At 31.8% G+C, this 1,146,839-nt stretch overlaps 14 protein-coding genes, 3 long non-coding RNA genes, 1 other non-coding gene and 1 pseudogene across 59 annotated transcripts; 9 read left to right on the plus strand and 10 right to left on the minus strand.

Moving 5' to 3' along the window:
* Positions 1–79,966: 79,966 nt before the first annotated feature.
* On the minus strand, positions 79,967–132,610 carry LOC143191583 (dynamin). 5 transcript variants are annotated; one of them, XR_013004555.1, is made up of 16 exons: positions 132,199–132,610; positions 107,384–107,457; positions 107,178–107,327; positions 104,459–104,662; positions 102,359–102,551; positions 102,086–102,295; positions 99,406–99,613; positions 95,188–95,325; positions 92,687–92,844; positions 90,651–90,757; positions 90,412–90,596; positions 87,678–87,791; positions 87,420–87,620; positions 85,401–85,572; positions 81,050–83,182; positions 79,967–80,726 (listed from the first exon to the last, which is right to left on the minus strand). XR_013004555.1 is itself a non-coding variant. In XM_076396793.1 (16 exons), the coding sequence occupies exons 1-16, from the start codon at positions 132,342–132,344 to the stop codon at positions 80,420–80,422; spliced, it is 2,385 nt and encodes a 794-aa protein (XP_076252908.1). In that variant the 5' UTR covers positions 132,345–132,603; the 3' UTR covers positions 80,271–80,419. The 5 variants fall into 5 exon arrangements, 1 of the variants encoding a protein (XP_076252908.1); XR_013004553.1 differs by having other exon boundaries at positions 79,967–80,570; positions 80,896–83,182; XR_013004554.1 differs by having other exon boundaries at positions 79,967–81,052; positions 81,401–83,182; positions 132,199–132,603.
* On the minus strand, positions 98,784–98,886 carry LOC143192101 (U6 spliceosomal RNA). Its single transcript, XR_013004724.1, has one exon. It is a non-coding gene; the product is annotated as a U6 spliceosomal RNA (small nuclear RNA).
* A 3,429-nt stretch (positions 132,611–136,039) lies between the features above and the next one.
* On the minus strand, positions 136,040–189,009 carry Agpat2 (1-Acylglycerol-3-phosphate O-acyltransferase 2). Of its 7 annotated transcripts, none has more exons than XM_076396796.1 (6): positions 188,976–189,009; positions 143,774–143,951; positions 141,844–141,977; positions 138,952–139,133; positions 138,662–138,824; positions 136,040–136,452 (listed from the first exon to the last, which is right to left on the minus strand). In XM_076396796.1, the coding sequence occupies exons 1-6, from the start codon at positions 188,992–188,994 to the stop codon at positions 136,283–136,285; spliced, it is 846 nt and encodes a 281-aa protein (XP_076252911.1). In that variant the 5' UTR covers positions 188,995–189,009; the 3' UTR covers positions 136,040–136,282. The 7 variants fall into 7 exon arrangements, with proteins under 7 accessions (XP_076252911.1, XP_076252914.1, XP_076252912.1 ...); XM_076396799.1 differs by lacking the exon at positions 188,976–189,009 and adding an exon at positions 183,835–184,000; XM_076396797.1 differs by lacking the exon at positions 188,976–189,009 and adding an exon at positions 179,961–180,069.
* On the plus strand, positions 186,843–188,414 carry LOC143191585 (uncharacterized). Of its 3 annotated transcripts, none has more exons than XR_013004557.1 (4): positions 186,843–187,526; positions 187,590–187,739; positions 187,789–187,866; positions 187,945–188,414. It is a non-coding gene; the product is annotated as an uncharacterized LOC143191585 (long non-coding RNA). The 3 variants fall into 3 exon arrangements; XR_013004558.1 differs by having other exon boundaries at positions 187,803–187,866; XR_013004559.1 differs by having other exon boundaries at positions 187,639–187,739.
* Positions 189,010–190,582: 1,573 nt separating the features above from the next.
* On the minus strand, positions 190,583–197,976 carry LOC143191587 (uncharacterized). Its single transcript, XM_076396804.1, has 9 exons — positions 197,646–197,976; positions 196,701–196,916; positions 196,510–196,647; positions 196,242–196,449; positions 195,852–196,035; positions 194,095–194,305; positions 193,821–193,955; positions 193,584–193,764; positions 190,583–191,175 (listed from the first exon to the last, which is right to left on the minus strand). Exons 1-9 carry the CDS (start codon positions 197,811–197,813, stop codon positions 190,919–190,921), a joined length of 1,698 nt encoding a protein of 565 aa, XP_076252919.1. The 5' UTR covers positions 197,814–197,976; the 3' UTR covers positions 190,583–190,918.
* A 2,268-nt stretch (positions 197,977–200,244) lies between these two features.
* On the minus strand, positions 200,245–206,768 carry SMC3 (Structural maintenance of chromosomes 3). The gene is made up of 17 exons (XM_076396803.1): positions 206,623–206,768; positions 206,446–206,560; positions 206,183–206,322; positions 205,971–206,129; positions 205,616–205,909; positions 205,336–205,564; positions 205,059–205,284; positions 204,774–205,004; positions 204,198–204,349; positions 203,892–204,145; positions 203,689–203,839; positions 203,392–203,634; positions 202,869–203,338; positions 202,598–202,813; positions 202,406–202,542; positions 202,137–202,345; positions 200,245–200,811 (listed from the first exon to the last, which is right to left on the minus strand). Exons 1-17 carry the CDS (start codon positions 206,635–206,637, stop codon positions 200,441–200,443), a joined length of 3,612 nt encoding a protein of 1,203 aa, XP_076252918.1. The 5' UTR covers positions 206,638–206,768; the 3' UTR covers positions 200,245–200,440.
* Positions 206,769–206,941: 173 nt separating this feature from the next.
* On the plus strand, positions 206,942–207,671 carry ND-MLRQ (NADH dehydrogenase (ubiquinone) MLRQ subunit). The gene is made up of 3 exons (XM_076396805.1): positions 206,942–207,104; positions 207,256–207,399; positions 207,522–207,671. The coding sequence occupies exons 1-3, from the start codon at positions 207,063–207,065 to the stop codon at positions 207,570–207,572; spliced, it is 237 nt and encodes a 78-aa protein (XP_076252920.1). The 5' UTR covers positions 206,942–207,062; the 3' UTR covers positions 207,573–207,671.
* Positions 207,672–207,996: 325 nt separating this feature from the next.
* On the plus strand, positions 207,997–211,225 carry Ppcs (Phosphopantothenoylcysteine synthetase). Its single transcript, XM_076395380.1, has 6 exons — positions 207,997–208,199; positions 208,395–208,623; positions 208,677–208,891; positions 208,945–209,130; positions 209,345–209,557; positions 209,687–211,225. Exons 1-5 carry the CDS (start codon positions 208,071–208,073, stop codon positions 209,522–209,524), a joined length of 939 nt encoding a protein of 312 aa, XP_076251495.1. The 5' UTR covers positions 207,997–208,070; the 3' UTR covers positions 209,525–209,557; positions 209,687–211,225.
* Positions 211,226–211,801: 576 nt separating this feature from the next.
* On the minus strand, positions 211,802–214,836 carry LOC143190812 (uncharacterized). The gene is made up of 6 exons (XM_076395379.1): positions 213,788–214,836; positions 213,034–213,128; positions 212,782–212,977; positions 212,435–212,575; positions 212,083–212,255; positions 211,802–212,031 (listed from the first exon to the last, which is right to left on the minus strand). Exons 1-6 carry the CDS (start codon positions 214,793–214,795, stop codon positions 211,884–211,886), a joined length of 1,761 nt encoding a protein of 586 aa, XP_076251494.1. The 5' UTR covers positions 214,796–214,836; the 3' UTR covers positions 211,802–211,883.
* A 2,769-nt stretch (positions 214,837–217,605) lies between these two features.
* On the plus strand, positions 217,606–334,980 carry FER (tyrosine-protein kinase Fer). Of its 2 annotated transcripts, XM_076396806.1 has the most exons (15): positions 217,606–218,121; positions 232,878–233,068; positions 309,358–309,454; positions 319,448–319,643; positions 319,701–319,838; positions 322,645–322,881; positions 322,939–323,128; positions 326,036–326,221; positions 327,945–328,142; positions 328,201–328,377; positions 329,885–330,098; positions 332,636–332,788; positions 332,846–332,968; positions 333,027–333,149; positions 334,465–334,980. In XM_076396806.1, the coding sequence occupies exons 1-15, from the start codon at positions 217,926–217,928 to the stop codon at positions 334,617–334,619; spliced, it is 2,574 nt and encodes an 857-aa protein (XP_076252921.1). In that variant the 5' UTR covers positions 217,606–217,925; the 3' UTR covers positions 334,620–334,980. The 2 variants fall into 2 exon arrangements, with proteins under 2 accessions (XP_076252921.1, XP_076252922.1); XM_076396807.1 differs by lacking the exon at positions 326,036–326,221.
* Positions 334,981–337,431: 2,451 nt separating this feature from the next.
* eIF2Balpha (eukaryotic translation initiation factor 2B subunit alpha) lies at positions 337,432–338,889 on the minus strand. The gene is made up of 8 exons (XM_076396816.1): positions 338,747–338,889; positions 338,593–338,694; positions 338,396–338,538; positions 338,227–338,343; positions 338,056–338,168; positions 337,858–338,002; positions 337,672–337,797; positions 337,432–337,623 (listed from the first exon to the last, which is right to left on the minus strand). Exons 1-8 carry the CDS (start codon positions 338,757–338,759, stop codon positions 337,471–337,473), a joined length of 912 nt encoding a protein of 303 aa, XP_076252931.1. The 5' UTR covers positions 338,760–338,889; the 3' UTR covers positions 337,432–337,470.
* A 261-nt stretch (positions 338,890–339,150) lies between these two features.
* Elp4 (Elongator complex protein 4) lies at positions 339,151–342,751 on the plus strand. 3 transcript variants are annotated; one of them, XM_076396813.1, is made up of 8 exons: positions 339,152–339,396; positions 339,473–339,508; positions 339,568–339,683; positions 339,976–340,210; positions 340,341–340,475; positions 341,076–341,227; positions 341,290–341,518; positions 341,590–342,751. In XM_076396813.1, exons 1-8 carry the CDS (start codon positions 339,282–339,284, stop codon positions 341,673–341,675), a joined length of 1,104 nt encoding a protein of 367 aa, XP_076252928.1. In that variant the 5' UTR covers positions 339,152–339,281; the 3' UTR covers positions 341,676–342,751. The 3 variants fall into 3 exon arrangements, with proteins under 3 accessions (XP_076252930.1, XP_076252928.1, XP_076252929.1); XM_076396814.1 differs by having other exon boundaries at positions 339,152–339,384; XM_076396815.1 differs by lacking the exon at positions 339,473–339,508 and having other exon boundaries at positions 339,151–339,396; positions 339,544–339,683.
* A 588-nt stretch (positions 342,752–343,339) lies between these two features.
* On the minus strand, positions 343,340–902,425 carry Fas1 (fasciclin 1 Fas1 domain-containing). Of its 4 annotated transcripts, XM_076396808.1 has the most exons (14): positions 902,182–902,425; positions 490,068–490,212; positions 456,244–456,431; positions 451,153–451,286; positions 441,675–441,771; positions 439,715–439,892; positions 427,454–427,614; positions 411,706–411,825; positions 395,819–396,076; positions 365,931–366,151; positions 351,940–352,102; positions 351,588–351,786; positions 349,822–349,851; positions 343,340–346,026 (listed from the first exon to the last, which is right to left on the minus strand). In XM_076396808.1, exons 1-14 carry the CDS (start codon positions 902,305–902,307, stop codon positions 345,827–345,829), a joined length of 2,220 nt encoding a protein of 739 aa, XP_076252923.1. In that variant the 5' UTR covers positions 902,308–902,425; the 3' UTR covers positions 343,340–345,826. The 4 variants fall into 4 exon arrangements, with proteins under 4 accessions (XP_076252923.1, XP_076252925.1, XP_076252926.1 ...); XM_076396810.1 differs by lacking the exon at positions 349,822–349,851; XM_076396811.1 differs by lacking the exon at positions 411,706–411,825 and having other exon boundaries at positions 902,182–902,424.
* On the plus strand, positions 578,344–584,115 carry LOC143191947 (uncharacterized). Its single transcript, XR_013004679.1, has 4 exons — positions 578,344–578,417; positions 583,516–583,621; positions 583,733–583,827; positions 583,887–584,115. It is a non-coding gene; the product is annotated as an uncharacterized LOC143191947 (long non-coding RNA).
* Positions 902,426–930,757: 28,332 nt separating the features above from the next.
* tmod (tropomodulin) lies at positions 930,758–1,133,556 on the minus strand. Of its 23 annotated transcripts, none has more exons than XR_013004563.1 (11): positions 1,133,173–1,133,556; positions 1,014,869–1,015,021; positions 1,014,550–1,014,717; positions 1,014,370–1,014,493; positions 1,010,746–1,010,966; positions 1,007,421–1,007,672; positions 1,007,206–1,007,353; positions 1,004,854–1,004,976; positions 989,495–989,568; positions 942,753–942,813; positions 930,758–931,752 (listed from the first exon to the last, which is right to left on the minus strand). XR_013004563.1 is itself a non-coding variant. In XM_076396839.1 (9 exons), the coding sequence occupies exons 1-8, from the start codon at positions 1,133,272–1,133,274 to the stop codon at positions 942,776–942,778; spliced, it is 1,206 nt and encodes a 401-aa protein (XP_076252954.1). In that variant the 5' UTR covers positions 1,133,275–1,133,556; the 3' UTR covers positions 930,758–931,752; positions 942,753–942,775. The 23 variants fall into 23 exon arrangements, 13 of the variants coding, with proteins under 13 accessions (XP_076252954.1, XP_076252949.1, XP_076252958.1 ...); XR_013004560.1 differs by lacking the exon at positions 1,133,173–1,133,556 and adding an exon at positions 1,123,214–1,123,441; XR_013004565.1 differs by lacking the exon at positions 1,133,173–1,133,556 and adding an exon at positions 1,058,978–1,059,354.
* Positions 1,104,017–1,104,454, plus strand: LOC143190878 (uncharacterized). Its single transcript, XR_013004341.1, has 2 exons — positions 1,104,017–1,104,192; positions 1,104,271–1,104,454. It is a non-coding gene; the product is annotated as an uncharacterized LOC143190878 (long non-coding RNA).
* Positions 1,118,928–1,118,991, plus strand: LOC143192132 (uncharacterized; annotated as a pseudogene).
* emei (transmembrane protein 161-like emei) lies at positions 1,132,537–1,144,304 on the plus strand. Of its 2 annotated transcripts, none has more exons than XM_076396829.1 (10): positions 1,132,537–1,132,669; positions 1,142,082–1,142,194; positions 1,142,256–1,142,627; positions 1,142,680–1,142,759; positions 1,142,835–1,143,050; positions 1,143,110–1,143,226; positions 1,143,280–1,143,420; positions 1,143,478–1,143,652; positions 1,143,707–1,143,949; positions 1,144,022–1,144,304. In XM_076396829.1, the coding sequence occupies exons 2-10, from the start codon at positions 1,142,192–1,142,194 to the stop codon at positions 1,144,139–1,144,141; spliced, it is 1,467 nt and encodes a 488-aa protein (XP_076252944.1). In that variant the 5' UTR covers positions 1,132,537–1,132,669; positions 1,142,082–1,142,191; the 3' UTR covers positions 1,144,142–1,144,304. The 2 variants fall into 2 exon arrangements, with proteins under 2 accessions (XP_076252944.1, XP_076252942.1); XM_076396827.1 differs by lacking the exon at positions 1,132,537–1,132,669 and adding an exon at positions 1,141,608–1,141,728.
* Positions 1,139,272–1,141,522, minus strand: LOC143191603 (methylthioribose-1-phosphate isomerase). Its single transcript, XM_076396851.1, has 6 exons — positions 1,141,229–1,141,522; positions 1,140,935–1,141,170; positions 1,140,595–1,140,803; positions 1,140,328–1,140,491; positions 1,140,064–1,140,265; positions 1,139,272–1,139,705 (listed from the first exon to the last, which is right to left on the minus strand). Exons 1-6 carry the CDS (start codon positions 1,141,364–1,141,366, stop codon positions 1,139,578–1,139,580), a joined length of 1,077 nt encoding a protein of 358 aa, XP_076252966.1. The 5' UTR covers positions 1,141,367–1,141,522; the 3' UTR covers positions 1,139,272–1,139,577.
* Positions 1,144,305–1,146,839: the final 2,535 nt, after the last annotated feature.

The raw sequence follows: 1,146,839 nt of genomic DNA on the forward strand, positions 1-1,146,839 counted from the left end.
TGTATAAATTTATTGCTGAGCTAATATGACGGATACATCGGAAGTAAACATTTGGTGGTAGTTAACACCATATTGTCAATAGATAAATATGTTTAAGTAGCTGTTTAGCTAAATGATGTGTAAATAGTAGAATATAAAATACATGTAGTAGGTAGGTTAAATAAGGTTTATGCTTAGTTATTACAATAATTATGTTCATATTTTATTTTAAAATGTTTTTTTTTGTAAAATATATATTCCTTATTTATTTTTTGACATCAGTTCAATTTTTTTGTTAAAAATATTTTATTTGTCATGTGTTTAATGAATTTCCGCGGTACATTTTTTTTAAATCAAACAATGAATAGATCTGGAACCACATAAATTCCATCTATATATATTAAATAACTCAATAATACTAATTTGGAAACTGTTGTTTTATGTAAAGAAATGTGTAAACAATTAGGTTGTTTTGTTTAACATTTGTTTGCTCTGATACATTAGCGCTAATATATATGGCTGATCAAAATATATGCAAGTAAGTTTCAGTTAGACATTTCAATAATTATTTCAACTGGACGGGTTTTATATGTATACCTAATGTTTTAATATGCATAATCCAATTATAAAGCGATTTTCTTGTACACAGCATATAAATAAAACTTCAGACATTTTACGGTCATTATGTCGATGATGATTTTATCTCCCATCGTAAATTTTTGTCTGGAGGAGAGACGACGTCGAGACATGAAATTTTAATTGAAAGCCATCACGGCGCGACCATTTCCCAGTTTATAATGCATACATCAACGGCATCTGCATAGAAACGGTTGAATTTATGCAAAGCAGGGCTTAGAGCTATCTGTCGGATTGATAATTACAATTTTCCAAATGGAGAAATACTATTTTGGTCCGGTGGCCGTAAGAATAAAACGAACATAAAATGTCCGTACGTTTTAGTATCAAGACGGAAAATAATTAATTTACCCCCGCGAATAATTCGGTTATTATGTGGGGAATTTGCGCGAGGGGCCTTCCGCTCAAATTCTGCACAATATTAAGTTAACTGTTTCAATTAGACCGAATAGAAAGTTTCCTTTTGGCCTTGGAAAATTTACTGCCGCTAATTGTTAGCTTGTTTTGGTGAAATACGGTACATTAAAGTTCAAATAAATATGATTATTTAAGTAAGGATTAATGCTACTACGGTGTCTTTGCTTCAACATTGTTTTAACAATTACTAATAGCCCAGTGGCAGATATTCGACTGGTATTCATTAAAACCGTCCGACCACTGGTCAAACTTTCACTATTCGTTCAATTACCTACAGCGTGGCAGATGTGCAAGTCATTAGTGTACTGAATTAAAAAAAATTATGTGTAAACTGGCAATGTGGCATATGAAATAGCTATAAGGACACAGAATATAGAATTATGCAAATACCCGAGCTCAGTGCTTAGAGAATGATAAATCTGCTCCAATACAAGTCAATTTGGACAATGTTGAATAGTAATTTAGCAAAACATTATAAGCCAATAGAATACCTAACAATTGACGAGCAACTTTATTCATAACGAGGTCGAACTAGATTCACCCAGTATATTCCGTCAAGCCAGCTAAATATGGAATCAAAGTATGGTGAATATGTGATGCTGAAAATTCGTATCCACTTACTGGACAGCTTTACACTGGAAAATCGAAAGATGGTCGTGAGAAAATAAAAACAAGGTAGTAATTATGTTATCACCAATGCATCGTGAAGCTAAAATTAGTGATAGTGCAAAGAAAAAACCCGAAATTATTGAGTTTTATAACTGGTCTAAAGCTGGAGTAGACACGATGGATAAAATGTTTGGTAGATATACTACAAAAAGATCAACTCAAAGGTGGCCTCTAGCATTTTTTTACAATATTCTCGATATTGCCTGCCTTGCATCATATATTCTGTATTATGAGAATAATAAAATGATTGTTAAAATATCGTATGAACGACGATTATTTTATCGGCAATTGGGCAGAGAGCTATGTACTCCATTCGTTGAAAGTCGTTCGAATAATGCTCAAATTATGAGGCATTTCTCAACGAAAGTGGCGATTGAATCTCTTCTTGGTTGAGCTATCAATCCGATTGCACATCAGTGATCATCATATTGACACCTCAGACGCAGCTCGATTGAACTGGGAGGAAAAAAATTGCTGGTGTATGCTATGAATGTCTCCAAAGCGAATTTAAAAAACTGTCGCAAAACTAGAAAAATATTTTCGGTATATGAGAACCTTATTTGTGACGAACACAATTTTACAACAACGACATGTGAAGAATGTACGAAATAATTTAGTGTACTTCAATTTTTATATGGCACTGTATCATAATAAATAAAATAATATAAATAAAAGAACTCCTTTTAATGCCAGCTTACTTGGCGCAGTGCTCGAGGCGACAAGACGCTCCTCCTACTGTTGTGACAGTCGCAGATTAGAATCCTTATAGCATGGATTTAATTTATGTTTGTGATTTTAATTGGAAATGTATTTATAGCCAAGAGAGGAAAATTCGACATGGGATAACCATACCAGTCACGCCACCAACCGGGCTGTGTGAGACCGGATGTCTTCTGAAATGGTCTTTAAGTTGGCCACTCGCCAGTAGACTTAATGCCGAGGACCGTGGTTCGGATCCCACATTAAACTGTAGGTCCAGTCCAGATAAACACTCGTTGGTAAAAGGAGACTTTAAAACTTTGGCGGCTTCCCCTTGACCCTAAAATGTCTTTATATAGATAAATATTGATACTATTGCAGCTACATATTATTGAATTGTTAGTATGTGACTAGAATCTCAAAAAGTTTTTTCTATATTGTGTTCCCGATATAACCACAATTTGACACAATTATTTCCCTGGAAAGAATTCTCAGAAATCCTCTCAGAATAAATTACCCTCACTCAAAGAGGCCTAAAAAAAGATACTCTAGTTATGTAGTTGGCTAGTGTATACATTAGTAAAGTCAAATAACATAGACATTGCAACATGCTGATACAATACCAAACAAGCGCTGCACTGCAGCTCACATGCACAAACTATCAGAGTATGAAATCGCGAGCTAATGGATGTCACTATCTTTGCTAGTGCTTCAATCTTAGTCCGTAGAATGAGTACTCATAAATCTTAAAAACTGTAGCTTCCTTTCGAGAAATAAATAAGTTTCTTTCCTTCCGTTTTTTTATTGTATTCAGTCAACGGCTAACATAATTCTTTATAGAACAGATTGCATAAAAACATGGGCACAGAGCCTTCCACACGCCTTCCCCTTGATTCCATATTTAATCTAATTGAACTCCGTCAGACTCACAGAAGAAGGAATTGACATATGGTAGAAATGTAAACAAGTGTTCTAAGGATTGTAAATTAACAATTTAGTAATTAGAAGTACCTCTGGGCTTTATTCTGATCTGGACCTATGCATACCAACATAATGGCTGCTTTTAATGTAAGTTTTTTCAATAAGCCAGGTGAAAAATAATCAATTTCAGGGGCCTTTTTAGGATTAAGTATGTTGTCAATTGTGACGGCAACTTATCCTTAAAGAATCTTTTTTTTTCATAATATAAGACCATGAAATTTCCTCGGCGAAAATTCTGTCTAAATAAAATAACTTTTTATTTGCATTTTAACTGCGAAAACAGAAACAACTAAAAAACTACCCAGCAAAGTCAAACAAAATTAAATATCTTAGATTTTTAACATAAAAAAACGTTTTAAAATAAAATATGTAAATAATAATCGTTGTAATAACTAAATAAAAATAAACAAAACACTTAATTCATCACACAAAACTATATTATTATTTTTGTATCATTTAGGCTTTGTGCGATACGAATAATAAATAGGTAAATAGATGTAACATAAATCAATTAAGACTTGTATAGTTTATGATTCATCCCAACATGCGATTAATTTAACGCCATTTCTTATAGGACGTAAAACTTTCCCAAAAATAAATATATACATGTACAATATTACAAAACTGATCAAATATGAACCTTTTAGTTAGTCGCTGTACAACAAGAGCAGAGAACTTAATTCTCACCCGAATAACATGGAAAGTCAATTCGAATAGGTCGGTTAAATATTATCTCATGTAGTACATGACAGATTAAATTATGTTCGTGTTAAACTATGGCGTTACAGTGAGTTAATTGAAAATTGTTTTAAATATTAGCGTACTTTAGAACTGTTTATTAAAAGTCTATCACATGAATGTCTGTCACATGTCTGTCACATGAATTCTATTTTAATTTTAATTAACGGTTATCATTGAATATACCAAATCTTGTGTATTTTTAGTTATCACGAACCATATAAAATATCAGATTTATATCACCTATAATTCTCTCACAATATATTTACAAGAATAAGGAAAATGTAATATACAAAATTAAAACAAATATTTCTCAAACTTCCTTTATTTTCTATGTCGGATTTTACACTCTTGCCTAGAACATTCACAAATTTTAAACAAACACAACATAAATTTACGACCATGCCCCAATATGATTCGAGCCCGCGGCTATCGCAACAGTAGGAGGACTGTCCCATCGCCTTTACCACTGCGCCATCAAGCCGGCTATTTAACTTTTGTATTAACAAACAAAACAATTTTTTTTATTGTGCTACAATGTTTGCTCATAATAACCTTTATTAGTTAAAGGTGAACATTTGGTGGTTATTTGTTGGTATTCGTCTTCCCTTTTCTCTATAAAATGTCTTATATAGTTTTTTCGCTGAAAGTTGTCCTCTGTAGTAAGTGTCCAAGAGAAACTACCCATTATGTTAATGTTCTACCAATCCTGGTTTCTTAATCTGCTTAATATCTTTATAAAATCGTTCACCTTGCTCTTCTGTCACAACTTCCAAATTTTTCGGAAAGCAGTCACTATGAGAATGAAGAAAATGTAATTTTAAACTAATTAATCAAAGTAAAGCCCGAAATACTTTTAGCTATTTTTTGACGATTTGTATATACAATCGTCATGATTGCTTAAAAATGTCCTTATGGTCCCCTTAAATGCAAAACAGTCTTCTTTTTTAACTGATTTCAAAAACAGAGGAGGTCTATATTCGGCTGTATTTTTATTTCGAAAAATCGAGGGAAAAACTCAAATTTCAAAGGCACGAACAATGTCTCCACAAATTTTTATCTAAAATAATCAGATATTGGTATATAATATTATTGCTAAACTGATGTGACGAAAAATCGGAAGTAGTTCAGTATAAAAGTCGGTCAGTTTATTTTTTAAGCACTAACTATATCATATGAGACGTCGTCAAAACATTGTACGCAACCGTTTCTATGGTGTAATGGTTAGAATGTTGAACACACACGCTGAGGTCGCGCATTCGATTCCCAACAGGGCAGCAGCTGCTCTCGTTCTAGTTAGATTAGAACATTTGTCAAATAACATAAACTAGGTAGCGGACCTCAAGACTTGTAACCAACATTGTAACACTTAATAAAATAATTGCGTAATTTATTGAATAAATTTCTAACACTAAAAAGGTAAAAATAAAATATTTTTAACAAACAAAAATGAACCGACTTCAAAAAATAAATAAGGAACTCACTAAAAAGTAAAAAAGAAACTTAGAATTTTAACAAAAATAAACTTTTTAAAATAAAATGCGTACATAATAAACTGATAAGGATTATTAATTTTCACAAATTGCTTCATCAATACCAACTATTTGACAATTGCTCGGTCTCTACTATACCATAGACAGATTCTTTTAGGTTACTATGAGGTGTACTGAATGACCTGCAGGAATGGAAGCAAGCAAAATATACCGTTCAAGGCTTCTTTTTGAAGAATTTATGAAAAGACGTCCTAGAATTTTTTCCACACCATTTTCGTTTTCAGCATAACATTATGTATTTTGTTGAATCAGTTGGAAATGCTGAAACAGCTTCTTTATTCTAGACCTGTCTAATAAAAATAGTAAAAATAATATATTAATAAAATATATAACCTTAATCTATGATTTAATGTTAGAGTTAAGGGACATCGAACTCAACTTACGCGTAACCTATACTATATTGGAACCTAAAGCTTATGGAATATTACGAAGCCGCTCCAATGAAATGCATAAAACTATAAATTCATGATGTAACGTTCGAAGGTGGAAACGTTTCACAGCAATTTAATATAACTAAGCAGTCTCGACAAGAATAGACCACTTGTAGAGCTAATAATTTTAATTCTAGGTATTGTAACTATTGTCCTATTTTAAGATCTAGTTAAAGAGGAATCTTAACGAGCGTTTCTGATAAGATCTCGATTTGTTACACTAAATCTTCATGTAGACTTCCATCAAAACAATAACTAAAATTCAACATTATAGATGTTTTATGAAATTAATAGATCTTAATAAATGTTATTTAATGCGCATGTCTCGAATGGTCGGAAATGTGGAAATAGCTCTTAAAATGAACCGTTCTCACACAGCACTGAATCTTCACAAATTGTTCAACAAACAATCTACTCGTATTATCATCCTATTTGACTGATTTAACTGCATTAGACTTCCGACTATTCCCTACACTCAAATTACCATTCCGAGCACACTATTAATGAACAAAAGCCGTTGGCTGGGTTAAAATACTGCAAATAATTCTTCAAAATCGTCATTGAGTGATAAGATATAACTTCTTTTTCCAATATTTCAGGCAATTTACGGATTCCATGCCGAAAGAACGATCTAGGTTTTGACGCAATCGACAAATCAATTTTTTGATATCTTGGATGCAAGAAACCTTTCCGAATGTGCCGTTGAAACAGCATTTCATACATGAGTTTTAATATCCCTTGACTTCCACAAAATATCCAAGCTTTTTGATCATTCCCATATTGCTGAAGCGATTGAAACTGATTCCTTGTATTCCTCCCAAGGATTCAGCATATTCCTCTTGAATTTTAGAGGGATCATCATCGAGTAATGCCTTCAAATCCTCGTCTTCAATTACTTTTAGCTGTTAGGAATGCCCTTTGTCTTCAAAACTAATATTCATATGTTAAAATTAATAGAATATGGTCGCCATAAACTTTACATAGCGTTCGATGACCTTCACTCGTCTTTTTCTTCACATAAAAAGTAAAACTTCCCGCAAATTCAATTTGCTCACTGCACTGAAAAAATGTTTTCTTCACATTCGAACAAAATGAAGCGAAGTTATTTTACAATAAAATTGGTTACAAAACTATCCGGTGTAATTTAATACACAGAAACACCATCTGCTGTAAATCCTTTAAATTTAATTTATCGACGTGATATTACCAATACCAATATAATATTTATAATAAAATATCTAGATTTTTCTATGCACTGTAATATTATACTTCAACAATTGTTTACTTAATGGTAAATAAAAATAAAATCCATATACACCGAGAGCTAGTTGCAACGCCAATGGCTTGCTGGAAACGGGGGGAACACTCCACAGGAAGAGCATGATGAATTGTCAAGGTGAACTGCAAATTTAGACCACACCTATTAATCATGCCCGCCAAGAATCCTAAGCCTTTAGCTAGACTGCTTTCATCGCAAATGTTTCCACAAGAGCTTTTTTATTAATGTATTTTTTTTAATATTTGCCACTTCTAATCCATTGTCATATATATATAATGGGTTGAGGGAAAAATGATTAGGGTTTTTAATGTTTTTTTTCAGTGCATATAGCCGTCAATTTAAAATTTCTGAGATTTTTGATTTAAAATCAACTTTCCGCTGTTAAAGTAGTTTTGCAAAAGGTGGAATAAGTGATAATCGGGCAGGAAAAAATCCAGGTTATACGGGATCTTCTTCAAAACTCTGGAACAATTTTTTTACTATGTTTTCTGAGTTGTTAAAGATATGCCTTGGAAAGTTTGCAAAAGAGAACCTCTTTTGGTTGTATTACATTTTAACATTTGGTTTGAACAATTTACTTATTTTTCCCTACTAACTAACCATCTTGTAAATTAAAATATTAGAATCATACCAAGAAGTACGCCTTTCTCTTAGCCACGCTTTATGTAAAAATTTTTTTACATAAATATCATTCCACTAATTCCGTATTCCAATTTTTTTTCATAGAATTGCAAAGTATCTACATTGTGTTTTAAATTGTATTGTTCATTTTTTGGATATTCTTAGCTATTTTTCTGATTTTTTAAAAAATACTTTAAATTCTCCTTTTACCAACGAAGGTTTATCTGAACTGGACCTGCAGTTCAATGTGGACGACGAACCACAGTCCTCGGCATTAAGCTTACCGACGCGAATGACCAACTTAGAAGACAATCATCCCAGAAGACATCCGGTCTTACCCAGCCTGGTTACTGGCGTGACTGGGATTATTTTCTTTGTCGGATTTTGCACTCCGGTCTAAGGGCAATCACGAATCTCAAACAATCATAAACAAAAATTTACGACCATGCCCCAGCAGGATTCGAACCAAGCCGGCTTTTTCTTCGCCGATGACTTCAAACATCCTTCACCTTGTCTCTCCACAGTTAGTATTTGTTAGCAACCGTTCTGGCCTGGGAGAGTACTAGTTTCCTATTTCTGAGATGGCTTTCTTAGATCTTGAAATCCAAGTCGATTTCGTATCAAAACACTGTGAGTAGATAGCTAATATCTGAGATGTTGGTTCTCTAGAGCCTGTAAAAAATTAGGTGTAAATCCAGTGTTACTTGAGACGAGACAGGACACCCGAAATAAGCAGAAAACCGGCGCTAAGAGCAAAACAGAACGAATTAACATTTCAACCTCTTCAAATATCTCTGATGGTGGAAATAAGCAGATAAATAATGAGAAATGTGTTTACTTTATACATCTGTGAAAGGTGAATAGCGGCAAGCAACAGCTTTTAAGTTTTTCTCTTTACATTCGGGAGAAAAAGGTGGAATAACATATTGTAAATAGCGTTTATGGATTTATTCTTCAACTCTGTGTGATTGTCACATTTTAATAGAATTACCTCATTTCCAATACAAGCTCGATAAGATATATTAAACATATTAAACAACCTATTTAAATGACCTCAAGCTTACAGACGGCAGACTAAAATAATCTCCATTTTACTATGACTTATCTTGACTAATCGCAACAACAATTTGATTATAAACTTTTAATTAAATAGCACCCATAATAAATATTATCATTAATAAGTTTGATGAATCTTAGATAATATCAAGTATGGAAAGCATAAACCGTTATGTGACATCGCTCTTATTCTAAAGCGTTCCTTTGTTTTGCGCCGGGCAATTACCTAGGTTTTTTCGGCGTTTCTGCGGTTGCTTTTTGCAACGAAACTCATTACACCGTCCATTCCGGGGTTTTTGACTTAAATTCTTGCGATATTTAACCCGCTATTTTTTATACGGCATGATTAAATAGCATAAAGAATGGGTCCCAATGTAAGACGGTACCTTTTTCAGGTTAGCATGGCACAATCGACATAAATACCCCCCATTTTTGTTTGTGGATACCCTTTTCAAAATCCCCGCAGATATTTTATTTGACTGTTCTTGAGCCGAATAAATTGTTATTATCTTGTTTCTTTTTATTGTGGGACTACAAACGGTCCTTAATATTAAGTGCATTGTGTGTGTGTATTAGGTAGCGTAGTAATTGTTATAAAAAATCTTACAAAATAACAACAAAATCAGAAGACAATATTAACAAATATGCGAGTGGCGGCTTGGTTGGCGCAGTGGTAAGTGCGACAGGACGGTTCACCTTCTGTTGCGATAGTCACGGGTTCAAATCCTGCTGAGGCATGGTCATAAATTTATGTTTGTGATTGTTTAATATTTGTGATCGTCCTAGGCAAGAGCGCAAAATACGACAAAGAAAATGATCCCAGTCACGCCAGTGACCAGGCTGGATAAGACCGGATATCTTGTGGGTTGATTTTTAAGTTGGTCACTCGCCAGTCGGTAGGCTTAACGCCGAGGACCGTGGTTCGGAGCCCACGTTAAAACGTAGGTCCACTCCAGATAAACCATCGTTGGTAAAAATGAGACTTTGGAATATAAAAAAAATATACGAGAGTTTTGGTTGAGCACTGGCTATATAGGAAGTAGCTAACATACTTCCTCATAAGTGTTGGTGAGTGAAGCTGTGAAGACGCAGTTAGCATCTAATTACTTATACCGTAAATAATTTGCCTTAATGTTAACTACTTCTTGTGGGTTTTAAAATACTTCTTGTAGGTTGCAGGTTGTAATATCTCATGGGCTTTTTATAATATTTATTATTAGCTAGTAACTTTTATAATCTATTTAACATTTTTAAAATACAAACTTGACATATTTTGATCTGTTTCTAAAGTCAGTTCAAATGGACCTATTTCAAAACAGTAGTAATATGATACTCATAGAACACTACGTGTTAGATTTTGATATTTCTGTGGTATGGATGGAACTTAAAATGTATTTCGATGATTGCTAATTTATAACGTTGACCGATCAATAAAAGTAATCAGATAATATCCAGATGATTGTAGCAACAATATGTCCTGTCTTGTACACTGAAGGTCTTCTTCAACCTGTGTTTTTTTAAAAGCAGTTATTATAGCTTCAAAGATAACGGAATGGAAGATATGAAGCTTCAACATCTGCATCACCCTTGTTTGCACAAAACTAGCTCATAAATATTAGATTTTAGATTTTTTTTTGGAAAACAATATTCAAAGTAGATTATAAATATTAAAATATTCAATACACTATGCAAATAGGCAATGACAAGGGGCACAATTGATTGATCCGCGGTGGTTTAGATATGATAAACTAATTACTCAAAATCAACACCAAAGTGGATCCACAATATCAACTTATTTAATTTATTTATGGGAAAATACAGCGAAGCCAGCTAATAATTGGTAAAAACAATTTCATTAATAAGCCGCTGTTGAGTAGAGAAAGTCCAAACCGTTCGTGAAAACGTTTATTAAGGAAGGAGAATGTATTAAATAAGATTATGCGAATGAAAAAGTTAAGAGCTGAAATATTTGATGAACCTAATATTCTGGTACTGATGAAAAAACTTAAACTTCATAAAACGTATAACTGATACGGAAAGTGAAGCATGGAGAGATATTGTACTACGGCTAAAAAACTGCTGTTTTGGTCACAATGAAGTACCAAATTTCAATTGTGCAAATTTCAAGAGAGTTCGAGTTTGTGAAACAATATGAAAATTACGCTTTCCCTACAACCACCTGCATACATATGCTCAGAATCCAGGAAAATACATTGAGAAACATAGTGTGAACAAGTGGAAGAAGGATCTCGATTGTTGCTTTTAATATACTTTTAAAGAAGTTATTATTAAAATGTGAAAAACAGTCTCCTAACTATTGGGTACTGCTAACAAGTCTGACACAATCATCATATAACGGTTCCAAACCAAAGTTATTAAAACTGACATTAACCCCAGGAAATCACCAGGCTATGGTTTAATAACAGGAGAATTACTGCAAAAACTACCAAGAAATTATAATGATCCCAAAACCTGGGAAGTCACCAAACGAAATAAAAGCCTATAGACCTATATCACTGCTGTCAGTAATATCTAAGGTTTTTGAAAGACTCCTGTTGAAAAGAATAAAACCGATCATAGAAAGAAAAAACATAATACCAACATACCAATTTGGGTATATTAACAAGCACTCAACAATTGACCAGGTCCACAGAATAACAGATGTTATTGAAAAAGCCTACGAAAGTAAAAAAGTATGCTCAGCTATATTTTTAGATGTAGCACAAGCCTTCGATAAGATTTAGCATGAAGGCCTTGTTCATAAACTACAGAAAATGCTACCAAAACAACTCACCGAACTATTAAAATCATACATTACAACCAGAATATTTAGAGTCAAACAAGAAGAAGCTTACCTCTACAATAATAGAAGCTAAAGCAGATGTACCATAAAGAAGTGTACTGGAACTAATGCTTTATCTACTCTACACTTTTGATATACCACAAATTAAAAATATTACGATGACTACATTTGCTGATGATACTGCGATTATAGCTGTCGGAGACAATAGTGAAGAAGCCTCAAGAAAATTCAACAGGCAAGTGACAATTTAAATAATTGGACACAAGCTTGGAAAATAAGAATTAATGAACGGAAATCTGTACATGTGCAGTTCGCCTATAAACAGACCGTACAAGCACAAATAACATTAAATAACACTATAATTCCATATAGCAACAAAGCTTAATATCTTGGATTGACTCAATGCAAAACTTCGCTGGAAGGAACATATAAAGAAGAAAAGAAAATAACTGGAGTTGATTATATAGGAAAATGTACTGGCTAATTGGAAAAAAATCACAATTAACAGTACATAATAGATTGCTATTATATAAGCCAATACTAAAACCTATATGGACATACGGAGTTCAATTATGGGGATGTTCTGCAAAGAGTAACATAAATCAAATACAAATTTTTCAGAACAAAGTCATGAGAGGTATTGTGAGTGCACCCAAATACTATCGCACTGATTTCCTACATCGAGACCTTCAGATACCCACATTCAGTCAAGAAATCAAGAGAATTGCAAGGGGGCATGTGGAAAGACTCCATTCTCATACGAATGTTGAAATATTACAACTTTTGGATACCACCAGAGCAGGAGGCAGACTCAAAAGCATCAAACCATTTGATCTTGTGTATTGTTGTGTAGTGAGGTGCATATATTAAAAAATTCCGCAGTGACATGTATAAACATTATTTCACCAGAGGCTGAGATAGGGCCGATGGGTCCTCCTAGTTATATACCTAGATTTATGTTATCATAAAGGTAAATTGTAGGTTAGACGGAAACGACTAGTAACAATATATTAATTAAATAATAAAAAAATATAACGGCTCCAAAACTAAGTGTTGTGTACCATTGTCGATGCTCCATACTATATCTTCAATGAGGTGATATCCTTTAAAGGAATGTTAGTGCACTTCAGTGTGCTCGTTAATCAGTTAAATATGCGACGCGATAATGAAGTACGTATTTAGGATAAGATAAGTCTAATCAATTAAGGTAATATTTTGCAGAGATCACCAATGACATGATTTTCTATGATGATAGGGTTCAAAATAAATTTTATTATTAAAAATATATTTAAGTAAGTTCATTTTTAATAACAATTCTCAAAGGAAATGAAAATTGAAATTTTAAAGAACCAGAGTATAGATACAAAACAATATACAGTTTTGGGGATTGTTGTCATAAAGGTATCCAAAAGCATTGTTGTCCAGTGTAAAGGATCTCCCTATATACCTTCAAGCACAACTTTAAAACTATTTGGGTGCTTTTTTATTATCTGTGTTTCCCAGAGATATTTCCATTAGGTTACCCACTTTTGTACAGAATTCTTAAGATAATAAAACAAATTATTTCTTAAACAAAATAATGGATTATTATTTAATTATAGAGATACTGTTAATCGTCGTCATATCAAAATCGTCTTCGTTTGAATACTTTATTTCTGGAGGGTTAAAAGCGGCACAATAATATGCGAATAAATTTCCGAAAGGGTAACGCACGTACCCGTTACCATTAAATAAAATAATTTATCTTGCTGCACGAGAAATATTACGATGCAACACTAAAATGAATTACGTCAAGCACAAATGTATTCTGCAACTGCTCGTATATCTCGGGAGTCACGCGACCGGCAAATTTAGTTAAAATACGTAGAAAAATCACGATTAGCAGCAGGACTGAAATCATAACTTTGAACCAATTTAGATAAAAGGCGTATTTTTATGACGCCGCCGTAGTTTTGGGCGAAACTGTGTCAAAAACATCCTGCTAAGAAGGTATTACATTATTCAAATATAGTCGCTTTTATCGCGCTAAAATAAATAGTAAATGTAAAATATCTAAATGTAAATTTTTTTAATTAATTATTATTACATTAGATGTACTTAGTACAATCTTAATGTACAAATTAATGTATAACTACTGTTATATTGATGGTACATGACTCAACAAATATCTCTGGATTTGGCATTTGCGCTTAGTGGGCTCCATATATTTCTAAATCGTTTAGATCAAGTCCAGCCAATATAGTAAAACCCAAACGAAAAAGCCACCACTATATATGAAAGCAGTGAAATTCTCCTAAATATCTCCAAATATGATCAATTACTGTAATTTTAGCTACCATTCTTGATCCACAAGCCTCATTAATGAATTAACTACCTCCAGCTTTCAATTAACATATTGTACATATACTAGCCAAAAACAAATGGATGATCATACTTTTAAGCTGACAAAATACATTAGAGCATTAGGGTGTCGTTGATAGTTTTATATTTTGTTAGCAAATTTAATTGTTTCATAATATCACTGGACACTGTTCTTACATCTTCGCAAAATTCTGTCTAATTTCTTGTCTGATACATCTCATCTATAAAACAAAATTTAAATCATTACTAAAATATATTATGATTAAAATAAATGTCTATTTATTACCAGTTACTACAATTTTTGCTACTAATGACTTGGCCACTTCCAACACAACAAGAATCATTTTCTTCTCTGTTCTTGTTATCATTAATTTTTGGCATTGTTGATACCCATTCGATGCGATAAAAAATATGTTGATGATAAAATTGATGCTGTCAGGATTTTATAACTTTTAAAAATGTAACCCTACATTCTGCATATACCCCTGTTCTTCCATATATTAAAATCAAGGTATGTTAAACCACCAAGAATAACATCATTTAATTATTTTTACTATAGAGTTACTAATGTGACACATTTTTGTTGTTTTGACTTGATCGACTCTACCGATCGACTCGGAAAGAATGTACAGCCATTGTGGAAAAGGAAGGCGATCTAGTTTATTCTTTTCTACGCTGCAGATCGGACAAGATAATTGAAGAGAATTACGCTTTTAACTCAGTTGATGTAGCGTAGTATAAGTGTAAAATAATTGTGCTAGTATACACGTTAATACTAGCGTAAAAAGTAGGTGATTGAGAAATGATTTTAATGTAAATATCATCAGATTTTTTAATAGTTTAGGACTACATATTCACTGAACATTGGACAAGAATTGGTTAGATTGTAATGTTTATCATTGTCACTAAGAAATTATGTAACAGTAAATAAATAAACATATAAATATTTTTTACAATTTTCTTGTGGAAGGGATAATTTCGACTCTAGCAATATTATTACTGAAACTAAAAAATATCCTGACCGCCTTCTTGTATTTTCGGGCGGCTTCAAGGACAGCAACTACGTGGGGTCAGTATTTACATCGGTGATATGGGAAGGACAATTCAAACGCCTCATTTCATCGAGCGTATTGACGACTGAAATGTTTGCCATGTATAAAGCCCTGATCTCGGCACAAAATGAGCAAGACAAACGATTAGTTATCGTCTCCTATTCAATGAGCTCCTAGCATAAGCTATAGCACTATAACATAGGATAAGCACTCCTAGCAATATCCGCTAGAAGTGCTTATCTGTGAACAAAGTTCTAGCTTGGAAAGAAGCGGCAAAACCAACACTTTTATGTGACTCCTTTCTCACTTTGGGATCATTAAAAATGAAAGATTGGATTGCTTGGCCAAGACAGGGAAGGATCACCTACGGAGAACTTCTTCTGGAGTAGAGATATGAAGCACTACTCTACTAGAATCTTTAGACATGTAGACTAACTCAGATGGGATCTAGTAGAGAACAACTACCTTTTGGAGGTGAAAAAGGAGTAATATCTAAGGCCTTAACACCACAAATGCACCAGCAAATGCAACTTGAGTTTCTCATTAAGGGAAGAAACTGACCACTGTACGTCGAATATGGTTCCTCACTGTCTATCAAATACATACTAACTGAATGCTGAAGATACAACACTTAGAGACGGTAATACTGGGACGACGTAACAGGACTACTACTAGAAATTCGTTCATTTATATTTTTTGTATCTTGTATCCTTATCACTGTCAGGGGTAGTACTACCATTGTACTGTAGCATTCATATATTCATGTACGTCTACCCTTTCACATATTTTACCTGTTATCTTGCAATATGTACTCTTTACCTTACACATCTAATTCTAGTTTTATACATTATATACGACCATGTATTTATATTGTTCTTTGCATTATATACTTAGAACATTGTGTACTTTAACTGATGTAAATACGTTGTATATTGTATTTGGTATCAGTAAACAGACCCTAAATAGTCCAGGAGGCTGATGGGTATATAATCACTACATAGTATAAAACAAAGTCGCCTTTTCTGTCCCTATATCCCTATGTGCGCTTAAATCTTTAAAACTACGCAACGGATTTTGATGCGGTTTTTTTCAATAGATAGAGTGATTCAAGAGGAAGGTTTATATGTATAATACATGCATAGTATACTAAGGCAACATTGCTAATTTTAGAGGTTTCTAACGTGATGTCGTAAATTAACCTATTTTTTAGGCTTATTTAGCAATTAGCAAAAACGCTGCCTAACCCTACGAGTTAGATCAAATTAATGTACTACAGTATTGTACACCATAAAAAGGTCTACAAAAAAGTCCGCGATGGTATATGTTTATCTTTTAGGGATAACCCACATTAACCATTTTTATTGTTTACTTTTTACGTGAGAAAATGGCTTATTTACGAAGCTATTTTAAGCAATACGGCATTAATCCTTATCGAATTAAGTACCTTAAATACAGTGTGCAATTAATATAGATCAATATGGTTCCTTACAGCATGTAAATTAAACAAATATTTTCGGAGATATTACAAATTTAAAATTTGCGTTTAAAAATGTGTAATGTAATAAAAATTGTATGAATTTAGATATTCCAAAGATAGCAGGAAATCTTCATAGTAAGTATAGGGGAAGAGGAATTGTTTTACTCCAAATTTAATGCGTGCAGGCCAAGGGCAGTAATGAATGAACCAAAAATACTGGATCGATTTTAATCATGTTTTCAGTGAGTGACATAGGCTTATATATTTTATGCCCGTGCAAAGTCGGAGCGGGCCGCTATGTTTTTATATACAACGTTCATATTTTTTCTGCAGTGTATTTAATTTAGTATCAGCATTGCACCCGTGCGAAGCCGGGGCGGTTCGCTAGTATACTAATAAATAAAAAAATTGATTTGTTGTTATTTCATGATTTTCAAATTCCAACTAAACATACTGTAAATATTTCGATGAATTGCAATGTATACACTTATATTCTTATTGAAATAAGCCAAACAACAAAGCAAAAAAGCGAACTCATGTAAACTTCACTAAAATACATTCAAACGTCATAAAATCGCCTTAACAATAACATTGAAAGTTCGCCACGACTTACGGCAATGAAATCAAATAGCCATCGATTATTTTCATCTGGCACAGGAACAAGGAAAGCAATTATCCAATTTGATGGCTGAATCCGCGACGAGACACGAACGATTTCAATGGAAACTTCCACTGCAATCAGCTACTCCTATTTCAAAACATATTCGCTTAATGAAATTCGTGGTAAACTGTTCACTTTCTGGCATGTCATGGCTCGTGTTATGCGACACGATTGCCACCCGTAAGTTTTCAGTTTGCCGCGTTAAATACGAAACGGTTGCATTGTTGTTAGTACGGCTTGACGTAGTTAAAGTGGATTTAATGCTGTCTGCTTATATTTAAATTCCCTTAAACGCACTATAGTTACAGTTTATGTAGATATCTCTTGTATAGTATATCCAAAGAAGTTTTGGACATTCTTCAACAAGATGCTTAATGTATTGCCTTCAGTAATTTGTAAATTCCTATTAGAATCACACAATATTTCCCTTCTCATTTTATTCTAATTTAAAAAAAGATACAATGCTGTCCACTAATTTCTAAAGTGTAATCGAACTAGCCTACAAACCGATTACCAAACGTATGCAAAATTCTTCAACACACATCGTAAAACGTTAGAAAGCCACAAACATTATTTTAATGCTTTGCTTGTTTCAATAAATTTAATTTTTGCTCTTTTTGAAAATTTATTTAGCGCATAGCAACTGCACTGAATATTTCCATATTGAACGGTCACTGAAATATCTCAAAAAATTAAAAATATGATCTTGAATTCACCAAAAAAAAACCGACCTCATACAAAGCGGCCGACGAATCAAGATCAGCTTGCTGTTAGCTCTATCAAAAATTAAATATGTTAAATCTATAAAAGCAGTGAGTAGTTTTTTAATACAAACATAATTTAATACAATTATTTCAAAGGAAATCTTAACTCTGAAAATTATCGAAGAGGTCTAGTAAAAATTTCGGGTATTGCTTTCAAAAGAATATATTTTTTAAAGGCAAATAATTAAATGAAGTAAATCTTCTTATATCAATTTATATATTTAGATGAGACCAATATATCTAATGGTACACTCACAAGATGCTGATAAAAATAGTGTTATGACGACAAAAGTTGATGAAATAAGGTAAAGTTGGAATAACAACTGTTTAGGTTTTATTAGTCATAATATTTATCAATAATTCATTGCAGATATATCAGTGTTCGAGCTGAATACAGGATTGTTTAATAACACCTTCAATGTGGATGAACTTCATCAGACACATCAAAGAAGAAATTGACAAATGATGGAATTGTAAACAAATGTTAGATAGATTGGAAATTAACTGCTTAGTTATTCACTTCAATGAAACTTTCTGAATGTGATATAATTAACTGCTGTCAATTTCTAAGACAGAGTTATGAGAGTAGAAATCAGTAATGGTGAGTATATAACAGGAAATGTTATTGTATAGCGTAATAGATTTATGTGCACGGATATCATGAGCATTTGCTTAAAACGTGTCGGAAGAGAAAGTATAGTAACTCTTTTGCATATATGGCAAATGCATTATAGAGAAGGCAGTGATGAAATCTAGTTGTATCAAGAAAGATGTATATAGGTAATAACAGAACAAACTAGGGAGTAATGCAGTGATATCAAATTGTCTTTATAAGGAAACACTCCATCAAATGACACAAGAACTCAACATAAAAGGTAAATATGCTCTATGATAAAAGTAAAATACATTACTTGGATATAGAATTGTTAATTAGGTCCAACAATTAGGTTGTTAATAAAACTCCAACTCATGGGTGGTACGGAAAGGAGTTTAATGTAAATATAATCCAAACACAATCCTATCCTCCTAACCATTATAACTGTATACTTAATTATAGTTTTAACTCCTTTGTTAATATATGCATTAGATTTGCTATAATTTTAAAATAAATTATATTTTATAAAATTATTTTTGTTATATTAGGATTTTGTTGAATATCAAAGTCAAAGTGAACTAAAAGTCAGAGCTGATACGGCAACACTGCGATGTTTGAACATCTAATTTTTGTTGATTTTTTAAATGTTTTCGTTGGTAACAACCTCTTTGGGGCGTCCACTCTGTTCACTGTCTTCGGTGCTCATTTCATTATGTCTCTTAACATACCAATCCTTGAATGTTGATATTCCTGGGGCAGTGTCCGGAAACTCGGCATCAAGCCAAGTTTATGTTTCAACTGTATTTTTTCCCTTCAAAAAGCAATGCTTTATCAACATGCGAAATTCCTTTCTATCCATTTTTGGCACAATAACAAAAGTTCATTCACTCAAAATGCTATAATTAACAAATTAATGATTTGACAGCTGTCAAATTTATACACGCATCTTTTGAAAGTTAGGGCTAACTAAAAAAAATATGTATTTAATTCTAGTAGCACCATAAATGTGTCAAACCGGGGACTTTTCAATTGACCTGTTATAGCATATATAAAAAAATTTAAATTATATATGAAAATGAAATTTAAAATTATTTTTAGCATCATAGAAACACACAAAAGAATAAGTAGATGGTGGAAATATATACCCCGCTTAATTAACAGGCGTAATTCGATAATCCCTTTCCCATTTCCCCCGAAACCTGTATCAGCACGTATTCATCAATTAATTGACATTAAAGAATTTTCTACCAGTTTAAACTGTAAGCTCTCTGTAAAGAAATGATGCTGTAACCCTCATTTGTATTATATCCAAATGGCTATAGCTTTAATTTGTGTATATACATAAATATACTAAACGGTTTGATCATGATATTAATTCAATATGCGTTATTTAAAACAAAAATTTATATATTCCATGTTATTTCATGCCGCTACTATTGCACTACTGATAATGAAGTATGAGTTAACTATTAATAATAATAACTCCTACAAGAAGGTTTAGTTTCTTTAAATATTATCTGATTGTCCACTGAGATACTGAGTCAATGATACATCCACCCTTGACTTCCCTGCATGTATACAAGTTTGTCAATTTAACCTTTCTTGCTTCACTATTGCTAAATTTCAGGTAATACCACGTTAAGATTCTTATCTTTATATTAATAGGTATTAACAGTTCAATTGAAAAGTCCCCGGCCTGACGCACAGATGGTGCTATTAGAATTAATTTCATATGTTTCTTAGTTAGCTCTAACCCTCAAAAGATGCTTGTATAAATTTGATAGCTGTCGGATTATTAGTTTGTGAATTAGAGCATTTTAAGTGAAGCAACTTTGGTTCTTGTGAAAAAATTAATAAAAAGGAATTTCGCGTGTTGGTAAAATATTGCTTTTTGAACAAAAAAAAATACAGTTGAGCAAAACCTTGGCTTGATGCCAAGTTTCCTACTACTATCCCAGGACAATCAACCATCAAGGATTGGTATGGTAAGTTTAATGAGCACCGAAGACGGTGAACACAGTGGGTGCCCAAAAGAGAACATAAACGAAAACATTAAACAAATCCACAAAATGATTTTGAATGACCGTAAATTGAAATTGAACGAAATGGCAGACACTCTAAAAAAATCAACTGAACGTGTACATCATATCATTCACGAATAATTGGGTATGAGAAAGCTCTATACAAAGTGGGTGCAAAAACAACGACGAGTTGGTGATTCCGAGAAGCGTTTGAAGATGATCAAGCGTAATAAACCCGAGTTTTTGCGTCGATATTTGACAATGGATGAAACATGCTTCCATCATTTCACTCCGAAGCGTCTATATTTTGGGATGCGCATGGAATAATTTTCATTAACTACCTTGAAAAAGGAAGGACCACCAACAGCGACTATTAGATTGGACCGTTTGAAGGACGAAATCGCTGAAAAACGTCCGCATTTGAAGAAAAAGTAAGTGCTGCTTCATCAAGACAATGCATCGTGTCACAAGTCAGTGAAAACGATGGCAAAAATCCATGAATTGGGCTTCGAATTGCTTCCTCATCCACCGTATTCTCCAGATCTGGCCACCAACGACTATTTCTTGTTCTCGAATCTCAAAAGAATGCTCGCTGTGAAAAAATGTTCGTCGAATGAATAGATGATCGCCGAAACTGAGGCCTATTTTGACGCAAAGGGCCAATGGCACCACACAAATGGCATCAAAAGTTGGAGGATCGCTATAATCAGTATATCACACTTGAAGGAAATTATGTTGAATTAAAAAAATAATTTTGCCAAAAAAATGTGTCTTACTATGGTATTGAAAAAAAAAGAATAAATTGAAAAAAGTATTTCAATTCCTCTCATACTATTTTGACATTACAGTACAATATTTGTACAAGTTAAACAATAATTGACAGCTGACAGATGATAGGAACTATTCTGTTTCCATAATTATATTCATCAAATTCTGACAAATTATCGTGGAAAAATGTTGAACTCATAACTGTTACTTCCAATATTCACATTAGTAGATATTCGTGATGAACCAGAGAGAAATTGTAGACAGGGGAATAAATTTGGTTATTATCACTTTCAAGTCAGCGCCGATGAGGAGAAATAGGAATAGAGAAACAATGATTTAAAATAAGGAACGTTTCAAGCCCAGGGTCCGCCACCTAGTCTAGGTCATCTGACAAATGCCCCTATCAATCTAGAACAAAAAAGTTGCTACCTTGTTTGTAATCGAAAACGCGACATCCGCTTGTGAGCTTAACGTTCTAACAATTACACCATAGAAACCTACAATATTTGTACGATATGTCATATTATATGGTTAGTACCTAAAAAGCAAACTGACTGAGTTGAACACTGAACTACTTCCTTTTTTGATCAAAGCAGTTCAGTAATATTATTATCTATTATCATTATCATTATACACCAATATCTGATTATTTTAGATAAAAATATGTGTAAACATTGTACGTGCCTTGAAAATTATGTAAAATTTGAGGCTTTCCCTAGATCCCCAATAAGACCTTGGTTCCTTGGTTCCTTGGAAGCGTATTCTTTCAAATAAAAATAGAATGTTGAAAATCGGTCCATAATTGACAGAGAAATCGACGAACATACATTTAAATATATATGTATATATATATATATATATATATATATATATATATATATATATACATATATGGAAAAAGTGAGTACAAAGCTGCAATATGTTGAAACATTCCAACAAAACGCAGTTTATTTCCGTTAAAATAAATATTTCGCGAAAATTAACAGTTTTTCTTCAATCCCTCTCATCTCATAAGTACACACATCTGATTTTTTCTGATGACGTATAAACCGGAAATAAACTCACCATTTTATTCATAAACATAGAAGTAGGGTCGATAAAGGAAATAAAATAAAAACGGCCAGAATTTAACTGTCTCCTGAAATAGACAAAATCCAACACGACGCATAAATCTAAATAACGTCCCATATAGAGAAAACGACTAAAACCGCTATCTGAAGCTATTTGCTTGAGAATAAAACGATCTGCCTTTTCTACGAAACTGATTAATGTTTTTGTTTCTATTGCTCCGGATTGCAGCGGATTGCGCTTGTTGCTTTTTTCGGTGGTTCACTCCGGACATCCATTCCGAATTGCAAATGAGTTCGATATCAATTGTGCTTTAATTTACTTTTTGTTTGATACAGATTCGGTACGATCCGCTATTGATTAAAACGAAACAAAACTTTACGATGTAGCATGTAAACTAATTAATAGATGACGTTTTAAGAGAAAAGAGTTTAGTGTAACTATTATTAAAAATGTAAACAAGTGACCCCAAGAAATATTTGCAAAAATATGTTAAACCTAATTACCTAATTCTTAAGAATTTTTTGTTTGCTCAAACCATATTTGATCAGTTTAGCTTCTGATAGCAGAAGAAATTTTCTTCACAAATATAGGAAACCATCGATATTTTTAATGAAAAGTTTTGGAATTTAAGCTCAACTTTTTGTAACTTTTAATTTATATTTGATTAAAAAGGCAAACAGAAACATCTTTGGGATCTATCGTAGTAGAAACTATATTTAATATAAATATTGATAATATTTTACGTATTTTTGCTAAAAATAGTGGTATATAAAATAAAGGTATATAAAGTAAATAAAAATAATCTTCTAATTTTACTGAAGAATAAATTAAAATAAATTTTTAATTTATTTATAACATTGTTACTAGTCATTACCGACTAACCTGCAATATGTCTTTTCGTCAGGATCGCATGCTTCACGCGCGTTCTACGACCATGAGTAAACGTCAAGTGCCCACCGCCGTAGCGCAACGTATTGTCATTCATTTTTTAGTGTGGGAAGGCGTTAAAAAGACGGAAATTTTCCAGCGTTTGCGAAATCAGTTCAGTAGTGAGTGCCTGAGTAGGGCTGCCGTATCGGAATGGGCCAAAGCATTCGAGGACGGCCACGAAACCGTCGAGAATGAGCCGCACGATCGTCGACCGCGAACCAACATCACACCAGACAACATAACGCCGCGTAAAACAACCAATTTTGGAGGACCATAGGATGAATTTTCGAGACATTTCGGCTGTACTCGGCATCAGTATTAGTAGTGTAGAGTTTATCATCCACGAACACCTTCAATATCGCAAAATAACGCGCGGGCGTGTTTTTAACACGAATCTTCACTATAGACGAATTATGGGTTCACTATTAGACTTCCGAAAGCAATATGTCTAAAGAGTAGAGGAAGAAGGAGGAAGGAGCGCCAGTTAAAGTGAAGACAACCAGGTCCACGGGTAAGATTCTGTGTACGGTATTCTGCGACCGGCGATGTGTGCTGTACGTCGATTTCCTACGCACCCAACTTACCATTAATGCTGCATACTACTCTAACCTTCTGAAAACATACGTGAAATCCGTTTATCGCTCGATACGGAGGAGCAATCTAGCACGATAGAGCGATTCTTCTCCAGGATAAGGCGCGCCCTCATATCGCGCGTCTTACGGTCGATAAAATATAGGAATTAAGGCGGGAGGTACTGGAACACATCCCTACAGTCCAAATTTTGTCACGCTCCCACTACCACATGTTTAGACCACTGAAAGAATCCCTCGAAAGTCAAAGATTCAACACCGACGAAGTAGAGGAGTTCGTGCGCAGATGGCTGTCCGAGTTGCCCGAGGAATTCTTCGATACCGGCATCAAAAAACTTCTGGAAAGATGGACAAAATGCGTAACTAGTAAGGGGAAATACCTAGAAAATCTGTAAATTTTGTCTAGTTTCGTCTTTATTTACTAGATTTCTTGTTGCTCTTAAATAATAATTTCATTCTAAACGATTTTCATTAGTTTTTCATTAAGTAGAGAATTATTTGAAGGAAATGAATTTAAATTATATAATAAATGTATCGCGGTAAAGGAAAATTATATTAAAACTAAACTTATCTTTATAACCATAAATCGACTTAACCACTGTACTTTCTTATATATTCCATATTCAAACTTATATATTTGACCAATTTAATAAAGAACATATTATAATACAATAGCTCCACGTAATTGTTTTAATAGAAATTATAGCGGTAATTTTGATTGACGCAAATATTTAAGGACAAAATTCATGGCGAGGCCTATGCTAACACCGAAAATGGCAACAACTGTTAGTGATGTGGAACTAAACACTAGACTCAAGGAGGTAGCTGACCGAGATTAATGGGAGTCTATATTTGCGGTTTAGTGGTTGGCAATAAAAGTCACAAGATGTAAACTAGGTATAATATATGAATATGTGTAAAATGCTAAATTACGTTAATCCTAAATTTTCACTGATATAAACATAAAAGCTATTAAGACAGTAAAATTATGTATATATGAACTTACTAATATTACTAGTCGGTTTGCAACCCCATAAGTACTGGAAATATCTTACCGACTAAAAATACAGTTATTTATTTCAGTTTGATGTGCTTAGCTTCTTACCTAACATGATGTTTTTTTCATGATGACTTAAACTTGCATGCAGCTTTGAGGGATGTAGAACATCGCTACAAACACTATTAGGTAATATAGGATTTAAGTGGTGTAAAGAATAGTTTCATAGTTTAATGGAACTTCCAGACATTGCAAGAATGCAATTTTTGAATACATATAACACAATCCAGAAAGAATTACTATATCAATTTGTATATTTGGAGGAGACATGGATATTTCAGAATGGTACATTGGGTCACTCATGGCAAGATGATAATAAATATAGTGTAAAGACAACAAAAGTTGATCAATAGAGGTAAACTTTAGAATAACTGTTGATTAGGTATTCTTCATGCTGGAAACAGGAATGGTTTTATTCCTGGTGCAGAATTAATGTGTTCCTCTAAATCCAAGGGTTAAAGTACATAAAATAAGTCTTGAAGAAACCATGAATGAACTATTTGAAATTATTAATTGGTGAATATTAATGAAATATTTAATTGCATTTTATGTTATCATTTACTTTTTAGCAATAAGCCTGAAAAAATATACATGGTAGATCAGATTGCTGAACGTTATGGTCACAGAGTATTACGTCTTCCTCCATATCACTGCATATTTAATTTAATTGAGTTGATATGGGGCATTGCAAAGATTTATTACAATACACGCTCAAGTCGAGAAGGGTATTCAAACCAAAACTGTCTGGAGTTGGAGAGAAGCATTGTCGACAATAACACCTTCGTGTTGGATGAGCTCGACAAGACACATTGAGAAAGAAATTGAGAAATGGTGTAATTGTGAGCAAGTTTTTGATAGATTGGAAATTTACAGCTTAGTTATTCACTTGAGTAGTGATTCTGAAAGTGACAGTGAATTAATAAAACTTTATGAATGTTAATTTATGATTCAATGATGACAATTACCAAGACAGGATGATGAAAGAGAATACAACTATAGGTCATCATATAATTAATATACTTTAACTGTAGGAAATTGTACTATAAGTTTAAAGTCTCGTTTTACCAACTATGGGTTTATCTGGACTGGACCTAAAGTTTAACGTGGCCTCCGAACCACGGTCCTCAGCATTAAGACTACCGACTGGCGAGTGATCAACTTTAGAAATCATCCCAGAAGACATCCGGTCTTACCCAGCCTGGTTACTGGCGTAACTGGGATCATTTTCCTTGGCAAATTTTACACTATTGTCTAGAACAATCACAAACATAAATTTACGACCATATCCCAACAAGATTCGAACTCGCGCCTATCGCAACAGTAGGAGGACCGTCCTATCGCCTTTACCACTGCGCCACCAAGCCGGTTCCTATATTTTATTGGTCAGAATATAAATAACCGTTTGGTTAAAAAGTTTGGGGGATACCACTACATAAAAGAAGCGCCTATAACTCCATATATACTAGTGTGGAAAAAAATTCAATGTAAATATAATAAAACAACTCTAACCTAAAAATTATTGTGGGTGTATAATAGATTATAGTTTTAAGTACTTCGATAATATATGCACTAGGTGTACTACAATGTTAAAATATATTATATTAGATAACATTTTTGTTTATTTTATAACATTATTTTACTGAGATTAGAATTTTGTTATATGTCACAATCTCTAAAACTCATAGTTGATGCGACAACTTTGCTACATAAATTCAGATGACGTCGGTTCACTGCTGTATTGAATAGACTATATGTGTATTATTTTTGTAATGATTAGTTATTTCCAAGATGTTTTTTTTGTAAATCCTTTGTTTCGATTCATTCTACAACTATGATTTAAAATGCTGTAGTATATAAGATTATGACGACCTAAAAAATGAAAATATCGCGAATTAACCACGTAATTTGTTGGCCAACTTGCTTCAACTTAAACGAACTCGATTACAAGCGGCTCTACTAACACCATCTGAGAATCCCCCTTAAATCCGGCGAGATTTTGTTCCAATTTAATTACTTGCGGCTTCGTCGTCGTAATTTAAATAGTTTTCAGTCGGGGCTTGCGGTTTACTGCAATGGTGATGACTGATGGTCAGCCCGGTTTATACAGATTATACGCCTGTTCATATTTTTTTCCCAACAACACGAGGTTTCCTATTTATATTTTCAGTTTAATAATAAAAATACAGAATTTTATTAACAGAAATGGCTTTTTCGTTTCTCGAGGCCTAAAAGATATTATTGATGCTTGTTATACTAATGCCCAAGGATGACTCAGTCTCCTTATTTCGTTCAGTGCGTCAATGGTTTCCAGCACAACATCTGATTTCGGACGACCTTTACAACTCTCGTGCCTGAGTGAACTATGACCACGATTAAACTCGTTATACTAACGCTTCACAGTAGCCAAGAAAGTGGTTCCATCGCCAATAGCAAAAATAAGTTGTTCGACGTACTCCTGTCTTGATAATCTATATCAAAAGGTGTAAAAAATCATAGCAATAAAATGTTTACGAGTTAACTACATGTTTTCACTGAGATAAAAATTCACTGTACACGAGTTATGCTCAAACAAGAAACGTTTTGAATAAGGTTATGGTTAAAAAGGTCAAACTTCCAATTGGAAGCACCAGATGGAGCCTAATAAGTTGTAGTATTACTAATGCTCCTAATATATAGAGAGCAATACTCATGCTACTACTATAATTTTCTACAGATAATTTATTAATAACACACAACAACATTGAACACAACGTAACTTTTACAATAATTTTAATCTCTTTATTTAAAAATGTTTTGATTCCGAAAATAATAATACATTAGTCTTATTATATATATTTGAAATACATAACTTATTCCACCTTGCTCATTCATACCATATGAAAGCAATTTATAATTCTATGTTGTGTGATATTCTAAAATTGTCTCCATGCCTCTTGGTTAACAAATTTATAACATTGTCTATTTTCCTACCTGAGTGAGAAAACAAAGCAAGAAATCGCCATTGAATATTTTATATAATTTAGTAGACTCTCTATATGTAGACTATATTCATTAAAAGGATTCTTGTGTCACCACTCCACATAAAGCTAGACTTAATGGAGCAATTTGTAAAAGTTTTACCAAAAGATGGTGATTATTTATGTAGAAAATATTTATCTAAAAAAAATCCTTATTAAAACATTGGTTCGTTGAACCAAATTGCCTAACATTTTCGAGCAATGTTAAATCCCTTGACTATAAACTTATGGTAGCTAATATGACCAGTTAAATTGCCTGATGAGCCTTAAAAACACTTCTAAAATAAAAAAGCAAAGGCAACGTTTTCAGAAGGATATAAAAATGATGGAAAATCGGAGCATCGGAGGAAAATCCATGCAAGTAAGATTTCAAAGAAAAGATTGTGACTCCATGTGCTCTTTCACTGATTTAATGTTGAGGTATTTTCTGATTTTCTGCTTCTGGTCCACTCCATCTTTATTACACCCCTCTCTGGTATTTCTGCTGCTGGTACTTTTTATCTATCTTTAACAACACTCACATCTTGCAACCGAATGTCAGGATTGGTGTGTAAATTGCTTTGTTCACTTCCATGTTTTATTAATCAATTTACTATTAATACTAAAGTACAAATTGATCGTTTCCATCATTCATTTCCTTCTTCTGGCAAAACAATTCTTATTCGAATTTTACATTCTCAATTTGGATACTCATTACTTCTAGCACTCTTTATAACATTTACTCTATAAAATTCCTTTTCCAAGTCAGTGAAAGTTAGGTATGTCTATTTTTGCGTTGAACTTCTTCCGCTATTTACCTTATACTAAATAGTCTTCTTTACTTCTGCTTTATCGGAATCCGCTCTATAATTACATTAGCAACTTATCTACCACTCGTTTTAGATGATTTTCTATAATTTTTTGTTTCTATTTTTTGTAATAAATAGATTCACTAAATGCTATTTGCCAATCTTTGGTAACTATATTAATATCAAAACTATTAATATCAGATTCACATTAAGCGTTTTCGAGTAATTTTGCATTCTTAAGATGGTAGTTTCCACATTGTTAACAAAAGAGCTCAATATTCTATGGAAATAGCTGAATGGAGCTTTCATCAAAATTATAAGTAATAGTTTTTAGTTACAGTTAATATGATAACACGTCAGCTTGACACATAAATGGCGCTACTAAAATTAAATCCATGTTTTTTTGGTTACCACTAAACCTCAAAAGATGCGTGTATAAATTTGACAGCTATCGGATCATTAGTTTGTGAATTATAGCATTTTGAGTGAAGCAAATTTAATTATTGTGAAAAAATGGATAAAAATTAATTTCGCATGTTGATAAAATATTGCTTCTTGAAGAGAAAAAACAGTTGAAGCAAAAACCTGGTTTGATTCCGAGTTTCTGGACACTGCCCCACGAAAATCAACCATCTAGGATTGGTATGCGAAGTTTAGACATGGTGAAATGAGCACTGAAGGCGGTGAACGCAGTGGACGCCCAAAAGAGGTTGTTACCGACGAAAGCATTAACGAAATTGACGAATTTATTGACGAAATCCACAAAATGGTTTTGAATGACCGTAGGTTCAAATTGAATGAAATGGCAGACACTAAAGATATCAACTGAACGCGTACATCATATTATTCACGAATATTAGGGTATGTCAAAGCTCTCTACAAAGTGGGGGCCGCACGAACTCACTTTTGACCAAAAAGAACGACGATTTGATGATTCGGAGCAGTGTTTGAATATGATTAAGCATAACAAACTGAGTTTTTGCGTCGATATGGGGCAATGGATGAAACATGGCTCCATCATTTCACTCTGAAGTCCAATGGACAGTCATCCGAATGGACTGCACACGATGAACCCGCTCAAAAGCGTGGGAAAACGCAACAGTCGACTGGCAAGGTTATGGCGCCTGTATTTTGGGATGCACATGGAATAATTTTCATTGACTACCTTAAAAAGGAAGAACAATCAACAGCGACTATTACATTTTTATTGGACTGTTTGAAAGAAAAAGAAAGTGCTGCTTCACAAAGACAATGCAACGTGTTACAAGTCAGTGAAAACGATGGCAAAAATCCATGAATTGGGCTTCGAATTGCTTCCGCATCCACCGTATTCTCCAGATCTGACCCCCAGCGACTATTTCCTGTTCTCAGATCTCAAAAGAATGCTCGCTGGGAAGAAATTTGCGACGAATGAATAGGTGATCGCTGATACTGAGGCTTATTTTGAAGCAAAGGGCAAATCGTGATACAAAAATGGTATCGAAACGTTGGAGGGTCGCTATAATCAGTGTATCACCCTTGAAGGAAATTATGTTGCATAAAAAAAACTAATTTTGCGAAAAAAATGTGTTTTACTATGGTAGTCCGGGGACCTTTAAATTGACCTATTATAGAATATAAAAAAAATAAATGGAAAGTTATAAAATATTAAACACTTTTTAACGAATCTATTAAATATATAAAATATATTTATAGCTATAAATCCATTTTTTCTTTACCTAATGATATCTGTTAGTTAAACACCCAACTTTAAAATTTGTCAATTGGACAAAATGTCTTCTAAACCTGACTGTCTCTATATCCCGATCTTTCTCGAAACAAAAGTCGTTTTACAACCATTTTATGAAGTCCTGGCTCTTATAAAACATTCCCGAAGGTAATTTAGAATTCATCCGCAGCCCGACTAGTTTTGAGGAATTAAGTCATAAGAGAATAATGAGGCTTTTGTTCTCATTCAATTATTCGTAGTTTGTCGGTTCAATTTTAAAATGTCCCGACTTTTCCGGGACCTGAACCGGTTTTATGATGAGTGAGGAGCCGGTATAGCGGTTGAGAGATCAATTTATATGGAAAAGATGCTTACTTTAATTTTAATTTTAGATTGTGATGCTTTTAAATGAATTTATAAAGCATAATTATTATTAGTTATTAGTTGTATAAAATAATGTATATCTTTTTATATATACATACTGATGAACATATTGAACTTAATCAAAAATTAAATAATCAAATTGAACTTAAATATCATACTACTAATGTGTCTATGATAGAATATTATATAGAGGTTTAACTTAAATAGGTGAAACCTAGGAAATGTTTTGCGTGGTCCCACCAATGCAAGCATGCCCTACAAAAGCGCTTGATTGGCTCATTTCTACAACGCGATTATTTGTTTCTATGGTTTGTATCAGTTTGTTTATGACGCCATTTTTCATACTTCTGACATAGAGTACGTTTAACGTTTTTCTGACTTAATTTTAATTACCATTATTTCAATTTGATTATAATGTACCTTCAGTACCAAAGGTCATGCGTATTCAGTGTATACGCGCACATAAAAGGAGACATCGTTTTCCTTCAGAGAAACAGCCCAAATTAGCCAGATTAAGGATGTGTTTGTGCGATGTTAAGTTTATTGACATTGAAGTTTGTTTACATTGAAGTTTATCGTGATTATACTATGTGAAAAGTTTTGGTGCAAAATCATTTAAAATATATAGAGCCTAATTTTGTTGTTCCTTAATAAAGTGTTTGTAAAACGTAACTTCATTACTTTGAAGGTGTTCATTTACTTAAACATCTATATATTAAGGATACTAAAACGGTATAGTTGAGACTCTTTTTGGGTCTATGCATAATGCCAGTAATAATAGTCCTTCAACAAGTATGCTAAAAAATACATTAATGCAAAATAAAATACAATTCGTAACCCAACAAGTTAAGACTGACTCTACAGACAAGACAATATCTCATGGCTGTCTTAATAACTTGTTAATAGATCCTTAAGCTGTCTATTTAATTCCTTGATTTTACCATAGTAAGAACACAGCAGTAATTTTGATAAATATTATACATTTCAATTTTTTTGTTCTTTAAAGTATTACTTTTTGGTATGTTTTCTCCTTTCTGACCTACCTAATATACCATTTTAATTAAAAAATAATTACAACTTGCCTCAATATATTTTTCTGTTGAACAAGTTAATAAAATATTAACAGACACAGACTGCGTTCAGTATGAAAGAATAAACTATTCCTGTTCAGCGACTATTTCCTGTTCTCAGATCTCAAAAGAATGCTCGCTGGGAAGAAATTTTTGTCGAATGAAGAGGTGATCGCCGAAACTGAGGCCTATTTTGGAGCAAAGGACAAATCGTACTACAAAAATCGTATCGAAAAGTTGGAGGGTCGCTATAATCAGTGTATCACCCTTGAAGGGAATTATGTTGAATAAAAAAAACTAATTTTGCCAAAAAATGTGTTTTACTATAGTAGGCCGGGTACTTTTCAATTGACCTGTTAGGTTGCATATTAGTCTGATAGTATTATAATAATCTACTCGTAACGTATATTTTGTATACTCTACAATTTATTTTAAATTATATTATTTCGAGAAGCCTGTACGAATACATGGTAAACTTGTTTCCTACTGAACACACTGTAAACCAATTACAAACTAACATTTTAATTCCAAATTCTGTCAAAGATGTGTTTAACATCGACGAGAAAGCCAAACCTATTTGTGCCTATATTCATTAAAATAACACTATTTACTACACGCCAAACACTTTTTAATATTTGCGCTTACATAAAATTTATTTTTCCTTTACCAAAGGCTGTGCAATATAATTTTAAAGCAGTTTCAAAGGGAGGCTTTGAAATAGCTTTGTTTTTGTAGTTTTCAGCCCTTCCACGGGCTCGTTAGTCTCGTTTCACCTTTGTGCTGATTTGATTCCCGTTTTCGATATAAAAAACAGGCGTTTAATAGACGAGTATTGTTCGATGGCTGGACGTTCACTATAACTAATTATTTACTATTGTTCAATAAAGTATTATGCAATTTTAGAAAGACTGAAAATTGTCTCTATTACTTATCAATTTGTTTCTTTTTTTGGGGGTCATTTGGAGGTCAAAGAAATAGAAAATTTTGAAAAATGTAAAAGCGTCTAAAACGAAGAGCTCCCCTTATAAAAGGTATTCAAAAAAATTTTATATATGTTCTAAACTCTCCTTTTACCAACTATAGGTTTATCTGGACTGGGCCTAAAGTTTAACATGGGCTCCGAACCACGGTCCTCAGTCAGCATTAAGCCTAACGACGGGCGGGTAACCAACTTTTGAAATCATCCCAGAATACATCCGGTCTTACCCAGCCTGGTTGCAGGCGTTACTGGGATCATTTTCCTTGTGATATTTTACACTCTTACCTAGAACATTCATAAATTTAACAGTCACAAACATACATTTACGACCATGCCCCAACAGGATTCGAACCCGCGGCTATCGCAACAGTAGGAGGACCGTCCCATCGCCTTTACCGCTGCGCCACCAAGCCAGCTATTAAAAAAATAGCAAATCCAAACAAATAGTTGATATATAGTCTATTCAAAGTTGTTTTTAGTAATGCGTCATGGATATTTGTGACGTGGAAACATTGCAATGTTGCCGCATCAACTCTGAGTTTTAGTTCGGTTTGGATTTGACCTACAAAAACTTCTAATCTAAACAAAATAATCGAACAAAAATGTTATTATATAATTTATTTTAACATTATAGTACATCTAATACACATATTATCGAAGGACTTTTAACACAGGTATAACAGTTTATTGGTTGGATTTGTCTTGTTTACAATTAACTCTTTTCCACACCACCGATGAGGCAGAAGTTTTAAGCGCGTTCTTTTAGGTTATGGTATACCCCTGGACGCCCAATCCATCTATTTAACAATTGTCTATCTGAGAAACGTATTTTACTTTCACTCGAAAGCATATTTACTTTTCTACGTTTAGTTCTTGTTTCCTTCGAAGATGTTTTTACTTGTCAAGTCATCTTGATATCGCCGTATATTTTATTTCTTCTGCTAATATCTGTGTACACAATTCTTCATAAAATTAATCACTGACTTCTGGCTAATGCATTTACCATATCTACAAAACAGTCAGTATTCATACTCTCCTTATACGTTCTAACCTAATGTTCATGTTTAATTTAATTTAATTACATGTTTAATTTAATTACAATCATATCTGTCCACACAAATATTTCACGTCCTACAATATAATTTTCTACCATATATATTCAATTAATTATGTGCATACCTTTAGTTGTTTCCATTCTCATCACTCTATCTCAAGAATTTCCAGCATTGCACAGTATTATCACAAATCCTGAAACTTTCCTTCAGTCAGTTTCACTTTCCGACTTACTGTCCAATTCAATCACTAAACTAAAGTGATTCCACCATTTATCAATTACTTCCTCTGTATGTCTTATCGAGTTCATTCAAGCCGAAGGTGTTATGGTTGACAATGCTTCCTTCCATATATCCAACCCATTTTTGATGGAATATCATCCTCAATCAGCAATATATCTGCAATTAGTTATTAATAAATATAATGACCAACACCACTTTTTTATTACCTTTTATTTTATTTTATTCTTGCCAAGTGTGAAGCCAATGAACCATTTTGAAATATTCAAGTTTCATCTAGATACACAATTCCAAATAGTTTATCTCCCTCAGACTTATTTTATGTTTTTAGAAATTAAATTATTTTTAAGGTAATATCTGGAAGTTCCATTAAACCTCTCCGAGGGTTATCTTTACACTATTTAAACCCTATGCCCTGTAAGAGTGTATGAAAGGATGTCTTACATCCCTCAAAAAACTGCATGTCCCTAATTCTTTTAGGTGTACTTTCCAGACAGTCAATTTTCTCTAAAATAATTGTATTAAATTATGTTATCGATAAAATTGTTTGTATACTTACTGTTCTTATACATTTCGTATATTCGGCCTTGAATACAGCCGATATCAAGATGGTCAAGATTCGTCACCCACTTTGTATGTAGACGGGTTTTCTTGGGTGAATATAAAGTATTATTCTTCATTTTGTAAGCGATGTTATTCACAGTACTCATACTAATACATAGCGCGGCAGCGACCCGCTAAAAATATGTTCAATAAAATTGTAGGTACTTATATTATTTAAGATCATCAATAATTACGTCTATAATGAAATTTACCGGCAAAACGGAGGCCCCCATTATCTCGTTCCTTTTGAAAATCACTATTAAAGCCGAAATCAATTTCTGACTCTGAATATATATTATTTTCGGCAATTTCAAACGGATTTATATGATATATTACCCAGCGATTTAAAATTTATTAAATTAATCAAAGGGCAAAAATGTTTGCCGGTTTATAACCTGTAGTAATTATAACTAATATTTCGAATAATTTAGCGTACATCTGACAACCGGACGGCGACCAGTTGTCAGATGTATGTAAAATTCTTGAAAGCAATAGTGATAAGAGGCTTTAACTCTTACCTATAAACTATTGTGGTTGTATAATTAACTACAGTTTTTATATATACTATAATGTGAAAATAAATTATATTTGATAACATTTTTGTTCAATTTTTTTATTTAGATTAGAACTTTTTTTTGCGTCAAAGCCGAACAACAATATTAGTTCAATATTCATAGTGGGTGCAGCAACATTGCAATATTTCGACGTCACAAATACCCGTGACGCTTTACTAAAACAACTTTGAATAGACTATACTGACTGACTCACAAGCTGTAAAACTAATTTTTAAATTAGACTAAGGGAAAAGAAGCGTTATATCAGAGATATCTTAGTTCTTCGTAAATTACACGAACTGAACTGAACTGAATGCTAATTATGGCAGACTGAAAATCCTTCCATACCTATTGCATATTCAGTGATTTTGAAAGAAACGCATGAAATAATGAAACTAATTTTAGACTTATTCAGATACAAAGAATATAACTGGAAAGTTTGCGCTGATTTAAGTGTTCTTGTTATATTGCTTGGACTACGGGGGGGTTTCATGAAATATTATTGTTTTCTGTATTTATCGTACAGTAGAAATCCCAAAAACCACTATGAATTTAAAGATTGGCTAAAAGAAGTTACTTTGTTTGAGGAAAATCTAACATTAAATATAAACATTTTATTCCACAAGGAAAAGTGTTTCTTCTACCCTTATATATATATATATATATATATATATATATATATATATATATATACTTTATAACATCTTCATTAGATACGCTTAGTACAATCTTAATTATTATTATTACAATTAATTTATTACTACTTTTCCTATGTGCTTGGATTAATTAACAAGCAAGACGAGTACGAGAAAATACATCAGTATGTATTCCTCTATTATAAAATTATAATTATTTATTAATTATTAACTTATAGCTATAGTTTACACTAATAATACACACTAAATGTTCACACAAGTTCGTATGGTTTTGTTCGTTTCAATCTCCTGACATCCTGTGCGCTGTCCAGCAGTTGTATTGCTTCCACGTTAGATTGATTTAGTAATCTTCTTTCGTGTTTCAAGGCGAAATCCTGCACAACTTCGCAAATCCATTTGATTTCCAGGTCATTGTGCAGTTCTTCATTGGTTACATAGCGATAGCCATTGGTAATCAATCGAAGAATCTTGTTTTGACAGCGCTGTATGATTAACTGATTTGAATATTTAGTGCAACCCCATATTTGCACCCCATAGGTCCAAATTGGCTTTATAATTGTATTATAGATCAACCTCTTTGATACTCCCAACCCTCAAGTTGGGAGTATCTTCCGACTAACCAGTATAGTTGTTTTATTTTGGTTCTAATGTGTTTTGCTTTTTGTCTAACGTGATGCTTCCAATTTAATCTACCGTCAAGATGGATTCCAAGGTATTTTGCTGATTCTGCTTGAGGAATCGGGCATCCATTGAGTGATATAATCAAGTTTTTATTATTTCGCCTTAATGCAAAATTAACGTGGACAGATTTGGAGCTATTAAGTTGAATTTTCCAATCTTTTGTCCATTTGTAGATTTTGTTGACTGCCACTTGCACTTTTTCTATTGCCCTAGGCAGAGATATATCTTTTGCCATAATAACTGTGTCGTCAGCAAAGGTTCCAAGAAGTGTTTCTTTTGTTGTTGGAATGTCAACAGTGTAGGTCAACAAAAAAGAAAACAATGAATTCGATGAGAATCGGTTTCACCTAAATATAAAACAGATAAAAGGGCGTTATCGATGTTAGCATATTATTGCTAGTTTATATTGAACAATGATGCTAATGTTCACAAGAAAAAATTATTATTTCGACAAATTCTTTCAGAATATATGGCTCAGTTTTTCCATTAACCACTTAAACTTCAACCGTTTTGTTTCATTGTCTATTACTAAACATGTATAGTTCTATTTTTTTATAAAATGAATAATGAAAATAAATAAATATGATTTAATTTTGTTTATTTATAGTACCTTAATTTATCATAACTTTAAAATGGTACGTGTTACAAAAAATCCGTTTAAGATTTCGTGTTCAGCAGTTACAATTTCACAAAAAAACCATTATAGAGCAATAAAAAATGTGTCACAGTGTAACTATCGTTGCTAAAATTATGTATATGTTTAACATGTGTTACTCAAATAACATAAATCACGTTCGTTAATGTAAAAATACTGAATAACGTACACTACGCTTGGTTTGAATTTGTTCACACTCACGAAATACTGCTGTGTTACATCGGATCTCTAAAATAACTTTTAGCCCTACGAGTACAGAATTACAAATAGTTCTTATAACACAGCCAATATGTCGACAGACGCAATTGATGTTCTTAAAAGTTTCACTTCTTACTTCTGGGAATAAACTGATTGACCTGAAATCTACAGCCATTTCAACTTTTGACAAAGATATTACGACTCCCCCGATAGACGTACTCGATTGAAGTAATATAAACTGATCCCCGAAAAAGCACAAACCTCAGAACGATGTATCGTAAAAATTTGTCATCGTGTCAAGGACTCAAAGGAGAACGTTACGCAATTGATCGAATACAAGACTTATTTCTTTCGGATAATCAAAAAAATACCATCCATATATTAAATAATAAGCAAAATTTGTCTCCAAAAGTTACTAAGTTAGACCGGCGTATTTCGGATTATTTTTATCATTTTCTTTTAGCCAACTGGGAATAAGTTTATTTGATTTATATTTTGAGAACATATTGTACCTGTATTTAAGAGTTTATAAACACAATTTCAAAAGTTTTTTTAAATCGCATAATGTAGACTGCCGTGCATTGTGACTGTTCATCCAGGTAGGTGACTTATGTACATTCTGGAGGTTATAATGTTGATCTGAAACAAATTTTTAAATAAAAGTTTTTCCACATGAACTAATCACCACATAGTATAAAACAAAGTCGCCTTTTCTGTCCCTATATCCCTATGTGCGCTTAAATCTTTAAAACTACGCAACGGATTTTGATGCGGTTTTTTTCAATAGATAGAGTGATTCAAGAGGAAGGTTTATGTGTATAATACATGCATAATATACTAAGGCAACATTGCTAATTTTAGAGGTTTCCAACGTGATGTCGTAAATTAACCTATTTTTTTAGGCTTATTTAGCAATTAGCAAAAACGCTGCCTAACCCTACGAGTTAGATCAAATTAATGTACTACAGTATTGTACACCATAAAAAGGTCTACAAAAAAGTCCGCGATGGTATATGTTTATCTTTTAGGGATAATCCACATTAACCATTTTTATTGTTTACTTTTTACGTGAGAAAATGGCTTATTTACGAAGCTATTTTAACCAATACGGCATTAATCCTTATCGAATTAAGTACCTTAAATACAGTGTGCAATTAATATAGATCAATATGGTTCCTTACAGCATGTAAATTAAACAAATATTTTCGGAGATATTACAAATTTAAAATTTGCGTTTAAAAATGTGTAATGTAATAAAAATTGTATGAATTTAGATATTCCAAAGATAGCAGGAAATCTTCATAGTAAGTATAGGGGAAGAGGAATTGTTTTACTCCAAATTTAATGCGTGCAGGCCAAGGGCAGTAATGAATGAACCAAAAATATTGGATCGATTTTAATCATGTTTTCATTGAGTGACATAGGCATATATATTTTATGCCCGTGCAAAGTCGGAGCGGGCCGCTATGTTTTTATATACAACGTTCATATCTTTTCTGTAGTGTATTTAATTTAGTATCAGCATTGCACCCGTGCGAAGCCGGGGAGGGTCGCTAGTATTAAATAAAAGTATGATTGTTTACCTATTTTGCATTTACATGCAATAAAAAATAGTAAAAATATTTTTGTTAGTTTCTATTTCACAGAAAAATTTAATAAACTTTTCATAACGATTTGTTAAAAATACTAAAAGCTAGAATGTACACAAATTCGACAAAGATATTTTCCAGAAAAACGTTAGATTAGGAAATATTAGTAGAGGTGGAAAAAGTATCAGTAGAGGTGTCTTTACGGCAGTAATTAATTAATTTAAATAACTTATTGTAGCGACCGCTACAACCTTTTTGGCCACCACTATTACATCTACATTACGTTCAAAGGTGGGCAACGCTGATGGATTGATAGCATGCGGTTCCCGGCTATAAAAAACCACCACGACGACGTCTCCCTCTCTTCTTCTCTAACCCTTGTAACAGTACCACTTCCATAGCACTTCCGAACGTTCCTTTACCTAACCTATTATCCTGTCCATTTTTATTCAGCCGCTATTTTTTATTCCCGTGCGAATTCCTTCACAAAAATATTAGTGACTGTTCGGACAATCACATCGACAGCCACACATTCCAACCGACCCACAAAATATTGAGAATTTATCGGATAAGTTTTTAAGGGTATGCAAAACAGTGTCCTAGTTTGTTCATTTGCGGCTAGGTGGCTCAAGATACTTTGTTGCTTGATACTTTCTGCTCTCCGAAGGCTATTCTAGAAAATAAGAAGGCGTAGAGTACGTGTGTTTATATTTGGTGGAAATAATCAAAAAGTTACTGGATATTTTAAACTTTTTTGGTAATTATATACTTCCTATAGAAACAATTTGACAAAGTTTTTGTTGAAAGCGTCTCTTTCGAATTTGATCATTTTTAACATAGCTGATAAAGCAACCTTAAAAAACTCATAAACTTACGTGTAAAATATTCTTATTTTGTTAACTGTATTTTTATGATCCTTTTTTACTTAAAATGATTTGTCTAAATCTTAAGACATCCCAAGTGTTGCATTTCAGGGTGTAGTACCGTTTCAAATAGAATGCACAGACTTCCTAGGATCCTCCTCTATGTCAGAAATGGATTTTAGCACTAAATAATTAAAAACTGATGAGAATTTCTCGTCAGGTCAGGTCTTAAATAAGAGCAAAAGAGTTTGTAATGTATATTTTACACAGTCTCACTACAAACCGAAATGTAGAACAGTATTGCTTAACAGGGATCGGTTTCCAGTTGTTATTTAAATTATGTCTTTTATAGTGTTAATTATATGTAAGTGATTTGTAAAATATATCAAGCCTCTATTTTAGCTGTGGCACAGAAGAAGGAAAACATCCAAACTATTTTAAAACTCTTTAAAAGTTTATTTATAACCGTCTAAATATATATCGAGTAAATCATCTATAGATACATCTTTATTTTCACTTTCTTCTTTTTTCTTTTCATTCTCTTCTTATTATATTTCTTCACTTTTTCTTCTTCTTCTTCTTTAATAGACAAGACATTTTTAATATTTTAGTTACTAAAATAAGCATGGAAAAGAGGCGGATTACTACTTCAACAGTAGATGCCACTTTCTTCTCATTTATAACTGATCCTAAAAACTTAACAGGAATTCAAGTATATGGGATCAGGCCGAGCACAAAATTATATTTGTTTTGTTCGTAATTTAATTTTGTGTATACGTCACAAATTTATATTATTATTTTTGCATTGTTTGAGCTCAGCACCTAGTTCAAAGTGATTAGTTGGTAGTAGTTAAAATAATATTGTACATAGATAAATAGATTTTGGGTAGGTATTAAGCTAAATTGTGTGTATATAGTAGAATATAAAATACGTGTACTATGTTTCATTATGTAAATTTTTTTGGACGTTTTTCATATTTCAAAAATCTAAGTTTGATTATTTTTACTCTTTAGTGAGTTCCTTATTTATTATTTTGAAGTCAGTTCAATCTTTTTGTTAAAAATATTTGACTTTGCTCTTTATAGTGTCAGATATATTTCCAATAAATTGCAGAGTCATTTTATTAAGTATTACGATGGGTAGGCCAACTAAAGGCGCAGCCCGTATGAGGAAAAATAGGAATAAATAAACAGTGATTGAAAAATAAGGAACACTTCATACCCCGGTGTCCGCTACCTAGTCTAAGTGCTTTGACAAATGTTCTAATAAAACTAGAACAAAAAGTTGTTGCCCCCATCGTGAATCGAACGCAGTGTGAACTGAACCCTCTATCCATTTCACCATAGAAGCAGTTTTCTGCGGTATTTCTACATATTTTCATATCATATGAAGGTGCTTAAAAAGTGAATTTTTTACTGGTTTTTACTGGTTTTTATACTGAATTACTTCTGATTTTCCGTCACATCAGTTCAGAAATAACAATATACCCAAATAACTGATTATTTTGGAAAACAATTATGGGAATATTCCACGAAAACTAATACAAATACAAGTTTTCCAGAACTGAGAAGTCTTGAGAAGTATTGTAGGTATTGTAGGTATTGATTACTTACATCGCGATCTTCAGATACCGACTGTCACCTAGTAAATTAAAAAAATGCAAAGAGGCATGAGATCAAATTTCATTCCCATGTCAATAAAGAAGTAATACAACTCTTGGATAACACCAAAACAGGACACAGACTCAAAATAAACAAAACGTTTGATCTTGCGTAGTGTAGTGTAGTAAGTTATATTTAAAAAAAAAGCAGAAAAACAAAACACCATCTGTTAACACATAAATATTATTACACCAGAGACTAGAATAGGGTCGATGGAACCCCCTAGATATATATAAATTAATGTAAAGACAAATTGCGAACAGGGCTAGTAGCGATGTAATAAGTAAATTTAAAAAACATATTAATTTTGTTTTAATACATCCCCAACTATTGAGCTTCTTTGGACATCCATACTTACCTCAGAGCCCAACATTTATTTTTCCAGAATCCTATATTAATGACAAATATTTGCTAAATGGATATAATCGTTCAACCAACTACCCAACAATGAAAAACGTACATTAAACTCGCGACAGCATCAGCTATTCCTATATGGGAAAACTCCCTTTTGACTTTCATTTATTTAAAGTAGCAACGGGAGTCGGGAGACCGGATATATCATCGAGATATTTTGTCGCTTTGGTTTCTTTTGGGCCGCACGAGATATTACCTTTCTTAAACCATGACGAATGGCTGACATAAATCATAACAAAATTTCGCTGTCTGTGCGATTTCCGATTTTTAGAGCTCCGAGATATATTAAACGGTCTGCCCGTTTAATAACTTGATATATTGGCCGAAATAATTTACATTATCCGGCTGCTCGAATTGTCGATGCAGATATTCTCGTTTGGATTGGAAAAATTGTAAAATTAGTGGCTGTTTTTATTACCATTCTCTTAGTTACTTTGCGCTATATCGATTCAAAGGTATTTTAGCCCTAAGATAAATTGAAATAACCTCTATTTTATTCAATGTACATTATATAAACTTATTTTAGTGGAAACATTTTAACCAGTAAAATAAAATTAACATTTAATAAAATATTTTTAACAAAAAACTGAACCGACTTCAAAAAATAAATAAGGAACTCAATAAAAATTAAGAAATAATCAAACTTAAATTCTTAATACAAAAAAAAACATAAATATGTAGTAATATTCGTTGACTCTGAAGTCGGTGCCGAACCCAAACAGTTATATTAATTTAGATTTGTTCTGTTGGTAATTTAGTTTTTTGTACATGCCCGAAATATTTATTTTTTTTTTGTATTCTTTAGGCTCGGCACGAGGTTTACGATTTTACAAGGTCTTATATGCTACAGTTAATGCTTAAAAAGCAAACTGAATGGCTTTCGCACTGAACCACTACCGATTTTCCGCCGCATCAGCTCGGCGATAACATTAGACACAAATATCTTATTATTTTAGATAAAATACATGCGAAAATTTTGTACGTGCCTTTGAAATTTCAGCATTTCACAAGATTTTCCCCCCTTCCCCCCAACAGATACTGATTTGGTTACAATGGGACCACCTCGGAAGGGCACTCTTTCGAATAGAAAAAGAATTTTGAAAATCGGCCTACAATTGACGGAGAAATCGACGAACATACTTTAAAAAAATATATACAGCCGAACATAAAACCTCCTCCTTTTTCGAAATCGGTTAATTAAATAATATAAAAAGATTAACTTTATTAGTTTTAATATATAAACGAATGACATCTGAAACAAATCAAAACAGAGATCGAAATGAATGATATAGAACTAATTACACAGTAAATGGCAACATAAATAAAGCAAACTCTAAACGTGCGAGATCTTGATGTCGAGGTGGTAGTGCAACACTGAAAACATAATGAAAATGTAACTGAACAACCACATTTCAATGACAAGGGTGAAATAGAAACATACATGAAACATACCAAGGATCGGTGATTATAACGAGAGATACTTCTAATGTCAGATAATATTAAAATATAACGGTACTGCCAGTTAATGAACTAGTAACCTAGGAAAGAAAACGCGCGATATCCTGCCACTAAGGTCAGTAGGCCTCGCTAGGATTGGGCTAAAATCTCAAGTAAATAAACAAACAATACTCTTGATATTGTACACTCACTTATCTAACTCCATCTATGATGAACGTACAGGGAAAACCAAAAGGCTACATGCTAGATATGTTACACTGCCATCAAGAGCCAACAGGAGCCATTAGGCGACATTTATTTATACTTCAAATTTTCCATAGATTATAACAATACATCAGTAACTTTGGCCACTTTGGCAGTTGCAACCATAAAATTATTAACTTCAATTTATCGTAATTTAAGAACTATGAGAAATATGAGGAAGATGAAGATAAAATAGATGACGGTGATGGATAAATAACTAAATTTCAAATAGTATATAATAAATAGAAAATAACAAATTGAGAATACCAAATAAAGAATAATAAATAGAAAATAATAAATGGAGATTTAAGGAATACTAAATGGCAATTAAAAAGAGAAAACTGAAGTACTCTGTGAAGAAACTCAACATTTGTTGAAACTCAGGTTGTGCGCAGCAAAACACAGTAAAGTAAACTTTACTAACTTAACGTAACTTTAAACAGTAAAAAACTAAAAAATAAGAAACAGATAGTGGCTCTGAGCGTTGCGTCTTCAGAAATGATCTCTTATGAAGAACATCCACAAATATAACAAAAACACCTTGAGCCTACTTCACAATGTGGTCTCTGCATTTTCACACGCTCTGGAGCATAATCAGATCACAAAATCATGTTCCAGATGATGTCTAACGCAATATTGTTGTAAGAGCCCAGTTTGCTCACTCGAAAACTCGAACCAATCTTGAGACACGCATTAAAGATACGAGTTTAAGGCATCAAATAGCAGTAAGAATCAGTCTCATCTGCTAGGGAGCAAATAATTGCCCGAATTTGCAAACTTGTGTAATTATAATAATTTAAACCAATATCTTTAACGCATAAACAATAGCTCATAATCCATTCAAACTCTTTATCGCTGCAATCAATGTAGCTTTCCAGCAACAAAAATAAAACTTTATTGTAAACCAGCTCTCAAATCCTCGAATCCACAAATATTTTCTCATTGCGCCAGTAACTTTCACAATAATTAAAAGTTTCCGCGATTTTAAATACCCAATAAGTCGATTAAAACTCCTTTTCGCACAAGTCGAAAAAGTAAATTCGAAATTTCCACGTCTCGATTTTTTCCCCTGGCCCGGGCCCCGGGTCCTTTTTTTATCGCATCGACGAATTTTATTCATGAGTTGCCGCAACGGTTTCCTTAGAAATAGAAAAAAGATTAATGATTAAACGGTTTAAGCCATCCACTGACTAGCAGTAAATAAGTTCTTTGTTTTCAACAGCCAAAGCGTCAAACGAACGTCCTGAATTCGTTAAAGGGCCACTTTTTGCGGCCCTCTGGAATATTATGAATGATCTTGCCTAACCACTCGTGAAATATGTAATGATTGTTTCCGTTTTTTAGACTCGTTATTTTAGTCTCTATATAAATGGTCTTTGTTGGTGCGTATGAATATGTAACATATATATTAATTATGCGAGGCCGTGTTAATGTATTTACGCACATTCTGTATAAAGTGTAGTGAATTTTCATATAAACGTATTTAAATTATAATGGATTGATGTAAGGTATTTTTACGGTTCATATTTCATATCAGGACCTTCATATAATTAACTACACAAAACTTGTCGTTTTCGTATGACGAATTTTATAACCTTTGCTTCGCTTGAAAAAAATAATTCTCCTATTCAACATTTAAATATTAAAAATTACCAATTTTTCAATTTCAGTAAGGAACCCACTAAAAATTAAAAAACAATCAAACTTAGATTTTTAACACAAAAAAACATTTCAAAATAACATATGTACATAATAATCGTTGTAATAACTAAATAAAAATAAAAATAAATTGAATATATCTACCACACTTATATTATATTCTAATATATACACACAGTTTAGCTTAATACCTGCCTAAACCTATTTATCTATTTATAATATAACTAGCGACCCGCCCCGGCTTCGCACGGGTGCAATGCTGATACTAAATTAAATACACTACAGAAAAAATATGAACGTTGTATATAAAAACATAGCGGCCCGCTCCGACTTTGCACGGGCATAAAATATATATGCCTATGTCACTCAATGAAAACATGATTAAAATCGATCCAGTATTTTTGGTTCATTCATTACTGCCCTTGGCCTGCACGCATTAAATTTGGCGTAAAACAATTCCTCTTCCCCTATACTTACTATGAAGATTTCCTGCTATCATTGGAATATCTAAATTCATACAATTTTTATTACATTACACATTTTTAAACGCAAATTTTAAATTTATAATATCTCCGAAAATATTTGTTTAATTTACATGCTGTAAGGAACCATATTGATCTATATTAATTGCACACTGTATTTAAGGTACTTAATTCGATAAGGATTAATGCCGTATTGCTTAAAATAGCTTCGTAAATAAGCCATTTTCTCACGTAAAAAGTAAACAATAAAAATGGTTAATGTGGGTTATCCCTAAAAGATAAACATATACCATCGCGGACTTTTTTGTAGACCTTTTTATGGTGTACAATACTGTAGTACATTAATTTGATCTAACTCGTAGGGTTAGGCAGCGTTTTTGCTAATTGCTAAATAAGCCTAAAAAAATAGGTTAATTTACGACATCACGTTAGAAACCACTAAAATTAGCAATGTTGCGTTAGTATATTATGCATGTATTATACATATAAACCTTCCTCTTGAATCACTCTATCTATTGAAAAAAACCGCATCAAAATCCGTTGCGTAGTTTTAAAGATTTAAGCGCACATAGGGATATAGGGACAGAAAAGGCGACTTTGTTTTATACTATGTAGTGATTTGAGCTACTACCATCTGATCAGTTTTAAGTCTGTGCCAAACCCACACAGTTAGATTAGATTCTACAGGCCATAATTTATCATAAGAGCACCACTTTTTAATTATTAGAAACTGGAACATGACTATTCAAGTGTGTTTTATCGGCTTTAGAAGCAGATTTTTTCAAATAAAAGGACATAAATAGTGTTAGAAATGCAATTTCAAAGTAAATGATAAGTTCCTGTCCATTAAAAAATTTGTTGAAATTGTTCATTATTTAGTTGTATGAAGGTTTCTTAAATACTTTGTAAATAACAAAATACCAAATATCAATCCCCCAATCTAAAAAACTACAGGCAGTTTGTATATGCCAAAAGAATGATATGAAGCATACGCTATACCTGATGGACAAACGTCATTAATGAAGTGACTCTGCTTCTTGTTATCGTTTTAAAATCTGCAGCTATTTCGGGGTGAAATTTGGACATATCTAGTTTCCTATTCGATACCGCTCAAAATGATTTAATATTTTCAATGTCTTTTTATGCAATATTATGCGCAGACCCCAAATCCAAAATAATATGCTAAATAATGTATGCTGGCTGAAAGCGCCACTCATGAAAGATTATCTTGATGAATAAAATTGAATTTAAAATTATTTATTCATTTAATTAAGAAAGAGAAATTATTTAACAATCTATTAAAAACACGAGAGAAAATATGGGGTTTGAACTTCGAAATTCCTTCATTAACACAAAACATATGGTCTGTTCAAAACAATACCTCACTTTTTTGGAGGGTTACGCCTTATATAATCATAATCCAAATAAAAAGGAAGATCTTTAAACCCGTTAAAGACAACGAACTAATTATTGCACAAAAGAATCCCATTAATTTGGATATAAAAACATGTTAAATAATCGACAATTGATCAAATAGCCTTCCATAGTAAAACGCATTTTTGGCAAAATTATTTTTTATTTAACATAATTCCTTTCAAAGGTGATACACTGATTATAGCGATCATCCAACTTTTCGATACCATTTTTGTAGTACGATTTGTCCCTTCATTCGACGAAAATGTCTCCCCAGCGAGCATTCTTTTGAGATAAGAGAACAGGAAATACGAGTAGTCGCTTGGGCCCAGATCTGGAGAATACGGTGGATGAGGAAGCAATTCGAAGCCCAGTTCATGGATTTTTGCCATCGTTTTCACTGACTTGTGACACGGTACACTGTCTTGGTGAAGCAGCACTTTAGTTTTCTTCAAATGAGCCGCTTTTCGGCGATTTCGTCCCTGTCGAAAGTCGCTGTTGATGGTCATTTCTATTCAAGGTAGCCAATGAAAATTATTCCATGCGCATCCCAAATTATAGACACCTTAACCTTGCCAGCCGACTGTTGCGTTTTCCCACGCTTTAGAGCGGGTTCGTCCGTTCTGATGCCTGTCGATTTGGACTTCGGAGTGAAATGATGGAACCTTGTTTCATCCGTTGTCACATATCGACGCAAAACTCGGGTTTATTATGCTTGATAATCTTCAAACACTGCTCCGAATAATCAACTTGTCGTTCTTTTTGGTCAAAAGTGAGCTCGCGCGGCACCCACTTTGCATAGAGTTTTCTCTACCCAAATATTCGTCAATGATATGATGTACACGTTCAGTCGATACCTTTAAAGTGTGTGCTATTTCAAGATCCTCAAGATCTAATCCGTTCACATGTTCGAACGTACCAGACAGCATCGTATCTCTTTTTAACAAGAACAAAATGAGAAGGAAAATATTGTCCGATTCTTAAATATCTTGATGACGTGAGTTCACTATTATTTTCAGTCGAGTCTAGGTAATTCATTTGGTATAGTCGATATAAAAAAACCAAATTATTGACAATATCAAAGCTCCATCTCCATTGTTTCCGGTTCAAACCGTAACGACGTTTTTTCCCGCCCCAATTAATTACTTTTTTAACCTTTGATAGAAACCTTTTTGTCCGTCTAATCTAAACGCGGCTTTTCATGCTTAATATTTACTCGCAACGAATATTTCGAACGTTTCACGAGACCGTCGAATTTATTCAAGAAGGCCATGCTGCTTCCTTTTTAAAATAATATTCTAAGGATTTAAATGAATTACTTCGGGTGCTATAAAACGATGTTTTCGGTTATTTTGGCGTGTATTTATAAAAGGGGACGAAATTTCTGGAAAGCCGCAAAAGATAAAGCGGCGTTGTGTTTCTTTTTGTTGGCGCGTTTTTTCTTCTCGTGTTTATGTAGCCTTCTTTAGTCGCGTATATGAGATTTCATCATCTGATATTAATAACTGAAAATAGACCGTGTTCTGTTGCAGTGAATATAAAGTTTCTTTTATAAATTAAGACTTTTTGGTATATTTATATTCTTTCCAAGTTCCTTTCATTGCATTTATATTTCGACTTCTTCAAGGTAATGCCTCTTGTCATACAGATAGTTGGCCCAGCCCATGAAGTTAGTTTAAAATTACAGATGAAGGCAGGGGCATAGGTGAGTTTTAAACTATTTCTAATACACCAGAACCGATGATATAATCCTCTAGGTTTATCAACTGAGTATTTATAAGTCTTAGGGGAAAATGCCTTTTGATTTGGTGGGTTTTGCTTAAACCAAAGTGAGTTAGCGTATCTTACAAGGAGTAATTTCCTTCTGTTTTCCAAAGGAGATACTTCTTTGTGGGAATCAGCAGATCTTCTGATAGTGCGCATTATACATTCAGCACTGAATTATATGGACATTGGAGTTCTCTACAGTTGAATTTCATAGCTCAACACTGATTTCAATATCTGCTGATATAAAAGAAGCTTGTTGTAGGTTGGTAGTTGGGAGTTTCGGCCAAGCATCCAATACATTTTCTTTTGTTTAGTACACGGGCTGCTTTTTTCATGTTCTATTCATTTAAACCTAGCTTCCCATTTAAACCTTCCTTCCATATATTTGTCTACCTACACTACTTTATTTTTTAACTTTTAAACCTCTTTACAGTACATCAAAGTTAAACTAATATGGCGCTCTTTAGATAATTTTCATCAAAGGCAGCGTCCTTCGATTGTATAAAGTTATCCCAAAGGATTCAAATAATACCTTAAATATTACATCGGAATTAATATGATAACTTATAAACAAAATCTATACAAGAAAACAACTTCTGCGTCATAACCCTGATCTTGTTTGCTGTTTTTCAAGTAACTTCGAAAATTAATAAGTCTTTTTTTATTTTTACTATAGAGTTCATACTTGCACGAGAAAATATAAGCAACGCCTTAACAAAAGGAAAAGGGCAAAAATGTTTCATAGCGTAAATTTATTATACATAATTGTGCAATTGTGCTATATGTTATATATATATATATATATATATATATATATATATATACCGTCCCATCGCCTTTACCACTGCGCTACCAAGCCGGTTTGTTTATTTTTATTTACACCGTTATTTGTAAGATATATTTTGTATACTATAAAGATCTAGTCTATATAATTATTGAAATGAATAATTTTTTTAAAAATTAAAAATTATCTGACCCTAAAAGGTCCAAAAGGCTGTTGGGTCATTAACAAATAATAAATAAAAAATAACCATTCATATGGGTGTTTAACCATCTTTTTTGCTTTCATCTATATTTTTTCATGTCAATAACATCACAGTACTATTAACATATACCTTAAACCTTTCCATAAACTTATGGGAAATTATTTAGATAATATTTCTCAAGGACAGCGTTCTTCGATTTTATAACATTATTATGGATGGGTCAAATTACCTTAAACACCTTAAATATTGCATCAGAAATAATTCTATAAGTGAAAACAAAAGTAGTACAAGAAGAAAAGAAAAACAAACGACGAACATCTTCTGCGTCATAACCCCGATGTTGTTTGCTGTTTTTCAAGTAAATTTAAAAACTAATAAATCTTTCTTTATTTTACTATCGGGTTCATCCTTGCACAAGAAAAAATAAACGGACGCCCTAACAAAAGAAAAGGGGCAAAAACGTTTCATAGCTTCCGGACTAATTAATTTTCTTTAAAATTTCATTAAAAACAACACGACGTAAATAAAAATTAATTTTGCTGTTTTTCTTTTGATTATCCGATACACAAACGGTCCGGCTTACATTTATAATTACGCGTTGAACATGTATAGGATGATTAATATTAATTTGTCGTGAAGTATTGAGTTGTTATGAAAAATTATATAAGGAGGGTGAATTTATTTTGACGGATATAAGGTAAATTCGATACGTTAGTGTAAGAAATTATATACATTATCATTATTTTGTCAATTTTGCGGCGAAATAACTAAAACCTAATTATATATCTTGACGGATGCTGATTCCTCAAGCAGAATCAGCTAAGAACTTCGGCATACATCTCAATGGTAGGTTAAATTTTGAAAAATCATATTGAGAAGTAGAGCAGATTAGACTCAAAGTCAACTAACTCTATTGGTTAGTTGGAAGATAGTATCAACTTAATTTAAGATCAAGAACCTGTCTTTTTAGATATTGTAGGTTTAGATTAGTTCTTGAAGATTAGAAGTATAGATCGCAGATCATCAGTATTGCAACCAAAATTATTTTATAATAAAGTCTTTTATGTTTATTTTAAATTAAATGTAGCTTTTAAATTACTTTTAATCCTAATATAATATATATTAACAAATACAATAGTAACTTACTTAACTCCTTACATCTTCATTAATTACTGTAAAATTAACAATTACATAACATCAATCAATTCAACAAAACCAAGTGCATTTCTTATAATGGCTTGAATAATCTAATTAATTAAAATGATTTCTATTTTTCTAACTTATTTATGTTTATTTCCTAGATATATTTTTTTCTATATCAACTTATTTCTATACCTGTTCACTGGATATTCATTCAAAACTTCTGAAAAGTAATTATATTTTATATTGTATATAATTATGACATTCTACAAGTTTACGAATTACTATAAAATATTCGCACATATTAAATAATACTCAGAAATCATTACATAGTATAAAACAAAGTCGCCTTTTCTGTCCCTATATCCCTATTTGCGCTTAAATCTTTAAAATTACGCAACGGATTTTGATGCGGTTTTTTTCAATAGATAGAGTGATTCAAGAGGAAGGTTTATATGTATAATACATACATAACATACTAAGGCAACATTGCTAATTTTAGAGGTTTCTAACCTGATGTCGTAAATTAACCTATTTTTTTAGGCTTATTTAGCAATTAGCAAAAACGCTGCCTAACCCTACGAGTTAGATCAAATTAATGTACTACAGTATTGTACACCATAAAAAGGTCTACAAAAAAGTCCGTGATGGTATATGTTTATCTTTTAGGGATAACCCACATTAACCATTTTTATTGTTTACTTTTTACGTGAGAAAATGGCTTATTTACGAAGCTATTTTAAGCAATACGGCATTAATCCTTATCGAATTAAGTACCTTAAATACAGTGTGCAATTAATATAGATCAATATGGTTCCTTACAGCATGTAAATTAAACATATATTTTCGGAGATATTACAAATTTAAAATTTGCGTTTAAAAATGTGTAATGTAATAAAAATTGTATGAATTTAGATATTCCAAAGATAGCAGGAAATCTTCATAGTAAGTATAGGGGAAGAGGAATTGTTTTACTCCAAATTTAATGCGTGCAGGCCAAGGGCAGTAATGAATGAACCAAAAATACTGGATCGATTTTAATCATGTTTTCATTGAGTGACATAGGCATATATATTTTATGCCCGTGCAAAGTCGGAGCGGGCCGCTATGTTTTTATATACAACGTTCATATTTTTTCTGTAGTGTATTTAATTTAGTATCAGCATTGCACCCGTGCGAAGCCGGGGCGGGTCGCTAGTAAATTAATAATACACAAAGATGTAAAAGTAGCGAAAAGTACTATTAAATATAATTAAACAATAATAGAGGGTGATAGTTTGTTTTTTATGCTTATTGAAAGAAAAATCTGTAAAACCCAGGTATAAAAATTTTCATTTATTATCTTATTTATTTTTTTATTTAGTAGCAATATAGTTAATTTTAATAGAGTTTAGTTTATTACAATAGATTTAAATAATGCGGAAAATGAACGGTGAGAATAAGTCCTAAATATTAGCTATCCATCAAGTTAAGATATTTGTAATGAAGTCTAGTAACTTGTTTAATTAAGTACAATATCATTAATTACTGTTAAATTAACAATTAACCAATTCAACATAACCAAATGCATTTTTTATAATGTCTTAAGTAATCTAATAAATTAAGGTAACCTAATTAAACACCAATTTTCTAACTTATTTATGTTTATATGCAAGATACGTTTTTTTTTCCATATCAAGTTATCTCTATACCTGTTCATTGGATATTCGTTCAAGACTTATGAGAAGTAATTATGTCTTTGTCGTGACATCTTTGGATCTAGCCTTCAATCAAGATCAAAAAGGTTTAAAGTAAATGAAAGACTGTCGAAATGGGCGTAAAGTTTACAAACTACAATAAAACATCTGAAAATATTAAATAATACCATTAAATAAATTAATAATACACAAACACTAACATGTATAGTAGCAATACATATAATTACATATAATTAAATAATAATAGAATAATAATAGAAGGTGATTGTTTGTTTTTTATAGTTATTGAAAGGTGCAGTTGTAAAACCCAGGTAAAAAATCCTTTCATTTATTATTTTATTTATTTTTCCATTTAGTAATAATATAGTTAGTTTTTCCGTAATAAAAGATATCATAAACTAATCAATTGAGGATATATAGAGAAGTCCGGGGAGCAGAGACTTCATTCTTAAACGTGTCATTGGCATAAACTGTTAGTTCCCGTGTTTAGTGTTCGATACCCACTCAATTCACTATATAAAAATGGATTTCTGCAACAATGTAGAAAAAAGTTATTTTAGTGATACATTTAAAATACTTAAAAAATTCGCGCCATATAAGTGTACTGCCGTAAAGGAAGGAAGAATCCCAAGTACTGCCGAAGGAAGCGACGCTGTTCTCTCTCACCACGAGAACATAATCCTGCCGAAATGCCAGCGTGTTACAGAAGAAAATATCGATAAAGCTTCGTTAGAAAAAAATTTAGTGAAAATTAGACATTCTATCAATCACTGTGGCCAGCATGTTAGACATTTTATTGGTACTTCCCTTCACTTGGAATTTGAGAGACTGCGTGTTTTTACGGAACAATTGATATCATCGAAACAGTCACGGATCACTGGACAGAATGGTAGAAGCTCCTTAGAAAAGGCCGACATTTCCTTCGATAACATAAGGTTTTACGTTAAAATAGTCGAACATCCTGAAATAGTACCGCCATATTCGACCTATTATTTGCTGCTGTTGAAAAATGGAAGTACTGTATTGGCCTCAAATATTGCCCATATGAACATAGCGTTATTCGTCGAGTTCTTCGGCCCGTATGTATTTAAGGACCTTCCGGCTAGCTTTTTAATAAAAGCGGAATTGTACTCCGTGCGGTTTTTGTTGTCATCGAAATTAGGCGGAAGATTTGCCTCGTCCCATTACCGGTCTCCTCCGGAATTAAAACTAATAGGGGAGTCTATAATTGATTTGAATAATGCGAAAGACGGCAAATTTACTTTCAGTGAAGGCGGCAATAATAATAAGGATATTGGAGTAATGATCTCAACGGTGAAAATAAGTCCTAAATATTAGCTCTTAATCAAGTGAGGATATTTATAATGAAGTCTAATGGTAACTTCTATCACCAATACAATAACGCAGAGGTAATCAGAATTGACGTAAATATTTTTGTTGTTGTCACTCATGATTGGGTCTGATTCTACCTCTTACTTTAACTTTTACCTGTAATGTGATATAAAATTTACAATAAAATTATTAACTAATATAACATGTTGTTGTATTAACATTTGTTAACACAAAAATTTATAAAAAGTAAATTAAGTCATTCATATTATGCTGTATATGTTATTTCCTATATCCGTAATTTTAAGCTTAACGAAATCTCAGTCAATACATCATTATTTTTCGAAAACAATAATTTATTTACTTATTCATTTATATAATAATGCATTCCTTGTTTGCCATTAGGTCATTAAGCTGTCGTTGATAATTTTATATTTTATTTATTTGATACAGGTCTACTTTTGTTAGCATATTTAATTATTTCATAATATCACTTCCCACTTATTCAGTTTCTTGTATCACAGTTCTTATATCCTGGCAAACTCCTGTCTAATTTCTTCTTCTCTGATTCTCTGACTTTCACATTCGTCGACACAAACAAATTCTAGCTACATCTCACCTCTAAAATAAAAATTAAATAATTACTAAAATATATCATATTTAAATATCTCCAGATTTATATAATAATCACTACATAGTATAAAACAAAGTCGCCTTTTCTGTCCCTATATCCCTATGTGCCCTTAAATCTTTAAAACTACGCAACGGATTTTGATGCGGTTTTTTTTCAATAGATAGAGTGATTCAAGAGGAAGGTTTATATGTATAATACATGCATAATATACCAAAGCAACATTGCTAATTTTAGAGGTTTCTAACACGATGTCGTAAATTAACCTATTTTTTTAGGCTTATTTAGCAATTAGCAAAAACGCTGCCTAACCCTACGAGTTAGATCAAATTAATGTACTACAGTATTGTACACCATAAAAAGGTCTACAAAAAAGTCCGTGATGGTATATGTTTCTCTTTTAGGGATAATGTGGGTTAACCATTTTTATTGTTTACTTTTTACGTGATAAAATGGCTTATTTACGAAGCTATTTTAAGCAATACGGCATTAATCCTTATCGAATTAAGTACCTTAAATACAGTGTGCAATTAATATAGATCAATATGGTTCCTTACAGCATGTAAATTAAACAAATATTTTCGGAGATATTACAAATTTAAAATTTGCGTTTAAAAATGTGTAATGTAATAAAAATTGCATGAATTTAGATATTCCAATGATAGCAGGAAATCTTCATAGTAAGTATAGGGGAAGAGGAATTGTTTTACTCCAAATTTAATGCGTGCAGGCCAAGGGCAGTAATGAATGAACCAAAAATACTGGATCGATTTTAATCATGTTTTCATTGAGTGACATAGGCATATATATTTTATGCCCGTGCAAAGTCGGAAGGGGCGCTATGTTTTTATATACAACGTTCATATTTTTTCTGTAGTGTATTTAATTTAGTATCAGCATTGCACCCGTGCGAAGCCGGGGCGGGTCGCTAGTAAATTAATAATACACAAACATGTAAAAGTAGCGAAAAGTAATATTAAATATAATTAAACAATAATAGATGGTGATAGTTTGTTTTTTATGCTTATTGAAAAAAACATCTGTAAAACCCAGGTATAAAAAATTTTCATTTATTATCTTATTTATTTTTTTATTTAGTAGCAATATAGTTAATTTTAATAGAGTTTAGTTTATTACAATAGATTTAAATAATGCGGAAAATGAACGGTGAGAATAAGTCCTAAATATTAGCTATCCATCAAGTTAAGATATTTGTAATGAAGTCTAGTAACTTGTTTAATTCAGTACAATATCATTAATTACTGTTAAATTAACAATTAACCAATTCAACATAACCAAATGCATTTTTTATAATGTCTTAAGTAATCTAATAAATTAAGGTAATCTAATTAAACACCAATTTTCTAACTTATTTATGTTTATATGCAAGATACGTTTTTTTTTCCAAATCAAGTTATCTCTATACCTGTTCATTGGATATTAATTCAAGACTTATGAGAAGTAATTATGTCTTTGTCGTGACATCTTTGGATCTAGCCTTCAATCAAGATCAAAAAGGTTTAAAGTAAATGAAAGACTGTCGAAATGGGCGGAAAGTTTACAAATTACAATAAAACATCTGAAAATATTAAATAATACCATTAAATAAATTAATAATACACAAACACTAACATGTATAGTAGCAATACATATAATTACACATAATTAAATAATAATAGAATAATAATAGAAGGTGATTGTTTGTTTTTTATAGTTATTGAAAGGTGCAGTTGTAAAACCCAGGTAAAAAATCCTTTCATTTATTATTTTATTTATTTTTCCATTTAGTAGTAATATAGTTAGTTTTTCCGTAATAAAAGATATCATAAACTAATCAATTGAGGATATATAGAGAAGTCCGGGGAGAAGAGACTTCATTCTTAAACGTGTCATTGGAATAAACTGTTAGTTCCCGTGTTTAGTGTTCGATACCCACTCAATTCACTATATAAAAATGGATTTCTGCAACAATGTAGAAAAAAGTTATTTTAGTGATACATTTAAAATACTTAAAAAATTCGCGCCATATAAGTGTACTGCCGTAAAGGAAGGAAGAATCCCAAGTACTGCCGAAGGAAGCGACGCTGTTCTCTCTCACCACGAGAACATAATCCTGCCGAAATGCCAACGTGTTACAGAAGAAAATATCGATAAAGCTTCGTTAGAAAAAAATTTAGTGAAAATTAGACATTCTATCAATCACTGTGGCCAGCACGTTAGACATTTTATTGGTACTTCCCTTCACTTGGAATTTGAAAGACTGCGTGTTTTTACGGAACAATTGATATCATCGAAAGAGTCACGGATCACCGGACAGAATGGTAGAAGCTCCTTAAACGCCGACATTTCCTTCGATAACATAAGGTTTTACGTTAAAATAGTCGAACATCCTGAAATAGTACCGCCATATTCGACCTATTATTTGCTGCTGTTGAAAAATAGAAGTACTGTATTGGCCTCAAATATTGCCCATATGAACATAGCGTTATTCGTTGAGTTCTTCGGCCCGTATGTATTTAAGGACCTTCCGGCTAGCTTTTTAATAAAAGCGGAATTGTACTCCGTGCGGTTTTTGTTGTCATCGAAATTAGGCGGAAGATTTGCCTCGTCCCATTACCGGTCTCCTCCGGAATTTAAACTAATAGGGGAGTCTATAATTGATTTGAATAATGCGAAAGACGGCAAATTTACTTTCAGTGAAGGCGGCAATAATAATAAGGATATTGGCGTAATGATCTCAACAGTGAAAATAAGTCCTAAATATTAGCTCTTAATCAAGTGAGGATATTTGTAATGAAGTCTAATGGTAACTTCTATCACCAATACAATAACGCAGAGGTAATCAGAATTGATGTAAATATTTTTGTTGTTGTCACTCATGGGTCTGATTCTATCTCTGACTTTAACTTTTACCTGTAATGTGATATAAAATATACAATTAAATTATTAACTAATATAACATGTTGTTTTATTAGCATTTGTTAACACAAAAATTTATAAAAAATAAATTAAGTCGTTCATATTATGCTGTATATGTTATTTCCTATATCCCCTGTAATCCTTTATTTCCTATAATGTCTCGCAGCTTGAATTCACAAATATCTCCGGATTTGACTCATGCTCATTTTGAGCTCCATTTTCAGAGAGTAATTCAGGTTTGGTTCATGCGTATATACAGCTTCATTTACTTACTCCTTTTTTACAAATAAATAAGTATACACATATTTGATAAAGATTTAAATTAATATTAAAATTATTTATAACGAGGGAATTAAACATAGCAAAATTATATAACCATATTTCAATTAATTTACATATTTGAACAATTAAGATGAACTTCAAGAACCCTATACCTAAACAGTACCATAAATAAGACCAAAATCGTTTAAATCAAATCCAGCCAAAATAGTTAAAACTAAACGAAAAAGCCACCACAATATATGAAAGCAGTGATATTCTCCGAATATGATCAACTATGATCCTTACTGCAATTTTTGCTACTATTCTTGTTCCACAAACAACCATTAAAGAATTGACTATCGGAAGATCCAGATCTTCCGATTAACATATTGTACATTTACTGGTGTAAAAGAATTAATGATTAATGATTTTATATTTTGTTTATTTGATACAGGTCTACTTTTGTTTGCAAATTTAATTATTTCATAATATCACTTCCCACTTATTCAGTTTCTTATATCACAGTTCTTATATCCTGGCAAACTCCTGTCTAATTTCTTCTTCTCTGATTCTTTGACTTTCACATTCATCGACACAAACAAATTCTAGCTACATCTCACCTCTAAAATAAAAATTAAATAATTACTAAAATATATCATATTTAAATATCTCCAGATTTATATAATAATCACTACATAGTATAAAACAAAGTCGCCTTTTCTGTCCCTATATCCCTATGTGCGCTTAAATCTTTAAAACTACGCAACGGATTTTGATGCGGTTTTTTTCAATAGATAGAGTGATTCAAGAGGAAGGTTTATATGTATAATACATGCATAATATACTAAGGCAACATTGCTAATTTTAGAGGTTTCTAACGTGATGTCGTAAATTAACCTATTTTTTTAGGCTTATTTAGCAATTAGCAAAAACGCTGCCTAACCCTACTAGTTAGATCAAATTAATGTACTACAGTATTGTACACCATAAAGAGGTCTACAAATAAGTCCGGGATGGTATATGTTTATCTTTTAGGGATAACCCACATTAACCATTTTTATTGTTTACTTTTTACGTGAGAAAATGGCTTATTTACGAAGCTATTTTAACCAATACGGCATTAATCCTTATCGAATTAAGTACCTTAAATACAGTGTGCAATTAATATAGATCAATATGGTTCCTTACAGCATGTAAATTAAACAAATATTTTCGGAGATATTACAAATTTAAAATTTGCGTTTAAAAATGTGTAATGTAATAAAAATTGTATGAGTTTAGATATTCCAAAGATAGCAGGAAATATTCATAGTAAGTATAGGGCAAGAGGAATTGTTTTACTACAAATTTAATGCGTGCAGGCCAAGGGCAGTAATGAATGAACCAAAAATACTGGATCGATTTTAATCATGTTTTCATTGAGTGACATAGGCATATATATTTTATGCCCGTGCAAAGTCGGAGCGGGCCGCTATGTTTTTATATACAACGTTCATATTTTTTCTGTAGTGTATTTAATTTAGTATCAGCATTGCACCCGTGCGAAGCCGGGGCGGGTCGCTAGTTAATTTTATATAATAAAAAATTTATATATTTAAATTAAATGTCTAATATTGTTAAATATTAAAATGTCTTCGATAACAACCCTGTAATTGTAAACCATACCTTTTATCTGTTATAGTGAGGTGACAGTGGACTAAAAAACCTCTACACTATATATTTTCCAGACACAACTTCTCATTTATGATCAAAACAGTTATAATGCACATTCAAATTATGTACTAGTTATGTTTAGTTCATTTATAATATTACGCGCGTCACTTCAGACACCTTGAAAGTGTTTTTTAAATGTCTGTCGACGATAGTCACTTGTTTTTACCGCATTTAATTTCTACACGTCCCACGCTTATTTATTTAGACAGGTTTTATTATGAAATAACGACTTTAATCGCTCACCCAAGTACTCTATTTTATCCTATTCTGGCTGTTTTAATAGAAGCACCATTCATAGACCCGAATAGAAAAACGTACGTTTAATAGCATTACCAAATATGTTATAATTAAATCGGTTTGCGGGCGAAAATCGTCAGCACAAAATTGTAAAAGCCATAAAGCGCACGGATGTTTTTGTGGGCGGAAAAAAAAGGTACCGACAAAAAACTACTGTGAAAAAAAGCTCTGGCCTGCGGACATTTCGAATTCCCCTCTGAATCTGTTTACTTGGACGACATGCTTTGATTTTTTTCCCATTTTCTAAATACTGATAAAGCGGCGGTTCGATACGTAATCGATTGTATACGATAATTAGACGACCCGCTGAAACAGGTTTTATTGTTTCTGTCGGGGGCTGCCTTTTATATTTCGATATTCGGCAGATCAAAGTGGCTTGTCTGTGCTCTTATATCCGACCGGTCAAAGACCGGGCACCCGGGTAACCATTTCAAATCCGCAGGTAAAATATATTAACTTCTCCATAAAATTTTTTATGGCCGTCTGGATCCCCAAAATTGATGTAATTTGACACCCATTTTTCGTCAAATTTTTTAACAATCAATTAAGTAATAAAAGTTATTAACTATCAAACTTGATACCCCGCCCGTTCAATATCCAGGTACCCGGGTACCCACTAAGATTAATGTATATGAAAGACTGGTTTATACACACTCCAGAGACTGCTTATTAAAGTATTTAGTTAATTTGACTCTTAAATTGATAATAAACAATATAGTTTGTAACTTTTTTTATTTAAACAATAATTCTTATTATAAACAATAACAAAAATAGTAAGTAAGAAATATATAACTCCGTTTCATTTTATTTTATTAATATCGTTTTCCATTCTTTTAGTATTTATTAACACTGACTTGTGACATGGTGCAATGTCTTGGTGAAGCAGCACTTTCTTTTTCTTCAAATGCGGCCGTTTTTCGGCGATTTTGTCCTTCAAATGGTACAATAAATCTATGTAATAGTCGTTGTTGATGGATCTTCTTTTCTCAAGGTAGTCAATGAAAATTATTCCATGTGCATCCCATGCAAAATACAGACGCTATAACCTTGCCAGCGAACTGTTGCGTTTTCCCACGCTTTGGAGCGGGTTTTTCGCTCATCGGACTTCGGAGTGAAATGATGGAGCCATGTTTCATCCACTGTCACATATCGACGCAAAAACTCGGGTTTATTACGCATTGATCATCTTCAAATACTGCTCCGAATCACCAACTCATCATTATTTTTGGTCAAAAGTGAGCTCGCGCTGCACCCACTATGCACAGAGCTTTCTCATACCCAAATATTCGTGAATGATATGATGTACACGTTCAGTTGATATATTTGGAGTGTTTGCTATTTCATTCGATTTCAATTTACGGTCATTCAAAATCATTTTGTGGATTTTTTAAATGTTTTCGTGGGTAACAACCTCTTTTGGGCGTACACTGCGTTCACCTTCTTCGGTGCTCATTTCAGCACGTCTAAACTTAGCATACCAATCCTTGACGGTTCAGGAGCAGTGTCCGGAAACTCGGCATCAAGTCAAGTTTTTGCTTCAATTTTTATCAACGCGCGAAATTTCTTATTATCCATTTTTTCACATTAACAAAAGTTGCTTCACTCAAAATGCTATAATTCACAAACTAATTATCCGACAACCGTCAAATTTATACACGCATCTTTTGAGGGTTAGGGCTAACTGAAAAATATATGGGCGGGGATTTTTCAATTGACCTGTTATATTTTAACATTTAGAAAAGGTATTGTACACAGGGGATCACTATCACTGAAATGATATTCTACTTATTGTGTAAATAATACTTATCATAAGAAAAAAATATTACTCACCGGACAGATCGTTGAACTACTAAGAGTAATACAAAATGACATCGAAAAATTTATCAAATATTTATTGAATAACTTAGTACTTCCAAAATATATGTTATATTTCATAAGACTAAATTATAAACCCCTCTAAACCAAATAATCTGATATTATTTAAATCATTTGATATATTGGACGGCGCCGAAAAAGATTTCGCTCTCTATAAACTTTAAACTATTAGTTATTCCGACATTAAATGGTTATTACCCATATCTGCGATCAGATAAATCTCCCAAACTATTACGGAAGATAATTCGTTGAACGAACCTTTAGAAAACTTTGAAACTGTGACGTCAGTTCGAGCGAGCAAGGGAAACTTACGTCGCAATTCTCGTGAAACACGCTCACGAAAATCTCTAAAACCTGTAAGGAACTTCTTTCTTCGTGCTTACGATGGAAGATGAAACTTATATTTTATATCCTCTTTTTCCAACTTTCCGATATTGCTTGTTTTCAAATATTTTCCCATTGGCGGCCGCGTTAGACGAACAATAGCGGGGAAATCCGCTTCAAACAACAATATCTATGTGGAATATTGACACCTTTAAGTACAGACGCTCTAATATTTCAATTTACAACAAGTTTTTTTAATAAAATCAGTATAGTTTCTATTATTCTTGAATGAGTTTCTATTTTTTTAAACTACTTTTGGACAATTCTAAGTATTTACTTCAGCCGGAATAAAAGCAACTTCTACAAAAAATAATGGAAAAATCCAAGCAGGTTATGTATTTTCTCTTAATGTTTGTGTTTTTAGTCTTCCAAAATGCGAACCAGCCAGTGATATTTATTACCTTGAGTACCTTTAAATATGTCTAAATGGTAATATTGATGCAATTAACATGTATGACGAGTTGTACAAGAGTCCATGAAGTTTATATGTAGTTAAATAAGAATCAAATGTCCAATAGGCAAAAGAAAATTGGCTTCTAACTATACTCACTGAATATTCACTACTGTCTATTATTTAACGACTTTATATTCTCAATACACATTCTCAAACAAAAAAATTAATAAAATTCAAGCCACAGCGAAGGCAAGTATCAATCAAATCTCATTACACTAACCTCCAAACTGGAAAGGAGCGTCAAAACTATCACCTTAATGTGGCTCTCTTCTCACTCTGGGATCATAAAAAATGAAACAGCGTATTACTTAGCCAAAAAAAGGGAGGGATCACTTAGTGAAAATTTCCTCTTCTGGGGTAGAGATATGAAGCACCACTCTATTAAAATCTTTAGGTATCTAGACCAAGATAGATGGGATCTAACAGAAAACAAAAGAGTATTATCAGGGACTTAACACCACCAACATCAGCAGACGCAACTTAAGCTTATTCTCGCATCTCAGAATGGGTCACTACAAACTGATCCATGAGTATCTCATTAAGGCAGAAAGTCCACCACTGTGCTTCGAATATGGTTCCTCACTGTCTACCAAACACATACTAATCGGATGCCGAAGATATAACTCGCAAAGACGGTTGGTCAACCTGGAAGAGACGATGGACCAGCGTCTTAGACTGGAGAACCTGCATAAGCTGATTAATTGTCTAACCGTAACAGGACTACTAGTGGAAGTATAATAATGTGCATCTATGTAATATCATACATGGTCGTTTTTTTGAATCTTGTAACCTTATCGCTGTCATAGGTTGTGCAACCATTATACTGTAGGGTTCATATATTCATGCATCTGTTTGCTTTTACCTATTTTACTTATCATCTTGCAATATACTTGTAATAAAGTATCAAGTATCTCATTTATCTCTCTCTAAACAAATAATTCGATGAAATACACTTCACTAAGTTAAATTTTTACCGGCTGGTATGTATGCGTTATGACAAGCAGAAATTTCAAACATTTCGAACAGTACTTATATATAGACAATGCATGTACCCAAGTGTTATCACTGAAGTCAAGTAAAGTGAAAAAAACTAAGGAATTCAAAATTTAAGAATTCATAGGAACTTAATATGTTAAAGTATGCCTAAATAAGTTTTTAACACTATTATTGAAATAATCTTCAACATGTTTGCATTTCATTTTCGCAAATATTACAAAGTAATCTGATATAATGCCGGGTATACATTTTCATTCCACAGAGCTGCTTAAACTTTTAGCATCCATAGAAAATTATACATCCATCATCAAATATTATTTAAACACCACCTTTTGTGTGGATTTGCCAAGTGGTAAGTTTCGAAAAAAAATAAAATCAAATTTAACAATTCCAGAATTTATGCAAAATATTCAATATAATATATACACAAAAACTGAAGATTATAATCTATAACATTTAGTTTGTTTAATATCTAGATCTAAAGTTCCCTGCTTCCAAAAAGGAAAATTCGTCCATAAACAAGCGGACTGTTATAAATAAAATATTATTTTCCATTATTATAATCTTTGTTGACACATGTATGTTTGGTAAAAAATATATTTTTGAGCTAGAAACATTTTCTGGACTGATTAATGAACGATACTAGTAATACTGATAGAACCGGCTCTGTTGTCGCAGTGGTAAAGGCGACAAGACGGTCTACCTACCGTTATAGTCACGGGTTGGAACCCTGCTGGGGCATGCTCATAAATGTTTGTTTGTCATTGTTTAAATTTGTGATTATCCTAGGCAGGGGTATAAAATCCGACAAGGAAAATGATCCCAGTCACGCTAGTAACCAGGCTGGGTAAGACCGGATGTTCTGGGATAATTTCTAAGTTGGTCATTCGCCAGTCGGTAGATTTAAAGCCGAGGACCGTGGTTCGGAACCCACGTTAAACAGTAGGTCCAGTCCAGATATACTCTTGTTGGTATATAATGAAGGAGACTTTAAAATATATAATAAAAACTGACAGAGTAACCTAGAACCGCAATATTAAAGCCACCTCTAACGCAGGGTGAAAACTGCCTACTATCCTTCGAACTCCAAAAGCTTTAGAGGAGAAGTACAAGTAAAAGTGACATAGGATAAACAAATAAAAGAAAAAGATATATTAAAATATTATCGAGCAAAAAAATCCCACTATTTTCTTATCATAGCAGTACATCTATCTACATACGTAGATATATTATGATTTTTAAAGTATTAGATGTACAAGTCGTTTTCAAATACGTTTCTTGAACTTCAACAAAAAAGGCTGCACCATCTAAGTCATCGCAAGACAGAAAATGGGTCATTAAGCTGCGAAAACCTCTCCAAAGAAAAGTCCAACAATGTGCAACTAATTCATCTAAATGAATTTATAAAACCTATTTACAGACTATTATATATTTTATATATAATATGTAATTTATTCCGCGATATCTACTGACGAATTTGGGGAGTGTTCATGTAAACAGCTGCTAAAAAACTTTACTGGTTCAAACTTAACTGTTAGTACTTAACTTTCTTCAGCAAATGCCTTTTTAGAGTAAAAAAATTATCACTACACGCAAGCATATAATATATACGTAAAGGGAGTATTTATTTCAAATAATATATTAAAATAATATGAAAACTTTTGAAACGACTGAAATTCAATGCAATCATTTCGCAAAACTCGTTAGTACAATATCATAATATTTGTGGAAAAAGTACTTCATGGAGTAATTAAAAAAACGCCAGCAATTTAAAGGCTGCAATTCTCGGAATTTATGAGGTTGCGCGCATAAATATGATTCTTGTTCAGTATTTTAGTTGTAGATCGTTAAATTTTAATAGTAAATAAATAATGTAGGCGAAAAATAACTGTGTAGGAACTTCAAATTAACGGATTGCTTCTTACAATGAATCTAATGTGTCGTTAAAGAGCTAACTAAAATATGAGTATGTCACTAATTTAAAATATCGTCCTTGTTTAATGAAAATATTTCTAAAATAAAATATTTTAAACAAATTTAAGGAACTTCACAAAATCCAACTGACCAGTTTGATGTCGGTATGAGCAACAAATTAGATTTGTTTTGTTCATAATTTAATTTTTGTATATGACACAAAATTATATTATTATTTTTATATTGGTTAGGCTCGGCGCCAACTTCAAAGTGTTCAGTTGGTAGCAGTTAAATTAATATTGTAAATAAATAAATAGGTTTAGGTAGGTAATAACCCAAATTGTGTATATATAGTAGAATGTAAAATAGGTGTAATAGATAAGTTAAATAAGTTTTTGGTTATTTTTATTAAGTTATTACAACGATTACTATGTACATATTTTATTTTAAAACGCTTTTTTTGTGTTAAAAATCCAAGTTTGATTATCTTTTACTTTTTAGTAGTGTTGGAAACTATCGACTGAAATTAACTATCGACTAATTGACTACTTTTTACTATTGACTGTTTCAGTCGCTATTTTTGGTTCGACTGATTTTTCTACTTTTTACCAGTGACTGTATCAGTCGCTATTTTCGGTCCGACTGATTTTGTTACTATTTACTATCGACTGTTTCAGTCGTGTACTTTTAGTTACTATTTTTGGTTCTACTAGTTTCACTCAACTGATTTTTAACGCTCTGGCTCTGTCGTCCTAGCCGGGACCTTGACAAAAATGTACCCAATTTATTCTTAAATAGATTTATATGTGTATAATATGCGTAGTTTTATGATTTTTTTATGTCTAAAAGTAGTAATTTCTATTTTCAGTCGCTAGTTTTTCACTATCGACTGTTTCGACTGTCTTCAGTCTACAGTTCCCAACGCTATTTTTTAGTGAGTTCCTAACTTATTTTTTGAAGTCGGTTCGTTGGATTCTTTTTTAATATTCTATTTCCCTATTTTAAGTGTTATGTCTTTAGTCAATAAATTTTATAGTGACTTTATTAAGTATTATAATGGGTAAGTCGAGTAAAGGTGCAGCCCATATGAGGAAAAATAGGAATAAAGAAACAGTGATTGAAAATAAAGAACTATTACAGGTGATTTGACAGATATTCTAACCAGATTAAAACATCAACAAAAAGTCGTTGCCCTCGCCGGGAATCGAACCTGCCACCACCACATGTGAGCTCAACGTTCTAACGACTTAACTCTACGGCTTCCCTTACTAATAAAATAAACCCTAACTAAAAATTCCTCAAAAACCAATGAAGGTTATAGCAGTCCGGTCCCTGCTTTCATCGTCAGCTTACCTAAATAACTTCAATATATATAATGAGTTGTCTGTACGTTCCCATAAAATTTAAAGAAATATACTCTCACTCCTAACCGTAGTGGAGTTGTGTCCTCCATCATATCAGCTCAGCAATAGCATTATACACAAATATCTGATTGTTTTATATAAAAAATATGTACGCCCCTTTAAAATTTGAGGGTTTCCCTCGATTTCCCCGGATTCCGCCATCAGATCCCGACTTGGCTCCAATGGAACCATTTCGGTGTGTTCTTTCAAATAAAAAAATTTTTGAATATCGGTCCACAATTGACCTAGAACTCGATAAACATGCATTAAAAAATATGTACAGCCGAACATACATAAACCTCCTCCTTTTTTTAAGTCGGTTAATGAGTTCAAATGTATGCAAATATATATTGATTATTCATGAGTAGTATTTTAAAGCTATAAATTAAAGATTAAATAGAACAAAAAAGAAGAACAAAATCCTGAAATTTAAAAGGCAACACTTACTTATTTTTTACTAAATATCTGGATTATCAAGGAAATGGAAAAGTGAAATAACTAATTCAGTCAATATAACCGATGTAATATTATTGTTTAAAGTTTCTTTTTTTCTTCATAAAATTAACTACCCTAAACTAGAATAGTCTTCTTCAGAACCCTACGAATAATATTAGAGGATTTCCAGCGATAAACGTTGATCTTTTTTGATAAGTCCCAGTCTGTGTTTGAAAGGGAAATTTTACGAAGAACCTTTCCATATGTTTACTAAATGCTCAGACATTTTTTCAACCGTGGAACATCTTTAGTTTGCCGCTCCAGTAAACAGATTCAGATGATATGCTCGCTTTCATATGCCGAACTACTGGCCCTATCGTTTTTTTTTTCATTTATTTTTCTCAATGCTAAGTTTTATAACAAGTAGTAGTAGTATATTCATTGTTATATATAGTCTGCTTAAAAAAACATGGAACTCACATCATCTAAATTAATGACTTCAAAACGTCATAATATTGCTGCATAAACTTTGGAAATCTCAACCTCTCTCTATAAACTCTTGGTTTTAATTCATTTTGGGTTTAACATACAACTAAATTCTATTCTAAATAAAATAAATAAATAAAAATACTGATATCAAATATAATATTTATTAACATTTTAGTACATCTAATGCATACGTTATAGAACTACAATTAATTATACAGTTATTGTAGATTAGGGTTGTGTTTTAATATATCACATTACATTGAACTATTTTCTACACTACCTATAAGGTAAGGGTCTAGGCGCCTTTTTGTGTAAGTTTAGTTCTTGTTTCCCTATCAAGTCATTTTCATATCATTGTATTTCTCCTTAGTCTGTCCTGTTTATATATGTACAAATCTTTCTTGATAAAACTAGATTTAATCACTGCACCCCCCCCCCCTAATGCGTTTTCGATATCTACCTATTTAAAATATTGTAAATTTCAGCACTTTAAAATAGTTCACATTTTGGCATGGTTTCTTCTAAACTTAAATTATACATTGCAAGTCATTCTAACAACTTTTAAAACTGCACCACTTGTTGGAGTCTTTTTCACCAGTTATATTATGGTGCATTGTCCATAGCAAGAATTGATGGTTCCAGCAAGTCCTTTAAAAGTTGATTTTCGAACCACGGCAAAAACATGTTATGGTTCATTCGTCCACGGTAGTCACCATTGAACTTAGAGGAAAACTCCGCGCCAAGAACAAAATTATTCCTGTTTCCATCATGAAGAACAATATATCTGCAATGAATTATTAATAAATGTTATGACTAACAAAACCTAAGCAATTGGCATTTCAATGTCTATATTTTGCCATCAACTTGTTCTCTTGACATTATCTTACCATGAGTGACCCATTCTGAAATATCCATGTCTTATTTAAATACACAAATTGATATAAGTGTTCTTTACTTTCATTGTACGCTCTTGAACATTGTACTCTGTTAAAACGAACACCTAAAAATTATATTACCTTTCTTCATGGGTTATCTTTACACAATTTAAATTCTATATCACCCAACAGTGTATGAAGGAATGTACTATAACCCTTAAAGAGCTGCATATATCTAAGTTTTCTATGGATACTTCCCGGACTAACAGTTCTCTATGAAACAATTGTACTAAATTATGTTTATATAAAAAAACCTACTCATACATTTTATATATTTGATCTCTGATAGAGCTAATATCAAGGTGATCTTGATTCGTCATCCGCCTAGAATGAAGAGTATTTCTTTTCTAAAAATCCAAAATTATATTGTTTTTCAGTTTTAAAATATTTTCATGACTGTGTCTATATTATACACGATATATGCTTAGTATCTAACAGTGTCAATGCTTACCTCTCAAACGCATTTTATTGGGAAGGCGCCTCTATGTTCTCTCTCTATGATCTCGACAATATACGATATACGTCGACGACGATATACGTACTCAGAACATTTTGTCGCAAGGATGCTCTTTGTTTGTTTTATATTTAGTTGAAAGTTTCGTCTCGGCCAAAAATAGAACTGAATCGTGAACATTTTGGTGCGATGATTTTTTACGATTTTCGACGTGGATTATCACACCAGTGCATCAATCAACTTAATTTGACTTTTGGCGATGAAGCTCCATCAAAAACTACCGTGTATCGCTGGTTTAGGGAATTCAATCGTAGTCATAGTTCGCTGTTCGACGAGTTTCCTGAAGGTCGTCCAAAATCAGCTGTTGTGCCAGGAACCATAGATGCTGCGTGCGAAATGATTAAGCAAGATCGTCATGTCACCTATTGTGAGATTGAGGCATCCCTAAGCATTAGTTCTACTAGCATATATGCGATTTTACATGAACACTTAGTTGTGCGAAAGTTGTCTTCGCGTTGGATCGCAAACAATTTGACAATCGCTCAAAAAAAGGCCCGTATCATTTGGTGCAAAGAAATGTTTAACAAATTCAATCACGGTGCTTCGAAAGACGTTTTTAAAATCGTGACAGGTGGACAATCGTGACAATCATGGATATATTCGTATGAGCCCGGAACTAAGCAGCAGTCGACTGTATAGGTGTTTCAAGATGAACCAAATCCAACAAACGTGGTTCGCAAACGAAGCACTTCAAAGAAAATGGTGGCCTGTTTCTTCGGGAAAACTAATCATATTGCAACAATACCTCCACAGGATCGTAGAACAGTAAATTCTGATTGGTACACACCCATTTATTTGCCAGATGTCTTCGGTGAAATAAAGAAAACAAACAAGAGACACCAGATTGTTCTTCATCATGATAATTCGAGCTCTCAGACAAGAAACTATTTGAGTACTCAAAACATTGAATTGATGGGTCATCTGCCTTACAGCTCTGATTTAGCACCCAATGACTTCTTTTTGTTCCCATCCGTGAAAAATAAACTGCGCTGTTAACGATTTTCATCATCCGAAGGAACTATTGAAGCGTTCAAAAATCAAGTTTGGAAGATACCCCATTTGGAATGGAATAAATGCTTTGAAGATTGGTTTAAGCGTATGCAAAAGTGTATCGATCATCGTGGCGAGTAATTTGAAAACCAATAAATATATATTCGCACCTTAACTATTTGTTATTTTCCTATTCCCGAAATAAAAATAGTGACCCTTGTATAACTAATTTTTTGAAGAATTTTGCGGACGATTCACAACGGAACAACTTTTATCTAGATTATAATGAGAAGGAAAATATTGTCTGATGACGTGAGTTCACTTTTATTTTGAAGAATATGTGGCATTCCTTATTAATATAATGATATGAGGCAATACTATTTTAAAACAACCTCAATACAACAAAATTCCTTATAACATTATTCATGATCAGCCACTAAAACTTAATAAAGCTCCTAGTCAGACAACTCCGTTATAATATAATGATGCTATTTTATTTAGAGAAAATTTACGGCGCGGTTAGTTATTCGCGGAATGGAGGTATAACAAGTTTGTTGGAGTAACAACTTCATAGAAGTTCGGTTGCGATTTTAAAGATTTCCTTTGAAACGTATTTCAGACGGGCTTGTTGGGGATTAGGGCTAAGCTTTCTCAGATGCACTGAAAGTGACGTTATAATTTTGAAAAGTTTTCGGAATATCGGTTCCGGCTTTTGATGCATTCAGAGTTTTCGACGTTGATCTAACGAGAATATATATTTTTTTAAAAGAAAAGCCGATCTTTAACGAGGATATAATTGGTTATGTCCTGATATCGACGGAGTCCTGAGACTCTGACGGAGGTCCAGTCGGCATTCGGTAAACTTCAACGGTTTCCACCTCATATTGCTATGTTGTCATTTAGTCTACAAACTGATATCTCTAGTATTACTATATTGTTTATATAGTCAATTCAAAACAGCAGTGACACGTGTGTCAATATGTGTCTGTCTAAAGCTGTATATTCAATTTACAGTCAGATATAAATCGGCAAAACGTATTAACGCTTTGTTTTAATAAATTGCGATTCTCCGGCGGTTTTATTGAAAATATTTTTACGCGTTGAAGCTGCACTGAATATTACTACGGACACGGTCACTAAAATATCAAAAAATATTAAACAATATAACCTTAAATTCACCAAAAAGAAACTGTGTTTATGCGAAACAGGTGACGAATCAAAATCAGCTTGTTGTTAGCTGTATCAGAGAGCAAACATACGAAATCTAAAAAACAGAAAGTAGTTTTTTCAATCGAAACATAATTTAATACAATTATTTCAACGAAAATTGTTAGTCTGGAAAGTATCCATAAAAAGCCAAAACATTTACAGCTTTTTGAGCGATGAAGAACATCCCTTCATACACTGTTATAATATAGGATTAAGTGGTGTAAAGACAACCCACGAAGCGGTTTAATGGAACCTCCAGAGATCGCTTTTAAAAGAAAACCATTTTTAAAAACATATAACAAAATCAATGAAGAATTATTATATTAATTTATATATTTAAATGAAACATAAATATTTCAGAATGGTACATTGGGTCGCTCATAGCAAGATGATGATAAATATAGTGTAAAGACGACAAAAGTTGATGGAAAAAGGTAAACGTTGGAATAACCATCGATTAGGTTTTATTAGTCATAACATCACTACATAGTATAAAACAAAGTCGCCTTTTCTGTCCCTATATCCCTATGTGCGCTTAAATCTTTAAAACTACGCAACGGATTTTGATGCGGTTTTTTTCAATAGATAGAGTGATTCAAGAGGAAGGTTTATATGTATAATACATGCATAATATACTAAGGCAACATTGCTAATTTTAGAGGTTTCTAACGTGATGTCGTAAATTAACCTATTATTTTAGGCTTATTTAGCAATTAGCAAAAACGCTGCCTAACTCTACGAGTTAGATCAAATTAATGTACTACAGTATTGTACACCATAAAAAGGTCTACAAAAAAGTCCGCGATGGTATATGTTTATCTTTTAGGGATAACCCACATTAACCATTTTTATTGTTTACTTTTTACGTGAGAAAATGGCTTATTTACGAAGCTATTTTAAGCAATACGGCATTAATCCTTATCGAATTAAGTACCTTAAATACAGTGTGCAATTAATATAGATCAATATGGTTCCTTACAGCATGTAAATTAAACAAATATTTTCGGAGATATTACAAATTTAAAATTTGCGTTTAAAAATGTGTAATGTAATAAAAATTGTATGAATTTAGATATTCCAAAGATAGCAGGAAATCTTCATAGTAAGTATAGGGGAAGAGGAATTGTTTTACTCCAAATTTAATGCGTGCAGGCCAAGGGCAGTAATGAATGAACCAAAAATACTGGATCGATTTTAATCATGTTTTCATTGAGTGACATAGGCATATATATTTTATGCCCGTGCAAAGTCGGAGCGGGCCGCTATGTTTTTATATACAACGTTCATATTTTTTCTGTAGTGTATTTAATTTAGTATCAGCATTGCACCCGTGCGAAGCCGGGGCGGGTCGCTAGTTTATTAATAATTCATAGCAGACATATAGTTCTTCATGCTGGAAACAGGAATGTTTTTTTTTTCCTGGTGCACAATTAGTATTTTCCTCTAAGTCCAAGGGTGACTTCCATGGAGAAATGAGCCATAACTTTTTTTTGCAGTAGTTTGAAAATCAGCCTTTAAAGAACTTGGAGGAATCATCAGTTATTGTTATCTACAATAACCAACACACAATCGGCCATATATCTGATTATCTTTGGTATATACCCAAATATCTGATTATTTTTGGTAAAAAAATATGTGGAAACTTTGTACGTGTCTTTGAAATTTGAGAGTTTCCCACGATTTTCCCCCTTTTCCCCAACAGATCCTGACTTGGTTCCAATGGGACCAACTCGGAAGTGCACTCTTTAATGCGCTCAAAAATAATTTAGAAAATCGGCCTATAATTGACGGAAATCAGCGAACATATATTAATAAATATATACAGCCGAACATAGAACCTCCTCCTTTTTTTGAAGTCGGTTAAAAAAATATAATGTTATACTTATTATGCTATTATAATGGCAAAACATATTAAATAGCCTTGTGAATAATAGTAATTTGAAGGTAGTATAATTGAAAGTCAATGTATACTAAGGCCGTTATTGATGTATCGCAGAAATAAATTTATACAACAACCTGTCTAAACCAACATTTTTATTGCACTGGAATAATACTATCCTGGCAGGTCACTCTGTCAAATTTGAGAGGTGGCTATTGTTTCGAAAATAATTTAAAACCGCTTCGTGATCATAAAAACACTGTACCCGGTTTATTCATTTTTGATAGGCGATATTTATGGTTAGTTGTTAGGACAGCAGTTTTTTTAAACCTGGATTTATATGGAATCTATGTTTCATTCCGATTTATTAATTATAATAACGTATAGCCCAACATAGTATTAACCATAGAGTTTTTATAAATTCTAATGGTTTAATTATATTAATGATAATTATTAGATATAACTTAAGTACATTCATGTTTCAAAATGGTTATAAGTTGGATCGTACAACATCAAATATGTTTATTAAAATGACCAACAAGAATACACGAGGAGTTTTTAGAATGTCTAGATAGTATCTATAAATTTTCGCCTACATTAGCTGACTATTTTTGTGGAAACTGTTTGAGGATTAATATCTGTTCTGATATTGTCGGTGAATGAATGCTCCTTTCTTATACTTTCAATACATTTACGGTTAATCCACAATGAGTAAAATCAGAGTTTATGAGTGTAGCGTGCAAAAACACTGCGCATCCTAGCACATCAGGAACCGATAAAAATCGTGAAGAAGATACAACAATTGATCATCAATGATTATCGAAACATAGTTGATTTAAAGTTTGAGAAACAAATCATGGCTTTTGCCTCACAGTAATGTAATGCAGCAGTGAACCCACGTCATCTAAATTGATGACGACAAACAGTGGCAATGTTGTCGCATTAACTGCGAGCTCTAGTTCATTTTGGCTTTGACATAACAGGTAAATTGACAAGTCCCCAGCCTACCATAGTAAAACACATTTTTGGCAAAATTCGTTTTTTTATTCAACATAATTCCCTTTAAGTCTGATATACTAATTATAGCGACCCTCCAACTTCTCGATACTTTTTTTGTAGTATGATTTGCCTTTTGCTTCAAAATTGGCTTCAGTTTCGGCGATCACCTCTTCATTCAACCAAAATTTCTTCCCAGCGAGCATTCTTTTGAGATCTGAGAACAAGAAATAGTCGCTAGGTATCAGATATGGAGAAGAGTGTGGATGAGGAAGCAATTCGAAACCCAATTCATGGATTTTTGCCATCGTTTTCACTGACTTGCAACACGGTGCACTATCTTGGTGAAGCAGCACTTTCTTTTTCTTCAAATGCGGCCGTTCTTCGGCGATTTCGTCCTTGAACAGGTCCAATAACGCTATATAATAGTCGCTGTCGATGGTCCTTCCTTTTTCAAAGTAGTTTCAATGAAAATTAATCCATGCGCATCCCAAAATACAGACGCCATAACGTTGCCAGCCGACTGTTGCTTTTTTCCACGCTTTGGAGCAACTTCGTCATGTGCAGTTCACTCGGATGATTATCATTTGAACTTCGGACTGAAACGATGGAGCCATGTTTCATCCATTGCCACATGTAGATGCAAAAACTCGGGTTTATTACTTGATCATCTTCAAACACTGCTCCGAATCATCAACTCTTCGTTGTTTTAGGTCAAAAGTACGCTCGCACGGCACCTACTTTGCACAGAGCTTTTTCATACCCAAATATTCGTAAATGATATGATATACACATTCAGTTGATATCGTTAGAGTTTTATTTCATTTTATTCATTTAATTTCAATTTACGGCCATTCAAAATCATTTTGTGGATTTTTAAAATGTTTTCGTGGGTAACAACCTCTTATGGGCATCCACTGCGTTCACCGTCTTCAATGCTCATTTCACCACGTCTAAACTTAGCATACCAATACTTCACGTTTGATTTTCCTAACTTACAAACTATTTTAACTGTATACATAATTGTAGTTTAAAGTCCTTTGATAAAATATGGATTAAATTTAATTAAAGTTAAAGATTAAATTTAAATTATTATGTTTAGATTAGAATTTTGTTGTATGCCAAAGGCAAAACCAAAGCCTAAACGAAAACTCAGAGTCGACACAGCAACATTGCTACGTTTCGACTTCACAAATTTAGATGACGTATATACAAAATAAATTTTGATGAAAAATACTTCTTGTTCTTGAAATAAAATGTCTTAAGAAAAACAATTATGTTTTGGGAGTGTGCTCAAAACATCTATAGGCCAATTAGGAGACTTATTGAGAAATAAATACATAATTAACTTAATAAAGCTCTAAGTAATTGATGTAAAACAAATATTTTCGTAATTTTCATAACCATTTTTAAACTGATATACGAATTCCCCCATTACTTAATAAGATACCTGGTAAATTTTCTAATAAGGCAATCCACATCGCTTGCAGTTTGCTCGGTCTGCTCTCCGGCATAACGAACTCGTCGAGGAGAACTTTAGTAGCAATTTTAAAGGTTTTTCTTTGAAATTCATTTTACCTTAAACGGGTTTTATGTGGATTACCGGTTGAGCTTCTTCGTCGTGCTGTATCGTAAGTGACTTTATAACTTGAAACTTCCCAAGTATTAGTAGGAGCTTCTAAACTTTTTCTAATCGCTCTAATACGAACGAAATTGTTTTGCTACTTATTGCGTTCCGTATATCAGATAATATATTAATTTATTATTAGAAAATTGGCTTTAAAATTGAGTTTTTTTGGGTGTGAACCAATACCATGCCATAAAGAGGTGTTTTCTTTTTTACTACTCTTAGTTGTTCCTCAAGCTGCCCAGAGGGCAGTAAGTACTTGTTATGTTTATATTATATACTAGCGACCCGCCCCGGCTTCGCACGGGTGCAATGCTGATACTAAATTAAATACACTACAGAAAAAATATGAACGTTGTATATAAAAACATAGCGGCCCGTTCCGACTTTGCACGGGCATAAAATATATATGCCTATGTCACTCAATGAAAACATGATTAAAATCGATCCAGTATTTTTGGTTCATTCATTACTGCCCTTGGCCTGCACGCATTAAATTTGGAGTAAAACAATTCCTCTTCCCCTATACTTACTATGAAGATTTCCTGCTATCTTTGGAATATCTAAATTCATACAATTTTTATTACATTACACATTTTTAAACGCAAATTTTAAATTTGTAATATCTCCGAAAATATTTGTTTAATTTACATGCTGTAAGGAACCATATTGATCTATATTGGTTGCACACTGTATTTAAGGTACTTAATTCGATAAGGATTAATGCCGTATTTCTTAAAATAGATTCGTAAATAAGCCATTTTCTCACGTAAAAAGTAAACAATAAAAATGGTTAATGTGGGTTATCCCTAAAAGATAAACATATACCATCGCGGACTTTTTTGTAGACCTTTTTATAATGTACAATACTGTAGTACATTAATTTGATCTAACTCGTAGGGTTAGGCAGCGTTTTTGCTAATTGCTAAATAAGCCTAAAAAAATAGGTTAATTTACGACATCAAGTTAGAAACCTCTAAAATTAGCAATGTTGTCTTAGTATATTATGCATGTATTATACATATAAACCTTCCTCTTGATTCACTCTATCTATTGAAAAAAACCGCATCAGAATCCGTTGCGTAGTTTTAAAGATTTAAGCGCACATAGGGATATAGGGACAGAAAAGGCGACTTTGTTTTATACTATGTAGTGATACCATCGCGGACTTTTTTGTAGACCTTTTTATGGTGTACAATACTGTAGTACATTAATTTGATCTAACTCGTAGGGTTAGGCAGCGTTTTTGCTAATTGCTAAATAAGCCTAAAAAAATAGGTTAATTTACGACATCAAGTTAGAAACCTCTAAAATTAGCAATGTTGTCTTAGTATATTATGCATGTATTATACATATAAACCTTCCTCTTGAATCACTCTATCTATTGAAAAAAACTGCATCAAAATCCCTTGTGTAGTTTTAAAGATTTAAACGCACATAAGGATACAGGGACAGAAAAGGCGACTTTGTTTTATACTATTATATATACATAGAATGTAAAAATCACTTCATTAAGTAATCTCCTGTATAAAATACTATTTTAATTAATTAGTCCTATTCTTAAACTTATTCTAATTTTCGTGTATGTCCAATAATCACATGGGATGTTGTTAGATGTTTTAGTTACTGCACTTCACTTTATCGTAAAAGATATATGACTGGATTTTGTTTCTTTGTTTTTATACGCCATCTTTTCAGTTTTTCAGCCTCGTTTGTATTTGATTTAGGTGTGTTTGTAGGTTAATTGATGCTAGGCTGCAGGTGTTTTCTAAATAATAAAAATTTTAGTTAAATAAAACTATCCTGTAATATATTTATTCAAATTAATCTCATTACATTACCTATCATTTTTTTTGCTGTTTTTAAGGATATATATGTTTTTTGAAAACCTGAATGGTGTGTGTCGTTATGTATCGCCGTTCAACCGATCGCCTCTTCTTTCCGATAAATAAAATAATATTTTGACGTAAATAAAAGCTCACTTTCTTAGCCGTAGAATATTGGGATCTGTTATTATCAAATAGTGCCTAATCTTGAGCTTGTTCAAACAGAATACTTGCTTATTCTTGGCCAGGTCGATCATTGATCAAAACAATTAGTTGGGAAAAGGAATATACATGAATACAGCTGGTTTTCATCTAAGATATAGATTTGACATAGAAGATATGATCTAGCATTCTAATGTTTTAATTTTCATGAATTTCCATGAAAGTTTCAGCAGTGATTCACAAATCGAAACATCCCTTAATGTGTATCCTTTCTTCTATTAAAAGGTATTTCTTTTGATATCCAATATTATGTAAATGGTTAAACTAGTATTACAAGAGTGTGACCTTAAAATTGTTTATATTAGACTGGGGAAAAGTTGAACCTATAAAACTATGATATAAGCCTGAACTTAATGATTACTGGTTATTAACAAAGAGTACTGTTGAGATACCTTGATAACATTTAGATCTTTTCTTGGATATATCAGGTGACTCTTATCAGGGCTAAGCCAATTTCCGATAACTATTGCATTGTTTCCTATAAATGGGTCAGAAAGAAGTAATTGCAGTAATAGAAGTAAGTAATCTTAATCATTATAAAACTAGTCAGTGATATATGTGACCTTTTGGCGATGATCTTTTGTCACTTTTCTGGTAAAACTATAACTATAACTTAATAAACTATTGCTAAACGCTCTATAGTATGGTTTCAACCTTATATTTTAATATAAATGAAAATCTTGCTTAAATTTTACATGGAAAATCCCACGAATTCGTTATAATAAGATGAGGCAATGCCTGGTGAATATAATACGCCGGATTTTGGGTTTTTGTTTGTGAACGTTGAGCTTTTAATGCTTCATATACAAAATTTCTTGACTGACTAAAATTATCAATGATATCTAAACTAATAGTATTTTTTTATAATGTAATATATTCAGCCAGTCCTGTAGAAATGGACAAAACTTTTTCAAACTTTATTGCATAAAATATACATAAAACCAAAGATTATTTATCAATACCAGTGGTGATACTTTATTGTCTGTGACCTACCAGTAATCACAGGCCAGACCAGTGTTAAAATTGTTACTATTCTTAATATTAATACCACAAAATATTAATGCCAATTTCCCTACTAAAGTAAAGTTCAGCCAATTGAAAACCCAATTCAAATTTAAAGTGTTGGTCTCTTTGCTTTGCACATTATTATTTCATCTGTTTTTGGAAGATATCCTCTCATTCTGATGAGATTAAACTTTTGTGGAATATTGAGAGTATCGGCAAGTATTGTAATCAAGACCAATTTAATTTTTGTAGAAAACTTAATAAAGTTTTAACCAATAAATAGAAACGATAAAGATATAGACGGAGAACTTTTACGAATTAAAATTTCTGTTAAATTGCGATAGGAAGGGCTCACAAGGACACGAAGTTATGGACGTCTAAAATTACTAAATGCGCTTGTCAATATTTCGCATGTTCAGCACAAAAAATATCAGTGCTTAAGTCTCATGAGAACTTAAGAACCATAAAAAATAAAAGGGGAACTAAAACAAAAATAAAAATCGTTAAAAATATATTACTTATAAGAAACTTACAGCGTATGATACAAATAGTTTTAAATATACTGATCAGTCTACTTTAGTGCTCTTACAAGGTATCTTCGGCTACGAATGCCGCTTAGCTGAAAGGAAACAATGGAACAATATTGCTAATTATGTATGCGTAATAAAACTAATCAAAATTATAATGAGTCGATATACAATAACAAAATGTACTTGAACAAGGACATACATAAAACTATATTTTATAATACAAAATCAGTTTAAAGATAACATGATTGTTACGTGACAAGAACACAGAAACAAACCAATAACAAGTCCTCTAACATACTAAAATTAAACTAATCCTAACCTACGATGTTAAGTCAACCGAAATCACAAATATACCCTCATATTTTAATGACGAGGCACGCATGCGAATTTTACTCACACTTTGAATTTCTTCGGACAAACTAAGGTATGGACAAAATATAGATATCAGGTATTAAATGTTTCATATCGTTAAATTTTTTTAATCCTAAAATAAAACAGAAAAATGAGTATAATGTAGTCTTATCTTTCCGGAGGGATTGCCAAAATACAGATAACCAACCATGTATATCACTATATATACAATGAATACAAACAAGACATGCATCTACCAAAATTTCATTTGATTTGTAAAATTTTATCAAAATATGTGTAATTTAATAAAACAGTGTCATTGTTATAGTCCGGTCAAAGTAGGCATTGTAATGGAATTACTGTAACCGTTACAGTCTGAAATATAGAAGATTGAAGTCTTTCAAATATGATAGTTAATAACAATTAACGCTTAGTGGTCTAATCAGCTCAACATAGTCCAGTGCCAAAACAGCAACGAAATTTGATGAAGACTGTTTGGAAGGATTGTCTCACCAAAATGTAGAAAACGAACCAAGTATATCACTATATATCCACAATGAATACAAACAAGACATGCAGCTACCAAAATTTCGTATGATTTGTAAAATTTTATCAAAATACGTGTAACTTAATAAAACAGTGTCATTATTATAGTCCGGTCAAAGAAGGCATTGTAATGGAATTACTGTGACTGTTACAGTCTGAAATATAGAAGATTGAAGTCTTTCAAATATGATAGTTAATAACAATTAATGCTTGGTGGTCTAATCAGCTCAATATAGTCCAGTGCCAGAACAGCAACGAAATTTGATGAAGACTGTTTGGAAGGATTGTCTAACCAAAATATAGAAAACGAACCAAGTATATCACCATATATCCACAATGAATACAAACAAGACATGCAGCTACCAAAATTTCGTATGATTTGTAAAATTTTATTAAAATACGTGTAACTTAATAAAACAGTGTCATTGTTATAGTCCGGTGAAAGTAGGCATTGTAATGGAATTACTGTGACTGTTACCGTCTGAAATATAGAAGATAGAAGCCTTCCAAAAATGATAGTTAAGATAAATTCTACGTGTATTTCTCTGAGATAGTCTTTGAATGACAATCAATACATGGTAGTCTAATCAGACCAAAATAGTCCAATGCCAGAACAGCAACGAGATTTGATGACTGTTCGAAGTCTTAAGGCACCAACAGAATCATGTTAGTTAAGAAGTAGATACTCTGCCTGGGCACCGAATACGAATTGATGGTTGATGGACGATGCTTATATAACAGTTATATAACAGCATTCTTACAAACCAGATTTGGTATTGTGTGGCTTCGGCCATTCTGTTTCAATTTAACCAAACATTGGAATATTTGAAACATTTAGATTATATTATTGATAAGAGAGTAACAACAGTGTCTTTAATGTTGTGTCGTTAATAATATAAAAACGCAACGATCATTGAAAGAATACTAAATTATCTAGACCTTTAACAAATCCTTTTATCAACCAATTTTCTCTAGAGAAATTAACTCTATTTTAATCTTTAGTTTTTAATTATCAGCATGATGCTGTTATTGGGCGAATTATTACATGCTTCACAAAACCAAAATTTAATTAATTTAATGTGTTATATTATACTTTTTTGTATATAATATTATGCTTTTGTAGAATGTAGACGTGTGAATGTGAGCCAAATCCTCAAGGCACATTTACTTTTGTCGTTTCTTAGGAAAATAAACTTTTCAACAATGCTGTAATTAACAATTTTGTACTGTATTTTCAAATTTTCATAGAAATAATTATTGCCATAAAAATATATACAATTGAAGAAACACGAAACATTGTTAAATTTGGTTATGACTCATTTATTTTAAGACTCTAAGAAGTACCATTTACTTCCGTTCTGTATTTTATTGGTATGATTTGATACTCTCTGTCGTATTCTCATATTTCACTTTCCTTCCATGTTTCTGAAGCCTTGCATATTAATAAATATAATTTTCAAATAACAGCATTAAATATCATGTTTTACGAAACACGAAAATTTATTACCAGTGGATAATATAGATATTACAGTCAATCAAAATAAGGACTAATAATCTCCAAAGTTATATAATACCAAGCAGACAATTAAAAAAGACGAGACAGATCAAAATATAAATGACATATTCTTGTATGGCAAAAATTAAAGAAAACCGTTTTTTTTTTAAATATACTGGAAGAAGAACAAATAACCGAAAATTACCAATCACTCCAAAAAATAATAAAAAATTAATAAGTACACTTTTATTTTTTTAAATAATTGTTCATCTTGTCTTCTCCATCATCTTCGAATATGTTTATATGGAATGGAATATTAAACCTAGATTAGGATATAGAAGGTACTTTGAAAATCCTCTTACACACATACAAATCCAAGAGGAATACAATAAAACTAAGATACTTTTTAGTTCTCTCTAGAGACACTTGTAGAAATAAAACTATTGACATAATTTTACAAAGCATTAACATCACTCTGACTTCATGTGCAAAAATTCAACCACATGAACAAACATCCTTAACCTAAACTGATAGATACTCCCATAGAATTAATACTATATTCATAAATTAAAACCATATCTTGTTTAAGTATACAAATAATTAGTTTATGCTGTACATACAATATCATAGCATACATTGTATCAATATTTGTTCACAAAACGCCAACATATACCCGCAATGATCATAGCGTTACACAAACACCCGAGTTCAATAAACGTCTAAAATGTACCTGGTGGTGGTGGGGGTGCCGGTCTAGAAACTGGCGGAGGCGCCATTGAAATTCTATAACCTAAAATATAAAAAAAAATATTTGTTTATAAAAAAAATAGCTATAAATATGTATTTATGTGCATAGCAATGAATGACAATTATAGATTTAATGAAATGTAAGAATTACTTTGACTTTTGTTCAACTTTTACATATTAATTCGGATTTACGGGGGTTTCATGATAATTAGAACATTTTACAATAATATTGTTCGGATGAAACGTCAAGTTTCACTTTTATAAAACATGAGCAAATGAGAGACAAATAAATAGTTTCTGTTGAAGAGAATTCAGATAATCTCAGTAATATAACCCTTGTTAACTGTTAATACAAGTTCAACAATAAGAGAGTGGCTGTACATCAATTTTAAAAGTCCCGCCACCATTTTTATTGCGCGCCATCTTGATTATGTGACCTTTAGCTCAGTTTCTTTAACCATTGTGTTGTGTAGACGTACAAATTTTATTATGGATAAATATACGCGACAAGAACGAGCAGAAATAGTGGCAATATTAATTGAAAATAATCGTTCCATTATTGCCACTCAGCGGAAATTACGTCAAAAATATCCTAATCGTTCAATCCCTCACAGACCCACAATTTATCGTTTACATGCAAATTTTCGACAGTACGGTATGACAGCAGAGAGGAAGACAACGGACGTCTAGTAACCCTGAAAATGTGGCTTTGGTGCGCGATAGTGTTGCAGAGTCTCCATAAATATCAAGTCGGAGAAGTGGTTCCCAGTTACACATTTCTGCACGTAGTTGAAGGCGAATTTTGAAAACCGATTTGAAAACGTTCCCGTACAAAATTCATTTAGTGCAAAAATTTTACTACCGAGATTAAAGATTATTATTAAGATTAAAATTATCTACCGAGAGATCCTGATCAACGAGTTGAGTACATTAATGCAATCCTAAAGCTGTTTGGTGAAATTGAAGATGCTTCGTCTAAATTAACAAGGAGCGATGAAGCTCATTTTCTTTTCAGTGGCCACGTCAACACACAGAAAAGTCGGTTTTGGAGAACACAGAATTCTCAATTAATTCATGAAACATCATTGCATTTACTAAAAACAACTGTATGGTGTGGCATTCATGCTGTAAACCTCATAGGTCCCCATTTTTTTTAAATAATCAAGGTGTTGCTGTTACTGTTACTGCTGAACGGTTCCAAGACATGACTCGAAATTTTCTTGTGCCTGAAATGGAAGAGCAAGGACTAGAGGACATGTGGTTTCAGCAATATAGGACCCCAGCACACAGAGCTAGTTCAACAATTCAATTATTGAATGACGTTTTTCACGAAGACTTATTTCGCGAAGTGATGATTTAGCATGGCCAGTCAGATCTCCGGATTTAACAGTACCAGACTTTAACTTATGAGGACTTTACCATTTAAAAGATATAATTTTTCAATCATAACGAAAAAAATTGTAAAGACCAGATAAACGTTTTATGAAAACCAAACTTACTAATCTTTTCTTTGATCAAAGTTATAGGCAATAAAAATGGTAGCAAGATTTTGCCGCATGTTGTACTCAATTTACACACTTATAGTATAAAAACTGTTTATAATTATTAACTTAAAATGCATTAATGATGACGCAGACCAGAAATCAAAAAGAACAAACCAAACTACTGATCTTCCTAGATAAAACTGCATCGAAAAAAGATAATATTGACAATTTTCACGAGCAAAGTGATCTATAACATCAAGTTTTTTGGTATAATTTACGTTGATTACTGACGTAGTTGGAAAACAAAAGGTACCCAAGGATATCCCATCAAGGTAATGCTTGTATATATGCACATCATCGCATACATATAACTTCACAAAAAGGAACTGAGTTCAATGATCAGAATCGGGCCTTAAAACCAGATACTGATTTTCCTACTAATATACTTCTGTTTATCATGGAAAAAACAAGAAATATCGTACACAATAATATAATAGCGTAAAGTGATCTGACGCAAATATAGTGTGATATCAACCAAGTATTTATAATTTGACACAAAAATGTTGAGGATCGAGTTGTTCCTATCGAATCAAATATAATAAAATGTCAATGATGAAAAGGGAATTGTTGAAACCATGAGATATTTGGGGAAAATAAATAAAAACGATGCCTGAAGAATAATATGTTGATGGTATAAAAATTGTTCTTCTCATTTAGCCTAGAGTCTTAATGAGCAATATGTTTTAATTAAAAAAATGAGAATTTATTATCACTGACCTCTTTTCGTCTCTTTTGACACAACAGGTGCACTATCGATGCTTTGATACTTCGTATTAACATTCACAGAACACTCAGATATTATGTTCAGAGCTTCTCTGCAAGCCGAGTACATCTTCATCTTTTCTTCACGTTTCTGTCTCTCCTCCGCCGATTCTTCCATTAAATTATCCTACATGAAAATCACATCAATTTACAACGGAAAATTAAATTAATGTTTTTCTAATAAATAGTAAATGTTATCTGGCACTACAAATCGTATAAGTTTATACTAGATGGCTTTAGAAAGAAGACATTTTTCCCATTAATGAAGTTACTTGGTTGTTTTATGAATGATAGACACAGTTTTATTTGAAATCACATCAAGGATAGAAAAAACAAAGCGAAAACACACCGTATTTTGCAGTTTTTCTTCGATAAAGGGTTGACAATAGGGTAGACTCAACCTGAATTCATTGTTATATTAAATGATCATCAATACTGCGCTAGACAATATTAACAAAAGAACAAATAGTCTTAACGGAATTACAGTAAATAGCATATGAATTGAGTGAAAAAACTGTGGTTGCAAAATATAGTTTAAAAAGAAAAAAAGAGGACCCTTCACTGAGAAATTACTTTTCTTAGAAATCTAAAGCTGAATGAATCAAATAAGACCAAAATGGCTGAACAGATAAAACCAATTAATTTTGCAGTATAATAATTCAAAATCTCAGTCTTCTCATATATTTAATTATACTTAAAACGGTATTGCAGCTTCAGATTATAATTTATTCCCTTAACACTGTCAGCTACATTCAGAGACTAGTTGACTTGTTTTAAAAATATCGATATTTAGGTGAATAATTGGATCCCATCACAAGATACAAGGTTCAAAAAACCCGGGATACGCACTATCCGGCATAGAATAAACCATAGAAAAGGATTACCCTCCTTCTCTACTAGGGGTATATTCTTTTAGAATCGATCCACACAATCTTGATCAAGTGAAAACAGCAAAAAGAATATTTAGATTTTATGTTACATCAATGAATTATAATTAAATTGTTATGTTATTCTTGGTGGTTAACATACATTAGTTTTAAAATATGGTAGAACAAGGGTAAGTGCCAAATGTAAGGTTAAATTTTTAAAAGTTATAAAATCCAAACAGCATCAATTTTTCTTATAGTGGGAATGTTAGCTGCCAAATTTATAACATATAATTTTCAACGACACACAAAATTTAATAATAACAAGAACAGAGAAGAAAATTATTCTCGTTGTGTTGAAAGTAGACAATTCATTAATGAGGTTTGTCCATTAAGAATAGTAGAAAAATTGTAGTAACTGGTAATAATTAGACATTTACTTTAAACATAATATATTTTAGCAATGATTTAATTTATATTTAATAGGTGAGATGTAGCTAGAATTTGTTGAGACATCGAAGAATGTGAAATTCAGTGAACTAGGATTCAAGAACTGTGATACAAGAAACTCAACAAGTGGGGGATTGATACTATGAACTAATTAAATTTTCTAACAAAAGTCAATCAAATAAACAAAATATAAAATTATCAACGACACCCTAATGACGTAATGACAAACAAGGGAAACACAAGACTCTTTTATATAAGAGCATAGGTAAATAAATTATTGTTTTGTAAAAATAATGATGCATTGACTAGAGATTTCTTGGGGTGGATCAAGACTAGTTGCAGAAATTACAATAGGGAACATGATTGATCATATTTGGAGCTTTTGGGACAATTTCACTGCTTTCATATAGGGTGGTGGCTTTTTCGTTTGCTTTTAACTCTATTGGCTGGATTTGATCTAAGCGATTTTGCTCTTATTGGAATGTTATAAATAGAGCTCAATATGCACATGTGCCAAATCCAGAGATATTTGTAAGATAAGCAAGATTGTTGCTTCAAATGGATAATGCTTTGAATAAATTAATTTTTTATTAACACATCAAGCGAAGGTTATTTGCTTACAGAAAAAAAGATGGAATCATAATTGTACGTAACATACCTGGTTCTGTTGAGTATATATATGGTGTAATAATTCTACGCCAATGAATTTCTTGATAGCATTCAGCAGCATATGAGTAATTATCTTAGGTACTAAATCTTTGGTGGATTTGTTCACGATTGTTGTATAACTGTCGACTAGATTCCTGATTATCTCCACTTGACGTTTCAGCTGTGGATCCTGTTCTTCTACGATCTCCGACTGAACCAGCAATATTCGTTAGATTAATTGTGAAAACTGGGCGGAAAAAGCACTTACTCCGTTTTCGTCGTGAGAATCCTTGTCCGGGTAAATACCGGCCCGCAGGAACGAGGCTTTCCACGAGTCCTCTTCTTCCAAGGAGGCACAACTGAGTTCAAGTATTTTGTGATCCTATAAAAGTAATAAGAAAAAGAAATTTGAAAATTCGGATTTCCAAATTACCTATTAATGATGTACATCGTGGATCAACAGTCCCGCTACCATTGACGCAATTTCCGCTGAGTGCCGAACTATTTCTACTCCTTCTTATGGCATATATTTATCCAAAATAAAATTTGAACGTGTAGACAACACAATGGTTATAGCGAAAATAAGCTAAGCATCACATAACCAGGATGGCGCGTAATCAAAATAGTAGCGGGACTTTTGCCTTATATATGCACTGTAGAACTTGAAAGTTGATAAAGATGAAAAAAGGACCAAAGTGGCTTTCTAAAGACTTCTTTGAGATCAGTTTTACAGTTTTTGAGATTTCTTGTATCAATAAAGTTGATATATTTAAGTTTTAACATTTAACAAAATATCATGTAGATAAATATTAGTTTTGGAAACTATCGACTGAAATTGACTATTGACTGTTTAGTAACTGACTACTTTTCACTACCGACTGTTTCAGTCGTACTTTTAGTTACTATTTTTGGTTCTACTAGTTTCATTCGACTGATTTTAACGTTCTGGCTCGGTCGTCCTAGCCATGACCTTGACAAAAATGTACCCAATTTATGCTTACATAGATGTATATGTAATATATATAGTTTTATGGTTTTTTTTTGGTAGTTTGCTTGTAAATAACAATATATTGTATATTAACATTATAGCATTTTGGTACGATATTTTTCAAGATTGTTAGTGTAATAGGGTAAACATTAAAATTGGGAATAATAAATAGTAAAATATTTTGACTGTTTTTATGGCAATAGTAGGTAATATTTCCATTACTCTCGATTTTTGTTAAAAAATATTTCCGTTCAATAATAAATAAAGCATTCATATCACTTCTTCTGGTTATCACATAGATAACAAGATACATTATTTATCAATTGATAATTTATATAGTAATTTATTTCAAATTTGTGGGAACAAGAGTTCTTAATTAATAACCAAACTGATCACAAAAATTTCCATATTAGTATTAATATTTTGTAAATTATTTGATTTAGTCACAACTTCACAGAGTATGCCCTTACGAGAATATACACTGAAACAATAGCAAAAGAAAAACAAACCCAGGACAATTAAGATAGTGATATAAATATTCGTAAAACTAAAAGTGTATTCCAAATGATATCACTGAATACGAAATAACATTTTAAAAAAATGAGAAGGACGCACAATTTGGAAAATTGTTTATAATGATCTGTTATCACTCAACACTAATCAAGAGAAAGTATTAAAGAAGATTTGAACAATTAAAAAATCAATTCAGTTGAGAAAATTACCATACATTCACGATATATTACCATTGCTATTTTCACCCGTTTATTTATAAATATGCTCGAATGTTAAAATGTCAAATTATAAGGGCTGATCACTTTTCCTTCAAAAAGCTTTATTTTCCATCTTTCCAGCGACATGGGCCTTATCCAAAGATCCAGGTTGTAACCATTTAATTACTAGCCAGGCCGTGGTTCACAATATTAACAAGTAGAATAATCAGGAAATGCTAAGCCTGGCCAGAGCGCCGGGTACACCACAAATTCAAAAATACGTCATTCAATTAGTGTTGCTAGAATATTATGCGACAAAAACATTTTTATTTCGTTTCAACAACTGGAACAGCCTGGAACTTGTTGATCCGGTCTGTCTTGAATGTCGATGTGGATTACCCTTCAGAACGAAAACGAGTTTTAGCGCTTGGTTCCGTTTCGTCCTTCTCTACTGCTTAACTTTTACCTGGCAGGCATTGAAATAAGAGATATTGGAACAGCTCGGAATGGTATTTCCATCCAATTCGTGAGGTAGCCCTTTTCCTTCCTTTTGGATCTTGCCCATCTCATGTAAATGTCGTTTGAGCTGAGTTTTCATCCAACAAGTATTGTTATTCCTTGTATTCGAACCATTTTGTTCCTTCAGGAAATTATTTCTCATTGGCATCATAATCAACACTTTTAAATAGTTGAAAGCAAACAAAATGGAAACAAAGACAAAAATTGGACAAAGAGATATAGTGGCATCATGATAAATTTGCAAAGGTATTTAAAAGGCTTGAAACCAAATAGAAAAAGTAATTAATGTCTAAAATGCAATATAGGGAGCTGTCGAAACCATCGGATTTAATAATTAGTCTACAACCTAACCTAGCTTAGTAGTCGCTCACGTTGATACTTCGCCTTTTACTAATAGATACAGCTGATCAAAATATCCGCAATCGCCTAATAATTGAATTGTATGTGTTTCTCGCAGTAAATATGCGTTCGTTAGAATATTTTTATTTACTGTTTTAAAACTGCATATTCAGGTTTAGCTAATTTTAAATAAAAATATTACTTTTATATACCACTTTCTTTTTGGTGAAATAACTCCAAAAAACTGCATATTCAGGTTTAGCTAATTTTAAATAAAAATATTACTTTTATATACCACTTTCTTTTTGGTGAAATAACTCCAAAGAACTGCATATTCAGGTTTAGCTAATTTTAAATAAAAATATTACTTTTATATACCACTTTCTTTTTGGTGAAATAACTCCAAAGAACTACCTACTAAATAAACTTAATTATTCAGTATTTACCTTATACACGTTCTTTCCCCTCAGGTTAAACAGAGCAAAGGTGTGCCTTCTGGACATAAATTTCGATTCCAGATCCCTGAGTTTCAGACCGTTCGTGGGTAAAATGTATTGGATTTCTTTCATCGTATTATCCTTGAACCAGGAGAGATTGTCAGATGTTAGCACGAACCAAAATTCGCGCGAACCTTCAAAAGTACTTTTGTTATAAAATTATTGAAATTTATTGATTGATTGAATACCTTTTATAAAACTAGTATTGTGTATAGTCATGTATCCCATCCGGATCACTTGATCCCCTGGCAGGTTTCTGGCCCGATTCGTTGAACCATCTGCTTGATTTTCAGCACTAAAACGATAACGTAATAATTATTAAATTACTATTTATGAATCGAAAAATTATTAGGCCTATGAATTAGTTTTAATGGATTTCTTAAGTTGAAAACCTTATTGTGAAAAATCACTACAACTATGTTTTCCATCCATAGCCGTTACTGTTTCCCATCTTTTAAGCAATTTACGGTTTGGCATTCTTCTTTAGAGACTATCCACGAATTGATCTAATTTTTGATATTTTCATCCAATTTCAAGTGAAGCGATACTCAGACAGATCACGACTCATATGTCGGAACAACTAGTAATCTGAAGGAGCAAGGTCTAGAGGATACGGATGATGGGGTGGCACTTTTACCACCCATTTTAATGTTTCCAAATATTTTTTCTCCACTCTTGCAATATGTGGTCGAGAGTTGTCCTGCTGAAGAATAACATAAAGAGCGAAGGTAATTTTAACATCAGCGAAAACGAAGAAATAATAAAACAAAATGTACCACAGCAAAAAAAAATTAATATGCAGTCCTATATGATCTTCGATAATTACAAGACCATATATTGCATATGGTACTTCACGTCTAAACATATATTTGAAAATCAATAGATAGCTGGACAAAGAATATTTTGAAACCCAAAAGGTATCAAGGACCATTGTAAACTAATGTATATGTCAAATGTATAACAGTTCAATTGAAAAGTCGCGGGCCTTACACATAGATAGCGCTACTAGAAGATGTTTTTTAGTTAGCCCTAACCCTCAAAAGATGCGTGTATAAATTTGACAGCTGTCGGATCATTAGTTTGTGAATTATAGCATTTTGAGTGAAGCAACTTTTGTTATTGTGAAAAAAAGGATAAAAACTGTATTGATTTGTCCTTGGAGTCGATCGAACCCCGTCACTGTTCATCACCCGTCACTGTTCGATGCCGAAATTACTTCCGATCATATGTTCGAAGCAGCATTTTACAGACGATTTTCGATTTTCCATTTACCCGTCATTCAACTAATGTGGTACTCATGTTCCCATCTTATCGGTCACTAATCATTACTTGGGTCATATTTAAAACGTCTGCCAATTATTTTTGAGTTTTGGTTTGGTCTTCATCCAATAACTTAACTAGTATTTAAGATTAAAGCATGATAACCCTAAGTTTCTACTAGAAAACGATGACTTTCAACGGCTTTTTCATTTTGAATAAATAAGAAAAGTAAATGCGTGCCGCAAACTCACTTTTTCAGGCACGATACTCGATATTTCTAATGAGGTATAATTTTATGGGTGTTGTTCCTTTTATTTTATGGTGTTCCTTTCGCAAATAAAATATCCATAGCTTTGAAGGTTGATGTCAATAGAATATAAAGACATATGAGTCAAATCATAATATTGCATATATAGCGACCGTTGTGACCCTTTAGACCACTATATAAGCATCTACATTACCAAGCGGTTCCCGGCTATAAAAGACCACCACGACTTCTCTTCCTCTTTTCCCTACCCCTTGTAACAGTACCACTTCCATAGCGCTTCTGTACTTCCTTAACCTATAATAATATCCTGTACATTCTCCCGTCGACCACATGTATCATTCATTATCTAAATAAACAAGTTTTTATTCAACCAATGTTTTCAGTTCCCGTGCGAATTCCTTCCACAAAATAGTAGTGACTGTTGGGACAAACAATCGCATAGACAGCCACATATTCCAACCGACCAGACGAACATTCCTACACTAGAATAAGGATACATATACAACCAACAAAATGTTATACTTTTATTTAAAAATATACTTTAATCTATCGCAGATACTTAACGCACAACCCCCATAAATTAAGAGTTATAAATTAACCGTGTTAGCAATCAAGTTCGATCTGGGATATGTAAATAAATCATTAGGTAATTCCTGACGGATAAATATCGCGGTAAATCGCTAGAACGATACTTACTTGCTGAACCCGATGAAGTCGTCGTGATTAGTGTTCATATAGCTCAGTTGGAAATCGATGTATAATAAAATTTGCTCCTTGCATTTCCGCTCCCCGATCCGGATCTGTTCCGATATTATCCTCTCGACGGTCTCTCTAAGGCAGGGATAACGGGACATCTGATTAAAGTCAAATTTACTATTCCATTACGAATTCCGGTACGAAATCACAAAAGATCAGATAACAGACATACGAATGTGAGTAAACCTATCGGATAATGAAATATAAAAGTCTGAGAGGGACCAGTCCGCTTCCTTTAGAGGTAGGAGATAATTTCGAACGTGTTCGCCCCGAAATCGGGTAGTCGTCGCTCCAGATTCCCATTCGTTATCCTTTTGTTTACCAAAAAGCTCCACGTTAACGTGTTCGAAATATATCATTTTAATTTCGCATACGTCAAGGCATTTTCTAGGAAAGTTAAGCTAACATTACTAATAAAAAACTTAAAACAAAATAAAGATATTTAACCATCGGAAAAAACAGACAATATTGAAGCAATAAATTTAACTATTGGTTTACAAGGTTTGCCGGTATAAAAATTTTAATTATTAACTTTAATGTTTTGAAGAATTTTGTAGATAACACACTTTACTAGTGCTAACACAAATCTAATTTTATCCACTGATCACATCACATAATATTCTGTCTCTTTTAAACTATAGGACATTGAATTTTAACCGACTTTCAAAAAGGAGGAGGTTACATGTTCGATTGTATATTTTTTATTATGTATGTTCGCCGATTTCTCCGTCAGTTATGGTATGATTTTCAAAACTCTTTTTTTCTTCGAAAGAATGCACTTCCGAGATGGGCCCATTGGAATTAAGTCAAGATCTGATGGTGGAATCCGGCGAAATCGAGGGCAAATCTTTCTAAGCACGAGCCTTATCATATGGGAAGCCCTAAAATTTTGCAGGCAACTGCTTCTACTGTGTAGTGGTTAGAGCATTCAGCTCAGTTCAGGTCACAGGTTCGATTCCCGAAGGGGGCAAATACTTTTTGTTATTGTTCTAGTGTAGTTAGAACATTTCTCAAATCACATAGATTAGGCAGCGGACCCCGGAACATGAAGTGTTCCTTATTTTTAATCATTGTTTATTCCTATTTTTTGCCAATACAGACTCTACCTATAGTAGGCCTACCCATTAGAGTACTTAATAAAAGAACTGTGTACTTTATTGAGTAAATATCTAAGACTGAAAACAGAAATATAAAATATTTTAACAAAAAAACTTAACCGAATTCAAAAAATAAATAAAAAACTAAATTTTTAAACCCTATTTAACCTATCTACTACACGTATTTTATATTCTACTGTATAGACATAATTTAGCTTAATACCTACCTAAACATATTTATCTATTTACAATATTATTTTAACTACTACCAACTGATCGGTTAAAAGTGGCTGTTGAGCCCACACAAAACAAAAATAATAATATAATTTTGTGATATATACATAAAATTATTACTTAACACTTGTACTGATCAAAGTTTCAATTGTCAAAACAGAGTGATGAGAGTGCAAAAAGCTAAAAGTGAGCACATCATTAATGTAAGATAATTGTAGTAAGAAAACAGACATACAGTGATATCAAAATTAGTTTACAATGAAACACAGCACCGAAGAAAACAAGAAATTAACGTAAATTTTAAATATGCTCTCTAATGAAAATAAAATTAAATTAAATTAAAACAAATGTATCACTTCCCTAACAAAGTTATAGCCTGGTGCTTATTAGTTTAATTTAATTTAATTTCTTCCGACACTTTCTTAGGAATTGCTGTAGCAATCCTCCCAGAACAATTATTAGGATCAAGGCGTTTTCTCCTTGGTTTGGAGCGAACCCTTCCTCCAAAGGTTCTGCAAATATATTTACTCTTTTCAGGATTGTTTCTGAGCTACTTCCTATCGTTTTTTCTAATAGAAGGCACTAATAGAACTCGTTACACACACATGCACACGATATATATATATATATATATATATATATATATACCTACAGTTTGATGTGGGTTCCGAACCACGGTCCTCGACATTGAGCCTACCGATTGGTGAGTGACCAACTTAGAAATCAACCCAGAAGACATCCGGTCTCACCCAGCCTGGTTACTGACGTGACTGGGTTAATTTTCCTTACCGGATATTGCACTCTTACTTAGGACAATCATAGATACTAAACAATCACAAACATAACTTTACGACCATGCACCAGCAGGATAGGAACTCACGATTATCGCAACAGTAGGTGGACTCTCCTGTCGCCCTTACCACTGCGCCAACCAAGCCGACTAAACACTGTTTTATTGACTTTATTGAAAAAAACGCTTTTAAATATACCTGTAAACTTTTATAGTAAATGTATCATCACAGGTAGCATAAAAAGTATCTATAAATTAATGAGAACTATGTGTTCTTTTATCTGATCTTTTGTGAATTTCGGAAAGAGCTTGTAACTCACCCTTTGAGTACAGGTGTTGATTATCTTAAACAATTCGGTTACCACTAAATCGACGCAGTTCATACATGGATCCTTCAGTCGTGTTATTTGCGTTTTAACGATCGCATCGAAGGCCAGACTTGGCGTAAACAATCCAATCTAGAAAAATTAAAAGATCAAATTTAATGTTAATAATAGCTGCAATACGGTTTTATAAGAACCATATGAGTTATAATGAAGTTCCCTATAGAAATCTTCTTAACTAAAAATGTATCTATCAAATTCATATCAATTACAAAATTAATTGTTATAATAAGTGGTTGAGTTGTATCTTTAGTGTAGAACTTCTCCTTGGAAGCAGCACATATCATATATCATAATCAAACTAATATTTGTAGCTTATAAACTGAATATATGATATACGTCTGCTAAAGATATTTGATTAGAACCTCTGAGTTGTGTATTAGGACGAAGGAATAATTTATATGAAAATACCAGGAAGATCTTCTGCCCCATCGATAAAAGCTAATGAAATAACACTTTTGTTACAACTTACTACTATTGTGAACGTAATTTTGATCAGCGTTATCTTGTTATAAGAGTGTGGGATGACGATAAATCATAACTTGTACTTAAGCTAATAATTTATCTAGATTCTCTATAAAATGATTGATTTTAATAGAAAAATGATTTTATATCAAAATAGGAAAAACCAGTACTGAAACTAGTGTTAAAATGAGAAATATAACTGTAATATTTTCTTGTTTCCCAAAGTTCACATCTGCATTGAATGAGGCTATATCTGGAATAGTTTATATGATAGAAGAATTGTATTGAGAAGTATATTTCAATATAATTGGTTCAGTTGAAATTGAGATATCATATCAACTCGAAAAAAAATAGTTCCAATAAAAGACAATATTAAAAATGAATCGAATTTTTCAAATGTTTAAACTATACTAAATTTTTTTTCGATCTAACTACAAAATACACCAAATTTAAAGGAAAACTCTTTCTACACTGGTACAGAATCTCTCTGGAAATACGGAAACAATGTTTTACTAATATTCTTTGTCATAGCGACGCCTTTATTAAACATGAACTTTTTGGTTATTTTTGTTACAGAACATTACAAGGATTCGGAACATATCGAACCTAAACTTTGATTTTTTGGTGATTTTTTATATCCTTGAAACTTCTATGAATTCTAAATAAAACTTAAACCTTCAAATCGGGGACCTTCTTAACAATCTTTGTGTGATAAATAATTATACACAAATAATATCTTATCCAATTCATTATTCAGCCATATCAATAACCTTGAAAGTAAACAATACGGTATATTAAATTTAATTATTTAAGCCAATGAAAATCTATAAATAATACAAAATTTGCATAATTCAAATAAAATGTCGTTATATCAACAGAATCCATCTAATTGGTGTATCCCAAACGAAGAAAAAAGAGCTTATTTCTCCTATGATCATCGCTAGATAGAGAACACGGCTATATAATTGTATGTCTCTGAAAATGTAAAGTCTCGTGCCTGAAAACGTCCATTTACGGGACGCATTATTTTTCTTATTTAAGCATGCTTTAACCTGAAAAACATGTGACATGTAGTTTCGAAAAATTCCAAAGTTTGAAGATGCGTAAGTACAAGAGTTATTGGACGAAGACCCAAACGGAACTCAAAAACAATTGGCAGAAGCGTCAAATAGAGCCCAAGAAATGATTAGCGATGGATTACGAGCAATAGGAAGGGTTCAAAACATAGGAAGATCGGTGCCCCATTAATTAAATGACAGACCTATGGAAAATCGAAAAATCGTCTATGGTGAAACAATTAATAGTGATCACTACTGGCAAAAATGGTTAATTTAAACCATGACACGGTAAAGTCATTTTACATCACGATAACGCGCCGTCTACGACGAAGTTCTACGACTAAACTTTGCTTTAGGTACTACTGGTTTGATGTCTTAGTGCAACCACATATTTGCACCCCAAGGTCAAAGTTGGCTTTATGATTAACTGATAAACTAATCCCTTTCATTTTAGGTCAAGTTGAGAGTATTTTCCGTCTAACCACTGCAGTTGCTACATGATGTTTCCTATTTAACCTACCATAGAGTTATATTCCGAGGTATTTGGCTGATTCTGCATAAGGAATCGGGCATCTGTCGAGTAATATAATTAGGTTTTGTCCTTTAGCCGCAACGCAGAATTAACATGGACAGATTTGGAGCTATTAAGTTATATTTTTCAATCTCTGGTTCATTTGTAGATCCTATTAATCGCTACTTGTACTTACTCTACAACCTTAGACAGAGATGCATCTTTTGCCATGACAACTGTGTTGTCGCAAAATGTTCCTAGTGCTGTTCCTGTTGTTGGGATATCAACAGTATAAAGCAGATATAGGGGTGGTCCCAAGACACTACCCTATGGAACTCCAGCCGAAATAGGTTTAAGTGTTGAGAATGTTTGAATGAGCAGTGCTTCCGCGGTAGCAATTTTCTCTTTCTATATATTAATCCCAAATGCCATACCCGGTCAAACGATTGTGACACGTCCAGAAATATTGCAGGCCAGTATTTCCTATCTTCGATAACGTTTTCAACAACCGCTCTTTGCAGTTGATCGAATGTCGAATGGCTATTTCGAATCCAAACTGGGAATCTGATATTTGTATAAACAGTTTAATGCGTTTTAACAGCATTTTCTCAAATAATTTTGATATCGCAGGTAGCAACGAAAGAGGCCTCTAAGATCCAACTTGTTCTGCCGGTTTGTCAGGTTTTTTTAAGCGTAATTATTCGAGAAACCTTAAGACATTCCGGAGCCTGATTCAGTCTCAAACAGGCTTTGAATATATATGTCAACATGACTATTGCTTTTCGTGGCACTTCTTTTAGTAACCTAGGTGAAATATGATTAGTTCCAAGAGCCTTTTTAAGATTGAGGTTGTTGTCAATTTCTGTGGCAACTTCTATTGAAGAAGTCAGATTTACAGTTACATCGTGCTGATTGTAGATTCTATATCATGCAGTCCTACGATTAATTACCAATGCTTATCGCAACGTAACCAAACAAGAGCTGCTCGATGACCTTGAAATCAAATTAATACACGAAGTTATCCAAGATTTCGCCTTAAAACATGAAATAAGATCGCTAAATCACAGCAATACACCTGTTGGATATCACGCAAGAAATCAGAAGATTGAAGCGAACCGAACCACACGAACTTGTTTAGTGTATAAGTCTATAAGCGTATAAGTTTAGTTAATTTGGGAAATACATACTAATGTATTAATCCCCTACTCCTCTTGCTTGTGTATTAATGCAAGTACAACAGAACAGTAATATAAATTAAATTGTAAATTAAGATTGTACTATGCATATCTAATGTAAGATATAAATATATTTGTGGTTATTGCACAGTTTCTCAGATATGGGAAAGTGTAGAAATTAAATGGCAGTACCTTTTCCTACAAAAGTGAGGACAGGTGGATTTGCGCGGAGAGAAAGTTCAACCATTCTCACTGACCCAAATCAGTAGCATGTTTATGCAGCGTTGTAGTATGGACCTGTTAATCTTATGGTACCTGTCTATAAAAAATGTGGACCGCTTCACGGTTTTGCGTGGCGTCCTTGTGCAGGAACCATACTAATCTTCTCTGTATTGTTCCAATTTTAATATATGTAATTTAAAATATCTTAGTTGTAGTTATTTTTTTGTATATTTTAAAGTCTCATTTTACCAACGAAGGTTTATCTGGAATAGACCTACAGTTTAACGTGGGCTCCGAACCACGGTCCTCGGTATTAAGACTGGCGATGGACCAATTTAGAAATCATCCCAGAAGACATACGGTCTTACCCAGCCTGGTTATCGGATTTTACACTCTTGCCTAAGAACAACCACAAATGTTAAACAATTACAAGCAAAAATATACGACCATGCTCCAGCAGGATTTGAAACCGAGACTACCAAACAGTTGGCGGACCGTTATGTCGCCTTTACCACTGCGCCAACCAAGTAGGCTCATACTTATTTGTTACTATGTTCAGACAGAGAAAATTCATGTGTTAGTGTTACACTAGCTTTAATAAATAAATTAAATCTCAATAAAATAATTTAATTAAATCCGAACCAACAAGTGAGTCTCCCTTAAACGCATTCACATTTCCTTAAAATCAAATAATCACAATAAACACACGGGCACGTTCACTTACCCTAATGCCATGAATATTACATATCGCTATCGCTATCTCCCTCCTCAGCTCGTCCTCGTCGAATTCCTGCTTCACGATCTCAAAGGGGAACCTCTCGTGGAAGAGGGAGTTTATTTTTGCGCCTCCGCATAGCTCGCTGGTGTCCACGTCGCTCGATCTGGAGCCCTCCAGAGCCTTTTCGAATTCCAGCGTGAAGTTCTGAATCATCCTGAAACGAGATTATCGTGCCCGGGTCTAGATCAAACGGACTGACGCCGCGCCAAAAAAAACGGGTGCTTACCGAACCACAGTTTTAACATCTTCGGTATTTCCCGTCATAATTTATTATTTAAAAATAAAAAATTTTATCTAAAATGACTTAACACTAACAGGCAAGGCGACAAATTTACTTAAATGTCATGTATTTGACATTTTGACAACTTTGACTTTTATGACATTATTTTTATTAATTTTATTTAACAAGGTATAGAGCACAAAACACAAATATAGAATGGGAACTTAAAAGGACACACCATAGTGTATTATATAGAGGTTTAACTCAAATAGGCGAAACTGAGGGAATATTTTATGTGGTTGCAAAGGCATTGGATTGGCTAATTTCCCTAACCGGCTTGTTTGTTTCTATGGTTGGTTTGTGACGCCATTTATGTGTGTCTGACATTGAATACCACCAGTATTTTTGTGCCTTAATTATAATCACTATTATTTGATTATAATGTATCTTCATCCTCAAAAGTGTTGAGTATCCAGTGGAACGTGCGGAAATAAAAAAAACCAGACGTCTTTTCCTTAGAAGAAACAGCCCAAGTTCTATTTTCTATTCAATTATACTAGTAATATAACAAATTAGAAGATTACATTCAAAGATCTTAGATCACTCTTAACAATGGACAAGAAACGAGATGCATCAATTAAGAAACTTTAAATGACTAGCGATAAATGAATACATTTTATCTAGCAATGAAAAATATAACTTAACGGTGTGAGGTCGCTCGGTTCTCAATAAGTTCGCAAAAAAAAACTTAAAATGAGTCATTAGTTGGGAAATATCATTTTCTATACTATACAAATTAACAGTGCGAAATGTCGAGGAATTAAACTAATGGCCCTAATAAACATATTAAGAGCAATAAATACTAGTAAAACAAAAAAAGCAATAACAAATATATTCTCCGATTTCAGAAATTCTATGGTTGAAGTACTAAAATCAATATAGTTTTATAATATATTACGCAACACTAACAAATATTCATATACTATAGTGAGTAGGTACTAGTATTAATATTGTTAGAAGCAACTTAATAATATAGGTGTAATATGAGAATTTCAAAAAAAAATTAAATAGTATCAAAGATCATTAACATTTTTAACATGAACATTTACTCAACAGAATCAAGAAATAATAAAAGAAGTTAAATTGCATTACCAAGATGAAGTAGACCAAAAATGTTAAAAATAAACGAGCAGAACTTCTGGAGTTTAAGGCTTAAGAAATATGTTAGGTACTTGGACAATAATGCTAATACCTCTACGCAACAAATTTTAGAACCATCTTAAATCTACTATGAGCAGCTGTAGATATGCACAAAGAAATTCTATATTGAAATAATAGAAAAATAACAACAAAATCCCTAGAAGTATTATCTACAAACAATGAAAGAACATCAACAGAAATTGCTTGAAGTATACTTAAGAGAAAACTCTTCTAACCAGGTGTAATATTGAATTAAATTGTGTGAAAATAAATTGAATTTAAACATCATCATCAAACACACTTCAAGTTTAGGTTTCTGAAAATCATTATACGGCAAAATTATCAAATAGTGATATTAATATTAATATGAACACTAAAAATAAAATATCTACATACCTTGATGTTCTATTCAAGGTTTATGAAATTTACGAAATATATAAAAACGGTGAGAAGTTTATTTTAATATAAACATAATTTAATACAATTACTTCAGAGGAAACTGTTCTAAAAGTATCCATAGATAACTTAGACTTATCCAGCTTTCTGAAGGATGTAGAAGATTGCTCCAAACACTGTTGGGTAATATAGTATTTAAATAGGGTAAAGATAACCCACTAAGAAATCTAATGGAACTTTCAGACACTACTTTTAAAAGAATATAATTTTTAAAATCATATAAAATTAAGGAAGACTTCTGGAAACAGGAATGAAATTGACATGAGGTTTGGTAAAAAACAATTACAATAGTGAAAAAGGATATACAAGCAAGAACGTTCTGGATATGTAGAAAGAATCATTATCTACAACAACACCTTCTGTTTGGATGAATTCGATCAGATATATTGAAGAAAAAATGGTGATGAAATCGTGAACAAGTGTTAGACAGATTGAGAATTAGTTATTCACTTGAATAGCTATTCTGAATATAATATTATGATTCCATCCATGATGTCCATCAAGACAGAGTGATGAGAGTGGAAACAACTAAATGTGAGTATATAATTAATATAGCATGTATAAAAAAATCGAATTCAAACATCATCACCTGTCCATCATCAAAGACCCTTTAGTTTAAGTTTTGGACATTATTATACGGAAAAATTGTAATATATTTGAAACTAATCATAATATACGTATCATCAAGTATTCTTAATAGAATATATAGACAGTGTTCTTGTTAAATAAAACGAAAAAATATTTACTCACTGAAGCAGTGCTTTGCTTTTAAAAGTCGGATCATCATGCGAAAAATTCTTCAAGTCTCCTAATTCGCTATCCAACTTTAACATTTGTTTTTGTAGATTGTCTCTCAATCTCGGAAGTGTATTTCGAATATGGTTTATAAGTTGCGAATTCAAGACCTTTTGGAGATAAACCGTACCAAGTCTGTCGGCCATATGACGATAGGTCTCGTTCCTAAAATAAATCGCAAAACGTTTGTAGTTTTAGAAGATTGTAATTTTAACTTACTATATATACCTCGTGAAAAATTTTCTTTCGGCCTCAATTTGGACTTTGATATCTTTGTTGCCCTCTAGGTCTCTTTGAGATCTATTTATAACACCCACGTAGCCTCGTCTCAGTGGAAACAATCTGTTTTCTAGGATGTCTAAGGCATCTGTACCTTGATCCATTAAATCAATTTTCGTCAATACACCTATTGTTCGAAAACCTTTAAGAGAATAAAAACGGATTATATGTTATATGGTCTTATTTAATAAAGTGTCTTTAAGATTTCAACATTTTAACAACAATATAATTTGTTGTAATCAGTTTTATAATATTGAAAAAAATATTTCAAGAATTATATGCTTTCTCGCATTTTTGGTTAGCCAATTAGTATTAGCTATCTGCTAGTTAAGTTTTTGGTATATAAACAGATAAACTATAATTAAACAAATTCGATCTGCTGCAAAAGAAGCTAGAATATGAGGTATACCACCCCCTTGAAATTGGGGAACTGATAAATGAAAGAGTTGCTGTTGATAAATGAAAGCCAGGAAGCAAACAAATATTACTCGCTATGTAAAGCAACTCGGAGATGTAAAAGACCAGTTATCAAAGTACCGCATGTTAAAAAGGATGAACAGGAATATTTCCTAGACAGTGTGGATTAATTAGTGTAATCTTCAGTGAATAAATCTATTTTAATTTCAAAAATGTACGGATATTGGCCGTACCTAACCGAAAACTCTAATAATCAATCCAATTACGTAACTTTTTAATACACTAACTTAGCTTTTTCAATAAGTATATATTAACTAAGAACTTCAATTATGGACATATTTATGTAAAAAATATAAATTAGAACTTTCTTAACGGACAGAATCTACTAGAGCTATGATTCTCTTTTGAGAAAATTAACAAAGCATATCAGCCCCATACAAAAGAGCAGTGTAGAGCAATGTTAAGAGCAAATAAGGATAGTATTTTAAGGAAAATTTATCAGTGTACAAAAATAAACAAAAAGGTTTTGCAGCATGAATTGTTAATTCAAAAAATTTGGGAAATAGTTCATATAATAAGTTAAATATCATCTACTAACCCCTTACTACTTGAGAGATTTCTATCCTATAATCTACTAAACATTTCTCTATAATATCGGATATATATATATATATATATATATATATATATATATATATATATAAATATACATATATATATATATATATATATATATATATATATATATATATTCCGTTCAAATTAGCAGTGAACTCAAGTCATCAAGATGTTTAACGTAAATTCAGATTTAATAAATATTAAATAAATTAATTAATTTAATAAAATTCTTCAAAACATTAGTGATAGTAAAAGATGATATAAGAGCTATCGTTGTTTTGGCAAATAGTTCCTTAATATTTGTTATTACCCTGTTTGTCAATCAATAACTTCGAACAGGGACGAGGTAATGGGAGCCCGTTCTTACCACTAAATTACCTTGATGTTCTTTTTAATGTTTATGAAATTTATGAAATGTATAAAACAGTGAGTAGTTTTTTAATATATACATAACTTAATACAATTACTTCAGAGGAAACTGTTCTGAAAGTATCCATAGATAACTTAGAGATATGCAGCTATGCTCTTTGAGGGTTGTAGAACATCTGAGTTTATCAACGAAAAACCACGAAGGAGTCTACTGAAACTTCCAAACAATCGATTTTTGAAAAAGATACATTTTCAAAAGCATATATAATTAAGGTGATTATAACTAAAGGTGATTATATTTAATTAATATATGGTAAATTCAGATTATCTTATTGCAGAGTGTGAAAGATTTATATGCATAGGTATGTTATGTACGTAATTGTTCAGGATATTCGTGAGCACTTGTTTAAATTATATGAGTAGAGGGAGAAATTTTGATTTTAACATCTAGCTTTTGTCTAGTGATGGTTGGCAACTCTTTTAGAGAAGATGGTAAGATGATAAATATCCAAACACTAACCATTGTGCAATTTATTACTAATCTATCTATTTAGAAATAATTATGATATTTACTAAATGTTGCTAAGTTAATTAATCAAATTTAATTCAAATACGACATCAAAATAAAAGAAAAATAAAAAATACCTTGCGGATCCACTTCTCTCGCTATTTGTAGTGCATCGGAGTTGGCTAAGTCGGCATTAGCAGGTATCACAGCCAATATCAAACAGGACTCTTTACAAATATACTCCATTATCATGCTCCTAATTTGTATCTCTATATCCGGTGGTTGATCACCAATCGGTATTTTGGTCATACCTGGTAGGTCCACGAGAGTCAGATTCAACACTGGAATTTAAAAATGATAAATTCATAGATTGACATAAACAAATTTAATATTGATATTAGATTTCCCGCTAGCGCTATCTATTGGCATGAGACAATCACAATTATTAGTATTTTATTTATTGTATATACGCGCTAAAATTTTATTTTACTGATTCATTTGAAGAAGTTTGCTACACAGGTCAATTGAAAAGTCAACGGCCTGACACATCGATGGCGCTAGAAGAATTAAATCCATATGTTTTAGCCTTAACACTCAAAGGATCATTAGTTTGTGAATTATAGCATTTTGAGTGAAGCAACTTTTCTAAATGTGAAAAAAATTTATAAAAAGGAATTTCGCGTGTTGATAAAATATTGCTATTTGAAGGGAAAAATACAGTTGAAGCAAAAACTTGGCTTAATGCCGAGTTTCCGAACACTGCCCCAGAAAAATCAATTATCAAGGATTGGTATGCTAAGTTTAGACATGGTGAAATAACCACCGAAGACGGTGAACGCAGTGGACGCCCAAAAGAGGTTGTTACCGACGAAAACATTCATCCGAGTGGACTGTACAGGATGAACCCGCTCCAAAGCATGCGAAAACGCAACAGTCAGCTGGCAAGGTTATTGACTACCTTGAAATAGTAAGAACCATCAACAGAGCGACTACTACATTGCGTTATTCGACCGTTCGAAGGACGAAATGGCCGAAAAATGGGCTCATTTGAAGAAAAAAGTGCTGTTTCACCAAGACAATGCACCGTGACAAAAATGCATGAATTGGTCTTCGAATTGCTTTCTTATCCACCATATTCTCCAGATTTAGCCCCCAGCGACTATTTCTTGTTCTCAGATCTCAAAAAAAATGCTGGCTGGGCAGACATTTTCGTCGAATGAAGAGGTGATCGCCGAAGCTGCAAAAGCAAAGGACATATGGTACTACAAAAATGGTATCGAAAAGTTGGAGGGTCGCTATAATCGGTATATTACCGTTGAAGGGTATTATGTTGAATGAAAAAACTAATTTTGCCAAAAAAAAAATGTTTTACTAGGGTAGGCCGGGGACTTTTCAACTGACCCGTTGTGATGATGCTGCTCCATCACAGTCAACAACTCCGTCGATCGTTAATTCCACAACCATGTCCAAATAATATAACCTGCATTTCAGGATTTTCTCTGGTTGACTCGCTGAAGTCTCTTTCTGAGCCTATATGAACTAAGCTAACTCTTAAATCAAATTCACCGAATATGAAGATCTTGTTGGTGACTTTATTCTTATGCATCTTTCATTTTCTATTTCTAATTAAAAAATTTAGTGTAAAATAGGAAGTGGTTAAATGGTTCGAATCGAATAGCACGAAATATTCCTATAACGAACTATTTTCCCTTTTCAATACTAAGGCGTCATCTATGGACAAAATTAAATAGCAATAGCATATATCTATGTGTATTGTATGTTACTGTCATATCGTAGATACATTAAAAGCAATTTTTGTCTCGTTATTGGCATTTTTTTTAAATTAGTTTACTAAAACACCTAGACAGATAACAGGTTCCAAATTGATTGATGTTTCAAACAAAGATTTTATTCAAGAAAAATGCTACCCCTTCCAAAAGAAAATTAATACATATAAATTGTTAATTTGTAAAGAATAGCAAAGAGTTGAAAACAATTTCGTTTTGTGATCATGTTTGGTTTCCTATCACAACTAGAAAACTATATTTATCCCAAGAAAACCCCCTATTTTATATAGTCTTTTGTATCTTTTATCAATGAATAACATTTGAGTCACATTTGTCTGTCTGAATATCCTTTTTAATGTGTTTTCAGATTATATTAAATGATAACCAAAACGAAATATACATATGTAACATATAGTTAAAGTAGGTTAAAGTACCATTTAAGTATTAATAAAATTCCTACAAATATTACATAGTTTAACAATGTCAGATAACGTATATATTTGAGGACCTCAGGTAAATATATATTAACATAACCGATTCTCTTATACATAGTGATTCTGAAAATTAAAAAAAGATTAATCTTTCAATTACTTACAAATTATTATATTTAGTATCGACCCCGGTAATGTTTAGTACCATGTACCACCTTGTATGTAACCTGTGAAGGAAGTGACATCTGGTATTTTTAACGAAAATAATTTGTCACCAAGTACCAGTGATTTGTGATGTATATTTAGGAGAATGTTTAAATAACGTTTTTTTGAGTGAGAAAAAAATATTAATGAAGTTAGTAAATACATAAAATATTTTCTCTATAAAATTTGATATATTCCTACAGCCTGGTATCTTTTTTTTCATATCACTGTAATCTGAATAACTTCATTATTAATACAACTGTTACAACTGTAGAAACAGTGAGCCAATGCGATAATATTGTGTTATTTACACTTAAAATCTTTATCTGTATCACTCGATATAATTATTGAGATTAAATAATAATCTAATTTTTATCGCGGTAAAAAATTATATCGCAACATTTCTAGTAAATTGAATGAACTTAATTACTTACCATTTGGTGAATAAACTCGTAATATAATGGGGATATTCGATATTCCCTTTTTGCCCTTTGTAACCCTATCTGTTTCGTCTTCAATTTCTTTCCTAACTTTATAAAAATCCACATATTTTTCACCCTTGTTATGTGCAAACTCGGCATATTCTGAAAAAAACATTTTTTGCAAATAAAAAAGAAAATTATAAAGTTATAGTAATTACCATATTTAGATTGAACTAGCTGTAGAATCAGTGGTCTCCTAGTGACAATTCCTTTTCCCCTGGGTAAGAAGTCTCTGAAAATAAAAAAAATGCTTTTAAAACTGAAAAATAGAATTTATTTAAAATTGTATAACATAATATGTATGTGTAACATTCGCAAATCAATTATTTATTGTCAAAATTGTCTCTCTTTCATTATAGTTTATTTTATAATCATTAGTAAATCTTAATAAATTTAGTATTTGTTGAATATTATTACAACCTCATAGATGTCAGTTATAAAATGGAAAAGGGTTTTAACCACAAAAACTGTTTTATTTTCCAGAAAGAAGAGGTTTAACGGCGATGCAAAGATGTTAAAGAAACGACCACAGGGATATTTTATCTGGACAACTCATATGTGTTATAAAAATAGTTTTTAACGATCGATTATAACTTCGTCTACCATTTTGCTTTTGAAGATCTTCGATATGGCACTGTTTCTATCCAAATCTCCATGATACTACGGAATGAATTTCCAAATTTCGGTTACTCCATATTCCATTAATCTACGGCTAAGCAACTGAGAAAAGCTAAGAAAATTACACTATCTTAATTCACAGCAACTTCAGTCCACCTTTATTGGACTTAAACCTTGAACTATGATGCATATGACATAGTTTACAGACTGGAGATATTTTTCAAAGCTTGGGTGTCTCTTACTTGGAACAGCTTATGGCTGGGGGTGATTAAACACCTTCAATCCACCTCTTGTGGCTTTACAGGTTCGGCTGCGATACTTTTGCCCAAATTCTACTTAACAATACCAAGAAACGCCTCAAGTAACTGCGGAACTATTACCGAACCAACCGATGATTGTTGTAAATTTCGTTAATTGACTGAACTCAAAAGAAAACAGCAGTAAGATCACCCAGAGTCCTACCCACTGCGAAAGTTATACCCACTATGTTACCCACTAAGTACCCACTAAGTTAAGTTAGTCAGTGTGTAGTAATGCTAACCATGGAATTCTCGAAGTTACATTTTCAATATTCTTGTTAAAATTGCATAAATCCTCTGAATCCTATTAAAAGCATTCAAATCCTTATGGTGATGCTCTGCTATCATATCCCAATTTTCTATTATAGTTTCAAGGATTTAAAAATCGGTGATATTGTTGTTAATGACAAATAACAGCCGGAAGAACGAAACGAAAAGAAAAAAAAGTCTGAAGACAGTGAAATGCTAACTTAATGAAAAAAGAAACTCAAACTATCAAAAAACTTTCAAAACAACTTTTCAATAGCGGTTTTCAGATATTTACAACTGATAGGAAAAATCAAAAAGGAAGAAAAATGGCTACCACATGAATATATGAAAAAAGCGTTCGAAATTTCGAACTCTTTCAACAGCATAGTTTTATCGCTTGCCAGTCGAAAAAAGAAGGATTTTCTGGGGCGTATTTTATTTTATATTGCAGAACAAATTTTATTTTGTTCTAGTGACTTTTCTATGACATTGGTGATTCTGCGAACATTGTTTCAGACCAATCATGGAATATTGTTTCCGAACATCAAATTGATGATCCAGAATAAGATGATTTTCCCTAATGATTGGTTTCATCCATTTCAATAAAAGTTTCTGAAATTTGTGCCTTATCTACAATAATTATATTAATAGTTTTACTATATAATAATACCTGGTGATCTTAACGATATTAAAATGTTGTCACCTTAAAAACAGAACAGGAAAAAATATATCTACCATATTAAAAAAAAAACATTATCAATAAATACACGTTGATACAATAAATATTTGTGGTTACAGCATAGAGTAACCCGTGAAATACAGCGTGTTCCGAATAACGCCCGTCCATGAATTACGATTAAAATGACAATATGATAGTTTTATACCAATTCTCCGATGGCCCCTTTGTATATTCAAGATTACGTTTTTGAATAATAGTTCCCTCCGGAATTCCTATCGATAAATAACCGTCCATAAAAAAAACTGGCAATAAAAGCGACCGAAACCACCAACAATATTTGTAGGACCCGGATCCTCTTCGGTCTCGATTGTTTGGACGTTCGGAAAAAATGTCTGCTTTCAAAGAGCGACTCGAGTGAAATAAAACGACCTAGAGAATCGGAATATAAAGCGGTCGGACGAGGTTCGAAACAGTGTTTCTCCGTTTAGTTTTGAAGAAAAAAAGTTTCCCTTATTTTACCATGTTCGATTATTTATTATCTGAAAAAGATTAAATACACAGTATTTAAAATACTACGAGGGTCACTATTTATGTTTCGGGAATTGGCAACGCTGTTGTCATGTGAGTCCATCTGATGGTTTCATCGTAAATTTTGACATTTTTGACGATATATGTGCTCAGAACATTTTGTCGCACGGACGCTATTTATTTATTTTATATTTAATTGAAAGTTTCGTCTCGGCAAAAAATGGAACGGAACCGCGAACATTTTCGTGCGATGATTTACGATATTCGATGTGCATTATCACAACAAGAGTGCAGCAACTTAATTTGACTTTTGGCGATGAAGCTCTACCAAAAACCGCCGTGTATCGCTGGTTTAGTGAATTTAATCGTGGTCGTAGTTCGCTGTCCGACGAGTTTCGTGAAGATCGTCCAAAATCGGCTGTTGTGCCAGAAAACATCGATGCTGTGTACGAAATGATTAAGCAAAATCGTCATGTCACCTATTATGAGATTGAGGCATCCCTCCATTAGTTCCACCAGCATATATGCGATTTTACATCAAGACTTAGCTGTGCGAAAGTTATGTTTGCGTTGGATCCCACACATTGATTGGTGCAAAGAAATGTTTATGAAATTCAATCGCGGTGCTTCGAAAGACATTTGTAAAATCGTAACAGGTGACGAATCATGGATATGTTCGTAAGTAAGCAGCGGTCGATTGTATGGGTGTTCCAAAATGAACCAAATCCAACAGAGCTGGTTCGCGCACGAAACACTTCAAAGAAAATGGTGGCCTGTTTCTTCGGGAAAACTGGTCAAATTACAACTGCGCCTCTAGAGGATCATAGGACAGTAAATTCTGATTGGTTTCTGCTCACAAACAAGAGACTATTAGAGCACTCAAAATATCGAATTGATGGGTCATCCGCCGTACAGCCCTGATTTGACACCCAATGACTTCTTTTTGTTCCCATCCGTGAAAAATAAACTGCGTGGTCAACGATTTTCATCGCCCGAAAGAATTATTGAAGCGTTCAAAAATCATGTTTTGAAGATACCTCATTCGGAATGGAATAAATGCTTTGAAAATTAGTTTAAGCGTATGCAGAAGTGTATCGATCATCGTGGCGAGTATTTTGAAAAACAATAAAAACATATTAGCAGCTTAACTATTTGTTTTTTTCCTATTCCCGAAATATAAATAGTAACCCTTGTAATAATTTCATTTTTGATCCATTTCAGAGATTTTTTGTATTAATTACATCTTACATTAGATATACTTAGAACAATTTTAATTTAAAAACTAATTTACTACTACGGTTTGTACTACTGTCTATTAATACACAAGCAAGGCGAGTACGGGATTAATACATCAGTATGTATTCCCAAATTAAAATAATACTAGTCTATTTACACTAAAGTTAAGAATATACTAAACAAGTTCGTATGGTTTCATTCGCTTCAATCTTCTGATTTCCTGTGTGTTGTCCAGTTTCTGTATTGTTTTCTGTTGTGATTTAGCAACCTTATTTCATGTTTTAAGACCAAATCTTGTATCACTTTGTGTATCAATTTAATTTCGAGGTCGATAAGCATTGATAATTAATCGTAGAACGTTGTTTTGGGTATGTTAGATTACCAGTTGGTTTGATGAATTAGTTCAACCTCATATTTGCACCCTATAGGTCCAAATTGGTTTCATCATTGACTGATGAAGAAATACTTTTAATTTTATGTCAAGTTGAGAGTATTTTCCAACTAACCAATACAGTTGCTTGACTTTGAGATTAATATACATTGCTTTTTGTTTAACATGATGTTTTCAGTTTACCCTACCATCGAGATATATACCGCAGTATTTGGCTGATTCTGCTTGAGGAATCGAGCATCCGTCAATTGATATAATTAGATTTTTGTCATTTCTGCGCAACGCAAAATTAACATGTGCAGATTTGGAAATACTAAGCTGTATTTTCCCGTCTTTAATCCATTTGTAGATCTTGTTGACTGTTACTTATACTTTTTCTACAGCCTTAAACAGAGATATATCTTTTGCCATGATAACTGTGTCGTCGGTAAAAGTTCCAAGTACTGTTTTTTTCTTGTTGTTGGGATATCAGCAGTAAAGAGCAGATATAGGACTGGCCCCAAGGCACTACCTTGTGGAACTCCAGCCGAAGTAGGTTCAGAACCCTTAATAACGTCATCTAGAAAACTTGGTAACTAATCACAATAGTACCACACTTCATATTGCCAGTGGGACAATTCAGATTTCAAAGTTTCAAATTATCTTAAGTTTATGTGAAAAATATATTTGTAAGTAATAAATATAAACCAAAAATAATTAGAGAAAAGTAAAGCGGATCTTTTACTGTAACAATATTCGATTAGGTGCAACTTAACTTGGCATTTTTACTTGTTAGAAGCTTGAGCACTAACTTATTTGGCCTACCTTACTTAGGAAAAACTTCCGATACTTGTTTCGGTATAAACATAAGGCAGTCATAAGGTATAATAATAATTCTCCCTTAGAGCCTACGATAAGTGAATTTTGTAAAGATTGGATCAAAAGGAAATGAAGTAAAAATTATTTAAATGTTTACGTGAGTTACCCTGTACATTCACAATCAACTCAAACCTATACAATCATAATTTTATAAGGAACAGTCCTCGTATAATTCGTTAAATTAACTACATTGTTCAGTGGGCCGTACATACATACAACAGATTGTTAAGCCAATAACTATTATCAGGAATAGCGGGTCTTATGTCTCGAATAAAATTCCCCTTATCAGACAAATTGTTTCAATTCTCATTGCGCTACAATGGCAAAAATTGGTCAAACAGTTCCGTTTTTAACAAATCCGGTAGTATTGTTCGTAAAATATTCGCAAGTCGATAATAGTTAATGCCTGCTGGGAAAAATAGACAAATAAAAATAGTTTCTAAAATAAAAAAGTAATTTTAATGATTGTGAAACTGTGGGGTGTGATATAGTATGCGAACAATTTTAAAAACTAAATGTGTCTAGGTATTGTTCTATCATATAAAGGTAACGAACCTAAAAACGATCTTTTTATAATATCCTAAAATCATTAAACGTGAATAAATATCAACATTCGTCTCAATTACATTACGTCATCCAACTGAAGTCGATAGATATCTGCAGTAATATTTAGTTCGGTTTTATCAATTTGTAATACCCTATACTATTTTGCAACGCAATATGCACAGCAAGACTTAAAATTCCGCTCCCGCGAAGATGTAGATGGCTCTCTTAGACTGACCCATGACTTGGAATTATCGTAGTAGACCCATTTTTCATCGACTGTCACAGATCGCCTAAAAAGCTCTTCTTTTTTGGTCTGGTAATCAACGAAACCGCTCTATCGAAATATCCTGAAAAATTATTTCCAATCAATTCATGTGGTAAGAGTCTAAGAGTGTAGAAAAAGTACAAGTAAAGGTCAACAATATCTACAAATGGACTGAGACTGGAAAGTACCTCTTAATAGTTCTAACAGGTCAATTGAAAAGTCATGAATCATGAATTGGGCTTCGAATTGCTTCGCTAGGAAGAAATTTTCGTCGAATGAAGAGGTGATCGCCGAAACTGAGGCCTATTTTGAAGCAAAGGACAAATCATACTACAAAAATGGTATCGAAAAGTTGGAGGGTCGCTATAATCAGTGTATCACCCTTCAAGGGAATTATGTTGAATAAAAAAAACCAATTTCGCCAAAAAAATGTGTTTTACTACGGTACGCCGGGGACTTTTCAATTGATGTTACCGATCATGATCATGTGTTTGTATTGGATTCCCCCTCGTATAGTCATTTCCATCTACTAACTTTTCTTTTAATTAATGAACCACAAAAAAAATGCAATTAAAATAAAAAGTATATATATGATTCATGATACAGAAAACATTAATTTTACCTTAAAATTATATTATTTCAACGAAAGGAAATGGCGACTTATTGAACCGATGACCCAAATACCACTACCAGTTGAATCATAGCCCTTAGTGTAAACGAGTCCTTTATAATTTTAACTAGTGTTGGGAACAATCGACTGAAATCGACTATCGATTATTCAGTAATTGACTACTTTTAACTATCGACTATTTCAGTCGCCATTTTTGGTTCGACTGTTTTTACTAGTAACTGTTTTCAGTCGACTGTTTTCAGTCGCTATTCTCGGCCCTACTGATTTTATTACTATTTTCTATCGACTGTTTCAGTTGTTTACTTTTTGTTACTATTTTCGGTTCTACTAGTTCATTCGACTGATTTTTAACATTCTGGTCTTCCGTCCTAGCCGCGACCTTGAAAGTAATGCGCCAAATTTATGCTTATATCGATTTATATGTAATATATGTGGTTTTATGTTTTTTTTTGTAGTTGGCTTGTGAATAACTATATATTGTAAATTAATATAGCAGCATTTTGGAATGCTAGTTTTCGAGGGTAAAAAAATTAAATTGTAAATGATAAATAGTAAGATACTTTTGACTGGCATAATAGGTAATACTTTGGACTGTTATAATGGGTAATACTTTTTTGATAAACTTTCACGATTTTTGTTCAAGCCTCCTGTTTGTCGAAACTTTTTTCCTAAAATCTTGAAAATTAAAATTAGGTTCCAAAGGTATCAGAAATTGCGTAGATCCAATAGATTTGAAGAATTTTTTACAGTAGCAGTTGTTAAATTTCTTTTAAAAATATTAACCGTAAAGAGGTGAATAAAATATATTAAATATTTGTAATAAATATATTTTCTGATAGGAAAACTCTACTTTAATATTCAACAATTTATTTTATTGGCTATTGAGAATAGCACCACAGTTTTTATTTGTTAACGAATGGACTATCTTAACAGAATGTGTTCAACTTTTAAAGCCCATTGGAATAATGACCACCGAGTTATCTGGTGAAAGATATCCCAACGATGTCTTTAATTATACGGTTAATAAGAGGACTGGAATATTCCATCAAATCGAAGATTTTAACAAGTGAATGGGGAAAAAATATAAAAATTGTCAAAAATATTAGATTCCATCAATAAAAGACTAGCAATTTTAGAAATAAATACGATATGCGGGAAATCCACATTTTTAGATCCTAGATATAAAAAAGCAGGATTTGGTATTACAAATCATGCTGAGGCGATACAAAAAGTTATCACAAAATTAGGTATCTTCTATTCTAACTTCAAAAAATACAAATATAGTTCTACAACTCGAAATTCAAAACAAAACTACTGACCAAGAATGTATTGACATCTGGAGATATTTTATATATATTAAAAAATGGCTAGAATGAAAGAAGACATTACTCCAAGTACTGCAGCAACTTTACAGATTTAGCAGCATTTGGAAATTCCATTTATTGGGCGTTAGAGAAAACCCATTGGATTTTGGCAAATCCATAAAATGAAACTACCTGAATTATATCAGTTACACGTAAAATATGCTTCTATACCCGCAATATCTATCCCCTGGGATCGAGTTTTTTCAAAATCTGGGCAAATAATTAACGATCGAAGAAATAGCCTCACGGGAGAAAAGTTGAACATGATAATATACCTGAACAGTAATTTAAAAATATTTCCGTTCAAAAATAAATAAAACTTTTATTTAAAAAGGGTCTGGTAGGTCTGGTGTACTATTTATATTTATTATGCTATGTTATTTAAAAATAGCAATTAATACATTAAAACACGGTAAAACATTTGTGGTGTTATTATTATATTCCTTTCTACACATCCACAGAACATTCAGTATAAAAGTAATCCTACTTCCTTTAAAATCGTATTATTTATTACATGACAATAGAATTTTTTTTTCCTTTCCTTTTTTAAAGTTAGCGCGCGAATGAATATACATCTCTTTCTCGCTTATACTACTATTAGAGAATATAAAGAGATTTAAAATTAACTGCTGCATTTATCTCCGTCATTTCCTATCTCACATTTTATACAGACAATTCGTACATCTTCGTCTGACATCACGAATGGAAAAAAACAGTCGAACCGTGCATTTGGCTGAAAATAGTAATTACTATTTTCAGTCGCTATTTTTTTGACTATCGACTGTTTCGACTGTTTTGCGACTATCGACTGTTTTCAGTCGATAGTTCCCATCACTAATTTAACCATATCATTATCAGCAAACCTTTGAAAATATCTCGCACTGAATTCGCCGGTTCTGTTAATTCACATAAGCGCTTAATATATTCATTGAGGAAATAAATATCTACAATTTACAACAACAAGTAGTCTTTCAAATGATCCAAATCTATGTATGTACCTAAAGCACACTGTACAATACAATAAAGCAATGATATCTTTTAATTTGTTATCATATTTTATACAGTATATCCACCAATATATAAATATTTATTAAGTAATTTTAACGTATAACCAAATATTTAACTAATTAAAAACTCATGGTTTTATAAATAACATTTATCTCAGAAATACTGTGTAAAGTTGAAAACTGTATTTACCTACGATCTATAGATCAACAAGGCTTCGAGATTATTACAATGTTAGAATAAAAAACTTTTACAACAAACTTTTTATAACAAAATTGCCATTCGAAACTATTCGAAAGCTGATATAACTAATATAGTTCAAAATTAGAAAGTAAAAAATCAGAAACTGAACACAAACATATTTCTGTTTATGTATTATTTTATACGAAAAGTATTTTGTTAAGTTATTAAAGACTCTTAACTTCAGTATTCTAATAATTTTTTGCTAGATATTTCATAATTTTTATATAAGCTCCTGTAAATTCTTTCTTGTTTTATAATATATTTATTATTTTTATTTTATGTCGTGTATTAAAAATATTTTTATCGTTTTCTTTCAAGAGGATTTATACACTTTTAATAATAGTATATTTTTTTACAAAAAACTGTATATTTGCAAACATAGTTAGAACTTAATGCATTTAAATAATTATCACTAAAAGGTTTGTTATAAATACTACAGAAAAACGTTGCGATGGTGATAATGATGGCCCTAGAGTTAAAAAATACAAACCAGACTATTAAAAATGACGCGGCAGTTAATAGTTTAAATATTCACATTTTTCAAGTGGGCCCAAGAAAACGATGTTAAACTATATAATGCTGCAATTGTTAAATTAAGTACCTGAACAAATAAAACTAACTGTTTTGTTTAATTTTGAGATACAGTGTATCGAGTAGGAACAGTATCATTTTTTAAAACAAAGATATTTTCTAAAAATCTAAAATAGGGTTTACATTAAAAACCAATAAAGCCACTCCTACTGAGAACAGGAACATTGATACGAATTTTAAAATTTAAACGTGTTCAAAATAATTGCCTTAACCAATATTTTTTTTGTATATATTTTAAAGTCCCCTTTTACCAACTATGGGCTTATCTGGACTGAACCTACAGTTTAACGTGGGCTCCGAACCACGGTCCTCAGCATACCGACTGGCGAGTGACCAACTTTAGAAATCATCCCAAAGGACATCCGGCCTTACCCAGCCTGGTTACTGGCGTGACTAATCAGAAATTTTAAACAATCACAAACATAAATTTACGACCATGCCCCAGCAAGATTCGAACCCGCGGCTATCGCAACAGTAGGAGGACCGTCCTATCGCCTTTACCACTGCGCCACCAAGCCGGCTTATTAACATCCTCTTTTAACAAGAATCTTCTCCTACAAAATGGTATTAAATGGCCATGAATTCAAAAACCCCAAAAATCACATTGATAAATCTGTAGAATAAGAAAAGAGTATTCTGTAAGTGTAGATAATTTTTGTTGTACACTTTTATCATCTTCACTCCATTTCCGGTGTTATTAAAGATTAAAAAATTAAGATTAAATAATTATATTATTTAGATTAAATATTTGCAATTGCTTGCTTTGACAATATACTCGACGCTTATATTTACTGTTATAATTTGAAGAAACTTGCAGATTTATTTCCTATTACAACTAAACAAGCAGCATAAGTGTCAGTAAACTATAGACAGAACTTTGAACAAAGTATAGCGTACCAATTTCGCCTATTTACGATTAAAACTACAAAAAAATCACCAAAATATATATGTAGAATTACGGCGAGATCCTCAAGTACCGATTTCAAAGTATTCTTAGATTAATACGTGCTTATAAATCACAAGGCAAAGCTATTTGTCAAACACTATTAACCCAAAGTGTATAGATCAAATCAAGGTCAGCAGAAAAAATTCTACACTACTTATTAAACAACCATTTGTTTCGCATGGCTAATGCGAGTTTTAACGTGTTATATACTCCACTACGCAATATAATTCTTTGCGAAATAATGATGTTATGATTCATAAATTCCGAGTTTTTACTAGATAAGAAATAAAAGGAAGAACATTTTCCTAATTGTGTTAACAATGACGATTCAACTATAACAAAAGATAACCCCATGTATAGTATGTAACCTATCAGTTGTACATCAGTAGAAATGTTTTTAACTCAAAAATATAAGTATGTATAGAAAATGTAATAAAATGTAATCATTTTCTAACGTTTGTATATAAAACATTGATGATGTTTCACAATGTACATTCACAATTAGCAACAAACATACACAAACCCAACAAACGTTCTCAAATAGCAATATTATTACCTATCATAAAGGTTACATGGGTTTCAAAAATATAAGAAATCAATTTTTATTTAAAATAGAATCAACTGGAGGCAAGACCAAAGTTTTATACATATAACTCTGAAATTTATAATTGAAATATTAATTTTCTTTTTTCAAAACACAACAAAGTTAAAAAAAAAGACTTTTATTTAATTTCTAACTAATAACTTGACTCATAACACTTTGTTGAACTTTCTTTGTAATTTTAATAATTATAATTAATAATTATTCTATACATATATATATATATATATATATATATATATATATATATATATATATATATATATACTAGCGACCCGCCCCGGCTTCGCACAGGTGCAATGCTGATACTAAATTAAATACACTACAGAAAAAATATGAACGTTGTATATAAAAACATAGCGGCCCGCTCCGACTTTGCACGGGCATAATATATATATGCCTATGAAATGCCTGAATGAAAACATGATTAAAATCGATCCAGTATTTTTGGTTCATTCATTACTGCCCTTGGCCTGCACGCATTAAATTTGGAGTAAAACAATTCCTCTTCCCCTATACTTACTATGAAGATTTCCTGCTATCTTTGGAATATCTAAATTCATACAATTTTTATTACATTACACATTTTTAAACGCAAATTTTAAATTTGTAATATCTCCGAAAATATTTGTTTAATTTACATGTTGTAAGGAACCATATTGATCTGTATTAATTGCACACTGTATTTAAGGTACTTAATTCGATAAGGATTAATGCCGTATTGCTTAAAATAGCTTCGTAAATAAGCCATTTTCTCACGTAAAAAGTAAACAATAAAAATGGTTAATGTGGGTTATCCCTAAAAGATAAACATATACCATCGCGGACTTTTTTGTAAACCTTTTTATGGTGTACAATACTGTAGTACATTAATTTGATCTAACTCGTAGGGTTAGGCAGCGTTTTTGCTAATTGCTAAATAAGCCTAAAAAAATAGGTTAATTTACGACATCACGTTAGAAACCTCTAAAATTAGCAATGTTGCCTTAGTATATTATGCATGTATTGCAATCACAAAAACACCTTTATGAACATGCCGCAGCAGGATTCGAACACGCGACTATCGCAACAGCAGGTGGCCCGTCCTGTTGCCTTTACCACTACGCCAACCAAACCGATTATGATAACATTGGTATATTAATAATATTGCTTTGACAGAATATCAAAGAAAATTACTCTATATGTGAGGGAATGATTTACTTCTTATATTTCAAACACTCTTTGCAAGCAACTATGTTTTATCTGAACTTAAAATCACAGTTTTTGCCATTAAGTTAACTGGTAAGTGACCAAATGAAGCAATAAAATCCCTTATGTATACAGAAAAATCTTGAATTACCTCCACACCTGTAAAAGTATAAATTCGAATTATCGTTGTTACCTCTTAGGAAAATTAGATTCGAACATTCGTGAAGGAAAAAACAGGACATAAAAAACCATAAATCTGTTTTTTTTTTCGGAAAAATTACATTTCGAGCATAAGTATTATAATTAAGGGATTATACTTAGTACCGCCCCTTAATATATGTAGCTAAATACAAATATTTCTTTGTTTTTGTACTGTAAAATATATCCCCCAACAGAAAGGTATTTTCTAGTGTTAGGAACTATCAACTGTTTAGTTATTAACTACTTTTTACTATCAACTGTTTCAGTCGCTATATTTGGTTCGACTGATTTTACTACTTTTTACCAGCGACTGTTTCATTCGTTATTTTGGGTCCGACGGCTGTTTCAGCCGTCTACCTTTAGTTACTATTTTTGGTTCTACTAGTTTCATTCTACTGATTTTTAACGTTCTGGCTCGGTTGTCCTAGCCGCGACCTTAACAAAAATGTACCCAATTTATGCTTACATAAATTTATACGTAATATATATAGTTTTATGATTTTTTGGTAGTTTGCTTAAATAGTAGTAATAAAAGTAATGGTAGTTTTTGTAAATAACAATATATTGTATATTAATATAGCAGCAATTTGGAACGATATTTTTCAAGATTGTTAATGTAATAGGATAAAAAGAATAAAATTGTGAATGATAAATAGTAAAATAATTTTAACTTTTTTTTTTGGCAATAATAGGTAATATTTCGATTACTCTCGCGATTTTTGTTAAAAAATATTTCCGATCAATAACAAATAAAACATTTACTGTATTTAAAAAAGCTCTAGTAGTTATTGTGCGATCATTTTTAATTATGTCATGAATTTGTTTTTCTCTGATTAGTTATATGTTTAAATTTTTTTAGTATTTATGGTTATTATACCTTGTATATATTTATTCTAGTATATTATTTGAAAATAGCAATTAACATATTAAAATACGATAAAACATTTGTGGGGTATTATTCTATTCCATACGAAAATTCTATTCCTTTTTACAGATCCACAGAACACTCAAATATAAAAATAATTCTACTTCGTTTGAAATGAAATTATTAATTTCATGTTATTAGTATTCAGTAATTACCTTTTTCCTTTTCTTTTTTAAAGTTAGTACGTGAAGGAATATATATATATATATATATATATATATATATATATATATATATATATATATATATCCGTCTCGCTTATTCTACCGTTGGAAAATATAAGCTCATATAAAATGAACTGCTCCAAGCAATTATCTCCGTCCTTTCCTATCTCGCAATTTATACAGGAAAGGGTTCGTACATGTTCGTCTGACATCAGGAATTGCACAAAACAGTCGAACCGTGCAACGCTAGTTTTTTAACAATCGACTGTTTCAACTGTTTTGTGACTATCGACTGTTTCGGCTGTTTTCAGTCGATAGTTCCCAACGCTAGTATTTTCCAACTGAAACTCCAAATAGTGGTAATGCCGTTACGAAAATTTTGAAAAAATAAATTAATATTATGTAATACGTAAAAAATATAACCTCGCAAAATAAAAAACCATACTCGCTAACTTTGTCGTCATAATAATAACAATCGACAAAATTAAAAGGAAATATCAAGTAAATAAAACCCAACAACTCTAGGGAATAGAAATTTAGTGGCCTATTTAATATAACAGCTGAGAGATAACAAATTTATAATAATAGTTCTGATAAGATTGCTATTATCTCTATCAGCTTCCTCGAAGGATGACCATTAATCAACAAAAAATGTTTTAAGAGCGACTCTGTCTACTAATAAACACTTTGTTTAGAAATGGTCACATTATTAGGAAAATTAACAACTTATTCTATGTAATTATTTACAAACATAAACGTTAGTTTACGAATTTAATAAACAGTGACATAATAACAGACATTGCATCATTATAAATAGACGTATGAATTTGAAATACCTGTTTTACTTGCGGAGGCTAATATTTTTAAAATGTCTTGAAGACATTATTACTGAACATTACAAGTACTTATAATGTTCATTTATATTATGATGCTTAAATATAAGGCAATCTGTAGCATTCGAAATCAGATTAAGGGATGTTGAATGTGTGTTAAGTTCTTTTTCTCCCACTCTGTCTTCTTCCAACTTATAAATTTCGAGTTAAGTTTAGTAGATTTGTTTTACACGTTAAAACAAAACACCTTATTAGCCGGCTTGATTGGCGCAGTGCTAAAGGCGACAAGATGGTCCACCTATTGTTGCGATAGTCGCGGGTTCGAATCCTGATGTGGCAAGGTCGTAAATGTATGTTTGTGATTGTTTAATATGTGTCACTGTCCTTGGCAAGAGTACAAAATCCGACAAGGAAAATACCAAGTACGACCAGATGTCTTCTGGAATTATTTCTAAATTGGTCACTCGCGATTCGGTAGGCTTAATGCCGAGGACCGTGGTTCGGAGCTGACGTTAAACTGTTGCTCCAATCCAGATAAACACATAGTTGATAAAAGGAGACTTTAAAATATATTTAAAAAAAAGCACTTTATTAAAATATAATAACACAGGGGCTGCTCCTGTGCCAAGCACCGCTAAGAATTATCAACACGTTTTTGTTTTTGATCAACAGTGAGCAAACGCGGCACCCACTTTGAACAGAGCTTTCTCATAGTAAAATTGATGCAATATAAAACCAACACGTCCATTTGATATCTTTACGATGTTAGCTAACTCACGCAACTTCACTTGTCGATCATTCAAAAGCAGTGTAAAATTAAAACTCGAAATTGTTTTTGATCCATTGTTTTGAAACAATGAAAAACTTACAATCTTATGAGTAGAATTTCATGAAATTTTAACAGATTTCTTTTGAAGGTTAGTACTAATTGAAAAAGCGATGAATGCAATAAAACTAGCGGCATCTATGTGTTACGCCCGAAACTTTTCAGTACATGTGTTATATGCAAGTTATGTTTGTTCGATATGTTTTATTGGGTGGTGACAGAATACCACAAATATTATACTTTGAAATTATAATGTGTATAAAAAATCAATACATAATATATAAAAATAATTTTTATTATCTGTAACCTAGATATCGCTATGATGTACTAAATAATTAATATCAATCAATATTATAAGACAAGATAACGTTAGATGAGTTGCGATAATAAATATATAGTTAACTGTATAGCATACTTATTATATAAAAATATTAAATATAATATGTATGCATTGGTATTCACTTGATCGCATAAGTTTCAATTGTGCAAATATAGTTTCTAAAGCTCATCAATACTAACATGCCAAGTACTAAAATTCCCTATCAAGACAAAACCTAATATAGGTTAGTATAGACGAAGTAATTGAATATATTCTTTCTTTGAGACATTGAGGAGATCAGATAAACCAGAAAGTGCTTAAAGCTGACCATTTAAGTTGCCACCAAGTATAACAGGTCAATTGAAAAATCCCCGGTCTGACACATAGATGGCGCTCCTAGAATTAAATCCATATGTTTTTTAGTTAGCCCTAACCCTCATTAGATGATTAGTTTGCGAATTATTATACATTGATTGAATTGATATAACAAATGGATAAAAAGGAATTTCGCGTGTTAATAAAATATTGATTCCCAAAAAATACAATTGAAGCAAAAACTTGGCTTGATGCCGAATATCAGGACATTGCTCCAGGAAAATCAAACATCAAGAATTGGTATGGTAAGATTAGATCTGGTAAAATGAGCACCGAAGACGGTAAATGCAGTGGAGGCCCAAAAGGAGTTGTTACCGACGGAAACCATTAAAAAATCTACAAAATGATTTTGAATGACCGTAAAAAAGTGAGAAAGACCATCAATAGCGAATATTACAAAGCATTATTGGACCATTTAATGGATGAAATCGCCGAAAACGGCCGCATTTGAAGAAAAAAAAAGTGCTGCTTCACCAAGACAATACACCGTGTCACAAGTCAGTGAAAACGATGCCAAAAATCCATGAATTGGGCTTCGAATTACTTCCTCATCCACCGTATTCTCCAGATCTGACCCCCAGCGACTATTTCCTGTTCTCAGATCTCAAAAGAATGCTCGCTGGGAAGAAATGTTCGTCGGATGAAGAGGTGATCGCCGAAATGGAGGCCTATTTTGAAGTAAAGGACAGATCGTACTACAAAAATGGTATCGAACAGTTGGAGGGTCGCTATAACCAGTGTATTACCCTTAAAGGGAATTATGTTGAATAAAAAAAACTAATTTTGCCAAAAAAACATGTTTCAATATGGTAGGCCGGGGACTTTTTAATTGACCTGTTAAAATGACAACAGCAATAAAACAACAACTATAAATATAACATATAAGGTTAAAGAAGAAGGATTTTTATTTTTTCGTACTCAAGTGCTTTAAAGTCACATATCTCTAACAAAGCTAACGTTAGTTCGTTTCTTTCAGATTTCTAACAAAGTTTCTTCCCATCACTGTAAAGCAGTAAAGAAAGAAGATATTCTTGAAGAACAACATTACGTTAAATCATATTTATATATCATATCAGATAATACAATATTATTATATATTATATTATAATATTATTATATTATGTACCGCATTTTAAAAAAGAAGTGATACAGCTTGACACCGTTTTGTTTTAAATGGCTTTATTAGCTTGAATTACCAACACACTTTATTTCTTTTAATCAATTAAAAAAACCAATTCTCCTTCATTTAACCTCATTAAAAGCAAAAAATATGTTAAATGAATCAGATATATTATCTTTTTTATCTTTTATAAGAACAAATATATTTCTCAAATATGTTATAGAGCCAAATTTAAATAACGCTACTTACATATTGTTTAATTAACGATAAAAATATGACAATATGTTTATCAACTATAAATAAATATACTTCTATTGATATTTTAATTAAGAAAAGTAAAATGAATAAGATTTCCAAGAATTACTCACATTGCTTCTCATATGATACGGTTAGTGCTTAAAAAGCAAACTGAACGGCTTTTGCACTGAACGACTTCCGGTCTTCCGTTACATCAGATCTACAATACATTTCACAAATGATAATAAAAGCCTAGAAAATGGACTATGCGTTAGGCCAATAACAAAACAACCAAATAAAACAACATTGTCTTGATTGTCCTCGTCCATTATTTTCAGTAACTGAAATGAAATGAATCGAAACTGTGATGCATTTGTAATGATAACGATATAGATTAGTGTTGGAAACTATCGACTGTTTAGTAATTGACTACTTTTTACTATCGACAGTTTCAGTCGCCATTTTTGGTTCGACTGTTCTTATTACTTTTTACTAGTGACTGTTTTAGTCGACTGTTTGCAGTCGCTATTTTCGGTCCGACTTAATTATTAGTGTAATAGGGTGAAGAGATTAAAATTGTGAATAATAAATACTAAAATACTTTTGATTGTTTTTATGGCAATAATAGGTAATATTTCGATTACTCGCTCGATTTTTGTTAAAAAAAATCCGTTCAAAAATAAATAAAGCATTTACTTTAATTAATAAAGCTCTAGTAGTTATTGTGTGATCATTTGTGGTTATTGTACATCTTTACTTTTTAGGTTTTATTTATGTTCTATTGTATTGTCTATTTTTACTATAGTATTTTTTTTAATAGCAATTAATATATTAAAATAGGATAAAACATTTGTAGGGTATTATTCCAATCCATAGAAAAATTCTATTCCTTTTTACACATCCAAAGAACACCCAAAATTTAAAAGTACTTCGTTTAAAATTATTAATTACATGTTAATACTATTCAGTTATTATTTTTCCCTTTTCTTCTTTAAAGTTAGTAAATGAATATGTACATCTCCGTCTCTCTCATCTCCGAAAATATAACCACATATAAAACTATCTCCGTCCTTTCCTCTCTCGCAAATTATACAGGAAAGGGTTCGTACATTGTTGTCTAACATCACGAATTGAATGAAACAGTCGAACCCTGCATTTGAAAATATTAATTACTATTTTCAGTCACTAGTTTTGACTATTGACTGTTTCGACTGTGACAATAAAGCATAGGTAACAATAATGTATCCATATAGATATGTCGAATTGTGTATTGAATAAGTTATCATTTTTACAGGATAATACTGAAAAATAATTGGAAACTAACTAAGAATCGACAGCAGGGCAATACATAAAGTCTTTGAAAATCATAAACAAGTAAATATAATTAGTTCATTTACTGCATTGAACTGCAGTAATACTGAGAAATATTTTTTTTAATTCTAACTTATTTTAGAAACAAAATATGCAATCATTATAAAAATCCCACACATAGAAAATCATTGGTTAAACTCATCCAACCGTTAACATCATTTGTAAACCGTAAAAAATGTTGTATTTTGTAGATTGGAAGCAAATATAAATTATTAGAAATTGAGGACTCGATCTCAATTATTTTTGCTAAGGTCAGGATTTCAGAATTGTTAACAGATAATCCTAGAATTCTTGGATAGATCCTGGTTTATGGACAGGTCAATGAGAGTTAAAGCATTATACAAAAATCAAATTTTGATTAACAGTTTATAAAAACAATAACTCAAAAATATTTCAACCAAACGTATAAATATCAAATTTTTAAAATAAACAAACATATCAATACAATATACCAGTTCAAACTTCTAAAATAACTTTCAAAGATCAACATTCAAAGATAACATTCTGAATCGAAAGGAAATCCAACACCGCAAGGTAATTTCTTCAGATGTCAAAACCCAACCAAAAATATCTGTAAATGATGAAAGTTCTAAGGTATCTCTCCGGATTCTTGATCCTATTCTACACGTATCGCGCTCAAGTTCACTGCTCATTAACATTGTAACAAATTAGTAGAAAGAAACTAGCGACTCACAACATAAGCTCTATCAACTCATTCCAATAGCTAGTACACGAAAACCTTAAAATTTTATGAATTTTATTTTTAAAAAGTTAATAATAATACCACAACCGCATTTGGTATCGCAACAGTAAATCGAAGGAAATAAAATAGTGCGTCCTACAATTGTAAGTTATTTAATTTCAGTACATATTAAACTGACTTATTCATTGATTTCATTGATACATGTCATGAAAATGTATTGGATATGACGACTCTAGAAGGAAAGCCAGCCGGAACAATAGCTAAAAGGAGACAACAAGCGGAAAATAATTTTAATACAATTTTGATATTGTCAGAGGTTGTACACACCACTTGATAAAAGTAAAAAATACATGTACTGATGATTATACAATACGTATCAAACATGATAATATAGCATCCATATATTGCAGGAGTACACAAAGTTATTTTTAAATCGTTCGAATCTTGCTGGGGCATGGTCGTAAATTTATGTTTGTGATTGTTTAATATTTGTGATTGTCGTTAGGCAAGAATTAGACCGGATATCTACTGGGATGGTTTCTAAATTGGTCATTCGCCAGTTGGTAGGCTTTATACCGAGGACCGTGGTTCGGAGCCCACGTCAAAGTGTAGGTCCAATACGGATAAATCTTCATTAGTAAAAAGGAGACTTTTAAATATAAAAAAATTATATTCCTAGTATAAGGAATTTATTCATTCATGTCATACGTATTACAACTAGCCATACAATTACTCCTACCTACTAATTATTCATTTCAATTGTTCTTAAAATCCGAAAATATACATGTTTAATTTCGTAATAAATTGTCGTAACTTCATATCCGGAATTATTTAAAATATTGCAGTATGTCTATGGCAAATCGACATGATCAAAATATATGCATATGAGTGGTAGCGTTTTAAAATCAGTTTAGATGAGGTGGACGATTTACATCGCTCTGAACAGCCATCAACGTCTTCAGCTGAAGTTAACATAATAGGCTAGATGACTGTAATAAATAATCACAAAAATATTGATTTATAATAATATTATACTATTGTGAGATTATTAAAAATGCATTTATTTTAAATTTAAAAGTGGGATTACTTATAAAAACACAAAACCCAAAAACATCTATTAGAAACGCTAAGAAACATTGACGTCACTTAGTTAAAAAATTGTTTTGTGCAACCAACGGAAAGAAAAGATGAATGAAAAAAATAAACTGGTATTAACGAAGGTAAATAACCTAAATTTGTCCACAGGCGATTCGTCCATAATGACTGCACTCAGTGACCGTAACTAAAATAATAATTTTAAAAAGAGTACTAGCTTTTATAGGATCAAAGTGAATGAATATACTACACATACTAATCATGGAATGTGATAGAATGTTGAAGAACATTAAGTAAAAATACTATCAATATAACAAAAAAAGGCAAAAAATTTAGTAAATGCAGGTACTACAATCGCCAGTTGTAGAACTGTAAAAACAGTGTTATTGAAATCAAGTGATCTACATTTGTTAAGACAACCCAAAGTTATTTCGATGGCAAACCTACCGAAAGATTGATTGTAGTTGAACAAAATTATTGGGAATTTATATACACAATAATCAAAACAAATGATTCCCTTCTCAAATGCTATCAACAGTGTTATTTATTTATACAACTAGCCATACAATTACTACTATCTACTAATTATTCATTTCAATTGTTCTTAAAATCCGAAAATATACATGTCTAATTTCGAAATAAATTGTCGTAACTTCATATACGGAATTATTTAAAATATTGCAGTATGTCTATGACAAATAGACATGATCAAAATATATGCATATGAGTGGTAGCGTTTTAAAATCAGTTTAGATGAGGTGGACGATTTACATCGCTATGGACAGCCATCAACGTCTTCAGCTGAAGTTAACATAATAGGCTAGATGACTGTAATAAATAATCACAAAAATATTGATTTATAATAATATTATACTATTGTGAGATTATTAAAAATGCATTTATTTTAAATTTAAAAGTGGGATTACTTATAAAAACACAAAACCCAAAAACATCTATTAGAAACGCTAAGAAACATTGACGTCACTTAGTTAAAAAATTGTTTTGTGCAACCAACGGAAAGAAAAGATGAATGAAAAAAATAAACTGGTATTAACGAAGGTAAATAACCTAAATTTGTCCACAGGCGATTCGTCCATAATGACTGCACTCAGTGACCGTAACTAAAATAATAATTTTAAAAAGAGTACTAGTTTTTACAGGATTAAAGTGAATGAATGTACTAGACATACTAATCATGGAATGTGATAGAATATTGAAGAACATTAAGTAAAAATACTATCAATATAACACTTGGCAAAAAAATTAGTAAATGCAGGTACTACAATCGCCACTGGTACAACTGTAAAAACAGTATTATTGAAATCAAGTGATCTACATTTGCTAATACAAACCAAAGTTATTTCGATGGCAAACCTACTGAAAGATTGATTGTAGTTGAACAAAATTATTGGGAATTTATATACACAATAATCAAAACAAATGATTCCCTTCTCAAATGTTATCAACAGTGTTATTTATTTATACAACTAGCCATACAATTACTACTATCTACTAATTATTCATTTAAATTGTTTTTAAGATCCAGATCTAAGATTTCGGAACCAAACTTAATTAGCGTTTAATGGGTATACATCAACTGGTGCACTTTTTACTGTATTTCTTCAAAGGGGTTTTGTCTCTTCGACCTTCGGGTATGTCCACTGTGGTCGAGCAATTGTGGTTATCAATATCAATATCAATAAATATATTAATATCAATTATATTTCTTATGTTCGCACAATCACATACTCACTGGCCACTTCAATTAAATTCACTCTTCGCTAATCTTTGACACCCTTAAATCCTTGTGGATATCCTCATTTCTAATATATTATGAGGCATCACCAAGTCTGCGAATAATTTCTGTTATGGTAGGTTTAGATCATGTTCATTTGGTATTGGATTTTTTTGCAACCACAGTGTTGCGACGCAATTTTAATTGTTTATATTTAAGGCAGTCGTGTAATTTTAAGTTTACGTGAAGTGTAATACTTTTCTGTTGTAGTCTAGAGGTCTAACACATTAGACATTTAACTGATTTTGTAATATTTATGACATGGGAAAAGGACTATGACTTGAGATAAATTATAACATCACACATGGTCCACCACTACCAAGAATCTGATGGACCTGAACCTGAACCTGGTGTATCGCCAACGAGAAGCAGCATTGTTAAAAGTATTGTTAGAAGATTGAAATAAGTATTCTTAGAAGAATTGAAGAAAGCATCGAAAATAAATATTGAATAAAAGAAGTATCAATAGTCAAACCCAGCAGAATTCGGGTCAATATTAGCCAGACCAACGTACTGATTAATTATATTTAAATGAATATATATATATATATATATATATATATATATATATATATATATTCATTTAAATATAATTATATATATATATATATATATATATACATATATATATATATATATATATATATATATATATATATATATATATATTTCTTTATTAACTTAAATAAAACAACTTGTCTTTGGTTATGAATTTACTCAAGGAAGAGAGAAAATAAGTTTAAGTCTCATAAAAAGTTCTGCTCGTTTCATTTTAACATACTCTTTCCTCTTCATCAGTATTGTGCACAAGTACTGTATTACTTTATCAAAGACTTGGGCAACACATAGAAATATAGCTGGGCTTATTGAACGGAAATATTTTTGCCAAGGCCACGGCTAGGACGACAGCCAGAATGTTAAAAATCGGTCGAATGAAAGTAGTAGAACCGAAAGCAGTAACTAAAAGTACACTACTGAAACAGTCGACTGAAAACAGTTACTAGTAAAAACAGTCGAACCAAAAATAGCGACTGACACAGTCGATAGTAAAAAGTAGTGAACTACTAAACTAAAAACTAAAAGTTGTGAAAAATTTCAGTCAGAAGTTCCCAACGCTATCTTAAACTATCTAACAGGTCAATTGAAAAGTCCCCGTCCTACCATAGTAAAATACATTTTATTGGCAAAATTAGATTTTTTATTAAACATAATTCACTTCAAGGGTGATACACTGATTATAGCGACGATACTTCTCGATACCACAATATACCAAAATACCCAAATATTTTGCATTACGATTTATCCTTTACCTAAAAATAGGTCTCAGTTTCAGCAAACACCTCTTTATTTAACAAAAATTCGTTCCTTCTTCCCAGCGAACATTTTTTGAGATCCGAGAACAGGAAATAGTCGCTGGGAGCCAGATCTGAAGAATACGGTGGATGAGGAAGCAATTCGAAGCCCAATTCATTATTCATTTTTCTTCAATTGCGACCGTTTTTGGCGATTTTGTCCTTCAAATGGCCCAATAACGCTATGTAATAGATGCTTTTGATGCTGTTGATGGTTCTTTCTTTTCAAGGTAGACAATGAGAATTATTCCATGCGCATCCCAAAATACATAGGCCATAAACTTGCCAGCCGACTATTGCGTTTTCCCACGCTTTGGAATGTGTTCGTCGTGTGCAATCCACTCGCATGACTGTCGATTAGAGTTCGAAGTGAAATGGAGCCGAATTTCATCCATCGTTACATATCGACGCAAAAACTCGGGTTTATTAAGCTTGATCATCTTCAAACACTGCTCCCAATGATCAACTCGTCGTTTATTTTGGTCAAAACTGAGCTCGCGTGGCACCAACTTTGCACAGAACTTTCTTATTCCCAAATATTTGTGAATGATAAGATATACACGTTCAGTTGATATCTTTAGAAATGTCTGCTATTTCATTCAATTTCAATTTACGGTCATTCAAAATCATGTTGTGGATTTTTTAAATGTTTTTACCATCTTAGGTGCTCATTTCACCACTTCTAAACTTAGCATACCAATCCTTTATGGTTGATTCCCCTGGGGCAGTGTTCGGAAACTCGGCATCAAGTCAAGTTATTGCTTCAACTCTATTTTTTCCCTTCAAAAAGAAATATTTTATCAACACGCGAAATTCCTTTTTATCAGTTTTTTTTCACAATAACAATAGTTGCTTCACTCAAGATGCTATAATTCACAAACTAATGATCCGACAGCTGTCAAATTTATGCACGCATCTTTTGACGGTTATGGATTTATTTCTAGTAGCGCCATCTATGTGTCAGGCCGGTGACATTTCAATTGACTTCTTAATATTATAATTTATATTATAGTCATAAGCAACTGATTCAAGAATTATTTTAAAAAACTGACCATTCTGGACTTTGACCAGACTTTTCCATCAACAGGTGCGTATTTGGTAAAAAAACCAAACAATTTAATTACCAAACAGTTCATGATTCAATAGGGTTTCTAACTAAAACCGAAATTAGTCATATCGAGACCGATGCACTGTATAAATCGCGTTAGTCACACCCGGCACTTTCTATAATTTAGGAAATAGTATGCAATTTGGCAATAAAAACAATAGCTTCTGCGATTGGGGACGCGATCATCTCACCTTGATCCGGTAGATGATTAATTAATGTGAAAAAGTGGGCATGCGAGACAAGGCGAGAGAGCGAAAACCAACTAACGCGACGTCGTGACATCATCGCCGCAGTACCGCTGATTAACTCACCTCCCAACGAAATTCTCTAGTACCGAACTTTTTCCTGCACTTTGTCCTCCCACCACCGCAATTTGAGGCAGATCCAATGTTAATTGCACGCCTAGTCCGGTGAACGCGTCCTGCAATCGATTGACCACGGGTATCAACTGTTCCATCTCAATAACAGTACTACCGACGAATGCCACACAATCAATACACCAAATAAACAGTTGAACGGTCTCTCTCGAACGAACTGTGTCACTTATTAAACGCGTCTACGCGACCAGAACTCGACTAAATTTTATGACTGATTCACGTCAGTCCTTTTAATTGTTTATAACCAAACTGAACCGTGCTGGATCCAAAACGAATTGCACATCGAGAGGCGGCCGAAGATAACGATAGCGTTATCAGCTTAACTAGGGAAATTGTACTACTATTTACCAGGGTACCGGGTCGTTCGCTTTTTATTTACCAACGGAATTAAATATTTCTCGGTTGGGTTCACGTCGGTATGTTCGGTTGTCTAACCTCGGTCGCTATTGTTAAAACTAACACGACGTATATACTAATAGTACAGGAGCTAGCAAAAATTGAACCGACTTATAAATAAGAAACTCACTTTTACTAAACTTTTTAATGTTAGATATCTACTGAATCAATTACGCAATTATTTTATTAGTATAAGTATTACAATGGACAGCCCAAGTAATACAGGCTGTACATATGAGGAAAAATAGGAATAAAGAAACAGGTCACATAGTCTAGGTGATTTGACAAATGTTCCAACCAAACTAGGAAAAAGAAAGTTGCTGCATTGTTGGGAATCGAACCCGCGACCTCCGCGTGTGAACTCAACATTCTAACTATTACACCGTTGAAACACTTGTCTACAATGGTTCTACGACTTCTGATGTGGTATGTTTACTGCTTAAAGAGCAAACGGAATAACTTTTATACTGAACTACTTCCGATTTTTCGTCAATTCGGCAATAATATTATACACAAATATCTGATTATTTTAGATAACAAATATGTAAAACATTGTACGTGCCTTTGAAATTTGAAGTTTTCCCTCGATTTCCCCCCCTTCCCCCATCTGATCTTAACTTGGTTCCAGTGGGACCACCTCGGAAGACACTCTTTCGAATAAAAAAAATAATTTTGAAAATCGGTCCATAATTGATGGAGAAATCGGCGAACATACATTAAAATAATATATACAGCAGAACATACAACCTCCTCCTTTTTTTTTAAGTCGGTTAATTAATATAATAAATAAGTTATGACACCAATCAGAGAGAACTACGCTACTTCTAACTAAACAAATGGCAATGAATGATACAAATGACATTTTATCTTGTGTAAAATTCAACAATCCTATATTTCTAAAAAGTATTACTTGCATTTAGAGAATTATTACTGAATATAAGTCATAATATATGAAAGTGTATTATACAAAAAAAAAAACGATTATTTTACAGAAAGAAGAGACGACTTGTGCGGCGATACAAAGCAACACTGAGTGTTCTTATCTATTATAAAACATACCAACCTGGTCCACATGTTCACCATGCAGGTGGTTTTAAAACTAAGCCGGGTAGTCAGGGCTATATTAAAAATTCTCAGACTCAGTCATTTTGTAGATACTCTTCTATATTACCATGGCATGAAGCTTTACCGGAGATTAGCTGGTTCATAGATATTCATACTTATTAAATATCTACTACTCAAGTGAGCAAAGTCAGTAGGTCTATTGGAGATAAACCCTAGTTGGTATAAAGGAGACTTTCAAGTATGACAAAAAAAATTAATTGATAAATGTTTGGTAAAATATGTTAATGTCCTACTACCAGTTGCATTAACAAAAATAATATTCAACCAGTAATTATTGAGCACGAAAATAGACGATACTAATACTGAAATCTTGCTTGATGTATTATATAAAGGCAAGTTAAAATATTATTCATTTAAGAATCTTAAACATTACGTCTCGCTTTTTTATCCAATACCGAGAAATAATTTCTGTCCATTAGCGCTACTTTTTGTCGTTTAACCCTCCACCTGGACAACCCCCGGTCGGGAGAACAAAAAAAAATATGAACTGAATTATACTTTTGTCATAGCTCGAAGTTCAAAGTTAATTTTACACAAAGGGCTATTCGAGCAGCCTCTCGGCTTCAGTTTCGTTCCGATTATACAGCTAAATTCATTAATTAGACACGACATCTCGTACTAATGATGGTAAAAATGATTTTCGACCGTTAAAGAGGTAAAAAAGCGTTTAATTGGCGTTTTTTAGATCGAACTGGCGGAAAGAATAGCTGTATCGATGAAAAGTGGTCAGTTTTTATTTCAAACAACCCAACCAAACCAAAAAAGAGCAAATTATTATCAGCGTCATCTATTGGTTGTAGTTCTGTTTATCAGGAAAAATATTCCCTCACTATTAGACACTTATGTTTTGTTTAAATATTAACTTTAATTTTATACAAAGATTTTGTAATATAAGGTGGAGCAAAAGTCCCGCTACCATTTTGACTGCGCCCCATCTTGGTTGGTTATTTTAACCATTGTGTCGTGTAGACGTCCAAATTTTATTATGGATAAATACACGCCACAAGAATGAGCAAAAATAGTGACAATATTTATTGAAAATAATCGTTCCATTATTTCCACTCAGCGGAAATTGCGTCAATGGTACCGGGACTTTTGCCCAACGTTGTATATTTATGCATTATTATAAAAAAATATGCTACCACATACTCATAGAAGATATAACGATACTACTAATTTAGTAACATTTTATTATCCGCCTATAATTACAAGTACATTTGTAACCAACTTCATGTGGAAGCCCCATCGACAGGTTTCACATTTCAGTATCAATGTTACTTCATCAAAGCGTGAACTTAAAATATCTCAATTTGTAATGACTAAATCGCATTTGTGGAATTTGTTTTACTTCAGTTTGAAGAGAGACGCTGCTGAAGGTCATAGAATGCTGTGTGAAGCTTGTGGCAACCATGCTCCACCAATTTCAACACGTGAGTACTAGTTTCAAGGTTTTAAAAGTGGTGATTTTGACACTGAGGTTAAAGAGTATTCTGGAAAATTAAAAATAATGCTATCCCTCCATATTCTCGAGATCTTACTCCTTCTGATTACTACTTCTTCCAGCATATGAATCGTGACCTCTCTGACTAGTAAAGACATAGCTAACTTCCTTCTAAAATTTCAATTCGCAAGATGCAAGGAAACACATTCATCATAACATAGTGTGTACTATATTGTTAATATGTGATATACATGAGTACCAAGAGCCGCTAACATGAATTCAATAGTTATCATAAAACAACGTGTCAACAAAACGTTATAATATCTTTAAGATATCTCTTCGATCATGGGAACCAATTTGCTGCAAGATTCCATCACTTCGCAGAGGTGATGAATTCAGAATTCTCTTAACTCGCCATATACAGTTTCTTATCAAAATATCCTCTTCATATTAAGATAATTGACTTACAAATCTATAAAACTGTATACACTGAAGAAATTTTCGTGAAAGTGGCAAGAACAAATGTACATCTAAAATATATACGTTATTACACCTTAATGGTGTTATAACGAAGTATATATGCAACCTCATATGTATGTCCTCTGTCCATGTGTGTTACATTGGTTGCCCATAAATTCTATTGTATCACGCTTCTCCATGTGTTAAGGGGACTTTTCAATTGACCTGTTACCATGTTGAAAATCAATGGAGAGTCGGCTACACCATTCCAATAAGCTTCCATTTCTAACTTTAGTTTTAATATAAAACGTAGTTTTAGGAAAAATTAAATATATCTTGAATGAAAACCTCTCAAAATAGTAACCACTTTATTTATCAACGTCAACTTATTATATAAACTATTTCATTCAGAAGTGATCAACGTGCCTTCTTCGACACAAGAAATATCGTACAAAATATTACATATTGTATTTCATACAACCGACAACAATTATCAAAAATAGGTCTATAATTAAACTAAATAAATCAGTCTAAACCTTATTGACTAAACAACGTAAAGTATCACCGGCTCTGCGTGGCAACCTCGAAAACGAAATCTCAGTCCGCTTTCTTTCCATTACTGAGACCATTAGCGCGGTTGTTCTCGGCCGATACAGAGTCCACTCCCTCCGACATCACTTTGTAACTTTCGTCTATCAATTCCTGCATGTTATCCTTGCCGTAACGCTCGGTGGAGATCTGAGGCAGAATTTTTATCACCACATTTCCTGAAACAAGAATCGAAAATCAGTTATGATAAAAAAATATTAGTAGAAATATTGGTACTAATTTTAAAATTATGTAAATTATATAGCTTGACAGTATATACCATTATTAGCTATAACCTTAGAATTTTGTTTAACGTCGTTTGTCGGTTAACCTCTAATTATAATCACCAATGTTTTCAAGAATTTTGCAGACATATGACAACATTGATTCGGCTACATGTTCTGTATCTTTAAACTAAGATAAAATGAGAAAGAAGGATTAGCTCCGAGTTTAAAACTAATTTTATATTTTTACAAACTGCAATTGGCACAATATTCCATATCATTTATGACATGCATTGACTGCTTTATTGAAGTGAATATAGCTAAATAACACTGTCAAGCTATATAATTTTACCAATATATAAGTATGCCACCAGAGGCGCTGCTATAATGAAAAAAATTAGATGAATCCTTAGAATGATAGCTTTGGCAACCTTGCAATTTCAATTATTAAATTGTTTATTAATTAAGAATATTCTTTTGAACTAAGATAAAGCGAGAAGGAAAAATCCACTCCGATTTCGAATTCGTTTTAATTTTAAATTTTCACAAAATATATAGGGCAATACATTCGACGGCATCTATAACATGCATTGACTGTTTTATTAGACTAAGTATAGCTCATAGAGTATAATATATAGAGGTTCTCCTAAATCGGCGAAACCGACGAAATGTTTTGCGTCGTCTAACCATTGCTGGCTCTGAGACTACTTTTTAATTGTTTCATTTGAATTGGCCTACAAAGGCTTTTGATTGTTTATTTGTTTGTTGTTTGTTTCAGTTTGTTTTTTGTGTGTCTGACATAAAATACAATCAGTATTTTTGTGTCTTAATTTGTGTTCATATATAGTATTACTTGCAGGAATACAACAGAAGAAATCATGAAAATATTACACATAGTTTAAACACAAAATGTATCCAAATGGGGCGATGGCAAAATGACATTGAAGGTAAATGTACTATACTACATGAAAAGATATTGTTATCCTTTAAAAAATTGTTTGTAAAGTGCCATCAATTAAAATCCTAATTATTTTGAAGGGGTTCATTTACTTGACACAAATATATATTTTGGCTTAGGGGTTCTAATCGATATAACCTTTTCAATAAGGATGTTAATAAAATACATTAATGCAAAATAATGTAATACAATTTCTAGACCAACAATATGAGCTTGATTTTATATACAAGAGATTATCATGCCTGTTCTATTTTATTGTGAGTAATAGATGGTTAAGCTGTCTTTTTAATTCCTCGATTTTAACATAATAAGAGCACAGCAATAATTTTATACATTTTAATTTTTGGTTGCTAACTATTGCTGTTTGATATGTTTTCTCCATTCTGACGTATATTCATTGAACTGTTTTAATTATCCACTCCATAATTTTCACAATAACATTGTAGTAATAATTATATATTGTATCAGTACATTTTTGTGTTGAACAAGTAAGTAAAATATTAACAGACACAGACTTTCAGCTGTGCTTCTCTGATTTCAGTATGAGGGAAAAAAAAGATAAAAACTTTAATCTTATTTGAATTGATAACACTAAAGAAACATGATATAAGGCAAAAAAGCTATAGAAAATTTTGATTATATTTGCCACGAGATATGTTATATTTTCAATTAGATTGCTGCCATTTTTATATCCACATTTATTTATTTATATATTTATATTTCATTCTTTTTTATTCATATATATTCATATATTCATATACATTATATATATTCATTACATACTTATATTTTTGCTTTTTTATGTTGTATAAATTCGCTTTTCGATATAAAAAACAATAAACTATAAACTCATGTTGTTATTGTAGCCTTTTAAAAATGAATCTTTACGTTTTCAAATCTGGTTTACGGAAAACACTTAAACTCGTCAAACATCATCAAATTCGACAAATTTGAGTTATTTTGACTTTGGTCTATTCTTGCATCTCAAAAAATCCATACATAGAAAAGGATTTCAGTATCCAGTAAAAGATATAAATCATAAATTAGATATCTTTAACATTAAAACAAATGCATTAAAGTTCTTATTACCAAAGAACATATATTTCAAGAATAATTGCAAAACTTTGGCAATACAGGACCCGATATTACTTCCAAGACAACATAAAATAAGATATGGTCTGTTAGACTGAAAATTGACAAACTTACCGCCTTCAAAGGAGTAACCCTTTAAAAACTTATATCTAGATACTGCGACAGGTTGTAATGGGACTTTCGAAGCTAGAGCCAAATGGAATCCGCCTTTTTTGAAAGGTAACAAAGTGGGTTTTCCCAAATTTCGCGTTCCTTCAGGAAATATAAGTACTCTTGCCTGAAAAATGTTAAAATGCTACTCAAAATTTATCTTTAACAACATAATTATTTATATGAGTTTTGTTATTAATATTTTAGGATATTTAATTGAGAAAATATTATGAAAGCCGAAACATTGTTCTTACCTTTCGTTGTCTGATTATTTCTCCGGTTTGGTTAACGGTGTCTTGAGCATCCTTCGATTTCACTCGGTTAATAAATATAGTACCCCATAACCACGATGCCAAGCCGAACGGTTGTAAATAAAAGACCTCTTTCTTGGCGATAACTGTACAGTTATCCATTATAGGCCATAAGTGTGCTAATACTATAAACAAAGGTGTAAAATATATTTTAAATATTGGTTGTCAGAAATTACATTATAAAATAATAAGTATTGCAAAGTAGAAACTTTATTTAAAATATTTTCTTCTCTGATAAATTTGAATTATGAAATATACTAGTCCAAAATAATAAGAAATTTTAATCAACAGGATAGTTTTCATTAATATTTTTGTCGGGTCTGGTTCTTTTCGTTAAAGCCTTACACTAAAACAGTTACCTTTAATTAGAAGATATCTTAATAATTTATAAGAAAAATTCTCTTCTCAACCTTCATTTTTTTAAATGTTTTTCTTTTAAGAGCGCTGCACTAAAGTATAATAGTCCAAAAGTCTAAATAGTAGTATCAATACGAGTAACCCAATAGGGACCAAATGTGACCTTCAGGAAATCATTTATAAATCAGTTCATGATGCTGTCTCATTGTCTCAACAGTCCTAGATCAGGAATAATATCGCTAAATTTCGCTTGAATCATTGTGGTTCCCAATATTTTGCCCCAAAATCCACAACTTGGAACATTTCATATACTTCATAATATTCGATAGAAAAAAAAACATATTTTAACATGGAATAGCCCTTATTGGCGACTGAATATTCTGGTATAACAAGTCAATTGAAAAGTCAGTGAAAGTGAAAGGTTTATTACGCTTGATCATCTTTAAACACTGCTCCGAATCATCAAATAGTCGTTGTTTTTGATCGAAAGTGAGCTCGCGCGGCACCCAGCACAGTGCTTTCTCATACCCAAATATTCGTAAATGATATGATGTACACGTTCATTTGATATCTTTAGAGTGTCTGCTATTTCATTCAATTTCAATTTACGGTTATTCAAAACCATTTTGAGGATTTTTTAAATGTTTTCGTCGGTAACAACCTCTTTTGGGCGCCCACTGCGTTCACCGTCTTCAGTGCTCATTTCACCACGTCTAAACTTAGCATACCAATACTTGATGGTTGACTTTCCAGTTTTTGCTTCAACAGTATTTTTTCCTTTCAAAACGCAATATTTTATCAACACGCGAATTTCCTTTTTATCAATTTTTTTAACAATAACAAAAGTTGCTTCACTCAAAATGTTATAATTGACAAACTAATGATCCGACAGTTGTCAAATTTATACGCGCATCTTTTGTAAAACATATGGCTTTAATTCTAGTAGCGCCATCTATGTGTCAGGCCGGGGACTTTTCAATTAGCCAGTTATTTTCTCTTTTGTTCATTAGCATGCCGACAATACACAGTACGACTCACAATATTACTATTCAAGTTTTTCAACCTATCTGCACAACCCATGAGAAAACAATTTATCTATTAGATTGTATATTTTCAATACTCACAAAATTCTATAATAATAGCTGTAACAAATACAATATAATACATAGTTACAAATAGGGAATATTTGTTTATGATCAATAAATATGAGAACTGAGTTATATTTGATGTGTTATCATCTATAACTAGCTGTTATTTTTCCTTCTATCAGCATTTAAATTTGACATCGAGAAATAACAAATATATTAAAAATACTCTGTAGAAAATTCTCATTTTCAAATATATGCATAATAGTGCTTAACAAAAGTGCTACGGTTCTGCAAAACATTGGTGATCATTGGATAGAGCATTATGTAGTGAATACAACCGATTCAAATTTTTCAAAGAAATTCGAATAATTCAAATTTACAAGGTTTTATCAGTATTTGCAGGCCGGAAGAACTTTTCTTCAATTTAAACAGAATCAATTAAAATATTCGGAATTTAAAGACTAAAAACTGAAGTTTTAAATATGTTTCGTGTATTTGTGGTTTTCTCTTTTTTCTCGGTTATCCTTGATCCTGGAACAACTGTACCTGAACCTAATATGTACTAGGTGGTGGTCAAATCTACAATACACTTCTCTCCTTGATTTAACATCCGATATGGTACTTGCTGCTCTCTTATCTATAACGACGTGATCTATTTGGTTATTAGTACTTCCATCTGGATATATCCACGTGAGTTTATGAATATTCCGATAGAAAAAGCATTTAAAACTTATTACCGTATTTCTATAAGTGATGAAATTAAATATGAATTCTCCATATGCTTTAGATCTAGCTATTCCTTTGTTTCTTCCTCCTGTTCCCCTATGGGACAGTGTACATTTATTAGTGTTATGGAAAAGAAGCGTATTTTACACATTCTTTCATTGATTACTTGGATGTCCATCACATCATACAAAAATCCAAATATTGTAGATACTTATAGATAGTAATTGAAGATACGTAGTATTACACGATAATACGTACGATAGAAGAATTTGTAGAGATATTATATCGGCCGTTTTCATAAAAGTGGTTTTGAAGAAAACATGTTTAAAGTTTAGTTTTTAGATGACACGTCACTAACTAACAGTTATATCCCCAAATATAATTTAAATGTGAAAAATTCTCTTAAGGCCATATTCTTAAACGGTTAAAGAGGGAAAAATAAAAATTTACTATATGAAATTAAAGTAAAAATTCTTCGTTTTTACAGACTACATCTTTAGAACGAGAACACCGATACTATTGGAGATATACATTGAAAAGTACAGACTTTTTTTGATATTACCTTACGTACTTTTATTATACCTTTACGTAGTAGCTTCTTCTTCTCATTATTTAGCCGCTGTTGGTATAAAATACTGTTATGTATTAAAATTAATTAAATTACCTAATAAGTCCAACTGACTCTGGTGATTAATTAAAACGACTGATCCAGTGCCCCTTACGATATTCTCGATGCCCTCGACTCGAACTTTTATTCCGATTAAGTCGCAGAATATCCTCAGACCAGCCGCTGGAAGCCTGAAACAAAAAGCACGATTTAAAGTAACGAACTCGCGCGGAATTACGATTATTACATGAACTTGAGCACGTCGGGATCTCGCGGCATCAAACTGGATCCTGCATTTACTTAAAGAACATTGTTATGGCCGATGTTCGTCTAAAAATGGCGATTAGATGGAGCTAGTAACGATCTAGTCCCATGGATGGCGCTACCAGTCGTAATAACTTACTCCCGGGATCCCGATGTGCTCGAAGTTCTCATAAAGTGACTTAAGTTGGATGTTTCTTGAGAGAACATCCAGCGTTTATACACGGAGGAAATTTAATCGTTTAAACAACGGATAAAATGGGTTGTTTCAAAATAAATCGTGTCAATTACTGTAATTTTTAGTTAAGAACAAATAAGAACTGGTTTAAATCAGATTAAGAGCGGATATAGGTGTAGAAGCTTCAAAAATTCAATGTTTTTTGCTTCATAAGCTTTCATTTTCACAACTATTCAAGAATACACTCTGAAAATGCAAAGCAAAATTCCAAACCATATAATAGTTATAATCGTTATAATCGTCGTTGTGATCGTCCTTCTTTCCGCGTGATGTAATACGGGACAATATTGCAGGGCATCTTTGTTTCTTTTAACAATAGAGATTCTAGATATAAATGTATAGAAGTATTAGTGACCCAGCAAGGACATTTACATTTTAAAATGAATTCTAACTTAAGTTTCATAGAGTGCATTTCATTGATACAAATACCTTTAGTGAAAATGAAGAAAAACAAGAAAATGCAAAAAAAGAAGAAGACAAGAAAGAAGAAGAAGACGAAGATTTAACGAGAGATGTTTAGAAGGTCATACTCAAAATATATTTGTGAAAAATGATTATGGAAATTTTAAATAAAAAAAAATACGTGTGTGTCTGGAAAGCCATGACAGCTATTTAAACGTATTCTATAAAGGCTCCAAATCGTATTTTACACATTCTATATGATGATTTAAAAATCGTTGAAAAAACCAAACCATAGCCATTATTGATTAAAACTTTGTTATGTTTACTCTAATTTTTGACACATTAAAAAATATACAATCCAACAGGAAAATAAGAATCAGATCAAGATATGACCAGAATATAAGTATCAGAAATGTGGAAAAAAAGGTCAGAAAGCTACTGAATTATACTAATACCAATACTAATACCAATAAATCCACAACTACCTTTGTATTGAAGAACGATATTCAACTACATTTATGAGAAATGATTATGGAAATTTTGAATAAAAATGTATGTGTGTGCCTGGAAAGCCATGGTAGGTATTCAAACGTATTCTATAAAAGCTCCAAATCGTATTTTATGCATTGAATATGATTCAATAAATCTTAAAATGTATTCACTATTACTCTTATCTTTATCTTTACTATTAGTAACTTTTCAAATTCTTGAGATCATAGGCTATTTTCATAACAATTTTGATTTTGTTGCTGTATATAAGATCACGTAAAGCTCTTTTATTGGCACTATTAATATATAAAAAAAACAATAATTAACTAACGTCTTGGGTTGAGATTAAATTATCCAGGTTAGTTTCAAGACGTCGTCAGTACATCACTTTTAACATCTACAAAGCAGGATATAATTGTTATAATAAATGTTGTACCCAATTTTCATTCGATTCAAAAATCATACCAGAAAGAAAGAAAGATTGATTTCAAACAATAAATTAATCAAAGTAAATGATCAAAGCATAAAAACAATAAGTAAAGTCAAGTTTTATTTAATAGTATTAGTTTTTTCTTAAGAAATATTAGTAATACTTACAAAGCATTTCTTGGATCCTTAGGTTTCAGTAACATGATCGGTATTGGTAGGCAAGCACTAAACAGACAAACTATAATGAAGAGTGTCCATTTAATGAACCATTTAGCTACTGTACTAACTGTCCATAATATAGCTAAGAGTGCTACGATTGCCAGCGTCCATACGACAAACCCCATATCTGAAACAAAACAGAAAATCTACTGTAAATATAATACTATTAATAACTAAAAAAGCTCATTAAATACATACACTTTATCAGTAGCAGTACTCAACTAATAGTAAATAACCATTATTAATAAATATTTACAGCCACTAGATAAAGAATATATGTACTAAATTAATATGTCTTATTAGTTATGGAACAGAATTTCAAGGAATATAACTAGATGTATAACTAGATAACATTAGTATGAGTAATGCCTTGACAAATAAAGTTGATATCATGTTGAAATATTTTATAAATTATTACATTATAACAAGTTGGTTATTATGAAAAAATGATCTAATACATTCCAATAAACATTAATTTATAGGAAAGGTTATTTTCATCATTTAATCAAAAGGAAGGTGTGCCTAAAAATAATTGATTACTTATTAAAACTGACGAACAACAAACATTTTTATTTAATAACAACAAATTTATTAAATTCCACAATAATTCAAATCACATTCCTCAAATTCATTTTAAAAAATGAAATGTCTCAACCACTCTATTTGAAAAACTTATCCACCGTATTCTCCAGATCTGAACCACAGCGACTATTTCCAGTTCTCAGATCTCAAAAAATGTTCGCTGGGAAGACATTTTCGTCGAATGAAGAGGTGGGTGCTATGGGAGGGTTGCTATAATCAGTGTATCACCCTTGAAGGGATTTATGTTGAATAAAAAAAAATTGCCAAAAAAATGTGTTTTACTCTGGTAGACCGAGGACTTTTCAATTGACCTGTTAACCAGAGGCTCCATCAGCATATCAATGTTGAAGTTCTTCAGCTCCTAGATAACGATGGCTTAGTCAGAAGATTAAAGACAGTAAAACTATTTGATCTAATTTAGCGAAGTTATAAATAAAACTCAGTGTACATTAGCAAATAAGTATAAAAACAAATAGCTTATTAATCTTAATTTACTAGGTTTATTTTGAACAGCTTAAAACCCTTCTTTTTTTGTCGTTGAAATCGCCACTTGTTTCCGTAAAATTAACTAACCTTGAAAGGAAATTAAATTTATAAGTTACTAACATACGATCTGATAAATCTAGTGATAGTAATAATCATTCAAAATGCTTATTACCTACTGGGCATACTTTTCAACCATTAAGGGAAATAATAAAAAAATATGTTTAAACTATAAATACCTCAATCTCATAAAAGTCTTCTTTAGTACTTTATTATTAGTTTACCATTTACGGAACCTGTATTCCCTATGCAGTCGTATTCGTCTTATCTTTGATTTTATTAGCAGTAGGTTTTATTACGTTCGAGCTTTATTGTTTATTGTGGGGTTGGTAAAATCGAAACTCCTTTAAATTCAACCTTTAGAGGGCCCTTAAAGCATTTTATATCTTGTTCCTTTTCAGGTCTTAGAAGGAAATAATGATGACATTGGTCAGATATATTTCTTATTTTATAGTAATAAGAACGGAGTTTTATGATAATAAATGGATTTCATTTTAAAGCTCTCAATATATATATATATATATATATATATATATATATATATATATATATATATATATATATATACTATCAATTTTAATGTCCCCGGCCTGGCACATCGATCGCGCTACTAGAATTATGTTTCCATATGTTTTTTAGTTAGCCCCAACCCTTAAAAGATGCCTGTATAAATTTGACAGTTATTTGATAATTACTCTGTGAATTATAGAAATTTGATTGAAGAAATAAAAAAAACAATTTTGCCAAAAAAATATGTTTAACTATGGTAGGCCGGTAACTTTTCAATTAACCTATTGTGAAGGCAAACTCACTAAAATGTCTCTGAAAAAATCTTCAAAACCTCGTGCTTATTTATACACCCGATACAATATCTATAGCATAGAAAATATCCCTCAAAATTAATTCATAACCTCTACAAGTATATATCTAGCAACTATCTATCAAATAAAATTTTAACCTAATTTTAATTTTAATTATAAATATTAATTTATTACAGGAAATGTATTTTTAAATATTATAATTATATTATTATATTATATTATTATATTATTATATTATCATAACTATATTACATATTATATTATTTAAAAAAATTAGCCTATATTTTCATTTAAACATATAATATTTTCTATAATACGGAATAAAATTGCTTAAAAATATTTCTATATAACTATTTGAAACCGTGTGTTAATTGTACAGATATATATGTGGGAAATAGTTATTTACAATTATTAATATTACCTTAACTCGGTTACACGTATAGCAACGAACACTGCCAAAATACTATTGCAACGTTATCGCCAACTTCCCATACCGTAATACTCGAACTTTTGTCCCATTCACATATTGATAATTATTTCCACGTATGTAACAATCTTAAAATCAATTTAAAATAGCCACAACGTCACTAGAAACAATACATATCTCTACGTCAAACTAGCTAACAACTTATTTGCGCTTGATCACTAAAGTGATTTTATGTGATAAAAATTATTAAACATATACATTATTCAATATAAATTGAAACAACTGTCGTTAGATTTTGGGACAAAATTGTGCCTCTAGCTCTCAATAAAAAAGAGTTATTGTATTATATATGATGCTTAATTTTAAGGGGTCATTATTAAAAAGAACTATTATATATTAAACCAAAGTTATTCAATTATAGTATTGACCATTATTCTGCATAATATTTTAATTTATTATTATTTAATGTTTTATATAATTTAATAATTTAATATTAATATTTAATGAATCTTCGATTAATTTCTCGCCTCTTCCAAGATTAAAAGTAATATGTAAACAATGATATGTATTTGTTTCCTCCCATTCAGAAAACATCCTCCCATTCAAATGAAAATAGTGTTATTTCACTAAAACATTGATTGCCACCCAACATATCAACCAAATCTAGCTCGCAGTGACTACTGATAATAATGTATAATACTATATAAAAAAGATTCGTTATGTAATTAATATCGATTTTATAAAAAATTAAGGTACAGAAAAAATATTTTAACTTTATAGCTTATACATACCATTGGAGGAAATAACTTTTTGCCTCTACGAAAACATCTGACGTATATTTCCCTTAATCATCATACTATAAAAATATCTGATCAGTCGTTTTGTCATATTGGACCAAAACAATCTTATTACACGAAAAAAACCAAACACAACACATTTGTATTTCTAAAAAGTATTAAAGTACAATTGATAAACGATATCATCTTGACCTTTCCTTTCAAACAATTCAAACAAATACACGTTTTAAAACAATGAATGATTCCAATAAACATTACAGTTTTTACACATTTTTATGGCAATTTTTTTTTATTCAACATAATTCCCTTCAAGAGTGATACACTAATTATAGCGACTCTCCAACTTTTCCATACTTTTAGAAACGACGAAAACGAAAACTGAATCTCTTCTGAGATGATTTCTAAGTTGATCACTCGAAAGTCGCTAGGCTTAATGCCGAGGACTGTGATGGACACTGTGATGGACACATTGACTGTGTTTCAGAACCCACGTTAAACGTGGTTTACCACAGTTTTAACAGTTTAACGTGGGCTCCGAACTATGGTCCTCAGCCTGCTTGTATAAATTTGACAACTGGTTACTCATTTCATTTTCCTTGTCGGATTTTACACTCTTGTCTAGGACAATCACAAATTTTGAACAATCACAAACATAAATTTACGACGAAGGAGGACCGTCCTACAGCTGTCACCACTGCGCCACTAAGCCGGCTTATATTATTATTTGAACCTCGCGTACATAGAATAAATGTGTTAAGCTTAGCACAAAAACAAATTCGTATTAAAAATACCTAAATATTTTATATATCGTAACATCACGCTATTGTTCTATATTATTCGTATTTGTTATATGAATGCACGATATTCTATAAATCTCTTTATAGATTTTAAAATCGTATTTGATTTATTAATATATTTAATGTTATTGCATCCAGTAAAGGCATGAATATTAAAAATCGATCACACAAAGGAAAATAAAAAATCAATCAAAATGTTTAAATAATCCTAAGCGAAAACTTAATAATTAAAAAAAAATAAAAAATTCTATTCAATCTGAACATATCGAAATGGGATGACGGTCGAGGCATATTGTCTCACCGACACGCGGAAGGTATAAAAGGTCAGAAACCGGACACAAATCCTAAGTGAAAATACCAAACTGAGAAATTATGGTTTAAGGAAACCAAAAGATCCGAAAACCTTTACCCCTTCGCCATATTGCGGACAGGAATTTTAGGGATAGGCGAAAATGAGAGAGGGTTCCGGGCAATCGCCAGGAAATGTCTTTAATCATCCCCAGAGTTCTAAGAACTAATTGCTTTCGCTAAATCTGATTTTATTATGATCAGAATATATATATATATATATATATATATATATATATATATATATATATATATATATATATATATATATATATATATATTTATATATATATCCAACATTTTATGAATTACATTTCTCTAGTTATAAATATAAAAAGTATACCTTGAAATGTATTATCTATTTATTCTTTTTCTATCTTTTTCTCATTTCAAAGTGTTTCTTAGGTAGATGCATTGATGTCTGTGATCATAATAAGTCGTAATTCCGAGGGAAAATGTTTGTTAAATATAGAAATATGATAAGAATTAACACTTTTCCGAAAAAGAAAAGTACGTCATTACTTGTACAATGATCATTTTCTTACAAAACTCAACTCAAAAACGTTAGATTGAATTGATAGCAATCTCCATTTTTCAAAAAGTAATCACAACGCAGAAGCTGATGTTGAAGCTTCTGAAATCTTGCCGGGGCAAGAAAGGTTAAAATAATTTTAAAATTGATATTTGACTTTAGCCTGTATATTGAAATAATAACGAACCCAATTAGGTAATTTATTTATTACAATTTAGAAGCTATAAAATATTAAAGGAATTTATTTGCAATCATTAAATGAACTATTGACTTTTCAATACATATGGTAGGTCTAAAAAGCAAATAATGAAAATAATTTATACAAGGTTCAACGAATAATAGTTCAAATAAATGTTATATAGTTACATATCTTATTGTATTAATTGTTAAATACATTAATATTTATCAATTTATTAAATATGTATAAAAATACTGTTAATAATTCATAATGTCTTCTATTTATCCTATGTGTTCCATCTGTTGTATGCAAATTACGTAGTTCATTTATGTATTCATGTAATCTTTATATCTTATCCATATTTCTCACCCAAAATATATATTAAAAATTAATAAATATAACAGGCCCGTTAAAATAATACTTTCTTTACCCAAAAGTTGCAAATAGAATTGCAACATTCTTTGCTTATTTAGACCATTCTCCAATTATTAAAATAGTAGCCATATGTTTTTTCTGTAGTAGATTTAATCATCTTATACATTTTATATAAATCTAGAATATCGAACTTGCAGGTAGCTACATCATCACTGTATTGAAATCTACTTATTTGTAGCGCATGTTACACAAAAATTTTAGTGCGTGTAATTTTCTCCAAGTGCTTCAATTTTTTTTCAAAAACGGAGGCAAAATTTTCGCAAAGCCCATTAATATATAGATAATAAAATATTACATATAGTCTATTCAAAGCTTTTTGTGCATACGTCATAAAGTTGTTTAATGTAATGCCTACCGCAATTTGTAAATTCGTTTTAGAATCAGACAATATTTTCCTTCTGATTTTAATTCAATTAAAAAGAGACACAATGCAAAATTCTTGAAAGCAATAGTGATAAGAGGAAATGAAATCCAAGAGAGATAACTCTAACCTATAAACTATTGTGTCTGTATGATTTTGTTGTATGTTAAAGCCAAACTGAACTAAAACTCAGAGTTGATGCGGCAACATTGCGACGTTTTGATGCCATAATTTTAAATAACGTATGTACAAAATAACTTTGAAGTATATCTAGTAAAGTATTGGAAATGTTCTTTCAAATAAATCCATAAATAATTTCATAAGATTCGAGGAAAATTGGAGTAGCTAAAAAGGGCATGTAGAATGGATGTTGCAATAATTCGCACGTATCCTTATTTTATGATTGTTCTGACATTGTGAGGATGTTAATAAACATATTTTTCATCAATAAAGTAAGGTTTCACTTCAGCCAAAGTATTTCTCATACTGTTTAATTGGAATCTTACGGCTTCTACATTCTCGAAAACAAGGTGTAATGTTTTAATTAACTTTCTACGTTCTACATTCTTCAATTCTACAAATTAATGTCTTGTTGTTATATTGTACTGGCATCACACATAGCAAGACAACTGCTTGATACATCAGCATGTTTTTCACAAACAAAAAATCCAGAAAGTTAAATCAATTAACCTACAAACACACCTAAATCAAATACAAATGTTGCTGAAAAGATGACATATAAAAGCCAATGAAACAAAATCCAGTTATAACTTTTACGCTGCGTAGAAGAACATGTCCACTAGTCTTTATCAATAATTGTCAACATCCGCACGCAAAGGATGCTAAATATCTTGCTAGGCATCTAGATCGACGCCTAACCTGGAAGAAGCACATACTCGCCAAAAAAACGGAAACAATTTGGACTTAAACTCTACCAAATGTATTTGGCTTATCGGGGGCAAATCCAACTTATCATTAGATAACAACATATTATTGTATAAATATATACTCAAGCCTATTTGGTCATATGGAATCCAACTACAGGAAACCGCTGACAAGTCTGATATCTCTATCATACAACGATTCCAAAATAAAGGGTTGCGTGCCCTTGTCGATGCTCCGTACAATGTTTCAAATGAAGTGATACAACGCGATATTCTTCTAGAACCTATAACGAGTGCAAATCAACGTGTTTGTACGAAGTACTTCGAAAGAATGTCAGTGCATCCCAATGTACTCCCTAATCAGCTAAATATATGAAGTGACGCTGAAGTGTGTAAACTAAAATGTCAAACACCATCCGATCTGATTATTGGACATACATAGACATTAGAATAGGCTTTGAAATAAGACTAATTACATAATTAAAATAGTATTGTTACAGGAGATTACTTAATGAAGTGATTTTTCTTCATGCGGTGTATATATAATATAAACATAAAAGAGTAATAAAAAACCTTTAGATATCTAGTTTTTTTATTCAAAATATTAAGTAATCAAACCTTTTTTCCAGAAGCATTATGTTAATGCCTGAAAACAGCCAATAGTCACTGGGGGTCAGATCTGGACTAAACAATGACTGCTTCAGTTTTATTGTTGTTTTTCTTGTCCATTATAACATTTAAATCAAGAGATAGATTGTCATGACATTTCCAAAATTGCTAATATATTTGACTTTCAAGTTTAGTATTATTCCTCAGACAATCGTAAAGAACCATTTGCTTTATTAACTAGATATTTCTATTCTAGATGTTGTTAGTTAATTCTGGTAATAATTGTATGGAATTTAAATTGAATTCAATACATAACAAAGAACAAATTGAAATATGTTTCAAAATAATAAAATGTCGGTGATTCTAGCGTTATTTCACATACTAATTCTAACAAAACTGTTTCATAATTGCTTATATCACTTCATGACTCATCAAACATGAATGAGCGAGCACGAATTGTCCATATTTAAACGTAAAAGAATGAAAAATGATGTGTTGCGTCGGTCGTGATGCGGGTTGTTATTTGGACAGCGTGTTCTGGTCGGGTGAAGCGCTTTTGTGGACTTATCTTAGCCCCGGACCACTGTCGCGATAGTTCGTCTGGCCGAAACAGTGCATGTCGTATATTCGACTTCGTAATTAGGCTTCCATTAACATCGACCTCGGAACAAATTGTCCATAAAATAGCCTAAATAGGTCGGTATTTGAAGAGATTGATATAATGGGCGCCGGCAATTTCGAGCGGTAATTCCATAAATAAGGAAATAATTTACTATAAAACAAAAATAATTGCAGTAATGATTTATGTTCTATTATAAAATGGTAAAGACATATCGAGTTTTCAAATATAATTTCACCTTTTTCTGATAATTCTAAACGGTCAATGTAATCATTGAAACCACACTCGGCTCTTCCTGTAACTTCTCCTTTGTCGCCCCAATCATCTCGATATTTCCGCGAAGTCATAACGGGAAAAAGTGACACGGCGTCACGTCGGGTAAATATGAGGTTTCTAAAATGGTAACAGTGTTATTTTGGGTCAAATAGTCGCGAACAAGGTGCATAAGTTAAGTCGCACTAAATAAACTACTGGTTGTTTCTCCATAACTCAGGCTCGCCATATATTAATCATTCTCTAAGTTCGCCGGCTTGATAGGCGCAGTAATCAAGGTAACATGTTGATCTTCCTATTGTAATAGTCACGGATTCGAATCCTATGATCACAACTTAGGCAAGAGTGTAGAATCCTGCAAGGATTCTGATTCTCCTATTATTTATAAATTGCTATATTCGCCAGTTGGTAGGTTTAATGCCAAGGACCGTGGTTCGGAGCCTATGTTGAACAGTATATATCAGGTCCAGATAAATCTTGGCTAGAGTGTAGTAAAAACGAGTCTATAAAACATAACAAACAATTCTCCTAGTTTAACCATGTAACTGTATACTAGCAATTATATCAATTTACAGAAAACCATTGGAAATATCTGCGAAACTTATAAACATATAAACCTCACTTAGTATTAAATAGTTATATAAAATATGTTATAAACCGCCAGATATCTGTTTCAAAAAGAATTAGCGGTTAAAATAATAATTGGTATGATAACAGCCACTATCACATTTTTTATTATGTATCCAATATAATCGGATTAATAGAATTATAAAAATGCATTAATTGTCATACTTGGCCCGATATTAATAATTTATTTCATAACGTGTAACCAAGCATATCCACATATACTTATTTAAAAATATATTATAAATTTTAACATAGAAAAAGCAGTGTTTAACCATTATTTCCTGTATAAGTAATATATTTTTAAAAAATAATAAATACATTAGAATATATAATGGTTTTTATAAATTGTACTCGATAAAGATCAGCCAATGCCATACAAATAAGTACAACTTTTCAATCTTCTCTGAATACTAATTTATATGGTCTACCGAAGTTCTTTTTACAGCGGACTCGCATTTTACAAAAGCAGAGCACTTAAAAATATAATTAAAAAACTATGCAGATATCAACACAATCTATGACTCAGATCAGTCACTAACGCACCAATAGAATTAATTAATTAATCACAGATTTAAACATTAGATGAACCTCCCTCCTTGAGAACTATTTTTAAAATTAACAACTAAAATATATCGATTTTGTAATTTTTTTAAATATTTCGACTCTGATAAAGGCACTGACGAAGATCCGGAAAACCGCATAAAAGAATTTTTAATATAAAACTGGAATTGCGTAACTCAAGCTTCCTAATCAAGGTGGTAATTAGACCGGTCGAAATTTAATTAGCCTGTGAGCAGCATCAATTGGGAATCTGTTAAACATTATTCTCACGGTGGTTGATCATCGTTCCAAATAAAGGACCGTAAAGTTGATTGGCCGTTGGTTGATTGACCGTTGGCCAAAATACGATTACATGTTACGATTTTAAACTATTGAAACCATCTAGATAACTCGATATTGTTATATATATATATATATATATATATATATATATATATATATATATATATATATAATTAAGACAACATTACATTATTACGCTTGATCATTTTCAAACACTGCTCCGAATCATCAAATCCTCATTGTCTTTGGTCAAAAATGAGCTTGCGCGGCACCCACTTTGCACAGAGCTTTCTCATACCCAAATATTCGTGAATGATATGATGTACACGTTCAGTTGATATCTTTAGAGTGTCTGCTATTTCATTCAATTACAATTTACGATCATTCAAAATCATATTGTGGATTTTTTTAATGTCTTCGTCGGTAACAAACTGTTTTTTGGCGTCCGCTGCGTTCACCGTCTTCGTTCGTCTAAAGTTAGCATATCAATCCTTGATGGTTGGTTTTCCTGGAGCAGTGTCCGGAAACTCAACATCAAGCCAAATTGTTGCCTCAGCTGTATTTTTTCCTTTCAAAAAGCAATATTTTATCAACACGCGAAATTCCTTTTTATCCATTTTCTTTCACAATAACAAAAATTGCTTCACTCAAACGCTATAATTCACAAACTAATGATCCGACAGCTGTCAAATTTATACACGCATCTTTTGAGGATTAGAGCTAACTAAGAACATATGGATTTAATTCTAGTAGTGCCATCTATGTTTCAGGCCTTCAATTAACCTGTAATATGAATAATGCCATTAAACGTATGAACCGGAAAAATCCTTCTGCTCTTGCAAATATTTAAACAAAAAATAGAAAATATATTAGTTGTAGTAGTTTGTAAATTTCTCATTTTCTTAAATTATTTTGGTAACACCCAAACACTGATCTTTTTTTTTAATTAAATTTAATTTTTAATAAAATTTTTCCAACTTAACAATCGAAAATCCGTTTTTATATTTATCAAATAATTGAAAAAAAAAGACATCAAATATCCATACGCAACAATGTGATTAAATTAACGTTTCAATGAATCTATTATATTGTTTTTTTTATTGGAACGAATAAAAGAAATGTATCGATAGTCGAACCATGAAGGTTTGTTGCACACCAGATATTCATTGTTTGCGTAATTCGTATCATTTTCCATTGATTAATTTGAATTTCGAAAATCAATTTACTTTCTGATTCTCGCTTTTTTTGTTTATCCGCTCTTACTACAGCTCGATTAGATGAAGCCAATATACATGTTGGTTATATCCCTATCTTTATGGGTTAAGGTAAACATCCGAAATTAAATAACAAAAATTCCACGATATTAAAACTTGCTGTTTACGAATTGGTTTTATCTTTTCTTATGAGAGGTATGATAACACGCCCAAATACTGAACCAATGTGGTTATTGTGCTATGATTCGTATCACTAAGCTCAATAAACACAACTGACATAAATTTATTTCACACAAATGAAAGTTAGTGAAACGATGACATAATTTTCAACGATAAATAATAAACTATGTAAAAAATATTATGAAAAGAGAGTAGACATGTGGTACAGTCGATATTGTACAACTCTTAAACTAATTACTAGACTATATGATGTCAAAAACTAATATCCTAAAGGGTGTTTAAGTGTCTGAGAAGGTACTTTTTTATTAATTACACTTACATTCGGGTATGCTTAGTACAATCTTAATTAACAAATTAATGTATTACTACTGTTCTGTTGTACATGCATTGGCACACAAGCAAGGCGTGTACGGGATTACTCAAATTAAAATAAAACTCAACTACTTAAGCTAAAGTTACGAATACACTTATGCACTAAATAAATTCCCATGGTTTGATTCGCTTTAATCTTCTGATTTCCTGCGTGTTGTCCAGTAGCTGTAATGCTTCTACGTTGCTATGGTTTAGCAAACTTATTTCATGTTTTAAAACGAAATCTTGAATCATTTCATATATCCATTTGGTTTCGAGGTAATCGTGCAGCTCCTCGTCGGATACGTAGCGACAAACATTGGTAATTAATCGTGAAACATTGCTTTGGCAACATTGGTTGGTTCGATGTTTTAGCGCAACCCCATATTTGTACCCCATTTTTAACTCATAGCTCCAAATTCGCTTTATGATTGACTGATAAACCAATCTCTTTGATTTTAGGTTAAGTTGAGAGTATCTTCCAACTAACCAGTACAGTTGATTGACTTTGAAACTAATCTACTCCGCTCTTTGGTCTTACATAGTCTATCTTACGTATCTAGCTGATTCTACTTGAGGGAAATATTATGTAACGAATATCTAGATTGGCGCCCTGGACTTCTAAGACGTTGTCCTGTTTTGAATAAAAGACAAAAAAACATTCAAACGATGAAATTATAAGTATCAGAAAACCATTGCCCAGATTTTGGTGTCGTATTCCGAAAAGAAAGATATATCTCTAAGTGGAGCAGTGTTGATTTAGGTCCGCTTCTTACTATTAAGCCATATTCCAAACCTTTAAATAATCTCCTTCGAACTATTCTTAAACAAAATAAATTTTTAAACAACGGAACTTTTTGAAGCAAAAAAACCTATTTTTAAAAACTTGACTTAAATTCTATATAAAACTAAAACTAGTGATGATGCAATTTTATCGCGTTTAATCGACTCAAAACTGCCTATGTCGGGCAATTAATTACTTAATTATATGTAATCAGGTTAACAACTATTTGTAATTATAGTTTTATCTCGCTTTATGATCAATTATTTACGAGAGTTAAATATAATCAGTATTTAATATATTCCTCAGCAATTGTTCCATGTCAAATATTAGTTCGTCTCCCTCGTGTCCTTCTGGGTTCTATATTGAAAATTGTTGGAACTTTCAGTCTTTGTCACCCTGTCTTATATAACAATTTATTAAAAGTTATTTACTACAATAACTTATAATGTTATATTAATATTTTGTACAAATATCAATACAGTTTTGTCTTTTACTTCCCGCTAGTGTGATATTTTTTAAAAACAATTTGTATCAGTTAACTAAACTAGAAGCCCTGAGAAGCTTCACAAATGGCATCAAAGCCCATATTAACATCAAGGAATGTGATGATATAAATATTTTATTGTATTGTGATTGAAGGAATCGTCCATCAGCTTTTGTGATACTTTAGAGTCTCCTTTTTATCATCTAGAGTTTGTCAATACTGGAAACTATTAACGTAGTTTCCAAACGGCAGACTGAGATCAGTTTCTTTATCAGATTTTACACTCTCGCTTTAGATAGAATCACAATTATCAACAATCACAAACATAAATTTACCTATAAGATCGTCGTGTCGTCTTGACCACTCCGCCAACCAAGCCAGAAATTATTCTCAAACTACTGTCCCAATAATCTTGTAAAGTTGGCTCCAAAAGATGCTTGTGAAAATCTTTTTTTTTCCCAAAAATATCAAAAGTTCCACAATAACAAGATTATGATTTTACCGGAAAAGTGTCAGAAAGTAATCGATGGAAACAACGCATATTGATTAGTATTTGGAAGTTATATGAATACATTCGACTTGAAAAACATTAAAGAAAAAACATTTACTTTTCCTCAAACCCATTATCTAACATTAAATGTTTTAATATAACATATGTTTTAATAGTTGAATTATATTTAACAATATTTAACCAGACACTGAATATTCTATGATATATAAACCACATAAATTAATTCCACATAAATGCACAGGATATTTCTCCATAATCTTAATATCATGCTCGATGTGAACTTTACAATAAGAACAATGGTGTTAATTTCGACGTTTTTCTGAAAATGATGAATAATATGTAATTGTTCAAATGTTCGAATTCAGCTTATTGGACAAATATTTAAATATAGACATGACGTTTCAAAGTTCAACAATTACAAGCGGTCACAAAGAAACTTTTAAAAAATAGGTTGTAAAAACATTATGAACTAATTATGATATACGTTCACATTGACAATATCCATGATGCTTTCTATGTATAAAACCTATCTTTAAAATAGAATGTTTAAAGATACAATGGTTCTTAATTCCACTGTATATTATCAAGAGCGAATATGCCCAAAACAGGCGAATTATTATTATTTTTTCAATTTTGAAAAATTCCTTTTTATTCCTTATATAAAATAATAAATATATTTTCTGAGCTTCTTTCTAATGGACCATATATAGCAGATATGATAATGAATTGCTTAATTATGTTTAATTAACAACAATTGATAATTATATTTTTATCTCACTTCACGGTCAGAATTATTTACAACCGTTAAACAAAATTAGCGAAATTCCTACGCTATTACTAACTAATTTACATTAAATATCCGTCGTCTCTTTACATACGAGAAAAAAGTACTACGCTTGGATACTGTATTAAAAATTCTTCAGATATTCGGCGTTTACTTCTTGACGTGGTTTATCAACGATTTTGGCTACTATAAATTTCAGCATGCAAGCGACAACTTCCAGAGATAATTTTCTTTGTATGTAAAGCATAAAAGTCAAGATTATTATTAATAATGCTTTTTAATTTGAACTATAATTAGAATTTTTTAGCTACTACTATGAAAATTTTGTTTCATTCTTCTTAATAACGCTAATCACGATTCTAACATGCAAAATATCATTATTTCATTTATGGACATAAAAACAGTTTAGTGATTATTCTTTTTTATTGTCTTATTAAATACCTCATAATTAAATAAAGTCTCATTGTGAGACTGATTAAAAAAAAGAAAATGTAACTTAACATCGTCATAGCTGTAATTAACAAAACTGATAATAAATCAACAAAAATTAAGTTCATTAATCAATAATTTCATAATTAAATAAATATGTTAATGTTACTGCATTTCAACCATTTGGTTGTGAAATTTGAGTTTTCATGATGACAAATAGATCACTTAAAAACGGATGATTTGGGAATGGATGACCCTTGGGCATCAGTGAGACACATACAACAGGTCAATTGAAAAGTCTACTATAGTAAAACACATTTTTTTGGTAATATTAATTCTTTTTATTCAACATAATTCACTGACTATAGCGACCCTCCAACTTCTCGATTCCATTTTTGTGGTACGATTTGTCCTTTGCTTCAAAATAGGCCCCAGTTTTGGCGATCACCTCTTCATTCGACGAAAATTGCTTCCCAGCGAGCATTCTCTCGCGATATGAGAACAGAAAATAGTCGCTGGTGGCCAGATATAGAAAATACGGTGGATGAGGAAGCAAATCGAAGCCCAGTTCATGCATATTTGCCATCGTTTTCACTAACTTGTGACAAGGTGCATTGTCTTGGTAAAGCAGCACTTTCTTTTTCTTCTAATGCAGCCTTTTTTGGCTATTTCGTCCTTCAAACGGTGCAATAACGCTATGTTGATGATCCTTCCTTGTTCAAGGTAGTCAATGACAATTTTTCCACGCGCATCCCAAAATACAGACACCATAACGTTACCAGTTGAGTGTTGCATTTTTCTACGCTTTGGAGAGGGTTCATCATGTGCAGTCCATTCGGATGACTGTCGATTGGATTTCGGAGTGAAATGATGGAGCCATGTTTCATCCATTGTCACATATCGACGTAAAAACTCGGGTTTATTACGCTTGATCATCTTCAAACACCGTTCCGAATCATCAACTCATCGTTGCCTTTGGTCAAAAGTGAGCTCACGCCGCACCTTTTTGCATAGAGCTTTCTCATACCCAAATATTGGTAAATGGTATGATGTACACGTTCAGTTGATATCTTTAGAGTGTCTGCTATTTCATTCAATTTCAATTTACGGTATTTCAAAATCATGTTGTTGATTTTTTTAATGTTTCATCGGTAACAACCTCTTTTGGGCGTCCACCACTGTGTTTACCATCTTCGGTGCTCATTTCACCACGTCTAAGCTTAGCATACCAATCCTTGATGGTTGATTTTTCTGGGGCAGTGTCCGGAAACTCGGCATCAAGCCAAGTTTTTGCTTCAACTGTATTTCTTCCCTTCAAAAATCAATATTTATCAACACGCGAAATTCCTTTATATCCATTTCAATAACAAAAGTTGCTTCACACCAAATGCTTTAATTCACAAACTAACGATCCGGCAGCTGTCAAATTTATACACGCACCTTTTGAGGGTTAGGGCTAACTAAAAAACAATTGGATTTAATTTTAGTAGCGCCATTTATGTATAATGCCGGGGACTTTTCAATTGATCTGTTATTGAATTAAAGATTGGAATGTGAAGAGCAAGCTTAGTCGAATGAATAACAATTGAATTTTTCAAAGAATATGTCGAGAAACAACTTTAGTAAACAATTGTTTCGATCTCAAATGACGAAATATAAAAGGCAACCTTGGTCTCTACCTATATCCTGGACTGTCAACACAACGTGGAAAATATAATATTTTAACCGAATATTTTTCGACGAGTAATATAAATATTTGACTTTTTTTGATGGATTTGAACATGTGCCAATGTATTTAAAACATTTATTCCGTGTTATTGTACTGTGTCATTGACTTGAACCAGTAACAAATGAATATGTTAAAATAATAAAAAAATACAAAGGCTCTAGTTTAAAAATATTCTTTTAACAAAAAAAATACTCCCTTTTGATAGCATAGTATTTTTTTGTGAAAAAATGTTTTGATATAAAACACAAAAAGTTTATTTAGATTTCCAAATTGATTGTAACCCCAAGTCAATATCTGAAAGGCAGTTTAAAAAAATTTTCATTTGCTTTCAACGAAAAAAATCCAAAACTTCCAAAAATCCATATGTTTTTTAGTTAGCCCTAACCCCCAAAAGATGCATGTATAAATTGGACAGCTGTCGGATCATTAGTTTGTGAATTTCGAGTGAAGCAACTTTTGTAATTGTGAAAAAAAAATGGATCAAAAGGAATTTCGCATGTAGATAAAATATTGCTTTTTGAAGGGAAAAAATATAGTTGAAGTAAAAACTTGGCTTGATGCCGAGTTTCTGGACACTGCCCCAGAAAAATCAACCATCAAGGACTGGTATGCTAAGCTTAGACGTGGTGAAGTGATCACCGAAGACGGTGAACGCAACGGACGCCCAAAAGAGGTTGTTACCGAGGAAAACATTAAATAAATCCACAAAATGATTTTGAATGATCGTAAATTAAAATTTAATGAAATAGCACACACTCCAAAGATATCAACTGAACGTGTACATCATATCATTCACGAATATTTGGGTATGAGAAAGCTCTGTGCAAAGTGGGTGCCGCGCGAGCTCACTTTTGACCAAAAACAACGACGAGTTGATGATTCGGAACAGTGTTTGAAGATGATCAAGCATAATAAACCCATTTTTTTTGCGTCGATATGTAACAATGAATGAAACATGGCTCCATCATTTCACTCCAAAGTATAATCGACAGTCATCCGAGTGGACTGCACACGAAGAATCCGCTCCAAAGCGTAGAAAAACGGAACAGTCGGCTGGCAAGGTTATGGCGTCTGTATTTTGAGATGCGCATATCATAATTTTCATTGACTACCTTGAAAAAGGAAGGACCATCAACAGTGACTATTACATAGCGTTATTGGACCGTTTGAAGGACCAAAAACGGCGGCATTTGAAGAAAAAGAAAGTGCTGCTTCACCTAGACAATACACCGTGTCACAAGTCAGTGAGAACGATGGCAAAAATCAATGAATTGGGCTTCGAATTGCTTCCTCATTCACCGTATTCTCCAGATCTGGCCCCCAGCGACTATTTCCTGTTCTCAGATCTCAAAAAAATGCTCGCTGAGAAGAAATTTTTGTATTTGGCGAAGAAAAAAGTGTTCATCAAAACAATGAAAATATGTATACTTGTGTAGTAACCATTACAGAATCCATAAATTGGGCTGCGAAGACTCCAGAAACTAATTCCTGTTTTCAAACCTGAATAAATGTCAGTGTGATAAGAGATTTTGGTGGAATAAAGACGTCATTATTGAAATAAAAATAAGAAGGTATAAAAAACTTGAAAATAAGACTAGGCCAAATATATTGAATTAAAAAAGAGGTTATGTTGAGGTATACAACTCTTTTTTGCCGAAAAAATATTCCATTCAAAGAATTACTGACTTATCAAACTGCCCTTGTACCTACATAATTTTCTTCATTGTTCACTATTTCCTCAAGATAGTATCGTGGGACCACTCCTATATCTGCTCTATACTGCTGATTGCCCAACAACAAAAGAAACAGTACTTAGCAAGTAACAGTAAGTAGCAAAATCTACAAATGGACTAAAGACTGGAAAATACAGCTTAAAATGTTAGCTCCAAATCTGTCGATGTTTAATTTGAGTAAATGGCGAAATCACAAAAACCTAATTATATCACTTGACGGGTGCCCGATTCCTCAAGCAGAATCGGCTAAATACAACACGCAGAAAACCACAGAAGATTGAAGCGAACCAAATCACACGAACTTGTTAAGTGCGTAAGTGTATTCTTAACTTTAGATTAAACAGTTTGGTTTTATTTTAATATGGGAAATACATACTGATAAAATACATTAATCCCGTTCGGTACAGCAGAACACTAATAATAAATTAATTTGTAAATTAAGATTGTACTAAGCATACTTAATGTAAGATGAAATGAAATGACGATTAATGAAAAAAATTGTACGCTGTGTCTTCCACATCTTAATGTGTAATATCAACGACAATTTTACTAATAATTTAATATTCTACAACACTCGGTATATCTAAAATTGATTGACAAACTCCAACACGTTCTGGTTCTTAAGCAGGTAAGTCCACCTTACAGGAAAAACATTAACAAAAACCTTTTATATGCTTTTTGATGGAATATACAGGAATACAGAAACTTGACGGACGAATCCTTTCATTTAGTCGTCTTAACTTATTAATCCTATCCCATTTTTAACATAAAACCGTCCACCTCTCCTTTGAACCTTGACTTCCGGATTTGGGGCATTCAAAAGAGAGGGGGAATAAGCGTCCCGCAGGAACTTAAATTTATTTAGCTCTCGGCCGTTCCAGACGCTGATTAAATAAAGACACGCGACACAATAGGCGCCTCTTTATAAAATCCTAATGAAGTTTTTTAATTATCAGTTTTGAGTGTTAAACGGGTGGGTCATGATTACTATAGAACGATATTTAAATTTACGGATTGATTAACGGTTGTTATTACAGAAGAACAGTTCACTACAATTCCAATTATCTTTAGATTTGATCTTAATATCCCCAGTATGGTCAAAAACAATGTTCTCCAAAGGATTTTTAAGATTTATAAATAGAATTTATAGAATAAATAGAATAAAAAGAAATCCAACGCAATTAAATCTAGCGAATGGCTACAACCTGCCCATTGTCATAGTCATGTCATAGTCAATAATTCCAGTCCTATCAAGACTCGACAATTGATGAAACTTTAGATAGAAAATTACTTTGTTATAGTTTCATGATAAGTAGTCCTTTTTATTTAGATCTTGCTAAAAAATTAGCATCCATTTGCAGTCTTCGCTATATATACTTATAAAGCTTCAATTCTTATGCAATTTGAGTTTATAAATATTAAGACATATGTTATATACGTTAACAGTTAAATAAACACTGGGTATTGGGCCTTCTATCATCTTCAATTCGAGTGAGTAATCGATCTGATCGTACTAAAATAGCCCTTATAATAACGTATTTTTGAAATTAATTATATTTAAATAGTGTCACTTTGAAAACCAATAAAAACTGCATTCAAGGACTATTTTGTAAAGATCAATGTAAAATTCTAGCGTGTAGCAGAATTTTTAGCGTTGGGAACTATCGACTGAAAACTACTATCTACTGTTTAGTAACTGACTACTTTTTACTATCGACTGTTTCAATCGCTATTTTTGGTTCGACTGAGTTTACTACTTTTTACCAGTGACTGTTTCAGTTGACTGTTTTCAGTCGTGTACTTTTAATTACTATTTTTGGTTCCACTAGTTTAATTCAACTAATTTTTGACATTATGGCTTTGTGGTCCTAGTCGTGGCTTGACAAAAATGTACCCAATTTATGCTTACATAGATTTATATGTAATATATATAGTTTCATAATTTTTTGGGTAGTTTTCTTGTAAATAACAATATATTGTATATTAGTATAGCAGCATTTTGGAACGATATTTTTTAAGACTGTTAATGTAATAAGGTAAAAAAGATTAAAATTGTAACTAATAGTAAAATACTTTTGACTGTTTTATGGCAATAATAGATAACTCTCTGGATTTTTGTTAAAACATATTTCAGTTAAATAATAAATAAAGTATTTACTTTATCTAAAATAGCTGTACTAGTTATTGTGCGATGATTTCTAATTATGTCATGGACTAGTTTTTTATTCTATGATTAGGTATATGTTTAATTTTTATTTAGTATTTATGGTTATTGTACATCTTTAGTTTGTAGGTTTTGGTTAAGTTCTATTATATTGTCTATTTTTATTATAGTATATTATTTAAAAATAACAATTACAACATATTAAAATACGATAAAACATTTTTGCGGTATTATTCCATTCCTTTTTACAAATTCACAGAACATTCAAAAATAAAATAATTCTACTTCGTTTAAAATAAAATTATTAGTTGCACTTTAATAGTATTCAGTAATTATTTGTTTCCCTTTCTTTTTTTAAAGTTAGTGAAGGAATATGTACTTCTCCGTCTCGCTTGTACTACCATTGGTAAATGTAAGCACATATAAAATTAACTGCCCCAAGCAATTATCTCTATCCTTTCCTTTCTCACAATTGATACAGGAAAGGTTTCGTACATCTTCCTCTGACATCACCTAATTTTTTCACTATCGATTGTTTAAATTGTTTTCAGTCGATAGTTCCCAACCCTAAATTGTATTGATATTTTAATTATATCTTCTACATTAATCTAATTAACCGTTAATTAAAAGAAATTAGTTAATAAAGAACAATACTAATACATAACATAAAAACATATTTAAAAATAACACCTAAATTTTCTAGAAATCCTAACTATTATTCAGGAAACTGGTTTTTAATATATAAATTACGCATACAGGAATTCTAGTAATTTAGTAACGTTTTAATGAAAATAGCTTTAATATAGCAATAATTTTAAATTGATAAAGTATTATTTGAGCAAATAATTATTTTTTAGCTTAAATTGAATGTGCTGCTATAAATAATCGCAAGCTGGATGAGACCTTAGTAAAGAAGTCTTAGAAGATTTAAAAATTGTAACTATAATCTGGAAATCAAATATGAGAATATGTTTGAGAAATGACTCCCTGGAAGACTAAGCGACAGTCGGTAACCTCTACGAACAAATACAGCAAAGTCCTTATCAACAAAGTCTCAAGCAGCAGTCAAACCTTCTTAAATGAATTAAATTTGAAATAGTTTGTATTATCTGTGTTGATATAATCCAGTCATCGTGAAAACAACAATGGCCAACTATAACTGCTTCATCACAAAAAAAAACAGAATGATAAGAAGCCAACAATAACCTACATAATACCAATTGGCTAAATTTAACAGGAAGGCAACACAAAGTGAACTACGCAAAATGTAAACAATGGTTAAAAGAAAATAAAAACAAATAATAGCCGATGAGAAAATATATAAATAAATACACGAACAGAAATATTTGAGCAACGAATCATTAGTAAAATAAAACACGTTCAACTATGTTAAATTATTCTATCAACATGACATTTGTGACGAGATCAGATAATCTAGATGATTCTAGTGCTATTTGGAGCACACTTAATGAAAAACACTAAACCGATAACACTTTCATTAATAACCAATAAAGCTAAATGATCTATATATAATGAGCTAACTGATAAATAGTTAAATATAGTGTTAAAAGCTTCATAGAGATACAAATATTCCTTTTTATAGAGCTGTTAATAAGATTTACCTGCAAAAAAACGTGTTAATAAATAAAAGGTTTAGCCCAGAGAAAGATGAAATTACTTGAAGAACTAAAAGTAAATAACAGGTCAACTGAAAAGTCACCAGCCTACCATAGTGAAACACATTTTTTGGCAAAATTAGTTTTATTTATTCAACATAATTCCCTTCAAAGTTATTATATACTGATTATAGCGACCTTCCAATATTTCGATACCATTTTTGTAGTACGTTGCTGAAGCGGCACTTTCTTTTTCATTAAATGCGGCCGATTTTCGGCTATTTTGTCCTTCCAATGGTCCAATAACGTTATTTAATAGTCGCTGTTGATGGTCCTTCCCTTTTCAAGGTAGTTAATGAAAATTATTCCATGCGCATCCCAAAATACAGACGTCATAATCTTGCCAGCCGACTGTCCCACGCTTTTGAGAGGGTTCATCCTGTGCAGTCCACTCGGATGACTGTCGATTGGACTTCGGAGTGAAATGATGGAGCCATGTTTCATCCATTATCTCATATCGACGCAAAAACTCGGGTTTATTACGCTTGATCATCTTCAAACTCTGCTCCGAATCGTCAACTCGTCGTTGTTTTTGGTTAAAAATGAACTCGCGCGGCATCCACTTTGCACAGAGCTCTCTCATACCCAAATATTCGTGAGTGATATGATGTAGACGTTCAATTGATATTTTTAGAGTGTCTGCAATTTCATCCAACTTCAATTTACGGTCATTCAAAATCATTTTGTGGATTTATTTTCGTCGGTAACAACCTCTTTTGGGCGTCCACTGCGTGCACCGTCTTCGGTGCTCATTTTACCACATCTAAACTTAGCATGCCAATCCTTGATGGTTGATTTTCCTGTATTTTGCAACTGTAGTTTTTTCCATAACAAAACAATATTTTATCAACACGAAACTCATTTTTGATTCTTTTTTGACAATAAAAAAAGTTGCTTCACTCAAAATGTTATAATTCACGAACTAATGATCCGACAGCGGTCAAATTTATACACGCATCTTTTGAGGGTTAGGGCTAACTAAAAAACAAATGGATTTAATTCTAGTAGCACCATCTATGTGCCAGGCCGACGACTTTTCAATTGACCTATTGCGGTCTTTATTGACATCAAATATAAGTATAGAAGTATGAAGGAACTTAATAATTGGTTTAAATATTGTTAATATACTGAAATAGTTAATAGAAACAAATAACTAACAATCAAAATTACTTGGTTATTTATTATTCAAAGTTCGTTCTTAGCAAAAATATTAATAAAGCTGTATGCTTTAACATTCGTTATAAATAAACCATTTTTACTATAAATCTATAGTGTTTGACTTGCCAATAAGCACAATAATAATAATGCGTTGAAGTAATTAACGTTGAGCGAGATCAACGACGTTTGTTTTTATTTTTTGGAACATTTAACAAAAACAATATATCTGTTTACCAACCACCAAAATAAACACGATTTAAATAATTCTATGTTTACTCATATTTTGATTATATAGGGGATATAAAAGTATATAATAGTCACATTAATTTGCAAATAATTATATGGATATAGTCAGTGACATCTAATGGTTATAATTTTAAAGCTATTAGTCTCAACAATGGTCTTCATCGCTTCATTCGAGAGTTCTAACATTTATTTGCTACAACCAACATTTATCCTTCATAATTATCTTAGTGTTAACGTACACTATACTTATATTTCAAATTGTAATAAACCTTAATTCATTTTCCTGATTGGTTACTTCAATAGTGAAGCTTATTTCAATATATCAGGTTTTATCTCAATGATTTAAATATCATGTTAAAGAGATACGTACAAAACTTTATGTCATTGTTGAGTTCTGCGCAGACTAAGCTCACTTAATATAGTTATTGTGGAAGTGCATCCATCAAATGTTAATTCTGTTTAGGTCTGAAATTTTAGATCACCAGACCAAAAATTAAAACAATAAAATAAAAACAACTACTATAATACAAATAAAATAACAACAAATAAAAATTAAAACAACAAAAATTAAATTAAACAAACTGAATCAACATTGCTCTACGAAGGGTCACAAATAGTGAGAAGAAATCAGGGTTATTTGTTGGATATGAAGTCTCGAATCTACATATGAATAAATATATATAAATATTACACCTGTTTCAAATATAGTTATTGATATGACCGATCTTGTATCACAATCAGCATTTTATAAGGAACTACAAAAGTACTTCCTGTTCCTGTTATTTCATCAGTAGTTATATATATCTACTTTTATTCTGAATTAAAAATATTCAGTATATTTTGTGAAAACTAGAAATATTATTAATTAAACAAAAAAAAGATTTATCCAACTTAAAAAAACTTTCGTAGAGGAATATTAAATTTCAAAGTTTCAAGGGCTTTTCTCCATAAATGCGATAGATGGTTTTAAAATTGGATATCTACAGCAATATTTATTTATTGAAACCATAATATAGTATCTTTGAAAGGCCATTTTAATTTCAACTATAATTTATAAAATTAATTTTCGATAGTCGCGGGTTCGAATCCTGCTGGGGCATGGTCGTAAATTTATGTTAGTGATTATTTAATATTTGTGATTGTCCTAAGCAAGAGTGTAAAATCAGACAAGGAATATGATTCCAGTCACGCCAGTAACCAGGCTGGGTAAGCCCGGATGTCTCGTTAATAAAACGATACTTTAAAATATAAAAAAAAACACTTATACATTATACAAATTCTTGTATTTTATCTATTGTTACTACATTACTGTGATTCGGTAAGCTTAATTCAAAGTTAGGGCAAAATCTTGGATAACTTCTTAAATCCATTTGATTTCGAAATAATCCTGTAGTTTTGCACTGGTTAGGTAGTAAAATAACTGCTAATTAATCAAAGGACTTTGTTTTACCAACATTGAATTACCGCGTCATCCTTGATATATATTATCAGCATCATTCTTTGATCTGGACTGTGATCTGCACTGCTTATTGTCTAATGTAATGTTTCTAATTTAATCTAACATCAAAATAGATGTCAATTGCTTGAGTGAGCTTGTTTGCTTGTTCGGAAATTTTTGTTCAGTTTGTTAATTCCGGAAATTTCGATGTTAAAGAAGAACTTAGCCCTAGTCAATAAGGTAAATAACAATAAGGCAGTTTTGAATCAATTACAAAAGACTAAATACTAAAAGAAGCTCGATAGTTTAGTTCCATATGAAGTAACGGTGAATAAATCAATGAGGCAGTACATATGAAAATAATTCACAAAATAGATAGTGGTAAAAGCCTCAGTTTAACAGTAAAAACTCAGTTTTGACGGTTGCAAAATCAACATTGATTCCAAGGAAGGTGATGTTACGGATTAGATGGAATTGAAATCAAATTGGTCATCATGAATTACGGACTCCTGGCCAAATCATTCATTCTTACTTATAAATGTGGCAAACCAAAAGTATGACAATAACACTCAAATGCTGATAATAAACGCGACGTACGTGTATAAACTATTTAATTACCATATTTTTAAATCATTTTAAAAGTTTAAATAAACCTAACATTAAACTGACTGGAGCAAATAACAAAAATTGTAGAATATTAAACAAAATAAACACGGTTGATACTAAAGTGTTTATTATTCTTTTTTACGGATTTACTGAAATAAACATAGTTCTAATTCGTATCTCTAAATATATATTTAAAACTTGTTCACGCAAAAAATAATAATTTTTGGTTACGAACGATACAGAATCCTTAATAAGGACGGGGTAATGGCCAAGTAGGCTTCGTAAGGATGAATTAAATCATTTCTGAAACGACTTAATAACGCTATAAAATCACTGAACCTCCTACCTCGGTCCTCGCCGTAAGTAACTCGCCTACTGACTGGGAATCAAACAAGTTTTTGTCGCACACACTCGGTTCGCACATCTATGATGTAATGAACAACGGAACGGCTTAAAATCGCGATTCCGACCGCTCGTCTATCTCTCACTGACAATACCAAATGGTTGTCGACTGATTTTAACGAATCGGAACAAATCATACCATGTCATGTTCGAGTTCGTAGATACATTTTTCTACGCGTATATCACACGTTCCGTTCGTGGACTTTCAACGTACGATATGGATATAAACGCTCGGCTAGATTGGCGGCACTATTTTTACCGTGCCGAAGAAGTGATTAATAACTCTATCAATTTATAAACGAATCTAGTTGTTTTCGTGATATATTAGTGTCTAAAAACGAAACTAACATCTTGGAATTGATCATAGTTCAACGTTATTCAATGACTCTCCCATAAATAAAATATTTGTAACAAAAAAATTGAACCGACTTTTTTGTAGCCTATAATCACCTAGTTAAGATTCAAAATTTAATTTAATATAGTCGGGAAACTAATTTTTTTAAATATATTTTAAAGTCTTCTTTTACCAACTACGGGTTTATCTGGACTGGACCTACAGTTTAACGTGGGCTCCGAACTACCGACTGGCGAGTGACCAACTTTAGAAATCATCTCAGAAGACATCCAGTCTTACCCAGCCTGGTTACTGGCGTTACTGGGGTCATTTTCTTGTCGGATCTTACACTCTTGTCTAGGACAATCACAAATATTAAACAATCACAAACATAAATTTACGACCATGCCTCAGCAGGATTCGAACCCGCTGCTATCGCAACAGTAGGAAGACCGTCAGTTGATACTAGTTAAAATAATATTGTAAATAGATAAATAGGTTTAGGTCGGTATTAAACTAAATTGTATGTATGTAGTAAAATATAAAATGTAGTGTAGTAGATACGTTAAATAAGTTTCTTTATTTTTATTTAGTTATTACAACGATTATTATGTACGTATTTTATTTTAAAATGTTTTTTTTGTGTAAAACATCTAAGCTTGATAATTTTTTAACTTTTAGTGAGTTCCTTATTCACTTTTTCGATTCCCCTCTCCCCTTCCCCTAATCAGATTGGGATCTGGTTCCAACGGAACTACCTTTGCATTTTTTGCATTTTTTCGAATAAAAAAGAATTTTAAAAATTCGTCAACATAGAGCCTCCTTATTTTTTGAAGTCGGTTAAAAAAAGCCATAAAATAACTATATTTATTAGTAAAAGAATGCAGAAACAACGCGTTTCACAATTTTATACAATTATAGATTTTTAAATGTACCTACTGGGGGAATGAATAAAACTTGTTAAAGAAATAATCTTTCTACAAGTCCTGATAAGCTCAAACTTGTATTAACACATTTGTTATTTTCACATATTTTGATAGCTTTCAAGGCTAGTAAGCTGGATGGATGACTGAATATTTTATTTCTGTTGTTTTCCATTGTCTATTTACATTAAAATCCTGTTATTCCCAGACATTATTTCATGTCTTTTGTCATTTGCCTCCAAGGCATGAATTGCAAGATTTTGAATTCTTTTCTTTTCATGTATTTATGTTGAAATATATTTAAATCATAAGTATTTGAAATACTAACTACAAAATGCCTCAGCGTTTGGTATTTTTATTACCACTTATTAATTACATTTTTAGGAAGTATTTGTATTAGAAATACCAAATACTGTATTAATTTGTATTTTAATTACAAATAACTGACACTGGATATAATTAAGTGTCTCATTATGATGGTCTTATATAAAGTCGACAAAAGTCAATATAAAAAAAAATATAAAATTATTATAATAGTTATCCATTAATATATTACATGTATCAACAATATTAAAGTTATTTCTTTATTCATAAACTACCCCATCAGAAAATTACTATTATAAAAGTTAAACAAATAAATATTATAAAGAAGCTCTGAAATGTGACTAGTAAATTCATATTAACATTCATATTAAAAGTAATATTACTAATTAATTATTTTCCTAGCATTTGGAAAGTACCTAAAATAAATATGATTCTCAAACCAAGGAAAGCGCCAGAAGATGTCACGCGAACTATAAGTTCATTACCGATAATGTGTACAATTTCCGAAAAATTATATAAAAGAATATGCAAAAATTTTATTTATTTAAAGTATTGGCAATTTAATTCTATACATCTTGCCCATCTTTTAGGAATTTTGTGGATGCCGTCCCAAAAAACTGTTAGTCCTTTGAGGAAAACCATTCATGTAGCCATTTTCTAACTTGTTCAAAATTGGCGAAGTTCTGCTCTACAAGCGCCTATCCCATTGATGCCAAAAGTTGATAGTCGGCCGGGGTAAGGTCTAGAAAATACAGCGGGTATGTAAAAATATCAATCCAAAATATCAATTTGGATTTGACGGTAAATAAAATTAATTTAGAGTTAGTTTCCAAAATATATTGTTCTTCTGTATTTATAGACATATATCAGGTATTTGATAAAGTGTGGAATACAAGATTACAAATTGCATTATATTCAATATATTCAGAAATTCCACGAGGCAATGTACTGGGTTCTATATACAGATTATCTACTGGCAAAAGTATTACTGTGGCTACAACAGCATCAAAGAACTTCCATCGTAAGAAATACTTATTGCCCACTGGGTAGATACTTCGACCACAAAGGTTAATTTTTATAATCATAAGCAATTATTTCCTAAAGATTCTTTGGAATATATATAACAAACTAGCGACCCGCCCCGGCTTCGCACGGGTGCAATGCTGATACTAAATTAAATACACTACAGAAAAAATATGAACGTTGTATATAAAAACATAGCGGCCCGCTCCGACTTTGCACGGGCATAAAATATATATGCCTATGTCACTCAATGAAAACATGATTAAAATTGATCCAGTATTTTTGGTTCATTCATTACTGCCCTTGGCCTGCACGTATTAAATTTGGAGTAAAACAATTCCTCTTCCCCTATACTTACTATGAAGATTTCCTGCTATCTTTGGAATATCTAAATTCATACAATTTTTATTACATTACACATTTTTAAACGCAAATTTTAAATTTGTAATATGTCCGAAAATATTTGTTTAATTTACATGCTGTAAGGAACCATATTGATCTATATTAATTGCACACTGTATTTAAGGTACTTAATTCGATAAGGATTAATGCCGTATTGCTTAAAATAGCTTCGTAAATAAGCCATTTTCTCACGTAAAAAGTAAACAATAAAAATGGTTAATGTGGGTTATCCCTAAAAGATAAACATATACCATCGCGGACTTTTTTGTAGACCTTTTTATGGTGTACAATACTGTAGTACATTAATTTGATCTAACTCGTAGGGTTAGGCAGCGTTTTTGCTAATTGCTAAATAAGCCTAAAAAAATAGGTTAATTTACGACATCACGTTAGAAACCTCTAAAATTAGCAATATTGCCTTAGTATATTATGCATGTATTATACATATAAACCTTCCTCTTGAATCACTCTATCTATTGAAAAAAACCGCATCAAAATCCGTTGCGTAGTTTTAAAGATTTAAGCGCACATAGGGGATATAGGGACAGAAAAGGCGACTTTGTTTTATACTATGTAGTGATATAAATTCGTTTTCTTTAATATTCCGAAATCCAACTTATTGAAGACCCAGTACCTATATAAGGCATATTTACGTCCCACTTAATATCATCCAATATGCAAGGAGAAAAATCGATTAATACCCATTAATATTGAATTAAAAAAAATGAATTTAAATAATTTGCAAGCAATTTAAATTTTTAATGCAGACCAATGAATTAATCATATAAATGTAAAGCAATACGAAATTATTTTCAAACCAAATTAATTACTCGATTTTCTGTTTCAGTTAGTCAACACGTTGTTCGTATTTAATCGATATTAAAGCAGAATATTTAATTATTACAAAAATACGTCACGCATTATTGCTAGTGAAAAATTAATTTTACGATTAAAAAATGATTTTTTTTATCCTCCTAGCGTTCGGCAATCTGCTCAATGGGCAATAATTATCCTATGTGATATACATTATATATTTTTTTATTAATTACATCTTGTATTAGATATGCTTAGTACAATCTTAATTTATAAATTAATATATTGCTACTATTCTGTTGTACTTGCATTAATAGACAAGTAATCAGTATGTATATACCACATTAAAATAAAACTAAACTACTTACGTTAAGTGAAAGTTAAGAATATACCTATACATTATACAAATTCGTGTGGTTTGGTCCACTTCAATCTTCTGATTTCCTGCGTGTTGTCCAGTAGCAGTATTGCTTCCGCGCTTCTATGATTTAACAACTATATTTCATGTTTTAAGGCAAAATCTCGGATTACTTCGTATATCCATTTGATTTCATGGTCATGGTGCAGCTCTTTGTTGGTACTTAGCGATACGCATTGGTAATTAATCGTAGAACTTTGATTTGGATGCGTTGGATTACCAATTGGTTTGATGTTTTAGTGCAATCCCATAGGTCTAAATTGGCTTTATGATTGACTGAGCACCAATCTCGTTGATTTTAGATCAAGTTGAAACTTAACGATTAACTAGTACAGTTGCTTGACTTTGAGTCTAATCTTCTCTGCTTTTGACATGATGTTTCCAATTTAACCCAACCATCGAGATGGATGACCAGATATTTAGCTGATTGTGGATGAGGAATCGGTCAAGTGATATAATTCGATTTTTGTCATTTCGCCGCAACAAAAAATTAACATGAACAGATTTGGTTCTATAAAGCTGTATTTTCCAGTCTTTAGTCCATTTGTAGATTTTGCTGGCTACTACTTGTACTTTTTCTACAGCATTAGGCAGAAAAATATCTTTTTCCATGACGATTGTGTACATATGTAATATAATGACACATAGAACATCATTCCAGTAAGTTATCTCCTGTACAAACATGTTGAAGAGAACTTAATTTAATTGCTATTTTATGTCATTCTAAAAACAATTCTATATGTCTATTAACCAGGTCGGTCATCTGCTAATCATACAAGATCAAGGTATTCCATCAAGAACTTTCTGAAATATATATAGTTAAAAATCCGCCGGTTAACGAAGGAGATATGAAGTAGTGGGACTAGGCAACATTATAGATGTTCGCATCAACGGACTACAAAGAATGATATGAGAGGGCAACTAATAGAATTTACCAAGAACTAAGCCGGAACTACGTCAATCAAAGAAAACTTTATAATGAAAATTCAAATGCCATATATTGGGAAATACTCATAGACCAATAGGCTTAACCAGAACAGACCAGACATGATACAAAAAGAAAAATGTGTAACTCTATATGATGTTCCTAGTCAAAAACAACAACCTACTGAAAAAAAAACATAGTAAAATATATCAAAACATCGTGCTCTACCATCTTATCAACAACAAGATTAATTCATAAGAAATAACTGATCAATATATGTTACAGGAAGTATAAAAACTGTAAAATATGCCTTATGAAAATGTAAAAAATGATTTCTAAACCTAAATCACTCGAATATGTCAATATCAGTTCCAATACGCAAACAGAAACTATGTATATGTCACATTCCAATGTCCGATACAAAGTTGAACTATATTTTTTATCTAGTTGCCACATTTTTAAGATATCAATGTAATATTTCACTATATATAGTAAATTCCTTCTCTTTACTTTATCTAATCTCTTTCTTTTATGGTTGTTCATCAAAAGTCAGCACTTGTTGCCTTCACCACTTCTTCAGAAACTACAGCATCTTTTTGCTAAATCATTTAATCAGTCTTATATCATAAGTAGTATTTCATGTACCAATACCGTTGTATTTAGTAATTGTTTTGATGACGATGAAGCCACCAAATGAACGTTTTATCAATTCAAAAGTAAAACATATTATTATAGGAATTCAGAAAAAGGAAGCTTAGAGATGATGGTCGAGCAAGTTTCAAAAACAAACGTCAACAAAACTGGAAAATGGAAAATATTTTAGAAAATAACGGAAAACTCTTCGATTAAAACTGAATCCTGATACATAACAGCCTCAATTGTTTTTCAGAATTATATCTTCCTTACTGCATTACAAATTTACATGCAACTAATACAATGCACATACAATAGATTTACTTTTACTTATTACGAAACCATTTTTCTATTAAACAAACTTTTTTCGTTCAATTATAGCTGTTCGAAAATTTCCGAAGTTTTTAAAAATAGAAAATTCTAAGTTTTGCTATATGTATTGAGAAAATTCACACCATATTTCAAGTACATCGGTTCAGTAGAACTTGATATAACATGTGAGAATTGTCTCAAAAAGAGTAGTTTCGAGAAAACTGCATTTAAAGTTTCGTTCTTTTGTGAGTATCTCCAAATTTCTGGACTACACTACCCCCTCAAGTGCCGGCTTGGTTGAAGAAGGGATAAGGGCGACAGGACTATTGCGATAGTCGCGGGTTCGAATCCTGTTGGGACACAGTCGTAAAATTATGTTTGTTATTGTTTAATATTTGTGATTGTCCTTAGGCAAGAGTACAAAATCCGGCAAGGAAAATGATCTCAGTTACGTCAGTAACCAGACTGGATATCTTCTGAGATGATTTCTAAATTCGTCGGTAGGTTTAATGCCGACGGCGTCGAGTCCAGTCCAGAAAAACTCTCGTTGGTAAAAGACTTTAGACTTTGAAATATTGAAAAAATAATATAATATTGATAATGATGATCACCAAAACCCCAGTAAAACTAAGCAAGCATCCAAAAATATATGAGACTTGACTAGCCTCAATAAATAAATAAAACAATAAGCTAAAGTGTCTAATTTTTTTTATATAATAGTGGGTGCATCTAGTGTCATTTGTATACTCTTTTTTTTCTCAAGGTCTCACGTTTTCACGGTTCAAAGTCTACTCGCACAAACATATGAGCCCACCTATAAAAATATAACATTCATTCATAGATACTACGTAATAATTCTTGGCTCTTGGTGACTTACTTTAATTTATAAATTAATTAATATATATGGCATATACTGTATGTATCGAGACGAATCGGAATTTGTAAACGATTACAAGCAATGGGAAAGATCCAAAACATGGGAAAATGGGTGGTACACGAATTGAATGACCAGGCAATTAAAAAATCGAAAATCGTCAATGAATTGCTGATTCAAATGTATGAAAGGGACGCATTTCTGAATCTAATAGTTACTTCGAATATGCCAAAAGAAGGAAGGTTAAAGGAAGGCCTAATCGCGTTTGTTAGAAGACCATACTATTTATCTGGTAAACCTATCTTAATGTCATATATTATGAACTATAGAAACCAACAAATAATCAATTTAGACATCCAACTTTGAATAAATAAATTTTCACTATTTATAAGTAATGCGTTGGTAAAAAATGAAAAGAAATTACCAACACATCTGATATATGGTAAGTTGGCAAAAACCAACAAGAACTTATCAGTAATTATTAAAAAACTAAATATCTGGATATTTTATAGAAAATAAACGGCCATTTAAGTAGTTTATTAAAAATGTGTAATGAAGTGAAAGTAAAACAAGAATTTCTCCAATTATTTTTTGCTTTTTCTACTAATTGCCTATTATTCTCTGGAGTTAATTACATTTTTCCTAATAATAGCTGTTATAAACTATTTAATTACAGCAAAGTAATAAATAATCAATAATTGTTTAATAAATCAGCATTTTATTATTTAAAACAAAAATAATTATATAAAACCGATCTAATTGTAACACATTTTGTGTTATAATATTTTGCAAAAATAACACATTTAACCGACAATCTTTTTTGGACCATCTTTTATTTACCAACGGATCACTTGGATGGAGAAAAATGATTCCATTTTTGGTTACTCTAAATTTAATACGAGGGTGATTCGATAAATGTTCCTTTTCATGAGATATTGACCCAAATTCTCAAACTCATTACAATGGAGATTAGTTGTTCGAATCTTCGAAGTATCTACATCAATCTTGCAAGTGTTCTCCGACAATAACAATAGCCAGTCGTCAATTATCGGTGAATTAAACCTCCTCAGGTGCTCACCAATAGGGTTTCACCAATATTTATTTTTATTTAATTAATACAAGGATTATTATATACATGTTTTATTTTAAAACGTTTTTTTTTTGTTAAAAATTAAAAGCTTAATTCTTTTTTAATTTTAAATGAGTTTCTTATTTATTTTTTGAAGTGGGTTGAATTTTTTTCTTAATAATATTTTATGTATTTATCAAAACAAATTTGTTCGCATAAATTTCAAACAATTATAATCGATAATCATGGATGTTTTACGGAAATAGATTATAGCCGGACAGGATTAAGTCCGGTCTATACTGTGGGTGTATCAAAACTTCCCAGCCAATATGTCTCAATTTTCCCAACTCACTAAAGCTCTGTGACGATAGAAGACAGATCTTTTCTCATTTACTAATTTCGGTAGTTTTTTTAATTATAGTTAATATAATAGTAAAGAGAAAGAAGATAATTTTTTAGCTACATTCGAACGACTCATGATGAAACATTCCTCTCCAATATCACCAAACACTTAACGCCATCTTTCTTAGCGTCACCGTAGACGTTACAAACGCTTATGGAGCTTCTCTGGGTTTCACACACTACCCTTTTTAAACATTATTTTCGTAACTTTTGCCCAATAAAATGAATGATGCTATATTTACATTTAAAATATTATATTAGCTGTTATTTGTGTACAAATGCACTACTGTATGGCTTCATTGAATAAGTAACAATAGAGAGTGTTGTAAACCTGGTTCTTCGGTTGAAAACCTAGCTGGCGTCAGTTATTTCTGACGAAAAAATAATTTTGCAAGACCGGATTTACAGATTAAAACATTATTTTCTATTAACATAACAACAACCTACTCACACAGCTCAAAGAAACATCGCTAAGGTTACTTAATTAAAGAACAAACTGTTGCAGTATCCGTATGTAGGCAAGTCCGTATTTTCATTTCCTTTTCCACATTTCATGGTTACAATGTCGCAAACTTATTGAACAGAACTGTTCTATACTGTATGATGCAGAAACGTCCAATATACTGATGCATAATATTGGATAAATTTAATAAAATCCAGCAGTATTTTTATACACAGTCAGTTTACATTATATTTATAAGAACCATTAAAAATGCATACCCAGGGAACACGATTCTATATCCATTCAACTCGAAATAACAATCTGTTTACGATGTGTTATATAATGTTTATGAGGAAAAAGTTTAACCGCTACAATGTACCATTAAAAGCCGATCAATCAGAACTATACTGAATATTGAAAAGTTAATAGAGAATTTTATGTACTGGTTGTATTTAGCAAATAAAAAACTGTTTTAATAATCGTAAAATTTACAAAAAAAAATTAGGTTCTGTATTTCGTTCACCTTATCCTGATTTGTACTATAGAAAATATGAATATGCATATATATATATATATATATATATTTGATATAAAATTGATATATATAAAAATTGATAAAAATCAAGAAAAATTAGAATTAGAATATATATTAATATAACAGTTTCTACAACTCTTTTCTCGTCTGTTTGGAAATTTTTGACATCGATCCAATCATCTATCAATGTTCACACTTCTTCAGCAATTCGAAACCGTTCGTCGTCAAGCAGTGTTGTAAGTGGTAATAAGAGGGCGCTAGGCGCTATGACTAGAGAGTATGCTGGAAACTTCCTGTTAGAACTGCAGCATATCATTCCAAACTCCAACAACGTGGGGCCAAGCGTTTTCATGCAATAAGGAGACTTTTCGCCTGTTACTCGCTTTTGTTGATGTGTTTGTTGTACCAATACATCGTTCAAATTCTTCAATTAGTGTCGGCAGACCTCTGCAGAAACAGTTTTATTTGGTCTTAGCAGCTCGTAATTCATAGACTAACCTAGCCTTTTTGTAATAAAGATTGTCGCCACTTTTTACCACCAGTCGGAATACGCCACAAAAAAACGTTCCTCTTTTGCCTGTCAGGCAAGGAATCCACAATGTTGAAACGCTTGGAAATGGCACAATCAGTCAAGTCCTGTGGTACCCTTTCCTTTTTTCTTTTGATTGAGTATTGTTTCATTTAGTTTCACTTAATATAAAACACAGATAACTTACACGATGCAATATGTAACTACTTTAGTTGGTTTATTTCCTAGACTACTTTAAATATAGTCTATTCAAAGTTTTCTTGTACATACGTCATCAAGATGTTAATATATTGCCTGTCGCAATTCGTAAATTAATTTCGGAATCAAACAATATTTTGCTTCTCATTTTATTCTAGTTAAAACGAGACACAATACTGTCTGATACTATCGAACTTGTAACCGAACAAATTAGGAATATGATTTAAAAATCAGTTAGAATAATAAATATTCCATAAAAACACTGTATTTATTATGTTATTATAAATTACTTCAATTAACCAGATCAATTATCTCGAATCCCACAATTTAACAACCAAATTTCAAATATATAAAAAAACACTTTAAGAAATATTAATAAACCAAATATAACTACTTAACAAGTAAAAATACTTACACCACATTTAGTAGACTGAGTGTTATTCATTTAATTATAATAACTAACATACAATGCCTTCTAATCTGATAAACACAGGGAGAATAAAACATGCACTTACAACCGGGCGCAACTACGTTCAACGAGAAAATAGTTAAACCAATCAGAATACGGATTAGATTTAAGGAACACATAGCTAGACAGAATAAAATAGATTGGATCGCATCTGTTGCTAGTTATCAATGAAACAGGGCTGAATATTAAAGTCGTACTTTACATATGGATGGAGAAAAATGATTCCATTTTTGGCTACTCTAAATGTAATACGAGGGTGATTCGATAAATGTTTCTTTTCACGAGAGGTTGACCCAAATTCTCAATCTCCTTGCAATGGAGATTATTCGAATCTTCGAATCACCTACATCAGCTACAAATGTTCTCCGACAATAACAATAGCCACTCGTCGATTATCAGTGAATTAAACCTCCTCAAGTGCTCACCAATAGGGGGTTTGTCAGGTCTGATAACTATATTACGGCTGTGATCAAAAATTATCTTGACCATTTTGACTAAATTGTTGTTCTTATGAAGAAAAACTGGTAATTTTTGCTCCTTCCACATATCAAATTCCGCATACGCATTGCCCATAAAACAAATTTGTAAGAATTAATAATTTCTATCTGGTAGTGATAACAACGCTCCCAATTTTTTTAAATTTATTTATTATATATACATTTTTTTATACATTTTAAATTCCCTTTTACCAACGAGATTTTATCTGGACTGGGCCTAATGTTTAACGTGGACGAACCACGGTCCTCGACATTAAGCCTACCGACTTGCGAATGACCGACTTAGAAATCATTTCGAAAAACATCCGGTTTTACCCAGCGTGATTACTGGCGTGACTGGGGCCATTTTCCTTGTCGGATTTTACACTCTTGCCTAGGATAATCACAAATATTAAACAATCACAAACATAAATTTACGACCATGCCCCAGCAGGATTCGTACCCGCGTCTATCACAACATTAGATGGACTTCGTTATTATCGCCGACAGCAAGAATCGCAGAAGAGTAAATAATTGGTCTCAGTACACTTCCTTGTGGTACTTGCTGCAGCTTCTTTTATTATAAAGTAAGCTTCATATGAACAAGGCCGTCATGCCATACCTTATCGATGGCTGTACTACATCTAAGAATATAGCTGAACATACCTTTTTACCTTTATATGCAACACTCCCAGTATCTGATGAATTAGCCAGAAGTTAGAAGTAACAACTAGCTGAAAAAACTAACGTTGGGAACTATCGACTGAAAACAGTCGAAACAGTCGATAGTCGCAAAACAATTGAAACAGTCGATAATCAAAAAACTAGCGAACTAAGAAACTTTAAAAAAGAAAATATCTATTAACATGCAATAAATAATTTCATTTTAAACGAAGTAGAATTACTTTTATATTTGGATGTTCTGTGGATCCGTAAAAGGGAATGGAATAATAACCCCACAAATGTTTTATCGTATTTTAATATGTTAATTGCTATTTTTAAATAACATACTATAATAAATATCGATAGTATAATAGAACTTAACAAAACCTAAAAACTAAAGATGTACAATAACAATAAATAGTTCAGCTTTTCTCCCCGGAATGAGATTTCTTCGGTTGATAATAATTTGTATTAATAATGCCTCAGTATTATTTGTAATACCGAATACTGATTCTTTAAATCGAGGATTGCAGATAACAGAAGTTGAGGATTATCTTTCAAAATATTTTCAAACCATGAAGGCTGAATGCATCATTCTACTGAAAAGTTATGAAATAATAAAAATAGATTGTAAAAAAGATTTCTCAGCCTTACTTGCTGATAAAATATATCTTAACTAAAAGGTGCCGCGACCATCATTATTTTCTAGCACTGTTTTCTTGTAAATTGGTGAATATTAAAGAGTTTTCATATCAGAAAATTGCCACAAAACTGGATACATTTCGCGCGTTGATAAAATATTGCTTTTTGAAGCAAAAAAATACAGTTGAAGCAAAAACTTAGAGTTGATGCCGAGTTTCCAGACACAGGCCCTGGAAAATCAACCATCAAGTATTGGTAGGCTAAGTTTAGACGTGGTGAAATGAGCACCGAAGACGTTGTTACCGACGAAAACATTTAAAAAATCTACAGAATGATTTTGAATGATCATAAATTGAAATTGAATGAAATAGCAGACACTCTAAAGATATCGACTGAACGTGTACATCATATCATTCACGAATATTTGTGTATGAGAAAGCTCTGTGCAAAATGGGTGCCGCGCGAACTCAGTTTTGACCAAAAACAACGACGAGTTGATGATTCGGAGCAGTGTTTGAAGATCAAGCGTAATAAACCCGAGTTTTTGCGTCGATATCTAACAATGGATGAAACATGGCTCCATCACTTCACTCCGAAGTTCAATCGACAGTCATCCGGGTGGACTGCACACGATGAACCCGCTCCAAAGCGTGGGAAAACGCAACAGTCGGCTGACAAGGTTATGACGTCTGTATTTTGAGATGCGCATGGAATAATAATAATAATTTAATGATTAATAATTTTCATTGACTACCTTGAAAGAGAAAGGACCATCAACAGCGACTATTACATAGCGTTATTGGACCGTTTGAAGGACAAAATCGCCGAAAAACGGCCGCATTTGAAGAAAAAGAAAGTGCTGCTTCATCAAAACAATGCACCGTGTCACAAGTCAATAAAAACGATGACAAAAATCTATTCATCCACCATATTCTCCAGATATGTCCCCCAACGACTATCTCTGGCTCTCAGGTCTCAAAAGAATGCTCGCTGGGTCGAAATTTTCGTCGAATTAAGAGGTGATCGCCGAAACTGAGGCCTTTTTTGAAGCAAAGTACAAATCGTACTACAAAAATGGTATAAAAAAGTTGCAGGGTCGCTATAATCAGTGTTTCACCCTTGAAGGGAATTTTGTATAAAAAAAAACTAGTTTTGCCAAAAAAAAATGTTTTACTAGGGTAGGCCGAGGACTTTTCAATTCACCTGTTATATTTGGTGGTTAGGAAATGATAAGTGATGTCAATATTTCGTAACACTACTGCTTGATCTTTAAGTTGTCGTGACGAATTTTGAAATGTTTGGTGTTTTTATTTCTGGTAAAATCTTAGTAATATCACATTGAATTTAATAATCTCTCTATAGTGTATTTTTGTGACTATTACAGTTATTTAGCGGATTCCCGATATTATTTAGCTCTCACGCGTCCTCTAGCACTATTCTTTGCCTTACACTTATTTTAATACTTAAAGACCGATTATTTATACACACACCCTATTCCTACTGAAAACTTCTTACAGATAACTATTTTTATTTACAAATAACTAATTGATCTCAATTACACTTACTGCTCTTGTAAAAGTTAAGATTTTTGTTTAAAATACTTGAAATTATCTGTAACGCGATAACGTTTATTCGAAAAAAAAATCGCGCAAACAAACTATTCCATACATTCATCAAAATATCACTCTGATGAACATGTCATTACATAATTTATTAACAAAGAAATGTGTGTAATCACAATTCATAAAAACACCACGTTCTTCATCCAGATTTTTATTTATTCTTATCATTTAACTGACCATAATAACCTTCAAGATGTTATTACGATTATTCCGTCCACTGGGACTAATTACTACGCAAAATTTAATTAATAATAACACTAATCATAATAAATAATAACAAAAGTTTTGTTTTTGTCGTTAATAGCAATCAACTAAAAAGAAATCATCCTATTAGCACGTTAAAAATCAATTTAAAAACCTGACACAATACAGAGATCAGATACCTTTGATCACAAAATGAAATATCTAAACATCTACCTTCGATTATTCCTGTCACTGGGATACACTCCGGAAATACAGCGGCGATAATTCACGATTGCGCATATATCTATTGAGCAACGGACAATTGAAACACTGGTAACTCTCCGAAGCAGACACAAACGATTGTATTGTACTGACAATACTCCGAATCGCCACTTGGTGATAACGTTACGAAAGATTATTTGCTGATTGGGTCATACGGACACACTGCTCGTTACGTGGTTTACGATTTATGTTACGGTTCTAATAAGTATTAAGATGTTGTAGTACGAGGGAGGTTGTATTATTTGAACGACATTTCCACTCATACACCTTCTCCGTTAAGTCAAAAAAAACTCAGTTTAAAAAGGTCTAAAATTGACATATAAAAGTAAGGTTATATCTATCAGGCGCTTACATCATAGAGAAATAGAGATTTAACTTTACAGGAAATTTTGGGGAAATATTTCCCGACGTCCAACATGTAGATGTCGCTACCGTTAACATATTACTTGTTTTATTCGTTACGCTAAGAGCCGCGACGGGATCTGATTGGTTCACTTCGTTACATTGTGAATATTTTCTGTGTTACATTAACTATTTTAGAGTAATAATATAAAAATTGACGACAATGCATCCATGTAACAAAAGATGTAGTGTACCTGGGCGAAAATCTGCTACCGAAATTAGACATCGTTTCCCAAAGAATGATCTCGCTCTTTTCCAAAAAAAGGTTGAAGAAGTAAATAGTAGTTACCTGGATCAACCATAATGCAAATATATCAACGTCATCGTATCTGTCACGGACATTCTAGTGAAGAATTTTGAATTTAGAAAATCAAAACCTACTTATGAAGTATGTAGTATGTTCGAGAAATCTTTAAAAGGCCTCATCATCACTTCAATTTTTTCACATTTCACAGCAAATTGTGAAGAAGATGAAAATGTTAGATATCATATATAATTTTTTTTAACGAGAGGTCTAGTACCACTAGAGGTTGTTAAATCACCAGTTGAGTCTATATTTTCAGTTCCAGAGAACTTTGCTCCGAGGAAAACAAGAGTCTAATATTGTTTGTTAGTCTTATTTCAGGCTATTTAACAAAACTTCTGAAAAAAGAGACAGCATGCAATATTTATCTACATTCTATATTAAGTAGTTCCACAGATCAAATACTCTAAAATCTAAATATCTTTGAAAAAACACATACATTTTTAGTGTTGAAACTGTCCAATCTATAATGATTTTCAAGGCCAATTTATTATGAGGTGATTGTATTTTTGGTTTAATGAAGTTAATGCAATATTAACAGTGAGGAATTTAAAATTGACCAATTATTATTTACATTTATTTATATTTGAATAGGGTTTTATTTTAATAAATTAATTTTAAAAATTAAATTTGATTTTCATTTAAATACTATTGGCCAATAAATGTGAGGTCATAAAGTAATCAGGCGAAATGGCAGACCAATCAAAGCAAAGGACTTTCCTTACAAGTTTGTACATAACTATTTCAAACTAACCAATCAAATTCACGTTATCAGCGCCACCAATGATTGAACTAAGCGAAACATTTCCCCACTACTTACCATTGGAGTTACACCCCCCTGATGGTTTGTTTATTTATCTTGTACGCTATTTTCAATCTGCTTTATATAGAGAACAGTGTCGTCAGCTTTTTATAACGTTTATAGATTAAATTATTATTTTATCTAATTAGTACATACAAATCGGTAGTTGAAAAGCATTCTCGTTCTGGGAAGTGTTGTGTGGTCAAACACAGGTAGTTAAAAATGCATCGTCGGTTAAGAAGTCTCTTCTTAGAATTCTTTAAGAAATGAGTAGAAAACATAAAATCCTAAACTGGTTGGGTTAAACATGAAACAGATTTATGATCGTTACCGTGTGTGTCAGACATTTATATGATACATTTAAAATTTCCTTTATTTCCTTATTTTAATTACTTACGAACAATTTAGTGATGGTGAAAATACTACCACGAACCCAGATATGTACAAATGGAAGTAGATCACAATCAAAATAATATAGAAGGTAAATTGAGGAAGAGTTATATTCTTAATTGTTACCATTAATTTCTAAACTGCCTTAATATATTTGTAGTACCTATTTCCATCGTTCCCGGCCCACAACCGAAGCAAGTGTCATCAACATTTGAACAAACTCCAGAAGGAAATGGTAAAGTATGTATTAATTCAGCCAGTATCCTCTTTTCTGTTCATTCTTACTGTTAATTAGTTGACTCTATAACTTCAGTCCATATGTTACAATGTTTTAAGTTGTACCGTAGTGTATATCTCTGGTTATTTAGTAAAACTTTTGAAAAAAGAAATTAAGTGTGATTCTTGTTTACATACAATAATGAATAAATCAGTATACCCAAAAATTGAAACTGATTCTATAGAGGAAAAACAGCCCCAGACTCCAACAAAATTGTTTTATTATACTGTCAATAGGTCTCTGAGCTATGTCCTTTATTTTATTCAGCAATTTTGCCACGTCGCTAATATAACAAAATGTTTGTCAAATGTTTAAAAAAAAGTAAATTTAAAACCCTTCAATTGTACATTCAATAATGATCTTTCGGATAAAATATTACAAGTACTAACAAGGTGTGCTATATACTTTTGTGAGAAAACAGGTAAACAGGATATTCTGAGGGAAAGACTCAAAGTTTGCTTTCTGTATAAGAAAACAAAAAGACAGAACTCTGATAGATCCTATTAAATTGATGGCACTAAACAAATATGAAAAAGGAAAAAGAAGATATAATTTTGATTTGCAATGCACCAAAGTTTTTTGACTATGGATTTATATTTATGTATATAATATTTATATTTTATACATATATTTATATCTATATTATATTTATATTTTATAGATAAATTTACATTATATATTTATATTTATTGTTATAGATTTTATTTATATTTCATTAAATTTTATTTAATAAATTTATTTCAGAAAAAAAATGTTTTTTATTTAAATTGCATTGGTCAATTAAACATGACGTCAAGACTGTCACGTGCCAAACATTACTAATGAGCCAATCAAATGTATTCACAGTAAAATATTTTTCTTATAGGTTCCTATAATGGACATCTAAATTGACCAATCAAATTATTTGAATGGCCTATTATGGCGCCATCTGGATGTTGGGCAAAGCACACTCCAAGTCCCCTATTGAGTTGTATCTCTATTACTCTATGATTATAGTTCGTTGGTTAATACCTCTCGATTGCTTGTAAATGGCAACAACGCAATATCAGGCGGAAACTATCGAAGTTTGCCGAATACTAATTTTTTAATTTAGTTTTATCGTACGACGTTTTCATTGTTTACAGGTTGATTTCTCATTAATCAGCTTGAAATAACATACAATTTGAAAGCGTACAATCCAAATAGTAATTTAGGCAATACTGCATGGTCTACTATTACATATTCCTCTAAAATCAATGCAAAGATCATGGAATAAAGAAATTGAGAATTGAAAGTTATATGGCAAAATCGGATCCCACGTTTAAGCTTTTCGGAATCCCCGTTACACGGCCAAATGTAAATGAAAAATGCAACAGCTGTATGTGTGTTTCTCTCTCGTTCGGTCTCGGTATTAATAATTCTAACCTAAGCAGTTAACGGCCATTTTTAGGTGATATAATTTGTAGTGTTTATTTACGTCAAGTTTTTCGGTATGTGTTTTTATATATATTTGACAATTACTTTAGATTATTCTGTGTATTTTAATTTACTAGTGTAATAAAAATAAAACCTTAAGGGAATTTCTTATGATCTCCTATGTAGATCCAGAAAAGTTTGTAATCATTTTAAAGACGAAGACTCTAGACCAAAATGTGGAAAACCGTGGCTGAAACAAGATGTAATTCCTACTAGTAATTTAAATAGTAAGTATTTTGTTAAATAATATTGATTTATTGCATTAAAATAATTAAGAAATATTTATTAAGACAAGGAACATATGCCCTCAATAAATCACATACGTTTTTTGAGGCTGATAGATATATAGGAGAAGTAAGTATATAATAAGAAACTTATGTTTGTTATTAGAGAATGGAGGTTCTAACTTGAAATGTATATGTTCATTTACAGAAAACTCAGCCTGTCCCATCAATTTCTTTTCAGGTTGGATAAAAAACTAATGGCTTTATCCTTATTGAAATGCAGTGGCACAGGATAAACTGTTATCGAAGATATTCTGCTTGCCTTCTAGAAAAACATTAATGCAGATACTGAATAAGGTTCCTTTTTGCTATTGAAGTAGCTATTTCGGTCGTTTGTTCAGAAACTTAACCTTATAGATCGAACTGCAGTTGTCATATTTGATAAAATGTACCTCAATTTAGGTAGATTGTTAATTTAATTGATTCTAAAAAATAATACAACACAACCATTAATAGTTATATTATCTTATTTTAATGTTTGTTTTAAATATTAGAGAAGATAATATCAGTGGATTACGTGTTTTGGGTAGTATAGTATCTCTGTGATTATAACAATGTCTTTATGGTCAGGGAAAATTAATGTAATTATAATATATCAATAAAATATATTTAAATATATTTATATTTTTATTTTTCTAGTTACTCTACATTATTCTTTTTTACTCTACATTTTTAAATTTCCAGCTGAAATTTTTAAAATTCCCACTAAACATTTTTAAATTTCCCGCCGTAACTAACTGTCATTCGGCGCATGCGTAAGCGCCCTGACACCGGGATTCCGAGCGTAACTTAGAACCAATTTTAACATAGAAGATGCGCTTCTAAGTTTCTTTATTGTATGTATATACCAAATTGCATTAAAATGTCATTAATTTGACATCCCCTCTCACCTACCTTTTACTTCAATGTCTCTCTCGGTTGCCGAATTACAATATTAACAAATCTTAATATAATAAAACTGTAAAACAACGGATTAACAAAAATTGAAGTGAATGACTTTCATTGTTTATCCTTACTAATCTGTTGTCCATCGTAGTTTCGAGGATATTAATAAAATCTATAACGCAATAGATGCGATTGTATACAAAACCACCAATAATAAGAAATATTTGCGGCTTACCAAGAAATTCTATTCTGGAAGTTTTGTAAATAACAATATTAATAATAGAAATTACTTACAATTGGTAATTACCTGCATATTGTCAATTATATGTCAGTTATATTTTAATTTAACGGCAATTTATCAAGAAAATTATATATAACCGACCATAACCAAACGTTTCAAATTATAATGCAATAAATATATTAGCGAACTAACATGCAGTTTACGTTAACTATTTATTTAAATGGTCATAACTTGATTGATAACCGATTATTTAATATAAAGGTCATTAACAAGGTCATCATAGTGGTTAGGCTTTCCGTCGTATTCCTAGAATGTTGACGGAATATTTAATTGGATGTCAGACACCATTTAGAGATAGTTGATAGTGTATACGGGAGTAGATTAATAAAATTGTTAGTGTATGAATAAAAATGCAGTAATAGATTATAACACAAAAACTTAACTATTAATTATGAAAAGATAAAACATGACTATCTATAATATAATTTTATTTTGACATCAGATTTCCATTTCTGACAAAGTACTGTTATAAATAATAACATAATTAGTTGTCTGGATCTGAAATGAATTAAAAAGAAAGCAAAATGTGGATACTAAATGATTGAGTACTAAATAATAACTTAAGGTGTAAATATATGATGAAATATAGGATATTTTACAACAGATTTTAAAAAAATATAAAATATTGACATAACTAACCCTCACCTAAACCCAAAAATGAAAACGATTTTTATTTGACGGTTAAATGTTATTTATTGACATTGACATATTGACAGTCATATGTTATTGTTTGACAGTTATTCTTTAGATAATAATTTTGGATAAAATAATTGTTTTCTAAAATAGAAAAATTATGAACGTGTGTTTTCATAATATACTAACGATTTAAATTTGATAAAGTAAACAGCATGTAGTGTACATAATGTAATTATGTTATGTATATTATTTTATCGGTAGCCTACCTATAATATTATTCTAACCACGAAAAAGAGTAAAAGACATGACTACTGAAAAATAACAGTAAACTGTATTTGTTTTTCTTGCTAATGCCCCTAATGTAACAATAGAGACTAAAATAATATTAATTTTTACTATTATTGGGTACAATTATATGATGTAATTAGACTATATAATATAAAGCTATATATTTTATTATTTATATAAACAATTTTTTTATAAAAGATTTCATTTTTTATTGTATAGAATTTGAAACGGATGACACATTTATACGTTTAAATTTTACGTTTATTATAGCTAGGCAACTAAACATACAGCCTGGTGTATGTTATGTAATAGAAGAAATACATTTTAAGTTTTATAGAATCCTTTAATTTATGGATTATAAAATTTAATTATTTAAATTACAGAACAGTCAAACATCTTTACCCAGTAATACAAGAATATGATGATAACATCGTATGATTTTATATTTGATTTAGAACAATATAGAAAATATAAAAAAAACAATGTTTAATTAGATATTGGACAACCGAATATACATTGGTAGGCAATTATTTCAGTTGTTCGCAACCCACGTTGAACAGTAGGTCCAGTCCGGATAAACCCTCGTTGGTAAAAGAAGACTTTAAAATATACAAAAAAAAACATAGTCAACCAAATATACGATATTTTTATAACTACTCTTAAATAAAAAACAATGTACAAAAAATCAAATATTTTATTGTCAAACATGAGAAAAAAGCCATGTCCCAAAAATATATATATTTAAAGTATCTATATAACATTACAAAATAAATCTTAACACGCATATATAACAAAAATATATATTTTATAGATGTAAATAGGTAGTATCTCAAATAACAATTGAAAGCATCTTCGGTTCGTAGATCGGAACACTAGATTCCTATCACCGCTGAACCAAAGGCAGAGCAGAGACAATATAATCTATACCAGATAGAAGGAAATATATATTTTTGAGACATTGTCAAATAATGATAGAACAATCTTGGTACAAGAGAAAAAGATAAATTACGGCTCAATCCGTTTTCTGGTTCTGAAGGAAGATTGGTTTCCTGAATTTGTCTTGACTACCGATCACCTTCTTCATGGGGAAGTTCTCTCTGCGGTCGTGAATCCGCATGTGCCTGACTAGTTTATCCTTTCGGCCGAAACTCTTCAGGCACTTCGGACATTTGAACGGTTTAACGCCGGTGTGGGTGACCACGTGTCTATCCAACTCTCGTTTCCTGATGAAAGATTTGTTACAAACGTGACATCCAAAAGGTCGTATTCCTGTGAAAATGAAGAGTTTAATTTAATAAATTGGGTTAACGAGAATGTAGTGATTTATGGTTTGAAAAAGTATTCTACGTTTTTCAATTTACATTTTTTCGAAGTATTTATCTAGGATTGGCTGATAAGCCTGATTAAAAAAAATGTAAAACATTTTCTAATTATATCTATTTATATGGTCGTGGTCGAGCGCTTGAAGTGGTCAGACTTGTCGAGAGTTCCCAACAAAGTGTCGGTACCCCAATACACCCATGAATGATTATTCAATAAAGGCCCAAACAAGTCACCCAAGTCACCAAGATGAAAAGTTCTTTAAAGAGCTTTTGAAAGAAACTACAATCCAACATAAAAATCATAAGCAAAACAGAAGATACCCCAATGGCACAATCAACTCCAAATATCACCTTAATACGGGAACAATTATTAAAATCACAGATCACCCTCTTCAAACGAACACAATTCAACGACCAGAACAATCAGTGAAGCACTACAACACCAAATCAAACAACTCAATGATGATGTTATACGGAATGACCGGAGGATAAAGGCCCTCCAAGACATGAACAAGGATGTTCCGGAACTACGCGACTGATACATCAAATACAGGCCCGCAACGATGAGCTCACGCGATAAAACGAATTATGAAAAGACCAAATCAAGAAAGTTGAAAAGGAAAAACAAACACAACAAAATTAAACAAGAAACAAAACTTCCTATGGGCACCATAGAAGAGGAAAAGGCAGGTAAACTCTACTGTTTCACAAACTGTCGAAACAACAAACAAGCCAACCCAAAACCACAAAAGAAGTAAGGAAGAATCCTGCCGATAGTACTCCGAGACAAAACCAAATATATGGAACTCGTCGGTACATTTTAAAAACAGTACAATCGAGGGCATTACCCGAGGTATCGGTATTCTACCCCAAAATCGCTGACGACCACAAATTGACAACCAAGCTCCTAGAGGAGAGGAAGTATCCTTTCCATTCCTCATTCTTACAAGAGAGACAACTCAAGGGTGTCATCAGAGGACTACTATAACAGACGACCAAGTTAGAGAAACACTCTAAGAAAAGGCATTCCATCCATCGTTCGAGAAAAGCCCCATGCCACACTCAGGTCATGGTGCCTAGAAAGGAGCACCAGATATTCAAAATTGAATATCTGCTAGACCAAAAAGTAACAGTTGAATCCCAACGAGACACCGAACAGCCGGCACAATGTTTCAACTGCCGAATCCCACCAAAGTGCATGAACTGCGTCCAGAGAAGGTCGGATCAATTTATATGGTCACCTTCCGGTTCGATGTAACAGGTCAATTGAAAAGTCCACGGTCTGACACATAGATGGCGCTACTAGAATTAAATCCATATGTTTTTTAGTTAGCCCTGACCCTCAAAAGATGCGTGTATTAATTTGACAGCTGTCGGATCATTAGTTTCTGGCTCGATACCGAGTTTCCGGACACTATCCCAGGAAAATCAACCATCAAGGATTGGTATGCTAAGCTTAGACGTGGTGAAATGAGCACCGAAGACAGTGAACGCAATAGAGGTTACCCAAAAGAGATTGTTACCGACGAAAGCATTTAAAAAATCCCCAAATGATTTTGAATGACCGTAAATTGAAATTGAATGAAATATCAGACAGTTTAAAGATATCAACTGAAGATGTACATCAAATCATTCACTAATATTTGGGTGTGAGAAAGCTCCAAAGCGTGGGAAAACGCAACAGTCCGCTGGCAAGGTTATAGCATCTGTATTTTCGGATGCGCATGGAATAATTTTCATTGACTACCTTGAAAAAGGAAGGACCATCAACATCGACTATTACATAGCTTTATTGGACCGTTTGAGGGACGAAATCGCCGAAACGGTCGCATTTGAAGAAAAAAAAGTGCTGCTTCACCAAGACAATGCACCGTGTCACAAGTCAGTGAAGACGATGGCAACAATCTATGAATTGGGCTTCGAATTGCTCCCTTATCCACCGTATTCTCCAGATCTGGCCCCCATCGACTATTTCCTGTTCTCAGATCTCAAAAAAATGCTCGCTGGAAAAAAATGTTAGGCCTATTTTGAAGCAAAGGACAAATCGTACTACAAAAATGGTATCGAAAAGTTGGAGGGTCGCTATAATCAGTGTATCACCCTTGAAGGGAATTATGTTGAATAAAAAATAATAATTTTGGCAAACATTTTTTTTCGGTCTTCGATTGTACTAAGCATATCTAATGTAAGATGCAATTAATTAATAAAAAATATTTATATACAAGAAAATTGTTTAATTTTAAGTTTACGAAAGTTATAATATTTTTTTTTAGGTAGTTTGATCCCACATGAGGATTTGATTAAATATTAAGAAACATAGAATTTTTCAGATAGGAAATAAAAACGAAGTACTACCTGTATGTCTCGCCATGTGGTCCTTTAAATTATCAGGTGTAAAAAATCTCTTGGTACAATGAGTACATTTGAAAGGTCTGCCAGGACTCTCTGCGCTCGATTTGTCGTGGTCAGCCTCACTGGAAAAGCTCTCCCCTGTAACATGATCTCTGCTGGTATCAAAAACCATGGAATCCTCCTCCTACAATAAAAATAAATAAATAGAAGAAATATATATGACCACACCAATTATATTACCTTAAACTCATCTTTTATATGGTCGGGGATACCAGGAAGATCGTTTTCTTTCGGCTCGCTCTCGGAAGCGTTACCCCTTTGCAAACTGGTTTCACTTCCAAACTCGTTGTGATTAAAGGGATCCAAATTTATGACCTACACAATCGGTGATATTTAAGATAAGTTCAGAAACGGAAGCGAGGAAATACGGAAAGCATCTACGGTCAGTGCCGAAAATATCGCTTTTGTATACCGCCTTTTCAAAAATTAATAGATAGACATATTTTTTCTTTACCATATTTTCTTCCTGTTTATCATTTTCCGCTTCATTCCTTTCGAACGTGTCGTTATTCAAATTTCCGTAATTATATTCCCCTAGGTCCAAATTCTCCCTCATCATTTGCAATTCCCGAGATTTATCTTCGGTATTTTGTTGAGGCCAGTGTCGTTTTTCGTGCCGATGCAGTTTATCTTTTCGACCGAACGTGAGATGACAGTAATTGCATCTAAAAACGCAAACTTTTTAATAAATAAAGGAGCTCTATCCATTTCTTTTTAAATAAAATCATTTCATCAATAACGTGATTTATTTCACATTAAAAAAAAAGAAAAGAAGGAATGTAATCTTGGAAATATCGACCATTTTCCACTGTCAAATCTAAGCATTGAATTTAAATCTAAATAAAACGTCAAATGTTAAGATAACAAAAAACAATACAGCTTTTCAAACCAATTGCGAAAATTAAAAATGCTTTGTTGACATCCCGAAATATTGGCATTTAAAAATATTAATAGAATAAAAGCTGTCAAAATAACAAAACAAGTTTTCCGAGATGATTTTTTCATGCTAATCAAAAATCAAGCTAAATATGATTGGCGTCAATTTTCAAAATATAATAAACAAGGGTTTTTAAGGACACCTATAGTTTTGACCGTGTATACACTGAAAATACGTTTTTAACCACCTATATTTACATTTTTTAATATAAAATCGAATATAAAACTAAATATGACTGGCAGCAAATCTCAAAATACCAAAAAATTTTGATTTGTATTCGACTTACAAAAACATCGACAAAAAAAACAAGAGTTTTATAATTTACAAATGTATCAAAAAAAAGCAACCAAAAATAATTCTTTAGAAACAATTACAGTTTTGTCTATGTAAACATTACAGGGAAAATATTTTGTCACCCCAATATATTGAAATTTTTTGAAAATAATAATTATTTATTGACTAAAGAGTGCTATATGAACTGGAACAAGTGGCAGTAGTAAAAAATACATTTTTCATCGCAAATTCTTTTTATATCGTAGAGTAATCAATGAAAGGAACATTCATACGTTGACCTAGGTCATGCCCAGTCAACTCACGAAGAACCCACCTTCCAATCTTTTGGATTTTTCCTATTTGGTATAAACGTTTCGAAATAGCTGTTTGGGTGACACCTAGCTGAGTTGCAAGCTCTTGTTGCGTTATGGTCGAATCTGCGTCCAGCAGAGCTTGTAATTCAGTATCTTTAAATTTTCGGGGCTGTCCAACGCGCGGATGGTCACTGAGACCGAACTCGCCACTTCTAAATCGTCTGTACCAATAATTACACGTTTCATAAGATACAGCATCGGTACCAAGAATACCGCAAATTGATTTCCGTGCTTTAGAAGCATTTTTTCCTTGTTTGAATTCGTTTAAGATACATTGCCGAATGTGTTGTTTATCAACTGACATTGTAAACCTTATTATTCTGAGGTTATGTAATTTACCTAGACTTGTCATTCGGTGACCTTGAGTCTCATATTTTAAAACCGCAAAGGCCGGCGAATATATCCCTATTTGAAAAATAGTTTAAGATCAAAGGAAAAATCTTTAAAAACCAAGTCATAGGCCAAATATTTTTTAGGAATAAGTTGGAAGGGATAACTGTCGTGAGGTCACTACAATTTTAAAAAGTTATTGTTAAGATTACTTACCACTATTTACTTAGGTATTAATAAAAATAAGCAATAAATGAGTTAAACTGTTATGATTACACTTAAAAATACTGGCAATACCTGAAAGGTTTTTGTCCTGTGTGGATCATAGCATGTCTGTTTAGATCTCCCCGTGATGTAAAGGTCCTGGGGCACTTTTGACAAACAAACGGCTTTGTTCCAGAGTGAATCCTCATGTGCTTGGAGAGATTCGTATTCCTGGAGAATGATTTGAAGCACACAGTACAAGTATAAGGTTTGACACCTGAAAATAGATATATTCTTTTTTTGGGCCTTTATGCTTTATTTTAGCCTAAATATGTTTAACATCTAATATCAAAAGTTATAAACAAATGAGATTTTCTAAATAATCTAAAAAACAACTACAGTTCTGTGATCTGAGTGTTATTAGACCAAAGTATTGACTTCTTCTGACTACTAATAGAACATAAATCACTTTGCATTTCTCACCTGTATGGACTATAGTATGTTTTCTAAGATCTGATCTTCTAGCAAAAGTTCTATCACATTGTGGGCAATTATAAGGCTTATCGTTTTTATGAACACTTTTCATATGAGCTGAATACAGTAATCGGTCAGCAAAATCCATGCTGCAACTCGCACATTTGTATGGTTGATCTGAATTATGTGCGGTGGCTTCATGTTCCATACATTCTGCCTGAAATGGGAAAACCTATTAGTATTTAGCTTCAACAGGTGTGTACACAGATAAACTCACCTTATCAGTAAAAGCATGATCGCAAAATTTACACATTGAAACATTTTTGCCGTCGAGCTCATTAGTTTCCGCTTCACTATTTCGATCATTCTCTGAGTCGTAGTCAGATTCATAATCTAATGTGTTGGGATCTACAACCTGAAATATGTTGCGTTAGTAACAGGTCAAATACTAGCAAGAATTGTACAAACCATCACAACATTTTCATCACTTCCATTTGCGAGTTGTTCATAAAGCGGCAAATGGGATTGCGAATTTGAATTATCGCCATTCTCTTTGGATATGCCGCTTAACTGACGCAAAGTCGCATCGGATATAAAACATAGTTGTCGAAATTCCAAACAGAATTCGATTTTAAAAAGGCATCTGTGACATATTACGTTTGGTAAGCCATCTCCTTGATGAACCTAAATTGCAAAAAAATGTTAACATATAGTATGCACCCCATTATATTAAAATGGACAGTCAGTTACATGTAAATCGTAGAGTAAATTTCTGTATGATGTAAATCTTCTAGCTTCAAAAACAATGTGCCTTAAATAATGACTTTAATCATACCTTTTTAGTTGAGAATGTGATTTATGCTCAATTAAAGTTACACTTATTAATTTGAATATATTCAGGGATTATTAAAAATTCAATACGGTAATAAAAACATTATGTGATATTTCACAATATTAAATTGATATTTTAAATAAACCGCCGTTTACCATGTCCATGTCCAAACCGACAAATTAAACGTCATGGCGACGATGCCAGACCAGTCAGTTAATTTAAACTAAAAACAGAACTAATAATTTAATATATAAATTAACGGTACGTAATAATTCAGGGTATATCTATGGATTATTAGTTATAATTTTAAAAATTTAATTATCATATACTTTAACGTCAAGTTAAAAGAAAGAAATACGGAAAATGTGAAACATGAAACAACTGGCAACGCTGAGCTTTCTGTTTCCTGAAATCCAAAATGGATGTGCATTCTCAGATAAGAAAACAAAGAAATCTGAGGAAATACATGCTTTTACCAAAAACGAAATAATAAAACTATAATCCCTACCGGTTATTCCAGTGAGTACACGTTTTATATACGAGAGAGGCGGTAGTAAATTTTTAAGCAATCATTTACTTACGGATAGTGCTGTACAATCGACAATTTTCTTCGATATGCTTTTTTCTTTTCCTTGAATATTGTTAAAAATCCCGAGCATAAAGCCATCCTTCTGCAGACAAAGTCTACATATCGTTGCGTAACTTCTCCAAGCTTCGTTTATCACTTGCAAAGGCTCCGTGGTCTCCATTTTACATAGAAATACCCGGTTTCGGTTTGATAAAGCCGTTAGCCGATGTCAGAAAAACGTCTTTTCGTTCCGCGTTTACAAAACCCTGGTAACGGCACTGAAAAATAACTAGTGTGGGGCGCCGCCTCAGCGATGGAAATGGGACTGAGGACGGTTTCAGGGTGGGTGTCTTGACCTGCGCGTGGCCCCCTCATTCGAAGCCTCCGAGACAGAACGTACAGCTGCTTTTTGGCGCGTATTTCAAATTTCTACCTGGGGCCATGCCGCCTTCAAAAGGGGATCTGTTTTACAATGGCTTCTCAAATATACATGTTTATCTAAGTTTCTTTTTTTAAGATACGGTTATTCGAAAATGTACACGTAGTATTTGCATTTATTATTTCACTTTTATGGCCTACCATTTATCGGTATCTTTCTCAGTATTAATTAGATAAAATGTTAAAGGAAATTAATATAATAATTTAGTCTCGTAAAGTTACTTAAATATTTAATAATCCATTATTTAAAAACCCAATAATAATTTCATTTCAGTTAAAGGTAAACCTAGATAAATATTCTGTTTTAAAAATGTGAGAAGGCCTGGAGAATATTGAACTTTGTTTTTTACAGGCATAAAATAAATGAAGGATTCAAGAGGTATGTGGCTAAACTTGTTTATGTTTATATTAACTTTTATCCGAAACTATCTTAAATTGGGACCAACATTGATTAATAAAAACTTTGATTTATACCCCAATTCCATAAACAAAATGAGATTTATTTAAAATATGATGAACAAATAAAAAGTGATATATAATCAGGGTAGTTCCTTAATATAAATTAGTTTAACTCCTATTTCAATAACTTCAGGTTTTATTACTAATTGTTATATGGGATACGATATGTATTGTACATTTTTCGTATTTTAAAAAACAATTATATAACAAAATTTATTTGAGTTTGCAATACGTAATGATTAAATATTCACTAACTTTACGCCAGGTATACTTAAAATTCTTGTCACTCGCTGAACGAACTCCATACAGTTTTAATATTTTATTCACCTTTCTTCTTAAATTATCGCGAGAATGTTGGGATTACATCATGCCCTTAAAAGGAAACCCATCAGCAAGTGGCTCCAATCAACTTAAGAGCTGAATGGCATTTTCTTTTTGACACTATTAATAACAGGTTTTTACTTTTATTTTTCGCTATTTTATAAAAATGTTACCGTTACGTGTTACAAAACTAAAAACCTTCGATAATATATTAATTACTGTTATTTAATGCATAATGCGTTAAATTTTCTTTACTTTTTACGCCTACATGCCATTTCTAACAAACAAATGAAGTATTGATTATTCTCGATTTTATTTGTTCTTTGCATATGCTAAGTTATATTTGACATTTAAAACGCCATTTGACTTTTAACATTAATGAACTCCGTTTACCTGTGCGTTAATTCGTTATCATTTTATTAGGGCCATAAATCTAGATTGTACTTGCAATCAATTTCATTATATAATAAATATGCATTAGCTGTATTGAGCGTAGAACTATAGTATCTTGGCTGAGAACAAATTATATTAAATAATGAATTCCTAGAACCATATTGATTTAAAAAAATGAAATCTAAAAATAAAAATTGAAATTTGAAATCTTTTTACTTTTTATTGGCTTGAATTTTATATAATTTTGGCATTATTTTATGCGTAATTTTTTAAAGAAAAGTGTAAATAAGTTTCTCTGTAGCAGTTTATGCTAAATATAAAAAAAACCTTTATTAATCTTAGCCTATTTCAGGGAAAACCTAGTATAAAAAGTTTTGATGAAAGTCTACAGAAATAGATACTTTGCCTCTACTATCTGTATTCAAATTAAAATTATTGAATAAAAAGGTATCGTGTTATCTATTTTAATAATTTATTCATAAATCAATTTAAGTGCACCTCACTGAATATTGAAGTAGGATCTGCAAACAATAAATTGTGGTAAAACCAGAGAAATAATAGAGCATATATATATCATAGCCTACTAGAACTGAAAATGGTATGGAAAACTGGTTGAAACATTTTACAACAAATAATTAATAAAATTTTATAGTAAAAATCCAGTTACTTTATTTGAATTAAAAGAATATTTATAAAATTAATTTACAATCCGATTTACTTATTGTGCTTCACAAACATTGAGTACATCGCTAACTTAATACTAAAAAAATTGTAGTAATTGCCAAACATTAGTTCTATCATAGTTTACTATAACAAAATATGACGTATAGAGAACAACAGTTTAAAAAAATACCCATCAAAGCCTACTACAATAACAAACGATGAAATATTTGTAGTGGTATCTTGAATCAAATCAAAATTAAATAAAACTAGGATTCTAAATAAGGATTATTATAATTGTGAAATAGAACTATGAGAGGGGTAGTAAATAAAACAGTAAGTTTTTAAATACATTTTTAATGTTGTCAAAACATTTGTTTTTAAAACTATTTCTTGTTATAAACAATAAAAATTAGACACTATTTATAAAAACGGATTTCTTCCTATACCAATTACAAAAACCTAAAAACTGGAATAAAATTTCCATTTTTAAAAAACAATAACATTCGGTATGTAATTTTCTTCGTTTCCCTTGACCTATCCGTGGGTGGTGTCGTCTTCAACGAAATCTCTGGCTATGTCCCTGGTGACGCACTCCACGTGGCTGACTTTGTTCCGGAACTTCACGCCGTAGAACTTGTGCGCGTGCTCGAGCAACTCCGGCCTGAAGGTGGTGGTGATGAACTGGGCGTCTTTGGAGAGCTCGTGGATCATGTTAGCGACGGCTTTACGATGCTGGGCGTCCAGGGCCTGGTCGATCTCGTCGAACAGGTAGAAGGGGGCCGGGTCGCATTTTTGGATGGCGAAGATGAGCGCCAAGGCGACCAGGGACTTTTGCCCGCCCGATAGTTGGTTCATTTCTTTCATTTCCACGTCGGCATCCGTGAAAGATATTCTCACACCGATACCTAATCGGACAAAAGAAAATCAAAACCCTACTTTTAATAAACTGTTTTTATTGTATTATGTGTGTTGCATTTAATTGTTTTTGTAATATTCGTGACATGAGAAAAGAATTATGACTTGAGACAACATTATGACGAGAGCAAACAGAAAACAAGTGGCTAGCATATAGGGTATCGGGCTAGACGAAGCACGTAAGAAGTTAGACCTGGTAGAGGACCCCTTATGGTGACTATAACCATAATCTTTAAGACCTCCGGAGATCGAGCATTTATTAGAGTCCGTAACGCACGAGTTCTATTCACGTGAGAAGTTCCTAACTGAAAGTCTTTCCCCCTGAAATTCTGAACTAATCTGGATGCCGAAAAGGGTTTCTTGAACCAGACTTGTCAGTCACCATCAGCGTTAAAACTGGATGCATCGAGAATGAGAATCAAAATTAGATTTAAAGAACTAAGAACAGAATAAAAATTAGCAAAAGAACAGTCAAATAATTACAAAATAAGTTAGACCATTGAAGTGTCGAGAGTAAGAATAGAGACATCAAATTAAGAAGAGAGAAAAAGAGAACAATAATCGAGGTACAAAAACAGAAGAACAGTAGAATTCTTATATGTCGTATCAGTTGGGTCCGATGACGGAGTCAGTATCCTAAACCAGGCATACGATTTAGTAAGTCAATTCAAATCAATTCAAAATTCTTTTCAGCTTTATGTATCGATTTTACAACTTTTATTTTATATAGTATTGGTTTAGGTAAATAAACTCGTCTTTGTGCATTAATTTACACAAAAAAATATAAAATAAATTGTATTTCATTTGCAACATTGCATTCTTTCCTCAACAACTCAACAATATGGATGTAAATGAAGAGCATGGCACGGAATCAGAAAAGCTGTAAACAAAACAATATTTAATAAAATTAGTAATCAGAAAAATACAAAGATTAAAAAATATAAACAGAGTTGCTTCAAACAATATGTAAGTGCAGCACACTGGGTATACTAAAGGTATTAACCATCTTTTTTCAGACACAACAAAAAAACACTAAAACATGACTCTTTTTTTAACTGAAAATTTTTCTAGTTAGAGGGAAAAAATTATTCTGGAAACTTTTGAAACGGACCCGATATATTAACTCTGCAAATACACTGTATGGGAGATCCTACTACTAACACCATATAAATCAGACGTTTCTCCATGCGATAATTATTATTCTTTTGATTTATTGCTATTTTTGAATGATATTTTGTTGAAAAGAAGTTATTTCAGATCTTTTTAGCATAAAAAACGCGGATTACTCATTCACACGGCAAATATAAGATTTTACCTTGAAATATATCCGAATTGGTATCATCCGGAGTGATGTCTCGACCTTCATCGCTGTCCGCGGTCCGTAGAACTAACTTGGCTTTTCCCGCGGGAACCAACTTCTTGAAGACCTCCGCGAAATACTTGGAGACCTGCTTGAACGTGAACTGAATCGCCTCCACTTTCCGTGTCTCCAAAACCTCGATGAGCTCCTGAATCCTCTTACCCCTGCAGACCACATCGATTTGATTAATTCACTTCGCGTCCTGTGGCGGAAACACAACTTACCCCCTTTCCAACTCCTCCATTCTCTTTTGAAGTTTTTCCTTCTGGTCCGAAAAGCTCATGAACTGGTCCAAGGCCTTTTTGTTGACGTGACTGAACTTCTTCAGCTGGTTATTGGTCTTCTCTAATTCTTTGAATAACTAAGAAATCTCTTTAATTAAAACTGTACGCGATTGACATGTGCGTGTAACTCACCGATCTTGATGACATTTTAACATATTGGCCGTAAAGATCCTGAGCTGGTAAAGCCCCCAACTGATTAATCTTCTCTATGCTGTCCTGAATTTTCGCTTCCAGCAAGTTCTGTTTCGAGGCAAATTTTTCCAGATGCTTCGCATCCTCATCGATTTTGTCCTGTGCTTCCTTCTCCTTCACCTTCCAGGTTTCAAAATCGCCTTGCTCACGTTTCAACTATGTTAACCATTAAACTTCATAACAACATGTGAAAGAGATATATAAAGCTTACCTTTTTAGTCATGTCCTTTATTTTGGTATCCATTGAAGTTATTTCTTTGTTCACTTTTTCTATCTTTCGATCGATTTCCTCCAACTCCGACTTACAATTGGTTAGTTGTCTTTTACGATCCTCCAACGAGATCTCCTGCAATGCGTGTAGAACCTCATCCCTCCGCCTGATTAAGTTATTCGTCAACAAATTCTCGAGTTTATTCTTTTCCGCTTCCAGTTTCATTCTCGTACTGAAAGCCTCCTTGTTCTCTTTTTGAAGCCTCTGGATATCATCGTTCAGGGAATCGACTTGTTGCTGATCAGCCACAGATAAGGATGAAAGTAGTTCCTGGTGTAGCTCCGACTCCAATCCCTCTTTGGTTGCCTGCATGGCCTCCAAACTGGATTTACACTGAGCTAGAGAACGTTCCTTCGGACCACGGAATTTTTCTATATTGGACAGTTCCTCCTTCATCAACCGCAGCTCACCTATAATCATTCTCGTCGGCTCTAGAAATATCAACGAATAGCTCGATTATTACCTTTCACTTTATCATAGATGCCCTTGGCTTTGCTGTTCTTGGTTTCAATCTTCTGCATGTCCGATACAATAGTGTTGATGGATGATTCGGCTTTGTCCAGCTCGCTTTTCAGGTTCTTCAAGTCCTGCTCGCACTGCTGGATCTGATGTATCGTTTCGCCTCGATTTTTCTGCATCTCCAAGCGTGATCGGGATGTATTGAAGTAACCACCTGTTAGAGATCCTTTTGATGATACCTGATCGCCTAAAACAAAATTAACGCGTTTTTTTGGTTTTTAATATATCGCAGCAAACTAACCATCCAAGGTAACACAATCCAGTCCAGTGCTCCGGGCTAATTTAGTTGCGGCATCCAAATGTCGACAAATCAACGTTTTTCCGAACAAATATCGCATCGCCTTATCATATTTTGGATCGTAATCTAGTTTTGAGACCATAGCTATCGCGTCCTAAGATATTTCAATGATGTTTTGAATTCAAAAATTTAGGACGAATATTTACCGAGTCGTTGGGATAATCCATTTCTCGAACATTCAATCTATTCAGTGGCATGAAAGTGACCTCTCCTGGCAGTTTTTGTCTGTTCATTTCTTTTAGGATCATCGTACCCACTTTATCATTATCGATAACATGATGGAACAATCTGTTACCAGCTGTTACTTCTACAGCGATATATATACTTTTTTCACATTCAAAATTCTCTATTACTGGACCATAATAACATTTTGCAATGTCTGCCTCTCGACCACCTCTCGCTATATATCGTAATGTGAATAAGACAAATTTTCATTAAGGCCAAAAACTTACCAATAAATGTATCTAAAACTTTTCTCACACTATCTCTACCGTTTAAAATCGGTTTACCAACCATAGATCTTAGTTGCTGGTCAGCTTTGGCTAGATCCTCTTTCAATGAGGACAAATTAGTTTGGACATTATTTTCCTTTCGCCACAAATCTCTGAAATTACACAAATAGGAACAACAATTTAAAATACACAATATTCTTTCTCAAAGGGGCGAACAGAACAAAAATTGCTTTTTCATCCATAAACAATTACATTATAATTATTCTCGATATAAGGAATAATGGCAAGTCAGTTTATTATAGTTCATAGCTCATAAATCATAAGTTATGAAAACAATATTTTTGCATTGAATAGTTTCTTTTTTGTTCATTCCCAGCCAATAGATAGGAACAGCAAAACTTATTGCTGGTTTTAACCTCTTTGGTCACTCTCATAACATCACTCATCACTCATCACTACCTTCCAATTCTGGAACCTACACACACAAACATAACTTAACCTATACGCTTATATTTATTGTAAAATAACACTGAATGAATACAGCAAATTTCTAGTAATAGAAAAAATTATACATACTTTCTAGTAGTCTGGAATTGGTCTTTGTTTTTCTTCAACTCATAACACTGTTTGTTATAATCATCAATGTAATTCTTTTGTCTTTCAAGCTCCTGAGATTGTTCCTCAATTTTTTTTTGCAGCTCAATAGTTTTCTGAGCATCTCTTTTTAAATCCGCTTCCAGTTTATCTCTATGATCTTTTTTATCCTTAAGTTGCTTATTCAAGGATTTTAATTCATTCTGTATCCATCTTTAATAAATTGTTTGAGTCATTGTGGCTGTGGAACATGTTATATTTCATTACCTGTCTCTGTCTTCTTTGGACGTAAACTGACTTCCTCTGCCTTGCTTTGCATACAGTTCCTTCCTTTTCTGTTCCTTCAATGTGAGTTCTCTAGTACACTCTTCCTCTCTAGCTTTTTTCTCTTCATATAATGGTTTAATTTTCTCCAGTTCAGCTTCCTTTTCTTTGATTGTTTGGGTGAGACGTGCCAGTTCATTCTCAGCTCTTTCCTTTGATTTATTATCACCTAATGGTAAAAATATTAAAATACATACTCATCAATAAATATTACTCCTACCTTGTACTTCTTCAGACAAATCTTTTATCATCAAATCCAACTTAGCCCTCTCTTTAATTAAGTGTTGATGATCATTACTGAGAATCTTTTTCTCATCTTTTATTGTGGTGAGTTCTTTGTTCATTTCTTTACTTTTTTTAGCTAATGATTTAATGTTATCTTGGGCCTTTTTCAAGTCCTGTGCAAGTAACTTTTGCTCTGATCCTGACTCATCTCTCTGCTTCTCTAACTACAAATACCTTAATGTTTTTCAAGAATTATTAAATAAAAAAAAACATACTTCAGCTAATTTTTTCTTATTTTCATTTAACTCCACTTCATGAATGATGTATTCAAGAGCCCTCCTAATTTTATCATAATGTTGATATTGTTTTAATTCCTCCTTTTCTTCTTCAAGAGTAGACAATCTTTCTTCAATTGTAGTCAAGAATTCATGTATTTTTTCAATTTTGCCTTCTGTTTCCTTTAAAATTCCCACAGATTCAGCTTTACGTTCATCATAAACTCTTGTGCCAGCTACTTCTCTCAATAATTTTAAACGATGTGTATCTGGTGCTGTTGCCATTTGCAAAATCTATAGTTTATTAATAAATTATATATTTGGATTATCAAAAACAATTAATGATAATTTATACCTTTCCTTGTTTTACAATATAATATGGATTGGAGCTTGAAAACCCTGCTGATTCTAAAAGATTCATGACTTCACTTCTTGGTACCACTTTTTTATTGAGAAAATATTGATCTTTTTTAGCTCCAATCACACGTCTTAAATATATCTCTTCATGTTCAATCTAAAATTAATAATATTAACATTGTATGTCAGTATGACTACAAAAATACTGACTGGAACTCGAGCATCTGAATTATCAAATATAATTTCCACATAAGCTGTAACAATTCTAGGACCTGTCCCTTCATGAAGCAAGGACTGCCTTTGTTCTGGTTTTAAATGAGAATATTCATCACTAAGGACAAACTGAATTGCTAAAAAATCAAAAAATACTTATGATTAAAGATTATTAGTGATTCAACAGGTAAACATATAGAAATAACCTGGGGATAAATAATTACTTTTTTTATATAAATCATTAATAAACATAAACATACCATAAAAGAAGTTACTTTTACCAGAACCATTGCGACCTACGACCACATTATGCCTTTTATCAAAAGGTTCTACAACAGTTTGATCTCTGTAGCTTTTAAAGCCTTGTATAATTACCTAGTAAAACAAACATAAATAACAGTTTTCTTATTTTTAATAAAACTTCACTATTTACTAACTTGTTTTATATACATTTTCCTAAATTAAACTATTTTTCTACGAATAGCATTTCGAGGTTCATTTGAAAAGGAAAATTGTTAAGAAAAACTTAAATAAAAACTTTCCGCCATTTACGTTTACAAGCCAAATTACTTCTTCTTTTAGTTATTTGGAGACTTTTCTACTGATATTGACCACAGATTTATTCAAATCAGCATATTCAGTTTTTAATATCATTTAATTAATTAATTTGATTTAAAATATTTCATGTGCACCTTTAATGATTTCTAATATAATGTATGTAATGAATCCGTTCACTTTAATAAATTGTTATGTAACATGTCAGTTGTAACTTGTCATCATAAAAAAATTTGTCATATTTAATTGTCAAAGAGTCTGAGCAATTTCAGTCTTATTTTATTAGATTTTGGAAGGAATATTTTTTGCAAGAACATTCATCATGCAGGGAATGTCTTTTCAGTCTCTTAAAAAGCACAAGGCTGTAAGTATCAGATGATTTTTAATGCATTAAAACTCATACACAAGATTCTACAAGGTGACATTTGTGTTATATCATATATTGCGTATAATAGTATTCTCAGCCCCATAGTGAAATAAATCGGAAGTTTATAATGCGTCTTTTCTTAACGTAGTTGATTCCTCTTTATGTCTGCGTTGGTGCTGGATGTCTTGGAGCTGCCTTCTATTCTGCTAGATTGGCCACTCGCAATCCCGATGTTCAATGGAATAGAACTGGGGTAGTTTCCAATGAAGAATACAGAACCAAACAATATAAGGTAACTTACGCCTACCAATCGTTTTGCTACTCATATTTACTTCTTTCACAGTTATACCTTATTTTACATCATGTTAACTCTTGACCAATTAAACAGTATTAATGAATTTTTCTAATTTACAGTTTTACATACCAAGTGGCACCCCACAGGAGTCACAAGCCCCTAAATATTAATGTGCCAATGTGATTTAAATTAATTTGCTTAGTAATATACTATAGACCCTTATTAATAAAGACATAAAAAAATGGTTTGGTTTTATTTATCCCTAATACAATTCTATCATCAATTAGTTACCTTAGTATTATAACAATTATAATAAATTATGTATTAGTTAAAGTATTTCAATTTAAATATAGATTTAGTTATTATATTAGTATCTATATTAGTAATATATTATTCAGCTATAACTTTTTTAAAAATTACCAGAGCAATTATATTCTCAAAGGTCAATATTTCTAAAAAATATTGAAGGTATCAATTTAAAGAATTAATGAGAAATACGGCAATAGTTTGTGGATTGATTTATTGACGCTATCTAACCTCAATTTCCACATTATCATAGACGCTGTTGTCACATTGTCTCCTAATTTAATAAATTGATTTCCGAAGGCAAAAGTCCAGGGATTAAAGACCAAATTATATTTTATTTGAAAAATAAACTCTAATGCAAAATGGCTTCGCATTGGGAAGAGTTCTACGCTACACATTTACCTCCAATTGATTTTGAGGACAATAGGAAATTACTGCAAGAATTTTGCGAGAGACATAACCGAAATAATGAAAGAATAGTCTTAATAACAGTGAGTATAATAGGTTATGTTTGTTTATAATTATTATCAATATTATTTATTTATTTATATGTAGCGCTGGTATCTGCTAATTCAAATTCAATTGGCTACAATTACTTTAGTAGTTTAATTAATGTTTTTACTATTACATGAATATTAATTATATGTAGGCAGTTTCAAAATTATTCTATTTCAAATTCTTTCTAGTCTGGAGGCACAACAGTACCACTGGAACATAACACTGTAAGATTTGTAGACAATTTTAGTGCAGGAACAAGAGGAGCAGCTAGTGCTGAGTATTTCCTAGATCATGGATATGTTGTTATTTTCATGCACCGCCTTAAAAGTCTTGAACCATTTACCAGGCATTTTAATGGACAGAAATTTATGGATATGTTGGAACTACATGAAAGAGGACCTAACACAACAATCACTGGTAATAGTTTCTAATTTGTTCACTTTCTTAATACAATATTATCTTTGTTTTAGTTAAACCAGACAGTGTAGATGTTTTAGCACCTATTTTAGCTAGTTATAAATCAGCACAAGAAAATGGTAGGATTCTATATATAAGCTTTACAACTGTTTCTGATTATTTTTGGCTACTCAGAGCTGTCTCAGAAAGTTTAGCACAATTTGGATCAAAAGCATTACTTTTTTTGGTAGCTGCAGTGTCAGATTTTTATGTCCCTGCTAACCAGATGGTATTGGTATATACATTCAAGTTCATCTGATTCTACATTAAATTTTGTTGTAGCCTACCCATAAAATCCAGTCAGGTGGAACTGCACCAAATATTCAATTACAACTAGTGCCAAAATTACTAGCTCCTTTAGTAAATTTATGGGTGCCACATGCATTTGTTGTTTCTTTTAAACTGGAAACTGATGAAAATATTTTAATCACAAAGTGTAGAGAGGCATTAAACAAATATAAACACAAGGTAAGCATTTTATATTATTATAAACTGTGAAAAGTGTGAAAAAACAAGTACTGATTGAAGAAGGCTCTGACATTTTATTGACATTATTTCATCTATTGTTTATTTGATTTAGATCTGACAGTTAATGTTTTAGTGTAAAGATTTGTGTTATTCAATATAGAATAAATAATAAAAATAAGGGATATTTATCAGATTTTTTATTATTTGGTTTCAGTTAGTAATTGGAAATATGCTACAGACTAGAAGAACTAGAGTTGTTTTTGTCACTCCTGAAAATAACTATGAATTGGTATTGTCACAGCAACAAGTGCACAATGGGATAGAAATAGAAGAAACTATTGTATCTAATGTTGTGGGGCAACATAATAACTATATAAAAATGCAAAAATATTAATGGACTCTCCAAATTTAGATGATAAATGTTTAGGTAAACACTTCTATCAGGGTAATCTTTAAATTATAGTTAAATCAGTAAGTAAACAAGCTGTTACTTGTGTTATATGTTAATTGGTGGAGGTGATTTCCAAAGTAGCTTGGATTGTAATTAATCTTATAGGTATGGTATAGCAAGAATTATTGTCTAGAAATGTAATGGCATACATATCTAAAGTGGGAACATATGCTGTACCTAAGACTGCAAAATTAAACAAAGAATGTAGGATGTTTTGAGAGGTGCCAAATTTACATACAATTGACACTCCTGCCCTTTTAGATAGAAACAAATTTTAGCAAAGCCATCTTAAACATAACATTTTATAGAACTATTCTAGTCATTTGTTTTGGAACAAAATTTTAGTTTTAAATTTAAAAGGGAATATTGATGATTTTTTTTGGAAGTTTGTCAAACAACAAATGAGATCAAAAGTGAATGAATGAAACTGTTAAATATATATAAAAAAAACAATCCTGTTAGGGTTAATAATATAATATCTCTTGACAATAAGGTTATATAACACTTGCTTTGAAATAGATGTTTTTATTAATGTTTGACTGAATTTTCATTGGTTTGACTACATTCATCACACTATCCAATCAGGTTGGTTCAATTTTCCAGGCCTAACTATAACTTTATACAAAATTAAATATTTTATTCTCATTGGTAGTTTAGTGAGATGAATGCTAAGAATGTAAGTAAAGTATCTTTAAATATCTGTTAAGATGGTGAAGGTTAATTGAAGCATTACTACATAGAAATGTTCATCACAGTTATATTTTAGATGTAAATGTTTTTTATACTATCTTTGTTGTTTAAATTATTCTATGATGTTGTTTATTTATCAGTTTCTTGTATTTGATATGATTTATTTCTCTTGTTTAAATTGTATTCCGGTTATAAATTTTTATTTTAAATGTTTTCTATTCATATTTATATGTTTGTTTATTGTTATTTGTTGAAGTATTTAATTATTTTTATATTTATATAGGATGATGTTGATATCTGAATATTTATGATTCCATATTGTAAAATTAACTTGTAAATGTACAGTTACTTTTTATGCATTTATGATTATCCTATTGAAATAAGAATAATTGATTTTTGCATTCTACATCAAGAAACATAGAATAATCTGAACAGTTGTAAATTTCATATCATATCAATGTATTTGGTTTCTCAAGATATAAATATATGTTAGATGTTTTATTGTTATATATGTTATACAATATCAATGTTACACATTTCAGAGGTGTTAAATGTAATTATCAACAATAATTTATTTTGACCCTTATTGCTATTTAGACCAGTGTTACTTTTCACTTTAGTTACGTGTAATGTTAAGTAGTTCCGTACAGACGCATTTTATATTAGTAGTGTATTGTAGTAGCAGAGTGTTGTCTTTAAAAGACATCTTTGGTGACCTTTTATATACGGCATTTTAAGATATTTATATAGATTTCCTAAAGAAGTTGATGTTTATATCTTACATACTTTTAATATATTTATACATGTTTATTTTTGTACAGTTTTCTGTGTGCTTTTCTGTTTGATCTTGTAAATGGGCAACTGTTGTATTGCACACAACACACTTTATGTCCAGCATATCGATGTGCTATATATAGATTTTGAAAATATAGTATAACATATTTTCAACAATAACCGTTATTGTTATTCCCTCATTAACAGTCATTTTTGGATCGGTAAGAAAATATTTTTGGTGAACTGTTTATATAAACGACTTTATTTAGAATAGGGAGTCGTTATATTATTGGTATAATGGGTTGCCTAAACCGAATTAAAGTTTAGAAACAATTCACTTATTTTTCAATATATTGTTAACAGCAGTAGTATAAAGAAATTTTCGACAATCATTATTACTTCATTATCAATAACAGAGTTACTGTTTTAAAGAATATATGTTTAAGCTTATATCAAAGACATGGGAACCCTTATATTATTTGTATAATGGGTTGCCTGATTTAAGGATTATAAACAATATTTTTTGACACTGTTGACAGCTGTAGTATGGAAGTATGGTGAATAATAAATTGAATTACTGTTTTTTCTTTCACTCCCAATCGCATTTACAAGAACGTATTTTCGGCGTTTAATTTGTTTACCTTTTATTTAAAGTATTATTATGGTGATTAAAATATTCCCTAGCGACAATATAATTGTCACCATACGGAAGTAAAGTATTTCTATATGGTGGTTTGAAAATTAGGGAATTGAGCATTTAGTTTGGTGCAAATTTTATTATATTCACAAATTATCTTCCTGATTTTACTTACTTAAATAATATATACTAATTACAATCCTATTTTTCTACGGTGCCGTTTTTCGAGTAATGTTTCTTGAAGGCAATTCTTAGCCTTTGCACCGTTTCTTTCTCGAGATATCGCCTCAGGTACATGTCAAACATCCTGTCACTGCAAAGTAACTTATAAAGGCGCTCACCGTATTTCCTAAAATGATAGCAAATCAAGAGACATACGGAGAAAATCACGAGTCACTACCTCGTTTCCATAGATTTGTCGTTTAAAAAGCGAACCATGTTCAAAATAACTCTTCTTCTGGTGTAGTCGCTGCTGTTTGGGTTTAGTATATTGCTTGGACCGGCTATTACGACAGCGCATATAACTAATCTGGCAGACGCAGCTCTGACCAATGCGTTTTTGTGGTCTGGACCCTAGAATATAACGATATGAGAAACAATTGAAAGGTGTAGTAGAACAAAAGTGCGTAAAAAAGTAATCCACGTATTCAAATTTTATTTCATCAAGTCAATCTGCTTCTGACAATCAACATATTTGTTAACACAACATGTGGATTACTTTTTCATTCACTACATAATTTTATCACCTATACCTTTATGCAGATTGCTCGTACAGAGTGTAGAATTGGAATATGAGTAACCATGCAATCTAACGCCAAATTTGCGTCATGTCTAATAAATTTGTTTGAATCGGCGGTACGACATAAAAGACTGTCAACTATTTCATCAAATTCCTAATAGAAAATAATAAAAAGCAGTTAGAAATTGATAAGAGAGCCTCACTGGTTCTGAACTGATTTAAAAAATAACTTTTTCACCACCAATCTGTCTTGGTCGTTTATTTCTCACATATATGAAATATTATTTAGATAACTCATTATACCTTCTGTATAATGGGTTGCCCACATCCTAAACATATATTGTATTTGAAAATACTTACAGGCCGTCTTGTATCTTTCACATATTCAAATAAATGCCCCACCGCTTGACAGGTTGTCCTGCAAACATGAGATCGAGGACTTTTTAACAATTCGATGATTCTTTGATTTATTGTGGTCATGTGAGGATACGTAAATTCAGTGTCGGAGGTCCTGCAGATCTCTACGATTTCCGCCAAACCTCTCAGAGCGGTATTCCTGAAATAACCTTTTTCATTTGTATATTATCGGTTCATGTAAAGGTTTTTAATTACCAGTCGGTATTTTTTAGTTTTATTATGGCTTGGACTAGATCGTGTTCAGTGCCGGTACCACTACCGCTTTCGATGATTGTCGTGGAAGATGTTGCCTACAATAATTTTTAAAGCAATTACAGATAAATGAGGGTATATCACTCTTTGTATTGTTCAATTTAACACGTCTTATATTATTTGTATTATATAATGTGTTGTTAAATAATTGAAGTTATTTTTACGTCAACTTCAAATTGAATGTCACTGTCATCTGTCAAACTAATTTTTACGTTATAACTAATCATTCGAAATTAGTTGAAGACAAATGCGACTTATTAAGATTATATTCTCGATGATCCCTATTCTGCGTTATCAAGACAATTGAATTGTAATAAATTCGATGAACTATAAAGAACGCTATAGTCTTTATTAAAATATTGGATAAAGAGATGATAAATCAATAAAAAAGACCTTAGAAGAAAGAGAACTAATGCGTTATGTTTATGTTTGGGGAAAAAGTAATTTCTGTTTCATTTTTGTGCTTTTTGAAGCGAATTTATGCACAACCACGGCAAACTATGATTCTGGGATTCCCGTTTAATAACTTATCTATTAAAGGAATGTCATATGCGATGATCTATTATCTAAGAATGTCAATATCTATTTTCCAACTTTGATTATTTTGTTCAAAATGTATTTTGGGGAACTGATGATGGTTTAAGAGTTGATAGCAAGGCAGATGATTTTTTTCCTATATTTTATAAATTGTACTTACCGCTTTTGGTGATTTTAAATTCAAATTCAGCGCAAAAGGATCTTCGTGTGGACACTGGAATATTGACGAGGAACTTTTATCTATATACGGAACCTTCTTAATGACAGAGGGCGCCCTTTCAACGTTCGCTTTCGGACTAGCGCTCCTGCCCCTTCTAGTGGGCGATATCAATTTAGTCACTGTTTTTATCTCCCTCATCTTATTCTTCTGCTCGCTGCTGAAGGTCGGTGACATGAAGGTCTTGTTGCTTTTCGGCGATGCTTTAACCGCATTCAAGTTGAGGTTCAAATCGGCTTCGACGAAATACTTCACGGGTTTCACCGGATTGGTACCTGGTGGTTTACTTTTGATCGATCTCACTTTAAACCTTGGGTTAATAGTTGGATGGGGCACATGAGAGTTTTCAACGAAAGACTGGCTTTTCATTTGATTATTTCTACATGATTCCGATGCTAAGTTACGTAGCGGTGAGGTTTGCTGTAAGAATTTTGATCGGGTACAATTTAACGTGTTGGAATTGGTGTCGGCTTTCCTGCTATAGGTCTTCTCCAAGAACGTTTTGGTTAAAGAATCACCGGAAAGGGTAATGTCACCGAAATTATTCTCGCTTAAGTCGGTCCTATGTAGGTACCTCAATATACAGCTCCTCCTTCTATAATTCAGGTCTTCGCCTCTATCAAAACCGACCGATTCGTTGGTTCTACATCGAGGCGAATTATGGTACTCGGTTTTTGGGCTTAAACTATCCGGAGACATCCTGGGAGACTCGTTTACCGGTAACGTTATGACGGTCTTGCTCGTCTGGGTACTGCTGTTCCGCAAACTATCCGAATTCGAGCGGTACGTGTAGGTTTTGTTCCTGTTCGAGGGCCCGACGAAGGAAGCGGATTCGAACAGAGTTCTTCGGTCATCGTGGTCCGTTCTAAACACTTGTTTCACGTACGGTACTCCAGTGGTTCTGCTCAGGTTCGATTTACTTCGTTGCATAATCTTCAGCGCGAGATTCATTGGTCATATCTGATTATCAGGAATGGTTTGGCTCGATTTGTATAAATTGTGTATACGATTTCTGTCACGGTGACAATGATGCAGTCTGAACATGTAAATATTTATACCATAGAGTATATGTAGAGGTTTTACTTAAATAGGCGAAATCGAGGAAATGATTTGCGTGGTCCGACCAATGCTGGCTCTGAGACCATTTGGTTAATTGGTCCATTTGAATTTCCTTACGAAAGCATTTGATTGGCCAATTTCTATAACCCGATTGTTTGTTTCTATGGTTTGTTCAGGACGCCATTTTCGTGTGTCTGACATTGAGTACGATCAGAATTTTTAATTATAATCACTATTATTTGATTATAATATATCTTCGTTCTCAAAAGTGTTATGTATCCAGTATATGTGCGGAAATAAAAAAACCGGCGTCGTTTTTCTAGGAAGAAACAACCCAAGTTAGCTATAGTGAGGATGTGTGTGTGACTCAGCATTGCTTTTACCTGGTACGTGTACTTATTATTTATATAGAGCATTTGTATTTATATATATTGTTATTCATAGGAATACAACGGAAGAAATCATGAAAACATTATCTACCCTTTAAAACCAAAATGTGGCCAGTTCGCCGTAACGCAACATTAACATAGGCAAATTTGGAGCTATTTGGAGCTATAAAGCTGTATTTTCCAGTCTTTAGTCCTGCTAGGACTGCTACTTGTACTTTTTCTACAGGTTTAGGTTTTGCCACGATAACTGTATCGTCAGCAAATGTTCCAAGTACTGTTTATATCGTTGTTGGGATATCAGCAGTATAGAGTAGATACAGGAGTGGTCCCAAGATACTACCCTGTGGAACACCAGCCGAAATAGGATTAAGTGATGAGAATGTCCCTTCATGCGAGCTTCTTTTGCAGCAGACTTAATTTATTTAAATATGTTTCGGGTTTGCTGCTCAAGCTCGTCTACACTTTTGAGTATTACGTGTAAATCGATTTTTTTCTGCATTATAGGTCTAAATGTGTCCCAGTTAGTAAATTTGTTAGTAAGATTATACTTATTTGCTTTTTTTTCATTGTGGCACTTAGTGTTAAAAATTCTGGATTGTAAACAGATTGACGAGATGCCTTTCGAAATGTAAAAATCCAGTAGGTCTGCACTTTATACCTGTCGGTGGGCCTTTAACTGGGTTAGCGCCCTGAGTGATTGTTACAATTTGTAATGTTAATTGCCCCCCAATAATAAACCTTGGGCCTAATTTTAAAAATAATTCTCTGTATTGTTGTTGTGTAATTTGGTATTTTGTTTAGCAGTATATTGCTCATATATTTGCTCAATACAAACTCTTATATCTTGTATTTCTTCTTTTTTAATCTCGTCTAGTTGGAAATGCTGTCCAGTATGCATCATAACCCCGTATTTGTAATTTTTTTAGAAAAATGAGTCTCCGGTATGAGAGCTAACAGGTCAATTGAAAATCCCCGTCCTGACACATAGATGGCGCTACTATAATTAAATCCATATGTTTTTAGTTAGTCCTAACCCTCAAAAAATACGTGTATAAATTTGACAACTTTCGGATCATTAGTTTGTGAATTATAGCATTTTTAGTGAAGCAACTTTTGTTATTGTGAAAAAAATTTATAATAAGGAATTTCCCGTGATATTACTTTTTGAAGGGAAAAAATACAGTCAAAGCAAAAACTTGGCTTGATTCCAAGTTTCCGGACGCTGCGCCAGGAAAATCAACAAATAAGGATTGGTATGCTAAGTTTAGAGGTGGTGAAATGAGCACCGAAGATGGTGAACGCAGTGGACGCCCAAAAGAGGTTGTGACCACAAAATGATTTTGAATGACCGTAAATTGAAATTGGATGAAATAGCAGATATTCTAAAGATATCAACTGAACGTGTACATCATATCATTCACGAATATTTGGGTATGAGAAAGCTCTGGGGGGTGCCTCGCGAGCTCACTTTTCACCAAAAACAACGACGAGTTGATGATTCGGAGCAGTGTTTAAAGATGATCAAGCGTAATAAACCCAAGTTTTTACGTCGATATGTGACAAGGAATGAAACATGGTTCCATCATTTCACTCCGAAGTCCAATCGACAGTCATCCGAGTGGACTGCACACTATGAATTCGCTCCAAAGTGTGGGAAAACCAAACAGTCGACTGGCAAGTCGTTATGGCGTCTGCATTTTGGTATGCGCATGGAATAATTTTCATTGACTGCCTTGAAAAAGGAAGGACTATCAACAGCAACTATTACATAGCGTTAATGGACCGTTTGAAGGACGAAATCGCCGAAAAACGGCCGCATTTGAAGAAAAAGAAAGTGCTGCTTCACCAAGACAATATACCGTGTCACAAGTCAGTGCAAAATTCCGTGATTTGGCCTCCGAATTACTTCCTCATCCACCTTATTCTTCAGATCTGGCCCCTAGCGATGCTGGGAAGAAATTTTCGTCGTATGGAAAGGTGATCGCCGAAACTGAGGCTTATTTTGAAGCAAAGGACAAATCGTACTACCAAAATGGCATCGAAAAGTTAGAGAGTCCCTATTATAGATATCGCCATTGAAGGGAATTATGTTGAATAAAAAAAGCTAATTTTGGCAAAAAATGTGTTTTACCATGGTAGGCCGGGGACTTTTCAATTGACCTGTTATTTATGTTCGCGGCCGACATCCGTAGAAGCCGTGTCGTACAGTTTTGTTACGTACCAGTAGTGGTTCTCGATAATACGGTAACACAAAATCCCCCACCTACCTAGGATACCTGTAGAGAGTTACCTGCGCGACGAAAAGATGCCGCCAGAGTCCGTTTTTCAGGTCTCGCGAGCACATTAAAATTAGAAAGATACGTCCAACAAGTGCCGGCCACCACCAGCGTAGTGTTTTGTCTAGTTTCGGGCTGGCAGTTCGAGTTTCACGTCCGAGGGACACACCATCGTCGCGCGTATATCAACAAACTCTTGATCGGTTCGTTTTACTTTGTTTCAATAATTTTCCATTAAAAATTCGAGCCGTATCTTCACGAGAATGCACGGAATTCACGCGGTCGGCGCCCGCTATGTGATCGGTGTTTAGTGTTCCGGGTTTGTTTGTTCCTAGTGTCACGAGAAAAATAGAAACAATGGGCTTTTCCACGAACCTACAGGGTAAAGTCGCTCACGAAGCGTTGCTGTCGCGACAGGAGGCCGAGCTCAGACTTTTAGATGCGATGAAGAGGTGCATTAATGTTAAGGTTAAGTGCGACAAGGATTACGCCACCGCTCTGAGTGCTGTCGCCTCGCAAGGGTTGAAGATCGACCGAGGGGATGACCTGGCCGGTCAGTATATTTTGTATTTATCACTTAAAACACGATAGTATTCCAAAATAACATGATTTTTGATTGGGGACAGGAGTTTGTTCACGTTGTTATAAAAATAATTTGTTGTTCATAGTGAAAGTATCTCCTAACTCCATATATCATTGATAAATTAACGGTTCTTCTTAGTTAAAATTTCAGCTTCTATTATAATTATCAGTATTTTTTTGTGATAATTAATATAAAGTTATATAATAAATAATTTGTCGTATCTTCACATATGATTTCGTATTGTTACTACTTTGGCAAGAACGTAATATGTGTAGTTCATTCAATAAAAACGATAATGATTGAGAACTGAATTTTGGTATATAATAATATAATTTTTTTTTAATATCTTAATATATTTTATTAAATTAGATATTTGCAAGTATTCTGATCACTCTTTCATTTTAATACAATATAAGTTACAATAAATATTAAAAAATTCTTCTAAAACACTGTTTTTAAAATATATTTTTCCAGTTTCCAAACATTATTTATGATAATTTTTTGTGATAATGAATATAACGTTACATAATAAACAATTTATCGTATCTTCATTTATTATTTTGTATTGTTATTATATTGGCAAGGACGTAATATGTGTTGTTCATTCAATAAAAAAGGTAAGGGTTGCGAACTGAATTTTGGGGTAAATAATTGAATATTATTTATTTTAATATCTTAGTATATTTTATTAAATTAGATATTTGCAAGTATTCTGATCACTCTTTCATTTTAATACAATATAAGTTACAATAAATATAAAAAAATTCTTCTAAAACACTGTTTTTAAAATATATTTTTCCAGTTTCTAAACATTATTTATGATAATTTTCTGTGATAATGAATATAACGTTACATAATAAACAATTTATCGTATCTTCATTTATTATTTTGTATTGTTATTATATTGGCAAGAACGTAATATGTGTAGTTCATTCAATAAAAAAGGTAAGGTTTGCGAACTGAATTTTGGGGTAAATAATTGAATATTATTTATTTTAATATCTTAGTATATTTTATTAAATTAGATATTTGCAAGTATTCTGATCACTCTTTCATTTTAATACAATATAAGTTACAATAAATATTAAAAAATTCTTCTAAAACACTGTTTTTAAAATATATTTTTCCAGTTTCCAAACATTATTTATGATAATTTTTTGTGATAATGAATATAACGTTACATAATAAACAATTTATCGTATCTTCATTTATTATTTTGTATTGTTATTATATTGGCAAGGACGTAATATGTGTTGTTCATTCAATAAAAAAGGTAAGGGTTGCGAACTGAATTTTGGGGTAAATAATTGAATATTATTTATTTTAATATCTTAGTATATTTTATTAAATTAGATATTTGCAAGTATTCTGATCACTCTTTCATTTTAATACAATATAAGTTACAATAAATATAAAAAAATTCTTCTAAAACACTGTTTTTAAAATATATTTTTCCAGTTTCTAAACATTATTTATGATAATTTTCTGTGATAATGAATATAACGTTACATAATAAACAATTTATCGTATCTTCATTTATTATTTTGTATTGTTATTATATTGGCAAGAACGTAATATGTGTAGTTCATTCAATAAAAAAGGTAAGGTTTGCGAACTGAATTTTGGGGTAAATAATTGAATATTATTTATTTTAATATCTTAGTATATTTTATTAAATTAGATATTTGCAAGTATTCTGATCACTCTTTCATTTTAATACAATATAAGTTACAATAAATATAAAAAAATTCTTCTAAAACACTGTTTTTAAAATATATTTTTCCAGTTTCTAAACATTATTTATGATAATTTTCTGTGATAATGAATATAACGTTACATAATAAACAATTTATCGTATCTTCATTTATTATTTTGTATTGTTATTATATTGGCAAGAACGTAATATGTGTAGTTCATTCAATAAAAAAGGTAAGGTTTGCGAACTGAATTTTGGGGTAAATAATTGAATATTATTTATTTTAATATCTTAGTATATTTTATTAAATTAGATGTTTGCAAGTATTCTGATCACTCTTTCATTTTAATACAATATAAGTTACAATAAATATAAAAAAATTCTTCTAAAACACTGTTTTTAAAATATATTTTTCCAGTTTCTAAACATTATTTATGATAATTTTCTGTGATAATGAATATAACGTTACATAATAAACAATTTATCGTATCTTCATTTATTATTTTGTATTGTTATTATATTGGCAAGAACGTAATATGTGTAGTTCATTCAATAAAAAAGGTAAGGTTTGCGAACTGAATTTTGGGGTAAATAATTGAATATTATTTATTTTAATATCTTAGTATATTTTATTAAATTAGATATTTGCAAGTATTCTGATCACTCTTTCATTTTAATACAATATAAGTTACAATAAATATAAAAAAATTCTTCTAAAACACTGTTTTTAAAATATATTTTTCCAGTTTCCAAACATTATTTATGATAATTTTTTGTGATAATGAATATAACGTTACATAATAAACAATTTATCGTATCTTCACATATGATTTCGTATTGTTATTACTTTGGCAAGAACGTAATATGTGTAGTTCATTCAATAAAAACGATAAGGATTGAGAACTGAATTTTGATATATAATAATATAATTTTTTTTAATATCTTAATATATTTTATTAAATTAGATATTTGCAAGTATTCTGATCACTCTTTCATTTTAATACAATATAAGTTACAATAAATATTAAAAAATTCTTCTAAAACACTGTTTTTAAAATATATTTTTCCAGTTTCCAAACATTATTTATGATAATTTTTTGTGATAATGAATATAACGTTACATAATAAACAATTTATCGTATCTTCACATATGATTTCGTATTGTTATTACTTTGGCAAGAACGTAATATGTGTAGTTCATTCAATAAAAACGATAAGGATTGAGAACTGAATTTTGATATATAATAATATAATTTTTTTTAATATCTTAATATATTTTATTAAATTAGATATTTGCAAGTATTCTGATCACTCTTTCATTTTAATACAATATAAGTTACAATAAATATAAAAAAATTCTTCTAAAACACTGTTTTTAAAATATATTTTTCCAGTTTCCAAACATTATTTATGATAATTTTTTGTGATAATGAATATAACGTTACATAATAAACAATTTATCGTATCTTCACATATGATTTCGTATTGTTATTACTTTGGCAAGAACGTAATATGTGTAGTTCATTCAATAAAAACGATAAGGATTGAGAACTGAATTTTGATATATAATAATATAATTTTTTTTAATATCTTAATATATTTTATTAAATTAGATATTTGCAAGTATTCTGATCACTCTTTCATTTTAATACAATATAAGTTACAATAAATATTAAAAAATTCTTCTAAAACACTGTTTTTAAAATATATTTTTCCAGTTTCCAAACATTATTTATGATAATTTTTTGTGATAATGAATATAACGTTACATAATAAATAATTTATCGTATCTTCACATATGATTTCGTATTGTTATTACTTTGGCAAGAACGTAATATGTGTAGTTCACTCTATAAAAACGATAAGGATTGAGAACTGAATTTTGATATATAATAATATAATTTTTTTTAATATCTTAATATATTTTATTAAATTAGATATTTGCAAGTATTCTGATCACTCTTTCATTTTAATACAATATAAGTTACAATAAATATAAAAAATATTATATAAGATAATTTTTTGTGATAATGAATATAACGTTACATAATAAACAATTTATCGTATCTTCATTTATTATTTTGTATTGTTATTATATTGGCAAGAACGTAATATGTGTTGTTCATTCAATAAAAAAGGTAAGGTTTGCGAACTGAATTTTGGGGTAAATAATTGAATATTATTTATTTTAATATCTTAATATATTTTACTAAATTAGATATTTGCAAGTATTCTGATCACTCTTTCATTTTAATACAATATAAGTTACAATAAATATAAAAAAATTCTTCTAAAACACTGTTTTTAAAATATATTTTTCCAGTTTCCAAACATTATTTATGATAATTTTTTGTGATAATGAATATAACGTTACATAATAAACAATTTATCGTATCTTCACCTATGATTTCGTATTGTTATTACTTTGGCAAGAACGTAATATGTGTAGTTCATTCAATAAAAACGATAAGGATTGAGAACTGAATTTTGATATATAATAATATAATTTTTTTTAATATCTTAATATATTTTATTAAATTAGATATTTGCAAGTATTCTGATCACTCTTTCATTTTAATACAATATAAGTTACAATAAATATAAAAAAATTCTTCTAAAACACTGTTTTTAAAATATATTTTTCCAGTTTCCAAACATTATTTATGATAATTTTTTGTGATAATGAATATAACGTTACATAATAAACAATTTATCGTATCTTCACATATGATTTCGTATTGTTATTACTTTGGCAAGAACGTAATATGTGTAGTTCATTCAATAAAAACGATAAGGATTGAGAACTGAATTTTGATATATAATAATATAATTTTTTTTAATATCTTAATATATTTTATTAAATTAGATATTTGCAAGTATTCTGATCACTCTTTCATTTTAATACAATATAAGTTACAATAAATATAAAAAAATTCTTCTAAAACACTGTTTTTAAAATATATTTTTCCAGTTTCCAAACATTATTTATGATAATTTTTTGTGATAATGAATATAACGTTACATAATAAACAATTTATCGTATCTTCACATATGATTTCGTATTGTTATTACTTTGGCAAGAACGTAATATGTGTAGTTCACTCTATAAAAACGATAAGGATTGAGAACTGAATTTTGATATATAATAATATAATTTTTTTTAATATCTTAATATATTTTATTAAATTAGATATTTGCAAGTATTCTGATCACTCTTTCATTTTAATACAATATAAGTTACAATAAATATAAAAAAATTCTTCTAAAACACTGTTTTTAAAATATATTTTTCCAGTTTCCAAGCATTATTTATGATAATTTTTTGTGATAATGAATATAACGTTACATAATAAACAATTTATCGTATCTTCACATATGATTTCGTATTGTTATTACTTTGGCAAGAACGTAATATGTGTAGTTCATTCAATAAAAACGATAAGGATTGAGAACTGAATTTTGATATATAATAATATAATTTTTTTTAATATCTTAATATATTTTATTAAATTAGATATTTGCAAGTATTCTGATCACTCTTTCATTTTAATACAATATAAGTTACAATAAATATTAAAAAATTCTTCTAAAACACTGTTTTTAAAATATATTTTTCCAGTTTCCAAACATTATTTATGATAATTTTTTGTGATAATGAATATAACGTTACATAATAAATAATTTATCGTATCTTCACATATGATTTCGTATTGTTATTACTTTGGCAAGAACGTAATATGTGTAGTTCACTCTATAAAAACGATAAGGATTGAGAACTGAATTTTGATATATAATAATATAATTTTTTTTAATATCTTAATATATTTTATTAAATTAGATATTTGCAAGTATTCTGATCACTCTTTCATTTTAATACAATATAAGTTACAATAAATATAAAAAATATTATATAAGATAATTTTTTGTGATAATGAATATAACGTTACATAATAAACAATTTATCGTATCTTCATTTATTATTTTGTATTGTTATTATATTGGCAAGAACGTAATATGTGTTGTTCATTCAATAAAAAAGGTAAGGTTTGCGAACTGAATTTTGGGGTAAATAATTGAATATTATTTATTTTAATATCTTAATATATTTTATTAAATTAGATATTTGCAAGTATTCTGATCACTCTTTCATTTTAATACAATATAAGTTACAATAAATATAAAAAAATTCTTCTAAAACACTGTTTTTAAAATATATTTTTCCAGTTTCCAAACATTATTTATGATAATTTTTTGTGATAATGAATATAACGTTACATAATAAACAATTTATCGTATCTTCACCTATGATTTCGTATTGTTATTACTTTGGCAAGAACGTAATATGTGTAGTTCATTCAATAAAAACGATAAGGATTGAGAACTGAATTTTGATATATAATAATATAATTTTTTTTAATATCTTAATATATTTTATTAAATTAGATATTTGCAAGTATTCTGATCACTCTTTCATTTTAATACAATATAAGTTACAATAAATATAAAAAAATTCTTCTAAAACACTGTTTTTAAAATATATTTTTCCAGTTTCCAAACATTATTTATGATAATTTTTTGTGATAATGAATATAACGTTACATAATAAACAATTTATCGTATCTTCACATATGATTTCGTATTGTTATTACTTTGGCAAGAACGTAATATGTGTAGTTCATTCAATAAAAACGATAAGGATTGAGAACTGAATTTTGATATATAATAATATAATTTTTTTTAATATCTTAATATATTTTATTAAATTAGATATTTGCAAGTATTCTGATCACTCTTTCATTTTAATACAATATAAGTTACAATAAATATAAAAAAATTCTTCTAAAACACTGTTTTTAAAATATATTTTTCCAGTTTCCAAACATTATTTATGATAATTTTTTGTGATAATGAATATAACGTTACATAATAAACAATTTATCGTATCTTCACATATGATTTCGTATTGTTATTACTTTGGCAAGAACGTAATATGTGTAGTTCACTCTATAAAAACGATAAGGATTGAGAACTGAATTTTGATATATAATAATATAATTTTTTTTAATATCTTAATATATTTTATTAAATTAGATATTTGCAAGTATTCTGATCACTCTTTCATTTTAATACAATATAAGTTATAATAAATATTAAAAAATTCTTCTAAAACACTGTTTTTAAAATATATTTTTCCAGTTTCCAAACATTATTTATGATAATTTTTTGTGATAATGAATATAACGTTACATAATAAACAATTTATCGTATCTTCACATATGATTTCGTATTGTTATTACTTTGGCAAGAACGTAATATGTGTAGTTCATTCAATAAAAACGATAAGGATTGAGAACTGAATTTTGATATATAATAATATAATTTTTTTTAATATCTTAATATATTTTATTAAATTAGATATTTGCAAGTATTCTGATCACTCTTTCATTTTAATACAATATAAGTTACAATAAATATAAAAGAATTCTTCTAAAACACTGTTTTTAAAATATATTTTTCCAGTTTCCAAACATTATTTATGATAATTTTTTGTGATAATGAATATAACGTTACATAATAAACAATTTATCGTATCTTCACATATGATTTCGTATTGTTATTACTTTGGCAAGAACGTAATATGTGTAGTTCACTCTATAAAAACGATAAGGATTGAGAACTGAATTTTGATATATAATAATATAATTTTTTTTAATATCTTAATATATTTTATTAAATTAGATATTTGCAAGTATTCTGATCACTCTTTCATTTTAATACAATATAAGTTACAATAAATATAAAAAAATTCTTCTAAAACACTGTTTTTAAAATGTATTTTTCCAGTTTCTAAACATTATTTATGATAATTTTTTGTGATAATGAATATAACGTTACATAATAAACAATTTATCGTATCTTCATTTATTATTTTGTATTATTATTATATTGGCAAGGACGTAATATGTGTAGTTCATTCAATAAAAAAGGTAAGGGTTGCGAACTGAATTTTGGGGTAAATAATTGAATATTATTTATTTTAATATCTTAGTATATTTTATTAAATTAGATAGAAAAGATTAGAAAACTTGTTACAATAAATATTAATCAAAATTTTTCCATTATTTCCTAAAATGTTTCCCTATCTTCCCGGTCATTGATAAATTAACGGTTATTTTTAGTCCGAATTTTATATAACCTGAAATACTGTTTTTCAAATGTATTTTTCCAGTTTCTAATATTATTTTCCCAATTTCTGTTTTGATGATTAATATAAAGTTACATAATAAACAATTTATCGTATCTTCATTTATGATTTTGTATTATTATTATATAGTCAAGAGGGTAATGTATGTAATTCATTCAATAAAAGGGTTGCGAATTGAATTTTTGTATAAATAATTGAATAATATTTATTTTAATGTGTTAATAGATCTTATTAAATTAGGTAGTTGCATGTATTCTGATCATTCCTTTGATATAAAAACGCATTCATTGAGGAAACTTGTTACAATATATATTAATCAAAATAATTTCCGTCATTTCCTACAACGTTATTCTATCTCTCTGACAATAATGCCATAGTGTATCTGAAGAAGTGGTTAGGCAACAAAATGCGTTATATCCAGTAAGTAAGCTTAAGGTGAACAGAACCAGACAGAACTTTTAATTGATGTCATTGGATTATGGTGAAGAATTTACAGCTTTTGTATAGTTCTCCTTGACTAATCCATGATTTTTGCACTTGGGACTAACGTACTGGATCCACTTTTAAATGTCAACCACAATACGCCAGAAACACCCTTCTTTTTGCTCTGCAAGCAACGAAACGGCCACGTCGAAAGGTTGGAAATGACATTTTTAGTCATCTCATTTACTAGCATGTAAATAATTGGAAACAGTTGATTCATTTCAACTAACTGCTAAGCTATTTCAAAGCTTTGAGAGTTTGAAATAGGTTTTCGTGTAATAAGTTTTGCACAATTCATTGTTCCAATTCCTCAAGACTGTTCCTTGTTTCTTTATTTACCATACAAAATTGTTAATAAAATAAAACATAATAAAACTAAAAGGAAACTGTTAGTTTATGCAAGAAAGTATCGTACCATCAAATTGTACAGTTAAGTTAGGTTGTTTAACAATTGTTTACATTAATACTTTATATTTTGTTAAATAGATATCATTCATCAAAGTACTGAATGAGATCTAAGCATTTGTTTGATATAATTTATATTTTATATTATTTATTCTTCAACTATTTAATATTTTGTTTCAAACAACATTCAGTTTTGTTATTTTCACTTGTTTAAAATTTTATTCATCAAGGAAAAAACTCTTTCAACACGTACATACCCTTTAGTTATATGGAAATTGATAGCAATGACATCTTGAACATTCTATATAATAATTTCTTCATTTTTCGTGATATAGTTTGGGCTTTTGTCCCACGTAGATATTTCAAAATAATGGCGAACACATATTCCATTGTCGTGAATATTTTAAATTTTAACCACTATTAGAATTTCGGTTAGCAAAATACAGACATTTTGATTGTTGTTTGAAAGCGTCTAAAAACATACATCGAGAGAAACGAACATTTGATGAATGTGAATGATGAATTAATTTTGAAATTTAAAGTTGTGGAAACAGAATCACGTTTACAAATATATATTTAAAATTAATTAATACTTATTAATTTTACAACGGTAATAGTTGTACAATACTATTAAATACCGATAAATATTTATTTCCTGGGAAGGTTTTGTAGAAATAAATATAGATAATTAATATATTAAACATATAACCTTGGCTTAATTTACTATTTATAAATATTCTTTTTATTTAACAATATATTTACATTTCATAGGTATTTTATTTACATATTATTTCACACATATTGAACAGTTAGTTAGTCAACAATTATCAGATAAATCTATAATTTGATAAATTTCTGGCTTTTTGATACGGTCTGACGTAGTTTTTATCGATTTTAATAAATATCGCCTTTTAAGTACTGTTATATTTTCAGATTAATTGAGGCGTTAATTATGTTTATGTTTTGTAAGTTTAGGTTACCTTCTATTGTCGTTTCTTATCTCTATGTTTTTGATTATTGATAAAATACTTAAGAGCTATGCTAGTAGTGATGATTTAGAATCAAATATTTTATAGAATAATCACAATGACTGCTGTATGATTTTAAACTGCTCTAGCGAATCGAAAATATAATAAAATAACTCTTACACAAATCTAAAATAGATTAAAAAGTGTGTTTTCATTCAGTGAACACCCCAGGTTAGTGTCTTGGGTCCACTCCTGTATCTACCCTATACTGTTGATATCCCAACAACAAAACAAACAGTATTCGGAACATTTACTGACGACACAGTTATCATGGCAAAACAGATGTCTGTCTAAGGCTGTAGAAAAAGTAAAAGTAGGAGTCAACGAAGTCTACAAATGGACAAGAGACTGGAAAATACAGCTAAACGTCGGTCCACGTCAATTTTGCGTTACGGCGAAATGGCAAAAAATTAATTGCTTCACTTGATGGATGCCCGATTCTTTAAGTAGAATCAGTTAAATACCTCGGTATACATCTCGATGGTAGGTAAATAGGAAACATCATGTTAGACAAAAGGCAAAACAGATTAGTCAAGCAACCAGTAAGTCGGGAGGTACTCTCAACTTTTTTTTAATTAATCTCCTAGAACGTCAACAATCTGCCCGTGGGCATTAAGTATTATTATATCAGTTCAGTTATATAATATGACTATCCTGACTTGTAGAAGATCATTTCCGTAATCCAAATCTTATTCTAGATACTGGTCTAACTTATTTTAAAGTCTATTCTAACTTATTCTAAAAACTATTCTAGGTTATTCTACAGATTATTAAATTTCACTCCATGTGTCTATTAATCAGTTCGTTTGGTAGTTTGCGTTTGAGCCCTTTCAGAGTACTTCGCATTAACATTCCGAATCACATTCGTTATGGGTTCTATGGGGATATCGCGCTGAATGAGTTCGTTGGACACCTAATATGGGGCATCGACGATGACTCGCAACATTTTATTCTGGAACCTCTGGTAGATATCTATGTTGGATTTGCTATTAGTACCCCACAATTCAATACCATAGGTCCTAATGGGCCTAAGTATTGACTTATACAGCAAAGCCTTGGTGTCTCATGATAATTTATATTTATACCCTATCAGCCGGTAAATTTGGTTTAGTTTAACCACAAGCTGTTTGCGTTTTGTCACTATATGTTTTTTCCATGTTAACCGTCGATCGAACTGCATTTAGATAGATAGATATTTAGAGATTTTAGATATATATTTATTTATAGACTTTTTAATATTTAGATATTTAACGTTGTCTGCTTGTGGAAGTTCATGGTTATACAATTTTGCTGAGGGACATGTTCTTCTACAAAGGGCGAATGTCACATGGTAGATTTTGTCTCATTTGCTTTGATACGCCACGTTTTCTAACACAATTCGACTTTGTTATGATGAAGTTTTTTGTGGCTAATATTGGATCCTCGTGTGATGATAAAACCACTGTATCGTCAGCACTCTCAGGTTGATCTAAAATCAAAGAGATTGGTTTATCAGTCAATCATAAATCTAATTAGGGCCTATGAGGTTACATTAAAACATCAAACCAACTAGTAATCCAACGTAGCCGAAACAAACCTCTATGTTGACCTCTATGTTGAATATTCTGGACAACACGCAGGAAATCAAAAGAAATGAAGCGAACTAAAACACATGAACTTTTATAGTGTACTAGCGACCCGCCCCGGCTTCGCACGGGTGCAATGCTGATACTAAATTAAATACACTACATAAAAAATATCAACGTTGTATATAAAAACATAGCGGCCCGCTCCGACTTTGTACGGGCATAAAATATATATGCCTATGTCACTCAATGAAAACATGATTAAAATCGATCCAGTATTTTTGGTTCATTCATTACTGCCCTTGGCCTGCACGCATTAAATTTGGAGTAAAACAATTCCTCTTCCCCTATACTTACTATGAAGATTTCCTGCTATCTTTGGAATATCTAAATTCATACAATTTTTATTACATTACACATTTTTAAACGCAAATTTTAAATTTGTAATATCTCCGAAAATATTTGTTTAATTTACATGCTGTAAGGAACCATATTGATCTATATTAATTGCACACTGTATTTAAGGTACTTAATTCGATAAGGATTAATGCCGTATTGCTTAAAATAGCTTCGTAAATAAGCCATTTTCTCACGTAAAAAGTAAACAATAAAAATGGTTAATGTGGGTTATCCCTAAAAGATAAACATATACCATCGCGGACTTTTTTGTAGACCTTTTTATGGTGTACAATACTGTAGTACATTAATTTGATCTAACTCGTAGGGTTAGGCAGCGTTTTTGCTAATTGCTAAATAAGCCTAAAAAAAAAGGTTAATTTACGACATCACGTTAGAAACCTCTAAAATTAGCAATGTTGCCTTAGTATATTATGCATGTATTATACATATAAACCTTTCTCTTGAATCACTCTATCTATTGAAAAAAACCGCATCAAAATCCGTTGCGTAGTTTTAAAGATTTAAGCGCACATAGGGATATAGGGACAGAAAAGGCGACTTTGTTTTACACTATGTAGTGATAAACGTATTCTTAACTTTAGCTTAAGTAATTTAGTACGTGATTCTGAACCAAGATTAAAACTAATTAATCATCAGGTATTCGCATTGGTAAAGTGCCAGTTTTGGGAACAATTTCCGCAGGAATATTTATTTCTCTTTTAAAAAGTGGGACGGCATTAACTTTGCATAATTAACTATTTTCTCTGATGCATGCAAATGTATTCCGATCAGGCCTTCAGCTGAAGAAAGTTGGTACTATAAATAAGTGCGAGGTGCGTCTGAAACCTAAAACATACTCATCCGTTTTACACTTTAAGCTTATTTAAAATAGCGACGATATTCCATTAAATGTTTTATTAATTGGGTAAAAAAACTACAAAGGGGTTAGATGAATTTTCAATCATATTTTTAATTGAATGATTTTTACTACAAGAACAGTCTACATTCAAACAATATGAAATTCTGGGTTCCGTCTTTATTTTTATTGATGTAATGCGGCTCAAGATTTCTCGATGTTTCTTCTGGTTATATCAATGTCGTGGTTACCTGAGAGCGATAAAGAGTGAGAGAGAGAATCACCTGAGAGTCACGTCATTGATGGCTTCTGATCGACGTCATCGCTTAGTCATCCCGGTACTGGATATATATTTCAGTGATGTAACCGAACAATATTGTACCGTTTCTTACCTTATTACAGTCTACATATTTATTACTCATTTTTAAATAACTTGTTTTGTAAATGAATTACTAGCAGAAAGAAGATTTTTTGGTTAACTCATGGTGATTGTGAGGTCAAATTCAAAGGAGGCTCAGGATTAGCTTTTAGAATTCCGTGATTTAATTGAGTATTCTAGTGTCAGCAAAATTTTGAGAATCTCTACACAATTTGAGAATATCTGCACATTATTATGAAGGAGAAAATAATATTGTATACCGTCAAACATTGTGAAATTAAATATACAGGGTGTCCAAAAATTATTCGATTTTATTTAAACGTGTTAATTAACTAAATTCATTCAATCATTCAAATTACCATGTGATTCTAATTATAGAAGAAAAAATACATTCAAAAATAAAAGTTAACGCTTCTGTTAACAAACACAAGTCAATTATTACTAATTTTACCTTAAGAAAAATGAATATTACAAAGGTAATTTTCATTAACTCTAAATTTTGTTGTTTACAACAGATAATAGTTTTTCGTTTTAAAAGGAGTGTGCGATTTCCATTTTTAATAATTTTTACAATTTAAATTAATAAAGAAAACATATATCAGGTTGTCGCAAATACAAGGAATCATTTGGTGCGTCATGATATCGCTGTTCTTTGGCTATTCTCTTGTAAGAGACTTTGACACCATTCTGCAGAATATTTTATTCATTGTTACTATTTCTATTTTAATGATTAACATGCTTACAACTATATAAAATTGAATTCAAAATTCTTAATTGAATTGTGATTACGAGAGTATCATAATGATGAATTGAAAATTGTATACGAGAGTTGCTGTTTATATTATGAGCGTTGCTAATACTAATTGTTGGGGGTCATCCTTCATACAGCACTGATTTAGCACCAAATGACTTGTTTTGTATCTCAAAGTGGTAAAAGTGTTAAGAAGATTGGTTCAAGTGCATGTAAACGCTTATTGACCTTTATAGATCAATAAATAGAGATGAAAATGTCAAGTTTTGTGTATGTAAACGTGCATTTGTGCCATACGAGCATGCTTTAATCTTAAAAATATGTAAGGCGTGATTTTGAAAATGAGAAAGTGGTGATTTCGATGTGCAAGCATTAAATGTGCCCCAAAAACAATTAGCAACCGATTACGTGGGGAGGATCCAAAAAATGGGAAGATGAGCGTCGCATTAATTGAATGACAGACAAACAGACAATGTCTGTGAAATGCTACTTCAGAGGTTTGATCGGAAGTTATTTCTGCATCGAATAGCGACGGGTAATGAAAAGTGACAAAGCCGGCTGATCGACTCCAAGGCCAAATAACAAGATAAAACCTAGTGAGACTGTTAATAGTGATCGCTACCGATCATAAATGATCAATTTAAATCTTGGATGAGATATATTATCATACACGCCGTAGTCTCCAGACCTTGCCCCGTTCTATCAACTTTTCTCACCAATGGGATACGCGTTCGCAGAGCAACACACATTTTTTTTTGGGATGTTATCCGTTAAATTATCTGAAAGATGGGTAGGATGCACAGAATCAAATGTCTAATATATTAATTTTTCCATTTTTTCAAACATTATGTAGTTTTTTTTCGTTTTTTTTTCATCGTATTTTCATAGTTAATCAATTTAGATTGTTGTATAGCATATAACTAATAAATATTTACAATACTTGTGTTATATGTTTACAGGAAGCGTCATATGTGCCACGTGGAAATCAATGATGGAAGAAATGGACAACACAGCAAAGTTAATAAGACAAAACGCGGACAATGTTGAAAACAAAGTGTTGGATGCTTTGAACACACTCTACGCGGAGAAGCGGAAAGTGAGGAAGGCTTATCAAGAGGAACACACGCGAATCTCACAACAGTTCACCCAGGTAACGATTGTCGCTTTATTTCATTAGTACCGGTACCGTTAGCGTTACGATGCGGACATAACTGATGATGTGAGTCAGAGTTACGGGATGAATATCTAAAAACAATATGTTATGCAAGGATATCGCTCGGAACTAGGTTAAACAGTGGTTAAATGTTATTGGTAATTGCCTAACGAATATAAAGAATCGTAAAAATAGGCTTTTTCGTAATATCGACCTTAAGCTTATGAAAAGAAATGACTAAGAACTGGCGGACAATAACTCTGGGTAGAGTCCAAATTATTACAACAACTAACAATGCTTTTATCGCAAGACATAACACATCTTTAGATCAGCTGGTATAAATAGGTTCATATTTATAGTAGCATGGTATATTTTTTATTTTTATCTTAATATTTTTCATCTATTTTGGATTGATGGAACGTTCAATTAAAATAGGACTAATATAAATTGAGTTCAAGCCAATTAACTTCTATTATATATTATATTCTTGCATGTATTTTTATTAGAAGTATTTATTGGTGAAAACCTGCTAAAATCGATGGTATTGACATTTCTCTAAACAAAATAACGAACTGTTATAATATTTTGAACAAAACTTGATATATTCGAAGCTAATTTAATATTTAATAGGAAGTCAACTAATTGCACGTATAGAAATAAATATACAAAACAACACAAATTAGACATTTTCCTATCAACTACCTGGAGACTGTTGCATAATTATCATAGTTTACAGCATTTTGAAGATTCAAAGACAAGCTTGGTTCAATAATTCAATTCAAAACCTTAGTTTAGTTTATTTGTTGGAGAAAATCTAAAATAATAATAATAAGAAGAAAATATAGAGTGATAAGGGATAAAACCAAATTGAAAGCGTAAAAATAGAACAAGTAAATGCATTTAATTATCTGAGTATAGAAATCAAATCAAAAAGGAAGCCAGGAGATGTATAAATAATAAATAATATCTATAATTCTAATATCGTCCCAAATAGAAATTGTTTAAGAAAGAAACTTTTTTTAATTAATTACATTTTACATTAGATATCCTTAGTACAATCTTAATTTACAAATTAATTTATTATTGTGCTGCTGTACTTGCATTAATACACAAGCAAGGCGTTCGTGTGGTTTGGTTCGCTTCAATCTTCTGATTTCCTGCGTGTGGCACAGAAGCTGTATCGCTTCCACGTTGCTGTAATTTAGCAACCATATTTCATATTTTAAGGCAAAATTTTAGATCACTTCGTATATCCATTTGATTTCGAGGTCATCTTCGTATTGGTAATTAATTCCAGAACCTTATCTTGGCTGCGTTGGATTACTAGTTGGATTGATGTTTTAGTACAACCCTATTGGGGTGTAAAACCCCATAGGTCCAAATTTGCTGTATGGTTGACGGATAATTCAATCTTTGATTTTAAGTCAAATTTAGAGTATATTCCTACTAATCACTAAACTTGCTTGACTTTGACGGTGTTCTGCTTTTGTTACCTAACATTGAGATGAATGCCACGATCGAAGAAAGAAAGAAACTAACAGTTATGACAGAATGAAAGAGCAAATTAAACATTTTCTTGATGGTTTTTGTTATGACTAGATATACACGTATGTTTGCTAAAGAAATATCTTCTTGAGATAGAAGCATTTTTGTTATGGTACCGTATAACAAGTCAATTGAAAAGTCCCCGGCCTATCATAGTAAATCTCATTTTTGGGCGAAATTAGTTTTTTTATTCAACATAATTTCCTTCGAGGGTGATATACTGATTATAGCGACCCTCCAACTTTTCGATACCATTTTTGTGGTACGATTTGTCTTTTTTTGAAAATTTCTTCCAAGCGAGCATTCTTTTGAGATCTGAGAACAGGAAATAGTCGCTAGTGGCCTGATCTGGAGAATACGGTGCATGAGGAAGCAACTCGAAGCCCAATTTATGGATTTTGGCCATAATTTTCACTGATTTGTGACACGGTGCATTCGGCGATTTCGTTCTGTCCTGTTCGGCTGTTGATGGTCTTTCCTTTTTCAAGGTAGTTAATGAAAATTATTCCATGCGCATTCCAAAATACAGATTCCATAACCTTGCCAGCCGACTGTTGCGTTTTCCAATGCCTTGGGACAGGTTCTTAGTGTGCAGTCCACTCGGATGACTGTCAATTAGACTTCGGAGCAAAATGATGGAGCCGGATGGATGGAGGACATATCGACGCAAAGACTCGGGTTTATTACGCTTGATCATCTTCAAACACTGCTCCGAATCATCAACTCGTCGTTGTTTTTGGTCAAAAATAAGTTGGCGCGGCACTCACTTTGCACAGAACTTTCTAATGCCCAAATATTCGTGAGTGATATGATGTACACGTTCAGTTGATATCTTTAGAGGGTCTGCTATTTCATTCAATTTCAATTTAGGGTCATTCAAAATCATTTTGTCGATTTTTTTAATGTTTTCGTCGGCGAACAACCTCTTTTGGGCGTCCACTGCATTCGCCGTCTTAGGTGCTCATTTCACCACGTCTAAACTTAGCATACCAATCCTTGATGGTTGATTTTCCTGGGGCAGTGTCCGGAAACTCCGCATGAAGGCAAGTTTTTGCTTCAACTGTTTTTCTTCCCTTCAAAAAGCAATATTTTATCAACACGCGAAATTCCTTTTTATCCATTTTTTCACAATAACATAAGTTGCTTCACTCAAAATGCGATAATTCACAAAGTAATGATCCGACAGCTATCAAATTTATACACCCTTCTTTTGAGGGTTAGGGCTAACTAGAAAAACTTATGGATAGTAGCGCCATCTATGTGTCAGGCCGGGGACTTTTCAATTAACCTGTTATCTTGTCGATTTAGAATCGAATATTTTCTATTAGATTCGTTACTTTGAAAGACAAATAATATAGTGTTTTTCAAAGATTCTATATGCTTGTTTTTTGCCAACATGTGTTTTTATTGTATATATAATTAAAAGTTTGTTAGGAATAAAAATGTTAATAAATGTGATAATAAGTCAATATCCGTCTATTTTATGAATCTTATTTACTTTTTATATCGTATCTCCTATAAAAAAATAAGTTTTATATCATGCTATTAATATATCGTACAGACCCGTGACGTTTTCTGGAATTGCGATATTATTAGACTCACGAACACGAAAAACATTTTTGTTGAGGTCTATAGGCAATCGATGGCCTGAACCATTGAGAAATTCGAATGTTTACCAGCGGATATAACCAATTTCGACCACCATGTTTCGCAAGTACTATTTACACTAATACACGCGTTGATTAATTAAAATTTCCCATCGATTAAATTGTTGAATTTTTTTCCAATTCTGTTTTACGATCGAAATGTTTGAAAGCATTTAGCGATTATAAGTTTTCTGAAAATGATTGAATGCGCTGGTTATTAATCTTTGACTGATTGAATATGTATTATACCTTATATTGTTTGTTTCAAATATTCTCAGTGTTGTTTGTTTGTGCAACTGGTAATTGCTTCAGATTACTACAACTTGGGAGAAAACTGAAATTTTTTTAAAACTGGAGTTTTCTCCCAAATTGTAGTAATCTGAAATTTTAAAAAGCACTTCTACTCCGTGGATTCTTGGAATTTGGAGACTTTGAAATTGTAGTTTACTGAAATTTGAACAGAAGCTCGGAATTCAGGATATACGGCCACCAAAAAATCACTGAAGTTGCTGACAGTGTCCCTAGTCCTGAACTATTGAATTTTGAAGTCGGGAATTCTTGAGTTGTGGTAACATTTCTTATCCTTGTCGACTGGGAGTTTATTTTATGGCTACCAAAGCTTGAATACCATGCCAATTTCGATAGAAAGTCGTAGTTTAGAAGCCCATCGAAGGTGAACTGAGTGATGAAGGTACCATCAATACTCCTAAAGAATTTTTTACAGTTATAAGTTGTCCAGTGACAGTTACGATTACAAGAAACCATTTGGTCGTCTTTTTTAGGAGATTATATCTTGCTACTGGTACACAAATCAAAACATATACTCGGCTGTTCATTCAACAAGAAATACACGATTTTATGATATGAATTACATACATTTACATTGTTGTTACTGGTTATACTTTCATTGAAAATCATTTTCCAAATAAGAATGTGAAATGGTAAAACAGTTGGAAGCCAAAGAGAGCTAAATCTGGCGTATATGGTTATTTTATTTGCAATAATTTATTTTTTAATTCATTAACAAGTAAAAATGGTCATATTTGTGTCCTTTATACTTATCATTTTCTGATTTTGATGATCCAAAGGTTGACAAAAACTAGATTTTAAATGAAATATCATGTGTTTTTAGGGTAGTGTAAATATCAGTAGTTAATACAAAAATATGAAATAAATTGATAAAATAAGATTTGAAGTTTTGTTATTTATTGTTTCTTTCTTTTTATATAACTCTCATGAAGATAAATAGTGCAGAAATTTTAACATATAACAACAAACAATAAAGTAATCTACGTAATATACACACACTAACAAAATAAATAAAATATTTATATCGACATAGTATACTTTAACACAGTGTTTATCGTTGTATACTGATATTTTACTTGCTGTAAAATTGCTGTGATATTTTGTAGGTTGGTTATTATCTTATGGGCTCCGATAATTATCCTATTTTGATAGTTATTAGCATATTAGGTCCTTCAATATCCAAAATCTTTTTCCATGCTTTCAAATCAATCATATCATCCAATGAATGTAGTCGTTTATCAACTGTTACATGTTCACAGAGATTATTCAAGGACTCTATTGCCATGTTTGTGTTGATTCCAGCGTGTTTTCGGAAGCAATGAGCCCACATTTTTATTCGGTCCTAATCTTACTTATAGTAATACCTACAAAAATAATATAACCATCAAGTAATTGTTAAAGCACATACTCGTACGAGTAATTTAAAAATTCAACTTCGCCAACTCTTGTAACTTTGTAATGTACGCTTATGTTACATCAGCTGCATTTATTTGGCCTCGTCTGTTTCATTTCTTCTTTCATTTGCACTCTAAGTTCCAGATTCTTTATTTTGCTTTTGCCTTGAAAGTTATTTATAGTATGCCATGGATATAAGAGCCTTTGAGGCTTGGTTCTCATAACTTTTATTTAGCTTAGACTACAATTTAGTTGAAGCATAACATTTTACTAATTTTTCGCATTGCTTGATGTTAATTTTACCTTATAATACTTTTGTAACAATAAAATTAACCTAAAAATTACTTCCTATCCATATCTCAAGTAAAAAACCACGCGTGTAGAATAAATGCGCATGAGCAGTTCTGGCCAATCAACAAGCACGCTGGGATCCTTTTACAGTCGTCTAAACTTTCTACCGTTGCTTGCTAGAAAGACGGGAGAATATACATAGATTAAAAAACAGAAAGTTCGTTCTTTTTTGCTCAATTTTTGTAAAAAATATGACGGAAATGTACTTGTGCTCTCCACGGTTAGTCTTAAATTTTCAGGAACATGCTGATTCAATCGTAGTTGATTTCGTAGGTGACCGCATTTTCGGGAAAATAATTTTGTGGTTCGAATTTCGTCAAAAAAGGATTTACATAAATTAAGTACCAATAAAAAGCCAAGTTAATGACTTTTTGGAAACGTATCGTTCTCCGCTGCTCTATATAACGAGCGCATAAACAATCTCGTTGTACAGTCATTCATATCTTTGTTAATTACCAATTGTTAATTCCTAAAAATAGCTGTCGTTCATTTAAAGTTCCCGAGATCAATATAAGACATGAGCGGTGTTTTATATTGGATTGGATGTTTTAAATAACTCTAAAGGGACAATGATGTACGATGAAGTGCTATTTCGTTGTGTAATGAAATTAAGTGACATAAATAGTGCTATATAGGTCGTAAATTAAACCTTAACACGGGCTAATAATATAATATTTCACAGATTTTATATTTCACATGTCTCGCAAAATATATAAGCTCAATAGAATCTTTTTAGGCGCATTTCCGGCTATTTAAAATAAATTAAATAATACTAATTACACATATTGAGAAATTATTTAGGAAAAATTATGTAAGTTAATTTCAATAATACCTAATAATATGATATTTTACAGAATTTGTCTCACAAAATATATAAGCCCAATAAAGTCTTTTTGGACGCATACCGCTGTCAAAACGTATTAAGTACAGGCACCTGTAATGAGAATCTTTTATTAAGAGAACATTTCATTGGTCGATCATTTCATTTGTTGTGTTGTGGTTGCATTTCAAATGCATCACGTGACTACCTTCTGGCGTCACATTCTACTGACCAATTAAATTTCAAATAAAACGGAAATGTAATTTTTCAAAATCACTTATCAAAAAGCTAAAAAATATGTGTATAATGAATATATATATAATGTATATAAATAAAAAATAATCAAATGTGGATATTAAAATGGTTGCAATTTAACTGAAAACATAACATATCTTGTGACAAATATAATCAAAATTGTCTATAGTTGTTTTTCCTTTTTTCATATTTCTTTAGTGTTATCAATTCAAATAAGATGTATTAAAGTTTCTATCTCTATGTTATTACGGATAATTAAAATACTTAAATCATATGATATACGTCAGAATGGAGAAAGCATACCAAAAAGTAATAGTTTAAATTCTTATGGTAAAATCGAGGAATTAAAAAGACATCTTATGTATCTATTAACAATATAATAAAACAAGCATGATAATCCCTTGTCTATAAACCAATATACATTTGTTTCAAGTAAACAACTTTTTAAAGGGTAACAAAAATTTTTCATCTAATGTAATCGGCTATTGAAAAAGCGTTTGAGGAAAACAAATACTGCCCTCCAATATTCCCGGATGTCTCACAAGCTTTTGATCGGGTTTGGCAATTGAGATTAATCTGTAAGATGAGCAAATTGTAATCGGGTAACTATTTTCAATTGCTGGAGCCATATCTTTTCGGAAGAAAATTTAGAGTATCGCACGAAATGGCGTTCTCGACATTTAAAACTATTTCGGCTGGAGTTCTACAAGGTAGCGTCTTAGGACCTCCCCAATATCTACTCTACACTTCTGACATTCCAACAACAAAAGAAACATTACTTGGAACCTTTGCTGACGACACAATTATTATGGCAAACGACATATCTCTGCCTAGGGCAATAGAAAAAGTACAAGTGGCAGTCAACAAAATCTATAAATGGACGAAAGATCGGAAAATGCAACTTAATAGTTCCAAATCTGTCCACGTTAATTTTGCATTGCGGCCAAATAATAAAAACTTAATTATATCACTCAATGGATGCCCGATTACTCAAGCAGAATCAGCTAAATATCTTGGAATTCATCTTGACGGTAAATTAAATTGGAAACATCACGTTAGACAAAATGCAAAACACATTAGAACCAAAATAAAATAACTGTACTGGTTAGTCGGAAGATACTTTCAACTTGATTTAAAATCAAAAAGGTTGATCTATAAGACAATTATAAATCCAACTTGGACCTATGGGGTGCAACTAGTCATACAACGCTGTCAAAACAAGGTTCTTCGATTGATTACCAATGCCTATCGCTACGTAACCAACGAAGAACTGGACGATGACCTGCAAATCAGGAGATTGAAGCGAACAAAACCATACGAACTTATATAAAGTGTATACCTTTAGTGTAAAGTATAGATAGAAGTTATTATATTTTAATAATTGAGGAATACATATTGATGTATTTTCTCGCACTCTTCTTGCTTGTTAATTAATCCAACTACATAGGAAAAGTAGAGTTAAGATTGTACTAAGCGTATCTAATAAAGGTGTTATAAAATATGTTGTATGTATATTGTAATATATGATATAATATATATAATAAATATGTAAATAGTGTTATATATATATATATATATATATATATATATACTGTATATTATGGATCCAAGAAGGAGGTTTGTTTTAGATTAAATAATGATTAATAATAGGTAATATTAGATTAAAATGACTTCTATTACTCATTAAATATGATTGTTATGAGTGAATCACATACGAAATTAACAACTATTATAAACAAAAATTACATAGCCTCTGTTTACACAAATTCGACTTGGAAAAATAAAACGTAAATATTAATTTTCGCTAAACGCATTATTTAATCATCAATCTCCAGTAAACCAAAACACCGGAAATGAAGCAACGTGAATTTTTATTAAACTCCAAACGATATACGATAAAAATAGATAATTGTAGATATGTATTTTCGGGATAAATAAAAGTTCGTAATGTCGTTATCCGCGAATCTTGTGTTCTATAATTATATCTGATTAAAAATACGATGGATGATCTCACTGCCTGTGTGTAGGTTTCTCGAGATTCCATGCATCTTCTTTCTTTTAAATATGTTAGCTTTTGTCAATTAAATATAATGAGGTGGTATTTAATTATATAAGTACAGTCTATCCAAAGTTTTTTGTACATAACAGGTTAATTGAAAAGTCCCCGGCCTGACACATAGATGGCGCTACTAGAATTAAATCCATACGTTTTTCAGTTAGCCCTAACCCTCAAAAGATGCGTGTATAAATTTGTCAATACAGCTGTCACATTATTAGTTTGTGAATTATAGCATTTTGAGTGAAGCAACTTTTGTTATTGTGAAAAAAATGGATAGAAAGGAATTTAGCGTGTTGATAAAATATTGCTTTTTGAAGGGAAAAAATACAGTTGAAGTAAAAACTTGGCTTGATTTTGAGTTTCTGGACACTGCCCCAGGACAATCAACCATCAAGGATTGGTATGCTAAGTTTAAACGTGGTGAAATGAGCACTTTTGACTAAAAACAACGACAAGTTGATGATTCGGAGCGGTGTCTGAAGATGATCAAGCGTAATAAACCTGAGTTGTTGCATCGATATGTGACAATGGATGAAGCATGGCTCTATCATTTTACTCCGAAGTCCAATCGACAGTTATCCGATTGGACTGCACACTATGAACCCGCTCCAAAGCGTGTGAAAACGCAACAGTTGGCTGGCAAGTTTATGGCGTCTATATTTTGGGATACGCATAGAATAAATTTCCTTGACTACCTTGAACAAGCATCACATACATCAGCAAAAACCATCAGCTGCGACTATTATATAGCGTTATTGGACCGTTTGATGGACGAAATAGCCGAAATGACCGCATTTTAAGAAAGAGATAGTTCTGCTCAAGTCTCATCCACCGTATTCTTCAGATCTGGCCTCAAGCGACTATTTTCTGTTCTGAGATCTCAAAAGAATGCTCGCTCGGAAGAAATTTTCGTCGAATGAAGAGGTGATTGCCGAAACTGAGGCCTATTTTGAAACAAAGGAAAAATCAAAGGACAGAGTTGGAGGGTCGCCATAATCAGTGTATCACACTTTAAGGGAATTATGTTGAATAAAAAAACCTAATTTTGCCAAAAAATGTGTTTTACTATTGTAGGTCGGGGAATTTTCAATTGACCTGTTAATGACCGAAGTAGACGACAATTTTTTTTACAAAACTTGGCACAATAACTTGCCCTCCCAAACGTTCTAAACAGGAAACAAAATAGGAATAATTTTTACAAAACTGTAAAAACTGAAATAGAGTTATTTCTTGCGAGCAGTAATGTCACGATTCAAGAAAATCCTGCTAGAAATATTCAACATTTTACAAATCGAAGATGCAGCTTTTGCGCGAGATCTTGGGATAGAAAGACTAAAATATCGTGCAGTACATGTAAAAAACCCATTTGCAATCCACCGAGACGAAACTAAAATATTTTTATGTTGTGAGTTTTGTGTAATAATTTAGTGTTAAAATGATAATATTGTTCTTAACGATAAACCAACTGTTCAAATTATTATAGTTTTTTAAACATTTTAAAGTCTCTTTTTTATCAGCGAGGCTGGGCTTACAGTTTAACGTGGGCTTCGAACGACGGTCCTCAGCCTACCGACTGGCGAGTCCCAGATCCCAGAAGACATTAGGTCTTACCCAGCCTGATTACTGGCGTGACTGGGATCATTTTTTTTGTCGGATTTTGCACTCTTACTTAGGGCAATAAAAATCTCACACAATTGCAAATATAAATTAACGACCATGCAGGATTCGAACTCGCAACTATCACAACAGTAGATGGACCGTTCTGTCGCCTTTACAACTGCGCGAATCAGGCCGGCTGTTGGAGTTTTATTTTATGACTTTGCAAAAAATTATCCACAATTTACATAAGTTATTGAAATATTTCAGTGGGGTATCATAGTTACCCCACATTCTCTGAAACGTAATTTTGATATATAGAAAAATATCCTCAGTAAAAATAATACTAGTTAGAAATAACAAATAATACTTCGAAATATATCATCACTACATAGTATAAAACAAAGTCGCCTTTTCTGTCCCTATATCCCTATGTGCGCTTAAATCTTTAAAACTACGCAACGGATTTTGATGCGGTTTTTTTCAATAGATAGAGTGATTCAAGAGGAAGGTTTATATGTATAATACATGCATAATATACTAAGGCAACATTGCTAATTTTAAAGGTTTCTAACGTGATGTCGTAAATTAACCTTTTTTTTAGGCTTATTCAGCAATTAGCAAAAACGCTGCCTAACCCTACGAGTTAGATCAAATTAATGTACTACAATATTGTACACCATAAAAAGGTCTACAAAAAAGTCCCCGATGGTATATGTTTATCTTTTAGGGATAACCCACATTAACCATTTTTATTGTTTACTTTTTACGTGAGAAAATGGCTTATTTACGAAGCTATTTTAAGCAATACGGCATTAATCCTTACCGAATTAAGTACCTTAAATAATGTGCAATTAATATAGATCAATATGGTTCCTTATAGCATGTAAATTAAACAAATATTTTCGGAGATATTACAAATTTAAAATTTGCGTTTAAAAATGTGTAATGTAATAAAAATTGTCTGAATTTAGATATTCCAAAGATAGCAGGAAATCTTCATAGTAAGTATAGGGGAAGAGGAATTGTTTTACTCCAAATTTAATGCGTGCAGGCCAAGGGCAGTAATGAATGAACCAAAAATACTGGATCGATTTTAATCATGTTTTCATTGAGTGACATAGGCATATATATTTTATGCCCGTGTAAAGTTGGAGCGGGCCGCTATGTTTTTATATACAACGTTCATATTTTTTCTGTAGTTTATTTAATTTAGTATCAGCATTGCACCCGAAGCCGGGGCGGGTCGCTAGTTTTACATTTAGGTTTTGTAAATATTTTTTTTTCTAAAAAATATATATTAAGTAACATAAAATCAAAATGCTGATATTTCTTTCTATGTACTTCAATTTCTTTTGTATGTCCCAAGAGGAAAAATAACGCTTTTCAATGAATCTGTACACGTACACTTTGTCAAATAATACAAAAAATAACGTAAAATAGTGCAAAAACGGGACTTTTTAAGTGACATGCCTTCTTACACTCGGGATGAATATAGGTTAGTTGTGGTCTGAAACTATCCAGCCTGCAGTGCGACGAGTGGCGGTGTCGAAATAAGCTTGAAATACATTCTAAAAATAATTAAACATAAACGTGTCCCCTGATTGCTTAATTTGCATTGTTAAAATAATGCATATTAGACGAAATATAATAATTTCTGAGTACAGTACAATGTTAAAAACTGCTGTTGACTGCAGTTTTATCACATAAATCAACAGATTCAAACAAAAATATAGAACTTTTTTTGTATCTTATAGTTTATTATTTTTCGAAATTTTTAGTGATTATTTTTGAAATGATTATTTTAAAAAATTATTCAAAGGAATGCATATCAGAATTTTGAATTATTTGACGACAATGTACCAAATTATTTGATGTGCTATTCTGTATTTCATTGGGCGGTACTTTGCCAAATCATTAATTATCTGAATGAAATTGAATTTAATACAATTTTCAACTGTAATTTTCAAAATGTAGTTTATTTTTCGCATTCTTGTCAGAAATATGGACATTTTGGGAACTTATTCTTAGAAATGTTTAAATTTAAAACTGTTGAGTGACTTTTATGTTTCAATGGAATGCCTTTAAAATATTTTCCGTTCATTCGTCCATCCATCCATTCTTCTACAGATAACCTCTCGAATTTTAACAAAAATGAAACAAAAAACTGCTTTTTGTTTGCTGGTTAAGAATTATTTATTACACAAAATAAGGAAAAGCACCTATTTGGAGGCTTTTGAGAAAATCAATTTTTTAGAAGGAATTTAAAAAATTTTTAAAAGGAGACTATGTTGAAAAATTTTAAAAAATTCTAGTCGTTGCCAGCTAAATAATTTCTTTTTACAATAAATTAAATCTAGTAATATATCTAGGAGGATCCCTCGGTCCTATCTTAGTCTATGGTGGAATAATGTTTATATATTAACATTGCTGGTTTTTTTTATTAAATGCACCTCACTACCCTACATTACGCAAGATCAAATGGTTTGATTCTTTTGAGTGTCCTGTTCTAGTGTTATTCAAGAGTTGTAATACTTTGATATTGACATGATAATGGAGGTCTCCTTGCAATTATCTTGATTTCCTGAGTAACAGACGGTACCTGAAGGTCTCGGTGTAAGTAATCAGTCCTGTAGTATTTGGGCTACCTACTTGTCAGGATTTTCTTCCGGAAAACATGTGTTTTTTGTGTTTGTTTGCTTGTATAACAGCAATGTATTTTGTACCGATAATGATAATTGTGATTTTCTTCCAATTTACCTGTATATTTTCCTATATTTTTACTCTCTCTCTCTCTTACGTTCTTTCCCTTTCTTTTTTACATGTTCCTTCCAGTTACGTTTTGCATTAAGATTTATTCCGAGATACTTAGCTACTATATACTTAGTTGCTATATGGAATGATAATATTACTTATTGTTATTGTTTTAATTTAAGCTTAATATAGTTTAATTAAAAGTTATCGGTTTAATTGTACGTGAACTGCACATGTACATATTTACTATCGTTAATTTTTATTTTTCAGGCTTGGGTCCAATTATTTATATGTCACTTGCCTGTTGTAATTTTCGTGTGGTTTCTTCGTTATGGTCTCTGACAGTAAGAACTGCAGTATCAGCAGCAAATGTAGCTATCGTATATACTTCCTGACTTACTGATTCTTGTACTGTACAACTTCTTTTGCTCAGAGTAAAACTAGAGGCTTCGTCTTGTTTGGATAAACATTCTTACGTGAGATTTTAAATAATATATCGTTAAGTAACATTTTTATTGCTTATGAACAATGTCGTTATACCATACCTTATCGAAGATTTGCGCTACATCATTCTTAATATAGCTGAATATAATTTTTTATCTTCATAGGCTTTTTCCTGTGTTATTCTATGCGCCAGGTCAATTGCTGTATGTTTGTTAACAAATCCAAACTGGTGTGTTGTATTAGATTTTTTTTTCTCTCTCTATAATAGGTTAAGATATATAACGCCAAAAAATATATTTCATTTAAAGAGTCACTGTCTTATCGAACTGTCCTAATATATTTTTTTCGTCCAAGAATCCAGAGTTGGTTCATTGAGTAAAAAATCTCTTTCACTCAACTTCTTTGTCTACTTTTTAACGATTAAACACTGGATTAATTTTGTGTCTGTCAATATTACTCAATGAACATCCTGTAAATATTCGTTTCTTCAAATTGATTAATATTGATTAAATAGGACGACTTTTTTTCTCATTTTACTAACTAGGCGTTTATCTATTATTGGTATAGTTCTATTGAGGTTAAACTGAGGTTGAAATTAGTTGTCGGAACTACAAACCCTAAATAAATAAACACATTTAGGTAATTTAAACTTATTTGTATTAATAAGAATCTGTTTTGAAACGCACTAAGTGCACATTAGAACTTAATAAATGCAAACATAACCGAAATTGAAATTTTCTTCGCAACGAACGCACATGAATTATTTGAACTTCTGCCAAAAAGAATGAGATAATATCTTTATTAACTTTCCTGTGTCGTTTCATAAAAAAAAATAAAAACACGAGAGATCAACATTTTTTATGGGCGTTTCGTTGTTATTTATACAAATTCATAATATTATATGCGTGCATAATAATTTGGGCTATGGAAATAAAATGGGACAGAATTGAAATGTAACTTTCTATGTGGGTGTAGTTATCGATAACCGTGCTAACATAAAAGAAAGGGACTTTCTAATTGCTGTTATAACTATTATTGTATAATCTCACGATGAACAATCTTAGAAGAACCGCATCATCATTTAATATGACCGTAAAAGTTTATTTAATGAAATACAAGGTAATTTTAATCAATCCCATTATTTATAGTATTGACAATAATAGTAAATATTTCAAATTAATTATATAAGTTTGCAAAATTGGGTTAACTTTTGGATCCGGGTAGATAAGAATCATTTGTAACGTTGATTGATACCCTGAACTCAGATCTTTAATCCTTGTAACAGGTCAATTGAAAAGTCCCCGGCCTACCATAGTAAAACACATTTTTTGGCGAAATTAATTTTTTTATTTTAACATAATTCCCTTCAAGGGTGATACAGTGATTATAGCGACCCTCTAACTTTTCGATACCATTTTTGTAGTACGATTTGTCCCTTGCTTCAAAATAGGCTTCAGTTTCGGCGATCATCTCTTAATTTGACGAAAAGTTCTTCCCAGCGAGCATTCTTTTGAGATCTGAGAAAAGGAAATAATCGTTGGGGGCCAGATCTGGAGAATATGGTGAATGAATGGATTTTTGTCATCGTTTTCACTGACTTGTTACACGGTACATTGTCTTGGTGAAGCAGCACAAATGTGGCCGTTTTTCAGCGATTTCGTCCTTCAAACGGTCCAACAACGCTACGAATGGTCAGTGCACCCTTGACAACTTACAACACGCTGTATATATTGTTTTTAATATATATTCGTCGACTTTTTTCTTTTTTTATTCGAAAGAGTGCACTTCCGAGGTGGTCCCATTGGAACCAAATCAGGATCTGTTGGGGGCAAGGGTAGGAAATCGAGGAAAACGTTCAAATTTCAAAGGCACTTTCAATGTTTTCACTTAATTTTTTATCTAAAATAATCAGATATTTGTGTATAATGTTATTACTGAGCTGATATGACAGAAAATCTTTCATAGATAAATAGATTTAGGTAGGTATTAAGCTAAATTGTGTGTATGTAGTAGAATATAAAATACGTGTAGTAGATAGGTTAAATGAGGTTTTGTTTATTTTTATTTAGTTGTTACAAGTTATTCTAAGATAACGAATATATTTTATATAAGATAATTTTTCATTTTTAGTGAGTTCCTTATTTATTGTTTGAAGCCGGTTCAATTTTTTTGTTAAAAATATTTTATTAACGGTGAGTTTTGCAGTTAAGTCAGGAATAATCTCTAGATGAAACAATTCTTATTAATTTAACCAATTGACTTTTGCCTTTTCATGGCGTCTCGTTGACTCCGTTTTAACCTCGCGACCGTTCGCTTGTTTTTCACATCATAAAATGGCCGTTTTGTGATTTCCGCCGCGTGACTATGAAATTCTATTGGGATTTGGTTGGGACCGAACCGATAAAACGGACGATTTCGAATTTGCGCTCGTAAAATTAACGAACAGTAACTTGTAGACACCATCAGGTTGTGTCCCAGTTAAATGTTACACATTATCCTTGCCTTATTTTACATGTTCTATATTTAAATATGACAGAATTGGGTGTCTTAAACTACAGTCCATAACACTAGTTACGATTATTAACGTGATAAAAGCGTTTGTGATTTGTTGCAGTTTGTTTTCTAGTGTTATTAGTTTAGGAAAAAGTATTACTGAGTTTTAAATATTGATAATGTTATATATTTTTGATAGCATTTAATTCCCTTCCAATTTTAATTGCGTACTCCATCCAAAAGGTGGATTCATAGAATAATAAAGTGTTGCAACATCCAATATCTAGATGCTATTGTGTACGCCATTCGAGTAATATGTTTAGTTAGATGAAATTTCCATTATTAACACCATATGAAATAAAATCACTAAGTAAATTTAATTTCTAAAACAATTTTATTGAATAAAATTCACTAAAACCAAATGTATATAACAGGTCAATCATAGTAAATCACATTTTTTGAAATAGTCGCTGGGTGCTAGATCTGGAGATTACGGTGGATGAGGAAGCAATTTGAAGCCCAATTCATGGATTTTTGCCAACGTTTTTACTGACTTATGACGCGGTACATTGTCTTGGTGAAGCAGCACTTTCTTTTTATTCAAATGCGGCCGTTTTTCGGAGATTTCGTCATTCAAACGGTCTAATAACGCTATGTAATAGTCGCTGTTGATGGTCCTTTTTCAAGGTAGTCAATGAAAATTATTCCATGTGCATCCCAATATACAGACGCTATAACGCCACGCTTTGGAGTAGATTCATCGTGTGCAGTCCATTCGGATGACTGTCGATTAAACTTCGGAGTGAAATGATGCTATGAGCTGAGTTTGAGCCATGTTTCATCCATTGTCACATATCGACGCAAAAACTCGGGTTTATTACTCTTGATCACCTTCAAACACTGCCCCGAATCATCAACTCGTCGTTGTTTTTAGTCGAAAGTGAGCCACCCACTATGCACAGAGCTTTCTCATATCCAAGTATTCGTGAATGAGATGATGTACACGTTCAGTTGATATCTTTAGAGTGTCTGCTATTTCATTCACTTTCAGTTTACGGTAATTCAAAATCATTTTGTGGATTTGTTTAATGATTTTGTTGGTAACAACCTCATTTGGGCGTCCACTGCCTTCACCGTCTTCGGTGCTCATTTCACCACGTCTAAACTTAGCTTTCCAATCCTTGATGGTTGATTTACCTGTGACAGTGTCCGGAAGCTCGGTATCAAGCCAAGTTTTTGCTTCAACTGTGTTTTTCCCTTCAAAAATCGATATTTTATCAACACGCGAAATTCCTTTTTATCGATTTTTTTCACAATAACAAAAGTTGCTCCACTAAAAATGCTATAATTCAAAAACTAATAATCAACAGCTGTCACGCATACATGCACCTTTTGAGGGTTAGGACTAATTAAAAAACATATGGATTTAATTCTAGTAGCGCCATCTTATGTCAAGTCAGGTGTGTTAGGGGACTTTTCAATTGACCTGTTAAGTTACAGAATGTGAAAGGGTTTAGAAAACAAAAACTATTAATTTACTTTAAAAACTGTTTTATTTTACTGGAAGAAAAGGCGACTTGAAAAGCTACACAAAGCGACCCTGAGGGTTCTTATCTATTAGAAAACAGACCAACTCTTCTCACTTGTTCACCATTCAGGTAGTTTTAAGCCAGATGGCCGTATAGTCAGGGCCGTATTTCTTAACACCTGCCTCCTCAAGAAACGGCCACAGGGATGTATTTGACACTGTTTCTACACCCAAATTTCCATGTTATCCCTCTGTGGAATGGTTTTGGTGGCTCCATATTCCAATAATTTACGGCTAAGAATACTGTTATATAACTGTATATAACAATAAAAAAACTTTACATAATTTCACATTTTTTTAGTAACTTCAATTTAATGAGATCTATTAAAGATCTCTTTTATTTTATTATATTGGAAACAATATATTCGTAATCTTTTCCTGTGATAATTCAATTAACAGCATTGATCTACATATATAACATAAATTTCGTCATGTTATTTTATTTTGAAAGTCTTTGTACTATATATATACAACGAAAGGGTTTAAAATTAAATTTTTAAGTTACTGATGTCTTTTAAAAAGTAAGACTTGGGGCTGGCACCATGATTTTGAATCCAGTAGTCTGGCTATGGAATGAGTAAGAATTCAAAAGCGCTCAAGAAGAGTGGAATGGAATTTTGTCGATGGATGAGAAATCAATGAGAAAATCATTCATAGACCAAGACACATACAACAATTATTTAACCATCATGAAATTTAATGAATTCTATTTGAATTCATTATATTATTGTAAATAATTAGAGTATTGTTACAATATTCGCCAGATTTAACACCTTTTGACTGTTGGGGGTAATCTGAGTCGATTTTTAACAAATAAAAAACTAAAAGCAGTATTCTGGATCCTCGTTTGGTCCTTCTCGAGATTCAAGGATATTATATTGATTAATACTACATTGTTACCCAATGCAAAATTTTATTTAAAAAAGTTGGTAAAACCACATAAGTCTTAATGTTTGTGGTGTTAACTGTGGATAATATGTATCAAATAATAATGAAATTATTTATTGTTTATTAAAATTATTGTCAAAAATTTATCATATTTTCTAGACTAATCTATAATACCTTAATTTTTGTCTACGATAATATGATATACATATTCATTGATATTAAATACGTGTTAATATTATGTATATTAATATTAGAAAGTCAACAAATGTCACTAGCTGCCTATGAGATATAACAATATCTTCAATTTAACAATGTGTTCAATTTCTAGATATGTATGATAAATGATATTAAAACCAGTTATAGTATTACATAACCTGAGAAACTATAGATATTGACCTAAAATCACCTATTTAGTAACAATTGTGTAATTTTTATTCCGGATATAGCTATTATTCATGCATTTTTGTTGAAAGCATTGAGTCGAGTTAGAATTTATCCCATCTCTGTGGCTATAAGAGGGGTTGGAAATTGATATTGGGGCTAGATGGTTAGGAATTTTCTTACCTCCTATATAAGCACTATAGTATATTGTTACATAAAGAAATTAACTGAACCAAATGATTTATATCGAATAAGAATTAAATTTTATAATTTGATGCTGTAGTGCACTTGAAACCTGAGAGAAAATAATTTAGGGATATTATACCAAACTCTCTTGAAGCTGTTATCTTTTTCCGTGAGATATACTTACAATCTGCTGTTAATTTAGTATGTTTCATTTTATATTTAACATCTTACCTTTCATAATAATATTTTGGAATAATACTTTTGTCAAACATACAATCCTTATCAAATTTATACTAATTTTAAGTTCTTACTTTACCACAAACTTATTAAATTGATTTTATTACATGTTAATATCTACTTTTATGTTTAACGTTACTTTCTATTCATTGACTTTAAATTAAAATATCAATGTTATTTCGAAGTTTTCGTGGATTTCTAGACATTTAGTAGATTGTGTTATTGTTAACTTTACGCATGATGAAACCACAATGGATATTTTCAGTTTGGATATGCTGTATTACTATAATGTTTCAATAATTTTTAGTTTAGATTCATCTGATGATTTAGATATATTGAGGAATTCGATGCAATATGATGAATTTAATCTCTTCTTTATCCCATTTATTATTAATAGCTGCCTGAGTAAATATTATATAAATTAGCTTCATTCTGAGATACTTATCGTTCTCGATATATGGAATGATGGTATTATTTATTGTTATTGGTATCTGTGCAGCCTGATTATACGTAAACTGTATCTAGTCCAGTTATTTTTATTGTCACTTGCCTGTCACTTTCATGTGGCTTTTCTGCTATTGTTTCCGACATAAAGAATCGCGGTATCATCAGCAAATGTGGCCACCGTGATATTTTCCATTTGTGGTATGTCACATATGTATAGTAATTAAAGAATTTGCCCTAATACAATTCCTTATGGTACACCTGCTTCAGATTATTTTATTAAGCGAGTTCGAAAAAAGAGGAGGTTCTATGTTCGGCTGTACACTTTTTTTTTAATGTATGTTCTCCGATTTTTCTTCAATTGCGGGTCGATTTTCAAAATTCTTTTTTTATTCGAAAGAGTGTACTTCCGAGGTGGTCTCATTGGAACCAAATCTGATCTGTCAGGAATTTTAAAGTCACGTACACAGCATATTTTCACATATTTTTTATTTAAAACAATCAGATATTTGTGTACAATGTTATTGCTGAGTTGATGTGACGGAAAATCGGAAGTTGTTCAGTGCCAAAGCCATTAATTTGCTTTTTAAGTACTAACTATAGCATATAAGACCTCATAGAAATAAGGTAGATAACTGCTTCTATGGTGTAATGGTTAAAGCGTTTAGTTCCCAAATGGAGGTCGCGGGTTCGATTCCCGGTTCGGTAAGTTTAGGTAAGTATTAAGCTAAATTGTGTGTATATAATATATAGAATATAAAATACGTGTAGCAAATAGGTTAAATAAGGTTATTTTGGTGAATTTTATTTAGTTATTACAACGATTATTATGTACATATTTTATTTTAAAATGCTTTTTCTTGTTCCTTTTGGTTATAGGATTTTTAAAAAAATTTATTGTAGTGTAGGCTTCCTCTTATCGAACGCTTGGGCTACATCTTAAGAAAACAGCTACATCTAATAGTGTTATAACCATTTCTAAAAATACTTAACCTTTTCCTGCTTCTCGTTTTCATTCTCCTTCGTTCGTTTTTATTTCACCCTCCTTTCTTTCTACTATCAACAATTCAAATGAATCTTTAATGTAGCTTTATTTTAAAGGAAAAGAAAAAGTATGTATAATTTTTTTAAAAGTTTTTAATAGGATATTTTTGTACAACTGAGTTTTAATTTAATATTAATTTATTTACATTTATATCCCACACAATATCTGTTCTAGCAATTATATCACAACAGAAAACGGTATTACCTTAAGAATGCGTACATTCTTCTACTAACTTTTTGCTTAATAACATTTGTGGCATTTGGAATGGCTGGCTGTTGCAGTAAATATAAGAAGGAAAGGCTCTGACATTTCGCTCGTTTAATATTGATATTGAATGATAAAGCGATTTATTATTATTTTCGATTGTACTTAATCGTTCTCAATCGATTTCTGAATGGATCCAGTTCATTTTATCGTATTAAATAACATTGTTAAGGTATTTATGTTTAATGTTATTGTCTTTTATTTGTAGAATTGCATTAAGAGATCATTGGTTAAGTTTAGTTTAATTAGCTTGATTGAGTGATTGATACAATTTTTTTATATTATTTAATTATTACATTGTTATTAGTCGTTTCTGTCCAACCTACAATTTGTCTTTATGGTAACATAAATCTAGGTATTTAACTAGGAGGATAACAATATATTCAATTATACATATTCACATATTATTAACGCATTTCTTTAGCATTTGTGTTTCATTGTAGTTATTTTTTTCACATATTTATAGTCAGTCACCAGTCTATAGAAATAATTGTCAACTCACGCAAGCAGAGAATGCTAAATATCTTGGTATGAACCTAGATCGACACCTAACTTGGAAGAAACACATACTCGGCAAACGGAAACAACTTGGACTTAAACTCTACCAAATGTATTGGCTATTAATTCGATAACAAGATATTATTCTATAAATCTATATTCAAGCCTATATGGTCATCCATCATACAAAGGTTCCAAAATAAAGCGTTGCGTGCCATTGTTGATGCTCCGTACTATGTTTCAAATGAAGTGCGAAGTACTTCGAAAATGCCAGTGCACCCCATGTGTGTATGTATTCACTAATCAGCTAAATATATGAAGTGACAGTGAAGTGCGTAGTGTGAAACGTCTAACACTGTCCAATCTGATTAATGAACATATATATACTTTAGAATAAGCTTTAGAATAGTATATAGTATTTTATTCAGGAGATAACTTAATTAATAAGTAATTCTCTTCATGCCATGTATATCTAATATGAACATAACAAATACTTATTGCCCTCTGGGCAGATTGTGTAACTATTAAGAGTAATAAAAAAAGTGCTCTAAATGTACTTTATGGATTCTCTGAATTCTCCTTTCCGGTTCATTTATTATTTTCATCTAGTAGCATACTCCAATTCCCTGTAGTTTCTATAACTTGGCGGAGTTAAAACGCCCTTATTGCTTTGTGAGATATATATATATATATATATATATATATATATATATATAATATATAAATTAGAGCTTAAGAAACTGATTCTTTTTCTCTAACCAACTTCGGAGTCAAAGTAAAAAAAAACGATGTTCAAATTCTCTTTGGCTCTCCTATAACGTCTTTTCAACATTTATCCAATATTTCTATAGATTTTTAATGAGTGATAAGATTGAAGACTACAAAATTTCCATCAAAATATTTTTTAACATCACCAAAATGGTATCATGTCACTCTATTAGTTTAGTATTTAACCTTTACTAAAGCTTAACAATAATTTTATTTTATAATGTTATCATAATATAGAAAAAAACTACTAAGTAAAGTTCAATTTTGTTATGTCATAGTTTGTTATGATATTTTCACTATGGCTCTGAGATATATGGAAAAAATAATGATTTTTGTTGGACAACTTTACAGTTATTTTCTATTAAATATAATCATACAAAAAGAATAAATAAACGTGGGTGAACTCCATCATACCCAATTAAAAATGCTCCTAACGTTTTACTACACACACAAATCAGAATATATTTGAATTATTTTAAGTATTTTTCACAACATCAATAAAATAACACACACACCAGATAAAAATAAACCTCTTACGTCACCGTGGCAACTCATTAAAAGAAAAGTCGCTTCGGAACGGTGACTTTTCGGTTAATTGGTGTATTTGTTCCAGAGGTGGGAACTTCAAAAGCTGTCGAATACTACTTACCTTTTTTTCGCGATAAAAAGATAATTAATTGGTCTAAGTCTCTGAAAAGGAAACGGGCAATTAACATTAATATTGTTGGAGTAATTAAATATCGTGCTGCTGTAAAAGGACTGAAAGTTGTTACAATTTTCTGCAAACCGTGCACAATTAACGTTTAAGCAATCTCCATCAGCAAACTGGCCTTCAAAGTAATTTTGTCTTTCCCATGCATTTTTGCCGATTTAGCAGTGAGAACTGCATGGTTGGTACTTAAGTTGCAACTGACTACAAACTGTATGTTTAATGTAATGTTATCACAGACATTAATTGCCTGCTTCCCATGTGTCGCGACTTAAATTAGCTTATTTCTTAAGGGGTTATACCAATTTATTTTGAAGAACCTTTTCTCTCGAAAATTACTCAATGGATTTAAACATATTTGTAAGCATATATTTATAATCCCTCCAGTAAAACAGCCAATACCCATCGATAGCTGACCACGACTATATTTCCAATTTCAGTTTGTAAAATTGTAAAATTCGTTTTAAATTTGTAGTGTATTTTTCCTTCTCATTTTATTCTGGTTCAGAAGAGATAGAATTTCTGGTCTGGTCTGGTGTATAAAATTAGATTTTGTTGGTATAGGTGGGCCATGTTGCCAAATGTCCGCGAAATTCTTCAAAACATTAGGGAAAATAATTAGAGATTATAAATCAATAAACATTGTAAACCAAAAGTGATAGTTGATGAGGCAACATTGTGACGGGATGACGTAATCCATTTTGGTGACGTGAATAGGCTGTTTTTGGGGGGAGCTGCATGTACATTTTAGGTAAAAAGTAATTACTTTTTTGATGAAATTAACTAGGATTTTATTGCAAACTAAAAGTTTTGCTTATTTTTTCCAATTATTTATTTCCACTTAGCAGATCTATTTTTCATCGTCAGTAACAATACGGTAGAGAAAACTGTTTTTCTGTCTGAACTTTCTTGTCTGAAAAAGCAATAAATATATTAGTGCTTACCTGTAAAAAGGTAGTTTATAAGAAGAATTGAAAATATAGGTTTGAGAATTTTCATTCTGAAATCTAATGATATTGGAATAATTAACTCTTTCCAGTACTTTTTTTTTTCTTTTCCGAACTCCATTTCACGACAATCTGAACAGCAGGACTTATTTTTCAATCAAAACTCGCCATAGTTCATGATCCAACCATTCTGGTCTCAGACCAACATTCTACTATGTCCACATAGTTGTCCAAGTTCTTGATTCGTGTTTCTTTTGAAGCTTCTCGCTGATTCTTCGATCAAAAATGTTGGTTTTGCCACAGACATCTAGGAAGAAATCGTTTCACTGAATTCACTCGACAGACATATCCAAACCAGTCAATCTGTGTCTCTGGATTTGTTCTTCAACTCTATAGTGACTGTTTTTTTGATTAAGGAAATGACATTAAAATCGAATCTATGTATATATTATTTTGGCCACTTTACACTCTGCATTATTTTCCTTTCCTTTCCACATATAAGGACCAAAAGAGAGATGGGTACAGTAAGTTAAACATAATTTATTGGAAACAGAAAATAATAAAACATCATTATAGAAATTAAGCTTATTTTAATTTTCAACCTAATATATAATTCTGGTTTTGTATAATCATAATACATATCTAGACTGGTTAAAAAATGATTGAAAATAAATCTAATATTTAGAGAAATACTAAATATTGAACAGTATTTTTGAAATTCGATCGTGTTTATCCCAGATGATGTAAACTTATCATAAAATTTAATCTCACATCATTAAGTACAATTAGATTTTAATTAGATTAATTATTTATCATGTATTTTTTTTATGTTATTTTTTTTTAATGTTAGTTAGGGTTTTATTTATTTGCATCCGTCAGCAAATTGCAGTCCTTAGAGTTTTAGTAGGGATTTTCGGTTAGTTAAATATAAATCTATGTAAGCATAAATTGGGTACATTTTTGTCAAGGTCTCGGTTAGGACGACAGAGCCAGAACGTTAAAAATCAGTCCAATCTAACTAGCAGAACCAAAAATAGTAACTAAAAGTACACGACTGAAAAAGTCGATAGTAAATAGTAACAAAATCAGTCGGACCGAAAATAGCGACTGAAACAGTCACTGGTAAAAAGTAGTAAAATCAATCGAACCAAAAATAGCGAATGAAACAGTCGATAGTGAAAAGTAGTCAATTACTAAGCAGTCGGTAGTCGATTTCAGTCGATAGTTCCCAACACTAGTTTGGATATTCCTCCTCAAGACCATCGAATTTTTAGCTGTTTAAAATTAGTTCTAGAGCGGAAAAAGGTCGATAAGAAAATCCAGCGATTTTGAAGGAGAGTAACGAACTTTTGTGTTGACATTTCTTTCCCGATAATCAAAATATTCTTGCTTGAACAATTATGGCTGGAGTGAAGAAATATCCATATTCTTAAAAGGATATATCGATATTTATTGTGCTCCGATATTTTTCCCCGCAGTCGACATCGCTAGTGCCATGCCATCGCCAGGACAAACGTGTCGTAAAAATAACTTTCAAATAATAACAAAACGACCCGCTGGCTGGTGAGATATGGCAAGCGCCTTATAATCCCACAACAAGAAAGATCAACTCTTTCGCCAAATATTTGAACGAGAAAAATACGACCAAGGTCAAATATTTCGTTACCAGTTGGCGGGTAGAATGAGACGCCAGAACAAATGGAAAAATGTTTTGGGGACTCGCACAGTAACTTCTGAATGAATCTGTCCGATGCAGATCCAAACTGTATTGTTTAAATTATAAAAACTGAATTGATATTATGGTAGTTGGTGTATTAATGTAAAAACGGATAATAATTGTTAGTTCAAGAGGATCTTCTTGCTAACAATCACTTAGCGCTGTTCTCTCTAAGATGCCACGTTGCGTCAGTTCCTGTAAATTATATGTATATTTTAAGAATATAATATTTATAGAAAATTGTTTCTTGAATTCAAACATTAAACTAAATTATATGAAAAATATTTAATTTTAAAATAATTTTTATAATATAAAAAAACAAATCTTAATTTATTTATCGATTTTTAGATTTACTCAATAAATGGCAAAATAAATAAAGGAAATAAGCGTGCGAGATCTTGATGTCGAGTTGGTCGGGTCATAGTTTAGAAAATATAATGAAAATGTACCTGAGGAACCGATTTTTTATGACAAGGGTGCTGATAACTGATAGCAATTATAAACTGTGCTGGGATGAAGTATGACATGTGCACACTGTACGAAGGGAAAGCAACGTATGATGTACCAGTTTATACCCTAGCACTAATACTAATCCTTCACGATATCCTGGCCCTAGGATTAGTAGTACTCGTCAGAATGAAGCTAAATTCTCAAATAATAAATAAATAAATAGTACTGTTGCTTTTGTGCACTCGCTTCTTTAGTCCCAGTTATGATGAATATGCAATGGGTATAGGAGAAAAAGTCAAAAGCCACACGCTAGATACGCTGCCACCAATAGTCAGCAGAAACCACTTTCAGTGGTGTTTATGTGTGTGTGTCTTCAAGTTATCCACAAATCATAACTACACATCAATAACTCTCTCCACTTTGGCGTTAGTTTCTGTTTTATAAAAAAGTTATAATATATATTTACCGTTACGGTTGCATAAAACTATTATTTTTGATTTACCATAATTTAAGAATTATGGTGAATATATGACGATTCGAAGAAATAATGAAACAAAGTAGAATAAAATATATAACTATAAATTGATAAATAAATAAATAAATAAGTAGAGGTCTCATGTCACAATGTTCGTTCCTCCGAAACGGTTTGACCGAATGTTATAACATTTTTATGCATATTCAGTAGGTCTGAGAATCGGCTACTATCTATTTTTTAAACTCTTAAGTTATAAGGGGTGTCCACCCCAATTTTTTTTTATTTTTTGGATACGCTTTAAAAAAAATTGTAACATTAAAAAATACATAGAACCCCAAATTTCCACTTTTCTATCACCAATCCCTGCTTTTTAATAGCCATTTTAATAATTTTATCATTTTTTTATCCCGCTCGATAACATCAATTATTATCACTAGGTAATTTATCCCCTCCATGTGTCTACCGGTGTCACCTTTCACCTAGTAAACAGCACGGAGTAGAGATGACAACGGAGATGGTCTCTTACTTCTCTCAAACAATAAGCCTTCTCTCACTCCCTCTACAGTTTTCGGCTATTATTAGTGTTTATGCGTCAAGCGTAGTAGTTAAAAGTTTTTGCTATCTCAGTGCAACTCTCATATCAAATATATTCTCAAGTAACTTTATTATTTATCTATTAATAACTAATAAAATTATTAATTTTGAGTCTAATTCAGATCAGTGATGCCAACAAAACGCAAAGGGGCCAATTTGAGCAGTGATACAAATAAATCTAGAAGCGTTCGAAATAGAAGAACTCAAAGAACCGAAGACCCAGTTCAGAAAGAAAATACTGGAGCGCGTGTGAGAATGGCGCAATTGCGTCAAGAATAAAACAAAGACGGGCTAACAAAAATATTATTCACTCTGTAGCATTAAGAGATTAGTATTATGTAATGAATTAATGACATAAATAATTATTACTTAAAATAAATTATAATAAATTAAAAACATTAATGTTTGGTGTTTTGTTATTTTTATATTCCCTCATCGTTCACGGCGCTCCATGCCTTTTTCACTCATATACCACATCCTTATACACTTCCAATGAGTTTTTTTTTCTACACTAGAAATTCTCTAAAAATTATTTATATGGCAAAACAACGTTTGTCGGGTCAGCTAGTAGAATATAATAAATGAATATACAATTTCAACCATTTTTTCGGATATATCCGACATGAGTTGTCAACGATCTTAAAATCACATTAAAAATGTTTTACCTTGACTTTTGAGTTGCGTCTATACGAATCCGCTTACGAGATGTTCTACCACGTCGAATAACAGGTAGATTTCTATTTATAGCATGTCAGCGATATAACACGGCACCATTTGAAAAGATATTCATAAAACCACAATGAAAAGGACTTAGTTAACGTCGGTTTTGTCTCCGCGTACCCAAAACTGCCTTCCGAGCCGTTTCCGATCTCACACCTTCGAGTTTTGCTTTTTTTTTACCTCATTTACCTCTAATCGACATGCTATAATATCCTGATCTGGTCGGTTTATTATTTTATATTAGAATATTTCGCTGTGGTTAAAGTAGTGCGATGCCATTAAACTGAAGTTGGTGTATTTTGCGAATTATTATCATAAAAAAATAATCAATAAGTTCCCAATGCGTGGAATTACTTGCGTTACTGTTTACAGGACAAGTTCTGTCTTTTTTTTGTAAAAATAGGTTTTTACGAGTTAATAAGATATTGATAATTACAAAATGTAGTTAGCCATGGAAAACAGATGATAATTTATTAAATAGTGCAGGCTTTTATCACTCAATATCAGTTTAGTGTGGAATACCATCAGTTAGCTTCTCTGTTATCTAAAAAATAGAATTGCAACAAGACAAATTTGTGATAGATATAAATTCAGTGTACATATATGTGTGTCTAGAAAGCTCCAAAGCAGTTAATTAAATAACTCGACATTTTTACATAGCATTTGTATAGTTAATTCAAAGTTTTTTTGAACATACGTCATCAAGATGTTCAATGCAGTTGCCTGTCGCAATTTGTAAATTCGTTTTAGTATCAGGCAATTTTTTCCTTCTCATTTTGTTCTAGTTAAAAAGAGACAGAATGCTGTCTGATTAGTTCGAACACGTAAACGAATGAGCCTGTCAAAGTCGTCCGGTTGTCAGACGTATGTAAAATTCCTAGAAGTAACAGTGATAAGAGGTTATAACCGTAACCTATAAACTATTGCGGCTATATAGTTAACTGTAGCTTTAGATGTAATAAATTATAGTTGATAACATTTTTGTTCAACTATTTTATTTAGATTAGAATTTCGTTGTATGTTAAAGCCAAACTGCCGAAAGCTCAGAGTTGATGCGGCAAAATTGCGACGTTTTAACGTCACAAAGTTAGATGACGTATGTACAAAATAACTTTGAATAGACTATATGTACTTTTTGCCTAGGTGATCTAGCGAAAATGGTTCTAATTTGACCTATGATTTGTCTCAGGTGTTAACAGTCGTTAAGGAAGGAATTAAAATTATGATTTCAATAAGTTTTCAGTTCTTTAACAAATTAAAAAAGTAATTGGTCAGCTCGACAACCACTTAAATATACGTCTCTAGAGGATTTGAAATGTTGAAAAAATTCAGACCCAGATGTTTATTCAGATGTATGTATTTTTTCTCTTTCTATTATCGCTAGTATTATGTTCAGAATGCTACGTGATTTTTTTGTACGAAAGAAAATGACTTATCGGTTTCTTTAGTATCCGTTCTATAATACTAGCTCTATTCGTTACTTGTTTGGTGTATGTTGATCGATTATATTCAAGAAATGATGTTATGTTCTTACATGTGTTGTTACGCTTGAAACTAAGTGGTATTTGTTGTATGATGGCGACACTGTCAGAGCTTGATATTGGTTACGAAAAACTTAAGCACATTGCTTTTTTCACTTATTTGATTTAATATGTGTAAATGAGCTATAATGTCATATTATCTGTTTTAAAAAATTCATTTAATTTCTTATATAATGCAAACAATCCAGTTATTTGTTGTATTTTGGAAATAGTTTAATTCCAAGTATTTTCTCGGATTAACTTAGATATGTTAAGCTGATTTATTTTGAAAAATAATTTGATCTAGGAACTTGGGTATCATATTCAGTTATATTATGAGAATGGTTATTTTGGCTTTGTTATATAGTTTAGTCTAAGTAATCAAACTAAACCTAGGAAGGAGCTTTCTGTAAATAATAGAGAGCGATAATTGTAAGAAGTAGAAAGTGAAAACAACCACAAGCTTTCCCACAATACTGTTTTAATTTTAAAGGCAATCTAATAAATCAATTTCAAAGATAGCACATATTGAGTTAATCAAAACTGAGTGGCCTCATTCTAGCAATAATGCGAATTGATGCCTGAGCCTTGTACAATAAAAAGGCCGAAAATTACAACAATTCATCAACTAAACAAAGAAAAATTGCAATTAAAGTGTCGTTAGTATATGTAATTAGACAAAAACTTCCATTTGTTATATACTTCAAAAACTAGATCTAATAAATTTTAGAATAACTGCTTTTCTCAGGGTGTCATAATCGGTTTTCTTACTTTATGATAATAATTTTGAAACATCTATCTATCTAACTTCATCATATAACTTGTATCTATATAGTGTTTCAGTCATACATAATTAAACATTTTTAATGTAAATTGAAACATTACTCATCAGCTGTAAGCCAGTATCATATCGATTAATCCATTTGTATCTGTTTTAAAATGTTCATATAATGTGAAGCAACCCTTTTTCCAATAAAACTAATTTCTTAGAATGTTCGTTTTGTAGTAAATTATCGTTTAAAGTATGTCTCGGCGAATGTCTGCCAGCAATTTCCGCAATATATATAGTTGATTTTTCTCGTTTTGGATCAGCGTTGCGTTCGTTTCTTTAGATTGAAACAATAGAGCCGTATAAAGCGCTGGCAGTCACTCGATCAATTATTTTCATTCGATATAACGGTTGTAAGAGCTCAACCTTGGCTGTTAATAGTTTCCGCTCTTTACTATCTAAAATAACTAATCCGTATAAATATGAATAGCGTACCCAGAAGGTATGCAGCAGTTTGTTTCGCAGGGGTATATGTAGTTAGAACATTGTAGTGAAAATCTCATTTTGAAAAATATTTGTATTTGGTTGTATCTATTGATACTGTATATTTAGCTAGAAGAAAATTATACCAGTTTGTATATGATGAAGGTCTATACATTAATTTTAAAGGATTTACAACTCATGATGTAATTAAGTGATGTTGATAATGTATTGATGGTTTCACTTTTCAATACGTGCTATTTCGTCGGAGTGTGGACAATTTTTTTCACATTTGTAGGATGTTTTACTTTTCTACTTATTTTTTTTAAATTAATTACATCTTACATTATACATGTTTAGTATCTTATCAATCTTAATTTACAATTAATTTATTACTGCTGTTCTATTGTACTTGTATTAATATACTAGCAAGACGAGTACGGGATTAATACATTAGAATCAAAATACAGTTATACACTAAACAAGTTCGTGTGGTTTGATTTGCTTCCATCTTCTGATTTCTTGCGTGTTGTCAATCTGTATTGCTTCCACGTTGCTGTTATTTACCAACCTTATTTCATGTCTTAAGGCGAAATCTTGGATCACTTCGTGTATCTATTTGATTTCGTGCGGCTCTTTGTTGGTTACGTACGGATAATCATTGGTAATGAACCTCTAGAACTTTGTTTTGGATACGTTGAATTACTAGCTGGTTTGATGTTTTAGTACAACCTCATATTTGCACTCCCTAGGTCCAAATTGGCTTTTTGATTGACTGATAAATTAATCTCTTTAATTTTTGGTCAAGTTGAGATCTTCTGACTAACCAATACAGTTGTTTGACTTTGAGTCTAATCTGCTCTACTTTTTGTTTAACATGATGTTTCAGTTCAATCTACCATCGAGATATATTCCGAGGTATTTGGCGTATTCTGCTTGAGGAATCGCGCAAGTGATATAATTTGCTTTTGTTATTTCGCCGCAATGCAAAATTAACAAGGATAGATTTGGAGCTATTAAGCTATATTTTCCAGTCTTTATTTCATTTGTAGATTTTGTTAACCTCTACTTGTACTGTTTCTACATACTTAGACAGATATATATATATATATATATATATATATATATCAGCAGTATAGGGCAGATATTGGGGTGGTCCCAAGACGTTACACGTACTTAGTGTTGATAGTTCCCCTTCATGCGAAACCCTAAATATTTTTTCGAAAAGATATTCCAGCAGTCGATAGTAATTCCGCGGTAGCAACTTGCACTTTTTGTACACAAAAGCTTGTGAGACGTCCAGGAATATTGCAGGGCAGTATTTGTTTTCTTCGAATGCCTGTTCAACAACTGCTGTTACTTTGTGGACTTGGTCGATTGTCGAGTGATGATTTCAAAATCCAAACTAGAAATCTGATATTTCTATAAATAGTTTAATACGTTTTAAAGTGAAGTAGGCCTGTAAGATCCAACTTGTACTGCCGTTGTGTCAGGTTATTTCAACTTGAAGTTGTTGCGTCAATTTCAATATGGGAACCCTGGTTTAGAGATTTTAAAAGTGATGATTTTGGAAACGAGGACAAAGAGCTTCCTCGACAGTCGAAAAAATGTTGAAAACTAGGATTTGAAGGCATCACTTGATTAAACCATCAATGGGGATCGTTATCGACTACTATTGATGCCTTTGGAGACCGTCACTTGGTCAATACCGTACTTGGATACGTTAAAATAGGAATCTCCATTTGATTACTACTTGCTTCGATATATGAGTCAATAATAAAATATTAAGTGCTGATAAAATTATTGTTCATTAATATAAATACATTCTGAACTGTTTACTTAATGTTTTATGATAAATAATAGTGTTTCTACAAAAAATAATTAATTTTAAATACTCAACATCTCTACAATATTGGTTAAAACAATTAGTCATAAAATACGATAAAATTTGGAATTTTTGGAAAATATCTCGCTGTTATAAGACGTTAAATGAATTAGTAACGTCTGCAGCGTTACGTTTCGAGACAAAATTCCGTGAATTTCAGTTACAGTTTTTTGCTGTAAATTGGTTTAAAAAGCAGGATATCGTTTTTGAAATGTTAGTATAGTTGTCAAAAGTAATCGTAGTTCATAGAATATATTTTTAATTTACGCTGTTTGAGGTTTAATTCCTGAAATAATTTTAAATATTGAAGAAGCCTACAAAAATCTACAAGTTGGCAGTTATTGTTAAAGAATATAAATAAAACGTTACGCAAAAAGTAATTCAGGTTTATCATATAATATAGTAATAACCTCTAGTAATAGTCATTCAAGTCATACTATAGCGCGTTTGAACAACAACAGTTTGTAGAACATTTTAGGTGTAGAGTTAGGTCATTCCTTTGTCTTAGTCTTAGATATGAAGGTTTCAGAAGGTCTTATTCTGATTTTCTATTTCTTGAGAGAGAAGAATATGTTCACTGAAGACTGCGTGGTGGTTACTGCAATGTGTTTTCAAGTGAACACTACTACCGGAGATGCTTTTCTTGTTTTCATTATGGAAATTAAGAGGCTAAGGATGAATCGAATGAAAAATCGACGAAACTCTTAAATATGAAAACTGACAACAACACTATGGAACCTAACCTCGACCAAAAAATAGTTTTAAACCATTTATACAAAACTGGATACCAAAAGAATGAATAGTGAAAAACGTAGCGTAACTGAATTCAAAATTATTTTATCTGCACTATATGGCAGCTTGAATAATTTTTGTTATTTGATAAGAACACTTTAAACCATAAAATTGTGTGTATCTAGTTTTATGGTTTCTAGTTTTATGGTCTATTAGAGAACATCCGGTTTTACCGGAACTAGGCAACATTCATCAGTCCAATCGTTTATACGCATCACCAAGGCAACTACTGCAACATTTGTTATATCATGTAAACTCAACAATGACAAGCGCAATATTAATACTTATCTTTATTTGTTCAAAGCATGTAAACTGTAAACTTGTAGTAATCATCAGTTTACGTTAAAATAGAAGTATTATTTGATCAAACATGTATTCAGATTATTATTAAATTATTATTGTGATAAAAAAAGTATTTTCATTATTAATTCCTTCCACTGGACCAAAGCAGAAGGAATATTGTTTGTTTATTATGGAGTCGAAAATATAAACAGGAAATATATTTTTTGTGGATACTGTGACATTTCAGTAAACGACATATTTTAGTATATGTCGTTTGAAAGGCAGAACCTTTTAGCCTCTGGAGGAACTACAACGTCATCTATATGTCAGCTCTGGGATATGTTGAGTGATGTATTAGATTGGACTTTTCTCGAAAACTAACTTACTATATCTCATGGTAAACTGTTTTAGTTTTAACGATATAGTATAGTATTTAAAACAATTTGAATGCCTACAATTACATATTAAGCATCTCCTGCTCTCAGAATTTCAATCATTGACTCAACAAAGCAAATAGACTGTAAGTAGATTTTGATTCCTAATTTTGAGTTTCAGTTAGATATTACAGAAGTTGACCAGCTGTAAATAAAGTTTAGGGTATATGTGGCTCGGTGAATGGAGGTAAAATGAAACAGTGGTGTTTACATTTTGTGACCGTTATTTATTAGCTATATAAAAATGTGAATAATACAAATGATAAAACGGATGGCAGCGGAGTTACCTGGTGACGAGGCTTGGGCAGTCGATGGTGGAACGTCTAAAGCAAACGGGGATTGAGCACTGAATGACCGAATAACCCTTCAATAACATCCCAGATAAACGTCTCGGGGTTGCCGCCAGCTATTCGTTGTCGGGTTCTAGTTGGCGCTGCTGGCACCCCGCCCGTGTTCAACATCTGGGATTATATTTCTGGGTATTTTGTAGACCGTTATTCCACGATGTAAAATTCGACATGCCTCAAGGTTGCTACAAAAGGATATTTTTCAGCTATAGAATTCATTTTTATATAGTTTTTAATTAATTACATCTTACATTACATATGCTTAGTACAATCTTAATTAAAAATTAATTCAACACTACTATTCTGTTGTACTTGTACTAATACACAAGCAAATTAAAATAAAACTATACTTTTTAAGCTAAAGTTAAGAATAATCTTATATACTAAACAAGTTCATGTGGTTTGGTTCGGTTCAATCTTCTAGTTTCCTGCGTGTTGTCTAGTAGCTATATTGCTTCCACGTTGCAGTGATTTAGTAACCTTGTTTAACCCGATATCTTAGATAAATCTGGGATTGATATCGAAGTTATCGTGCGGCTCTCCGTTGATTACGTAGCGACAAGCATTGGTAATTAATCGTAAAACTTTGTTTTGGCCGCGTTGGATCTATATTTGACCCCATAGATCCAAATTGACTTTATGATTGACTGATCAATCTCTTTGATTTTAGGTCATGTTGAGAGTACATCCCAACTATTACATCTCAGTTCAATACTAGTACGATATGGATAATTTCGCTATGGGGTCCCTGTAAACACAGTAATATACAGTATAATTAACAAAAATCCGAAAACGTTTGTAAATTTTCTCGTACTGTTAACTGATTATGTTAAAATATTGCATAGTTGAAACTGAATTTTAAAAAGTAACAATATATAAATTAGTAAATAAATAAATGCATGTAACGTAAAATACGTTAAAATGTATTTTTATTTACGTTTAAGGTCATAGAATATATAAAGTACTGTAGTCGAATTTTGTTTACAGTTCTACGCTCGGACGTTTTACTTCAGATATATAATGATGTGAACTTAAACATTATAGGATGCTCTCGACAGATTAGAACTAAACTAGGGCTTGCTATACATTTCGGTTGTTGTGATAGGTCGGTAAAATATAATTATTGAATACTTTTGAGCTGTAATTTCTGGTAAAACAAATATGAACAACTAGCAATAATATAATTCACTCTAAAACAAAAGTAAAATATCTATATTTCATTAATATATTATAACACTAACTAAATATTGTAAAAGAAATACCTTGACATATTTGGGTTAAATTATTTTAATCAGTTAAATAGTTAAGACTGAATAAATTCTTAATATTAATTAACAATATAAATAGCAGTTTTATATAAGTTAATCAAAAAGTTTATCTGAATCTGAAGAAACAATTTGTTTTCGTTTGTAGACAAATATAGTTCCTGAATTAAGTAAAGTGAAAAAACCATTATTGTTTAATATAACTTCGAAAACAATGGTATCAATCACAGTTAATAACATCATACAAAATCAAATTTCAGTTACACGAAAATGCATATAATTAGATGCCGATTAATAATTCCATTTAACAGTCGAGCGCAAATCGATTTCGCCGGCTGTTCCTGCGAATTGCTGCCGATCGATTTTCAGTTTTCAGTGGTGTCACGAGCTAAATATAAGTCAGCAATTTATTAGTTCAATATGTTGTTTGTAGATAGCGTTCGCGCCAAATTTCCTGCAGGCTATTGGCTCGTTATTTTCCTGCGATACTATGACTTACCGCTTGTCTCAATTAGTTCCAGAAGGCAGATTTCTGGCGCGTCTTCATAAATTATTTAGAACTTATATTATTCGAGTGCTTATTTCTTTATTTAATTATAAATTATCTTAGTTTGGAGTATAGAAACAGAACCCTTGATGTAACAATAGTTTCACGAACTTATGAGCAATATTGGGATGTTGGATGTATACTAAAAGAAAGAAGTACGTATAAGACATAAATTACAAGTGTACTCTTAAGTATAACATTTTTATTGAAAAATATAACAGGTCAATTGAAATGTCCCCAGTCTACCATAGTAAAACACATTTTTTTGGCAAAATTAGTTTTTTTTATTCAACATAGTTCCCTTCAATGATGATAGACTGATTATAGCGACCCTCCAACTTTTCGATGCCATTTTATTTAGTACTATTTATTCTTTGTTTCAAAATAGGCCTCAGTTTCGTCGATCATCTCTTCATTCGACGAAAATTTCTCGCTGGGGGCCAGATCTGGAGAATACGGTGGATGAGGAAGCAATTCGAAGCCCAATTCATTCTTCTGCTGCCGTTTTCGACGATTTTGTCCTTCAAAGGGTCCAATAACGCTGTGTAATAGTTGCTGTTGATGGTCCTTCCTTTTTCAAGGTAGTCAATAAAAATTATTCCATGCGCATTCCAAGGTACAGACACCATAACTTTACCCGCCGACTGTTGCGTTTTCCCACGCTTTGGAGCGGGTTTATCGTGTACAGTCCACTCGGATAACTGTCGATTGGACTTCGGAGTGAAATGATGGATCCCCCTTTTATCCATTATCATATATCGATGCAAAAACTTGGGTTTATTACGCTTGATCATTTTCAAACACTGCTCCGAATCATCAACTCGTCGTTGTGTTTGGTGAGTGAGTGAGCTCGCGCGTAACCCACTTTGCACAGAGCTTTCTTGTACCCAAATATTTGTGAATCATATGATGTACACGTTCAGTGGATATATTTAGAGTGTCTGCTGTTTCATTTAATTTAAATTTACGGTCATTCAAAATCATGTTGTGGATTTTCTAAATGTTTTCATCGGTAACAACCTCTTTTGGGCGTCCACTGCGTTCACCGTCCTCGGTGCTCATTTCACCACGTCTTAAACTTAGCATACCAATCCTTGATGGTTGATTTTCGTGGGCTGTATCCGGAAACTCGGCATTAAACCAAGTTTTTGCTTCGAATTAATTTTTTCCTTCAAAAAGCAATATTTTATCAATACGCTAAATTCCTTGTTAACCATTTTTGCCACAATAACAAAAATTGCTTCACTCAAAATGCTATAATTCACAAACTAGTGATCCGACAGCTGTTAAATTTCTACACGCATCTTTTGAGGGTTAGGGCTAACTAAAAACATGTGGATTTAATTTTAGCTGATATATTTTAGTGTAATATACTATATAGAAAATTAGAAACATTTGTAGAGCTTATGTTATACTTCAGAAAACATCTTTTATAGGTTTTGTCATTATGTGGCGTTCCCATCTACCCAAATATATTTCTTCCGTCACTTTTTAATCCAGATGGAAAAGCATCGTCAATATAATTTCCCAGAATATTTTATATTAATATTTACTTCTAAGGCTTTGAAGCTTGCCAAAATTTTTTGCACATTTTTTATAACTTGCAGTTTAGTTATATCCATCATCACAAGACCTCTCCAAGCTTTAATTTTGGAATCCTTCAGCCTTAAAAGTTTATATCTTTCACTAATATCCGAATGTGGGGATCATCTAATATTCCATACTCTAAAAGTGTTTTATAAATGCATGTAAATCATTTTCCTTCCTTGTCCAATGTTTTGGGGAACAGTTGCATCATAACTAAATTGATATGTGGTGGTGTAAGTAGGATTTAATAATAATTAGTAGTAATTCATCTTCTAGATATTCGAAAAAAACTTGAATTATTTTAAACATAAAATATGCATTTTATTAAAATCAATAAAATAACATTTTAAAACCAGAACTAATATGTGGACTTCACACATCAAAAAGGACTTCAAAGTTATAATAAATGTGCAATTAAGACAAGAACTATATTATTTTTCAGCAAATTTGTCTTTGGATTTGTTCTTTTGTTGGTCTCTTTTGAAACATAATCGAAGATTATTTACATATAACCTTATATTATCATATTGATCTGAAAATTTACTTCTGGGGATTTTTTTTCATGTATTGTTACATATATAGAATAATGTTAGTGATACTAGATCACTAGAATTGGTATATACTATAGTAAACTCTGTAGGTCATCAGTAATATATTTTCTTGCCTCTCCTATGTTATTTTTTATAATAACCTGGATAATAAATTTTATCAATCTTATATCAATGCTTACATACCGCTGGTAACTTATTTAAGCTGCAATTAAAGTTTTAATCCAAACCAAAACAAAAATCCTATATTGAATCGAATTTTAAAAAAGTGTTATATGAAAAATTCAAAGTATATACTATGCATTTTCAGTATTGTATAACTTCTCTTTCAAGTACATATGGTCCCCTTCTGTTCCTTTTCTGATCAGAACAAAAGTTCTTTCAAAATAGAGTGAGGGTTTCAGACAACCCTTGGAACCAATCAATCGAAAAAGTTTCTCTCATGTGTCGATAATACCTAGATTTTTTTCTAATTATACACATTTTCGCTTATTTAAATTCACAAAAAAACTACTAGAAAAGCACTAAATTAAAACAAATGAGCATGTAATCTGGTGAAGCATATATAATAGCACGGTTTGCTGTGTGTTTGCCATTGGTTTAACGGGTTTTGTATCGTCCTAAGGTTAATTTCTGTTTATTTTATTCTCTTGTGTTTATTTATGTTATCTATACACATTTTGAAAAGGTTTAACATATTTATATCGACGAAATTTAAAAATAAAAGTATAAGGCTCAAGGATATCTCGGAAATGAAGCTGTAAAAGCTGTTTATCGTTTTTAAAGTAGTTTTTGAGTATCACTTTTGGTACAGATACTCATTTTAGTTTACATAAAAATTTATATATTTTCTATTTATAATACAAAATATAAACAAAATGCTTCGTATGTGGCACATGTGTCTCCATTGGATACTCCGGAATTAAATAAGGTGATAAATATTCTGAATCAAAGAAAAAACAGTATGAATGCCTCAAGATAGTTCTAAAACTGGTGTTTTATCTACAAAATTCTAGTGATTTATCTAAATTGGAAGGAATTAGAACAGTTACATGGCAGATAGAACAGTGTCTGCAACCAAAAACACTGTTCGAGTATTTTCAATAGATTTCTATGTATTTTTTGGTATGCTAAAATGTTTTTTTATTAATGTCTTAGATGTTCAACAATCTGTCCGTGGGCAATAAGTATTATAATATGATTTCCGTTATACAATATAACTCTACTGACATGTAGAATATCGCTTCAGTAAATGATCTGTTGTACAAGCTTATAATCTATTATAATTTTATTCTGGAACTTATTATAAATGTTATTCTAACTTATTCTAGAGATTATTATATCTCACTCTATGTGTTAGTTAATCAGCTCGTATGGTAGTTTACGTTTGAGTCTACGCACTTCACTGCCATCGCACACATTTAACTGTTTGGCGAGTGCATTGGGATTCTTTCAGAGTACTTTGCACTAACACTCTTCATGGGTTCTATGGGGATATCACGCTGAATTAGTTTGTTTCGAGACGTAATATGCATTGGCGATGAATCAAAACACTTTAGTCTGGAACCTCTGCAGGATATCTTTGTTAGATTTGCTAGTACTACCCCATAGTTTAATACCATAGGTCCAAATGGGCCTAAGTATTGACTCATACAACAAAACCTTGTTATCTAAGAATAATTTAGATTTACGTCCTTCAGCCAATACATTTGATTTAGTTTAAGCCCAAGCTGTGTGCGTTTTGTCATTATATGTTTTTCCATGTTATACCTCGATCAAAATGTATGCTAAAAATGAAAATAATATGGAAATTATTCCAATGCTTTTTTCCAGAATTTAGGAGATCTTTAAAATATGAAGACAATGGTTGGCAGGTCAAGTAATTTGTAAAATTATTCTCCAAAGGTGGAGGTTGCTTCAAATACATAGTTTCAAAGTCTCCAGGCCTTTCAGAAGCAAATGTGAAGCAGGATGTTTTCATCGAATTAGACATTATATGGCTTATAACTGATTCACATTTTATGTGATGAAGTGCTTTTAACAAGATCATGAAAATATGTTTTTTTCAATCATAAACACCCTGAGTATAAACAAATCATCAAAGGAATATTAAAAGTATTTCAAGCTTTAAGTTGCATAATGAGCCTAAAACTACATTTTCTTCATTTCTTCCTGGACTACTTTGCACAACATTTGAGAGATATGAGCGAAGAGATAGATGAACGATTTAACCAGGACAGACAAAATAGAGAAAATATAGAGATAGAGAGGATAGGGAAAATATAAAATCGAAAATAGAGCATTTCAATAATATCAGAGTACTGTTGCTTGCTTCACTGGATTCATTCAAGAAAATGTTTTCAATATATTCTCCATCAATATATTCTTAACATTTATGAGTTCTCATACATATTTATGAGTTTATGGAATGGGCTGACTTATATATGAAGGAGCATGTATAGAGTTAGAGCATCAGCAGACTTTTTAACAGATATTCCCAAGTGGGAATAAATCCATGCTGAAGATACTTTATGCTTAATGGAGAGAGAGAATGACGATGACATTTCAAGATGGTTCCAGATTGGGAGGCAAAGGGATCAGATTATTTAAATTTGAGGAAATACTATATTGCCTTGAATGAGTCCAAAATAAGTGAACCATTTATTCAAAATATATTGAGTGTTATATATTGAACGTGTTATTATTATCTATTGATATAAATTGACCGATATAACATAATCGAAGGATAATTTCTCCACATCACCTGATACTATCGCATACGATTTGTTAATGTTAATTTGGGTTGGATATCGTTCGTGTTAATCTAAAACTGTATAACGGCAAGGCCGCTGAATTTCAACTGTTTTGGTGCGTTCTTCCGTAACTGATATTAATCGTTTGTTGTTGGTATATACGGCTCGTGGCCTTGATTTTTTCGCTCTTAAAATTCCTCCATATATTAAAAAAAATATTTTTTTAATTCTTCACGCTATTAATATCATTTAAATATTACGAATAGGAATTCATTTGAGTCAGTGCTGTCTGTTGGTCATTATTTGAGTGATATGAGGTTTAATGATGCTTTGCAGTATCATATTTTTATCAAAACAAATCGATATATACTGAATTTGCAATATAATATCATCAGGAAAATAGTCGGACTATTTGATTTTGTAGTGCAATGAAGTACTTTTAAGAGAAAAATCAGCAAGATTAATTAATAAATGAACATTATTACTAAAGATACTAAGTAAGATCCAATGGCTTGTCCTAATATATACCTTTTATAGTCTTTACGTTATGGTAAAAACAAATTGCAGGATTAGTTTGTTTAGTTTGTATACATTTTCAAGTTTATATGTTCAGCCGCATAAATTGAGCCAATTATAATCATAAATGAGCTCATTTGAGATCATATTTGTTACTCTGAACTCAAAATTAGTAAGGATTAACTTATGAACTAAAGGATTTTTTTTGCTTTATAATATCGTTTAATAAAATAGATATCTACGGGCGGGTAAAGTTAGTTTGGATATATTTTTATTTTATTGTGTACGTACAAACAGACGATTTTTGTTTGTTCAGTAAAAAGTACAGAGCCATGTTAATATATCTAATATTTGCCAAGCAGCTTTAACGTAGTACCATTACTATTATTTGTTTAAATTTTACTGAATCTAGACTTTGGATTCTTCAAAAAAAAATAGCGGGATGATAGATAAAGCCATCATGAGCATCAGTGATGAAATGTTATAACATAAATCTGTAGATTTAAAGATGATTTCTTGTTTTTTCTTATGACGATACTGCCTTCATACAACATTGGTTCTACGTTATTTTTTGAAAAGTAATTCAACCAAAATTATTTCGTAATTATCGTATATCACAGATTTAGTTACTTTACGTTGTTCACATAAATGCGTTGTATTTTATTTAGACTCATTAGGCAACCTAAAGCTTGAAATGTTTTAAGATTACTTAAAATTGTCTCTATGACCTAATTCAAAGAAATCCATCATTCACCTTTGCTTCTGAGAAGCCTAGAAATTTTGAATCTATGTATTTGTAAAGAATTTCCATCTTTGTTTTTTAGAAAACGATATTACAGCTTGCTTCGTTAGTCCCAACTTTATATGCAACGGTGATAAAACAACTTTATATGGAGGTACTAAGGTTTCTTGGAGGATATTCCTTTCACCAATTTTAAGCTCCCTTGGCGTCCAACTCTTTTTGGTCCAGTTTCATTTGCTTCGTCTCCGCTGAGCCATAAAAAGCAAAATAATTTTATGCCAACAAATTAAATATCATATTTTAATTTGCGAGGAACCGTTTTTTTGGGGTGTACGGAATGACCTTTAGAAATGGAAATAAGAATAAATATGAATATAAGAAAATAATCATGGCGAAAAAAAATTCCTAAATCCTGACGTTCTATTATGTTCTATTTCCATATTATTTTCGTTTACGATATACCAAAATACAGTTTTTTAGTTGCAGACCCCTGTAATTAACCTATTTTTAAGTTGTGTTTTAAAAGTTTGTCCACAATTTTGTTACAATAATAGAATCTTCCATTCATCAGGGTTTTGACAAAATAGAAATGTTAAACAAAGTAGACTGCTGGCTATTCAAAACTTGATTGTTGAACAATCAATATTGCTATGTTTTAAGAGCTAAAATATTAAACAAAATACTAGTCATCGTGTAATAGTTGTGTCTTCGGTTTATTGCTTCGATAACTCTACGTCCAGCAGAAGAACTGCTTGTTTTTGTCTTTATTGCTTATTGTTTCGTGACAGTTGTCGGCATCAACACATCGTAAATATTTCCTTGTCGTTCATATTTAAGAAATGCTGTTAATTATGTTACAGTCTTCCAATCTCTAATTAAATTTTACCAAAATGTTATTGACGAAAAATTCTGTTGTTACTTAAGCTGTGACATATTTTAAAGTCTTTAAAATTGATGATGTAATTGTGCTAGAGTGAAATATTTGAAATGTATATGTTAAATATTAACGAGAGTTTGAATTGATTTTAAGTATTTAACAGGTCAATTGAAAAGTCCCCGGCCTACCATAGTAAAACAAAATTTTTTGGTAAAATTAGTTTTTTTATTTAACATAATTTCCTTCAAGGGTGATTTTCCTGCGGCAGTATCCGGAAACTCAGCATCAAGCCAAGCTTTTTCTTCAACTGTACTTTTTCCCTTCAAATAGCAATATTTCATCAACACGTGAAATTAATTTTTATCAATTTTTTTCACAACAACAAAAGTTGTTTTACTCAAAATGTTATAATTCACGAACTAATGATCCGACAGCTGTCAAATTTATACACGCATCTTTTGAGAGTTGGGTAAATTGCCTAGTACCTATACCTCCGAATTCACCACATCTTGGTCTCCTACAAGCAGCAAAATATTCAAAATTAAATAGCATACTTGATAACGGTAGGAATGTTGTGTTTACGTTCAAAGTTAAAACTGTCAGGTGTTATTGCTACGTAATGGCGGGTATTGTATCAGCTCGCGCATTTTCTTTATCTTCAATGTCACGTAATTATGTTTACCTATATCATATTTAAATAAAATGTTACGCGTATAAATATTTAACTAGAGTTTTGGGGGTTAATGTAACTTTATCTGAACGTCATTTGTTTCAAATCATATACTCGTCTTATTTTGATGAAATTACATCAATAAATATTTTAAAACTATTAATTTTTTAACTGAACTGTTGAGTATACAAATTCAGTCGTTCTTTTAACTCAAATTCGCAGCAAATTATTGGTTGTATAGGGTGGTGTAAAAGTCTCGCTACCATTGTCAAAATTTCCGCTGAATGGCAATAATGGAACGATTATTTTCAATGAATATTGTCACTATTTCTGCTTGTTCTTGTAGCGTATATTTATCCATAATAAAATTTGGATGTCTAACACAATGGTTAAAGCGAAGCTGAGCTAGACGTCAAAATGGTAGCGAGACTTTTGCCCCAGCTTATATATGCTTTATTTTGTGAGTCTCCCGATATTTTTCTTAAGTACATCAATTGTTTGTGTATCTTTAATTTAATATTGAACTTTAATTCATTCCCATAAAAAAAATGGGTCAAATATGACCCATAATGGTCTCTATGAGAAAGGTTTACTATTTTTTTACGACTTGACACTAAAAATATAATGTGGCATCTAACTGGAAAATCATGTTGATGATCATCTTAGATTTCGATACCTTGGTTTATTTTAAGTAAAGCATATGTAAAAGCCTCAAAAAAATAAAAAAATTGTAAAAAAATACAATAACTTATAATAATTTATTATGGGTGGACGTACATGTGATAAGAATATCCCTTAAAATTAATTCATATAGGTAATTTACGATTTTATTTTAACAAACAATCCAAATACTATTTAAGGATATCAATCCTCAAACGGTGCTTCAAAATTTAAAAGTAATTGTTGTTACGAGGCTTCAAAAGAACTTTTGTTCTCTACCTAAGAATTGGAAAGATATGAGGACACTTCTATTGATCAGTGATTTTAAAATTTAAGATATTTTTCAGTAAAAAGCGTTTTATTTTCTCAACATAATCTCTTTTTAATTCAATATATTTAGTACAGCGTTTCTCCATTTTTTTTACATTCTTTCCAAGTAGTAGGTTTTCTCAAGATCTTTCTTCGCGCAAGATATGAGTTTGTTTCAGTGTCATCACTTCATTCTTCATCTTTTCATTCTGCCCAAGTCTCTGATCCAGCCAATCTGAATAATATGCCGGATGGGGCTGTACTTTGTACATATAAAAAACATAGAGTAGGAATACAAGGGGTGTTAAGTTTGGCATAGAGATAACTCGTACTTTATTTTATTGAATTTAGTAATTTTTTTTATTTCATGAGCAGGTACATTATTTTGATCAAATTTTTTCTGTAAATTGAGTCTTTTGCCAGAAATATTTGCAGTTAATTGTTCACACCGGGGATTTTTCATCCGAGATTTCGAAAAATTACAAATGAAAGATTGTAACAAATACCAATGCTTATCCGTGTTCATATACGTTTCGCCATAAATCCGTAATCTCATTAAACTCTTCGATTCATTCATTCTTATTTTAGCGCAGAAGAAAAACGTTAACTACCGCCTTTAAGTGAAGATTTAAGAGCACCAATATTTCTCAGACTGGATAATTATACGGGCACCGAAAGAGGTCCGACCCGATCGCCCATCTTTTCTCGGAAACGCCGCTGCGCCAACGAAGACCCAATCCTTGATATATATAATATATACGGTACCACCGAGGACTGTGTGAATCCGTCTACAGCGTGCCAAATCGACGAACATATATGTACCACGCGTTTTTATTATTTCACGACATAATGGGTTGAAAAAAGTTTTTCAAATCGAATTTATTTATATAAGTTACAAAAAATTTTAAAAACAGTGTTTATGCAACAGGTGTGTCAATAATTACTTTCTAGTTATTGAAACAGATTTTCACTAGTTATATGTATACAACGTTATGATTAGATACCTATAGTCTATTCAAGTTTTTTTAGTAATGCGTAATGCTTTATGATAACTTAAATTTAAGTATATAACTAGGAGGACCCATCGGCCCTATCTCAGTCTCTGGTGAAATAATGTTTATACATGTCACTGCTGAATTTTTTATTATATACACCTCACTATACAACACTAGACAAGATCAGATGGTTTGACTCTTTTGAGTCCGTGCCCTGTTCTGGTGGTATCCAATAGTTGCAATATTTCAATATTCTCATGAGAATGGAGTCTTTCCTCATGCCCCCTTGAAATTCTCCAGATCTTGACTGACTGTGGGTATTTGAAGGTCTCAATATAGGTAATCAGTCCTGTAGTATTTGGGTGCATCCACAATACCTCTCAGGACTTTGTTCTGAAAAATTTGTATTTTATTTATGTTACTCCTTGTAGAACATCCCCATAATTAAACTTCGTATGTCAATATAGGTTTCAGTATTTGCTTATATAATAGCAATTTATTATGTACTGATAATTGTGATTTTCTTCCAATTAGCCAGTACATTTTCCTATATATCAATTCCAGTTCTCTTCTTTTCTTCTTTATGTGTTCTTCCAGCGAAGTTTTGCATCGAGATTCATTCCGAGATATTTAGTGTTGTTGCTATATGGAATGATGGTATCATTTAATGTCAATGGTGCTTGTACGGTCTGTTTATAGGTGAACTGCACATGTACAGATTTACTTTCATTAATTCCTATTTTCCAAGCTTGTGTCCAATTATTTATATTGTCACCTGTTGTAATTTTCGTGAGGCTTCTTCACTATTGTCTCCGGTAGCTATAATCGTAGTATCATCAGCAAATGAAGCCATCGTAATATTTTCCATTTGTGGTATATCACAAGTGTAGAGTAGATAAAGAATTGGTCCCGGTTGGTTCCTTGTGGTACACCTGCTTTAGCTTCTTTTATTGTAGAGTAAGCTTCTTCTTGTTTGACTCTAAAGATTCTGGTTGTAATGTATGATTTTAATAGTAGATTTTATAGTGTAGTTTATGAACAAGACCTTCATGCCAAACCTTATCGAAGGCTTGTACTACATCTAAGAATATAGCTGAGCATATCTTTTTACTTTCGTAGGCTTTTTCAGTAAGATCTGTTATTCTGTGGACTGGTCAATTGTTGACTGCTTGTTAATAAACCCAAACTGGTGTGTTGGTATTAGGTTTTTTCTCTCTATGATCGGTTTTATTCTTTTCAACAAGAGTTTTTCAAAACCTTAGATATTACTAGCATATAGGTCTATAGGATTTTATTTCGTTTACTGACTTCCCAGGTTTTGGGATCATTATAATTTCCGCCATCTTCCTTGATCAAGTTGGTGACTTTTATAATTCCCTTTCTTGGTAGTTTTTACAGTAATTCTCCTGTTATTAAATCGTAGCCTGGTTATTTCCTTGGGTTAATGTCAGTTTTAATAACTTAGGTTAACTCTTTCGGCGTGACTAATTCAATTCATATATTCATATAAATAATTTATTCAACTAATTTAATCGAATTTTCAGCTTCTATGTCTGACAAATTATGTTCAATATTAGTTTCGTTTGGTTTGAAAGTTTTTTCAAGGTATTCAGCAAATGCTTCTGCTTTTTGGTGATTGTCACGTGCCCAATTCCCACATAGGATTATAGTACATCTAATACATATATTATGGAAGGAATTAAAACTACAGTTAAAAACACAGGCATAATAGTTTGTAGGTTTTGTAGATTTGTTTTGTTTACAGTGAACTCTTTTCCACACCACGAACTAGAGTTTCTAGGCGCGTTTTTTTGATGTAGTGGTATCCCCCAGTAGTAGTAAGCCACCTAATTAACAATTGTGTATCTGAGACATATATTTTACTTTCATTCGAGGGCATATTTTTTTTTTACGTTTAGTTCTTGTTTCTATTCTGGTTTCTATTGATCGGTACCGACAGAAAATGATCAATTTGAACTGTGCATTGATTGAAAAACATTCATAATACGGTCAAAGATGCGCGGTCTCATACTGCAAAATCAGTTCTTTATCACACCGGCCGTACTGTCCAGACCTGTCCACATCCGCCAGACCGTCTTTTAGTTGAAAATTGGCTAGACGATACAGTTTAGCTCAAAAGAGAAACTGTTCTTTAGGAATGGCATTCATAAATTGCCTGAAAGATGGGCAAGGTGTATAGTATATTCATTTTCTTGAAAATTATATAGTATTTTCCGAAAAAACTGGTAATGACTTTCCGAAACACCGGTTACTTACTGTGGCGTGTTTTTTGATGCACTCCAGATAATTTGAATGATGAGGGCACGTGTGAAATATGAGATTTAGGCTTTAGAAACAATTTGAAGGAAAAATTACTAATAGTTGTAGTTAATTAATCCAAGTTTATGAGATAAATACATTATTTTAGTGATGGTTGATAAAATCATTATTACGTTCAAGATAGGGATAACGCAACAGCAGTCGAATCAATTGTTTTAATCTTAAATGCAACAATTTTATTACTCATAGAATAACAAGTTTTATATAATTTAATTCATTTTAACGGCATGTTTAACCTATGCACGTAGAACTGTTACAATTACAGCTTTTTATTCATTGTACTCGGCATGATTGCGATCCCAGACGACAGTTATATTGATGACGATCTACAGTTACGATATCGCCAAATATAAAAAGTTATATGTAGTCCGTTCAATAAAACAGTGAACACACATCATCTGAATTCATGACGTCAAAATATCGCAATGTTGCCGAATCAACTCTGACTTTTAGTTCATTTTGGCTTTGGCATACAACAATATTCTAATCTAAATAATGTTATGAAATATAATTTATTTTAACATTGTAGTAGATCCAATCTATATAACAGGTCAATTGAAAAGTCCCCGGCCTATCATAGTAAAACACATTTTTTGGCAAAATTAGTTTTTTTATTCCACATAATTCCCTTCAAGGGTGATAAACTGATTATAGCGACCCTTCAACTTTTTGATACCATTTTTCTAGTACGATTTGTCCTTTGCTTCAAAATAGGCTTCAGTTTCGGCGATCACCTCTTCATTTGACGAAAATTTCTTCCCAGCGAGCATTCTTTTGAGATCTGAGCAATAGTCGCTGATGGGCAGATCTGGAGAACACGGTGAATGAGGAAGCAGTTCGAAGCCTAATTCATGGATTTTTACCATCGTTTTCATTGAATTGTGACACGGTGCATTGTATTGGTGAAGCAGCACTTTTTCTTGAAATGCGGCCGTTTTTCAGCGATTTCGTCCTTCAAACGGTCCAATAACTCTATGTAATAGTCATCGTTGATGGTCCTTCCTTTTTCAACGTAGTCAATGAAAATTATTTCATGCGTATCCCAAAATACAGATGCAGTAACCTTGCCAGCCGACTGATGCCTTTTTCCTGGCTTTGGAGCGGGTTCATCATGTTCAGTCCAATTGGATGATTATCCATTGGACATATATTGTCACATATTGATGCAAAAACTCGATTTTATTACGCTTGATCATTTTCAAACGCTGCTCCGAATCATCAACTCGTCGTTTTTGGTCAAAAGTGAGCTCGCGCGGCACCCACTTTGCACAAAGCTTTCTCATACACAAATATTCGTGAATGATATGATGTATACGTTCAGTTGATATCTTTAGAGTGTCTGCTATTTCACTTAGTTTCAATTTACGGTAATTCAAAATCATTTTGTGGATTTTCTAAATGTTTTCGTCAGTAACAACTTATTTTGGTCGTCCAATGCGTTCACCATCTTCGGTGGTTTATTTTCCTGGGGCAGATACCGGAAACTCGACATTAAGCCAAGTTTTTGCTTCAACTGTATTTTTTTGCTTCAAAAAGCAATATTTTATCAACACGCGAAATTCCTTTTTATCCATTTTTTTCACAATAATAACAAGAGTTGCTTCAATCCAAATACTATAATTCACAAACTAATGATCCGACATCCGTCAAATTTATACACGCATCCTTTAAGGGTCAGGGATAACTAAAAACGTATGGATTTAATTCTAGTATCGCCATCTATGTGTCAGGCTGGGAACTTTTTATTTCATCTGTTATTATCGAAGGACTTAAAATTACATTTAACTATACAGTTATAATACTTTGTAGGTTAGGGCTGTGTTTTATTATATTTACATTGAACTCTTTTCCATACCAAATACGAGTTAGAGTTCCAGGCGCGTTTTTTATAGTGTTATCTCGGAATCTGTTCTGTCTGGCTTCGGTATTTTCAGTCAGAATAATAATAAGCAGCGATGTAAATTTATTAAAACAAGCAAAAGACTTAAAACAACGTTTGCTGGTTTATAATCTGTAGTTATTGTAATTAGTATTTTGATGAAATTTTTCAGACGTTTGACAACGGACGACTTTTGTGGGCTGATTTGGTTGGATGCTTGAACGTATCAGACAGCGTTGTGTCTCTTTTTAATTGAAATAAGATGAGAAGGAAAATATTTTCCGATTGTAAAACGAATTTACAAATTGCAGCAAGCAATATATTAAACATATTGATGACGTTGGTTCACTGTTATTTTGAATATACTATATAGGTAATCTGTAATCGGAGAGAAGGCGACATGACTCTTCAAAAATGAATGACGGAGCCGACTCTCCACACCGATTTCCATAACAATGGCCGACGCCTTGTGTCGGTCTCGACCAGATTCACTTCTGACACACGCCCGAATGAAATATAAAGGCGGTACCGGTGCGAGAATCGAACTCTTCAGACCTTCGACGCTCGACTGTTGGTCAATGACGGATCTTGATTGTATTAACATTTAAACGTCTCGATGTTGTTTTTTTCTCTTTTTGGGTTCGGGTCTGTAGTGTGTAAATATTTTTTCAAATCAGCGATATATATATATATATATATATATATATATATATATATATATATATATCATTACATAGTATAAAACAAAGTCGCCTTTTCTGTCCCTATATCCCTATGTGCGCTTAAATCTTTAAAACTACGCAACGGATTTTGATGCGGTTTTTTTCAATAGATAGAGTGATTCAAGGAAGGTTTATATGTATAATACATGCATAATATACTAAGGCAACATTGCTAATTTTAGAGGTTTCTAACGTGATGTCGTAAATTAACCTATTTTTTTAGGCTTATTTAGCAATTAGCAAAAACGCTGCCTAACCCTACGAGTTAGATCAAATTAATGTACTACAGTATTGTACACCATAAAAAGGTCTACAAAAAAGTCCGCGATGGTATATGTTTATCTTTTAGGGATAACCCACATTAACCATTTTTATTGTTTACTTTTTACGTGAGCAAATGGCTTATTTACGAAGCTATTTTAAGCAATACGGCATTAATCCTTATCGAATTAAGTACCTTAAATACAGTGTGCAATTAATATAGATCATTATGGTTCCTTACAGCATGTAAATTAAACAAATATTTTCGGAGATATTACAAATTTAAAATTTGCGTTTAAAAATGTGTAATGTAATAAAAATTGTATGAATTTAGATATTCCAAAGATAGCAGGAAATCTTCATAGTAAGTATAGGGGAAGAGGAATTGTTTTACTCCAAATTTAATGCGTGCAGGCCAAGGGCAGTAATGAATGAACCAAAAATACTGGATCGATTTTAATCATGTTTTCATTGAGTGACATAGGCATATATATTTTATGCCCGTGCAAAGTCGGAGCGGACCGCTATGTTTTTATATACAACGTTCATATTTTTTCTGTAGTGTATTTAATTTAGTATCAGCATTGCACCCGTGCGAAGCCGGGGCGGGTCGCTAGTGTATATATATATATATATTAGAGTGTAGTACTTAATTATAAATTATTTCGTTATACTTAGTATGCAGTTGTCATTATTACAATGTAAAGACATGGCATTTGGGACTGGCATACAAAATGAGCAAATTCCTACTGTAGAATTACTGTAGGCTGCTGGATTCATATCTTTTCATCAAGGGGCACACTTAAACCTATTTCGGCTGGAGTTACACAGGGTAGTGCCTTAGAGCCACTCTTTTATCTACTCTATACTGCAGATATTTCAACAACAAAAAAAAACAGTACTCGGAATATTTCCTGACGACACAGATATCATGGCAGATCTGCAAATGGACTCGACTGGAAAAAACAGTTTAATAGGTCCAAATCTGTGCTTGTTAATTTTGCGCTGCGGCGAAATGACAAAAACCCAATTATATCACTTGACGGATGGCCTAGGTTCTTGATAAACGATCATAAACACCAAGTACATCCACATTCTACCAAGATTTGAGCCTGCGATAATCGTAGCCGCATGCTTGCAATCCCGAACCGAATGCAATGAATGCAATAAGCAATTCGCACAGATTCGAATTTTCCTGTACTGCAAAAATAGCTGAAAACAAGTGTAAACAAATTGAAATCCAGACAGAAACTAAACCTTGTTGAGAAATTTTGAAGTAGTAACAACATTTATGAAATGTTATGGAATATTTACCTTAAAACTTAACTTAATACATTAATATACCCATAGCTTTTAAAATATCGTGGTTTTTGTAGGAATGTTCGTCGGGTCGGTCGGTCGGTCGAAATGTGTGGCTGCCGCTGCGATCATTTATCAGAACACTCACTACTATCTTTGGAAGGAATTTGCACGGAAACTAAAAACACTGATTGAATCAAAGTTGTTTATTCTAATTTACGATTGATACATGTGGTCGATGGGAGAATGGACAGGATATTAGGTTAAGGTGAAGGAAGTACGGTAGCGCTGTGGAAGTGGTACTGTTACAGGGGGACGGTGATAAGAAAAGAGAGCGAGACGTCGTCGTGATGGCCTTTTATACTCCAGAACTGCATGGTACCAATCCACCGGCGTTGCCAACCTTTGTAGTTGTTGATGGTGAATTGGTGGTGGCCTAAAGGGTCGTGGCGGTCGCCACATTTTCTTTGTTAGAGGTGCCATCTGTAGGTTACTAGGAGAACCCATCATAATAGATCTGGAAAGTCTGCCATATACTGTACAGAATATTTGTAATATATTAGAAATAACATTAATTTGTGTCGGTTTTATTTACATTTAACATAATGCCATTGGTACGTACACTCTCTATGGAATTTCAGTGTCATCAAGGCAGAATTGTTGGCATTTAAAGGTTATGAGAAAACACAAAAATTAAAGACCTGTTACGCAGAAATAGTACGTTTTGGCGTCTATGACACCACGTGTGGGTTGTTAGCTTTTTCAGTCGCAAGGCTATGTGTCTGTTTTGATTTTCGTAGGCTCCAATATAAATTGTTTCGTATTAAAAAAATGCGTTTTATCCGGACAAACAACAGCTCTCCTAAAGGTTTCGTGTAAATTTCGAGGCTTACTTTTTCGTTTACCTAAACAATTTTGGTTAATTAAAAATAATTTTTCAATTTTTTTCAATACTTAGTAATTTAATTGCATAATTAAATTGCATACAGTGTTACTACCAAACTGGTAAACTTGTTGATATTTCATAATTGATATTCAGTGATCTTTACGTTAAGTATTTGATTTTTTTTCAAAAAGATTTATTTTCAAGGCTTATTCGCATGTTAAATATTTTTGAATATATTAAATATAACTTTGGGAGTGCAAATAAGCAAAATCAAAGAACCTGAGAGGCTAGTCCAAAGATACTACCAACTTAATAAAATATGAAAGAGATTTGTGTTTCAGTCAATTATGAAGCCTGTGTGGACTTATGAGGTTGCACATGAAACCAATTAGTAATCCAACGAACCTAAAGCAAAGTTCTACGATTAATTACTAATGCTTCTCTCTACGTAAGTAACGAAGATCTGCACGATGACCTCGAAATCAAAGGGATATACCAAGTGACCGAAGATTTCGTTTTAAGACACGAAATAAGGTTGCTAAATCACCGCAACATGGAAGCAATACAGCTACTGGACAACTCGTGAGGAACCAGAAGATTAAAGCGAATCTAACCACACGAATTTGTATAGTGCATAAACTAATGGGAAATGCATACTGATGTATTAATCCCGTACTCGCCTTACTTGTGTGTTAACACAAGTACAGGAGAACAAATTAAAATTGTTATAATCATATTTAATATAAAAGTGTTAAAAAAGCAACATTTGGTATATACCAGGGAGCTATAGATCCATTTCATGTATTTTTAAGTAATTTTTCGGATATTTTGCAAAATAGAACCGAACATTATCAGATATCTAGATTATTTGTTAGTATTCATATTGTAATGACCAGTTTTAGGTTTAATTCCCCATAATTTGTTCTAAATAATAAGAGTAAGTCATTCTATTTTCTGCATCTTCGTACTCATTGTTCACGTGCTATCCTCTTTTTCTATGAATTAGAATTATTTTCTATAACTTATATCATTATCATCATCACGCTATCACTAAAGATCACTCATGGCGTTGAAACGATTTCTTGTAGTTAATCTGTAGTACAACGATAAGCAAACAATTTATAAATTAAAATTAAATATGTCTGTTAAAAATGATTTATTTTTAAGACAGCTTCAGCAGCATCTCTTGAAGAATACAACAAGCATTCAGAAAAATATAGATGTTTCAATAATACCATCAAAATAAAACCTGTTCTGATTATAAACTGTAGACAGGCATTTTTATTCACCAAAACGCTTGTTTTTACATCTACATTGCGTGTATTTACTCGATTTGTTCGCTTGTAAGTGGGTTTTCTTGTAATTTGATGTCACCGAGGTCATTGTGAAGCAACACGTGTTATGGACAAGACTTCTTCCCGTTACATTCTCAGCCAGACAGTGTCATACAAGTTTGCCTTTGATAAGCTACCGTAATAGCAGAAATTTAATTGCTCTTAGTACTCTTTTTTTAAGCGGTTCTAAAAACATTCTTGATTTATTATTAATTAAGTTTGAATGGTCTTAAGACATATTTGATGATTTTTAAGAACTCCTGCCATATAGTACTGTTGTGGAATTATAAAATGTTATTATATGAATTAATGTTATTTAACCATTAAACTTCTATGTTAGCTATGATTACATAAAAATGAAACTTTTTTTTTATTGATTGAAAATTAATATTCTAATTCAATTGGTTTAATCATATTTATCAATTCCTCGCAGATGATCCATCAGCATTATTTTATCAGCACTATAAATTAATTTTAAAGTATTAAATAACATCGGGTGCGTTTGGAACCAACTTCATGCTGAAACCTCACTGATAACTAACGGCTTCACTTTTCAGTATTTGCCACTCCGTGGAAATGTGATCAAAAATGATTTTCAGTGCGTTAACAATGTCTGAATTTGTACCGAGTGAATCGTATTTGCGGGAAGTTGAACTTTTTACTTGAATGAATGAATTTGAATGAATTGAAGCTTTGAATGCTGTGTGAAGGTTATAGCAATCATGATCCATTGATTTCAACATGTGAATACTGGTTATTTTGCCACAAAAGACAAAAACTTGTGGAGAGCCAAGAAAAATTAAAGGCGAGGATTTGAAGACATTACTCTATAATCATCCATGTAAAACGCAAGAAGAGCATGCAGAATTGATGGTAGTAATACAAGAAACTATTTACAGTCGTTTGAAGAACATGGGAATGATGCAACAACTTGCATATTTTGTGCCATATGATTTGAAGCCAAGATACATTCAAAGGCTTTGGTCATGTATGAAATGCTGCTTCAACAGCAAAATCTGAAAGGTTGTTTGCATCGCGTTGTTTCTGATGATGAAAAGTGGATCTATTACGATAATCCAAACCAAAATAAATCTTGTAACTTGTAATTTTCTGTGTTTGGTGGCATCATCTTGTTGTGGTATACTATAAGATGCTAAAACCTAATAAAATCATATCTGGGGCTGACTGTTGACTAGAATTTGAAAACCCGGTTAAAACATACTTGGAAATAGTTCATTCCCATTCGCCGTAATCCTCAGACCTTGTTTGTTCTGATTACTACTTGTTCTTATATATGAGTCGTGATATGTCTGAGTACCGAATTGTACCGAATTTTTACAATAACGCTTCAAATAATCTTGATTTGTAAGCCTGATGGATATAAAAAGTAAACTGTAAACGTAATAAAGAATAAAATACAACAAACAGTTCCAAAGTTCCCTGTGTTGTCGTCTCAAGATTATCCGAATAATCCCGTATTTTCATGGCATAATACTTCGTATTATGCGTATATTGTTCATAATTAGATATTATTAAGCTCTCAATAAATAATGATTATGTAATTCCAACAGAAAAAAACTCATTCTGCACGAAGAAGTCAGCCTTGATGCCAAGAATGTACACATCAGAATCTCGATTTCGTTATATAGACGTGACGTGTCGATAATTTCGAACGCAGTATTGGCGAAATTCGATTATTTTCGCACTAATTCCTCAACGAAAATATTTTAAGGTTAGGTTATCTGAAACTCCTCTAGATAGTGGCTTGGGGTTTTCGTTTCGACAACGTCACTGATCAGAGACAATATAACGTCGCATATCGTGACGTAGAATTTCTACTGATGATAAGATAAGACGCAGGATTTCTAGATGTGGGTTAGCCATTAAGGAGAAATAATTTTCAAGGTTTCGAAAAAGGTGTTGTATGACGTGTTGACTGAATTTATTTTTATTTAATCTTATATGAGGTTATATATAGCGCTCGAATTAATTTAGTTGAAATTACGTTAGATGGAGTATAATAAACAAAAAAAACACTAGCCACTTGATCAAGATTTTGTTCGAATTAGCGTAGGGTCGATTTAAAGAAAACCATAGAAATCAGTTGTTTGTTTATTTTACCGCATATTAGGATGAAAAAACTTTGGAAAATCCGTTTTTTACTATACTAAATTTACTTCGTAAAGAAAATAGGCACTAGGCTCATTGGGACCATTTGAGCGAATGGGTTATACAAACTGTTATACATTAAAATATACGGAATATGGCAACAACATAACAATATTTGTAGGACTTATATAAATAAAAACAAAACGTAAACTGTCGGTTTCGTTTGCGTAGTGGTTAAGGCCACAGAACGGTCCTCCTACTGTGATAGTCTCGGGATCGAATCCTGCGGGAGCTTTATGTTTGCGATTGTAATTGTAAATGTCTTTATAAGAAACAGTGGAAAATCCGACATGAAATAACCATCCCAGTCACGCCAATAGCCATGCTGGGTACGACGGGATGTCTTCTGGGATGGTCTCTCAATTGGTCCGCTGGCCGGTATAACTTAATTAATTTAGTCACTCGCAAAGTTCATGCAAACATCAACACCATTCACATCATAAGTGCATTTAATGTGAGTTCATTCTGTGCTACCAGCGCTTTGTACCCAGTATTTTCTTAGGGAACTGTCTCAATAGAACTAGGCGCACACGAGACAAAGATAATAATCCCCTTCGGTGTCTGAAGGAAGTTGAGTTTTCTTTACATTCTTCTTGTTGATATTTTTATTTATTCTCTTAAGAGAGTTATTCTCTTCACCAGACTCTGAGGAATATTTAAAAATTCCGTTTTCTGATTTTTTCTTCAACTTTTCAATCCTCCTGTTGGTTTTTTTTTGTTCTAAAATAAGGGCATCATTCTCGGAGAATATTTTACATTAAAATCATATAAGATAAAAAAAAAACAGTGCAACCAAACACCTTAATAAAAATTAGGAGTCACTTGAACATGGCTCGTTCAACTCCTTACTCCAATTACGTTTAACATGTTTAAATAACTGAGTATTAAATGGAAATAGCTTGTTTTGAAGCTTAAACCATTAATAGTAATCATGTTGAAATCATATACATTTAATCGATGGATATATGATATTATTCCTAATTTTTCAACTAAAATTCATTGTCGTCGATAACTATGTTAAAGCAAAACAAAAGGTGGTTCCCATGGTTGATTGGTGCATATTTTCTCTACAAGCTGACATTTTCCATGTTGGCTTATTATCTTTTTCTTTATATCTCTCAACACAGGAAACGTTTTGTCTCCTTTAATATTGATTGAACAACTAAATATTTAATTATATTTATCACACTATATACACGAAATTCTTTATACTTGTAGAAACACTATTTCACTATTACTATATCGTACATTTTAAATTGAGATATTGATATTTATAATAAATTGATATGTTGATGTTTATAATTGTATTGTAATTATGTAAATACTATTTGATAATTTATTGCCGAGTAATAACATTAGTATATAATGCTAATCTGTTTTAATTTGTTTCAGGTAAACTATTTTTAAACCGTTTGTTTGATGCCATTGTTAGGTAAGTGGAAATCGTAATAGACATATATAGTAATGTTGATCTAATAAAAAATGTTAGCACATACTGTGTTAAAAAGGGGAAACGGAATTTATAATCTAAAAGGCTTATCGTGGTAATTTTTTATTATTTTTTATGGTGTGGAATCTACTAATATTGGATCAAATAGTTGTTTTTCTTTAGTGTGTTTCTTTCATTTGTTCTTCTCAACAGAGAGACTATTAAGGAATTCTGCAGAAAAACATTGTTAATATCGTAAAATAGTATTCAAGCAATTAAATAATTTTTCTTTTCTTCGACTTAATTGATATATGATGCCAACTATCTATCTTGTTAAGCATAACCTTCTATATAAATGCTGATCATTCATTTATATTGTGTTATTTGAGAATTTTAGGAAAATATAAAAGAAAGATTTAGTCAAAACTATTTATTGATGAACTAATATGTTCGTTACTGTTTTCTAGGACTGTAAAATTTACAAAAATAAGTATAGAACCTTATCAAACAGCTGGTTTTGCTTGCCTACTTCCATTTTCTTTGACATATCTTTGTTCAATATTGACTGAGCCCGATATAATATTTTTTTTAGGAAAAAAATGATAAAAAAAATTAAGCCTTCAAATGGGCTAAAACATTCATATCTGGTAAATATGATGGCGGAAAAACATAAAAACCCTTATTTTTGGTGTATATGAAATATTTTTTGAAATGCCAGTCAAATGTTAAAATATTTTCATCAACAATTTTTAAGTTTTGAGTTATTCAACCATATATCCTTCTTTAAACTGGAGTATATGGAAAATTGCCAAAAAATGGCTTCTTCATTAAGTGAAACTTAATCCTATGAATATTGTGATGAGAAAAATGAAAATAATTTTATTTTTTATGTAAAGTAATTCGTTTATTTGTAAAAGATACAACCAAAATTGTGTTTAATAAATAACTAGTGGAAAGATATTTCACCTGTAATTTTTTAAAATTATCAAACATGCAGCACTAGTAATTATACCATCTGATTAAGCATTAACTTTTAAATGCGTACAGGTAATTTTAGAGACTTATCATCTTTAGTTCAATAATTATATGAAAAAAAAATCAAAATTAATTACCACAAACATATTTAAATATGTGCAGATATTTTTGTTGTTATTTTTTTGAGATATACATATAATATAACGATATTACCTTGTTGAACTTTAATTTTTACATAAATAAAGGTATTTTCATTAATATACCGTAGATTTTTTCAAAGTTATGATAAACAAAATAGAAAAGAAATTAAAATTAGCCAACATATAGCTGAACAGATATTCTGATCATTATTTTTAAAGCTCCTAGATATTCATAGAATATAATTACATCATTTTTTGGGCATTAAATTTGACATAAATGTTTATATTTTTGTTAACACATCTTAAACTTTTAGGGAGTTATCAAAAATAGTAAAAGAAAAATTAGCCAAGACTATTTATAACTGAACAAATATTTTTATAATAATTTCTTAAATTAATCAAACTTTTAGATATTTACGGGACATAATTACATAATCTTATAGAGTATTAAATTTTACATCTATATTTTTATTAATATCGTGTAGGTTTTTCTAGAGTTTTGAAAAGTAATCGAAGAAATATTTGTTAAAATTAATTATAACTGAATAGATATTTTTATTGTTATCTGCTAGAACTTTTTAATAAGCACATAGTATAATTACTGTGTTGTTGATGAAATATTCATCGATCAATTTATGTTGTTTTAAGCTTTTCGAAAAAGATTTTGAAAGAAATTAAAGACACATTACTAAAACGTTAAAATAACGAACGAGTTTCTTTGAGAAAATAATGAAGAATTATTAAGTTAATATAACAAATTAGATGTTATATTATTTATAGTCACTTAATATATATCGTTCACTTCATGATATTATATATTTTAGCAATAAAAATATAATAGAAATAAAAACCCGACCAGAGAAATCAACGTGACTCTTATTCGATCAGTATCACTTCTCCTTCAACCGACAACACATTTGTTTAATCTTAATTTCTAAACCTGAAATGCTCCGATGTCTATTGGAACATAGCCGACAATGCTAAATTACGATTTCATCTTGTAATATTACACTTAATTGAATAGTAATTTCGAACTGGACCACTTTCATACGAGGACCATCCCATCTCTATGTAACCTAGATTTTTTTTTATCAATAAACCGTCGTTTTAAGAAGAGATTGGCCGAGAATAGTTGGTTTTTGATAATATCACTAGCGTTATAATTCTTTAAAAAAAAAATGTGGAGCGATAGGTATCAGTCAAAATATTTCCATCATTTTCCATAACTGTTTCCTATCTTTCTGGAATCATGTCGAAATAACGATGTTGGTTTGGCTGTGTGGGAAGATGCATGGATCTGAATAAATAATAATCAGAAGCCTGGTAAGCAACACTTTATGGTTAAGAATATTCCACGGTGTTAATATGGATGAATGACTTTTTGCGAATGACATGATTGTATTTGGTACATTTTCATCGCTAGTCACAATATGCTGCAGGGAATTCTTCTTTTTTAACACTCCATGCAATGAAATCGCGCTGTTGAAGCTGTTCAAAATGTCATTTTCAGTCAATGCAATGTCCTGATTATTTTCTTTCTTTTTGGATCTTTTCCCATCACGTATAAATGCCAATAAACTGTCGATTCATCAACTACCAAGCTGCCTAAAAGTTCTTTGAAGACTTGAGTTGGGTTTTCGCCCGATAAGATTAGCAGTTTGTTCTCTTCGAACTTCTTCTTGGTTCTCCAAACCTTTCCCTGTTATTAACATCAAGATCACTAGCGTTAGCGTCTGCGTATACTGAATAACTCAATAATACTAACGGAAAATGTGTATTTTTATGTAGAGATATGTCAAAACCATCGAATATAACCAATAGATATTGCTATGCGCAGGTTGACTTGTTATATAAAAAAATTGAAAATTAGACGTAAATTTGCTGTGAATTTTAAACCATTAGATATTTGGAGTGACTGATATTATTTGGTCGCATCTTTTAACTGTATATTAATCCACAGATTCACTATAAATACCTGTATATTAAAACCGAACATTTCAAACGTCACTTGGAATTTATATGTGCCTATGGAGAGGATGTTGCGAAGGCCACAGCTAAAATTAGCTTTTTAATTTCTGTCGGATGATTCCCCGATTTATCTACAAAACGCTGCAGTTAGATGTTTTACAAAATCGATTTGTTGAAAATTTTTTATTGATTTTGTTATTGTTATTATATGTAATTTAAAATTTAATTTCTATATTAGTAGTGGTATGATCAAAAATCCTTCACAGATGACCTTCTTACTACTTTGTAAGTAGTAACTAACCAACAGGTATTGCTAGTAAATAACGGGGTTGATGTCAGCTTAAAGTATCCATTACAATATTTAATTACCGATTACACATTTGTGAAGAATAGTTATAACAGGTGGGGCAATGGTGGTCCCACTGCCATTTTGATTGCGCGCCATCTTGGTTATGTGACGTTTAGCTCAGTTTGGCTTTAACCATCGTGTTCAATATTTATTGAACATAATCGTAGTATTATTGCCACCCAGCGAAAATTGCGTCAAAAATATCCTAATCGTCCAGTGCCTCACAAAACCACAATTTATCGTTTACATGCAAATTTTCGATAGTACGGTACGACAGCAGACAGGCCTCGTTTTAGAAAACAACGGACATCTCGTAACGCTGAAAATGTGGCTCTGGTGACCGATTTTGTTGCAGAGTCTCAAGAAACAGCAATTCGGAGACGTGGTTTCCAGTAACATATTTCTGCACGCAGTTTAAGGGGAATTTTGGAAACTGATTTGAAAATGTTCCCGTAAAAAATTCAATAAGCTCAAAAATTGCTACCGAGAGGTCCTGATCAACGAGTTGAGAACAGTAATGCAATGCTAAGGCGGTCTAAGGTGAAATTGAAGATATTTTGTCTAAATTGATAATGAGCGATGAAGCCCTTTTTCTTCTCAGTGACCACGTCAATAAACAGAACTGTCGGTTTTGGGGAACACAGAATCCTCAATTAATTCATGAAACATCATTGCATCCACTAAAAACATGTATAATGTGGTATTCATGCTGGAAACATCATTGGTCCCTATTTTTTTTTTAATGACCAAAGTGTTGCTGTTAGTGTTTCTGCCAAATAGTACCAAGATATGATTCGAACTTTTCTTGGGTCTGAAATGGAAGAGCAAGATTAAAGGATATGTGGTTTCAGCAAAATGAGGCTACAGCGCACACAGCTCGTTCAACGATTCAATTATTGGCCAGCCAGATCTCCAGATTTAACAGCACCAGACCTTTTCTTACGAGATTTTTTAAAATCAAAATATGTGAAGTGAAATTGAAGAATTTCAGCCTCAGATGTTGTAGGATGCCACGAAAAATAGCTTAAAAAGAGCTGAAAATTGCATAGCGAATCACGGTCACCATTTAGCCGATATAATTTTTCAGTCATAACGAATGAAAATGTAAAGACCAAGAAAACTTTTTATGAAAACCAAATTTACTTATCGTCTCTTTGGGCAAAGTTATACGCAATCAAAATGGTAGCAGGACTTTTGCCCACGTTGTACAACTTAAAGGATTACATATTTTCTTAACATTTTAAGCATTATAAGCATTATAATTTTTAACAGTTTAAGCATTATAAAAAAGTTACATAAAATAGAGCATTATAAAATAATACTTTTTAAACATTTCAGGCGAAAAGTTCACAGTAATGTAAAGGTCCATGAATAAAGTAACCTAGAGGTTGTTAGGATAATATATGATAATTAGATGTATCCAATATTAGACTTTATACTGATTGTTGAGTTATTAAGGAGAGAAAACCATTTTGTAAATAAAATACAATTAATTTTATCGCTAAAACTGCTCCCTCGGGATCTTGGTGGAGGTGAAGAAGGTGGGTTCAAGAAACCCTTTCCCACCCCAGGAAAGACTTTTCGAGCTGGAACTGCTCATGCCGATAGAACACGTGCAAGGGGTCCTCTACCAGGTCTAACTTTTGATAGGCTTCGTCTAGCCTCGGTACATGAAGCCCCTTTATCTGGAATACTCGTTTACTAGCCTAACACTTAACTTGGGTGCGTTGGATTACTAGTTGGTTGGATGTTATAGTACAACCTCATATTTGCACCCTATAGGTCCGAGTTGGCTTTATATTTGTCTGATAAACCAATCTCTTTGATTTTAGGTCAAGTTGAGAGTATCTTCCGACTAACCAGTACAGTTGCTTCACTTTCAGCTTAATATGCTCTATATTTTGTCTAACTTGATGTTTCCAATTTAACCTACCATCGAGATATATTCCCAGGTATCTGGCTGATTCTGCTAGATGAATTGGGCATCTGTCAAGTGATATAATTAGATTTTTGTTATTTGTAGATCTTGTTGATCGTTACTTGTACTGTCTCTATAGTCTTACATCACAGACAGACATACATCTTTTGGAAATGGTAACTGTGTCTCCGGCAAATGCTCCAAGTACTATTCCTTTTGTTGTTGGGATATCAGCATCATAGGGCAGATACAGGAATGGTCCCAACACACTACCTTGCGGAACTCCAGGCGAAATAGGTTGACGTATTGAGAATTCAACTTCATGCGTGACTATAAGTTTTTAATAATTTAATGCATGATCTAACAATATACTAAAAGATATTTGGGTTTTTTTACTTAATATACAGGGTGTCTGGGTAATGATATAAAGCGGCTATATCTCAAGGAATATATTAGTTCTAAATTATCCAGGAGAAGGAAAGTAACACATCTAAATCGGCTAGAAGAAAAACCTGGAAATGATTTGCAGATTGTCTAATGTTCGCATGTGTGCAGCAGCCAGAGAGCCGCGACCTTTCACAAAATATTTTCTTGGTGTTTTGTTTTTTAAAGAAGTTCAAGAATATCTTTATTTATAAAGAGTTTGCAAGAAAAAAATACATATTTTTCCAATTACATGTATAAAAATTGTCTAGGGTTAGGCAGCGTATTTGCTAATTGCTAAATAAGCCTAAAAAAATAGGTTAATTTACGACATCACGTTAGAAACCTCTAAAATTAGCAATGTTGCCTTAGTATATTATGCATGTATTATACATATAAACATTCCTCTTGAATCACTCTATCTATTGAAAAAAACCGCATCAAAATCCGTTGCGTAGTTTTAAAGATTTAAGTTCAAGAATATCTGTATTTATAAAGAGTTTGCAAGAAAAAAATACATATTTTTCCAATTACATGTATAAAAATTGTCTAGAGTGTGTAATAAGTAAGGTTAGATCGGATGTTCTAAGTACTGTTTTTGTTGTTGTTGGGATATCAGCACTATAGAGCAGATATAGGATGTTCCCAAGACACTTCCGTGGGGAACTACAGCCCAAATAGGTTTATTAGGTTTACAGCAGTCGACAGTAATTGCGCGGTAGCAATTTGCTCATTTTTTAGATTAATCCCAAATTCCATACCTGGTCTGAGACGCCCAGGAATATTGCAGGGCAATATGGCCAGGATATTGTCAGGTTTTTTAAGCGTAGTTATTTGATATTAACAATTGAGAATTATCTAAGGAGCATTAGTTTTTGGTCTACGGTGTGTTGCGGATTGTGTCCAGTTTTGTTATAAACTAGCGACCCGCCCCGGCTTCGCACGGGTGCAATGCTGATACTAAATTAAATACACTACAGAAAAAATATGAACGTTGTATATAAAAACATAGCGGCCCGCTCCGACTTTGCACGGGCATAAAATATATATGCCTATGTCACTCAATGAAAACATGATTAAAATCGATCCAGTATTTTTGGTTCATTCATTACTGCCCTTGGCCAGCACGCATTAAATTTGGAGTAAAACAATTCATCTTCCCCTATACTTACTATGAAGATTTCCTGCTATCTTTGGAATATCTAAATTCATACAATTTTTATTACATTACACATTTTTAAACGCAAATTTTAAATTTGTAATATCTCCGAAAATATTTGTTTAATTTACATGCTGTAAGGAACCATATTGATCTATATTAATTGCACACTGTATTTAAGGTACTTAATTCGATAAGGATTAATGCCGTATTGCTTAAAGTAGCTTCGTAAATAAGCCATTTTCTCACGTAAAAAGTAAACAATAAAAATGGTTAATGTGGGTTATCCCTAAAAGATAAACATATACCATCGCGGACTTTTTTGTAGACCTTTTTATGGTGTACAATAATGTAGTACATTAATTTGATCTAACTCGTAGGGTTAGGCAGCGTATTTGCTAATTGCTAAATAAGCCTAAAAAAATAGGTTAATTTACAACATCACGTTAGAAACCTCTAAAATTAGCAATGTTGCCTTAATATATTATGCATGTATTATACATATAAACCTTCCTCTTGAATCACTCTATCTATTGAAAAAAACCGCATGAAAATCCGTTGCGTAGTTTTAAAGATTTAAGCGCACATAGGGATATAGGGACAGAAAAGGCGACTTTGTTTTATACTATGTAGTGATGGTAACGATTTTCGCAGTACCATGCGTGATTAAATTGTCACCGCGAGTGCGAGACGTCGCTCAATGCTACACCTAATAAATTATGCGCGGTGCCCGATATATACTCGTTTGCAATGTAAATCCAGTACCTGCAATTGCGCTCAATTACCGTGCTCTGTGTGTCGCAATTTCCCGACCGCATCAGAACCAAACCAACACAAAAATAAATAAAAAACATTTTCTAATTTCCATAAACCGAGTCGCACCGGACCACCGCGCCCGGTGGTGGTACCGCCAGCAACCGCCGCGCTCGCGGTCTAGTATTGGTTCATTGACACAAGATGTCGCCGTTTGAATGAAGGTGATTGTCCGTCCTCCTTTGGCCGCCGGTCAGCTGTACCGGCGGTACTAGCCGGGACCACGAGCGTCCACGTTCCGTCGCCTGTAAATACGAAAGTTTACGTATGTGTACAAACAGATACATGAGCCCGACCGGCATTGTTCGCATGCTAATTTTTTTTATTGGTTTAAGGTGTGGGTTGTATTTGGTTCTCGCGAAAATCTACCGCGCCATCTCGCGTCCAATCATCGACCTCCTCGTATCGTCGCTTCATATATTTATTCAGATCATTCATTATCGCTTCTGTCAAAGTATGAGAATGAGGAATAAGTTATTTTGGTTATTTGTAATATTATAATGTTACTAACGACCCGCCCCGGCTTCGCACGGGTGCAATGCTGATACTAAATTAAATACACTACAGAAAAAATATGAACGTTGTATATAAAAACGTAGCGGCCCGCTCCGACTTTGCACGGGCATAAAATATATATGCCTATGTCACTCAATGAAAACATGATTAAAATCGATCCAGTATTTTTGGTTCATTCATTACTGCCCTTGGCCTGCACGCATTAAATTTGGAGTAAAACAATTCCTCTTCCCCTATACTTACTATGAAGATTTCCTGCTATCTTTGGAATATCTAAATTCATACAATTTTTATTACATTACACATTTTTAAACGCAAATTTTAAATTTGTAATATCTCCGAAAATATTTGTTTAATTTACATGCTGTAAGGAACCATATTGATCTATATTAATTGCACACTGTATTTAAGGTACTTAATTCGATAAGGATTAATGCCGTATTGCTTAAAATAGCTTCGTAAATAGCAATGTTGCCTTAGTATGTTATGCATGTATTATACATATAAACCTTCCTCTTGAATCACTCTATCTATTGAAAAAAACCGCATCAAAATCCGTTGCGTAGTTTTAAAGATTTAAGCGCACATAGGGATATAGGGACAGAAAAGGCGACTTTGTTTTATACTATGTAGTGATATATATATATATATATATATATATATATATATATATATATATATTTATACATTATAGACCCATCAGTCCTCTGGGCTATTTAGGGTCTGTTTAAAGATATACAATATAACAGGTCAATTGAAAAGTTTCGGGCCTACCATAGTAAAACATACTTTTTTTGCCAAAATTACAGAATTCCCTCACAATTTGTCACTATTCAAGTGTTTATTGACTCTGCGATAAAAATCTTGGTAAATAAAATCTGGTGGTGTACTTCTTGTACATATATCTTCATAATTTTGACATTTTTCCATTTGAAGACATTTTGATTTTCTGTATTTGATCTGTATATCCGGTGACATAACAGTTATTGCACCGAATTTTACAATTTTGTCACAAAAACGTAGATAAATTCTAAATGTAATCTTTTAGATGTTATGCACGCACACAGAAAATGGCACCCAAGTCGAATAAACACACTGTATAAAAGAAATTAAGCAATCAAATAACTTCTCGGGTCTTAGTATAACGATTCAAACAAATCAATAGAAATAAACAAAAATGCGATTGTAGTGTCATCTGGATATTGGACGTCCCGAAACATTCCTGCAAAATTTCCTATAAAGTTCATTCATTTAAATAAAATTATTTAAACTGTGATTGTAGATAGACCGGCAATTTCATTAGTACAGATAACAAGGCTATATTTATACTCAGTACCGATCAAAATCAGTGATTGAGAACTCTTTCTTTAGATTACTATATTTCTTCTTCAGTATTAATATATTCGAAAATCCAATGAATGTTTATGTGTGTACACACGTGTTCGTTTTAAAGATGCGCACATATTTAATTTGGGAACTGTTAAGTGCCGTCGAGCCCACCAAGAACAGTTACAATGTCATAAAAGAATTATTATCTTTCCCAGGATGTTGCGGACGAAAGTTTTAATTAAAGGGCTTGTTAGTTTTACTGTCGCCAAATTATTTATCATAAAATCGTCTTCCTTGGGAAATCATTTATCTGATAATAACTCTTAATTATAACTTTATTAATTTAATAAAGTTGCTAATGATTTTTTGAGTTAATTTTTCTTATATTTCCATCCCACTGTTATACACAATAAATGCAACTAAGCTTTTTTTCTTAATTACATCTTTTTAGGATTGAGATAAAATACAATTAAGTGATTAGAATGGACTTATATATAAATATTCTTCAAACGTAACACTTTCTGAGAAAGTAGAAGAAAAATTTGATCATTTTGTCGTTAAAAGTTGGCCAATTTTTCTGCCCGATCAATAGATCAACAGGAGATATTTTGAATCAGCAGATGGACTTTGAATCCGTTTTATCTCAGATCTCCAAACAAATGTCAGTTCAATATTATCCTTAACTATCGATACTTTTTGAAAAAAAAATATCCGCGAAAAATATCGATATATCGTCATTTTTTCGACATCCTTAACGGAATAACATCTATTCCTGGGTGAGATATTTTTAGAGCATATTTCATCGACAAAAAGTTCACTTGTTACGAAGAAACCATAAACTGTATCAATCCTTGAATGGTCTGATAAACCCATATTTATACTGTAGCGACCTTGAGGCATGTCGAATTTTACATCGTGGAATAACTGTCTACAAAATACCCAGAAATATAATCCCAGATGTTGAACACGGGCGGGGTGCTAGCAGCGCCAACTACGAAACGATAGCGATTATCTGGCAACCCCGAGACGTTTATCTGGGATGTTATTGAAGAGTATTTCGATCATTCAGTATCTGACCAGCGTTGGGTTCAAACGCACCATCATCCACTGCCCAAGCCTCGTCAACAGGTAAACCCAGCGCCGATCCTTTTTATCACATACCCTAAAATACTGAACTACACAACTGAATATTAACTGAATTCTTTACTAAATAAATATGAAAATATAAAAATAGATTATGTTAAATACCATATAACAACCTTCACCTTTACGTGTAATTAGTAAACAACAATTAGCGGCTTTTCAGTTAGCTTTCAAGCGAATTTACCTATTTAGAAAACTTGTTCACTCAATAAGTGTGAATTCTCTGTAAACAACATTCCGCTATTATGTTAACTGTTGTTTTTATGTGGCATTAATAGTGCATTAAATATTACCGTGCAAGCTATATAAAAAATAAAACCGTCTAAAGCGGAAATTAATTGGAATACGTGGATTTTATTAGTTTTTCGCTGAATCGTAGCAATCTGTTCATCGACAACGACGTGCTAAGCAACCCGAGTGATTTCTGACAATTGTGTGTCGAGTGAATAACAATTGCACCAGCGGTTAACGTAACCAGGGATTCACAACATATATATTTGGGAATTTGTATTCATTATAAATTTAATATTATAATATTTTTATCAATTAAAAGTAAGCCAATAAAATGAAACCTTTTAACTGCGTATCAAAACACTATAAATAACACAGTAAAAATATCTAACGAGGATTTAAATTTAATTCCCCAAAATGGAAAATAATACGGTCTTGTCATTCGGTTTTTCTGGCAACGCTTGCTTCGATTTAATCAATTGTTGTAATTGTAAAATGTCCTACGATTTTAGTTGATATGTCATACAATTTTATTTATTATTGAATTGTTTTAATGGCTCTAAAACATGTGCACGTAGCGCCCCATATTCTTCATATTCACGATCTTATAGTTAGTCGGAACGTTCTCTATCTTACATTGATCGATCATCATTAGATATCAGTTTTTGTAGCAGATTTTTTTATTACACGATAATGAAGCAAAATTCCCCCTAAATACGCTTTTAAGACTAAATCGTTGTGTTTCTAATCAATCAAATAAATAAAAAAGCAGATGATTTGGCACATACATATTATATATATATATATATATATATATATATATATATATATATATATATATATATATATATATGTATATATATATATATAACAAAAAAAATCAACATAAATTGTGGTCCATCAGAAAACAACATTGATAAAACAACAGAAAAAAAGTCCCGGGTCTAACAGATAGATGGCGTTAGATTTATTGGATTCACCGATTTTTCAGTTAGTATTAACCTTTAAAAGAAAGCTGTTAACATTTCACAATATTCTACTCACAACTTTGTGAATTATTGTGCTAAGAGTGACAGTATTTTTGCTATTTTCTCAAAACAATAGATTAAAAACAATTTCATGTTTTAATTTTAAACTGCATCTTGATGGGAAAATACCGTTCAAGCAAAGTAATGGCTTGAAAAGTGTTATACAACAACAAAACTTTAGTTTGCTGACTTCAAACGTGGTCATAGAGACACCGATGATGTAAAACGCAATGGATGGGACGTCCAAATGAGATGGTAACACTAGAAATCATCAAAGAAATCCACAAAATCGTTTTGAATGATCGAAAAGTGAAGTTGCGTTGGTTAGATAACATCGTAAATATATCAAAAGAACGTATTAGTTTTATATTACATGATAATTTGGCTATAAGAAGCCTCTATTCAAAGTGACTGCTGCGTTTGCTCACTGTTGACTAGAAACAAAAACGTGTTGATGATTTCGAGCAGTGTTTGGCGATGTTTAAACATAACAAGCCTGAATTTTTGCGTGTGCCAGATACCGTACGTGCCTCCCAGAGACTACTGGCTGTTCGCAGGCCTTAAAAAAATGCTCAGCGTTAAGATATTTGGCTCAAATGAACTGCTGAAACTGAGACCTATTTTTAAGAAAAAAATAAATCGTGTGTAATTCATTCAAAACAAAAATCATTTATATTGTCAACCTAACAGTATTCAAATATTTTCATGACAAATGAATAAAACAATGTAGCAAGAACAACGTTGGACATCCTTAAAAAATAATGAAAAAATATTGATTTTAATGTGCTTCATTGATCAAGAGAATATATTTTTAGAGATAATTTAAAATACAATACGCAAAGGTACCTTGGTGGCGCAGTGGTTAAGGCGAAAGGACGGTCCTCCCACCGTTGCGTTAGTGGCGGGTTCGAATCCTGCTGGGACATGCATGTACTTTCTGTTTGTGATTGTAATTGTAAATGTCTTTATAGGCAACAGTGGAAAATCCGAATAACCATCCCAGTAATGTTAGAAACCAGGATGGGTAAGGCCAGTTGTCTTCGGGAATGGTCACTAGCCAGTCATTAGGCTTAATGGCGAGGACCGTGGTTCGAAGCCCACGTTAAACAGTAGATCCAGTCCAGAAACGAAGGTTTATCGTTTGTAATAAAAAATATATAAAATACATCCAAAAATGACACATCACAACTAAAAATTTGGTATAATATAATTAACATTGATATAATTGAATATTGATATAATCATTGTAACATGAAAAATCATTCTAAAAAGCCTCATTAATTTCTATAATCATATTCACTATCAAAACGAATATCTCAAGTGTCATATTACGAATAAAAACTTTGATTTATTTTAGTTTTGAAATCAATTGGTTTAAAAACAAAAATATATAAATTGTGAACCATATTTAACATCAGATCAATTAAATATTGAGGGTTTTTCCTTGTTAGTTTCTATAATAGTTCTCTACACGTTGTATGGTTAGTACTAAGTAAACAATGTTGAGATTGTCACAATAGGTAAACATTTTTATGTATACAATATATTTCTATTTTAAAGTTAACTATATTGGAAATCGTTGCTTTTGATGGGTCACAATTTATGTTGATTTGTTTCATTATATATAGGTACCCAATCATCTGCTTTACTACCAGTTGACTTATAGCCCTTTTAAAAGTCAGTGACCCCATTACTAAGGGTCAATCCACGTTGTAAAGTCGATATAACTTATGTATTTTATTTTTTAGTGTACCGAGAAAGAATAATCAACTGCTTTTGGTGAAAATTTTATTTTGTCATAAACCGGCCGTAAAAATACTCTTACTCTTGTCACGCGATGAGAATTCTCATTTATATCTTTCTATTGACCAAAAATATCTTGGAAGTGGTAATATGAGTTTTAGAAATAACAAAAGTCGCTTGGTCGCACAATATTAGGTAAATATGGTAGTTTTTGGATCATGTTTGTTGATTTTGATTAACGTACAGTACAGTAAAGTAAAAAAATAATCATACTACACATATCTATACATCATATAACACTTTTAATTAACAAAATAAGTGTTAATGTCAATACTTCCATATAATAATCGCTACACAAGTACCATTAAAACGAAAGTGCCCCCGTTATCTCAAGAAATTTATCGATCAGGTTAAAACTGTCGTACTCCCAAGAACTACATCAAGATACACAGAGTGTTTAATCGAATACGCACGTATTGTTTTGTCTTGGAAGCAAGAAATATTCCTCTGGCTGTACCCGAAGACATGTCATGTTAATAGAAAGTATATAAATCGTTAAGAGAAATTGAATTTTCTCGAAAGACCGGTGATATGTCGATGGATATAGAGAAATCTTGCGTAATTGTTACTGAGCGTGTTTGTTTTATGGCTATTTTCGTATCTTTGATTTATTTTTTAATAGAATTGCCATATATTATGCATGCATCATTATATTGCTACAGGGAATGAACATTTTCATTTGAATTAAGAGAGGGAATTACGAGTTTATAATTGAGTACGCCACAATGTTATATAGTATTAGACACTCCTAGTTCGGTTTTCCTGTTGAGGCTTCAAAGAGATGCTTATGTTCATTTTGTCATCGATTACACTGATTATTGGTTATTATATTAATAACCAAACTTTTCTAACATCGTCCAATTTTAATATAACTGACCTAACTTGGCGCGAAATAACAGGTCCATTGAAAAGTTTCTGAAAGGACACATAGATGGCGCTACTACAATTCAAAAGATGCGTGTATAAATTTGACAGCTGTCGGATCTTTAGTTTGTAAATTATAGCATTTTGAATGAAGCAACATTTTTTTTTTGTGAAAAAATGGATCAAAAGGAATTTCGCGTATTGAAAAAATTGCTTTTTGAAGGAAAAAAATACAGTTGAAGCAAAGACTTGGCTTGATGCCAAGTTTCCGAACACTGTCCTAAGAAAATTAACCATCAAGGATTGGTATGCTAAGTTTAGACGTGGTGAAATGAGCACCGAAGACGGTGAACGCAGTGGACGCCCAAAAGAGGTTGTTACCGACGAGAACATTTAAAAAAGCCACAAAATGATTTTGAATGATCATAAATTGAAATTAAGTGAAATAACAGACACTCTAAAGATATCAACTGAATCTGTACATCATATGATTCACGAATATTTTGGTATGAGAGAGGTCTGTGCAAAGTGGTTGCCGCGCGAGCTCACTTTTGACCAAAAACAACGAGTTGATGTTTCGGAGCAGTGTTCAAAGATGATCAAGCGTAATAAACCCGAGTTTTTACGTCGATATGTGACAATGGATGAACATGGCTCCATCATTTAACTCCGAAAACCAATCGACAGTCATCCGAGTGGACTGCACACGATGAACCCGCTCCAAAGGGTGGGAAAATGCAGTCGGCTGGCAAGGTTATGGCGTCTGTATCTTGGGATGCGCATGGAATAATTTTTATTGACTACATTGAAATAGGAAGAACCATCAATAGTGACCGTTTGAAGGACGAAATCGACGAAAAACGGCCGCATTTGAAGAAAAAGAAAGTGCTGCTTCACCAAGACAATGCACCATGTCACGAGTCAGTGAAAACGACGGCAAAAATCCATGAATTGGGCTTCGAATTTCTTCCTCGTCCGCCGTATTCTCCAGATCTGGCCCCCAGCGACTATTTCCTGCTCTTAAATCTCAAAAGAATGCTCGCTGGGAAGACATTTTCGTCGAATGAAAAGGTGATCTCCGAAACTGAGGCCTATTTTGAAGCAATGGACAAATTGTACTACAAAAATGGTATCGAAAAGTTGGAGGGTCGCTATAATCAGTGTAACACCCTTGAAGGGAATTCTGTTGGATAAAAAAAAACTAATTTTGCCAAAAAAATGTGTCTTGCTATGGTAGGCCGGGGACTTCAATTGACCTGTTACCTCAAACCTTGCTACTTCTGACTACTACCTATTCCGATATATGTGTCGTGATCTGTCTGTACAGCGTTGCACTTTTTATGAAGATATCAAAAAAATGGGTTTATTCGTTAGTACCCTCAAAAAATACATCATTATTTCGACATATAATCCGTAAATTGCCTAAATTATGGGAAATAGTAACAGCTGTCGCCAATACTTCGAATAAAATACATTGTATCGATTTTTCACAATAAAATGAAAACAATTCAAATTTAAAAATATTGCTTAAAACCAATTTATAAGCTTAATATAAACTTGAAAGTATTACAGACGATAACAATACTTAGAAAACTAATAATATTCACAAATTATCACAACTTATAAAAAAGAATTCCCGAAATCACAGTCATTAAACCATCTTTAACATTAATTTGAAACAAATGATTCATTCATCATCTGACAAAAAAATAGCTCCTAATAGCTTCAATGGGACGATGTTCTTAACATATTGCCGTGGTAAACGTTCTTCTAATGCATCATCTACGCGGCATATTTCTGTCGTTTCGGTAAGCTTTTAGAACTCGACAGGTGAAATCATTCTGGGCGAGAGAAAGAGGTTACCAGCAGATCGCCAGAGGCTAAAACCGTCTACTACACATCAGTCATCGCGCTAACCTGCTTTATGGGAAATAATGAATGGTTCTGTGAAAATATCAGTGGAGTACGTGTCTTTGTAGCTTTTTTTCTATCACTCTATATGTGATTTGAATATCAACAAAAATGTTGTATTTAAATGTTTATATTCTTAATGTTTTTCCAGTACCAAGAAATTAATTAAAATAAAAAAATACTAGTTATTGTTAGGAAATATTTAAATATTCTTCCGTGTTTTCAGTATATAGCTTTGTTTCCACCGTTTTTTCAAGAAATCTGAAGGTTTGTTGCAAAAAACTGATTATATATTTACGATTCAAGGTTTCTATATTTTAAATTTTTTAACATAGCTCAGATATTGATGAAAATACAGATCTAAAACAACTCTGTTATTATATATTTAGAAAAGGTTTGGTAAATAAAATATTAATTAATTAAAAATAAAAACTTAGCAGAGAAAACCCATCTCAATTATTTCGTGTACAATCATGATTCTGTCTATTTCTAGTTTAAAAATTGAGATAAGTGAATTAAGGAAGAAAGAAAGTGACGATAAGAAAACAACTTTAGTAACTTGGTTTGAAGTTTTCATACTGTTTATATTCTTTCATAGTACCTGTTCTTGTTGGATACCTTCAAAGTACGCGTTGATTTTTGAATTTAGAATTTAAAGACAACAATATCTACACAGCTGTTCACAACAAAATCTTTTAATTCACAACCTGGTGTTAATTTTCATCAGGAAGTCACCAATTAAATATAAATACCTTATAGTTCAATTAATGTTTATTTCAAATATTTACAAAGCTATAATTAGTTACAACACTAATAATTTATAATCGGTTGGTTTAATGTTATTTATTGATATGTTTTGCTATTAGCATTATTATTGATCAATCAATCGTCAGATAAACTAATAATGGTATGGACAAACAGACACTCCTTTAGGAATGTGAAAGTGTTAATCAGTGTTGAAAACAAACACAATGTGTAGTAACCTAAACTTTTCCATGGTGCATTGATAAAAACAATATTTATGATTATAAACAGAAATAGATTTGTCTTTTATATTTCGGGATTCGAGATAAATAAAGCTGTTTTTATTATTTATGGAGTTTTGGACGTGGTTATGCAATTTTACAATTATTCAAGGAACAATAAATGATTTCGAGTGATCCGAGGTATACTATACAATTGAAGCCGAGAAATTACTATTCTAACAGTACCTGACGTGTTTTTATATTTTATTTTGAACTGAAATTAATTTTTCTTAAATTGCCAAGCATTAAATAATGCAAAGTACTACATTTTGTTTGAAACACATTTTATTATTCAATGTACTTACTGAGATATATATACCATTCTTGAACTGACAATCTAGAAGATACTTGTGTGGTTCTCATTCCACGAAAATATGTTTAGACGTAAATCTTTTGACATGTAAGATTAGGTAGTAATTACAAGGAGTCAGATTTGGATAATAAGATATCTTTTCTTGCGAATATTTACATACATTTGACCCGAAGCTTATTGATTTAACAGTTCAAAGTATGAACTTTAACTAATTTATACGATGAGTCAGTTCATACCATTCTTAGATCTTCTGTTTTATATTAAATGGTTCAGGATCTTGATGGGTTAGCCAAGAAATATCCGCGGCGATGAAAACCCATTCAACCCTTGTTTCATTTGAATATTTTTCATCTCTCATTATTAACTGTGACCAGCTCTATTCAGTATAAATATCAAATACCTCAGATTCATCAATCAATACTAATTTATCATAATCTCGAAATATAAAAGGCACCCCCTCTGTAATTCTATATAGTAATATAGCTTCTTCATTTCTCTTTCAGTTGTGCGATGAAGTCGTTCGAAAGAAGACTGAGTACCAAAAGTATCTGGAGCTGTATAAACTGATGAGGTGCAAATTTGAGGAGATCTATATTAAGGGTGAGTTTAACATGTGTTTTTACTTCTTTTCTTTGTAGTTTGATCTGTGGACATATTTGGACGATACATTGTTTTTTCTTATCAAGATATAAAATATAATACAATCTAGACTGCTTTTTATTGTTTAATTTTAGAATTAAAAGTAATTTTATTGTGATCTAAATTAAGGATAAAAAAATTAATTAAATTTTAACATAGAGTGACAACACTGCCATATTGTATATTGATAGATATGTATTAAACCTCGGCTAATGGAAATTATCTCAGCGACAAAACTTTAGCACACTACGCATTTTTCATTAAACCCTTAATGAAAATATTAATTTTGCTTCTAGATTCTACAATTAGGGACGGTTAGTCATGGTATTTATGTAAATATTACAGACAACTATTGTTTACTTAAACACTCCGCGTAAAATCATGACGCGATTCTTTAGGTTTTTTAACATAATTTGGACCTAACTTTTTCTACTCATCTTGGATATCATTTCTTAGTCGTTGAACATTATTAAATTGTTTACCATTTGAATACACAGCACGTATTTTGCAAAAATTTTCAATATTATTCAAATCAAAGCAGTGCATTGTCTGGCCTATTGCAGCCAAATAATTATTATATATATTATAAGATAGTATTATTATCATGATTTAAAAAAGACAGTTTTGGAGTTTGAATCAGATAATCAGTTGGATGGAGGAAGAATTGTATGTTATAAAAAATATATTTTAATTAAGATTTTTAATGAAAATGTTTAGTGTGATAAAGTTTTGTCCCGGAATGTAATTATTTTACCCCTAAACAGGGTTATGAGAAGCAAACAAAAACCGTCAACCAAACCAAACAATTAAAATATTTAAATTAAAAATTAAAATCATTTTAAACTAATTTATAAGTCTTTTATATTTACCATCTAGTATTTCGATTAAAATTATAAGTAGAGCCGGCTTGGTGGCGCAGTGGTAAAGGCGATGGGACGGTCCTCCTACTGGTGCGACAGCCGCGGGTTCGAATCCTGTTGGGGCATGATCGTAAATTTATGTTTGTGATTGTTTAAAGTTTGTGAATGTTCTAGGCAAGAGTGTAAAATCCGACAAGGAAAATGATCCCAGTCACGCCAGTAACCAGGCTGGGTAAGACAGGATGTTTTCTGGGATGATTTCTAAAGTTGGTCACTCGCCAGCCGGTAGGCTTAATGCTGAGGACCGTGGTATGGATTGGAGCCCACGTTAAACTTTAGGCCCAATCCAGATAAACCCATAGTTGGTAAAAGGAGACTTTACAATATATTTTAAAAAAATTATAACTAGAAAATAGTATTGTATTGTATTGTTAACATAACAATGACTTGAATTAATCAAATGAGATACATACAGTTATTTGGACGATATGGACCATCCTGGTCTAAAAACATTTTAAACCATTTTATCCAAGAACCTATCTAAGTTTCTCGATGTGTACATTTTTGTGTATTACTGATAAAGATGATGAACTGAATACTGTAATAACGACGAATTATATAATTTATTTGTGTAGTACAATTTTATATACATGTATGCTCTTATCTTGTTAAGTAAATTGGATATATTTTGTGCACTGGCATTGATAAGATTCAAGGAATAACATCAAGAATTCGTTGGGTGGGTAGTGAATTTCGAGAATTTTGGTACGTTTACTCGCTCAAAATGAGAGTGAATGTGTAGGAATATAAATTTAATGAAGTGTTACATCATTTCCTGTTTATCTAGAACTCCTTATAACAAAATATCAGTTAATAAGTAGCTTAAATATTCATAATAAGTATTATACAAATTAATTAATGCATTCATCTACCCAGTTTTCACGTTCTTGGACGTTTAAGAAGCTTATGTCAACTACATTATGCTACATCGATCAAAACAGGTAATAATGAGAAGGTGGCAGGTTTACTTAGTATGATGGGCGTACAAAAAACTTCCCATTCGCAATGATTAACTATCTGTTAATACGATGGTTAATATTATATTTCTAACTTAATAACCTTTTAAACCATTACTCTTAGTGGTAAACCAAGTGTCCGGTGGGCTATGACTATTTATTATGATAACTATTCTATACATGACATAAAGAACATCATTTCATTAAGGAATTTCTTGTGTAACATCTTATTCTGAATCTTATTTTAACGTCCATTAACTCTATCTGATGGTGTTAAACGTTTTAGTCTACGCACTTCACAATCAGGCCATATTTTTAGCTGATTAGCAAGCACTTTAGAGTGCGCTAACATTCTTTGGAGTACTTAACACAAACACTCGATAATTATATAATAATTTCGGTTATATTAATTTGGTTTTCAGCTCAATGAGCGGATATGTATAAAGAATATGTGATACGGATTGAATCCAAGTTGTTTTAGTGCTGCAAGTCTCTACTTTTTCTAAGTTAGACGTCACTTAAGATGCTTGGCAAAGTTTTTAGCATCCTTTGCCTGCGAAGCTGACAATTATTGATATTCACTAGTTGACATGTTCTTCAACTAAAAGTTATATGGATAGGTTTTGTTTCATTTGCTCTGATTCACCATTATTTCAGACACAGTTGTATTTTATTAAGATATGTTTGAAGGATATTTTATGCATCTAATGGATATTTGTGGCATGCTAAGAATGTCCGGTCGTCTGCATATGTTACCACATTAGTGATTTTCGTAATGAGTAGATCAGTTCTATATAGAAGATACAATACGGAGCTTAATACTCTGCCTTATACAACTCCCGAATATATTTTATATCATTGAGTGTGACAGGTGAGGATGATGAGACTTAATAATATAAAAAAACAAATTTTGGCGACTGAAATTAAATTTATTGTTTTTCAATATTTTCTCCATAAAAATTAATGCCTTTACCATGCTTTGGAACCAATTGGGTTTGATTGCTCTTGGAAGATACAACATTTAATCCAAGATTTATTACCATAGATCAAGACAGAGGAAACTAAAAAGATATTTCTGAAGAAAATTCTTGCAATGTCCAATATCCAGATGATATTGTAATCGCCATTTTAGTAATTTGATTGGTTAGTTTGAACATTATAGACACCTGTAAAGAAAAGATTTTCTTGTGAAAGAATTTGATATATTAAAAGCCCTATATATATAATTGTATATATACCAGGTAAAAACAAAGATGAGCGACACATCATATATGCTTAATCAAGATAATTGAGATTTTTACATGACCTGTCTATTTTTTAAATAAGAATTAGTCTTGAAATGCTGCATACAGACTGGGCCAGCGAAAGCCAACGAATAGGTTTATTAGGTTATTTCTAGTTTTGTTTGGACGTTTTGATGACGACCAACGAAAGTTTGTTGGTATTTGCTTGCAATGCAAAAGAGTATCAATAACAGCAAATGCAATATGTACGTTTCATCGAAGGCCAACGAATGTTTGGTACCCAACGCAGAATCCCATTCGTCGTCCTTCGTTGACCCGGTCTGTACGCATCAAAAGGGAAAACGATGTCCCATTATTTTGCTTTCTGTTCACAGGGTTACACTTCTTACAACAAATATACATTATAACGAACTAATTTTTATTATGATTTAATCATAAAAATTTAGAAAAACACCAAAGATTTTGCTTTTGCACACAAAAAATGGCGCCCAAAATACAAATATATCTATAAAAATGAAATAAAAGAATAAAAAGTTCAAAGTAGTGATTTCGCAAAACATTTCTCCAAACAATTTTAAATATATAGAAAATACATTATTACTTAAATACTCCCAAAACCTGGGAAGTCACCAAACGAAATAAAAGACTATAGACCTATATCACTGCTGCCAGTAATATCTAAAGTTGTTGAAAAACACCTGTTGAAAAGAATAAAACCGATCATAGAGAGAAAAAACCTAATACCAACACACCAGTTTGGGTTTATTAACAAGCACTCAACAATTGACCAGGTCCACAGAATTGAATTGTTATTGAAAAAGCTTACGAAAGTGAAAAAGTATGCCCAGCTATATTCTTAGATGTAGGACAAGCCTTCGATAATGTTTGGCATGAAGGCCTTATTCATAAACTACAAAAAATGTTACCAAGACAACACACCGAACTATTAAAATCGTACACTACAACTAGAATGTTTAGAGTCAAACAAGAAGAAGCTTACTCTACAATAAAAGAAGCTAAAGCAGGTGTACCACAAGGAAGTGTACTGGGACCAACGCTTTATCTACTCTAGACTTGTGATATACCACAAATGGAGAATATTACGATGAATCGAAAACAATAGCAACAATAGTGAAGAAGCCTCACGAAAATTACAACAGGCAAGTGACAATATAAAGAATTGGACACAAGCTTGGAAAATAAGAATTAATGAAAGTTGATCTGTGCATGTGAAGTTCATCTGTAATCAGACCGTACAAGCACCAATAACATTAAATAATACTATCATTCCATATAGCAACAACACTAAATATCTCGGAATGAATCTCGAAGCAAAACTCCGCTGGAAGGAACATACAAAGAAGAAAATAAAAGAACTGGAATTGAAATATAGGAAAATATACTGGCTAATTGGAAGAACAACAGAATTATCAGTACATAATAAATTGCTATTATATAAACAAATACTGAAACCTATATGAACATACGGAGTTCAATTATGGGGATGTTCTGCAAAGAGTAACATAAATAAATTACAAATTTTTCAGAACAAAATCTTGAGAGGTATTGTGGACGCCCCCAAATACTATAGGGCTGATTCCTTCAGGCAGGGCATTGAGACCTTCAGATACCCACAGTCAGTCAAGAAATGAAGAGAGTTGCAACGGGGCATGAGGAAAGACTCCATTCTCATGAGAATATTGAAGTATTGTAGTTTTTAGATACCACGAGAACTGGATACAGACTCAAAAGAATCAAACCATCTGATGTCTAGTGTTGTGTAGTGAGGTGCATATAATAAAAATACAGCAGTGACATGTATAAGCATTATTTCACCAGAGACTGAGATAGGGCTGATGGGTCCTCAGTTATATACCTAGATGTAAGTTAATAAAGACAAATTGTAGGTTAGTCGAAAACGACTAGTAACAAAGTAATAATTAAATAATAATAAAAATTAACTACGATACAAAGTACAATTGACAGGATCTGATTGTCTTGAACAGAATACCACCTTTGGATTTGCTAAAACGTAATACATATAATATAACGAATCGCATAAGGCGTGAGAAATTATGATATTCGGCTAAACCACTATAAACTTGAAAAACAAAAATAGACTTGGCAGAAGTGCTCCAAAGGGAATACGTTGCCGCCGATTAAAACTAGTGTCCCGTTTGACGCGATATACGAACGGTTTCTGGACAATTCACCGAAAAAAATCCACTGTTTTAGTTTTAGTAGTTTGTTTCATTGACTCGTTGATCAAAAATACTTGGAATTAATTTGATGTAAGTTATGTAAGTGATGTGATGAATCGACTTTAATAAAAGGGAATTATTTGTTCGTTGCTATATCGTGTGGTCTGATTTTTTTGTCGATATTCCAGTTTTAACCCATTGTCTGAAAAGTGTCTTTATTGGCCTAACAATTATAATTAGTGAATTGAAACTGATTTTGTATTTAAATAGAAAAAAATATTACTCGGACACATACTTCCTACAGAAAATTAATTAAAATGCGTGAGTTTACTTTTGTAGTTCATAGTTATTGAATGTATAATCCAATTTCTATATATATGAATCTTTCGTATTTAAAATTATAGTAACACTAGGTGTAACATTATGATTTGTTACATTTTATTTTACTTACATTAACCTCAATACTAATTAACAAAAACTAATTAACTAACTTTTCTTGTGTCATCAAACCGCTGAAAGTCATCGTTTATTGGCAGTCATACAGAATGACGAAGATACGGAATTACAAGAATTAATGGATGGAAACAAATAGCAGAAAAGTTGAACCTGAGCTGAGTCGCAGAAAGAAGAAATGGAGAAGAGAAATGTTCTGTGCAAATTTCTTTAGTCTCAAAATCATGCTCTGTGTCTGATGGGACTCGGTTGATGTCGTTGAAACCTGGAGAAACAATGAATACTGATCGCTACTGACAACATATAATCAATTAAAGTTTTAGCCGACAGAAAAAGAGAAAGATAAAGGAATTCCTTTTCAAAAATGTTACTAAATTGCCCTTTAAATCATTGTGGTTATTTCCCGTTATGATTCTATTGATGTATTTCATGTCCTTTATCATCGTTAGTATAATCATAGTGTTAAAATAATGTTTGTATATTGATGAAGAATAAATGATATTAGGTATAATATGTTTACAGAAGAGAAATAGAATCGAAATTCGTAAAAATAACCTATTTTTGCTATAATTCAGCATAATAGTTGTAGAGTCAAATCTTATACATAATAATAACGCACAAAATGCTTTTATTTTTTTTTTATATTTCAAATGTTGCTGACAAATTTGTTTCTGTTGTATTGTTAACAGACCCATGATGTTCACAGCTTTTTCTCTAAACATCTCTCAGTCAATCGATGATATTTTAAAACTATTTTAGGAAATTTTTCGACGACTTCTGATCTTGATTAGTTTTCAGATGTGCTTCATAGTCTTCAATACGTTTTTAACCACTTCTAAAAGAACCTATTCAGTCACAAATAGTTGTTTTTTCAGGGACAGATTCAGTTATCAGATTTATCCTTTCGATATAGGTTTTTATTGTTTTATTACCAACAATTCCACAACTTTTTTTCCATAATTAAGAACAAATAATTAGAATTAATTCAAATGGAGATCCCAGAAGGTAATTTCTATCATAGTTTGCTTTGTATTTCCAATCTAGGTCTAAATAATGGTGGCGAATGGTTCAAAACCATTTAAAATAAGTTTTGATAAAAAAAGACATTCGATACGTTCTGAAAACCTATTAATACTAGTGATGACAAATAGATCATATTAGAGCGATTAAATAAAGAAATATTGCCAGAACAGATCAAAGGGAAAGGTTCTGTCTTCTATCACAGCAACGCAAATCTTCCTTGGGTCTCTCTTTGTCGGCTACCGAAAAAGTAAACATTTATTTAAAAGAAATAGGTCAAAATTATCACAAAAACTATATATAAAACTTGTTAATAACAAATACAAACAGATACGACTATTTGGAAGCCATTATTGTGTCTTTGTCTACATAATACTGAGCCAACCAACGCTATTTGACACCAAACACAATTGTGAAACCAAAGCTAATGTGCAATATATTTACTGGTTATTTTACGCGTCTATACGAATAATAACCAAACAAAAGAAATTCAGTCCAATAATGGCTGTCCTGATTCGATCAAGATTACTATATATATCTCGAATAACCGGTATATATTTATTAGAATGAAACAAAAGAGCTCGGTTTAATTTAGCTGTAATTAAGCAAACAACTTTTACTATATTTAAGAATGTAATGAATGAGGATAATTGCAAATTAATTTATTAATTAGTCGATGAAACTAATGGTTATAATATATATAAAACACAAGTAATAAATTTAGATGGTTCAATAAATTCGCGAAGCACCTATCTAAACAACTAGCTCTTTTCACACATTCAAAGATTCTTTCGTGGAAGTGTTTTCATTAACCGAACACTATTATGAAGACTTATTAGGAGTATAATTAAAATTTAATTTATTAATTAGCCGATTAGACTAATGGCCATAGATAAAAAAACACCGGTACTAAATTTAGGAATTTGTAACAGTATTAAGAGATATTTGGGACATCACTGTATTGGATGGTTCAATAAGTTCGAAAACTATTCTTCCTCATGCTCTTCTCATACATCAAACATTTCTTAAAATCAAACGGAGACTTTCCGAGACTTTGCTGATATAAATTAACTTTAAAATTTACGGGTGTTATTGTTATTGCTATTGTTTGTTATATGTATTGTAAATATATCCAATATTCAATATAAGTGTTTATGTATCTCTGTCTAAGGCTGTAGAAAATCTACAAGTAGCAGTCAACAAGATCTAGAAATGGTCTAGGGATTGAAAAATACATCTTAATAGGTCCAAATGTGTCCATGTTAAATTTGCGTTGCGACGAAATGACAAAAATCAGTTAAATATCTCAGAATACATCTCGATGGTAACAGGTCAATTGAAAAGTTACAGGCCTAAAATATAGATGACGCTATAAAAATTAAATCCTTATGTTTTTTTTAGATAGGCCTAAGTCTAAAAAGATGTGTAAAAATTTGACAGCTGTCGGATGATTAGTTTGTGAATTATAACATTTTGAGTGAAGCAACTTTTATTACTGTGAAAAAATGGATATGAAAGTATTTCGCGTGTTGATAAAATATTGCTTTTTGAGGGGAAAAAGACCGTTGAAGCAAGAACTTGACCTGATGCCGAGTTTCCGGACACTGTCTCAGGAAAATCAACCATCAAAGATTCGTATGCTAAGTTTAGACGTGGTGAAATGAGCACCGAAGACGGTGAACGCAGTGAACACCCAAAGGATGTTGTTACTGACGAACACATTAAGACAATCCACAAAATGATTTTCAATGGCCGTAAATTGAAATTGAATGAATAGCAGACACTCTAAAGATATTAACTGAACGTGTAGATCATATCATTCACGAATATTTGGGTATGAGAAAACTCTGTGCAAAGTGGGTGTCGCGCAAGCTCACTTTTGACCAAAAACAACGACGAGTTGATGATTCGGAATAGTTTTTGCAGATGATCAAGCATAATAAACCCGAGTTTTTGCTTCGTCGTGTAACAATGGATGAAACATGGCTTCATCATTTCACTCCGAAGTCCAATCGACAGTTACACGAAGAAAAAGAAAGTGACAATGAGCGTGTCAAAAATCCATGAATTGGGATTCGAATTGCTTCTTCATTAGCCGTATTCTCCAGATCTGGCCCCCAGCGACTATTTCCTGTTCTCAGATATCAAAAGAATGCTCGCTGGGAAGAAATTTTCGTCGAATGAAGAGGTGACCGCCGAAATTGAGGCCTATTTTGAAGCAAAGGACAAATCGTACTACAAAAATTGTATCGAAAAGTAGGAGGGTCGCTATAATTAGTGTATCACCCTTGAAGGGCATTATGTTGATTAAAAAAAACTATTTTGCCAAAAGAATGTATTTTACTATGGTAGGCCGGGAACTTTTCAATTGACCTATTTAGGTTAAATTGGAAACATCATGTTAGACATAAAGCAAAGTAGATAAGACTAAATGTCAAGCAACTGTACTGGTTAATGAGAAGATACTCTTAACTTCTAGATACTCTTAACTTAAAATCAAAGATATTGGTTTATCAGTCATTCATAAAGCCAATTTGGACGTATGGTGTGCAAATATGGGGTTGCACTAAGATATCAAACTAACTAGTAATCCAACACACCCAAACCAAAGTTCTCCGATTAATTACCAATGCTTATCGCTCCGTAACCAACGAAGAGTTATACAATACATCTGCAGGACATCACGCAGAAAATCAAAAGATTGAAGCAAATCAAACCACACGAACTTGTTTAATGTATAAGTGTCCAGTTCAGTTCTTAAAATGATCTTACTTATAATATGTTCATATAATGTTCAGTGGTATAGTATTTTACACTTATTAACACTTTGATTATTGAAAATTAATGGAAATTACATTTAATTTACTGCAATTTAAAAAATGTTAGTGAGTGTTAGTTCTTGAGATAGTTTGCATGTATTTTTGATATAGTATAATATACAGATATTTATTATTTTAATTAATCAAATACAATATGAAATATATTTCTTATCTTATATTGAAAGTATTGCTAAAACAAGTTTTAGTAAGATATCATTTTTGAATTAGTCCCTTTACTCTATTATGAGGGAAACAAGATTAATTTAATACATTGTCGTCAAATTTCGACCACAGTGCAATCACTAGTCGTTATTTTTACTCTAATAATTAATTTTTTTCAGGTGGTCGCGGTGGTAGGAAACTCGACGAAGTCCGAGACAAATACCAGAAAGCGTGCAGGAAACTGCATCTGACTCACAACGAATACGTGCTGCTCTTGTGCGAAGCGGCGGAATTCGAAAAAGACTTCCGAACGGTCCTGCTTCCTGGACTGTTGGAGCATCAACAATCGCTGCAGGAAGCGTTCATACTCACGTGGTAATTATTACTTAATGCATTCCTAAGATGTTTGGGCGAAGTAGATTTCGGTTCTAGGAAACAAATTCTTCAGGATGTCGCCAAGAATTCTGACCTAACCTCAGAAAAGTATTGCGAGATTCAGAAGAGAATCGATTCCAGTTTGGAATCGATAAGGCCATCGGAAGAGTATAAGGATTTCACCGAAAAGTATAAGTAAGTAGTATAGGTTTTAATCAAAAACACTATGAGTCAACAAAACAATTTTTTATATCTTTAATAATATCTGTAGTCTATCCAGTTATTTTGTACGTACATCATCTAAATTTGTGATGTCAAAACGTTGCAATGTTGCCGTATCAACTCTGAGTTTTAGTTCAGTTTAGCTTTGACTTACAACAAAATTCTGATCTAAATTAAATAATGACACAATTACCAAATATAATTTATTTTAACATTATAATAAATGTAATGCATATATTATCAAAGGGCTTACCACATTTAAGTACATAGTTATAATAGTTTGTAGGTTAGGCTTGTGTTTGATTATATTTACATTGAACTCTTTTCCATACCACCTATGAGTTGGAGTTCTAGGCGCGTTTGTAGTTGTACCCAATTGTTGTAGTTAATAATTCTATATCCAAGTAATATATTTTAGTTTCATTGGAGAATAAATTTATCTTTTTCGGTTAATTTTTGTGTCCTTAGGTACAGTGTTTCCTTGTAAAGACATTTTAATATCATTATATTTCTCTTTCGTTTGTTCTGTTAATATCTATATACATCATTCTTGATAAAACTAGATTTAATCTAGATTATATTATAGTCAACTAGATAAAATCTGCAAAACAGTTACTATTCTTTTTCTCCTGGCACATTTTAGCCAATGATATATTCTGAACAATTACTCACATATCTATGAACAGAAATATTTTACATTCAACAATAATATTTCCTATAGTTATCATCTATTAATTATATACTCACCTTTACTTGTTTCAATTCTCATTAATCTGTTTGATTAATGAATCTGTCTTAGAAATTGGCAGCATTGAATCAAATCATATTCAAAAAGTTTCATTCAAGTGAATAAGGAAACTCTTAATTTCCAAACTATATAACATTTGTTCACAATTCCATCATTTGTCAATTTCTCATGTCTTCAATGTGTTCAATCGAGTTCATCCAAACAGAAGGTCATCATAAAACTATTTTTATTATCTATCTTCTGGATATGAGTGGATATATTGATCCAATTCTGAAATATCCGTGTCTCATCTTTGCTCTCAATCATATATGTTACAAGTAATTTAACGTACTTACTATGGTTTTTCTGTTTTCTGTACTAAATAAATTTCCATCATATAGTATTTAAAATATACGGATATTCTTTTAGATTTTTATTTTTACACAGAAAACTGATGTACAAATGACAATCTCTGTCTTAAAATAATAAAACATTACTACAATTAAAATATTTTCTAATGAATCACTTAGTGTTCGGGCTCTAACACACTTAGTATTCAGACATTAGTAGATCAGATGGTCTTTCTCGTTTTTTTTTTCAAGCTTAGTGAAATCTATGTATGCCGATTTTTATTCATCATATTTTATCCTAGATGATTTTATCAAGAGCAGATTGATGTTTTCAGGTTAGCAGACTTTTCTAATGCCTTGTTATAATATTATGGAGAAACCACTGATATAAAGATAGAGAATTGGTCCCAACGCACTTCCCTGTGGCACGCCAGCCCTTATCAGTTTGAGATAAGAGTATGTTCCTTCGTGTTTAACACGGAAATCTCTTATCAAATAAAATACCTTAAAAACAGGTAAAAATGTTTAGGAAATTCCTTCAGAAGTGTATCATCGAAAATCAATAAAATTTTTTGGACTGAAGGATATTGATAATCACTCAAAATAATGTCTATACCAATATTTCTACCATGAATACTAAGAGCTAATTCATGATGACGAAATTAGTACAAATTAGATTCTATTAAATTATCATTTTTAACGATTTTTTGTATCGATCTAGATGAAAGATAATCAGACGGTGTCAAGTCATGATGAATTATAGAGTCCACAAGCTTCCCATTCAAACTGTAATAGTATGTCTTTGCATCTTTGAGAATTTTCTTTGTGATTGAGACCATTACAGATAGCTGTTACAACTCTTCTTTTATACTCAACGAGCTTGGACAATTTTTCCATCCATTAGCAACTCGTCCAACCTATTACGCAAACAATTATTTCATTAATGCTGTCTTGAGTTGTCGATACACCGTGTTTTACCGCTGAAGCTCCTCCCTCAGGTTTTTGGTGGTGGTGGACAAGGATGTCCAAGTGGTTCAAGAAACTTTTTCTGGAAATACTCTTCCAGCTAGGAACTTATCACGCCTACAGAACACGCGCGTTTCGGACTCTTAAGGAATTCTTAAAAATTCCACGATTTCGGGTCTTCTTGATATTTATGGTTATAGGTACCATAAGGAATCCTCTACCAGGCCTAAGTTCTGACACGTTACGTCTAGCCTCGGTACTTAGAGCCCCAATATACGAAACATTCGACAACGATCCGATGGGATATCCTTTTTGTTGGACGCGTCTGTTCTATTTACTCGGCGCCCTTCTTGGTTCGCATAGTTTCACCAGACATTTAACACAATGCGATGTTATATTTTCTCTCAAGTCATAATTCTTATTCCATGTCATAAATATTAAAGTTCGAGTTCAAATTACACCATAAAACAGAAAAAAAACTACAATTAACGTAAACTTAAATTTATATGACTGTCCCAAATATAAATGATAAAAAATTACATCGCAACAGGAAACATGATGAATATCGAACATTTTGAAGCCTTTTTACGAATAAATAATAAATACTGATGCACATGCCATGTTTTCAAATGTAATTAAAATACTATTATGACTCAGAGAGGCAACTACTGACCAAACTATCTCCTCAAATTACAAAGTTTGTCAATAAGCTTAAACGTTATTATTTTCATTGCAGAACTACTCCAACTGAACCTGTCAAATTCACGTTTGACGAGAGCTTAGTGGAAGATTCAGCAGGCAAACTCCTTCCCAATCAGCTGACGGTTGACAACTTGACTGTTGAGTGGCTCAGAAATAAGCTCACCGAACTCGAAGCCGGCGTCAAAGAGCATCAAGAAAAACGTAGCGCTTTGGCTAACGGACACAACACCGATACTTTAGTAAATGGCAAGTCCAACGACATCAATAACAGGTAATTCCACGATATACCATCATATTGTGATTTTTGTGATTTTATTAATTTTGCTAGATTGTCGATAATCAGCTTGGAATCTTCGAAAAAGGAAGTAAACGAGCTAAAATGTCAAGAACGAAAGATGCTGAAGCAAACCGAATTGATAAAGAGTGCTTTGAACGAACTGGGATGCGAGGAGGTACCATCAGGCTGTGACATATCCATTGATAATCAGCCCGCCTTTATCGACAACCCCAGAGAACAGGTAATTTTGAAATCTTCCAGTATTTTAAATAAATGATATTAAATTGAAATAATTATTATATCAACTACTGCCTAATTGGAATTGTTGTTTTGGTCATTGATAATATGGCTCTTTTATTTAATTCATATTGATTCGTCCATACTGAGGCAATAGTTTTCCATATGTCACATTTTGTGGCATTCTTTAGGGTTTTTAATAGTAGAAATTACGTACGTACGTATGTTCTTGATGTGAAGGCCATATCACATCTTCAATTTTTAATTTTCTTATTAGCAATTATCTCACAGAGGATAGACAAAATGATCTAAACACCTGACATATATAATATTTATTAGTTAATAAGGTGTAAGGTGGCCATTTTCTTTTCAAACAGCTGAAATCTTCGAGGAATAGATTCTTAAAGTATTTGATTAGTTTCCAACAGAGTATTGTCCTATACTTGTACCAAAAGGTTCTAAGCAAAGCTTTCGACAAGTTCACGATAATTTGATCGCAAAATACGTGCGGTTAGGCCTCCCAGAAAACCTAACCCCTCTCATCAAGTCTTACCTATCAGACAAATCTATCCAGGTCAAGTTCAACAAAACACCTTCCAGTCGAAACTGGCGTACCTCAAGGTTCCTCGCTAGTCCCAGCCTTATTTAACCTCTTTATTTCAGATCTGCCGAGAAAATAGTATATTGACGTCGCGTTTTACGCTGATGATACTACCTCCAAATTCGAAGTTTCATTTCAAGAACGTTTACAGAAGTAGCTCGATCATACCGTCAAGTGGTTCAAGTTTTGGAGGTTACAAATTATTTTACAAGATGTTAATTTGGTCCGTACTCATTTACAGATCTAATGCCTATTTCAAGTTTGTTACACCCAATCAGGTGAAACGGCTTCAAGTTTTCCAAAATAAGCTCGACAGGAGAATCGATAAACGCTCCGCGGTTTATCAGCAATAATCAGATTCATAGGGAAACTGACACATCATATCTCAATCATTCCACAAACAAAAACTGAGCTCAAGTTCTTCTGAAAACGCGTTTGTTCTCGAGCTGGTCGACATGCTGGGAGCTTAGCACTGCGTCACCGCTAACCTCCCCCTTTTCCATACTGAAATGACCTCATCCGTCGCTGCAGGCATAACTTTTGCCTCCATACGACAGTATCCAGTCGTACGTTAACTCAAGTTCGAGAATCAATAGTTAGTTTTACTATTTGTTATTTCACCGGGTCCTCGTGCCCAATAACGGCTGCCCGATTAGCAGGTGCCATATCCCCAAATTTAATGCAATAGCAGTAGCGACCCACAGGGGTCAACTGTGAGGTGGTTTCGGTTTAGTGTTAATACACATAACCCGACCCAATTTGTTACTCCAGGGCAAGTCTCCAAGAAATAACAAAAAAGGAAAACAATCTTATACCAAACAAACATCAAGTATCCAGGTTTTATGATCCTTGCACCACTTCTTTTACAGCTTAGCGTTATAAAGGGTTTACAAAATGTACTATGTTCCATGGTATTCATATGATTTTGTCTATCCCCTGTATATCCCACACTAGTTAATGTATAATCATTTGCTTTTAATATTGTTTATAATTACCCCCATTAAACTTAAACTAACACCAAGTCAGCGTTCTTGTATGTTTAAACATGATTGTTTTAGTTTAATACTTAATGGTAATGGGTTATAGTAATGCTAAAACGTATAAAATTTGTTTGGAATAAACGTATATCAACGAATGTTTTGAAATCTTAAAACCAGTGTTGATATAATGACATCATACTTGGATAGAAAATCATAAAAACCGTTTTCTAAATAATTGGGAATGAATATGAGGAAAACCCTTCACCAAATGTACGATAAAAAATCATAAAATGTTTAATATGCCTTGGAACATTAGAAAATTAATATATAAAGACTTTGCGTATTTTTCTCGTTATTTTTTCACCTATTGATCAGTATTTCTACTCATCAATAAACTGCCGAGGAGTAACTTAGATAATGGTACTTAGTGTTCACGCTAGTGGGTCCCCTCTCCCTCCCTCATATAGTGGATCTTTAAATTTTTCAATATTTTTAAAAATTAATTGCCATTTACATTAGACATGCTTGTACAACTTTAATGTACAAATAATAATTTATTAATTTATTTATTACTGCTGCCTTGTACTTTTCGTAGTGTTTCTTTTTTGCGTGTTATCCAGTAACTGCATTTGATTTCGAGGTCATCGTCCAGTTCTTTGTTGGTTACGCAGCGATAAGCATTGGTAATTAATCGTAGAACTTTGTTTTGGCAGCGTTAGATTACCAATTGGTTTGATACTTTAGTGCAACCGCATATTTAAACTCCATAACTCCATATAGACTTTATGATTGATTTTAGTTCAAGTTAAGAATATCTTTCGGCTAGCCAGTGCAATTGCTGGATTTTGAGTGTCATCAGCTCTAATTTTTGTGCAACATGATTCAATTTCTAATTTAAGCTACCATCGAGATGTATTCCGAGGTATTTAGCTGATTCTGCTTGAGGAATCGCACATCCGTCAAGTGATATAATTAGGTTTTTGTCATTTCATCATAACGAGAAATTAACATGAACAGTTTTGATAATATTAAGCAATATTTTCGAGTCTCTAGTCCATTTGTAGATTTTGGTGACTGCCACTTGTACTTTCTCTACAGCCTTAGGCAGAGATATATCTTTTTCCAATGTTCCAAGTACTGTTTCTGGTGTTGTTGAGATCTCAACAGTGTAGAGCATATACAAGAGTGGTCCCAAGACAATATCTTGGGGAACTCCTACTTCAAACTGAACATTCTATGAAGTTATTTGAACTAATTGATAAAACTTATTCCAAATAATTTTATACGTTTATAATTTAGTACACGTTTAATACCTAAGACTAATTTACAGGGTGATGGTTCTCAGAGTACCTTAAACAAACATTTATCCGCCTTCGATTCTCATCGTTTAGTAAAAATGATACCGAGCGTACTTAGAAAACCTTTTCGACGAAGAAGTGCTCCTTCTTCACCCATAGCTCCTCCCAGAACTAAGGGCCGTAGGGAGTCTGCTCCTCGTAGTGAAGGGGGTGATCCCGTAGGTGATGGTGTTTAACTTGCTTGGTGTGGTGTTTGTGTTAACGTTACTAATACCATTAATAATCATCAAAAAAAATGTGTTAAATATTGTGCTTATTAACTCTTGGCGTTGTTGAGTAGACGAAAATATTTGAGGAGTGTGAAAAAGTAATCCGCGTTAATAGAAAATAAATTTATAGAACAATAAATAATCATTGTTACAAAGAACTATATTTGTTGGTAACATTCCAAAAGGAATGATACTCCATCATAAAAATGTGTTTGTACTTGGAAATAAAGAAAAGTCTAATCTCACTTTTGACCTCTTCGTCCGACGACCAGTGGGGAAAATCCAGAAGATTGATGGTTGCTACATCAGTTGAATGATAGGCAAATGGAAAATCGAAAAATCGTCTGTAAAATGCTGTTTCAAAGGTATGATCGGAAATCATTTCTGCATCGTGACAGATGATGAAACGTGGACAATGCTGTATTCGGTGGGACCAGAGTGGCGTGGTGTATTATAAACTGTTGAAAGGTAGTGAAACAGTTAATAGTGATGGCTAGCGACAACAAATCATGAATTTCAACCATACATTGATCGAAAAACGTCCAGAATGGGCCCGAAGATACGGTAAATTGATTTCACACCTTGTCTTATAAAGTAAAACCGGTCAACAAAACGTTGAGAGCACTTCATGGGACTTATTATCGCATTCGCCGTACTCTCCAAACCTTGCCCCGTCTGACTATCAACTTTTCGCATTAATGGTACACGCGCTTGCAGAGCAGCACTTTACCAATTTCGAGGAAGTTAGAAAATAGCTCCATGAATGGTTTTGCTCAAAGAACAAACATAAATTGACTAAAAGATAGGCAAGGTGTACAGCATCAAATGGCCAATACTTTGAGTAAATAATTTTACCATTTTCTTAAAAATTATGAAGTATTTTTCGAAAAAAAAACGTTAATGACTTGGTTTACACCTGGTTTTATACAGAGGATTTCTTGATTTCCTTCTTGCATTCTTCTAATTTCGATGATAATACCGCAATAGTATTTCCAATAATTCATTCTGGCAACTGACTTCTAACACTCTGAAATAAGTAACACTCTTAACTAATTTAAAAACTCCAACACTTTCTTGCCAATTCAATATATCATCATACTAATATATAGTCTATTCAAAGTTTATTTGTATATGCGTCATCAAGATGTTTTGCCTGTCGCAATTTGTAAATTCGTTTTAGAATCAGACAATATTTTCCTTCTCATTTTATTCTAGTTAAAAAGAGACACAATGCTGTCTGATTAGTTCGAACACGTGAACGAATGCGCCTGTCAAAGTCGCCCAGTTGTCAGACATATGCAAAATTCTTGTCAGCAATAGTAATAAGAGGTTATAACCCATAAACTGTTGTGGCTGTATAATTATCTGTAGTTTTTAGATGTACTATAATGTTAAAATAAATTATATTTGATAACATTTTTGTTCAATTATTATATTTGGATTAGAATTTTGTTGTATGCCAAAGCCAAACTGAACTAAAACTCAGAGTCTTCAGAGAGAGAAGCGGCAACATTGCGACGTTTTGACGTCACGAATTTCATTGACGCATATACAAATAAACTTCGAATAGACTGTATTTCATTTATTATGTATGAATTATTGTCACTCTTGGTATATGTTTATAAAAATCTCTATTACCCTTGGTACTAATATCTGTTTTTTTTAATCACAGGTATCGTTAACAACGAACAAATCTTTGGTCGATGAGGAATGGTTCCACGGTGTTTTGCCTCGAGAAGAAGTCGTCCGACTGTTGACCACCGATGGAGACTTCCTCGTTCGCGAGACAACAAGAAACGACGAGTGCCAAACGGTGCTTTCTGTGTGTTGGGGCGGACATAAGCATTTCATAGTACAAACCACAGCTGAAGTAAGTTACTGACAATCATTTAATAACGTTAAAATGATAGATGAAACGGAATTTTCAGGGCCATTATCGATTTGAAGGACCCGCATTCCCCAGTATAAGAGATCTGATTCTGTATCAGTTCAACAGCAGCTTACCCGTGACACAACGATCTGGTGCCATATTGTATAAACCGATCCCACGCGAGAGATGGGAACTGAATAACGACGATGTTATTTTACTGGACAAAATTGGACGGGTAATAGTTCTATCGATATTAAAAAAACGTTTTTTAGTTATTTCCATAACTTTTCCTATATTGAAATTGACATTTGTGCCTGTATAAATAAAATCTTCATTGAAAATCTCACTTTTCAACGCTCTTTTTTTAAAGGCTGCTTCTGTTTCTGCTTCAGTATGAACAAATCTGTGAAGAAAGCTTATTTAATACTGATTAGGTTCATTATAAGACCACTATTAATGAAATAAAGTGTTATGAATGGTTGTTATGAACAACATATGCAATATAATGTGATTTAATCCAAGGGTCACTATTTATAATTGGGGAATAGGAAAAAAATAAATAGTTAAGCTGCTAATATATTTTTATTGTTTTTCAAAGTACTCGCCACGATGATCAAACCATTTATTCTATTCCGAATGAAGCATCTGCAAAACATGATTTTTGAGCGCTTCAATAGCTTCTTCTGACGATGAAAATCGTTGATCGCGCAGTTTATTCTTCTCGGATGGGAACAAAAAGAAGTCATTGGGTGCCAAATCAGAGCTGTACGGCGGATGACCCATCAATTCGACGTTTTGAGTGCTCAAATAGTCTCTTGTTTGAGAGCTCGCATTATCATGATGAAGAATAATTCGGCGTCTCTTGTTTGTTTTCCTTATTTCACCGAAGACTTCTGGCAAACAAATGGTTGTGTACCAATCAGAATTTACTGTTCTACGATCCTCTAGAGGCACTGTTGCAATATGACCAGTTCCCAACTTTTGTTGGATTTGGTTAATCTTGGAACACCCTTACAGTCGATTTCTGCTTACTTTCGGGCTCATACGAATACATCTATAATTCGTCACCTGTCACGTTTTTATAAACGTCTTTCGAAACACTGCGTTTGAATTTATTAAGCATTTCTTTGCACCAATCGACACGAGCCTTTTTTGAGCGATTGTCAAATTATGTGGGATCCAACGCAAACATAACTTTCGCATAGCTAAGTGTTCATGTAAAATCGCATATATGCTGATGGAACTAATGCTTAGGGATGCCTCAATCTCACAATAGGTGATATGAAAATTTTGCTTAATCATTTCGTACACAGCATCGATGTTTTCTGGCACAACAACCTATTATGGACGACCTTCACGAAACTCGTCGGACAGCGAACTATCACCACGATTGAATTCACTAAACCAGTGATACACGTTGGTTTCTAATGGAGCTTCATCGCCAAAAGTCAAATTAAGTTGATTGATGCACTCTTGTTATGATAATCCACGTCGAAAATCGTAAAAAATTATCGCACAAAAATGTTCACGATTCAGTTCCATTTTTTGCCAAGACAAAACTTTCAACTAAATATAAAAAAGTGCGTATAAAGTACATATATCGTCAATTATGTCAAACTTTACGATGGAACCGTCAGATGTATTCACATAACAACAATGTTGCCAATTTTACAATTTTTATTTATTTTATACTTCTTCGTGTGTATCTTTTATATCAAGCAAGTGTATCTTTTCTGTTACAGGGTAACTTTGGAGACGTATATCGAGCTCAGTTAAAGAACAGCAACGAAATAGTCGCGGTGAAGACCTGCAGAGTGACGCTCCCCGAGGAGCACAAGAAGAAATTCCTGCAAGAAGGTCGCATACTCAAGCAATACGATCATCCCAACATTGTCAAACTCATCGGAATTTGCGTTCAGAAACAACCAATCATGATTGTGATGGAACTAGTACCAGGTACGTTATTTTTTAATCCACATATATATATTATACCAATTTTTCTGAGAAGGTTCTGAAATCAGGAAGATCTACTATCTTCAGGTCTTTTTATACAGATTTTTATATTGCTTATTTGCTAAAAATTTCTACTTCTGTCTCACGTTATACAAAATGACATGATGACAATAAGTATGATCCGTCCATGTGTGCAAAGACCATATACGACCATAAACATTTTTTGAAACTTCCTTTATTAATTACAATAACCAAGATTAACAGTCAAAGTAAGCAAATCACCAAATATTATAAAGTTATCAATACCAATGGTAAAACTGTATTATCTACCAACTTTATCAACAAAACCTGACTAGCTTTTTGTTTATTTTATCGTTCAGATAAAGGGTTTAGTAACATATTAAAGTTTCGTGGGATATTAAAGATTTTAGCAAGAATTTGCATAAATGAATTACAGTTTCTACAAAATTGCGATAAATATATGACGTCCTCTGTAGTACTAATACTAAATTACATTATGATACATAGTTTAATTAATATATTCCCAAACATTACTATTGTATTACGTATATAAGTCTATTCAAAGTTTTTTTGTGCATACATCAATATGTTTAATGTATTGGCTACCGCAATTTATAAATTCGTTTTAAAATCAGAAGGTATTTTCCTTCTCATTTTATTCTAATTAAAACGAGACACAATGCTGTCTGAAGAGTTTGAACACTAAACGAATGAGGCTGTCAAAGTCGTCGGGTTGTCAGACGTATGCAAAATTCTTGAAAGCAATAGTGATAAGAGGTTATAACTGTAACCTATAAACTATTATGTCTGTTTAATTAACTGTAGTTTTTAGATGTACTATAATGTTCAAGTAAATTATCTTTTACAACATTTTTGTTTAATTATTTTAATTAGATTAAAATTTTGTTGCATGTAAAAGCCAAACTAAACTAAAACTCAGAGTTGAGCCGGCAACATTGCGACGTTTTGATATCACAAATTTAAATGACTGTATACAAAATAACTTTGAATATACTATATTATTAACTACTAACGACCCGCCCCGGTTTCGCACGGGTGCAATGCTGATACTAAATTAAATACACTACAGAAAAAATATGAACGTTGTATATAAAAACATAGCGGCCCGCTCCGACTTTGCACGGGCATAAAATATATATGCCTATGTCACTCAATGAAAACATGATTAAAATCGATCCAGTATTTTTGGTTCATTCATTACTGCCCTTGGCCTGCACGCATTAAATTTGGAGTAAAACAATTCCTCTTCCCCTATACTTACTATGAAGATTTCCTGCTATCTTTGGAATATCTAAATTCATACAATTTTTATTACATTACACATTTTTAAACGCAAATTTTAAATTTGTAATATCTCCAAACATATTTGTTTAATTTACATGCTGTAAGGAACCATATTGATCTATATTAATTGCACACTATATTTAAGGTACTTAATTCGATAAGGATTAATGCCGTATTGCTTAAAATAGCTTCGTAAATAAGCCATTTTCTCACGTAAAAAGTAAACAATAAAAATGGTTAATGTGGGTTATCCCTAAAAGATAAACATATACCATCGCGGACTTTTTTGTAGACCTTTTTATGGTGTACAATACTGTAGTACATTAATTTGATCTAACTCGTAGGGTTAGGCAGCGTTTTTGCTAACTGCTAAATAAGCCTAAAAAAATAGGTTAATTTACGACATCACGTTAGAAACCTCTAAAATTAGCAATGTTGCCTTAGTATATTATGCATGTATTATACATATAAACCTTCCTCTTGAATCACTCTATCTAATGAAAAAAACCGCATCAAAATCCGTTGCGTAGTTTTAAAGATTTAAGCGCACATAGGGATATAGGGACAGAAAAGGCGACTTTGTTTTATACTATGTAGTGATGTCAATTTCTGTAGCCACAGCTGAGACAACATTCTTTAATTAATTAAAATTACTTGATGATTGCTTACGATCTAGAATGGACCAGAAGCAGTTAGAAAATCTTGCTATCATTTCTATAGTGTTTTTTAAAGCAGCTAGATATTGAGAATCATATTAACGAATATGCCAAAGTACAGCTAGAAAAGTGTAATTTCTACAAATTCTTTCTACGTTTTTTTTCATCAAATAAGTCAAAATTGAAAAAGTGGACAATTTAAAAATATAAACTTAATTTAGGTTTAGTTTTTTAATATTCTGGAAGACATGTTTTATAACTCTTAATACTGGTCTCTTGTTACTGTGCAAAAACAATTAATAATACTTTTGTGTGTGTGAATTCATTATTTTCCTCAAATAAAAGCTACATACGAGCCACAACTCTGAAGTGCCAATTCTGTAACGATTACCTACATTTAATTTTAACGATCATATAATTATACTTTTTTCAAATCCTGTAAAGGGTCAAAAGGCTAAGGAGGACAAAAAATTAACGCTAAAATTTAACGTTACGTTTTCTTCTATTGTTGACGATAGTTTATAGTGACTGAATTTTTTATTTATATGATTTTTTCAGGTGGCTCATTGTTGACATTCCTCAGAAAGAAAACCTCTACCTTAACAGAGAACCAGCTGATGAAAATGTGTTTAGATGCCGCAGCTGGAATGAGATATCTGGAATCGAAGAACTGTATTCATCGAGACCTGGCAGCGCGTAACTGTTTAGTTGGTATGAAACATCAAATAATCAACAGTGCCGTCCCGATAATCATTTGTTTATTTACAGGTTACAATAATATCGTGAAAATATCGGACTTCGGGATGTCGAGGGAAGAAGAGGAATACATAGTGTCTGATGGGATGAAACAAATTCCCATCAAGTGGACTGCACCGGAAGCATTGAACTTTGGTTCGTTTTTTTTTAATGACAAATGTTGTTTTGATTATTGTGTTGTTCCTTTTTACAGGAAAATACACGTCCTTGTGCGACGTATGGAGCTACGGCATTTTGTGCTGGGAGATATTTTCAAGAGGTGGCACTCCATATAGCGGAATGAATAACTCAAAAGCAAGAGAAAAAATTGATAGCGGTAAGTTGGTTGGTTTCAACAGTTTAAAAATTCCGATTCGAGACTATTAGAAATAAATCCATCTCAAACAAATTATATTTTATAATGTTATTTTTGTCTCATTATTTAATTTATATTTATAGACTGTATTTACAATCTGCAATTGTCAGTATATATGCGTATTTTATTGGACGGGCCATATTTATTATTATTATTATATTATTAGTATTTGTATTTTTTCCTAATAACCTGTTAAAATAAGCCTTTTGCGATCATGATTTCTATATCCTTAAAAATGTATATCAGCAGCCGATATTTCCAGTCATCCGAAGAAGTTGAAAGAAACAAGGAAATGTATAAAAGACTACGAAACATTCATTATTACAAGTCGAATTAGACTTTCTGGCGCATTCACCAAATTCACCTGATTTAGGATCCCTACGTTTTCACTTGTTCAGATAGAGTATAATATGGAAGTAGTTAGTACCAATATGGATGTCCAATACCAATTAGTCTCAACAAATTGCTAATCACTACATAGTATAAAACAAAGTCGCCTTTTCTGTCCCTATATCCCTATGTGCGCTTAAATCTTTAAAACTACGCAACGGATTTTGATGCGGTTTTTTTCAATTGATAGAGTGATTCAAGAGGAAGGTTTATATGTTTAATACATGCATAATATACTAAGGCAACATTGCTAATTTTAGAGGTTTCTAACGTGATGTCGTAAATTAACCTATTTTTTTAGGCTTATTTAGCAATTAGCAAAAACGCTGCCTAACCCTACGAGTTAGATCAAATTAATGTACTACAGTATTGTACACCATAAAAAGGTCTACAAAAAAGTTCGCGATGGTATATATTTATCTTTTAGGGATAACCCACATTAACCATTTTTCTTGTTTACTTTTTACGTGAGAAAATGGCTTATTTACGAAGCTATTTTAAGCAATACGGCATTAATCCTTATCGAATTAAGTACCTTAAATACAGTGCGCAATTAATATAGATCAATATGGTTCCTTACAGCATGTAAATTAAACAAGTATTTTCGGAGATATTACAAATTTAAAATTTGCGTTTAAAAATGTGTAATGTAATAAAAATAGTATGAATTTAGATATTCCAAAGATAGCAGGAAATCTTCATAGTAAGTATAGGGGAAGAGGAATTGTTTTACTCCAAATTTAATGCGTGCAGGCCAAGGGCAGTAATGAATGAACCAAAAATACTGGATCGATTTTAATCATGTTTTCATTGAGTGACAAGAAGTCTTAATATATAGTTATAAAATTAATGTATGCACTAATTCATAATTTTTTATTAACTCAAGGTTACCGAATGCCAGCACCAGAAAATACACCTGACGAGATGTACAGACTAATGCTAAGATGTTGGGAATACAAACCAGAGAACAGGCCAAACTTCGAACAAGTCTACACCGTTGTGGAAACGCTCTGTAACGCCTACAGAGCAACGTTCTGCTGATTCACGAGGAACTTTGTCATTTAATCTGTGATTTCTTTGTCCATATAGTAACGTAAGAATTAAAACGTTAAGTTTTTTTTTTGATTAGACGTGTTAAATGAAACCGATTGCCATTTGGTACTGTGCCGGTACTATTTCGTTTCTCTTTTATTTCGATTGTTTAGGTGACAAAACGGAGCAGTTCTTATTTTTTAACACAACTGATTCAAGGAACCTCACCAGTGTATCTCAAGTGTACTGTTATCGTTACAAATGTATCTATATTCAATTTTTTATATGTTTGATGTAAAGTATGTGTATATTGAGTTGTTTCTACTGTGATTATTAATTATTTTATTTTAATAAAGATATATTTGGACTACATTGTTTTATTATTTATCCAAGATTTAAAAAGGGTTGCCGTGTTTATTTGTTATTAAAAAAAATAATATGAGTTCATACCTATATTAAAAATTTCATTAACCTTAAATAGACACTATAGAGTCAACGTATTATAGTCTTGTTCAGGGGTGTGCAACTACAATGGTAAGTAGTGGGGCAAAGTTTCGCTTAGTCCAATCATTGGCGGCGCTGACAACGCGAATTTGATTGGTTAGTTTAAAATAGTTATGTAGAAACCTGTAAGGAAAATACTTTGCTTTGATTGGTCTGCCATTTCCCCTGATTATTTTGTGACGTCACATTTATTGGCCAATAGTATTTAAATAAAAATCAAATTTAAATTTTAAAATTAATTTATTAAAATAAAATCCTATACAAGTATACATAAGTGTAAATAATATAAATATATATAAACAAAAAGCAAAAAAAAACAATTATGAACTCTATTCTAGGCAATATTAAAATATCTATAATTCTTCTATAAGGCCTTCCCATATATGTTTAGTGCCATCAATTTTATGGGATCTATTAGAGTTCTAACTTATCTTGATATATTGAAGGTAAACTTTAAATCCTTTCCTGTTGATATTAACTTCATTAAACCAAAAATACAAACCTCAGAATAACTTAAAATTTTGTCTTGAAAATCATTATGGATTGGACAGTCGAAACACTAAAAATGTATGTGTTTTTTAAAAATATTTAGATTTTTAGAGTATTTAATCTGTGGAACTACTTAATATAGAATATAGACAAATGCTGCATGTTGTCTCTTTTTCAGAAGTTTTGTTAAATAGCCTGAAATAAGACTAAAATACAATATTAGACTTTTGTTTTCCTCAGAGCAAAATTCTCTGGAACTGAAAATATAGACTCAACTGGTGATTTAACAACCTCAAGTGGTACTAGATCTCCTGTTAAAAAGGAATATAAGTTATCTAACATGTTCATCTTCTTCACAATTTTCTCCGGGAGAATGATGTGAAAAAATTGAAATGATGAGCCCTTTTAAAAATTTCTCGAACATACTAGGGGAAGGATGCTGTTTCTACCTCTATGACCTCTAATAGATCCAACAAAAATCTTTAAGCAATTTTGGTTAAGATTTGTTAAACAAATGTAGTTATTTGTAAATTTAGACAAAATAGATTTCTTTAAGTTAATAAATCCCCTAAAAGTAGCAATTAAATTTTTAATTGATGGCACCATAACAAATATTTTCTTAACAAGGCAATCAAATTTAAATATATAATTCCTCTACTATAAAATGATTGAACACTGATTGTTCTAAAAAGTTAAAGTATTGCAAATATTTTAGGGGTATTTTACAATTAAAAGTAGTATTTATTACTACTAATTATCCAGTTATATTAATTATTACCTTCTTGTAAGACTTCTTTATGTAGAGACATCACACTGACAACATACGCACAACTTGGTAGATTAATTGAATTTTATTACTACTAACATCTTCATAAGTTTTTGAATTTCTGTAAACAAACAATATATAAACAGACATGTAGTAGATAGATAATTTTATATGTACCTGATAAAACCAATGATGGATATGCATTTACCCAAATACCTGTTCGTGAAGGAAGGATAATTCTAAATTTTTCACTAATATGTTCATAATAAACACCATGACGTTGATATATTTGCATTGTGGTTTATCCAGGTAACTTACTACTATTTACTTGATCAACCCATTTTTGGAAAGGAGCGAGATCATTCTTTGGGAAACGATGTCTAATTTCCGTAGTAGAATTTTACCCCGGTACACTACATCTTTTACTACACTGACGTATTGTCATCAATTTTTATATTATTACCCCATAATAATTAATGTAAAACAGAAAATATGCACAACGTAAAACGAAAATTTCGTGATCTAAACAAAAACCATAACCTACAAACAACAAACATAAAAATGGACGCCCATCGAAAATGCTGATTTCACACAATTTGATAGACCAATCACATTTCATGTTAGTGGCGGCACCTGGAATTTAAACTGCCAATCACAATTTGCGATCGCAGCGCTACAGTTGATTGAACTAAACAAAACATTTCCCCAAGGTCGCCTATACCGTGAAATTTCTATTTTTTCTATGGTCTTGTTGTAGACACTAATAGATTCATGACGTGTCATATTTACCATTACAGTTTCCTGTAAACAATACAGTACTAGACTATATTTTCACAAAAAAATAAAATCAAAGTAAAATGTATAGACATATATATATAATGTATGTTTCAAATACAATTACAAATTTTCAAAACAATTTGTTTTGACACTTCGAGGAATTTTAATTAAATCTCCGAATAATAAGATGGTGTAATGTAAATGTGTGGCCTAGTAGGTCTAGTGTTTATTAATTGTACATAATAATTTAGATATATTTTCTTCTAATGAAATCATACTAGTAAGCTATTTTTATATATTTAATTAGATAAAAAATTTGATAAATTACAAATACAATTTAATGAGTTCATCACTAACAGCGGACGGAGTTAAGATACCAATGTCAGTAAATAATAAAGTAATGTATGAGGGAGGTGTATAATCAACCAAAGGATGTGCATTTTTAAGATCTCCTGATTCCCTTACCTTGGATGTATACTGAAAAGAATCTATAAATAAACTAATAAAATACATATGAAACCTTACTTTAAATTCAGCTGGCAAATCCTGTTGGTTTAAAGGAAATAATCGTGAAAACTTAAAACTTTCTGTTAATACATAAAAGGGTTTTTTAACTTCTTTTGCACATACGCCCATTGTATAAGTTCCAATCTACAATATTGTTTTTAGTCTTAATTAAAATATTTGTTTCTATAGAAATTCATGAACTACCTTGTTAACAATTCCGCCACTTTCTAATACACCTTCAGCACCAACCATTATAAAGTTTATTTGCTCCATGACATAACAAATAGCTGAATCCAGAATAAGAGTGCAAGGAATCCCAATAGCTTGCAATTCTTTACACATTTGTTGGCTAAAATACCAGAAAATATTTTCTTTCCAATTACATAGTCCTAAAGGTCTTACCCAGAGTTATCTGGAGCAGATATAGTAACAAAAACCTCAAATCTCTTGTTGTGATTGTAAGCTTGATACAAGGTTTGTAATACAACTCTAGATCGTGAATGAGTTAAAACTTTCTATAATTTAAAACACTATTGTTAATTAGTACTGTTATAGACATAAATGTGAACTTACTGCACCATCTGTTATAAATTTTGAAGCAGATTTGGCAATTTTTCCTCTAGCTTCATCCAATTTTTTGTCAAACATATTTGCTCTGGCTAACATGAGTTTTTTACATTCACTAAAACTCTATATAAAAACAAAGTGTACTTCATCTTCATACATGCTTTTATTAACTTACTCCTGCAGTATCCATGCCAACTAATGTAATAAATCTTAAAAATAACTCACACCCTGAAGTTATGGCAGCGACAGGTACATTACAGTTTTTGATGATTGAGATGGCATCTTTTAAAATTGCTTCTAGTTCTTGTACAGTTTCAGCTACAATTTTTATCCCAATATTTTACTATGATATACATGATGCAAATAACTTACACTGTGATTGTTTGATAACTTCCATAAGGGTTCTTATTGCAGCAACACCAGCTGATACATCACTCTTATTATTTATAATATTTTGGAAGTACTCTCGTATCTCTACAAAACAGAAGCATGAACATATTTTCCTATGTACAATTAAAGTATTTACTTTCACCCTCCATTGTAATAAATAATTGTAAAAATATTGTACTTAGATATAACCTAATATTATGAATTTAAAATATACACAATCTAATGCAAAAAATATAACTGTTATAAATATAAGCACCAAATATTGGACATGACACTATTATAAATTGTTGAATTTTTTTTTAGTTATAAATATAAATGTAGCAAACTTGTTTTCAAATTCTTAAACACGAGTCGTATGTATTTACTGTTGCCTATACTTTGATATAATTACATATAAGAAAAAACAATATCTGTTTTTTGTATTGATTTATATTTTTATCTGCAATTATAAATAAATAGTTGTCAAATTCTAACCCAATCTTAACAGATAACATGATAATTGTTTTAGAAAATACATAGTTGGTAATACAGTTGTCATTCTCACTTTATATTGGTAGAACCGTATAATTGATTAATCGGTTGTTGAAAGAGAAAGCAGGAAAGAATAAAATTCGTTGAGAAAGATCAGTGACCAGTGATTTTTCGTTAAAAAATTGTAAAGTGGATATTTAATGGAAAAGGGAAAATCTGAAAGTATTCCAGGGACTATCATAAGTACCCAAAATGGTCATTTATTAGTATCGTCTGGAATAGCCTCATTGGATGTAGTTTTAGGTCAGTTTTTAGGTTAGATTTTTTTCTTTGTTCTTTATAGTATAATAGATCTAAAAAAAGTTTTAAAAAAATATTAATTAACTTTTAGGAGGCGGTTTTCCTGTAGGAACGGTAACATTAATAGGTAAAGAGTTTCTAGAAGTCTATTGAATTAATAAGTTAATGTGATTAAATTAATTGTAGAAGAAGACTTCCGAGGAATTTATTCAAAAGTTATTCTTAAGTATTTTTTGGCAGAAGGACTATCTACAAAGCATTCCGTACTTATAGCTAGTCAAGATGTCAATCCTGCTAATATTGTAAGTTTTTTACTTTTTATTCAATTGACTAATGGTGGTGGTCACAGTTTTAGAGTGGCGGTTATTTTAGTAGAAATGTATGTAGTTATATAGATTCCTAACATATTTAAAAAATTACTTAGCTAAACATGACTCACATGATAAATTTATTTTGAGTATATTGTGCAAGATAAGCAATATTTTTGTATAAATATATCTTACAACATATATAGTTATAATAATCATCATTTTTGCTAATGTTTGCCTATTGAAATACTTTGTAAAGTTTTATCAATTGTACTATATTTTTTAGATTAAGGAATTACCTGCTGTGATTGAAAGTGATCCTGAACCAGAAGTCCCTTCAAAAGGGCAAGATGATAGTAATCAAATGAAAATAGCATTTCGGTATCAAAATATATCTTCAACCTTGAAAGACCCTAGTGTCAAACATATAGGTCATCATTATGATTTATCAAAAAGTATTTCACTAAGTGATATAGAAAATTCTGATATTTTATATTGGAATGGTCAAACTATACAGTCAGGTAAATTATCTCTTAATATGTGATCTAGTGATACCATTAACGTTAAATAACCTTTTAAAGCAAATTAATATGGTAATTGAAGCCCTAATTAGCTTGATAAAATTTGTTTTTATAGATCTTAACATTTCAGGTGTTCATTCATTTATAAATCCTGCATATAGTGATCTTTTAAAATCAATTAAAGATAAGATTAAGGAGGAAAAATTATTTTTGAAGGACAATCCTGAAAAAAAGACAATACTTCGAATAGCCATTCATTCATTAGGTAGGTTTATTGATGTCATCATTTGTTTCTAAGAATACTTTATCAGCATGTGTGTGCTTGTTAATACTTGTGGTTTCTATTATTAGAAGAAATCAATTAAAGCTTAATTTATTCAGAGTTTATTGGGAGTCCGAATATATTTTCTACAACTGTATGTATTATTATAACCATATTATAATAATGTTTATTAATTATATATTATTTATGCAATTCTGCTCTTATTATGTTGATAAGTCAAGTAAAATAGCTGAATAGCTTTTTCAATGAGAGTAATTTTAAAATACATTGTGTTTATGATATTTTAAATTTGGTTGATATTTTCGTTTTGTTTTTGTTATTGGTATTTATTAACTTTTTATCAGTGTGCATTATTATAATCTTTCTTTGTTGCTTTTTTGCACAATTTCTATTTTATCTTTGAGTTTTAATGCAATAAATCAGTATTTTACTAGTAGTGTAACTAAATGTATGTAGAACAATTCTACTAAACAAATAACTGCTTTTTTCCAGTCCAAATATTTTACGGTACCATTGATCTTTTAAGTTCAATTTTTAACACAGATATGTGCTTGAGATTAAATATTTATTGATTTATTTTAGGATCTCCCATGTGGCTGCCTCATAGGAAATCAATACATTCGATGGATAGTAGTAGCCAAGATTTAAATATGTTTATATTCTGCCTGAGGGCGTTAGTTAGATCTGCTCATGCTGTAGCTGTAATTACTGTCCCATCATATCTATATGATGAAGTAAGCTGACCATAAATCATATTACCAAAGAAAACAAACTAATCGCCATTGCATTCCCTCAGGATTCATTAGAAAGGTGTATTCATTCAAGTGACATATCAATGCGACTTCAATCTTTTACGGGTACTGAACTAGAAATGAATCAGAGCCTGCAAGATTACCATGGATTTTTTTATTTAACAAAACTAGCGGCAATAAACTCGCTAGCTTCAAGGCATCCCGGTTCCATGGAGCATGTGTTCAAACTGAGGAGGAAAAAGTTTGTTATAGAGCTACTCCACTTGCCTCCAGGTATTGCAGTTGTTTTCTGGAAATTGTGACGAGGCTAACGTGATTTTTTATTTCTTTTTTTCTTCCGGTAGATATAGGGGAGGACAACGAAACGAAGAAAGATAAAGTTCCGTCGTTAGGATGTGGAGGGAATAATAAACATTTGTTGGAATTTTAGTGATACTGTACCTTAATAAATTATTTTTTATTATTTATTACAGAGTATTATATTTTGGACAGTGACGAATAAATTTTTATATCAGTATTGAATAAATTCATTATGACTGGCTACAATTTCATCGTTAACACAGTTAGTGTTTTCTTTTGTATCGTGTTTTACATTTGGCTGTGTAGAAATTAAGATATCCGAGCTTAAGATAGCACTCGTGAGATATTCTCTGTGATTCTCTGTGAACAAAATTTCATTTTTATTGGGGGGAGTAATAATAAAAATTAGGGCTAGTTGATTTTACCTATTTTACTAGACCAATTTTTCTTATTGGTATATAAAAACTCATGTTGATATATCCTGTATGTTATTAATAAACGTTTTTTTCATTGATTCAAACAGTTGTCGCCTCATTCGTAGTAGAATTACACGTTTTTACATTTAGCTCACTGTTTTCCATTTCGTTTTATCTGAACATTTTATCGTTTTGTTTTTTATTGTCATTTTGTGTACCTATGAATACAAAACAAACTATTTAACTGTAACAATGAGTTTTATGTCATTTAGTGTTTATACAGTATAAGATAGTCAATATAACTGATACTAGATACTATTTTAACACAAATAACTATAGAGGTATAGATTATTTGTTTCATGGCAATGTTGATTAACCTACTAATTCGTTTCGTAAACAGTATTTTGTTTGATGGGTTTTATTTATTTATTTTTTTAGTTCATAAATATATTTTGAGCATGAATACTGTAAATATTATTATTAACGCAAATAGTTTAAAGCATGCTATTCATTCTTAAATAAGTCGTATGACATGGCCACTATATCCATTGTTGATCTCTCCAGTGTCTTTGTTATCTAAATCTCAAGTTAACAGGTACATACAACTTAGTCAAGTATGAGTAGCAAGTTTAAAACATAAAGAGTTATATTTGTACACAAATGACTACAGATCATTACAGTACAATTCCTGTTTTTAATGTTTTGAGTTTGAAAGATTATCATTCTCTTGGTAGTATTGATTAATCTGATTCGCACTCTTATTTTTGGTTGAATAAAACATTTTCTGTTATCAAACGTTTTATTTCCTAATGTGCTCCATAAAATTATGGCCTTAGTATGAGTTAACACAATTATTTCGTTCATTGCCGCCCTGGTTAAAGTTCGAATAAGGTCTTTAAATACGACTTGATGTCTTGCTTATATTAATATTATTTATTTTGAAGTGAAAAAATTAATCCACATCTCTTAAGTTGTGTTTATTTGCAGTAAATTTATTTTGTAGAGATTATTAGCTGAGAGAATATTTATTTTGTTTGGGGTAAGTCCTTTAAATGAAAAAATCAGACATAAAATTCGAATTTGCCAGAGTAGTAATTTTGTGAAGTCCAAATAAATATATTTTAAAGATACGTGAAGTGTTCGATGATCAATATTATCATGTAATTAAATTTTTTCATTACTGCTTTATTTAAAACGTTATTTTTAGGATAGAAAATTGTTAAATATTAGAATTAAAAATAAAAATAAAATATATTTAGGTTATATTGTTGACAGGATGTCTAATCTCAGTTAGAGCAAATATCGCAGGTTTATTTGTCATTCTAATGTTTCTTGGGATTATGAGGATTTTGTAGGATATGTGAATAAAAATATCAGATAATCGTACGGAGAGCACTGAATGTTTTATTTATACTATGTATTTACAGTAACGGTGTACATATTGTAGGAAAAAACATACGTACAGAGGAGACATTACCATTATATTAATATATATATACCCTTCATTTTATAACATTGGCAGTGCATAACACATCTTATAGACACATATGTAGATAACTATTAATACAAATAGTTCCTAAATACGTTTGAAGCTTAACACATGTATATTTTATCTAATCGTTATATAATTATTGTTGTTTACACATAGGAGATTTATTTATATTTTGATTTTAATTTTCTAAATGTTGAAAGAAATATCTCATATATATACATCTTTGATGGCGTACCTGCACAGTTATAAAGATAGGGATTAATCTTATTTGATATTGTTTAGATAGGTCTGTACCATAGGTTGACATTGTTGAAATCCAGTTTCTTTTAAATTACAAATTTCAGGTAATATATTTTATGACAATCTATATTTTCACATTTAGGGAATATCTGTTATGAACGGCAACATTGTATCTTCAAGTTAATCAAGGTTGTTAGATTTGCAAGTGTCAACCTGTATGTACAAGTATTTAGTGATCGAAAAGAGTATTGGCTATTAGATTTAGGTCTATTACATTTAACATCAATAACTCTTGCAAACATTTATGATTTTCTATCTACTAGTTGTATATCTTTGGTTTGAAAGATGGGAATAAATATCTACAGCGGTATTTATTTATTAGGTTATGTTTTTAAATTCATTTAACGCCATGTGTAGGTACTTATTCCGTAGGGTCTTATCCAGTGCTCTTAATATTATATATGTATAGAGAAAAAGCCGTTTTCTTAAAATTACTCTAAACTCTTTAAAATACTTAGGTCAATTTTAAGATATAAACACTGATTTCTTTACACATTCACACTTTATATACATAATAATTAAGCGAAAATAACCCTTGCAAATCACACACGCTAGAACTAATTTGGACATGAATTACTAATAAATTTTAAATTGTTTTATATGATTTCCGTCATAAAAATGTCTGGAAATACAGTCAAGTCGGTCCAAACTATATTGAGTCGAGTTGATTAACGTAAAATAATTAATAGTAGTAGATAATTGACAACGTCAATGTCAATGTCATTCCGGGAAATTCGTTACGTTAGTCAACCCGCGCTTCAAGCTAAGTTATATGAAAATGTCCACGATAATTAAAATCAATCTTAACTAATCATCATATTTATAATTTATATAAGTGGTATTCTACGAAAAATATATTATTTAATAATTTTTTTGGAATGTTATAGGTTTATTTTAATATCAATAAAGCATCGTAATTATAAATAATACGATAATTCCTCATAAAGAATTTACATAGATCTTAACAATATTATAGTTTAAATTAAAACGTTAGATTCAGTCATCTGTATTTTTTAATTATATAAAGGCATGATATATTGTTACTAATTTTTCTTTTCAGTACCAATAAACATTTCAAACCATTAACAGCTCACTAACAAGATAGATAAAATACATAATACAGGTTTTTTGGGTTATAATTTCGATTTCCAAACAAATTTTGTGATATTAATAACAGTTTGTAACGTTTTATAGGCAATTAATTATATTTATGCAAGTATCGCATATGTCTATTATTTATTTCAATCGCCAAATGCCGAAGCTACAAAATACCATGATATAAGGGAAACAACGTTAATATATTATTAGTTATAGATATTCATTGTCAAATATTTTTAATGCTGTTGTAATAAAATAGAGTGGTTTGAAACTATGGGGTATATAGGGTTGCATATGATTAGCTTTGTATTTATCTATCATTTTTCTGATAACATTATTTTTTCAATAAATATTGAAGTATATATTTCAAATTTTATATAGACTTATTTTGTTAATACGCAATAATGTTTTAGTTGAGTTTTTTGATAACTATACATATTACATATAACAATTTAGGTTATAATATATTATTAGTGTGTTGATTGGTCGTATTGTCGTCGGGGACAATTATTTTTGACAGTTTGAATGCGTTCATATGACAACTCTAGATACATTTAGAAATATATGAAAGTTAAGAAGTTAATACAGGATATTGAACTTAAAATATACCCAGTTTTTTTGGTGTGCTAATTACCAACTTATAGTTAGGTGCAACTTAGTTTTACATGATTTTTTTGCACAATCTAGCCCTTGTTCATTATTATGTACAAATAGCCTAACTAATTGGTATTTTATAATGGTAAATTGCATATTATTTGATGTTTGTCTTGGTAACAATTCCTTTTACAACCTTAGGAATAGTTTTCGTTCATAGGACTCCATTAAAAGTAAATAAAGAAATAATAAGTCTGTTTTCCATACAGATAATGTTGTTTAAATATGATATTCAGACTAAATCGATTTAAAAAGGAAGAAAATCAATTAAAAAGATTAGTTGTGAACGTAATTTGAATATCCTAGTTAACTGGTACGTGTTTATTGGATAGCGTACGTTATGACTAAGATCATAGCTAAAATCGAACCGAAGATTGATGGTTTCTTGTTACTGGCGGTGCTTACTCTTATGTCGTCTTTCTTCAGGAAGGGTACATCGATAACGTGAATAATTCCGTTTATACATTCAACGTTAGGGCGGAATACTGGAATTTTCATTTCGTTCCAGTGAATGACATAACCTAAAACATAGACGTTTGGATTAAATGACGTTGTGATGCGACATTTTGACGTTGCAAACTAATATGCTAACTAAAAATCGCAAAAATAACTAAAACATGTGCTTTTTACTAAAAATAAATTTACGGTTTCGATTATATTCAGTTAATATTTTAGGGAATTGTCATGCAAGCACCAACGATCGCATTTATATTGTTTTATTAATCGTCAAATATGCATTTACGGTAAATATAAACACATTTATTTACAATAGAGAGGGAGTTTAAAGCTTTAGTGTTGGCAATGTTATTTACATTACTTCGAATTTAGCCAAATCATATTCTCTACACTGGTTTAGCTGTACTATTTTCGCACAATTTAAATTACCATTTTAACGTAACGTTTATTAATGTTTCTGGTGCATTTGGTTTTACTAAATAAATACAATAGTTTTTTTTTTCAAAATTGCATTGTAAGGGCGGTATTTAATTTTTTAGGCTTTTTAATTTTTGTTTCTATTATACGGAACTATTCGGTTATTTTTGCTAGTTTTTCACTCAAATAGGTATATATTATATGGAGAAAACTTATAGAAAAGAGATTGAATAAACATGTTCAGTACTACTATATCTAATCTTTAATATACCAACTTTCACATTTGTTTAGTATTTCGAACAGTTATGATCAGAAGGGACCAATCCTGGTATATAATCTTGGTATGAACTTTACATTAGAATTGTAATAATGCACTTTTTACAACTTTTGCAATATATAGCCGAGTGTTATTCTACAAGATAATGATTTTAAGTTTAAATTACTTATTTTATTACTTAAGTTTTTACTCAAGTCTTGTATTTAACGTCTGATGATGCCTTTAAATGTAATTAACTAGAACAAAATGTTTAACAGTTACAGAAAAGTTTTCAACAGCAGATGGTGTTGCTTTTTAATTAATTATAGGTACATCAACAATGATTGATCTTTGATGTGAATCTAGTATTTCGGCACCAAAGGCCACCAAAAGTTGGACAATTATATATTAACATCAGAATTTTGGAATCCAAAAAAATGTTGAATATGATTTAGGTGATTTTCATATATAAAAAAGTTGGTTTATAAAGGAAAATATATCTATATATTTTCCATCAAGATAACACAACATTTTACAAGCATGACGAGTTTTGTATCAAAAAGAGAGTACACCATTTGTCTGTTTGGTTTATATGCCTCAGGAATAATTTTTATAATATTGAAGAATTATTTTGTAACTGTTGGGTAGTTTAAAATGGCATAACATTTTTTTGAAGTTGAATTGAAAGGTTATAAAAAAGTTTGGAAAAAGTAGTGGTGAGCGTTCAGAACATATAGCAGCAGTTTGGAACGATATTTTTCAAGATTGTTAATGTAATAGGGTAAAAAGATTAAAATTGTCAATGATAAATAGTAAAATAGTTTTGACAGTTTTTATCGCAATAAAAGGTAATATTTCCATTATTCTCTCTATTTTTGTTAAAAAATATTTCCGTTCAATAATAAATGAAGCATTTACTTAATTTAAAAGAGCTCTAATAGTTATTAATATTTATTAATAATTAATAATTAGTTAATAATAATAGTTAATAGTGCAATAATTTTTAATTATGCCATGAATTAGTTTTTTTTCCATGATTAGGTATATTTTTTTTTATAACATCTTTATTAGATACGCTTAGTACAATCTTAGTTATTATTATTACAATTAATTTATTACTACTTTTCCTATGTGCTTGGATTAATTAACAAACAAGACGAGTACGAGAAAATACATCAGTATGTATTCCTCAATTATAAAATTATAATTATTTATTAATTATTAACTTATAGCTATAGTTTACAATAATAATACACACTAAATGTTCACACAAGTTCGTATGGTTTTGTTCGTTTCAATCTCCTGACATCCTGTGCGCTGTCCAGCAGTTGTATTGCTTCCACGTTAGAATAATTTAGTAATCTTCTTTCGTGTTTCAAAGCGAAATCCTGCACAACTTCGCAAATCCATTTGATTTCCAGGTCATCGTGCAGTTCTTCATTGGTTACATAGCGATAGGCATTGGTAATCAATCGAAGAATCTTGTTTTGACAGCGCTGTATGACTAACTGATTTGCATTTTTAGTGCAACCCCATATTTGCACCCCATAGGTCCAAATTGGCTTTATAATTGTATTATAGATCAACCTCTTTGATTTTAGATCAAGTTGAGAGTATCTTCCGACTAACCAGTATAGTTGTTTTATTTTGGTTCTAATGTGTTTTGCTTTTTGTCTAACGTGATGCATGATTAGGTATATGTTTAATTTTTTATATAGTATTTATGGTTATTGTACATCTTTTAACATATTAAAATACGATAAAACATTTATGGGGCATTATTCCATTCCATAGAAAAATTCCATTCTTTTTTACAGATCCACAGAACCTTCAAATATAAAAGTAATTCTACTTCGTTTAAAATTATATTATCAATTGCATGATAATAGTATTCAGTAATAATTTTTTTCGTTTTCTTTTTTAAAGGCAATAGTGATGGAATATGGACATTTTCGTCTCGCTTATTCTCCGTCCTTTCCTCTCTTAAAATTTAGACAGGAAAGGGTTCGTTCATCTTCGTCTGACATCACGAATTGAACAAACCAGTCGAATCGTGCATTTGACTGAAAATAGTAATTTTGACGTCATAAATTTCGATGATGTGAGTACACTGTTTTATTGAACGGGCTATAGACACTTTCCTCGAGTGTCGACTCTTGATAGATGATGAGGAATCTCTCTAACTAGAGCATAAATATAATAAAAGAGCACGATACATTAATAAACGTTTTTAAAACCATTTCACGCCATACGACTTTAAAATATAAATTTTATTCTACATATTTAAATTGTGCAACTAAATAGCTATACATACCTGACCCAAAATTGCGATTTAAACCTAAAATAACATGGTTTATTAAACGATGGATTTGCTTTTTGTAGCCGACAATAGATACATGTATAAAACGAAGCTTCGTTCGAAAGCTTAAACGTGTAAATAAAATGTGGCGGCGTGTGTGTGAATGTGTGTGTGGGGAAAAAAAGCGAAAAAGTAATTTGTGAACTAAGAGCAGGTCGATGCCCAATATCATGTATATTTATTGAGACCGAACAGTTTAGCCATGTATTTATAAAGCTTTTGTTTATTTATCGAATATCCTGTTTTGATGAAAAGTAAAATAAATGAAAGGGGTTCGAATAAACGGTCGTTTTGCCTTGCTTTTAGCGGCGTGAATTATCTATGAAGCTTTTAATGAACCGCACTATTACAAATCTATTTTTATTTCGAAATTTTTAGTTACTTTAATTAATATATTTTTTTAATATATTAATTTTAATTACTATTTTCAGTCGCTAGTTTTTGACTATCGACTGTTCGATTGTTTTCTGTCGATAGTTTCCAACGTTATTGCATTCATCGAAATGATTCTAAGCATTACAGACGTCTTTTACTGGAAATAAATATACATGATAATGAGTATTAACAGATTTATTATTAGTGATGTTATCAAGGTGAACCAAAATATACCGACAAAGTGATACGGGGTGTTTCACGCATAAATCGCCATATGTGCAAATTAATTACTCCCAATTGTGATATCAATTTTTTATTCAACGTTTATTATTGACTATATTAGATTCAATATTATTAATACTACGTCATGTTAGACAGGTACTAAAATACTTGATACCACTCTTAAAACAGGCACACTCGAATAGTACTGGAGCACAATTAGCGTCGACTTACTTGTGTTGTCTGAGTCTGATGTGGGGGTTTCTGTATGATGAAATAAAAAAAGAACAACGTTTAACGAAAACATAACATGGATGGAAATGAACAAAACCAAATAGATGAAGCAAAGATGATGTAAGACATCTTCGGCATATTATGATATATTATTGTGTATCGGAAACATTTGTTTGTAATATGAAGTCTTGATGTTCCCGATACTGCTCATGGTGGCCACAGGAGAAAGGGAGGAAATGTCAGCCATTCGTCTGAATGGGATTTTTGATGTCATCTATTATATATAGGTTAGCTGCGTTCAATAACAATGTAAAGATTTTTAGACTTGCTCTTGTTCTTCTTTTAACAATTCAAATCAATTAATCATGTCTCTGGTTAAGCTACGAGTAAAAAGAGTAGATCTAGTCATCAGAGGAACTCTTGAAATTTGTCTAAATATAATTATAAAAATCGTTATTTAGCTGTTGTTCTTGTTTTAATCAATCAAGTATTTTGTCCCTACTTTTGGAGATTGGTTGTATGTATATTTTGGGGTTGAAATTTTGCGAATAAGTTGTTAATTCATTATTCTACAATGTTCAAGACTAAATCAATATATTGTGCATTCTTGGATCTATTTTTAAACAATGTAATAACAGGTGGGACAAAAGTCCCGCTAACATAATGATTGCGCGCCATCTTGGTTATGTGACGTCTAGTTCAGTTTCGCTTTAACCATTGTGTTGTGTAGATGTCGAAATTTTTTTATGGATAAATCAGATCACAATTTATCGTTTACATGCGAATTTTCGACATCACAGTGCGATAGCAGACAGTCCTCGTTCTAGAAGATAACGGACGTCTCGTAACGCTGAAAATGTTACTCTGATGCGCGATAGTTTTGCAGAGTCTCCAGAAACATCATTTCTGCACGCAGTTTAATGCGAATTTTGAAAACTGATTTGAAAATGTTCCCGTACAAAATTCAATTAGTTCAAAAATTGCTACCGAGGGATCTTGATTAACGAGTTGAGTACAGTAATGCAATCCTAAGGCTGCCAATAAACAGAACTGTCGTTTTTGAGGAACACAGAATTCTCAATTAATTATTGAAACATCATTGCATCTACTAAAAATAACAGTATGGTGTGGTATTCATGCTGGAAACATCATTGGTCCCAATTTTTTTGAAAATTACCAAGGTGTTGCGATTAGTGCTACTGCTGAATGGTACCAAGACATGATATAATTACACAACTGCATAAAAATTCCAATTGTTTATTACAAAATGAAACAATATCAGGAACAACACCTACAGTATCAAAGTAGTTGAAAAAGGTGTGATTGTCAGGAGAATTAAAGTTGATTTCTTCAGTTGTTTAAACATTTATGTAAACTTGTATCAATATCAATAGTATATAATGTAAACCAGATTTTACTGACCTTCTTTTCTTCTGACGTGACTTGTTTGAAGTTTGCTTATCTGCATTTTTAATAATTCTCTTAGTTTTCGATAACTAATATATTTCGAGCTAACTTTGGAGCTATTTTTGTTTGACTTACAGCATCCCTAATATCGAAAATATTAAAAATGGTTGATGGTTATGACAATTTCCATGCTTTAAACACGATTTTTCTACTTTATAATTTTTTTTGTATTTTGATATATGTATGTGTGATATCTATATTTTATTTTTGTTTATCACAATTTAAATTGGTATAACATTCCTCCCATCCCCACTGCTGTTTTTAAAAGATATTAATATATGATTGGGTATAAAACTCACTGTTGTCTTGTCGCTCTTCAACGTAGAGCTTCAAGGAACCTCTCAGGGTTGGCAGTTCGACATTTGGTGGTGGACGAACAAAATGGTTGCCGGTTCCATAATTAGGCATGCTTTCGTTGACCATAGATAACTGTTTGATCCTTTCCATGGTGTATGGTTCGTCGGAAACAACCAGGTGTCTTTGGAGGGTATTTGTCGCCTGAAATATTTTATACATTTTGATTGAGTATTGGGGCCGTTGTTGGAATTATATTTAGAAGAGAAAATAGGAAAAAATGTTAAAGTTATTCCAGAAGGAAGCATTTTGGAGCTATAGCTACAGTGACCTGTTAATGAGTGAGATTTTACTTACATGATAAGCATAATCTCTCATGAACAATACTTTGATAGCTGATGGCATCACGACTCTGGCATCACTCCAAGCCTTGTCACGTGGCACAAAATAGGTGAACTTTTTGTTGATGTCGCCGAGTTGATTGTTAAATCCTTCCAGGTTTCCAAGACTGTAGGTATCTCTGAAATCAAAAGTTTCCTTGATATTACCTTAAAAATAACGGATTGTATGTATTTTGATCAGCAATCTCTATTAGCAAATAGAATTAGAATTATTAAAGTATACAACAATCTGGTCTATTACATTCGAATAATTTGATTGTATAGTACTCTAAAAGAAGTTTCAGTAGTTTAGTAGTTATTGAATCAACTGCTTTCAGATATTTACACGCGATAGAAAATGTACAAAACCATGAATTTGCCTATCGATGTCAATTAAACATGAGTTAATGACATAGTTTTGTATGAGTTCTGAAGGATATATTATTGCAGCTTGAATGGGAAATTCTGCCATTCATTGTTCCTAATTTCGGGATTGTTGAACAAGAACGAGGATATAATGAGACAACAATAAATATGAGGCGTTCATGTTAGGCTTATCAATCAAATCATTGAAGGATTATTTTAAATTTGAAGCTTTATTGGGAAAAATCGAAAGAACGATGTATGTTTTGGAGTTATCCACTAATTGACACATTTTTTTGCTATGTTTATAAGAAGTGAATCGCTACTCAGATTGGCTTCAAATCTTCGTCTTCAAGTTTCTTTAGTTTTCTATAACGCTCATTGTCTTTGATGTCGAAATCAACACTTCTAAAATGGTGAAACCAGTATTCACATATTGAAATCGATGAAGCATCGTTGTTACAAGCTTCACAGAGCATTCGATGTCCTTAAGCCATCTTTTTCTTCGAATAGAAGTAGAAGGTAAAACCTAGCGTAAGTATTATAGCGACCTTGAGGTATGTCGAATTTTACATCGTGGAATAACGGTCCACAAAATACCCAGAAATATAATCCCAGATGTTGAGCACGGGCAGGGAGTTAACAGTACCAATTACGAAATGATAACGTTTATCTGGCAACCCCGAGACGTTTATCTGGGATGTTATTGAACGGTACTTTCGATCATTCAGTCACTGTCCAGAGTTCAGTTTAGACGTGCCACCATCGACTGCTCAAGTCTCGTCAATAGGTAAACCCAGCGCCGATACCCTTCATTTATTTGTATTTCCTTAATATTTTATATCGTCAATAAATGACGGTGATATAATGTACCACCACTGTTTCATTTCGTTTTACCTCCATTCACTAAGCCATATTATTTACCCTAAAGTGCGATTTACTCGGTACAAATTCAGGCATTTTTGAAGTTGGTTACAAATGTACCTGATGCAACTTAATGCACAGTGACAACATCAGTTATAAATATTAAGGAAAAATATTGAAAGGGGATGAGACTTAGAACATTTATAAAAGTATGTCATATAGTATGAAGAACCCTCAGTTATTTTTAATACGAAAATAATCCCTTCAAATTTTGCTTAATATCTACAATGAAGTTTGGATGAGGGGATATTTGCCTTTGCGTGGAAGCAGTCGCTATTAGTCCCTATATATAAGCCAGGTAAACCACGGCATTTACACAGGCCTATCGCGTTAACCAGTCACCTATGTAAAGTACTTGAGCGCATGGTCTGTCATAGGTTGATATATGTGATTGAAAAGCAGAGACTACTAAATAATCGTCAGAAAGGCTTCATTAGAGGATACTCTACACTAGATCGGGTTTTAGAAGGACCTTTGTGAGGCATCAATATCGATAGCATCCTGAAACAACTATCTAATTGGGAAATAGGGGGCATAATGTTCGATTTCATTGCATCCTTCTTGACTAACAGAAGCTTCCGGGTCAGGGTTAATGGAGTAATATCTACAACATACCACCAAACAACCAACGGTGTACCTCAGGGCTTCTGTATTAGCCCATTAATATTCATAATTGCTATGAACTCCATTAACAAAGTAATTCCGACTTGTATCAACGCCCGAATCTATGCAGATAATGTGGTTATCTACCACAAACATACTAACCATAACTACAGTCAATCCCTATTACAGAATTGCCCTGATGAACTGCCTGCGTGGGCCGGACGGAATGGGTTGAAGTTCTCAGCAGAGAAGACCGTGAGTGTTCACTTTTGTAGATGGAGGAACTCTTCGCGAATAGCAACATTAGTGATGGAGAGTAACTGGACCAGTATCAGGAAGAGGCACTTAAGCCCCTCATTAATCTTTCAGAGGATATGTAAAGGATTAGTGATTGTGATCCCAGATGCAAAATGTAGAATCACTAATATACCACCATGGCAGTTCCCAAGAATACACATAGATCTCTCTATGAAGGTTCTGAATAAGGAAACAAATAGTTCTTCTACAATAAAAAGCTTCTTTAGACAGATAATCGAAGACAACTATTCAAATCATTTTATCATCTACACGGATGGTTTAAAACGTGAGCACTTTGTGGGTGCTGCTTACACGTCTAGTCTACTCGAGAGACACTTTTGGCTTCCATCATTGACTAGCAATTTCACCGTTGAGCTGCTGGCTATATATATGGCCTTATCTGCCTTGGAAGAATCACAGATTAGTGAATCCATACTAGTAGTAACGGATTCAATGAGTTCCCTAGAGAGTTTAAGATCGGCAAGGTCAGTCCACCCTCTGGTCACATACATCAGAGAGATACAGACAAAGTTACAATTTAGGGGTGTAAGAATAACATCAACCCCTCCCATAAAGGAATATCTGGAAATGAAAGAGCCGACCATCTGGCAAGCAGGGAAGAGGAGTCGATCAAGTTAAACGAACTGTTTAGCAAAAAATGCCAAAGTATATATGAAGGGACTAAATAGGCAATTGACCCAATTAGAATGGGACCTTGTAAAAAAAAAAATATGGGACGTCAAGAGGATCTTTTATCAATCTATAGACCATAATAACATGAGTACACGCAAGTCAAGCGTCCTTGCACGACTGCGAATGGGGTACTGTAAACTGACACATGAATATTTGTTGAAGGGACAGAGCTCGCCCTTATGCGATTTGTGCCAGATTAAACTTAGCGTCAGACACATCCTACTGGACTGCCAAAAATATGATGATTTGAGGAGACAACTTGAGATGCCGACAACAGTGGAACAATTGGTCCAACTTGAGCAACTGAATCTGCTGATTGACTATCTAAAGACTATTGACCTACTTCAACACTTGTAACATACATTTATTATTAGGTAATTGAAAAATGTATTGTATATTTTACTGTTTATAGTCTACTGTGTAGTATTTTAAGGTGCTAATGTTCATATAATGTATTGTAATTCAATCTAAATAGCCCAAGAGCCCAATCCTTTCAAATTTAGTATTAATCTATATACTTATTACTTAATGCACAGTGACACCATCAGTTATAAATATTGATGAAAAATATTGAAGGTACATAACTTATTATCAAAGAATCTCGGAACACTTTTTGCTGCCTTGTCATATTAAACGACCAAGAATTCTTCCATGTCTCCTTCGTACGAGAGACACAGCATTCCGTCGAAATAATTTGTTTGTTATCTGCCAATGACGCCATTATTCGGCTGCGTAATCAACTTTGCCTTGACAAGAACAAGCGAAACGCTAATAAAGCAAATTCTAAAATAACTCCGTTTGAATAAAAACCGTTCTTTGTTTGACAATCATTGCGTTGTCGCGTTAAATCCAGTCGAATTTACTGGGCGGCATTTAATTCATTGTCGGGACGGAGATTTACTATTCCCATGTTAAACAATTAAACAACTGATTGAAAATGTCCGAGTCATAACAGATCCGAGAAAAATTAACGATCCTTTAGGCCCTGTTTTCTATTTTACCTCATTTTTTATGTTAAAAGCACTTAAAACTGGAGCCCTTTACATTTAGTCCTTGTTGTACTTAAAAAAACACGGTCCAGAGGCTTGTTAAGAATCTTTTGATACACAGAAGATGGATAAAATAATATGAACACCTGACATATAAACATTACTTATTTACTACTAAGGTGTTCTTTGAGTGGTATGTAGCGACCCCTACGACCCTTTAGGCCACCACGCATTGACCTATAGTAAGTTCAAGCTACGCCGCTTAATTGGTACCACGCGGTTTCCGGCTATAAAAGACCATCACGACGACGTCTCGGCCTCCTTTCTTTTCTCTACCCCCTTGTAGCTGTACCACTTCCACAGCGCTACCGTCAATTCTCCCGTCGACCACATGTATCAATTTAAATCGAAATAAACAAGTATTTCTTCAACCAGAGCTTTTTGTTCTCGTGAAAATTCCTTCCACAAATAGTAGTGAGTGTTCCGATAAACGACCGCATCGACAGCCACACATTCTGACCGACGAGACGAACATTCCTACAAATAGAACGTTTGAATATATTTGAACGGAATGTTGTCTCCTTTTTATACCAAAACATCCGTCAATTGCATCAATAGTGTAGAAGATGAAATTATACACTTCATTCTTTGCTCTAAAACTTTCCATAATGCTTCAGTTTTGTTGAGGTCTGATTATGCTGGCCAGGGAAGATGTTTGATTATATTCTGACGGTCCTCAAGACAAGATTGAACCTTTTGGATACTTATGCTGGTTCTAGATCATTGAGGATATCGAGATATACAATGGCAGTAATCCGGCCAGTGATGTGAACGGAAGGATCAGCTGAACACCACGATATTGACGCCCAAATCATAGATATCAATTGGAATCGCGCTTGATTGAACAGGCTTAAATGTAATTAGAGGTCTAATAGCCGAAAAATGTAAACTTAGAAAAAGATGGTATCAATTCAGAAGCCCATCTGATAAAACCGAGCTTAACAAAGCCACACAGCAATTAACAAAGGAAATTAAAAAAATCAAACACGCATCAACCGCTGTATTCCTTTCGAAACTCTCTGGGAATAGTAATGTCGGGTATTCAATGTGGAAAGCTACTAAATATCTTCAACATCTCATAGTTTAAGTGCCTCCTATTAGGAAGCCTGACAGGAGGTGAGGTCAATAATTTTGAGGAGGCAAATATATTTGCAGAACACCTGGAAGAAGAGTTCTACCCAATCTAAGGACCTACCTTGCCTCAATTTCAATAACTGTTCTGAGGGGATTGCAATGGTTATTCCTAGAGAAGTGTCCGAAGACATTAAGCACCATTTTAATTTGAAAAATGCACCAAGCAATGATAATATTGCGGGAGAGATTCTTAAAAGTTCTTAATTAAATTAATAAATATCATTCCTATTTCGTTATTGCCTATTATGAGTTGTTCTTTTTGAGAAATTGATTGTGAAACGTCTGAAATCTATTATCGAGCAAGGAAAGCTGAAAGAAAGCTCACCAGTTTGGTTTCAGGAATGCCGAGTCAACAATTGCCTACGTATATCTAATTACAGATGTGTCCTGGATATATTTGCCGATTAAAAGAGGACTAAATTTATTCCAAACCTCTGTGGCGATATGGAAAATAGGAGGCTAATAGTATATGAGAGCAGTAAAATTGCGATGGATCGTCACCAATGACAAAACTTAGAGAAGGATGAATATATGAAATGTCCTGCGACAACAACAGCAGCTTATTGGTTTAGAAGCAGATAATCCCCTTCGGCTAACATTTTAATAAAATACTAATGAAGAAAACTAATATAGTAAACTAGCGACCCGCCCCGGCTTCGCACGGGTGCAATGCTGATACTAAATTAAATACACTACAGAAAAAATATGAACGTTGTATATAAAAACATAGCGGCCCGCTCCGACTTTGCACGGGCATAAAATATATATGCCTATGTCACTCAATGAAAACATGATTAAAATCGATCCAGTATTTTTGGTTCATTCATTACTGCCCTTGGCTTGCACGCATTAAATTTGGAGTAAAACAATTCCTCATCCCCTATATTTACTATGAAGATTTCCTGCTATCTTTGGAATATCTAAATTCATACAATTTTTATTACATTACACATTTTTAAACGCAAATTTTAAATTTGTAATATCTCCGAAAATATTTGTTTAACTTACATGCTGTAAGGAACCATACTGATCTATGTTAATTGCACACTGTATTTAAGGTACTTAATTCGATAAGGATTAATGCCGTATTGCTTAAAATAGCTTCGTAAATAAGCCATTTTCTCACGTAAAAAGTAAACAATAAAAATGGTTAATGTGGGTTATCCCTAAAAGATAAACATATACCATCGCGGACTTTTTTGTAGACCTTTTTAAGGTGTACAATACTGTAGTACATTAATTTGATCTAACTCGTAGGGTTAGGCAGCGTTTTTGCTAATTGCTAAATAAGCCTAAAAAAATAGGTTAATTTACGACATCACGTTAGAAACCTCTAAAATTAGCAATGTTGCCTTAGTATATTAGGCATGTATTATACATATAAACCTTCCTCTTGAATCACTCTATCTATTGAAAAAAACCGCATCAAAATCCGTTGCGTAGTTTTAAAGATTTAAGCGCACATAGGGGATATAGGGACAGAAAAGGCGACTTTGTTTTATACTATGTAGTGATATGAATAAATGAAGATGGTGTTAAAAGAATTATTATTTTTTTAACTCTGTTTAAACTCATGTTTTATAGTCTTCTAATTACACATTTGTTTGTTGATATGTTTTAAACAACTATTTTTACATTTACCACCGATAATGATATTAAGAATTTCAGTTTGCTTTGCGATATAAATCAGTGGAATAATTAACCTACACGTAAAACTAGTAATGCAGATGTATAAGATGGTGATTGATGGTCCAGAACATTATTCCTCTTGATACAGTTTCTTTTGTTTGAGGAAGTCGTAAATTGAATTGCTTAAAAGAATATTCAGTCAACATTTTCATCATAAAATTAATGAAAAAAAAATGAAAGAGTAATCTATGAAACGAGAATAAATTGTTCCAATAGTTGTTCGAGAATAAATTATATGATAATAAGACCTCTGATCTTTAGAAGCAGGTACCGTATTAATCTTTCCGACCTACTTGGAATCGAGATACTTTTTGGTCAAGTCATCAAAGACGAAAATAAACAAAAATCGCATTGAGAAATCTCTGGAAATATAGCCTGCTGCCTATATTGCCTCGAAAAGTAGCGGCTATCACCAGTACAGTATATACTAATTTATATATTATTATATATTAAAAAATAAGTTATAGGCCTAATATATTTTATACCCAAAATTATTTATTTCTCTTGAGATACTTATGATTATTTATTTACGTTTAGTGATACGTAAATCTGTTCTATTAATTATTAAATATCATCGCAATTAATGTAACTCCTCGAACGCAAAAGCTTTTCTGTGTTTGTTAACATCAGTTACTATATAGAAAACAGTAGTTCCAAACAATGCATTGTGTCGTTACTGACGCAATGTTGCATCTTGTTGACAGTCTAATGAATACGTGTCGTCGCTGTTTGTGCATTAATCATTCAACGTGCAGGAAAAGCCCAACGAGTACACTGCAAAATGGAAATTGTCAGTTTTCCTTTTTTTTTCGATGTACTAATCGCTATCAAAATGGAGATTCAATAGTAGCGAACAATGTTAAAGGCCTTTTTTTGTTTACTAGCATTATTTCGTTTGTTAAACAACTGATTGTTTCAAACAAATGATGTAAAAATGTATTTTTTTTAATTTTGAGGGATATTGACGATTATTTGTGAAATTATTTTATGGGTAGTTTAATGAATATGGTTCTCTGTATATTCTCCATATTTCTATAAGTATATCACTTGATTGTGGATCATTGGAGAAATACGAGAGTTTAATATATCATATAATTTTGTTATCATTACCTCGAATCAACACTCTTTCAAGGTGGATTTAGACTTTTCTAAGAATATATATTCGATGATTCAATAAATATATTCATTTACTTGGTTTCTTTCGGCCACTGTAAGTCGATTTATTATTTTCTACTACTCAAGAAGTGTTTTTTTTTTCAGAATGCGAGGAGTTTGGTGTGAAACTTGATTATTATATATCCCGATGAAGTATAGATTATCAAGTGCAGTAATAATTGATGTCGCAAGTTAAAAGAGTGCTTATAACCACATAGTTTGAATCGACTAATGCATTTTCTATATCCTTCTTGTTTATTGTTATCTTTTTTATTTTTCTTCCTGAAATATGTTGTAATTGTCAGTACTCTAATAACATTTTGTACCCATATATTTTTAATTCTTACCATTTATTTCTACACTTTTATTTTCGGATATTTTGTAATTTTTTTGTATCCATATATCATATATTCATTTATGTACTTGTATTTCTGTATATACTATTGTGATTAAAACATGTGATTCGAAATATATGTTATAAAAAAAGATTATTTTGAATATGATGCATTTATGCCAACTTTTTCTCCGGAACAACTGATGATTTATACTTTCGGAGTGGCCATTCTCTTCTCTTTTCATTAAAAATTATGTTCTAGAAACGGTTTCTTGGGCTTAGCGAATAGTCCAGAAGTTCAACATAGCTAAGTTAGACTAATATGGCGGTTTTGAGTCTAATAATTGAAGAAAAACTCGTTAAGAACCAATGGTGCGGGAGAACATATTATTAATAGTTATCGGTTCATAGAGCCTGTCTCTTATAGCGAATATCATTCAGGTAAATTCGCCCGATACTTTAAAATAGTGATAGAAATGTGACTGTAATAATTATAGAGGGGTTACTCTATAGTGCAAATCCATGAAAATATACGAGCAAATTATACAAAATCGTTTATAATTAGATCAGAATACCTAGAAAATATCTTAAGTATATAGCGTGTACTAAGGCAATATGGAATGATAATGAATAAAAGCAAAATGAAAGTATTGGTGATAGGATACCCTGATACGACGTAATTATTCATATAAGTTTGGGAAAAACTGTGTAGTTAAGATTGGGAATAGTATTGTTATTATTTTGAACCTAATGGTTCAAGGCGGGAAGTATGTTGCGACGCAAATTTATTATGAATGGTTGGGACAGCTTAGGACAGTTTATATATATATATAAATATCCAAATTGAGGGCCCAAATAATAATATCATATAACAAGTAAATGCGTTTAAGTATATGGGTATAGAAATTGAAGATATTTGAAGTTATAAGATGAAAATTAGTACCAAAATTGTGAAAATCATGAATTTGTGCTGTCAAGTTCATTAATAAAATAAGTAAATTAAGTAAAATTGAAATGTAAGTATATAAAGCAACTTCTAGGCCAATCCTAATGTTCGGTTGCGAGACCTATTTATTGTCAAAGAGATATAAAATACCTCAGAAGTGTCAGGTAAGTAATAAAGATGGACAGGACGAAAAGTAAAAAATAACTTTATCTTATCAAATCCTAGTATTTGTTGATCATACTTATATACATTTGAACATGTATTTTCATATTTATATTTATACTTTCCATTATTTATTATTAAATGTAAACCGCTACAGGAAAATAAGTTTAAAAATATGATGTAGAATTTCGAAAAAATATAATTTATTCCAATTTTAAATTCTGACGGCATCAGTTAATTAATTGTACCGTTAAAAGGTAAACAAAAGGTGAGCGATATACCATTAAAAAGACGTGCCGTTGATGAGGCCCGATAGATTAGACCGGAAGCCGAAAATTGATTTTCTTGGTTGTTTTCGACGCCTATCGCGTCTTTTTGGTATTGTTTATTGTGTTTTGTCATCCTTGAGATTATTTTTGAATTATTTTTAGCTGTATTGTTATCGATTACCTGGATATACTAAGCTATTCATATAATTTAGCTGGTTTCATATCTTAAACTACAGTTCTTTATACAATATCTCTTAATACCTTATCTAAACCTCTTTGTCTTACTTACTTTTCTGAATTTTTCTTTACTTGAAAGGTAACTTTAATAAGGAACAAGAACATTATCGAAATTGACTTTTAACGGAGAATAAGAAGGAAGTAAATGATGTAACAATTTGTACTCACTGATTTATTCATTTTCAGATTTTTTTAAGTAAAATTTTTTTTCTCTTTTTAAACTCAAGTCTTTTCTGATTAATTTTTTCATTTAGTTAGATTACAAAGTTTTAAAAACGTTGTTAATCTGTTTTGCAGTCTGGAGGTAATTTGTGATGAAAATAATTTTTTAAACTGTTGTTAGGTCGATTTCTGGACACTAACTAGCGTCACACTCAAAATGCTTCATTTACAATAAACATTAACCGCTTAATTTCATTCAGGATTATGATCATATACATACGTCTTACTCAAGATGCGAATAATCAAAAGTTCCTAATTCCTAAAAATTTGTGACGATTTTAAAGTGTAAAATATTTTAAATTGTATTCCAAGTTTTCGTATAATACTTAATAAATGCGGTGTCCGACTTCAAAGAACACCTTTTGCAACTATATTTACGGTTAAAGACCAAGTATTATGAATCTAAAGAGGTTTTGAGAAAAATAATAACTCTCAAGGAAGGAAAGGCACCAAGCTATGATCTTATCCACGTAAATCTTTTGAAAAATCTATCACACAAGGGCTGCCTGCTTTCAGCTCAAACATTACCCAGTACAATAGAAAATTTGCCCAAGTCGTGATGATGCCCAAACGAGATAACCCACCACAGGATAGGACCTCGTATAGATCTATAAGTCTCTTACCAGTGGTTGGTAAAATAATGGAAAATGAAACAGCACGTAAAACAACATAATCTCTAGTCACCAATTGGGTTATGGATTAGGAAACAAAAAAAATAGTTTTCTCAAACCTTATACTTGAATGCTCAAAACGTTGATTAATTTTTCACGTGTGTGAAACTTCTAAATTCTCCATATTACTCCTAAAATTTCGTCTAATATAACAAGAATAGAAACATTCACTGTGGTTGGACGAGTCATTCAATAAACACCACCGTATAAATCCAAAAATATTTATTTCATTCGATTCATTGATTTCTACTACTCAAGAAGAGATTTTTACTCAGAATGCGAGAAATTTGAAGGTTTTGACCTTTTGCAAATATATCTACCGTTGAAGAGCATGCATTATAAACAGGTTTTGAGAGAAATAACAACTCTCACGAAAGCACTAAGCTATGATCTTATCCATGTAATTCTTTTGAAAAATCAATCACACAAGGGCTGCCTGCTTTCAGCTCAAACATTACCCAGTACAATAGAAAATTTGCCCAAGTCGTGATGATGCCCAAACGAGATAACCCACCACAGGATAGGACCTCGTATAGATCTATAAGCCTCTCACCAGTGGTTGGTAAAATAATGGAAAAAATCATTCTAAACAAAATGAAAGAGCACGTAAAACAACATAATCTCCAATCACCAATTCGGTTATGGATTAGGAAACAACAAAAATAGTTTTCTCCAACCTTGCACTAAAATATTCAAAAAGTTGATTAGTTTTTCGCGTGTGTGAAGCTTCTAAATTATCAATATTACTCCTAAATTCTCGTCTGCTATAATAAGAATAGAAAACTTCACTGTGGTTCGACGAGTCATTCAATAAACACCACCGTATAAATCCAGAAATATTTATTTATTTTTCAGGCCGGTCCGTTGCACAAATTCCATTCCGCTGTCTGGTGCAAGCTCAATGCGGAATTCCTCGCTAATGGAAAGCCGAACTCTGCTTCAGCCCGTAAATTGATCAATTAATGGTAAACGGAAGCTACCCGTTTTTTTTTTCTTCTTTGCGCGAACCATTTAAATAGCCCAAGAATTCATCAGAAATGAAGTTTAATTTAAGTTTTTTTCATCGGTAATTGTGCTGCTTCGAGATTTTTAAAAAACTCATTCTCTGGTGTCGTTTTTCTTTTAACGGAACGGAGGAAAAGAGTGCTTCAGACGGGAACCAATATAGTACGCGTTTATTGTTATAAAAAGGCTTGAAGTGCTAAAAGGAAATAGCTAAATGGTAGTTTTACTAATAAATAGTTAAAAGCTCAATAGGGCTCTATATAAAAATATAGTGGGTGTTAATTAGGACTGTTGAAGAGTATAGAAATAATTAAAGTTTTATAAAACTGTACTAGTCTAATAGCGAGTTTTATTTGTTTATATTTTCTCGATATATTTTTCTAAAACATAGACAAGGACATGTACCATTAAGGAAATTATAAATAGTTCCAAATATCTATGATATTTTGAATTGCATCTGGTAGTTCGATATTTTAGACCTTTCAATTTTGGGCCGTTTATATTTTGGTTGGTTGGTTGGACGATAATATGAAGGAACTAGGCGGGATTTCCGCTTTTTTCCAATTCTAGAATTTCTCATCTTTGCAAATACTTACCAAGTACCATGAATGGCAAGATTGTTGATGTTTTTTTCGGGGTTTGTCTTTGCTAGGTGTGATATCTTAACACGTCCCCATTTATTTTAATGTGTTTTGTGCCGCCCAAGCTGAGTTTTATCAAATGGTGACTTTGCTCGCGGGGTATTCCAGTTTTCTCTTCTTAATTCTCATTTATTATTTATTAAATATCCATTTATTATTTCCTATCTATTAGTTTTCATTTATTATATTCAATGTATTATATTCCATTTATTATTTTCTATATATTCTCTATTAAGCTAATGGAAAGCCGAACTCTGCTTCAGGTCGTAAATTGATCAATTGATGGTAAACGGAAGCTACCCGTTTTTTTTTTCTTTGCGCGAACCATTTAAATAGCCCAAGAATTCATCAGAAATGAAGTTTAATTTGAGTTTTTTTCATTGGTAATTGTGCTGCTTCAGGATTTTAACACTCACTCTCTGGTGTCGTTTTTCTTTTAACGAAACGGAGGAAAAGAGTGGTTCAGACGGGAACCAATATAGTTCGCATTTATTGTTATAAAAAGTTAGTTTTCATTTATTATATTCCATTTGTTATTTTATATTTATTATTCTCTATTCATTCTCTTCTACTTATTTATTTATTTACCGAATTACGAATCGTCATTCCCCATTATTCTTAAATGATGGTTAATCACAGATAATAGTTTTATGGTTGCAACTGTAAACATAAAATATAACTATTTTATAAGCCAGAAAATTACGCCAAAGTTACTGATGTGTAGTTATCACCGAAGATGGTTAGTGCTGGCTCTTGGTGGCAGCGCATCTAGCATGTAGCCTTTGGTTTTTCGCTTGTACGTATTGCACGTTCATCTTGCTACTTGAGCTGAACAAGTGAGTGCACAATAGCAACAGAGTATTGCTTATTTATTTATTTGAGTTTTTAGCTTACTCCTAGCAAGGCCTACTAACCTTAGTGGTAGGATTTTGCGTGTTGCCTCCTTTGGTCTCATTGCACGTCCATTATTGTTAGTGTAAGGACATACGTTGTGCGTTACTTTTCCTTTGTACTGTGCGCACATGTCATATTTCATCCTAATACAGTTTATGATTGCTATCGGTTACTGCTATTGTTATAGATGCTATTATAGATGCCAGTATTTTAACTGTCAGTACTGTTATATTTCAATATTACCTGACATTAGAAATATCTATCGAAATAAGGACCGAGCCTTGTTATATTACAAGTATATTTTAATTTAATCCTTGTTATTGAAAGTTGTTTAATCAGGTAGGTTTTTATTATGTTTGCAGAATTATCACCCGACCACGACGACATGAAGATCTCGCATGCTTATTTGCTTTATTCATTTTGCCATTTATTGAATATATGAATGAATTATACCATTTATTTTTATCTCTGTTTTTATTTATTTAAGATGTTAATTGGTTTATATTGCCTTATTAAATAAAATCTTAAAAACAATTTTACATAATGTATTTCAAACGATAATATTGTGTTGTTTTGGGTAGTCAATTTATAATATGAACTGTGTATTTACGAATAAATTAATAACGTTTCAGGTCCTATTTTGGAACCCTATTAAAACACTAATCTTGAGATTATCATACCTTAACATGGGATCAGTGCGCAGTTTGTCCAGAACGGTGGTGTAGGGGACTCCCAAAACTTTATCGATGATGTGAATAATTCCATTTTTGGCCGCAAGGTCGGGCTGGATTACCGTAGCGTTCACACCGCCTCCCTCGATGGTCATTGTTCGATTGTTTCCGTGAGTTACTACGTTGAAATAGACGTTCTTGCCTTTGGCTAATGTACGAGCTTGATAAATCTGTAAAGAAAAATTAATATTAATATAGTAGTTCAATATTAGAAGGTATTAAGGGTAAAATAATTACTAATTTTTTATGTATGGAATTATTCTTTCGACAGTTTTGTGTATAATACACGGACTGAAAAGCTTTTTCAATTAGTACTAACCTTCAAAAGAAAGCTGTTGAAATTTCATGATATTATTGTGCTAGGAGTGACACTACTTTTGTTATGTTCAAGACAATGCATCAAAAACAATTTCGTGTTTTAAGTTTACATTGCTTCTTCGGAAAAATACCGTTCAAGCAAAGAGACACCGATGTTGCAGAACGCAGTGGACGTCCAAATGAGGTGGTAACACCAGAAAACATTTAAAAAATCTAGAAAATCGTTCTGAATGATTGAACAGTGAAGTTGCGTGAGTGAACTAACATCGTAAAGGTATCAAAAGAACATGATGGTTTATTGTTGAATGAGCATTAAACTATGAGAAACCTCTGTTCAAAGTGAGTGCCGCGTTTGCTTACTGTTGACCAAAAACAAGAATATATTGATGATTGTGAGCACTGCTCGGTCATATTTAAACATAACAACAGAACTAAACATCTATAAACAGATAAAAAACAGTTTTGACCATTTTGGACATTTATGGCTTCTGAATGAATTAACAATGAAGCAAATGTAAGAAATACTCAACGTTCATCTAACGCTAGATAGAAGAAACGAAATCTTAAGGAAATCACATTGGATGGTCTTGATGGATACCAGTATTACTATCATGATTTAAGAGAACTACAGATTATTTTAGGCCGTAGACAGTTGCCTGGAGGAAATAATATGTGATGGGCTGCTTTAGATTTTCCCATATTTGGAAAAAATCGAATATAACTTTGTGAAATTGATCAACAAACGGGTAGCCTAATGAGGAATACAAATTGTTGGTCAGAATTATGCTGCTGTTCATAATGCGAAACTGGTTAAAGAGTATTTTTCAAAATATCATATTCAAGGTCTAAAGTGGTCAAGCGTCTCACCTTGATTCAAATAGCATGCACGTGCAGTGTACTTAAATACTTAATAATATAACAATTTTGAACAACTCAAAAACGCCAAACAATTTGAGAGAAAAGAGTTAATTCAGGTTATGTTGAAAACTTATATGAAACGATGACAAATAATGATGAAAATCTTTTTGTCTAACTGTGCTACGAGTTTTGTCTAGTTACATTTTAACGCAGAACATATAAGTAAACAACAGCTGTCTCTTTGTAATGTTTATATGAATACCATGACTAACTGTCTATATTCGTAGGATCTAAATATCAAATATTTATTTTTATTTAGAATTAAAATGAAATATGGGTAGTGTGCTAAAGTTTTGTCGTGGGTATATATAGCATTTTACAGCATTTTATTCATATTTATGGAACCATAATTCCCAATAATATACCATGACTAACCATTTATAATCGTAAAAAATAATGAAAGCCAAAAATTAAATATTATTAAGAAATATTATGAAAACTGGGTTCTGTGCTAAAGTTTTGTCGCCGGTATATGTAAGCATTTTATTCATATTCAGGCAATCTTAATTTCCAGTAAGAATATACCATGGCTAACCGTTTATAATATTAAAATGTAAAGGCCAAAAATGTAATATTATTAAGAATTGTTATGAAAAATGGGTTCTGGGCTAAAGTTTTGTCGCGGGTATATGTAACATTTTAAAGAATTTTATTCATATTCATGCAATCTTAGTTCCCAATAAGAATATACCATGACTAACCGTTTATAATATTAAAATGTAAATGCGAAAAGTGTAATATTATTAAGAATTGTTATAAAAAATGGGTTCTGGGTTAAAGTTTTGTCGTTGGTATATGTAATATTTTAAAGTATTTTATTCATATTCATGCAACCTTAATTCCCAATAAGAATCTACCATGACTAACCATTTATAATACTAAAATGTAAAGGCCAAAAACTTATTATTATTAAGAACTGTTATGAAAAATGGGTTCTGTGAAAATTTTTGTCGAGAGTATATGTAACATTTTAAAGAATTTTATTCATATTCATGCAATCTTAGTTCCCAATAAGAATATACCATGACTAACCGTTTATAATATTAAAATGTAAATGCGAAAAGTGTAATATTATTAAGAATTGTTATAAAAAATGGGTTCTGGGCTAAAGTTTTGTCGTTGGTATATGTAATATTTTAAAGTATTTTATTCATATTCATGCAACCTTAATTCCCAATAAGAATCTACCATGACTAACCATTTATAATACTAAAATGTAAAGGCCAAAAACTTATTATTATTAAGAACTGTTATGAAAAATGGGTTCTGTGAAAATTTTTGTTGAGAGTATATGTAACATTTTAAAGAATTTTATTCATATTCATGCAATCTTAGTTCCCAATAAGAATATACCATGACTAACCGTTTATAATATTAAAATGTAAAGGCCAAAAGTGTAATATTATTAAGAATTGTTATGAAAAATGGGTTCTGGGCTAAAGTTTTGTCGTGGGTATATATAACATTTTAAAGTATTTTATTCATATTCATGCAACCTTAATTCCCAATAAGAATTTACCATGACTAACCATTTATAATATTAAAATGTAAAGGCCAAAAATTTATTATTATTAAGAACTGTTATAAAAAATGGGTTCTGTGCAAAAGTTTTGTCGTGGATATATGTAACACTTTTGAGGACTTTATTCATATCGATGCAATCATAATTTCCAATGAGAAAGTTAATTAACTTAACAACCTTTTGGAATTCAAACTACCAAGTTTCTTTCACATTGTTACTTATTTCCAGCCAAATGGCCGGCCATTACTCCAGCACCAGTGGTTATTTTTCAATTTCCTCGCGAATTTTAAATCTATTTTAACTGAAAAATGCATTTAATGAACCCGGCAGGAAGATGGACCGTTAAATATAGAGCAATTTCGAACACGCCAATATATTTTCTCAGCAGTTTAATTGTCTGCGGGAATGTTCTACCCGTGATGTGTTTTTCTTTAAAGTAAACTGTTTTTATTGGTTTTCTTGCCTTAAATCAAACACATTTAAGCGATAAATAGCACGTACAGACGCATTAAAACTCTCCGATGGCTGGCGCAAATATCGATCTTGTCGATATAATGGGTTCTGGCAGGATAATCTTCGCAATTTTCCGGCTCTTGTGAAAATGCTCTACCTTAATATCGTCTGATTCGTTCTAGCTTTAAACTTCAACAATCATTAAAGATATTTTATTTCGTAGCTATAGGATCTTTTATAATAATAGAATAAATTAATTAAAATATTGAACAATGTTTTTGGGACGAAGGCATGATGAGTGATTACTGTTGGTCATGCATTAGATGAAACAGAAAAATTAGTTTAGGAATTCAAATATTAATTTAATCTGATAAGCCGGTAGACCAAGTTGTATCTTAAAGGGCTATTTCGCTGTTACATATCAAAATTATTTGAGAAATTGCTGTTAAAACGCCTTAAACCATTTATAGACATACCAGATTTTCAGTTTGCATTTCGAAATCACCATTCGCCAATCGGCCAAGTGCACAGAGTAACAGCGGTTGTTGAAAAGGCATTCGAAGAAAAGAAATACTGTCCTGCAATATTCTTGGATGTCTCGCCAGCTTTTGACCGAGTATGGCATTTGGGATTAATCTACAAAATGAGCAAATCGCTATCGCGGAATTACTGTCGACTGCAGGGATCATATTTTTTCGAAAGACATTTTAGAGTCTCGTATGAAGGGGCATTCTCAACACTTAAACCTCTTTCGGCTGGAGTTCCACAAGGTAGTGTTCTAGAACCATTTCTATATCTACTCTATACTGGTGATATTCCAACAACAAAAGCAACAGTACTTGGGACATTTGGCGACGACTCAGTTATAAAGGCAAAAGATGTATCTTTGTCTAGGGCTATAGAAAAAGTACAAGTAGCAGTCAACTGTTGCCCAATTCCTCAAGCAAAATCAGCTACATACTGGATGGTAGGTTAAACTGGAAACATAATGTGAGACAAAAACCAGAGCAAATTAGGCTCAGAGTCAAGCAACTGTACTGGTTACTCGGAAGATACCCTCAACTTGATCTAAAATCAAAGAGATTGGTTTATCAGTCAATCATAAATCCTATTTGCACCGACGGGGTGCAAATACGGGGTTGCACTGAAACATCAAACCAACTGGTAATCTAGTGTACCCAAAACAATGTTCTACGATTAATTACTAATGCTTATCGTCACATAACCAACGAAGAACTGCACCATGACCTTGGAATCAAATGTATACACAAAGTGATCCAAGATTTCATTCTAAAACATGAAACAAGGTTGCTAAATCACAAAAACGTGGAAGCAATAGTGCTACTGGACACACAAACCATACGAACTAGTTTAGTGTATAAGTGTAGTTTTAACTTTAGCTTAAGTAGATTAGTGTTATTCTAATTTGGGAAATACATACTGATGTATTAATCCTCTACACGCCTTGCTTGTATATTATTGCAAGTACTACAGAACAGTAGTAATAAATTAATTTGTTAATTAAGATTGTACTAAGCATATCGAATTTAAGATGTAATTAATTAAAAAATACTAATTTAAGTTATTACGAACTCGATCAAATCAAATGAAATTAAAATTAGAACTGCCTGGCCGCTGCCATATAAATTACCTTTTATAACTTGCCACGGCTCATCTACCTTCCGATATAATCCACACACACACACACACAAACCCACCCCCATCCAATTTGTTCGCTCGAATTAACTTCGATTGAATGGTTTCGGAATTACATTGACAAATTTCAAAAACCGACGTATCTCTAATTAAAAAAGCACACGCCGCCGGTTTTATAATTGATTTGATCCCGAGCACGCCTGGCTTGAAATTAAAGCAAACAATAGGTCGCCTTTGGCAATAGTCTCCTCTATAATATTGTGCATATATTAAAACGCCTTCAAACATCAGGTTACCGGCGATATTTTCAAGATCGCAGCTGAAAATTCCGTTTTAAACAAACTTAATGAAGTGGGAACTGGAATTTTATTTATCGTTTGTTTTCAGGTAACGCGTGGAATGAAAAGTAAATTTGTTCGGTATATAGTATTCCCGTTGGACACTGACGTTTTGTTTGGTTAAATAAATTTAATATATTTCATTACATTAAATTTATTAACTAATAAGAAATGACATGAGTATAGTCAACAGAATAATATCAAAATATGAAATCTGAACGAATCAGCCATAATTCTTTCACATTTAGTTATGCAAGTTTCTCGTATGGTTTTTCCTTCAATATAATGCTGTTTTTTATCTGTAAACTTGCCTATCCATTTTCTATCTTTTATTTCCTTCTCTATCTATATTTATATCTATTATTTCCTTTTTTCCCTATCTAATTCTACTATTTGTAAGATTTGTTGGTAAGGCAAATGCTTATTATATACCAACAGGGCTGAATATCTATCCAATAACCAATACACTTTTTTGTACTTCAGCTTGGCTTCTTAACATTTTTTCATAACATATGGCTTTCATTTGGTCTCAATAACAAGGGCCATGCCGAGATATTTGACATTATTTCCATACGGAACTACTTGTAAATTTGTGTATACTGGCTTTTGCTTGATTCTTTTGTTGGGGAAATCAATATGTAGTGATTTATTTTTATTCATGTCAACGCATCAACGCCATTTTATGTCCAGCATTATATTGCAGGAATAGCTATTTGTAGCTTTATAATATTATCCATAAATGTAGCCCCAAATCTGCAGCGGATAAAGGACTGATGATATATAGATAGATAAAGGATTGGTTGCAGTAATATGTGACAGAATATATGATTAGTGATAATAATTTACTTATTTTTCGATTCAGCTTCATTAAAGGACTTCCTTGATTAACTGTGTTAAAATTATCATTTAAAGTTAAATATAACATATTCAATGGCATACAATTTGCAAGAACATTTAATTATCAGTAACACTTAACTTTTGGTTAAATTACAACAGTAAAACTTACAATACTCAAACTCAACAATATGGTATATTATTCATAAACTCAAAAATAAATTGAAGAATAATGCGATGCTTTGACATGAGAATAGTTGATTATTATGGAACCGGATATATGAAAACTGAGTTTATTTATTGGAAATAAAATCTACGATACCACTAAATGTATTATTTTCATATAAATAATGAAATATTCAAAATGAAGACTAATCAAATGGTGTTGGTTGAAGATAAACTGATTTATAATAAAAAAAATCATGTGGAAATCAACTAAAAAATCCTTTAATCTTCCTAGCTTCATTTTGTATGTCGGTGAATCTTTTTTCTTCCAGTAAAAATAGTAATTCTGTTCGGAAAAAGTAGTTCTGTTACTCTTCTAATACAGATTATATTATCAAAAATATTGTATTTTTGGTGTGACTTGACTAAAAGACTTTTTAAGTATAATAAATTAAAAAAACTTTATTCATTGATGAACGACTAAATTACATTCTAATAAATTATTCGCTGATTTATAAATTGAAAAGGAGTGCCTACACACTACACTCAAAATAGTTTTGTGTTACTCGCTGTGTACATATACAAAATGTACTGTTTTGCTCAAATGGTAAATACAGAAGCTTTATATTGTGATTTTACTTTATAGTTCATATAATTAGAACGAAACTGATTACTCAATGTATTTATGAGGTTAAAAATACACTAAAATAGTATATAGAAACATCATAAAAACTATTTAAGTATATATTGGTGAACAAACAATACGAAAATCGACAAAGATGATAAATCGGTTATAAATTTACTGAATTATCAAGTCTGGCGCAGGGTATGTGTTGGATATTAACGATCACGAGAAATTTATATCATATACACATGTGACATATAGGAGTATTAAAAAAAGTTATTGATTGATTAGGTTTATATTCCAAATACAATGAAATATAGTTTCTAAATATAAAGTATAGTCAATCTTGAATAACATGGAATAAATATTTATTTAAACGACAATATAATTAAATTAAATGACTATTAAATAATTTGACGATTTATCACTATATTTGAGTATTTACTTTTTAATATTTCTTCATAAATAATATATGAATATATATAGTGAAAACTAGAAGTAATAAAAGAAAGTATTAAGTATTTGCATACATTTTAAGAACTTCTCTTTTTATTTTTCATTTTAAAAGGTCATTTATGGAGAACAGTTGGTACCACATACTTTCTATTACATAAAAAGTTTCACTAGCTTATAAAACTTTTTTCCATCCTTCATTTTTGTGTTTGTTCAGTACGATTCAAACAAGTGGTAACAAGAAGGTGCTATTATTTTTAGTATGAATAAAACTATTATATATATATATATATATATATATATATATATATATATATATATATATATATATATATATATAAAACAATGAATTATAATTAATATAATATTATGAAACCGATAGAGCAATAATAGACATGCTATAATTGGCAGTTGTGCAGCCAGAAATTTTGTTCCTAACCATCCTAAAACGATATAGAAATTACCATTTAAATGAAAAGTAAATAGATCCACAATTAAAATGCTGAATACGCGCTATACAGTAAATACAAATTTTGATCTCTTTTGCAAAAACGAAATTAAGATTGATAAATTGATAGCACATCTACAATAATGGGGCATTATAATTATAAAAGAGCGTATTTATATTTCATTTAAATGCGTTGAATGCATTTTGTCAGCCTTTTTATTAGTAGGATCTAAAATTCATACTATAGTTTTCATTATTCCTTTAAATATTTTACCCAGTTTGTTTACGCTCATTCAAAATTATTCACCCTTTGTTATAATTTAATTGTAATAGGTATAAAGCTCTGTCTAGAGCCAAAAAGGGACTAGAGAATGAAAAATGTAACTTAATAGTTCGAAATATGTCTATATTAGTTTTGTTTTGCGGCGAAATGACAAGAAACTAATTGTATCTTTTTAAGGATTCCTGATTCTTCAAGTAGAATCAGAGATTTGGTATCTATCTCGATGGTAGGTCAAATTAGAAACATTACGTAAGACTAAACGCTGAGTAGATCAGTCTTACGATAAAAAAAATGTACTGTTTAATTGGAAGATACCACCAACTTGATCTAATCAACGTGGAAGTAATAAGGCAACTAGAAAACCAACAGGAAGTGAGAAGTTTGAAGCGAATCAAACTACACGAAATTGTATAGTGTATAATTTAATATTTAATAGTATCAATTCTTACCTTTCTAACGAATTTTGCTGGTAAGAGGGGCTTCCATTACCTCGTTCTTGTTCGAAGTTGTTGACTAGATGCGTGAACTCTTTTTGACTAATAATTTATTGTCTTCGACATTTTCGTTCAGAATAATAAGCAGCTATTTGAAATTTTTAAAAATAAGCAAAACGCCAAAACAACGTTTGCCAATTTATAACCTGTAATTATTATCACTAGAGTTTTGAAGAATTTTTCAGACATTTGGCAATTGGATGATTTTTGTAGGCTGATTAGGTTACATGTTCTGACGCATCAGACATTATTATGTCTCTATAAAATGACAAGAAATATATTGCAATAAGTAATACATCTTACATCTTGATGACGAGAATTCACTGCTGTCGTGTATGTATTATAGATACTAATAATAGTACAATTTGGAAAAGCTAATGTTTTATATTAAATGACATTTAAAACAACGTAAATTATTTGTGTAAATAGAGAATTCCAGTTTTTATTATGCAAGCCCATATTATATAGATACTTAACATATATATAGTAGAGCGTATCTCAAGTATAATCTCCATAAATCTCTTGCCTTTACAACGCTCCGGCTTCAGATATCGCAGTGCAAAGATAATGGGCCGCTATGCAAATCAACATATCAAACGTTATTATGCTCTTTAGTCGGTCGGTTCTCTTTATGCCGGCGTTAATTTACCCGCAAAAGCCAGCGACAGCCACTGATAACTATTGTTATTACGTTGTTATACTTCGGAACCAGTGTATATCGTTAAAATATAATGGCGAGAAAATATAGGAAATCATTTTTAATAATATATGGTGAAGAATGGTTGCAAACTGTATTATAATGATTATGAATAAATTTGAAAGAATTTTTAAAGCATTGTGAGTTAATAGTTTTCTTAACGTTCAATGATTTCGGAATGGGTTCGATGCAACAATGAAACGGCTGAATTATTCGAAGATTATTTAACTGTTCCAAAAAAATGGTATAGAATCTACCATAGATCAATATTGTTTATTCAGCCCGATGTAGCTGTAAATCTTATCTCTCCACAGAAATTGGTAACCTGAATCCTAAAAAAGGACCTGGGATTGATGATATTTCATCTGGTTTATTGAAAGAGCTACCAAGAAAAGCAATAATCATGTTTATATATATGTATTCAATGTCTGTTTGAGACTGAAGCATGTTTCGGAATGTCTTAAGGTTGCTCGAATAATTATGCGTCAAAAACCTGACAAACCGACAGAACAAGTAGGATCTTACAGGCCTATTTCGCTATTTCGCCAAGTCCATAAACAGTTGAAACCATATTTTATTATATGCTAATTATATTATAGCATATTAAAATTAAATTGGTCCTTCGAGCTTGATACACCTGTTAATCTTCTTATATATAAAATTCTCATGTCACATGCTCCTCCGAAGCGGCTTGACCGATTCTTATGGATTTTTTATGCATTTATTCAGTAGATCTGAGAATCGGCTACTATCTATTTTTCAAAAAAAAAGTGATAAGGGGTGTCCACGCCAATTTTTTTTTTGATAAAATCTTTTTATAAATTTTTTTATTATGTGGCATTAAAATATATATACAACCCTAAGTTTTCACTATTCTATCACCAACTCCTGCTTTTTAATAGTCCTTTTAATAATTTTATCATTTTTTATCCCGCTCGATAAAATCAATTATTATCAATTGATAAGTTATCTCCTCCATGTGTCAGCACCCATGTAAACAGCACGGAGTAGAGATGACAACGAAGATGGTCGCCTATTTCTCTCAAAGAATAAGCCTTCTCTCACTCCCTCTACAGTTTCGGCTATTATTAGTGTTTATGCGTCAAGCGTAGTAGTTAAACAGTCTTGCTATCTCAGTGTAACTCTTGTACACTGTACGAATGACGAATTATATAAATCTCGAGTGGCTTGCAGAAAGAGCAATTTTAGCGGCAAAAAATGTGGACGTTGACATTTTGATACTGAAGGTACAACAGTTATTGCCAAGGCACTTGGTATTATATAAATCATCATATCATATATATAATATCATCTATTGATACAGTTTGCGATGGCACTGAAGCTGTACATTTTCTAACAGAGTTTTTGAATTCACTGGATTTGCCAGGCATGCCAACGCACAACTTACAATTGAAGGTTGGATCTCCAATTATTTTGCTTCGTAATTTGAACCTGCCAAGGCTGCGCAACGGTACGCGATTAGTCATTAAAAAATTAATCAAAAACGTTATCGAAACCACCATTTTAAATGAAAAGGTTCGAGGTGAAAATATATTAAACAAAACCAATGCATTCAAGAATACCTAGAAAATTTGTCACCAATTGAGGCTACAAATGGACTTACCGCACGAGAAATTAACGGTCAAAAAAGTTAAACAAACAATAATGAGAGAAATTAATATTAAAAAAGCTCCTGGTTATGACTTAATTACTGGTAAAATTTTGAAAGAACTATCAGAAAAGGGTATGAAGCTATTAACATTTATATTTAATGCTATGCTACGAATTAATTACTTCCCTAGCATCTGGAAAGTAGTTAAAATACTAATGATACTTAAACCAGGAAAAATACTGGAAGATGTGACCTCCAACAGGCCTATAAATTTATTACCGATAATCTCGAAAGTTTTCGAAAAATAATAAATCAAGAAGCTAAACTATATAATAGAAAAAAGAAAAATTATTCCAGAACATCAGTTTGGGTTCCGCAATAAGCATGGGACTATAGAACAAGTGCACAGACTTGTAAATAAAATAAACCCTGACCTAAATGCCAAAAGATATTGTTCGGCTGCTTTTCTAGATATATCGCAGGCTTTTGACAAAGTATGGCATACGGGCTTGCAGGTTAAACTAAAGAAACTTCTCCCTCATCCGGACTATCAGTTACTAAAATAGTATCTCACTGATAGACATTTTATTGTAAATCAAGACGATGGACATACTGAATTAAATCCCATATATTCAGGAGTTCCGCAAGGTAGTGTACTAGGTCCAGTACTGAATCTTCTGCATACGGCCGATCTGCCCATCACAAAAATAACTACTGTGGCAACATACGCAGACGACACAGCAATCTTGGCATCCCGTGAAGATCCGGTCACAGCATCAATAAACCTACAAACCCACCTGGATCAAATACAATTATGGTTGAAGATATGGCGCATTAAAGTCAATGAAACAAAATCCACCCATGTAACGTTTACCCTGCGTAGAAGAACATGTCCACCAGTGAATATCAATCATCGTCAACTCCCCCAAGCAGAGCAAGTTAAATATCTTGGTATGCACTTAGATCGACGCCTAACCTGGAAGAAGCACATACTCTCTAAACGGAAACAACTTGGACTAAAATTATATCAAATGTATTGGCTCATTGGGCACAAATCGAAGTTATCATTATAACAAGGTGTTGCTGTATGAGTCTATACTCAAGCCTATTTGGTCATATGGAATCCAACCATGGGGTACCGCTAGCAAATCTAATATATCCATCATTCAGCAGTTCCAAAGTAAAGTGTTGCGTGCCATTATTGATGCTCCGTACTATATTTCAAATAAAGTGATACAACGCGATATTCTTCTAAGACCTATAACGAGTGTAATTCAACGCGTTTGTGTGAAGTACTTCGAAATAGTGTCAGTGCATCCCAATGTACTCGCTAATCAGCTAAATATGCGACGTGATAGTGAAGTGCGTAGACTAAAACGTTTAACACCACCTGATCTGATTACTGGACATATATAAACTTTAGAATAAGCTTTAGAATAAGACTAATTAATTAAGATAATATTTTATACAGAATATCGCTTAATGAAGTGATTTTCTGCATGCCATGTAAATATAATATAGACATAAGAAATACTTATTGCCTATAGGGCAGATTGTGAAATCACAAAGAGTAAAAAAAAGGTTATATATTATACTTTTTCGTTTTTTTCATTTGAAGTCCAGTCATCATTACTTATACCATACATTTTTCAATCAATTTTATTTGTTATTTGTTTTGATATAAATACTAAACTGTTATACAGTAGAAGTTAAATCACCAACGTGACCCTCTAGTCCGGCTAATTTCAGAGCTAAACAAAACCTTATTCGGATATTTAACCGGAAAATCTGTGAGCCACAAATCCTATCGTGCCCGAATACGGAAGTGAGGGAGGAAGACAGCGCGGGCAGCGGACAAAATCAGAGACGGCTAATTCAAAGACCATCCACGTAGCATCTAATGTATCAGTTCGTTACCTTCTAATTTCATTTGCTTTAAGCCACATTATGGCCAACTCGATCGGGAACTGTCGTCCCACCCTCCCCTTCCCCGATCTCCGGCCCAGCATTTACGGATCAAAGCGTTTTTACCGATAACGACACACAAAAAGATTACTGTCTGATTATGTTTTCTCCGAGGAAAATTGATTTATTTCGGTCGGTGAGGCGATGTTGGAAAGCCATTTATATTATTTCTGTCAGCATCTGTTCATTGTCGATTAGGATCTGAACTCAAATATTTTTGACTATGCTCGAGAGTCAAGCTGCACTGTTTTCTGCACTTGATGGAATAAGGTATACTGATATTAGCTCGACAAAAGTGTCGACATTACATCAACATATTACATTAGTAAACAAAATTATAGTTAGGTTAAATAGGAGAGAATGTGAGGTTAACAAGCTTGAAAGGAATTATGCGTCAGCTTCATGAAAACTCAACGGTTTTTATCGTTTGTTTTGAAGATATGTAATTTTTTGTTTACAGCCATACATGCAACTAACAAATAGCATATCTAGTAAATTATTTTTCGACAGAACGTGTACAGAGTTTCGTTTTCAATAAAGAGCAATGTTTATTGCTAAAAGAACATGTATAGTATTAGCCTTTTGATTTTGAATTATCAAAAAAAGAACACAGATTGACGTTAGATTGACAATCGTTTCACAATTACTCGAAGCACTTCTTGGTATAGTTAAGAAATGTTTGGGCATAACTACCGCAGCTAAAATTATAAAGTCACAAAAGTTGTATTGAAGATGCTCAAAGACCTCTAGCCATAAACTATTTCAATTATTCGAAGCTTCTTTTGGTGTAGTTAAATGGAGTTTGAACAGAAGTATCGCAGCTGAAGCTCTAAGGTCACCAAAGTTGTATTGAAGATGCTCAAAGACCTCTAGACATAAAAAATTTCAATTATTCGAAGCGTCTTTTGGTGTAGTTAAATGGAGTATGGACAGAAGTATCGCAGCTGAAGCTGTAAGGTCACAAAATGTGGATTGAGGTTGCTCAAAAACCCCTAGCCATAAACTATTTCGACTATTCGAAGCTTTTTTTGGTGTAGTTAAATGGAGTTTGGACAGAATTATCGCAGCTGAAGCTCTAAGGTCACAAAAGGTGAATTGACTGATATTAGGTCGACAAAAGTGTTGACATTACATCAACATATTACATTAGTAAACAAAATTATAGTTACGTTAAATAAGAAAGAATGTGAGGTTAACAAGCTTGAAAGGAATTATGCGTCAGCCTCATGAAAACTCAACGGTTTTTATCGTTTGTTTTGGAGATATGTAATTTTTTGTTTACAGCCATACATGGAACCAACAAAATAGCATATCTAGTAAATTATTTTTCGACAGAACGTGTACTGAGTTTCGTTTTCAATAAAGAGCAATGTTTATTGCTAAAAGAACATGTATAGTATTAGCCTTTTGATTTTGAATTATCAAAAAAAGAACACAGATTGACGTTAGATTGACAATCGTTTCACAATTACTCGAAGCATTTCTTGGTATAGTTAAGAAATGTTCGGGCATAACTACCGCAGCTAAAGTTATAAAGTCACAAATGTTGTATTGAAGATGCTTAAAGACCTCTAGCCATAAACTATTTCAATTATTCGAAGCTTCTTTTGGTGTAGTTAAATGGAGTTTGAACAGAAGTATCGCAGCTGAAGCTCTAAGGTCACCAAAGTTGTATTGAAGATGCTCAAAGACCTCTAGACATAAAAAATTTCAATTATTCGAAGCGTCTTTTGGTGTAGTTAAATGGAGTATGGACAGAAGTATCGCAGCTGAAGCTGTAAGGTCACAAAATGTGGATTGAGGTTGCTCAAAGACCCCTAGCCATAAACTATTTCGACTATTCGAAGCTTTTTTTGGTGTAGTTAAATGGAGTTTGGACAGAATTATCGCAGCTGAAGCTCTAAGGTCACAAAAGGTGAATTGACTGATATTAGGTCGACAAAAGTGTTGACATTACATCAACATATTATATTAGTAAACAAAATTATACTTAGGTTAAATAAGAAAGAATGTGAGGTTAACAAGCTTGAAAGGAATTATGCGTCAGCCTCATGAAAACTCAACGGTTTTTATCGTTTGTTTTGGAGATATGTAATTTTTTGTTTACAGCCATACATGGAACCAACAAAATAGCATATCTAGTAAATTATTTTTCGACAGAACGTGTACTGAGTTTCGTTTTCAATAAAGAGCAATGTTTATTGCTAAAAGAACATGTATAGTATTAGCCTTTTGATTTTGAATTATCAAAAAAAGAACACAGATTGACGTTAGATTGACAATCGTTTCACAATTACTCGAAGCACTTCTTGGTATAGTTAAGAAATGTTCGGGCATAACTACCGCAGCTAAAGTTATAAAGTCACAAAAGTTGTATTGAAGATGCTCAAAGACCTCTAGACATAAAAAATTTCAATTATTCGAAGCGTCTTTTGGTGTAGTTAAATGGAGTATGGACAGAAGTATCGCAGCTGAAGCTGTAAGGTCACAAAATGTGGATTGAGGTTGCTCAAAGACCCCTAGCCATAAACTATTTCGACTATTCGAAGCTTTTTTTGGTGTAGTTAAATGGAGTTTGGACAGAATTATCGCAGCTGAAGCTCTAAGGTCACAAAAGGTGAATTGACTGATATTAGGTCGACAAAAGTGTTGAAATTACATCAACATATTATATTAGTAAACAAAATTATACTTAGGTTAAATAAGAAAGAATGTGAGGTTAACAAGCTTGAAAGGAATTATGCGTCAGCCTCATGAAAACTCAACGGTTTTTATCGTTTGTTTTGGAGATATGTAATTTTTTGTTTACAGCCATACATGCAACTAACAAAATAGCATATCTAGTAAATTATTTTTCGACAGAACGTGTACAGAGTTTCGTTTTCAAAGAACATGTATAGTATTAGCCTTTTATAGAAAATTACAAAATGTTGCAAAAGTGTATATATATATATATATATATATATATATATATATATATATATATATATATATATATATATATCATCAACATATATATCAACATCATTGTATCGCCTGCCGCAATTTGTAAATTCATTTCAGAATCATCAATCGTTTCAAATCAGTTTTCAGAAGAGGTTATAACACTAATCTATAAACTATTGTGGCGGTATAATTAACTGTAGTTTTTAGATGTACTATATTGTTAAAATTAATTATAATTGATAACATTTTCGATTTATTATTTTATCTGGACTAGAATTTTGTTATAGGTCATGTGTTGTGACAGTAATATATAGTGATGTTGTTGTCAATGAGAAATACTTTAAAGTACCAAAAAAGGGCGCAAAAAATCAATTTACAAGATAAAATAGTAATCAATACTTCAAAGGATGTAATTCAAATAATGTTATAATAATTTAATGATAAATGCAATATTTTTACATATTTTTTTTAAATATCAGCTCAAACATTTATATTTCTACGTCCTTGTAAAATAATTTTCGTTTGACTTATTTGTAAAATACGAATATTAAATAATATATTTTATACGGCTCGCCTGCCCGCTATATTCGTAAAATTGAATTAGTTTTTTCGCTTTGTTGGAATTGATTAAATATGTTGTTACAGATTCGCTTGATTGAACTAAAACTGTTCGGTTCTCAAAATGACATCGGATATGTGTCTCGTTTGATTGAACCTTTTCCTATTTTTTGTGTTGGATCGCCTGTCAGTATTTTAAAATATGAAAGGATACAGAATTGTTCGATGGTTCGGTATAACAACATTTAATTCTTTTTAGTATCATGATGGATTTCTAATACGTGTGATTGTGACCGCTTTTTTATCAAGTACAAAAATATGTAATTATATTCTAATAATATAAGTCTTACATTTATACTTTAACAAAGAGAAAAATACCTTTAATTGCTTTTCTATTGAAACTTACAGTGAAGTGAGTGCCTTTCAAGATCTGTTTGTTCTGTTTTTATCCATCTTTGTCTCTGTTTCATTCTTTTATATTTCTATCATCAATAATTATTTATTTCCTCTAATCAGACCAGTTTTTTGTCCCAAGAATATTATTTGAACTGTGTAATAATTTCTTAACTCATGTAGAAGGTAATTTGTTATCTTTATATATAAGTATGTTATACCACTAGTGCTGCACTGACGACTGAGATATCTAGAAATAGATGTCGGGATGATTTTTATCTGTTTTTACCCTAAGTGTCGATTTGTATCGGCATTCCACCAGTCGCCCCTGTTTCCGATTTTGTTTCTAAACCCTTTCACATCTTATAACTGACGCAAATGGCAGAATTCTGGGGAGTTCATAAGGCTGTCGTCTTCTGAATTCATTAATTTAAATGGAAACCAATATTAATTTGAATTATCAAAAAAAGAACACAGATTGACGTTGGATTGACAATCGTTTCACAGTTACTCGAAGCATTTTTTGGTATAGTTAAGTAATATTCGGGCATAACTACCACAGCTGAAGCTATAAATTCACGAGAGTTGGATTGAAGATGCTCAAAGTCCCCTAACCATAAACTATTTCGACTATTCGAAGCATCTTTTGGTGTAGTTAAATGGATTTTGGACAGAAGTATCGTAGCTGAAGCTTTAACGTCAGAAAAGGTGAATTGAAGATGCTCAAAGATCCCTCGCCATAAACTATTTCAATTATTCGAAGCGTCTTTTTTTGTAGTTAAATGGAGTATGGACACAAGTATCGCAGCTGAAGCTGTAAGGTCACAAAATGTGGATTGAGGTTGCTCAAAGACCCCTAGCTATAAACTATTTCAATTATTCGAAGCGTCTTTTGGTGTAGTTAAATGGAGTATGGACAGAAGTATCACTGCTGAAGCTGTAAGGTCACAAAATGTGGATTGAGGTTGCTCAAAGATCCCTAGCCATAAACTATTTCGACTATTCGAAGCTTTTTTTGGTGTAGTTAAATGGAGTTTGGACAGAAGTATCGCAGGAAGCTCTAAGGTCACAAAAGGTGAATTTAAGATGCTCGAAGACCCCTAGCCATAAACTATTTCAATTGTTCGAAGCGTCTTTTGGTGTAGTTAATTGGAGTATAGACAGAAGTATCGCAGCTGAAGCTGTAACGTCATAAAAGGTGGATTGAAAATGCTCAAAGACCTCTAGTCATAAACTATTTCAATTATTTGAAGCGTCTTTTGGTGTAGTTAAATGGAGTTCGAATAGAACTATCGCAGCTGAAGCTGTAAGGTTCACAAAAGGTGGATGAAGATCAAGGACCCCTAGCCATAAACTATTTCGACTATTCGAAGCATCTTTTGGTGTAGTTAAATGGAGTTTGGACAGAAGTATCGCAGCTGAAGCTGTAACGTCATAAAAGGTGGATTGAAGATGCTCAAAGACCTCTGCCATAAACTATTCCAAGTAAGAAACACTCAAGCTTTGAAAATCACCCCTAGCTCATGCACTCCCAACATATGCATCACAGTTCAAGATGTAAGGTCACCAAAGGAAGGACAAAAATAACACCATAAGAAATACCTATTGTCAACTCGTAAGCTTATTGAAGCACTAAGGATAACATAAAAAAACCTATTTTAATAATTTCTTATTTAGGAAATCTTGTTTACTGCTAGTATTTTATCTCTTATCTCAGAGTCCTTATTCCATTAACCGTTAAACATTTAAAATATAAATCTGTAAGTATGTTATTATTGTAATAATCAAGCCCATCAGATGAAATAAAAAAATAATACTACAGTTTGAATGTTAGTGCTTTACTGATATTATAAGAGTAGTTGTAAGTATCAGGTTTGTTACTAATAAAGTGCTATTTTAATTGTATAAATATGTTGCATTGTTTTTAACGTCAATTAACATAACAACAACGCGGCGACAGAACGCTCCTCCTACTGTTGCGGTAGTCGCGGATTTGAATCCTGCTGGGGCCTGGTTGTAAATTTGTGTTTGTGATTGTTTAATATTTGTGATTGTTCTAGATAAGAGTGCAAACTCCGACAAGGAAAATGATCCCAGTCACGCCACTAGCTAGGCTGGGTAAGATCGGATGTCTCCTGGGATGCTTGGTTGGTTAAGTTGGTCACTCGTCAGTTAGTAGGCTTAATGTCGAGGACCGTGGTTTGGAGCCCATGTTAAACTCTAGGCCCAATATAGATGAATCCTCGTAGATAAAAAGGACACTTTAAAATATAAAAAATGACATAATCTCATCTTAACACTAAACTATTAAATACCTAAATAACAATGAAGGGGGTATGTGACTAGCGTTCCCTTTGTAACACATTTTGTAATTAATCGACAAAAAAATTGATTTTCTCTTTGTCCATTACTGTTAAACATAGTTTACAATAATTGAAATCGCTTTCGAATTTCGGTTAATTAAATCGTTCGCATTTTGGAATATTGTTTCGCCCATTGGAAAGTTACAGTACGATGTCAATCAAGCGAATCCGCCGGATCTATTTAATTATTATATACGTCCAGTTCGGACACATTCGCCCAGCGAAAGAATCCTTCAATTGTATTTTTTTGCACGCGATACATGCAAATTATTCTATCAGATCGATTTTTAATCGAGTCTGCTTTAAATGACAGTAGGATTTTTCGTGTAGAGATAATTTATTCGGATATGAATTTAATTGTGACCAAATTTATTCGTATTAATTAATTTAGTAGGAACATAATTAAATACTTGTCCTTTGGGCCAAAATAGGCCTCAGATTCGTCGATCACATCTTCATTCGAAAAAAATTTATTCCCAGCGAGCATTCTTGGGATTTGAGAACAGGAAATAGTCGCTGGAATAGATATGGAGAATACGGTGGATGAGGAAGCAATTCGAAGCCTAATTCATTCACGGTCCTCGGCATTAAGCCTACCGACTGGCGAATCACCAACCTAGATATAATCTCAGAAGACATCTGGTCTTACCCAGCCTGACTGGGATTATTTTCCTTGTCGGAATTTGCACTCTCGCCTAAGGTCAATCACAAATGTTGAACAATCACAAACATAAATTTACCACCATGCTCTAGCAGGATTCGAACCCGCGACTACTGTAGCAGTAGGGAGACCGTCCTGTCGCCTTTCCACTGCGCCAACCAAGCTGGCTCCTTGTCAATTGTACGTCTATTTAATTTAATTTTAGTTGCTCTACGAACTTAAAGACATTTCACGGCATTGTACAGAAGTACATAAAAACATATATTCGTGAAAAAAAAAGAGCTCTGTTGCTATGGTGTCCCTGTAAGAATTACCTGTAGGACCAAAAATTTTGATTGGACGAAAAGTCAGCTCAAAATTCTCAAATAATTTTCCGGCTTATCAATGGATGAACCAAGTGTTTTCAGACTTTTATATGCGTTGGAAGAGATTAAAAAGGAGGAAAAATGGATTCCTCGTGCATTGATTGAAAATACTATAATAAATCGTTTCAACACCACGGTTTTTCTTGTTTACAAGGTGAACAAAATCTGACGAATATTGTTATATAATATTGACGTTAAGATATGGAATCTCTATTACCAGGGTAGCAGAGAAACTAAAGCAGGAAAATAATATCTTCTTTTGACACAGTATCATCATATTGCCGGAAATATTACGTAAAAGTTGTAGAAATTGATGGAAAATATTTTGATTAATATATATTGTTTCAATTTTTCTCAATAACTATGTTGCTTGAAGGTTATTACAATTCAGATGTTATATTGGATTGTTAACATAAGTGTCATGTATCTGTCAAACTGTGACCTTAAAGGGGTAAAAAATACCGTATTTTCTATCGCACATTCATCAGTAAAGGTTTTTTTCTCGCCAGGTCGGCCCAAACCAATTTTCTAAATCGCTTTTTAATCGAACTCGCCCTAAGTCGAATTTGATTTTTCCGATAAGAGTGATGGCCGCCGGCTGACATTACCTCGCTAACTAGATTTAAAATTGGCTTAATAGAAGTTGCGTGTCTTAATGGGCGAAACATTTAGGACGAGAACTTATGAATAATTCCAGCTTGCATCATCCCAACCTCTTCTGAGCGTACACAAACGCTGGATCTCTATTATAGATAAAGTTTGTTTAAAGTTTTAATAAGCTGAAAATAACGGGGCAAACTTTCGCGCAGATTGAAGACGCGGAACGTTAAAATATCGACGCTTTCGATTCGACAACTTTTATCAGTTGTATTATGTGCGTTCATTAAGTTTGAATTTCGTTCTATTCGGTTAACAAGGAAGTTCGTCGAAAAATTAAAAAATATTTATTCTATAATTATATTTAAACTATAGATTTTAGGAAGGAAAAAATACCTTTGAAGAAAAAACTTGGCTTGATGCCAAGATTCCCACTGGTCCAGGAAAATCATCCATCAAGCATTGGCATGTTAAGTTTGGAGGTGGTGAGATGAGCATCGAAGACGGTGAATGCTGTGGACGCCCAAAAGGGGTTTTTACCGGCGAAGACATTGAAAAAATCCGCAAAATAATTTTGAATAACAGTAAATTGAAATTGAATGAAATAGCAGACACTCTAAAGATATCAAGCAAATGGGTACATCATATCATTCGGGAATATTCGGGTATGAGAAAGCTCTGTGCAAAGTGGATGTCGCGCGAGCTCACTTTTAACCAAAAACAACGACGAATTGATGATTCGGAGCAGTGTTTGAAGATGATCAAGCGTAATAAACTCGAGTTTTTGCATCGATATGTGACAATAGATGAAACATGGCATGGCTACATCATTTCACTCCGAAGTCCAATAGACAGTGATCTGATTGGACTGCACACGATGAACCCGCTCCAAAGCGTGGGAAAATGCAACAGTCGGCTGGCTGGAAGGTTATGGCATCTGTATTTTGGAATGTCCATGGAATAATTTTCATTGATTACCTTGAAAAAGGAAGGACCATCGAGAGTGAGTATTATATAGCGTTATTAGACCGTTTGAATGACGAAATCACCGAAAAACGGCCGCACTTGAAGAAAAAGAAACTGCCGCTTCACCAAGACAATGCACTGTGTCACAAGTCAGTGAAAACGATTGGAAAAATCGATGAATTCGGTTTCCAATTGCTTCCTTATCCACCGTATTCTCCAGAACTGGCCCCCCAGCAACCATTTCCTGTTCTCAGATCTCAAAAGAATGCTTGCTGGGAAAACATTTTCGTCGAATGAAGAGGTGATCGCCGAAACTGAGGTCTATTTTGGCGCAAAGGACAAATCGTACTACAAAAATCGTATCGAAAATTTGGAGGGTCGCTCTAATCAGTCTATCACCCTTGAAGGGAATTATGTTGAATAAAAAAAAAACTAATTTTTCCAAAAAATGTGTTTTACTATGGTATGCCGAGGACTTTTCAATTGACCTGTCAGACGGTCGAACATAAATTGCAATTGACTGCAATAGTAACTACTATTCTCATTCATCAATATATTTTACTATCCACTAGTTCGACTGTTTTGCTATTATTGTTTGTTTCGATTGTTTTCAGTCGATAGTTCCCAACGCTAATAATAACTTATTTAATAAGCGATTTTAAACGGTACTATGTATTTTTCATTTAATTAGCTGCATAATTTACTCTCTCCCCTCATTTGGTTAATAACTATGTTATCGAGAGCGTATGGGTTGTTTTAATTACTAATTAATCTTTAAGATGTGACTTTGCGAACAAATACTGTCAGCTACTGAATACATATTTGAAAATTTAGCGCCCGCTTTAGCGATTAATGGCGCGTTGTAATGAATTTACGTAAAACTGGCTTTGTCGAATGTAAACGCAGCGCTCTGTTTTCCCAGCCCTAACACAGCTATAACAGATAATATTATATATTTAGAGCGGATAATTTATATTAATATCAAAGGTCGGAGCGCGAAAATGCCCATATTCTCGAAAGCATCGCGAAATTCCTTGTTATGCAAGCGGCATGTTGACTGGAAAGGTCAAGTGCCGAAGGAATTTAATTCCCTTTTTTTATGTTAAACATGTTTCTCTTGTCGTGTATGTATAGAATTTTTTGACTTGACAACATTTTCCTTCTCATTTTATACTAGTTAAAAAAAGATGAATGCTAATGATACGCTCGAACGTGTAACCAAATCAGCCTACGAAAGTCGACCAGTTGTCAAACGTCTTCGAAATTCTTTAATATATTAGTTACATAATCACTGCAAATTATAATCCGACAAATGTTGTTTTAGCGCTTTGCTTGCTCTGATATATTTCAAAATGCTGCTTATTATTACTCTGAATGAAAACGTTGAAGACAGACGGAACATATTGCATCTCTAATTGTTTATTTCGAACAGGAACGATATAATGGAGGCCTCTTTTTGTAAGAATTTTTTGATGTTAAATATTAAATTGTCGCGATTTTTATTGAAAATATTTTCAGTGTGCTGCAGCTGCACTTAATATCGGTATAGTCACTAGAATACATAAATGAATGAAAATTATAATATTGGATTCAGTAAAAAGAAACCGTCCTCATACGATGCGGGTGACAAATCAAGATCGGCTTGATGTTAGCTCTTTTACAGATAAAATAAAGGGAATGTATTAAAACAGTGGATAGACTTTCTAGCCTGGAAAGTGTCCATAGAAAGCTTAGGGATATGCATCTCTTTGAGGGACATAGAATATCTATTTATACACTATTGTATTATATAGGGTTTAAATTGTGTAGAGATAACCTACGAAGAGGTCTAATGGAACGTCCAGACATTGATTTTAAAAGAATATAATTTTAAAAGCATATAATAAAATATAGGGAGATTTGTTCGCTTGTTCGAGAAAGCGTCGCGAAATTCCTTGTTGCATGCGGCGTAACAAGGAATATTTTATTTGTAAAACTCTATAAGGAAAGAAACGGGAATAAACGGGACCGATGTTGACTGGAGAGGTCAAGTGCCGAAGGAATTTAATTCCTTTTTTTATGTTAAGCATGTTTCTCTTGTCGTGTATGTATAGAATTTTTTGACTTGACAACATTTTCCTTCTCATTTTATTCTAGTTAAAAAAAGATGAATGCTAAAGATACGCTCGAACGTGTAACCAAATCAGCCTACGAAAGTCGACCAGTTGTCAAAGGTCTTCGAAATTCTTTAATATATTAGTTACATAATCACTGCAAATTATAAACCGACGACAAACGTTGTTTTAGAGCTTTGCTTGCTCTGATATATTTCAAAATGCTGCTTATTATTACTCTGACTGAAAAAGCCGAAGACAGACAGAACATATTGCCTCTCTAATCGTTTATTTCGAACAGGAACTATATAATGGAGGTCTCTTTTTGTAAGAATTTTTAATGTTAAATATTACATTGTCGCGATTTGTATTGAAAATATTTTTAGCGTGCTGCAGCTGCACTTAATATCGGTATGGTCTCTAGAATACATAACTAAATGAAAATTATAATATTGGATTCAGTAAAAAGAAACCGTCCTCATTCGAAGCGGGTGATGAATCAAGATCAGCTTGATGTTAGCTCTTTTACAGATCATATATAGGGAATGTATTAAAACAGTGGATAGTTTTTCTAGTCTGGAAAGTGTCCATAGAAAGCTTAGGGAGATGCATCTTTTTAAGGGACATAGAATATCTATTTATACACTATTGTGTTATATAGGATTTAAATCATGTAAAGATAACCCACGAAGAGGTCTAATGGAACGTCCAGACATTGCTTTTAAAAGAATATAATTTTAAAAGCATATAATAAAATAAAGGGAGATTTGTTCGCTTGTTCGAGAAAACATCGCGAAATTCCTTGTTATGCATGCGGCGTAACAAGGAATATTTTATTTTTAAAACTCTATAAGGAAAGAAACGGGAATAAACGGGGCCGATGTTGACTGGAAAGGTCAAGTGCCGAAGGAATTTAATTCCCTTTTTTTATGTTAAGCATGTTTCTCTTGTCGTGTATGTATAAAATTTTTTGACTTGACAACATTTCCCTTCTTATTTTATTCTAGTTAAAAAAAGATGAATGCTAAAGATACGCTCGAACGTGTAACCAAATCAGCCTACAAAGTCGACCAGTTGTCAAACGTCTTCGAAATTCTTTAATATATTAGTTACATAATCACTGCAAATTATAAACCGACAAACGTTGTTTTAGCGCTTTGCTTGCTCTGATATATTTCAAAATGCTGCTTATTATTACTCTGACTGAAAATGTCGAAGACAGACGGAACATATTGCATCTCTAATTGTTTATTTCGAACAGGAACGATATAATGGAGGCCTCTTTTTGTAAGAATTTTTTGATGTTAAATATTAAATTGTCGCGATTTTTATTGAAAATATTTTCAGTGTGCTGCAGCTGCACTTAATATCGGTATAGTCACTAGAATACATAACTAAATGAAAATTATAATATTGGATTCAGTAAAAAGAAACTGTCCTCATTCGAAGCGGGTGACGAATCAAGATCAGCTTGATGTTAGCTCTTTTACAGCTCATATATAGGAAATGTATTAAAACAGTGGATAGTTTTTCTAGTCTGGAAAGTGTCCATAGAAAGCTTAGGGAGATGCATCTTTTTAAGGGACATAGAATATCTATTTATACACTATTGTGTTATATAGGATTTAAATCATGTAAAGATAACCCACGAAGAGGTCTAATGGAACGTCCAGACATTGCTTTTAAAAGAATATAATTTTAAAAGCATATAATAAAATAAAGGGAGATTTGTTCGCTTGTTCGAGAAAACATCGCGAAATTCCTTGTTATGCATGCGGCGTAACAAGGAATATTTTATTTTTAAAACTCTATAAGGAAAGAAACGGGAATAAACGGGGCCGATGTTGACTGGAAAGGTCAAGTGCCGAAGGAATTTAATTCCCTTTTTTTATGTTAAGCATGTTTCTCTTGTCGTGTATGTATAGAATTTTTTGACTTGACAACATTTTCCTTCTCATTTTATTCTAGTTAAAAAAAGACGAATGCTAAAGATACGCTCGAACGTGTAACCAAATCAGCCTACAAAGTCGACCAGTTGTCAAACGTCTTCGAAATTCTTTAATATATTAGTTACATAATCACTGCAAATTATAAACCGACAAACGTTGTTTTAGCGCTTTGCTTGCTCTGATATATTTCAAAATGCTGCTTATTATTACTCTGACTGAAAATGTCGAAAACAGACGGAACATATTGCCTCTCTAATCCATTATTTCGAACAGGAACGATATAATGGAGGCCTCTTGTTGTAAGAATTTTTTAATGTTAAATATTACATTGTCGCGATTTTTACTGAAAATATTTTCAGTGTGCTGCAGCTGCACTTAATATCGGTATGGTCACTAGAATATATCATTAAATGAAAATTATAATATTGGATTCAGTAAAAAGAAACCGTCCTCAGACGATGCGGATAACGAATCAAGATCGGCTTGATGTTAGCTCTTTTATAGATAAAATAAAGGGAATGTATTAAAACAGTGGATAGACTTTCTAGTCTGGAAAGTGCCCATAGAAAGCTTAGGGATATGCATCTCTTTGAGGGACATACAATATCTATTTATACACTATTGTGTTATATAGGGTTTAAATCGTGTAAAGAGAATCCACGAAGAGGTCTAATGGAACGTCCAGACATTGCTTTTAAAAGAATATAATTTTAAAAGCATATAATAAAATAAAGGGAGATTTGTTCGCTTGTTCGAGAAAGCATCGCGAAATGCCTTGTTATGCATGCGGCGTAACAAGGAATATTTTATTTTTAAAATTCGATAAGGAAAGAAACGAGCATAAAAGGGGCCGATGTTGACTGGAAAGGTCAAGTGCCGAAGGAATTTAATTCCCTTTTTTTATGTTAAACATGTTTCTCTTGTCGTGTACGTATAGAATTATTTTTTTTGGTTTCATACCTGATGTTGAGATGAAGGGATAAACTTAGACTGCAGAAATTCGTGTGTTGAATATAATTATGGATGTTAAAATATTTTATAAATAGATATAATACTAGACATATGCGTTGGTGCCATGTGTGATCTCTCAGATCTTGAAAGACGACAAGCGGTTTGTGTTCGCTTAACAGGAGCGTTTGTGATGAAAACAGCTGAATTATTTAACATTGAGATAATAATATAATACACAATACATGGCAAAAATATCAACGGCAAAGTGGAATAATGGGTGAAACTTAAAGCGAACTGATAGGGACTTATCAACATTAAAAATTGTTGTGAACAAAAAATGTGAATGGGAATAAAATGAATGAATGAATGTGAATAAAACTGAAACTTTCAAAAAAGCAGTATAGCTGCACTGAATATTGGTATAGACGCGGGCACTAAAATACCTCAAAAAATGGAACATATAATCTTGGATTCACCGAAAAGAAAAAGTCCTCATACGAGTCGCTCAAGATCAGCTTGATGTTAGCTCTGACACAGATCAAATATATGAAATGTATTAAAACATTTAATAGTTTTTTCAATATAAACATTGGAATAATATTCATTTGGAAAATATTCATAGAAAGCTTAGAAATAAGCAGCTATTCTGTCGGGTCTGTTGGGTAATACAGGATTTAAATGGTGTAAATATAACAGACATTGCTTTTAAGAGAAAATAATTTTTAAAAGCATATAATGAAACCAAGGAATACTAATTATTTCAATATGTGTATTTAGATGAGACATGGATATTTCAAAATAGGACATTGGGTCACTCATGGCAAGGTGATAACGAAAATAGTGTAAAGACAACAAAAGTTGATGAAGAAAAGATAAAAGTTGGAAAAACTATTGGTTAGATTTTATTAGTTATAACATATATGAATGACTAATTGCAGATATGTTATATTGTTCTTCATGCTGGGAAAAGGAATGGAATAGTTAAGAAATGGACAAATGATGTAATTTTGAACAAATGATAGATAGACTTGAAGTTAGCAGCTGAGTTATTCACTTTAATGAAAGTTTCTGAATATGATATTATATAAGATAACATAAAACTACTGTGGTAAGAGTGATAGTAGAACGCAACGCTTCCTTGAGTATTTCTATTAAAAAAAAACAGTACGTCTACAAATCCACAAAGTTAACATTTATGGAAGAGATGCGGCTGTGAAACCCTTTATAACGGAATTCAATGCTAATCTGCGAAGGAAATGACGCAACGATCATTAAACCTGGACACTTGGTGATTGGAAGAATGTGATATGGTCCGATGAATCATTGTTTACATTGTTTCCTACAAATAGCTGGATTTATGCATGGGGAACCCCAAAGGAAACCTATAATCCGAACTGTCTGCTTCCGACAGTCGAGCATGGAGAAGATTTCGTTATTATTTGAGCGGAAATATCGTGGTTTTGAGCTGGTTCTTTCATTCACTTCACTAGCCGGATAACTGCAAATGAAATGAATAAAAGGCTAATTTTCTATTCACTGGCAAACTGTGCCATTTTGAATAAATAAAACTCACATGACGCCAAATCAGGCTAATCAGATGGATGGGCAAATCATACAATTTGTATATCCTTTAAGTCTCATAATTGTTTTTAAGTAATAGGCTTATCTGTAATTGATACCCTATGTAAAGTCAGAAATAATAATAAATAACAGATTAGAAATAACAATGAAAATTGATGCTGATGGTATGCTGCAATTGTGGTAGTATTACATTAAGAAATCAGCTTCTAGTTCCATGAATAGGTGCAATATATTATTGTTTTTAAAATGGTAAAAAGCAGTTAACATCTCAAAATAAATAAACTTCAGTTTTATTGTTAGATTATTTTAAGTAAAATTGTGCAAAATATATTTCATTCATCCGATTCGCATGCGATAATGATCGACAATCTTAATTATATGAAAACTATTTTCAAATATTGGGAATTTATACGTAGCGTTTTACAAAATGTGGCCATGTCAGTATATTCAACAACTTTTTCTAGTAATATAGCACGGACAGCAGTCCTTTCAACTCACTTCAGACCCTTTTCGTTCGTCAATGATTGAAGAACTGGAAGAATTACTCGATGAACATAAGTGGTAAGCACTCTAATAACTATTTGAATTATTGGAAGTTAAATTATCAAGGTAAGTAGATGCTTAAAAGCTGTGAGATACTTGGATAGAACTTGACATTTAAGAACACTAATAGGAGTACTCAGAGACTGATCTAATGATAAAATTAAGATGTAAATCATGTGAGGAGAAGGCTATCTTGTCCGCAAGATGGGGAAACGTGATGGACATTTAAGTAGTAATGAATATACATAAAATCTGACTATATAACGTTCCGAAACCTAACCTTTACACGACAGTTCTCAAAGCTCCATAAACATCTGACGCTTGATTTAAAAGCTACAGAGGTTTTTTGAAATTTATTTTGTGATTTTTAAGGAAATATATACAGGAACAAAAGTAAAATTGTGTTCCGAATAGCTTTGTTATTCACCCGATAGTCCCCAAGTGATTGCCCAAGATAAAGCCTAGTTTTGCAGTGTTTTTATTAGGGCTGTCAGGTAACATGTTGTATTAGACCTCTTTTGGAACTTGTTTTTACTACTATTGTGTTTTGAAACGCGTGAAAATGCAGAGATGATGCCGCAAAGTCGATTGAAAGTGTTTTTGTTACGTTTATAGATGTTATATGCTCGGTAAACGTGGAAACATCATGACCAAGGCACTCAAAGATGCGCATTTGCTATATTTTGGTTCACTGCAGGTAGCTTAACAAGATTGGCGCTCATTTTTTCCCGTAAAACTTGGGCCACACTAGCGATTAGCAAAGAGAGCGGCTTCACCAAGGTATAGCAAAAATCGAAAGGTGATACTTATGTTAGGATTTTGGGATGTGGGAGTGATGAACGACTATTGTGGGACTGTGGGACAAATCTCAAAAAGTATAAACAATTCGGAACAACTTCTGTTCTTTTCTAATATACAGTTTTTGATCCAATAAACGACTGTTAATGGTTAAATTATAGTAAAGTAGTAAAAAATAGTAAAATGGTAAATGAATTAAATATTTCGAAGACAAGAACCAAAAACAGGCTGTTGATTTGAAAATCGTTTCTATTTGGGTAATATTCAAGACTAATAGATGAACAAATCTTACCTTATTTTGATTTCTCTTCATCACGGTGTCAACGTAGAGCCTGTTGTCGACCACCAGATGCAGTTTCAAGATTTCTAGGAATTTCTCTTTGTTTCTGAAGATGTTATCCATGACCAGGTGTCCTTCCAGAGCGGCATTGCAAGGCGCGAACAAGGTGACGTCTTGGGATTTCTCGATGGTCCTGAGGATGTCGTCACCGGCTCCTTCGAGGTTCTTGATAGCGTTCACGAATTTATTCAGGATACCTCCGTCTTTTTCCTGTGCGTTGAGACAAATGTTAGTGATTGCGAGTAGTTAGTGGATGAAACTAACAGCTTATTTACAACATTTCAGCTAATATATTACTGTACAGTAACGAATGGTACGGATTAATTTTCTCTAAATCTACAAGCTGGTGCTGTTAAAGCTATTTAATACAATTACTACTAATTACAGTTTATCTAATACATACAGTATCTACATCTGGCAATTTTTGACATATTACACGGTGTTGAATCTTGCTATATCCACAGTATATTCAGTACATTACCATGAAAAAGTTTGGAAATAAAAGTTTAATTTCGTGACAACATAAATTATTGTTATCTGCATTGGCTATTTTATTGGATAGACTATATATACTCAGTTTATAAAAGGCATTACCAATATCAATATTATTGATTAAATATTAATATATTTCAAGAATATTTGTTGTTAATAATCACAAATCCAATAATACAGATGATATTTACTACGCTACAAACCTTCGGTATATAAATGATTAAGAATATTGTTTAATGTATTTAAATTCGTGAGACATTGTGACTCCTGTAAAATACTATACATACATTTTGTCTATATAACCTGTTTGTAGTATATAAATTAAATTATATTCACTAATAATATTCCTTCATTTTCAGTGCAGATAAGTAGTGATAAATGATAGAAGCTGTAGTAGTTCTTAACAATTAATACCATTCATTAGCCAACATAAGAGACTATAAAAATTATATTTCTGATCATTATAATAAATTACCTTTCATTCAAATCTATTAGTGCTTTTTATGTTTTTCCAAAGGTAGCCCTGGGGTATTAAGAATACACATGTATAAATTAATAGGACAGGATTTATATTAAACAACACCGTATTGTTTATTTAATTAATGTAAATATTATAACATATATTATACATACTATGAGGGTAACAATGAATTAATTTTACTTGCCTATTTTATCGTGAACATTTTGTCTGATTTTTCGTAAAAACACTAGACCTGTTTTTCTTTTACTAGTGTTCGTCTCCCTTGATTATTATTAATTAATATAACTCCGTCACATATTGTGTCATAGAGCTTTAAAATAAAACAGAAGTGAAAGAATATATTTTTAAGTGAACGATTAAAACAATACTCTGTTGCTTGCTGCAGGACTTGTTCATTGACAATACTCACTAAATATCCTGGCAGTTGGAAAATTTCAGGCCTCTGATTATATTAGTCTTTCGCTGCATTTTTCAGCTGAAAGGTCGATTTTGTTAGAGAAGATTGCGAGCAATTTCTTCATCTTTTATTTGACAGACATGTCCAAAACGTTGTAATATGCGTCCTTGAATTTTATGGTTTCTCTCTTAACTAAGCATTGATTGTTGCATCTTAAATAATTTACTTCATTTTTGATAGGATCTCGCAGTGAAACATTTAAAATCTGCTCTAAGCACTTGAGAAATTTCATGTTTACTTATGCCAGACTGTAACAACGTCCAAGCTATTTAAGCTTATTTTCGATATTTGAAGGTTGTGCAGCAAACAATATCATGAAGTATGCTAGAATACAGTGCACATCAGTTCGGTAAAGGAGCTCGTATCATCATTTCGAACACGATATGTCTGTTTTTAAAAAACTTTTGCATACTTGTATCCAATACTCTGTTAAAAAGCAGTTGAGAGAACCTATCTTCTTGGCGAACATAGGTTTTAACACCTAAAGGAGCTGTTGTAAGATACTTGAAGAAGTTTAATAATTTTTGACGGAATATATCCCATCTAACTTCTTCCTACAGGTTATGTAGTATTCTGCAAGTCGGATGAAGAAAGCACTTATTTTGGAAATACATTTCGATGATCAATTTTGATGAGTTTTTTATCTAAGACAGTGTTAATTCCTTTAAAAAATTGTGGTTTCCATCTATGTAAAATGACAGATGACGAAACCGCGCTATCATTGCTGACAGTATTAACGACGAAAAAACAACGGGTCAAACGCTTTCGAAGGAAATTTAATTAAGCCCTTCCAGAAAAATGGAGTTCGAAATGGATTTTCTTTAATGCCGTTAATTAGCATTTCAATTAAACGAGTATTCGGCCTCTTTTGTTCGGCGACAAATTTTATTTCCGACGGACATAATTTTCGAATTATTAATATCGGATTTATAATTAGGAAGCCGAGCAAAGCGTTTAAGTAATTGATTATTCTAGAAGAACATCGAAAATAACGAGGACAGGCAGGAAAAAATTAGGTGCGGTTCTTAAAAGAAAAAAAAGTTAAAATATAAACGGTTTGTTTTTTTCGGTAATTATTTCCTTCTTGTTAATTATCGGTCTCTTGGGTCGAAATGTCATAAATAATAACCTGTTGCTCTTTATCAGGAATGAAAAAAAAGGAAATATTCCCAGGACATTTTAAGTTTTATGATAAAATAATGTGATATTTAGATGGGAGTAATTGATATATTTCCGGAAAGTCGATGAGAAAAAAACCAATTGTTATTGAGGAACATTGTATTATTCCAGATTATCAATGTGGTTTCAGGAAATAACATTCCAAGATTTAATATGTTCACAGAATTACCGGTGTTATAGAAAAATCACTAGAATAAAATTTGTTTAGCAATATATTTATATGTAGCTCAAGCTATCGATACAGTTTGGCATGAAGGTTTAAAAGATAATATTAAAATGTTTTTCCCTGACCAATATTCAAACATTTTTGAGTCATATACAACTGATCGATACTTCAGAAACAAAAAAATAGATGTCTATTGTAACTTGACGAAAATATAGGCAAGTGTGCCACAGGGACAAGTATTGAGAGCAGTTTTTTATTAGCTCTACATTCGGGAATTGCCTACATTAAACGAAAATTTTGTTCCTGCATTTGTAGATGATACTGCAATCCTAACCACCGGTGATAAGAGCACTGAATCAGCTTAAAAGTTGTAGCCGCTACATCTATTGTCGAAATACAATGCTGGACAGAAAAATATTATATTAAAATGCATCAAAATAAATCAGTTTATTTTACCATCAAAATAATCAAATACTAGCTAGCACATATAAATCAACAAGGAATCCTCTATGGAAAAATAGCCAAATATCTGAATGAATGAATGAATTCTGGCATGAATATTGATGTTAAACTCAAGTGGAAGCCATATGTTTAAGAAAAAATATGAAGAGTTCAACTCTGGGGTTGTTACTACAAAGTATTACTGATGCTTCATGGCACATTCGTAATAACAATTTGCATAAGGACCTGAAGGTAGAAGGTATCAAGGACTATGCTGAAATACAGGAATGAATCAATGTCGAGGAACTTCAAATCCGAGATAATGATGGCTTAGTCGGTGGGTAAATATTAAAAAGAATAAAACCATTTGATCTAGTTCAGTGAAGTTCTGGCGCGGTATAAATTAAAAACACTGACGTAAATTTTAAGCCCAAAGTGTCTATCGTAGAATATGTACTTTGAAATTTAAAAATCGTAGCAAATTAATATAGAAACAGATATATTATTAGTGTTAATTTAGATTTTTATAATAAATAATTTTAAAAATCCTTTATTAATTGGGTTTGGGTCATGGTTACTAATGCCAATTTATCAATTTACCTATAATATAAGTTAAATTCCCCAAATTGGGGAGAAAAATTTTTTGAAACTCCCAACAAATTCCCAACAAAATTATTTTAAGTAGTGAAACAAATCTCAACAGGAAACATTTTTTTCAATACTTCTCTTGTAAGCATTTTACTTCATGAGTTAAACTTGATACTGGATGATCAGATTGGCTTAATGATGACTTTGTAACACGTTAATTGAAAAGTCCCCGGCCTGACACATAGATGGCGCTACCAGAATTAAATCCATATGTATGTTGGTTAGCCCTAGCCCTCAAAAGATGCGTGTATAAATTTGACAGCCGTCGTATCATTGATTTCTGAATTATAGCTTTTTGAGTGCAGCAACTTTTGTTATTGTGAAAAAAATGGATAAAAGGGTCGCGTGTTGAAGGGTCAAAATGCAGTTGAAGCAAAAACCTGGCTTGATGCCGAGTTTTGGACACTGCCTCAGGAAAATCAACCATCAAGGGTTGGTTGTTGATGATTCGGAGCAGTGTTTGAAGATGATCAAGCGCAATAAACCCGGGTTTTTGCGTCGATATGTGACAATGGATGAAACATGGCTCCATCATTTTACTCCGAATTCCAATCGACCGTCTTCCAAGTGGACTGCACACGACGAACCCGCTCCAAAGCCTGGGAAAACGCAAGAGTCGGCTGGTAAGGTTATGGGGTCTGTATTTTGGGATGCGCATAAAATAATTTTCGTTAACTACCTTGCAAAAGGAAGGACCATCAACAGCGACTATTACATAGCAGTATTGGACCGTTTGAAGGACGAAATCGCCGGAAAACGGCCTCATTTGAAGAAAAAGAAAGTGCTGCTTCACCAAAACAATGCACCGTGTAACAAGTCAGTGAAAACGATGGCAAATATCCATGAATTGTGCTTCGAATTGTTTCCTTATCCACCGTATTCTCCAGATCTAGCCCCCAGTGACTATTTCCTGTTTTCAGATCTCAAAATAATGCTCGCTGGGAAAACATTTTCATCGAATGAAGAGATAATCGCCGAAACTGGGGGCTATTTTGAAGCAAAGGACAAATCGTACTACAAAAATGATATTTATAAGCTGGAGGGTGGCTATAATCAATGTATCAGCCTTGAAGGGAATTATGTTGAATTAAAAAACTAATTTTGCCAAAAAGCTGTCTTTTACTATGGTAGGCTGGAGACTTTTTAATTGACCTGCTATACCACAATTTTAGTTTTATTATTTAACGACCGGTTAACCAATGCATACTGTGCAGTTTGCTGTCAAGTTCTTGACGCTTGGTCCAGATGTGCTTCTGCCAAGTTAATATACTAATTGAGTAAAAACTCTAATATTTAGCATGTTCTTCTTGTGGAATGTCTTCGTTGTATAATTTTACCCATAGGAAGATTTTTTTGCTTGTGAAAACTAGATGGGTGGACGTAGTTTGAGTTGCCTGTATTCTCCACTATTTAAACCACCTCCCTATTTCATTTAAGGATAACTATAACAAAAAGATGGATTTTCAGAGTTTTGTTGATGTAACTGTTATATTTAAAAACGATGGTTATTACTTTGAAAACTTATGTTTCAACTGTACTTTAAATAATTAAAAATACCCTGATTTTCTTCTATTTTTGTCTGTTCTAAATTTTTTTATGGAAGGGATTTTTTTCCCAGTATTTTCATTAACTCCGAGATGGCCGTCTTTTATTTCCAGCGCTGTGTTTATGAACGATCAAATTCCATCAAGCACCCTCCGAGAACTAGTGGCCCCTAGCGACGGCGGAATATTTCCATTTTTATTAAATGCAAATGCCCAAATAACTTCATAACTTTTAAAGTTTGCGCGCGTGCTTCGCGCAAATTCCGTTCCTCAGATATTTTTTTCTAAACATCTGAACGATTCCTATTGGAAATTTACATCTGGCATATGGGTTACTTGATTTTTCTTGCTTTTATTTACGTATCTACCCAGATTTGAACATTTTGGATCACGTTTTATAAGTCATGGGATCAATAAGTTTTGTTGTTTAATAAGAGATGGCGGTATTAGGTGATTTGTTGATTCACTATCTGATTATCAATTAAGTGAGACTTAATCTGTAGAAGCCCTAGATATGTGTTTAGATAGTACGAGCAAAATTTTGCCAGAATATTTGGTATGAAGACTAAAGCCACGGTGAGCATGCATGTGGCGCCTTCAATGTTCAAGACAAAGGACCTCCAGGTAGGCTACAAATCTATGAAGATGTATAATTGTAGAGGTTTTAGAATGAAAACTCAACACAAACTCCAAAACAATTAGCAAAAACGTTGTATGTGAGCCGATTCACGATTTTTGAATTATTACAAGAGATGGGAAAGATCCGAAAAATAGTAATATGGGTGCCACTGGACAACAGAATGACAGGCAATTAGAAAATCGAAAAATAGTCAGTGAGATGCTGCTTCAAAGGTATGGAAGGAAGTTATTTCTGCATTGAATGGCATCGAGTGATAAAAATAGATTTATTTCAAAAACCCTAAGCCAAAAAATTCAATCGACTGTCTGAAGTCCAGATCGCAAGTCTATGCTCTGTGTATGGTGTGACCAGACTAGTGATGTGTCGTCATGTTATGTACTATTGTATATTCTGTTGAGAATTGGATTTGATCTGTGCATTGATCGAATGACGTTTACAATATGCTCATAACCAAAACTAGTCAAATGAGCGTTAAAATTACTAGGATGGGAAGTTTAATCGCACCCGCCGTATTCTCCAGATTTGGCTCCACCCGACTATTATCTTTTCGCATCGATGTAGTGCACGCTTGCAAAATTGGCACAATTTTATTTAAGTTGAAAAATGACTCAGTGGTTTAACTAAAAGGAGGAACTGCTCTTCTGGAATAACATCCGAAAAAATGCCTGAGAAATGAGCAAGACTTATAGAATCAAAAGGCCAATACTTTGAGTGAATACATTTTAACTATACACTATTAAGGAGTTTTCTTTAGCGACTCAACCGGAAAGAAATTATCGACATATCTGGTACAAGTATTGACTTGTTAACAGTGGAACAAACCACAAAGTCTTATTTTAAAACAAGAAGCTAAGATAGTGAAGAATTTTTGAAAAGAGAAAATTTTCGGAGATACTTCACAGAGAAAACAGATAATTTCATTTTTAAGTCAACAGATACCTCAAATCGTAATCAGAAATCAGTAAATTACGATTTGTAACATCTACATTGGTTGCCAGATTTAGCTCTGTTAAAAATTTCTTAACTTTTCTGTTTTTTTGCAAATAGCAAATGTTTTCGTAAAAGGCGCTTTACTTCAACGTCGAGACGCCAAAAAACATCGAATATAATGCAACCAGTCGGAATATAATCCCCCGAATTTATTATCATGCAGGGAAAAATCAGTTTTTGAGACGGTTTTGAGCAAAGTGAGAGAGAAAGAGAGGAAAAGAGATAAACGTTAGAAGGGAATTATTCATGCGTTCGAAAATTATCTCGTCGGAGATAGGAAATTTCCTGGAGGTAAGCTCGAATTTTAGATATGAAGTTAGACGGGCCTCTACGTTTAATGAAAATGGAAATTTTGCGTGTTATAGTAGTTTTTGGGGATGTGTTTTCGAATAACGTGTTTTGTGCTGGGGAGATTGGCTTAAAACGAACAACCTAGTTTGTAAAAATAAAATTACGTAAAGAGGTTTTTGAATATACAGGGTATAGACCAAATAATATGAACATCATATTAATATAACCTGTTGTATAGGGAGTGTATTGGGTCTTATTATCTACCTACTCTATAGACGTGATATGTCACAAATATAAAATGTTGCCAGTGCTACATTTGCGCTGCAATAATTGCTATTGGTGGCAACAGCGAAGAAGCAACCAGAAAACAGAAATCTGTAGGTAATAATATAAATAAGTCCCAGACAGAATAAGGTCAGCTGCAAAAGTTGCTACCCCATTAACAAAAGAGAAATCAGAATATGAAGTAATTTACCCCCTCGAAAATAGAGAAATGATAAGAGAAAGAGCGAATAGCTAGAAGAGCATGGCACAGAAACAGAAATGCTACAGAAAAAAACAACTTTTAATAGAATTAGTAATCAGACGAATCAAAAGGTCAAAGAATATAAACAGAATTGCTTTGAAAAATATGAAAGTGGATTAAGCCCAGAAGCAGACAAAGATTATTCGCTAATGGAAAGCAACTCGAAGATTTAAAAGACCAATTATACGAATACCGCCAATTAAAAATGATCGAAAGGAGTGGGTTCGACGCAACGGTGAAAAAGCTGAATTGTTCGCATAATACTTAGCTAACATATTTCAACCTAATGCTACATAATCTACAATGAATTTATCTCCTGTCTATCAACCCGATGTAGATCTAAATCTAATTTTTCCATTGTCAGTTGCCATTGAAATTAATAACCTCAATCTTAAAAAGGGCATCTGGAATAGATGACATATCACCTTGATTATTGAATGAACCGTAACGAAAAGCAATCATCTATCATGTTGACATATATATTTAATGTCTGTTTAAGACTGAAATATGCTTCGGAATGCTTTAAGCTGGCACAAATAATTATGGCCATAAAGCCTGATAAACCTGCAGAAGAAGTCGAATCTTACAGGCCTATTTCGCTACTACCCGAAATATCAAAAATGGTCGAGAAAGTAATATTTAAATGTGTTAAATATTTTGTAATAATACCAGATATCCAGTTTGGTTTTCGGAATCACCACTTCGTTCAAATGCATAGAGTAACTGAGGCCATCTGAAAAGCGTTTGAGGAAATAAATACTGCCCTGCAATATTCTTGGATGGATGTCTCACAAGCTTTTGATCGGGTTTGGCAATTAGGATTTATCTGCTCACCGCTCACTGACAGCAAAAGAAACACCACTTAGTACCTTTGTTGACCACATAATTATTTTGGCAAAAAGGACATATCTTTGCCTAGGGCAGAAGAAAAAGTACAAGTGGTTGTCAACATAATTTACAAATGGACTAGAGATTGGAAAATTCAATTTAATGGCTCCAAATCTTTTAATCTTAATTTTGCATTGCGGCGAAATAATGAAAACCTAATTATATCACTCGATGGGTGCCCGATTCTTCAAGCAGAATAAGCTAAATACTTCGGCATCCACCTTGACGGTAGATTAAATTGGAAACATAATGTTAGACAAAAAGCAAAATACATTACAACCAAAATAAAACAACTATATTGGTTAGTCCGAAGATATTCTCGACTTGATCTAAAATCAAATAGATTGATGAAACGTGAAAATTGATTGAACACGAAACGTGGAAACAATAGAACTACTGGACAGCGCGCAAGATATCAGAAGATTGAAGCGAACCAAACAATACGAACCTATATATTGTGCACCTTTAGTGTAAATTCTAGCTTGGATTATTATAATTTTATAAATGAGGAATATAAATTGATGTAGTTATCTCGCACCTCGTCTTGCTTGTGAATTGGTCCAAGTACAAATGAAATATAGTAATAAATTAATATATATTTAAGATTGTACTAAGCATCACTACATAGTATAAAACAAAGTCGCCTTTTCTGTCCCTATATCCCTATGTGCGCTTAAATCTTTAAAACTACGCAACGGATTTTGATGCGGTTTTTTCCAATAGATAGAGTGATTCAAGAGGAAGGTTTGTATGTATAATACATGCATAATATACTAAGGCAACATTGCTAATTTTAGAGGTTTCTAACGTGATGTCGTAAATTAACCTATTTTTTAGGCTTATTTAGCAATTAGCAAAAACGCTGCCTAACCCTACGAGTTAGATCAAATTAATGTACTACAGTATTATACACCATAAAAAGGTCTACAAAAAAGTCCGCGATGGTATATGTTTATCTTTTAGGGATAACCCACATTAACCATTTTTATTGTTTACTTTTTACGTGAGAAAATGGCTTATTTACGAAGCTATTTTAAGCAATACGGCATTAATCCTTATCGAATTAAGTACCTTAAATACAGTGTGCAATTAATATAGATCAATATGGTTCCTTACAGCATGTAAATTAAACAAATATTTTCGGAGATATTACAAATTTAAAATTTGCGTTTAAAAATGTGTAATGTAATAAAAATTGTATGAATTTAGATATTCCAAAGATAGCAGGAAATCTTCATAGTAAGTATAGGGGAAGAGGAATTGTTTTACTCCAAATTTAATGTGTGCAGGCCAAGGGCAGTAATGAATGAACCAAAAATACTGCATCGATTTTAATCATGTTTTCATTGAGTGACATAGGCATATATATTTTATGCCTGTGCAAAGTCGGAGCGGGCCGCTATGTTTTTATATACAACGTTCATATTTTTTCTGTAGTGTATTTAATTTAGTATCAGCATTGCACCCGTGCGAAGCCGGGGCGGGTCGCTAGTATCCAATAAAGATATTATAAAAGATTTGTTAATAAAAGAATATTTAAAGTAAGTAAGTTCCAATATGATTGTGCATCTGAAAATTTAAAATATTATTTTAATTACTTTTTTATCTTCTCTAATATCGATTAAAATTAACAAGCTAAGAATATTCATAATTTTTTTCTTATGGCCAGCATCCCACGACCCAAAATATCATTGCGGTATCCCACCCACGCAATAAGCATCTATATCCTTATATAGGACATTTTTTAGTTTGTTTATAAATAAAGAAATAGAACGAATAATATTAAATTCTCCGAATTATTTTTTTCTTTAATAAATATACAAACTAATATTAAATAATAGGATTATTAAATGTTTGGCATCAATCGCACATTTACCCAATTCTGTAGATGGCAAATTGGACGGTTTGGTACGAATTATTAAAATCACTCATTTTACAACTATGAATTGATGTTTCCTTTGTCCTTTAATTTCGTTTAGAACATCAAGGAAAAGAATATACACTGCACTGCTATTGAAATACAAAATAATGAAAAGTACATTCATTTGGTTAGAAATGGAAAAATAAAACACTTAACCCTACTACTATAGGACATGCATACTAATATATCAAACATTCCTCCCTCTTTTATTACGACCATTTAAATTGAAATACTTAGAGAGAAAGATATACGCGCGCTCTAACAGACGCGCACATTCTAAACAGTAAATATTTCAGATACGAGGCACTACGACTGTCTACTTAAAGGATTAAGAAACATTCGTTCGACATAATTTACCTTATATTGCTGCATTTCCCCGGAGATAGGCAGGAAAGCAATTAAATCGAGTTTAAATGAATATCTCGTTTAATATATTTGTCCAGGGTTGTAGGAAAACTTGAACCGGATATTAGAACGAATTGTGTAAATAGTCAGTTTACCTATTGAAATTCTGGTTCAAATTTGCCTCCCTATTAATACTCCTATTGTTAACGTTTACGTTAGATTTAGGAGAAAGTATGGAATTTTCTTGATAACTAACTTAGACGTTATTTGATACTTTAATGAAGTTATTCTTCTTTGTCTACAAAATAGTTTTAATAGGAATCACTAGATATATCAAATTAATAATTTAATTAAAATCTTTCATGATATTTGGGTTCGAAATAAATACATTGATACTATTGGGTATACACATGAGTGTCTTTCGTTCAACGAAAGAAGTAGTGAACTAGCCATAACAATGCTTCAAAGGCTTGAATGAAAATGGACGATTCTCTATTTGTATATACTCAGGTGAGTAGCTAATAACAATACTACATAACATTTGTATTAGAAATTTATTCTTGTCATCTTTAGGCCGTAGTTCTAAAATCAGTAGAAACTTAACCGCAATTTTCTGAACTTATTTTAATGTATATAGACGCCAACCATGAATATGCCACTATCAAACACTATTACAGTGTTCCAGTTTATTATCAATGACATACAACGGCTCCTTAATCGTCAAAAGAGTTCGAAGACGACTAATTTGCCGACTTATTAAACGAAAACCCAGCTGAAATTGTCAAATATGTTTTAGACAGATTAACAGTACATAAATCAGCTGTTTCCTGGTGTTTACTTGAGAAGAAAAAGATCTAAAAGTAGAGAAAATGCCAAATACCACACAAATTGTATAAAAATGCCATTTCGAACCGTTCTAATGTTCGGTTTTATGGTTTCTCGGTATAAATTTGGTATCACGTAGATCAAAAAGTGGATCTACAATGACAATATCAAGTGCAAAAAGTCGTGGAATAACCCAGGAGAGCCATTTACATCGAAACTCAAGCGAGATGTTATTGGTTAAGAAGTCTTGCTGAGCATATGGTGGTATGAGCAAGATGAAGTCTGTTAGGAGTTACTAAAATCAAATAAAACTATTACTGCAAATATCTAATGATGTTAATGGAATTAAATTAATGATCTATTGTTGCAGAAAAGATCAACAACAGACGAAAAGTAATCTCTCTTCAAGTCATTATGACTTCATTGGTAAACATTTTGGAAATGTTGAAGATGTTTGAAAATGTATCAATGGCTGGATCGATGCCAAACCAAAATCTTTCTTTCGACATCAATTTAGCCATGTGGCCAGAAAAATTTGACAGAGATGTAGAAAATAATGGAAAATATTTTGATTAACATATATTGTATCAATTTCTCAAAGAAATGATCGAAATACATAAAACCATATAGCATATTTGACACATATAAATTGAACATGCAATACTTTCTCCTACATTGGTGATATATACGTTTTCGATTGATTTGTTTTAAATATTCTACAAAATACAACATTTAACATATATTTTATTTACCATGCATAACTCTACACTATCTACACAAGAATATACCAGAGCGTTCGTATTGTAATATGTGTTAAAGTATATAAAAAAAATACTGTTTGGTTTATGAATATGCATGTAAAATAATAGTAAAATAAATTAGTGTTCAAAACAATTAAAACTAACATCATTAAAATAAATATTAATTAATCTCAAGTGATATATAACATTTTTATAGGGGAGATAACGTTAGGAGAGTTCTCTTATTAAGGCATAACTGAAGCATTAAGTGTTCATCTAGTTGTAAATGAGGTTCCATCTATCTGATGTTTTATCGTCTATTACATATAACACCAATAAAATATTTTATTGATAGTTAGGATGAGATGAGAGTAATTGAATTTTGATTAATTAAAATATGAAATCCTGATATTTATTAGACAGTCGCAAGAACTGTCTCAATTTTATGGTTATATCGTTATCGAGGAAAAAAAATGAATAAATGATAATGAAATAATTTTGTTTCGTATATACTAACCATTTAATATATTATTTAATATATAAGTAACATTAGAATGATAGATCCTAGAATACTTGATTTAATTAAGAAAACACTGCGTTTTTGGAGCCTTTCACACTTATCTTTCGAAAAATATTAACTAGCTTAGATAGTATGCTTAATTTAAAAAATGAGAATATTCGTTCTTGCGAATATACTACATCTTCATTTTGATTAAATTAAATTACCAGTATTTTGACAGATTGCTCCAGATTTTTAACAGTGGGATATAGGTATCAGCTGAAGACTGGACATGTCATAGATGTTAACAGGTGGGGCGAAAGTTCCTCTACCATTTTAATTACGCGCCATCTTTGTAAACTGACGTTTAGCTCAGTTTCGCTTTAACCATTGTGTTGTGTAGATGTCCAAATTTTATTATGTTTGAATATACGCCACAAGAATGAGTAGAAAGAGTGACAATATTTAATGAAAATAATCGTTCCATTATTTCCACTTAGAGGAAATTGTGTCAAAAATATCTTGATCCTCCAGTGCCTCACAAAACCACAGTTTATCGTTTACATTCGAATTTTTGACAATACGTAGTTCTGGTGATAAAGGACGTCTCGTAACGTTGAATATATGGCTCTGGTGCGTGATAGTGCTGCATAGTTTTCAGAAACAGTAATTCGGAGACGTGGTTCCCAGTTACACCTTTCTGCACGCAGTCAGTCCAAAAATAGCTACCGAGAGATCCTGATCAATGAGTTGAGTACAGTAATGAGTACCTAAGGCTGTCTGGTGAATTTGAAGCTTTTTCGTCTAAATTGATAATGAGTGATGAAGCCCATTTTCTTCTCAGTAGCCACGTGAATAAACAGAACAGTCGGTTTTGGGGAACACAGAATCCTCAATGAATTCATGAAACATCATTGCATCCACTAAAAACAACTGTATAGTGTGGTATTCATGCTGGAAACATCAATGGTCCCTATGCTTTTGAAAATGACGAAGGTGTCAACGGTACCTAGATATGATTCGAAATTTTCTTGCCGAAATTTTCTTTTCGTGCCTGAAATGGAAGGATAAGGACTAGAGGACACGTGGTTTCAGCAAGATGGGGCCCCAGCATAGACAGCTTGTTCAAAAATTCAATTATTAAATGACATTTTCCCACGAAGACTAATTTCGCGAAGTGGCGATTTAGCATGGCCAGCCAGATCTTCGGATTTAACAGCACCAGATATTTTTTATGGGTTTTATTTTAAATAAAAAGCTTTTGTGAATAAGCTCCAAACGATTCAACATCTTAAAGACAATATTCGCCACGAAGGTCAACCTCAGATGTTGCAGGATGTAATGAGAAATGCCGTAAAAAGAGTCGAAAGTTGCATAGAGAATCGCGGTCACCATCTAGTCAACATAATTTTTCAATCATAACAAAAAAAGTAAAGATCAAATAAACTCATTATGAAAATCAAACTTACTTATCTTTTTTTTGAGCAAAGTTATAAGCAATCAAAATGGTAGCGGGACTTTTGCCTCACGTTGTTCTAGTAAAACGTTTAAAACACAAAACTTTATTACTACATTGTTATTGTTTTCGGTCGTCATAGTTCTTTTTAAGCATGGTACTTACAGGACTACCATAGTATATAGTAATTTACTATAAAATTAAGAAATACTTATTATCTCTTTTAATCATTTATTTAATATTAAAACAAGCAGTATATCAAAATATATTAATTTTTTTAGGAATAATTTTAGGAAGCGTTTTTCATCATTAGAATGAATATTTTACTGTATTCCAATATAATAAAAAATTGGATATATTGACCTTTAGTATGTGGTTACAATTTACGAGGGGGAATCGAAGTAATTTTACTATTTAGTTTTGCTCGTAATTTCGATCTAGAGGACTCGATGTTCGAGTGTTCTTTGGTTAATGGAGAGCGGGAAAATCGACGTGGGTTGCATCTGCTGCTATTCTCGGTTTTGTCCGCTGTACAACCATGACTGAGAGCGAGGTACCTTCGTCTTATTATTCTGAGTATCCTTCGTGATAACGCCAGGCCACAAATAGCAGTTTTGACAGGGAATAAATTGGAAGAAATGCGCTGGGAAACCGTTGATCACCCTCCCTATAGTGCTGACTTGTCACCGTGCGCCCTTGTTAACTTGCCCTCAATATTTTTTTGAACAAGGCATATTCAAGCTTCCAAATCGATGGCAAAAGTGTGCAGAGCACGGAGGTAACTTACATTAAAAAATGTTCAATGTTTAATTTGCCTATATCATTAATCGATAACATTATTTTACAAATTTACCGTTTATATTTGGTTCCCCCACGTAGTAGCACTTGAAAAATATAAGAATTTTTAACGCGAGTTTTAATTTTCATATACCGAAGAAGCATTTCATATACCAAAGAGAAAAATTATATGATTCAACATATCTTGAAACATGGCGGTTTAATTAAAATTCAGTTAAACGCCAATTAAATAGTTTATAAAATTATCGCGTATAATTATATTTCATCTAATTAAGGATTTTTACAATGCCTTTACGTACGTTGAAGCTTTTACTAACTTTTACAATTAATGTCAGTTTCTTGATAAAGGATTTTAATTACTATCCGAAAATACGTTCGAGGTCGATCTGGTTCTCGAATCCCATTTCGAAACCCTTTATTAATAAACTGACATCAAGGAGTTATTAGCTTATTGATAGCCAATCATATACAAGCGATAAATAGCGGCACTTATTGGTTTTATTCGGACATACGTCGTAATCGTAATAGTTAGAATAAGTGTCTGCAATTGGGAGCGGATATTGTGGAACCTCTTTGACGACGTTCTCCATTCTGCGAACGTTTCCCACTCTGCAAATATAGTCCATGTGTTCCTGTGGGGATATAGTGGTCGACTATTATTAATGAATCGGTGGAATTAACAGAATTATGACTAAAAATACAAGTATTAAATATAAATGGGATCTAATAAATATAAATAATTATTTCTTCAATTAATTAAAAATTATACACTAGTTTAAATGAATCCATACTAAATTATTTAAACTTATTATTATTATATATATATATATATATATATATATATATATATATATATATATATATATAATAAATATAAATAATTATTTTTTAAAATATTATTGTAGGTATATATATATAGTTACGAGGAGGTTGTCATATCCAATTATCCTTTCAAATTTAAATCTCGTTAATCTATGAAAAACTAAAGAAGAATTTCTTATGAAAGTGTTCATTTTACTACAAAGCCTAAAGAACAGTTTTAAAGACATTATAGTTCAGGTGAGTCTAAGAAGATGTGAGAATTTTTACAAATATTGACTCGAGTTAATTGAGTATAGTTAATGGCCAGAAATTGGAGTATAAATATAGTAAGGTGGCATTAATAAAGATCTAGAGCTAGTCACGCTCAAATTAATAAACTATATCTATATATATTTAATTAAGTTGCGCAAAAATTTAAGAACAATTGTTTGTTTCAAACATAAACTATGTGGAAGGTGGCGTAAAATTCCGCATAGAATATAAATCTATATTTCATTGTTGTAAAGTTGTAAATTCATTTAGAGTAATTCCGCAATTTTAGAATGCAAATTGAAATACATTTAGAGCTTAATAATAATGTGACCAAAAAAGGTAACATGTAAAAATTATGGCGATTTTCACTATGAATACCTTCCGTGAGGCAAATTCTTAATTAGAGTTGTTTTTTGAGTGTTTGGCGTTGTTTGTTGGAAGTTACTCACATCAAGAGGCCGGAATTTTAGACCGATAATTTTCATCGCTCTTTTATAATATTCGTATTGCTATGTAGTATGTTTTTTGTATTCTATTTCACTCATAGATATTTTTAGTTATTTTTATATATGTGTAGCCTGTTTCACCCTTATTACTCGATAAAGTCATTTAAACAAAACTAAATATATTCTATTATGAGCTCTTAAAATTACGTTGTTATTATAGAGTGAAAGTGAAAAATTAGAATTTATTCTAATTTTTAAAAGCCAATAATAATTTTGATCGCTTTTTTGAGTTTTCACCAAGACTTGCTACAGTTGAAAATCTGTTCTCAGTGATCCTAATGACGCATTGCTTATTGCTAATCACTGTATTATGCTCCCAACAAATCGATTTCACCACAAATGTTCTATATTTTATTCATTTGACAAAACAGAGTGTGAATTGACTGTTGGGTGTTCAGTATTACATTTGGAATATTTGTAGTAGTTATATTAGGTAAGTTATAAAGAGTATAATATTAATTAGCCATTTTATTTAGAGAGTAATATATAGCGTTTATTAAAATATGTAATATTTGGGAATATATGTGTTTCAACTAGGACAGATAGTTTAATATATTATTAGATTTAAAGATGATGTAATAAGTATTGTATATATGTTATATCAAGAAGAAAAATTCTTAAGCTTTTTGAGATATATTCTTTATATGAAATTTTTGATTTTGTTTCCTGATATAAATATATATCAGGAAATAAAATCAAAATATATTGTGGCGTTTTTCAGTATGAATTCCTTCCGTGAGGCAAATTCTTAATAAGAAATGTTCTTTAAGTGTTTGTCGTTGCTTAATGAATTCAACTACTGAAAGTACAAAACTAGAATTTATTTTAATTTTTGAAAGCCAATCGTAATATTGATTGGTTTTTTAAGTTTTCCCCAAAACTTGCTACAGTTGACAGTCTATTCTCTGTGATCCTAATAATACACATGGTTTGTTGATGATCTCTCATGCAGACAATAAAATTGATTTCGCCCCAAAAGTTATGTTTATGTTTTATTCATTTGATAAACACGTCCAGACCATTCATAGAGCTTAATTTGTTTTCAGAGTGTGAATAGGCTGTTAGACGTTCAGTATCACATTTGGAAGATTTGTAAAAGTTATAGATATCCAGTAGGTTATAAAGAGTACTATATTAATTAACCTTTCTATTTAGGGAGTAATAGATAGCGTTCATTGCAATACTTGGAAATATATGTGTCTCAACTACCACAGTAAGTCCAATATTTTTTTAATTTTAATGATCATGTATAACAACATGTTCACAACAAATCTTATGATAGTTTTCCTCTGGGTATAAAGTCTAAGTCTAAATTTTTAATTCTGTTTTCTGATGGTCACAAAACTCTTCGTAAAATTGGCGAAAAGACACCCCATAGGGGAATAATATACCATTATATGCTTGCTATGGAGAAACAAACAAAATAGTGTTTTTTTAACTGTTTGTCCAACCTATTAAAGTTAAACTCGCACATACTATAAAGCAATCCTGCATATTTTAAAGATAAAACAAATAAAGCATTTTACATGCATATTTTTAGAATAGAAAACTTTTAAATCTCTCACAACAATTTCGCATTTGCAATATTTATTTACTTATGCGGAAAAATATTGAAATTTACGTGAGCGCCAAAGAATGAACAGAAAAAAGCAAATCTTTATGAAAAATGCCCCGGAAATAAAAATAAATTTATAGGTAAATCGGTTCTAGTTTTACGTCCGCATGGTACGGACAGATTGCAGCGTGCAGCTCGTAAATTTATATAAGAATTATGGATTCCATTTTTCGCTATTCTGTTTTGTTTTAGTCACCTAGAGGCATACGATTATGTAGAAGTATTGTTGTGATATATATATATATATATATATATATATATATATATACATACATATATATATATATATATATATATATATATATATATATACATATATATATTTGTACATATATATATATATATATACATACATATATATATATATATATATATATATATATATATATATATATATATATATATATATATTGTTGAAACATTTTGTGGTTACTAAAGAAATTTGATAAAAAAATTATTAGTTACAAAGTCAGATATCGTACTATTTATTTAAAATAATATATGTTTTATGGAGATTTAAAAGCAATATAATTAATATCTGAAACATTTAGCTGGAACTGAACTAAGTAGGACAGACAAAAATTAAATATATAATTTCTTGGTCAAAGTATGGTGACCTAAAGTTAATTAATAAAAAAGTTTTTTATTTTTCTTAATGTTATAATTAGTCAATTTTTTTTGTTAATTTTTGTATTTAATTCAATTAAGATTCTTCAAAAACATATTTTTAGCAAGTTAGATATCGTATTTATGTTTCTTTAAAATAATGTTTTATAAACATTTAAAACCAATATATCTAATATCTGAAACATTTAGCTGGAATTGGACTAACGAGGACATACAAAAATTACACATACAATTTCTTAGTCAAAGTATAGTGACCTGAAGTTAATTACTGAATAATAGTTAAAATTAAAAATAAATTTTTATTATTGTTTAAAGTTAAAATTAGTCTAATTTTTATATTAATTTTTAAATTAAATTAAGATTTCAGGTAGTAGCTCTAATTATATCTTGTTAATTAAATATATTTTTTCCTAGTCTTGCCACGGATATGCTACGCAGGACCAGTACACTTCTCTCTAATTTTATATAAAGCCTTTTTTATATGGTTAACAAAAAAAAGTATTAAATAGTTATATAAAAACAAGAGGAACGAACTCAAAAGATGAGTAACCAATATTTTATTATAAGAGTTTACTGGGCTCCTAATATGTGGTGAAGCTAATGTTAAAAATAGAAAAATATTTACCTCGAATTGTCAAACACAAATATATGAGTTGTATGTAGAAGATGACGCATTTTCAGAAGGATAGCAAACTTTCAACACCCTATGAACTTAACTTTAAAGAAAGAGATGGTCATAGTGATGTTTCCGTTATTTACAAAAGTAAAGCCAAACAAAAAACAACAATATTATTAGTCCCAATAGTTTTTCTTGGTTCAAGAGTGCTTGAATAAAATTAATTTAAATCATAACAATTTAGAAACCTGTCCTGTACCGTATGTCATAAAATCTAGAACAAGAAGAATTGCAATCAAAACCTGAGTCAGTAAAATAATATTATATTGCTATTTAGTTCCCAGTTCGCCTTATTAGATTATCACTTACCTACTTATTAGTACAATACTACAAAGGAGATTGGACATTGAAATGGACAAGCATATCTAGGCTAGTTGAGCTCTCAGTTTAGTTTATCTTTGATGTTTTCATTGTTTATATATTCTTATTTCGTTGAGAAGTAAATCTAGCTAAGGATATAGTTTCTCTTTTAAGGAAAATTCAAAATTAAAATTATCAAATATCGAAGGAAAATTAGTGGAATTGAGAGTTGAAAAAATTAACTCAATATAAAAGAAAACTTGTATCAATAGATACTTGGTATAATGCTCAAATTTTGTAATATAACTTGAATATTGAAATGGAAATGAAACAAACAAATCTAAATTGATGTCCAGTATGGTATATTTGATTATTGAAGTAATACCATCGATATATTCAATTATGTATATTTTCATACTGTTGATGTACTCCAAATGTACCTTGTATGTCTAGATTCTTCACTTGTAACTTTGTTTTTAATTTAGTTTGTGCCAGAAATAGATAGTATATTAATAGATACTTAGTGAGATTAATATATACCCATAATTTCAGAATATTATCAAATTTTCATAACCTTATTTGTATATTAATATCTATATAAATACATAACCATAGAATTAGCAAATTATAAACATAACCACATGCAGATTATCAGAATGCGCATGTGCATAACGAGCCAATCAAGTACCATATATTGCTTACTTCCCTGTAGTTTTATTACTACATCTGATACAGTAGAATTATGAGCACACATCTGATAAAGCAGAAAATATATAATTGATTAGCTTCAACAGTATTCACATATTCTTTTCACCAGCTTGGGTGCGCAGTGTTAAAGGCGACAGGATGGTCCACCTACTGTTGCGATAGTCACGGGTTCGAATACTGCTGGGGCGTGGTCGTAAATTTATGTTTGTGATTGTTTAATATCTATGATTGTCTTAGGAAAGGGTGTAAAATCCGACAAGGAAAATGATACCACTCACGCCAGTAACCAGGCTGGGTAAGACCGGATGTACTCTGGGATTATATCTAAGTTGGTTGGTGAGTGACGTATGCTTAATGCCGAGGACCGAGGTTCGGAGCCCACGTAAAACTCTAGGTCCAGTTCTGATAATCCCTTCGTCGGTAAAATGGGACTTTTTAAACTAAGACTTTTTATTTTAAAATTGTAAAATAATTGTTATTTTTGTTAATTAATATCTTTTATTCATACTTTTTAGAATATCATTAATTATCTGCATAGAAATTTTATATTTTTTCCAGTAAATTGACAGTAAAATAGCCCTTTTTTTAGAGTTCATTAAACGCAAGGAAAAATAATGATGAATAATGAATTTAAGAAATATTCCTCGTATATATTTATTACGTAATTTTACGCGGCTACCCCCGGTTTTAACGTGCAACCGTTTCATTTTATTTTCTTTGAGGTTTCCCTGGGCAAAAATGAAAATTTGAACTTCATCATAATATCCCCCGACGTGACGTTCCAGCTGGTGATGAAAAGGTGGTAAACACGGAAACAGACGTAAATAATATATTTATGTAGATAAGACCCAAAAACTGGCACGGCAACATATCCGGCAAGGCTCATCAAAAATGATTATTTCGCCTGTTTGCCGAACAACATTTTCGTTAATAATTGATAAAAATGGAGTGTACAGTTTTCTTTGCTTTCTTTTCATTATATCTGCATTATCTTCAAATATACTGAGGATATCTTTGTTATAGGCTTTGTAAAAATAATCTCATGTAAAAAATAACTTCTTATGAAAATATTGGAAAGATTTTTTATTCAGTACTAGGGGGATGAATATAAATAATGAAGGTCTAAAACTGATTTGAACTATAGTAGGAATGTGTCCTATATTCAGTTCACCAAAAATATATCTGATTTGTATAAAATTACTAACTTGATATTAATTTTGTATATTTTATAGTCTGTTCACTACGCTTGTAGAATTTCAACTGAACACTTTTCTTTCTTTTCGTACGACATGAGAAGGGGAAAGGGACATCTCAGGTACCTTAATATCGATTGGCTTGGCATTCCGCTATTTTTATTTCTATGAGGACTATAAACTGTGTCCCTATAGCTATTTCACATGCCACATAGCCAGTTTACACAGAATTTTTTTTATTCAGTACACTAATGACTTGCACATCTGCTACGCTATAGTTACCCGGCACCCGGTAATTGAACGAATGGTGAACGTTTGGTCAGTGACCGTACGGTTAAAGGAAGTTCCTAAAATTTTCTATAGAATGCCAAAGCTTATAACACACCCTAGTATTCCCTATTTTTAGAACCACATAACTTCTAATATTGTTACTTCAGACAAACTTTTATAGAAAACTAAATGCTGCGGTCCAACTTTAAACGATTCCTGATTTTTTTCCTTTCCTTCCGTTCCTCATGGAGCTTCCTTATAGACGAATTTATTTAAATTTGTTCTCGTTTGAGATTTATGTCAATGGGTTCGTTTTTTTTGCGGATGTAAATGTGGCAGCCCGGAAAACTTTCGCAGAATTGTGAAAGTTTGCTGCGTGAAAAATTAGGATATTTTCCGAGGATCGTTTTATATATAGGGCAAAAAAGCCCGAATAAAATATAAACCTTTGAATATTGAAATAGTTTTTCGTTGGAGAAACGACGAACAGTTTTCTATTTTGTAAAGTATTCTTTAATCAAATATAACATTGTAACGTTGTAAATGTATTGATCTAAATATTGCCTCTTGAAAAAACATCATAAAAACTTATATGATTGACATCTCATATGGTAGCTTATATTCTGACAGTGTGTGATTAAATATTTTGAGAAAATGCTTGATGAAGCAACGTAATCCATGTAAATTAACATTGCAAAGCTAAACTAAAAAAAGTAGAAAGATATGACCCATCAGCTTCAAAGGCTTTCTGGGGTTGAAAGTTCTAAAATTGATAAATCCATTTTTACGATTACATGTAGATTTTTTGAATAAAAGGCACTTATATACTAGAGAAAAGTGTCGCAGCTGAAGCTGTAAGGTCCCGGGTACCGAAAGATAGATTGAACGTGTTATATATATATATATATATATATATATATATATATATATATATATATATATATTTATATATATAATAGATAAAGTATATTTAGTAAATTTTGTGTCTCTTCTCATTTCTTTAGCAAGCATTAAACGTTTCTAATTCTTTAGGAATTGAGGATGTTGCTTCTATAGCGTTAATTTTTCTAAAAGCTTTGGAGAGATATTGTAAAACTCTCATCTAAATTGTTGCTAACTAAAGTTACTTTTGATCATCGATAGATTGAATTTATAGCGTATAAATTAATTTAAAGAATTTTTAGTCCTAAGAACACGTCGAGAATGGCTAGCAAATGTGGATTGCTTAGACGATCTTAAATTATTGCTTTTAGTTTCTGCTGATAATATGTATTATAATTAAATACCAGACCAAATAAGGAAATATATGACTTTAATCCTTTCAACCTGCTGCAAAGTTGCTGGCAATGTCCTCAAACTTTGACATTGATTTGGCAAGACTTCTGTCAAGACATGCTCAAACTCTCAAAGCATCCCCATACAGCTCAGGGATTGATGAATACTGATGAATACTGAAAAAATTGTCAGAATACATGATATTTGTTGAAATGTTGAGAATATCTCTAAAGTATATTCGTCTAGTGATTCGGTTTGATAAGAAGAACTGTATTTTTACATAATTATATGTATTCATTCACCAGATATATTTTACTAGTTACGCTATAACACATCATTTAAAAGGTTTCGGGCTTAATATACAGATGACATCCTCCTCCAACCCTCCCAAACATAACTTAGTAGTCCTAACTAATTTAATTATGATTCTGATCGTATCACAAATTGATGAATTGTGAATTGAACAAACTGAAATATTTTTATTTAGAATTATTCTGTTACCAAACGTGTGGTCTAGATCTTGACCTAAGTGACTGTGGGTTATTTTCAGAATATATCGAGTATTCATCAAGAAATTCATCAACTTTCAGTTTTGTCTTAAACTTTTTGTTTTATTAGTTGGGTCTGGAATGATTAAGTGTTGTCTTAATTAAGAGAAAAGTAAAGCAAACTTTTAAATTTATATACAACATATTAATGTATCTATTGTGTAGAAAAAATGATGTTTCTAAACTCATGTAAAACAGAAAATGCCTTAAAATTAATCACCACATAGTTATTTAAATAGTAACGAAGTTATTATATATTATGAAACACATTTTATAATATAGTTCTACTCAGCTATATCAGCATCTAGAGGTATTAAAACTGTCTAGTTTTAAAATCCCTAGTCTATTTTAGAAAATGAGATCTACTTTTTCTCGCCTCTAGTAACTTAATATTCAGTTAATATAGTGTTGATATCTATCCATAACTCAAGCTTGTTTTTTGTTCTCTTTATCACATTTTTAACATAACTCCATAATTAAAATAGAACAGTTAATGCTTTTAAAGTTATATGGTGAATTATTGATTTTTATGAATCTGTTTTTATTAAAGGATTTGGTACAAAATCCCCACGTTTATTTCCCTTTTATTTAAATATTCCGGGTTTCCGGATTTATGTCGGTGGATTCGTCTTTAGATGTAAATGTAGAAAGTGGAAAACTTTTGTACAAATGCGTTTCCCACGTAAAAAATTAGGATATTTTTTTGGGGCATCGCTTGATATAGGAGATTTTTCGCGAGAGCGTATAAATGAATATTGGATGAATCTTATCAATAGTGATGGGGAATAAACGTCCAAGGATAAAGAAAAATTTAAATACATATTATTACAAAAAGAAATTTAAAATTTTTGTTGTGATAATTGTTTTTGTCTCATGAGAAACATTTTAGCTTCCATTATTATTCTACCTGTCGAGTTTGGTTTCAATAATTTAATACATCTATATCAGTGAGTTATTTTAGGAGGCCAACACTTAGGAAATACCTCCTCCTATTTAGTTTTAGGTATAAACATATAAATATCTATATAATATATCTTAAAAGCAATTTTCCTACAGGAAATTAGCTGCAGGATCTTTATTGAGAGTTTATCAGGCACGATAAACTCTTAACATATCCTTGTTAAGAATCATAAAACTCAAGGTTGGCGAAATATGTCAGATAGATTGTGTTTTTTTAGAATCAAGTAACAATAAAATTATTTGCTCACGACACTTCTTATTAAAAAAATCACAAATCACATTATTTTAATATTTTATTTAAAATTTTAAGTTAAATATATAGTTAGAAGATACGTTTTATGGGTTGGGAAAGATTCAAAAGAAAGGAAAATGGCAAACCACATGATTTTACTATAAAAAGTATTTGTAAATCATTTTATTGCAGGTTTTGTGGTTATCAGGTAAAAATAGAAAATTTCTATGGTATGTTTTGTTGGGAATCGAAAAGTTAAACTAATAAAGTGAACAAATTGAAAGAAATGAATATGGATTTTGAACGACCATAAATATCACAATTAAAATGGTATGTTTAATATTACAAGTAAGTTGTGTATAAATTGAGCTAAAGAAAAAAGCAATGTGAAGATATATCGACGTCAAGTGAATAATTCCAATAAATGAAAAACTGTTGCTGAAGTGAAATTTGTTATTACAATTCTAGTTCTTGTACTTTTACCGGTTGTACCGGTTTAGATGTGAATCATTTTGATTATCACTTAATAGGCCGAATAAATGCAACATTAACTAAGCTTCCAAAGCTCATGAAATGAGAAAATGGTTATAAACAAATGCTTTCGATGCTCATATCTGACACTAGGAGAACAACTGAAACTTTATATAAAGAATATGAAGGATAAAATACCCTATTAGCTCTAATGCTGTAAAAGTAAAAAGAGTTAGAATAATATAAGACCAATGAAAACTTTCTACTACTACTGTCATTTCTTCATTGAACAATAAACCCAGAAAAAATTGTATGTATTGGTTTTTCATTATATATAAGAATGTATTAAAAGTTCAATATTTTACACTAACGACTTATAGTTTTCAATTTGCCGAAATGTGATGTTGAAAAACAAATGGCGCAAAAATATTTCACTAAATACTGATTGCACAAACAAAAGAATGTAGTGCAGGCTACTATATATAAATCAACAAGTAGTTCAGTATGGAAATAAAGCGGCGAAGAAACATGGTGAAGAACAGAAGAAGAAGGTGAACCAGTTTAGCACTGTCAGTATATAATAATCTTTTACTTTTCAAACAAGTCTTCAAACTGTGGACTTATGGTCTTCAACTCGGGTTATAACTGCGAAGGCAATAGAAATATTATGCAAATATTCCAAACCTAAATACTTCGAGGTGTTGTTGATGCTCCGTGGTATATTCGTAATGATAATCTGCATAGGGACCTGAAGGTAGATACTATCGATAACGTTATGAAGGACTATGCTCAAAAATATGAAAAAAAGCTCCATCAGTACATCAATGTGGAGATTATGAAGCTCCTATATAATTATGCCTTAGTCAGAAGATTAGTCAAAAGATAGTAAAACAATTTCATCTTGTTTAGTTTAAAACCATAACAAAGTAGGATAGAACCAAATAGGTTATTAGCGTTAATTTACTAGATTATTATAATAAATAATAATAATAAAGCAAAATAAAATTTGAAATAATTGTTTATTCAAAGTCGAACCCAATGTGTGTTAAATTAAATTTTAAATTTCCTTTCCCTGAAATGTAATTAAGAGCAGTTCGAGTTTGTACAAAGATCGAATTTATTCGAAATTTTTTACATCGGCGGCTCTGAAGCTGTTTTAAAACTTTTTCGATATCAGGCATCTGAAATGGATCATCGAAGACCGGCCTTATCACTCTATATATTTAAATTTGTCTTCGCTGAAGATTTATGTCGGTTGGTTTTTAGGTGTAAATGTTGGAAATGGGAAAAGACTTTCGTAAAAATGTGAAAGTTTTCACAGTGGCAAATTGGGACATTTTATAAAGGGTTTATTTTGATAAAGGGGGAACCTCGAAAAAGGGTACAAGAATGGGGGGCATTAAATACATTTTATGGAAAATATTCGAAATATCAGATATTAGTATATGGAAATTGTGAAGGGAGTCATAATTTTTATTCAGGAGCCAATAACTAGCTGTCTTTGTCAAAATTGTTTCAATGAAATAAAAATAATATAAAAGATTTTGTTATAAATGAAATAGCAGAAAAAGTAGGTAAACAAATTTCATTTCAGAGAACAGTGTTTATAATTGCCAACAATTTGGCACCAATATATTTAGAAATTAAATAAGGCAAAATCCAATGAGTTTCTTATTACGTTATTTGGACGAAACTATTCAGGAAACCGGACTGGAAAAGATCGCTGACATGGTTCACCGTCAAAAAATCGATACAGATTTTAGACTTATAAAAGACATCTATAACAAAAAATTGACCTCTAAATATAGAAAACTGAGGTACTATAACACCGTGATCTTGCCGGAGTACCCTTGCGAAGCTGAAGCTCTCATTTTTTGAGCAGAAAGTGGGGCATTACATAAATCAAGCATATAAGGAAGTGGAAAAGTTTAGTACCATATATTTGGATTTCAAAAAATTTATATGAATATTAAAATAAGAGAACCAAGCAGATTGATCAGACAGGTGGGGGAATTCTATGAAGCTCACAGTAAGGTCAAGGTTGAAATAATAAAATGGATTGCTGCAGTTAACGATGATGTGGAAGGATATAATAATACAACAAGAAATATAAGTAAATAAAGGTTTTTTGGACAGAGAGTTTGCAGCTGACAGGTGGACCAGACAAGGAAACCCCGAAAACATGGAACCAAGTAGTCAGATGAACGAAAAAGAGCCCATTCTGGGAGAATATGGATGGAAAGAACAGGAAAAAAGTTTTTGTTGTTCTTCGTCAAGGCCCAAACATGTGGTTATTATAATACAATATACAAATGCATATATATATATATATATATATATATATATATATATATATATATGTCTATATATAAACTATATATAAACTGAAAATATAAATTAAGTTTGATTTAAGATTTATTTTCACATAAAGTACAATGTTATGCTGTTAACGCCCTTGGACTAATTTCAGGTATATTTCAGGTACATATAACCCATTCACTACTATATTTGTGTTGCATGAGTGGATTAGAATAAATTTGATTTTAATTAAATTATTATTATTATATATAGAAGAAATGTTATTTCTCCTGGATGTAAATGAGAGAGCGAGAAAGAGTGTCTATAAGAATGTGATTTTTCTCATAATAGTTTTCAACCAAGTGCTTATTTACGTTGCAAGTTAAGCAAAAATATCAACAATACCTCCACTTAGGACTACCTAGAGACCAGGTAATTGAAAATAGATGGTTTCTGCTGTCAAATAACAGTACCGTCACATTAAAAAAGCGCTCTGTATAAAAGTTTTTGATATAATCGACAGCTTATGATGATAATGCCGTCTTAAAAAAGTGGTAAATATAACCTTAAATTTCTCTATTTATCATATCGAAGCTGAATAATTCTGTTTGCGTTTCCCTTGATAATTGACATATAAAATATATTTGTCACATTGTAATACATAAATAACGAAATAATGCAATAAATAATAAATTGAATTTGAAATATAAATGTGACACGAAATATAAATAATGTCAAAAAAATAAAATATAGAAAATCCGCGATGTCGACGCTTTCACACGGAGATGAGTGCTTTGTGTGTATTAAAAATTGCATATTCTCTTTGGTGCCGTGCACGCTATAACAACATAAAACTGAACACGCCATAAAAGAAAACTACGAACGAAAATGGTTGAATAACAAAACGTTCCTTGAATTGTGCTGAAAGTGTATTGGTGGTTAGGTGTTAGATTGCTTTGACCTACATTATTTCTCCAAATAATACGACTTTTTGATTTCTTTCCTTACTACAATACATGGCCAGATTATTGATATCGTACTGTATCGACAGTATACTGGTTGTTTAATAAAGGATATTCATAGAAGATCATATATTTTTGCAAATATTACAATAAAACTAAAATTACTAAATATTGTATTTAATTATAAGCATTTTGTAACATTGAACAAGTAAAAAAGTAATATACGATATCCCAAATTGGTTTTGGCTTCAAGTATAATTCTGTTGATTACAAATTGGTTGGATTCAATAATTTTCATTTAACGTCTCTGGAAAATTGGTTGTGATTATATTTATTACATAATTTAATAAAGGAAGTTCTAGGATATATATAAAAAACGTGGATAATTTTTTCAAGTGTTGTCTTTACCAACAAATATATATATTATTTGTTGTGTTAAAAATATTAAATATTTCAACAAGATATTTATGGAGAAAGGGTGGGTATTCTCGTATTGTAATAGACAGAAAATTAGTACTGATCGTATGGCGAATTTCATGGATTGAACTATTTGAGATTTGGTTGAGATGACATACAAATGCCAACTTCTGTAAGGTAAATAAAATCATAGACGAATTGTTGGATTCAAAACTAAGTTAGATACGGAAAATAAAATAATAAAAGATGCTTAATAAAAATAGGTTGTTTGACATATAAGTTAAAGAAAAATAAAAAACTGAAATTTCTGAGAAGGAAGTGGCCTGAACTTTTTTTTTTTTGCAAGATGTGTTGCCATAGATTCTGCTAGTCTTCATCAGTTTGGAAAAGCAAAGGAAAGTTTTTAGATAGATGCTGATTACAGATATGATACCATTAGTTGTAAATGGAAGGGGTTATTAGATCATCTGGCAGATTCATCTTGACACTTGTTGCCAGTAATTCCTATTTACAAAGAATCCACATTATAGTGTTAAAAATGTTTATCGTTTTGATAATCATAAATGAATAGATTAAAAAATAATTAAGTCACTATCATCTCCAAATCTGTAAAAATTAGTTTACAAATGTTTTTCCTATCAAATGGGCACGTTGCTAAATACTAATGGCATTATTATACTCAATAATTTGTGAATAATAATAAACAATATTGAGTAGTTTTTTCAATTAACAGTAACAATTAACAAAACAGTAAGTAGTTTTTTCAATTAACAATATTTGATCATAAACATAATTTAAAACAACTATCTCAAAGAAAACTGTTATTCAAGGGAAACATCCATAGAAAACTAAGCGATATGAAGCTCTTTGAGGTATGTCAGTCACCTCTTTCTTGGAACAGGGTTATGTTTTCCAGGTCCACGGCCACTACCATAGAGAAATGAACCATAATATGTTTTATATAATGAAACAGCCCTAATTTACAAAATATCGTTGCTTTATAATGAAACACTACATTTGTTTCATTATTTTATTTACATTATAATTTTGTCCAAAGGCAAAAGATATTTTAAAGCCAAAATAAAATAAAAGTCAAAATTGATGGTACAATATTGGGACGTTGTGACGTCATACATTTTTGTTATCATTATACACTGTTAGATCCTATTTTGTTTATCCCTTGTAATAGATTATGAGCTATAGATTGACATACATGAGTAAGAGTAGTACTAGTATACTTTACTGGGTTGTTCATTTTCATTTCAACTTCTGTAAGGTAAATAAAATCATAGACGAATTGTTGGATTCAAAACTAAGTTAGATACGGAAAATAAAATAATAAAAGATGCTTAATAAAAGTAAGTTTGACATATAAGTTAAAGAAAAATAAAAAACTGAAATTTCTGAGAAGGAAGTGGCCTGAAGTTTTTTTTTGCAAGATGCGTTGCCATAGATACTGCTAGGCTTCATCAGTTTGGAAAAGCAAGGGAAAGTTTTTAGATAGATACTGATTACAGATATGATACCATTAGTTGTAAATGGAAGGGGTTATCAGATCATCTGGCAGATTCATCTTGACACTTGTTGCGGACAATTTCTATTTACAAAGAATCCATATTACAGTGTTAAACATGTTTATTATTTTGATAATCATAAATGAATAGATTAAAAAATAATTAAGTCACTATCATCTCCAAAACTGTAAAAATTAGTTGACAAATGTTTTTCCTATCAAATGGGCACATTGCTAAATACTAATGGCATTATTATACTCAATAATTTGTGAACAATAATAAACAATACTGAGTTTATAATTAATATATTTAATAGTTTAATAGTTAATATAATTAATAGTTTATAATTAAGAAAGGGGTAGTTAATTATATAATATAATCTACTATAAATATAGTATTTTAGGTGTTTCTTGAAAATAAAGGCGTATTATTTGGAAATTATTTCTACACACATCGATATTTAAAAGATACTAGAAGAGACAAACATAAAGTTGAATGTATAACAATTAATTAAAATCATCTATAATATTATAAAACCAATCCTATCCTAGTAACATTTGCCAATTAATCAATATTCATGAAGTTTGTTGTGCAATTAACGCAAATCATCTTACCTGGAGCAGTTCTTTAATTGTGCTGTCCACGACCATTAGCGGTTTCTGAATAAGATGAATGACGCCGTTTTTCACTGGGATGTTTGCTTTTACAATTTCCGCGAGGACTGCACCTTGTGGATGCGTTCCGTCGGTTAAAGCAGTGTAGGATTTGACGTAGTCTGAAAAAAAATTATTATTACAAACACATCTTAATAAGATGCTTTACTTTTGGTATTCTTATTTTTAGAAATGATTGTACGATGTAACTACATGGAGCTATGGATCCCATAATTTCTGATGACATTCGGTCAGAATTTTTAGCAGTTAGCTTTGTGTTGAGCTATGATGCGTTAACTGAGAAGACCTCGAGACACCATGTTTAAATTTCTCTTATTTTATACAAATTTCTATAATTTATTATACGAATATTAAGATATAATAAACTATTAAAGTTATTAGGTGCAATTGTTTACAAATCAAACAGGTCAGGATTAATTTATTTTCAAAAATTTAGGCAGGATATGTCATGATAACTGTGATAACAGTGTAGAGAAAGTATTGTTTACTGATTGCAATATATAATGTGATCCATGCAGTATTCAATCCTTTTGCACTATTGTTAGTGATATAAACAAGATTTACCAATAACAAACATTACTCATGTCCGAATTTCCATGATGGATTGATGTCTTTCTCATAATTTATCAGGCTATGATATACCGGTTCTGCAGTTGTCCAATATCATTATCATTCCGTTTTGTTATAAATGTAGTTTCACAGAAGAGTCATTTTGAAAAAAATTCTAGTCATATTTGGGTCTAATATTTTCATAATATCATCTCCAGAATCCCACATTTTGCGTATGTTCCTGATTTGTTATCACCAAGTAATTAAAAAAAATGCAATATCTATACTAAACTCTACATTTGCTTTGAAGAATGTCTTCTAGCTAACACCTTTTGAACGCATCTTGTATTATATATTTTGTAACTATACACTTTAAGTTTCTTATGTATGAATTTGTAGAAAAAATATTTAATTTTATATTAAAATAAATTAAATTGAATTTTTGGGTTTTCTTCTTCACACCCTATATAATATCTACTTTTTCCTATAAAGCAGCTTTATTAAATTAATTGCTATAATACTTTAACGATATTTTCTGTAGAACTAAAGGACTTATCATAACTTGTGTTCCTTAATTTTCCAGATATTGCCCAAGACTCTGAATATCTCTCGAAATATAAATTTTTATTAATGTTAAGACCTTTTATTATCGTATTTGAGTTCTGTTATAATGGGCAATAAGTGTCACGATTAATATTTACTAATACAGATAAATGTTACATTGACTAGCCTGGTTGTAATTATACAAAATTTATATCTAATATTAGGTACTATATTTTATTTTAAAGTATATTATATTGAAGTAATTATTGTTTATTATCGGGACATATATTTTCTGACAAAATACTATCCATGGCAGTAATAGAAGAATTCGGTAGCAAAAAAGGAATATTAACCGAAGCAATCCAAAATATCATCAATGGTAATGACAGCATACAAAAAACATGGTAAAATACGTATTATCGTAGGAGTGAAATAGTGGGCGAAACCCGAACAAAGTTAATTGACAGAGACTATTTTGTACAATATATTACTTACTAGATCTTCTACATTTCAGTATAGTTATATTATATAACAGAAATTATAAAAAAAATAAGTATTGCCCAGGAGCCGATTATTGAAGTTTTAAGAGATTAATAAAAAATATATTTTGCTTTTTACTAATATAGGGTGGTACAAAAGTCCCGCTACTATTGACGCAATTTTCAAAATATTGTCACTATTTCTGCTCGTTCTTGTGGCGCATATTTATCCGTAACAAAATTTAGACGTCTACACAATGCAATGGTTAAAGCGAAACTGAGATAAACGTTACATAACCAAGATGGCGTGCAAACAAAATGGTAGTGGGACTTTTGTCTCACCCTATATAATACTAGTGTTCTTAGCATTTCAGCATTTGTTGATTTAAATTATTATTATAATAAAATGAGATTAGAGTGAGTATTACTAACATAATATACTAACATAATAATGTAAGTCATAGAGGACGTTGAATATAGTGCCAAATATTGATGATTAAGATGTAAAATTCGTTTTAAACTCAGAGCGAATTTTTCCTTCTCGTTTAAGAAATAGACAAAATACTGTTGGATGCGTTGGACATGTAACAAAATCGGTCTATTATTATTCGTTTTGTATTAGTACTGATCGAGTCTGTTGTCAAATTCAAAATTGAAAAATTAAAAATTCGTCAGAATATTAATGATAACAGTTAGAGGTCATGAACCGACGTCCTCTTCCCAGTAAAATGCGCTAGAGACGTAAGTATTGATTGAGTATTATATATCAAGTTGCTGCAGTTTTATTGGAAATATTTTTAGTACATTGATGAACTTAATATAAGCATGGGTAGCTGAAATCTCTATCAAATTATATAATATCAATCCAGATCAAATTTATGAAATTTATAAAAACAGTAAGTAGTTTTTTCAATTAACAATATTTGATCATAAACATAATTTAAAACAACTATCTCAAAGAAAACTGTTATTCAAGGGAAACATCCATAGAAAACTAAGCGATATGAAGCTCTTTGAGGTATGTCAGTCACCTCTTTCTTGGAACAGGGTTATGTTTTCCAGGTCCACGGCCACTACCATAGAGAAATGAACCATAATATGTTTTATATAATGAAACAGCCCTAATTTACAAAATATCGTTGCTTTATAATGAAACACTACATTTGTTTCATTATTTTATTTACATTATAATTTTGTCCAAAGGCAAAAGATATTTTAAAGCCAAAATAAAATAAAAGTCAAAATTGATGGTACAATATTGGGACGTTGTGACGTCATACATTTTTGTTATCATTATACACTGTTAGATCCTATTTTGTTTATCCCTTGTAATAGATTATGAGCTATAGATTGACATACATGAGTAAGAGTAGTACTAGTATACTTTACTGGGTTGTTCATGCTTCATTTGCAGCTTTTTTAAAATTATTTTTATGATTTCAGTGACGAATGCGAATTATTATATAACTTTTTGGTAATATAGTATTGACGTTCTGTAAGTATTTTATCGTTTATTTATCAACCAGCACTGACTCAATTTATTATTATAATAAAAAGTGAATTACAATTTTGATATATTAGTTACACGAAATTCGTCGTATTTAACAGATGTTCTTATACACTGTTAAATAATATGATGACGCTAATTGGCTACGAAACACTGGAGGACTTATACGCTGAATAGAGTGCGAGAAAAAATCCATAACTGTCCTCGGCCTAGCGTGAAAGGAAACCGTATGCGGTAACGAGCGAAGCTTTTTCACATGTACTTAAGCAATCCTGCCAAAAAAAAATAATTCAGCCATCTCCGTCTCGCGTTTTTCGTGCCACTTGCGCAGGATTTTCACGTAATCGACCAGATAGGAGGAAAAAGAGATATTATGAAAACAGAAAAAGTAATACGTGAGAGGTAGATAAATTACTTACTTATTTTCAGTTAAGGTTATAAAATTAGGCGCGAAGGGTGGGTGAAATATTTCACTCTCTCCCCCTCGTCTTTTTTATTTGAATATTTTCTGCGTGAATACGTCCGGGGAGATTGATTCGTAGATAAAAAGATTACTGAACATGCATTAATAATGAGCGCGGCGCTTTGTTTGATGGATTTACGGGCTCCGGGAAATAACAATCGGCTTAATTTATTGGTATTTAAATGTAGTAGTTCGGAAGGAAATGCTTCACATTAAAAAATCTGAAGGTTAACTTAACCCATTCCTTCCCGCTATTCCTTTTGTACGAGAGGGAATCAAATATAAACGGTAATTTTGTAAAATACATGATCAGTGGTTTACAGAAACTAAACATTTAAAAATTTTCAATGGATTCACCTTTATGTCCTACACACTTTTGCCTGTAATTTGGAAGCTCGAATGTTCCTTCTTTCGCCTCCAATAAACCTGCCCTTCTTGTCGAGATCGATTCAGTTGTCCAAGATGTCAGAACGAAGAAAACCTTGGAACTCAGCGAGCACTAATTTTTCTCAAGCCAAGTTGATTAGTGATGATGGATTGAACACTTCCATAGCTGATACCCAATTCTGATGAGACTTATTCAATCCTTCAGTAAGCACTCGAACAGCATGGATGTTGCCATTTGTGAGACTTGTTCGATCATGACTTTCATTTTCGACACGTTCTCACCCAACTCTGAATTCTGACACAGTATAGGATCTCCTTTTTTTTGTTTTTTTTTTTAGTTTACTAAAATGACCAGCTAGAACCAAGTGGTCTTCGGCTGATGTCGCTTCAGGTTCGGGATATGATTGTTTTGCGGGCAACAGAGACCCTGGGTTACGACTGGGACTGTCGTAGTTTGTTTGCTACCGGGGTTTGTGGACGGGTAGGGATTTTATTAAGGTGTTATCGTGTTCTAAGGTTCCTATGGAGAACCTCGCACTGAGCATATTTATGAAAATTTTCACAAACGGGATGCCTGATTCGATGTGTATATTGACGTTTCTCATAAACCATGGGGATCTGAGTAACACACGGACTTTTTTGGATTGGAACACTTGGAGTAGTTCGAGTTGTCTCTCCGAGACATACTTGTAGCACACCAGGTGCTTCATTGAGGCAGATTGGACGGACTAGCATTTTATACAGAGTCGCCGCAGAGTGTGGGATTGGAAAATGTGATCTCCAAATTGTGCCTTCAATTGAGTGAGAATTTCCGACGGTTTAACGCCTTCATTGTTTAAAGACTTTATGATGATGCGTTGTAAAACAGACGAAAGTACCTCGCGCTCAGCCGTGGCTCATAAATCAATAAACGCTCGAGCGTCGAATCCTTTTGATCGAAATTACGTGGCTAAGCTGATTAGAAAAATGACCGTTTATATTTGATTCCCCTTCATAAGACACTATATTAATTTTTTTTGAAAGTTAGTCTTTTTATTTTTACTGGTAGTTATCTAATGGTCGAAGTGCGACTACAATTTCTTAAGTTAATCAATCTCTCATAATAGAGCCAAGGGAATATTTTAAAAACGATATGTTGTGTTGAGATATATTTCAGATATATATACACTATATTAATAAAAGTAATATATGTCTAATTATTAAAGGGTATTAACATATATGCAAATTATATCAAGAACTTAAACACACTAAATCTAATTTCCATTCGGTTATTATTATTTATGTATTTTATTGTTATTTATATATTATAAAGAAAAAATATTAATGCATTCAAGTACTTTAAGCAAATTACTATGCATTATTAATAATTTCTTCAATTTATCCTATCTGTTCTATTTATGCAAGTTATATAGTTAGTTTAACCTTTTCTGTATATTTTGTGTACTCTTTTACACTTATCGATTTTTAGCTATTAGCTAGCATTACTAGCTGTCATATTTTGTGATTTTTTTCCTCTCAGTAAATTTATTTATTTTTAGCAATTATTTTATGTAATATTGTGGAAGCTCGCCCTTGCAGCTTAAGAAATATTATTAATATTATTCACAAAATACATTTTAAATTTTTATGTGTAAATTAATCTATTTATTACCTGCACTATTCGGGCAGTGCTTTGTTAAGAAAACTTTTACTAATCAATCCTGAAATAGATTAGAAATTAATACCAATAATATCTACAAAAACATCTTAATAACCTTAACCATTATCTTTATTACAACTAAATGATTTGTCTCCGGAATCATATCAATTACTATCTGTTTTTAATAAAGAAAAATATGTATGATTGTTTTGTGTTCACCAGATATTATCATCAAATATTTTGGTCACCATGGGACCAAATAATTTATACAGACTCCTGAGGTTTGAGTACACTTTTTGCTATATCAAATCAAGAAGACCAAGACAAGGATAGGCTTAAAAGTAGTAAGAAATAAGTAGTAGTAAGCTTAAAGTGTGTACGAATTCGTCAGAGATAATATGACTAAGATCCTATGATAACAAAACAATGTAGTATAACTTTTGTCCAGCTTTGACGCAGTTGATCATTGTGTAAAAACTAATCTTAAAGCCAGAAAAGGTCAAACTAGCCGTCAATCCGTCAAAATTCAATTACAATTACCATACAACCAGGTAAATAATGATGACACCCTTGCTAGCTTTTAGACAAAGGGTGCAGCTCCTTTATATATATGATGACTAACTGACAAAAAGAGGCGCCGCCAAGGACATAATGTATGACAAGTTGTAAAAGAGCACCTTACTTTTTGTAACAAATGCGAATAAACACCTTGCAATAATTGTTTTTTACCTTATCATACCAAATAAGTCATGGCTTTTATAAAAAGTTGATTTTCTTATAATTATTTTCTTTCATGATTTCTGATCATATATATTGTCGTATTTACAAGATAGGCTGATTCGGCAATCAGGTTGATTTATTAATGTTCATAACAATTTTTCTCTTATAGTTTTCGAGGTATAGGCCACTAAATTTCATTCTTCGACTACGAAAAAAAAAAGAAAATCGGGAAAGATTTGCCGAAATAGTGTATATGACTCAAAAATTTACAGTGAACAGCAGATCTGTTGAAATATAATATAAGAAATTCATTACTACCACTGGATGCCGAGCCATATCATTAATGAATAGCATTTCTACGTTCAACTCTTGCTTGCCGGACTACAATGAAATAAAACTATTTAATAATGTACTCCTGCTGCAGCCGAGCAAAAATAAAATGCTCATTTTTCTTTCCACCCGAGGAGAGTCCGAAACACTTTGTCTCATGACAGTTTCAGAAGCATCCCGGCAAGTAAATAAAGTAAGAATTCAGAGCCGGACGGAATTAGAAAAAAAAGTGGACCGGATTAGAGGCTTTTTGAAATTAATTATTCGCTTAGCGTTTAATCAACGTCGCCTTTGGAATTTAGATGGAATAATATAGCGGGGGAGTCTTAAATAAATACTTTAAGGCCATTTTGCATCGCATAAATTAACGTTTACCTTCTCAGATGGTCTTAATAAAAGATCTTCCCGTTTCCAAATACGGTTCGCAGTTAAATACGTCGAGTTTTTTTTGGTCGAAAACCTTTTAGTGTCGAGGCTTTTTGAGTTAGTTTGGAATTGCGGAAATATCAATTTTCGGATCTAATGACACTAGAAATTAATTAATTTTTTTCATAGTATATTGTAACGAGACAAAATATTAACACATATTTTGATTGACATGCAAAGTGAAAAATATTCCTCCCTTTTTGAGGAAGACTGTCCCCTGGAGGCGTCAAAATTTTGTGTAATATGCGCTAAAAATAAATATATTCGAATAAAACGAAATACGCCCAAAGTTAAGCAACCAGGACTACCGTCAGTAATGCAACCAGGAATACTTATACGGTAGATTATTTGTCATTTCTGTTGCATGTAAATCAACTACGGACGCGTAATTTTCGAAATCTTACAACTTTTTACCGCAAAATGCCGGAATGCCGGAAATTTTCAATCGGACAGAAGACAAACCCCTAAATTTTACATTTGAACCGATATTAACACGGTAATTAATGCGTCCGCTTTATCGGATAATATATACCTGTGAAAGAAAAACCGAAATGTAAACGAAAATTTCATCCCAACATATATTAACAAAATCCAAGTATAACAAGAATCGTCTCTTATCTTTGTTTATAAGGCATTAATAATTTCGAAATTAGCTTTTTATTTAATTTGATGTCTGGTAATATGAAAACAGCTAAGAAAAACTTTTTTCGTATTGATTGATAATAATTGATATACCGGGTATATAATTGTTATACAAGTAGATAATTGTACGTCGGTACTCAGGTAATTATAAGGGTTATTAAGATTTTTCTGTAAATTTTAGTGATATTCACATCTGACTCATTTCAGGTTTCTTTAACAAAGGTAGTTCTTACAAAGTACTAAAGGAATATTGTAGATATTGAATATGTTAACTGTGCATCGAGAGTCAAATTCAATCTTGTAAATAATTTTATCAATTAACAAACGCTGTTTATATAAGAATGTCGAGAAGATGGAGGAGAGATACAACTTTGGGGAGGATTTCGTCAAATTATAACCAACTAATCCAGTTGTTCAACCTTTTCCAATAGATTGCAAAAATATATAGTCTATCTAAAGTTTGTTTGTACATACGTAGTTCATCACGAAGCTTAACGTATTGCATGCATATTGCAATTTTTAAATTCGTTTTAGTATAAGACAAAATTTTACTTCTCATTTTATTCTAATTAAAAGGAGAGACAATGCTGTCTGACAAGTTCGAATGGGTAACCGAATTAGCCTGCCAAAGAAGTCGTCCGGTTGTCAAACGTATGACAAATGATGGAATTGTGAACAAATGTTAGATAGATTGGAAATGAACAGTTTGGTTTTTCACTTGAGTGAAGCTTTCTGAATATGGCATTATGATTCAATGCTTGACAATACAAAGACAGACTGACGAGAGTGTAAACAACTGAAGGTGAGTATATAATTAATATATAACTGTAGGAAAAGTCATTGTAGAGTTTAAAAGTTTTAGGTACACAGATATGTGTGTATTTGTTCGGAATATAAATGAGCATTTTGTTAAAATGTATCAGGAGAGAAAGAATAGTAACTGTTTTGCAGATATGCCACATGTGTTAAGGAGAATGCAGTGATTAAATCTAGTTTTATCAAAAAAGGTGTATACAGGTACTAACGGAATAAATGTAGGAGAAATATGTTAAATGTGTCAAAATGTGATGTCAAAATGTCTTTGCAAGGGAACACTATGCCGAAGGACACAAGAACTAAGCTTAGAAGGTAAGTATGCTCTCTAATGAAGGCAAAATAATTACTTGGAGATACAATTGTCAATTAGGTGGGCTGGGCCTCCAGGTACATAACTATATAAAAAACGCGACTAGAACTCGAATCCATAGATGGAATGGAAGAGAATTGAATGTAAATGTAATCAAACACAACCCTAACCTACAAACTATTTTAACTGTGTACTCAATTGTAGTTTTAAGTCCTTTGATAATATTTGCATTAAATATACTATAATGTTATAATAATTTATATTTGATAAGAGTAATTTTGTTTAATTACTTTATTTAGATTATAATTTTGTTGTCCAAAGCCAAACTGAACTAAAACTCAGAGTTGATACGGCAACATTGCGACGATTTAACGTCACAAATTTAGATGACGTATGTATAAAATAACTATGGATATAATATTTTTTATATAATCAGTACTATAATCGTTAAATTCGATAATTAGTTTTGGCAATGCTTTACATAAAATAATATCCGTTTATATGCGAAAGGGTAAAATCGAAAACCTGGGAAAATTGCTACCACACGAATTGGCTGAAGATTTTATTTCGAATCATTTCTTCATCGCGATTTTATTGCTTGTCGGACAAAAATTAGTTTTTTTTTATTGTGATTGGCGATGAAAATTAAATCTACTGTTATTCTAATAACCGGGAGAGTCACTTACTAATAATCAGTTGGAATATATAAAAAATATATTTTATATAATTCGTACAGCTACTACATAAATCCTATTATTAATTACTGTTTACAGACAGCGAATATAAAGATTAATTTACTAGGAAACGCTGGAAATAAAATCCAAGACATAAAATCCATCATAAGTTCGTTTCCTTTTTCCCCATTGTCCCTTTTTTAGCACCTCGATATAAAAACACTAAAAAGGGACGACAGCCTTCATCAAATATAAAATATAGTCCTTCTTTGCGCTATTTTTAGCGCTCCTTCTGCCGCCCGAACTAAAATGCCCAAGAACACAGATAGACCTTCTCTTAGTATTGTTCCTTTTATTTTTCGGGTATATCCTGGTGTGATACAGTAGGATTATAATTCAAATTATGTTAAATAAAGCTGGTGTTATAACATCACGTCAACATTGGTTTGTAAAATATTAAAACAAAAATAAAACGATATTAATAAAAAATAAGAAATATTTCTTTAACACTCTTGATGTTATCTGGAATACTTTGATACCTTTGTAGATTATTACTTCTTTAGCCATGAGCAAATGGAGCTGTAGTATTATTTTCTATGTATGGTATGTCATATGTATAGAATAGGCAAATAACAGAACGCAAAGTTGCCGTACACCTTTGTGTTTGCTTTTGTTTGTTTCATTGCCGATTAACCATCTTAATGTTTAACTATACAAATCCTGATAGAGATGTAGAAATATACCTGAGCAGACTTTTTTCTCTTCGTAGGCTTTTTCAATAATATCCGTGTTTCCATCTATTTGGCCACTTGTTGAATTATTGTTCATAAAGTCAAACTGATATGACCATATTAGTTTCTTTTTATTTATGATTGGTTTTAACTTTTTCAATAGAAGCTTTGATACTTCTCCATCTTTTGGAATCATATTAGCTTCAACCATTTTCAACACATTCGGTATTGCTTCATTAGACAAGTTGGTCAGTTTTATAATTACCTTTCGTCAAATACTAACACTAGATAATATTATTACGGTATATATTGCGCAAACCGTAATGTATATTCGTAATTTTCCTTTTTGGTGTTTTTCTGCGAGTTAGCTAAAGCTTGAATGGTTCAAACCGCATTCGACTGAAATTTCCTTCCTCGGGCAAACCTCCAACTAACACAAGTTCGTATTCCATGTGAGATAGCTCCGAAATTGGAAACTATTGCTTGTCTTAGCTGGCAACTCATTACTAGTACTAAATAGAAACCGACGTGTTTTACACCATTTTCAATTTCAAACCAAAACATTTCGAGGAATTAAACGAACATATTGGTTCGTAGAGTTTCGGCTTTATCTGTATGGTTTGGTGGACGTAATATAAACTTGGATAAATGTGTATTATATAGAAATGTTTCGTTACTGTTTAGACAATTTTCTCATTTATTTTCATTATCAATATTAAATCATTTTTATAATATTGGAAGTTAGAACTAATCGAGTCTATTTAAAACTTTTGAAAAATTGCATTATATCTATATTAAGACTATCTATTGATTAAAATAGAGTTTGCATGCTATATTCAGGCCATTATGATTTTGTTTCGTTTTCTGACTCAACTGCAAAGGTGCCTGAAACTTTTTAAAGTGTTTGTCTTATTTGTATCTGTGACAAAATAGTTTAACCCTTCATCGGAAATAATGATTTCCTCAAAGTATCAGGCTAATCAGGCTTTATTTTTCTCTGTAAGGCAACCTGTTATCTATTTTGCACATATTTTATGGCTTCTCAGTGGTCTTGCTACAGTCTAATATAGTAACTCAATAAAATTTGGTATGGGTTTAATAGTTATAGTTTTTTGCAGCTTTTGTTACGTACAATCCTTAAACCCTGATTTACAACCTTGTATATTTCGGCTTGCCCTCGTAAATTGTTACTTTGTGCAAAGTTGATAAAATCGACCTGCCATTTGCTGCTAATTTTTTTCATGTAATCCACCGAATAATCTGCACGTGTTTCCATGGTATTTTGACGTATTTACGGTTTTAAAGGACACGATAAAAGCGTGCTCGTATAGTTTGAATGCAGATGTAACTTTTGTAGGAAATGCTTCAATTAGTTGATTTAGAACTCTGGTATAATGCTTTCTATTATTAGTTAAATAATGCAGTTAATTAGAAAATTAGAAAATATATGTCTAAGAGATTAATACAAAATATATTCTCTCTTTTAATATACGAATATATATCACTTTATTATTCCGTACTTTTGTTTATAACATAACAGTAAAGAAAGATCATGCATACTTATATTTGATGCTTTGAAGTTGTTACAGTTCTGAAAATAATCTCATGATGCTTTGTTATAATATTCAATGATGTAGTAATTTAAACTTATAATAATTCCTTGTTGATTATTAGCATGAAATTTCCAATAATCAACAAACTGAATCATTTTAAAATTTTTACCTTTATTTTGTTAGGAGTAACTTCGAATTTCAGTTATCACTACTTAGTTTTAATTTACTAGATTGCTGTAATAAAGAATAAAAAAACATACAAAGTCAAATGATCCGTTCTGAAGTGTTCGGACTAACTATTTAATGATCTCGATCATCTCGCGCTGAACCCATGAAATTGTATATCGCTTATAACTCGTTGTTCCGCTGGTCCCACTACGCCAATCGTTACATTTTATTCCTTCTCCTAATTACGAAAAGCAATCTACTTACTAATAATAAGATTTTCCCTCTGCTCCTGGGTGAACGAAATGAGAACTCTAATATTGTTATCGCCATTAGCCAGGGTCGGGAATGCTGTATCTTTTGCAGTCGGTGTCGTAAAAAGGACCTGCTTCGGAATGACGTGTCCATCAATTATTTTGTCATCTATTAAAACGGCTCTGGAATTCTGAAAAGAAAAGAACGAAGGAAAAATGAAGGAGGGTCTCTCTCTGAGCTGTTTTCCGCTAATGGTGGACTTTATGATGTATGATTTGTCGGGAATAAACGGGCATAAAAAATGCGAGGGAGTGTAAAATATGTTTTGGAATCATTTAAATTAATTTTATTTTTTATTTTACTACATTTAAAGTAAATAGAGTGTCTCCAAAGTAAACAATAACTTTAGTACAGTGTCTCATTAATTTAACAAATAAAGACTTATTTTATTTGAAATAAACTCGATATTAAAATCATCATATTGCAAAATTTAAATTATGACTGAAAAGCATTTCTGGTAACTGTTTGAATGTGGTAGTTTTATTTCTGAGAATAAAGAATATCACACGGGACTGTATCAAGTGTATGTGGAGCTTAGTTGATAATATTATTGAAGTTTTTCTTCGTTATCAACATATCAGCCATATTGATATGGATGGAATAAAATATGTGCGATACCTCATGACTTATAAAGAGGTCATTTGAAAGGTCTCCGCCCTAACTCATAAATGGCGCTACTAGAATTAAATACATCAGTTTTTTAGTTAGCCCTAACCCTCAAAAGATGCGTGAATAAATTTGACAGCTCTCCGATCATTAGTTTGTGAATTATAGTATTTCGAGTGAAGCAGTTCGCGTGTTGATAAAATATTGCTTTTTGAAGTGGAAAAAATACAGTTGAAGCAAAACTTGGCTTGATGCCGAGTTTTTGGGCACTGGCCCAGAAAAATTAACCATCCAGGATTGGTATGCTAAGTTTAGACGTGATGAAATGAGCATCGAAGACGGTGAACGCAGTGGACGCCCCAAAGAGGTTATTGCTGACGAAAACCTTAAAACAATCCGCAAAATGATTTTGAATGACCGTAAATTGAAATTGAATGAAATAGCAGATACTCTAAAGATATCAACTGAACGTGTACCTCATATTATTCACAAATATTTGGGTATGAGAAAGCTCGGTGCAAAGTGGGTGCCACGTGAGCTCACTTTTGGCCAAAAACAACGACAAGTTGATGATTCGGAGCAGTGTTTGAAGATGATCAAGTGTAATAAACCTGAGTTTTTGCATCGATATGTGACAATGGATGAAATATGGCTCCATCATTTCATTCCGACGTCCAATCGATAATCATCCGAGTGGACTGCACACGATGAACCCTCTCCAAAGCGTGGGAAAACGCAATAGTCGGCTGGCAAGGTTATGGCGACTGTATTTTGGGATGCGCATGGAATAATTTTCAATGACTACCTTGTAAAAGGGAGGACCACCAACATCTACTATTACATAGAAATCGCCGAAAAATGCCCGCGTTTGAAGAAAAAGAGAGTGTTTTTTAAAACTAGTTTAGCCAAAAAAATGTGTTTTACTATGGTAGGCCGGGGATTTTTCAATTGACCTGTTATCTCATAACGTTCTAAATATTTGAAGTAAATAATTTAAGACCAATTTCTTCAGCTGATGTTTACAAGCAAAATATCATATAATATAATTATGGACGTGAATACACCTTACTATACACTTTTAGCTAAACACTGTTTAAAATATTGTTGACTTATATGACTTAAAACGGTATATTTATAGAAATTAAAAAGGGTAACAAATTTACATAGAGATTGCAAGTTACTATATATTCTTATATTAAGTGTAACATACTAATGCCTTTATAAATAACTAAATTATACAAATTTTATTTATATTTTATTTCGTTGTAATGCTCTTTTAATTTTAGTACGGTTTAAATATACTTACAGCAAAACCCTCGTCTACGGGAACAAAGAAAGTGTAGCTGCCTTCAGTTTTAAATATATCCTGCTTGTTGGTTTGTTGGACTCTTTGTCTGAAGTTTCTATAAAAAAATAGATATTAATAATTGACCAAACATACGATTGGTTTAGGTAAATACAGATCTTCATCCTGTAAACTCCCACATTATCTAGCATACATTCTCACAAAATAACAAAATGTTTTCATCGAGTCTTTCAAATTATGGTTATGTAGTAGTAAGAAGTAGCATTGGAAGTCCTTTGAACAGTCTTCACTTGCTCTCACTTTTGATGGAGTCTAGTAACATTTGCGATATATATTTATGTATTTAATGAAAGTAGAGAAAAATGCGTATTTATACATGAAGCTTTTAGTCTTTGAATCATTTGACATCGTAGTTTATGACATTAGATTAGAGCTCCATCTAGTTGTTTGGCAAAGCAAAACTTTTCTTCGGCGATCTCTATTGAGTTTTCTCTCTATTACTGTAGTACAGCTTCGAAGATTGATGTTAGTAGAATCAAATGACACATAAAATAACATGTCAAATCCTAACGTTGCATACTTAACCTAGCGTCATCTATTAGAAAACCTGATATTGAGTTTTTACTACACCTGATATTATTATTATAAATCAATATTTTTGTGATTATTAATTACTGTGATAATGCCTATTAAATAGTTGTTTGAATTTTCAACAATAGATATCCCTGATCAAAATTCAAACAAGTACCTAATACAATGAACTCAGGCTTTGATGTTGTTTACTACGGATGAGCTAAACAACGTATAGATTTCTACAGGCATTAGACCAATTGTTCGTAAACGTATTTAAGCTCTGCAGCTCCAACTGAACTAAGCCCCTTTATATTGTCTAGGAAACACGTCGAGATCTATTTTTCCAGATGAATAAAACTCGTTAATTCGTAATAATGTTCCTAGCCGGAATTGGTTCTTCCAATTCCGGGCCCACCGTAAGGCAGACCGACACAATATGTTGCTCGTTGCTCGTATCTAATTTTTCCCAATCCATTATTAAATTTTAATCCGCAGAACTGATGTTTTTTAATAAAAAAGCCCCTTGTGGTAAGCTCCGGTCTGTTTGTGTTGGTTTTAGTATTAATTTTTGTTATTAGAACGAATATGTATTTTTTTGAAATTGGTTTGACTGTTTTTGATTTACAATAAACCAAAAAATAAACTTAAAATGTTTACAGTTACAACTGTTAGATATACATGATATTTTTAATAACTACAGGTATAGAAGATAATATGCAATAACACCATGCAATATAGTATATTTTGTTACATGTTGGCAATACTGTGTCTGTTTAAATAATGATCATAAAGCAATGAACTCACATCATTAAGATATATAATTAATTGTCTATCGCAGTTTGTAAATTCGTTTTAAAATCAGGTCGTATTTTTCCTTTTCAGTTTACTCCAGCTAAAAAGAGATAGAGTGCTCTCTGATACGTTCTAAAATGTAATTCTTCGAAACATTAGTAATAATAAACGTTGTTTTGCCACTTCTATTGTTTTGATAAGTCGCTATTTAATATTCGTGATTACTATGGTTGAAAAAGCCGAGGCCAAACAAGTAGCCAGTCAGAAATATGTCCCCAATCAATTACTTTGAACAGAAACGAGGTAATGGTAAATCTGGAGGTTGCAAGTCAACCCCCTGAAAACCCAGGCCACCATTTTCCATAAGAAGCGTTACCCACTGCGCGTCTCGCAACTTAAGATCGACACTGCAATAATTCCATGGCTGGATAACGTCACGTACCTAGGTCTTCACTTCGACCGGCGGTTCGGTTGGCATTCCCAAATCCAGAAAGCACACTGCACACTGCGCGTCTCGCAACTTAAGATCGACACTGCAATAATTCCATGGCTGGATAACGTCACGTACCTAGGTCTTCACTTCGACCGGCGGTTCGGTTGGCATTCCCAAATCCAGAAAGCAATCCAAAAAGGTTCAGTGATAGAACAACAACTCAGCTCAAGTTCTTCTGAAAACGCGCTTGTTCGCGAGCTGGTCGACGTGCTGGGAGCTTAGCACCGCGTCACCGCCAACAGTATCCAGTTGTGTGTTAACTCAGGTTCGCGAATCAATAGAATCGCCGGGCCCTCGTGCCCAATAACGGCTGCCAGATCAGCGGGTGCTATATCCCCAAATTTAATGCAGTAGCAGTAGCGATCCACAGGTATCAACTGTGAGGCGGTTTCGTTTTAGTGTATTGGTAAGCCCAGAGGCAGTCCCACATAACCCGGTCCAACTTGTCACTCCAGGACAAGTCTCCGCGACCAGGTATGCGTCATGCATTCCACCGCCTGGTTTTTAGGCCAGAACAAAAAAAGGTAATGGTAAATATGATATATTAAGCTGTTGGGCTTTTTATTAGAAATGTTTTTATTGTATTGCAGCGGGACTGGATATTAGCATGGACAATATGACAAAATCTTTCAAAAATAGAAAAATCATATAATTTTGTATTCACCGAATAGATAGAATCTATACATCTCGATGTTAGTCTACTAGAAATTAAATTTGTGAAAGGTATAAACACGTATATTCTATTAAAATTATTTCAGTAACTGTTAACTGTTAGTGTGGAAAGTATAAATGAAAACTTAAGGATATGCAACTCTTTGAGGGACATAAGTCAACACTTCATACACTCATAGGAAACCTATACCTTAAATAGTATAAATACAACCCACGAATATTTATATATTATTTAAATTTGTATACAGATATAGATATTTTAAAATGGAATAGTAGGTCACCCTTGGCAAGACCATAATGAAAATATTGTAAAGAAAACAAAAGTAGATGATAAAAGATAAAAGTTAGAATAACATTTAATTAGGTTTTGTAACTTAGGTCTTTTTAAAATAATTCATTGGGGATATATAGTTCTTCGTGATAAAAACAGGAATCGTACGAAATGATTCAGCAAGTGATCACCAAAGGCTGTATGAATAAAGTGTTTCAAATTTTTACTTGGCAAATTAAAATGAAATGTATAATTGCGGTTTAATGTAATTAGCAATAAATCTGAAAAAGATACATAGTACTTCAGATTTCTGAACAATATAGCGACAGAGGTTAACATCTTCCTCCCTCACTCTATCACTGCATATTCAATCACATCAAATTGTTATGGGATATGGCAAAGAATAACTACAATAGAAATACAGGTCTAGACAAATATAATATAAATATATAAGCAAGAACTGTTTGGATATGTGGTAATGATTGCCTGTAATAACACCCTTTGATTTGAATGCACTGCATCAGCCATACAGAATATTGTTATATAATATAGAGTTACATTGGAAATTAACAGCTTAGTTATTGATATCAATAGTGGTTCAGAATATAACAGTGTGTGAATGAAACTTTCTGGATGTGGGATTACGATTCAATGCTGACAATGAGACAGGGTGATGAGTGCAAGCAACCAAAAGTGAGTATATAATTAATATACAATAACTGTAGGAAATATTATTGTAGAGTGTCAAGGTATGTATAATTGCTCAGATAATATATAAGCATTTAGTAGTTATGTACGAGGAGAGATCTAATACCAAATGTTTTGCAGATATGGCAAATTAATTAGGGATAATGCAGAGATTAAATCTAATTTTACAAGGAAAAATGTGCACAGGTGGTATCATGAGAAACTAGAAGAAACACGGTGATATTAGAATGATTTGACAAGAAAATACAGCGGCAAAGGAAACGAGAGCTAAACATAAAAAGGTGAGATACATTACTTTGATTCATTAGGAAGATTAAGCCCTTAGCGAAAAGGTATCAATCATTCATGGAATGTTTCATTTGCGAAACCTTCTATATCGGAAGTTACGCAAGGTGTGTTACAATAATTATAAAACCTACAAAGTTGATGATTGGAAGTATGTGGCATGATTCAATGAATTATCGTTTACATTGTTTGCTACAAACGGTTGGGTTTATATATGGATAATCTTAAAATAAGTTTATGACCTGGACGGCTACCTTCATACAGTCAAGCATCCATAATGACTTGGGTGGCCATATTGTAGTGTTCAGCTGGTTTTCTCATTCACATCACTGGCCGGATTACTGCGAATAAATATTCCGACACTCTGAATGATGAAATTCGTAATATGACCGACACAATCACTGTCATTTTCCAAGATGACAATGAGCCCGTACACACAGCCAAACAGTTTCAGTCTTAGTTTGAGAATCATAAACATATAATCAAACATCTTCCCTGGTCAGTACAATTGCCAGACCTTCACATAACATTTAGAGCAGAAAGGGCGAGGTAGATTTCCATTTTCAATGTCACTGAACCAATTGGCAGATATTGTAGAATCTGGAATCTGGAAACTGTTTAGACGTTTAAAAAATCTATTCCCCGAACAATTTCAGTTGCTCTAAAAGCAGATGGTGGCTCATCACCTTGTTAATAAATAAATATTTTGTATATGTCAGGTGTTTATATTATGTAGTCCATCCCTTGTATTCATAAAAACAGAACAGAAATATTGTAACAAATAATCATAGATTAATTATTTAAAATTGCTACTTTCTACTCTATTTTAAAAATTGTTTTTTAAAACAGTAACATTTTTCGGTTTGTAAATTTTCTCTATCCATTATTAATATTTCATCTGGCTAAGTGCTATTTTTAATAGAGAGTGTGTTGGCTTACAGTTTAGGTGAGTTAATTTTTTTTTGCGATGTTATAATTTTCTTTAGTGTTTTCTGGTATTTATGGCGAATAAAAATAATGTAGAATTTATTTTAATCCAGGTTTTTAACTTGATAATATTATTAAACAATATAATAATACGATATAGAATAGTTTTGTTTATCAATATATTATTACCATGACTCATTAATTTTACTAAAAGACATAAAATAATTTTGAATATCTGTAAAAGAATTCGAAATGCGATTTAGTTAAGAATTGATACAATATTTGTTGTATCTTTGTTGTCTTTGTTAGGTAAACGACCTAAAAAACAAAGTTTAAAAGAAGTTTTTAATTTAATTCTAATAAAAAAAAATATTCCCCGATGAAAAAATTTGAGTATAACGAATTGCTTGGACATAAATCAAAACCAAATACGTAAGTAATTTGTGAGAGAACATTAAGCTGGTGAAATAAAAATTGGAAGATGTTCTTGTTGCTTAGGAATATTCAAATATGTAACAGGTCAATTGATAAGTCCCCGGCCTGACATATAGATGGCGCTACTAGAATTAAATATATATGATTTTTAGTTAGCCCTAGCCTTCAGAAGATGCGTGTATAAATTTGTCTGTCCGATCATTAGTTTGTGAATTATGGCATTTTGAGTGAAGCAACTTTTGTAATTGTGAAAAAAAAATGGATAAAAAGGAATTTCGCGTTTTCGTGTAGAGGAAATATACAGTTGAAGCAAAAACTTGGCTTGATGTCGAGTTTCCGGACACTGCTCCAGGAAAATCAACCATCAAGGATTGGTATGCTAAGTTTAGACGTGGTAAAATGAGCACCGAAGACGGTTAACGCAGTGGACGCCCAAAAGAGGGTGTTACCGACGAAAACGCTTAAAAAAATCAAAAAAATGATTTTGAATGACCGTAAATTGAGACTGAGTGAAATAGCAGACACTCTAGAGTTATCAACTGAACGTGTAAATCATATATTTCACGAATATTTGGGTATGAGAAAGCTCTGCGCAAAGTGGGTGCAACGCGAGCTTACTTTTGACCAAAAAAAACGACGAGGTGATGATTCGGAACAGTATTTAATGATGGTCAAGCGTAATAAACTCGAGTTTTTGTGTCGATATGTGACAATGGATGAAACATGGCTCCATCATTTCATTCCGACGTCCAATCGACAATCATCTCAATGGACTGCCCACGATGAACCCTCTCCAAAGCGTGGGATAACTCAATAGTCGGCTGGCAAGGTTATGGCGACTGTATTTTGGGATGCGCATCTAATAATTTTCAATGACTACCTTGAAAAAGGAAGGACCACCAACATCTACTATTACATAGAATTGTTTGAACTCCGAATTGTTTCATCATCCACTGTATTCTCCAGATCTGGTCCCCAGCGACTATTTCCGGTTCTCAGATCTCAAAAGTATGCTCGCTGGGAAGAAATTTTTGTCGAATGAATAGGAGATCGACAAAACTGAGGCCTATTTTGAAGAAAAGGACAAATGGTACTACAAAAATGGTATCGAAAAGTTGGAGGGTCGCTATAACCAGTGTATCACCCTTGAAGGGAATTATTTTGAATAAAAAAACCTAATTTTGCCAAAAAAATGTATTTTACTATGGTATGCCGAGAACTTTTCTATTGACCATTTGACTGATCTGTTCACCTGTTAATAGTCAAAACACATTATAGATAACTTTGAATTTATTGTTAACTGCTTATAAATGTGAGTTTATAAATTAGTGAATAAGTTTTAGATAGATTGGAAATTAATAATTTTATACCTACAAAAAGGTACAGTGGAAGAACTTAAAGACAGAGTTGATGAGACAACATTGGGACGTTCAGTCATACACTTTAATGACGTAAGCTCATTGTTTTATTGAATAAACTATATTATACGTTATTACAGAAACTATGAAACCAAGTGCCAAGATAAGTCAGTTATTTTGATGTCAATAACAAGGAATGGCTTGGATATCCAACAAATATAAGGACATTGAATTGCATAGACATAAATCTAATCCAAATATGCAAGTAACTCGTGAATTGACGAAAACTTGGTGAAATAAAAGCTATGGAATGTCTTTATTGTGACGGAAATATTTAAATATACAGAAAGTGGCTACCAAATTTACTGACTGAGAATACGATTTATAATTTGTCCAATATTCAATTATATTAATTAATTATGAATGTTTATAATGTTACAATTATTATGAAGAGAATTATTGTTTAACTCAAAAAATTTAAGAAAAATTTTAACCGAATATTCGTCATAAAATATAACTTAAGTTTAACTATCGCCACTCTTTGAAATTAATCAATCGGACTTAAATTTGTCGTAATTTATAAGACGATGAATTATTTCCAATTAGTACATAATTCAAACCAGCTCAACAGTTAGATGGCAAAAACTTAAAACCATCGGACAGGGTTTTTTTTGAAGATTTATGGACTTCTGGATAATCCAGGCTGGAGTGGTTGCTTCAGATAATGTAAAGCTTCTTGTGACCTGAGGTTTCTCAACATAAATCTAACGTGTCAGTTCGTGGATCTTTACGTCTATTGAGCTGTAAGATTTCATTCTAATACCTTTTTATTTCAGCGCTGATAGATTTTTTTATGATTAAATTCTGATGTATTTATGTCGATCGTTCTGAAATTTTCCAGAATCGAACAAGGTCTACTAAATAATATTGTATTACTGGATTTAAATATAAATTTATAGACTATCCAAAGTTTTTTTGTACATACGTCATCAAGAGGTTTAATGTACAGCCTGTCGCAATTTCTAAATTCGTTTTAGAAGCAGACCATATTTTCCTTCTCATATTATTCTAGTTAAAAAGAGACACAATGCTGTCTGATAACCGAACTAGCCTGTCAAAGTCGTCGGGTTGTCAAACGTATGCAAAATTCTTCAAAACAATAGTGATAAGAGGATATAAACCGGCAAACGTTATTTTGATGCTTTCAAGTTATTTCGAAGCCAGACAGAACAAATTGCGTCTTTAATCAGTTATTTTGAACAGGAACGTAATAATAGAGACTCTCCTGCCAGTAAAATTCGTTCGAGTTTGAGAGGTAAGCATTTTTACTGTTGAATATTAATTTTCTGTGATTTTTATTGAAAATATGTTTTAGTGTGTTGTAGCTGCAATGAATATTAGTATGGGCAATCAAATGGTTTCTCAAAAATGGAAAATACGATTTTGAATTCACCGAAAGAAAAACCGTTCTCATACGAAGTGGGTGACAAATTAAGATTAGCTTGATGTTAACTCTATCAGAGATATGAAATTTCATATCAGATATATGAAATGTATAAAAATAATGAGTAGTTTTTCAATACAAACATAATTTAGTAGAATAATAATTGATTACGTTTTATTAGTCATAACATTTATTAATAACTCATTACAAATATATTATACTTCGTACTGAAAACAGGAATGCTTAATATCACCTTTGATTTGGATGAACTCGATAAGATAAATTGAAGAAGATTATGACAAATGATGAAATTGTTAACAAAAGTGAGATTGGAAATTAACAGCTTAGTTATTCACTTGAATGAAATGAAACTTTCTGAATATGATATGATTTAATGCTGCCTATTTTTAAGACAAAGCGATGAGAATGGAAACAAGTGAAGGTACTGCAGGAAATATTGTTGTAGACTGTAAAAAATTTATGTGCACAGATACGTATGTAATTGTTAATGTGTAGAATATACATGAGCATTTGGTTAAAATGTATGAGGAGGGAAAGAATATGACAAAGTTTTGCGCATATGGCAAATGAATTAAGGAGAATGCAGTTATTAAACTTAATTTTACCAAGAAAGATGTATACAGATATATATCATCAGATATCACAACAAATGAGGGAGAAATACAGTGATATCAAAATGCCTCTACAAGTAAAGACTATACCGAAGGTCACAAGAACTAAGCGTGAAAAGTAAATATTCTCTCTAATGAAAATAAAATATATTACTTGGATATCCAATTGTTAATTGGGTGGATTAGGCTTACAGGGGAAACAACTACAAATACGCCTAGAACTCTAACTCATAGGTGGTATGGGAAAGAGTTCAGTATAAATATAATCAAGCACGACCCCAACCTACAAGTTACTGTGTACTTAATTGTAGTTTTAAATCCTTTGATGATATATGAATTAGATTTATTATAATGTTAAAATCAATTATATTTAATAACAATATTTTGTTTAATTATTTTAGTTAGATTGGAATTTTGTTGTACAAAATAATTTTGGACAGACTATATGTTATTTTATCCATATTTAAAATATACTATTAATGATACATTAGAAAATGATTGAAAATTTACCAAACGCTCTTAAAAATAGAAAATGAAAAGCTTACGTTTCTTTCTGAAGTATATGTAAATTTAGGAAAATATTTAGTTTAGATTTTAATCATGATGATTCAATATGGTTTGTATCTAAATACTGAAGATTATTACATAAGAAAAGCGCAATGTCGAGCTGAAACTTTAGTTTAATACTGAAATGAATGTCCATAATTGAAAAACTGACGTTTATTTTATCTATGGTAATGTTTTCAATGATTTTTAAAGGTTGATATACCTTTTTGAGGCATTTTAAACGACAACCACCATATACTGTTATTCTTCTAAACTAATTTAAGATTAAAACTATACATCGAATAAACAATTACTTTATATAAAATAAATGAACTCTCTTACCTGACTCTGTGGGAACCTTGTATAAGCGATTCGTAATTTTCCAAGAACTCCCATGCGTTGGGGTTATAAATTGAATTAGCTGCGGCCAGGGAGGATCTGGTTGGAATCAGCACTTCATCAATTTTGTGCATTATCTGCAAAACGGGATCGGGAATTCCGTCAGACTTTTTAGCTTTTTAGTACAAACGATATATTAGGATATTCATGACGTTAAACTATTAATAATAATTAAGTAAGGAAGCAATGCTGTAGAGTGTATTAATATAATTCCGTGAATTCAAGATATAGAGTCCAATACTGCTGTTTATTGTATATTTTTTTGTTTAATATACTTGGCTCATAAATTAGTCTTAAATATTTTTTTTAAATGTTTAATCTTTGTTGGGATAAATCAGTACAATGCATTTTATTCAAAGTATTGTTCATCGATCATACTCAAAGGACGTGAAGCGCTGCTTAGAAAGGTCACGACTCATATGTTGAGACACGTAGTAATCAGAAGGAGCAAGGCCTGGAGAATACGGCGGGTGGGGAAGTTCTTGTTCTTGATTGTCTCAAATGCATTAATTGTGATCATTAGATTTTAGCAGTTCATTTTATACCACACCGTATGTCGTTAAAGAAGCCCTTTACACAAGACTTCAAGGTATTCAATTAATATGGTATGGAATATTCAAGCTTCTGTATCATTCACATTTTCTTTAAGCGATTGGGAATCTTTTCAATCATCAATGAGTAATGGTTGCAAATCCTCGTCTCACACTTCGTCTTACACTTCTTTGTACTATTTTGACTAAAATATTTTAAAGATATTCAATAGGGAAATATATATGTTTTGAGATCAACTTTAAGAAAGATGTAAATTTTTAATACTACATGAATTTCTATAAAGTACAGATATAGCAAATCCCCTGGAAAGTTTTGTGTTACTCCCAACAATACTGTATGTTCTTCTCGAACTTTATATCTATCATCAATGAGTAATGGTTGCAAATCCTCGTCTCACACTTCGTCTTACACTTCTTTGTAGTATTTTGACTGAAATATTTTAATGATATTCAATAGGGAAATATATATGTTTTGAGATCAACTTTAAGAAAGATGTAAATTTTTAATACGACAAGAATTTCTATAAAGTACAGATATAGTAAATCCCCTGGAAAGTTTTGTGTTATTCCCAACAATACTGTATGTTCTTCTCGAACTTTATATGTATCATCAATGAGTAATGGTTGCAAATCCTCGTCTTACAATTCTCATGGATGTCCAAAACACTCTTTGTCTTCGGTGTCAAAGTCATAACTTTTAAACATCGAAAGTAGTATTCATACATGTTCAAATCGATATATATATATATATATATATATATATATATATATATATATATATATATATATATATATATATATATAGCGTTTAGTCTGTTGGTAATTTGTTTTGTTTTTCTTTCAACATACTAATTACTGATTTCTATAATAATATACTGGCAAATATTTTTAATAAAGAAAGTTTTCCTGCAGGTATTGATAAATCTTATTTTAAGATAAAGCAAATTTTGCAAATATTTGCTGATATTCTGCAAACATAAATATAAATTAAATACACTTCTTTGTAGTATTATGACTGAAATATTTTATTGACATTCAATAGGGAAATATATATGTTTTGACGTGAACTTTAAGAGAGATGTAAATTTTTAATACTACGAAAATTTCTATAAAGTACAGATATAGCAAATCTCCTGGAAAGTGTTTGTGTTACTCCCAACAATACTGTATAGTCTTCTCGAACTTTATATGTATTATCAATGAGTAATGGTTGCAAATCCTAGTCATATATATATATCAATAAAATATTTCAGTCAAAATACTACAAAGAAGTGTATATAATTTATGTTTATATATGTAGAATAGCAACTATATATATATATATATATATATCTATATATATATATATATATATATATATATATATAACTATATATATATATATATATATATATATATATATATAGTTATATATATATATATATATATATATATATATATATATATATATATATATATATATATATATATATGTATATATATATATATATATATGTATATATATATATATATATATATATATATATATATATATATATATATATATATATATATATATATATATATATATATATATATATATATATATATATATATATATATATATATATATATAGCGTTTAGTCTGTTGGTAATTTGTTTTGTTTTTCTTTCAAAATACTAATTACTGACGTTCTATAATAATATACAGGCAAATATTTTTAACAAAGAAAGTTTTCCTACAGGTGTTGATAAATCTTATTTTAAAATAAAGCAAATTTTGTAAATAGTTGCTATTCTGCAAATATAAATATAAATTAAATACACTTCTTTGTAGTATTTTGACTGAAATATTTTAATGATATTCAATAGGGAAATATATATGTTTTGAGATCAACTTTAAGAAAGATGTAAATTTTTAATACGACAAGAATTTCTATAAAGTACAGATATAGTAAATCCCCTGGAAAGTTTTGTGTTATTCCCAACAATACTGTATGTTCTTCTCGAACTTTATATGTATCATCAATGAGTAATGGTAGCAAATCCTCGTCTTACAATTTTCATGGATGTCCAAAATGCTCTTTGTCTTCGGTGTCAAAGTCATAATTTTTAAACCTCGAAAGCAGTATTCATACATGTTCAAATCGATATATATATATATATATATATATATATATATATATATATATATATATATATATATATATATATATATATATATATATAGCGTTTAGTCTGTTGGTAATTTGTTTTGTTTTTCTTTCAACATATTAATTACTGACGTTCTATAATGATATACTGGCAAATATTTTTAATAAAGAAAGTTTTCCTGCAGGTATTGATAAATCTTATTTTAAGATAAGGCAAATTTTGCAAATAGTTGCTGCTATTCTGCAAATATAAATATAAATTAAATACACTTTGTAGTATTTTGACGGAAATATTTTATTGACATTCAATACGGAAATATATATGTTTTGACGTGAACTTTAAGAGAGATGTAAATTTTTAATACTACAAAACTTTCTATAAAATACAGATATAGCAAATCTCCTGGAAAGTGTTTGTGTTACTCCCAACAATACTGTATAGTCTTCTCGAACTTTATATGTATTATCAATGAGTAATGGTTGCAAATCCTAGTCATATATATATATCAATAAAATATTTCAGTCAAAATACTACAAAGAAGTGTATATAATTTATGTTTATATATGTAGAATAGCAACTATATATATATATATATATATATATATATCTATATATATATATATATATGTATATATATATATATATATATATATATATATATATATATATATATATATATATATATATATAGCGTTTAGTCTGTTGGTAATTTGTTTTGTTTTTCTTTCAAAATACTAATTACTGACGTTCTATAATAATATACAGGCAAATATTTTTAACAAAGAAAGTTTTCCTACAGGTGTTGATAAATCTTATTTTAAAATAAAGCAAATTTTGTAAATAGTTGCTATTCTGCAAATATAAATATAAATTAAATACACTTCTTTGTAGTATTTTGACTGAAATATTTTAATGATATTCAATAGGGAAATATATATGTTTTGAGATCAACTTTAAGAAAGATGTAAATTTTTAATACGACAAGAATTTCTATAAAGTACAGATATAGTAAATCCCCTGGAAAGTTTTGTGTTATTCCCAACAATACTGTATGTTCTTCTCGAACTTTATATGTATCATCAATGAGTAATGGTAGCAAATCCTCGTCTTACAATTTTCATGGATGTCCAAAATGCTCTTTGTCTTCGGTGTCAAAGTCATAATTTTTAAACCTCGAAAGCAGTATTCATACATGTTCAAATCGATATATATATATATATATATATAAATATATATATATATATATATATATATATATATATAGCGTTTAGTCTGTTGGTAATTTGTTTTGTTTTTCTTTCAACATATTAATTACTGACGTTCTATAATGATATACTGGCAAATATTTTTAATAAAGAAAGTTTTCCTGCAGGTATTGATAAATCTTATTTTAAGATAAGGCAAATTTTGCAAATAGTTGCTGCTATTCTGCAAATATAAATATAAATTAAATACACTTTGTAGTATTTTGACGGAAATATTTTATTGACATTCAATACGGAAATATATATGTTTTGACGTGAACTTTAAGAGAGATGTAAATTTTTAATACTACAAAACTTTCTATAAAATACAGATATAGCAAATCTCCTGGAAAGTGTTTGTGTTACTCCCAACAATACTGTATAGTCTTCTCGAACTTTATATGTATTATCAATGAGTAATGGTTGCAAATCCTAGTCATATATATATATCAATAAAATATTTCAGTCAAAATACTACAAAGAAGTGTATATAATTTATGTTTATATATGTAGAATAGCAACTATATATATATATATATATATATATATATATATATATATATATATATATGTATATATATATATATATATATATATATATATATATATGTATATATATATATATATATATATATATATATATATATATATATATATATATATATATAGCGTTTAGTCTGTTGGTAATTTGTTTTGTTTTTCTTTCAAAATACTAATTACTGACGTTCTATAATAATATACAGGCAAATATTTTTAACAAAGAAAGTTTTCCTACAGGTGTTGATAAATCTTATTTTAAAATAAAGCAAATTTTGTAAATAGTTGCTATTCTGCAAATATAAATATTAAATACACTTCTTTGTAGTATTATGACTGAAATATTTTATTGACATTCAATAGGGAAATATATATGTTTTGACGTGAACTTTAAGAGAGATGTAAATTTTTAATACTACGAAAATTTCTATAAAGTACAGATATAGCATAGGTGTAGGAAATATATTTTACCATATGACAATAAAAGTCGGAATCATATTTATATACCCATACCTTATTATCTAGTTATAATTAATGTTTTTATATTCATGATTTATTAAGGAACATACCTGTACTAATGGACCTTTCTTGCCAATAACATTCGATTGTTTTAGTAGCAATCTGGCGTTGTTGATGTAAATATCGTTGTGGTATCTGCTGGAACTATGCGTAATCCATAATGGCGGACTTCCACTTAGCCGTGACGAGATGTACGTGTATGAACCACTCAACTGATCGGTTTTCTTTGGCACATTAACTGAAAACAATAATGTTACCGTCAGATATATTGTAATGGTTCAGATATATAATAAAAAGCTTATCGTGTAGGATAGATTATACAGAACTGGTAATAATAAAGTTCGCTTTTATTTTTTGAAATCTTAATTTGAATGCTAGCGAATTTCAAGTTTAAAGTTAGAAGGATTTATTGAATATAAACTAATGACGCAATATCAATAGGATAATGATGGTACTGAGTGACAACCACAGATCAATATCCTTGCGATTTTTTTATAGAGATATTTCGAAAATAGAATCTTCAACAGGAATCTTAAATCGCTGGTACAGTTAAAACAAAATATTTGTTAAGGAATTACGTTATCTTAACGATATAATTTAAAAAAATACAGACAACAATGAATAACAGGCAGTATAATACAATAAGGACTAAGAACTAAGTACATATGCGGTAATATTGCAAGCAAGAATTGTTATATGTTAAATGGTATTAGTACAAAGCTATCTCTAAATTTATTCATTGGTAAAATAATGTAAAAAACCCATTTTAACGAAAATTCTCATTCGGATATTATGTCAGCAAAAGGTAATCTGTTCCTAAAACAATTAACAGTGTAGAATATTCTGAGCAAAGGCAATGCAATAATAATTATATGTTGCTTATTCTGGTGGATAAAATAAATAAATATGATTAGAAAGTAAAAATAACAGCTTGGTTGGCGCTGCGGTAAAGGCAACAGGACGGTCCACCTACTGTTACGATAGTCGCGGGTTCGAATCCTGCTGCGGCATGGTCGTAAATTTATATTTTCGATTCTTTAACATTTGTGACTGTCCTAGGCAAGAGTACAAAATCCGTAAAGGAAAATTATCCCATTCACGCCAGAAACCAGGCTGGATAAGACCGGATGTCCTTTGGAATGATTTCTTAGATGGTCGCTCGCCAGTCGGTAGGCTTAACGCCGAGGACCGTGGTTCGGAGCCCACGTTAAACAGTAGGTCCAGTCCAGATAAACCATCGTTGGTAAAAGGTGACTTTAAAAAATATTAAAAAAAGAAAGGCAAAACATTGTATGTCTACATATAATATGGGTAGTTCAATTAAGTATCTATAAAAAAGAAAAGCAGGTTTCGTATCCCAAACTATAACGTATAATTAGTATGTTTTGGTAAATGAAAATATAGTATTTTTAAGTATAATTCGAACACATGATTTTTTTAAATTTATAGTTCATTACTTTATAATATTTAAGGCTAACACAATGTACAATTGTAAAATAAGTTAACAGTTTTCAGAGTAGATATTGTTTATTGATGTATTTTGAAAATAGTTTATACAAATACTAACTAGTACTTAAATAAAAATATTTTATATAAGTTCAATCTTTTAATTTTTCCTTGTATATTCAAATAATATGTTTTAATCCTACTTTTAATCATTCCCTATAGCAAATAGACCCACTTGGGGTGACCTCAGCAGGTTTAGATGAACAAAAATTGGTTACAACTTTCTTCTTCTATTCTATTTCCCTTTGTTTTATGTTTAGTACAGTCATTAATTGTAGAATATTTGTGAGATAGAAATAGATTGAGACAAAAATATATTTAGTTATTAAAACTGTATATTAAAAACTCGTGAAAGCTTTGCTGTTTAAAAATCCTCTTCTATTATTTCTTAGCTGCAGTTTATTAATTCCAGCCCTACCAGTGTAATTTTGATATCGCCATTTCAACTCGCACGTGAATTTGGCATTCAGGTGGATTAGTTAATGGTACTCTCAGTCTCTGGTGAAATAATGTTTATATATGTCAGTACCGTATTTTTATTAACTGCACCTCACTACACAAGGTCAGATGGTTTGATTCTTTTGAATCTTTGTCCTGCTCTGGTGGTATCCAAAAGTTACAGTACTTCACTATTCTCATGAGGATGGAGTCTTTCCTCATGTCCCCTTGCAATTCTCTTGATTTGTTGACTGACTGTGGGTATCATTGAAGGTCTCGATGTAGGTGGTCAATCCTGTAGTATTTGGGTGCGCCCACAATTCTTCTTAGGACTTTGTTCTGAAAAATTTGTATTTTGTTTATGTTACTCTTTGTAGAACAGTCCCATAACTGTACTCCGAATGTCCATATGTGTATTAGTATTTGCTTATATTATAGCAATTTATTAAGTATTGATAATTGTGATTTTCTTCCTCTTAGCCAATACATTTTCGTATATTTCAATTCCAGTTTTTTTTCTTTTCCTCTTTATATGTTCCTTCCAGCGAAGTTTTGCATCAAGATTCATTCCGAGATATTTAGCGTTGTTGCTATATGGAATGATGGTATTATTTAATGTTATTAGTGCTTGTACGGTCTGATTGTAGGTGAACTATACATGCACAGATTTACTTTCGTTAGTTTTTATTTTCTAAGTTTGTGTCCAATTATTTATATTGTCACTTTCCTGTTGTAATTTTCGCGAGGCTTCTTCACTATTGTCTCCGACATCCTAATATTCTCCATTTGTGGTATATCACAAGTGTATTATAGATAAAGCATTGGCCCCAGTACACTTCCTTGTGGTACACCTCTTTAGCTTCTTTTATTTGTAGAGTAAGCTTCTTCGTGTTTTACTATAAACATTCTGGCTGTAAAGTTCGGTGTGTTGTTTTGGTAACATTTTCTGTAGTTTATGAACAAGGCCTTCATGCCAAACCTTATGGAAGGCTTGAGCTACATCTAAGAATATAGCTTAGCATTCTTTTTTTACTTTCTTAGGCTTTTTCAATAATATATTTTATTCTGTGAACCTGGTCTATTGTTGAATGCTTGTTAATAAACCCAAACTGGTGTGTTGGTATTAGGTTTTTTCTCTCTATGATATTTTAATAACTTTAAAATTACACAGAATCACTATCGAGTAATTTCCATATATTTTGCATATAAAAAGATCTGTCGAAGCTATTTCGGTGCGATTATAAATCCAGTTATGTTAAATTGGGCCTAAAAGCAATTTAATGCGTTCATACGAGCCGTTCTGTTGAACTAACAAAACGTAATGACGTGCCACTCATGCTCTACACAGAAGCTTATCCGGCGAATTTATCCGTAAGTTAATCGCGTATTCCGTGCTTAAGCGAATCCATTTGCATAAAAACAAAAATTAGGGGGCGCGGAAGCACATGCACGAGGCGGCCGGTAAGGGAGGAATCGTTTTTTTGTTGTCAAGGCTTTATGCACTGCGCCAAGTGACGTTCGAGAAAACACACAATTTAATGTGAATTCTGCGTTGTAAAATTAGATATGTATCGTGAATATGACGTAGGTTTAGTGGCATTATTATTTAAATTTATTGAATGATTGGTTTAACTCCTTGATGACATGTTGAAGTCGATCATTTCTATATTTTTTTGTAGTAGTTAACCAGTTGTACTGCTCGCGGTTTCGTTCCTGCTTCTTTCGTTTTTTTGCGTACTATTTGTCGTATTCCTTTATTTTCTTCTTTTCTCTTTTAACGCCCTCTGTCTCTTGGTTTTCCATAATATTTAATATATCTTTTTTTTTGGTGATAAGTTATTCACTGTAATCACTCTTTGTTTTCTTCGTTTTTTATTTTCATCTTTTTAAATTGTTTTGTTTCGTCCTCTATTTCAGATCGTTGGGTCTTTCCATCTTTTATCTTCCCTGATTTCTTTAATATCTTCCTAGTATTTCATCTTTTCTCATCTCGTTAGTTCTGACAAATTCCACCTCTATCGATCAGTGATCACTTTCTTATCCACAAGTATTGTTTGAATTCCTACACCTTGATTCTTTCTAAGTATCAAGTAGTCGAATTTTGACCATGATTTATTAAGATAATCATGTTTCCCCAATAAAAAAGATAATTATTTAAAAATTCCATTTTATGTTATTAAAACTTGTTGCGATAAAATTTTATGTTAACGTAAAATTAGAAATATATTTGTTCAAAATGTTAGAAGTCCGTACATTGAAACATATTAAAATATACGAAATATATTTACCTTAAGATCCATTTTTAATTGGCATATATATATATATATATATATATATAATCTTTTTTTCTTTAAATATTATATAATTGAAATCATATATGGAGTATGTATATTGAAATGTGGAATATATGAATAAAATAATGTTATAATTGTTATTTGACTTTAAAAACAATAACGAACTCAAGTAGGTAGTTAGTTATTTTTTACAATTTAGAAATGTATATTAAAAGAGTGCATTTACAAATATTAAAATAACAACTACTGACTTTTCAAAATAGATCGAATTCGATAGTAAGTAAAGAATTAAAATAATTGATACATGATTTGTATATGTTGGGTTTTTCTTTCATTGTATATACAATCCGATAAAGGGCATACATTAATGTTCTCTCTACAAAAATATAAAATATAATCTTACATAATCACACAATTCTGGATTGGTTTTTATCCAAACTCGTTTTAACCCCCACCCCCTTTTAAACACTACATGAATAACCGAAAGTAACACATAATTATAAACAACGCTGCATAAAATTAAATAACTTCCTCCAATAATGTCTTAGCGTACTCAATTTTCCCTCTAATATCGTTTCAGACATAATTATGCACTTGAGTATCTTATAAATTGTTCTTGTTCTCTTTCATGTCACTGTATCCCTTCTTTGTCTCTGTATTTCTTCTTTCATCTTTTATATTTGATTGTTTTGTTTCATAATTCTTTTTATTTGTTTCGTCAAATTGTTTTCATTAGTTCTTCGTAGTTTAATTTTTTCAAAAACAGATATGCAATTTTGATGAAACATATCATGAGAATAATAAATAACAGGTCAATTGAATAGTCCCTAGCCTGACACATAGACGGCGCTACTACAATTAAATCCATATTTTTTTAGTTACCCCAAACCCTCAAAAGATGCGTGTATGAGTTTATGAATTATAGCATTTTGAGTGAAGCAACTTTTGTTATTGTTAAAAGAAATGGATAAAAAGGAATTTAGCGTGTTGATAGAATATTGCTTTTTGAAGGGAAAAAATACAGTTGAAGCAAAAACTTAGCTTGATGTCGCGTTTTGTATACTGCCCATGGAAAATCAATCATCAAAGATTGGTATGCTAAGTTTAGACTTGGTGAAGTGAGCACCGAAGACGGTGAACGCAGTGCTCGCCCAAAAGAGGTTGTTACCGACGAAAACATTAAAAAAATCCACAAAATGAATTTAATGACCGTAAATTGAGACTGAATGAAATAGCAGACACTCTAAAGATATCAACTGCACGTGTGCATCATATCATTCACGAATATTTGAAAGAGAAAGCTCTATCCAAAGTGGGTGCCGCGCGAGCTCACTTACACCGAAAACAACGACGAGTTGATGATCAGGCGTAGTAAATCCGAGATTTCTTTAAAATGTGGTTTTATGTACATTTTTATTTACTTGTCTATATCTTGTCCATATAATTGTTACAACGATACGAAAAATATCTTTAAAAGTATAATAAATTTGAATACATAATTGGACGCTATTCGAAACGAAAAAAAAAACACCAAAATTAGGAACAGCGAAGCCAAGATCCTCGATGACAAATAAGGCGGATAGCACAATTTGTAATTGTTAGTCTGAAAAATTAAGTTCATCAATTCCGCGGCGATCCCAGCTAATTAAAAGCTTTGTAACGGCAGCCTTAATATTGATAAAGGCCCTAAATATAACGAAAGGACGAGGAAGAGCGCCAGGGCCCGCCTAGTGGTGGGATGTCTGCTAATGTAGATGCAAATTAAGTCGTGTTACAGATGGCATTGTAAAACCATTGATCGTTTTACAAGACAGCTCCTTCCGAACGTAATTAAATCGTTAAGCAACGGCAAGGCCACGCGATTTTCGGTTTAATATTCCAACATTATCTAATCCCCTTTCAAACTTGCAAATTGTCTAAAATTTGTATGTCTCTATTGCGAAACGCAGTAGGCACATTAGATCGATAGCCTTTAAATATTTTATTTATAACAAGAACATCACTAAAATCTTATTGATTAAATTAAAGACAAAATAACAAAAATAATATATTAAAAATATGCCGGCGCAGTGGTCATGGACCGTCCACCTACTGCTGCTATAGTTACAAATTCATATCCAATGGAGCACAACATGGATTGATTTTATGTTTGCGTTTGTAATTGTTATTGTCTTCATGCAACAGTGAGTGCAACAACATCTGACAATGAATAACCAGACGGGATATCTAGACAAGACGGGATATCTATCGTTCTTTCTTCACCTTTGCTTCAGAGAGGCCGGGCAAATTGGAAACTATGTATTTGAAACAATCTCCATCTTTAGGAAGCGATTTTACAAATTGCTTCACTAATCCCAACTTAGTGTGCAGTGGTGGTAAAAGAAATTTACGCAGAGGTACCAATGTTTCTTTCCGGAGGTTTTCTCACCAACTTTAAACCTCTTCGATCGCCAACTCTTTTAAGTCCAGCGATTTTCTCGGTGACTGCTAACTCATAAACAGATTTGTTGTTCCACCAACATGCACAATATTTTAAAATCGAACCAAACCAATTCCAAGTTGATCTAGGTTTGTTTGAGGCGTGTAATAGGTCAATTGAAAAATCCCCGGATTGACACATAGATAGCGCTGCTAGAAATGGAAAAAATGGATAAAAAGGAATTTCGCTTGTTGATAAAATATTGCTTTTTGAAGGGAAAAAATACAGTTGATGCAAAAACTTGGCTTGATGCTGAGTTTCCGGACACTGATCTAGAAAAATCAACCATCACAGATTGGTATGCTAAGTTTAGACGTGGCGAAATGAGCACCGAAGATGGTGAACGCAGCCCAAAAGAGGCTGTTACCGAAGAAAACATTTAAAAAATCCACAAAATGATTTTGAATGACTGTAAATTGAAATTGTATGAAATAGTAGACACTCTAAAGATATCAAATCAATGTGTACATCATATCATTCACGAATATTTGGGTATGAGAAAGCTCTGTGCAAAGTAGTTGCCGAGTGAGCTCTCTTTTGACTAAGAACAAGGACGAGTTGATGATTCGGAGCAGTATTTGAAGATGATCAAGCGTAATAAACCTGAGTTATGCGTCGATATATGACAATGGATGAAACATGGCTCCATCCTTTCACTGGAAAGTCCAATCGACAGTCATCCGAGTGGATTGTATACGATGAACCCGCTCCAAAGCGTGGGAAAACGCGACAGTCGGCTGGCAAGGTTATGGCGTATGTATTTTGGGATGCGCATAGAATAATTTTCATTGACTATCTTGAGAAAAGAAGGACCATCAGCAGCGACTATTACATAGCGTTATTGGACCGTTGGAAGGACGAAATCGCCGAAAAAACCGCATTTGAAGAAAAAGAAAGTGCTGCTTCGTGAAGACAATGCACCTTGAATCAGCAAAAATCCATGAATTGGGCTTCGAATTGCTTCCCCATTCCATTCTCCAGATCTGGCCCCCAACGGCTATTTATTTGAATTACAGTCAAGATTAATAATTTTATTAGTTATTAATAATACATTATATTCAATGATATTAATAAATAAATAATAAAGTTACTTGAGAATATATTTGATATGAGAGTTACACTGAGAGAGCAAAAATGTTTAACTACTACGCTTGACGCATAAACACTAGTAATAGTTTAAAACTGCAGAGGGAGTGAGAGAAGGCTTATTGTTTGAGAGAAATAGGAGACTCTCTTCGTTTTCATCTCTACTCTGTGCTATTTACTGGTTGAGTTACGGGATAAAAATTGATAAAATTATTAAAATGACTATTAAAAAGCAGGAGTTGGTGAGAGAAAAGGGAATGTTTAGGTTTGTATGTATTTTTAATGCCACATAATAAAAAAAAATATCAAAAAAAGGGGTTTGAAAAATAGATAGTAGCCGATTCTCAGACCTTCTGAATATGCATAAAAAATTTCAAAAGCATCGGTCAAGCCGTTTCGGAGGAGTATGAAACGAACATTGTGACATGAGAATTTTATATATAAGATAATAATAACTATATCAGTTTCTCTTTTACAAACGGGAAGAAAAAGACACGCAAGAACTTATCCATTTGGTCAAATTTTAGTCAAACCCACAGGATGCCCTAACAGTTGGCTGGCTCACCCTATAAAATTATCGATTGCACAACAAATGTGGGAGGAAATATAACGTAATGTACGTGGCAAATTAGTTTATTTGCCTTGAATAATCCAACCGAAGAACTCCATTTACATGCGAATGCCGAATCGGGGACACGAAAAAGAAGATTTCCGAAATTCTATTTCCTTAGGACCCTTTCAGGTGCAAGCTTGTTAAATATTTACGAAACGGTTGGGCGGACGCGGCAAAAGCGAAATTTTTACTTTCATCAAAAGGCCACTAAGGTCTAAATAAGATTCGTGATGTAAAATTATGCGCATATTTCGAACTCTAATATTATGTCGGAGGCCGGTTCAATTTTCAACTACTTAATGCATCGTAACTCGCTCCTTCATAAAATATAAGGTGTTGCCTTCCCGATAATAAAAACTTTCCAACTTTACAACTAGTTTACCATATTTATCAATTGTTCATTGATTTTTTAAACAAAATATGATATGATTTATGATATCCAATAAGATAGATAGCAGTATTATTATTTGAACTATTATACTTCAGAGAAAATGAGAGATGCGGTTAGGATCATTCACAGTTATGTATGGATGAATCAAGAGCCTGTATGTAGCCAATTGCCTGTAAGGAAACAGACATGCGAATTAAATAGTTCACAGAGGAAATCAGAGTAGATATATAGAAAATAGGAGGTGATAATGTTATATATTGAGTTGAAAGGAATAGTATCAATATGGAAAGTATACCCATTAATATATATATATATATATATATATATATATATATATATATATATATATATATATATATATATATATATATATATAGAGGGAAATCAGAGTAGATATATCGAAAATAATTGAATATTTCTGTAAATTAAAGATTACTTTGGTTTATAGTCAATCATTTTATTTCTGCTAAGCTCTCGATGACTGCTCATCTATGAAATTCTTTCGTTTTTCTGAATTTTGCTTTTAAATAATGTATGTTAATATTTCGTTATGAGTTTTATTCTATTTATTCAGTTATACCGTATAAAATATAGAAAGATACTAATGAATAGGCCAAATATTTTTCATTATTTCATTATTTTTCCTTTCCTCGAAAAGCCAATAAGGTCTAAATTTTCAACTACTACATGGTAAATCGCTCCTTCATAAATTATAAGGTGTTGCCTTTCTAAAAATAAAAAGTTTCCGACTTTACAAATAATTTACCATCCCACATCAGCCGTTTATTGATCTTTTTTTGCATACAGCAACAGATTTAGCTCCCTCTGACTGGAAAAATATTACACAACTAAAAGTAAAACATGAATAACAAACAGACAGACAGTATATCCATAATCCGAAAATGAACCGTTACTTGCATTAATAATTTATTATATCGTGTATGACGGATAGCAGTAATATTCTTTGAACTATTATGCTCTAGGGAAAAAGAAAAATACGGTTAGGATCATCCCTAACCAGTTATGAATGGAAAAATCAGCAGCCTATATGTAGCCAATTGCTTGTAAGGAAGCAGGCATGCGAATCAAATAGTTCACAGAGGAAATCAGAGGATATATATAGAAAAAAAAAGGAGGCGATAATATTATATATTGAGTTGAATGGAATAATATCAATATTGGGAGTATTTTTACAGATGGAATATGGCAGGTTATTAGATTGATATTGTTGATATGTTAAATATGATAGAATTTCTAATTTACAATGAAGCAGAAAAATGTTAATTATGTTAATTAACATCATAGAGAGAAAAAACCTAATACCAACAAACCAGTGTAGGTTTATTAACAAGCATTCAACAATTGACCAGGTCCACAGAATAACAGATGTTATTGAAAAAGCCTACAAGAGTAAAAAAGTATGCTCAGCTAAGCCTTCGATAAGGTTTGGCATGAAGGCCTTGTTCATAAACTACAGAAAATGTTACCAAAACAACACACCGAACTATTAAAATCGTACATTAAAACCAGAATGTTTAGAGTCAAATAAAAAGAAGCTTACTCTGCCATAAAAGAATCTAAAGCAGGTGTATCACAAGGAAGTATAATGGGACCAATGCTTTATCTACTGTACACTTGTGATAATCCACAAATGGACAATATTACGATGGCTACATTTGCCGATGATACGGAGATTATATAGCGATTATAGATAATATATAATATATCATATATTATTATAGCTGTCGGAGACAATAGTGAAGAAGCCTTACGAAAATTAGAACAGGCAAGCGGCAATATAAATAATTGGACACAAGCTTGGAAAATAAAAATTAATGAAAGTAAATCTGTGCTTGTGCAGTTTACCTATAAAGAGACTGTACAAGCACCAATAACATTAAATAATACTGTCATTTCATATAGCAACAACGCTAAATATCATATCTAAATATCTCTCAAATGAATCTTGATGCAAATTTTCGCTGGAAGGAACATATAAAGAAGAAAAGAAAAGAACAGGGATTGAAATATAGGAAAATGTACTGCCCAATTGGAAGAAAATCACAATTTTCAGTCCATAATAAATTGCTATTATATTAAATACCTCCTCATTATTGTTATATTTTTTACAATATTAATTGTAATAAATTTTAACTTTCTTTTATAGATTCCACATTCCGGATATTATTTGTAGCCACATTATGTTAACCGCAAAAGCAAGTAATCTTTTGGAATGTTTGGCAATGTACTATGAAAATAAATTATTAGTCTTCTGATTAGATAATATTTTTATATGTATTTCGAAAATGTTTTATACAAATGTTAATTAGTATTTAATAGTAAATTTAACTTTTGGCCCGTGTGGTGTATACAACTCTTTTTTATCGCCGGTCGAAAGTACGTTATTAACAACATTCAAAAACACATTGATGATTACTTTTGAGGTTAAAGGTGGCCATAGAAAAAAAGGCTAAAGGTGCCCCTCCCGCCGTTATAGAGGGTGTACATCTCACAGAGAGTAAATTTTTAACTTTCTTCACTGTTATTAGGGACGAAAGTAATTTCGACCGAGGTATGAAAAATATTTTTTTAACGCTTAAATCTTAACTATATCATTATACACGAGAGATTACGTTCTACGTCTCTTTATTTTATGATTATACAAATGAAAGTGCAAGAAAAATGAAATGCAAGATCTATATATATATATATATATATATATATATATATATATATATATATATATATATATATATATATATATATATATATATATATATTTCGCTCTCGTTCGGCTTCGGTATTAATATAATTCTAATCTAAGCAGTTAACGGCCATTTATAGGTCATATTATTTGTGTTGTTAATTTACAACAAATTTTTCGGTATGTGTTTTTATATATATTTAACAATTACTTTAGATTATTATTTGTATTTGAATTTATTAGTGTAATAAAAAGAAAACCTTAAAGGGATCTCTTATGATATCCTATGTAGATCCAGGAAAGTTTTTAATCATTTTAAAGATGAAGACTATAGACAAAAATATGGAAAGCCATGGCTGAAACAAGATGTAATTCCTACTTGTAATTTAAATAGTAATAATTTATTGCATTGAAATAATTAAGTAATATTTATTGATATTCTTTACCTTTACTACAAGACAAGGAAAATATGCCCCCAATGGCAATATTACAATCGCATAAGTTCTTTGAGACTGCTTGCCTTCTAGAAGAACATTAATGCAAATACTGAAAAAGGTTCATTTTTGCTGCTGGAGTAGTAACCTCTAATTTTAGTCGTTAGTTCAGAAACTTGACTGTATAGACCGAACTGCAGTTGTCATATTTGATGAAATGTACCTGAATTTAGGTAGGTTGTTAATTTAGTTGATTCTAAAAAATAAAGCAACAGAACCATTAATAGTTATATTATCTTAATTTAATGTTTGTTTTAGGTTTGTTTTAGATATCAGAGAGAAGATAATATCAGTGGATTACGTGTTTTGGGTAGTGGAGATACTCTGTGATTACATCAATGTCTTTATGATCAAGGAAAATTAATGTATTTGTAATACATGAGTAAAATATATCTAAATATATTTATTTTTTTATTTTCCCAGTAAAATTAAAATAATTTTTTTTAATTTCCCGCTAAAATTTTTTACTATACATTTTTAAATTTCCCGCTCATATTTTTAAATTTCCCGCTAAACATTTTTAAATTTCTCGCCGTAACTAACTGTCATACGGCGCATGATAAAGCGTACACTCACGGGCATTCCGAGGGAAAATTAGAACCAGTTTTAACATAGCAGATGCGCTCCTAAGTTTCTTTATTCTATTATGGTGATATATCAAATACATCTTTGATCATTTTATCATGTTTTACAACCTACGAAGTAAAAATGTTGAATTCGGTAAATTTGCTGGTCCCAATTTTAGTGAAAAAGTTGTTTCGAGAGCAGGGCATTGATTTTCAAATTACATTTTCACATTTTATGGACAGTGTTGTAGTGTTCACGACAATTTAATCAGGAATATTAAAACAGGAAAAACTATTATTAATTGAATAACAACAAACTATATTGAAAGTTCCGTTATTATATACTCAGTTAAAATTACTTAACTTGGGTATATAAAACGGTGAAGGAGATCATAGAATCCCTCATTATTAATTCAAACCGAACCTCTTATAATTTACCCGTCGATAGAAATGACGTGTCGCTCAAACAACGGGGAGAATCTTTGACTTGAACTCGCCCTCGCCGGAGCCATGGTTCGATTTTGTTCTTTGTCGAACTTTTCCCCTTGGATGCACAAATGTTTTTTTTTCTCGTTTTCTGCCTATTCCAGTCTTCAATTTCCGGCTCTTATTCTTTTGTCGCCTCGCCCGGTTGTCGAAGGTTTTATTGTAGTATTATTTCTTATTGTGTCGGCGACATCGGTTGGATTATTTTGTATTTCTAGTATCTCTTGTTAAATATGCTTAAAAGCTTTTTTATTTTTAGCAGCTTCTTTACGGTTTTAAGTTTCGCCATTTTTTAATTTGATTGGTATCCTAAGAAAAGTGAATTCTTTTTTAAATAATTAAAACAGTTATTCTGTTTTTCATGTAGTTTTATTGAGTTATTCAGTTCAACTGCTAATCACGAAGCAAAAATTAAATTGCATTTTCGACAATCCTTAACTTTTTTTTGCTTTATTTGAAGAAATATGCTACTCTGGTTTATCAAATATTCTTAGAGAGCTATGGGGATGATTTTCCGTCATATCCCAATTGCTGGATTTGATTTCAATGATGATATGTTTCAAAAGTAGATATATTCATGTTAATGATAAAGAGCAGTCTGAAGGACGGAAAAAACCAATGAATTAAAAGACTTATGCTCCAAGTGTCCCTTCAATGAAGTTGTATTTTTTCTATGTATTCTTCAACCGATTAAATATTGAGGTATTTTCTCATTTATATGGTTTACTTCACCTCCGTCTTTGTTAGCCCCTGACTCTTCTGAGTTATTTTATTTCTGTTATAATATAAGTAATTCTCAAGTTATTGTTAATACGAATGTAGACGAAATTTTACTAATATAACTAAATACTTTGAGTACAAAACGGATATTGGCAATATTATCATATGTTGCTATATTATTTTTATCATTCAATGTATTACTGTAGACTAATACATACTATATCACATGAAAGGGCTAAGTTAGTAAATATATCAGTATTATGAGAATTAAGTTAGGTTAGCACGTTTTAATTTTAATTTTATAAACAATATATCATTACAATATAATATTTATTTCATCTTACATATAGAAACGGCCATTCTGACAGATATGTGTTAGTTGAAATTAAAAATATTTTAAATAGTGTCTGGAACCTTTCCGCAGCCACATACTGGGTACAATCAGACTATAAATGATTCTCAAAATTATATAAAAATCCATACAAAAGTGCATCACAATTGGTCTAACCATTTCGGAATGCAAGTACATGTGAGCCTCCATCCTGTTTCAGAACAAATAGCGATAACAACAATCTGAATTGGTCTTTGTAAATAGTTTTGTATTTACCAGGAGACAAAAGGTTTTTACAGAATTATCGAATTCGCAATACTATAAGAGAAAACACCACCACAAAATCAAGGACCCAAGAATAGAGCTGGACCTATAAAAATCCCTACGCAGATACCCGACGGCCTTCCTCTACAGAAAAAGCAAATCCCCAATCTCCAAATACGCTGCTAGTCCATCCAATCTGCCCCTACGGAGGACAGATGGTAAAGGTACGTCTCTTAGAGACACCTTGCACTACTCCAAGTGTTTAAGAGGTACGTCAACAACCACTTCGAATTAGGCAGGCCGTTCCTGAAAATTAACGCGCCTTAGAACACGATAACAACTTGATAAAATCCCTACCTATCCACAAACCCCGATAGATAACCAACTACGACAATCCCAGTCGTAACCCAAGATCTCTGTCGCCCACAAAATACTTCTCTATGCCAAACCTGAAGCGACATCAGCAAAAGATTATTTGGTATTAGCTGGTCAATCTGAAAGAAGAAGAAAACTAGGCCTGCCTCTTCTTTCTCCGGGTTCCGTCAAGTGGCTGTGTCATCAACTGTAACTTGTTCATTATTCAGATAAATCAGAAATAATTCCCTTATATATAAACTAGCGACCCGCCCCGGCTGCGCACGTGTGCAATGCTGATACTAAATTAAATACACTACAGAAAAAATATGAACGTTGTATATAAAAACACAGCGGCCCGCTCCGACTTTGCACGGGCATAAAATATATATGCCTATGTCACTCAATGAAAACATGATTAAAATCGATCCAGTATTTTTGGTTCATTCATTACTGCCCTTGGCCTGCACGCATTAAATTTGGAGTAAAACAATTCCTCTTCCCCTATACTTACTATGAAGATTCCCTGCTATCTTTGGAATATCTAAATTCATACACTTTTTATTACATTACACATTTCTAAACGCAAATTTTAAATTTGTAATATCTCCGAAAATATTTGTTTAATTTACATGCTGTAAGGAACCATATTGATCTATATTAATTGCACACTGTATTTAAGGTACTTAATTCGATAAGGATTAATGCCGTATTGCTTAAAATAGCTTCGTAAATAAGCCATTTTCTCACGTAAAAAGTAAACAATAAAAATGGTTAATGTGGGTTATCCCTAAAAGATAAACATATACCATCCGGACTTTTTTGTAGACCTTTTTATGGTGTACAATACTGTAGTACATTAATTTGATCTAACTCGTAGGGTTAGGCAGCGTTTTTGCTTATTGCTAAATAAGCCTAAAAAAATAGGTTAATTTACGACATCACGTTAGAAACCTCTAAAATTAGCAATGTTGCCTTAGTATATTATGCATGCATTATACATATAAACCTTCCTCTTGAATCACTCTATCTATTGAAAAAAACCGCATCAAAATCCGTTGCGTAGTTTTAAAGATTTAAGCGCACATTGGGATATAGGGACAGAAAAGGCGACTTTGTTTTATACTATGTAGTGATAATTATATATATACTCTCGGAACAAGAATTAAATTAATTTTGCTTCTTGGTCACTTCGTATTAAAATATATTATGGTAGCCCAGTATAGTTGGCCTATTGGTTACCGAAACGTATGTTTATGTATATATCTTGTAGTAAACCCCCGTCTGACAATAGTTTGAAGGAATTTCGAACACAATTTGGCAGAAACACTCTTGTCGGAGGTCTTGCTACGGTACATCAGTTTCTCTAAACTCCTTAGGCCCTCCAACACCCTCATTATTTACTAGTCTCCTTCATTTGGTGCGAAAATTAATTTCTGCCGCCTGATTAGTGATTATTACATGACAGGGGGCAGGGGGCAGGACGCGGCGAACATGTCGGGCGACCAAAGTTCTTCGAGTCGCCCAAAAAACTATCCGACATTACGCAGCGGTGTCGAGGTCCTTTATTAGGGGAAGTAATAATACAAAAACGCTTTACCACATACCGACCCCAGAAGGGATATTAAGGCCATTGTAGTCGTTTTTATGTTATGTTAACATATAATTATTATATACGTAGCTAAGCAAAAATAATATACAAAAATGGGGAATTAATTTTTAGCAGTAGTACCGATTGGACGACATATTAATATTATGAAATTTGACGAAACAAATAGGATTGCTTGTTGAAAGAGATATATTGCGCAATTTTTAGGAATGAATCATATCATGTTAGAGAACAATTAGAGCAAAGGAAGATACTCTCAACTTGGTTTAAAATTAAAGAGATTGATTTATCAGTCAATCATAAAATCCCGTAATATGTCGTTCAGAATATTGCAATATTATCAACATTATTTTTTAGTTTACAATATCGAGAGAAATTGGATTCCTAACAGATTTGAATTAGGTTAAGTAATAATTGGATAATTAGTAGTCGGTACTCTTTTTTACTAGCTAGTTCTCAGCCCGTCCAATATCCATGTTTTGCTATTTTTATTGACTCTAATATGTTTTTTCTTCTATTCATATTATTTTGCAACGCTATAGACTTTGTTTCTGCTCTATGTTATTAAAGTTATGAATATATTTATTTTTGTCTTTTATAGATACTTTTTTGTTTATATTTTCATATTTTATTTTATAGTTCCTAGACCTTTAAGCCTATCTGCATCGTTTAGAACTTTACTCTTGATTTTATTTGTTTATTTAAAATTGTTTCTTTGTTCTAGCTCTTAGTTTTTTCAAATATCTTCCTCACACTGTATGTCTTTCATTCTTCTTGTTCATTTTCAAGAATGTCTTCGGTATATATCTTTCTCCCACCTTATGTAGTCTATGGAATTTTTTTTGGTGTTATTACAGTAGTTTGGTTTTGGATTAATGTAGTGTATATATATATATATATATATATATATATATATATATATATATATATATATATGAGATAGTTACGGTTCGGTCTCTACATAATCCATTCATTCATTAAACAATTGAATAATTATTATATTTCGTAATCTATCCTTCTTAATAATTGTGATACTTTCTTAATTTGGTTTGATACGATCAAAATTTTTGAAGATAACTTTTGTGTAAAGTTTGCTTATGTAGCATAAAGTTTTTTTTATTTACTACTGTACCCAATTTTTGTTCTATATGTTTAAAATAGCAATTGACTATTTTGTTATAAGTGAAATATTACTTATTATCTATTGTTTTCTATATGTATATTTTATATATCGCCAAAAGCGTGCCGCTTTAGACCACAATAGTTTATCAGTACTAAGTATCTCTTCAAAAGCTCTAAATTTATGGAGATTTTAATTAAAAAATTGTTGAACTTAATTACTATATTATTTATCATCTATAATATTTTTTGCGAAACATAGTGCTGCTTTTTGGTTTTAGGTTGTTATCCCAACATGAATCGTAAAACCTCTTGCAATACTTTTGAAATGTGAAATTAAACCATATTACTGTGCATAGGATCGCAAAATCAAATATTTAGTAATATTTTCAACATTAGGTATGAAGATACATTAACATCTTCATCGACCTCACTATTAACATTTTCATTATCATTATTTATATTCGCTCCATAAATATGTGAAAACAGGAGTAAAACCAATATTTGGGCTCAGTGACAAGGATATCCCCATTCGATCGTAGGATCGTCTCCTTTAACTACGGGAACATTGTCATCTTCACTGGTACAAAGGAGATTGCTCCAACATTTTTTGATTTTTACAACATATCGATATCGATTTTCAGCAAGAAATGGAATCTATCCGAAGAGAAACTTTCACGGTATCTTTTGTAAGTGTCAAAAAAATTAATTATGTTTAAATAAGCACGTTTTCAATTTTCATCAGTGGATTTGTTTGTGGTCCATCCTGTATAAAATTTTTAATTGTAAACGAGTAAAACAACTGAGCGATTCGATCCGATATAATGAATAAAACAAAATCGGACTGACCGAAATAAATTAACGTTACAAAAGAAGTTATGTATTTAAGGTAAGCCTGCATAAAATACCCATATTTTTTCCTGCAGTTTCTATCGGGGACCTTGTTCCGTCCATAAACCAAAAAATTATCTTCGGCGTACACTTTCGGGGCAATTTAGGCCCTGAAGAGGGTACCTTAAAACTCCGATCTAAAATAACACTTAGGCGGGAAATTTATTATCCACCGGAGGATAATTTAACAAATTTTACGCCGTTTTTAGAAACAGCTTAGCGTTCGAATAATTCATTGTCGATGACGGATTAACGTTCCAGGAATTTGTCGTTTTTCTGCCACCTACTAATGTTCCCGTAGCGGAATTTTATGGGGTGGGTTATCTGTTGCTGTAGTCTATAAATATGGAAGATAATAATTAGACAGGATTGAGATCAGTATTAATGAATGAAAATTGGATAATTGGAAAGTTGTTGGTCAAAAATTGCAGAGGCAGGATTCAGTTTATAGATCGAGTGTCTAGCCTAAATAATAGAATCCTTAAACTATCTAACTATCTTAATTCAATCAACCTGCTCTAAAAACTACCAAGATGTCAATTGAAAAGTCCCCGACCTACCATAGTAAAACACATTTTTTTTGACAAAATTAGTCTTTTTTATTCAATGTAATTCCCTTCAAGGGTAATACACTTATTATAGCGACCCTCCAACTTTTCGAGACCATTTTTGTAGTACGGTTTGTCTTTTGCTTCAAAATAGGCCTCAGTTTCGGCGATCACCTCTTCATTCGACGAAAATTTCTTTCCAGCGAGCATTCTTTTGAGATCTGAGAACAGGAAATAGTCACTGGGGGCCAGATCTGGAGAATACGGTGGATGAGGAAGCAATTCTAAGCCAAATTCATGGATTTTTGCCATCGTTTTCCCTGACTTGTGACACGGCTTTAGAGCGGATTCATACGTGTGCAGTCCATCCGGATGATTGTCGATTGGACTTCGGAGTGAAATAATAGAGACATGTTTCCCATTGTCACATATCGACGCAAAAACTCGGGTTTATTTCGCTTGATTATCCTCAAACACTGCTCCGAATCATCAACTCGTCGTTGTTTTTAGTCAAAAAGCGGCACCCACTTAGCACAGAGCTTTCTCATACCCAAATATTCGTGAATGATTTGATTTATACGTTCAGTTGATATCTTTAGAGTGTCTGATATTTCATTCAATTTCAATTTACGATCATTCAAAATCATTTTGTGGATTTTTTAAATGTGTTCGGTACTCATTTCACCAGGTCTAAACGTAGCATACCAATCCTTGATGGTTGATTTTCCTGGGGCAGTGTCCGGAAACTCGGAATCAAGCTGTTTGTGCTTCAACTGTATTTTTCCATCCAAAAAGCAATATTTTATTTATAACACGCGAAATTCCTTTTTATCAATTTTTTTCACAATAACAAAAGTTGCTTCACTCAAAATGCTATAATTCACACTTTTGAGAGTTAGGGCTAATTAAAAAACATTTGGATTTAGTTCTAGTAATGCTATCTATATGTCAGGCTGGGGAGTTTCCAATTGACCTGTTAAATAGTCAGTCAGAAACAGATTATGTCTCTAACCAATACCTTCCACCTGACTGATTCCTGGTTGCTCATACTATAAGGGCCCGTTATTAGCAGTAAAATGCATTAGAGTGGTTGTATTTTATTGGGAAATATTTTTATTATGTTAGAGCTGCACTGAAAATTAGTGTGGTCACTATTACTAAATCTCTCAAATTAAAGAAAAACTATAATTTTTGATTCACCGAAAAGAAGGTATATACATAACTTGATGTTAGCTCTATTTTAGATTAAATGTATGAAATGTGTAAAAAAGTGAGTAGATTTTTCAATAAACATATAAAAAAATTAAGGGAGACTTGTTATTACAATTTATGTACAGAAATAGGTATTTCAAAATGGAACATTAGGCCACTCTTGGCAAGACGGTAATAAAAAGAGCGTAAAGAAAACAAAAGTTAATGGAAAAGGTAACAGTTAGAAAAAAACAAATAGCAATTTTAATATATTCCTGTTTAATGATAAAACAAAAAAAGGTGTGATTGATAAATTACTGATAAAGATTGATTCAGAAAATATGATAGAATATTTCGGGGTCATTACACTATTCGCTTTTACAACAAAATCAAATATATAAAGCTTAAAAATAATTTTACAATATACAAAATGAAACTATTCTTTGGAACATAATGAACATAGTATAACCTCTGTAAGCATACATTCGAATGGAATAGAAACAGACCAATCATATTATGTCATTGTTACTTTCGAAATATAGAAATGCGATGAAAGAATATAGCACAATATTGACTGAAATAGTAATTACTATTTTCAGATCATCTTTACCAATGCTAATAAAAACAGTTAAGTCTTACTAAAGATATCAGTAACCTTTTTTTGAGACTCGACATTTTCAAATGATTATTGCTTTGTAAACAATATGTTCAATAATGTTACGACTTGACAGCATTTTTTTTCTCTTTTTTATGAGCTCTTGAATACATATTCTAAGTTGATTTTATTTAGCAGTAGATTTCATGTTTGTCATTGCTTGTTGTGGGCTTTCATAAAGAAAACCAGTTCAGGAATGAAATTATGTGAGAAAACCACATGCAAGTACTTGTTATTATTTTGATTTCAGTGGTAGAGTACATAACAACGAGAAAACTGTATTAACGGGGATATTTACAGTACCTGGAGAGTTTTAAGAGATTTTAAGCAAGGAAGCGGACCCAAGAACCTGGGATGAATGTATCAGAGATATATTTAAGAAGAGTAGAAAAAAATGGAAAGAATCTGTACATGGAGCAAGAATGGACATCATTTTATGATACAAAAGGTGTTATAAAAGTGCTGTGATTACAATTGATGTTGTTCTATATAGTCAACTATATTTTAAAAATATTTTTTGTCGAAATTCACTTCCTGTAAGAGAGTAAATTATTATATATACTATATATATGTATACACTATCGATATTTTGCCATCCAGTGACCGTTCTTTATGGGCGCATATAGGTCAGTAATAAGTTGGCCTGATAGAACCACTTGCAGTTGGACATTTACCTGATGATATATAGCGTAAAACAAATATTTGAAGACAAGCACATTTGTCCAGCAATAACATTGATTTATTAATACATGTCATAAGTTAATATGCTCTTTCTCTTTCTAATTCCATTTTGTTGGGAGTAATTTAGTAATTTCCCTTGGAACACTATCTTTTTGCCTTCATTGCTTAAAGTTTTCCATATCTCACTGATCAGATATATATTCATACTTAACTTTGCACAAATATATAATTATTTATCTGGTGAATTTAGATACATGATTAGTTTACGTTCCATCGATGAAATCAAGTGCGCCAGGTAAATAATGAAGTATCTTTTCTAGTCCAGCAACATTTCTAACATTAAACTTATATTATGGAAGAACTAGTAGCACAACTATAGAATTAAATATAATATTGATTCATACTAAACTTTATGTCTTATATTATTTATTTTATATCATAACAAATGTTTTGTAATAGTATAGATATATTGACATATTATTAACCTACGTTACATTTAAACAACTTAACAAAGCTAAATGATGATAAAATAGATTTATAAATGTCCACAAAAAACGTACCCATCCGTTTTTTTTTCGAAGTTTCCACTGGATACCTTTTAACAAGTTGCCAGTAATTTATATAGACGTCTGAAAGCAATCTATGGGTCGTAGCCTGTGCAGCGAAAGCGTATAATTGATTCGTCTTTTTTGTGAGCGCTTTTTTCTTTGGAATAGTTTGTCTAAAAAGGAACTGTATGATGGTGCTTTATAATCTCGAACTTTTTGGTATATTAAAACTTTGGGTAAGTTCTCGTTACTTCTTTTAAATCTAGCTCAGTGTTTTAAAAACATTCAATATATCTATGCAAACGTAGAGATTAAAAAAACATTAAACTCGGTTTAATACAGAATATATTTTTCAATAATTTCAACGAAGGATGTCAATTTGATGCTGATAAATCATACTACTTACAACAACCAGTCAGAAGAAATATAGGGTGGGGTATCATTTTGATTACACTACCATTTTGATTTAACACTGAAGTGGGGCAAAAGTCCCGCTACTATTTTGATTGCACGCAATCTTGGTTATGTGACATTTAGCGCAGTTTGGCTTTAACCATTGTGTTTTGTAGACGTCCAAATTTTATTACAGATAAATATACGTCACAAGAACGAGCAGAAATAGTGACAATATTTATTGAATATAATTATTTCATTATTGCCATTCAGCGAAAATTGCGTCAATGATAGCGGGTCTTTTTTCCCACTCTATCTGTCATAAACTATCATTTATTATAGAATTGTTTACTTATAGCCTAGAATCTACCTTTAGCCCAAAATAAAGGCTTTAAATTATAATAAATAATAATAATATAGTTCTGCAGATTTTATCTAGTTAGAAGTTTCGCGTAGAAACGAATAATATTTAGTTAATTTCTAATTTATTTAATGAAATATTACAACTAAGTTAGTAGATAAGTTACTTGTTGATCTTTCCGCGGAGTTTCCCACATTATCTATTATAGACAAAGTTCTAACGTCATAAACTTCTCACTATTCTTGCTTCGGCTTTCAACATCCATCCTAACTTTGACTAGTTATTTCTCCCACCGGGAGTATAAACTTTTAACTTTCTCGCCAAGGAAAATTTTACATAAAACAGGGCCATTTGTACTAAAACATCGAGTCGGCTCCCCATGGGTAATAAATTTTCGGGTTAGCGCTAAGTACATCTGATAAAGTGATATGGCCTAACGTGTATAAGTAACTTTATTAAAGTTTGAATATATTTTCGACCGAAAAAAATCCTGGGTAAAATTGGTTTTATTAGACGGTGAGTTAAAAACTTTATGGTTTTAGCTACAAAAAGGGTCACAGTTTGGTTTCCGATTATTTTTTTCTAAAATTCAAGACTTTATTGTTGATAAATGTTTATGTATTCTTAGGGTATTAGCTGCCTGCGTGTTGTAGCAATTGCTACGACTTATACAACTTATATTTACTACCACAAGGCTATCCCCTGGCACCCGCTTTTTTAATATTTTTCTTTTAGATATTCCTAGGTGACCACAAGTTTTACGCAGACGACATTGCCTACTTTGTTTCTTCAAGAGTAGCACCGAACATCCAAAGCAGACTCCAAAAACCACTCGATGAGACGGTCCAGTGGTTACATTTCTGGAGGTTGCAACTCAACCCACAGAAAACCCAGACCTTTTTCCACAAGAAGCATTTCGCACCGAGTATTTCGCGTCTTAATATTTAGAACGCCAAAATTCCATGGTCAGGAGAAGCCACCTATCTCGATCTTGTCTCCAATTGCCTTGAAGTTTACGTGGAACCCCCATAATCAAAGATTCCTCCAGAATAGTCAAGGTATTGTCAATATGCTGTTCTCGCTCATCATTCGGGGCAACGATCAGTCATTCTTTATGGCAGCACCGCCTATCTAAAATAAGTCTCATCTAGCTAGGTGGAACGTCTTCAAGTTTTCCATAATATAGGGAGAATAATCAATTCCCCCTGGTTCGCCAGGAATAATCAAATTCATAAAGAAACAGACGTCCCCCAAGTTCATGATTTTGAATCCGAGCTCTATTCGAGATATTCCTCCACTCCTCGTCTCTCGGACAATAGATGTATTTCCGAGCTGGCCGATACATTAGGCTAATAACTTATTCGGCTCTTAGTGGCCTTATTCTACCACAGCCGACGCTGCCCCGTCGTGCTCTAACTCCAAATTGTCTCAACTTTTTCCGGCAAGCGATTAACTCAGGTACGGCGAGCTGCATGGTGTGATAACGACGCCATGTCCTTGCCTGGCCCTTGTGTCTCTCAACGGTGTTACCGGTTACGGTCTTTAATAACAGTATCAGTTAGGGTCATAGGATCAGTTGCTGTGTGGAGTTTAGTGGGTAGCCAAGAGGCAGTTACCACATAACCAGTCCAACTTGCCTATTCCTGCGGGTCTCCCCGACTATGTATCCGTAACAGGATTCCCCTTACCAGTTTCGGGCAAAAAAAAACGTTAGGGGACAGGATTGATACTATGCCATGTCAGGGTATAAAAGATTAGCAGGATGGTGTCTGTCTCTTTTATATTTCATTCCTTTCCTTTACCAATTCTGCCTGTACCTTGACCCAACATAATAATCCTGTCCATCCTCCTAACAACCACGACTGGACCAAAAACAACGACGAGTTGATAATTCGGAGCAGTGTTTGAAGATGATTAAGCGTAATAAACCCGAGTTTTTGTGAGATATATCGATATATAAGAATGGATGAAAGATGGCTCCATTGTTTCACTCCTAAGCCCAATCAACAGTAATCCGAGTGGACTGCACTCGATGAAACCGCTCCAAAGCGTGGAAAAACGCAACAGTCAGCTGGCAAGTTTATGGCGTCTATATTTTGGGATACGCATTGAATAATTTTCATTGACTACCTTGAAAAATGACGGACAATCAACAGCGAGTGTTACATAGCGTTAATGGATCGTTTGAAGAAAGAAATCGCCGAAAAACGGCCGCCTTTGAAGAAAAAGAAAGTGCTGCTTCACCAAAAAAATGCACCGTGTAACAACTCAGTGAAAACGATGGCAAAAATCCATGATTCCAATTCGAATTGCTTCCTCATCCACCGTATTCTCCAGAACGAAACTGAGGCCTGTTTTGAAGCAAAGGACAAATCGTACTTCAAAAATGGCATCGAAATGTTGGAGGATTGCTATAATCAGTGTATCACCTTTTACTATGGTAGGCCGGGGACTTTTCAATTGAAATGTTAAGTGCCAAATATGACTGTTCCATCTGAAAAACATATGATTATAAAGAAATATGACTATGTTTATAATTATATTTATTTGCCCATTCAGTTAATGTCGATCAAAATTAAGAAACTCAGAATATTCATAATTTTTTCTTCAATGCATCTATCCCACGAGTCAAAATATATTTGCAGCATCTAACTTAAGCAGTAGGCATCTATCCCCGTATATATTATTTTTATTTTGTTTATAAATAAAGAAATAAAACAAATAATATTATATTTCTCCTAATTATTTTTTTCCTTAATTAGTATACAGGCCAACACTAAAGTATAGGATTATTAAATGTTTGTCTTCTGTATGTTAATAAGTTCAGGAAGGGTTTTATTAATATTCATCATCCCAAATACAGCTTCGGAAAACTCAGTAATTATAGCTTGACCAGCATATATAATTACAAATAAGAAAAAACTTGCTCAAAATCTATTCGCATATTGTACTTATTGTAATTACACAGTGAGATTCATTGAAATTCGGTTTCTGCGAGCTGGAAAAACGGGAAAGCGCCCGATTAGTACCTTAATAATCCGTTCATTCCGACTGCAACCCATACCGCAGCCGCTCGTATAACGTAATCGAGCTGCATTAAACGTAAAACTTAATGAAAACAGTTCGGATTTAGCAAATACCGCAGGCACCGTCCAACTTATTTAATCTCCATACACGAAGCGTACCGGGTGACGCTATCGACAACTGTAAACCTTTCCCTTATCATCGAGTTAACTTTGTTTCCTACGGATTAGGTCGTTTTAAAGTTGGCGACCGACGACATTAAAAGGGCCCTTTCAGCATATTAGCAGGCGAGAGCCAGTGTTACATTGTGTCAAAACCGTTTCCTTCAATTAGCCTAATGGACACGCATCGGTCGCAGAAAGAGACGTTTTATTGTCGGCCACTTATTATCCCATTAAAAAGTTTGTCTTTTTAATGGCGTGTCGTTTATTCGCCGTGCGCTTATTTGCTCGGGTGATATTTCAACTTTCCTATAGCGTAACAACACCAAAATATTGTAATTTCATTTAGAACTATGTAAGAAATTTTATTTCGAGGCAGATAAATACAGATATTCGACAAAACATTACGATGGTCTCTATTTTGAGAATATACACGTACTACAATGGTGAATACATTCGTCTACAAAAAACGTCAACAAGATACTCCTTGAGATACTCCAAGAGACTATATGATCACAAAATATTGATAATTTAGAAGGGTATCTTAAATGGACGCACGCGAAACAGTGTTTTAGTTTGTTCATTTGCGGCTAGGTGGCTAGAGGAATAAACTTAGCAGCAAATCTGAAATTTGATACTTCTTTTGTTCATCTGCTTTCAAAAGGCTATTCCAGAAAATAAGAAGGTGTAAAAGATTATATTTGGTGAAAATAATCAAGAAGGTACTGGATATTTTGGACTTTTTTGTTAATTATATACTTCCTATACAAACAATTTGATTTATATACAAATAATTTCGGTTTAATTTTTTTCGACAAAGCTTTTGTTGAAAGCTTCTCTTTCGAATTGGAGTATCTTTCGACAAAGCAAACTTAAAAAACTTAGAAACTTACGAGTTAAATATTCTTATTTTGTTAACTGTGTTTTTATGGTTCTTTTTTGGATAAAATTATTTGTTTAAATCTGAAGACATCTCAGATGTTGTGTCCCATGATATAGTACCGTTTCAAATAGAATGCAGAGCTTTCCTACATCTTTCCACAAACTTTGTATACTTAAAAGTATGTATATATTAATTTTTGTATTAAATCTGTTATATTTCCTTTTTAATGTATTGTTAGTATAATATATTGTCATTAAACATTCTAAGAATGATTCTAAGAATACTCTTATGATATGATAATTGCAATGGGACAGTCCTCTTACTGTTGCGATAGCCGCGGGTTCGAATCCTGCTGGGGCATGGTTGTAAATTTATGTTTGTGATTGTTTAAAATTTGTGAATGGTCTAGGCAAGAGTGTAAAAACCAGGCTGGGTAAGACCGGATGTCTTCTGGGGTGATTTCTAAAGTTGGTCACTCGCCAGTCGGTAGGCTTAATGCTGAGGACCGTGGTTCGGAGCCTACGTTAAACTGTAGGTCCAGTCCAGATAAACCCATAGTTGGTAAAAGGAGACCTTAAAATGTATTAACAAATTTTCAATGTAGCATTGCAAATTTTATATATATTTAAATAAAAAGTATTTTAAAACTTTTATTGAATTTTTATGTTTACAATTTTTAACAATTCCATCGCTCAGTCATATCATACTGCCGAAACTTTGACCATAACCTTGCAATCTTTGTTCGTTCGCTCATCCAGGCAGAGCTATCAAACTGTCATCAGACTTCAATGTCAATAGTGACCTTAAAAATAGGTAACATATTTTCAAAAACTTTTAATGTTCATTTGAACATTTCCTTTTATAAATACCAAATATTCCATCTGTATTGACCGCAAACGCCTCATTGACAGCTATACTTGCACCTGCAAGGAATTTATCGTTTTTAAACTGGACATTCATGTACCCTATGTCTATGCTGACTTAGGCCCTGCCTGATCCGTCTTGACTTCTAGCTCATCAATGAATACTGCTCTCACAATGGCATGACCATCTGGTCCTCCAAGTCGCGTACACAATTATCGAACCATCACTTTTTGCTTCTCAAATGCCGCACTCGCTGAACAAACACAAGCTTCACAAGTTGTCATATCCAATTTTACCTCCTCTTCACGAAGATAGTTAATAACTTGGACCTATTCCAGTCCTCCCATGTTTGTATCGATTTTACACACTTTGAAAACCGTGAAGATTTAATAATATTTGCGTACTAAAACTCCTTCTATGTGAATGGACTAAAATAGATTATGAATAATGCAATAACTCACAAGTTAAAATACTTAAAATCAAAGTAGCATTGTCTTTTACATCTTAAAAGCATCTTATTGTTCTCTTTCTCAAAGTCACTTCACATCATTGCTTGTCAATCTGGTTAACTTTTACACAATGATCAAATAAATATCCAATCATTTTGAAAAATATCTTGACAATCTCATGTTCATATACCTTCATTGTCAATATCACATCATCACCATCATTAACATTAACAATACACTGTTGTTATTATCACAAAACTTTGAATAATCTTTACTAAATTTGTCCATCCCATGTCTTCACCAAGTCTCATCATCTCTTCAATCGGTCGCAGCTCTCTCTGCATCTCCTATACTTCAGATTGTCCAGTATAATCTCGATTCATCCAAAATATCACTTCACGGAATTCAAGTTCGCGTTCACTGCTTATTCGATGAGTGTATCCAAACCATTTCAATATATTCTTCGCCCCTTAATCGTATAACTTCAATCAAACTACACAGTTAACTTCGGTAGGAATCTGCAGTAACAGTATTTCACTTAACTTAAGGGTTCCAAAATGGTATTTTCAGTCAATTTATGTGGTAGCCATTTCCCCTTTATTGGATAACTAGCGACCCGCCCCGGCTTCTTACGGGTGCAATGCTGATACTAAATTAAATACACTACAGAAAAAATATGAACGTTGTATATAAAAACATAGCGGCCCGCTCCGACTTTGCACGGGCATAAAATATATATGCCTATGTCACTCAATGAAAACATGATTAAAATCGATCCAGTATTTTTGGTTCATTCATTACTGCCCTTGGCCTGCACGCATTAAATTTGGAGTAAAACAATTCCTCTTCCCCTATACTTACTATGAAGATTTCCTGCTATCTTTGGAATATCTAAATTCATACAATTTTTATTACATTACACATTTTTAAACGCAAATTTTAAATTTGTAATATCTCCGAAAATATTTGTTTAATTTACATGCTGTAAGGAACCATATTGATCTATATTAATTGCACACTGTATTTAAGGTACTTAATTCGATAAGGATTAATGCCGTATTGCTTAAAATAGCTTCGTAAATAAGCCATTTTCTCACGTAAAAAGTAAACAATAAAAATGGTTAATGTGGGTTATCCCTAAAAGATAAACATATACCATCGCGGACTTTTTTGTAGACCTTTTTATGGTGTACAATACTGTAGTACATTAATTTGATCTAACTCGTAGGGTTAGGCAGCGTTTTTGCTAATTGCTAAATAAACCTAAAAAAATAGGTTAATTTACGACATCACGTTAGAAACCTCTAAAATTAGCAATGTTGCCTTAGTATATTATGCATGTATTATACATATAAACCTTCATCTTGAATCACTCTATCTATTGAAAAAAACCGCATCAAAATCCGTTGCGTAGTTTTAAAGATTTAAGCGCACATAGGGATATAGGGACAGAAAAGGCGACTTTGTTTTATACTATGTAGTGATTATCATTACATGTCGACCTCGGGAAATTTTGTATTAATCTATTTGAAAGTTTTTTGAGAGTTTGAGATTTTTTTTGGTCCTATAAGTTGTTCCTCATCATTGACATCAAAATCACTATTTCTAAACTGTTAAAACGAAAACTGACAGTTTAGATATGACGAAGTGGTATCACTATAAGTTTATAAAAGTGTTTTATGGGCTTCACCTGATTGGATTAATTAATTGATTAAAAAATTATTAATTTTTAGTCGTGGAATCCATTTTATTTCGTTTGAAAAATATAAAAAATATATCTAATGATAGACATTTAGACAGATTTTAGATAAAATACTCTATACCAATTTATCCGATGAAAATCTTAACTTTCTTCAAAATTAAATTCGAGTGTATTATATTAGCATAATATCAGTGTTAAATGGTCCGACAATAATTACGTATAAAAGCTTAACATATATCCCTTTAATATCCGAGCTCATTTTCTCCATCATTATTCACCGGAATACTTTTTGTCGATTTATTTCCCTTTATTTTCCAGATGCTTTACTGGTCTGTCCTATACTCGTTTAAGAGGACCTCTCTTAATCCGCTGTTCAGAAGGGATAGATCCGGATTTGTGTTAGATAGAGTTTTCTCTCTAGAAGTAAAATAAATCCTTGTTTTATTAATGTACTGTCAGTTCGATACATCCGGAAAATGTTACCAAATCGATACATTTTACGCTAAATCTTCGTCTTATAAAGGTTTACAGTGTTGTAAGTTTAGTTATTTTTGGATTATATAGGTCTTTTAAGTTTATTTGGTTGTAAACACAGTAATTTATTAAAGAAAATGGCTTCGTTGTTTTTCAAATTATTGATGTTGATCCATGATGTTCAATACACTTTTGCTTGTGTGTACTTGAACTATTCTTCCTAATATTTCTTCACTCTGATTGAAGTACTACCAAAACGTGTTCTCTGAATATATCAATGGCTTCTTCAGGGGGCGAAAAACTTGGACCAAAATCAATGATATACGAAGGATGTGCCATTAATTTCATCTTCTGGCCAGGCAAAATAAGTGGTTGTTTCAGCCAATGTGCGGTAGCTTACACTGTCATGATAAAAAATGATTCTTTGTTGCTGCTTCTTTTTTCGTAGTTCATGAAGTGTCTCTACTAAGCAAATGGTTGTGTACCATTCAGGATTCATCGTTCTACGTTGCTCTAATAACACGGATGACACATGTCTAATTATTCCAAAGAAACAGGAGATTATTTGCTTTGCTGTGCTTCGTATACGAGTCGCCTCTGATCGATATGGCTTGTCTTAGATGACCCGTACAATGTATTGCTGTTTTGCTGGGCCTTATATTCTTATATTCAAGATTATTCATCTGTGTAGTTATTATACTCAGCTTTTAATGTTCTTGACAATTTCTTTGCATCAATTGACACGAACATTCTATTAATCTTTTGGAACATTATGCGGGATCCAACATGAACAAATATTTTTGTCGCATAAGTATCTTATTGATACTCATCATACTGAGGTCGAATAATGTTTATTGGGACAACAACTGACTTTGGACGATCTTCGACGCTTTTGTCTTGTGCTTAATTAGGTTTTACAGTGGTTGAGTCATTCTTGTTTTGATAAGTCATGTCCAAAGTAGTAAAAATGCTCACGAATTAAAATAAATATACAGAAATATAAAATAAATATACAGCTCTGAAAATATTTTAAATCTAAAATCTAATGAAACTGCTGTCTACCAATGGCAATTTAGCAAGTTAAATGGTGAATTAAACTCGAAAATGCTTTTGCATGACAATGCTCAGTCATAAGCGGTCTTTTTACACGATATGTGATAGTGTTGTTGCAAGATAAGGGGGAAAAAGTTGTATATAACATAAAACACTTCAGCTGAACGGGGACGTAACATAATTGTGATGATTTCTGTGAGTGAATCGGTTTATTTTGTTCAATTTCTCTAGGAAGAAAATGGATAAGAATGACTTGCTTATATATGATTGATGTACTACCAGAAGGCACTGATATTGCCTCTAAAAACGGTTGGATGAATGTGGAGATATTTATCTAGTGGCTACAAAACTTTAAGGTGCATATCCATCCGTCTGAAGCTCCTTCTTCTATTAATATTACATGGACATATTAGCCACAAAGAGCTAAACGTTATTGAGTATGATAAAGACAATCACATAAGCTTCGACTGTTAGGCCATGTGTTTCTCAAGCCTTTCAAACAAGCGTATGGCTCAGCAAATGCATTATGAATGTGTCAGAATCTTGGTGTTTGGCTCACAGATTATGACGTTGCCGGACTGACAAACATAGCGTTTACCATAGCCGCTAGATTAGAGATAGCCCAAAGCAGTTTCTGTTACACTGGTATCGAGTGTTTATTCGATATGATCTAGCCAGTTAACAATCCAGGCTCCTAGTCAAGTAACATTTGAAAATACATCGGGGAGTTCAAGCTACATCTGTGTCGTCACCTCTAATTCGACTTTATGAAGCAGAAACAATCACGAGCGTTAAAGAATTAGCTTCCGTTCAGTACGAGATGAGAATATTAAATATGTGTTTAAGTTTTTGTCACCTCTTTCAGATGCCTCACAGAAACAATTAAAATATATTTATAAAAACAAGTTATGGAGGACCAAATATACTAAAGCCGCGAAGGTCAAGAAAAAGAAGAAAGCGAAGAAAGCTGCATCTGAATCATATCAGGAGACCGAATGCATAATTTGTGGCACATCATTTAATGAGAATTGGACTCAATGCCAAACATGCCAAGATTGGATTGAGATTGGCATGTGTATGTAAATCTATCAGATATGTACTACAATTGTGATATGTGTATCGCCAAAAAACGTTTAAAAATATGCAAATATTTGATTACTATTTAAAGAGGATTTAAATGTAATTCATCGATGTTTTTATTATTTATATATTTTTGTTCAATTATTTTTTTTTAGTTTTAGTTGTGCTCTTATTAGTAAACATAGCCATATTATCAAAAACAAAATCTAGCTCGGGGCTACGCCCCATTCCCCTACATTGTACCAGTTTTTCTAAATATATGCCACTTTTAAGTGAACAGCATAATTTAGAAACCTAATATCAATACTAAGATGTTAATTTAGATGTAAAATAAATTTTAATTTAGACTAAGTTGATCATATTTTTAGGTACCTTATATTTATACAAGATTCTGTAATATACTTTATCTAAGTAATCTAGTGTAATTTTGTTTATATCTTGTTTTAATACTGCATATGTTAACATAGACCATGGTAATTATGAATATTTATTCAGGACTATATACCAGTAGAGACTTATTGCGTGTGTGAAGGTCTATTCTAGGTTTCTACATGAGGTCGAATATATTAAGCAATTTTTTCTCTCCTGATATTCGAGCTTGTTACTACTCGAAAATGCCCTTGCGACCACTAGACCTTAGCACTCCCCTGGGAAAGGTCGGCTATGTTTAGCCATGCATGTCGTGAAAGAAACCGTAAAAATTACGTTTATTTTTCTACGGTGTAGTCGACCAGCTAATATGTTTATTTCAATGAAACAGGTTATTTGTTGGGTAAAATAACATATCAGATGATATACAGAGGTTGTTTTCGTTATGTTAGAGTAAAACTTACTGATTACGATCTGAACCTGAAAATGACAACTAATTGGAAAAGATGCCTTCAACGTTGTCTGTAATCTTTTAAAATGCCCTTGCCAACAGATGCATTTGGAGTTAAAAATGGATAAATATAAGATACAATATTTGAATCCTATAAAGTATACTGTTAAAAAATGTTTGTTTTTAGATGAAAGAAAATTTTATGAACTAAATCTGGGGGATATGGTTCATATAGTATAATTAGTAAACATATTCATTGATGTCACTGATAATAATTGATTCCTTGTTGTCTCACCAGCTTGCGTAAATAGTTATAATAGTAATAGGAGCAGCAATTTGTAGGTAGTATTCCACCAATATTCCTTTTGCATTCCAGAAGAATTACTGATTAGTATTTTAAGCCGAAATACCAGGTTATGTCCACAATGTGCACTTAGCTTCCAACAATTTAAAGCCTCAGCCAAAATTCTTGACACTACCAAATGATACATTTAGAGCTTTCTCTAAATCTCTTTTGATTAATTGGTAGTCCAATAATCAATCGTGAAAACAAACAATTATCCTACTATACATTTAAATAATCTTTAAAAGCAGGTATATGTTATAAAGTAAATAAACATGAACAAAATATACGATACTTACTTATGTGATATAGAACCATAGCATTGGTGTCAGGGTTTTGCTTCAAAATATGTTGGAAGGCGGCGTTGATGGGCGCGAAAACTGTCATTTCTTCCGATTCCAGGGTGTTGTTGCAAACTTTGCATTGTTGAAGGTAAGAGTAAAACTGAAACAAAATATATTGTCAATATATTGATAATATTTGTAACAGCACAATTAAAATAACTCGAAAACTATTGGGTTTAATAAGACACTGTTGTTGTCTAGGGATTCACTTGATCCTCCATTACTCTATTTGAGTGAAAGTGCTGTATAGTTTATTATCTTTATTATTTTATTTCCAAATAGACAGAAATAGATATATAATAAGTACAAGGCGCGCAGTCGAATTTTGTTTACAGTTCTAAGCTTAATTTTACTTTAAAAATATAAGGATGTGAATTCAAAAATTATGAGGTACGATTGCGATAGGCCAGGCAGTCATCAAGAGGAATAAATTATAATTTTTGAATATAATATAATAGTTTTAAGTTGTAATAATATAAAGATGAATATCTGACAATAATGTAATTCACTCTAAAGTAATGGTAAAATGTTGATTTTAGAGCATCGTATATATGCTATATATGCTCGTATATTACAGCCAACAGTTTAAATTGGAATAGTCAATATTTCAGATAATAAATTACATAAAAATAAGTAACATCGAGAGCTTAACAGTTATGAGAAATCAATATAATATAACAAATAACCAAATTATTAAAAAATGAACAAAAAAATGTATAATATATATTTCATTAATATATTTTAATAGTCACTAAATTTTGTTCAAGAAATATCTTGACATATATGGGTTAAAATATTTTAATCAGTTAAATAGTTAAGAATGAATATATTATTAGCATTTAATTATTTTATAACAGAATCAAAATAATGTATATAGGTTCTCATTGACATTGTCATATTCTAAATTAATAATTTATTTGATTAAAAAATATTTTATATATAACCGTAATTTTCCCTTCCTATACAATAAACTTCTAAAATGAATTTACGAATCGTTTGTAACTATTTTACATTTATTAGTTTATATACTGAATTATTTGTTTTCGTTTCTGTTTGAATTTTCAGTTTGCATTTACATTTTTTATATTAACAAATTATAACTATGAAAATTACTGTTATTATGTAAATTATTTCTATTTTATATACCACTTAACTTCAATCACAATCAATTTTAATAATCACAGAGAGAAAAAAAATAATACCAACACACCAGTTTGGATTTATTAACAAGCACTCAACAATTGACCAGGTCCACAGAATAACAGATGTTATTGAAAAAGCCTACGACAGTAAAAAAGTATGCTCAGCTATATTCTTAGATGTAGCACAGGCCTTCGATAAGGTTTGGCATGAAGGTCTTGTTCATAAACTACAGAAAATGCTAACAAAACAGTACACCTAACTATTAAAATCGTACATTACAACTAGAATGTTTAGAGTCAAACAAGAAGAAGCTTACTCTACAATAAAACAAGCTAAAGCAGGTGTACCACAAGGAAGCGTACTGGGACCAATGCTTTATCTACTCTACACTTGTGATATATCACAAATGGAAAATATTACGATGGCTACATTTGCTGATAATACTGCGATTATAGCTGTCGGAGACAATAGTGAAGAAGCCTCACGAAAATTACAACAGGCAAATGACAATATAAATAATTGGACACAAGCTTGGAAAATTAGTATTATTGAAAGTAAATCTGTACATATGCAGTTCACCTATAAACAGACTGTACAAGCACTCATAACATTAAATAATACTATTATTCCATATAGCAACAACACTAAATATCTCGATGCAAAACTTCGCTGGAAGGAACATATAAAGAAGAAAAGGAAAGAACTGGAATTGAAATATAGGAAAATGTACTGGCTAACTGGAAAATCACAATTATCACTACATAATAAATTGTTATTATATAAACAAATACTGAAACCTATATGGACATACGGAGTTCAATTATGGGGATGTTCTGCAAAGGGTAACATAAATAAAATACAAATGTTTCGGAACAAAGTCCTGAGAGGTATTGTGGGTGCACCCAAATACTATAGGACAGATTACCTACATCGAGACCTTCAGATACCCGCAGTCAGTCAAGAAATCAAGAGAATTGCAAGGGGGCATGAGGAAAGACTCAATTCTCACACGAATCTTGAAATATTGCAAATATTGGGTACCACCAGAACAGGACACATACTCAAAAGAATCAAACTATCTGTTCTTGTGTAGTGTTGTGTAATGAGGTGTATATATTAAAAAATTCAGTAGTGACATGTATAAACATTATTTCACCAGAGACTGAGATAGGGCCGATAGGTCCTCCTAGTTATATACCTAGATTTAAGTTATCATAAAGACAAATTGTAGACTCTAACGTTAGACGGAAACGACTAGTAACAATATATTAATTAAATAATAAAAAAACTTTTAATAAGATATGCTTTTATATAATCACATTATAATAGTAGTTCAAAACAATATAAAATAAAATTCTACCTAATTAGTTTTATCAATTCTGTACGGAATGATACAAATTAATGCCTAATACAAATCACTTTCATATTATTTTATGAAACGGAAACTCAAACGTTAGCCATAACTACGGATCGAACCGAAATACTCTCCCGGAATGGTGCCGTAATCACCGGATCTCGACTTCTACTGCTATCTCACAATTTTTGGTTGGCCTCCTTTCGGTCAAATCTCGAATCTAAATATGTATACAAAACTTAAGCTCTTAACAAAGTGAGCTCTGGAAAAATTTTTGCCCACTATATACTCCGAATGACTAAAAAAACGGCAATTACAAACATGAGATTTCGGATTTTGTCTTGTAAATCGGATCTCCTATTGATTATAATATATCAAAAATGGATCTCGCCTTGTAAAACATGTATGCTGAAAAGTCCAGAGCGTAATAAATGAATCGCGTATTTTTTTGGTTTGAAATTGGCCTTATTACTCAACGTAATCTCCATCAAGAGCCACACAATCATTCCAGCGCTACTCTAACATTTCTATAGAACTTTTGTAGAACAATTTATCTTTTGCCTCAATATAGGCCTATTACCAGTTGCTGTCCACTCACATGACGATTGTTTTGATTTCGGAGTGAAGTGATGGATCCATATTACATCCGTTGTCACATATAGACACAAAAATGCCGATTTGTTACGTTTAAACATGGCCAAACATTACTCAGTACCATCAAACGTGGGTGTAAACGCGGTACCCACTTTGAACAGAGCTTTTTCATAGACAAATGCTCATGCAGTATAGAACCAACACATTCTTTTAATATCTTTACGATGTTAGCTAAAGGATGCAATTTCACTTTTCGACCATTCAGGTCGATTTTGTCTATTTTTTGATGTTTTCTGGTGTGACCACCAGAGATTTGGACGTCCACTACTGTGTCTGTGATCACGTTTGAAGTCAGCAAACCAACGTTTTATTATTATTTCTGATAGAGTGTAGTCCTTATAACGCTTTTTAAGCCATTGCTTCGCTTGAACGGTGGTTTTTCCTATCAAGAACCAGTGTAAAATTCAGAGACAAAATTGTATTTGATACATTATTTTGAAAATAACAAAAATAGTGTCACTCTTAGTGCAATAAGTCACAAATTTATGAGTAGAATATCATGAAATTTTAACAGCTTTCTTTTCAAAGTTAGTACTAATTGAATAAATGGTGAATGCTAAGAGTAATTGATATGGCTCAGTGAATAGAGGTAAAAAGAAATGGGACAGTGGTGTTTAAATGATGTTAATACAAATAAATGAAAGGTATCGGCGTTGGGTTTACCTGTTGACGAGCCTTGGGCAGTCAATGGTGGTACGTCTAAGATAAACGATGGTTGATTACTGAATGATCGAAAATACTCTTCAATAACATCCTAGATAAACCTCTTGGGGTTGCCAGTTGCCATAATGGTTATCATTTCATAGTTGGCGTTGGCGATTATATTTCTGGGTATTTTGTAGAAAGTTATTTCACGATGTAAAATTCGACATGCCTCAAGTTCGCTACAACAGCAATAAAATTAGCGCCATCTATGTATTAGGCCCGGGACTTTTCAGATTATGTATTATTATAAAGATTTGTTTGCAATGATTAAAACAAAAACAACATGCGACATTCTAGACTATTGATTAAGAACATTTTAATCATTTAAATTAATTTTGTTCGATGAAGTTCAACATATTTCCACAGCGTCAATATTCGCATGTGAACAGGCCAATCCGCGCCGGGATAAAAATGTAAAGAAACCCCATTAGACGTGACCTGAAGTTGACTAAATTTCAATGATGCCGACCGATCGATCCCGGAAACATCCCGAAAAGGTATATTTACTCGACGACGCAGCAGCTGACATCGGATAATTTCAATTTATATTTTGCCTCGAGAGAATAAAGCAAAACCTTTGGATGTCATTTTTCGCTCAAATCCGGTTGGATATGACAAGCCATTTCGTCCTGAAAGAAAGTAAATCCCACAAAAGTAGCGCATCCAGGTTATGTTCATTGCCGTATTAGGATTCGTTACGGGACCGGGGGAGATCCGGGGGGCGTAGGATAATTTATGGGACATTGAGAGAGGGCAAGGGGCCAGATTTTCAAAATGTATCCAGGAAAAATGCGGATGAGGCCCGGATAAGTAGTCCCTTATTTTTCGGTTACGTGTCGGGAATAGAAGTTTGCGCTCGGGGCGTCATTGAAATGTTTTATAATATTTATTACGGTTGATCTGGTTTGGGCGATATTTTTTTGTGCAAATATATACTGTTCGTAGATATTCCGATAAGGATATTTAAATAATTCATTACATATATTTAATAAACTTAATACTAAAAACTATTTTAATAGCTCCACTAGAAATAGAGTCAGAATCTTGTTCCAGTTCCAACAATCTGCTCGTGGGCAATAAGTATTATTATATGATTTCTGTTATATAATATAACCATCCTGGCATGTAGAAGATCACTTCAGTAAGTGATCTGCTGTACAACTTATAATCTAAATCTTATTTTATATACTATTCTAATTTATTTTAAAGTATATCCTAATTTATTCTAAAAACTATTCTAGCTTATTCTAGAGATTATTAAATATCACTCTATGTGTCTAATAATTAGTTCGTATGGTAGTTTGCGTTTGAGTCTATTCACAACACTGTCATCTCGCACATGTAACTGTTTGGCGAGTGCATTGGGATGCACTAATAGCCTTTTATAGTACTTCGCAGTAACACTCCGAATCACACTCGTTAGGGACTTTATGGGGATATCGCGCTGAATCAGTTCGTTGGACACGAAATATGGGCCATCGACCATGACTCGCAATACTTTATTCTGGAACCTCTGGAGGATAACTATATTAAATTTGCTAGAAGTATCCCACAGTTCAATACCATAGGTACAAAAGGGCTTAAGCATTGACTTATACAGTAAAACTTTGTTATCTAATGATAATTTACATTTACGCCCTATCAGCCAGTACATTTGATTTAGTTGAAGCCCAAGCTGTTTGCGTTTTGTCACTATATGTTTTTTCCATGTCAAACGTCGATCGAAATGTTTTCCCAGATATTTAACGTTGTGCACTTGCAAAAGTTTATGATTATTCACTTTTACTGAGGGACATGTCAAAGAGTGAATGTCACATGGGTAGATTTTGTCTCATTTGCTTTGATATGCCACGTTTTCAACCACAATTTGGCTTTATTAAGATGCAGTTGGAGGTTTCTTGTGGCTGATATAGGATAATCGTGTGATGATAAAACCGTTGTATCGTTAGCATATATTGCAACAGTAGTGTTGATGTCGGTAAGTTAGCTGTACACAATAGATATGACAATGGGTCAAGAAGTCTGCCCTTCGGAACACCCGAATACATTGGGTGTAGGTCAGTGTATTCATCACCCTGTTTGATAATAAAATGTCTGTCTGTGAGATACGATTATAGCAGTTGAAATTGCGTATAGAACAAAGCTTTTTCAATTTAACATGCAGTTCAGAGTGCCACACCATGTCAAAGACCTGAGAAATATCGAGAAATGCATTGGAGCAGTATTTTTTATCGTTTAAGTTGTTGTTAATTTAATTGACTAACCTATGTATATGTTCTATTGTTCCGTATATACTACGGAAGCTAATTTATAGTCTGGAATAATATTTCTCTCGTCTGTGATTATTTTGACACTCTTAATGTATAAGATTTGAAATAGTTTAGAGATCACAGGTAACAGGCTTGTAGGACGATAAAAGGAGACGTCTTCCGATTTTTTCCTAGGTTTAAGAATCATAATTATATATATTAGAAGTGAGGTAAATTGGCGTCAGAACCGAAACAAAAGCTGAAAAACACAAAAATGTAATGCAAGAATAATTTTTCTTTCGTGGTGCAAATGTTACGCCACTGGTAATTCCTCGACACTTGTAGGGTAAGAATCACTTTTCAAGTGGCGACAAGTAGCAATAGTATAAGCTTTCCTGTAGATTAAAACACAATAAACAGATCTTCAGTATTATTTGTCTCGAGCGATTCAACAAGTCGCCTTCTCTTTTGGTTGAAATAGGATTCTAAGTAAAGGTGTCATCACTACATAGTATAAAACAAAGTCGCCTTTTCTGTCCCTATATCCCTATGTGCGCTTAAATCTTTAAAACTACGCAACGGATTTTGATGCGGTTTTTTTCAATAGATAGAGTGATTCAAGAGGAAGGTTTATATGTATAATATATGTATAATATACTAAGGCAACATTGCTAATTTTAGAGGCTTCTAACGTGATGTCGTAAATTAACCTATTTTTTTATGCTTATTTAGCAATTAGCAAAAACGCTGCCTAACCCTATGAGTTAGATCAAATTAATATACTACAGTATTGTACACTATAAAAAGGTCTACAAAAACGTCCTGGATGGTATATGTTTATCTTTTAAGGATAACCCACATTAACCATTTTTATTGTTTACTTTTTACGTGAGAAAATGGCTTATTTACGAAGCTATTTTAAGCAATACGGCATTAATCCTTATCGAATTAAGTACCTTAAATACAGTGTGCAATTAATATAGATCAATATGGTTCCTTACAGCATGTAAATTAAACAAATATTTTCGGAGATATTACAAATTTAAAATTTGCGTTTAAAAATGTGTAATGTAATAAAAATTGTATGAATTTAGATATTCCAAAGATAGCAGGAAATCTTCATAGTAAGTATAGGGGAAGAGGAATTGTTTTACTCCAAATTTAATGCGTGCAGGCCAAGGGCAGTAATGAATGAACCAAAAATACTGGATCGATTTTAATCATGTTTTCATTGAGTGACATAGGCATATATATTTTATGCCCGTGCAAAGTCGGAGCGGGCCGCTATGTTTTTATATACAACGTTCATATTTTTTCTGTAGTGTATTTAATTTAGTATCAGCATTGCACCCGTGCGAAGCCGGGGCGGGTCGCTAGTCTTTATATAAATTAAAGCTTATTTACTTAGACCCGTTAATTAATCACAGATAATTCAACCATTGTTGAAGAAATCAAACATATTTGTGATCTTGTTTTTATTTACATTTAATTACTATATTTTTAATTTTAAGGCAATTTTAAAAGCAGAGTTTTATTGAACAAACAATTCCAATTTATATTTCTCAAAGCTAATGCAGCAGTATTATTTATGTCAAAAAAAAACAATATTTAATAAAAACACAAAATTGCTTTTCCGTTGTTTCCAAAACATCTAAAGAGTCATTAAAACCATTGTAATTTAATGTCAGTTTGAAATGTCACGAATTTATCGATAAATCGATTTCTATTTCTTTCCATTGTTTACTTATTTTCGGTTATATTTGCAAAACCAATTTCGGAATGATATATCATTATACAACTTTGAAGAATTTTTATACTCACACAATTTGGTTTCGCGTCTTTTAATTATAAAATTACGAAAATATGAAATACTTTTTATTATGCTTATTATTTTCATACAGACTAAAGCAGAATATTTACAGTGAATGTTACTGAAGTATTTTAGAGTTATATCATTATGGGCTACCAAATAAAGGAGATGAATACTGTGTGTAAAAATTAAGGTGGCCAGAGTTTGGAATCTATAATATTTATTAAGAAACTCTTAGGTGTCAAATCAATATATCTAATATATGTATATGTATATATACATATATATATATATATATATATATATATATATATAAATATATATATATGTTATTATTGAGCTGATGTGATGAAAAATCGGAAGTCGTTCAGTGCAAAAGTCATTCAGGTTTCTTTCTAAGCACTAACTATGCATATAAAAACTTTTTTTTGTTGTTTGTTTCTTTATTCCAATTTTTTCGCATACGGGCTGCATCTTTACTTGGGCTACCGATTGTAATAATAAATAAGATAACTGCGTGATTTATTTAGTAAATATCTAACAGTAACATGAGAAAAATATAATATTTTTAACAAAAAATTGAACCGACTTCAAAAAATAAATAAGGAACTGACGAAAATTAAAAAATAATCAGACTTAATACATCAAAAACATTTCAAAATAAAATACATATGATAATCGTTGTAATAACAAAATGAAGATAATGAAAAACCTTATTTAATCTATCAACTACACGTATTTTATATTCTACTAGATACACACAATTTAGCTTAATACCTACCTAAAACTATTTATCTACTTACAATATTACTTTAACTACTACAAATAGATTAATTTGAAGTCATTTTGAACATGAATTCTGTACACTTCAGCAACATGATAACTAATTGAAAGTGAAACTCATAAAACCAAAATATAATGACAATATTTTTTTGGATATGACGTAAGACAAGTTCAAGTGCGAAGATCTTCACGGCATTGAAACTAGTACAGTAAACTCGCAGTTGTGCGTTTTATAGGCGGTTTTAGCGCCAGCTGACTGTTACGACACGAAAACAAAAGAGGGTGTAGGAAAGGTTAAATGTGACCATTCAAGATCTCAGCTACTTTAAAGTAGTTTATAGGTGCTAGGGCGTTAACGTGTAGCACTTTCTCGCCAGTTTGAAGGCGGAATGCGTGTAATTTATATGGTATCCTCAGAATGAAAATAAAATTTATGATACCTGGGCTTCGATATTAATATTTATATACAGATTATGTATGTATTTTATATATATATCGAACAATATCTCACCTAAGAAGATTTTACAAAACTAGTAGTTCTGGTTATAAAATATATGTGTGTGATATATAAACAAAAGATGTTATTTAAGACGATTTTTCGAAAAACTAATAGAAAACTGCCTGTAGAAGATATTTCGATAATAACGCAATTCATATAATTTTATTCATGTTTTTTGAGTAGCACTAAATCCTTGAAATTAAAATATAAAAACAGTTCCTGTTTGTACCTTTATATTCATCTAATTTTTTTAAACCTACATTTTATATTTTCGGATTAAAGCGGTTTTAAATACTATATCTTTTAAAATTGTTTTATTAATATATTATATAATATTGCCCTTCTCTGTTCAATTGTATTTAATAAAAGTACATTTAAATACACTAATTCTCCTTATTCTATTAGCCACATTTTGTTGTACTAACTCAATCAAAAATAATATTTGGAGATATTTCGTGAAAAATTCATCTTGCATAGTTATAACTTGATGTTACTATTTTCATTCTATTTCTTAACATGAACCCAAAAATCATTATTAGCCTTCCCTGTCAATCACTAACCATTCTTCATTCTCTCTCTTGATATTTAAAATATTTTTAGCATTGATTGATTGAATTCCTATAAGGGAATACTGGGTAAGGGACATGCTGATGTCTTCGTCACAGGATGTCTCCAGTCAATCTCTTATATATACTCACTAACCTATCCCTAGCGTTAGAAAACATATTAACAACACGTTTTGGTACCACTGGCTAAACATACACCTAGATTCAGCTGTCTAAAGAACAGAGGCAAGTATGGGGAATAATAAAATATTTTCAACACAAAAAAAAGTATGGGGAATAATAAAATATTTTCAACACAAAAAAACATTTTAATATAAAATATGTATCTAATAATCGTTGTAATAACTAAATAAAAATAAACAGAAACTTTATTTAACCTGTCTCTTACACGTATTTTATATTCTACTCTACACACAAAATTTAGTTTAATATATACCTAAATCTATTTATCTATTTACAATGTTATTCTAAGTACTACCATCTGACTACTTTGAAGTTGGTACCGAACCCAAACAGTTATATTAATTTAGATTTGATTTGTTGGTAATTTAATTTTTGTATGACACAAAATTATATTATTTTTTTTTATTTTTTGGGCCCAGCATCGACTTCAAAGTAGTCAGTTGGTGGTAGTTAAAATAATATTATAAATAGATAAATAGGTTTAGGTGCAAAAAACTGATAAATGGTAAGAAACGGAGAGTGATATAGTGTGGCAACAAAGAGGACATCCCGAATGTACATGAAAAAAAGTTAAGAAATCAAAATAAATTTAACAAAATAAAAGGGAAAGAGAAGAGAAACCAGCACACACATCACAAGGAGTGGAAAAGTATGGAAGATTGAAACATGGAACCTAAGATGGCTGATGAGCAAGAAAGAGAAACTAGAGGAAACATTTGAGCAGATATGTTATGTAACGCTGGTAAAGCTGGTTACGGCCCTGTATATGGCGGCCATGTGCAGGAACCAAAACTATCTATTGTGGACATATATGTATATTGGATCTTCGCGGGTGTTTACTTTATTTTATAATTTTATTGACATTACTCAAGACCACTATTCGCTTAATTCAACCTTATAATATGTCATATATCTTATTATATAATCATTATATAATGTCATCTTATTATACAACGAGATGGAAAAAATTTAAAAAAAGTATCTGGAATTTATCTTGCTCGGCTTCGGTGAAATTTTGAAAAGTTTCTTTCTATGTACTCTTGCCTATTAAACGCTCTATAGAATAGTTTCATTATTACTATTTGGAATCACTTGTAGTGCCAGTTGATGTACCGAAATGACTTTCACTAATTTTAAATTTCCTCGAGTAATATCATTAATTTTGATTTTTTCATTCTTAAGATTAGTTTCGTTCTTAAGACTCTAGACCAATCTAGTCTTATTCTATACCAAATCCAAATCTATATTCTCATGCAAAATCGCTAATATTTATGCCGAGCTTACAATCTTACGATATGTCATTTTAATCAGGTTCATCAGTCTTCGCCATCTGAACGATACAGTGTTATTTATACACGTAATATTAATATAAAAGTAATATAGTCTATTCAACATTTTTTTGTACATATGCCATCAAGATTTTTAATATATTGCCTGTGGCTATTTGTAAATTTGTTTTAGAATCGGACAATATTTTCATATCCATTTTATTCTACTTAAAAAGAAACAATGCTGTCCGATTAGTTCAAACATGTAAATGAATGAGCCCGTCAATGTCGTCCGGTTGTCAGACGTATGAAAAATTCTTGAAGGCAATACTGATAAGAGATAATAACTCTAACGTATGAACTATTGTGGCTATATAATTAACTGTAGTTTTTTAATGTACTATAATGTTAAAATAAATTATATTTGATAAGCTTTTTGTTCAATTAATTTATTTAGATTAGAATTTTGTTGTGTGTTAATGCCAAACTGAACTAAAACTCAGAGGTGATGCGGCAACATTGCGACGTTTTGATGTCACAAATTGATATGACGTATGTACAAAATAACTTTGAACAGACTATATATGCAGTTAGAGTAGTTGTACCTGTATCAGCAATCAATACATCATTAGACGCATTACTTTTTTATTGAAAATGTCCGGAATTCTTTTTAATTTGCCCCAACTTTCTCCGAAAACCAATTAATTTCGCCAAAAATGTAATCAACCTTCGGAATGCCCTTAATATCCTGTTAACAGCGCCTTGATTAGCACTATTAACATAGCGAATTCCCTTGAATTACAAGTGTTTGAGATATTAAGTTTAAGACCCGGTCTCGCAGTAATTATGACCCTTCTCTACAAGACGTCCCTATAATTAGTTTGTGTGTCCTGTCTGAGCCAATTAGGGACTTCCGGCACAGGCGCCGATAGACGACGACACCGGCTCGCTGCTGCCGCTGACCACCAGAAGTTCTCGACAGTTCGAGAATCGAGAGAAAATGTGCCGAAAAAGACTTTTGGGACGTTCGAACCGAATTAAAGGACTGCCGGACGAGTTTCCTGTACCAGGCAAGTTTTCTTGTCTTTGTAATTGTTGTGACGTAATTGCATTTATTTATATTTAATAAAATTATTTAACTTTAATAGATAATAAATTGTATATAGTGGGGATCTAATTTATTGGACCATTTAACTGTTTCTTGTAATATTTCTGACATGACTTAACACAATGCGAATGTTAAGTGAACCTTAACTCAGACCATTAATCAACTGAGAAGTTCCCGTCCTGACACATAGATCGCGCTACTAAAATTAAATCCATACTTTTTTTAGTTAGCTCTAATCCTCAAAAGATGCGTGCATAAATTTGACAGCTGTTAGATCATTATTTTGTGAATTATAGCATTTTGAGTGAAGCAGCTTTTGTTATTGCGAAAAAATGGTTTAAAAAAAAATTCGCGTGTTGATAAAATATTGTTTGTTGAAGGGAAAAATACAGTTGAAGCAAAAACTTGGCTTGATGCCGGGCTTCCGGACACTGCCCCAGGAAAATCAACCATCAAGGATTGGTATGCTAAGTTTAGACGTGGTGAAATGAGCACCGAAGACGGTGAACCCAGTGAACGCCCAAAAGAGGTTGTTACCGATGGAAACTTAAAAAAAATCCACACAAAGATTTTGAATAACCATAAATTGAAATTGAATGAAATAGCAGATACTCTAAAGATATTAACTGAACGTGGACATCATATAATTCACGAATATTTGGTTATGAGAAAGCTCTGTGCAAAGTGGGTGCCGCGCCAGCTCACTTTTGACCAAAAACAACGACGAGTTGATGATTCGGAGCAGTGTTTGAAGATGGTCAAGCGTAATAAACCCAAATTATTGCGTCGATTTGTGACAATGGATGAAATATGGCTCCACCATTTCACTCTGTAGTCCAATCTACAGTCATCTGAGTGAATACGCAACAGTCGCCTGGCAAGATTATGGCGTCTGTATTTTGGGGTACGTATGGAATAATTTTCATTAACTGCCTTGAAAAAGGAAGGACCATCAACAGCTAATATTACATAGCGTTATTGGGCCGTTTGAAAAATAAAGTGCTGCTTCAGCAAGGCAATGCACCGTGTCACAAATCAGTGAAATCGACGGCAAAAATCCATGAATTGTGCTTCGAATTGTTTCCTCATCCACCATATTCTCCAGATCTGGCCCGCGGCGACTATTTCCTGTTCTCAGATCTTAATAGAATGCTCACTGAGAAGAAATATTCGTCGAATGAAGAGGTGATCGCTTAAACCGAGGCCTATTTTGAAGCAAAGGACAAATTGTACTACAAAAATGGTATTGAAAAGTTGGAGGGTCGCTATAATCAGTGTATCATCCTTACAGAAAATTTGTTTTATGATGGTAGGCCGGAGACTTTTCTATTGACATGTTATATATTTATTTATTTATTTATATAAACAACTAATTTATAAGTTTGATACCATATTGTAAAAGTGTAAAGCAGGAAAAAATGAATACAAATATAAAAACCCAACTTGTTACACGAAAATATTCCTAAAATAAAACAACCGCTTTATTTTATTGGGAGTTCGATGTGCAGGTTGCGAGCCAACTTTCAAAAACAATTAAGCGGTACGCGTCCGAACTTTCCGCGTCCGCATCGAAAATTACCAGGAATTAACGTTATATCCCGCGCTTAGAGCAAAACTTCCGAATGCAACGTTCGGACCTTGGTCGGATCGGATCGTGCCGCGATCCGAAGCAAAAGTTCAATAAATTAATAATATAACGTTCGGGGAATTTCGGCTCGAAGTATGGAGATAACCGCCGCCAGTAAACGCGATGTGAAACATGACGATTAAGCATTATTTTATTGGTTCTAATTATTGGATATTGATCTGCATATAATTGCTAAATGTTTAGCTAAAACAATTTATTGAAAATCGCACTTAATCATAAAATATTTTGTATATATCATAATAGATAAATTGAAAAGTCGCCGGCCTACCATAGTAAAACACGTTTTTTTTTGACAAAATTTATTCTTTTATTCAACATAATTCCCTTCAAGTTTGATACATTGATTATAGCGACCCGCCCAATTTTCGATACTATTTTTGTTTTCCCAGTTTCGTCAATCACCTCTTCATTCGACGAAAATTTCTTCCCAGCGAGCATTCCATTAAGATCTGAGAACAAGAAATAGTCGCTGGGAGCCAGATCTGGAGAATACAGTGGAGGAGGAAGCAATTCGAAGCCCAATTCATAGATTTCTGTCATCGCTTTCACTGATTTGTGACACGGTGAATTGTCTTGGTGAAGCAGCACTTTCTTTCTCTTCAAATGCGGCCGTTTTCCTGCGATGTTGTCTTTCAAGCACCCCAATTACGCTATGTAATAGTCGCTATTGATGGTCATTCCTTTTTCAAGGTAGTCAATGAAAATTTTTCAATGTTTATTCCAAAATACAGACCCCATAACCTTGTCAGCCGACTGCTGCATTTTCCTACGTTTTGTAGCGGGTTCATCGTGTGCAGGCCACTCGGATGACTGTCGATTGGACTTCGGAATGAAACGATAGAGTCATGTCATGTTTTTATGTTCAAACACTGCTCCGAATCATCATCTTATCGTTGTTTTTGGTCAAAAGTGAGGTAGCGCGACATCCACTTTACACAGAGCTTTCTCATACCCAAATATTCGTGAATTATATGATGTACACATTCGGTTGATATCTTTTCAGTGTCTGCTATTTCATTCAATTTAAATTTACGTAATTCAAAATCAAAATCAAATTCGAAATCTCTTGGGCATCCACTGTCTTCGGTGCTCATTTCACCACATCTAATCTTAGCATACCAATCTTTGATGATTGGTTTTCCTGGGCAACTTGGCATTAAGCCAAATTTTTGCTTCAACTGTATATTTTACTTCAGAAAGCAATATTTTATCGACATGCGGAATTTCTTTTTATACTTTTTTTCACAATAATAAAAGATGCTTCACTCAAAATGCTAAACTTCACAAACTAATGATCCGATAGCTGTAAAATTTATACACGCATTTTTTGAGGGTTAGGGCTAACAAAAAAGCATATGGATTTAATTCTAGTATCGTCATCTATGTGTCAGGTCTATATGTGTTATATGTGTTAGATATTAGATTTGAATTCAAAATAAAATACCTTAATTTCTATTCGTGATAACAAATGGAAATGTACAAATTATTTCCCATACTAATTTTGAGAGAGGACAAAAGGACGGAGATAATTATTTGTTTCTGTATACTGTATAGGTCAGATAATTTTAAATAATTTTAAATTGGCAAGTGGCAGTGTGAAAAAAGGTATGGAATAATGATCCCACATACATTTTATCGTATGTTAATATGCCGAGAGACATAATATAAAAAGGTAATCAGCCATTCCCTTTTATTCCAACGTGTACTTATATATATAAGACGGAGATGTACATATTCAACTACATATACAACTCTCTTTGGAAAGAAAAAAGGAAAGAGATCACTGCTGTAATAGCTAATATGAAACTAACTATATAATTCGTTCAGATAGGACACAGAGGAGAAATAGAAGAAATTATGAATTATAAGTCAACAGTGAATTTGTAAACACTTTAAAACTTTGATTATTATTAAAAAGTTATTTTGTTAGAAGATATTTTGATAACTTTTTGTTAGGAACATTGCAGTAAAAGATTTATTACTTAGTATATCTCTTCAAAATCAGATACCTACTGTTATACTACTCAAGAATACGAATGTGTACTCAAGAATATCCTTGTTAATAATTATCTATAGTATCAGATGATCTCCATTCTTAACAAATTTTGATTACAGTAACTAATCTCGTATCTGCCAAACTTAAAGTAAACTTAAAGTTATATACCTATATTTTCAGTAAAGAATTGTAGCTATTTAACATCTATACTTAACCTTATCAAAATTGTATTTTGTAATTAAAAATTTTTCACTATAATTAAATGAATTTTAAAACATTTGTAGTACAAGGTGTATTCTGATCTATATACCTTAATACTCATGAAAGGTATGTTTATAAAGTGTTTTGAAGGAATTAAAATAGTTTAATAACAATAAATCTCAAATTGTTTCTAAGAATTCAATTAAATATAACGAACGACGAAATAAATTTAGATTAAACTGATAATATACAGTAAATATATAGAATGCTATATTAAATTATTTTAGAGATTTCTTGATGTACTCCATCGGTCTTTTCATTGAAACATTAGATAATTCAATTTATATCCAGCTCAAACCTGAATTTTTTAAATCTAATCTCTATAAGCAGAAAATGGACAAAGAATTATTATCTTTGTATTAAAACATAATTTTCAATGCAAATCCTTTTATTTTTTGTTTAAGATATAAACAAATAAACAAGATCAACACAACAACTTGCGTTCTTGTAACGCAACAAATATAAAACTCATTAAATCGTCGGAAATGGAGGATTAGAGAAATAAAAAAATAGACAGAAATCCATACCTTTATAAAGTTTCACATACATAATTTAAAAGTTTCCTTTAAATTTAATGAATCGATGTTAATTTAAAAAATACTGTACAATGATACTAAGTAAATTTATTGTCACTGCCATCCAAACGTGCATATGAATCTTTTATTTCTTAATGTCTTTATTTCCCCGTTAGCATAAAGCAATTTTTCATCGTTATTTCGCTCATATGTTATGGATTTTAATAATGGATGGACTTTCTTCTCGTGTCACTACATATCGAGGGTAAAGCTTTTAGGGAAGTGTTTTCCGTTGACGTAAATATCTGATAGCGGAATTAAACATCACGTCAGTATATAGTTATTTTAAAAGGCCGATATGAATTTCAAATTTCAGACCACTCTTCTTGACCATTACGGGTTAAGTGATTAGACATCTGGTAAAAAATTACTTTTAATATATTTGTAGTCAGCTTCGAATGCGACCAAAAAATAATTTGAGGTGGTCTTTTATATTTCTGGATTGTGCTGAAATAGTACTGACTAGTGTTTTTTATAGCATATAATAATATTTTTGACCGAGTTCGTGTCAAAATATTTTATTATAAGATCTTTACTTATGGTATTACAAACATAATCTTTGTAATTAATAAAAAATCAACAATTTTTTGCAGATATATTATTTAGACTGACTGACTTAGGAGAACTGATTTATTATATCTACACGATTAAGTAGTTGTACCATGAGCGACTGTATTAGGCCAATACATCTCATATACAACAAATGGAAAACATTGCCTTGGTTAGATATGTTCATGATACTGTTATACTTGCTATGGGAGACAACAGTGAAGTAACAACCAGCAAATTACAACAGGCCATTAATATTTCAGTAAGAGTACCAAGACATGGTGAATAAAATTTAACTAAAGCAAATTGATGCATATTAAATTGATTTATAACAAGAATATAAGTAGTAAATTCATTATAAGTAGCACATTAACAAGAAAAGTTGTTGTTGTGTGTTGGGCTAAAGCCCAGAGCAGTAATTAAACAAAATAACATACGGAAAATATAGGACTAAAACTGTACATGTAGTGTCTACAGAGATAAAGCCTTAAATGAATATAGAAAACTGTGTTTTCACTGAGCCATATACTTACTATTAACAGATAAAAAGGAAATAATTATTATATCCCCCAGTTACGGTGAATTAAAACTGTATTGCCGGACGAAAATTATGCCAGAGCAAGCAGGAATTACGTCTGAAAAAATATACAGTTACACTTCAACTAAACCTTTTAAAGGGATTTACTTAAGCCGTTTTTTATTTCCGAAAAATGGACGCTCTATAGAACCTCCACTTTTTACCGAAACAAACTGCAGCTCTCTTTGTATAAAGCATCCTATCCGTGACAAATCCACTAAGAGGATAAAGAGCGACGCTCAGATACCATAAAATGAGGCGTCGCTCCTGCAACACTGTACCGTTATCGTCGGCGTAACATCGACGTTCCTGTAACGGACAATCACTACATAGCCGGTGGTTTAAGCCCGTCCACTTAATTAATAAAGCTTATGATAAATTAATATTTCTGGACCGTGAAACGAATTTAATGAAGCCAAAGGGTATCTGTTAAATGTTAATTAATGATTACGCTTCAATGAAATTAAAAAAAATGGAGAACGAGTAAACCGGACTCGGTAGTATTAATTTATAATGTTGTACGATGAAAAAGGGCGGATATTTTGCAAATATACTCTGCTGTTAGCATAATAAAGCGAATAATTAATACGACGAAGTGTAATTTATCGAAAAATGTGTACCCTTTTAGAATCGATTTCGGTTTGTATACCATATCTGTTTCTGGAACGAAGATAATTTATAAATATGAATAATTTGTTTGAAATTATTTCTGTTTTATCAACAGTGACGTTGTACTTTAATTAATATTTCGCACAATACATTTTCATGTAATACCAAATGAAAATCTTATACCAGACTACCTGTTACCAATGATCATGATTCAGTTCCAAAATTCACGTATCAGTAAAAGTTAAAATATTTATTCAAACATTTAATTAGAAGTAATAATTTATAGTGTTACCACTTATCATTTACTAAAAATTATTAATATTATTTTATTATTAGTGGTCATAATTCATAATATTATGAATCGCCATTTGTTAATAATTATTAGTATTACGAAACACTAGTTATTAACAATAATTAGTGTTTTATATATTCTTTACAAACATACGGAATTATATCTAAGTGGTTATAATTTATAGTGTTGCGAATCGCCATTTAGTTACAATTGTTAGTATATTATTTATCATAGATTAATATATTCTGATTACTGTCTGCTCAATTATTAGTATGTTGTTTATTATTCACAAACGTTCAAAATTACCTTTTATTACTGCTCATAATTCATAGTGTTATGATTTACCGTTTATTAACAATTACTATTATCCTATTTTACATTTACAAACGTTTAAAATTACCTTTTATTTCTGTTCATAATTGATTATAATATAATATAGCTTCTGTTAACAACTGTTGGTTTCTTATATATTATTTAAAAACGTTCAGAATTATATTTAATTAGTGGTCATAATTTATAGTGTTATGAATCACCATTTATAAACAATTAACGTTTAACACCACCTGATCTGATTACTGGACATATGTAGACTTTAGAAAAGGCTTTAGAATAAGACTAATTAATTAAGGTAATATTTTATACAGAAGATTGCTTAATGAAGTGATTTTCTATATGCCATGTATATATAATATAGATATAAGGAATACTTATTGCCAATAGGGCAGATGGTGGAATCACGAAGAGTAATAAAAAAAAAATAAATAAAATAAACAATTATGAGTATCTCATTTCATAGTGTGGTCATAATTCATAGTGTTTTGATTTACCGTTTATTTACAATTATTAGTATTCTATTTCTCATTTACAATCGTTCAACATTTCCTTTAATGAGAGGTCATAATTTATAGTGTTATTATTAACTATTATTATTACGTTATCTAATATTTACAAAAGCTGAAAATCACATTTTATTAGGGTCACAATTTATATTATTATGGATCACCATTTAATAACAGTTATTAGTGTCTTATAATTTACAAGCATTCAATATTATATTTTAATGGTGGTCGTAATTTATAATATGATAAATTAGCATTTATTAACAATTATTGGTATCTTGTTTATTATAGATTAAGATATTCTGCTGATAGCGTTTTTAAATTAATGATATTGGGGTTCTCATTTGTTTTCGGAATGAATTTTTATATTTGTATAAAGGTAATAACTTACAAGTTTATATATTATGCGGGAATCGATCAAGTTTATTTACTATTTTACTAAATCCAAAGGATAACAAAATTAGCAGCTTCCTAGAGATGCTTCACTAAGAAAACTTCACATGAATGTGAATTGTGTAGTGTGAATTCTGTTTATTTTTATTATTTTGGTTAATAAATATTATTCTGAGCTTTTCCAAGTATTGTTATAATAAGATTCATATTGTACAATTGTATATAAAAGGATATAATATAATATAATTGGATATCATCTATTATTAACCGTGGACTTTGAAATAATAACTCATTTTTGTTATCAGATGTCATGACTGGAATAGTTGTTCTTTGTCGAAATATGATATTGATCTGCATATATTTAAAAAGATAATATTTTGAGAGGGAAACCTGATTATCTATCGTAGTAGTGCTTCCAAAATAATCAAGTAAATAATTTGAACTTGCAGTTCACTCTATTTTAAACTATCTAGCAATACAAAAGTTACCATTAATTCCATACAATTTAATGAAAGACCCAAGTAATTCTAATGTATTTTTGGCCATCATTTTTTGAGACGGCTTTTGTAAGTTTACTATTTTATGCAGCAAACAAAATTTACTTCACAATATAGAACTTAATTTATTGTAGTTATTTATGTTTCCACAAAGTGCGCCTTTTTAAATAACAATTTTAAAACCAACTGCATATTAAATATTTGAAAAGAGTTTTATATTATAATTAGAATGATGGTTTTGTGTAAGCATGTATGGAAGTTCTGACTGATGCAAAATTGAGTTGGTTGGTCGTGGTAAAATATGCATAGAAAAAGTTTATAAAGCACGACTCATTTTTTAAAAGCTCATAAAATATTCATTTAACTTTGATAATCAGTTATGTTGGTTAAATGTTTAGTTCAGTATAATTAGTATAAAGTTATTATAGTAAATATATAAATTTTAAAATGTTATAATTTAATAGAGCATTCTCAATGTTCCTAATGTTGGTTTTGTAAAAGTAATGGAAAAATAAGTTAAATCATGGAAAGTACTGTCCATTGAAAGGATTTTTGTTTGTTTCCTGTAGAAATTAATACCATTTATAATATACTAATAATTAATGTTTTTAAGTAGTTTTGAAGATTTGGACAAAATGGACAAACATTATATAGAGAGTAAAGAGACAAAATTACACAGATTAACATGATATGTGTTATAAACAAAATTGAATAAATGTGTTGATTTTTGGTGATAAATTTCCATTTTCTTTTATCTAGATACAAACCAGTAGATCTGAGAAATCATAACCATCAGACTTTCAATAGATGCTTAGGCATTCATAATTATTGAACAAACCAAAGATACTTTACAAGAGAAACTTCATTGTAATTATATTGATGTTTATATTGAAAAATTATAATTATTTATTCTCATGGCATCATAAAATAAAGTAACATCTTGATAATTCTCCAGCAACAGATTTTTCTCTATACAATTGTTATTTATTGTTCTGGTCTCATTTAGGGTATCAAGAATAATTCTTATAATTCTTATTATTATTATTTAGAATATTCTTATTAACACATTGAAAACATTATAATTTTATACGGAAAAATTTATTACAAAATTACAGCTATCCGCATTTCTCCTTATATTAAACATACGTACGAAAACCTATCTAAAGAAATAGGTGTTAAAGTGTCAAATAGAATTTTACTGAAATGTTTTCGAATCTGGAACCCACATGTGTTTTTTTCAACATTAGATACACAGAACTCTGCGAATAAGAATAAGGAAAACGCTGGAATAAATGGTTAATTTATTCAGCCAATACGGTCGTATTTCCATTCGATAGATTTATCCGGGCTTTTTTCAATATTTACTCCACACTTTTGACTCTTGAATAATATTGGTATTATGCTAAAATGCATGTATCAAGCGAGAAATGGTTTATTGCGATTAATTCTCTAGTGTAAGAAATAATTTATTAAATATGTGATACCTGTATATAAAATGGATTGATTTGTTAGTAAATATGATTGTTATCAACTATATTATGAAGTTTGATCTAGTCTAAAAACTTGCAAGAAATTCGGGTTAGTTACATTATTTAAAACTCGAGGACGGTTGGACCGATTTTAATGCTCTTTGATTTGTTGGATTCTTATACACCTCGAATAGCAGAATAACGAAAAAATATATGGAAAATTAATTTTTAAATACATGAGGTTTGGTTTGTTAATTAATAGTTGGTAAATACCTGATGTCCAATGGTAATCAGTTATATTTTTACCTACATTATAGAGCATAAATTCAACGGAAATAAACACTAATATATATCTAATACTATACCAGGATTATAGTCTATGATACTTGTTGATTTACGTCATCACATGTTGCAGTTTGTAAATTCGCTTTTAAATGAAACCATATTTCTCCTTCTCTTTTTTGTCTAGTTAAAAAGGATACAATGCTGTCTGATGCGTCAGAAGACTTAATCGAATAGGATTATAGAATTCGCCTGGTTGTCAAATATCTGTAAAATTCTACGAAACGTTAGTGATAATAATTAGAGGTCGCTGCTTTGTGATTACTGATTGAAAATACCGAAGCCTATAACTAGACGCAGTCACAAACAGATTTATTCTCTAATTAGTTATTTCATTTAATCAGAACATTCGAAATATAAAATCAAGAACATATGAAAACAAGATTAACTTAATGTGAATTTGATGAAAAAGAGTGAGTAGATAATTTAATACATTTATTTTAGAAGAATCTGTTAATCTGATCAGTATTCCCAGAAAACTTAAAAATATGCAGCTCTTAGAGGGAGAACTAAAGCGAATTGTCACTTGGTAAATACAAAATACATATGTAATATAATTTACTTTTAGTTTAGAAACCAGAATGAAAAAAGTAGACAACATTGCAGACTAGGTGACAGATGAATATGGTTAAAGAGTATTATGCCTTCCTCTCTATCATTGCATGTTTATCGAATTGATATGAGTAAGAAATGCATATTGGTTTGGACACATTCCGTCAGACCCACAGAAGAAATATTTATAGTGGTGAAATCGTGGACAAGTGTTCGATAGATTAGAAATTAACAAACTAGAAAATAACTTGATGAGCGATTCTGATATTGGTACTGGCAGTGACTGAATGAATCTTTCCTGACGTAGGCTTATCGCTAAGACAAAGTGATATGTTCGAAAATGTGTATATAATTAATATAGGATAATTGTAGAAAATTGTATAATTTGTGAGATTATATTAGGAATATGCATGAGCATTTGGTCGGAAAATATGAGGAAAGAATGGATACTATATCGTTTATAGAAGATATAGTAAATTAAATGTTTTAGTAGGTTAGGTTTAGTACTCTAAAGGATGCCACTATATAAAAAATAGCCTAGAACTCTACTTAAGACAAGAGTCGTGGAAATGAGTTCAATTTAAATATAGTAAAATAACTCTGACCTACATATTATTGTGCCTGTATAATTAAGTGTAGCTCAAGTCCTCCGATAATATTTACACTAGTACTTCTAATAATGTTAAAATAATTTATATCTACTAACGTTTTCTTTTCATTATTTTATTACATTATAATTTTTATATGTCAATGCTAAAACAACTTAAAAGCTAAAGTTGATGGGACAATTAGGATTACGATACGGTATACATTCTGATGACGTGAAATAACTATTATTTTGGAGAGACTATATATTGTATTCGGAATATTTTGCGACCGGTTTTTAAAATTCAGCCCATTATTTCCCCTCTCACCAACACCGAACCTCATAGTTCTCATTAGCTAATTTTCTGATATAGTCAATGTTACGAACCTTTCCCTCGTATCAATGTAATTTTTTATAAACATCAGTAACTCGTAACCGTGCCGCTTTTATTGAAGCACTCAAAAAGTCGTTATACACGGGGACCTTTCAAATAATTTATGGTAATTGAAGATAAAATTGTTCTCGTTTTCTATTCAGCGGGCTTTCGAGTGAAACGAAAACATCAAATATAATTTCGGAGCAGTAAGCCGAACGTGAAAGCTGCCGGAAAAACTCGATACAATTGTTGGCGGGGAATATGACTGTGTTGGCGGAATAAATTAAGAATAGAATCGACCCCCTTTTTTGCTATTCTTGTCGCGGATTAAAAATAATATGACAACTGTCGAGCCGTGTCTCGATAAGGTTGTTTTGCCTCGCAATTTCGCTTGGTCGTAAAAAGGAATTAAAATAGGGATAAATCATGGAACAGCGAGTATTTTTTAAGGGTTATAGAACTTGAATAAGTTTTAGTATACGTTTTTATGTATGGAACGTTACACAAGCTGAAGAACGAGGGGTAAATAACAAGGAAGCCAGACTTGAAGATGGTAGATGAGATTCTCACGAAACGTGAACAAGGCATTAAATGTATTAGATGTATCGGAATGTTATTACCATACACATATGTCATTTTAATCTATTGACATCAGACTTCAAAGCTACACATATTATATTTTACGAAAGTAACACGAACTAAAATGAACTGAAAACGTGCATTTGCATCACGTATTACTTTTCTTATTTAATGAAAATCCGTTGAAAATCATCGTTTACTGATAGAAACTTATGGTGATTCAAAAGAGGTGATTTCGATATGTAATGCAAATAATATTCTGGTAGATCAAAGAAAATTGTCGTGCGAAACTACAAAAGCTATTAGATGAAGACCCAACCCAAACTAGAAAATAATTGACGGATGCGTTAAAATGGTCGCAGAAATGATTAGCGATCGATTACGAGCAATGGGGAAAATTCAAAAGATTGTAAAATGGGTTCCTCATCAACTGAATGACACGCAATTGAAAAATCGAAAAATCTTCTTCGAAGGTATGACCGGAAGTTATTTCTGTATCGAATAGTGACGGGCGATGAAAAGTGGGTTTATTTTGAAGACTTTAAGTGCAAGAAATAGATGGTCATAATGGCGAGGCCGGCCGATCGGCTCCACGTCCAAATCGTCTTGAACTCAAGACAAAAATTCGGCGTGGTGTATTACGAACAGCTGAAACTGTTGAAACCGTTTATGGTGACCGCTACCGATAACAAATTATCTACTTTAATATCTACATTAATTTAATACTTTTGTGAGAAAAACATTTTAACTTACTTTCACATCAGAATATTAAAGACTTTTTTATTTGGAAACCAAAACAATTTGAGCAAAAACTAAACGCCACGAAAAAAAATGAAATGGGTGGAAACCATCTGTATTGCTGAATAAATTAATCATTTAACTGAAACGTGTTTTTTTTCTTGGTGCTCGTATTGATCGGGCGGGGGCGCGCTGATCGATAAATAGAGAAAAACGACGATGTTATTGAAAAAGCCTACGAAAGTAAAAAAGTATGCTCAGCTATATACTTAGAGGTAGTACAAGCCTTCGATAAGGTTTGGCATGAAGGCCATATTCATAAACTACATAAAATGTTACCTAAACAACACACCAAACTACTAAAATCGTACGTAGAAGAAGTTTACTCTATAATAAAAGAAGCTAAAGCAAGTCTACCATAAGCAGGTGTACTGAGGCCAAAGCTTCATCTACACTTCACTTGTGATATACCACAAATGGAGAATATCATGATGGCTACATTTGCTGATAATGCTGCGATTGTAGCTGTCGGAGACAACAGCGAAGAAGTCACACGAAAATTGCAACAGACAAGTGACTATATATAAATAATTGGACAGAACCCTGGAAAATAAAAATTAACGAAAGTAAATGTGTGCATGTGAAGTTCACCTACAATCAGACTGTACAAGCACCAATAACATTAAATAATACTATCATTCCATATAGCAACACTGCTAAATATCTCGGAATGAATCTTGATGCAAAACTTCGCTGGAATGAATATATAAAGAAGAAAAGAAAAGAGCTGGAATTGAAATATAAAAATATATATTGTCTAGTTGGGAGAAAAACACAATTATTGGTACATAGCATATTGCTATGATATAAGTAAATACTGAAACCTATATGGACATACGGAGATCAATTATGGGGATGTTCTGCATAGAGTAACATAAATAAAATACAAATTTTTCAGAACAAAGTCCTGAGAGGTATTGAGGGCCCACCCAAATACTATACGACTGATTACCCACATCGAGACCTTCAGATACCTACAGTCAGTCAACAAATCAAGAGGATTGCAAGGGGCATGAGGAAAGAATTTTTATTTGGAAACCAAAACAATTTGAGCATAAAATAAACGCCACGAAGGCATCTGTATTGCCTGAATACATTAATCATTGAATTGAATCGTGTTTTTTTTCTTAGTGCTCTTATTGATCGGGCGAGGGCGCGCTTATCGACAAATAGAGAAAAACGACCGCTAATTCGTGCTTTGAGAACGATTTCCTATTCCTTTTTTCGGTAGCAGTTCGATCGTGAACATTTCGAATTGGTTTAATGTAGATGCAGGAGGATCTAGAATAAACGAGTCAAAGGGTTTAGCATGAAAGGTTTCCTTTCGAATATATATGATATATTCTGTTTTATAATAACTTTAAGTATTTTGTTTTATCCGTATTATTTGTAAAATATTAGCTTTGACATTGCGAATCATTGTAGTAGATTGAAGGAGCTATATTTGTAGAGATATGGAACATTCCATATAAGCGTTGTGTTTTTTAATATAATAATTTCTTTACGTAGTTTTAATTCTACAATGATATTTTGTATTCAAGGCTACAATCGTGATTTATTTTCCACTCTGCTATACACTTTTGCATTGAGTTTCCCGCCTCGGTCACCAAATTCACATTGCTGAAGCTTTTGAAGAAAGTTGCATTTTTATATACAATTACTACACTTGAAGGTCATTATGTGACCAGGTGTTCTATTTTACTAGATGACCTTTTAAATCACACAAATTCACAATACGTAACTGATAACGGATTCATATTTAGAATATCGATTAAAGAGACTTATTTGTAATAACTTCTTTCAGTTTTCATTTAATATTCGAAGCAAATTATTCTTAGAGTTAAAAAGGACGATACCTATGTCTACATATAGGTACTATTTGATTAATAAGGATTGCTAAGCATTAATAAGCAAATTGACATCTTCATTAATAAAATATTTATCGGATATAAGGCACTAACAAATCTTGAAACCTCGGTACAATATATACCAAAAGAGTTTTAAATAAGAGACAATTAAATGCCTTTTGGTGTGTATTTAATTGCCATGTATCAACTGGTAATATATAAAGCTGTTGTTATACACGTCCACATATATCATATTTATTCATTCCATGGATATAAAACTAATTTTCAATGCATTTTTTTTGAAATATAAAAACAGCCCTCAATGAAAGGAATTGAGGGATCTATCCTATATTCTTAATTAATATTTATGAGAATCTATATGCTATAAACATATGTGTCAACTTTGTTAATTGTTACTATATTATAATTAGAATTGCATGCCACACGTATTTGTTAGCTCTAAGTTTTTTCATTCATTATTGGGACTAGGTTTGGTGCTTTTTGTTAAATGTGAGCATTTGGAGTTTACTTGTCATTGTTTTGCACTTTATACATGAGTATAATTTCCGACAACTTGTTTGGATAAGAAGAGGTGATCTTGAATAGGGCAAAGCCTAGATGGTCTTTGATGATTCGAATTTGAGCTCATGAGATATGTTACAATCTATGAGTATTATCAATGGTTTGAGGACTTGTCATGAGAGTGTAACATACTTAGATATTATTTGAGAAACTAGTACCAATTCAATATCTATAACACCTTCACTGGAAAATACTATTGTTTTAGTAATTTTTACTATGGAAGGGAGTTTGTATCATAGATTCACTATCATTTAACTAATCCACATCAACTACAACTAGTTATTAATTGAAATATAGGATCAAGAGTATCCCAATGAAATTAGCTGAATAAGTTTCTTAATCAGTTATTGTTACACTGTCAATTATTACTTGGTCCTGATTTTTACTTTCAAAACATATTCTTAAAATCGTTTTCCATTTTTCACGGAGATATGTTTTATTTTCATGGGTTATACAGTGTAGATCCAATACACCCAAAAGTTTACTCATTACAATAATTCTTGTTCACATACGTTAACGTTAACAAACAAGACAACAGGCTTGGGAATTATTGTTACACTGTCACTTATTACTTGGTTCTGATTTTTACTTTCAAAACATATTCTTAAAATCGTTTTCGATTTTTCATGGAGATATATTTTATTTTCATGGGTTAGACAGTGTATCATTGGTTGTAGAATGGGATCACTAGTTGTTAAGAATTTTTAGCTACCTTGCAGGCTATAACTAATAAACATCATACGAGGTTTGCTTTTTATATTTTGAGCCTTAGCAAAACTAAGTATTGTTAGGCTCCACCGGACGTTCCAAATTGGAAGTGAATATGACATGAAGTGACTAGAGCCTGAAGCACTTGGAAAAAAATTATACTTGACAATATTTTAAAATTAATTTCCTAGAACGTCGAAAATCTGCCCGTGGGCAATAAGGATTATTATATGATTTTAGTTATATAATATATCTATATAACTATCCTCACACGTAGAAGATAACTTCGGTAAGTGATCTACTCTACAAGTTATAATCTAAATCTTATTCCAGATACTATTCTAACTAATAACTAATAATTCTAACTTATAAGTCTTTCGTAACTGTTTCTAAAAACTATTCTAGCTTATGCTAGAGATTATTAAATCTCATCATATGTGTCTATTAATCAGTTCGTATGGTTGTTTGCGTTTGAATCTACGCACTTCACTGCCATCGCGCATATTTAACTGAATGGCAGTGCATTGGGATGCACTAATATATTTTCAGAGTACATCGCACTGATACTCGGAATCACACTCGTAAAAAACTTTCTACGGGACCATCGCGCTGTATCAATTTGATGGATAGGTAATATGGGGCATCGACCATGACAACACTTGTATTGAGTATTGAGTTATACAGCAAAGCCTTGTTATCTAATGATAATTTAGATTTATGCCCTATCGGCCAGTACAATTGGTTTAATTTAACCCTAAGCTATTTGCGTTTGTTGTTTGACATCAAATGCATAAAACTGCGTGGCTAACATTTTACATCACCTGAAAAACTCATAGATGTTTCAGTCAGATTGAAAAAGTTATTGATCACCATAAAGAATAATTGGAAAATTTGCTTAAATATATTGCAGTTACTTTATTAGGCCTAAAACATAATTGGTTCGTATTTTGCAGATCGAAAATTGTGTTGCTAACAGTTACAATGATGGTTTTCTGGGTATCAGGTGAGTAGAAATTGTTGAGATTTATCTTGAATATGTAAATATCATTGTTATTTAATACTCTCTAGATATGCGTTACATTATACCGAGAGAAACCCCATCTTGTTAAATTATTATATTCCATATCCGTTGTTACGTTCTTAATTAATTATTATATGGTATTGAAGCCTCACCGAGAAGCTTCACTTTGATTTCACAGTACGTGTGAATTATACATCAGAATTATTTTAAATTGAATGGAGAGATTGTCTATGGAAGGGTTATGCTTTTCCGATAAAATATTTTAGAAATATTGCTTCAATTAATATCAATAATATAGTGTATAGTTTTAATATATGAAAAACAAGAAGAATCGTGATAAATTCTTTAACCCAAAATTAGAATTCCCACGATGGGACCCGGACAGCTGGTGAAAGATGGGCGATAGTTCGTCCGGCCATTACGCGAACAATATCTATTATGTTCATATTTTCATCGCATATAAATAATCCACTCAAACATATTCCGTCGTCAACGGTGAAACTTTAAAATTCCTCGAAAATTGAAGCATAAATATGGAGAGCTCGCAACCGTGCCCGGCGGCGTCAAAATGAAACTGTCAGCTTGGAAAAATTGAAATTTACGAGCAAAGTATTTTCCTTAATAATGCACATTCCACAAGATGCTTTCGAATGTGGTCCGCGCGCGTTGAATTTTCCCTCCGACCGTAACCAAATGCATTGAAATATACCGCCCGAAATAGAAAACGGATAGCCCATTATGCCTCGCGTGCGCAAATGGAGAGGGTAGCAGGACGCCACGGCATGGAACACGGGTCTGTATATTCTTTTGATATACTGTGAAAATATTATTTCATAAAGTGCGAAACGATGCTAGGAAAGTGGGTTTAGGATTGAAAGATTTTGGTCCGGTTTGGTTTCCTTGTAGTCAAAAATATTCACAATTATTACTTATCCATATATACCAAGTAATTTTCGAATATTAGAATAGTCGAAAGATCGAACACACCCAAAAGTTTACCCATTACAATAATTCTTGTTCACATACGTTAACGTTAACCAATAAGAGAACAGACTGGGAAGGATTTCCTGAAGAATTGAACAGACGAATTCAACCAAATGTACCCCTCAAGACAACTGAACAATTAAATTTTGAAACAGATAATTTGGTAGTAGATATTCACCAAGCTGCTTGGAATAATACTCCATAAATTAAGAGTACAACTAAATGAATTAATTATCCAAAAGATGTGAAGGAAATGGTAGCTGAAAAACGAAAATTACGAAAAAAAAATGGCAACAAAACAGAATACCTGAAAATAAGAATACTTTAAAAAATATAATCCAAAGACTGAAAAGGGAAACATTGGAAATTAAAAACAAATCCGTAAATGACTGTTTGAGAAATTTAACAATTGATAAGGAAATTTAATTTCATTAGAATTTACTTGATTATTCACTCTGAAAAGCCACGAAACATCTAAAGCGCTCATGCCTACACAGTTCACCTATAAGAAACCTGAGTGAAAAATGTGAAAAATGGGCACGTGACAGTCATCAAAAAGCAGAAGAATTTGCTGAATATCTAGCAAAAAAACTTTCAAATCAAACGAAACTAATATTGAATATAATTTGTCGGATAAAGAAGCTGAAACTTCGATGATTGAATTAGTTAAGCGGAAAGAGCTAACCAAAGTTATTAAAACTATGATTTAATAATAGAAGCATTACTACAAAAACTACCAAGAAAGGGAATTATAAAACTCATTAACTTGATCAATACAGCATTTAGATTAATACATGTTCCAGGCATTTGGAAGATGGCGAAAATTATAATGACGCCAAAACCTGGAATGTCACCAAACGGAATAAAAACCTATGGATCTCTATCATTGCTGCCATTATTATCTAAGGTTTTTGAAAAACTCCTGTTGAAAAGAATAAAACCAGTTTGGGTTTATTAACAAGCATTCAACAATTGACTAGGTCCACAGATTAACAGATGTTATTGAAAAAGACTACGAAAGTAAAAAAGTGTGCTCAGCTATATACTTAGAGGTAGCACAAGCCTTCGATAAGGTTTGGCATGAAGGCCCTCTTCATAAACTACAGAAAATCTTACCTAAACACCACACCGAACTACCAAAATCGTACATTATAGCCAGAATGTTTACAATTAAACCAGAAGAAGCTTACTCTATAGTAAAAGAAGCTAAAGCAGGTGTATCATAAGGGAGTGTACTGGGGCCAAAGCTTCATCTACCCTTTACTTGGGATTTACCACAAATGGAGAATATTACGATGGCTACATGTCCTGCGATTATAGCTGTTGGAGGCAAGAGCGAAGAAGCCATACGAAAATTAAAACAGACAAGTGACAATATATAAATAATTGGACAGAAGCCTGGAAAATAAAAATTAACGAAAATAAATCTGTGCATGTGAAGTTCACCTACAATCAGACCGTACAAGCATCAATGACATTAAATAATGCTATCATTCCATATAGCAACAACGCTAAATGACTGGTAATTAATCTTGATGCAAAACTTCTCTGGAATGAATATATTAAGAAGAAAAGAAAAAAACTGCAATTGAAATATAAGAAAATGTATTGTCTAGTTGGAAGAAAATCACAACTATCCGTACATAGCAAATTGCTATTATATAAGCAAATACTGAAAGCTATATGGACATACGGAGTTCAATTATGGGGATGTTCTGCATAGAGTAACATAAATAAAATACAAATTTTTCAGAACAAAGTCCTGAGAGGTATTGAGGGCGCATCCAAATACTATAGGACTGACATCGAGACCTTTAGATATCCACAGTCAGTTAAAAAGCAAGAGGATTGCAAGGGGGCATGAGGAAAGACTCATTCTCATGAAAATATTGAAGTATTGTGACTTTTGGATATCACTACAGCAAGACACAGGCTCAAAAGAATCAAACCATTTCATCTTGTGTAGTGTTGTGTAGTGAGGTGTGTATAATAAAAAATACAGCAGTGAAATGTATAAACATTATTTCACCAGAGACTGAGATATTGCCCATGAGTCCTCCTGGATTATATACCTAGATTTAAGTTATCATAAAGACCAATTGTAATAAAATTTAATTAATTAATTATAACTTAATTTTAACGAAATATCGATATTTTGCTCGCCGGTCGATATCCGTACTAAAACCATTATCATATAGCCATTATGCATTATGTCACAGTCGCAGAAAATAATTGAACATACTTAATTGTACTTATCTTGTACCAATTACTCTGAGTAAATGTTCGCTTAAGGCAAAAATAATGCGGATTCAATGGCTGATCCTGTTACAATTCAGTTTTAATTCGTATATACACAATATGTTTTTACAAATAGGGCATTGAGCGACTATTTGCCTTTAAAACAGCTGAAATTCTTCTCAAAATGGGTTAGAAGAATATATGACTGGTTTCCGATATAATGCTGTCCTATTTTTGGTCCAAAACATTTTTTCAACGATGTTTCTTCCTCTATTCCTCTTCGCCGATTCGCCTTCTTATGTTTCGCCTCAGATTTGAAGATTATTAGTATTTTCATTATGTAAAGAAATGCCACGTCACAGTAAAAAACTTACCAAAAATTACTCGTCTAACTTTTGTTAGTGTTGTATGCGTTTTTATATATAAAAAACTCCCCAATTATCAAAACTATTGAATCTTTCAATAGCAGATATGGGAAAATAAATGCTATATATATTTTACCTTTTCACAGTTTATTCCGACCACGTCTGGATGAAGCTTCGGGACAATATACAGTTTTTATGTGTAAGTTAATAAAGCCCGCGTATGTTGTATAGTTAAAAACGCGAAGCGTGCTTTGTAAAAGCCGGCGAATTAATTGGCGATGGCCTTTATGAAGCTTTAAAAACAAAATGGGAAACATTTTGCGAATTAGTCTTTGCAAAAATTGGCTGGTCGGTTTTCGTTCATTGTTTTGATGGTGATATGCAACAATAGTTTGTTAATTATTTAATGATCAATTTCCAATTAATTATAATAAATGTTAGGTCATTTTTAACCGAATTCAAAAGGTTCTGTGTTTGACTGTATATATTTTTTTAATGTATGTCGATTTCTCCGTCAATTATTGACCGATTTTCAAAATCCTTTTTTTATTCGAAAGAGTACACTACCGAGGTGGTCCCATTGGAATCAAAAAATCTGAGGACGCAATGTGGACAAAGCGGGAGAAAACCTCAAATTTCAAATGCGCGTACGAAGTTTTCACATATTTTTTAATCTATAATAATCAGATATTTATGTATAACTAGCGACCCGCCCCGGCTTCGCACGTGTGCAATGCTGATACTAAATTAAATACACTACAGAAAAAATATGAACGTTGTATATAAAAACATAGCGGCCCGCTCCGACTTTGCATGGGCATAAAATATATATGCCTATGTCACTCAACGAAAACATGATTAAAATCGATCCAGTATTTTTGGTTCATTCATTACTGCCCTTGGCCTGCACGCATTAAATTTGGAGTAAAACAATTCCTCTTCCCCTATACTTACTATGAAGATTTCCTGCTATCTTTGGAATATCTAAATTCATACAATTTTTATTACATTACACATTTTTAAACGCAAATTTTAAATTTGTAATATCTCCGAATATATTTGTTTAATTTACATGCTGTAAGGAACCATATTGATCTATATTAATTGCACACTGTATTTAAGGTACTTAATTCGATAAGGATTAATGCCGTATTGCTTAAAATAGCTTCGTAAATAAGCCATTTTCTCACGTAAAAAGTAAACAATAAAAATGGTTAATGTGGGTTATCCCTAAAAGATAAACATATACCATCCCGGACTTTTTTGTAGACCTTTTTATGGTGTACAATACTGTAGTACATTAATTTGATCTAACTCGTAGGGTTAGGCAGCGTTTTTGCTAATTGCTAAATAAGCCTAAAAAAATAGGTTAATTTACGACATCACGTTAGAAACCTCTAAAATTAGCAATGTTGCCTTAGCATATTATGCATGTATTATACACATAGACCTTCCTCTTGAATCACTCTACCTATTAAAAAAAACCGCATCAAAATCCGTTGCGTAGTTTTAAAGATTTAAGCGCACATAGGGATATAGGGACAGAAAAGGCGACTTTGTTTTATACTATGTAGTGATGTTCCTTCTGAACAGATGTGACGGCAAAAGCCTGTCAGTTTGCGTTTAAGCACTGACCATATCATATGGGAATCCGTAGAAAAATTGCAGTCAACTGCTTCTATGGTGTAATGATAAGAGCGTTCGGCTCCCATGCAGAGGTCGTGAGTTGGAAATAAGGATTGAAAATAAGGAATGCTTCAGGCCCCGTGATTGGACACATGTTCTAACTAACCTAGAACAGTTATATTAATTTAGATTTGTTTTCTTAGTAATTTAATTTTGTGTATATGTCACAAAATTATATTATTATTTCTGCATTGTTTGGGCATGGCACCGACTTCAAAGTAATCAGTTGGTAGTAGTTAAAATAATATTGTAACTAGATAAATAGGTTTCGGTAGATATTAAGCTAAATTTTGTGTATATACTAGAATATAAAATACGCATAGTAGATAGGTTAAATAAGGTTTCTGTTTATTTCTATTTAGTTATTACAACGATTATTATGTATACAGTTTGTTTTAAGACTTTTTTTGTGTTAAAAACCTATTTAATTAAAGAGTGTCCTATTTAATGTTTGAAGTTGGTTCAATTTGTTTCTTAAAGGTAATTTTTTATTGTTAAAACTAACCACACTAATACAAAATAGCAGTTTCTATGTTATATGTTGTTATGTTATATACATTTTCATATTATTACAGATTAAAAAACCTTTACGATATTTTAGACAATTTCATTCTGACCAAGTATTGCCTGTTGCAAATTTTAAATTCGTTTTGTTTTCGTGTATTTCGTTTCGTATTAGACAATATTTTCCTTCTCATTTTATTCTAGTTAATAAGGGACACAATGCTGACTGATGAGTTAGAACATCTAACCGTAATCTAGTAAAAGTCGTCCGGTTGTCAAACGTCTGTAAAATTCTTCAAAATATTAGTTATAATAATAACAGATAAACTGGCAATAGTTGTTTTAACGCTTTATTTATTTCAAATCTCTGCTTAGTGTACTTCGAACGGGAATGAGAAAATAGAGGCCTCTTCTTGCCATAAAATTTGTCAAAGAAATAAGTATTTTTACTGCAAAGTTTTAAGCTGCTGCGGTTTTCATTAAAAATATTTATTAGCATGTTGCAGCTGCAGTGAATATTAATATGGGCACAGTCCCTGAAATATCTTAAAAAATGAAAAATATAATATTAGATTGACCGAAAAGAAACCGTACTTATACGAAGCAGGACACGAATCAAAATCGAGGCGTGAAAGCTCTAGCAGAGATCAAATATATGAAATGTGAGTTATAAGAGTGAGTAGTTTTAAACATGATTTTATAAAACTATTTCAGAGGAAATTGTTAGTCTGGAGAGTATCGATAGATATGCAAGAAGAACTCAGAGATATGCAAGTCTTTGAGTGGTGCAGTATATTCCTTCATACACTATTGAGTAATATAGGATTTAAATGGCCTAAAGATTTTTTTAATTAATCTCCTACAATGCCAACAATCTGCCCGTGGGCAATAAGTATTATTATATGATCTCAGTTATATAATATAACTATCCTGACAAGTAGTAGATCACTTCAGTATGTAGATTTTCTAGTAGTACTCCACAGTTCAATACCTTAATTTCAAATGGGTTTCGGTATTGACTTATATAGCAAAACTTTATTGTTTAATGATAATTTAGATTTACGCCCTGTCAGCATGTATATTTGATTAGTTTAAGATATTTAACGATTAAGATTTTTAATTTTATCCAGATATTTAACGCTGTCTGCTTACGGAAGTTCATGATGATTCATATGTACTTAGGGACATGTTCTTCTACAAAGAGTGAATGTGACATGGATAGATTTTGTCTCATTTGCAAATGGAGGTTTCTTGTGGCTGATATTGCATCCTCGTGTAATGGTAAAACCGCTATATCGTCAGCATAACTTGCAACTGTAATGTTCTTGAGGTCGGTAGGTCAGCTGTATATGTAAGATATAACAATGGGCCGAGAATACTGCGAATACCCCTGGTGTAAAGATAAACTACGAAAGATATGAGATATTGATTCAATGGTGATAATTTCCAAGACATTTTAATGACAGTGGAAGCAACTAAATGGGATAAATTAAATAGTATTCGATAAATGTAGGAAATCCCATTGTAAAGTGTGAAAGGGTTTTGTGCACAGATATGTATGTAATTGTTCAGAATTTACATAAGCATTTGCTTAAAATGTGTGAGGAGAGAAATAATATTAATTGTTTTGTGGATAAATAGTTATATCAAGAAAGTTTTATACAGCTAGTAATAGAACCAATTAAGGAGGAGAAACACAATCGTATCAAAATTAGTTTACAAGGAAACACTGTACCGAAGAACACAAGAACTATACGTAAAATGTAGATATGCTCCCTAACATATCAATTGTAATTAGGTGGAATAGGCATCCAGGGAATACCACTACATAAAAAACGTTCCTAGAGCTCTACTCATAGGTGGTATGGGAATGAGTATAGATTTAACAACCTTTAAGTTTTAAGGTCTTCGACTATGTATGCATTAGATGCACTATAATGTTAAAATAAATTATATTTGGTAACAATGTTTTTGTTTAATTATTTTATTTAGAATTTTGTTTTATATCAAAACCAAAAGGAATTATAATAGAGAATTGATGCGTCAACATTACGAAGTTTTGACGTCATCAATTCAGATAATACGAGTTCACTGTTAGATTGAACGGACCATATATATAGAGTACGGTAATAGCGGCTGGTATTACAAAAAAACAAGAATTTCTTGACGTCAAGTATAAATCTTGTGATCTAGAGTGTTTTATGACGAACTGTAATGCTTTAATATGTATCAGACTCGATATTGGCGTCAATGTAGTTTGCAAAGTAACGATTCTCTAAAAACTAGTTTCGTTGGCGTCATCTAAACCGAGAGACTGCGTCTTAAAGGAGATGTAACTCGTTTATTAGCGTTGCCACAAGACGACAAGATTAAGACGTTCGGGCCGCCTCATTGGGGCAACTCTGTTCCATTTAAGAACGATTAATTTCGCAACATTAATTTCGTTCAGTCAGCTTTGGCATACAAGATTCATGAGAGCAGCCGGTCCCGGTCTCGAATGCAAATTTTGTATACATCTTGTTGTGTCTAATACGTTTTTAGCGGTGCCGCTTTTAAAGCAACTCTCGCTTACTGTTTTACATAATGTTTTTACCGAAATTGGCCGCGTTTAAAAGTTGTTCCCTTCGGGAAGTTTCGGACTCGCTTTCGGCAACTAATGACAATGTCAAGTTTATTAAAAAAATATTTTGCCGTTGTTTTTTATCCAATAATATTCACTGTTTATAATATTTATAAGAAAGTCATATTTGTTGTAAATTTATAGCCTTGTATTTACCATACATATATCGTTTTATTCTTCTAACATTAGCATCAAAACTATTCAAGTTATCTTCAAAGAATAAAAAGAAATGGGACTGTATATGCAACCCCGGAAAAATGCGGTCGTTTTTCTGAAACAATCTCTGATTGGTGAAGTTTAAATTGTTAGAGTCACAATCACAAAAGCATGTTGTTAGTTTGCTTGTATTGTGCCAATTCAACTATTTTTAAGTGTGTTGTTTCAAGTGGTTTTGTTTTAAGTGTGTTCAGCTATTTCTTATGCCTTAAAACAGAAATAAATCTACATTTTCCGTTGTACATATTTTCTGTGTTACATGAAGTGTTAGATACTAAAAATATTATTGTATATAATGGGTTTAATGTCAAGGGACGTCATTAAATTAGAGATTTAGTTAATTTTTGAATAGAACTACTGTAGATTTAAATAGCGCCATATTTCATAGCTTCGTTAGCGAGTTTATTACAGTGTCATCAATTAAAAATTCAAGAAACCTATTTTGGTCGAGTTTCCAACTTATTATATTTGTCAGAAATATACATGCTTCAGCTAGTATGTTTGCAAAAATAATTTAAAGCGCATTTAATTATGAAGAAGATAAATATTATAGCGCCTCAGATAACTTACATTTTTTTTAACGAAAATTCTAAGAAATTATTAAGTTAATTAAATTCTAAGAAAAGAGAACATGCAACCTTTGTCTACATCTCCTATTAAATAGTTCTTTATATTAAAAATCGAGAGTGAATTATATAGAAGCAATTCAGCGGTGATGGCAATACTCCAATTAAAGATTCCATCAAGATGGATTTAATATACTGTATGTAACATTTAAGCTATCATAAGATCATATGAGTTATTTTAAGAGATATCTTAAAAAAGCATATACATTCTCAGCGTTTTAGTGGATCAATCCATAACGATTTTCAAGATATAATTTTTTTTTAAATGGCAAGTGTTCTTTAAATTTTTAGGCCAGACATGTAAATTTAACATTAAAAGGAAAACACTTAAAGTCTAAATTCAATATAAAAAAAACCTAGGACAAAAAACATGATAAAGGTATTATAGAAGAATAATTTTAGTTTCAAAAATCAAAAGGCGAGTTGAGTGAACATATATACTTCAGAAAAGAGGAGGAAAATATTAGTCGAAGCACGAAGACCGAGCACAGACAGAAAAAAATTAGAGCAACTTATAGAAAGAGTAGACACTGAACATAACACATCTACGCCAATTAAACTATTTCTGAAACGTATTTTTTAACAAATAAATATCAATAATTTGACATCCAAATGCAGGAAGGGCATTTCCGTAGAAACGAAATCAACCTCTAATTATTAAGACCTTATACTGAACGTTAATTAATACTTGGCTAAATTTCAAGGCTTAGGAATACTAAAATTAAAATGTTCAGTATATAATTTCATTTTATATTCAATAGACCATGTTTGAAAAATAAAAAATCAAGGAAAAATACATGGATTTTTAATAAACAGACATTGGAGACACCATTATATTGTCTCTTATTTAATTGTCGTGGACTTAAGCTTTCTTTGATAATGATATCCATAATATATCTATTTATAATAACAAAACAAGTTATATGCAGATCTATATATTTCCGATACTTTATATATATAATTAAATAATAATGAATGAAGCACCCATAGTGCGTTCCATATATAATAATTCTTAGACATTATCTGTATATGCATCAAGTCTTTTTTCGCAATAATAAAAATCAAGCCCAAGTTTTATCGTTCATAAAAATTAAGTATCTTGTGCCCTTCCAGAGCTATTGCCTACACGGGAACAAATGAGATAACGACCAATAGAAGGGATGATATAGAGGGAAGGCATACTGTTATTCTTTTAGAAGAAGTGTGGGTTATCTGAGCGTGAATTTATTTGAAAGGCTCCTAATTTCTGTATTTCATATCATGTCATTGAATCAAAACCTCTATAGAGGTCATTTTAATTTATATATTATTTTAAGTACAGTAATTTATTAGAATAGCATATATAAAGAAAATATATATCAACAATATGACAAAAACCAAATATACCAATATATTTATGCATGGGATACACTCCTATTGATTCTCTTCTATGAAACACTTTGTGATATATAGCAAGAACTAATAAATCAGATGGTTTTCTGACACGTAAACACGTCATCCAACAGGTCAATTGAAAAGTCCCCGGCGTGACACACAGATGGCGCTACTAGAATTAATCCATATGTTTTATAGTAAGCCCTAAGCTTCAAAAGGTTATTTGTATAAATTTGGCAGCTATCGAAGCATCAGCTTGTGAATTATAGCATTTTGAACAAAGCAACTTTTGTTATTGCGAAAAAAAATGGATAAAAAGGAATTTCGCGTGTTGATAAAATATTGCTTTTTGAAGGGAAACACAGAGTTGAAGCAAAAACTAGCTTGATGCCTGGCTTTCGGACAATGCCCTACGAAAACAAATAATGAAGGATTGGTATACTAAGTTTAGACGTGATGAAATGAGCACCGAAGACGATGAGCGCAGTGGACGCCCAAAAGAGGTTGTTACCGACGAAAACTTTAAGAGCTCACTTTTGACTAAAAACAATGACGAGTTGATGAGCGAAGCAGTGTTTGAAGATGGTCAAGCATAATAAACCCAAGTTTTTGCATCGACATGTGACAATAGATGAAATATGGCTCCATCATTTCACTCCGAAGTCTAATCGACAGGCATCCGAGTGGACTGCACACTATGAACCCGCCCCAAAGCATTGGAAAACGCAACAGTCGGCTGGCAAGGTTATGGCATCTGTATTTTGGGATGCGCATGAAATAATTTTCATTGACTATCTTGAAAAAGGAAGGACCATCAACAGCTACTATTACATAGCGTTACTGGGCCATTTGAAGGACAAAATCGCCGAAAAACGGCCGCATTTAAAGAAAGTGCTACTTCACCAAGACAATGCACCTTGTCACAAGTTAGTGAAAACGATGGCAAAAATCCATGAATTGGGCTTCAAATTGCTTCCTCATTCACCGTATTCTCAAGATCTGGCCCCCAGCGACTATGTCTTTTTCTCATATCTCAAAAGTATGCTCGGTGGGAAGAAATTTTCGTCGAATGAAGTCGTCGCCGAAGCTGAGGCATATTTTGAAGCAAAGGGCAAATCGTACTACAGAAATGGTATCGAAAAGTTGGAGGGTCGCTATAATCAGTGTATCACCCTTGAAGGAAATTATGTTGAAATAAAAAATCTGTCATAATGGACAAAAAGAGGGTCTAGAGGATTTTTCAGTTCGTTTTATTCAAAACCAATACATCTGTACCACGCATTTTCAAAAACATCTATAATCTCTCATGACCACTGTCCCATGCACTTAGGGACTTTTAGTACACATGGTGATTAACGTGCATTAGGCGAATCTATTATTCCATTTTCGAAGCTGTACGAGGATAAACCTGCATCGATAAATCTTTTGAATTGTCGATGGAAAATGTGGTCGGAATGAAGCTAAAATACGCAGTTGGTCTGTTTTTGGTAATGCCATAGTAATGGTAAAAGGGTAATACCGGTTTAATTACCGTTTATTAATCTCTCAAAAGGCACTCCAGTGTGAGTGATACGGAACGTCGCTGATTAAATAATGCTTCCAATTAGACCTACCAAGTATGTACGCGACTATCATCGAATTATCGCTAATTAAAGTAAAAATAGCAGTTATACGAAGTTTTATAAAAGGGTTTTCAATAAAGACAGCCAAGTGACCATGTGGCGTACTCTAGAGTCACTGATGTAAAATTACTATGCCAAGTTAACCACTTATTTAAATTGATCACCACGCAAAAATGATAATACTTTATTATCAATACGAGCCTTCATTATCACTCTAATTTTCACTAAAAAATAATTAATAACATAAATGTCCTGTGAAACATTAATGACTAAATGTAAGTGAATATTAAAAAAAAACTGTTCTCTTTTTATCATTTCTCCTTCTATCCATTATTGTTTTCCACCTATTTGTTATCTTGTTATATTCGTGTTTTCAGCTCATTACTGTCATTTTCTTGGTTTTGTGTTATATATTTCATTGGTTTCACTTATTCTATTTACTGTATCTTTTTGTTTTCCTTAGTATTTTCCTCTAGATCTAGATTTTACTCTCTCTCTCTCTCTCTCTCTATCTCTCTCTCTCCCTCTCTTTCTAAGATAGATTTGCTAGCAGATGTAACAAAGCTCGCACTGGCCATTCCGAACTGAGAACTAGACTTTCTACTCTAGAAGCACCAGTGCGTGCACCTGAGATCGCCAGTTAAGAAAAACGATGTGAAAAGGAAAACGACTTTTTTCTGAAATTATATCTACAAGCTTCCTATTATTACGTGCTTACATATATTTTGATTATATTTGTAAGTATGAATGTAACTAGGGAGTGTTAATGTTTAATCATCAAGATATAGAGGCTATGTATGTTCTATGAATTAGGCTATGAACATATGTATATATGTTCAAATGAATACGTACTGACCTATTTGGATTCATTTTGATACATCATTTTTCTATTCAGTATTGTATTAAGGCAATAGCTGTTTGTAACTTTTCGGTTAATTAGTTAGGATTGCAGTGTTATCTAGAAATATAGCAACAACATTTTCATGCAAGTCACCAGTGTACAACAAATAACGTAGTGTTTCAATACACTTCCCTGTGACAGCTGCTTGAATTTTCCTCAAATTAGAACAGGTATCTCCTCGCTTGACTTGGTCCGTCATATATGAAAACTGTTTGAATTTTTGAATGGTTATATAGATTAGTTGTTAATGCTCATGTACTTTTTCAGCTATTTATCATTTGCTATTCGATGTACTTTAATTTTGCTTTACCGGACTAATGTTTTAGAAAGAGTTTTAAATTAATTTGCAGAAATCATCTTAGCACATCAAGAAGATCCAGTATTTGTATCAAAGAATACACCTTGATAAATAAATTTGAGTAAAAGAACATGATCACCAGTGCATATTAATAATTGTTAACTTCCCCAAGACGACAATATCCTGGAAGAATTACATACTTGCTAAACAAAAACAACTTGGACTTAAAATATATGAGATGTATTGGATTATCGGGCACAAATCCAAGTTAAAATCCATAGATATTTGATATATAGAATCCAACTATGATGTACTTCTAGTAAGTCTAATGTAGCCATCATACAGTGGTTCCAAAACAAAGTGTTGCGTGCCAGTGTGCAATAACGACGGGTGTAATTGAAAATGTAAGTGTTAATTACGCTTGTCAGTTAAATGAACATGATAGTGAAATTTGTATACTGAAATTTTTGACACCATCCGATCTGATTATAGGACATATATAGACTTTAGGATAAGTTTTAGATAGGACTAACTAATTGAGATTATATCTTACATATGAGATTGTTCATTTCTCCAATTTCCTCAGCTTTTTTATTGGGTTTGTGTATTATGTATAGGTGAGTCTTCAATTTCGAACCATTGAATTAAAAGAATAATATACCAGTTAATGCATTTCCAGCCTGACAGATTGATGACACCAACTTCTAATCTCCTTAATCCCAACCAATCCAAACGACATGTATCATTTCAGGTAAATAAAGTTAATACTTCGTGCATTCGATTCTTAGTACAAAATGAACCAATATGTCTTATGAACCACTTTTCGTCGGTATATGGACAGCGTCTTTTTCCTCAAGAGCAATGTTAACTGCTAAAATATTTTACCACATTAGGGTTTTATAAATAGTATCGAATTAGTTCAGGTATGGTCCGTACCACAATAAACATTCGTGATCTAAATGATCATGAATATAAGGGCGAAAATACCAATAAGATTGAATTCTAACTAATTTGAAGATTATGATGGGAATATATCATAAAACTCTTATGTTTATAGAACTTCAGCTTTTTATTTGTAATTTTCTGAAGAAATTTACAAACATTTACAATTTTGTAATGACCATAAAATAATCGAAAATTTAAGAATTTTACTAGGAGGTAGATGCACAAGAAAAGCCTAAATAAAAAATATATTTCCACGTAGGATTACAACAATTAACATATCTGTATATATAACTTATTTGTTGAAGATAAAGTCAAGGATATGTTGAATTACTATATGAGGTATAGTTTTAATTTAGTAAACATTTAATTTTCTTTACAGGACTAATATATTAGAAATAGTTTTAAATTAATTTACAAAAGAACACAACGCCTCTAAGTTCTGGGGCACAGAATCGAACGAACAAGCGAAATAAAACGGCTTTCGAAACTTCCAGAAAATATAAATAACATTTAAAAATTCTAACAACAATAAGAAATCCCGCGGGAGAAAAACGGGAAAGAAAACGGCGCGAACAACTTTCCGCGTTCGCAAATCGCGGCCCGAGAACAATAATTATTTACATGCGAAGTTACGAACGAGCTTACTGGGACAAACTAAAGTTTAGAAGTAGCCGGACAGCGGCAGCTCGGGGAACTTTTCGAATTTATGGTCTTGCGAAGCTTTTAGGAAGTTTTAATTGTTTAGCCGTATAGTTTTAATTCCAAAATAAGCGAGTTATTGTTTTAAATGAAAGTTGACTTATAATATTTCTTATATTAATTATCTTATCAAAATGTTTTCTTTTATTGGATATTCCTCACTTGCCTTCTAGATACTTTTTTTCTTTATTTCTTTTAGTAAATTAAATCTATCCTAAATCCAAACAAGTATTATATTAATTATATTTTAAAGTTTTGTTTTTTTTAAATGTTCTCTATTTTCCTCTCCATACAATTTATCATATTATATTGTTTTATCTATTAATACATTTATCTGAATTAAAGTTTAACCAGAAAGATAAACCCGAACTAATACATTAGTACCTTAAATTACCCTACTCTACCAAATGTATATACTTATCGAGCGAAAATTATCAAATTATAATTAGACTAGCGACCCGCCCCGGTTTCGCACGGGTGCAATGCTGATACTAAATTAAATACACTACAGAAAAAATATGAACGTTGTATATAAAAACATAGCGGCCCGCTCCGACTTTGCACGGGCATAAAATATATATGCCTATGTCACTCAATGAAAACATGATTAAAATCGATCCAGTATTTTTGGTTCATTCATTACTGCCCTTGGCCTGCACGCATTAAATTTGGAGTAAAACAATTCCTCTTCCCCTATACTTACTATGAAGATTTCCTGCTATCTTTGGAATATCTAAATTCATACAATTTTTATTACATTACACATTTTTAAACGCAAATTTGTAAATTTGTAATATCTCCGAATATATTTGTTTAATTTACATGCTGTAAGGAACCATATTGATCTATATTAATTGCACACTGTATTTAAGGTACTTAATTCGATAAGGATTAATGCCGTATTGCTTAAAATAGCTTCGTAAATAAGCCATTTTCTCACGTAAAAAGTAAACAATAAAAATGGTTAATGGGGGTTATCCCTGAAAGATAAACATATACCATCGCAGACATTTTTGTAGACCTTTTTATGGTGTACAATACTGTAGTACATTAATTTGATCTAACTCGTAGGGTTAGGTAGCGTTTTTGCTAATTGCTAAATAAGCTTAAAAAAATAGGTTAATTTACGACATCACGTTAGAAACCTCTAAAATTAGCAATGTTGCCTTAGTATATTATGCATGTATTATACATATAAACCTTCCTCTTGAATCACTCTATCTATTGAAAAAAACCGCATCAAAATCCGTTGCATAGTTTTAAAGATTTAAGCGCACATAGGGATATAGGGACAGAAAAGGCGACTTTGTTTTATACTATGTAGTGATAACAAGATATTTCTGTACAAATCTATAGTCAAGTCAACGGTTCCAAAATAAAGTGTTGCGTGCTCTTCTCGTATATTTTAAATGAAGTGATACAAAGCGATATTGCTCTAGAGCCAATGACGGGTGTAATTCAACGTGTTTGTGTAAAGTATTTCAAAAGAGTGTCAGTGCATCCTAATGTATTTGCTAATCAGCTAAATATGCGAAGTAACAATAAAGTGCGTAGACTAAAACGTCCGATCGCCATCCGATCGGATTATTGGGCATATATAGACTTTAGAATAATCTTTAAAACAAGACTAATTATAATAGCATTTTGTACACTTAATGAAATAATTTTCTACATGCGATATATATAATATAAACATAACAAATACTTATTGCCCTTTGGGTAGATTGTAGAACTATTATATTAATACGAAAAATTATCCCTAAAAATATGCTTACTGTTGAAGAGCTTCCATATTAAAGAGCTTCTAAGATAAATAAGAATTCTCAAGGAAGCAGAAAAACACCAAATTACGATCTTGTTGATGCAACTTCTTTGAAACATCTACATAAGGAAATCATGAGACTAGTGAACATTTTCAATTCTTGTTTTAAGTTTGGACATTTCCCAGGACAATTGAAAATTTACCATGTCGTAATTGTTCCCGAATCAGGCAAACTACCACAGAAAAGGACCTCGTATAGACCTATAAGCTTTCTACCATTAATTCTAAACAGATTGAAAGAGATCAGGTTATTAGATCAGTTTTCAGTTGCCTGGAATTTTAACTATATTAGTTTGCCACCATTTTAGGCATAAGTAATGCTTTTAACAATATCTGGCATGGTGGACTAGTGTACAAATTAAAAAAGACGATTCCACATACGTTTCAAGTACTTTCATTCTACCTCAATCGAAGATAGTTCATGCTTAAGGGTAATAATGAATATTGTGCCTTGTAGAAAATACTAAACTGATTGTAGAGTAGGTAAACTGTATCATGCAGCAATAATTATATATTAAGTGACATTACTAACGGAACAGCATTTATAAAAGATATATATTTTTATAAACATTTGAAATCAACTCTCAAGTTTTTTAACACAAAATCTCCCGCTCTTTGAAAGCAAGAAACAATATAGAGATGACAAAATGCAGAATAACAAATGAATATTTTTGAACATCAAATCTTCAGTTCTGCAAAAGAGACAAAAATAAAGAGATTCGAAAACACAGACTAATAATTGATATCAAGAGGTCGATGAACATCAAATTTCCAGGTCTGCGAAAGAGAGAAAGAGAGATGGGAAAGGACAGAATAATGATAGTTTATCCCTAATTGATAATTATTTTTATACAGAAAACTCTGCGATGATTCATTAAATCGTCCGACAGTTTCTATTTTAATTCTGTTAATTTTAAGACATACAGTATACCAGACGATGGTTAGTCGATAAAACATTTAACTTCATCAACGATAAGTACGAATCAGTACATGAATAATTGAACGTCTATACCTATGCTAATGAGCATATTTTATTGATTCACTAAAAGCCCCAAATTTTCCTAGCCGGCGATTAAGGTAAGCATTAAATATTTATCACCCTTTTGTGGGCATCGACAACTAATCTTAGTCGAATCCATATTACATAAGTCTAATGGATATCGATAGATGTTCGGATATGTTGTACATTTTATTTAGATCGGGTATCCGCACCAGGTGTTATTCATCAAGGTATATACTTGTTCTTGTGGGAGGGGTTTTTATATTTTTTCGGTGTTTTTCTTTCAAGAACTATTTTAAATTACTTATAGACTACTAACGAAATATCTCACTGGTATTCAGACAGTGGCAAATATAACAATGATGCTCAAACCAGGAAAAATATTAGAAGATGTCAATTCCTAGAGGCCTAATAAGTTTGCTACCGATAATCTCGAAAGTTTTTGAAAAATCATACTTAAAGAGGCTTAATGGCACGTATAGCACGCAAAGCTACAGCTTAAGTTAAACGTTCTCCTCACTCGTCTATAGTTTCAGTTACCAAAATCTTATATGACATATAGAAATCACAGAATTATATTCAGGAGCTTTGCAAGGCAGGATACTGGGTCCGATACTATATCTCGTATATACAGACCACAGATCTACCGACCACAAAAAATCGTTACTGTGCCAGTATATGCAGAAGACATAGACATCCTAGCATCTGACGAAGATCCAATATCAGTATCAAAGAATCTCCAAATGCACCTTGATAAATTACGACTATATTACAACATTTCACTTTGCGTAAAAGAACATGATCACTGGTGAATATTAATAATTGTCAACTTCCCCAAAATGAGAATAACCTGGAAGAAACACATATTTGCTAAACGAAAACCACTGGACTTAAACTATATGAAATGTACTGGGTTATCGGGCACAAATCCAAGTTATAATCCATAGATATTTGGTATATAGAATACAAATATGGGATACTGCTAGTAACTCTAATATAGTCATCATATAATGGTTCCAAAACAAAGTATTGCGTGCGAATGTCGATGATCCGTACTTTAATGAAGTGATACTACAATGCGTTATCCCTCTAGGACCCATAACGATGGGTGTAATTCAAAGTGTGTGTGTGTGTTAGTTACTCTATAATAGAGTTAGTGTTAGTGCATCCTAATATATTCGCTAATCAGTTGAATGTGCAACGCGATAGTTAAATTTGTATACTAAATTTTTTAATACCGTCCGATCTGGTTATAGACTTTAGAATAACTTTTAGATAGGATTAATTAATTGAGATATTTCTCATATGAGATCACTGAACGAAGTGATTTTCTACATGCAATGTATATAATAGTATCAAAATAAATGCTCATTGTCCACTGAGGAAATTGTTCAATCACTAAAAGTAATAATTAAAAACGTGTTCTTTCTCAAATTTCGTCAGTTTTTTTTGTTGGGTCTGGGTATTATATATTGGTGAGTCTTGCTTTCAGTTCATTGAATTAAAAGAATAATACACCACTTAATGAATTTCCAGCACGACAAATTGATGGTGCCAACTCGTAATCTCCATAAACCCTACCTAACCAAGCGACACTTATCATTTCTGTTAAATAAAAGGAATTTTTCGCGCATTCGATTTTCAGTACAAAATGAAATAATATGTCTTATGAATCACGTTTCGTCGGTTTATGGACGGTGTTCTTTTCTCAAGAGCAATGTTTGTTGCTAAAATAATTTATAATATTAGCGTTGCCATTATTCCAAATATGGTCAGTGCCATAATAAACATTCATTATCAAAATAATTATAACTATCAGTGCCAAAATACCATTAAGATTGCAATCTAAGTCGTTGAAAGATTATGATGGGAGCATATTATAGAACTCTTATGTTTATACAACTTTAGTTTTCTATTTGTAGATTTCTGAAGAGATTTTAAACATTTACAATTTTGTAATGACTACAAAATAATCAAAAGTTTTCAGAAATTATTCACAACTTCAAGAGCGTAGGCTGTATGCCTAGTAGAGTTTCACTAGCAGGTAAATATACAAGAAAAGCCTAAATAAAAATATATTTTCACTGAGGATTACAACAATTAACATATCTATCAATACTATTCTTTGGTCAATGATAAAATCAATGACATGGTGTATTACCACATGGTGTATGGTTATAATTTATAATATAATATACTTATTTTTTGTTAAAATTTTTGTTAATTGTGTTGGAATATATTTCAGACATGACAACATGTATGAAAAAAATAAAATTTGACAAATACAAACATAATTTGTGGACAATAATTTAAACCTTCCAGCAAGCATATTGAGAGATATATCTGAAAAAATATTGAAGGAATAACATGTTAATGCGTTGTTATGATAACTACTGTTAAATAATATCCTAGGTAAGTGATTATTATAGAAAATTCTGTATGTAATGGGTTCTCTATATTTTAGGAATACCTTTTTAACTAGAAAGGAATAGTTAATGGTTTGTTATTTCTCCCTGTGGAAGTATTTGATATATTTTTTTGTATTGTTCTAGGAATTAAATAAAATTAATATTGTATAGTATCAATCTTTTCGATTGTTATTTTGAGTATTTCCTAAACCTTCATATATGTTCTTATTAATAATACATTGAAGAATAATATTCTGACATCTTTGTTAAACTTATTTTTTATGTTGTTATATGTTAATTATTATTTTAGATAAGATTGTTATCGAATGTATTTTCCTTCACCGTTATAATTTTTTTCTTGTTATTTAATAAGCTTGTGTGCCAATGTGCTACAAAGGGTACCAGTATGCATAAATAATACGAAATTATTTTTTATAAACGTAATTCAATTCAATTTAATCTCCCTTTTCCATTATTATGATACGTATAATTTGTTTAAAATATTTTGATGTTACATTTGTATTTGTTCAAAATTGCCATTCATAAACTAGAATTATTGCATCAATCGAAAGTAAACTTTTTATGAAGAAAATAAAAATATTTTAATTTCAAATATTTATGTTTCTTAATAATACTTTTATATACATAAATAAAGTATTATTACGTAATATTTAAACTAAAAAAGTAAACACCAACAGACAGAAGAACGACTGTAAATCGTAAGTATATGTTACTGTATAAACCAATTTCTTGTAACCAAAAAAAAAGAGTTATATATGGAGGCCCAATGTTACCCAATTTTAACATCCAAAAATAAAAATAAATCAATTACCGGCAGACAGGGAGTAATTTCGCTAAGTATTTTTATTAGCAGCTCCAGCTACAATAACAAACACGCCCCATATATATAATGGACTATAAAAAGGAATCTTGTGTACAAATAAAAAGTTTCCTTGTCGAAAATATAATAATTTTTTGTTATCTCTCCAAATAGAATATTTCCATTCGAAACTCTGTTCCACTGTATAAAAATAATTTTCTTTTAGGAATGAAATAACCTTTTCGAATATAGACGATATAAAAACAATCGATCAGCGCCGGAAAATTGAGATACGTCGTCGTGTTGACGCTCCGTACTGAATAAAACCTTATTTTAGGCAACGGAGACAATGGATTCTCCAGTTAAATTGCTATGAAATCGATCTTCGGGTCGTCCATTATGATTTATTGTATTTACTATATTTTACATTTTTCCTAATATAATTTTTTTATAATAATAACAAGTTGGTTCTTTTATATTGTTCAGACCACATCATTCTTTATCATTCTTATAGGTTCTCATCCTCCTTCTTTACTAACATGCAACTTGTTTATGAATTACGGACTGGAGATTAAACAATATATTTTGCTATTATTATTGCTACTTATTAATATTGCCGGTCGTTGCCTATTGTGATTGTATTGTATTGCTTTATTGTCAGTTATGGATAAACTCTTTGAGAAATTAGTTGTGAAATGCCTCAAACCTGTTTTAGAGCAAAGAAAGCTGATACAATCTCACCAGTTTGGTTTTAGGAGTACGCAATCGACAATTGAAGTACATCGAATTATAAATGTAATTGAAAAATAAAGATGTGTGCTCTGCTGTCATTCTCTATGTTGCACAGGCCTTTACATCTTATTTGTCTTACTTATTCTTCTATATAAAATAAAGTCACTTCTCATTAAACATTCATAATCTCTTTTAAAACATTGTACTAAACTTCTCTGTTGAACATGAAGGGACATACTCTGATCTCAAGTTGATAAGGGCTGGCATTCTCAAAGGAAGTGTGCTGGGAGTAGTGTTTTATATTGTTTATATCAGTGATCTTCCAATAACATTATATATTAGGCAATATTAGCAGTAGTAGAGATTATAGAGAGCTCAACCCGGTAACTCCAATAGTCCCTTGGTAAAGTTGCAATCTGAACTTAAAATGGATCAGGCCACAACCTGCCTTTATTAACGACAGGTAGATCCCATATTCCAACACAGCAAAATACCTTGGCATAGCCCTGGATGACAAGCTCAGATGGGAGGAACACTTAAAGAAGAAACGTGAAGAACTAAACATCAAGTTCAGGAAAATGTATTGGTTGCTTGGATGAAACTCTGAATTCTCAATTTACAACAAGCTTATTTTATATCAACATATACTAAGACCACTATGGACTTATGTAATTCAGCAGTGGGACTAGGCCAGTGACTCCAAGGTTCAAGTGATCTAGAGATTCCAAAATAAGGTGCTGAGGTATATCACTACATAGTATAAAACAAAGTCGCCTTTTCTGTCCCTATATCCCTATGTGCGCTTAAATCTTTAAAACTACGCAACGGATTTTGATGCGGTTTTTTTTCAATAGATAGAGTGATTCAAGAGGAATGTTTATATGTATAATACATGCATAATATACTAAGGCAACATTGCTAATTTTAGAGGTTTCTAACGTGATGTCGTAAAGTAACCTATTTTTTTAGGCTTATTTAGCAATTAGCAAAAACGCTGCCTAACCCTACGAGTTAGATCAAATTAATGTACTACAGTATTGTACACCATAAAAAGGTCTACAAAAAAGTCCGCGATGGTATATGTTTATCTTTTAGGGATAACCCACATTAACCATTTTTATTGTTTACTTTTTACGTGAGAAAATGGCTTATTTACGAAGCTATTTTAAGCAATACGGCATTAATCCTTATCGAATTAAGTACCTTAAATACAGTGTGCAGTTAATATAGATCAATATGGTTCTTTACAGCATGTAATTAAACAAATATTTTCGGAGATATTACAAATTTAAAATTTGCGTTTAAAAAGTGTAATGTAATAAAAATTGTATGAATTTAGATATTCCAAAGATAGCAGAAAATCTTCATAGTAAGTATAGGGGAAAAGGAATTGTTTTACTCCAGATTTAATGCGTGCAGGCCAAGGGCAGTAATGAATGAACCAAAAATACTGGATCGATTTTAATCATGTTTTCATTGAGTGACATAGGCATATATATTTTATGCCCGTGCAAAGTCGGAGCGGGCCGCTATGTTTTTATATACAACGTTCATATTTTTTCTGTAGTGTATTTAATTTAGTATCGGCATTGCACCCGTGCGAAGCCGGGGCGGGTCGCTAGTTATGAATATAGTGTAATATACCTTGGTATGTACACGTTTATGACCTCCATCGCCATGCAATCTAGAAATAGATATTGTTCCGGACATTATCAGAATATCTACCGATTCTAAATGTGATTAATGTCATTAAATGTTGTTGGTGGGTTAAGTCAGATTAAAGTTAATTGAATACTAGTTTTAATAAATAAATAAATAAGAAATACCAGTCATTGCCGACTAACTTACAACAGTCTCTATAGTGTTTCAAAACTAGGCACTTATAGTACCAAGGTATTGAGCGAAGGCCTACAGTTTTACTATTTAGTGCTCTTCAATTCACAGCTGCACAAAATTACACTGCTTGGTGTTTTTGAGTCTGTGTCCTAGTTCAGTTTAGTCCAAAAGATATAGCATTCTCTTCTCTTTCCGCATGTCTTCTTGCGAATTTGTTAATTTCCTCTTTAACAGTTGGAGTCTAAAGGTGTCGGTGTAATTAATTATTCCTATAAAGTGATAATATTAGCATAGATCCATAATATTTCTCAGGCAATTATTCTGAAATGCTTGTATTAGCTCATATTACTTATCGCAGAACATCTCCATATCTGCATTCAATAGGTCGATATAGGTTTTAGTGTCTGCTTGTAAAATAATTAATAAATAGTAAATTAAAAATAATTTCTTTATGATTTAATTCCAGTTCTTTTCATGTTTATGTGCTCCTTCCAATGAATTTTTGCTTCATTCAGGATTCATCTCCAGGTACTTTTAGCATTGTTACTGCTTGTAACAGTTTGGTTTTAGGTAAATTCAAAATGCACCGATTTACTCTCGTTAACTTGTATTCTCTAAGCCTGGATCCACTTATTTATAGTATTACTTCAGTCTTGCAGTTTTTAGGTTGCTTTTTCGCTATTGTCTCCATTAACAAGTATTGCAGCGTCATCGGCGAACAAAGGCATTGTAACATGTTCTATTTGTAGTGTATCACATAAAAGAGTAGACCATCTCAGACAAAAACAATATTTTCAAGTCACTAGGAACAACACAGGTTGTGTCTAAGTATATTTAGTGCTGAAAATATACAGTTCAACCTTCGTAGAAAACTTCCGGTATCATCTACTTTGGTTACTTGCTTAATTGTTTTTTGTCAGATCTCCAGAAAATATAATTATAAAAATAAATACATGCTATCACCATCAAAATCGACTAAAAACATTTCAAAACGCGAACTAAGAGATAAAAAATATCTGTTTGATGAAATAGTTTTCTGAACTTAAGCGAACGAAAAAAACAACATTAATCCCTCTGGCGCCCCAAAAAATTTCCATTAGGGCAAAGTAGATTATCAAAAGTTTGTTTCTTATTTTCGTAGGAGTTTCCTAGAAAAGAAAATTAAAGTTTTTAATTTCCTTCCCAAGACATTCGGCACTAAAATTTTTAGTTTTATGAAGTAAGCTCTGGTAGTTTTCATGACCATCCGCTTACAATTTGGAAGCTTTAATAAATATTAAAATAAGTTCGGTTTTATGAACATTAAGGAAGTTTGGTTCATATTTTAGTTCGAAGATCTACTTTTCTTACGGTTTTGTTTTTTTTCCTCAGCAGAAAATTTTATTTGGAGTAACTGTCGTCGATAGTTACAAATATTTGCCAACTATCGGACATTCGTTGATGCTTTTCTAGAAAAATCACCAACCCAATACTAAAAAGTCCCCAGAATATCTATAAAAATAAATTCCCCTTACGGAATGATACTTTGATTTCAGCGTTTCTCTGCTGTTATATATTTTTTGAAAAATTATTTGCTGTTGTCTTGAGAACACGGAATCACTTCTTCAGTTGAATCAAACTTTTTCTTTGAGGATTCTTTTGAGGACTGCAGAAGAGTCATTAGTCATTGTTGTTTCAATCTGAACTATAAAATGGGTAGTAAACTGGTTTTATCGAGTTATAGTACATTTTATTGAAAATAGCAAAAGGTGTTTCACTAACACTAGAGTAACTTTTAAACTAATGGCCAAATTGTCTTTAAATGTTGACACATGAAATGTTCTTCAAGTGTGGGTACTTTGTTAATATTATTGCATTGATTTTACGTTACATGAGAATTGATCATGACAAGAACTTCGCATGAAAAATGGGGCAATATCTATAATATAATTAATATAGGATATGGGATAATATTAAACGATATAAAAAGGCAATCTAAATATTCAGACATGTTATATATTCCTCAGCCGAGGCTTCATTTAATTATAAAAAATGGCATTTCCATCTTTACAAAACTTAATTAGTCCAACCTTTGAAGGAAAAGGTTATGTTTCAAATAAAAAACTGGCCTGAAAGGTTGTTTTTCCCAGGCAGCGTAGATTATATATTTATATCTTCAGTGAGTATCATTTAGTATAATATTCATTTAAAAAGTTTTCTGAATAAACAAAACTGTAGATACTAGGCTTAGATGTTTATGCTTTTGGTTAGAAGAGTGTGAATGATTAGTGAAAGATAATTTACAAGGCATTCAAGAAGTTGCGAATATTTTAACAAATGACTACTTTTCAATAATTGTGTTTCAGTTTAGCGATTGACTTGGACAGTGACTCTGAAAGTGAAAGTGACTAAAGGAAACTTTCCGGATATGTGATAATGCTGTGCAATGCTGGAAATTCTTGAGATATAGTGATGAGAGTGGAAACAACTAAAGATATGCACATAATTAGTAGAATATAACTGTACGAAATAGTATTGTAATTAGCATGAGCATTAGGTTAGAGTGTATGAGGGGAGAATGAATACTAACTGAATTGTAGATATGGCAAATGGATTAGGCAGAATTCAGTGATTAATTTTATAAAGAATGGTATACACAGGTAGTAGCAGAGGAAATAAACAATATGGTGATATCAAGATAACTTGACAAGTAAACACACCATCGAAGGAAAGAAGAAATAAACGTATGAAATAGAATATTTACCATATTCTCTCGAATGGAAGGAAAATACATTACAAATACATTACCCTCCAAGGGGATATCATTGCATAAAAAAACGCGCTTAAAACTCTAACTCATAGGTGGTATGGAAAGAATTCAGTGTAAATATAATAAAACAACTGTAACCTACAAATTATTTTACCTGTGTTCTTAATTGTATTTTAAATTTCTTCCATAATATATGCATTAGAAGTAATATAATGTTAAAATAAACTAAATATGTTTGATAACATTTTTGTCCAATTATTTTATTTAGATTAGAATTTTGTTGCAACATTGCGACGTTTACACGTCACAAAGTTAGATGACGTATATTCAAAATAACGTTGAATAGACTATATATATAATAGGCTGTATATTGAATTCCCTTTTGTCTGTTTTTTCGCAATTTCCACTATTTTTACAGATGATTATTCTGTTAAATCATTCAGAATAATCTTTCATTATACGAAGGATCATTAAAATCCCGAATTTCAAAACCGTATATAAAACGCGGAATTTAAAGTTAAATTTCGAATTCGGCGCCATCGACAGATACTCACAAAGCAGTCGATTTTGCTTCATTTCATTTCAATTAACCATAAAGAACTAATTTAACATGGAGAATGGCATGGAAGCGTAACTGATAAAATACCAAAATTAGATTTTATTTCATGCCCAGTAACCTTTTATTGAATTCGGTCTGGTTTATCTTGTTGCCGTGCCGAACTGGGCCGACAGCAAAAAAAATACCGTCGAATTTTTTCTATTCAAAATCGATCCGATGTTTATTTTACACGTTTCCTTTATCCTTAAAAGATATAAACCATAAATTTCGTTTATGCATTTTTAAAAACCGCTTTAGATTTTTCGGTATAATGGAATTTCTGATGGAGGATCGGCACCGGTGCGGGGGGGATTTTCAATTTGGTTTTTTTCTCTGTGCGATTCCTTCGCGAACTTAAATTTTTTTTTCGTAATATTTCATTTCGCAAATTTTTTATTGGTTTTTTTTATTGCGCGGATTTGCTTACGAGAATCCGTATAATAAAATGTATCTATTCACGCCAACTGTGGAAGATGATTGAAGTTACGTGCAAAATGCGTAGGAACGTTTTGTTGATTATTATAAGAAGTTGAAAACGTCACGCAGTGAAATATTCTTGTTTTAACTCCAAAGAACTGCTTAGATTTTCATAAAGTGGTACGGTGTTCATTCCCTTTTCAATTTTTTAAACCGTTAAGCCGTTTTTTTATGTTATATCTTCTGGTAGTTTCATTGTAGTTTGAGGAAAAAATATTTTCAGTTATTCCAGATAGGTGACCATAAAGTAATATATCTCTAATAATAATCACACAATAAAACTATAGTTAATCCAAAATAGCGGCGAACTCACGTAATCGCGATATTTGTAAATTCGTTTTAAACCAGACAAAATTTACTTGTAAAACTCACCTGGTTATTAAATTTCTAAAAATTTTCTTCAAAATATTTGAGGTGTATATTCGTCGCTTTGCTTGTTTTGGTAAGTATTAAAATGTTGCTTAATATCTGTAAAATTCAGTAGATAGTTCGAGTCATAAGCAGATCGCGTCTCTAATCATTTACTTCGAATATGAACGAGATAGTGGGGGCCATTCTTACATTAAAATGCGTTAGAGAAATAGGTATTCACACTATTGGTATTAAGTTCCTGTGGTTTTTATTGGAAATATTTTGAGCATCTTACATGTGCCTACAATCTCTCAAAAAGTGAACAGCAATATAATGCAAAAAGAAATTATCGCCATGCGAATGACAGTGCTACTTGTAATGACATTTATGAAATTGATGAAAGGAACATGTGATTTTTTTTATATGGTGTTCACTATGTTATTATGATTTAAACAACTATATAACTATTTTCTCTATATAATGAAAATTGTAAGAATCTGAGAAAACTGTTCATCAGGGAAGTATTCTTAGATAACTTTGGAATAGGCAGCTCTTTTTATAACTAAAATTATGATTTAAATGGTGTAAAAATAACCCAAGAAAAGGACTAATGGAACTTTTGGAAAAACACGTCAAGTTAAGAAAGATTCATTATATTGTATATTTAGATAAAATATACATATTTCAAAATGAAACATTGGAACAGCTACGGCAAGAGAGCCATAGAAAGATAACAAAAATTGATTGGAAATATGAATAACTGAAATGGTCTAATTCCTGGAGCCAGTTACTATTTCCCTTCAATAGCAATTACCATGATGAAATGGACTAAAATATCTTTATGGTCTGGTTTAAAAAGCAACCGTTAAGGATCTCGGAAAAACCATCAGTTATTGTTATGGATTATACACCATCTATAGCATACTGGTGGAGAAGATCGAATACACCGAACTGGTCAAAAAGCCAATAAGTGTTGTAGATACCGGGATAAAGACTATTTGATCAACAATTTCAAATTGGCAGTCTCTAAATGTAAAAGAAAACAAATCACCTTAACTTTGTTTTATTACATTTTTTCTCAATCAACTATTATAGTCATCGAAAATTTGGAGTTTTGAGAGATTCTTTTGTAAAATAACAGGTTCATTAACATTATAAAATATGATAAAGATAAGTATGTAAAATAATTAATAGAAGCTTTACAAATACCTACATATTTTGAGATATTGTAATTTCTTATGATTAAGGATTATTTTAGAGCTTAGAGATAATAAAATATCTTGAAATAGCCTAATATTGTAACTCATCCTTTACCTATGAAGGACCGTTGATCAATCTATTCAGTGTATTTATTTAATTAAAGATGAATCATTTATTCATTTGTATAAAGTGGTTTTTAGTTATTCACGAAATTAACCACATAATATTCAGTTATTTTGCTCTAGTAATACAGTTTTAGTCTTAAGTAGACTTTTCGGTTCAGAACTTTTCCACTGGGCACACTGAATAATAATTATTAAGTATTTATTTTAAGTATTATTTTATTTTATCGATATAAATGATAAATTTGTTGAAAACTATCAAATATGATACAAGAAATGTTATAAAAATTCAGAAAAAGGCTTCATAAGTATCGTTAGGTATATTTATTTTCCAAAGTATGATCATTATTTCGATTAAGGAGAATGAAATATTTTAAACTACGGTAATAGTGTATCATTAGATAACTAGGGTAGACCGGTTAAAATATTAATTATTAAAATGTCTAGTGTGTTAAGCTTTTAATTAAAATATTTTCTAATTGGAGTATTACGTGCCTTTTTAAATCAAGACTAATTAAAGAATATATAGCTTTTGATTTTATATTAATAGAACGTCCAAAAAATCGAACCTTCATTTAATATTTATGTTCCAACCAGTTAGATTAGTGTTGTGCTCATGAATAATATACATTTCTTTATTAGTATTAATTAACATTTAATACTTAATATGAAAATGTTAAGCATAAATATAAACAACCAAACCTAACTGTAAAAATTAATATTTTTAACCCATTTCTATTCAAAACAAGAGTTTCTTCTGTTTGGTATTATTTAGTGTGTAGTGTTCATTGCTTTTGTATTGGTTGCTAGATAAAAAGCAGGTTGGTCTAGGAGAACCTTCCACATAGTTACTACTAGCTAATAAGTGTAAATGAAATTGTTACTGAAAATTGAACGATGTATTATTCATGTGTCTAATCAGTCACAGATAGTAAGAGTCTCGAAAGATTTACTCTTACTGTTGGTGTTCGAATAGGACGTTCTGCCATGCCCAGCTTAATCATCAGATGTGCAAAGAAGAAGTGCAAAAATGGATCGATCTTTGTTGAAATATCATCGGTTGGAAATATTGCCAGTAAGATGGGAAAAGCTTGTAGAAGATGATGGAAAATATTTTGCTTAATTTTAATATACCAATTTTTGTCAATAAATGTCATTTTAAAGGGAAAGAATGACCAGAATACATGTATGTAGCGTTGGGAACTATCGACTGAAAACAGTCGAAACAGTTAATAGTCGCAAAACAGTCGAAACAGTTGATAGTTAAAAAACTAGGGACTGAAAATAGTGATTACTATTTTCAGTCAAATATAGACCAAGATGTACGAAACCTTTCCTGTATAAATTGTGAGAAAGGAAAGGACGGTCATAATTGCTTGGAGCGGTTTATTTTATATATGCTTATATTTTCCAACGGTAGTATAATCGAGACGGAGATGTACATATTCCTTCACGTACTAACTTTAAAAAAGATAACGAAAAAAGTAGTTACTGAATACTATTAACATGCTATTTATAATTTCATTTTAAACGAAGTAGAATTACTTTTATATTTGAATGTTCTGTGTATCTATAAAAAGGAATGGAATTTTTCTATGGAATGGAATAAGACAAATATTTTATCGTATTTTTATAAGTTAATTGCTATTTTGAAAAATATATTATAATAAATATAGACAATAAACTAGAACTTAAACAAAACCTAAAAACTAAAGGTGTACAATAAACATACATATTAAACAAAAATTAAACGAAAATAGTAGAACCAAAAATAGTAACTAAAAGTACACGACCGAAACACTCGATAGTAAATAGTAGCAAAATATATCGGACCGAAAATATCAACTGAAAACCGTCGACTGAAAAATAGTCAATTACTAAGCAGTCGATAGTCGTTTTCAGTCGATAGTTCCCAACGCCACATGTAAGCATCTTATAATTGAAAAACTATCTCTTTTAACATAATGTAATAATAGAGCATCTCTAATGTCAAAATAGTCTTACATTTCCCTTAATTACGACACTAATTAGAGCTACTCTGGGAACTCGACTATTGTTCGCGCTTAATAAGATGGAATTTCAAAATAAAACACAATCTGTACGCAAACTGTTTCAATTTCCGGAAATAAAGTTTGCCTCTGGTAATTGCGTCGAAAACGGACGAAGAAAAACTGTTTTCAACCGCCGCTAGTAAAGACAAAATTACAATTACGCTGCATCCTGGTAATAAAGACAAATAAGGCACGGCAAGAGCCTCGGCCTCAGTCTTATGAAATAGGATACAACAAAGAGGAAATGGAAATGAGCGGACGTCAGCTTATCGCTCTATTCTTATTAATTTTCGAAAATTAAAACTAACGTTTTTGCAGTTTATATTTTGGAATTAATCTATTACGTAGTATTCCATCCCCCAAATATATTCAAATAAATTTAGTTTCTTTTAGTAGAAATATAAATACATCTCTTCTTTCCAACGAAAACTTGAATTATAAATGACAAACACAGAAACTTAAGATGTGAAGTTAAATAGGCGTAATAGGACATGTTAGCTAATTTTGACAAACTATTCTATATATTGAATTTATTGATTACATTTTATATATTCAATTTACCTGGAATATATTTTATTTCCGGCTAGGTATTGTTGAGTATCTTCAATCTACCTTTTGGCACCTTACAGCTTCAGCTCTCCGAACTACTCTTAACTACACCAACAAATGTTTCGAGTAATTGAGAAACGACAATCAATCTAACATAAACCTGTTTTCTTGGTAACTAATTTGATTTTCATTTGATTTAATGAATTCAAAAGAGAACAGTCTCATTACATTTCCAGGAAAGAGTTAAAAAGAGGAAAAAATTAAAGAAATCTGATTAAATCTTGAAAGTCGTGAACTAGTCGGTATAGCTTGACGATAGCTAATTAATTACTGTTAATACTATTGTAATATAAGTATTTACTATTTTAACTACCCTTAACTGTGTCTAAAGAAAGAAAGTATCTTATAAAAATAACGTTGTAATAACACTGTTGATACAAAGGTTAGTCCGCATTTGTTCTGTTCATTGCGTATAATTTTATAGATTAGACAAAACCGTAACTTCAACTTCGGGCAGATAGGATCTAGGTAGTACTATAAAGAAATTATATTATCTAAATGCTATTTAACGATGCCAAGAATAGATTTTAATTTATTAGAGAATGATGGTATATGAATGAAGCTATGCCTAAGTTAAATTTCTCAATTATGTTTTACATCAGCAAATGCGAGTATTTTTATAAATTCTAAAGCTACCCTAGAGCACTTTATCAGCTCAGCCAGTGACATTTAATAATTTTTCTTTAAAATAAAAATATTTTATTGGTATTTAAGACAAGGATATGGCTGTATTAGAATTTGAAGAAGAAATATTGAAATATGAATAGTACTGGGGTAGAGGCTATCTGGCGCAAAGACTAGTAAATAGGATCTACCAAATATTTTCAATTCAGACCAGAATTCAGACTGACTCATATATATTAAACCTTAAATATTATTATTAATAACATGAAAGGAAAAAAATAAATTAAAAAAATTGCAGTGGTATATTTATTAGAAAAATAATTAGAGAAGATTAGCTTACATCGCACGAAGGTAAAACAAGAAAATCAACTAGAAAAAAGAGAGACGGATATATTTATGAAAGGTAAATTTGAAATAAAAGTATATAGTAAGTATGTTACATAGTTCATACTTTTTTTGAAATGAATCTATTCTGTAGTATCCCATCTGCTCAAATATATTCCATTATATGCGTTTTCTTTTATTAGATGCTTAAATATATCTCTTTTGTCCATTAGAAAATGTAATATTAATTACATAACATAGATACATAGAATGGGAAGTTAAATAGGCTTAATAAGTCAAGAGTATTTCTGAAGAACTACTTTGTAGCACTCCACGAAATTTCTGATTGAACTCACTGAATGTTTACAGATGTTCACTACTAATGACCACATAACAAAATACAAAGAAAAATATTAATCATATATATGCGGTTTGATTACAAAAAGATAATATCAAATATCATTTTTCTTATACAAGAAATAGTTGAATAAGCTATACTTCACCAGGCTAAAGCTAAGTGACACATACTTGATTGAACAATGTCATTTTATCTTCCTTTTACAGCCATTTTATACACATAGTATTACGGCAGACAGAAGTTCATAAACAATACCTAGGCATAGTCAATGTATGACCCCAAATGTTTTCACGCAAATCAATTAAAATAATATAAACTAAGAAGAGATCTAGAGAATTCATAGGAGAATTTAATATGCTAAAGCATGTCTAAACACAGATTTTGTAAAGTACTTGAAGTATTGCAGTTACATATGCTTATAAGTTTGTAAGGCTTTTATTAAAATAAATTTTAACATTACAATCTGTGCATTTTATTTACCCAAATATTTCAAGGAAATATTTGGTAAACACAGGTCAACACAATTAAAATTTTGTTGGACATATCAAATACATTTGCATCTGTATCTTAAAATTATCATTATAACATTTTTCAAATTATAAGAATGAGCTTAACACGAAAACATGATAAACAACCTATTTAGTGATCAGTGATCAACTCATTCTATACATAAAATTTATATTCATAGATACTGATATCTGACTATTCATCTGAATGTCTTTGTGATAGCTCATCTTACAGAATACTGTACAAATAGGTGAAATACATGAATTATATTATCTTTGACAACTTAAGTCTTTTCCATGTTGCATTCCTAAATATTGTCCAGTAGCTGTTATGATTTAGCAACCTTGTTTCAAATTTTAGGGCGAAATCTTGGATCACTTCGTGTATCTATATGATTTCGAGGTGATCGTGCAGCTCGTCGTTGGTTACGTAGAGAAAAGCATTGGTAATTAATCGTAGAACTTTGCTTTAGCAGCGTTGGATTATTAGTTCGTTTGATGTTTAAGTAAAAACTAATATTGCACCCCATAAGTTCAAATTGAATTAATGATTGGAAGATAAATCAATATCTTTGATTTTAAGTCAAGTTGAGAGTATCTTCGGACTAATCAATACAGTTGCTTGATTTTGAGTCTGATCTGCCCTGATTTTTGTCTAATGTGATGTGATGGTTTGGCTGTGATGGTTTGATGCATTCACCATACAGCTCGGACCTTGCTCCATCCGATTTCTATTTGTTCCAGTTTCTACAGAAACCTTTAATGATCGAAATCGACTTCATTTGATAAAAAAGCCCGCGAACTTTATTTGGTTCAGTTTATGGTCCAGAAATCTAAGCGACGGTATTGCGGTTTTACCAGAAATTTTATCAGTATCAGAAATGTACGTGAGTAAACGGCATTGATCATTGAAATTTGCATGAAAATAAAACGAGATTACTTTTTGCCCAACCCATTATATTTCCTTGTAACTAAAGTAGAATATTAAAAACCCTAATAACGTACTAGTTGAAACTAATACTAGCTCGCCTGGTAGTCAGCAGAAAATAAAATGCATCTCATCTAAGAAAGTCATTACTGGTAAGTAGTGTTAGTACGCTGTGGAGGATAAGTATAATTTCTCATCCTGACGAGATTACAGCTACTTTGTGATGGAGTCGGGAAACGGAAAGCTCCGTACGTTAACTAGTGCTTTTAAATTTATCCGGGAAAAAATGACGACTAGCTCTTACGACTTAATTTCTTCATTTTTAATATTTTATTAGTTTTACGACTAAGGCTAGGAAGTGACAGTCATGGGATTACCTTCCAAGTATATAAGCACAAGCTGATGACGTTACATAGGAACTTTTAGACATTTTTACCTATCCGAAAAAACCTGGATATTTTTTATCTCTATAAAATACTTTTGTAGAATTACAATAATTTAAAAATTAATTATGGAACATTAAATGAAATCTTGTCTGTTATTTTTTAAGAAGCAACAGAACGAGAATGTTATCAATTAATATTAATATCAATATCTTATACAAGCTCATATGGAAAGAACATGTTAAAAGAAATGAGCAGAACTTGGTTTCTAAGACGATAATCTGAAGTAACATTCCACAATAAGCTGTTACTACAAGCAATATTGAAGCCAGCGTGGACTTAAGGTGTCTAAGGACTTAATGACTTTAAATAAAAAAAGTGTTTTATATAATTTTTGTATATATTTAAAATTATTATCTATGATGGTATTTACATACTTTTCAAAGTTAAGAAACGAAAATTTAGGCACTTGGTTATCTTCTGACATTTAAATATACAGTGCAAATTTTGTTGAAACTAAATTTTCAACAGGAACTTTTTAAAACTGCCAATGAAACTTTAATGATTCCTCTGAGGACTTTACTTTTTAGTATCAATAAAGGCCTACATTAAACTTGTTTTATATTCTGTTGCTAGATTTCTACGATCGCATATTGAAAAATTAGTCCTATAAGAGTCGATATATTTTTCAGGCATTATTCTCTCATATATCTATGATCAACGTCAAGGTATGATCACTTAAAATTTTTCATTCACTTTAAATACATTTTAAAGTCTCCTTTTACCAACTATGGGTTTATCCGGACTGGGCCTAAAGTTTAATGTGGGCTCGGAACCACGGTCTTCAGCATTAAGTCTACCCACTGGCGAGTGACCAACTTTAGAAATCATACCAGAAGACATCCGATCTTACCCACCCTGTTTAGTGGCGTGATTGGGATCATTTTCCTTGTCGGATTTTACACTCTTGCCTAGAACAATCACAAATTTTAAACAATCATAAACATAAATTTACGACCATGCCCCAGCAGGATTCGAAACCGCGGCTATCGCAACCGGCATCGTAGGAGGACCGTTCCACAGCTTTTACCACTGCGCCACCAAGCCGGTGAAATTTATTTTTGTTTAAGTGATAGTATGTGCAATGTTGTTGGTTTCTGTGTGAACGTTTATATCCTCATTAGAATGTAAAAATCCTGATGTGTGAACTTGTTTGTTTGCTCAATATAATTTCCCACAAAATACATTTTAAAGATTTAAGCTGGACTTCAGAGGGAATTAAAGCTGGAGAATAAGCTGGATATTGAAACAATCTGGACTGTAATTCTTTGGCTTGTGTAAGTAGATAGGTCATCTGAAAGGAAGCTATTTTTTCTTCTGAAACTGGATTTTTCTTCACCCATATTTCTATTCAATTCCTTTGACAGGTTGATATCATACTCTGAGTTCATTGATTTAACAATTCGGATGTAATTCACAATCAAAATTCCGTTTGTATTCCGAAAAGATGTCGCCAACCTGTTTTGAAGCCATTCGATCTAATTCAAATCATCCCTTCATATCTTGTTTTGATTTGAACGATGATAATCCATTGAAGGTTGATCTACTGCAACAAAATGAAACACGATGTGGTTTCAAGTCATATTAAAACCAAATTTTAGTATGCATTTGTTTCATTGTTATTGAATGCTGAATACCCATTATGTAGGTTTCAGATTTTAAAGAAATTTTGATTATATTTCTATGAAAGATGATATGTTAAAATTGATAGAACTTTACAAAATTAATATCCGTTAATAATATCTGTCTTTATTTGCAAAATATATCAGACTAATTCTCAATTAAAGTTAGATTAGTCTCATTCAAGTTAGATTTGTTTAGTGGGAAATATATTGAATTGGTGCTTAACAGCCGAATTATAAGTTACACACGGTCCGTTAGACTGGCAGAGCCAAATGCCTTTCTAAAAATGGCAAAAGGGTTTGGAGAACATGTCTCTATAGAGTGCAACTAATTTAAAAGGGGATTAAAAAGCCCAGATTGTACATTTTCCGCTCTGATTATTCGCTTGATATGAAAGCTGCAGCCCTAACACCGACTGCCTCACTAAAGTAATCCGAGCTAATGTGAGAGCGAGGCCTCAGCGGCGCCCCCTATCTGATGAAAAAAACGAGAGCGAACCCGAATTTTGGTTTTGGTGAAGGATGCTCCACAACCAAATCGAGAAATTATTTTTTGTAAAGTTCTTTTCCATCCATTTTGCAGATAGTTGACTGTATCATTGTAGTGAAATTATATTACAACTATTAATGTAATTCCCTTCCAATAAAACAGTCAATGCATGTCATGGATGATATATTTCAGGAGAATCCTAATGGGTATTCGGTAAATTTAGGTAGTTTCCGTCTGATTTGGCGACGTTGCCATTTATGAGCAACCAAAATTTAGAAACCTATAAACTAACGTACAATGCCCATTTTGGGTTTGGCTCTGGTACTGGTAAAAGTCCTGTTTTATAAGATTAAGAATTTTATTATTTGTACTTTACTTATTCTTGTACTGTATGTTCTGGTTATACATATGTTCTTGAATATTTCCAAAAAAAGCAACTATAACACTTTTAATCTGAACATGTAGACATGTGTAGACATTGCCATCGAGGTCTGTATCCATTCAATTTTAGTTTTAATTTAAAAATTTGCATACAACTCTATAACAAATTCATTATATTTTAGGTAGTGTTGGGAACTATCGACTGAAATTGACTATCGACTGTTTCAGTCGTACTTTTAGTTACTAGTTTTGGTTCTACTAGTTTCATTTGACTGATTTTTAACGTTCCGGCTCTGTCGGCCTAGCCGCGACCTTGACAAAAATGAACCCTATTTATGCTTACATAGATTTATATGTAATATATGTAGCTTTATGATTTTTATGAGAGTTTGCTTACAAATAACAATGACGTGACAAATAGTAAAATATTTTGACTGTTTTTATGGCTATAATAGGTAATATTTCGATTATTCTCTCGATTTTTGTTAACAAATATTTCCATTCAGTAACAAATAAAGCATTTTTATCATTTCATTCAGATGATTTTTTAATTATGTCATGGATCAATTTTTTTTCTAAGACTAGGTATATGTTTAATTTTTATATAGTATTTATGATTATTGTACATCTTTAGTTTTAAGATTTTATTTAAATTCTATTATATTATCTCTATGTATTATAGTATATTATTTAAGTAGTATATTATTATTATTATTAAAAAAACATTTGTGGGGTATTATTCCATTCCATAGAAAAACTACATTCCTTTTTACAGATTCACAAAACATTCAAATATAAAAGTAATTCTAGTTCGTTTAAAATGAATATATTAATTGCATGTTAATAGTATACTGTAATTCCTTTTTTATTTTCTATGTACATCTCCGTCTCACTTATACTACCGTTGTAAAATATAAGCACATATAAAATTAACTGCTCCAAGCAATTATCTCCGTCCTTTACTCTCTCACAATTTATACAGGGAAGGCTTCGTAGATTTTGGTCTGACATCACGAATTAAACAAAATAGTCGAACCGTGCATTTGATTGAAAATAGCTGTTTTGCGACTGTCGACTGTTTCGACTGTTTTCAGTCAATAGTTCCCAACGCTAATTTTAGGCATAGTTGATCTTACGAATGTAAAAGTACTGATAAATATAACTCGATATCCTTTATGTGAGTATATCTTATCAAATTAAAAGCTCGTTGGTCACATCCGCAGCATTAATTTAAAGAAGAAACATCGAAGTTTGGCTTGGTTGATGATCAGGAATTGATAAGAACATATCAAAGGTTGAGAGTTGAGTAATGGATGCTATATCGGATGAAACCCGAGCTAATTGATTTAGTGGCAATTTGACAATGACTAAATGTATTGACTCGTAAAGACTTATATAATATTCAGCAAGCAAACCAATTGAATTTTATGGGTACCAGACATAAAATTGACGTGGAAAACTGACAATTGTTGAAGCATGGGTAAATGAGGTAAAAAATACAGGATGTGTGCTGTTATATTATTCACAATCTGATTTTTTGGATACCTACTCTACTTTAAAGGAAGAATGTTTTATGATAATCATTAACAAACGAAGAGCAATATCAAATGCTAATAAAATATAATTATGACTGTATACATGTATATTTTACACACAGTGATGAACACACATTGAAGTTGCTTTTGTGGTGTGCAAGATATTATTGAGTAATTTTAAGGATTAATTGATACTTAATTAAAGAGATAGAATGCTATATGATGCGTCGGAACATATAGACGTATCAGTCTGAAAAATTCGATTTGTGTTAATAGTGGTCGGCGCTGTTGTCAAATCTCTATAAAATTCTTCAAAATATTAGCAAAAATAATTGGAGGTTACCAACCGCCAGGCGTTATAAGACAAAAGTCTAAGTTAATGGGGTAAAATTACGACTTGCTCACGTCATACATTTTGATGACGTGTATTGATTGTCTTATTGGATAGTCTATATTAGAGCTTGAGTACCTGATGAGTTATAACGTTTGAATATTTTATACATAATCTTAGATTGTTCCTTGTGAGATAGAACAACAAGTACAATTATTTATAGAATTTGAAGTTACGTTACAACACTTACTTTACCTGTACCACTTAATTCCTTTGTCATTCGTCAATAACCTCTTGATGGCTGCTTTAACAGAAAGTTGTTTACCTAAAAAAGAAATCAATTACTATTTTCTGAATTTAAAAGTTCAGATTCAAAAATTATTTTTTATTTTTCAGTATTGCAAATGAAAAAGTATAAAAATTTTGATATATCTTGTTACCCATTTTAAATATAGCATATTTAATATTTATACATAGCAATTTCGACAATTTTAATTAAATTTAACAAGAATTAAATTAACAGTGATTAGCAAAACAACATTAAAACTAATGTAGTTTGACTTTATTTAATTTTTGTATTAATTTTTATGACATAATTATTAACATCTTCATAATATAATGCAAATTTTGAAATTTTTGATTAAAATATATATTTCGTTAGCACTAAAGGTTAAAATTATGTACATATTTACAAATCTTGTTACATATTAAACATGTCAAAGCCATTTCAGTTCAGTAAATCGTGAACTATAACTCTAAACAGAAATTTCTAGCCGAATGTAGTATGTTGAACGTTAACCAAAGTTTATCTGCGGAGGCATGTTTCCACTTGGAAAGCTTGTTTCCATTAGCTTAAAGCTATTAAGACCACCATATAAATAGAGGGTTAATAGTAAGATTTTCGAGCGAGCATACAGTAACTTGATGGTTCCGGGTTTTTTTTATGGCTGATTAACCCGCATATGTTATACTAGTTTTGGTTTTTCCGTTAATTAAGTAATTAATTAAAATTAGATTGAATAAAATTATTATTAATTCATATTAGAAAATATTGTTGTTGGTCCTGCTTTACGAAAAATGGAGCAACATTTCTTACCGATGGTTATTGACAACAAATGATGAATTTGAACTGTCAGTTGATTGAATCACGGCCCACAATACTCTCAAAGATATGATAAGGTATTTTGCAGCATGACAAAGTGCGGTCTCATATATCAAAACCAATCAAAAAGGTATTGAAATCATTTGGATATCGCAACTGCCATACTACCTAGACTTGGCTCCATCCGACCACTGTCTTTTCGCACTGACATCCACTTACAGGGTTAGTTCGAGAACATTTAAGAAGAGAAGGTGAGAAGGCTTAGCTCAAAGGAGAAAATGTTCTTTCGCAATGGCATAGATAGATTGCCTGAGAGTTGGGCAAAATATTCGAATCAAATGGCCGATACTTTCAATAAATATATTTTAGCTAGTGTCGACTGAAATTGACTATCGACTGTTTAGTAATTGACTGCTTTTTGCTATAGACTATTTCAGTTGTACGTCTGGTTTCTATTTTTGGTTCTACTTCTTTCATTCGACTGATTTTTAATGCTCTGGCTCTGCCATCCTAGCCGCGACCTTGACAAAAATGTACCCAATTTATGTTTACATAGATTTATATGCAATATATGTAGTTTTGTGATTTTTTTGGTAGTTTGCTTGTAAATAACAATATATTGTATATTAATATAGCAGCATTTTGGAACGATATTTTTCAAGATTATTAATGTAATAGGGTGAAAAGATTAAAATTAGGAATGACAAATAGTAAAATAATTTTAACTGTTTTTTTTGGCAATATTAGGTAATATTTCGATTACTCTCTCGATTTTTGTTAAAAAATATATCCGTTCATTAATAAATAAAGCATTTTTTTCCTTTAATCCAGATCATTATTAATTATCATCATTATTATTTATGATGTCATGGATTAGTTTTTCTCTATGATTATGTATATGTTTAATTTTTATACAGTATTTATGGTTAATGTACATCTTTACTTCTTAGGTTTTGTTTCAGTTCTATTTTATTGTCTATATTTATTATAGTATATTATTTAAATATAGTAATTAACACATTAAAATACCATAAAACATTTTGGGGTATTATTCCATTTCAGAGAAATATTCCATTCCTTTTTACGGATCAAAAGAACATTCAAATATAAATGTAATTCGATTTCGTTTAAAATTAAATTAGAAATTGCATATTATTTATTATTATTATAATAGTATTCAGTAATTATTTTCTTCCTTTCCTTTTTTAAAGTTATTACGTGAAGGAATATGTACATCTCCGTCTCGCTTGTACTGCCGTTAGAATATATATTAACATATAAAATTAACTGCCCCAAGTAATTATCTCCGTCCTTTTGTCTCTCACAATTTATATAGGAAATGATTCGTACATCTTCGTCTGACATCACGAATTGAAAAAAAGTCGAACCGTGCATTTGACTGAAAAAGTAAGTACTGTTTCTCGATGATACTGACTATCGACCTATATCGACTGTTTCAACTGTTATATCGACTGTTTCGACTTGTTTTCAGTCGATAGTTCCAATTTTAACTATGCAGTTTAAACGTGTTTTATTTAGCGCTATGTGTATTAAAAATGCAAGAAAATATAAAAGAGACCTTTCTAAAATATATTTTATAAAAACAAAAAAAAATGCATCGAAAATATAATTAAGTTTAAACAAAAATAAAATCGTATTACTAACATCGCTTTATCATAGCCGTCAGATATTCATGTGCATTTAAAATTCATATTTTATTCATATTTCATACTTTTTAATAAAAAGAGCTACACGTTGCCGAAATTAAATGGAATCTAAAATAGAAACGTATAACGAATATATATTCCGCTGTCGAAAATGTGTTAAATTTAAAATTATAATTGTTCCGTATTTATGTAGACAATTAGTATGACGTACTCCTAATCGGAAATATTTATGCGCCGAATATTAATTGGTAGAAATGTTCGGTGTAAAATATAATTTTGGTGATATCGTTTTGCATATTTGTTGTATATTTCGTAGTTTCGTTTCTAGAGACGGTTATTCAAATTTTAAGTTGGTAGACGTTAAAGAGATATTTTGGGACACTCATTGTCGCATAATAGAGAGAAAAAGCCTAATACCAGCACACCAGTTTAGTTTTATTAACAAACTTTAACTCAACAAAAGACTAGGTCCACAGAATAACAGATATTATTGAAAAAGCATACGAAAGTAAAATGGTATACTCAGCTATATTCTTAGATGTAGCACAAGCCTTCGATAAAGTTTAGCATGAAGGCCTTGTTCATAAACTACCGAAAATTTTACCAAAACAACATACCAGAATGTTTAGAGTCAAACAAGAAGAAGTTTAATCTACAATAGAAGAAGCTAAAGAAGGTGACAAGGACAGTCCACAAGGAAGAGTACTGGGGCCAATGCTTTGTCTATTCTACACTTGTGATATACCACAAATGGAGAATATTACGATGAATAGTGATAGTGAAGAAGCCTTACGAAAATTATAACAGGCAAGTGACAATATAAATAATTGGACACAAGATTGGAAAATTAAAATTAATGAGGGTAAATCTGCGCATGTGCAGTTTACCTATAATCAGTCCGTACAAGCACCAATAACATTAAATATTACTATCATTCCATATAGCAACAACGCTAAATATCTCGTACTGTAATTTATTATGTACATATAAGTACATAATAAATTGCTATTATATAAGCAAATACTAAAACCTATATGTGGTATACGGAGTTCAATTATGGGGATGTTCTGCAAAGAGTAATATAAACAAAATATAAATTTATCAGGACTTTGTTCGTTTTTTAGGTATTGTGGGCGCACCCAAATACTATAGGACTGATTACCTACATCGAGACCTTCAAATACTTACAGTCAGTCAATAAATGAAGATAAATGCAAGGGGGCATGAGGGAAGACTCCATTCTCATAATAATATTGAAGTATTTCAGCATTTGGATACAACCAGAACAGGACACAAACTCAATAGAATCAAACCAACTGATCTTGTGTTCTGTTGTGTAGTAAGGTGCACATAATAAGAAATACAGCAGTGACATGTATAAACATTAACATATTTCATCAGAGACTGAGATAGGGCTGATGTGTCCTACTAGTTTATACCTAGATTTACGTTATCATAAAGACAAATTGTAGGTTAGCCGGAAACGACCAGTTACAATGTAATAATTAAATAATAGAAGAAATTCATCAAAAATTAGCTCTATTCGCATGCCGAATGAGATCTATTTCTATGAGTTTACGTTACGTTATCTCAATAGTAACAATTTCAGTAGCTTTTTTAACATTTTTCGCTTCTTCTCTTTTTACGCCAATTTTATAACTTACTCTAATTCACTATGTTGTTCGATATACATTCTCTATAAAATGTGTGTTCCTCACCTGTTGATATTGCGTCCTTTTTCCGTAAAAAAGCATATTTTCTACAATAAAAAAAAAAATTTGAAAAGTAGTTTAACATTTGTCGCTAATTGAAAAAACGCCATTAATGTTAAATGAAATATCTTATAGTTGTAGCCTATATGCATTGCAATACCAATTTAGCAAGTGCTATTTATTATTTAGGGTGTTTTATATTTTTGAATACAGCTGATGTTAATGGTGATATGAAAAAAATTGGAAGTAAGCGTTATTTCATATATTTTTATACAACTACTTCTATGTATGTATACGTATAAAGCAATTTCTATCTTATAAAGGGAGTAAGTTTTCCAGAAACACAGGAATGGAATGGGAATGTAATACACTCTGTATTGAATAACATTTATCGAATTCTTGTTATATCATCCAATTTGAGCTACTATAAATTCTTGATTTTGAAAAGCGAAAACCTATTTTTTATTCGGTTATTTACCTTATATATTCTTATATATATTAGGTTATATATTAGGTTATATTCTTCTTCATGCAAGCACTTGATATATAAAATGAATTTAAAGAAAGACTTTCTTAGGTTAATTCTGTCAACTGAATATCCGAGTAAATAATATCGAATAACTAACAAAAATAAGTTGAAGCTGTTTCTATATTTCAACAAATTGAAAAATGGAAAATACGTTCTATCCATAAAAGCCATATTAGAAAAAATACGTGTATTGCAATGCATGAAAGTAAGTATTTCAACCAACACAAACAGTTTTGAACTTTCATCAAAATATTTTTTGCTCCAATAATGTTGATCTTAGTAAAATTAATATAGTCAAATAAGTTTAATGAGAAATTGTTAATTAAATTTCTAACTAAGTAGTAGAACTTTTCGGTTGGCAGCGTTAGTAAATATGCGTCTTTATCAAGAATTAAATTATAACCTTCGCAAAGTTGAGGAATTCGGAATATTTCTATTTGAGAAATATTCGATATCAGATAGAAAACGTTGAGGTACGTTTTCGGCCTTCGTTAAATTAAATATTTTAAAATCAAATTCTCGAACACACACTTGTGTGTAGTTTAAAATATTTCTAATTCTAATATTTCTATAATATAAATCTATAATATAAAACAAATAAAAATTATAATAATAAATTAACAAAAATATTAAAATTATTTAATTCCTGTATTTCCCAGTTCTTAAAGCGAACTTATTCCTATGCCGGTTTGGTTGGTGCAGTGGTAAAGGCGACAGGACGGTCCTCCTACTGTTGCGATAGCTGGGGCATGGTCGTAAGTATAGTTTTGTTATTGTTTAATATTTGTGATTATCCTAGGCAAGAGTTAAAAATCCAACAAGGGAAATGATCCGAGTCACGCCAGTAACCAGGCTGGGTAAGACCGGATGTTTTCTAGGATGATCTCTAAGTGGTACGATATTTTATTTTATGCACCACACTACACAACACAACACTAGATCAGTTGGTTTGATTCTTTTGAGTCTGTGTCCTATTCTGGTGGTATCCAAAAGCTGAAATACTTCAATATTATCATGAGAATGGAGTCCTTCCTCATGCCCCCTTGCAATTCTCTTAATTTCTTGACTGACTGTGAGTATTTGAAGGTCTGGATGTAGGTAATCAGTCCTATGGTATTTGGGTGCGTTCACAATACCTCTCAGGACTTTGTTCTGAAAAATGTGTATTTTATTTATGTTACTCTATGCAGAACGTTCCCATAATTGATCTCCGTAGGTCCATATAGGTTTCAATATTTGCTTATATAATAGCAATTTATGATGTACTTATATGTACATAATAAATTATAGTATGTACGAGATATTTAGCGTTGATGCTATATGGAATGATAGTGTTATTTAACTTAAAAGAATAAAAACCACTAATTCATAAATTGTGAATATTTGCGGGCGAGATATAAACCAAGCCATTCTCAGAAGCCTCCAATAACATTTGGAGGGAGCAAGCGTTATAGGTTACTCCTTGGTGCGTTGCTTGATTGTTTGATTATTAAGGTTATATATTACACTAGCAATTTGAAATTATCGATTTTCTCACGATAGCAAAGATTAAACAAAGAATTAATAGGATTTTTCAAAATTTAAATTATTTGCGGAGATATAGCTGCTTTAGTGGCGCGATAAAAATAAAATATTTTCCAGTTACACTACATGCAGCAACAAAAAATTTTACCATTTTCATCGTACACTACCTCGATGAGCCTATAGGAGCATATATTTGCTACTGGTTTAAAAGAAGAACGTTTCTTCGAAGGGTTTTTCTCAATGTCTGGAGATATTATTAGGTTTCGCATCTCAGCTCCTGGGCGTTGTTCATTCTAATTGTATTAATCCTTTGTTGGTAAGCACGTATCCTCAATTAAAGCTAACACTTCATTGTGAATTTATTGTTCAAACGATAGAACCAACAATATTATTCATTTACTCTTCAGAAAACAAATCTGACAATGTTGCGCATCAAAAAAGAATGACAATAAGCAGTATTTTTTAATTTGTATTATTATTTATTCCAATTCCAATTAAATATTCATTGCTGAAGCAGGAAATCCCCTGCAGGTTCAGCTAGTTTCGACTGTAAATTTCAATTATCTCTTAACAAATATTTTTACACTCAAATTAAAACTAATACGCGGGTAATTTATGTAAAGAATCAGGACAAATACATTAGTGTTTTTCAATTCAACTCGGATCTTCTCAAAAACTATATTATTTGAAAAAATATTCGGGCTTAAAATTGAACACCGTGTTACAAAATGTATGAAACCTGTTTAGAAAGGATTAAATGAGAAACACTAACTCTGGATATTAATGACTAACGGTGGATATTAATAGAGAAATAGTTATACAAACAAAAGGAGCTTTAAGTTGTTTGTATATATTTTTGTTTCTAATATCAAGCAAACCTGACTTGTTTACTGAATACACAGAACAAAAAGATAATGTATTTCTATACAATAACGTTATTATATACAATTTGAGCTGCAGTAATTTCAATTTAAACCAGTTGCTTATAAACAACACTTTCCCCAGAAAATATCAAATTTCCTCTAAGTTGTAGATGGCGTTGTTTGTCTTTGTAATAACTTTAAATCAGCGAATTAAGTCGATTTTCAGGAGCAGGAGCGACGGCAGCAGCAGCTCGGCGAAAATAAACATTTAGGAATTGGAACGAATGATGCCCTAATGCCAGAACGAATGGTTGGGCTTATCTGGAAAGGAAAAGTGTGTGGATAAAAGGAATTTACATACAGAAAAAGGGATAGAGGAAAAAAGTCGGTTCGATTTTAAATCGACAACGTGGAAAATGCTTTATTTTTTATCTGCCGGAGTAAATTAAATACAGTGAAAGTGTGGGCGTGGGGCTGATTTTTTAAAGAAATCAGCGTCGTCGTTTTAACGATTTCCTTTCCTAAAACATTTTTGCCTTTGGTTTCATATTTATCTCATTTATATCATATCTATTGAATAATGAATGTAATAAAGAATCACAGAAATATTAATTCATAATAAGTCCTATATTCAATAGACAGATATAGGCAGATTCGAACAGACATATTTTAACAAATAAAACTGTCCAATGAACTTTTAAACTATATAGCCATTTAGTCTCTTTTACTTTATATATATTGTCTGCACGTAAGTATTATTAAAAATATATGAATACCAAAAATTATTTATTTAATTAGATTGTTTAATCAAATATACATCAGTTACTCTTAGCTTCGTGAATATACAGCTCATCGAACTATTTGATTTACAGGAAACCATATATTAACTATGATGGTGTTTAATCGACACTTGTTGAAAGCTATGATAATTAAACTTTTAGAGGCTAGAGGCTAGAATGAAAGGGTGGATGTCCATTTTCTTCTGCCCAGTTGGCATACGAATCTTGAACGGTTTGTTGAATTTATACACACTAGAAGTAGCCATCACATTATATTAAATATGATTATAATAATAGGCACTATAATCAAAACAAATGAAGCCTAACGTCTAGTTTTATCAGCACTGCTATTTACATTTAGTGATATTACACCAAATAGTATAGAAAGTAAATTCAGAAAAAAGGACTTTTAAATTTTTTCTTAAAAAGCAACGGTAAAGCGCCGCATTCGCATATTTATCTCATTTATATCATATCTATTGAACGATGAATGTAATAGAGAATCATAGAAATATTAATTCATAATAATAAATCCTATATTCAATAGATAGATATTGGCAGATTCGAACAGATATATTTTAACAAATAAAGCTGTCCAATGAGCTTTTAAACTAGATAGCCAATTAGTCTCTTTTACTTTATATATATATTGTCTGTACGTAAGTATTACTAAAAATATATGAATACCAAAAATAATTTATTTAATTAGATTGTTTAATCAAATATACATCAGATACTCTTAGCTTCGTGAATATACAGCTCATCGAACCATTTGATTTACAGGAAACCGTATATTAACTATGATGGTGTTTGATCGACACTTGTTGAAAGCTTTTACAATTAAACTTTTAGAGGCTAGAGGCTAGAATGAAAAGGTGGATGTCCATTTTCTTCTGCCCAGTTGGCACACGAATCTTGAACGGTTTGTTGAATTTATACACGCTAGAGTTAGCCATCACATTATATTAAATATGATTATAATAATAGGCACTATAATCAAAACAAATGAAGCCTAACGTCTAGTTTTATCAGCACTGCTATTTACATTTAGTGATATTACACCAAATAGTATAGAAAGTAAATTCAGAAAAAAGGACTTTTAGATTTTTTCTTTAAAAGCAACGGTGTAGCGCCGCATTCGCATATTTATCTCATTTATATCATATCTATTGATTGATGAATGTAATAAAAAATCACAAAAATATTAATTCATAATAATAAGTCCTATATTCAATAGACAGATATAGACAGATTCTAACAGACATATTTTAACAAATAATGCTGTGCAATGAACTTTTAAACTAGATAGCCATTTAGTCTCTTTTACTTTATATATATTGTCTGTACGTAAGTATTATTAAAAATATATGAATACCAAAAATTATTTATTTAATTAGATTGTTTAATCAAATATACATCAGTTACTCTTAGCTTCGTGAATATACAGCTCATCGAACTATTTGATTTACAGGAAACCATATATTAACTATGATGGTGTTTGATCGACACTTGTTGAAAGCTATGATAATTAAACTTTTAGAGGCTAGAGGCTAGAATGAAAGGGTGGATGTCCATTTTCTTCTGCCCAGTTGGCATACGAATCTTGAACGGTTTGTTGAATTTATACACACTAGAGGTAGCCATCACATTATATTAAATATGATTATAATAATAGGCACTCTAATCAAAACAAATGAAGCCTAACGTCTAGTTTTATCAGCACTGCTATTTACATTTAGTGATATTACACCAAATAGTATAGAAAGTAAATTCAAAAAAAAGGACTTTTAGATTTTTTCTTAAAAAGCAACGGTGTAGCGCATCATTCGCAGAGCGAAATATTTCAGGCGAAATTGTGATTTTAACACCAAAGAATGTATTAGTTATGGGTCGGATGGCACGCCCATAAATACCCGATTACTGACGTAACATTAAATATAAAAAGACTGACTTATACGCCATCGTACGTTTCCTTTTATACAAGTTCCGGCCGGTTCCGTTCCATCCTTTCAAAATATTTATTTATTTGATGCCCCAAAAATTGGTCTGCGTTCGAATACGTTCGAGCCATAAATAAACGAGAACGTATCGCCTCTCGCCTCGAAAACATTGCAGCCAGCCATCCGCCAAGGCAATAAATGCTACGCGATTCGGAAAAGACATCATAACCGGAAATTGGTCAGTGAACGGGTCTGCCTCTCGGACGCAATAAAGCTTTTTGCGTATGTAAATAACTGGCATAGTTTGGCGAGGACCCTTCGCTACGATTGTAATCGAAACATCAGCGGTGACGGTGATGGCGGGATAGAGGGGGACGCAAAAACAGGACAACAAGAAGATTGGGTTTTTTTCGACGACAGAAGAATTTGAAATATTAGTATTAAAATGAGATTTTGATAAAGTGACGTTGTTTTTTTTAGGACCGCTTGGCCTCCACATTTTATCCGTTATGTTGTTTTTTTGTTGTTTATGGGGTGTTTTTGAGATTGGAGAAATCTGGAACTAAACAGGTCATTCATCGATTATTATAACTTTATTATAATTTTGCCAAAATTACTTTTTTTTACTCAACATAATTTCCTTCAAGGTTGACACAGTGATTATAGCGATCCTCCATTTCTTCGATACCACTTTTGTAGTACGATTAGTCCTTTGCTTCAGAATAGGCCTCAGTGTCGGCGATCACCTCTTAATTCGACGAAAGTTTCTTGTGTTTTTGGTACATGCCCTCTTTCGAAATTTGCGAGATCACAGATTTCAGCGATCGCTTGTTTTAATTGTCACCATTGTTGTAAGACATAACGTGAAAATAAATAATAACCAGGCAGTGTTGGCAATATGCAATAAGATCTACTATATTGCATGGTGTTCACTTCATTTTTCTATCTCCTTTAATTACTTAACCAAAATATAAATGCAAATGTAAAATGTATAATATGAATATGTATTTTTGAAGCTGCATAAGTTTACCTCGCAAAAGCCACACGCTAGATCTTTGATCAGAAATTAGTTAAAGGAGATAATAATATTTAATTATAGTTGGGGAAACTAGGAGGGTAAGCAACAAGGAATATTTTCTTTCATCTGGTCAATTTTAACAATCAGGGTCACATAAAACCGCAGACCCTTCTCGAAATCTCTTTGAACTTAAACTTGGAAACTACGGCCCTGCCCAAGTTACCCGAAGACCTAAAAGTACATTTTCGTTCCTCTATGATGGTGGTTTAAAATAAACTAAATATGATCTTTATCTATGATTTTTATATATGAATTTTTCAGAAGTAGTCGCTGTGTACTTAGATTGATTGATTGAATAGAATTGAGTATTGATGAAGAATTAATATACTACTGTGAAGATAAGAAATAACATTGACGATATGCGGTAATACTTATGAACAATGCTTTTAAAATAGATTTTAAGAAAAGAAGAATTTGATTAAACTATCTTTTATATAACAGGTAATTTGAAAAGTCCTCAGCCTACCAAAATAAACACATTTTTTGGCAAATTATTTTTTTATTCAACACACACTGATTATAGCGACCCTCCAACTTTGTCAATTAATCTGATTGATTGATTTTTGCCATCATTTTAACTGCTTGTGACACGGTGCGTTGTCTTGGTGAAGCAGCACTTTCTTTTTCTTTATATGCGGCCGTTTTTCGGCTATTTCGTCCTTCAAACGTTCCATTAACGCTGTGTAATAGTCGCTGTTGATGGTCCTTCCTTTTTTAGATAGCCAATGAAAATCATTCCATCCGCATCCGAAAATACAGACGCCATAACCTTGCCAGCCGACTGTTGCGTTTTCCCACGCTTTGGAGTGGGTTCATCGTGTGCAGTCCACTCGGATGACTGTCGAATGGACTTCGGAGTGAAATTATGGAGCCACGTTTCATCCACTCTCACATATTGACGCAAAATCTCGGGTTTATTACGCTTGATCATCTTCAAACACTGGTCCGAATCATCAACTCGTCGTTGTTTTTGGTCAAAAGTGGGTTCGCGCGGCACCCACTTTGCACAGAGCTTTTTCATACCTAAATATTCGTGAATGATATAATGTTAAAGTGAGTGACTTAATGTATTAATTGATATTATTTAAATTTAAGCAGTGATGTTTAAGATTTTATATTACTTGTGGTTATTCTCTAGATGTTGGAAATATTAGAGATTTACGGTAGTTATGTTTTAATAATTAAGAAAACTGTGCTCAAATAAAATTATATTTTACATTATTTGTAGGAATAACAAATTAATGGGTCCGTTTTGGCGGAAGGTATATTCAGGTGTGAAAGAACAACACAATAACATATACACAAAATTTTCATCCTAATATAGATTAACACAATTTCAGAATAACAAGAATCATCTATGATCTGTTTACAAGGTATTTAGAATTTTGCAAACAGCTTTTCCAGATTCATAATATCAATATCAGTCAATCCATTTTTAATTTTAAGTATTTCAATTAATTAAATATTTGGTGAACGCAGAACAGATAAGAAAAAACAGATAAAAAAAGGTAAAGAAAATAAGCCTTAAATTTATTAATTTTTGATATTTAGTTTAGGCAGAATATGTAAACAAAGATAAAAGCTATATAAATACACAAATGAATTAATGAGCATATGCAGATAAAGTAAAACTAACACATGGAACAAGCAGAATAAATTATGAAATATAAACAGTAATTTGGTAAATATTTTAAACCGCTGATAAATAATAAGATGTTTAGCAATTAATGCATTAAACTATGTATCTATATGACAATTTATTCTCTGAATCTTTATAATAAATAATTTTACTTGTTTACCTATATAGTTAAAGGTTTTGAGAAATCTATAGTTCATTTAGTGATTATAAATATATTACTTTAAACAAAATTCATATTTCATCATTCGTATAATGTAAAATGTACATATATGTATTTAATTCATTTAATTCATTTAATATGTCGTGTTTAAAATTAGAACATAAAACTAAATAAAAGTCATATATACTTATATTTGATGCTGTGAAGGTGTTGCAGTTTTGAAAATAATCTTTCTATTGATATTCTTACTTTTGTTATAATGTTCAATGATGTAATAATTTAAACTAATTACTATTCTGTTGATTAATTAAATTTAATTAAATGCTATTTAAATGACGTCAATCAGTGTTAGTTCTTGAGAGAGTTTGCATGTATACAGACATTTGTAACTTTAATTCAAGTTATATAGTTATAAAAACAAATTTTAGTAATATCAACATATCATTTTTAAGTTATTTTCTTTACGATCTCCAGTAATAACATATAACATTATTGTTGATAGTATAACATTAAGATATATAATCTGATATATAAATCCATAACAAAGCATATCACTATATTATTATATTGCAATATTTATGTTATTATACCATAAGGAAACATCAGAATATAATATGAAACTGAAACTGATATCTACAACGGAACAAATAGGGTAGCATTAGTGTAAATTATTTAGGAAGCAACCCCTGAAGAACTATTATCATAATTACACGAAATAGTTGAAACTGTTGGCAATGATACTGCGCCCAAACATTCCAAATATCTTGTTATATCTGTGCCTATCGGGACCTGGCCTGTCATTACCGCCGAGGGAGTTGTTATCCTCTATTAGTCAGTGGGTTTGCCGTAAATTATTTGCCATTAGTAGATTTTGTTACAATCATGGATTCTTCATTTATATGATATTCGGAATATTTCATTATTTATTATAGGCTATTATTTAATAAGTTCTCAGTTGTTTTACTTGTTTCTTGGTTAATAGATTCGAGAGACGTCATTTTTCCATTCGAGTGATGAGCATCAACGATTTTCATTATTAACCGACCTCGAAAAAGGAGGAGGTTCTATGCTTGACTGTACATATATTTTTGAATATATTTTCACCGATTTCTCGGTCAGTTCTGGGCCGATTTTAAAAATTCCTCTTTTATTCGAAAGAATACCTTTCCGAGGTGGTCCCATTGAACCAAACTAGGATCTGTTGGGGAAAATCGAGGGAAATGCTCAAATTTTAAAGGCACGTATAATGTTTTCACTTATTTTTTATCTATAATCATCAGATATTTGGGTATAATATTTTTGCTGAGCTGATATGATGAAAAATCGGAAGTCGTATAGTGCCGAAGCCCTTCAGTTTGCATTTTAGGCACAAACTGCAGCATATATAACATCGTAAAAACACTCTTGCTGCTATACCGTAATGGTTAAAGCGTTTAGCTCTCTAACTGAGATTGCGGGTTCGATTCCCGGCGGGGACAAACGCAACTTTTTGTTATTTAGTTAGAACATTTGTCAAATCACTCACACTAGGTAACGACTCGAGGGCTTAAGCTGCTACCTAATTTCAATCATTGTTTCTTTATTCTGATATTTCTCATACGGACTGCACCTTTACTTGCCCTACCAATTGTAATATTAAATAAGATAACTGCGTAATTTATTGAGTAAATATCTGATACTAAAAAGAGAAAAATAAAATATTTATAAGAAAAAAATTGAACTGACTGCAAAAAATAGCAATGTCTGGAAGTTCCATTAGGCCTCTTCGAGGGTTATCTTTACACCACGTATATCTTGTGCCCCGTGAGAGTGTATGAAGAGATGTCTTACATCCCTAAAAAAGCTGCAGGTTCCTAATTCTTTTACGTATACTTTCCAGACTAACAATTTTCTCTGAAATAATTTTATTAAATTATGTTTATATTGATAAAATAGTTTGTATACTCACTATTCTTATACATTTCGGATATTTGATCTCGAGTAGAGCTAATATCAAGGTGGTCTAAATTCGTCGCCAACTTCGTATGTAGACTTGTTTTCTTGGTTGAATCTAACATATTGTTCTTCATTTTGTAAGCGATGTTAGTCACAGTACCCTTACTAATATTCAACGCATCAGCAACATGCTAATAAACATTTTCAATAAAATTGCGGCAACTTATAATATTTAATATCATCAACATATACCTTTCTAACAGAATTTCCGGAGACCTCCATTATCTCGTTCCTTTTCGTAATAACTAATTAAAGATGCAATCATTTTGTGATCCTGACTATCTATTGCTTTCAGCATTTTCAAAGAAAGTAATATGATCTATTCAGCTCAGTGAAGTTATTAGTAAAACACAGGGTACGTTAAAAGCAATGCCATAGATTTTAACCCCAATTATTAACCCCTTATTAGTGGTAATTTACTAGATTGTTACAATCAATTGTACAAAAGACATTTCGAAGAAAATTCAAATAATATGGCATTAAATATATGTAGTTAATATCATATTTAAAGCAATTTCCATTACGATTTCTGATTGGTGATTCACGTCTGTCATTATATGCAGCCTTTAGCGTCCCATTAACACGCACTGCTGATTTTAGAACCAGACAGGAAGTGGCAATAATTCGAATATAGTCAATGTCGTATGCTAACGATTCTCTGGATGGCCGGTCAAATTTTGCATATAGATGATGTGTTTATCGGAAATGTAAAAACGAATGGTCCGGAGAGGAGCCATAACGATCGGGGACTACGTCCTCTTAAAATGAATCCATTCGAATAGAAACGAATTAAATTTTATTTTGACTCGTTCGTTTTAACTAGATTTATATTCTTCGTTTGCGGTCGTTAAAAGTTTCATTACAACATTGTTTCCGATGGAGAGTATTTACATAATAATTAAGTTATTGGGGGCAAGAAATTTAAGTAATTTTATATTTTATTACACTTTTTAAAACTTTCAATCTACCTATTAAATAAATAAGAATCAGTAAAGTTGAATAGAGCTAGTGGGACTCAGAGCTAGATCTTACAATATTTTTAATAGATACGAAGTGAGGTTAAGTTTGCTTTTTGACTTTTAATTACTTACCAGACACATATTTTGAATATTTGTAGATAAAGAGCGTTTCATTTATCAAATTAGATTAATTATGGGGATGTTCTGCAAGTAGTAACATAAATGAAATACAAATTTTTCAGAACAAAGTCCTGAGAGGTATTGTTGGTGCACTCTAATACTATAGGACTGATTACCTACATCGAGACCTTCAGACACCCACAGTCAGTCAAGAAATCAAGAGAATTGCAAGGGGGCATGAGGAAAGACTTCATTCTCATACGAATATTGAAATATTACAACTTTTGGATACCACCAGAGCAGGACACAGACTCAAAAGGATCAAACCATTTGACCTTGTGTAGTGTTGTGTAGTGAGGTGCATATATTAAAAAATTCAGCAGTGACATGTATAAACATTATTCTACCAGAGACTGAGTTAGGGCCGATGTGTTCTAGTTATATAACTAGATTTAAGTTAGCATAAAGACAAATTGTAGGCTAGACGGACACGACTAGTAATAATGTATTAATTAAATAATATAATAGAAAATATATTTATCAACTTAATACCCTTTTATTGACTTAATACTAGCGTTTATCGACTGTTTAATACTTGACTAATTTTATCACCAAATATTTCAATCGGCTACTTTCAGTCGCTATTTTCGGTCTGACCACTTTTTAATTAATACTAAAGACTATATGTAAATATATTGTTTTATGTTTTATTTGTAGTGTAATGAAAAAAACGTATATAACAATGTATGTTAATATAACAGTATTTATTCACTCTACTATTAAATATTATTTAATAATGAAATGGAGCTCAAAGAACAATATTTTGATTCATAAACATTTTAGTGATTTTAACAGCATTTTTGTTGTTAATTTGCTTGGCCACTATTAGTTCTTTTTAAATGACTTGAATGACTTTTGACTGAAATAATAATTTCCATTTTCAGTCAAATACTCTTTGACCAACGCTGCTTAATACATTTAGTCGAGAGTTTTCATAATTTTTTATTCCTTCTAAATAACAGGGTTTCTCAGGGCACTCAAAATCGCTGTTTGTTTCAGTCTACCTTCTAATTCGACTTTAAAAACCTTCTAATTGGACCCCTAATTGAATTGTGGAAACAGGCGGCTAAATCCGCAGAATATGGTCTATGAAGTAGTTTGTATTCCAATGTATGTAATTATTATAAGGTACTTGCATCGCAAGAAAGATGCCGAACGAAATACCATTAAAGCAGGCTTGGTTGGCGCAGTGATAAAGGCGACAGGACGGTCCACCTACTGTTGCGGCAGTCGCAGGTTCGAATACTGCTGAGGCATGGTCGTAAATTTATATTTTCGATTGTCCTAGGCAATAGTGTAAAATCCGACAAGGAAAATGATCCCAGTCACACCACTAACCAGACTGGGTGAGACCGGATATCTTCTGGGATGATTTTGTAAGTTGGTCATTCGCTAGTCGGTAGGCTGAACGCCGAGGATCGTAGTTCCGAGCCCACATTTAACTGTAGGTCTAGTCCAGATAAACCCTCGTTGGTAAAAAGAAGACTTTAAAATATATAAGAAAAAACATCATTGAAATTGATGATGCGAACTCCCCCGATTATTGAATAAGCTTGGTTGTCAGCTGTCTGTTTTCTCAATTGAGAGTAGCAGCAATTGATGTATTTAAAGTTACAGCGAGAGAAATTTAAAAACTGGCTTTTGCAGTTATATTCATGTTAACGAGGTTTTCTTGATTACAAATTTGAGAACATATATTTTTCCATTTTTCTGCGATTGTAGATGCCTGAATTTAAAAGTTCAGGCATATACCTTTTAGACGAATATCAATATGAATTGAAAAGAAAACGTAAGACAGAAACACAGTAAAGGAGGATAAAAGAACTAAGTGTAAAAAAGTACGTGTGCTCTCCAATGAAAACTAAATACTTTACTAGAATATAAAATTATTAATTAGTTAAAACCTAATCAACGGTTTCGAGTGCCTTGAGCTCTACTTCGCAGGTGCTGTTGGTAAGAGTTCAATGTAAATCTAACAAAACAACTCTAACCTACAAACCACTGTCTGTCACTTAACTGTAGTTTAAGTCCCGCAATAATATATGCATTGGATGTACTATAATCTTAAAATAAATAATCTTTGAGGCTAAAATAAATTGAAGGTCAAAGTAGATTCGGCAACATTGCAACGTCTTAAATGTTGATGACGTGAATACAATGTTATTTTGGAGGGGCTATTTATTAATCATTCTGTAGCATTTCTTGTACGTAAGGTTCAAACCGTGATAAAAGATAATATTTTAGTATTGACAATTTCCCGCTGATTTAAATCATTTCAGGCACACCTTCGCAACTCTTACACCTTTATGTAAATAGATACAAATAATAAAAACTCCAACTCCAACGTAATAAACTGTTTCGACATTGTAGACGGCTACGTAACAGTTATTTTTTATCAACACACAGTCACAGTGGAAGTAGGTGTAGTAAAACCCAATTGTCGGAAAAGTCGAGATAAAAAGTCGAGTCGATTCGTCGAGTGGTGACGTGGAATGCAATAAAAGGAAGTCGCTATTTGCGTATTCAGCGTAACGATGGATTCGAATTTAATAAAGGTGCCGTCCGATTACAAATATTGTCTTTACGATTCGATCTTTATTACTTTGTTCCAATATATCGGTTTAATATTTTACTGCTGCCGTTCTTTTTCCTCCCTTTGTTGCGGCTAAATTTAAATTGGAGCCGATGAATTTAAATGAAGCGAACTCGGAATAAGAAAAAGCTATTAAATGGTTTTGTATAAGGAGTACATTTTTTGAATATTCTTAAAGATTGCTCTTATTGTTAAGTCTACAGTATTAAATAAAATTTTAAAATAGTATTATTTATTGTATTTTTGGATCAATAATATTGATAACATAGTTTCGTAACAAAAACATTGTTTCACGTGATTTTTATGTATTCTGGTATACTGAAAACGACAATAATATGGGAAGAATTCTAGGGCGTCATATATATCTGTTACCTTACATGTAGACCTGCCTTGGGTACGGATTGCACTGTGATTTTACTTGTTTTCCATCTGTTTTGAATGGTGTTACAAGTGAGATATAAATAAAAATAGACGTCAGAATGATTTCTACCTGTTTTTACTATCAGTGCCGTTTTGTATTGCCGTCTTGTCGGGTAAACACTATAGTTTTTAAAGTAAATTAATAGTTCTTCTTTCGCGTTTAAAAGCCATTCCTGTTTGATTACTCGTTTACACTGCAGCCCTAGCCACTGAGATAAAAAATGAATCAACTGAAATGTTACAAGAGCTGAATATTATCTGTATTGTAATAGTAACTGTTATTATCAATACTACCATATTGCCAGTGAAAATTGTTTGCTTAGATACGTTTAAAATTACATTTATTTATTGTGTAAGTAGCTGCTTTGTAATTCTCCTTGTTTAGAATGTTAAATTGTTTTATATTGTTTAAATTAATTATAACTAAATTGTATTGTTTATTTGCATTATTACATTTTTTGGAAAGTGACAATATTCAGTGAAAGTGAAAGGCTACAATATTCAGCAAAGTTTCTAGAAAGAGAACCATACTATAGTCGTTCTAATAAAACAGTCCTTCCAAAGTCTAGAAGTGGATTTTTTTCTTTTTATTTTGTCCTAGTTAAAAAGAGGCAGAATGCTGTCTAAATGGCGGACCAGTAACGGAATCGGTCTAGAAAAATCTATTCGTGTTGTTACTGGTCGACACTGTTGTCAAATGTCTACATATTTCCTCAAAATATTATTAACAATAATTTAATGTAAACCAAAATTCTAAGTGAATGCGGCAACATTGCGACGTACTGACGATCAGTTTTGTTGGATATACTATACATCATGGTAATATCATTGCTTTATATAACACTGGCAGAAAACAAAATTGCCATTATAATTTTTTTTCATACACCTGATTTGGTGACGTTTGATTTTTAGTTACCCCTTCTAGTCAAAAAGTAAAAATTGTGTGGACTGCAAAAATCAATAAACTGATATCGTTGTTATTTCCTGCTTTTACAAACAGCTGTAGTATCTATTATAAATTATACATTCAAATGGCGTCCAAATAAAGTAATAATCTAAAGAAGTAAAGATAATAGTATCAACCTATCAATCTATCTATCAAATATAAGTATCAATAATAGAATGTGACGATCAGTAACAAGGCGGAGATCGTCGAAACCCAATAAAACGGACGACGTTTAACCTCAACCCCCCACGAAAATTATGCAGTAATTTCACTTTGGCTCTATATTCGCATTAACATGAACTTCCGGCGTCGGCAGAGCACGAGAGAGCCTCCCCAATGGATCAGCATATTTATGAGTTATCGATCCCTCATAAAACTAAAACTAACGCCAAACTTATAACCGAGAAGAAGAAAGAGAGGAAGAAGGAGCCGTCCATCGACTCCACCTTAATCCATAATTCGTAAAAATCGAGGCATCGCACGTGGTGATCCGGAAATCTGGATCGCGTAGACGATTCGAGACCCCAGCGATCTTATTTTATGCCGGCCGTGAGGGCGGCGAAGGGGGAGGGCTGTGCACTCGTTCACCCGTCGGTCGTTAAGTCCTAACCCCCCGGCGTGATGTGTTGTCGACTGTCATTTCCAGAAACAGAACGGAATCGCTTTCTTTCGTAATTTCGGACGGAAAAGGGAATGGTTGATCAATTTGCACACAAGTTATTCTTTTTATTGTTATCCCGTCTCCGTGCATATCGGGGGTGGATTCTGTTTAGAGTATTCGTTTTCGCTCGGGAATTTATCGTCCATTCAGCTTAAAAAAAGGATCGTGTTTAAAAAAATACTGTGTGCCTTCAAAATGTAAATTCTATGAAAATATATCCAGAATTTATCCATAATCCTTGATGATGATAGAAGGTCATCTTGTAAAAGTGATTCTTGAGGACCTAGATTGGTATGGCATGTCTCTTGATAATATTATGACAATTAAAGTGGTTGCGGCGGTTAATCCCACAGAGAAAATAAATATGTAACTTTATAGGTCATTTTAGAGAAACGTTTCGCGAACTTTAACATCTAGATGTCACTACTATAAGGAACGATCCATCCGCCTGTTGGAACCGCGTCGCCGTCTCAAGGTTACGCTCTGAATGGTTCCCTGTTTCTAGACCACGTTATGCGAATTCAGCAGCTAGATTATAGGCTTCATTTATATTCTTGTTTTGATGCTTTGAGTATCGTCGCCACGGAAGGAATACGTTTTGGCGGCATACTATTTTGTATTAGTTTAGAATAATCCGTTGACCAGTCTAGAGATTTTATTTTAATTAATGATCTTTTGGTGAATTCCTTGATAATACAAAATTTATCGTTGACACTACTTTTAACTTATTATTTGTTTGAATCGCTATGCTAGAAGCCGCGAAGGCCTTTCATTGGTCCATTTCATTTCTATGGTAGTAAGAAGTAAGGAATAGTGTTTTTAAGGTTTTTGAACGATTTCTTGATGAAATTATAATAAAAATTAATTCGTTTTAATGCACATTCGTTCTAAGAAGCGTTAGAGGATGTGTAGTAAACATAACAGTGGGACATCGTTTTCCTTTTAAGAAGTTTCTGACTCTTATTTAAAAATAGATAGGTGATGTAAAAAAAACTTGTATTAAGCATGTGTGGTGTTTGACTCAGCATCGTTTTTACCTGGTATGTTATGAAATTATATCATTACATACATATATTGCTTTTTTAGAAAGTTTATCTGTTTTAAATAAATATATCTGTTTAAATATGGACCAAAGTATAAATCCAAAATGTGTTCAAATGGATTAATCTCAAAAAATTGCAGGCAAATGTGACTAGATTGTACTGATTGGTATCGCAAAGTCAATCAGCATTTGAATAGTGTCAAAGTGCATTGCGTTTCAAAAATGTGCTCGTTAAATTAGTAGCAATTTCTTTAAGGGGTTGGGGTAAAGGTTTAAGGGGTATTTATTTTGGCTATTAACTAAGACTGTTTGAGTTTTTGTTAACTAAAGAAAAGAATTTGATATATGACCAAAAAGTGATATAATATATACATATATGTATTATAATGTAATTGAAATATATATATATATATATATATATATATATATATATATATATATATTTAGTCTCATTTAGAATATTTATATATAATGTTTTTGCAATGAGTTACATTAAACACAAATAAATAGATTTATGTTTTTGTGATATGTTAGTGTAGCAGACATTCTGGTCTGAACAGCAAACTTAATTAGTCCCTCGATACAGAATAAATTAAATTAAAAAACAAACAACCCCAAGTACTTATCTTGAATATATATTATGATTAGAATAATAGGCAGCATACCCTGCAGAGCATTTAACATAGTAATAATTCCAGAGAAGCCACTAATTTGTTCTTCTTTTCCACATTTTTAAATAAATTTGACCGAGAATATTCCATTATATTCACAGGTTCTTTGTTTTCATTTTGAGATTAATTCATAGTTAGACTCAAATTAATCATTTAAACTTCAAACTTCTCTTTTTAACATATCAGTAATAAATAATTTATTTTAATCTGACCTATCCTCCAGACATTTGTCTTGTGACATTCTTATAACAAGTAATTAAGTTATGTGATTGAGTTACTTAACAAGACAAAGTTAAAATATGATTTGAAGCTATTTGAAGATATACTCAACAACTGAATCAACCTTTTTAAAAGTCAATTATGAAGTTTATAGTCAATGTAAATCATTCAAAGGCTATATGAGTTAACACTTCTCGGCCATGTTTGATAGTTGTTAAAATAAAAGAATAATCAGGTTATGAACGCGAAAACCGCAATGAAAAGGGCATGACATATCTGGAGATATTCAATTTAAAGTTCAAATTATTTAAAATAAAGTACCCAATGAATTAGTTTACAATATGACAAACCTATCCTAATGAAAGATTGGGAAAAGCCGTTGCTAGTAGAGAATAAAATAACTTTTTCTTATTATAAAACTTTAAAGTTATAAGAATGTCTTTAAACTTATTCGTACATAAATACATCATTTGTATTTTTCTTTTCTTTAGATAAATATGATTCATCGGAAATAATATTTATTCCGATTTGCTAATCTAAGTTTTGTTTGAATCGTTTGTATAATTAACTTTCCATTACAGAAAACGTAAAGCAAAATTATAACTCATCAAAGTAATATATGTTTTTAGTAAAACAGAGTTAAATAGTAAAATATTTTTAATTTGTTTTGCAAATAATTAAATTACTGTACTAAATTTATTTTCTAACATTTAGGTACGTTAATTAAAATCATAATTAAATTTGCCTCCGCTGCCTATCTCCATAGCTTTATAACAAAATGTTTTAATTTAATTACCATCAGACGTTATCGACATTGAAAGCTCTGGAGCTTGCCAAATGGAAACTAGACCAGGCGCTCGTGAGGGATAAATAAAATCTGCATAAATAGGACTTGGCATAAAAATGTATTTCGAAAGCGATGCTTTTAAGAAAAAGTCTAAGTAATGAAATTCCAAACAGCCTCATATATCTTCATATGTGCCTCCAGTATGCTTCTGTATGTAAATAAATTACAAGTAATCGGGGAAATGGCTCTAAACCAAATAAAGGGACTGGGTAATCCTATAACTTTCTTATGACATTTCCACACTCTGGAGATTAACTGTCGCTGCTCTTTATATATTTGTTCTGGGATCTGGTAATCATTTTAATAATTCATTAGAAAAACATGGGGATGTGGCTCAAAACACATGATTATTTACTAAGTTGGATAATAATTCTCTTGTCTATTTAATTACATTATATTTTTTGTTTGTTGTATTTATTCTTTCCCTGACATGGAGAGTAAAAGTCAACTAGAGCAGTGCATATTATATTCAACTATAATTTATTAAAAATAACAGTGAGTTCACGTCATCAGGATATTTAATAGATTTGCAAAATTAATTTAAAGTGACACAATGCTGTCTGATAAGTTCGATCATATAAACGAACCAGCCTGCAAAGTTAGTCCGGTTGTCAAATGATTGCAAAATTCTTTAATATATTAATTAATATACCTAGAGGTTATAAACCGGCAAACCTTTAAACGCTTTACTTGTATTAATAAATTTCAAATCGTTGCTTATTGTTATTCAGATTGAATATTCCGAAAGTTAACAAAAGACTTTTATTGAAAATATTTTTTAGCCTGTTGCGGATATACTGAATATTTGTATAAAGACTGTCACTGAAGTATTTCAAAAAATACAAAATATAATCTTGTATTTATCGAAGAGAAACCGTCCTCATAGAAAGTGGGTGATGAATCAAGATCAGCTTGATGTTAGCTCATTCAGAGATCACATATACTAACAGTATAAAACCAGTTCGTAATGTTTTCAGTAAAACACAATTTAATACAATTATTTTAGAAAAAAACTATTACTTTGAAAAGTATATATGGATACTTTTATTAACAGTTTTTTGCAGATATATTGTGCTTCATGATTTGGATGAACTTGATTAGACACATCGACGAAGAATTGGACAAGTGATGCCATCGTGAATAAATATTAGATAGATTAGAAGCTAACAGGTTAGTTATTCACTTGAATGAGACTTTCTGGATATGGGATTACGATTCAATGCTGACAAGCTTATTAATAATAACTACTAAACATAATTTTATAAAGGAAAATGTTCACAGGCAGTAAAATAAGAAACTCAGGAGAAAGTCAGAGGTATAAAAATGATTGAACGAGGAAACACAAGAACGAGGGTACAAGCACTGAATGTGAAAAGGTAAATATGCTTTCTAATGAATTTAAGATAAATTACTAGGATATACAATTGATTATCAGGTAGATTAGGCCTTTAGGGGATACCACTACATAAAAAACGTGTTTAGAAATCTCACAGATGGTATGGAAAAAGAGTTTCATGTAAAATAATAAATAACTTTCATGTACAAACTTTGTATAATTATGACAGTATAATTAAAAGTAGTTTAAGTCCTTTGTATTATATTTGATAATTTTATTTAAATGTCATTGTTTTATTTAGACTAGTATTTTTTATGTCAGTGTCGGAATAAACCAAAACTTAAATTTGATTCGGCAACATTGCATTTTAAATTTTCGTGACGTGCATTGGTCACTTTATTGGACTGTAGTTTTAAGTCACTATTATTTATATATCTATTGCATTAGAAGATGAAATATTTAAATGAATGAAATAAGAAAAAAAAACAACTGATACATGCTGAATATACGAACAATCATCCAAATATCAATAGTTCAACCAATATATCATACCGTGGAAAAGAGCAAAACACGAAGAACTATTTCCACACGCACCCAATTTCCACAATACGTACCGCTTATCAAAGAATTGCGCTTTCCTCTGAGAAACTTTTACGATATTTTATTATCAGGCCAATAAATTTCCGGATAAAATATTCATTTAATACCGAACTAGAATTCCGAAACGTATCCCCTTTCGTCCGTATTGGTGAAAATAAACTTTCGTTCTATTTTAACATTTTTATATAATACAACGCTTCGGGGCTGCTTCGTGTGCTTCAAACATACCCCGAAAAGTATCCTGCGAGCGAAAATGTAATCCACGTTTGTTTTGTTAAAGTTCTTCGAAATTTTTTGTTATCATATGTATCTATTTGTACGAGTATTATAGAAAAAATAGAAATTCGTCTGGTGATATAGGCGACCTTGCGGAAATGATTTGTTCGCAACGTGTGATTGGCTTGTTTAAATTGTGCGAACGCAATCATTTTTAGAGTTGTTGTTGGAAGTGAAAACAGAAAAAATAGAGGGAAATATTTATTACGCTTTGCGCATAATTTCTGTTACATTAATTGTTACTAAGATATTGATCAATATAAAAATTGATTGGAATGGACACTGATGGTAAACTATTTTGTATACCTAAACTTGTACAGATAGGAGAAATCTTTCAAAGTAAATATTATATTATCTGGATTATACACAATACAAATGTATCATCATAGTATGTATATTACAGACATTTTAGTGAGGAATTCAGAACTAGCCTACCCTACCTTTTTTCACGGACGAAGGTAAATGCCTACCCAACATTGCTTTCCCTAGTTACATATACAATTATCTATCTATTATATGCGTATTATATGTATATATTGTTTTTTTACAGGCAGTAAACCTATTTATTATTAAGGTATAGCATTATATATTAAGTAATAGCAGTGAAAATATTAGTTTGGGTACCAGCTATTCCATATTTAGATAATTAGAAAATATTTGTTACAGTGTCATCCATTAAAAATTCAATTTCTGCTTTAAGGGGATCTATTTCTATCTATCTATTATATCTGTTTGAAGAATTAACCAATATTTTTTAGAAACCTTTTTTTGGATCTTTTAGAGTGCAAGTGCAGCAAATATATATTAGTACATTATAAAAAACATTTAAAATGCTCATCATCAAAGCATTTTTTTCATATCATTCTCAGTTCTTTGATTATACTTTTTGTAGATTTTTAAGCTATTTTGACTACTTGATTTTGTCATCACTATAACATATTAGTTCTTTTGAGAAATATTAAAAAAACATACCATAGGCTTTCAAGACAAAATTTTAAAAATTACTGTTAGGTATTAATAAAACTAGAAGAACAGTGGAGAATGGGGAATTAGTTTTCAATACAACAAAGCAAAAAGGCAGAACTCTAATATATCCCATAAGATTGATAGCACCAAAGAAATATGAAAAATTGAAAAGGCGTTATAGAAGAATAGTTTTATAAATTGCTTGGAGTACTGACCTCTATAAACTTTTTTTCCCGTTTATACTTATTTACTCATATATCTTTATTCTTATTATATTAGTGTACTTATTTTTGTTTATACATTTTATATATTTGTATTAGTTACATTTATGTATATTTTTCATTTAGATTTTTATTCGATTTTATTTTAATAAATTGAATAAAAAACTTTCGGTTTTCATTTGAAAACTATTGGTCTGTAAATATTGATATAATAGGGTAGTCACGTGTAATGACACAGGTTTATATTTTTCTACAGGTCCCTATATAACTAATTCAGAACTAACCAATTCAATGTCGCATTCTCATCGCCCCTACTGAATGAATCCGGAAGATATTGGATAAAACATAAATTTAATATTTTTAATTACATAATTATACATGAAGAAATTTTTTATTGTTCAAAATTCAATTCAAGTTAATTATAATTAATTGAGAGTGCGTTCACGCCTTTCTGCCAGATGTCTATAAAATCTACTAGATTAATTTTGTAAAAATATAGCAGCAGTTTCAAAGTTCTCTTTTGATTGAACTTAATTAAAGTCCAATCATGGCAAAACAGGAAACGGAAAAGAATAACTCAGATTATTCCTGTCATTGCTTTGGTAAAAGATAGTAACGAAAGACTATGTGTAAAATAGAAAGATCAAAATGTCGTATATATTTTGTCCAGTTTTGATACTGTTGAACGTTGTGTAAACGTTAATAGGTAATCAAAGACAGAGAAGGTTAAACTAGCTGTGAAACATGATTGGTTAGATTTCTAAATATATCATTTGTTTTGGAGGTGGGAAATGGTACTGGCCTCTAATCAATCGTATTTTAGATATGTTCCTAGTGCTGGGATCATTGCATTGAATTATTTACATCCCTGTAAATAAAGAAGAAATAATGGGTTTGTTTTCCTTTATATTCCTTCCTACAATTTTATACGTTTTCTTCAATTTATTTAATCATATTTAATTGGGTCACAGAATCACCAGTGTCATAGAAAAATCACTAGAAGAAAATAAACAAATTTTAATTTATATATATCTGCAATATTTGTAGATAAAGTGGGCATGATGATTTAAAGCCTAAGACTGAAAAGCTCTTTGATAAATATTCAAACATTTTGGAATTTTATATATATGATCCATATATCAGAGTTGAACAAGAAGATACCGATTCCAATTTTAGGAATATACAAGCAAGTGTACTACACGGAAGTGTATTGGTACCATTTCTTTATCTACTATAGAGTCGAGACTCGCCTACATTAAATGAAAATTTAGTTGCTACTTTTGTAGATGATGCTACAAACCTAGTCACTCCAGAAAATAATCGAAAAGTTACAAAGAGCTGTTACCACAACACAATAATTGGCAGATAAATGACACAACAAAATGAATCAAAATATATCAGTATATATTGATTTAACTAATAAAAGTATATATAGATCAACAAGGCGACCCATATAGAAATAGAGCCCTGTATCTTGGCATGAGCCTTAATATTAAACTTTTGCTTAAGCATGTGGCTGATACTCAGAAAGTATGTGAAAAAATCAAGTTGAAATACAAACAATGTACTGACTATTGGGTTATTGATATACAATAAGCTTTTAATTTACTAACAAATCTTGAAACCAGAGTATATATATGGTGTTAAACTCTAGGGTGGTACCAGCAAAAATAATAAATATATTACACAAAGATTTCAAAACAAGGTACAGCGATTTATTGTTGGTATATTCGTAATGTCAATCTGCATAAGGATCTGAGTGTAGAAACTCTCGATAACATTATCAAGGATTATATCCAAAGACATTAACTGAAACTCAATTACTGCTTTAATGGTGGATGGTGGATTAGTCAGAATACTAAAGAGAGTAAAGCAATTTGATCTAGTTCAGTGAAGTAAAAATCAGTATACATTAAAACCAACGATATTGATATTAAGCCCCGTGTATTTATCGTGAAACAAGTACTTTGCAATTTTAAAACCATTGCAAACAGACCTTAATGCTTGGGTAATAATAATCCACTCTCTTAAGCTCTCTGAGCAGTTGTTGTTTTTAATAATCAATATATGTTGATTATAAATAATTTTGAAAAACTTATATATATAATCTGATATTTCTACACAACGCTTTGGCGCTCTTCCACACACAGCCTCCATATCGACCTTTCCTCCCCGCTTTTAACTTCGCATACGTTCAAAAAGGTAAAATATGAAAAGGTAGGTTTTTTCCATCGGGCCTAATTGCCAGTCGGCCCTCGTAATCGAGCTCCCTCCGCACTACAAAGACATTTTCATTAAGTTAAGGGACCGTAGGGACAAAAACTTTATGATTGTTACGGTCAATAAGCAGCGTTTCGTTAACATGGTGTCCTTTTCTGGCTTTTATGGGACCGAGCCGCCGTGAAGGGGAACGTTGGCTGCTGCGGTGGTGATATAGTGTCGAAATATAGTTTGGTTAACTGGCATTTCTTCGGATAAGTTCATTAACTTGATGATGCCGACTATAAAGTGCGCCTTGCCAACGTAGATTGTTTCCTGTTGGTATATTTCGGTTGTGTGGTTGGTGAACGTTTATACCTCTTTCGCCAGGATAACGAATGCGGACTATTTTTCTACGTAACACGTAAATTGGATTTCGAAGAAATATTTGATTGCTCTACTAAATTATATTTTCCTTATTATTAGACAATGGTGACCTGGCAAATAATCGATGCTGTTTTACAATTTTATCATTAAATATATTAATCGATTATTTAAATGAATGAATATGATGATTATTGAATATTATAATTGATAACTTTTTTTTTTAAATAAATTACATATTACATTATATATTCTTAATACAATCATAATTTACAAATTAATTATATTATTACTTTTCTGCTGTACTTGCACTAATAGACAAGAAAGGCGAGTATGGGATTAATACAGTATGTATTTCCGAAATTAAAATTAAAATTAAATTAAATTACTTAAGCTAATGTTAAGAATACACTTATACACTATACAGTTTCGTGCTTACTGCTTTGGTTTGGCTGATTTCCTGCGTGTTGTTTAATAACTGTATTACTTCAACGTTACAGATAGAGAAGTGGTATCAAGACACTACCCTGTGAACTCCAGCCGAAATAGGTGAGTCTCACTTCGTGTAGACTGTAACTCCGCGGTTGCAATTTGCTCACTTTGTAAATTAATCCGATATTCCATACCTTTAATAGCTTGTGAGACGTTCAGGAATGTTGTAGGGCAGTATTTCTTTTCTTCCAATGCCTTTTCAATAATCGTTCTTACTCTGTGCACTTGATTGATTGTCGAGTGGTAATTTCGACATCGAAACTAGAAATCTGGTATTATTATAAAGGCTTTAATACTTTTTAATAGCAGTCTCTCACATCACTTGAAATTATATAGAAGTATAGATTCAATAGCATAAAAATTGCAAAAGAGTCCATATAGTAAATTATTTTTAGCAGAATGAGGGAACTTCATATTATCAAACCTGATCATCTTCAGATCAACATTAATCAACTCTGATATAAAAATTTAATATCTACGCAATGCTAGTTATTCAGTTTATCTTATGCATTTAATTATTAGGCCCTTTTTACTTTTAATATGAAGTAAATATTATGAACATAAGGATTATATGAGTAGATATAATTTATTATTTGCAACTAAACGTCTTCTGGCAAGTTTATTTTGCCATTCATATGAAAATTATATGAGCCATATGTGTTTATCTCTAAAATATACGTTAGAGAAATTACTAGCTAGTCTTAGTGATTTTCAATCCTGTGATTTTTACGGCAAGTCGCTTATCAGAATTTGGGCGTTAAACTTTTTTAATATATTTCAAGCAGAACAAAAATCAGATTAGCACTCTTTTAAGTGCAATAAAAGCATATTTTAATTTAGCATAATTAGATTAAGACCACTTTAATTCTTCTTAAGACCAATGTATCATGAATCAGACACAGGGGAGCATAAAAATTGTGTACTTCACAATACACTTCATTTAGTAGAATATTTTACAGCTTCAGTTCAAAGAATACTACTATTAAAAACTAAGAAATAGTAACTGTACATCACTATGGCTTGATACTAATTAACTGATTATCTATGTCTACATTTTCCATCATTGGCGAGGAATAAGTCATATACCAGGGAAAAGTAAACCATTTTTTAATAAGAATCTCTATATAATTATATCAATTCTTGTTTTGACCAATTCTAAGAGAAACTATTTAGAAATATGTAGCAAAATGTTACACCAAAACACTAGAAGTTCAATATATTGTTAACAAGTCTTTCTCTTTAGAACTCAACAAAATATTGTGATACTTAATCCAATTAACTTTAATATACGTTTAAAATAAAGTATAAACGTTTAATTCAATAACATCATCAGAGTTTTAGTTATTTCCGAGCAATTGCCCCTGGTACATCTAATACATTTAAATGCCCTCCTATAAGAAGTCCCTGGCGAAAGCAAACGGTCCGTTAAAAACACGGAAATGACTAAAACCTAATTTGAATTTTCACTTCACATATTTCTCGAATTTTCCGTAACACCAAACCAATAAATACATTGAAATTCGGCAGAAGTAACGCTATTATTCGTGTGGGTTTGTCGGCGTTTTAGATATAGTTAAATTAAATTCAAGCTCATTATATGTTTTTATGTATAAAAGTTGCGTAAAATAATAAAAAAACTATAATAATATATTAGAAAAATAGAACTTTATATTAAGCACCATTAAATAAAAAAATTGGAAATAAATTTTGACGTATATTTGAAGAATTGAATGCCAAATGACTGCATTTTAAGTTTTAACACTTCAAGGCCTGAACCGGCAGGATCATATATCAAAACTTGTAAGTTGAATAATGCACACAATGCCTTGAGAATTGTGATAGCGAGAAGGCAGATCTACCATAAGGTAAATTAATAAATCATCTAATTATTAAGGCTTGATATAAAATTTAGTACTACTGATTCAGTATATTAGAATATAATTCAGTAAACACTACTAAAATATACTAATTAAAATATAAATTTATGATCTTATTAAATTTCGAACAGCTGTTGCTACAACTAAACCGAACAGTAAATACGAATGATTTCCTAATAAATTTTCTAAATACATTAACTGTATTTACCCATAGCTTATTTTGAATGTATATAATTCATGAAATGTGTAATAAAAATATTTAATTTACTAGAAAACGATATTATATTAACGAAAATAAGTGGCGCAGTAGTAAAGGGTAGTATAGTGGTATTGAAACAATGCTATTTTAATATAAAGAAAACCATTTCATCTTTATTTGGATATACACTAATATAACATATAACAAACAGCTTGATAAAAATATTAGTTTAGATAAATCAGTGTAGTGGAAAGACAAGTAGTGGAAAAAGTTTAACCTCAAAAAATCACATATATCTCCCTTTTATTGAATGAAAAAAGATATTTGATAGAGTAAAAAGACATGCTATATGTTATATCAGAAAAAAGAGGTATAAGTAATAAAATTATTCATGAAATGTACAAGATATGTACCAAGGGCGTCGTTACAAACAACATAAAATCCAAAAAATTAACCCTGTTTATAATATCAATGGATGATATAATAAATAAATGTGAAATAAATAAAGAGCCAGCTTGGTTGGCGCAGTGGTAAAGGCGACAGGTGGGTCCTCCTACTGTTGCGATAGTCGCGGGTTTGGATCCTGCTGGGACATGGTCGTAAATTTATGTTTGTGATTGATTGGCATTTGAGGTTATCTTTATGCAAGAGTGCAAAATCCGACAACGAAAATGATCAGTCACGCCAGTGACCAGACTGGGTAAGACCGGATGTCTTCTGGGATGCTTTCTAAGTTGGTCACTCGCCTGTAGGTCGAGTCCAGATAAACCCTTGTTGGTAAAAGGAGACTTTAAAATATACCAAAAAAAATTAATAAAGGAGGACTACAATAGGGTATACAATTATAGGGAAAAATGGAAAAGTTGGAAGGAGCTTTTGTAGATTATCTAATAGAAACAACTGAACAGAAATCTTAAGCCGATGAAACATGATAGTAGAAGAACCTGGAATGATAACTAATACAATCCAAATGAAATTCATGGTGATAGGAGGAGAGTCAGAAGGAATAAATATCCAACTTTTTTTATTGATCTCCTAGAACGTCAACAATCTGCCGTGGACAGTAAGTATTATAATATGATTTCAGTTAAATAATATAACTATCCTGTCATGTAGAAGGTCACTTCAGTAAGTGATCTACTGTACAACTTATAATCTAAATCTTATTATAGATGCTATTCTAACTTATTTTAAAGTCTATATTAAGTAATTCTAAAACTATTCTAGTTTGTTCTAGATATGTGTATATTAATCAGTTCGTAGGGTAGTTTGCGTTTGAGCCTACGCACTTCTCAGTCATCGCGCACATTTAACTGTTTGGCGAGTGCATTGGGATGCACTAATATTCTTTCAGAGTACTTCGCAATAACACTTCGAATTACAGTTTTTATGGGTTCTATGGGGATATCGCGCTGAATCAGTTTGTTGGACACGTAATATGGAGTATCGACGATGACTCGCAACACTTTATTCTGGAACCTCTAGAGGATATCTATGTTAGATTTGCTAGTAGTATGCCAAAGTACATTACCAGGTCCAAATGGGCCTAAGTATGGACTTATAAGGCAAAACCATGTTATCTAATGATACGTTAGATTTACGCTTTATCAGCCAGTATATTTGGTTTAGTTTAACCCCAAGCTATTTACGTTTTGTCACTATATGTTTCTTTCATGTTAAACGCCGATCGTAATGCATTCTCAGATTTTTAACGTTGTCTGCTTGCGGAAGATTATTCAATTTCACTGATGGACATGTTCTTCTACAAAAGGTGAATGTCACATGGGTAGATTTTGTCTCATTTGCTTTGATACGCCACGATTTCAACCACAATTCGACTTAGTTAAGATGAAGTTGGAGGTTTCTTGCTGCTGATATTGGATCCTCGTGTGATAATAAAACCGCTGTATCGTCAGCATAAGTTGCAAGTTCTTGTTAATTTGGTTGACTACTTTATGTATTTGTTCGATTGTTCCGTGTTTGTTATGGAAGCCAAATTGATGACCTGGAATAATATTTATTTCCTCTACGATTATTTTGACCGACTTATACGACGATAGGAGGAGACATCTTCTGATTTTTTCCCAGGTTTAAGAATCATGATGATTTGAGCCACTTTCCAAGTGCTAGGAAAGTATTTATGTCTTAGCATTGCATTAGATATGAATGTTATTCATTTGATGCACTTTCCTGACAGCTTTTTTAAGATTCTTCCAGTTATTAGGTCAAAATCAGGAGCTTTTTAGAATTTATTTCTTTATAATTTGTGTGTTTTATTTCCTTAACAGTAAATTTCTCATATCGCAGATATTGGATCACCGACTTAAGATGGACCAGTCGGAAGTTCGTAAAATTGTATCAATTTAGGTTTTATATGAAATATATGGAAATACATAGAGCTTCATTGGAAAATATCTACCACGTCCGTTTAAAATGACATTCCCCGCAAACCGCTTTTTAATAAATTTTATTAAATTTCTGTGAGATAGAATGCAATATCGATCACGCTGTACTATTACACTTTTAGCCTATCGTAATATATCCCGTATAGAGTCCAGTTTAAAGGGAATCTAGTATGTGCTTATAAGAGTTTATTGTCGATGAGCATGCTACGAAAAGTTTATGACATTATTGTATGCATCCAGAAATCCAATTTCAAATTTTAGCAAAGTTTCGTGCAGCTGTGGGGAAAGAGGAACTTTCGCTCTACGCCTGCACAGAGATTTGATTTTTAGTTCCTAAGAAGCCCTAGATCCCGCAGGATTTATTGGATTTTTAGAATATGTGTGTATTAGGCGTGGTACTTAATCATAAAGCACTTCCAATGGATGTACTTGTCGATGATTAGGAATGAGGAAATATGGCGTTAATCTTTTCATTGGTATAATAAAATTTAATTTTATATTTTAACTGAAGTGATAAAATACATAAGCCATAAACCATACTGTAGTAAAAACATTTTATTTACTAGGAAGCTATATTAATTTGTAACTAGTTGATTCAGACCAGATAAATTCTAATTATTCTGATATTAGTAAAAAAAGAGACTCTAAAGGATATATTTCAAAAATCCTATTGTAAAATGAACGAAGCCCCTAATTCCAGACATTTTACTCATTGCATCTTACACCTAGACTAGACATGATGTATTTTTCATTTATATTACCAAAGCCGTATTATTAACGCTAACAAGACAAAACTTACCGGCCTGGCACATAGATGGCGCTACTAGAATCAAACTCATATTATTTTTAGTTAACCCTAATACTCAAAAGATGCGGGTATAAATTTGACAGCTGTCGGATCATTAGTTTCTGAATTATAGCATTTTGAGCGAAGCAACCTTTGTTATTGTGAAAAAATTGATAAAAAGGAATTTCGCATGTTGATAAACTATTGCTTTTTGAAGGAAAAAATACTGTTGATGCAAAAACTTGGCTGGACGCCGAGTTGCCGGACATTGTCAGAGGAAAATCAACCATCAAGGATTGGTATGCTAAGTTTAGAAGTGGTGAAATGAGCCGGTGAACGTCCAAAAGGGGTTGTTACCAACGAAAACATTCAAAAAACCTGCAAAATGATTTTGAATGACCGTAAATTGAAACTGAATAAAATAGCAAACACTCCAAAGATATCAACTGAATGTGTACATCCTATCATTCATGAATATTTGGGTATGAGGAAGCTATATGCAAAGTGGGTGCCGCCGGGTTTTGAACAAAAACAACGACGAGTTGATGATTCCGAGCAGTGTTTGAAGATGACTAAGCGTATTTAACACGAGTTTTTGCGTCGATATGTGACAATGAATGAAACATGGCTCCATCATTTTACTCTGAAGTCCAATCGACAGTTATCCGAGTGGACTGCACAAGATAAACCCGCTCGAAAGCATGGGACAACGCAACAGTTAGCTGGCAAGGTTATGGCGTCTGTATTTTGGGATGCGCATGGAATAATTTTCATTGAAACTACTAGCTAGCCTGAAAGTGGAAGGACCGTCAACAGCGACTATTATAATGCCGTTATATTGGACCGTTTGAAGGACGAAATCGCCGAAAAACGGCCGCATTTGAAGAAAAAGGAAGTGCTGCTTCACCAAGACAATGCACAGTGTCACAGGTTAGTGAAATTGATGGCAAAAATATAGGAAATCATTCCCCAGATGAATTCATTCACCGTATTCCCCAGATCAGCGACTATTTCCTGTTCTATGATCTCAGAAGAATGCTCGCTGGGAAGAAATTTTCGTCGAATGAAGGGGTGATCGACGAAACTGAGGCCTATTTTGAAGCAAAGGACAAATCATACTACAAAAATGCTACCGAAAAGTTGAGGAACCGCTATAATCAGGGCATTATCCTTGAACGGATTTAGGTTGAATAAAAAAACTAATTTTGTCAAAAAATTGTGTTTTACTATGGTAGGCCGAGGACTCTCAATTGACCTGGTATATAACATATATATTTCATTAAAATATATTCCAATGAAATATTAGAAGCTGTTAGAACTTATACTAAAAGTAAATTTAAAAAAAGGTATATATACCTTCAATAAGAAAACATTTATCTTTCAAAAATACCCTTTATAGAAATTCCTAGTAAGTAACAAATATTGTCAGAAAAAAATCAACAAGAGCTATTAATATAGTTTAAAACATAAAACATTAAAATTCATTTTACTTTTTAGTATACCTTAATAATAATTTTTTGAATTATACAATTTTCTTATCTCGATGAAAATCGTTTTCTAAATACGTATTGTTAGAGCTGCAAGAGCAGCCAGAAATGAAAGGGACCCAAATCTGTTCAATAGTGTGGATGATGCAGTCATTCCTAGGAGATTTCACCAATTTTGGCGATTATTCTTAGTTGGGTGAGATGACGAGTTATTTTAATGAGCGAAAAACTCATTTTTACCATTTTAATTGATATTTCTGAAACCTTTGAAATGGAATACATATATTTTGTTCGTACATTTGTCTGCGCTGCATATTTCATCAAGCTTAGCACGCCTCCTAACCAAGCTCATTAAGTACCGCTTCTACCGTTATGCGGGCATACATTTAATTATTATAAACCACGAAATTTTCCTAAGTTCGCACGTAATTACTTTTTCCAGCTGCTTGGCAATCTTTTTTCAGCTACACTTTTTAATAAACTGGCAGCACCGGCAAAAGGCGACCATTAAAGGTTTTTTTTATTGAAACTTCAACCGAATCTTCAAAACAGAGTTGTTTAAATTAAAAGATTTTCAGACATATAAACATAAAAAATCACAATTATATTTTTGTGGAAGCCTTTATATATATCAGAGCCATTTTCATAGAGATGCTTGTGTACGTTTTGATTGATTCGTGGCTGCAATAAGGTAATAAATTATTATGTATAGTCTATTCAAAGTTTTTTAATAATGCGTCATGCATGTTTGTGATGTCGAAACATTGCAATGTTGCCGCAACAACTCTGAGTTTTAGTTCAGTTTGGCTTTGACATACAACAAAATTCTAATCTAAATAAAATAATTGAACAAAAATATTATCAAATATAATTTATTTTAACATTATAGTACATCTAATATATATATATATATATATATATATATATATATATATATATATATATACTAGCGACCCGCCCCGGCTTCGCACGGGTGTAATGCTGATACTAAATTAAATACACTACAGAAAAAATATGAACGTTTTATATAAAAACATAGCGGCCCGCTCCGACTTTGCACGGGCATAAAATATATATGCTTATGTCACTCAATGAAAACATGATTAAAATCGATACAGTATTTTTGGTTCATTCATTACTGCCCTTGGCCTGCACGCATTAAATTTGGAGTAAAACAATTCCTCTTCCCCTATACTTACTATGAAGATTTCTTGCTATCTTTGGAATATCTAAATTCATACAATTTTTATTACATTACAAATTTTTAAACGCAAATTTTAAATTTGTAATATCTCCAAAAATATTTGTTTAATTTACATGCTGTAAGGAACCATATTGATCTATATTAATTGCACACTGTATTTAAGGTACTTAATTCGATAAGGATTAATGCCGTATTGCTTAAAATAGCTTCGTAAATAAGCCATTTTCTCACGTAAAAAGTAAACAATAAAAATGTTAATGTGGGTTATCCCTAAAAGATAAACATATACCATCGTGGACTTTTTTGTAGACCTTTTTATGGTGTACAATACTGTAGTACATTAATTTGATCTAACTCGTAGGGTTAGGCAGCGTTTTTGCTAATTGCTAAATAAGCCTAAAAAATAGGTTAATTTACGACGTCACGTTAGAAACCTCTAAAATTAGCAATGTTGCCTTAGTATATTATGCATGTATTATACACATAGACCTTCCTCTTGAATCACTCTATCTATTGAAAAAAACCACATCAAAATCCGTTGCGTAGTTTTAAAGATTTAAGCGCACATAGGGATACAGGGACAGAAAAGGCGACTTTGTTTTATACTATGTAGTGATATATATATATATATATATATATATATATATATATATATATATATATATATATATATATTATTGAAGAACTTAAACCACATTTAAGAACACACATATAATAATATGGGGGGCTGTATTAACAGGAGTTGAGAAATTCTAGCTTGACTCTGTACTTTTAATTCCAGATGTTCCTCTATGAACAAACGAGGCAAGGAAATATCTCATGCCCCAGAAAATTATTTTATTATACTGTCAGTAGGTCTTTTATCTCTTTTATTTTATCCCGCGATATTGCCACGTCGATAATATAATATATCCTTTGTCCAATATTTTTAAAACAATGTAAATTTAAAACCTTTTAATTGTATACAACATAAACGTCTTCCAGATAGAATATTAAAAAAAAATAAGGCGCACCATACATTTTTGAATAATACTATATAAATTGACCAAATTACATGAATGGCCGATACAATCCCATCTGGACGTTGGGTAAAGCAAAACTTTTCTTCAGGAGCTCCTATGAAGCTTTTTTTCTATTTCTTTCTATCTATATATCACTCTAAAATTTTAATTCGCATATATCTATCAGAACGATATTTTCATAGTAACCGTGGGAATAATAATAAGGCGATTAGAGATCACGTCTCGGCTGGTATATTTATATTAATTAACCCAAATACCTGTATGGTATACTCACAATAACATATTAAAAATACCAAGGAGTCCTAAGGAAAAAACGTAGAGTTAATTAATCAAAGCTTAAAGAATTTTTATTTCTACAAGACACCGGGATATTCTCGGCGACAAGATAAATCCAAAAAGAATTACAGCCGCTGCTAGAATAGAATTTTATTCCTCCTTTCGAATTTTCTCCGCCATTTTCCGCTGGCAATTGCCATTTCCACCGTTAGATATTCACGTGAAGATTAAAATGTATAAGGAGAACGTAATTGGAACTGTGAATGGGAAGTTTTACGTTGTGGAAAGGGTGTAATTGTAATGAATGCTATCTTAGAAATATTATTATTGCTAAACAAAAGCTGATTGCGTGGCGTAAGGTCTGTTTTTGTAGGTATTTACATGCCGAAATCAACGGCGTCTGACCATAGCATGTTTTAACAAGAAAAATAATTTTTTCTCGATTATTATTTAAAAAATAATGCTTCTTGTTGATGTTATTTGAAGAAATGTATTTAGGTTTCGGAGGAAAGGTTTACGCGAAGTCCTACATGTTTAAGATTACAGCGTTGATTTTTTGACACTTATGAAGTATCTTAAAACTGTGTGATATAGGCAGTTTAAAATGCCAGCCAGTTTAGTGTGTAAATATTAGCGAATATGTGTGGTATGTAGAAGATTCTGTTATTTTGAAAAATTCTACAGTAGATACACTGCTTACAAAAATATATTGTAAGAGATAAAGAAGCGAGGACTTTGTATGCTGTTTTTAGATTTTAAGAACCGTTAGTTAAAACTCGTCATTAGAGATACACGAGAAAATTCAGAGGAATTTTTCTAAAGCATGCATTAGAAATGTAATATTGACACTAGAAATTGCAAATTTTAAATTAAAAGAGTTGTAAAATATGGCATTGAAGGAAATAACTATTTTTAACATCTGAAACAGCAACCGAATTTATGGGTATGTTAAAACATGAACCTGATCTTACCGCAAGGAAACGTTTAACCACTTGTTACAAAATCTTTGAGAATCTGGTTAATATAAATAAATGGTTAGGTAGCTAGTTAGATATATAATCAGCATATATATATATATATATATATATATATATATATATATATATATAAATTATATAGCATATAATTAAACTTCAATTATATAGCATATAATTAAACTTCAAGGAATTCATAGCAGACGCTGTTACTGTATATTAGTCTCGTCGGGTAACCAACTTAATTTTAAAACCTTAATAACAGGATATACTTTTCAGTATGTTTCATTTCGTGTGTCACAAAAGAAAGTGTCAACAAAAACATTTTCAGTTAATTAATAATCTCTTACGTCCATTGAACATGTGAACAGATTTAAACGTTTTAAAAGTGACAATTTTGACATACAATAAAGAGCGTTCTGGGCATCAAAAAAAAATAGGAGACGAAGATTTGAAGACCTTACTCGAAACTATTCGTGACGATATCCTTTAAACAGCAACTAACGAAAATATATTTGCTAGAAGTTTAATGAGGTTTTATCTCATGTTTCGTTACTTTACAACCGAAAATCCGAACAAAACACGGGTATAAGTTTAATTGAAATAACATTCTGAAAAAAGAATAACTTTATGCCGAAATTTTATAGGTAGTTTATAAATTATGACTCGTTTATTTTTGTCACCTCTTACCAGTGTTAAGGATAAGATATATAAAACAGAAAGTAGCTTAGAAAGCAGTAAATCAAACCAGTTTATTAAAATTACCGGGTAATAAAATGTAGTGGATTTATGATAACCGTCGCACCAAATTCAATTAACCTCCCCGGAGTAGATCTCGATATTATCGGATACAATCGACCTAATCACATTATACGTCGGTGTTCTCACACTTTTCGTAAATCCGACAGCCAGTCGCCAGCTTCCAATGGCTCGCTGGGGATTTAACAACAGCGACCGGCTATCCCAAAATCAAAGTGCACGCTTGAAATGCATCTCCCCTAATTGAAAGACAACATCCCCTGCAATCAGGGTACTTAATGCGAATTTACGAGCTTGTTCGCAGAAGGGGACCTGACCCTAATTGACAATGATGCAATATCAATATGTTGGCAGATATCTCAAGGGACCAGTAACTTCAAGTGTACATCTAGTTGCATTTTTTATTCTGAGAACGTGTAAAATTAGAAAAAAATCGTAAATGTTTTTATGTTAATACATTTTGTTTTGTTTAAGGGGCTATACCACCCTGACGTCTTGAAAAAATAACCACTTGGTCGATTTTTTACACTTAATATCTTCAGATTTTCAAGGATATGTTAAGTAAATACATTTTCGAAGAAAATCTATTTATCATTGAGGATAAATGCACAGAACTATTATATTGTGCTATTTTTCATATACCCATCTTCTTTCATCTCGAAAAAGCAACCCCTTTTTCAATTTTGTATATTTAATGGCGTGAGAGCTCCACATATATATTGTGTAAATACACCATCGAAAAAAAAAATTTATCATTGGGAATAAAAAAATATTTCCATAATGTACACAATCTTTTTTACGTGTATAACTTTTAACTACATTTTATATTGGTTGGGTAGTCTATAATCAGCCTGAGAAACTAGCAACAAAGTTGCAACATATATATATATACATATATATATATATATATATATATATATATATATATATATATATATATATATAATGCCTGGCAATACATACTGATTGAGAACTAAATTAATAAATATTCTCAAAAACTTTGCACATTTAAATCTTACACGGAAAACAAGTGCAGTAATGATTTTATTAAGGATTTTTTAAAGTGATTAAGCACTAGTGTGTTGCTTTTCAAATATCCACCTTCTTGCGTATCGAACATTTTCGAAAAAATCTGTATATTATTTCTAGGGAATGGAAAATGTTTTCCTGAATTAACATAAGCTTTCTTTTTATTTATTGATTTTAGCTGTATTTTTCAACGATTTCGTAATATTTTCTGTAATTATACTGCGACTCTGCCAACAAAGCTATATGAATATATATAATAGCATCTACAACATTTGTTTATTAATTATTTAACCAAATATATTATTGTTCTTGAACCCTTTCTACGGGCTTGGCTTGGCATATTTAGGGCATACATGGAAAATAAGTAATGATAATTATTATCGCTAATTATTAATTAGTATCGTAATGATAAGTATCGCTAATTATTAATTAGTCTTATTGAGTTAAAAAAGTTTATTTTATACTGCATGTAGCATAGCTTAAATATTTTAGCTACAACAATTTTTTTTTATATTTTTTGTTATCACAACAAATTAATGTACTTACTTTATCGAATGGTTGTTGAGCTGTAAAAGAGAAAAAACGGCATGCGCGAACATTTCGTTCTAAAATAGACAAATAATGTTCGAAAACAAAATTTATCCCGTGTGTCTACAAAAGGAGAGCTTTATCACATATTTAGATTTCAACAAACTTAAATATTAATTATTAAGGAGTCTAACTAAAATTTCGAAAAACACTGGAAAGATAACATATCAATATTAGAAGTATTACATCTCAAAATAATTATCAAGAAAAAAGGCATGTTGACGTTTGATTGGCAATCATTTAGCAGTTAGTCGAAGCATTCCTTGCCGTAGTGCAATTGACTAAGGGCAAAATTATACTGCTGAAGCTCCAAGGTCATAAAAGATAGAACATACCCAAAGACTCTTCAAAAAGTTCTGAGCTGATATTAGCTCCCGAAAATCATCGTATTTTTATCTTACATGTAATAAAACAACTTATCCTGGTCTGACGACATTCAAAAGTGAATAAAAAAAAGGAATAAACTTTTTCGGCTATTTTACTACTCTTAAAAACTTCTATACGCCAACAAAATAAATATCAATTTATATTAAGTCCCCTAAGTATTGTTCTTGTTCCATAAACCAGACAATAACGTTTCGAACTTTTTCTTGTTACAGGAAGGCAAACATAAAATTGAGCCGGCGAAAAATTTTCCATTAATATAAAGGAGAGGCCGGGAGTGCTGTAAATTCAATAGATGAAAAATAAACAGGGCGATTATTAACCTTTTGTTGATGTTTTATGGGAACCATTTTTTCAAAAAAAACTTAATATTTTATTCAGGATAATTTGTCAACCGTGTGTAAACGATTGGAAGCTTTAACTAAATTTTGTTCTGCTTAGTGTCGTTCATTATATTTAGCAGAGTTCCAGCTTCTTAGGGGTAAGCCGTTGGGTGTAGACATTTGGTATATGCCATTAAGATTATTTTTCAACGTTTAAATTATTTTTGTGTATTTTACAGTCTCCTTTGTACCAACTAGGGTTTATCTGGACTGAATCTATTGTTAACTGTGGGCTCCGAACCACGGTCCCCGGCATTAAGTCTACCGACTGGCGAGCCACCAACTTTGGAGATCATCCCAGAAGACCCATCCGGTCTTACCCAACCTGGTTACTGGCGTGACTGTGATCATTTTCTTTGTCGGATTTTTTACTCTTGTCTAAGGACAATCACAAATGTTAAACAGTCACAAACTTAAATTTACGACAATGCCGCTGCAGGATTTGAACCCGCGATTATCGCATCAGGAGGAGAGCCGTCCTGTCGCCTTTACCACTACGCCCACAGAACAGGCTTAAATTATTTTTGGAGATATAACTTTGGATTTGACAGTGGTGTGGTATCTAAAAATGAAGCTCTAAATGCGTTTTTTTTAAACTACTTTATTCTAGAAGAGTAACATGATATTTCAAGTTCTACTAAACCGAACTACTTGAAATTTTTGTGACTCCTCTCTATACCTATTATTCCGTAAAAACATTAAAACCCTAAAAACATTTTCGCTGTTTTTAAAAATTTCGGAAATATAGAAAACGAACAATATATAAAAAATAAACAAATTTTTTGAAAAATAATTCAACGAAGAAAGGCTTTTGTCTCCTTTTTTTACTTTGATACGATAGAAGGATGTTTATACTTCTTCCCATAGTACTTCGAAGGAAAACCTCAACATTTTTTTATAGAAATTATATACCACTATTCTAAACAATGTCATTATTCAATTTTACCTGTTTATATTTGTATGCAGCTGTTAAATACAATACTAATGAATAAACTCGAAAACTTCTATAATTTTATGTTCAATAATTATTTCCAATTAAATTTAGGTTTGTTTGATATATTTAAATAGTTTTTTATGTAAAATGTTCAGTTGATTTTGAGAACTCGATTTAATACAAATGAAAATAAATTCGATAACTTGAAATATCTCGTATTTTGTCGAAATTAATTACAGACATAATCAATTGAAATCTAAATGAATACTTCATTAAAATGCTTTTATTTTGCATATCGATATGTTATAATAATTAAAGATAACAACCAAAGGGAACTCCATACAGCGCGGTGAATAAAGCCTAATGAAATATTGCAAGCTCTGTTGTCAGTTTATCGTGTTATAATATTTTCGTTCCAAATATGTAATCACTATGTGTAAGAAATCAATATGCAATAATTATCAAATATATTTTTTGATATTTACTTTTATTATTGGTCTGTCTAAGAGAACATTTTTTAATGCCTGGGTACAATTAACAGAATAGAAAATATTCAAGAGAAAAACAATCAATATTTTTTACCAAAATGTTAATTTATTTCTATTGTTATGATTTATGAAAATGAATTTTATTTGTTGTATTAATTGTAATAATTGTTTTGTATTAATTGTATTTGTTGTTGTAAGCTAAAATATTATGAAGTATATTTAGCTCTTTCTTGTTGGTACTGAAATATTTATATTTTTTATAGTCTTTGTTACATCACAGTAGTATAAAGTTACATAGTATAAAACAAAGTCGCCTTTTCTGTCCCTATATCCCTATGTGCGCTTAAATCTTTAAAACTACGCAACGGATTTTGATGCGGTTTTTTTCAATAGATAGAGTGATTCAAGAAGAAGGTTTCTATGTATAATACATGCATAATATACTAAGGCAACATTGCTAATTTTAGAGGTTTCTAACGTGATGTCGTAAATTAACCTATTTTTTAGGCTTATTTAGCAATTAGCAAAAACGCTGCCTAACCCTACGAGTTAGATCAAATTAATGTACTACAGTATTGTACACCACAAAAAAGTCTACAAAAAAGTCCGCGATGGTATATGTTTATCTTTTAGGGATAACCCACATTAACCATTTTTATTGTTTACTTTTTACGTGAAAAAATGGCTTATTAACGAAGCTATTTTAAGCAATACGGCATTAATCCTTATCGAATTAAGTACCTTAAATACAGTGTGCAATTAATATAGATCAATATGGTTCCTTACAGCATGTAAATTAAACAAATATTTTCGGAGATATTACAAATTTAAAATTTGCGTTTAAAAATGTGTAATTTAATAAAAATTGTATGAATTTAGATATTCCAAAGATAGCAGGAAATCTTCATAGTAAGTATAGGGGAAGAGGAATTGTTTTACTCCAAATTTAATGCGTGCAGGCTAAGGGCAGTAATGAATGAACCAAAAATACTGGATCGATTTTAATCATGTTTTCATTGAGTGACATAGGCATATATATTTTATGCCCGTGCAAAGTCGGAGCGGGCCGCTATATTTTTATATACAACGTTCATATTTTTTCTGTAGTGTATTTAATTTAGTATCAGCATTACACCCGTGCGAAGCCGGGGCGGGTCGCTAGTATATATATATATATATATATATATATATATATATATATATATATATATATATATATATATATATACATATGATACGATCCTCTCTAATAAAGGGAAACATCATAATTAGGTATGTTTCATAAGTATATATTTTCTAAAAAGCAGCATATTTATAAAATGCATACGTCAAATAAATGCAGGAAGACTTTGCGTAACTAAACATGAACTGTATGTTACTTAAAATAATACTGAGTTTATGTTTAATGTCTTTCGCTCTTGTTGACAATGCGGTGTAACCACACGTATTTCTGATGCCCTCATTCCTTTATTGATATAAGGTTTATTTTAAAGATGGCATATTTATTTGCCGAAGACATTCGAGGTATCTGGCAAGACTTCCTAGTTTATATTCAAATGTTATATTGGTTTTAAAACAGTTTTAATCCCAGAATAAATATACCAGGTGTGTCGTTAGTTACTTTCTGATTGTTGGAACATATTTCCCCAAGTGGTCATATGTACGCAATGTTAGATTCGTCGTTGCTTGCATCTACCAGCAATATATGCAAAGTGGTTTTAACAATTCAAATGTGACGGTCTTAAGGGTCAAGACAAAGAACGTCCTTGTAGGTTGATAAGGTTTTAAGATGCGAAATTGCTTGAAGATGTATTGGCTGAAGACCCAATATAAATTCAAGAACAATTGGCAGAAATGTTAAATGTTAGACGAGTCGCAATTTGTAGAAGTAATGAAAAATATTAAAAGGTGAATTGAATGACATACAGTTGGAGAATCAAAAAATTGATATTAAAATACTGCTTCAAAGGTAGGAGTGGAAGACACGGCTGAGTCGAACAGTAATTAGTGATGAAGAATCGATATATTTCGAAATTTTCAATAAGAAAAAACCATGGTTATTAACTGGTGAAGCTTTGGTCAGCAAAACGAGTTAAATAAGTATTGAAATCGCTTGTATGAGATGTTTTATCGCACCAGTCGTACTCTACAGACTTGGCTCCACCACCAAAAACAACGACAAGTTGATGATTCGGAGCAGTGTTTGAAGATGATCAAGCAAAATAAACCCGAGTTTTTACGTCGATATGTGACAATGGATGAAACATTGCCCATCATTTCACTCCGAAGTCCAATCAGCAGTTATCCGAGTGGACTCCACACGATGAACCCGCTCCAACCCGTGGGAAAACGCAACAGTCGGCTAGCAAGTTAATGGCGTCTGTATTGTGGGATGCACATGGAGTAATTTTCACTGATTACATACATAAAAAGGAAGGACCATGAACAAAGATTATTAAATAGTGTTATTGAACCCTTTGAAGAACGAAATCGCCGAAAAACGGCCGCACTTGAAGAAAAAGCAAGTTCTGCTTCACCAAGATAAAGCACCGTGTCACAAGTCAGTGAAAGCAATGGCAAAATCCATCAATTGGGCTTTGAATTGCTTCCTCATTCACCGTACTCTGCAGATCTGACCGTCGGCGACTATTTCCTGCTCTCAGGTCACAAAATAATGCTAACTGGGATGAAATTTTCATAGAATGAAGGGGTAATCGCCGAAACTGAGGCCTATTTCGAATCAAAGGACAAATCATACTATAAAAATGGCATTGTAAAGTTGTGGGCCTGATATAATCAGTGTAGCACCCTTAAAGGGAATTCTGTTGATTAAAAAACCTAATTTTGCCAAAAATAGGTGTTTTACTATGGTAGACCGGGGATTTTTAAATTGACTTGTTAGTTTAACTGTGAAGTTCGAGTAGTTTAAGCTGTAAAGCCACCAAAGTTGCATTAAATGTGTTTCCCTAGCTATAAACTAATACAATTAGGAATCGTTCCAGTTTCGAAAAACATCAGTAGTCATTACTGGCACAAGTGTTCTATAATAGTTCAGGACGTAAGGCTCTTAAACGTGAAGTAGTAGTGTGTAGTTTAATCGGCAAAGTCTCAAATACTGTTAATGCAAATCAATAGTCCATTTTACGGAATAATTTTGATTCCAAATAATGAATACATAAACTATCTACGTATAGTTTTCTATTTTGTAAGGGGATCTAAATCCGACTTATTTTCAGAGGTTTTTCTTTTCCCATAGATACCATGAAAAATAATATGCAACAAGCCATGTTCGTTGATTATTAGAAATGTTATAATATCAATAGATTCAATGACAATATTTTTTTAATTAAATAGCGTATAAAATATTTCTCTTTACTTATCCACAAAATAACGAAATCCGTAAAGCATCCCAGTCTCTCACTATATAAATTGCATTCTCTTTCCGGTTGACAACTTCTTCAGTAACATTTTTAATAAACTAGCGGAACGGGGTAAAAAAGGCCCATTAAAACCGAGAACTTTCCATTTAAAAATTACGTAAAAATTTTCCTTGCACAAAGTTTCGGCGAAACTTTCCAAACAAAGCTATTAGATTTTACAATTTTTCGAAGTAGTTAAATTATCAAACGTTATTACGAAATTCTAGAGTCGGTAAAAAGATTTCTCGTCTTGCTTCTCGTCTGTTTTTTTCGTGGATGAAGAATCGGACAACTCGTTTTATTGTTACATTATTTTATAATAACCAATCAAACTAGCGAAGAATTTTTTTAAGTTTGATAATGATTGATAATAATATCTTCAGCACTAAAATATATCCTTTACAATAAAATATATTTTAATAAGTCGCATTTTCCTTCTTAAATATAGAATAGTATTTTGAAATAAATTAATAGTTTTTGTGCTTTAAACCCTTTGATATTACGCTGTTTTATTTTATATATTTTATTGTAATTCTCTGGAATTAATTAATTATAAAGCAAATAAAATAGGTTAACATTAGACTCCCAATGGTTTCGCAGTTATTTGAAGCATTATGATTGATGTAGTCAACCACTTAACTTAACTTAACACTTGAATCTGTCACAAAAGGTGGCTTGAAGGTGCACTACAACCACTAGTCGTAAACTGTTCCAAGTAAAAAACATTTCAAGCTTTGAAAAGCAAGGTGTTTAGGGCCACCAAAAGCGGACCTAAGTTGCTATGAATTAACACACTGGCCTGGAATTTGAACAGAACCTAGTAATTTATGATGAATGACAGACTGAAATAGTTAATATTTTCCCGGAGATATCGTAGATATTTGAGTAGAAACAGTGTCATTTCCATAATAGTTAAAGGCAAATTGGTAAACAAAGGCATAGAAGATATCAAAAATAATTTTTTAGAACTATAATCTTTCCAGGTAGGAAAACAACTACGTCATAATTACGGACAATACTGCGTACTCTAGAACTTATATCAAATGGTATACCGATCGATATGTATAAAAATAGACATATTACATATTCAAAACAGGTAAAATCCTCCATGACGTTTTATACCGTCTTTCAATAAGTCGAATATTCTCTAGACACTGTTAGGTTTTCAGTGCAGTATACTATTGGGTTTATTGAATAAGTATTATATTCTGGATATATACTATACATTGAATATATTATATAGAAGCAATCATTGCCTAATATTCCTGATTTGCTGTCAATAAACAGCTTGAATGTTGTTATTTTTGAAATTGTATATTCGAGTTACTGAGCATCATAGTTGAATATATCTAACCAATAACAACATTATATAACAAGATGAAGCGTCTATTTCTTAATCAATAAAAGGTTGTTTAGAGAGTGAAACTTACTTAATATACATTCTTCACGAAATTTGAGTTGAATGTTTTTAATTTTAATAGTTCTTACAATTCTCTATATAAAATTACAATTTTTTCTTTAGTAATCTTGAGTTGTCTAGTGTATACAAACTCTAATCAGGGAAGACTCCAAATTGTGTTCAGAATTAATTACTTATTTCTTATACTTGAAGTAAATGATAGCTGAAATCCATCAAATATATTTAGAAACACACGGTGATCTCCGGTCACATCTCAATTTTTTACAAATATGGTGACTAACAAGCCAATAACCATAGCCAATAACCAACATAAGAGAATAAACAATCAATTGCCAGACTTCTTGGAAAGAAACCTTGCCCGAACTAGTAATAAAATTTGCAGCTCAATAGTTGATTAGTAGAGATTAATTGTTCCCTGATCTCTAAGTTTCAAAATCACTGTCACTGCATATATCCTTCGACGTTAATTGAACAAATTAATTGACGTAATATTTCCAAGAAGGCCAACAATAGGAAGTAATAGATGCTAATTCATCTCCTTGCATTACGGCGCTTTATCACACATTGAAAATGTTGTGAAGGTTACACTTTTCAGCTCAAATCGCTGGTTATGTCATACCCAGCGTACTCACCAGACATAGCGTCTTCTGATTATCATTTTTTCACCTTATAACAGTGCGAATATGGATGGATGAAAAACTTATAGAAGTCAATTTAAATTTTTTTCGCTTTTTTTAGTATTTGTTGTAACATCTATTTTTCACGTGTAGCTGGTTTAATCTATAAATTAGTAGCAATTGATAACATCATTTATTACTTCTTCTAATTTGATCTCTTGCCTAAGAATAATTATAAATAAGTGCTGATTACAATTAAATTTAAATGTGTATATTTGATACAAACTGCTCGAATGTTAAATGACCACGGTGAAAAGGTAAGTTATATTAGTCCATCCAAAACATGATGAATTGTTAATTTAATTTGCGAGGCATTCCCCAAATTTCATATTACGACTTACGATCAGAAAATGGGAATTGCTGAATCATTTATAATGGCAAAACACAACAGGACCTTTGTCAAAGTTTGAATTTAATAGATATTTTATTTTAATTATCCGTTTCTGTGAATGTAGGCTATAAATTAATTATAACTATTTTGATCAATATTAATAACACAACATCCGATGTTATTTAATGGAAATAATATATTTATGGACAAATTGTTTAAAATTAGACAAACCTTGAGATTTTGTAGTTCCTTACAATGCTAATTACGTTTTCGGTTACAACAGTTCTTCTTTCCATAATATTATTGAAAGTACTCTAGTAAATAATATAAAATATTGATATCTTACTTTCTTTATAAATATCTTTAATGGTATGCTTCATAAAAGCAGTAGTTATTTGAGAAATATTGAAGTAATATACCGACAATGGTTATATCATGTAGTTTCCGTTTATATTCGTAATTTCATTTTCAGCGTGCATTAATTTTATTATTTTAGTACAAATATCAATGATTTATCAAGGATAAGAAGCGACCAGGAAGACTGGAATGAATTGGACGTCTTAGTAGACGAAAATCCAGCTGACATTCTCAAAGAAGTTTCAGACGGTTTAGCCGTTGTTAGCAGCATCACTACATACAATGGCTGAATATGTTTGTCATGTAAAGAGATATAAGTTTTCTTTGGCATATTATGAACATCAGTCACAGAAACACACCAAAATTCATGAAGTTGTACAGGAACGCCCTTCACATTGATACAAGAGGAATACTCATAGCCAATGGAATATTCACGAAGCCTAGGTATGCATATACTACTAGGATTAGAAAGCTACAGTGTTTTGTATTGATATTTTATATCCAATATTTATTTCTTAAGTTTTTCTTGAGAATTGAGTGTTGGTATGGTATGTTATAGCGGAATGGCTGAGGCTGATTGTCAAGAGTGTTGAGGATATTACAGCTACAAGTAATGATAAGTACATTTACCGGAAAAAATACATCAAAATTAAACAAACAACTATCTAATAAATTATGCTCCTTTTCATATTAAACCAAATATACTGTAAAATATACTATAAATAATATATTGTTCTGCCGTAAAATATAAATATTTAATTTATTTAAATCAGATACATAAATAATCAGCTGCTAGCCACGATAGCAATAAGCGATCAAATACCCATTAATTGGAATATATGAATGCTAATACAAGTTATTCAATATATGCTAATTAGGCGAAATTATTTTTGTTCGTGGATAAAACAATTACAGGCCTATGACATACATGTAATTATTACATTAATTAGTCGGGTAATTTAATTTGAAACAAACACAAATAACTCGTATTATAACTTTATGTAAATTAAATATTTCGTTATTGTAGTTGAAGCTAAAATAAAATTGTGTTAATTATATTGTTGAGGTTAATTATAGAGGGTACAGCAATTAGTTTGCTTTAAGTAAAAATATATATCTATCAGATAGTTGTGTATACCACTTCCACAAAAATACTCTGAATTTGAATTAAGTCTCCATAACATAAAAATAATCATAGTATAATTATATATAAAGTCTCCATAATAACCACCATAATGTTTCCATTATGTTCATTAAAAACATCTATTCGAGATAATGTATGAGTAATTTTTTTGATATAAACATAATTTTATCATATTGTTTTAGAAAAGACGGTTAGTCTGTTATATACACTGTTAGGAAACATAAAACTTAAATGACATAACCCACCAAGATGTCTAATGGAGCTACATATATTGTGTCAATAAAATTAAGGAAATTTATTATTTAAATTATGTATCTACGTGATATGGATATTTTAAAATGAGACAATGATAGCAAAATGATAATAAAAATAGCAAAGACAACAAAAGTTGGTGAAAAAGGTAAAAGCTAAAATACATTTCATTATGTTCTTTTACTCATAATATGTTTTAATATTGCACTGCAAATATACTGTTATTTGCGCTGGAAACAGAAATGGTTTTATGTCTGCTCTAGTTAGAATTAGGATCTGATTTGGAACTGTTTGGATATGTGGAAAGAAGCACTGTTTATTATAACATCTTCGTTGAATTACACTTTGTGGATGTGGAATTATGATCCAATGCTGATAATTTATCAAGATCAGGGTGAAGAGAGTGGAAATAACGAAATATGAGTATATAATTAAAATACGATAACCACAAAAAATCGTACTGTAAAGTGCGAAATATTTGCTTGTAACATTTTATTACTTGTATATCATTGTATATCAGAGCCAACATATCCTGAAAATTAAAGTTTATGCGGCAACATTTTTTTTTTGAAGTCATACATCTTAATAACATCAGTTTTATTAAATAAACTATATGAGCTACAAAATGAAACTATGCACTGAACGTACCCAAATAAATCTGGTAGAGAGGTGAAACAACACTGAGGATAAACAAATGAACAATTCGAGAACTATTTCAAGTGGTCATTGTCGAATGCAGCGAAAATGACGTATGGTATTAACAAAATAATATCTGAACAAACGCAAGCAACACAAAGTGCCAATTATAGTGAATATAAACTTTTATTATGAATCTAAACATTCAATTTGTCGATTTTTTCTATGTTGCTTTTAACTCATCAATTCATCATCTGTAAGTTCACTCGAACTCATTCAAAGGTTTAAAAAGAATTTACGACTCTCATATGTAACTTATACAAATTGCAGAGGTAAAAGAAAGTTCTTTAGCTAAAAAATATCTAATATATCTACATAAATTACAGTTAACAATAGGTTATCGTCTATATTATATCCAATATGGTGTTCTTATGATGCTAAGAGCATTTTACACATAATAATTAATATTATACTTATGCATTGACGCAATAGCTGTCTTTTTTTATAGTAAATCTTACTAATAGCTATTAACTTTATTAGATTAAATTTACCTGAAGGATGGCTTTGCTCAAAAACCTTAAGAAATACTCTATCTTCAAAAGGTAAACATTCAGATCAACCGGGACATCCTCTACAGCGCTTGTTCATTAAAAAATCTTTTGATGTTTACCTGAAAAGAGAAAAATGGAAAATTAGTTTGGGGTTCGGAATTTCTATCGTGATATTTTCTGTTTACATGCGCTTATCTTTTACAAGCCAGCGCTTTAAGGACTCCTCAGTTAAATAAACTATTTCGTAAAACGTAAAGAGAAAATATTAATCAACGTTGGTTTATATAACTCTCAGTCAGAAACAAACAACAATAATAACTAATAAATTCGACCACAACTTATGGAGTTATTCATGTTTCTTTCACACTAGAGTCAAGAGAATTATATAAAATGTGTTATTTTATTACTATTTTGCAGATAAGGGTAAATACAGGAAATCTAATTTTATCAAGAAAAATGTAGACAGGTAGTAACAGAAGAAACTAAGAAGAAATACAGTGACATATTTGATAAGATAACTCAGCAACAAAGGAAACAAGAACTAAATAAATAAAAATAAAGAAAATAAAATACATTACTTAGATGTACAATTATTATTTAGGTGGATTAAGCCTCCAGGGGATCCCATAGAAGGCTTAGAAAAGCGCTGAATGTAAATATAATATAATAACTCTAACCTACAAACTATTGTGTCTGTTTAATTAACTATAGCTTAAGTTGTATTATGTATGTATATACTTATAAGTGTATGTATTAGATGTACTACAATGTTAAAATAAATTATATTTTATAATATTTTTGATTCTTTATTTTATTTATATTAGAATATCGTTATATAACAAAGCTAAAAGAAACTAAAGGTCAAAGATAACGTCATTGTCAACGTTATACAGGGGTGTGTAACTGCAATGGTAAGTAGTGGGGCAAAGTTTCGCTTAGTCCAATCATTGGCGGCGCTGACAACGCGAATTTGATTGGTTAGTTTAAAATAGTTATGTAGAAGCCTGTAAGGAAAATACTTTGCTTTGATTGGTCTGCCATTTCCCCTGATTATTTTGTGATGTCACATTTATTGGCCAATAGTATTGAAATGAAAATCAGATTTAAATTTTAAAATTAATTTATTAAAATAAAATCATATACAAATATACATTAGTGTAAATAATATAAATATATATAAACAAAAAGCAAAAAAAAACAATTATGAACTCTATTCTAGGCAATATTAAAATATCTATAATTCTTCTATAAGGCCTTCCCATATGTTTAGTGCCATCAATTTTATGGGATCTATTAGAGTTCTAACTTATCTTGATATATTGAAGGTAAACTTTAAATCCTTTCCTGTTGATATTACATTAACTTCATTAAACCAAAAATACAATCAAACCTCAGAATAATTTAAAATTTTGTCTTGAAAATCATTATGGATTGGACAGTCGAAACACTAAAAATTTATGTGTTTTTTAAAAATATTTAGATTTTAGAGTATTTAATCTGTGGAACTACTTAATATAGAATATAGACAAATATTACATGTTGTCTCTTTTTCAGAAGTTTTGTTAAATAGCCTGAAATAAGGCTAAAATACAATATTAGACTTTTGTTTTCCTCAGAGCAAAATTCTCTGGAACTGAAAATATAGACTCAACTGGTGATTTAACAACCTCAAGTGGTACTAGATCTCCCGTTAAAAAAGAATATAAGTTATCTAACATGTTCGTCTTCTTCACAATTTTCTCCGGGAGAATGATGTGAAAAAATTGAAATGATGAGCCCTTTTAAAAATTTCTCGAACATACTAGGGGAAAGATGCTGTTTCTACCTCTATGACCTCTAATAGATCCAACAAAAATCCTTAAGCAATCTTGGTTAAGATTTGTTAAACAAATTTAGTTATTTGTAAATTTAGACAAAATAGATTTCTTTAAGTTAATAAATCCCCTAAAAGTAGCAATTAAATTTTTAATTGATGGCACCATAACAAATATTTTCTTAACAAGGCAATCAAATTTAAATATATAATTCCTCTACTATAAAATGAATGAACACTGATTGTTCTAAAAAGTTAAAGTATTGCAAATATTTTAGGGATATTTTACAATTAAAAGTAGTATTTATTACTACTAATTATCCAGTTATATTAATTACTACCTTCTTGTAAGACTTCTTTATGTAGAGACATCACACTGACAACATACGCACAACTTGGTAGATTAATTGAATTTTATTACTAACATCTTCATAAGTTTTTGAATTTCTGTAAACAAACAATATATAAACAGACATGTAGTAGATAGATAATTTTATATGTACCTGATAAAACCAATGATGGGTATGCTTTTACCCAAATACCTGTTCGTGAAGGAAGGATAATTCTAAATTTTTCACTAATGTGTCCATAACAAACACCATGACGTTGATATATTTGTATTGTGGTTTATCCAGGTAAGTTACTACTATTTACTTGATCAACCCATTTTTGGAAAGGAGCGATATCATTCTTTGGGAAACGATGTCTCATTTCCGTGGTATAATTTTACCCCGGTACAATACATCTTTTACTACACTGACGTATTGTCATCAATTTTTATATTATTACCCCATAATAATTAATGTAAAACAGAAAATATGCACAACGTAAAACGAAAATTTCGTGATCTAAACAAAAACCATAACCTACAAACAACAAACATAAAAATGGACGCCCATAGAAAATGCTGATTTCACACAATTTGATCGACCAATCACCACATTTCATGTTAGTGGCGGCACCTGGAATTTAAACTGCCAATCACAATTTGCGATCGCAGCGCTACAGTTGATTGAACTAAACAAAACATTTCCCCAAGGTCGCCTATACCGTGAAATTTCTATTTTTTCTATGACGTTATAGTTTGAAATGACGTAAGTTAACTGTTACTTTGCATAGATTATAGATGTCACTTTATATATTATATTTATTATGGGGTATTCTTTTTGATTATGTTTTGCTACTACTGTATATAGGCATCACAGTTCCAGATAAATGAAATATATAGTTTCCAGTTTATTTATTTAGTAAAAGGGTGGTAAGCTATCCGAGTGAGGCATCTGTTTCCAGCTCTATACTCTATGAATACAAATCAGCAATAAAAAATATATATATTCTGGTTGATATTCCTTGCGTATAACAAGAGGTGGCTGATGCTTGTCAATTGTAAACTGCGATGACAGATCTGTATAGCTAAGAGCTTTATTTCCTTTCGAGTGTCGGGGACGCATTTATGTCGCGATATATTCAAAATGTGATATTACGTGTCAAAAATAGAAACAATAGTAGCTTGGATACATTCTTTTTCAATATGAAATATTGTCAAAGAGGTAATATAAATTTGTAGGGCAGTATAAAGTAAAATATATTTTCAATATATATGCAACAAATATATATATATATATATATATATATATGGAAGTTGGGAACTAATTTTAGATCCTCTTTAGGGCAGGTCTTTTACGTAACTATGGTTTTCAAATAAGTGTGTATTATAGTCGGATAAATTATGATTGCCACATGTAAAGCCATGAATTACATACAAAATGCTAAGGCCATTACCAATAAATTGAAAACAGTAGAAGGCAAGACTGTTTATGGCTGCTATCTCATATGGGCATTGAGGAAAATAAATATGGAAGCTATCTTGTAGGTAGGATGCAAAGGTAGGATCAAAACTCAACAATTAAGATATATATCAAAGGAAAAACTGTTCCTATATACCAAACTGAAAATAGGCTAAAGGAGGTAGACCCATGAGTTTCTCATGAAGGATGAGCATCCCCCAGTATGCACTGACTGAAATAAAACTCTTTCACTTAAACTCATGTTTACTATATACAGGAAATACATTCAACAAAAACTGAGATAGGAGATTGAGGATAACTTAAAGGACTACCTGGATAATAGAAAACTGTATGGTTTGTTATATTTCCTGCGGTATACTGACCTTTATAAATATGCATAATCACATCACCTCGGATGTATTATTAATAATAAACAAACTTTACATTTATTTTACAAAGTTATTGTTATTTTAGTATATATTTATTGTTTTAGTATATTGTTAGTAAGAAGTATTTACCTTTAAAAAAACAAACAATGTGTCTGATGAGTCAATAATAAATTTTCAAAAATGTATGTAACTGCCCCAGTCTCCCCTATATTCAAATAATATAAAATAAATTTACAACATCAAATTCGTTTTTGAGTATTAATGACACCCCAGAAATTTTATATATGTTTCGTAATTTATCTTTTAGCAAATTTAATGTAATATCGATTAACAAACTATTCAAAAACCATCAAAAGTAGATAGAACCCTATATCAACTTTATATGGCTATAAACTCATATGGGCACTGAGGGATATGAATATGAAAATGATCTTGCAGGTAAGATGCAAAACTCCATAAGGAACGATCCACTTTTCCGGCACAAAGATTTAAATGCTCACATTATAGAACTGTATAGAAAACTACAACGTCTACGAGGCTATGGGATTGGTTGGATGAAAATAAATAGAACCTATTATCAGCCCCCACAACTAAGATATATATCAAAGAAAACCTGTCTATATAGTCTACTCTCCCCTATATTCAAATAATATAAAATAATTTTACAATATTGTCTTCGTTTACATATATTAATAACAAGCCGAAACTTTTCAATATGTTTCGCAATTTATCTTTTAGCAAATTTGATATAACATCGATTAACAAACTCTTCAGAAAGCATCAAAAGTAGACCGAACTCCCTAGGACAGTAAACCGAACGAGAGCTCTTTGTCCGAGACAAAGCAAATATTGAATGTTGCAAAAATCCATCAAAATATGATACGCCCGAGGGCAGAGATCCCTAAACTGTTTACTTTGGCATATAATATGCTGTAGTTTATATCACCAGCTCGTCTCTCTTCCATGCGATACAGTTGTTTGCACAGTCACACCAGATTCGTGTTATGGCCTCTCTCTGGGGCTTACTTTCCATAACTATTTTGCATATACTGCAAAACTGTTCGCCCTATTTACCAACTTTTTATGGTCGCTACTCTAAATCCTTACCACGCTCACGAGCTATTTATTCTGTCTTTGTTTTTCCTTGCCATTTGCACGCTGATTAGCTTTGACTCGGAAATTTATTATAGACATAACAAAATATCCCTATATTCCGATAACAAGATGGAACATTAAGAATAAATTGGATCAGGAAGAAAATATATTTTCTGTTTTAATATATCGAAAACAACGCTAACGATAATAAATAGAGTGCTGTATTTTTTGATAACATTATTAATATTAGAGTGGCTTGTATCTTTGATTCATTGTTACGTTCATTTGTTTTTCTTTATTCGTAAGAGTGCACTTCCAAGATGATCCCATTGGAACAAAGGCAGGATCTGATGGGGGAAAGGGAGGAAATGGAAGGAAAACCTCAAATTTCAAAGGCAGATATCAGATAATCAGAGATTTGTGTATAAGGTTATTGCTGAACTGGTGTGACCAATAACTGGAAGTAGCGCAGTGTAAAAGCCTTTCAATTTGCTCTTTTTAGCACTAAGTTTGTATGCTTTATTGGTTAGAACCTAAGGAACACACGCGCAGGTCGCGGGTTCGACTCCAACTTTTTTGTTCTTGTTTGATTGGGACATTTGTCAAATCGTCTAGACAAGTTAGCGGACCCCAGGCCCAGAAACGTTCCTTATTTTTAATCATTGTTTCTTTATTCCTATTTTTCTTCGTACGGGCTACAATGTGACCTGGGGCTATACATTATAACATCCAACAAAATAACTGCGTAATTTGAGTAAATATCTAACATTAGAAAGAGAAAAATGAAATATATTTATCAAAAAATTGAACCGATTTCAATAAATAAGTAGTGTACTCACTAAAAAGTAAAATATAATCACTTACCTACTTAGTTTCTTAACACAAAAAAGGCTATAAAATAAGTTATGAACATAATAATCGTTGTAATAACGCAATAAAAATAAAGAAAAAGCTTATTTAACCTACCTACTACACTTATTATATATTCAACTATATACATACTTAGCTTAACACCTACCTAAATCTATTTATCTATTTACAATATTATTTTAACTACTACCAACTGATCTCTTTCAAGTCGGTACCGAGCCACAACAATACAAAAATAATAATAGAATTTTGTGACATATAGACGAAATTGAATTACGAACAAAACAAATCTAATTAGTTGCTCGACACTGACTGCAAAGTGATATTTGTTACTTTTTAGTGAGTTCCTTGTTTACCTTTTGAAGTCGGTTCTATTTTCTTGTTACAAATATTTTATTTTAATGACTATTATATTATTACAGTTCTTAATTAAATTATATTTTTAGCTTTTAGTTTCTACTAATCATGTAACCATTACAAAGAGACGGTCCCTATTTACTTACAGATTACATATAGATAAAATACTGAAATTATCTGTCAACATATTGTTATAAACCTACGATATGTATCTAATACTTATAAATATATGTCTCTTTGTAATGTTTAAGCGAATCGTAGGATCTAAAAGCTAACAATTTAATTTTATTAAAAACTGAAATAAGAATCTTGCCCTGTTCTAACGTTTTACAACATTATTATTTTTTAAATTTCTTCTTTAACATCATTACGATATAAAAATTAGATAATTCATATCTTACTTAATACTTACCATGCAAATATTATATCGTATTTATGGCATGCTTTCAATGAAGTTCATTAAATTATCTTAATAAATAAATGGTTGGAAAGTAACTAATTCAAATATTTTTTGGAAATATTTTCATATACCCTTCATAATAATATTAATATTAATATTACTTTCATTTATCATATAGTATTTCAAGTATTCTACTAGAGAAACCAAACTATGTTCAAGGAATTTTGGTGCCTCATCTTTATTTTTTTTAAAGTGTCACTATCTTGAAACAGCTTCATAGTTGGCAGCCTTAATTAAGTTATAAATATGTCAAGTAATATAAATCCCTCAACATTAATTTAAGGTCCTTCTTAAGGTCTAGATTAACCTCCTAAGTAGTAAAATATACTCGGATTCTTAAACTATCTTTACTAAATTGTACTTCTTCGTCGAGAAGCCAAGTGAGACCCAAATAAATATGTTACAAACCGTTAGGAGATCAAATTCAAGTCAATCGATTATCGATTCAAACTTTTTACAGAATATTCCAATATTCTAAAGCTGTAAAGGAAAAAAAATATCCAAAGATTAGTAGTTCAATTATTTAACTAAATAAATTTATAAATAATAAATGATCTGCGTTTTATTTTGAATTTAAATTATACTTACAAGGAACCAAGGTTTCTTGTAAACTGTATGATTAAGTTTATCTTTCAGTTATATAAGTTGTGATAAATCGTATAATTTTTATTTCTTTGTATTTTCTCAAAGATAAACAATAATATTTTTACTGAAAATCTGTTACTTGGTAAATATTTTTACTGGTTTCAGTATATGTTGCTTATTCTGATAGCCAATATATCACAACAGTGCAGGAGAAGGTTAACTTGTATATTACAAAAATTATCAATTTTAAAATAACTACCATACAATTGCCAAAGTTAAATAAAAGCTTTTATGATTCTCTTTCTGTAGAATAACATTTTTCTTATGCCTCTGTAATATTTATTATTTCTACGGAACAACGTACACTAATACGAAATAATCAATTATTTTTTTCTATTACTATTTGTCACACTAATGACTCTAATGGCTTATAAGCTTCGTTCCGCGTCCCTTCAGACACTTACGTATATCCAAGAACTAAATGGACAAAAAATGTTTCAGCACTCTCTTATGACAAGAAAAGGGGAATACGGAGATAGCGGATTGAATATACGAAGACCGAAAGCTTGTTATTATATGCCATATTTTTAAAATCAACTTTAATATACTTTATAATATTTTATGTATCTCTTCTAGCTAGAATTATGAAACAAATTATATACAACGTGGGACAAAAGTCCCGTCATTTTGATTTGCTATAATTTTGCTCAAAGAAAAGGTAAGTATGTTTGGTTTACGTAAAACATTTGTTCGGTCTTTACAATATTTTTTCGTTATGATTGCAAAATTATATCGGTTAAATGGTGACCATGGTTCGCTATAAAAAAATATAAAACTTTTTAAGATATTTTTTATGAAATCCTGCAACATCTGAGCTACTCTGCTATTCTTAAAAAACCCCCATAAGAAAAAGTCTGGTGTTGTTAAATCCGGACATTTGGTTGGCTATCCTAAATCGCCCATTCGCGAAATTAGTCTTCGTGGAAAAACGTTATTGAATAATTGAAATGTTGGAGCTGTAGGTTCTGTGGTGTCATCTTGCTGAAACCACATGTTCTCTAGTCCTTGCTTTTCCATCTCATGCACAAGGAAATTTCCATTCATGTCTTGGTACCGTTCAACCGCAACACCTTCGTGATGTTACCACACCAGCATGAATACCACACCATAAAGTTCTTTTAGTAGATGTAATGTTGTTTCACGAATTAATAGAGGATCTTGTTCCAGAAAATTGACTGTTCTGTTTATTGATGTGGTCAGTTGACGGCTTTAGGATTGCATTACTCTACTCAACTTGTTGATCAGCATCTCTCGGAAGCAATTTTGGATTAATTGAATTTTCTACTGGATCATTTTCAGATCAGTTTTCGTAATTCGCCTTAAACTGCGTGAAGAAACGTGTAACTGGGAACCACGTCACCAAATTGATATTTCTGGAGACTCTGCAACACTATCGCGCATCAGGGCTACATTTTCAGCGTTACGAGAGTTCCGTTGTATTCCAGAACGAGGTCTGTCTGCTGTCGTACTGTACTGTCGAAAATTCGCATTTAAACGAAAAATAGTGGCTTGTTGGGGCACTGGACGATTAGGATATTTTTGACGCAATTTCCGCTGAGTGCCAATAATAGAATGATTATTTTCAATAAATATTGTGGCGTATATTTATCCATTTGGACGTCTACACAACATAATGGTAAAAGTGAAACTGAGGTAAACGTCACATAATCAAGATGACTCGCAATAAAAATCATAGCGGGACTTTAGCGCCACCTGTTACGACAGAATTTATTTGTTAATATATTATTAATAATTGTTACCAACTGATTTATAATTAGTCTCTTCAGTGACTTAAAACTAGGTTTTTATCTAGGAAGACCCAATGTTGCTTATTTAGTCCCTAATAAAGTAAAATAAAGCATGCAGTGTTGTTAGTGCACTTTGTTACAAAACAACAGGTTATACAATATTACGTCACATATTGATATTACGCATTGTATCTCGATTATTATATCTCGCAAAACATCTACATAACTTAATATATTTATGGGTTATATTTACTTGTATAGCAGGAACTTATTATGTATAAATAATTTAATCTTCTAAATAACTATTTTTTTCCTTTCTTTTTTAAGTACTCTCTTTAGCGATGTCTTACTTCAAGATACATATATTCATAAACTCAAAATACTTGTAGTTGTTACTATATGTGATAACAATATTATCCATATTTACAATATATCAACTCTCATAGTCTTTTGCTCTCCAAATGTGGGTCCAATTATTTTTATTATTAATAACATAGCAATATAAATACAAAGTATCATAGGAAAATCATCAGAAAATGTAGCCATAGTAATATTTTCTATATATGATAAGTCACATGTATAGAGTAGATAATCAACAAGAGGGGAAACACTGTCAGACATTTTTTAGTTTCCTTCATTATTGAGTAAGTTTTTTCTTGTTTAACTCTAAATCGTCTGACTAATATAAGAAAATTTATGAGTTCTAAGTATTGATTTGGTAATATTTTATGGAGTTTATCCATAAGTCCCTTACGTCATACTTTATCGAAGGTCTACGCTACCTCCGCGAACAGCATTTTTCAGTTCATGTGCTTTTCAAATTGTGCCCGTAATTCTAAATAACTAGCCAACTCAAAGAACCGAATTGATATGCAGGTATTTAGTGTGATTTCTTTGTTGTACCTCAGACTAAAACAAAATAAGATTGAAAAACCAAATATAATATTATATTGTAGGTTGTTAACCATTTTATTCACCAGATCTTACTCCTTTTGACTGTCTCTTTGGTTACATCCGGAGACATTTATTTATTTTATCGAAAAATATACCTTATGAAAGTTGTTTTTGTATATATAAACAGAGAATACGTTTCTGCAAAAAGTCTAAGAACATGAACTTTGATGGCAAACGACATCATCCGATATGGATCCATTATTGTTGATGTATTATTCATTTAAGTATTTTTTTCAATGGAACATCGGAGAGCATTCCTCTTATTTCCCTTCTGTCGTCATAAAAGAGTGCCGGGACATTTTTTTCGTCTTCGAACCCCAAATTGAAATATAAAAGTGACTGAAAGAAGATGATTAATGGTTTATAACCTTTAAAGGTAGCTCGTTTCGCAAATAGTACCTGAAAGTGAACGGAAAAGGGGAACTAATTGCGCTATTTTAATGAAGTTCATATTTTTGCGATATTTACAGATGAAAATTATATATGTTTTGTTTAAATAATAATATTTGATTGAAATTAAATGAAATTTGTCATCCTAATAAGTTTATAATTTTATTAATATATTATTAGAACAATATTAATATATTAGTATATTACTATTATTCTTACTATTATTATTATACTAGCGGCCCGCTCCGACTTTGCACGGGCATAAAATATATATGCCTATGTCACTCAATGAAAACATGATTAAAATCGATCCAGTATTTTTGGTTCATTCATTACTGCCCTTGGCCTGCACGCATTAAATTTGGAGTAAAACAATTCCTCTTCCCCTATACTTACTATGAAGATTTCCTGCTATCTTTGGAATATCTAAATTCACACAATTTTTATTACATTACACATTTTTAAACGCAAATTTTAAATTTGTAATATCTCCGAAAATATTTGTTTAATTTACATGCTGTAACGAACCGTATTGATCTATATTAATTGCACACTGCATTTAAGGTACTTAATTCGATAAGGATTAATGCCGTATTGCTTAAAATAGCTTCGTAAATAAGCCATTTTCTCACGTAAAAAGTAAACAATAAAAATGGTTAATGTGGGTTATTCCTAAAAGATAAACATATACCATCGCGGACTTTTTTGTAGACCTTTTTATGGTGTACAATACTGTAGTACATTAATTTGATCTAACTCGTAGGGTTAGGCAGCGTTTTTGCTAATTGCTAAATAAGCCTAAAAAATAGGTTAATTTACGACATCACGTTAGAAACCTCTAAAATTAGCAATGTTGCCTTAGTATATTATGCATGTATTATACATATAAACCTTTCTCTTGAATCACTCTATCTATTGAAAAAAACCGCATCAAAAACCGTTGCGTAGTTTTAAAGATTTAAGCGCACATAGGGATATAGGGACAGAAAAGGCGACTTTGTTTTATACTATGTAGTGATTTGATCTCTGAGTCTAGGTTTCAATTTAGTGTTGTCCAAGTGTTGCAGCATATACATTTGAATGGAGTCGTTATTTATGTCTTGTAGCGAATTCCTTAATTCCACATGTAAACCGTGAATAAATTAGAAGGTCTCATTTGTAAATTTAAGTTACTTTCAGTGCAACTCTTTCCTGCAGTATGTTCAATATTTTTTTGTGCCTAATTTTTATAATAATTATATTACACTATTGTTATAATATAAAAAAGTTATATTTGTTTTATATTGATCTTCACTTATTAGGACGTCTTGACTGAATTTTTGTTAGTAAGATTAACAGACTACAGCAACTGATGTTGAGTTTTGTACTATCTTCAGTACAAACAAAGCCATCTCTTAAATCATTTAGTTAATTTATGTTATATTATATATTTAAAATAGGGTAAAAAATGGCGAGTTTCTTCGAACAACCGTAATATAGTCTAAAAAAGTTAATACAATAGAAAAACAGACTATAATATAAACTATTTATGGCGAATAAGAAAATGTTAATTAGAGACGAGTATTTATTTATTTGTGTGCTTTACGATGACACATATTCTACTTAGAGCCGAACGCATAATTTGTAATAATATATCTGGCTGTTCTGAATAGTTCGCTGTGTCTCTGGGAAATTATTAGAGCGGTTATCTGGTGTGTAATGCATTTAGATGACCGCTAAATTTCTTGTCAGACTGTGGAATGGAATTTGGCGAGAAAACTTATCCGGCAACGTTGCTGTTTTACTGCTTATGCCAGCAGAATAAATAAATTAGACGAAATATACTAATACAGGTTATAAAATAAGGCGAGATATATAGTTATGAAGCTTCGTTAGGACTTATATATATACGAGTATACGAGCAAGAATATCTTAATGAAATAAAATAAAAAATACACTATCGTTTGAAATTTAGAAACAACAAGATAAGCAAAGACGACAGTAAAGTAGATAATTTATGTTTTAAGTCCAGGGTCGTATTGACGGGCTTTAATTCCCCACTTCTCTTTCAAGAAAGGTCTTGTGATAGCTAATTCATTATTTCGTTTCGGTTTTGCTCTTGGAAGTCCTGACAAAATTTTGATGAATTTTTGGATTCGTGGTAATCATAGGATCGGGCATATTCAAGATTCTTCAAACCACCACCCCGCTACCATCATGCCCAACGCTCTCCACAATGTACTCTTCTGATGCATATTCGCTATTTCATCGACGCATAATAAGACATTTATCAGATTAAAAAATCAGATATTTTAAGTCCGTCTATAGGACATTTTCAGTTCAGTGTTTTAACCCATTTTAGTCTTTTTTATGTTCTAGTTCTCCTCGAAGTTTTGGCTGATACGCATTTAGTAACAGGTCAATTGAAAAGTCCCCAGCCTATCATAGCAAGACATAATTTTTTGGCAAAACTCCCTTCAAGGGTAATACACTGATTATGGTGAACCTCCAACTTCTCGATACCATTTTTGTAGTACGATTTGTCCTTTGCTGTAAAATAGGCCTCAGTTTCGGCGATCATCTTTTCATTCGACGTAAATCTCTTCCCAGCGAGCATTCTTTTGAGATCTGAGGACAGGAAATAGTCGCTGGGGACTAGATCTAGAGAATACGGTGGATGAGGAAACAATTCGAAGCCCAATTCATGGATTTTTGCCATCGTTTTCACTGACTTGTGACACGGTGCATTGTATTGGTGAAGCAGCACTTTCTTTTTCTTAAAATGCGGCCGTTTTTCGGGGATTTCTTCGTCCAAACGGTCCAATAACGCTATGTAATAATCGCTGTTGATGGTCTTTCCTTTTTCAAGGTAGGCAATGAAAATTATTCCATGCGCATCCCAAAATACAGACGCCATAATCTTACCAGCCGACTGTTGTGCGAGTTCATCGTGTGTAGTCCACTCGGATGATAGTCGATTAGATTTCGGAGTGAAATGATGGAGCCATGTTTCATCCGTTGTCACATATCGATGCAAAAACTCGGGTTTATTAGGCTTGATCATCTTTAAACACTGCTCCGAATCATCAACTCGTTGTTGTTTTTGGTCAAAAGTGAGCTCGCGCGGCACCCACTTTGCACAGAGCTTTCTCATACCCAAATATTCGTGAATGATATGATCTACACGTTCAGTTGATATCTTGAGAGTTTTGCTATTTCATCCATATTTTTAATGTTTTCGTCGGTAATAACCTCTTTTGGGCGTCCACTGCGTTTACAGTTTAATTCTGAATGATTTTTATGAATTATATACTGATGTATTCATCCCGTACTATCCTTGTTTTTGTATTAATGCAATTATAAAAGAACATATGTAATAAATTGATTAGTAAATTAAGATGGTACTAACCATATTAAATATAAGATATAATTAATTAAAAAAAATTGAATGATGTATGATTATATTTATATTTTATATGTTTAAGCTGATTGCAAAGAGGAATTGAGTATTGACCACTATATATATATATATATATATATATATATATATATATATATATATATATATATATATATATATATATATATATATATATATATATATATATATATATATGTATATCTCTTATGTAGATCTGTAGATCTCCATCTCTTCCGGTCATGATTTCCTGCAATAGTTCGGTTTGGTGTAAGAGTATAATGTAGGCTTTTACATGAAACTATGACATTTTCTGCAATTTAGTTAACAAAATATCCTTCTTGGATCCAATATACAGATTACTCATCGCTATTCAAGAGAAATCCATTTCGTCATTCACAGTCTCTGGTCACAAAATATCGGTATCAGTCTTTTTATATTTATATCAGTCCAGTCTTATTATATTTTATTATAAGATACAACTGATATGGCTGCAATTTCGTTGTCTATTGTTACAAGCACGATCGTAGAAAATACAAAATTCCATACCAACATTTTTATTAAAACAAAAATAGGATCTCTTCTTACTTTTGAACGGTAGTGTATACAATTGGATTATGAGTTTTTAATTTAAAATGAAAGATTTTCGACTATTTTATAAAACAAAGCCGAATATACAGTTTTCAATCTATTTTTACTTGTTTAAAGCCGTGACAGGAGCAAATCAATTGAAAACATTGAAGTATTGAACCGTTGGTTTCATTTGTCGATAATACTCGATGAGTAAACAGTTCATGTATAGGTGTAAGTAATTTACGTCAAAACCCCCCTTTAAAGGATTTTACCAAAATTAGGGTGCCACTAAATGTTAACGTTATGTACCAGTGATGTTCAACGTTTATTGATTTTGATTTATGGAAGCGTTTCATGGAACATTGTTCGTTTCCACTTTGTTTAATATTTAGTCCCAATATTGTTATATAATATTAATTAAATTATATTGTTATTTTTGGAGTATGTTTTATAAATACGTAAAACTGTATACTTGTGCCAATAATATGGCAACACGCATTATTCCAGCCGTTAGGTTTCTATTTAAATATTTAAATTAAACAAAAACATTGCTTATTAACAATAGGTTAATAGGGTTAAATATAGATAATAATATAATATAGATAATTAAGGTAATTAGGGAATACGCATAAATTGAAATGTAAAACATTATTTACAATGCATTAAATTTCTAAAATATTTAAAATGATTAATTGAAATAACGATAATTTGATATAAATTACAATTTACACAAACATAATACATTGAGATGTACAATCTGATATGTAATTTAGAAGATCATGTTAATCATTATGTCGGTAATCACCATCTCTCTTTATAGCTAGACTAGATGATCCGGTGAACTTTGTAACACCTAGATCTATCTTGCAAATAAAAATAGTCACTTGTTGTGTAGCCACCAGGTGTTTTTTAGATTTGATGATGATATTATGGCTATCAGATTGCATTTAATCTAATGCTATTTTGAATATTTGGATTAAATAGTTCTTCTGATCCTTGTATCTGCAATTGTTTAAAAATTCTTAAACAAATATGAATGTTACTAAAAGCTTTTGGGGTAATAACTTAAAAGTAGACAAGCGACTAAATAGTAACAAATGTGAAGTATGTTTTACTATAAACAGTTACTACATGTTTTAACACTATTGACTATTCTTCAATCGATTTGAACAAGTGATAATCAAAAAGCACCGTGTCTTGCGAGTATGTGGGTGCAGCAGAGCTCAATATTCACGCTGCAGCATGTTTTACTCTATTCTAGCAATTTCATCATTGCACTTACCTATTGTAGTCTTATACTTACCTGTCACAATCATTATCATTACTTATCATTATTGTTGATCAAAAGTGTAAAATTCTGTCAGCTCAATTAATGAGTTTGTAGATTTATCTGCCAGTATATAAACTGTCAATACAGTTATATGTCAATATTATCCAAAATTAGAAGTATCGCTTGATGATAATCACCGATTTCTTTTATAATGCATGTATATTTTAAATTACAACCTTATCATTGAAAATAGATAGGTTGCTTAGGCGCGTTTTCATTTCTTTTTCAGGGCTGTCAGTCGACCACTTCGACATCAAGATCTCACACACTTAGAATTTGCCATTTATTGCGTTAGTAGCTGTTATTCATTATTAATACTGTTTTTATTTGTTTGTGATGTTAAATTGGTTTATATTGTATATGTAGGAATGTTCATCTGGTCGGCTAGTAGCAATGTGTGGCTGTTGATGCGATTATTTGTCCGAACACTCACTACTATTGTGTGGAAGGAATTTGTACGAGAATTGAAAACACTGTTTGAAGAAATACTTGTTTATTTGGATTTAAATTGATAGCTGCAGTTGATGGGAGAATGGACAGGATATTAGGTTAGGCAAAGGAAGTACGCTGTGGAAGTGGTACTGTTACAAGGGGGTAGAGAAGAAGAAAAGAGAGCGAGACGCAGTCGTGGTGGTTTTTTATAGCCGGGAACCGCATGGTACCAATCCACCGGCATTGCCAACCTGTTAGCCATTTCAATCATGTCGGTGTCATCAATTGTACGAATGTTCTTCCGGTCGATCGGAATGTGTGGCTGTCGATGCGATTGTTTGTCCGAACGTTCCCTATTATTTTGTGGAAGGAATTCGCAGGAGAACTGAAAACACTGATTGGAGAAATACTTGTTTATTTCTATTTAAATTGATACATGTGGTCGACGGGAAAATGGACAGGATATTAGGTTATGGTAAATGAAGTATGGTAGCGCTGTGGAAGTGGTACCGTTATAAGGGGGTAGTGAAAAGAAAAGAGAACGAGACATCGTCGTGGTAGTCTTTTATAGCCGGAAACCGCGTGATATCAATCCACCAGCGTTGCCAACCTTTGAACTTGATGGAGGTGAATGCCTGGTGGCCTAAGGGCTTATCCATATCCATTATATTTAAAGTTCTGGCTTTAAAATTAGCGCTACAATTATTGTCATATGCAATAGATCTCCCAGATCGTTCCGATCTATTAACATATAATTGCCACATTAATTAAAAGCTTATGAATCATGCGAGCTACACAACCAGTAGAGTTATAACGAATCGCCGCCATTAGTCACATGAATGTTGACATATATAACGTATATCCTTGAATTTTATTTTTATTGCGTTTCGGTTTTGTCGTTAGGCAATTTCGGGTATTCGGCGACCTCAATTTCATTAATAAACCGTGCGAACAATCCTAATTAACTTCTACGGACAAAACCGGTATAGTCGTCGGTTAACGTACCGTGTTGAAAACCAATATTGCCGAATAATATAATTAGAATATTTCGATTTAACCACCTCAGTTTGAACCAATTTTATTTACTCCACTATATGGTGAGTGGTTGGTAACACATTCATAAATAACACGACTCTACGAAAACAATTTCGCTTAAAAGTTTATTTTATGATTTCCCGATAAGTTACGAGTAAAAACGAAAAGAAAAAATTTTTTTTTTGGTATCAAGTTTGCTTTTGTAATAGTTATATTATTATTTGTAATAAAGTAGATACCGCGCGATCAGAGATGAGAGATGGCACTAGAGTGATAAACAACGATCAGGGCAATTTATTAAAGTTCGAGACGTAAAATACGAATTAAATACATTTCACGTTCTCCGTGAAGCCTAAGAAGCATATTTCAACTGTCCTGTTCGGAATCAAGACAAGACATGGACTCCACATGTTGCCTGTAATAATTGTAAAAGATGTTTGACATATTAAAATCTATTTCTATATTTTAGGTTTGGTTTGGTTTGGTGAGAAAAGGTCAATGAAATTTGCAACACCATGAATCCGGCGAGCATCAAAAGATCACGTTAACGACTGCAACATTTTCATTGTCAATGCGAGTAAATGACGTAGAGGTAAAAATCGAATATCCTGATCTGCAATGCTCTTCTGCTTCAGTTGCACATTATCTGACACGACCAGTACCTGTGCCACCGAAAAATTATCGCAGAAACGTAGACTATAGTATACTGCTAAGAAATAGTTGATTAATACTTTATTAATTATTTGGGCCACATTGGAATTCGGGTTTGAAAATTAAATACTAACATTCTTCAAATCTTGGAGTTTGTTTGTCAATAAATAGTCGAATAAGATCGCCATTTGGATGTGAAAATAAAATAATAAAGTGTGGGTAAAATTAATTCTATTAGGCAACTACTCCTCTACAAGAGTAATATGTTAATTCCTTGTCTCCCCTAACTTTTTTTAAGCCTTTTTGTAGAATGATTTGTATTTTCCTTTCAAGCAATTTCGAACTATACAAGCCAGGTTATCGTCTAAGCTGAATCTCTATCTCTGGGTCATAATTTGAGATCTACCAAATTACTTAGTGGGGCCAGATATGGACTAGAAGGCGCAGGTAGCAAACCAATTGGTACTGATTTTTCATTGACTTATGACAGGGTATATAAAAAGTCAGTTCGCTATACCATTGTAATCTTAGTTCTAAAAAGGTGACGCCCTTTATATATTAAGTCCTGAGCTTATTACCAGAAGTATTTCGTAACAGGATATCATTATCCTTTCCAACAGTTTAGGAGAGTATGTTTATTTCAACTATATGAATAACTCTCAGCTCTCAACAAAGACATTTGTACTCACATATTATAATTTAAATATCCTTATTTTGTAGATAATTTAAGTTTAAGTAACCTTCCGTATATGATATATATATATATATATATATATATATATATATATATATATATATATAAATAAATAATACACTAACCTTCAGTTCTTTATTACTATATTTTGCACTTAAGCACTGTATATAATAACGAAAACTCTAGACAATCACCCTCTAATAGTCCTAAGATAAAAGTTTTATTCAGTAAATGCGAAGACATCATAAAGTCAATCTCTAATGCGTCTACATTTCTCCCCTTTATTTTATTGTCTGTCCTCTTTCTTTTATATGGCGACAGTCTCTCGACTTCGACGACTACGATACATCTTCAAACGTTTCTTGTTTTATTAATGTCGTTATTAAGCCCCAATAGAAAAAACGTAAAATTAAATTCCATATATGTCTGCTTTTATATATTAGTTACATCTTATTGGACAGCATATTTCACTTTATTTATATTACGTTCCCGTATATTTCGTATCATTGTTTTTTTAATACAATTTGGGACATTATATATTCTTGAAACAGGTATCTTTCAATATTGATATGTATATTGAAATGTGTGAAGGAGAAGAAATATTATAATCAATAATAAAATCCGGCTATTTCAAGCACGTATCTTTATAAACATTTGGTACGACTCTGTTAGGGTCTAACACATGCAATATTGGTGATTCAATTGGTGGATTCTTTCGAATACAAAACTTTAAACGAAAATTTACTTGTATTTCTCACTCGCCAATAGCTAAAAATGCGTAAATCAGTGGACTGTTCAGAGACGTAAATTGCAATGGTGCGGACATGTCTATACACACATACTTGTGTGGCGAAATGAAAGAGGCAGCAAAAGGCTCCGAAATAGCCATGTATCAAGATATCTTTTAGAATTATGACACAGAGTAGCTCACTTTCATTCTCAACATCCAATTCGGCGAGTTTTCATAGACGAATTCGAAAAACAGAGAACAATATTGAGAATCCTTTCTTGGTCGTTTTACTTCGACGAAAGGGTAGTTGAAAGATCGATACTCGCTTTATCTCAAACCCATACGTTTTAAAAATTATCTATTTTAAACTTCTGATCATATCAGAACCCAGTTCGTCATCTCAGGTAAATGCAAAGATATACCAAATAAAACCAAAGAAGTCTCGCTAGCAGCATTCTAGTCTGTTTTGCAGGTTTTTATGAAAAATAATTTAGATTTAGATACCTTAGTCTGAAATTTAAAATATATGAGAGACAATATTGTGGTATTTAGGATGTAAACATGATTTCCGAGATAAATCCATCATAACTTTTTTGGTGAAGTAGATTCTGGAGTTCATAATGCTTCCAGCGTGTAATCTACATTCGCCAATGGACTTTTGAGAATCTAATGACACCTGGCGAACTTTTTGAAGTTATATTCATTAGTTTTGCTGATGGTAGGTGTATCGGTATTTCCTTTACTCTGTTCTTATTTGTAAGAGATAGAAACATTATTTATTAACATTATTTATTCAAAATATTGCCCTTTTCATCCTATAATTTTTTCCCATCTCTCAAGAAACAAAACGAACATTTTCTTCTTTGAGCAAAACCATTTATCAAGTCATTTTTTAACTTGTTGACAGTCGGCGAAGTGTTGCTCTACAAACTCGTGTCTATTCAGTTGAGCTGAGCTGTTGTTCATGCCAAATCTCCTTTATAATTTAATAAAATAAAACAGATATAATTAAAAATAAACAACCGTATCCTTAGAATATTAAAGAAAATTGAAATAACTGACAGAAAGCTGGATTATTTTCCCTCTTATGTATCTCTGTTCTCTTCACACTGATCATTCATACAAGGAAGATACATTTCCATATTGTTAATTAACATATTTAATAGAGATCGAGAGAACCAAGTGGTTTTTGTTGTTTTTCTGGCCTAAAAGCAGGCGGTGGAATGCATGACGCACACTTGGTTGCTGAAACTTGCCCTGGAGTGACAAGTTGAACCGGGTTATGTTCAAATACACTAAACTGAAACCGCCTTACGGTTGACTCCTGTGGGTCGCTATTGCTATTAAATTAAATTTGGGGATATGGCACCGGCTGATCGGGCAGCCATTATTGGGCATGAGCACCCGGCTATTCTATTGATTCTAGAACTTGAGTTAACACACGACTGGATACTGTCGCATGAGGTCGTTTTAGCCTGAAAAAGGGAGAGGTTAGCGATGACTTGGTGCTAAATCCCCAGCATTTCGACAAGCTCCAGAGCTGTTGTTTGTGGAATCATTGAGATATGAAGTGTTTGATTTCTGGAGTATCAATTTTCCTGTGAATTTAACAATTACTGACAAGCCATGGAGCGTTTAAGATTCCCCTGAGTAGTTTATTTTGGAAAATTTGAAGCCGTTTAGCTTGGTTGGGTGTAACAAACTTGAAGTAGACTTTAGATCCGTAGAGGAGTACGGACCGAATTAACATCTTGTAAAATAAGAATTTGATGGAGATGGGAAGTCTGCTACAGGGGCAGACCAAAGAAGATATCAAGTTTGACATACCCGAATCTTTCTGGATTGTTTTCTGGATTTGGGAATGCTAACCGAACCGTCGGTCGAAGTGAAGACCTAGGTACGTGAAGTTATCCAGCCATGGAGTTGTTCCGTCGATCCTAAGTTGCGAGACGCGCCATGAGTGATGCTTCTTATGGAAAATGATGACCTGGGTTAGTTCTAACCGCACGCATTTTGCCATCAAGCCGTCATGCGAGACTTTGTTGAAAACTTTGGTTAGGTCCAGTTCCACGCTTTTTACGTTGATAAAGAACGTGATGGATGTATGCAGCTAGTGTGGCCTAATGGGAGGATGAATGGTGAGATCGAAAGCCGAATTGTTCATCAGAAATGATTAAATTTTTCCTTCGTAAAAGGGTGGAGAACGTAAAGTGATATTTTTGATAGTGATAGCTGTAGTCCTGATATTTTTATCTAGATTTTTCGAACCTGACCTATGAATTGTCATGAACGTCTTGAATGATTTAGGGCCCCTCGGTTTGAGGTCCCCCTATTTGAGCTGGCATGTATGTCACTGTTAGTCCGAAGGCATAGTGAATCTGCCAGTCACCTTCCTTTATAAACAATAGTTAAATATAAAAGATTTTCCATGTTTCAAAGAAACCAGAGGCCAGGTATATACTATTAGAATCATGCAGTATAGAATACCTACACTAAATAATCATCAGAATTTTACAAACATCATTGATAATTTTACGTATTTATTTCACCGATATCCTGAAAAAAATTGACAAAACTAAATGGCTGCCACCATCCGACAGAATTCTTAGTATTCGCAGGAAAACCAAAGACGATATTTTTCTTACGGCAAACACATTAGAGAACAAATCTAAGGAAGGTTTTCTTAAGTTCAACTACGACAAGTACTCTAAGGATTTCACCTCGGGCGCTCATCCTCCTTCATCTGGCCGTTCCCGGCGGATATGTTTATCAGTTTAGCAAACACATACTCGAATCGGTATTATCTCCAGAGAGCCTGGCGGCAATACGCTCCTCCATGGTTCAATTTGACGTTTACGTTCGCCAGCATCTTTGACATTAAATAATATTACGGGGAATACATAGATGTGTATCTAGTGAAAGAAAAAAGCGTAATTTATAACCTTTCGGGGTTCGAAAGGCTGTAAAAGGAAAAAGCGTAGCTCTGTAAAATATACATTTGATATATTTCGTGGAAAATTGATGTAATATTTTTGAACCGTTCCGATGTATTAGGTCTGGCGTATCTTATATTAGCCAATATTATATTTGTCGATTATTTAAACAGTCTACTGAATTGGCAAGAAATTAATTTCAATTTTGTAGTTTCTATTTTTTTTGTAATTTTGTTTCAGTTTAGTTCTATTCCGTATATATGCAATGGCTGAACATTTATGAGTTCAATACTGTTAATTACATGCAGATATCCGAACCACACTGGTATATACACCGCGCAATCCCTAGTACATATAAAAAAGGAGATACTTTTTTTTTCGTGGCAATAATTTATTAGGTGTGCTGTAGTTAAAAAATAATGTACGACTAAGTTCACTAGCAACGATATACCAGATAACAGATAAATGGATACATTAATATTACTATTATGATTATTTACAAACAAGAAGGCGAGGTCTCGTCCAAAATGGCAGCTCCATCATACAAAATGCCTTTTCATTCACTGTGATAATTTTCTCCTTTGTCTCCGGACAGAAAATATGGTTTTTAACAGAAGTAAAGTAATTCTAGTAACAGTTCACGGGGGATAAGTTTTGTTGAGAAAAAGGAAACTTCTTAGAAAACATTTTCACCAGTGCCAGTGTTTAACAATTAAATATAGAAGAACAAAAACAATGATAACCTGTGATAGTATATGACACCCTAATGTTCATTGGTATTTTTTTGATATTCGGTTACTAATTTTTTTTAAATACAACTTTTCGGTATAAATAAGTACAAACATTCACTTTCATTGCAATACTATATTTATTGAATTAATGTAAATATACTTGTCTCCTTTTACTGAACGGCTATAGACAATATTATGAAAAAATTGTTGGTTTGAGGTTCAAGGTTGCTACTTCTTGTTACAATTATTTCATTGCCACTCTCAAGTCACTAGTAAATCATTCAAGAATAGAACTAGTATATATATTCAGATCTTGGATTCATTTCAACCATTCAATTGGACCGTACAGTCTGCTTTTCTACATTTTCATCACAAATAATCACATGTTTTTTTACTTACAAAATAATCACATGTTTTATCACGCAGCATTCCGCCTTTTTTTAACTGGAGTGATATTAACTAGTAAAACGAGAAAGAAAATCTTACGTTCTTAGAAACTGAATTTAACTAGGAAACTAGGAAGGACTATAATGATAATTAAGTTTTGATAGTATTTTTAATTATTTCTTACTGTTTATTTTGATATTTGATTTGCAAAAAAGAGGCATTGAATAATTGCCCTTCTTTGATGACTTAATTTAGCAAGAAAACTTTCTGTCACAACAGAAAGCAATCAGATATACAAATAAGAAGGCGAGGTCTCATCCAAAATGACAGCTCCATCATACAAAATACCTTTTCATTCACTGTGATAATTTTCTCCTTTGTCTCCGGACAGAAAATATGGTTTTTAACAGAAGTAAAGTAATTCTAGCAACAGTTCACGGGGGATAAGTCTTGTTGAGAAAAAAGGAACTTGAAAACATTTTCACCAGTGCCAGTGTTTAACAATTAAATATAGAAGAACAAAAAACAATGATAACCTGTAATAGTATATGACACCCTAATATTCATTGGTATTTTTTTGATGTTCGGTTAGTAATTTTACTTAAATACAACTTTTCGGTACAAATAAGTAGAAACATTCACTTTCGTTGCAATACTATATTTATTGAATTAATGTAAATATACTTGTCTGCTTTTACTGAACGGCTATAGACAATATTATGAAAAAATTGCTGGTTATGAGGTTCAGGGTTGTTACTTCTTGTTACAATTATTTCATTACCACTCTCAAGTCACTAGTGAATGATTAGAGAATAGGACTAGTATATATATTCAAATCTTGGATTCATTTCAACCATTCAATTGGACCGTACAGTCTGCTTTTCTACATTTTCATCACAAATAATCACATGTTTTTTTACTTACAGAATAATTACATGTTTTATCACGCAGTATTCTGCCTTTTTTTAACTGGAGTGATACTAACTAGTAAAACGAGAAAGAAAATCTTACGTTCTTAGAAACTGAATTTAACTAAGGAACTAGGAAGGACTATAATGAATATTAAGTTTTGATAGTATTTTTAATTATTACTTACTGATTATGTTGATATTTGATTTGCAAAAAAAGACGCATTGAATAACGGCCCTTCTTTGATGACTTAATTTAACAAGAAAACTTTCTGTCACAACAGAAAGCAATCAGATATACAAATAAGAAGGCGAGGTCTCGTCCAAAATGGCAGCTCCATTATACAAAATACCTTTTCATTCACTGTGATAATTTTCTCCTTTGTCTCCGGACAGAAAATATGGTTTTTAACAGAAGTAAAGTAATTCTAGCAATAGTTCACGTGTGATAAGTCTTGTTGAGACAAAGGGAACTTCTTAGAAAACATTTTCACCAGTGCCAGTGTTTAACAATTAAATATAGAAGAACAAAAAACAATGATAACCTGTGATGTTATATGACACCCTAATGTTCTTTCGTATTTTTTTGATATTTGGTTATTAATTTTTTTTTAAATACAACTTTTCGGTATAAATAAGTACAAATATACACTTTAATTGCAATACTATATTTATTGAATTAATGTAAATATACTTGTTTGCTTTTACTGAACGGCTATAGACAATATTATGAAAAAATTGCTGGTTATGAGGTTCAGGGTTGTTACTTCTTGTTACAATTATTTCATTACCACTCTCAAGTCACTAGTGAATGATTCGAGAATAGAACTAGTATATATATTCAAATCTTGGATTCATTTCAACCATTCAATTGGACCGTACAGTCTGCTTTTCTACATTTTCATCACAAATAATCACATGTTTTTTTACTTACAGAATAATCACATGTTTTATCACGCAGTATTCTGCCTTTTTTTAACTGATACTAACTAGTAAAACGAGAAAGAAAATCTTACTTTCTTAGAAACTGAATTAAACTAAGAAACTAGGAAGAACTATAATGAAGATTAAGTTTTGATAGTATTTTTAATTATTTCTTACTGATTATTTTGATATTTGATTTGCAAAAAAGACGCATTGAATAACTGCCCTTCTTTGATGACTTAATTTAACAAGAAAACTTTCTGTCACAACAGAAAGCAATCAGATATACAAACAAGAAGGCGAGGACTCGTCCAAGATGGCAGCTCCATCATACAAAATACCTTTTCATTCGCTATGACATTTTTCTCTTTTGTCTCGCAACGGAAAATAAAGTGTTTAACAGAAATAAAGTAACTCTAGCAACAGTTCCGGAGGGATAAGCCTTGTCGAGAAAAAAGGAACTTCCTCGAAAACATTTCCATCAGTGGAAGTTTTGTCAAGCTCCACCCCAAGAGACAAACTTTTACAAGACAAACTTTCTAATTGTCTGCGTTTCGTTCTCCTTTATGACTCGCTCCGGAATCTTTTAGGTGGAAAACGCTTTGATTTAGCTTATTCCGAGCGAAATATGGCGTGAGGGGATTAAGTAGTTAAGATTTAAAGGTCTTATTAGAAATGTTTCTTGTTTAATTTTGTGCGTTGTGTACCGATGTTTCCCTCAACAGATATAATTAATTTATCGCCGCGATATTCGTAGCTTGTTATTTAAATACGCCAGGAAACAGTGCGGATGGAAATTAGGATATATGGCGGAACTAAATCGAGATTTATGTCTTTTATTACTACTATAAATAGTTGGCAAGTTTGCGATATCTACATTATATAATTAGTTCCGCGTAAATATTAATTTACTAAGGGAATTTTAATTGCTTATATAGTCTATTTAAAAAAGGAGTGAACCCACCTCATCTGAATTGATGTCGCAATGTTGCCGTATCACCTCTTAGTTTTAGTTCAGCTTCGTTTTGGCATATAACAAAATTCTGATCTAAATAAAACAATTAAACAAAAATGTTATCAAATATAATTTATTTTAACATTATAGTACATCTAGTGCATATATTATCAAATAACATAAAACAATAATTAATTATACACCCACAATAATTTATAGGTTAGAGTTCTTTTATTATATTTACATTGAAGTTTTTTCGACAACAATATATGTAGAGTTCTAGACACGCTTTTTTTTATGTAGTGGTACAGTATATCCCCTGAAGCCTAATCCAACAATTGTATATCTGAGTAATGTATTACTTTCATTAGAGAGCATATTTATATTTTACACTTAGTTCTTGTTTCCTTGGATGAAATATTTCAGACAAGTCACTTTGATATTACTCTATATCTCCTTACTTTGTTCTGTTACCATCTCTATACATCTCTCTTTTTAAAACTTTATCAGTCACTGCATTCTCCTTAACGCACTAGCCATATCTGCAAAATAGTATTATTTCTCCGCTCATACATTTTAACCAAAAGTTCATATATATTCTGGACAATAAAACATATTTAAATAGAGCTTATACACTCTATAATTCAATCTTATACAGTTAAATTAATATTAATTATACACTTTAGTCGCTTTCTCTTTCATCACCTTATTTTGGTAATTGTCAGCACTGAATCATAAACCAACATTCATAAAGTTTTATTCTATCACTGTCACCTTCAGAATCACTAGTCAAGTAAATAACTAAGCTGTTTATTTCCAACCTATCAAAAACTTGCCCACAATTACACCATTTCTCAATTTCTTTCTCAATGTGTCTTACCGAGCTGATCCAAACCGAAGGTGTTATTTTCGACAATATTTCTTCCCATAAATCCAGACAGTTTTGGTTAGAATGTCTATTGTAATAATCTTTGCAATACCCCATATCAACTCAATTGGATTAAATATCCAGTATTAGACATGCATATTTCAGAATGGGACCAATATACCCAACGATCACTCACAAAATGATAATAATGTATATATATATATATATATATATATATATATATATATATATATATATATATATATATATATATATATATCTATATATATATATATATATATATATATATATATATCTATATATATATATATATATCTATATATATATATATATATATATATATATATATATATATCCATATATATATATATATGTATATATATATATATATATATATATATATATATATATATATATATATATATATATATATATATATATCCATATATATCCATATATATCCATATATATGATACTTTGCGACCTTTGATATTTGTTCAACTTTTGATAGATTACACATTTTTCACAAGGATTACCAAGGAAAAAACATGTATTATTGTATTGAATATTTTTTATACCAGAACAAGTTTTGAAATCATGTTTATATATTCAACAAGAGTAGCCACATTTTATGCTAAATAATTATTACGCGAGGAATTATAAATACGTCGGAAAATTTTCGTTAAAAATACGAACGAATTATGCTTAAAACTTTCCAGAACTCGAAATTTTCGGGTTGCATGTTCAATTAATTGCGAAAACAACCAGCGTAATGCAATTTCGACCCAGAACGCCTTCTAAAGTTAAGAATACGTAATGAGCAAAGATTTTCTACATGCCAAAAAGTCGGTTAATGAATGCAAATGTTATTTATTACCGAAGTCTGACTGAATTATTAACTTCGCTTCCAACGCCCGGACTAATTTGAAAAAAGCCTCTTAAAGCGTGGTATTTAACGGGTTTCGAGCTAATTGTTATTAGAAATAATCTCGAGGATTCATGCCGAATCTCCTTTATAATTTAATAAAATAAAACAGATATAATTAAAAATAAACAACTGTATCCTTAGAATGTTAAAGAAAATTGAAATAAGTGACAGAAAGCTGGATTATTTTCCCTCTTATGTATCTCTGTTCTCTTCATACTGATCATTCATACAAGGAAGATACATTTCCATATCGTTAATTAATATATTTACATAGAGTTCGAGAGAACCAATTTATCTTCCACATCGAAATGTAAATTAATAATGGTAAATAATGATTGTACTACGAATATCTAAAAAACGTTTGCGAAAAAGTACAAATTGGATTTTTTAAACGAAAACAGTTTTAGATATGTGTCAAACAAGTTTGGAAACAAATCATCGTCCTTTAGTGGTAAAAATAAAAGATGATGTGCCCTTTATACTCATTCTTAAAGAATATATAACTAACAATAATATTCTTAAATAGAACACTTTTTAAAAAACGTGGATTCTTTCCCCGCGTTTTTGATAGTTAATTTTAAGACGTTTTTTATTGCGTGTAGGTCTTTATTACAGAAATCTGTACAGCAGCTGCTAAACCTGACGTCGGTTAATACGTTTTGTGGCTTCTCCCGTACGCCACAGATATATTCCCGGTTTCCCGAATAGAGATCGGACCGAATTACAGGAGCCCGCTGCCACCGTCGCCGCCCGTCCGATATTTCGATTTGTAATCTGAACTCTTAGGCGGCTGGAAATTTAATCCCCGAGGAAAGTGGGTTGATTTTAGATGAGGAAATTGCTTTCAACGTCCCTTACCCCAAATTTATTAACGTTGCACGTCAAAAACTTTTCCCATCCATAACATTGTTTATCCCTTTGTTTATCCTTTTATCAGATATATATATATATATATATATATATATATATATATATATATATATATATATATATATATTATATAGAAGTTATAATGTGTGAAGGGGTTTTACACCAAAAAGGCGACTGGACGATATAAAGCATCATTGAGGGTAGAGGAAGGTAGAATGAACAGGTCAATATTAATTTTTCATATAGCAATAAGAGATAACTAAAAAAAGACATGATATGAGTACTTATCGTATGATACATCATAATTCAAAATAATAAACAAGAAGAATACATAAATAAAATATCATTTAAGTGTAGGTACAGAAGTTATTTCGTTGTTAAAAATGGTGATATATTGATTGTTTCTTATTTAATATATTAGGTGAATAATATTCATAATATTAATATGACTAATGTTAAAGCACAGAAGTACTAGTAACACACCTTCAAGTATCAAGCAGGACTAAGGCAAAGCGAAAGTTTAAGTGTAACCCTGTTTATAATATTAATGGATGAACTCATATAATATACTGGATAATATAAATGAACAAATTTTGATTACATCTAAGGAAGAAAAATATAGAAATAATATAAATATCGCTAGCATATTTTGCAGATAATGTAAAAATTTTACAGACAATTGTAAACAGTTGGAATATAAGATATGGATACTAGGAAAACATGAGGGTACAGAAATATGAAAAATATAGAAATGTCTATAGAATTATTTGCAGATGATGTAATAATAACAACTGGCTTCAGTCTCGCCTGGTTAATGTCTGGCCATCAGTGATATAAAACAGTAACCAAAATGAGTGTAATTTGTTATTGGAAAGATTAAAACTTTTAGTTAAAGACCACATTTTTGGCGATTTATATCAAATGACCCACTTTATAATAATTTAATTGTAATGCCAAAAATGTTAGGAATTAAAAAAAAACAGTTTTGTAAATATTGTCATGATAACTATATCAGGGGATTTTACAAAGGAAACATAATTAACCTTGACACATTTACGGTTGAATTTCTATCAATGACGATAATCAGTATATCTAAATCAATAAGGCTTACAAAATTTATATATAGGTATATTACGCTAATGTATGCCCGCAATACCAATTGTTTCTCCTTTCAGAATATACAACGTGCGGGCAAAAGTCCCGCTACCATTTTTATTGCCTATAAATTTGCTCAAAGAAAAGATAAGTCAGTTTGGTTTTCATAAAAGTTTGTTTGGTCATTAATTTTTTCTTCATGCTGATTGAAATATTATATCGGCTAAATAGTGACCGCGATTCGCTATGAAAATTTCGGTTCTTTTTAAGGCATTTTTCATGACAACCTGCAACATCTGAGGCTAAATTTCTTTAATTTCGTGACGAATATGGTCTTTAAGATTTTGAATCCTTTGGGGCTTATTCATATAAACTTTTGATTTTACAAAACACCATAAAAAATCTGACGCCATTTCGCGAAATTAGTCTTCGTTGAAAAACGGCATTCAGTGATTGAATTGTTGAACGAGCTGGGTGCGCTCTGGATTCATCCGGCTGAAACCACATGTCCTTTAGTCCTTACTCTTCCATGTCAGGCACAAGAAAATTTCGAATCATATCTTATTCACCATTCAGCAGTAACAGTAACCTTGGTCACTTTCAAAAACATATGGACCAATGATGTTTCCAGCACGAATACCACACAATACAGTTGTTTTTAGCGGATGGAATGATGTTTCATGAATTAATTAAGGATTCTGTGTTCCCCAAATCTGATTGTTCTGGTTATGGACGTGGTTATTGACCTGGTTATCGCTCATAATCGCATGTTAACGATAAATTGTGATTTTGTGAGGCACTGGATGATTAGGATCTTTTTTCACATAACCAAGATCAATAACAATCAAACCAATCAAAATGGTAGAGGGACTTATGCCCTACTTGTTATTAGTGTCACTAATTGTAATAAATATATTTAGTTACGCAAAAAATATTAGCAGTTTCCATGTCAGAATATTACGTTGGTAAAAAAGCAGAAATAACGAACTGTTCCTAATTAGCCTCCTTCTTTAATAATCAGCAAATTTAGCCACCCTAGCACGCACCCCAGACAAATACAAATTAGCCAGTGTAGCGTTGATTATTAAAATTATGTTTTCTTGTTATTTTTTCTTTACCAATTAAATGTATATGGGTGGAGGAATCGGACAAAATTTCAAAAGCAATTTTAAACAATAATTTGGCAAGCTTTAGACTAATTTGGGACTAGGGTAAAATTATTTTTAAACGGCAGTGACTTGATTTGATGCTAATTACAATATTAAAACATAAAAAAATATTAAAATATCCATTTTTAAGATTATTTAGCTTTTACATATACATAAGTATATTAATTTGATAGGTATACTAGGTGCTTGTATGAATACCGATATTTTTTACGGTAGAAATGAATTTATAAATATTCAACAAAATATTTTGCGTAATATCCAAATATTTTTTCTTATTTTTTTAGAAATATAACCATACCGTGTCAAAATAACAATATTGGTTTGGCAATAATCCAATCATTGTTACATTTAGGCAGTTCTTCAGCGTTCAAAACCGTGTGCCAGCTAAGCCATGCTTCAACCATCTAAACAATTGGTAATCAGAAGACGATATGTTTACAAGGTGTGACATAATTTCGCAATGATGAGGTGAGTTTACGTCTCTTACTACTATTACTGTAAATAAATAGTAGCTATAACTAACATGTAAATTGAGACATAGATGGCGCTACTAGAATTAAATCCATATGCTTTTTAGTTAGCCCTAACCCTCAAAATATGCGTGTATTAATTTGACAGTTGTCCCGTCATTAGACTGTGAATTATAGCATTTTGAGTGAAGCAACTTTTGTTATTGTGAAAAAAATGGATAAAAAGGAATTTCGCGTGTTGATAAAATATTACTTTTTGAAAGGAAAAAATACAGTTGAAGGAAAAACTTGGCTTGGTGCCGAGTTTCCGGACACCACGCCACGAAAATCAGCCATCAAGGATTTGTATACTAAGTTTAGACGTGATTAAATAAGCACCAAAGATGGTTAAAGCAGTAGACGCCCAAAAGAGGTTGTTACCGGCGAAAATATAAAAAAAATCCAGAAAATGATTTTGAATGACCGTAACTTAAAACTGAATGAAACAGCAGGCACTCTAAAGATATCAACTGAATATTTGGGTATGAGAAAGCTCGGTGTCGCGCGAGCTCACTTTTAACCAAAATCAACGACGAGTTGATGATTCGGAGCAGTGTTTGAAGATGATTAAGCATAATAAACCTGAGTTGATATATGACAATGGATGAAACATGGCTCCATCATTTCACTCCCAAGTCCAAGCGATAGTCATCCGAGTGGACTGGATACGATGAACCCGTTCCAAAGGGAAAATGCAACAGTGGGCTGTCAAGGTTATGGCGTCTGTATTTTGGGATGGGCATGGAATAATTTTCATTGACTACCTTGAAAAAGGAAGAACCATTAACAATGATTATTACGTAGCGTTATTGGACCGTTTGAGGGACTAAATCTTCGAAAAAGCACCGCATTTGAAGAAAATGAAAGTGCTGCCTCACCAAGACAACGCACCTTGTCACCAGTCAGTGAAAACCATCACAAAAATCCATGAATTGGGCTTCGAATTGCTTCTTCACCCACTGTATTCTCCAGTTCTGGCCCCAGTAACTATTTCCTGTTTTCATATCTCAAAAGAAAGCTCGCTGGGAAAACATTTTTGTCGAATGAAGAGGTGATCGTCGAAATTGAGGCCTCTTTTGAAGCAAAAGACAAATCGTACTACAAAAATGGTATCAAATGCTGTAGTAGATCAATTTTTCATCGCAAATCAATTTTCATGCTTTTACATTCTAAGCTGATTTCTATCAACTGTTGAGACGTAATTAAATTAGTTATATTTAAGAAAGTTGTTCAATTCTGAGTTTACGAAAATTGTAGTGTTTTTTCTTGTGTATGGTTTAATTGTGTGACTTGAGGCATTATAAAATAGCTCATTGCATCGAAAGTTTGGTGAAGCTAGGCCAATGGAAGAAAAACACCAAGCAAAACAGAAAACACGTGGCTAGCTGTCTCATCGGTTCCTTGTCGGGTGTTATGGATAATAGAAGTGCAGCTACCGGGGTTTGATGAGGCGTATTAGGAAATAAACCTAGTAGAGAACCCCTTAGGGTGGCTATAACCATAAACTTCAAGGATGTCCCAGATCATGAAATTTTCGATTGTTCCTTAAAGGTCCATAATGCATTTGTTTCATCGTCGTGAGAAGTTTATAGCTGAAGGAATTAAATTTCCCTCACCGAAATTCTGCACCAATTGGGATGCAGAAAAGGGTTGCTTGAACCTTGTTAGCCACCACCAAGAAACCGAGGGAGGAGCTTCAGCAATAAAACAGGATATATCAGAATTAAATTATAACAGAAGCCAAGCCAATTACCCTTTAAACAAACAATCTCATTTTTATGCATTCATTTAGACAAAGAAGAAAGAATATAAATTGCAATTCTTTTACCACATAGTTTTCTCTCCTTAGAAACTGAACGTAAACTTAAAACAATATCAGACTGATCGAAAGATCTTGAGCCTGCATAACCTTATGAAAAACTTAAATTACAATAAAAAAGCAAATTACAATAAAATATTTTTAACAAAAAAAAATTCTCTTTATAGTGTTACATATTTACTTAATAAATTACGGAGTTATTATATTTATAATTACAATGGATAGGCCATGTAAACGTGCAGTCCACATCAGGAAAAATAGGGATAACGAAATAATGGGGTAGTTCTTTAAAAGCAAACTGAATGGCTTTTGCATTGAACGACTCCCGATTTTCCATCACGTCAGCTCAGCAATAACTTACACAACTACCTGATTAATTTAGATAAAATATATGTGAATAATGCGTTTCTGCCTTGGAAATTTGAGCGTTTCCATCGATACCGGCCCCCGTTTTCGCCGATCCTGGTATGGGTCCAATGGGAGCACCACGGAAGCGCACTCGAATAAAAAAGAATTTTGAAAATCGGTCCACAATTGACGACGAAAATATATATTAAAAAATATCCAGCTGAACATAGAACCTCCTCCTGTTTCGAAGTCCGTTCAAAACAGAACAAAGGTTCTATAAGAAGTATATAAATGTAATATAGAATATAAATTATATAGAATAGGAAAGGATAATAGATTGAAAATGCAATAAAATTGATGTACTGAAGGTGAATTAATCAGTCACTAATAAAATAACATATTAGCAAACGTTAGACCGAATACGGGCTAGCGTAAAATTAATTTCAGTGGAAATTGATTATAGTTTGTTAATTATATGGCTGATTTCCAATTATATAGTGTCTGTTGGAAATATTTGACTAATAGGCGTAAAAGCCTGTAATATAGATAAAGTAATGGTTACGGCGCAACATTTACCGATAATTGTTAATAATGACACGATCACACAAAACGTAAATTAGTTTATCATAATTCGGCTCTTGAATTTACCAAACAAATTCATTAAGGAAATTTGCATTAAACGAAATCGATTAAATTTTACAGATAATGTGCCATCCTGGTGCGTGCCCGTTGGAATATTGCAATATTTATTGCAAAATCGTTGTCGGTATATTCGTCGTAACGCAATATATAAATTTCGGTGCAGTGCTGCCCAACTGGGATTCAATTTAATTACAATAATCAACTGCAGAATACATCATCCTACAATACAGACGATGGAGAAACTGTAACAACCAAAACAAATCTAGGAAATGTTTGTTGACCCAAATATTCGTCCTATATTTTTTATGGGCTGTCAAAATTTACATATAAACATGAAAAATGAATATAGCGATAACAACAATCTGAATTTCTCTTTGCAAATAGAATGGTATTCCCCAGGAGACAAATGGTTTTTGCAAAATTATGGAATTCCGCACACAAGAGATAAGAAGAGAAATCACCCTCGATCAAGGACTCAAGAATGGAGCTAGGGATATAAAAACCCCGACACTGATACTCGACGGTCCCCCCTGGATCCAAAAGGTATCAACCTCGGTCTCCAGTTGAACCCCAAGTTCCAACGTTCAAATAAAATGCAGCATGCTATTTGCAAAGGCAAGGACGTATTCGGCCTACTATTTCCACATCTCTGCAGAAAAATCCAATCCCAGTCCTCAGAAAGCGACTCTGTATAAAATGTTAGTCCGTAAAGTCTGCCTCTACAGAGAATAGGCGTGGTACAGGTACGTCTCTGAGAGAGAACTTGCACTACTCCAGTCTAAAAAAGCCCGCGCATTACTCAATGCCCCATGGTTTACGAGGAACGTGAACACTCAGCTCGAATCAGTCATTCCGTTCCTAAATAGTTTCACGATGCTCATTATAAGGTTCTCCCTGGACGCCTTAGAACACAAAAATACTTTGATCTACACTCATCCACAAACCACGGTAGCTAAACCAACTGCGACAATTCCAGTCGTATTCCTGGGTCTGTGTTGCCCGCAAAATTTCTCTATCTCGAACCCAAAACGACATCAGCAAGCGACCATTTGGTTCCGGCTGATCAATCTGGAATAAGAAAAAAAATCGACGGTTTCTTCTTTCTCCAGGCTCCCTCAAGTAGCTGTGTTAGTTTCCAGCATAACAGCTATCTATATCCATGATTAGTCCTGACAATTGGGCCGAACTACCTACCGTTTCCACCCTCTTGGAAATATATTGCTTGGTATCTCCCTTCTACTTATTACTCTTAATCTTTACGTATTTATTGTATCGCCTTTATTATTTATTGCCTCAATATGTTGTTCTCATTTGCTTTGTAGTAATTATTTAAAGAAGAGTTTTAATATACTTATTAATATTTAATATACATACTGTAAATCAATTACAGAAATTTAATCAATCAATAATGGAAAAATTAGAGAAAGCACAAGCTGCCTCGCCCTTCATATAAAAAACACATCCTCATTTTCACGGAAAGTTTTATGGAAAATGAGCAGAGCCGCCATGGATTTGTCTATATTTCTTATCACAGCTAACATATTCATGTAATAATTTGACAGTAAGATACTTACTAACACCCTACAAAAACGTTCACTCTGGCTTAGTTATGTGAACGGTATACTCATTTATTGGCTCACCTGAATTCTCAACATCCTCTTTCTTGTACGGTTTATAATAAACGAAAAGACAATAACCAACTACTATATCAGTTTTAGAAGAAGAAGAAGAAGCCGGCATACCGATATATGACAGCAAAAATATATTCCAAATGAGAAAGAAGAAATATATAATAAAACAAAATCATGTTGTTGTTAATATGTTTATAAAATAATATTACCTATGCAAAAGTAATGTTTACTCACGAAAACTAGCTTTCTATGACTAAAAAAGGTCTTGATCGTAATTATGGCTAATACTAATAAGATTGGTATCTTAAAAAATTAAACATTATAACAATTAGTATAAACTTAATTAACCTTATTTAACATCACAGTTATTTATTTCTCGGTATTATATGAAATAACTATTTAAAATACTGAAAGCAATTATTGTTCTATAAAATTATTGAAAATGAATAGATCTAAAAGCATAATCAAATAATCCTATCTGGCTCTATTTTCGGGGGTATTTAATCCGTGCTCGGTTTCTGATTTACATTCTTGCTAATGAATGAAACCAATAATTTAGTTAATGGTGAACAAGGTTAATTAGCATAGTTTCAAATTTTATAATATATAAATACAGTTAAATGTTTTATTAATTAGTTATTCTTTAAATATAATTAAAAATATAAATTAAAAATGGAATTTAAAATAGAATATTATATATGGGTAGTAATGTTTAAGCGTTTACATTATTAACATGTAGCTTTTAATATATGTTCTTTTCATTATTTGTTTTAAAAATTGCCTGTGAGTTATTATGGTTCTTAATTTTTAAGTTAATTTTTAACAAAATTATATAACAAAGTGATATTTATATCGTATACTCCTTTATATATTCTATAACGGAATTATTTATTAAAATATTACTATGACATAACAATTTTATTTTAATTTGTAAATCATTATTCCATATCGTGTAGATATTTCTTAATGTTACAACTTCATTAGGACTACATATACATTTTTATTAATGACGTGTTGATGATATTGAGTGGCCATAAGCTTCAGTGAATAACATTATTTCTCCATTTTCGTTTAATTTCTTTAATGTTCCTTATATGCAATGTGAAATACCAAACTACTGTTGCTGGTCATATCGTCATAATGGTTATACGTAAAGATTACGAAGAAGTACTAAGAAAATTGCAAACTGCAAATCATTTTATCCTTCATACAGATCAATAAATCCTTTGAAATTAATTACCATTAACATATTACGTTTTAGGAAAGAGATTTATGGAGTATGGCCAATGTTAGGTATTTGCATGTATTGACAAATATGGATATTCAAATATCAATCAAAGTACTTTCCATGACAATTACCCACAATTCTTCCTACGTGTCTGATGTAGTAGAGTGTCGGCAGTAGATTTTTTCATTTCAAACAACAATTAATATTGAAAATGCAATTTTAAGTGTTCAATTATACACGACTCTACAAACGAAAAATAAAAACGAAAAGAAAATACCCTTTTTTTTTGTTATAAAGTTTGTTTTTGAAATAGTTATAGTAACAATAAACATATTTGTTTTTTTTATAAATTTTAATTACTTTTAATACATTTAAAAATACCGCGCGATCAGAGTGGGGTTTAAACATTCACACAGCGCTGATAGATGGCACTGGAGTGGTAAACAACGATCAGGTGTTTTGTACAAATGTAGAATACCATAAAATGTCGACGCGAAAGTGTAAATATGATGCTGACGCAATTTGTTATATATATGGGCAATAATATCACTACATAGTATAAAACAAAGTCGTCTTTTCTGTCCCTATATCCCTATGTGCGCTTAAATCTTTAAAACTACGCAACGGATTTTGATGCGGTTTTTTTCAATAGATAGAGTGATTCAAGAGGAAGGTTTATATGTATAATACATGCATAATATACTAAGGCAACATTGCTAATTTTAGAGGTTTCTAACGTGATGTCGTAAATTAACCTATTTTTTTAGGCTTATTTAGCAATTAGCAAAAACGCTGCCTAACCCTACGAGTTAGATCAAATTAATGTACTACAGTATTGTACACCATAAAAAGGTCTACAAAAAAGTCCGCGATGGTATATGTTTATCTTTTAGGGATAACCCACATTAACCATTTTTATTGTTTACTTTTTACGTGAGAAAATGGCTTATTTACGAAGCTATTTTAAGCAATACGGCATTAATCCTTATCGAATTAAGTACCTTAAATACAGTGTACAATTAATATAGATCAATATGGTTCCTTACAGCATGTAAATTAAACAAATATTTTCGGAGATATTACAAATTTAAAATTTGCGTTTAAAAATGTGTAATGTAATAAAAATTGTATGAATTTAGATATTCCAAAGATAGCAGGAAATCTTCATAGTAAGTATAGGGGAAGAGGAATTGTTTTACTCCAAATTTAATGCGTGCAGGCCAAGGGCAGTAATGAATGAACCAAAATACTGGATCGATTTTAATCATGTTTTCATTGAGTGACATAGGCATATATATTTTATGCCCGTGCAAAGTCGGAGCGGGCCGCTATGTTTTTATATACAACGTTCATATTTTTTCTGTAGTGTATTTAATTTAGTATCAGCATTGCACCCGTGCGAAGCCGGGGCGGGTCGCTAGTAAAGTAATAATATAAAGTTTTAGACGTAAATACGAAATAAATAGATCTCACATTCTCTGTGAAACCTACGAGGCATATTTTAACTGTTCTGAACAAAGACAAGACATGGGCTCCACATGTTGCTTGTAATAATTTTAAAACATGTTTGGAAGGTAATCAGAAAATTTTAAATAAATGGTGAATTAAATGTAATAGACATATTAAATTTTATTTCTATATTTTAGGTTGGTATCGAGGTAAGAAAATGTCACTGAAATCTGCAACACAAAGAATCTGGCGAGAACCAAAAGATCACGTTAACGACTGCTACTTTTGCATTGTGGATCCGAGTAAAAGACGTAGAGGTAAAAAAGCAAAACCTATTGATATCCTGATCTGGAATCCTCTTCTGCTCCAGTCGCACCTTATTTGGCACGACCAGTACCTGAGCCACCGAAAAAAATATCGCGGAAAAGTCGCTCATCTCGTAGTTCTCATAAAAGAAATTCCGATAAGGAGTTTTTACATACATCAGAATTTAAATGTACCAAAAAGTAAAGCAGAGCTTTTGGGCTCACACTTAAAACAGTGGAATTTGCTTGATGATGTTATACATATATGAATACAATGAAAACATGATGAGAAACGATATTTGGGGTTTATTAAGGATAGTACCTATGAACATAAAATAAAGTAAAAGCGTGCAGTTTAAAATTATTTTATACTTTTTGTAAGTTATTTTGATAGTAAAGCTTAATAAACATAATTTAATTTTTTAACTGAAAATTTTCAATTAAAAATGAACATCATAAATTTTGAAAAATATCGAAACTTTTACTTGCCATATATTTATTTTTTGTCAAAATACGGCCTAAAGAATTGGAATTTAATGCTCTAAAGTGAAAGTCTAATTTTGTGTGACCTACTTATTCCTGGTACTGGACTACTTAACTGCTAAAGAGCGAGAATGTACAATGTGAACATCAAGGTATAAATTTCTCTCAAATTAAACATATTTTAATTAAATAATGGTAACGGAACTAGAAAAAACAGATGACTTGAGTATGTTATTGGCTTTTTCAGATATATCCGTTCCAATAGCTAATTTATACATGAGATAGGCGTCAAGAACACCCTTCAGCTCCAATCCCCAAACGTTGATTTATATATTAGTTAAACATTGAAGAAGTCCCGCCCTATCTTTATAGGTACCGGGCCCCATAGGATTAGATTTGTTGGGCGATTAAGTAAATTTACTGTTGACTCGTAAAACCCTAGAAATGTTTAGGAAGCTATCCGTTGAAAGATGTAGGTACGGCCCATCAAACCTCACCCCGCATCAAAGAAAAAAAACGACAAAACTAAGACTAGGGAAGGTCTGACAATCGTCATCCCGAGACCATCGCGTTATAGTTCCCCCCGTAGTGTCGTCATTCAGACCGGGTCCCGAAACGAAATCGACCGGGAATCGATACGTGGGGGACGGTCTAGCGCGACGCCTCCGGAGAAGCGTCGGCGACAGCCTGGCGCCGACTATTCCACGGTGGCACCACGACTCTGGGCGCCGTCGAGTTGCTTTGTTTGCGGCCAAAGTTGAATGGGGATGCGATTCGGTCGACGCTGGGGGTGATTGACTTAGGGGGCGGCAGCCGAATCGGGGGAATTGCGTAATTTGTTCGTACTGTCCTAGATTGGTTTCTTTTTGTCCTCTTCTTTGACATACAGTTTTGTATAATGGTTGCGGTTCGATATCGTTCCACCCGCCACGCAGGCAGAGTCCCGTAATCGATAGCGGTGGTGAGGGGGTAGTAGGGCTCGTGTTTTATATTATTGGCAACAACAACCGGGACGCCATCAGGACTAGCCCTTTTTTCTAGGGTTCCAGTATAGTAATAAAATAAAATCATATGTATACTCCATGTTATGTCCAATTTCGTTTCATATTTTTTAGATATACCGAATCAAACATAGTTCTTAAAATAAAATCTAATAGAGTTTTCGCCCTTAGAATAAATAATATCTAATATTTGGTAATGCAATTTGACATAAAGTTCAAGTAAAGGTTAAAAAAGAGTCACTCTAATGAAAATACGCGAAAGCACTACCTCATCCATTCTATGTTATATTTGTTATATTCATCCTTTGCTAGTAAAAGGAGAAATCGTTCCATCAACTATCGCATTATGTTATGTTGAAATACAACCTAGAATTACATGTTAGGAACTTTGCGCTGAAAACACATAAAATCATACAAATACCTATTCTCCTTTATTGGAATTGGCCTGGGACCAAGTCAAAAAAAAAACAATAAATGTTGACAACTGAAACCTGATTTTTTCTGATCCACTGCTCTTTCCAATATCCAGATCCTCCCTGGTCCTAATTTGCGTCAGGCTGGGACATTGCAGAGCTACACATTCATATCTTCTGAGGGAAGATACCCACTCACGACATATTGGCGCTCCATAGACAGTGTGTCACATTCTCATAGAATATAAATTTTTGCCTACGTTGAGATCTGAACTGAATTCCCTCTTGAACTACCAGACTTATTTATCCCAATAAAGCTGTCCATACTGTTTTGATTCCTTGATATCCTTGAAGTAAGAAACAATATGTGACCCAAAAATTACATTATTTGTAATTAGTCCTATTTACATTCATTTCATTTATACAAGTCCAATATTTCTGTTCACATTTATGCTCTGTTTTGGCCACTTTTCATTATATAGAAATAGTATTTTTTAATTTTAACATATTCCTGTGAATTTTAATGTACTTAAATTATTATTATAAATTACTTGTAATGAAATTATGTACATATGTATCAGAACAAATACTGATAGCAACATTCCCGCTCTTAATCAAGGACCCAAGTGTGGAGCTGGATCTATAATATATATATATATATATATATATATATATATATATATATATATATATATATATATATATATATATATATATATATATATTATAGATCCAGCGAGAATACATATATTATGCCAAGATGAACAACATAGTTTATCAGTTCCAAAATTCAAAATAACGAATTTGAATAAACCTGTCACCGAAAGTATTAAGCACTTTTGGTAATGCTGCTCCGTCATATGCAAAAGTGGCTATTTCGATGCTAATGATGAAATAACTAATATTACGAACTGTATGTGTCAATAGGATATAAATTGCAAAAATCTGATGACTTACTGTGACAAAATAATCAGTTAGAGCGAGCAGACGGTCAGAAAAGTCCTCTTGCATAATGACACTACATGTTACGTTAAAAGAGTTGTGAAGACACACTGTTGTAACTCGAATAGCAAGTTCTGTCGCATCCAGAATGCTCACCAGATATAGCGCCCTCTCATTACCACTTTCTCAGATCAATGCAGCATAGCTATGTTAGCATACTACTTCGAAATAATTAACGTTTGTGAATATATCGATGATTATATCGCTGTCAAACTAACAATGTACTTTCGATCGGACATCGCACAGTACCGCCATGTTGTCAGAAACATTAGAATAGTGGAAGAAGATGTTGGAAAATATTTTTATTAATATATATTATAATTCTTTTCAATAAATGCTTTTGCTAAAGTGAAAAATAATCGGAATATATAGAAAAATATATATATATACAAATACTAATCAATGCAAATGTAATAAATAAAAACCGCATATGCCAACACTTAAGGTATTCCTTTATTATTTTCAGCGAAATTAGTCAGACATTTCTGAAAATTTTTCATAATAAAACTTTAATATGGAGACACATCAAGTACCGATAGAGAAAATGAGTTATTGACAAATTTTGTTCAAGTATGACGCTCCCATTCCTGATTGAGAGACAGGACCAGTTTAATTTGAAGCTGCTTCAGGAAATAAAGGAAACAAAATGAGTGTAAACGTCTGATGGGATTCCTCTGGAGAGCGTTATTTCGCCTAATAAATCCATCAGATGTGACGTACAAGTACCTGTTAAATATATCCAAGGGAATTAAATTGCCATCCTGTGTTCGAATTTGAATACTTTGTCTCCTAACATCTATGCGGTATACTTATATTCTAATGTTACAATATATATCATTGAGATTTTTCTTGTAGGCCTCAACTTAAGCTAGTTTATCAATCCTCAATGATTATAGTTTCTAAAGAATTTTACTCAATAGTACTTAAAATTACATCTAAACAACATCATTTATTGAATCTCGTTCTACACTACGCCACATTTATTTGATATATGAATATATTGAGAATAATTTTTAATGATCTTTACTAAACTCACGTGAATAAGATTAATATAAAATTTTTACACCTAAATATTAATTCAATCGTTAATAGCATTTTTTATATTATTTATAATATCATCTGTATATTGCTGATTGAAAAGTCCCCGGCCTATCATAGTAAAACATTTTTTTTTGGCAAAATTAGTTTTTTTATTCATAATTGCCTTCAAGGGTGATTTGATACATTTTGTAGTGCGATTTGTCCTTTGCTTCAAAATAGGCCTCAGTTTCGGCGATCACCTCTTCATTCGACGAAAATTTCTTCCCAGCGAACATTCTTTTGAGATCTGGGAACAGGAAATAGTCGCGGCGGCCAGATCTGGAGAATACGGTGGATGAAGAAGCAATTTGAAACCGAATTCATGCATTTTTGCCATCACTTCACTTACTTGTGACACGGTGCATTGGTCTTGGTAAAGCAGCACTTTCTCTTTCTTCAAATGCGAAAGTTTTTCGGCAATTTCGTCCTTCAAACGGTCCAATAACGCTATGTAATAATCGCTGTTGATGGTCCCTCATTTCTCAAGGTAGTGATTGAAAATTATTCCATATGCATCCCAAAATACAGACGCCATAACCTTGCCAGTCGACAGTCGCGCTTTCCCACTCTTTGGAGCGGGTTCATCGTGTGCAGTCCACCCGGATGACTGTCGATTGGACTTCGGAGTGAAATGATGGAGCCATGTTTCATCCATTGTCACATTTCGATGCAAAAACTTGGGTTTATTACGCTAAATCATCTTCAAACACTGCTCCGAATCATTAAAAGTGAGCTCGCGCCCACTTCGCACAGAGCTTTCTCATACCCAAATATTTGTGAATGATATGATGTACACGTTCAGTTAATATCTTTAGAGTGTCTGCTATTTCATTCAATTTCAATTTATATAGTAATTAAATATCATTTTGTGGTTTTTTTAATGTTTTCGTCGCTAACAACCGCTTTTGGGCGTTTACTGCGTTCACCGTCTTCGGTCCAAATTAAGTTTAGTTTAGCTCTATAAATCAATACTTAGTCCCATTTGGACCTATGGTATTAAACTGTGGAATACTACTAGCAAATCTAACATAATTCTCCTTCGAAACTTCCAGTACAAAATGTTGCGAGCGATCGTCGATTCTTCATATTTCGTGTCCAAGAAACTAATTCAGCGCGATATACCACTGGAACCTATAATGCGTGTAATTGAAAGTGTTCTACTCTAAAAGACTGTTAGTGCATTCCAATGCACTCGCCAAACAGATAAATTTGCGCAATAACAATTCGTAGGCTCAAACGCAAACTGCCATACGAACTGATTAATGGACACAGAATGAGTTATGAATAGTCATTAGGATAAGCTAGGATGGACTTTCGGATAAGTTTGATTAGTTTTTAGAATAAGATTTATATTATAAGTTTGTTTTATATATATATATATATATATATATATATATATATATATATATGTTTTAGGCAGTATCGATATTTTTTTGCAAATGTATTGCAATTTGATACAATTTAAAGCACCCCCTACCTTTCAGGCGCCTAATATTTAAAAATGGACAGTGGATGAAACGCAAATAAGTTGCAGGTTCGTATTTCCCTTCCATAAATTCATCAATAATGATATGCATGTATCTAGCATTGTACTCCTGGAAATTATATCGGCATTTATGGCATGTATTAGAACACTATAACTTACGACGGGCGGGTAATCAAGCTTTGGATTTAGCTACACCGGCTCCAACATAACTACGTTAATTTTGCTTGGCAGTATTACGTTCCAATATTGTTAGGAGTACGATAACATTGGACACAATGACCTTAATGCGTTTACTTGCCGCATTAGCAGAAGTTATCACAAACTTTTAAGTTATCTGCTTTACACGTTTCGCTGGAAACCACCACTAATGAGCACTAACAGTTGCGAAACGTATTTAAGTTAATTAGTTCAGACGAGAAAGAAAATTATTTAAAATATTTAAAACATTAAGTACTTTTGTTTAATGCCGCTAGTTTCTTTGCCCTTGGGTCGCAATCTTATCTTTATAATCTTTTTATTTGAATTTTGATTTTACTTTATATAACCCTAAAATACTTTAAAAAATTGAACCGACTTCATAATAATATATAAAGGACTCAATAAGAAGTAAAAAATAATCAATGTTAATTTTTTAACACAAAAAGCACGTTTCAGAATAAATTATGTACCTAATAATCGTTGTAATAACTAAATAAAAATATAGAAAAACCTTTTTTTACCTACAATTTAGATCAGAACTTACCTAAACCTGTTTATCTATTTACAGTACTATTTTATATATAGCGATCCAGTCCCAGCTTTCATTAACAGCTTATTGAAATAACTTCAAAGTATACAATTAGTTGTCTGTAAGTACACATAATATTTTAAGAAATATCCTCTAACTCGTAACCGTTGTGGAGTCATGTCTTCCGTCACATGAACTCAGCAATAACGTTATTTACAAATATCTAATTATTTTAGATAAATGGATATGTAAAAACAATGTATGTGCCTTCGAAATTTAAGATTTTCCCTCGAATTGCTCGGTTTCCGCCATTAGATTGTGACGTTGTTCCAACGAAACCACCCCGGAGGTACACTCCTTCGATTAAAGAAGTATTTTTAAAGTCGGTCCACAATTAACGGAGAAATTATATTGTTGTCACTAAATTATTGAAAATATTGCGGCTGGAGTTCACCAGGGTAGTGTTTTAGGGCTCCTATATCAGCTAGGAACTGGTAATATATTCCAACAACAACAAAAAATGGTACTGGGGATATTTGTCCATTTTGAGTTGCGGCAAAAGAATAACTAACTAATTAAACCATTGGACAGGTGCCCGAATTCTCTAACAAAATCAGCGAAATACCTTGTCATCGATCTCGATGGTAGGTCAAGTTGGACAAAATGCATAAAGCCAATATAGAGCTATGGATTGCAAATAAGGAGTCGCACGAAAACATCAAACCAACTAGTAATCCAACGCTAGAAAAACAAAGTTTTACGTTTAATTATCAATACTAATTACTAGGTAACTAACAAAGGGCTGCACGATGACATAGAAATCAAATAGAATGGCCAAGTGATCTAAGATTTCGCCTTAAAACATGAAATACATTTGCTAAATCACAGAAAATATGCAGGAAATCAGAGGATTGAAGATAACTCTTAATAACCCGCCCTTAATATTAGCTTGAATAGTTTGGTTTAATTTTAATTTAGGAAATATATTACCTTTCTATTATTACCTACCTTGCTTGTATATTAAAAACAGTGTTTACAACAGAACAGTAGTAATATATTAATTTGTAAAGATTGTATTAAGATCTTACTAGGGATATTTAACGTAAGATGTAATAAATTGTATGGTATATAGAACAGATAAATATATTTGTTAGCAACTAATATAAACTAAATTAAAGTTATTTTTGTTTCACACACATTATATTCTAAATATTCTCATTATAACGAAGAATATCAGGTCATCGAGCCTGAAATGAATCAATCAGGAATATGTCGCTTTCATGAAACCACTTTCTTTTATAGGTCAGTTTGTTATGTTGTCGCTGTAGGCTACGTCCCAGGAGCTTTGATTTCTCCCTCATCAACTATCAACCCTACGCCTGAAACAAGATCACTCAATTCAACTGGATACAGCCAGATTAGTTTGCAATATGTTGCCTCAAAATCAATTCGAATCAACTTGGAAGAGGTGATGAGATTTTGTACTATGCAATTTAGATTTTTGGTAAAATTTAATATAAGATAGATGGAGAATCAGGTGGAACATTTTGTTATATAACATTCAACATTTTGGTATAGTTTGTTTTTTTGAAATAACAGACTTATTTTTGGCCATTTTTTTAATAGACATTTTGTCAAATCAGCTATAGCAATAGGTATTAATAAATAATTAGAGTTTCTCAATAATGTTCTATATAAACTCAGAATATGTTTGAATAAGCTTTTATGTTAATGTATATCAATATATATAAGAATGTATCTGATTTGCAAAAAAATATTCAAAATTATAACAAATTAAGATAATATTGAGAAAAAAAGGTATTATTCAGGCACTATCTTCTCATTCTCAAAAAATAAATATGTTTTTGAACGGTTAGAGTAGAAATAAAGAGGATTAAAACAAAATGTAAATTTTATACAGTTTATTCGCATTTGGTAGGTAGTACTTCAAATAAGTATTATTTCCAAAGCGTAGGAAGATTTACTTTATTTAAGTCTATATAGGTATTTATATACGTTGAGAGGAATTTTAGAGCCTGTTGAATTCAATTGTATGCAAATACATTTATTCTATTTATTGTTACTGAATTATAGGGGTATATACAGCAACGGAGGAAACAAGAACTAAAGGTAAAAAGGCAAATATGCCCTCTAAAGAAATTAAAATACATTACCTAGATATACAATTGTTGATTGTCTGGACTATGCCTCCAAGGGTTACCACTACATATAAAAAAAACGCGTCCATAACTCTCTAAAAACCCCATTGATGGTGTGGAACAGAGCTCAACTTAAATATAATAAAACAACTCTAACCTATAATATATTAATAATTAACTGAAGTCCTTAAGTGAAGAATTATGTTCCTTAATATAATCAAGAACAAAATCGAACATAAACTATATTTCAATAAGCGAAGTATCCATTTGGTATTTTAATCCCGCAATCTGTTACTAAAACATGGTTAAACAAGTAATCACTCTATTAATTTAGTTTTTTAACATTCAATTAAAACAGTGTTGTTTATATTTCTTTATTGGTATAAAGGGAATTAAAGCTGCATAGCCTAGCTGTTACTACATATCTATCATTGTTTTTTTAAACAAACTAAATAATAAATCGATATCCCGGTAAATATTTGACGGATATAAACCAACAAATGATGTTTATTTTGATTTTATACCATTTTGTTTTACTAGCACACACATAAAAAATATACTTGATAATAAACAGCTTTTTGTGTAAACATACAATTACAACAAGTTATTGATTTTTATATGAAATAATTTAAAATCAGACGATGTACTAGGATAAATTTTATTCATTAACGCTTTAGCGTGTTCTAGCCGCCGGCGGTAATTATAAATGGTAAACCTAATTAAGCTTTAACTAGACTTTATTTCAGTTTATTTTGTACACATTCTTACCCTTATCTTAGTTTATTTTCTTACTTAATATTCTGCGTAATAATATAATACAAAATATGAAGAATTTATCAGTGAAACAAAACGTGCCCGATACTCTTTTTTTATAAATTATTAATGGTATTATCTTAAAATTAACAGGTGTATCACAGTGAAGTCCCAGGCCTGATACATAGATGGCGCTACTAGAATTAAAACCATATGTTTTTTAGTTACCCCTAACCTTCAAAAGATACGTGTATAAATTTGAGAGCTGTCGGATCATTAGTTTGTGATTATAGCATAAAAAGGAACTTCGCATGTTATATAATATTGATGAGTGATAACATATTGCTTTTTGAAGGGAAAAATATAATTGAAGCAACAACTCGGCTTTCTCGCTGCTTCACCGAGATAATGCACCGTGTCAAAAATTCATGCATTGCTTATTCATATACCGTATTCTCCAGATCTAACCCCCAGCGACTATTTCATGTTCTCAGATCTCAAAAGTATGCTCGCTGGGAAGAAATTTCCTTCGAATGAAGAGATGATCGACGGAACTGAGCCCTATTTTGAAGCAATGGACAAATCGTACTATAAAAATGGCATCGAAAAGTTGGAAAAGTCGCTATAATGAGTATATCACCCTTGAAGGGAATGCTGTTGAATAAATACAACTGATTTTGCCAGAAAAAGGTTTTTAACTATGGTAGGCAGAGCACTTTTCAATTGAGCTATAATGTTTGTATATACAGCTCACGATCGTTAATAAAAACTAATTAATATAAGTGATTTAAGTAATAATTTTTATATCAAATATTTTATTTAAAATAAACTAAGCATATATTACAACAACGATAATTAACGATCTTAGTCTGGCTTAATTGGTATTTGGCATATTGGATCCCGTAAAAAACTAAAACATTTATGTATGATACTTCCTTTCTTTCAGTCCAATCTAAAGCTTGGTTAAAAACTTCTCTTTTCGCTCTCTGCGCCTCAGTCACTATACTTCAGCTTAAGGAATACAATTTTTAAATGCACACAATAAAGCTAAGTAAGATTTATTTATTATTTCAATATTTCGATTATTTATTCATTATCTAGATGATATATGATATATGAAGATTTCGAAATGGAATATTGGGTCACATAGAGGGAGGGAAAACATAGAGTAACAATTGATTAGGTTTTATTAGTCATAATATTTTTCAATTTATTTATTCATTGCAGATATATTATTCCTCCTGCTGCAATCAGGACGATGGCTTTTTTTCTGGAGCCGAGTTAGTGTTTCCCTTCCAATCCAACAGCGAATACCATCGAAAGTTCTTGTTCTATTTCTGGTTTGAAAATAATCTGTTAAAGGACTGCCATTCATTGTTCAATCTAGCATTCCATAGCAAAACGATAAACTCACCCAACTCAGGAATAGCTTGCAGAGCATAAATTTAGTTTAGAAAATATTTTTTAGAAATGGGCCTGGAAATGGATGAACTGTAGGTCAGATTGCTAAATAATATGGTCAGAAAATATGCCGTAATCCCCCTTATCATTTCATGTTCAGTGTACAATGGACGTGCAGATTTGGAAGGATAAACCATCAAGATCTGTTTAGATATGTGGGACAAAAAGGTTGTTTACAATAACACCTTTAATCTGGAAAAACTCGCTCAAAAATTAAACACTAAAAACAAATTGATAAATGGCGGAACTGCAAACCAGTGTTAGGTGTATTGGAAATTCACAACTTAGTTATGAACTAGGATAGCTATTCAGAAAGTGATATTAACTGAATGAAACTTTTGACATATATAAATATGATCCAATACTGATAATTACCTAGAGAGGATGATGAGAGTGGCAACAACTAAGGTATATGAATAATATGTAATAGAGTAACTGCAGATAATTGCATAGTAGGACGTCAAAGATTTGTGTGTAATTTTGCAGCATATATATGAGCGTTTGGTTAAAATTTATGAGGACAATATGAATACTTACTGTTTTGCAGATATGGTAATTTGGGAGAATTAAACATAAAAAGGTAAGTATGCTCTCTAATGAAATTAAAATGTATTACTTGTATAGATAGTTCTTAATAAGTTGAATTAGACCTTGAGTAAAAATTAAAAAAAAATAACAGGTCTAGAACTAACTGGCGTTATACATTTTGATGGCGTGTATTGCTGTTGTTTTTTGGATAAATTATATATTAGGTTCTCTTCACTACATAGTATAAAACAAAGTCGCCTTTTCTGTCCCTATATCCCTATGTGCGCTTAAATCTTTAAAACTACGCAACGGATTTTGATGCGGTTTTTTTCAATAGATAGAGTGATTCAAGAGGAAGGTTTATATGTATAATACATGCATAATATACTAAGGCAACATTGCTAATTTTGGAGGTTTCTAACGTGATGTCGTAAATTAACCTATTTTTTTAGGCTTATTTAGCAATTAACAAAAACGCTGCCTAACCCTACTAGTTAGATCAAATTAATGTACTACAGTATTGTACACCATAAAAAGGTCTACAAAAAAGTCCGCGATGGTATATGTTTATCTTTTAGGGATAACCCACATTAACCATTTTTATTGTTTACTTTTTACGTGAGAAAATGGCTTATTTACGAAGCTATTTTAAGCAATACGGCATTAATCCTTATCGAATTAAGTACCTTAAATACAGTGTGCAATTAATATAGATCAATATGGTTCCTTACAGCATGTAAATTAAACAGATATTTTCGGAGATATTACAAATTTAAAATTTGCGTTTAAAAATGTGTAATGTAATAAAAATTGTATGAATTTAGATATTCCAAAGATAGCAGGAAATCTTCATAGTAAGTACAGAGGAAGAGGAATTGTTTTACTCCAAATTTAATGCGTGCAGGCCAAGGGCAGTAATGAATGAACCAAAAATACTGGATCGATTTTAATCATGTTTCCATTGAGTGACATAGGCATATATATTTTATGCCCGTGCAAAGTCGGAGCGGGCCGCTATGTTTTTATATACAACGTTCATATTTTTTCTGTAGTGTATTTAATTTAGTATCAGCATTGCACCCGTGCGAAGCCGGGGCGGGTCGCTAGTTATTGAAATAAATGTTAACGTAATATATAAGAAGTAATTTATTGTCTTAACGTTTGCTAAAAAAATAAGGAAACAATTTTGATATTGAATGAAGGACAAGCAAACTTTTGTAGTCTTGCATGTCGTCTCTCGATAGACGCTTAACAAACTCTGAACCAGTTCCTGCAAATGTAATAATGATAATAAAATAAAAATATTCGCGATAAAAGTTGTCGCTTATTTTCGCCTAAAAAAAACTTGTGTTGCCTCGAAATAGTTTCCCAGTTTCGGGCGGCAATAAAATATAAAGCGACGCCAGATATCGATTACGAAACTTTTCCTATACCGGACTACAAAATAGCGGCCCAAGTATCACGATAAATATGGAAAAGAACGCAAAAAACAGCAATTTGCGACGCCTATAGAGATTCGCTGATTTGATACGGTTAGAAGTCGTATCTGTATGATAGATATTCTCGCTGCCAAACAGAAAATAAGAAAATAAAATTGATTTGCCTAAAAAGAAGTCTTATTGGTTAGAAATAATTATCATGTTTACTTATAGCTTTCTACATTTCATACAAGCATGATGATGTACAAGTACGATTCCATCTTTTTCCAGGAGATTCAGATCATTTAAATAAAGTTAACTTGATGCCAGAAACAGCTGATACAAATCGGAAATTACAAGGAATATCGAAAATTATTTTCCCCTTTTTATAACCAGTTTCACTGTCCATAAGTATGTTTTTATAGTTTTATATTATAAGGCATTTGATGCACATTTTATGATCAGACAAAATAACAACATTATAGATTTATATTTTTTTCAAAATACAGAGTTTTATGTTTGATAACCTGCATTAGCAACACGCATTTCTTTTCTTATATAAACAAAAGAAAAAAGTCTTGAAGGTTATCGTTTGCTTTTCTTTCCGCTTCAAATGTTTGAAAAGGGGAAATTTTTGCATCGAATAATAACGGGTGATGAAAAATGGATATATTTCGAAACTCTCAAACGAAGAATATAATGGTTATCACCTGGAGTAGTCGGTCGGTCGACTGGTCGAAAAAAGTTCAAAAACCGCTCAAAAACTTGATGAGGTGCTTTTGCAGCATGAACACACTGTTTGCAAGAGCAAAGCCAGTCAAGAGTTGAAATCACTTGGATGGGAAGTTTCATGGTTATTACTCTCCAAACCTAGCTCCATCCGATTATTAACTTTTTATATCTATTAAGCTACTTTGGTAATTGTGAGTTCAGACGACTTGAGAAACTGTCACAAAATACTTAGTATACCCTACCCTACTAAGCGTTATGCTTTATTAGTGATTAACCTGCGGCACATAATTAAAAATTGGTTATATAATATTTTATACCCATTTTTGTGGATCAACAACAACCCTTTCTTTTGCCACTTTCAAAAAGTACACCGTAATTTTTTTACATTCAAAATTCAGTACGCTTAATTTTTAACTATTCTTTTATCTATTTCAAATGATCAGATATTGCCAAGAAAATATTGCTCTTCAAAATCGTGTTAAAGATGAAAATAGAAGAACCAATTCAAGGGTAATATTTCGGGCATATATGTTCGAACAATGAAATCGATTTATCAATCATTTCGTACAGATAATTTTTCTTATAATAAATAACTAATAATGAAATGAAGCCGCAAGCATTGCCTAGAAACTTATCAAAAACCTATTTTATCGTATTTCTAACAGTTTTTTTTCATCTAAAGATTACTATTTATTTTCTTATATATTTATGATAATCGTTATTCTAATTTCATCAACAATTTGTTCTAATAAGTACAAGTGCACTTATTGATATAAGAAATCAAATTCTTATTATTTTTTTTATATTATTTAATTATTACACTGTTACTAGTCGTTGCCGACTAACCTACAATTTGTCTTTGTAATAACTTAAATCTAGGTATGTAACTAGGAGGACCCATCGGCCCTATCTCAAATTCTGATGAAATAATGTTTATATATGTTATTGCTGCATTTTATATCACATGCATCTCTCTACACAACACTACACAAGGTCATCTGATATTGCGTAGTATCTAAAGTATCAAACATCTGGTTTTTTAGTTTTTAGCACTTGGGTGCGTCCACAATACTTCTCAGGACTTTGTTCTGAAAAATTTGTACTTTGTTTTTGTTACTCTTTGCAGAACATCCCTATAATTTAACTCCGTATGTCCATATAAGTTTCAGTATTTGTTTATATAATAGCAATTTATTATGTACTGATAAATGTGATTTTTTTCCAATTAGACAATACATTTTCCTATATTTCAATTCCAGTTCTTTTCTTTTCTACTTTATATGTTACTTCCAGCGAAGTTTTGCATGAAGATTCATTCTAAGATATTTAGCGTTGTTATTACGATCTGATTGTAGGCGTACTGCACATGCACATATTTACTTTGGTTGATTTTTATTTTCCAAGATTGTGTCCAATTATTTTATTGTCAGTGGCCTGTTGTACTTTTCGTGTGGCTTCTTCACTATTATCTCCATCATAATATTTTTTATTTGTGGTATATCAGAAGTGTAGAGTAGATAAAACATTGGCTCCAGTACACTTCCTTATGGTACACCTGCTTTAGCTTCTTTTATTGTAGAGTAAAATTGTTCTTATTTAACTCTAAATATTCTAGCTATAATGTACGATTTTAGTAGTTGGGTGTGTTCTTTTGCTAGCATTTTTTGTAGTATATGAACAAGACCTTCATGCCAAACTTTATAGAAGGCTTATGCTACATCTAAGAATATAGCTGAGCATGCTTTTTTACTTTCGTTATTAAAAAAGTTTAATAACATCAATTCTTGTATGTTTGTTAATAAACCCAAACTGGTGTGTTGATATTAGGCTTTTTCTCTCCATGAAAATTCTTATTAATAGAAAGCCACAGTAAACGTTTTTAAATAAGAGCCCTATAATTTGCAATAATAATTTCTCTATAATAATCATGCAGCTTCATAATAAATTGGCAGGACCTTTGAACAGCGATTCATCATTTATAAGAAAATATATAAAGCGTCATGGACTCTAATTTAAAGTATGTGGTAGCCGGCTTCATTGGTGCAGTGGTCAAGGGGACAGGGCGGTATTCCTGCTGTTGCGATAGTTGCAGGTTCGAATCCTTCTGAGGCATGGATGTACTTTATATTTTCGCTTGCAATTTTAAATGTCTTTATAGGCAACAGTGGAATATCCGATAAAGAATAACCACCAGGGTCTTCTAGGATGGTCTCTCAGCTGGTCACTGACCAGTTGGTAGGCTTGATATCGAAGACCATGGTTCGGAGCCCACATTAAACTGTAGGTTCAGTTTAGAAAAACCCTCGTTGGTAATAAGGAGGCTTTAAAATATTAAAAAATATTATAAATATGCATTTTATAGTCATGCTTAATTAAGGATAAATATAATAATGATGAGAAATAATTTACTTAATATTATTGTGCTCAAATTCAAGCAATATTATTGTGCTGTATTTGCATCAATATACAAGAAACAATAAAATAAATGTCAGCATGTATTTGCCAAATTAAAATTAAATGAGGCTACTTAGGCTAAAGTGTAGATTAAACACATACCTATACACTGTAAAAGTTCATGTTGTTTGACTCGCTTCAATCTTCTTATTTCCTGTTTGTTATTCAGTAGCTGTAGTGCGTATTGATTGCTATGATTTAGTAACTTTATACTTTGTAAATTCAGTTAATTTCAAGGTCATCGTGTAGTTCTTTGTTCTTTTAGCAAGAAGCATTGGTCCATAACCGAAGAACTTTGCTCTGGTACCTTTGGAATACTAGTTGGCTTAATACCGTTGTGCAACCCCATAAGACTAAATAGGCTGTATAAATTAATGATGAGCTTTTTGATTTTAGGGAGGTGGGAGTATCTTCCAGCTAACAATACATTTATATAATTATGAGACTAATCTGCTGCAACGAAAAATTCACATGTATTCACAGATTTGGAGCTATTAATCTCGTTATTAATCTCAGGATCCAGCCATTTGTGGATCTTTTTGACTGCCGCTTGTACATTTTCTACCACCTAGGTGGTGATATATCTCTTGCCATAATGACTATGTAATCAGAAAATACATCAATGACCCTTTCTTTTGTTATTGGCATTTCAGCAATGCAGACAAGATATAATAATAACCTTATAAGTTTTCTATAAGGAAAATACATAATTCGCAATAAGTATTTTATATTCTATTGTAGCAGTTGAATATTAAGTAGCATACAGATGCATTCCTTCATGACTCTAGCTAATTAAACACTTCTTTCGAATACTCCACGCATTGACTTATCATTAACGGCTTAGTTGTATACGGGTCTTGTTTTGTTTGAGCTTTCGACTCATACGAGCACATCAAAAGATTGCTAATTAAAATTTAATCGACCGTTTTGACAGGATTTTTCCAACGGAATAATATTCGTACAGGAATTTAATTTATTCGCTCTTGTTCGTGCTACTAACTAAAATTGAAAATAAAGTTTGGAATTTACGGTAGCTATGTGTGAAGTTTTTGTACAAAAAAAAACGAATAATATCTGTTGATATATGGAATTTCAGTGGAAGTAATTTATGTTTTTGAGTATAGAGAAATGTTGCGTTAATATTGCCCCTATATATTCATTCATTTATTTTGCAGGTATTGTTTTTCTTATTCTTTCTTATTATACATTACTTTACATTTACATTTTTCATATTTCTTAATATTTTATAATAAACTTAATAAAGAAAGCATGGAGAATTTGCTTAAGGCGCTCCTATATAATTTATGAGTGTCAGTTTTATCACTTGACGTTAATATACTTCAATAAATTTTTGATTTATTTTTTTCAGTGAATTAGAAAGAATATAATTCGTAGCTTACAAAGACCAGGCATATGTAGAACAGAAACAATAATAAGTGATTATTTCTTATTGGACATATTGTCGAATAAGGAAAAACAAAAAGTAAAAAAAATATCCTAACTTAAAAGACAACTTATATAACTCTATAAAAGAGAACAACAATAAGTAATTTTCATCGAGGCGGGAAACTAGATATTTTAGAAGGTATTTTATGCCTTTCTATTAGAAAAAGCTATTTTACGAGACGGTGATTTAGTTCGCCCTGAACTCACAACGAAAACTTTAAGTTTGATGATCGAAAGCAGAGCATTATAGAGCTAAGTTTGATTATATATATTCTCACGTACTTAAAGCAAAATATGAGTAAGAACAACCATAGTTTTCGTAGATTTGGTGAGGTTAAATCAGCAGTTTGTGAAAATTGTTACGTGTTTGTGATGTCATAAATTTAAAAAATTGATAAATTGATAAACACAAACATAAAATTAATAGTAATATTAGAGTTAAACAGTAGGTTACTCAGAATTTTTCACCAATTTTTCCAGAGGCTTGAATTTGTGAATTATATTACTCGTATTTATTAGGTGCTAAAAACCAAACAATACTCTTAATATAGCACTAAACTACGTTCGATAAACAACTAATTAGTTTTGATGGTGTTCATAATATAATTTATTATAAGTTAAGGTAGTTCTGAAGGTATTAAATTTGAAATATTATATAGTTACAGGTTATATAACTTTTGTCGTTTATTTAATCAGTCACAGTTTAATTTTTCTGTATATTAAAAAAATATATATTATAATTAGCGGAAATTAATATTACTGTTACTAGAACTATCAATTTTTTTACTAAACTATAAACAGTTAAATAAAATACTTAAAATAGAAAGTACTATATTTGAATAAGGAAAAATAACACTACCATTGTAACTCATAAAATACCATTTTTATTGCAAACAAACTAAAAGAAACCGGCCTTTCCTTGCAAAAGAACTAAGAAAAACAGTCGTTTTTATCTACAAGAATTATGAGCAATAACTTAAATAAATTGGCAGGATTCCGAATATCAGGAAAATATTGTTTTGTCGGCCTTGGGAACTGTGCTCCTTATCCTACAGCAGGAAAAATAATCCTATTGTTTTTTATCGTCATTATAAATCTCAATCACTTTTTCCCAATATATTATACTAATTGTTGCATATTTGTAATGTAGTTTTACTGAAAAAGCGATATAGGAACTATATCTATTTCTAAAAATATGATATAATACTGTAATTAATATTGGGGTCTATAATCATGTCAAGGTTATAGAAACGAAAAATTAATAACTAGGGATAGAGACAATATCCTGAAAATTAATAAAGGCTTACAATATTGCATGTTACAAACTTTAAATTTTCAAAAAAATGTCCTCAACGCTGACTTACACTCACTGAAATGAAATTATAATAAAAAAATAGCATAAAAGAATTTATTCAAAATATATGACTGAAAATAGGACAATATGTACACTAATCTATGCACATTAAAAAGCAAAACTAGTTAATATTCATATCAAAATTACTTAGAATAATATATAATTATCTTATTGCAATGAGAGATTGGGTATGATAATATATAATGAAACGTGAGACTGCAACTAATTCTTCTCAAAATAAAAATAAAGCTTTATTTATTAATATAATTGTCGTATGCACTGGAACGTTAGCTAATATTGATAACTCTAAAAGCTTTTGTGTCTTAAGCAATAAATGCGAATGAATTGTTGAATGGAATATTTTGCTACATCCACCATACTGTTCGGTCATTTCACCACGTGATAATTGTAACCTTTTCATTTCTCTAATTGCTTGACTAATATTTAATGAATGTGTTGCAAATCTTATATAGTGAATATGAATTTTTACGACTGAAATGCGGTTTACAAAGAATAACTAGCTCCTTCGTAGTTACAATACTTTTTTTTCTAAATTTATGTATCCAACCAAATTAAAAATAATTTTTTATCAAACACATTTTTTGTTTGAGCAAAGAAAGTATTTGCACAATCGTTGTAGAGCATTTTTTTGCAATTTGGTATTTCTTTTTTATAAATTAATGCTAATTATGAATTATTAAAATTTTTTGAAGTAAAGCATTCAAGTTTCATAACTATGGTAGGTGGAAAAACAAATATTTTTCGGTACAACCTTTATAATGAACTATTCGATATATACATAAAGTAGTCTGACACTGTTACAGTCTAACATCTGTAAGATTGAGTCCTATTAAAAATGATGCTTAAGACAAATTCTGCATATTTCTGGCCAATTGCCATGCTTGTCAAATGAAAGGCGAACGAATTCCGAACGAGTGGTTTCAACTTGGACATCTCGAAGGTTTGAAATTATTCCAAAGTGACACAATAACAAAAAGGCTGAGCTCATTAGTTTAAATATTGAGAATATTATCAATCTTCAAGATCTTAATCTTAAGAAGGTATTCTAGACTGGAAGAGGGATAAAATAAAATTTTCATATGTTTAAAAATTAACGTTTTAAGAACGCATATTTAACAGAGGGTCGATTTTTAAAAATTTAAATTATCTTCGGATATATAGCTGTTTTAATGACGTGGTATTTAGGAACAAAACTTTAAGCGCGTTTTTCTCGATTCTTTTTCCGATAAGGTTGACATGATATTTCAAGTCCTGTAGAACCAATTTACTTGGTGTGAGCCTTCTCTGTACATTATTTTATCGCTGCTAAAACAGCTATATCTCAGAAACTAATGTAAATTTTCAATAATATTAAATGGATAAAATTTGCAAATATAAAAGAAAACATTCTCTAGTTTTCAGTTTCAACAGTTTTTTTTAATAGCTATACTTACTATAAGCTCTTTATAGTAGCTCTAAAGTTTGGGAATAGTTACCAGCCGTTTATAGGCTGAGTCCCTAAAAATCGCCGAAAATAATTTAAATTTTGAGAAATCATATTAAAGGCACCTTCTTGAAATTAACAAGATCTATTTTTTCAAATTTCTGGACTAGAATATATAAATAAAACCGAATATTATCCTTTTGCCACCACCATATTAAAAAATGTGTTTTCCAAAATCGTATTTTTCAGCGTTAACTCGATTCATTTAATTACCTCATATAAAACAAAGCCGGTGTTGGTTTACAGTAAATACCCGTTATTGTCGATATAATCGATAAGGGATGAAATACGATATTATTCGCATATCATTTTTTTTATTGATAGCGAACATTTTTAACGATCCCGATGGCTTTAAAAAGCCGAAAGCGGGAATTTGTAAAATAACCCAGCTCGAATGAGAAATGATCAGCACACATTAAACTTCACCCTATCCTGCACACTTTTAAGCATTTCGCATGCTCAAATACTTCCGAACTACTGCCTATATTTCGAGAGTAGGGGTTAGGTAGTATTTTTTGGGTTAATTTTATGTTTATATGGAGATCTTCGTGTAATTTATTGAATGAAACTATGTTTCCCTTTATACTTTATTAATAACACTATCATACAACTAATTAACTAATAAAAATGTATGAATGTTTGATTATTGAATGGACGATTGTTGATTGAATGTAAGATGCTTGGACGTCGAAAGATGCATGAATCTGCTGTCTACTTTTTTGCGTTCCCTTGATCGTTTTTGGTCAATCTTATTCTGTGGCCAGTTCGCGATAAGAAGAAGAGGCCTGACGCCACCACATTTACATTCTTTTTCAATACTTCTATATGAGTATTCATTATTCCATAATGAAAATTAGCAGCAGACAATACGTAAATAATTGTCAAAGGTTTGAATAATTAGTAAACTGTATAATATGTAATTTAGTAAAACCAATTTTGTCTTGACTGTTATGAATAAAAGGGATATTTAATAAGTAATTTTCGTAATTCAAATTTACTATTTATATTGAGCCATTTATTGCAATAAAATTTGTTATACGATATATATTATTTGAATATTTCTCTATAAATTAAAAGAGATAATTAATTTTAAGTCTTTAAATCTAATACTATTAATTTATACTGTTATTTCACCATTATAAAATTATATATAACCCCCATTATATATATCTCCAATTCTCCACTTATCTGCTACTATGTGAGTGGTAATGTAATGTTCAGGATATAAAAATAGTGAGCGTCAAAATGTTTGATGTAGAAAATAGAGATACAGAATTCAGAATACATACGGCATTGATGATAGAAATCATTTACATATAATCACTTGAAAATAAATGATTATTTGTAAAATAAATGAAATTCAATATCAAAAATGCGTTAAAGTTTATGATATAAGATATGTGATATAAACCAAATCACTGTATAAGTTCAAAATTGAAGGTAGTATAAGAAAATATTAGATACCATTCTGCGTACAATTTTTTATTATTCTGAAAATTTCCATTAAGCTTAGTTTATTATACTACCGTTTCAATCAGCATAATTATTTTTATAATATCGATTATTTTCATTAACCGTTATTGTAACAATGACCGACACAAACAAATCAAATACAACAGTTACTCTATTTGCTCATCTTTTAAAATTCTGGATACCTTGGTTCATCAATCTTAACAAAATATATATAATCAATATAAATATCAATATAAAAAAAAGATAGTCTTCAAGCAAAAAAAAAACAAAGTCCTATTCTATTTCTTACTACGCTGTTTATATTTTAAAAATTATAATGCAAGTTATAATGTAATTTAGCTTAAAAATTCGTTCCTTTCACTAATAAAATCGTATGTTTCGCGAAGGAACCAGTCAAGATAACCGAGTGAATATTAAAAATTACACAGATATTGTATCAAAATGCCATTCCGAATCCCAACCCTTGTAACGGACGCGTAGAATTTTCGCTCAACATTATAATGTTGGAGATATATAGATGGAGATATACCTCCATCTCTTTTTCAACATAACAACCCCTCTTAACCGACATTCTCTCGATATTACGTAATTGACTAAGAGAACTCATAAAGATATATCAGAAATTAAATTTACTTTTTTCGAATGACATATCCCGCTGGAAATCTTAATAAAAATTCCGCTCCTCTCCCGTTTTATACTGTCGACTTTCTCCCTTTATTTCTGATTTAAGCGATACGACCAAATTTAATTTGACGCTTTCAGTTCCGGACCCGAAAAATGTATGCTCTGTTGCATGCTAAGAAAAAAATTGAGGGGAGGGAAGAGGAATGGGCGGTCTGTGTTACGGGATCATTCCAGCACACTTTAAAATTCTTCCTGTCGTGTACTTATTTCATATATATTCATATATATTCCAAAAATATTATAACTATTGCGTTTTTATATGTAGATGCTGATTTTTGTAGTTTTTACGTTGATGGAAAATATTTCTTTCGTCTATGGTTTGAAAGTAATTCAAGTGTCCTCGACATAATAAAATATAACATTTTGACATACAAGATGAAGATATGTTAAAAAATAGTATTAAAATATGTCGCAAAAGAAAGAAGTAGCGTGTAAAAATACAGAATAAAAGTCATTCAGCATAATGGGTAATAATTACAATTAGTGATTAAACTCCATGAATAGTTAAAACCGCAGTTTATTGTTTGCTAAAGTCAAATAGCACAATAAAAGGAAGTTATACCTTCGAGTCTGATACCCGTGTTAATTTCTATATACTCAAATAAGAGGTCAATTGAAAAGTTACCGGCCTGACACATAGATGGCGCTACTAGAATTAAATCCATATGTTTTTAGTTAGCCCTAACCCTCAAAAGTGTATGAATTTGACAGCTGTCGGATCATTAGTTTGTGAATTATAGCATTTTGAGTGAAGCAACTGTTATTGTGAAAAAAAAAATGGATAAAAGGAATTTCCGTGTTGATAAAATATTTCTTTTTGAACGGAAAAAAATCAGTTGAAACAAGAACTTGGATTAATGCAGAGTTTTCGGATACTGCCTCAGGAAAATCAACCATCCAGGATTGGTATGCTAAGTTTAGACGTGGTGAAATGAGCACCGAAGACGGTGAACGCAGTGGACGCCCAGAAGAGATTGTTACCGACGAAAATATTTAAAAAATCCACAAATTGATTTTGAATGACCCTAAATTGAAATCGGATGAAAAAGTTATCAAATGAATGTGTACATCATATTATTCACGAATATTTGGGTATGAGAACGCTCTGTGCAAATTGGGTGCCGTGCGAGCCCACTTTTGACCAAAACAACGACGAGTTAATGATTCGGAACAGTGTTTGAAGATGATCAAGCGTAATAAACCCGAGTTTTTGCGTCGATGTGTGACAATGGATGAAACAGGGCTCCATCGTTTCACTCCGAAGTCCAATCGACAGTCATCCGAGTGGACTGCACACGATGAATTCGCTCCAAAGTGTGGGAAAATGCAATAGTCGGATGGCAAGATTATGGCGTCTGTATTTTGGGATGCGTATGGAATAATTGACATTGCCTACCTTGAAAACGGAAAGACCATCAACAGAGACTATTACATAGCGTAATTGGGCCATTTGAAGGACGAAATTGCCGAAAACGGCAGCATTTGAAGAGAAAGAAAGTGCTGCTTCACCAAGGCAATGCACAGTATTCTCCAGATCTAGCGCCCAGCGACTAATTCATGTTCTCAGATCTCAAAAAAATGTTCGCTGATCTGAAACTGAGGCCTATTTTGAAACAAAGGACAAATTTTACTTCAAAAATGGTATCGAAAACTTAGAGAGTCGCTCATAATCATTGTATCACCCTTGAGGGAATTATGTTGGAATTTTCAATTGACCCGTTATTTGGTGAAATGAAATGAAGCCGACAATAATTCATTCATTTCCTGTAATGAAAGGCATATATATCCAAGCTAAATTGCATTTAGACATGTAATATAGTTCTCAAAATGAAAATAGCGTATCTCTAACTAAGATAATTAAACAAATAGCTTCTAAAACTACACAGAAATCGACTAATTTATTGAACATATTCTCATTGGTTATATTGAATACTACATATTCAATAAAAATGGGTATACGACCATTTGACTCATCAAAAAATTCTTTATAATTTCTGTAATATTCAATGATTTCAAGCCACTTGAACGCAAATAATCCAAATATATGAGGTATGTCAGATGAAGATAATATTATTAAAATACTATATGTAATTTGGGGGCAAAAATAAGAAAAATCTATGTTAATATAATATAATAAAATTAGGTTTGTAACATTTAAGATATTTCTCTTAAACAGAAATCCTCCCATTTTTTTGGAAATATATCATTCTATAACTTAAAAACTGAAGAATGTATAAACATTGCTATTTCTCTTTCAACGATTCGGCGTAAAATTCTTTATTATCACTGTAATGTTTCTTAACCTGGGATTGTTTAAAAGAAACTAACAGTAGAGCAATATCAACCGATAAAATTTGGATATTTTCACAACTATACTTATGGAGAAAATACAAAATTCTTTGTCTAGTGAATAGAAGCTAAATTAGGAAAATATATGCATTTTAGGATAAAAGAAAAGAAAACTCTTCTTAAATTACTTCAAAATCTTTAATTCTTGCGATATGCTCTATAAAAAATCTACCAAAATTTAGAAAATACACTTTCCATTGTATAAAGCGTAAACTAAATATTCCACAAAAATTATTATACCTACCGATTTGACGTAACATTCTTTAAATGACAATGAAAAATATTGAAAATTTTTAAGAACTGAATATACAATGTTCATTGTGGAAATCAATTTCTTAAAAATATATCTTTGGTTATACGTATGACTTAAATACTAAATGTTGTATAACTGTTATTTCACCAGTTCATTCGATGTAAAATTATATATAACCCTTGAAATTCCCACTTAACTGCTACTTTGTGAGTGGTAATGTAATGTTCAGGTTATAAAAATAGTGAGTGTCAAAATGTTTGATCTAGAAAATAGAGATACAGAATTCAGAATACATACGGCATTGATCACTTGAAAATAAATGATTATTTATAAAATAAATGAAATTCAATATCAAAATGCGTTAAAGTTTATGATAAAAGTATGTGAATGTGTTCGTGTATAAGTTCAAAACTGAAGGTAGTGTAGGAAAATATTAGATATCATTCTGCGTACAATTTTTTATAATTCTTAAAATTTCCATTAACCTTAGTTCATTATACTACCGTTTCAATCAGCATAATAATTTTTATAATATCGATAATTTTCATTAACCTTAATACAGTAGTTACTCTATTTGCTCATATATTAAAATTCTGGATACCTTGGTTCATCAATCTTAACAAAATATCAATATAAGAAATATAAATATCAATATAAAAAAAGATCGTCTTCAAACAAAAAAAAAACAAAGTCCTTGCCCTAAAGTTTACAGATTTTTGGAGAATAAAAAGTATTATTTAGATCTGAATAACATTTTAGTGCTTTGATCTAATTCAAAGAAAGGATTTTAACAGAAAAGCAGAATCCGTCTGTAAAAAAAACATGATTAATCATCTAAATAAGTCGGCGCGAGTCGGTATATTAGAAATATTGTTTTCTTCGCCTTGGAGCCTGGGATCTTTGACCCAAACTAGCAAAATAACCCCATTAGTTTTTTCACTTTGATTTATATTCACCGGAAAGCCACGATAAAAGACCGAAAAGCGAAAAAATATAGAAATAGATTTATCGATATACATTTCCGATATTTTTATTTACCAGCCTGTTCAGTAAGTTATGTCGTTTGATAAGAAAAACATTATTTAATATAATATTTAATACACTCGTTTCAGTAATAATCCAATCTAGATATTGGACGAAGCTAAATCAGGTAAGTAGGTTATATTTTCAGATTACTATATTACAATTGTCAGGATAATTGACTCCCAAAAATTCATACAGTTCATGATATACCATGTTTTAAGTGATATACTTAAGATATATCTTAAGAAAACTATCCAAAATAGTGTAAAATATCGACTCCCAAAAATAGATATATCTCATAGCACTCATCGATTTCGAAAAGGCATATGGCAGAGTAATAAGAGAAATACTATTGATTAAAGTAGAAGTTTGATTAATAAAATTACAAGCGTAATTCAGGGAATATACAAGAAAAATTCCAATGCCCTAATTGCAGAGAGCATAAAATCAAACATCTTCAATACAGAGGCAGGGTTTAGATAAGGCCGAACGATGCTTTAATATTAAAGGGCAAAATATTAAAGGCATGTCAAATAAACAAAGCAAGACATACTAGGAATGAAAATATTGAAAATATAGAAATTTCGGTAAGAGCTTTTGCAGAAGATGGGACAATAACAACGGATAGATCAGAACGCTTACACAAAAAAACACCTCTAAAATGAATCAGTGAAGTGAGTCTCTTGCAAAACGTTACGACGCAATCATCAGCTATGAGCAATCAAGGCAAATTGAAGTTACCGGCAATCTATGAATTGCTGGCACTAACAATACAAATAAAAGGGCTCCAACATTGTTGTGGCGTAAAGGAGACTGCGAGGTACTAACGCAATTTTATGACACGCATTGGCTGTTTTATTGGATATACTATAGAAAGGAGGCAACTTAATTCAGGAGGACAGTTACAGCGCATGAATGACACAATAAAGAAAATATGAGAAGCAAAGCCATAGGAGGATAAATATCAGAAAATACTCTCTAAACGATCCTGGGATGAAAGTATCGGAAAAATATTCAGAAGAGAAGAAAAAACTCGGCCAAAGTAAGAAAACTGACCAAAAAAAAATTAGAAGAAATTATATATATATATATATATATATATATAGCAAAAGAGAATAAACATTAAAACATTAACGACATCTAACAACAAGAATCTAACGACAAAATCTATCCAACGAGTGCCTTAATTAGAATGGTTACTTTATTTCAAAATGATATGTTTGTGTTTAAAAACTCAGAGAATTTCTCAAACCTTTCGTAAAAATATCACATTACAAACGTTCTCGCAAGATATAAATCAATATTATCACGTACATTCGTTGTGTTCGTGGAGGCGTAACAAAACTGGAGTTTTCAAAGAAAGTTTAACAAAAAAAAATCACGGAGACGTAATTTATAGCCACTTAATTTTTATCTATTATATTATATAAAGTAATAAATAGTCACTGGCTATTGTTATATGAAGGAAGGTGTTATTAAACTTCATTCTACGTTCATTAAATATAAAACTGCTTCATTTTTAGTAGTAGCTAGAGTGTTATATGTTATTAGTTGTATATATTTTAAAAAAATTTACAACCCATGTTACTGCGTATTAAATAGCATTGGTCGTCTTTGTAACCAACTTCATATTGAAGTCTAAATATTCTTCATTTCACTTTTCACAATGTCACTTTATCGGAATGTAAACAAACAAAAGAATCACTGCGTTGAAAATATTTAAATTTTTAAGCCGAAATAAATGGCATTTGCGTGCCAGTTTTTTATAACATTTTGAAGAAAAATGCAGCTGAATGTCATCAAATCACATATGTAGTTTATAGCAACCATACACTGTCGCTGGCACATGTGTATTCTGGTTTCGATGTTTTAAAAGTGGTGATTTTGAGACCGATGGCAAAGAACGTTTTGGACAAAAAATTGATGATGATGATTTCAAGGCACTGCTCCATGAAACCACCAATGGAGATCGCTTTAGACTACAATTAATGCGTTTGAGCCGGGCAAAGGATGAAACACAGACCAAATAGGAGCAAAGATCCAAAAATAGTATTCTTCAACATAACAATGGTCTACCACATGTTGCAAATTCGGTGAAAACATACGTAGAAACCATAAAATTAGAACTGATATCCCACTAACCGTATTCTCCAGACCTTGCTGCTTTTGATTATTACTTGTTCGTGTATATGAGTCGTAAACTCTCTGAAAAGTGTTTCACTTCTTATGAAGATGCCAATAAATGGGTCGACCCGTCGATAGCCTTAAGAGATACTTCGTTATTTCTAGATGGAATCCTTACAAATATACGAAACATATCTTCCTTCAAATCATTGTAACTCATTATCCTATACTATTATATTACTATTATTTTTCTCTTTTCTAGTAATAAACGACCACAAAATGATTTCGTGAAGATCATTCACTAACTATGCATAAACTACACATTAATTTATCCCATTATTATCAGATAAGTTTAGTGAAATAAAGAAAATCTGATAAAAGTGGATCATTATTGGTCTAATAGCTGTACATCTTTATAACAATTAAAGTGGTTTTCAAGAAGAGTTCCTTCTTTCTTAGAGGAACATATCACCACCAGATATGTGGTACACAAAACATTTTCCCCATAACCTGACATATAAAGTTATAATTTGTTTTAAGTTTAACATGGGTTTTAAGTATTATTTATATGCTTTTACATAAATTGAAAATTTGAAGACTAAAGATTTTTCTATATTCTTAATCTGTAGCACAGGCCCTCGATAAGGTTTGGCATGAAGGCCTTTTTCATAAACTACATAAAATGTTACCAAAACAACACACCGAACTATTAAAATCGTACATTACAACCAAAATGTTTAGAGTCAAGCAAGAAGAAGCCTACTCTACAATAAAAGAAGCTAAAGCAGGTGTACTACAAGGAAGTGTACTGGGACCAATACTTTATCTACTCTACACTTGTGATATACCATAAATGGAGAATACTATGGCTGAATTTGCTGCTGATACTGCGATTATAGTTGTCGGAAATAATAGTGAAGAAGCCTCACAAAAATTACTACAGGCAAGTGACAATATAAATAATTGGACACAAACTTGGAAAATAAAAATTAATTAAAGTAAATCTGTGCGTGTGCAGTTCTCCTATAAACAGATTGTACATGCATCAATAACAAATAATATTATCGTTCCATATAGCAACAACGCTAAATATCTCGGAATGAATCTTGATGCAAAACTTCACTGGAAGGAACATATAAAGAAGAATAGCAAAGAACTGGAATTGAAATATAGGAAAATGTACTGGCTAATTGGAAGGAAATCACAATTATCAGTACATAATAAATTGCTATTATATAAGCAAACACTGAAACATATATGGACATACGGAGTTCAATTGTGGGGATGTTCTGCAAAGAATAACATAAATACAATACAAAATTTTCAGAACAAAGTCCTGAGAAATATTGTGGGCGAATCCAAATACTATAGGAACGATTACCTACATCGAGATCTTCTGATACCAACAGTCAGTCAAGAAATTAAGAGAATTGCAAGGGAAAATGAGGAAAGACTCTATTCTTATGAAAATATTGAAGTATTGCAGCTTTTGGATACCACCAGAACAGGACACAGACTCAAAAGAATTAAACCATCTGATCTTGTGTAGTGTTGTGTAGTGAGGTTCATATATTAAAAAATTCAGAGGTGACATGTATAAATATTATTTCACCTGAGACTGAGAGAGGGCTGATGGGTCTTGCTAGTTATATACCTAGATTTAAGTTATCATAAAGACAAATTGTATGTTAGTCGGAAACGGCTAGTAGCAATATAACAATTAAATAATAAAAATTTTTAGGAGAAAATTTGGCATAATTGTTGACACAGTAGAAACAGAACACAAATCCATTTGAATGACTTAGATCGGCTACCATGATCCTAATTCAAAAGAAGAACCTAATATGTTGTGTTAAACATTCTCTTCAACTATGAAACAAGTAATTAGCCAAGGAAATGTTAGTGTAAGCTTATAGGGATGAAAAATAGTTTCAATTGACGATTACCTCAAAAAATTGATTAAGAATAATTAATCTAATAATTAGGAGCAACTAAATGTAAAACTAATGTAGAATAAGGTCTAATTTATTGAATAAATAAGTATTTTTATTTATTATTTTCGTTATAATCACATTTCAAAAAAACCAAGAACCAAGAAATCTGCTATTTAGATAAGTTTGTTAATTTGGTTTTCATCACTAATCAGATTAATATTTTACATATATTATGTAAAACTATAAAAACGTTAAAACATGGAGAATATACTCATACGTGGTCAGCATTATCATTTATTATTATGTCATTTTCATGTCTGTTTCCTCATCATCATATTAAAAATTACTACCATAAACATTTGTAAAATGCCTCAACTATCACATACTGTTTCTATAATTAACTATTTCCGCGTAATTTAGTTTTTGTTATAATTATGTATCAATTGTTAGAGTAAATGAGAGAAAGTTTAAAATAAAACAAAATAAATATAAGTTTCAAACAACTCTCATTGCATGTATTTCTAAATTTATTAATATAATGAAAAAATAAATATTTATGATATTTTTAAACAATTAGCCAGTACATTTTCCTATATTTATATTCCAGTTCTTTTCGTTCCTTCCAGCGAAATTTTACATCAAGTTTCATTTCGAGATATTTAGCTTCTTCTTGTTTGACTCTAAAGATTCCGGTTGTAATGTACAATTTTAATAGTTCGGGTGTGTTGTTTTGGTAACATTTTCTGAAGTTTATGAACAAGGCCTTCATGTGCTAAATCTAAGAATATAGCTATCTGAAAATATATGACTGATTAATATTACGTTAATAAAATGTTTTTTTAATATTTTTTTAATTTTTGACCCAAAATCCAAATAGTAGCCCATATTTAGTTACTATCTCCTACACTCCCTCTTCCCTGTTTTACCCTATATAACTCGATAATATATCACTGAACTAGTATTGACGTTAATCGAAAATTCCAAGTAACTTTTCGACATCATCCGCATATATAAACCTACTTATGGATTAACTATGATATGCTAATCATCTCGGCTAAGATCATTAAGCACAGACACGTCAGACATTAATGGCCCTCTTAGATAATTAGGTACATTTAATCAACGGAGAGTTTCGACGCAATTAGTGCACCTTGGGGCCAAACAGAGTAACTCGATTATATTTCATCAAATAGTAGCAATTATTACATAGCCGACAGGTAATTATTACACCTGATAGGAGTAATTGTCAATAGAGATTATGTCAATGGGACATTGATATCCGTGATGCGGCTTTATTCGACATGTTTGTTTATGCGGAATCGAGTTGACGTATTGACAAGACAGGTACATTTAATACGTATACAAACAATTGCAGTTCTACCGGGTCAGTATATTTTAATCAACAATAACCACAGGGGACATAAACTCATTTATTAATAAAGTTATTCCAATAAATTAGGTTAATACTTATTTCTAGTGTTTGAGTGATTATCATTTTATGTACGTATGAAAAATGTTAAAGATTTTGGGATAACAAAATATTAACTACAAGATTAGAATAGCGATGTAAATGTGGCAAGATTTTTGAAATAAATTATGTTTGCTCTTAGATTTTTCTAAGTTTATTTCTTCCACTTTCTTCACAGTTTTTTTTGAAAGTTGTTGAATGTAATTTATGATCATCTTCAAATAAGTTTGAGAGTCTTTGCCGAAAAAAGCTATACAATATGGCCTATTTTCTGTTTGATGGTGTCCACTTTTAGAGTGAGTTCAAACAAAGCTGATCAAACCATTCTCAAATCTTTACAGTATAAAAATTCAGCTTTCTAGTGTCATCTAGTATTTTTTAGTGTTTATTGCTGACAGTTTGGCCCATTGTTGGGAATACATGACTATATATTGGGAATACGCCGTTATAATATATTAAATATGGACAAACTTGTATCAATCAATCTTCAAGTAATTATTGATTAAAATAAAGACTGAGGTACAAAGTTATTTGCAGAACAGGAAGGAATATTTGGTGACGTCTCTGTTTCAAAAAATGGGTTTTTACTAATAATCCAATACTTAAAGAGTAAGTACTCGAATACGTGTTGTAATATGAAGACCTTCAATATGTTAATAAGCATGCCAATCTGCTTTGTCCAAGTAAATTCCCTTTTCTGATTTATATAATCACAAACACATAGAGATTTTGATTTATAGACAATTCCATTATAGTTAAAAATACTCTAATATAGTCAGCAAGTGTAGATTATGAAATTTACAAAATATACTATTTTAAAACTATAAAATCGTAAAATAAAGGTATTTATCCGAATTACCAGAATAGTAAATATAAAACAAGGAAAAATAAGAGCAAATCTATCCACTTTCAGTTATAAACAACAACATTGCCACAAAATAACAAGAAAATATTCAAATGCTTGGTGTTTTAATACAATATTAATATCCGAACGCCAAAAGAAAGGAGAGAGTGTTGGTAAACTACTTGAAAATACATTAGAAAAATATTCGTAACAAATGTCGTCACAAGTAATGCGCACCTGCTAATATACAATCCACATAAATAAAGACATAAATATATCAGAATTATTATATTTATTCGGAGCAGTGTTTGAAGATGATCAAGAGTAATAATTTCGAGTCTTTGCATCGATATATGACAATGGATGAAAGATAGCTCCATCATTTTACTCCGAAGTCCAATCGACAGTCATCCAAGTGAACTGCATACGATGAACTCGCTCCAAAGCGTTGGATATGGCACCTATATTTTGGGATGCGCATGGAATAATTGCCATTGACTACTTTGAAAAAGGAAGGAATATCAACAGCAACTAGCGAAGTCGCCGAAAAACAGCCGCATTTAAAGAAAAAGAAAGTGCTGCTTCAGTAAGAACGATGGCAAAAATCCATGAATTGGGCTTCGAATTGCTCCCTCATCCACCGTATTCTCCAGATCTGGCCCCCAGCCACTATATCCTGTTCTTAGATCTCAAAAGAATGCTCAGTGGGAAGAAATTTTCGTCGAATGAAGAGGTGATCGCCGAAACTGAAGCCTATTTTGAAGCAAAGGACAAATCGTACTACAAAAATGTTCGTTCAATGGTCGCTATAATCAGTGTATCACCCTTGAAAGGAATTATGTTGAATAAAAAAATTAATTTTGTCATCAAAATTTGTTTTACTGTGGTAGGCCGGGAACTTTTCAATTCACCTGTTACATTGTCACAAACTTATTGAACATAACTATTCTATATTCTATTGTGTAGAAATGCCCGTTTTGCATTACAACAATATAATACAAAATAATATTTCTTAGGCAGAAAACATCCCTTAAAGTTATATAAAAAACTATACCCAAAATCAAAGATATTTTTCGAGGCGAACTGTCAGGTATTAAGTTAAAAAACTTTTATCTACTCTTCGAAAAAACTTTATCCCAAGTTTCGAATTTAATTGGCAAGCTCTATAAAGTCCGCTCGATGGAGAACTACAACTGATCACCTGATATTTGAAGTAGATTTTGAGTTATCTCCGAAGTTTATCCTTCGAATATATACTTTCAGGCGAAATGTGTTTGCTGGGATAGTGACGATCAAATAACGGAGACTATGCTAGATATAATAAGAGTATTAAAGGTTTTTGGAGAGTACCCTTGTATTAAGAAGTAAATTGTTTACGTTTGGTGTGATTTTTTTAATATAGGTCCAGCTATGTTTCAGTATTTGCTTATATAATAGGAATTTGTGATGTACTGATAATTGCGATTTTCTTCCAATTAGCCAATACATTTTCCTATATTTCAAATCCAGTTCTTTTCTTTTCTTCTTTATATATTCCTTCCAGGGAAGTTTTGCATCAAGTTTCATTCTGAGATATTTCGCGTTGTTGCTAAATGGAATGATTATAATTTAATGTTATTTTTGCTTGTATGGTCTGATTGTAGATGAACTGCGTATGCACAGATTTACTTCCGTTAATTGGTGTGAAAATTTCAACTTTATTTTTACGAGAAAAACTGAGATACTATAAATATGTACATAGAAGCCTTATTAGATTTAAAAATATATATTATTATATATGCTAAGCCGGGTGAATCCCTGACCTGCACGGAATTTTCCAGTCCAAATTAAGGGTGTAAGAATCGAACAAGTAAAGAATTTTTTGCGGTAGGTGCAAATAAATTCCACAATTGGGAAAACTATGAATTATTACCTCGCAAAAATAGAATATTCATCAATAAGAACGAAATAGGGTGTACTACAATGAAACTAAGATCTTCAGAAGTAGCAGGAGTGTAACTAAGATGGACAGGATGGGAAGTAAAAAAATAAAAAGTGACCTGAATATTGAACCAGTGGAAGACTACATAAAATGGAGGCAACTTTGTTCGTGGAGCTACATTAATGTTTATGTTTTGCATTACATTATTATTTGCAAAAAAATACTAAAAAACATTAGCTGAAACTGTATGTCTATCAAAAACTGTAAAGTTGCTACTACGGTCTGTACATGAAATTAAGCTGTATCAAGCAATAGCTACAATAATAATGATTCATAGAAGGCAATAAGAAATTGGGAAAGCCACTATTGACTCAGAAGTGAAGCTTTGAAGAAATTTTTACCTCTCAATTTAGTTAAAAAAAAAAACAAAGAATATACTACAGTGATAAGAATGAGTGTTTGTTTCGACAGTTATTATGTACCCTTTAAACTTTATACGAGGGTCACTATTTATAATTCGGGAGTCCCTCTGACGGTTCCATCGTACAGTTTGACATTTTTTGACGATATACGTACTTAGAACATTTTGTCGCATGGACGCTATTTGTTTATTTTATATTTAGTTGAAAGTTTCGTATCGGCATTGAATCGTGAATATTTTCGTGCGATGATTTTTTACTATTTTCAACGTGGATTATCACAACAAGAGTGCATCAATCAACTTAATTTGACTTTTAGTGATGAAGCTCCGTTAAAAACCACCGTTTATCGCTGGCTTGGTGAATTCAGTCATAGTCGTAGTTCGCGAAGGTCGTCCAAAATTGTCTGTTGTGCCAGAAAACATCGATACTGTGTGCGCAATGATTGAGCAATATAATTATGGCACCTATTATGAGATTGAGGCGTCCCTAGCATTATTTTCACCAGCATATATGCGATTTTACATTAATACTTAGCTGTGAGAAAGTTATATTCGCGTTGGATGCCACACAATTCGGCAATCGCTCAAAAAATGCTCGTGTCGATTGGTGAATAGATGTGCTTAAGAAATTGTGACAGGTGACGAATCATAAATATATTGGTATGAGCCCGAAAGTAAGCAGCAGTGGGCTGTATGGGTGTTCCAAGTTGAACCAAATCCAGCAAACAAGACTCTTCAAAGAAAATTGTAGCCTGATTCTTCGAGGAACCTGGTCATATTGCAACAGTGCCTCTAGACGATCGTAGAACAATTAATTCTGATTGGTACACAACTATTTTTTTGTTAGAAGTCTTCGGTAACATAAGTAAAACAAACAAAAGACTCCGTATTGTTCTTCATCATGACAATGCGAGCTCTCAAACAAGAGACTATTTGAGCACTCAAAACATTGAATTGATGTGTCATCCGTCGTATAGCCTTGACGTAGCACCCAATGACTTCTTTTTGTTCCCATCCATGAAGAATAAACTGCGTGGTCAACGATTTTCATCGCCCGAAGAAGCTGTTGAAGCGTTCAAAAATCATGTTTTGAAGATACCTCGTTCGGAATGGAATAAATGCTTTGACAATTGGTTTAAGCGTACGCAAAAGTGTATCGATCATCGTGGCGAGTACTTCGAAAAACAATAAAAATATATTCGCAGCTTTACTATTTGTTTTTCTATCCTATTCCCCAAATATAAATAGTGTCTCTCGTATAATGCTACAATTTGACTAATTAAAACTAATTCCAAAAGTGTAACCTAAGCTTGAAGCAAAACATGTTTTTGTTTGAAAAATGACATTTACGTTTTGAATACAATTTCCAACATGTATCTGTTAAAGAATCATACTTAATAGTATAACAGGATACGACCATTGTTATGCATAATACTAGGTAGGTTTCTTGAGGACTGCACTCATTATATAACTTCGCACGTATATATAACAGTTAAAGAAAAAAATATTACAAAATTCGATTTTACCAATAAATTTCCGCAACCAGTAACTGAACGGAAACGTCAAAACAAGATGGTCTTCACGATCTGTTAAATGCCAGTTACTCTAAAATTTATTTAAAAAAATTTAAGGTCTTCGGCCGAAATATAAAACACCGGTTTCATATAAACTGAATTTATACGCAAAAAGTATAAATTTACGAGCAAAATTTACTCCGTACTTGTTACGCCTAAAAACTAATCACGTACCATACGAACCAAAATAAAGCGTTCCAATGAAATATTAAATATCACAAAGATCCCAACGATTCCCGCAATTTATTTCTGCGTATGAATGGACCGGCATGTTACATTAAAATTGCCACAATACATCATAATATCAAGGTCCGCTTTTATAAACCCTACACCAGATGTTGTTTTGTTATTTACGCTTGATCCCGTAAAAATATTAAATATATTTGATAAAATTATGAATATAAATCAATACAGTTTTTATATATGTTTATAATAGTTCGATAAATTCGATAAGCGTAATAAACCCGAGTTTTTGCGTCGATATGTGACAATGGATGAAACGTGGCTCCATCATTTCACTCCGAAGTGCAATCGATGGTCATCCGAGTGGACTGCACACAATGAACCTAAACTTGGGAAAACGCAGTCGACTGGCAAGGTTATGACGTTTGTATTTTGGGATGCGCATCTAATAATTTTCATTGACCACCTTGAAAAAGTAAGGACCATCAACAGCGACTATTACATAGCATTATTGGACCGTTTGAAGGACGAAATCGCCGAAAAACCGGCCGCATTTGAAGAAAAATAAGGTGCTGTTTCACCAAGACAATACACCGTGTCACAAGTCAGTGAAAACGATAGCACAAATCCATGAATTGGGCTTCGAATTCCTTCCTCATCTACCCTATTGTCCATATCTGACTCCCAGCGACTATTTCCTGTTCTCAGATTTCAAAAGAATGCTCGCTGGGAAATTTTCGTCGAATGGAGAGGTGATCGTCGAAACTGAGGCCTATTTTGAAGCAAAGGGCAAATTGTACTACAAAAATGGTATAGAAAAGTTAGTTAGTAAAAAGTGAATTATGTTGTATAAAAAAACTAATTTTGCCAAAAAAATACGTTTTACTGTGGTAAGCCGGGGACTTTTTAATTGACTTGTTTTACTCTCATTGTATTCGTAACCATGTACAAGTATCCCTTGTTGCAATTGTCTAAAACTAAGAACAAATTAAAGAGATGATCATGTTTGGTTGATACATCAAAGAAATATAAAAAAGCTGATCAACTTAAACAACAACGCATAATTAGTAAATTTCATGAATTTTTCATTAATAATTAAGCAATCTCAATATAATGCGGCTTCAGAACAATAAAGACAAAGCAACAAAAGTCACGAGACGTCGAGGAGAAAAACTTTCCGAATCTCTATTCCTGTCTCATTTAATTAAAACTCTGATTAAGTAGACCTGAAGTGTCTATAAAGTTCGACAGTAAAGTTAAAATTAAACAACTATTAAATCACAAACTAGCTGAAATTGGTCGAAGAAATTTCAGACCCTACCCTTCAAAATCAAATTAAACAAAATATTATTTAAGCAACGTTGCTGAGATATAAAGCGATGAAATGGTCTGCTTGCGGAATAAGATAATTTTGGGAGTTATTCTTGGATTGTAAAGATATTTTAAGCAATAATACAACTTGTCCTAAGTAGCTCTATGGACTTATATATTTAAGGTAATTTTTCCATAAATAAGCACTTCTATTATATATCAAGTTAGGTTTGATGAAGCATTTCATCAAAGCGTTGGACAAGAAAGGACAATAGTTCAAAATACATTGTAACACGTTTCCTAACCAGAGGATGGAGTAATGGAACATGCAAACTTTAACATATTATGTTTATTAAAACTGTGGCTCATTCTAAAAGTAAAGCCTAGGGAGGTTTTTTGGTGATGGTAAGAACAGTCTATGGAAAAAGATGTTGGCAAGCTTCAAAATTGTATGAACAAATATCAGTAGATTATGCCTTCTCTATATTCCCCTGGAGAGATTTCCTGTGAAATGGAGAAATTATACTGAATAATAGGAAAAACACTTCGATCAGAATCTAGAGGTGATGTCAGAAAGGTATCACTATAAATGGGACTGTCCCAGGATGGCATATTACTAATGGTCTTAGATTGTCTGGCAAAGTTGATGTGTTGTAAAATAAGCAAGTTCTAGTATATTTTGAAAACAATTTATTAAACACTGTAATTATTCGTATACCTTACCGATTTCAACAACAGACATATTGTCATTGGTGGCATACCTGTAAATAATAAACAAATATTAGTAACATTAATAACAAATAAATATATATCTAGCATAACGATGTCGAAGAATATATTTAATTCGTATTAACAATTCGTTATAGAGTTCAAAATTTTACAATAACAGAAGGTTGAATTTATATTCAAACAAATTTGCAATATTTATTTATTAATATAGTTAATATTAATATAAATTAGTAATATTGATATTAATTAATATTTTGCACACAATTTACTTTTAAAGCATTTGCAATTATTAATGGAATAAATTGGTATAGTGCCAGACTAGTTTTCAATAGAATGTTGTCCCATTTTTGTACCAAAGCATCCGCCAATTACACCAATGATGTTGGAGATGGATAACTACTCTTAATGTTCTGCTCTAAAACTCCTCATAACGGCCCAATGATGTTGAGATCTGGCGATTGTACGGGCCAAGAAAGATGTTTGATGATAACCGGATGCTTCTCAAGCTAAGACTGAAACTTTTTGGCTGCTTAATTCCAATAAGATAGTGTTTACCAACAACATGCCGGTCATTATTCCAATCGTCAAGTGTCGCGATTTTTTGATCATGGCACCCCTTGTATCTCAGCATCGGCTTCCACTATAAAGGGTTTTCTCAATCGCAGCTCTTGCATTAATGGTTTCGTTATGGAACTCATTATACATTGTGTAACATGATTACACCGGAGACTAAGACAGTGCTGAAGGGTCCTCTTTAATATATACCAAGATTTAAGTTATTTTAAAGACTAATTGTAGGATAGTCAACCACGACTAGTAATAATGTTATATATACATGATAAAAGAATTATTAAGTTCAATAAAATCAATAAAATTTCAGTATTTGAAATGAAAAATAGACGGCCCTGTTGGCGCAGTGGTAGAGGCAACGGGGTGGTCCACCTACTGTTGCGATAGTCGCGGGTTCGAATCCTGCCGGGGAATGGTCGTAAATTTGTCTTTATGATTGTTTATCATTTGTAATAGTCCTTAGGCAACAGTACAAATTTCGACAAAGAAAATGATCCCAGCCACCCCAGTAACCAGGCTGGGTAAAACCGGATGTCGTCTGGGATGATTTCTAAGTTTATACGATAGGACCCCAGGTTAAACTCCCAGTCCAGATAAACTCTCGTTAGTAGAAAGAGACTTCAAAATATTTGAAAAAAAAAATTAAAAACAGAAAATATACCCAATAACATACATTAAATATTTTGTTTTCAATAATTTCCATATTCCATATACACCGTACACAATATCTTATTTTTACTACATTTTCATAATAATGTTTGCATATTATTCATTGATGTGCTAGTTTGAATTTATATCTAGCTCTGAGTACAATAGTTCTTTTACCAGGGCGAAATTTGATTTTTAAGGACTGCTGCATCCCAGCATATACTTATCTATTGACATACATTTTCATCAATCAGTTGTCTCATTCATCGACGTACATCATAGAGATCTATTGTACTCATATATGTGATACAAATTTGTATTGTGCTATTTCAAATAAAATATGTCTCTTTGACTGGAATTTGTTTGAATATATAGGCATCTTATAAGCAAGTATTATTAAAATTAAGCATTACACATCGTATTCTAATAATAAAAAGAGAAATTATAATTACCACGGTTTTAAATATCCCTCATCGATTATTGCCTATTATTGCATATCAATTAAATTATTTCAAACAGTACAAAATACTATAGATATCAAAAATTAAAGATATCTAATAGTATGGATTACTGAAAATAATAGCACGTACCCAAAATGACGAAATTCCAACAAACATCCAGTGATTACTACTTGATAGAAGCTAACAGGAGGAATTAATAGATTGGAGATACCCTTTGATGCATAATTTTGGTGTGTGTTGTCATTTAAAAATTCCTATTGTTGAATTGTGGCCTTTTCTTAATAGTTTACTTAACCCGAATTAATTGTTGACACTATTTTTTTTCGAATTCCATCATATTTTTTGCAACAGTTTGTGAATAAATCACATTTCACCACAATTAGTTTCATGAATGGTTGAATGTCGTTTAGTTTCATCAGCTATTCATATATACAAATTCCGTCCATTCCATTTATACATTTTTAAAGTTCTAAATATTGTAGAAACAAAATAACTAGCTTATTTATAATTAAAATATTTGATATATATATTTGATATATTTGATAATTAAAATAAGATGTCTATAAGATCTAATTATAATTTTTTTATAAATCTCTCGGAACTTTTTTGCGTTTGAACCTACGTAGTTCATTGTCATCGCGCATATTTAACTATTTGGCGAATGCATTTGGATATACTAACAGCTTTTCAGAGTAATTTGCACTTAGAATAATACTTGTTGAAGATGTAATATGGGGCATCAACGTTGACTCGCAACACTTTATTCTGGATCCTCTGAAAGATAGCTAAATTAGAATAAAGTATTTTGTATAAGTATCAATTTATCGAAAAAACCATTTTATATAATTTTGGCCACAAATTGCAATACTTGAACAGTTTACAATAAAAATACATATCACCTTTGAAATGAGCTCGTTTTAGCTTGACATCTCCGCCACCAACATCCTTTTTCTTGTTCATCTAAAACGTTTAATTTTAATTAAATGTTGACGAATGTAACGTCCTCGTCTTATCTCTATTTGCCTAATAAAACAATGTTGCGTCTGTTTCGTTTTATTGGACTCGTGTTTATACGAAACTATGCTTAACAAAGCTCCTGCTGCATCCGCGTCTAAACTGACAGCAATAGCTTTATCGCAGTATTTGATCTATGCCTTATTAGCTAACCTAGCTTGTACGTCTCTCTGTCAGGATGCACGACGAAAATTTGCATTATTTGGCGACGTGTAGAGACAAATACATTTTCCATTTCGCCCGACTTGTCGAAAGACGTTGGGGATTCTGGAAATATGTAAATAAAGAAGCCGCCAAGAAGCGTCTGTCGAATATGACACGGGTTCAGGTGTATTTTGATTAAAACCTTCTTATTTGCCTTGGTAATACGATGGTTTATATTATAATAAAATATGTAGTTACATAAAAACACCTCCGTAAATATAGAGTTGGTTTAGTTCTGAAACTAGTAGAGTTTAAAAGCAAAACAATTTTAATTTACTTTAAAGTTATTTTATTTTAACTTCTGTCAATTATACTGTTATATAATTTACATCTAGATATATACCTAGGAGGATCCATCGACCCTATCCTAGTCTCTGCTGTAATATGTTTATGTTTATATATTAACACTGTTGTTTTTCTAGTACTTCAATGCACTTCACTATATATAATCAAATGATTTGATTCTTTTTAGTATGTGTTTTGTTCTGATTTTATCCAACAGTTGTATTATTCCGATATTGACATGAAAATGGAGTATACCCTCATGTCACCTTGCAATTCCTTGATATCCTGTGTAGCAGTCGATATCCTAAGGTCTCGGTGTAAATAATCAATCCTGTAGTATCTCGGTGTATCTACGATACCTCTCCAGCCTTTGTACAGGAAGATTTGTATTTTACTTATATTAGTTTTCGCGGGATATCCCCGTAACTGAATTCCGTATGTCCATATAAGTTTCAATACTTGTTGTATAATAGTAATTTGGATGTACTGATTATCTTATATTATTTTTTTAATTTAACCTATGTATTTTTGTATATTTCAATTTCACTTCTTTTCTCTTTTTTTTTGCATGTGCCCTCCAGTGAAGTTTGGTATACAATTTACATACATACATACAATTTTGTTAGTTTTTCCATGTTTGAGTCCAATCATTTATATTGTCAGCTTACCTGTTGCCATTTTGATGGGGCTCTTCGCTACAGTTTCCAACAGCAAGAATCAGAGTATCATCAGTAAATGTAACCATCGTGATATTTTTTATATGTGGACCATCACAGATGTACAAATGGTAAAGAATTGGGACGAATATATTTTCTTGTTTTACACCTGTTTACACTAATTAATTAATATTAATAACTTTAACTAATTTTTTTTAACTAATTTAACTCAAGTTTTAACTAATTAATATTTTAGCTATAATAAAAGATATAGAGTAGATTGTTTGATTCTAAAGATTCTGGTTGTAATATAATATTTTAATAGATCAGTGCGTTCAATATTTTCTGCAGCTTATGAAGCAAGGCCGATATGCCATACTTTATAAAAAGCTTGTGTTACATCTAAAAATATGATTGAAGATACGGACTTAATAATGGTTTTATTACTTTTATATTTGTTTTGAATACAATATAATAGTCAGTTTGGATTGAAAGTTGTGATTGATGATATTAAGTTACATTAACTCATTGTAGTAAAAACTATTAATTAGAACATATTACACGAGAAAATTAAATTCGTTTTTGAATATCTATTTTAAATATTATTATTACTTTTATTTAAAATAAAATATAACATATATTCTATATCTTCCTATCATCAAGTCATTTGTTTATCGTCGTGGTCGCCAAAAATTACGGAATTTACTGAAGAATTTTCGAAGTCGTGCGGCACCAACAGCAGCGTATTGGTTGAGTCACTCTCAATAATCGCCGGCTATAACGTATGGTGATGATGATGATGAATATAAAACATATTATAACGTTTATATCACTTATCCATTTATTAATCAAGTTTAGCAAAAGAATTGTAAAATGTACTTATTTAAAATTACTGAATACAGCAATCCGCCATGATAACTTTCATGTGCCATCTTAATAGTAAAATAAAACCCGAGTTGTTTTCATTTTGTAGTAATAGTTATTTTTCACATTCTTCAATTAATATATTGCTTCCTATGTTTATCAATAACTGCAGCGTTAGATATACACTTTTTCTGTCAGCACCCAAATGTTGAAGAAACGTACAAGTACAAGTTGAAGGTTAATAACAAATGGGCTGAAAATCCCCGGGCGTAAGAATTGGTTTTATTCATCAAAGTAATCTCCATCAAGAGCCACACAATAATTCCAGCGCCGCTCTAACATTTCAATACCACTTTTGCAGACCGATTTATCTTATGTCCCAAACTGGGCCTCAATTTCCGAGATAACCTCGTCATTCGAAATTTCTTACTTTTTGATGTCTGCGGAAACACAGTAGCCAATGGGTACCTACTCTATCAAATACAGTGGATGAGTGAGCAGTTCGAATTTCAATTCATGTAGTTTTACTATTGTTTTGATTGACTTCTGTCACTGTGTTGTCTTGATAAAACACATTATTTTCTTTATAATGCTGCTCAGAATCATCAACAGGTTTTTGTTTTTGGTCAATAGTGAGCAAACACGGTACTCACTTTGAACAGAGCTGTCTCAGTCAAATGCTTATCCAGCGTGACACCAACACATTCTTTTGATATCTTTAAGATAACTCTTCCTTCGCTGGAACGGTATTTTTTCCCAAGAAGGAGTGTAAAATTAAAACACGAAATTGTTTTTGATACTTTGTCTTGAAAATGAACAAATAACTAAATGAAAATGACATAAGTAGTGGCACTGTTAGCACAATAACTCACAAACTTATATTCTACTCATAATCATGCAAATTTAACAGTTTTCCTTTGAAGATTAGTACTATGGAGGTCTTCGTGTAATTTATTGAATGAAACTATGTTTCCCTTAACACTTTATTAATAGCACTAACTATTATACAACTAATTAACTAATGAAAATGTATGAATGTTTGATTTTTGAGTAGATGATTGTTGATTGAATGTAAGATGTTTGGACGTCGAAAGATGAACGAATCTGCTGTCTATATTTCTGCGTGCCCTTGATCGTTTTTGGTCAATCTTATTCTGTAGACCGTTCGCGATAAGAAGAAGAGGCCTGACGTCACCACAGTACTAACATAAAACGCGGTGATTGCAATATAACTATTTCCATCTATGTGTTAAGCCTAGAGCTTCGCATTCGCATAGCTAAATGGGACGTTAATAACTCATTTATTAAAATTTTTCATTCAGTTTCTTTCTTTGGCTTCAGACGTTCACAGTTTTTGTACGGTGGACTGAACTCGCTGAAGCCAACGGGAGATTTAAGGTTAATTTAAATATTGAAATATGAAAAACTTTTCCCAAAAAACCCTTTGTCTCTGCAAAAATAATGTACTTTTAACATCAAAAAGTTCGGAAGAAGGAGCTGATAAAATTCTGTTATTACTAAACGAAGCACTACATATGGACAATATAAATAGACAATTAATAACAGATAATTAAATATTGTCCTTCCCACATTAGTACTCTATCGAATTAAACTTGTAGGCCGTTTTATTGTACTTTAAGTGTATAATCGAATTATCCTGTTTTGATTGAAGAGCCTAGCGGTAGTGGTAGGGTTATCCCATTCAAATTGGAGAATGGCAATTTAATTGAATCGATTTCACTATCAGTACTAAATTTACTTTACTGACATATCATTAAATTTAACTAAATCTCAGAGGCAGATATACTACATATATATATGACATGGAATTTAAATAGGTTTTGGCCGTCCCTAATCGGATTTACATCGATTGCGGCTGAAAGCAACATATCCAATTGAGATATTGTATTTTAATATTTAATCGGGATTTCAGGATGATACTTGACCTGAAAGCTTTTGGCGAAACATGAAAAATTGTTTTCTATAAATAAAAATATATATTTGCAATGATAGAATTGTATTTTTCGTTTTTACATTGATGTTGGAAAGTGTTATATAGTTTAAATATATATTTTATAGGCGAAGCTTAATCATCAAATAAATTCGTCTATAGTTTATTCAATGTTTTATATACATACGTCATTAAGATGTTTAATTTATTGCCTGTCGCAATTTGTAAATCCGTTCTCTCTCTTTCTCTTTTTATTCTAGTTAAAAAGAGATACATTACTGTCTGATTAGTTCGAACACAAATGAGCCTGTCAAACTCCCCCGGCTGTCAATCGTATGCAAAATTCTTGACAGCAATATATCAACTATCGTGGCTGTATAATTAACTGTAGTTTTCAGATGTACAATAGTGTTAAAATAACATTTTTGTTAAATTATTTTATTTAGATTTTTGTTGTATGTCAAAGTCAAAATGAACTAAAACTCAAGAGTTGAAATGAGAGTTGTTGGTGTACAAAATAACTCTGAACAGACTATAGTTTCTTCATAGGCGTTTACATTTATGTTTATCAGCGATATCTATTAATCAAAATGCAAAATATCAATATAAATAAATGTTAAATAAACTAACCTAATTTTTAAACACCTTGGTTTTCTATATATGACTCCTATTTTATGACTACTTAATATTATTGAGCTATTCCGTATAACATATACAGTTCATAATCACGGAAATTCGAAAATTTCATTTTCAATTTTCATTATTTTTGCAAGGCAGTGTTTTGATTCCTCTTCTTTATCTATTCTATCTATCTATTCTACATCTGCTGTTAATATAAATAAATGTACAGCCGGATCCTTCTACTGTTGCGATAGCCGCGGTGTCGAATGATTCGTGGCTGTGCTTTAAGCTTGTACACTTACAGTGCTAACTACCTTGGGGTGAATCTTGACGTCAAAAGTCGTCGGAAGAAGAATGACAAAAAGAAAAAATAAAAATTCAGATTAAATAAAAAATGTTAATGAAAATGAGTTGGTTATACGGAAGAACATCTAAATTATCTGTACATAATAAGTTTATTTTGTTCAAGTAGATACACAGTCCATTATAAATCTATGGAATACAGCAATGAGGATGTTCTGCGAGAAGTAATATCAACATAATGCAAGTATTTCATAATAAATAAAAGCCTGAAGTATTGTAGATTCACACAAATACTACAGGAAGATTTTCTTACACCAAGGCTTTCGGAACTCAACTGTCAGACGAAATTAAGAAGTTCCTAGCAAGACATGAGGAGGGATTGCAAGAAAGTGCTGCAACTCTTGAACAACAGTAAACTAGGACGCTGTTTCAAGATAACCAAACCTTATAATCTTGTGAAGTTGTGTAGTAAAGTGTACTAAAGGGTAAAAACACTGAAAACTTTACTTTTACTAGAAATTAATTAAGAGTCAATGGGTTTTCCTAGATGGGTACCTAGTTTTAAGTCACTGTAGGGACAACATTTTATGTTAGTGGGCAACGACAACTAATAATGTGTTAAAAAACCGTTTATATTGTTTCATTTAAAAAAATATGTTTCCCAAGTCGCTATCTAATATTCGAAACTAACGGTTATGCTGCGCCATCGTATGCTAATTGTCGGTTTTGGCTTCAATGATTTAAAAGTTGATTTTATCAATGACAAAGAATATCCTGAAGAGCCAAGAAAGCTCGAAGATATTGAACTTTAACAGTGCAAATCTGATACCTTTACATAAAATAAAAAAGATCTAAAAGGGGGAAATGGCTACCAGATAAATTGACGGACATGGAATTTTGAAATTTCTCGACATGGCAGTTTTGCTGATGTAACAAATTGTGACAGTCGATGAAAAGTGTTAGTCCAGGAGAGTCATCGACATCTAAATCCAAGTGGAATGGCCATAAAGTTTTGCTGTTCATATGGTGGGACTAACAAAGGGTAGTATATTACGAATTGCCAAAACTGAACGAAAATGTCACTGAAATAACATCTTGAATGACGTATTATTGAAAAAAAAAAACAATACTAGCCAGTAATTCTTGCAGTCGGAATTACTCTTCATTGAACTTGATTAATAGAAATTGATTAGATACTCATTACATGTACCATTAGTCATTGCCTAAAGTACCTTTTACCAAATTTTCTCAATAGATGCCTTTTTAAAGTAAAACTTAAAAAAAAATCCCCTATTAAAAGGAGTCTAATTATGTAAAATAGTTATATGGGTTGTTGAAAAATAAGTTACTTAGATTGTTTCTTTAAATAATAGAGCGGTATACGCTCTTTAAAAGGTAGGAAAGAGAAAATGTCCACAAATAAAAGCTTCATTCTTTTTCAAGTTTTGTCATCTGTAAGATAATTATCTGGGATGACGGTCTAGAACAGTGCATGATGGAAACATTATGGGAAATAACTTATTTTCATTGCTACATGATATAAAATAATGTTATAATAAAATCATTTTAAATTAAAATGAGGACTATGAGAAAATTAGAATAATTTCCAATAAAAATATTGCAGAAGAATACATGGAGTTTTAAAATGGATAGATAATCGCATATAGTGGCATTTTTCAGAAGAATTTAGTCTAAATAATTTGTTTTGGATATATGGTATATAGTGTTTGCTTTTTGTTCTCAGTATAATTCAGAAAGCATCAAATTTTACTAATATCCACGTAACAGTGCCAATACAAGATTGGAGATAATCTACAGATGAAAATGTTTTTGCATCTTAAAAGAAAGATATTAACACCGTGGCGGCCGATTTCTGGTCCCTAATTCCATTTGAAATCGAAATACAAAGATCTCACCACTGCTTATCATCTCTGTTGATTCTTCAATTCAATATCTTGATAGTTGCAAAAAATTTTAGTGTTTTAATAAAAGGAATCGAAAACACAGTTTTTAGAAACTCAAGGTTTCAAGCAAACATTATTAACCTTACCCAGAGATATTCCGTGACTAATTAAACGACCCATTATATTAAAGAAAAAACAGAATCAAATTGAAATTAAATCTTTAAAAAGAAATGCAATAGAAAAATGAAATATACATAAGTTTTATATTTTTCTGTAGAATTATCTGATAACTGTATACGCCTGAGGTATTAGTTCAAAGCAAAATATCCTAGTTTTCCATCTTCTTACCTTCCATTAGTTTTGTAACTCAAACTCTGGCATTAGAAAGTTTGCTGGTGCGAAATACGTATGAGATTACTTGACAATTTAAGTTCGTTTTATAAACAGGGCTAAGATTATGAATTAGTTGCCGTGGAAAGTTTAAATTAGTCTGATCTAATATATATAGAGCAGGTGGTTTATTGAAGCAGACGTTATTACGGCGGTACCGTTTAAAGTAAATTAGTTTTCGTTCGTTGCGTAGGGAAAATATTATAATGGTTTTGGGTTGTGTGAGAATAAATAACAAATCAACTTAATTTAAGCGCTTTAGTAGTTCGTAAAACGTACAAAAACTTCATAAAATGTAATATATATAACAGGTCAATTGAAAAGTCCCCGGCCTACCATAGTAAAAAATATATTTTTAAGCAATATTGGTTGTTTTATTCAACATAATTCCCTTCAAGGGTTATACCCTGATTATACTGACCCTCCAACTTCTCGATACCATTTTTGTAGCACGATTTGTCCTTTCCTTCAAAATAGGCCTCAGTTTCGGCGATCACCTTTTCATTCGACGAAAATTTCTTCTCAGCGAGCATTCTTTTAATATCAGAGGACAGGAAATAGTCGCCGGGGGCAGACCTGGAGAATACGGCGGATGAGGAAGCAATTCGAATTCCAATTCATGGATTTTTGTCATCCTTTTCACTGACATGTGACACGGTGCATTTTGTTGGTGAAGCAGCACTTTCTTTTTCTTCAAATGCGGCCGTTTTTTGGCAATTTCGTCCTTCAAACGGTTCAATAACGCTATGTAATAATCGCTGTTGATGGTCCTTCCTTTTCCAAAGTTGTCAATAAAAATTATTCTATGCGCATCCCAAAATACAGACGCCATAACATTCCCACCCTTTGGAGCGGGTTCATCGTATGCAGTCCATTCAGATGACTGTCGATTGATTGAATTATCCTTTAAAATTAGGTACCAAAACCAATAACGGCAATAAAATTAGTATTTAAGAGTAGATTTATATGACAATATTAATAAGCAGGTATTGGATTTCTCTGCAACAAGAAAACATTTGATGGTAAAGAAACAGCAACGAATTAGAAAAAAAATGATGCGTAATATTGTAAATCGCGAAACGGACTACTGTATATGCAGATTAGACGCTGCCGATGTCTGTTTTGCTTCCTTAAATGGGTTATTTGGGATTAATTATCGTTTGCATAAATATTAAAGGGCGATACGGTGATTTGAAAATTACTAGGGTCAGGGTTTCGCTGAATATAAAGTGTTCTCATTTATTTGCGAGCCTCAGAGAGAAAAAGTGACGTGGTGAACGATCGTCCCCTTACTGCTCCTGCTCTCCACAGTGTAATTTGGAGACGCTTTTGATGGCCGTTCATCAATGCTGGTTAATTGTGGGCGTCATGTTAATTAAATTGTTTGATGGCTCTTCTTTAAGTTATAATTACATTAAAGAATCGATACGTTTCCCTCGTTGTACCTTCAATTTATTAATCGATTTTCTGGTTGTCTTTGATTTCTTCTTAAAGCATTTTTTAATTTTGATATTCTGAATGAAAAGGGTGTGACTTTCTTTTACAATGTTATTAAAAATATATTTCTAGATATTTTAATTAATTAAGATCTAGATCTAGTTCTAATAGGATAGGGAGAATTTCTAGGATACTTGTTACTTGTCTGCTTCACTTGCTACGTGACTGTTTCCGTGTCTCAGTGCCCAGGGATTCATATCCCCATTTTGCATGAAAAATCTTGAAGGTCGCATATAATTTCTTTGACTTTACATGAAATATTGCCAATTCCACGTCGATCAAACGAATTAATACAAAACTGTAATAATGGCGTAGATCTAATTTCAGAAGAGGGTTGTGAAAATCAGTATTTTACTCGAAAATCTTAGAAGTTCTATAAAAATGGGATTATGGTTTTTCCAGGAAATGGGCAAGGATCATCGATCAAAACTATACGTATATCGACTTGAAATAACAGGAAAATGACAGAAACTGGTCTCCAAATTTTCATTTATTAACAGAAAAATTGAATTTGTTTGAGTGTGCTCCAGGTGGGTTTGTAGGTTTGTTGATGCTATGACTGGATCTTCATGGGATGCTAAGATTGCTGTGTCGTCTGCGTATGTTGCCACAGTAGTTATTTTTGTGGTGGGCAGATCGGCCGTATACAGAAGATACAGTACTGGACCCAGTACACTACCTTGCGGAACTCCTGAATATATGGGATTTAGTTCGGTATGTTCATCGCCTTGATTTACAATAAAATGCCTATCAGTGAGATAGGACTTTAGTAACTGATAGTCCGTATGAGGGAGAAGTTTCTTTAGTTTAACCTGCAAGCCCGTATGCCATACTTTGTCAAAAAAAATACTTTGTCTAGAAAGCTAGTAATTTTATTTTTCTCATCTTTATGTAGTTGAGACTGGAAAGGTTTAAAACATTTTTTAAGTGTTATAAGAAAATTATTTTGTTTATTATTTTTGTTTGTTTTAATAGTCATCTTGTCTAACAAAATGATGAGGTAATATTTACTCTTTTAGAATTTTAGAATAGACCATTTAGAATTCTCTACGGAGCAGTTTTGTGATGTGCCTGAATAGTTTCCAAGTCTCATCCTTGTAGTGAGCCTGAAATGTTTCAATAGAAACTTTTGAATGTTCTAAAAATCCTTCAAAATTAATTTACCCTCTTTGTAGTTTTTCGGAATTATAAAAAACTTAAGAATATCTTCAAATGTTAGATGCTCAAACTCATTTCTTTTGTTTCAGAACTGGATATGAATCGTTTCTGGAATAACCCGCCTTTAAACCCAATTATCACACCAGTTGCGGATCCATAACATTAGCACTAAACGATAATTAATCCGAAATAATTCCCTTCAGAAACGGGCCCCGTCGTTTCGTCTAATCTGCATATACAGAGTGTTCTTGTCAGCCCGATCCCTTTGTGTTTCTGATTACGATTGTTCCAGGGAAGGGGGGGTTCGGCCACCGCAGAGGGTAGCCATTGTGTCAGCATGTTGTCAACGTTTGTTACGGTGTTGCCTAAGCGGCAGTCATTTTGAGAGGTAATGAATGGACGCCGGAAAATTTTCGTGTACATTGATAAATGATGCGGGAACATCTGGCTTTGTAAGCGGAGATCCCTTGCTCCGTGGTACAGTTCTCGAATTTGATTTGATCCTATTTATAAATCGGTTATAATAAAACGTGTATACGCGGCGGTCAAGCCGACGTTGTTAGGCCAGCGCACTCAGGCGGCCAATTAATTTTGTTTCGCTTAATGAACATCCAATCCGTTAGAGGGCGAATAAAAAACGAAAGCGAGAATTGTCCCAAAAACATCAAATACAATTAATTTGATTCTCAATTTTGTTTCAGATAATTTCATAACAAATCAGAAGATCTGGAAATATAAGATTAAAGGAAAAGTAATTTGGACTCGTTTTTCTAAAAAATGACTTTAAAGTTTAAAATCTCTAACAGCAGTTTTTGTTAAACACGTATTATAGCACGTTTGAAAATTAACAATGAGTTAAACATTTCAAATACGACAGGTCAATTGAAAAGTCACCGGCCTGGCAAATAGTTGGCGCTACTAGAATTAAATTTACATATTTTTTTAGTTAGCCCTAACCCTTAAGAGACGCATGTATAAATTTGACAGCTGTCGGATTATCACTACATAGTATAAAATAAAGTCGCCTTTTCTGTCCCTATATCCATATGTGCGCTTAAATCTTTAAAACTACGCAACGGATTTTAATGCGGTTTTTTTCAATAGATAGAGTGATTCAAGAGGAAGGTTTATATGTATAATACATGCATAATATACTAAGGCAACATTGCTAATTTTAGAGGTTTCTAACGTGATGTCGTAAATTAACCTATTTTTTTAGGCTTATTTAGCAATTAGCAAAAACGCTGCCTAACCCTACGAGTTAAATCAAATTAATGTACTACAGTATTGTACACCATAAAAAGGTCTACAAAAAAGTCCGCGATGGTATATGTTTATCTTTTAGGGATAACCCACATTAACCATTTTTATTGTTTACTTTTTACGTGAGAAAATGGCTTATTTACGAAGCTATTTTAAGCAATACGGCATTAATCCTTATCGAATTAAGTACTTTAAATACAGTGTGCAATTAATATAGATCAATATGGTTCCTTACAGCATGTAAATTAAACAAATATTTTCGGAGATATTACAAATTTAAAATTTGCGTTTAAAAATGTGTAATGTAATAAAAATTGTATGAATTTAGATATTCCAAAGATAGCAGGAAATCTTCATAGTAAGTATAGGGGAAGAGGAATTGTTTTACTCCAAATTTAATGCGTGCAGGCCAAGGGCAGTAATGAATGAACCAAAAATACTGGATCGATTTTAATCATGTTTTCATTGAGTGACATAGGCATATATATTTTATGCCCGTGCAAAGTCGGGGCGGGCCGCTATGTTTTTATATACAACGTTCATATTTTTTCTGTAGTGTATTTAATTTAGTATCAGCATCGCACCCGTGCGAAGCCGAGGCGGGTCGCTAGTTAGTTTATGAATTATAGCATTTTCAGTGAAGCAACTTCCGTTATTGTGAAAAAATGGAAAAGAAATAATTTCGCATGTTGATAAAATATTGCTTTTTGAAGGGAAAAATACAGTTGAAGCAAAAACTTGATGATTGATGCCGAGTTTTCAAGACAATGCACCGTGTCATAAATCCATGAATTGAGTTTCGAATTGCTTCCTCATCCACCGTATTCTGCAGATCGGGCCCCCAGCGACTATTTCATCTACACAGATCTCAAAATAACTGAGAAACTGAGGCCTATTTTAAAGCAAAGTACAAATCGTACTACAAAAATGATTTCGAAAAGTAGAAAGGTCGCTATAATCAGTGTATCACCCTTGAAGAGAATTATGTTTAATAAAAAAAACTAATTTTGCCAAAAAAAAATGTGTTTTATTATGGCAGGCTTTTCAATTGACCTGTTAAAGGCAGCGGCAAAGTTTACTCAATCAATGAAGTACAAGAAATCTACTGGTTATTAGGTAAATATTCAGCACTGTCAGTAAACATAGCGCTGTAAGTTTTGAAACCAATGTGGACGAACCATCCAAAGGAACAGAAATCGTATACAAAGATCCTCAAAAAAGCTACAGAAAGGTTTAGTTGAAGCCCCATGTACTGATGATATGCATAAAGACCTGACGCTAGATACTCCCGATAACGTTATCAAGAATTATAGCCAGATATGAAAAGAGACTCCATTAGCATATAGTTCATATATATTCAAATACAGCAAGTCCATTCATAGACTATTACACTTACTTACACCTACGTACTTACACGATTAAAATTGCAACTTTTATAGTAAATTAGTCTTTTTAACGAAAGCTTAAACCCGCGAGCTCACCTTCAGAATTGGTTTGGTTTGATATATCATATATGCTTATATTTGGTGCTCTGAAGCTGTTACAAAAGACGACTGTTGTTGCTGATATAAACCTTTCTTATGTTACTTTTGTTATAATCTTCAGTGGTGTTTTAACTTATAAATACTTTGGTGATTATTAAGTATTAGTGGCAATTATATTTAATTAAATGCAATTTAAAAAATTTAGTGAATGTTAGTTCTTGAGACGGTTTGCATATATTTTAATATACAGACATTTATTACTTTACTTAATGTTATATATAAAATATAATTCCGATCTTATCTTAAAAGTATTATCAAAATAAATTTTAGTGCCGGCTTGGTGGCGCAATGATAAAGGCAATGGGACGGTCCTCCTACTGTTGCGATAGCCGCGGGTTCGAATCCTGCTAGGGAATGGTCGTAAATGTATGTTTGTGATTGTCTAAAATTTACGAATTTCTAGGCAAGAGTGTAAAATCCGACAAGGAAAACAATCCCATTCACGCCAGTAACCAGGCTGGGTAAGACAAAAGGTAAAGGCTGGAGATTTCTAAAGTTGGTCACTTGCCAGTCGGTAGGCTTAATGCTGAGGACCGTGCTTCTGAGCCCACGTTAAACTTTAGGCCCAGTCCAGATAAATCCATAATTGGTAAAAGGAGACTTTAAAATATATATATATATATATAAATTAGTGCTATAATATATCATTTTTGTATTATTCTCTTTTCTCTATTATGTGAGAAACATGATTAAAATGAGAAATTGTGGTCGATTTTCGACCAGTGGGTGATAACCAGTAAATTATTACTAATCATTATTATATATTAATTATATTACTATTCATGAAGTTTTTATAGTTATATTTTATATTACACTAATTAGCATATTGCGCCATCTCTTGTAAAACGCCGCAAATTAATCTGAACTGAAAAAAGAAACATTTTATAAAATTAGATTATTTTTAACACACCAGTAGCAGTATGTGTTGTTAATTAAGAAATATCGAATTCTATGGTCACTTCACACAATACTGCGTCAATTTATCGTAATAAAGTAAAAAAAGCGACACACAAAACAAAAAAAAATGCGTTGCCTTTCAGCATGGAGACGAAACGTCAGACTCAATACAAACTGTTATTTGTCTGTGATGAATGACAGGCTCTGTTTGTATTGATGCATAAGCCAAGGGGTGTTTTCGCCCCTTGTTCGCTTCTATCCTACAGCGACCCCTTTTTGTCGGGCTCCCTCTGCCATGATGGGTATTATCTCCTTATGTCAGGCGCATTATGAGTTGAAGACACGCAAAAAGGCTTAAAAGGCGGAGATAGGTAGCGTTGATAAACAGAACAGGAGTTGGAAGTATCAGTTTTCAATTTTAACAACGGATGCTCGGTTTTTGCTTGTGTTTTTGTGGATTATTATCGCGCAGTATTAGATTATAATGATGCTATAATATTATATTGTAGTTGAAATATTTCTCTATGTACTTGGTTTTTGTTGATTTTTTATTAAACGAGGGTTGCCTTTTTTATTTCGGGATTGTACAAAATTGATAATGTCGTTTGATAATTGATAATTTATTTTAATATACGAGAACAACTTGTGTTGTAACAGGTCAATGGAAAATTCCCCGATCTACCATCGTAAAACACATTTTTTGGCAAAATTTGTTTTTTTATTCAACATAATTCCCTTCAAAGGTGATACACTGTTTATAGAAACCCTCCAACTTTTCTATACTATTTTTGTAGTACGATTTGTACTTTGCATCAAAATAGGCCTGAGTTTCGGTGATCACCTCTTCATTCGACGAAAATTTCTTCCCAGCGAGCATTCTGTTGAGACCTGAGAATAGGAAATAGTCGCTTGGGGCCAGATCTGGAGAATACGGTGTATGAGAAAGTAATCCGAAGCCCAATTGATAGATTTTTGACACGGTGATTTGTCTTAGTGAAGCAGGACTTTCTTTTTCTTCAAATGCTTCCGTTTTTAGGCGATTTTGTCCTTCAAACGGTCCAATAACGCTATGTAATATTAGCTGTTGTTGGTGACATTCCTTTTTCAAGGTAGTCAATGAGAATTATTCCATGCGCATCCCAATATTCAGACGCCATAACCTCCTAGCCGACTGTTGCATTTTCCCACGCTTTTGAGCGGCTTCATCGTATGCAGTCCACTCGGATGACTGTCGATTGGACTTTGAAATGAAACTAAGAAGCTATGTTTCATCCACTGTCACATATCGACGCAAAAAGTCGGGTTTATTACTCTCAATCATCTTCAAACACTGCTCTGAATCATAAACTCGTCGTTATTTTTGGTCAAAAGTGAGCTCGCGTGGCACCCACCTTGCACAGAGCTTTCTCATACCCAGATATATGATGTACACATTCAATTGATATCTTTAGATTTGTTATTTCATTCAATTTGAATTTACGGTCATTCAAAATCATTTTTTAGATTTTTTTAATGTTTTCGTCGGTAACAACCTCTTTTGGGCATCCACTGCATTCCCATGCAGTCCATCGCAATTAGTAATAGAAGAATCTAAGGAGAAATACAGTCATATCAGAATTATTTGACAAGAAAACACAACAACGAAAAAATCAAGAACTAAACATAAAATGGTAAATACCTTCCCTAATGAAAATAAAATACATTATTTAGATGTACTTAGATTTATTTAGGTGGATTAGGCCTCCAAGAAATACCATAAGTGGTTAATGAAAGAGTTTAATGTAAATATAATAACATAACTCTAACCTACAAACTATTGGGGCTGTTTAATTAACGGTAGTGTAATGTGTTTAAACCCTTACAGAACTGAACCACTTCAAAAGCATCATTCATGACTGAGTTCACATTATCGGGCCTCTTCTATGTATCTATGCTCATGTATTAATTAATTAAGGTAGATTTCATAAACTAATTTGTTAGATATAAAAGCTAGGTGACTTTTAAACGTTAATTCTTTATTGGGAATCTTTATCAAGCTTCTCCGATAGTTAACCGAGAAAAAATAGTCGTCTAGGGGGAAATCAATTTCGCTATTCACTGGAAAAGTTCAATGTACCGTAGCGCGATGATTCAATGACCGAGACTGGGGGGTGGGAGGTGGTTTTTCGACAATCCGGCCTTGAACTTTCCGAGCGAAAATAATAATTCGACGAACGTTTCCCCCCTTAGGCCCATAAAAAATTCATGGGTTTCCATGTAGACAATAGAGCGGCGAACCTCCGGCCGAATTAAAACTGACACGCAACAATAAACTCGATTTGAATAATTTTGTGTTGGCCGACTAAACTGTTGTGCCGTTAGTTGCCAGTTCTGAATGGGCCCCTAATAGGGACGAGCGAAGTCGCTCTCGGCCACGCCAACAAAAAAACTTTCCGTATAATTTTGCGCCAAATTGGCACGCTTTTTCGCCGATGATGTTGAACCACCCATTAATTTTGTAGGACAATAAAAGATGATCTTGTAACGGTTAGTCCGTCTCGTATATATATTTGCCCTTTTTAGCCACTTATCATATATCGCTCGTTGTTTCAATAGTATTCTGTATATCAAAATTTCCTTTTATCTTATTCTTCTTTCTTTTTTTTTTATATATATAAAACTATTTTTGTCATGGTTTTTCCTTTGTGTTGGATTTGTCTGGGTACCGAATAGCAGAATAACTATTAAAAACATTGGAAAATTGACGTAAAATATTATAAAGAAAAAATCCATAGAATAATAAAAAGGTATAAAAATGGTAAATTTGATCTCTAATGAAAATAAAATACATTATTTAGATGTACTTAGATTTATTTAGGTGGATTAGGCCTCCAAGAAATACCATAAGTGGTTAACGAAAGAGTTTAATGTAAATATAATAACATAACTCTAACCTACAAACTATTGGGGCTGTTTAATTAACGGTAGTGTAATGTGTTTAAACCCTTACAGAACTGAACCAGTGCAAAAGCATCATTCATGACTGAGTTCACATTATCGGGCCTCTTCTATGTATGTATGCTCATGTATTAATTAATTAAGGTACATTTCATAAACTAATTTGTTAGATATAAAAGCTAGATGACTTTTAAGCGTTAATTCTTCATTGGAAATCTTCATCAAACTTCTCCAATAGTTAACCGAGAAAAAATAGTCGTCTAGGGGGAAATCAATTTCGCTATTCACTGGAAAAGTTCAATGTACCGTAGCGCGATGATTCAATGACCGAGACTGGGGGGTGGGAGGTGGTTTTTCGACAATCCGGCCTTGAACTTTCCGAGCGAAAATAATAATTCGACGAACGTTTCCCCCCTTAGGCCCATAAAAAATTCATGGGTTTCCATGTAGACAATAGAGCGGCGAACCTCCGGCCGAATTAAAACTGACACGCAACAATAAACTCGATTTGAATAATTTTGTGTTGGCCGACTAAACTGTTGTGCCGTTAGTTGCCAGTTCTGAATGGGCCCCTAATAGGGAGGAGCGAAGTCGCTTTCGGCCACGCCAACAAAAAAACTTTCCGTATAATTTTGCGCCAAATTGGCACGCTTTTTCGCCGATGATGTTGAACCACCCATTAATTTTGTAGGACAATAAAAGATGATCTTGTAACGGTTAGTCCGTCTCGTATATATATTTGCCCTTTTTAGCCACTTATCATATATCGCTCGTTGTTTCAATAGTATTCTGTATATCAAAATTTCCTTTTATCTTATTCTTCTTTCTTTTTTTTTTATATATATAAAACTATTTTTGTCATGGTTTTTCCTTTGTGTTGGATTTGTCTGGGTACCGAATAGCAGAATAACTATTAAAAACATTGGAAAATTGACGTAAAATATTATAAAGAAAAAATCCATAAAATAATAAAAAGGTATAAAAATGGTAAATATGATCTCTAATAAAAAAAGTACATTATTTAGATGTACTTAGATTTATTTAGGTGGATTAGGCCTCCAAGAAATACCATAAGTGGTTAATGAAAGAGTTTAATGTAAATATAATAACATAACTCTAACCTACAAACTATTGGGGCTGTTTAATTAACGGTAGTGTAATGTGTTTAAACCCTTACAGAACTGAACCAGTGCAAAAGCATCATTCATGACTGAGTTCACATTATCGGGCCTCTTCTATGTATGTATGCTCATGTATTAATTAATTAAGGTACATTTCATAAACTAATTTGTTAGATATAAAAGCTAGATGACTTTTAAACGTTAATTCTTCATTGGAAATCTTCATCAAACTTCTCCGATAGTTAACCGAGAAAAAATAGTCGTCTAGGGGGAAATCAATTTCGCTATTCACTGGAAAAGTTCAATGTACCGTAGCGCGATGATTCAATGACCGAGACTGGGGGGTGGGAGGTGGTTTTTCGACAATCCGGCCTTGAACTTTCCGAGCGAAAATAATAATTCGACGAACGTTTCCCCCCTTAGGCCCATAAAAAATTCATGGGTTTCCATGTAGACAATAGAGCGGCGAACCTCCGGCCGAATTAAAACTGACACGCAACAATAAACTCGATTTGAATAATTTTGTGTTGGCCGACTAAACTGTTGTGCCGTTAGTTGCCAGTTCTGAATGGGCCCCTAATAGGGACGAGCGAAGTCGCTTTCGGCCACGCCAACAAAAAAACTTTCCGTATAATTTTGCGCCAAATTGGCACGCTTTTTCGCCGATGATGTTGAACCACCCATTAATTTTGTAGGACAATAAAAGATGATCTTGTAACGGTTAGTCCGTCTCGTATATATATTTGCCCTTTTTAGCCACTTATCATATATCGCTCGTTGTTTCAATAGTATTCTGTATATCAAAATTTCCTTTTATCTTATTCTTCTTTCTTTTTTTTTTATATATATAAAACTATTTTTGTCATGGTTTTTCCTTTGTGTTGGATTTGTCTGGGTACCGAATAGCAGAATAACTATTAAAAACATTGGAAAATTGACGTAAAATATTATAAAGAAAAAATCCATAGAATAATAAAAAGGTATAAAAATGGTAAATTTGATCTCTAATGAAAATAAAATACATTATTTAGAAGTACTTAGATTTATTTAAACGACTTAGGCCTCCAAAAGTTACCATAAGCGATTAATAAAACAGTTTAATGTACATATAATAACACAACTCTAACCTACAAACTATTTTGGCTGTTTAATTAACGGTAGTGTAAATCTTTCGACAATATATGTATTAGATGTACTATAATGTTAAAACAAATAATATATGGCAACAGTATATTTGTTTAATAAGTTTCTTTCGAATAGAATAATATTATATAACGAAGCTAATATAAAGTAAAATGTCAATGTTAAAGCCGGCAATATTGCACCGTTTTAGGTGTGTTAAGTCATCACAAATTGTGATGACTTAACTTCACTGCTACTTTGAATGCTATATGTTCACTGCTATATGTCAGGTGCAGATTTGGAGCTTTTAAGCGCACAATTTCAAATAAAATTTCAATATACAAGCGTCAAATTTTGCGCCAAATTGGCATGCTTTTTCGCCGATTTTTTTTTTTGGAGATGATGTGATGTGAATTTTCTAGGACAATAAAAAATGATCTTGTAACAGTTAGTCCGTCCGCAAATATATATATATATATATATATATATATATATATATATATATATATATATATATATATATATTTGCCCTTTTTAGCCTAAAATTGTCTATCGCTCTTTTAACTATTTCATTTTTCTTTAGTGCTATCAATTCAAATAGGATTTATTAAAGTTTCTACCTTTCCGTGCCATCATAACAGGTCAATTTTTTGCCATCGTTTTCACTGACTTGTGACACGCTGCATTATCTTGGTAAAACAACACTTACTTTTTCTTAAAATGCGGTGGTTTATCGACGATTTTGTCCTTCAAATGGTCCAATAACGCTATATCACTGTTGATGGTCCTTCCTTTTTCAAGGTAGTCAGTGAAAATTTTTCCATGCGCACCCTAAAATACAGATGACAAAATCTTGCCAGTCGACTGTTGCTTATTCCCACGCTTTGGAGCGGGTTCATTGTGTGTAGTCCACTCGGATGACTGTCGATTGGACTTCACATATCGATGCAAAAAACGGGTTTATTACGCTTGATCATCATCAAGCACTGCTCGGAATCATCAAACCGTCGTTGTTTTCGTTCAAAAGTGAGCTCGCGCGGCACCCACTTTGCACAGAGCTTTCTCATACCATAAATATATCTCATATAATATTTCATTCAATTTCAATTTACGGTCATTCAAAATCATCTTGTGGATTTTTTAATGTTTTCGTCGGTAACAACTTCCTTTGGGCGTCCACTGCGTTCACCGTCTTCGGTGCTCATTTAACCGCCTCTAAACTTAGCATATCAATGCCTGATGGTTGATTTTCCTGGGACAGTGTCCGGAAACTCGGCATCAAGCCAAGTTTTTGCTTGGACTGTGTTTTTTCTCTTCAAAAAGCAATATTTTATCAACACGCAAAATTCCTTTTTATCCATTTATTCAAAATAACATAAGTTGCTTCACTGAAAATGCTATAATTCACAAACTAATGATCCGACAGCTGTCAAATTGATTCACGCATCTGTTGAGCGTTAGAGCTAACCAAATAATATTAATTTGGATTTAATTCTAGTAGCGCCATCCATGTGTCAGGCCGGGGACTTAATGCCTTAACATATGCATCCATTTTATCCCAGACATGTACTATTGATTTATATATTGTCATAATTCGAAAGTTAATAAGAGGGAGAATAGCTCAAACAAACGTCGCACAATATAACAGGGAGTTCCCTCAGGAAATAAGCCGAGGGAACACAGAAGTCTTCCATCGAATCATCTATCATTATAAACCGGACAATCATTAATTATTTTTTTGGTTGTTGTCGGGAATTTCGCGAAGTTCCTACGCAATTTGTTTACGATGACGCATATTGTGTCTGAAGTTAAAAGTTGTCGGAAAGAACCTTGAAGTAGGTCTGCTGAGAGAGCAATTACAAGTTTCTCGCGTCAACAACAGTATTGTGTAATGTCGTTTGTCTTGTTAATTTATAAAAAGACCTAATATAATTAATTTATAATTTCGTTTTTTCTATTTGATGAACTGTAACTCTTTTTGTAATGTTTGTTCGTGTTTGTTAATTTATAATACTTACCAATAAAAATATTTCTTATTGCTTCCATCATCAGTCGAGATTAATACATTATTTAAAGATTGTTTGTTTTTCAATAATATATACATTCTAAGTCATACCGAAAATATACCTACAAGGTGTTTGGAATTAAAATTATTTGAACTTGGTCAAAAGTTAACAGTTGAATTAACCAATAGTTAAACCAGCAAAAATCCGAATCTATTGCTAGATTGTAGTTGTCATTAAACATCCATACCATTACAGAACCTGCTTGAAACATTTTTTTTGCAGTAAGTGATGTATGGTCTATTTATGGCTCATCAGAGATGCTTACATTATTTTTCCTGATCTAAAATAGCAGTTTTGTGCCTCAAGTAATTAAAAACCTGCCAATCTCATTACAAAATTACTCGTTGCTTGATATGTAATAATAAACAAGGAATATACTTATATATTTTGTTTTATTGTTGCCTCTACGATTTTCCATTTTTTCTTGAATTCTTACTGTTAAACTAACCAATATTTTAAATTCGATAGTTTTAACATTTGTCTGCGCAATAATAAAGCTTTCCATTGAGTATTATTCAGTCTATATAGAGACTAATCATATAACGCTCAAAGACCATTGCTTTTGTTATTCGATCTGAAAAAATCTGCAGTCATAGCTCATAATATACTTTCGGAAAGTCGTGGTGATGCCACTCCGTTATAATGTCAATTTACACTCTTGGTTTCAACAATTTAAAAGCTGTAATGTTGTTGTTTATAACAAAGTAAGTTTTGGAGAACCAAAAATTCGAATAAAATGAATTTCAAGATTTACTGGACAAAAATACAGCTTAAACTATCATTGAGTTTTCGGAGTCGTTTTCAGTCGTTTATATGTGATGAGGAACATACGAGGGTAGTTCAAATATGATGGAGACAAACGCTGTAGATAGGGCGCATGTATGTTTTGAAGGTAGTGGCTTGAGTATGTGATAGCTGGGTCCATTACGAACAGTGTGGCATAGTTTTGGTCGGGAGCGTTGCTGTTTCACACGCGTGCTACGACCACGAGTGAATGTCAATTGCCGACCGCAACATATTTTCATTCGTACAAAGGGAGGGAAAATGGCTACTGAATTATTTTACTAAAAATGTAATTTCGAATAAATGCTTGCCATTGAAAAAAAAGCAATAAAGGATATCCTTGTAGCACATTGTAACTGGCGATGAAAAGTGCATCTATTACAAGAATTTCAGGCACAAAAAGCCATGGGTTAGCCCAGGAGAGGCACCTAAACGGAACATTCATGGCCATCAAGCTTTTCTCTACATATGGTGGGATCAGCAAGGTGTAGAGTGTTACGAGCTGCCAAAACTTTCAGTAAAGGTCTATGGAGTCAATTGAAAAAAATATTCCATGTACTGTTACCAGAAAGACCATTAATATTATGATAAAACTCCACACATAGTCACATATTGTAAGAGTTGAGGAAGGTACATTGGTACAGCTCAAATGCAAATTTATGCAGTATCCAGCATCCTCTACATATACAGCGCCTTCTGATATTTCTGACACGCGGTCCTGAAAAGTTAAACATCGTTCTTTTGATGTAGTATTTCCATGCAGACAGAAAGATGGAAAATATTTTGATAATGTTCAGAATACATGCAAATACCTACTTATTCTGTTTAATCCTTGAAAGTGTTTTTCGACTTTTGTATTATTAATTATAATTTTTAATAAATAACTTTATTATGTATTTTTTTTACAAAAATTTGGCTAATACTGAAAGTCTTCATTTTGGCGTTTAGCATTTTCCTATGCAATCAAGAACCTCTGAAACATCAGGTTATGTACTATAACTAGATATAAGCACTTGTCAGTCTATAAACACCTCCAACGTTTCCATGTAATTTCGAATATATATATATATATATATATATATATATATATATATATATATATATATATATATATATATATATATATATATACATAGCGATGTTTCCATTCGGTTTAAACTGTATACATTCCTCAAATTCTTTAATCATTCATGAAAATTTAATTGAATCATTAATAATTTAAGTCAGAATTACAACAAATTTTTATAAGTAATATATAACAGGAGTAAATTAAGACGTATGGTGCTATGGAATTTGTATTTTCTCAAGATACAATTCTATTGTTGATAGATTAAACAGAATGATTATTATTGGACATTTTCAATACCTTATTTTATATTAGATAATTTTAAGAAAATTCATTATTGATGTGTTCTTTTGTCACACTATGGAAATAATATGAAACTACATAACATGTAAATTTTATCAGACCTTAGTTTAAGAGGATACTTTACTTCAGAAGCGTTGTATACACCAAAACTTTCAAATATTAAAGCTCTTATTAGGATGACTTCAATTAGGCTTCCGGTTGTTCGTAATAAGCACCGAACGTTAGCGAGGAATGTTAAAAAGCCTAACCTACCAAATCCAACTCCGGCACGACTGAAATTAGATGCGAAAAGTGGCTGAAACTGTGCACAATAAAGAACGCTACGTTGCGTAAAATCAAGCTGTAAAGATCGAAGGGAACCTCCATATTATCTAAGTTCTAATTAATTAGAGACTCATTTAACATATGATGCATTCGAAATTAATGATGCAAGAAGAAGTAGTTCTGAGTTAATATGCGTTAGTCGTGTCAATATGAAAGATATTGGTATTCACAAGTTCAGTAATATTGCTGATATTTAATATTTGTTGGATAATAATGATAAAATAGATTGGAGAAAAAAGAATTTCGGTTTTAGGATGGACTGGTTAGTTTTACAATCGTATCTCTAGTAATACTTATTCAATGAAGCCACGCTACAGCATGTTGGAAAGAGGACTGTCCAATGGGTATTCCAGATATAAAGGTAGCGTCATTTGTGCAGTTATTCGGAAGTTAACTAGATTAAAAAGGTTACGAAAAGTAAAAAAGACAAAATTGTGTGGTGTTTGAAAAGAAGAAAAAGAAGGTGATGCTTGAACTTGAGAGGTTTTAGAGTGACAGAATAATTTATTTACTAAGTTAGTGGCAAAAGTTATCCATGAACATAGGATATACATCATTGATTAGTGAATATATTTCTTTTGGAAAACATGAACTAACAGAAATTATATCAAAGTCATTAATGCGATTTTTTTTTTATTATACTTTTATAATAGCATGTACTATTTACTACCTTTTGTAATACTAGTAAATACTATAATTTGTTAAGATCAATGATGATGTTCAGTTAATGAAATAATGGGATAATAGAAACAAAATATATTAGGGAGACATGTTAATAAAAATGGGAAAACGTTTGAGTCAACTGTTTTTTTCTTGCGGGTTTTAAGTGTACATAAGCAAATGGATTATTTCGAAAAATCGAAATATTCGTATTTATTTATTGTCCCATCTTATATAACATAACGTATGGCAAAAAACTCACTCTAATAAAGCAGTTAGAGCAAATCTAATTATAAAAATCCCAAAACCCATCGGTTTAATTACATATTCTGCCTATCCCCTTTGCTCTGTTAGCCCGAAAAAAATTTCACCGAGAGCCCAATCTGAATTACAAATGTTGCTCGCACACATAAGGCCGAACAAGAACTTTTTTTAATGCCCGATCTAAACAATATGCTACAATTACAAAAATAGGGGGTGTGCGTTTTTCCTCGCTTGTATAAATTAATTAGGACGAGTCGAAAGGGTTAAGACGTTTCACTTGATCCACTAATTTAATTTCCCATTCTCCCAGCTTCTTCTTCCTCCGCTTACGTATGTGTGGAAGTCGAAAATAAAACGGAATTTAAGCTTAAGTGAACCGTTCTTGTAACAGCAATTTTGATTAATTAAGAGAATTTATCCTACCAATATATATATATATATATATATATATATATATATATATATATATATATATATGTGTGTGTGTGTGTGTGTGTGTGTGTATATATATATATGTAGAGGACAGAAAAACACCTTTTGTACCACTATGTGGGGCAGTGCTATTATCAGTTGCGTTATTTTCTTTTCTCTCTTACTCATTTTTCAATGGTTTTTCTTCTCTTCGGCAGTATATCTCTGATACATACATCTTTGTTTGTCTATGGTAATTCTGTGGTATCATTTCTTTTCAGATTATTCCTAAATACTTCCTATTCCTACCTACCTAAAGTTATCTCTTTTCAACGTATGCTTCTACGGATTCTATATTGAGGTCATTTGCTATTTACTTACTTTTCATTCTGCGCATCTCTGTGACACCCCTGAGTGTTCTGATATATATTATTTCTACTGTCTGTAACTTCCCTTAACCCTTCTTGACTATAGTCATGTTTCACAAGAGGGCGTTAGGTTTGTCTGTAAATTGCTTTGTCGTTAATGAATTTACTATTTATAGCAAAGTACCATTTTCCCAGTCTCATATTTTAACATACGTTTCTTAATTATTTCAACTATTAACATTAACAGGCTTGGGCTTAAGTTTTCTGCTGGGATTTTGAATGTTTCATTTCATGTTGCCTGTAATAGCGACATTCGTATTTTACATATGTTATATGAATATTCCTACTGCTACTGTTGCTGGAATTATATCGCTTGTTCAGTAATTACTATTTTTTGGATAATATAGGACGAATGTAGTTCATGTTCTCGGTTTTATTGTTATTGCTTGTCAAAAAGAAGAATCAAAACTCGTTGGTATTGATGTTAGATGTTATTATTTCTCTAACCACGATCCTAGAAATCGGCCTATTCTATAATAGTTTGATCATATTTTTCTTGATTATTTTCATCCTGCTTCCCTACTTTCATAGCTCAGAGATGCTAAATAGCTCTTCTATGAAAACAATTATTTCAACAACAATTGTTGACTATGTTTATATATGATAATTCAAGGCAAATAACTTAACGACGATAGTGACTGTACTGTGGGGATGTAACTGAAATAATAATTTTAAAAAGAATAGTAGAACTTTTATAGAATTAATGTCAGTGAGTGTTCCATACATAAAAACCATGAAATGTGGTAGAATATATTTTTATATCTTAAAGTCTCCTTTTTACCAACGAAGGTTTATCTGAACTGGACCTTCAGTTTAACAAGGGCTCCGGACCACGATCCTCGGCATTAAGCCTACCGATTGGAGAGTGACCAACTTAAAAATCATCCCAAAAGACATCCGGTCTTATCCACCCTGGTTACAGGCCTGACAAGGATCATTTTCCTTGTCGGATTTTACACTCTTACCTAGGATAATCACAAATATTAAACAACCACAAACATAAATTTACACCAGCAGGATTCGAACCCGCGGCTATCGCTACAGTATCGTCATGGTGAACCATCCTGTGGTCTTTACCATTTCGCCAACCAAGCCGGCTGGTAGAATATTGAAAATACTGATCAGTATAATACTTAGCAGGCAAATTATTAAATGCAGTTAATGTCTTCAATGAGTAATTAATAATGGCATAATTGTTAGTTGGAAAGTAGTATTAATGAAATCAATATATCTGTATTAGCTAATATAAAATGTAAACCTAATAAAAAAATTGATGACGATAATTTGAGGATAGAGATGCAAATATATGTGACAGGGTTATCAAAATCTGCAACACAAGAAGTGCTATAAATTATATGCCTTTGATTTTCTTAAACTTTTAGCAGCTCTGTGACACGAAAAAGTGTTTCCAGTATTATATCAAATTACCTTGTAATATTTGGGTAAATACCTGATTTTTACTGATAATTTTTACCATCAACAAATAAATCAATATCGAAAAACGATGTCAATATCCAGCTAGTTGAAAATTTCGTGCATATAAAAATGTCACTTGCATCTTCAAAACTACAAGCCAATTAATTATTTTTATAATTATTCAAAATATTGCCAAAACGAATAGGAAAAAAATATGAAAAACTACAATTTAAAGTTAATTCGCATTTCCTATAATTTCAGTATCAATATTTCCTACGAGATATTTTTATTTTTGATGAAAAAAATGCCTTATATTATGTATTGTATTGTTATTCATTTGTAGTTTGTAACGAAACCTGAAAAAAGCGTTTACGTTTGTCGGAGCGGCAATTTTTATGATTCGTTTGAATACGAATAAAACCCGCCATTTTATTATAGAAAAAATAACAATATTTTTCCGTCTCACGCTCCGCTAATTCTAGTCCACACATTGTGCGTCCAAATCGAGGGATTGCGTGACGCGAAACAGACGAATTAAAATCGACCGATTGTAATACGAAAAAAAAATTGAAATGCTTCCGATAACTGGTGCCCATTAACGAATAAACGATACGGGTTTTTTAATTCACTTTTCTGTTGATGCATCTACACATATTTCCCATCTGAAAATTAAATTGAATTTTCGAAATTGTATCCCAAACCGACGGTGAATGGGTCCAAGCAGCAGCGAGCGCTCTAAATTTTTGAGAGCTTTTTTCGTTTTATTGGGGGCGTTATTTCGTTATTATCTGAAACAGTTTCGTTTCTTTATATGCGTTCATTATTTCTATAAATCAGGCGTTAAAACTATTATCCGAATTCCATCCTATATTCCTATCCTTATTTTCTTGATTTGACCGCACTGATAACTAGCGAAAGACAGAAGCTTACAACGCCGAATGACAATTTTCTTTCATTTTACAACATTAAATAACATGCCTTTTTTGTCAAATTTTACCTGCTAAACACAACAACCTTTACGAAATTATGATAAAGTTATGAAAAATTAAAGTACTATAAATAAGAAGAGTATTAAAATTTTAATCGTATTTATTTATTAATATTATTAATTTTATATAAAATCAGTATTATATATTTACAAATATGGACAATGGACAAGTGGTTAAAAGAAAAACTGAGCCATACATTCTGAAAGAAAATGAAAAAATATTAACTTTTCCTTTGGTGAACAGTAGAATCCTTTCGTTACAAACCAGCAGTAATCTGCATTAGAAGAATAGTAATCTGCAAGAACATTTTAGCAGTCCATCTTCCTTGATAACGCTCTTCTATCTGTTTTATATCCTGGTGGAAGCGTTCACCTTGATCGTCACTTACAATTCCAAGATTAGCGGGTGTATTTTAAAAAACATTCTGAACATTTAAACATTTTTTTCAGGGTAAGATTTTCATCAAATTCATTGTTTACCATTTATATCCATGGCCATGACATAATTTTTCATTTATATGTAAGGGTGAACGAATCACATTTTCTTGTGAAATTAAAGGCTTATATTTAACGTTTGATTTACCACGAAGTCAGTTATTTTTTACTATCTTCCGCTCTCGGTGTCTCTACTATCCCACAGACAGAGAAAGCAACAATATTTCGTGATACCTCCGTGTAGTCCAAGAAATATAAGAACAACTTTTTAATCAACACAAACTTTCCAGTTGTATTATTCGTGTTTGAATAACTCTAAGATTAATTTATTTTCACACTTTTCTTTTAAAATCGCCGAGTATGCCATAGGTATGGAAGGAAATCGGCTACCATTGCCAAGTAATGCAGTTCTTAAGCGTAAATAGCATTCACACCATTACTAAGAAAGGTGTTAGACAACCATATCAATAGACAATGTTTCTAATAATGGAATAAGGATTTTAAAGCCTGTAATCTTATTTATATTAGAAAAATTATGTCACATTATGTAATAGTCGTATTGGTAGATGGCATTTGATAGTGACTATAAATGAAGTGAAAAGGCATACAGTTCGTCCAAAACAAGTAAAATAACAGCGAGCACGACACAACTAAATTGAGCTATTCCACAGACCCAGTGATCCTGTAATCCAGGAATGAGCAGCAAAACATTTACAAGTGGATACAATTTTTATAATTTATTTATTAAACAGTTTGTCTTTAAATTAACTTATATTTAGATATACATCTAGGAAGGCCCACTTCACAATATTACACTGCACAAGGTCAAATGGCTTAATTCCTTAAGGCATGTATCCTATTCTGGTGTTCTCCAAGAGTTGTACCATTTGGATATTGACATGCGAATTAAGTAGCTCCGGAAGTCTCGGTGTAAGTAATCAGTCCTGTAGTATCTGGGTGGACTCACACTACTTCTCAGGACTTTGTTCTGGAAATCTCGTATTGTTTTGTATTACTCTTAACGTAACATCCCCATAATTATATTCCACTATTTAGCTTCTATAATAGCAATTTACTATATACTGATAAATGTGATTTCTTCCAAATAACCAATACTTTTTTAAGGCAGTAGTTTTTCAAATACCTTAGATATTACAGATACTGAGATCTATATGCTTTTATTTTATTTGACGATTTTATCTTTCCTGGTAGTTTTTGTCGGAAACTGTCCTGTTATTAAGTCATAGCCTGATGATTTATTTGAATTAATGTCAACTTTGGTTACTTCTTCCAACATGGCTAAGTGGATCCTCGTATTTTCACAAACTATGTCTAGAAAATTATACTAATATTACTCTCCATTAGTTTGAAGATTTTATTTAGGTGGTGCCTAGAAGTGCTTCCGCTTTTTGGTGGTGTTCGGTGCCCAATTTTTACGTAAGTGTCTTATAGGTGAATCGTATATCGAATAATCAGTTTCCTTGTGCTCTGTTAGATTCCGTAGATATTTATGCGTTTGTTTATAATTTACAGTATTTCTGTTTTCAACCTTTGGGTTATATTGTTAAAAATACTTTTCTTTTCATGTGTTCTATTTAGTTGCCATTTTTTCGTAATGTTGTTTGTTTCGTAGTATTTCAGCTACCATCCCTTGATTTCTTTCAGATAATTAATTATTTTAATTGTACTCCTAATTTCTGGAGTATTATTTAAAGCTACTTGTTGGATATTTACAAGGAAATTTTCGGCTTCAAAATGTAATCGTTCGGCTGGGACCCTCTTAGGGCTCTCTCTTCATTGATAACGCTGCGTTTTGTTATTTTCTTATTTTAATTTCACTCAGTGTCGGTATCACTGTCTGATCTGAACTTACAATTTTATACATACCATACAGACTTTTTTAATAGCTATATAATTTGCATTAAAAATAATTCAAGAAAATATTAAAAAATTATACGACTTACATGAACAATTTCATCAATTTTTAAGAGTACCGTTACCATTGGCAGATACAGGTCATCAATACCTACAAATTGATTTTATGAGCTATCCAGATTAGAAAATGCATAGGCATTTCACTTGCAATCCATAAATTAAGCGACCTATTGTCCAAGGACTACAGAAGTTCCTCTGTTCAAAGAGAAATCGATCAAATGTCATCTGACAGCCGTCATATTTTCATCAGACCTAACAAGGCACCTGTTGGTCAACACTTAATTTACAGTTTGAATTCACCAGTTATCGACGAAGAGGATATTGTTATTGTCGGAGAAAATAATTATATACCTACATTATATAATGAACACAAGAAAAATATTTTTTGTAATGAAAGCACTCAACGCCATATGTTTATTAGAATGTAAATGATTACATTAATATATAATGAAGATGCCGTTTACTTACGAATAAATGTTGTTGCTGAAATAAAACAGAACAGTAATACAAGTAAAATATTATGTTTACACTTTAAAGTCAATTAGCAATAAGCGAAACTTTAGCCCATATCTGAAAATGAGTATTATACCCAGCAGATGTTACTTAAGTGGCTAGTTCACATTAATTATCAGTTTAAAAATATCAAATAGATCCTAAGTTCAAGACCACGATAAGTAGTTATTTCTTCTAATATGGTTAATAAATAGAGAATGCTTATTTGATTAAAATTTATTATGCAGGGTGGCGCAAAATAAATTATGTAGTTTTCAAATATTTTGTAGAAAAACATATACAGATAGTACTAGTTGTTTTATAATATTGTTTAAGTCGCGAAATTGGAAAAGCCTGTCCACGTCATTTCCAGTCACACTAGAATGCAACTGTGACGTACCAGTACGATTATTAACACTTTTTATCTCTACCGGTCATCAGTGCGGTTAGTGAGCTATAGTCCTTCCAATAAAACAGTCAACATATGTCGCAGATGACGTTGAACGTACCGAGAGATTTAGTTTGTAAAAGCTTAAAATTGGAATTAAGGAAAAGGTACACAGGCAGAAGAAACTCAAACGTAAAAAAGTAAACATTATCTCTAATAATATGCTCACTTTGACATACATTTATTAATTAGGTAAGTTAGGCATCTAGAGGATACCACTACATGAAAAACGCGCCTAAACTCTATCTCAGGGGGCGTGGAAAACAGTTCAATATAAATATTATAAAAACAACTTTATTTTACACACTATTGTGTCTTTACATAAATTATATTTTATAACGTTTTGTTTCATTACATTTTTACATCAACATATTGTTATATCAGTGTCAAAATAAACCAAAATGTGGCAACATCGCGACGTGAAACTAAAAGCAAAAAAAAACAAACATCAATCTATTTTAGCGTTGCTTTAGCCTGCTATATTAATAAACCAAATTAAAACGAATCTAATCCGGCTTGGTTGGCACAGTGGTAAAGGCGACAGGACGGCCCACCTTCTTTTGCGATAGTGGTGGGTTTGTAAATGTATGTTTGGGATTGTTTTACATTTGCAACTGTCATTAGACAAAAGTACAAAATCCAACAAAGAAAATGATCCCAGTCACGACAGTAACCAGGCTGGGTAAGACCGGATGTGCTCTGGTATGATCTCCAAAATTGGTTACATTCTTAAACTTAAGTAGGTCCAATCCAAATAAACCCTAGTTGATAAAAAAGAGACTTTGAAATATACAAATACACAAAGAAAAACAAACTCTAAACACATTGAGCTATATTTTTCAGCTGATCACTATGAGACTAAACGACCATTTTTTTCCTAATTGCTTTCTGCTTTTATATATTTAATTAGCGACGACATAAACGCGTCCTTACATCCCGGAACTAACAAAAGGAAAATAATTGCGGAAAAGCCCCTAACGTTTTTAGTTAAAAATGCAATTAGCGAAAGATTTCTATCGGCCTCGGTAGGACAGATGATCATTTTGTTCCTGACGTGCAGAAAATAGAGGTAAAACAAAATGGCGAGACCGAAATATGTCCCACAAAAGGGGGGATTCAGGTTAATCCTAACGAGCTAATTTTCATATTTTGAAGTTATTCTGCTCGTTTTTTTTTTGCCTTGCTCGCAACCTTCGCTGGAAATTGACTCGGGAAATCTTATAAGGAATCAGTCTATTCAATGCCATCGCTTATTTATTCCAAGTGTATGGCATTGTATTAAATTTTATCTCCTTTACCGTTTTAAGAAATATAATATAACGGATTGAGGAAAAGTAATTTATAATTTTTTCATGTTTTGATTCGTGATCTTTTGTCTTTTTGATGTAATACCATAACCAGTAAATTATAAATTGATACATACTCTCTGATGTGTCCGGCCATATAATAGAATCAGCATGAAAGTCGCCGTGTTGTCAAATGTCTTGAAAATTCTTCCGAACATTAGTGATAAAAATTAGAAGTTATGAACTGGGAAACGTTTTGCGTTGTGCTTTTTCGTTTGCTTCTTAATCGCTGCTTAATATTCGTAGCCAACAAATAGTCACAGTCAGAAACAGATTGCCCCTCTAATCAGTTATATCGAACAGGAACGAGATAATGGCTCCCCATACGTCAGTAAAATACATTGGAAAGGTACATACTGATATTATTACTGTTACTCATGTTTCTACTGAGAATATAATATTAGATTCACCAAAGTGAAAGCATTCTTATGTGAAACGGGTTGATGAATCAAGTTGATAAGTTGATGTTAACTGTTGCTTGATGTTGGTTTGTCTATATATATGAAATGCATGAAGAAATGTGTTTTTCCATATTAACAGGTCAATTGGGAAGTCCCCGGCCTGAAACATAAATGGCGCTACTAGAATAAAATCTACATGTTTTTTAGTTAGCCTTAACCCTCAAAATATTCGTGAATAAATCTTTACAGCCGTCGGATCATTAGTTTGTGAATTATAGGATTTTGAGTGAAGCAACTTTTATTATTGTGAAAAAAAATGATAAAAGGGAATTTCGCGTGTTGATACAATACTGCTTTTTGAAGGGAAAAATACAGTTGAACCAAAAACTTGGCTTGATGCCAAATTTCCGGACACAGCCCCAGGAAAATCAACCATCCTGGCTAAGCTTAGACGTGGTGAAAGGAGCACCGAAGACGGTGAACGCAGTGGACGCTCAAAAGAGGTTGTTACCGACGAAAACATTTAAAAAATCCACAAAATGCTTTTTAACGATCATAAATTGAAACTAAATGAAATAACAGACACTTTAAAGATATTAACTCAATGTGTACATCATATTATTCATGAATATTTGGGTATGAGAAAGCTCTGTGCAAAGTGGGTGCCGCGCGAGCTCACAAAACAATGACGAGTTGATGATTCGGAGCAGTGTTTAAAGATGATCAGACGTAATAAATCCGAGTTTTTGCGTCGATATGTGACAATGGATAAAACATAGTTCCAACATTTCACTCCGAAGTCCAATCGACAGTCATATGAGTGGACTGCACACGATGAACCCGCTCCAAAGCATGCGAAAACGCAACAGTCGGCTGGCAAGGTTATGGCGTCTGTATTTTGGGATGCGCATGGAAAAATTTTCATTAACTACATTGTAAGAAAAAGAAAGTGCTGCTTCACCAAGACAATGCAACGTTGTCAAAAATCCATGAATTGAGCTTCGAATTGCTTCCTCATCCACCGTATTCTCCAGATCTGGCCCCCAGGACTATTTCCTCTTTTCAGGTATCAAAAAAATGCTGGCTGGGAAGAAATTTTCATCGAATGAAGAGATGATCGCCGAAACTGAGGCCTATTTTGAAGCAACGGACAAATCGTACGACAAAAATGGTATCGAAAAGTTGGAGGGTCGCTATAATCAGTGTATCATGCTTGAAGGGAATTATGTTGAATAAAAAAACTAATTTGACCAAAAAAGTCTAGAGGATTTTTCAATTGATTTTATTCAAAACTTGACCTGTTATTTGATAACATTATTATATTTTCATTATTTCAACTACATTAGAATTTCGTTATATGTCAAAGCCAAAATAGGCCAAAAATCAATGATGATGGGACAATACCGCGAGGTTGTGACATCATAAATTTTGATGACAAGAGGTCACTCTTATTAGGGACGGACTATATGGTCTGCTGTCTGTTAAACGCGCTATAGTATGGCCCCTTCATTGAATAAATTATTACTAGAGATACGCGACTTTATAGTCATATATTAGGAAAAAGGTTTTTCCGATTTTTCCGCAACTTTGTATTTAAGACATAAGTATAATTTCAACAGAAAGTTATTTTATACCGATTAATTGTTATACAATATTCTAATGCTATTCCATTTAAGAATAATCAGAACAGAATATACAGCACAAATATAACGGAGATTATATCGAATGTTACATCGGCTTCGACTTCCTTACCATCCAACACAATAAATCGTTACACAACTTCATTCTATTCCTAATTCAGTTCCGTGGCAAACATAGCAATGAACAGTTGTAAAATTACATTTCCAAAACTTCTGCATCCACTTGAACAACTTGGAGCGGGTGAAGCTCTCTAAATTCAGGGGATGCGTTATTTAATTCTATTTAATAAAACATTTCGAGATGGTTTCGCGGAATTATACACGTACGTCACTAATAAAAATAGACGTTTCACCGAGTTCGAGTCAGATTTTGGTTATGCATATTCATGCTTTGTATCGCGCTGGAAAATATATTAGTTTTATGCTGGAATTCACAAATGTTTCGGAGTTTGTTTGTACTCTATAATGAATTATGAAGGACTTTACAAACGTGAAAAGTTAGAACAAAACGGAGCCGTGAGCCAGGAGGATCATCATGTTAACTGTGCGAGAGATTGCATGAAGTTTTAAGTTGAATACAGGTTGTTACAAAATGTTTTTAAAGCCTCGAAGACCTTTCTAAAGATAGTTTGAATATAAAAATGCAGATAATGGTGGCATGTTGGGTGTGATTTAGTCATAACACTTACAATCTCCCATTGCAGTAACTTAAAACCAGGTATTAGGAAGACCCATTGGTTCTTACTTAGTCTATAATAATATGAAAAAAAAGTTAGCAGTTCTTTACATAACTACACAAGATCGCACTCTTTGGTTCTCTTGAGTCTGCATACAACTTCAATGTTACCCAGCAGCACTTTGGTACTTACACAGGAATAAAGCCTTTCGTCATGTCATGTTGCGAATCTCTTAATTTCTTATAACAGTTGGAATCCAAAGGTTTCGGTATAAGTAACTACTGCTGTACAATCTGGGTGTATCGGCAACACCATCCAGTATTTTTTCTAAAATAATCGTATCATATTGATATTACTTCCTGCAAAGTATCCCCATAACAGAATTTAATTCCTTAGGTCAAAGGTTTTAGTATCTGCTTGTATGGTAGTAACTAATATATAGCTAATTTAGAATAACTTCCAAAGAATCAATTTTTTAACCATTTTAATTCAAGTTAATTTCTTTTCTTTTTTATGTGCTGCTTCTAGAGAAGTTCTGCGTCAAGATTCATCGCAAGATACTTAACATTGTTACTGTATGGGATAATATTATTATTCATGGTTACTGATATATGAACAGCTTGGATGTAAATGTACTGTAGCCACTGTAACATTTTCCATTTGTGTAATGTTGGAAATAAAAGATCGTTCTGTGGCCATAGGCTTTAATTATTTTTAAGATGATGATTTTTTGACATGATATACTTTTGATAGATAATCAATACTTCATATCAGTTATATTATCATATGTATTGAATTCTTTGACCATATCCATATCAAGATCCTCTTAGTATGCCTTTAGTACTCTTCTTGATATTACAATAGTGAAGCTGGAAATTTAGTACTGTAGCGACTTTGAGGCATATCGAATTTTACATCGTGGAATAACGGTCTACAAAATACCCAGAAATCTAATCCCAGATGTTGAACACGGGCAGGGTGCCAGCAGCGCCAACTAGAACCCAATAACGAATAGCTGGCAATCCCGAGACGTTTATCTGGGATGTTATTGAAGGGTACTTTGATTCAGTACTCGACTGTCGTTTGGTTTAGACGTGCCACCATCGACTGTCCAAGCCTCGTCAACAGGTAACTCCGCTGCCATCCGTTTTATCATTTGTATTTTTATATTTTATAATACTTCAATAAATAACGGTCACATAATGTAAACACCACTGTTTCATCTCGTTTTACCTCCATTCACCGAGCCATATCATTTACCCTAAAGTACCATTAGAAGTGTGTGATAGAACATACTTACGTATTTAATACTAATTTCTATTCAAACTCTAGAGAAAATATTGTTTTAGTGAAAATTTACATATGTTAATGAAGAAGCCCTAACCCAATTATGAAGATTACTAATTTCAGTTACTAATTGCCTTTCAAGAATTGTAATAGAAATGACCATTCCACAAGAGAAATTATAAATCGTTAACCTATTGTTAAATGTCGCCCTACTATCTGTTATGCCTTTGTGATGTGCCATGATCTGGGCGTACCATTTAATTAATGGGCTTTTATAATTATTTTAGTTTAACTTCTTTATTAGTGGCACTTCTTACCATTTATCAATGATTTTCCGGTTAACCGGTATTATTTTGGAACGTTCTTTACAAATACGTATTTAATAAAAAGAAAAAATATGTAGCAATAAGAACATCTACATTTTGGTTATGAAAATATATTAAATTTTCATAAAATATATGAGTACTTTGTAAATATACATTATTATATCTAAAAATATATTTCCATATATAATTCTAATAATGGCCGTACAAAACATCGAACCCATTCAACATGGAATATCATAAAACGACACAACAACTCAACTGAGCAAATAAAAAAAGTCATAACTTCTTCCCCCGTATAGTATGTTTTTATTTACTGAACATTTCTGCGGAATTATCTTTCCTGCTATCGCGCCTGACGCCTCTCTATTGACTATTGTGCGTGAAATGAAATAGACTCTCGAGTACGTTTTATAGTGTTAAATCCGCCCTAATCCGCCCCCTTCTATATTTGAACAAGCAAACTTCAAATATCACATAGAAATTTGAATGCGCAAATATTTGCCGTGCTTTCTGCAATCTAACCATCTCACAATCGCAAACAAACGCCACCATGTTGGTATGATATAGTAGAGCATGAAACGGATGTATGGCGCTAATTTTTTTCCAATTAGCATTTCCTTTAATAGGGTAAACAGTGAAAATGGTAGCCTGATAAAATATAACAAGATATCTTTATCAAGTAATGCAATATATATTTTTGTTACTCACTGATACAACTATAACAATAACAGGTCAATAGAAAAGTCCCCCGCCTAATAGTAAAACACATTTTTTTGGCAAAATTAGTTTTTTTTATTCAACATAATTCCCTTCAAGGATGATACAATGATTATAGCTACCCTCCAACATTTCGATACCATTTTTGTAGTACGATTTGTTCTTTGATTCAAGAAAAGCCTCAGTTTCGGAGATCACCTCTTCATCAGACGAAAATTTCTTCTCAGCGAGCATTCTTTTGAGATCTGAAAACAGAAAATAGTCGTGGGGCGCCAGATCTGGAGAATACGGTGGAGAAGGGAGCAATTCGAAGCCCAATTCATAGATTTTTGGCACGGTGCATTGTCTTGGTGAAGTGCATTTTTCTTCAAATAATCGGCGATTTCGTCCTTCAAGCGGTCACATAACGCTATGTAATAGTCGCTGTTGATGATCTTTCCTTTTTCAAGGTAGTCACTGAATTATTCCATGCGCACCCCAAAATACAGACGCCATAACCTTACCAGCCGATTGTTGCGTTTTCCCACGCTTTGGAGCAGGTTCATCGTGTGCAGTCCACTCGCATGACTGTCGATTAGACTTCGAAGTGAAATGATGGAGCCATGTTTAATCCATTGTCGCAAAATTCGGCTTTATTACGCTTCATCATCTTCAAACACTGTTCCGAATCATCAACTCGTAGTTGTTTTTGATCAAAAGTGAGCTCGCGCAGCATCGACATTGAACCATCACATTTAATTCTAGTAGCACCATCTAGGTGTAAGGTCCGGGACTCTTTAATTGACCTGTTATAATACTTTAATAAATATTATATATCAAGGGTATCTCAAATCTTATGTCGAACATATTTTCGAAACAAGCTTTAATAGTATAAAATATCATTTTTAAATTATTTCCTTTACTCCATTATGTGAATTTTACATTATTAAAAAAAATATTACATGACACTTACAGAGCAGTACTTCAGTTTTAATATAATATTGTTGTATTTTTACAGAAAATTCTAGTACTTTGAGGATATATTTATAGAAAATAAACACCTAATATAATACGTTACCATTACGTCGACAAAATCATTCCATCATTGTGGTTAACTCACCTGAAAGAAGAAGCAGAATATAACGTTAGATCGTCTCACACTGTCATGCTCTATTATAAATTGAAAGGCCTCCATAACAGGCTAAAAAGCAATATATAAAAAACGGCAAATGACATATTATTTGTCTTCTCGCCAATATCGGATAACGAATGCTGTATCACGTTTCTTATTTTAAGTTTTGCCGGGAACAGGGGTGTAAAATGACTGGTGATTGAAACATTTTTCACTGGAAGATAAATGGTGCTTGTTAGTTTCATTACAATGCTATGGCGTTCTTGATTTCAACGTTTTTTATATAGAAAAATGGAAAATATTAATGGATTGTTTTGCCGTCAGTTTTAAAAATTCAAAATACGCATTGAATATAATGGATATGAGTTCCTTATGTCTTCTTTTCGCAAAACCAAGGTTTTATTATGTACTATTGTAAATACAATTATTTTTCAAAATTTTGTTTATTGTTAGCCACTATCTTGTCAATCTCTTTAGAAGAAATTGATATCCAGCTCGAAATAAACACATATTTTTTCGGACACATTTATAAAACTGTTTATGGTTTCCAATATCAAAAAAGGCACTTCTTCATTTTTCGCAGTACGAATATATAACAAATAACTTTACGCCTCAAAGGAAACTCTTAACTAAATTTAAAAAAATTCAATATCAAAAATGCTACAGATTATGATCCAATAAGTACTGAAATGCTTCATTTCAGTAGAATGGCGTCCTTACATTTAACTTTTTTTGTATATAAAAATGGAAAATTTTAATGGACTGTTTGCCATCAGTTCTAAAAATTCAAAATACGCATTGAATATAATGGATATGAACTCGTTTTTATGTCTTCCTTTCACAAAACCAAGGAGTTATTATGAACTATTGCGAATAAAATTATTCTTCAAAATTTTGTTTGTTGTTAACCACTATCTTGTCAATATCTTTAGGGGAAATTGATATCTAGCTCGAAAAAACGATATGTTTTTTGGGATATTAGTTTTAGTTCAGTTTAGCTTTGACATATGCTTAGAAAATAAAATTCTAATTTAATTAAAATAATGAAATATAAATGCAACATTATAGTACATATAATGCATATATTATCGAAGGACTTAAAACTACAATTACACAGGTATAATAGTTTGTAGGTTAGCGTTAATAATTATATGTAAGTTTGACAACTGGACGAATTTGACAGACTAGTTCGGGTTCACATTGAAACTTATCAGACAGCATTATGTCTAGTATAAAATGAGAAGGAATATATTGTCTGATTCTGAAACCAATTTAGAAATTGCAGCGGACATTAAACACCTTCGAATATTATCTTATTTTTTTTAAATTTAACAATATCTAAAACATTTCTTACAAGTATTAGTTACAAAAACGACAAACTCTAATAAGATTATTTGTTATCGAATAAAAATCGAATGGACAATTTTTAATTAAAATTACTGTTCAATTAAAACTAATCTATTCCTATATATTTATGGTATGAATTTATTGATAGAAATTTTAAACTCTCTGATATATTCCCTCTGTTTCCGCATGATGACGAAATATTTAGATTTATACAATTCATATTCTATAGAAAATAATAAATAAAGCTGACGTCCTATGTATCCTATATTCGAATGCGAATGCCTGTTTGGTATTTGATTAGAAATTAAAACTTTATTGCCTCTGTTTCATTTTTATTTTAATTTGACATCAAGATAAAACGATTTTAGTTAATTATAAATTATAAATTATCGCTCTATAAATTTATTTTAATATTGTTTTATCAATCAGTTTCATGTTGAAGCCTCTCTGATAGGCATTACTTTTCAGTATGTGAAATCACAGAGAAACAGAGATCTAACTTTATAGGAAATATTGGGGAAATATTTCGCGACGTCCAAGATCTAGATGTCGCTATGCTTAAACTATTTATAGCGACCGCCACGGCCCTTTAGGCCACCGCGAATTCATCAACAAGTACAAAGGTTGGTAACGCCGGTGGATTGGTACCATGCAGTTCCAGGCTATAAAAGACCATCACGACGACGTCTAGCTCTCTTTTCTTTTCTCCATCCCCTTGTAATAGTACCACTTCCACAGCGCTACCGTACTTCCTCTACCTAACCTAATATCCTTTCAATTCTCCCGTCGACCACATGTATCATTTAACATTGAAATAAACAGTATTTCTTCAACCAGTATTTTCAGTTCTTGTGCAAATTCCTTCCAAAAATGGTAGTGAGTGTTCTGACAAATAATCGCAGCGGCAGCCACACATTTCGACCGACTGACCGACCCGACCAACATTCCCACGTATTACTTGCTTGAATCGCTATACTAAGAGGCGCGACGGGATCTAATCCTTTCTATGGTACGTTTGTTTGTTAATTTTGAGCGCCATTTTCAGTACGCTTGCCGTAAGGAATAGTACAGATTAATTATTATTAGTTAAATAGGATATATAATAAGTATATATGATATATATAAGTCGGTAGTACAATAAGTTAAGTGAATTATCGATCTAGGAAGTGTTGTGTACACATATGCACAGATAGTAAATAAATGCAGAATCGTTTTCGTTCCAAGAAGTATTTGGCAATCATTAAAAAATAGTTGATAATGTCAAAAATTTCAAACCGATTGGATTAAGTATCAAAGAAATTTATGATCGTTACAGCATGTTTTGTTGTTGCAAGTTGGAGTAATTTTTTTCATATATATATATATATATATATATATATATATATATATATCAAATATTTATTTTTTATATTCTAGAAATTAATCCCCCCGAAAGAAGCTATGCAAGTGGCTATATACTTTTCTTCTTGGATCAATAGTTACAACTCCAATAAAATAATAGCTCGTGAATGCAAATCTATTAAGAGTGGATTAACCGAAATTCAATGCACGACGAATTTTGGTATAAAATGTGTTGACTAAGTAAGACCAAATGTTGTAAAGTGTCATTAATTTAATAACCACCTTGAGGGATTTATTAAATTTCAAGAAAAAAAAGTTTGAATATCCGAATAAATATATTGGCTTAAGGATACTTAATCAAGATAGTGTGGAATTTTTCTTGGATCATGGTTCCGGAATATACATTATTCGACCAGTATCATTTGAAGCACTCAACGTAAGTTAAGTTTTTTCATCCCATTCATCTTTAGGAAATTGTGAAGAGGATAAACATGAGGGTTCTTTCGATAATTTACATTATATACTAATATTACGAGGAAAGACTCTATAACTTCAATTAGAGATATCCCTGTGTGAACAAACGAGTGAAGGCAATATCTCATGCCCCAGGATATTATTTTATGATATTGTCAGTAGGTCTTTACTCCGCAATATTGCTACGTCGATAACATAACATATTTTTAAAAAATGTATATTTAAAACCATTTAATTTGACACCACACAATGATTTTCCAGATAGAATATTACAAATAATAAGGTACAGTATATACTTTGGGATAAAACATTTAAACAGGATTTTAACAAGGAAAGACTCAAAATTTGTTTTCAGTACAAGAAAACAAAAAGACCTATTAAATTGATGGCACTAAATAATTATGGAAAAGGGAAAACAAAGAAATGATAATTTTGACTTGTTCTAAAGTTTACCAGAGTACCTCGCGTCTGAACCCACCTCACCCAATTTGCCTGAACTAGTCATTTCATTTTTTTTTTAACTTTATATAGCTGATTTGCCATTATCCTGATTAAATTTTGATCAACCACAGTTCCAACAGTTTTTTTTCTATGTTCATGATTAGGTATATGTTTAAATTTTAAACAGTTTTTATGGTTATTGTACATCTTCAGTTTTCAGGTTTTGTTTAAGTTCTATTATATTGCCTATATTTATTATAGTATATTATTTAAAAATAGAAATTAATGTATTAAAAAACAATAAAACATTTGTGGGGTATTATTCCATTCCATACAAAAATTCCATTCCTTTTTACAAATTTACAGAATATAAAAGTAGTTCTACTTCATTTAAAATTAAATTATAAATTGCATATTATATATTATTATTATTATAATATTCAGTAATTATTTTTTCCTTTTTTAAAATTAGTTCATGGAGGAATGTATACATTTCCGTCACGCTTATACTATCGTTAGAAAATATGACCACATATATCTCTCACAATTTATACAGGAAAAGATTCGTACATCTTCGTCTGACATCACGAATGTAAAATAAAACAGTCGAACCGTGAACCGCTAGTTTTTTGACTATCGACTGTTTCGACTGTTTTGCGACTATCGACTCTTTCGACTGTTTTCAGTCGATAGTTCCCAACGCAAGATTTAACTAATATGTTCATATTAGTATTAGATTGGATACCATCTGACAGTCTTAATCCACCGACAGTCCACGAAGTGGCTATTTGTATTGTCCGAAAAAATATCCAAGACAGAGAAATAGAACAAATATGTAAAAATAAGTCTTCAAATATGATAATTTAGATATAAAGTAAATAGATAATTTTAGAAGGATTTTAACAAAATTCTACCCATCTCATAAGTCGAAATGTTTAGTTGTTACAGCGAAGAGGTCGAGTGGAATTGCCAGCTGAAGGGGGAACTAAGTCGTATTGTTCCTGCAAAGATGTTCCTGCATTAATATAACATTATCCCGAAGGAAGACTTGGAGAAAAGGGGAACGGGCGTTGATCGTTCATTAGTTCAGAAATCTCATGTATTATAGATTTTTGTTTAATCTTATCCGGAATTAAATACTTACAAAGAGTCCGAAATTATTTTTTAACAATTGTTTTTGTTTTAGAATAGGTACAGGTTTATAAACATATGTTTTTAATGAAGTTTTTATGTTTTTATAATTAGCTGTCGATACATTTTGTTGTAGGTGATTCAATAAATATTTGTAATATATTATTTGTTTTATAATAATTACGAAAATGTTAATTTTATTCCCAAATCTGGATTTGTTTATGCGGAACAGACTGGAATTAAATTTTAAATTAATTCTATATTTTAATTATTAGTGCAGTTGCGATTCTATCTCCAATTATTTTTTACAATTAAGCTGAAAATCAATTAACAAATACATTATTTGTATTTGAATAATCAATACAAATAATCTCTTTATGTATATTTATTTAATTAAAATATATAAATTAATTTATGAATTGCTATAAAGGTAGTTTAGTGTTGGGGAATAAGAAACTTCAACCAGTTCAGTAGTGGTTATTTCTGGAGGATTATAACCAGTATTCGTTAAACTTAGAGAGGTTCAATCCAATAAATTGTAATAGCCGTTTGGGATTTGACGACGGTACTGGTATACTAGAATTTTGTTCATAGTTTACTTGTTCTTATACTGTTCATATTTTGATTATAAATTTTGTACGGTAATGGATAAATCATCGATTTGTGAATATTGTCAAATAAAATCTCTTGAAGATTTTCAATGTAAGGGGTTCCTATTGTATGGATGCTATATTAGAGGAAACTCAAGCTAAAGTAAGTTGTGAAAACACTAGATTAATTGACTGATAAAGATTTAAATAATATTCAGCAAGCAAGCTAATAGAATTCCACAGGCATAAGAAATAAAACTGACGCTAAAAGTGTTTAAGCATGGGTGAATGAGGCCAAAAATAGGGATGTGTTATATAAGCCACGACCTTAGTTTCTGTTAACTTAACCTTTAATTTACTTAACCTACTTAATAAAAAAAGACAATTTTATGTTAGTCATAATAAATGAAGGACAATATAAAGTTTAAAAAGAATATAGCCGTTAATGTATACGTACGTGTGTATATTCTACAATTATATTTATTATATATATTCATATTATTATATTATTCTATATATTCATCAATTTTAAGAATAAAATGCATTTCTTGGTCTTATTAAATGAATTGAGAGATGGGTTTCCATACTGTATTTGCATATCCAACAAATCTGATGAGGAAACAATGGAGTTATTTTTAAGGCTTTGGGACTTTATACATTATGACTATGTTATTTAACTTTTTATAAATATATTAAAATTAAATAGGATAAAGAGAATAAAAAATAATATGTAGGGACACATATTTAATTTTTAATGACATAATTATTTATACAGTTATATATTTATTATAATAATTTATTTATTTATCATTTATCTTTAAAATTATTCAGTAATAAGTAATAGTAGCAATGTTTCGTGATAAAATATGCCGAGTTACATTGATATATTTAACAATAAGTTAAACTTTTGAGAACTATTACCTTTCAGAGGCCCTAGAATGTAACTTCATAGAACAAGCACAGAGGGGTAATAGAGTCTTTAAAATTATTAGGAAGAACTAAAGATAAGAGTCTAATTTTCGAAAATGGCCTGTTTAGAAGGACTTAAATTTGCAAGATTACCAGTGATTGCAAATTATAATAAATTATATTGAATTTATAAATTAACGTAATATTTCTGTTGACAAGATACATTTACAACACAATTATTACATTTTCCGTCTCCTATAATATAAAAAATGTGATATCAATAACATTTTATAAGCATATTTTATATGAAAATATGGCTCGGCTCGGCTCTGACTGCAAAGTGGTGATTTGATAGTAGTTAAAATAATATTGTAAATAGATAAATAGGTTTAGATAGGTGTTAAGTTAAATTGTGTATATATAGTATTGTATATATATTATGTACATATCTAGTTTTTAAATGTTTCTTTTTTGAATAATGAATATTTTTTTTATAATAATAAAATCAAAAGGTATTGAGATTGGAATGAATAAAATATAAATCAGGTTTCAGCTGTTTACGAGTACAGTTTGTGAAAGTTGTTAAGAAGTAACGACGACGAATATAAGAACCAACAATTATTTGAACATTTACGACTTTAATGCTGGAGAATCACGGTACGCACACACATATTGAAATTTGCAACTTTGCCAGTTCTTGCTGTTTCAATATACACTTGAAAAATTTAATATAAATAGAAAAAATCATCTTGTGAATTAATGCGAAATTATACAAATCTTTCTGTTGAGTTAAAATATGCAGAATATTTTGTACTTAAAATTATTAAATAATAAACTGTTAAAAATAAAGTTTTTTCTTAGCTTTTATTTTAATTAAGTAATTTCGAAAAGATTAAAAGAAAATAAACAATATGCAATTATTTATCATTATATAATCATAACAATAAAAAACCAAAACTATAGCTCCTGTAAATTATTCGTATACTTGTAGAGTATAATATATATTCTGGAATTAACAAATTAAACTAAAATCTCATTTGAAACTCAAGTTCAAATAGTATTTACGTCGAAACGCACCTTGTATAAGATTCAGAATGGAAATATTTTCATAAAATATAATCTCCTGCACGTCCATAACTTGTCGTTCGTGGAATATTTTAGCACAAATGTATTCGGGAACCCCAAACCCAATTTCCACTAAATCGAAAAAAAAATCAATTTCAATCATCCACGCTAAGGAGTATAGCGCCGCCTACACCCACAGAAAAAAAAAGATAAAAAGCAAATGTAATAAATTCGTTGATTGACAATTAAATTCGATTTCGATTCGGCGATGGCGGAGTGTTCGGATATGTATGTCTTTATTTGTCTCGGTTTTATGAGAAAACGGCGAAGGCGAAGCCGTCGCGGCCGACGTAAATTGATTTCCGATGGTTTCAAGGGAAGAAGCTTCTATTGCAAGGTCTCATTAGGGTTTCGCCATTGACATCGGGCTTCGCGAATCTGCTTTAGCCGATCTATTTTCGGATACACTACCAGTAACTCCTTGCTTTTTTTATGTTATTTTTTTAGAGGTTATAGCTAGTCAATGTCGGAATGACATTTTTCGTCTGTCATTGAAATTTATAAATATATAAAGGTACTAATATAAAAAAGTTACATATGAGTAAAATATATTGACTTTGATATCTGCAGTAAAATGAAATAAAATATTAAAATTCTGGATTTGATTTGAAACATTTTTTATTGGCGGTATAGTTATTATATAACATTGTGAACTATGAACGTTTCCAAAAGATTGTCGGCTTTTATCAATTCAATACATTTTATCGAATTACTAGTTTCAGTAATTGTTTTTGAAGAGATAAATATCGCGTCGCAGCAACCATATATCAAGCACTTATGAGAGGTGGCAAAGTTGGAGCAATCTTCCAGAGATGTATTCAAAGTTTTCGTTCAAGTACGACACAGCGGTCTAGTCTTTCAAGCGAACCAACTAGGTCTACCGAGTTACCTAATTTCCCTGATCCACTTATACTTGGAAGATAGCTCCTTTCAAGTAAAGATCGGTGATGCAGCAAACAAATCGAAAATAAATCTCCGCAGGACTCCCGCAAGGTGCTTCATTAGCTCGAACCCTATTCAAACTTTACATGGTTGATTTCCCACTCCCCAAACATTCACATGCAGCATTTTATGTAGATGACACATCTTTCTTTACCACCGGTTACAATTCCGACGATATCCGCCAGTCCAACTCAACCAGACGATTGCATGGTGCAAATTTTGGCGGCTGCAGATTAACCCGAGCAATACTCAGGCTATTCTGTTCCACCGTAAGAAGGAGATCCATGTATATCGCCTCTAAATTGAAAAAGTTCTTATCTATTGGATCCGGAAGGTATTATATCTCGGTCTCAAGTTCGACCGTAGATTCCAATAGTCAGCTCAAATACATCACGCTATTTGCAAAGACAATGGCATCCAGTCTGCTTCTACGGAGCACAGGTGTGGTACAGGTACGTCTCTGAGAGACAACTTGCATTATTCCTCGCAGTACTCAATGCCTCATTATTTATCAGCCATCATCCCATTCGTGAAAATATTCACGAACATGGTCAGTGTAAAGTTATCCCTTTGCGCCTTAGAACACCAAAATACTATGATCAAATCCCTACCCATCCACAAACCCCCGTAGCTAAACAAAATACGACAATCCCAGTCGTATCCTAGGGTCTCTATTGCCCGCAAAATTTCTCTATCCCGAACCCAAAGCGAAATCAGCAAAAGACCATTTGGTTCTAACTGGTCAAACTGGCAAAAGAAAAAAAATCCTTAATAGTATTAGTTGTCTTTATTGGGTCTATGGATCTTTAGCAGAAAAGTAATGAAAATAAATTGCAAAAATGTATACAAATATATATCAAACTATAAAATATAGACAATATAATACTACAAATAAGATAAAACTTAAGTAAATACGAAGCACTTCATCAAAAGCAATACGAGGTTATTTGCGAGTGAAATTTATATATTATACATGATCAAGAAGTAAGACTGTTTCTTTTTTTTTATTTCCCTATTTCTTCACATTAATTACAATAATTTTAGTTAATTAATAACATTTCGAGACCAGCTGAGCACCATTTTTTCCACCTGCATATAAAGTCATTTTAAAAAACTTATGCCTCTACATTATTAAACTATATTCAGCTGTTTATACTATTCTCTGCACAGCTAAAAAAATATTCTGTTCTTTTCCACTGATTCCTTGCGTATTATGAGTTACATTTTAGAATTTTCACTTCTTTAAATTCATAAAAGTATTTTCATACTCCCAATATTTTGCTGGTAATAGTGTGGGGTATGTTGTCATTGACATAATTGTCGTTCATTGACACAATTTATCCTATTCCGCTAGGAGCTAATTGTTACTACTGTGTAACAATGGTAAATCAATTAAAACGTTGATGACAAGTGTAGCAAAAGTATATTTCAAGAAACAATATCTAAACTTAGTTAACCAGCAACTTCAATAATAAATGAAAGATAAAAATAAAAGTAGGATAAAAATTCAGCAAACCACGTGCACACTCTAATGGAAGGATAGAGAGCCCACAGAGAATAAAATAATGGAAATCACTTACAAACCTACAGTTCTTAAAAAAGGATCGAAATGTACCCTAGAGCAATTTTAACATTGAGAATTAGGATGTAATTAAGCGAAATGTGATATAACATAAATGATGAATCAATAAAATAGTACAACTACTAAGAGAGATATTTAACAATCTAGGAAGATGAAGAAAATTTCATTAAAACTTAAGAAAGTCCACAAGGGAGATCTTCATAGCTCTTTCCAGCAGTTCTCAGATTTATATCTCAATCAATATTAAAGTAGAATACGTCAAATTATAATACAATGTAAGATATTGCATATCTACTCTTCAGCATACATATTCATCGAACTTCTGTTCATTGTAAAATAGTAATTAACATTATTACGAAATTACATACCATTTCACTACATAATTATCTGTTTTAAACTAATAGTATATATTTAATTAAATAAACAAAATTAAATTTATAACTAATCAGTATATTCAGTCCCATTACTAGGTTATAAATTAATTAAAGCCACTGCGATATATTTATCATAATTATACTAATTATTTTCGATGTAGTTTTTGATACCAGAGCTACTCTGATTAACTATTTATTATTTTATTTCACACAGAGGTTGGATAGGCATTAAAATGTAATTATATTATATAATCAAATATCTCTTTTATAATATTGAATTAAATGAAAAAATAGCTGATAAAACCGAAGGAAACCGATACTTCAGATGTCTACCAACATTTGGTTAGACGAATTAACATCAGAACTTTCTTATTTCAGACACCACAATAATATATTTTGCATAGCTAACTAAATAGAGGCATATAAAATAGTTTTATTCGAAGTTTTGTCCATCCACCGCCGATAGCCGCTATTTTTCCCATCTTTCAGGCAATTTACGAATTCTCTCTGGAAAGAATGATCCACCCTCTTGAAAGTTTCGAACTGTATTTTCGCCGATTTTGTAACATGTGGTCAAGCGTTGTCATGCTAAAAATTAACAGTGTGATATGTCCAAAATGCTATTTCTTTTCGGTGTCTTTCTCGCCACTTTCAAAACGTTGAAACCAGTACTTACATGTTGAAATCGACAGAGCATGGTTTCCATAACTTTCACATAGCATTCAATGACCAGTCGCCTTATTAATAAAATTAAAATTAAGAAGTTAAATTTCCCGCAAATTGGATAAACTTCGTACAAATTCAGCCCCCAATTGTTGCCCTTTAAAAGTTGTTTGTAAAGTGCCATCAGTTAAAAACTTAATTATTTCGAAGGGGTTCATTTATTTGAAAAAAAATGTGTATTGGTTAAGATACTTATAATGAATATTTTGGTTTAAGGCTACTTAACCGAAATAGGTGGGATTTTTTACGTCTACGCATGGAGTCAGAAAAATTAATTTTTCAACGAATATGTCCAATAATATACATTAATACAAAATAAAATAAAGCAATTTCTAGACCAAGAAGTTAGAACTGATTGTATAGACAATTTAGTATTTTATGATTGTTTTATTATACTGTTAACTGATCTTTAAGCTATTTATTTAACTTCTCGATGTTAGCATAATAAGAGCACATCAGTAATTTTGATATATATCATGTATTTTAATTTTCTATTGTTGGTCTTTAAAGTACTACTTTTTTGTATGTTTTCTCCATTCTGAAATGTATAATACAATTTAATCGTTTTAATCATCCGTTCCACCATTTTCTCAATAACATTGTAAATATAATTATAATTTGCCTCAATACATTTTTATGTTGAACAATATGAATATAATATTGATATAGACTTAAACAAAAACAAAAAGATCGAAACTTTGATACATCATATTTAAATTGATACCATTGAAGAGAAGATCTCTTGATAAAAATAATATAAATGAGAAGATATGGGAAATGAGAGAATACGCTATAGACAATTTTAATTATATTTTCCAGAAGACATGTTGTGTTATCAATCAGGTTGCAGCTTTTGTATATTTATATATACAGGAATACATATATATATATATATATATATATATATATATATATATATATATATATATATACATTATTATATTTTAAAGCTTTATTATTTTTTTAATTCAATTTAATTTGAAATTTAATTGGTCAGTAGAATGTGACATCAACGGTTAGTGAAGTGATGCGTACGAAATGCTCAACAGATGAAATGCCTTCCTAATAAAATATTTTCCCTACAAGTGTCTGTATTGGTAAATTACAAACACCAATCAATAAGCTAAAAATAAAATATTAAGCTAAATGATGTTCTCAGCACCATCCTTCTAAGAACACACAAAACAATTCCGAAAAACAATCTATATATTATTCTATGAATGACATATACTGAAAAGTGTAAGTCCGTCAATGATGCTTCAACATGAATTTGATTGCAAATGTACCCAATGCGATTTAACACACTACAATACTATCTCTTGTAAGATTTACATATAGAAGTTAATAGATAATTGCGTTGTAAAATACTTTATTTCATATACAGGTACGTTTATTTAAATTGTTTGATGTAAATACATTTTTCTAATAATCTTAAATAGTTCCTATTCCATTTATATTTTTTTCCATATATATAGTGTAATCATAGATTACTCAAAATTATGCGGTGATACATGATATCCGCCTCCATATTCGTTTTCCAATATCCTTTGTCGATCAAACTCGTATTAATTAGATAGGCAATTACAATCAAAGATAGCTATGTTATGGTACATGTCGCAGAAGGCACTTTTGATGCTGATTATTTCGATAATAGCGTGTATTTCGCTAATTTTGCGACCTAGGGTTTCCACGGGACTATAATAAGATCTGTATCGTAAGTTATGTGATGTCGAGAAAATGTCAGGTTGGGTAAACGTGACATTATTAATTTTAGATATTCCGTTCACTTTGATTAGGGAATATCTCGGCAGAAACGGAGATATAATATATTAGTAGTATTAATATTACCTTGGAAAATTAATAAGACTAAAAAAAACATTAATATGAAAAATATGTTATTTGCCGATATAACTAACCAGTAATAAATATTATTATAATTATTATTGGATACTATAGAGAGAAAAAACCTAATACCAATACACCAGTTAGGGTTTATGAACAAGCATTCAACTAATGACCAGGTCCACAGAATAATAGATGTTATTGAAAAAGCCTACGAGAGTATAAAAGTATGCTCAGCCATTATCTTAGATGTAGCACAAGCCTTTTATAATGTTTGGTGTGGAGGCCTTGTTCATAAACAATAGCAAATGTTACCAAAACAACTAATATAATCGTACATTACAGGCAGAATGCTTAGAGTTAAACATGAAGAAGCTTACTCTACAATAAAAGAAGCTAAAGCAGGTGTACCACAAGGAAGCGTACTGGGGCCAATGTTTTATCTACTCTACGCTTGTGAAATACCACAAATGGAGAATATTACGATGGCTACATTTGATGATGATAGAAGCCACACGAAAATTACAACAGCAAGTGACAATACAAATAATTTAGCACAATCAATGGAAAATAAAAATTAACGAAAGTAAATCTGTGCATGTGCAGTTTTGCTACAATCAGACCGTACAAAGCACCAATAACAACATTCCACATAACAACAACGCTAAATATTTTGGAATGAATATTGATGAAAAACTTGAAAGGAACATCTAAAGAGGAAAATAAAATATATGGAATTGAATTTATGGGCATATTCGGCAAAGACTAATATAAACAAAATACACATTTTAAGAACAAAGTCCGGAGAAGTATTGCGGGCACACCCATATACTACAGGACTGACTACCTACATCGAGACCTTCGAATACCCACAATCCCTCAAAAAATCAAGAGAATTGCAAATGTGCTTGAGGAAAGACTCCATTCTCATGAGAATATTGAAGTATTGCAAATTTTGGATACCACCAGAGCAGGACACAAACTCAAAAGTATCATACCTTCTGATCTTGTGTAGTGTTGTGTAGTGAGGTGTGCATATAATAAAAATACAACAGTGACAATGTCTAAATATTATTTCACCAGTAGTATATATAACAGTTAGTGATAGAGATCTGGGGTGAGAATACAAGTTAACAATTTATCTGACCCTGAAGCAATTATTGACCATAGAGATTAAGAGGAAAAGTTGATGACATTATATCACTACTATGAAGCCTTTGAAGGTGAATATATATACAGCAGTGCTTAAGACAAATAATTAAGAACGAAGAATTTAAGCAAATTAAGTTAGATATACTAGCACCAACATCAATTAGTGGTTTAGTGGTAAATGAAAGCTGTAAGTGTCAAATCTACAAGATTTATAAGGAAGAAAGCTTTTTTCTCATATACGCTATTTTTTTACTACCTTATGTATAAAATATAGAAAAAATATGAATAAAGTTTGTGTTAGCATAAGATAGATCTCCTGGAATACTCAGACTTCTACTACCGGTTAGAATCTTAACAAAATTCTCAAGTAAAATTCAAATCTCCAAAATTATATGTTACATATGTTAGCATAACAAATATTTATTATTGCCGGCTCTTTGTTGTTGCGATAGCCGCGGGTTCGAATCGTGCTGGGGCATGGTTGTAAATTTATGTTTGCGATTGATTAAAATTTGTGATTATTCTAGGCAAGAGTGTAAAATCCGACAAGGAAAATGATCCCAGTCACGCCAGTAACCAAGCTGGGTAAGACCGGATGTCTTCTGGGATGATTTCAAAGTTGGCCACTCGCCAGTCGGTAGGCTTAATGCTGAGGACCATGGTTAGGAGCCCACGTTAAACTTTAGGCCCAGTCCAGATAAATCCACAGTTGGTAAAAGGTGACTTTAATATATATATATATATATATATATATATATATATATATATATATATATATATATCTATATATATTTAATGGATGCCAATCAAGAAATTAGTGTTATAGCTTAGTTTTTTTTAAACTGATAGGCGTTTTATCATATTATGTTTTGTAAATTTTACCTTTTAGTTTGATTGGACAATTTGTTATCTTAACGAACTTATTTAATAATAATACAAACTTAAATTCATGTAAAGATTCAATTTAACCTCTGTTTGTAAAGATCAAAAGTATCATCTTACAAAGTAAAGCGTACTGTAAGAGTAAGCCGATAATGAGAATTACCAACTTGTGGGGAATTTCCCAATCTGCGGGAATCTTATGGTTAATTGAGAATCAAGATTATGCGGAGAAAATGCGGAAATTTTGATATCTTATCGAAAATTTAATATCAATAGTCCAGATTGGAACACTTCCACAAGAACTCCAAATACATAATTTTTGGTTTATAAATATTTTTTAGGTTATCTATGGATAATGATACTCCATATTATAATACTTATTAATATTTCTTGATTACCATATTTCAATTCTATAAAATAATGTTGTTTATTTCTAGCCGATTTTATCATTGCACTGATCACTGATTTCAGTGATTTTTATTTTCTTCTATACCAGATATAAATCTATCGGGAGCTCAACAGCTACAAATCAAATGATTAAGCGATTAGTGGCAGTGCTGAAGCTATTTCCAGCCCTCCATAAATCTGTGATAGCACAAAAAATTAGACAATGAGTGGCGAGCTCAAGCTATGCTGAGTATTGATCAACGTAGGCTTGAAGAAAATGCGGGAGAGAAAATTTAAGGTTCATAAAAATTTAAGAACAAAGAACCTCAATCGGTTATGTATAGATATAGTACTGCAGCAGTGTCAAGTTTAACTCAGCAAGCAAAATATTTTAAGGTTATTACGAAAAGATAAAAAATAAATCATTAAAACCGTGGAGACTCTCCGTATTTTAAAATAATTTTGAGGGGAATTTTTTGAGAATCAGCACACCTATATACACAGTTTGAGGAATTTGACTTAGGACATTTTACTGTATACTGCAGATATATAATTTCTTCAATATATCGATTCTATTCAATTTACTGCTCCTCTACTATAAATGGATGAACATTGCTGACGAAAGACGGAGAAACGAAATCAGAGCTAATAAACCGTTTCGTCAAGGACTGTTGCCGATCGTTCATCCTAAACAACAACATAATAAGAGTCACTTAAGACGAAAGGCACTCGACTCAAAATTAGGTCGTTGGCAATGCAACACGTCTTTTCACTTGTCCGTTTTTATCATTAAGTAACTTCGGAAATGCGAATGAATCAACGTTAGATGGAGCGTGGCCACCGGTGCGATTCAATAGTACATTATCCTTGCAGGAAACCCATTGTGAACGGTCGGATGCCATCAAATTACATTTTCTCTGGTCCACGAATCTATCTCTATCCATATCAGGAGAAGAAGTTTTACGGTTTCGTTTGGTTCGCCTCGAATACGTGTTATTTTATCTTCCGTCTGTATTTTGACACGTCGTAATATAAATATCGGCAACGGGACCTGTCAAGGCGAAAGAAACCACTTAGTCGCGACGTTAACCGTGACGGTTGAATTAAAATGAGGAGAAAAATATCAACGAGCACAGTAAAAGCATCGAATTAGCATACGTCTGGTGTAGGAAAGCTTTTCGTATAATTGGTTTTCCAATAAATATACTTGGAGGATTCAACGGATTTTACGCTCAGTTCTTGTTTGTTTCAATGCAATGTATCCTTGTAAAGTCATTAAGATATTACTACATTTCTCTTCAGTTTGTCCTGTTACTATCTACATACATCCTTCTTGATAAAACTACATTTAATTACTGCATCATCCTTAATGCATTTGCCATATCTGCAAAACAGTTAGTGTTATTTCTCTACTCATACATGTTAAGAAAAACGTTCATGTATAATCTGAACAATAACACACATGCTCATAAAGCTTTCACACTCTATAATACAATTCCCTACAATTAATGTATATTAATTGTGTACTGACCTTTAGTTGTTTCCTCTTTCAACACCCTGTCTTGGTAATCGTCAGAATTGAATCATAAACCAATATTTATAAAGTTTTATTCAATCAGCCAAGCTATTTAATTCCAATCTATTAAAAACTTGCTCAAGATTCTACCATTTGTCAAATTCTTCTTCAATATGTTTGACTGAGCTCATACAAATCGAAGGTGTTATTTTCAACAATGCCTCTTTCAATAAATCCAGACAGTTCTGGTTTGAATATCTTCCTCGACCTGAATATCTATTGTAATAATTCTTTGCAATACCCTATATAATATTCTGTTGCCATAACATTCAGTAATCTGATCTACTATGTATCTTTTCTCAGGCTTAATTGTAAAGAAGTAAATTACATAAAACGCAATTAAATATTTCATTTATATTTACCGAGTAATAATTTGAAATAGTTCATTCTTTAACATAATTTCCTCGAAACTTATTTTTATCTACTTTAAGCCATTCCTTAATTGCAGCCTTTGTTGATTTTCTCCACCAGTGTACTATATATATATATATATATATATATATATATATATATATATGTATATATATATATATATATACATATATATATATATATATATATATATATATATATATATATATATGTTTGCAATGAATAAATGTTATGACCAAAAAAACTAATCGATAGTTATTCCAACGTTTACCTTTTTCCATAAACATTTGTTATCTTTATACTATATTTATTATCATCTTGCTTCATATTAGGAACCCAATGTACCATTCTGAAATATTCGTGGCTCTTTTAAATATATAAATTGATATAATTCTTCCTTAACTTTGTTATATGCTTTTAAAAATTATATTCTTTTAAAATCAATCTCCGGAAGTTCTATTAAAACCCTTCGTGGGTTATGTTTACACCACTTAAATCCTAGATTATCCAACAATGTGTGAACGGATGTTCTACATCTCTAAAATAGCTGTATATCTTTTGTATATTTGTGAATACTTTCCAGACTAACAATTTTCTCTGAAATAATTGTATTAAATTATGTTTCTATTGAAAAAACTACTTACTGTTTTATACATTTCGTATATTTGATCTCTGAAACACCAAGATTGATCTTGAATCGTCACCTGTTTTACATAAACACGGTTTCTTTTTGGCCAGTTTAAGGTTATATTGCTTTTTATTTTTTGAGATAGTTTTAGTGACCCTGTCCGTACTAATATAAAGTGCAGCAGGCGCAAAAAATATTTTTAACAAAAACTGCGGCGATTTCCAATGTATTAAAACAAAGCGTTAAAACAACGTTTGCCGATTTATAACCCGCAATTATAATATTTTGAAGAATTTTCAGGAGTTTGGCAAATGGACAACTTTTGAAGGCACATTCCGTTACATGTTCGAACTTCTCTAACAGCATTCTATCTCTTTTTAAATAGAACAAAATATAATGAAACAATATATAATATATATATATATATATATATATATATATATATATATATATATATATATCTATAAAATGTGGTTTGAACGTAATCAGTAAATTTCTTGAAATTTATAGGATGGATTTAAAACCGGTATAAATTACCCCAGTAAATCAAACCTCGAAAATACAAAAGACAGTAATCGGACAAAAAAGCAATTTCTTGCGAAAGCAGACGGAATCGCGGAATATTTCCGTTTATTTATTGCAGCCGTGATGTCATTTGTCATTGTTTAGGAGAGGCGAACTTTATGGAGTTCCTTTATTGTCGTGGGATTTAAAACAGATGGTCCCTTCAGGGGATCGAGACTTACAGTTTCGAACGGACTATCCAACAATCATTGTATAAATAAATCAGCGATCTTAATGCCTTAACAAATAACCTTTTAAACCCTCTTCGCTCAAAGAGTCGACTTATTTCTCGAAGTTGTAGGTCGGTTCCTTTTTTGTTTTAGTTTAATAATATTATTTCGTCGTTTGTAATTAGAATTATTGCGTAGGTTCGTTTATATCACTCGCAAGTAATATAACTGACACTTTATCTCCGCTCTATCGACCCCGATCTTATTTTATTTGATATAACATCATGTCTGTTAAAAGAATACCTGAAGGTTTGAAAGCTTTTGTAATTTATTAAAATATTTAAATAGCATTTCTGAATTACTCTACTTAAAAGGGTTACTTAAAAGATATGAATTAAACAAGACTTAAAATATATAAAAGTTAATATCAGGCAGTCATTTGATTACTGATAATTGATATATTTAGGCTAAAAATTAGACTCAGTGATGTAACACAACCCAGGTTGGTGCCTACTGTATTTTCAACAGTTTTTACCTAAATCTATTGAAAATATTAAAGAAGAGAAATTTAACAGTAATAGAAATAAAAATACAAGCTGATCTATATAAGAATAAAACGAAGATAGTAGAAAACTACAACATCTATAGAAACGAGAAGATAAGCAAAACGGACAATGGCTGTACATAAAAATATATTAGAATGAGAAACAATGGAATAGAAACAAAAATTACGGAGAAAGAATGAAAGGAACATCCATGAAACTAGGGAAAGAGAGGACAATCAAATAAAATACCAACCTAGTAACAAAATATAAGGAAAATAAAGTTATCGTTGACAGAAAAGACAAGGGACACGAAAGACAAGGGACATTACAACAACGACTTCAAAAAATAAATAGATCTACTAGCAGAGAATGACGTAGAGGCAGTAATCGAAACGGAATAAATAAACAAACCAAGTAATAGAAGAAGAAATAGTTTAAAATCAAAATAAGCCTTTGGATTGGCAAACCTAAAAAAAGATATATTAAGATATATTAACACCAAAAAACTGAAGGTAATGTGTGAAATAGGCTATGAATCAGTCTAACCCGTAGAAAAAAGTATGGCTTCATAGCGGGGGTATAGAGAAGACATTAATTAATTGATGTATTCTCTATCCAAAAGGTTGATTTCGCTAAAGAAATCTGCCTACACCATTGAAGACCATGCCTTTGGATTTGATCTGTAGCTGTGTATTGACTGTTATATATTAATCTAGTTACTTAACACGACCTTGAGAAGAAGCAGGTAAAGTTTTCCTTATATATGACAATTAAACGATTTCAAGCTGAATGATATCCGCAAAATAAGTGTTGTAAGAGTTTTTACTCTTGATTTTCATATTCCCTCTTCTTGCTGCAAGTACACTCGTACTACATTTTCTATAACTGCATTCTCCATTGAGAAATAATAGGTGATTGATAAGTTTTCAATTCTTTGATCGTTCTTCATTAATTCTCAATCCACATCATTATGCAGTGCATCAAACTATATAGCAAATTTTTTTTATAACAGTTAAGAAGTTTATGTTAATATATTGAACGCTTTGTCTACTTATCTTACTAACTATATATATCTATGTATATGTCTACTTAACTATATAAGTTGCAATGATTTAATAATACATAATTTCTGAAAATTATGCTGGCAAAACCTTACATATTTGACAAATACAATAAATTTATAAATTGGTCATAACAATTCAATATATCAAAGTGATTTGAACCGAATAGCAACACAGAGGAAAGTATTATGTAAATAAGAAGTTCCGTATAATTAAGATTAACGAAGGAATCAGAGAGTTAAGAAACAACCGGTCCCATTTCGGATATAATGGAATAATAAATATATAATCAGAACAAACTGTTACAAATAAATAAAACATGATTCATAAGAGGGATGCTCGAAAGGAAATTAACGTATAAAAAATACATTTGTATTGTAATTTCTAGTAAGTCTGTTCCTGAAAAGAAAATACTATATTTGGCCCTTCTAATATAAAAAATATAGACCAATCAGTCTATTATATAGAGCTAATATTTTTAGTAAAAATATTTTATTGTTACCAACACCAACAATTATTGAGGTGTTTGAAAAATTATTACGGAAAAGATTAAAACAATTTAGAGATAAAAAACGCCCGCCCATTATTTATTTTTTATGAACGAACATTCAACAATTAATCAAGGGCAAAGAATCACAGACGTCAAAGTAAAAATTCTTCTTAGCTATATATTGGTGAAATGCGCACCGAAAACGGTGAACGCAGTGGACACCCAAAAAAGGTTGTTATCGACGAAAACATTTAAAAAATTCACAAAATAATTTTGAATGGCCGTAAATTGAAACTGAATGAAATAGCAGACACTCTAAAGATACCAACTGCATCATATTATTCACGAATAGTTGGGTATGAGAAAGCTCTCTGCAAACTGAGTGCCGCGCGAGCTCACTTTTGACCAAAAAAAAACGACAACGGGGTTGATGATTCGGAGCAGTGTTTGAAGATGATCAAGCGTAATAAACCCAAGTTTTTCAAGTCAGTGAAAACGATGTCAAAAATCCATGAATTGGGCTTCGAATTGCTTCCTCGTCCATCTTATTCTCCAGATCTGGGCCCCAGCGACTATTTCCTGTTCTCATATCTCAAAAGAATGCTCGCTGGGAAAAAATTTTTGTCGAATGAAGATGTGATCGCTGAAACTGATGCATATTTTGAAGCAAAGGACAAATCGTACTGCAAAAATGGTATCGAAAGCTTGGAACGGTCGCTATAATGGCTGTATCTTAGAAAGGAATTATGTTGAATAAAAAAACTAATTTTGGAAAAAAAAATGTTTTACTGAGGTAGGACGGAGACTAGTAACAATGTAATAAATAATTAACATAATTAAGTTATTAAAATAAAGCTTCAAACTTCAAAAACACCCAAAACCACTTGTACATCCTGTTATCATATAACTGTATAAAAATGGTTAAATAAAACAACAGAAATCAATTACATTTGAAAGATTTTATCTAGTCACCCGTTTCAGGCTCTAATAAAGAAAAATGTTATCGTTTTTTCCTCTCTTTCGCTCTTTACATTGGCCGAAAGTGAAAACACCGGCGACTGGACAATTTCCATTTTCATTTTTCGTCCATTAATCATGCGACTGTGGGCAGTTTGCGGCCATCTAAATTTGATGTGAGATTTTCATTTATCTTGAAATATTAGGTTTCCAAATTGAAATTCGGACCGCGAATATTTAAAACAATATTTGTTCTGGAGTAACCGGGGACCGATGTTTGTCTTTTGTTTTTGCCGCGCAGGTTCGGCCAAATGAAATGCTTAATCCGTTTATTTATGATTATGAAAAATTGACTTTATGAATCGGTATCGGTTTTTTTTTATTTTGGGTGTGAATCCGACATTTGGCGTAGATTTTTTGTTAATTTCCAAATATTATTCCCTTTTTATAGCAATTTTTGTACTATTTCTCAATTTCTTCTCGCTGTGTTTCCCTCCAGAACTATATATTTGTAGTCTACTTGAAATTATAAATATATATATATATATATATATATATATATATATATATATAATTTAAAAAAATGTATTTCTTTATTATGTGGCATTAAAAAATACAATAACTAATACAACTCAACATTTTCACTTTTCTATCTCAAACTACTGCTTTTTAATAGCCATTTTAATACTTTTATCATTTTTTATCCCGCTTGACAACATCAATTATTTTCACTTGGTAAGTTATACCCTCCATGTGTCGACCGGTGTCACCCAGTAAACAGCACGGAGTAGATATGACAACCAAGATGGTCTCCTATTTCTCTCAAACAATAGGCCTTCCCTCACTCGCTCTACAGTTTTCGGCTATCATTAGTGTTTACGCCTCAAGCGTAATAGTTAAACATGTTTGCTATCTCAGTGAAACTCTCATATCAAATATATTATCAAGTAACTTTATTATTTATTTATTAATAACTATCATTATCGAATATAAGTTATTATTCATAACTAATAAAATACTCAACACGTTTCACGAGTTCACGCATATCACGGCTATAGTGTTGTAAGTATAAATTATTTTTATGGGTTTATTATAAAATCAAAAATTATTCTTCCTTATTTCTAACGAAAATATTGTTGGGAATGCTGAAAAACGAATTCCATGAAAGTTTTTCTTGGTTAGATTTGAGAAATTTTTTTGTGTGTTTACTTATAAGAGCTCTAACTTCTACAGAATATTTTTCACTATTTCTAATAATATGTATTTTCGATATAATTAAGAAAAATAACATTTTTTGCCTTCGTGAAACTATCTAATATTTACATGTATATTTAATGTAACCAATATATATATATATATAAATATATATATGTATATATATATATATATATATATATATATATATATATAAATATATATATATATATATATATATATATATATATATATAAATATATATATATATATATATATATATATATATATATATAAATATATATATATATATATATATATATATATATATATATATATATATATATATATATGTAAAATAAAGATAGACAAAAAATATTTTTCAAGGTGTAGCATTAAGAAATTAATATTATGTAATGAATTAATGATATAATGATTAATATAATATAAAATTTAGTAACATAATATAAATTGAAGATGCAGGTTAACACTTAATATAATTTGTATTAAATTTCTTTTGATCATATAATTTTCTTTAATATCTTAAAATAACGCCTGTAACGTCAACGAAAACATCAAATGCTGGTAATTTTGTTTTTCCTTTTTAAATCTTGTTAGCGAGATCCCAAACCGAAATAATGACTTTTTAAAGGAAATAAAAATTTTCCGAGACAAAATTTACGACCTTAGTTAACACTCCTAATTGGAAAACGAATTTAACACTGTCAAATTTCAGCCGATTCGAATTTCTTTGGTCTATTAAGATTTGTTTGATGACTTTCACCGAGTCGCAAACAGTGTCGGATTTCATTAAATTAATGGGACGTCTGGCATTTGTCGTTGCTTTGACAGTCTGTGTCAATTTCATGAATTATTGTTTTCAAGCTATTGTTTTTATCAGAACTCACTTAGCTTTAGCAGAATTTAAAAGTAACATAGTAAGTAAATATATAATATATTTTATGCATTTCCTTCCTCTTTTTTATTTGGCAATAGTTCATTATTCATAAACTGATATTCTTGGAATAGTAAGCTTTATTTCTAATGTTTTCAATTAATACGTTAATCATTAAAAAAAACTGTAAATTTGTTGGTATGAAAATATCTAGACACTATTGGATGAAGATCAGAGCATAATAAGTTTTATGAAGTAATATAATGATAAATCAATCTTATGGTGATGATATAATATGCTGACTGTATATATAAATAGACAATGAATCAAAATAGCTCAGGTTTAAGTTGTTAATAGAAAACATGAGGGATATATTCTGAAAGAAAATGGCCAAATATTAATTTTTGCCTTCGTGAAGAGTAGAGATCTTTCACTATAAACCAACAGTAACCTAGTAACATGGGTCAAAAAAAACTTTCTTTTAACTTTTCAATCAACACAAACTTTATAGTTGTATTCTTTGTATTTGACTAAATCTAGAATTAGTTTCATGTTTTCATACGTTTCTTTCAAAATCATTCAATAAGCAATAAGTATGGAAGAATATCGGCTGCCATTGTAAAATAATACAGCGTTTAAGCGTAAATAGCATTCACACTATTACTAAGGAAAGTCACGTGATAATTAACCATATCTAGACACTATTTTAATACAAACAAATAATTCAAAATACGTAATTTTATTTATGTTAGCAAAATTGCTGGAGATATATTTACCTAACAGATACATAACTTAATACCATACTGTATTTTGTACATTACATAAGGGTAGTTAAAATTTTAAAACAAATATACGACATAAAAATGTTTTATATTTCGTATTTTATATACATGCGAGATAGTGTTTTGTAACATGTATATTAATTAAAATAAAACATTTATTTTGCCTAACTATGTAAGAAACAATGAGGTATACTTTCGTTAAAATAAATTTCTGAAATAAATATTTTTATTTCCGTACTTAACTGACAACGTATCTCAAATTCTACTACATTTGCTCTAAAGCCCCGAGCCCCACTATGAAATACTACAACGATATTTTTTAACCCGATAACCTAACCAGATTTCAAAGCCCGAACTCCTTTCGTGTACGCCGGATTTGCTTTGAAATCTATTTGTCTTTTTTCTGGGGACATAAAATACTGACTGGAAAGAAAATTCAATCCGCTTCGGCATTCACGACCGTAAACCACCATTCCGAGGACATTGAAGAATCTCCGAAAGTCTGAAGGTGATTATTTTAACAGGTTATATACTTTCCTCGAGGAAATTTCTTCTAAATGTTGCACGGCCGAGGGCATAAATTTAAATCACATTCTATCTGATATTGTATTTATTTATCTTTATTTTATGTAGGTTTTTTCTAGATATCTTATGCATATAAGATATTATAAATTATAAAATACAAAGAACAATGGAAAAACCTTATTTTAACGAATTCAAGTTCTGTCTAAAAAAATTTGGCAATGACACAGCGAACATTTAATCTGAAAGAATGTGAAGGCTGTTGACTTTAATTTGACTTTTGTTTTTATTTCTGTCGATTCGTCGAAACATATACTACTGCTTGTAGTATTATTATACCCGAATAAATATAATTGGGTTTTGACATTTTAGGAGACAACTGTGTTTTATTTAAGACAATTGGGCTTTTATTTTACAAATTCCTAGTTCTGACAATTTTCAACCAATTGCTTCATTACTTGCCATAAAAGGAAAATTGGTAAAGGGGAAGTATACCTTTCTTCTTCTGAAGAAAGAAACAAACATCTCTACTCTAACAGCAAAAAGAGAACCTGAGAAAAGTTGATTTTAGAATCATTCGATAATCCATATTAAGGTCGTTAAAGGAGGACGAACGAAGAATTGAAGAAATAGTAGCTCAAAAATAAAACTACATAACTATAAATTATCAAATATTAGAATAAAATGTCTTTTATTTTATTTATATTATATTTATACAAACATTTTAATCAGCATAAAAAGCATTTATTGTTTAGCAATATCTACCCTCACTTTCTAGATTGAAAAGCCAATGAACATTTCTGTATTGTTTTGAAAACTGCAATTGGTTTGAAAAAACATATAATTAAATAATAAATTGTAAAAGATGAACAAGTTTTGAATACAACATGTGCAAGAGTGAAGTATTTAAAATTTTTAATTGGTAATTTTAATAAATAAAATGTTTATTAGTGCTTTATATAATTTTTTTAATAGGCCTAAAAAATTACTACAATGGACATGCAAGTCGGGAATAATATACAAGCAAAAAATGTTTGGTTATGTGGAAAAAAGCATTGTCTAAAATAATATCTTTAATATGGATGCACTCCATTAGACATATAGAAGAAGAAGTTGACAAATGGTGAAACTATGAGCAAGTGTTAGATTGACTTGATATTTATTCAGAAAGTCCAGTAATTGAATGAACTTTCGGGATGGCCTATTATGATCCAATGCTGACAATTAACAAGACCGGTGATGAGAGTGGAGACAACTAAAGGTCAGTAAACAATTAAAATAGGAAATTGTATTGTATAGTACATGGATGATGAGAGAATTATTACTAACTGTTTTGCAGATACAGCAGATGCATTAGAGAGAAAGCAATAACTAAATTGAATTGTATTAAGACAAATATACACAAGTGACAAAGTGACAAAATAATCTAAGTAGAAATATAGTGATATTAATACATAAAATGGCTTGACAAGAAAACACCGCAACTAGAACTAAAAATGAAAAACTAAATATGCTCTCCAATGAAAGTAAAATACTTTACTTGATTATATAATCAATCCGGTCGATTAGACCCCCAGGGATTGGCACAATTGATGAAAAACGCGCACGAACTCTCCGTCATGGTTGGTGTAGAAAGTAGCCCAATGTAAATATAATAAAACAGCTCTAACCTGTAAACTATTGTTACTGTATAATCAACTGTAGTTTAAATCCTTCCATAATACATGCACTATATATAACAGGTCAATTGGAAAGTCCTCGACTTGACACATAGACGGCGCTACTATAATTAAATCGATATGTTTCTAGTTAGCCCTAATCCTCAAAAGATACGTGTTTTAATTTGACAGCTGTCGGATCATTAGTTTGTGAATTACAGCATTTTGAGTTAAGCAACTTTTGTTATTGTGAAAAAATGAATAAAAAGGAATTTCGCGTGTTGATAAAATATTGCTTTTTGAAGGGCAAAAATACAGTTAAAGCAAAAACTTGGCTTCATGCCGAGTCTCCGGACACTGCCACCGGGAAAATCAACCATTAAGGATTGGTACGCTAAGTTTAGATGTGGTGAAATGAGCACCGAAGACGGTGAACGCATTGGACGCCCAATGGAGGTTGTTACCGACTAAAACATTTAAAAAATCTATAAGCTAATTTTGAATGGCCGTAAATTAAAATTGAATGAAATAACTCTAAAGATATCAATTAAATGTGTACATCATATCATTCACGAAAATTTGGATATGAGAAAGCTCTGTGCAAAGTGGATGCCGCACGAGCACACTTTTGACCAAAAACAACGACAAGTTGATGTTTCGGAGCAATGTTTGAAGATGATGAAGCGTAATAAACTTAAAATAAATTATATTTAACAACATTTTTGAATTACTTAGAAAATAAGAGGAATGATATGATGAAAGAGTATAATGGAGCAGTAAAAATTTAAGTAGTGATTTATTCCATTATATTATAATTTCAAAAAATAACAAAAAAGGCATTTTTATATGAAGCATTGGTAGGTTATTTTACGAAAACTTTGAATAATAATATTTTTCTTTTTGTGGGTATATCAATTTTTAAGATATTAATTTTATATATGGTATATATATAAGTTTTACAAAATTTTATTTAATTTATCGGTTTTAGATATATTAGGCCATTACCAGCGTTTTGGTGATGAAACTAGGCCTAGATATGATCTCCAAGGCTAAACCAAAATAAACCCAAAGGTGTCTGCCCAAACTATAAAATGCAAACCATGAAGCGGATTTTTTATTCGTATATTTTAGTATGTATTATTTGTAAATAAATAAATAAATATATACATAAATATAATATAATTATTATAGTTTTTATGTATATTATAAAGCATAACCATTGCTAATTATGTTAATAGATTATTAGACGTAAAATACATGTTATATGAAAGAAACTAAACAACAAAAGTGCTGTTGTTTAGATAAATTTAGTGAAAATTTAAAAAATGACTATATATAAAAATGAATTTTTAAAATAACCGATATTTACACACAATCGATTTTTCAATGGTAGCATAAGCATGAGATTTTCGACCTCGAACATTTTCCAGTTAGAAAAGCAGTTGTACAAACTCGAGAATATTCATCATTTGTTTAATTCACTTTGCTCATACGCCAATTTGATAATTTCGAAGACTTTCTTGAGAAATGTCCGAAATTTAATTCCACCATTTACACATAAATCACATTATATACACGATAAATATTTGATACAAAACATTTCTGGATTACATCTCAGATATCGTCCAGAATAGCAACTTAGTTATCAAAACCGTATTATCTGAGCGGGGGCGAATATAAAGAATTGTTATGGAAGCATCTCCAAGGAGTTGCCGTTCTCGAGAATGGAGACTTGCCATAAATCACCGGGTCCATTATCTGTATCTCCGTGCTATAATTCTTAATTAATGTGACTATATAGTACCCGAGGAAAATTGGAGGAAAATGCGTCTTTATTATGGTCGCAACTGTTTCGTGTTAAGGACCAATGCCGCTAGAGAGCGCGTGTTATTTAAGTCGCTAACACGAGATCTTCGTAATTATTTCTCAAAAATCGCGCAGATATCTATGTAATATGTTGGGTACAAGTGTGGTCCTACGGAGATCCTAGGAGTAGCTTTAATAATGTCGGCCCTTGATTAAAATGTTTAAGGTATTCTGCAATTTTTGCAATTTTTTTTATACTGTGTGAGCACCTCTTCATTCGACGAAAATTTCTTCCCAGCGAGCATTATTTTGAGATCTAAGAACACTGAGTACTCACTGGGGACCAGATCTGGAGATTACGGTGGATAAGACAGCAGTTCGTAGCCTAGTTCGACCAATTTCCCACGGAATGTAACACAGGGCATTGTCTTAGTGAAACAGCACTTTCTTTTTTTCAAATGCGGCCGTTTATTGGCGATTTCGTCTTTCAAACGGTCGAATAACACTATATAATAGTCGCTTTTGACCTTTTTTTTTTTTCAAGGTAGTCAATGAAAATTATTCTATGCGCATCCCAAAATACAGACGCCATAACCTTGCCAGCCGACTGTTGCGTGTTCCCAGGATTTGGAGCGGGTTCATCGCATGCAGTCCACTCAGATAACTGTCGATTGGACTTCGGAGTAAAATATTGGAACCATGTTACATCCATTGTAATACATCGACGCAAAAACTCGGGTTTATTACGCTTGATTATCTTCAAACACTGCTCCGAATCATCAACTACTGGTTATTTTTGTTCAAAATTGAGCTCGCGCGGCACCCACTTTGCACAGAGCTTTCTCATACCCAAATATTGATTAATGATATGATGTACACGTTCAGTTGATATCTTTATAGTATCTGCTATTTCATTCAGTTTCAATTTAGGATCATTCAAAATCATTTTGTGGATTTTTTTAATATTTTCCTCGGTAATAACCTCTTTTGGGCGTCCACTGCGTTCACCGCCTTCGGTGCTCCTTTCACCACGTCCACACTTAGCACACCAATCAATTATATTTGATTTTCTTGGGGCAGTGTCCGGAAACTCGGCATCAAGTCAAGTTTTTGCTTCATCTGTATTGTTCCCTTCAAAAAGTAATATTTTGTCAACACGCGAAATTCCTTTTTATCCATATTTTCACGTTAACAAAAATAGCTTCACTCAAAATGCTATAATTCGCAAACTAATGATCCGACAGCTGTCAAATCAATATACGCATCTTTTGAGGGTTAGAGCTAACTAAAAAACATATAGATTTAATTCTATTAGCGCCATATATGTGTCAGCTCTGGGACTTTTCAATTAACCTGTTATTGTATAAAAGAAATCATATAATAACACTTATTGCTCACGGACAGATTGATCAAGTTCTAAGAGATTATTTAAGAAATATTTCGTCATGACAACACACACTAAAAAGTGAAACCTACTAATGAAACTTGATTCTTTAACATGAAGTTGGTTAACAAAATAACACCAGCTGTTCTAAATCTTTTAATATCAATTTTTAGGCCTTTTTATATAGATATTAAAACTATAGATATTCAAAATTTAATAGCGGACGACAAAAAAATTCTAACATCCGCTTACGGCTCTTATTAAGTGATGTTCTTGGAATTAAACAAAATTAAAATAACTAATTTTTCTGAAGTAGTAAAATATTAAATTAATCAGATAAACGATCGCCGCCTTGTTGATGTCATTCGCTGTCAACTTCATTGAGCGATTAGTTCATCTTGGCGCGCTTTAATATTTTAATAGACTCTTCACTTAACGGATGAATGAACGAGTAGTAAATTAACAACGTCGTCGCCAAATATTTGTATAATATCAGTAATCGCCGTCCCATGCTCATTAATTTGTTCTCTTAATTCATCCATGTAATATTTTCGGCTTAACGTTAAATATCTTGAACTTTAACATCACCAGAAAAGCAATAACCTTAAGTATCTTGTTTGTTCTTGTAGGCGCTAAATCCATATTTCATCTCAGAATTTTAAAAAATGCTTAATAACTTCCAAATATTTTCGACTGGTAAGCATTTTGTTCGTAATACTCATTTTAGATATACAAGGTTTACTCTACAATTAATGAAATTAGAAATATGCTCAAAGTAATTACGAATAATTATAAAAAACTTTAATTTTTTTAGTTATATACAAAATATATACATGGGCCAAAAGTCCCGATGCCATTTTGACTGCCTATAATTTTGCTCAAAGGAAAGATAAGTATGTTTGGTTTTCATAAAACGTTTATTTCGTCTTTACATTTTTTTTTTTCGTTACGGTTGAAAAATTATATCGCGTAAATGTTGACCGCGATTCGCTATGAAACTTTCGGCTATTTTTAAAACATTTTTCATGACAGTCTGTAACGTCTGAAGCTGCATTTCTTCAATTTCGTTACTAATATTGTCTTTAAGCTGTTCAATAATTTGGGGCTTATTCACATCATGTTTTGATTTCAAAAAATCCCATTAGAAAAATTCTGGTACTGTTAAATCCGGAGATGGTTGGCCGTGCTAAATCGCCACTTCGCAAAATTAATCTTCGTGGAAAAATGTCATTCAATTATTGAATTATTGAACAAGCTCTGTGTGCTGTGACCCATATTGCTGAAACCACATGTCCTTCAGTCCTTGCTCTTCCATTTCAACCGCAAGAAAAGTTCGAATCATGTTTTGGTACCGTTCAGCAGTTACAGACACCTTGGTCATTTACAAAAAAATAGGGACCAATTATGTTTCCAGCATGAACCATACAGTTGTTTTTAGTGGATTCAGTGATGTTTCGTGAATTAATTGAGCATTCTGTATTCCCCAAAACTGACTATTCTCTTTATTGACGTGGCCACTGAGATCTTCATCGCTTATTATCAATTTAGGCTAAAAATCTTCAATTTCAACAGATCTAGGGTCTTCAATATAGGTTTACTTTTATTCATACTTCCAATCATATTTTTGAAGAGATGGGTATATATCTCTTCAACGGTACAGTTTTGTAAAGTGTAACTTGTATAAATTTAAAGCTGATGTTAGTAGAATATAATGACATATTTATAAAATCATAAAATTGCATAGTTAAGCCTAACAACGTCTTGTACACCGGTACAGCTGATATACTGTACCATTTGCGGACATTATATATATCTTTCCGAACTGGAAAAAACATATCCGAAAATATGAAAACACATAATATTTACTTAAAATCTTATTTTGTACTCCATAAAAATTATCTTATTTATTTATTTGAATGTTACAGACCCATCAGCCTACAGAACTATTTAGGATCTATTTGTAATATTGTAAAAGCATACAAGTACATGAATATATGAATGCTACAGCATAATGGTCGCATAACCCATGACACTGGTAAGGATTCAAGATACAAAAAGTTTAAATGAGCATGCATGATATTACATAGATGTATACTATTATATTTCTAGTAATACTCCTGTTACGGTTAGAAAATTAATCAGCTTGTTCAGGTTCTCCAAGCTAAGGAACTGGTCCATCGTCTCTCACAGGTTGACCAACAGTCTTTGCGAGTTGTATCTTCGGCATTCGATTAGTATGTGTTTGGTTGACAGTGAGGCTGACAGTTCCTCCCTTAATGAGAATGGGAAATATGCCTAAGTTGCGCCTGCTGAAGATAGTGGTGTTAAAGCGTTGATAATACTGTTTTTTTACCTCAGAGAGCTTGTTGTTGATGAAGTCGCTTGATGTCTAAAGATTCTAGTAGAGTGGTGCTTGATATCTCAACTCCAGGAGAAGAAATTTTCAGCAAGTGATCCCTCCCTTTCATTTTCAATAATCTCAGAGTGAGAAGGGAGCCACATAAAGCTGATATTTTTGCCGCTCCTTTCCAATTTAGCGGTTAGTTCACGGATAAGAACCCCTAGCGGGTGTAGAGGTAGATATGGTTGGAGGCACTTGCTCAGGAGCTCATTGAACCGGAGGAGATAACTAATCGTCTGTCTTGAACATCTTGTACTAATGTCGAGGCCCTATACATGGCAAACAGTTCCGCCGTCAATACAATCGATAAAACGGGGAGCCTGAAGTGTGCTTCCGACATCACCGATGTAAATGCTGCCCCCACATAGTCATCGTTCTTGGAAACGTCCGAGAATATGAAAAGATGTTCAGAATATTTCTCAGTTTTATATTGATTGAATTGGCTGCTGATAGTACCGGAGTCAGAACCTGCGACAGTCGCCATGGAGGCAATCTATCTTCGTTGTATATCGGTGGAAAATCCAGCGATAAGCAACTGCAACTGCAAATCACATGAATATAAGTGACTTTACACATTCTACCCCGCAACAATTTTAGTTAAGAATAAAAAGAAGAAAAAATGGAACGACGTTAAGGCCGGAATTTCGTTGGAACATTTTCACAGTAAAGGATAAATTTTAATATGGAGGTGTAACAAGAAGCAGACATGCCTCAGGCTCTTGGTGGTATTTAATCTCCTGAAAAATGCGGCTATAAATTTCACCTCGTACCAAAGATATTATCCTAGTGGATGCAAACTTCTAATTAGAGGCCCGCGCGAGGTCTCAACGCTCATCGTATATTTTCTTTGGGTATGTGGATCGGGTAATTATTCGATTCGTCGAGAATTAAATTAAATACGTGCTTATCATAATTGGATGTATTATGAATAGGAGTCGCGGTTGTTTTCGTCAAAGGCTCCTTGATAAAATGTCTTTAAATATCTGGTTCGTTTAATTACTCGGGGTATTCGGTATTTAATAAAAGGGATGCGTGCCGTAATATATTAAATATTTTCAGAGTAGTGCGGTCTCTTCCACCCGTATTTATATGGGATTTTCTGAACCACATTTTCATCGCAAATTTGTCTCTTCTCTCTGGCTTCAGCAAAATATAATATATTTTATAAAATACTCGGTGTTAGAACAAAATGTAGTCTTAAAATATTAATTTTTAATCAAATGTAAATACATAATGTGAAGCAATTTATTGTGTTCCTTTGATTCTTAACAATAGTATATCGATTTAAATTGATATGGGTTAAGTTTTCTCGCAGAAAGAAACTGATTGATATAAACAAGAGCTTACTAGTAATTAATTAGTTTTGGAGAATAAGACAAGGTCTGGAGAATATGACGGTGACCCATTCTAACACGTCCAGGTATGTTTTCACCGATTTTTCAACATTTGGGTGAGCGTTGTCATTTTGAAGAATAACATTGTTGTGTCTTTTCTCATGTTAATGGTTTTATTAGGTTTTAACCGCACATAATATATCATACTAAGCTGATTCCAACAAATACAGAGCATTAGCTCGAAGCCATGGATATTCGGCTTTGCCGTTGATGTTGCCTGCTATGATGATGATGATAACCAGGTGGTCCTCGTGATTTTTTCGCTTTGGATAACCGTAATGGATCCACTCACCATCACTATTAACAAAACATTTCCCACATAACCAAACGTTTTTTAGTATATCTAGGCTTCAGTTAATATGGCACAAAATATCCAAGCTTTTGGATCTTTTCCATGTTATTTAAGTTACTGAATATGGTGTTTGTGTTAACCCCAACAATTCTGCATATTCTTCACGTGTATTTCGGGGATCTTCACCGAGTAATGCTTTCAATTGCTCATTTCCAATTTCTTTTGTCAGTCCAAAACGCTCTTTGTCATTGCTTCAAATACACCACTTTTAAAACTTCGAAACCAGTCTTCACATATTGCAGTAGATGGAGCATGGTTGCCGTAAGCTTCACACGGCATTCAAATTGAACTAAGGAAGTAAATCTTCCTGCAAATGCGATTACTCGGTAGAAATTCAGACATTTTCGACAGACTGAAAACATTTATTGTTCACATTTCGACGAAATAATACATGCTGAAAAATTAGGTTACAACATGAAGTTGGTTACAATTGTACCCGATACTATTTAAAAAACCTCTTGAAAAATCTCTTTGAAACCTTTTAAAAGTAATATACAGATGTAATAGATTAAAATTTGAACAGTGCTAACCATTTAGATGTTCAACATAAGGGAATTGACTATCGTCAATAAATGTCTGGTTTACAGAATAAAGATATAATATATAAAATATATAAAGCTCGAAATAATTTATTGTGTTTTATTATTTTTGAATAGTCTCATTAAATATCAAGCCTGTTCAAAGTACAAGTTGCCAGTTCTGGTTACAAAACTGCTCTCTTCTTTTTAGACATTTTAAAGGATATTTTGTCAATAATTTTGTCTTTTGATACATTGTTATAATTGTTTAATTATGCAATACTTAGTGATAATATTATTACTAAACGTTGATGTAATAACCATTCGTATCAAATTTTATCATAATATAAAATAATAGTATGTATTAAACTAATAACAAATACGAACTTGTGGTTTAAAATTTGTTGGCAGTACTTTTTATTATATAATATAATTTCACAAAATTTTTCATCCCCTCTACACTTATCTAATAATTGGTGGATTGCATCCATAATAATGTGGAAGTGTTCAAAGGAATACAATACATATGCAATAAATTATATAATAACGATTTACCCTTCCTAAAACTCTGATGTTAGCACTTTTCCGATCATTTTCTGAATATTAAACTAAACTAAACCATTCTTTAAATTCTAACTTAGATTCACAATCATAATATAAGTTAAATATAATCAATCATAAGTATCATAAGTGTAATATTGACTATATATATAGATAGGATATATAGTATATTGAGAAACTTTCATAATAGATTTCGCATTGGAGAGCTAAATGACTTGAGAATAAATCAAGGGGGATTAAACTATTGACAACGAATCACACATTATTGAAAATCTCAACGAGTTCCATGTAGAGAAACTGTAGAAGTTTAAGTACTTGATATCAGTAATAAAAGAGAAGAAAGTGATATTAGCTGCTGAAGTTGAAAGTTGAAAAAAAACAGTCGAGTTACAAGAGTCTTTGCTATTCCAATATCAAGATAAGACTTGATCATTTTCGAAAACTTATCTTACAAATTCCTCTAGATGACTCCGAGCTGTGGACATCGTCTGACATCTGTAAGCCTGAGGCCTTTTAAATTCGATGCTTAAGGCAAATTCTTCAGGTTTCACCCCAAAATGGAGAAAACGCAGAAAGAATGCTTCGAAAAGACATAACAACACCTTTCCTCAAACACACATTTTTGAACAGCTTATTTATCACAAAAGTGTTTAATGCGATAATATACCATTAAATAAAATTAATTTACATATCTATTAAATTAGTAACCCATCAAAGCAGATACACCAGCATGCTCCATTATACAAGAATAAATACGAAAATGGTAACAATATGAATTGTCAATATATCAGCGAAATCTTAGAACCCAAAGCTAGAATAAACAACGAAGAACATCCCATATTTATAAGAAAAGTCATAAAAACACTCTTCCTTAAGTTGTTCTTATTTTCACGACGTGCTTTATCAATCTCTTCGTTTAGGCTTCGTTACCAACACGTGTTCCCTTTTAACGCATAGGTTTCACTCTGATCCGAGCGGCTTTTTAATACCGTACCCAATTTTACAAGGTAAAAATTGGACGTAGGAAAAAATCGGTCGTAAAAGTATCATATCGTCTCCGCTGGTCATAAAATTTTCACTTTATACTACCGCGGAAGGTTTTACGGGACTTTGGCGAACTTTTGATAAATTGGAGCGGCGCGACTAGGTATGTGTGCGAGGTGCGTCTGTGTGGGAGAGATGTATAAAGTAGAGCTCGCATTATTTTTTAAAGTTTAATGAAGCTACTTAAAAGTTAGGATCCGTTTTTGTATTTGGTTTAAATTAAAAATGAACCGTCAGGCCCGGAAAAGCTCCTACCAACCCAAAAGCCCAGGTATATCAGTTAAAATGTACTCCACAAGGAACAGACGGCTCCCCGGTGACACTCTTACGCCCAGAATATTTTTCCTGAAGCGTTTTAACTAGGAGTGATTAATTTTTAACTTAAGAATATAATTTTAGGATGAGTCTCTCGAAATATGATTTAACAGGTCAATAGAAAAGTCGCCGACCTACCATAGTAAAATATATTTTTTTGGCAAAATTAGTTTTTTTATTCAATATAACTACCTTCAAGGGTTGTAGTAGGTTTTGCCCTTTGCTTAAAAATAGACCTCAGTTTCGGGGATCACCTCTTCATTCGACGAAAACTTCTTCCCAGCGAGCATTTTTTCGAGATCTGAGAACAGTAAATAGTCGCTGGGGGCCATATCTGGAGAATACGGTAGATGAGGAAGCAATTCGAAGCCCAATTCATGGATTTTTCCCTTCGTTTTCATTGACTTGTGACACGGTGCATTGTCTTGGTAAAGCAACACTTTCTTTTTCTTCAAATGCGGCTATGTTCCGGTGATTTCGTCCTTCAAACGATTCAATAACGTTATGTAATAGTCGCTGTTGATGTTCTTTCAAGGTATTCAATGAAAATTATTCCATGCGCATCCGAAAATACACACGCCATAACCTTGCCAGCCGACTGTTGCGTTTTCCCACGCTTTGGAGCGGGTTCATCGTGTGCAGTCCACTCGAATATCTGTCGATTGGACTTCGGAGTGAAATAATGTTTTATCCATTGTCATATATCGATGCATAAACTCCGGTTTATTACGTTTAATCATCCTCAAACACTGCTCCGAATCATTAACCCGTCATTGTTTTTGATCAAAAGTGAGCTGGCGCGGCACCCACTTTGCACAGAGCTTTCTCATACCACAATGAACATGAATGATATGATGCACACGTTCGGTTGTTATCTTGAGAGTGTCTGCTATTTCAGTCAATTTCAATTTACGGTCATTCCAAACCATTTTGTGTTTTTTTTTTAATTTTTTTATCTTTAAGAACATCTTTTGGCCGTCCACTGCGTTCATCGCCTTCGGTGCTCATTTCACTACGTCTAAACTTAGCATACCAATCCTTGATGGTTGATTTTCCTGGGACGGTGTCCGGAAACAGAGATAGACTTCAAGACAAGTTTTTGCTTCAACAGTATTTTTCCTTTATTGTTTCCACAGTTGCTTCACTCAAAATGCTATAATTCACAAACTAATGATCCGACAGCTATCAAATTTATACACGTATCTTTTGAGGGTTACGGCTATTCTAGTAGGGCCATCTAAGTGTCAGGCCGGAAAATTTTTAAATCCATCTGTTAACTTGGCGTGTTTCTTTAAATTCTCTGTTAGCAGCGAAAAAAATCGTTATCTGCAGTTACAGTAAAAAAAATGTAAAATATGTTCATGAAGCTTGATACCAAATAATACTTATTCCAGAAGGATGTTTTATAGAAACCACCCTTATGGCTAGAAACATAGGAAGTAAGGCTCACAATTTTCTAAAAAACATATCTTGTGGAATAAAGGAAGTGTTTTGTAACATTTATGGAGAAAAATAAATTTCTTGATTGATGTACTATTTATTGCCTTTGATTTAGTTTTAGGCCGGGACCTTTTTGGTACTATAGCGCTATAAAACCACATCTTATTTATACCAAAAAAAACTTCCGTTTTGATTGCGATATCGGTGAACAATCAAGAATAAATCATTATTTATTACATTTTAAATTGTCACAGGGCAATATTTGAGAGAAAAATCGTATTTTTAAACGAAACTGATACAGTTACAAGAGTCACTTTACGATATAGCACTTATATTTTCTTTTAGATTGCTTCCATTGTATAGAAATGTTGCTCAATGGTTTATTTATCCAAGCGTTAAACTTCTTCCAAACTCTTTACACATTTGATATATATCATTAAGTTTAGATCATTAAATCAAAACTTGGGACCCTAAACGGTTTAACAAAATCATCACAAGCTAAAACAAGTATTTCACAAACTTTAATAACGATCTTCTTCAAAACAAATAAGAATTCTAAGCAGAACATTTAGCGTAACAATAAGATTACCGAATTTAATACTGTAATCTATATTTAAACGTCACAACATTAAATTTACAGATAAGAGATTAACTTACAGATTAAACTATCTTACTAAAAATATGCTTAAAAAATTATATATTTTTTTAATAACGTCTCTGCAAGACTCCACTGAAACCCAGAAATCACCAAAAACATGTAATCTAACGTAGTCTGGTACTAATTGAATAGGTTATTATTCATCACATGTTACACTTTTTTATACGAACAATCACATATACATCCTAGCTGGATTCGAACCTTCAACTATTACGATAATAAAGGGCCCATCCTGTCCTGGCTAGAAAGCCGGCAATAAAGTCGTGAGAAAAGGATAGGTAAAAACAGTTTTCCCCTTTATATTCGAGCCCAAGAAAAGATCCTAACGGTTACTTCTCGACCATAAAATCCCTCTAAATTAATATAATATTCAATGGGAATCTACAGGTATATCATTATGAAATGGTTTTAGATTACAAAGACTAATTAATTAACCCAGTGAAACTTTAAAACAACACTACAATACAACTTGTAAACTTGATAAGATAGTTTATATTTACTTTAGTAAACTTTGTTCCGTATATAACGTTTCAAATATAGTACACCAGGATGCAATATACACAGAAATATTAAATCATTTATATCACAGAGTATTAGAGATCTATATATTATTAATATATGATATTATAGAATAAATATATTATATACTGGTGATAATAATATGATAAAAGTGTTATGCGTTCCACATATCAAAAAAGTTGCCGTTATTGAAATACAATTCATCATGCAAGATGAACCTCTTAATTATATCTATATTATTTTCCGAATAGCATGTCAAAAATTATAAAGTTTTCTATTGTGATAAAACTGCAGGTAATATTTATTCACATAATTATATTATTATGCGTTTATGAAAACTTTAATATTTAAAATAAAAATTAGCTACATGCAAACCTGATTAGTGGAAAGAAACAAGAAGGTACTAGAAGAGCAGACATACTTTGTAACTAGCTGCAGTATTAAGAGCTAAGAAAACATGTTAAAGTTATATAACAATTTCAAATAATCCAACATGAAAATGGAAATAAAAGCATTTGAGCAAGATATGCTTAAAAAAATCATGAAACCCTTGTGGTTTATAGTAATGTTACTTAATTATCAACTTCGGCTTCAATGGAAAGCATCATAGTGTTGAATGATTTTGAATCATTCCAATGTATTAAAAAAGATGAATTGATGACATTGAATTAAAAGTTGAAACCAAATGAAATAATAATGAGAAATATCTGTATATTGATACGATTCAGTCAAGCATTGTATCCTAAATAACTGTTATAAAGGAAAAGGTGTGATCAAGTTACTTTAGAATATGATAATGTTATAATGTCTTATACGCTATAGTTAGTGCTTAGAAAGCAAACTGAATGGCTTTTGCACTGAACGATTTCCGATGTGGCATCACATCAGGTCAGCAATAACATTACACACAAATATCTAATCATCTTAGATAAGAACTATATGAAAATGTTATACGTGCCTTTGAAATTTGAGAGTTTAACCCGATTTCCCTCCTTCCCCCAATAGATCCTGATTTGGTTCCTATTGGACCACCTTGGAAGTGCACTCTTTCGAATAAAAAAATTATTTTGAAGGTCCAGAATTGATGGAGAAATCGGCGAACATACCATAAAAAAAGTATACAGTCGAACAGAGAACCTCCTACTTTTTGGAAGGCCGGTGAAAAATTAATTCCATCAATACGTTTAAGCTAGTAAGTTAGATCATTCACATTACTAACCTCCATCATTTTTGAACTATTCCTATCTATATTTAAGATTAACATTCCAAAAAAAATTAATATAAATTATTTCTTTAAATTCTAATTTAAATTAAATTAATTACCTAAATAAATTTTAAAACTCCTTACGTCTTTGTAGACTAATTTGTAACTAATTCAACACACACTTTTTGTTGCAAAATAATAAATTCAGAAGTAACTAAATATAGAATGAAATAAAATTATCAAAAGCATTTTTACACAAACTTTATGTAAAATACGCACTACAAACCGCAATATTATTTCCTAGACAGCCTTTTTATAATACTTTCACTAAGATAAGTTTCTCTAAAATAATACGGTTGACTGCATTTAACTTTTACCCTTAAATTTTCCTTAAGGTACGCAAACAGCGCGATTTCCAGCGTCGATTCTCCCTGTTCTTTTTTTCTCTCAGCCCAAAACAATTTCGCTAGATTAAAGCAATAGAAAAAAGGGAATAACAACGCCAGAAGCTGGAAGTTAAGGTAAATGAAACTCGATCTGAACGAATTTTAAAATTTTCGTCACAGAATAGAAACGACGTTCTCGCAGCGCTATCCCCTTTCGGGACATTAAAGATGGATAATCCAAGATGGACGGCTAAAAGGTGTGCGGAAAGTATAAGATATCAGAGTGACAATCAATCGCGTTAATGGATTTTGTCTTGTTATTGGAAAAAGCGCCTGGTAAGGGCTTATCCGCTGCATGGATGCACTCTTCATTTTCATTTTCATATAGTTATATCGTTAAGGAAAACGCAATGTACATGTATCTAGTATCGCTATAGATTTTTGAATATATATTTTTTTTATAATGAAAAATTGATTTTATGTTTCTGATTCTCCCACACTTTCTATTTATTACTACTTTTCCACTGTAGAAACTACACATCTAACTACATATCTAATGTATTTGGTGTTTGTTTATATCAAATTTATTTATGACAACAAAAATATTCTAAATAAATATGCATTAGTTTCGAACAATTAGCGAAGCTAATTTTCAAGTAATATATTCAAGTATTCAGCAATTTCTTTTTCTTCAAATGCGGCCGTTTTTTGGCAATTTCGTCCTTCAAACGGTACAATAACGCTATGTAATAGTCGCAGTTAATGGTCCTTCCTTTTCGAAGGTACTTGATGAAGATTATTCCATGCGCACCCCAAAATACAGACGCCATAACCTTGTCAGTCGACAGTTGCGTTTTCCCACGCTTTGGAGTGGGTTCATAGTGTGCAGTCCACTCGGAGGACTGTCGATTGAATTTCAGAGTAAAACGATGCAGCCATGTGTCATCCATTATCACATATCGACGCTAAAAGTTGGGTTTATTACGTTTGATCATCTTCAAACACTGCTCCGAATCATCAACTCCATTGTCGTTGTTTTTGGATGATGTACACGTTCAGCTGATATCTTTAGAGTGTCAACTATTTCACTCAGTTTGAATTTACGGTCATTCAAAATTATTTTGTGGTTTTTTTTTAATATTTTTGTCAGTAACAACCTCTTTTCGGCATCCACTGTGTTCACCGTCTCGGTGCTCATTTCACCACTTCTAAACTAAAACTAAAAACATATGGACCTAATTCTAGTGGCACCACCTATGTGTCAGGCCTGGGACTTTTCAATTTACCTGTTATTATGCTAAATTGTGTATATATCGTGGAATATAAAATATATGCAGTAGATAGGTTAAATAAGGTGTCGTTTATTTTTATATAGTTATTACAACGATTATTATGTACATATTTTATTTAAAAATGTCTTTTTTATCTTAAAAATTTAAGTTAGATAATTTTTTAATTTTTAGTGAACTCTTTATTTATTTTTTGAAGTCGGTTCAATTTTTTTGTTAAAAATATTTTTCCAATTTCATGGTACCAAATTTCTCCATCGTAGAACGATACACAAAGGAAAATATATTAGACTAATATTATTCATATTTTCAACTACAGTTACAAAAAAAAAGTACATGCGCTTGCGTAGAGCTAGCCAAAAAGCGCTAGTTCTTCTTCAGACTATAAATTCGGACTACAAATATTTGAAAATGCGCATAGGAATAATGTATTCAATATCAATTTCAATCATATATATCAATATCAGTCAATATCTGTGGTGAAAATGCATAAATTTATACATAATATATAAACAGTAACCGATTACCAACAATTAATATTATTAATATCCTAGTTTAAGATCAAACAAATATATATCTCAATTACTTGCCTCTATAGGACTCATTAACTGATTCGCAAAACCGCTAAAGAGAAACTTTTGCTAACTCGGGAATTTCTCACTTGTATTCCGGCCAGTAAAATGCAATTGAATAGCCTCGTTCCTTAAACAAGAAGTACGGTTCTACTAGACAGAGTGAAATAAACAGAAATGTACTTTATGACCCGAAACTTACAATAGAGGAGGATGAAGAACAAACAAACAGAAGTAACTTTATTCGGAAACAATCGATTTGTTTTTAAAGTTTAGTATACATACTCTATTCTGAATAATTAACTTTTTATTTGCTGAACTCTCTGACTGGTAGATATATCTTGATTATTAGTTTTGCTGTTTCTATATTTTAGTCTTATTCTAACTTACTTAACTAACAGATTTTGGCATATTATATATTGGCACATATAAAGTTTAAACATTTTTAACTGATTTTTATATGATTTAGTATTTTGAAATCGATAATATGGTACATATTTCAGGATGTCAGCAATTCGTTTTTGCACCAATATTGAAGGTTTGATATATTCATTTCCTTTCCCCAAAAAGAAGTCTTAAAGTACTTCTGCTTTACAATGGTGATTTTTATGCTTCTATTCCAATAGGTCATTACATGCACCTCAAAGAAATTTACAAAAACTTCGAATTGGTTCTTCTTAAATTAAAATATGTAGAAATTTTTGCAAAATGCACATTGCTCTGACAAAAAAGCTGGGCTTTCCAAATTCCATTGCTTTTTGTGATTTTTTTTTTGGGATAGCAGAGACCGAGTAAGTCACTGGTCCAATAAAAGTTGACCTCTGAGGAAGCTTAAAGTTGGTGAAAAGGACGTCCTCCAAAAACATTGGTACCTCCGCTTAAAGTTCCGTTATCACCGCTACACACAAAGTTGAAATTGATTAAACTATTTGAACAAGAAGGAATAGAAGCATAGATGACTTATGATTGACCTATAATTCATTACAACCATGTGGGTTCCTCAAAATTGATTTTAAGTATGTCATAAAAACATTTTCAGACATTCATAAAGACCGTAACCATAAATAAATCGTCAAAGGAATGCTATCCCAGCTAGAGAAACAAACGTCATTTATTCAGTCAGTCAGACTACCAACAAGAAATAATCTCTTAAAGCTTTAAATAAAGAGAATTTAAAGGAACTGCTATGAGCCGGTTGAGGAGGTTAAAACCAAATCGAAAGGAGCTTAGAATAAAATTCGAAAAATCTTTCTGGGACAAAAACAATTGTTGATGAAAATAAATTTAATATTTTCAGCCCTAGAATTTTTTGATCACAGTTAAAATATAAATATATTTAGATGAAATATTTTGATTTCATTTACCACCATTAACTACATTTTGTACGCTCTAATCACATATGTACTTAACATAATAAATTCATTACACAATCCACTAAAATACTTTGCTGTCCTGTTATCGATTGTAAGCACCAAGCATTTTCATTAAGCCTTTGCTGTTATGTTTGAAATTAGTTCAGTAAACAAGCAAACGCGGAAAATCAGAATCAAATTCTTTATTTCCGGCGGTAATCTAATAATCAATAATGGGGCTTTTCGATGCCATTATTGTCAATGTGCACTTGAAATATTTAAGGAATTTAAAATGAAATCCATTGCGGTTCGTGATAGAGCAACTCAAATTACCTAATCTATATTTAGGTTATTATAATTTAATTATAATTAATATGCAGTACATATATCATATTATACATATAATTTTAATAAAATTATTTACTTTATAAACATTAAATTGAATATTAATATATTAAAACCTAAGTATTTATAATAAAACAAAATCATATTAAGAATATTACCATAGATTATTTTTGATTTCTGCAAATATGTATTAATAAAAATAGTACCTAATTCTGATATAATTCAAGTGATTCATTTAAAAGGAGATGTAGATTTAAATCCAATTTCTCCATCAGAAGTTGCCATCGAAATTGGTAACCTGAATCCTAAAAAGGCACCTGGTATAGATAACATTTCACCTGGATTATTGAAAGAACTGCCACGAAAAGCCATCATCATGTTGACATATATATTTAATGCCTGTTTAAGATTAAAGTATATTCCGAAGTGGAAGGTGGCACAAATAATTATGCTCAAAAAATTTGACAAATGTGCAGAACAAGTCGAATCTTACAGGCCTATTTCACTGCTAACTGCAATATTAAAGCTACTTGAGAAACTAGAATTTGGTTTTCGAAATCACCCTTCAATAATCGATAAAGTGCGCAGAGTAACTGCGGCTACTGAAAAAGCGTTTGAGGAAAATAAATACTGCTCTGCAATATTCCTGGATGTCTCACAAACATTTGATCGTTAAGCGTTAATCTGTAAGAATTATTACCTTCAAATATTACCGCGTAACTATTGTCAAGTGCTGGAGTTATATCTTTTCGGAAGAGAATTTAGAGTATTGAAGAAATGGCGTTCTCGACATTTAAGACTATTTCGGACTGGAGTTCCACAATGTAGCGTCTTAGGATCTCTCCTGTATGTCCTCTACACTGCTGACATTCCAACAACAAAAGAAACACTACTTAGAACCTTTGCTGACGACACAATTATTATGGCAAACGACATATAAAAAATTACAAGTGGCAGTCAACAAAACCTACAAATAGACTAGTGATTGAAAAAATCAACTTAATAGCTTCAAATCTGTTCATGTTAATTTTGCCTTGCGGCAAAATAATATAAACTTAATTATATCACTCAATGGATGCCTGATTCCTCAATCGGAATAAGCTAAATACCTTGGAATTCATCTTGACAGTAGATTAAATTAGAAACATCACGTTAGACAAAAAGAAAAACACATTAGAACCAAAATAAGCCAACTATAGTGGTTATTGGGAAGATACTCTCATCCTGATCTAAAATCAAGGAGGTTGATTTATAAGACAATCATAAAGCCAAATTGGGCCTATGATTCAAATATAGGGTTGCACTAAAAATTCAAATTAACTAGCCACCCAACGATGTCAAAACAATATTCTTCGATTGATTACCATTGCCTATCGGTATGTAACCCACGAGGAACTGCACGATAACCTGGAAGTCAAATGAATTTGCGAAGTTATCCAAGATTTCGCCTTGAAACACCAAAGATTACTAAATCATACTAATATGGAAGCAATAAAACTGCTGGACAGCGCGCAGGATGTCAGGAGATCGAAGCGAACCAAACCACACGAACTTATATAAAGTAAACTTTAGTGTAAACTATAGGTATAAGTTATTATAATTGAGGAATACATATTGATGTATTTCCTCGCACTCGTCTTGCTTGCGAATTAATCCAAGTACAAATGAAATTAAGCTAATCTCTAGAAGTAAAAGAATCTTCTACTAAGCGTATCCAATAAAATGTTATAAAAAAATTCAGAAAGAAAGAAGTTTAAACAGAAAGCTGCATATGGAAGAATATAAATAACAAATAAATAATTGGTATGGGTGATATAACAAAAGAATGACGGAAAGAAGAATTTATAAAGTCAACACCATAGTTTGGCAAGCAATTTTTTCCCAATAATAGACAATGTTTTTTACATTATTACACGATGGCTGCGATACCAGGGTATCTGGTAAATAACTCAATGATATTAAATCCGAAAATCCTTCCTACAGGGTACTCGTCAAAATAAGAGATCCAGCCCATTAAGATTCTTTAAAAAAAAAGCAATTATGCTTAGTAGTTTTGCTACACCTGGCAGAGGCCTTCACTGAAGTTAAACATGAAGGCTTGATGTACAAACTAAAGTATCTGAAGACTCTGCAGCTAATATATAGGCAACACATTATTTACGGACTAAAGAGGACCGAAGAATAGGAATGTAAGTAACATGAGAAGACAATTCTATAGCTTATTATAAATTTTAAGAATAATTATTGATTGGTCTCGGAGATAAAGAATTAAATTGAAAAAAGATCGATGTTGGAAATCAGAATTTACATAAACTCTTCTACTTTACAAGCTAACAGTTACTATTAATTGACACCTTTTAGAAATTACGTGAGTCTGTCAGCATTTGAATGTTTATTATGACATTATGACTAAAGTCGAGAAATGTAACATACCCTATCCATCTATCTTATTATATTGAAAACACCAGAAAGAAATAATTAGAGAGATAGCATAATATTTTATGTAACAGATAAACATCCAAATCAACAGAATATTTTGTCATAAAGTAGTACTTCACCAACACCTAAATATTTACACAATACAGCGGTCTATTAATACAAACATAATAAAAGAGTGAAGCTAAGATGTTATACAACAAATGTGAAACCCACAAGTATGCCAATGAGTCAAATTTTAGATCTTTTAAAGCCTTAAGAACTGAATAATTCAGGTTAAAGTTTTTGATGGTAAGTAAATTTTATTTCATAACAGTTTAAACAGGATTTTTTATTGTATCTCAAATTTGACATATATTTATGTTTTTTCATCGATTTCTTGTGACAGATAAACAAAATATCCATTAACTCGTATTATATTTATAAAGGATCAAGACTTAAAACTATTTACCAGCCAAACAACGGACCTGCTACAAGATATTAGCCCTTGTTTTGCTACTTAAGATTTTATCTTCTGGCCGTCTGGTATTAACTTCTTACTGTCAAGATTCTGATTTGATAATTAATAATTAGTTGTCGACACTAGATCATAACTCATTAAAGACGATATGGATTTGCAGAATGTCTATTCGATTAAATAATATAATAAGATAATCACCCAATTTATTAAAAATAACATCATCAGAAAATATAATAAAAATCGAAAGTTTGATAATGATGTGGATACCCATTGGGTTAAAAAGATATGGATGGTTAATTTATTATATAGAGAGTGAAGAGCAAATTACTGGTAAAACTAATGTAATTAAAGAGCCATTAATAAGTATATAAGAAATCGCCATACTTCTGCGATTACACATCGAGATACATACGATAAACCCTTTAGTTAAGAGCTTCGACAAAGAATGAGAAAAAAAGTTAAATTGAGAGATCATCATTATCAATCATTAACATAATCTTTATAGAAACTTTGTTTGAAGAATTCAGAAAGTGAAGTTAGGAGAGATTTGGTGTTGGTGGCAGAAAACTTTCTAGGTAACTTTAAGACACCGAATTATTTAAAAAATTGTAAAAGGCATCATGCAAAAAAAGAAACTTTTCATAAGGGAGTTTCTCTAAAGTAAAACATAAGTTTTACAATATATTTTCTCTTTCAACTTCTAAAACGATTAATTCATTCCTTCGTATACTAACTGCTTTTTGGTACAGTATCAATATATTAAAGGTAAAAAAAAACCGGAGCTAATGCTCCAAATCCCAAACCAAAAAAGCATTCGAAGCCACTCTTGCACGAAGGGCATCAAAATCATTGTCGACCAATTGGTAAATAACACTTACCCATATTTCTATTGCCATCTTAGCATATTTAGGATATTTAATATTAGTCCATGGCTTACCTGAAAAAATTAGATTAATTAAATAAAATGTATAAATATAATTAATAAGTTATCACATATATAAATGAGTAAGTTTTTGTTTACTATTTGTACTACCTTGTATCCACCAATACTACTGTTATTCAGTATAAGTTCAGTCACCATTTTATTTGTAGACATCACAAATGGTTAACATTTTATGTAAAAGTTTCATTTAAAGTGGTTTTACTGGATATGGAATTCTTTTGATGACTGATAATGATGATATGGTGTAGAAAACAATAATTATTAAATAAAACAGAATGTAATGTTAATATTATAATTTTAATATAAACACAGCTAAATACTTGGACATAACAAGTGGACACCAAGCTCAAGTGGAAGAAGAATGTTAATTAAAAAATGTAGTGATCGGTACATGCAAATCCATGCTACATAACAAATCATCATTATATATACAAATTTTTCATTGTAGCTCTTATTCGTTTTATTTATTGTGTATATATGGATTCCTAATAATATTGATGTAGTTTCAGCTACAGAATAATATGAAAAATTAGATGTAATGGGCTTAGTTTTGCGTTCTCTTAGACAGATCGAAAGTTAACTTTTTTGATAGCAGTGTATCTATAGTTATATGTTGTTATTATTTCCGCAACAGTTACGTATGACATACTATAGTCACCATCCATTTTTTTCCAAATTTTTCATTGTAGCTCTTATTTGTTTTATTTATTGTGTATATATAGATTCCTAATAACATTGTTGTTGTTGCAGCTACAGATTAATATGAAAAATTAGATGTAATGAGATTAGTTTTGCGTTCTCTTACACAGATCGAAAGTTAACTATTTTGATAGCAGTGTATCTATAGTTATATGTTGTTATTATTTCCGTAACAGCTACGTATGACATACTACAGTCCCCATCCATTTTTTTCCAAATTTCTCATTGTAGCTCTTATTTGTTTTATTTATTGTGTATATATAGATTCCCAATAACATTGTTGTTGTTGCAGCTACAGAATAATATGAAAAGTTAGATGTAATGGGTATAGTTTTGCGTTCTCTTACACAGATCGAAAGTTAACTTTTTTGGTAGCAGTGTATCTATAGTTATATGTTGTTATTATTTCCGTAACAGCTACGTATGACATACTACAGTCACCATCCATTTTTTTCCAAATTTTTCATTGTAGCTCTTATTTGTTTTATTTATTGTGTATATAAAGATTCCTAATAACATTGTTGTTGTTGCAGCTACAGAATAATATGAAAAGTTAGATGTAATGGGCTTAGTTTTGCGTTCTCTTACACAGATCGAAAGTTAACTTTTTTGATAGCAGTGTATCTATAGTTATATGTTGTTATTATTTCCGTAACAGTTACGTATGACATACTACAGTCACCATCCATTTTTTTCCAAATTTTTCATTGTAGCTCTTATTTGTTTTATTTATTGTGTATATATAGATTCCTAATAACATTGCTGTTGTTGCAGCTACAGAATAATATTTAAAGTTAGATGTAATAGGCTTAGTTTTGCGTTCTCTTATACAGATCGAAAGTTAACTTTTTTGATAGCAGTATACCTATAGTTATATGTTGTTATTATTTCCGTAACAGCTACGTATGACATGCTACAGTCACCATCCATCAATCGATTCTAGGCAAAAATGTGTTATTTGTCTTTTTCAAGATTTTTGGTTAATCATTTCTTACTGTAACTTACTAAAAGTGGAAAGTGGAAAATTTGCGAGTTTTTCGCTTTTATTTCTTTCAAAATATTAGTAATTATATTTCCAATACTTTGTCACCATTGTCATCATTGGCACTTATAACTTTTCTCCTATACCACAAGCGCCTTCACCATATAATTTATATCGTAATCTCGAAAACTCCGTATTATGTTTACCGATTTAGAATATAACGAAAATAATGAAATAACAAAAACCGTACGTTCTGCAACGGCCAATTGAATCTCTCATACGTCGGGGAATTTACGGAACGATCCAAGAGCTTTGCTCGAAACAAACTAATTGTGGCCGTTCGTTTCGACCTCTTTCGTAGCTTCAAAAATTCAAAACTACATTACCCCCAAATAAAATTATAAGCCCGTTCGTCAGTTATTTCTTTTTTTGTTCGTTCCTGTTCTCTTTATCCTTTTTGGTTACGTTCGAGGACCCGTCGGAATATTACGGCTAAAAGGAAAACTTATGGAGGGCAACATATTGCGAACGTATATATTAAAAAGAAACGACGGAAAATGGCTCACGTGAAGGAATAAATAATACAACTTTACGACGAGAAATCTCTCTGACTGTTGCACTCGACAGATGTAATACAATTTTCTTCAGTAGTATTGTTTTTTTCTCTTTTTTTTTTAACTGGGAAGATACCAACACTATCGCATTTTAAAAATCCAATTTGTATTCATTTTCACGCAATTAAGATGATAACTACTTTACAGAGTGTTGCTATATTTATTAATTAGTGCTTTTATTTGTTCATTTTTGAAAGAAATATGCTAGCACCAGAAAGATAGATGTAAATTTTCTGTAAAAACATTCGAAACTATGCTCTACTATAATCAAAAGACAGCAAGAGTTTTTCGCATTGTTTTTGTAGGCCCAAAACTCATCTGTGCTATAAAATAGTCATCGTACGTCATAGATGAAGTCGAATGTACTGTCAAATTTTTCATTTCAAACTCGAAGCGGATTTTTCCTCTTGATTTAACTAACTAGCATTACTCTAGTGAGAAAGAGACAGAATGATGTCGGATGCGTGGAAACATGCAACCGAATCGATCAATAAAATTCGATTTGTGTTGGTGGTGGTCTATAATGTTTTCATACGTCCTCAAAATAATTCAAAACATTAATAATAATAACACTGTGTGTTTATATAAAAATAGCAATATACATGTAGAAAAAGACAATGAATTAAAATAGTTCTAGCTAAAATAAAAAAGATGAACCATATATACTGAAATAAAATGTCGAAATATTAACTTTTCCTCATGTGAACAGTACATTGCTCTTGCGTCTGTTTTATATCATGTTAAAAGCATTCACCTTGAATGTCACACACCCCCAAGATTAGGGTGGAAAACTAAATGGGAATGAAAGAAAAGTATTTTTAAAGACATTCTGTATCGCATAGTTATAAAATGTCTCTAACAAGTCATTCACTAAAAAACTTGACATGTTCAGCTTTAAGATTACCTAAAAATCCATGAATTACTTTCTTTAAAGATAACTAAGCCGCTAAATCTTTAACCTCATAGTCGATTTTGGTATCTCCGCTATCTCAAAAACAGAGAAAATAGCAATATTTCGTAAAACTTCCCTGTAGTCCAAGCACCAGTTGTATACTTTGTATTTGATTAACTCTAAAATTAGTTTCATGTGTTTCTCTAAATCACTGAATATGCACTATGTATGGAAAGATATTGGCTGTCTTTGCGGAGTAAATCAGGTTTTAAGCATTTAATATTCACACTATTACTAAGGAACGTAATGTATTATACAACTTTATCAATAGACAATGTTTTTGACGATTGAATAAGGAATTCAAAACACGTAATTTTATATATGATAGAAAAGTTTAGTTGAGTGTTTGTTTTGATGCATCTGTAACTGTTGTTTAACATTTGTTATTACTCTGATTTAAAATACTAAAGTCACTAGATCACTGGACTGGTTATGTCTCTAATCAGTTACATCGAACAGTAAACTGCGTTAGAGTGGTAGGTTTTGATACTACTAAATATTAAGCTATTGAAGTTTTATCGGTAATATTTTTACAATGTTGCAGCTTCGCTTAATATTATTATACTGACGGCGATTGAATACAAACAAAAGTGAGCACAGCACAAAAAAGGTGAGAAATCAAATTTATGAAATATATATAAACAGTGACAAGTTTTTTGACATAAACTTCATTTAATACAATTATTTCAGAAAAAACTGTTAGTTAGGACAGTATCCCTAGAAAACTTCACACTATATTAAAAATCATAGAGTTTATCCAATGGAACTAATGAAACTAAGACTTTGAAAGAACAGCATTTTTAAAAACACATAATAATATTACAGAACATTTATTATTTCAATTTATGTATCTAGATGAGACATGGAGATTTAAAAAAATAAAAATAGAAGCTGAGATAGCATTTAGCCACTTGGTTACTTTGGTTTACTAATTTACTTTGTTCAAGAACAAACCCGAAAAAAGATACACTGCAGGAAGAAGCATTTTCTAAAATAATATCTTCGATTTTGGTATACTACATCAGATAGACAGGAAAAGAAATTGATGAATGCTGAAATTATAAACAACTTCTATAGGTTAGAAATAAATAATTTGCATAAACAAATCATATTATAGAGTGCGAAAGATTTTTTGAATAGATATATGATTAATTGTTCAAAATATTAATGGGATTAGGTCAGAGTTATGGGGAAAGAATTAATATTTACTGTTTTGCGGATATGACATCAGATGCATTAGAGAGAATATAGTTAATAAATTTAATTGTATCAAGGAAATATACACAAACAGTTGCAGAAGAAACTAAGGGGAAATACAGTGGTATCAAAATAGCTTTACGGGGAAAGACTGCACCGAAAGAAACAGAAACTTAACGTAAAAACATAAATATGCTCTCTAATGAAATCAAAATACATTACTTGGATATTCAATTGGTAATTTTATGGATTAGACATTTTGAAAACACCACTACATAAAAAACGCGCCTAGGACTCTACCTTATAAATGGTGTGGAAAAGAGTTCAATATAAATATAATAAAACAAATTGTAGTCCAAGTCCTTCGATAATATATGCATTAGATGTACTATAATATAAAAATAAATTATATTTGAAGACCTTATTCCCTCATAATTTTATTTATATTAGAATTTTGTTATCTCACAGGTAAAATGAACTAAAACTAAGGATTAATACTGCCCTATTGCGACGTTTTGACACCATGCATTCATCAATCAATTTGGATTACGTGAGTTCACTGTTTGATTGAACGTACTATATTTTTTTTTTTTCTCGACGCATGAGAATTCCTTTCAATAATTAAAAAATTATCAGAATAAATACAAGTATATATTAATACACATTTGATTATAGTCATATATAAGTCCTAATCCGACAAAAGCTTGGGCAATTTAAAACGAACCATTAAATTGAAACACAAACAAGTTTAAAATAACCTAACGACAAAAACAAGCCTGTTGGCCAATTTTATCCCCCGTCTACTAAAAGGTCTATTATTTTATCTTGTAACTAAGTTCCTTGAACAATTTACCTTTTAAACTGGCTCGTAGGGCTGGCTTGAAAACGTTATGTTAGGACATAGAGTGCCAGAACAAGGTTTTAATAGGTCCTAAGATTATTTTAGCTCGTAAAGGGACAATGTGATTTTGGAATGGGATTTACACCGAAACGTCCTCTCCAGAGCTAGTACAAAAGTTCCCTTAAACTATTTATTATGTAAAACTAACTTGCTTCAATATATAGATAATTATAGTATAAAAGTGGCGACGGTATTAGTTCAGATTATTAAGGGTTCACCCAAATTAAGTTAAGTAAAGAACTTCATCGACCCAGATCAAAAAACGTTTTGTATGGAAGTCAAACAATTATTATAATTTAAATATTTTATATTTGTTTTAGTTATTCCAAAATTAGTAACTGCTGAACCATGGAGAAATTATTTTAACAGTTTGACTGTCTATTGTTAACTATTATCTTATATTAAACCCGAATTTTCGGTTCTTTGTTTAAATGGCCTACGATGGTAAATCATCAATAGGTCTAATGGAACAATAAGTCATAAAAGAACATCATATTTTAAACTATATAATAAAATGAAGGAAAATTTTTTAATTCAATGTATGTATATAGACGAGATATGTATATTTTAAAATGGAATAGTGGACCACTCTTGATAAAATACTAACAACGAGTGTAAAAACAACAAAAGTTGACGCACATAAATAAATGTTAGATTAGGATTTTATTAAATTTTGTTAGACATGTTTTGTTGATTAAAAAACGTTTTGTATGGAAGTCAAACAATTATTATAATTTAAATATTTTATATTTGTTTTAGTTATTCCAAAATTAGTAACGGCTGAATCATGGAGAAATTATTTTAACAGTTTGAGTGTCTATTGTTAACTATTATCTTATATTAAACCCGAATTTTCGGTTCTTTGTTTAAATGGCCTACGATGGTAAATCATCAATAGGTCTAATGGAACAATAAGTCATAAAAGAACATCATATTTTAAACTATATAATAAAATAAAGAAAGATTTTTTAATTCAATTTATGTATATAGACGAGATATGTATATTTTAAAATGGAATAGTGGACCACTCTTGATAAAATACTAACAAAGAGTATAAAAACAACAAAAGTTGACGCACATAAATAAATGTTAGATTAGGATTTTATTAAATTGTGTTAGACATGTTTTGTTGATTAAAAAACGTTTTGTATGGAAGTCAAACAATTATTATAATTTAAATATTTTATATTTGTTTTAGTTATTCCAAAATTAGTAACGGCTGAATCATGGAGAAATTATTTTAACAGTTTGAGTGTCTATTGTTAACTATTATCTTATATTAAACCCGAATTTTCGGTTCTTTGTTTAAATGGCCTACGATGGTAAATCATTAATAGGTTTAATGGAACAATAAGTCATAAAAGAACATCATATTTTAAACTATATAATAAAATAAAGAAACATTTTTTAATTCAATTTATGTATATAGACGAGATATGTATATTTTAAAATGGAATAGTGGACCACTCTTGATAAAATACTAACAAAGAGTGTAAAAACAACAAAAGTTGACGCACATAAATAAATGTTAGATTAGGATTTTATTAAATTTTGTTAGACATGTTTTGTTGATTAAAAAACGTTTTGTATGGAAGTCAAACTATTATTATAATTTAGATATTTTATATTTGTTTTAGTTATTCCAAAATTAGTAACGGCTGAATCATGGAGAAATTATTTTAACAGTTTGAGTGTCTATTGTTAACTATTATCTTATATTAAACCCGAATTTTCGGTTCTTTGTTTAAATGGCCTACGATGGTAAATCATTAATAGGTTTAATGGAACAATAAGTCATAAAAGAACATCATATTTTAAACTATATAATAAAATAAAGAAACATTTTTTAATTCAATTTATGTATATAGACGAGATATGTATATTTTAAAATGGAATAGTGGACCACTCTTGATAAAATACTAACAAAGAGTATAAAAACAACAAAAGTTGACGCACATAAATAAATGTTAGATTAGGATTTTATTAAATTGTGTTAGACATGTTTTGTTGATTAAAAAACGTTTTGTATGGAAGTCAAATTATTATTATAATTTAGATACTTTATATTTGTTTTAGTTATTCCAAAATTAGTAACGGCTGAATCATGGAGAAATTATTTTAACAGTTTGACTGTCTATTGTTAACTATTATTTTATATCAAACCCGAATTTTCGGTTCTTTGTTTAAATGGCCTACGATGGTAAATCATCAATAGGTCTAATGGAACAATAAGTCATAAAAGAACATCATATTTTAAACTATATAATAAAATGAAGGAAAATTTTTTAATTCAATGTATGTATATAGACGAGATATGTATATTTTAAAATGAATAGTGGGCCACTCTTGATAAAATCCTAACAAAGAGTGTAAAAGCAACAAAAGTTGACGCACATAAATAAATGTTAGATTAGGATTTTATTAAATTTTGTTAGACATGTTTTGTTGATTAAAAAACGTTTTGTATGGAAGTCAAACTGCTATCATAATTTAGATATTTTATATTGTTGTAGTTATTCTAAAATTAGTAACTGCTGAATCATGGAGAAATTATTTTAACAGTTTGACTGTCTATTGTTAACTATTATCTTATATTAAACCCGAATTTTCGGTTCTTTATCTAAATGGCCTACGATGGTAAATCATTAATAGGTTTAATGGAACAATAAGTCATAAAAGAACATCATATTTTAAACTATATAATAAAATAAAGAAAGATTTTTTAATTCAATTTATGTATATAGACGAGATATGTATATTTTAAAATGGAATAGTGGGCCACTCTTGATAAAATACTAACAGAGTGTAAAAGCAACAAAAGTTGACGCACATAAATAAATGTTAGATTAGGATATTATTAAATTTTGTTAGACATGTTTTGTTGATTAAAAAAACGTTTTGTATGGAAGTCAAACTATTATTATAATTTAGATATTTTTTTTTGTTATTCTAAAATTAGTAACGGCTGAATCATGGAGAAATTATTTTAACAGTTTGACTGTCTATTGTTAACTATTTTCTTATATTAAACCCGAATTTTCGGTTCTTTGTCTAAATTGCCTACGATGGTAAATCATTAATAGGTTTAATGGAACAATAAGTCATAAAAGAACATCATATTTTAAATTATATAATAAAATAAAGAAAGATTTTTTAATTCAATTTATGTATATAGACGAGATATGTATATTTTAAAATGGAATAGTGGGCCACTCTTGATAAAATACTAACAAAGAGTGTAAAAACAACAAAAGTTGACGCACATAAATAAATGTTAGATTAGGATTTTATTAAATTTTGTTAGACATGTTTTGTTGATTAAAAAAACGTTTTGTATGGAAGTCAAACTATTATTATAATTTAGATATTTTTTTTTGTTATTCTAAAATTAGTAACGGCTGAATCATGGAGAAATTATTTTAACAGTTTGACTGTCTATTGTTAACTATTTTCTTATATTAAACCCGAATTTTCGGTTCTTTGTCTAAATTGCCTACGATGGTAAATCATTAATAGGTTTAATGGAACAATAAGTCATAAAAGAACATCATATTTTAAACTATATAATAAAATAAAGAAAGATTTTTTAATTCAATTTATGTATATAGACGAGATATGTATATTTTAAAATGGAATAGTGGGCCACTCTTGATAAAATACTAACAAAGAGTGTAAAAACAACAAAAGTTGACGCACATAAATAAATGTTAGATTAGGATTTTATTAAATTTTGTTAGACATGTTTTGTTGATTAAAAAACGTTTTGTATGGAAGTCAAACTATTATTATAATTTAAATATTTTATATTTGTTTTAGTTATTCCAAAATTAGTAACGGCTGAATCATAGAGAAATTATTTTAACAGTTTGACTGTCTATTGTTAACTATTATCTTATATTAAACCCGAATTTTCGGTTCTTTATCTAAATGGCCTACGATGGTAAATCATTAATAGGTTTAATGGAACAATAAGTCATAAAAGAACATCATATTTTAAACTATATAATAAAATGAAGGAACATTTTTTAATTCAATATATGTATATAGACGAGATATGTATATTTTAAAATGGAATAGTGGGCCACTCTTGATAAAATACTAACAAAGAGTATAAAAACAACAAAAGTTGACGCACATAAATAAATGTTAGATTAGGATTTTATTAAATTTTGTTAGACAGGTTTTGTTGATTAAAAAACATTTTGTATGGAAGTCAAACTATTATTATAATTTAGATATTTTATATTTGTTTTAGTTCGTACGATGGTAAATCATTAATAGGTTTAATGGAACAATAAGTCATAAAAGAACATCATATTTTAAACTATATAATAAAATGAAGGAACATTTTTTAATTCAATATATGTATATAGACGAGATATGTATATTTTAAAATGGAATAGTGGGCCACTCTTGATAAAATACTAACAAAGAGTATAAAAACAACAAAAGTTGACGCACATAAATAAATGTTAGATTAGGATTTTATTAAATTTTGTTACACATGTTTTGTTGATTAAAAAACGTTTTGTATGGAAGTCAAACTGCTATAATAATATACTAATAATAATATAAACTGTTAATTTTGTAAAATAAACTTATTGATCAATGGTATACACAAACTAAGCATTTATTAACATTTTCAATGTAGTAACCTCCGTGCTCTACAATTTCTTGCCATCGATTTGAAAGCTTGAATATCCTTGATGGTTGATATTCCCAGGGCAGTGTCGGGGAACTCGGCGTCAAGGCAAGTTTTTGCTTCAACTGTATTTTTTCCCTTCAAAAAGCAATAATTTATGAACACGCGAAATTCCTTCTTATCTATTTTTTTCCCAATAACAAAAATTGCTTCACTCAAAATACTATAATTGACAAACTAATGCTCCAGCAGCTGTCAAATTTATACACGCATCTTTTGAGGGTTAGGGCTAACTAAAAAATATTGATTTAATTCTAGTAGCGCCATCTATATGTCAGGCCGGGGACTTTTCAATTGACCTGTTACTTGTTGTTTGTATTCATTAATATCATCGTTCTTTAATGATCCAAATATATATTCATAATAAAATTAGACAACTTTTACTATATCTTATACAATATAATAAAATCATGATCTATAGCTACAAAATTATTTATGGCTAAACTGGCTGGAGAGCCAACAACGTCGATATTGGCAAATAAAATCGTCCCACCATATTTCCCCGCTAGTAACCGTTTCCAAACAACTTATAGAATTATCTTCGGATCCATTAATTTGATTGTGTCACAGGAGAGACGTAAAAAGGACAAATTTTATTTCGTCCCCGGTACCATTTTTACGAAGGCCCGAGATTATAAATGACATACCCCGAGTTATTTTTATAGCAGGTGAAGATAGAGACTCGAAAACTTTAATTAATGTTATTCTCAGCTTTCCGTTTTGTTTTTATTTCGTTGGCGATTCCACGAGACTCGTAAAATGTTTGCGATACTGCAATGAAAGAAAAATAAAATGTTTATAACGTAGAGTCCGGAGGTTTGATGAGGTTTCATATCCACATCGAACGTTAAATGGAATTATAACATTTCAATAATTAAAATTATGAGTTTATTATAGTAGTTTTGACGATACTCTCATGTTGTCTACTCAAATAAAATTAATAAACGTACCTCATATGTTCAAGCGTTTCCCATATATAGTTTATTATTAATTTATTTAATTATTTATTTATTTACTACAACGTGGGGCAAAAGTCCCGTTACCCTTTTGATTGTTTTTAACTTTTCTCAAAAAAAAAAGATAAACAAGTTTGGTTTCCATAAAAAGTTTATTTAGTCTTTACTTTTTTTTTGGTTATGTTTGAAAAATTGGCTAAATGGTGACCGCGATTCGCTATGCAACTTTTTTTAAGGCACTTTTAACGACATCTTGCAATACCTGAGGTTGAATTTCTTTAATTTCCTGACGAATATTGCTTTTAAGATGTTGAATCGTTAGGGACTTATTCGGATCAACTTTTGATTTTAAGAAACATAAGAAAACGTCTGGTTCTGTTAAATCCGGAGATCTGGCTGGCGAAATTAGTCTTCGTGGAAAAATGTCATTCAATAATTTAATTGCTGAACGAACTGTGTGAGCTGTGGTCCCATATTGCTGAAACCACATGTCCTCTAGTCCTTGCTCTTTCATCTCAGGGCAAGAGCATTTTGAATGATGTCTTGGTACCATTCAGCAGTAACAGTAACTGCAACACCTTGGTCATTCTTATAATAATAGGGACCAATAATGTTTCCAGCATGAATACCACACCATACAGTTGTTTTTAGTGGATGAAATGATGTTTCATGAATTAATTGAGGATTATGTATTCCCCAAAACCGACTGTTCTGTTTATTGACGTGGCCACTGAGAAGAAAATCGGCTTCATCGCTCATTATCAATTTAGACAAAAAATCGAACGATTATTTTCAATAAATATTGTCACTATTTGTGCTCGTTATTGTAGCATATTATTATAGTTATCCATGATAAAATTTGAACGGCTACACAACACAATGGTTAAAGCGAAACTGAGAACTTTTCCTTATCTCTCTGGTAAGATTGCACTAATCGTAACGATAGAACTATGTAGGTTCTTAAAGAATCTTCAGTATTTCGAAACCATCTACCAGCAAACAGATCTAGTGGTACTAACAAGTGGTAATAGGTTGAGGAATTAATATGTCTAGTGAACTATCGATATCTAAAATTATTGAGACTGTGGTAAGAGTTAATGAATTGAGAGTTGTTATAATTCTAGAGAAAATAGTAATTCGTAATAAGAAATGGATATGACTGAAATGATAATTTAAAATGTATTTGATCAAAACAAGAATATGTACTAGAAGGAGATCAAGAGGTATGCTACTATCGCTGTTAGGACATGTAATAGTAATAATAGTAATTTGACATAAAATATAATAATTGACTAACTATGAAAGAAGAACTATTTGAAAAAATAGAGTTGAAATAATCCAATATAATAATATGTATAATAATAATGAATAATAAGAAAGAATCAAGGCAAATATTAATACCTAAATTGATAGTTGTTTTAAACAAGCCTCTTTACTCTTCAATAAATGATAATGAAAACAAAAAGAACATAAGTTGTAATGATAAAGTTACTAAGGTATAAAAAGAAGAAGAAAAAAATGCGATCCGATCACTGTAACAGAAACAAAGATATTAACGACAATATTATTGTCAAATTAACTCGAAGTCCATATCTCCAATCGGATTAATTTACTTCGTAAGTAATTTACTTACTTCGTAAGCAAGTATCGATGCGATTCCTTGTCCGAACACTCACTACTATTTTTGGAAGGAACTTGCACGAGAACTAAAAACACTGGTTGAATCAAACTTGTTTATTTTAACTTATGATTGATATAAGTAGTCGACGGGAGAACTGACAGGACATTAGGTTAGGTAGAGGAAGTACGGTAGTGCTGTGGAACTGGCACAGTTACAAGGGGATGGAGAAAAGAAAAGAGGGCGAGACGTCGTCGTGATGGTCTTCTATAGCCTGGAACCGCATGATACCAATCAACCGGCGTTGCCAACCTTTGAACTTGTTGGTGAATGCGTGGTGGCCTAAGTGGTAAAGGCGGTGGCCACATAACTCCCCTCCTGTAGAACTGCCGTGGAACGTACCTCTATGTGGTGCAAGTTCCGGAGTGCACCCGCAATCACGCAAACAAACGCCCAGGGACTGCCGATGAGATGGGGATCCTAACCTGAGCGAGGAGTTTTACGGGATCAGCTGCCATCGAAGTTGTTGCAGGACGTCGTTCGTCTTGGGGCGTTTCGATTTGTTTGAGGGTACCTATAAGTGTGGTGCCTTACGTGTCCCGTTTCACGATGCAAGGGTGTTGATGTGTTGATGTTTTACATGATGGGCTCCTGTGGTTTTCGTCCATCAGGCTAGTCTGAGTGGGATGTCGTCGACCATGTAGTGTTGATGGGTTCCATTCCTCGTGCTGTCCTTCCATGCACGTGTCAAGCACCTATCGAGTGGCTTATGTTGTGCTGAATTACCTATTAAGCACTTTGATCACGTCGGGGTCACCACTTATTGAGGTCTTCGTGTAATTTATTGAATGAAACTATGTTTCCCTTAACACTTTATTAATAAAACTAACAATTATACAACTAATTAACTAATGAAAATGTATGAATGTTTGATTAGTGAATGTTTCAATTTTTTGAGCTTCTAAATCGTGTTCCTACAATTTTGCAACCCACCTATCTATTAACAATTCTTTTAATTAATAATTTCATTAATTAAAAGAAATATTATTGAAAATTAAAAAATATAAAAGAATAAATATTAAAAATATAGGATTTAAAAAAAATGGATTAACTTTACAAAACTTAATTTACTAATATATCTAAATTGTCCTACTAAGATAGTATTAATCAAATATTAATAATTTATTATTTATTAACGAATTATTATTAAATTAAATTACGTCCGATGAACCTTCACTAAATGTCTGTTATTAATATCGTCGAAAGTTTAAATAGAACCTAACAAGATCTAATCTCTCAGACCCCAGTTAATACCATCACCCGTACTACTATCCATCTTTATCTAATAGCCTTATACTGTTGACATATTTTATGGGCCTTTAAGGAACATTTAACTGAATTACGTCGATAGACATTTACCTTTCAGCTAACAATACATCGATGATGATGCTTATTTAAACATTGTTTAGATTAAACCCTTGTTAGGAGATGGTTTTTGTATCCCTTATCGTTAAATTATGCTAATTATTATTTTTTTATTGATTGCTGATGATTGTACAAGCTACAGTATACTAGACACAGTTTTTAATTACCGAGGACTATAGATTAACTATGGGAGTCTGTTTTGGAGGTTTAAATGGTTCTATTCCGATTTATTTATTTTCTGGATGCGGTCAATAAAAATTTCCTCTACGTTATGGAGCAAATACTAAAACATTGTCTTAAAATCATTCAGAAATCCATTTAATTCCCTCTCTTCAACTGTATACTATTATCGATATTATTGCTATGACATTAATGCTATGCTAGATATCTAAACAGAAGCAATTGAATTTCTAAAGTTTACATGATTTAGGAATTTGCTGACACGGAAGAATATTTGATATTTGATTGTCAATTGAGTATAAAATATTTGGAATCCCCCAAAAATATGGGACTATACTAATAATCTATACTCAAGCCTATTGGGTCATATGGAATACTGCTATGGGAAACCGCTAGCAAGTTTAATATATCCATCATACAACCGTTCCAAAATAAACTGTTGCGTACCACTATCGATGCTCCGTACTATACTTCAATTGAAGTGATACAACTCGACATTCATCTAGAACCAATAACGAGTTTAATTAAACGTGTTCGTGTGAACTACTTCGAAAGAGTCTTCGATCAATCATCAGCTAAATATGCGAAGTAACAGTGAAGTGCGTTAACTAGGACATTTAACACTATCCGATCTGATTATCGGACATATATAGACTTTAGAATAAGCTTTATAATAAGACTAATTAATTAAAACATTATTTTATACAGGAGATCACTTAATGAAGTCATTTTCTACGTGCCATGTATATATACTATAAACATAACAAATATTTATTACCCTCTAGGCAGATTGTGGAACTACCAAGAGTAATAATGTTAAAAAAAGTGCTGTAATAAAATATTAGGTGTTTATATGTATTACTAATTTGTTCTCTCTTTAAAATGTTACTGAACAATTGTGTTATAATGGAGCAGTATTAGTACCGCTATTTTGAACAGTACTAATACTTGATTATTTATAGCGTCTGTATATATTGACTGACTCAACAATATTCCGTACAGAACTGTTATTTTTTATTTGTCAAAACCATGGAATTTAACTGTTAGCTTAGACCGAGTTGGTAATTTTAAACAAATGAACAAGAAAAAGTTACACGGAGCTATATCAAGTAGGTATGGTAACGTTTGCAATTGTTCAAAACAATATTACTATCACTAAGCATATCTTCATTTAATATGAGAGATATTCAATAATGTTTAGTAACGAAACCTATTTGTAACGGATTGTGAGAATTATAATTGTAACAAACAAAGCTATCAGAAATGAAAATATCTTTCCATTGATAATAACTACAGTATCAAAATCAGCAGCGTATCTAAACAGATAATTTTTGCAAAAGCTGTAATCACGATACGACCTACGAGAGTTTAATGATTATTCGTATAGGAAATGGATTATTGAACAGTGTTACAAACATTTATGCGTGTGTACACTGAATTTCGATATATTAGAAATACGATAGGATACATGCTTTGTATTTTCGCAACAATGCCAACGTAATTAGAGTAGAGATAAATTTCTGTTTACAAGTATCGGCCTAAATAACGAGTCTAACCAACCATAAATTCATTATTTATCCAGTTACTGTACGGATAATGCTAAAAAAACTATTGTACTGATTAAAAATGTGTTTATATATAATATTAATTTATTTATCCATTTAAATACATTATAATATACTATGGGTTGAGATAAAACCTGAGGCATTTAGGGGAACTATTAACCTTTTTATAACACTGATATTATTAAAATTAATATAAGCCAAAAATATTATTATTTCTCTCAACATAAACTAAAAAAAAACAATTTTATAACAACAATATATTTTTTAATGTATGCTCACACCGATCTTTCAAATATCTTTTATTTTTCGAAAAAGTTAATTTCCGAGGTGATTAGAATTCCCATTAGAACTAAGTCTGCATCTGATGGTGGAATCCGGGAAAATTAAGTGAAAACTTCAAATTCCACTATATAAATAAGTAACCTTCAAAGTTTTCATGTATTTTTTATCTAGAATAGTCAGATATTTGTGTGTAGTATTATTCATGAACTGATGTGACGGAGAACCCTAAGTCATTCAATGAAAAAGTAGTTCGGTTTGATTTTTAAACACTAAACATATTGTATAGGAAGCCGTAGAAATATTGCATCTAATTGCTTCTATGGTATAGTAGCAGAGCGTTCAGCTAAAACGCGAAGGTCGCGGGTTCGATTCCCAACTACTTATTATTATTGCTCTAGTTTGGTGAGAACATTGGTCAAATCTACCTAAGCTAGGTAGTGGACCCCAGGGCCTGAAGCTTTCCTTATTTTTTATCATTGTTCCGACCGATAGCACCGTCTTTGGTGCTCATTTCACCACGTCTAAACTTAGCATACCAATCTTTGATGGTTGATTTTCCTGGGCGCAGTGTCCGAAAACTCACCATCAAGCCAAGTTTTTGCTTCAACTGTATCTTTTCCCCTCAAGAAGCAATATTTTAACAACACGCGAAATTCCTTTTTATCCATTTTTTTTTTCAGAATAACAAAAGTTGCTTCACTCAAAATGCTATAAATCACAAACTAATGATCCGACAGCTATCAAATTTTTACACGCATCTTTTAAGGGTTAGTGCTAACTAAAAAATATATAGATTGAATTCTAGTAGCGCCATCTATGTGTCAGGATGGAGACTTTTCAATTGACCTGTTAGGTATTAAGCTAACTAAGCTTTATGTGTATAGCGAAATATAAAATATGTATAGTAGATTGGTTAAATTAGGCTTTCGTTTATTTTTATTCACTTATTACAACGATTATTAGGTGCATATTTTATGTGTTAAACATCTAAGTATCATAATTTTTTAATTTTTAGTGAGTGCCTTATTTATTTTTCAATGTCGGTACAATTATTTTATTAAAAATTTTGACATGAATTTACTTTAGGCGATATAAAACATATTTTATGTATCAATGAAATTATTTTTAGAACATATTCAAACATAAAACATATACTGTAGCCATACGAAAACTAATAGGAAGTAAAGTTATATAAGGAGCCGGTCTACCAGGCTATTAAATTGACATAAAACAAGAAATGATCTTGGCGAATTTCGAATATACCCTAAAAGCGCTATACTAATACGGCAGTTTCGCATTGCATATAGTTACCGCATAGTCTTGGCGAGAAAGTTAAATTCAAGCTATATCCAGATTTGGTTATGTAATTTTAAATGGGATTCTCCACATGCATTAAAAGTGATCTGGTAGAGCATCTTTCGAGTGCATATTTCATACCAACTGTAATGAAACTATCATAAACAACAGAGAATATTCGGATACATATTTCCACGCTGATAGTGCATGGATACTGGAAATTTTGAGAGAATAAATAAACTAAAACATGAAAATTAATTTATAGTTCATCTGATAATAAATTCTAATTATTCTACCTTTATTTTAGTATATGTTTTCTATCTTAAATTGGAACTAAAGATCAACTAGTGTTATTAAAAGCTGAGCTATTACTTGAGTTTTACAGACCTATAAGACGTTCCAAAGCCTTAGTAGTTTTAAACTTCAAATAACTAGCGTCAAAACTTCTTGACAACTAATTGTTTTGTTTAAAAGTTACAGTAACAGACCCAAAAATTCAGAATTGATGTATCAACATTGGTACGTTTTAATCTATACGATCTATATCAAACGCACTTTACTGTTCTCTAAGTAAGTATATTTTGAAGTTTTTAATAATTTTTGGTATAATTGGCGGTTTTAAGCGACCATATTTGCCACAGTATTCTATAAATTGTAATTTTTAAAACAGACATTAACGACATGCGACATTAAAGCTTCTATTCGGAAAACTTGAATTTATTATTCCTTAATAATATAATATTTTAGTAAATAAATAAGACTGCAGTACCACATTAAACTTTAACCATCAAAAGCTCTGCAGTGTCCAAGCTGACATTTAAAAAGTTTAGTCACTTATAAATTATCCGGTAACCTTTTCGATGCTCTTTCAACGTTTCGGTCTTGATTTATATTGTAACTATTCGGGTGACTTTTCATGAGCTTAATTAGATTTACGTCAATAACTGCTGGTAAAATCGTAGAGGGTTAATATATACGATATGACGTATGATATTAGCGGTTATTATTGAATTAACTTTATGGGTAACATTATGTAGAAGCAGCGTATCAATCTAACGAACTGAAAATCATCTTCGCCTAGGCAATGTAACGTATTCCAGTAATAAATGTTGGGCTGTTCGAGCGATTAAATTAATTACACGACAATAACAGCCAGAGCACCACGACGCATACGTCAACAACGAAATTCCTCAATGTCACTAGCCCATTACGTCACGATTTATTCCTCAACATAAGTTTAAGTTGATGGGGTTGCATAAACATTAACAGAATACCGTTAATAATTAGTTTTAATATGTTCCTAATTTTAATTCATTATTGAAGACGTTGAAATACAACGTCGGTTAAAAAATCCTCTACCATTTTGATTGCCTATAACTTTGCCTATGCCTTTTTTTTGTTCGTTATGAGTGGAAAATTATATCGGCTAAATGGTGACCGCGATTCGCTATACAACTTTCAGCTCTTTTTAAGGCATTTTTCATGACATCTTGCAACATCTGAATTTCTTCAATTTCGTGACGAATATTGTCTTTAAAATGGTGAATCGTTTTGGGCCTATTCACATAAAAATCATCACTTCGTCGTTTTCAAAAAATTTGGGACCAATGATGTTTCCAGCATGAATACAACACCATACAGTTGTTTTTAGTGTATGTAATGATATTTCATGAATTAATTTAGGATTTTGCTTTCTCCGAAACTGACCATTCTCTTTATAGACGTGGCCACTAAGAAGAAAATGGGCTTCATCCTTCTTCATTTTTTATCAATTTAGACGAAAAATCTTCAATTTCATCAGATAGCTTTAGGATTGTATTACAGTACTCGTGCTGCATTACTGTACTGCATTACTATACTGTACTCGAATATCAGGATCTCTCGGTAGCAATTTTTGGACTAATTGAATTTTGTACGGGAACATTTTCAAATCAGTTTTCAAAATATAATTTTGGGTATATATCACAAAATTATATTATAATTTTTGTATTGTTTAGGCTCGGCAACGACTTCAAACTGATCAGTTAGTAGTACTTAAAATAATATTGTAAATAGATAAATAGATGTAGGTAGCTATAAGCTAAATTGTTTGTATATAGTAGAATATAAAATACGTATAGTAGATGTATTAGATGGGTTAAATAACTTTTTTGTTTATTTTTATTTGGTTATTACAACGATTATTATGTACATCTATCTGGTATATATATCGTATATACTTTGAAACGTTTTTTTTTTGTTAAAAATTTAAGTATATTTTTTGAAGTCGGTTCAATTTTTTTGTTAAATTATTTTATTTTTCTCTGTTTAGTGTTAGATACTTACTCAATAAATTACGCAGTTATTTCATTAAGTACTATAATGGATAGCTAAAGAAAAAATACAGCCCAAGTAAAAGTATGAGGAAAATAGAAATAAAGAAACAATGATTGAAAATAAGAAATGTTTCAGGCGCTGTGCTCCGCTACTTATTCTAGGTGATTTCACAAATGTTCAATCAAGCAGAACAAAAAAATGTGTTGCCCTGTTGGGAATCAAATCCACGACATCCGCGTGTGACTTCAACGTTCTAATCATTACACCATAAAATCAGTTGTTTACAGCGTTTATACACCAATATCTAATCATTTTAGATAAAAACGATAAAAACTATATATATATATATATATATATATATATATATATATATATATATATATATATATATACATTAAATGATTATATTTATATACCAAGTATCTATTTTTTTTCTTCTATCGATTCTATCTAACATTAACAATAAACAATAATTATTGTTTATAATAAATGTTGTTTGTTTTTTGTTCTATATCCGCATACATAATTGATATGTTTTGCAATAACAGAAATAAGTAATTTAATTAATGAAAATAACAGTTTGAAAACAAAAACAACAACAAGGCTGATTCTTCAGTTCTTGAATAAAGCCTGAAATTATTTTTAATTTAAACATATTTTTCTAACGCTAACAGAAATACATTATATAGTAGTAGTATTACTCTGGAATTATTTGCTATGTCTCTAATAGATACATTCATATATTATATACAACACCAACTATTTCATTCTGAATACTACACAAATTCGGTCATATTCAAGACTTTTCCATTTCAATAAAAATTTTCTTATTATTAATTACATTTTGATCTTAAAAATGTTTAACTGACAATTCTTTCCGATAAAAAAAACAACAAATAATGTAGCGATCTTTAGGTTTTTTCTTGAGAATTTGATAAAAAATACTATATAAAAATACATGTATGTATACTATGACAGTAACATACAGTAAAGTAGAGTAGCAATGCCCTGTAAATTAATTTTTATGACGCGTAATGACAAGACATCCACCCACAGCTAGTATAGTGCACGCTGCACTCTGGTTCAATAACATCCTTATTAGTAATTTGAAAATGACACCACACGTTGAAAAACATTCCATCCTGAGAAAATTGATAGTCAATAATATAATGGAGAACAACAGAATTTAATACAAAACTACTTTAATTCATAGATTGTTTTGACAGACTAGCCTATTTTATAGAGTATTTCAAATGTATATTACAGATAATGGTTATATTATTGTTGACTTGTTAATTTGTTACAAATATAGTTAGGTTTGGTTTGATATACTTGTGAAAATGTTATGTTATTCAGAAATAAATAATAAAACCATTGTTTGTTGGTAATGTTAAATGTGTATATAAGTAAACATGCATATTTGATAGAAAAATATAGGGAATTAAAATAAGCAAACCCACTGTAGTAGACAATATTATAAATGTTTTGAATATGGACGTTACTAGATGAAATATATAAAATTATATGAGAAGACCCAATGTAAAGAATGTATTTTGGAAAATGCCAATACGACAATAATTTTACAACATTTTGTCGTGTTATTTTCACTAATATTTATATATTATACATCAGTTAAAATCTATATTTAATTATTTTAAGATATTTAATAAATATTGAAAAAGTTTTTCAACTTTCAATTCCTCTAATTATCCCAAAGTATTGATAATAGTACTCATATTTGGAGTAGGCAACATTTCACGAAGAAATAACTCAGCTAAATTTATTTTTTAACGAAATACGAACTTGCAAACAATAAATTCGTTATACATAACCAATATAAACTGAAATGTTATTAATTTTATATAAGTGTGCATGCCTTTAACTAGAAAAATGAAAGATTTAGTACAAATGGATCAAAATAAAAGCGACTTATTGTAAGATATCGAATCAAAAGAATATTTATCTTATATCAAATAGTTTATAGCAGTAAAGGTCTATAAAATCAATCAAATAAATATGTTACATAACTAAATTAAGAACCAATAAAGCACGCGCTCTTTATACAAAAATACAACAAATTTAATATGTGATTTTATCGACCCTTCAACATTCTACACGTATTCAAAACTCCATCTAAATCCAATATACAATAAAGATAAACATAAATTGCAAACTCTTCTTAAATGGGCCTTTTATAGTTGAGGACAATATATTTTCTTTCATTTGTTTCAACGGATCTAATCTGATGATATAAAAACAAGCTCATTTTGTATCAAAGGAAACAGTATCAAGACAGAAATAAATTGAACTGATACTAGGTACTGTTTGGTTACTGTATACGAATACAAATATTGTTATCGTTAATCCTAATATATATAAAATTACTACAAAACTTCTTGTTCGACTAGGAATGAAAATTACTTTTATTAGATTATGAACAGGCAGTACTGTTTATAATAATAATGCGAATTTTTTATCTTATAATAAAAATGCGCAATCAAAAGATGTACTATTGGTGATGCCAATATGCTACGTATCATTATAAGAGAGGGTCTAGAATCTTTTTGTATTTACTTCCACCGGAACTTAGGAACCTAAAGTTAGTTAATATTATTAGGTTATAGTATTTAAAAATTTAAAACTAATAAACTATTTGTTTTAATTTCAATTTGCTACGGTTTAAATATTTCAAAGTACTTTCTCTACAATAGACACTTTGAGCTCAACATCTTTGTCACCGTTTTTAATATGCACTAATATTTATATAACATGTAGCTTCCACATAAGTTTAACATCTAAGGCCATGCCAAAATACTTGGCTGTTTTTCCGTACGAGACTACTGGTTGATTTATATATACTGCCTTTGATGTACCTATTTTCTGTCCAGCATTGTATTTCGGCAATTTCTTTTTAGATTGATTTACTGCCATTATCAACGGTGACTAGGTCTACTATCTAAGTCTCCAATGTACAGGACTAAGAATAAAGGTATAAATAAAAAACAATAAAGAGCTGGTGTCATTACACCTCCCTTTATTACAAGGATGCCAGACAGCTTCTTGTTTGACAGTTATATATGACTCTAAAACGTTTAAATATTGATCAGACAGGGACATTTAAATCTATATTTTAAACTCTCATGCACACCTCACTATGCTTAATATCAGACACGTTTAGAAACTTGGGATGAACCTGCTCCACCATATCCCATTTGTCTAAATTGGTTTCAGAGATCTAAAAGTGGTGATTTTGATATCAAATGACAACAAACTGTCCAGAAGTTCAAACAATTCATAAAAACAAAAATAATGAATTGCCTGATTTATTGGACGGAAACCAAACCCAGCTAAGATCCCCAAGGAAAATTCGGGCGGCTTAGTAAAAATTGCTTACCATACGAATTGCATGAAAATGACATTTCGAACCCTTTAAACATACGGTTTCACTGCTCGTCAGCTAAAGGATATTTTCTGTGTGGCAGATTGTGAATGGCCATTCAAATTATTTGATTGAAACTATTACAGTAATTCCAAGTTCAAAAAGTGTCGGGCTATACCAAGAGAGCCAACCATATCGACATCAAAGTAAAATATTAAGAGCCTCGATATTTTGCTGTACATTTGAGGGGACCAGCAAGAAATACTATAAAACCAAATGCTAAAGCTGATTCAATTTGCTGCTGTAGATGTTTGTCGAGATCAATAGAACAAATCGGATAACATATTGTAGCAAAAAAGTCCAATTATAGTGTAAATTATACTATTAATTATACCGAAATAATACATTTACATCATTATAAAATTAGTGTAAGTCATAAAAGAAAACGATTTTGTTTCACAAAGATACAATATAACAGTATTAAAATAACTCCTGAAGAACCTAGAATAAAAAACCTAAAAAGCCCCAACTCTTTAGTGACAAATCGTTTTTACTTACAAGGTTGTGTAAAGTATTATAACTGCAAATATGAGGTTTTAATTAACACAAAAGAGAAGATAAATATCATTGTCTGTTATATTCCAAAGGGAACTTACTACATTGGTGCACTTTGTATTCCTACGCTTTCTGCTAAAATATTATTTATAAACATACAGGAACCCTTTCGAGGATGTTAATTGATTAAAAAAATCTATTAACGATATGGGTAAAAAAAATATTTCTAACAAAAAAGTTGAACCGACCTCAAAAAATAAATAGGGAAGTAACTAAAAATTAAAAATAATTAAACTTAGATTTTTTAAGCAAAAGAAAGGCGTAAATAGATATGTAGGTATTAAGCTAAATTGTGTGTATATAGCAGAATATAAAATACGTGTAGTAGATAGGTTAAACAATATTTTTGTTTCTTTTTATTTAGTTATTATAACGACTATTATGTACATATTTTTATTTTAAAGCGTTTTTCTTTTGTGTTCATAAATCTAATTTTGATTATTTCCTAATTTTTAGTCAATTCCTTATATATTTTTTGAAGTTTTGACTATTTTTTAATATTTTATTTTTCTCTTTTTAGTGCTAGATATTTACCTAAAAATAACGCAGTTATTTTATTTAATATTAGCTCCTGGGTCCGCTAAAAAGCCTAGGTGATTTGATAAATGTTCTAACTAAACTAGAACAACAAAAAGTTATTGTTGCCGCCGGAAATTGAACCCGCGAATTTCGTTTGGCAGCTAAATGTTTCAACCATTACACCATAAAAGCAGTTTTCTACAATATTTCTACGAGAACTTATATGCTATAGTTAGTGCTTAAAAAGCAAACTGAATGGCTTTTGCACTGAACAACATCTGATTTTTCGTTATATCAGCTCAGCAATAACATTATACACAAATAGTATAAAACACTAACACATAATCACTACATAGTATAAAACAAAGTCGCCTTTTCTGTCCCTATATCCCCATGTGCGCTTAAATCTTTAAAACTACGCAACGGATTTTGATGCGGTTTTTTTCAATAGATAGAGTGATTCAAGAGAAAGGTTTATATGTATAATACATGCATAATATACTAAGGTAACATTGCTAATTTTAGAGGTTTCTAACGTGATGTCGTAAATTAACCTATTTTTTTAGGCTTATTTAGCAATTAGCAAAAACGCTGCCTAACCCTACGAGTTAGATCAAATTAATGTACTACAGTATTGTACACCATAAAAAGTCCGCGATGGTATATGTTTATCTTTTAGGGATAACCCACATTAACCATTTTTATTGTTTACTTTTTACGTGAGAAAATGGCTTATTTACGAAGCTATTTTAAGCAATACGGCATTAATCCTTATCGAATTAAGTATTATATATATATATATATATATATATATATATATATATATATATATATATATATATATATATATATATGTATATATATATATATATATGTATATATATATATATATATATATATATATATATATATATATATATGTATATATATATATATATATATATATATATATATATATATATGTATATATATATATATATATGTATATATATATATATATATATATATATATATATATATATATATATATGTATATATATATATATATATATATATATATATATATATATGTATATATATATATATATATATACAGCCGAACATAAAACATCCTCCTTTTTCGAAGCCGGTTAATTACTTTTTATAGAGGCTTCAAAACCCCTCCCCCCTTGTATAAACAGTCAATCATAAATTTGTTTCCTAGCTTAAAGAAACTGACAAGCCGACAACTGACAAATAACGTCTAATAGGATGCTCTTCCGCAACATTTCCCTTTACTAAAATAATTTACAAGTCATACCCTTCACGCGACCCCAAAATAAATTTTAAGTGCTGTTGATCGACCCTTTTTAATAAGACAGCATTGGGAAAAAGGGACAGGCCTTAAATGAAAATTGATTTTATTTTAATGTAATAACTGTATAATGTAATTAAATTATTAGTTTTTTATTTTACTTAGAATAGAACCGTTATTACATAAAGATCATATTTGAGTATATTCTCTAATATTATAAATTTCTATTTTTTTTCAGTCACCGTTTATACCTAGATTGCTTTGGAGATTAAAATAATGTACAGAACTATTTTTTTTAATATATTAAAGTCTCTTTTTTACCAGCCAGGGTTTATCTGGATAGATCTATAGTTTGACGTCGGCTACGAACCACGGTTCTCGGTATTAAACCTACCGACTGGCGAGTGACCAACTTAGATATCATCCCAGAACACATCCGGTCTTACCCAGCCTGGTTACCGTGACTGGAATAATTTTCCTTATCGGATTTTACATTCTTGCATAGAACAATCACAAATATTAAACAATCACAAACATAAATGTTTGCCCCAGCAGGATTTGAACCCGCGACTATCGCAACAGAAAATGGACCGTCCTGTCGCCTTTACCACTGCGCCAACCAAGACTATCCTACAGAACTATTAATGAAGATATGTAACAATATTTTTCAAAATTAATCATTTTACTGTTAACAGTTGTTAACAGTTGGAAAATGCATTTTCAGTCAACCCGTGTGATATTTTCTGTCCTTTCAAATTTTTCTTATCGGATTTAAACGTCTGGAAACAGTTTATTCTTCAGCTACTAGGCCGCGTAAAAGTTTCTTGAGAGCACGGGTTAGGTTCTCGGCTAATAATATGTTAATTGAAAAGTCCCAGAACAGTTTTCGTTGGGAACGCATGTTTCACACGCATGCTACGACCATAAGTGAACGTCAAGTGCCGACCGCCGTAACACAATGTATTGTCAACCATTTTTAGTGTGGGAACGCGTTAAAAGGTGGAAATTTGTCTGCGTTTACGAAATCAGTTCGGTAGTGAGTGTCTGAGTAGGGCTGCCGGGTTTAAATGGGCCAAAGAGTTCCGGGATGGCCGCGAAACCGTCGAGAATGAGCCGAGTAATCGTCGACAGATTCGCTACAGACGAGACATAGGTATACTATTACACTCTCGAAAGCAAGATATCCTCTAAAGGGTGGAGGAAGAAGGAGGAAGGGGCGCCAGTCAAAGCGAAGACAACCAGATCCGCGGGTAAGGTTCTCTGTACGGTGTTCTGGGACCGGCAGAGCGTGCTGTACGTCGATTTCCTAGGCACCCATCGTACCTTTAATGCTGCATAGCACTCTAACCTTCTGAAAACACACGTGAAACACGCTTGTCGCTCGAAACGGAGGAGCATTCCAGCTCGAAGTGCAATTCTTCTCCAGGATAACGCACGCCCTCATACAGCGCGTCTCACGCTCGATACAATAACGAATTTAGGGTGGGAGGTACTGGAACACCCCCCTACAGTATGGATTTACCACGCTGCGACTACCATATATTTGGGCCACTGAAAGAAGCCCTCGGAGATCAAAAATTCAACACCGACGATGAGGTAGAGGAGTTCGTGCGCACATGACTGTCCGAGTGGCCCGAGAATAAGGAATTATTCGATACCGGCGTCAAAACACTTAAAATATTTTAGTAGTAAATATTTTCAGTAGTAAATAAACGTGTCAGAGTATTTGTCTCTTTCATATTTGAACTAACCTCGCACATAGAACTTACAACATTTGCATTTTTGAAATCGCGCCTTCGTGTCTAAGATTAGAGCATGCAAATGACGAATTTCAGCAGCTCTTTTCTTTTGATTATCGAATACACGTCTTTAGACACGAAACTTGACTTATTCAACGTGGTAAAAATATACGACGGAGTTATTTTCAAATAATATAACACGTATAGGTCCATAGAAAAAATAGAAATTTCACGGTATAGGCGACCTTGGGGAAATGTTTTGTTTAGTTCAATCAACTGTAGCGCTGCGATCGCAAATTGTGATTGACTAGTTTAAATTCCTGGTGCCGCCACTAACATGAAATGTGATTGGTCGATCAAATTGTGTGAAATCAGCATTTTCTATGGGCGTCCATTTTTATGTTTGTTGTTTGCAGGTTATGGTTTTTGTTTAGATCACGAAATTTTCGTTTTACGTTGTGCATATTTTCTGTTTTACATTAATTATTATGGAGTAATAATATAAAAATTGATGACAATGCGTCAGTGTAGTAAAGATGTAGTGTACCGAGGTAAAAATCTACTACGGAAATTAGACATCGTTTCCCAAGGAATTATCTCGCTCCTTTCCAAAAATGGGTTGATCAAGTAAATAATAGTAAGTTACCTGGATAAACCACAATGCAAATATATCAACGTCATGGTGTTTGTTATGGACATTTTAGTCAAAAATTTAGAATTATCCTTCCTTCACGAACATGTATTAGGGTAAATGCATATCCAACGTTGCTTTTATCAGGTACATATAAAATTATTTATCTACTACATGTCTGTTTATATATTGTTTGTTTACAGAAAATTAAAACCTTATGAAGATGTTAGTAGTAATAAAATTCAATTAATCTACCAAGTTGTTCGTGTGATGTCTCTACATAAAGAAGTCTTACAAGAAGGTAATAATTAGATAACTGGATAATTAGTAGTAATAAATACTACTTTTAATTGTAAAATATCCCTAAAATATTTGCAATACTTTAACTTTTTAGAACATTCAGTGTTCAATCATTTTATAGTAGAGAAATTATATATTTAAATTTGATTGCCTTGTTAAGAAAATATTTGTTATGGTGCCATAAATTAAAAATTTAATCGCTACTTTTAGGGGATTTATTACCTTAAAGAAATCTATTTTGTCTAAATTTACAAATAACTACATTTATTTAACAAATCTTAACCAATATTGCTTAAAGGATTTTGTTGGATGTATTAGAGGTCATGGAGGTAGAAACAGCATCCTTCCACTAGTATGTTCGAGAAATTTTTAAAAGGGCTCATCACTTCAATTTTTTCACATCATTCGCCCGGAGAAAATTGTGAAGAAGATGAACATGATAGATAACTTATATTCTTTTTTAACGGGAGATCTAGTACCACTTGAGGTTGTTAAATCACCAGTTGAGTCTATATTTTCAGTTCCAGAGAATTTTGCTCTGAAGAAAACAAGAGTTTGTTTTTTAGTCTTATTTCAGGCTATTTAACAAAACTTCTGAAAAAGAGACAACATGCAATATTTGTCTATATTCTATATTAAGTAGTTCCACAGATTAAATACTCTAAAATCTAAATATCTTTAAAAAACACATACATTTTTAGTGTTTCAACTATCCAATCCATAATGATTTTCAATACCAAATTTTAGTTATTATGAGGTGTGATTGTATTTTTGGTTTAATGAAGTTATGTTGATATTGCAACAGGGAAGGATTTAAAGTTTACCTTCAATATATCAAGATAAGTTAGAACTCTAATAGATCCCATAAAATTGATGGCACTAAACATATATGGGAAGGCGTTATGGAAGAATTATAGATATTTTAATATTGCCTAGAATAGAGTTCATAATTGTTTTTTTTGCTTTTTGTTTATATATATTTATATTATTTACACTTATGTATATTTGTATTGGATTTTATTTTAATAAATTAATTTTAAAAATTAAATTTGATTTTCATTTAAATACTATTGGCCAATAAATGTGACGTCACAAAATAATCAGGGGAAATGGCAGACCAATCAAAGCAAAGTATTTTCCTTACAGGTTTCTACATAACTATTTTAAACTAACCAATCAAATTCGCGTTATCAGCGCCGCCAATGGTTGGACTAAGCGAAACTTTGCCCCACTACTTACCATTGCAGTTGCACACCCCTGTATAGGTCTTGAGCTTGATGTCAGTAGAATAAAATGACGTATGTGTCAAACCATAACATTGCATACTTAACCCAAGCGAAAGAACTTTCGATTGAAATTAACTATTATTATTATTCGATTAAAAATTAACTGAAATCGACTGGAACGATATTTTTCAAGATTGTTAACATAATAGGGTAAAAAGTTTAAATTTGTGAATGGTAGGTAGTAAAATACTTTTGACTCTTTTTATGACAATATTACGTCAAAATTCGATGACTCTTTCGATTTTTGGTTAAAAAATATTTCCGTTCAAAAATAATAAAGAAAGCATTTACTTTACTCTAGTAGTTTTTGGGCGATAATTTGATTGATATAATAATTAGGTATATGTTTAATTTTTATTTAGTATATATGGTTATTGTATATGTTTAGGTTATAGGTTTTGTTTGAGTTCTATTTTGTTGTCTATATGTATTATAGTATATTATTTAAATATAGCAATTAACATATTAAAATACGATAAAACATTTGTGGAGTTTTATTCCATTCTATAGAAGAATTACATTCATTTTTACAGATCCACAAATCATTCAAATTAAAAGTAATTCTACTTCCTTTAAAATTAAATTATTAATTGCATGTTAAAATCATGGAGTAATTTTTTATATTTTTTAAATTTAGTACGTGAAGGAATATATATATATATATCTCCGTTTCGCTTATACTACCGTTGGAAAATATAAGCCCATATAAAATTATCTCCGACCTTTCCTCTCTCACAGTTTATACAGGAAAGGGTTCGTACATCGTCGTCTGACATCACGAATTGAAAAAAAAAACCTCGAATTTACTATTTCCAGTCGTCAGTTTTTTAAAAGTTACAAAGAAAAAACGGTAATGACTTTCCGGTACACCTGGTATAACTTCTGACTGCAACGGCGATGATTAACTATTCACCGAACTTATTTTATTAATCGAGCAAGTTTTCTTTGAAGCTGCATCTCGCATAATAGAGCCCTACATATTTCACACCGCGTCGCCTGAAGATGTGATTGGAGCTGACGTGTAATTATTTGAGGCCGCTTGACATGAACCCCCTCTCGAAAGCCCTCACAGCCGATGCCGGGTGTAAATTCGCTCTGATGCCTACAGCAGCAAACCTGCCCGAATTTCTGTCGTGTTGACTTTCCGCGAATGACGCGCCTTATTGTAATCGATTTTGTTTGACGTCACTTGTTTTAATTGGCTCGAAGTAAGATCGAATATTTGGCAGAAAGTTCATGTCAATCACTCGTGCAGTAATATGGTTTTTATGATGTTATTTCAAAGAAATCTAGAGTTATATAAGTTCTTAATAATTTCCTTCTCTGATTATTCCTCTAGTTTGTTAGTTTATTTTGTACCTGTGTTTCTCAAATTATATTATTTTAAAGTAAGAGCACTATGTTTTTAGTATTAAAATGTATTTAGGCTATAACTATTGTACTACTTTGTTTTATATTCTTAGTGAGAACTAACAACTCGCCAACCAATGAGGAATTAATATTCTATGAAGCCATTTTATAATTGTTAATATTCTTTGCAGTATACATCTTAACTCGTGACGCAGAAATCAACGTATTTATAACCTTAGTAATATTTGATAAGGGCTTTGTTAAAAAACGCATTAACAAAAATCTTAATAACCTTTAGAATTACATCCAGTACAATGATATATTATGTCTCCAGAGCCATATCAATTACTATCGGTCCTTAAGCAAGGATTGTTTTTCTTAGCTGTTTTCTGTTCACCAGCCATATAAGCCTAATACCCTAGCCTAAATATCTTGCAAACAAAGAGATAAAATGATTCTTGTTATACTCTATAAAGCAGACACATTTATTTGTTTCCTCTACAAAAAAAAATGTGAAATATAATTTTACGTGATCATGTACATCGTGGGACAAAAGTCCCTCTACCATTTTGATTGCCTATAACTTTACTCAAAGAAAAGACAAGTAAGTGCGGTTTCCATAAAGAGTTTATTTGGGCTTTAGATTTCTTTTTCGTTATGACTGAAAAATTATATCGGCTAAATGGTAACAGCGATTCGCTATGGAACTTTCGGCTTTCTTTAAGGCATTTTTCATAATATCATGTATCTGAGGCTGAATTTCTTCAATTTCGTGACGAATATTGTCTTTAAGATGTTGAATCGTGTGGGGCTTATTCACCTAAACTTTTGTTTTTAACAAACCCCATAAGAAAATGTCTGGTGCTGTTAATCTGTTAATCTGGCTGGCCATGCTAAACCGCTACTTCACGAAATTAGTCTTCGTAGCAAAATTTCGTCAGGTAACAAAAAAATAATTTGGTGCCATATCAGGACCAATCAATTCGACTATTCGCCAGCCAAATAGATGATTGCTTCAGTCGATGTATTAGAGCTCGCATTGTCATGATAAAAATTCTTCATTGGTGCTTTTTTCGTATTTCATGACTTCTGGTAAACAGATACTTATGCACAATTTAAAATTCATCATTCTATGTTACTCTAATGGCATGATTACAATATATTCAGTTACTTAGAAGAAAAAAGTGATCATTTCCTTCGCGTACAAATCATATTCACCTAATTTGGATCATCTTTTAAGCAAACGACAAAGCATTCTGAAAAAGGTTATGGTTATAAAGGTCAAACTTACATCTGAAGACATCAGATTTAGCCTAACAACTGTTAGTTTTCCAAGGTCTAAAATATAAGTATCAACTCATATAAAATAGTTTTTGAAGTAGAATAAAGGTTTTCGAATATTTTTAACGTAAAAACAAATTTATTCAGCTCCTCGTTTTGTAAATTACTTAATTAACTAAATAATAAATACTCATATTCACAGTCCGTCACACCACAACTTTGAACTTAAATCGAATTATATCTATGCAGTAAACTAGTTGGACACTGGACAACTTTTAATTCGCAGATAACGATCTTACCAAACCTATTCAAGCGTCATTTTTGATAAAGCTTCTACTACAATAAACACGTGTGCTATATTACAATATTAAACCAATTGAAATATATATCTCATATACCTATTATTCAAATAAATAATGGCTATTATGATAAATGTCTGAAAACGTTACCAATGTTTCTTAAATAGATTTATATTATATATGTATATAGAGAAATATATTATCCAAATATTTTTGCACCGGAAAACTATTTTTATTCGATATTGTTAATATTGTGTATGTTTAGTATGATGTGTTTAAAAAGGTCAGCGTTAAAGAATAGTCGAAGGCAACACAAGTCACTCTATAATTGAAGGATACTACCCCCTATTGTCTTGTCTTGTTTTCTTAAAATAAATTTCTCCCCAAGAAACTATTTTTTTTTATAATGAAATGTTGACAAACGTTATTCTCTCTGATCAGAAATAAATATCGATTATTTTAAATTTAAAAGGTCACCTATATCTTGTTTTAAATAATATTACAACCATATCATGAAACAGTAGTATTTGTAAAATTTAAAGCGAAAAACATATTTGAAATAATATTTGGTGCCGGTTTATTTTTATTTTATATCACTACATAGTATAAAACAAAGTCGCCTTTTCTGTTCCTATATCCCTATGTGCGCTTAAATCTTTAAAACTACGCAACGGATTTTGATGCGGTTTTTTTCAATAGATAGAGTGATTCAAGAGGAAGGTTTATATGTATAATACATGCATAATATACTAAGGCAACATTGCTAATTTTAGAGGTTTCTAACGTGATGTCGTAAATTAACCTATTTTTTTAGGCTTATTTAGCAATTAGCAAAAACGCTGCCTAACCCTACGAGTTAGATCAAATTAATGTACTACAGTATTGTACACCATAAAAAGGTCTACAAAAAAGTCCGCGATGGTATATGTTTATCTTTTAGGGATAACCCACATTAACCATTTTTATTGTTTACTTTTTACGTGAGAAAATGGCTTATTTACGAAGCTATTTTAAGCAATACGGCATTAATCCTTATCGAATTAAGTACCTTAAATACAGTGTGCAATTAATATAGATCAATATGGTTCCTTACAGCATGTAAATTAAACAAATATTTTCGGAGATATTACAAATTTAAAATTTGCGTTTAAAAATGTGTAATGTAATAAAAATTGTATGAATTTAGATATTCCAAAGATAGCAGGAAATCTTCATAGTAAGTATAGGGGAAGAGGAATTGTTTTACTCCAAATTTAATGCGTGCAGGCCAAGGGCAGTAATGAATGAACCAAAAATACTGGATCGATTTTAATCATGTTTTCATTGAGTGACATAGGCATATATATTTTATGCCCGTGCAAAGTCGGAGCGGGCCGCTATGTTTTTATATACAACGTTCATATTTTTTCTGTAGTGTATTTAATTTAGTATCAGCATTGCACCCGTGCGAAGCCGGGGCGGGTCGCTAGTTACTTTATAAAAACGCTAACCGAAACAATAATAAAATGTGAAAGACATAACGAAAGTGAACAAGGAATTGCTCTAGAATTTGAAAATAACAACTGTAGAGACAGTGAACCAATAAACTACAAATAATCATAATCAATTTTTCAAAAATACTATAGCTTATTCCGCAACCTGTTAGAAACATAATTGACTGATATTACAGAAATACCTATTAAGTTGGCTGTCATTTGTACGGTGCAACTTCTCTCAAAAACAATGAAATTCCTCCCGCCATATTTCAGTAGATCTCGCCGTGTTCGTTAAAGGACCCGAACCAAAATCGAAATCCCGGAATCGGCTGCATCTGTCCTCCGCAGCGCCACCGCCTCGTTAACAACATCAAAATTAAATTAAATTAATATCTAGCGTTAGAATCGACTCTGAATGATATTCGCGGCGGCAAGGTCTCCGCCAGAGCCGGTTTCCTGTGTTCATACGAGCGAATTGTTCAATTGGAATTTAATGACCCGCTATAATTTCGAGCTTAACGGAGCAGATAAGTGCGCCACAGTCAGTTCGAAACAATCCGCTTTCGTTGCGGCATATCCGAGTCCGCGTGTGTTTTTTTTTCTCTCGTTGTTTCGGTTGTTATTTGCCAGCCAATTAATATGTCGGCGTGTCAATAGATCGGTATTCGTCGAAATGCTCTTATCCTAATTACTAGCTTTGGTAATAATCGACTGAAAACAGCCGAAACAATCGATAGTCGCAAAAGAGTCGATAGTCAAAAACTTAGCGACTGAAAATAGTAATTACTATTTTGAGCTAAATGCACGGTTCGACTGTTTTTACCAATTCGTGATGTCACACGAAGATGTACGAACCCCTTCCTGTATAAATTATGAGAGAGGAAAGGACGGAGATTATTCCTTAGACCAGTTAATTTTAGATTGATTAGCATTTTGAAACGGTAGTATAAGCGAGACGGATATGTACATATTCCTTCATCTACTAACTTTAAAAAAAAAGGAAAAACATAATTACTAAATACTATTAACGTGCAATTTATAATTTCATTTTAAACGAAGCAGAATTATTTTTACATTTGAATGTGCTATGGATTTGTAAAAAGGAATTAAGTTTTTCTATCTAAATACTTTCTTTCTAAATGGAAAAATACCCAACAAATGTTTTATCTATTTTAATATGTTAATTGCTATTTTTAAATAATATACTAAAATAAATATAGACAAACCTAAAAACTAAAGAAGTACAATAACCACAAATACTAAATAAAAACTTAAACATATACCTAATCATAGAAAAAAAAACTAATTCATGGCATAATTAAAAATGATCGCACAATACCTACTAGAGCTTTTTTAAATAAATTAAAAGCTTTATTTATTATTGAACGCAAATATTTTTAACAAAAATCGAGAGAGTAATCGAAATACTACCTATTATTGTCATAAAAACAGTCAAAAGTATTTTACCATTCATAATTTTAATCTTTTTAACCTATTTTAACTATTTTAACCTATTACACACATTAACAATCTTGAAAAATATCGTTCCAAAATATTGCTCTATTAATATACAAGGTATTGTTATTTACAAGCAATCTACCAGAAAATCTTAAAACTATATACATATAAATAGATGTAAGGATAAATTGGGTACATTTTTGTCCAGGTCGCGGCTAGGACTGCAGAGGCAGAATGTTAAAAATCAGTCGAATGAAACTAGTAGAACCAAAAATAGTAACTAAAAGTACACGACTGAAACGGTCACTCGTAAAAAGTAGTAAAATCAGTCGAACCAAAAATAGCGACTGAAACAGTCGATAGTAAAATGTAGTTAGTTACTAAATAGTCGATAGTCGATTTCAATGGATAGTTCCCAACACTACTAATTACCAACATTTGAAGCCGACATTAATAAAACCGTCTTTCTTTGCGAATATCTCGCTCTTATTGAATTTCGTATCCATAAAAAATTATTGCCTAAGAAACGTGAAAAAGAGTATAGAACCAATTTTTTTATTAATCACACTTTACATTAGATATGATTAGTACCATCTTGTTTTACAAATTAATTTAATACTACCCTTCTGTTCTGTACGAGATTAGTAGGTCAGTATGTACTACCCAAATTAAAATAAAACTAGTCTACTTAAGCTAATGTTAAGAATACACTTATACACTACACAAGTTCCTGTGATTTCCTGTGCGTTTTCCAGCAGTTGTACTGCTTCCTTGATGCTGTGATTTAAGAACCTTATTTTATGCGAAAGGCGAAATCTTGGATCACCTCGTATATCCATTTGATTTCGGGGTCATCGTGCAGCTCTTGGATGGTTACATAGCGATAGGCATTGTACTGCTTCCTTGATGCTGTGATTTAAGAACCTTATTTCATGCGAAAGGCGAAATCTTGGATCACCTCGTATATCCATTTGATTTCGGGGTCATCGTGCAGCTCTTGGATGGTTACATAGCGATAGGCATTGGTAATTAATCGTAGAATTTTTTATTGGGCGCATTGGATTAGTAATTGGTTAGATATTTTGGTATAACCTCATATTTGCACATCATACGGCCAAATTGGCTTTATGTATAGAATCATTTTGATGCATAGAATGTATTGAATGAATAATATAATGATGGTAAATAAATAATAATGAGATTAGACATATTAATACATATTCTATGTTGTAATGATGATAATTAAAATATTAATCGTTAAAAGCAAAGAAGATAGCAGTTAGTACCACTTCCATGTAAAGTAAAAAGTCATTCAGGCCGTTAAAACGGTTTCTTTCAATCATAATAAGTATATAAAACTAATCCAAGCATGTAAGAATTGAAAGGCACCAAGGGGAACAAGGATACACTGGAACGAAGGCAACAAAGACTAAACATAAACAGGTAAATATTCTCTCAAATGAAAGTAAAATACATTACTCGGATAAATCATTGTTAATTAGATATTGGGTCTCCAGAAGATATCACTACATAAAAACGTGCCTAGAACTCTACCTCGTAGATGGTCTGGAAAAAAGTTCAATGTAGATATAATAAAACCACTCTAACAGACAAAATATTGTGGCTTTTTAATTAACTGTAGTTTAAGTTCTTTGTAAATATATGCATTGGATATACTACACTGTTAAAATAAATCGTATTTGCTAAAGTTACTTTTGTTTCATTATTTTATTTACATTAGTATTTTGTTGTCAGCAAATGTCAAGCAAAAACATTGCATTATAAATGTTTGTGTCGTGCATTGGCTGTTTTATTAGAAGTATTTTTCCATGTTAGCTAAATGCTTAACTAATACATATTTCAATAGTTGTTCAATTGAATTTTGCAATAACAGGCACCGAAAAAGGTTACGTTCTATTTATCCGAAAGGCGGAAATCGAAAAAGTGCAATCTGCAAACGCGCACCTACAAAAATGTATCGTATTCAGCGCCAGGCGCCACTACAGAGAAACAGCCCGGCTGCAAATCCTTGTAATTTTCCGGGAAGTGCACGACGAATTGACGACAATGGAAATCTTGACGGTGCTCCTTCAGGCGTTCGTTCGACTGCACCGGGAATGTTCCGTGCGGCGTACACCGTGCTATATGACGAGATTTGGTGCTTTATATCATTCCACGAGCAGAAAATATCCAGACTCGCGCGGGATTCCTGCTCCAACCGTCTATTTTCATCGTTACTTTGTGTCAAATAATGATAGAGACATGTATGTTATTGAACAGACAGATACAACCTAATTTAACAAACCTGACATTGATATTAAATATTGATTTATGTATTTTTCAGCTATTTTTATGTATATTAGGCGCTTTCATGTATTCTCATCATTATCATAATCACTACACTGTATATATTAAGCTTATAGATTAGATATAAGGGTATAACAAGACATTAACTTGTGGAATGTTATTTCGAAAAAATATGATTCCATGAGTTGACATAAGTCCACAGTAGTAATATGCTCATTTTGTACCCCGTGATTTAGGTGTTTTACAGATTTTAGGTGTTTTTGTGTGGTTACATACATATTAGGTGCTTTGATATATTCTCATCATTACCATCATTACCAAGTCAATTGAAAAGTCCCCGGCCTGACATATAGATGGTGCTACTACAAATAAATTCATATATTTTTTAGTTAGCCCTAATATTCAAAAGATGCGAACATAAATTTGACAGCTGTCAGATCATTAGTTTGTGAGTTATAGCATTTTGAGTAAAGCAACTTTTGTAAAAAAATTGATAAAAAGGAATTTCGCGTATTTATAAAATATTGCCTTTTGAAGGGCAAAAATACAGCTGAAGCAAAAACTTGACCTGATGCCGAGTTTCCGGACACTGTCCCAGGAAAATCAACCATCAAGGATCTGCTAAGGTTAGACGTGGTGAAATGAGCACCCAAGCCGGTGAACGCAGTGGACGTCCAAAAGAGACGAAAACGTTAAAAAAATTCACAAAATAATTTTGAATGACTGTAAATTGAAATTGAATAAAATGATAGACAGTCTAAAAATATCAACTAAACGTGTACATCATATCATTCACGAATATTGGGGTATGAGAAAGCTCTATGCAAAGTGGGTGCCGCGCGAGCTCACTTTTGAGCAAAAACAACGACGAGTTGATGACTCGGAGTAGTGTTTGAAGTTCATCAGGCGTAATAAACCCGAGTTTTTGCGTCGATATGTGACAATGGATGAAACATGGCTCCATCATTTCACTCCGAAGTCCAATCGACAGTCGTCCGAGTGACCTGAACACGATGAAGCTGCGCCAAAGCGTGCGAAAACGCAACAGTCGGCTGGCAAGGTAATGGCGTCTCTATTTTGGGATACCCATGGAATAATTTTCATTTTTACCTTAAAAAAGGAAGGACCATCACCAACGACTATTACATAGCGTTAATGGACCGTTTGAAGGACGAAATCGCCAAAAAAACTGCCCTATTTGAAGAACAAGAAAGTGCTGTTTCACCAAGACAATGCACCGTGTCAAAAATACATGAATTAGGCTTCGAAATGCTTCCTAATCCACCGTATTCCCCAGATCTCGCCCCCAGTGACTATTTCCTATTCTCAGATCTCAAAAGAATGCTCGCTGGGAAGAAATTTTCGTCGAATACACCTCTTCATTCGCTTCATCGTCAAAACTGGGGCCTATTTTGAAGCTAAGGACAAATCGTACTACAAAAATGGTATCGAAAAGTTGGAGGGTCGCTATAATCAGTATAATTTTGTTAAAAAATGTGTTTTACTATGGTACGCGGGGGACTCTTCAGTTAATCTGTTATTAATGTATTTATCCCGTAGGTGCTTCGCTTGCGTTTTGATGCAAGTTCAACAGAATAGTAGTAATAAAATGAATAATTTATCCTAATGAAAAATATTTAAAAGTTTTTCTAAACTATTATCATGCCGATATAATTATATCAATGTTAAACTAAAATATTATATAATAAATAGACTGTACGACACTAAACAATCATATTTTTTCAAACTCACAGTCACTTTAAATTATCTAGTACAAAATCTGTAATTAATTATATGGTATGTTTATTTTCTACCTCGTCCATATAACATTACGTTTATATCAATGAGCTCTTGTCGAATAAATACAGAATTTAATCAAAATTTTAATTTTATCCCGAATTATATCCAAAAAATATGGATGCAACTCTAGAAATAATCAAATAAATAATAAAACCGATTTATATACGTTGCGTTTATATTTGAAAATTGAATATTAGTCCGTTTTAATTTAAATTCCATATTTAAAGAAATGATTTCGAACATATATTTGATACATTTATACATATATATATATATATATATATATATATATATATATATATATATATATATATATATATATAATTGGCGTTAGAAACCACTAATTGACCACTTTTTATTATCTACTGGACTGTTTCAGTCGCTATTTTCGGTCCTACTAATTTTGTTACTATTTACTATCGACTGTTTCAGTCATGTACTTTTAGTTACTATTTTTGGTTCTACTAGTTTCATTCAACTGATTTTTAACGTTCTGGCTCCGTCGTCCTAGCCGCGACCTTGACAAAAATGTACCAAATTTATGCCTACATAGATATATATGTACTATATAGTTTTATGATCCTTTGGCAGCTTACTTGTAAATAACAGTATATGGTATATTAATATAGCAGAATTTTGGAACGATATTCTTCAATATTGTTAATGTAATAGGGTAAAAAGCTTAAAATTGGGAATGATAAATGGTAAAATACTTTTGACTATTTTTATGGCAATAATAGGTAATATTTCGATTACTTTCTCGATTTGTATTAAAAAATATTTCCGTTCAATAATAAATAAAGCATTTACTTTATTTAAAATAGCTCTATAAGTTATAGTGCGATCATTTTTAATTATGTCGTAGATTTTTTTTTCTATAATTAGGTATATGTTTAATTTTTATTCAGTGTTTTGGTTATTTTGCATTTTTAGATTTTCTATGAAATTCTATTGTATTGTCTATATTTATTATAGTATATTTTTTAAAAATAGTAATTAACATATTAAAATACAATAAAACATTTGTGGGGTATTATTCACATTCACACCCACAGAACATTCACATATAAAAGTAATTCCACTTAACCTAAAATAAAATTATTAAGTGCACGTTAATAGTATTCAGTAATTAATTCTTTGTTTTTTTTTTTAAGTTATTACGTGAAGGAATATGTATATCTCCGTATCGCTTGTACACAGTTTATACAGGAAAGGGTTCGCAGATCTTCGACTGACATCACGACTTGAAAAAAAAAACAGTCGAACCGTGTATTTGACTGAAAATAGTAATTACTGTTTTCAGTCACTGATATTTTGACTATCGACTGTTTTCAGTCGATAGTTCGCCCAACGCTATATATAATATTTAAACGGCATTCAATGATTTTTTATCAATCAATTCTTGAAATGTATCCGCAGTTAAAATCCGGATAATATATTATATTTAACTTTTAAACTCCAAATAATATCGCATAGTTATAATCGTATTAATTTATGTTTAATACGATCGCATTAAATAAAAAATACCCCAGGACTCCTTTTGTTTCCCATATCTAAATGGACTCTCATCACGATATAATGGCCTTAACAAAAAGGGTGTTTTAAAGCACCTGTTTTATGTAAATGGTTACGCCTACTCTCCCTTTTTATACTCCATTTATTTTCTTAATTGAACTGTTTAATATGTTAGAGGTGATTTATTAGATTATATGGAAGTAAGCGTTTAATCGCAAGTTTTATTGCTTGCAGACAGAATTGGTTATTCTTTTAATAAGGGAGTCTGTAATAGATTGATATAAAATGAATCAACAAATACGTGGAAAGTGTTATTTTATTTTGTTACAGCCATGAGGTCAAGGGATCAAATCGTTTTACGTTTTATTATCGACTGTTTCAGTCACTATTTTTGGTTCGAATGGTTTTGGTTACTACTTTTTACCAGTGACTGTTTCAGTCGCTATTTTCGGTCCCACTGGTATTGTTATTTACTATCGTCCGTTTCAGCCGTACTTTCAGTTGCTATTTTTGGTTCTACTAGTTTCACTCGACTGATTTTTAAGGTTCTGGCTTTGTTGTCCTAGCCACGACCTTAACAAAAATGTCCCCAATTTATGTTTACATAGATATGTATGTAATATATGTAGTTTGCCGGCTCCCGAAATGCTGTCGATTGTTTCCTGGAACAGAAGTTCAACCATCCCCTGGTCACCGACTCACTGTCAATTATCCGGTATACCGGGAAAAGAGCGCGCGGATAGTGCAGATAAATCGGCAGCCCCATCTCCCCACCCCAGCACGGAAATTTGTGTCTATACCAACCTTATACCATTCGTATATTGTTTTACAAATAGCGAGGTACAGCAAAACGTTGGACCCAGGAGACCAACTACAACAGGCTGTTTTAGCTACTCACTTCGCTTTCCTTCCCTTGGTCACAATGCCGTACCTTTGAATCGACTGAGATTAGGCCACTGTCGTTTCTCGCACGGCCACTTGATCACTAGGCCACCGTGCCCCTATTTCAGCCTACCACATATTGAACGATTGTCCACGACCCACCCAGATTAGAACTAAGTATAGGCTGAAAAATTTTAAGAAGGCCTTAACAGGAGAAAATACCGACAGACTCCTCTGCTTTCTACGAGAGATTGATTTTCTCCATAGAATTTAGCCTATGTTAAATTTAGAGTTACTGATCAAATGACCAATTACCATTTCGGTTTATGGTTGTGTTTGTAGCCCTGTGTTTTTGTTTAACTTAAAATTTTATATACACTATTTGTTCTTTTAACCGCCCCCCCCCCTTTGTATTATTAATCTCATTTACTAATTAAGTCATTATTTTATAACTGGTCAATTGAAAAGTCCCCGTCCTGACACATAGATTGCGCTAATATAAATAAATCCATATGTTTTTTAGTTAGCTCTAACCGTTAAAAGATGCATGTATAAATTTGACAGCTGTCGGATGGTCGGATGGTTAGTTTGTGAATTATAGCATTTTGAGTGAAGCAGCTTTTGTTATTGTGAAAAAAAAATGGATAAAAAGGAAGGGAAATAATACAGTTGAAGCAAAAACATGGCTTGATACCAAATTTTCGGACACTGCCCTGGACTATGCTAATTTTAGGCGTGGTGAAATGAGCACTGTATACGGTGAACGCAGTGGACGCTCAAAAGAGTTTGTTACCGAAGAAAACATTTATAAAATCCACAAAATGATTTTGAATGACCGTAATTTGATATTGAATGAAATAACAGATCCTCTAAAGATATCAACTGAACGTGCACATCATATCATTAACGAATATTTGCGTATGAGAAAGCTCTGTGAAAAGTGGGTACCGCGCTAGCTCACTTTTGACCAAAAGCAGTTGATGATTCATAGCAATGTTCGAAGTTGATGAAGCTAATAAACCCACATTTTTGCATAGATATGTGACAATGGATGAAACATGGCTTCATCGTTTCACTCCGAAGTCCAATCGACAGCTATCCAAGTGGACTGCACACGATGAACCCGCTCCAACGTGGTAAAACGCAATAGTCGGCTGGCAAGATTATGGCGTCTGTATTTTGGGACGCGCATGGAGTAATTTTCACTAACTACCTTGAAAAAGGGAGTGCCACCAGCAGCGAATATTACATAGCATTACTAGAATGTTTGAAGGACGAAATCGCCGAAAAACGGCCGCAATCGAAGAAAAAGAAAGTGCTGCTTCACCAAGACAATGGACCGTGTCACAAGTCAGTGAAAACGATGGCAAAAATCCATGAATTGGGCTTCGAATTGCTTCCTCATCCACCGTATTCTCCAGATCTGATAACCAGCGACTATTTCCCGTTCTTAGACCCCAAAGGGTAGTCGCTGGGAAGAAATTTTCGAGGAATGAAGAGGTGATCGCCGCAACTCTACTTCTATTTTGAAGCAAAGCACAAAAATGGTATCGAAAAGTTGGAGGCTCATTATAATGAGTGTATCACCCTTGAACGGATTTATGTTGTATAAAAAAAAACCAATTTTGCCAATAAAATGCGTTTTACTATGGTTGGCCGGACTTTTCAGTTGACCTGTTATATACACTTTATGTCTGTCCCCGTCCCTATTAGATAATAAATGTACTATTGTATATTCGCGAAATAACCACCCAAAAAACAACATTAATAAATGCATGAATGTTTATATAATGACTGAGAATAATATCCCCTAATAAATAAATCAAATCTCGAATAAACCTATTAAGCTCTATTTTATATGCAAAGTTTGTAACCTTGAATCACTTCATTCTTCCGTTCGGAAAGGTCTTTACTTACAAATTATACGGAATTCCCCGAAACTCTCGCAAAGTCGAAGTAAGGGATACATTTGCAACTACTTACTTTTCGTCTCGAGTATAATTTTGGCTTAAAAAGTTTTCCGAACTCTCCAGATTTTCGAATAGCGACACGTAGATAAAGTTAGAGATGCCATGCCGCATTTTTTCTCCATATTTCAAAACGCGGCATTAATTTTTCGTCAAGTGTAATATAATCGTTAAAACAGTTGTTAAATTCTACCAACCTATTTAAAACAGCCTTTAGAACAGACTCTAATAACAATTGTGTCCAAATTTTTTTAAGAAAATATTAATCAATAATAAGACGGAATAGAAATCTAGAACGTAGCTCAAACAGAATCTAGCAGCTACCTAGAACATAGCACAAGTCTTGAACAAAATTTGCCTTGAGAAAAAATTCAATAAAATGATTCTAAATGAGTATATAGAGATATTCACCTTCTATATTGGTTTAAGGTCACATTTTAAGTTTACTGTTCCTGTGAAAACCACTGGTGACCAATCTATTTAAAACAGCCTACAGTCTGAGGCATGGACCAACCCACTGAAGCAACTGGGTGATATTAAATTTACCGAGCTCCAATAACAAATCTGTAGAACTTTTTTAGAAAATATTAATCAATAACAAGACAGAATAGAAAAACGGACATCATTGAATGTTATTGAGAAGCAGAACAAACATGCTTTGCAGCTTTCTACGACATAATATAATCCCTCAACAAAGTTTGGCATGGAGGACTGATAGAAAAAAATAAACAAAATGATTCCAAAGGAATATAATCTTCAGAATCAAAGCAAAGAATGAATGGAATGGGTCTATCCTCTACATGCTGTATAGCAACGATATATCTAAACATTATGGGTATTGGATAAAAGTCAAGAAGCACCTAGAAAAAGTATCAGGTAGCTATGGATAAAATAATACTGTGGATTTGGATCAAAAAACAATATCCAATTAGATCTATATGGACTCAATATAATGCCAATTATCGAGCTGTCATATCAAACTGAAATATCAGTATAAAAAGGAAGAATGAGAAAAAGAAATTAGCCTAGCTGACAGTAACATATAAACAAGTACATTTCCATGAAACCCAGAACCCAGCTCTGCATCATAATTGACCATTGTTGATTTTAATGTAACTAATTAGGTTCTACTTAATAAGGTTTGAAAATGAAAATAATGGATAAATAAAACCTTAAAAAGTTATATATTTCTTTTGAGCGCTTCGTATGTCTTTCCTTAAAAACTAGTAAGATTAATGCTACTATATATGAAACTAATTTAAAATGAGTGTCAAATAAATATGGCCGATTAAATTTCAATTACAAGCTGTAAAACCAGACTACTCTCAGACCAAATTTGCAAATAAAATAGACAACACGTCGGGCTATAATGACGGTTTATTCAGTGCTCTATTTATATAAACTGGTAATTATTGGTCTCCAACTATATACTTTCATTACGCGAACACTAAAATGACCATAATAGAATCTACTACCATTTTAAAAGAAATTATAAATTACTGCATACTTTTAACTAGATTGTTTGGACCCAGAAACATTAACTGTGAAGCGCTAAAAAAAAGTTTGATGGACGATTGCAGCCGTATCAATTTTTCGTACATAAAAATTCAAAGCATGGAATGTTTGTGATGTTAAAAAAACACTATATAAGCTATCTAAAATTTTGCAAATAGAAAGGGTTCATTAGTTAACTACTATATATTTAACAGAATTATTAAATAAAAGTTTAATAATAAATATAATTTATAATTCAAAATATTCAATACAATTACAGAATATTAATACCCATACTGGTAATAACTAATTGCTGCCTAATTATTATACAATATGAAAGTACCATTATTTTACGTAAACAATTACAATTTATCATTGTAATATATGTTGTAATATTTCCAATTTAATTATATATCAATAAAATATGCGGAAAATCTACTAATATCATAGAACTATTTTCGGCATTTATAACGATAAAACCGAACTACCCTAAACTGGAATACTAGTCAAAAATACACAAGGTGCCAGTTTACAATATATACAACTCACTAAACTCATTAAAAGTGGAAGTCCTCAAATCCTAACCCTGAAACGTATATGTAACTTTATATCGTCGTAAAAGCTTCGGCTTCATTAGCAAACTACACTCTTGTTACTCTCCCTCCAGCATTTAGAATGAAATCGAAATAAATATCAAATTCAGAATAATATATATATATATATATATATATATATATATATATATATATATATATATATATATATATATATATATATATATATATATATATATATTTTGTATGCCAATATGATTCCGTCTTTTTTAATAAACGCAATTTTGGTTCCTTTCTGAGTAGGAAACAGTGAAAAATGTTGCTGCAACAGAGTTGTTAATTTGTGGAATTTTATATAAAATAATAAATATTATCTTCAATAACTGGGAACTCCACTAAACATTCAATAAATTGATCGATCACAAACTATTGATAAAGGTGGTAGTACATTCAGGTATTCTAGTCCATATAACGGTACCAGTAAATTAAAGGAGCTATACATATAGAACTATAACTGATGTAAATTATCGTAATTGTTGAATTTTAAATTTGCCCTTTTGTCCCCAATTACTTGGACATTGTTCATCCTCAGTGTGGATCAAACATTTTAAGTAAAGATCTGGATTCATTTGTTATTTAAAACAATCAAAAATACACCCTTAGCATATTAATTATATAAAAAAATCCAAAAAAGTGCCTTTATAAACTAACTAAAAATATGTATAATAAATTTCACTTTCCTGCAGACTTAATTAATTGTGAAAATAATAATAAATACTATAAAAACTAAAAGTAGAAAATTAAAATTAATATACAACGTTCAGAAGAATAACTCATATAATTACGGAAATATTTAGTTCGATGGCGAGCGATCAACTTAGAAATCACCCCAGAAGACATCAAGTCCTACCCAGCCTAGTTACTGGCGCGACTGGGATCATTTTCCATGTCGGATTTTACACTTTTGCCTAAGGAAAACTATAAATGTTAATCAATCATAAACATAAATGAACGGCCATGCCCCAGCAACATTCGAACCCGCGACTATCACAACAGTAGGAGGACCGTCCTGTTACGTTTACCACTGCGCCAACCATGCCGGCTTATTACATTTAAATATAAATCGAGATAAATAACATAAAATCATCTAATACAAGATTAATCACTAATACATTAAACGTGCTAAATGGATTTAAATTAAGACGTGCATGGCTAGATTTGCACTATCAACAACTGAAATTTCGAAAGCGAAGAAAAATGTAATGTGGTTCAAAAGTAGACTTCTTCAATTAAAATTATTTCAATTAAAAGACATGGTTTAAATTCAATCTTTAATAATTTGGATCAGTTTTATGTATACTATATATATATAGCAGCCACCTTTACTGCAACGATATCACAAACAAATAAGCATATATTCCGTTTCCCATCAGAAACAGGACTTTATTTGGCAACTTTGTCAATATAATTACATACAAAATATAAATAATAAAACCAACTCTCCAACATTTGAAAGCCAACGAAATTCACGTTAGGATTCTAGACCTGTCATTTTTCCTTCAGTTAAAAATACCACAATTCTTGCACGTCAATGTTACATGAGGTCTAATAATTTTGCAATATTTAACTCACACTTGAAGAAGAAATAAAACTAAAAGATCAATCTTACCAAACAACAATGATACTGAGTAATGCTAAACCAAATATGAAGAAAATAGTAAACAGTATCACCAATTATCATATAATAATAGTAGAACTTCCAAGGTATATGAAAATATGAAAATGAGTTATTTATTTGTCTAAATTTATCAATATTTTTATTTACATGCAAGTATCTAAAACCTACGTAAAACTACTTTCTATATAATTATTTTCTTTAAAAATATATGGGTTCACATCGAACGATACAAGAATTAAATTTTTATGGAAGATGTCCGATATAGGCTCAACTTTAACTGATAACCTTTTTCAATCCAAAGTTTCTAGACAGCTGCTGTTTATATATTTTCTTTTTCGACCTGACAACCATCAGATGCCCTGAATTACTGATTTACCAACAAATTGATATTGTCCGATCATCCATCAAACGTTTTTTCCGCGCTGACAGTGCGAAGGCATCATCATTTATCTTCCTTGCCCACACAATCGAGACAAAAGTCGAAAATCGTTTGTAAACCTTATTAAAATAACAAAAAGGGATCGATCAAGCAATAAATCGAAAAAAAAGTCAGATAAATTATAATATTTTCGATAATAGTAAAAAATATATTAATAAAAGTATCAAATAGTGAAAAATAGTAAGTCATTCCTTATGTTCTGACTTAATCAAACCAGAAGAATAACCTGGAAACGATTGTTGAAATTTGGGAAATAGCCAGATATCTAACGGAGCTACATCATACGGACAGGACAATTTGATAAAACAGAATGAAATGAAATTGAACTGTGTGAAAATTATTGGCCAAAATTTCGACCTTTTAGGATGAACAAACCAACGCATAAAGTCTTCTTCTACATATTAATCGGCTAAGTGAAAAATTTGCCTCCCTTTTTGATGAACCTGTAGCACCTGAAGGCGTGAAATTTAGCACGGCCAAAGCTTATATTGAAGAAGACTATTTAGGGCTAATATTTTCTGTGATATTTTTGTAGTGCGATTTGTCCTTTGCTTCAAAATAAGCCTCAGTTTCGACGATCATCTCATCATTCGAAATGCTTCGAATAATATAGGACTATAATAAAAGAAAGAATCTAAGGAAACTATCACAACAAAAATAAAGACATAATGAATGAACGAATGCTCAATTAAGAAAAATTAAAAAATATTTTTAACACTAACTTAAAGAATTAACAATAGAAATACTAAAGAAATATTAAAAAATATTAAGGAAAAGCACAAAAATTAGAGAGAAAGCAATACATACTGCATACATTTATAATTATTTATATATTAATCTTTTTTTTTCAAAATTTAATCATATATATTTGAAGTTATAAAGCTTTATAAAATCAAAACGGACAAGAACAATAACGTAATCTTATTTTTTCTAAGTTTCTATAGCAGATCCCAAGATGAATGAGAATATTAATTTAAAGTTTGAAGCCAATTCTATATTAATTCTCTGCAATTGTTTTCGAACTTTTCAATTAAAATGTATTCCTGCGTTATATCTCATATTCTTCATCGGATTGAACTGAAGACATTTCATAATTTAAATTGCCTTAATATTGTAGTTTTTTTGTACAGGTAATTGTATTTATAATGTTATTGTCAATCTATGCTAATTCTAATAAATATATGATAAATTACATAAACTTATAACTTACTTATAAATTACGTCTTTTCTCAAGAACTAAATAACATTATAAGTAAATATAAAATGATCAATATCACATATATGAATATACATTATTTAAAAAATTATTTACAGTTTTTACATATACAGTATACAGATTGAGTATTATTTATAAATTTTAAATATTAAACAATGGACTAAATAAGTAAAGAAGGATGCAATTATATTCAAAAATGTAGGTGAATTTCTTTTATTTTACCAAATAATATTGGATTTTATTGAATTTATTGTTTTTCAATATATGTTTGAGGTTAATTATAAAAATTATATTAATACATAAATGAAGTAATGAAGATATGTAGATGAAATTAAAATAATTATATATTTTGTCCAGATGGAACATAATTTCTACTTAATTAAACTTAATTTCTATATTGTAAAAAATAAAGTGCTGAATTGTCTTCGTTACTTTATTTAATATTGTTTGTTTGTATTTATAACATAACAGTAGGTCAAAATCATATATACTTATAAGCGACCCTCTGAAGTTATTACATCTCTGAAAGTAATCTTACTGATGACACTTTGTTATAATGTTGAGTGGGGTAGTAATTTAAAATCAGTAATACTTTGATGACTAGTATATATTAATAGAAATTATGTTTATTTAAATACCCTTTAACAAATGGTTAGTGAGTATTAGTTCTTAAAATAGTTTACAAATATATTAATATACAGATGTTATTAGGTTTAATAATATTGACATATACTTCTAAATTATTATCTTTACTTCATTATAAGAGATGTGAGTAAACAATATCTACGATTGATCAACTTGTGACAAAGATTTTGCAACCACAAATATTCTATTTATAATTAATGATACAGAACCACCAATAAAAATGTTGATATTATTAAATAATGAACCTATATAAGTTTTTAACCAAGTTTTAGATGGGACTGAGAGAAAGGAAGTATCATATGCATATATTCAATTTCTTAAATTACAGACGCCAGTATAGGAAGACAATGCTGGACCCCAATTAAGTAAGTTCAAAATTGCAGATTATTTTTAAGATCATATTTCTTTACCTTTTTATATGTATATTAGATATAAAATTATATATGTATTTGTATCTTTTGTTTTAATAAAACTGTAACTAAAATCACAATCAATTAAATATTAACGAATTAATCCACATTAACGAACATAGGGTGTAATATGGTGACCAGAAACACACCTGTACTTTAATTTTGTGAACATTTTAATCAGTTTAAATGTAGAATTTCAATACTTTCAATATAATGAGAATATGCGCAATATTTAAAAATTTACCGCCAGCTTACAAAAAAAATAGAACACCCCCTCAAAATAAACTCACGGTCACCACACGTCGGCACATTGTTCAAATAATAAGCTGGCGTCTCATCCCTAAGAAACTCCTCGGGGACTCCCCTCGAACTGGCGTAAAAGCCTACGAGACCCAGGGCCCAAAAAGGGTTGGTGTAATTCCAAAACTATTACGGAAAACTGGACCGGAAAAAGTTTCCATTTCAGGTAAACAAAACCAAACCTAAGAACCGGACCACTCGAACTGAATAGAGGGGTCGTTTGTCTCGAACAAGAACTAACTCTGACAGGTGGAATTTAAAAGATATCTTAGGAGAGTGAGGATGAGTCGGTTAATATCTACAAAGTTTGTTAAGGTGGTTAAAAATACAATTTAACATTACTTAATATTTTACATTAACTTTATATCAACCAATGTATTAAATTTTTATTCAAAAATCTTGTATTAAAACTATTAATACAGTCAGAAGTTTCACTATTTTACAGCCTAATTCTTGGTATTGAGGTTTTTTGGTTGCTTTTTCATTATTAAAGGATTTGAAACTATCACAGTACAATACTATATTAGCAGTAATAAATATTATATTCTGTGTTTTATATTATTTAAAGAAACATTTAACATACAAAACCAACTGTTCATATAAGTAAGCAGCAATGAAATAAAATCAGATTAGAATAGCAATCACACAAAACCACGGAATATATCACCAATAATAAAACGAGCAACTCTTGCTCTAATAGAACAAAAGACTATGCTTACTATCAGTTAACGCCCCACCAACTTGCGTCAATCGAACAGAAATCCATATTTTGCATTGTATTTTCGATAGAGTCTGTTCACATACGCGAATTCAGATTTCTATTTATATCTAATTAGTTAAAAACAAAAACAAAAATTTACAAAAATATTAAAAACGTGGTTTTTATTATATTTTTTATATTGTCCGTAATTTAAAATATTGTTTCCAGTTTTAATATATACAGAGTAAATATTATTTATATATAAAGTTAACTATTATATTTAGAATTTACAGATTCTCACTATAATTATATTTGGGTCTAAGAAAATTAAACCAATTAACAATTAAACATTTTACCTGATATAACCGACACCCATAACGTAAATCACCTAAAAATGAAAATGTATAACCCAATATCAATCTACGTATAACATCATGTTAGATAAAAAGCAAAACACATTAGAACTGGTTAGTCGGAAGATACTCTCAACTTGATCTAAAATCAAAGAGGTTGATCCATAATACAATTATAAAGCCAATTTGGACCTATGGGGTGCAAATGTGGGGTTGCACTAAAAATTCAAATCAACTAGTCATCCAACGCTGCCCAAACAAGGCTCTTCGGTTGATTGCCAATAGCTATCGCTATGTAACCAACAAAGAACAGCACGATGACCTGGAAATCAAATGGATTTGCCGAGTTATCCAAGAGTTCACCTTGAAACGCCAAAGAAGATTACTAAATCGAGGATGTCAAAAAATTCAAGCAAACCAAACCATACGAAATTATATAAAGTGTATACCTTTAGTTTAAACTGTAGCTTAAGATATTATTATTTTACAATTGAGGAATACATATTGATATATTTTCTCGCACTCTTCTTGCTTGTGAATTACAAGTACAAATGAAATGTAGTAATAAATTAATTTATAATTAAGATGGTACTGAGCGTATCTAATAAACATGTTATCAAAAAAAAATTACGTATGATAATTATATTGTGAACTCAAAATAGAATAGAACTGGTAGTAATTGACAAGGTTCTAGAGACATGAATTAAAGAAGGATCATATATACTTTATGCTCTGAAGTTGTTACAACATTAGTTCTTGAGAAAGTTTGCATATACTTTAAAATGTTTTAATATCCACACATTTGCAAATTCTGCAAAAGCAGGTTTTAGTATCATATCATTTTAGATGAGTCTTTTTACTCTATTAGATATAAACATAATTAATTTAGTACATTGTGGTAGAATTTCTGCCACAGGGCGATCAGTTTCAATTAATGTTAGTATTATTTGAACGTAAAAAATTATAAGAATCATTCCTTATACGAAATTAACAGAAATATTTTTAAAAATTAAAAAATAGAAATACTATTTAAAAAAAGTGTAGGTAAAAAAATATTAATATTATAATATATTAATATTAATAATTTAAATACTAACTTAGTTCATCGATATAATACGAGATCAAAGATCCACGAAGCTAGAAAACCCCAATAGGCAACGACGATTCGTCAACGCACAAACCGAACGGCCGATTCCATTTAACTGATGTTTCCTGGTGGAGATAGTGACGTCGTCGGCGAACTGGAAACAGCTAATGCATGTGTTGGTTGGTATCCATGGCTCGTGACGAAAACGGTTCTTCGCTTGACGGGCTTTGTTCACTGTTTAACGCTCTGCTATTGTCTTCCTGTGTGTGCGTCGGTCTCAATACCGTTGGTGAGTACCTCTGACCGTACACTTGTCGGATTCAAATTTATTGTGACAGTGACAGGATAATGCTATTTAAGTCCGACATCTGCATAAGATACTGCTAATTTATTGTCCTATCTGAGGATGTGTCTCTGCTTTAGAAAAACTGATAAATCCATTAAAACTTCAATACTATACGAGTATTGACAATTATATAACACTTATCATTTATACTTATTTAATAAAGTATCTAACAATAAGTTAAATGAAAAATATGTTCACACATGAATATTTCAAGACATTGTAACAATGTTCAAGAGGAGCTATATCTGCTAAATAGCCTGTAGGTTGAACTAATTTCTGATCGTATATCTACCATAGTTTTTTCTTTTATAATAAAAAGTTCTTTGAACCAAGAATTTTATTGAATGCTTAAATGTATTTTGATCAAATTTAATTTTATATTGGTACAAATTCGAACAATAGTCACCATTTAAATCAAATGTTCTTGAGATATCTCTACAAATAATAACAGTGTTCCATTGGGTATTATGGAGTTATTTAGTGTATACAGACCAAGGAAGGCTAAAAATTATATTTTCGATGAATTCATATATCCATAGAAGTGGTAATCAGAAGGATAATAGGTCAATTGAAAAGTCCATGGCCTGACACATAGATGGCGCTACTAGAATTATATTCATACGTTTTCTAGTTAGCCCTAACCCTCAGAAGATGTGTGTATAAATTTGACAATTGTGGGTTCATTAGTTTGTGAATTATAGCATTTTGAGTGAAGCAACTTTTGTTATTGTGAAAAAAATGGATAAAAAGGAATTTCGTGTGTTGATAAAATATTGGTTTTTGATGGGAAACAATACAGTTGAAGAAAAAACTTGGCTTGATGCCGACTTTCCGGATATTGCCCCAGGAAAATCAATCATCAAGGATTGGTATGCTAAATTTAGACGTTGTGAAATAAGCTCCGAAGACGGTGAACGCAGTGGACACTCAAAAGAGGTTGTTACCGACGAAAACATTTAAAAATTCCACAAAATGATTTTGAATGGCCATAAATTGCTGACAAAAATGACATAAATGACTAACTGAACGTGCACATCATATCATTCACGAATAATTAGGTATAAGAACTCACTTTTAAACAGAAACAACGACAAGTTAATAATTCGGAGCAGTGTTTAAAGATGATCAAGCGTAATAAACCCGAGTTTTTATGTCGATGTGTGACAATGGATGAAACATGTCTCTATAATTTCACTCCGAAGTTCAATCGACAGTTATTTGAGTGGACTGCACACGACGAAGCGTCTGTATTTTGGGATGAACATGAAATAATTTTCATTGACTACCTCGAAAAAGGAAGGACCATCAACAGGGACTATTACATAGCGTTATTGGACCGTTTGAAAGACAAAACCGCCGAAAACGGCCTCATTTGAAGAAAAAGAAAGTGCTACTTCATCAAGACAATGCACCGTGTCACAAGTCAGTGAGAACGATAGCAAAAATCCATGAATTGCTTCCTCATCCACCGTGTTTTCCAGATCTGGCCCCCAGCGACTATTTCCTGTTCTCAGATCACAAAAATATGCTCGATGGAAAGAAATTTTCGTCGAATGAAGAGGTGATCGCCGATACCGAGGCCTATTTTGAAGCAAATGACAAATCGTACTACAAAAATGGCATCGAAAAGTTGGAGGATCGCTATAATCAGTGTATCACGCTTGAATGGATGTATGTTAAACAAAGAAAACTAATTTTGCCAAAAAATGTGTTTTACTATGGTAGGCCGTGGACTTTTTTATCGGTTTTGTAATATATGGTGGAACGTTATAATAGTGAAGAATGATATTGTTGTAGCAATAGCAGCAATTGTAGTCGATAGAATTCCCCATTGATGATTTTGTAGCAGTATACCATATCGAGCTATGTCTTTGATGTTGATGCATGACCAGGTGGTTTCTAAGATGTTTTTAGATTCGGATTATTATAATGCATCTATTTTTACCACCAGTAAAAATACGATGCAAAAACGATCATATGATCCGTATAAACGGTAGTTTCTTCAATTGAAACATAATTTACTAAAATTATTTCAGAGAAAATTGTTAGTCGGGAAATTATCCATAAAAATCTGAAAGATATGCACGTATTTGTGGGATGTAGAACATATCTTCATACAGTATTGGTTATTATAAAATTCAAATATGATAATGCAAAGGTAATCCACGAAGAAGTTTAAAGGAACTGGAGGAGAAAATCCCAAAAAGTGCATCAACAAAGGCTGCAATTAAGGAATGTCTAAATGTACATAAAATAAGTTTCGAAGAAAACATGTTGAAAAGTGAAAGTTGAAAGAATGAACTATTCCAATATGTTACTTGGTAAATATAAATGAAATATTTAATTGTAGTTTACTTAATTTACTTTTTTAGAAATAAGCCTGAGAAAAGATACGTGGTAAATTAGATTGCTGAACGTTATGGCCACAGAGTATTACGTCTTCCTCTCTATCACTGCATATTTAATCTAATCGTGTTGATATGCGGTATTGCAAAGAATTACTACAATAGACATCCTGGTCGAGAAGAATATTCAAACCAGAACTGTTTGGATTTATAGAAAGAGGCATTGTCGACAATAACACCTTTGGTTTGGATGAGCTCAATCAGACACATTGAAGAAGAAATTAACAATGGTGTAATCGTGAGCAATTTTTTGAGAGATTCGAAATAAACAGCATAGTTATTCTCTGGAGTAATGATTGTCAAAGTGGCGGTGATTCAACAAAAGTTTTAAGTTAAAAGTTTATGATTCAATGTTGATAATTACCTAGACAGGATGTTGGAGAGGAAACAACTAAAGGTCAGTATATAATTAATATATATTAACTGTAAGAAATTGTATTATAGAGTGTGAAAGCTTTATGTGCATGCTTTCCATAAAAATGTAGTGATTAAATCTAGTTTTATCAAGAAAGATGTATACAGGTAGTAACATAACAAATTAAGGAGAAATACAGTAACATCAAAATAACTTTACAAGGAAACATTGCATCGAAGGAAACAAGAACTAAGAGTAAATGGTAAATATGCTCTCTAATGAATGTACCATACATTACTCAGATATACAATTGTTAATTAGGTGGATTAGGCCTTCAGGGGATACCACTATGTAAAAAAACGCTCCTAGAACTGGACCTAATGCTAATGTGGAAAATAAATTATTGTGACTGTATAATTAATTGTAGTTTTCTTCTTCGATAATATATGCATTTGATGTAGTATATGTTGAAATAAGTTATATTAGATAACATGTTAGTTTAAGTATTTTATTTAGATTGGAATTTTGTTAACGGTCAAAGTCAAAATGTACTAAAACTCAGGGTCGAATGTTGTAACATCACGTGGGATCACTGCTGTTTTCAATGGACTATAAATACTTTGAAATATTAATAAAAATAATGTAAAAAAATATATAAATAATATAAAAACTTTAAAATTATTTGTAGTTTATATATGTTATTTTATGTATTTCTGGATAAATTCCTTTTTAGCGTGCTTATAGTGCTTCAAAACTGGAAAATTATCACTGAACATACCATGTCGTAACATCAGAAACTACCTTAAATTCGCTAAAAAAGTAAATTTTAAACGTCTAATCTACCGGCTTGTAATTAATGAGGTCATTTAAATTTTAACGCGCCAAAATGCACACGGCAAGACGGACGAACAAAAAAATCGAATTTTATCATGAAAAATTTAACGAATATGAAGAATTATTAGGGTAATATCCCGAGCATTAATTTTCCATGTTAGCTTTGATTAAGGCGGTTAGACAGTATCTACCTTACCGTCCAAAAATCATAAATCCTACCTCGTCTTTCCGGGAGAGAATTCATTATCCGGGTAGAGGATTTAAAACGTATTAAACTGTCGCGTTTTGCATACTTTTTAATTTAGCGGATCCCGCGTCACTTTTCGTGTATGTGCTAAAATTCCCAATTCATCGGATTTGTCATAGGGACGTATCTATTGCTGTTAAAACCAGAAAATATTCGTGGATTTATTACGGCGATTATATGGTGCAATATTCTGGTAAATTGCTTCAACATAACATCCGAATCTGACATAGAAAGCGGTATTCGTAGTTTTATATTTATGTTTCCTTGTTGACACAAACATTCGGACACTACTGGGTCTTTTAATCAATGCTGTCACTCTAGCAGTTCGCCACATTCATCAACAAAGTAGTTCTCCAATTTAACAATTATAATAAATTATCTGATATGGATTAAGTAAGGAATATAATACTGTTTAAAACAAATATACTATTGCCAAATTTGCGAAAATAAAAATAAAATTTTACCAGAGATGTTATTTTCTCGAGACCATTTTCTTTCAATTAACAATCGATCTGACAGTTACCACGTAATTATTTTAAGCACTTTAATTTTTAGGAAGGTGTCTAAAGCTGATTACGAAAAGTTCCGATAAGCTCCAATTTGAGATAAAAGTGGCATTTTGGAATTTCGCTGTTAATAAAATATTGCTTTTTGAAGGGAAAAAATACAGTTGAAGCCAAAACTTGGCTTGATGCCGAATTTGAATAAAGTGCTCTTTCACCAAGACAATGCACCGAGTCACAAGTCAGTGAAAACGATGGCAAAAATCCATGAATTAGGCTTCCAATTGCTTCCCCATCCACCGTATTCTCCAGATCTGGCCCCCTGCGACTATTTCCTGTTCTCAGATCTCAAAAGAATATTCGCTGGGAAGTAATTTTCGTCGAATGAAGAGGTGGTCGCCGAAACTGTGGCCTATATTGAAGCAAACGACAAATCGTACTACAAAAATGGTATCGAAAAGTTGGAGGATCGCTATAATCAGTGTATCCCCCATGAAGGGAATTATGTTGAATAAATAAAACTAATTTTTTTACTATGGTAGACCGGGGACTTTTCAATTGACTAGATATCACTTTGGATGAAACGTAGTTCCATCGCATAAAGATAAATCGTTCTACAAAAGTGGCAATGAAAGGTTAGAGCGAAACTGGAGTGATTGTGTGACTTTTGACAGAGATTACGTTGATGAATAAAACCAATATTGAACAAAAAAAAACTTTGTTACACCCGAGACTTTTCAGCGCATGTATTAAATCTAAAACCGTTAATATGCTCTCTAACGAAAGTAAAATACGTTAAATGCATATACAGTGTTTAATTAGGTCGACTAGGCCTTCAGGAATTACTACTAATTTAGGTGGTGTCGAAAAGGATTCCATGTAAATATAATAAAATAACTGTAAGAACTCTAGGAAATAGTAAATACATTAGCTGTACGATAATGTTAAAGTACATTTTTTTTGTTACATTATTCTATTATTAAAATATTGTTATATGCCAAAACCAAAATAAACTTTGTTGAAAAAGTTGATGCGGCAACATCGCTACGCTGCTTCATCGTCCTAAATTTAGATAACGTGAGTTCAGTCTCAGTATCGTTTTGAGCTCGCCGTTCAACAATCTTCTTTTCGTAAAATAAAATAGTTTTTTTATATAAAATAAGAGTTTTTGTTCTTTCAATTTTTATAACTTACATCCCATAACAATATCATGTTATTATAGACGAGATAAAGCTATACTCGTACAACATTAATATAAATTAATAACCCAGACCGCAACCGTAATTTTATAATAATGCCGTGCACCCTGCAAGGATTTCGCTTTTTGCCAATCCGTCGTAAAATTATCACAACCGCAACAATAGCTCATTTGGCCGCTTTCCAGCCGTCCACGTCATGCCTTATTCATATCGGTCGACAAAAACTTGAACGCTAATGAAGGGTTTTCCAGTCTTATTACGCCGGCCCTGGTAATTCGGTAAAACGGCTTCCGCGTACATGAAAGCGACAAACCTGCCCGGGGCAAGGATGTTTATAATTGCTCCCGCTCCAATCCTCGATAATGAAGGGCCATCGCGATTGTTGAACCTGCCTGCTCTCCCGGCCACGAGTGTATCGGAACACCGCCAGTAAATTGAGAGATCGCTCTGATCTGATGAAGTCGATTCCGGAAACGGTATCTTGTTTTTCCGTCCGGGTTGTTTGATAAATATACGCATAAATAGTTCCATGTGAATTAAAAGTCTAACGTTGTGATGCGTCTTCACTACATAGTATAAAACAAAGTCGCCTTTTCTGTCCCTATATCCCTATGTGCGGTTAAATCTTTAAAACTACGCAACGGATTTTGATGCGGTTTTTTTCGGTAGATAGAGTGATTCAAGAGGAAGGTTTATATGTATAATACATGCATAATATACTAAGGCAACATTGCTAATTTTAGAGGTTTCTAACGTGATGTCGTAAATTAACCTATTTTTTTAGGCTTATTTAGCAATTAGCAAAAAACGCTGCCTAACCCTACGAGTTGTTTGTTTTACTCCAAATTTAATGCGTGCAGGCCAAGAGCAGTAATGAATGAACCAAAAATACTGGATCGATTTTAATCATGTTTTCATTGAGTGACATAGGCATATATATTTTATGCCCGTGCAAAGTCGGAGCGGGCCGCTATGTTTTTATATACAACGTTCATATTTTTTCTGTAGTGTATTTAATTTAGTATCAACATTGCACCCCTGCGAAGCCGGGGCGGGTCGCTAGTTAGATATAAAGGACTAACAAATATTATTCACGAAGTTAGGTGTAGTTTGGCAGGAAGTTTTGATATCATTGGACTTTGACATGTTTATATAATCTATTCAAAGTTTTTTTAGTAATGCGTCATGGATATTTGTGACGTCGAACTATTGCAGTGTTGTCGCAACAACTCTGAGTTTTAGTTCAGTTTGGTTTAAACATACAAGAAAATTATAATCTACATAAAATAATTGAACAAAAATGTTATCAAATATAATTTATTTTAACATTATAGTATATCTGAAAACAATAGTTAATTATACAGCCACAATAATTTAATTGCATTAAAGAATTTTGCATACGTCATTATCAGACGTAAGAAAATTATTCAAAATATTAACTATTATTATTACAGTTTAATAACCGACGAACGTTATTTTACGTTTTGATTATTTTGATAAATTTGAAATCCCTCCGTAATATATAATATCATTTGGTTTGAAAATACCGAAAGACTATCTATTGTTTAAGGCCACAAACTGATTGCGGCTTTAATAATTGAGGCCCCCTTTTGCCTATAATTTCCGTTAGTCAGGTACTTATTGATGATATTAAATAATATAAGTCCCTACAATTTTATTGAAAGTGTTTTTAGCGGGTTGCTGCCACGCTAAATATTAGTGTGGGTACTGTGAATAATATCGCTTACAAAATGAAGAATTATACGTTAGATTCACCCAAGAAACCCCATCTACATACAAAGTGGGTGACGAATCTTGACCATCTTGATATTGGCTTTATTCGAGACCAAATATACGAAATATAAAAGAACTGTAAATACACAAACTATTTTATCGATATAAATATAATTTAAAAACATTATTTTAGAGAAAATTGTCTGTCTGGAACGTATACATAAAAGAGTTAGGGACATGCAGTTTATTGAGGGATATAAGGCATCCCTTCATAGGCTCTTACACGGCATAGGGTTTAAATGGTGTAAAGACAACCATCGGAGAGGTTTAATGGAAACTCCAGAAATTGCCTTGAAAATAATACAATTTTTGAAGGCATAAAATAAGACCAAGGAAGATAAACTGTTTGAATTTGTGTATGTTGATGAAACTTGAATATTTAAAAATGGTTCATTGTAGCACTCTTCGCAAAACAGTAACAAAAAAAGTGTAAAGGCAACAAAAATTGATGGAAAAAGGTTACAATAGCATTCGATTAGGTTTTGTTGGTTATTATATTTACTAATAATTAATTGCAGATATATTTCTGGCCGAGAAGGATATTCCATCAAAAATATTTGGATACGTGGAATGAAGCATTGTCAGCCATAACACCTTCGGTTTGGATGAACTAGATAAGACATACAGAGGAAGTAATTGATAAATGTTGAAATCGTGAACATGTTTTATACAAATTATAAAATAATAGTTCAGTTATTGAATTGGACAGAGAGTCGGAAAGTATGTGATAATGCTATAAAATGCAGTATAATCCTCAGACAGAGTGATAAGAGTGGAAACAACTAGAGATATGAACATAATTAATTGCATATAATTGTAGAAAATGGTATAGGGCGTGAAAGATTTGTGTACACAGATATGATTGTAAGATTGTAATGTTATATTTATAAGAAAAAAATATACAGTGATACCAAGATGACTTGACAAGTCCATCGAAGAAAACAAGAACTAAACGTAAAAAGGTAAATATTCTATCGAATGAAAGTAAGAACATCTTTCAACTCACGAAGAAGTCTAATGTAGCTACCAAACATTACTTTTAAAAGAATACAATTTTTATAAACTATCAATGAGGACCGATATGGCTACAACTGATCCGTTTAAGCCAAGCACTGCGTAAAAATGGCCAGAATATGAGTAAAGACACAAGAAAGTTATTCCTCAGTATCACAACGGTCGGCCACATGCTGCAATACCGGTAAAAACATCTCTGGAAATACGGTAAGTGCTACCCCACCCATGTTATTCGCCAGAGCATGCTCCTTCTGATTACTACTTGTCCCGAAATATAAGTCGTTACGTGTCTGAGCACGACGAAAACAATAGGTTGATGGCCACAATTAAAAGATACATGGTTCTTTCGACACGCAATCCGTAAAATGTCTTAAAAAATGAGAGAATAGTATAATACTTTGAATAAAACACATTGTACCTAAATTTTTAACACTAATTTGTAGACCTAATATTTCTTCAAAAATTCTTGACTTTATCTTAAAACATTTAATTATTTAATTTTAAATTAAAATAAAATTGAAATCAAATCAAAATTTAACTTATCAGCCCGTAGCATTATGTGACAGTAAATAAAGGCATTTCCTGCAGGTGCAGCGATGCGTATTAACGCATTGTTGCGAAATAATCGCGCACCTTAGGCAGCCTAGCATTGCCGTATTGTCTTTACTGCATCTCGCCATATCTACGTGTCACTTTAATTTTCGTTATGGAATTTAATACATTTTCCACTGCAGGACTGTATTCTGTATTTCGTTTTCTTTCAGCTATGAAATATTATTTTCTATCGAGTGAACATACTGCGTTTAATAGTGATTTTTATAAAATAATCAGAAGGAAATCCAAATTGATTTATATACCTTATGTATAAATAAATATATATATATATATATATATATATATATATATATATATATATATATTCAAAATAGGCCTCAATTTCGCTGTCGCTGGGGTTCAAATCTGGTACGGTGGATGAGAAAGCAATTCGAAGCCCAATCCATGGATTTTTGCCATCGTTTTCACTGACTTGTGACACTGTGTGTTGTCTTGATGAAGCGGTACTTTCTTTTTCTTCAAATGCGACCGGTTTTGCCAGCCAACTGTTACGTTTTCCCACGCTTTGGAGCGGGTTCATCGTGTGCAGTCCACTCGGCTGACTGTCAATTGGACTTCGGAGTGAAATGATGGAGCCATGTTTCATCCATTGTCACATATCAACGCAAAAACTCCGGTTTATTATGCTTGATCATACTCAAACACTTCTCCGAATCATCAACCCGTCGTCTTTTTTGGTCAAAAGTGAGCTCGCGCGGCACCCACTTTGTACAGAGCTTTCTCATATCAAAATATTCGTGAATGATATGATGTACACGTTCAGTTGATATCTTTAGAGTGTCAGCTATTTCGTTCAATTTCAATTTACGGTCATTCAAAACATTTTTAGGATTTTGGGAACTTCTTTTGGGCATCAACCGCGTTCACCGTCTTCGGTGCTCATTTCGCCACGTCTAAACTTGGCATACCAATCCTTGATGGTTGATTTTCCTGGGGCAGTGTCCGGAAACTCGGCATCAAGCCAAGTTTTTGCTTCCACTGTATTTTTTACCTTCAAAAAGCAATATTTTATTCCTTTTTAAATTAATTAAACTCAATTTAATTTTATTAATGTTTAAATTTATAAAATTAATTAAAATTTAATATAAATTAAACGCGAAATTATTTTTTATCCATTGTTTTCACAATAACAAAAGCTGTTTCACTCAAAATGCTATAATTCACAAACTAATGATCCGACAGCTGTCAAATTTATACACGCATCTTTTGAGAGTTAGCGCTAACTAAAAAACGTATGGGTTTAATTCTAGTAGGGCCATCTATGTGTCAGGCCGGGGACTTTTCAATTGACCTGTTAAATCTTTTAAGTTGTTACTTAATTTTAATTGTTTAATTATTTATTTTGGTATAGAATTTTTAAGGTTTAGTGTGTTTCAGTGCTTAGTTGCAAGGATGTATTAAAAATATTAATATATGTTGTAATCGGTATATTGATATTTTAGTCAATTGATCAATTATTCTATCTGAAAATCGATGCACCCTAAACTAATTTTTACTATATTTTGGCTTTCCTCAGATATGTGCCGTATTGACAAAATCATGGTAATATCCGTAAAATAATATATTATCGACTAAAACTACAAATATATCAATGATTAGTGCTTTTGCAGGAATATCATATCAATGAATTCGGTTAAAAATAAAACATCAAAAACACCGAAATTATTTTTACCGTATGTACCAAGATTAGACACATAGAATTCTGCTTAAAAAGACCGCTATATAATATTACGGAACGGACCACAGGGAATTATTTAATAAAACAGTTTACAGCATTCAAAGCTACACAAATCTTATTAATGAATGCAGACACATCCAATTACCGCGTTAAATATATAATAACGAAAGTGTTTCCATTTACTGAGAAACGCGGCAGTTCTCGCTGAAATTGTCATACTTAAATCATTGTTTAAAAATATCTGTGATCTTTAAAAATCTTACTAAAATCGAAATAAGAATAAGTAAAACAGGAAAGCAGATATTGAAATATATCATCGCATAACAGATCAATTGAAAAGTCCCCGGCCTAACACATAGATAACCCTCAAAAGATACGTGTATAAATTTGACAGCTGTCGGATCATTAGTTTGTGAATTGTAGCATTTTGAGTGAAGCAACTTTTGTTATTGAGAAAAAATGGATAAAAATATAAAATGGATAAAAAGCAAAAACTTGTCTTGATGCCGACTTTCCAGACACTGCCCTAGGAAAATCAACCATCAAGGATTGGTATGCTAACTTCAGACGTGGTGAAATGAGCACCGAAGACGGTGAACACAGTGGACGCCCAAAGGAGGTTGTTGCCGACGAAAATATTAAAAAACATGGCTCCATCAATTCACTCCAAAGTCCAATCGACAGTCATCCGAGTGGACTGCACACGATGAACCCGCTCCAAAGCGTGGGAAAACGCAACAGTCGGCTGGCAAGGTTATGGCGTCTGTATTTTGGGATGCGCATGGAATAATTTCTATTGACTACCTTGAAAAAGGAAGAACCATCAGCAACGACTATTACATAACGTTATGGTACCATTTGAAGGACGAAATATCCGAAAAACGGCATCATTTGAAGAAAAAGAATGTGCTGCTTCACCAAGACAAAGCACTGTGTCACAAGTTAGTGAAAACGATGGCAAAAATCCATGAATTGGGCTGCGAATTGCTTCCTCATCCACCGTATTCTCCAGATATATCTCCCAGCGACTATTTCCTGATCTCAGATTTCAAAAGAATGTCCGCTGGGAAGAGATTTTCGTCAAATGAAGAGGTAATCGCCGAAACTGTGGCCTATTTTGAAGCAAAGCACAAATCGTACTACAAAAATAGTATCGAAAAATTGGAGGAGGATAATTTTGCCAAAATAATATGTTTTACTATGGTAGGCCGGAGACTTTTCAGTTAGCCTGTTATATATTTTGTATTTATATAAATCAAACTGCTTTGTCTAATAATTTCTGTTACGGATTATATTAGAGAAGCATTCGAAATATGCAATATTTAAAATAAATTATGTGTTATTGTTTCTTTTACTTTCTTAAAAGTGCCCTAAGTATATGAATTCCTGTGAAGCCAACAGTGAGTTTGTTATAATTGGTCGATTATCCCAAACCATTTGACTAATTAAGACAATTCTGTAAAGTTATTTTGCTACTTCTTAGGATAAATCATTTCTTGAGATGTATAATTATGTTATTCACATTACCCATACTGTGTATTATCTTAAAGGAATTTTTTAAGCGTTCCTTTAAAATTCGGATTTTTATATCGAGAGTTTGTTTATATAACTTTAAGTTGGCATTTTTGAACCAAACTTTAAAACTGAACATAAAGAGCCTAGTTACAGATAGCATAGCCTAACCATACACTATTGACATCTCTGAACCTAAAGCTTTGATAAAATATTAAGTAAACAATATACCACGACAATGTGGGCTGTCCCTCAAACTCAGAATCGAATTGATAGAAAAACCTTCGATCTTTTTCAGGATGAAGATGGAATTAGGCATAGAAGTCATTAGTTTAGGAAATAAGGACTAGTGTTTACTATACAAAGTTTCCTTTTTGTAAGAACAATATTAAAACAACAGCATAGTCACAGCCAATTCGATAATAAATATCTAACTATTTCTTTGGTAATTAAATCTAAAGAAAATTCTAAGATATATGAATGGAGCAATTGAAATCTGAAATAATGTATTGAAAAGGTACATTAATTGTTTTAGGTTTTATTTAGGTATAATAACAGAAATAAAAATATCACAATCAATGAAAATTGTAAAAGAAAATAAAATACAAGATTGGAAAAAAGATCATTTCAGTGTTTCTTAATCGATTATTTAATCAATAATTAATATTTTAAGGCAGCATATCTCCAGTGATACTTATTCAATATTCCAGGATCATAAAAAATTCTAGATATAAAAGTAGCCTTATTCCTTTTCTCAGTCACTACTGGAACTTCAACTTCAATACTGGAAATAAAAAATATTTTTAACAAAAACATTTAACCGACTTCAAAATCTATATAAGCAACTCACTAAAATGTAAAATATAATCAAACTTAAATTTTTAACACATAAACATATTTTAAATTAAAATATGTACAAAATAATCGTTGTAGTAATTAAATAAAAAAATTATTAACTTGTCTACTACACTTATTTTATATTCTACTATATACACACAATTTAGCTTAATACATACCGAAACCTATTGTTCTATTTACAATATTATTTTAACTACTACCAACCGATCACTTAAGTCTTTGCCGAGCAACAAATTAAATACATGTTATTAGTTATTTATTTAATTTTGTGTATATGTCACAAAATTATATTATTTTTGTATTTTTCACCGACTTCAAGTACTAATTCAAATTATATGGTAATTAGATATATAGATTTAGGTAGGTATTAAGCTAAATTGTGTGTATATAGTAGAATATAAAATACGTGTAGTGAATGGGTAAAATAAGTACATATTTTATCATAAATCGTTTCTTTTTTGTGTTAAAAATCTAAGTTTGATAATTTTTTACTTTTTAGTGTCTTCCCTAACTATTTCTTGATGTCGATTCAATTTTTTTGTTAAAAATATTTTATTTTTCTCTTTTTAGTGTTGGATACTTACTTAACAAATTACGCAGTTATTTTATTAAGTTTTACAATGGATAGTCCAAGTAAGAGTGCAGCCCGTATGGGGGAAAATAAGAATAAAGAAACAATGATTGAAAATAGGGGACGCTTCAGGCCCCGGGGTCCGCTACCTAGGCTAGGTGATGTGACAAATGTTCCAACCAAATTTGAACCAAAAGAGCTGCTGTCCCCGTTGGGAATCGAACTCGCGAACACAGAAACGTTATGGTAACGAACATAGAAACAGTTGATTGCAAATATCTCTACGACTTCTCATATGATATGGTTAGAGCTTAAAGCAAACTGAATGGCTTTTACACTAAACTACTTCCGATTTTACGTCACATCAGTTCAGCAATAACACTATACCCAAATATATGATTGCTTTAGACAAAATATGAAAAACTATGTAAGTGCCTTTGAAATTTCAGGTTTCCCCCTCGATTTGCCATCGATTTCCCCCATCAGATCCTAACCAATGGGACCATCTCGGAAGTGTACTCTTTCGAATAAAAGAAGAACTTTGAAAATCCGTCCATAAGTGACAGAGAAATCGACGAACATACATTAAACAAAAATATATACAGCCGAACATAGAACCTCCTCCTTTTCTAAAATCGGTTAAAGATACAAACTTTTCGAATATTATATGGTAACAACGGGTTATTTATATCTTAATTTATTTCTATACAAGCATACATATCTCAATTAGTCCACCTTTATTCTTAAATAAAATTAAATATAACAATCATTAATTACAGAAAAATCAGGCATGCCCACAAATACACTTTATTAAAAGACATTAAAGATTATTACTTTAATATAAGACAATTAAAAATTAATAATCAACTTTTCCCTCGCTTGAAACCAGATATCTTTTGTCCAAATGAAAATCATAACATATTCCGGCCTAGACCGCAACACGTGTAACGAAACTTTTGTTCTTTCTGTTTTCGTCCTTCCGAATAGCCTTAAGTATAACTTTTAAGACATCTAGTTAGAGGAAACGGCAACTATTCGACCGGAATATTAATTTTGTCATAGTTGTGGCGTTCGCAAACTGCGACCGTTAAAATTAAGATGGTTCTAAGAGGTTATTTTTAAAATACGAGATGCAAAGATTTCCGAATCATTAGGGTGAGTTTTTAAGTAAGTTTAATGAAGACATTAAAAATATATTATTAGAGAAACGGTTCTAGAAGGGCCCTAACACTATTCTAATTTAAAAAAATTGTATTATTATAATTCCTGATCATTTAGAATAAATATATTGGTGGTTTCTTTATACTGAAATGAGTAAGATGTCAAGGCACTGAAGTTACAAAGAATAAACTCCCAATGCGGTTTTGGCAAAGAAAAAAATTTAAGAATTTTAATAAGCAACTGCTTCCTTTGTAAATAACATAAACATTTGATGATATGTAACGAATTAAGTTAAAAATGATGTCCCACATTATACACACTAAGTAGTATAATAAAATGTACTCTTGATTACACTGCCGGCTTATACAGGCTATTTGCAAGATATTTATTACCCTCAACTTTCCTATATTATCCGTTAATTGCTCTAAGTACTCGTAGTTGCTATGTGCCCTAATAACGACTATTACCTATAGAATTAGGTTGGCAAGAAAATAGTTTCGGCATTGTAATTTTTAAATATTCTCTAAATATGATTGGTATATGAAATATGATATAAATATATTAACAGGATTAGAGAATACTGCGATGAATTTTAATGAAAACGATCACTAAGATTTAAATAAAACCCCAGATATGATTTGATGAATATTCTGTCAGTACTAAATATGTTGTAAAATTTCCACTAATTGTCAGTCCTATTTAGAATATTAGTTGCTTATTGAAGTTGAGTTATCAGAACTCACATTTTCGCGTTATTTGACTTTCAATCTAACCAACAAATTAACAAACAACCGAAGATTATTAAAAAAATATGTAAAACTTGTATGTAATCTTAAAAAAACAACACAGTATGTGTATTTATTGTTAAAATAACATAGAGAGATGTATATTCTAAGGTTCTCTACTGCAATTCAATAATTTTCGCCTTCGAGTGAAAAAAATCTTCTTCCCTCTATTTGGACCAATCTTTTTCACAGTGCTCTTTGTTTTATAAACAACTTTTACAAAAATATATAAACATAAAAGAACTTTAAAAGTAAATTTTAAAGAAAATATGAACAGAATACATGAAGTCTTCTAATATTAAACAGACAATTAGAATATATCTCGTTTAGCCTTTCTATTCAGAAAGCATTAATAAAATATCGTAAAAAAATTGACTTCCCAACAAATTTATTTCGAAAATCTGTGGAAGTAAAAATATGAACAAAATATATGAAAACACTGACATTTAAGAGAGTTTTAAAATATAACTTACTTTAGCCTCCCTATGCAGAAAGCATCAAGTCATTACAGAAAAATTGACTCCCCGATAAACTAAGCACCAAGATATGTGAAAGTGAAAATATGAACAAAATTTACCCAAATACCTAACATTTTAGAGACATTCAAACAGTCAGACATTCAAAGAGTGTCTTCTATGTGAAATATCATTAAATAAATAAAACGAAAATTAATATTTTATTTTCTGATTGTCAAGTACGATCTTTAGAGAAACTATATAAAAATGTGCTGAGATGCTGGAGATGTGCAAAATTATGTAATTAATTAATTTAAACAACTTGTAACAAATTTATCTCGAAAATGTGTAAGAGGTTAAAAAATATTTAAAATATATCTTGCCTTGGTGTTTTTATAAAGGAAGTTTTAACAAATTCTTGCAGAAAACTTGACACTAATAGATAAATTAGGTAAATAAGCGCATTTATCTATTTGCTTTGTGAACAATCAAAAAACTTCGTCAGACTGAATTACATCCTCAAAGAGAGTTTCAAGAATTTAAAGTTCTATGGTTTTAAAACCAAGCAATCATAACTAAAGTTCCAATCTTACACTATAAAAACATAACCCACTTTTAAAGAAAAAGAAAATGCCGCTTGACCAAGACAATGCACCGTGTTACAAGTCAGTAAAAACTATAGCAAAATCCGTGAATTGGGCTTTAAATTGCTTCCTCATTCACCGTATTCTCCAGATCTAGCCCCCAGCGACTATTTACTGTTTTCGGGTGTCAAAAGAACGATCGCTGGGAAGACATTTTCGTCGAATGAAGAGTCGATCGCCGAAACTGAGGCCTATTTTGAAGCAAAGGACAGATCGTACTACAAAAATGGCATCGAAAAGTTGGAGGGTCGCTATAATCAGTGTATCACCCTTGAAGGGAATTATGTTGAATAAAAAAACTAATTTGGCCAAGAAAATGTGTTTTACTATGGTAGGCCGGGGACCTTTCAATTGACCTGGTATATCTCCAATTAAATATGTCTATTAATTAAATGTCTATTAATCAATTCGGATGCTATTAAACACGTTAGTTAACACACTGTACTTGTCTCTTGTTTTATTAAATATGATCTTAAATATTGCCAGTAATTAGCTGCCTGCAAAGCCTGGCGACCCGAGGCGTCGAATTCTTTGAAGCCCAGATAGAATATCTCCCTCCTGCTTGAAATATAAACGTTGCTGGGAGCGACGTAATCAACAGAATAGCCAACTCTGACTCTGGCCAAAATTCTGAAGAAGAATTCCCCGAGTTTCGATAATATGTTGATAGCCTAAATAAAAAACCTCCGCTATAAACAGCTCACCGAACTAACTAATATTAACTCCATTCTGATGCTGCAGTAAGTCCTATCTATCTAGAAACATGTTTTTTCATCGTAGTTATCCCTAAAAAGGAGCCAAGTCATCGCCCTCTGATTACAGACCTATCGGTCAATTAAGTTCCATCTCTAACCTTGTTGAAATAGCAATTCTCTATGCTTTCAACCATTTTGCGAAGGCAAACAACATTATTCCAGATAAGAAATTCGAATTTTGAACACTCACTCTCCTGTCAAAGCAATAGAAAAATCCAAAGACGACCAACTGTTCAAATATTCAGAAAGCAATCCTCGCTAAATGGGCAACGTCGAGGGCATTAATTAAACAATTCCTTCACTTCCCGGGGATAAGAAAATAATAATTCAGTAAATTATACCCGCATGGCAGCGTCTACCGCCGCTTGATGTTTAAATAAAGTCCGAACGACATGAAAATTTAATCGCCCGGTACATGGGAACCGTTCTACCGAATTAGTAAAGTCGGTGTAACAAGCAAGGACAACCCTTCATTAATGTTAAGTTTTTGTTGGCCGGCATGAATTAGGCAACAGCGGCGGCCGCTAGGAAATAGGCCACGGGAGGTTTTGTTTCGCTTCCTATCGTGTTAAGTTTCTATTTGAATTTGGAACAATTTCTTTAGACTTGATACGTTGTTCGGACATATTTGTGGGTTGGACTGTAATAATTCATATTGGCTAGAAATTGTATCAGAAACGAGCTCAAGATAACAACTATTCTCTCCTCTTATAGTTCTACAGCAGATCAAAATATAATATTCATAACAGGTTAATACAGAGTCTCCAGCCTACCATAGTAAAACAAATTTTTTTGACAGAATTAGTTCTATTATTCAACACAATACCCTTCAAGGGTGACACACTGATTATAGCCACTCTCCAACTTTTCGATATCATTTTTGTAGTATGATTTGTCCTTTGCTTCAAAATAAGCTTCAGTTTCAGCGATCACCTCTTCATTCGACGAAAGTTTCTTCCCTATGATCATACTTTGGAGATCTGACAACAGAAAATAGTCGCTGAGGGCGAGATCTAGGGAATACGGGGGATGAGGAAGCAATTCGAGGCCCAATTCGTGGATTTTTGATACGTCGCATAATCTTGGTGAAGCAGCACTTTCCTTTTCTCCAAATGCGGCCGTTTATCGGCGATTTCGTCCTTCAAACGGTCCAATAACGCCATGTAGTAGTCGCTGTTGATGGTCCTTCCTTTCTCAAGGTAGTCAACGAAAATTATTCCATGCGTATACCAAATTACAGACGCCATAACCTTACCAGCCGATTGTTGCGTTTTCCCACGCTTTGGAGCGGGTTCATCGTGTGCAATCCACTCGGATGACTCTCAATTATACTTCAGAGTGGAATGATGGAGCCATGTTTCATCCATTGTCACATATCAACGACATATCGAAAAACTCGGGTTTATTATGCTTGATCATCTTCAAACACTGCCCCAAATCATCAACTCGTCGTTGTTTTTAGTCAAAAGTGAGCTCGCGCGGCACCCAGTTTGCACAGAACTTTCTCATACCCAATTATTCGTGAATGATATGATGTACACATTCAGTTGATATCTTTAGAGTATCTGCTATTTCATTTAGTTTCAATTTACGGTCATTCAAAATCATTTTGTGAATTTTTATTATGTTTTCGTCGGTAACAACTTCTTTAGGGCGTCCACTGCGTTCACCGTCTTCGGTGCTCATTTCACCACATCTAAACTGAGAATACCGATCCTTAATGGTTGATTTTCCTGAGGCAGCGTCCAAAAACTCGGCATCAAGCCAAGTTTTTTTGTTTCAGCTGTATTTTTTCCCTTCAAAAAGCAATATTTTATCAACACGCGAAATTCTTTCTTATGCATTTTTTTTTACAATAACAAAAATGACTAACGTGTTTAATAGCATCCGAATTGATTAATAGACATTTAATTAATAGACATATTTAATTGGAAATATACCAGGTCAATTGAAAGGTCCCCGACCATAGTAAAACACATTTTCTTGGCCAAATTAGTTTTTTTATTCAACACATTTTCCTTCAAGGGTGATACGCTGATTATAGCGACCCTCCAACTTTTCGATGCCATTTTTGTAGTACGATTTGTCCTTTGCTTCAAAATAAGCCTCAATTTCGGCGATCACCTCTTCATTCGACGGAAATGTCTTCCTTATGATCATACTTTTGAGATCCGACAACAGCAAATAGTCGCTGAGGGCGAGATCTAGGGAATACGGGGGATGAGGAAGCAATTCGAGGCCCAATTCGTGGATTTTTGATACGTCGCATAATCTTGGTGAAGCAGCACTTTCTTTTTCTTCAAATGCGGCCGTTTATCGGCGATTTCGTCCTTCAAACGGTCCAATAACGCCATGTAGTAGTCGCTGTTGATGGTCCTTCCTTTCTCAAGGTAGTCAACGAAAATTATTCCATGCGTATCCCAAATTACAGACGCCATAACCTTACCAGCCGATTGTTGCGTTTTCCCACGCTTTGGAGCGGGTTCATCGTGTGCAATCCACTCGGATGACTCTCAATTATACTTCAGAGTGGAATGATGGAGCCATGTTTCATCCATTGTCACATATCAACGACATATCGAAAAACTCGGGTTTATTATGCTTGATCATCTTCAAACACTGCCCCGAATCATCAACTCGTCGTTGTTTTTAGTCAAAAGTGAGCTCGCGCGGCACCCAGTTTGCACAGAACTTTCTCATACCCAATTATTCGTGAATGATATGATGTACACGTTCAGTTGATATCTTTAGAGTATCTGCTATTTCATTTAGTTTCAATTTACGGTCATTCAAAATCATTTTGTAAATTTTTATTATGTTTTCGTCGGTAACAACTTCTTTAGGGCGTCCACTGCGTTCACCGTCTTCGGTGCTCATTTCACCACGTCTAAACTGAGAATACCGATCCTTAATGGTTGATTTTCCTGAGGCAGCGTCCAAAAACTCGGCATCAAGCCAAGTTTTTTTGTTTCAGCTGTATTTTTTCCCTTCAAAAAGCAATATTTTATCAACACGCGAAATTCTTTCTTATGCATTTTTTTTTACAATAACAAAAATGACTTCACTCAAAATGTTATAATTCACAAACGATGATCCGACAACTGTCAAATTTATACACACATCTTTTGGGGCGTAGAGCTAACTAAAAATCATATGGATTTAATTCTAATAGCGCCATCTATCTGTAAGCTGGGGACTCTTAAATTGAACTGTTATTTCTGTATATATCATATATAGTCTATTCAAAGTAATTTTGTACATACGTCGTCTCATTTTGTAACGTCAAAACGTCGCAATGTTGACGCATCAATTCTGAGTTTTAGTTGAACTTGACTTTGACATACAACATAATTCTAATGTAAATAAAATAATTGAACAAACATATTATGAAATATATTTTATTTTAACATATAGTACATCTAAAAACTACAGTTAATTATAAAACCACAATAGTTTATAGGTAAGAGTTAAGTTGCTTTCTTTTGCATACGTCTGACAAGACGACCTTGACAGGCTCATTCGTTTACGTATTCGAACTAATCAGACAGCATGGTGTCCCTTTTTAACTACAATAAAAAGAGTTGGAAAATATTGTCTGATTCTAAAACAAATTTACATATTCCGACTGGCAATACGTTAAATATCTTGACGTAAAAAAAAATTAAATACTCTATGTATTATATTTCCTTTTATCCTGGTTGTAACTCCTTGGAAAAAGACAATCAATCTTTTTTATATTTGAATATATATTACTAGGTGTACCGGAAATAAATTACCGGTTTTTCGAACAAATGTCGCTGGAGTTAAATATGCAAAGTTATGATTTGACACACATATTATTTAATTCGACTGACACCGAGCATCAAAAATACATATGTTATATTTGGTGAAAGTAACACCTGAAGACGTGCACATTTGCTCTACACATTACTTTCCTTATTTTATCAAAAGAAAGAAACCGCCGAAAGTCGTTGTTTGCTGGTAGAAATTTAAATGAGCATGTTTGAATCAAAACACGTGAGGCGTGGCTTCGAAACTTCAACGGAGGTAATTTCGATGTGCAAACCAAAGAACTTTGTGGTGGACAATAAAGTTTGATGATGCGAAATTGCAAGAGTTATTGGATGAAGACCCAACCCAAACTGAGAAACCAATTGGAATAAGCCTTAAATGTGGCCCAATGTGGTTCCAATCAATGGAGAAAATCCAAAAGATGGAAAGATGGGTGACCCATTAATTGAATGACAGGCTAATGGAATATCGAAAAATCGTCGGTGAGAAACTGCTCCAAAGGTATGATAGGAAGTTAATTCTGCATCGAATAGTAACAGGTGATGAAAAGTGGATTTATTTTAAATATCCTATCACCTGGCGAAGCCAGCCAATAGACTCCAAGACCAAATCGTTTTAGTCGCAAGAAAATGCTCTATGTTTACTGGAACCAGAGTGTTGTGGCATATTACGCACTATTGAAACAGATAAAGATGATAGCTACCGACAAAAGATGATTAATGGAAATCATGCATTGATCTAATATCGTCTAGAATGGGCCCGAAGATACGGTAAAGTGATTTAACAACACAATAAAGCACGATTCAGTCAATTTTTTGGTATCTTAATAAGAAGTGAAGCGCTAATCGGATAGCTCACGCTTCATTTATCGGAAAAAGTAGTAAATATAAGGAGCAAGATTTGAAGAATGTAATGTTCGGACCGTTTCACAGTGCTCTGCTAAAGTAAATTCTTATCTTTCCTCTCTCACAACTTATACAGGAAAGGATTCGTACATCTTTGTCTGACATCACGAATTGAAAAAAAAGTCGAACCGTGCATACGACTGAAAACCGTAATTACTATTTTAAGTTGCTACTTTTTTGACTATCGCCTACTTCGACTGTTTTGCGACTATCGACTGTTTCGACTGCTTTCAGTCGATAGTTACCAATGCTAATTTTAACATATTAACCTTAAAAAAAGGATACTGAAAAGTTGAAAATCACACGGTCTGCAAAAAATGTTCTTAAAAAAGAAAAACAAAAGGTTGAAAGAATGAAAATATTTAAAAAAATATGTTTCTTGAACATTTATGTCTTTCGTTTGACTTATTTTATTGAAAAACTTTTCCAGATATTATTAGAGAAATGTTGGGAGTTTTTATTTAATTGTATATATCTGTAATATATCATATAACTTTCTTTGGCTTCATGAATTATAATTTGAAAATCAAAGAATTATCTATGAAGTATCTCAAAAAGGATATTTTATCTTCTTATATTATTGGTATTATCATTTATGTCAAAATTAGTTTGTTTTGGTGTCTGAGGGAATAACAAAATATGTAAAGTATCCTCGTTTAGGGCCATTTCCTATTCCCAACTCCCCTACAGGACAGAAAATGCTTTTTTTGAGAAATTAAAATGTGAGGACAACGAAATTTAACAAACCAGTAATATATCTCAGAGGTAGCAAACTACTTAGTGGGTAAAACAGGACATGTATTATGAATATTAATATCTAATTAACTATTTTTTTTTAATTACTTACTCCATACTATAGCTGTACGTAAAGTAATGGGTCACTTACCTAGAAAGAAATATAAAATTAATATGTTAGTAAATATTAACATATAAAATAATAATACTGTAAATCAAAATAACTATTTTAGACTGGCAAAAAAATCGAAAATTGATTTAGTTTATATAATGGAAAGGATTGTTAAACTAGAATTACCAAAAAAACATAAAAATTAATACCCATTCTCTCTTTCCATAGTTTGACAATATCCAATTAGCTATTGGGGTACAATTAAAATAAGGCATTAGAGCAACATAAATGTCATCATCTGACTGGACCCTTTTAATTTGCAAATGTTTCCTTCTTGCTCTGAAAAAAGTCAGGGACATTGTCAATTGAGTAATGAAAATTCTGTAGCAGTATTCTTATTTACATCTAAATAACCTAACCAAACCAAATCAAGTCAGCTTTTCTTCTCTCTTATAAGATTGTATTAAAAATATACTTATTGGTGACATATGAAACAATTAGTGGACAGGAACAAATCCAGGCGACGCAAAATTGTAATGGTTTGGGCATGCCTGTCGCATGAAAGGTGCCCAACAACATTCCTCATAGACTTCTGTGGCGACTGCTGGAAGACGGAGCGAATATTTCCGAAAAAGAGATAGGAAACTAGCTTTGTCAGTATCCATTAAAAATCATCGTGGTCCGGAGATTAGGCTACTTTCGGAACTATTCGTACATTCGTCGGCGCAATCTACTCGCTGCAAGCCGAAAGCCTAAAAGCCGATGTTGCCAAATTTACAGCTAGGCTATTTTCTTTATCGATGTATTTTATTTTAGAAAAATAATATATTTAACAAAACTTTCTCAGATTAACTTTTATATTTTGTTTTGAAACAAATAGTAATAATAGAGTAGATACGTTTTTTTTGTACTTAGTACATTATATAGTTCTTGCCTTTAGATTTAACAACACTGCATGGTATTGAAAGCCAAGCGCTTCTCAAAAGAAATGGCGATATTCCGAATTACTCTGATTAAATACTGCGCATTTATTTCTTTAACTATTAAAGCGTTTGATATGTCTTTTTCTAAAGTTATATTTTGACGTTCCTTTTTACTTAAAAAGAAGGCCTTTTACTTTAAGATTTCAGCATTTTAATAGGATTACAAAAATTTAGAGTCAAAGGTAATTTTAGTTTCAGTGGTTACAAATAGGATAAATAGATTAAATGACTTACATTTTTTAGTGTAAGTAAATTAGGCCTAATAACAAAACCCGATGACAAAAAGACAATTTTCTAAAGTTTTGAAAGTTGTAAGAAGATATATTAACCTTGCCTTTATTTCGAAAAATCTTCTATTGCAACTTTTATTGTATTGTAATTAATTAGTAAATAGTGCGAGAAGTATAAAGGAATGTATCTACAACAAAGTTGTTATAAAATTTTATTTATATATAATACCTTTGTACTATCCAAATATGTGGTAGTCTAGTCGTAGTCGTAGTAGTCTCTAATTTATAATTAAAACTTTAATATTATACTGTATATTTCTTTTTACCTCCTATAAAATACTTTGTAAATTAATGTCATCTTACTGTTTTTTAAAGGTCATTTTTTACTATTTATATACATGTATGGTATATATAGGTTAATATAAAACTTAATTAAGTTATAGTTAAGACACAGTATCACCCACGACGTCCTAAGCAACACTGAGAATATTCAAATATTTCTAACAGTGGGGACACACGCGTCAGCGCAGTATATTCAATCTACCGGACCACGATGATTTTTAATGTATCCTAGTGTTGTCTGAAACCAGAAAACAAAATTTAGGGAAAAATGTCCTGCGGCACTAATTAACACCAGGAGCGTATAGTTTGAGAAGTAGCAACGTTTCCACCAGCACCGACCATGGATTAATTATGATGACACCTAAATACTAAAGACGGTGAACAGAGTAGGTAGACAATATCCAGTCCACCAATGAACACCAATTATTTTCACCATTAAATTATACTAAGAGTTACTCATTTATAAAATATAATGCAGACAAAACTCTTAATAATATTTAATATCAAAAAATTACAAAAATCATATAAAACATCCCTTAAATTAGCCAGGCAGGAACCCAAATAAATTGACCTTCAATATTTTTAACATAATCTGATTGACACAAGCTGCTTTCGCGATTTTTGATAAAACATCAAGTACCCGAAAGCGTCTCATCACCCTCTGTACACGAGGGATGATTAATAACGGCCCCTTTGAAACGTCCATACCATTCAGATTCAATAATTTTTAACTTCTTTAGCATAATAAGATTTTCAAAAGGATTGTGCCGAGAGTCTTGTCAGCGAAAAAAGTACGCGAAAGGTCCCGCTTTTTTTCTGTCGCTTTCATTTACCTTATTAACTGTCATCGCAAGTTCTTTTAAAGGATCTTCTGCAAATTATTCGACAAAATTACCACGTGTTCGTAGCGCGATAACAAATTTGTGCTAAATGGAGTTCATTTTTAAAATTAAATTAGCTTTATTACTACATAAAATCTGTAACGTATAGTTCATCTAAAATCTAAAAACTAAGGTGGGGCAAAAGTCCCGCTAATATTTTGATTGCGCGCCATCTTGGTTGTGTGACTTTTAGCCATTGTGTTGTGCGGAATTTGTTGTGTCCAAATTTTATTATGGATAAATATAGGCTACAAGAACGAGCAGAAATAGTAACAAAATACATTGAAAATAATGGTTCCATTATTGCCACTGAGCGGAAATTGCGTTAAAAATATCCTAATTGTCCTAATCATCCAGTGCCTCACAAAATTACAATTTATCGTTTACATACGAATTTTCGACAGTACAGTTCTGGAAGGATGTCTTACGGATGTCTCGTAACGCTGAAAATGTAGCTCTAGTGCGCGATAGTGTTGCAGAGTCTCCAGAAACATCAATTTGGAGACGCGATTCCCTGTTACACATTTCTACAAGCAGTTTAAGGCGAATTTTGAAAATGTTCCGTACGAAATTCAGTTAGTCCAAAAATTGCTACCGAGAGATCCTGATCAGTTGAGTACAGTAATGCAATCCTAAGGCTGTTTGATAAAATTGAAGATTTTTCGTCTTAATTGATAATGAGGGATGAAGCCCATTTTCTTCTCAGTGGTCACGTCAATAAAAAGAACAATCGGTTCTAGGGAATACAGAATCCTCAATTAATTATTGAAACATCATTGCATCCTCTAAAAACAACTGTATGGTGTGGCATTCATGCTGGAAACATTATTGGTCACTGTTTTTTTGAAAATAACCAAGGTGTTGCAGTTACTGTTATTGCTGAACGATACCAAGACATAATTTGACATTTTCTTGTGCTTGAAATGGAAGAGCAATGCCTAGAGGACATGTGGTTTCAGCAAAATGGAGCCACAGCAGACAGAGCTCGTTTCTAATAGAGTTTTTTAAAATCAAAAGTTGAAAAGTATGTAAATAAGCCCCAACTCAACACCTTAAAGGCAATATTGGTCACGAAATTGAAGAGATTCAGCCTCAGATGTTACAGGAAGTCATGAGAAATGCCCCAAAGAAGCCAAACGTTGCATAGCGAATCGCGATCACCATTTAGCAGATATAATTCTTCAATTATAACGAAAAAAATATAGAGACCCTGTAAAGTTAAAGCTTCTTTAAGCAAAGTTATAGGCAATCAAAATGGTAGCGAGACTTATATAGTATATAGTGTATTATAGTTTTATTATAACTAGTGATTGTACTGTGGTCAAAATTAGAACACAATTTATAAAGTTAATCATTTTTCATAATAGACTAAATAGAATAACTTAAGAATAATAAGTTAATATTACTAAAACTTCTTTTGACAATGTCTTCAATATAAGATCAAAAATATATTTGATATAAAACATCAATTACAGTAACAAATGTCTGTATACCAAAATACATGCAAATTATCAAGAACTAACACTCACTAATCTTTCGGAATTTAATTAAAAGGAACTTAATTAATTCTAATTTCTATTAATTTTTAATAATCAATAAATTATTAATAAGTTTAAATTACTAGAGCGCTGAACATTATTACAAAAGTATCCTGAGTAAGATTATTTTCAGAAATGCAACAAATTAAGATCACTAAATAAAATAGATAAGTATATATGATATTTATTTACCTCTATATTATAATCATAAACAGAGAATATTAATTGAATTAATACATATTTGTATATTAATTAAAAGAATAACGAACACAATAGGTACATTATTTTTTACAACATAGAAATTATATTAAAGTAGTGTTTTTAAAATCATCAAATAATCTATTAGCTTCACGAAACTTCAGGTGTAGAAAGTAAATAGCCAAAATAATTGATAAAAAGTTTAAAGAATAATTACTGAATTACTGTTAATAATTCATAATTTTTTCTATTTGTCGTTAATTTAACTAGACGTTTAGTCGTTTTATCGATGAAGTTATAACTCATCAAAAAGCTTTAGCCAGAAAATCCAACGACAAACCAATCACGCGACGGAAGGGCAGGTGTATTAACACGCAAAAAACGTCAAGCTACTGATTCATGATATTTGGGGTGAATATAACGAATGTGACTCAGCAATTATTTAAAAACGGTTTAACCAGCTGTTACATATCATTGTTTGAGAATTGTTTGAATCATCGACAGAAATAGGTACAAATAATTTACTATTGTTTGTGATAAAAGGAACTTTAATTGTTTCCATTTGTTTGTTACCCCTACATACACTGCCGTAGTTTTGATTAATTTTATTTGATACATTATTGATCTCACATTAGAAATTCTTAGTACATTTTTAATTTACAAATTAATTTATTACTATTGTTCGGTTGTAATTACACCAATACACAAGCAAGACAAGTGCATTAGCGCGAAACTAAATACATTAGTTTCTATTTCCCAAATTATAATTAAATTAAACAATTTAAGCTAAAGTTAAGAAGAAACAATTATACATTATAGTAGCTCTAGTGTTCCAGTACTTATATGGCTTCCAAGTTGCTGTGATTTAGTAACCTTATATAATGTTTTAAGTGATAAACGAATATTTTTGATTTTAGATCAAATTGGGGTTATAAATTTGTTAAATATATGTTTTATATTTTTCCTTCAAGAAAATGATTATTATTAAGTACCTAAATATAACAAAAAAAAAATCAAAATCTCATAAAAAATGGTTATTACTTAATGTAGATGTATATAAATAAGCATATTTAAAATACTCGTGAGTAACTAAAATGCATTTTGTAAGTATACTTGTACAAGTAAAATAAATATTTAATAAATCAGATATTAATTAGCCAAGCAATTGAATATATATAAAATTGGTTGTCAGGTGATTCTGGACAATTTCACCAGTATACAAATTAGTAAAGCACTAATACTTTTACTAATATTAATTTTGAGATATCCATATTGGCATAAAGAACCAAATTACTGGGTTACCAACCCAGTAATTTCTATATGTGTTAGATCAATTAGAGAATCTTTCCAGAAATGGTTGATGGAATTTATGGTTGATGACCAGCTAAGAAGCTCTTTATTCCATAACTTAAAAAGACAGAGTTTATTATCGAAGAAGAGGAACATTGGACGATATTCAAAATTAATCTGAGAGAGACCGACGAACATTAACATAGATTGTGGTCATATAATATAGAATTATCACGGACAAAATAACAGCAGTACCCAAAATTCACTTGAGTAATACTTTTTTGACAATAACAGTACATATATATGTAGATATTGTATATAACAGAAGCCAAGGCTAAGCTACTAAAGATGTGGTGCAAGAATCATGAACCGGGACACCTAAAAAAATGTGGTGTGGCCGTACCATTTCCATTGTTTCCTACAAAAGATTTGGACGGCAATATCATGGTATGCAGCTTCTTCTCCCCCATACTCTCATTTACGTCACTGGCCGATTTACTACGAATTATTATGTCGACATCCTCGTTGATAAAATTCTAATTATTGCTAGCATATTGCTGCCTAACACTGTCATGTTCCAAAATGACAAAGCGCCTATACAGACAGTAAAATTTGTTCAGTCTTAGTTTAAGAAACATCAAAATATCATCAAACTTCTGCCCTCACCAGCAAAATCGCCAGTTATCAACATAATTCATAATTCAATCAGTTAACAGATGTTGTGATACAAGAACGATACAACATTCCTTTGAAAACTATTCAGTAGTACATAACATATATATTATATAGTCCCAATTAAAATTATTTACCTTTCCTATTTTTATACCTTCTTCTGTCGTATTAGGAGGGTGGCTCAAATATGATGGAGGCAAAGGCTGTAGATGGCGCGCATATAGGTTTTGAAGGTCGTCGCTCGAGTGTGTGATAGCTGGGTCCCTTACGAACAGTGTGGCATACCGTGGGTCTCACGCTCGATACATTATGGGAATTAGGGTGGGAGGTACTGGCACACCCCCTACAGTCCAAACTTAGCACCCTGCGACTACCACATGTAGAAAATTAGACCACTGAAAAAAGCCCTCGGAGGTCAAATATTCAACACCGACGACGGGGTACAGGAATTTGTGCGCACGTGGCTGTCCGAATTGCCCAAGGAATTCTTCGGTACCGGCATCAAAAAACTTCCGAAAAGATTGACAAAATGCATAACCAGTGAGAGGAAATACCTAGAAAAACTGTAAATGTTTTGTAATATTTTTCAATTGTAAATAAACGTGTCAGAGTACTTGTCTCGGTCATATTTGAACCACCCTCGTATAAACAATATTTAGGAACATAAACAACCAAGTGAACTATATTAAAGTGCTATAGAATATAGAGATAATAAAGAAATAATATTTACACCTGATGAATTATTACAAGTATTTCTAATGTTATAGAAATAGAAAATTATCGTCACAGATATCATGTAATATTGTTAAAATGATATATATCCCCAGAAAGCTGATGCTTACGCTCGATGACGTTCTCGGCTCGCGAATTTCCTTTTAGTGCATCCTTTCGGCAAAAATATTCCTGTCTAAGTCCGGAATTGATTTCACTCACTGTCACTTCCATGTAATAAGTCGATTGGAAAAACATTTATCGAGGAGAGAAACGGAAAGAAAACTCATGTATGACTGGCAACTCGCATTATTGGCGAAAAAAATAACAAGGGTAGGAAAGAAAAAATCCAGATATATTTTCATTTATTTGCTATGGGTAGCGATTAAAACTTTGTAATATAGAGTTAAGTTAGTATTATTTGAATAAATGCATTAGCTAGTAATTCAACATTTATGAATTTTTGTTATAAATAAGAAATTTGTTATTAAATTAAGATACCCTTATCTTCTTTAATTTGTCATATGAGGGTGTATCAACTTTTTTGCATGTAAAAATATATCGGGTATCATGTAATTTGGTTCTTTATTTCCACCCTTTTCTTCACCACAGCAATATGTTAATAAAGCTGTTGGAGATACTAAAGTTACCCTAAACCTATTCAGTAATGTTTATGCTTGAAAATTAGAAACGTGAGAGTAAACAACTTTTAATCAACTGAACAGAACAAAGCTGTTGAATTCGATGGTTTTGATCTACATAAAATAAGAGTTTCCAATCATAATCACTCGAAAGTGAATTTTTGTTATAGAAATTGAAGCGGATTATACAAGGTCATAAAGTTTTGTTGTGCATATGGTGAAATCAACAAGGTCTAGTATGTTGTAAGTTGTTAAAACAGAATTAATATATAAATATTAATGTCCAATGACGCCAAATCTACAATTTAAATGACATATTGTTGCAAAAACGACCAGCAATTGTCAGAAGCTAGCCCAAAATCATATTCTTGAATGGCAACGCTTTTTAAGCTCGTATGCGAAGTTCTGCCACAAATATCGTAGTCGCCAGACATAGGGTCCTCTGATTACTACTTGCTCAGATCCATTCAACATGGCTTGACTAGAACAGAATATGAAAATATGGAAGATGTGTACAAATTGGTCGATAATTGGATAACGGTCAAACCTACATCGTTCTCTCAACACGGTATCGGCATGATACCAAAAATATAAGCAAAAAAATTCTAGAAATTACAGTACTGATCAATGAGTTGAGTACAGTAATGTAATGCTAAGGCTGTTTGGTGAAATTGAAGATTTCTCGTCTAAATTGATAATGAGAGATGAAGCCTATTTTCTTCTCAGTGATCACGTCAATAAACAGAACAGTCGATTTTGAGGAATACAGAATCCTCAATTAATTCATTAAACATCATGGCATCCACTAAAAACAACTGTCTGATGTGGTATTCATGCTGAAAACATCATTGGTCACTATTTTTTTGAAAAAAATAAGATGTGGTAGTTACTGTTACTGCTGAACTGTACCAAGACATGATTCGAAATTTTCTTGTGTCTAAAATGGAAGAGCAAGGACTAGAGGACATGTGGTTTCAGCAAGATGGGACACATACAATTATTGAGTGACGTTTTTCCATGAAGACACGCGAAATGGTGATCTAGCATGGCCAGCCAGATCTCCGGATTTAACAGTACAAGACCCTTTCTCATGGGGTCTTTTAAAATCAAAAGTTTATGTGAATAAATCTCAAACGATTCAACATCTTAAAGACAATATTCGTCACGAAATTGAAGAAATTCAGCCTTACATGTTGCAGGATGTCATGAAAATGCCTTAAAAGAGCCGAAAGTTGCATAGCAAATCGCGGTCAGCATTTAGCCGGTATAATTCTTCAGTTATAACGAAAAAAATATAGATACCCTGTAAAGTTTTTAATGAAAACCAAATTTACTGATCTTTTCACTGAGCAAAGTTAAAGGTAATCAAAGTAGTAGCGATATTTTTGCCCCAACTCTTATTTTGCCAAAATTTTTAAGTGAAAAATTCAATCCAAATACATGCTAGTATATTTGAAACTTATTTCAAGAAATGTATACGTATAAAAAATTATAAAAATTAATTCCTGTTTCTAATAAAAGTAATTTTAATCAAAAAATTGTTTTTCTTTAATACCCATAGAGTTGTTGGCTCTAGACAACTTTCTCAATTAGTTCCTCCTATACCATAAAATAATAAAAAGTTTCTCGTTGTTGCCCGTTTCGGAAAAAAAATCGTTAAAAAGACAACAAAAAACTTTTTATCAACAGTTATTTTACTTAGTTCTTTTTTAATCTGACCCGAGCCATTGGATTGTTTTTTATTTCGAACAGTTACACAAGCTTTCTTTTTCGAGACATTAGTTATCAGTAGAAACATCCGATTATCTTAATTAGTTAATGTTTGTTATTGTTTGAAACTTACTGATTCTGATTTGTTAGTAATTGAAAAAACATACGATATTCAGTTAAGAATAAGAATATCCAATCTCACCAAATATACTGTGTATCAATTTCGAATGAATAAAAATAAGTAACACACTTGGGTAATTAAGCTCAAGTTTTTGAAGTTTATTTTACAAATGTTATTATGTGGAGACATTAAGATCATAAAATATTTTTAAGAAAAAAGTTGAACCGACTCTTTCGACTTTACTGTTTTTAATTTTAGATAATTGCTCAATAAATTACGCGGTTATTTTATCTAATAATACAATGACCCAGTACAGACGCAGCCCGTGTGAGAGAGAAATAGGGAAAAAGAAACAAACATTGAAAATAAAGAGCGCTTCAGGCACTGGGGTCCGCTACTTAGCCTAGGTGATTTGATAAATATTCTAAGTAGACTAGAACAACAAAGAATTATTTTCCGCGCTGGGAATCGAACCCGTAAACTCCTATTGTGATCTTTGAAATGCTTTAACAATTACATTATAGAAGCAATTGTCTACGTTATCTCAAAGACCTCTTATACACTATAGCTAGTGCTTAAAATGCAAAGTGAATGGCTTTTACAGTGAACGACTTCCGATTTTCCGTCACATCACCTTAGATATAACATTATGGACAACTATCTGATAATTTTAAATAAAAAATATGTAAAAACTTTGCACGGGGCTTTGAAATTTTAGAGTTTCCCTCGATTTACCCTCCCTTCCCCCATTAGATCCAGACTTGGTTCCAATGGGATAACCTCGGAAGTGCAATCTTTCGAATAAAAAATGAATTTTGAAAATCGGTCCATAATTGATGGAGAAATCGGCCAGCATACATTAAAAAACTATATATAGCCGAACATAGAACCTCCTCCTTTTTCGAAGTCAGTTAGTAAATAGAAAACCTCCATTACTTTTCAAGTTTTATAACTTTCATTACAGAAAAACTATTACATACCAAGTGTATCAGTAATGACTTTCCTGTTTTCAATAGATTTAGCTAGTCGTAATTATGTAATGTTACGACTTCGAAACTACACAAGCTCTGTTAGGTCAAAATAACAACGTTATAGATTTATATTTTTTCAAACATGTTGAGTTTCGTACGGGAAAATGTACATTTGCGGCAAGCATTATTTTTCTTGTTATATCAAAAGAACGAAGCCTCTGAGAGTTATCGTTTGCTTGTAGGAACTTACAGTTCCTACAAGCAAACGATGAGGGTGTGAGTTCCAGAGTGAGGGTGTTCCAACAATAAGAACATGTGACACGTAATTTAGACTACAACGAATTCAACGTTCAAGACAATAAACGTCCTGTCAGCCTGAAATTATTTGAGATGCAAAATTGAAAGCATTGAAAAAATACAGTTGACACCAAAAGTGGAGTTGCAACTTTGAACGATTACAAGCGATGGGGATATTGCGAAAGATGGGAAGATCGGTGACACATAAATTGAATAACTGACAATTAGATGTTGAAGACCCAACCCGAACTCAAAACAATGATCAGCGACCCATTCGAGCAATGGAGAAAATCCAAAACACGGGAAGATGGATGCCACATCAATTGAATGACAAGCAAATGGAAAATCGATGCTTCAGAGGTATGATTGAAAGTTATTTCTGCATAGAATAGAGACGCGTAATGAAAACTTACTTTATTTTGAAAACCCAATACGCAAAAAGTCATGGTTATCACCTGGCGAAGCCAGCCGACGACTCCAAGACCAAATTGTTTTGGGCGCCAGACAATGCTCTGGGTTTAGCGGGACCAGAATGGTGTAATAACTGTTGAAATGAACTGAAGACATGGTAAGGTGACTTTACAGCACGATAACGCACCGTCTCATATAGGAAAACCAGTCGAAGAAGCGTAAAAAGCACTAGGATGGGAGATATTATCGCACCCGTCGTACTCTTCAGACCCTGTCCCGTTCGAGTATCAACTTTTCGCATCAATAGGACATGCGCTTGTAGAACAGCACGTCCCCAGTTTCAAACAAGTTTGAATATTTGCACAATGAGAGTTTTGCACAAAAGAGAAACATTTTCTTTTGGGATGGCATCTATCCCAAAAAGCATGGACAAGATGTTTAGAATCAAATGAATAAAACTTTCAATATTTTTTTTTTCTATTTTCTTGAAAATTATGCAGTGTTTTCCTAAAAAAAACGATACACCTGGTAGAGTCCTTTTACACCATCTGTTTCCTGCTGGAAGTGTTTGAACTTTATTGCTTTTTATGTTTCCCAAGTAAATGCTTGAATAAATATATTCCCGTCATCAAAGGAGAATTGGGAATAACGTTTCGTGGTGGAAAAGCTCGTATGAACTGCGCTTTTGAAGTACCGTCGAGACTAATGAGTAAAAGGGTTTTTTTTCGCGAGGGTTTAGTACAGCACACGCGGGGTAACATATTTAAATTTCAACCCGGCTTGTCGGAAATCAATCAAGCGCTACGCACAAAAGGTAGAAAAAAGCTCCCGATAGCGGCAGCAGTAATTATCATTACAACAACATTCGCCCGAACACAGGTGTCACCGGGCCTGGAGAGGAGGGTCCGTAAGCCCGGTGAGTCATTCAAAACGTTGACACGAACGTCGCGAGGGGAAGAGAGGGGTGATTCGATTGTTGAAGCGAGCGTAAGCCTTTTTCTTGTCAGCGACCGTGAGTTTTCGTGCACGAACTGTGACTTTTTCGTTTCCTACTTTCCCGATATTGTCGACGGCATATCTTGATCTAAAAATAAAGACGCGGAAACGGAATTCTCCTAGGGAAAATGTATGAAATGGGTAATAACGTAATGGGTAAAAGGGAGCAATATTCTGCATTTCAAATGTGTAAAACTTTAAAATTCTTAATTTCTTGATATATAATTAACAATTCTTTATGGGATAGATTTGTGACTGAATAGTTTTCCGCCAGTTTCTTTAATGATGTTGGAGATGAAAACCTACTCCTTATTCTATGCTTTAAAATTTTGTTTTAAAAACGGTTCAATTATGTTAGGGGTTTTGGGCTCATGGAATAATTTTCATTGACTACCTTGGTCAGTGAAAACGGTGGCAAAAATTCATGAATTGGGCTTCAAATTGCTTCCTCATCCGCCGTATTCTCCAGATCTGGCCCCCACTACCCTAATTCCTGTAGACTATTAGACTATGTAGACTTTCCTAGACTATTTCCTGTTCTCAGATCTCAAAAGAATGCTGCAGGCTGAGAAGAAATTTTCGTCGAATGAAGAGGTAATCGCCGAAACAGAGGCCTATTTTGAATCAAAGTACTACAAGATGATATCGAAAAGTTGAATGGTCGATATAATCAGTGTATCACCCTTGAAGGGAATTATGTTGAACAAAAAAAATTATTTTTTCCAAAAAAATGCGTTTTACTATGGTAGAACTGAACAATATGGTCCCATGGTATCACGACTTCTTACCTATCATTGTAAATTCAATCCCATCGAGTTGATATGGGGGGTAGCAAAGGATTATTATAATAAACATGCCAGTCGAGAAGGATATTCCATCAAGAACTGTTTGGATATGTGGAAGGAAACATTGTCGATCATAATACGTTCAGTTTGTATGAACTCGATAAGACATACAGAGGAAGAAATTGATAATAAATAAAAATAATATGGAGAAAAGGAAAAAGTATACATGTACTAAAGAGAAAATAAGAAAAAATGCCTAATAATATTTAATACTTGTAGAACAAGGAAACCATATAATCACTAAAAAGCAAAATCATAAATGTCATACAACAAATGGGACAGACATATCAAAGAAGTTGTACCCCAAACGAAAATACTAATAAGAAGATGACATATTAGAGAATAAGAAAAAAGTTAATACAAGAGAATGTAAAGTACGAATTCAACAAAATTGAAGAAAAAGGAACAGGAAATAGCAAGAGAGAGAAATTAAACGAGGAAATTGAAAGGAGAAAGAAGGTCATAATGAAATTAATTGAAAAAAAGAAGACGAAATGAAAGAAAGAAACAAACTTGGAAACAAACGTAGAAAAATTGATAACATAATACAGTAACAACACCGAAAATAAACCGAAAATAAGTACTACAAGATGATATCGAAAAGTTGAATGGTCGATATAATCAGTGTATCACCCTTGAAGGGAATTATGTTGAACAAAAAAAATAATTTTTTCCAAAAAAATGCGTTTTACTATGGTAGGCCAAGGAATTTCAATTACTTTACTTATGACCTGCAATATTAATTCAACATCTACATTGACACCATACTATCCATACGAAAGATAAAATAAATAGCGGAGTAATAAAACTTTGTCTTTTGTCCCGATATTTCATTAATTTTATTCGGGTCGTAAGGAGATTAAAACGCTTTCGGGGCCACATAGTACACAAGGCCCGTTTATTTCGAATAATTAGTCTCTCCGCTTTGTGTTATGGGTAGCTCCTCGTCCAGAAAATCAAGTGATATCCCCCGCCATGACTCGACACATGTTAATAAAACGGCGCGAAATTGCTGACCTCTCTCATTATAAGTTAAAAGTTCAATAGAAATTCTCTCGACAAGTCGGTCCACTAATGACCTGTCATTTGGGATAATGGTTTTTTGTGTGTATAATACGTAGGCCCCGTTTTACATTATGTGTGCATGATGAAAACGTGGTGATATTTAGTTTAGTCCCTTTTTCAGTTCCCACGACACTTTCCTATCCTCCCTCATTGTTTACGTACATTTATAAATATACACACAAACTTAGAGTATAAGAGTGCACAAAATAAAGGAACCAAGAGGGAATGGAATACATTACAAGATTGGTTAGATAATAATAACATATTTAATTTTCTCTTTAGACTTTTTATTATATTTTAACATTAAAAAGTACTTATTCTACAATAGATACATACATATGTTATCAAGTTGTTTAATAAATTCGTTTCAGACAACATTACCTTCTTATTTTATTCGAGTTACAAAGAGACATAATGCTGTATGATAAGTTCGTACGTGAAACCGAACTAGCCTGTCAAAGTCGTCCGCTTGTCAAACGCACGCAAAATTACTTTAAATATTAGTTATAATTACTACAGGTTATAAACCAATAAACGTTATTCTAGTGCTTTGACTATTTTGATAAATTTCAAATCGCTACGTAATATATCATGTAACTTTGTTTAAAAATATCGAAAACAATAGACAGTCAGGCTAACAAACTGGTTGCGTCTTTAATAAGTTAACTTTCGAAATGGTATGAAATAATTGAGGCTCCATTTTGCCCATAAATTCCGTTAGAAAAGAAATTATTCATGATATTAAATACTACAAGTTGCTACAATATTATTGAGCATGTTTTTAGCGTGTTGCTGCTGCACTGAGTATTGGTGTAGGTACTGTGACTAACATCACTTACAAACTGAAGAACAATATGTTAAGAAACCCAAGAAAACTCGTCTACATACGAAGTGGGTGACGAATCTTGACTATCTTGATATTGGCTTTATTCGAGATAAAATATACGAAATGTATAAGAACAGTGAGTGAGTACACAAACTATTTTACCGAATAAAAAGATAATTTAATAAAATTATTTAAGAAAAAATTGTTAGTCTTGAAAGTAAACATAAGAACTCTTTGAGGGATGTATGACATTCCTTCATACATTCTTACGGAGCATAGGTTTTAAACTGTGTATAGATAACCCTCCAAGAGGTCTAATGGAACTTCCAGATATTGCCTTGAATGCGTAAAATAAAATCAAGGAAGATACATTATTTGACTTTGTGTATCCTGATAAAACTTTTAAATTTGCAAATAGTTCATTGGGGCCCTCTTGGCAAGACAGTAACAAAAAAATGTAAAGACAGGAAAAATTGATAGAAAAAGGTAAAAGTTCCAATGGTATACAATTAGGTTTTGTTGATCTTTATATTTATTGATAATTAATTGCTGTAAATTGTTATATATAGTTATTCATACAGGTAACAAGAATGGTTTAAATCCTGATGCAGAATTAGTGTTTTCTTACAAATCCAAGGGCGACTACCATAAAAAATGAACCATAACATGTTATTGTTTAAATCAATTTTTAAAAAACCTGGAGGAACCATCAGTTATGGAACCATTATTATGGACAATGCATCATATCATAGCACACTGGTGGAAAAAATCTCGACAATAGCATTAACAAAGGCTGCAATAAAGGAATGGCTTTCAAAACAAGAATTAAGTTTTTAGGAGACTATGCTAGAAACTGAACTATTTGAAATTGTCACTAGGTAAATATAAATTAAATGTTTCATTGCGTTTTTTCATACAGTAGCTGGCTGAACAATATGGTCCCATAGTATTACTACTTCCTCCCTATCATTGTACATTCAATCCCATCGAGTTGATATGGGGGGTAGCAAAGGATTATTATAATAAAGATGCTAGTCGAGAAGGATATTCCATCAAGAACAGTTTGGATATGTGGAAGGAAACATTGTCGACCATAACACCTTCGATTTGTATGAACTCGATAACACATATAAAGGAAGAAATTGATAATAAATAAAAATATTATGGAGAAAAGGAAAAAGTACACATGTACTAAAGAGAAAATAAGAAAAAATGCCTAATAATATTTAATACTTGTAGAACAAGGAAACCATATAATCACTAAAAAGCAAAATCATAAATGTCATACAACAAATGGGGCAGACATATCAAAGAAGTTGTAATCCAAACGAAAATATTAATAAGAAGATGACATATTAAAGAGTAATAAAAAAGTTAATAAAAGAGAATGTACAGTACGAATTCAACAAAATTGAAGAAAAAGGAACAGGAAATAGCAAGAGAGAGAGAAATTAAATGAGGAAATTGAAAGGAGAAAGAAGGTCATAATGAAATTAATTGAAAAAAAGAAGACGAAACGAAAGAAAGAAACAAACTTGGAAACAAACGTAGAAAAATTGATAACATAATACAGTAACAGCACAACACCGAAAATAAAACGAAAATAAAGTATAAAAGGCCAATATAAGTGTAACAGTAAATATTTTAAAACAAAATCAAGAAAATCAAACTCAAAAAAAAAGAATTGTTGGTCAACCTGGGACAGACGATGGACCAGTGTCTTAGGCTGGAGAACCTGGACGAGCTAATGAATTTTCTAACAGGAAGAGGACTACTACTAGAACAGTAAATATTTTAAAAGAAAATCAAGAAAACCAAACTCAAAAAAACGAATAATGCAAGACTGCAAGGAAGCGCGACGATAATTCGAAAAAATACAAAAATTTAATAAAAACTGGACAGACACTGGTTCAATCGATCATCCAATACTTTTGGGACAACTATTAAAAATAAGTAATTACATTTGAAATATGTCATTGTTTGAATAACCAAATTCGATTCAGTTTACCAAAATCCAAATTACTTTATTCCCACTTCGCTAATTAACATTCATTAATAAAACACATCATTAATATATGCATTGAAAATTGTACGGTAGCAGTTTATTTAATCGGAACGCTATCCTACTAAATAAAACATTAAATTTAATTGATAATTTAATATTTACGCAAAGCGCAAAAAGTACGCGATAGAGTTACAGGTGACAAATTCAGCCGGTCGCCGATAATTGAATTTTGCGCCCGGTTCAGATTAAAAGTGCAGAAAACAGAAACATTAACAGCATCGCAGTTATTTTCCCTGTCGTTTCGGACGTAACGCAGTTAAAAACTCCACAAAGGAATACAACACGCTGAGAGAACGAAACGCAATCAAACTGGAAATGGTTCATTATTTCGAAAATAGAAAACTTATCATAGATTGTTCATACAGACTATATTAACACACAATGCTCAGTTGATTTCAGTTGCACATTTAACAGAATAGCATTCATTCTTGATATATTGTATTAAAAACTAATATTTTTTTATTATTATTTAATTGTTACATTGCTACCAGTCGTTTTCCACTAAGCAGCGATTGGTTATGTTACTAGGAGTACCCATCGACTCTATCTCAATCTCTGATGAAATAATATTTATACTATCACTCAATTTTTATTACATGCACCTCACTACACGACACTACAAAAGATCAAATGGTTTGATCCTTTTAAGTCTGTGTCCTGCTCTGGTTGTATCCAAAAGTTCCACTACTTCAATATCCTCATGACCCCTTGCAATTTTCTTGATTTCTTGACTAACACCGAGTATCTGAAGATCTCGATGTAGATAACCCGTCCTATAGTATTTGGGTGCGCCCACGACACTTCTCGTTCCACGAAAAATGTTTATTTTGTTTATGTTACTCTTTACAGAACATCCCCATAATTGAACTCCATATATCCATATAGGTTTCAGTATTTGCTTATATAACAGTAATTTATTATGTGCTGATAATTGTGATTTTATTCCAATTAGCCAATACATTTTCCTATATATCAATTCCAGTCCTTATCTTTTCTTCTTTATATGTTCCTTCCAGCAAAGTTTTGCATCAAGATTCATTCCGAGATATTTAGCATTGTTGCTATATAGCATGATAATATTATTCAATGTTATGGTTGCTTGTATGATGTGATTTTAGGTGAACTGCATATACACAGATTTACTTTCGTTAATTTTTATTTTCCAAACTTCACCCGCTAAGAGTACTTATTCTTGAACTAAGCTCTAAATTGGAAAAAAGGCGGTCAAACCATCACATTTATGTAGCTCCCTTTTCACTCTGGGATCATTGAAAATGAAAGAGCAGATAACTTGGAAGAAACGAAAAGAATCACTTACGGAGAACGTTCTACTAGGATCTTTAGACATCTAAACCAACTCAAATGGAATCTAACAGAAAACAACAAGCTTTAGGAGGTGAAAGGTGAAACAAGTATTGTTAGAGCCTTAACACCAACAAAATCAGCTGACGCAACTTAAGCTTATTCTCGGGTCTCAAAATTGGCCAATGCTAACTGACTAAAACTGAAGTCCATCACAGTTCGTCGAATGTGGTTCCTCATTATCAAACACATACTAACTGACTGTCGAAGATACAACTGGCAGAGACGTTTGGTCAACCTGAGATATATATTCTAACCGCAACACGACTACTACTAGAAATGTAATAGTGTGCCACATGTTCGATTACACTTTTTGTATCTAGTATCCTTATCACTGTCATGGGTTGTGCGACCATTGTATTGTTGCATTCATATATTCATGCATCTGTAGGCTTTTACATATTTTACTTGTCATCTTGCAATATGTACTCTTTATCCTACACATCTAACTCTAGACATATACTTTATATCCGACCATGTACTTAACATTGTTTTTTGCTCTCTATACTTTTAAATAACATTGTATACTTTAACTGACGTAAATTTGTTGTATATAGTATATCTGTAAACAGACCCTGAATAGTCCAAGAGGCCGATGGGTCTATAATATTTAAATAAATAAATAAATTTCTGATTGAAGCCAAAAGCGAAAATTGGTAACTGACGAAGCAGCATCACTATAAGTTTCTAAAATTGTTGGAAGGCTTTCGGTAGCAGACTCCTTCGAATTAATCAATAAAGTTAATTTATATCGACTGCTCCATCATTGGCGTGTTTACAATATCGAATTTCGATCGAATTTTGATCGAAAAATTCGATCTTAACATTAAAATTCTAAAAGGTGAGAAGTTGATGGATAATGAGACGTTTCTATTATTATTTTCGGATACAGAACAACAACTAACCCAGGGATTTAATTGATATCTTAAATAAGGATAAAAAATATTAAAAAATTCTAAAAAAATTAAATTGATTCCTTGTTAATGAACATTACATCATACTGATTACCAAAGGACGTGTTGTTTACGGTTCATTAGTTACGGCATCCTTATACCAGCAGATGTCATCGATGCCTAACAGTATTCGAATTTTTTCAACCGATGTCGCCTTAAATCGGATTAAGGATTGACTGATACAATACATAAACATACACGAGCCGGTTCCCGACCAAACATTACTTTTAATCCTACACACAAGGGGTGCGGTTTTCGGAGGAGACATTACGCAGATTATATGGGCGGTTTTAAACATATTTTTTGTATGCGGGGTCGAAGGGGTTGGCTGCTCGGGTCGATTCAATGGTAGCAAAGGTGTTTTATAAACAGACGATATCAAATTATAGGGTAAAATGGGTTATTACGTTTTTTATAGTGCAGGGGAGCTAGGGAAAGTACACATTTGGTTAGACCCAGGATAGAAGTGAATAATAATTTTGTTGACTTTACATTAATTAGTATGACTAACCCAGTAGACATAAATGTTTTCTTTGTTCTTTTGTTGAAGGAACTTAGTTAAAGGGATATGTTTTGTGAATAGAAAGTGAAAAATAAATTGTTTTCAATAAATTTTTACCTGACACTGCGACAGAATAAGTTGGATCTTACAGGCCTATTTCGCTGCTACCTGCGATATCAAAATTATCTGAGAAACTGCCGTTAAAACTTATTAAACAATTTATAGCAATACCAGATTTCCAAGTGCACAAAGTTACAGCGTTTGTTGAAAAGGCAATCCTAGAAAATAAATACTGCCCCGCAATATTCCTAGACGTCTCATAAGCTTCTGACCGGTTTAGACAGTTGAGATTAATCTAAAAATGAGCAAACTGGTACCGCGGAATTACTGGCAACTACTGTAATCGTATATTATCGAAAAATAAGTAGATTCTCGTATGAATGAGCATTGTCAATATTTAGATTTATTTCGGTTGGAGTTTCGCAGAGTAGTATCTTAGAGACCACTCTGTATCTGCTATATATCGCTGATATCCCAACAAAAGAAACAGTATATGGAGCATTTGCCGATGATACAATTATCGTGGCAAAATATGTATCTCTGTCTAATGCTGTATAAAACGTACCAGTATTAGCCAACAGGATCTACAAATGGACAATGGAAAATACAGCTTAATAATTCCAAATTTATCCATGTTAATCTTTCCTTAAACTGTTAATCGATTTCTTAAGCAAAATCAGGGAAATACCTCAGAATACACTTCGATTGTAGGTTAAATTGAAAACAACATGTTGCCAAAATGCAGAGCAAATTATACTCAAAATCGAGCAACTGTACTGGTTAGTTGTAAGACACTCTCAACTTGACCTAAAATCAAAGAGATTGGTTCATCAAACAGTTATAAAACCAATTTGGACCTATGGGGTGCGGATATGTGGTTGCGCTAAGACATCAAACCAACTAGTAATCGAACCAATCCAAAGCAAAGTTATTCGATTAATTACCAATACTTATCGCTACGTAACCAATGAAGATTTGTACGATGACCTCAACATCAAATGGATATACGAAGTGATCCAAGACCTCGCCTTAAAATATGAAATAAGGTTGCTAAATCACAACAACGTGGAAGCAATACGGTTATTGGACAAAATGCAGGAAATCAGAATATTGAAGCAAACCAAACCACACATACTTTTATAGTATATACGAAAATCGTAAACGTATTCATAATTTTAGTTTATTTAGTTTAGTTTTATATTAATTTAAGAAATATATACTGATATATTAATCTAGCAATCGCCTAGCTTCTTATTATAAGATTATTTTTACAGATTACGAATTACATACGAAATTATCAACTATTAAAACGAACACTACATAGCTTCAGTTTACACACATACAGCATTCGATAATCTTCAACAGCCTTTTCCTTCAAATTGAAGTATAATGGTAAAACAAGCAAGAAAGATTTACTGGGTACAAATTCAGAGATTTTCAACGCACTGAAATACATTTTTGTTCATACTTTGACGATATGACACATTCTAGAAAGCGAAGCCTTTTAGTGAGACTTCGAACTTCGAACGAGACTTTGAACACCATCTATTGTAAATCCTTTAATATTAATTTGTTGGCCTTATAATTAGTTTTGGGAACTGTTGATTGAAATTAGCTATCGACTGTTTAGTAATTGAATACTTTCTACTATCGACTGTTTCAGTCGTACCTTTAGTTACTGTTTTTGGTTCTACTTGCTTCATTCGATTGATTTTTAACGTTTTCGATCTGTCTTCCTAGCCGCGACCTTGACAACAATGTACCCAATTCATTCTTATATAGATTTATATGTAATATATGTAATTTTATGATATTTTTGGTAGTTTGCCTGTAAATAACAATATATTGTATATTAATATTATAACATTTTGGTACGATATTTTTCAAGATTGTTAATGCAATAGGGTAAGAAGTTTAAAATTGAGAACTATAAATAGTAAAATATGTTGACTATCTATATGGCAATAATAGGTAACACTTGAATTACTCTCACGATTTTTGTTAAAAATTATTTCCGTTCAATAATAAATAAAGCATTTATATCATTTCAGTCAGATCATTTCTAATTATGTCATGGATTAGTTTTTTTTCTATGATTAGGTATACATTTAATTTTTATATAGCATTTATGGTTATTGTATATATTTAGTTTTTGTTTAACATCTATTGTATTGTCTATATTTATTATAGTATACTATTTATATATAGCAATGAACACATTAAAATGCAATAAAACATTTGTGGAGTATTATTCCATTCCATTGAAAAAATCCATTCATTTTTACAGGTCCACAGAACATTCAGATATAAAAGTAATTCTACTTTGTTTAAAAATAAATTATAAATTGCAAGTTATGTATTATTATCTTAATAGTATTCAGTAATTATTTTTTTTCCTTCTCTTTTTTAAAGTTAGTTAGTTGTAAAGTTAATTACTGTTAAAAATAAACCACATATAAAATTAACTGCCCCAAGTAATTATCCCTGTCCTTTCTTCTCTCACAATTTATACAGGAAAGGATTCGTACAACGTCTGACATCACGAATTGAAAAAAACAGTCCCCCCGTGCTTGAGTTGAAAATAGTAATTACAATTTTCGATCGAAAGTTTTTTGTCCATCGACTATTTCGAAACTTTTGCGACTATCGACAGTTTCGACTGCTTTCAGTCGATAGTTCCCAATGCTACTTATAATACAGGTGTAGTTTTAGTAGATTATCTAAGAGAAATCCAACAGAAACTGGACACTATAAATCAATAATCATCAGACAATTTTCTGTGAATTTTCATATAAAAGAACAATGGGCAATAGTGATTATGGAATCGCAGTTTGGCCACTGCAAACGGAAATCCACTCCGTAATAACCATTAAAACTTGCGAAGCGACAAAGCTACGTCTGAAACAAAAGACACAAAAAGCGAATTTCGGCCCACGAGCGGCAAGAAAGTTTTGTTTTAATTATCATTTGTGTAAATTTAATTTATACTTAAAATGGTCGAACGTTACGCCGAGGAGAGAAGCGCGCATTTAACGTTTAGTGTTAGTGAACTCGTAAAAAGTTTTGTTTTCGTTTATTCTTTATAAAACAGTGTGCGAAATCGCGGGCGTTAGACTGGTTCAAGACCGAAGAACAATCAGTTTATGCACGAATGATATTTTTCAAGGTAAGACAGCGTTGAAGATACTTTTAATAAGTACATTTTCTTAGGTTCAACAAATACGAAATATCTAGGCAGATAGACTTATTTAATATTATTTCCGATAAAAAGCAGATATCGAATTTTCTGCTTCAGTTTTTTAAAATCATTTAAAGCTAATCATGGATTACTCAAACAAAATCTTGTTTTGAAGAAAATGAATTTTGTTGTATGTCAAAGCCCAACTGAACCAAAACTCAGACCTGATGCGGCATATGTACAAAGTAACTTCGAACAGACTATATCTCACATAGTGGTCTTATATATAAAATGCCTCACAGAAATGCTAATATTCAGTTAGAACAAAAACGAAGTATCCGTTAAATATATTGAGACATATATGGTATATAAAGATAAAATTTGTTACAAAAAATTGCCAAAGCCGACGAGAATAAAATCAAAGATCAATTGACTGCAGATGTAACTAACTGTAAGACAGCGTTGAAGATACTTTTAATAAGTACATTTTCTTAGGTTCAACAAATACGAAATATCTAGGTAGATAGACTTATTTAATATTATTTCCGATAAAAAGCAGATATCGAATTTTCTGCTTCAGTTTTTTAAAATCATTTAAAGCTAATCATGGATTACTCAAACAAAATCTTGTTTTGAAGAAAATGAATTTTGTTGTATGTCAAAGCCCAACTGAACCAAAACTCAGACCTGATGCGGCATATGTACAAAGTAACTTCGAACAGACTATATCTCACATAGTGGTCTTATATATAAAATGCCACACAGAAATGCTAATATTCAGTTAGAACAAAAACGAAGTATCCGTTAAATATATTGAGACATATATGGTATATAAAGATAAAATTTGTTACAAAAAATTGCCAAAGCCGACGAGAATAAAATCAAAGATCAATTGACTGCAGATGTAACTGTTGATAGGATTTTACACAATATGTGATTGAATTTGGTTATCTACTCTATAGACCAAAGCTTTGGAAAATCAATAGTTAATTTGATGATTGTAAATACAGTCCATTAAAATACATTTCTATATTGTAAAAATCAAATCACATAATTGTGTCCCTTATTGTTTTAGTATAAATGTAAAAGTCAAATATAATTTTTAAAATTGTTATATTGGTTTCTATTATATTCATTATCTGTTTTAATATACAAATATATATTATTTTCTTTATTAATCCATACTTATATCTGTAATATACAAATAAAAGATTATGTAACAGGTTAATTGAAAAGTCCAAGGCCTGACACATAGATGGCACTACTAGAATTAAATCCATATGTTTTTTAGTTCGCCCTAACCCTCAAAAGGTGCGTGTATAAATTTGACAGCTGAGGGATCATAGTATAGTATAGTTTTTTGAAGCAAAAACTGAGTGGGTCGACGCCCATAAAAGTTTGTTACCAACGAAAACATTTAAAAAATCCACAAAATGATTTTGAATTACCATAAATTGAAATTGAGGGAAACAGCAGAAACTCTAAAGATATCAACTGAACGTGTACGTCATACCATTCACGAATATTTGGGTATGAGAAAGCTTTGTGCAAAGTGGGTGCCGCGCGAGCTCATTTTTGACCAAAAACAACGACGTGTTGATGATTCGGAGCAATGTGCGAAGACGATCAAGCGTAACAAACCTGAGTTTTTGCATCGATATGTGACAATGGATGAAACATGACTCCATCATTTCACTCCGAAGTCCAATCGACAGTCATCCGAGTGGATTGCACACGATGAACGTGCTCCAAAGCGTGGGAAAACGCAACAGTCGGCTGGCAAGGTTATAATTTTCATTGACTACCTTGAAATAGGAAGGACCATCAACACCGACTGTTACATAGCGTTATTGGACCGTTTAAAGGATGAAATCGCCGAAAAACGGCCGTATTTGAAGAAAAAGAAAGTGCTGCTTCACCAAGACAATGCATCGTGTCACAAGTCATTGAAAACGATGGCAAAAATCCATGAATTTAGCTTCGAATTGCTTCCTCATCCACCATGTTCTCCAGATCTGGCTATAATTACTATTTTCTGTTCTCAAATCTCAAAATAATGCTCGCTGGGAAGAAATGTTCGTCGAATGAAGAGGTGATCGCCGAAACTGAGTCCTATTTTGAAGCGAAGGACAAATCGTACTACAAAAACAGTATCGAAAAGTTGGAGGGTCACTATAATCAGTGTATCGCCTTTGAAAGGAATTATGTTGCATCAAAAAACTAATTTTGCCAAAAATATGTGTTTTACTATGGTTTTAATGGGAACTTTTCAATTGACCTCTTAATAGTGATCGCCCTGTTGTTGAAATTCGTCTACAATATATTAAATTAATTTTGTCAATCCCTAATATAACTCAAAGCTGATTTGAGGAAAATGAGCGTTAACGAAACGTATCGCTATTTATCTCGCTAAGAACCGGCAAAAAATGCGGTCCCGAGCGCACACAACAATGTATTAGTAAACTTACGCCTGACGGAACAAAGTTATTGCGCCGAGGACTAACGATTTATACTAATTTATATATGGGTCGAAATAAATTACGGTGGATTTCGAACGAAGCAAGGCATAAAACAGAATAAAGAAAAGCGGTGTCGTGGACAATAACTGTTGGTAGCTGGCGGCATTAAAGATTCCTCGATAGACTACCACCCGACGGAACCCTAATTAGTCCCGTATTCCTGAGGCATCCTTTATAAAATACGTTTTATTACCGGCCTGGTTGTATTCGGTCTTGTCTTTATGTTTTATTAAAAATTAATTAAAAATTAAACATTAAAAACGTAAACAGCGTATATATATATATATATATATATATATATATATATATATATATATATATAAATATATATATATATATATATATATATATATATATATATATATATATATATATATATATATATATATATATATATATATATAAATATATATATATATATATATATATATATATATATATATATATATATATATATATATATATAAATATATATATATATATATATATATATATATATATATATATATATATATATATAAATATATATATATATATATATATATATATATATATATGTATATATATATATATATATATATATATATATATATATGTATATATATATATATATATACTAGCGACCCGCCCCGGCCCGGAAAAAATATGAACGTTGTATATAAAAACATAGCGGCCCGCTCCGACTTTGCACGGGCATAAAATATATATGCCTATGTCACTCAATGAAAACATGATAAAAATCGATCCAGTATTTTTGGTTCATTCATTACTGCCCTTGGCCTGCACGCATTAAATTTGGAGTAAAACAATTCCTCTTCCCCTATACTTACTATGAAGATTTCCTGCTATCTTTGGAATATCTAAATTCATACAATTTTTATTACATTACACATTTTTAAACGCAAATTTTAAATTTGTAATATCTCCGAAAATATTTGTTTAATTTACATGCTGTTAGGAACCATATTGATCTATATTAATTGCACACTGTATTTAAGGTACTTAATTCGATAAGGATTAATGCCGTATTGCTTAAAATAGCTTCGTAAATAAGCCATTTTCTCACGTAAAAAGTAAACAATAAAAATGGTTAATGTGGGTTATCCCTAAAAGATAAACATATACCATCGCGGACTTTTTTGTAGACCTTTTTATGGTGTACAATACTGTAGTACATTAATTTGATCTAACTCGTAGGGTTAGGCAGCGTTTTTGCTAATTGCTAAATAAGCCTAAAAAAATAGGTTAATTTACGACATCACGTTAGAAACCTCTAAAATTAGCAATGTTGCCTTAGTATATTATGCATGTATTATACATATAAACCTTCCTCTTGAATCACTCTATCTATTGAAAAAAACCGCATAAAAATCCGTTGCGTAGTTTTAAAGATTTAAGCGCATATAGGGATATAGGGACAGAAAAGGCGACTTTGTTTTATACTATGTAGTGATATATATATATATATATATATATATATATATATATATATATATATATATATATATATATTTATTTATTTATATATATACATATTTTGACTAATCTTAGTTTTAATTTTTCTGTGGAAGTCTAGGAAAGGTACATATGATGAGAATATATATATATTTTAATATTTATATATTTTAAACATTTTTTTTTAACTAAAATAATAACTTTTTTAACCGACTTCAACGAAGAAGAAGTTCTATGTTCGTCTGTATATATTTTTGAAATGTATGTTCGCCGATTTTTCCGTCAATAATGGACCGATTTTCAAAATTATTTTTTTATTCGAAAGAGTGTCCTTCGTAGGTGATCTCGTTAAAAATAAGTAAGGATTACATGAGATAGGGGGGGAAATCGAAGGAAACTTGAAATTTCAAAGGCATGTTCAATGTTTTCACATGTTTTTTATCCAAAATAATGAAATATTTGGGTATAATAATATTGGTGAACTGATGTGACGAAAAATCTGAAATTCAATGTTCAGCGTAAAGGCTTTTTAGACCCAAACAGTCATATCATGTGAGAAGGCGTAGAAAAAGATAGGCAACTATTTCTATAGTGTAATAGTTAGAACCTTAAGCTCGCACGCGGAGGTCGCGGGTTGGATTCCCAACAGAGCGGCAACTTTCTTTTTCCTACTTTGGTTGGAACACTTGTCAAATCACCTAGACTAAGCAGTGGGCCCGAATGCCTGAAACATTCCATACTTTCAATCACTGTTTCTTTATTTCTATTTTTCCTCACACGGCCTGTACTTTTACATTTACATTTTAATACTTAATAAAATAACTGCATAATTTATTGAGAAAATATCTAACACTAAAAAGAGAAAAATAAAATATTTTTATAATCGAAAATTGAACCGACTTCAAAATATAAACAAGGAACTCACTTAAATCTAAACAATCTTCAAACTTAAGCTTTTAACACAAACAAAATCCTTTTAAAATAAAATATGTACGTAATAACATTGTAGTAACTAAAGAGAAATCAGTTTGAAGTCGGTGGCGAGCTCTCAAACAATACAAAAATAATAATATAATTAAGTGACATAAAGGCAAAACTAAAAGGGGACAAAACAATTTAGTATATAACTATTTGGGCATAGTACCGATTAATGTATCTTCAGTCTCACAAGTGTTATGTATACAGCCTATTCATGTTGTAATGAAAATCCACTGTAATTTACAAAGACTTTTTATTTCAAAAACCAAAAATGGCGATTTGTTACATCGACTAAGGTACAAAAAATGCTACGGAATATAGTTCGCATATTAACTTAAACAAAAGTAATTTTTTTAATTGGAATGATATATATATGTTTCTTATTAAATGTCCTTTGAAAGGAAAAAATGATGATAGCATAACATTAATAAGATCAAACGAGCACTACAAAGGAGCGTTAATATGTTTTATCAATATTTCCAATAAATTATATAACATTCTGCATCGATTAAATACGCCAGTGCGACCCTAAACAGCGGTCAAGGTTGTCTCGATATATTAAAAGAAAATACATGTGGGATACAACTGTCACAGTTCCGGTAACGTGCCTTTTGTTTGACAAAATCATCTAATCAAACCAATTGAGAAAAGAACACATTCAAATAACGGCTTAATATGGCAAAGAGACTCTCGTTCTGCAAGTCTCTAAAACTTTTTTTATTTCACAGTACTTAATAAATAAAGAAAAAATGTATGTCTGAAAATATACATACGTTTATTATTTGTCTATAAATTTATTTTTTAAAAATATCTCTTAATTTTATTGTTTAATTAAAAAATTTAAAATAAAGCTTCTGATAAAAATCAAGAAATATTAACTAAAATGGAGCTTAATTTTTCTTTTTTACTTAAGGAACAATATTTTGACATTACATTGCATATATATTTCTATTTGATCTTAAAATGTACAGCCCCGCTACCTCTGAGAATCCTGATTAGTATTTAATGATTAAAATTCGACTTTTTTATAGTATCTTATCCAAAAATATGATATTCAAGTTTACGGCGCTGATATTATCTCGTTCAGAGATATTTATTGTTGAACAAAGAACTGTACAATTCGAAGGTTTTAATATTTGTCTACATAAAATAACAATTTTCTATTTATTATTATTGAGTATGCTACGAATTAATTACTTCCCTAGTATCTGGAAAGTAGCTGAAATATTAATGATTCTTAAACCAGGAAAAATACCAGAAGATGTGACGTCCTAACGACCTATAAGTTTATTACCGATAATCTCGAAAGTTTTCGAGAAATTATACATAAAAAAGCTAAACTATATAATAGAAAAAACAAAAATTATTCCAGAATATCAGTTTGGCTTTCGCAATAAGCATGGGATTATAGAACAAGTGCATAGACTTGTAAACAAAATAAACACTGACCTAAATGCCAAAAGATATTGTTCGGCTGCTTTTCTAAACATATCTCAGGCTTTTGACAAAGTATGGCATACGGGCTTGTAGGTTAAACTAAGGAAAGTTCTCCCTCGTCCGGACTATCAGTTACTAAAATTGTATCTCACTGATAGACATTTTATTGTAAATCAAAGCGATGAACATACTGAATTAAATCCCATATATTCAGGAGTTCAGCAAGGTAGTGTACTGGGTCCAGTACTGTATCTTCTGTATACGGCTGATCTGCCCACCACAAAAATAACTACTGTGGCATATATGCAGACGACACAGCAATCTTAGCATCCCATGAAGATCCAGTTACAGCATCAATAAACCTACAAACCCACCTGGAGCAAATACAATGATGGTTAAAGACATGGCGTATTAAAGCCAATGAAACAAAATCCACACATATAACGTTTACCCTGCGTAAAAGAACATATCCACCAGTGAATATCAATCATCGTCAACTCCCCCCAACAGAGCATGTTAAATATCTTGGTACGCACTTAGATCGACACCTAACCTGGAAGAAGCACATACTCTCTAATCGGAAACAACTTGGACTAAAATTATTTCAAATGTAGTGGGTCATCTAGCGCAAATCCAAGTTATCATTAGATAACAAGGTATTGCTGTATGAGTCTATACTCAAGCCCATTTGGGCATATAGAATCCAACTATGGGGTATATCCATCATTCAACGGTTACAAAATAAGGTGTTGCGTGCCATTGTTGATGCTCCGTACTATATTTCAAATAAGGTGATACAACGCGATATTCCTCAAGAACCTATAGCAAGTGTAATTCAACGTGTTTGTTTGAAGTAATTCGAAAGAGTGTCAGTGCATCCCAATGTACTCGCTAATCAGCAAAATATGCGACGTGATAGTGAAGTGCGTAGACTAAAACGTTTAACACCACCTGATCTGATTACTGGACATTGTAGACTTTAGAATAAGCTTTAGAATAAGGCTAATTAATTAAGATAATATTTTATACAGAAGATTGCTTAATGAAGTGATTTTCTACATGCCATGTATATATAATATAGACATAATAAATACTTATTGCCAATATGGCAGATTGTGGACTCACGAAGAGTAATAAAAAAATAAATTATTATTGAGTTATTTGCAGTAAAATTTGTATGTATATCGAGAATATATTTTCTATTTTAAATTCTTCGAAATGAAGACGAATTTTTTTAGATATTTTCTAGCTTCAGTTCTAAAAATTATTAAAATACAACTTTTACAATTTTCTAAATATATCTTGTTGTTTACTTTAATGATTTCTGCAATAAATCTCCATCTTGGGCGACCAAAGCGCTGGAATAGGACAACAATAGTTGAAGCAAAGTCATCGAAACTATTATGAATCCACCATTTGGTTTCAATAGTATTTTTTTACATCACAAAATAATGTTTAATCGATACTAGAAATTCTGAAATGAATTCGTGAAAAATCGGTACAATGTATTTTATTTAAAGTATTGTCCACCGATAACCACTACTTTTTCCCTATCTTTCAGTTAAGTTACGAATACCATCTCGAAAGAACGATCTATCTTTTGAGGCTATCCACGAATCGACCTGTCATCAGATTTGTAACATGTATCTCGACCGCTGAAGAATGGAATGGTCAATATTGCAATTTTGACAATCGTTACTTTTGACCTTTTAGCAGCACGTTTAGATACTTCTGTTCATTCTGCTTCACAATATCCTGATTATCGGTTTTGGTTGCAACTTTCCTATCAATAACAATACGTATAGTCTATTTAAAGCTTTTTTAGTAATGCGTCATGGATATTTTGACTCTGAGTTTTTGTTCTGTTTGGGGGCTGACATTATTTTGTTCAGGGATATTTATTGTTAAAAATATAAAATATCAATGCAACCAACTGTACAATTCGATGGTTTTAGTATTTGTCTGCATAATATAACAATTTTCAGTTTATTATTATTGAGTTATTTGGAGTAAAATTTACAGATATATCGAGAATATATTTTCTATTTTAATTCACTCGAAATAAAGACGAAGTTTTGTACATATGTTCTAGCTTCAGTTATAAAAATTGTTAAACTACAACTTTTACAATTTCCCAAATATAAATTATCATTATATAACAAGATTTTGCTGTATAAGTCAATATTTAGGCCCTTTTGGATATCTGGTATTGAATTGTAGGGTACTACTAGCAAATCTAACACAGATATCCTCCAAAGGTTCCAAAGTGTTGCGATACATCGTCGATGCCCCATATTACGTGTCCAACAAACTGATTCAGCGCGATATCCCCATAGAACTCATAACGAGTCTGATTCGGCGTGTTAGTGCGAAGTACTCTGAAAGACTATTAGTGCATCCCAATGCACTCGCCAAACAGTTAAATAATCGCTATACAGTGAAGTACGGAGGCTCAACCGAAAACTACCATACGAACTAATTAATGGACTGTAGCGACCTTGAGGCATGTCGAATTTTACTGGAATAACGGTCAACAAAATACCCAGAAATATAATCCCAGATGTTGAACACGGGCGGGGTGCTAGCAGCGCCAACTAGAACCCGATAACGAATAGCTGGCAACCCCGAGACGTTTATCTCGGATGTTATTGAAGGGTATTTCCAATCATTCAGTAACCGACCATCGTTTGGTTTAGACGTGCCACCATCGACTTCCCAAGCCTCGTCACCAGGTAATACCGCTACCAACCGTTTTATCTATTTTGTATTTTCCACATTTTTATATTACTTCAACAAATAATGGTCACATAATGTAAACACCGCTGTTTCATTTCGTTTTACCTCCATTCACCGAGCCATATCAGGTTACCCTAATCTAGAATAAGCTAGAATATTTTTACGAATAAGTTAGAATATACTTTAAAATAAGTTAGAATAGTATCTAGAATAATATTTAGATTATAAGTTGTACAGTAGATCACTTACTGAAGTAATCTACTACATGTCAGGATAGTTATATTATATAATTTAAATCATATAATAATACTTATTGCCCACGGGCAGATTGTTGACGGTCTAGGAGATTAATAAACAAAAATATGATTTCCACCAACTTCGACACACTTACTTCAGTACGTCTCAAATTTATAATTGTATTTTCTAGGAAAAATTTAGTGAGGTGTGAGAACAACGAGAAGTCCGAGAACACTAAATCTGGTAAATAAGCTGGATGTTGAGACCATTCGTAACTTGATTCAGTGATTTTCGTATTTGTTCTTCAACTGTTGAAATATGTTCCTAACATCTGTGGTATCTTGATAGAAAATAATTTTTTTCTTCTGTAAACGGTGTGTCTTTGAATACGCATTTTGTCAAAAATGTTTTTAATGACAACCTGAGATTATTGTTTTAGTAAAATTCGTTTTGCATCCGAAAATAACTGAAGTTAATACTTTAACTGGCTGATTTCATAACGACGTTCACAGTTTTTTACCTTATATTATATTATGTTAATCATGTTATTCCTATTACATATATTTATATATACATATTCCATAATCAGTTCATTGTCTTGGTATTATGTATGTTATTAATATAATATTAATTTTAAGTATCAGACATTTTCTTGAGGTCTGTAAAAATATAATTAAGACCAATTTTATATGAATTAATTCCTGTTTCTCTCTCCGCTGAAGAAACTTTTGGTATCACAGACCATTATTTTAATGAAGTTTTTGTCGTGTTGTTTCTATTGATCTTAAAAGGACTGTTTATAACATGAAAAAATTCCGTAATTACTTTCGTTGTATGAGTTTTCATTAGTGTTAGGGCCTACATGTCGCACTCTATATTATGAAAGTGTGTAATCACAGGGCATCGATCCGAAAAATATTAAGTGGGCTCGTGTCGAAATTGTTCCGGAACACAAAGCACCACATGGCCATCGTAATGTCCGGTCTTACGCTCTGGTGGGCACATTTGGTTGTAGCTTACAGGGCGTCACATTTGGCGATGGCTACTGGAACACCAAACGTATTCAGACCAACGGGTTAATAATTAAAAACTTTTAGCCAGTTATTTCTTTCCATTTCTCTGATTCTGTTCTGAATTATCTTCAGAAATATTGATCTGATAAAGTTCTGCTATGATTTTAAAAGTTTTTGTCTTCGTGTTCTCTGCAATGGCGGCACTGGTGTTTTCGTTACACCACTTTGTTCTATTATAATCTAGACTTACCCTTCTTACTCTATCAAATGCCTTATTAGGGGTTGATCTTTTTTCACTATTTGTCTTATATTATATGTATATATATATATATATATATATATATAGGCTACTGATTTTAGACGATTTTTTTTAATTTGCTCGTATATTTTCATCTATATATTATGTATTATTTATATATATATATATATATATATATATATATATATATATAGGTTTCGGACCAATATTTTTCAGCACTTTTCTTTTTTGGCTTTCTAATTTTTTTAATGCACTCCATATACTCATAGATCGAAACTTCAACAGAAGAACAAAGATACTCATGATAATTGATAATTAATTCTCTTGCAGATGTTCTACTGTCCAATGTCGTCATGTGATGTTTTAAATTAAAATATTATGGTTTACATCAATAAAAGGCTTCAGATCATTAACCAATCATTACATAGACGTTATTAACAAAAGATACTGCAAGAATATAATGACTAATTAGTGAGACGCAACGCAGACTTTATGCAAACTTCACCAAGTAATTCTATAATAATTCTCCGGACAATGTTATTATGTAAAATATAACAAAACCTGTAAGTTTTTATTCGTCGTAATACCAGCACAATAGATCTTTCAGTAAGTTGTGTTTTTGGTTATACATTAGACGATGTATTTTCTTGTTGGCGTCTTTATCCGAAATTAAAATATAAGCAATGTCTTTTTAGTTATAATGATTCACTTATTCACGTAAAAATATAAAAAAACTAAAAAAATGAAAACGGAAAAAAGTTTTGAATATTATGAGAAAACCATCCAAGGAGATGCACTATTGTTGTGATAATCCACGTCGAAAATCGTAAAAAATCATCGCACGAAAATGTTCATGATACAGTTCCATTTTTTGGCTAGACAAAACTTTCAGCTAAATATAAAATAAACAAATAGCGTCCGTGCGACAAAATGTTCTAAGTACGTATATCGCCAAAAATGTTAAATTTACGATGGAACCGTCAGATGGACTCACATGAGAACAGTGTTGCCAATTCCGGAAATAGAAATAGTGACCCTCGAATTAACGTAAGAATGTATTATATCTTCATGCCTCCTTGCAATTCTCTTGATTCTCTTTTCTTGAATTACTTTTCGCGTAACATCCCCATATTTCAATTTCGTATATCCATATAGATATCAGTACTTGCTTGTAAAATATCAATTTGTGATATACTGTTAATTGTAATTTTCGTCCGTAAAGGTGTAAAATTTCGATAGCCCATATCTCGGAAACTATAAGAGATAATGCAATTTGGATTCGACAACGTAATTAGCATGCCGAATATTACTTGGAGTGTGATTTGAATCGAAATCCATAGTTCATAAGACCATTTTAAAAGTTTGGCCTCTATTAAAAAAAGAGCCTAAATTGTAAATTTTCGATAGCCTAAATCTCGGAAAATATAACAGATAATGCAATTTGGCAAACGGCAACGTAATTAGCATATCGAATATTACTTGGAATGTGAATTAGAACGAAATCCCTAATTCATAAGACCATTTTACAATTTTTCGTCCAACTAATCAATACATTTTCCTATATTTTAACTGCGATCTTTTCTTTTCAGTTTTGCATGTTCCCTCCAGCGAAGTTTTGCACCAAGGTTATCGAATCATATGACAATTAATATGAAATCCATTTCATCACTTTATGTTAGATTTTTGATAAAACGTATTAATATAGTATATAATTAACCAAACCATAACTGAAGTAATAAAGTAATAAATTATAAAAATTAATAACTGCGATACTATTATATCTATTTTCATTTCTATTCGCATTATCAAGATTGAACTGCTGAAGAAAACATATTAGATTATCGCGTTACGTTACATTGCTGCCAATTCAGTTCCAATTTGTTTACATCAAGACAATTCTCGTCTGCAGACTACACATCATTAACGATCAAAACAACTTTATTTTGCGGCTATTCGCCATTCTTCGTGACATGGCCTAAATTAAATTTACTTGCCGCTTAATTCTCACAACGCGTAAACTACAATATGGCGGAATGAGTAAAGAAAACCTATTACCGAAACAACAACGAACAAGTTCAAATTTAACAGAATTAAATTTATATCAATGCTATTTTCGAAATCAATTAAAATGGTCTTAAAAATATATTTTTACTTTATTTAACATCCTCAGAAAGAAGTGACAACAGGAAAAATATACATTTGGTTATATATGTTTAATCTTTTCACATATTATACTTAAATTAAAGATTATATAATTAAAATTAAATGATAATATCATATAATTCTAACCATTTTCACAAAACGAAATAAAATATATTATAAAACTACTTGTTTCTCTCTTTCTTATTTCTCATTTCTTCTTTCTATAATAAAAACAAATTTCTTTCTGTTTTATTAGATTTTAAAATATCTTTATTACCTACTAGGGTTTACTAGGGTTGTAGTGGACCTATTTATCGACGTGGATAATGATCCTCGACCAATTTTCAAACTCTAAGATAGTTCGACTCGACTGAATAGTGAGTTTGAGGGTCTGGCTTGGTGGAGTAGTGGTAAAGGCGACAGGACGGTCCTCCTACTATTGCGATAGCCGCGGGTTCGATTCCAGCTGGGGCATGGTCGTAAATTTATGTTTGTGATGGTTTAATATTTGTGATTGACCTAGGCAAGAATGTAAAGTCCGACAAGAAAAGTAATCCCAGTCACGCCAGTAGCCAGTCTGGGTAAGAGCGGATGTCTTCTCGAAAGTTGGTTACTAGCCAGTCGGTAGACCAAATGCCGAGAACCGTGGTTCGGAGCCCAGGTTAAAATGTAGACCCAGTCCAAATAAATCCCCAGTTGGTAAAAAGAGACTTTAAAACTTAAAAAAATATATACTAAATTTGAGGAAGATAAATCTCCATTAATCAATGAAATACAAAGCCTTAAATTTGCCTATTTGGCTGGGCGAAAACAAAGAAGCCCTTACAGATGTTCTGAATTTTTTAAGGGATAATAAAATCCTAAGGACTCAGCCATCATTTCTATTAAAATATTATAAAAGTCAATATACATAACAGGTCAATTGAAAAGTACCCGGCCTGACACATAGATGGCGCAACTAGAATTAAATCCATATGCTTTTTAATTTTTAATTTCCGTCCGAGATTCCGGACATTCCCAGGAAAATAAACCATTAAGGATTGGTATGCTAAGTTTAGATGTCCTGAAATGAGCAACGAAGACGGTGAACGCAGTGGGCGGCCAAAAAAAGTTCTTACCGACGAAAACATTTAAAAAATCCACAAAATGATCTTGAATGACCGTAAATTGAAATCGAATGAAATAGCAGACACTCTAAAGATATCAACTGAACCTGTACATCATATCACTCACGAATATTTGAGTACGAGAGAGCTCTGAGCAAAGTGGGTGCCATGCGAACACACTTTTGACCAAAACAACGAGAAGTTGATGATTCGGAGCAGTGTTTGAAGATGATCAAGCATAACAAACCCGAGTTTTTGCGTCGATATGTGACAATGGATGAAACATGGCTCCATCATTTCACTCTGAAGTCCAATCGACGGTCATCCGAGTGGACTGCACACGATGAACCCGCTCTAAGGCGTGGGAAAACGCAACAGTCGGCTGGCAAGGTTATGGCATCTGTATTTTGGTATGCGCATGGAATAATGTTCATTGACTACCTTGAAGAAGGAAGAACCATTAATAGCGACTATCACATAGCGTTATTCGATCGTTTAAAGAACGAAATTGCCGAAAAACGGCCGCATTTGAAGAAAAAGAAAGTGTTGCTTCATCAAGACAATGCACCGTATCACAATATCATAAATCCATGAATTAGGCTTCGAATTGCTTCCTCATCTACCCGGTTTTCCAGATCTGGCTCCAGCGCCTATACCCTGTTCTCAGATCTCAAAACAATGCTCGCTGGGAAGGAATTTTCGTCGAATGAAGAGGTGATCGCCGAAACTGAGGCCTATTTTGAAGCAAAGGACAAATCGTACTACACAAATGGTATCGAAAAGTTGGAGGATCGCTATAGTCAGTATATCACCCTTGAAGGGAATTATGTTGAATAAAAAACTAATTTTGTCAAAAAATGTGTTTTATATGGTAGGCCGGCGACATTTCAATTGACCTGTTACATACATCTAACGCAAAATATATAAATTAGTGGTAACCTGATATAAACCTTTAATTAATTAAAAAAATAGACCTACAGAAAACTAAACTTACATACTTACATATACACATACTAATTAATATAAAGATAATAAAATAAATATATTTATTATATTCAAAAGTTTCTAACAAATGCATCTATCCTCATTAACTTTATTCAGACTTAGCCCTTAAAATTGGATAAAATATCAAGACACCTATACTCTATTATTCATTATTTACTAAATAAACTGAATATTTTCATCGAAATTATTAATTTACTAGACGGCTAGTCGTAAAATAAAAAGAAGCTCTTACAAAAGCTTTCTGGGGGTATCAGTTGTTTAAGCGATTATTTATATCAAAAGATTTCGAAGTTCAATATTCACTTAAAGCAAAATATTTAAGTTAGTCGTAAGCTGGCATAAGCCTTTAACTAACTGAAGAAATATACCTATAGAAAACCAAATCTTAACACTTATTAGACATGTTAATTAATATAAGGGAGAAGAGTAACTTTAAGCATAAATATGATAAACTTCATATCAACTTTATTGAAAGTCAGCCTATAAAATTGTATCTATTATCGAGACTGTCATACTTTAGTCATTATTTACTAAATAAACTGAACATTTTCAACGAAATTATTGATTTACTAGACGGTGCTGGGTATTATTTCTTATTTCGCAAGGTTTCGTTTATTTTTTCAGACAGCGGAAGTGATTTTCCATTGTTTTGGTTGTGCTGGGAGTTGGTCTGAACCGAGATGAGACTCGTCGAAAGCAGACGAAAAAATGAAAGCATATCCGCGTATTTCCCAAGTGCTTTTTGTGGAAGAGAGAAATTTTTCCTACTTCGTACAGACATTTTTAACGGGAGCTGGGATTCCAGCTGAGGCGATTGCTTTTGGTTTATTTAAAATCTGACAAAATTAACAATAGAAAATATTATCAGTTGTTTTCCTGTACTCAGTTGTCTTACTTGACATACTTCTCTCTATTAGAACAACTCCCCAATTGTACAATATTTCCCAACGTCTTCTAGGAAGAAAAAGATCAATTTTTACAATCCAGTGAAGGAGACAAATGAATATACAACCTTCAAAGGCTTTTAGAATCAACATAGACTGAGTAACAGAAAAATGTTACTGTCTTTTGAGCAATGTAATTCAACGCATACAATATAGATAACAAAAATATAAAAAAAAAAACAAAAAACGATGCATAGACAGATAATAAATAGAAAACATTGAATATCTGCAATGATACTAACAGTCCGTGGAATTTGGTTGAACTTTTATTAAATCGTCCGAACACAAAAGTTTTAGATTATATATATATAGTATTTGTTACCTTAATAAAAACTGAGAATATCCGATTTTTATTATATATTTTATATATATTGAAATTTCGGCCGGGTAAAAATCTTCTTTATAGTCAAAAGACTGCTTAGCTATGTAAACTAGATATTATGTATTATTGTATATTTACTATGCTCTATATTACCAAAATAATCATAACAATTAACAACATTTTTAAATTGTATGTGACTCTAATATATTTGCTATATATTAATATTTAAATTTAGTAAAATATGTTCATTTTAGTATTAACTATATTCACTCGTAGCAAATAGCTAAGCTATTAATATTGTTGACATATACAAATTGGTGGAAAGTTATAACCTATGGAAAGTATTCTGAAACTTCCTTCATCATTTATAAATTCATATAGCACGATTTAATAAAAGCTTACATCTGAAAAATACATTTTTGAATAGAAATATAATCCTAGATGAATGTTAAAATAATATTTATTAAAGGGATATCATACTTTTTGTGTGATACTTAAAATCTAATAAACTCTTCATTTATTTCAGTTAAATATTTAAATAATTTGAAAGATTAAATATTATTAACTGTGAATATTTCAATACATAACTAAACCCTATAATGTCATGTTGAAGCCAATGTAGACAATCAAACTAAATATTGAAATTATAATTCAAAGTTTTATATTCAAAGAATTATTGTTCCCAGAACTGGAAATGGAAATTTAATAAAAACTAATCATATCACCAAATATTATTTAAAAAATTATTTTATAATTAAAAAAAAACAAAATAAAACTTTGAACGATATAAAATAACCTCTCAAACCATAAATGCTTTAAATACAACCAAAACTTATTTAAGTATTACTTAAACTTAAACTTTTTTGTTACGTTAGGTATTAAAATTAACTATAATACGTTTAATATTAATTATTTTTACATAGTTAATGTTTACTCGCAATACAATTTAATTTTTTATTATTATTTCTATTTCTGAAATCATAATTCGAAATAATATAATTTGAAAGTTATATGCGCTAGTTCTAGAAATATTATTATATAAAATATCATGTTACATATAATTAAATACATTATTAGATATATTATATTTACTTCCATCAAAAGCTTATATGTTATATATCGATTTCACCTATTTGTTTACCTATATTGTGATACAACTAAATGTTACATAACAGACTATGAACAAGCATATATAACAACAAAAAGGAAGGCGAATATAACAACGAAAAAGTTTCTATTTTCAACAATCGATAGCATATTTAAATATCACAATAATATAAATTATATTATATGTTAAAGATCTAAAAAGTTAAGTATGTTTTTATAATACCTTAAACAAGATTAAATAGTCCTTACGGTCATATATATATAAATATATATATATATATATATATATATATATATATATATATATATATATATATATATTAAGAATTACTTAACTTTAGCTTTATAATATGAGACATTAAATTAAACTAAAATCTGTTTAATGTCAGTTGTATATAAATTGTAAAAAATTAATTGCCTATATTAATAATTAAAACATCAAGACATGTTCTATTTAAAATAAAATATAAATTAAATTATTAAAATCTTTTATTAATGCGTGTTCACTATACGAGATAGTGGTAACCAAAATCATTAGTAAATTTTCATCGTCATCTATCGTTTGTTTATACATAATAACTTAAAAAGAACTTGCGTATTTAGAACATAAATATTTAATCCAATTTATGTATCTTTATTGATTTTACTACTTAGTTTCATTGCATTTCACTGCATCTATTATTGAAATAATGAATAAATGAACATAATACCTAATAACTTAATATCAGAATTCCACTTCCAATAATCGGGCTTATAAAAATATTATATAATTTTATTTTTCGTTTTTCCCAATTGTAATTATAATTACATTAACCTAAATGTTTCATAGTAAAAGTATTTATTTATTTTCATTATCCATCAACACCCATTGTCTATGTATAATGACTAAAAAAACTTGCGGGTACAAATTTAATCGAACTACTCGATAGTTATTGATTTAACTACTTAGTTTCATTGCATTTCACTGCATCTATTCCTGAAATAATGAATACCTAATAACTTAATATTACTGGATATTACATAACGAAACAGTGAACTAAAAGAACTATTATATAATTGAAAAGTTTTATGTTTTATGACTTATTTAGCTACAATTTTTTTCGTCTCAAGTATTATGAAATATATGAAAATCAAAACAACTTAAATGATGTTAAAATGTATTTTGATGCAATGGACAGATAAAGCTTATCAAGACCATAAATCATCACCAGAAATATAATCAAGGCCAGAAATATGACAACTATATCAAAAAGAATGAACTAAAATCCATTTAAAATGAGTAGTATTTCAATGATAAGTAATAAGGCTTTAAAATCTTTGAAATCAATTATATTAATTTAGTATAAGGTTTTATTTTACTATTTAGATTCACTGCGTCTATTCCTGAAATAATTAACTAATGACTACTGTCGTATGAGTGTTGCATAACTAACTAATTATTTTAAAATCGGAAGAGTCTCCACCCAACAATCGATATATCACTAAAATATCACAAAATTCTTACACTCAATATATTTTCAATATATTGCATAAAGAAGAAACTACATTTTATATTTTTAAAGAGTTCCACTTCCAATAATCGAGCTTATAAAAATATTATATAATTTTATTTTTCGTTTTTTCCAACTAATTATAAATATATTAACCTAAATGTTTCATAGTAAAAGTATTTAATTATTTCCATCATCCATCACCACCCATTGTCTATATATAATGACTAAAAAGCTTGCGAGTTTAAAATACGTACAAGTTTAATCGAACTACTCGATAGTTATTGATTTTTCTATTTAGTCATTGCATCTACTCCTGAAATTATAAATAAATGAACACAATACATAATGACCAAAGTTACATAACTGACCATGAATTATAATAAAATCGAAAAAAAAACAATCGATAAAGCATTGGAATGTTAAATATTATCATTATTATATTAATAATTATTATTATTACATTAAAATTATTTGAATATTAATATATTATAAATATATTTTATAAAGAAGGACAATATTCTTAAAGAGTTTCAACAATCGAGCTTATAACAACATTATATTCTCTAAAATCCATGTTAATAGTACGAAGTAGTAAAATGTTCAATTAAACAATATTACAGCATTTCTGACATCATATATTGTTATAAAGTTAAACCTTCTCAATTTCCAAACTTTAATTATAAATCTCTTTTGTTGTTCAAACAAGTTAACCATTAGGAATAACTGCAGTGTCTTGTAAATTTAATAAAATATTCGCCTAAAGATAAAATAAGCAAAATGATTCATAGCCAATGGAATATTTTGTTGTATATTCAATAAAAACTTGGTTAACTTATTAACAACAAAATTTCTTAATCCTTAGTGATTTTACTATTTAAATTAATTGTATTGATTAGTGAGTAAAAACAAGAAAGTATAAATATAACATGTGAATATTGCATAACTAACAAAAAATTATTATAAAATCGAAAAAGTTCCCACCCATCGATCGATATAGTACATAATATCACATTTAAATTGGCTCACGCAATATATCAGCAATATATTTCATGAAGAAGAAACAACATTTACTATTTTGAAAGAGTTATACTTTTCGGTTTTTCTAACTTTAGTTGACCTACAACATGTATTAACTTTGACAAAATGTAATTTGTGTATAGGAAATGGAATAATTAATTATATTTTGGATTAAAATTTTACTTATACAAAGTGCTGTAAAATTTCCATCACCACCTCTCAATTGTCTATACATAACGATTTAGAAAGGTCTTATGTGTTTAAAATACATAAAAATCCACACATCCGCTGATTCTTATTAAATTTACTATTTAAATTCATTGCATCTATTCCACAAATTATGTATAAATGAACACAATACCTAACGACTGAATATTGCATAACTCAATAAAAATTACTATAAAATCGAAACAGTTTCCACCCAACAATCGATATAGCATTTAAATGTCAGAAAATATATTAATATATTTTATGAAGAAGAAGCTATATTAAATAATTTTTCGAGTTCTAGTTTTAATAATCATTTTTGTTACAATATTATAATGTCTCTAAGACTCATGCAAAAAAAATATCTAATAATTAAATCTTCAGATGAACAATATATCATTTATAACATTACATATTGTTAAAATGCCATAGTTTTAAAATTTTGTAACTATAATTGTATACATTTGTTGCTATTAAAACAAACAAACCATTTGGATTAAACATAAATTATTGTATATATACCAAAGTATTCTTCTTAAAATATAATATACTATCATATATTATTATATATATATATGATATATAATGCATAATATATTATCGTTTGAATTAAAATTTTACTAGTACAATGTATTGTCAAATTTCCATCACCACCTCTCAATTGTCTGTATATAATGACTTTAAAAGGACTCGCGTGTTTAAAAGACATAGAAACTTAATCGAATTTCTCGATCTTTATTAACATTGCTATTTAAATTTACTGCATCTATTCCAGAACTAACGAATAAATGAACACAATACCTAATGATTGAATATTGCATAACGATGGAGGAATTATATTAAAATCAAAAAAGTTCCCACCCAACAATCGATATGGCATTTAAATGTCAGAAAATTGTGTCACGCAATATATTAACAATATATTTTATAAAGAAAAAGCTATATTAAATAATTTTTCGAGTTCTAGTTTTAATGAACGTTTTTGTTACAATATTATAAAGTCTAAGATTCATGCAAAAAAATTATCTAATAATAAAATCTTCAGATGAACAATATATCATTCATGATATTACATACCGTTAAATTGTCATAGTTTTCTAATTTCATAAATTTAATTGTATATATTTGTTGTTATTAAAACAAATAAACCATTTGGATTAAACATAAATTATTGTATGTATACCAAAATATTCTTCTTAAAATATAATATATTATCATATATTATTATATATATGATATATAATGCATAATATATTATCGTTTGAATTAAAATTTTACTTATCCAATGTATTGTCTAATTTCCATCACCACCTCTCAATTGTCTGTATATAATGACTTTAAAACAACTCGCGTGTTTAAAAGGCATAGAAATTTAATCGAATTTCTCGATCTTTATTGACTTTGCTATTTAAATTTACTGCATCTATTCCAGAACTAACGAATAAATGAACACAATACCTAATGATTGAATATTGCATAACGAAGCAGGAATTATATTAAAATCAAAAAAGTTCCCACCCAACAATCGATATAGCATTTAAATGTCAGAAAATTGTCTCACGCAATATATTAACAATATATTTTAGAAAGAAGAAGCTATATTAAATAATTTTTCGAGTTCTAGTTTTAATGAACGTTTTTGTTACAATATTATAAAGTCTAAGATTCATGCAAAAAATTATCTAATAATAAAATCTTCAGATGAACAATATATCATTCATCATATTACATACCGTTAAAATGTCATAGTTTTCCAATTTTGTAACTTTAATTGTATATATTTGTTGTCATTAAAACAAATAAACCATTTGGATTAAACATAAATTATTGTATATATACCAAAACATTCTTCTTAAAATATAATACATTATCATATATTATTATATATATGATATATAATGCATAATATATTATCGTTTGAATTAAAATTTTACTTATCCAATGTATTGTCTAATTTCCATCACCACCTCTCAATTGTCTGTATATAATGACTTTAAAAGAACTCGCGTGTTTAAAAGATATAGAAATTTAGTCGAATTTCTGGATCTTTATTGATTTTGCTATTTAAATTTACTGCATCTATTCCAGAACTAACGAATAAATGAACACAATACCTAATGATTGAATATTGCATAACGATGGAGGAATTATATAAAAATCAAAAAAGTTCCCACCCAACAATCGATATGGCATTTAAATGTCAGAAAATTGTGTCATGTAATATATTAACAATATATTTTATAAAGAAGAAGCTATATTAAATAATTTTTCGAGTTCTAGTTTTAATGATCGGGTTTGTTACAATATTATAAAGTCTAAGATTCATGCAAAAAAATTATCTAATAATAAAATCTTCAGATGAACAATATATCATTTATGACATTACATATTGTTAAAATGTCATAGTTTTCCAATTTCATAAATTTAATTGTATATATTTGTTGTTATTAAAACAAATAAACCATTTGGATTAAACATAAATTATTGTATATATACCAAAATATTCTTCTTAAAATATAATACATTATCATATATTATTATATATATGATATATAATGCATAATATATTATCGTTTGAATTAAAATTGTACTAGTAGAATGTATTGTCAAATTTCCATCACCACCTTCCAATTGTCTGTATATAATGACTTTAAAAGAACTCGCGTGTTTAAAAGGCATAGAAATTTAATCGAATTTCTCGATCTTTATTGACTTTGCTATTTAAATTTACTGCATCTATTCCAGAACTAATGAATAAATGAACACAATACCTAATGATTGAATATTGCATAACGATGGAGGAATTATATTAAAATCAAAAAAGTTCCCACCCAACAATCGATATGGCATTTAAATGTCAGAAAATTGTCTCATGCAATATATTAACAATATATTTTATAAAGAAGAAGCTATATTAAATAATTTTTCGAGTTCTAGTTTTAATGATCATTTTTGTTATAATATTATAATGTCTACGATTCATGCAAAAAAATTATCTAATAATAAAATCTTCAGATGAACAATATATCATTCATGATATTACATATTGTTAAAATGTCATAGTTTTCCAATTTTGTAACTTTAATTGTATATATTTGTTGTCATTAAAACAAATTATCCATTTGGATTAAACATAAATTATTGTATATATACCAAAATATTCTTCTTAAAATATAATACATTATCATATATTATTATATATATGATATATAATGCATAATATATTATCGTTTGAAATAAAATTTTACTTGTCCAATGTATTGTCAAATTTCCATCACCACCTCTCAATTGTCTGTATATAATGACTTTAAAACAACTCGCGTGTTTAAAAGGCATAGAAATTTAATCGAATTTCTCGATCTTTATTGACTTTGCTATTTAAATTTACTGCATCTATTCCAGAACTAATGAATAAATGAACACAATACCTAATGATTGAATATTGCATAACGATGGAGGAATTATATTAAAATCAAAAAAGTTCCCACCCAACAATCGATATGGCATTTAAATGTCAGAAAATTGTCTCATGCAATATATTAACAATATATTTTATAAAGAAGAAGCTATATTAAATAATTTTTCGAGTTCTAGTTTTAATGAACGTTTTTGTTACAATATTATAAAGTCTAAGATTCATGCAAAAAAATTATCTAATAATAAAATCTTCAGATGAACAATATATCATTCATGATATTACATACCGTTAAAATGTCATAGTTTTCCAATTTCATAAATTTAATTGTATATATTTGTTGTTATTAAAACAAATAAACCATTTGGATTAAACATAAATTATTGTATGTATACCAAAATATTCTTCTTAAAATATAATATATTATCATATATTATTATATATATGATATATAATGCATAATATATTATCGTTTGAATTAAAATTTTACTTATCCAATGTATTGTCTAATTTCCATCACCACCTCTCAATTGTCTGTATATAATGACTTTAAAACAACTCGCGTGTTTAAAAGGCATAGAAATTTAATCGAATTTCTCGATCTTTATTGACTTTGCTATTTAAATTTACTGCATCTATTCCAGAACTAATGAATAAATGAACACAATACCTAATGATTGAATATTGCATAACGAAGGAAGAATTATATTAAAATAGAAAAAATAAAATAAAAAAATAAACTACAAAAACAATTAAAACAATTTTACATAATATATTTGGTATATAATTGTTAATAAGTTATGGTTTTCCATACTTCAATTGAGAATCTGTTCTTTTGAAACAAATAAATCATCACAACTAATTGCATTTTGTTATATGTATATTTAAATATTGTATAATTAATAATTAAAAATTACTTAAAATAGTGAAGTAGTAGGTATTATAACAGTTTTAATTATTTTTTCATGCTGTTACACAATTCGAATAATTATGGTTTAAAATTCGGGTTTTTTCTTCAAAACTGTTTCACATATGAGATGAGTAGAAACAAGAAACTTTTTAAAATCTTTTCTGGGCACTCATATACTCTATATGTGTGTTTAATAAACCCTAATCGAACTTTTCAACGGAATTAACATCTCTGCTTCCAAGTTTTTCAAGTTAACTACCTGAGAAATCTCCGGATCGGCTCGCATTTTCTCATCCAGCGACTCGCATCTCGTTCCGGGCGTACTCCAAACAACTAAAACAACGATAATCGCCCGCAAACCAAAATTAACTCGCCGTGAGTCCATCGTGGAAACGGGGGGTCGCGAAATTGACGTGAATCACGAAAAACTGGGGCCGGAAAATCGTATTCTGTGTCGAAGCGAATGCGGTAAAGACGATGCCGGACTGAACGAGCGCTGTCGGTCTTCCCTCGGTGCGATTTCAATTCTGCGCGCCCAAAGAGGCGACGCAGCCGCACTGCGCGACTCAGGATATCGCCCTTCGGACGGGACATAGTCGTCATCATGCGGAAGACGAGCCTCAATGATAAATAATTCGAAAAAAGTCGGACGGAGTGATCGGTGTCGCCTCTCTGGTCCTAATTAATAACACCGTTTCTTTGGGTTTGCTTTTTTTGTCCTTTTCTCGAATAAAGTTAAGGTACGGGGCAAACCGATCCCGAAAAGGGATAATTGGCTAATCAGTTCCCCGAAATTAATATCATATTAAAGGAAATTAAAAGTCTTAAAAAGTTTCATTGGTTATTATAATGTTAAGTAATTAGTATCATTCAATAATGATTATCAATAAAATGTAATAACAAAAGTAAGTCATGATTTTGTTCGAAGTAACCGATTCTAGTGTCGCCGAATCGTTTAACCGTATTTTTAGTACCCTAATAACAGTTTCTGTTCAATAAAACAGTGAACTTACGTTCACCTCAATTGATGACGCTAAAACGTCTCAATATTGCCGTATCAGCTCTGAGTTTTAGTTCATTTGGCATAATCAAATAAAAAATATGTCATCAAATATAATTCATTTTAACATTATAGTAGATATAATGCATATATTATCGAACGACTTAAAATTACAATTAATTGTACAGTTATAATTGTTTGTAAGTTAGTGGTTAAGTGTTTTATTATATTTACAATGAACTCTTTTCTACGCCACCTGAGTTACAGTTCTAGTCGCGTTTTTTTATGCTGTTGTATCCCCTGGAGTTGTCCATCTAATTAACAGTTGTATATCCAAGTAACAAGACTAATTAATTAAGATAATATTTTATACAGAAGGTCGCTTAATGAAGTGATTTTCTGCATGCCATGTAATTATAATATATACATAAGAAATACTTGTTGTCTATAGGGCAGATTATGGAATCACAAAGAGAAAAAAAACCTTCGAGTAAGTCCAGTGTTGTTACTTCGACAATTTTATGTTCACGCAATCTCATTTGGTGCTTTTTTTGCAAAACCACTTAAATTATCCGCTGACAGCTGGTACCCTTAGACCTTTGTGGTTCCCACTTCTAATTTACTATTGAGCGTCAATAATATTGCGAAAATTGCATCATGTTAATATGGAGTTTCCTCGTAGACCCTAAGAGTTGTACCCCATAAATCCGCAATGGCTTCAAATAGAATTTGTGGACTGCTAAATTGGTTATCGCCAATAACCACCACAGTTTCTGAGCGTCATACAAATTTCTGCTTGTTTCTGTTTAACTTACTCTAAGCTTGTGATACTGTAACATTTTTATAGTATCAACTGATTTTAAAAGATGTGAATATTATATAATTAAACCTAACAAATTTAAAACTAATTATATTGTACAATATAGTACATATGTCATAAGCCTACAAGGATACCCACAAGATTTAGTGACATCGTTCTACAAGATGCAATACCAATGGTTTCTAAAGGACCTATTGTGGCCAGAAATTGGATCGCGTCTAACCAAGCTCGTAACACAGAAGCTCCCATGCACTATAATCATCTTTCTAAACCACCTAATAACTTTCGCCGCCATACGATCTACTAAGCTCACATATGAATATAAAAAAGGCTTATTTCTACCTAGTAGTTCATTAAAATACTAGTTTTTTTATATCACCAAATATAACATAAATAGAATGAAACTGAAATAAAAACGTGAAAAAAAAACCGATAATTATATTTTAAGTTAAGTTATATAACGTATGTTGGCTGATGGGAAATAATGTCAGTCTCAGTGATTTTGAAGATGTTCTTTTAAAATTGTGGGAATAGTGTAATCAAAGCCACATTATTCAGCTCTAAAAATAAAACGTTAATTTGGATAATTAATTTAGCCTCACACAGAAAAAAAAACAGCAATTTACATAATGATTTTGTATTTAGACCAGAATATAATTTTTAAAATTGTTTCTTTCTTTCTCAGTTTTTTCCAACATGTTAGTACAAAAACTTAGATCAATGATGGTTACATAAAATGTCAGAGCTTCAACTATTTCATCGTGTGTCATTGCATTACTTCAATTTTATGACTTTGTAACATATCTGCTCTTGTAACTTATAGAAGAAATAATAACATTAGTTACTGTTACCTATATTAACTAATGTTATTAACAGGCTGCAAAAAAGTTCTAAGACCTGTTTAGATTTTTTTTAAATTTCATTCTAAATGAGTGTGGTAAATCTGAAAGTGACTTCTTTTTATCATATGATGATACTTTTCTTATCAATTTTGATAACGATGTTAAAAGAATTAACAGGTCAATTGAAAAGTCCCCGGCCTGACACATAGATTGCGCTACTAGAATTAAACCCATATGTGTTTTAGTTAGCCGTAAGCCTGAAAAAATGCGTGTATAAATTTGACAGCTGTCAGATCGTTAGTCTGTGAATTATGGCATTTTTAGTGAAGCAACTTTTGTTATTGTGAAAAAAAATGGATAAAAAGAAATTTCGCGTGTTGATAAAATATTGCAATTTGAAGGGAAACAATACAATTGAAGCAAAAACTTGCGTGATGCCTAGTTTTCAGATACTGTCTCAGAAAACGCAACCATCAAGGATTGGTATGCTAAGTTTAGACGTAGTGAAATGAGCACCGAAGACGGTGAACGCAGTGGACGCCCAAGAAAGGTTGTTACCGACGTAAATATTTTAAAAAATTCACAAAATAATTTTTGAATGACTGTAAATTGAAATTGATTAAAATAGCAGATACTCTAGAGATATCAACTGAACTTGTACATCATATCATTCATGAATACTTGGGTATGAGAAAGCTCTGTGCAAAATGGGTGCCACGCGATCTCACTTTTGACTAAAAACAACGACAAGTTGATGATTCGGAACAATGTATGTGAAGATGACCATGCGTAATGAACCCGAATTTTTGAAACACGGTGATGAAACATGGCTCCATCATTTCATTCTGAAGTCCAATCGAGAGTCATCCGAGTGTACTGCACACGATGAACCAGCTCCAAAGGGTGGGAAAATGCACTCGGCTGGCAAGGTTATGGCGTCTGTATCTTGGGATGCGCATGGAATAATTTCCATTGACTACCTCAAAAAAGGAAGGACCATCAACACTGACTATTACGTAGCGTTATTGGACCATTTGAAGAACGAAATCGCCGAAAAACGGCCGTATTTGAAGAAAAGAAAGTGCTGTTTCTCCTGGATAATACACCGTGTCAAAAATCTATGGATTGGGCTTCGAATTGCTTCCTCATCCACCGTAATCTCCAGATCTGGCCTTCAGCGACTATTTCCTGTTCTGAGATCTCAGAAGTATGCTCGCTGGAAAAAAATGTTCGTCGAATGAAGAGGTGATCGCCGAAACCGAGGCAAGCTATTTTCAAGCAAAGGACGAATCGTACTACAAAAATGGTATCGAAAAGTTGGAGGGTCGCTATAATCAGTGTATCACCCTTGAAGGGAATTATGTTGAATAAAAAAAAATTGTTTTACTATGGTAGGCCGCAGACTTTTCAATTGACCTGTTATTACATTAAAATCTATATATATTAATAGCCATCAAAATTATTTATTTTGCTCTGTTACGCTCCTCGTTGTAAATTTTCGCCTGTGGGAAGTATCAGAAAGGTCTGATGTGAAGCGACCAAAAGTAGTTTGATATCATTGAGCCTTTTTATTTTCCATGGTCTCTTTTCCCCATCTCTTTAATGTTCCGAATTTTGCAGAAAGTTGTCGAAATACGAATAAATGAAAGATAATATACTTTTAAACCCATTAGGCAACCTAAAGCTTGAAATGTTTTCTGCGTTCTTTTAATGATTTGTTTAGAGTTACAAACATTATCATTGCATCTATGACTTTCTTAAAAGCGATTCTAGCTTTTCTTCTTGAGGATCCGCCATAGTCGTGACGAATTCGCAGCTCAGTCATAACCCGTCTAATGTCTGGTCCGATGAAAACGTCTTCACCTTTGCTTCTGGAAAGCTCGGAAAATATTTTGGAAGCCTGAAAACTTTAACACGATGTATGCGTTTGTATTTATATCAATGTATTTATATCTGTATTTGTTCGAAATTTTTTTAGCTCCATTCTTGGAAAGTGATTTTACTAATTGTTTCAGTAATCTTAATTTTTTGTGCAAAAATTATGTAGCGGGCGTTTATTTTCAGCAATTTTAGGCTCCCTCAGGGGGCCAAATCTTCTTAATCTTGACCTACGGGGACGGGGGCATAAAAACTGCTGCTGCGAAGCAGAACTACTTTAAGGCTTCTTTTTAATGAATCTATGAAAACACGCCATTTTGCTGGATCACAGCAAAAAGTCCTGACGTACTGCACTTTCTTTCATATTATTTTCGTTTTCAGCACAGTAAAATCCATCGAAATCAGTTAAATTTTTGTTCTGATATTCTGTTTTAAATTCATACCCGTTAATAAATTTTAAGTATGAATTTAGAGAAAAAAACCAAAACCTTTGCCAAGGGAACAATACGCCTTTTATTACGGCATTACTCAATTTTTCATGTAATAACTGAATTATGTACGTATATAAGGCAAAGTTTTCATTCTCAGCGAAACTAGCCATCAATCATTCCGAACACTCATGTTTTAATAACGTCATCCTATCGTTGATGTTATTTTGTGTTTATTATCGATATATTATAGAACCTGAATATCTGATAGGTTATATTTTAAATTGGCTATAAGGATATATAATAGGTTCGTGAAAAAGTAATCCACGTTATTTATATGTATTATAATTTTCATTAATAAATTTACATTAACCTTAAATTCACCAGAAAGAAACCTTCTTTATGGGAAACGGGTGACGAATTTTTTCATTCGAACTATGATTTAATACAATTATTTCAGAGAAAAGTGTTAGTCTCGAAAGAATCCATAAGAAGTTGAAAGATATACAGCTATTTGCGGGATGTAGAACATCCCTTCATACCCTATTGGGTAATATAGCATTTAAGTGGTAGTTTAATTATTTAAGTAGTTTAAGTAAAGTTATTCCACTAAGGGGTTTAATGGAACCAGACATTTTGGTTAAAAGAATACATAATATACGTAAATATATATATAGTAAAATCAAGGAAGAATTATTATATCAATTCGTATATTTAGATGAGACATGGATATTTCAGAATGGTACATTGGATCATGCATGACAAGATGATAATGAAAATAGTATAAAGGCAACAAAAGTTGATGGAAAAAGGTATACGTGGGAATAACTATCGATTAGGTTTTGTTAGTCATAACATTTATTAATAATTCATTGCAGACATATCGATATTCAGGCTGGAAACAACAATGGTTTTATTACTGCTGCAGAATTAGTGTTACCCTCTAAGTCCAAGGGTAACTACCATGGAGAAATGAACCATAACTTGTTTTTGCAGCAGTTTGAAAATCAGTTTTTAAAGAACTTGGAGGAACCATCAGTTATTGTTATGGACAATTCACCATATCTATGCTAAACAATAAACTATTTCAAATTGTTACTTGGTAAATATAAACGAAATATTGAATTGCATTTACTTTTTGAAAATAAGCCTAAGAAAAGATACATGGTAGATCCGATTGCTAAATATTATGGCCACAGATTATTATGTCTTCCTCGCTATCACTGCATATTTAATCCAATTGAGTTGACATGGGATAATAGATATTCAGGTCGAGAAGGATATTCAAACCATAAATGTCTGGATTTATTGAAAGAAGCATTGTTAACGATAACTCCTTCGGTTTGGATGAGTTCTAGCAGACGCCTTGGTTACACAAAGGTCAATATATAATTAACATATTTTAACTGTAAGATATTATGTTATATAAAGTGTGCAAGCTTCATGTGCGTTACAGTTCAGAATATACATGAACGTTTGGTTAGGATATATGAGAAGAGAAATAATACTAACTATTTTGCAGATACGCCAAATGCCTTAAGGAAAATGTGGTGATTAAATCTAGTTTTATCCAGAATAATGTATACATACATAATCCACCTAATTAACAATTGTATATCTAAAGTAATGTATTTCACTTTTATTAGAAAGTTTTGCAGTTTTACGCTTAGTTCTTGTTTCCTTCGATGTAATATTTCCTTGTAAAGTCATTTTAATATTACTATATTTCTCCTTAATCTGTTCTGTTACTACCTGTATACATTGTCCAAGTCAAAATGTACTAAAACTCAGAGTTGATGCGGCAACATTGCGCCATCAATACAGATCAGGTGGATTCACTACTGTTTCGAATAGATATTTTGATACTATAGATGTTGTCATGTGGGAACATTGGCTTTTCTTTGAATGGAATAATTTATTTCGACAATATCACATCAAACTGTGATTTTGTTGTGACATGTTACAGTACTCATGTACTAATATAATAAAAATAAGTTCTTGTTTAAAAAAAAAACATTGAAAATACAAACAATTTTTAACACATATACAACATGTTTAAAAGCTTTTGACGACTTGTTACTGTGTTTTCGTAAAATCCCTTTTACCAACGAGATAGAGAGAGAATCAATACTTTTTGCTGATAACTTCCATAGAAACTTCCAGATCTTTTTTCTCACGCACATATAACAGTATATAAACAGGTTTAATGTGTGGTAACGTTTATATTTTTTCCGTTAGGGGGGGAAATCCCTAACAATAAACTGAATGAAATCTTCGGATTTGTTCTCTAAAATACCAGGTATATATATAACATACCACTCATAACTATTTTCAGTTTCTAGTAACCGTTTGTTTATTTTTCTTTCAGAATTAGTTTCTGCTGCTCTCAACGTTACCTTTATACAAATCACTACATAGTATAAAACAAAGTCGCCTTTTCTGTCCCTATATCCCTATGTGCGCTTAAATCTTTAAAACTACGCAACGGATTTTGATGCGGTTTTTTTCAATAGATAGAGTGATTCAAGAGGAAGGTTTGTATGTATAATACATGCATAATATACTAAGGCAACATTGCTAATTTTAGAGGTTTCTAACGTGATGTCGTAAATTAACTAAAAAAATAGTTTAGGCTTATTTAGCAATTAGCAAAAACGCTGCCTAACCCTACGAGTTAGATCAAATTAATGTACTACAGTATTGTACACCATAAAAAGGTCTACAAAAAAGTCCGCGATGGTATATGTTTATCTTTTAGGGATAACCCACATTAACCATTTTTATTGTTTACTTTTTACGTGAGAAAATGACTTATTTACGAAGCTATTTTAAGCAATACGGCATTAATCCTTATCGAATTAAGTACCTTAAATACAGTGTGCAATTAATATAGATCAATATGGTTCCTTACAGCATGTAAATTAAACAAATATTTTCCGAGATATTACAAATTTAAAATTTGCGTTTAAAAATATGTAATGTAATAAAAATTGTATGAATTTAGATATTCCAAAGATAGCAGGAAATCTTCATAGTAAGTATAGGGGAAGAGGAATTGTTTTACTCCAAATTTAATGCGTGCAGGCCAAGGGTAGTATTGAATGAACCAAAAATACTGGATCGATTTTAGTCATGTTTTCATTGAGTGACATAGGCATATATATTTTATGCCCGTGCAAAGTCGGAGCGGGCCGCTATGTTTTTATATACAACGTTCATATTTTTTCTGTAGTGTATTTAATTTAGTATCAGCATTACACCCGTGCGAAGCCGGGGCGGGTCGCTAGTTAGTTATAAGTTCTATTTACATTTCCAACAATATCCGATAAATATTTCATGGATTGGTTGTTAAAAAAGTTATCCCTTTTTTTCGCCCAGAAAGAAATACAACCACAAAATTTAAGTATACCTTTTTATTATTAATATTAATATTTATTATTATTCAACTTTTTGAAATTTCTTTGCATATTGCATACAATATATATTAGAAATCTAGTATAACGTTTTACATACTCAAAATATATTAATACTGACATTATTTTAAAGAGCTCCTGTTTCATTTAAAGGGATATTAAGGAAATTGTTGATATAAGGGGTAATATAAGAGTGATATAGAATATAATCACAAACAAAAACAAACGAGCTAATTCTCTAATATCCTTCAACAATTTTATAAGCATATAATCGTTGTTAGAAGTATATAATATGGAACAGAATATTCTAAAGAAAGAAAATGTTTTGAATTTTAGATATTTCGTCATTAAAACTTATTAATTAATTTTAAATGTCATTTAGTAAGTTAACATTTGAATAGTATATGTAAATAACAGTTAAATTATGTGAAAAAATCTTATGTTAAATGAATTAATAAAATAATAGATTCCTGGTATATTAAATAACGTTTAGATAAGATAACTTAATGATAATAGCAGGATAAAAAGGTAAGTAACAATTCTTGCTTGCAATATTACTACATATACATCGAGCCGTTGGTTTTTGTACTGATTTATTGTGACATATTCAACGTCTGTTTCAAAAGAATATACGGAGAAACACATATTATAATTTTCAGTTTTCAGTTCTCTATCAATATACTTCCCTTGAAAAAATATTACATTTGTACTTACTTCCAATTATTTTTGACGATTCTAATAATAGCTGATCTGAAGTTATAGCGATATTTTCTTTTTCTATAGGTGGAGATAAAAGATCTATGAATATTATGTATTTAATTTATTGAGTTCGACGTAAAGTTTAATAGAAGACTTACTATATAAATTGTAATGAAGGATTGAAAGCCTTTCTACATTTTGGTTCAAATAATCATCTGGTCTGAAAAGCAGAGAGCAAACATTCTTGTCCAAAAGTCTGATTGTGGGGATCATAACAGATTCCCTCAAATTTATCATTATGTACTTTTAAAAGTTAGTTCTGCACTGATACAGAATCCTTTGAAAATTAATTCATTTTATTTAAATCTTCATATTCTCGAAAAAAACTTTACCATGGTATAAAAAATATTCTTCCTATTTAGCTTCCCATTTTGTGTCTTTATTTCTAGTGGAAGCAGTTAAAATTGACAAAAATGAGAACTTCCAACTACGTTTTCTGAATATGGAATTCTATCCTATGTCTTTTATAATCCCAAAGAAAAAATAACAATTTACTATTTAACTCAAGAATAGTTTAAATTCTAACTGAGCTTATTATCAAAGCAGTTTGAGCAAATAAATAAAATATATTTACGCCCACGAGCAGTTAAAATAATCTAACGGGATGGGATTAATGCCGGTGGACTAAAACTAAATACCGTGTACATTAAGTTAATGATTAGAACGCTTTAGTTTGGTTCAGATACTCGCAAGCAGCATATTTTATAGCAATATAATTTCTGCTTGTACCCTCATCTATTTACCAGAACAAGGCATTACTACCTAGGTGAGCGCATATTGTTCATTTATTAGCTAACAAACGTATCGTATGTTATTACTGGAATTCTATGCCCTGATTCCAAATTTATTTTACTAATTAGTAACTCGGGTTTCATTTATATAAAATTGAATATTAGGTATGAATATTGAATGGTATATTGAATGTCAGGTAGGTTTCAAATTGTAAAAATTATCTTTTAGCATAATTTCTTTCACGTTCATTTCACTTATTTCACTGGTTTTCTAGAGGGCCATACCTCGGTTTAAATAAATGAAAATCGCTTCACTTATTGCACTTAGTTCAGTTCCAACCTTCGTAGGGTGAAGACGTATTTTCAATACGGTCCAAGCTATAAAAAGATACCTTTCTTTAAAAAAAAAAAACAGTATTTTATTACGGTTATTTAATTGAGTGTTAAAAACGCATAACAGATGCGGCTATCCGTCTCCCAGTGGACCTAAAGTGTAGTGAATACGTGTTTACGTGACCAGACAAAAGGACTGCATCTCATTTTTATTAGTGTTTAAAATTATTTCATCTTATTTTACAACAGTCCTTTTGAAATTCATTTATAGTATTTATAGTAAAAAACTAGTGCTAAAATAACGTAAGTGAAAAATGAAGTGCGTGAAATAAACAATGTATTTATTTTATTTTTTTTTATCCTCTGGAAGTAAATTAAATAAAATATTAAAAATTAAAAAATGGCAAACCATAGCGATTCAACCAAATCACCTGCACACTTTGATATAAGATTAGAACAAACAGCAATAACGCAAACTCCACCATCAGAATGGACTACAGTCATTAACAAAAAACGATTGAGAAGTCCGGAAGAAGAAATCGCGAGGAAACAAACAAGAATCAGTGACTATTGGTTGCAGAAACCGATAGAGACAAAAAACAGTTTTAGCAACCTGTCGGAAGAAATTGAAGAGAACATACAACCAAGCCCTGAAAAAGTTGTTCCCAAACCACCACCAATAACAGTCTATAAGGTAGGAATAATAAAAAACATCCATGATTTATTGAAAACCATTACTACGAACTACACAATTAAAACAGTGAGCTATGAAACAATTAAAATCCAATTGTTCGAAGCGGATCACTTTAAAGTTCTTATAAAAGAATTAGATGAAAGAAACACCCAATACCATACATTCAGGCCAAAATCCGAGAGAACATTTAAATTCGTATTAAAAGGATTACATCACGGGACGGACTTTAACACCATCAAGCTAGCACTAGCTGAAAAAGGCCACGAGGTCGTAAATATTCACAATATACGACATCACACGACAAAAAAACCTCTGCCTATGTTTTATATAGACATAAAACCTAATGGAAATAATAAGGCGGTGTATGAAATCAACAAATTGGAAAATAATATTATTAAATGCGAACCACCACATATAAAAAGGATCATACCACAATGCACAAGGTGTCAAGCGCACGGGCACACAAAGACTTACTGTCGCAAATCATATAGATGCGTAAAATGTGCAGGAGAACATAAGACAGGAGATTGTACTCGTAAAGTTCGCGATGAAAAAGTGAAATGTGTTAACTGTAACGGAAATCATCCAGCGAACTACAAGGGTTGCGCAGTTCACAAGCAACTACAGCAGAAACTCTATCCTGCCTTAAGGGAAAAAAGGCATCAACAAAAACAATCCACTACTGCCAATCTACCCACTAGAACAAGTCAACCAGACATAACTTATGCCCAAATAGTTGAAAATGGTTCAGCACAAAAACGAGAGACAATATCTCAACCTACTGAAACTAGCAACATCTCAAGATTAGAAAATATGATGGCCAAACTAATGGATCAAATGAATACGATGCTTGGTTTACTCACAACCGTCGTAAGCAAACTTGCCTAATGCCTGAAACCAATAGCTACAAAATCGCCGTCTGGAATGCCAATGGGCTCCAACAACACGCTAGGGAACTAAAAATGTTCGTAATTGAACAAAATATTGACGTTATGATGGTTTCCGAAACACACTTTACGGACAAAAATTATTTGAAAGTTCCTAAATATAAGCTTTATCATACAAATCACCCTGATGATAAAGCACATGGAGGTACAGCCATAATAATTCGAGATGATATAAAGCATTTCGAAAAAGAAAAATTCCGCAAAGACTACCTGCAAGCCACCAGTATAACCATAGAGGAAGCCCATGGACCATTAACAATTTCTGCGATTTATTGCCCACCCAAACATAACAACAAGGCAGAACAATTTCAAGAATTCTTCCGTACGCTAGGTAATAGATTTATAGCAGGAGGAGATTATAATGCAAAACATTTAATGTGGGGTTCAAGAATAATAACCTCAAAAGGTAGAGAACTGCTCAAAGCCATAAGGATAGATAACTTACAACATATCTCTACTGGTGAACCAACATATTGGCCTTCAGACAGAAATAAAAAACCAGATACAATAGATTTCTGTATTACAAAAAATATTGATCCAAAAACGTGTCAGGCAGAATCATGTTTCGACCTGTCTTCTGATCATTCACCAATAATAGTAACAATTTCTTCAAAAATTACCATCAAAGATAAACCCCCTTCTCTGTGCAATAATAGAACTAACTGGCCCTCATTTAGAGAAAACTTAGACCAAAATATCTGTCTAAACTTACCGTTACAAACTGAAATGGATATAGAAATAGCAGCAATAAATCTTACAAAAAATATACAGGAGGCAGCATATTCCGCGACTCCCAACAGTGAAACATTTCCAAGAAAAAATACACATATATCATGTACAATACAGAAAAAGATAGCAGAAAAAAGAAAGTTACGACGAAAGTGGCAACAGCACAGGACTGAAGAGAATAAAAGAAAATTTAATAGGGCCATAAAAGAGCTGAGAGATCTAATCCAAATCGAACAGAACCAAGGCATTCAAGAATACCTAGAAAACTTGACATCAACTGAGGCTACAGACTATTCGTTGTGGAAAGCAACAAAAAAGCTTAGGAGATCCCAGCAGCATAACCCACCTATTAAAACAAGCGAAAATAATTGGGCGAGAAGCAATAAAGAGAAGGCCGACATTTTCTCAAAACACTTAAAAAATGTTTTTAAACCTTTCCAGTCTCAGCTACATAAAGATGACGAAAATAAAATCACTAGCTTTCTAGATTCGCCATTTCAAATGGATTTACCGCACGAGAAATTAACGGTCAAAAAAGTTAAACATACAATAATGAGAGAGATTAATATTAAAAAAGCTCCTGGTTATGACTTAATTATTGGCAAAATTTTAAAAGAACTATCAGAAAAGGCTATAAAACTATTAACATATATATTTAATGCTATGCTACGAATTAATTACTTCCCTAGTATCTGGAAAGTAGCTAAAATATTAATGATACTTAAACCAGGAAAAATACCAGAAGATGTGACCTCCTACCGACCTATAAGTTTATTACCAATAATCTCGAAAGTTTTCGAGAAATTATACATAAAAAAACTAAACTATATAATAGAAAAAAGAAAAATTATTCCAGAACATCAGTTTGGCTTTCGCAATAAGCATGGGACTATAGAACAAGTGCATAGACTTGTAAACCAAATAAACGCTGACCTAAATGCCAAAAGATATTGTTCGGCTGCTTTCCTAGACATATCTCAGGCTTTTGACAAAGTATGGCATACGGGCTTGCAGGTTAAACTAAAGAAACTTCTCCCTCATCCGGACTATCAGCTACTAAAATCATATCTCACTGACAGACATTTTATTGTAAATCAAGGCGATGAACATACCGAATTAAATCCCATATATTCAGGAGTTCCGCAAGGTAGTGTACTGGGTCCAGTACTGTATCTTCTGTATACGGCTGATCTGCCCACCACAAAAATAACTACTGTGGCAACATATGCAGACGATACAGCAATCTTAGCATCCCATGAAGATCCAGACACAGCATCAATAAACCTACAAACCCATCTGGAGCAAATACAATTATGGTTGAAGACATGGCGCATTAAAGCCAATGAATCAAAATCCACGCATATAACGTTTACCCTGCGTAGAAGAACATGTCCACCAGTAAATATCAATCATCGTCAACTCCCCCAAGCAGACCATGTTAAATATCTTGGTATGCATTTAGATCGACGCCTAACCTGGAAGAAGCACATACTCTCTAAACGGAAACAACTAGGACTAAAATTATATCAAATGTATTGGCTCATTGGGCGCAAATCCAAGTTATCATTAGATAACAAGGTATTGCTGTATGAGTCTATACTCAAGCCCATTTGGACATATGGAATTCAACTATGGGGTACCGCTAGCAAATCTAACATATCCATCATTCAACGGTTCCAAAATAAGGTGTTGCGTGCCATTGTTGATGCTCCGTACTATATTTCAAATAAAGTGATACAACGCGATATTCCTCTAGAACCTATAACGAGTGTAATCCAACGTGTTTGTGTGAAGTACTTCGAAAGAGTGTCAGTGCATCCCAATGTACTCGCTAATCAGCTAAATATGCGACGTGATAGTGAAGTGCGTAGACTAAAACGTTTAACACCACCTGATCTGATTACTGGACATATGTAGAGTTTAGAATAAGCATTAGAATAAGACTAATTAATTAAGATAATATTTTATACAGAAGATTGCTTAATGAAGTGATTTTCTACATGCCATGTATATATAATATAAACAGAAGAAATACTTATTGCCAATAGGGCAGATTGTGGACTCACGAAGAGTAATAATAAAAAAAAAAACTTATTGCACTTACGTCTGTCATTTTGATAGAATATTATTATTTCTTCTATAATACACATTTTCATTCATGAATTTTAAATTATTATTTTGAAAAATGTTGAAGTTCCCCAACAGATTATTATTGAGGGCTTATGTTTGAAAAAATAAAAAATTTAGGAGTATGTTAACTTATTATAATATATTTTCATGACAACTCGATGGGCAATATGGCGTAATTATGGAGAGTAAGAAGGATTTTCCATTTAAACATTTCGGTGTAATTTTACATAATCGCTTTAACTATGTTCCATGTCAAATTTGTTTGAAAATCGATTAGTTATATTCTTTCCTTATATAACAATTATTTTCCTTTCATTGCTTCATTTAGATTTCAATATTGAAAGTTATCTCATAGATTTCTATATTTACCCTATTGTCTTTTTTTTCTGAGTCTGTCTGAGTATGACAAATGGCGATCCTAATTTCTATTAGACAAGGAATATAGCTATCAAAATGTATATACCGAAGCCTAACTTTATATATAGATAAAAAACTGTAATACTTTGCTCTGATTTATCATATGTACATGTGTTTGGGAATATAGTAAATTATCTGAGCAGATAAGATTTTGATTAAAAATCTGGGGAAAAAATGTAACAGAGGTTTATTGATTGTTCAATAATTTTATAAGTTTTCGGAAGTAGGGTGTCCGACAACGTATAGACGCTGTTAAAAAAGGGTCGACCCAGGACATCGTGCTGCTAAAAGCCCTAATAAAATTATCCATTTTTACAGGTTATTGGTCCATTTGTTATTTATGGACGGGGGCACTACGAATATGGAAACGTTTTTTTAATATGCACACGAATATACCGAAATTTGAATTATAATTAAAATTATACATATATGATCACAAAACACTTTTTGTAGCACATAATGATGTAGATGTTTTATGTTTATTGTCTATTCTCGCTTGCCTTGCATTGTCTGACCACAACAATATAATTCTGTAGAATCCTGGCATGTATAGAAGGATTTTAATTTTCAACGTTGCCAGTTGTTGAAAATTATACATATATTTGAAAAACATAATATAAATAGAATAAATTTACTTGAATTCAATACTACTAATATTTCTGTTCAGGCCAAAATTAAATTGTTTTGGTATATTTTTCGTCACTTTCTTTCATTTTATTTAACCTAAAATATCACTTGAAACTCAAGTTCTAATTTAAATACGATAACTGTCTATTATTTTAAACTTCGCTATGTATATATATATATATATATATATATATATATATATATATATATATATATATCTCAAAATTTATGTTTATGAAGTTTTCACATATCTTTTAACTAAAATAATCAGATATTTAGGAATAATGTTATTGCTGAGCTGATGTGGAAAATCCATTCTTTGCAACTGCTTTTACTGTATAACGGTAGAGAGTTAGGCTCATACGCGGAACTCGCATTACAACAACAACAACAACTACATTTAGTTGTTGTTCTCAAATCTCTTAGGCTAGGTAGCGGACCCCAGGGAATGAATCGTTCCTTGTTTTCAATTATTGTTTCTTTATACCTATTTTTTCTCATACGGGCTGCACCTTTACTTATTATTTTATATGCATCTTAACTACTTTCAACTGATCATTTTGAAGTCGATAACGAGCCCAAATAATAGAAAAATAATGATATAATTTTGTGACATATACACAAATTTAAATTACGAACAAAATATATCTTATTTATTGTTCGTACCGACTTAGTTAAAACACAAAGACAGTTAACGTACTAATAATTCAAACAGCATTGTAAATAGAAAAAAAGGTCTAGGTGGATATTACGCCAAATACATATAGTAGAATATAATAGTGAAGTGTACATAGTAGAATATATAATACGTGTACTAGATAGGTTAAATAAGGTTTTGTTTATTTTTATTTAGTTATTACAACAATTATTATGTACATATTTTATTTAAAAACATTTTTTGTGTTATAAATCTAAGTTTGATCATTTTTTACCTTTTAGTGAGTTCTTTATTTATTTTTTGAAGTCTATTCAATTTTTTTTAAACTTGGTGTTCAAAAATCAATCCCTTCAAAAAACTACAAACATTTTTATATTCTGAAAGATTGAAGCACAAAAAAATCATGCACTTAATGGACTTAAAAATATATTTGACTGAAATTTGAAGCTACGGTAACAGAACCAAACCGAATCCATTGATCCAAAATCTGCAACTCATATATTCAAGTAAATTAATATTAATCAAAAGAATGCTCCTGTATTATATCTCGGTGATTTCCTCCATCTTCGTTCGCCAAGATTTGCCTTAATTATTTAAGGAACCTAACGAGCACGAAAATAAATCCTCATTTCCATTGAGATACGTTATAAGTAGCGAAATATAGGAGCTTTTTCTTCCGGGGACAAAGCAAGAAGAATAAAGGGCTTAAATGTTGGGAACGAATTTTCAAAACGCAGAATCTGCTTTGAGAGATTTACTTGTTTCGAAATGGGCGAAATACTAGTATCGAAAAGTGAAACAAGAATTTTTATATATTTAGTTGTGCGAGTTTTTTGTGGTCTTCCAACAGATAGCGTTGCGATTGCCATAGAATTGCGAGTGTGAATATGTGTGTGAAGTAAAATGAATTAGTAACAGGTAGACCGATTTTGTCTATTAACTTTTTTTAATTTTCATTGCAGAGAAAAAACCCTAAGACCTACATAACAGTTATGGTTTGTTAAAATTCGTTTGACGATTGATCAGTTGCCTTTTACCTATCAAAGCCTATGAAGGTAAAAAGGCCTGTTCAGATATATTCTTCGATTTTTCAACTCTCTTGTATTATATAGCGACTTTCAACACACTCACTAAATTTTTATGAACAAAGAAGAAAATGAAAGAAATGGTGTCAAAATATAAGGAAATATATTGCTATATACTAATAAAAATTAATTGAAGAAAATCACAATTGTCAGTACATAATAAATTACAATTATATTAGAAAGTATTGAAACCTATATGGACATGGAATTCCAATTATTGAATATTTCGCAAAAACTAATATAAAAGCAATACAAGTTTTCCAGAAGAAAGTCCTGAGAAGTATTGTAGGTGAACCGGGATACTAGAGTACTGATTATTTACATCGAGCCTTTCAGATACCGACTGTCATCCAGGAAATCAATAGAATTGCAAGAAGATATGAAGGACAGATGCCATTCTCATATCAATATCGAAGTAATACAACTCTTGGATAACACCAGAACAGGATACAGGCCCAAAAGAATTAAACTATTTGATCTTGCGTAGTGTAGTGTAGTGAGGTGCTTTTAATAGAAAAACAGTTGAGCTAATACATAAACATTATTACACCAAAAACTAAGATAGGCCGACGGGCCCTCCTAAATATATACCTAGATTTAAGTGAATGTGAAGACAAGTTATAGATTAGTTGTCAAAGATTAGTAAAAATCAAAGATTAGTAGTAAATTCATTAAAAAAAAGTCTATAATATGCACTTGTTGGGATTTTTCCCACCAATGTATATATATGGTAGATAGGGTGCATTGTACATAACAATAACTGATGGTTCCTCCAACTTCTTTAAAAAGTGATTGTCGAACCACTGCAAAAACAAGTCATGGCTCATGGTAGTCACTCTTGGACTTGGAGGAAAATACTAATTCTGCACTAGGAATAAAAGCATTCCTGTTTCCAGCATGAAGAACTATATGTCTGCAATGAATTATTAATAAATTTTATGACTAATAAAACGTAACCGATATTTGTTCCAACATTAACTGTTTTCCATCAAATTTTGTTGTCTTTGTACTATATATCATTACACTATCTTGCCATGAGCGACCCAATGTACCATTCTGAAATATTTATGTCTCATTTAAATATATAAATTGATATAATAATTCTGCCTTGATTTTGTTCTATGTTTTTAATAATTGTATTATTTTAAAATCAATCTCTGGAAGTTTCATTAAACCCTTCGTGGGTTATCGTTACACCACTTAAATCCTATATTACCCAACAGTGTATGAAGTGATGTTCTACATCCCTGTATATAACATCCCTGTAATAGCTGTATATGTTTTAGCTTTTTATGGATACTTTCCAGACTAACAATTTTCTCTGAAATAATTGTAGTAAATTATGTTTCGATTGAAAAAAACTACTTATCCGTTTTTTATATTTCGTATATTTGATTCTCATACAACTAAAAACTAGCTGATCTTGATTCGTCACCTCTTTCGCATAAACATGGTTTCTTTTTGGTGAATTTAAGATTGTATTGTTTTTTATTTTTTGAGATATTGTAATGACCGTGCGCGTAGTACTAATATTCAGTGCAGCTGAACTTTTTTTTTATAATAAAACCTTAAATCATGTTCGTTAAAGTAAATATTTCGATAATGTGAACTACTCTTTATTTAAATTAGTTCATAATAACGAACATCTACTGAATTACCGTATATTCTTTCTAAAAGCCACTATCACATTTTACTTTATTTACCTCTAATCACCTCAGTAAATAAAAATGGGTAACTACGTTTCGTATCTTTCTGCTTGTTGCGAGTTTCAGTTAAAATGATGATTTATTTACTACCCCCGTCGCGTTACTTAAATAATTAAAATAAACTCTTTAGAGGCGCTCGAGGGAGGACTGTCGAGTACTAAATGAAAGCAACAGTTATGCTTTTATTAGATAATTATCTTCGCATATCTGAAACATTTGAGTTTCGGCTTTATATGTATTATACGTTGAAATACCTCGAAAATTAGTTGTTGTCTTTGAAATGTATATTGAAGTTGAGCACAATTTATAACAGTTTAGGTAACTCGGGCGTTTGATAATAACGAAAATGAATGTGAACTAGTGATCGCACAGTGGTTGAAATTCGACTATAATTTATAAAGTTAATCATATTTGTCTCATATTTTTTTTATTTTTTAATTATTACGTTGTTACTAACCGTTTCCGACTAACGTACAATTTGTCTTTATGATAACTTAAATCTAGGTCATGAAATAAGATTTATACATGTCACTGCTGTATTTTTTATTATATGCATCTCACTACACAACACTACACGAGATCAGAGGGTTTGATTCTTTTGAGTCTGCGTCCTGCTTTGGTGTTATCCAACAGTTACCGCATTTGCTTATAAAATAGCAATTTATTATGTACTGATAATTGTGATTGTCTTTCAATTAGCCGATACATTTTCCATATATTGCAATCCCAGTTCTTTTCTTTTCTTCTTTATATGTTCCTTCCAGCGAAGTTTTGCAACAAGATTCATTCCGAGATATTTAGCGTTGTTGCTATATGGAATAATGGTATTATTTAATGTTATTGGTGCTTGTATAGTCTGATTGTGGGTGAACTACACATGCACAGATTTACTTTGGTTAATTTTTATTTTCCAAGCTTGTATCCAATTATTTATATTGTCACTTGCCTGTTGTAATTTTCCTGTGACTTCTTCACTATTGTCTCCGACAGCTATAATCGCAGTATCATCAGCAAATGTAGCCATCGTGATATTTTCCATTTGTGGTTTATCACAAGTGTAAATTGGATAGAGCATTGGTCCCAGTACACTTCCTTGTGGTTCACCTGCTTTATCTTCTTTTATTGTAAAGTGTTCTTGTTTGACTCTAAATATTCTGGTTGTAATGTATTATTTTAATAGTTCGGTGTGTTCTTTTGGTAGAATTTTCTGTAGTTTATAAACAAGGCATTTATGCCAAACCTTATCGAAGGCTTGTGCTACATCTAAAAATATATCGGAGCATACTTTTTTACTTTGCTTGTTCAATAACATCTGTTATTCTGTGGATCTGGTCAATTGTTGAGTGCTTATTAATAAACCCAAACTGGTGTGTTGGTATTACTTTTTTTCTCTCTATGATCGGTTTTATTCTTTTCAATATTAGTTTTTCAAAGACCTTAGATATTACTGGCAGCAATGATACAGGTCAATAGACTTTTATTTCGTTTGGTGACTTTCCAGGTTTTGGGATCATTATAATTTCCGCCATCTTCCAAATGCCTGGGACATGTTTTAATCTAAATTCTGGATTGATCAAATTGGTGAGTTTTATAATTCCCTTTCTTGGTAGTTTATGCAGTAATTCTCATGTTACTAAATCATATCCTGTTGACTTCCTGTGATTAATGTCAGTTTTAATAACTTTGGATAACTCTTTCGGCGTTACTAACACAATCATTGAATTTTCAGCTTCTATGTCCGGCAAATTATACTCAATATTAGTTTCAAATTTTTTTCTGGATATAAAGCAAATGCTTCTGCTTTTCGGTGATGTGAGTGATTTTGATGTCACATGGGCAATTCCCACATAGGTCTCTTATAGGTTGCCTCATAATAAAGGGACTAAAAGTTGAACTGAAAGTTGGGCAAGATGTATAGAATTACTTTCTTGAAAATTATACAGTTTTTGTCCAAAAAAAAAACAGAACCATACCCCTATACCAAAAAAATTCAAATTACTTATACTCACATTGATGTTTAATAAATAATACAAAGCAACTTTTTTCTCGGCAATAAATCTATATAATAGAACGTAAAACAGAAACGGGACAGGCTATATTAATTTCCGCCAGTGTCGAGCAAAGCTACAGGGCCGGAAATATAAGCATTCCCACCGGAAAAAAAAACTGGTAACCTTTCTTCTAACCCGCACTAAAAATAAATACGGCAATTTTAGGAAAACGGCACCGATATTCGATTAGGTCGTAGTAAATTTGTCATTTCATCCTCGATAATCACACGTTATAGCGTAGAAAAAACGTCGGCCTAACCCCGCGCAACGCTAAAAGGTTTGAGAAAGTTGCGTGACTAAGAAGAATTTATAACAACCCGGAGGGCAATAAGAAAAAAGTAAAAGTGTGTATGGCGAACTGATATCGGTTATATCCAGACCGTGATGGATCAATAAATATCTCACCGGCCGTTAGGGTTGAAGTTGATTTCGAAACAGTATAGGCGCTAAAAAGTATCGAGCATTTGATAAAAGGAAATAAGAATATTGGTTTCGTTTCTTGTATTACACATTATCTGTCTCCCGCTATCTTTACTTTTAAGGGTCATTCTTCAAAACTGACTCCGACTCTGACTTCGAAAAAGTCGGAGGTTCTATGTTCGACTGTATATATTTTTTTAATGTATGTACCGATTTTCAAAATTCATTGTTATTCGAAAGAGTGCACTTGCAAGGTGGTCCCATTGGGTCTATGTCAGGATCTGTTGGTGGAATCCGGGAAAATTGAGGAAAACCCTCAAATTTCAAAGGCACGTAAAAAGTTCACAAATCTTTTTATCTAAAAAATTCAGACATTTATATCTTTGAAGATCGGAAGTCGTTCAGTGCAAAAGCCGTTCAGTTTGCTTCTTAAGCAATAACCACATCATATGGGAAGTCGATGTAGTAGAAATGTTACAGGCAACTGCTTCTATGGTGTGGTGGTTAGAGGTTCAGCTTACAAACGGAGGTCGCGGTTTCGAAGCAATGACTTTTTGTTGTTCTAGTTTGGTTAGCGTATTTGTCCAATCACCTAGGCTAGGTAGCGGCTAGGTACCGAGGCCTGAAGCGTTCCTTATTTTCAATCATTGTTTCATTATTCCTATTTTTCCTCATACGGGCTGCACTTTCACTTGATACACCCATTGTAATACTTAATAAAGTAACTGTGTAATTTATTGAGTAAATATCTAACACTAGAAAGGGAAAAATATAATATATTTAAGAGAAAAATTGAACCAACAAAAGATAAACTCAATTACTAAAATACATTTACTCCACTGATAGTTATACAGACATTAAAATGAAATATACTAGAATTATTAAAACATGGTCACCATAACCACAGAAATTATGAAAAATATTTCAAGATTAATGTTTTGTTTATGATGCAGTATACAATTCAATACTGTATAAATTTATTTTAAATAATATAGCTAACTATCCGTAATTACTGTCTAAATTTTGCTCATAAATAATCGTCACATGGTCACCATAACCACAGAAAATATGATTTTTTTCCAAAATCAATGTTTCCTTTATGATGACTGCCAAAAGAATACTGTATAAATATTTTTTAAATAGCATAGCTAACCATCTTCAATTTTCATTTAACAGATGATAGAAGCCACAAAAACCTTTGTTCACACTTCGCCGAACTGATATATATTAAAAAGCGATGCAAAATAAATGTAGTCAAAGCGATTTAATACACAGTAATATCATCTCTGGTAGATCATTATAATTAGTTTATAGACCTGTTAGCTACACAGACATTTAAAATGAAATACACTAGAATTATTATAACATGGTCACCATAACCTCAGAAATTATGAAAAATATTTCAATATCAATGTTTTTTTGTTTATGATGCTATACGATCAATACTGTATAAATTTGTTTTAAATAATATAGCTATGTATCCGTAACTATTATATAAGTTCTGGTCATAAATAATCTTCTAACCATTAAAACATGGTCACCATAACCACAGAAAATATGATTTTTTTCTAAAATAAATATTTTATTTATGATGACGACAGAAACAATACTGTATAAACATTTTTTAAATAGTATAGCTAACTATCTGCGATTATCATTTAGCAGATGATAGAAGCCACGAAAACGTTAGTTTACACTTCGACGAACTGATATATACTAACAAGCGAAGCCAAATAAATGTAGTCAAAGCGATTTAATACACAGTAATATCATCTGTGGTAGATCATTATAATTAGTTTATAGACCTGTTAGCTACACAGACATTATAATGAAATACACTAGAAATATTACAACATGGTCACCATAACCACAGAAATTATGAAAAATATTTCAATATCAATGTTTTTTGTTTATGATGCTATACGATCAATACTGTATAAATTTATTTCAAATAATATAGCTAACTATCCATAATTACCATTTAAATTCTGCTCATAAATAATCGTCTCATCATTAAAACATGGTCACCATAACCACAGAAAATATGATTTTTTTCCAAAATCAATGTTTCCTTTATGATGACTACAGAAACAATACTGTATAAACATTTTTTAAATAGTATAGCTAATCATCTTCAATTGTCATTTAGCAGATGATAGAAGCCACAAAAACGTTTGTTCACACTTCGACGAACTGATATATACTAAAAAGCGAAGCCAAATAAATGTAGTCAAAGCGATTTAATACACAGTAGTATCATCTGTGGTAAATCATTATAATTAGTTTATAGACCTGTTAGCTACAACTACATTTAAAATGAAATACACTAGAATTATTACAACATGGTCACCATAACCACAGAAATTATGAAAAATATTTCAATACCAATGTTTTTTGTTTATGATGCTATACGATCAATACTGTATAAATTTGTTTTAAATAATATAGCTAACTATCCGTAACTATTATATAAGTTTTGGTCATAAATAATCTTCTAACCATTAAAACATAACTACAGAAAATATGATTTTTTTCTAAAATAAATGTTTTATTTATGATGGCGACAGAAACAATACTGTATAAACATTTTTTAAATAGTATAGCTAACTATCTGCGATTGTCATTTAGCAGATGATAGAAGCCACGAAAACGTTAGTTTACACTTCGACGAACTGATATATACTAAAAAGCGAAGCAAAATGAATGTAGTTAAAGCGATTTAACACACAGTAATATCATCTGTTGTAAATCATTATAATTAATTTATAGACCTGTTAGCTACACAGACATTGAAAATGAAATACACTAGAATATACATTCTAATGATATATTGTTGACGTGACTTGAACAAACTACAATTTAAATATTGCAAATAAATCAAAACAAGCCCCCTGTCTTCCCAACCCAGAGATTTCTCATATTTTTTAAGCAATTATAAACATTTTACTAGAATATTATTTTATTCCCATTCCGCAGGTCTCGTCAAGCGACTCTCTCATCAGCTTTACTCTCATTTCATATTGTTCGGGCAAACATAATTTCTCCAAAACAACCTGGAATAATAAAAACTCGGCGCGTAATCCTTTTAGAACGGCTCGCTGCATAGAACGCTTTCAAAAAGCCAAGATACCGTACGTGTACGTTTCTTGTATCGTATCGTTTTGATACATCCATTTTGGTTTCACATTTTGAATATAAAGGCCGAGATGTGGCTCGGTTAATGCACCTTCTGGCTACGGGTTTATGGATTTTCTTTTCTCTTACCGTTTTATAGTTTGAACTCTCTTTTATATAAGGTTTGAATGGTCCACGATATGCAGACATCTCTTTTATTAAGGTAATTAAGAGAAAAATAAAAGGTTATTTTATCTTGAAAAAATATGTAATAAGATAGATTGCTTTTAAAAGTACTAACGCTGATATAAGAAAGTATTCTGGTATAGATGCCTATAGAACACAGGGCAATAGAGATGCAACTTTTCAGGAAATTTTTATTTAAATTGACAAATCAAGTTATTGGAATGGCCGACTTAATCCCATCTGGATGTTTGGCAAAGCAAAACTTTTTACCAGAGACTTCTACTGAGTTTTCTCTCTATTAAGATATAGAAAATATGTTTTAAATATAGATCGATTCGAGATTTCCAGATTTGAATTAACGCCTAATAAGCGTTAACTGAATAAAATATTTTAATAGTTATATTTTTGTTTCTGTAATTATTTATTAACTTAATATTTTAACATTTATTCTATATATAATGCAGTAATTTCGAATTATCAGTAATAGTTAACCTAAATAAGTTAATTTTGCGGCAGACTGTGCTTAATATTTTATTATTAAAAATTTCATTGTTATTTCATTGTATATTTAAAAATTGGCAATGTTCTTAGTTTCATAAGCATACTTGTTTCGAAGAAATCATATTGGAGAATCTCATTTTATAATAATCCCATTATGAATTATTAGTTTATTTCTGTTATACGATTGTAAACAGTTTCCACTGACATTTTTAAATAACTTTTTTTAAATAATTAAGAAGTTTTACATTATATGTGTATAGTTTAAATTTCTGTTATAATTAAAAACAAATAATAAGATATTTTAATTTTCACCATTTAGGAAAGAGGAAGGAAAAAGGAAACTGAAAAAACCATAATAACTATTCATTATAGGCACTTTTTGTCTTAAGAAATATGATTGGAATGCGTTGAAAGAACTAGTTGTCAAAAGGAATATATCGACAAATTTATTTGGTTTAAACAAAAACGATTTAATAGGGATTCGGCAGAATTAATTCTTAGAATTTATAATAACATTAATATATATAATACAAAATATGATATATTTGGTAATAAAATGTTATAGTATAGTTAGTGGATAGTATAAATAATATATTTTATGTATTACATATACCTAATATATTATGACAATAATGAATTATAATTTATTATGCAGGCTTAAAAAATATTACACTCTCTATGTTTTGCAGTAATGTAAATTAATCGTTAGCTGTAAATATATCTAGTAGAAGGAAACAAAGATTACTTATGGTATAAGATGTAAGTGATATATCTAACTGTATTTCAGTCAATAATTAAAGGACCCTATCTTGCCATTTAAAATTAATCAACAAATTAGAGGTTGAAACATCTTTAACGTTCGGTAAAGAGGTTTTTCTCTTTGTCAATAGCTTGTCTTTTGATTTTTGCTAATATAGCCTAATATAAAAATTTAATGTTTTTTTATGATGCTATACATTCAATATTGTATACATCTGTTTTAACTAATATAGCTAACTATCCGTAATTACTATTTAAATTCTGCTCATAAATAATCTTCTCATCATTAATATAATATTTTTTTTGTCAATTGCTTGTCTTTTGATTTTTGCTAATATAGCCTTATATAAAAATTTACAAATATATATAATTGTAATTACTATAAGAACCCAAAGACATTTCACGGCATTGTACAGAAGTACATTAAAATATATTGATAAATATTGAGTCCCTATAAACACAGTAATATATAATTTTAAAAAATTCAAAAACGTTGGTATATTCTCTCGTGCCGTTAGCTGAGTTTATTAAAATATTGCGTATTTGTTAATGAATTTTAAAGAATAACAATATATAAATTAGTAAATAAATAAATGCATGAAACTAATACTCAAATATAATCTATGACTACTAACTGAGCCGAAATATTCTCGCGCGATATTGCCGCATATATCGGAGGTCATCTTGTATGGTGTCTGTATATAAATATATAAACTCTTAACAAAGTGAGCTCCGGAAAAAATTTTGCCATTACGCGTTTTAATCACTAAAAAATTTCGGATCTCACCTTGTAAATCAGACCTCGGGTTGTACATAGTTTAACAAACACGGAACTGACCTTGTATGTAATCTATTAAAATCATAAAACCTACCAAAAAATATACAAAACAGTCTTATATTCTTCGTTTTAGTAATTTTATTATTGTTAAAAATTAATAGAATTAATTTTAATTCTTAACGATGCCACCGCTGTTACAATAAGAGATTCTTATTTCTTCTTGTCCGTGCATGCTATCAATTAATGTTTCCGCATCTTTCTGGAGATTAAAGTTGAAACGCCATTCTCTGTTAAGAGTTTCAATTAACTTCTGCTTGATGGTAATTACTTTTCTGCAATCGACAGTTTGTTGAGCTTCCATATGTTTTCCATGGAATTCATGTCTAGTGAATTATCTCGCCAACCCAAAACAGTGACTTTTGCCGCCAAATATGTAGTAACATTTCTGGTTTTGTGACACAGTGCCGAATTTTGCATAAAAATAGTTGTCATCATCAGGGAACGATTTATTGATATGCGGTAATTAATAGGTTTTTACTCACTTATATTGATCTTGTTTCATTTCATTCATCCTTTCTACAATTTGTCACGATTTTGTGGATTTTTTTAATGTTTTGAATGTCCACTGCATGCTACATCATCGGTGTCTCTACGACCACGGTTAAAGTCAGCAAACTAACGTCTTATTATTGTTGGTGATGGAGCCGAGCCCTTATAACACTTTTTCTCATGAAGAAAGCGTAAAATTAAAACACGAAATTGTTTTGGATGCATTGTTTTGAAAATAACAAAAATAATGTCACTCTTAGCACAATAACTGACAAACTTATGAGTCATGAAATTTTACGATATTTCTTTTGAAGGTTGAAAGAAGGAAAAGTGATGAATGCAATAAAGCTAGAGTCATGTGTTCGGCCCAGAACTTTTCAGTCCATGTGGTACTTGAAGGAGATTCACCTGTTTGGTGGCATATGAAGTAGTTTTTCATTGCGAATTCCTGTATATTGGTCAAACTATGATTCTCAGACGCTACAGTCAACCTGCCATGAGTTTCTTTGTAACGACATTCATTGTTGTCTACTCTTTTATATGAAATGTACTTGCTCAAAAGCATATAGAAGGCTTACAACTAATAATCAAAAATACACTGACCAACTTCTGATAAAGCTATCTGATGAAAAATAATGAAAATGTATGGAAGACATTACTATTTAATATTATTTTGTTAACTCAACTCAAACTATGTTTTCCAAAATTATTAATAAAATTATCTTATGTCAAATTTCAATGAATAAATTTAATTAGTTAAACTTCCTTCAAAAAGTAAAATTGATGCGCTGAATTGTTAAAAAGAATGTTGCAAATGAAATACAATTTATTATCTCTATTTGTGTAAACTAATGCACAAAGACGACATATAATGATTTTCTATTCCCGCTTTCAACACTTGACGGTTCTTACTAACTCTGTAATTCTGTTTTGGCTGTTCTTTTGCTAATTCTTGTTCTGCAATTATTTAATTCTTGTTATATCTGATGTTCTGATCATTTAAAGCTCTGGAACACTCGACAACAAGCCGATAAAACATCCTTTTTGCTAGCCACATGATTGCTGGACATAGGTTGGAACCAAAAATCTGTAGTGTACAATGTGCTGCTAACATATTACAAAATATAGCAGCTGGAACTCATAGTACCTTATTCTTACCATTTCTCAAATTGATGCAGCATGGCTTGACCGGCAAATAGTTTAATTAGACTATACACATTCAAAAGAGAAAAAGTAATGGACCAAAAAATTCATGAAAGGACTGTAAAGAAAACAACCAATATAATATAATTATTTATTTGTCCCTGTTAAATTACAAGACCTTCATAACTACAAGCCATATCAGCGTGTTTATATCGTAATACATGATAAAATATGAAATAATAATACAATTTGGACAAAATTAATAGTACAGAACAAAACCAATTTGCGAATATTTATATATACAAATATCGAATAAAAACCCACCAAAACGTCCACCTGGGGAGACGCCATACACTGAGGGTCGTTCTGAAATATGGATAAATAATAAACTTTAGCATCAGTATTTTAAGCAAACAATATGTACATAAAATGATTTGAAATCGTGATAAACTAAAATAACACTATTAGAAGTTAAAATAGCTTTAATATCCCTAGATAAACCTTCTTACACATAGTTCACCTCTTAGTGCTTGAAACTTTAACAACCCAAAGAAAAAATGCGTTATATTACGTTACAAACATACTGTATTTATTTGTCGATCGATAACCGACATAAGTGTGTGTAATATAAAGTCAAATATATCACTTCCCATACCTTTTGGGTTGTCATAGTTCCGACATCACAAGCCATATACATTTGAAAATTTAAGGCAGTGACAAACCAATTTTTTTGAGCTTTATCATATAAAAGCTGATTTTTTTTATAAAAAGTATTTTTATATAATTATAACGTAGCTGCACAGCTGCATATTGCGCACTTAACAGTCAGTATGTCTCTTGTTGACGACAAGAAATCATAACGAACACGCTAAGCAAAACCACTATGAGGAGAACGAAAAAACCTGTCAATATACACTTTGATTTATTAGAACTAATCTTAAACATAACATAAGGCATAACTAGTTTTTAACTTAGGGTTACAAGTGACGAACGAGAAAAACGCTGCTGGGCTCAGTATGAGATACAACACTGACGGTGAAGCAACAGGTTCCAAAAGTTATGTGGGTGTCCTAAGAACGCAGGTACCCGACCAAGTAGTTGGGTGGCAACTTTCCAGTTCGGTCCTTACGAACTAGAACAAGAAGCAAAAGTTAATTTATAGGTCATCAAACGCTTGTGATTATGCAAAAATATATTATCTGAATAAAAAGTAAACCAGATTATATAATAAATAGAATTATAAAAATATATAGTCCAACTTAACTCTAACTGTTATCTAACAGATAGTAGACGTCCTATTATTTCAAAAATCCGGTTCATAAATAATTTTCTAAATATCATTAAAACATGGTCACCATAACCAGAGAAATTATGAATAAAAAAAATCAAAATCAATGTTTTGTTTATGATAACTATACAATCTGTAATTACTATTTAGCAGATGATAGAAACCATATTATTTCGAAAATATTGCTCATAAATAATTTTCTAATCATTAAAACATGGTTATCATAACCACAAAAATTATGATTTTCTCCCAAAATCAATGCTTTCAATCAATATTTATGATGACTACAGAAACAATACTGTACACACATTTTTAAATAGTATAACTAACTATCTGTAATTGTCATTTAGCATATCTTTCACAAATGGTCTTCATAAATAATTTTCTAATCGTCATTAAAACATGGTCACCATAAAAACAGAAATTATGAAAAAAATTCAAAACTAATGTTTTGTCTATGATAACTATACAATCAATACTGTATAAATTTGTTTTAAATAATATAGCGAACTATCTGTAATTGTCATTTAGCAAATAACAGAAGCCATATTATTTCAAAAATTCTGTTCATAAATAATTTTCTAATAATATTTAAAAGATGGTCACCATAACCACACTAATTATGAAAAAAATTCAAAATCAATGTTTTGTTCACGATAATTGCAGAAACTGATTTAAAATAGAACTGACCGGCTATAACTGTCATTTAGTATATTGCAGAAGTCATTATTTCTAAAACTCTATTCATAGATAATTCTCTATTCATTATTATAAGGTCTTGGTTTGGTTTGGTATCATACCCACAGAAATAATTTTTTTCAACATTTGCATTCAGTAACAGCAAGTGGTAAATGAATAGTAGTCCAAGTGGTGGTCCCAACTTACAGAATAGCTAATAAAATGAAATATGTTAAATAAATAATATAAGATAAATTATATGATTGGAAATCACATGATTAGGTATAATAATAAACGCTTATTTATTCTAGAAAACAATAAATAGAATGACAATTAACAAGTTTCCATAAAACATATTTTTTAAATAGATATAATGCATGATATACGGTAAATACTAGAGCAAAATTTTAATAGCACTATGAGTATTGATTACAACAAAGATATGTTATGATATAATCAGATTTCTGCGTCATATATTAATAAATGTTGTTCATTTTTTCTTCTTTGATTGCTTGATCAATATTTACGTAATTATAATTCCATTATTTAAAACGAATTGTTGGATTTATCCAAAATGAAAATACACTAGTAGAACTTTTGCGTATCAAAAAGGATAAAACCGGCATATTCCATTAATCAAATATTAAGGAATTATCTATCAAGCCGCGATCCTATCTATTATAAAAACATCTCAGCGAAGAGATAAAACAAATGTTTGCTTAGATTATACCTTTTCCTCGTGATGTCACCACCAAGCCCTGCTAAAAAAAGACGAACGAATAAAAACCATCATTTTCTCCCAAGTTTATCTGAAAGGGTGATTATAAAACGTAATTTATATTTATTGAGCAATGTTATTTATGATCAGTTATTTTTAAGAATAAAATATCATTCAAATATTATCGTTTTATGTTGCATATTAATTCTTCTTTTCCTACATCATACATTGTGGAATAATATAATTCAATGCAACATAGTGAGTTTTTACTCCATATAGAAACATTATTATAGTTAGATTTTTAATAATCTTAATAATATTAAGATATATTGGGGAATATTGAAAGACAAGTTCCCAAATCAATATAATATGATCGAAGGAGTTGATACAGAAATTGCAGAATTGCAGACTTATAAAAACAACGAGACTGTGACAATTTTGTAGAATGGCACGCCTAAACACTGCAGATAAGAAGAAGTATAGCAATAGGAATTCAAATGATATTAATCACTTCAATGACAATTCATATTACATTACACCAAAATCTTGGACTAGAGATCCAGTCATCTCCAATATTGTATCAAATGTCGCCGTATGTCGAACCATCTGAACATGATTTAGAATACGCAATAAGCTTCCATATGTTTTCCATGGAATTCACGTCTAGTGAATTATCTCCCCAACCCAAAACAGTGACTTTTGCCGCCAAATATGTAGCAACATTTCTATTTTTGTGACACAGTGTCGAATTATGCATAAAAATAGTTGTCATCATCAGGGAACGATTTATTGATATGCGGTAATTACTAGGTTTCCAGTATTCGCTTATATTGATCTTGTTTCATTTCATTCATCCTTTCTACAATTTGTCACGATTTTGTGGATTTTTTTGATGTTTTGAATGTCCACTGCATGCTGCATCATCGGTGTCTCTATGACCACGGTTAAAGTCAGCAAACTAACGTCTTATTATTGTTGGTGATGGAGCCGAGTCCTTATAACACTTTTTCTCATGAAGAAGCAGCGTAAAATTAAAACACGAAATTGTTTTGGATGCATTATTTTGAACATAACAAAAATAGTGTCACTCTTAGCACAATAACTGAAAAACTTATGAGTAGAATATCATGAAATTTTAAGATATGTCATTACACCAAAATCTTGGACTAGAGATCCAGTCATCTCTAATATTGTATCGCCGTATGTCGAAGCATCTGAACATGATTTAAAATACTAAACAAAAATGGAACGAGGAATAATATAATCCGAAGTAATTTTACAAGATAATAAACAAATTACACGTCATGTGCCCATTAAGTTTAAGATAAACAAGACGAGGACATTATAAAAACTGGGAAAACAAAACAGGCAACAACGAAAATAATCGAAAACCCACCATCATACGGCAGTTTCGCACAAATTAAATATCAAACTCGTACTAAAAATACACCGCAGCACAAAAATAAAATCAATGTTTACTCGAATAACACCTGTTTCCGATATTATGTCGTCTATTCCCATTTAACCGCAGAATTTTTGCGAAAAGTTATTTGCGATGATGTATCGCTTAAATTGTAAAATGAGATAGAAACGACAAATACGCTCTGTATTTAAAAAATATACATATTTTAAATTTACCTTGTATATTAGAATAAAATTCTGCGATTTTCTCATAAGCATAGCTTCTCAACCGCTAATATTTGGTGCTTGTATGTAATCTGATGATTTTTACAATTTAAAAAGGTATTTATTATATATAAATCATTTTCTTCAACTTTCTCCCACCTTTCCGGTAATATAACGATATTCTATTGAAAATTGGAAGAAGTTGGTTTCTATTTTTAAATCCTTGAAACTAACACCGAAAATTGTGATATAATTTTAGAAATAAATTATATAAAAAATATAATTATACAAATAAATATCGCTGGTCAAAATAGATGAAAGCATCTAATACTAATCTAAAAATTAAACTGATATCTTTCTAATACCATCATTTTATTCTTTAGGCTTAGTTCCATTAGATAATCTCTTAAAGAATGTTGTTCTAGGCAGCATTGGGCAATATTATTAAATACTTCTTAAAAATGTTTTTTGTAATTAGAATTTCAAATACCTGACGCTGAGATATTTTGTAGTTAGTATTTAAGATACGTGTGGCTTCGATACTTCGAGCAGAAATATATTTAGAGACATTATTAATGCATTTTGCAGAAAATAATGCCCGATGGTTTTCGCAAGCAAAGTGGCGACCGCTGCCAAATATGTTTATTTTTGGAAAGTTTTTAATCTGTCACCTGACATAAAGGAGTTGTTGTTGACTTGTATGCCTTCCTAGTTACAAAAAAAAACATTAAATAATGCCTAGGGGTAACACTATTAGTAAAGATGATGGTTGATACAAACACGGATACTTATTAATCATATATATCAAAAATGGAGTTAGAGTCAGCCGACATCCAAATAACAAAAAAAATTAGAGAATTCTTTTTCTTTAACAGGTTTTATTCATTCTCCAACAATAAGACTTTTGATAATATATTTAGATGTGGTGTTCATGAAAGGAAATTCTACTTTTACTCATTAAAAGGCTGTACTGAATTAGTTCTATTCTATTCACATAACATATTTATAACACCTGACGATATTTTATAATTTACGTTTCAAATATAAATAGGTAAAATACTGTATTTTACACTTCATGTACACGACTTATATTTCGTTTTTTGAATACATGCCAGACATTTTGTCCAGCTTTGCTTCTGAATAGGTTGAGGAGATCAAGACCAAATTAAAAATTACTTTAACAGATTTTAACTTAGACACAAACGTTACTATAGTGCATTCAAAATAAAAGTGCACTCACGTCATCAAGATGTCGAATTTATTGCCTATCGCAATTTTTTAATTCGTTTTAGAATCAGAAAATATATTCCTTCGCATTTTATTCTAATTGGAAAGAGATGCAGTGATGTCTGATACGTTCGAACATGTAACCAAATCAACCTACAAAAGTCGTCCGGTTGGCAAACGTCTACAAAGTTTTTCAGATCATTAGTGATAAAAGAAATAAAAGAATAAAATAAATGTTTACTGGACGTTTTAACGCCATAAATTTAGATGACGTGAGTTTATTGTTTTATTGAACACAATATCTGATTCTGATCTGATTACAATAGTGCAGATCCGGCTTTAAATTTAGCTTTTACGTAGTTCTGTAAAAAATGTGCCATTAGACGTTCTCTATTGGCGTACTTGACAAATAACTAAAAACTTTTGTCCCGATAAATACGGTTAAAACGCTAAAAGCTCTCTTCTTTTTTTTGTGGACGCAGGATACAACAACGAGGAAAAGGTGTAATTCGAGTAAACATTTATTTTATTTTCTCGCCGGAATTTGTTTTCGGAACATATATCCCAGGTTGATATATAATTTACATGTGGTTTAATTGTATATTTTAGTTTGTTTTATATTTATCCGGGTGGGGCTCTATTCGCTGTTCGGTTTCGTTCGTTGTTTATTTGCGGTATTCAACGATATTTTATACTATGTAGAATTAGCGTCATTCGAACGGGATGGTGATATTTAATTGTTTAATCGATGATAATGATACAGTAATTTTATGAAATTATGAAACTGACTTTATTATTCAGTAAACATTCTCTTAACTAATAAAGAAGGAAGTAATTTCTCATATTTTGCCTTTTTACTTCCCAAAAGGGAGAAAATAAACAGAAACCCATCGAAGATTTTGTGGTTTTCATGATGGTGATGAATTAAGTGAAAGACATATGTTCGTGCTGTGTGCCTATGTCCCTAGAAGGACACTAGGTCGGAAGTATAAAAGCAAGAACAACTGACATATTTATTTTACACATTTTTAGGTCAGCATTCCATTTGTAAAGCAGTTCACGTGTTTTCCCTTGGCATCTTATGTGATTCCAACTCCTTGATAGAACTTTTTTGCTCCTTACGATGTCATTTTTATAGCTTAAAGTAAACATGGTTTTTAAAGTGTTTTGTCCAAGATGTGAAGGTTTAAATGAAGTGAATAGTTTTCCTGCATAAACAGTTTTTGAAAGTAAACAATGACAAATTAAGAGAATATCTTAGGAGCTTTAACATCAAGCTTCTGGACAGGAAGATCTTTTCTTGGTATTTCAAACTAGATGAGGCATTGTTTAACGAAAATGCAATCCTAATTATAATTTAAATAGTAAGCCTAGATCGATAATTGAATTGAAATACATAATATATGTATATTCACACATCATTTGCCTTAACATATTCGAAAGGAAAATTGGGGCACAAATTCAATACTAGAATCAACAGTTCAGTTCATATTAGAATCTTCTAGAGCTTTCTCCCCAGATTCTTTTGAAACAGACGTATCAGTACCTTTAACTTCATGCAGATATGAACTAACCAACACCAAGAGCACCAAGAACTAAGTATAATCTATGTAGTAATATTGCAAGCAATAATTACTACATATACATTTGTTATTCTGCTCTTATTATTCTTTATGTTATTTAAATGCTATTTTATGGTAGTGGGAACTTATTTTTGTTCATTTTTGTGTTATTTATGCGTTTCTGAAGCTATATGTAGCCTTTTATTTAACACGAAAGGTATGTATATAACTTTTTTTCCTTTTCATTATGAAATGGTATTTTGCTGATGTCGCTTCTGGTTCAAGATAGAGTAGTGTTTTGCAGGCGAGAGAGATCCTGGATTACGATTGGGATTGTCGTAGCTGGTTTAGCTACCGGGGTTTGTGGATAGGTAGGGATTTGATCAGATTGCTATCGTGTGTTTTTCAGAAAACTTTTCACAAACGATATGCCTTATTCGAGGTGGACTTTTTTGGACTGTAACACTTGGAGTAGTGCAAGGTTCCTCTAAGAGACGTACCTGTACCACACCTATGCTCCGTAGAGAGAGACTGGACGGACTAACATCTTATGCAGACTCTTTCTGGGGAATTCGGAGTTTCAGACTTTTTCTGCAGAAGAATGGAAATAGTAGGCCATTGCCTTTGCAAAGAGCGTGCCGGATTTGGGTTGAACATTGGAACCCGCGGTCGAAAGGGAGACCGAAGAGAAATTTTGCTCAGGTTAATCTGCAGCCGCCAGAACTTATACAACGCAACCGCCTGATTCGGTTGGACTTGGAGTCTGTCGCCGATGGCGTCGGAACTATAACCGATGGTGAAGAATGCTGTACCATCTGCATAAAATGTTGTTTGTGGAGTGGAAAATCAGCCATATAAAGGTTGAACAGTTGTAGAATCACCAGTGGGTGTACCATCAAACGCTACTTAAGCTAGTGTCTGAAACCTTAGATTAGGATTATAAAAATCATGTTTTAAAAAATACGGAGATAAATTACTAGTTAGAATACGCCTGTCATGTGCTTTTTAAATAAAATAATGAATGAAACCCACATATCGAAATAAATTCTGCAATTAGAAAAAAAAACAGAAAAACTTTCATTCAACTATGAAAAAGCGGAAGCGAGAAATTTTAGTTTTAATTTCTTTGACGAAACCCTCTATTAAGACATTTCGGTGTAAATGTAATCGCGTTTGCATTTAAGCATGCACAAAGGTCCCCACGAAAGGGACACTTCTAAAGGACCCACAGATCCGATCCGCCAAGCATATTTGTAAAAGCGGAGATATTATTTTCGAAACGTTATTTTTAGCCATCGCTAACTGGAACCCATTAGGCTTAATTGAAAAAGTTCGAGTTGTGGAATATTTTTAATCAAAAGTAACCTTAATTAAAAACTTTCCCGGATTTAAAAGGGAAAAAACGAGCTGAATAGATGTTTAAAAGAGGTTAATTCCTATTTTCGGGTACCCACCGCGCCGCCCTTTCTCTCTCCCCATCGCTCGCCTCCCGTTTTCGCGGACGACGATCGAGTTTGTGTGCACAACATAACCTCCGTTGCGGCTTCTCGCTTTCGGATCTCACCTTTTTTGTATATTTTTCCGTCGGCGAGTGAAATAAATTGCTTTCTAAAAGTTTTCTGCTCGATAAAGAGAGCCCCCCTGGCGCGGGGAAAGAGAGCATTATGCCGGAAAGTTTAATTTTTGAGTGAGCATAACGAGAAAAGCAGATAATATCAGCAAACATTGACTCGGGTTTCATTCAGACAAGGTTTCTTTTCTCGCGCCGTGTTTTGTGAGAAATTCGTTGACAATTTTTTTAATTTCGTATGAAAATCTAACATAACAGATTCTGTGATAAATTTTGGACGCGATAAGAAATCATGTTTTATTAATCCACTGATTGATCCACAATCAACCCTGTATTTAGGACACGAACCCTAAAAATCCTTGAAGAAATCTTTTGATTTTGATGTAGCATCATCCTGTGTCAATATAAAGCTGAGATATTTTGTGGACCCCAGCTACGAGGGATATTGCAATCAGAAATCAACCAAGACTACAATTTCAGAAACTTTTTGGTCAAAACCAGAAGAATCATTCAAACTTTACAGAAGAAAAATAAATGTCCCATGAAAATAACCCACCAGTTGTTCTTATACTTCAAAATGATGGAATAAATATTGTGTTATATAGTAAATCCATTTTGCTCAGTGCTTCCGCCGAGGTTTTTTCTCTCTTCTGAAGTATTTGTCTGATTTCCCATGTTCTCTTTACCTATCTTGTGTGCGCAATTAAATCTCCCTACCAACTGAGTTGTCTCCTTTATATGTAGTTTTTCCCTGATTCAATATTGAGGTATGTTCTTATTTCTTTAGTACTCATCCTGTCCTGTCCATCTTTGTTACTCTCTTGATTCTTCTGAAGTATTTCATTTTTATTGGCTGTTTCTTGTTTTTATCTAGCTTTGATAAACAATTCTCGCAACAGAACACTTTCCTTTTTATTATTAAATTTACTATTTGTAACCAAGTACAAACACTGGCTTCCATTACTTTCGATTTATATACCTAGATAGTTAAATGCATTGATAACTTTTCCCATTATTTGTATTATTCTAAATGTATGCTCTTGTATATTTTTTCCCTTTCACAATCCTCCAATCCGGGGATTCCGTTAGCGACTTATCTACTACGAATTCTAAAGGATTTTGTATATTTTGCTCGTATATCCTCGAGGAGGTGCACAATAGAGCAAAATAGTTCTGCCAATAGTTGTAGAGTTTGGTTGGGTGTTCATCAATAACTCCTGCAATTTCGCACCTTCAAACGTTTTCGCCGTACCAGGACGTTATTTGTATTACACTACAATGAAATTGTCGAAATAACGTATCACATGTTCTTTTGGTTGGAGAAAACAAAAAATTATAAATATAACTATATAATTATATATACAATACACCTAGATACACCAGCACAGTTATATATACACGATACACCTAGGAAAGTCATCATCGGTTTTTCTAACAGACGACACTAGGCTTATATACGTAATGTTATGATTTGACACATATGTCATTTTATTCTACTGGCAAAAAGCTTTAAAGATATACATATTATATGTTACGAAAGTAACATCGGCAAAGATGTATATCTCTGAACCTGAAGCATGCTTTAACCCTTAAAACAGGTGAGGTGCGGTTTCGAGAATTCAAAAGTGGCGATTTCGATGTACAAGACAGATAATGTTCTGGTAAATTGAAAAAGTTTAAAGCTGCGAAATCTCAAGAGTTATTAGATGAAGATCCAAGCCAAGCTAGAGCGTTAAATGTGACGCAAGAAATGATTAACGACCGATTACGAGCAATGGGAAAATGAGAAAGATGAGTGCTAGGCGAATGATGAAAACTAAATTTATTTTGAAATCCCTAAGCGAAAAAAATCATGGTTATGACCTGGTGAAGCCGCCCGATCGACTCCAAGGCCAAATCGTGTGAAACGTGGAAAAATAGTTAACAGCGATAGCTACCGACAACATTGATCAATTTGAAATTAATGTTAGTACAATAAAATGGCATATGTATCAAAAGGTAACATTGCTAATATGTTACAAAAACATAAAAGTAATTACCGACACACCCGGTATATTAAACACAATAAAATGGCAAGGAAATTATTATATAGCTCAAGTATATTAGAATAAATAATTTAATGAACGACAATAACAAAACATTGTTTAACAAAACGGCATTAAACGAAAAGTACGCCTACAAAAATACGGCCAACGTGCGGAAAAGCGGGAGGGAAAAAAACCGCGACTCATTCTGCAACCGGCGAAATTTCCTGTTCCATTTGCCGGATGAAAACAAAACATAATCAAATGAACGGTAACATTCCACTTTTGACCATCCGTTCACATTTATTCCGCGCGGAAAACTATTTTTGAACGCTCGTACCAAAAGACCGTGTGCTTGCATATGAAAACATGGCGGCGTGGTACAAAGGAAGAATTTCATTAAATATAGAAAAGCGAGCCAAATTGGACTGAAAAATTAAGTGTGACGAGCAGCACAACTCTATTCTAATTTGAATATTTAGAGCGAAGAAACGGCGACGTGAGTAGTGAGCTGAGCGAATTCTAGCTCGAAGACGTTACCTTAAAGCAAATAATTAGGTATTCGATACGGATTTTCTCATTATAATGTACAAGCAGACATATACCGGCTCGTGTACGATTTAAAACTGTTAATCATTACATTCACTGGTACCTCCATCGGTGTTTAATTAGGGGTAAGACTTAATTTGCAGAACTTTCAACAAACGTTTTTCATATAAAAAATAAATAATAACTAAGGAATGAAATATGGAGCTTAAATCCCAAGTTTGAGACTACTTAATGAAAATATTTTGCTATGTGATAAGAACAGGGGATAAAATAGGAGGAAAATCGCTGTTAAGGCTTCACAAAATGTTGCAAAATCCGCATTAGCACCAAGAACGGTGAGTGAGTGATGTTTTCGTTAGATTGGTACGACCATAACTGCAATCTCGTTCCAATACTAAAACGTTTATATCAGTAGTTAATAAAATTCACGCCAACTGATTCTACCAAAAGCCACGTTTTTTACCACTACGGTTTTAAATTTTCGTTCTCGAAACGTTGGAAATGATAAATTAAATTTATTTTCATATTTCTTATAATCATATTAAAAATATGATTCATAAAATATGTATATAATATACATTAAAAAGTAATCCTATAAAAGCTCTAACTAACTAAGCGAACAAAACATATGGCAAATAAGAAAAACAACCATATAAAGCTTATTATCTCCAACCCCCGCTAATAACAGTACAGCTATACATAATGAAGCTCCAACCACAAAAGCTGATGCGGCCAAACATGCGCCATAATCCATAATCCTCTAATAATAATTACCCACCTTCACCAATACTACAAAAGCGAATCGCGTAAATGCGGCAAATCAACAAAATAAAAGCGGCACAACCAGAGGGCAGCGGCAACACCAACAATTTTAATTAAAAGATACATACGTAGTGATGTGATGCATCACAGCTTAAGAACTGGTCGATCCCAACCGAGACAGGCGGCGTTCTGTGGAAAGGTAATAGGTTAACAAGTTGTTTCAGTATATACAGACGATGTGTTAGTAAGGAGAATACAAAACACGATATCAAATAACTAAAATAAACTTAAGGTTAACTTAAGGAAAACTACTCAAAAGCAAAACACAACAAATAGGGTTAAAACAAAATTAATTATAATACATACGAATAAAAAAGTTAAAAAGAGTACTCTATTTATAATACTTATGTTTGTTTATATACTTATACTTGAATGTTTTAGGCAAAAGTGTAAAATACGACAAGGAAAATGATCCCAGTCACGCCAGTAACCAGGCTGGGTAAGACCGCATGTCTTCTGGGATGATTTCTAAAGTTGGTCACTCGCCAGTCGGTAGGCTTAATGCTGAGGACAGTGATTCGGAGCCCACGTTAAACTTTAGGCCCAGTCCAGATAAACCCATAGTTGGTAAAAGGAGACTTTACAATATATATTTAAAAAAAATTTAATTACGAACAAAAATATTACTTAATATAACTTGCCTCGGCACTCATATCAAACTAATCAGTTGGTGATAATTAAAATAATATTGTAATAAATAGATAAATAGGTTTAGGTAGATTTAAAATAGTTTAGTTTGATTGTTTTTATTTAGTTATTACAACGACTATTATATACATGTTTTATATTAAAACGTGTTTTTTGTTGTTAAAAATCTAAGTTTGATTATTTTTTACTTTTTAGTGAGTTCCTTTTTATTTTTTGAAGACGGTTTAATTTTTTTTTTTCATATTCCAAATATTTTACATCGATAGCCGCTACTTTGTCGCCTTCATCTTTTAAGCCATTAAGCGTCGCTCCGATAGGGCCTGACTCATATGTCGGAACAAGTAGTAATCAGCAGGAGCAAAGCCTGGAGAATACGGCGGGTGGGGTAACACTTCCCATTTTAATGTTTTCAATGTATTGTCGGGTTTTGCGACTTGTAATAGCAATAGTAGCAATAGCAATCCCTATTGATGGATTCTTTGAGTAACATCTTAATTTTTTTGGCTGTCTAAAAACAGGGGATTTTTTGTGAAACTTTTGAACACTTTTTGTCTTCAGTATCAAAATCGCCACCTTTAATTACTATTTGAAATAATGGTTGCTGTTTTAATGAAAAGTGTTTAATATTTTTTACATACAAAAATTATGTTTTATTCTTATTATTATATTAAGTATTATTAGCGAGTATCACGTCCTCTAGTGGCAAAATATTTTTCTTTCTGTATGATTCTGTACGTTTAATGAAGAGTAATAGTTAGAGGAATGTTTAAGAATAGACGGGAAACATTTGAAGAATATTTCAACCAAAAAAGTTAATGTTAACCATTATTTCTGCTTTATTAAGAGTTCTTTAATATTTGAACTTTCTTACTGGACAAATTATTTTACTTTAATTCTAAATAGTTGGATTTTAACTTCACTGTGAATAAGTGAACATAATATTAGGCCTATAAATTAATTTTGAAGGATTTACAGCAGATGGTGTTACTGTGTCTTAAACAGGTACACTTGTAACCAATATTATGTAGAAACCTTACTTTTCAGTAAGGGTCATGTCTGAATGTGTACCGAGAAAATCTAATTTGCGAGAAGTGTTACATTTTTAATATATTTCAAAAAAAAAGAAAGCGAAAAAAACTGAAGGCATTACTCGATTAAACCATCAATGGGGATCCCTATTAACTAAAATTGATGGGATGCGTTTAAAACAAATAAAAACACAAAAATGTTATTCTTCAGCATGATAACATTCAACCATAAATTTCAATATTTCAGACCTTCTCATTTTATTCTAGTTAAAAGCCTGCCAAAATCACCCGGTTGTTAGACGTATGCAAAATTCTTGAAAGCACTAATGATAAAAGGTTATAATTCTGACCTATAAACTATTGTGGCTGTATAATTAACTGTAAATTAACTGTAAAGCAACAACGCTAGGTATATCGGAATGAATACTGATGCAAAAGTTCGTTGAAAGAACATGTAATAAAGTATTGTTAACAAACAAATTTAACCGACTTCAAAAAAAACATCAACAAATATAACAAAAAAAACATTAAAAACTAATAATAAACGTTGATTGAAACGAAAAAAATAACACATTCTACTGGATATTAGCACAAAATTATCACCGCCTATCGCCATTAGATAACCGAAAATTTTCAATACGAAGCCGTTTTATTGTCCCCAATAAAATTAAATTGTTGACCGCGGACCCATGCACTATATTTCCCATTCCCTGCGGTTTTATTTTTCAGGGATGCATCGCGCGCAACCTAGCGGGACAAGCCCGGCACATTCCGGATCAAGCCTGGCGCGTATTTTTGCTATTTTTGGAACGACGACAATGTTATTTTTTCAGCTGTTTACCTTTATGGCGTAATATTAAAGCAAAATATTAGCTCGGATAATATTTAGAAACAATTTTGCGGCTTGTAGCGAACAAGGCCTTCAAATTATACTTGTATCAAAAAAAATATCCTGAATTCGTCATTTCAATTCATAATCTCAAATGTGTTTTTGCAATTTCTGTAATGGATAAAACTATCCGACAAATAATTTGTAACTAAATTCTGCCTCGAAATTGGAATTTTATGTAGAAATTCCCTGAAAATATTGTAAAAGGCTTATGATGAATTAATTTTATTAAAAAATAATATATAAAGAGAAAAAACCTAATATCTAGACAGTTTGGGTTTATTAACAAATACCCAACAATTAACCAAGTGCATAGTATAATATATGTAATTGAAAAAGCCTATGAAGGTAAAAAGGTACGCTCAACTCTATTATTAGATTTAGCACAATCCCTCGACATGACAGCCTTGTTCATAAGCTACAGAATATGTTACCGAAAAAACACTGTGAACTAAGGAAATCTTATATTACCGACAAAATGCTTAGAGTCAAACAAAAGGAAATCTATCATTCAATAAATAAAGCTGAAGCTACTTATTTATCTACTCTACAAAATGTGATATACCACAAACGGAAAATAGCACGATGGCTAGATGTGGTGATGATACTGCCATTTTTGCTATCGGAGACAATAGCGAAGAAGCCACACGAAATTTACAATAGGCAAGTGATATAAAACCAATATAAAATGGACTCAAACCTGTAAAATATAAAATGACGAAATAAATGAATTGAAAATAAATCTGTATACGTGCAGTTTACGTACAAACAAACGGCACATATAATAAATCATTCTATCATTGAATAAAGCAACAACGCTAGGTATATCGGAATAAATATTGATGCAAAACCCACTAAAAAGCAAAAAATAATGAAACTTAGATTTTTAACACAAAAAATATCAACAAATATACCAAAAAAACATCAGTGCCGAGTAACACATTGTTTGTAGCCGGCTTGGTAGCGCTAATGGTAAGTGGTAAGCTAGTGGTAAAGGCGATAGGACGGTCCTCCTACTGTTGCGATAGCCGCGGGTTCGAATCCTGCTGGGGCATGGTCGTAAATTTATGTTTGTGAGTGTTTAAAATTTGTGATTGTTGTAGGCAACAGTGTAAAATCCGACAAGGGAAATGACCCCAGTCACTCCAGTAACCAGGCTGGGTAAGACCGGATGTCTTCTGGGATGATTTCTAAAGTTGGTCACTCGCTAATCGGTAGTCTGCTTAATGCTAAGGACCGTGGCCCATAAATAAATAAATAGATTTAGATAGATATTAAGCTAAATTGTGTGTATATAGTAGAATATAAAACACGAGTAGTTGATAAGTTAAATAAGGTTTTTGTTTATTTTTATTTAGTTATTACAGCGATTATAATGTACATATTTTATTTTAAAATGTATTTTTTTTTAGTTAAAAATCTAAGTTTGATTATTTTTTACCTTTTAGTGAGTTCCTTATTTATTTTTTGACGTTGATTCCATTTTTATGATAAAAATATTGCAAAGTGCAGCCCCTATGAGAAAAATAGGAATAACGAAACAATAATTGAAAATAAGGAATACTTTAGGCACCGGGGTACGCTATCTAGCCTATAAGATTTCAGAAATATTCTAGCGAAACTAGAACAACAAAAAGGTGTTGTCCCCGCCGGGAACCCGCGATGAACGCTCTAAACGTTACACCGTAGAAGCAGTTGCCTACAACATTTCTACGACTTCTCATATGATATGGTTAATGTTTAAAAAGCAACCAATGGCCTTTGCACTGAAAGAATTCGGATGTTTCGTGACATCAGCTCAGTAATAACATTCTGCACCAATATCTGATTAATTTAAAAATGTGTGAAAATATTGTACGTGCCCTTGAAATTTGATAGTTTCCCTCGATTTCCCCTCTTCCCCAACAGATAATGACCTGGTTCCAATGGGTTCCATTTTTGTAGTACGATTTGTTCTTTGAATCAAAATAGGCCGTTTCTTCGGTTAACTCTTCCTTCGACGACAATTTTCTTCCCATCGAGCATTCTTTTGAGATCTGAGAACAGGAAATGGTCGCTGGGGACCAAATCTGGAGAATACGGTGGATGAGGAAGCAATTTGAAGCCCAATTCATGGATTTTGACACTGTGCATTGTCTTGGTGAAGCAGCAGCTTTCTTTTCCTGCGATTTCGTCCTTCAAACGGTCCAATAACCCTATGTAATAGTCGCTGTTAATGGTCCTTCCTTTTTCAAAGTAGTCAATGAAAATTATTCCATGCGCATCCCAAAATACAGACGGCATAACCTTGCCAGCTCAATATTGCGTTTTCCCACGCTTTAGAGCAGGATCATTGTGTGCAGTGCAATCAGATGGCTATCGATTGGACATATATCATCAACTCGTCATTGTTTTCGGTCAAAAGTGAGCTTGCGAGGCACCCACTTTGCACAGGGCTTTCTCATATCCAAATATTCGTGAATGATATGACCCATTCAGTTGATATCTTTATGTCTGCTATTTCATTCAGTTTCAATTGACCGTCATTCAAAATCATTTTGTGGATTTTTTTAATGTTTTCATCGTTAATTAATTTAATCGTTCACCGTCTTCGGTGCTCATTTCACCACATCCAAACTTAGCACAATAATCCTTGATGGTTGATTTTCCTGGGTCAATGTCCGGAAACTCGGCATCAAGCAAAGTCTTTGCTTCAACTGTATGTTTCCCTTCAAAAAGCAATATTTTATCAACACGCGAAATTAATGATCCGACAGCAGTCAAATTTATACACGCATCTTTTGAGGATTAGAGCTAACTAAAAAACATATGGATTTAATTCTAGTGGCGTCATCTATGTGTCAGGTCGAGGACTTGTCAATTGACCTGTTATATAGACAGACGTCATCCTTTATTGAAGTCGGTTAAAAAATAGGCATTTCTCGCGTATCGATGGAAAATATCACCGTATTCATTCGTCTAATCGAAACCATTTAAAAATCTGAAGCGGATTAAACGCTCAAAATAAATGCAGTGTAACGCGCAAAAACGATGATACCGAAAATAAGCTTCTAAACCTCGCCGATGCATGAAAACGGTCAGAACGGCCGAATTTCCATTCCATGCAAATTTATATGCTTTAGTACACTCTTGGAGTTCAAGCAACGCCGAGTTTTATTTATTGAAACGATCTATTTAACGGCAGACCGAAACAGGAACACCATTCCGACAGTAAAAGAGTAATGAAGTGAATTTGAAATAGCAGGAAATAAGATTTCCTTTATTTTAACTTCCCAGCGTTCTACCTATTCGGAAGCAACGTTTTCCACGTCGAATGTTAATGGAAAATGGATACAATTTTACTGTTAAACAAAGTGCTAACGCAGGATATGCCATTAGCAAATACAGTTCAAAAGAATTACGTGTCAATGTAGAACATAATGTGAAAACGACACAAAGAAATGAGAAGAGTATATCGAAAATGTCCTAAAACTGTAAATGTGTTTCTGTAAATTGAAAAAAAAACTTATAGCTAAGCAAATCGGCTATTAGTAAAAACTAGCGTTGGAAACTCTCGACTGAAAATAGTCGAAACAGTCGAGAGTCGTAAAACAGTCGAATTGACCGATAATAAAAAAACTAGCGAGTGAAAATAGTAACGCAGGGTTTTACTGTTTTTTTTTTTTTCATTCGTGATATCAGACGAAGATGTACGAATTCTTTGACGTATAAACTGTGAGAGAGGAAAGGACGAAGATAACTGCTTGGAGTAGTTTATTTTTAAAGTGCTTATTTTTTCCTCGGTAGTATAAGCGAGACGAAGATATAACAGGTCAATTGAAAAGTCATACCCACCATAGTAAAACAGTTTTGTTTGGCAAAATTATTCTTTTTGGTCAGCATAATTCCCTTCAAGGGTGATACACTGATTATAGCGACCCTGAATCAATTTCAATTTACGGTCGTTCGAAATAATTTTGTGGATTTTTTTAATGTTTTCGTCGGTAACAACCTCTTTTCGGCGTCCACTGCGTTCACCGTTTTCGATGCTCATTTCACCACGTCTAAACTTATCATACCAATCATTGATGGTTGATTTTCCTGGGGCAGTGTCCGAAAACTCAGCATCAAGCAAAGTTTTTGCTTCAACTGTATTTTTACCTTCAAAAAGCAATATTTTATCAACACGCGAAATTCCCTTTTATCCATTTTTTTTTCACAATAACAAAAGTTGCTTCACTCAAAATGCTATCATGCACAAACTAATGATCCGACAGCTGCCAAATTCATTCACGTATCTTTTAAGGGTTAGAGCTAAATAAAAAACATATGGATTTAATTATAGTAGCGCCATCTCTGTGTCAAGTCGGGGACTTTTCAATTGCCTGTTATATATTCTTTCACGTACTTTAAAAAAGAAAAGGATCGATATAATTGCTGAATACTGTTACTATACAATTTTATATTTGAATGTTTTGTAGTTCTGTAATAATTATTGGAATAATAACCCCACAAATGTTTTATCGTATTTTAATAATATGTTAATTGCTATTTTTAAATAACATACTATAATAAATATAGATAATAAAATAGAACTTCAACAAAACCTAAAAATTAAAGCATTCAAAAATATAGTATACATGTTCAGCTTTTCTCCTATGATGCGGTTTCTTGGATTGTTAATAATTTGGCCAGATTTTGAAAAAACTCGACTAACAAATTATAATTACATATTACAAAGACCATTTCCCCCTTTGCCTATTCTAAGATAAATCGCTTTTTTCCTTCTGTCCCTTCCTAAAATACTCTTAAACAAGCTGATGGTTGATTGCTCATTGCTGATTGGTCAAAACACAAATAATAACATTGTTTTTTTCAAAAACGCTGTACTAAACTTATCTTTCTATTTATTTGATTTAATTTTTTTAATAAACTTTCAATATGGCCTTATATATCATTATAATTTACTGCGCTAACCTAAAATATATTTCTAGCATATTAATATGGGTAAAATAAAACCTCCAAATTATTAATTAATTTACAAATTTAAATGGCATCATAAATTCATTAAAATAGTTACAAAGTCAATACAATTACCCGTTAGTGTTATGATATCAATAATATTGCAGCTTTATGATTAATAAATTATTTATATATTATTCAAGCATGTCATTAAAATCATATTGAACGATTTATTGAAATTCTAGGTTCATTTGTATATAAAATATGTGGTATATTAAATACTTGATGTTTTAGGCGTATATTTATAAATAATGTTATTTCTGGCATATTCTTATACTTTACAATAATGTTTTTTTTGTTTAATTCAAAGCTAGAAAAAATCGGTACAATGTATTTCATTCAAAGCATTGTCAATCGATAGCCGTTATTTTTTACTATCTTTCAGGTAATTTACGGATTCCATCTCGGAAGAACGATGTATCTTTTGAGGCTATCGACGAACGGACCATTTTTTGACAATCAGTCAAGACAAGCCACGATTCGTATTCGTATTCGTAAACACCTGAATTGTGGTCGATAACGATCCCCATTGAAAGTTTTATTAGGTTTTAGCAGTGCATAGTATACGACAATACAACTTATCTCACCAAATACAGAGCTTTAGTTGGGGCCATGGGTGGGTTTTGCGTCTGATATGATGTTGATGCATGATAACGATCATCATAATATTTTTCCCTTACTTATTACCGTAGTGTATCTACTTTTCATCCCCAGTAACAATACGACACTCATAACCTTTCAATATCGAATCTCATGGGTCATTCCCATGTTCTTCAAGTCATTGAAAATTGTTCCTTGTATTACTCACAAAAATTCTGCTCTTCTTGCGTTTTACTCGGATCATCATGGAGTTATGCCTTCGTCTTCCAATGTTTTGGAACACCATCAGTAGTAAATCTCTTAAAATTAATTTATAGACCTAGTAAAATAATATCTAAAAAATAAGAAGAAAAAATACAGTTAAAGATTAATATTTAAACTGATAGCTATTTTTGGCGCATATGTTCCAAGCCGAATCGTTAAATCAAGTCCATTCGATAAATATACCCCAACAGTACACGCCACGCAAAGAGTTAAAGGTCTAAATTAATTTGCTTTGCAAATGAAGCCAGCAGTGCCTGAACACCATCCGAACTGCGTTTCGCTTATTGCTCTTGTTGCTACAAGACTAAGCCGGGATAGCAGCGCGCCAATCCTTGAATACTAAAATACCCTATTACCGTCACATTGAAATTATCGACATAACCGGTTGCAGTTAGCCGAAAGTTCGAATAACATTCGTGAAGAAGCGTCAATATCGAAAGCTCGGAGGCGGCGTGAAAAAAACTGACGAGCACATAGTGAGTGAGCGTAAATTTGATCGACGTAAATCAATAATTCACTGGAGATTGAAAGTCAAACTGTGGAAAATACATTTAACGGGAATGGGCTTCCTGTATTGGGTCCATTGTAAATGGTCAGGTCGTAAAAAAACCGCTTCCTGGCTTTATTGAATGAAGTTATGCGTTACGATACAATCGACGTTAATTAGAATGAATTGCATAAAAAGTGGTTTTATGTTCACACTTGAAAAGACTCATTTGTCATCGCTGACAGGTCGAGGAATTGGATAAAATGCAACTCGTAATGATTTTTTTGTTAGAAATAATTACTTAAAGCATTCCAAAGTATATACAGTACAGTGTTTAAGTACTCAAAAGATACAAATTGCAAAATATTGGAGATATTTGCTACAAAGACTTCCCTACTAACTTCTGTAACGCCAAGAATATCACATTCATAGTCTCCGATGCTAAATAGTTCCAAGTGAACTGATCAGAAGCAATTTTTAGTGAAATCTAATCCTATGAGTTGACGCTGGCAACTGATTAAATATTCATCAATATAAGACTAAATTCAATTAAAATACCAGCTACTTTTGAAATAATATGCTATAGTATGGACCATCAGCTGTCATCATTCACACTATATGTAAACCAATCAAAATCAAATTTTCAATACTTTTTTACTTGAATTCTTCATTTTTATTTCACCCAAATTACACATGACCATCAAATATATTTATTAAAAATCGTACTTATCGTATGCTATTTAAACAATCGACAAATCAACTTATTAACTCATTGATGAAACTGTAACATGACAAACAGTCCAACTGAGCTAAATCTAGACAATATGAACTTAACAAACTGTACAAATTTTAATGGGTAGTGAAGTATGTGTATGATCTAATATTGAAGAATACAGAGAACGAAAACAACGTCCCGAAAACGTAGCAAAGAGTAAGAAATGAAAAGAAATTAACATTATGGAAGTTAACAATGAAGAAAAAAGTGGTTTTAAAGTCTAAGTACGCAACACGAAAGCGACAAAAAATGATGGATCAACATGGAAAAAGATTAAAAACAAAAAACAACCAGAACAAGCAGAAACTTAAAGACAAAAAGTCTGGTTAATACAGCGAGTAAGACTGTCATATTGAGAGCTAACTTTGTCATGTTTCCACATGATAAATTCCATTCTCTTGTGACAATTTTGTTCAGTTTATATATCAACTAGCGACCCGCCCCGGCTTCGCACGGGTGCAATGCTGATACTAAATTAAATACACTACAGAAAAAATATGAACGTTGTATATAAAAACATAGCGGCCCGCTCCGACTTTGCACGGGCATAAAATATATATGCCTATGTCACTCAATGAAAACATGATTAAAATCGATCCAGTATTTTTGGTTCATTCATTACTGCCCTTGGCCTGCACGCATTAAATTTGGAGTAAAACAATTCCTCTTCCCCTATACTTACTATGAAGATTTCCTGCTATCTTTGGAATATCTAAATTCATACAATTTTTATTACATTACACATTTTTAAACGCAAATTTTAAATTTGTAATATCTCCGAAAATATTTGTTTAATTTACATGCTGTAAGGAACCATATTGATCTATATTAATTGCACACTGTATTTAAGGTACTTAATTCGATAAGGATTAATGCCGTATTGCTTAAAATAGCTTCGTAAATAAGCCATTTTCTCACGTAAAAAGTAAACAATAAAAATGGTTAATGTGGGTTATCCCTAAAAGATAACATATACCATCGCGGACTTTTTTGTAGACCCTTTTATGGTGTACAATACTGTAGTACATTAATCTGATCTAACTCGTAGGGTTAGGCAGCGTTTTTGCTAATTGCTAAATAAGCCTAAAAAAATAGGTTAATTTACGACATCACGTTAGAAACCTCTAAAATTAGCAATGTTGCCTTAGTATATTATGCATGTATTATACATATAAACCTTCCTCTTGAATCACTCTATCTATTGAAAAAAACCGCATCAAAATCCGTTGCGTAGTTTTAAAGATTTAAGCGCACATAGGGATATAGGGACAGAAAAGGCGACTTTATTTTATACTATATAGTGATTTCTTCAATTCCGGATATTCTCCTGTAATTGCGCACGTAATTTTGTATCAGTATAATTCTTTAGATTTGAGAAAATTGATTGAGAAATGATGCTTTTATATAGTATATAAATAAACTCATACATCTTAATACTTAGACATATTGTAAAATACTTTGAGGTAATTATTTAATTTCTTCAATCTGTAGTTTCCCAGAAAAAAAAACAGACATTAAAAGGCCACAATTATACTATAAATACAGACGTAAGAAGATCTTCAAGTTTCGGTGGTTCAAACCATACGACAGACGAATAGCTTCTGAGGAGGAGTCTCTGAAGGTTAATGTTTATATTTTTAAAATAATTGATGTATCAGTTATACATCAATGATACATGATACATTTTCAACTTTCAGATCAATGATTCGCTTCAAAAGAACACCGAAAAACGCAAAAAAGTTCATTACGCAAGTTCATTACAAAAGTTCAAAAGGTGATTACGCTTATTTAATCAACAGTATCTATTGGAGAAAAGGGGTAGTGTCAATGTATGAAACTGTGAAAATACCTAACCTAACTTGAATTCAATAGTTTTGATATTCTCTGCATAAAATAGGTTTTCGTCTAGTACTATTGTGTTATTCAATATAGAGATACTAATCATGGGACTCTAAATTTTGTATTGTAGATATTAATTACGCCTGTTGTTTGATTTGGAAATCCACTGTCGAATCTCATCAAACACTTTTAGACACTTATGCTGATGCTGCTCCGCTAGATTCAAATTGTTAATTTTAACTTCAACGATTTAAAACTACTGATTTGTCAGTGACCAAGAACGACCTGGAGGGCCAAAAAACATTCGCAAACAATGAATTTCAAGGCTCGTTGAACGAACACCGCGCTTAAGCTCTCATAGAACCTTACAGGTGTTTGCGTAGTATCGAAAATATCAAAAATAAGGGAAGGATTTCATTGCCAGGAAACAGTTAAAGAATAGTTTTCTGTAAAGTGATGTGGCTTCCAATAATGAGTGTATGTTTTTATGCAAGGACAGCCACCTATATCAACACCGAATGGGAAAATTCATGACCATAAAGTCTTGCTAGAGAGATCATCAAGGTGCAACATATCACGAGCTTCTAAAACCGCATGAAATTATTGTAGCAGGTGTCTACCGACGTCACCTAAACAAACGAAACAACATATTGTGAAAAATCGCTGTTGAAAATTGTTGCGAAAATCATAGATCAAAAGTTAGTATTAATTATAATACCACTGTAATTTGAGTGACGAATAAAAGCCGAAATATTTACTAAACATCTAGAATATTTTCTATTAGGCAACTACCTCTCCAAATTGCCATTAAACTCCACTCAACTTTATTTAATTCCAACATATTAAAGAACGGCTACACCTTCAAAAGAAACTACTGACTACGCTTCACAATCGTTCGCTTTTTCCGCTCCAATAAATAAAGACGGGAATACGACCCTTGCCGGAATCAAACTTCGGAAGGGATTTCCGAGCTTGGGGAGAGGTTCTCCTCCAGCACGGTCAAAATAAAATACGATTTATCGACGCGATATAAATAAATATCTGTTGCTGTCTATGAAAAGGAAAAACTTAAAAATATAATTCGAGGGCGACCGAATATCTGAATTATTCAAAAGGAAAGTATTATTGTGGCGAAACCACCAACGAAAAAGAACCAATACCGATGAATATCAAAAGGTTCAAATAAAACAAGCAAAAATAAAACAAAAACTAAATTATTAGCCCTCGAAAAATTGTATTAAAATATTTTAAAATTTAATAATGTCTGTTTATTTCATTAAATTTATTTTTCTTTCTATATAATATATATATATATATATATATATATATATATTTATTTATTTACGTCACACCAAGTATTATCGATTTAGAGTATATTACTACATGGTTGAAAAGCCCTTGACTCGATATAGTTAATTAATTAAAACTTAACTATTTAAATTAAAAAACCAACTGTATTGATGACAATCTATGGTTTGAAGTAATCTATAATGTATTATTTTTTCTTAAATAAAAATAACCTTGTTGAGTGAATAGGAATGTATAAATTACACAAAATATGTGTTAATATATTTTCATAATAGTTTTCTGTGTTAGGTATATATGGGACAAAAAATAATTAATAACAGAGTAAATTAATTATAGCACTGCATTACATAATAAGGAGAAAAGCCGCCACCCTATCAATACAGGAACTTTAATCTGGATGAGTCAAGAATTAATAGATTGAAAATGTACGTCAAAATAGAAACAAACATATTTATTGAAATTTTCAGCTATTGACTGACAGCAACTGACAACTATCAGTGGAAAGTCTTGAATATTACAATAGTTTGGACAGATCTGTCGAACGAAAGCCCTAGATAGCTAGGACCGATCGCCAACTATGGTTAGACTTGGTGAAAATATTGGAAATCCCGCGGCATCAACAGTGACATGCTATGGATTGATGACAATTATGGCGATTAATTTAAAAAAGCATTCGCATACGATGTAACTGTGAAGCTATACCAACGAAAGCAGTAAAAAACTACCGCTACATTTCCCAGACATTACATTATCTACGTTAACAACAAATTAGACCTCTATATTAACAATGTACAAACGTACATTGTTAATGCTCTCCAATATTTTAAGAATGAAGATATTCCATAGGGTATAAAAAATATGAAAACTACCGCAAATTTTAACATTGTAAGTACTTCAATTATTCTCTCTTAAACTAAAATAGCATTATTCAAGAACGAAGAACTAGAACTGACCTATTCGAACAACTGTACTAAATTAAAAACAGCTGTAATTTAAATTTAATAAAATACATGTGGTACTCGTAGGACTAACGTTAAATTCCACTAAAACAGGAAGTGAAATACAAGTTGTTTCTTTAAAATATTTCGGATGCTTGAGTGCTCTTAAATTCTGATATCAATATATCGACTGTATGCTAATAATCCTGATGAAATTCCTGATGTACATGCTTCATGTTTCTCTTTGAGACCATCCTAAATAGTATAGTATATTCAAAGTGTTAATTTAAATAGGCATAACAAAACTAAAATGTTTGCTACCATATGATCTAATTAGTGAAATTATATAAACTTTAGAGCATGATTTAGATTCAAATATTTTAAACAGGAGGTAAAATAATTATCATAAGAAATACATATATATATTGTCCACTGGGCTGATTATTGAATGACCAAATGTAATAAAGAAATTTTAGAAAATAATGCACAGTCAAAGAAAACATTTAAAGACGTAGATTACAATGGTTTGGACATGCTTCTTCTTCCAAATGAACAAACCAAAACATGAATAATGAACAGTGGCTCTTGAAGTCTAAATAGAACTCACAACTTATTATTTGAGAAGTTGATATCCATATTCATAATCGAACCATACTGATGATGCTAGCAAACAATAATAAGTATTAAAAAGATGAAGATCCACTAATAAATTAATAAATTCAACCAAAAGCTAAATTATCTACAATATATATTAATACAGATAATAAACTTAATAAGAAAATCTTAGAGACCAATGCACAGTCGAAGTAAACATTCAAAGACGAAGATTACAATGGTTTGGTCACGCTTCTTCCTCCAAATAAACAAACCAAAATATGAATAATGAACAGTAGCCAATGAAGTCCAAATAGAACAACTCACAACTTATTGTTTGAGAAGTTGATATTCATATTCATAATCGGACTATGATGCTGATGCTAACATACAATAATAAGTATTAAAAAGATAAAGATCGAGCATTAAATTAATAAATTCAACCAAAATTAAAATTCTCTATAACATATATTGATACAGATAAATACATATAAAAAAGACGGGTAATTTCAATCAAAATAAAACGAATTATAATTAGGAATAATTACCTCGAAACAATAGACCGATAATTGGTGTTTGAAATCGGATTTTCCCCATCGAAACAGGCAAAACAGTCAAAGGGACCGTTTCACGATCGGGTCTCACACGAGTGGCGGTTCGAGTGACTGGAAATTTGTCACTCGAACAATGTCGAAAACTATTCCATCATCTGATCAAAGCGCGGAGCCAGTAATGCCGCAATTTAAGTTGCTTAAACAACGCTGCCTCCACCTGAACGTTTGATCGATTCCGATATTTCGAACTTAAAAGCAATTTAAACGACCTGTTTACTTTTCCCGTCAGGATATAAACGGGAACGTAAACGGTCGCTCCCGCCCGGCATTCAATTTCGACATTAATTTAAAATCAATGCTCGAGAACAATACAGGGAATGCTACTAGAACCCTAAACACGTCGAATATAAGGCAATGATTTAGGTATATAAAAAACCAGTCCATATTTTTAACGTTAATGTTAGCCCAAAACATCAAAAAATGATCAATCTCAGTTTCTAGGATATTCCGCTTAAAAAAAAAGAGAAAAAAATCACTTAACACAGTAAAATATTTTCAATTAATTTCAAAATTTAAATGGAATTATTTGCTGAATACTCAGAAAGTACTCTTAAACAATATAATCTTGGACTCACGGAAAAGAAACCGTCCTCATACGAAGCAGGTGACGAATCAAGATTCCCTTGAGCCGGCTTGGTTGGCGCAGTGGTAAAAGCGACAGGACGATCCACCTACTGTTACGATAGTCGCAGGTTCGAATCCTACTAGACCATGGTCGTAAAGTTCACACACACCACAGTCACGCCAGTAACAAGGCTGGGTAAGACCGGATATCTCCTGGTATGATTTCTAAGTTTGTCATCCTCCAGTCGGTAGGCTTAATGCCGAGGACCGTAGTTCGGAGCCCACGTTAAACTGTAGCTCCAGTCCAGAAAAACCCTCGTTGGTAAAAGGATAATTTTAAATATTAGAAAAAGATCCCCTTGATGTTAGCTCTATCACAGGTCAAATATATGAAACGTATAAAAACAGCGAGTAGTTTTTTTAACATCAACATAATTTAATAAATTGTTCTAGAGGAAATTGTTTATCTAGAAAGTATCCATAGAAAACTTAAAGATCCTTTAAAGGAGTCCTTTGAGGGAATTTAAAACATCCTTTCATATATTGTTGGGAACCACATGACTTAAAAGGTGTAAAAATAACATACGAAGAGGCCTAATGCAACTTCCAGATATTGCTTTTAAAAGAATATAATTTTTAAAAGCATATAATAAAATCAAGGAAGACTTATTATTTCAATTTACGTATTTAGATGATACATGGATATTTTAGAATGGTAGATTGGGTAACTCATGTTGGAATAACAATTACTGAGGCTTTATTAATCAAAATATTAATTAAAAATTCATTGCAGATATATTGTTCTTCATGCTGAAAACAGGAATGATTTTATTCGTGACGTAGACCTAATGTTTTCCAAGGTGTTTTAGGTCCAAGGGCTACTACCATTAAATAAACCATAATATGTTTTGCTGTGGTTTAAAAATCAGCTCTTAGATAATTTGGAGGAACCATCAGTTATTGATAACTGTAAAACACCGAATTGTAGAGTGTAAAAGATTGTAGATGTGCATAGCTATGGGTGTAATTGTTCAGAATATACATGAGAATTTGGTTAATTTTTTTATATGGAGAGAAAGAATAGTAACTGTTTTTCAGATATGGCAAATGCATTAGACAGAAATCTAGTTTCATCAAGAAAAGTGAATACAGGTAGTAAGAGGACAAACTAAGAAGAAACGTAAAAAGGGAAATATGATTTCTAATGAAAGTAGAACAGATTATTTAAATATACAATTGTTACATAGGTAGATTAAGCCTGTAGAGAATACCACTACATGAAGAAAAAAACGGTCTAGAACTCTAACTCACAAGTGCTGAGAAAAATAGTATAAAATAAATTTTTAAAAAACACAACACTGACCCACAAACTATTGTGACTGTATAATCAACTGTCGTTTAAGTCCTTCGATAATATATGTATTAGATATACTATAATCCAATAATACAAATCATATTTCATAACATTATTTTTGTTTCATTATTTTACTTAGATTAAAATTTTTTTATAGCTCAAAGCCAAAATAAACTAAAAAATAAAATTGATGCGGCAACATTGGGAGGTTTTGACATCACAGATTTAGTTGACGTTAATTCACTGCTTTAGTGAACAGATCACAAATGTAAAATTGGCTTCCAGGTAGATTTTTCCTCCTCATCTTATCTTGGTTAAAAAGAGATAGAATGGTGTCCGATGCGGCGAAACATGTAACCAAATCAGTGTATAAAATTCGATTTGGGTTAATATTAGTGAGCCATGTTGCCAAATATCCGCAAATGTTTATAAACCTTAGTGACAACAAACAAACCAAAAGTTAAATTTTATGCGAAAACATTGACGTCATACATTTTAATGCCGCGTTTTACCTGTTTCATCGGACTGGCTATATACGATGTTGGATGTGAACATTCAGAGCACTAAATTTGATAAAAAAGTAATGTTGTTGTTGAATTAAAATTCGATTAGATTATATGTAAAATACGGGCGAGGCAAAAGGCAACAACGGAGAATACATATATAAAAATGTCACAATCAAGCCTGTCTGTCGCCGTTTGAAAACTGCAGAAATATAAATCCGCCATCAGATGAATGTAGTTAAATTTATTTACAATTTCATTTGTACGGCTTCGAGCTCTCGCAGTTTCTTTTGTCTGATTTTATTGCTTCCACACGGAATGTTCCCCATTGTTGCGAAGCTACAATTTATTAAATTATTAATGATTTACAACATCAATATAAAGAAATGTTTTTCGTATATTTATATATATATATATATATATATATATATATATATATATATATATATATATATATATATTGTTAAAAAATATATTCAATTTTCGGTTTTCCTTAACAGATGAGATTAAAGTCATTCAACGTAACCATACCACGACCTGTTTAAGAAGCAATAGCCTATAAAACACTGTATATATCAGGCCCATAAATTAATTTTAAAGAATTTACAACAGATGGTCTTATTGTTTAGTAAATCCCATCGGGTATATTTGTAACCTATTTCATCTCACTGACAGGATTGACTATTTAAAACGTATCATTGCATCAAAGTGAATCGAAGAAGAACAGAGAACAGCTAAGAAAAATTATTCTCAAGAATTCTAAATTAAATTATGCATGTAATTATGTGTTAAGTTATTAAATTATGTTATGTTATGTATCAAATTTCTTAAAAATTCTACTTAAAGAATGATAGTATGTTAATTGTTATGATTCTGGAGCCATAGTATGTCATTGTAATAGAAGTTACTCTGAAGGTTATTAAGATTTTTCTATCTATTTTAATATTTAAATTATAATATTTTAAATTTTAATGGTTCAATTTAGTTTTTTAATGGTTTTAATTTTAATATTTTAATGGTATTAAGTTCTGATTCTTTTCAGGCTTCTTTAGTAAATGCATTTTATAACAAAGCACTAACCGAATATGGCAGGTAATAAATACGTTAATATGTGTTAAAATGTTGTAAAGAGTATTAACAATTATAAAATAGCTTCATTGAATTTCAATTCCTCATTTGTTGATGAGTTGAGAAACGAAAAAGCCATAGAAGGCCAATTAAAGATGAGCTGTCTACAAGGGTGAGACCGAAGAGTAGAATAAATAAGCAAAGAACGATACTTAAAAATTTAGGTAGAGAAATTATTATTTTAACCGGCCTGATGTATTTATTGTTTTTGCAATATTTTAGGTGAGAAATATGCACAAAATTGACAATGAGAAAGCTCTGTCCAAAGTAAGCAAGTTCAAAGTTCGTAGAGAGATTGGTGGACGTTCCAAATAAGGTGGCAACACTAAAAAACATAAAAAAAATAAAATCGTTTTGAATAATCAAAAAGTGAAATTGCTAGAGTTAGCTAACATCGTAAAGATGTTAAAAGAAAGTGTTGGTTTTATATTGATTTGTTGGTTGGTTCAAAGTGGGTGCCGCATTTGTCCACTAATAATCAAAAACAAGAACGTGTTGATGATTCTGAGCAGTATTTGGGCGTGTTTAAACATAACAAACAGGAATATTCTGCGTCTATATGTGACAATGGATTGAACATGGATCCATCACTTCACTCCGTAATCAAAACGACCGTCATCTGAGTGGACATCAACTGCTGATCCTCGTCCAAAGCTCCCGAACGAACGACAAATGGCTGGAAAGGCTATGACCTGGATATTTTGGGGCGTGCGTGGTGTAATATTCATCGACTATCTTGAAAAGGGAAATACCATCAACGGTGAATATTATATAGCGTTATTGAAGCGTTTGAAGGTCAAATTTTGTTTCATCTAGACAACGCACCATGTCACAAGTCAATTAAAAACAATGTCAAAAACTACATGAATTGTACTTCGAATAGCTCCTACACCCACCGTATTTGCCAGACTTGGCGCCCAGCAATTACTGGCTGTTCGCAGACCTCAAAAAAATGCTCAGTGAAGAGGTTATTGCTGAAACAGAGGCCTACTTGATGCAAAAGATAAATCGTTCTACAAAAGTAGTATTGGAATGTTAGAGCGACACTGGAATGATTATGATTACGTTTTCTTTCGCTATGTGTTTTATCAAATACATTTCTGATCTTATATTAAAATACTGTGAAAAAAGTTTTAATAACATATCATTTTTAGATTATTATATTTACCCTGTTACGAGAGAACCAGGATTAACTTGATAAATTGTGGTCGAATTTCGAATTATCCAAACTATTTGCTTTCAATGATCATCTCTAGTTTAGTTTTGAACAAAACAAACAACCTTAATTATGGTTAACTGTCATTTAATTAGAGTGCTGGAAATTCGCCACAGGCATATCCTCCTTCCTTATCTTCATACAAGTCCGCTGAAATCCTGAGCCCATGTAAAGCGATGAACAATTAAGATTTTTCCGTAATATTTTTTTGCTCTCGAGCTTGTTATCGGTCTTTCGTCGGACCGGAGGCGATACATTTTCGCGGGAGTCGAATTCGTTTTTTCCAGGCTCGTTTCTCAAGCGGTAATTAGTACGAAAATCGCTAATTGGTTCGCTTGTAAAAGGTTTGCCATCCCACTGCCGGCGGTTGAAGATCCTTTTAATGTTTTCTCGATATTTATTCATTAAACGTATTATCTAGGCTTATTATTTATAGATTGAATCAATAAATATTTTATCTTTTCATAAAAGCAAAATAAAACAACAATAGAATTTATTAGATTAAAAACAAATTATAACAATATTTTTATCGTTTTTTTTTTAGAAACGAAATATACAGTTGGTAGAAAAATTATTAGGGACAGTAATTTATAGTTTATTATATTTTAATCAGTTATATCGTTTTGAAGGGTTATTTTATATCAAATAGGTACCGGTATCATTATTATTGTTTTTGTGAAGTGGCAATATAGCATACGCACGTCATTGGTCAATTGTGTCATTGTCCGTTAAAAGGCGCGCTTTGCAGTATTGTTGTTGTATTGTCTAAAAATTATAATTTCATTACTTTTTTACATAATTTCATTAATTTAGACTTTTGTGTCTAAAAAAATCATAATGCTCCGTATAATAATATTTCTGCTACGTTTTGTCTACGAATTTACCGCGTCTAACATATAGATGGGGCTAGCTCTATTTCATTCGCCACTTTTTCATTAATTACTAACCTTCAAAAGAAAGTTGTTAAAATTTCATGATATTCTACTCATACATTTCTGAGTTATTGTGCTAAGAGCTGCGCTACTTTTTTTATTTTTAAGACAATGAATCATGTTCGTGTTTTAATTTTGCACTGGTTCTTGATGGGAAAAATACCGTCCAAGCAAAGCAACGACTTGAAAAGTGTTATAAGGACTCCGCTCCATCAGAAACGACAAAAAAACGTTGGTTTGCTGACTTCAAACGTGGTCGTAGAGACACCGATGATGCAGAACGCAGTGGATGTTCAAAGGTAGACAATAACGGTAAACAAAATCGTTCTGAATGATCGAAAAGTTGTTGCGTGAGTTAATTAACACCATGAAGGTATTAAAAGAACTTGCTGGTTTTATATTGCATCAGCATTTGACTATGATAAAGCTCTGTTCAAAGAGGGTGCCACATTTGCTCACTGTTGACCAAAAACAAGAACGTGTTGGTGATTCTGAGCAGTATTTGGTTACATTTAAACGTAACAAACCGGAATTGTTGCCTCGATATGTGATAATGGATGAAACATAGATCCATCACTTCACTGCGGAATCAGAGTGACCGTCATCTGTGTGGACAGCAACTGGTGACAGGCCTATTTTGAAACCAAAGATAAATCGTTCTACAAATATGGTATTGAAAGGTTATAGCGGCACTGGAATGATTGTTTTCAACTTTTCTGTATGGATAAGACTTTCGACATGTCTCCAAGGATTTACTAAAACATGAATCTAGAGAGATAGAAACATTGCAACTACGCTCTACATAATCCGAGAGAGATAACAGCTATTGCGGCAGTTTCAAGGTCTGTCGTAAATCGATTTAAAATTAAAATTGATAAATAATTTTAACACCCCTAAAACTAGTATAATTGATTTTACCACGTAAGTCTCAAAAGCTATGGTATTGGCCAGAATTAAATCCTGGATCTAATACATCCCGAATTCGGTGTTCTATCGGGGTGAGAACTAATTTGATTAAAGACGTCATCGAACCATTTATTCGCCGGAATATTCGGGCGACGCCAATTTTACAAATTGTTACGTGAAAATGACCGAGCACGGAATAATGAGGGAGATTTTAATTGCCCATTACGTACCCAGGATGGAAAATGAGAGGAAATTAAAGGCCAGAGTTCATTTTCTTCCTTTCCTTGGACGCTATAATGAATTTAAATCTATTTTTACGCTCGCTCGATTTTTTCATTTCGAGTAAGTTGAAATAGTAAGAGACCAACTGTTTCAACAAAAATGTCAGTTTATTCGTATAAATATATAGAATAGGTCATTCGTTCATTTATTTTTAGATTAAGTATTATATCAACATTGGCAACACTGTATAGATTTCTTTATATAATTCTACTAGCCGAACTGGTCACGCATTGATGTGGCTAAGATATATGCTGAATTATATTATAATAAGCTAATCGATACAGTGAAATTATTATTTAGGAATAGTCTCCGAGCTAGCAACGTTTTCGAGAGAGAATTTCAGGTAAGCTGATCTTTTGACATATCGTCTCTTTCACTCTATCGGTCAGCACCCGACCATCTGGCTAGCGGCAGAGGTTGCGTTTACCAGGGCGCATCGTACCTGTACAGGTAAAAATACTCAGTTTTTAAATGAATTAAGAATGGATTTTTTTTAATTACATTTATAGCGTTAATACAATTTTTTAAGTAATTGCCAGATATTTTCATGATTGTTTTTTCATTCTTTGGAGATTGCTTCAACAAGTTTGAAAATGATGTGATGATGATAATCATAGAAAGTTAATCGAGTTGTTTACCATGAAAAATTGGAGATATTATTGAACGCAAACCAATAAGAATCTCTTGGTAACTTCGGGTTTTGGAAAGCTCACCTAATTTAGATTTTTAAAAAAATCAATATCTCGGCAAACAAAATGTCCGTACCAAACCACGCATAGTTCACTTGATGTCATGGGGAGAAATCTTAAAACAAAAGTTTGATACACTCCTTCAAAATCTCTAGGTTTTCGTATACTTCTTTGAAAAAAATATCAAAAAATATCAGCCCAAAAAATATATATGGAGTTAAAAATTGCGATATATCCGCTTTCCAAAACGCTCAAAAAGTGCGAAAATAGGTAATGATAACACATGGGCTGAACAGTCCCGGGCTGAACACTAGTTTTATTGCATTCATCGTTATTTCAGTTAGTATTTACCTTCCAAAGAAAGCTGTTAAAATTCCATGATATCCTATTCATAAGTTTGTGAGTTATTGTGCTAAGAGTGACACTACTTTTGTTATTTTTAAAACAATGGATCAATAACAATTTCATGTTTTAATTTTACATTGATTCTTGATGAATAAAAATGTCGTTCAAGGGAAGTGATGGCTTGAAAAGTGTTATAAGGACTCTGCTCAATTAGAAGAAACAATAAAATGATGCTTTTGCTGACTTCAAAAGTAGTCGTAGAGGTACCGATGATGCAGAACGCAGTGGATGTCCAAATGAGGTAACCCCAGAAAACATCAAACAAATCTACAAAATCGTTTTTGATATATGGATCCATCACTTAATGATCGTCATATGAGTGGACAGCAACTGGTGACAGACCTATTTTGAGACAAAAGATAAATCGTTCTACAAAAGTGGTATTGAATTGAACTCGCTGGAATGATTGTGTGGCTCTTGATAGAGATTACGTTGATGAATAAAGCCCGTTTGTTAAGCCCAGAACTTTCCAGTCCATGTGTTATACTATATTTAACAATAAATATTTGCAACAATAAAAAATTACTATTCGCATTATTACGATACGTATCCTAAGGCTGTATTTTTTTTAAATTGAATCGGTACTAGTGAAGAAAAATATTTTCTTTTATGTTGTAATGTTTTCAGTAACATGTTAAGAGTCTTTAAAGGTTTTTACACCCTCAAATTGATGGAGACTCTTTTATGCCGTGGGCGTTTAATTAGTGCCACGTATTTTTATCGTCAAATCTACTGGATATAACCTCCCGGTGTACTCCGCTGCTTATCTCCTTGGAGGGTCCTCTGATAGCGACCCATGTAAAGCGATAAGCAATTAAGATTTTTCGAGTATTTTTTTGTTTATGTTAGCTTTTTTTGGTTTCTGTTTGTTCCGCGGCGAATACACCTTTGCGGGAGGGTTTCAAATTAACGTGGAACTCGCTAATTAGATGGATACCGGGCGAAAATATTTTTTGCATTTTTTGTTGGTAGAAGAATATTGCTTTTTACGTGCTAACGCTAGGTCATAAAATACGATGGTGTAGATTCGTTTGTAATTAATAAATTAATAAGCTTAATAAGCTCTTTATTAAAATGATTTAGTGGTGATTTGGTTTAACTTGGTTCTTGATTTGTATTGTATTGTCGATGCAATATTCCATTTTCCCACTCCCTGGACACATCGTCTATAGTGTCTGCTGAGTTTAACAGGTCAATTGAAAAGTCCCCAGCCTACCATAGTAAAACACGTTTTTCCAAACTTTTCGATGGCATTTTTGTAGTACAATTTTTCCTTTGTTTCAAAATAGGCCTCAGTTTCGGCGATCACCTCTTCATTCGACGAAAATTTCTTCCCAGTGAGCATTCTTTTGAGATTTGAGAACAGGAAATAGTCGGTGGGGGCCAGATCTGGAGAATACGGTGAATGAGGCAATTCGAAGCTCAATTCGTAGATTTTTGCCATCGTTTTCACTGACTTGTGACACGATGTATTGTATTGGTGAAGCAGAACTTTCTTTTTCTACAAATGCGGCCATTTTTCTGCAATTTCGTATATCAAACTGTCCAATAAGGAATTTTAACCTTGCCAGCCGACTGTTGCGTTTTCCCACGCTTTGGAGCGAGTTCATCGTGTGCAGTCCACTCGGATGACTGTCCATTGGACTTCGAAATGAAATAATGGAGCTACATTTCATCCATTATCACATATCGATGCACAAAGTCGGGTTTATTACGCTTGATCATCTTCAAACAATGGTCCGAATCATCAACTCGTCGTTGTTTTTGGTCAAAAGTGAGGTCGCGCGGCATCCACTTTGGACAGAGCGTTCTCATACCCAAATATTTGTAAATAATGTGATGTTCACGTTCAGTTGATATCTTTTAGAGTGTCTGCTATTTCATTCAACTTCAATTTACAGTCATTCGAAGTCATTTTGTGATTTTCAATCTGTGGTAACAACCTCTTTTCGGCGTCCACTGCGTCCACCGTCTTCGGTGCTCATTTCACCACGTCTAATCTTAGCACACCAATCATTGATGGTTGATTTTCCTGGGGCAATGCCCGGAGACTCGGCATCAAGCCAAGTGTTTGCTTCAACTGTATTTTTTCCCCTCAAAAAGCAATATTTTATCAACACTCGAAAATCCTTTCTATCCCATTTCCTTCACAATAACAAAAGTTGCTACACTCAAAATGCTATAATTCACAAACTAATACGACAGCTGTCAAATTTATATACGCATTTTTTGAGGGCTAAAAACATATGGATTTAATTCTACTAGCGCCATCTATGTACCAGGCCGGGGACTTTTCAATTGACCTCTTATGCAACTACCAAATAACTTTACAGTCGCAGTATGGAATGGAAAATAGAAAATAAAAAACGCTCAGTATCAATTTAATGGCGTTCCACTTTCAACGCCCGGATAATCACGAACACATTCCACCATTATTTTTTAATTATGTCATATGTATAATGGGCGCCACGCCATTCAGAGTCACTCGACGACGTACTGCAACGGAACAATATTACATACAATTAACCCGTGAATGGTACATTGTTTTCCGGCAAGTCGTTTGTTCCATAGACGCTAATGAAATTGTCGATTACCGAAATGCAACTGGAGCAGGATTTCCATCTCCCGTCAAGAGCCGGTGTCGAAACCGAATTATCCACTTAGCGGTCGTCAATTCTAAGTTACTGGAGTGGACTGGTTCTTGTCAGAGATCTTTGTAATAGACGAAATAACAGATCACGAAATGCATCAAGGCTTTTTAAATATACCATTTATTTTATAGATTGTTATTCCTTAGAATGTCGGAGACACCATAGAGAAATAGACATTTAACTTTATATGAAATTTTGGGCAAATATTTGACGACCGTCATTCAGATGTTGCTACTTTTAACTTATTACTTATTTAAATCGCTATGCTAAAAGCCGCAACGGGATCTGATTGGCTCAGTTCGTTTCTATGGTGCGTTTATTGTTTATTTATTCTGACCGCCATTTCATAGGAAAAATAGAAATTTCACGGTATAGACGACCTTGGGGAAATGTTTTGTTTAGTTCAATCAACTGTAGCGCTGCGATCGCAAATTGTGATTGGCTAGTTTAAATTCCTGGTGCCGCCACTAACATGAAATGTGATTGGTCGGTCAAATTGTGTGAAATCAGCATTTATTATGGGCGTCCAATTTTATGTTTGTTGTTTGTAGGTTATGGTTTTTGTTTAGATCACGAAATTTTCGTTTTACGTTGTGCATATTTTCTGTTTTACATTAATTATTATGGAGTAATAATATAAAAATTGATGACAATGCGTCAGTGTAGTAAAAGATGTAGTGTACTGGGGTAAAATTCTACTACGGAAATTAGTCATCGTTTCCCAAATAATGATCTCGCTCCTTTCCAAAAATGGGTTGATCAAGTAAATAGTAGTAAGTTACCTGGATAAACCACAATGCAAATATATCAACGTCATGGTGTTTGTTATGGACATTTTAGTGAAAAATTTAGAATTATCCTTCCTTCACGAACAGGTATTAGGGTAAATGCATATCCATCATTGGTTTTATCAGGTACATATAAAATTATCTATCTACTACATGTCTGTTTATATATTGTTTGTTTACAGAAATTCAAAACCTTATGAAGATGTTAGTAGTAATAAAATTCAATTAATCTACCAAGTTGTTCGTATGCTATCAGTGTGATGTCTCTACATAAAGAAGTCTTACAAGAAGGTAACAATTAATATAACTGGATAATTAGTAGTAATAAATACTACTTTTAATTGTAAAATATCCCTAAAATATTTGCAATACTTTAACTTTTTAGAACAATCAGTGTTCAATCATTTTATAGTAAAGCTATTGTATATTTAAATTTGATTGCCCTGTTAAGAAAATATTTGTTATGGTGCCATCAATAAATTTAATTGCTACTTTTAGGGGATTTATTACCTTAAAGAAATCTATTTTGTCTAAATTTACAAATAACTACATTTGTTTAACAAATCTTAACCAAGATTGCTTAAAGAATTTTGTTGGATCTATTAGAGGTCATGGAGGTAGAAACAGCATCCTTCCCCTAGTATGTTCGAGAAATTTTTAAAAGGGCTTATCACTTCTCCCGGAGAAAATTGTGAAGAAGATGAACATGTTAGGAACTTTGCCCCACTACTTACCATTGCAGTTGCACACCCCTGCGCCATTTTCGATATGCCGGACGTAAGGAATAGTGCGTTTAGATTTTTATAACATTTAGAGATTAAATTATTAGCACATTAGTATATATAAGTGGGTAGTACAATAAGAAAAGTGAATTCTCGATATAAAAAGTGTTGTGTACCCGCATGCACAGATAGTAAAGAACTGCGGAGTCGTTTTCCTTCAGCGAAGTATTTGACTATCATTAAAAAATGCTTGATAATGTTAAAATCCCAAACCAATTGGACTAAGTATCAAAGAAATGTATGATCGTCACAGCATGTTTTGTTGTTGTAAGTTGGGGCAAGTTTATTCATATATATATAAATATTAAATATTTATTTTTTAATTTTAGAAACTAATCCCCTTGCGAAAGAAGCTATGCAAACGGCTATATAAGTTCCTTATTGAGTCAATAGTTGCAACTCAACTAAAATAATAGCTCCTGAATGCAAAGCTATCCTATTCCTATCCTTCCAGTATTGATACTTTTTCTTCCTTCTTAATTCTCATTAAACCTTCATTCTCTTGACTGTTTCTTGATTCACGTTCTTCGATTAATTGTGCAATTCTTTCACTAATTCTGATGTTCTGTCCTTAGTTCATTAACTCTTTGGCAACTCTCTTACTCTGTTTTGACTAATCTTTTGCCAACTCTTACTGATAGTGTTATTCTGACTCTGCTGTTCTCAATTCTGTTTAACTCTGTTATTCTCCTTAATTATGTTATTCCTCAATTATTTAGTAAAATTCTGATTATCGTTATCAATACATCGTTACCTACGTGTTTTCTGTTTGATCGGTGCCTTTCTTATCTTGGCTTAACTTCACTACATATTCGATACAGTGCGATATTTTATATTGTCTCAAGTCATAATTCTTATTCCATATCACAAATATTATAAAAACAGCTAAATGGCCCTGAAGTCGCTTCACAAGCGCCTTGTCTCTCAAGTATAATAATGATTTTATAATCGCAATTATGTATTTATTTTGTAGGTAAAAGATTTTCTAATACGAGGGCCACTATTTATATTTCAGGAATAGGCAACACTGTCATGTGGGTCCATCTGACGGTTCCATCGCAAAGTTTGACATTTTTGATGATATACGTACTCAGAACATTTTGTCGCACGGACGCTATTTGTTTATTTTATATTTAGTTAAAAGTTTCATCTCGGCAAAAAATGGAACTGAATCTTGAACGTTTTCGTGCGAAGTATGCATCAATCAACTTAATTTGACGCTGGTTTAGTGAATTCAACCGTGGTCGTAGTTCGCCGTCCGACGAGTTTCGTGAAGGTTGTCCAAAATCGGCTGTTGTATCAGAAAACATCGGTGCTGTGTGCGAAATTAATTAGCAAGATCGCCATGTCACCTATTGTGAGATTGAGGCATCCCTAAGAATTAGTTCCACCAGCATATATCCGATTTTACATGAACATTTAGCTGTGCGAAAGTTATATTCGCGTTGGATCCCACACAATTTGACAATCGCTCAAAAAAAGGTTCGTATCGATTGGTGCAAAGAAATGCTTAAGAAATTTAATCGCGGTGCTTCGAAAGACGCTTATAAAATCGTGCCAGGGTGACGAATCATGGATATATTCGTATGAGCCCCAAAGTAAGCAGCAGTCGACTGTACACTTACTAAAGGGTCGTAGAACAGTAAATTCTGATTGGTACACAACCATTTGTTTGCCAAAAATCTTCGGCGAAATAAGGAAAACAAACAAGAGACTCCAGATTGTTCATCATCATGACAATGCGAGCTCTCAAACATCGGCTCAAACAAGAGACAATTAGCACTCAAAACATCGAATTGATGGGTCATCCGCCGTACAGCACTGATTTGGTACCCAATGACTTTTTGTTCCCATCAGTGAAGAATAAACTGCGTGGTCAACGATTTTCATCGCCCGAAAAAGCTACTGAAGCGTTCAAAAATCATGTTTTGAAGATACCTCATTCGGAATAGAATAAATGCTTTGAAAATTGGTTTAAGCGTGCGCAAAAGTGTATCGATCATCGAGTACTTTGAAAAACAATAAAAATATATTCGCAGCTTAACTATTTGTTCTTTTCCCTATTCCCGAAATATAAATAGTGACCCTCCTATAACTCAACTTTCCAATAAAAACTTGTTACTGTTATAATGTACCTAGTCAACCTCCAGAACAGCAATTGAGGAGCGAGAATATGTCTATTTTTCTCCTGAATCCGACATTTGGTCACCGAACATAAATCCATTAGTCCAAGCAAAGGACAATGAATAGTAAGACTTATCAAACACTACTACTGATAGGTAATACTTTCATCTCTACTGTCAAAGAATCCTGAAAATATATTTGAGGTTTTGAAACAGGTGACGCTACGAAAAGAAAAAAATATTAGAAGATGACGATGTTTCCTTAACAGTTTTGTATTATACTGATGGTGACTTCTTACGTAAAAGACTAATTTGTGCATTTAATATTGTGGATTACTTCATCAACCAAGTAATATATTAATTAAGTTAATTAAGCTGCGTTATATATCATGGGAGTATAGAAGTGTTTAAAGAAAACTAGGTGTAGGGGTAAATATTTGAGGAAAAACATCAGCCGGCTCCAGCTTTATTTATCTAAGCGGTTTGTGCTGACACCGAACATGCTACTACCATCGCGACTTTAATTAAATTTGGTGATTACGAAATATAATAGCTGAAATTTGGTTCCACCGTCTAATTTTCTAAAGTTAAATGCATATATTTAATGTTAGTTAAGGCTGATGCATCTAAAATTCTGCCAGTTTTAAACATTGTTAAGTATTTACAATAACAGGTTAATTGAAAAGTCCACGGCCTACAATAGTAAAACACATTTTTTTGGCAAAATTAGTTTTTTTCATTCAACATAATTCCCTTCAAGGGTGATACACTGATTAGCGACCCTCCAACTTTTCAATACCATTTTTGTAGTACGATTTGTCTTTTGCTTCAAAATAGGCCTCAGTTTCGTCGATCACCTATTCATTCGACGAGAATGTCTTCCCAGTGAGCATTCTTTTGACATCTGGGAACAGGAATTAGTCGCTGGGGGCCAGATCTGGAGAATAAGCAGCACTTTCTTTTTCTTCAAATGCAGCCGTTTATCGGCGATTTCATCTTTCAAACGGTCCAATAACGGTATGTTATAGTCGCTGTTGATGGTCTTTCCTTTTTCAAGGTAGACAATGAAAATTATTCCATGCGCATCCCAAAATAAAGACGCCATAACCTTGCCAACCAACTGTTGCGTTTTCCCACGCTTTGGAACGGGTTCATCGTGTGCAGTCCACTCGGATGATTATCGATTGGACTTCGGAGTGAAATGATGGAGCCATGTTTCACCCATAGTCGCATATCGACGCAAAAACTCGGGTTTATTACCCTTGATCATTTTCAAACACTTCTCCGAATCATCAACTCGTCGTTGTTTTTGGTCAAAAGTGAGCTCGCGCGGCACCCACTTTGCACAGAAATTTTATACCCAAATATTCGTGAATGATATGATATAAACGGTCAGTTGATATCTTTAGAGTGCCTGCTATTTCATTCAGTTTCAATTTACGGTCATTCAAAATCATTTTGTAGATTTTTTTAATGTTTTCGCCGGTAACATCCTCTTTTAGGCGTACACTGGGTTCAACGTCTTCGGTGCTCATTTCACCACGTCTAAACTTACCTATCCTTGATGGTTGATTTCCCTATACTAATGATCCGAGAGCTGTCAAATTTATACACGCACCTTTTGAGCATTAGGGTTAACTAAAAAAACAAATGGATTTAATTCTAGTAGCGCTATCTATGTGTCAGGCTGGGGACTTTTCAATTGACCTGTTATTTCTCTTAATTGACCCACTTCGAGAAGGGACGAGGTTCTATATTTGGCTGTATATTTTTAGAAAAATATGACTTGACGAAATTTACATGCTTCCAGAAAAAATCGGAGAAATATGACTGATCAATAGATAGTATGTGACCATAAAGCACTAAATTTTAAAATTTTGCCGATCTTTAAAAACCAAATAACCCTCTCAGTTTTGGTATACACAAAAAATGTTTTGTTGAAATATTTGCGCTGAAATATGCCGGTAATGATGCCATAAAAGTTCGGAGACATTTGAGAGGGAGGTCATCACCCCTTAATTAGGGACATTACGCGTATGACCAATTCTGCAAATGATTCCAGAATGCTGGCTGACATTACCTGCGAATGGAGTTTGGATTAAATTGTGCGATGAATCGATTACAATCTAATGCAAAATCAATCCTATAATCATCGACATAATAAACAATTTCAGGTAGAAATATATTGATAAAAAAATACGACATTTTTATTAAAACATTTATTAAATAACTGGAAATGTATTATTTGTATTTTTTATCGTTATTTTAAACATTTTACAGGAAGATCTAGCATAAAATACCATATTTTACATACAGAAACTAAATGAAGTGATTTTTTTGCAATAATTACAATAAGAAATACCTATTGTTCACTGGAAATATTGTTGAACCACTAAGGGCTGTAATAAAAATATTCTTCAATTATATAAAGTTGATTAGATATTAATTAAAGTAATAAAATTCAAATATCACAAAATTGTATTAAACAACAAACACAAAATATTTCCAATCAACATGTAACACTATTTTTGATATAGTCAATGATATACTCATCTTCATTTACCGAAAACTATTGAAAATAATTTCGACCATATGAAACAGGCTAGACCTACACAACTCCATAAAGTGTCAGAAAATTAATGTCTAACATCTCTTATTGTTATAAGGCTGAGTAAAAATAAATGCATTATTTTTTCAATAAATAGCATTAATAAATTTTACTCACGCTGTAAAAATCCGATCAATTAGGCACTGGAAAGACATTTCATACCAAAACAAAAACTATCTGACAGTTTTGTGACGGTTAACTCAATTTTCCCGAATTTCTAGTTTTTGAGTCTGATTTCCCAGTTTTTAGCATTGTTTGAAGTAGAAAATTCTCCATTACCAGTCCTGGATCGATGATGACGATGAATACAGACTACAGGAAAACAAAGAAGATGCAATACTCTACATCTGTTAATGTTTACTATTTGCGAATGTTTTTACTTATGTATTTAATTTGTTATATACGCATGTGAACATTTGATGAAATTCAAACAAAAACACTAGTTTTTTATTGAAAAAAAAGAGGAAATCAAAAATTATAATTATAGATGTTTAAAGTTCACATAATGCCAGATAAAGTATTTATCTGTTAAAGTTTATCTACTCAGTATTATAAGGTATGTGAAATTTGTATATATCAATATTAGTGTCTTTGTTCATAATAATTATTAAAAAACCATTATATGTAAGCACGTACCGTTGCAGACAATACTGCACACATTAGAAATATGTAAAGAACATAGATGAAACTATATGAAAAATATAAAGTTGCAAGAGACAGATACATTTGGACCTCGTAGGCGTTGTGAAATATCCAAAGTAAATACGTCAATAATACGTGAATATAAATATTTTTTAATTTTCATTAATGGTTTCATTAATTAAGAAGAAACAATCCAATTTGAAAATATATTCTTTTCATAGCGAATACCGCTAAGACTACATGATATTCGCCTGATTTTGTCCCCGTTAAACATAAAAAGACTTGACTTAAAAGACTTAAAGAAAGTGAAGAAGTATTTCTTGTCCAAGAAAATCTTTTACTATCCCCTGGTACATTATAATTTCATTAAATCACGAACGTTTTAACTGTAACAGCCACTTCAACGACACATTTTATAAATCCCCCCCCCCCCCTTCCGGACGTAACGACGGACGACATCCAAATTAATTCGCTGAAAACTTTTACAGGAATCAGTAAAAGTTCGGAAAAAGATTAGCAATTAAGTCAAAAAAAAAGGTAATTGAGGGACGAGGAATTCGGAGGAAAAAATCAGGTCAATTATGAGTCCCGGCCATAAATGGGTAATTTTTAGTGGACTTTCGAATGGTCGCCGAAACGATCCAATTAAATCGGCATCGTTGGAGATTTTCTAATTATGTTAATAACGCCGGCAAAATAAATGGCAGGGCGTAATTTTTACGGCAAAATAGGTTAATGAGACATGCAGTCGTAGGTAAAACGTGTGGCGGTATGGAGTTGTGTTACGTGTTCCTGGTGGGTGCGGTTTTATTTATCGCCATTAAGAAAAAAACGTTTTCGGCATACACGTCAGGTCGGATATGATGGCTGTGACCTATGATGTCATCGAATATCGTAATGTTGTTCGTCAGGAAAGCAACGAAAAAGAAATTGCTTCAGTGTACAGCGACATATGCTATCGAGCGGTCAGAAGCGACAAAACATCTCAATACGAGGGTCACTATTTATATTTCGGGAATAGGAAAGAAACCAAATAGTTAAACTGCGAATATATTTTCATTGTTTTTCAAAGTACTCGCCACGATGATTGATATACTTTTGCATACGCTTAAACCAATTTTCAAAACATTTGTTCCATTCCGAATGAGGTATCTTCAAAACATTTTTGAACGAATAGCTTCTTAGGGCGATGAAAATCGTTATCCACGCAGTTTATTCTTCACGAATGGGAACACGGATGGAATCGGTGCCAAATCCAGGGCTTTACGACCGATGAACCATCAATTCGATGTTTTGAGGGCTCAAATAGTCTCTTGTTTGTTTTTCGTATTTCACTGAAGACATCTGGCAAACAAATGGTTGGGTGATAATCAGAATTTCTGTTCTACGATCCTCTAGAGGCACTGTTGAAATACGACCAGTTTTCCCGAAGAAACAGGCCAACATTTTCTTTGAAGTGCTTCGTGCACGAACAACTTTTGTTAGATTTGGTTCATCTTGGAACACCCATACAGTCGACTGTTGCTTACTTTAGGGCTCATACGGATATATCCATGATTCGTCACCTGTCGATTTTACAAACGTCTTTCGAAGCACCGCGGGAGAATTTCTTCAGCATTTCTCTGCACCAATCCATACAAGCCTTTTTTTGAGCGATTATCAAATTGTGTGGGATCCAACGTGAACATAACTTTCGCACAGCTAAGTGTTCATGTAAAATCGCATATATATGCTGGTGGAACTAATGCTTAGGGATGACGATCTTGCTTAATAATTTCACAACCAGCATCTATGTTCTTTGGCACAACAGCGGATTTTGGACGACCTTCACGAAAATCGTCGGACAGCGAACTACGACCACGACTGAATTCACTAAACCAGCGATACACAGTGGGTTTTGATGGAGCTTTATCGCCAAAAGTCAAATTAAGTTGATTGATGCACTCTTGTTGTGATAATCCACGTCCAAATGTTCACGATTCAGTTCCATTTTTTGCCGAGACGAAACTTCCCGCTAAATATAAAATAAACAAATAGGGTACTTGCGACAAAATGTTCTGAGTACGTATATCGTCAAAAATATGAAACTTTACGATGGAACCGTCAGATGGACTCACATGACATCAGTGTTGCCAATTCCCGAAATATAAATAGTAACCCTCGTACATTTCCCGTCTTCCACAATACCATATTAGCGAAAGCTTGTGCAGCTTGGCCAATTAGACTTCATTCGGCTTACCTCTTTCTGCTCTTATATTACTGACCCCTGTACTGAACTAAGAGGATATCATTAAATATTACAATAAACTCTTTCACTCAATTATACTCAGGCGATATGGTTCCGGGATCTTTTAAAATAATTTCTGTATAATTACTATGCAAAAAACTATCATGCTGAAAAGCAGTAGAGAGACGTCTGTTCCTTCATGAGCTGACAAGTTCTATAAACTGTTACAGTTTTCATGAATAATGCCTGTGTTAAATAAGACCTATAAAGTAACCTTCAAAAAATACCTAAATCCTATATATAGAATTATTGCATGAATGTATGATATAAAATGAAATTATAATTACAAATAACAGCGGGTCGGCATGTTATATTAAAAATCCAATGGAAGTTTATTACATTTTTTTTTACGTTGCTACGTGGAAGGGAACTCGTTTAAAATAACAAAAACGACACTATTAACTGAACAATGAAAACAGAAAATATGAGCCGTGACGTTAAGACAATATTTGCGTAGGAAATGTCGGAAAATATACATTTTAGGCATTTATAACTTTACGACGTACAAATTATTATGTCCTTTGTTGTCAGAAACATTCAGTTTGCTATAAATTAGATGTCTTTTGCCTAAAAACAAAGGCTTTATTTATATTTTTTACTCGTTCCGGATGCTATCAGTCTCAGCTGGATATGTTTGATGATTTCAGTCGTTATTTAACTGTATTTTACTCTACTGTTTGTATAATTAACTTGAATATTGATTACTATAACCCGCCTAAATTATTATGATATTTTTCTTTGATCCGATTTTTGTCTGAAATATACAATAAATATAGTCGATTGAAAACAGTAGTGACGCACATATGTTGTAAATTCATTCTACAGTCAGACAATATTTTCCTTCTCATTTTATTCCGTCCAAACATGTAGTAACCGAATAAGTTTTCAAAAGTCGTCCGTTTGTCAAACGTCTACAAAATTATTCAAAATATTATAATTACAAAATTAATTTTAAACAAAACAAAAAAAACATTAACAAAATTAAAAACAAAATTAATGAAGAATTAGTTATATATTAAGATAAGACATGGATATGGTACACGGTGTCACTTATGGTAACATGATAATAAATATAGTGTAAAGATAACAAAAGTTGATGGAAAAAGCTAAACGTTGGAATAACTATCGATTAGGTTTTGTTAGTCATAACATTTATTAATAATTCATTGCAGACATCTGGAATCTTCATGCTGGTAACAGGAATGGTTTTATGCCTGGTGCAGAATTAGTGTTTTCCTTTAAGTCCAAGGATAACTACCATGGAGAAATGAACCATAACTTGTTTTTGCGGCAGTTTGAAAGTCAGCTATTCAAGAACTTGGAGGAATGATCAGTTATTGTTATGTACAATGCACTATATCACAGTACACTGATGGAGATGTTACCGAGATGTCAACCAGTGCATCGACAAACGCTGGAATTAAGGAAACATTGCATAGAAGCAAACAAGAACTAAGCGTAAAAGGTAAATATGCTCTCTAATGAACGTAAAATACATTACTCAGAAATACAATTGTTAATTATGTGGATTAGACTTTCGGGGGATACCACTACATAAAAACCGTACCTAGAATTTTGTTATACGTCAAAGTCAAAATATACTAAAACTCGGAGGTGATGCGGCAACATTGCGTCATCAATTAAGATCACTGGCTTCACTGCTGTTTTGAATAGACTACAAGTATTAATAGCTGGAAGCTAAATATTATTTTCTAGTTATACACCAAACAGAATATTAAGGCTTTACACTTCTATTGTTGACATACAACTTCACACGAAACCTATACTTTCATATCCATAGGTATGTATTTGAACATACTGAACTAACAATAAAAAGTGAGTTCTTTTTCCCGTTTTTTAATACTGCGAAAATGTTTTGAATATTCAGCGAGATATTTCCTCAATAAAATATTCCCGGAGGTCCGTCTGAGCTGTCGATATATGTGTACGGATCATACAAAATGCATTTTAAGCTATTTGGTCGTAAAAGTCGTTGGTGCTTCCGCCGGGTTAAAGGTTATATACAATATCAGTTCACGGCAATATCGTTGACAGAGACTAAATCATGTTACGTCCTTCAGGACGGCATATAAATTATTTACTGTTCGGGATAATATGACGAGTTTTAAGAACAGCAAATATTCAGTATCGACGTTTCGACAAAATAACCTTTATTCGACAGAGTAATCACCTTTGGAAGCAGTGTTACAGGGTATGTCTCGAAAGTTTCTAAAATTTGTTTCCTAATGTACAGAGTGCCTTGGGGTTTCGAAGAACGACACTTGCTAACAGTTATTCTTAGTTGCTATCGTTAATTCGAACCCCACAGTTTATTAATAATATCCTTTGTTCCCACCTACTAATGGTTCGGATCGTAACATTTAATATACTAGAAGTGTGCTCAACCAGTAAGGAGAATATTGAAATTCTACAGGCTATGTTGGTCCGATTGGAAAAATGTTTTGTTGTTTTGTCGACAGAAAGTATTTATAATCTACTTTTGTCGGCTATTAATAAAGAATAAAATGTGTTTTTGTACTGCTTACTATTTTTCATTTTTATAATGGTCCTAACTCATCAACAAACGATGAAAATGTCAAAATTTTTAAAGAGTTAATCATAAATTATCGCCAATTAACATGTAGAGAAATTACTGTTGATGCATGTCATGCTTTTTCGTATGGATGTTTTGGGTGTGTTACTTCGAAGAAGGTTCCAAAAGTTGTTCAGGAGACGTTGAATAAACACAACTGCTAAAAATAACAGTTTTTGAAGTAAACTAAAAGTGTCTGTTGAAGCAAAGTGTAAAATGAAGCTGTAAGGTCATGAAAGGTGGACTGAAGATGCTCAAAGACCCCAGCCATAAGCTACAACAATTAACAAACATTCAAGCTTTGAAAAGCATCCCTAGTCTATGGATCCCCGATACAGACATTACAGTTCAGGGTGCAACGTAGCTAACGTAGTCTACTTAAATTTGGGCAGAAGATTGCAGTTCAAGGTGTACACCCACCAAAGGCAGATTGCAGTAGCTCGTTGCTAACTAGAGTCACCAAAACTTCAGAAACCATTCCATACAGGGCTTACACTTCAGAAGAAGCATCAATGATGTGATAAGTGATTGTGTTTAGAACAGGACTGAACCGGCAGTATTATCTGTACAATCGCTCCAACAAGTCACTGCTCTCTAGATCGAAATAAAATAGTTTTTAAGTAAATTATCATTTGGTTTTAAAGCCTACGCGTTTCATAACAATAAACAAATGAATAAGACCGAAAAACCATATATATTATATATAGTTAAAGGCGCTGATACGAGAATACAGCGAGGGATGAACAAAGAATGGGTTTTAAAAATCGTAAAAGTTCAGTTGAGGTGAAGCCGGTTGGTCTCTGGTTCGCGAGGATAAAAGCCGGGAACAATTCCCGCGGGAATAAAACTTTCCCGTCCGATAAAAAGTAATAGAAAAAATACGGCACCGTTTTCGTTTATTGTTCGATAAAATTTACATCTTTCCGCACCTGTCAGCGCTGGATGTTCAAAAAACGAACAGTCGCATAAAGCTTCTTGAATTAATCTCAATTAAATTAACATACCTACATTCTGATTGTTGTTCAACAGTGGTTGAGATCACTATCACTATTACGTTTCACTTATTTTCAACAAATTGTTGAAATTATATCCAATGCCCATACTGTCACAGTACCCACTCTAATGCACAGAGTATTTCATCAAGCTAGATCTTGCGGTTACTAGAACAAATATATACGAGGGAAGATTGATAAGTCAATGATTTTCTCGCGCTTTAAAAGCATCACTGCAGCCCCCAACTACCTTCTACTAATAAACTACTGTGAGACTTTGAGCAACCATCATTTTATTTCCGTTTGGCAGCTATTGACAGCAGACAACCTCTAGAATTTTAAAATGCGTAAACCAATCACCAGCGAATTTTATTCAGAGCTTTCGGACAGCCTTATCGTTTTTATGATATAGATTTTAAACAGAAATGACCACATTTGGCAAAGGAATACTTTTATCCTTAACACATATGTAGTAGTCTTCATAGCAAAAATCCATAAATAGAGCTACAAACTACTACTCCACCCAGCGTATTCTCCAGATTTAGCCCCCTGTGACTAGTTCATGATTTCAAACTTAAAGAAATGTTTGGGTGATAAAAGCTTTGGGTCGAATGACGAGGTCATCACAGAAACAAGCTCTTATTTTTAGGGCCTTGGGAAAACCTATTATTTGGATATTTGGAATAAAAAAATTGAGCTAAAAGGAGATTGTGCTGAGAAATAAATTTTTAAACGCTTTATTGCCCAACAAAATATATTTCCTTCAAGAAGTTACCGACTTACCAAACTGCCCTTGTAAGTCACAATTACTATAATCATTTATTATGTTTCCTTCTTGTATCGTTTGTTTGTTTTTATTGTTTTTAAAACAACTGAGAATCGCCAAATTTAATGTGTCTTGCTACCTTGAGAATTTTATTATTTAATCACATATATTTTATGAGATAAGTTTTTACTGCGTTTATTTTATATGCCCCACTGTATTCTTTATTTTATAAGTTTTCCATTTTAGTCATATTTACATTTTATTGTTTCTGTTTCATCATATATATTCTTAAGGAAGCTTATATCATATTTTCTATAGTCATAAAATAACTTTTAGGTTACTATATACAATAAATTAATAACAATACTTTTCAGAACCTACTAAAACATTATGGTGAGTGCTTGATAGTTTGCAGAAATAACTCGAAAGAAAACAGTCGAAATATTATGACAAAAAAACCGAGTTTCGATAGTATTCGATATATTGATTACGCGCCTTCTTAGTTATCTGACTTTTAGCTCAGTTTCTCTTTAACCATTGTATTGTGTAGACGTCCAAATTTTATTATGGATAAATATACGCGAAAAGAACGAGCAGAAATAGTGCAATATTTATTAAAAATAATCGTTCCATCATTGCCACTCAGCGGAAATTGCGTCAAAAATATACTAATCGTCCAATGCTCCACAAAACCACAATTGATCGTTTACATGCGAATTTTCGACAATACGGTACGACAGCCTCGATCTGGAAGATAACGGACGCCTTGTAACGCTGAAAATGTGACTCTGGTACGCAATAGTGTTGCAGAATCTCCAGAAACATCAATTCGAAGACGTGATGAAACAATGTGTACAATTAGTCCAAAAATTGCTACCGAGATATCTTGATCAACGAGTTGAGTACAGTACAAAATTTTTCTTCTAAATTGATAAAGAGCGATGATAATAAACCCATTTTCTTCTCAGTTACCACGCCAATAAACAGAACAGTCGGCTTCGGGGAACACAGAATCCTCAATTAATTCATGAAACATCATTCCATCCATTAAAAACAACTGCATGGTGTGGTATTCACGCTGAAAACATCATTGGTCCCTGTTTTATTGAAAATGACAAAGTTGCTGCAGTTACTGTTACTACTGAACGGTACCTAGACATGATTCGAAATTTTCTTGTATGGTATATGTATATGTGGTTTCAGCAAGATGGGCCCACATCACACACAGCTCTTAAAGACAATATTCGTCACGAAATTGAAGAAATTCAACCTCAGATGTTGCAGGATGTCATGAAAAATACCATAATAGCCGAAAGTTGCATAGCAAATCGTGGTCACAATTTAGCTGATATAATTTTTCAATCATAACTATATAAAGACCAAATAAACTTTTTATGAAAACCAAACTTACTTATCTTTTATTTGAGCAAAGTTATAGGCAATCAAAATAGTAGCGGGACTTTTGCCCCACGCATACGCATACTGAATGGTGAAGCTGCATGCTTCAGTGGGGCTTCAACATGAAGATGGTTGCAAGTGTACCCGATGCCACTTAATAGACAGTAATATATCTGTTGTAAATGCTTTAAAATTAATTTATAGGCATGATATATTTAATAAAAAATGAATCACTCCGAGATACGTCATTTCAAAAAACGCACGTCAATACAGCAAAACCAACTAAAATCCCGTAACTAATTCATGGCACTCTCGATGCCCGCTTAATGTGCCACAGTCAATAATAGTCGCCAACCGATGTTGTCACTCATAGCTATCAAAAAAACATTTTTAGCGAAACAAAAGAAGTTCATTGAAACACACAAACTACGAGGGAGGAAAACGTCCATTTCGGACCGTCTGTCAGCTGTCAGCGGGCATATTTTTTTATCGGGTAACACAAAAAATTCAGGTTTTTTCTCGTATTTGAAGTTGTTGACGAGCCGGCACCGGATTAGGAAATCTTAATTTGACAGATTCGACGTTGAAAACGTAGGCGAAGCCTCGCAAAACATTAAAGTTGCTGAAGCGGCATAACGAAGGCCGAACAAAGCATAGATTTTGGCGAAAAAAATGGTAAAAGATGTTGATACAGGACTGGACCGGACTGGAGATGAAAAGAAAAAACAGCCAATTTGCCACAAAGTTATTCGGTATTCATACAAACTCCATTATTCTTATACGGTTTAAATCGACGTGATAAATATGTCTAAAAATCATCGTTAAAGATATATCTGTAATAATTTTTTAATGAATCGTTCTGTTTATCATTTAATGATTTATTTCCTCACCATTCCTAGCCATGATTTGACACATATGTCATTTTATTCTACAGATATTAACTTCAAAACTACATAAGCTACTTGTTCTAATTAGAGAGGAACTCTACATCCTGGAACTGTACTTAGCTAAGGCATTATTTTGACTCAATTCGTCGACAACTTGATACATAGTCTATTCTAAGTTTCTAAGTTAAGTCTAAGTTTTTTTGTACATACATCATGAAGATGTTTAATGTATTGCCTATTGCAATTTGTAAATTCATTTTAGAATAAGACAATATTTTCCTTCTCAATTTATCCTAGTTAAAAAGACACACAACGCTGTCATATTAGTTCGTTTCGTAATGTTAAAGCCAAACTGAACTAAAACTCAGAGTTGATGCGGCAACATTGCTACGTTTTGACATCACAATTTTAGATGTATGTAGAAAATAACTTTAAATAGGTTATATATCTTGATAGGCAATTTCCTTGATATCATGTCATTCAACATTTAGAATGATACTTTGATAATTCAATATTAGTTAGTCTTTCAAGAAATCTCATTTTATAGTATCTTAACCATCTATATTTGCATATTTTTAATGATTGTAAGGATATTCATTCTGAGAATAGTATCATTTAAATTTGTCGTCTCGGTCATGCTATTATTTTATTTTATTTTATTTTATATCTAATTCCCACAATTATAATTAACCCACTGGAAACATATCAATTAGCTAACGAAACAGCATCTTTTAGGCGAAACTCAATTATTTTACTCAAAGTACTCTCCTTCCTGAGTCATATTTATCTATTTATTCAGCGCTCCTCTAACATGAAACAGATTTCACAAAATACTGATCGCAAGGGACTGGATCTGGCCCTAGGATGTACGATAAAGCATAAATATAGTTTTCATGAACTTGTGACATGCTGCGTTGATGAACCATCGCAACATTTAAAATAAAACTTTGACATGCCCTTTAAAGATTAGAAGTATCATATTAGGTTTAGGAAGATTAGGATGTGGCGACATCTATGTTACCATCCGGATACCTTACAGATAATATTTGTCGCCTATAAGGTATGTAAACAACACAAATACATAATTTTGGAGCATAATTCGATATTAACCATTATTTCTTGGCGACGTGTGATGGAATGATAAATAACAAGCAGATACTTCATCCTGTTTCTTTTTATTGACACCATATGTTGGAATTAATTAAATATCATCAAAACAAAGACAAAAAACCAAAGTGTTGCCAGCCGATGGATTGTAAATCCCAACGGAATCCAGTTTTGGGGTTTATCGAGCTTTTTCATCATTCCCATGTTCTTCAAGCAATTGGAAATTATTTATTGTGTTGCCCCCAACAATTCTGCATATTCTTCTTGCGTTTCGCACAGATCATCATCAAGTAATGTCTTCATTGCTTTTTGACTGTTCAGAACGCTGTTGGTCTTGGCTATGAAAAATCATCAAGCTTGAAAAGGCATGCCCTTAAGAAGAATAGAAGCAAAAAAGTAAAGCTTCCCGTAAATGCGTTTATCAGTACAAATTCAGACTTTTTCAATGTACTGAAAAAAATTTTTGTCACGCTTCAATAAAATGACACACTAAAATGAGAAGCCTGTCTTGGGTCTTCAACATGAAGTTGATTACAAATGTACCCAAGGCAATTTGGTACATAATAAAACCAACCATTGTAAATCCTTTAAAATTATCCTTTATAATTTATATGCCTAAATAAGAAAAAGTTAAGTAAGGAAAAAATCGAACTACATTCATTACATCGTATAAGTTGACGTACAGAACCCATATTGAGGCAAGTCTTTGTAACCACGTTAAGAACCTCGCAAAAACACTAATGTCACTAATACGGTACGGGAAAAAAGCCGGGCAGGAAGGATAGATTTCAAAAAATCGTAAAGTTCCCCGGAAACAGGTCTGTATTGGAGGGGATAAAATCCGGACGAGGCTCCCGACGGAATAAAAGTTTTCTCCCACCGACGTAAGAGAGTATTATAAAAATAAGAAAAAAATAAATAAAACACGGCTTCACTTTATTGCTAAATAAATTCAGATAGATGGTGAATTTAATATTTGTTTTTTTTATTTTGTCTGGGAATTGGTATTTACTTTGCTGGGTAAATTTACGCAAGCCCATGAAAAAAAAAGGAAGCACTAGAATTTTTATATCTCCTACATATTTTTTAAACGCCACTGAATGACGTAGTCAAATGTACGGATCAGTACTTATATTACACTGTGTTACACAATTTTTCTAATATAAATAAGATTATGTGTTTTGAATTCTTTATTCTTTTGTTAAAAACATTGTCTATTGATATGGTTGTGTAACACGTCAAGTTCCTTAGATAGAATATAATTTACCCTTAAAAGCTGTGTTACTCCACAATGGCAGCCGATATCCTTCCATATCTATTTCAAATTCAGTGATTTTAAAAGAAACATACGTAAACATTAGTTTCATATTTAAACTTAATCAAATTCAAATAATACAACTGGAAAGTTGAGAAAAGAAAAGAAAAGTTGTTGCTATATCGTTTGGATTATATAGAGGTTTCAGGAAATATTGTTGTTTTCTATGTTTGTGGGACAGTAGAGACGCCAAAAACCACTATGAAGTTAAAAATTAGCCAAAAAGAACAGACTTTGTTATTGGTACACCAAACGTTAATTAAGGACCTCCTATTACCCAAGAAAATGTGATTATATTACCCAAGAAAATGTGATTATTTTACTTTTAAATATAAAACATGGTTTATTGAAAAATTTTGTCAAGACCACGACTAAAAATAGTAAAGTTTTCTCTAAATTAAGTGATGCTAAATTAAAAGAAGGCATTTTTGTTGGCCTACAAATAAGAAAACTTAATAATAAAAAGCGAATTCGACGAAAATTTTACCGCGAAAGAGTTAGCGGTTTGGTTTGGATTTTTAGGCAATCTTAAAGATGAAAACGCCGAGTTTTTAGTAAATGATTTGTTAGAAAAATTTGAAACGATGGAATGTTAAAATGTTAGCATATTATTCTCTTTATTGGAATTGAAAACTTCGATTTTAAAAATAGATAACTTCAAAATAAGTATAGCGGGATCAAAAATGTTATAAAATAGCAAAAAGGAAGGGTATAAAATTTTCAGATCTAACGAAATTACTTTTCAACAATATCCAGATAAATGCAAAGCAAGAAGATGCAAGGTTATTCTAAACTCTTATTTGGCCTAACGCTCATCTACAAAAACAGCTTCTGAGCAGGAAAGTACAAGTGGTTTCTGCTGAAAGCTCACGTCGCTCAACTCAACCTGTTTCAAATGCAATGAATGATGCAAATTCTCTCAAATCCCCAAATACAATATTGTAATAATTCCTAATGTTATTTGTCGTCCGAAGATGTTTTCTCAATTAAATAATAGACCGTGATTTCTAAATAGACTGACCAGAATATATAAAAAAATAAAGCGGCAAATACTCGACATTATACCAACAAAACTACGAAAAAAATCGAAGCCGACCTAGAGCAATAATGAAATTAAAACCGCATAAAGTTTTATCGCACTATATAAGATGCAATGCGATGCAGAAGCTCCAACCCAAGGCGAACTAAAAGTAGTAATTGCGATAAAAATTAAAGCAATAACCAAGTTTTAGAAGGAACATTTGAAATAATCGTAAAGAAGCAGATCGTTTTGATATCCCTCTGAAGCAATTAGGTTATTCCATTTGTAGTCTAGATTGTTTCAATAGAAAAATTCAATTAAGGAAAAACAATTAACAACATATTATTGTCGTTAAAACAAATAGAGAAATATTATATTGCCTTAATATATTACTAAATTACTACCATATTACTTGTACTGGTTTATTTATAGATTTCACAGCTCAAAATTAACAATTTTTAATATTTTTTTGCCAACTAAAGAACGTTCAGTAGAAGCAAAGACAGCAAATTGTAGGTATCATTAAGTATAAAAACATACAATCAAAAGCGCCCAAAACCGTAAAGAACTTGTGGATAAAATAGGAATTGATAAATCAAGAGTTGAAAATGTTCCCATGTCTTCGAAAAGTCTGTCACTGTGTACCTACGTCATCCCAGCTGTTTAAATACATAACAGAGTGGTTACGCAAATAAGTTTAATGACCTAAAATGATATGGATCATCCTCCATTAACAGTATACAATCTAACAGACATGACAATATTTGAAATTGAAAAAAGTGACAACCAAACCAAACCAAACCATAAATATATTATATTATATAAAAGAAGAAGGAACTGAATGGGAAAATTGACTCCGAAGACATAATTCTTTAAGACATTGGCGTCAAATAAATAATATCAAATACCACTACAAATACAGGGAAGTACTTAGCAACAATCTTGGAAATACAGTGCAGGATCAATATTAAAAACGGCAACAAAAATTGCCATGTCAAATAGTAATTGGTATTTTCAGTAGACTGCTTTTTTGACTATTGACTAATTCGACTGTTTTGCGACTATCAACTGTTCAACTGTAATGTTTTCAGCCGATAGTTCCCAGAACTCTACTTTTAACTATAACATGTTTCTACTATCATGTTAACACAACAAATCAGTATCACAAATGAAAAATGGTATAAATAATAATAATCTGTAATAAAAATTTCAATCACACGTTATGAGATTCATCGTTCTATTAAAGCAATTATCTTAAAGTTTTTAAAATATATTTGCAAAAGTGGTGAGAGAAAATATATTTTGCAATATGAGGTGAAAACGTAATCCATATTTTGTTGAAAAATATCTTGTAAAAAATATATATATCATCTAAAGACTTATTTTATTTTGGTTTTATACATTATTCAAAAGTTTGTTACCTTATTGTTTCCAAACTTTTTAACAACAGAGTATTTACGTAATAAAAATCATTTAATAACTATAATAAGCTTCAAAATGTCATTGTTTTTAAAAAGTTGGCAAAACATTCTACATTCTAATGGGGGTTATTAAGTTAATTTAAAGAAATTTGCAGTGTCATAACAAAATCTTAAATAACATGAATTACTTTATCACATTCATAATATTCGGATAAAATCCAAAATACATATTAAGTTATCAATTAAAAAAACACAATTAATATAATATATTTATTTATATCTACTAATTTATATCATTCCATGGATTAAACAACTGAAAATGTTAAGTTGTGGCTTGGTGTTAACAATGCAAATCGAACAAAACAACGTTAGCTCTGAAAATTACATGATTAGAGGCGGATAACGGTGTTAGTAACCGAAACTACATCGCAGGCTCGAAGCCCAAAACACTCAAACACGAAATACCTTTCACTTAATTAAAGGTGTCTTCCTGTGGTTAAAGAATCTGAACTGCAATCGCATTTTTAAGTCTTTCCGTACTATAGGGGGAAAACAACGATACACCGTTAACAGAATGTTTACACACAAATCGGTCGTAATACAACGTATTTGAATTAATTTCGATAACAATCAGGCCAAGACGAGAGAACATGTATTATTTCAAACTATAAAACTATACTTAATGTACACCTATTTGCTTTCTAAAATATATCTGGACTTACCTTGCAATACCCACATCAAAAGTAAATAAAAATACATTGTACAACACTTCTAACCATTTAAACTTGAAATATATTACCATAAGGGACTGGAAAAATTCATTTTTTTAATCCATTTTAGCCATTTTTTTCACCACTGCCTAATTTTTATTTTAAGACTAAGAATAATTAGATATTTGTTTTTAGCCTAATTTGCTACGATTTTCAAATTTCAATGTACTTATTCTACGATAGACACTTTGGGGTTAACATCTAGGTCACTGTTCTTAACGTGAACTGAGTTTTACTAATGACTTCACTGAACTAGATAAAATGGCATTATTCTGTTTAATCTTCTAAATCCTCATTATCTAGGAGCTGGTGAACTTCAACATTGATGTGCTGATGGAGCCCGTGTTCATGTCTTTGGGTATAGTCATCGATCAGTTTCTACCTTCAGGTCTTTATGCAGATTGTTACTACGCCAAGCACCAAGGAGCAACAACAATAACTCGCAGTATCTTTTTTTTTTGAATATTTGTTTGATTTTTCTATTGTTTTGGTTTTTGTATTTAGACATATTTATTGAAGATAATATTTCTTCCAATAAGAAATGACTACTTCAATCTACGGTTTAGTCAATTCATTGGCATTTCTATTTTCTATTAAGCTACCTAATAAAACAGCCTCTGTTAAAACAAATACTAACCAAAGTATATTTATTCATCTTTTTAAGTCATTACCGTAACGCTAATATGCCAATTTTTGGCTGAACTGAATTATAGAGCCGGTCCAAAATTGCGGTATACTCACGTCATCTCATTTTGTTCTAATTAAGAAGAGATACAACGATGTCAGATGCGTAGTTTAACCAGAATTAACTTATCCGATCCTTTAACCAAACTAACCTATAAATTTCGCATTGTTGTCAAATGTCCGCAATTCTTCGAAAAATTACTAATAGTAATTAGAGGTTATAAACTGGCAAAGGTTGTTTTAATATTTGTAATTGCTCTGATTCAAAATGCCAAAGCCAATAAACAGTCAGGAACGAGATAACGGTCAAAGTTGATGAGACAACATTGCGACGTCGTAACGTCATACAGTTTGATGATGTGAGTTCACTGTTATTTTGGACGGACCACACAATATAATTCAAACAGAAATCTCTAAACAGCCATAACTCTTGTTCGTTAAATTTAATGAAACTAGGTGTCGGGAAGGTAATAAATAAACAACACTTTCTCGAAAAATATATTTTATATACTTATAGAACAACAACAGCTTTTTGTAGAACACATATACACATAGTTTTTTTTTTAAATAAATACAGGTGAGCTTAAAAAATAACAAACGAAATAAGACTGCAAAACAGTACGGTCATGTGCTTGCAAATAATATTTCAAGTGAATTAATTGCTTAAGTAAATAGTAATCACTTGTAAACAAAATTAGCTGATATAAAATTACCAAGATAACAATAAATTGGGTTATTTAAAACCCTGGTGCTAAAAGAGTTGAGCAACATTTTTTTAATTACTAACGAACCTTAGTAACTTTTTAATTTAACGAATTTTAATAACTTAGCAACTAACGAAAATGGTAATGATCAAATATTCATGATGATATAGGGTTCAAGATTAAAACCCAAATGTTATGGATTATCATTTAAAACAATATGACTAAAATCTATTTTCCTCTCCTTGCCGATATTAAAAGCTACACAACAAAGAAAATAGTTTTGATTAAATGAAATATCGGAGCTTTCATATCTCCTAACAAATATGCAACCAACAAAACACGATAACATTCAAACATGACGGAAATAAATGTTACGAAGTGCACTGACATGTCCGATACGTGATCTGGAGAATTGATAACCCAATAAACCCGGTTCGAAGACCAACAAAAACATATTTACGAGTGACGAAGCAATCTACGAAAGAATCACAAAAGAAAAAATGGTCTCCGGCACAAGATGGATGGCGTCATATTCGCCGAGCGAATAGATCAAAATAAAACAACAGGAACTTTCATGACATTATTGAAAATGATATCGGGACAGAGGAAAAGAGGAAGAAGGAATTACTCAACGTCAAAAATAAAATTCCGCGTTTAAAAATGGTTAAAATCTACGCGGAATCAAAGTAGCTGCTAGAATGAGTACAATGGGAGAAAAGAAGCACTAAACATTATCAATCTCATATATACCATATTTTCGTTTAAGAATAATTTCCCATATTCTTAGATCAGATGGAGTAAATCTCTAGGAATGAATCTTTGAAAATTCCTCTCACGGTGTTCTTTTTTCTTTTTTAACTCTGTTTTTGAACCCAGAGAACTGATGACTGATGAATGATTCAGATTTTTTCAACACAACTTATTTTACGAGGAAATACTTGATCTAATTTTAATAATAATTACCAATAATAAAACTCCAAAAGCACTTCCTTAGGACATAAGGAATATTCATATACCAATGAAAAATTAAAGGTTTTTTAAGAACATTTTTCTAAGAAATCAGGTTTAAAATGCTGTATTTTCAAAATGATTCGATAAAAATTAAATAAAATATTGTTTATACGTTGCTATTTTAAATTATTTAAACTTGTAAGTTTGCATAAATAAATAACAATAAATATTAGGCAGAAAATTCAAAGAAAAACAGGCCAATTGAAAATAACAATGATTTCCTGATGAATAATTTTTTTCTTTGAACACAACTTATTTTACAAGGAAAAACTTGATTTAATTTTAGCTATAATTAAATAGAACTCCAAAAGTACTTTATTCGAATACATGAAATATTCATGTACCAATATAAAAATTAAAGCTTTTTAAGAACATTTTTTAACAAATCAAATCTAAAATGCTGTATTTTCATAAATAAGTCAATAAAAATTTAATAAAATGTTGTTTAAATGTTGCTATTTTAAATTATTTAAACTTGTAAGTTTGCATAAATAAATAACAATAAATATTAGGCAGAAAATTCAAAGAAAAACAGGCCAATTGAAAATAACAATGATTTTCTGATGAATATTTTTTTTCTTTGAACACAACTTATTTTACAAGGAAAAACTTGATTTAATTTTAGCTATAATTAAATAGAACTCCAAAAGTACTTTATTCGAATACATGAAATATTCATGTATCGATATAAAAATTAAAACTTTTTAAGAACATTTTTTAAGAAATCAAATCTAGAATGCTGTATTTTCATAAATAAGTCAATAAAAATTAAATAAAATGTTGTTTAAATGTTGCTATTTGGAAAATACATAAAAATCAAAGAGAAAAGCCATTTCCCTTACGATTAAAGAAAAATTCCCCTTGATCTTTTTTAAATATAGAGACTTAAATATAGAAAAAATAGAGAGCAATTATATAAATCCTTTAAAGAATCCTTAACATATAAATTCCAGAAGTGTGGGTAAATCTGGATGATCAGACTGTTAAAACTACTTATATCAGACAAATTCAGTGGTCAAAATTGATTATAATAATCAGAACATATAAGACAAGGGAACCTGAATCTTGAATGTAAGACCACAAAACAAGAAATATCAGTCTTAATTAAAAAAAATAGCAGAAGATATAAAAAATATGTGCATGTATTTAGACTGACAATTAACTTGGAATAAGCACGTGTTTATAAAAGGTATGCTTATGGGGTAAATAATTCCAAAAAATGCACTGAAGTGTGAATATTGCCATATTCTTTTAGAATTCTTCACCAGGGTAATTCAACGTTTTGATTATAAATATTGTGAAGTGAATACACTAGAGCATTTACTGACATCTGATCTGATAAAGAGAAGATAATATATATATATATATATATATATATATATATATATATATATATATATATATATATATATATATGTATGTATATATATATATATATATATATATATATATATATATATATATATATATGTCAATTAATATAACGAAAATCATAAAAAAAAACCGACTGTCTAGTGAACAGAAGACTAAAAAATTTAAGCCTGTAGAAGGAATACCAGGATTTTTCTTGGGATTTGATTCAATTTAATAACATTTAAAGGCAGCAGAACACGTGAAAAGTTAACAGACACACGCCAAGATCACACAAAAGTCAAAAACCCTCCCCGGTTTTGTAATAGTGTTCAAAACGTATACGAAAAAAGATATTTACTTAAGCAATATCAAAATAATAACGCACTATGAACCGTACCGAATCCTGCGTGTGCTGAAAACAAAACCATTCGCAGGGCAGACGAAATAGTATCGATTCCGGTTTTATTTTTAGCCTCCCGCAGAACAAGAAACAAACTTAAACGAGAAGAAATTATTCCATTTTCGCTACATTACCTTTTTATACACTGCGCTTGTATGTGAGATTTTTTTTAATTAATTGGTGCTAAAATTAGTCTTCGTGTAGTGTTTCGGATTGATATGGATTCGTTTTTTGATGGAGGGGGTCGATTTTCCATTAAATCTTCCACCTAACAAAGTTGCGCGTTTAATTTATTGTTCTGACACATGAAATCAGCAAGGGTGCGTATAAATCAAGGCGATGTAAAAGTATCGAGTCCGTAAATTTTATTATTGCTATTGGTTCGTCAACAATTCGTCATTAATATTGTTCAAAATAGAGCTCAAACTGATGCTAATATAAATATAATATATACATAGGCAATATAATCTATTAAACTGATATCCTCAAAAAACAAAATGTCAAAAAAAAAATACTTATCAAAGATGTTATCGAACCTTATATGGGTTAAAAAAGCAAATTACTCAATGGTATATAAGTAATAGGTCAATTGAAAATTCGCCGGCCTGACCATAGATGGCGCTACTAGAATTAAATCCATATGTTTTTAGTTAGCCCTAACCCTCAAAAGATGTTTGTACAAATTTGACAGCTATCGGATCATTAGTTTGTGAATTATAGCATTTTGAGTAAAGCAACTTTTCCTATTGCGAAAAAAATGGATAAAAAGGAGTTTCGCGTGTTGATAAAATATTGCATTTTGAACTGTACTTTGTTGAAGCAGAAACTTGGCTTGATGCCGAGTTTCCGGACATTGCCCCAGGAAAATCAAGGATTTGTATGCTAATTTTAGACGTGGTGACATGAGCACCGAAGACGGTGAATGCAGTGGAAGGCCAAAAGAGGTTGTTATCGACGAAAACATTTAAAAAATCCACAAAATTATTTTGAATAACCGTAAATTGAAATTGAATAAAATAGCAGACACTCTTTCACTCATAAGTCCAGTCGACAGTCATCCGAGTGGATTGCACACAACGAACCCGCTCCAAAGCGTGGGAAAACGCAACAGTGGGCTGGCAAGGTTATGGCCTCTATATTTTGGGATACGCATGGAATAATTTTCATTGACTACCTTGAAAAAGGAAAGACCATCAACAGCGACTATTACATAGCGTTGTTCGACCGTTTAAAAGCCGAAATCGGCGAAAAACGGCAGCATTTGAAGAAAAAAAGTGCTGCTTCACCAAGACAATGCATCGGGTCACAAGTCAGTGAAAACGATAGCAAAAATCCATGAATTGGGCTTCCTCACCCACCGTATTCTCCAGATCTGGCGCTCAGCGACTATTTCCTGTTCTCAGATCTCAAAAGAATGCTCGCTGGGAAGAAATATTCGTCGAATGAAGAGGTGATCCCCGAAACTGAGGCCTGTTTTGAAGCAGAGGACAGATGGTGCTACAAAAATGGTATCGAAAAGTTGGATGGTAGCTATAATCAGTGTATCACGCTTGAAGGGAATTATGTTGAATAAAAAAAACTAATTTTGCCAAAAAAATGTGTTTTACTATGGTAGGCCGGGGACTTTTCAATTGACCTGTTAAATGTTTATATAAATATATTGAAATAAATCTTAAAATAGAGATATATAGCATCACACAAATAACTTCAGTTGAGCTTGAGTGATCTGGTAAAATATTTCAAATAGAATAGACTGAACAGCATATGGTACATTATGGAATTCAACACTTTTTCTTTAGTTCATGATTTTGTAGGCAACCCACCAAATGATAGGAGCAGCGAAAGGTCTAGTTCGTGTTACTTCTCGTACCTGGGTACATTTTGATGATTATTTCTCTTTAAAATAGCATTTAATAAGGAAAATTGGTACAATTTATTTTAATCAAATTATTGTCCGTCATTTTCTACATTTTTCCCTACATCCTATCTTTTCTACATCTTACTGACAACACAGCAATACCCTATCGAAACATGTTGGTTTGACAACGATCCAATTATTGAACCATTTTCGAACTTCTTCAGTATCTCGAAACCATCCAAGTCATTCGGCATGTGACAAATAATAATCAGAAGAAGCTAACTCTTATGAGCACTCTGGGCGCCATCCAGCTCCACCGGTGTACCTTTTGGATCGTGTGAACGAACGTTTTCATACAAGAGGATAATTTTGTATCATTGTAACTCGCTATTTCAGGTATTTTTTGCGACAGTACATAATTCAATTTGAATGATATTCATTCATTTGGTATTAGCAGCTCCTAATATACTACACCTTGCTGATACCATCATATACACATCCGATTTTATGCCGATGTAGATGGCCCTCATAGTCTAGTTCATGCATTTTTATGCTTAGGATACAGTCACATATTAATGCACACTACGCGCCAGATTTAGTACTCATGTAATATTCTCTTTCCACGCTTATTAAAACTGACGCGGTACCAAAGGATTCATGATGTCAACAAGGAAGAATAAAGATAGAGTTTGTAACTATTGACTGCTGCAATATTTTGATGAACTTAACTATACAAATAAAAGTGCAAGAGAGAAACTAGAAATTACAGATTTAATTAAGTATAGTAAAACTAATGAATTTATTATAAATTTAAATTAGATTAAATAACCAATAACTTAAAAAATACCAACAAACAACAGATGCCAAATAACTTCCTAAACCACCAAATGTTGCAATTATATCGTTTCCTTCGACAAAATGATTTTTTTTCGTTTTAATGAAAAAAGTGGCTGCCTTGCTTAAATAAAAATATCTCCTTCTGAAATACGTCCTAATCTAAATCGTGGTACATTTTGCGGACGGTTAATCAAAAGCGTGGAACAGTGAAGAATTAAATTGCCTAAAGTATAAAGAGATCCATAAAGGACTGGGGAGACAAAAAAAATACACGCGACCAAATTATGACCGACAAAAAAGTTAATGAAAAAAAGAATTATGAGTCAGTTTATAGTTTCGAAAACTGTACGAGAGTTGCTATTTATATGTTGAGCCTTGGCAATAGTAGGTGATGTTATGCTCCATCTGATTTTTCCAACTGGATGTTTGACATTTATAACCGTAATCTCCTTCAGAAAATTTTGCCATTTCAGAACAACTTGTATTGTTTATAATGACGTGAAAATGTCAGTGCGAGAGAGTGTGAGTTTTGGAATTTCGTATTATTAAAAAACTTAAGAACACTTACTGAATATTAATTAAAAATAATATTGAGTCTTTAGAAAGTCTTAAGACTCAATAGTCTCAAAAGTCTTAACTTTAAGGATCAGTACAAACCACAACACCAAAAAAGACGAAAAAATTACGCATGATAATATTATCCTAGCTTAAGAAAAATAGCATGTGATCTTAGGAACCCTCAGGAGATGTTTTATTGACTCTGATGAGTCCTTTAAGCATAAAAGACGATGACAATGTTTAACTATCATTCTTAACTCATCAAACTGTTAACCAGACGTGGACAAAATCGAAAATAGGCGTCAAAAACGTATATTTGATTCCATGGATCAATAAAAGCCGATTTTAAACTGAATAGATGAAATAAAATAAAAAAAGATACAATCACAACAATACCCAGTATATTGATGATTAAATAAGTTTTATAACAAAAAACGTCCCAAGGTTCATCAAGAATTAAATACAACTTCAATCAATTGATGGTATGGTAAAAAGAAAGGTGCAGAAATTTGTGGTGGTTACTTGGACGACAATTTGAAATATCACTGCACAACAAATGTTATTATATAAACAAACGTTGAAGCCAGTGTAGATCGACGATGTACAACTATGAAGTTGTATAAAAAAACCCATATTAAAATACTCCTGGCTCAAAACAAAATTATTCGCTGTATCGTTAACACCCTGTGGTATATACAAAGCAAGAAACTATCGTTACTCTGTGAATTAAAGTACAAATTGTATCAACATGCCGCTTACTTGCCACATTTAGCTCCCACAAAAAACTCTATCCGAAAAATCATCACAGTAATAACACAAATTGGAAAAGTATTACAACATGTATATTAAAACAAAGGAGTAATTATAGAGATAAAAAAAAACAAAAAGAAAAATATTTCTGTTTAATTTAGTTGAGCGCCATTTTGGGAAATTCTATCAAAGTTCTATTCGAAACACTTTAACAGCCATTTCCAATTTAATTAACTAACTATATAAATTAATTCAAATCAGCATCGCCGAATAGTAAAAACAACATTTTCGAGGCGAACTAATTTATTAATTACTCTAAATTCGCCATGTTTCCAAACTGGAAAACTAACACGGCCGTTAAACAAATGGAATATAAATCAAGCGGATAATTTAAAGTTGCACAATTTTAATCATATGCCGTGGATTCGTATGTTATTTTCCTATTTTCCCAATAATAAATGGAAATAACAACGGAATTAAATATTACAACAAATTGAGGTATATAATTTTCGTAATAGTCCCCACTTTTACATTATTTCCATCCATTAACTATTGAACAGTTCAGCTGATATCAAAATTGACAAATATGGTGAAGGACTTGTAACGTTAAAAAGGTGAATGCGCCTTGATCATTAATAAACATAAAGAGATGTTTCAAACAAAAACGTGTGAAGTAATAACAAAAAAAGATAAACAATAAATTAAAAATAACGTTGATAGATACCACGTACAACATCGTTCGGATACGAGAACATCGTAAAAAAGTCCAGAAACAGAATGCAACCGTTCACATATAATTTATGGCGTGCTTATTAGATTTCCTCAGTGTTCGGTGGCGTTACAGTTGCATCGGAGTAATTGCGAAAATAGAAAGGAAAAAATAGGGCATCGGGTCTCTGGAAAGAACGTGAAAAAAAAGCGAACAACACGAAATCGCCCACGCCATTCGAGCCGAATGCGAAACAACGCGCCCTCTTAATTGAAAATATGTACGGCGATGATAGTTATGGGCTTCGGTTCGAATCGCGTGCGATAACAAACAAAAATAATTGAAAAAATTTAAATAAAAGTCACGAGGCGCGTACCACTTTTAAAATACAATCATCTAAATATAATAGATATTCTATGCTCATCAAAATATAGCTTTACAGTAAATGTATACAGCAATAGTTCAATTTTATTTTAAAATTTAAATTAAAAATCCATTTAAAGAAATATGGCGAATGCGCCGTGAAATAAATCATGGGTACAATTTAAAGTTTCATTATTTTAATATATGTAGTGGATTCGTATGCTATTTCTATAATAAATAACCAATAGTAAATAGAAATAACAACAAAATTAAATATCATACACATCAAATCATACACATATCACATACATCAAATAGAGGTATAGAAATTTCGTAATAGTTCTCACTTTTACATTATTTTCATTAATTAACTACTGACGAATTTAGTTGAGATCAAAAGTGAATAATATGGCGAATGCGCCATGGTTCCATTTTACTTTAAAAATTAAAATAAAAAATATGGTGAATGCGTCCTAATATAACTAAAATATGGTGAATGCGCTATGGTATATAAATACAGATTGTTACCGTATATCTCTATTAATAAAAATGTATCAATATAACAAACAATAATAATCAGAATGATGCAACAAAATAAAGTGACGTTCATTTTACGGAAAATCATCGTTGTTTTACGAACGCGTGCAATAACAAAAAAATTAAACACAACAAACCGAATAATTGGATTCCGTTCCGTGGTTACAATATCCAGAACGAAATTACGATGGTAAAATTTATGCCGAACATTTCATATCTAATTGAAAGCAGTCACGCTAGCAGTGCATCAACGTAATTGCAAAAATGGAATCAGAAAAAGACAAACATTAACCATTCCAATAATAACATAAAGATAAGGTAAAATATTAGAATGTATTCTGGGTATTCATAAGATAAATTATTATTATTATGCTAGTACATACAAATATATATTCATTGGAAAATGGTGAAAGCGCATTTAATACAAAAATTTATTTAAAAGAATTCTCATAAAATATGATTTAAACTAACTTGGCAAAAAAAATGGTGAAGGCAAGTTAATTTTGATTATTACCTGATTATTTCATAAGATGAACAGTATAAAACATCTATCTTTAAAGAGATAGGTTTGTAAAATGTACATTATTTTAAAAAAGTGAAGGCACAAATATCTGTACAATAATAATGAACCTTACAAAAACAACTATCCATAATATATTGGAATATAATAAAACACATATTTTTAAATAGACAGTATCTTCTTGCCTTTCCCACCTGGATTTAACAAACCCAAATATGGTGAAGGCGCCGCAACTTATTTCGAAAAATGGTGAATGCGCATCACTTTTGGAACAATGTCAATGAACTCGATTAAAACAACTATCCGTAATATGTTCGTAGACGCCAATAGCATAATAAAATTACGTCTTCTTAATTCACTACGCAATATTCATTCAACTTAATAATACCTTCATGGGTAGAAAAACCCAACGCCATAAAAAACACAGAAATCAGCTTTGTTTGCAACGATGTCCAAATCGAAAGTCAAAGCAATATAATTTACAGTGAGCGTATTACGTTTTCCTCGGGTAGCAACGCTGCTACGGCCGTATCAAAGTAATTACAAAAATGAAAAGGAAAAAAGGGACCGCTTCAGCGCTAAGCAGGAAAAACTTAAACGTAATCGGCAATTCCCGCGGGACCCCGTACGAGACGATGTAAAAATAATGAACGGCTAATTGAAAATATGGCTCTGAGTTATTGATTCTCAATAATTTTTTTTTTTCGTTTCCGCGAAGCGTTTACAATATCCCAGATCAGACGTTTCTACTATTTTCGATACTCCAAAGCCGCTTTTTAATAACTTTGTCCTTATGAAAATGTATATATAGTCTGTTCAAAGTTTATTTGTTTATATGCGTCATCAAGATGTTTAATGGATTGCTTGCCGCAATTTGTAAATTCGTTTTAGAATCAGACAATATTTGCCGTCTCATTAATTAGTTAAAAAGAGACGCAATGCTGTCTGATTAGTTCGAACACGTAAAATTATCATCAGTCAATAATCAGAGTCAAAGTCGTCCAGTTGTCAGACGTATGCTAAATTCTTGAAAACAATAGTGATAAGAGGTTATAACTCTAACCAATAAACTATTGTGGCTATATAATTAACTGTAATTTTTAGATGTACCATAATGTTGAAATAAATTATATTTTTATAAAACTTTTGTTTCATTATTTTATTTTATTACGATATTATAGTATAGCGGCAACATTGAGACGTTTTGACGTCATAAATTGACATCGACGTTCTAATAAATCTTTCAAATTTGAGAAATAATTTCGGTTTTGAATTGGTACTCCCAACATATACATCCCAGTGATCATCCCAGCCTTATTAATATTTCGATATAACGGTGGACCGTTTAAAATGCGGCGTCATGTTATTTTCGTACGCCCACTACATGTGTAATCTCAAAAGAAAATATCACACGGCATTCAGAAAGGATTCCTTTCATCTGCTGCCTTATTTAACTTGAAGGGGGAATTCCTGCGTCCCCGAAAAAATCCCTTTTTCCCTTTTTTTAATACCCTAAAAGTTCGTTTCGAGATTCTGGCATCCTCTTTCCGCCTCTACTACCCTCCTTCTTATTACGTCGCAAACAAAATAACGTATCGATTCCGTTTCGTGTTACTAAATTTAAAAGCGAACTGTGCGTGCAAAATATGTCACTACAATGAAGTCGTTTAAAACAGGTCTAATAACACTGGCATGGATCTAGCATAGGATATTCAATTAATCTAAGGCAAGCTAACTTCATAATTTATATTGTGCTATCTACTTATTATTATCATTACATATTCTCAATAAAGATTAAAAAAAACAAGCAACACTGATCGGCAAAGAAATCACCTTTAAAAAATTAGCAATAATCTAATAAATATTTTAATGCCCTCAATCAAATTCAATAAAACAGCCAATTCACGTCATCAAAACTTATGACATCAAAACAAATTGACAAATTTGACTGATATATAACCTCTAATTATTATCACCAATGTTTCGAAGAATTTTGCGGATATTTGGCAACAGGGTATTTCTGGAGAATCTTAACCGGTGTTCGGTAGACTTCGGTAGTTTCCGTCTGATTTTGAGACGTTGCCATTTACAATCAATCGAGAGGCGGAATCCAACGAACTACAACAGCCATTTTGGATTTCACCCTGGCATTGGTAGGATCTTTGCTTTGTAAGATTAAACATTTTATTGTTTATATATTATTTATTATTGCAGTGTTCATATTTTGATTATAAATGGTACTCAGTAATGGATAGATCATAGATTTGTCAATATTGCCAAAGAAGCTATTATAACACTTTCAATCTGAACAGGCATATAAGAACATTTCATCCAGGTAAGTATCCATTCAATTTTAATTTTGCAAATTGGATTCAATTCCATACCAAATTCATTATATTTAAGGCATACTTGTGAGTATATCTCATCAAAATCACAGCTCATTGATCATATAGTCAATACACAGAATTAAAATTGAACAAGAAACATTAAAGTTTAACTTGCTTGAAGATTTTCAAGGTTCAAGGTTCCTATTTTAGTCGAAATATTATACAATATAAATGTCCCTAAATATTAATTTTCTGAAGTCATTCTTTTCTTCCACAAAATTAATTTAGTACCCATATCAGATAATAGAGTAAAAGGATTCAGGAATGGAAAATAACCAGGAAAAGGAAATACTTGCTGGCTTCACCATGAAATCTGGCTAGAGTTAAATTATCAGATAGATTTACTGGAAATTTTACCTTGCTTCAAATGTTGCTATCATAAATGCTTATAAACTAGAAGTAAAAATAGAGTTATTTAAAAATTACTCAGTGTATAAATGTAGTAAATATTTTTTAGTACTATATTTCAATTCAATGGCACCAAATATATAATCATGGATAAAAATAGTTTTTACAGGCCAGTATTATCGACGAAATCACTAAAAAATCCTTAAACTGGTAACTTGATGACGGTTTTGGGTGTTGCTGCAAAAAAACTGATTTCTGTGATTTTTGAAACACCAAAACAATTTCAAAATACAAAAATGGATAGTTTTACAAAACCATCTTCAGTTTCTGTCTGATAAACGTATACAAATAGACTACAACGAGTGCTGATCACTATTCACTGTGTAATATTGTCAAAGCATATCCGTGTACAATGGTTAAAAAACCAGCGGTTCTGCGCAGATTGTTAATAACACCAAGTTTTGTCACAAAAAAACCTTTTAAAGCATCCTGGTTTAGGGTCAGTAAGCACACAATCTCAGAAGCTATTGAGCAAAAAATTTGAGCCACGTGAAACTCGTTTATCTTTATTATTTACCTGGGTGATCAATGATTGTTGAGCAACAGTATTGCCGTTAAGCTAATAGAATGAGTATTTTTTATGAAAGCACAAATTTATTTGTTAGCAATAGTGTAAATAGCACCCAGTATTCTTATAATTTTTACTCAACTATCGAGTAGGCTGTCCTTTAATTATAACATAAAGAAAATAATTGTTGTCTCAGCAATAAATTCGTTTGCATTCTTATTCTGCGTCTATACACATATTTCACTCCAAAACATATTTTAATTTATCATCGATGAGAAACAAACCAAATGCTATTTTGATAAAACACCAAAATCCGTGTTAAAATAGTCACCAGATCACACAAAAGGTCCCAAACAAGTGAAAACGTACAATAAACTCGAATAAATCGCAGTACAGTTCATCGGATTATCAATCAGGATTTAAACATTCATCCTCAAAAGATTGTTACTGCACAAGAGATCAAGCCCGATGACCATATAAACCGATTCGAATACTGTGGGAAATCAAAAGTGCTTCAGTGTATGTTTCTCTGATTAATCATTTTCACATCAACAGGAACATAAATAATCAGAATTGTACTATGATACTGCTCTAAAAGCAACTCATTAAAGTTCAAAATGTTATTATACTCCCGAAGGTAATCGTTGGACCACCACATCAAGTCGGACAATCGCTCAAACTCTAAATTCAAAACGCTAATGCCCCATGAAACGAACAGATTTAACACGAATTATTCCTGGAAGAATAAGCAGTAAGGAGTCTATATCTAACTCCTAAAAACTATTGGGCTATCCTGAAAATACAGTCTCATTGTCCAATTTAAATGAAATAATGTATAGACATTAATGGAGATCATTTAAATATAGCTGTTTCTCAGTAATGTTCAATACTTCTTTTGACTATTAGCAAGTTATTTCCGAAGCACCCTGTAGATTATAACTGAAGGACATATTTCCATTCCTTATTTAAAATACTAACAAATAAAAGGCAGAAATTAGAGACAAACACAAATAATGTCCAATTTAAATAAAATAATGTGAGAAATTAATGAAGATCATTTAAATGTAGTTGTTTTCCACTTTTTCCCTATTTCATTTAATATTCATTTTATTATAATCAAGCAAACTTTTTAAGATTTTCATTTTTTGCTTTTTAAAAACGAAGTTATTTCTGAAACACCCTCTATGTCATAACTGAAGGACGTTATTTCCATTCCCCAATTAAAATACTATCAAGTAAAAGGCATAAATTAGGGACAAACACAAATAATGCGGTAAATGTTAAACGGTAAGAAAAAGGGATGGGACGCACAGAGAAAAGTATAGAGTGTGTACTATATAACGGTAGTACCTTACTTGGTCGTATACTTAACCCAGGATGGAAAACCAAAACACCTAACGCATCTAAAGAAGCCTTGTCTTGTTTTACAGCAGCGATAAAACGAGTTAAATCCAACTAGCTACTCACGAGATTCTCGTCTGATGTCAGGCGATGCAAAATTAAATTAAGTCGTCTATTCCGTTCTAATGATTTTAGCTTTTCCTTTCGCAGCCAAGTGGATTTGATATTTTGCTTTAATCTTTTGTCGTTCTATAATTGCAAAATTATAATTAAAACGATTATTAACGATTCAGGTCCGTTTAGCAATGTAGTTACATGATTGTATTGTGGAGTGAATAGTTTTAATCAAATTTGTCAGATATGTATTGATATAATATGGACAAAATGTATAAATGAAATGTTTTATTAGCTATGTGCACTATTTACTAAGGATATTTAATAATGAATATATCTACATATAATCTTAACCTATATTAATATTTAATTTCCATTCCTACTAGTTATGTAACGAATATCAATTTCTGAAGCCGATATTGGCAAATGTGAAGCTTCTCCTACCCAAATAGATCTTGTGTAAGTGCTTAAACTCAGCTATAAAGCTATTACTATCAGACAAACCTTTAAAATACTATTAGTTATATAAACTATAAATAAACTTGTATAAATTATTTTAAGTGTTGTTGAACTGTTGATGAAGCTAATTTTTACCAAGAACCTAAAGCCAAAAATCAAGATATTTTGACAAAATCGTTCCTCAATATAGTCATCAATTTATTAAGCATTTTAGAATCAACCAAGTGTAAATAGTACTAAATGACATATCTGAAAGGTTTTTTAAAACCAGATAATTGAAGTGTCAAAGTGAACCATTTTGTAAACTATGTATATACAAGTGCATATATTATGATCTTTTTTGTAGTTTGCTGGACATGAAGCAACTTCTTATAAGGACTATAACCTACATTTTGAAGTGATTACTTAGTGAACTGATTTTGAGTAATCAACTGAATTAATTAAGTAGTATACAGTAAAATTAACAAGAACAATTATAAATAAATGAACAATTAGCTATAGTGTGTTTTGTAATGTTGATGGAAGTCATTCATGGGCCTAGAAACCATCAAAATATGCTGAACTTACTTCAAGTCAATAGTTCTATTACATAATGTTGATTTTATATTAAATAATAGTATTATTTAATCAGATTTAATGTCAGATTGTCTGCAACTACAAAAACTACATAATATTATGAGTGGATATCTGGTTCTACCTACACAATATGGCATTCAAAACGTCCACATTAAGACATAGTAGCTCTCCTTGATTAAAAAGTGTGCTTACAACTCCTTAAAAAAGAATGGAAATCTTACAAACACTAAAATGAATGTAATATATGATATGAAAGTAAAAAATTACATTAGCAATAATTAATTAATTGCATATTATTGTATTATATAAATTGGTCTATTCAATTAAACCCATAATAAAGAGTATCTATGGAATATCTGCATATATAAACTTAAATTTAATAGAATGTAGAAAGACAACTAGAATAGAATAGGACACGTATATACTTTATATAACTTGATTTTTCTTTAGATGCTATATTCTAATTCGATTTAGAAATTCATTTGTAGAGTGCTTCTACCAACGCAGATATCGACCATGCACAAAAAATAATCTTGGATTGATAAATTTTAAACGAACTTCATATTTGCAAATAAGACTATTCGTTACATCACCAATACCTACCAATCGATATTTAAAACTGGAATAAACATTCTCAAAATAAGCGAAAATATATACTAGCCAATATGTTAATATTCCAATATGGCAATGGACTTTTTACATTAGCAACATCCGAAGAAGCTATCCTAATTAAAACCAATTAATTGACCAAAACTCATAATTTATCATTGTAACATAAAATAACTATTCAAATATTTAGTGAAGCAGAATGAAACAAATATCTTTCAAAATTAACCCAGACTTTTCTGTCTGTATTCACTCAAACATAGCTGAACCGTTCGTATGGGTCCAGAGTAAAAAAGCTGATGTTGGATACCAGACAAAATGGTGAAGGTGAACACTTTTATACATCACTAATGAGTTATGGCTGTTCATACATTTCAATGTACTGTAATAATTTCACTAATATATAGCACTTGGTGCAATATAAATCAAACAAAGAGGTGTGGATAACATTAAGTATAGTATTTTATAAGTTTGAAATATACCAATTTAATAAACATGCGAGAATATTAAGAATTGGAGGATCAAACAGACATTACTTATCAAACTACATAAATTTACCTTATATGTAAAATATAAGTCATAAAAATGAAAGGAAAATAAAAATAAACTGAAAAAAAACTAATAAAAAATATTAAGAAAAGAATCCTAATTCAATAAACGATAACTGAACTGAGTGTTTTTATTTTGTTCAGTCGAACTGTGAATAAAAAACTGTGTACTCACTTGTGTCAATGTTTCTTTGTAGGTGTGTGGCGATACGATGTCTAGCATCGTTATATTCTAAATGCAATCCAAGTCGCAAAATCGTAGGGTTCTTCTCTATCAGCTGCGTAATTTCCATTTCTATTTTATTACCCAATATTTGTGTTCGCTGTAAACGAAAGCCCAATGCATAAAATGATATCAACGTTCGCGGAACTGCTTCCGAATTTACATACCTGATTGGTCGCCCTAAATTCTTCCACACTGTTTTGTTTCAACAACGACTTGATTAATTTGACAACACCCAGCGGCGTAATGTTATTACTCTCCACATTCACAACCCTCAGTTGGCTGTTCTTCTCCAAAGCCTGCGCTAACCGATCTGCCCCCCGATCAGTCAGACCAGTGTTTGATAACGATAAGGTTTCTAAATGAGTATTCTGCTCAAGTCCCTCGAACAAAGTATTAAATTTCTCATCTGAGATATTCTGCAAGAAAAAAGAGAAACATCCATCATTAACGTAACGAAATGGGGATAATAAATTATGCAATTCGACTTGGAAATTAAATATTTAGAATGAATCTTGGACGGTGGAAAATTTAAATTAATATGAAAACTAAAATAAGAAAAGTTTAAATAGTTATTTTTAGGAACTCAATCAAACTTGCTGGAAGTTATTTTGATGAAACTAGCTGGGACGAAGGTCTTTTTAGTGTTTCGGTAAAACTAGACTTCTGTTACGGAAAGTTTAAAAAATATTATAATCCGTTTGTAAACAGCAGGGATAACGTAAGTTAGTAAAATAACATTTTTCTAATTTAAACATCAGTTGCATATATTATTATATATATATTTCCACTATCTTGAACAAGAAATGCAGATTTTTAATATATTACACAAAATTTCTCCAAAAAAAGCGGGAAAAATAAAAAGAACAGTTTCTTGTCAACTATCCCAAAATAATAAATGGAAGAATGAACTTCATAATGGGTTTTATTACCTAAAATGTTAGAGATATGCAAAAAGACAGATGATAATATAGATAGATAATAATTGTATGGAAAAATGTCCGGTCTATATCATGGTAAAATGATAAAAGCTGCCATCCAATGCTCTCAATTTTTTGTCACATCTATGTAAACTGAAGCAAATGACATGTTCTGTTTTGTCTTCGATAATACCTGGTTTTAATAATTTTCAACTTTCTCTATCCATATATGAAGGATTTACCTCAGCAAATAGCTGTAATTTGCCAAGAGTTGTTAACTCTGGGTGGCTTTCTGGCTTCAAATCGAGTACTGGTTCAGCACAATTTAGAAATGTTAAAACTATATGTAATCAGATTAGTAATCTCTAAAATGCGATAATATAAAAAACCTCAAGCCTTCTTGATACATTGACATTAGAAATTACATTACATATATATTGTTTTTACAAACTCTAATAACAAGTGCTAAATCCTTTTTTCAATTTTCAAAAATTTACCAAATATGAAAATCCCAATGCAACTTTCAAGTAAAGATTAATGTTAGAGCTTATATTACTTAAATATCGTTTACTATTATATTAACTAAAGCCGATAATCATAAATAAACATATATAAATCATAAAATACTATATACCAATAGTTTGTATCACAACCTATAGTCATTAATTTTTCTTGCAGAAAAGTTAATCATTTCGTTAATTTATTCTACAACATATGATTAGTCTTCCAAGCTTTTATTGTCAATTTTAATGATAGAAGCAGTATCTTCTCCAAATATATTTCTAAGTATAATGTGGCTTTTGTTGCTTTCTACCAAGATATAATCAAATAATAATACTTGCTTATGCCAATTAAATGACAGCATTATACTGTAATCAAAATAAATACATAATGATAAGAAAAAAAAGACTTTCAACGATATACGTTTTTTGAACGACTACTTATTCATGTACCTAATAAGTTTCATATATAATTCGTTCTGTCCTCTTTTGAGACCCAAAATATGTTAAATTTCATATAAAATCTTTTAAATTCCTCCTCAGACAATAAGGCAAGTATATAAAAGCTATTATACAAGTAACCAATTTAAAAAATACATTAACAACCTAGAAAGCAAATTCATTAACAAGACGATATAGCCCATTTAAAAAGAAATAAGCAAGGTAAATATAGAAAATGGTGTTTGAAACTGGTCTGATTTAAGCCAATATGATTTGCCAAAATTCTTGCAAAATAAAATGCGTACCGCAAGCCTGACGATAGTCGTTGAATCATTGAGAATTATGAGGATAAACGACATCACCTTGATCTAGACCACGACGAAGGAAAATGTATAATAAATTGTTCCATAAATATTGCTTAACCTGGTATGTAACAGGCTGGCAATTATCCATTGAACCAAACTGAATTGGTACATAGAAATGAAACATCGGTTTAAAAATTGATATGATGCTGGTGAAATGTTATTGATATTAAATCTTTTGAGGTGGATGGTATTTTAACACACTTTTTTCCACTCCCTACCATATTTTTTTCTTAATTCACTCTCATATTAATTCATATCTCCCATTCCTATTTTTAACAAATTATGCTGTATTGCATATGATATATATGCAGATCGATGTTTTTTATTATTTTTAAACACTCTGTTATTATATTTGTAATTTTTTATGATTATTTGTAGACACTTTACTATCTGCTGTTTTAATTATACAGTATAATACTCTATAATACTAATTATAGAGTAACTGTACAATATTAAAATTTGTCTACATGCCTAGCATCTTTTTAGGTATATACCTTCTTTAAGTTGTTATCACTAATTTAGTTACCCTCCTAATAATACTTATGAAGTAATACATCTGCAAGTTATCCTAAATTCTAAAGTATATGAGGGACTATTTTATTTAAAACCGTTTTCTTAACTTGTGCATAAGCTCTTTAAATTTTAAGCTCTGCTCAATTAATGGCGTTTAGTTAATTTATGTGCAACAGATTGTTTGTAAAAATAAGACAAATTGATGATTCTTTTTAAATTTTGAAAACGCAAATTTATTTCCCATTTCTAACAAAGATTTTAGCTGATCTTTATTGATTTCATGCACAGTTTTAATAGTACTTTCTATTAGTGTCTAAATATCAGTACAATATCAGGAACACACCTTATAATACAATAAAACAGCATATCTTTTATAAACATTTTTGTCTCAACAAAATCTTTATTTGCAAGAAATTACTAGCCCTGAACTTTAGTTGGCCATGAACGGCAGTTACTTTCATTTTTATAAAAAATCAAATAATAACCAAAGTCGAAACCTTAAAATATATGAATATTATGAAAAAATAATCCACATATGATTTCAACCATATATATTGAAGTAAATTTGTGATAATTAAGTTTTTTTAGATTTATATTTATATTAATTAGTATAAGGAATAATTTGTTGAAAATGTGGTGTGGACGACCTATATCAGTTAAAAGTACACTAGTTTCCACCATATAGTCCAAACATTTCTCTGTGCGATTATTGTTTATTTTTATCGTCCGCTAACTTTTGTTGTAACAACTTACTTTAATATTATTCCAGTTGAGATCTATATATTTTGGATCATCGTTCTGCACTCGTCTGATGGAATCCTCCACGTCAGTGTTGTTGGGGGGATCCATGGGGAATATTTTCGGTTTAGACGCTTTGGTGATGCCGTCCCAGCCCAGTCCAACCGGCTGACCTTTGTTCAATAACGAGGCATGGTACTGATCCTGATTCATCATCGAGTGAAAGCCCAAAATAGCTGAAATGAAAACAAAAACGTAAAAATGGAATTTATTACCTTGCAAAAGCAAAACAAACGGCTCGGAAACAATATGTTTTTTTTATTGCGAGAATGTCTGTTGATGTTCTATTGATTTCGAAATACATTGTTTTGTAAATACGTCAAATGCGCCAAGAAAAACGCCGGTAAGTATAACAATGGAGAAATAATATTTCATGCCAATTTCCATGTGACCTCATTTATTTAGATACGATAATAAGCGCAAATGATAATCTATATGTTAAAAGAAAATTCAAATTCCTGTGCCTGGGCCGTGTTGATATTTGTTACAATAGCACGTCATCAAAGTTCAACTACATTAGTTGCAGAAATGTATGAGAACATTTTTATCATTAAATTTTAAAATATAAATATAATTGACAAAGTAAAATCAAAAATAAATACAAATCAGAGAAGCTAATAATGAATTGGTAGACAGTCCCAGCCAACAGCATCAAATATTACTCTTTAGCTCAATGAACTACGATTAAAACAGGTCAATTGAAAAGTCCCCGGCCTACCATTGTAAAACACATTTTTTTGCCAAAATTAGTTTTTTTATTCAACATAATTCCCTTCAAGGGTGATACACTTATTATAGCAACCCTCCAACTTTTCGATACCATTTTTGTAGGGCGATTTGTCCTTTGCTTCAAAACAGCCTCAGTTTCGTCGATCACCTATTCATTCGCGAAATGTTTTCACAGTGAGCATTCTTTTGAGATCTGTGAACAGGAAATAATCGCTGGGGGTCAGATCTGGAGAATACGGTAGATGAGGAAGCAATTCAAAGCCCAATACATGGAGTTTTGCCATCGTTTTCACTCACTTGTGACACGGTGCATTGTCTTGATGAAGCAGCATTTTCGTTTTCTTCAAACGGTTCAATAACGCTATGTAACAGTCGCTGTTAATGGTCCTTCCTTTTTGAAAGTAGTCAATGAAAATTATTCCATGCGCATCCCAAAATACAGGTGCCATAATCTTGCCAGCCGACCGTTGCGTTTTCCCACGCTTTGGTTCATGGTGTGCAGTCCACTCGGATGACTATCAATTGGACTTCGGACTGAAATGATGGAGCCATGTTTCATCCATTGTCACATATCGACGCAAAAACTCGGATTTATTACTCTTGATCATCTTCAAACACTGCTCCGAATCAACTCGTCATTGTTTTTGGTCAAAACTGAGCTCACGCTGCACCCACTTTGCACAGAGCTTTCTCATACCCAAATATTCGGAAATGATCTGATGTACACGTTCAGTTGATATCTTTAGAGTGTCTGCTATTTCAATTTACGGTGATTCAAAATCATTTTGTGGATTTTTTTAATGTCTTCGTCGGTAACAACCTCTTTTGGGCGTCCACTGGGTTCACCGTCTTCGGTGCTCATTTCACCACGTCTAAACTTAGCATACCAATCCTTGATTTTCCTGGGGCAGTGGCCGGAAACTCGGCTTCAAGCCAAGTTTTTGCTTCAGATGTATTTTTTTCCCTCAAAAAGCATTATTTTATCAGCACGCGAAATTCCTTTTTATCCATTTTTTTCACAATAACAAAAGTTGATTCACTCAAAATGCTATAATTCACAAACTAATGATCCGACAGCTGTGAAATTTATACACGCATCTTTTGAGGTTTAGGGCTAACCAAAAAACATATAGATTTAATTCTACTAGCGCCATCTATGTGTCAGGCCGAGGACTTTTCAAATGACCTGTTATATCGACCAGCAGACCACGAGTAGTTATAAATTACTTGACGATGTTCAAATTTGAAGAGAAAACTAAACATAAACAAGTATATAACAATGAATACAACTCGCAGACCATTAATAATTTAATAAAATCCTGCTAAATAAAAAGTAAACCGACCTGGCATTAAAACGATAACAATGGTCTTTGTAGAAAATTAAAATAATACGAAATCTGGGGATTTAATAAAATCTTGGCCGCCCATTTTATGTAGCGCCTTGATAAAATAAAAATCGGTATTTAGATTTTAGTATTTAGAGCATTCTTGGATGCCAAGAACTTGTTCATTATAATAGTGAAATTATTATTAAAACTTGTTCCCATCCGTGTTACTTCCAACATTAAATGGTTTGCCCGAATTTTTACTGTACTATGAAACACACCTCTACCTATATCAAGATAATATCTGGTTTCCTGAATACGGGGAGGTGTTAATACGATCATATCCGAAAACGTTAATATACACAAACCGTTGATTTTTATGTAAATTGTGACTATACAGCTTATATAATTCGTATTCAGAACACAAAAACAATTGAAGAGTTAACGAAATGTAAAATTCCTTCCTGAATAGTAATTTCTATTGTTCTACTTTAGATTTCACGTCGCTTTTCCCAAGTTATCGGTCTAAACACGGCCACCACTGTGACTTAGCCAAACAATAATCGTTAGGGCAGTAAATAAAATTATTTACCGGTAGAAAACGAATTTCAATTATTTTCAATATAAAAGAAACTGAATAAAGAGCATTACACATGAGACTAGATTAACGGACCTTTATTTTTTAAAGACAAATGAAGTAATCAATGTATAACTCAACGTTTTAATATATAACATTTAGAAACAAACGAGTGAAAATTGTAATTTATCGTGTATGAAATGTAACATTGGAAAGTTTTTTTAATCCTTTTAGTCCCTTTAAATGCACACCTTTCATAAGAATTAAGCAAATAAATTTGTTTTTAATTGATCTCCCCACTATTTGTTATGTAATTTATATCAAGACAAAAAAAACAACTCATTACTGGCCGAAATTTAAAATTCCTTCCTAAATGACACTTTTAACTGTTCTACATAAGATTTCTCTTCGCATAGTACTTTTCCCGAGTTTTTGGTGTTTTATAACCATATAATATCATCACAACATTTAAAACTTTTTGCAATACAAATTTCCAATTCAAATATTTATATATCATATAGAAATTTTCTAAAAGAAAAAAGTAATTTTGTTCTCTCCATAATGATCGTGTTTGTGGGTGTAATAATATCTGGTTGCCTACATTCAAGCATACTTAGTGATTCACATACATTACTTCAGTTCTATTTATATGCTGATTGGTGAATTATTTAATAAACAAAGTTAATAAAACCATACTGAGAATTTTTGGGCTTTAGTGTAATAAACACAAAAAACAAATTGCCTTATCATGAATTACTTTCCATTTTATTGTACTTAAATAATAAAATAATGTTTTATCAATTGTTCCATTTAAGAAAATTAGGTAAAATGTTCAGATTAGATAAAACAAAAGATCTGAATAAAATTGGTTCAGATAAACAATATTTTTGAAACAACAATTAATATATTACATCACTGTTATATAATTAAAAGGAAATTTACACTCACCTGCCAAATCAATGATTTCTTCCTGAGTTGCACTGGACAGGGCATGTTCGTACTCCTCTCCCAAGTCCACAGCAATCTTTTCTTCGGCTTCAATTTCCTTCTTTGGTGGTGGCGGTGGTATCCACTACAAATATATTTTTTCAATCAAATGTTGCACTACACTACAAACTTGAAACTCACTTTCTTGCCTCGCACAACACCTGCTACATAGGGCTTCAATTCTGGTTTATCAGGTGTTTCAATTGCTTCCCTATTAATATGTTCGATTAACTGTTTCCTATTTAATGGCCCAGTTGGTTTTTTATCACAATCATAACTGGTTCTTTGTGATGGGGGAAGAAATGAATCCTAAAATAAGAGAATTAATTTATTTTTTTTATTATAAATGAGAATTTGTCAAATAAACTTTAAAATAATGGTAAATAGAGATGACTTGGTTTAATAAATAAAAGTGCTAGTCTACTAGCACTTACATCAGTTAGTTAGAGTTAGAACTTACATCAGGATCCACTTCTTTGGCTAATATATTAATTTCTTCTGGTGTTAACTTGTCTAACAGGGTATCTACATCAACATCATCATAGACACTGAGGTCTTTGCCGTACAGTTTTGCGGGTGTTGTCATTGTGGTAGTTTTGGTTGTCGACGACGTCTGAAACATGAATACCGAAAATTAGCACTTAAAACTCTTTCGGGGCGTTGTTCGACATTAACCTATAAACACAACAATAGAACAATAACTCTGTTACTATTGTCCGATAGAAAAGGGAACCGTACCTATTTTAATTCGTTGTTAAAATAATAATTAAATCCACTCCACACCTAGAACCTCACACAACAAACGTAAACCCACAGCCGTGTAAAACAATCTCTTGTCATTAATTGACACCATTGACACATACAATCAATAAACCACCTCTTTCAGCGTTTCGCCGGCTGTCAGAAAAGGACGGAGGATAAGACCAGTGACATAGTACTGCGAAATGCAAAGAAGGTCATCCTTTTCTGTTTTTGTAGACCTACTATGTTCCGGTATAGGCCGGCATACGGATCCCTGAGAAAACTTTATTCTACTTCTTACAAAATATGTTTCTCTCCCCTAATATTGTAATAGATAAATTATAAATAATAATGGTTTATGTTATTATTAAGTGCATTAAACTTATTAAAAAATAATTAAAATCGGTCATGTATCGAAATTAGAAGACTAATTTATTACTATTTTAAAATTAATTTAGCAATTAGATTTAAAGTGTTATTTAAGTTACTTTTAAACACATCATGGTCTTTTATTCGATTCTGCATTTCACATTTAACATTTTAGATGGACTTTCACTGACAAGACAGTTTTAATAATGAGGTAAGAAGATTCCGACCTGTGCATACTAGATTAATATTAAACAGCCTTTCTTATTATTTTTAAATCGGTTCTGTGTTTATTGGGTTGCACGATTCTAGGGGTACACTTTCAATATTTTAAATTTGATATCGCAACTTATTTTGATATTAAAAATCGTTAACTGAATCGTTGTTGCGAAACTTTTATTTATTCCTCGTCGGAAAGGTAAATATAGCTTGGACATTAAAAGCGTGTAGTTTTATTTTGGAGCAAAACATTCTATTTATACATATAAATATTGCGTGTAAATGGATAAGATTTTTTAAAATGAAAACAAACACTTGTGTGCCACTTCGTCCGAAAACAGTTATTTTAAATGAGTCGGCTTTGCGCCAAGGTCGAAGCAAAGGCGGGAGGTGTACGCCACAGCGTCGCTCTCCCGGGGGACAAAACATTCAGCATTTTATTATGTTGCCAAATTTTAGAAGAAACATTCAAGAATTCGCCGTTAATTATATAAATCGACTAAAACACACATCCAGCGAATTAACTAATTGTCATCTATGACATTTATGACATAAGGGACAGCTCTGATGTAATTGACAAGATGTAAAAAATATTTATAATATTTTTGGCTGAAATTATAGCTTTTTTGTCTGTATTATCAGTAGTATCATTAATACAACAATATAAATGTCACCGTTGACATAAAATGGCAAGCTGGCAAGAAATAAAAGACTAGAGATTATCTAATTTGTATAATTAAATATTAATAGTACTATTCAGCTCAATTGATTAATTTTTTTTGTAAAAAGTGACCGTTTGCATAATATTTTATTGATTCCATAGTTTACTGTATTTTAGAACAATTTTAAAGCATTCTTTTTGCTTTTTTGTTTATTTCCCTAATAAATTGGTGAATATCCCGTATAATTGCTTGTGAAACTCTGAAGAACTCTTGAATTATTTTTGTCTTCTGAAGAACGTGTTAATGAAGCATGAAATTCATTCCGTGATAATATGAAAATCCATCAATATACAATGGAAGTAAGAAGGTAGAAATGAGCCATCAATCACAGACTATATATTGACATAGAGAGGAAACAGGGGACAGATTGGTGGAAACCATGAAGCGAAAGTAGGAAGTGAACACGATCTAGTAGTCATAGCAATAAGGCTAGATAATTAATTAATGATACAGAAACATTCAACAAAAAAGAATACATCGTTTGAAACTACAAGAGCTAATAAGATACAAAAGTAAATTGTAAGCTGAAAATATGAAAAAATATTAACACATAAATTAGACAGATAGTTAAAACAATGCCGAGGACAAACAACTGAACAGCTCGTTATTGGATGCAGTGAAATTAACCTGTGGTAGTAACAAATCAAAATCTGATCAAGAACAAACAAAATGGTGCTCCAAAAACTAATAATGGAAATAAAACAAAAGAAGAAAATTAGGAAATGTTCCAAATAAGTAGAGCAACAATAAAACGAATGATAGAAGAGGTCTAGATCATGAATCAAAGAAAACGCGGATACAATTTAGAGAAATACGTACACAAATACGAAGAAAGCGTACTACTTTTGTTAATTTTGGAGAAGACCTAGACCAAAGTTATAGACCAATTAAAACATCAAAAATAAGACATAACAACTGAAGATGAAAAAAAACAGTCGTAGTAATGTTTTGGCATAGTTTTCCACGTTTGTATCCGCGTTTGCTTCTGAAAAGAACCTTAAACAATTTGACGACGTTTCGGCATAATCTCATTTGCCATCTTCAGGTTTTGCTTTCTTTTGTTCTACTCCTCATTACACGACCTGAACTGATCGGACTATCAAGACCTGAAATCGTTAGATGAGTTTCTGATTCCAGACAGAAAGCTACGCCAACAAGTGACTTGGATTATTGTTGTAATGTTAATATTGTGAAGATTTGCATCGATGGACATTCAAATTGGAATATTTTAGGTGAATTTTTGATTAATAAAAAATCAGAATGACGATGGTCGTATCAACATTCAAGAATTTTGTATCAATATTCAAGATTCAGGGCCAGGTGTATCATAAAATCGGTTCCTTAATTTCTATTTTTGTATAAAATGTTTGCAAATGACAAGAAATGAGGTTATTTTGTTTATTAACACATGTTGTCTATACAGCCATATCCAGCAGGTAGGGGAGAAAGATATTGTGGCAAATTTGGAGACGTTTTTGTAATATCATAACCAATTGGTCCATTTGTTTAACACCATTTCCAATAGGTTACAAAAAGACCACTATGTTATTATTATTAAACCAGACAACGTACAATACTATTAATAAAGTTGCCATTGTTATTACTGGCGAGCCATTTAAACATCGAGATATACGTATATAATAAAGAAATAATACGGTGCAAATGATCCAAAACAATCATCGTCCCTATGATGCTCTGCAATATCTATTAAAACATCTTATCAAAACATTAAATAAAGAAATCGAATGACAGGTACAATATATACATTTATCAAGCACAGAAATTAACAACAGAGTTAGCGCTATTGTTTTCTATATGTTTTCTAATACATTGTTGATTTGAGTGAAAAAATTACATTGAGCGATTACTATAAGTTTATTCAAACGAATCTTCGTTCTCTAATCATACTGGTAGTTCGCGTCATATGCAAGAATATATTCAAGACGTCTTGATTTTTGTGTATTCTTACGGTGGACCAGATCTGTTCATGATATTTAGGTGTAATCCAAACTGGGATGATATTAAAATATTGCTGTTGCTAAGTCAAACATCAATAACTGTCGGGTCTCTGGTATATATGAATAGACTATTATATAGTACTGTTGAAGCAAAAACTTAACTTGATGCCGAATTTCCGGACACTGCCCCAGGAAAATCAACCATCAAGGATTGGTATGCTAAGTTTAGACGTGGTGAAATGAGCACCGAAGACAGTGAACACAGTGGACGACCAAAGGAGGTTGTTACCGACGTAAACATTAAAAAAATCCACAAAATGATTTTGAATGACCGTAAATTGAAACTGAATAAAATAGCAAACAATCTAAAGATATCAACTGAACGTGTACATCATACATCATATCATTCACGAATATTGGGGTATGAGAAAGCTCTGTGCAAAGTGGGTGCCACTTTTGATCAAAATCAACGACGAGTTATAGAGAATATATATAGATAGATAGATATATTAATTAGTTATATGCAAGTTTTTTTAATTCGTTTTTAATCTGGCAACCTCGGCCAGCCGCTGGCTCTACTCCAACGCTCTATACTTGGACATTCCGTGAGATGCGGCGATTATTTATAGAGCACCGAGCCCGCTGGCCAACGGCCTTCCTCCCGCCACATCCACACTCGAAACTGCCAGGAGACTGAGGCCCTGACCTACGCCGTCTCCCCGAAAACTACCATATGTTCCTTAACTAACGCGATATTCCCACCTATTCTTCGCGGATAACGTATCATTCGGAATGATTGCGACGCCTGATTATTTAACACCTTCCAGATCTTCACTACATTAATTGATTTGTTATGTATAGTTATTTGTATCGTCGTATAGAGATAGAGAGAGAGAGAGAGAAAGAGTTTTTTTTGAATAAGTATGACGTGGTTATACTAAAAATAACGCGTGTTTTCGGTAAGAGCCAACGTAGTTTTTCAGATATATTGCGACAAATCCTATCATTTATTATGATAGGGGATTAATAAATAATTGCTAGGAATGTAAAAATATTTTTGTACCCGTTACACCATTCTGGTAAATTGTAACACAAAACTGGTGGTTTTAACATCACCAAACAGACTTTGCATGAAAATAGATGTTTTTTGGGTCTAATAATGAACAGACAGTAATTTATTAACGAAAATGGCTTTATCGCATTTTTTTGAATAATGCAACATCTTCAAGCGCCAAAAAACGTTGACCACCAAGTAGTATTAGTACTAGTATTTGTTATGTATATACTAGATATACAGGGCATATAGAAACTTCATTAATTGATCTCCTGTATAAAACACTATTTTAATTAATTAGTTTTATTCTAAAGCTTTTTCTACCATAGTAAAATTATTTTTTTTGCAAAATTAGTTTTTTTTTCAACATAATTCCTTTCAAGGGTGATACACTGATTATAGCAACCCTCCAACTTCTCGATGCCATATTTGTAGTACGATTTGTCATTTGCTTCAAAGTTTCGGCGATCACCTCTTCATTCGACGTTTTTCGTTCGTTTTTTTGAGATCTGAGAACAGGAAATAGTCGCTGGGGGCCAGATCTGGAGAATACGGTGGATGAGGAAGTAATTCTAAGCCCAATTCATGGATTTTTGCCATCGTTCTCACTGACTTGTGACATAGTTCATTGTCTGGGTGAATCATCACTTTATTTTTCTTCAAATGCGGCCGTTTTCAGCAATTTCGTCCTTAAAACGGTCCATAGTCGCTGTTGATGGCCCTTCCTTTTTTTTCAAGGTAATCAATGAAAATTATTCCATGCGCATCCCAAAATACAGACGCCATAACCTTGCCAGCGGACTGTTGCGCTTTCCCACGGTTCATCGTGTGCAGTCCACTCGGATAACTGTCGATTGGACTTCAGAGTGAGATAATGGAGCCATCCATTGTCACATATCGACCCAAAAACACCTACATTGCGTAGAGCTTTCTCATACCCAAATATTCGTGAATGATATGATATACATGTTCAGTTGATATCTTTAGAGTGTCTGCTATTTCATTCAATTTCAATTTACGGCCATTCAAAATCAATTAGTGGATTTTTTAATGTTTTCGTCGGTAACAACCTCTTTTGGGCGTCCACTGCGTTCACCGCCCTCGATACTCATTCAACCACTTCTAAACTTAGCATACCAATCCTTGATGGCTAATTTTCCTGGGGCAGTGTCCGGAAACTCGGCATCAAATCAAGTTCTTGCTTCAACAGTATTTTTTCCCTTCAAAAAGCAATATTTTATCAACACGCAAAATTCATTTTTATCCCTTTTTTTTCACAATAACAAACATTGCTTCACAATGATCCGACAGCTGTCAAATTTATACACGCGTCTTTTGAGGGATAGGGCTAATTAAAAAACATATGGATTTGTACGAATGTTTGTCGGGTCGGTCAGTCGGTCGAAATGTGTTGCTGCTGCTGATTATTTGTCAGAACACTCACTACTATTTTTGGAAGGAATTTGCACGAGAACTGAAAACACTAGTTGAAGAAATACTGTTTATTTTAATATTAAATTATATATGTGGAGAATTGACAGGATATTAGGTTAGGTAGAGGAAGTACGGTAGCGCTGTGAAAGTGGTACTATTACAAGAGGATGGAGAAAAGAAAAGAGAATGAGACGTCGTCGTGATGGTCTTTTATAGCCTGGAACTTCATGGTACCAATCCACCGGTGTCGCCAATCTTTGTACTTGTTGGTGAACTCGTGGTGGCCTAGTGTCGTAGCGGTCGCCACAGATTTAATTCTAGTGGCGCCATCTATGTGACAGGCCGGGGACTTTCCAATTGACCTGTTATAATTTCGCAGAAAACGTTTTTCAATATTAATCGAAGAGATAGTAGTTGAAGTAGAGAGATATTTCATAGAACGTGATACGTGAACTGAAGCTGAGGGAAAATATATCGAAAGACAAAGACAGTTTTGACGTCTACAAATCCATATTTTAATTTCCGTTTCCTAAAACTACTTATAACAACCTACTAGGTCGAGCCACCTGTTTATTTTTAATAATAATATTTATACAGCATCTAGAAATATCTTAAGTGATAGTGTAAATAACATTAAAATCATCTTAAATCAACACCAAGATAAACATCTCGCCAAGTATTACCTCAAACAGTAATCTAAGTTTGTAGAACTAACATCATACTTCAGATAAAACACCTTTTATAATTTTCTTGACAATTTAACAATAACTAAATGATAGCTTGGGTTTAAAATTTAAGTTTAATTATTTGGAACCCGGTATTCGTAGTGACACTGGCATTCCAATAGACGACATCCATTGCGTAATTAGAGTTTATTTATTTTATGAATCTTATATAAAGTCATAGAGAAATAGAGATTTAACTTAATAGGAAATTTTGGAGAAATGTTTCGCGACGTCCAACATGTAGATGTCGCTACTTTTAAGTTATTACTTGCTTTAATGGCTACGCTATAAGCCGCGACGGAATCTGATTGGCTAACTTCGTTTCTATGGGACGTTTGTTATTTATTTATTTTGAGCGGCATTTTCAGTATTGCTGTCATAAGCAATAGTGCGGTTAGAGACTAAATTATTAGTTCATTAGTATATATTAGTATAAAAAGGGAAAAGACGGAAGAGATAATTTTGATTTGCAATGCACCAAAGTTTTTTGCTTTTGGTCTTGCGACCTCTGGATGTTGGGCAAAGCAAAACCCTGCGCTAGAGTCCCCTATTGAGTTGCATCTCTATTACTCTTTGGATAAAGTATGTCAAGTTTAAGGACAGACATGAGATATATGTGTATATGTATATATATTAAAAAAACCATCAGAAATTACTCAGTACGAGTCATTTTTCTAAAGTTTGGACGCAAAAAAGTCACTAAAGATAAAATCTGGTGAATATGGTGGATGTTAAGAATATTTAAAAAATTCCTTGGTTTCCGTGCATTGTCTTAATAAAATATTTCTTTCAAATCTTTACTGTCAAAACTTAAATGGTATAATAACAGATCGTCCTTCAGTCGTAAATAATGACTAATTTCCATTTTCGTTTTCTTTAGAGCCCTTGTTGTCTACAAAAGTCCTTTGTACTGGCCATTCCTTATGGTTATTGAGTGTAGTAGTTTATCCAATATTGATTACTGTCATTCTCCATCAAAACTTTTCCTCATTCTCCATCAAAACTTTTCCAAAAAATTACTCTAATTATAAACGTTTTCCTTCATATAATTACAAACATTTGAATTCAGAAATGGATGACCATAAGTGCATTTAAAATTAACACTTTTTTAAACCTAATAAAAGTGAGTTATGTTCGAATGTAGTGTTTTATATTTCCTGTTTCTGCGAACATCTTATAATAGTTGTCCCAGTTATGAGACATCATAAATGATATATTTTGGAGAGTGACAGCATTTATCCTAGTCATATTACCGCGTAATGAGAACAAGACACCAGAGAGATATCTTTATAATTTAATTTTTTGCTTTCGAAATATATATGAATGACGTTTCTCAAGTGTCGTAAGGGTTTTGGTGGATATAGTTGATGTCTTAAGTTTATTACAACCTCCTTAATGATTTTAATTGCTTTGTCTACTAATTGTATTCTCACCCAATATGTATATATAGTCTATTCAAAGTTTATTTGTATATGCCTCAAAAATATGTTTAAAGTATTGCCTGTCGCAATTTGTAAATTCGTTTTAGAATCAGACAATAATTTCCTGCTCATTTTATTCTAATTAGAAAGAGATACAATGCTGTCTGATTAGTTCGAACACGTAAACGAATGAGCCTGTCAAAATCATCCGGTTGTCATTATTAATTATAATTATTTATAGGTTATAAACTGGCAAACGTTATTTTAGCGTTTTATTTATTTTGATAAATTTTAAATCGCTCCATAATATATCATATCACGTTGTTTGAAATTGCCGAAAACAATAGATATTCAGGGTCACAAATTGATTGCGGCTTTAATAAGTTATTTCGAAAAGGAGCAAGATAATGAAGCCCGTAAATTCCGTTAGAGCGGTTATTATTGATGATATTAAATATTATAAGTTGCTGCAATTTTATTGAAAATGTTGGTACTGTGAATAACATCGCTTACAAAATGAAGAACAATACGTCAGATTTAACCAATAAAACCCGTCTACATACGAAGTGGGTGACGAATCTTGACCATCTTGATATAGGTTCAACTATTCTATCGATATAAACATAATTTAATAAGATTATTTCAGAGAAAATTGTTAGTCTGAAAATTATACATAAAAGGTTCAGGAACATGTAGCTTTTTGAGGGATATAAGACATCCCTTCATATATTCTTACAGGGCATGGGATTTAAATGGTGTACAGATATCCCTCGAAGAGGTCTAATGGAGCTTCCAGGAATTGCCTTAAAAAGAATTGAATATTTAAGGGAGTACAATAAAATCAAGGAAGATGAAATATTTGTATTTGTGTATCTTTATGAAATATTGTTCTTCAATATATAATATACAGAATATAAATTTTACTGACATAATTCACCAAAATCAGTTGGTATTATAATTAAGTATTTATTAGAAGATTAAGAACGTTATGGACAGAAATATTTAATCAAAAAGTGGAAGAAAACATAATAAAATACTATAAAATAAAAATATTTTATCAGAACTATATAAGTTGTTAAGAGACATGCTACAGAATGCTCATCACTGAATTTATTAAAAGATAAAGATTGAAAATAAAATTATGTTGATGGAAATAACAATGCATATACATTTTTGAAATCGGACAGGAGGATCATTTTTTTGGACAGAAAAGATATTTTATTTAAGGATATTATCTTTATATTGGTAATTGTAGTATTTTTTAACAAACGTTAAAGTGGTGAGAAAATTTATCCTATATAGAACAATCATTTTCATCAAAACAATATATCTTCTCACTCTGAACTATAGTAAAATATACATTGTCACAAAACTCTGATTCTTCTTCAGTTGACAGAATTCAACGATTATCACCAAGAAAGTAAGAAACATATCAGCAATTGGTAAGCAGGAGGTCAAACCAGCAATTACTACTACTAATTAGCCTACTGTATTTCAAATAACGAAGACGTGTTTTAGTCAGCAAGTGAGAATGGTTATTGAACAAAATACTAATCCCTTACTATTAAGTCTTAACTTTTCAGTGACGCATGTCAAGATTGCATATGCAACAACTTGGTGTTTAGTTGGTCCTCTTATTCACATGGCTGGTCGGATTACTGCCAATGATTATCTCGACATCCTCAGTGATGAAGTTACTATGACCAATATATTACTGCCAGCTGACAGATGATAATAGTAAGTACAATCACCAGACCATCACTGAAGCATGTGGCAGATATTTTGGTACAAGAACGGGACAATATTCCGTTGGAAACTATTCAGGCACTCAGAATTGCACATATTTTGAAATGGAATGATGGCCCAACTCTTTATTAATGCATTATTTTGTCCACTCCCTGTATAAATATATATTTTCCGTTATTTCTAAAACCAGAATTCATCATTATATCATTGGCAGCAGTTAAAACAATGTTTCCCGTTCGAATCCCGATATTAAACGAGAAGTCTGACAAACTGACGCGCCTAGATCATAAAATCTCTAAAAAAACAGATATTTTTGTTGTTTAAAAATAAAAATTGGCATGGTGTTTTGGTATTGTGTTTACCCCGGTCATCTTGGTCGAAAGTACACGGTATTTTACGATAAAATATTCTCGAAAAACGCTTCTGAACTTCAATAAAATTCATACTAGACTGCATGACCCGAGAGACCGAGTAGCGAAATCCATTTTCGTGTGATTTCTATAAATACATTTTCGAGAATATTATTAGAACAAGAGGTCTTAAAACAGCATTGTTATGATGAATCAGTTAAGTTAAAATCGGTGAAATTTAACAAAACTATATTTTACTATAACTGAGTATAACACAATTCCTTTAACAATACTTCCTAGAACCAGAGTCGTCGTTATAGCATTTTTCAACACATGTCGTAATAACGTAACGTTGTTTGTGGTGCATTAACCTCGAACATCTTAATTAGATACAAAAATAGATATTTGTATACAATAGTACTACTATTTTGAACCAAAATTAAGTTGTTGGCGACAGCGTGAAGCCATTTTAAAAGGTGTGTACATGATCGGTCAAATGCACAATAGTACTCATTGTGCAGGTATAGTTAATTCAAAACAGTAATGACGCGCGTGACCAATATATGTCTGTCAAAAGTTGTTCCAACATGTAACCAAAAGGGCCTGCAAGAGTTGTCCGTTTGTTAAACATCTGCAAAATTGTTCAAAATATTGTAATTATGGGTTATATACCGGCAAAAGTTATTTCAAGGCTTTGTTTTAATAAATTTGATATTGCCGAGGTTTTTATTGAAAATATTATTTTTTGCGCGTTGCCGCTGCACTGAAAATTAGTACAGACACGATCACCTAAATATCTCAAAAAATAAAAAAAAATATAACCTTAAATTCACCAAAAAGAGACCGTATTTATCCGAAACAGGTAACGAATCAAGATCAGCTTGATGTTTCAGAGATCAAATATACGAAATGTCTAAAAACAGAAAGTAGTTTTTTCAATAGAACCATAATTTAATTCAATTATTTCGGAGAAAATTGTTAGTCTGGAAAGTATCCATAAAAAGCCAAATGATGTAGAGTTGATACGGAGTATTACAAAGAATTATTACAATAGACATTCAGGTCGAGGAGCATATTCAAACCAGAACTGTCTGGATTTATAAAAAGAGGTATTGTCTGAAAGTTGGTTTATGATTCAATGCTGACAATTACCAAGACAGGGTGATGAAAGAGGAAACAACTAAAGGTCAAGTATACAATATACTTTAACTGTAGGAAATTGTATTATAGAGTGTAAAAGCTTTATGAGCACGTGTGTTATTGTTCCGAATATATATGAATATTTGGTTAAAAAGTATGAGGAGAGAAATAATACTAACTGTTTTGCAGATATGGCAAATTCATTAATGTAGTTCTATCAAGAAAGATGTATACTGATCAGTCGGAAGGCTTAATGCTGATGATCGCGGTTCGGGGCCCACGTGAAACTGTAGATCCAGTCCAGATTAAACCCAATTGGTGAAAAGGAGACTTTAACGTGGGCTCCGAACCACGGCCCTCAGCATTAAGCCTAGCGACTGGCGAGTGACCAACTTTAGAAATCATCCCAGAACACATCCGGTCTTACCCAGCCTGGTTACTGGCGTGATTGGGGTCGCCTTTCTTGTCGGATTTTTTACAGCAGGATTCGAACCCGCGGCTATCGCAACAGCAGGAGGACCGTCCTAATTATGTTACCGTCCGTAATGTTACCGTAATACAAGTTATGGACCGTCCTTGATGAATGTTAAGCTATGGCACTTAAAATTCAGGAAAGAAAATATTTAAGAAGTTTTATTGGGATTTTTCGCAGGTGTGTGTGCGGCATTAGCGATTCACAATGATTCAATATGAAATTAAAATTGGATACTGCTGTTACAGCTGTTACAACTTGTAACGTAGACAACTGAGGTTAAATAACAAGTAATAGGAAACAATAAAGCCGGCTGAAATAGAACAGAACCTCAAATATTATTCCTGGAAACTATTTGCTAACAATTAATACATGTTATATTAATACCCCGGCTTCGTTTTGTTTAGAAAAATATAGTTGGCAATCAAAATTTTGAGTGGATTCGTGTAAAATTTGTAGTACATCATTTTATGTAATCTGTCATTGCACGCTGTTATTTGGTTATAACCTAATAATCAACAACGTTGATGATAGGATATGCAGATATTTCACAAGGTTTTTACAGATAGTTTGATAATATCTTTAATAATAGTACTAGAGGAGGTTTTTAATAAAAAAAAAATTGAGAATAAATCAACAAGAATCAGGTACCAATAAAGAAACCTACTTGGTTGATTTTTGCCTTGATATTGCTGACCATAAAGCATTGAAATAGAGAATAATTGAAGTACCAACCTCGAACTCTGTAATAGAACTGCTGTAATCATAAGGGAATTAAGTTTTTTTCTTTGCTTTCTTAAGAAAATCGCTTGTTGTCAGGAATATTTTCCTTTTTGGTCTTATCTTCGGATGCACTTATCGTTACGATATGTTGAAGCTTCAACGGATCAAATGTTTGTGTTCACTTCACTGCAACGTCAATATTTGATAATAAGTGTCATCGCTTTATCATAAAGATAATTTTCTCACAGTTTTTAAGTTTCATCTGTAATAAAATCTCCTGCACATCTACTTTTTTACATATATAAAATGTTCATAATATTTAACATTATTAGCTATAATTACTACAGATACATCCCATACATTCTTCAACTCTTTTTGATAACGTTTTAATTCTTTCTTCGTGTTTATTTAAAAAAATTTATAATAAACGACCGCATATGGCAAAGAAAACATATTGTTCTATCAAGAAAATGCACCGTGTCACAAATCAATCAAAACAATAGAAAACTACATTCACTGAACTTGGAGTTGCTCCCACATCCACCGTATTCGCCAGATTTGGCTCCCAGCGGCTACCATCTGTTCGCAGACCTCAAAAAAATGCCCACCGGTAAGAAATTTCGCTCGAATGAATAGTTTATCGCTGAAATTGAGATTTTTTTTTGAGACAAAAGTTTGGTTCACTGACCAAACTTTCACCATTCGTTCTACTACCGGGTACCCGGGTACCCACCTATAGCGTGGCAGATGTGCAAGTCATTAGCGTATTGAATTTTTTTTTCTGTATAAACTGGCTATGTGGCATATGAAATAATGAAATAGCTATAGGGACACAGTTTATGGTCCTATGCCAATACTCGAGCTCAGCGCTTGGAGAATGATAAAGCTACTCCAATACGAGACATTTGGACAATGTTGAATAGTAATTTAGCAAAACATTATAAGCCAACAGAATACCTGACAATTCACTCAGTATATTCCGTCAAAGCCAGCTAAATATGGAATTAAAGTATGGTGAATATGTGATGCCGAAAATTCGTATCCACTTACTGGACAGCTTTATACTGGAAAATAGAAAGATGGTCGTGAGAAAAACGTTGGTGAAAGAGTTGTCAACGACTTGGTGGCACCGTATAGAGGATCCGGTAGAAACATTACAATGGATAATTTCTTTACTACTCTTCCACTGGTAAAATTTTTACTATTTTGGAACTTGACAATTGTTGGTACCTTGAAGAAAAATAAAGCATACATTCCACCAGCAATGGCTGTATCAAAAACGCGAGAAGAATTATCCACTGTGTTTGGATTTCATGAAAAAGTTACCCTATGTAGTTATGTGCCAAAAAAAACAAGGTAGTAATAAATGCTATCATCAATGCATCATGAAGCTAAAGTTAATGATAGTGCAAAAAAAAATCCGAAATTATTGAGTTTTATAATTGGTCTAAAGCTGGAGTAGACATGATGGATAAAATACTTGGTAGATATACTACAAAAGGATCAACTCAAAGGTGGCCTCTAGCATTTTTTTTACAATATCCTTGATATTGCCTGCCTTGCATCATATATTCTGTATTATGGGAATAATAAAATGATTGTTAAAAAATTGTATGAATGACGATTAATTTATCGGCAATTGGGCAGAGAGTATTGGTACAACTATGTACAATATTCGTTGAAAGTCGTTCGAATAATGCACCAATTATGAGGCATTTCTCAACGAAAGTGGCGATTGAATCTCTTCTTGGTCGAGCTATCAATCCGAATGCGCATCAGTGAACATCAACTGTATCATTGACACCTCAGACGCAGCTCGATTGAACTGGGCGGAAAAAAATTACTGGTGTATGCTATGAATGTCTTCAAAGTGAATTTAAAAAACATCGCAAAACTAGAAAAATATGTTCGGTATGTGAGAACCCTATTTGTGACGAACACTGTATTACAACCACGACATGTGAAGGACGTATGAAATAATTAATGTACTTCAATTTTTATATGGCACTGTATCATAGTAAATAAAATAATGTAAATAAATAAATAGTAAAAGAATGGAAAACCATATTAATAAAATAAAAGTAAACGGAGTTATGTATTTCTTATTTACTATTTTTGTTATTGTTTATAATAAGATTTATTGTTTAATTATTGTTTAATTTAAAAAATTACAAACTATATTGTCTATTATCAATTTAAAAGTCAAATTAACTAAATACTTTAATAAGCAGTCTCTGAAGTGTGTATAAACCCGTCGTTCATATACATTAATCTTAGCGGGTAGTTTGATAGTTAATAACTTTTATTAATTAATTGATTGTTAAAAAAATTGACGAAAAATGGGTGTCAAATTACTTCAATTTTGGGGATCCAGACGGCCAAAAAAATTTTTAAGGAGAAGTTAATATATTTTACCTGCGGATTGAAATGGATACCCGGGTGCCCGGTCATTGACCAGACGGCACAAGCGCTGGAACGATTGTTTGACTCTTGTTGACGTTGATGAATAAAGCCAATTTTGAACTCAAAAACCCGCGCTTTGTTACACCCAGGCCTTTTGAGTCCATTTTCAAACATAATTTATTAAATTAAATTTAGTTTCAGTTTTTAGTCAACTATCACCAGAAAATCTCTTGGATTTTGTGTTTTTTGCTTTGAGTGGTTTAATTGATTTTTTCTGATAATATCGAAAATGCGAACAGAACAAGATCCGAACACAGTGTAATTTCTAATATGTAAAAAAATTATTATATTCCGAAACGTCTTAATGATAGGAAATTCAAGAAATAACATAAACAAAAACAATACACGATGTCACCAAAAATAACCATCAACCGCCCCCCATATTCTCCTGATTTAGCAGCATGTGATTTATATCCATTCGGAAAACTGGAATTTCTAATGAAATAAAAGCGCTATGTTCATGTCGAATATTATTTGTTATAAAAATATAACATAACATAGTGATGGCTAATTAATTACCTATCTGTTACATCCGGGACTTTTCAGTCCATGTGTTAACATAACTTATTAAATTTAGTTTCAGTTTTTAGTGAACTATCACCAGAAAATCTCTTGGGTTTTGTCTCTTCTGCTTTGGGTGGTTTAATTGATTTTTTTCTGGTAATATCGAAAATGCGAATAGAACAAGATCCGAACAGAGTGTAATTTATAATATGTAATGAAATTATTATATTCCGAAACGTCTCAATGCTAAGAAATGCAAAAAATTACATAAACAAAAACAATACACGATGTCACCATAAATAACCATCAACCGCCCGCCATATTCTCCTGATTTAGCAGCATGTGATTTCTATCCATTCGGAAAACTGGAATTTCTAATGAAAGAAAAGTGCTATGTTCATGTCGAATATTATTTGTAATAAAAATATAACATAACATAGTGATGGATAATTAATTACCTGTCTGTTTGAATTAAGCATGGCTTTTAACAATAAATATGCAAGCCAAAAAGTGTACGGCAATTTAACGCTTCCTGGATATTTATTTTACAGATAATAAATTGATGTAAACGTTTTAGGAGAGAGAGGCCATAAAAACACGGCTGTTCGTATAAATAATTCGGAAAAGTGCATCATATTTTGTGTTCGAAAGATTGGTTGTCTTAAAATGTTACTTCCGGAGTTTTATTTATATAGCGTTTAATTTTACATACTTAATATACATAAATAGTCACTCAGTCAGCCAGTAATGGATATAAAACAAACTATGTAAAACAACGATGAATTTCCTTTTTAATGTCGTAAAACTGTTAAAACAATAATAATTTCAGTCGCATTTGTAGCTCAGTGGTTAAGATTGGAACTGTCAGACTGTTGCAATAGTATCATGTTGGAATTTCACTCAAGATATAGATATTTTTTATTCGGGTTTGAAATTGTTCATCAAGTTCGAACTGATAGGTACCACAATGGGTAAGACGATTCATAGTACCATGGTTCTGAATTGCAAACATCGCGACTTGTTCAATTAATGCTAAAGGAATTATGTATTTCTATAGATCGTTAATACTAAATCAAAAACCAAGAATATACTTTTATAGACTAGTTTAAATACCTATGAAAAAACTGTGAATACTCGTCACTTAACAAAGAATATCTTGTTCAACAAAAAAAGCCAATATAACAGGTCAATTGAAAAGTCCCCAGCCTACCATAGTAAAACACATTTTTTTTGCAAAATTAGTTTTCTTTATTCAACATAATTCCCTTCAATGATGATGGACTGATTATAGCAACCATCCAACTTTTCGATAGCCGATTTTATAGTACGATTTACCTTTTGCTTCAAAATAGGCCTCAGTTTCGGCGATCACCTCTTCATTCGTCGAAAATTTCTTCACAGCGAGCATTCTTTTGAGATCTGAGAAGAGGAAATAGTCGCTGGTGGCCATAGGCCATGGAGAATACGGTGGATGAGGAGCAATTCGAAGCCCAATTCATGGATCTTTGCCATCGTTTTTACTGACTTGTGACACGGTGCATTGTCTTGATGAAACAGCACTTTATTTTTCTTCAAATGCGGCCGTTTTTCGGCGATTTCGTCATTCAAACGGTCCAATAATATTATGTAACAGTCGATGTTGATGGTCCTTCCTTTTTGAAGGTAGTCAGTGAAAATTATTCGGTGCGCATCCCAAAACACGGACGCAATAAACTTGCCAGCCAGCTGTTGTCTCACGCTTTGGAGCGGGTTCATTGTGTGCAGTCCATTCGGATGACTGTCGATGGACTTCTTCTCTTCATCCATTGTCACATATCGACGCAAAAACTTGGGTTTATTATGCTTGATCATCTTTAAACACTGCTCCGAATCATCAACTCGTCGTTGGTTTTGATCAAAAATGAGCTCGCGCGACACCCACTTTGCACAGAGCTTTCTCGTGCCCAAATATTCATTAATGATATCATGTACACGTTCAATTGATAACTTTAGAGTGTCTGCTATTCATTCAATTTCAATTTACAGTCATTCAAAATCATTTTGTGGATTTTTTTAATGTTTTCGTCGGTAACAGTCTCTTTTAGGCGTCCACTGCTGCGTTGACCGTCTTCGGCGCTCATTTCACCACGTCTAAACTTAGCATACCAATCCTTGATGGTTGATTTTCCTGGGGAAGTGTCCGGAAACTTAATATCAAGCCAAGTTTTTGCTTCAACTGTATTTTTTACCTTAAATAGTCAATATTTTATCAACACGCGAACAGCAAAAGTTGCTTCACTCAAAATGCTATAATTCACAAAGTAATGATCCGACAGAACTCAAATTTATACACGCATCTTTTGAGGGTAGGAGCTAACTAAAAGACATATGGATATAATTCTAGTAGCGCCATCTATGTATCAGGCCGGGAACTTTTCAATTGAGTTGTTATGACATAGAATGATTGCGTAAATTAAAATAATAATAAAACGATGACTCCAAACTAATACGAATGACTAATATTATCAGTAGACTTCCTACACAACCACCCACCCGCGCTAATCGATTTTAAATCGTCTCTTGTCGAAAGCAGCTTCTTATTTGCATGTTCTATTTTAATCACACTCTATTATCTACTATGTCCAGTTGCAGTTAACAAACACATCACATATCGGAAAATCAGGCCGTCAAATGTTTAGTAAACGACCAACAAAAAATTCGTTTGATTCCTAATCGTCCTTTTACCAAAACGTAAGATGCGATTCTAAATTTACACCCACCAAAATATGTCGTACTGTTATCTTATATAACACGGGTATTTTTAAAAACAGTGACTGCATATTGGATATATCAGAACATTTATCACGAAAATTATTAGGAGCTGATGAAGCAGGCGACGTCATAAATTTATAAAATAAACAGGAGTTAAAAAAAATTCTTTAAAATTTGGCTAGAATAAACACTAAATAATATAAAGTTTACGAAGAAGTTTAGAAATTCCAAATAAAATAAATTACCATTAATTAATATATCATGGTTAATAATTAAGTAGTAAAATGAATGTACCGAATATAATTACTGATATAAGACGGAAGAGTGTTATCAATATGTTATTCTGCTGGCTTCGTTGGCGCAGTGATCAAGGTGACAGGATGGTCCTCCTACTGTTGCGATAGTCGCGGGTTCGAATCCTGCTGGGGCATGGTCGTAAATTCATGTTTGTTACTGTTTATTAACATTTGTGATTGTCCTAGACAAGAGTGTAAAATCCGACAAGGAAAATTATCCCAGTTATGCCAGTTACCAGGCTGTGTAAGACCGGATGTCTTCTGAGATGGTCTCTAAGTTGGTCACTGGCCAGTCGGTAGGCTTAATGGCGAGGACCGTGGTTCGGAGCCCTCGTTAAACTGTAAGTCTAGTCCAGATAAACCCTCGTTAGTGAAAAGGAGAATTAAATTACTTTTTTAATGTATTATTGTAGTTATTTTTTTCATTTATCGAATAAATTCAACACGAAAATCCACTCAACCACATTGTTGTGAAACTAATTCATAAACTTCCGACGAAAGTTTTAAATAATAATAGATTCCTATCAGATAACTGTTACATATTAGTCAGATTGTGAATTTGGAAAGCTGGTATACCACAAAAAGCGAATTGCAATCGATGTGTTTGACACATGTGATATACACGTACATACATGTGACACCACAAATGATAAACATTACCATGGCTATATTTGCTGATGATTAATTTTTGTCGGAAGTATTACATTATTAGTATTTGAGTTACTTTATAGAATGAAATTTGAAATTAGTATTTCAAATATATGTCGCTGAGGTATGTTACAGTTAACATTTCAAATACTTATGACTTTAACATGCATATTAAATATGTCAATCTTTGTTATTATCAAAATAATCTTTGTTTATCAAATATGTCAAGTTGACAACACTGCACCCATATTGTACGTAATTGATAAGGAGTTAACTGTCATTATCATTTTATTGAACGGTTATTTCACCAAACTTATAAATTCATTCTTAACAATGAATATCTCAAGGCTAATAACCAAATAAAAATAAGGTAATAAAATCTAGCTTCCCTAGGAATACTTTCTTTCAAGTGATTTTTAAAATAGTTTTGACTAACAACTTGTTTTATGCGATTAATCAAATTTATCATCTTCACATTTTATCGAAAGACATTTTTAATATCTCGATAAATTAATATAACATTATATTACAAATACATTATTAATATACATACTTTTTGTTGATAGCATCTTTATTAGATATTCTTAGTACAATCTTAATTATAAATTAATTTATTACTACATTTTATTTGTACTTGGATTAATTCACAAGCAAGACGAGTGCAAGAAAATACATCAATATGTATTCCTCAATTATAATAACTTATAGCTATAGTTTACAATAAAGGTATACACTTTATATAAGTTCGTATGGTTTGGTTCGCTTCAATCTCCTGACATCCTGCGCGTTGTCCAGTAGTTGTGTTGCATAGCGATAGGCATTGGTAATTAATCGAAGAATTTTCTTTTGACAGCGTTGGACTAGTTAATTTGATTTTTTAGTGAAGCCCCATATTTGCACACCATAGGTCCAAATTAGCTTTATGATTGTCTGATAAATTAATCTCTTTGATTTTAGATCAAGTTGGGAGTATCTTCCGACTAACCAGTATAGTTGTTTTATTTTGGTTTTAATGTGTTTTACTTTTTGTCTAACATGTTAGTTAAATTACAGTGATGATATTATTAGAAGCATGCATTTTGGAATATTATACATTGTTACTAGTCGTTTCCGTCTAATCTATACTTTGTCTTTATGCTAATTTATTAATTTATTTATTATTCATAATATAGATGAGATTTAGTTAAAATGTGTGTGGAGAGAATGTTTTGCTGATATGGGGATTACAGAAGATGCAATGATTAAATGAGATCTTGCCAAGAAAACTGTACATAGATAATAGAAGAAGAAACTAAGACGAAATACAGTGATACCAAATATAATTTAAAATGGAAACAACAACGAAATAAACAAGAACTAAACATAAAAGTTAACTATGCTCTCTAATGAAAGTAAAATACATTTCTTTGAAATACAATTGTTAATGGGGCCGGTTATGCCTCCAGGGGATATAACTACTTTAAAAATAACATTGAACTGCAGCTCATAGATGGTATTGAAAAGGTTTTTTTTAAGTAAATATAACAAAACAACCCTAACCTACAAACTATTGTGGCTGTATAATTAACTATATTTTAAACATATCGATAATATATGCACTAGATCTACTATAACGTTAAAATATACATTATATTAGTTTCATTATTTTATTTACATTAAAACTATATGTCTAAATTAGTTATTTTGGATGGACAATATATTAAAAATGTTATAAAAATTCATCGAACCGGATAAATATAGTGGAGAAAAACACTAGTTTTTTCACGTTATTTATCACTGTTATTTAAACAAATATTTTTAAGCCGATATATTGATTGATCCATGTCATCTATACTCATTTTAAAAGATAATCACAAATCCTTGTATCAAAACTAAAATTGAGAAAAAAGAAATTATAAATGCCCCGGCGTTGAAATATCCGAAATGCCTCTGAAATAACCGAACAAAGAATCCGCTATTACGTAAATATTATAGCGTTGGATGTGTGCAAAGTAAATAAAGAAATTTAAGATCTGCATGAAAGATGTAAACGCAAATCGGATCAACAAACATTCGAAAAACATCGCATTATTTCCTGAATAAAGTTTAATGGCGAATTCTAGCCAACAATTTAAACGTTTTATTACAGGTTTATAAGGACTACGAATGATTTTTAAGGAATAACTTTCGATTTTGTTTTCATATTTTCAAGCCTTAACTCTTTAAGAATAGGCTCTTAAGAGGATTTTTCAAATTTTAAATTATTTTCGTGTTAGGTACGCAGAATCTGAAAACAAAACTTTAAACGCGTTTTTTTTTTAACTAATTTTTTCGAGACCGTTCGAGACATGTCAAGTTTACTCAACCTATTTACTTAAAAATTTTTGTGAGTTTTCTCAATACATTATTCGAAAAAACGATAATGTATTTTTCATTTGTTTTGAAATTTCCGATGATTCATTTGTTAGAGCCTATTTTTTGTTTTCTACAAAGATTTGTCGTAAATATTTTTGTACGTATCCAATTTACTTTCTATTATATACAACAATGTAAGAATAAATATTTACCCAACATGATGGGGTATAATTGTGGAATCACTTCTATTTCCTATTTTTGGGCATTTTGAGTCAGATATTATTTGTCTTAACATATATTACATTATTTTTTAATAAAACCTCAAAATACATCATCACCAATCCATAGCAGGCGTTCGTTGGAGGCTGTCTATTTATCAACCAATACGCTGCTGCTGGTGCCACAGGACTTCCAATATTCTTCACTCAATCTTGCTCAGACAAAGAAAAAAACCTAATACCAACACAGCAGTTTGGGTTTATTAACAAGCATTCAACAATTGACCAGGTCCACAGAATAAAAGATGTTATTGAAAAAGCCTACGAAGGTAAAAAAGGATGCTCAGCTATATTCTTAAATGTATCACAAGCCTTCGATAAGGTTTAGCATGAAGGCTTTGTTCATAAATTACAGAAAATGTTACCAAAAAAACACACCATACTATTAAAATCGTACATTACAACCAGAATGTTTAGAATTAAACAAGAAGAAGCTTACTCTACAATAAAAGAAGCTAAAGCAGGTGTATCACAAGGAAGTGTACTCGGACTAATGCTTTATCTACTCTACACTTGTGATATACCACAAATGGAGAATATTACGATGGCTATATTTGCTGATGATACTGCGATTATAGCTGTCGGAAACAAAAGTGAAGAAGTCTCACGAAAATTAAAACAGGCAAGTGACAATATAAATAATTGGACACAAGCTTGGAAAACAAAAATTAATGAAAGTAAATATGTGAATGTGCAGTTCACCTACCATCAGACCATACAAGCATCAATAACATTAAATAATACCATCATTCCATATAGTAACAACGCTAAATATCTCGGAATAAATCTTGATGCAAAATTTCGCTGAAAGGAATATATAAGGAAGAACAGAAAAGAAATGGAATTGAAATATGTACTGGCTAATTGGAAGAAAATCACAATTCTCATTACATAATAAGTTGCTATTATATAAGCAAATACTGAAACTTATATGGACATACCGGGTTCAATTATGGGGATGTTCTGCAAAGAGTTACATAAATAAAATACAAATTTTTCAGAACAAAGTCCTGAGAGCTATTGTGGGTGCACCGAAATACTGTAGGAATGATTACCTACATCGAGACCTTCAGATATCCACAGTCAGTCAAGAAATCAAGGAAAGTGCAAGGGGGCATGAAGAAAGACTCCATTCTCATAAGAATATTGAAGTATTGCAGCTTATGGATACCACCAGAACAGGACACAGACGAAAAGAAACCATCTGATCTTGTGTGGTGAGGTGCATATAATAAAAAATAGAGTAGTTACATGTATAAACATTATTTTACCAGAGACTCAGATAGGATAGGAAAAAAATGGTCTTATGAATTACCGATTTCGTTCCAATTCACATTCCAAGTAATATTCGTCATGCTAATTACGTTGCCGATATTAACCCTTCAGAACTATATCAAAATAGACCAATGATAAATGAGTGTTACTAAATTCACACAGACATAGGAGTGGAATGTTATAATGCATAGAGAATGGTCGTGGAAAGGTCATCAAGGATTTGACATTCTTGTCTATCTCCCATTACCCCAGTTAAAAAAATATTTAAAATATTTAAAATATTTTATTGAACATTGCTGTTCCCACAAACATAAAATCGAACTAAACTGGTTCCATTAGTGATAGATCAAGTTTTTTTCAACCCGAAACATGGACTTTTAGCACAAAAATATCAAAAACTTGTTCCCTGCCTTGAATAATTTTATGATTTTAATAGAAACAGAGCAATTTAGCCCTTTTCTAGCCCTCATTCCACACTAATAAGACTAATATTTGTTCAATAAAAAATAATGGGAGGCAATTATTCCTAATGAACAGTTCATGAGGCGTGATATCCTTTTGATGTCGGCAAAATTAAATTTCTATCAATTATATTTCACCCTGGCCGGATTTATTTTGATGAAAATAACTTTTGATTAATTCTTTTTCCTAAACACATTGACACGCAAGATTTATTTAAAAATGCCTCCACCAGAAAAAAATATTCGGGATTGTTGGCAGGCTCCCGTGCCACATCGAAAAATAAATAGTGGAAAATAGTATAACAGGAAGATACGATATTTCAGACGCTGTTACGTGCGACCCACTCGAGATTATTTAATAGTCAATTAGGCGAGAGAAAAAAGAATAAACACCGGTACTGGGCGTACAAATAAGTCTCCGACTTTCTACAAAAGAAGATGATACTAATAATGTTCTGACAAAATGTAAAGCTTGTTATAAGTTTGAATATTTATTAGCGTATTTAGTAATTTATTGTCGAATTACAACAGATGCTAGTCAACGTGAACTCAGACCAGGTGTAGTTCATATTATCGAAATGTTTTCATTAACGAACGTCAATTAATTGAGTTATATAATAAACGTTTTATTAGAAGAAACGATTAATATATATGTTATGTAATACTGCACAGACTATCCGGCCACCTGTTAATGTTTGCCAGGGTACGTTACTCCTTAGTCTCCATACCGAGCTCCATTTAATTTTACAACAGAATAATCCGAGTTTAGCGCATGCGTACATACAGCTTTATTTACCTACATTTTTTAGCAACACATTTTATTTAAAAAAGTATTGAATAAAACGAAATGATAAAAATATAATTAATATATGTCCAGCCACTCTATTTTTATAAAAACGTCATATTACACATAATTGTTTTTTATAAATATACAGACATTTGATAATTTATTGGCTTAATGTTGAAACTATATATAAGGAGGAAAATAAATTTTTTTTTTGAAATAACACATTTTATTTAAATTATTGAATAAAATGAAATAATAAAAATAATTTATATATGCCTTTCTATTTTTATAAAAAAACATCATATTTAAATTAATTGACATATTTGAACAATTAACAGGATATCCAAAAACCATATAAATAAACATTACCATAAAAAAAATCAAGATCAAACCCAGCCAATATAACATAGTTAAAACCAAATGAAAAAGCCTCAACTATAAATGAAAGCAGTGAAATTCTCTTAAAAAACTCCAAATATGACCAACTGTGATCGCTACAATTCTTGATCCACAAACCTCATTAACTATTTCCAGCACAAGAAGGTTCATTTTCTTGTCGGTTGTTGTTATCGTTAAATTTTGGCATATGTTGATACCTATTCGATGTCGTTGAAAATACTGTTAACCTTTTAAAAATATAACCTTACATTTTGCACTCACCCTCGTTCATCCATATTTAAATCAAATGTTTGTTAAACCACCAAGAATAATACAACAATTTAATTATTACAGTATAGAATACAAAATCTAAATATCCTAGATTTTTTTGTTGTTTTGACTTGATCGACTATGCCGAAAAGGAAGACAATATGGTTTATTCTTTTCTATGGTTTATTCTCTCTATTCAGGAGAGTGCGCTTGCGCCAAAACCGGAGATGACTGAGGAGTAACGTATCCTATGTTTGTATTACTTAAATTAACTGGTAAAATGGTGAACAAGTGGGACGCAAGAGTTTTGAATTCATATTTTAAGCTCTATCATTATAGGACTTAATATGGCGACTAGACGGGTCTCCTACCGTTGTGATAGTCGCGGGTTCGAATACTGCTGGGAGGCATAGTCGTAAATTTATGTTTGTGATTATTTAACATTTGTGATTGCCCTTAGGCAAGAGTGCAAAATGCGACAAGGAAAATGATCCTAGTCACGCCAGTAACCATGCTGGATAAGACTGGATGCCTTCTGGGATGATCTCTAAGTCGGTTACTCGTCAGTCGGTAGGATTAATGCCGAGGACCGTTGTTCGAAGCCCACGTTAAACTGTTGGTCCAGTCTAGATAAACCCTCGTGGGTAAAAAGGACACTTTAATATATATATATATATATATATATATATATATATATATATTAATAATACGAATGCTTATAAGTTTATAAGGCCATTATTACAATTTGTGCATTTTATTTGCCCAAATATTAAAAATATACAAACATTATCCATCATCAAATGAATATAATTTAAACCTTGTTTGTGTTGTAAGTACTATCAACTACGTAAAATGAATATTTTGGTAGCCCTATGTAATAGCAAATATAGGGCGCTTGATTCAATAATACAAATCTCATAGTTCCCAGCCGGCGGTTGTGCTATTACTGGATACTCTTTAGAGTTATTCCACTTATTAAAAAGTCTTGGTATTCTTTTTAAAATTATTTCAGCTACAGTCACTATCGACGAATCGATTCCGGGTATATTTAGTTATTGTTGATTAAGTTATTTGCCTTGATAAATCCCAATTCAATTTTTTCGTTTATCTTTTAACACAAATAAATAGTAAGTGACGTCAATGTTTCGTACAAAAAATTAATTAATTTCGAAATATTAACCTTCAAGAGGTTCAAGCAGATCATGACGAACAATTCCATTTCAATTCCACTTCACATCATGACTTTCTTTGACCTAAATACAATTTTGTGAAGCTGTTTCGAGTTGCAACAGTGTATTCGTGTCACAAGTAACTCAATTTCTTCCTGACTTGTTTTGTTTCAGCAGCGATTCACGCAACATGTGAAATCCGAATATTCATCTTTCGAGCGAACAATTTTAAAAATGCCTTAACAGGAGAAAATACCGAATCACCATTGCCACTTCGGTATGGATGCTGATGTGTGCTATCTGGATGGAACCTATACTTCGTTATGGTTGTGTTTATAGCCCCGTAACTTTTCACTGAGTAAATAAATGATGCTACATGTATATCTAGAATATTCCATGAAATCGTATCTTTCAAATAAGCTGGCTATTACTAGATATATGCGACTTTAAAGACATACATGCAAGACGCAAAGATGAAGCAACCCGTGTTCGTTAATAACCCGCTTTTGATTGTCTCGATTTAAATTTAGCTTTTCCATTTGCCACTGATGAAATGTGACAGATATATGTCCGCGTCGGTTACGTACGTCTGCACGACATGATACGAGCGCAGTCAGATTAAAATTAAAACCGCGGTAAATAAATGATTTTGCGGCAAAAGCGAAAAATCAAAACATATGCCACCTTGTGCCAATGGCAAACTATTTTCGTGAATCGAAACGTAATAACTGTGACGTGAAAATTCCAACAATTTTAAATTAGAATTTCGCATTTATACGAGGTAAAGGTGAACGCGTCAAAAATAAACGGCCATGTTTATTGACGAATTTTTCAAAACGTATTGCGAGTACAAATTAGTCTGAGCCGTTTTTTTTTCTCTCTCAAAATTCTCGCAACCATATGCATTTCATTCAATATTTGTGTCAACCAAAAGGTATTGTGTAGTGCGTATAAAAGTGTTTTTCTTATTGTTTAAAGCCATTTATCATCTAGTATTATAAATTACAAGAAACTTATCAACTAACAACCACAAACAATCAAATGATATAGAAAGACAGTAACCGGAACAACAAAATGGCCATTCTAACATTTACCAGATGGTTATCTACCAGATGTGTCGGTAATTGCTTTCCATATTTTTTTGCTAAAGAAAACACATTATTTACAATGAACAGTTAAAATGTATTTATTCAAAGAATCTCTCAGGCAATTTATGAATGCTAACTTTAAAAAAAAGAACTTTCTCCGTCGGACTATTCATCGAGCCATTTCTTAACTTTTCCGAAATCGGCGAATGCTGCTCTACAAGCGCATTTCAGAGATCTTTCATTCAATGAAGAATTAATGAAAACAATTAACGAGATAGACTTTACTTTAGCTTTGCCAGACGTGCATTTCAGAACATTTTATGAAAAACTAAAGAGTAAATATGTAATTTGTAATTTTAAACAACAAAAAAGAAAGATTGAGATTATTTTTTATTAAATATACACGTAAACACAGAAAATTGACCTACAAATAATATAAAAATTAAAGAGGGATATAAAAGCAGTTTAATATATCTGATGAATATCAATTTTATCAGGCATACCTTAAATCAAAATATTTCGTTAAGAAAGTCTCGGAAAATATAATGTAGAGGTAAAAGAGGTAAAAGCATAATATAATCTTTAGCATCGTAACTTAAATCATTACTATTAATTAGCTGAAAAAATAATAGTTTATTATCATAAAATTGTTATTAGTCCAATAAATCTACAAGAAAAAATAAAATGTAATCAAAATGTTTAGTCATCAATTAAAATTTTCGCGAGGTAGGCGATCTTACAGCAAATAGAGTCAAAGGAAATATTTGTATGCAGATAGGCTTACTTATAAAGCCTCAAAAATACTTTATAAAAATACATTTCTGAGAAAACCCCCCTTTTTGAAACCCCTTGTATTGGTATTACTCTTAATTTTAGCTTAATAAGGATATATTTATCACGTACAGAAGAGAACCATAGCAAATGTATGCATGCAAAATGTATTATAATTAAAAAAGTGTATAAAATATGAATAAAAAGTATTCAATATTACAAGCATATATATATATATATATATATATATATATATATATATATATATATATATATATATATATATATACATATATATATATATATTTCAAATTAATAATACTAATAGAGTTATCAGTTCTAAAGCTCTCTTAAAATATATATGCAAAATACAACATTCATTTAAAGAAACGTCTCGAATTAATAGTATTTTTACGGAAACAACAATATTCTAAACGTGAAATGAAAATGTTTATTCATGCTTAATAAGTACTGACAAATTATTACCAAATACTGGTCCACTAATTTTAAAAATTGTGAATATTTATTTTCAAAATGATTGTTTCGTTCACCAAACTTGAACATCGCAAACCGTCGCTTATTAAATTGTTAGGCAACTAATCGTAGGTGGCAAGAAGTGCATCAAGAAGAGTTATATCATCAAAAAACACGCTGTGACATGTGATTTATATACTAGAAGCATAATCGGCCCTTGTTTCTTTAAAACTGAAACCGATAGAATCAGCAATCGTGTTGAACATACGCCAAGAAGTATTTACAAAACGTTACTGTCATAACATTATTTTTCAAATAAAAAGTTGTTTGGCTTCAAACTTAATTTATGTTCGTTTTATTTGGATCCTAGCTTCTATCACTCTAAAAGAAACATTATTTATGTAAAATATAACTCGGATAAGATATAAATAAGACATTTTATCCAAATATATAACGGGATCACTTACATCCCCTTAGCAAACAGAAAACAAACAATAACCGGATGAGTAATCAAGAGAAGTCATCGTTTTATATTTCAAACAATATATTTATTAGAGCAACGTAGATCGGTTGTATATTTTATCACCTACGGCTCCACTAAATACAAAAACGTTTTAAAGATTGCGCTCAGCTGCCTTTTATCAATCTCCCTGTCAGAATCAGACTAAACGCTGTTGTTGAGAGAAGGACCATTGGTCCGTTTTACGTTCCAATTCATCTAAGAATAGATGTTCATACTTATACAATCATAACTCGCTGATTAATAATTTTTTAACACAAAAAAAATTAATATGGAAGATTATCAGTTTTGGTATTTAATTTTAAAGACTTTAACAGATTTTGAATTATTCCTAGTAAAAAGAATACTTTCAAAAAGGTATCAGAAATGATAAATGACTCAGAAAAAATGCTTCTATTCAACAAAATTAATTTGGTAAACTTTAAGTAATACCTGTCCTTGGCCTTGTTTTCCATAATTAGAAAAAATGCACGCCTGGTAAACAATCATTGATCAACTTGTTGATTTGTTTGCCAGAAGCTCTTGACAAATTAAGTCAATTTTTTTAATCATATGTATTTTTGAATCATAAAACGATATTTAAACATGATTTTCAATATTATAATCATTCAAAATGCTAAAGAACACCAAGACCAGTGAAATTATAGCTCACTCGATTTCTTTTGAATATTATTTTACTATTTCTTCTACAATATCTACAGCCAATCATTTCAGACCAGTCAAATTTACAAATACTTTTTAAAATTATTATATCTTACATTAGTTGTGCTTCAAACCTAATTTATAAAATTAATGTATTACTATTTATTGGTTAAGTAGCGATAAGCATTGATAATTAATCGAAGGTCTTTGTTTTGGCAGCGTTAAATTAGTGGCTGAGTTGATGTCTGCGTGCCACTCCACTATTGCACCCCATAAGCTTTATAATTCTCTGATAAATTAATTTATTTGAGTTACAAATTTCAACAAACAAATTACTTATTATACAAACATTACGTATATATTACCAACTTACAACAAAATATAGTGATGTCTCTTACATCATGCATGTAAATGTTCAATTTTAAATGCAAATCACGAATCTCATATATAGGAATCTCCTATTTTTTCGATAAAAAGCTACTGTTAATTAAATTAGATTGTTCTTGCTTGTTTACTACTATTGTTTAATGAATTCTTTTGACACTAGTAATCTTAAACAGGAATGTTCAATAATTAATAGAAATTCAACTCAACATTATAAAGATGGTTCATTTATTTACGTATATATTACCAAATTACAACAAAATATAGTGATATCTCTTACATCATACATTATAAAAATGGTTAATTTATTTTCCAACATGATATAATGTATAATACACCAATTACAAGAAATCAGAATGAAGGATTTTTTTCTTCTTCATAACTTTTTCAAACAAATCGACTTCAGCTGCAAAAACAAGAAACATTTGAAATTAAAATAAAAAAAGTGAATAACAGAGATATGTCGAACCTCGCGTCCTTACAAGCTGAACATACTCAATATAATCAACATACGTACCAGATTCAATCTTAATTTGTATCAATATACGTAACAATAGAAATAATTCATTGCTCATTAGAATAAAAAAAAAATTAACAAAGAGTTGAAGTTAATACTAACTGAGATTGAGTAAATAATACTCAATCGATTATCTATTTGACAAAATTAATTCCATCTATATCAGAGTCGTCGCTCTTCAAGACATTTCTTATTTCCCCCGTCTTTGACACAACTGTTTAGTTCGATTTTTAGAATGGCATTAAAATATTGTTGCTCAACCGAGTTAAAATGATATTTTAGTAAATATCCAAAGATTAACGGAGCTAAATGAGGCAAGTATATTAGTTGTGGAATGATATGAGCTTGATATTTCCTTGAGGCTTTTATAATCAGAAATCAAAGTTTTACAGATATTAATAAAGAAGTAAATCGGAATATGTGGCACTTTATGGAATAGATTCGTAGAGTCTCTTGTATCAAAGGATTTGCCAATTATTTCAATGCGTTTGAGGAAAAGAAACACTGCCCTGCAATATTCCTGGATGTCTCACAAGCTTTTGATCGGGTTTGGCATTTGGGATTAATCTGTAAGATGAGCAAGTTGTTACCGCGTAACTACTGTCAATTGCTGGAGTCATATTTGGCATATTGCACGAAATGGCGTTCTCGACATTTAAAACTATGTCGGCTGGAGTTCCATAAGGTAGCGTCTTAGGACCTCTCCTGTATCTGCTGACATTCCAACAACAAAAGAAACACAACTTGGAACCTTTGCTGACGACACAATTATTATGGCAAAAGATATATCTCTGCCTAGGGCAATAGAAAATGTGCAGGTGGCAGTCAACAAAATCTACAAATGGACGAGAGATTGGAAAATTCAACTTAATAGCTCCAAATGTGTTCACGTTAATTTTGTATTGAGGCGAAATAATAAAAAATTAATTATATCACTCAATGGATGCCCGATTCCTCAAGCAGAATCAGTTAAATACCTTGGAATCCATCTTGACGGTAGATTAAATTGGAAACACCACGTTAGACAAAAAGCAAAACACATTAGAACCAAAATAAAACAACTATACTGGTTAATCAGGAGATACTCTCAACTTGATCTAAAATCAAAGAGGTTGATCTATAATACAATTATAAAACCAATTTGGGCCTATGGGGTGTAAATATTGGGTTACACTAAAAATTCAAATTAACTAGTCATACAACGCTGTCAAAACAACGTTCTTCGATTGATTACCAATGCCTATCGCTATGTAACCAACGAAGAATTGCACGATGACCTGGAAATCAAATGGATTTGCTAAGTTATCCAAGATTTCGCCTTGAAACACGAAAGAAGATTAGTAATCTCACATACTAACGTGGAAGCAATACAACTACTGGACAGCGTGCAGAATGTCAGGAGATTGAAGCGAACAAAACCATACGAACTTATATAAAGTGTATACATTTAGTGTAAACTATAGCTATCAGTTAATAATTAATAAATAAATATAATTTTACAATTGAGGAATATATATTGATGTATTTTCTCGCACTCGTCTTGTTTGTTAATTAATCCAACAACATAGGAAAAGTAGTAATAAATTAATTGTAAATTAAGATTGTACTAAGCGTATCCAAAAAAGATGTTATAAAAAAATTATTTCAATATTTTTGGAGGTGGAATCTACTTCCTACTATCTGCTCTAAAACTTCTAATAACAGTTCAGTTATGTTAAGGTTGAACGATACTATATATACTAATACTGGATACTTTTGGATAAAATATGATTCATCAGGCTATACCACAATATTCCAATTATCAAGTGAACAGGTTTTCTGATCATTGCAACAGTTATCGTGTTCGTTTCCACACTTATTACACTTACACTTATAACTTACACTTATAGCTTTATGGAGCCCCCGCCTCTCTATTTCTTTTTAAATATATTAAGTAATATTCAAGTGAGTTTTTAGTTCTGCTGTCACTTTTACTGTGGTATTTTTACAGATATTACAGTTTCACACAATAATTTTAAATGTTCGTCAATTAACATAAGCATCACATTATTTACACAGAAGTATTGTTGCCACTTTACAATAAGACAACTATTGCATGGTGCTCATTTTAGTTTGACTATCCCCTGTATATCGTGGATTAATGTTTGAAATTAAGCTTAATAAATTGTCATTGAAAAACATACAACATTTATATCTATTTCAGCTGGAATTCCACATAGTAGTATCTTGGGACAACTCTTGTATATGCTCTATATTGCTGATATCCCAACAACAAAACAAACAGTACTGGGAACCTTTACCTAAGACACAGTTATCATGGAAAAATATATATATCTGCCTAAGGCTGTAGAGCAAGTACAAGTAGCAGTTAACAAGATCTATAAATGGACTGGAGGCTGGAACTTCAGCTTAATATCACCAAATCTGTCCTTTTTAATTTTGCTCTACGGCTAAATGACAAAAACATAATTATATCACTTGATATATGTCCTATTCCTCAAGCAGAATCAGATAAATACCTCGGAATACATCTCGATGGTAGGTTAAATTGGAACTATCAGATTGAACATCAAGCAACTGGACTGGTTAGTCGTCGGAAAATACTCTCAACTTGGCCTAAAATTAAAGTTTATTAGTCAATCATAAAGCCAATTTGGACCTACGAGGTGCAAATATGGGGATGCACTAACAATTCTAACCAACTAGAACTAGAAATCCAATGCAGCCGAAAGAAAGTTCTACGATTTATTACCAATTTTTATCACTACGTAATCAACGAAGCTACACGATGACCCCAAAATCAAATGAATACACGAATTCGGCTTAAAACATGAAATAAGGTTGCTAAATTACAGCAACGTGGACCAATACAACTACCGGATAAGACGCAGGAAATCAAAAGATTGAAGTGCATTAAACCACACGAACTTGTTTATAGTATAAGTGTATTGTTAGCTATAGCTTAAGTAGTTTAGTTTTATTTATATTTGGGAAATACATACATATACAAATACAACAGAACAGTAGTAATAAATTAATTTGTAAATTCAGATTGTACCAAACATATCTAATGTAAAACATGCAAAAATATAATTACTTTTTCCTCAACCCATTACATTCTCAATTCAATTATTTGTATTGCAACTGACAACGGATAATTTTAATAAACAAATAAAGATCGACCATTTTATTTAAATGCTGGTTATCTATTTTTACGAATTCTTTCTAAAACATCTTACATAACAGACATAGTCTTAAAAAAAAGCAGCGAGAAAGAGTCTGGCCGATCACAAAAATCTAAATAAACCCGAACAATTTTTGGAAGCCCGCGTCTTTCATGAATCACTTCATTTAAATTAAGGCAAACGTCTTGGCATTGAATTAAAGTTGAACAAAATGAATATGTTATTTTGGCATATATATATTTTTCCCGTTACACTTTAATTTTGTAGCTGTCCGTGCGGGTCAGACTTAACTTACAGTATTTTCTTTGTTTCCACGTCCCGACACGGGGATTTATTAATTTTTGCGTGTTCAGCACGATAAACGGCCACTTAATAAGTTGTTTCTGATACGGCTTTGAGGTTCCGTCCAATAAAAATTACATCGATGTCTGGATGTCATATCTCGTATTGTTTTTCATTAATTTTTGAAACATATTTCTACCTGTTCGTGTTTTTTTAATTTAATTTTAAACGAACATGGCGTAGACAAAATAATATGAACACCATGCAATATATAATCTATCCAAAGTTGCTGTGAACATACGTCATCAAATTATTTAATGTATTGCCTGCTGCAATTTGTAAATTCGGTTTAGAACCAGACAATATTTTCCTCCTAATTTTATTCTGGTTAAAAAAAGACTCAATGATGTCTGATTATTTCGAACATGTAACCGAACCAGCCTGTCAAAGTCGTCCGGTTCAAACGTAAACAAAATTCGTGAAAATAATAGTAAAAATAGGCTAAAGCTCTAACCTATAAACTATTGTGGCTGTATAAATAACTGCAGTTTTTAGATGCACTACAATGTCAAAATAAATTATATTTGATTTTTGTTTCATAATTTTATTTAGAATAGAATTTTGTTATAGGTCAAAAACAAAATAAACTAAAACTCAGAGTTTATGCGGCCACATTGCACCATTTTAACGTCATAAATTGAGTTCACACCAACTTTGGCTAGACTATAGTACTTAATATAATCTATCCAAAGTAGCAATGAACTCACGTTATCAAGATGTATTATGTATTGCCTATTCCATTTCGTAATATCAGACAATATCTTCCTTCTCATTTTATTCCAGTTAAAAAGAATTACAATGCTGTTTAATACGTTCGAACATGTAACCGAATCTGCCTGCAAAAGTTGTTTCGTTATTATGTCTGCAAAATTCCTCAAAACATTAGTGATACTAACAGATTATAAACCGGCAAAGTTAGTTTTGGCACTTTCCTTGTCTTGGTAAAGTTCAAATCGCTGCTTAATATTTTTGATTACTCCGGTTGAAAATGCCGAGGCCAAATAAATAGTCAGTCAGAACCAGAATACGTCTCTAGTCAACAACTTCGAACACGAGCGAGGTAACGGGAGCCCGTTTTTACCAGTAAAATGCGCTACAGAGGTAAGTATAGATAGTATTAAATATTAAGCTGTTGGGGTTTTTATCGGAAATATTTTATTGTGTTACAGCTGTATTAGTTACAACTTTATAGCTAAAAAGTCTCAAATTAAGGAAAAACAATATAATTTTGCATTCATCGAAAAGAAAGTATATACAAACCTTGACTATTACAAACTAGCTCTATTCAAGATTAAATTTATGAAATATATAAAAATGGTGAATAGTTTTTTTAATAACAGGCGGAGCAAAAATACCGCCACCATATTGATAGCGTATCATCTTGGCTATTAACTATTGTATTGCGTACTCATTCAAATTTTATTTTTTGGATAAATATACGCCAGAAGAACGAGCAAAAATAGTAACAATATTTATTGAAAATAATCGTTACATTATTGCCACTCGGTGGAAATTGCGTCAAAAATATCCTAATGGTCCAGTCCCTCACAAGACCATAATATATCGTCTACAAGCGACTTTTCGACAGTACGGTAAGAGAGCAGACAGGTCTCGTTCTGGAAGACAACGGACGTCTCGTAACACTAAAAATATGGCTCTGGTGCGCGATAGTGTTGCAGAGTCTCCAGAAATATCAATTCGGAGACGTGGTGCCCAGTTACACATTTATTCATGCAGTTTAAGGCGAATTTTGAAAACTAAATTGAAAATGATCCCGTACAAAATTCAACTGGTCCAAAAAACCGAGGGATCCTGATCAACGAGTTGAGTACAGTAATGTAATCCTAAGGTTATCTAGTGAGATTTTTCATCCAAACTGAAAATGAGCGATAAAACCCATTTTGTTCAGAGTGGCCACGTTAATAAACAGAACAGTCGGTTTTGGGGAACACAGAATCATCAGTTAATTCATGAAAACATCATTATATCCACTAAAAACAACTCTATGGTGTGGTATTCATGCTGAAAACGTTATTGGTCCGTATGTTTTTGAAAATGACCAAGGTGTTGCCGTTACTGTTGCAAGGACTAGAGGACATGTGGTTTCGGCAAGATGGGATCACAGCACACTCAGCTCGTTCAACAATTCAATTATTGAATGGCGTTTGTCAACGAAGACTAATTTCGCGAAGTAGCGATTTAGAAAAAGTTTATGTGAATAAACTCCAAATGATTCAACATCTTAAAGACAATATTTGTCACGATATTGAAGAAATTCAGTCTCAGATGTTGCAGGATGTTATGAAAATGCCTTAAAAAGAGCCGAAAGTTGCATAGCGAATCACGGTCACCATCTAGTCGATATAATGTTTCAATCATAACAAAAAAAAAACCAAATAAACTTTTCATGAAAACCAAACTTACTTATCTTTTCTTTGAGCAAAGTTATAGGCAATCAAAATGGTAGCAGGACTTTTGTCCCACTTTGTATAAAAATAATTTAATACAATTATTTCAGAGATAACTGCTAATATGGCAAATATTCATTGAAAACTTAGAGATATGCAGAACTCACCACTCACTTGGCTAATACTGTTTCGACAAAAACAGTACAGTGGGAGCTCCACAAAGCTAACATTCGCGGAATGGCTACAATCGCCAAACTCTTTATAACGGAAGCCAACGCTAAGCTGCTAAATAACTGCTGGAACGATCATAAAACTTTGATGATTGGAAGTAGTATTGTTCAACAAATCATCGTTCATTGTTTCCTACAAATAACTGGGTTAATGTATCGAGAAGCATAGGGAAGGTTTCGTTATGATTTGGGAGGCAATATCGTAACACCGAACTATTCTACACATTTGCATCACTGGCCCCATTATTACGAATGAATATATCGATATTCTCAATGAAAAAGACTCCCAAGTTCTCACCATTACTAGTATATTACTGCCAAACACTGTCATAATCCAATATGATAATGCGCCCAAACACTCAGCCAAATAGGCTCTGTCTTGGTTTGAGGAGAATCAGTATATCATTAAACATCTTCCGTTAGGAGGAGTTTTGGAGCAAAGACAGAGTAGATTTCCACCTCCAACATCCAACAAGAAGAGAACAACATCCCTTTAGAAAATATTTAGATACCTTACCTAGAGAGCTTAGAGAACCTAGAAAACATCGCAAAAAGACATTCCGTCTTCCCCTTATTGAAACATTTTTCCTGTCGGATTTTGTATGTCTCAGCAGGATTTGAACTTGTGGCTATCACAATAGTGGGAGGGCCGTCCTGTCGCTTTGACCACTACTAAATTCAACTTAATAGCTCCAAATGTGTTCACGTTAATTTTGTATTGAGGCGAAATAATAAAAAATTAATTATATCACTCAATGGATGCCCGATTCCTCAAGCAGAATCAGTTAAATACCTTGGAATCCATCTTGACGGTAGATTAAATTGGAAACATCACGTTAAACAAAAAGCAAAACACATTAGAACCAAAATAAAATAACTATACTGGTTAGTCAGAAGATACTCTCAACTTGATCTAAAATCAAAGAGGTTGATCTATAATACAATTATAAAACCAATTTGGGCCTATGGGAACAAGAAGAGAACAACATCCCTTTAGAAAATATTTAAATACCTTACATAGAGAGCTTAGAGAACCTAGAGATCATCGCAAAAAGACATTCCGTCTTACCCTCATTGAAACATTTTTCCTGTCGGATTTTAAAGGTACAACCATGTCTCAGCAGGATTTGAACTTGTGGCTATCACGACAGTAGGAGGGCCGTCTTGTCGCTTTGACCACTACCCCAACCAAGCTGACATATTTTGTTATAATTCTAAACGTTTCATAACTTATATGCACATGATACACATTTCCTTTTAACGATCATATACTAGTTTAATTTTTTATTTTCTCTTAAAATAATTCGACTGAATATGTCGAACGTTAAAAACACTCATAAATCAATAGAACAAGCTAGATATTATAGGCCTATTCCGCTGCTACCTGCGATATGAAAATTATTTGGGAAACTGGTGTGTGTTAAAACATACTTAACTATTTATAGAAATACCATTCGAAATCACCATTCGACAATTGACCAAGTGCACACAGTAACAACGGTTGTTGAAAAGGCATTCGAAGAAAAGAAATACTGCAATAAATACTGAAAAGAAATAATAATTCCTGGATACCCCATAAGGTTTTGACCACAAATTTGGACCTATGGAGTGCTAGTAAAGGGTCTGAAGAAAACATCAAACCAACTAGTAATCCAACTCATTCGAAACAAAATTTTACGAAGTAAGGATTTTTAAGTAAGGTTGATAAATCACAGCAACCTGGAATATATATATATATATATATATATATATATATGATGGAGCTAGTAATGGTGGGAATTACTAGCTCCATCTACTCATACCTACATGAGTGTTTTATATATTTATGAAAGTGATATATAGAATAAAGATAAGCGCGCATTATTTCGCATACCTTAAAACTAAAGTGCCGATGTAGTTTGTTAATTTAGCAATAAAAGTATATGATAAAAATTCCTGGCAACGTATAAAAGTGTATACGAATGCCGCCATGTTGTTGGCACGTCGGACCGGAGTAGTGGCTCATCAGTATCAATTAAAAATAAAAAGTTCCAGATTTTTGGAATGGAACTACAAGGTGGACATGTGCGTGTCCGAATATGAATCATTACATGAATCAAGTTTATTAAACAAAGCAACTATTTTAGTAACGTGTGTTTTATAGGTTTTGCGGATATCGACAAAATAATATTTGAATTGTGGGAGATATCTAAAAATAAAATATATTACGAATAACTTCCTCGGTCCTAATGGCTTAATTTATTACCAATTTCAAAAAAGATGGAGGTTCTAACATATGCTCGACTGTATATATTTTTTAATGTATGTTCACCGATTTCTCCGTCAATTATCGACCGATTTTCAATATTATTTCTGTATTCGAAAGAGTACACTACTGAGGTGATTCCATTGGAACCAAGTCAGGATCTGACGGTGGAAAGGGGGAGGGGAAATCGAGGGGAAACCTCAAATTTCAAAGGCACCAAAGTTTTCACATATTTTTCATACTCTCTAAACGGAAACAACTGGAACTAAAATTATATCAAATGTATTGGCTCATCGGGCGCAAATCCAAGTTATCATTAGAAAACAAGGTATTGCTGTATGAGTCTATACTCAAGCCCATTTGGACATATGGAATTCAACTATGGGGTACCGCTAGCAAATCTAATATATCTATCATTCAACGGTTCCAAAATAAGGTGTTGCGTACCATTGTTGATGCTCCGTACTATATTTCAAATAAAGCGATATAACGCGATATTCCTCTAGAACCTATAACGGGTATAATTCCACGTGTTTGTGTGAAGTATTTCGAAAGAGTGTCAGTGCATCCCAATGTACTCGCTAATCAGCTAAATATGCGACGTGATAGTGAAGTGCGTAGACTAAAACATTTAACACCACCTGATCTGATTACTGGACATATGTAGACTCTAGAATAAGACTAATTAATTAAGATAATATTTTATACAGAAGATTGCTTAATGAAGTGATTTTCTACATAACATGTATATATAATATAGACATAAGAAATACTTATTGCCAATAGGGCAGATTGTCGACTCACGAAGAGTAATAATTAAAAAATATATTTTTTTATCTAAAATAATCAGATATTTGTGTATAATATTATTGCTGAACTGATGTTATGGAAGACCGGAAGTCGTTCAGTGCAAAAACCGTTCATATGAGAAGCCGTAGAAATATTGCAAACAACTGCTTCTATGGTGTAGTTGTTAGAGCGTTCTTCTCACATGCGGAGATCGCGTGTTCGATTCCCGGTGAGAACAATGACTTTGTGTTGTTGATCTAGTTTGGTTATAACATTTGTCAAATCACCTGGACTAGGTAGTGAGCCCGGATCCTGAAGCGTTCCTTATTTTCAATCGTTGTTTCTTTATTCCTATTTTCCTCATTCCTTTACTTGGCCTACCCATTGTAAAACTTAATAAAATAACGGCGTTATTTATGAGCTAACATTTAACATTAAAAAGAGAAAAATTAAATATATTTAAAAAAATTTAACCGACTTCAAAATATAAGTAAGGCGCCCAAACCATACAAAAATTATAACAATAATCAGCATATTATTCATGTGTTTTGTATGGAACTTCATCCAGTGATACTTCCAAATATAAATAAATATGGTATTAATAATCACTTAAAATTTGCATAATATGTAGAAGTTGTTTCATATAGAGCGTTCCCTAACATTCCATAAATTTCCAGAGAAACACAACACATTTCTACAAGGCTTTTCTTCATAAAATACATACAAAACATAATATAAGTTTAAGTAGTAAAAATTAAGTAATTTATATTTAAATAAAAAAAAGAACAAAAAAAACAACCTTGAATATATTGTCGTAATATATCCAATTATATACCTAACCTATCAAATAAAAAACAGCTGTTACTGTAAACAATGTTACTACAAGCTAAACCATCTCATGTTGTGAAACAAGATTTTCATTATCGGTCTCTGGGATCCTTTGTCATCTATCCATATTACTCACAATATTTTACTACCACTGGACAAAGAAAATACAAAGCAATAAAAAGATAAATCATACAAAATTAAAAATCAATAAAAACTTAAGATACATATAAGATTTGTTATTTTTAAAAAAATTGCAATGTAAAATTTTTAGGTTTTATTTAAATTTATTTTACATATATTTAAATACATATTATACGTACTATAATAAAATTATATAAAATTTGTTTTACAATTTTCAACACTTTGAAGGCCATTGTGCAAGAAGTTCTAGTTCTGGAGCAACAAAACATAATTTACTACCGATATTAAATCATACTAATACAATAAATAATAAAAAATAATTGATTGAAATAATTAAAAATTAATAAAAATATATAGGATAATACATAAATTGCGTCCATATAATCCATAGAATTTTAACAATGCTTTATTGTACTCTAAATACCGCGCTCTATTGTTTATGAACATTAATATATTAAATATCATATCGTAAGATAATGTTTTTAAAATTCTCCCTCGCTCCCAAAATAACTATCATTACAAGCGACGAGATGATGACAATATGTGCGATTAGAAATTCTACAAAAATAATCAGTTTTGGCACGGTTTCATAAACAAACAGGAATCAGGTATAACGCACGAGATAATAAACAATTTTACGCACTCTAGTGTCCGAACCGCAAAATTATTATTGTATTGTGGATGATGTCATGTTGTCGTGTAGATCAAGTTAGAAATCATCTGTGTTTTGTTGTTGTAGAACTGACAGTGACATTGACAGAAACAAAGATCCTATAATAATAAAGAAGAAAACAAGTAATGCCATATTATTGTATATATTATTAGAGGTTAGAATTGATGTTTGTTTTGTTGTAAAACTAACAGTGACATTGACAGAAACAAAGATACGATAATAATACAGAGGATTACAATGTTTTCTTGATCTTGTCGTATATGTGAGGTTAGAATTTGGTAACAAAGATCCTGTAGTAATAGGAACTCAAGATTATAACCTCAATTTTGTTATGAGAGATGTAAAATTAGTAAAATGTTCTTATTATTCTATATACAATTGTAATTTTAATTTTGTAATATATAATTACTGAAATACTAATACCCAACAATTTAAATAATAAACTAAAAATTAAGGAAATAATATCGAATAAATAACGTAATTTTTAGATTGTTATAGATTGACGTAAAATTATAGATTAACGTATACAAAATTAGTTTGATATTAATATATTTTTGTATTGCTAGTTCATTGTCTTTCCGTTAATGCAAGAATTATATTTTTCTTTAAACATATTAATCGTTTTATGTAATTTAAAATATTTGAAGAAGTTATAAAAATATATTTTAACGATCTTATTAAGAATTAATCACTGTAGAACTTACAGTTCTCACAGTGCTTATTTATAATGCAAATTAAATAGTATGAAATTATGTATATTTCTGTAAAATTTCGTTTTTATTCACTACTAATAGACGTTCCTCTTTGTTTCTTCGTCTTTTTCAGATAAACATAATTTCATTATTTGGTTGTTTGCTTTTGATTCAACAAAACAACAATTATACCGTTATAAGAAATATTTTCATGAAACAAACCCATTTGGTACAAACTATTAAAGGTTATATAAGAATTTAAGTTAATATTGATACCATATTTATATGAAATTGTTTGCATTTCTATAAAATTTCGTTTATATTCACTATTAATAAATGTTCCTCTTTGTTATTTCTGTCTTTTTCGTAAAAAATATTTCCTTTTATTTACGTTAACTTTATTTTTAATATATTAAGTCAATAATAATAAGAGTATCATAATTTTTAGAATTCTTGTGCATTTCTGTATGATCTTTGTTTCCTTATCTTTTTCAGATGAAAATGCTTAACATTATTTATGTTATCCTTATTTCTTGGTATATAAATTCAATTTAATATCAAGATCGTCGATTAGAAAAAATGATTATATGAAACAGATCTTATTGGTGTAATATATTTTAAGGGGTGGAAATAAGAAATTAGGTTAATAATGATAGTGGTACAATGATTTTTGAAATTTCGTTTATTTCACTACTATTTCATAATACTAATAAATGATCCTTTTTGTTTCTTTATCTTTTCAGACAAAAATGCTTAATTTTATTTACGTTATTTTTATTTTTAAGTGTATAAATTCAATTTAATATCAAGATCGTCGATTAGAAGAAATGATTATATGAAACAGATCTTATTGGTGTAATATATTTTAAGTGGTGGAAATAAGAAATTAGGTTAATAATCATAGAGGTACAATGATTTTTGAAATTTCGTTTATTTCACTACTATTTCATAATACTAATAAATGTTCCTTTTTGTTTCTTTATCTTTTCAGACAAAAATGCTTAATTTTATTTACGTTATTTTTATTTTTAAGTGTATAAATTCAATTTAATTTCAAGAATGTTCGGTTAGAAGAAATATTTTTACGAAACAGAACTTTTTGGTGTAATTTATTAAAGCTGTAGAAGTAAGAAATTAAGTTAACAATGATAGTGGTACAATGATTTTTGAAATTTTGTATATCTATTTACTATTTCATATTAATATTTCATCAAAATATTTAGCTTTATTTGTGTTATCTGTGTTTTTGCAATAAGATATATATTTGTAATAATTTAGATAATGTAATAATAAAATTTGCTCATTGTTTTCGAGAAACATACTTCTTTGGTGACCGTTTTGGTCCGGGTGGTGGTGTTTTAAGCATTAAGAGATTAAGTTAAAAATAATATGGGTACCAAAATTTTTTAAATTTCGTCTATTTCTCTACAATTAATTCAAAACTAATTAACGTTCCTTTTTGTTCCTTTATATTTTTAATATCACGATCGTTCGGTTAGAAGAAATGCCTCTACGAAGCTTTGTGAATCTTTTTTGGTGTAATTTATTAAAGGTGCATCATTAATTGATTAAATTAACAGTGATAATGGTATCATAATTTTTGAAATTTCGACTATATCTCTACTATTTCATATATAATTCAATACTAATAAATGTTCCTCATTGTTTCTTTATCTTTTCAGACAAAAATGCTTCTTAATTTTATTTACGTCATTTTAATTTCTGAGTATATAAAATCGATTTAATATCAAGACTGTTCAGTTAGAAGAAATATTTTTACCAAACAGAACTTTTTGGCGTAACTTATTAAAGCTGTAGAATTAAGAAATTAAGTTAACAATGATAATGGTACCATAATTTTTGAAATTTCGTCTATTTACTTGCTATTTCTCTATCGTCGTCTTTATTTTTGGGTATATAAATTCGATTTAGTTCTTTGTTTTCACGAAACAGACCTTTTTGGTGACCGTTTTGGTCCGGGTGGTGGTGGTTTCGGTATCCTCCCATTCCTGAAAGTACTCCATCTTCCATATCAGTCCAAATCACTACAAACGACACTGAAAACACGCGCGAGCTCGAACGCACACTGAAAGAAAGTTATGTCCAAATGTCCCGGGATCGCGATAGCCGCGCGCGAAGGAATCGAAAGAAGAAAAAAACGCGAAAACGAGAAGCACTTACCGATAGTAAGAGGCCATTATTCCGACGCAATGTCGCGCAATGAATATTTTAGAGCGATCGCGCGTATAGCGGTGCTTCGACTAAGCCGCGGACTCCTTATTTCGGGAAACGCACACACGTACCTCTCGGGCTCAATGATCCGCCAAGACTTGCAACGACACCTCAAGTCAGCTGATGATGAATCATTTCTCTCAACTCAGCGCTTATAAAAATCTCAATTTATCACTATATCTAAAATGTTTATTTGACGGCGGTTGAAAGGTTTTGTTTTTTTTTTCGTTGGTTTGGTAAGACCTCAACGAAAATTATTGTTTGCACCAATCACCAAAAAAATCGGATAATTTTTTTCTTTTCTTCCTGCCTTCTCAAATAGTAGATTACGGAAAAGGTAGTTTAATTCTCTTTTCATGTTTTTCAAAGCATATTTATTTATTTCTCAACATAATCTACTTTTAATTGAATCCATTTACCAGGTGTGTCGGTACACCCTTTCCGATTTTTTTATCAAAAACACGTTATTTAAAATAGATAGTCAAAATTTATTTGATTAATTAATTTTATTAATTATCAACTCCAACAAACTCTCGGACTTTTTACGGTTGGGGTTTAAATAATTACTTTACAAAAATGTTTTTTAAAAGTTCAATAAATATAACAGTTCAATTAAAAAGTCTTCCATTCCCGGCCTTCCATAGTACACATTTTTTTGCTAAAGTTAGTTTTTTTATTCAACATAATTCCCTTCAAGGGTGATACACTGATTATAGCGACCCTCCAACTTTCGATACCATTTTTGTAGTACGATTTGTCTCAGCGATCACCTCTTCAGTCGACGAAAATGTCTTCCCAGCGAGCATTCTTTTGAGATCTGAGAAGAGGAAATAATCGCTGAGGGGGGGGTCAGATCTAGAGAATACGGTAGATGAGGAAGCAATTCATGGATTTTTGCTATCGTTTTAACTGACTTGTGATACGGTACATTGTGATGGTGAAACAGCACTTTCCTTTTTTCAAATGCGACCGTTTTCGGCGGTGTCGCCCTTCAAACGGTCCAATAACGCTATATAATAGTCGCAGTTGATGGTCCTTCCTTTTTCAAGATAGTCAATGTTATTTAAAGTCAATTATTCCATGCGCATCCCAAACTATAGACACCATAACCTTGCTAGCCGACTGTTGCGACGCCACGCTTTGGAGCGGGTTCATCGTATGCAGTCCACTCGGATGACTGTCGATTGGACTTCGGAGAGAAATTATGGAGCCATGTTTCATCCATTGTCACATATCGACGCAAAAACTCGGCTTTATTACGCTTAACCATCGTCAAACACTGCTCCGAATCTTTAACTCGTCGTAGTTTTTGGTCAAAAGTGAGCACGCGCGGCACCCACATTGCATAGAGCTTTCTCATACCCAAATATTCATTCAGTTGATATCTTTAGAGCGCCTCCTATTTCATTCAGTTTCAATTTCCGGTCATTCAAAATCATTTTGTGGATCGTCTTCGGTGCTCAATCCTTGATGGTTGAGGTTGACGGGGCAGTATCAGGCAGTGTGTAAAAAGTAACATTTTATCAACACGCGAAATACTTTTTATCTATTTTTTTCACAATAATAAAAATTGCTTCACTCAAAATGCTATAATTCACAAACTAGTGATCCGGCAGCTGTAGAATTTATTCATGCATCTTTTGAGGGTTAGATCTAATCAAAAACATATGGATTTAATTCTAGTAGCGCCATCTATGTGTCAGGCCGGGGACTTTTTAATTGACCTTTTTACAGTGCAAAAGCATCAAATTGTTATATCGAATTCCTTAAGTTGCTAGTTTCCATAGACAATTTCATTTTATCGCCGCTTAAATCAACTTTGATTGTATTTTATAAATAATAATTTAGTTTAAATGTTACAAAGTTAAGTGTTCCATGAAACTAGTTGGCAATAACATACCATAAAACATTCTGTTCTGGCATAGAACCGTTTTATTGAACAAAATTAATGTAGCCTAATTAATTTCAGGAAACGTAAACTATAATGGACATAAAAAGGGAAGTAACTAATGCAATTTATATTACTACGTTTTAAAAAACATTAAACAAAACGATTTTCATTCAATAGGATCTAAGTAGAGGTAGAAATGTTGCAGGATATTAGAAATTGTTGTTAAATTAGGAGTTATATTTCAATCAATATCGAGCAATAGGATAGTTTCTTGCTTTGTTTTGAACATTATCGAATTTGTCAAAGAAAAATTCTAATTGTAAATTAGATCTATAAAGCATATTCAATTGTATCCAATGATTAATTTACAACATAATATCGGTACCGAAGAAATACATCGAAAAAACTGGAACAGAGAAGGCAAAATTATTTTACATCAAAATACACTGCATGGAGTTCTTAAAAATTTATAAGCAGCGCTAAAGGATTAGTAATTCTATCAAATTACTAATGAACTTCCTCTGTTTATTAATTATTAAAAATCTAAAATCATCCATAGATGCAGGATGTCAGCTTATTCATGTCAAATTTACAGCACCTTAATTGAAGTTTTCTGATATCTACATGGACTTCCACAACCCACAAAAGTTGTTAGCATTATAGCATTGAACTGAGTTTTTTTGGCCCTCTGTCACATACTATATATGTTATATATGTCGACTCAATCCACGTGTTGATGATTGCTTGATGAACTTCAATAGTCTACGATTAAGAATAGAGCATGTACCTCTGATGAACTGCAAGCTAATAATCAAAATTCAGTAGACTAGTTAGTGACATGCATAATAATAAACATAAGAATACTTGTATAATATCTTGTATGATATTGCAGTAATTTTTAAATTATCTTGTAACCGATGATGAAAATTGTGTTATTTTAACCAATTTAATGGTAACTATATATACAGCAGAAGAGTTTAACCATCAAGTTGTTCAAACCTATGAAGATGGTTAAAAAAAGATACTATACAAAAGACAATATTTTCATTTTTATATTTTTATTAATTATTAAGAAAACTAATTGCAGTTATATGCTGATGATAATTATTTTCAACTTTTTCTAGGTTTAAATCATTATTCGTCATCTCACATATATATGCAATATATTTGTTTATTAATAAGGTATTGAGCTACCATTTCCTTTTAAAACAGGTGCGTCTTCAGTCCAACATCAATAACATTAGTAGAATCAAATTGAGTATCCTCGCTCGAACACTTGTTGAATGGACGAGCCTCAGTCCTGTGTAAACAGTGTCAGACTTAACTGAGCGTCAAGCAAATACTTAGGTTCGTCCATCGATCGATGGACGAACCTAGAATGTCGGAAGCATGGAGTTCTAAGGCAACAACTCGGGATGCCGAGGTTATTGAAGCAATTAGTCCAACCCGAGCAACTAGACCTGCTAATTAACTTTTTAACAACCACCTGCTCCTGCACTTATAACATCCACTGAGAAATTAGATATTATGTCTTTTTACAATCTAATTTATTTATTATGCTAAATATAACAGTTTTAATTTAACTTACATTTATATAGGATGAGACAAAAGTACCATTATGTGACGTTTAGCTTAGTTTCGCTTTAACCATTGTGTTGTGTAGACGTCCAAATTTTATTATGGATAAATATACACTACAAGAATTAGCAGAAATAGTGACAATACTTATTGAAAATAGGTGCAATTTTTTGCAAAGCAGAGCGTCTGAATAGTTTCTAACGAAATATTGTCCCATTCTTGTACCAAAACGCCCGTCAATTAATTTAATGATATTGGTGAAGGAAATCTACTCACTCTCTGGTCTAGAAATTCTAATAACTGTTCAATACTGTTAAAATATGGCGATCGTGCTAGTCTGAGAGAATGCCTAAAAACAACGACGAGTTGATGATTCGGAACAGGGTTTGAAGATGATCAAGCGTAACAAACTCGAGTTTTTGCCCCGATATGTGACAATGGATGAAACATGGTTCCATCGTTTCACTCCGAAGTCCAATCGACAGTAATTCGCATGGAATAATTTTCATTGACTACCTTGAAAAAGGAAGGACCATCAACACCGACTATTACATAGAGTTATTGGACCATTTGAAGGACGAAATCGTCGTAAAAACGGCCGCATTTAAAGAAAAAGAAAGTGCTGCTTCACCAAGACAATGCACCGTGTGACAAGTCAGTGAAAATGATGGCATAAATCCATGAATTGGGCTTCAAATTGCTACCTTATGCACCGTATTCTCCAGATCTGGCCCTCACCCACTATTTCCTGTTCTCAGACCTCAAAAGAATGCTCACTGGAAAGAAATTTTCGTCGAATGAAGATGTGATCGGCGAAACTGAGGCCTATTTTGAAGCAAAGGGCAAATCGTACTACAAAAATGGTATCATACTACATAAGTAATTATGTTGAACAAAAAAACTAATTTTGGCAAAAAAAGTGTTTTACTATGGTAGGCCGGGGACTTTTCAATTGACCTGTTATTAGTGCGCACAAGTTATAGTATTTAATAGTATGGAAAATAAAATATAACCAGAATATTTCTCGTTATAGTTGTTTTTGTTTCTATCGCGAAAACTACCGCCAGTTCGATTTTCCTTTGCTCCATACTGCCGAGCGGCTTGGTTTAAATCGTACCCGAGCCTTTTGATTATTATCCGAAATTAAAACCGAGTACGCCACAAATAAAGTGGTGTAAACATAAACACGCATTGTTAAATTGTTGATTTTGAATATTTATAGATCGGCCGCCGGAATTTGCGCTCGAAAATAAATGTTTTGTCTTAGATGTTGCTATTAACTATTATTTATAGCTAAAATGTACCAAGGAAAATGACGAAACGTACTGAAATACTTTCCATCGGTAAAAATTTAAACAAAATATTAATTACAATCAATCAGATTATACTAGAGCGATACAAATAACGAACAATAACGAACATACTTCATACAAACTTAATTTAACACCGTGTGTTTTTATTATTTTTTTTTAAGAATATTAAATTTACTCTGTTTAAATCGTCGCCATTTGCAGAAGTAAACTTAACAGAAACTTGGTTGTTAATTGTTAAGAAAACTAAATTAAAAACAAATAGTGTTAGTTTTGGCCTGACACGTACTTTTTGTAGTGCAATAATGTTTTTATATCGACCACTTAAGGTGACAAGATATAACAAATTACTAGTTGCTGCATATTGTCCTGAGACATCATGTAATTCAGCATTGGAAATATCACGTCAGACAAAAGGCAGAGCAGAACAGACTCAAAATCAAAGATCTACATTGGTTAGTCGAACGAGAGTCTCAGCTTGGCCTAAAATAAAAGATACTGGTTTTAGTAAATCAATTATAAATCCAATTTGGACCCCATAAATTAAATATGGATTATGTCTTCAAACATACTCTTGATCCAACGTTGCTAAAATAAAGTCATTCGGTTAATTATCAATGCTTATTGCTACGTATCCAACGAAGAACTACACGATGACCTCGAAATCAGATGAATCTACGAAGTAATCCAAGCCATTCAGCTACTGGACTACGCACCAGGAAATTAGCAGAATGAAGCGAGCCAAATCACACCAGCTTGTAAAGTACTGCTCGTAAATCTGACTTAAATAGTTTAATATTCGTATCTCATACTCATCGTGCTTGTGCATTGATACACGTATAACAGAACAATAAAATTAAAACTATATTAGGCATATCTAATATAAGATGAAATAAAAAATATTTTTAACTTGGTTACTTTGTGTTCAACTTCATCAATCAACCAGTTTTGATCAAATTTCGAAATAGTCTAGTAACACCAATATTTATCAAGAAAGAAACTTAAAATAACAAAATGAAAGTATAACTGCTACATATCATACAATAAAAGAAAAAAAAACAAATATCCCAAAGAAATCATGAGGTCAAATTATCTTAATACCAAAAAACTGTGTATTATCTCTGTGTATCCATGTATTTTGTATGGTTATAGTTTTTTTTCAATCATTTTAATTTAATAGTACAATATATACAATATTTTTGTAAAGTTGGTAGTAGTAAAAGTTGAAGAAAATTAATTGCTTTTTCAACGTTTCCTTAATTTTTCAACAAATGTTATACTTCCTCAAAAAAAAATATTTGGTTTCAATTATAATTACGTTCATGAAATTACAATTCATAAAATTCTAATTAAGTCTTTAAGTGTGAAATCTTAGATATGGAAAGAAAAATAAACAAAAAAGAATTATCACATACTTATATAAAAGAAATATTTTTAATCATATTAGCTGTGGCTTTTAGTGCTAAATAATTTGTTACCTAATTGAAATAATACTAAATGTATATGTATATTTCAATTAAAGAAATGGTGAATAGTCCAAAAATAAACGATTTTATATTAATAACTATATCTTCTCGAAACGGTCGAGAACCTCCATCGGAACTATCACTATTTATGCCGCCCGATTTCGATAAAAATAGTTAAGATAAACGAATTCTCGAAATAAATTGAAAGACGACATTGAATACCAGACCTACCGAAATAGAATTATTCCAAGATAAACTAGAGTTCATTAACTTTTCCATTATATTGAAGAAAAGGCAGATTTTTTTATATTAATAGATATTTAATATTTATTTTATTACTTACTATTTACATATTATCAAAAATATTTATTACAAAGAGGAAAAGACTGATAAACAATAATACAATCTGAAATAAATTTTAAACACATCACTACATAGTATAAAACAAAGTCGCCTTTTCTGTCCCTATATCCCTATGTGCGCTTAAATCTTTAAAACTACGCAACGGATTTTGATGCGGTTTTTTTCAATAGATAGAGTGATTCAAGAGTAAGGTTTATATGTATAATACATGCATAATATACCAAGGCAACATTGCTAATTTTAGAGGTTTCTAACGTGATGTCGTAAATTAACCTATTTTTTTAGGCTTATTTAGCAATTAGCAAAAACGCTGCCTAACCCTACGAGTTAGATCAAATTATTGTACTACAGTATTGTACACCATAAAAAGGTCTACAAAAAAGTCCGCGATGGTATATGGTATCTTTTAGGGATAACCCACATTAACCATTTTTATTGTTTACTTTTTACGTGGGAAAATGGCTTATTTACGAAGCTATTTTAAGCAATACGGCATTAATCCTTATCGAATTAAGTACCTTAAATACAGTGTGCAATTAATATAGATCAATATGGTTCCTTACAGCATGTAAATTAAACAAATATTTTCGGAGATATTACAAATTTAAAATTTGCGTTTAAAAATGTGTAATGTAATAAAAATTGTATGAATTTAGATATTCCAAAGATAGCAGGAAATCTTCATAGTAAGTATAGGGGAAGAGGAATTGTTTTACTCCAAATTTAATGCGTGCAGGCCAAGGGCAGTAATGAATGAACCAAAAATACTGGATCGATTTTAATCATGTTTTCATTGAGTGACATAGGCATATATATTTTATGCCCGTGCAAAGTCGGAGCGGGCCGCTATGTTTTTATATACAACGTTCATATTTTTTCTGTAGTGTATTTAATTTAGTATCAGCATTGCACCCGTGCGAAGCCGGGGCGGGTCGCTAGTAAATTATATTTGGTAACATTTTTGTTCAATTATTTTATTTAAATTAGAATTTTTTGTATGTCAAAGCCAAACTGAACTAAAACTCAGAGTTGATGCGACGTTTTGATGTCATAAATTTAAATGACGTAGGTACAAAATAACTTTGAACAGACTATATATTATCTTTTTTACTCTGGTCAGTCATTGCCTGGTTTCTATTTCGAAATACTCGAGAGCTATAATTAATACTCTGCGGGATATCACCAATAAGAACACTACCAATTCCAGACGGATTATTCCCATATTTTTATCCAACTTAAAAATACACGGACGAGAAAATCGATTTCTATTTTAGAATTGGTGTGAATGAGAGGAGATATTTTCACGAAAGCGAAGCAGTTCATTGGTAGCTTCCAATGACAATCTAAAATTAATATCTAATGTCAAGTGTAGTTTAGATCATATCCGACTCATGGCTTTACGCATTTGTGACACAAAACATGCATCGTGATTCAATCGAATATGTTTCACAGGATACGTCACGGTTTGATACGATGTTGTTGAGGCAGACGCCTTAAAACATACTCCAATGATGTATAATTCAAAACTATTTGTTGCGGCTTTTCTAAATATATATATTTATTTCATTTAATTTGCCAAGAATCCAGTAATACTTCAAATTCAGAATTTTGGTTTGGGTGGTCCTGATACAGTAGCAATTTCAGAGTTTTCCTGGAGGGGGAATATCCACCCTGTGAGTAAATTTTACAAAAATAAGCATTACTTAAAGATTTGTTACGGGAGGAATTAAATACTCTTGAGGGGGGCCTGAACATTTTACCTTCTTACACCTTGCGGTCATCTTCATTTTTACTGATAGAAAATAGAATAAAATAAAACTATACAAAAATAAAAAAGAAAAATGTAAAAGAAAGTATAATTTTAATACATATTCTAGTAATAAATTCGTTAATGATAGCGGATTCATTCCAATGAAACGAAATTATTTCAAATAAATATGTACATAGTTTCAATAAAATATTAGATGCTTTCGTATATTTTGATCAACATATATATATATATATATATATATATATATATATATATATATATATATATATATATATATATATATTGGTGAACTGGATGAGATGATAAATGTATATAACTCTTAAACAACCTACCCTATCTATTAAATTCGGTGGTATGGACATTTCTCTACATATAGTAACAGTTTCAAATCCAATATTATTGAACTATTCAGTGTATTAAGACGCTAAATATTACCAAAAACACTTTTGAAAAATTGTAGTGATACTGCCCGGTGGCATGCCAATCATCAGTTTTGGTTTCAACAATTTAAGGCCAAAATAATTCGAATGCAATGACTAGTAAGACTTATTGGACAAAAACCTGGTCCAGCACGCGATGGAAGGGATCCAAAAAGAATGAAAATGATGGAAAATATATTTACTGATATATTATGCATTTTATTTCTATTTAGAGTTTTTTATCAGAATACATGCAAGCACCTAATATATAATGTAAATTTGTATAGAATTCGACAGAATAGATATAAATCATTGTATGGTAAAGTCATTAATCAGACCCTACCCTATCTATTAAATTCGGTGGTATGGACATTTCTCTACATATAGTAACAGTTTCAAATCCAATATTATTGAACTATTCAGTGTATTAAGACGCTAAATATTACCAAAAACACTTTTGAAAAATTGTAGTGATACTGCCCGGTGGCATGCCAATCATCAGTTTTGGTTTCAACAATTTAAGGCCAAAATAATTCGAATGCAATGACTAGTAAGACTTATTGGACAAAAACCTGGTCCAGCACGCGATGGAAGGGATCCAAAAAGAGTGAAAATGATGGAAAATATATTTACTGATATATTATGCATTTTATTTCTATTTAGAGTTTTTTATCAGAATACATGCAAGCACCTAATATATAATGTAAATTTGTATAGAATTCGACAGAATAGATATAAATCATTGTATGGTAAAGTCATTAATCAGACCCTACCCTATCTATTAAATTCGGTGGTATGGACATTTCTCTACATATAGTAACAGTTTCAAATCCAATATTATTGAACTATTCAGTGTATTAAGACGCTAAATATTACCAAAAACACTTTTGAAAAATTGTAGTGATACTGCCCGGTGGCATGCCAATCATCAGTTTTGGTTTCAACAATTTAAGGCCAAAATAATTCGAATGCAATGACTAGTAAGACTTATTGGACAAAAACCTGGTCCAGCACGCGATGGAAGGGATCCAAAAAGAGTGAAAATGATGGAAAATATATTTACTGATATATTATGCATTTTATTTCTATTTAGAGTTTTTTATCAGAATACATGCAAGCACCTAATATATAATGTAAATTTGTATAGAATTCGACAGAATAGATATAAATCATTGTATGGTAAAGTCATTAATCAGACCCTACCCTATCTATTAAATTCGGTGGTATGGACATTTCTCTACATATAGTAACAGTTTCAAATCCAATATTATTGAACTATTCAGTGTATTAAGACGCTAAATATTACCAAAAACACTTTTGAAAAATTGTAGTGATACTGCCCGGTGGCATGCCAATCATCAGTTTTGGTTTCAACAATTTAAGGCCAAAATAATTCGAATGCAATGACTAGTAAGACTTATTGGACAAAAACCTGGTCCAGCACGCGATGGAAGGGATCCAAAAAGAGTGAAAATGATGGAAAATATATTTACTGATATATTATGCATTTTATTTCTATTTAGAGTTTTTTATCAGAATACATGCAAGCACCTAATATATAATGTAAATTTGTATAGAATTCGACAGAATAGATATAAATCATTGTATGGTAAAGTCATTAATCAGACCCTACCCTATCTATTAAATTCGGTGGTATGGACATTTCTCTACATATAGTAACAGTTTCAAATCCAATATTATTGAACTATTCAGTGTATTAAGACGCTAAATATTACCAAAAACACTTTTGAAAAATTGTAATGATACTGCCCGGTGGCATGCCAATCATCAGTTTTGGTTTCAACAATTTAAGGCCAAAATAATTCGAATGCAATGACTAGTAAGACTTATTGGACAAGAACCTGGTCCAGCACGCGATGGAAGGGATCCAAAAAGAGTGAAAATGATGGAAAATATATTTACTGATATATTATGCATTTTATTTTTATTTAGTGCTTTTTATCAGAATACATGCAAGCACCTAATATATAATGTAAATTTGTATAGAATTCGACAGAATAGATATAAATCATTGTATGGTAAAGTCATTAATCAGACCCTACCCTATCTATTAAATTCGGTGGTATGGACATTTCTCTACATATAGTAACAGTTTCATATCCAATATTATTGAACTATTCAGTGTATTAAGACGCTAAATATTACCAAAAACACTTTTGAAAAATTGTAATGATACTGCCCGGTGGCATGCCAATCATCAGTTTTGGTTTCAACAATTTAAGGCCAAAATAATTCGAATGCAATGACTAGTAAGACTTATTGGACAAGAACCTGGTCCAGCACGCGATGGAAGGGATCCAAAAAGAGTGAAAATGATGGAAAATATATTTACTGATATATTATGCATTTTATTTTTATTTAGTGCTTTTTATCAGAATACATGCAAGCACCTAATATATAATGTAAATTTGTATAGAATTCGACAGAATAGATATAAATCATTGTATGGTAAAGTCATTAATCAGACCCTACCCTATCTATTAAATTCGGTGGTATGGACATTTCTCTACATATAGTAACAGTTTCATATCCAATATTATTGAACTATTCAGTGTATTAAGACGCTAAATATTACCAAAAACACTTTTGAAAAATTGTAATGATACTGCCCGGTGGCATGCCAATCATCAGTTTTGGTTTCAACAATTTAAGGCCAAAATAATTCGAATGCAATGACTAGTAAGACTTATTGGACAAAAACCTGGTCCAGCACGCGATGGAAGGGATCCAAAAAGAGTGAAAATGATGGAAAATATATTTACTGATATATTATGCATTTTATTTTTATTTAGTGCTTTTTATCAGAATATATGCAAGCACCTAATATATAATATAAATTTGTATAGAATTCGACAGAATAGATATAAATCATTGTATGGTAAAGTCATTAATCAGAAATCAAAGAAAAATGTCCTCTAGTCCTTCAAACATAAAAAGCTAGTGCTGGAAGATCTTAATAAATAAAAACCAATATAACTTAAGCCATAAAATGAACTGTGTAATTAAGAGAATAAAACAAACATGGTGAGGTAAAGGTGTATCCTACTCTATATGAGAAGAAGCTTAAAAATTTAAATAAGAGGGTGTGTTGTATTTTAGAGAGGTTGTGTATAAAGCCAAATGTGGAAGAATATTGCTTAACGAAAATGCAATTCCCCACAAAGTCCTTCATTATTTTAGCTGTACATAATTTATTATGAGTAATTATTTATTAGTGAGTAGAAACGTATTTTATTTTTAATGCCATTTAATAAAAATGGAAAGGGTTTCCATGTTGATCTTTAGTAACAGTTTCTTTCGAAGCACTTGAGGCATTTCAACGATATTGACAAAGGCTACCAAATGTATTCAAATCCCAACCAGTATTATAGATGCAACCTAATAAAATTGGGGATATTTTAATTTTTAATCTACCAGTAAATCAAGCAATATCTTGACTGAATTCGGAATATAAGAACACGTCGTTTTATATCAACAAAGAATTTCAATAATTTTTAATACAATAAATCGTGTGCTGCCGGCTGGTGGCGCAGTGGTAAAGGTGACAGGACGGTTCACCTACTGTTGCAATAGTCGCGGGTTCGAATCCTGCTGAGGCATGGTCGTAAATATATGTTTGTGATTGTTTAATATTTGTGATTGTCCTAGGCAAGAGTGTAACATTCGATAAGGATAATGATACCAGTCAAGCCGGTAACAAGAATGGGTAAGACCGGATGTCTTCTGGGATGATTTCCAAGTTGGTCACTCTCCAGTAGATAGGCTTAATGCCGAAGACCGGGGTTTGGTATATAGTTTGATATATAATCAAAACTTATATATCACAAACATACGCTCACGTTGCGTAAATTCCACCCAGGAAAATATATTAACGGCGTCCGCAATGTCAAGATCTCATGATTTTTATACATTTCTAAAATGTTATTTTTTCGATCTTATTCAATGGTCTATAATAATAAGTACAATGACTGTGAATTAATTCTGCTTTGTTTATTTTTTGTAGCCTTGGGAACTATCGACTGAAGACTACCATCGACTGTTTAGTAATTGACTACTTTTTACTATCGACAGTTTCAGTCGCTATTTTCGGTCCGACTGATTTTGTTACTATTTATTACCACCACTAAAAAGCAGAAGCATTTGCTAAATATCTAGAAAAAAATTCAAATCAAACGAAACTAATATTGAATATAATTTGCCGGACATAGAAGCTGAAAATTCGATGATTGAATTAGTCACGCCGAAGGAGATAACAAAAGTTATTAGAACTAACATTAACCCCAGGAAATCACCAGGCTACGATTTAATAACAGGAGAATTACTGCAAAAACTACCAAGAAAGGGAATTATAAAACTCACCAACTTGATCAATACAGCATTTAGATTAAAACATGTCCCAGACATTTGGACGATGGCGGAAATTATAATTCAAAACCTGGGAAGTATATATATATATATATATATATATATATATATATATATATATATATATATATATATATATATATATATATTATATGAAGGATTCCCAACGAAATATTGTATTTAGTTTGATAACAATAAAGTTTAGTTTGTTTTGGTGGATTTATATACTTAACAAAGCACAAATCGAATATTGGAATATTGGAATAATATATAATATCGATATATTCGGGATTAAATATCGATTCCCCGATTAATCGATGTAATATCACCATCCCTAATGTTAACAGTAACTACAGAACATAAATAGTCGGCATTTTAAATAGAACACGAAAATATAATTGCACCACGGATTATAAATTAGTATTTTAAACGACGATACGAAGATACGTAGATTTCAGACCGGAACTAATGGGATCATCGGCAGTTCTTTGCCTAGTTTTCCGTCTAATATTACGGGTGCCAAGTGCCAGGCCACTAAAAAATCAACACTCGACCATCGGGGTATTTTTCAGGAATAAACATAAATAAGTACACTGAAAATAAATATGATCCTGGACGTAAAATATTTTCCTTCGATAAATTTTTCGACCGACTAGTACAGTGCCAATATCTGTTCGAAACTTAGTGTGTTTATGTTCGATATTTTTTCGAGATTCTCAGATTAATCTCTCGGATTAGTGATGTGTTTAAATTCGTTATATATGTTTAAGTGTTAAATTTAAGTTTTCGTATCATTTTTTGTACGCTTTGGATAGTCTTCTACACAAGCTTTGGTTTGTCTTCTAAATATTTCATAAAATGGATTTAAATGATAATCTATGGGTCCTGGTTCTTGTTATTTAAAAACTCCAACAGAACAAAGTCATCTTATTGATGAAAAAACGTCTGCCACTTTTCTGATAATACTTTTCTCATGTTAGTTATGTAAAATCGAAATTTCAAGAACTTAAGCAATTTTCACTACAAATATAACATAATTTTCAGCATTTTCCCCTTTACTCTATCTTATACCTAGAATTCTCTGGACTGTTGACAGACGCGTTATAGTATGGCTTCATTGAATAAGTATTACTAAAGATTAGGAATGGCGAAAATTCATTTTAATACAGTTTTATTTATACCAGGTCTACCGGAAAGTCATTACCGGATTTTATCGGGAAATTAAAATTAAATAAAAAACAACATAACGTTTAAAAGAAAATTAAAAAATGTAATTATTCAAAATGTTTGGCCATTTGATTCTATATATCTCGCCCATCTTTTAGGAAATTTATAGATGTCATGCCCAAAGAAACTGCTTGTCCCTTGAGCAAAACTACTCATCGAACCATTTTCTAACTTCTTCGAATTTGACGAGACCCCTTTGATGCAAAAAGTTTAATAACTTTAACGTGTTTTCGTGTCACATTCTGGACATTTTTCGATCGAAGCATGGTTCAGATTAATCATTTGTTGTTAGTAGCGATCACTATTAACTCTTTCACCAGGTTACCACGGTTCGTAACACACAATGCCAGTTTTATCCCACTAATCACAGAGCATTGTCTTGTGACCTTGAAGTCGACAGGCCAGGTGATAACTATGATTCAAATTAATTCCACTTTTCCTCACCCGTCACTATTCGGTACAGAAATTACTTCCGATCATACCTTGGGTTTGGTGTTCATCCAATAACTCTTGTAGTTTCGCATCTTCAAGCTCTTAGAGGTATAAAACTATAATGGTGTTATTTTCGCGAAATATATATGAATAGCTTTGAAGCTTGATATCAGTAGAATAAAGTGGCATATATATCAAATCATAACATTGCCTACTTAATCTTAGCGACAGGTCTTAGAAAAACAGGTAATGACTTTCCGGTATACCTCGTAACCTTTCTATTACATTAAACACGTCTAGACCAATAACACCGTTACTGCTTTGATGGATATAGCCAATGGTCATTGCCCATTCATAAAATAAAAAGATTTATATAAAGCAAAAGTTTCTTTTCATAGTCATACAAATCAAAGCCTAATACATATAAGCTTTACAAAAAATTAGCGTTGAGAACTATCGACTGAAAACAGTCGAAATTGTCGATAGTCACAAAACAGTCGAAATAGTCGATAGTCAGAAAAGTAGCGACTGAAAATAGTAATTACTATTTTCAGTCAAATGCACGGTTCGACTTTTTTACAGAAACCAGTTAGTCGTTTTCAGTCGATAGTTCCCAATGCTACAAAAAATAAATAAAGCAGAATTAATTCCCAGTCATTATACTTATTATTATAGACCATTGAATAAGATCGAAAAATAATATTTTACAAATGTATAAAAATAGTGAGATCTTGACATTCATCAAGCCGACGAATATCACACAAATTACAATCCGCCAGGTGATGCAAACGAAAATAAAAATGTTTTTCTTCATGCCGACGCCATTAATATATTTTCCTTGGTGGAATTTACGCAATGTGAGCGTGTGTTTGTGTGTGTGTCAGCGGCAACCTTGTGATTTTCGAATAAAAAGCGTCAAAAGAATGGACCCGTTTGAAAATAAAAACGAAGGCGACATGATAAATCTGCAAGTTAATCCGCCGGCGATGAAATATTACCGGCAATGATATATATCTATCAACGGTTTGCGGATGATTGTTTAGTATTTTCATTTGGTCTGATAATATTTTGCATGGGCTATTTCTAAGCTTCCTCGCTCATCAAGGAAACGAAATTGGGCGATGTTATATAACAAAATTTAAAATCATATCGCTTCATATATAGTCTATCCAAAATTGCGGTGAACATACGTCATCAATATGTTTAATGCATTGCCTGCCGCAATTTGTAAATTTGTTTTAGGATCAGACAATATTTTTCTTCTTATCTTATTCTAGTTAAGATGAGAACCAATGTTGTCTGATACGATCGAACGCGTAATCGAACTGGCCTGTCAAAGTCGACCGGTTGTCAAACGTATGCAAAATTCTTGGAAACAATAGCGATAAGAGATTATAAACCGTCAAACGTTGTCTTAACGCATTTCTTATATCTATATTGACATATGACAACGGTCTCGACCTCGGACGCATCAAACTTCATTCTGTGATTTTTACGAATACGGATATGAATTTAGGGATTTTACGCTTTTATAAAGCAAATTTGGCAATACGTTCGACAGTGTTGATGACGCGCATTGGCTTTTTTATTGGAAGGACTATATACTGGGTATCATATATTAGCAAATTATGAAATCACTACATAGTATAAAACAAAGTCGCCTTTTCTGTCCCTATATCCCTATGTGCGCTTAAATCTTTAAAACTACGCAACGGATTTTGATGCGGTTTTTTTCAATAGATAGAGTGATTCAAGAGGAAGGTTTATATGTATAATACATGCATAATATACTAAGGCAACATTGCTAATTTTAGAGGTTTCTAACGTGATGTCGTAAATTAACCTATTTTTTTAGGCTTATTTAGCAATTAGCAAAAACGCTGCCTAACCCTACGAGTTAGATCAAATTAATGTACTACAGTATTGTACACCATAAAAAGGTCTACAAAAAAGTCCGCGATGGTATATGTTTATCTTTTAGGGATAACCCACATTAACCATTTTTATTGTTTACTTTTTACGTGAGAAAATGGCTTATTTACGAAGCTATTTTAAGCAATACGGCATTAATCCTTATCGAATTAAGTACCTTAAATACAGTGTGCAATTAATATAGATCAATATGGTTCCTTACAGCATGTAAATTAAACAAATATTTTCGGAGATATTACAAATTTAAAATTTGCGTTTAAAAATGTGTAATGTAATAAAAATTGTATGAATTTAGATATTCCAAAGATAGCAGGAAATCTTCATAGTAAGTATAGGGGAAGAGGAATTGTTTTACTCCAAATTTAATGCGTGCAGGCCAAGGGCAGTAATGAATGAACCAAAAATACGGGATCGATTTTAATCATGTTTTCATTGAGTGACATAGGCATATATATTTTATGCCGGTGCAAAGTCGGAGCGGGCCGCTATGTTTTTATATACAACGTTCATATTTTTTCTGTAGTGTATTTAATTTAGTATCAGCATTGCACCCGTGCGAAGCCGGGGCGGGTCGCTAGTATTGTATAAATTAATATAGATTAGATGGTTTTGTTGAAGATATTAATTAAAGTTTCTATATATTCCCCATTTCCAATATCTAACGGAAATAAAATATTTTAAACGTTCTATATTTTTAAATTATTTTATCGTATACGATAAATATATATTCTCTTGAATCATTTTATCTATTCCTAATATCTATTCCCTAATATCTAATCCCTATTTCCTAAATTATAACAATTAATATGAGGCCGAGCCGCAGCAAAAACAGATACTGAAATTTTCTATATAAAAGGACATATTTATGTTATCAAAAATAAATATTTTTTGTTTATGTTTATTGATATTTGATGTGATATTTCTGGAATATTAAATCAATAGAATGTTACAATGATTTAAGGCATCCAGTTATCATATGTGCTGTTTAAGTAAGCATTAGCAGAATAAGCACGTTAAAAATTAGTATGTTAAGTTGTGAGCTTTGAAAGTTACCCAATGCTGATATTAATCACTAATTATTGTTCGTAGCTTTTACTATTTTCAACCATATACAAGAAATTAATATATCAGTAAAACATAGTCATAGATTAAGCAAATAATAAGCACTATGCGCATAACGAGCCAATCATATGGAACATCTTGTTCGCTTCCCTGTAGCCGTATCAAGTGCGATAGTCCCGTCCATGTCAAAGCAACACGCATTTCAAAAATAATCCAGATGGCCTTATACATTAAATATTAAATAATAAATAAGATAGGTTATATTAAATCAAAAACAAAGGCCATAAAAATCCTGGTCCGTTATTTATTAGGTGATCAATAGAGAAGAGAAAAACTACCGAGAGTATAAACAAAAATAAATATGTTTCGAAAAAAAAGACGATTCTCAAAATAACTAAAATTTATAACCCGTCCAAGGTTCGCATAGCATATTTATACTCGAAAATCCTAAAACAAATCCGTCTTTATCGGGTACGCGATTCTAGTTTGAATTAAAATGATTGTAAATAGAAAAATTGCCAAATAAACTGTCCCGTATTACGCCAGTACCGCTCTACATATATATGTACATACATTAGTACAACAAACAGCCGCTTTTAAAAATAGTCTTGGCAGAAAACTCGGGTTGCAAATCGTCTATTGACTTGTACCACCGTGTCGCAACTATTTAATAGTGATCATGTCAACACTATTCCTTCAAATGAATTCGTTAAAGGCCCGCCGGTTTCACCGAGAACGCTATATCGAGTATGATCTACTTGTTATTTTTAACCAATTATTTCAAAAAGTGTTTAAAAAATATCTCGGTTTGGCACGGTGCCCCGCATTTCTAATGTCAGTTTTCGTTTTTTTTTTCTCGTGTGGGTTACACATGAAACGAGAAGAGCGTTTGAATGGACACAGGGCAGCAACGTTACTCTTATCACATAGTTAATCAAATTCTTAAGAAGCCCTGAAATTTTTTAAAAATCAAATACTGACAATTTCCTGAACTACATTTTGAGAAAAATCCATTCAATATATTTCAGTTTATATGAAGTTACTAAAGATCTACGGCCTAGCGTGGTAGTGTAACCATTTTTTTAAATTACCTGTTGCATTATTTGTTGACAAGAGAAATATCAGTTCAAACAGCCCATGATAAACAATTATGTAGGCCTCTAAAAACAAGTCCAAGAGCTTTGCGACGTAATCTAATGTAATCTAATAATGCTTTTGATGTGCTGAATCTTACATGTTCTGTTGTACTTTCATTAACACGCAAGCAAAGCAAGTATGGGTTTAATACCTAAATATTTCCCCAATAAAAATAACACTAATCTACTTAAGCTAAAGTTACATACTTATACACTAAACAAGTCCATGTAATTTGGGTCCCTTCAATCTTCTGTGATTTTCTGCATGTTGTGATTTAGCAACCTTATATCGTGTTTTAAGGCAAATCTTGGATCACTTCATATATTTGATTTTGATTTCGAGGTCATCGTGCACCTCTTCGTTGGTTACATAGCGATAAACATCATTAACCATAGAACTTTGTTTTGTTTGCAACCCCATATTTGCACACCATAGGTTCAAATTGGCTTTATGATCAACTGATAAACCAATCTCTTTGATTTTGGGTCAAGCTAACGGTATCTTCCGACTAACCAGTACAGTGGCTTGACTTTGAGTCTAATCTGCTCTGCATTTTGTCTAACATGATGTCTCCAATTTAACCTGTTATCGAGATGTACTCCAAGGTATTTAGCTGATTGTTCTTAAGGAATCGGATATCCGTCAAGTGATATAATTATGTTTTTGTCAGTTCGCCGCAAAACAAAATTTACATGGACAGATATACAGATCTTGTTGATCGTTACTTGTACTTTGTCCACAACTCTAGGCAGAGATACATCGTTTGCCATGATATATGTGTCGCCTGCAAATGCTCCAAGTACTGTTTCTTTTATCGTTGGGACATGAGCAATATAGAGCAGATACAGGAGTGATCCCAAGACACTACTACATTTTGAGAAAAATCCATTCAATATATTTCAGTTTACATGATGTTATTAAAGATCTATAGCTAGCGTGGTAGTGTAACCATTTTTTTTAAGTTATCTGTTACATTATTTGTTGACAAGAGAAATATCAAACAGCCCATGATTACATATACAATTATATAGGTCTATAAAAACAAGTCCAAGAGCCGTGGTTTTGCGACGTAATCTAATGTAATCTAATAATGTTTTTGATGTGCTGAATCTTACATGTTCTGTTATACTTTCATTAACACACAAGCAAAGCGAGTATGGGTTTAATACCTAAATATTTCCCCAATAAAAATAACACTAATCTACTTAAGCTAAAGTTACACACTTATACACTAAACAAGTCCATGTAATTTGGGTCCCTTCAATCTTCTGTGATTTTCTGCGTGTTGTGATTTAGCAACCTTATATCGTATTTTAAGACAAATCTTGGATCACTTCATACATTTGATTTTGATTTCGAGGCCATCGTGAACCTCTTCGTTGGTTACATAGCGATAAACATCATTAACCATAGAACTTTGTTTTGTTTGCAATCCTATAGTTGCACACCGTAGGTTCAAATTGGCTTTATGATCGACTGATAAACCAATCTCTTTGATTTTGGGTCAAGCTAACAGTATCTTCCAACTAACTAGTACAGTGGCTTGACTTTGAGTGTAATTCGCTCTGCATTTTGTCTAACATAATGTTTCCAATTTAACTTGTCATCGAGATGTACTCCAAGGTATTTAGCTGATTGTTCTTAAGGAATCGGACATCCGTCAAGTGATATAATTATGTTTTTGTCAGTTCGCCGCAAAACAAAATTTACATGGACAGATATACAGATCTTGTTGATCGTTACTTGTACTTTGTCTACAACTCTAGGCAGAGATACATCGTTTGCCATGATATATGTGTCGCCTGCAAATGCTCCAAGTACTGTTTCTTTTATCGTTGGGACATGAGCAATATAGAGCAGATACAGGAGTGATCCCAAGACACTACTACATTTTGAGAAAAATCCATTCAACATATTTCAGTTTACATGATGTTATTAAAGATCTATAGCTAGCGTGGTAGTGTAACCTTTTTTTTTAAATTACCTGTTACATTATTTGTTGACAAGAGAAATATCAAACAGCCCATGATTACATATACAATTATATAGGTCTATAAAAACAAGTCCAAGAGCCGTGGTTTTGCGACGTAATCTAATGTAATCTAATAATGCTTTTGATGTGTTGAATCTTACATGTTCTGTTGTACTTTCATTAACACACAAGCAAAGTAAGTATGGGTTTAATACCTAAATATTTCCCCAATAAAAATAACACTAATCTACTTAAGCTAAAGTTACACACTTATACACCAAACAAGTCCATATAATTTGGGTCCCTTCAATCTTCTGTGATTTTCTGCATGTTGTAATTTAGCAAACTTATATCGTGTTTTAAGGCAAATCTTGGATCACTTCATATATTTGATTTTGATTTCGAGGTCATCGTGCACTTCTTTGTTGGCTACATAGCGATAAACATCATTAACCATAGAACTTTGTTTTGTTTGCAACCCCATATTTACACACCGTAGGTTCAAATTGGCTTTTGAGCGACTGATAAACCAATCTCTTTGATTTTGGGTCAAGCTAACGGTATCTTCCGACTAACCAGTACAGTGGCTTGACTTTGAGTCTAATCTGCTCTGCATTTGATGTTTCCAATTTAACCTGTCATAGAGATGTACTCCAAGGTATTTAACTGATTGTTCTTAAGGAATCGGACATCCGTCTAGTGATATAATTATGTTTTTGTCTATAATTATGTTATGATATCTGTGTCGCCTGCAAATATTCCGAATACTGTTTGTTTCGTTGTTGGGATATCAGCAGTATAGGGTAGATACAGGAGTGTTCCCAAGACACTACCCTATGGAACTCCAATAAAAATAGGTTTAAATGTTGAGAATATCAAAATCCGAAAATGCATTCCATTTTGTTATAGGACGACAGGTTTCTTGAGTGCACGGGCAATTATATTAAACGACATTATATTAAACCAGACTTATAAAATATTATTTTATTTACAAATCATTAATGATACATATTTTTTGATCTAATATACGTTCACTAAAACCTTTTCTATCTCCTAGTGAAGTTACTTTTTATACATTCTCGTTTATTGGAAGAATCTAGAAGGACTCTCTGAAGACAATATACTTTCTCCATATCGTCAATAACCTGACGGAATAATTCATCGTGCTATTCAGTCATCTCCCAAATCCTCCGGAAAATAGTCCGGATGCGAATGAAGAAATATACTTTTAGACCTAGAACAGTAAAGCAACCTAAAGTTTGGAATGCTTTTAGCAGTCTTCAGACGATTTGTTTACAGTTGGTGTCTTCATGATAGGCTAAACATTCCTCTATAACTTGTTCCAAGCAATCCACCCTTCCTCTCGATGATCCGCCATGGTCGGCATGAACTGAATCTCCACCTTTGGGAAGTAATTCTACAAATTGCATCGTCAATCCCAACTTTATGTGCAGCGTTTCTTAGAGGACGTTCTTTTTATCAAGTTTAAACTCCCTCGGCGGCTAACTCTTCTTGGTCCGATGATTTGCTGGGTCTCTGCGAACCCATAGATACAAAAAGCAAGGGAGTTTGGTAAACCCAGCTTGTTTTCCGAACAGTATACCCAAAGCTTTTAAATCGCCGCTCACCTGCCAATCATGGCCTACATATTTGTATAAATGTTTAATTAATTAATTTTTATTAATTTACCGAGGACCAATCTATTCTTCTTCAACAAGACAACATTGTTTTGTATTGTATATGGTCTTAAATGTTTTTATGAAACGTCCAATATTGCCCAATACAACTCAAAATACTTTACTCTTATACTTTTAGATATAAATATAATGTTAAAATGCATAAAAACAATATTAATATTTCTCGTCTGCAAATTTTATCAATTTAAAACAGATATGTATTTTTTCATAATTTTATTAAGCTTTATAATCAATCTTGGCCATTTTAATTTTTAATTATCAACAACTTTAATATGGCGTAGATATTTTCTACTTTTACCAAGTTGATTTAATTTGATCTATTAGAATAACAATATATACCACACATAATATTTAAAACAGATAATTACATATAAGAGACAATAATTATTTATATGAAATTAAAATAAAAAATCCTAATTATCTAATAAAGTGGTAATCATTATATACTTATTTTTCTGACGTAAAAAATAAATCAAGGAAAAGTAAGTCTAACATGTCTTTTCAGCAAAAAGATCTAAATTTATTTCTTGTCATTTCTTGTCAGAAGCCTTCATTGAACTTATTCTTCAACTATGAATCTTGATTGGCCTGTTATAGCTTCTGTTGCCAAAGAAGTCACATACTATCTTCAATTGAAATATGATTTATTTAAAATTATTTTTCTGATTATACATATTTAAATATTTTTCATTAATAGCAATAACTAGAAAGGTTTCTTTCTTTTGTCTATTAATATTTATAAACAAACAGATATTTTTACCTTATTAAAACGAATTCTCTTCAAATTTTGATCTTTTATTTCCCTTTTTTATGCGTATATTTATAATCGTATATATTTAGCATGTTAAAATGAATCCCTTTCAAAATATATTCTCAGAAATATGCTTACGAGTTTAAAACAGAACCCGACATGCCATTTTTCTTTGTACTTAACAGGAACAAAAATACTGAATAAAAATATAATTTGCGTCAATGTCTTTGTTGAAACACTGTTGTCTTTATAAAAATGTCCTATTTATCATTATGAATACATCCTGAAATAAATTATAATTCAATATGATATTAATTATATCAGATCAGAATTGCATCAAAGAGATAGTTTGCAGTATTTATTAATTTTATTTATTTACGATTTATTTTGTAGCTTCTACTAAAAAATTATTGCTTATTAGGAAGTTGTTGATTAAGTATCTTTGCGGGACTAGATTTTTTAGGAACTAGCAGCTTATTTTATCATGCCTTTTTAGACAAACGTAAAAATTAAACAAAGTAGAAATGGTGTTAAAAGTCAATAATGACAAACTGAATGAAATCTTTCATAAGGTCTTATGTGAGCAGAAAAGTATTTGTTCATTAGATTTCTGATTACAGTATTGCTTAATAAAAATACATTTTCTAAATAGTTTTTTAAAAAATCTTTCATTATGGTCTAGGTATATTAAATAGAAATACACAGTTATGTTGATTCATAGATCCTTTACCAATTTAAAGGAAAACATGGCGCCAAGTCCCATATCGGTATAATCTTTTTTCTTTCTAAAAATTTTTTAGCTGTTGCTTGTTTATAAATATGTTTATAAAAATGTTTTAGCTTTTTACGTGTTGCAGCTGCACAAGATATTTAAAATATCTTAAAGATTGAAAAATATCATCTTGGATTCACCGAAAAAAAATTGGTCCTCATACGAAACGGATGACGAATCAAGATCAGATTGTTGTTAGCTCTATCAGAGATCAAATATATGAATGAGTAGTTTATACATAACATATATTAACACAATGAGATAGCTTAGAGCTATCAGATACTGTTTATATGAGATACTCTTGGATAATATAAATTTTAAAAGCATATAATAAAATCAAGGGCAATTTATTATCTTAATTTATGTATTTAGATGAGACATAGATTTTTCAGGATGGGACACTAGGTCTCTCGTGACAAGATGATAATAAAAATAGTTGTTAAGCCAGCAAAAGTTGATGGAAAAGGTAAACGTTGCAATATTAATTAATTAGGTCTTATTAGTCAAAAAATATATTGTTGTTTGTGTTGGAAAATGGAATGGTTAATAACACCTTCGTTTTGAATGTACTCAATCAGACACATTGAAGAAGAAATTGACATAAGATGAAATTTTGAACATATGTTAGATAGATTTCAAATTAATAGCTTAGTTATTCACTTAAACAAAACTTTCTGAATGTGGGATTACGACTCAATGCTGACAATTTCCAAGACCTGATAATGACAGTGGAAACAACTAAAGGTAATAATACATATAATATAAATTAATATACGACAACTGTAGGAAGTAGTATTGTAGAACATGAACGATTTATGTGCATAGATATGTGTGTAATTGTTCAGAATTATACATGAGCATTTCGTTAGAATGTATAAGGAGAGGATGAATACTAAGTATTTTGTAGATTTATAATACATTACGAAGAATTCTGTGATTAATTTTACCAGGAATGGTGTACACAGATAGTAACAAAAGAAACAAAAAATACAGTGATATCAAGATGACTTGACAAGTAAACACACCATCGAAGGAAACAAGAACTAAACAGAAAAAGTGAAATATGCTCTCTTATGGAACTAAAATATATTACTTGGATAAACAACTGTTAATTATTAAGGGCTCCAGGAGATACCACTACATAAAAAAGCACGCCTAAATTTTTAACTCATAAATGGCGAGAAAAAGAGTTCAATGGGCAAATATAATAAAACGACTCTTATCTATAAACTATTATGGCTGTATAATTAACGTAGATTAAATTTTCCGATAATATGTGCATTTGATGTACTATAATGTTAAAATAAATTATATTTAATAACTTCTTTGTTTCATTATTTTATTTACACTACAATTTTGTTATATGCCAAATACAAAATAAATTAATACTCATATTTGATGCGGCAACATTGCGACGTTTTGACGTCATAAGTTGAGATGACGTATGTTCACCACTTCTTTAGATAGACCATAAATAATTTCATTGCATAAATCAAATATACACAAACGGAACCGATGCGGGCATCTATCGGAAAACCGACAAACTAACGGTTTTCTGATTATATCGGAAACTTCTCCGAACTTCTCGGCGTCAATCGACTTCTGGAAGGCGTCCAAGCAGAGGCGTCGCGGTGTCGGGGCACGTTACGATATATTTTTACGTTACGAGCGATTTGCAACGGAAAATACGTCCCATTGTCTCCAGTCTTGAATAAATCGTCTCTATTGTGCGCCAGAAAACGACAAGGAACTGCGAAAAAAAACGTAATAACCGTATCAATTTAAACCTTCATGCGGATAATTTTAGAAAACTGATTAAATTATATCACTTAGGAATAGTTGAAAGGTTTTTGGCAATATTTGTGTTTACTTTTTTTGGATCGACATGGGTAATCATTAATCAATATCCAGTTCTATACGTTCAAGTAAATACATCAATATTACATCGATGACGTCATTAAAAATTATTACCTAAGTCCGAAGGTCAAGGTTACATTTAATGAGAATAGAAACATTAATAAGTTTGTACGTTTTCAGTCTTCTCGGATATTTTATTTTAAATATGTTGGTTTTAAGTCATTGTATTTTTATTTTAAGGGTATTTTCATATTTCTTGCAAATATCTAGAGTAGAATATATTCTTAACAGCAATAAGATATATAACTTGTAAGAGACGAAATTGCAGAATCAACAAAATAACAATACATGTAATTTGATTATTTTCTTCCATTTTATTCTTGGCTATCTATCCCTTCTTCAACAACCATCAGGAAGGAGTTAAAGAAAAACCAACACTTTTTCTAAACACAATTATATTACAACTTTGCCTGTTAATATGCCATTAATTAGGTTTTCTTTTCGTAACAACTGAATAAACTCTATATTATTGTATAATAGTTATTGAATTATTCTAATTAATGAATTTAAATAAAAGACAAAACAATACTGTTGGTATGTTAATGTAATCTGTTAGACTTAGAAAGAAATCGGAAGGTACTAAGAGACAAAAGGGTTTTTGAAAAAATCATAAAAAATATACTTTATGTATTCTAGTGCACACATTGAAATGATAGTTAAAAATGTCTCTATACAAATATGTGTTTTAGGTATAAATATAGTTTAGTCAAATGATGTCATAATGTATTATTAACATTAATATTTTATTTTTGTATTTAAATTATATTAATTTATAACAGAAATATAATTTGTCATAATTTAATTAACGCTGATAGTACTTTCTCAATTTTCTCCACTGTATTTTTTATTTGCACAGACTCTGTCGATTACATATATCCAAAAATCAATAAAATGGAAAAATATATTTAATGAAAGATATAAATAACAACAAATATAACATAACTTAAAATAATACAACTCAGTAAATTCAGAATATACACAAACTTTACGGTTTTAAAATATATGTTCTGGTGAAGAGACCAAAAAAATTCTCTATAACTGATAAATCACAAACACAATTGACAATGTATGACAAACCGTTTCCAATTTTGTCGCCAAAGCAGCCTTTTACATATGACCAAACGCCTTCCTCGAATTCAATTCATACAGCATAAAATATCTAAGATTTTAGATCATTAGATCATTTCTTCAAGCATTTATGAAAAAAATTCAAATCTTCCAAATCTCAATTTCTTACCACCGTTGAAACGTACTGACATGTTCAAGTCGATGGAGCATAGTTGCCATAAGCGTCAGACAGCTTTCAATGACCTTCAGCCGCCCTTTTCTTCAAATTGGAGTAACTTAAGGATAACTTCTCGCATATTTGATTTATTCATGACTTCATCATGAAGTTGATTACAAATATGCCCGATACGATTTAATACCCAGTAATTTAATCTGTTATAAATCCTTTAAAATAAATTTATAGGCCTGATTATATGAGAGCAAGAATGAAAAAAAAGGTACAAAGTAACAAAGAGAAAAAATGAATTCTCCATATAGGAATAGAGCATAATAGAAAATTATGTAGAAACTAATTGTAAATAAAAACACCAAAAGAGCAACATTAATAATGAAATGTTTAATTTCCATTAGAACGAATAAAATATCGAGAATTATATAGCCCCCAATCCGACGTGCATGAGACCAAGGTCGTCTTTTGGAAGATAAAGAACGATTTTGAAATAACGTAGATGTTATTTTTGAACGCGTTTAATGTTTGTGTTTCGAACAGTTGGAAACAAATTAATGGGGTTGTTATGTTCTTGATTTTTGAAAATATTAATTTACGACAGCCCAATGAATAGGCGATAATTATTACTAAACGCGCCTCTCGCATTTTGTACATGTCACCGGGAATTTAACTCTCACTGAAATGGTCGCGACTCCACCAATTTAACGCTAATTGGACCACGGATAGTTTTAGTGCGTGTAGCTGATTAAGAGCCTCATATCAACTTTATTAAACATTTGTTCTAATGCAAAATAACGTATTGCTTGTCTCGCAATACCTGGTGCGTATATTATTACCACGAGGGTTGTCCACATCGACATTTATATCTATAAAGCCGTTTTCTACTGACCAACAATGACAATTCAAGTACTCAAAAACAATCGATTACATCTAGTTTTAGAGATACAAGTGATATAAGATAATATTTTACATACTCTATTTTGTCACTTAGCTAACAAAAATTATTTTTCCATCCATTAACTCTTAATTTCAATTTCAACATTAATTTCTGAAAAATATTTATATGTTTCTTGTTGGAAAGCATATTAATTCGTCTAGTATATTCTCCAGTATATATCTTTGGACTTTATCGAAATATCTTCTCTAGATTATTTGAACCAGCTCATCTGCATACGCTAACAGGTACCATGCTTGTAATCTTACTGTATTTTTCTTTGTTATCTGTTTCTCCTTATCTGTTTTATGAACTTACTTATTCCTTCCAATGTTTCCAATGTGTCTTGTTCGAAAGCGGTTTAATTCGTCTAGTATATTCTCCAATATATATCTTTGGACTTTATCAAAGTATCTTATATCTAGATTATTTGAACCAGCTCACTTGTACACGCTAACAGGTACAATACTTGTAATCTTACTGCTATTTTGTTTCCCTTTTTCTGCAAAACTGAATTGTTTGACGTTTCGCGCGTGACACTATCCATGATAGTATAACAGCAGAACTCAGGACTCATTTGAGTAATATTGTTTTAACGGAAATAGTAGAGTTGGTTACAAAGTCAACCATGGACGAGCTGGGACTGCGAAATACCTATTATAACAAAAGCCAATGCTAAGCTGTGAAAAAAGTGGTACAACTATCATAAAAATTGGACACTTGATATTTAGAAGAATGTGGCATGGTCCAATGAATCATTGTTTACATTGTTTGCTACAGATCTACAGGCCATTTATACATCTGCTTTCTACGGTCAGTATCATGAGATTCAATAGATAAATGCTTGATGAGCTTCTTTAGTTTGTCTAACATAACTATTCCTTCTATTATTATCAATATTTTATCCTTATTGTTGAATGTAATTGCCTGATCAGTGAAAAACCATTTTGCATTCTTTATTTTTACATACATATCGCAACAGTTTAATAAACAAACGATTCGAATCCTTTTATATCTCGAATACCGGAATATAAAAGGCAACCCTCGAAATTTTAACAAACATAAAAACGATCGTGTTGTGAACGTAGTATTCAATTAAGTCAATTCCGCACAGTTTTCGTTATGGAACAAGGCTAATTCTGTAACGTCTTTAAATAATCCGCGTATAAATCGCCATGCGTATTTATTTGAGTTCACATTTCGGTTTTTGTCATCTATTAAATCGGAACAGACAGGTATAATTACCACGAGATTTATACTAGCAAAAGATAAACGAGTAGAAAATAAAGCGTTTCATTTAAATATAGGTACATTCTCTTTCAATTCGAATTTTCTTCCGATGAAATTTTGCTTCGAGTATAATCAAATATGTGATAGTCAATGAAGAATATCAGTGAAGGTTCAGAAAAAGTGATCAAATGTTTAGAGTTCATGAAAAAATTAAAGCATTGTTGATTCCTTTTCATTTAAACAACATAATTACTTGTAATGTGACTGGATCCTAAGACTCCAAAACTGTCTATCCAAGAATGAATACTGAATATTAACAATACTGCAAAACTGTTGAAGATCATATAACCCGCTATTTAAAATTCATCAAAATAATCAAAGAGCTAAAATAAGGTTTGTCGGTTTTTAATATAATAACTAATAAACTAAAAAAACTTTGAATAGACTATATATAGTTTTACTTACTTTATAAATTATTAATGTCCGATAAAATGTAACAAAAGATGCTCGATGACGAAGTATCATAAAAGACGCACTACAAAGTAACACGACCAATACGCGACACCAGCTTATCTGTCGTCCCCAAAGATTTACAATCAATTCCTGACCTACAAACATTGCTCTCTCGTAAATTCGATTAAATTAAGGCCTCTCTTAATAACTTTCAACGCTCCTTAGCAAATACTGATTCAAAATAAACACAAAGCCGATGGCAAGTGACCGAAAATAGAAAATAATCGAACAGTGGTTGGTTTTCGGGCCGCATTATTTTCTGGATGGACTGAATTCGCTCCAGTTTCTCTAAAAATATATCGATTTTATTAGAGCGTTCGATGTGGTGATAGTTATCGCACAATCGAACATCTCTGGTTAAATACAGATACTAGATAATGCGCTATTTATAAGCTCAGTCGATATTTACGAAAAATTCCCGCTCTATGAAGTATGTTTTTTTTATTTAATTATTACGTTCCCATTACCCATCGGCCCTATCTCAGACTCTGGTCTATGTATTTTTTATTAAATGCACCTCACTACTCAACACTACATAAGATCAGATGGTTTGATTCTTTTGACTCTGTGTCCTGTTCTGGTGGTATCCAAAAACTGCAATATTTCAATATTCTCATGAAAATGGAGTCCAATTAGCCCATACAATTTCCAATATTTCAATTCCAGTTCTTTTCTTGTCTTCTTTATATGTTCCTTCAGCGAAGTTTTACGTCAAGATTCATTGCGAGATATTTAGCGTTGTTACTATATGGAATGATAGTATTATTTAATGTTATTGGTGCTCATACGGTCTGATTGTAGGTGAACTGCACATGGACAGATTTGCTTTCGTTAATTTTTATTTTAGAAGCTTTTGTAAAATTATTTATATTGTCACTTGCCTGTTGTAGTTTTCGTGTGGCTTCTTCACTATTGTCTCCGACAGTTATAATCGCAATATGACCAGCAAGTGTAGCCATCGTAATATTCTCCATTTGTGGTATATCACAAGTGTAGAATAGATAAAGCATTGGCCCCAGTACACTTCCTTGTGGCACATCTGCTTTAGCTTCTTTTGTTGTAGAGTAAATAAGATATGTAAATAAAATATCACTTATAAAGGCTTACATATATGCTTTTGATCATCGATAAATACTGGTGAAAATTCAAAATACTAATGTAAAGAACTGTTATATAACCTAATATTATTTCTTTAAATGTAAAATATATTTTCCAAAGGATTTTGCTCTAACAAAAAACTGTTTTTAAAAGTAAACACTGATAAGCTTCCTAATAACCTCTTTTGATCTCCTACATGAAGCTTCAGGACATAAAAGTTTATTTCTTGCGTTTCGGACCATATCATTATAAACGCAAATGTGAAAAAGCATTGTTTAACCAAGATACAATTCCTAATTAAAATTTTAATAGTAAGTTTTTCATTAATTATCTGGCCTAGAGTTTAACGTAACCACAGTTATGGGGCTAAGCCTACCGACTGGCGTCTGACCAACTCAGAAATCATCCCAGAAAACATCCGGTCTTACCCAGCCTTGTTACTGGCGGCGTGACTGGGATCATATTTCTTGTCGGATTTTGCACTCTTGCCTAAGGATAATCACAAACGTTAAACAGCCATAAACATACATTTACAGCCTTGACCCAGCAGGATTCGAACCCGCGACTATCGCAGCAGTAGGAGGACCATTCTGTCTCCTTTACTACAGAATCTCTTTTATTTTTTAGAATCTCCATATTTATCCAAAAAATATTTGATTCTGCAAATAGTTTTATAAAGCAGAAGTAGAAATAATCATTTTCGAATAACTCGTCTCATTTTGTACGAGGTTACTCAATAGGTTTTATTGTTCTGAAAAGAATGCAAAAAATATAACATTACTAAAATTTAGTGATATTCTAGTTTCTAGACTTCATGCCTTAAGAATCCGAAAAATAACTGTCCTTTTTCGATAAAAAGATTTGTTGTAAGTTTAATTTTTGTCAGATATGGAAATAGTTAAAAGCTAGAGTAACTTCACAATCTAGAATACACCTGCTATTCTTTCTTCAGCTAATTAATTGTCTCGATTTTATCCTTTTGTCTCAGACTCATCACTCTCCAGAGATCCCATTCACTCTCAGAAGCCATCCGTTCTGGAACTACTTCAGAGGAGAAGTACTGAGCTTAAACACTTTTTCGCTGACTGCTTTAATCCAACATGACAATACACCCTATTCTCATCAATAGTAATTAAAAATTAATGTTTGTAACTGATGATGTATTCAATCCAATGAGATTTCTCTACCTTCTAAATCTCTCTCAATGATAAGTAGAAGAAACAATAGAACAAACAACAGTTCAAGTTTTTTTCACATAACAGGTCAATTCAAAAGTTCTGACACATAGACGGCGCTACTAGTATTAATCCCATATGTTTTTCAGTTAGCCCTAATCCTCAAAAGATGCGTGTATAAATTTGACAACTGTTGGATCATTAGTTTGTGAATTATAGCATTTTGAGTGAACCAACTTTTGTTATTGTGAAAAAAATGGATATAAAGGAATTTCGCGTGTTGATAAAATATTGCAATATAAAGCAAAAACTTGACTTGCTGCCGAGTTTCCGGACACGGTCCCAGTAAAATCAACCATCAAGGATTGGCATGCTAGGTTTAGACGTGGTGAAATGAGCACCGAAGACGGTGAACGCAGTGGACACCCAAAAGAGGTTGTTACCAACCAAAACATTAAAAAAATTCACAAAATGATTTTGAATTGAAATTGAGTGACGTAGCAGACACTCTAATAATATCAACTGAACGTGTATATCATATCATTCACGAAAATTTGGGTATGAGAAAGCTCTGTACAAAGTCGTTCCCGCGCAAGCTCACTTTTGATCAAAAACAACGACGAGTTGATGATTCGGACCAGTGTTTGAAGATGATCAAGCGTAATAAACCCGAGTTTTTGCGTTCATGTTAGCAGTTTTGCAAGATGTGACAATGAATGAAACATGGCTCATTTCACTCGATGAACCCGCTCCAAAGCGTGAGAAAACGAAACAGTCGGCTGGCAAGGTTATGGCGTCTGTATTTTGGGATGCGCATGGAATAATTGACCGTTTGAAGAACAAATCGCCGAAAAACGGCCGTATTTGGAGAAAAAGAAAGTGCTGCTTCACCAAGACAATGCGCTGTGTCACAAGTCAGTGAAAAACGATGGCAAAAATCCATTAATTGAGCTTCAAATTGTTTCCTCATCTGTATTCTTCAGATCTGGCCCCGGCGACTATTTCTTGTTCTCATATGTCAAAAGAATGCTCGTTGGGAAGAAATTTTCGTCAAATGAAGAGGTGATCGCCGAAACTGAGGCCTATTTTGAAGCAAAGGACAAATCGTAATCGTACAAAAAGGTATCGAAAAGTTGGAGGGTCGCTATAATCAGTATATCACCCTTGAAGGGAATTATGTTGAATAAAAAAAAAATTTGCCCAAAATTGTGTTTTACTATGGTAGGCCGGGTACTTTTCAATTGACCTGTTACACTCACTAAAACTATATTTTATTCTTCATTCCATACTTACACATCAACTAACTTAAAATGTCATTGAACTTACCTGAAACAATTAAAATGCATTACAATTATTTCACATGACATTATAAACATTCTGAACCAATCGAGTGCAGGATATACAATCGAAAATAACTTGTTGAACAAAATGGTTGTTGTCGATCTCCTTTATTTATATTGATATTAAAACTAAAGTTTCGTAAAATCACTTTTGTGTATAAACACTGGCGCAATACTCCTCGTGCAAATAAACAGTCAAATTTGTATAAATATCTCCCGCGAGATCAAACATTGACTGCAACGTAATGGAAAGTTATCTCGTACGTAATTTGTATTCTCTATAAAAAAAGTATTTAACATTGCACGGTATAATAAGTAATGATTTAGGAATTAAGTTTTAATATCAATGGTAGCGTTATAAAGATGATTTTATGAGCTCGGTCGGTGGAGTTTATTTTTATTGCGTGTAATTTTGCTGTATAAAGTGTAAACAACATATTTAAGCTATGAAGTTGTCAAATTACGAGCCAAGAAAACACCATTTTCGAAAAGTTTTATTTTTTCTGTTTTGGGATATTGTTGAGCACGTAAAAACAATCGATAAAAAAGCGAGAATAATTTTTAAATAAAATTGTAAACAACATTAGAAGTAAAAACAAAAAAAAAGTTTTAATCCTTTTTCCAGAGTTGATTAAGGATAATCGCAAAGAAAAAAGCTTATACTATATGATAGATATTTAAAATATTTATTTTAGATACTTGTATGCATTAGGTCCTTGTATTTTGATCGGCGATATATAGTCTATTCAAAGTTTTTTTATATGTGCTTCATGGAAATTTGTGACATCAAAACATCGCAATGTTGACGCATCAACTCTGAGTTTTAGTTCAATTTGGCTTTGACATACAACAAAATTCTAATCTAAATAAAATAAGTGAACAGAAAATATTATCAAATATAATTTATTTTAACGTTATAGTATATCTAAAAACTACAATAAAATCAAGGAAGATAAAATTATTTTAATTTGTGTATCTTGATGAAACTTGGAGATTTCAAAATGGTTCATTGGGGCACTCTTGGCAAGGCAGTAACAATAAAGGACAACAAAAATTGATGGAAAAAGGTAAAAATTACAATAGCATTCGATTAGGTTTTGTTGGTTATTATGTTTATTAATAATTAATTGCAGATATATAGTTCTTCATGATGGAAACAGGAATGGTTTAATTCACGGTGCAGAATTAGTGTTTTTCTCCAAATTCAAGGGCGACTACCATGGAGAAATGAACCATAACATGTTTTTGTTATGGTTTGAGAACCAACTGTTAAAAAACCTGGAGGAACCATCAGTTATTATTATGGACAATGCACCATATCATAGCACACTAGTGGAAAAAATCCCTACAATGGCATCGAGAAAGGCTGTAATGATGGAATGACTTTCAAAACATAAATTGAGTTTTGAAGAGAACAGTTCAATACAAATAAAACAACCTTAATCTACAAACTATTATACCTGTGTTCTTAGTTGTAGTTTTAAGTCCTTCGATAATATATGTATTAGATGTACTATAATGTTAAACTAAATTATATTTGATAACTTTTTGGTTCAAGTATTTTATATAGATTAAAATTTTCTTGTATGTCAAAGCCAAACTGAACTAAAACGCAAAATTGATGCAGCAACATTGCAATGTTTTGACGTCACAAATTTCCATGGCGCATATATAAAAAAATTGAATAGATTATTCTTCATCAATAATTAAGTGTAATCCAACTGGGAAACAATATTTTAAATTCAGTAGTTTTGAGATTTACAATTCTGAATAAGACAACAACATTTTGCATTTAGTTATAGAATTTAGTGAATAGTGAAGTTATTTGGTTATTTAAAATCTATATTCATGATTAACAGACTCTTGGATGACTTCGTATATTTATTTGATTTCGAGATCATCGTGCAGCTCTTCGCTGGTTACGTAGCGATAAGCATTGGTAATTAATCGTAGAACTTTGTTTTGGGTGGGGTGGATTACTCATAGGTCCAAATTGGCTCTATGATTGAAGAGTATCGCCCGACTAATCTGCTCTGTTCTTTGTCTAGCATGATGTTTCCAATTTAAAGTATCATCGAGATGTATATCGATGATAAATACCTGATAATTCTAAAGATATTCTTAGATAGATTCGCATCTGTTCAACATATTAGTGATGACAAGATCATCGTTATATTTTAACCTTAAAGATACGATCATTAGATAGCACTAACACGACTCAATTGATTTTTTATTATATTTAATTGATAATACAAACTTAAATCAGCAAAATACAATTTCAATAATCTAGATTGGTCCCTTTCACAGGCATAACATTTCAGAGAAACATTTGAGACAAAAACTTGTTATTTGTGTTTTTATTTAAAACTTCTAATCATAATTTATGAGCTATAACATCAATTCAACATCACAATCGACTATATTTACCAAGAATTATAACCACTAATTTTGAACCGGTAATAATGGAAGATATAAAGATAAATTCTCCTTTGTAAAACGGTTCTGTATAGCATAATAAACAGCCAAGTGTTCTTCGGTAATATAAACATAAATTCCATTTCATTGCCGTGATATTTACTGTATTCCATGAGACCGAAAATATCGTGCATTTCAAGCCATATATATGAATAAAGTTGTGTAATTAATGTCACAATAAGAGCTGTAAAGCTCGGCTAGCACACCATATAATAGATAGACATCAGTCGTGCCATTTATTAGCTGCTAATGTTGAGCTTCGCAATTTTTTACGCAAATTTTATTGGAGGTAACTGTTCGGACGCATAGATTGTATAAAATTGTTATATATAACATCAGTCACCGTTATTTATAGTTCACTACGGGGGTTGAATGATAATAGTTCATCTCATCCGATTAGTATAGCCTTTTAATTTGTTAATATTTTTTTTAGATCTTGTTGAAAGAAATAGCTAAATTGTTATCAATTTTTTGAACAAATGAAACAGAGTTTGGACATACTCTACCAACCAGCGAGTGCGAAAATCTTTCAAAGTTTCCGAAATTATAAATAAAAATATTATATCAGTCCAAAAGAAGCATCAGATCATGACCTATATAACGTGACAAGTGTTGCATGTTCTGCAAGAAGTAATATCATCATAACACAAGTACATCAGAATAAAGTCATGAGAAGTATTATGGATGTACCCAGGAACTATTGGAACAATTACTTACACCAATACCTTCGGATTCCAATTCTTGTAGGGAAAATAAAGAGACTTGAAACAAGATAATCCTCTCCAATGTTAACACTAACTCTTAAGTAGTGCTACTCTTGGGCAATACTGATCTAGGATATAGTAGTTGTGTAGTGCTGTGCTGGTAATGGTAAAAACACTGAAAATGCAACTAACTCTTATTTTATTAGAGACTAAAACGCCAACGGGTCTTCCTATATAAGTACCTAATTTTAGGTCACCGTATAGATAATGATAATTCATTAACAAAATTTAAAAAATCTGCACGGTATTCCATATCAATCATTTTTCATGAACAATAATTCCAAATACGATTTCTGGAAGGTAGTGTCCAGTGAAAGTGTGAAACTCTAGTTCTGGAACGAAGGAAAGTGGTGATCACTATACCACTATAAAACTACAAAGTAAGGAAATGAGAAGCTTGGCAGGAGCAAGTACGCTTCCTTAGGGGACATAATAAACTGTTAATTGTACATAAAATATGATAATATAAACTACCAAATTCGAAAGCAAAACAACGAAATAGAAAAGATCAACAAGGTAGTACTGAGAAAAGAAGAAAAATACAAGAAGAAAAAACATTTGTAGTAGAGAAACAAGCAAATTACTAAAAAATATGACTTTTCATCATAGAAAATATGAAACAATTGTAAATATTATAATGAAATAAAGTAAAAAATCTATTAAAGAACAACAAAAATTTAAAAGAATACAAATAACATTTTAAAATGTATAGGCTGTAGAGTATACGAATAGAAATGTTAGATTGTAGAGAACTATCTTAGAAGTCTTCTTTCTACGCAAGGAAACCTACTGCTGAATTATAATGACCACATGTAACTGAATTTTAAGAATGTTCTATAATATTAGAAATTTCTATCACTTTTTGGTAGTTCATCATTCTCATTTGGACCAGTTATACAATAATTGCCAAAAATTCTACTATATTTTACAACATTTTTTTGATGGATAAGGAAAATACAGAGTTTAAGTTAACTTTACTGTAATCTGTTCTAATGCAATCATATATTTTCTTTCTCAAAAACAAGCATTTGCCTCTCTGGTAAAATCATAAAAGATATTTTGTTTAAATGTCTACTAATAACATCAATTTCAAAAATTAACATCTCATATTTCATGTTTCATGATATGAGAATCTATCCATACAATTACATCGACACCTACAAAGATACATTTGGATAAAATGTTTTTATACATAGTGTGACTAACATCAGGTAACAAGAAGTTACCAAAACCACGACACTACACACTTTCGAATAATAAAAAATATTAATGCAAAAAAAACTTAGGAGGGAATCATCTTTTACTCTATGGTTTGATCATTCGCCAATAATAATAATAACAATCTTCAACAATCATTAACAAAAATAAGCCCCATTTTTCTTCGAAAATGAATAAAGTATTCATTAAGATATAAGATGGCTTAGGATAGATGAAATCTAACCTGGAAAAGGTTGGAATTAATTATTAAATTGACATAAAAAATATGAAATAACGAAAAACTTTACATCAAAATAACCTCCACAGATATTAATTGCAGAATTTGGAATTTATAGATCAATACTTCAAAATTGGTCATAATTTCTATTTAGTGAATGAAGTGTATGAGATTGTTTGTTCTAAAATAAGCTTCCTATAGTATTCTCAGTATAAATCCTAATCAAAATGATGTGTTAGTATCCACGCGTGAAAACAAATATATTATTCCTAAATCGCATCTTGTTTCATGAGAAATTGGTCTATAAATCTCGTATCGTTCCAAAATATAGTTTGTGTGTATGCAACATCATTTCATAGCAGCAAATAGCTTCAGGCCAATTTCATACTTCCGTTCTCATATCTAACCGGCATATTTAAACAACTTTAACCATGTTTTTGTTTTGTCATCATTATAAACTTACTAAGAACTATTCTCAGCCGTTACTAAGAAGGAGCTTCATTCTTGTAGGTAAATAGATCAAAGATATGTTATTTATAGTGATTTTGGATATAAAATTGTAAAACAAAACCAAATTCAGAAATGTTGAACCTTTTTGATGTAAACACACCATTAATTTGATGTAGTTAACAGTTCAATTGAAAAGTCCCCGGCCTACCCTAGTAAAACATATTTTTTGCCAAAATTAGTTTTTTTATTCAACATAATTCCCTTCAAGGATCATATACTGATTATAACGACCCTCCAAATCTTCAATGCCATTTTTGTAGTACGATTTGTGCTTTGTTTCAAAATAGGCCTCAGTTTCGGCGATCACCTCTTCATTCGACGAAAATTTCTTCCCAACGAGCATTCTTTTGAGATCTGACAACAGGAAATAGTCGCTGAGTCCAGATCTGGAGAATACGGTGAATGTGGAAGCAATTCGAAGCCCAATTCATGGATTTTTCCATCGTTTTCACTGACTTTGTGACACGGTGCACTGTCTTGGCGAAGCAGAACTTTCTTTTTCTTCAAATGCGGCCGTTTTTCGACGATTATGTCCTTCAAATGGTTCAATAACGCTAATTAATAGTCGCTGTTGATGGTCCTTCCTTTTTCAATGTAGTCAATGAAAATTATTCCATGCGCATCCCAAAATACAGACCATGCGCATCCCAAAATACAGACGCCATAACCTTGCCAGCCGAATACTGCGTTTTCCCACGCTTTAGAGCGGGTTCATCGTCTGGAGTCCACTCGGATGACTGTCGATTGGACTTTGGGGTGAAATTATGGAGCCATGTTTCATCCATTGTCACATATTGACGCAAAAACTTGAGTTAATTACGCTTGATCATCTTCAAACACTGCTCCGAATCATCAACTCGTCATTGTTTTTGGTCAAAAGTGAGCTTGCGCGGCACCCACTTTACATTGAGATTTCTCATAACCAAATGTTCGTAAATTATATGATGTACACGTTCATTTGATATCTTTAGAGTGTCTGCTATTACATTTAATGTCAATTTACGTAGTTCAAAATCATTTTGTAGATTTTTTCAATGCTTTCGTCGGTAATAACCTCTTTTGGGCATTCACTGCGTTCCCCGTCTTCGGTGCTCATTTCACCACGTTTAAACCTAGCATACCATTAATTGATGGTTAATTTTCCTGGGGCAGTGTCCGGAAACTCGGATCAATCCAAGTTTTTGCTTCAACTGTATTAGAGAAGCAATATTTTATCAACAGGGGAAATTCCTTTTTATCCATTTTTTTCACAATAACAAACAGTTGCTTCACTCGAAATACTATAATTCTCAAACGAATGATCCGACAGCTGCCGAATTTATACACGCATCTTTTGACGGTTAGGGCTAACTAAAAACATATGGATTTAATTCTAGTAGCGCCTTCTATGTGTAAAGCCGGCGATTTTTAAATGACCTGTTATAAATGTAATTCGTTGTACACCGTTTGATTTCATCATCAACTACAGATAATTCTAAATATCTCTGTATAAGTACAATCATAATATATTATCAAACAAACACCACGAGATTGTTTTCCTTGGAGAATTCTCCCAACTCCCTATATACCAACTAACATAAAAAATATATACCAACCAACAATAAAGAAAACCAATATAATGACAAACCACTGATGGTTCTATAATATATGAATAAATAAATTATGTCTATAAAGAAATTGGAATAAAATATATGTGTTGTAGTCAGGCAATACTTGGTCAACAAACATGGGCCAAATTACCTGTATTTTGATAGATGTGCAATAATTGATTGAAAACTGAACGTAGAAAAATAAATTTGAAGCTTCAAGCATATGTACATTTTGTTGTAGCACAAAATCGAAATAATTTTTTCGAATTTCTTACAAATCGAAGTTAAAATCATAAATTAGAACCGACAACACTAAAACTACATTTTCTACTATACGGTCATAATATCTCAGTTGTTATGCGTAAAACATAAATCGTTTAAGTAGTAGTTTTACAAATATTGAAGCAGTTCCGATCTTTCCGCGCAGAAAATATTTGGAATGTTCGATTTTCTCTTCCTGCATGAGTAAGATTTATGTTTGATGTAAATGGACGGTATATTAACGAACGTAGAGTAGTGTTCACTCATTTAGCCGATATTGGACAGTCGTTTTAATAAAACAGAAATAGGAACGAGATTAGGCACGCATTTTGGAATCGAATGTGAGCGTACCAGAGTAAATTAGTTCGTCTGTACGTTATGGATAATAACTTGTTTTGTTTTATTGATATCTAGTCGTAGCATATGGTTCTAATCATAACTCTAAGATTCTATAGTAACAGATATATAGAATCAGACAATATTTTCGTTCTTATTATATTCTAGTTACAAAAAGACATAATGCTGCCTGATAAGTTCGAACGTGAACGTTCGGTTATCAAACGTACGCAAAATTATTCCAAATATTAGTTATAATTACTATAGGTTATAAACTGGCAAACATAATATATCATATCACTTTGTTTGAAAACACCGAAAACAATTGATAGTCAGGGTCACAAATTGATTGCGTCTTTAATAAGTTATTTCGAAAAGGAACGAGATAATGGAGGCCCCATTTTGTGCGTAAATTTCCGTAAATATTTGTCCGTTGGAGCTACTGCTGCGCTGAATATTAGTGTGGGTACTGTAAAATGTTGAACAATACATTAGATTCAACCAAGTAAACCCATCTACATACAAACTTGGTGACGAATCTTGATCATCTTGATATTGGCTCTATTCGATATCAAATATACGAAATGTATAAGAACAGTGAGTACACAAACTATTTTATCCATATAAACATAACTTAATAAAATTATTTCAGACAAAATTTTTAGTATGAAATGAAAAGTATACATAAAAGAGTTGAGGACATGCAACTTTTTGAGGGATGTAAGAGATCCTTTCATACACTCTTACAGGGCATAGGTTTTAAATGGTGTAAAGATAACCCTCGAAGAGATCTAATGGAACTTCTAGGCATTATCTTAAAAACAATTCGGTTTTTAGAGGCCTACAATAAAATCAAGTAAAATAAATCATTTGAATTTGTGTATCTTGATGAGACTTGAATATTTGGTTTATGCAGGGAATTATAATGGTTTTGAAGAATGAGAATGAGTGTCTTCCTCAAAATCAAAGGGCCACTACCATGGAGAAATCAACCATAATATGTTTTTGTTATGGTTTGTAAAACAATTGTTAAAAAACCTGGAGGAACCATCAGTTATTATTATGGGCAATGCACCATATCATATTACACTAGTGGAAAAAATCCCTACAATAGCATCAATGAAGGCTATGTAATGAAGGAACGGCTTTCAAAACATGAATTGTCTTTGAAGTGACTTTGCTAAAAATTGAACTATTTTAAAATGGACATGCTGATCGAGTACGATATTCCATCAAGAACTGTTTGGATATGTAGAAGGAAGCATTGCCAACCATAACACCTGGAAATTAACAGTTCAGTGATTGAATTGGACACTGACTCGGAAAGTGAAACTGACTAAAGGAAACTTTCAGGATATGTAATAATACTGTGAAATGCTGGAAATTCCTGAAACAGAGTGATGAGAGTGGAAACAACTAAAGGTATGCACTTAATTATTTGAATATAACTGCCAAAAATGGTACTGTGTGGCGTGAAAGATTTGTGTACACAGATGTGATCGTAATTGTTAAAAATGAGCATTAGGCTTGAATGTATGAAGAAAGAATGAATACTAAACGTTTTATAGATATGGTAAAAGCATTAGTCATAATTCAGTGATTAATTTTATCAGTGATTAATTTTATCAATAATGGTGTACACAGATAGTAGCAGAAGAAATAAAATATACAGTGATACCAAGATGACTTGACAACTAAACACACCATCGAAAGAAACAAGAACTAAACATCTAAAGGTAAATATGCTCTCAAATGAAAGTAAAATACATTATTTTGATAAATAATTGTTAATTAGATGGATTATTAAATATAATAAAACAACTCTAACCTACAAACTATTATACCTGTATTCTTAATTTTAAATACGTTTGATAAAATTTTGGTTCAACTACTTTATGTAGGTTAGAATTTTGTTTTATGTCAAAGCCAAACTGAACTAAAACTCAGAGTTAATGCTGCAACAGTGCGACGTTTTGATGTCACAAATTTAGATGGTTTATATACAAAATTATTTTGAATAGACTATACGTTTTAATAACATATTGATAGGGAATAGAGGCAAAACAACTTCTAGTGGAGATATTTCTCATTTATTTCAAAATAAGAACTAAAAAATAATATAACGTTGTCCTAATATCCTCACCTGAGTTATATTAATTGTGACTGTAACAATTCTGCTGTAAGTAATGTAAAATCGTCTGATTTAACTGGAGCATCACGTCGTAGAAAAGTTGCAAATATTCATAGTCGCATTCGCAATTACGGACTGAGTTGATTTTAGCTTGATATCAACAATAAGCAATACATACCTTTTACAGATGTGACTGTTGTGCAAAGCCATGACAGGAAAACAAATACCTAATAGAACCTATAGTTCTCGGTAAAAAGTATCAATATATTTTTGAAAGGCAACCAATTAGAATTGTTTTGTTTGTAATTTACTTTTGTGTATATGTTAAAAAATTATTTTTTGGGCTCGGCCCCGTCTTCATTTGGTAGCAGTTAAAATAAAATTGTAAATAGATAAATAGTTTCAGGTAAGTATTAAGCTAAATTGTCTGTATATAGTAGAATATAAAATACGTGTAGTAGATAGATTATATAAGGTTTTGGTTCATGTTTGTTTAGTTATTCCAATGATTATTATGTAGATATTCTATTTTAAAACGTTTTTTTCATATTAAAAATCTCAGTTTGAATATAGTGAGTTCTTTTTTTTGTTAAAAATATTTAAATTTTCTCTTTTTATTGTTAGATGTTTACTCAATAAATTGCGCAGTTATTTTATTAAGAGATATTTACTCAATGAATTATACAGTTATTTAATCAAGTATTATAATAGGTAGGCCAAGTAAAAGTGCAGCACGTATAAGGAAAAATAGAAATAAAGAAACAATGATTGAAAATAAGGAATGCTTCAGACTCCCGAGGTCCGCTACCTAACCTAGGAGAAATTATTTAATAATTTATACTAAAAAATACGAAAATACTAATTTATTTCATTTACTATAATAAATAATCCAACACAAACTATTTTTTATCAATACAATTTATATTTGGTTTCCAAATAATTAAATTATTAAGTAAAATATTTACTATTAAAAGAAATTTTAATTTTATTTTAATACATGAATGTGTACGTATCTCCGGCTAAGATACACTTCTCCATGTGGTGATGGAATGCCGCCAGAATAAGCTGAACACAAACCTTGGAGATAGGCTAACGTGACAAGATGGCCGTAATACAACCGTCACGACATCAGCTTTAGCGCAATTGCCATATCAATCTCATAAGATCAAGTACCAGTATATAGCCAAGTTTCATGCGTTATATATGTCGGTCTAATATCATAATCCATGTCAAAACTAATTATATCCATAGTGAACAGAAATTTAGAAGTGAAAGTTATATGGAAAAATCTGGTCCCACGTTTAAGCTTTTCGGAATCCCCGTTATGCGGCTAGATGTAAATGAAGAATGCAACAGATATATGTGTGTTTCTCTCTCGTTCGGCCTCGGTATTAATAATTCTAACCTAAGCAGTTAACGGCCATTTTTAGGTGATATAATTTGTATTGTTTATTTACGTTAAGTTTTTCGGTATGTGTTTTTATATATAATTGACAATTACTTTGGATTATTCTGTGTATTTTAATATATTAGTGTAACAAAAAGAAAACCTTAAGGGGATCTCTTATGATCTCCTATGTAGGTCCAGGAAAGTTTGTAATCATTTTAAAGATGAAGACTGTAATTCCTACTAGTAATTTAAATAGTAAGTATTTTCTTAAATTGTAATGATTTATTGCATTGAAATAATTAAGCAATATTTATTGAGATTCTTTACCTTTACTACAAGACAAGGAACATATGCCCCCAATGGCAATATTAAATCACATAAGTTTTTTGAGGCTGATAGATATATAGGAGATTCTTCTACCCCAACAAGACCCAGAAGTAAGTATATAATAAGAAACGTATGTTTATTATTAGAGAATGGAGGTTCTAACTTGAAATTTACATGTTCATTTGCAGAAAACTCAGCCTGTCCCATCAGTTTTGTTTCAGGTTGGATGAAAATCTAATGGCTTTATCTTTATTGAAATGCACTGGCAGAGGATATAAACTGTTATCGAAGATATTCTGCTTGCCTTCTAGAAGAACATTAATGCAGATATTGAATAAGGTTCCTTTTTGCTGCTGAAGTAGTAACCTCCAATTTTGGTCGTTAGTTCAGAAACTTGACTGTATAGACCGAACTGCAGTTGTCATATTTGATAAAATGTACCTCAATTTAGGTAGGTTGTTAATTTAGTTGATTCTAAAAAATAATACAACAGAACCATTAATAGTTATATTATCTTATTTTAATGTTTGTTTTAGGTTTGTTTTAAATATTAGAGAGAAGATAATATCAGTGGATTACGTGTTTTGGGTAGTGGAGATATCTCTGTAATTATATCAATGTCTTTATGGTCAAGGAAAATTAATGTAATTGTAATATATCAATAAAATATATTTAAATATATTTATTTTTTACTTTCCGAGTAAAATTAAAATATATTTTTTTAATTTCCCGCTAATTTTTTTTACTATACATTTTTAAATTTCCCTCTCAAATGTTTAAAAATCCCGGTAAACATTTTTAAATTTCCCGCCGTAACTAACTGTCATACGGCGCATGCGTAAGCGCTCTCACACGGGGATTCCGAGCGTAACTTGGAGCCCATTTTAACATAGGAGATGCCCTTCTAAGTTTATTTATTCTGTGATTATATTTGATAAATAATACACAAAAATGCTACAAATTTAATATTAACCTTAGATATTTTTTAATTATTAACTATCCAAAACACATTTCTTTGGTATTAATAGTTTAAACAAATACAGTGTTGCCGGTTATATCAAAATTATGTGTAAATGCGGTACATGATCAATTTGAAACAGTATTTATTGGTATCTAATTTGTGTCCTGTGTTGCATAGTTTAAGTTTCAGTTGCATATATTTATTTAGAACAGACATAACCATAATTTTATCATCGCCCTATCGATAGATTGATAGTTTCGTCTTTTAATGAAATATAGTTTAGGTGAATTTATTCTGCGGGATATATTATTCTATTGGTAGGGTGGTAAAATATTGGGATTTGGAAACACCAAAATTGTTTGAAAACACTCAGAGAGAGACATCTAAATTCAAAATGGTCAAGAAAAATTATCAACATCTGCAGTAACAATTTCATTCAGTTTTAGCAGCTCGTGATGCATTATACCTTGCTGGTCCCAACATAGACAGTATTGGTATCGGTGTGGGTGGTTCTGCAGAAGTAACCCAAGACTTTTTATGGTTGAAATTGTCGTAGGAGATACATTTTTCATCACCAGTCGTAATACGCTACAAGGAACGAATTTTTTACCTATGGAACAATTAAACTGTCATGTTGATATGGTTCGAAATGGTATTGACAGTAAATTCATGTGGTAGCCATTTTTCCACCTTTTATATCTTTTCCAACGCATGGAAATAGTTGATTCATAAATCGCAAAACTATCTAAATATCCTATTGAGAGTTTGATCTGGATTTTCGTCTCATAAGTCTTGTAACTTGTTGACTTTAATACTGTTTGATCATCCAGGCCATTCTTTATCAAAGACATCAAAATCGCCATTTTTAAAACGTTGAATCCAAAACCGACAATTGGAATATATTGAAGTAGTATCACTGTAAGATTCGGCAGTAGATTTCTTCGCCAACAAAAGTAATGAATGTCGAAAATTCAGTAATTCCTCTCAAGTTCCATAATAAGTATCTGTATAATTCAATAATCATTAAGGAAAATTGTTTTATGGAGATGAGTTGAGTACAGTAATGCAATCCTGTCTGGTGAAATTGAAGATTTTTCGTCTAAATTGATAATGAGCGATGAAGCCCACTTTCTTCTCAGTGGCTACGTCCAAAACAGAACAGTCGGTTTTAGGGAACACAGAATCCTCAATTAATTCATGAAACATCATTGCATTCGCTAAAGACAACTGTATGGCGTAGTATTCATGATGGAAACATAAGTGGTGGTTTTGAAAATTACAAGGTGTTACAGTTACTGTTACTGCTGAATAGTACCAACACATGATTCGAAATTTTCTTGTGCCTGAAATGGAAGAACAAGGACTAGAGGACATGTGATTTCAGCAAGATGGGGCCACAGCACACATCTCCGGATTTAAGAGCACCGGACTTTTTCTTATGGGGTTTTATGAAATTTAATTTTAATTAAAGTTTATGTGAATAAGCCTAAAACGATTCAACATCTTAAAGACAATATTCGTCACGAAATTGAAGAAATTCAGCATCAGATGTTGCAGGATGTTATTAAAAAGAGCCGAAAGTTGCATAGCGAATAACGGTCAGCATTTAGGCGATATAATTTTCCAATTATAACGAAAAAATCTAAAGACCAAATAAACTTTTTATTGAAACCAAACCTACTTGTCTTTTCTTTGAGCAAAGTTATAGTCAATTAAAATGATAGCAGGACTTTTGCCCCACCTGTTATATACCTATAATCAGCTTACATCTACTAATATAATTTAGTTAGTCGAAATACGCCTTAGCTCATCTGACAACACTGCAATTATAATATATATTATTCAATAAAAAATGTAAAAGAAATAATTAGAATTGTATGCGAGTTTTATAAAGCTATTGCATCGGCCGTAATACGATCATGAAAAATTAATGACGGAAATAGCTGGTAAATAATAAACATATATATAACACTCTACAAATAAATTGGCGGCGTATAATATATGCGCAACAACTGGAGTTTCGTATGAAATTCAACATAAATATTGCATTAAAATGCATTTATACGCACCGGCTAGGCCATTTTTCAATTTAGATTAACTTTACAGTTTTCTTTAATAAGGAACAATGATCGATCGAGTCGTAATTTCGCGAAATAACTGAAAAACAACAATGTTTTAAAAAATGTATTTAGTCGGTTATTATCTAATGCACACTGTTGGACAAAAATATTACGTATTTATTATTGACGCTTATTATTTAAATTTACATTTAAATTGTCATAAGTCATTAAATCCAGGTCATAACTAATAAATCAACAACTTTATCAAGACTAAACCAAATGTCTTTCTTGGGGCATCCTTTTTAGGCCTGTAAATAATCAGTAGTCACTGGGGATAAGATCTGAACTATGCGGTAACCAACAAAGCTATTCCAAGGGCACTTAGTAGTAGCAATCTGAACAATAGTTGTGTCACTAAAACCACTGTGACTTCTCAATTAAACACTTTATTGGTAGTAGGGGCTACTTCCAGTCACACATTTTCGGTTCTCTGTTAGCTTCGGCAGTTCTTGCGTAATTGTACACCCAAATCAACTGTATGGCGCTGAAAACGGTAAGATATGGATGCTCCTAGCATTCTTTATGATATATAGTCTGTTCAAAGTTATTTTGTACATACGTCATGTAAATTTGTGACATCAAAATGTCGCAATGTTGCCGCATCAACTGTGAAGTTTAGTTCAGTTTGGCTTTAACATAAAACAAATAGATCAAGTGGTTTGATTCCTTTTAGTCTGTGTTCAGTTCTTGTGTTATCCAAGAGTTGTAGTACTTCAATATTGATGTGATAATGGAGTCTTTCCTCATATCCCCTTGTAATTATCTTGATTTCCCGTGTGACAGTTGGTATATGAAGGTTTCGGTGTAAGTAATCCTGTAGTATCTCAGTGCACCTACAATACTTCTCAGGATTTTGTTCTGGAAATTAGATTGTTAGATTTTAATACTTGCTTGTGTTATAGTAACTTATTATCTTCCAATTAACCAATACATTTTCAATTTCCCTCCTGTTCTTTCCATTTCTTTTTAAATCGTTTCTTTCAGCGAATTATTGCACCAAGATTCATTCCGAGGTACTTATACCGCTCAATTAATAAACAGAATTGTCCAAGCTCCTGGACTCTAACTTCCCCAAGAGGAAATGTTACAATCAATGCATCATCATGCATCAAATACATCTTGCTATTCTTTCTGTATGGCTCCGTGACATGGACACTGTTACGGTATGACATGTGTAAGAGTATTTGAAATACGATTCTTAAGATATATTCTACATAGTTCTTTCCATGACAGTATTAGAAAAGAAGTTATTCATTTAAGATGCGACAATCAGTCACAGTTGGAGAACAAATTTAAGGATGCAGATTACAATTATTTAGAATTATATGTCGAATTTCCTATGGAAAAGACATGAGTCAAGATCATCTCATAGTTACGACCCATCAATAGTAGCGAAATTTAGTGAAGAATATACACTAAATTGAAATACTACGGCACCAACAGCATAGTATTGATTGAGGATGATGATCACCAAGATATTCTCTATTGAAAATGCCATTTAGTTCATCCTCCTCATCTGACAAATGACAATAATCAAAGACAAATAACCTAGCACAAATTGGAAAATGTAAGAATATACCTTGAAAGCGATTAAAGATTGAAAGATGGCAAAAGATGCAGTAATGCAAAAAGCCAATATGAAATATTTATCATAGAGAGAAAAAACCTCATACCAACACACCAGTTTGGGTTTATTAACAAACACTCAACAATTGACCAGGTTCACAGAATAACAGATGTTATTGAAAAAGCCTACGAAAGTCAAAAAGTATGCTCAGCTATATTCTTAGATGTAGCACAAGCCTTCGATAAGGTTTGGCATGAAGGTCTTGTTATAGGAAGGAACACATAAAGAAGAAAAGAAAAGAGCTGGAGTTGAAATATAGGAAAATGTAATGGCTAATTAGAAGAAAATCACAATTATCAGTACATAATATATTGCTATTATATAAGCAAATATTGAAACCTGTATGGTCATACTGAGTTCAATTATGGGGATGTTCTGCAAAGAGTAACATTAATAAAATACAAATTTTTCAGAACAAAGTCCTGAGAGGTATTGTGGGTGCACCCAAATACTATAGGACTGATTACCTACATCGAGACCTTCAGATACCCGCAGTCAGTCAAGAAATCAAGAGAATTGTAAGGGGGCATGAGGAAAGACTCCATTCTCATACTAATATCGAAATATTGCAACTTTTGGATACCACCAAAACAGGACACAGACTCAAAAAATCAAACCATCTAGTCTTGTGTAGTGTTGTGTAGTGAGGTGCATATATTAAAAAATTCAGCAGTGACATGTATAAACATTATTTCACCAGATACTGAGTTAGGGCCGATGGTCCCCCCTAGTTATATACCTAGATTTAAGTTAGCATAAAGACAAATTGTAGGTTAGACGGAAACGACTAGTAACAATGTATTAATTAAATAAAAAAAAATAAAAAAAATTAAATATTTAGGTAATTTTCCTCAAGATATCAAAGCAATTGAAAAATATTGCTCTGTTTATGATAATATATGATACCATCTTGCATACTTTGAAACATCGTTCTTACAAATACTTCAAGAAGTTAAAGAAGAAGAATAAAGATCCAAATACCTCAAAATAATTTTTGGAATATGATTCATATTCTCAATCTGAAGACATATTCGTGTACAAATTTGGGAAAAAATGTATTTATGTTTTCTAAATAGATAGCTGAAAAGGTTTATTAGTTAATACCAGTTCCATATGAATTAACAGTAAAAAATATATCTTTCTATCGAGTTGTAAATCCAATATATTTGTGAATCGTTGTTAAAACAAAACGCAATTTTTCAAGTCATTTTTTAAAACAAATTCTTAGGTATGTTGAACATTTAGTGGAAATGAAGAGGAACTGTTCATCATAAGCTACTCAAACTTTATCAATTATTGTATTCAACTCTCTACCGTCATCAACTAACACAATCGAAAGAAGACATCACCAGAATTATACCACAACACTAGGTATATATATTTAGTTATTCGCCAAAAATGTACAAGGCTTTTAAGAGGTTACCAGACAGTAAAACCTTGTTTTGATTATTTCTTATACCAATTTAGTAAATTTAGTTTTCAAATTAAAAGGTACTATAGACACTTTGGGCTTAATATCTATATTACTGTTTTTAATGTGCTCTGAACAAAATATCTTTTTAGTCCTTAAGCAGATTGTCATTACGAATAAACCATGGAGTATCAGGCTGGTAAAACCGCAAAGTTGAATACCGTACGTCCACGCTGATTTCAAGACTTGTTGGTGAAGTCGAAGCTTATTAAATAATGACGGTACTCAATATGTACCCAATAACCAGTACATTTTTTACACTTAAATTTGATTCATGCCCTAATGTTTAGTATAGTATGAGTATATAATTAAGACAACAAAAACATGACAAAAAACAAATTTACTTATTCCAGGACCAATCACATTTACCTGAGAGATAAGCTAAATAAGCAGATTTTATATATTTTATCAAATCAATATAACAGTTAAAACAGCAATAAAAACATTGTAATATTGTAATGTAATAATACTATAGGATTACTAATATTAAATTTCAATCTCTATTAATGCTCTAACATTAGCCTTTTATTAAAAATAAACGAGTTTTCTTTCTGAATCGAATAAATCATATGCTAATCTGCCCGAATTTTGATTAATGGTAACACTCACAAGTGTAGTTTTATTTTAAAATGTTTAAATTTACGCCTGGCAATTGGCCACCCGCTTCATAATTGTCGTTTACTTGACAACAATTCGTACTACGTATTTGGTAATTGAATAATAATAGAAATTACTTCAGGAAAAAAGGTTGTACACCTTTTCCCGAGCTATTTCGGTTTAATATAAACATATTTGCCATAACTACGATCGTAGAGGAGTCGGTTTTATGATGTTACACATAGAGCAATGTCGTAATACCAAACAAATCGCATTTCTATTTTACATTTCAGTTTTTGAAACGATATTCGAACTGTATAACTGATGATATTCACGTTTTGTTCTAGACAAAAGCAGATTCAAGTGAAAGAAAGACAATGAATACAGTAAAACAATAAACCGTGTGACATGCGATGATATACTCCAACTCTTTATGCATTTATTATTTGCTAATTCATATGATATATAGTTGAAAAACAGCCAACTTGAAATATATAAATTGATGCCATAAAAACGCCAAATATTTTGGTAAAAACAATATTGTCAAGAAGTTTAAATGACCTTGAAATATCAAAGCATGAGCTCAATATTTAAATATATTTATTTCATCTGGGGAACTTAACAACATTAAAAGACATTGTTTTTAAAAGTATGTAATAAAGATTTATATCCAGACGAGACATAGATATTTCAAAATGGAACAACTTGGTTTTTTGGCACGACACTAATAAAAAGAGTGTACAGATAATAACAAAAGTTGATAGAAAATATTATTAAGGTTTGTTAGTCATAATATTTTTAATAACTTATTGCAAATATATTATCGTTCATGCTTTGTAGTCTTGTCATTTCATCACTATAAATTAAATGTGTATTATGTAATTTCATTTTTCTTTAGACACAAGCCTGAAAAAAAAATACGCTGTAGATTAGATGACAGAAAAATATGATGGTCCTAGTGTAATGAGTCCTATCAAATTGATATGGGCATTCTAAAGATTTATTATAATGGACATGATTATCAAAAGGGATATACATTGAAGAACTGTTTGGACTTGTAGAAAGAAGTATTTGATAATTAATATGAAGAGTGGTGCTGATTGTGACAGTGTAATAAGAGCGGAAACACCTAAAGATGATTATATAATTAACATAAGATAATTGTAGAAAATTGTATTGTAGTGTGAAAGATTTGTATGCATAGATATGTGTGTAATTACTCAGAAACTATATGAACATTTTCTTAGAACGTATGAGAATACGAACTGTTTTGCAAAATTTAGACAAATAAATTAAGGAGGCTGAATGATCAAATGTAACAGCAGAAGAAACTAAGGAGGAATACAGTGATCAAAATTACTTGACAAGAAAACACAGGAATGAAGAGGACATGAGCAAACTCACTATTTAAAATAAAATACATTACTGAGGATTACCACAACATAAAAAGCGCGTTTATAGCTCTACCTATACGTGGTTTGAAAACCAGTTTAATATAAATATAATAAAGCAATACCAAATTGTTGAACTATAACTTTAAAATAAATTATATTTGATAACATTACTTATATTTCATTATTCTATTTATATTGGTATTTTGATATGTCAGAGTCAAAATAAACCAATGCAACGTGCTGATGTCGTAAATTTTATGCAAGTGCGTGTTCTATTGATGTGAACAATTGATAGTTGGACAGGGCGAGGTCTGGAGAGTACGACAGGTGCGATAATATGTCCTGTCCAAGTACTTTCAACGCTTCCTTGGCCGGTTTTGCTTCTTGGAACGGAGCGTGATCGTGCTGTCAAATCACGTTACGTGTCTCCGGGCCGATTCAGAACGGTTTTCCATCAATGCGTGGTTCAAATTGATCATTTGTTGTCGATAACAATCACTGTTCGATCGAAATCGCCACTTTTGCATCTTCGAAACCACGCCTCACATGTTTTTAAGGTTAGGGCATGCCCACGGTAACTCTCTACCATAACTTTCAGCGGCTTTTTTCTTTTGGTTAAATAAGAAAGGTACATTATTCTATTTATATTGGTATTTTGATATGTCAGAGTCAAAATAAACCAATGCAACGTGCTAACGTCGTAAATTTTATGCAAGCGCGTGTTCTATTGATGTGAACAATTGATAGTTGGACAGGGCGAGGTCTGGAGAGTACGACAGGTGCGATAATATGTCCTGTCCAAGTACTTTCAACGCTTCCTTGGCCGGTTTTGCTTCTTGCAACGGCGCGTGATCGTGATATAAAATCACGTTACGTGTCTTCGGGCCGATTCGGAACGGTTTTCCATTAATGCGTGGTTCAAATTGATAATTTGTTGTCGATTACAATCACTGTTCGATCGAAATCGCCACTTTTGCATCTTCGAAACCACGCCTCACATGTTTTTAAGGTTAGGGCATGCCCACGGTAACTCTCTATCATAACTTTCAGCGGCTTTTTTCTTTTGGTTAAATAAGAAAGGTACATTATTCTATTTATATTGGTATTTTGATATGTCAGAGTCAAAATAAACCAATGCAACGTGCTGACGTCGTAAATTTTATGCAACCGCGTGTTCTATTGATGTGAACAATTGATAGTTGGACAGGGCGAGGTCTGGAGAGTACGACAGGTGCGATAATATGTCCTGTCCAAGTACTTTCAACGCTTCCTTGGCCGGTTTTGCTTCTTCCAACGGCGCGTGATCGTGATATAAAATCACGTTACGTGTCTTCGGGCCGATTCGGAACGGTTTTCCATTAATGCGTGGTTCAAATTGATGATTTGTTGTCGATAACAATCACTGTTCGATCGAAATCGCCACTTTTGCATCTTCGAAACCACGCCTCACATGTTTTTAAGGTTAGGGCATGCCCACGGTAACTCTCTATCATAACTTTCAGCGGCTTTTTTCTTTTGGTTAAATAAGAAAGGTGCAGCACTCTCGCATTAAAATAAAATACATTACTGAGGATTACCGCAACATAAAAAGCGCGTCTATAGCTCTACCTATACGTGGTTTGAAAACCAGTTCAATGTAAATATAATAAAACAATACCAAATTGTTGAACTATAACTTTAAAATAAATTATATTTGATAACATTACTTATATTTCATTATTCTATTTATATTGGTACTTTGATATGTCAGAGTCAAAATAAACCAATGCAACGTGCTGACGTCGTAAATTTTATGCAAGCGCGTGTTCTATTGATGTGAAAAATTGATAGTTGGACAGGGCGAGGTCTGGAGAGTACGACAGGTGCGATAATATGTCCTGTCCAAGTACTTTCAACGCTTCCTTGGCCGGTTTTGCTTCTTGGAACGGCGCGTGATCGTGCTGTCAAATCACGTTACATGTCTTCGGGCCGATTCAGAACGGTTTTCCATCAATGCGTGGTTCAAATTGATCATCTGTTGTCGATAACAATCACTGTTCGATCGAAATCGCCACTTTTGCATCTTCGAAACCACGCCTCACATGTTTTTAAGGTTAGGGCATGCCCACCGTAACTCTCTATCATAACTTTCAGCGGCGTTTTTCTTTTGGTTAAATAAGAAAGGTGCAGCACTCTCGCATTAAAATAAAATACATTACTGAGGATTACCGCAACATAAAAAGCGCGTCTATAGCTCTACCTATACGTGGTTTGAAAACCAGTTCAATGTAAATATAATAAAACAATACCAAATTGTTGAACTATTATATCTACTATAACTTTAAAATAAATTATATTTGATAACATTACTTATATTTCATTATTCTATTTATATTGGTATTTTGACATGTCAGAGTCAAAATAAACCAATGCAACGTGCTGACGTCGTAAATTTTATGCAAGCGCGTGTTCTATTGATGTGAACAATTGATAGTTAGACAGGGCGAGGTCTGGAGAGTACGACAGGTGCGATAATATGTCCTGTCCAAGTACTTTTAACGCTTCCTTGGCCGGTTTTGCTTCTTGTAACGGCGCGTGATCGGGATGTAAAATCACGTTACGTGTCTTCGGGCCGATTCGGAACGGTTTTCCATTAATGCGTGGTTCAAATTGATGATTTGTTGTCGATAACAATCACTGTTCGATCGAAATCGCCACTTTTGCATCTTCGAAACCACGCCTCACATGTTTTTAAGGTTAGGGCATGCCCACGGTAACTCTCTACCATAACATTCAGCGGCTTTTTTCTTTTGGTTAAATAAGAAAGGTACATTATTCTATTTATATTGGTATTTTGATATGTCAGAGTCAAAATAAACCAATGCAACGTGCTGACGTCGTAAATTTTATGCAAGCGCGTATTCTATTGATGTGAACAATTGATAGTTGGACAGGGCGAGGTCTGGAGAGTACGACAGGTGCGATAATATATCCTGTCCAAGTACTTTCAACGCTTCCTTGGCCGGTTTTGCTTCTTGGAACGGCGTGTGATCGTGCTGTCAAATCACGTTACGTGTCTTCGGGCCGATTCGGAACGGTTTTCCATTAATGCATGGTTCAAATTGATGATTTGTTGTCGATAACAATCACTGTTCGATCGAAATCGCCACTTTTGCATCTTCGAAACCACGCCTCACATGTTTTTAAGGTTAGGGCATGCCCACGGTAACTCTCTACCATAACTTTCAGCGGCTTTTTTCTTTTGGTTAAATAAGAAAGGTACATTATTCTATTTATATTGGTATTTTGATATGTCAGAGTCAAAATAAACCAATGCAACGTGCTGACGTCGTAAATTTTATGCAAGCGCGTGTTCTATTGATGTGAACAATTGATAGTTGGACAGGGCGAGGTCTGGAGAGTACGACAGGTGCGATAATATGTCCTGTCCAAGTACTTTCAACGCTTCCTTGGCCGGTTTTGCTTCTTGGAACGGCGTGTGATCGTGCTGTCAAATCACGTTACGTGTCTTCGGGCCGATTCAGAACGGTTTTCCATCAATGCGTGGTTCAAATTGATGATTTGTTGTCGAAATCGCCACTTTTACATCTTCGAAACCAGGCCTCACATGTCTTTAAGGTTAGAGCATGTTCACCGTAAGTCTCTATCAGTAAATGGTGACTTTCAGCGGCTTTTTTCTTTTGGTTAAATAAGAAAGGTACAGCACTCTCTTGCTTGTCCTATCAATTGGTATATTTTTTCGTATTTTCAACAAACAACACACACCTCCTATAATTCACCACACAATCCCGAAATAAAAATCATTATTTATTATCAAAATAAAAAAAGTGCCAACTACAACTTGAATCTTGTCACAAAAAGTGACTTGAATGAATATAACCCAACTTCTCGCCCATAGAGATCGTCTACCCTTAATTCCTCGCAAAAACCGCGTTGCCAAAACAACCAGAAAACCTTTCCATCATCCCGGCGCCATCCAAACAATATCGACGGCCCGACAAAAAAGCATCAGCCGTAACCGGAGGTCGAAAAATAGATTTGTATTCGTGTTTTAATTGAAACCAGTCCCTAGTTTGCGATCGGACACTATTATAAATATTTCATACTTGAGAATGAGACGTTACGTTACGAAAACCAAACCGCTGCTGCACTGATAGTCCAGTCATACAAACCAAAAAGAGAGCGTCGCTGTCGGAACTAGAGATAATAAGCTGGAAATCCGTAGAAGCATTTATTTTGATATTATAACAGGTCTATTGAAAAGTCCCCAGCCTGACACATAGATGGCGCTACTAGAATTAAATCCATATGTTTTTTAGTTAGCCCTAACCCTCAAAAGATGTGTGTATAAATTTTATAACTGTCGGATCATCAGTTTGTGCATTATAGCATTTTGAGTGAACCAACTCTTATTATTGTGAAAAAAATGGATAAAAAGGAATTTCGCGTGTTGATAAAATATTGCTATTGAAGGAAAATCAACCATCAAGGATTGGTATGCTAAGTTTAGATGTGGTGAAATGAGCACCGAAGACGGTGAACGCAGTGGATGCTCAAAAAAGGTTGTTACCGAAGAAAACTGTGGTCTGTTGTGTCGAAGAAAGTCCAGCCGAAATAGGCGTAAGTGTTGAAAATGCTCCTTTATGCGACACTCTACATTTTCTTTCCAACAGATATGATTACAGCAGTCGACAGTAATTCCGCGGTAGAAATTTGCTAATTTTGTAGCATAATCCCAAATGCCATATCCGGTCAAAATATTACAGGGCAGTATTTATTTTTTTTCGAATGGCTTTTCAACAATCTCTGTCACTCTGTGCACTTGATCGATTGTCGAGTGGTGATTTCGAAATCCAAACTGGAAATCTGGTACTTCCATAAATGATTTTATACGTTTTAATAGCAGTTTTTCAAATAATATTGATATCGCAAGTAGTAACGATATAGACCTGTAAGATCCAAGTTGCCTTGCCGATTTGTTAGGTTTCTTAAGCAACATTATTCGAAGAACCTTAAGGCATTCTGAAACATGCCTCAGTCTCAAATAGGCATTGAATTGGCAAAAGCCCTTTTAGGATTGAGCTTGTTGTCAATTTCTGTAGAAACGTCCACTGGAGAATGTAGCTGAGATTTACAGCTACATTGGGCTGATAAGCAGGATATGTATCTATGGTAAATAATATATAACATTCGGTTGGAGTACGTTAGCTAAATGATCTAGGAGTGATTAATCGTTGCGTCGAACCCAATTATTTCGATCATTTTTAATAGGCAGGACTATAAAAATTGGTTTTTTAGTTGTTGCTTTCCATAGCAAGTAATCTTTGTTGCTTCCTGGCTTATCTACATTGTTCGAAGCAACTCTATTTCCATTCTTTAATCTTTTGATTTGTCCAATTACTAATTATATTACATGTTTCTATCTAGAGCATTTCTGATTCTATGCCATACTCTTCTAGCTTTTCGTCTTTCTTTTATCAGTTCCCTAATTTCAAGAAGGTTCTCTAATTTACTTCTTATTCTCTTATTCTGATTTCTCTCTTCTTCTTTTGCAGCAGATTTATTTAATTATATTTAAAATGTAAAAATTATATATAATTATAGATATTTAACGACTTATGGACAACGTTTGACCTTGCGTTAAGCTACAAATATCTGAGCACTGCGCGCTCACCACCCTCTATCTCAAAAATCGTTGAATGTATGCAATAATTCCTGAAACAAAAGTTATAGATAATTTTATTTCCTACAATATTCATGATAAATTCAAATAGCATTAAATAAACCCATAACAAGGTAGATATTTACAAAGAATAACCTATTTTTGTGACTTTTGACCTTTGGTATCTTAAGAGGCGGACACAAGATTCCATAAGACTTCTGAGGCAATTTTCAAAATAAAGGTTTCTACGGATTTTACAGCTTATTATCACTCATTCCGAGGTGAGACCCCCAATATAACTGGACTATGATAGAAACCTTAGCTTCAATTAAATATTTGTTTTAATACGAACGAAGGTCTTTGTACATCGTAGAAAAACACGTATCAAATTGGTCCAAAAATAACGCCGACATTTTCGAAATCGCCACATTCGACCCGATCGAACAAACAATTTTATTGCAAGCTATATGTCCGAATCTATATTATTAATTTAATTTTGATCTTGAACTATTTTTTAACGGTCTCGTCAAACCAGCAAGAGATTTATAGATCGATATATTTTCGAAATCGAAAACGTTACCGAAAACCGTACATTCCGTAATTTTAATGGGAAGATATAGTAATAAAAAATCAATTATCACCACTCTATGAAAACATTTTTGTCTGTATAGTGAGAAGATATGGAATAATTGCAAGGAAAATAGTAAATACAAGTTTTTTTAAAATATTTTAAAGTCTAACCACGACCCTCGGCATTAAGCCTACCGACTGACCAGTGACCAACTTAGAAGACCATCTCAGAAGACATCCAGTCTTACCCAGCCTAGTTACTGACGTGACTGGGATGGTTATTCCTTCTCGGATTTTTCACTGTTGCCTACAAGACATTTATAATCACAATTACAAATATAAAGTACATCCATGTCCCATCAGGATTCGAACCCGCGACTGTCGCAACAGTAGGAAGACCGTCGTGTCTCCTTGACCTTTTACTGTCATGAATGTTTTCACTGGTACTTGTTTTGACGGTACATATATTAAAATTGGAACGATACAGAGAAGATTAGAATGGCCCCTTCCACACTTTTTAAGACGGGACCTGCTTGATGAAAATAAATTGTGGGAAATCAAAAGTATATAATATTATCAACGTAAAAAAATAATGGATATATCAAGAAGTAAATTCTGTATAACCATCCGGCTGAAGATGGGACATAGTAGTCTGACACATAGTTTCCTTTTAAAAAACGAAATTCCCCAACATGCTCTATATGCAGGTCAACAATCAGTTAAACACATACTGACATCATGCAAGAAATACTCACAACTAAGACAAAAATATGGCACTGGGGATAATCTAAGAACATTGACATAAGCAATCTAGATAAATTGATCATATTCCTCAGAAACTCTGGCGTATACAGGGAGATATAAATTATTAAAATAAATTAATTTTAAAAATAAAATTTTTATTTTTAATGTAACTTATACTAACATAAAATATCAAGCAAATACTAGGACTCGGCTTACTGCATTATAGAGTACTATTATCATTTATCTACACTTATTTTATAAATATTATTATTAAATTATATATATAAAATTAATTATTATATATATAAAATCGAGAACGGAATAATTTTAAATGTGGAGAACGCCATTTCATGCGAGACTAAATTTTCTTCCGAAAAGATATGACTCCATCAGTTAAAAATTGTTACGCCATAACAATTTGCTTATCTTACAGATTAATCCCAAATGCCAAACACCATCAAAAACTTGCGAGACGTCCTCATGCCCCCTTGCAATTCTCTTGATTTCTTGACTGACTGTGGATATCTGAAGGTCTCGATGTAGGTAATCAGTCCTATAGTATTTGGATACGCCCACAATACCTCTCAGGACTTTGTTCTGAAAAATTTGTATTTTATTTATGTTACTCTTTCCAGAACATCTCCATAACTGAAATCCGTATATCCATATAGGTTTCACTATTTATATAATAGCAATTTATTATGTACTGATAATTGTGATTTTCTTCCAATTAGCCAGTACATTTTCCTATATTTCAATTCCAGTTCTTTTTTTCTTTGTTTGTTCTTTCCAGTGAAGTTTTACATCAAGATTCATTCCGAGATATTTAGCGTTGTTGCTATATAGAATGATAGTATTATTTAATGTTATTAGTACTTGTACGGTCTGTATATAGATGAACCGCAAATGTACTTATTTACTTTCATTAATCCTTATTTTCAAGCTTGTGTCCAATTATTTATATTGTCACTTGCCTGTTGTAGTTTTCGTGTGGCTTCTTCACTATTGTCGCCGACAGCTATAATCGCAATATGATCAGCAAGTGTAGCCATCGTAATATACTCCATTTGTGGTACATTACAAGTGTAGAATAGATGAAGCATTGGTCCCAGTACACTTTCTTGTGGTACACCTGCTTTAGCTTCTTTTATTGTAGAGTAAGCTTCTTTTTGTGTTGTTTTGGTAACATTTTCTGTAGTTTATGATCAAGGCCTTCATGCTAAACCTTATCGAAGGCTTGTGCTACATCTAAGAATATAGCTGAGCATACGTATTACTTTCGTAGGCTTTTTCAATAACATCTGTTATTCTGTGGATTAAAGACGTTCGTAATTTATTTCGAAAATAGATCCTCAGATCGAATCCCGGCCCCATCTCGAGATATTAATTTCTTAAAAGCCGTTCAATCCTCTTCTCTCGCATTGATATATCATCGGCTGCCCGTCGACGATTACTACAAGCTCTGCGATCTGCAGCCGCAGAAATAAAAGGGGCGATTTTGCACATGTGCATGTGTTCTGATCCATCATCCTGTAGTCGGGGCATTAAATGTTAAATATGAATAATTTGACGTTCTATTTTTGCCGGTTAACGTTTTGTGTATGTACAAAACGAATCCCGTTTATTTTTAGTCCGCCAGTTACTTAACCCAAATTTTAATAATAATAAGAATATTATCGACGTTTTATAAATACTCGGAAAATAGAGGCTATTTTCAGTGACGCATTGTCGGGTTGAAACTGTTGCCATTTTATGATAGATAGAAAGATCCACGGAGGAATATATAGAGGATTAACTTAAATAGGCGAATATAGAGAATTGTTTTGCGTGGTACCACCATCAATAAGACCATTTTTTCAAGGCGTTTGATTAATTCGTTTGAATTGTACCCACAAGGCATTTAATTGGTTCATTTCAGTTATGACGCAATTTTTGTGTACTGTGTGACATCCACTTTTCATCACCCGTCACTATTCGATGCGGAAATGATTTCCGATCATACCTTTAAAATAGCGTTTCACAGACGATTTTTTTTATTTTCTATTTATCTGTCTTTCTATTCATGTAGCACCTCATCATTCTGTTCCCATCTTTTGGCCTTTTCCCCATTGCTCGTAATGGGTCGATAATCGTTCCTTAGGTCACATTTAAGACTTTTGTGATATTTTTGGGTTGGATCTTCATCCAATAACCAGATTCGATCTACCAGAACGTTCTATTCAAAGTTTCTTTGTACATACGTTATCAAGATATTTAATGTTCTGCATGCTAAAATTTGTAAATTCGTTATAGAATAAGACAATCATCTCATTTTATAGAGTATATAGAGTAATAAGTTGAGACTGATTTTATAGACAAGAAAGAATAAGCAATCTAATGATTGTTTTTACCATAGAGCACTTCTGTTGCTGCACTTTAAAATATTACATTATGGTAATGCATATTTTAAATCCATTTATTGATTTCTATTGAACAATACTATTGAAGTTATAGCTACAGATATTTTGAAATAGTTGATGTTTTCTTGGGAAAAGAAAAAACTGCTGAGTAACCAGATATATTATTAGATGTTGCCTAAACACTCAACAAGGTTTGGTATGAGGTACTCGTCCATAAGTCCAGAAAATCGAAGCAATATAACTCTTAAGCTCTTACATATCAGCCTAACTATTTAAAATCAAGGAAGAGGATTACAAGACAGTGTGTTGGAGTCAACTATTTAACAATTTTATATATGTAATAAACCAAAAATTGATATTATCACCATGGCCATATTCGTTGATTATATAAACAACAGGACTCTAACAAAAATGTAGAACAAAAACTCCATAGCTCCATAGACATACACCAATAGCCATATTGTAACAACGCTTAATATATTAGATTGAATTTTGATAGAATGACAATATCAAAAACGAAGGAAAAGAACTGGAATTGAAATCTCAACACAATAATTTGCGGATCTACAAGAAATTCTAAAACCTATATGCCATCAAGCTTCAAAGTTATACATATTATTCTTTGCAAAAATAACACCGTCATAGATTTACACCTCTTCGTCAAATGTCAAATTTCCTGTCTGAAAACATGCATTTGCAGCACTTTACTTTTGTTACAAAATTAAAAGAAAAAAACTACTAAAAGTCATCTTTTGCTGCAGAAACTTACAATGAGCAGCTCTAACCTTAAAAACATATAGGGCATGGTTTGAAATATTCAAAAGTGGTGATTTCGATGTGCAAGGCAATTGGTAAAAGCATTAAACGTGAACCAATATTAATTAATAGTGACGGGTGGTAAAAAGTGAATTTATTTTGAAAGCCGTAAGCGCAAAAAATCATGGTTATCACCTGGCGAAGACGTCCAATCGAATCCAAGACCAAATCGTTTTGATCTTAAGACTGTGCTCAGTGTTTGGTGGCGCCAGGGTGGCGTAGTGTATTACGAACTATTTAAACAGTTAATAGTGATCGCTATCGACAAGTGATCAATTTGAACCATGCATTGATCGAAATATGTCGAGATTGGGTCCGAAGACACGATAAAGTGATTTTATAGCACGATAACATAAAGCAAAACCGGTCAAGGAAATTTTGAAAACACTTGGATGGAACATATTAAGGCAACCACCATACTCTCCAAACCTTGACCCGTCCGATCAGCTTTTTGCATCAATGGGACAATGCAACACTTCGCCAATTTCCAAAAAGTTAAAAAATGACTTATGATGATGTTAGAAATGGTGTTAGAACAAACAGTTTGTTTAGGATGGCATCCATACATTTCCTGAAAGATGGCCATGATGTATAGAATTAAATGGCCAATACTTTGAATAAATACATTTTTCTAATTTTTTTTTAAATTACATCGATTGTTTCCGAAAAAAAGGTAATGACACCTGGTACAAAAAGTTTTTACGTCTAATATGTTACTGATTACGTAACTAGTCGACTATTCGTCGAAAATCACTCGTGAAAGACATTACCATATATTCCTCCTCGACCGTCTCACCCCATGTCTCCTTGTAACGTCTGGAGGACGCGAACTTTCGCACCGAAATGTCACTGACGGCATTCATAACACCGCGAAAATCAACCCGCACAAATAATAAACAAACAACAATCGCCCGGACCGAATATCCCGCAGCCGACGCGTTTGATCGCGAACACCAACTAAAATTACCTAAGAGTCCGTTCATTTTTGCATTCTGAACATATAATAAAATTTCGATCTTTTCGGTGAAAATAGCATATATGAGTAACGTAAATATCATAATTCTGTTAGCGTGCAAGGATTTAAAATAGGTCCAAGAAAAAACGTTCGGATACCGGCGATTTTCCAAACGGAATGATCCTTTACTTTTAAGCGATTTACTTCAAACGTTTCTCCCTCATTTTTCGCTCAGTATTTATTCCAAAAACTGATAGAGTAATAATAAATCAACTTCAGTGCTCTAAAAACAATGTGAACTGCATTCTTTCAATTCTAATTCCTTTTTTTCTACCCACAGATGACATCTGCTTCACAACTCACTGCCGATGTCATCTTATTCTACCAACTAATATTTCAATAATCTTAAGATTTACCATCTGTACCGGAAAGCCATTACCGACTTTTCTAACAGATGTCACTAAGTATAATAATGTCGCTAAGCTTGAGTATACAATATTATGAATTAACACATATGTCATTCTATTCTACTGGCATCAAGTTTCGAAGAATTGGTGGTATTTTGCAGTCAAAGACTTATATTTATTTGAATATGTCAAGTTTCGAGCCTGAAAACGTGCATTTGCGGCACCTATTACTTTTCTTATATAATCAAAAGAAAAAAGCCACTGAAAGTCATCGATATCGATCGATAGAAACTGACGGTCAATATGTTCTAACCTTGAAAACATGTGAGGCATGGTTTCGAAAATTCAAATGTGGTGATTTCGATGTGCAAGACAGAGAACGTTCTGATAGACCGAAACAGTTGGAAGAAGCGAAACTGCAAGAGTTATTGGATGAAGCCCCAAGCCAAGCTCAAAAAGAATTGGCAAAAACGTTAAATGTGGCCCAAGAAATGATTAGCGAGCGATTACGAACAATATCCAAAAGATAGGAAGATGGTGCCACATCAATTTACTAACAGGCAAATGTTTCCATTTCCATCGAAAAATCATCTGTCAAATGCTGCTTCGAAGGTATGATCGGAAGTAATTTCTGTTAAATATATGACTTGTCTCGATACAAGAGCCGGTATAGAAAGGAGGAAGAAAAGTTAGTAGAGGGCGCTGGGACCTGTATCGAGTGGGTATAAATTACGAGGGATCAAAATAAAGTTTCTCTTTTGTTCCAAGGCCATAAGTGGTGTATTAATTCCGTCCTGTCCCGAATCGTCAATGATTCGTAATAATTTCTTCAGCGAATAGTGACGGGTGATGAAAAGAGGATTTGTTCTGAAAATCCTGAGCACAAAAAATCAAGGCCAAATCATTTTGATCGCAAGACAATTATCTGTGTTACGTGGGAGCAAAGTGGCGTGGTATATTACGAACTGTTGAAACCCACTAAAACAGTTAATAGTCATAGCTACCGACAAAAATGATCAGTTTGGACGAGAAACGTCCAGAATAGGTTCAAACACACTGTAAAATGATGTTACATCACGATAACGCGCCGTCTCTTAAACCAAAAAAAAAAAGTCAAGGAAGCGTTGAAAGTACTTGGATGGGACATATTATCGCACCCGTCATAGTCTCCAGACCTTGCCCAGTCCGACTATCAACTTTTCACTTCAATAGAACAAGCGGTTGTAGAGCAGCACTTCGCCAATTTCGAAGAAGTAAAAAAATGGCTCGATGGATTTGTTCAAAGGACACACAGTTTTTTTTTGGCATCCATACATTGCCTGAAGGATGGGCAAGATATATATTGAATTAAAAATTTTTTCCATTATGTAGCTTTTTCAAAAAAAAAGCCATGACTTTATTTTCAGTTTTTTTTTCAATATTTTTATAAAAAAAATAAAAGAAAATATTTATTTAACTAATATTTCCCATTGCAAAAACCGCAATGCATTCAATAATATTTAACGACATAATAAATATCATTCAAATATAATATTATTTCTTAAATATTACAGTTTCCTACTTATTAATGGCGATAGATCTGCATCTGTCAATGGATATCAATGTTTATGTCGTTATATCATTTATTTCACTTACGTAGAATATTTAATTAAAATTTTGCAGTATCTTCAGAACTATAAGAAAAACTTTGTATATACATAATTTTCATTATTTTAAAATATATTCATATATGTCAATTACATCTTGTTACATGAAATATTATATCAATTTACGAATGCCATCTAGAGACGACATTATCAAATATACCACCAGTGTCAAACTCAATTGAAATATTTCATTCAACTCTTACTCCAATGTTTTTCAGAGTAACTAACATCAAATATTTAGTAAGATACAACTAAGTTAACGGGCTAAAATTTTATTTCCTTACATATTTAAGGTTATTTTTTCGAATATTCATATTACAGATTCCCAAAATGCCAAAAAAATGTAATTAAATAGCTATGCCACTAGAAAGTGTTACGTATGTCATCAATGTCAATGTCATAGAACTCTCCCTCAATGTTTCTTTTTTAAAAAATAGCACAATATCTTTAATTATTTGTTTCTGTATATGATTTTAATTAATATTTGTACAAAAATACTGATGTTTGTTATTTATCGTTATTATTATTTAGAAAATAATACAATCCCTGCAATTAACTAACTTGCATCGTTATGACAGAGATGGCGCTGGAGTTACATATGGCTGTCAATGTCAATATTAAGAGACAGAATACTGTCTGATGCGTCCAAACTAGTACGCCATATTGCCAAATTCTTCAAAATATTAGTTAATAAATCTTAATTTTTTGCATCGGATGTTTTATTGGATAAGCTATAGATGGCGTTGGAGTTGCATATGTCCATCGATGTCAAATATTAGTCAATTCTGTTGTGTTTGACGTGTATTTCATAAACAAATACCGATATTTATTTTTTTAAATGCACCGGTATATTAAACAACTTTAAATAATCCTTAATAACGACACTATTTCGGTTCCAAAATAGTTTTGTTTAATATTCTATTGCCAGTACTCCCAAATTATAAAACGCGATTTATCAGTTACTCGTCACTTCATTAGTCGAAGCCTTATTTATAAATCAAACACACCATATTATGATGGTATTGCGGCGCATTTAACTGTAAGTCTAACGACAGAGAAACAACAATTTGTGTGCACAGGACGTATATATGGCTACTTTCAAAACAACCAGCGATGTTTCAATAACAATTAATAAATATAGCCAATAATAATATTGGAAATAAAACTCAAACGGGTTATTCATTTTTCAAATTTATTTGTTTCCCTTCAATTGAACCTCCTTGCGTACTGTTTTTTGTCATATGTCACAATCAGGGTTATGATTAACTATAAAATATAATTTGAAAACATTAGGCAACCCTCTATATACCATATTATATAAATATTTATAACAGTACTTACATTGTTACACTTACTGATAGCTTTCGTTCTTATTTTTACACATACATTATATTAGTGAGCAAAATAACTTTATAATCATAACTGCATCTGTTAATAATTAATCTGCTTCTAACATATACTGTGATAGATAACCGCTAATAGACATTTTTAAATCTACTTTGTAGTAACTGACTTTTTAGTCTTATTAGATTTCCACAGACCACGCCGTTATAAAGCACGTTAGTATTCTTAACGTTCTGATACGGCTAATTTCATGTTTATTTCATGAATAACTGTATAAATGCAATTATTGTACAAATAATAACTCAATAGCGCATACATAATAACATTAACGTATAAACTTATCAAATAAATTTTATTTTAATTCCTAAACTAATTTTTATCAAGCATTTCATGTCATTGTCAAAAATGACGTTAGTATTTGAAATATGGATTTAATAAAATGTATACATACTTAAAATGCAGACGAAAATATTATTTAAAACATATAACAGTTCTATACTTATGTTATACATTAATTTAAATCTACTATTATGTTTTACATTGTTAAGCAATAAAAAGTATTAGATAGAATAACTTGAAAGATCTTACTATCGGCAACACAACATACAGTAGTAATGACAAATTGAGAATGAATGTTTCTAATATAAGTATATACAGAATATCTAATTCTGATAAAGTAACATTTTAATATAACACTGTCTAAATAAAACTTTTTTTTAACATTTTTTGTATTGACGTTATAATTAGGCATAAATATATTAAGTTATATTTAACTATCGGCAACACAACATACAAGTAGGTAAATGTTCAAATTGAATGTTCTAAAATAGTGTTTATACCATAGTATTTACAATTAAAACTATCCATTAATTTAAATTAAAAACATATATAGACGGAATGTAGATTATCTAATTTAATTTGGCATGTTTAAATTCCATTCATAACTTAACGATGCCAAGGAGAGAAAATATTTATAAATAATGTTATTTTAACTGTATAAAAAAATGTCTTACGGGCTAATTATTTACTAATGGACAACATTAATAGGACGCACGAGCCATTTTTTACTAGTTCCTCAGTTTTATCACTCAATATCCAATGTTCCAAAAAAAAACTAGGGAATTGCACAGCATATAATTACTTCTGGTTCTATTTTAAGGTTATTCGTCACTTATATATACCTCCAAACATTAATGACGTCGCTTCAACCTGATATAAACACTGACAGAAAAGCTGTAATTGATAATATTGCGAAACAAGCTTCCGATATTCGGTCTATTGAGGTTTATAGTATTTCTATAACGTTGCATTAATAAAGACTATTCACATAAATTAAAATATTACGGATTAATTCGTATTCGACATCTATAACCCGTAATTTGAACATAACCAATATTAACAATAGTGGACAATGTTAAATTTGATAGTTTTGACGTATAACTGTCACAAGTGACATTTTGTTGTCTACACCTACTAGATAGAAATGAATGGAACAAAATTGTGTTTTCAACATTCATTAATGAAAAGCTTTCGTGTACTTTTTAAACGAATCTTTGATAATTAATCTCGTAAAAAATTAATGTTTATTGTAATTATGTTCATTCAAGAATTTCTCCCCATAAAACATTTGATAATTTCTTTCTGGCCTGATCATCATATAAAAAAGTAACAATTTCATTCTCTATAAATATACGATTTCACTGCTTATCATTAATTAAAAAAAGAGAAACGAAAGTTTTTAAGAAAACTAATGGTTGTATACACGAAATGCATCTATGAAATTGTATTAATAAGAATACTGAAAACCCAATATGTAGAAAGTCGTTTTCGTTTGCAGAACAAAATAAAGCATATATTAACATATTATATGATTACTGACAACAAAATACGTAATCCCTATTATATAGTAGGAAAATATAAAAATATTTCGATAAAAATCGATGACCTATTGATTCTTGGCAAAGAATTTTTCAATTGTCATTGACAAAATAACGTGCTGATTAGATATGTCGTATTTATTTGGCGCCTACTCAAGCATGGGAACTTGAAAGGAATCTTTTCTGCTTTTTCTTAATGGTCAATTTTTATTATAACACTCGCCACTTTATCGTTAATTGAATTTTTTTGATAATATTTTATTATTTTATATTAAAATAACAGTATGAGTCTAGATATAATATTTAGATTATGAGTAATTAATAATTACACCATGACTTTAAATCCATCAAACAAGGAGAATATTAATTAAGAGTAAGTAACTAGTGAATAATATATAGTCTATTCAAAATAACAGTTAAGTCACGTCATCACAATGTCCAATGTATTGCCTATCGCAATTTGTAAATTCGTATTAAAATCAGACAATATTTTAATTCTCCTTTAATTCTAGTTATTCAGCCTATAAAATTCTCCAGAGTTGCCAAACCTCTGCAAAATTCTTCAAAAAATTAATGATACCGGCAAACCTTTTGGTACTTTGCTTGTTTTAACAAATCTCAAAACACTGCTTATTATTAATTATAATCACTCTTATTGAAAATGCCGAAGCGATTAGATAGTCAGAACCAGATATATGCATGAGATGTACTTTTTATTTATGTATTTTTTTTAAATCTCCTCATAAACATATAAATGATATTTGCTGGCTACAACGAAAATTTTATGGATTTAATAATTACAATTGACAAAATATATTACATTGTTTACATTAGAACTTTGTTATCAAATATCAAAGCCAAAATCAAGTTATGCTCAAAGTGGATGTGGCAACACTGTAGCATTTTAACACCATAAATTTATATGACGTGAATTTACTATTTTATTGAACGGGCTAGAGGTTGTTATAGTAATTAGAGTAATTATTAAAAATTTTAAACACAAAATGATCAATTCTACAGAAAGTATTATCGCATTTAAAACGCAAGTGGCGCTTTGCTATGTCATTTCATTGCATCAAATCTTATTTTGATATTTGTTAAATTACAGGTCGATTAATTTAAAAAACGGGATGTTGACGGAGTCATCCTTGATATAAAACTTAGTCTATGTTAACAATTTTATACGTTATGCAAAATATTATACGTAATTCTAGTTCTTTGTGTCTCTTAAACAAACCCCTTCTGTTGATTTTAAAGCAAAATCATTGAGTAACTGAAATACTTTGTTGCTTTTAAAATAAACCGTCTGATTTTGGACCCATAAGTCATGCTGATGTAAAAATCCATTTTGCTTAATCAGCTTTTTGGCAGCACCTATTTTTATTTTGTTTTGTATGATGCTCTGTTATTTTCTGAGTTAACGTACCTAGCATATTTACTCCCGCTGATTATTATTCTTTATCAAGTTGCCTGTTGCACAGTTTTTAATAATATAAAATAATTAATATTAAAACTAACCTTATTTAAAGGTATCATAATTTCTTTTAACAACGTTCGGGTTAATATAAATATAGTTAATATACTAAATAAACATATAAATAATTATATAAATATACTAATAGGGGAAAAAATAGTTAATATGATAATATGATAAAAATATTTAATTAAATTTAATTTCTGATGAAAGATAATATTATTTATGACATTTCTTAAAAAATACTATTTCGATATGTAAACATAACCTCAAAGTATATTAAATTTTCTTGATTTAAATAATTTTTCTTTAATATTGTGCTATTATATGGTAGTTTGCCTAGTAGGCTTGGACTACACTATGTGATGCAGTTTTTTAACATTACTATAAAAATACAAAAGTGATAACAAGAGGGAATGAATTGAACCAATTTTAATACAAAAAAAATTGACGCGACTGTTCAGCCTTTAACGGTTAGTCTATTTTTAAATCCGTTTTGTCGGATGGTCTGTTCTGTCATCTGTTAACAAGCCCACATTGTCTTGTTTTTATTTCCATTTATTCTTGGGCAATTACATTGTCGATTATATTCCTTTAGATTATTAAACTTTATTGTTAACAATATTTAACTTACTACGTTAAATTTAACCTAAAAAAATATAGTGCATTTTCTTGTAGTGTTGACTATATTAATGTTAATATGCCTATATGTCAAAACAACCTATAAATAATTGTCAATTTTGATGTATTCTGACAAACAAAAACCTATGAGTTTATTTAGGTAAATAACCCTAAATTATAATTATTAACACATAAATAAATATTAATTTGTCGATTGTATTTTTTTACATAGAAATATTACTCACTCAGTTAATAATTTATCCCCCTAATTTTCTAATAATGTCTTGTTATATTGTCAATACGCTCTTAGATAAAAAAATAATTTTGACGAATAGCCTAAAACATAACCTCAAATTATATTTATTTTAAATATTACTTATACTATTGTTTCTATGCTTGTTAACGTTGTTTTAGAATACATATACATTATTAATTTAATAGAATCAATCTTATGTCAAATATTACTTTATAACTATGATACAATTTTTAAATTAACAATAACTGTTCTAACTTTAGTATATTTTCACATTTTTTCGTACTTGGCACTCTAAAACGTATTGTCTAGTCAAAGAGTTATTTCTATAATTATATCTATATATGACAAGACAATGCAATACAAAACAAAAATTATAGATCTTCCAATAAAACAGCCAATATCCGTCATCAAAATTTATGATGCAGCGTTGTCGCACCAAATTTAAGTTTTCGTTTATTTTGATTCTGACAACAAAACACTACTGTAAATAAAATAATGAAACAAAAATAACGTTATAAAATATAATTTATTTTAACATTAATTATTACAGTTAATTAATATAGTTTAATTAAGTTAGTTTAATTAAATTAAATAAAGTTTGTAGATTAGAATTATTTTATTATATTTACATTGACATACGACAACGGTGTCGACCAGTACGAACACAAGTCGAATTTTATGTGTTATATATTCGGATGCATCAAACTTCATTCTGTCTCTTTTTAACTAGAGTAATGTCAATTAGTAAAATCAAAACAAAAAAAATTGCTCGGAATTTAACAGTGATTTTACGTCTTTATAAACTGAATTTGGCAATACGTTAGACGGTGTTGATGGCACGCATTGGCTGTTTTATTGGATGGACTGTATTAAAATTCTTGTAATTTAATTTTAATTAAAGAAATGAATTCATCTCTTAAACACGTAAAAAATATAAGTCTAATATTTCATATATTGACTATATTTATGTCATTTGCAGTCCTTTTTATTTTCAATTTGATGTTTGTTGTTCATTAAGTTGCATATTTTTGGGACAAGAACATTATTAATTTATTTGATAATATTCTGTCAACAATATCTCACATAAAATTAATGGTGTCTATGTCAGTGTCAAAATAATATATAGGAAAGTATACAGTTAGTGAATATTACGGATTGTACAAATTCCTATGTACCTCTTATATTTGATTTGATATTTATTGTTTATTAAGTTGCATAAATTATAGCTTTAGTCTAGAACTTTACTAATTTATTTAATAATGTTCTGTCAACAATATCTAACCTTAAATTAATGGTGTCTATGTCAGTGTCAAAATAATATGTAGGAAAAGTATACAGTTAGTGTATTATTATGGATTGTACAAATTCCTATGTAATTTTTAGTCCCTTTTACTTTTGATTTGATATTTGTTGTTTATTAAGTTGCCTAAATTATAGCTTTGTTCGGTAACATTACTAATTTATTTATTTATGTTCTGTCAATAATGTCTAACCTTAAATTAATAGTGTCTATGTCAGTGTCAAAATAATATATACGAAATGTGTACAATTAGTGAATATTCCCGATTGTACAAATTCTAAAAACATTTTTGGACCTGTTTGCATTAAAAATTATGACATAGGTCATGTTACTTTTGTTATTTAAGGTTTGTTGTTTTGATTATTTTTATACAATTATAATACATAGTATTTGTTTACACAATGCGGTTTCGGTAATATTACCGTGTTTTTTGAAGATATACAGTTGCGATAATTATAAAAATCCTTTTAATCCGACATATAAACGGATTGTATTCATTTCGACACGTAAAAATTTGACGCGATTGTTCGGCATTTAGCTATTAGTCTATTTTTAACTTTGTTTTGTAAAATTATCGGCGTCATATGTTATTTCTCGAAAATGTTCTGTTCAGTTTTATTCATCTCGAAAATAAAAATCTTTTTATCCGGATCTTGTTTGAAAGTGTCTAGCTGAAACCTAAAAAAAAACCGACAACACATCATATCGACAGTTACATGTTCGAGACAGAGGCGCCTCGCGATTGGTCCAGCTTAAATAGCACGTGTTCAATGTGACGGGTCTCCGGGGTGGATGGTTGCACGGTGTGTGGTGACACTGGGTGTTACATAAAAACAAGTCCGCACTTACTTCTTGGATCTTCATCTTGGTCTTGACGATCTTTCGCCGGACCTCCGTCTCGTAACTCTCCTCGACCGTCTCCACCAGGCTCTCCTCGCCATTGTCGGACATTTTTTTTTGTTACTGATCCGCTACGGAGGGCCACGCACGCTTTAATGGACACCGACTGCGTCACTGGTTATTTCGATCTGAACAGGACGCTCTCTTGGCAAAGACTGACGGGCGCTTTTCTAAATTTAATTCTCTTTTGCCGCCGAGAGAGTTTGTCCGAGCGGAAGTTTGTTGTACGGTTTTTAATAGTCCAGAGGCTTTTCTCTCGGCGGGCATGGGTGTGTACGTACGTATTATTGCCGTATTGTCTTGCCCGAGCTAACTCACGTCCTATGTTCGTTTACTTTTCGATCTGGAATTGCAAAATTCCCATCGATTTCGGACGCTTCCAGGATGTTTCGCGATCAGTGGGATGCGTTAGTAGGACGGCGTTCAGTAAATGTTAAGTAATTACGTTGTTATTAAGTAATTTTACGGAAACGATCTCTAAATTGTTCTTTTCATGAAATAATTCTATACTTTTAATAATTCTGAGAATATATATTTTTTTATTTATTAATATGCTATTACTAACAGGTCAATTTAAATTTTTTTTGTTTCAACATAATTCCCTTCAAGGGTGATACACTGATTATAGCGACCCTCCAACTTGTCGAAACCATTTTTGTAGTACGATTTGTCTTTTGCTTCAAAATAGGCCTCAGTTTCGGCGATCACCTCTTCATTCGACGAACATTCTTCCCAGCGAGCATTCTTTCGAGATCTGAGAACAGGAAATAGTCGCTGGGAGCCAGATCCAGATCTGGAGAATACGACGGATGAGGAAGCAATTCGAAGCCCAATTCATGGATTTTTGCCATCGTTTTCAATGACTTGTGACACGGTGCATCGTCTTGGTGACGCGGCACTTTCTTTTTCTTCAAATGCGACTGTTTTTCAGCGATTTCGTCCTTCAAACGGTCCAATAACGCGATATAATAGTCGCTGTTGATGGTCCTTCCTTTTTCAAGGTAGTCAATGAAAATTATTCCATGCGCATCCCAAAATACAGACGCCATAACCTTGCCAACCGACTGTTGCGTTTTCCCACGCTTTGGAGCGGATCATCGCATGCAGTCCACTCGGGTGACTGTCGATTGGACTTCGGAGTGAAATGATGGAGCCATGTTTCATCCATTGTCACATATCGACGCAAAATCTCGGGTTTATTACGCTTGATAATCTTTAAACACTGCTCCGAATCATCAACTCGTCGTTGTTTTCGGTCAAAAGTGAGTTCGCGCGGCACCTTCTTTGCACAGAGCTTTCTCATAGCCAAATATTCGTGAATGATATGATGTACACGTTCAGTTGATACCTTTACAGTGTCTGCTATTTCATTCAGTTTCAATTTACGGTGGTTCAAAATCATTTTGTGGATTTTTTTAATGTTTTCGTCGGTAACAACCTGTTTTGGGCATCCACTCGGTTCTTCACCGTCTTCGGTGCTCATTTCACCACGTCTAAACTTACCTTACCAATCTTGGCATACCAATCCTTGATGGTTCATTTTTCTGGGGCAGTGTCCGGAAACTCGGCATCAAGCCAAGTTTTTACTTCAACTGTATTTTTCCCTTCAAAAAGCAATCTTTTATCTTTAATCTACACGAAATTCCTTTTTATCAATTTTTTTCACAGTAACAAAAGCTCACTCAAAATGGGCCAACTAAAAAATATATTACCATTTACCCACCCCACCCCATCATCAGTTGATCCTATGACCGTAACTGCTACTTCTTATTGTTAGTAAGGAGATATCCGTAACCGGTAACACCGTTAAGAGTCACAAGGGCCATGCAAGGACATGGCGTTGTTATCACACCATGCAGCTCGCGGTACCTGAGTTAATCGCTCGCCAGAGAAGGTCGAGACAATTTGAACTTGCGGGACGTCCCTTCTCTGATTATTCTACATTTCTCTAGATTATTCTACTGAAAAATTTGTTCTGAAAAACTTGAGGACGTTCAACCTGGCTAGGTGAGATGTATTTGAGATAGACAATGGAGCCGTATAGAACGACTGATCTAACCAGCATCTTGTACAGGAGAGATTTTGTTGAGAGAGGAAGCCCGCTGACCCGGCTGATGAGCAGGAACAGCAGATTGACAATACCTTGACCTTTCTGGAGGGACCTTTGAATCTGGGAGTTCCACCTAAACTTGCAATCGAAGACAAGACCCAGATAGGTGGCTTCTTCTGACCATGGAATTTCGGGGTTCTCGATTTTAAGACGCGAAATGCTTGGTGCAAAACGCTTCTTATGGAAGAAGATGGCCTGGGTTTTCTGTGGGTTGACTTGCAACCTCCAGAGATGTAACTACTGGACCATCTCATCGAGTTGTCTTTGGAGTCTGATTTGGATGTGCGGTGCTACTCTTGAAGAAGCAAAGTAAACAGTAAAAAGCAAAGTAAAAAAATCTACCTCAACTTAGTGGTCTCCTAAGGATATTTAAAAGAAAAAGATTAAATAAAGCGGGTGCCAGGGGGGACCTTGTGGACCTCGATGGTTTTCCGGCTAGAGAGAATATATTTAATCTTCACCTGGGACGATCGTCCTGACAGAAATGATTTGATAAGAGCGGTTAGGTGATCGGGTAGACCTAATCGAATGCATTTCGCCACTAAGCCTTCGTGTCAAATCTTGTCAAAGACTTTGGTTAGGTCCAAGAAGACCGCTCCAAGTCTTTCTAGCACAGTTGATTTTTGCGGCCAGCCCATGAGCCTGAATGGCTGAGTGTTTGGCGCGGAACCCGAGTTGCTCATCTGGAGTGAGTCCTAATTCAGTGTTGTCCATAGAGTAATAGACAGATAGAGAGAAAACCCAATAGGTGTCTCTGGAGAAAAGTTTCGTTAAGTCTAACATCCAGATGGGGTCATAACAACCCATTCAAGTAATAAAGCAGAGCAGATTAGACCCAATGTCAACCTATGGTACTGGATAGTTAGAAGATACTCTCAACTTGACCTAAAATCAAAGAGAATCAAAGGGTCTGTTTTTGTTTCCAATATTTCCCCTTTTAACCTGATTTACGTTTATATACGCTGAATAATTCAATAATAGTAATCAGGTTAGGTTGCTTATATTGGTACTTCACATTTTCACCAAAAAATATCGTTTATTAAAATACACGCAATCATCTAATATACTAGAAGAATGATTTTTCTACTAAATGCGTTTTTAATCAAAACTTGATCCAGCCTGCTTGGTGGTGCAGTTAAGGCGACAGAACGGTTCTCCTACTGTTGCGATAGTTGCGCGTTCGAATCCTGCTGGAGCATGGGTGTACTTTATGTTGGTAATTGTAAATGTCTTTATAGGTAATAGTGGAAAACCCAATAAGAAATAATCATCCCAGTCACGCTAGTAACCAAGCTGCGTAGTCTTCTGGGATGGTCTAACCAATCGGTAGGCTTAATGCCGAGGACCTTGGTTCGGGGCCCACGTTAAAGAATAGATCCAGTCCAAATAAAACCCTCGTTGGTAAAAAAGAGACTTTAAAATATGTATAAAAAATTGATCCATATCCAAGGATAGGAACGTTGACAACATATGGTACCATTAAGACGATGCTGTGTGCCACACAAATCTTATTTTACTTCAGCATAATAGTTTACTTATTAATTTTCCTGAACAATCTTCAGATTCTATTAAAATAAATCATTATTAACAAGGCCTCCCCTTACCAAAATGATCATTTTTACCATTATTAGAAAAAACAGACAAATCAAAAATGAAAACCAATTAGGTAATGATATCGATGGACCACCCTCGTTTCCCATCATAATGCTCAGTCACATCTTTATGTCACTTTACAACCATCACATTTGATGTCGTATGTCTTTAAGTATACATCAAAATAAATAAGTGATCAATACCACCCCATTTAGTTAGTTAAACAAATGATAAAAATACATGTATTAATTTACATACATGAATACATTTCATATAAGTAATGTGTAACTAAATCTTTTTTACTTCAGAATAATAGTTTACTTATTAATTTTCCTGAACAATCTTCAGATTCTATTAAAATAAATCATTATTAACAAGGCCTTCCCTGACCAAAATGATCATTTTTACCATCATTAGAAAAAATAGACAAATCAAAAATGAAAACCAATTAGGTAATCATGGATCACATCAATGGACCACCCTCGTTTCCCATCATAATGCTCAGTCACATCTTTATGTCACTTTACAACCATCACATTTGATGTCGTATGTCTTTAGGTATACATCAAAATAAATAAATGATCAATGCCACCCAATTTAGTTAGTTAAACAAATGATAAAAATACATGTATTAATTTACATACATGATTACATTTCATATAAGTAATGTGTAACTAAATCTTTTTTTACTTCAGCATAATTGTTTACTTATTAATTTTCCTGAACAATCTTCAGATTCTATTAAAATAAATCATTATTAGCAAGGCCTCCCCTGACCAAAATGATCATTTTTACCATCATTAGAAAAACCAGACAAATCAAGAATGAAAACCAATTATGTAAATGATATCGATGGACCACCCTCGTTTTCCATCATAATGCTCAGTCACATCTTTATGTCACTTTACAACCATCACATTTGATGTCGTATGTCTTTAAGTATACATCAAAATAAATAAGTGATCAATACCACCCCATTTAGTTAGTTAAACAAATGATAAAAATACATGTATTAATTTACATACATGAATACATTTCGTATAAGTAATGTGTAACTAAATCTTTTTTTACTTCAGAATAATAGTTTACTTATTAATTTTCCTGAACAATCTTCAGATTCTATTAAAATAAATCATTATTAACAAGGCCTTCCCTGACCAAAATGATCATTTTTACCATCATTAGAAAAAATAGACAAATCAAAAATGAAAACCAATTAGGTAATCATGGATCACATCAATGGACCACCCTCGTTTCCCATCATAATGCTCAGTCACATCTTTATGTCACTTTACAACCATCACATTTGATGTCGTATGTCTTTAGGTATACATCAAAATAAATAAATGATCAATGCCACCCCATTTAGTTAGTTAAACAAATGATAAAAATACATGTATTAATTTACATACATGAATACATTTCATATAATTAATGTGTAACTAAATCTTTTTTACTTGAGCATAATAGCTTACTTATTAATTTTCCTGAACAATCTTCAGATTCTATTAAAATAAATCATTATTAGCAAGGCCTCCCCTGACCAAAATGATCATTTTTACCATCATTAGAAAAAACAGACAAATCAAGAATGAAAACCAATTAGGTAATGATATCGATGGACCACCCTCGTTTTCCATCATAATGCTCAGTCACATCTTTATGTCTCTTTACAACCATCACATTTGATGTTGTATGTCTTTAGGTATACATCAAAATAAATAAATGATAATGCCACCCCATTTACTTAGTTAAACAAATGATAAAAATACATGTATTAATTTACATACATGAATACATTTCATATAAGTAATGTGTAACTGAATCTTTTTTACTTCAGTATAATAGTTTACTTATTAATTTTCCTGAACAATCTTCAGATTCTATTAAAATAAATCATTATTAGCAAGGCCTCCCCTGACCAAAATGATCATTTTTACCATCATTAGAAAAAACGGACAAATCAAAAATGAAAACCAATTAGGTAATGATATCGATGGACCACCCTCGTTTTCCATCATAATGCTCAGTCACATCTTTATGTCTCATTACAACCTACACATTTGATGTTTGTATATATTTAAGTAAATATCGAAATAAATACATAAGTAATACCACCCCTGACCTAATAATCCATTTGTTAAAGAAAACTAGTCACCAATACAACAATGTGTTTGAAGCTCAAGCAATTCAATTAGCAAATGTTATTTGCTACAACTGACTATTCATAACAGAAAACCAAAGTTACCAACAAATCGATATCATTGAAATCATAGCAATTATCCATTCCAAAAATGTATGTTTTAAAGATGGTCCAGGAATTGGCAATGAAATAAAATAACGGATAGATCTACATAACATTTTATATTGTATAAATAATATTAATTAGTTCAAGGAATGGCGGAAATACATGTGATAGCCGGTCTACATATTAGCCATCATTAGAATTAACATTTTGTCTAGCAAACAGAATACAGATGAAGAAAAATCTATTAAAAAGAAAACTATTAATAACAAACAAGTAACAGGTCTATTTATAAAATATATCAGTAGTACAGTGCCATTGCCACCTTATATAAAATCAGTAAAAATCGTCGAAAAATAGTTATTTTATCTGTATCGTTATTATCTGTAAGTTCTCGTTAAATAGTTCATATATTCTGTTGAGTAGCTAAAGCGTCTTTGAGTTGGTCCGGTCGAAATACTCCCCTTTCGGTTATAATGCCGGCAATTAATGATGCGGGTGTCACGTCAAAAGCGGGATTCCAGCATTGGATACCTTAAAGAGAAAATATACAAGTTACCTACAATAATCACCAGTTGGAGTATTGTCAGCATAGACATTTACAAGCATTTGATGCCTTACAGCTGTACCTTTCTTTCAGACAAAGCAGAAAACTGAATAACTTTTGAAAACTAAACAAATTAAAATGTACTCGCATTATGTCAAGTTTCTTTCACAGGCCTACTGACAGGCAATTTTGAAGCACACAAAAAAAAGAAGAATCAAATAAGGTCAAGGCAACTGAGATCCATAAAATAGATCGCATTCTACGTTAAACCAATAAGTATATAAAGAGTATGAACAAAATAATCAAATATTAGTTAAACATTTTAAAAAACAAATCTTCACCCACCTTTAGCAGCTATTCTATGTTCACCCACATGAGTCATTTCTCTATCTGGTCGCTCCTCTATTACAATGTGTTCACCACTTGAAATCTTGGAATCGATCGAGGTGAACGGAGCGGCCACATAAAATGGCACACCATGATATTTCGCCACAACAGCTATTTGATAAGTTCCAATTTTATTGGCGGTATCTCCATTGGCGGCTACCTAAACAAACGTAAAGAAATCTTGTAATGACAAGTTAATTTTATTTTTATCTATAAACGTACCCTATCTGCCCCAACAACCACCGCTGAAATATTCCTACTCTTCATTAATGCCGCCACCATATTGTCACAAATCAAAGTTGCCGGAATCTTTTCATGAACTAATTCGTATGCTGTAAGTCTGGCGCCTTGGTTATATGGTCTAGTTTCAGTGCAATAAACATGTTCTGACAAAATAAAATCATGTTGTTAACATTAAATGCATCTAGTAAATATAAAAAAAAGACACAAAATCTAAGACATTCTTTATATAGAGAACATTAATATTACCTAGTCGTTTCATTGCCTGTAGACTTCTGATGACTCCTAACGCCGTTCCATACCCAGCAGTAGCTAATGATCCTGTGTTACAATGAGTTATTACACGCACTTGGCTATCACCAGACACTCTAGACAGAATTTCTTTGGCACCATTATCACCTATTGCTGTATTGTCAGCAATATCCTTTTCTAACATTTGTAATATTGTAGATAGGAACCTAAAATTTGGTGACTTTTATTATAAATGAACCAAAAAAAAAGTAAAAAATAATTGTTATGTCAATAGTTTGTACATAATGCAAACCACAAAATGAAGGTGAATTTATAAGCAGAAAAACATCATACATACTTCGATTTCATACCATCTAAAGTTATGTTCTCATCTTTACTCAATTGATTTGCTAAATCAATAAGTTCTTCTGCTGCAGTTTTCATGTTAACTGCAGTAGGTCGAGATGACACTAAATAATTCAACTTTCCTTCGATGTCTTGCCTTAACTGTTTCTTTGATTCAAATTTCTCATTTTGCATTTCAACTGCTAAACTTAAACATCCCACAATAGCTATAGCTGGAGCGCCTCTAACCTAATAGTTAATACAATTGGAAATAATATAGTAATAGTGAAAAATATATTGTACGCACCTGCATCTTGTTAATGGCTTTCCATCCATCTTCCACTCCTCTTAATTTCAAATACTTCGTAGCAGCTGGCAATAGTAACTGGTCTAAAATTTCTAAATTATTCGTTTCTTGGTTATAAATGATAGCTCTTAACGACATTTCAAACGACTTAACAGGTCAACGCACTAAAAATTTAAGACACTGTCTGACTTATTTGTAAGTATTTTATCACAGCAACATTATCCTCAAGAATATCACGTTTGCGTAATCACAATTCAAGGGATGTTATCAATTCTTCCGTGCCGGTTTTGAATAGTAAAAAAAGTCTGTCAAATTTGAATACTGACATTTATGTCATATAAAAATGATAATATATATATTTGTAAGAAAAATAACAAAGCCATAAAATGAAATTGGCTTTCAAGTTTTCTCAATGTATTTATTTTATTTAAAAGGTGCTTTTAAGTGAAGCAAGAGCATATATTTTTATCATTATTAATTGTTACAATGGTTCCCAAAGTGTATCCTTTATTCTAATAATAAGTTTGGATAAATATAAAATAATAATCTGTAGGCAAATATGATCATATTTATCTTTACTCAAAAATCTAATAACCTAACTTGAAAAAGACATCAAGTTCTTTTAAAATTACATGTTGCAATTTTTTTAATTTACCTCACATATATGATTTGGATCCCCAAATCTATTATGTCTAAATATAATTATAGCTACTAGAAACTGAACAATCTATTTTGAGTTCATTTAGAACATAGTATCGTACTGAAACTCGAAAAAATTCAAAAAGATCACTGAAAAAGATAATAACATAATTATAACTATTAATAAAATTACACATTTCCTGAAATTATCCAGGTTAAGGTGGATGTAATATGCTTGAGACTCAAAATTTTCTATAAATAAAACAGAAAGCATGTATATTTTATAAATATATTTGATAATAAAATAGAGATTCTACATATAATATGGTATGTATATTATCAATTATAACATTAAATTGTTTGATTAATGAAATAACTTTTCATTCAGGCATTGCTAGGGGCACAACTAGTTATTACACTTATAATGATAAGTGTTATACAGAAGTTGGGACCACATTTTTCTCTTGCAAAATGGTTTCTGTGCTCAACAGGTTTAATTAGGTACCTTTATCCTACAAATGATGAGTTACGACAATTAGCTAACATACCAAAAGATCGAAGCAAAGCAAAGAAGGGAAACAAAAATTCCCAAAATGGTAAAAATGTCCCAGATACATTTCATATCGATAGATCCCTTGATGTACAATTGGAAACTGCGAAAATAAGCCACCTAGATGTTGTACTTTTAAAGTTCTATAATGAATATCAGTGGCTTGTGGATTTTTCACTTTATACCTCAATGGTATATTTCTTAACTGAGGTAATTTATAAGAAGTTTGATTTAGATTTTTGTGTACATAGAGCAGTTTTAGGTTTATCAAATATGGTTTCCGATTAAAGATGAAGTGAACTTAAGTATGGTTTGGTGCTTTTTAGTAATATTATTTGCACTGTATCCTTTCATAATTCCAACTCAAAAATTATTGAATTCATTGATAATATTTTTTCCTTAACAAAAAATGTTCAGGAAATTTCTCTTATCTCTCACCGTTCAGTATTTTAAAGGGGAAGAATCTGTGGGTGAGAGATCAACTTGCATTGTAATGGGTTTTATGTACCTGTTAATTGCAATGATTGTACTTATTGTCGATGAGAACACTTTAGAGTTAGGATTAGAAACAGCATATACATCTTTTAACCAAAGTGCTTCACAGTTTTTAAGCAAACAAGGCTTAAACTCATCGTAAGTTTTAAATTGCCTAAAATGATTGATTATAAATTAATGGTGGTATTTAACGGTAGTGGTCCAGCTTCAAAGATATTTATTAAATTTTGTATAGCTGTTTGGTGTGCCATCCTAGGAGCTGTTCTGACCTTTCCCGGAATGAGAATAGCGAAAATGCACTGGGATTTACTCAGGTTAGTTCACAAAGGCACAAAAACATTCATAAAATTAATTTTCTGGATATCAGATATTTCAGAGAAAGCAAACTTAAGCAGATGCTACTTAATATCAGCTTTGCCTTGCCTTTTATCCTTGTAATATTATGGATCAAACCTATTGCAAAAGACTATTTAACTGTCAGGATATTTTCTGGAAGAAACACTCCTCTGTAAGTTGATTATAGAAAAATAAGCTATTTAATTATCCCAGTTGATTTTTTTTATAGTTTAACTGAAGGAACCTTTGAAATATTAAGACTGCTTATTGTCATTTCCACCATCATTATTAAGATATGTTTAATGCCGTGGTACTTACAAGCCTACTTGGATATGGCATATCATCGAACAGAAGAACAAAAGAAAGAAGCTGGAAGGATTACAAATATTGAGTTTCAGAAAAAGGTTGGTAAAATGATTTATTAATTCGTACTACTTATTATACTTGCAATATTTCAGATAGCAGCTGTGTTTTATTATCTTTGTGTTGTGACATTGCAGTATTTAGCTCCTTTAATTTTGTGTCTTTACCTTACGTTGATGTACAAAACGCTGGGCGAATATCAATGGTTTTGGTTAATTCGTAGTGACGCCAGTAATGGAACTTCTGTTAATGATGAGTTAAATGTGACAGTTAAGGAATCCATGACTGGCCAAGATCCAACTGAAGATTTGTACTTGACGTTAGATAGTTTGAAATCGGTAGGTCAGGAATGAAATATTTTAATTTATGCTGTGGGATGATATTAAATAAAGTCTAAAATATATTTTTAGATTTTTGGCGTAAAGGTATTCCGAGGCGTTTTCGGTTTTGCCACGTGGTGGTCCTGTTTCACGTATTTCGCTACAACATCGGTAGGCTTAATCTATCAATCCTATTTCTCAACTAAGTGAAATTTTAATGTACGAAGTATTATATAGTTTTGAGAATTATTTCGCGGCATGTAATCGTTAAGTAATTGTGGAATGTTCGAGTAGTTACCCTGTTTTATTGTTATGAATAACGAAAAATATTTCGCAGTTATAACTTTAGTACGAATAAATATTTTATAAACCATTTGTTGTTGTTCTTTGTGTGTCTTTTTACTGTTTGGTTAACTGGCTATACAATCGAAAAAACTTATCGGGAATTTCAATATTTTTCCGATTTCGATCGAAGGTAGAAAATTTCGAGTAGAGAAGGTATAAAGATTATTTTTTGCAGCTTTTATAATTGCATTTAAATTACAATTTTCAACATTTAAAATGGGTTTTTCATCATAAACATAAATAATAGAGAACTTCACTATATTATATATTTTCTATATAAATTATAGTCTTCAATATCAGCAGTCCTGCAACACTTTAATGCTTTTGTTGCCCCTTCAATGCTTCCATTGTTAACGTAGAGTAATAGAGAGACAACTCAATAGGGGACTCTGGAGAAAAGTTTTGCTTTGTCCAACATCTAGATGGGGTAAAATAGCCATTCAAGTAATCTGATTGGTCAATTTAAATCTCCATTATAGGCACCTGTAGAGTAAACATTTTGCTGTGACGACATTTGATTGGCCCTTGAAAACTCGGGCCATTATTTTCCATAAGAAGCGCTACGCACTGCACGTCTTGCAACTTAAGATCGACACCGCAAGAAGTAGTCCATGGCTGGATAACGTCACATACCTAGGTCTCCACTTGGACCGACGGTTCGATTAGCATTCCCTAATCCACAAAACAATTGGGAAAGGTTCTGGGATAGCAAACTTGCTATCTTCCCTATCTATACAAGATGTTAAGTTTGTTACACCCAACCAGGCGAAAGGGCTTCAAATTTTCCAAAATAAGCTCCTCAGGAGAATCTTTAACGCTCCACGATATAATCAAATTCATAGGGAAACTGAAGTTCTTCTGAAAGCGCGCTTGTTCGCTAGCTGGTCGACATTCTGGAAGCTTAGCACCTTGTCACCGCTAATCTCTCCTTTTTTTCAGACTACAACGACCTCATCCGTCGCTGCAGTCATAACTTTTGCCCCCATACGACAGCACCCAGTCGTGTGTTAATTCAAGATCACAAATTAACAGTTGGTTTCATTAGCTGCTCTTTCGCCAAGTCCTCGTGTCCAATAATGGCTGCTGGCTTGACGGATGCCATATCCCCAAGTTTAATGCAGTAGTAATAGCGACCGGCAGAGGTCAGCTGTGAGGCGGTTTCGGTTTAGTGTATTTGTAAGCCTAGAGGCAGTCCTACATAACCCTGTTCCACTTATTATTCCAGGGCAAGTCTCCTCGACCAGATATGCGCCATGCATTACACCGCCTGATTTTAGGCCAGACCAAATAAAATCTGTTTTCAACTAATAAACAATGTTCGAAAAGGGTAAACATCTTGTTGTTATCTATAATAAAAAATGCATAGCAGTCAACTTATTTCAACAGATATCAACAAATATTGTATATATAGTTAACTGCGTTTTTTATTCTTTGTGTTTCCTTTTGTGTTTGTTTTATTTATAGTCATTCTAGAGTCTATATTAAATGTAATTATTTAACATAGATTAAGATTAAAAATTATATATACTACAGTATAAACGTTCTGGAAATTCGTCACCAAAATATATAACGTTTATTATTTATGGAATTTCATTGTACTGTCTTCAAAGCTTCCCTTCCGGAATAATTCGCTAATGCTAACAAATATTTCAATTCTCAGAAAATATAGATAATATTTAAACATATTTTCAGAAATATTCTTCAATTCTCATTTTGAATTTTCTTCTCAATTTTATAAACCGAAAGCTGATGCATCGAGATGGTGATTAGAGATTTGAAGGCAGAGAAAAGTCTAACGGCGCCGTATCAGGTGAATATGATTGCAGTTCAATAGTACATATATAGTACACAATTATATAACAGGTCAATTGAAAAGTCCCCGTCCTGGCATAGTAAAACACATTTTTTGGCAAAATTACTTTTTTTATGCAACATAATTCCTTTCAAGGGTAGTACACTGATTATAGCGACCCTCCAACTTTTCGATGCCATTTTTGTATTATTGATTTTGTACCACTGAGTACGATTTGTCCTCTGCTTCAAAATAGGCCTTTTTTCAGAATAACAAAAGGTGCTTCACTCAAAATGCTATAATTCACAAACTAATGATCCGGTAGCTGTCAAATTTATACATGCATCTTTTGAGGCTTAGGGCTAACTAAGAAACATATGGATTTAATTCTAGTAGCGCCATCTATGTGTCAGGCAGGGGACTTTTCAATTGACCTGTTACAGATGTACAGTATATATTCTGCACTGTCAGTATATAATAAGCTTTTGCTTTACCAACAAGTTTGGAAACCAGTTTGGACTTATGGTGTTTTATCACCTCATTTGAACATCCACAGCGTTCTGCATCATCGGTGTATCTACGACCATGTTTGAAATCAGCATACCAACGTTTTATTGTTGTTTCTGATGGATCGGTTGAACGGTATTTTTTCCCATCAAGATGCAGTGTATAATTAAAATACAAAATTATTTTTGACCCATTGTTTTAAAAATAATAAAGGAAGCGTCACTATTAGCACAATATCTCACAAACTTATGAGTAGAATATCAT

This window comes from Rhynchophorus ferrugineus, unplaced genomic scaffold (assembly GCF_030347505.1).
Source record: "Rhynchophorus ferrugineus isolate W39M unplaced genomic scaffold, kcgeb_rfMv2 rfM2, whole genome shotgun sequence".
NCBI classification, from domain to species: domain Eukaryota; kingdom Metazoa; phylum Arthropoda; class Insecta; order Coleoptera; family Curculionidae; genus Rhynchophorus; species Rhynchophorus ferrugineus.

Coding starts and splice junctions, on each gene's coding strand:
- Fas1 (XM_076396808.1), bottom strand. CDS start 902,307: ATGGACTCACGGCGAGTTAATTTTGGTTTGCGGGCGATTATCGTTGTT. Junction 456,432..490,067: donor TATGGTTCTATATCACATAA/GTAAGTATCGTA, acceptor TATTGTTTTCAG/TTAATGTGCCAAAGAAAACC. Junction 349,852..351,587: donor TGAAGAGCGACAAGACAACA/GTGAGTTTTATA, acceptor TTCATCATACAG/AAACCCCCACATCAGACTCA.
- Ppcs (XM_076395380.1), top strand. CDS start 208,071: ATGGCTTCGCATTGGGAAGAGTTCTACGCTACACATTTACCTCCAATT. Junction 208,624..208,676: donor ACCTAACACAACAATCACTG/GTAATAGTTTCT, acceptor TCTTTGTTTTAG/TTAAACCAGACAGTGTAGAT. Junction 208,892..208,944: donor ATGTCCCTGCTAACCAGATG/GTATTGGTATAT, acceptor ATTTTGTTGTAG/CCTACCCATAAAATCCAGTC.
- FER (XM_076396806.1), top strand. CDS start 217,926: ATGGGCTTTTCCACGAACCTACAGGGTAAAGTCGCTCACGAAGCGTTG. Junction 233,069..309,357: donor TCTCACAACAGTTCACCCAG/GTAACGATTGTC, acceptor TTTCTCTTTCAG/TTGTGCGATGAAGTCGTTCG. Junction 328,378..329,884: donor TACTGGACAAAATTGGACGG/GTAATAGTTCTA, acceptor TTTCTGTTACAG/GGTAACTTTGGAGACGTATA.
- LOC143191603 (XM_076396851.1), bottom strand. CDS start 1,141,366: ATGTCGTTAAGAGCTATCATTTATAACCAAGAAACGAATAATTTAGAA. Junction 1,140,804..1,140,934: donor TTAGATGGTATGAAATCGAA/GTATGTATGATG, acceptor ACCAAATTTTAG/GTTCCTATCTACAATATTAC. Junction 1,140,266..1,140,327: donor TGGTTGTTGGGGCAGATAGG/GTACGTTTATAG, acceptor ACGTTTGTTTAG/GTAGCCGCCAATGGAGATAC.
- LOC143191583 (XM_076396793.1), bottom strand. CDS start 132,344: ATGGAACAGTTGATACCCGTGGTCAATCGATTGCAGGACGCGTTCACC. Junction 92,845..95,187: donor TCAACACCTGTACTCAAAGG/GTGAGTTACAAG, acceptor GACTTTAATCAG/ATGTCCCGTTATCCCTGCCT. Junction 87,792..90,411: donor GGGGAAAGAACGTGTATAAG/GTAAATACTGAA, acceptor TTACTTTTATAG/GATCACAAAATACTTGAACT.
- LOC143191587 (XM_076396804.1), bottom strand. CDS start 197,813: ATGGAGACCACGGAGCCTTTGCAAGTGATAAACGAAGCTTGGAGAAGT. Junction 196,917..197,645: donor TCGATTGTACAGCACTATCC/GTAAGTAAATGA, acceptor TTTGCAATTTAG/GTTCATCAAGGAGATGGCTT. Junction 194,306..195,851: donor ACAGGACAAAAACCTTTCAG/GTATTGCCAGTA, acceptor TTGCGTTTTTAG/ATGCAATTACTGTCATCTCA.
- Agpat2 (XM_076396795.1), bottom strand. CDS start 178,586: ATGGATATAGAATCGTGTTCCCTGG. Junction 141,978..143,773: donor AAGGATCCAAGAAATGCTTT/GTAAGTATTACT, acceptor TTTTTGTTTCAG/GCTTCCAGCGGCTGGTCTGA. Junction 139,134..141,843: donor GAGTCAGTTGGACTTATTAG/GTAATTTAATTA, acceptor CTTTGTTTATAG/TATTAGCACACTTATGGCCT.
- ND-MLRQ (XM_076396805.1), top strand. CDS start 207,063: ATGCAGGGAATGTCTTTTCAGTCTCTTAAAAAGCACAAGGCT. Junction 207,105..207,255: donor CTCTTAAAAAGCACAAGGCT/GTAAGTATCAGA, acceptor TTCTTAACGTAG/TTGATTCCTCTTTATGTCTG. Junction 207,400..207,521: donor ACAGAACCAAACAATATAAG/GTAACTTACGCC, acceptor TCTAATTTACAG/TTTTACATACCAAGTGGCAC.
- eIF2Balpha (XM_076396816.1), bottom strand. Junction 338,344..338,395: donor TTGGCATGGATACTGCAGGA/GTAAGTTAATAA, acceptor GTTTTTATATAG/AGTTTTAGTGAATGTAAAAA. Junction 337,624..337,671: donor ATTTGCCAGCTGAATTTAAA/GTAAGGTTTCAT, acceptor GATTCTTTTCAG/TATACATCCAAGGTAAGGGA.
- tmod (XM_076396830.1), bottom strand. CDS start 1,123,426: ATGAACGGACTCTTAGGTAATTTTAGTTGGTGTTCGCGATCAAACGCG. Junction 1,014,494..1,014,549: donor GTGTTGTGCGAGGCAAGAAA/GTGAGTTTCAAG, acceptor ATATATTTGTAG/TGGATACCACCGCCACCACC. Junction 1,007,673..1,010,745: donor TCAACTGGAATAATATTAAA/GTAAGTTGTTAC, acceptor TTTTTCTTGCAG/AATATCTCAGATGAGAAATT.
- emei (XM_076396829.1), top strand. Junction 1,143,051..1,143,109: donor AAACAAGGCTTAAACTCATC/GTAAGTTTTAAA, acceptor ATTTAACGGTAG/TGGTCCAGCTTCAAAGATAT. Junction 1,143,653..1,143,706: donor ATATTGAGTTTCAGAAAAAG/GTTGGTAAAATG, acceptor GCAATATTTCAG/ATAGCAGCTGTGTTTTATTA.
- Elp4 (XM_076396813.1), top strand. CDS start 339,282: ATGGAAAAGGGAAAATCTGAAAGTATTCCAGGGACTATCATAAGTACC. Junction 339,397..339,472: donor AGTTTTAGGTCAGTTTTTAG/GTTAGATTTTTT, acceptor ATTAACTTTTAG/GAGGCGGTTTTCCTGTAGGA. Junction 340,211..340,340: donor TGGTCAAACTATACAGTCAG/GTAAATTATCTC, acceptor TTAACATTTCAG/GTGTTCATTCATTTATAAAT.
- LOC143190812 (XM_076395379.1), bottom strand. CDS start 214,795: ATGAATCTCGCGCTGAAGATTATGCAACGAAGTAAATCGAACCTGAGC. Junction 212,978..213,033: donor AAACTAAAAAATACCGACTG/GTAATTAAAAAC, acceptor AGGTTATTTCAG/GAATACCGCTCTGAGAGGTT. Junction 212,256..212,434: donor TACGAGCAATCTGCATAAAG/GTATAGGTGATA, acceptor GTTATATTCTAG/GGTCCAGACCACAAAAACGC.
- SMC3 (XM_076396803.1), bottom strand. Junction 203,339..203,391: donor CATCTATGATAAAGTGAAAG/GTAATAATCGAG, acceptor GAATGATTATAG/GTGAGCTGCGGTTGATGAAG. Junction 200,812..202,136: donor CAATTCGGATATATTTCAAG/GTAAAATCTTAT, acceptor TTGTCCGATTAG/GTATCGGTGTGAGAATATCT.